Genomic DNA, 1,153,433 nt, shown 5'->3' on the forward strand with positions numbered 1-1,153,433 from the left:
AAGTGCATATAAGAACAAGCTTCCCATTTCTGAGAGCAATAAATTGGGAAATAACTAGGAAATAACTTTAAATAGTCAAATACTCAGATCTATGGGGGAAATGGATTAAATAAGAAGTTTGAAAATAAATTTCTTCTTGTGTAATCTGACCTTTCAACCTCTCCCCTCATCTTATTTTCCAGATAGTAATTTTAGAGGTTTAGAGGCACTATGGGTTGAAGTAATCTATGGTAGTGGATCTCCATGAAATTTGCATTCTCACCTTTTCTGAGACTTCTAGCATTAAACTGGTTTCCATTCGCACAGTAAAAGGACCCTTCTCCTTTTACTGCAGGCTCATCTGCCCATTTAGCAGGTTTTCCAAAACTGACCACACTCGAATGGTCAAAGGCTCAGAATAATCCACCATGTGGAAGATCTTCACACACCGCGTGAAGGCCAGGGCCAGGCAAAGATACAGACTTCTCTCCTGTTACGCAGTTATATCTTCTCTAGGTGAGACTTATACCCAGTAACTGCATACTGCACTGATCAAAGAAGTAGTTAAGGCACTGTTAAGCACTTCCAGTTAATTTTAATATGAAGTCAGTCAAGTCTGAAATGCACCTGATGTTATGTATTTGACTTTGAATGGGAAGAGTCTAACAGTACTCATGTACGTAATTGCAGAGGTGAAACTCGCTTAGCTATTTTGTGTGTGTATATGGACGGTTAGTGCTCCAAGATTACTCTGCAGCCTAGTTGTCAGGGTGTTCTCCTTTAAAATGGAAGAGATGGGATTTCCTGGATAGTCTAGGTGAAAACTCAGGTTGCTACTTCCATTTCCTGTCTGAGTACTTGAAATAGGTAATTTCTTGAGCAAAAAGTTATCTGTACCCAAAGGGATGATGTGGTTCTTGCATATAATCTCAAGAATGGGACAAATGATATCTTTAAAATCATAAATGAATGGAGAACTGTTAGCCAATATATTTTACAATTCCTAAGTGGCAGTGTTAAATCAAAGAAAAGAAAGTACTGCTCTGCATAATGCTTAGGTAAATTGTGGGGTATGTTGCCACAGGGTGTTGCTGGAAGTAGAGAGTAAATGAGATGAATTTAATCATCGGTCAATCAGTAACCACTACTGAAATCAGTAAACAGTATTGAACAGCATGACCAGATGCAATTTATTCACTGTTACTCTGTTTCTTTTACTTTTTCCATAAATGTCTGCTACTGGCTATTGTCAAAGACAGAATATTGGAATATGCTGTGTGATGTTGAAGTGTAAGCTGGTGAAGTATACAGCAGCCCTCACGTGAACTTGAACATATTGACAGTTAACAGGTGCTTACCTTTCAGATACAGACCTTTTCTTGATAATTTGTATTAGTAAGCTAAAATCTTTCTCCCCTACTTTCTCATTTTGTCTGCTGTGCATCCCACTTTTAGATTTAAATTTAGAATAGTTTTTCTATTTTATGCAGAAACTTAGGTGCTTAGTTTTTTATAATAAAATGTCTAAAATGCAATATAGAGAGCCTGTAGATAGCATAGAAGAAAATGAAACATTTATATCTTGTCTTATTCTTCAAGGAATTTCTCTCTCTTCAGTTCAGGTTTATGAATTTCATAATTGGAACAGGGCATCTAAAAAGTGTGAAGATTCTGCATGTGTCTGTGCCTTTCTGTCTTTACCATATTCGCTTTATTTTTATAGCTGTTTATGTAGGCATGAAATTGTTATGAACCTAAAAAACACTATTTGATTTAGGCATTGATACAGATTTTTTTCCAATGTTTTACAGTGATGCTCGCTATAAGAATATTTGAATCTGCAAAAAAACCCCACGAGTATTAGTAAAAGTATCAGTTCATGATCCTGTTTTTTATAATAGCCACACTATGCATACACCAAAATCTACTGACCTGTTTAAGAAGGGGAAGAAGATAAAAGTGATTATCATGAATGAAAAAACCACTGAAAACTACAAAATATACAATTGATCACCATTGGCTTAGGCTGTTCCTAGGCTGCGTATCTCTGGTAGCTGAGGGAATATTTTACGTTATCGATCTTATTTCTGGTCTCTTTTCTAAGTATTCACAATTAGTCATCGTGAGAGACAAGATACAAAGCTAGACAGACCTTTGTTCTGATCTACTAGAGTTCATCGTTGTGTTCTTAATTGAAGAGCAGGACCATATAACAAGTGTTGTGTGATAAAAATGAAGTGTTTTTTGTTCATTTATCACTGAAGTCTTGTGGTTGGTATCATGGTCACTGTTTGTCTTTGCTTATCCCAAGGTTGGCATTCTTAGCATGTATTCAAATATTTGTCATCATGTTCAGTCCACTACATGCTCAAAAGCCAAAATCTCTTGCAGATACCACAAACTAAAGCTCTCATTCCCATGACAACATTAGCAACAGACAGCTGACAGTCAAATATTAGTGTGAAAAGTATGTGATAGTCAACTCAGTTATCAATTATAAGTAAATTCTATTTACTTATCAAAAAAAAGACTGATAGTATATGCATCTCTTACATACACTGTGGAAACAAAGAAAATGGCTTGCAAATTGAGTGGACTTTCTCTCCCAACACTCCTTCTAGCATCCCCAGTGAGTGTGAGGGGTCCTATCAGACCCTAATGGAGAGGGATCGTGGTTAACAAACACTGAACTCAGATAATTTGCTGGCAGTGGCTTGCTGGATAACCTTTCTGAATTGATCTATAATGCTGAAAAATCAGTTTCAGAATCCAGAAGACATCTGAAATGCTTTCAAGGAAAAGGTTCTAATCAACATCTGTGTCCCATGCAGGCAAACAGATAAAAATTAAACTTCAAATACATGCTATTCCTCAAAGCTTACTTAGATAAGTACAGTTCACTTCTCTTGTGTGAATATGACATTCAAGTCATTTAATGTATTTAGGATACTTTCTGATAGAAATCCACATATTAAAATTCATGTTTTAATAGTGCATGTTTAATTTTGCACTAATCTTTTTTGTGAGAAATTTAATAGTCTTAAAAAAACACATTGAGCAGCATTTATGTTTTTTCAGTACCAGTAAGATGTAGGTTAGATCCTCCTCACAAACCAGGAAAATGGTGAAGTTCTTTTGTTTCTCCTAACATTTGACTGAACATACATCTTTGCTGTGAACAGATGTATATTGCTCTTCCAGTGAAATGCTGGATCTGTACAAATAAAAGAAATGTAATAGTTTTGTTTCAGATGTTGTCATTAAGAGAATAATGCAATTAGAAGAATAATGCAGCAAGTTGCATAAAGATCCTCAGAATTTCATGTTAATGTTTGCAGACTTTCTTTTTTTTTACTATTGTTTCACTGTTTCAGTGAATGTTTTGGTTAGATAGGGTCATATGTCTTTCCTTCATCCAGTTTCTCCCAGGGAAACTACTGTCCTTGAGCAGCTGCTCTACCTGCCAGACAGAGCAGAGAAAATGTCTATTTTGAGGTGCAGAAGCAGCTGGGTTTCTTTAGGAGGTGCTAAAGGGAATCTCAATCAGTGCCTAATGAGCTTACACAAAATTTTGGTCCCTTTATTATTTAACAATTCTTTTTTCAATCATGATCTTTGTCAAAGTGAGCACTACTAACATCCTAAATTTCATATATTTGATCTGTTATAGCTACCTCTGCGGAAAAGGTATAACAGTAATTTTCACTGCTGGGCTTGGGGATTGTTGTATGAGGACATTTGTTTTCATTTTCATCTAACTTAAAAAAAAAAAAAAAAAGAGAGAGAGAGAGAGAGAGAGAAGAAAATCCTTACCTGGATACAACTAGTAAGGAAAACAACCCTAGATAAAAAAAAAACACACATTTTTATAGTTTAAGTTTGTTGTTGAAAAATGCAAGCATGATATATCTCTATTTTGAAATTATGCCCACTGTTTTATGTTCTATACACAATATTTAATGCTGTTTTGCATTGTTATACAATAGATATAAATGGTGGGTTATATTAATAATTCTGACCAAATTAAATATAAATTGTCAATTTCAAAGTTTTCCTTTTACCTCAAAACACAATCTAATCAACATCAATTGACTGATATTGCTGTATTCCACAGCTAAGAGGGAAATGACAACATTAGAAATTGTATATGCTTATTCCTTAAAAAAAAAGATTTTCTAATTTAATCTCCCTCCTCAAGTCACAATGAAGTTGGGTTGCAAAACTTTGACCTAGCTCCTGATTGGAAGGAGAAAAAAATCACCATGCAATCTATTTTCACTGTCAGACTCTACTCAAAAGAGATTCAGAATTTAAAGTTATTTTAGAGGTCAGAAAGATTTTGCTGGATGGGCTAAGAATATTCTCTCTCTTTCTTTTTTTTTTTTTTTTTTTTTTATACATTTTCTAAACACATACAAGTGCCTACTTTCTGCAAAGATTACTAACATCTTGCCTCAATGAATACTAAATTATCTCCTACTTTCAAAAAAAAAAAAAGTTCTACTCTAAAATAAGTATACTTAAGGTAAAACTTCCTTCAAACAGGAGACAGTAGCAAAAATAGTTGACATTCCATTTAGCAATTGTATTGATGTCTTTTGTAGTACTTTTTTGATAGTCTAACACAGTATCTTGTGTTAAAATCACAAAGTTTATCATGTCCGCTTGTTTTTCATCAAAGTCTATGTCAGTCAAGTTAGAAAGGATGACAGTATTGCTGTTGTCTATTCTTTAGCTCGATCGAGTAAAAAGTGGAGCTGAGTGTGATTTGATTCAGGCTTATCGCTGCAAGGCACAATTTTTTTTTACTATCCTGCCAGTGAATAGGGGGCTCACTGACTGAGAGGCAGCTAATAGGAAATAACTAGCCCTTTGCAAATCAGACGTTTAATTTATTTCTGAAGATAGAAATGCAGAGCTCAGGAGACTAGAGCAGGGAGAGAAGATAGCTTTTGTTATAAATGGATTTATTAACATATGACTTTACTGGTGCAACCTTCAGCAAGGAGCTGTAAAAGCATTAGAAGCAGATGCCACCTCAGGAGGCTACAGCAGGTGTTCTTAAAATGTGATCCATGAACCGTCTCAAAACTGTCATGTAGCATTACCTGGTAATGTCTTCTTAGTCTTACCTTTGGCTAGAATTCAGTAAAGGCACATTAAGATAACAAGATTATAAAGCGTTTAATACATAAGCAATTCTGATGGCGCTGCAGTTATATGTCACCATGCACAGGAAGTCCAGCCTAACAGGAGGAAGGCAGCTCCACAAGAACATGTCTCGGCAAATGAGAACTATCAGAAATGTTGAGACTCCCCAAACGAGAGTATGGGCTCAGTCTGCACATATGAGGCATACTTGTCAAATTGTTCATAATACAAAGATGTAAAAATTAATTTTCAAGCCTTGGCTCACAGATCCAAGCACTGAATCGGATATATTTGAAGCAGCAAAAATAACTAACTAAAATTTTCATCTCATTATTCAAGGCAGAGTGTCTGTAGGTCTGTTTTCAAGTGCATAATTTATGTTTTAATGCTGCCAAATGCTTATCGAGCAATATGTTCTCTTAAATCTTGTGGTTTTCCTTATCAAGCTTGCAAAAGAAAATAAAATTAATATAGAAAAGTATTAGCTAATCAGACAAACAATACTACTATTCCCAAAATAACACTATTTTGTATTTCATTCTAATTCAAATAGTAGGTAACAGCTCTGAAAAAGAAACAAATGCTTACATTCATCATACATCTTTCTCAATATTTATCTGTTTAACTGGATAATATTTCACAGCAGTATTGGGAAAAATACATATAAAAACTTTTAGATCCTGGCAGGTAATTTACTTCTATTTCATAGCAAAATATATTTCTTGCCCAGCCATGTGTAAAGAATTCCATCTTTGGTTCCAAGATTTCCATCCCTGGGTGCCTGCTTGTCAATTTTTGCTAAAATCACCTCCGTGCCTTCACTCACACGGCTTCTTATGCACGGCGTTTGATCCCTGGGCTCATATGTAAGGTCTCTATTCCGATCATATTTCAGGCCAATTCTTCAATGCTGTGGGCTTGTATCAGTGTAACAGGCTTATATTTCTTATTAATCTCTATTTTTTTTGTAACTTTTTCCTTTATTTCTTCTTCTATGTCTTTATAATGTAAATGCCCTCACCCAGATACCTTGCACACTGTGTGTGCAGCTGTAAGAAATACTAACAGTAATTTCTAATACTAAGTGATCGACAGGATACGTAACAGAATCGTTATGGGGGTGCTGTGACTTCTCATTTTGGAGTAAACTATTATATGACCCAGCATCCTATCAAAGTGGGACATTCAGAGGTAGGAAAAGAACATAAATATTTTCTGGATGAGCTATAACTTATCTGTCCACGATACTCACTGCTAATTACAACTTCCAGCTCAGCATTAATAGGAAAAGAAAAGAGACAAGCTATAAATCAATATATCTGTAGTCTAGATAACATGGTGTGTGTATATATATGTATATATATATACATATATATATATATATATATATATGTATGTATATCCCCCACATTTCCTTTAGCTTCTTTATATGTCATGCAAGACTTAGGGATAGGATTGATGGTTGCCATGCTGCTTGGCCTAACTGAGCCATTTTCCTTTCTATGTGGGGAATTTAAGAACATTTTTTTAATAGAGAAGCTCTTTGTCATCTGCACACATCTGCCTTGCTCTTTATCACAACATTGCCTTGGCAAGTAAACACTTGTGTCCATTCTGAGATTTTGACTTTGCCTTTGAAGCAGTTTGCTAATGACACTTTCTGAGGCAGCCATGCAGGAGGTAATGGTAGGTAGTTTTTTTTTTTTTTTTATTATTATTAAAATTCTTTTAATTCAGGTATTTTCATTCATATATGAGCCAAAACTTCAGAGAAATTGTATTAGGAGAGGCAACAGTGTAAGCCTCTGCAGGACATGAGGCAGCAGAGTCTTGCTCAGTGGAGAGCTGCCCTTTGCTCTATAGGAATAAGGCAGATATACATTTGAAGCTTGAAATTGCTGCTCTAAATAGAAAAAATATCTGTAGTGTTGCCATCTTTTAGTTGTGTATGACAACATTTTTTTTTGTATTTTTGGATTAATTAGTTTTATGGATTTATTATTAATTTATTAAATGATTTGTGACAGAGCAATTCCTGAAACTCCTGCAAGAGCATTCTTGGTTCAGATTTGCACTGTAATTGCTGAAATAAAGATTATTTTTTTAATCTTCATATAACACTTTTAATTACAGTGCTATTTTTTGTTCTCCTTGCAAGCCTGTTTCTTCTTTGCATGTTAAACAGAAATTATTTTAAAACATTCAGAGTCTCTGTAGCTCTTGGATTACGGTAACACCATCTGCATCAGAATTGGATAGTAGCTTTAATTTCCCAAGATGGATGTGGCTTGCTGAAGCTAAAACATGTAACTATATGGATCAACTGCAGCAAATTACATGCATGCTTTGTAATGGACTTACTCCCATAAACACAGATTTCTCTTTTTTTTCTTTTTCTTTTTTCCCTTTCTTTCTTTTTTTCTTTTTCTTTTTTTTTTCTGGTACATAGAAAAGCTACATGACAGCCTGCTTTATAGTTGTCAGATTTTACCCTCCTGTTTTTCAGCCTTAGTCTCTAGACTTCCATCAGCTGTACAGTTATAGAGGTCAGAAAGCTTGTGACTGAAGAATAATAAAATGTTTGTTGAAGAGCCTCTTTATTCAATTTAACTCCATAAACACAGACAACAAATGAACAGAGCTATTTTAGATCTGAATTAACTGTAAGTAATCAAAAGGATGTGCAAATGAGCTGAAGTGCTCTCACCTGATTTCAGAATGAAGGTCTTCCCTATTTATAAAGCACGGTTCTCTTTTAACTAGCATATATGTGCCTCTCAGTTGCATTATTAAAAAGCAGTAATGATTTCAGACAAAAACATCACTTTCCAAAAGTGTTTTGGAAGTGGTGTTGTTAAATAATATGCAAATCATGTTTGATTTCAGTTTTGGGACATTTCATCTGGTTTTGTCAGGTTACAGTATTTGATCTGTGACTATCATTTATAAAAAATGCAACAATTTTAAACTCTTTATGCAAATGCAATAGCTTTATCCTTTTCAAGTATGTCATGCACAGCTTGTAGACAAAGAACAGTTGAGATGAAAGGATCTATATACCAAAATAAAACTAAAATAATGTGAATCAATGATGGTTCTTACCAGTGATAGCAATTTCTAAAGATTTCTAATTTTCTGAAAATCCCAATAAAATCTTATTACAGTGGATTTTAAATTTTCACCCAATGGTGTACTATGCTGTTTCCTGTGTAACACAGCTGATGCCGTAACCTGACTGAAATAGTGGATCTTGAATGCTTTATTTTTCCTTGGCTGTCACTTTTAACAATGCATTTGGTTGTGCAGATAACATTACATAGATTATACTTCTGGAGTATATGACTTCTATTTCTAAAAATTAAGCTAACAGAATTTTGATAAAAAGGCATTTCAGCTCTTTTCAAAATTCTTGAAATTTTTGGACATTCACAAATTTCTTCCCAATGTGTCAGGATTATATGAGAACTCAGCATTGTTCCCAAAATCACGGTACTTTGAAATCAGTTGGCTATTCATAAAAATAACTAACATTCTGCAATGTTTATTTAGTTGGATGAGAAATGATTTATGTTTTATTATTAGAGTAGAAAGCAACCTACTTGTTCTTCTAATTTAGGTAATAGATTTTTGTATTTATAATAAAGCAATGCATAATGATACTTTTGATAATTAGTTTCATTGACTCTTTTTCCTGTCTTATCTAAATTGCTTCCATAAATATGTAATATTACCTCCCAAAACCTACTAGAAGATTATCTTAGGAGAGTTTGCACCTTTTTCAAGTTCATTAACTGTTCTGATGATCACCACCTGAAATGCTTGAATGGTCAAATCTCATTTTCCTAAACCCTATAACTTACACCTGTAAACTCATCTTTTAGAGTGATTTCTTCTATGCATGAAGCATCGTTAGCACTCCTCCACGTAATCATGGTAATGGTAGAAGTAAGGCTTCTACCTTAGAGATTATGCTTTCTACAATAGGAGCAAAAGCTGGAATAGACAGTTTTGAAATAGAACATAAATCTTCATCTTCCTCTGTTTTTCCAATTATGTGATCCTGAATTATGTAACACTGTGATGACCAGAGACATACACTGCTGATTTTTGGTTTATGCATAGCATATCTGACAAAGAGCCCTACATACCGCACACTACAATATGCCAATGAACTGAGTTGTATATTATTTCTATGTGGCATTGCTTGTTTTGGATATTGATGTATATATATGTGTGTGTGTGTGTGTGTATATATACATATATAGAGAGAGAGAGTATACATTTTTCTTGGCATAGCTAAAAAAATACCAATGGTTCTACTTTTCAAAGATTGGCTATATTAGGTTAAGCAGGATTTTTTTCATCCTTTATTTAAAGATATATTTCTTTATTCCTTTTTGCTTTTTATATATTTAACATTTAACTTCACAGTTTTCTACTTCCCATACCAAAACCTCCTGCATTCCAAATTCTCTGTGCTTAGTTTGCAAATATTTCAGTTCACCTAGAGTTCACTCACTGTTCTCTATACTAAATGCTGGAAAAGATAGCATATCATAGGTGTATCTCTGCAGAATGCTAATAGCTATATACCAAGTTGCTAGCTCTTAGCATTTTATTTTAAACTCAAATGCAGGAAGAATAAGGTTCTAAAAAGTAGCAAATGACTCTAAGCAACTATTGTGTTTATGCAGTATCTATGCCACAAGGAAATAAAGAAGAATTTTAAAAGAGATTATAATTTTATGTTTGCCTATTTTGATCATATTGAAAACAAAAGCTTTCTATCAGTAAGAGTATAATATTGTAGCCTGTTCAGTGAGAATGATTTTTCTTAGCTAATGGAATAGATGATAAGCCTAATAACTTTAGCAGGAATTATTACTATTTTAAAATATTTTGTCCAGCAGGTAGCTAGTGTCACATTATCTTTCATTTTTTTGTCTTACCTTTTTAAATTTTCTTTTAATTATCAGCTAGAATTCTAATATCATTTTATGCATTTGTTAGAGAGAAATAGAAATTTCTACTTTTTTTTCCCCCCAACAATACTGTAGCATCTATGGCTTATATGATTCATAAAAAATGGCTTTTAGAAAAAAAAAAAAATCATAATCATAAAAGTCAAAATGCTATACATTTGTATTCTTGAAATGTAAACTGCCACACAGATAGTCCAGTTCTATACTCTTAGAAGTCCATAATCAAAAGTTAAATTAATTGAGTCAAATTTTTGGTTTGGTATTACAGTGTAATAATATTACATCGCTGCAATAAGTTCAAATGAAAAAACATAATAATGCTTTTTAGTTCATTTAATGATCTATTTAAACTAATTAATATACATATTAGGTTATTTTCAAATGCAGCATATGCCTACAAATACAATTACATCAAAGCTTTATTTTATAGAAGCCATATAGCTTAGTAAATGTGCTGTATGGCTGCCAGACTGCATATTACACCTGGGAGTGATACTTTAAGGGAAAATTCAGACACAATTTATATGTAGCAACAAAAAAGTGACTCATACCAAAATAAATGACTTTAAAATTTACACATTATATGTTTATCTATAGAAAACTTACAGTAGGCAAATAGGTTTTGAAAACCTGACCAATAATTAAAAGAACTGTACTGGGGCTACTTTCATGCAATCTTATTTATCTGTTTATTCATTTTTATTAGAAAAGATGAGTAAGTAAAATCATCTAGAAAAGATATACTTCTCAAAAAGAGATGTTGTCTACTGTACAGAGACAGCATATTCTGCTGTGCCAAAGTACCATTAACCTTGACAAATATAACCATATAAAAAGTTTTTATACTCAAATACGCAGTAAGTAAGAAAAAAAAAATGGGAATCTATGTCAAATAATAATTCAATTAGAAAGAATAAAATTGTAACACAAAGTCATAAAATTATTACTCAATATAAAGAAAAAATGTAGAAATGCAATAGTTCTCATTTAACTGAGCTTCACATTGACTCTGGAGGTAAGATGATACTTAGAACTCAGTGACAAATGCGGTAATGCATTGAGACGTGTACAACAGAAAAGTGTGTGGAGTACTAGCAGAAGTATTTAATAATTTGTCATTAATTAAAGTTGAAATATTTTAGATTTTTCATTATTTAATTTATAGATGAAATAAAGCAAAATAAAATATACAAAAACATAATTTCAAAATATTTAAGGTTTCCAGAGATTGCGAGCTTATTTATTTTTCCTATTCTCTTTTCTCTTCTTTTAAATAAACAAGAGGAGAAGGAGAAAAAAGAAATGAAAATATTGAAAAATATTGAAAATAGAAATTTAAAATAAGAATGTAATAAAAATAGTTAATATTATTATATTTTTTAATGAAAGATTTCCTTTTCTTCAAAAAACTAACACATTATCAAAATTCTAAGATTCTGCTTCAATTATCTTAAAATTATCAAAAACAATTTGCTGTTTGATCAGCCCTACTTATAAATCAAGAGACGGTATATTACTAATCATAACCTTAAAAATTATATCATTGGACACTTGTCTCTCCTCTTTACGAAATATATTTATTTTCGTGCCCTTCTACAGAGTGTCACTTCACCAGCTGTAACTCTTCTGAACTGCAGTCAACCTATGACAAATAACTCAAGGCGGCTCCGTAGTGCATGATCAAATGGTTTCTCTTGCCTCTCCTTTCCTGTGTCTCTCTGCACAGTTTCATTATAAATTTGAAAGAATTGAATTTAAGGTATTCCTACCGCTTAAAGGATTATTATAATTTTCTATTTGAACTGCAAATATAATCATGGAAAAGGGAACTAGTTAAGAGGATTACTTGTGGGATTGAATTTAAGCTAAGTGGCCAGTGTCAGGCCAGAGTTTCAGCTGTAATTCTGACAAGTCTTGGTTTCATAGGTTAGAAGCCAAACGTCAAGACTTTTAAATGCATCCTTTTGTAATGACACAGTCCATCTATAGAATGAAGTTGAAAGGTGCATTCACTAGGCATCTAGAAGCAGAGCAATCGTGAATGTACAGCTCAAAAAAAAACATGCTTGGAAAGGCTATTACAGTTATAAATAGAGGAAAATGGGACAGATATAGGAAGGAAATTAAAAGAGGCTTTCAGCCACTATATGGCAAGAATGCAAAGATCTTTTAAGAAGCAAAAGATGCCAAATGTAAAAGTAAAAAAGAATAAAAGTAGTGCTGGGGAGAGGGAGATTGAAGTCCTGCAAGTAAATCTATTTCTAATGATTTTCCAGAAAGTCAGTGCCTTCTGGCCCTGATGTAAGTTTTTCTTACCTAACATTTTTAATTTGTAGATTGAGTTTGTGAAGATTTGAGGAAGTAGGTCTTTTCCTTCTATATTTGTACAAGCAAATACACTAGATTCTTGTTATGCTACTAGTCCTAGCTATAGGATTAATACTAATCAAGGTTAGTTAAGAGTGATGATTAATAGGGATAATACAAAAGCCACACATAGTAAGTTTGAATAAAATAATGAAAATGATGTAAGAATGAAACAACAATGAATACAGACCTTCACACAATACTATAGTTACATCACAAGTATGTTTTGCTGACCTAAATTAAAATCTTAATTTATTTATTTATTAGCATTTTAGTTAAATCCATAGTGTACTCTTTAAGAAAACAGATCAAAATAAAAATTCTGATTTTAAATTATGTTGAGTCATGTCCCTGGGCAGAAGCTTTTCAGCTAAGCTACTCTCATTATGAAAACAATAATAAGCCATTCCTATGATGGCTATTGTCAGCTTTTTTGAAAATATTTGGATATTAGATATTAATCATGAGTATTGCAGTATATGAGAGGGAAATATGATGAGCAAATAGGCATAATTTTCACATTTTTTCCATTCATGTATAAGGACTAATAATTACTAGGAATGTTAACATACTGTTCCTTATTCTTGAGGCCATTAAATAGTTTGCTTATATCAATGGCCTACAATTATCTGTGTCCTTTCTGTTGATATTCACTTAACATTTGATAATACCCACTGAACCTGCCTTGAACATTATTCTGTAAGTTCTGTTCATAATTTATTAAGATTCATATAAGCCATTTTGTGACTCCTCTGGACAAGTATTTGCAACACAGCATTCTCTAGCTGTCTACCTAGACTTTCCTAGTCAGATTTGAGGAACTGAACTTTCTCCGTTTATGCTCCAGGCTGGCCAGTCATAAGTCGCCTCCTACTGAAAGCTATGTAACCAAGCCTGCCCAGACCCACTTCTGTTAGAACAAGTCATGACAACATTAATATACAACTTCTGCCTCAGAAGCTCTGTCAGAAGGTAGCCAGCTCATGCCTACATCTTGACTATTAGACATCCTGTAGTGATAATGGGTACTGTGGAGACATAAGGGGTCAGACATTTAGAGAAATAATTGTCACAGCTTCCTACAGTCAGCTAAGACAGCTGAGGACTTGTAGGCATTGCTTTTGAATATTTTAAATGTGTTTAACCCTAGCTATGTGTTTTCATCTAGCACTCTTAATCAGAATCTTGTGAGAGCAGTAGAAAGACCAGCTCATGCTTTTTTAATTATAGTAGGACAATTTTTAGGATTTGAATTGAACTCCAGGGAACTTAGACTTCAGGGGATTGCAGATCATTGCTTTTACAGTTAAGCTTTCAGTGCGAGCAGTGTCTGTTAAACCATCTGTTCACTATTCTACTCATCTTGAAGCCCCAAAAGAAAGGGAACCAAGCAAGAGCGCAGAGCTCCAGAGGACCATCTTGGCAAACCAGCCTCCTCTTACACATCACTCCTCCTGGGATTAAGAGTAGGTTTTGTCAAGCAACAAATTTTAGTGAAAACATTTTACATACTTTGAAATGTTTTGGTCATAGCCATATGGCTGATCTGCCCTCTGCAAAGCTTCCTTGCACTTCCGATACCCCCTTCAAAGAAATTGGTAGTAAAAATAACAGAAGTTTCATCTAAAGAAAGGTCCACCCTGGAATACTGTCGGCTCTTTTAAGGCAGGCCTTATTCCTAAATTATTTTCCCCAAATGTAGCTTCAACTGATATGAACAATGTCATTGAGGCCTGATGTTAAAATTAAATACAATGAGACACCATTTCATCGGTAGCTGTGTCTGTATTAAGATGTCCTACAAACGTAGGCGTGTACAGTGTTTAGCAGATCTCTCAGAATTGACACAGTAGGCAAGAAATGAGAACACAGTTTAATATAGAATCTCATCAAGGGAAAATGTTTTCATCTTTCTATGTCCTAACCCCTTGGGGGTGGTAAATTACCCATCCAGCAGGATAGTCCGTTCCAAAATTGAAGGTGTAACAGAAAGAACCTCTTCACGGCTTCAATAAAGTTTCAGGCTCATCCTTAACAATATTTTTATCACCAAGGGGGGCTTTGGATTCAAAACTTACCCAAGACTTTCCTCAGTCTTTTCTCCAGGCTGAGACCTCAGTTACTCAGAAATATCAGTGCTTAAACATTTCCTGATGTCTATTTAGAGACCAGACTTGCCTTGGGAGCACAGCCATTTTCTTTGTAGACAAGCAAGTCAAAGCATTGATATATTACTTGCAGATCTGAGGGAACATATTCATTTAGGGGTTACCTGTCCCAAATGTAGGCAGTCACTTGTAAATATGCCTTTTGTAATTTATTACTACTATTTTTTTAAGCATCCATGAATAGTCTAGGCTTTGGTACCCAATAACTATCTCCGATATAATTTTTGACTAGCCAAAATACCCAATCCAAACCCAACTCAGACAAGTGGAAATATTTATTTTGGTTCTGGTTCATCTCCTGAGTCTGGAGTTAGTCTTACACATGGGAGGGCACTGCATACAAAAATAAAATAATTTGCTATAGGAGAAACCTTAAGTAAGGAAAGCCTGGTGTAGAACTCTAAATGCAAAGCATAGTATTTCTATATGTATTTCTATATGTGGCACTGAGTAGTTCTATAGCCAACAACCTACAGCTGTGGGTTGCCATTAGGATTACTATCTTGCCTGATATATTTTGACTTTGATCTTTGATTCACTTTCTGAGGTATCATTTTGTAGCTGATCTTTTCCACAGGACCCTGGCCTAGTTGTTACAGCTCTTGATTTTCAGTGAAGTAATTTAGCTGCTCTAACATTTGAATCTTCCAGATGATTTAAAAGGCAGTCAAAATATGACTATTATTCCACAGAATAAAACAGTATCTAAACATTATTTGAAATTATATGATTATTAGGAATTTTAGATTACTTCAGAATTTTTCCCTGTGAATCTTCCATGTTATACATCACACTAGTCTACCCCCAAAAAATAAGAATAATAGCCAACTATTTATTTATCAACTACACTAGAAGTAGTGAAATGTGATATTTTATACAATTTAGAAATATAGTTAACTATTTGCATTATTTCTAAAATGCAGAAATACAACTTAAATTTTCCCTAAATTGCAAAATTAGTAGGCTTTGCTAGAGAATAGATTAGACACACTGTTCAGAAGGGCTGATCTGAAGAGAGATAGCTAATTCTGATAAAAGACCTTTGCATGTAATAACAGCCCAAGATGGCTGAATTTCAAATACGGAATAGGAGTAGTAATACTATTGTAAGATGCAAGATCGTGAATTAAATCATAAGTAATTACAAATGTCTCAAATGCAACTATAGCTCCAACTCCAAACTTCAACTATAGCTCAGATATTGCAATGAATTATGCAAGTCAACAAATTAAATGCTTTAAACAGATACCAGTTTTTGTGTGAGAATGCTTATACACAAAGCAAGCTGACAAAACGCTAGAAGATTTTACAAGATCCAAAAGTAAGAATAAAAGATAATTATGTGAATTCCCTGAGTAGTTAGTGAATACGTCTTAAAGTAATTCTTTTTTCATGTATTATTTGTGAAAAAATCACGAACAGCTACATAGTATTTTGTAGGATAGCTATGTTTTTCTTAACTTATGTTCTTTCCTTTTAAAAAGGAAAGTACATATATTCCTTTAGAAAACAAACTTCTATGAATTAAAAATATTTTAAAGTTTCTAAAATACATTAAAATAATTTTCGGAAAAGACTCAGAAATCATTTTACCTACAGTATGTTGAATTTATTTTAGGATTTTATTTTTGTAGTAGCTTATATAATATTCTGAATTTATTGTATGTTAGACAATGTCATTATGCCTTCATAACACTGAAGACTTTTTAACATTTAAATATAGCTAAGACCAATCATATGTTCAACCTGGACTAAAAATACACAAAATTTGGTAAATGTTTCCAGTATCTCCTTCATATATTGCCTAACATCATTAATTCCAAAATAAGAATAAAAAGAAAATCTAGGAAAATCAGTTTTTGTGTTTTAATTAAGATTAAACATTTATTTTAATGATTCTGATCTGAATGTGGACAACATATCCTTTGGTTTCAGAACCTCTAACTTAATTCCCAGCTTGAGTAATTCATTTCACATGTTTCCATCTATGATATGTCTGTCTCCCTGGTACCTGTGACAGATGGTTTCAATTCTGTTTGTTTGCTTGAATTTTGCTGTGTTTTATACAATATGTTAAAACAAGGGTGACTGGCAGCAGAGAAGAGTTATATATAGTCCTGTCCTAATGGATGCACATTGATTTGGGTGGGCCTCTGTGGGTAGAATGAAAGATGGTGCTTTGCCTGATTTCAGCTGAGTGGGAAGAGTTGAAAAAGCTCTTGGTAGGGATTGTCCAATATGAAGGGAGCCCGGGAGATCTCGGAAAGAACAGGGAGGAGGCTTCAGATATTATCATAAATGGAGTCATTTTGTCGGTACCCAGAGAGAATAGTGTAGGGTTTTTTATCCCAGAAAAACCTCTGAAAGTTGCTGGAAAGGTCATACCATTCAGTATGGGCAGGAGTAATGCCGTTTACAAAACCCTTCTCGTCTCCTCTGATCATCTCTAGTTTGTAAGTATCTTCTTATAATAATCCTAGAAATTCAAAGACATTTCAGTGCCTTCTGAAAAAAGAAACTAAAGATAGGTATATCTATTTCAAAGCTCTGTGCGACTTGGAATCAGCACCCATCAATCAATTTTTAGGTTTAAATGTGCTGCAGAGACTTCACGGTTTTTTCCTTTGCAGTGTTCTAAGGGTTTGGTTTTTCTTTTTCCTGAGGACTGCTGCATTTTGTTGATGTTACTGGAAAAATTAGGTGCTTTCAACAGGAAGCACTGACCCAATTTGCTGTGCCAACTGCATTTTGTATGCTTCCTTCAGAGCTGAAGCTACTCTGATGCATGGTACCTCTTTCACAAGCGATTAGGAGAATAGTGAGAAATCTCTCCCAGCTGTGTGAGAGATTACTTTCCTGAATCCATGACGGTGGTCTGAGAAAAATATACGCATTTTACCCATCCATTTGAGCAACCTTGTTTTACAAAAAGAAAATCACAGTTCAGAAAACAATGCAAACTAATTTTGATGCATCAGAAACCTTCTTCCTCTGTGCCAGGAAGTGCTGTTGCCATGACTGTTAAAGCAGGTAGGGTTGAATAAAATCCCTAGCTGAATAAAAGCAGCCTGAGATCCAAAATTGATTTTTTTAGGCAATTAAATTCAAGCACAGTCTCATCAGAATCTCTCAAGACTCTTTTGTCCCTTTCTGTTAGACATGTGTTTCTGCAATTGAAACAAATGACAAGGTAACTTATCACTGTGTACTTTGCTTGGTCTGTTTGCTCACAGCAAGGGAGTTTGAACAGTGTTCCAGGAACTATCACTATGACTTTTATGTCAACAAAAGATAACTTATCATGGTTGGTATTTGTGATGAGGATCCAGAGAATAATGTTGATGCACATTTCTTCTGCTATCCATAGTTTTTCTCCTATCTTCAGCAAAGATCTGCATTTTAGGATTATTGGTAAAGTCTTGATTATTCCCTGAGTAACAAGCATCTGTGCTCATTTCAGCTGAGGTTTTAAGAGAAACTCAAGTTTATTTCTAATGTTATTCTTGTCATCTCTTCATACCATTTTGACATCAAAACTCTCTAATGCAATCTACATGGTACCTTCTTTGAAATCCATATTAAAATTCTATTTGTCTCATTTTGAGTAGTAAACGGTTTGGCTTTGAAAAATACCTTATTTTCCTGTGCTGTACATGAGAAAGATTTCCCCTGAGCACCTGCTGCACTTTAACTCAGATATAGCTCAAGTTATTGACAGTAATTTGTAAGGCCTTGGTAGATATTCAGTGTTAATAACGACTTCAAAAGACCCTACAAGGATTTCATCATCAAGCTGTTTACTCAGGTGTTTCAAATGAAATATGGTGAGAACAGTGAGTTATCTATTTTTTTCATTTTTGTCCCTGAGAAAGTAGAAGCCTTACATTCTTTTTTTTTTTTCTGTGAATTCATACAAGAATTATAATTAAGGCAACTAAAAACATAGAAAATGTTACACCTGTGGTGTAACAGGTGATGCCTTCACAGGTGGCATGAATTACCATTCTTTTTATTCTTTCAAAAATGATGCTGAAGATTTGGATAAAAAGCCTAATCAAAAACTCCCTATTGTTAAAAACAAGCCATTCAAGTCAGTCGAGATGGGATTGTATTGCGAGAAGTCATGGGAAGGTGATTTAATTCATGTTGTCCTTGTTGTAAAGCAATTATTTGCAAAATCATAGCAAAGATAAGCCAGTTATTTCTTTTCTCATTGTACCTAGATATGTTGAACAAATGGTCGCAAATATATTAAATTTTAATATTTAAGTAGCAAGTCTTTTTTAATTCTATCACAGAACAGAAGCTTCTGTCATCTCTAATAGGAATTTTCAAAAAAGACATCTTATGAATATCTATTATAAGTATAGTTACTTGTAGTGTATATTTATTTGTGATTAGATATTGCAAGTGCTGTTTGTGCATATTTGGCAGTTATTTACAGGGAAAATGTAGTTGCTGAATCTCAATTTATAATGTCTGGCATGAAGTAAAACACATCACTACTCTTAACTGATAATTATCACTAAGACCCGTTCATATTATAACTCAGGAAAATGAAATGTATCATCGTTATTCACAGATCTAATTGCTTTGCTTATAAATAACTTCTATTTCAAAACACTAGTAAAACCCTAGTCTTATATTGTGGGCCTATGTTCTGGATATATATTCTGGGCAATTATTTTATTCTTCCAGATGGACAAAGACATTGCTTTTTGTCTTGTACCTCCTAGCCCCCTGAAACTGTATAATCATACATGTGAAGGCATTATTGTAGCAACTGAACAGTGCCAAGGTCTGTTCTCTGGTCTTGAGACCTAATGTGATTGTCTGACCTATTCAAATTACCACTTGCTCTTAGCCTCCAAAACAGGTTTTTGCATTCTGGCTGCCTATTGGGAACGGTCTAAGTCATCTTAGTGACTACTTGCTAAATACAGAAATATGCCACATCTCCTATTGGAAAAGAAAAATAAGTATTGACAAATCATCGAGGCAGGATAAAATGATAGAGTTGTTTTCGATATTTCTCTAATTATTTTATTTGCAAAAATAGTATGCTACCTGAAATTGATCTTTAAGTCTAGCAAATTTAATAACTGATGATTTGTATTAGGAGCACATTTGTCAAAGACTAAGCTTTTAAAGACAGAAGTTGCAGACATCCATCCCAGAACATCAAGATTTTTTAAGTCAGATTTGAAGTATCATTGAATAATGAAGAACATATTGCAAATAAATAAATGTTATTTTATTATCAATAAATATTTGCAATATGTTCTTCATTATTCAATATGATTCAACTTTTCCATTGAGTCCATCACAATCTATAGAACAAAAGCTAAAATTTCACCAAGAGCCAGAATTTACTATAAGATCAAACATTACCAGACACAAATAAGTAGTCTTACATACAGAATTTTTCACAAAGTAATAAACTTCTATTCAACCGAGAAATGCTAACATTCAGTGTCTCATTGTCTGTATAGTTCAGTGCCCATAACTGCACTGTGTCTTTTTTTTGATGGTTTTATCTATCATTCACTGAGCTCCCAATTCAAGTTCACTGAAACTACCGTAAATATGCCAATCAGCTAAGTGTTATGTATTTCACATGTTTTGTGATCCACTATGTTATACAGTGGGCTATGTTGCACAGAATGTCAGTGCTCTTTATGATCACTGATGGACACATTCATGACCTCACGCTGCAAATGCTCTGTAACACTTTAATTAAAGGGCTTGAGGCTTCTTGTCCACTTCTGTGTACCATATGTTGTCAATTAGAGCTGTGCAAAAGAACAAAACACATTTAAAACTACTGCCTTTTGGCCTGTTTTAATACAGCTGCAGTTCAATTGACTAAATAATACGACTTAGGTAGATTAAGGAATATTAGAAAGGGAAAGTGACCAGAATGCTTCGTGTTCTTAGTAATTTCCATTCTTAGCATTTCTAGCAATTTTTTTCCCTCTAAGTACCCAAACTTCATCAGTGAAAGCAGAAAATCTGCAAAATTCGGAGAGTGAAATTAGTGTGACCCTTTTCAATAGATTGTGAAATTCTCCTCAGGTTTGGTTGGGATATAACCTTCTGAATAAGCCTGTTTCTTCTCTACCTTGTGTTGTGACCGCAGTTTTTACTAAATGTGAATGTCATTCACTGCCAATGCAGCAGTAGCACAACAGTATAAAGGTCCTGGGGCAAGGCAAATCCTTCAGAGAATATAGAAAAAAAAGTGCCACATCATAAGTTTTGACAAAGAAAATATTGTCCTCCTCCATCAGCAGGAGAAGCAGTTTTACTTTCTACCAGCATGCTCTACAAGCTCCCTAAAAGCTTTTAAACTAAAAAATAAAACAATGTTTTATTTGAATAGTATGTTAGATAATTAGCTTTGCAATAGAGAAACTTCAGAGCAATTAAGACAGAAAATACATCAAAATGGTTTATTAACAGCTGTTCCCCACTGCACTGTGTTTGTCCCTATTCCAGTCATCTTACTGACTTTTTGTTTTGCCACAAATTCTGCAATCACCAGCTCTTAGGAAGTGCTGTCATCACCTAAGAGACCTGATTCTGTCTCTTCACAGTGACCAGCCTTCAAGAGTTGCAAGTACCCAGCTCCCTACTGTGCCTGCCTCACCAGTCTCTTGAACATTTCCCCAAGTATGAATCTTTCCTTAACCCTTCTATCATTTCCTTCTATCACCTATGAGAAGATAAACTCAATTCACATGTTCTTCATATCTCCTTCAAAAAATTATGACACCGATAGAAAATAACTCAGGTTTCACTCTCATTAAGAATGAGCATAGTAGACATTCATCTGTGAGGGAAGAGTAATGTGTTTTGACTCTTCTTCTGAAAATAGTTCTTGCATTTTATGTTAAACTGAAATTGTATAAAATATTTCACTTTCTTCTACTCATGCAGCAAGTATATGATAAAAAGTTAAAGCCCCACTCTTGAATTTTTTAGGATGATTTTATATGTCCCTTAGAGAACTTCTGTAAGTCTCTTGAGGCATGACTTTGTTTTACAGAATGCATATTGACTCCACAATGTTTCATACCACAGTAGTTTTAAGTGAGAGGTTATATACAAGAATAAGTTCATCTTTTTCATTCTTGACTTCCTTTAGAACTGGGTATTTCATGCAGTCTGGTTGAATGTTGCTGTTAACTTTGTCTGCTTTGTCTGTTTGTTTTAAATGTCTTCTATCAGCACTTGAAATACTGGTAAATCTGGTGTAGCAACCTCATCAAACTTGCACAGAGAATATAGAAACAAAATGTCATTTAGTTTTTCTAACTTATCTTCCTGAATGTTCCTTTTGTACCTAGCATGTCTATTGGCCATCCAGACTATCTGCTAGGCTTTCTGCTACTGCTGTTTTTAGAGAGATTTATCATTAGTTTTGATATCATGTTACCTGCTTTCCAAATTTTTATCTTCTCTCTAGTATTTTTAGATAAGTATGTGTTTTTATATTTAACCTACCAGAATCTGTGACCTTTTTATTTTATTTATCTATAAGGGAATACAGATTCTGAGGTCTGTTTATTGCTTTCCTCCCCACACCCCCCTGTTTAGTCATGCCAGCACCCTTTTATCTACTTTCAAGCCTTAATGAATAGCACACAATTCTTCTCAAGTCTCAAGCACAATGTCCTTAGATAGCCTCTACATCTCCTATGAGGATTTAACCCTATTGACCTTTTTAAGCCTCTTTTTAACAAAATAACTGCATTAGTAGTTTCTCTTTTGGAAATTGAGGACAACTGCTGTGGATTTTTTTGGCTTTTATTCTTCCCACAAGCATACTGAATCTAAGCACATTAAGGCCTCTGCTAGAGAACAGCTCTTCAGTTCTGAATCAGGTCACATATAATAACCAGACCATGTCAAGAGTTGCTTTCCCTTTTGTGGGTTTTCTAACTTACTGTTCCATGAAACAGTCACTGATCCTATGTAAATATTTAGTCTTTAATCATATTGTGTACAATTACAAGGTACACAAAATCTCCCATTATTGATGAATTTCCTGTACCCACAGCTTCCCCAATCTTAGCATGTCACAGTCACAATCGTAGGTCGGGGTACAGCATTGCAGTCCTGAATAGAAAACTATAGTAAAGTAGAGAGGGAAAAGAAAGATCTTTTGCGTTTAGGGGAAACCATGGTATCTGGAATAAGCCATACTTTATCTAATGTGTATTTTGCCTCTGTGATTCCTTTGACTGTCATTTTGGCGGGTTCCGTGTCTTTAGACTAGCATGTGGACATGTTGAGCTCATAAAACTGCAAGAGCAGTAAATGGGAGCCCCACATGGTGGAACAGACACAAGCAGCAAGGCTGAAGTAGTGGGGGCTGTGGCAGGCGCAGGTCACGAGCCACCCTGTGCTGGTCACAGTGGGCCCAGCCAGCTCCGAAGCCAGCGTGAACAGCCGCAGGGAAACTGCTGCACGCCAAAGCTTCTCCTGTAAGAGGTCATGCAGGCCCTGCTCAGACGCGTTTTAGGGAGATACCAACAGCTGTGGGGCTGAGACACGCTCTGCGAGAGGCACTTCCCACGCCACAGGGGGCATGTACAACCCAAGGGACTGTGAGCAACCCACACCACGGAAGGGACACCCCAAGGGAGAGCAGCCATGGGGGATCCATACCAGGCACACTAGCAATAGACTAACTAACAGAAAGCCCTGCTATCTTTAATGTGCTTGCATCACTGCTGCTTCAGTCTATAGCTATAGCTTACCTATAAAGCAGGAATAATGATTCTTTATTTCGAGTTGGAGGTAAATTTACTCTCTAGCATGTTCAATGTTTTAGAAAATCATATTACCAAATTAATAATTCTGCAAACACCATAAGTTTTGAATGATGTGTAGTAAATAAGGATCATTTGCAAAGAATGAAGATAAGCATAAATAATGCATCATTTCCCAAAATGCATTCATTTTCTGACTAAAAGGGTAAGGAAGTAAAGGACAACTTTGTATCTCATCAAAGCAATTAGTGCATACTGCAAAACATGCTGAAGATGGAAGTCAAATTATGCAGGCAATATAACTTGAGGCTTTTCCTATATTATGGGTACTTTACACATTAACTAATATTGATTTAATTCGATGTTTTTTAAATGTGCATGGGATATATAATGTGAATAAATCCGTGTCTCAGGGATGAAGCAAGAGCAGGCCGTCCTGTGAAGGAGACGGCGGGGTGGGAAGGGTGATGGCAGGGCAGGCTGGGCAGCAGCCACACCGTGAGCAGCGCAGTGTCACTGGGCTCACGCAAGCAGCACAGAGTCGGGTTGGTGGCCGTGCCCAGAGTCAGCCAACAGCTCCGTGGCCCCCAAGCAAGGCGACGGTGGTGGGGCAAGTCCCGAGGTCAAACAGGGAAGTGAAGTGCTTGGGTCAAGGTCAGGATTTAGATTCACAAGGTACAAGGGCAGGAACAGTCCTACTTGCAGCAGAGCTCAGGTAAGGAGCACAGGTGAGCGCCTGAGCTTACATGCAGCTCCCAAGCGAAGTGGGGAGACCCCACAGCTGCCTCTCGGCTCTCCTCACAGTGGTTTGATCCAAGATCATAGCCACATCATAGCATATCCAACCAGTATAAGCTGTGTGTGGAAAGCACCTTCTTTATCAGTCAAAATAAAGCCTGTAAATGATATCAGAACTATGACTATCCATTGCATGGATGAAAGGCAAAATGTTTTATAAACGGGCAAGAATTCTTCCATATCAGGCATGCAATAGCTTTCTTTTATAGGTATCTAAAAAGAAAGATAACCTGTTATAAACATCTATCTTAGTAACACGTGACAAAATCACATGATTAAAAAAGCCTCTGAAGATGACTTGCTGAATGTGGATTTCTAAACATATAGTCATATAGAGCATAAACTTTTACATCTGATAATAGTCATAGATGTAATAACAGCTATAATGGATATAACAGTTCAACACTGCCAGTTTAAAATAAAAAAAAATCTGTATGATTCAAAATACACATTTGCTAGCACATTATCTAAGCCTGTCATTGACTATCATGTGATTCTAAAGATAATGGTCTCAAAACAGAAGGATTATGAATGTTCTGCAACAAGGTTTAGATGCTTATATCCTACTCTGGGTGACAATAGGACAGACTCAATAACATCTTTGATATTATCCTATAATTTTAACCAGTTCTCTACCTCCTTTAATAATCTCCAACTCAGGGTTTCCACAAACAATCGCCTTATTTCCTGCCCTGTTTTGATTGAACTTTTAGCATTGTGCAATGTATGCTCCAGCTGAAGGAAGTACATGCGGAAAGAGAGAAATATTTCATGAAATGATCCAATTAGAGCTGTATCATAATTCAGCCATGTTTCAGAGACAGACCAGGTACATCCAGATGCAGAAATATAAGCATTCACTTCATTCCACGTCATGTAATTATGAAAACAATGTGCACAAATATCAAAATATAAATGCCATTGCTTCTTTTTATTAAATGACTTTCCTTGAAAGATACAGTTTGTGGTTTACAGTCATGTTCTCCTTTGTAAATATGAACTGAAAGGCAACTATTTCAAAGTGTAAGTGAAATGTACTGAGAAAAAAATGCATTATAGCAGTAAAAAAGAGGAAAGCCATTAAATTTAATGCAAAGTAAACTGTTACTAACATTTACTGAGAACTATACACAATTTTTAAGGTATTAAACACAAGTGTGTTATGCTTTCATCTTTTCCATCTTGAATTTTCATTTTTTTTTCATCTTGAAGTAGGACTTTGAGAATAAGCTTCATAATTTTAGTTTGTTTTTCTTACTGTTCCAAAATCACACTCTCCCATGGAATAAAAATTGCTGGGTATTCTGAAGAGCCAAAAAAGATTTCTTATAAATTAAATAGTCCTAGGGGGCTCTGGAGGTCTGCTGGCTTTGATTATGATGGATCAAAAACCTTTAGTGTATGATTAAGTACTTTTAGTTTTCAAAGAGATATATTTTGAAACCTAAGGATTTAATTATTTTGCTGAGTGTGCACAGTCATACTGAAAGTTTGGGATGTGTTTACACTTTTTCTTTACTGAAGCCATAATTCATATGTGTTCATCTTTGGAATGTCTACTTTCAGCATAAATTAATATATCATTGTCAGGAAAACATCTATGGTTAAAAATCATGACTAGGGCTTAGCCGTTCTAGTTTAATTCTCAGTTTTGTCACAGGAGTTGGTTATCCTTAGTCTCTGTCAAGCTTCTTTTACCACTGCACAGAGGCAAAAATATGGGAGGGAAGAGGAGAAGGATGAACTTAAGCTTTCTGCTTTCCATATGTAAAATATATTGACCAGCTAAGTGCAAATTAACAGATTCTGACTTCAGTTACACTGGTGTAATTCTGATCAACTAAGCAAACTTATTCCAGTTTTGCATCAGTGTAACTAACTGCAGACCTTGCTTTGTTGTATGTTTTTTATGTTATATATATTTTTAGTGAGGCTTTGATATTTTACTGTATTTGGTGTATAAACAGAAATGTTTTTCTCTCTTGGAATTCCTAAGATGCAACAAAAGAGAAAATACAAAGGAATCTTAGGCAACAAGTGTTCAAAAGCTGTCTTCAGTAACGATGCTGTTGTGAATGGAGACCTGTATTTGCCACGTGAACAAATGAGTGCAAAATCAACAGTTCTCGTAACACTGTGCTTTCTTCAAATCTGCATTGTAAATGGACAGATAACATGTGAAAGGCAAATGACTGTCGAATGGCGAGTGGAACCAAAACCCAATATAATAAAATGGACACTAAGAGAAAACATCTGCTCAGACTTTTACACAGAGTGCTGGAATATGGATAAAAGTATTGCTGGGGATATCTCAGAAGAGCAAAATCTCCATATCCCTCAAATATGTCCCCTACAGCTTCAGCTAGGTGACAGTCTCTTCATCTCCTCCGAGCCATCCTTTCAGATGCTTGGAATGAATTTGGCAAATGTCTCCAAGGAAGAATTTATTAATTGCCCTAAAACCGGTGTTTTTCATGAGCAGCTGATTTTTGTTTGCCAGGTCAGAGGGCTGCACCAAGTTGACCCCAAGTGGCTCGGTGTTGGAACTCATTACTTTGCAGAGCGGCACCACAAGGGTCCACAACTGTGCAGCAAGGGCCTTCGTCTGAACATAACCGTGAAGCAGCAGCTTTGCCAACAGGCTCCGCACGCACCATTATGCTCTGGGCATGGAAGATGTCTAAGTCATGTCTGGGAGAATGCATACAATTGCCATTGTTTCGCACAGTACTCTGGAAAATTCTGCCAGAAGTTTGATATGTGCTCCACTAAACCTTGCCACAACAATGCCTCCTGTACGGAGATATCCCAGCTTCCCGGAGAGTCTTATCAATGCATTTGCCCTCCACAGTTTTCAGGTATTTTGTTTATATGTAAGTAATATGTATTGTTTAATGTATAGCAAAAAAGTGCATCACTAGCGAAGTTTTTCTGTAGTTTCATTGTCCATTGCCAATACCACACATGCATTGAGTCTCTTTTATATGTAGCCTCCTGTAGCAGACTGTGCCATTATTTAAAGACAGTTTCTATCTGCTTCCATCGATGCATCCATTGTGGAGAAAGACTAAATAAAATTTCCCTGTGCTTCTCTCCTACTTAAACACCAGATGTAGGCAGGTACTTCTGCACTTACACAAGTAACAGATTTTTTTTTTGTCTGTTTGCTCAGCAGTTCAAGCTCTCCTGCCAAATAATAGAAATTGCTTGGAGTCACACCAACTTGAAAATAGTTACCTAATCAAAATACTGAAAAATAGCAAATGATTTTGTTGAAATAAAAATACCAACCTGCCATGAAAACTTCTTTTTCAGTTTCAAGCCTTTTGAAATCAAATTAGAGAAAAACAAAAACAAAATTTGTTTCCAATTAAAAAGTCAAAAATTTAATTAGAAATGCAAGCAAAATAAAATACTGAGACTTTTCCAGATTTTTTGCTTTGTAAAATTCTTTTCAAAAGCAAACATACTGTTGTCACCAAATTAAATTTTTCACCAAAAAAAAAAATCACTTAACTCTATTTATTGCAGTACTTCTGACCAGATTTTTATCCCAAGCTCATTAAGGAATTGAGTTTGGTTTGGTATCAGTCTATCAGAGACTACAGCATTTTCACATACATTCTTACCTAACCATTGTTCTTCATTTCAAAGAGAAAGAGAAGGGGATGATGGAAGTTATGAGTATATTCTTTACTGCCTTCAGACCAATGGAGATCAGGAATCCTTTAGAAAGTACCAGAAGTAATCATTCACATCACCAAAAGAAGGGATGCAGCTCTTCCTAAACATGTGGAGCAGAAACCTAGCAATGTTCTCTATGTGGACGGTAGTTCTGTGCAGTCCCAATAGCAATGCCATGCTATGAGACATGGCTGCTGAGCGAGGAACAAACGAGGCTCACAGAATAGAGAATCAAAGGCTATATTGCATAAAGTTTGCTATAATTTATTTTTAATTGCTTTTCAAATGGCAAAATAATTTCATTACTAATGCACTTGCAAAAAGGCAATTTATGCAGATATGATTATGTCAATGCTATGAAAATAGTATTTTTTATAATTACTTAGAGTTTAGTAAAAACAGTGGGAAATATTTATGGTAGAAAACATTGATGCAGTATGCTTTTTATGTCTTTTGTGAGCTCTGAGGGCTGTGTAAGATGCTTTGAAAATAATAATAACAACAAGGGCTTGGTACTACTTTAATTGAAACTGATGGAAAAATTCATAAGCACTTCTATGAAAACCAGTGACCATGCTTAATGCTTCTATCAAGCCATGCTTGAAATATTCTGCTAGCCTATATGGGACAGTGTTGGCTTACACCATCATTTTGTACTGACAGTATTGGCCAGTAAATAAGCTTATGTAAACAAGAACAACTAGAAGATTAAACCATCAGGTATTATGGTTGTGGTTACACAAGTGTAAGGGAGGAAAGAGTTTCTCCCGTCATATAAAGTATATTAGAAAGTAGAAAAGTTGACGAAGTGTGAATAATGCCATAATAACAACTCAAGTGGCAAACATAATTATATGGTATTTGGACCCATATGCTGTAATAGCATAAGCAGTTTACAATTTAAATTGTAATTTCAAGAAAGCAGTATATTAAGGAAAATTCATTCAAATTTGACACAAGAACAGCTTTTTGTTCTTAAAGCTACATTCATGCCATAAAAAAACAAATACCTACTGTACCTATAGCATTCCTAGATTTTAAGTTATATGCAAATTTGTAACTGTATGGCAGGTGAGGCTGAGTGCAGTAGCTAGTACGACAGCAGCCCAACTTGCTTTAAAACTTCAGTAGTTTTCACTAAAACTTACGATCAATATTAACATAAATATCTACCTACCTACTTATCTACCAACCTATCTATCTATCTATCTAATAAAATGATTTATTTTACATATAAATTTGTCATTTCTGGAAAAATATAAACATTTGCAAAGTTCAATCTTCCTATTCTCTTCTAAATAGGTAAAAATTGTACAGAAATAGTTGGACAGTGCCAGCCACATACATGTTTCAATGGTAACTGCAGCAATGTTACTCCAAATACTTTTCTTTGTGAATGTGACAAGGGCTTTACAGGTAAGAAACACTTTTATTTCCTGTGTTACAATAGTAAGTGGGAACTTCCTTTTTTACTGAAATAGTTATTTGAAATGACTGTTGCACAGTTTCTAGGTTTGTCAGGTTTCTTGAATGTGGCTTGTTAGAAAAGGAATTAGACTCCTCTATATTTTACTCCACTGTAAATTCTACAGGACTTGTGTGGACTAAGAAAACTGTAGAAATGATAGAGGCTTTTCATGCTTGGATCCCACCCACAAGGACCTTCCTTCTATTGATGATACGACACAGGAAGACTCGTAATCAACAACTCACTGCTTCTCAAATACAGAATTTCCAAGAATAGAGTCAGAAGTTCTTGATGGAGGCTTAGGATTACCATGCCATCTATATTTCTAACTCTTAATAGATGTGCTAGTGAAATAAAGTGGAAATATTTTCAAGAGTCAATAATCTCATGATTTAGTGGTGTATCTCTTGATTTAAAAAAATTCTCAGAGGCTAACCATCAGTTTACTCATGATTCATTGACAGATATGATGCTTGCATAAGAAAAGCTTAAATTAGCAAAAAAATCTAGAACGATCCCATTGTAAATACGTTTTTAGTGTGGTCAGGATAACAGCCAAACTTAAAATAGTGTTCATTCTTACACTTCACAGAAGAGCTCTACTGTGTTGCTATAAGAGAAGTAGTACTGGTTAGAAGAACATTATTTATGAATGAGCTAAGTATAAAGCTAGTATTTGAATATCCAAGGACAGTGAAAATTGTAAAATTTTCTTGGAAGCATCAGTTATCCCTGATAAGCACAGTAGATAAGTAACTGCCCTGAGATACAGAGCTAAAAAGAGAAAAAAGGCATAAGGGAATAAGAGGGATGCAAGCATCAATGTTTATTTTCTTAATGAAAGACTGAACATTCTTGTTCATATTTTAGTCAACTCTGTGTAGAATTATATTTAAAGAAATGGGATAGAAATGCTTAATACTAAACGCCTAGAAACTCTTTTCTATATTCCTCTCCCTCTCCTCTCTTTCCTTCCTGGAAGGGGCATTAAGGGCAGCCTCATTCTGAGAAAATTGAAGGAAGCTCTATATCCAAAGGAAGAAAGTCCACTAGTAAACTTCTCTAGGACTACTGGCACATTGCCTCTGACCATTTGGGCCTGATGGGGTCAGGGGATGGGGGGGGAGATCCTTCAAGATAAAGAAAGGCTGAATCCACAGTGACATGAACATGGTTCAATACACTCACCTCTGGTGAGGGGGGCATGGCAGCAATCATTGCAGCGTGGTCTCCAGGAATCTGGTAAGAATTAATTTACATTGAGGAAAGGAGTCTGAGAGTGAGAGTTAGCTCCCTTTTCCTTCTCTAGCTGACTGAAGGAAATGGAGAATTCTTTTTTATGCCTGAGAATGGTACCATAGGAGGAAGAGGTGAACCCTCTGGACTTCACCTCTTTTTCCTGATCTGATAAAATTTACTTCAGCTCCCACTGTAACAGGAAAGTATGTCTGAGTTCCTTGCATCAGAATCAGTTGATTAACACACAGTATGGTTTTGCAATTATTTTCTGACTGAATGTGGTCATTTTAACTCTATGTTTCTTTCCCGTGATTCTGTGCAACAAGTGTCTGCTAGTATTAAGGCAATTTCAAGAATAAAAAAAAAGCCCTTGTTTATAGAAAAAATACATTTTGCAATTGTTATTCCATGGTAACTGTGTTGTATTTTCAGTTAAGATGAGTTATGTAATTCACAATCTCATAGCTAGAGTGCTATTTTAAATGTGTGAAGTTGGCAGCAAATTCAAAGTATTCTTTTCTTTTGATGATCCAGCTGGTGCATAGAAAACAAAAAAAATGTAATGCCAAGATTGTGCAAGTGATATTTAAGATTTGATAAACTTTGGCAAACTTTTTCCCCAAATGAGGTAAGAAACTGGCAGTAACTGGTTTCATATGAGTTATGTTTTTTTTTTTTTTTTTTTTTTTTAACTTGCTTAGTTCATTAACTGATCTCTCAAGGCTTTCTTCACTGTTTCCTACAAGAAAATCTTTAATATATCTTGACAACAAAGAATTAACATAAGATATGCTGTTATTTTTATGACTGAATTCTCCTATTCATATAAGAATTTGCACCCATCACCAGAAAAAAAACAAAAGAACAATCCAGGGAACTGCAGGCCTACCAGCTTCATTCCAGTCCCTGAGAAAATCATAGAGTAAGTTATTTCGGAAAACATTTCTTGTACTTTATGAAGAAGAAAGTGACTGAGAATTGTCAGCATGGATTAACCTATGGTAAATCTGACCAACCTGATTAATTTCTATGATAAAATAACTGAATTTGTGGACACGATGAGAGCAGTGGTTATCATTATCTTCATCAAGACTTTTGACACAGTTTTCCACAATATTTTTGCATGTATGTTAGGATTTTACATGTTGGATGGGTGGACAGCTAGATGGGTAAAGACAGTAAGATGACTGGGCTCAGAGGATAGTGGTTATTGGGTCATACTCTACCTGGAGGCCAGCAACAAACAGGTTATTGCAGGGGTTTTTCCTGGGACCTGTCCTATTTAACATCTTTTAAATGACTTAGAAGAGGTGATGGAGTGCTTGTCCCGAAGGTTTGTAGATGGCTGCAGACTGGGGAGGAGCAGTCAAAACACTTGAGGGCAGGACTTCCACCCAGAAAGACCTGCACAGATTGGAGAAGTGGGCCAACAGCAAGGTTATGAAACTCAGTGAAGACAAAAGTCCTGTACTTGAGAAGGAAGAATCCCTGGAAATAGTATGCATTGGTGAATGAGTGGCCAGCGAGCAGCTCTGCTGAGGATGGGGATCATGATGGGCAGTAAGCTAAATATATGCCAGTTGCATGTCCTGGCAGCATAACAAGCCCGCAATGGGCAGTATTAACAGGAGCACAGCAGTAGAGTGAGATCATCCTCCTATATTGAGCACTTAATAGACCACATCTAGGGTACTGTACCCAATTTTAGTCCACCCAAAACACTGACAAACTGAGGTAAGTACTGTGGATGCCACCAGGATGGTCAAGGACTGGACCACGTGCTGGATCATGTGCCTTATGACGAGAAGCTGAGGGAACTAGACCTTTTTTTTGTGATGAAGAAAAAGATTTCGGGAGCCAAACAGCAGCCTTTCAACACCTATGAGATTGTCAAGGACACAGAGCCCCAGTGGAGCATGTTGGGAGGGTAAGAGACAACATGCAGTTAATGGATATATGGTAAATGGATAATGCATATAAGGATAAACTTTTTCACCATGAGAACAACCAAGCATTAGAACAGGTTTTCAAGAGGTTAAATAGTCTCCATTCTTGGAAGTTTTCAAGAGCAGACTGGATAAAACTCTGAGCAGCCTCATCTGACCCCATATCTGACCTCACTTTGAGCAAGAGGTTGTACAGAATCGCAGAATCACAGAATGGTTGAGGTTGGAAGAGACCTCTGGAGATCATCTAGTCCAACCTCCTTGCTCAAACAGGATCACCTACAGCACATTGCACATGATCGCATCCAGACGGGTTTTGAATATCTCCAGATATTCCTCAGGGGTGCTGTTCACGGTAGGAGGAGGGCTTCTTACCTGCCTCCCTCCTCCCCCCGAAAGTCTCAGGGTGCATGTCAGGCTGTTTATATGGTTTTGTATTATCTGCTTCCCTCTTGGGGGGGATGCCTGCGCAGGGTGGCAGTGGCCCCGCCCCGTGCACACAAAGGGCTGTTGTTTGCCAGGCAGTGTCTGCCCATCATGGGGCTGTGGCTGTGGCTGGAAGAAGTACGTGGCAGTTCTTTTCCTTTTCTGCAGAGAAGGACCTGGGAGTTCCGGATGACAGGTTGACCATGAGGCAGCCATGTGCCCTTGTGGCCAAGGCCAATGGTCTCCTGGGCTGCATTGGGAAGAGTGTTGCCAGCAGGTCGAGAGAGGTGATCCTGCCCCTCTACTCAGCCCTGGGGAGGCCTCATCTCGAGTCCTATGTCCAGTTCTGGGCTCCCCACTACAAGAGAGGCATGGAGCTACTGGAGAGGGTCCAGCGTAGGGCTATGAAGATGGCTACAGGACTGGAGCATCTCTCTTAAGGCTGCGAGAGCTGAGCCTGTTTAGCCTGGAGAAGGGAAGACTGAGGGGGGATCTTCTCAATGTGTACAAGTACCTGAAGGGAGGGTGTCAAGGGGACAGGGACAAACTCTTTTCAGTTGTCTGGTGTGACAGGACAGGAAGCAATGGGCAGAAACTGAAGCACAGGAAGTTCCGCCTGACCGTGAGGGGGAATTTCTTCCCTGTGAGAGTGACGGAGCACTGGCCCAGGTTGCCCAGAGAGGTTGTGGAGTCTCCTTCTCTGGAGATACTCAAGGCCTGCCTGGATGCAACCCTGTCTAACATGCTCTAGGTGACCCTACTGAGCAGGGAGGTTGGACTAGATGATCTCCAGAGGTCCCTTCCAACCTCAACCATTCTGTGTTTCTGGGGCTGGGGCTGGGCAGGCTGCAGCCCCTGGGACCCAACACAGGTGCTCAAACCAGCATAGCCCAGCTCAGGCCATGGCCATCCCTAAGCCCCAGCACAGCACAGCAGCACAAAGATCAGCTGAAGAGATATAATTAGCTTCTTTTAGTGTGTTTTTAACTCAGCCAGTTAAATAGGGAGTTCACATTTTTTTCAACTTGTGTTTTATTAGGGACCTTAATCAGGACCCTAAGTTTTCAAGGGGTTATGGTGTTTCCAGACATTGATTCAAGGAGCTTAGTGCATCCACTTCAGCTACTAGGGAGCCTCTGAGTTCAAGAGAAAAGTTAAATCTTTAAAGTTAGATGCTGAGAATACTTGGCAGTGCTTTTCATATTTCATTGTGGCTAAAGCAATTTAGGCAATAATCACTTGACTGCTAGACAATTCTAATGCAAGTAGCTGTAATTGACTATACAAATATGATACAGAACAATCTGCCTTACCTAATAATAAAGATACATACATAATAAAGACCTATTGGAGCTACACCAAATGACATGAATTAGTTTATCTGATCTAGCAGATTTTTGTTTTCTTAAATATACTTTTCTGGGATAATTTATTGCATACTTCAATAATCTATTTTTTAAAAACTTCCTATGAATTTTGATAATCTTCCTACATCATACAGTGCTTTTTACTTTTAATAATAGCAAACTATCATTGGTTAATAAAGCAATTTCACTAGAATGAATATATCTCTAATAGTACTTTCTGATAGACAAATATAATTCCTCTGGGATAACAGAGACATGTATACCTCCTGTATTTAATGTTGATTACTGAACAGAGTTGCTTCAGTTGCTGAGCAGCTCAGTGATACTGTGGTCTCTTTAAATTAGAGTTAGCTAACTTGCACTCAAGTTTCCTTATTATTAAAGTTATGTCAGGACAATTCTAGTAACCTTTCCCAAGCTTATATGTAAATCAAGACATTGGAGAGTAAATTGTACAACTCACTGACATACTAGCCCAAGATGCCAACTTGTAAGCCTTTAACAAAATGAATTGTAACAAATTATTTTTAAAAAGGGAGAAGATTACTGACCATGAGATAAATAACAATACTTGGTTCTACAGGAAATAGGGAAATTGACCCATTATAAGAAAAGAAAGACTGTCAGCTCTAAGATAACTCTGAAAAAGATGGTAATGTGCAAACATTTGTGGGTGCTGTACAGATTGTGAGTGTTGTGCTTATAATACTCTTCAGGAAAATATGTTTGAGCTATGATAAGTGAGTAGTTTTGTTGAAGAAATCTAAAGCAGAATCCTAAAAGATAGCTTAATTTAGGCAATTTTTTTTTCCTGATCTTTTCTCTTCAGTTCTGCAAAAGCATGTTGTTTGTCAATACTGACATCAACCTCATCTTAAAAATATGGATGAAAAGGTCATTTATATGAAGTGATTTAATAACAGTTTTCTCTTGAAGTAAAAAAATAAATAAAAAAAGGAAATTATTTTTAATTGTCTCAAAATTAATTAAAAGACAAAATCTGGATATACTTGGGCAATATGTTAGCACTCATGGAACACATAATCATTTAGCAGTTATTTATTATGAAGCCAGATATATGATTGCCTATGTTATTTAGAGTAACTATGAGATAGTGTGGTTCAGGATAAAGTAAATTCCTTTTCCTAAATAGTTTTTCTTCAAATGAATAATTTTCTAAAATATTTTTCTTCAAGGAAGGTTATTTTTTTCCTACATTACTATTAATATCATATTTCACAGTGAATTTTATGACTGAAGGTTTTTTTTTTTTTTTTTTTTTGATTACTTCCATTTTAAATTAAGTCTATTTATTTTTAAGTTTGAACCCAAGAGGTTCTTAATCCAGGAATTTACTCAAATGCTATCCTATGGTTAGGGCTGGGGTTAGGATTATGGTTTAGAGAGGTAGGAAGCCTTGACCTACAGTTGTGGCAGGATTGCATAGAGGCTGCAGGAGGAAGAGGCAGGTTGCCACAACAATTCTCCCTTGAGAATTGCTGTCCACCTTGTTCTCCTCCTTGTCCACCACTCAACTAAACCTAGACTTAGGCTAGGGTTCAGTATAAGGTTAGGTTTAGGGTTTGGAGGGAAAGCAGCTCAGAGACAGAGTAGGAATTCCCTGAGAATATGTTCTTCTTGGCAATGTTGGTGGTCTAGAGTCATAAGATTGCAATGTGATTACAAATAGCCCATGCAATAAACTCATGAAATGTGTATTTCTTCATCATAAGTGTGATTCTTTTAAATGCTGAATAATTTAATGATTTAAGATCCTTTTAAGTTTCAGTCAAGATACTGATCCTTCTGTTTTTATCTGCAACAGTGTATCTTATATATTGTATTTACAATCATTTATTCAAAGTGGTGTATTGGGACATAATTACTTACCTTTAGAATCAACAATAATAAGGAATAAACCTTATTAATGTATTTTTTTCTAATAGAATTCTTATACCTTCTGTTGTAGAATTCATACTGTTCATGTATAGTATTACACATAATAGGTACTAGAATAATGTCCTCTGTATTGACCAGCAAATTATGTTACAAACAATAAAACATTTATACTTAAGTGAGAATACTAAAGTATGCAGTGATGCTATCTCACGCTATCCTATGCCTGAAAAGGGTCTTTAAATGCACCTAGATTAATTAATCATAGTTTCTAATGGATACATAAAATAATGCATGGCTCTGAAGTTTTTAATTCAAATTATTCATAGATTTATTTACTCATTATAAAATTACTATATAAAGACATAGAGATATTAGCATTCACAACATCATCAATGAGACTGATAGTTATTTGATTTAGATTAGCTTGAAGAGCTAGCTAGCAAAGAGCTTTCTTAAACAAAGTTGAATGAAGAATGCAATAAAGGCATTTTTTGAGAAGGTGAGGCTGACAGCTGTTGCTGTCAAATTTGAGAGTAGCAACTCATTTGTTTTTATATTTTTATTTTTTAAAAAAGGATTTCTATTTGAAAATTAACCACTTCTGCAATGATATTTAAAAAATGGTATTTATAAAGCTCTGATTTGCTATAGTTACTTGTCTCTCTCATACATCCACCTCTGATATATATCAAATGCTTATATGCGTTCCCTGCTTTGTGACCCCGCTGACTCTGTATTAAGTAATAGAGATGGCAAGAGATTATCTTTTGAGAACAACTCCATTCTCAAATTCTCAGCGAGAAAAAGTGAATCTCTTCAAGCATGCTATTCCATCATCAACAAACACTTTCAGCAGAATGGCTAAGCCTGTAAGACCATAACGTGGTTTCCCCATAAGACATATAAAATGGTGTGGCTGATGCGAGCTTGGAGCTAGCATTGCTTTGTGTCTCAGCTAGTTGCCTATAAAGTGAAGATTCTTAAATTTATGTGCCTACTTGCAGATATTTACATAGGAGCTAAATGTCCCAAGTTCTTATCCTATTCATTGGATTTCTAGACAATACAGTAAATGGAGCTAAGAGAGTTAATCAGCCAAATGGCTCATGTTTAGGGTCAGCTAAATCACTCTCTAAGTTCCACTGACCTGTACTGGCTAGTTCACAACTGGAAATAGTAGTTTAAGACTACATGCATGCATAGTTCTATCTAATCATGTAGCTATATAACCACCTGAATTTAGATATTTTAATCTAGAACCAAACTCACACCTAGCATTCCTTTGCAGAGCAACAAGTTGTGTTTCCTCTGAACAACGGATCTTATCCTAGATGTTACTCTGATTATAATAAGTTTCTAGATATCAAAATGTAGACACTATCGCTAAGTGTATGAAGGAAAACAAGAATATTTTTCTCACTCCTTCCTTCTTTATAAATACTATATTTAAATATCTAGAATATTAAATGAAAAAAAAAGCTTTCATTTATACCCTTTTCCACATTTCAATACAGACAAAAAACCTCACCACCTCCTACATAGCATTTCTGTGTTCTCCCTGTACAGCTATCTAATTACAAGCATTTCAATAGTCTGACATTACTGCAAATGTGGCTAATTCAGTTTAATTTGTAATTGTGTAGATGTATGAATATTTAATAGTTTAATTTTTAAAGATGGACATATTGGAAAAGGAAATATAATTTTTAAATATTTTTGTTCTAAGAATCTATTATAATGATGAATTAACTGTTTCCTGTAATAAGAATTCATATGCTCTGTGCAGGGTTGTACAAAATTCTCTATACTACCCTAAAAAGTATTTTTAGCTAAAAGCATCTTTCAGATTATAGTTTAAAATTTCATTTTACATTTTCCAGCTGTAAATCACATTATACAGAAAAATCCCTCAAACCCTTATATGCAGAATTACAAAGATAGTTTTTACTGAATTTCTGTAATTTCTGCCTCAAAAGAGATAGATCTAAAATGGCAATAATGAAAGATGAGATGTAATTTCCCTTCAAACACTAATTTTGTTATGTTAGCCTATCAGTAGAGATCTTCGAATCACAGATGCATCAGTTGCAGAGTACAGGTATGGAGCAGAAGGGTCCGATTTATCCCTGGATCCAGCAACTCCTGCTTGCTCTGCCAGACCTAAGATGACTGATGCCAGCAAATAGCTTACAATTGGTAAGTCATTCAGAAATGGACCATAATAGTCCTGCATAACCAGGGAAGAGCAGATTTGCATTGGGACTCATGTCTAAAAGGAAGTTCCCTGTAAGTAAAGGCTAGTAGGAAATTAAGTATAGGATAATAGGCCAGAAAAGGAGAGGAGAATGTGTGTTCAACACTGACTTATAAGATATAGAGGATTACATGGAAGACTGGTAAGATATAAGAGGTCAGTAATATAGTTTAGAAACAAAACACAAAGGAGTTAGACATTGCTGAGTACTCCAAGAAAGCAGGGCTTAGAGAAAATTTAGAAACAGTAAGGGATGAATGGCTTGTTACTAGGAATGATTAGTTTAGGGTTGAATGAACTAATTTAATACTGGAGCCTTAGAGTCTTGCAACAGAAACAAGAAATACACTTTAAACGTATTTAAACATATTCTGTGAACTGATCGTCCCTGTAAGTTTGGCAGCAATGTAAAGTGGGCTGATTGCAAAGAGGTTTGGGTCATAGTATGTTTGTTACAGTCTTCCAAGAACAACAGAATTGAGCAAAAAACTTGAATATTTATCCATTTCCCTAATTTGGACCAAGTATAATGTGAGTTTACTGTGATCTTGTGACTCCACCCACCGCTTGTATTAACAAAAGTGGATGATTTATGCATCATGCTTCCTCTTGATCCAGTGAGCTTTGTGTAATCCAGTAACAAACCTCATTTTCATCTCCTTTCTTTCCTACCTATAGACACTTATTTTTTGCAGAACTACTTATAACCTCTTGTCCCCAAGCAGTAAAACCCGATTGCCAGGTTTGCCACTTTTATCAGTTACGGAGTTTTTCAGCTCTCTATTCTCCAGGTATATTCAGAAGCCATTCCCCTCAAATAACACATCCATCCCTTTGCTAATCTGATTAGATTAGCAAATCTATTATATTATAGCAATATATTATAGCAATATATTATAGCAAATTAGATTTGTGTAGGCTAGCAATAAACATTGGTATGTGGTTGGCTTGAGGAACTAGTAACTTGAAGGTGAGAGCTCAACCTGGATCCTGCAAGATTGGCAGTACTAGAGAAAGAGCTCTGAGACCACCAGAAGTGAATGGCCTATCCTGATATTGATTAGGAGTCGGTCTATCAGTAACATGCCATTCATGTTAGGGTAAAGGGATTCACTAGTTAATCAGTTTAACTAAATACTGAATTCTTCTTTGCAAGAATTGCTGTTAACAAGACTAGTACCATGAAGGGCTGTTATATTATTAAATGATATACTATACTGTTACATATTTTTTGTAATTTTTATTAAGAGTTGTCACTGAGTTTACATTGTTGGATGCTTGGACCACCTATACTATTTAATTTTATCATGGTTTCTAGAACGGTTTTAACCTTGACTAGCCTCTCTTTCCCTAAATATCTATAGCATGGTTGTGAGTAAGCCAGGGACTATTCTCAGTAGGAACTTTGGCTGCTTTGGAGGCTAATAGAGTTTAATATAACAGATGTAGACATTTTGTACCAGCTGGGTCAATATCAGAGTATGGTCCTAAACAATTTTAATATTAATGCAGACACAGTACATGAATCTCATGGTTTACTGCTAGCTCTGGGATCATGAACTATTGATGCAGCTAAAGGTTATGGTAATACTACAGAATAAAGGATCAGTTTTACTGAAGAATTCTGCAAATCTTATACTATGATAAGGTATTGAACCATGTCCAAGAAAGACGAGTCTAACAATAACTTTTGGGGTGTGCAGAGAAGTACAAGAATATTGCTAAAGCTAGAGTTACTGCTGTTTTCATTTAGCTTTTTAAAAAGGGAAGTTGAAGGTGTAGTTTCAATGTTGGATTTTTCAAGCCCTGAGAGATAAGAATTGGACAACTAAGCAGCTGAACGGGAAATGTTTATGATTTATTTTTGTAGAAAGATCCCATACTATTGCTCAATGTACTACTGAGGTAGAAATGGATTGTAGATTATGATCCTAAAAGACATAAATCCATCAACTATACTTGATTTTTTTTGGCCATACTTCTAAATTCATGAAGAAAAACTAGGTTTTCCATCTTCCCATCCTGACTTTATAGCTCAGATCTCACTGGGAATTACATCTGAAATTAAATATTAAGTATAAAACACTGGCCTCTGTGCAGCTTCTCAGCAGCCCCTACGCCTACTATCCCAGGCCTGTGAGATCCTAATAAAACATTTCTCTTAAAGTACCTGATTTCTCTAGGTGGTAACAATAAAGCTAAGGGGCTTTGAAGGCTCCAGATGACAGTCCGTGCATTTAAATGCCTAAGTTAGGTTGTCAGGATCTCTTCTGAATGATCTGAGAGGCACTTACCTTACCCCTTAAACTATGGAGGTAACATAGGCTTCTAGTCTGGAGAGACTGCCCTGTTGTAAGTGTAAAATACATCAGTTATCAGTACTAGGTAGATGGGTTTCTGTTCTTGGTTCCAAGTCCATGAGAATTTTCATTTGTTTGAATGTAGTCAAACCCCTTGATTTTTCAAAATCACTCATCAACTAGAAGTCGTCAGATTATAGTATTTGTCATATCAAATTAATTCTACCTGCAGTTCTTGAGATATAGGGCAGTTCTGACTCCTCCAGAATCATGGAAGCTGTGAGACCCTTTCTAGTCTCAGACTCCTAACTAAAGCTCTCTACTAGTAAATGAAGCAGGGCCATGACACCAACTGTCAGTGACTACAATCATCCATAGAGTTTGTTACTCTATACACATTATTGTTTTGGCATGGCTTCATTTCAAATAGTGTCTAGGCAATCTTTGCGGATTACCAGGGACTATTCCAAATGCTGTTCATTTTCTTTTCTGTGGTTGGGAGACCTTGAGAACATATGTCATGCCTTGCTACTTGTCCTAATGGGCCTTAGACCACTTAAGTTTTTAGTACAAATGCAGCCTAAGACTTCAAAGTTTTCAGGAGTTGTGGGTCCATCTCTAACTCTCTGCCATCCCACCATCCCAGAGTTCTCAATCACAGATCCTAGTCTGTGGTTAGATAGATTACCAAGAGCCAGTTTTTCACATGGCATCCAAATATATTTTCTATTATTCTATACTGAAAAAAAAAAAGTCATGAAAACAAAAGTGAAAATGGTCAGCTTGGTCAAGACTAGGAGAAGTTAAATAGGAGGATCCTAGACTTGATGTGGCCTCAGATGGAAAGGTTATAAATAAAAAGATGAAAAGTATAGCCTCAGTAAGAGGTTCTGGAGGAAGTGAAGGAGACATTCAACCTGGTACACTTGGTGAACATTTGCCATTGTTTCCCCCTTGCTGCAGAACAGGCATAAATCAGGAAAACCCATGTACTGCACAGTGAAATCTGTGCCGTCCTCTCCTTTCTGACCACAAACTCAGCTTGGAATATTGTCTGGCCATAAATGCAACCTCTTCATATATTCATAAAGCTTTAGCTGGCTGGGCTTAGGGTCAGCTTGTGGTACAACCGTGTGGCCTTGAATCAGAGAGCTGTGTGAGAAGGGCTGTGTGAGGAAGACGTTGTGAAAAGGAGGGACCTTCTCTCCCCACACCCCTGCGCTTTGCTTGGTAGCTGCTTTTAAGCTCAGCATACATCGTAAGTATGCCTGTGCCTGGTCTTGTATCTCTCTGATTCTGACCCTGATCCTAACCCACTGACTTGGCTTTCTAGCTTGATGTCTCACCTGCCTTACTGCTACAGACTTCCCTGGCAACCTGGGCTGTTGGCTCAGTCTGGTTGTACCACTGCCAGACCTGCCTACATTTCTATTTATGCTGGTAAGGTGCAGTCTCTGATTGCCTTTCTGCAATTCCTAGCTCCCGGCTGACCTTCCCTTATGAAGCAACTTGACCTTACTACTCCCTGCCATATACTCGCCCACCAGTTATTTGTCTGCTGCTGATGGCAAAAGGCCTTGCCAGTTTGTGTCTGAAGAAGGTGTAGGGGCAGGAATATGGAGTGGAGCTCAGGCATGCTAAGTTGTCTCTGTGATGTGATTTAAAGTTGGGCCAATGAGTTGTTGTGAGATCTATTGAAATAGTGTGCAGGAGACAGCCAGCTTATCAGACAGAAATTCAAAAAAGTTTTACAGACCAGACCCTAGCCTCCTTTCAGAGAAAACCCTGCAGAGGCTCAGTGCCACTCTTAATCACTGAGACTAACCAGGATTACGAAGGACAGGAATAGTGTGTTAAATCACTCTCTGTCCTCCCCCTCCACATGTCTGCTACCAACAGGTAAGGCTGCTGCCCAGGTTTCAGTTTTCGTGTGGGCAACTCACCTTTTTTATTCTTCAGTCATTATGAAATTCATCCAGCCAAAAATTGGCATAAATCATAATTCTATTGTTATCTGTTTCTCTCACAGAAAGAATGTAAATCCTGAGTACTGTTTATCTCTAGCTGATATAATAATTGAGGAGAAAAAGCTGAAACTTCACTTTTGAATCTATTAAATTTGTTTTCATGCCCAATACATACACGGAAATATACACATATTCAAAACATACACAGATTTTGATTTACTACAGAAGAAACTTTGCCAGCCTTTAAGAAAAAAGTATTTGTAAACTAAAGTTCTTCAGTAATTCCATAGATTTCTTATTAATTAAAAAAAGTCTAACTTGTTGTGTACATTACAAAAGTAATCACCTTTCATTTCCCTTTGGAGAGCCATTTATGTAGTTTTAGTTTTGTCTTGGAAAACCTGTATTAAGAAATGATTGTCTGATGCCAGACAAGTGTTTCTATTTCTTTCAACATTTCTATCTGTATCTTCTAATTTTTTTATTATAATTTGAAATGATTAAAGGTAAAAATGAAAGTCCACAAAGAACCGAGATGTCACCCAACAGTAAGATCTGGAGACAGAAGTAAAGACAGGCAATGAAGAATTATCTCCTGACTGTTTTACTTGAAGTCTCAATTTCCTACAGAGTTTTCCTGCAATCTTTTTATCCAGAGAAGGAAGGGGGTTTTAACTGTCATTTCATGTCTTCCTAGTCTTTAGTTGGCATGCTCCTGCTTGATTACTTTCTACTTCTTTTAAGTAGAGTTTAAAGATGAATGTTTATCCTTACCATGATGAATATATATTAAAGATGATTATATCCCAGCTATTCCTCTTACAAGCAAAAAGATACAGAAAGAAAGAGAAAACACTCACAGTTCGCACATCTCTTCTTTGAACAACAAAAATGAAAAACATCCAAGTCATCTCTTCTCTTGGGTGTCTTTGCTGCTTGAATAGGAAGGAAAGCCACAGTTATTTTTTTCATAGCTCTATACAGAGGTAGGAGAAAAATCTTGGCAAAATCCTCTCACTGCACTCTTGAGCTATATTTCATTTCTTTGTGGTCAGGATGTTTTTTATTGCCTGGGCAATGTGTTTCTTGCTGTCTTTCTGTTTTCCCCTTTTTTGTTATCATTCAGGGAGTGGAAATAAATATGATCAGCAATTAAAACACAGCCTGTGATAATTTTTAGGATAGCTGATTCTATAGCATTTCAAATGAAGGTGTTGTGCCATTTGTTCTCCATGGTCAGAAAATCTGTTCTGGCCTTGTTCAGCTAACTAGTACAACACAAACTGTGAGTCTCAGTAGCTATATGTTAGACTGAAGCTTGCATTTACTTCAAGGAAAGAATAGAGTCTTTTACAAGTATGTATAAAGTGAATATGCACATCATAGCATTAAGTGCATGGACTAGACCCAATTATATGCTTTCCTAAGTGCTTTGCTGGATCAAGGCCATACATAATTTTTTACACACTTCCTTTACATCCCTGTCTTAACATTTTACACCTTATGTTACATTTGGGAGCATAAGAAAAAAAGCCAGAGCAATAACAACTTTGGAATTAAAAAGAGTAATTGCATGCATTACTTTGTGGCCTACAGTGATTTTTGCCATTGGTTTCAGTCAATAGATTGTATCACTAACCTTTTTTAAAATGATACGTTAACAACAGGATTTGAGTAAAGTTTAAAACTGAGATTTCCTATGAGATCAGCCTTGTCAGAAAACAAGACTTAATAGTAATGAAGCTGCATTTGACAAAGATGTTACTAATTCCTGTAGTAATTATCTTTTTTCCTCTGCAATATTGTAATGTATTTTAACAAGGCTTTGGATGATTTAGACAGATATAAATGTTCATAAGATTCAAATTAAATCAGTGCTTTTTAGATAGGAGGAGTTTTTTATTTACCCACTCACAGAAAAGTATGGTTCTAGAAAAAGTTAAGAGTTAAAAATTATATAGTTTATGTATAGATAATAATACAAAGTACAGAAAAATAATTTTCTCTTTGAGATTTACTGAAAATATATTTTACAGCAGACTTAATCTTACCATGAGTATAATTTAGTTTGACTTATGTCAAGTTGATGTTCCTCTTCCTTTAGATATTTATGTATAAAGAGAGTATTCTCCTTCATAATCAGTCTTGTCCTGCTTTGTGTGTCCTTTATATTGCTTCAGACTAGTTTGTGGCTTCACAGATATAGTCCTGCACTACAAGTGCACTTAAAAAATATATATATATATATTTATTGCATCATGACTGAATGAATATAGGACATTGATTAACATGGAAACTATTTTTTGTTATCCACTCATTTGATAGGGCCTAAATTTTGTGAAAATTTTTATAAGCCACAAGTTCCAGTTTATCTTCTTATTCATAGTTATTTAACTGAATATTTAGTGGATTCAAACACATAATAGAAGGTTATCTCTTACTATTGCCTCTAAAGGAAGTAAAGGCAAATTTTCTCTTACTTTCCAGTCCGTTTTTTTCAAATATTTAACACAGCTGTTCATAATTTTTTTATTTACAAATCTCTCTGCTCATTTTAATCTGAGCGCAATTGTAGTTCAGTTTCTGTTTAAAACTATTATGTTAGGAAAAAACAAAACTGTTGTCCAATTGCAATTCCTAAATGTCTGATCCTTGGTCTTTTTTGAATATCAATCTAAGAACACAAGTTTTTATTCAAATAGCCTTAGAGGCAGCAGGGGGAAAAGATAGAAATAGAATTTTTGCCTCTACTTTCCAGTAGGTACTTCACATAATTGCCCTGAATAGAGAGAAAAATGAACACAACATTGTAGAGTCTGAGTCTACACTAGTTTTTATTTAAGCAATAAGAACATAATATTGTGACAGTGGAGATAATAGTAGAGACTATGAAGCACAGTCAGACTGAGTTCTGCAAAATCCATGAGAGAACAGACGCAAGCAGTATTCAAGAGCCCCAATACTTCTTTCTGCATGTCTAGGAAAATGTATTTTGAAGGAAGATGAACCAAGTGGGAATTAACATTTGGGATTTTTAGGCAAGTATCAAGGCTAAAAAGTAAGCCAAATGGTCTCCCATCTTTATTTGATGGATTCACTGCCTTAACATGCTAATGACATAAGGAGTAATATGAGCTAATGATACCAAAAAACATTTGATAAGTGTTCTATCCTTTCCTGAAAATTTATTTAAAACTGATATAGATTTTAAAAAGTCCCAATGAAGGTATGCCCATTAATGATGAAGTCATATTCCTAAAGGTCTTAGAGTAACACTTAATTTGCACAGATACACAAGATTGCATTGTCTTGATGAAATGATACAAGACTGGCCCTTGCAGTACAAGAGTCTTTACAGCTCAACATCCTTTTGGTGTTTCAGGAAGCCATGCCGGTGATCAGGCAAGCTGAGGGTATCTATTATGAACAGGAAACATTATGAGGAAACATTAATCTTGTATATTAACACTTCAGAGTAATAACTTGGGGTTATTAGGAAGGAAAGTGAAGGAGGAAGGGAGTGGAAGAAGGGAAGGAAGAAAGAGAGGAGAGGGAAGGAAGAAAGGCAGAGAGGGAAGGAGGAAAACAGGCAATTTCTCAGAGGCCTCACTATGGTATCAAAGCTGACTACAAGCTATAGTGCCATCTACTCATCACAACATTTAATTGTTCATATTGTAATATATGAAGACTTGTATAATGAGGTACCATTTTACAATCTTCAATACTGAAAAGAAGCTGCATTTCTAAAAAGCCCATAGCCCCAGTTAGACAACTGGCTGAAGAATCCCAGCACAAATATGGTTTGTGCTGATTATGATTTTAGTACTTTAGTTTCATTAGTTATGAGTTTACAACATTATGCACCTGATCAGTTAATTTCCTATCTTGATATTTCACTTGTGAATTATACTGTATCAGGTGCATTCTAGTGTAAAAAAACTCTTTTTTTTTTTTTTTTTTTTTTTTTTTTTTTTTTTAACAAAAGGGATAAAATAGATTTAATGTACCTAGTATGCCCAGGCACCAGGCACATTTATATTGTGTTTTAAATCATCCAAAATTTTTTCTTTTTCTTGTGTCTTCTCTTTCATCCTGATAGTACAGGTATCTTTTCCTACTTTGAAAATAAACCCACTGTGCTGAAAGAGCATTTGTCATTAATGATGTGCTTTGGACAGAACTACATATTTAAATGACATCTTTCAGCAACTGATTGTAATGGTTTTATTAATGTGATTAAAAGAGGCACAAGCTGATAAAGCATATACTATATAACATATTACCATGAGTTCTTAAAAGCGAGAAGTGGGAGACTATAGTTAATATCTAAATACACTTGAAAATTTTAAGGAACACGATATTGTGATTAACACATATCAAAATGATCATTTGAAAAATAGATCTTGAAGAAACTTTGTATTATGCATACATACTACAATTAGACTTTCAAAAATAACAGCATCTATAAAATACTAAAATACATAATAATCACTGAATAAAAGATACAAACAAAATTGACTGACATTTCAAGTGCAGCCATAAATCATTATCTTATATTATTATTTACCTATTATTGGTCCTAACCTGGTCAGTATCAGTGTCAATATATGTCAGAAAACACAAAATAAGTGCCTGGAAAAGTTACGAAACTAGCAGTCTGAATAATAGTGTTATAGGTGATGCATCCGTGTTTCTTAGTACAGCGCGGTCATTTCAGCACTACAGCTCTTAACACAATCAAATGCAGTCTCCTCTAACCAGGAGAAAAGAACACATCATTTTTACATAAGTATGTCGTATTTGCAAAGAAGGGACTATTACTTGACATTAACTTCATTTAAAAGATGTAAGATTATCATAGAAAACAAAACAGAGAGAAATATCAAGAAGTAATCTAGAACTCACCCCTTCCCGCAGGGGGGTTAATGACATTTATCATTTCTACCTGCATTTGTCTGGAAAGTTCTTAAAGACCTCCACGGATAGAGACTATAACCTCTCAAGCTATTATCATTAAGCTGTCTTAACATCTAATCTGAATCTTTTTTGCCAAAATTATGTTTAGTGCTACGACTTGAGCATAGCAAACAGATCTGTCTTTCCTATTTGCAACTCTCTGATGTACCTGAAGATGGTTATACTTCCATTCAGTTTTATCTTCCTTAGTTTAGACTACCCCAAGCATATCTTTTGCTCTTCTGCAGGTGTTTTGTTCTGCTATCTTAAAGACGCTTTTTTTCCAGACTTTTTCTGGGGGCTGATGTTAATCTGACTCCTCTATAATTCTTTATTTTCTTTTCTTTTCTTTCCTTTCTGAAGTTAGGCATTGCATTTAAATCTATTCTTTCATTGAGATGAGGTCACATGCTAGCTAGAGACCTGAGGAAAATTATCTTGTTTGCAAAACTCTGTTTTCTACAGTGCAAATATACTTAAATATCCCCTTTAAAAAAAAAAAAAAAAAAAGGCTATATGCTTCTTTCCTGTTCTCTCAGTACTGAAGACTCAAACAGGCACAGAAAGACTACCTCTGTGTAAAATAGTTTCCGTCTAATGACCCTAAGAGCTGTGTAGCACAATATGCCTGACAACATACATTAATACTTAAGAAATCTTAGCTCCAATAGACAAGGAACAGGACAAAGTTTAAATTTTATACCTCCAAATGTTGTCCTACTAGCAGCACCCTATTTTTTATATTGTCACTCACCTGCATATTTCAGTTATGACTATATAGCAGATTTGGAAGTGCTGTTTCTCAGAAAACACATATGTATGTTTTTATGGGTTAAAACAGGCATCTTAATTCTGTTCTGACATTTATCAGAAACTAGTGCAGACCAGAAGTTATTACTCTAAAGTGTTAATATACAATTTTTATCAAATAAGTAGGTTGCTGTAATCCACAGTTGCTTCAACTAAAGAGTAGCATTGCTAACTCACATGTTGAATGCAGTGCCAATATCTGATGTGCAGGTGACAAAAGACATGGATAATTTTGGTAAGGTCTGCACTGGTGATAAATGAAAAACTTGATTTCGCCAAAATCCTTGAAGATACTTTTTCAGACTTTATATGGGAGAACTTGCTGAGTTAAATCAATCATTTTGAAAGTACCTATCTAGAGTTTATTTAGAGTGTATCTCATTCCACATAAAAGAAAGCTTAAGTTAGAGAAGAGGTGACATATTAATTCCTTGTGTTTTTGAATAGACATAGCTATTTTTCTGTCTTAAAAAGTTTTTTCCAAGCTTAACTAGAGATTTTTTAACATGTGACATGGTTTCAAAATGTTCAGCTAGCCCTAGGAGATACAGCAGAAAGCATTTTCACAATTTTTTTTTGTTTACATCAGTAACAATCTTCTTCCTAAGCCCATAGATCATTCTTCCTTCCTACTGCAGTAAACAAGTAGTATCCAATGAAAACAGAAAATTTAAGTATTATATATTTTTGTTGCTATTAGAGGGTTTGTAATCTTAAGTTGCAAACCTAAATTATAAACATTTGTAATTATTGATATTCTATGAAATATACTTAAAAATCAGTTGTAAGTAAATCTTCAATTCTAAATTTCAGTGAAAAATGTGGACTCTCAAATATAAGCTACTTAAGTCTTCAGAATTCTGCAGTGAGGAAATGGTTAACTTTTGCATTTAAATTATACTAAATTACAGAAAGCTAGTTTGTTGCAAGAGTCCAAGAAAAATATCATGAGCAATTGAGGTTCTTGGCTGAACTCTCCTTCAGTTATGAAACGTTTTATTAAGGTTTTGACAATTCTGTAAATCTTTCTTTTCCAAGTTTGCACTTTTATGCACTGTAATTACTTACACTACAACAATATAGATGTAAAATGGAAACAGGTATGGTAGGATGAAGTCTGTATCTGTTACTCAGTGAAGGCAACAATACTCAAAAGATAGTGAAGATAAATGTATTAATATTTTTAGTATACTGAGAACAGATAATGACAGGTGAATAAATCCCTAGATGCTTGTACTTGCATTGAAGAAGGCAGAAACCCTCCATAATTTTGAGTCTAGTTGGTTCAAGTGTTGCATTTAGGTTTAATAGCCAGCTCTCAGGTGTGGGTAACCACAGCAATCAGTCAGCAAAATCCTAGACTAAAAACAATTTCCTTTAATAACAATAAGACAATACTTAAATATGTAGCAATATAGTGCATGATATTGGACTGACGAGCTCTGCATACCCAGTTCTGAAGCATGGCACCTGCAGAACCAGTTCTTCTTGTGGTATTCTCATACACACGTTAACTGCACTTCCACCTACACTATGAGTTATGAGCAGCTTCATTAGGTTGTTACACAATTTTATACTAGTAATTTGCCATCATGCACTTCACACTGCAGCCACGTTCCTGCACTTTCAAAGCCTCTGCTTTGCACTCTCAGAGACTCCCACTACGGTACTGTGATTGTTCACTTTCACATACTTTCCTCGTCATCAACAGCATTTTTACATGTATACAGTACTTGAGTACAAATAATACTCAATTTCATGTTTTAAGTACTATCCACAAAGAAGTACAATGTTTTAGAAGCAAGATTTCGTAACAACTTTGGGTATAAACAAAGAAATGATAACAAATTAATATAAACAAAGGAGAAAGATAGAGAGGATGACCATAATGGAGGAATGATATAAAAAGAAAAAAACAGAAAAAGATGAGCTTTTTTCTGCAACGTTTAGTTGAATGATGGTGAAACTTCATGGAATAAAACAGAGCAGATAAAATAATGAAAGTTTAAAGGAATGAAAGCTGTTGGGGGAAAAAAAATAAAAAGGAAAAAGGTCACACTTTGCAAAAAGCCGAACTTGAACGGAATGGAAAGGAATATCAGTCATGCATGAGAGTTAAGGGTAGCCAATGAGGCTGATGAATGAGAGGTAGTTCAAAAGTGACATCCTTTGTTAACCATAAACCACAGCAAATGCCGAGAACAAAAGATCTCTACCCAACACACTCCTAGGCCTGATATGGGAGATATGCCAAAGGCTGCATTAAGTTCACAAAATATATCACTATTCATTTTTATGGAAGTGATTGGATACTAGGGTGACGGATGAATAGACAGATTGGTAGATAATACAACAAATAGAGATTGCCTGTGGTTTGACCATCATTATTCATATTTAGTAGTCACAGTTGGATTGGTAAAGACAAAGTGTACATTGCAATATATTGGGTTAATATTGATGAAAACATAGAGATGTAATATTTCTTTTCAGTTTTGTCTTTGCTGCCACTTCACTTGCAGAGTTATAAATTACACTTACTGAGATAAAAATACAAGGTAATAGGAAAACTTATGCAAAGAAAGTATACAAAGCCAGACAAAATTCTGATAAAACAAATACTAGAAATAATAAAAATTTTGGAAAGAGGACAAATACGGTAGGATATAGTAAAAGTGATAGTCAGTAAAGCTACTGCCACTCTGAGCAGAAGACGGTTTAAAATTTTTAACAATAAACAACAAATTTTTAAAAGAAGAGTAGCATGAAATCAAATCCATGCTTTAAGAGCAAAAATAAAAAGCAGGTATTATTACTTCAAAGTGATATGATAGCCATGATTTATGAAAGCTACACAGAGGGCAGAAAAAACAGAAAGACAGAATGCCTGAAATTAAAAAAAAAAAAAAAAAAAAAAAAAAAAAAAAAAATTCTTATGATTGCTTTTTTTTATTATTATTTTTTGCAAAACAGCAGCTCCCATTCATTCTAGCTGCAACTCCAGTCATCACTGTAGTAAGCAATGTGCCAGCAAAAATATCTCTTCTCAGAAGACTTTATTCATTGAAATAACTTGTCAGTTGAATTCAAGGAAACTAAAACTGAAGCTCCAAATTAGGGAACCTAAAACTGCAGCTCCTGCTCCAGCAGGATAATGCAGGACCCAAGAATACAGCTCAGGTACCAGACATAAATCCCTGCTTTTTCCCATATTCACAACTCCAATTACAGTGGAATTCTGTATGCATAAATGACTTTGTATGCACCTGATTTTTTCTGTATCATACATATTATTCACAGCATTAGAAATCATAGTACCCCACTGCTTACCTGTTCATAAATATGAGCCACTGTTATTATGATGAACTTTTACATCAAAAGTAATTTTAATGCAGCTTCTCATACAGAAAATGTGCAATCTCCATCTTTTCTTAATATTACAAACACCTGGTGAAAGAGCTACAGAAATCAAAGAACATATTCAGGTATAGTTTCTCACAGCACTGTGGTTTGTAAGTCTATGCCAAACCTCTATGTAGAAAGGTGATTACAGTTTGAAATGTAAATCTACAAAGCGAGATGTGCAAATATGCATGAGCAATGATTGGCAACTTAAAAGAAAACATTAATGATGAGTATACAGAAGGTAAAGCAGTGGTAATGAAATTTGCTAAAGATACTGGTTAGGATGCACTGTCAATAAAAAGAAGAATTAGAAATTTTCATAGAAAGATTTGGATAACTTTGAAGACTGGAATAGTAGAAGCATATAAGGTTATACTCTTAAAGCCAAAAATCTGCTATAACTGTAAGTTCACTAATAGATGGAGAGGAAGATCTAGGTATTTTGGTTGATCCCAAAGCAACCCACAGTAAGCTACTATTAAGAAAAAGGCAATTGTGATCCTACATCATTTTATATGAAGTATTTTCAGTTTAGATGTAGAGGTATTCACACCTTTAAAAAGTACCTTAATGAAATTTTAATTGGCATCTTTTTTGTGCAGTTCTGCTTATCCTCTTGCAAAAAAAATGAAGCTGTGCAAGTACAGCACAAAGAAATGGAGACTACATGAACTCTATTTTTGTAGCCTAGTAAAATAAAAATCTGAGAGAAAATATGATGATTTTGTTTCTGTCTATAGACTTTGCAATTCTGCTAGGTCATCTAGTACCTGCAACTTAACTCGTGAAATGAAAAACCTAATTTTAAAATTAGCAGCTTGATCATTTCTATAAAACTAATTATATGCTTTAATAGGGCATGTAGGTGCTTTTAATAGGTGCTTTTAATAGGGCATGGGACTCCTCAGTCCAAGAAGTCTTTTTAGTTCATGTATTCCTGTGAAACAACTGTTATCTGTATTTATAAACAGCAAGTTGTCGGCTCTCCACATTGGTCACCTTCTCTAGACAACTCAAAAAAAGAATTACTCTTTCTGGCCTGATTAGACTATTTGATTTACTTTAGGATGTATGATGCAAATTTATGCTGCAAAGTACCATCGTGTTCTGCACATAATGTGTTCCTGCTATAATATTCCATGGAATATTATCAGTTTGATTCGATTCCTGAAACACAGGAAGTTCCACCTGAATATAAGGAAGAACTTCTTTACTGTGAGAGTGACAGAGCACTGGCACAGGTTGCCCAGAGAGGGTGTGGAGTCTTCTTCTCTGTGAATATTCAAAACTCTCTTGGATGCAATTCCGTCTAGGTGACCCTGCTTGAGCAGGGGGCTTGGACTAGAGGATCTCCAGAGGTCCTTTCCAACTTCAACTATTCTGTGATTCTGTAATTCACTCAATATGGTTCTTCTATGAGTTCAAAACAGATCTTAACCAGAAAAAGAATTCTGAAATGGCAAATAAAATGATTGGGAGAGAAAGAAATGCTGAAAAAGTAAACTAAATTATACAGCTAATCAAAACTGCACTAGACTCAATACCTGCTCTAAAGGAAATTTAGGATGATTTAAGAGATAATTAATCTTCATTAAAGAAGCACAAAATAAATCAAAATCCTTAATAAAAATGAGTTAATAGAAGAAGGTTAATATGATAATCTGCTTGCTATAGTAACCATAAGAATTAAAGGCAATGATGCCACTGCTGACTTGTACACAGTAGCAAAATAAGTTAGTATTTCCTGAAAGAATCTGTACCATAACATATCATCACTATAGCTGTAGTGCACTTAGTTGTCTTTTTAGAAGCCTTTACACCAAACTACCTGCTGTCTGCAATGTGCCAAAGAAAGTAACAAATCAGCAGCACAAACAATAACAAAGTAAATATTTTCTTAATATGAACATATATTATTTCATTTGGCTTCATCCTCACAAATTAATCTTGTGGTGGCATTCTTCAAATTGCAGGTCAGCCTTACAAAACCATTTTGAAATGTTTTCATCAACAGTAAGGTAGATATGTTATTACAGATGCATTTGTTTAGCTAATTGGATTGCAGCGCATGTATTGCTGGGCTTTTCCATAAGAATTAAAAATAATAGCTCTAAAATAAAAACCAGGTTAGTCCAAAAACACTTTGTTGCACAAAACTTAGATGGTTTGATCTACATTTTGTCACCACAACTGCTGTAAACTCTACTCGTCCTGAATAAAATAAGCCTGTTATTTTCAAAAACCTACAGTGCTAAACTTCCATCAAAATATCCTACATCTCAAACTGTGTCCCATGTTTGTTTAGACAGATGGACTTCCCAGGAAATTACCTTACAGAAGTCAATACTAATTCTGTATGTGAAGGTTCTATTTTCTAGCTTCTTCATGAGAAACTAATTCTATCTTTGTAGCTAAGTAGTACCATAAATGATCTAGAACTTTTTGCACTATTCACTGCAGTCACTTTGAATGATATCTTTTGTCTTTATGGTTTGAATTTGATTTTGCATTAAGGCCTTGGCAATATCAATACAAGTTTTCTGGCTCAGCAAATTACCCTTAGGTTTAGCTTCTCATATTAGGGTGGTACTACTGCCACTCAGTTAAAGATTTATCTTGAACATGTCCACGTAATGTTTAATCAGCCTTCCTTTCAACCATTTACTGTGTATCTCACCAGTGAAAACAATTTTGAGCTATCTATTATCTGACATATAGATGCCTGGACCAACATACTTATGCCTAAAGAAGCATACAGCTGTGCTGCTGATTGCAATATTCAAAATTATATTCTACCACTATATCAGCAAAGGTATTCATATAGGCTCTCATGGAAAGCATTGAGATGTTTATTCTGATGACTTCAACTTCCTTAACTTCTACACCATTTGTAAAATTGTTTTTGAAAAATGAGCAGAATAACTTTTAATTCAAAGTAATTTGATTCTTTCTCTTTATTCCAGAGATGAGAATATAGTGTCCCAAAGAAGAACTGGGTTTCATTGTGATCTACATACCTTTCATCAGTTATGTTGCCAGCCTATGTGAATTTCCCCACAGATTTTTTTCAGTGCCTCAGTGGCAACACACAAGTCTAACTGACATGCTTTTCAGTATTGTGAGGCTGGATTACAACTTTAGTTTTCTTTCTGTTGATGTGCAGGTCCAGTCACTTGGGATTATGTTCCACTTCATAATACATAGCATGCATTCTAATATGAGCATAATCACTGGCAGAGAACAGCCTATGACCCAGCAGTTGAATAAATTCTAATTTAGCAGAGTGTTTGTCATGTTGATAATGCCAAATACAGATTCCTTTATGCTACCTAGATATGAAATGAAAGAATCACAATACAAAAGTCATTAAGAATACTATTAGGACAAACTCTTTCTTTGTATCATTTTTGTCTGAAAGATCTTAGTGGTCTACCTTGGCAAGGATTTGTGCCCCCATCTCACCATGAAATAAAAGAAATATATTTAAAAACTTGTCACCATGAAATAAAAGAAATATATTTAAAAACTTGTCTAAATAATTTTATTTTTCCTCACGTCTTCAAGGAATCTGATAACTGATGGTACAGAAGGTTTTGGATTGGCCACATAACATTTTTACTAAATTTCCCTTGATCTAAAAGTCATGTCAGCTTGATTTGCTAGAAGTTTAGAAGCATCAGGACTGTCAACTATTATTTCGCGTACATTTTTTTTGTCATTGAAAGAAGCAATATGGTTGTTACGCTTGAGAGGTCAGGTTTCTTTTTGTAGAGATGGGCATCACTTTAACCCTTGAACTTGTGAAAAAACAGCCTTGTTTATATGATGCTAATCCAAAACACGAACTTTCTGACTCATTTGTGTCTCATATATTTCTGTATTTCAGTGGAAATACCGTAAGTTTCAACTGCATTGATCTATTGTATCTGTTCAGTAGTCTTAAGTATACCACAAAGGTGGCATTGCTGCTATCTGCTTACTGATGGGTAACTTCAGTTCCATGTAACATTTTGTCAGAAATGATAGATGAATGGCTTAATAGTGTTGAACTGTTCACTTTGCACCAGTGATTCAGGATTTCTCTTCAATCAATTGACAGAATTTTCTTATCTTCATCGAAATGTTGTGCAATAGCACCATCATAGGGACATATGCAATTTGTAGACTTTGTAGAGGTGGTTGGTATGACACTGATTGCACTTTGTTGGCACTTCTATTTTTCCTCATTAGTATTTTTAAACCTCTTTCATTTACGGTAAGCAGTTTTGGGTTTTGCCAGTTTTTACATTTCAGTCGAGCTTTATGCCACAGTTATACTTTTAACAGTGTTCTAATGAAACTGCCTTCTGAAAAACACATTCCTCATGTTTACCTTTGACAAAGCAAAGGACCTTCTCTGAGGTAATGCATGCTGCCAGAGATTCTACTAGCCTGACAAAAATCTGTCAGCTATGCCTGTATTACTCGTTGTAAGATGAAAGATTATCTGTCATTAGGCTACAATAAGACTACTATCATGTAATTCCTAGCAGGTGTCTGTCTTGGCTTTTCTTAAGCATTTCCAGTCACACAGGTTCCACAACATTCACAGTCACAAGGCATTCCCTTCAGCTAAGCAGCTGCCTTTTTCGTACTTGAAAATTATTATCACATTAGTCCTGATTTTTTTTCTCTAAGTTGAGCAAAATTTCATTCAAATTGTCCCTGCAAATTCTATTTATTAAACTTTTCATTTGTTTTTGTTGATTAAACAGAACTTTCTCTAATGATACACTTCCTTCCCCCCTCCTGCCTCCTTTTTTAAAAAAATTGGATCCATCATCCAACTGGGACAGAACTACTGTTGAGTTAAATCAGAGAGTTATGTCATAAATGTTTCTCCTGTTCATACTTTGGGACACTTGTCTTCTTCACGGGCATAGCATTTTTGAAGCATGTGCAGCATTGTGATCCATGGTTCCACAACAGATTTTCTTCAGAAGCATTTAAGCAGTAACATCTCATGTATTTAAATTGACAATTATTTTTTCTAAGCGCATTATCTTGTAGCTGTCTTTTCTGAGACAGTCTTGGTTATCTCAAGTAAAAGGAAAGACATATTAAACCCCCTAAAGATTCAAAATGGACACTAAGACATATCAAAAAAAAGAAAGAAAATGGAGTAGCTTCTATATAAGGATCAGCTGAGCAGCTAAGACACTGTAGCCTGAAAAGCTAGATGACCTAGGGCATAGATGCTTACAAAACGCTGGGTGGCATAAAGGGGGTGGATAGGGATTGCTTTTTCATCAGGTCTTCCAATAGAGGAACTAATGTCCATCATATGGAATTAGTAGAAACCATGCTGAAAACAAACAAAGGGAGGCCATCATTCATGCAGGGATAAAAAGATTTATTGGACTCTTATCATAGAATCATAAAATAGAATCATAGAATCAGTAAGGTTGGAAGGGACCTCTGGAGATCATCTAGTCCAACCTCCCTGATCAAGCAGGGTCACCTAGAGCATGTCAGACCGGGTTGCATCCAGGCGAGCCTTGAAGGTCTCCAGAGAAGGAGACTCCACTACCTCTCTGGGCAACCTAGACCAGCGCTCTGTCACTCCCACAGGGAAGAAATTCCCCCTCACGGTCAGGTGGAACTTCCAGTCCTGAGCCCTGGGGGACTCCACGCCACTGATGACGATCCTTTGAGCTCTGCCTTTCAGCCACTTCTCAATCCACCTCACTGTCCACTTGTCTAACCCACACTTCCTGAGCTTATCTAGGAGGATGTTATGGGAGACAGTGTCAAAAGCCTTGCTGGAGTCAAGGTATACAACGTCCGCTGCTCTTCGCTCATCTACCCAGCCAGTCACGTCATCATAGAAGGCTATCAGATAGTTAAGCAGGATTTCCCCTTAGTGAATCCATGCTGGCTACTCCTGATCACCTTCTTCTCCTCCATATGTCTGGAGATGACATCCTGAATGAACTGTTCCATCCCCTTTCCAGGGATGGAAAAAGTGAAGGGTAAGAATTTACAACATTTTTATCAAAGAATGTTGTAAATTTAAAAAAAGTTTGCAAGGAGTAGTGGGGAGATTGGATAAGATCTCTTGGTTAAGAAACAGGTAAACAAATCATGTTTGATATACCCCCTGAACTTAATATAGTCAAAACTAGGAAAGAGCTGAGTAGAAATATCATATGTATGTGGTCTCCTCTCCCTGTTCTCTGGATCTGTGCTTATGGTTGCTGTTGGAGGCAGGACACCAATGAAGATGAAGTAGTATGAATCTTCTTACCTACTGGCATCCAACTTTTTCAGCCTACTGCTGAAGTTGACAAAATCATTATGCAATCCACCCCTGTCCTCTACTATGTTTGCAATTCCTCCTAGATTCATAGTCAGATGTTACCTTGTTTCAACATCCATTAATGCTGTAACTGAGAAGAGACAGCTAAAGACCGTTATTTGGTAAATCATGACTAAACTACCTCTGAGTACAGTTTTTAGTTTATTTTTCACCTCCACTGTACTAGCTTCTACTAGATAGTTTTCTCTATTTATGAAAAACAATACCAAATGCACTATTAAATTTAATGCAAATAGCAGCGTAAGACCTGGTATCCTTCATAAATGGATCTAGACTGATCTGACAAAATTTGTTCATAATAACTCCATATTGTTTGTAATGTCTGCTATTATGTTATCTCTATTGTCCCCCAGGTCCTTACAACTAGGTTGATTATCTGACATTTTCAATCTGATCTTTTAGAAAAGCTTAACAGCATTAACAATGGCTTCCATCCATTTGTGTGTACTCTTTTTTCATTTGCTACTTAAATTGTAATTGTCATGCATCTTGTGACATATTGCACCCTAAAGATTGATTGTCTGATAAGTAAGTAAACTGCAACACAGAAAGCTATGACATCTGACATCTGCAAATATTAAGTTACTCCACTAGGGCCTAGATTATGTATGAATCTAGATTTTTGCTCCTCATCTTGTTGCAGTACTATATTAATGATGCTAACCTTAAAAGCAGAAGATGCTAATCTAGGTCCTCTTTAGGCTTCAAAACTTCTGATCATGCTTTGATGTTAAACTTCCCAGTGTAACAGGTTTGTCATTTAACGACATCAATTCGATGACACTGTGAGGACAAATTTTTCTGACCTCCTGTACTCTTTTATTATCATGAGTGCTCAACAACAGTAGTGCAGCAACCACCTCTTTATAGCTCCACCAGGTGGCCCTCCATTTTTTGAGGCAATGAACTCATTTGTCAACAACTGTACATTGTTTTTGTTCTTCCTCTAGTTTGTCTAGCCAGGCAACAGTTGAGATTTGCTAGCTAAGTAAGTGTTTCTAAAAATTGGCAGAAGTTTAAAATCCCCTTGCAGTCTCCGCTCTTCTTACAACTGCATCAATTGTCAGTCAACTGTAATAGTGGATAAAAACAAGGACTGCTCTTCAGAATCCTTTCTTTCCTTTTCTGTAAGGTGGACGATCAGTCCTGTCTCACAACTGGGCTGCTCTACCAGATGGCTGGTGAGTGCATAGCACTTTCCAGTCACCTAAACCTAAAATTGGTGGCTAAAAATTGCAACTGTGTAATCTGCCTATTGCTTTTTCTATTTTTCAGCATCATATGAGTTGGTATAGTAAAAAATAAAAGTGCAGTACTGCTTTAAAAATGTATTCGAATATATGGTTATAGCACTGAAAGTTGTGTAATGCCATGCACATTTTGCCATCGGTGGCTGTTAATTATCTACTGACATATTGACTCAAAAGGGTAAGCAAGATGTAAATTGTCTGAATGTGGTCAATGAATATGATTTTCTCAAGTTTGATCGTAGAAAATGCAGAAACCTCAACAATTCAGGCTATTTTGTTCAAGATACTTTAGGCATAGGTTAGGTGTGTCTGTTGCCACATGGGGAAAAGGGCCGTTTTGAAGCCTTTAGGGCTTTAGAAAGTATCATTATTGCCTTAATTTCTATCCAAAATCCAGCAAACAGCTAGGGCCCAACATTAGAAATTGTGTCTAAGGAAAAAAGTGGCAGAAAAAAAAATATTTCATAGCTTACAGAAAATATTTTTATCTGTACAGAAAGTATTTCCATTTATACACATAAGCAATTTTTGCAAGAGCAAAAATTACTGATTCGTGTTTTGCATGTAAAGCTGTCTGAAATTCTTTTCTAAATACTGTTACTTAGCCAGTCATTGCATACACAAATATTCTTATCTAATTGTAGAACTCTGCACACGCTCCACTGAACTGCATCCTATTTTTTGAAGTATTTTAAAATCCAACTTCCACAGCAAAAAGCTGCCCTCAACACATCTTAGTAAACTGTAATTGCAGACTCTGTAATTTGTATCACACTCACTTTTCAGTGTGACCAACATGATTTCGTGAATTTATTTCAGTGATCATTTATAAAAGATTCAAACCCCTAAGTCACACAGCATTCCATAAATGAATACAGATTTATAATGACAAGAACTGTTTTTAAAGGATTGAAATAAGACAAACAGATCACTTAAGTTTGTATTTAGTTCTGTGTAAAAGAAGTAGGCAAATTTTATCTATTTCTGTACCTCAGTTTTATATGTGTATTTGTGTGTAAATGTGATTGCATTATTCACAACAAATTAAAATTGATTTAATTATATAATTTTTTTATTAAGTCTTAACTTTTTAAAACAGTAAGTTTCTGGAAGGAGTCAGTACAGTCATCTCTTATCTCTACCAATAGTATTAGATCACTGTAAAATACGGTTCTATATAAAGATACTTTCTGAACATTTGTGTTTTAATCACAAAAGAAAATTTTGCCAGCCAAACATACAATCATGTCTTTCTTTCTTTTTTTTTTTTTTTTTTTTTTTTTGACAATAGTATGATCTTCTCCACAGCAAGTAGGTATGGCTCAGTTTTATTAAAATTAACTGTGATTGCCTATAAATGTAACTTTGCATGGTGTGGATTCTTTCCGATTGATATGTAAGGCTTTCTCTGATAATGTGCAGCTTAGTAAGCTTTTAAGGCAATTTAGAGAGACTCCTTATTTTTGTATCTTCACTCGATGTGAATCTAGGAGCACTAGAGTGACAAAAAAATTGGTGAACTGATATGCTTGGTGTATGTTGCCACCATATAAATAGAAGGGAATAAATGTCATTCTCCTCTAATTGTCTCAGTTCTACCATTGAAGAAAGGCAGTGAATGGATCAAACTGAGGTAACTCTATCCTAAACAGGGCATCAGAACATTAGAGAAATGTAGAATACAGAAATCATGATGCTTATAGAGTGAGGGTGCCTTGATGATTAGGTGGTAGTAGTTCAAAGAGGTTTTTATGGCAGTTTTGGATCTAGAGAGAATGTAGTTGCCGAAGTCCTGCTTTCAACACTGAAGTTTTCATGAGATGTAGACTGAAGTCTCTGCTTCCTCTCTCTGCCCACAAAGTGAATCTTCTAAGTTTACAACTTTTTCATTCTTCTAGTGGCCTATGAAAGATCACTGTACCTTGAAGTGTTCCATTACTGTATGTTGATACAAAATGTAGATATACAAACATAATTTGATTTCTCCAAAAGAAGCCCATTGCACTGCAGGAATAAAGAGCTTAATAAGTGTTCAGTACAAAAACTACAGTTTCTCAATTTCTTACTGTTATTATTGGCCTTTAAAACCAGCAGGTACTCTCTACTCAATTAATTTTATAGAAGATCACTTACCAGGCACCATTTTATCAACACTTGACAACTAAATAGTGATTCACATATACCAGTAGGTTTTCTGTTGTTTTCTCTTCTAAAAAAGAGACATGTCAGAACAGTTCCTGAAACCAGATTCATTCAAAATACATAAAGTCTGAACATACAGTTTAAAACTGTTGCACAAGACAGATGCATGTGTGGATACATATTAACATAAGCAGTCATACAAGGAATTCCTGCAGTGCAATAGGCTTCTTGTGTCATGTAAGCAACTAAATTTAAATGATGCAAATGATTCCAAGAACAGGGAAGTTAGAAATATAAACACATTTTATAGAACATTTGCTGCTGAGACTGATCCATTCTAAATGATTTTCCTTATATTTGATTGCCATCCTTGCAGAATGTAAACTTGGAATATTCTGCCAATGCACTGTGTGCATTGAACACTCTAGAATCTAAAAAGAATTAAAATGAGAATGCTGTACATATTTTATTGACTTATGTATTGCACTCATATAATTGTAAATGGCTCAATATACTTCAGGTCCTTTTTAAACGTACTTTTAATGGATAAAAACTGCTACCTTTAGTCTTCCCATATCTGAACTTCTCTTGTTCGTTTTTTATGGACTCACTCTAGAGAATCATTTCTTTAGTTTCCTGTAGGCATCTGTTATTTCTCTCCTAGTTAAGTTGTAAGTGCTTATTGGTCAGCTTGTGGTAGTTTGTTCAAATGTGAAGTCATAGTGTACATGAGCAGTAATTTGAAATTCCTTTTGACACTAAGCATGGCTATAGGAGCATATCAATCTACAGTCAAGAGAACTGCATTGCTTCTTCATCTCCTTTTGTTACTATGACTTATTTCTTCCCTCTGGCTTTTTAGCTTTCTCCCAAGTTAATAGGTTCTCAACTCTTGAGATACCTGATACCTTGTCTTGTCATTAATCACTCTGAAGTTAACAGCTTTCAGCACTATCTTGACTTTAACTTTGTTCACATAGTAATGAATCAAAGTCATGAAAATATAGGATAGTGCCATCTGAAAGCAAAGCCCCTTTTTGTATTAGGCAGAGCATTGTTTTTAGAAATTCTTTTTACATTTTTTCGAAAGAATGACAGACTGATTGAAATTAATAAAGCTAACTGGACATACAATTGGAGATACCAGCATGTCTAGTAAGTAAATTTTGAATGAAAGCAATTCAATATATTATTTCTAGAAATGTAAGGTGCTGAAGGCATGTTCTAAAACTCAACAATGTAACTCATTCAGGCCTTGACTATATTACCATGCCACTTCAACTGAGGATTTGCATGTTTTTTCCATTACTATGAAGACAACTTATTGGTCCATACATTAATGATTATATGTTTAATTTATTTAAAGCAGGTCATGTCAGGAGATCTGAACAAAGGATTTATATAGTTTACAAATTAATTACCATCCATGATTCTTTTGGAATCCATCCTGAACATGGGTGAACCTACCTGCAAAATAAGCAGAAAGTTCCATGTAGGACAAAGAACAACTGTTGTTTAGCTTACTATCCAAAATAACTCTTCTAATTGTCAATTTTCCCCAAAAGCCATTAGCAGAAGAATTTTATCCTTCTTCAAGGAGAGGGGTTGGACTCTGGGAATTTTTGATGTATTTCAATCAGTTCAGCTCCTGGTTTAAACTTGACTCACAATGATTTATACATGTAATAGACCAGAATTCTGAGAACACTTGTCCCTTGAAGACCTTCTGGTAGGCTGATCATCACTACGCAAAAGCAACTACAGTTCATGTGCACTGAGCCCAGAGCCCACTAAAGTAAGCAACACATTTTAGGTAGTCTGTTAGTTTTATCGCGAGAGAGCAATTGTTGCCTTCACTTTCATTTATATCAGGAGTAGATTAGTACAGGCTGTAGAGGAGTTCAGTTGTACCCTTTCCTTTGATGGAAATTTTCATTTAAAAAGAAAACTAGAGAAATATTCTTCGATTTGTATTATTCCAATCAAAAAAAAAAAAAAAAAAAAAAAAAGGTGAACATTCTAAATTTGGGAAGATACAAAAGGGGACATCCTGGTCTGCTGAGGTCCAGGAGTTTTCTGGGACTTTTACTTAAAAAGATAATTGTCTTAGCTCATACTCTAATAAAATCTGGCATTATTTTTTTAGTTTTAAAAACTTCTGTGTGTTATTTAGGAGAGCACTATAAAAAAAAGTTTTTACACTATAAAAAGCCTGAAAAGATCAACCTCAAAATATTGGCTGTCTTGGAGATCTGTTACTGTATATCACATTGAATAAAACAGAATTTTAATATATATGTGAGTGCTTTGCATGAATTGTAGTCCCCTACTAAATCAATTCCAAAAACAATTCTAACAAATCCTGATTACTCTCTCCTTCAGCTTATTTTATAATTTAATCCATCCAGATGGCTTTCCATTTCTTTCAGAAGATCTAAAGGAGATCAAGAGTTAAAGTAAGTTTTTAGAAGTTCTATGATAATTAGCTAAAAATAGCCACACCAAAATCAGTACAAATTCGTTAGAAAAAAAAATTGTCAGTAGAGATTAAATAAAAATATTCTTAGAACTCAGTGTATTTACTTCAAGAGGCGACCCGTATGTTTTGTTCTTGAGGTCACATTACCCCCAAAAGATATAGACATGTTCTAATGTTGGTTTAAAACAAAGAAATTTGTAAATACATAGCATCACTCATTTAGGGAAATCTGAACAATACAGCAATTTCTAGGAAATAATACTCTGAGTGGGAAAGTGAAAAAGGAATACAGGAAGTAAGGTACAGTTACATCACTGCTGTCACACACAGTTCTCCAAATGGTTTAGCAGGCACTGTTCATCTGTAGTACTGAATGTTATCAAAAACATTCAATAAAAACAAAAAGCAACAGCCAAATGGCGACACACCAAAGCAAAATTTATAGTCTAGCAGAGTATCTAAATATTCCTGAACAGGAATCAGAAGATGAAATGAGCTAGAATTTTAAAATAATTTTTAAGAATGGTTCTCCTATTCATTATTCACTCAGTTCACACGGTTCACACAGTTGCATATGCATAGTTTGTCACTGAGATACTAAAAGCTGTACAACTTGGTAACAACAGAACTCCTAAAACTAAATAGTTAGGCTATTAAGTAGATAATACTTTAACAGTCAATAGGTAAATTGTAAAACTGGCTGTATTTACTAGGTCCTAATAATCTAAGTACAAGTACATGTTTGCAGTCAAAACAATATCTAAATCTCTGATAATGTTCAGCTCTCATGTCCACTGAGATTCTAAAAACTGCAATGACAGAATGATGTTTATGAAGTACAGTCTTTTTTATCAAAGCATAGATAAGGCTGAGGAACTGAGAATACCAACTGGAGTTTCAATATGGTAAAGAACAATAAGAAATAAAACCAGAAGAATGAATACCAGAAAGTCCCTGCTGCTGCCTTCAGTATCACTAGAATTGTTAGGTTTTATATTATCAAAATGAATAATGATAAAATAAGCACAGTATATTTAGAAATGAGTAAAAAACAAGAGGATGAAGAGACAAACAGCAGACAACTCTGAAAATATAGAAGGAGGTACTGACAAAATCTTTATGCCTTATCTGGATCAGGTGAAATCTGAGGCTAGATGAGGTTTGAGTATAGATGAGGTTTGAGTATAGATGAAACTTTACAAGGCTCTTTATTTTGTAAATCAGACTTTTGAATAAAGCATCATGAGAGCATTTTTCCACAGCCCAAAGGGTGAAATCAAGAAGATACAGATTTGGATAACAAGGCAAAGGGTTGGTGCATAACCTGAAGTGCTTTCCAAAGTGATTATCACCAGCCTTTCAGTATCTTTGTGCTACATTATCTTTTTCTTTGCCAGTTAGAGGTTAAGTGCGCTACTCACTAGCTGGTTGCCAGTATCTTCCACCTGCGAGAGTATTCGACGGTTGTGAAGCCCAGTGAATAAGTGATTTTTGCCATGTGAACTAGGAGGCCACAGGCTCTGGTCTGACCTCAGGGGCTCAGGACTGGTCATGGCCTGAGCAGGGCTACACTGGTTTGAGCGCCTGCACTGGGGCCCAAGGGCTGGTGCCGGCCCTGCCCTGGCCCCAGCCACAGCCAAAGCCCATCCCCATGGCAGGCCCCTCTAGGCAGCCATGTCCACTCCATCTCCAAGAACATCCAGCATCAAAAACAGTGTCATTAGTGTGTAGCACTTTAATTTAACTCAATACTATTTTAGCTAGTATTTACAGTGCAAATTTACTTAGAAAGAAACTATGCATTGAAAAGTAACATAGCAGATTGAAAGAAGCTCTCTTGACTGATAATCTCGTATTTTGAATAAGTCAGAAGAGCTCTTACTCTGCAATTAATTGAAATTGCAAATTTTTTTGTTTACTCTGAAACTCAGCAGTTTTAAAGTCAGATAGGCAGCTACAACAGCAAAGTATCTGTGAACACTTTTCCATTTTACAGTGCTGTCAGCATTTTTGTTTTGTCTCCCCCACATCCTCAGTTTATTTTTGTTTCTGTTTCTGGACTCTCAAAGTAAAGAATAATTAGTTCATCTTGTGAGTAAGCAACCTAAATATACTTTTTTCTAGATACTCTCTATATACTGATATATTATAATAAATCTATGCTTTACAATCTTTTCCCCCCTAGAGTGGGAAAACCAAAGTTAGCAAGCGTGATGTGAACCAGAAGCAGCTAGAACTTTGAGGCAGATCTGCCTGCACTTTTGCTTTAATATCACACCAAAACACTAGAAGGGCTTTGAATCACTAAATCTACGTTCTGTAAGAGCATAAGGAGCAGAAAAAAAAAAGTTTTAAAGAAAGACATTTTAAATGATGATAGACTAAAACGAAAAAGGCTTAATTGTGTCCTTTCTTCCAATTTTGGTATAATTCCCCCAGTTTTCTTATCAAATCAGTTCTATGGGTATAAGCAATTTCTATGCCTTTCTTTCTGGGACCATAGAAAGAATCTCTCCATCCTTCACCGTTCTGGTTTAGCTACTATCTCTTTTCTCTGCTTCTCACAAACTCCTCGCTTTGTATTCACATTGTTCATCCTGTGGCTTGCAGCCTCTGCCTGGACTCCAGCAACTTGTTATTCTCAGAAGTGATGCCACTCCTTCCCTCCAGGAGGTTTCTCCTAATCCACTGTGCAGTAGACAGAAGTCAAAACAGACATTATTCCTTTATGCTGCTCATTCACACACTTTTGAAAAGAGTTTAACATACACTAACTTAATACTAGTATTTTACATATTGTGAAAATTGAGCAGACAGAACAGATAACATCTGTCACAACAAATACTAACTTGCTCTGTAACAATTAGAGGAAATTAGTAACAAATACTAATTTCCTCTGATGGAAATACAAACTTCCATTTGAAATTAAAATTGAGTTTCTTACAAAGTAACATGCCACCAGAAGGCAGTTTTACGGGAAATATTTCCAGATACAAAGTCATGAGGTTGACAGCACCACTATTCAGTACACTTATCTTTCTCCTTGGGCTAGCAATTAATTACCACTGATGGAGAAAGGCTGCTGCAATTCAGTGTATAGTTTTCTTTATTCTTCAGAATAAGAAAACATGTTTAAAATCTGAAAAAATATTACTTTTAGGACAAAATGATAACTTAAGCGATACAAAGTAAGGCTGATTTTCCTGGAAACAACTAGGTCATTCATTATTGACTATTACGGCTTTTGGTACCACATATCCATGGCCAATTTTTTTTTTTTTTTTTTTTTTTTTGTAGTTCTGTACTTGAAATTGTACACATTAGGGTCCTGGCTCAGGACTTGATGGAGGAACCTAGTAACAGCTGTCCAGTACAAGGAGGCTGTCAAAAAGAGGGAGCTAGGTTTAGCACAGTGATGCATGGTGGAAGGATGAGAAACAATGGGCGTAACTTGAAATAAGAGGTTCAGACTGGATATCAGGAAAATCTTTTTCACTGCGTGGACAGTCAAGCATTGCAGTAAGTTGCCCAAAGAAGTTGTGCAGTCTCAGACACTGGCAGTTTACAAGCCTAGACTGAACAAAGCTGTGAGCAGCCTGGTCTTACTCCATAGCTGACCCTGCTTTGAGGAGTAGGTCTGACTAAAGACCTCCGGAGGTCCCTTTCATTACACTGTATGATAACAACGAAATAACGACAAAAACTCAGTGTAATAACAGTATTTAGATTCACTTCTACTTTCAGATTAGAAATGCCCAGAAATAAAACACATTCCAAATCTGTATCACTATGAGTAAGCTACAGTTTTACAATTTGAGAGTGTTTTTACACTGACCTTTTTTATTATTTTTCCCTGGAATTTACTAGTTCAGAGAGAGTAGGAGTGACTCTGTACTCTGGACACCAAAACAGTACCCTCATCCTTGGCTGTGAAAGGCAGAAGATATATCATGTATTACATAGTCACTATGCAAGTTCCTAACCTCTGGTCAACAAAGCCATCTTCACCCACATGCTCAGCCTTACTCTCTCTTTCTCAGTAAATCTATGTACATGGAGAATCTATACTTTTCTGTTTCCTAATAGTTCCAAAGATAAATATACAGAACTCTTGTAAACTTAGATACTTTATAATGGCAGCAGGTACTGAATACAAACAGTGGGGGAGTTACATTTCTGTACAAATAGATCATGATTTTTCACAGTTTGGTGGTGGGTTTTACTGAGAAATCACAGTTCCATGAACTAAGACCCATGGGGTATGATCCTGAGGGCAGGTGAAAGCATACAGTCCCTGTGCTGCTGGCCCTATGATACCATCACAGTATTCTCAGGGCAATACAAATTTAGTATATAAATTTGACAAATACAATTTGACATTTTAGTACCATCAAGAGAGCAGCACTCAACTGACTTCTCTTCCATGAGCTGAGCTAAGGAGTAGCTCAGCTTCAAATTTCTTTCTCCATTCTCCAGAATGCACTCAAATCCATACCTACCCACAGCCAAGCAATTTGGGCAGTAGATGGTTAATGTTTGAGTTCAGGTATGAGACTGCTTTCTTGTAATGTGGTGCACCCTTGACTCATTGTTATCTCAATTCTGATCTTTCCTGGCTTGACTTGAGTCACGGGAAAGAAAACAAGTAGCACTAACTTCCACAGGCAAGAAAGAAAGAGAAGAGATTTCAGCATTTAATGAACATGTTTGAAAGAATGAAATTTCTGTGGTAAGTCATTCAAAATTGTGTAAGCACAATACTAATTATACTTTCCATAATTAATTAAACTATGAAAGACCATAGGATATACAGACTGTAATATTATCATATTATTTAATTCTAGTTCTACAAATCAGTGGCTTGATACACTGTGTCTTGAAAGGCGCGAGCTGTTTATTGACATCATATCAAATGTCAACAGAACACAATACTGCAGCTGCTTAATCAATGAAATATAAACACCAAAAAACATGAAAAATCTGTGAGGCAATTTGTTTACTGTGAATGGATGACGGCTGTTCACATTTCAAATTCAGTAAGACTCATTTACTCATTTTAGGGAATTAAGCAATGAAGCAGAACTTTACAAATGACATCACTAGCTCCAGGTGTGATACAAAAAGACTGTATTGTATCAACACTGCTATAGACATTGTAATAAAATGATGCCTATCTTTTTAAAATAAAAATCCATTCAAATACGTCCATGATATAAAAACTACTAAGCAGACAAAAATCAAATTTATTTTACAAGGATTTTACACATTATAGTAAAAAGTTACTGCATTCATTGCTTTTAGAAAGCATAGAGTTCTTTTGTTCATGTTGTTGACAGGTTTAAATACTTTTAAAATGAATTTAAGTCCTAAAACATCGTATTTGCTAAATTGCTAAGATTTAATACCATTAAAATCAAATATGCATTTTTAAATAAAGGACATTTACAAAATAAATATAGATTATAAATGAAAATAAAACTACTACTTAAGGAAAAAGTATAAGATGACAATGTATAAGAAAAAGATTATGCTAACCACAACCTATTTTAATTTACTAGCTAGTGTATGTGTGAATGAAATTTCTAAAAATAGAATAGGAATACATCATATTTGAACTAAGTTTTCTTCCAAAACACAGGAATCATTTCATTAGCCTTCTCCTGAACAGTGGTCAGTTATTTCAAAGACAAGGTTTACTACCTTGGCAGTAAAACTAGTAGACTGAAAAAGATTATTTTTATCAATTAGCTTTTGCAGCTCACTACAGAATGAACATTTCTGAAGCCAAGTCTGTGGAAAGACTCTATTCTCTGAATAGTTTTCATTCGTTCTTTTGGCAGACTTTCAGGTGCTTGTTGACTGGTTTCATGTCACCCAACGTCAGCTGCTCAAAGCTCTGTATCTATTCTCAGGTATTTGTTTTCTGTGCCTGTTCAGCTAGGAGAAAGACAGGTAACCCGGGGGAGAGAGAGAGAAATTCAGTCATCTGGCTTGGATACCTTCCTTGGCCCTCAAGAGGTGCTCAGGTTGCCCTCCTGGTTCTGAATGGGCTTGTGGTGAAAATCAGATTTTTATATGGCCCCGGTTAAGGCAAAGAGATTTAATTTTATGTGTCTCGGAGCACGGACCTCCCAAACACAGTGAGCAAACACCCTGCCTTTCGTCTCGGCAGTGCTGCTCTGGGTCCCAAGGCCGGTGGTTTCATCCCGGTGTTGGCAGCGGGGGGCTAGGGCTGGCTGTCAGCACCTGGAGTCCCTCGCCAGGAGCAGTATGACCTTCATGGTGATGGTTTCCTCTCTGTAGGATCCTCTTCACACCGTTTTTGCATGTTTGCTAGTGTACTATTACACCGTTGTCTTTCTTCACAGGTCTGCAACTTCACATTATGTCTGAATTTATTATATATGGTGCCTTTCCACATATGTTAAACACGATTTCTTTGCTTTTTGCTGCCTCTTGTATTGCGCGTGAACGGCAGCAGTGAGCAAGCAGACCTGCCCTGCGGGAGGTGGCCGCCAGCTGCCCCGGGCTGGTCGCGGCCGGTTCCAGCCGGCTCTGGCCGGGGGAAGCCGCCGCCACCGCCGCGCCGAAGCGGGGCGCGCTGAGCTGCGCGGCGGCGCTGCTCCAGCCTGGGCCCGACACGGGAGGAGCCGCCGCGCCGGGCCGGGGGGAGGCGAGAGACAGGGAGAGGCAGGGGGAGAAGCCGCAGCGGCAGCGGCTGCGGGGGCGGAGGCGAGGGCTGGCGGGGAGGGGGCCGCGGGGCCGCCACGGCGGGAGAAGAGGGCGGGGCGGGGCGGCAGAGAGGCGGCTGCGGGCTGAGCCCAACCTGCTGCGCTGGCATCGGCTCCGCGAAGCGAGCGAGTGTAACCGGAGGGCAGCGAGGAGTAGGAGGTGGGGAGGAGCGTTACAGGGCTGAACGTGAACCTGGGAAAGGGGGGAGGAAAGGTATTGTCCTGAGTTTCTCTCTAATTTTTTGTTTCTGAATACCCAAAGTAATCATTAAAAGCTTGTTAATTGGCAATAAATTGACTCAAATTCCCTGAGTCAAGACTGTTTTGCCTGTGACACCCCTAAAACTAGCGTTGTGCAGCTCTAGGTCTGTTTTTATTACCTGGCGGCTGATGAGCTGTTTACAGCAAGGGGGTCTCCAACAGCAGCCTGTGTCCAATCTCCTACTCTCCTATGCCGCGACTCTTGCATGCTGCATACCATGTCTCCACTTGTCAAGGCATCTGCTGTCTGACTAGGCTTGTATTTCTCTACACTACATCATTGTCAGTCATAAAATCATGGTGGTACCATACAAAGGTAAACAAAACCAATTAGCCATAGATACCTGCTCAAATAGAAAATGTACCGTCTCAGCAAACTAAGTAAATTTCACCACTTCAGTTATTAACTTGATGATTTCTGCTTAGGAAATCTCATCCAACTTTTTCTATAGAAAAAAAAAAAAACTGAGATGGGGTGAGGGGGACACTGTCCTGCCAAAAGAACACAAAACAAGCAATTGCATAGCCTGTTCCTTTTGGCAAATACAGTTATAATGCAACATCTGTCTTCTAGAGGCATAGTTGGCTTGCTTTAAGGGATGTATCAATCTGTCAACATTAGGAATCCAGCAGGAAAACTGCTGATTAGCTCAGCAATCATCTTGGATCTAGTTGACCAGTCATGCGGTCTCGTTCACCTCTCAGGTTACGGACTTGCCACAGTTTCTGTAGCCATTGCTCAGAGGCCTCTAGGCTTCATTGACTGCCTTCATGATATGCTTTCCCATGTCCTGGCTAATACAATTTGTCTAGAATGTAGTTCCTTTACCACACTTCAGACAGATGCAACGTTGCCACATCACAGCAAACTAGTTGTTGCTGCATCCTTTAATGCTAGCACCTGCAACATGTTTACCAACATGCACCTAAATGTGTTTTTAACATACAGAAATTAAAGGATAACATTTTGTTTCACAACTAGTGTACTGAAATATATACTGTATATATTGTTCCTGATAAACTATTATCTATATTTTTTTATCATTTTTTATAATGATTGTCCTTCTGTGAAAGACCTCAGGCCGTATTTCCTGCTCAGTATTGGTGCCAGGCATGTAGTTACGCACTGAGTCTGCAGCACTTCCTGAAATGGTAGGTGTACCAGTAATCTGCTCACTGTCTACAGATGTGAATACTTCCAGCTTGTCCCATAAAAGAATGCTGCTCTATGTCAAATTTAGTTTTGCTAAATTTAAATATACCCAAAGGTCATTGTAAACTAAAACTTACAATCCTAAGAAGCCTTGGACATTGAAAAATAGATTTTTTTGCAAAGGATATAATTCTCTGTTGTTTCTCAGTGTGATAATGTTATCAACTGCTATGATAAATGAACTTTTTTCTTCTCATCACACTTCTAATAGTTGGCAGATGTACACAATTACCTAATTACCTAATATATTTCTTTTTGTTTCTTTTGTTTTTCCATCTTGAAAAGAGTTCTGTTCACAGATTTGTATAAATTGGTGAATTCTAGAGGTTCAGACTACCATGTCCTGAGGTTTGGACTCCTCAGTGGCCATAGCTTGCTCACTAAGTAATGCTGCTAATTATAAAATGTAGTCAATCTTCTGCATGTGTGCCAGGCTGAGAGTACTTTTGCTTCCTGCATACGTCTGCATACCCTTGCATTATTAGTAATTATAATGTAGTAGTACTTTGGCTAGAGGTGTGAATCAAGCAGTTTAAACGTTTGTAGCTGATTGAAGACTCCATCTGAAAACCTGCCAGTGGTGAAAATATGTCAACATGCCTGTCAAGTTAGTTATTTACTCCAGAGTATAATACACTAGTGTGGTGAGCTGCATGTAATTGCAGGTGCTTTTTGTTGATTAAGAGTTGATACACAAAGATATGTGGCTTGGTGGCTGTTTATGAGCTTTTTTCCTTTCCACAAAATACAGTTGTGACTGCAACCAAGAGAGGAGGCCAAGTGTACATGATTTAATTTATGATAGAGGAAACTGCCAGAGCATTTTAATGAATCCAATTGATTTTTTCAATCCATACATAACCATGGGCATTAGTCAATTGGGTATGATAACTTTAAAGAGAAAGGACAAAGCTGCTCTTTTGCTTCTAAAAAGTTTGTATATTTGCAGAGAGAGAAAAAGGCAAACTTTCCAACTGCTGCTTTATTTAAAGCTCTTAATCCTGGATTCATGCAACTATCTGAATAGCTCACTGTCTACATTACAAATATTGCAGCTCCAATTTCAGAGAAATTCTTGAAAATACTACTGCTGAAAGGTTGGGCAGATAATAACTACAACAACAATAATAAACATCTCAGAATAGTTATTTTTTAAATCAATCTTTATATTTATTATGATTGATCACAGAATCACAGTATAGTGGAGGTTAGAAGGGCCTTCTGTAGACAGTAATCCAGTCCAACCCTCATGCTCAAGCAAGGTCACCTAGAGCACCTTGCACAGGATCGTGTCTGAGAAAGGTTTGAATATCTCCAGAGAAGGAGACTCCACAACCTTTCTGGGCAACCTGTGCCAGTGCTCTGTCAGTCTCACAGAAAAGAAGTTTTTCCTCATATTTAGGTGGAACTTTCTGTGGTTCAGTTTGTGCCCATTGCCTCTTGTCCTGTCACTAGGCATCACTGAAAAAGAGCCTGGCCCCATCTTCTTGACACCCTCCTGTAAGATATTTGCAGACATTGATAAGATTCCCCCCCCCCCCTCAGTCTTCTGGAGGCTAAACAGGCTCTTGCAGCCTTTTGTCATGAGAGAGATGCTCCAGTCCCCTAACCATCTTTGTAGCCTGGACTCTCTCCAGTAGTTTCATGTCGCTATTGTACAGGGGAGCCCAGAACTGGACACACTACTCCAGATGTGGCCTCACCAGGCCACATCTCAGGCACTCAGGGCTGAGTAGAGGGGCAGGATCACCTCCCTCGACCTGCTGGCAACACTCTTCCGAATGCAGCCCAGGAGACCATTGGCCTTCTTGGCCACAAGGGCACATTGCTGGCTCATGGTCAACTTGTCGTCCACCAGGACTCCCAAGTCTTCTCTGCAGGGCTGCTCTCCAGCAGGTCACCCCCCAGCTTGTATTGGTGCCTAGGGTTATTTCTCCCTAGGTGCAGGACTCGGCACTTGCCCTTGTTGAACCTCAGGAGGTTCCTCTCTGCCCACCTCTCCAGTCTGTCCAGGTCTCTCTGAATGGCAGCACAGCCCTCAGGTGGATCAGTTTAGTATCATCAGCAAACTTGCTGTGGAGGGTCTCTGTCTGAATATTAGGGTACATAAAGCAGGAATATATGGCCAAATTTTAAAAGGTTTCCAGTGAGCTTAGTTGCAGATCAGTTAGTTTTTCAGATTTCTAATAGGAGTTTGTCTGAAACTGTGCTCAGAAATCTGAAGTCTACTATTTTCTTGATGACTCATACTCTGTAGAAAAGAAAGCTGATGAATTTGCTGCTTCTTTTATTTATCAGTTTTACCAACTTTAATTCATCAGTTTTTAGAGAATCCCTTCTGATTTACACCAGATTATGTGAGACGGTATATGTAATACCATGTTTAGTATAAGTAGGAAGGTATGGGAGTTTGATACAAATAAACAGAAATGCTCAGCATTATTAACTCCAGGCTATTCTTGGCTGAACTATAAATATGTTAATTGATAGTAATACAGTATGCTAACTGGGGCCCAGTGAGTGTCTCAGTTGAACAGACTTTTGCTGTGAAATAGTTAGAATAAATCTTATTTACTCCAAGGATACATTGCAGGAAAAAAGAAAGTGGTCAGAATTAATTATTGTGTAGAATGCAGCAAGCCTGTTAGCCCAGAGTGAATTAAAAAATACATAGTCAGCTTCGTGTGATTCACTAAAGTTGTCATTTGTCGACATGTGTTACAGTGCCAGTGAATAGAATTTCAATTCTAAAACTGCGTAGATCACTTTGGAAAATGGGGTTTCATAGGATATCAAAGTGTATGTTACTTCAGAAATGAAGTTTAATATGGAGCTGCTCGTGCTGCTTTATGGAAGCTATCTTACTATTTGAAAAAGTCTTGTTAGAAGAGACCTAACATGAGCATGAGATATCTTACATAGCACATTTATTTGGTGTGTCAAGTCATTTAGGTGTTTTCAAAAATGTCACCTTGGCACTTTATTTGTTCTTTAAAGTCTCATCTAGTTTCACAGAGTGCTAAAAAAGTAAGTGCTAAAAATCATAAATAGCCAGATTGTACATCATGTGGCTAAGATTGTTATTTATGTCAGAGATATTTCTATATTTTTTTATAGAATGTCCCACAGTGTTATCAGCAGGTCACAAATCTCTAGCCCATATATATGAAGACATAGTTTTATATGTCACATCAAAATAGCTGTACTTCCAATCTCTTCTGAAGGAGTTTTGTCTCTTTCTAGTCATTACTCTGTTACCATCTTAAACAAAAAGAAACAGCCCAGAGGAAAGTGACTTCATTAGGTTAATTTCATTTAAAAATGCTGATCTTCCATTCTGTAGTTAAAGGAATTTGTAGCTGTGAGGACTTAAGTCTATAAGTGAATCAAGTGATGGAAGAAAAAGATGGATGTTCAAGAGCTGAGAAAGTAATTTGTTTAGTTGTGCCATTTATAATACTTGTAAGCATTCTGCTGATCTTAGTAACAGTAATCTGATACATAATTTTGTACATCTTAAACAGTAGTATTGAACTATATAAAAATGTGGGAAAAATTCTACATTGTCTAAACTAGGAGACAATCTCTGTCTGTCATTTACTCTACTGGCCTCAGATATCCAGTGAATAAAGAGATGATGATAATGATAAATGCAAATACATTTTCTTACACACTTTTCATTAAAGGCAAGATATCCACCAAAATTGTCACAATCTTTCATTACATTTATTTTATCCATCAATTTACTCTTCTTCAAGAGGTTGATAGTGACGTTTTAAAAATCATTAAACATGAGATAGGAGTCAAAGTTAGATTTTAAGTTAGAGAGGAAAGCCAGTATGACTCTACAGGCTGTTGAAACTATGAGTTTTACACATCTTTTATGTACATTTCAAATGTTGCTACTAAATTTGACTACTGCAGGTGTCAAATTTCAATCACGCCTCCACAAAGTTTATGAGATCTGATAATAGACTACAAATTGTCTTGCAGAGGTTAGAATTCCCTATTAAATTACAAAAGGTCTTAACAAAAAGTTACATGCTTTAGAACATTTTTTTTTTTAACGTGATGCAGGCAGACTGGCTGTTTGATCTGAGGAGGTAGATTTGCATATTTGGAGAGAAGTTTTGCCTTTTTTTTGTCTTCTGCAAAATCGTCTCCATCATTGCTTTCTTCTTTTCTCTTGCTTTTGTCCGTTTTTTGATCACAGCATTTTCTTTTTTTTCCTATTTTATACATTCAGATAAGCCTTTTTAACATAGATTTTCTGTGTTGGAATTCTGTGGTTACGTCTACATTAACATTTCCTTTAAATCTTAATTCAATTGGAATTTTTTTTGGTATAATGAAAATTCTCTAATGTTATTTCGGGCAGCATGGCTTTCATTTTTCATATTCATTATTAGTCCTGAATAGGAAGTTCAACTATATATGTATTTTCCTCCTGCTATGAAAGTAGAGCAGAATTTGGCTTTTTGTGAAAAGCCAGACCTTTCTCTTGTGCAAATCCAGATTGCAAGTCCTCAATAAAATGGATTATAGGTAGGGATGTTTTGAGAAGTTGCTTTTCTGCCATGAGGCAAACTAGAGTCCACGAGTTGAGGAACTGCTGGGTTTGATACCTTGTATCAAGTTTCTCAGTTCTACAATGATTCTGAACCTGTTTTCCTATACTGTCTGCTGAAGCCACTAATTACTTTTGGATATGCCATTATTTTAGCTGTACACAGTCAAAGAAAAGAACTCTCTGTTCAAGAAAAAAGATGGAAAGTTTTCCAACCAAATGCCTCTATCATTTAATGGCAATGACATCACTCTTAGAGATGGGAGGTGGTGGTTTGAGTTCTTTAACCTGAGAGAATTGAAACTAGAACTTCTATACCAAAATGTGTCTAACCACTACACTGCAGCATGAAAGTTGTTTTTTTTTCTTTTTTTTTCCTGCTATGACTATGAAGTAGTTGTGGTTATTCTATGTGATGACTTCAATGCCAAACATAATATTAGAACTTCAGCTTTTTTGGAGATCACAGTCATTTAAGCAGCAAAACAGTATTTGAGTGAATTGATCTCTGAAATTTATGTACCTAAATGTCCCTTAAGACACAGTTACATCCTAAAATGTTTTTTCTAGGTCTTGTCCAAGGTGCTTTTCAGTCTTTGGGAAGGAAAGTACTGTTATCACTGCTTCAGTGTTTGCCAGGAATCTGGTTTCACTATTTTATTCCCTTTTGTAACTTCAAAACCTTCTAAAAGAAGGATTTAATATCTAAAAATAGCTTTATTTTTTCCTGCTTACAAGACTTTTTTTAATGTCATCTCATGACAGAGAAAAAAATCACTTATTACAATCTTGCTGGCATAGTTACACTTCGTAAAATTCTTCAGGATAGCTTCAGGATATTTCTATGGAGATATTTATAACAGTAAGGAGTAAGATGTATAGGTATTCATTTCCTTATTACTCTGGGTCTTATAACTGTTAATTTAAGAATGAATATTTATAGTCCACTCTACACTTTTTCATATTTTCATTTCACTATATTTTTCACTCTGTGTACTGTTCACAAATTCAAGCGCTATAGAACATGATTGTGTTTGTATGAAACAAATAAGATCAGACAGAGATGTGTTACTTCACAGACAATTTCTGTGAAAATTTTACTCTTCCTGTACTTCGCCATTTTATAGGTCCAACCTGGAGGATTCCTTCTTCTGACTGAAAGTTCAAGAGCTCTTATTTGAATCAGCACCTAAAATAATTGAGGAAGTCTTTTTCAGAAAGAAATACTAACCTAAATGGAACCTTAAACTTTTGTCATCACAAAATATGCATAACTTTGTTAATTACTTGAAATGCTTTTTCTTTATGTTTATCTGTCTAAATGTTTATCTTTACTGAGTCCTTTCATTTAGAATAATGAATGACATAATACATGCATTGTGTGGATCACTTCCTTCTCATTGCTTATTGGCTAGCAAGTGGGTAAGTCTAGGTAGAAGAAATATCAGTAAGATACCTTCTTTGCATGAAGTAGCATATAAAGTGTACGTATGTGAAGATAAATCATAAATTGTTAGTAAATTTGAAAACAAATTTAAAATATATTGGGATCTAGACCTTTGTCTTACTAAGCTTTTAGTGTCTCTGTTCCAGAATAAACTGAGAATCTGTTTTGTCAGTTAGCAATTCTAATGTATTCTAGAACTTAAAAGTTCTTAAAATATCTAAATTGTGAATTAGACTGTTTAAGCAGTATGTAGAATTTTGTGTAGCCTGTGCAAGTGCCTGTCTTGTTTGCTTTGGGGAATATTAGAGGATACTGGTGCACCAGTAAAAGAAATCTCTTCCTTCACCCTCTTTCATCCTTTTTTCTTCACTCTCTCTCTCTCCCTCCCTCCTTCCTTCCTTCTCTTGCTTCTTCCCTCTCTCTGCCTTCCCTGCCTTCTTCCTTCCTTCCCCTCCTTCCCCCTTCCTCCGTGCCCTGCCTTCTCCTTCCCATGTCCCCTTTAGACTGACTGACTGAAATACTAGGAAAACTGAAATACTAGTTTTAATTCTTTACAGAAAGAGTTAAAAACATTTTACCTGTATTAAGCATAATGATGCTATTTCAATTTCTGAGAAAAACAGCATTTATTCGAAGTTTCAACTAAATATTGATGTTAAAAGATTCAAGAAAGATGGCATATGTCACAAACATACCTATGGGACATGGAACAGGCTTATATTATTGTTTTCTTTCATATGAATGAATACAGATATATATATCTATCAAACATACATGTAACAACTTTGCTTGGCCTTTGAAAAAGAGGCAAGTTGTGAAAACAGTTGAACAAGTCAGGCCCTAAAGAGAAGCAGAAGCCCCGTAGCCTCGACCATCAAATTATACAACAGGATTTTAACCTGTTGACTAGGTCATGACTAGTCATTACCGCTAAGAAGTAGTGAAACTACCGTTGACTATTCTGTTGAACAGAAGGGAAGGAAATATGGTTTACTTGCCTCACAAAGAACAGAAAGGTTCAGGACCTTTAGGAAGCAGTTCCGTCTGGCATTTTGGTAGACTTGGCACATCCATAGAAATTTTAAGTAACGCTCTGCACTTTGAGAATTTAATAGACTTACAGTATTTCTTGAGGCATGCTCCCTTTCCCATATTATTAAGCTCTTTGGGAGAGGTGTTCCTCTTTAATTCTAGCTGGCTGTAAACATACAGGCAAAAAAAGCAGAAAAGACTGGTTCATATTTGTGCTAACAATAGGTGTCTCCTTTAAAGATTTTTGCTCTATCTTTTATTGGTAAAAAAGGCTTTTATTTTCTGCAGCTGCTTTTGAAGATCAGGAAATATACGTCCCTATATTAATAACATTAGTAGTTAAAGTTGGAGGTCATTTTGGTCATTTTACCTTTTTCTCTCTCCAGCAACAGTTTTCTATTCAATTTATACTTGCTGCTTTATTCACAAGAGCTTTTTATAAGTGATTTTTTTTCCCCATTTGTTCTCTTAGGAAATTTCTTTTCAAGAATCTCTAAATAACACTTTCTACCCAGTGTTTCCATTCTGGTTCCCCTCCGTCCTAAACTATTCATCCATTGTCTGTACATTGCAAACCTGGGGAGAACTTAAGGCTCTTGGATTCTCAGTTTTCCCTCCTCCGCTTCAGTCACATCCCCATCAGAGTGCCCTTGCACAGCAGTCTACCTACAGGTTCACCTTAGAGACACACTCTGGTATTAAGTTTCCTTGAATTACCTCTACTATTTACTCAGAAAGTTAAGAAGTATTTAATTTTAGTCTAGCTAGTAATGTAAGAACAGCACTTTCAACTTGCTCAGTAATGATTACTATGTTTTATATCCTGCAAGCTATGGACAATGATTTTTTCTTCCACTGAAAGGTGCACAAATGAAGTCTCATTTTCTTGCCCGATGGAGTTCCTTCTGCTTTGATTCACAAAGCATTTGTCACTTTGCTCGTGTCTGATACCCATTTATGTAGAGTTATATACTTAGTATTTTTGTGCGGGTTTATTTTCATAGATTGTACTTTTCCAGTTTCATATCACAGAGACTTTTGTGCTTTAATGATATAATTTTTTTCCCCAATCAGTGCAATTAAATTGATCTATTATCCTTTAGGAATTTAGTAAAAACGTGTATTTCCCATTCATGCCTTTAGAAAACATGCTGAATAATATTAGGCATAGTTCTAGTCTCCGAATTCCAGGTGAGACCTGCTCCTCTTGGAGAGGTAAAGTACTTCAGAAGAATGAGCCATCAGGTACATGCTTATTCAAACATAGGAGAGGCTTTATCACCTGCTGGGTAGCTGGCCAACTGAATTAATATTATATGGAGAAATTGTCTTCTTAAAGAAAACTGATTATTAATGGATAACTATGTTAGATTTTTCTGTTTCTGTTGTTTCCTGATGAATGATAAACCCCAGCAGCTGGCTTCATAGAGAAAGGCCATTTTAAATCTAGACTTCATCCAAGTGCTATTTTTGATAAAAGCCATAGCTGCCAAATTGAATATTATGGCTGTTCTTCCTATTGCCCCTAGCAGGAATGTGAAAATCCCTTTCTACAATAAACTCTGGTTGAAGTACTAGGAAGTGATTTTATTTGCAGAATAGTACTATTGATCTGTTATAACTAGTGATGGCCTGCTCTTGCCCCAGGGAGTATCAGCCTTTCACAACAAGGGCAGCATAGAGACACTGCCTTTACTGTGGCTAGGGTGAACGTCTGCCCAGGATCAGTACAACTCTGTTCTGGCTATTTTAATACTTCTGAATAGAGTGGTTAGTGAAGATAAGAAGTGAAACAGAAAGTTTACAAGTAGTCTTGATAAGTCCAGCACAACAAGGGCAAGTGCCGAGGGAGAAATAACCCTAGGCACCAGTAAAAGCTGGGGGGTGACCTGCTGGAGAGCAGCTCTGCAGAGAAAGACCTAGGAGTGCTGGTGGATGACAGGTTGACCATGAGCTAGCAACGTGCCCTTGTGGCCAGGAAGGCCAATGGTATCCTGGGCTGCATTAGGAAGAGTGTTGCCAGCAGGTCAAGGGAGGTGATCCTGCCCCTCTACTTAGCCCTGGGGAGGCCTCATCTCGAGTTCTGTGTCCAGTTCTGGGCTCCCCACTACAAGAGAGACATGGAGCTACTGGAAAGAGTCCAGCATAGGGCTACAAAGATGATCAGAGGGCTAGAGCACCTGCGCTCTGAGGAACGGCTGCGAGAGCTGGGCCTGTGTAGCCTGGAGAAGAGAAGACTGAGGGGGGATTTTATCAATGTGTACAAGTACCTGGAGGGAGAGTGTCAAGGGGTCCGGGGACAAACTCTTCAGTTGTCCCGTGTGACCGGACAAGAGGCAATGGGCAGAAATTGAAGCACAGGAAGTTCCGCCTGAATGTGAAGGGGAATTTCTTCCCTGTGAGAGTGACGGAGCCCTGGCCCCGGTTGCCCAGAGAGGTAGTGGAGCCTCCTTCTCTGGAGATCTTCAAGGCCCGCCTGGATGCAACCCGGTCTAACATGGTCTAGGTGACCCTACTGAGCAGGAGGTTGGACTAGATGATCTCCGGAGGTCCCTTCCAACCTTACTAATTCTATGATTCTATGATTCTATGATTACCATGTTTTTTTTTTTTCTGTAATAGGCTTTCCTCTGATGGAAGTTAAGGTTCTGTACATTGATTTACTTTATAAATGACAGTTTCCAGGTCTACTGATTGGAAGTTTGTATAAAGCACGTCAGTGAGCTCTGATACTGCCCATTTGATCTAAAATTAAGATTTTAGCCCTTGTAGTCTTTCATGGAGATTTGCACTCTCTTTTCTGAGACTCAGATTTATATTGCCTTAAGTGGATTTCATTTTGATTCAAACTTTATTGAAACTTTGCATGCAGTTAAAAGGTATCATTCGTTGTATTTGATAAGAAATTTATATGATGTGGCTGATACTGTATCCATATTTTAAAGATTCATGCTTTTAATTTATCATCGAAAATACTGGTATATTTTAGGACCTGGAAATAGAAGGCAAGAGCTTGTGATTCAGTGCCGTTTTTAAATGGAAAAAATATGTTCTATCTACAAAGGAAATTGCTAAAAATCCATCTCAGTTTTGTGCTTAAGAAGTTATAAATGAATAAATTAAAAAATAGATTGTTGATAAAAATATCCTGATATATTTTACATGAGGAAAAAAGGAAAACATGCTAACTCATGACAATTCCCCAAAGCAAGAATTCTATATTTAATAAAAAATCATTTTTCATAAAAGGTTCCATACCAAAAAAGTTATCTTTCTAATTTAATCTTTTAGACACATAAATAGTATATTTTTTCAAATGTGCAAAATTTGATATGTTTTTTAAGACCAAATATTTTTTTACTGACAACTACTTTTGTCACAAATTAAATTTATCCATAGAGTACATTTAACTCAGTCCCTTTGGGTGGGATTCAGTTTCCAGTTAAGACACCAGATTAAGCATTTGGATGTTTTTGTGTACTCGTTTACACGTGAGCGGTGTGTCTTGACAGCTATTACATTTAATTGAGCTGTAGTTGAAACTGCCGATTCTAGAGATCTGCTCGTCTTGACGTGATACAGATATCTACATCATGTAATTAGCGCTTGAAATTCCACTGACTGTATCTCTGTGGTGCCAGCCCAGAGCTGAACCCACACTTCCAGCCTTTCGACATGGAGTTGTTAAACAATTTAATAAGGTCATATGATGTGTTAAGTCTTTTAAGAAAATTATGTAATTTCACATTTGGTGGGAGATGTATAGCTGCTTGTTTAAACAGTTACATACTTAAACTCAGCAGCCCCATGCCCTGTCAGTGTAACTACTAACCTGAGCTCTTACCTAAATAGGGAACAGGATCAACTGAAAAGTATCCCAAGAAAAGTAAAAATTGTCATATTTCAGCCACATTATTTCCCTGATGCATTTTATTGTGGATCATGAACGATTGTGCCAGCACTGTGCAAGCGAAAGCAGGAAGCGAGCAATTTAATTGAAAATTGGATGTCAGACTGTAACTTCAGAGAATATGGGGGGGAAGATGGTACATAACTTCACTAATTCAAAAAGAAATATTTACCTGGAGACTAGGACATATGATGAAATTCAGGAAAAAGATAACAAGGAGTGAACAAGATTAGATTAATTGTTAACTGACCTATGCAAACAGGGATCAGTTTAAGTACAGAAATACTTGATCAATTGAAATCTGACAGTTCTCAGATTAAGAGAGCCTTATTCTTTAATTAGTTTTTAAGTAGACAAGAGTGTTAAGCAGTAGTAATGACATAAGAGGTGGTTTTCTACAATTTCAGTGTGAAACTGAAATTATTACAATAACTTTCTAAACATTTCAATTATCAAATTTCTCTTCATTCCCAAACTGTTTAGTGCTTTCTGTGTATTTTTGGTATTTGATTTTAATTGCTAGAAACCACTTGTTTCACTTCAGCTGAAATCACTCTCCTACTAAATTATTTCTATTTGATAGTCACCGTGAGATGCAATTGCCCCATTCTTATTAAAATACAGATGAGTGAATATATATGGGTGTAATATATACTATTTCCTGAAATACTGTCTTCTCTATCTTATGCATAACTCTTTTAAAAATCTTACTTTTTCAGTAGAGAATTGACAGAGTAAGTGTACTGAAACTGTATTAAAAGATAATAGGTTAGGATAATCTTTCACATATTTTACTTGTAGGTAAGTACTCATTTCAGCAGGGAAGAAAATGAATTTATAAATAGAAATCCCAAAGGAGATTTCCCTTAAAAATGATTTTATTTTACTCAGTAACCCTGGATATTTATGCAAATGGCACTACATGGTTTCTTAATGAATTTAGTGATACCTATTAAAGATGATAGTAATTGCCTTTGACTTTTAATGTGTTGTCCTTAGGACATGGTAGTGAAACTAATGACTTTTAGTAGGGATGCAGTTAAATGTAAACAAATAAGAAAGGATTGGGGTTTTTTTAGAGGAAGTTAATGAAGGATTTCATGGTCTTCAAATGTAAAATCAATAGAAAATGCTGAGAATTAAATTCAGTTACTTAAGTTAAAATTCATGAACTTTCACATAACTCTATGAGATACTCTTTGCTCACTCTGTCCTGCTTTTTTGATCTTCCATGATTTTTATTTCAATGAAATAAACAAATATTCACTGTATTGAAAGACCATGATGAACCCAGTCTAGTAATGATGTCCTTAATTTCTTGTATGTTCCTCTGTAATCAGGAAATTCAATCAAGCTGATAACTGATTTTTTTAAAAAAAATCTAAAAACTTCTTGAATCAACCATCTCCCATCAGATTATGGTCTCTGTTAACGATGTTTATTTTACTGAGAATTTGAAGAATATATCATGGCTTTAATATATCATCAGCTAAACCTAAACAGCAAATGTCTTTTTGGGGGGGATTTGACTGGGGAAAGAAGTACTTACATGTTCTGTTAAAATTGTTGTCAGCAGAAATATACAACACCTATGTTGAATTCTATGCCATTGGTACTGATATTAAAGAAAAACAGAAGGTTATACATCAAATTTATGCAGTTGTAAACATTTACTTTATGCCTTGCAGAATTTCTACAAATATTTTCAGTATGCATTAGCAAATCAGATAGATATTTTTTCCCAACTATTCATTACTTAAAAGATATTATTCTGCTGCAAAGGTATATACTTGGGTTCAGATTATACAGATTTATTTTTATCTTACTCCCTCTTTACCTTGCTTCCAACATTCAAATTTCAGTAAACATTAGTATGACCATAAAGTTAAGCATATACTTTTACATATGTAAACAAGAGGCACTGCTGATGACAAAAAGGTGTAAACTCTCAAATTGGAATTCAGAATGAATTCCTAATTTTGCACATCATTTAGGAAGTTTTGTGTACATTTTTAGTCAAAGTAGAAGAATAGATTTAAAAGTTTAAAGGACCGATTCATCATCTGTTCTAGACAAAAGTTGTTATATTGCTTACCTATATGTTGAGGCCTCTGTGTTGTGTATGGATAAAGTAGTATCTTTTTTTTGAAAAATATCTAGCCTCAATGTGAAGATATCAGCAACTGAAGAATCCAGTTCTTTCATGGGAGCCTGTAGCAGAAGCCTCACTGGTAAAAATGTATGAAGTATTCCTAACATTATTTGACCTAGCTTCTCTCTTCAGTCATTTGCTTTCGTTACACCTCTCAACTGAATTGAAGAGCCCTTTAGTTCTGATGTTTTCTCCCTCTAAAGATTGGAGGGAGAAATCAAGTCACATTTCAGTCTTTAGAAAATAGATCGAGTGTGACATGAGGTTTGGGAGTGGTAGAATAAAAAGCTCAAAACACTAGTGCTCCACTTTGTCTCCAGAATTCCTTTTGTTGATTTGTCAGACTCGTTCAAGTGAAGGAGCACTGCTCTTGCTTGCCACAGAAGATGATGAATACAAGAAATTATGAAGTAAAGGAATGTCAAAGTCACAGGTAGTTCTAATGATTAAGAACCATTCCTGCTCAGCACTGAATTCTTCCTGAAAGATGTTAGAGAATTGATAGGGATTTCATTGAATTCACTCTAGATAGTCATATGAAAGATGGGCTTTGTGTTTTAGACCATGAGTGCAGTTATTACCTCAGTGTTTTCACTTAGATTGATCCCATTGGATCTGATTTGATAATTGGCTCCCTATCTATACTGAAGCATTGTTCTTTCCAAATTAAGAAAAATACAATTTTTTGCCCTTTGGCAAGGTGCTTTCCAGAGTTAAAGAAGCTAAATCATTCTTTTTCCACCTTTCTTTCCAGCCCTTCCTCTACTGTTTGCAGACTTAAGATTCAGCTTCCAAAAGTAGTTATTCCCTGATGCATCCCCCATGCTATGATTAACTTTATTTTTGTGATGGTGGAGATGCAATAGGTCAATTCACACAGACTTTCATTAGCCATAGTAAGGACAGGAGGTTAGGATTCAGAGGTAGAAACAATGACAGGAACAACTCAGTGGTCCATCTGGCTTGTAGAGCTTGGCTTTCCTTTGGGTAGAACGATTGGAGTCACTGTTGGGCTGATCTGTCTTCTGTTGTGTAATGTGAGTTGATCAGGAGCACCTAACTTCTAAGTATACCCAAATCAAAGGAAAAAATCAATAGGATAAGCATTGAGATACACTCTCAGTTTCCATAAAGAGATCATCTCTGAGTGCTGCTGGTGTACAATACTGTTCTAAAGTATAACATGAAACCTAAACATCAAAACAGAGTAATGAGAAATAATTGAACAGTCACCTTCGTTCGGCATTGCAAGTGTTCATGTGTGTGATAATACTAATCAATGGCCTCAGTGTGAGGAATGTGTTGCTTTCTCCTGTCTAACAACATGCCCTAAAATCTGCAAGTTGCAATATATTTTTACTGTAATTTGGTTACTATGGTGATAAGGGTTAGCAACAAATTCAGAAAGCATTCTTTGAACATCCTGTGATAATAAAGTGAATAATATGTCCTAAAAGTACAATTAATTTTTCCTTACTGAAACAACCGTTTCCAATGAATACGAGAATGAGTGTTAAATAGGCAAAAGTTTAACTCTTTTTCTGACCATAGGATTTGCTTGCAAGGTGTTGGCTTCATCAGCTATTTTTGTATATAGCACAGACTAAGATATTTGGATCTCCTGGTACATGTTACTGCACATGCGTAAAGTTCCTGTATGTCGTTAGTATGTGTTTGCAAAAAAATGATACTCTTACCTACAAATTTGTTTAGAACAAATCAGCTACATTTACCTGGCGTTTTACAAATTTGAACAAAAACTTTGTTTGCTATCCCAAGACTGACTATCTTTTGTCATATATTATATATAATACGTATTTTATATATATGATTATAATAGATATAGTCATATAGTTTTATGAATATTTTTAATAGTTGGTTCAAGTGACTGATAAAATATGGCATTATTACATATCACTACATCAGAACAGATTTATTATGAAGTTAATTTTATTTCTACACCAAATAATTGAAAATGCTTCTGATTTAATATGCAAATATGTGGTAGGAAGCTGGCTTAAATCGGAGTTCATTCATAGGAGAATACCAAGTATAGCATATGAAAAAGCATATTTGGTATATAATTTCCGAAAGTAAGTGGAAATGGATTCTTAGCTTCTATAATTCTGCTGTTTCTTTCATGTTGCCAAATTAAAAAAAAAGTTTGTTGTCTTAAAATAGTTAGGCAACTCATATCTGCCAAAGTATGCAGGCAGATTAGTAGACCCTTGCCGGAGGTTATAATAATTGAACAGAACATGAGAAACTACTGGACATAACATGAGAAATTGCTGAGAATAGTAAATTACAGATAAGTAAGTTACAGATAGTTACAGTAAGTTACAGATAGTGCCACAAGCAATGACAGGATTTCACAAATGGTTAAGGGGAGTTCTGTGAGAGATGGGCACTGGGAGCTTTTTGAGAATCAGAAACTTGCAAGGCCCACAGTGCTTAGGTAACCATTTCAGTAATACCATATAAAACCAAGATTATCTAGGTTACCATATTGGAAGTACTGAATTTGAATATGGGGTGGCAAAACTGAGGCCAGTATGGAAAAGGAATGGTAAAGGCTGTTTATTTGGGAGGAAATAAGGCCAAAGAAAGGTAGCATTCAAGGTAAGCAGGCTGCTGGTCTGAGTCCTGCCTCTGATCACTGCAGTCTCTACAGAACTCTTAACTATTTTCTGTGTGACTGTGTGTATGTGGTGGGGGAAATGTGCTTCACTAGCAGACTTCAAGCTGGACTAGCCAGCATGGAGGAGGACACCTACACCTGGGAAGACTCAAGGTCTGAGTTAGCAACTGAACAAGAGGCTCAGGATATAGGCATAGATACTATTTGAGGGATACATCTGTACGTTTAGAGAGCAAGGGGGTGTGCATGTTCTCCTGATGAGTTGGAAAGAAGGAAGAGATTCAAGCCACTTGTACTGCTCATGTTCACACGAGTGCTGTTTGTTTTTGTGGCACCACAAAAGACCCTGTTCTCTGTGTTGATCCATGTGGCCACCGTGTCAGTATTGGGTGTGCGTCTATGTGTGAGCACAAACATACCTGAGAATGCACTCGGCCTCACTGCTAGCTGGACCTGTAAACAGGAATGGGGAAAATTTGGGGGGTCTGGAAGTCCTCTGGATTTGGCTTCCCATAACAATAAAGTCTGTGAAAAGGATGTTTAGTGACTCTTGTCTTTTAGGACATTGGTTTCATTTCCCTCTTTCTCTGCTTGCCACAGAGGAGTTTACTCACTCACACACATTAATACTATATCATAGAATCATAGCATCATTAAGGTTAGAAGGGACCTCTGGAGATCATCTAGTCAAACCTCCCCACTCAGCAGGGTCACCTGCAGCATGTTAGACAGGGTTGCATCCAGGTGGGCCTTGAAGATCTCCAGAGAAGGAAACTCCACAACCTCTCTGGGCAACCTATTTCAGTGCTCCATTACTCTCACAGGGAAGAAATTCCCCTTCACGTTCAGGTGGAACTGCGTGTGCTTCAATTTCTGCCCATTGCCTCTTGTCCGGTCACACGGGACAACTGAAAAGAGTTTGTCCCCGGACCCCTTGACACTCTCCCTCCAGGTACTTGTACACATTGATAAAATCCTCCCTCAGTCTTCTCTTCTCCAGGCTACACAGGCCCAGCTCTCGCAGACGTTCCTCATCGGGCAGGTACTCCAGCCCTCTGATCATCCTTGTAGTCCTATGCTGGACTCTCTTCAGTAGCTCCTGTACTGGGGAGCCCAGAAGTGGACACAGGACTCGAGATGAGGCGTCCCCAGGGCTGAGTAGAGGGGCAGGATCACCTCCCTCGACCTGCTGGCAACACTTCCTAATGCACCCCAGGAGACCATTGGCCTTCCTGGCCACAAGGGCACATTGCTGGCTCAAGGTCAGCTTGTCATCCACCAACACTCCTAGGTCCTTCTCTGCAGAGCTGCTCTCCAGCAGGTCACCCCCCAGCTTTTACTGGTGCCTAGGGTTGTTGCTCCCTAGGTGCAGGACTCTGCACTTGCCCTTGTTGAACCTCAGGAGGTTCCTCTCCGGCCACCTCTCCAGCCTGTCCAGGTCTCTCTGAATGGCAGCACAGCCCTGAGGTGTGTCAGCCACTCCTCCCAACTTGGTATGTTGGTTAATACATCACCATATGTATTCACCAAAACAAACAGAACACGAAGGAAAATTTTATATTTTTCACTTTTTAGATGGTGATTGTTTACAGGTGTCCCAGTTAGTAACTGGAGCACCACAGTATGGACAGTTTTTGAAAAAAACACAGTAGATAAAAGCATCTCGGTTCCTATGAAGTTAAAAACCGAATTAATTACAGTAAAAGGCAAACAAAACATAGCAACAAGATAATTTTATGGGCAGCATAGTAAGAAGCATCCTTTACTCAAATACTCCCTAATGCTATGTTTGTTCATTATAGGTCCTTTTTGTGAGGAACCTGATGATCCTTGTGCATCTCAGCCGTGCCTGAATGGGGGCATATGCCAATATAATCAATCTGGATATGTTTGTGATTGTCCAGCTGGTTTTCTTGGTCATAAATGTGAAGTTGATATCAACGAGTGCTCTTCAACACCATGTCAGAACAGAGGTACATGTACTGATTTGCCAAATGTAAGTACAAACTTCAAAGCTCCATATTTGAATATAATGCCAAATCATTTAAATCTGATGTTAACTTTTAAAATTAGCTTTTCGTGATTCATGCATAAGCAAACTATTACCTGAGTATGTAGTGTTTCTAATATTTCTGTGGTTAAACATTTTAAGCTCAGTTGTTTGGAGTTCACTTAAGAAACCAGCAGTATTGTTTCTTTTTTTTCCCCTCTAATAAAAAGCTTCTGATATAAAACAGGGTACATCAGAGTCTTTTTTATTAGTTATTGATTGTTTCCAACTGTTGTTTTTCCAGGTGGGATTTGTTTTTAATGACTTTTTCTCTCTTTTTTTGTTTCAAAATAGAATAAATTGATGCAGAGTAGCAGAAAGTTTGATAAGAGAGCCATATCTGGTAGCATTTCAAAACATATTGTTGATGTTCTTTCGTTAGCTTTACTGCTATAGATGGGAATGATTAAACAGAGCCAAAATAGTGAAAGAAGAGCTCAAAAGTTCAGTTATTATATACCAGTGGATCAGTGATATATACTCACTTAGAGAGAAAAAAAGGGGCATCTATGTCACTGGACAAATTGATGGATTTCTAAATAATAAAATCTGTCTAAATATTCTGTCTATTTGCAGTTAATTCTTAGTAGATACACTAACATATATATTGGGTACTAACATGTATATTTTAAACAATCATTTCTGTAGACATAGAAATGGAGCAGATCATTTCATACCTAGAGAAATCTTTTAATAGATGTAAAACAAAGCACCTTTATAATGCTTATAGGACTAAATCTGAAGAAACACTTTTCTGAATACTGCAAAATTCACTGAAAGAATAAACACTGGAACAAATATAGAAATGAGGAAAAAACATAAACAAATTATAAAGCCCCTTCTTCATTCAGTTATGAAATCACACAGCCAGAGAATTTAGAGCTAGTGTATTTCCAATTAGCAAATTCAACTCTGGTATAATATGTGCTGGAAGGCCTGTTCCACTTGCCCTAAATTATGTTTGCAGCCTGTTTGGGACTACAACTGTTTTTTATTATGTCTTTGTACACTGCTTAATATGATAGGCCCTGTCCTACTTAGGGTCTCTAAAGTAATGGAAGTAAATAATATTAGTAAATTATTATTAGTAAGTATGATTTATGAATTGTCTTGGATACAACAAATAATTATTTCCAATTTCCTTCTCTTCTATAGGATGTGGCATGTATCTGTCTGCCAATATTTACAGGCAAGTTCTGTGAGAGAGTGCTGAATCCATGTGAACTATTTCCTTGTTTAAATAATGCGACTTGTGTAGAACAGCAGCAGAACTCTGATTGCCGGTAAGATAAGAAGTTGTTTTATTTCAATACTTCAGTGGATCACTTGATGATATGCCTCTGATTGCAGAAGGAAAATAAGTCTTTAGTAAGAGATGATACAGAAAACAATACACTTTCATTTTAACAATTTTGGTGCTCTACCATACGGGATTTCTTGAAGATTAGAAGACAGTCCTACAAAAAGATATAAAGCATTTGGGAAGCTATCAATTGTTTCATCATGAATTCTGTAAGACCAAATGTATAAATCCTGATACACTGGAGACAGGTGAAACATTAAATTACAGCTGGCATTCACATTTAGAGTATATGATTATTATGTTATCTTTCTGAAAGGATAACCGTTCATTCCTAATTCATGAATGTGCATTAGTAGAACTGAGACTGATCCTTAAGTAAGCAGCATATTAAAAAGTGCTTTATTCCAAGAGGCCATGCTAGAAATCATCCCTTCACAAATAACAGAAGTGACCCATTAGATATATGATTTCAGTCCATTTTAAATAGTTCACAGGTATTTTCTTACACTATTAAAAAGTACAATTTGTATTCCTTGCATTTGCTTGACTTTCATCTGACTGCCTTAAAGTAAGTGCTGCTGAGCACTACTCAAGTGCAGTAAATAATCCCCAATTTTAGGATATTAATAAAAACAAAACAAAAAAGAAAGTTATGGTGTACAAAAGCCTGAAAACACATTATGAATGAACTTAAGAACTTGCAAACACATAACAGATGTATTTTAAATAGCTGAGATTATTGAATTGACAGTGTTACAGTCCAAAAGAAGAGATTCAGTTGAGAAGTGTGGACATTAAAATACATTTAAAACAATGCTTCTAATTTCCCCAAACAATAAAAAAAGAGATGATAGAATTTTATTTCTACTTAAACAATCACACAAACACAGAGTTAGGTCTTCCCATGTTGCTATGGCATGCATACAGGACAGAGCATAGATTGTTATGTTTTATTTACCAATACCTAAAACGAAGATACAAATTAATAATAATTTACTATTATATAGCCAGTCTTTTACACGGTATGCTGATGCATGCATTAATACGAAATTATGCCTGAAACTTATATTAAAAAATATGCATAATGTGAACAATGAATATAACTATGTAAGTTGCTTTTCTTGAGAAAATAAAAAAGTTCCTAACCACGTGTATAATTTAATAATCTCAAGTAATTTAAAATTCACAAAGCAAAACTGGGTAGGGGTGGTACATGAACCTTGTTGTACCATGAAAAATGGTAAATAGAAATAGCTATGGAAAGAGATAGGATGATAAAACAATCCTTCTAATGATCTAGTATTTTGGAGTAAGAGTGGCAGTCATTATTTTTATCAATATAATATAAAGTAAAAATGGGCAATTAAAAGTCTATTTATACTGATTATAATGAGACCCACTTAAATTATATACTTAAAGCTAGATTCCAGAGTTTGCTGTTTGAGAGAAAGTGAGAGAAAGCTTTTGGAGGGGATATGAGTCAGATACTTTCCTCAAGAAGACCAGATTCAGGAATTTGGTGTGAGAGTTGCAATCTTGCAAGTAAGAGTGTTGAAATGTAGAGGAGATAAAAAGTCCTTGAGAGGGCAGTTCCAATCTACCCTCATGTCAAAAGCAGAGTTAACATGAGAGCACAATGGTGATCATAAGAGCTTAGAAGATTGCAGGATCAAATTTAAATAGTTTCTAGGTCATCTGTGAGTGACCAGCTAGGATAAGTGTCCTTAGGTTTGCCTCAGACTATTAAGTTTTCCAGTTCATTTTTAGTTTCCAGGAAGTAAATACCTTTCATATTCCTTAAAAAATTATAGCTGCCAGAATCATAATAGGATCAACTGTCAGCAGATTTTACTATTTTTAGGATCTACAATTCTCTTTGTAAATTTACATCTTGCATTAGCTACCTGGATAACAGAGGATGTCAGAAAAGCTATAAGAACAGTTGTTTAACAGTTTCAAATTTATTAAGTCACACAATTGGAAACTTTCTGACACTGTGAGTCATTCTTTCTCTATAATTCATGTTACACAAAGGAAGGCTACCATTAACAATGTTTCTTTATTCAAGAGGTTTGGAGTTGGTCGTTAAAAGTTTTAAGTGAAGGTTTTGTTTCCTTCTCAGTAATTGCTGTATTCATCTTAATTATTTTCAGATAACGTAGATTATGACTATGACTGGTTACTCCACAAAAAGCATGTTTCATGTAGTGTAATTCTACTACCTGATCCACTTTTCTTTTGAATAGCATTTAAAATGGATGTAGTGACACCTCACATGTACATACAAATTCCAGTAAGAGTTGACTTGATAATTTTACTCTCTTTTTTTGTTTTGTGTTAATTGACAGTATTTTATTTGCTTCTCCTCATGCTCAAACTGCATTCTTCACCACCTCAGCTTCTATCTGCTTATTCTTTCTTATTTTGGAAAGTAGTTGTTTTGTATTCTAAACATACACTCAATTTAATTTTCTTCACTTTAATTATGATGTATGACTACCTTGTATCCTAACTCCATCCTTTCAGTCTTGATATCATGTGCTAAGAATCTGATAGTAGCATTTTTTCTTAAATGTCAAAAGTTAAGGTGAATTCAAATAGGCAGTGGATAAGGGTATCCATCACAACAAATTGTGATTGTTGATTTTGTATCTGCCTCTATTATCCATGTTCTTTGTGACACTAAAAAGACACACAACAATGGGAAAGGATATTCTGAGAAAATTTATTTTTTTAATGTTGTTTTTGCAACCTTACTGTCAACTTTCCTGCTGTTAATTTACCCTTACCTTTTCTCACATTGGCTTGTCTATTGCAAAACAACAAAACTGAAACTAAGAAAAATGAGCAAGTAGAAAAATTAGAAGAAACAATTTAAAAATTAGTTTACTAAATTTTCTATTTTATGAAACATAGATTACCCAAATAAATAAATGGAACCAAGAAAACTAGAAGCTCTCTCACCTGACTTCAGACCAGTTCTCACCCAATTTTATAGTTGAAAGCAAGTCAGTAAATCAGATTTTATAATTGACTTGCTCTGACCGATTAGTTTTTAAACATTATTTTAAAATGTAATTATAAAAAAGAAACCATATCACATTTTTTTACTTTATACCCTTTTATACATAAACATAATACATGAATGAATGCTGCTGCGTTATAAAGGACAACTAATATATTATCTGGTGATCAGAATCTCCTTGTTTAGAGTGGAAAATAAGTATGTAACTATATGATAACTTTGAACAAGATGAAATAAAAACACCTACGCATTATGAAAAACTTGTAGCTACAAAAATTGAACTGCAAATTTGGTAAGAAATTTGGTAAGTCCTTTGCTAGGACTTCATTTCCAAGTCCTTGAAATGGTAGCAGTATAATTACAGGGTTTGCATATAGGAATTTTTTTCAAGAGGATAATGAGGTTATGTATATGTAGAGGGAGAGAGCATTGCTACCTGCAATGCAAATCACATAGAGGAGTGTGCCATGGATAAGTCTCTAGTGATCTTTAAAAAAGCAGCCTTGGAAACATGTAGGTAGAGGTTTTTCCACCTACTTCTGTGCACATGGTCACATACCTAACCTGTGTGTAGACTGTCCAGGGGCTTCTGGTGACATACAACCCATTTTTGTACTTCACCACAAGCTAATAAATGACTTATTCTGGACATAGTAGATGGATTATCTTTGTGCATCCCTCAGAGGCTTAGCCATACACACTGATTAGTCATCTTTAGAATTCTTTAGTTGATTCAGAAAACTCAGTTAACTAAGACATTTTCTATTGAATCGTATTGTCTGCACTGTATTTTCATTGAAAATATATCCTTTACTGGTGTATGTTATACAATTGTGAGAGGTTTCATGCATTATGAAAGCAGAGATAGCATTATTTTTTTTAAATGGGGAAATGTAAGTGACACAACTGAATATTGCACCCACTGGGATCAAGAGCATAGAAAAAAATGAAAGCAATATTTATCATCTTCATGATACTCAGTTTCTGGGATGAGTCATTAGACAGAGTACCTCTCAGAATATACTAAAGAAACTTCTCATCCATTATCTTTGAATTTCTTCACAAATAGAATTTTTCAGCTGACTGGTCATTCCCCATCTCTGCTACTTAAACCTTTTCTTTATGTGCTACCAGAAAGATCCTCTGAACAGAGTAATATGCTAATCATGTATATAAATACAAGCAAGAGTGAATTTGACAGGAATTACATATCCATCAAAAGGCATAAGAGAGTTTTTGCAGTCTGGCTTTTACTTTTTGTGCTTTTTGAGCAAGATATATGAGAAACAATCAAATATTTATTTGTTCTGCGATGTTTCATTATTGCCTTTGAATAAAACTTGCTTACTCTCTGTTTGAATCTCATCTTTTTTATTGCATAAGGGATTTTTTTTTAACACTAGAGAACTAGATAGGATTTTCTCCTACTAATGACATGAAGTATAAGACATGTCTGCTTCTCCTTTTACCATAGAAGCATTAGCCATGGCTCCATTGTCATCACATAGAACTAGCAAACTGTCACAAGAAAGAATGCTAGTTTTCTTCTTTAAAATAAAATACCGTATTATAATTAAGCAAACACCAAAGTAACCATGCATTGTCCTGTGCATGTGTTCCTCACATTGTTCCTTCATACCTAAGTGTGTCATTACTGAATACTCTTTGCTAATCATCTTTAATGATTGATGCTAACTATTTTAAGTCTTATTTATCATCATATTTTTCTGTTTTTTCTGTCGTATTTTAATAGAGCCTTCCTTTCTAATACATTTGTAAACCTTGTTTATGGTTTTATGTTAAATATCACCTCATTCAAGGTTGTTTCAGATTGTGGAAGATTATATGAAGTGTTGGTGTTAAATATTTTAATTAATGAAAAAATTTATTTTATGTAGAAGCAAAAATATCCAGAATCATGCAACTGATTGTTAAATACTTGAAAAAATGTTCTGTATATTTTAAATAATATATAAGGTCTGTTTTGTTACTACAAGAACACTGTTTAATAGAATTATGTAATCTAATTAAATGTGATTAACTTTTAAAATACAAGTCCTCTAAAATTCACTGGTGCATTTGCAGCTGCATGCCAGGATTCACTGGAAAGAACTGTGAGGAAGTAATTGACTACTGCAGGCTGCTCAGCATCAACTGTCTGAATGAAGGATTGTGTCTTAATATAATTGGAGGATTCACTGTAAGTAATTTAATATATGTTAAACTAATTCAGTGCTCCAAAGTATAAAAGCTTCAGATGACTAGAACTTGAAATGAATTCATTATTCTAAGAGACAAGAGGGACACAAATTTATGTTTGTTATTTATTTAAATCAATAACACGAAGAGTATCCACTTTGGTAATACGGATTTTTTTTCTTTTTACTTTTCTATTGAGACTGTGTTTTGTGCTTTATCAAGGAAGAGAACTGAAGAATATTTTTTGTAGTAGAAAGAATATATAACTAATTGCAGGCCAGTACTATTATCCACATAGATGATAATCACAGCTATGTTGCAGTCTTTAAAAGTACATTGCTTGAATTGAGTACATCTGTTGTTATTGTTTAACCAGAATCAAATTAGCAATGTAAATGTAAGTATATTTAAGGAACATCTAATATAAACTTAGAAGTTTGATGATGAAACTGCAGTGTGGTGAGGTTACTTATAGTTTACAATTTGCAAAAACATAATTCTGCTTGTTTTAAGTAGATACCCAAGGTATCTACTGAAAGTGTTGAGAAAAATCTGTCTTGTATCCACATTCTTCCAGCCATAGCTTGGCAAAGGAGAGGGAATGATAGTTTGTCCTGTAGCAGTAATTGGGAACAATTTAAAGGAGACTCCAAAAGCTAATCATTTTGCAACTACAGGAGGCAATACACACTCTTTCAACTTCTCTGTTACTAGGAAGAGTAAATGATACTTTTCCTGAAGGAGATAGATGTGTTCCAAGTCAGGTGTTGCGGCAGGAGTAGCACAACTGCTTTATATTACTATTACTGTATATTATTATCTATTACTGTATGTAAGTTTTAATCCCCTGCAGTCTGTCAGTGATGAGATAGAATGGGATCTATTCTGCACTGGAATACTGAAAAGGGAATCTGAAAACTAGTTAAAGGGTCCTATTTTTATGTTCAGATGAGCCCTCTGAGTCTGAATCTCACTAGCTTTCCTGTAGGCACAAAAGCTAAAAAGGCATAGGTATTTTCCCCCCAGTGCTTTACGGCTGTTTCCTTGTGTTTGGTCATATTCCTTGTATCTCATCTGATCTGGAAATGAAAGATGTTCAGAGTTTCCAGTCATCCATTTGAAGTAGACAGCCTGTATTTTTGCACTTAGATCTGTATATAAGTTCAAGCAGGTTAGATAGCGTCATGGACCTTTCACATCTCACTGAGAATCAGGCTCATATCACTGTCAGCTAAATCATGCTCTCCCAGAGTGTTGCTTCTTACCCTTTCCCTTAGTCCCTGTTCTTAATTGCCAGAAGCAACTGTTTAGCTTGACCTTTTATACCTTAGCTCCTTGCACATCCACAGATAGGTAATCAGATCTGTGACAGCTCAGTAACAAGAATTTTATTTAAGAGCATGAAAAAGTTGTGTAAATGATAAGAAGTTAGTAAGTACTCTTCAGGTAGAAACAAATAAATTGCATCTGCTCAATTTTGAGTTCTGATTCAGAGTCCAGAAATGTATCAATAATGGCTTCACCACGTTGGTAGTATTATAAAGTATGTGCTTTTAAAATTTGTGTTTTCATAATAATTTATCATACAACTTGTAAATACGTATTAATCAGAATAATAGCACTTAAACATAGGATCCTCTTTAACACTAAACCTGAAGTAATTTGCAAAATACTACATGTGATTTATACAGAGTGCTGAAGGATATTCTATATCCTTAAAAGAATATAGTCTTGCTCTGTTGTATACAATATATAATATGCCCATATAAGAATAAAGTAGATGACTAGGAATTATCTTACTCTGAAAGTCTGCCTCTCCAAATTGTTGAGAATGGATGAACCAAACAGAAACACGGAGCCTAGTTCTGCTTGCATTGAAGTAAGCGGAGTTATGAAAAGACTACATTGATTTAAAGGTGTTTGTGTCTTCCAGTTAACTTATCTACATGCTAGGAATATTAGAAGCCAAAAATATTGGAATCAAGACAAAAACAATGCTTTTAGCTCTTTACAACTGTTTATTTCTTGTATCCACTTAATCAAGTAATAACAAAAATTACAGCATAAGAATTAGGATGCGAAAGAGGTTTAATAATCAGAGTACAATGTGTGTGATGCAGACATCAAAGTGAATATTAAGCTTGAAGAGAAAATGAAAAATACAGCCTTAGGAAAGCAAACAATGTAATGCAGACGCAAAATAGATATCTAATATAAATGTTTTCATAGGATCCTCAAAAAGAAGCTTTCATGACCAGCGTAACATGTGATACCTGCTTAGCAGATACAGAATTAGTCTATAAGATACAGCAAACTGAATTGGTGCAGCAAAGGCTTGATTTTTCTACTTCAACTTTGATGCCTGCAGAAGTGACTGGTAGGATAGAGTATCTGCTGGAGGACTCATATGACAGGCTTTGAGGATTGACAAATGAGATTGAAGACAACTTTGAACTCATGGTAGATGTTAGATCTGACATGAGATCCATCACATTGTTGATTAAGAAAGAAAGACAATCTCTGTAGTCAGATAGAAAACTAAGTTGATACAATACTTGTATACAGAAGCCTTTGTATAGGGACATACTTCTCTGACTGTCAGTAGAAGGTAGTCTACTACATCATGGACAGTTCTACTACTAAGCTATTTAAATGAGCCTGAAAACTGTAAAACTCCATTAACAAGGATATGGGATACCAACATTTTTAAAATACATTCTCAAAAGAACAAATCTGGAGATTTCTGCAGATTCGCAAAGCATTCCTTGGGGTGTCACTTTTGCCAGAACAAAGATACCCACTATACTTAAAATATTTAATTCTCAGTACCAAAAATTGTTGAAGTCATGTTAGCAAAGAAGCACTAACAGCACTGCATGTAGTTCTGTGCCTCTGCTCCTTTCATGCACTATTGACTAAAGCAGCAGCATTTCCAAAAATTGTTAGGTAATAAAATATGACGTAATGCAGCATGTCAGTAGGTTTCAGTCAGGTCAGGAAGACCAAGTCAACAGCTGTCACATCCTAATGAATTAACTCCATCAAACATTAAATTTTATGAAGATCTATTATTGTGGGATGCAAAATCCAAAATACAGAAGGCTGAAGAAGTTACTGTGGATTGCTTCTAACAATAGCCATCCAGCACACTCATTCCACTGGTATTCAAACACCGGCAAAAGGATTATATTTTCCAGAGTTGCCGTGAATAACTACAGTAGAAGAAATCACTTCGTGTTAGTTCTGTGGAAGATCAAAGATAGGATGTTTACTCTGTTGGATAGTTTCTAAAATTCAGAAAGATAGAACTGCAATCTTGCCTCAATTTGGATGTCATTTGAACATAACATTTGAACAGGTGGCAATTAGAGCATTTGAACATTAGAGATCTTTCTCTCACAAAATTCTACTATCTTAAATGATACCATTTACTATTGACTTGTCAATTATTGCAAGAACTCATACTGATTAACTTCTGTCTTCTGTTTTGCAGTAGGTATGTTGAAACTTTTTTATCTATATAATCACTGCTGAACTTCTGAGGAAAATCTAATAAATTAAATTTTCCTTGTCATGTTTTACATATTTTTAATTAATGCTATCCTGGTTCAGCAATTTTTGTAATCGTTTGTACCTATTCAGTAGTAGAAGACGGGGGGCCACTGTTTTAGTGAAAATTTTAAATTATAACAGCTTTAACAAAAAAACATAGCTCTAAAATGACAGCTACTTAAAGTGTGAACCAGTTGTAGGTTCCAGCAGATCCTATTCAAGGAAACTATTCATTTTACATTATTTTGACAATACAATAAGCTTCTTCTTAAAAACATTTCAAAAAAATCTGCCCACAGAGACACATTTCAGAAGATATTCCTCTTCTTATGGAAACTTTTTTTTTTTCTAAGTGGATTTTATACATGAAAAGACAGTGTTCTTAATTTGAAATTGATAATATCTCTTCTGTACTTTTAATTTGAAAATCTAAACCAATTTATAACTATGGATATCTGTTATCTTTATTTTTATGTGAAGATGGGTAAAAACTGAACAACTCCAAAGGACAGCTGACAGGAAAGAAAGACGTGTTGTGTTTTTTTTTTTTTTTTTTTTTTTTTTTTATGATAACCATGCAGCTGCCTCATGGCAGTCTGGGGGAAAAGAGGCCTGGGTTTGGGTAGAATTTCTCCCAATGAATTAGAGTGGCTCAGCAATGCCTCCTTCGTTCATACACATACACAAGGAGAATGGACAGTAGAGGCAGGTAAAGGAGGCATACAAACAAAAATCATCTGGAGACTGTACATCTTTCCTCTAGCTCCAAAGGTGAAATCAGATACCCAGTCATTTATTTACCCATGGCAAGTAGTTTAGATCAAAGCAGAAGGAATCATCACCTATGCTATATACTGTTTCTTCCCTCATCATTTGTATTAAAGCAAAAACAAAAACAAATCAATTATCAAATTTCAGAAAGCCTAGAAAGACTCAGCAGTTTCTAGAACATAACAGTGGGAAGGGTGAGGATATAAAGACTGTCAAATTTCTGACACACCAACTGTCTTTACCCTCTGGGGAGAGACAAGAGGTTGTGTTGTTTTAACTATTTAATTGCATAGAATTTAGAAAGCTCCTGGGCAAATTATGACTACCTACTGAAGAACATTTGAGGGAGAAGAAAGTGCAGTCCCATAGCAGCTGCAAGCTACATCTACACATTCCCATTTTGGCTCTGTTACACACTTCCTATGCAATGGCTAAATGCAGATTTAAAACACATTCCTTTTCTTGCAGGATATAAAAATACTCATAGCATTTTTTACCTAACAGCTTTTTACTATGTTATGTGCAACTATCTATCAACTGGCATGGTTCTTACAGTGTATCCAAGGCTATTTTGTCAATAAGCCTTTTTCCAATCATCCTCACAAACCACCGCTTTGTGGAAAATTTAGTGCTTTTTCTTAACAAAGGAACTGGGTTATACAGACACAAAAATTGAAGCAAAAATATGAAATAAAAAGTAGTGTCCATTGTGAAGTCCATTTTCATTTGACTGCTCTTGAGACTAGGACTAAGCAAATCATACATACTGTTTGAATAGCTGTGTTGGCAAGCGAATACATACTAAAGCATCATTAAAGAAAGAGACAATAATCTGTGCTAACATTATGGGTTTTACAATTACACCCACTGTTGGTCATTCAAAGCAAGTATTTAAATTTTCTCTGAGAAGCAGTACTGATACTGAAATACAAGATTTTATGTTGAAATCATTGTCAACTGATGTCCTAGTGCCTTCCAGAGGAGCAGCAGGAGCTGTTGCTGGTGTGTGGCAGCCATTCAAACAGTGCACTGGAAGTAGACTGTGATGTTAAGGAGGAGCAAAGCGAAGCAAAAATAAATATACATGCAGTATATGTGCTCTGTGAACATGGCTATTTGCAGAGCCCTGGGAACTATACGTTAGTAAAAAAATTGTACATATTAACCAAGACTAAACCGAAAATCACCTAATTATGTATCAATGGGATTACCTGTTGGGGAATTGCTCCTCAGTCACTCAGTCTTTGGTCTTCACCTACTGTAACAGGAGAGAGAAATTAATGTAATAGAAAATGTAGGTAGCTAGAATCTTGCCCTGCAGATGGCTCTGTGGCTGTTCGTGTTAAATGCTTTCAATCCTTCTCCTCACAGCTGTATATCAAAGCATAGCAAGAAAAAAAAGGTTTTTTTGGTGAACCTGAGGTATTTTAATAACGAAGTGTGAACTGAGAAGATACAAGGTAGGTAAAGTAAAATTGCAAGTATAAATAATTAAAGAAATAGTAACAGCAAAGGTCACACCATTGTAGTTTAAGTTTAAAAAACGTGTGATGCCCAAAGGTTAGTGTTCTCTGCTAGCGTGGAAGAGGTGTACAAACTAACACGGATAACTAAGCGTTCACTGAAGACAATGACTGAAGTTCCCTCTGGGGAGGGGGAAGGGAGGAGAAGGGAGGGAACTTCTCGTGCCTGTGCAGCTTTCTCTCTTTTTGCAGTTCTGAATACTGGAAGGTGGTTAGCATTCAACAAAACGTGAGCGGAAATTGCAGACAGGCAGACAAGGCTCTAAATTTCATTACTAAGCAGATGCAGTTCGCCCTTATGAGTGCAGAAGCAAGCCCGTCAGCCAACTGTTGCACTGGAAATCAATCTACTTCATTTCAGAAGTGACAAGCAGTGCCAGGCAGTGTAGTCCTGCAGTAAGTTCGAACCATCCTGAATGGCTCTTGTGCAAACTGCTGCCACTGCTCTACCTTTCTACTTTGTAAGTTGTTCCCTGAAGAGGCTCTCTCAGTCCTAATGCTCTTTGATAATAGTTTGTCCCCAGAAGTCTGGTTGAATTCATACCCTATAAATAAAGCATCTTTATGCAGAATTAGCATATGCATAACATGCTATGCAGAAAAGCGTCTTGAGAATCTGGTTATATCAGTCACACTGCTTTGATCTCATAGCCCTGAGAAGGCCTCAGACATGCTCTTAGGGAAGCTGTTTGTATCTATTGCATGAGAGAAGAAATAGATAACACATCCAGAATGAAAAGGAAGTATTGTCGAGAGAAAATATTACCTTGTTTAACAAATACAGTTCTTAAAATAAAAAATAAGCCACCAGGGCTCTTTTAAAACCCTCTACACTGTATCAATCAACATTTGTTTTCTGAGTATAAAAAAGCCTTAAGGAAACAAACATTTAATATGTTTGGCATACTATATATTAAAGCATTTGGTTAGAGTGGTAAAATTGTTATGAATATAACAGCTCTACAAGCAAAGCTAAAAGCAATGAAAATGGGCACTGCAAAATCGACTGCTCTCACATGTAACTTTTATATTTATTTACAACATACGAAATAATAGATTATTGACATTTTCCTTTAAAAAACTTCTTGAGTCTCTCCTACCGTTTTCTCCCTGTGGACTGTCTGAGCAATATAGTTCCATGTCTGTGAAGCTGCTTTGTCACTGTTGTTAATTTTACTGATACCTCTCCTGTACTCGTCCTTCCAGCTGTCTGTCCAAACAACAGCAGTTCAAAGTCCGACTCTTCCAAGAGCTGCTAGTTGAGCACTAGTTAATTAGTTCATTTCCTTCCACACAGTACCTCTAATTCTACACAAGTGTTCACATAAATCTTAAAATACCTTACGCAGTTCTGTACTCTTCAGTATTTAATTTCATCTTCATCTAAACCTTTTCCTGCTTTTGTTATTCCATTGAAGTAAACGGTATCAAAGTATTCTAGATACATCTAATATTTGCTGTTAAGTATCTCTCAGAGAAGTACAAAAGTTAATGAACAGAAGATTTTTTCGTATAATGAGCTAAATATTGTTTGCTAATTATTAATTTCAAAAGAAAATATTTAAAGCTCTGATCACCTAATACCTTTATGTGATATCTTTATGTGGTATGTTTTAATTGACCTATTAGAACTACATCTAGTTAAATACAGTAGTAAAATGCACGAGAGGTAACAAATAGTAATACTTTGTTTTGTTTCTAAACAAAACTTCTATGAGAAGATGGCACAGTCACTTTAACCCAAAGTAAGCAAATATCTAATAAAAGTGTAAGCCAACAAAAATACAGAAAATAAAATACCACAGTGGATAAACATTACTGTGAAAGTGGCACTACACAGTAGTTATGAAATGTTGTGTGTTATTGATAAATGCAATGTCATTTTCTTGAATTACATGCAGAGGAAAACTAAGATGATTTTGAGAAATTTAAACACTGAAAGAGAAAAAAAAAAAGCTGAGATTTAAACAAAGGAATGAAAGGACAAAAGGACCTTACAAACTACTAGAAGAACAGGAAATTTATCTCAAGAAAGCAGTGCTCTAATAAGCATAGCAGTAGCATTACTTTTTAATTTTATACTGCACCATAGTTCCTATATTAAAGACTTTATAACCTGCAGCCCAGATGCTTCTGTTTTATACAGGGGTAGATTAAATATATAAAAAAACTGTACTTAAGTTGAATTTTACGTTCATTATATAAGGACCATATGCAAGCGTAAGTATCTGTCATATGCTTCCGTATTGTAGAATCAGAGAAAAGGTAGTGCTGATGAACAACTGTATTCTCTAATTTGTTGGCGTATTTTCAGTAATAAATTATAACTTCTATTTCATACAGTGGGGCCAGAATTAAAATACTTAAGCAACGTTTTGGGTACTTATTAGCAACAGAGTTAAATTAGACAGAACACCTTCAAAATCTGTATTAAATACTCCTTTTTAAAATGAGTTAAGGCCCTGTGTGTTCAGACACATTAAACAAAAAGTTACATGAAATTATACTGTAGTAAAGCACAGCAGGTAGGCAATTCAAGCATTAAAGAAAGCAGAAAAGATGAATTTCAATTAGTATGAAGTTCTTCAGCTAGAGGTAAATTTCAAGATAGCCTCCCATTTTGTATTACTTCATTGTCATCATATATAAGATTTTTGTTCTATTTACATAAATACATGTCAATGGACAAATTGAAACAAGAGATGTTCTGACTAGATAATGAGGAGATTTTTTTTTCATTCTACAAATAGATACTGGAACAGGTTGCCTAGAACAGGTTGCCTAGAGATGTGCAGACTCCACACTTGGAAGTTTTCACAACCTGACTGCATAAAGTCCCGAGCAACCTAGTTTAATCTCATAGTTGATCCTGCTTGGAGGAAAAGATAGAGACCTCCTGAGGTCCCCTCCAACCTGATTGATTCTATGATTCTGTAGTATATGCTAATAAATGACTAGAAAAAGAATCTACAAGCACTAAAACAGAGCAACTTTCAGATGACATGTCCAGTTTTAATGGTATGATTCATCTTAATTGTTATCACTGAAAATTCTCATATAATTCTTGGGTTTTTTTTTCCATTTCCTTTGCCAGTCTCTTACATCTTTAATGCTTGAGTCAAAACCTCATCAAACTTTTCTCTGTTAAAGCCATGTTAAGCAACAGTGTAGTTCATTGGCATTTAAGTAAAAGCTATACTAGGGCTGAAACTGTGTAGATTATAGAAAACATGCAGATTAGTCAACTGTTCTTTACAGTTGCATTTTTGAAGTAATACATGATAATGTATTGCGATATACATTGAAAATGTATTGTGTGTGAGTTAAGCTCAGATAGCTTAAGCTCATAGTTCAGCCTCTGAACAGTTGAGGATTTTTTCTATAGCTACACTACAGTCATTGCTACTAGACAATCATAAACATGCATATTACCTTGCTATGATTATGCTATGTGCAGTGCTGTGTTACATTACCATGCGTCACTGCCCTTTAGACTCAACCAGATGCATAAAGTCTACAATCAAAATATTAAGCCGTTTATGGCTTATGTTGTAACCAGAATTCCCTAGACACCTGAGCAAAGAATTTTAAGTCATTACGCAACTATACAAAATTAAAAACAAAGTTTTTGTCTGGGAATTACTGATTAATGAATTTCCTGTTCCAGTGCAGAAACTGATGAGTCATATTCCCCAAACACCTCTAATATTCTTAACAGAATCACAAAAAACCTCCACAAAACCTTTATACAAAGCAGTAATTTTTTAATGAGACAATGAATCACATGGTAACAACTATCCCCAAAGCAGAAATCATGGATAGAGTAAAAGCAGCACCAAATGTTTCTTTCAAGTAGTTTGCATAAACGAAGCAAAACAACAGTTTGAATATTGTTTAATATTTTCCAAATTTTAATTCGAATAACTTGAAAAATAATAGCACTGATTTTCCAAATAAAGTGCCCTGATGGTTCAATGACCTTCAATCAACAAGAATTACACTAGCATCACGTAGCAGCAAAGGATCATGATGATACTCATGCTGACCAAAAACTAGAAAACAGCAGATGCATTGTTCGTGTCTTTTATTGTTCACACTTAAGAGCAAATAAAAAAAAAAGCTTTATATAACATGAGTTTATGAGGAATATGAAAAGAAACCAGTGGTAGGGTCCTCATGATTTGTACTTTTACACTGTTGTGACTCAACTGATCTAAAAAGTTCAATTGCTTTTGGGTAAAAGAAAGTTAGTGCCTCAGGGTTATGAGTCCTAAGAGTAAATAATACCTTAAGAAAGAAATTTAGACTGAAGTTTACTATTGTATTTACAGCGTAGTAAATCCAAGTCCCTTGTAAAAATTCATCTTTACTGTTTCTAAGAAAATAGGTTAAATTTTCACCTTAAGTAATTCAACAAGTACCTTTCATTTCAGCAGAATCTTGCTGGTTAATAGCAAAAGAAGTGAGCTCTCCCACACCAGTTTATGATTTTGTAACAAAACAGTGATTTATAAGATCATTGCACCTTTACACATTTGCACTGCGTATGTAAAAGCAGTTTTTTCAGTACAGCCATATAGAAATAGAATGCTCAGAAAGAATGAGAAATAACAGTGAAAAGAAAGGTCATTTAGGCATTTTAAACACATTTTTTCATGTTATTAGTTTAAACATTAAGTGCTGAAGTAGAAACCTGCTCTCTGACTGATCACCCAGATGTAATAAGTATTTTTTCCCCATTTTTCATCGTGCATTCTCTCTGCCCCCCTTGCATACTAATGTAAGTACTTAATAATATGGCACAGACACATTTGAATGAAACTAGTAACCTTTGAAATAAGTTCTTTTTCCAAGTCTCCTGACAAAGTTCAAGGAATGGGCAAACTAGCTGAGTTTGATTTTTTTTTTTTTTTTTAACAAAAAATTAGTTAAATGCATACCAGTGATCAGGTCTGAACAGCTTTTCAAGGAGGCAGAAATCCCCGAACCTCTCCTTTTCTGACTTCCCTGTCTAGTGAGGAGCTGGTCCCTTGAGATAAGGAGGATGGCTGTAGAAAGATTCCATAAAAGTTCAGCCAGCCAGCTCAGCACTGTGTATTTCTGAAGTACATAACTTCTATAATAATTTTTTTTACCTGTTTATGAATGCCAGTAGGATCAGACGCACACTCTCCATGTGCTATATAAATTTTTGTGTGCTCTCAGCAGCTGTTTCCAAAACTGCACAGTGAGTTTCCAGTACACACTACAGCTTCTTGCTGATAAATTTTCACCCCTCAGTGCCTCCCCTTTCTTCCTTTATCACCAGCTGCTCAAAAAATGCACATCCTTAATTTCCCTTTCTAGGGTGTAATAAATATTAATAAAATTTTGTTCTTTTATAAGGTCTGATGGAAAGAAAGGTAGCACCTCCTTGAGCTGTGCAAAAGCTAAGTTAATTTCCCTCCTCTCCAGATGAGATATGCATGGACAGAATTCTAGCTTCATCAGAATTTGGAAATACTTGTAATAAAAAAGAAGTTTCTGTTTTTCCCCCCATAAGTCCACCTAAAAAATGAAAGAATGTCATCTCTATTAAAAGCAAATAATAATTGAAGCAAAGCTTTCTCTCTATACAGACTCCTAGTAATTTTACCTGAAATAAGAGGTCCATGTGAATGACTATAGAATATTAGAGATGATGTATCTCATCTTGTATCTCTGGGATGATGATGAATCAGGTGCAATGGCCATGGGCCAAGTTCAGGGAGAATGAATCTCTCTAATCCTTTGTTGATATCAGAGGTTAAAATCTAATAGACTAATAGCTTTGGCTGACTTTTGTTACAGTTGGTCTATGTCTGTTCGTGCAAACTTGCATGTCATAAGTGAAAACTCAGTATGATGAAAGTTCTAGATGTGCCCAGGTCTGGATAGTGCAAGAGAGGAAAGGGAAAATAGATGACTCTTCCTGCTAGAGTACTCCACTGAGGTGGCTGTAGGTTTTCTAAAAGAAATTTAAAAAAAGGAAGCTGCAGAGCTAAACTACTACAGGGCAGAGCCTGACTGGAAACCCGACTTCTGTATAAACAGAATTGCCGGCACATGAAAGAAATCCTGTTCTGGACCATACACCAAAGCAGCTGCAGAGATGCAGGACTTCCTCTGATCACGGTAGATCGAATAGTATAGTTAGTACAGAGAGCTGAGTCTGCTTTATGGGTTGCTCAGCCACTCAGAACTTGGGCCAAATGATTGTCAGAGGCCAGCCACTTCAGCAGGTATCCAGAAGCAACAGTGTGACTTGACTACTGCAATAAAGACTAATACACCATAATCAGGATGTGGAAAGCTGTGTCACTTCTCTTATATACTGCTCTAGCTCTAACATACTTCTATCCACTATTATGTGGCTAGTGTTAAGAGGAGAAGCCTGACCAGAACATCTTCATCATATCCCTGTTCTGTAGGAATTAGAAGAAGATGTTCCAATGCCAGCATCATTAAGCAGTATGAAAATGGGACAATTGTACCTTTTTCACAATATTTAGCAATGCAATAATACAATAATACAATTATTCAAACAGAAAAAATTCCAAAGAAGTAGAATGACATATATAATGAGTTAGAACAGAACAGTTTTCTCATTTTGGTTTAAAAGTCATTCACATGCCCTGTTTTATTCTAGGTTGATGAATCAATGTTATAAAGTTTTAAGTTCTTAGCCATTCCAGGCCTGACAGTATTTATGGGCAGCTATAGAATTATCCTCATTTTAATTTTTGTGCACAGTTTGAAGGAGAAAGATCATAACCCTCTCTTTCATAAAAAGACATGTATTCAGGCTGGAAGAAGTTAATGATTAAAAAGATCTGCTTGAATAAGTCACACAGTCCATTTCACCAAGTAGCCATGATTATTAACTATTTTTTCATATGTTCTTTGCAACATATGGGAAGTTATTAACTTTCCACTTTGAGTGGCATCTATGGCTTCACTTAGGAAAGCATTTTATGTTACAAAATGTAACAGATTTTTTCCTCATATTAAACCATCCTTTCTTTTCTTTACTGTAACAATTGTTCATAACTACATAAACACTGAAAAATAATATTACTATCTCTTGTTATTTGGCCAAGCAGTATACACTAAGCTCTTTAAGTCTCTCACTATAAACTAGTCATTCCAGCTCTTACTGTTGAGCATATCTGCAGAAAAAAAATGGGCAAATAAATAGCAGTAAGGATATGCATATCATTCATACTACATTTGTGTCATGAGTGAAAAAAAAAGTTGAGGGTGTAGGAAACAACATAAAATGTAAGATGAATTAAAAAAATCAAGGCATTCTTACTGGATTTGATCTCTAAGTTTTGGGTTGGGTTGGCTTTCTTCATATATTTTGAAAATAACAGAGTGCCCTATACACATAACTGTCTTCACTTCGTGAAAACCTGGGAATTGAAAACTAAGAAGAAAATTTAAAAGTTATGATACTACTTTCAACATAACTTTTGGTATGCTTTTAGTGTGATTTCAATTCAGCTTTAAAAAAAAATGACAACACTGGTGGAAAGTACTGCTTAAGCACCCCTGAGACTTATGCTTTTTTATTCTCAAAACAATTGAGGTGTACTCTGGAAACAGTGATTTAAGTGCTGAATGCTGTCTTGGCAGTAACATGTTTCACCCCAGATGCAGAAAAGCAATCTTGCTAAATTAAAAGACAGTGTTATTTTCACAATAATTCAGTCTTTGGCATCCTGCTCTGCCCTCTGACAACATTTTTTATGTGAACATGTGTCCACCAGGGAAAACTGTACAATTAAGTGAATGTATGTGAAGAAATTCCTTTAAGCAAAATGGGCTTTGTAAGATATTTAAAGAAAGAAGAGACTAAAAAGAGATTAAAACAGCTTTAATACTGTGAACAGTAATGTTTAGTGACTGAGCAGATAAAAGGCTGATTTAAATCATTTATAATCAGGTGAGAACTTACTGAGAATTTCCAAATAAATAATGTCCATATGGGAAACAATCACTATAGGAGAAGTTGTCATATAAAGTTCAATGTATAGGTATAGCAGGAGAAAAGAGAAGAGCAACGATAATGTAAGCCCACTGCTGAATAATGTGGGCTTCAATGCCTTCTTTTCCTCAGTCTGTGCTGGCATGGTTTGCTTTCATAAGGAATTGCAAGATGGAACTCCATCAGTGTAGTTCTCTTAAAGGTTTCACTTAGTTCCCTTAGTAATGTTCTTTTTACAAAATACTGCCATTGAGTATATGGTATGTGTATATCAGTCAGGGAATCAGATGTTACTGTAATGGTAATGTTTAGAAGACTGGTATGTTAGGCCAATTTTAAACTTTAAAGCGAGACTACTGAATTCATTCATAAACAGCACACCTCATGCTAAAGGTTAGGTCTTACGCATTATTAATTATCTTTACTACACTTACAAAGCTGTTAGTCTTTAACTCTTACATGCTAAATGCTGTGAGTATACAGTACCTTGCAGCTGATGCTGTACAGTTAGTGCTGATGGCTATGGTCCATGGTGTTTCTTACTCACCAGAGTCAAGGTGGTTGGTCTTGAGATCTCCTTGACAAGAGAAATCAGAAAGTGGGCTTGTCTTCTTTATTCTTCATCCTTCCTCTTCTCGCTTGATATTTTGAGGCTGTTTTGACCCTCTCAAAAATGAGGGCCTCCTCTGCTCCTGGTATTGCTTATCTGTAGAGGGGGTGATCTTGCCATATCCTTCTAGGGTATTCAGCAGTATCTCCTGCCTATTTGCAGTCTGTTGTGCTTATCTTGTCCTTTGGCAACTTTTTATTACATGGGTAGATCTCAACTACACCTATGTCTGTTTGTCCCTTTGTGGGTCTGTTAATTAACCTGTTAATGTAAAATACTTTTACATTGTGTCTGGCTATACTCTCTCAGTGTTACAAAATACTTTTATGCTATTGTTGGTCACACTATTTTAGTACATTTACATCTGCTCTCAAAGTAAGCTAGTATTAATTATATTAGAATTAGTCACGATTGTGTATTGTCATTATCCCAAAACAAAAAGAACTTCGGTGTGTGAAAACTATCAAAAATATATCAATTACTTCAGAAATATACTTTGCCTTAAAGGAACACTTCTTATCTTTTACCTGGAAACTTCACTAAATAGTTTCATACCTTTCCTTTTCCTCTGAAGAGCTGATTTTGATTTGTTTTAGTTAGCAGATAGCATCAGAGTGTATAACAGAACCCCTCATGTTACACTGTCTTGCCATTAGTCTTAGTCTTGTAGGCTTTGTTGGTGTCACTACCTGGATTCTTCCCCACCTCCATGCCCCTTGAATCCTCTTTTGAATGCTCAGTTCCTTTGTTCTTGTAGACAGCTCTATCCCTTGTGTTCAGTAATTTAGCTTTGCCATTTCCTACTGCTACTGCATCCTCTTTTCCTTCCTTTTCAAGCTAACATGGGTAAATGAGTTCTTCTGCCTCTCTCAACTGTTTTAACATCTGCAAATACAGGTAGGAAGAGTATCTTCAACTGAATGTAAATACCATATATTCTTACTCTGGTGTTGCTATTGCTCTGATAATAAAATACACGCTCCAAAGAAATGCCTACAAACTTTTCACATTACATTTTCATGATGCATGTTCGTGTGTGTGTGTGTTTTTTTTATATATGTCTAGTGCCTCTGTGCGCCTGGATGGACAGGAGAGTTTTGCCAATTTGTTGAAAATGCATGTTTAATTTACCCAAATAAGTGTTCCAATGGAGCAACTTGCGTCGATGTGAGCCAGCTGACAGAGCAACCTTTGTTTCAGTGTTTATGTCCTCATCGTTTCACAGGTAAGATGTATATAAGGTATATAGAGGTTTATGGTTTCACTGACTTTTAAACCTTCGAGTACAGGAATTCTGAGTTTTCAAAAATAAGAAATAGAGAAATGTTTGGAGAAATAATCACATCTCATTGCATTTTTTATCCTCTCCTAAGATGCTGACAATATCTAAAATGATGTTACAAATTAATATTGAAGCCTCCACTGGAAGGATAGTAAAAAAGAGATCTAGAGTAGGCTTCAGCTCCAGTTTAAGACACTAAATTTAAGTGTTTCTATGCAGATGTGAGCTAGATGTTTACCCTGTTACAGTTCCTGGCAATCTAATCAATGAAAACAGTGGAGCCTAGGGAGTCTGTTAGTTTGTCTGTATTTGTTCACCTAACTTTAGGTATCTCTGAAACCTGAATCCCTTCAGGTCATTTCAGGTCTGCCCTCAGTGACTTAAGTTGGGTGGAATTAACTGATTCACTTTACTGAGTTTTACAAGTTTAAGAATTAGGCATCTACTCTAAACAAGTCTCCCAGGCTCCATGTGTAGTCAACAGGTAAATACTTTTAGAGGGCAAGTTTTAATTACCTGTTTGAGATATGCTTAAAACACTTTATTTGGGAGCCTTCCTCTCTATATTGGCTGCAGAAAAAGCCTGGAAAGATAGTATAAAGTAACAACCTTTGTTTTTAGTTGGCAAGGAAAACAATTTCTGATTTTTCCTCCAGCCTTACTCTCTAAATATGAACCCAGTCTGAGATGGATTCTACAATCCTTTCCCTAGCCTTTAGTGAGAGAGGGCACTGAGAAGAATCACTGAATTTGATTCATTTCAACTTTAGGTGTCCCAAATTAGATAAAGTTAATTTGGGTTTTAATCTTTCTGTGTATAAATTCCTATCTATGAAAAGAAAGGATAATAGTACTCGCCTACTCAGAGGAATGTCGTAAGATCATAGACTAACTGTGCCAGATGATGACAGAATTTGCTGCTGATTTCACTGTATGTGCCAGGCATTCTTAAACTTTTCTATTTCCTCCCGTAAATTGTGTACAGGTCTTCTCTTATCTTCTGTTCTCTGATTGACTTCTGGACTCAGTACTGCCCTCCCAGATTTTTCTCTCATACCAAAGAATCTATGTTCTGCTCATTTCTTCCTCCGTTCTACACTTCCTTTACCAAGTCAGACTCCTTGTGGGGTCACTGCTTTATCACTCTTTCTTCTGCTTCTGTCAGGGAGAAAAGGTCTTCAGATCATTAGGAAGAGGATAAAGGCTACTGTTAGAGGGCCATCAAGCAGTTATTTCATCTAGGTACAATTTAGAAAAACAATTAACTCTAGTAGTTTTGCTAACCAGAAACATGGAGCTCTGAATCCTTCTCACTTTTCATGTGCCCCCTGCTCTTGCCAAAATCACTGCCATTAATGACTGGCACATTCCCTGCTACTTTTGAATTTTGCATTACAGCAGACTGACAAATGCCACTGAATCAGGCATAATACCATAATTTGTTTCATAATTTAGAGACTGAGAAGTGCATTTATATTTTTAGAAAGAATAGAATTCATATAATTACAGTTAACAGGTGAAGTAAAGTTTACTCTGTTATATAAAAAATATATTTTAGATATGCTGAATCTTTACTCAAATATTTAGCTATACACCTTTTTGCAGGGCCGTACAGATTGTCCTTAAGGTGCCAGAGATACTACAGTCCAGTAAGAAATACTTTCTTCCTGATGAAAGGCAGCTTGAGGTTTCCTCATGAATGCACAGAGTCAGAATATTGTCTTGGTGTCCTCTGTATAGCCTGCAGCAGGCTAGTGTGGTACCAAAGGTGCCCCACTTTCTTGCACAGCTAAACTTTCTCCTAAAATGCCCTACTCCCTGATTTGTACCTCCAAAGAGGAAGAATGCCTCACAATAAGTGTCATGACTCAAACTTGTGGAGTTCCACACAGTATTTTAAAAAAACTTTATAAAAATGCCTTAGAAAATTGATTCTAATTATCTGGATGCAAGAATTGTGAATTAAAAATGGGCCAAGATGGGTTATAAATCTGAAGTGATGGTGAATGTCAGTGTACTAAGTCGGGAGCCCAAATTTGGGGTATCCATCACAAGTATCACTGTTAGTTCCAATGTTAAATAACATTGTTATTAATGATCTAGAAAGTGGATTAGTACATTAAAGAACACATTAATCACATCCAGAGGTTATACCAAATTGGTAGAAAATACTGAGGAGAAAGGTATAATACAAACAGGTCTAAAGAAGTTAAATATTTTAAAGGAACTCTTGTTTTAAAAGTGAGATTTGTCTTTGAAGGAATAAAATAAAGGAAGTCTGCTTAAGGGGGGGAAGCTATTTGGAGGGATATTTGGAGCTTCAAGTAAAAATCAAAGTGTGGAAGTTGTTGCTGAATTTAAGTTTACAATGCAATACAATTTAAAAAGAGAGTTGATAGGGCTTGCAGCTACTTATGAAGAGTGCTCATGTCATTGGAAAATGTACATCAATAACAGTCTTCAATAACAGATGAAACGATGCCTTATAGTATTTCAACACAAGTGAAATTTTTTTAGAGGATACAATTGAACACAAAGCTTGAGAAATACCATGAGAAAGCCTTGAAGAACTAGTTCATCATTCTAACTTCAGTGGAGATAACGGTGGAGATACATACATACCCACTGATGTGTTGCATGGTGTCTGAGAAAAACCAAGGGATGAGTAGTTAATCATTGTTATTCCCGTTTGAAAGAGAAAAGTAACTATTGTGATTGGTCTAAGAATTCTCTGACGGAGTGGATTGGTTGAGTATAATAGAAACAAGTAACTGCACTGCTTAACAATGCTTTCCTCTTATAGCCTTTCATGATGAATTCTTCAGAAACACTGGACCCAATCCCATATACTTGCACTATATAGAAAAATTTCAGGAGATAAAAAGTATAAGACTAGGTCCTCTTAAAGAAGGAAGATAGGGCTACAGAGATCGGATGTTTATGGAAAATAGTCACTAGATCTAGATGATTATGTTATTCAGCTCTCCAACGCGTTTTTCAGCTGTGCTTCCATCTACATCATGCATGGTATCGTGTCTTAAGCCTATCAGTGCAATAGGTGATTTTATAGCACAAGCAACAATTTTATACGTAGGTGAGATCTGAAATGCTGTGCTTTGAGCTCATCAACACTGTCTTTGCTGAGAAGCAGAATGGCCGTCATATACCACTGACTTTTGGAACCACTTCAAGCAATTTGTTCCGAAGATTTTTTGACTGAATTTACATAAAATGCACACTTCCTTCCTGTTTCTTGGTACATGCATTTGAGGATATTTTGGTGATGCACAACTATCTGAAAGCATGAAAGCATGAAATGCCTCCGGCTGCTGTTTTCTGGGTGTTTTAAGAAAGCTACAAGTTCCTAGTTTCCCTATCATTCGCCACAGATTTGTACAGTGGGTAAGGAAAATGAATAATGCACTGCTATTCTTTATGGGAGACTTATGGAACTACTCCTGGAGAAAAGACTTCAGAAATTTATTTATTTATTTATTTATTTAGGTTTTGTTCTAAATAAGTAACCAAGGAAATGACAGACCTCAGTAGATGTAAAGCTAGAGCCAGGCTGAAACAAATCGACAGAGTCCTGGAAATTTCTTGAGAGTGTATTTGGCAATTGGATGCATCAATAAAATGAGCAATGCCAGGTTAATGAGATGTGGGGAACAGGAGAAGGGAGAGGCAGAAGTATTAGTTTGTTTTGCACGCACTTGACCTTAAGGCCAGAATTTCAGATGAACACATCATGATTAGGAGATGCTCCCACTATGGCTATGAGACTTAGTTACTTTCTATCTACTCAGCCTGTGATGCAGAATGCCAGAACTCTGGCTTGACTGCTGCCCTAAGACTCCAAGAAGGCAAAATGTCAAAGGTCTTTTACTCGTCTTAAAAAAAAAAAAAAAAATATGACAGAGGTGAGTGAAAATAATTGTTAGAATTCACAAGGAAATGTAAGCAACCTATTATGCAGAGTACCTTATATGTCAAATTTGAGGGCACATTCTTAAGCATTTCTTTATTTTATTTTATTTTTGCAATTATTTGCCAGACTAATACAATAGGTGCTTTTGAACAAACAACAATATCTTTAAGTTAACCATGGTAATATATAACTATTTGCAAGGGACAGGAGTTCCTTCAAAATATATTCATAAAGGCCAAATATGTTCACCATACACTGATTTAAATAGGAAACTGAAATACTAGGAAATATGAACATATTCATGAATATCCACGTGTATTGGGAACTTTCTGCTCTATTTTAAATGCAGTCAGAGCTTATAAACTGATACCATGTTTCACTTTGAAATATCAGATAGAACATTTTTACAGTCTTCTGGTTTTTCTTGTTATTGTTGAATGCCAAAGAAAAAGTGTTTTCAGTATTAAAAATACAGTAGATTTAGTTTGTCTTGTGGAAATCAAGACCAGAGAAAAAATACTGCCTTAACCTGCTGTAAGTCACATTCTATCTGGAGTTCCCACAAGGATAGTACAACATTGTACATTAGTCCATTTTTCTTCAAGCTCTAGAGTTTATCTGCTTGAAATTCGGCACTATACCAGCCTGGTTTAATGTGTCCTTCTTATTTTTGGAATATTTACTTCCTTTTGTCTCAATAAGTTCTGTAGAACGCTCCAAATGGAGTACAATCATTGTGCTTTCATGCTTGGAATTGTCTTAGGTAAAAGACCTCTGTAAGGACCCTACCTAAACCATTTGTCTTTTCCTGTAACTGGTGCTATTCAGCCACATACTAATTTGAAAGACATTTTAACCCTCAGGAAACATTGCTACATGTCCAGTGAACAGTATTAGAGATTGAGTTACTTTGGTAGTTATTTTGCTTTCTGACAATTTTTGCTGAAAGTTCTTCTAAACCAGAAAATTTAATCCTCTACAAATCAGTGAACTGTTTTGTTTTTCTTCACTTAAGGAAGATAGGTATTCTGAGTGAATTCCTCCAGTAATATTTAGCAGCTGATTTTGATTACTCCATTATTTCAGACTGTGGTCACCAATCTTTGAATCTGTGTGCACTAACAATTCCATCTTTTGAAGGTGGCAGCAATAATGATACCTAAAGTGCAGTGACCAAAGCTTGAAAAGACAACATCTGTTGCTGAGACATACACTTCTTATAGGAACCTCCTATGCTGCTGTGAGTGTTCTTTTACCAGTTCACCTTCAGTACAGCAAATAGTTCTGTAGAATCTGTCACTGTTCTTTTATCTACTTCAAACCTTTTGAGACTTCAAAAAGTCTTCTCATTGTATATTAGCATGAAATAGAGACCTTCCCCAAACATCCTCGAGGGCTGTTCCTTGGAATGTGGAAAAACAAAACACAACTGTTGCTTGTTTTAGAGTAGGGACTTGACCCTGGCCTCAAAAACCTGCTGTGACGGTTAGGACGGTCAAGTGATCAGTTATGCTGGGGTGAGCCTCTCCCAGCCTCTGCTTTGAAACAGTTCCACTCTGTATAAATAATTAAACACTCACTATGCTGAAGAAAGACACTGTCCCTATAGGCAGGTCATTAGGATCCTCAGGCTACATCTACACCAGTAAATTGAGCAATGCCAGGGAAAGGCCTGCTAAATTTCTAGAACACTCCCAGGTGTATTTTGGTATTCTCTTAAACGATTCTCAAGCGCAGTTTGGGAATTAGCCTGAGAGACTATTCCCAAGAGGTAGTTTGAGTGAAGCCATTGTATTCTGAGAATAAAATAATTTAGTAATGTTGACTTGACCAGACAGAAAGGATTAGATTAGGCCATGTCCTTGTTTAGTTCACAAGTATGGATGTTACCTGAGCTCAGTTGTGAAGGATGGAGGAACTTTCCTATCCTACATCTTTATTTCTAGGATGTACCAGTGGCTAATGTGGCATCAAAGGTTCTTTCTACAGAAGACTATTTCAAACTGCCTACATAGTTCAGTAGTGCATGTTTCATTCAAGTCTGTTTATATTCGTTTCCAGTACATCTGTGGAATTTAACAGCCCTATCTAACTGCAATAAAACAGAGAAAGAGCAAGGCTAAACTGTAGATAAATCTGTGAATGATCTCAATAAATCTTACAAAAGGAAAGTGTGAAGATGAGGAAAAATACATAATTGAAGTCATATTTTAAAGTCTGGTCAGTGAGTTTGCTTGGGGTGCGGTTCATTTTAGCAGTAGTAAGATTATTTTAATTAAAGAATTTTTCTACCAATTAAATGAAGTGTCTGACATGCCCAATCAATTCCTGCCAATGTGATTGCTCTACACACAAAGAAAGATAGTAATTAATTAAAGGAAGCTACTTCAAGGACAATTGGTCTACCATGCACAGCCTGAGAAATAACCGACATGGATTGTTTCATTCTGATGTCAGTTCATATTACTTACATGTACTGTTGTAGATACAAGAGTTTCTATCCACTTTCAAAGAAGTGAACAAATTGTAAAGCAAAATAAAGTGTTAACTATACAAGGAAATCAAGACTACAAAAGTCATGATATCTATTAGTCAAAAATATCTGTACTTTTATAACTTTTCATTCTATCCTGCGAGTGCTCAAACCAAACACGTGACTGTATTTCTGAGTCAATTAGCCAAAATGTAGTTCATGAATAAACAGAAACAATGCAATTAAAAATTACAGAATACCTTGAAGTGATGGTACTAGTGAGCTGTTGATGTTAATTTGTTATAAAATTAAAACAATGCGTGACCAGTGGTGAAAGTAATCACCTATGGTACCTGGTTAACTACACGCTAGTACCTACAGTTAAATCTGCTGCTTGTGGCGTTCAGGTACTATAGGCGATTACTTTCACCATTGATCACGCATTGCTTTAATTTTTTAACAAATTAACATCAACAGCTCACTGGTACCATGACTTCAAAGTATTTAGTAAATTTATGTAATTACTCAATGTATATATTTAACATGTACAAGCCCCATTAATTCCAAAATATCCATTACTTACAATTTATTTGAAAGAGAGGGGAGAGGAAGGGAATTAGAAGAATTTTTCATTCATTTATGAAAAGACAAACTAGAAAATAGGGTAAAATTGCATTTTTTGTATATGCTAATCTTCAACAAAGGTTTCCTTAAAGAGTATGAAAACAAAATGGAATGTTTCTATTACTTTTTAAATGAAAGCTCTGCTGTTATAGCTGAGAATGTTACATTGTGTCATACTTCGTTTTCCCTAAGATAAATCTACTCTAAATATGATTTAAATGTTAATGCAGAGGCTGCAGCTGTACTCTTTATAATTTATAAACACAATTAAGAACAATTAGATGTTGTACTGCAGTAGCCTTTGCTGTTGCAGATGCTGTGTAATTGAGAGTGGAGAAAACCTACCAAAATTGCCACTGCTTTGTCCTTCAATCTCTCCCTTCACAGATACATGAATGAAATAGTAAACAGATACAAATGAAAAATTCTATTAAAGAAGAATAAAAAACAGCTAATTATTATTTAAAAATATAAAAAATGGGAAAACACATTTTATTATATTTCTTACAGTATAAAGAACTCTGTCACTGAAACCCTGCCAAAGAAAAAGTCTTGATACTCGTGAATATTGAAGTAAATTCCATGTAAACTCAGTCATAGCTCAGTGTGTCTTAAGGTTGAAATGTATTTTTTTTGCTTACATTTATTGCAGTTTAGTATAGTCTGTCAGATTTTTGCTTTAGGTTTATGCTATACAACAGAGACTTTATTATTAGCTTTGAGGTATTCCAGTGAAATGTGACTTACTAACAAATTCATAACTTCAGTTACTAAGCCAATAAAAAAAATAACACAAGGGTGTCTTGACAAATGAAAGTGATTCCAAATGACTATAGGTCATATTATCGAAATAACCTTTTAGAAAATCATAGAGGTGATAAGGCAGGTGTGAAAAGAAAGGTTGATAGTCTGGGAGCTTCTTTTTTGATGGCAGTAGATCCGAAGCCTTTGTTTCCTCTGAGTATTACTAACATTTATTTGAACTAATTTAGTTTTCTTTATGGCACTTGTCTTTACAAAAATACATATGTAGTTAATAGCTGTATCCTTGATATTGGTCCCCAGGTGCAGATTGAAAACATCTTACGAAGCCAACAGACTTATTTGTACCTTAATTTTAAAAAAAGATCTATCAAACAGATCTTTGACAAGTAAACCTGTACTTTTTCTACTTTCACTTCAAGCCAGCTAGATGTAAGTCCCAGTTTAAGGAGATTTTTGACAGAAAATATGAAAGGTCTCTGTTTTGATCATAGTTTATCTATTTCATCTTGATTTTCCACATGTGTGGGGTAAGGTACACTGAAATATGTATATATGAACATAAATGATCCATGAATACATTTTATGCTAGAAATGAAAAATAAAAATTCTAATCATTAAAGGTATCAGTCTGTGAGACACTCCCAAATGGGAGGAAAAATCTTAACTAGTTCTTAAATGGAACTTAATCAGTGTGACAGACAGTGAATTTCTATGGGATGACTGCATATGTTATCAGGAGAGGGATTCAATGACCTCACTTTTTTTTTTTCACATTTGTCTCTGACTCTTTCATAGCCAAACATTTTGTTTATCAATCTTAGTCTGTTAGCTGCTGCAAGTTTTGTTCTTGCACTCATAACTTCACCTCTGCTATCACACTGTGCCAGCTGAACTGTAATACTTAGATTAGTATTGAATGATGCTAAGAACCACCCAACTTGTTTGTCTTTACCTTGGCAGATCAAACTTTTCATCTATCTCTGCTCAGCAAAAGTGAGAATAAATTTCATTTAGATTACCTAAATAAAAAAGTAATTTGTCTTTTTTGACCAATAGCAGTAAGCAGTGACCAATCAGGCGTGTAGCTTTAGAGCAAGCAGTGCCAGTGCTCTGCCAGTGCTGTGTCACTTTCTCAGTTATGTACTTCAAACAATGTAGAAGAATTTGTGGAGTTCTGTCCTCTTAAATAGATTTAGATTTGCCCAATAGGTTATTAGAAGTAGCTGAAAATGTTCTGTTATATTTCTTTTATGAAAACTCAAATTTAAGTGAAAAACTATTATTTTGACATTTTGTTTCTGACAAAAGTTAAGAAAACATAATTTTTAGAAAATGGGAAAATGCTATGAAAAACTTTAAATAATGGAGGATTTCTTTGATTAGATGTTTTTAGTCAGAATTATTTATCATTTTTCAGTGCCTCTGACATAGCTCTTCTTGGAAAGATCAAACACACACTCATAATTTTAAAAACTAAAGCTGTGGTGAAACACCTTACTGTACTATGCAGGCTCATAGCCTAGTGTAGAGCAGAAATGATGATATCTCAGATATGTATCTGGCTGAAGGAGAAACCAGTTAGGGTAGATACAAGTTTGACATACCTGCTGGGACAGCTATGAGCACACTGTTTCCCTGCAGTACCCACTTCCTTGCTCTCTCTGTCAGTACTGAAATTAATCTAATACCCAGACAGAAATACTTAACGCTCTACTAGTTGCATCCTCTCCTTCTGCTTCAGGTAGATGTGGTACCTTCACGTCTCTTGGAGTCTATCTGTAGGGTGGCTAGGGGACCTACAGGGTCCAGGGGGCAGAGGAACCAGCAAGGGCAGGCCAGGTAGGTTGCTTACTCAAAAAGACTCACTCTTTGTGACTGGCTAATGGGCTGGTTGTTCGGCATTTCTTCCTGTTCAGACATGAAGATGGATTGATTCTCATCCAAGTAGGACAAATTTAAAGGAACAGTGACAGGGGTTAAAAATGGAGGAATCTTTTCTGTTCCAGGAATAGAAAATGCTTTGTACATAATCCGCTGGTATTCTGAGTTTTTATTTTTTTTTTCCTTGTTTATGAATTGGAACTTTTTTAGTGAGACATAGTAAAGGCACATTGACTGGCAACAAAACATATAAGCAAAAACTTTCAAACTACACAGCATTCAGTCAACAAACTCTTATTTAGAAGAGAACTCTCAAAATTAAGAAAATAGAGAACTCTCAAAATTAAGAAAATAATATAGATGATTTAGTATGTGGCACTCTGCTTTCCAAATTCCTCTGAAACACCATCCTAAGATGGAAATACAAGAAATTTTGGAGGTAATGTTAGAGAGAAATTATATTTAAAACTTTATTTTTTAGTAAAAATACAATTTTTTTTTCAAAATATCAGTGTAGAAAATAATCTACACTGAAGCCAATTGCCATTTCAGATGGCTGTATTATTCATTGCTTTTTTAAAAAAGTGTTTTTTAAAAAGTACTATGTTCTGAGTTTAGTACATAGTCTTAACTAGTAGCTAATATATAGAGGTCAGCTCTTGGTATGTTGAATCCTATGAACTGTTACCTACCTAGGACAACTGTACAGATACCTTTTATTAAATACAGGTCAATGATTGAACTAATTCAGTGTGAAATATATAAGGTTATATTTATCTCACTTAACATTAGCCCTCTAAAAGTTAATAATTTACTGTAAACAGATTGTCTAAATTTCATCTACAGTCAGTGGAGATTATCTAGTTGTGAGCACTCAACCCACAAAACAATTTATCTCACCTATATTAGAAATCTTTCGTAGGGTGGGATAAATTATATGTTCCTGTTTCTCACTGTCAGCCATATAGTGAGTCTAGACAACTAGTTTTTATCACAGTACAGCTATATTTTATTCTGAAACAACTGAAAAACTATGTATATTGGTCTTAAGTGAATCTTCAGTTTAATACGTACAAATAGTTTATTAAAGACAGATTTTTCATTGGGTCTGTAATGGAAGTTTCAAATTGTAATGATAAAAACCAAGTCATTTAATCCTGGTTGTTCAACTCTGAGTTAAGAGTCAGCTACCTGCACATATGAATAGTGAGATCAGTTCTTTATTCTAATTTTTTGATTGTTTTCTTATTTACTGAATTTCTTTATTTGGAAAAACACAAAGATTACTTATATCCAGACATTTCTAAGAATATATTTACTGCACAGTTCTACACAATTCCCAGTGAAAATGCAGGAATATTCAGGATCATTGGAAACCTATTTTCCAAATTCTAATAGGTCCAATAAATTTAATATCCCTCAAAAGAGCTAAATGTAAAGTTGTTGGGAGTGGAATATATCATGCCTGATTTTAGGTGCCTACAATGTGAATGCGTGCATCAGGCTTGTCACTCTGGACTTCTGCAGATTCAGTGGAAAGAAATCATCATTTTAAAGACTCAAATCATCTGAGACAAACCGTTCTCTGAAAGTGGCAGTTCTTCATGGCCTATAAATGCAATAGCGTGAATGTAAACGCCCACATTTCAGCAAGTGAATCTCAAGTGCCCATGTCCTGCCAAGGAACATTTTTTGTTGTTGTTGTTTAAAATTGAGGGGGGAAAAAAGGATAGTAAATTTAAATGAATCACTCAGTGGCTTCAATCTTCGAGTGTAATCAAAACATCTACTTTCTTATGTTCTCAGTATCTCCAGATCTATAAAATGAGTTCTTCCTCCTTCCTTCATGTGGCACCTTTTGCTGAGTCTCAGGTGCTGTCTTGATAATGCTTTTTTATGGCGTTTGATGCACACACACACAAAAAAAAAACCCTCAAAATAGTCAAAGTACTGCACACTGAAAAAAAGTCTTAATTTTAAAAATCCTAGTTAAACAACAGCACTCAGAAATCCCCCACAAAAGATATTATTTATTAGGCTAGGGAAAATAGAAACAGAGAAGAAAAACTTTAAAGTTCGATAAATAAACACAAAATATTATTAAACAAATTCTCTATCTCCCAGTTTTCTGTGATTTTTCCTAACCCCATCTTTCTCCATGAAACCTTTCTGCAAAATAGTTTATATTGCTTGGAAATGTTCTTAGGTTTCAGCTGACTGCTAGAGTCTCTTTCTGGGCATTGTTTCCTTGCTGCCATAGTGCAGACCTGGACAGGGAGTAAAGTTATCAAGGACTCCTTAAATCATGCTGTCTTCATCTTCCTCTCTCTTTCTCTGTTTTTCAGTGGAAAAAGGTTCAGTCATCATACTTGACTAATATGGAGATGGCAATTGGAAAGGCTATACAAACCTTGTCACTGACCTAGCGGATTGCTCACAAAGACAAAGATTCTTGTTTCTTTCATAAGATCCTTTTTCATTTTATCAGAGCATGGCAGGAATGAGGTTAGAAAACTCTGCTAACAGCAGAAGTTGTAATTATTCAGGAAGAACTCTCTAGCAGATCAAAGTGGAGGTGGGATGCTTCAAAGACTGGTGACAGATACTTTGTGAAATGTAAAAGGCAAGTTTGAAATACTAATTCTTTTCTTCATTTTTTTTCTGGAAGGATGTTCCTTCATTGAATGGAATTATTTCTTTTGTTAATATTAGTAAACAGATATGTTGGATTCTACCTAAAAGTCTCACATGCATGAGACTACAAAAATACACCAAAAAAGAGGTCTCTCCTTTAGATATACTGGGACCACTCTGATAAAAGGAACCAAATGCTAATAATCAGCAAAGGATAAATAACATTCCCACTAGCTTCTTAATTTAAATGGTCAAAAAAGTAATGACTCTATGTGTTTGTATTTGTGCGTAATCTAATGTAATGGTCTCTTTTTAGAAGTGCTGATTTTTCTGCACTATGTCATGTTAAAGGAAACTGCTAGCTATATTCTGTATAAGGACTTTCAGGTAATGCAGACTTACTAGTATGTATATCTCTAATTAGTCTTGTGCTCAAAATCTTGTTTATGGGCAAAGAGAAAGCATATCTTATATATAAGACTGAGAATTTGTTGTTAGTCTAATTGAAATTTTAACAGTCCAATCATTATGAGTCCGGATCTTATTGTTACAGAAAAAGCAAGAATAATAATGCACTTAAAATACTTGTGCACATACTTCTTAGTTTCTGTCCCTGGTCTGATGTTATGCTCATCCTTCCCCCGCTCCTCTGGGTCCTAAGGTTGGAGGTGATAGTGATAGTGATTGAGTGTTATGGTGAGTTGTCAGCTTGTGGAGTCCTCTGTCAGGGGGAAAATGGTGTTCATCTTGATGGTTTCTTCTTTGTCTCTTTAGAATCTGGTTCAGGTCATTTTTGTATGTTTGCTAACATGCTTTTACATCTATCTTTTTTCATTGGTCTGCAGCTCTGTGTTATGTCTGAATTTATTGTATGTGGTGGCCTTTACATATGGTAAATACTGGGTTTTTTTCTCTTTGTTACCATTAAAATCAGCTTTGTCCAGCTCTAGGTCTGCATTTCTTTCACTGACCCTTGCTGAGTTATTTACACATGTGACTGTGCTGCATCTCTTACCATCCCATACCCCTACTCCTCCTTGCCATATTCTATGTCTCTACTTGTCAAGGCCTCTACTTTCATACCCACTTTGTACTTCTCTACACTATATCATTATTTTAGAATCACAAATATCTCATTCTACATAAAATAAATATTTGTTAGTGCTATCTTACTGCTATCTGTATAGAACTATGGTTGTACTACACAAAGATACACAAAAGTAAAACCAGTCAGCCATAGACACACGGTCAGTTAGAGATGTTGCTGTCACAGCTAAAGCAAGTAAAACAAGGCTGCAGGCAGGACAAGAAAAATTCAGACAGAGACAGTGTGACAAGCCAGAATCCTGAGGCCTTCTGAATTCACTACAAAGCTTATGGCTTGTTACTAGCAATGGGAATACAATATTACAGTGCTACATGGTTACGGTCCTCAGTGTGTCCTTTTAGAATTACTATCACATTTGCCACCTTTCATTCTTCTGGTACAAAGTCAGTTTAAATGGTTGCTCACAAGCTATTGGTAGTAGTTCAGTAATGTCATTTTTGAATCCCTTTAGAATTCTTAGGTGAATATTACCTGTATTTGGTTATTTGTTATTGCTTATTTAAATGCTCTAGTCAGATTATGATCAGGAACAGACATACAAATGCTTTTATATCTGTTTCTTAGATAGCTAATTCTGATCCCAAAGCTATACAGTTGCTTTAGTGCATCATGAATTACAAGCTAATAGACACAGCTGAGAAGCAGGATGTATTTTTTCACAGTTAGAATGTTAATGTAGTTAAATGATTGACCATCTTATAGCACAGGCAGAACAAGCATCCAAACATCTGTATGCTTTGTGTTTTCCTCAGCAAGACAGGTAGTCCATTCACTGATCATTATGGTAGAACTTCTTTACCATAATTCTAGTCTGTATTAATTTCTCAAAAATAAGTTAGCAAAGCATTTGCCTATTTCCAAGGATTTGTAAAAAGACGATGAATTAGAGATTATTTATGTTGGGAGTTTTGGCCATACAGCAATTGATAGTATATTGAAGTCTATTTCTTGGGAAGGCCTGGAAAGGCTTTTACCTGCATTCAGGTGAAAGGATAGTGAGGAAGCAGCTAGGGGCCAACACAATCATACACTCCCCTTTTGAAGGCAACACATCTAGGGGGTTCATCTCAAGTGCCTATACACAAATGCAAGCCACATGGAAAGCAATCCTTTCAGCTAAATTAATGAGATATGGACTCAATAAGTGTATGGAAAGGTGGGTGGGAAAGTGGCTGGATTGTGAATCTCAAAAAGTGGTGATCGGAGTGCAAAGTTCAACTTACCATTATTATCCTTCTGGAATTGATACATGATCCATTATTATTTAGTGCCTTTATTAACAACCTGGATGATGGAATGAAGTATGTTCCCAGCAAGTCTAAGGATGATACCAAGATACAGAGAGCAGTTCATACACTGGAGGACCGGGCTACTCTCAGGAGGAACCTGAATAGGCTGAGTAATGGGCTGGCGGGGAATTTGTGAAAAACAGCAAAGGCAAACATAAGGTGTTGCAGTCAGGAAAGAACAACTCCATGGAACACTTCAGGGTGGGAGTTCACTGCCTTGAAAGCAACTTGACAGAAAAGGACCTCAGGGTCTTGGTAGACAAGCTGAACATGACCCACTCATGTGTCCTTGAGGCAAAGGCAGCAATCATATTGTGGGCTGCCTTAACAAGAGTATAGACAGCAGGTCTAGGAAAGTGATTCTTCCCCTCCCTCCCCTCCCCTCCCCCCACTTTTGGCACTTGTGAGAGACATCTGAAGTACTGTGTAGAGTCTGGATCTGCTCAGTACAAGAAAGACGTTGACAGACTAGCGTGAGTCTGGGGGATGGCCACTAAAATGATCAGGAGACACAGAGAACATGACTTACAAGGAGAGGCCAAAAGATCCGGAGTTGTTCAGCACGAGAGAGAGAAGGCTAAAGGAAGGTCTTGTGGCTGTCCACAGCCAAGGGGAATATAGAAGATGGAGCCAGGATCTTCTCAGAGGTGCACAGTGTAAGGACAAGTAATAGACTCAATTCTGATTGTATATAAGGAGAAACATCATAAAGAGAGTCAAACATTGGAACAGGTTGCCCAGAGAGGTTGTACAGTCTCCATCCTTGTAGATATTCAAAATTTGACTGAACAAGATCCTGAGAAACCTGCTCTAACTGGACCTCCTTTCAGCAGGAGGTTGAAAAATAAACAGTGGAACAGTAAACTCTTACTAAAATAGTTGATTCTTGAGTAATTGAATGAATAGTTGAATTCTTTATGTCTTCTTTGTTCCTTATACCTGCAGAACTTACTGCTGATAGAATAACAGGCTTAACTTTACACAAAAATCTTCCTGGGTTCTTTAAGTATTTCAGTTCTCAATTATTCAGCCCTCACTCTCTACGAAGTGATAATTAGACATTAAAAGCTAAGTGGATTACTGTGGAGATCTCTCCTGACATCCATTTAACACTTAATCAGATCTTAATACCATAAATTATGCATTTCTCAGCAGTACTCAAATTATAATAACTTTTATAACAGTTTGGAGTTACTAGTTTTTCTTGACCTCATTGTGGCAGTGAAAAGTTGTAAAGTTTGCTAAAAGAAGTCAGCCATTAATATGATTCCAGATTTATCCCAAAATAATTCCTTAAGCCCATCTGATCGTACTAACATTTATTCATAAGGATATCTTGCACAAGGCAATGTTCTCAATTCTACCTTTACGAATAAATATGAAAAATGTATTCAAAATCTATATTAAAGTGGAGTTGAAGCTTTTTTTTTTACTCATCTTTTTTTCTTTAATTTTCTTTTCTAGTCCTTAAGAAAAAGGAAAATCCCACTTCCTAGAAGACAACATAACTTGTTAGATACATTCACCTGAATTCCCAGTGAAACATCTATATATTGTTCAGCATTTATTTTGCCAACTTGTATCACACGCAATCACATTTTATAACTCCAGTGCTGACTCTCAGCCTACCTTTATAAAAATATTAATCATAATGGTATCTCCCCAAAGATACAGATACATTTAATTACCGTTAATGTCAAGACAAAGTGAGCATATCAGAATACGATAAATGTAAGATCCAGGTGTCCATAGATAGCCAGGTAATGTTACATATTGCATTGTAATAACAAACAGCAAGTGTCTAATTTCCTATTACCTATATTTTTTTAAAACATTTCACAGCAATTCCACACTTTGTATTTTCATTTCAATCTTTTTATATCAGTAAGCTTTATATCTTATGGTAGAATTTACTCCTGTAAAATGTACTTTTTGCCATATGAAGAATTCAAATAGAATATTATACAATTTTCACAAAAAAAATACAAAATATCTTGTCTAATTAAAAAAAAAAAAAAAGGGAGCAAGTAATTATCTAGAGGAAAGACATCAAAGGTTATCTTAGACAAATGTAGACTTTTTTTTGTAGCCAAAATAGAGCCTAGGAAAGAGATAAAGAAATATATATATAACAGAATCAAATCAATCATAAGTAGAGATTAGGGTTGACTTGTGCAACAGCAAAAGAAAAAAAAAGAAAATGCAAGGGTATTGCACCCATTTCATATAATTACTTGCAGCGAAAATCCTCCCCACTTGGGTCCCAATCTAAAACTGGTCTTTAATACTGATAGGGATCTGTCTGCATGGCAGAATTTGTACTGACCTTTTCTCTGAGGGCCTGAGACATTCTCGTATAAATGGAGATAATGTTGTCTGTAGCCTTGCACACAAGGTTTTAAGTTCTAATCAATATTCCAGAAAGATTGTTTAAAACATTATCTCTTTCACCCATATTATTAATATGGTTCAGTTCAATCTTTTAAGAACATGATTTTCATTAACCTTTTTAGTAATCTTTTTTTATCCCCCAGGAGAATTATGTGAGGTACAAATTGATAACTGTGGTTCCAACTCATGTGAAAATGGAGGAACATGTGTTAACTATGAAGACCATTATAAATGCACCTGCCCCATAGGTGAGTCGTTGGAAATTTATTATATATACTGAACAGCACAAAGAAATGTAATCAAAATAGTTAAGTGGAATCTCATTATGTCAAAACAGCAACATATTTCAGTATATGTAATAAATATTTTTATGAAGAATCTCATTTTTTGCTTTGTTTAGGAAATAAAATTGCCAAATTACTCTAGTAAACTGATGTTAACTGCTAACATCATGAGTAGACACAATATCAATATACATGAATGAACTGTGATTAAACATTCTCTTTGTGGTGCAGGTTTTGAAGGTGAAAGATGTGAACTGGATATTGATGCCTGTCTACTCTACAATATAAGCTGTGCCCCAGGAGCACTATGTATGGATAAATCTCATGGATTTAATTACACATGTTTATCACCATGTATTGGAAACACAGAGGTAGGATAAAGTGATATATTCACCCCAGTGCTTTCTGGAAATCAAACAAATTATTCTACAAGCTGTGAGCTGATCAAACTGCATTTCCTATGGGTTTCCTAAACACTATATTTATACTAATTCTATTTTTATGCTACCCTTCCTCTCTCCTGTGTAACACGTATATCCAAGAGTGCATGATGTGACTAATCTAGTCATTGTTAGACAAACCGGATAATATCTGAGCTCTGCCTGTCTTACTTTTGAAGGTTTACTCATTGATGTCTCGTTGTCTCCTACTTGCTAATGCTGTGTTGTGAAACTTCTAAGAACTTAAGGCAAGATTTGCTTGAAATGTTCTGATGTGTTTAATAGTATTAGAGAAGTGGTTGATGATGCATCAGGGCACAGAAAGCCTGATGACAAAAGCTTCATTTCCATTGAAAACCAGACTAAAGACCATAATCAACTAAATAATAAAAAAAACTTAAGTAAGGTAGACTATACTGCAATGCCAGTTGAAAATGCTGAGAAGTTACAAAATCCCAAATTCTCCTTACAAATTAATAAAGTATTCACAAATACAGTACTGAATTTGATTTTCCTGTATTCAAAATATTTTAGAATCAATGCTTCAGATACTGATAATGTTTAGGCTAAAATAGCATCTACTGTGCACTCAGATGTCTTTAAGAACTTTATTTGTTGTGTCCTTCTCATTTCCATTAAGTGTCTCATTCAGTTATATTGCTGGTTTGGGTAAGATTAGTTCCTGGGGAGGCGGGGGGGGGGGGACTACAGATACAGGCCCTGGAATTATTGAGATTTTGGTACTGGATGAAGTAAAATACTTTGGCATTTTTTCATAATGATCGTTATTTAAAAAGCAACGTACATAATGCTATATACCCCTTTCAAACAGCTGCTCAAACATGATAACCACTGTTTCAAAGGCTTAATCAATTCTTTTATTGAAATATATTCACCATAAGAATATACTATGCAGAGCAGGCAATACATTTACAAAGAAGCAATCAACATTTATGTCACCTTGAAGTCCACCGGTACATACTCACCAATGAAATACAAAATGTGACACAGAAATACTTACTATCTTAAAGATTTATTTTTAAATTGCTCAGCATCTGGTAAATTTTAACATTTTTATGATTTAAAGTGCCATACTGAGTGTAAATTTACTATACATGGCATAATACTATAATGATACAATAATCATTACGGCTAGTTAGGATGGGAATTGATGCTGTGCCAAGAATGCTGATGGGAGCTGCTAAAACATTTTACTGTAATATTTGTTTAAAAGCCATTGGACATATCTAATTTATTCATATAAACATTACATAGAACATCATACATTTCATGTGCAATACATATGTATATATGTGTGTGTATGTGTACACACGTATACAAACACATGTATTTACATGTATATGCATACATACCCACTACATGAGGCACTTAGTTTGGCCATAATGTGAACAATTGGTAGATTTTCTTACGGGAAGGAGAATAACAACTGAAATAAAGGATATGATATAATTGAGCTTTATTTGTTTACTTAGTCCACAGATCATTAAAGTAATATCATTTATTATTATAGAAACTTTCCTTATAGAAAAAATAATAGCCTTATTCAAACAAATTAATATTTGAATTCTTTTTGAAGTAGTGAAAATAATAATGTGAGATTAAATTTTGCTGTTAGTTAGTAAATTGCACCATTTATTCAACATTTAAGCCATTATTTATTCTTTATGTCTAGAAAATTACTATATATTTTTGCATTCTTCTTTCATTTCTTTTCCATTATCAATGGTATCTCAGATATGGTGAACTGTTTTATCTCCATTTATGTATCCAGGACAATAGACTAAAAAGAATGCTAGTCTTTTTAATATTTTCTTAATTAAAATGCAAAAAAAAAAAAAAAAAAAAAAAAGTCATTGGTAATTGTTGTCTCTTTTTATAAATATATAATAATACTAATGCTTTTGTCCTGGCACAATACTTTTCTGGCATTAAGGTTATTGTTCTTTAAAATAAATATAAAATAACTGAAGAAATCTTAGTCCATTAAAACAGGAGCTATAGATTCAAAATCTAATCTTAACTTTGTAACTAGGAAATTTAGCTCTATTTTGTGTTACACAAGTTTAATACTTAGTTTTATTACAGAAACTCAGGACAATTCAATGGAAAAACAAGTTCACTAAGGTAGCTGAGTTTAACTCTTTTGCTAACAAAAATGAATTAAAGACATCCTTGGACAGTGTAAGTCAGGGGTCAGCTAAGAAGAGGTATGCTATCAACGTATTTTCCGTTCATACGAAAATAGAAATCAAAGCTGGTAGCTCTGGTCTCTGGCTTTAGTTTGTCATTCAGTCTGTGAACTGCTTGTGTATTTTTGATTTCTCAAATTTATTTTTTTGCTGACTACAAACTGTCAGCTGTCACCCCTCAAAACTGTTCATTTCTTCAGTAGAGAACAACATGAGGTCCACAGAAGAGAGTTTCTTCATAGCTCATGGCTCTACCCTCACAAAGTTGTCTCTGTCAAAGGAAGGTAGTGAATAATTTTTGAAATCTTCTGGCAGATATACTTTTGTCAGTCTAGACACAATGATACAGAAGTTTTGGTAAGATCAACACAAACATTTGCATGGGTAACAATGATTCAGTTTTGCAGAAACAGTGATCATACCTGTAGCTTTAAAGTGCTGTCAATATAAATGCTTCATAGGCTGTTAGACTTTCGTCAATAATAAAGAGAAACATTCTGTCACAGTGATATTACTGTTTATTTCAATCATTTTCCTTGGAAGAAGATTTTGGGGGGATAGACTATTGATTTAACATTATATGTTTTTTCCTGCACTGCTAACCTATTGTACTTTGTACAGACAGTCGAATAACTGTACATAGACAAGTGTGTAAGAGAGGAAACAATAGGTCTGGTAAGCATTGTTACCAAATGTAACCTTAATACTGGGCTGTCAGTTGCCAGGAACATAAAATGTTGTGAATATTTCACATAAAATTTCACGTCCAGAACTCTCACCCATCATTAGGTCTGTGTCTATATTAGTAAGCTGTGCAGCACAAGAGAAAATCAGTAGAGAAACAGTTTCTGCTAAAGATCACAAGTCTGACTGGATGCATTTTAGAGAATTTATTTTCTTTAGGGAATTTCTTAGGGTATTCTAGGGAATACTTCTAGACTGGTCCCATAGACTGAGTGCCTGTTGCTGCCTGGAAAATCTTAGATGTGTTTCTGAAATGAAATTTGTGGTGAGTTTCATTCTGAAGAAATCTAGTTTTCATCCTTTGAGATCGCTCAGAAGTATGATTCCCAAGAGCAGAAAGTGGGGACAGCTGAGGGATACACTTCAAAGCCCACTTCTGACCCAAATACACCAGATTAACACAAATGTGGGGGCATCCTAAGACCTCTGGTTTTTTTAATTATTATTTTTTATTAACATTAGCTAAGCCCTATGCAGTAGTTATAGCTCTTCCTCAAAATGTTAGTTTTTCAAAATACTATTAACAGAAAGCAACATCTTACTTCACAAACTTACAAAATCATAGATTCTGTTAACATTTCCTAAGAAAAGTTTTGAAACAGTAGCAGTAGGTATGGGACTTTCATGATGTTAGCCAATGTTTATTGTATTTTAAATGGAATTTTAGGTGTTTAAAAGAATTTTCTCTTTCTGTTTTATTTTACTTACAAAATACAAACAGACGCACTTAGTGGTCATGAACTTCGTATGTCTAAAACTAATTCTCATGTGAGTTCAACTTATTCGTCAATGACCTGGATGAGGGGACAGAGTGCCTCCTCAGAAAGTTTGCTGAGGACACCAAGTTGGGAGGAGTGGCTGACACACCAGAGGGCTGTGCTGCCATTCAGAGAGACCTGGACAGGCTGGAGAGGTGGCCAGAGAGGAACCTCATGAAGTTCAAGTGCAGGGTCCTACATCTAGGGAGAAATAACCCTAGGCACCAGTACAAGCTGGGTGCTGACCTTCTGAAGAGCAGCTCTGCAGAGAAGGACCTGGGAGTGCTGGTGGATGACAAGTTGACCATGAGCCAGCAATGTGCCCTTGTGGCCAAGAAGGCCAATGGTCTCCTGGGGTGCATTAGGAAGACTGTTGCTAGCAGGACAAGGAAGGTGATCCTGCGCCTCTGCTCAGCCCTGGCAAGGCCTCATCTCGAGTCCTGTGTCCAGTTCTGGGCTCAGTGTATGAGCTGGGCCTCAGTGTATTACTTTACAGTAAAAAGCATTAGAACAACATAAGAATATAATTAATATTATATTATAATGTGATAATACTGAAATGCAACTTTAGTCTCAATTATGTAAGGTTTTTCTAGATGAATTGTTTTAAAAATCTGTTAGTATAAGGCCTAACTTCATGATATATTAAAAAAAAAAAAAAAAAAAAGGACTTAAAAACAATGTTCACAAGTTTGTTATTTGGTTCTGCTGTTTAACTTCTCAGAAGTCCCAGTCCTACAATGGACCCAGTGAACTCACTCAGATCTTATAAATTTATGATCATAAATTCATAGGCTCATGCTTTTGATATGGAGGAAATTTTGAAAGACACGTCCAATCCATGCATAAGTAAAAACAACTCAAAACTAATCCTATGGGAGTTGAATGTACCTACATCAGAACTTAATTTTTGCTCACATCCTATCTTTCACAGGCTATGAAAGTAAATACTAATGTTATCACAGACTAGGTACATAGAAATATCAATGGGTAAAACAGCTTGATGGAACAACATTAGGCAACTAAACCAGTGTTACTTAATACTGAGTATAAATTTATTTGACTGATTCAAGTTCTGAGAAAATATTAAGCCTTAAGACAAAATCCCTAAGAAATGTTTAAATAAGAAGGTAACAAGATACATAAAAAACAAAAAAGGGAGTATTTCCAAAACTACGCACAGGAGTTTTCTCTGCATTTACACTGAGCAGTTCTTTTCTTAAAGAAGATGTCCTACTGGGAAAGGACTCTAAGATAATTCTAAAATTTTGTTCTGAGAGTATAGCAAAAATTTTCAATTTTAAGCTCAATTTAAAACCTAATCAAAGACAAATGAATATTAGAGGATTTCTGGCAAGAGCTGTTATTATTACAAACTTTAATGACATTTTAAAGAGGTTCAGACTCAATCAAACAGAAGTACTAGTGCATTAGCTCATCTTCTGTACACTATTTTCTTTAGAAACCAATTGATTAGAAGGAGAGGTCTTAATTGCTTTGAAATGAAAATGTAGTTATCCATTTTTACATCGGAAAAATTATTATAGAAATGAAAATTGACCTTAAGGTAAAATACAGAAAGGAAAAAGGGTGCAGTCCTACCTTAAACTTCCCGTAACTTTTGAAACACATATGAAAATTGTTTTGGTAAGTAATGTTATCAAATAAAAGCTAAAAGAAAAAAATACCTTTCCTGTCTCAATATATTATTTTTTCAATTTCTCTCAGCTGAAGAAAAAAGGCTTATTTTTTTCCCAGAGAGTAGATCTAATGTATACATTAGAATATGAAGAATTCAGGTCTGGATATGTAGTAAATCAGAATCATTGTTAGAATTTTGAAATTAACCAATTTTTTTCTAATCACAAATTAAATTCAATTATACCTAGATTTTAAAGGTAGTGAGACAGTTGTTCTACTCTATCATTCTTCTAATGGAAATGTAACAGGTTAGATCACTATCATCCCTCCTAAAATAAGCACATTTTAAAGTCATTTATGACAAATGTCATTGTTAAATTGCATCAGAAATGACTTCTTCCAATTAAAAAACATTTTGAAATACTAATTTAATGATGTTCTTGGATATGTCTTTTACAATATTACAAGACAGAACTATAGTTATACCTATAACTATGGGCAGGTTTAGCTCAGTTGGTTAGAGCTGCTAATGCCAAGGTCGTGGGTTCAGCCCCCATATGGGCTATGCTGAGGGTTGGACTGGATGATCTCCAGAGGTCCCTTCCAGCCTTACTGATTCTATGATCTGCTTGTTCAGTTAAACTCCTTGGGGAAAAAAAAGAACGACATGTAGAGATAAAAGCTGCTTCTTTTACATACGTGTAATTCTCACCTTCAGGCATGTGCAAATGGAGGTAGCTGCTTCCATGACAAAGGCAACCAGAGATTTCACTGTGTCTGTGCTCTTGGATGGACTGGACAAACATGCCTGGAGAACATCAATGACTGTGAGATAAACCATTGCCAACATGGAGCCACATGTGAAGATGGGATAAATAAATACAGGTAATAACACAATGTTTTCTGTACACAGAGGTTTATGCCATGTACAGACAGCACTGAAAATATATATTTTTTTTATTTCAATAAGAATTACAATGTGATTTGCTATTTCATTAATATCTTCTTCAGATAAATGTCATGGATGCTAACTTTCAATAAGCACGCACCTTCACTGAGATAGACTGTTTCGTCTGAAGTATTACACAGGAAGGTCTCATGAATATGCTTCATAGCTGGGCAAAAAAGCTAAAACCAACTTTTAAAAATCTCAGATAAATAAATAATCTGTTCTAGTAAAAGGTAAACACTTTAGGAGCATAAAATGTGGCGTAGAGTTACTATTCTTATTAAGCCCTAATATAATATGCAATTGAATAACTGAAATGCTGTTATTTATGTGGGGTTTTTTTGAGATATTGACAAAACTGTCAAATGTGTTTTTTCCACAGTGAGCTGAACATGTTGTGGATATTTGAAAATGAGACTCTGTAAAACTATGGGGAAAAACAGATGGAAATGGAATGATTCTTTAAACATGTGCAGTTCAGCTGTTCTTATGAGACCTGAAAAAATTATTTTTTTTCTCCTACAAAAAATAGACCAACTAAAATATCTGTGTAATGTCTGGGAAAGTGTTTTGAATGGCTTGAATTTAATGCTGTATCCTGTACTTAGAGGCACTGTAATTAATATGCTTTAGTGCTTGTATTTATAAAGCATGGCAATAGTGATCAAAACCATTAAAAAAGAAATAATTAAACAATTGATCCACTCCACTTCTGGTGTTCCATAAATAATAGCTGAAATCCTCAAATAAGCATACATATAGCATATACAGATAAGTATATGATTCTCAAAACAGCAGAGTTAAAAGGAATTATTACCACATAATCTTTACAAAATATATATCCTTCCTTTTTGCTAGATTGCAACCATCTCTCATTTCAAAGCACTGGGCCATAGTTTGACGTTTTCTTTGACAGATAAATCTGTGGTTTTCTCACCTCTATCAGGGAAAGAATTCTTTTAGAAGAACAAAGACATGCTTACCTTACAAAATCCACTAGCATTTGTCAGGAAATGAGTAGGTTTGAAGGCTTCTGACAGAAAAGACCTTTTGAATTTAGTTTCCTAATTCAAACTCAGGCCACTGGTACAAAACACTTAATTCCTATCTTTTCAGTCTTTGAAAGATAAATTATTTTGACAAGCCAGTCTCTTTATTTGAGGAACAGTAAAACCTGCCATTACGGTCCCCATCCTAGATGTGCTATCTGATAGTTTTTTTTTTATTGGAGAACCTGACCCCACAGGAACAGGGAATTTTGTAAAAAAGAGTCAGCAGAGCATTTACGGTATGCTACCTGCTCTGTGGACAGAGAATTTCTGCTTCTGAATGAGTGAAGTTTTTCGTAAGACCTATTTTGTTCTTAAAAATAAAGGTATTTCCCAAGAGTGCCTTATTTTCAGGAAGTGTAGTCACCCAACTTTTTTGAAAGACTTTTACAAGTTACATTTCTATCCTAAAATGGATATCATTGTGGATAAAGTATATATCAAGAGTTGTATTCGATGCATAGTATTTGCATGAAGATGTAAGAAAACTTGCAGTAGAACGTATGGAGAAGTAAACATGTAGATGCCATTAGCAATCATACAGAGATCCATTTTTAAAGCTACTATATTCATTCAAAAATCACTTACCATTATATCCTTCAGTTATTTATTATATATATTTTAATTGTGTATAATTATGTATTTTAATTATTTGATAACATTCTAACAAAATGTTATGTATTGTTTGTGATATATGGAAAATTAGTGTAAAACTCTAGCCTTTTCTCTTAATTTAAAAAGGCATGACTTCTAAAGTAGTTGTTCAACTTTGGTCGTAGTGTATTGTTCCACTGGTATTTTGTTATAGCTTTGTTAGGGTCAGAGTTTGGAAATATCCGGCTGAGCTTCAGGAATATTCCACTCCTTTTAAGATCTCAGGTGCTGCAAGGTGTACTCTCAGGCTTAACATAATAATAACACCTTATGTTATTAATTTTGGAGATATCAAACTTAAAGTGTTTATCTGGTGTAAATCAGAAATGTCTTTGTTATAAACCAAAAATTCCCAAACTTTTTAGTGAGCTCTTGCTCTTCCTTTCCCAGATAATTTGGTGCTTTCATTTACCACCTATCACATATTCTCATTCTTTAGTCTGTCCTAAATACCTTACCCTAAAATCCTCTGAATATAACAATATACTCCAACTATTTCCTCCAGAAAAAAGCATATTTGCATCCAAGATATATTGTCCTGGTTCCGTCCAACCCTCAACAGAGAACCTAAAATGAATTTATTAAATCACTTTGTGCCTCCTCCAGTCCCACCTCCTGCAGTCCAGACTTATGGCTAGGCATTACCTGAAAATCTTGACTCCCTAGAAGATAAACTTCAATCTTGCTAATGGTGCTGGTGATATAGTGTGATGCACTAGGGGGTTGCCCAGGATTCTTTTGGATTATCTTTCAGATTGTCTTTCAGTTGTACTGAACTCAAGAGACCATCATTTGTCAAGGGTGAAAATTTATTAAAGTTAAGATGTCATAACAAAGCTAGCAGTATAGCAAAGCTAGAAATCCAACAGAACTGAAAATATCTGTATGTATCAGAGCTCTACAGTTCAGTCATGGGTACACGGTACACGGACTGCTTTCGCCCCTTAGGGGCCACCCTTCCAGTCTAATTTTCCCCAGTTTCTCCTCACCACACTGCTGACATCAGGGACATCTCTGCTGACCAGTGGGTCCTTGAGTCCGCAGGTCAGATGCCTGTGGGTCCAAGTCCACACAGAGGTATGTGGCTTACTCTCTTTTTATACTCAGTCAGAACCACCCCAGCCCTCAGCCATGCAAAAGCTGCAGGGCTCCAGTCAATACCAGCGTGCACAGCAGCAGATGACTTCCCTTGTGCTCAGCCCGCTGCCCTGCTCAGTGGGTAACAACGTGCCCATAGCAGGTCGTTCTGCGGGAGAGGGCTCCACTGCCTGAGATGCCTATGGTGTGGGTTTGCAGTGTCACTTCTCCTTTGTCTGGACTTGCGGATCATGATCTGATCCAGGTTGTTAGAGAGTGTGCCACCAGGCTACAGTAAACTCCACAGTGATGTGGCACTGCCATTGTGCACCTGGGGTTTGTTTACCCTCGGGGAGCACCCCAGAGCAAACCCCTCTTCTATGGCTGCACCAACCAGAGTCCCACAGTAGCCTCTGTTGCACCTGTCATATAGCAGCCACTTCCATCACCATGGAAGCTCCACTGTGTTGTTATTTTGCAGGAGAAGAAGAGGGAAAGAGATAAAGCCGTGGTCCAGACTAAGCCTGAATTCAGGTGCATCACTTTTCCCTTTGTCCATTTTAGTTTTGCCAACTATAAATCTTACAAAAGATAAGAGAGGGAAAAAGAAAGAAAGGCAGGAAATAGAGAAAGGAAGGAGTGAAGTTTGTATGTAATTCTTCTAACTTCCTCTCTCCTCACCATCATGTATTCTACATCTCTTCCCATTTTAAAACTACTCTTCCAGACAGTGGAGTTATATAAGTGTACATTGAATATATGAACAGAATTTCTCTCAAGTTCAACATGAGGCTGAAAGAGAGGACTCAACTTCACACCTTGAATGTGGGATGTAGGGAGAAAGCTCAGTGAGGGTAGATAGAGATATTAAGACCAACATAGTCACAATATGTCTTGAGAATTTTACTCCTTTGGTTGAGCGACCCTTCTGTTACAACTAAAGTGGCCTCAGTCAGACTCGCACAAAGCCCCTCGTTAATTCAAATCAACTACTGTGCTTCCAGCTGAGCCTGGGCTGCTTGAGACATCGTAATGGACGTTAATCAGCATGTATTAAAAATGATACATCGTCCAAAGAGTTACTGATACTACCACTGGGCTAAGGGTGTAGCCGCAGAAAAGACAAACCTGGCATCTACACACTAAAAGGAATGGTCACATATACCTGGGGCAGGAGGAGGGAAGAGAAGCTTCATTACCTTAGTAAATAGACAGAGTTACCATATATTCCATTGAATATCAGCTTGAATCCTTCCATTATGTTCCTTGTAAGAGGAGAAAGAGAAAATCTGTTTAGGATGGATTTAGCATGGCCTAATGAGGAGTATTTAGTGAATAATTAAATAAAATGAAAGATTCCTTCAAGGAGTTGATCATCCTGTTTTAAAATCAAAGGATTTTAGGATTCTGTTTTCTTTGTCTTTGTAGATTTATTTCTTGTCAATGCTAAGTTTTGACAATCAAGAAACTGAACTGAACTGAAATAGTTCCTAGCAGATTCCTGATTTTAGTTTATCTCGTAAAAAGGAGCAATGGATGGGAAAACTAGAATCTATAATTCAATTTAGTTTCAATTAGCTATCCTGTTTCTTCAATCCAGTTCATTCAGGTGAAGTCTTAAACTTATCACAACCCCAGGGATGCCCAGCAAGAAAGACTGAGAACTCTTAGATTAATGCAGCTGAAGAAACTGTACTGTATGATTCACTATTGTTGCAATTTTTGTATAAGGTTATGATAAACTAGTATGTTTTAAAAATTTATCTTCCTCTGTAGATATAACTCTGAAGTCAGCATTTCGTAAGGTTTTATGCAAGAAAATCTCCCATAATGAAGGCTGATTTGATGTACAATACAGCCTGAATCACCCACTCATTTTTCAGTATTCTCAACTTTTTCACTATAACTACACAGTGTGTATAATTTAATCTTAAATTTGCCTCACTAGGAAAGAGTAAGGCCCTACTTAGTGAGACATTGTTAAATAAAGTGGTTTAAAATATAAAACATTTCTTAGCATGATGCCAGCAAGATTATGAAAAGTAAACATATTTTAGATAAGTTTTGAGTGGCATAAAATCTAAAGCTTCCTTGACTTTTTCTCTTTTCTACTAGCTGAGTAAATTAAGCTGTTTGATTAGATTTTTTTTTTCATTGTAATTTTCCATCTTCAAGTTTATTCACTCTATAGTGCATACGCAATTTGACTGCAGGACATAATTGGCACTGCCATATAAAGTTAGTACTATGATATACACAGTTTTTTTAGCCATCATAGGCTTCTTTCACTGGAGAAAGAAGAAAAATACTTTCCCTTGCCTTGCTACAGCTCCAGAAGTTAGGTGAATATATGTTGTAATTTCCTGGGGAATGTCTCTATAATAAGTTGTACAACAGCTTTTCTGCAGAGACTACAGGTGCTTACAAAAAGCCAAAATGGAACTAAATAATCTTTTTAGTCCTTTTATGAATGTGTGTGCACTTCCTATTTCAACTGTAAAACAAAATCATTAATACTGAGTAAATGTAGTTAATCCATTTGGATGACTATAATAAAAAAGCATTTATTAAAAAAGATAGTGATACTGGGAAGTCTTGGCTGGTGCCAGGCTTAAGTGTTCCTACCTGTCTTCTTTCTCAAGACGGAAAAGAGCTGGGTAATCACCTAGCATGGATCAATATAGCCACCACACATCTTCAGCATAGTCTTTGACATTTTTCAGTTATTTTAAATATTCACCAGTTGTACACAGTAATTCACTCAATGGCACAAGTCCTAGATCTCTTTAGTACAAGCAGTCTGTAGATACACTTTGACTGTTGCCCTGCCTGCACCAATTGCTATGAACTTCCTTACATGCATGCCTATTGCTTTCAATCTTTGGTAGTATCTTCATCTCTGCTTCACATTTATTTCACTGCCATATCAACTTACTGGGCTACTGCCATTGGTGATATTAGCAAAGTCTGAATGTCACTTTACGGCCACCTACACAACACGTACAGGAGCAAAGTGATCCACAATAGGGTAACTGTGCCCCGAGTTTGGTATCTACGATGAAAACACATATTCGTAGCAAAAGCTCTGAGGTATTGGCTCTCTTTACTCACTCGGATCTGTTACACTCCAAATCTGGTTATGGACAAAAGAGGGCATATATGAAGCAAAGAAATTACGGTTAGTCCAGCTAATGTCTTAACAAGCTAAGAGACTACATTATACATTCACAATCTAAATTAACAAAGAAAAGCCTCAATAAAAGTGTTAAAATTGTTATACAAAAGCTTCTTAGTACTTGTTTTCTGTGGTGTTGTGCTCATTCTTTGAATGTTCCCCCAGTTCCCCCAGTTCCTAGCCTTCCTCAAGAAAGCAGCCAGGGATTGCTGTTGGCATCTCGAGGTCCTGAGAGTGCTGTTGGGCGACATGTTAACTATTAGCCTTCCTGTGGCCAAGAAGGCCAACGGTCTCCTGGGCTGCATTAGGAAAAGTGTTGCCAGCAGATCGAGGGAGGTGATCCTGCCCCTTTCCTCAGCCCTGGGGAGGCCTCATCTCGAGTCCTGTGTCCAGTTCTGGGCTCCCCACTACAAGAGAAACGTGGAGCTACTGGAGAGAGTCCAGCGTAGGGCTACGAAGATGATCAGAGGGCTGGAGCACCTGCGCTCTGAGGAACGGCTGCGAGAGCTGGGCCTCAGAAGGGATCTTATCAATGTCTACAAACACCTAAAGGGGGTGGAGGATGTCAAAGGGATGGGGACAAACTCTTTTCAGTGGTGCCAAGCAATAGCATAAGAGGCAATGGGCACAAAGTGAAATACAGGAATTTCCACATGAATATGAGGAAAAACTTCTTTACAGTGAGAGTAACAGAGCAGTAGACCAGGTTGCCTAGAGAGATTGTAGAGTCTCCTTCTCTGGAGATATTCAAAGCCCGCCTGGACACCAATCCTGTGCAACATGCTCTAGGTGACCTTGCTTGAGCAGGAGAGTTGGACTAGATGATCTCCGGAGGTCCCTTTCAACCTCAATCATTCTGTGATTCTACGATTCTGTGATACTAACTAGATACTTACTGGAGAAACTGTAACTGTTCTACAGAAGCAGTGAAAATGAGAGGGCAAGAGGAACTTTTAACAGTGAGGTCAGTAATATTTATGTATTAGTATTTATGACATTCATATTTTACAGTCTTTTTTCTTGGCTTGTATTTATTCTTGAATTTATTGTAAAGCCGCATTGCAGCTTTGCAGCAAATGAAAACTACAAATTAATCTATGTTTCAAAGTTTTTGATAGCATGTTCAGTATCTGAGTGCTGTTAAATACTAATATAAGGCCATATTCATTAAAATCTAATGTGGTGATTGTGTATTTTCTTGTATGAGTGTAGAAGGCTTAATTATTTAGAAATCAGTGGTCTTTGTATCATTTCTAAGACAGACAAGAAAACATTTTAATCTCAGCTATGTCAGTGTTACATCAGCACAGTTTTTAGCAAAACTGTGTTGAAGCCTCCTTTCATAGGGTGATTAAGAGATGAAATGGTTACTTATTTTAAACATCTTGGATCATACAGAATTCTATACAAATATTAGAGTTAAAAATAAGTGTAGTCAGATGCTGAACTCCAAAGCTCACAGAACTGCATTTATTTTATTTTATTTTATTTTAGATCTAAGAAATATGGACAGTGCAATCTATATCTGTGTTCTAGTTAGATTCCTGGGGGCCAAACGTCCAGTTTGGCAAGCCAGCACAAACACACACACACACACACACACACACACACACACACGCACGCACTCTTCAGTAGCAAGCAGTTTATTAGTAAATACTTACAAACAGACTGACCCGATGGTAATCTCCAGAAGGATAATTCCAATGCTTGTCCCGATCGTCTGCATGGTGAGAGAGGGAGTCGGCAGGCACAATCTTTTTGAGTGTCCCCAAGGAGGCAACATGGTCCTCTGTTGTGTAGCAGCCTCCCTCTCCTTCGGAAAAACTCTGGTATTTATGATTACTTGCGGTCGGCGGGAGTCCCGGCATATGGGGCCAACAAGCGCAGGGAGTCTAGCCCAACTCCGCCCCGGTTGCATAACCGGGCTATGATACTGTGCACCGTGCAGACTTATTTCGGGGGCCACATTTGACTTTGGGGGTCGCTATTTCATTACTCTTCAACTTCTGACCTTCATGTTGACTGCTTCTCACGGTTATTCTGTAGCTGGAAGCCACAGACTCTACATGTAACCAACTGCTGTTCTTTCTCACAGATTTCCAAGACCTTGTTAGTTACTTATTTGTATTCCGCTTAACACAGCGGTATTGCTCTAGACACCAAAAAGTTACAACACTAGATCATTCCCACCAAATATCAGGTAGTACAGATACAAAAAGTTACAACATGGACTATTCCCACCAAGTATCACGTAGTATGGATACACAGCTCTGCAGAGAAGGACCTGGGAGTGCTGGTGGATGACAAGTTGACCTTGAGCCAGTAATGTGCCCTTGTGGCCAGGAAGGCCAAAGGTATCCTGGGCTGCATTAGGAAGAGTGTTGCCAGCAGATCGAGGGAGGTGATCCTGCACCTCTACTCAGCCCTGGGGAGGCCTCATCTCAAGCACTGGGCTCCCCAGTCCAAGAGAGACATGGAGCTACTGGAGGGAATCCAGCATAGGGCTACAAAGATGATCAGAGGGCTGGAGCACCTGCCCTATGAGGAACGGCTGCGAGAGCTGGGCCTCTTCAGCCTGGGGAAGAGAAGACTGAGGGGGGATCTTCTCAATGTGTACAAGTACCTGAAGGGAGGGTGTCAAGAGGATGGGGACAAACTCTTTTCAGCAACAGGACAAGAGGCAATGGGTGGAAATTGAAGCACAGGAAGTTCTGCCGGAACGTGAGGGGGAATTTCTTCCCTATGAGAGTGACAGAGCACTGAAACAGGTTGCCCAGAGAGGTTGTGGAGTCTCCTTCTCTGGAGATATTCAAAGCACACCTGGATGCAACCCTGACTACCATGCTCTAGATCACCTTGCTTGAGCAGGGAGATTTGACTAGATGATCTCCAGAGGTCCCTTCCAACCTTACTGATTCTATGATTCTGTGATTCTGTGAATGGTTGTTTGTATTTTTCATACTGAAGTTTTGCTGTTGTTGGATTTAGAAACTGTTCAGCTAGAGGTAACTAAAATTGCATTATTGCAATTATATGAAATTTTATTCAAAATAACACGTATATTTAGTTGTAAAATAAGTATAATAGATTATTTCTATATTAGGTTTCCTTAGTATGTGAGAAATAGAATCAGCTGGGCCCTCAAGATGAGAGGAACTTTCTCCTTTGATAAGCAGATGATTTGCTGTGACTCTGTAATATTCTTGGCATTTTTGTCCGCAGAAACAGACACTCTCAAGTGAAGATGCATAATACTCATAGGATATATTAAGATCAAATTTCTTTGGTATACAATTGAAAGGAAAAAAATCTTTTTTTTTTTTTTTTTAATGCAATCCATTTGTGATTAATTGAAAGTAAAAATATTGCTAACACAGTTATACCTGTGTGACTGACCTTGGTCAATAGTATGATATATATTGAAAATTGCTTTTTTAATTTGCTCTTTTCAATAACAGATGCATATGTCCCCTTGGTTACACTGGCACATTTTGTGAACTGGATATAGACAATTGTGTTGGAAACCAGTGTTCTGAACATGGTGTCTGCCAGGACCACTTGAATAATTACAGCTGTCGCTGTATGCTTGGATATGAAGGACGCTTCTGTGAAGTTGAAATTAATGAATGTTCAAGTTTGCCGTGCAAAAATGGAGCCACCTGTATGAATTTAATTGGCCATTTCTCATGTCGTTGTGCTGCAGGGTTCAAAGGTAAGTTTTAACTTTTGAAGTGTGCAAGTATATATACATACATATATGTTTATGTGTTTGTGTGTGTGTAGGTATAATATGCATATTTGTGTGCCTTGCAAGAGGACTTTCAACTAAATTAACATGGCAATTCTTAGATATGGCTTCTAATTGCTCCTCACTTGGCCATCTACCTCCTCAACAATTCTGAGCAGGAACTTTGATGTTTTCGATAATAAAAAAATTTGTCAAGGCCCAAAACTCAGCAGAAGTATTTTAAACTTAAAACTTAAACACTGATTTGATACTTTGCTGCAACATGAGGACTTGCTTACATAAATGCTGTAGCACTGGAGAGTAGTTTCTATTTTGCTGCCCAGTGAGGTATGATATTGTAGCATTCCCATGAAACAAATTAAAAGTAAAAAGTAATTTCACAATATTATTCATATTGTTGTATTATTATATCTCATTATTGCAAGTGCCAAATGTACTTAATTCTGTGTTTTCAGAGAGTAAAAAACAATTAATGAAAGAGGGTTGGGACTTACAAAAAAGTTACCACTACCTAGCAATTCCATTTTGATGTGGTCTCTAGTTGTTAGTGGTTCTGGGATGTTTCCCAACAGAGAACAGATTTAGAGAACAGATTAGAAATTCAATCATAGTTGCCAATTATGAATCAATGAAGAGTAACTCAGTGTAGTTTTAGAAAGGCAGACTTTGTTTTTGTTATATCACTTATTTCAACCCTTTACATATCCATATGTACTTCATAAGTACTAAATCCACTTGAAGATGGGATATCAAAGATGACAGTAAATAAACTGAAGAGTAAAACCAAAGTTGTAATTTTTCAGGACTCTGCAAGTCTTTGGGGAACTATCATACTTTGTGTATTAGGATTCATAGATCTGCAAATAAGCCATGAATTCCCAACCACCAACTTGTGTTCTCTCCTGCTAATAAATGAATCCCTGGGTACTCTTTGAAATTGCATTACAGTCAGTTTTTAATTCAGCAGCAAATTTCTACACAGACAGCTTATAGCTGTCTCCTCTGTCTAGATGATTGATTTGATCTGATGTCTATCACCATTTCTCAAAAGCTTTACATTCGGTTAGCTAGGGAACCCTTAGGCACTGTACAGGGATTTGTCAACATGAATAGTGTGATCTTTGGAAAAAAAAACAAGATGATAAAAATTCAAACCTTTGACATCTTCCTATTAAAAGTAAATATTTTGTAGCTTTGTATACCACAGTCTTTTCAAATTTTTTTTTTTTTTTTTTTTTTTTTTTTGTCTGGAAAAGATATCTTTGAATTGTAAACTTTAGTTGTGATGGAGAGTTCCATTTGGAGACATTTATAATGTCAAGAATACTTTCCACTGCCTACAATAGAATTTGGCCTATACTGAACTTGTAAGTTTGCAGTATGACCAGGAAAGACTGAGAAATTTTGTTAAAAAAAAAATCTTTATCTTTTCCATCATTTTCCATCCTGTAACATCACTCTATAATGCCTTCTCCTGGCCCAGCTCTTAAAACATAATTCTGCTCACTTTCAAACTCATTCCCAGTCTATCCCTTCTTACAAACCTTTGTTTTACTCCATCTCAGAAAATCAGTGTTTATCATCAAACAATTCTAGCTTTCATGATTCATGAACTGTATTTCTAAACAGATATCACTGTGCTTCCTTTGATGGTTGAGAAGTTCTTCTGGGAAGTATTTGAACAAAACTTTGTTTGTTTAGATGCTTACAAAAATGTGACGGCAGCTGCTGAGCACTCTCAGTAGATGAGCAGTATTGCCTCATTGTTTTCTCTTGTGGGTGTATATCCATATGATACTCTTTATCAGCATAACTAAGCCCTGGAAAATTGTTTACTTCTGAATTTGTATCATATTTCACATAGCAGGATACTGATTCATCATGGTTTTACACGTCAACAATGAATAAGAGTATTAAAACTTATCACCAATGTATGCCTTCCAGTAGCTTTTGAAATTATATAATGAATATATTTTCTAAACACTGCTCTTCACTTTTCTCTTTTTTTCTCCAAAAGGGGATAATAATCTATGGAAATTTTTAATATCATTATATTATTCTAAATTTTTGTACTCTATTTTATTTCTTTTTTATTCCACAAACACATCTGCAGAGTCTACCTACCATATGGAATATATCTGATGAAGCAATTAAGTGTTTGTACTTTCAATAAGAAGTTAATTCTGTTTAAATTGTTTGGCTGTTATTTAAATAGTTTCACAGTACTTTGATGTAAGGGAGCAGTATATCCTTGTACCCACTGTTCTTGTTATAACGGGGCAAGCTCGCTGGTAAGAGGCGCCCCATGCAGATGCAGCCCCCCATCAGATCTTTAATGTAACCCCACTAAGGGAGAGGAGCTGGGCAGCTTGCAAACAGTTCGCAGCTGAAGAGCCACGGGCTGTCTTTTGCCTTAAACTATTTCAGAGAAATAGCTAGTGGGAAATGCTGTAAATCAACATGAAATCAACCACTTTTACTGTGGGATAAGTGTTCACAGATTTATACTTACTGTATAAAGTAAGTAAAAAAAATGAGAATTGTTTTGGATTGTTAATTTTTGCAATTTCTTACACAGAAAAGGCCTTTAAAACAAGAGAGAAATTACCAGATGTGCAAAACAACAAAGTTTAGAACGAGTAATTTCAGTTCATGTTAAAGCATCGCCAGACTGTTTGTCTTGCTTTTTTATAACTTCATGTTCTGTAAAGCAGAAATGTTACTCTAGCTGACACCTTTCTCATCTAACATCATAACTTATGTTGTTTAGAAGATAATAAAATTATGCCATTTGTTCTCTGATACATGATTTCAGTGCTTTATGTTTACACATACATTACCGAATGATGGCTTATAAGGCAGAATTGTTATAAGACCACCTTCAAATATACTGTCTCTGTTTTGGGCACCTTGCTGTGCTGAGGTTCTAGTAAAAAAATATTCTTATATATACGTATTTTTAAAATTGTGTCCATTCTCTTTGTCATTTTATTGTCCAACTTTATCTCCCATGATGCCTATAAAATAATTGATATAAACAATATGTAAATGAAACTTTTTTGTCTATCTGTTTTATAATTCTTGACAGAGATATTAGAAGTAGGAGTGGCAATTTAAAAGACTTATGTCTTTAAAATATAGATATTTACACAAAACCTGTATTACATTGAGAAAACAAACTTTCAAATCACTCCCTTTTATTCTAACATCTGAATATCTAATGTGAGAATGATGTGAAAGTTACCTTATTCTGCTATCAAAACAAAGGTCAGTCATTGTGACATTTTACAAAATCTAAAAATGTTTCCATTAGTTCAGGTAATGTGTGAAGTTAAGCTCTTCTGTCAGCAGAAATAAAATACCCAAAGCTTGAACTACTGAAAGTTGCAAGCTTCTAACCTCAGGATCTTACAGAGTTGGTGGCATTTCTGAAAGAGGGGGAATATTCAGTGAGACTTCATCCATTTTATTTATTAAAAGGAATATTTTTGTGCAATGATTTCCAGTTATATTTATCTGAGAAGTTGAGATTGTCTCCTCTTCTTAAAGTATCACAATTTTTTTAAACGCATAAACTTACATCAGTAATGATGATGGAGGACTAGAGTGTTTTTTCTTGTTTTTTTTTTTTTTTTTTTTTTTTTTTTTTTAGCATGTCCTACTACTCCATGGCCTTACTGTATTTCCCTTTGCAAACTGTTAGGCTTCTTCAGAATAATGTGTCTCCTCTGTGTTGTCAGTGTGACTGCAGAAAATGCTGCTGATAAGCATCAAAACATTTCAATTTGCAAGAATGACAGACTTTCCTCAGCAGCAAGAATTATTTGCTATATATTTTAAAAACATTGCCTTTTATATGATAAAATACACCATAGAATTAATGGAAGTAGGATCAGCTCATAATCAGTTTTAACATACTGCTTGTAATTCAGAACATGATAACAAGAATCCTGTAAATCGTTTAGGAATTCAGACTCTAAGCTACTATTTATTAAATAATTCCATTATGTTCTGTTATTAATTATATTTGGATGTGTTACATTAATGTTATCATTAAAAGTGTGAACCAGAAAATATTTGTATTAACATACTTTGATGTTGAAAGTAATTTGTAGCCAATTAGTTATTTGTATCTGATGTTCAAAGAAGGCTTTCATTATCCATTTCAAATGTGTGGTTGAGATTAACTACACACTAGAAAAATAACAGCTGCCCTGTCTGTGTCCAGCTTTTCTAGCCTGTTTTCTGGTTTGCGTACTCAGTAAGACTTGTGGTTTCCCAGTAACTTCATAGATACTCCAATTTTCTCTGAGACAATTTAAAATTACTGTCCATATATTGCCATGAGGACACAAATTCTTAAACTACCCTCACAACCATATGCACGAAGTTATGCCTTTTGTAAAGCACATCCACCAGCTGAGAACGTTTAACCAGAAGACCTACGTATTTTCTACAGTACCCAGAAGGCAGTTACTTGCGTTTTCACCACATGTCCACTTCACTGACAGAAATTGCACCAGACATGAAGGTTTTTCCAAGGTTTAGCATGATTCACATAAAGGAAGAAAATGTTCTTCCCCTAGCATCTTCTGAGATGTATAGAATTACCAAAACTTAATTGGTAATTTTCAGATGAATAGTATCGTGTTTTCCATATTTGCAAATAGCATATTTTTAATGGCTGTAGTAGAATTAGAAGGAAAATAAAAGTGATTTTGAAGGAATTGTAATAAAGATGAAAAGAATCAATCTTTGCTGTATCTATAAAACACTTTGCTAGTTTGGAAAAAAAAGAAGCCTGTGATAACAAACTATTTGTATATAATATGTTAAGAGTATTTTCAAATGAAATACTTCAGAAAGTTTAATTTAAAAAAATAATTCTGCAAGTACTGTTAGTTAGCACAACTTGTAAGTCAGTCAGTGGCTTTTGCAAACATTTTCATTAGTTATGAGAAAGGTATTTTCAATGCTTGATAGCTCAGATGAGGCTGAGTGGCACGTAATCGCTTCTTTGTCAAATGAAGTGATTTAGCTGTAATAACAGCCTCCAGGCATAAAATCAGCACCATTGTTGTCAGAGCAGGGTTTTGGCTTTTTCCCCTTGTTCTTCTAAATGAGAAATGGTATTCTCACACATCTCGTATGGCCACAGATACATGAAAGCAGAATACCTGAAACTAGATTGCCGTGTAGAATGTAATGTTTAAAACATACATGTGTTTAAGTATTCAGTGCCTCTACTGCATAGCATTAATTTGTATATTTACATTTGGAATTAAATGTCTAAATTGTGACTAAATGTTTTGATCTGTGGAATATACATTGACAGATTAAGAAAACTGGTCTGAAAGTGTTAAAGTAATGGGATTTAATGGTATGAAATTAGAAATGAAATTTACATTTTGATACCACTGGTGAGCATTGCTTAGCTACATGTTATAAAAATATTGGAGTTTTCCAAATGAATATGCAAAACAGAGGGTTCCTCCTCCCCCCCCAACTTTTTTTTTTTTTTTTTTTTTTTTTTTTTTTTTTTGAAGTACTTCAAAGTTCATATATCTTCATTCTTTTCTGTTATGCCCTACCATCCCTTCAGGATTGCCAGCCTGAATGGCCAATTTATGCTACTGGTATAAAACTGTTGTGACTGTCTCTATGTAATGTCCACTTCATTCCCCGAGGTCTACTTTCCTGAGATTGAAGACAGGATATCCTATGTGGCGTTAGGTACCAACATTTAAGGAACCAACTTTCACCCTAAATGTTTGCTTAAAATTAGAGCCCTGTATTCAGAAGCCTACATTTAGTTGACATATTTTCCTGCTGATTCCTACTGAATTTCCTATTCCTAGAAAGAAGTGAATTAAAAGAGATGGATGAGAATAATTCATATTTTGGAGAGAATTGCAGTTATACCTGTTACAGTAGGGTCCTCACATCACGCCGCTCTGCAGTTCAGGAAGGTACTTGTGCTGCCTTAGATTCTTGAGGAAAGCAGCTACCTCAACCACTCTGTGATTACATGAACTATCTGAGCTCTTCTTGGATTCTGCTTGTGGCTCCCCCCCCTGCCCCCCCCCCCTTTTTTTTTCTCTTGTTCCTTTCTCAAAATCTTATAGAAAATACAGAGAATATTTAGAGGCAGGAAAAAACCCTCACAGAAGTCACTCTGCCAGTAAATTTAAATGGGGAAGAACACCCCAGTGCTGCTGCGGAAATGATGTACTTCCTTGACAAAGGCCTTTTTTTTCTCCTAGTAGATCTGCAAAATGCAGATTTTAAGAGCTAACTCACATGATTCATATGTTTATATATGAGAGCAGTCATGTTTCTTGAGGATAGGAGACTAAATATTTTTGTCAGTGCAAAGAATTCAGGGGAATTTCAGCATTCCTTGTGTTTTTATCCTCCTCTGTGAAGCTCCCTTGCTGAAAGCTTTGCATGCAGTTGACATGTGATAATCACTGAACATGTGATTTCCCTCTGCATTCTGGTGACTAGGAATACCTTTTCCTGTTACAAATCAAAAGAACCCCTGTTGTAGATTAAAAATCTACATTTAATTATACGTCCTACCTTTGATTTCAATTATTTCATTACCTATCCTCTGTATCTTGCCTCATTAAATTAAATATTCTTCAATAATTTGATTATTTTCCTCCATAATACGTGGCGAAGGAGGAACAAACAATATCATCATACCAATCAGCCCATGGACTGAAATCTACTATTATACATGTCTGTGAATTATCATAGGCCTGATTTTCATATACAATGATATTCTGCCATTCATTTTCAAAGGAGATAGTGAATGAAATGAAAAAAAAAATAATTGACACAACGGAGCAAAAATTGCCTGAATACAGTAATTTGTGTAATGGAAGAAAGCTCTGGGATTATGCATACACTCACAGGGAAAGCTTTCTATTTCCTGATTGCCATGCATCAGACATCTCTTGTAACCAACGAAGCAGAAAAGTTCGTGACACACAGGGTGTCTATCAGTATCCCTGAGCACTCTAGTAAGTGCCAGTGAGGTCAGCATTTAGACTGTCACAGTCAGATAGTATTTTTCCATTACAAATATATTTTTCCATTACAAATATATCTCTATGATTTGAACAGGTCAACATATTTATCTTTTTTTTTTTTCTTTTTTTTTTTTAATCTAAAATTTTAGGAGAAACATGTTCTGTTCACATGAATGAGTGTATAGACAGACCCTGCTGGAATGGAGGAACCTGTGAAGAGGACATAAATGGCTTCAAATGCAATTGCCCCTTTGGTAAGCATTTATAAATGTTTATACAACTGCTAGCTTGGCATAGTGTGTAAATTCTACACTTGTTCTTAGGGTCCTATAAAAGTAGCTTGCCTACATTTTGAAAGGAACAGAGCTCATTATTTGGCCTAATAGATATGAAAGGTTTCCCAGTTTTCTTCTTGTTATGCAGGTCTGAAAGGAGACCTCCTTCTCACACAACAGAATGTATGCTGTGGTAGGAAACCATTGACATTTGTTGTATTATTAAGTCATTTGCATGTCTTTCTTAAATATTTAAAAATTTGTGTGTGTGGACACACTTCATCCAATAAATTTTTATTACGATTCTTGGTGTGCACATGTATGGTCTGAGTGTCTGTTCATTCCTTTGTGCAGTGCCCCTGAGATTAATACAAGGATTTATTTGGAACAATGAGGTTTATATAATGGACCTATATACCTTACAAAGTATGAGTTTCATTCTACTGATTCTAGTAAAATGCTATGGATCATTGTGATGCCTTATCGTTGTCAATCAAGGGAGCAATTACAGTGAAGCAGAGATCACTCATGGAAATTATTTGTTCTTCTTGAAAATTGTTCATATTTTCTGTATTGTTATTTGTAGCTACTTTTTTAAAGCTATGGGAAGCTGAATTAGTGACGAGGAAAACTGTGTAGTGATGTGCATACCTAATAATGGACTGAAAAGTGAGGAATTTTAATCTAGATATGGTATGGATTCTCTTTGTGCCCTTGGGTGAATTAATTAAGATCCCCAGCTCACATGTTCTAGCTAAGGGTGTAGATAAAGAAATGTAGCTATCTCACAAAGATATTGCAATGATTAAATAGATAATGTTTGTAAATTTCCTGAAAAGTCATTGTATTACTAGATAGTTTTACAGTTTACTTGGTCTTAATACGAGCATCACTTCAAAAGATGAGACAGATAACTCTAGAAAATACTTAAGTGAAAAATAACAATTTATGCCTATATGCTTCCACTAAGAACCTGTGTCATATTGGCGGTCTGAAAATAAATATTTTACTGATCAGAAGATCTGTAGTTACAGATTTTTAGCAGATAACTACTGTTTAAATATAAATTAGTAACATATGTATTTGAGAAAAAAAAATAGAAGGGAACATAGAGAGTTTAGATATGTCCTGGTCATCAGGTTCTTGTAAATGAAAAAATTTGGATCTGCAACTCTCTGTCTGACTAGACAACCAACAACTTGTATTTCACTGCCTATTTTTCTTTAGAATACATTTTTATTCATTAGACAGGTGGCTTTTATCTTTTCACTTTTCTACTTTGCCTTCTGTTGTCTGAAACAGTCACTTGCTACATCTTTTTTTTAGATACTGGGTGATGTCTTCCCAAATAAGACTTTTGTGTGTTATCAAATTCATAACAAGTAATGTGCACAAAAGCCTTTGCTCTATATACAGTGAAGTTTCTATCAGTGCTTTTCTTAAAGTTGTTGTTATTTAGCCAAGACTCATGACTCTGTTGTTGCAGACAGTATAGGATACCTTTGCAGAGCAAGCAGTACATCTGTCACGGCAAAAGTGAGAAGCATTATTTTTAACTTCAGTTAAAAACTGTGAAGGTGTTTATAGTTAGGAACTGTATACATTAAAGTTTAATAAGTTTTTTTTTTTTTTTTTTAATATTGTTTTCTTCAAATTACCCCATAACAGTAATTCCATGTATTTTGAGATAGGACAGCTTAGCTTCTCTTGCCCAGAAGGCAAGGAAATTCAGAAGGAAAAGAATCAGTTTCTTTTTTTCTCTGATAAACTCTCAGTAATTCTAGATCAAATCTAGAAGTATTCCTGAAGAGTATTTGTATTTGCCATGAGTGAGGATTGCTTAGTGGATGATCTTGTCATGGCTTAATAGTGAAGAAATACTGCATAATTTTTTGAAAGGAAAGAGTGCATCTGTATCTTGCATTTTTATATATATGCAAAGTGGATGTGAAACTAGGAAATTATAGGATCAAGATATAGCTGTTTTCAAAAGCTCAGGTGGTTATACATGATGTATAATGTTGTATCTGGGAATACATAACTGCCCCAACGAGAATAAACGAGAATGATAATATGATGGAAGAAAGGCCAGATTCCTGACAAAACTGTGTGGTGTGGACATTTGTTTGGATATGAAGAAGGAAAGCTTTCAGATACCATAAGTGTGATTATAAAGATATCATAAGTGTGATTATCCAGCTCTGCCTAGGCATAGAGGAGGAAGCAGTTGAGAGATTATGGGTAAAGATCAAAGGGCAGGCTAACACGGGGGACACTGTTGTGGGTGTCTACCACAGGCCATCTGATCAGGAAGAGAAAGCTGATGAGGCTTTTTACAGACAGCTGGAGGTAGCCTCATGATCACAGGCCCTGGTTCTCATGGGGGACTTCAACCACCCTGACATCTGCTGGAGGGACTACACAGCAAGGCACAAACAGTCCAGGAGGCTCCTGCAATGCATTGATGATAACTTCTTGTCACAAATGGTGGAGGAGCCTATGAGGAAGGGTGTCCTGCTGGACCTTGTCCTTATCACCAGAGAGGGACTGGTTAGAGATGTGAAGGTTGGGGGCAGCCCTGGCTACAGTGACCACGAGATGGTGGAGTTCAGGATCCTGTGGGAAAGAAGTAAGGCAACAAGCAGGATTGCAACCCTGGACTTCAGGAGAGTGGACTTTGGGCTCTTCAGAGACCTAATTGGTGGAATCTCATGGGTTAAGGCCCTAGAAGGAAGGGGGGTCCAGGAGAGCTGTCTGGTATTCAAACATCACTTCCTCCAAGCTCAAGACCGGTGCATCCCTATGAGTGAGAAGTGCAGCAAGAGGGGCAGGAGACCTGCATGGGTGAGCAAGGAGCTCCTGGCCAAATTCAGACAGAAGAAGAAAGTACACAGAATGTGGAAGAGGGGACAGGCTACTTGGGAGAATTGTAGGAAAGCAGTCAGAGTATGTAGAGATGCTGAGATGAAGGCTAAGGCCCAGCTGGAATTGAGTCTGGCAAGGGATGTCAAGGACAACAGGAAGGGCGTCTTCAAATACATCAGCAGCAAGAGGAGGACTGGGGAAAATGTTGGCCCGCTACTGAATGAGGCAGGGGCTCTGGTAACAAGGGTTACAGAGAAGGCAGAATTACGGAATGCCTTCTTTGCTTCAGTCTTCACTGCTAAGGGCAGCCCTCAGGAATCCTGCAGCCTGGACGTGAGGGAGAAAGTCTGGAGAAGGGAAGACTTCCCTCTGGTTGAGGAGGACAGGATTAGAGACCTTCTGGGCAGGCTAGACATCCACAAATCCATGGGCTTCGATGGGATGCACCCATGGGTACTGAGGGAACTGGCAGATGTTGTTGCCTGGCATCTCTCCATCATCTTTGAAAGGTCTTGGAGAACTGGAGAGGTGCCTGAGGACTGGAAGAAAGCCAATGTCACTCCAGTCCTCAAGAAGGGCAAGAAGGAGGACCCAGGCAACTATAAGCCGGTCAGCCTCACCTCCATCCCTGGAAAGAGGATGGAACAGCTCCTTCTGGATGTCATCTCCAGACATATGGAGGAGAAGAAGGTGATCAGGAGAAGTCAGCATGGATTCACCAAGGGGAAATCCTGCTTAACCAACCTGATAGCCTTCTGTGAGGGAGTGACTGTCTGGGTAGATGAGGGGAGAGCACTGGATGTTGTGTACCTTGACTTCAGCAAGGCTTTTGACACTGTCTCCCATAACAGCCTCCTGGATAAGCTCAGGAAATGTGGGTTAGAGGAGTGGACAGTGAGGTGGATTGAGAACCAGCTGAATGGCAAAACTCAGAGGGTCATCATCAGTGGCATGGAGTCTAGTTGGAGGCCTGTGGCTATTGGTGTCTCCCAGGGATCAGAAGTGGGTCCCATCCTGTTCAACGTCTTCACCAGTGACCTGGATGAGGGGACAGAGTGCCTCCTCAGAAAGTTTGCTGAGGACATCAAGCTGGAAGAAGTGGCTGATCCACCTGAGGGCTGTGCTGCCATTCAGAGAGACCTGGAAAGGCTGGAGGGCTGGGCAGAGAGAAACCTCATGAGGTTCAACAAGGGCAAGTGCTGAGTCCTGCACCTAGGGAAAAATAACCCTAGGCACCAGTACAAGCTGGGGGCTGACCTTCTGGAGAGCAGCTCTGCAGAGAAGGACCTGGGAGTGCTGGTGGATGACAGGTTGACCATGAGCCAGTAATGTGCCCTTGTGGCCAGGAAGGCCAAAGGTCTCCTGGGCTGCATTAGGAAGAGTGTTGCCAGCAGGTCGAAGGAGGTGATCCTTCCCCTCTCCTCAGCCCTGGTAAGGCCTCATCTCGAGTCCTGTGTCCAGTTCTGGGCTCCCCACTACAACAGAGACATGGAGCTACTGGAGAGAGTCCAGCATAGGACTACGAAGATGATCAGAGGGCTGGAGCACCTGCCCTATGAGGAACGACTGCGAGAGCTGGGCCTGTTCAGCCTGGGGAAGAGACTGAAGGGGGGATCTTATCAGTGTCTATAGGTACCTGAAGGGAGGGTGTCAAGGGGACGGAGACAAACTCTTCAGTTGTCCCATGTGACAGGACAAGAGGCAATGGGCAGAAATTGAAGCACAGGAAGTTCTGCCTGACCGTGAGGGGGAATTTCTTCCCTGTGAGAGTGACAGAGCCCTGGCCCCGGTTGCCCAGGGAGGCTGTGGAGTCTCCTTCTCTGGAGATCTTCAAGGCCCGCCTGGATGCAACCCTGTCTAACATGCTCTAGGTGACCCTGCTTGATTAGGGAGGTTGGACTAGATGATCTCCAGAGGTCCCTTCCAACCTCACTGATTCTATGATTCTATGAAGGTACTATTTATACTTTATACCACTTAATACATTAAGAAGTTCAGGGTTACTAAACTCTTTGGAGTTGGTTAGAGTTTGGAGAATTTCACTGTCAGGAGTTACGGACTAAATAAGCTACTTTTTATTGGGACTTTTGATCTTCTGTTTCTCTTTTAATTAACAAAGTGTTAGTAGGAAGAAATGCATGAGGAATGAGCAAGGGGAGTTCTGCTTTACCAAGACAGTCCTCCACTAGAGAAAGCTCCACTCTGCTATGCTTATGTCTGCATGACCTTTCCAAGTTAACCCAAGTTTCCAGAAATCATCACATGTGAATGATCAGCACATGTGAAGACCTCAAATTCCAAAGATGGTGTTTTTCTATTAATAATAGTGGCTGTGTGAATAAAAAGAGTATTTTCCTTGAAATATCAAGGCCCACTAACATTGCACACTTCTTAAAACACTGTTGTGTGCATCCAAATGAGAATTTTGTTACAATACTATACATTCTATACAATACATTCTATCAAGTACATTTATACTATGTTTCAAAAGACAAATGTGTATGAATTTAACATACCACCTATACTTTTCCATAGCAGCTATTCTCTTCATTTTGAAAAAAAAATCAAAAATTAGGTTTAAAAATTAATAAAAATTCATTAAAGGAGTCATATCTTTATTGTAAGCATATGAAATATGCTTATAATGATGAAATGCTATGTCATTTTAAACTGCTTCATATACTTCAAATTTTTAGGATCCAATTCCAATCCAAAATGCAAATTTTCAATATTTTTACTGAATTCTTCCTTTATTGAATGTCACTTCATGTCTTAGGTCTGCAGAAAAAAAAAATCTCTAAAATATGAGTAGGTGTGTCATCTCTACCTAAATCTAAAACAAATTACCTCTGAATATTTTTCTACTGTTAGCCCAGGGCTGGATGTCATTACTAACACAACAGAGAGCTCAAGAGATGAGCTGAGTTTGGATTCATTAATGCACTATTATAAATACCAAATTCCAAATTAGATTCATAGAAGTTCATGCGGTATGTCTTTTGTCAAATCATTTCTAATTCTGATATGTAGAAGTACAAAGTCACGGTTCTTCCCAAATACTTTTTTGAAAAGAAATTCTGAAGAAATTCACAAAGTTTAATTTTTTTTAAGAGAGAAATGTTTAGTAGAAAGAACCAGAGATTTCCTCAGCTATACAAATTCAGTGTCTCTTTGAATGTAAGAAATAATAATCAAGCGCAAAGTAAGAGAAAAGATAGCACACCAGACTTCATATTTGTTCTTGGTTGAACACAAACAAACTCTCTCTTAAATCTGAGCATATAAACAGAAAAACTAGAAAAAATTGTGGTTGAATATCTTTAGATACATTTTCATTATTTTTGATGCCAAAACAATGTCATCATTTGAAATTTTATTAAAAAATGTGTACTATTTCATTATATGAAATACTTTCATAGTTTTCCATTGAATAGGACACAAAAAAATCAATATATTCTTAGAAGAAGAATCTTCCAGAGTTGGCAGTATGTAAAATGAAACAATTAAAAAAAAAAAAAATAAATAAAGAGAGAGAGAGAGACATTTCAAAAAAATAGTATGCCTTCAAGTTTTTTTTTTTTTTTTTTTTTTTTTTTTTTGGATATATATGGTACCATTCAGAGTACATTTAGGGTTCTAAAACACCAAATTGAAAAAGAAACCCAAACCTTAAGAGGAGTCATTCCTAGCCTGAGACCCTGAATAATTTGCAACAAATATCTACACAATTTTTAGGTAGGGTGCAGATGATATTAATGTACAATGATGACATACTGCTGAAATATTTAAATATTAATGCAATAAGAATTCATTCTGGAGCAACAGAAATATATAAAAATGTCAAAAGAACTCTTACTTCTGAAAAAGATGAGAATTTGAGAAGAGTGTTCTGGATTTCATTTTCATTCATCTATCCCATATCAAAAATGCAACCGACTGGGTAGATTTAAACATGACAGCAAAGTCATTTTTTGTTGTCCCAGAAAGAAAGAAAACCCACATTTTAGAAACTAGAGAATACCACTAAGGAAACTGCTACTCTGAAAAAGCTACGAAGGACAGCCTGAGGGCTAAAGCAATGAACTCTGATTTAGGAAATGTGCTACAACTTTTATATTGTTGCAGAGTGAAGTTTTACACAATATATTTAGATATCTCAAGTTAGTAAAGGCTGGATTTTTCCAGTATAAGCTGCAGAGTGATATTGATGGCAGAAAATTCTGAGCTCAGATCTCTGATCACTGGCTTCTGCTGATCCAAATCTGAATTCTAACCTTAAGCCTAACCTGGATCCTTGGTGCTAGTTTAACCATGCCTCCTGCTTCCAAACTTAGATCTACCCAGAAGGCTTCTATTTCCTACACAGGCAGTTAAAATGACTGAAAATGATCTTTATGAGGAGTTTAAGTCTTCAAACAGAGATGTGTGGTTCCTTCATCCTTAAGAAGCAGAATTGTTCTTCTTTGATAAGAAATCTGAAGAATTATATGTATTTAGCACATCTAAAATATATACATTTAATTTACATGTTCTAATTTTATGGAAATACACATCCATCATTAGTTCCTATCAGTCCATTGTCTTAAAATATTATCAACTTGAACACTATTATTTCCATATGACAACTCTGCTTTCAGCAGCTTTAAAAATAATTTGTTAAAATTCTCTACAATACAGCTGAGATGTTTCTTAGAAATTACACAGTATTTCCGCCTGCATTTGATATGATATTATCACAAAATAAGATGAAATGAGTCAATTTAATCAAAAAGATCATTGATTCATGTAAGTATTTTTTGAGCATTGCTTGAGCCAAAAATAGAGCCACAATTAAAAAAAAATACGTAACTAGAAACAATTCCTGCTGCTTAGTGTTTCACTTTGTTTTTTATTAGTATTTTTTTTCCTATGGTATAGTCTAATTTTTATTACCATGTAACACTGCAATCCATGCACTGCCATCCATCAAAAATGGAGGGTTATTTCAAGCAGCAGACTCCTGTGGTTCTGTGATAGTACAGATTGTACAGGTGGTACAAATTTGTTTGCCTCTCAAGATAAGACATAAAATAAAGAGCAAGATCACTGGATAAAATGGAATTGCACAATGTCTTTAGATGTGCTGTGACATTCTGAAGTGGTTCCCTCCCCTTCTGTATGGAACCCCTGCATGGCTTTCAGGTGAACTCTCTTGATGTTATCTGAAAGTGTTTAACAGACCAGTGATTTCATAACAATATTGACTTGGTGACTAGTTACTGATTATATGGCTTCTGGTGTATTCTGATGAATCTTAGTCCTTATATAGCAGACTTTATATAGCCTTATATTTGAACTTTGTAATTTTAGATAATAGTAATTTCATTAAGATGATGAACAGTATTGGCTGAATATATGAATTATCAACAGTGAATTTTGGAGTGTTTTTTTTAATATATATTTTAAAGTTTGTATCTTGTTAAAGGATGGTCTTTTCAGGAGATTAGAATATACCATTTGAGTGTCATATGTTTTTGTCTGTATCAATACCTTTCTAAAAAAAGTAACTTGTGGAAAAGCTAACAAGACTGATAATCTCCCACTCAATTTATGGACCCTCATGGACAGACTGGATGACACAGGCACTATGCCAGAAGCATCTTCAGGCATACAAGTTTTGTTGTGCACTAGCAAATTTGAAGTCTTCAGGGAAGAAGAATCATGAATTTGGTAGTTATCCTTAGACATACTCTATGAAAACTAAAAGTTTGGTAGTCAAAAATTGAGACTCACCAAATTTATAGTCATGTTTAAATATCAAAGCCAGAGTGGTATAGAGGATATGGCTGTGCAAAGCAAAGATGCTAATTCTAGTGTTCCAGTATGGCAAGGTATCTTACACTGTTGAATACCTTCTGGAAAGATGTTTCTATAGATCTTACAGGTAGAAATTCCTTCCTGTTTCATGGGAGAGGGAAGAACTTCCAGACAGAACTAAAGGTACTGAGGAAAACACTGCAGATGATGGCAGCATATTTCTTTCCCTCACTCATTGTCCCTGTGTAATCTTTTCCATCAGAAAGATAAATATTGATCAACATTAACACCTTTGCTGTATATTTTGATGGGATCTGCAACAAATTTAGTGTAATAAAAGCTTGTCAAAATGTCATCTTCATCAATAGAAAATATAGAAGGAATGGCAGAGAAAGAGAAAGACATTGAAGTTTCAGTAATGATATATATGGAGAAATATGTGATATCGGAGCTAATGTTTTATTGGCTCAATAGAGAGTGAATATTATCCTTTACCCAGGTTGTCAAGAAAGTGGAAGGGAAGATAACTGAGAAGGGAACCCGGAAGAATAGTGTTTGAACCTGTGTTGAGCTCCAAGGTCTGGTGAAAATAATTTGTCCATAAAACATTTTAGCTATCAGTGAATAAGTATTTTTTAGCAGAAAAACATTATCTCAGGCAAGAGTGTCAGATCCACTCTTCTTCTGAAAACTACACACACCTGTAAAACCTATAGATTCACTGCTGATATTTTTACTACCTTGGAGTTTCATTGTACATTCTATTCCTTCTATGTGATCCAGTCCTAAGTTTGTTTTTAAGTTATTTGCCCCCCCCGCTTTTTTTTGGGGGGGGGGGTATATTGACAGTTTATGCTCATTGAAACACTATTACTTTATTTGCTTTTAAGTCTGTGTTATATTTGTTGTTGCAGGTTGTTTTCTGAAGATGTGTCACTGTTGCCCTTTTCATTTTTCTGCTAATAATATTCAAGACTTATTTTCTTGTTCGATGATAAATAAGATATAGAAACTCTTTTTCATTGCAGATATACAGATTAATTTAACCTCTGTTTCTTGCAGTCTGGCTAATTAGCAAGCATTTCTCTTTACTTCATCTTCTAAGTATTTGTGTTCCTTTCCTGTTTTACTTGGTACTTATATTATTTACTTGTTTTAATTGTAAAACCTTCTCTTTTTACTTTTTTAGATAAGTTTTGTTAGTTGATCTTTTTAGTCCACATGTGCTACAGTCATGTAGAATAAAGTAATCTGAGCATTTTAAATTTATTTTATAAGTGTTTATGCCTGTTTTCCCTTTCCTTTGGTTCACTCAGGCAAAATATTATGTAAATTGCCATGAAAGCCTTCTGTGGAGAGGGAGACTAACTCTTTTACTGATCTTTCTCTTTTAATCTTTCAGCTGTCTGTATGTAGGAGTAAAAGGGAAGTTTTCATTTTTGTATGTTTCAGTGAATATGCCATTAGTCATTGCCTTGAATCTGCAAAGTTCTTAACATAGCATCTTGTTTTGAGAAAAAATAAAATCATGAATGACTTGAGGAAGATTAATTTATTACAAGAACATAAATACAAAGCAGCAGCTAAATAAAATTGCAACAACAAAAAGGTTTCTAGCCCAGTTGTTTCCATAGCAACCTCCCTTTCTGGAGTTTCGAAAAACATTTTTGCATTACTCCCATGCTACTCATCACTTCCATGATACATTATTTCAATGGACCATGATACATTATTTCAATGGATAGATACTTCTATTTTATCCATATAAAAAGTCAGATAAATACTTGATAGAAAGTATTTCCATATTTGTATTACAATAGTGTCCAATGAGACCTGATTTATATTAGGGACAATTATACAGTGTGCTCTATATATGTGTTTTCATTTTTATAGTAGCATGTAAGTTAATATGATGGAATCTAGAAAGTTCGATCTTTTAGTAAATGCATAGAGCAGTCATTGCTGTCATAAACAAAACAGCTGAGACATGGTCGGACACACTAACTCTATTCTGTAGTTGCAGGACTGAGGCAAATATTCATTCCACGTAGACAGGTGGAATGAATATTTTTCTGGAGAGATCAGTCTTCTGTGCCAAAGATTAAGCTGAAAGAGCTTAGACTTAGAAAACTAAATTTTAGACAGCTGAAGTCATATGAGATGAATCCCAACTGAACTGATTTTCTCTATGACTAGAGACATTGCAGTAAAAGTGGTAGAAGTCTCCTAAGAAGTAGTCTGATGCCTTTCTTCCATTTTCACAACTGAGCTTTGGGGATGGATTTTTTTTTTTTTTTTTTGATTGATGCATTTTTCTGCTCTGTTATTCTGATTATACCTTTAAGGTTTCAAAAAGGGTTCATCTATTTTAATAAAGCACAATTTTTACCTTTAATACAGTGACTAAATTTGAAAAAGACAAGTTGAAAATGTGATGTATTATAATTAAATGTGAATTATCAAAGAAATAACATGAGGGAAGTTATGCGCAGTAGGATGATAAGGACAGAACTGCAGTCCCCTACACAGCAGTGAAAATAAGCTGTAATAAGGCACCATTAAAAAGTTCAATGACATGAAACCTCACAGAAGCTACCATACAATTTTGTAAAGTTCTAACTGGCAGTTCACTTTAAAGAATTACTCAGGACTGAAGTAGAAAAGCTACTGTCTGAGTAGTCGAGATACACTGACAACCTGTTTGAGGTAAACCGAGTAAACCGCGTGCTGTCTGCATATGTTATGCCTCCTACAACTCGAAAGAAAAACTAAATAATAGCATAGTTTTGCTGCATCCACATTATAGTCTAGGTTGCCTGCCAAACTGTTTTGCAAAATCTTGATGAAAAAAAAAAAAAAAAAGAATCTGCTTATTTCTTTGTGTACCTGGGCTGACAAATCGGGCTGCCCTTCATGGAAATGTCTGTCATCGCTCTGCAACGTTCCTGTGCGTTGTTTGAGTCCAATGATTACGTTTCTGTATGTGGGGTTGTACATTACAACACAGCTCTGTCATCTGAAGTGTTCTAACACTTGAAATTGGTAACATGGTAGGGAAAATAGGCTTCATATTTTCTCTGAGCAACTTTAAATGGCAAAGTTGTTATTGTTGCATGCTATGACACGGTAAAAAAAGGAATCAGTTGCAGTCTGTAGCAGGAAAGATGTCTTTAGACTTCCAGTCTGTCACCATACCAAGGCACAGTTATGTTTTCCAGCCTGTTTGGGGTAAACTGTGATTTGGTCAGATGGGAAGCTGGTTCTCTAGCTTTTATTTCTGCTCACGTGGCAGGAGCCCGGTGCGCAGTCCATCCAGCCCCCCGTGCCAGAAGCCTTGGAAGGGCTGGGTACCTTGCTTCCTCTCACTCAGCCTTCACCGCAGCCTGCAGCTGTGCCAGCTCGACTTCCAGGGGAAAACAAGCATGTTCCTGTCAGCTGGATGGGGAATCTGTGCATCAGCCAGGGCAGAAATAGAGCACGGTGGAGACTATACTTAATCCCAAGAGAATAATTCTATTTTGCTGCTTGGGTTTCAGTCGTGAAGTGTTGTACTTCCATAATTTGTGGTCCGATTCAGTTTTATTTTTCCAGCCAAGCCTGTTTAACTCCTTTCTCATGGAATTTATTTCCCAGTCACCAAAATGAACAATTACATTGACCTTCTCTTTAAAATGACATATAATATTATGCTAAAGGATACTCACAGTATTACTATATATTATCATTGATCATTTTAGTTTAACAGATTTGTGATATACCCTTCTGTGTGCTTTGAGATAAAATTAGCCCTACTTTTGCCAAGAATGCCAAAGCCTTGAGACAACAGAGAAAGTCTGGAGAAAAGACTGGACAAATGGATCACAAGATGGGTAGAAAAAATCTAAACTGCTGAACTCTAAGGGTGGTGGTTAATGCCGTGAGGTCAAACTGGCACCCATACATGAGTGGAGTGGCTCAAGGCTCAGTACTGGCTTCAGTATCATTCAATATCTTTATAAATGATCTGATGATGGAATTAAATACACTCTCACTAGGTCTGTGGATGACACCAAACTCAGAGGAGAGGTAGATATGCCAGAAGAAAGAGATACCATACAGAAAGAGCTCAATAGGCTGGAAAGAATTGCAAGAAGTTCAAACAAAGGTAAATCTAAAGTCCAGCAATGGAGATGGAATAATCTCAAGCAGCAGCACAGGCTTGAGTCTGACTGTTAGGGATGTAGCTCTGCTGAAAAGCAATTGAGGGTTGTGGTAGAAAGCAAGCTGAACATGACCCAACAGTGTGTGCCTTGGCAGCAAAGAAGGAAACCATGTCCTGGGCTGCATCAACAACAGCATAGTCAGCATATCAAGGGAGATAGATTGATATTCAACCCTACCTGATAATTGTTAGGCCACTTCTGGAATACCATGTCCAGTAACGTTCCTCCCAGTTCAAGAATAATATTGGAAAGCTGTAGGGAGTACCATGGAGGGCCACCAAGATAATTAGAGGGCTGGAAAATTTGTCCTATGAAGAAAGGTTGGGGAAGCAGTATTTGTTCAGCTGAGAGAAGAGATATCTCAAAGGAGATCAAGCTGCAATTTTCTAATACCCCAAAGTTAGTCATAAAGATCAAAATACTCTTTTCCACAAAGATGCTTGCTGATAGGACAAAAGGGTATAAGTGGCTTCAAGGTAAATTCTGTCTAAACGTAACAAAAGAATTATTTACCAATATTAGATTAGATTGCCCAGAGAGGTGATGGAATCTCCCTTGCTGGAAATAACTAAGATTTTGCTTGACAGGGTCCTGGATAACCTAACTGAAGGTCCTGCTGTCATCAGAAAGTTGTACCAGATCATCTCCAGAACATCTGTGCAACTTTGACTTTTTTATGATTCTATATTATATCGCCAGATGCATCTGGACATCATGGTTGTAGATTGCCTGTATGTAGGATATGGGTTACTTCTGCATATCAAGACCTCACAGAAGTGGGCTGATCTGTGAGCGCACACTACTTCTAGCTTCCCTGTAGCTTGATTTTTAAAAGTGCAGAGAACATACAAAATTATTTCAGTATCATTAACTATATAAATAAGGACATTCTTGCAGTAAGAATTGGGTGAGGGGATCCTCAAATGGAAGCATAGCGTTCCTCATCAACTTTGACAACTGCTGTCTGATCTGAAAGGGATGTAGTACAGCATATCACTTCTGACATCTATGACACCCTACATCTTTTTAAATTTCTTAAATCCTACTGACTTGCTGTGTATCTTACGTCTAACTTGATGTGCCTGATACGGCTTTACTGAATATAATGCTTCTGAAATTACCGGTATGCTTTTGTCATAGTAGGTGGAATAGAAGCAGAATAGACGAATAGCAATGCTGGAATTTCTGGTAACTTGTTAGCTTTGAACAAAATGACAGAAGGGTTTACAAAAATAATTTCATGACTATTGTTTCACAGGGCAGGTGGTTGTTTGGCAATATTTCAGTAAGAGCTTGGAGATTTTTTCAAAATAGAGTTGTTTAGAATGGATTGAATATCAGTTATCCTTTTACAGATGACCTTATTTTTTTCCAGCTGCAGTACCGTCCATTATTCATATCCAGTTCCACAATCTGAGTATTTCCTGAATTTCCTTTGAGAAGGCATATCTCATGTAGGGGGTGCCTGAGACTGGTATGCACAGCTTCCTCTATATAACTTCTTGAAATATGTTTTGTCAGAGTATATCAACATTTACAGAAACAACTATGTCCAGTTATGTTCTAAAATGCCTTCCTGATACAATTTATTGCACAAGACATTATGCAAAACAATTTACTTTATAAAAATAATGAAAGAGAAACATTAAGCAGTCTTTGCAACAGGTCAGAATATCTGCAGTGGCAAATTCATAGTGCTTCATATAATGCACTGAACATTTTCATTCCCTTAGTAAATTAATTTCTATGGCTCCATTTTCATGAGAGCATTAATAAAATAATGAAGTTACTTTGGAGAGTCATGTATAAACTTAATAGCTATACAATATACAAGATTCTTTTCTCCAATATACTATAATAATTGTAAAAAAGATGCAGTGAAGTTGTTCTAAGTTTACAGAATAGTATACATAAATACAAAAAATAATATGTTGTTAGCTTTCAATAGAACTGGATACCAAATCCAATGGTAATATATTCAGCTTGCTGCTCTGATCATCCAGTTATTGTTTTCTGTGTATTATGTGTATTGTGTACACACACACACACACATACACACACACACACATATATAAAAACAGAAGGTGGGTCATTGTCTCAATGGTGTCTTAATTATAAATTATTTTGTTAACTTACCTCACTTTACCATACAGAATTGATAATTCTAGTCACCAGCTAATCTCACTGTAAACATATTCTCTTATTGCAGGCATGTTTGCAGATAGAGAATAGGAGGGTGCTATCTTGACCTTTTAAGTATGGTATTGAATACTTTCTGAAAAAAAGGAGAAGAAATACATTTCTGGATAGACTGACAGCACTATAATCTTGAATATATGCATCTCTAAATTTTGTATTTTGATCAGTCATTTTTCATGACCTAAAAATAATAATTCATGGTTTTATCATACTATACTGTATTTTAAATGTCAGAATAAACCTAACTGGCAAATAAAATAAAATATTTCATCTTGTAATAGGGATAATGAAACTCTCATCCCAGCTGTTTGGTTTCATTCTGTGTTTTAAAGATATCTGTCTTTGTTTGCAGAAGATAAAAGGTATAAAAGGTATTTTTAAAAGTCAGTTATTGAAATACATTTAAAACATAATGCCAAATATTTTGGTCCACCAAGCAATGTAAAAAAAATATATATATATATATATATAAAGATAAGAGGATATTTCTCACTGAATACAGTGTAGTTTATATTTGAAAAACAATTTTATTTAATCTATTTTTTTCATTTTTTAATAGCATGTTAAGGACAATACGAATATTATGCAATAACTAGGTGCTACAAATAAAAGTGGAGGGGGAAAACCAAGCATAAAAGATAAGTATCGTTAACATGAATAAATCATTCGGTGCATTCTACATCAAGCTATCTTCTAGCACAACCCTGGTGAGCTGATTGTAGACATCTCATGCAAGTATGACTGAAGAAATATATCCAATAAATAAGTAGTTACATTTGCCACTGTATTAGCTATAGAATACATTCCATATGAAAATAAATAAATAAGTTGGGGATTTTTTTTTCCGTTTTAATCTTCCAGAAAGATATTCCCCACCCTCCACTGCCCCATTCTTCCTTTTGCAAAAGGATAATAAAGGAAGAACCTGAAATAACTCTTCAGCTGAAGAGCCAAAGTAAAACATCTGCAGTAGTTAGCTTTAAAAGAAATATCAAGGAAAAATGGAAGAGAATGCTATAAGTAACTTGGGAAAAAAAAAAAAAAAAAAAAAAAAAAAAAAAAGGTAAGGTGAGTGTATATGCAGTACCCCAGGCAGAATATTGTTTATCAGGCAGATTTCAGCTATTATCACTGTTTTTATCATGACCTCTGTTCCCAGGGCTGTCCTTCAGCAGAAGGTCATCATACACTGTCCGGGAATTCTCTGTGAGAGCAACCGTACTGGTGTGGTCAGGCCAGTACGTACTCCCAGATCTCTCTGCACTGCCTTTCTCGTTCCCGCAACCCAGCCATTGCCCACTCTGAGGAGACAGGCCCTCTCTGTCCTCAAAGGGAAAAATAAGATTACCTAAAGAACACAAACCACAGCCAATTCCCTTTTCTCTTCCTAGATGTGCAAAAAATGTACAATACGGGGGGGGGGGGGGGGGGGGGCTGGAATTTTAGGGAGACTTTTTGGCTTTTTGCATTGAATCTTACACTCTTAAGCTTTTCTTTCCATATCCTATGGTCTTGTATATTTGAGCAAAGAACAACAGAAACTAATGTGCTGAAACTTCTGCCTTTTCTGGCTATCAACCAGATCTGTGTGTAGGCTGCTATGATAATCTCAGTACATACGGCTTTCTTAACTTGCACAAAAATTGTTTTCTCAATCTGCAGCATTTTATGAAGGTAGTAATCATTAAAAGTTGTGTGCAGAAATCCATCAATGTTTTGATGATTGATCATTTTTATTGATAATGAATTTTCCCAGGGCTACTTAGAAGCAGGGCATAGTACTGGAAGTATTTGCTGCAAAGTTCATTCTTAGGCAACTTGACTGTTTAATAATTTTTTGTTTTGAGGGAGCTTCATATGAAGAAAGATACTCTGATCTTTCAAATACTATATTGAAGAAAATGAGCGATATCTAGTATTTGACTGTTCAATGCTAACTTCAATGTAATAACTTGAGTGTATGTATGAACTGTGTGCTTTCATTCAGTCTTTTTGTATGATATAAAATAGAATCCTTTTTTTCACATTTAGGATTAAAATATTAATTTTTTAATGAGATTCTGGGAAATAATGTGTTTAAATGACTGTGAGAACTGGGAGTATCAGGCTTGTTTTACAGATAGTTAGCTTTACTGCATCTTTTTTTTACCTTACAGTGTACTAGAAAAGAAGGTGTTTGTAGTCCAGGTTCCTTCATGAAACACCAGATATTTTAGATGCTGCAGGCATTCTGTTGCATGGTAATGATGTACACTACACGCTAAATCAAATTCTGCTATTTGCACATTACTAGCAGTGGGTTTTCTCTCCTGCAGTGTCTTCCCAATTTGCTCCAAGAGATGAGTATGTACTATATGTATTCTTACTGGTTCTGTAAACAATGAGGACGGGATTCAATGTGTCTACTTGTGACACTTGCAGGATAGACACTTCCATCTCAGTGATATGACTAAGAATTTTCAAGAGCAATTCATTCCATTCTAAAGGAGATTATTACCTTTGGACAAGTGAATCTCTCTCTGTGCTGTCTAGTTTCCCTTGATTAAGATGGAAGCTGCATCACCTACTCTAGATTTCTACAACAATGTTGTAGACACCTTCAGTAAGGTGAGGTGAATCCCATCACATCCCTGGTAATATCCCAAAGAATATCCTGATGTTATAGAAGTAGTACATAAGTTTACCTTAGATTTCAGAAACTGGAATACCAGGAGAGTCGGTGACACCAGATGAGATGAGATCACCAGAGATGGTATTATTTTCATTCACCTTGAGATATCTTTATCTGAAGTAGTGGGTGGCTGTATAGTCAACAGATAAAAAGAGGTACTTTTAGGGAACGATTCATCATGGTATTTTCAGATGTCTATTTAGGACTAAAAACAGTCCTACCCTAAAAATACCTGTTTCTCTATTAAATATGCAGAGAGTTAAAATAATTTGCTTGTAGACATCTACATTTGCTGAGATAAACCTGTCACTCTGACAGTGAAAGTGCTATTTTTTGTCTCAGATAGCTATTTAAAAGTTAGATTTCAAAGTTAAATTCAAAATTAGATCAGGTTTCTGATGGCCTGGTTCAGTCAGAAAATCTCTAAGCAGGGAGATTTCACAGCTCTCTGAGCATCTGTTCCAGCAATTTAGGGATCAATAATGGGGCTGATACTGTTTAACACCTTCATGAGTGACCTGAAGAGCAGGACAGAATGCTCTCTCAGCAAGTTCATGGATGACACCATATCAAGAGAAGCAGCTGGTACCCTGGATGACAGGGCTGCCAGTCAGAGGGACCTAAGCAAGCTGGAGGAATGAGCCAGTGGATCCTCATGAGATTAACAAGGTTAAATGTGGAGTCCAGCAGGTGGGACAGAACAACCTCATGCATCAGTGCGGGGGACTGATGTGATAAGAAGGAGTGCTGCAGTAGAGGACTGATTGTCCTAAAGGACAACATAAACATGAGCCAGGACTACATCGTTGTAGCAATAAAGACTAAACACAGCAGACTATGTTAGTAAGAGCTTTGTGATCTGGCTGGAGGAAGTAGTTACTGTACTGAGTAAACCACATCTGAAGTAATATGTCCAGTTCTGGGCCCCCAGTACAAGAAAGATGTTGATAAAGCAAGTCCAGCAGAGGATCCCTAAGGGTTAGAGAACTGGAACACACAACTTAACAAGGAGAGACTTAGAGTCCTTGCTTGGTTAGCCTACAGAAGAGTAGTTGAGTGTGGTGGTAGTGGGGACTTAGTTGCACTATCTAAAGGGAGAAGATTTCTTTCTAAGATGGACAGCAAAAGGAAGAGGCAATGGTTAGACGTTGTAGCAGGGGAAATTCCAGTTGGAGAAAAGGAAAAAAAAATCACAGTGAGAGCGGTCAAACACTGGAGCAGGTTTCCCAGAGAGGTTGAGGAACCTCCACCCTTGGAGATTTTCAGAACTCAGCTGGACAAGATCCTGAGCAACCTGATGTAACTTTGACAGTAGACCTGCTTTGAGCAGGAGGTTGAAGTAGATGACTTCTCAAGGTTCTTCCAACCTTAATTATTCCATGATTCAAGAAATAGGCTATTTTGTCTTCCTATTGCCCTGTAGACCAGACTGGGGGGGGAAAGTGATTTTTTTTCTCTGTGTGGTCCTATATAACACAGATTTTCTTTTATTCTAAAGACTGCTTCCTGCTAATTATTTAGAATATTAAAGTAGATATGTCAACTCAGTGTCTCTTGTGGAACTTTCTGAACTGTTTCTGATACTATTCCCATAATGTTTCTACTTCTAACAATTGCTGTAAAGCTCAATGATTTCATGCAGTTCCTGAGATAGAGTTAACAAGCATTTCTTTTCTATCTGATACTGTATTCATTTACTCGCACTGATTTCTCTTCAGGAAAGATGTTTTTGTTAGTAGTTTTCTGCTATTACATTTAAAGATGCCATTTCTTTAAAGGGGAAAAAGAGAACTTTTAAAGATCCTTGAAAGGGAGCTAAGAGAATAAAAGATTCTTGTCATTTTGTCTTTGAAGTGAAACCTTTGTGTAAGTAAATATGAGTCATTCAGATTTGCTGCCTACTGAAGTAAAGTACATACATGCTGTAATACTACAGACATATATTGTTTGAATTACAATTTCTGTAAGATTGTCCTCTACGAAGGGTTGAGCCACTGAGAGAAATTGAGGACATTAATGAGTCCTTTCCTGGGGCACCTCTAAATGATGACAAATAGTGATAGGATGAAACCTCTATTAGACTGCACTTCATAGGGTATAAAACCTAGCCAGTCTAGTTGAGGGATATAGCAAAAGAGTAATGAAATATCATTAGAAACTTTAAAAGAGAGCATGAGTTTTCTTTTACATATCAAGAAGCCATTATGCACTATTGCTGTGTTCAAGTGTCTTTCCACTTTTTTTTAATTAACCTTCATTTTCAAGAACTTTATAGCTCAGTCGTTTAAAATCACATTGAAAATGAACCTAATCTATTGAAATGCATATATACTAATTTTGTTTGAAAAACTTGAATTAAGTTAGTCTAAATGTATTGATATCTATTGGCTGAGGGTCACACAGTGGCAGCAGTATGACAAGATGTTGCTCTTCAAAGATCAAATGCTGAAATGGTGATGTTCATTCAGTTAAGGTCAAATCTGAACAAAGCTTAGTTAAAAATAATAGCTTAGACTCTCCTGTCAGCTACTGCAGTTTGTGAGGTAACCAGGAATTCAAAAACCAACCTACACAGAGGAGATAATGAGAAGAAAAGCTCTGACAAAAATGAAATGTCAAGGCCTGAAAATGCAAAGAAAGGTAACTGTGAGCTCTGCAAGTATCCCACAGACTGAAGCAATTATTGCTTCACTTAAAACTAGACTGAGTAATTCAGGCCAGTGATTAAGTTAAAACTGGATTGCTGATGAGTTTGATCGTTGAATATATGGATTTTTTTTCAGGATTAATATGTTTTTCTTGATTGTCTTGATTTTTTTTTTTTTTTTTTTTTTTTTTTTTTTGCCTACACATATCATGAGATTGGAAACTTCTTCCAGTACCTACATCATGAGTTAATCACTAACAAATATTACCTTATAAACCAGTAATGCAAGGAAAATGTGTGCAATAAAAGTATGTATATTGTCTGAATTTTTAAAATATATTTTAAAATATATTTTTTAGACTTGTTAACTAGAAAACAATCACCACTCACATTAGAATAAACTACTTTTTCTTTCCCTCTTTGCCTACCCACTAGCAACATTCACATCTAGACATAAAAGTTCATTGTAGCAGTAAGTGTTTTTTGAGCTGCAGCTTATCACATTTAACCTCAAGATGCTGTTAAAGTTAATTAAATGAATCACTAAGTGGTGACGTACTGTGTTGGGAATCAGTGTTTATCAGATGTAAAATAGCACATTTATAAAATATTTAAGTGCTAGTACTGTTTGGAAAAAAGCTGTAAAGTACATTTAACAAGTTTTTAAAAGATCTGTTTATCCCAGAAATAAAGTTTGAACAACATTTTCTACTGGAAATCCAGTAAAGAATAGTTGGTGTGTGTTCTTATTCACAGGTGTGCCAGGTTACCAAAAAGTAGTTGTAGAGTAAGAAACATGTGGAAAGTTGTTCTACAAACTCAGTCCCTCTCTGATAACATGCAATCTTCTTCATATTTCTACTAAGTTGTGGCCAATTTACATCAATTTATTTTTACGACATTTTTATTTTTTTCTTGTGGAAAGATTGGTATCTTTATACCTCTCCTCTGCTACAATACATAATTAAAAATGAATAAGTACTGGAATCCTACCAACCCTTGTTAAAAAGAGATGAATAATTTTTTTTCTGTTGATGTTGTACAGAGATTCAAACTCTTTTTATATATATGTATAAAAAATCTGGGTGAGTTATGAGAGGCCTTATGAGGAGGGAATTATTTGGATGTGAATGGAGCCTTAATAATTTCTAAATGATGAAGGAATAAGATGTGCATTGCTTTTGGCCTCCTAAGAAAAAGCCCTGTGTACAACATTACTTGGAAAGTGCAAATATCCTTGCTGTAGCAATTGATATCCATCCATACCAAATCCATTCAAGTCATTCGCCTGCTAACACACAGCTTCAGCACTGGGCTTCTCAGGTAGGAGATGACCAGTTTACATATCAGTGCCAGCATAACGCATTCCTGATTTTACTACACAGCTTTTATTCATTCTGTAATCTAACCACTGTAAGTGAATTTGAACTCCAGTGAATTCTTGTCTAAGCATGAAATTTTTAAGCATTTTTTTGATATTTTAATGTGTTAATTGCTTGCTTATTCATTACATAATTCTGTAGCTTACCAAATTCTTGGAAACAAATGATTATTATCCTTCATGAAATTCCTGTTTTATTTATTTTCCTTCAAATATTCAACTTCAAACTTTATTTCTGGGATAAACAGACTTTTAAAAAACTTGCAAATGTACTTTGCAGCTATTTTTCTATACAGTACTAGCACTTAAATATTTTATAAATGTGTTATTTTACATCTGATAAACACTTACTGAGTTGTATTTCACAGCACTCAAAACATTTATTTTGCTATCTGTCAGGAGAGCTGCATGTTAGGTGCTCAAACATTTATTCTACAGTTTCCATTGAATTTACATTTCAGCATGGCATTTACTGTTGCTAGGTTTATCAGTATATTCTAAAATGAAAGTTGGGCCTTCTAGTCATAATAGAAAGTGGTATGTTGTAATATAGGTTGCACTGAAATGTATTCCTATATTCATAAAAATATATTTTATCATCTTTTTCCACCTGTCTGCTTTGATAAAATTCACACAAATGACTATTTTTCTCATAATCAATTTCAAGGAGAATGTAAATATTCATGAATTCATCTCACCAATATTAATTTGCTAGGTTTTTATTCACATAACAGAGTTTCCAATGCATCTATTATAATATTGCATGCCTTTTCAACTTGACAGTGGCAAATGACATCCAGGAAACACATGCTTCTTCCTTTCATTGAACTTGAAGAATTATAATAAATTATTACAATCAGTCATGATAAGTTTATAACTATGTAGATTAAAACAATCCATACAAGAGAGCATTACAAATCTCTCTCTCTCTAAATTCTTCTTCACTTTTCAGTATGATCCAAGTAAGTGAACTAAAAAAAAAAAAAAACAAAAAACAGTGTTTTCAATTGGTTATCATTGAGAATGCTGGTATCTGTGATATTATTTGTTTAATTCTCAACATTATAAACATATCCACGTATCATAAAGCTTGTTCAAATTTTACTTTATCTGGCTAGACCTTTAATTAGACAAAAAAGAAAAAGCAGAAAGAAAGAAAAGCAAGCAGTCTTCTACTCCTTCTATGTTCTAGATCAGCAGTATAATCAGGGATTTCACTTGCACTGTTGTCAGACACAGGTTCTGGACGTGGGGAGGCAATTACTGTTCAGCAACACTATAAGAGGGGTTTGTGCAATCTGGAAAAATAATTCTGTACAGAAGAACCAAACTTGGTAGAAATTTTTACTTCATTAAATTTGGTCTAGTAAATATGTACAGATAGAAAGCATGATAGAAATAGGGGTAAACCCCCCAAATTCATGTTCTTAAGTGAATGGCTGTCCCATCTGAAAGTTCCCCAAACTTTGTTTCTCAGCATGAGAACTTTCACGAGTACTTTAGCCTTGTCAGGACCTGGGAAATGTGGCATAGATTTGAGAGTTATCATTTGTATGTCTAGCTCCCAGAAGGAATGTGGGCTGGTACATGTTCTTAGAAGGTGCCTCCCATATTGGAACGTACACAAAATAAACTGGTAATTCTTGCTTTCTTTAAAATTGTTCTAATTGTATCATCTGACTCTTTACATAACAGTGTAGTAGTAACCACAGCTGCCCAATTTTCTCTTCCTTTATTGACACTCAAACACTTGAGACTATCTTTGCATTGCCATAATGAGGTTTTATGTGTGGGCTATGTATCCAGAAGTCTGCTGGAGGGAGGATGCAGACTTGCCATTGTAAGATAATGAGATGCTCAGCTGGCATTAGTCAGTAAAATGATTTTTTTTTTAATGGCAGCTAGAGTGCTACATGGCTGTTGTTCCAATCCACATAGAGCCCCCAATAGCCTTAATACATTTTCATTGTGTCCATGCATGACTGAACCCACTAAGTTTGCCTGTAAGCAATGAGACCGAAACAGAGAAAATGAAGGTATAACAATGATCTGCGTGATACGAGGTAAAGGAGAAAAGTGCTGTATGGTAATCTAGTGATTTTGCTTCATTTGGCACCACAGGGTAGTACTATTTCACAGACAGTGGGAGCAAATAAACTTGGGCTGGTCTCGTGGGCACTGCCTGTAGATGTGGAAGGGCAGAGGGGCTCAGTGCAGACATAACTGTAGCTGGCGAAGGCAGCTGGATGCTAGCTAGCCTGGGCCAGGCACAGCCTGCCTGCTTGTCCGGAGCTCTCAAACAAAGTGCGGTAGCAGTCCTGTGCTAATACTTCAAATTGCATTGGCAAAGTGACTTGTTTGAGCCTAACATCTCAGACCTTACCTAGCTCTGGGTTTCTTCACAATGCTCCATTTTGTATTATAGATATGCCTTTATATATTTTTAACATACATTTTTTTTCAGAACTGCTTGTTTTGTTTTTCATTTGGGTGAGCTGTGTCAAGAGAACAACATAGTGTGTGCTTTAATCTTGCTACTTACTGTAAATTTGCAGGAACTGGGTGTTGGTGTCTGAGTTTAGATTTCAGCAACAGATGATGTCTACGCTACAATACATGCATGTATCTGCTTATTTATCAATTTTAAATGTAAATAGGTTACACCTAGGATATATGCAGGTACTACATCACTGATTCCTCCTTCCAGTACAATCTAGTTTGCAAGGTCTTTATTTCATTTATCACTTATCAGAGGAACAGTAAGACCATTCCCTCTCACATTGTTCATGCTGTCAATTTGTTCCATACAGAAAAAAGGACTTCACAAATGAATTTTTAAGGCTATAATTATGGATATTTAAAGGATGTACCTCTTCTCTTTTTACTCTTCAAATGGTGTTTACTCCTAGCCACAGAACAGAGCAAGTGGCTTTGCCACGGTACAAACCCTTCAGCCCATGCTTTATTCTGTGATATGTGATACAACTGCTTTCTTGAAGTCTACATAAAATTAAACATAGCATGCTATGTCTTTTCCTGGTATTAAGTTCTGTATATTACTTTATACCAACTTGAGAGTCCAGACCAGTACGGCTGAAACAGAGCTGGAATTATACAACAATCCTTGCTTTGAAAACTCGGTACAGCAAGCTAGGTCAGGACACTCTTAGAAGTGCTGAATCCCATTATAAGAAGTACAATCATCTTGTGAGCAGCCCCCATGAATCTGTTAGTAATTTTCTTTACATTCAAATTGCGAACAATTACATTAGCATCTCTCTAGCCTGCTTGTAGGGAACTGTTTCAAATCAGACCTGTGAGGGGTGGTAGAAGAAAACAATGTAAGCACAAGGATATTCATGTGACTGGTGATAAGGAGTCAAACTTAACAGCTGGCCATTTGTTGGGTTTAATTAAGACATAATTACATAATAGAAACCAAAAATGCGGTACTAGATGAATGACTGCAGTTTAACACGTTCCGTGGTAGAAAACTAATGTGGCACTTCAGATGAAGTAGTAGTAGTTCCCATCTTGTGCAAAGTGTTTCTGGCAGAAATGTGACACATGTAGGAGCAATGCCTATAAACAAAGGCAAAAAAAAATAAAGAAACAATTGCTGTCAGTTTTGGAAGAGGATATGTCTAGTGATTTATTCTGAGTCAATCACTGCACCATATTTCTCAGTATTCACTGTATAAAACCACAGCTCTGGGTGGTAAAAATTTATTTCTTATGTGTTTGTGTATTTGATATTGGTTGTAAGTTGATACAGAAATTAATAGAAAAAAAATGTGAAATAAAAAAGTCTCAGCTGTGCAATCATTCTGTTGGTAAAAATATTTGTGGACAAATAGCCTTGTTATTGTTCTATTAAGGAGATGTATGTTCCTTCCTTGTTATTATGAGAAATACTAAGGTGCATAGATTCCTAAGACCCTGCTTAGCATTTTGGTTGTTTTAATGTCCACAGGCAATAATGAAATTGTCAGTAGAGTTGGGCATGTGCACAAAAAGGAACAACATTTTTATAGATGAGGACTGGAAACCTGTGTCAAACAAACAAAATTGAGCTCTCCAGTTTTTGTTTAAATAAATAAAAAAAAAGTTGCTATTTAATAAGAAATAGAGCAACAGCACATTTCTTGTGTATAACAGTATTATTTATTAGCGCAACCATGCAAGAAGAAGAGTTCAAATTTTCAGTTCCCTTCTCAGCTTGGATCTCCCACCACTGAGATGTCATCACATGTCTCTGTTATTGGACTGATTTCTGATTTGGGGAAGATGTATCAATCTTTTTTGCAATAATTTGACTATTGTACAGTCAGGATTTCAGGATTCACAGATGTGAGAAAAAGAATGGAAGAGACTTTGTGCTCCTTAGGAGCCTAATGCTGGCATATTCCTACTGAAGGAATGAACTTTCCTTCAGCCCTTGTTCTTAGAAATGTTTCTGTACTCTGCATGAAACTATTTTCAGATAAAACAGGTATGATATGGACACTATCCATATCATAGTGAAATGCCAGTCTCAAGCCGCATTTTCTATTTTTCTTCCCAAATACTGCAGTTGTTGCTTCTCCTTCCAGCAGAATTCCCCAAGCTGGGTACAGGGACCCCTGACTACAGCCCTTTGTACAGGGTTCACTTCTGGAACAGCTGGACTTGAACATCATTTGAGAAGAGACAGGATGCTATGTCTCTACTTTCCATTGAGCACTCTATTACAGAATAAGGTGTATGCACATAATATATACCCCAGTCTTTAAAAAAAGGGGGATGACTTCAGTACTTAGCTTCAGAAGCACATTCTGTTATGCAAATCCTGGTTTGCTTTCATAGTTGCTGCCTGATGCTCTGTTTGATAGCTACCTGGTGTCTGATTCCCACGTAGAAAGAGAGAGAGAGAGAAAGTTGGAGCAGTGGATTTCACTGTGTGGGTTGTGAAGGTCAGACATCCAACAACTAGGCCTAGGAAGACTCAGCAGCAGCAGCAGCAGCACAGCAGCATTATTTTGTGTTTTTTATGTTAAAAAAAAGACTTCAGAAAATAATAATCTTTTGAAGAAAATAGGTCATGGAAATAAAAGACATTCTGCCCACATGTACAAGCTTACTCACCTGGAAGATAATCTATTGCTATTGACAGCTCTAAGGAATATTGTAATTAGTGGCCTATATTTTGTTTAATGTGTGGTATACATATTAATCAACCTAAGCAAGAGGAACGTAATTGAGGATATTTGAATGAATGAATATGTGTCCACATGAGAGAGGGAGAGAGGAAGAAGTGATACTGAATTGTTTTGATCCAATGCTGTTTTAATAGAATTATGCCATTTTTTTCATTATTTTGACAAATGATCCCAGATTTTATAATACTGTCTATCAGGAAAGAAAATATGGAAAGAAATGGGAGTTGGAAATCTGATGGAGGAATCCTTTCAGATGCAGGAATCTTTGTTTTGTTTGTTTGTTTGTTTGTTATAAGAACATCATGAAACTGTATTGTTTCTTTGACTTTTTCAATTCTGCCATTGCTAATAAGAAATTATGTCTCAGTCATATGTAACTTGTAAAATTTCTGCCTTTGTTATAAATCAAAATATATGTAAGGCAAATGAAAGTGTTACAAACTTGCATTTATGAGTCTGCCCACTACAGTCTCTTCTTCAAACTTTATGTAATCCTTTTTGTAAAAGAAGTTCATAGCTGTCAGTCTGATATATTGATTTGTGCAAAATATACCTCAAGGCTCTCTGGCACTCTTCCTCACCAAAAATAACAACACAGTGGATGGAAAAAGATTGCAGCAAATTGACATTAAGGATAGCAAAAATTTGTCAGCAGAATGACAAATTTACTTTGATTGGGCTTCTCATGCAGTCTATGTAGGAAATTATGCATCTAATTATCTTTCAAAATGGCTTGTATTACACCATGCAGTATTCAATGTAGCTTGAAATGATGTCCTCACCACTGCATCCTAGGTGGATGATTTGCTAGCTGATGTTGCTTAGAGCTAGTCTCTGTGTCTGGTAATTTTTTTTCCACACTTCTTTATTGGCAGATATTCATATTGCATGATTTATAATTTCACAAGGAATTTTTTTTTGAGAAAGGGAGTAACTCTCTATAAATCTGTAATTTTTCCTCTGTATTAAGAAAAAATATATATATCTATAAAGCTGTGTATGCATAAATAGCATATACAGATGTGTTTTGCTCAGTTCTTTTACTTGTGAGTACCTTGTGCTTATCAGCGTATCAGCAAACACTAAAACATCCACTGTTCTGAATCAAATGCATTATACAACCAGTGGCACTAGCATTCATGCTCTGTTTCTCCTTTTCAGTCTTTCTGGCTTTGTAATATATGTCTTCTCAACTTTCTGTGAGTTTATTGATACAGAATTCTTAGACAGATACAATTCCCATATAAGTGCACAGAAAACAAGTCAAAATAGTAAGACAGTATTAAGAACCTCAGCTCTTAATGCAGATCTGATACAGCCATGCAGTAAGCTGTTTTGAGTGTGTTATACCTTGCATTTAATGGCTGATGTGTTAATGATATTTTATACTGCAAGTTAAAAGGAATATGTTTTTTATTAACTTCTTACATTGAAATATGCTGTGGTAGTATTTAAAGTGCTTTTGTAGGTGCAAACTGGCAAATGGTATACACAGAAGACTTTAAATGTCTTTAGGCATGAGAAAACCTTTAAGCTTGATCTTAAATTTCTCCCCTTTGAATGTTCAGTTACTATGCAAAATATTTTTTACGTTTATTATAATTCTATTCCCCTACTAATTAAAATTTGTAGGGTCACTGGGAGATAGGTGCTAAGTGTAGCCTAAATAAGGAACTGCTAGAATGGTTAAATTCTGTAATTCTCTTGAGGCACGACTCAGCCGGAGTAGGAGCACGTCAGCCTCAAAATGTGATTTCAACACCCTCTGTTTAGAGACTGCAGAATCCAAGATACAAAGTGAAGACTGTTTTGTCGGTTAGATTTGTGGTTAGATTGCTCACATCAGAGTTTCTCTTTTATATTTTTGCTGTGAAGATTCAGACCTCTTAGGCCAAAAATCATTCATTTTTGTTTCTGTATTCCCTTTACCCATTTTGTGGATCTTTCTTCACTGTAAAAGAGAGAAAGATTAATGGTGCCTCTTTCACAAGTTATCTCATGACCTTACATATGGGATACTGACCTGGTAACAGATGTTAGTGCAAATTATTTCAGGATCTAAGTTAAGATCTTTCAGTACATTGGCTAGGACTCAAGTCGTAAGACTGTAAAGTAGTAGAAATATTCTGCAGCAAGGGTCCCCACCTACAGAGCACCGTGCCACAGGGTCTGAACCCAGCTGCCATAGCTAGGGGCGAGTAACAGGATCCATCGACTGCCCCAGACAAGGCGAGTGATGAACCAGGTCCAGTCTCCATCTGGAGAGTCCAGTCAGGGCCAAAAGGAGATGGGGCCAGTGACAGGGCTGGAGAGAAGCTTCCACATATATCTGATAGGTCCATTCAGGAGACAAGCTACCTACAGCACAGGCCTGAGGTCCTAGCAAAGCCAGAGAAGGAGATGGAGAGAGAGAGACACTTACGATGTAGCTTGGACAGAGACTTATGGCAACGGGTAAGCTGAAATGAGAGCCTGAGCCACAGAGAAGAGTTTGGGGAGAGCCCAGGGAAGGCTGATCAGGGCTGGTAATGCCCTCACGGCCCTAACACGTTGTTGTCAATGTCTGGTGTCTTATCAGCTGAAACCCCGTGGGAAAAAAAAAATGAATAGAGATATTGATTCTCAGTGGAGGATTGCAGGTGTGCTCTTGAAGGGTGCAGAGGCAGAGAACTGAATGTGGAATAGATTCAAAGCTCAGCCATTTGGGGATATTTCTTATCAGCCGGCTCCAGGTGGTTCCCCATTTGGCTTACGATTTTTACCATTTCACAGCACAAGTTCTGGTATTGGAGCCTCAATATTTTACTTTACAAGTTAGATATCAGTGTCCTGCATTGTACTGTGTCTAAGATGACTTTTCATAGAGCTGCAGTTCTTGGAGAAATGCATGAAAATTTGGAAGAAAACAAAACAAACTCACACTGGATCAAGGACAGAGCCAAAGCAATCAGTGACATTCTACAGTGCCTCTGTTTCACAGTTATCTTTAATTGCAGTACAGAACATTAATTTCAAAATATTCAAAAATAAAATAATCCAATTTGATTTGGGAAGAAATATGAGAGTCTTCTGATTTGGTTTGATTCTTTTAACTCCAGACATTTACCAAGCTCTTTTGCACTGAGGTGTTGAAATTCCTCAGTTCATCAGGTGCTCGGCATCTTGCTGATTTAAGATCATGACCATATTTCCCCCATAACATTTACTCAGATGTAAAGTATTTAATGCATTTTTCAAGTGTCAAATAAATAGGAAAAAAAAGGAAAAAAAACACTAACGTTTCCATTCACTAAACAAAGCAGCTTTATGATAGTTGTAAAAGAAGTACGCAATGCTAGTGACAACAGCAACTACCTCATTGACTTCTACATAGTTTGCAGTTAGATTGAATTTCAAATATTGGAAAGGTATTTAAAGTTAAATACAGAAATATATTCTTAAAATACATTCATAGCAAATCGGTAAAGTGTTAAATTTGTGCCAATATTCAGAGGTAACTGCTTTTTAATTAGTAAGCACATTCTGATCGCACATGGATTGTGTAAGAACTGAGTTATGAGATAAAACAACAGATCTTAAAATATTTGTAATTACCACTGTCTCAAAATTTGGAATTTAGAAAAATTATTTTTTATTGGGTACCAAAACCAAGTTTATTATACGTACTTGCATTTAGCTCTGAATGTTTGATGCCTATACAGTCAAGCAAACAGCTCTAGTAATGAAAAGTCTATGGTTATACAAAATAGTATTATGTGCAGAAGGACCAAACTCTGCTTGAGGTGTAAAGCTATCTACTTTTTATAAATACTGAGTGTTCTTTTCAGTATAATCTGTTCGCAGTACTGTTTTGTCTCTTTTATTATCTCTGCTCAGAGGACTTTTTTTCCCCCCTTTTTAATATGAACCCATTATACATTTTTCTTTATTCATCTTGGTTATAAGTTATTTATATCTTTTTGGCTTTGGCAGAATGGTTTATATAGTAAAGTACTTTTGAATATGAATTAAATTTTGTTAATAGTATCCATTGGGTATTTCTCTTGTAAGGGTAATTTTTAGTAAGAAAATTCTTTATTTTATTTGTTGACGTGGTCTCATTGCATCTTTTTATGTTGAGATCTAGATGTTTTGGAAGTGATAAAATTACCATTATCATTCTATACATTAGTAAATACCTATAGGGCTGTATCAACCATCTCTAGAAACTCTAAGATTTGTAAGAGGATATGTTATCTGTCTTTCAACGTCTTGATCTCTTGTGATGACAAATCTGTGTGCTAGATTTGGTCTTGCTGTATAATTTCCCAGAAAGTAGCTTAAGCCTCTAACCCTCTGTTGAGTCATACCAGGGAGCTGAACTGGAGCACAACGGCCTCTATTATTTTGACTGTTACTAAGTGAAATAAAATTTGACTTGCCTTCATTTTGTCATAATGGAAGGGCTACATTTTTAGTGAGTTTTAGGTCACACCATAACTCATTTAAGAAAAGTAAGATTTTCAAGAAAAGGCTACTGTACACCCAACAGTGAAAAGAAGAACAGGAAATTAAAGTACCTTTTATTCCTTACCTGTATTCATATGATAATTAACCAAAAAGCTTATTTTAATGAAAAGCGGATTATTTAAAATCAACAGCATGCTGATCTGAACTCTTAGCCTTCATTAGTATTGGATCTCCTAAGTGTAAAGTAAGGATTCACTAGTTTCTGTATACCCGACATTTAAAATTGAAAATAGAGAATGAATAAATGCAAACTGTTAAGTACTGACATATTGCACTAACTTGCCTGTCAGAACAGTCATTTGAAAGAGAGCTTCCTAGATAGTGATTTTTAATTGTAGATGTAATGTAGCTTTCTCCTTATACTCTTTAACAATATTGTCCTAACAAGGACAATAAAAAGAGTTGGGACAAAAGAGGAGTATTGCAGATGGACCTTGCTGTCATCTACTGGTGATCTGATAACCTGTGAAGGTGGTGGCGACAGGTGAAGAACTGGGGTTATCTGCAACAACACATAACTAGCTGGAATATCTCCATGAAAGAAGGCTTATAAACACTTTAAGGTATTTCTGACAATTGGTTAGAATAATCCAAAGTATAGAAAGCTGTACACTCACATTTCCAGTACTGTAGTCTTATTTTATGAATCATAATTTATTGGAAAAGTGTTGCTTAATTGTACTGTCAGATCTAGATAGTAGAGATGCAGATGTGACTCTTCAGGAATATATGATGTGTATTAAAATGTTAAACAATTTGCTCAGTAACAAAATGTAGCAATATAGCAATATGTTGCTATAGGATGTGAAACACTCCCAAGTACATTAGACTTCAAAACAGTAAGAGAGACTATTTTAAAATAAACTTCCATCTTCTGGTGCATTATTTCATTAGTTTTACACATAAAATGTCTTCCATTGTTCCTTATAAATGCTGAGCTATAACACAAATATATTTTTAGATGAACTATTCACAAGAGTAGGATTAAATATACATTTAATCGTTTGTATTTATAGGATTGAACCAATATTTGTTTATTTTCCTGATAAATGTAAAAACTGCTACATTTTCCTTATTAAATAATGTGTGAATGTAGCAAGGCCAAAATCCTTATTTTACAGAAGTTGTTCTTTGTGTAAATCAGTGACTCTCTAGTCACAGCCTCAATTTTAGGAGATAAATGGGGTATAGTTGCATTTAACGCTCCTAAGTCATTACATTATCTACTACTTGAAAAGAAACCCTCCTGTTATGGTAAATCAGCCATTGAAGCTTTTTATTTTTACTAATGACGTGAGCAGTAGGTAGAATTGTTTAATACAAGAGGTGTTAAAATTTTACATAAACATTCAGTAAATTCGGGGTTAGGTTTAGTTCAGCCAGTTTGAGCATGGTGCTAATAATGTCAAGCTTGTGGGTTTGATCCCCATACAGACCACTTGTGAGGAGCTTGGACTAGGTGATCTCCACAGGTCCCTTCTAACCTTGCCAATTCTATGATTTTTATGAAATCCTAAACTCTACTTTCAGTGACATAAGCTAACAAAGTTTTTCCTCCAGCCCATATGACCATTTCTTCACAAATTAAATAGCTCCTCCCAAATAAATCCTGCATATTCTTTGTTTAATTGTAAATGTTTTTTACAGCTCCCACTGCCTCATTCCCTGTTAATTACTTACCCTGACTGACTTTGCTGCTGGGGCCTAATGGCCAGTGTGCTTTCCACAGTGGCTGATGCTCTGCTGGACTCTCACACCAGATCCTGCAGCATTTCACTTCTTTCAGAGAGGAACCCATAATGCACTGAATTTTCACTAATCCCCTTTGGGAATTCTTACATTAAATATTTCCTTCCTTTGCTAAAACAAACAATACTACTGAATTGCCTCTAAGCTAGTCTTGCCTAAAGTGTTTTCTTTTCATGTGACTACAGGCTGTTGTATACAACTGTATCTCTCTCCTCAACTGCCTCCAGCAATGACTTCAGATATAATTTCCTTATTTAGGAGTTAATATAATGTTATTTGCACCTCATGTGAAGATGAACAAGAGATAACAGAAAGGCATTTTTTAGCACAAATGCTGGAAAAAAAGGAAAAGATTAGCACATATACAGACGTAATATCTCTAGTCTGTCTCCAGTTTGAGGCCTCTGGCCACTTAAAATTTTCAGAAGGAGACAGCTTTTCTTCTCATTTTTTCTATCCCTATGGGTCTTTATGGAGCTCTCCAGTCTTTAAATGCTTCAGATTAGGTGCTAATGGACAGAATCAAAACCAGTCAATTCATCAAAATAGAAATCTGCATGTTCTAGCTTGGGTCACAAGACAGAGCTTCTAGAATTTGGTGTGGGGATATAGGATAATACAGTCTTTGGCCTGTGGTCCATACATACACTACCAATGATACTTTACAGAATAAAATTGTTAAAAGTAAAACATCTATATATTTGGAAAGAAAACTGAAGTTTTGATGCCTGCCAAATGTTCCTAGTCTTTACCTGTCCAAAACAATTTTGTCCTATCTCCAAAGAAAATTCTAAAAAACAGAAGTCCAAACTGAAATCTGAAATTAAAGAGTTATGTTAAAATGAGAAAAGACAAGGAAATTATTTAATTAAAATTATTGCTTTTTTTTAATTTGGCACTTGGAAATATTTTGTGCTGTGGTTTCAGGAGAGTTTTTAGATAACTTAGCAAGTTTCTGAATTCTAGTTTTGTATTTATTTCACAATACTGCCATTTTCTTTGTGGCTTGTATTCATTTATTCTCAGTACTTCAGGAATAAACATTAGCATTAAACCTTGGCATATGTTAAAAGCAATGCTGAAAAGAAGCAGTCTTAAAACAAGGATATTGATTTTCTCTTACTTGTAGATGCTTGAAAATTCTTCAAAATTAAGATTTTTTTTAAAAAAAAAAAAAACTCTTCTAATAAAGCATCTTTGGAAACTAGGTCTTTTTTCCTTCTTTTTTGTGGGGAGGATGGCATTTGTTGAACAATAGCCTAAACATTTTTGGGATAACAACAATGCTAATATAGTCTATCCTCTCATGGGAAAACTTCTCTTTGCCATGGATAAATTCCAAAAAGATTTCTCTCTAGGTGTTTTAAAGTGGCTGTCAAAAGTGATTTAGCAGTCCAAGTCTACTTCACTGAAGTAATTTAGAAAATATAGAAATTTAATCATAGGTAGTAATTTATTTGTATGTGTTTCCAGTATTCTATTTTGTCCCTTCTTTTTTCCAAGAAACACACTCATTTTGTAGGTAAAAATGGCGGTCCGTCTCCTTGAAATCTTTAGATCTACAATAGATTTTTTTTCTTTTTGTTTATTTTCTTTGGTGAATGGGGACAGGCTAAAACCGTAATGTCATGTCCAAATTCATATAATGACAATAGTCAGTGCTAAAGATAGTTTTAGCATGGTTAAGGGAAGTTGTTTGTAAAGCATCCATGCTACAGAATCATATGGTAATGAGGTTCTCAAGTCTACTAGAAAGATGTCTATTAGCATAGACAAGATAGGTAAATTAATGTCTGTTTTTGTACGGACATTTAGTTTCCCTCACCTTAAGACATTGATACAGTAGTATAATGTCTGCTCGTTTTAAAAGGTCTGATGAAAAATTGAGGTGGGTGATGCTGCATCTTTAAAATTGATTAAACAGTTTATAGTGAAATACAGAAGTTTAATTTATCATGAAGAAATAATGCAGGTTACTTGATTACTCGTAAGAATACCTCAATGGTTTAGGAAACAGACAACAGTAGCCTCTTTAGTTGATAAAGATATAAGAAAATCCTGAGTGAAACTGTATTTTCTACCTGTGTGTTGTAAATCAGGTTACCTGCCTTTCTAGAAGAACTAAGCGAACCATAATGCTCTTTCATCTACAGAAAGTCAGACCAGATGGAAGTCCCATCTGTCTTTAAACTCTACAAATAATAAACTTTACTCTCTGCTATCCTTGCAAATGTTCAAAACAAAACATAATCAAACTGTGCTCTACGCATCTGTATTTTTGTACCAGCAGTAAACAGAAGGAAGTTCTCAATGATTAGTAAATGAACACTGAAAGTTTGACAAATGGCAAATGACACAATTAGCAGGGAAAAATGTTTTCATTCTTCAGATCTGTGTTCTGAACATTAGAGAAAAAGGAAAATAAATTAAAAAAAAAAAAAGAAAGTAAGTTAAAATTATGAAAAGTGTTTAACGATTTTCTTTTCAGGTATACCATCTGAGAGCTGTCATCACATTCTATGAAAAATTAAGATGCTAATTGATATTTCTATTGTAGAAAAAAGCCTCTAAAATTCTAAGCAATCTACTAAATGTTTAAAAAGCAGATAAATGGAAGGTCAAATACAAAATACTCATGCTTTCACACTAATGAAATTAAAAGGGTAAAAAGTATTTTTTATTATCCTAAAGTTATCATTCTGACTTAGCAGATCAGTTTTCTAACTAATTTAGTCAACAAAGTCATGAAATTACCTTGGTAAAGTATAGTGGCTTACCATGACTTATCAAAACTCACTTAAAATACAATGAACACCACTCTGCAAATTAAATACATATTGATGAGAGTTAGTATTTCATGCATCTCCAGATTTTCGTTTGTTTCTACTACTTTTTTATTTTTTACTATGGCATGTGTCTGTTAACTTTGCAAAAGAAGAGGAACAGCATAGTTTTTAGTGGACTTCAGAAAAATTCTGAGATATATTCTTATTTTGGAGTGAAAATTGTGACATAATTTTTTTAGTCTTGAGTAGATTCTAGATGTACCCGATGGAGGGATTTTTATTAAAGATTGCTGAGTAGTTAATAGACTAGTACTGGAAATGTAATAGTGATTTTCCACTGTTATGATAATGAAAAGACTGATCTTAGCTTTAGAAATCTGCTACTCGCACTTTTACAGGGCGATTTTTTTTCTGTTTTTTTTTTCTCTCTGATAAATGGAATAGAAGAAATTAATCAGATTTTGCTTTCGCCTTGTTAATTTTAATACAGGATAATGCTACTCACTTCCAGGCTAAATAAACTGAGTTTTGACTGTCTCTCAGTGTGATCCTGCTACATAGAATCATAAAAGCACAGAAAGATTTTGTCTGAAAGAGCCTTCTGGAGATTATCTTGTCTAATTTTTGCTCAAAGCAGAGCTATGCTCAAGTTGTACCGGATCTGGTCCAGTCAACCTTCAAAAATTTCTAAGGATAGAGTATCTTTAACTTCTCTGGCAACCTGTTCACTGTCTTTGCCTATTTTGAAGGGTCCTTCCAAACTGCTATTTTAAGTTCTTTAACTCAAAGCTTTAAATGAAGCTTTGAACCTGTCCTCCTCATAAGAAAAATGATTTCATTCTATTTTTTGTTTGTTTCTGATCTTCTTTAATGGGCATAGTCATTACATTAGCTTTTTAACTGCTGTGGTACAATGAACTAATATTGTTATTGAATTTCTATGTTTTTCTTTTTCCTAATTGAATACCTCAGTTTACTCATCCGCAGAATGTCTATAATAAAGTGCTTTCCTCCATCGCAAGGGTGTTATAAAGTTTAATGAGATAATAATGTGCAGCACTCAAGATCTTCAGATAATAGATCACATGTAAGTGCAAAGTATTAATAATTATTATACCTGCCCCTCAGGGGACACTGTAAAATTCAAAATCTATTACCATGTGATGTTTAGATTATTTTTACCAACTTTGTTTTGTTAATGACTTTTGTTCAGCAGTGTATTATAGATCCTATATGTTTCTTTTCACCTAGATTTACTTAGTTTCCTAGAGTTCATATTCCCCAGGTCCATGGATAATAAATTAGAAAAAAAATTGCTGACCACAATCTCATTAGAAGTACATCATATTTAAGTATAGTATTCCACTTAGGATTTTTTCTCTTTAATAAAAAAAAATCTTATTTTTCCTCTTCTTATTTTTAAAATATAAGACATGATTCAAAGAAGGGTCTCTGAAAGGGTCTCCATATTTTATTTCAGAGTTCTGCTACCTCAACAAAAGTCCTGAAAGAGGTTCCTAAGTTTGCATTTAGGCATCTCTAATATTTTCAAAACAAACCTGACTAATTAGTAATGTTTGGAGTTATACAGATAAGTTGAATTAAATTTCATCTGCCAGTCAGTGCTAGGACTTGGACTGTAGGCCAGGAGACAAGACTTGTGCTGTTACTCGCAGGAGGCGGCAGGCTGGGCGCTGCCGTGGCTGTGCCGGGGCTTGGGGCTGGCCGTGGCCCGAGCTGGGCTGCACTGGTCTGAACGCCTGCGCCGGAGCCCGGGGGCTGCTGCTGGCCCTGCCCCGGCCCCAGCCCCAGGCTCAGAGATATCATCACGGGTCTAGATCCGTGTCAGACAGACAGACTGTGTCTGCACCACTTGGCAATGTTTGCATGAACGCCTTGTGTGGGAGGTATTTTTCATTTACTGGGGACTTTTTCTTCTTTTTGGCTCAGCCAACAACTCATTCTTCACTGTTGAGCAGATGATAAATCATCTTCAGTTTCCACGAAGGGTCTAGGAAATATGCAGGCTGCGTTGTAGCTCGCCATTAATTGTGTAGCCACCATGCAGTAGTATAACATGAAACCTAAAATACACTTTGCATACCCTGGGACACAATATGAAGGTAGGTGGCATTGTTCGAGAGCACAAAGTCTTCTGGTACAGTCAGAGAGCACTGTGTAGTGCTGGTTCAGCCTCATCCATGCTGCCTCTTGGGGTCAGTCCCCAGAGTACAGTGTCACGGGGATCAGTCCTGGGCCTTGGTTTGGAGAGACCTTGCTGGAGCGGTCCAAAGCAGAGCCAGGCAACAAGCCAAGGACCCGTGCTCCGGAGGTCCCATAAACCTCTCCCATTTCCCAAGGGAATGGTCTTGCTACCAGAGTAGCTAGATCAGGAATTTTCTCAGTCCTGGTTATCACTGTGCATAAGAGTTCACGGAAAGGGACAAAAATGAGATTGGTGGGAACATGACTTCTAGTATAATGATTCGGACATTTAATAAATATTTTGGATGTTGTGCCTGTGTTTCTCATTAAATGTTAGTTGAAACAAAAAGAATCAAAAGATATGGTCACGAGAAATTCAGGTTCATAACAATGAAGTCCATCCAAATTGCGTTCAAGATGTGTCGAGTTCTGAAGGCTAATTTTATAATGCTGGCTTATACTCCTAATGCAGCTACAGGATGGCAGTTTTTTACAAGATTTATATGATGTATTTCTAGAAGAATACTGTAAGAGATTCTGCAGTATTATTGAGGAAAAAGGATCTCAGGAAGAGATAATAGTTAAATGTTGGACAGTTTGGAGTCAGCAGTGATTCACATGTCCTGATGTTAAGATATGGCCAGGTAGAGCCTGGGCAGCAGGAAAAATGCACTTGCTCACCTGGCTGAGGCTTAGCCTGTGAGAAATCTGTTGCAAAGAAAATGTCAGAAAAGTGTGTCTTAAACTGTACTGGAAATCAATTATTAATCTTTTTCCTTCATTACTTTTCATCTTGGCTTTATCTCTTCCTTTCTGTTAATCTTTTTATTATTTTAATTAGTATAGCCATGCTAACTAAGGTATAAATCTGCAAATAAATTTTACTGTGAAACGATAACAAATGCACTGCTATCTATTAGTAAATGAAGTAGGTATTGGAAATAAATACCATACAAGAATATTTCACTGTCAAATAGTGTCCTTCTTGTTTTACGTTATCACCATTCAGAACCGCATTCTTGCTTGATTACTTTTTATCTCTCTGTCTCTCCTTGTCCACAAAAATTTTAATTGTACTATATGACATATAGGGTGCTGTTGCCAAAGGCAACTGAAGAACTGGTACTTAGAAGAATTCTAGCTATTAAAATTATTATTTATTCTGTTAAAGAAGTTAAATACCTATTATCAGTCCGCAGCATTTGATTACTGCTGAAATTGCTTATAACATATTTTCATATTAAATCATATTTAATGCATTTAATATATGCAAAACTAATATTAACTATTAAGGAGTATATACCACTGCACAGCAATGCATAATATTTATGAGAAGAACTTGTAGAGGAAGGCACTACTCTTCTGGGATTTATGTCCACTCTTCTTTTCTTGTTTTGTAGTTGTTAAAGATTTTTTTTGTAATTCAAACAGTGAAAAGTATTTCCATCATTTTCAGCATCTTTTGTATCTTCAAAACAAAACAAAAGACATTATTTAGAAAAAGATCTACTGAAGCAAAGAAAATAGCAAGAGTAGCGTATGGACTTAAGCAGATTACACAATATAGGCAATACATTTAGAAGCTCATTCACAAACTATCATGAACAAGTCATGATAGCTAGGGCAGTTACCTAGCTTTCTTTTTTTCTCATAATCCATACTTTAAATACATTTTTAAAACAGAATTATAAGCCATTCTCCTGGACTGCCTGTCAACATTATAATCAGCATACTGGAAATTCACCAACCATTGTCGATTATATATATAAATATTGTGAAACACATATTTTTGCACATACTGTTGCATGTTTCTGCTTAAATGCTGAATTCTAAAAGCTTTCCGGTTCTCCCCATCTTTTTATAAAACTCCTCCTGAGAATTTCTGCCTTCCTTCTGTCTCAGTTTTCCTAACTCCTTCTATCCAGCACCTACTCCTACCTCGGTGAGCCCAACCCCTTCAGAAACACCTGGTTAGTTACACGCAAGGCAATGCTGCAAGGGGCCGCCTTTATTTTTTAGGTACTGTGCAACGATAAGCACCTTGCCAATATTTTATATAGCAGATTCTGTCAGGCAAACTGGACTCTGATGACCTAGAAAAGGCATCACTCCCAGGCAGACAGGTCTTCGTTGTTCTGCCCTACTCATGGCTTAAACTGCAAGACCATCGAGTTAGCAGCACAACAAACCTACTGATTTTGTGCAGGATGAACGAAGGCAGCCGCTGCTGCTTTAAGCTTCTGATCCTGTTTACAGTGCTGTGTGAATAGGGGACCCGAAAGCAAAATGAAGCTGTTGATTTCTGAGCGGCCTTTTTCTAATCCACTCTGCTGAAAATATACCAGGAAAAACTCTCAAAGTTTTAAGAGTCCTTTCTGCAGACTGGAAGTTTTTGAGTATGATCTCTAGGCTTGTAGGAATATTTGCAGCTATCTTGGCCCTTCATATCTTGGGATAAAGCACAAGTCCACTTAAAACTACTATAGAAGTATGTAACTAATGAAATTTCAGTATAATATACTGCAAGAAAATGTAGAAGAAATTGTATCTGAGCTGCTCTGAATTAGAGGCAACTTCTATATCAGCCTTGAACTGTAAAAGTACTGGGGCTACATTCTCCACATATATGTTTATTCTCTGAGGCATCCTTTTGCTATTATGTATTTTTTGAAATAGAATGTTATTCACTGTAGTTGAAATAAAATCTTAAACATTATTTTTCCTTTTAAAAAAAGAAAAAAATAAATAAAAAGACCTTGTAAGACTACTTGGTAAACAATTTTTGGCATAATGTATTTTACATGCTAAAGCTTCTAGTGTTTCAGCAGTGGCCAAACATCAACACCATGCAAGATAAAAGCATAAATATGTAGAGGTATAAAATGATATTAGCTACTTAACTTACTTTTCTGGAGTAATTGAATAGCAACTTTTGGCCCTGCACAGTTACAGTGATTCATCATTCTTTGGTAAGCTGTCAAAGCTTCATCTGTTCCATATATCTACATGTTATTCTCTCATACAATCATTGCTTTCAGATTAATATTTAAAAAATATGAAACCTCATTAAAAGAAATCTGCACACATTGATTTACTGTTATCCCAAGATAAGCTGATAAATATTTCTCTGCTTATATCATTGTAAAAAATAATGTAATTTAAAATACATTATGCTTTCTTGGAGAGAAAGAGACTTTTGATGTCAGTGATACAATTTATAGAATATTCCTATTGTTTAAATTTCCTGCAATTTTAATGTTTGAGAATGATCATACTAGATCAGGTCTGTGCTGCTTTATACTTTGTGCCTTCTCCCACGGAGTAAATTCGGGGATAAACAGTGAATTCTAATGGGTTCCACTGAAGAAAATTTAAAAGTAATTAAGAATCTGATAAAGATTGTCAAGGACTTTTCATGGAAAATAGCTATAGAATTAGACTGCTGTATTTACATCTCAATTATTAAATGGTCAAGATTTTTGTTTACCTCCTTTCCAAAGTGAAAAACAGCATTTGTCAGCAATATAGGTGTTCTTCAGGAAGTTAAATAATATTGCTTAAAATTAAAAGGTTAATTTCAAACACAATTTGTGGCATATGATGGTAAAGAAGTACTTTTCACTGTGTGAGCCTTCAAAATGATGCCCCTTGCAAATTGGATTATTTTTTTTCTGTAACTATTTCACAGTAAGCTCACGAGCAGTTCCTAAGATGAAAACATTTAACACAGAAAGAGTTGTGACTGTAAATTAAGGATTATATTTATTTCTCCTACATAGAATACGTCTAGAAATTTCTTTTATAATTAATTAAATTAAGATCTGTTAGAACAGTTTTTATAATGGACTGCTCTGAAGTTATCAGCTTAGTTACCAGGAGAGCTGTCTGGAAAGTCAGAGTCCTGTCAGAATGCTCTTCCTGACTTGTGTTCTGGTTTGTAGAACCCAAAGAGCTCACAGAAACATCTTGTGTTCAACATATTTCTATCTAATCACTTGGTTTGCTAAGCAGCTGCTGGGTTTGAGGCTTTCAGAGCCCATGAGCTGAGCTGAACTCCCAGTGCTTCTAGGAGCCCTAACAGATGCCCAGGTCTGGTAGCCCTGGATGCCCTTGGGAAATCCCATCTCTCACTCGGTATCTCGGCTCCTCTGGCTTTGCGGTGGAGTGGAATGCTCTTCCCTCTGGTAGTTTTTACAGCCTGGAACTAGAAAGAATATGTAATTCATGTGAAAAAGTTCACAGAACTGGAGTGTATATCATTCTGTTAACATCAAGGGTAGCCATTTCCTAAATTATTCTTTTTCAGACTTTGTAGTTCATAATAAAATTGGTTCATATTCCAAGAGCATCTAGGTGCAAACTAGTTCTCTTCAGGTTACCATATCAGTAGGTCAAACCAGAAGCTATTAATCCGGCTTAGGCAGTTGTCCTTCATCAAGTGACTTGCCTCATTGCTGCCAGCCTTAACCTTCCGAAGTCTCACCCAGTGCTGCCCACAGCTTCAGCTACCTGTCCAGAGCGCAGCAGCTTTATACCAGCAAGTGGCCCCATTTCAGTGATCAAGATCATTATTGCAATTGTCTTTTAATGGTATGTAGCTAGTTCTGTTTTATTAGTGCATAGCCAGTGTCTATGGCTGCTACTGCGTCAGTGTATGTTTTTGTTATGCCTAAAGGCTTCAGTTTTATTTGGGAACCTACAGACTTACGTGTGAGGGAAAATGAACAACAGAGGGAGAGAAAAAAGAAAAGGATTTTTGTCAAATCCTACAAGAGCTCAGAAGCGGGAGCTGTATCACGCTTAGCCGTAGGCTTGTGTGGCTACGCTTTCTGTGCTTTTCCTCTCGCGCAAAACTCCAGGTTCTCCTGAAGCAGAAATTGGAGGCTACACTAGCTACCCCATGGATTTCAGGGAATTCACCAAAATAGATATCGTCCAGGTTTGGCTTTTCAGTGCTGCTTGATTTTCACAACTATCAGTAACTTGGCAGGCCTTGTGACAATATAATTCTTTAAGTTGTCTCTGATGACAGCTGACATTTGTTCTCAGCCTGAACGAGAAATAGACTTTTTGTGGCATATTATTGACAACTTGTTCTCTTTTTGGAAAGCTCTTAGGAGGTAGAATTACTTACTATCTACTAGATAAATTAAAATGAATTAACATACAGAATAACTAGCATACCAGTGCCATCAATGGAGCGATTAACTTTCAGGTTTAATTAGCTTGTTTAATTTTAGGGGGAAAAAATGTTTTTTCTTCATAGCATGTGCCATATATTCTGTTTTCATTTTGCCATGTTTAGTTTTAACGATTTTTTTTTAACTTCTCATAGGGTTTGAGGCATGTTTTTGAATCTACATAAGCAAACACAAATGATTCTAGACATGTTTCAACACACAAAATGTATTGTGTTTCTCATTAAAGAACACAAGATTTTCTTCTGAAAAGGGTTGCAATAGTATCAATATTGTTCCATCATTACTGTTACTATAGATGGTTATTTTGAATAATGTAAATATTAGTCAACGTTATAAAAGGATATTAATGAACATCAGAATTAATGCCTAATTCTCATAGTCTTTCTTTTTTTTCTCTTTCATATTCCTGTCAGATCAAAATTTTTCCCTTGTGGATGTTTTTTGCCTATATTCTGTTCTCAACGGTAGACTACACCAGTAGAATAATTTTATTAAAATCACTGGAATTTCTAGTGAAGGAAATGTTGTATATGAATACATAATTTTAACAGACAAGATTTGATCCAAAGATCAAACGTAAACTCCCATAGCACTTTTACTTAGGTGAAATAATGTGACATTGAGCAGTCAAGTGGAAAAATCATGTTTAACTTATTTCTTGACAATGAAAGGAAAGAGCACACATTATAAAAAGAAGGAACTATTAAGAAAGGAATTCATGGTCTTTTGCCTAAGTAAAATCAGAGTAAGCAAATCAGCCTTGACCTCCAACCCTATAAAATGATTTCAAAACCTGTCATTTATCCTTCATCAGGAAAATAATATGATAATAAAAGAGTTTCAGCCTTACGAATAAAGATAGAAATGGTCTTATGATAACATAGGTTTTTTTAGCTATAGAAACATACTACAATGCACTTCTGAATGAGCTTGTTTAGGAACCTGAAGTATGAAAACAATCAATATGATATTTCTTACGGATAAATTTAGTCTTCCTAGATATCACTCCATAGATCTTTATACAGTGTATATGTTGCCTACACATATATATACATACTTCATACTTGTCACGGTTGAAAAACCGGAAACGCGTATGTCACAGTGCTACAACTCCGTATCAATAAGTCTTTCATCTTTGTAGATAGCTGGTCTTCCTTAGTCCTTTAAGTTTTCTTAGTTACACTAAACACCTCATAATTGATCATTTTAACTACTTTGTTTTTATATTAAAATGTGCAGATTATTTTTCATAGCAGTATACATTTTTATAGTTTTTACTCTGTGTGACATAATGTGATTATGCCATGTTCATTAGAAAAGATGGAAGCTTAATTAAATGTTGGTTATAAAGATATTTTGAAGATATGCTGTCTTTGTATTCTCCATACTACATGTAATAGTGACTAGGGTATTCAACTAATTAGAAAGATAGATGTTTATTATTGCAGTTGCTGCAATGCTTGACATATATCTAGATGAAAAATTATTATTGATTGGCCTTGTAATGAAAATGATCTATGACCAAATCTTTACCCTGATCAAATATTCAATATCTCAAGAACAAGAAAGAGATTTTCAATCTGTGCTTAATGTGTTAACTGCTAATTGAAAGATTGAGGGTTCTGTTTTTACCACTTGTGGGCCGTTGCAGGAGAAAAGAAATTGCAAAACTTCTTTTCTTTAAAATAATGTTCACAGATAGTATCTATAAAGGTTTGAGATAGATTTTGCATGGTTTCTACTTTATAGTATAAACTTACATTTTTAGACCTACCCAGAGGAAAAAATATCATCAATTCTGATTTTTACACTGCAAAGGGAAGGTTAAAATGGTTTTGATTCCAAATAAGATGTTTTTCACTCGAAATGGTAAAAGGGGGAAAAAAATGGTGAGTGTTGAAATATAACTTGTTTTAGGTTGACTACCAGTTAAAATATTTTTGAAATATGTAGATTTTTAGAGACATTGCATGTATTAAGAAATTAATATTTTCTTCCATTATTTTTTTTTCCTTCTTTTGGTCTCCAGTTATATTCTCCAGTTCCTTCATGTAGTCATTTGATTCCTTTAAATATGTTCCTCTTAAGGCACTAGAAAAGTTGGGTAATTTTACTCAGACTGTAGTAATTGTAGGCTATTTTTCTTCCAGTATTATTCAAGCATTAAAACAGCACTCAGTTCCTAAGAAAGACCTGGAAACTAGAAGCAATTAAAATTTAGGTATTCATATGCTCTGACCTGACTTCATATATATGATTACATGTTGTAATTATCTAGGCTAAAGAGCTAAAGAAGCACAGAATTATTTCAGAAAGCGAAGCATTAAGAAGTTTTAGATTAGTCATGTATTTTTAGATTCATCCATGTTTTGAAATGTCCAGCTTGACTCAGTTCTTTTTGTTGAACAGCCTGTTCTGGAAGCCTCATTTATGTAATTTGGCATTTGCAAAGGAGATGAAAAGCAATTTCACCGTTAAAGAAAATAGGCTATGCTAAAGTAAAGCTTGCAGCTGAAACATTCAAAAGCAAAAACAAATATCTGCATTTTAATTTAAAATGATTATTAAATTATTGTTAATGCTTAGGGTTTAAACACACACATTTCCTATGACATGTACTGAACATATAGAATCTGTGATATAATCTGTTCTGCTTTGTGTAAACGTAGTCTCTGTAAAACCATGCAAAACAATTCAGGACATCACATACACTTCACAGCGGAAGAAATGACTCTAAAACCTTTAAAGAAATAGATAATCAAGTTCGCTTTGTGCTGAGTAACATTTTGCATGCAGAGATTCTTGCCAAGGAGCACTCAAGTTTGTTAGATGAAAAAGCAAGGTTCTGTGTAATGGTAATTGCTACATATTCTGGTATCTGTGACAGCAAACAAGTTTGCATGATCCTAAATTCAGGACAAGGGGGAAAGGAATGAAAACTAATCTTTCTGTAAACAATTAGCTAATTTCTGATAAAGATAAATTTAATTTTTTCTGTAGAGTATTTATGCTGTCTAAGGCATCTTCAATCAAAGCTGAACTGAAAAAAAAAATAATTCAAGTATTTATTACGAGATGAATTATAGGCAGTTATCAGTCTTAGATTTTGGCATGATTTGTGTCCTTTACACCTCCAAGAAAAATAGATTTATTTTCTGGTAGTAGCCAGCTGATGATGTAATATATATATATTAAAAATGAGGCTTACTTACAATTAACTTGTTTCCAGATTAGAAGCTTTATCATATATTCACTCAGAAAATTTTACTTTAAAAGGCCATGCAGAGCTTATCATAGTATTATGTTCATAATATTGCTGTAGAGGGTTATTTACTTTTTAAGATATCATTATTGCTTTAATTATCACTGAAATGTCATGTACACATCATACACCTTTCCTGAAAATAGATATACAATATATGCATATGTACAGTTTTATTGTGAATATAATTTTGTTGGAGTAGACATACTCTTAATTTATAAATAAGCTTTTTAAAATGAAAATACACTCGAGATGGATTCTTTTTTAAAATGTTTGCACAATATATTTGTACAATACAAGTTATTTAATATACACCCAGAAGAGTAGTCCCTACCTAACATGTACTCTTTTGCCATATGACTTTGCACCATAGTAAGGTTTTGAATATCACAGGTAGGCCATTCACCATGGGAAGGCTGTTTTGTGTTAATTTTTGGAAGCATGGAAGATTTGTGGCATTAGTATTATAATTCCTTGCCTAAGCATGGATTTAGTGAAGGGGCTGAGATGTTAGCTCAATCCTGAGTGCAGAGCAGAGTGCCATATGCTCTTCCATCATGTGACGTTGGCAATGCTGAGTAGTGCTTCTCTTAATTCAGATGTAAACTGTACCTTTTTGTTTTTGGAAATAAATACCTAGTTTAAAGGATGTAAGAATGTTCCTTATAATGTTAGAAGTATCTTACAAATATGAAGCTTTACAGGTATGCTTCTGACTTACTTTGCTTTCATAAATTGATAAATAATACCAATGGAGAATAAGATGTTTATGAATAAGAATCCAAATCAAAGTTTGAGCAGCCATCAAAAGCAACTTTCTTCTTCAGTGTCATTACATTTTTCCATCACTCAATAACAACAAAAATGGCAGGAAAAATGTTCAAAAAGGAATATTTATTCCAAAGAAAATTGGCCCTGACACATTTAGACTTAGCTTAGTTTTTTTTTTTTTTTTTTTTTTTTTTTTTTTTTTTTTTTTTTTAAGGAGCAGTTCTCAAAGAAAGAGTGTTGCATTAATAATTGATTTTAAAGAGTAGAGGCTAAGGATTCTAGATATTTAAAACACAGGTTCCTCTAATGTTTTTACACTAGGATAAATCACATCACAAATCAGTAATGAAAAGAACTAACCAGGCTTATGCAGTTTAAAAATGTTTATTTTTGACTTGGTAAAGAACTTATTGCCAGCTTGGAAGGAGCAGTATGAGGTTGGTGCTGAATGATCTGATAATTCTGCTGGTAGGTGATTTGCATGGACACATTATTTTCATCTTTTTTTTTTTTTTTTTTTTTAACTTATATTTCATGATGATGTAAAAGTTCACTTAACTTTTATATTGGATTAACTACTTGGACCAAAGGCAGTTTCCTTGTGCCTTTTCTATACCTCACAGATCTACCATAACGCTGAGTAGCATTAAAACCGTATGTAACAATTTGGAAGTGGAATGATGTCTTTTATTGTTTGTGAGCTCTCAGGCAGCCACTGCTATATTGTACTGCTTGATATTTGACAGTAACTACTCCTTTCAATAGCAGGAGAGAGTAGGTGTCGGTGTTACACGAACGCCTCACTTTGTCAGTCTCCCTGCCACCCCTGTGGCTCCTGCCGTTACCTCTTTGGCTCTTACTGTTTCTTGAAAACACTCATGGTCGTTCATTGGCAAAGTCCTTCTTGCTGTACACGCCTCACACCCTATTTCTTTTTACTGTGTGCAAGTTGTACAGTATTGAACAGTACATTTCTCATTTTCAAAATTTGCTTCAGGTATCTCCTCTGAAGTGTTCTACTTAAATAATTAACAACCAGCATTAGAGTTCTGTGTCAAACCTACCAACTATCAATTAAAAATCATGGTTATCGATTAATTTTGAAGAAGCCAAATTTGAGAATTTGATCTAGGTTTAGATTTTAAAGAATAAATAAGATTGCCATTGAACATGAATTGGCTATACCAAGGGTTGGTTAGATGTGGCAGAAGCTTCTAGTTTCTAATGGTCAAAAATAAACAAACTTTTAACTGTAGACAGAATATGTAAGACTACTGCCATCTTACAACTATGTTGACATGAGCTTGAATATGAAGATTATTGAATATTAAGCTTGAATATCAAGATCCCTGACTCTTTTTGCACAGATAATTAACTCTGACTGTTTTACAGTAGATTTGTTTGTCCTTTTTGGCTAAAAATTGTGTGTAGTAAAACAGGAAAAACACATAGAAATGTATATGCTTAGTCACTGTACTATGTCTCATTTGAAAATTTTTAAGTTAGGGGTAGGATCCAGTTTGATAACTTGCATACCTAAACTTAGACAAGCAAATTATCTTACTAGATCCTTTTTGAAGATAACTATTTTATCTTCTGTACAACAAATGTAGGCACAAAGTGTATAAGGACTGCTTTACTAAGCACAATTAAAATTAAATGCAGGGTAAATTCCACTCTGTTTTATAATAGAGTTTCTTATCAGTCACTCATAGTTTACAGACTTCTTAATTAAGAGATTATCCTAAACCGCAATGTGCAGAACAGATGTAGTAAGTGCCATGTTCAACACTAATAATTGTAATCCCAGCCTTGATTTTCATTTATTTATTTTTATAAAAAATGATTTTATCTTGTGATGAGATTTTGTGTTCCTTCTCCTTGAGGAACTAAAGCCTTCATAGAGGGTACACTAACCTGGTCCTTGTGTCCCTCCAGCATTATTTCTGGTTGTGTGCTCTCTCTTAGCTTTCTGTGAAGAGTGCGGTGTAAATCGACAACTCACAGTTTTTCCTGAAAATCGTGCTAATGTGTTCACTACCATATATATACCTTCATGTGCATAACACTGAAAATATCAGTAATCATAAATGTAGTTAAAAATAAAACCACAGTGTAGATAAAAGAATGTAGGAACCCTTATCTCAACTAGATTTTTTTTTTCATTCCCTACTTTTTTCCTATCAAAATGTATCATAAAATGCTGTAAATATGCAAAAAATACAAAACAAATAATTCACTTTTGCCAGAACAACTAAAAAACTGAAATACCAATCAGAAAACATCTTGAAAATATTTCCTTCAAACAGAATGTGTAGCTTTCAGGAGCGATGGAGGATACTGGAGGAAGAACTCAGAAAGCAAGAGAAACAACTTAATCCTAAAGGAATCTGGAAGACGTGCACATAACCACTTACATGAGAACTACTTAAACACAAAGACTAAGCTTACACAGAACAGCAGATAAGCATAAGTTAAGTGGAGTGACGATATGAGAAGAGATTCATTTCTGCCAAATGTTCCTGATGCTGCTTTGCTGTCTGCTAATAATCCCTAGAAATTCTTCATCACATTGTAAACCTTACTTTTTAGTTTATTCTATTTTTAATATGGGAAGAAATTCTACCAACCTTAAAGCCAGAAGGTATCATCAAAACATCTGTTCCTACTTTTATATTACAGGCTGTTATTTTTCTCTCAACTTTCTACATTAGTTAATAAGGCCCTCTTCCATAGTCATTGGGCACTGTGTATGAAAAGGAAATTTAAAGATACCAAAAGTGTCTCTAGCCCCAGCTATGATAAAAACAAGTTAAAGGAATATGCTAATTTGATCACATAAAAAATAAAAAATGCTGATGCTGAAGAGAATTGTCAAAATTTGAAATCCCTCTATATCCCCTGACAGAGAGCAAAAATCCTTCCAGTGATAAGTATGACCACTAATGTGTAAATAGGATACACTTACTGGGTATACAGAGAGAGGGTTTTTGGTGTCCTCAGCTTGATATGCTGCCTACCTTGCACTGTACCCAGTTTTAGCTAACATAAATTTCTTCTGAAGATACTTTCATCATATCTAGAGAGCAGAAGAGTAGGCACAAACCCTTTGCAGATGACCATCTAGTGAATGCCTTTGGCTGCTGGGTGTTGTGATGCCTCCTCCTTCACCTGCTTACAGAGCAGTTGGAATCACACGGGATGACCAGTACTGGTTTCCAAAACAAAGTACATGTTGAAAACCAAATTATCAAGACAGGTTGCCTGAGCAAAAAGTTAAACATATGAGAAATGGGGCCACAGAGCAATCAGATATGAAGGTCCTTCAGAAGGTACTGTGGATCAGCAGGCTGAGGTCCTGCAAGTTGCTTCAGCCCAAAAATCCCATTTCAATGATCATATTAAGTCTAAGTTACAGAAAGCTTTAGCCTTAGTTCTGACACTGCCTCTTCCTGAAGGCCTGTGTCACTTACTCCCAGTCTTGATTTCCTTAGCTCTAAAATAGAGTTGATATGTTTTCAGAGTAATGTCTGCTAAATCTTATCTCTGCCAAAAACACATAGGAGAGACTTGGTTCAAAATCTCCTAGAAGCCAGCGTCTGTCCATGTAGTGTTTTCCCTCAAACAAAAATTCTGAGTATAAAAATAAAATTGGATGCTTGACAATTCTATTGAAAGTTTATTCAGTGTCTTCAACTATTTTTTCATTATTTTTATCATTTAGCTCACCAGTCTATAATTAATCTGAGTAAATATGAAAAAATAATCTGACTGAGGAGTTTTGATTTTTAACCATGCACTTTCTTTTCATCAGAATGATGAGTGGCTGTTGTCCAGGCAGTAAAATGGCAGGAAGGATGTCACAACTCTCTTTAACTGTAGATGAGATTTCATACATTAAGAGTGATGTAAGTCAGTGATTGTTTATGTGAGAAAATTATGTATACAATGTTTGGGGTTACTCTCAAGTTCATATTTCAATGAATTTGACATTGCTGGCCCTTAGCGACTTGAACCTCACTTTCAGAAAAGCTTTTTTTTTTTTAAAAAAAAAAATGTTTTACAAATATTATGACAAATACAGATTTCTCTTGCAAGTGTTTGTAATGTAAAACAACACAAGATACCATGCCTTAAACTCATTATCCATAAATGTGTGAGGGATTCAGTAAGCTTATGTAATAACAGCATTTAAATAAGTATTTTCTGTCTATTGCCTAGCTCTATTGAAATATTTCTATAAATGGAGTTCATGTATCAGAATATGCCTCAGGAGAAAACCAGTTCACACATGAAGTGCTCACTAGGACAGTTTAACTGCTTTGGCTTTACAACTTCAGTATAAATTTCCTTAATATATTGTAAATGAATAAGAAGAATTGTTGCACTATAAAGAACTGTTTCCACATAAAGACTTAAGAAAAAAATTTCACGTTCCTTTCTGTCCTTGCTCCTAATTATGTTTAGTCACTACCTGCTCTGAAGCCTATAGAAGAAATAGCCAGATGTTGGCTCCAAAGCCACAGTTACTGAGCTTGGCTTTATAGTCAAGGCTCCTGACATTCAATTTGTTCAGTGATGATATAGGTACTTTTGCTGATGACATGATGGACCTTCTGGTCACTTTTGCAAACCTTATTATTCTGTACATTTCTGAGGCCTGGACAAATCCCAGAAAAAATTATCAAAAAAACAATTATGCAAATATGCTATACTAACTTAATGGTAAACAAATGACAATGATTCAGGCTGGGTCAGATAAGTCTGTGCTTCATTGTAAGAGATTTGATGTATCAGCCTACTATCCTTGATAATATCACACTTTGTATATTTCCTTACTTCTTTACCATAATAATTTGGGCAAAGTCAATCAATCTGTATACAAACGGCCCGCGTTATTCTAACTCCTTAAACCTGTGGTAGGCTGACACTGATAGTGTCCAGCCCAAAAGAAGGAGAGATCCTTCTTCCCACACTTCCAGCAGAGATTCCCCACATCCCCTCACTGCCTACAAAGGCACCTCGCATGCCTTGTTCAAGCTTTCCCGCAGTCTTCACTTTGTAAATGTCACTCTCCCCGACTGCCAGACCTTGTCCATGCTAGCTGCAATTCTTCCCAGCAACTCTCTTTCCATGAATTAAATTTTTGTGTAGTTTTTCATTTTTCCATGATTTTTTTTTCCTTTATTTTACACCATTACAGCAAAGGGAGGAGGGAGGAAAGACATGGGTATGTTTTTTACAGTCCCTAGGCTGACAACTCCTGAATATAATATGTTTTTGGCTAGATCTTTATTTTGTTAATCTAACTGTGAGGATAGAATTGATTTGTGGCTTATGTATACTTTCTTTATGTGGGAACAAACAGATCCAGACTATCTGCAGAGAGATAAAATAATAGACTAATATTTCTCTTTCACAGTTTTACGATAGAATGTCATTGATATCAGCAAAATTCCACACAATTCATCCCAGCATAAATGAACAGACTTTGTTCAGCACGTCCTGTCTGGAACCATCTCTTCCAATTAGATGCTCACAAGTTAATAGAAGTCACAGGGCCTAATGCAGTCAGGATGCTGTTTGCCTGGAGAGCGGGGAATTGCATCCAGCCGCAGCACGGACTCATTTCCATCATGCGACCGATGCATGAATCGCTGTAGAAAGTGTGGAGAGATACTGTGCTGTTACAAAACCCCTAGTCTGCCCAGTAAATCTGACTTGCATAATTTGTAATTTGTCAAATTAATTTATGCCACGGTACTACCTACTTCTATCATAATCTTGGAAAAGTTGCAATCATCTCTTTCTCTCTCTCTCTCTCTCTTTTTTTTTTTTTTTTTTTTTTTTTTTTTTTTTAGCAAATTAGTTCTTGTTTATATACTGGGATGACCTTTGATGAGCTTTGCCCCCACAGCAGCCTTCTGAAATCAGTGATGTTCCACAAAAACCCTCCTGGGATGCGTTCGTGACTGATCTCTGTTGGTTAAACTCTGTTCTGTTACACAGTCTACCCAGATGTACAGAGATGTTTGACATAATGCTAGGGTCCTCAGCCAATTTTAAATTCAGATCAGGTCTGTTAATCAAATGTAGATTCCTTTCTCTCTTAAATTGGTGCAAATCATATGCCCTGTTTTTATAGTTTCCAGTTCTAATATCTATGTCAAGAAAAAATACATAACTGTTAATACTGATAGATAAACATTTTGTTAATATGAGGTGAAAATTGTGATGCATGAGAATTAAAAAATACCAAAACATGTATTTTTAAAATAGGCAGGAGAATATTATTTATCCAAAAAATATAGCTATCTATCGATGTAAAGCAGTGGTTTTGTTTTAGAATGTTTATATCTTACATAAATTGAGAACAATATTTGCTTTGATTCTCTATTAGTTAGAGATCCCCAAACCAAATATTAAAGATTTGAAAGTTCAGTATCTGGTGTGCTACACAATTCTATGACAAGTCACTAGGCATATGGTTTATATAATTATCCATACAGATTTTAAATCTCAGGATATTATGAACATTTAGTGTATTCTAACTTTTGATTTAATGTTAGATCAACAACATTCTTAAATACTTCTTCAATGAATTTATGATTATATGTATTTTGCTTAAGGCAAATCTAAAAGCCTGCATATCTATATTGCAGTCATCTATTCTCTCTCCTAGTATAAACAGTTTAATGAAGATACATGCTCTTAATGCCAGTGAAGGAAAATAGTCAAGCCTTCTATCTTCTTTGATGTCTTTCCTTTTTATTTTAGCATGCACATACTTTAGCTGTCAGGGTTATACTCTCACTTGGAACTGATGCAGTTCGCTTTCATTAATTTTCTGTATATTCTTTTATTTTCTCTTCTTCAAGAAATATTTTTCACCTTTGATTAAGCACATTCAGTGTAGAAATAAAATGAAATGAGGAAAAAAGAATTCCTGGCAAAGAATTTAATTGCCTCTTTTTAAAACCATTATACAACTGAGACTTGAACTGACTTGAATGTGAGTTGCGGATGTAGAACAATACCCTAAAACACAAAATGCCATGATTATTCAAGATATTCATCTGATACTGGGCTGTCAGCAGGAATTAAGATAAGTTCCTATAGTCTTAACATGTTGATATCAGAAGAGACTAAAATAATTGAACTGCTGTGACTGAAGAAATTATTGGCTTAAAGGTACATTGTCTGATAAGATATACCATGATACAAAGCCTTACATTGTTGCTATTTTGATTTTGTGAAGGAAATTCTAACAGTACTGTCCGCTTGTCTAACCCACACTTCCTGAGCTTAGCTAGGACAATGTTATGGGAGACAGTGTCAAAAGCCTTGCTGAAGTCAAGGCAATGATGTCCACTGCTCTCCCTTTATCTACCCAGACAGTCATTCCATCATGAAAGGCTATCAGATTGGTTAAGCAGGATTTCCCCTTGGTGAGTCCATGCTGACTTCTCCTGATCACCTTCTTCTCCTCCATATGTCTGGAGATGACATCCAGAATGAGCTGTTCCATTCCCTTTCCAGAGATGGAGGTGAGGCTGACCGGCCTATAGTTGCCTGGGTCCTCCTTCTTGCCCTTCTTGAGGACTGGAGTGACATTGGCTTTCTTCCAGTCCTCAGTTCCTTTCCAGTTCTCCAGGACTTTTCAAAGATGATGGAGAGCGGCCTGGCAACAACATCCGCTAGCTCCCTCAGTCCCCGTGGGTGCATCCCATCCGGGCCCATGGATTTGTGGATGTCTAGCCTGCCCAGAAGGTCTCTAAACATATCCTCCTCAACCAAAAGAAGGTCTTCCCTTCTCCAGACTTTCTCCCTCACGTCCAGGCTGCACGATTCCTGGGGGTTGCCCTTAGCAGTGAAGACAGAAGCAAAGAAGGCATTCAGTAATTCTGCCTTCTCTGTAACCCTTGTCACCAGGGCCCCTGCTCTATTAAGTAGTGGGCCAACATTTTCCCCAGTCCTCCTCTTGCTGCTGATGTATTTGAAGACGCCCTTCCTGTTGTCCTTGACATCCCTTGCCAGACTCAATTCCAGCTGGGCCTTAGCCTTCCTCACAGCATCTCTACATACTCTGACTGCTTTCCTATAATTCTCCCAAGTAGCCTGTCCCCTCTTCCACATTCTGTGTACTTTCTTCTTCTGTCTGAATTTGGCCAAGAGCTCCTTGCTCACCCATGCAGGCCTCCTGCCCCTCTTGCTGCACTTCTCACTCATAGGGATGCACCGGTCTTGAGCTTGAGGAAGTGATGTTTGAATACCAGACAGCTCTCCTGGACTCCTCCTTCCTTCTAGGGCCTTAACCCATGAGATTCCACCAATTAGGTCTCTGAAGAGCCCAAAGTCCGCTCTCCTGAAGTCCAGGGTTGCAATCCTGCTTGTTGCCTTAGTTCTTTCCTGACGGATCCTGAACTCCACCATCTTGTGGTCACTGCAGCCAAGGTTGCCCCCAGCCTTCACATCTCTAACCAGTCCCTCTCTGGTGATAAGGACAAAATCCGGCAGGACACCCTTCCTCGTAGGCTCCTCCACGATTTGTGACAAGAAGTTATCATCAATGCATTGCAGGAGCCTCCTGGACTGTTTGTGCCTTGCTGTGTAGTCCCTCCAGCAGATGTCAGGGTGGTTGAAGTTCCCCATGAGAGTCAGGGCCTGTGATCGTGAGGCTACCTCCAGCTGTCTATGGAAGGCCTCATCAGCTTTCTCTTCCTGGTCAGGTGGCCTGTAGTAGACACCCACAACAGTGTCCCCCATGTTAGCCTGCCCTTAGATCTTTACCTATAAGCTCTCAACTGCCTCCTCGTTCTCCCCGCCTAGGCAGAGCTCGATGCATTCCAGTTGCTCTCTCACATAAAGAGCAACTCCACCACCCCGCCTTCCTGGCCTGTCTTTCCTAAAAAGCACATAGCCATCCATGGCAGCGTTCCAGTCATGAGAGCTATCCCACCATGTCTCCGTGACTGCAATGAGATCACGGCCCTGCGACCGCACACAGATCTCCAGCTCCTCCTGTTTGCTCCCCATGCTGCGTGCATTGGTGTACAGGCATTTCAAAGAGGTGGTCATGCCTGCAGGTTTCCCAGGAAGGCTGTACGGGAGTCACCTATAGCCATGTCCCGAACACACATTCCCAGCTGCATGCACCAGTTGGAGGCCCCCCAAACCAACTTGTGTTTTGTTGTCTACCCATTCTGTATGACACCCCCTATCCTCTCTCCTACCCAGTTGAAAGCCCTCTTTACTAGGCTGGCCAACCTGTTTGCAAAAGCAAATGTGCCCCGCTTGGTGAGGTGAATCCCATCTCTCTCCACCAGTTCTTGGTCTTCAAACCATGTTCCATGGTCATGGAATCCAAAACCCTGTGCCAACACCAGCAGTGTAGCCTGTTGTTGATTTGGGAAATCTTCCTATTCCTCCTCCCATGCCTCCCCCTAATCAGCAGGACCGATGAGAAGACCACCTGGGCTCCTAGACCCTTGACCACCATGCCCATGGCCTTGAAGTCTTCCTTGATTGTCTCTAGTTTGTCCGCTGTATCGTTAGCACCCACATGAAAGAGCAGCAGAGGGTAGTAGTCTGATGAGCAGACAAGCCTTGGTAGCCTTTCAGACACATCTCGTATCCTCGCCCCTGGCAGGCAGCAAACCTCTCTAGAGGATAGGTCAGGTCAGCAGATAGGTGCCTCCATCCCCCTCAGCACGGCATCACCCACTACCACCACTTGTTGCCTCTTCTGAGTGGTCACGCGAGGCACAGGCTCAGGCAGCCCCGTTGCTTCCCTTGAGGCCAGGTCTGGGTTCTTCTCAGCCTGGGGTGCACTAAACCTGTTCTTCAACTGTAACTCCAGGTCTACAGGAGGATTAGGGGCCTTACTTCTTTTTGTTTGAGAAGCAACTAGCTTCCAGCCTTCTTCAACAGTGCTGTGCTGTACTATTTCACTCTTCACAGAGTCCCCCAGCAACTCCCCTGCTGCAGGGGATTGGGACTCCGGGAGCAGTATGGTCTCTGAGGATGCCCTGTCTGTCTCCTGCTCACTTTCTCGCATATTTCACAATCTGCTGACTTCAACTCGCAACTCCCTGACTTGAGGACACAAATCCTCAACAACAGCACACCTCTTGCAGGAGGGCAGACCATCAGTCCAGGCCTTCTGGAGATGCTCCAAGCACTCCCTGCAGCCTGGGACCTGTAGGGCAGCGTCTGCTGCAAGAGGCTCTGTATGGGTTGACACTTCCAACACAGCTGATGTATCAGTTCCCATAGCTACTGGCAAATATGCTTTATGGTGAGTTACAACCACGTTAGCAAGAATGGACACTACTGGCACTGGAAGAAGATGTCCTCTTGTACCTAACTGTGCTCCTCCTGCACAAACTGCTGTGCCTGTTTGCTGCCTCTGGGATCTGTGCTCCAGGCCTGGCTCTTAAATAGACCTCTTTCTACTACTGACCCACAGGGTACTTGATCCACCCTAAACAAGGGCTACCTGTATCAAAAGCCCCAACTCCCTCTATTCAGGGGCAAGGGAGACTGCTCTTTAGCAGTAGCTACACCCAGCTAGAGCTGAGTGATAAGTTCTGGGGCTTCTTCCAGGAGATCCTAAGGCTTCCTGCAGTTGCCCTTGCCCAGCTCCCCTTACCTGTTGGCAGAGTCACTCTCTAGTCCCCCTGTCCCACAAGGGTCAGCAGACCACAATATCCAACACATACCCCAGAAGTTCAAGGCAGAGCCGAGACAGTGCTACACAAACTGCTGCTTCTGTTTGCTGCCTCTGTTAGCTGTGCTCTGAGGTGGATTGAGAACTGGCTGGAAGGCAAAGCTCAGAGGATGGTCATCAATGATGTGGAGTCTAGTTGCAGGCCTGTGGCTAGTGGCATTCCCCAGGGCTCGGTACTGGCTTCCATTCTGTTCAATTTCTTCATCAGTGACCTGGATGAGGGGACAGAGTGCCTCAGCAAGTTTGCAGATGATACGAAGCTGGGAGGAGTGGCTGATCCACCCGAGGGCTGTGCTGCCATTCAGAGAGACCTGGACAGGCTGGAGATTTGGGCAGAGAGAAACCTCATGAGGTTCAAAAAGGGCAAGTGCAGAGTCCTCCACCTAGGGAAAAATAACCCCATATACCAGTACAGGCTGGGGGCTGACCTTCTGGAGAGCAGCTCTGCAGAGAAGGACCTGGGAGTGCTGGTGGACAACAAATTGACCATGAGCCAGCAACGTGCCCTTGTGGCCAGGAAGGCCAATGGTCTCCTGGGGTGCATTAGGAAGAGTGTTGCCAGCAGGTCGAGAGAGGTGATCCTGCCCCTCTACTCAGCCCTGGGGAGGCCTCATCTCAAGTCCTGTGTCCAGTTCTGGGCTCCCCAGTCCAAGAGAGGCATGGAGCTACTGCAGAGAGTCCAGCGTAGGGCTACAAAGATGTTCAGAGGGCTGGAGCACCTGCCCTCTGAAGAACGGCTGCGAGAGCTGGGCCTCTTCAGCCTGGGGAAGAGAAGACTGAGGGGGGATCTTATCAATGTGTACAAGTACCTGAAGGGAGGTGTCAAGGGGACGGGGACAAACTCTTTTCAGTTGTCCCGTGTGACAGGACAAGAGGCAATGGGCAGAAATTGAAGCACAGGAACTTCCACCTGAAGGTGAGGGGGAATTTCTTCCCTGTGAGACTGACGGAGCCCTGGCCCAGGTTGCCCAGAGAGGTTGTGGAGTCTCCTTCTCTGGAGATCTTCAAGGCCCACCTGGATGCAACCCTGTCTACCATGCTGTAGGTGACCCTGCTGAGCAGGGATGTTGGACTAGATGATCTCCAGAGGTCCCTTCCAGCCTTACTGACTCTATGATTCTATGAAATATTGAGTATTGAGAGATCATTTTCTTCGTGTAACTAGCACTCTAAAAAACACTGATGAATTTGTACCTAAGAAAATATTCTTAAGTGTATCTGTTCAAAAACATATGAACAGAAAATACTGAGCTTTCCGACATGTTTTATCAACCAAGAATAGACTAGTTCTTTCTATTACCATATTTCTCCTTGATTTCATTATTAAATTAATTCGTGATTTGCCTGTGTCTTCTGTACATATTCCCCACTAATGAGTCCTGAGAAGATATCACATGAAGGGGGTTAAATATGAGAATCTGTGGGAAATATTAGAAGTCTAGCTGATGTGGTTAGATAAGTCAGCTAACATCTAGTTACAGAAAGACTGGATTGTCAATCAGGTGATTTTATGCGCAATTATAGCTGTTCTGATTATAATACTAAACAATTCAAATTGGCAATACTCCTTACTAATCAAAGTTTAGAAAATACCTCCCAATATAATGCTAAGCCATCTTCTTGCCCTTTGGCTATACATTGAACTAGCAGGTGTAATCCTCACGGCGGGTGTGGGGGGCAGAGTGTTGTCTTGATTTGGGCAGATTAAGGTCTGAACCAAAGACAATTTAAATCATAGAGAGAATCCCATTGGCTTCAGTGGGATCAGGCCTTTGGAGAGCATCCTGGAGGCCCTCAGACCTAGCCAGCTTACCCACGCCTATCCAGTTCTTTCCAAGTCAGGGATGCTGTTTTCCTGCAAAATTGTCTCAGCACCAGTGATCCAACTGGCACCAGCAGGGCCTAACAGGTTTGGTTTAAGTCTATTTGTGTAGGTAATAAAAAGTAATATTTCAAATACCCGTTGGATTTCTTCTCTGACATTTTTTCCATAAATTATAAAGATTTTGTCATTTGAAACCTTCAGGTGATTGGACCTTACTGTTTTATGCCTTTGTTTAAGATACTTGTTCTGAGAATCTCAAATTACTGGAATTTAATACTCAGGCTTAGTGTCTAGTTTAAAATGACTTAGCAGTATATATGGAAGAACATTTGCTAGACAGTTGAAATATATGGTAGAATGAAATAAATTATTTGAGAATTTGCCTGGAATTCTGGCCAAAATTAAGATTTCTGTTCTTAAAAAGAGATGATCAGATGGCCATGGTCTTGACTTTATAATTGTTCTCCAGGGTATTAGAGACAATCTCCTAAATCCAACATTGCAGTGTAAGTAGGATGTGTGAGCTATCAATGTGCTGCTGTAACAAAAGCACAGAGAGACAGTTGGTCTGCAGATATTGTGAATTATTCCCTATAAATTATTATCTCAAGAGCTACATTGTTATACCAAGATAAAATTATAAACTTTTTTTCTAAAAAGAGATTTAAATCTTTTAACACATGCTATAACCAGCCTCTCCTTCTGTGTATATTTTGTTTATAACATAATAAAATATAGTTTCAAGGAATGCTAAAAGAAAATTCACAAATGCAAAGGGAGTAAACATAGTGACAGATCTGGCAAAAAAAAAGTGCATTCAGAATCTGCAATATAAAATATGCTGAAAGTAAATATTTCTGTAGAAGCATTAAGGCTCTATTGTAAAGCAATGTACAGAAAAGATAAGCTATGAAAGGCCTTATAAATACTCAGAACACCCAAAGAAACCACTCATTTACTGACATAAAGAGTAAAATGAAGTAAGATAATTGTAATGTAGTTAACCAATGTTAAGCAAGGATGTCAAAAGCAGAGAAAACAGTGCAAAATAAAACTATGAAAATCTTACATTGAACAAAAGTATGTACAATTCAGTGGCTTGAACACAGCTATCCTCAGTATTTATTGCTGTAAAGTTTATATTTTTGAGCTTTTTTTACTGCATAATGATTTTGATTACAGCAAAGGTATGTATTTTTAAATATTTTTGTATATATTTCCATTTATACATTTGGTTCAGCTGTGCTTTAGTTGTAGGAGCCAATGTTTTACATGTCATGGAAAAATCTATCCCTGCGTTCAATGTATGTATTGTTTAAAAATCAGCATTTAGTCACAGTTCACATACAGAATAACCTATATGCTACCTTTTTTTCCTGCAAATAAAAGGTAATTGTGGCATGTTACATATCTGGGCGTGTTATCTATTGTTAAACATTCATTTTTATTGGACACTGCTTATGCTGGTACTTGCATAAAACTGTGCGCCAGATCCAGCCAGTGCAGAGTCCAGCAGCAGATGGCTAGGTATTAAATATTGCCTATCTGATCAACCCTGATGTGGAAACCAATATTTGAACTAGCTCTCAGCCATCTTCAGGATACAACAATTGCAAATCTTTTCTGCTTCATCTTTGTTTATACATCTTGCGAAAAGATTCAGCTGCATCACTTTCATCGGCAGCTAATGAGCTGCAGTACAGCCCAGTGGCTTTTAAATTCCTCTTTTCTCTCTGAAGGCATTGTTTGTGTTTCTCATTTTATTTTCCCATTTGTGTCAATAAAAAAACAAGAGCAAAATATCAGAAAGTGTTATGGATGGTGCAGCTGAAACCCAGATTCCCATTACAAATCTTCTTAAGATATGACAATTCATTTTTTTATCCTTTTTGCTTCCCTGCTTTGTCTGTCTTGTCTCTGTAGATCCTCAACTACTAGAACAGCAGTATTCATATGGGTCATGTACATACCTATAGAGCATTTAGATGAGTGCACGTAGCTGGAAGTTGAAATTTGCAATATAGTTAATTAATAATGAAAGAAAAAATTGTAAGCATAAGGGAAAGAATGGTTAAATATGGATATAGCTAAGTTCTTGCCAACTTTCTTGCTTCTTTTCAACTAAAGGGCCTCCTTTCTTTCATAGAATTTATTTATTGCAGTTTTAAAATTGCCTAGACGAATTTTTAAAATACTTCTTCAGTGTTGACAATTACAGAATAACAGCAAGAGAAATAAAAGGAGAGTCATGGTGTAAAACCAAGAAAAAAGAAAGAGGAAAAGTAAATGGACTCTAGTCAATTCTTGAATAGTAACTAGATTTTGAACAGAACTTCATGAGTACTTTAGGTTCTAACACCAAAATATTCAGTATGAAGCTCTAGAAGTTCAGCTATTAAATGGCTAGACACCAAAAGTAAGCACAGATAATTAATTCTGTAGTGACTGCCTAGTTATAGATGCACAAGAGGAAATATGTGTTGACAAGATCAGAGTAATTACAGCCTAGGGCCAATGTAGGTGATGTGCCTGCATCCCAAAGCTATACATGTATTAAATACATGTTTAAAGGAGTAATGCTGAGTAATTTTCTCATATAATGAGTTATCTAGTTATGTAAATTAGTTCTAATAACAGTAATCAAAAATATCAGAACAATTTAATTACTACAGTGTGAAGTATATCTTAAGTTTAAATGAGTTTGCCTCATCAGGTTGCTTCAGCAATTGTTTGGGATGGTAAAACATTCAATGTTTTTTAGAATAATAGTAATAAAAAAAAGTGCTAGAAGGATATGAGAGTAAATCTGATTGGACAAAGACATAGTATTTTAGATTTTCTGGTAATCTCACAGGGAAGCTTGCTGGATAAATTCTACACATATATGCTGAAATCATTTACTTATAAGTTCTATGAGCCTGCTTGTAGTAAAATTCTATGGTAATCTAAATAAATACCACCAGTAGTTTTTATTAAGCTCTTCAGTTTTTAACACACGCTTGAAATCAAAGGTTTGAGGGCATAGTTTGTGATGGTTTTTGTTTTTGCCAATGGCAAATGACAGTAAAATGCTGTTATGTCTGTGTGATAGCTCTGTCTCACACTTTGAACTGGTACAAAGAATTATATTAGATGAGTAAAAATGATGAAGTGATTACAGTGACTGAACTGAGGGTGAAGCAGGTCTCACACAGTGAGAGTGAGGTTCGTACAACTGGCTTTTGCCTCAGACTACCCTCACGTTACACTCTTATTTATAAAGCTATGCTGTGACCTCCTTCCACTCTGGGATGCCACATAGGGACTTCCTCCGTACTGTCTCCATGTGGTAGGTAATAGGACAGGCAGAAGCCTGCACCCTGGCACTGCTATCCAACTGAGCCTTAAATTCGGAGAAGCTCTGTTGGCAAACCCCTAGACCTGGGCGCACCTGCGCTGTAGTCTTCTCTGCAGACACATTTCTGTTGTGTGACCTACCTGCTGACCACCTCTTCTCAGCACATGGCCCGTGAAGCTTCCCACTTAGAAATTAAATCAGTGTGCCTTTTCCACTTAGTTCTGCAAATCAAGTGGTTGAAATTATCTCTGGGTTGTTTTGTATATCTGGACTGGCCAGGTCCAGGCTGAAAAACAACTGTAGAGAAAGCAACTGCACACTGGTCTCAAAAGCAAAATAGGAGATGTTACTCAGCTACAACATTCTTTGTCCATATGACCATTTTATAGCAACAGTGGTGTTTTGCTTTCCGGAAATGAACTGAAAAGTTTGAATGTCAGCCTAGACTCCCTATTTTGAAAGTTTTATAAGTATTTTTGTTCTGCTGACTCTTTATTTCTGCATAGAGGTGAATCTCATGCCATGCCAATTAGGTCCCAGTCCAAAAGAGTTTTTTAATCACCTGAATAACTCTAATTGCATGAGCACTGCTATTAAAATCAATACCATTCTTCACATGCTCAGGTTGTACCCCTGACTAAGTGCTTTGTTGGAGTCAGGCCTAAAATACTGTCATTAGAATATGTGTTGCTTTGTATTTCAGAGAAATGTAATAATAAATGGATATTTGTGGCAAACTTTCATATTCAGATATATTCTTACTTCATAAAGTCAATTTAATTCAATTTATCACAGTAATAAAAATGACAGACCAACAATCTATAGTTTCATAGGTATATTACTTCCCTTTAAATAATTTGCAAAGTATGTTTGGAGTACAATTGTGGTCATATTTTATTATATTTTTTTTCTACATAGTCATATGAATAAAGATTAATTAGAGTGGAGTTTTATATGCATTTCATACAGAGCTGAACAGATGATACTGTTTACAGTTATTGCCATTTTTGTGAGTCCAGGCATGAACTGCTATTTGGCTGAAAGACTGCATTACAGTTCCGTCTGAGAAATAAAGATTTAAAAGTAATTATAATCAGTAATATTCATAAGTTCTTCTGACTACAGAATAGACAAAAAGTCTAATACATACAGTATGAATTCCTGCTCTGTGGAGCTTCTGTTGTCAAAATTATTTTTCTCACAGGTAGCTAGTTTTTATTTCAATTAATTTGGGGACACCTTATTTTGCCTAACATTGATATATTATTCAGAATATTTTATGAAGCTTAACTAAAAAAACATATAGAAATGTAAATTCTTTATGTTAGCATGCTTTCTCTTAATTGTACATTAGATCACATCAGAAATGTCAAGTCTGTTTGACATTATTTACCTAAAATTGTACTGATTGTCCTTCCGTTGTTGTCCTTCTATTCTGTTGTTGCTGCCCTTCTATTCTTCATTAAGTTCTATCCAAATCTTTCTATAATTGTTCTCTGCAATTATGGTCAAGTTAACAAATCTGAATGTATAAGTGTGCTCTAATCCCAAATTTTAATCTAATAATAGAATGTGTGCACCCCAATCCTGCATCTTTCTGAAGTTTTCTTGTTATTCCAAGTTATAATGAGTGTTGATGATCAGAAGTGACTCAGCTCACTCTTTAACGATTTTGAATAAGAATTCTGTGGCCCCACAGACTACAGATGTAGCGGACCGAATACCAGCTGTTTAGTGTTATCTCTAAAACCAATGAAATAGAAAATGCTTCATGGGCACTGTAAAGATAGGAATAATTCCTAAGTTAAAAGGAAAAACTGGATTTTGTCTCTTCACTTTAGCTCCACAGTATTTTCAACAAATGTTCTAACAATAAGAGTGAAAAATAACCTGGGATGCAGTAGTGGAATTCTTGTAAAATACCTGTATGTAAAACATATTTATTTTCAGTATTTTACTAATTGCACTGAGTATTTTACTTCTTGATAATTTTAGTCTTGATCTTAGTTGTGCTTCTTTGTGATTAGATTTAACCTAGATGACATAAAGCAAGCATACCAGTTATTTTCAAACTAAGGGATTTTTAAAGTGATGTCCTTATGTTTGCAGTGTTACAAATAATACTGTTTTGTTTATGTGCTCAGGTTGTGACACTACACAGAAGAATGACCTTCAGTAGTTATATTATGCTATACTATAAACATTTGATGAGGATGAATTATATTGAGATTTTAACAGATTAACAACCTCTTATCTTATTGCTGCACACACACCTCTTGAAGGCAGAAAAGGCAATTTACCCTCCACTGTGACTATTTATTTGCTTTTTAATTGTCTTGGACTATTTCTGTACAAGAAACTATTAAATCATTGTTGAAAAGAAAGGATAGGCATAGTGGGTGAGAGCATCTGTGTTGGTAATTTCTAAGTAAATATATTGCACCTATTCAGACAGTATTTCTAACACCTGTTCAAAAGCAATTTAAGCTAATATTATATTCTAGGTCAGTGACTTTTTAAACAATTGTAGCTGGCATAGATTACTGAGCTGAGCAAAGCAACAATCTTATAGTTACAAATGTCTTCAAGTTCATAGTATGGATGTTCATAGATGGGCATTTAGATTTGATTCACTATAAATTAATTTTACCTTTAAAGGGGAAAATAATAGCTTTTGAGAAAAAGTTTGTTAAAAACTGGCTTCTCATTTTTTGTTTCAGTAAGTGCAAAGATTTTACAATAATCCTGATATCACAAGAAAAAAATTATTGTACAAATGTATGTACAAATAAAATTACTCACTTTAGGAATAAAAAATCAAGAATCAGAAGTATAAACTTTGCGTCGAACGAATGCCCACAAAAATTCGTTCTCATAGAATAAGTCAATGGACATTGTTCCACTCTGTGTGTATCAGACTAACGGTGAGTTTGAGGACAGCAACAGGAAATTAAATTTAATATGGACAAAACTTTGTGTGAAAGAAACAAGATATAAACTACCTGAACATCTCTTCTATTTCCATTTGTATGGATTCTATTTGCTGACATAAATCAGCCCATTGATTTTTCAGCTTTTTCCCTGTATAATTGTTTTTATTTTTAGTGCAGTTCTTAATTCTGTTATAGTGTACTGTGAATACTTCTGGGGGGAAGATGTGAAAAAATGTTAATTCTTCTAAATCAAACATTTATTTCATGACCAATAGCTTTCAGATATGAGAAGGGAGGAGAAACCTGGATTCAATGACATTGATAGTTACTGCCGATTCTGTATTCCTGTGGCTTGTGCTTCTTCTAAAATTAGCCAATTCCCATTCCTTGGAGAAATACCCACTGTCTTTCTAAAATCTGAAATCAGTTTGAATGTTATTAATATAATAGGACTGATAATGCATGTTCAAAAACTAAAGGCCTGATAGAAATCCTCTTAGAGCCTGGAAAGGCCAGAAATACTCACAATTCATAAGCCTTTTCTACCCTGCATTATGGGTTATAGATTTCATAAAGAATTCACCTAAAGTGATAAACCTAAATTAAAAGTTAGTTGTAGGACAACTGTGGATAGTAATTTGGTAAGTTCCATCTGTCACACCCTGAATCTTACCTCGCGGACTAGTGATCCTAGTAAGCCTACTAGGGCTTGTAGACAAATAAGCTTTCTCTCTGCTACTTAAATGAATGTAGAGCAGTTTCTTTTGCTTCTAAATTCGATTTGTCATGTCATGCCTTCCCACTAGACAGTTTCAATAATAAAGTGCAACAGATGAAATTAATTTCTATTCATAGTGTTTGATCAGCGAGTAAGGAAATACTGATTCCCTAAAGAAAATCACTGATACGAAGAGAAAATAATGAAATATTTGGAAATATATACATAAATATATATGTTAGTACCCCTGACAGAACAAGCTCAAAATGATTTTGCTAACAAAAGAACTCTGAGTTGGCAGGTATATAAGAACAATTGGCTTGGAGAAAGCAAATGGAAATTTGTACATGTGAGGAGCAGATATCAATTTTTTCCATTATAGGCAGGAAAATTTATGTATATATTTATGTATGTGTAGTTTATCCATAAAAGGTGAATTTCTGTTGAAGGTAAATTTTCAAATAGACATCTTGATTTAGCCTGAAGGTAGAATCTTTATATTCACTAGAGAAAAATCCATGACTAACTGAAGGTAGTTCTAATAATTTATTTTTATATCAATTTCTTTAATACCATTTGTGAATCAAAGCTTTCTTGTTAGTTAGAGTTCTAATCAAGATACAAGAAAAAAAAAAAGCTTGCATTTCAATTGTTATATATCATTAACTTATACTGGAACAACATTGTCATGCAATACATATCTGAATGATTTTTTTTCCCCATCATAATTTCACACTGTAATGTCAGCACGATAGACTCATAATGGGCTCCCTATAGACACATACAGAAATCATTTTGTCATGGTTATCTCACCTTGTAACAGCACAGAAAGCAGTTGGTCTCCATGGTCTTGCATTAAACTGTCACATCATTGTTAAAATTCTCTGCTTCAGGAAATGCAGATGGTACATCTTGAATGTTGTGAAAAATAACCACCTCATTGCCCATACTCCGTAGTTCTTTAAAACTAGATAAGTATTTTATTTGTGTGGGAGGGGAAGCTGTTTTTCAATAGTAGGTGATATTACAGATCGACCATATTCTTTGTTTGCTTAGCTGTCTCAGAATGATCACACTAGCATTTTACCATCCTAGTACTAATTCTCATAGCAATATTTATGTTTCTAGGTACCTGTACTTGGTCTTACCCTAATTTTCAAGGTATTTTTCATCATGACGATTTCTCGTACTAAATATAGCTCAGCTACTCCACTCAGAGGACACCAACTTGATTTTTGATATTCCTGAATATTCATTTCTTAGTGTTTTCTTCTGGCTGTATACTGTCTGTAGATTCCCACCAGCTCACTGGGATCCTAGGTAGAAGAGAAATCTATTTTCCTCTTTTCAGAAGGGAAGAAATTTGACTTACTCATATTGTTAGACTGTAGGGTCAAATCTTTCTTTTTATTAAAAAGAAAATCTTAAGCACATAACTAAAAAAACAGTATCAATTTAGCAGTGCCAGCAATATATGTTAATGAGAAGAGAGAATTCTTGTTGAATATTTAACAGCCAAAACATGCCTGCTATGCCAAAAGCAGAGCTAATGATCACAGCAATTGTTACAGAAAGGTACGAAGGAGCCCAGGGGAAGCCTCAGCCGAAGCCTACGCAGCGGTGGTGATGAGATGCCAGATGGCATGGTTTCTGACCTAGGATGGAGCGTGGTCCATCAGAGGCCTGGATTCAGACAGAGCTCCGAGGGAGGAGGATGTTGCCGTCATGGTCTTGGGTGGCAGGTAGTGTCCAGTGCCTTGTCATGGGCTGTGACAGGGGCTGGCAATGGTGTTCTTGCTGTGGGAGATGTGCACTGGGTGAGGAGGAGCAGTGGTCAAGTGAAGGAGTTGTGGGAGGAGGTAAAGGCGGTGAACAGGCTCAACACCATCAGAGAGGATGAACAGGAGATCGACAGACTCTTTGCAGAAACCCTGCAGAGCCAAGAAGCACTGTGTTGCAAGGCAGTCAGGAAAGATGAAGACAGCTCTGAAAAAGCATCAGATGGAAACTCACAAGACAGGGAAGGCTGGAAACTTGACATTCCTGACAATACATCTAAGGCTCCTTTTCTACCTCTGATTGTGTAGTGTCCTTGGGAACAGGCTAGGAAGATGACTTCCCTTCAGGTCATATTTCAGAGCAAGCTGGGACTGAATCAAGTGTATGCACAAAAATAGAAAATGAGAGTAATAGTTATGGGAGGGAAAGGGATGTAGTCACCTACGTACCCTAACTTGATGTCTATGGAGGTTTGTTGCTGTCTAGGCATTTGGATCCAGAATGTTAAGGAGAAACAACTGCAGCTTGTCCAGTGTTCAGTCCCTGATGCTCTTCCACATAAGCACCAGCAATATGGCCAAGGGAGACCCTGACGCCAAGAGTGACTACAGGAATCTGAAGTGAGCATAAAGGGGATGAGCAGTGGTCGTCTTGATCTTGCTGATGAAGTAGAAATACTTATAGAGAAGCAGAGGGAGAAGTTGAAACAGGAAAGGTTCTGACTGTATTTAAACAAAAACCTTTCACCATGAGAACATTCAAGCAGTGGAACAGGCTGTTGAGAGAGGTTGTACCACTTTCATCCTTAAGAGGTTTTTCAAAAAAAAAAAAAAAGCCCTGAGCAACCTGGTGTGATCTTATAGCTGAAAAATATGTATCTGAGCTATAATCCTGATATTTTTATATAATCCAAATTTGCAATAATTAAACTATTTCTACCATTTAGCAATTTATTGGATTTTGTATCATCACAACATATGCTGTCCCTTCTGCGTTTGGTATCCACTTCTCCTGCCTTAGGCTTAGATTGCAAATTATTTGAGATGCTCACGGTATCTTTGGCTTGTATTACTTTCTTGCAGTTAGTTGCAGGACTGTGCATCAACTGGCATATAATAGTAGAAGAAATTAAAATATAATGAACTATGTTTCTCTCTCTAATAAGCGCATTGCTAACACTTCAAAACTACTCTACAAGTATACCCTTCAACCTCCTCCTCAATTCTTCTGGAAAACTGCAATGAATTTTGAGTTTACTCAAAATGTCAGCCACTTCTTTGATTTTTAAGGACCCAAAAGAGAAAATTTAAGTTATGAATTCAGCAATAGAGTACTCTCTAGACTAAAAAAAAACCAGTATATATTATGTTTCTCAGAATAATTAATTTATCACCACTCAAGTTTAATTAGAACTAGTTATACAGCTTAAAATTTAACAGCGGTTCATTGATAACCTGTAAAGCTCTTACTTAATTGTCATGGTTGGCAAATTCTGTTCAGGGTAAAAGCAGTAAAGATTCATTTAGAAGATATATAAGCAATGTTTGTGAGATTATTATTTTTGAAATCTTATAATTTAAAACTCTTCTATTCCGCTAGAGGAAAGATTTTAATTCCTAAAGCATGAATATAAAACTGAACTTGATGATTTCACAATCTCTTTCAGTAGTAGAAACACAAAACAGAAGAGATATTGGTTCAAAAACCAGAGCTGCCACTCCAGTGAAATGTAAAAACTTACCCTGATTAGGTACAAAGCAGTCAATGGTTCCTATCACAAGGGCTGCACTCTGTGGGTTTGTCATCACTAGTGACTGACCCTCAGCTTTTATTCTGAAGCGATAATGACATAAGAGTGAGAGGAAAAAAAATCCAGAACACCCCATCCCTGTAGCATAGGCAAGAGGACAATAAGCAAAGCATAACCAAACATGGGGTAATACCCATCAAGACAAATGATGAAAGCAGTTAAAACAGCAGGATGGTTTATGGCTGGTTTACAGTGATAATTGGCTATATTCCTGATGGTCTGTTTCATCAATATAGAAATGCCAATCAAGTCACTGTCAGAGGTGAAATGAAGTAAACAACAACCAAAGTGGATCTGGATACTGGGGTTTGTTCAAGAACCAACAAAATTAGAGCTTTTACCCTGTCTGGTTATCTCACCCACTCATTCTCTTGGCTTCCTGCCAGCTCTGCATTCGCTAGGTCTTGACTTCCCAGGAAGGTGGTGCCGAAGGTCCTGTTGGTTCATGCTGTGCTGCTGCTCACAGTTACCAGTCTCAAGCAGTACCAACCATGCTCCCTGGGCATCCCCAGGCATTTGTCTCTGCTCATTTCCCTGCTCTCCAGGATCTTCCCCACTTCCAGGATCTTCTTTCCAGACAGGATCTTCATCTTCTTCTTGCTCGGCCTCCTTCCTCTCTCCAAGACGACTTCTTTTCAGGAACTTACCTTTTTTAGCACCAGTTCTTCTGTTTCAAACTGCAAGGCCCCAGTTGCCCCAATCTGAATAGTGTACATGCAGAAGCACAACCTCCTAACTGATAGTTCTGTCTCATGTCTCTTTATTAACTGGAAGGTTGAGGATGCACCACTTCTGTTTGGTCCAGGTGTCACCAAAATTTACAACTAGCCCATACCAACTGCAGCTAGCAGGCTTCCACCTGAAAGTTCAAAAGTTCAATTTTGGACATCCCACAACACATATACATATGCCCAATTATCTACTGCCTGCTAGAGTTCACAAGTTAAGCTATTTTTTGCCTATGACAGTCACATTAGAGATCTCTATTAGTGACGGATGGCTAACTAATTTCAAGGATGTAAATTCAACCAGTTTCACTGAGAGTCATATTCAGTATCTTTGCCACTAGAAATTATAGAAAATTAGGGAGCCCTCATTAATTCTTTATGTGATAGAATTTGCACAGGCGTCATCACTAAGAGGTAAAAATTAACATTCAAGTTCAAATGCTACACATTCTGAACTATATGTCATTGAGATTTAAGGCTAGTCTCTAGACTATTTCTGCACTTATGTTTGTGTTTTTCCTAGGGTAAAGATGTGTCCTGAATACTTTGTTTATAAGGAGAGCTAATTTAAACAGACTTATGAGTCTAAAGAGTTGTGGAATCATTAATATTCTGTTGAATTATTTAAAATAAATTAGCAATGTTTCATATCCCCTGAGATACTTATCTGAAAAAATTGGCGTCCTTGGCGTGTGTCTGCTGGGCAACAAGCATATCACAGTTGTATGCATGAGAATTTTAGTCTCTTGGATGGAAAAGTTTCCATCTGGTTATTGGAGTCCAGATGTACAATTAGTAATACCTTTTGTCTGTTCTATTTCTTTTACAGCAAATTAATTGAGAATATTTGTACTTGATTTCAGTTTAAAATCTGTGTTAGAAAAATAAATGTAAAATAAGACAATACTACAAAAAAGATAGCCAAAAAAAAAAAAAACAATAGGGAAAAGACAGCTACAATAAGAAAAGACAGAACAACAAAAAACAACCAAAACCAGTTATTTTAACCATTTAAATATATTACCTTTAATATTTTTACACCAGAAAAAAAATTGGTAGCGTAGACATGTTGTATAGTCTTACAACTGTGTGTGTTTCATAAGTTATAGCTGCTGTATAGCTCTAAGTCCTGGATATGAGAAATTCAGGAAGAGTTCCTTAGGCCTACGGATGAATTCCTTAGGCTTACTGTATGAATTAAACAATAGTTGCCACTGTGCTGACTGTAAAAACAGATATGTCCAGCGTCACACTTGGAATAGAGCTCTTTGTGCTGGCATCTGTAGCCTTTACCTGTGGGAGGTACCCAGGAGCTGTTCATCACCCCTAGTTTTGATATGACTTTATAAAATTGTCTGCCATAATGACATGCTCCCAGAAAGGCAGATGCTAATATAAAAACAAATAAATAAAAAAAAATAAAAAAAATAAATAATGTTCTTAACAGGAATGGATGAAACCACTCTGATGCTTCTCCTCTTTAAACAAAATTTCACTGAGCATTTGAAAATTAATGTGACTTGAAAGAAAAGCCTGGAACATCTCCTACTGCTTGCACACTTTTATGGAACCATCCTGTCAAGAGGCAGGGTTTTCTCTTCAGGTCCACACTACGGTCTGTGTGACTAGCATCTACCACATATAAGTCTTTCTTTATTTTTCTCTGCAAGGACAAATCATATGGGGATTCTTTAAATAATTGAATAGATGTACTCTGTGCTATATGTTTGCTCTTAATTCCTATTGAAATTTGTTCTGCAGGCTTGAACTGGCTGTCAAGAAAGCTTTATCTCCTGTACAAATAAGTCTAACTTCTTGTAGTAGACAATTGTAATGTGCCAGTTCTCTCTGTGTTCGGAAGTGTTCTGATATTTTTGTATTCTAGGCTCAGAATACAGAATGCTTAAAAAATGAAAACATGACATGATATTTCATGAGGCTGCAGGGTAGATCACAGAAGATATGGTAGCCAAGTTATGGATGTTCTGCTTCCTCTCCTATTCCCGTGGAGTTAGCAATGACTTAACCTTGAATAGCTAGAGACAGAAAAACAAAGCATCTGGATGCAGAGGTAGAAAAACAAACCATCTGTGTAATAACCCAGTGCCACAGAGTTCAATGGAAAATGAGAGTCTGTTCTTCAGTGCTTCTAGGTTAATCTCCAGTATACCATTTATTCCATTCATTTGCTTTAGATTAGTACTTCAAACCAAAATTGAGTAGCTATGTTGGGGACACCCTCAGCTAGAGTAATGCTCTCCATGGTGGTCAGCGGAATTTTGTGGAGGCAGAATAGTTTGCCCTTATGCAATCCTCTGCATGACGGGGGACTTCATTCTTTCCTTGTTAATAGCTGAATGTGCCTATGGTGCATAAGTTATACCCACAAACTGCATTAAAAGAATGATTAAGATTTCAAAAGTAGAAAAAGTAAGAGTTAAGGTTACCTTTGCAATTTTATGTACACTCTCTTTTCCCCTCTAAGTCTCTTATAATCTGAAGATGAATATTTTCTTTTTGCTTAGAGTATGCACAGTACATTTAACCCAAAAGTAAATGTTTCTGCACATATCCTCCAATACTGTTAGGTGTCAGCTCAACCTCCTAACTTCCATTTACAGCAATGTTTAAAATCTTTAGTTTAAAAATTTAGTTAATAGATAAATCTGCTCTCTATGATTTTAGTTGGTTCTGACACTTGAGAAGACTTTTTTCTTTTGAATAGTACTTGATGCAGTGCTAAGGCGATCATAAGTTAATCCTCATCTTTGGAAAAATATTTTTTATGCACATTCAGGCTGCTGATATATGTTGTTGGAAGCTGTCATAGCATCATATGAAAACTGTAGTGCCAGCAATTTTATATGCTCTCATTAACACCCCATACAAGCACAATTCATTTATGCAGATTTAAGAGGCTTAGGAGAGATGATGAGTACTTTTGTGAAAAGATGTAATAAATACCTTAGAATACATCAGATAGCGGTAGCAAATCTAAATTTTTCCTTCACATAATATTTTGGATGCATTTTAATCTAATACAAATAATAACATACTTCTAGGTAATTTAGTAAGTTTGGTAAAGAGGTAAGTTTTACTTCACCATTCTGTTGTTATATTGGCTATCCAGTGCAGGCACATGCCTTGTAAGAAGAGACCGAGAGAACTGGGGTTGCTCAGCCTTGAGAAGAAAAGGGCAAAGGGGGGGTCTTACTGCTGTCTACAACTACCTATGGGGAGGATGTAGAGAAAGCAGAGCAAACCTTATCAGAAGTGATCAAGTGATTGGACAAGAAGCAAAAGACACAAGTTGCAATACAAGAAATTCTGATGTTATAAACATATATGTGTATATATATGTATGTATATACACACATGTATACATATACGCATACACACATATGTAATACATATATTTATAATAATTATTATTAATAATAATTATTATTATTATTATCATTATTACTATTACCATAGCAATGGGTAAACTCTGGTGCAGGTTGCCCAGGCTGGTCATGGAAACCCCCACCGTTGGATATAACTAAAGCTCAACTGAAGCAGCCTTGAGGAACCTATCTAATTGGATGTGCTCTGAGCAGCGAGCTGGATGAGAGACCTCCAGAGGTTCCTTCCAACCCAAATTATTCTATGATTGTGTGATGACTGACTTTAAGATTGATGAAGTGTTAAATTCAGATGTTCACAGGCCCTCTGAATGGAGGCTTCTGTTGCCTAAACATAGGCACCCACTGACACTTGGGAATCGAAGACTCCTCAAAGTCCTGTGTCATACCTATCCTATGCAGATGTCTTCAGTTCCCCAGAACATCTCAAATAGGACAAGAAGCCTATGTTTAGACTACTGAATCCTGCCTCTGCAATCAAATAACTGCTTTCACTGGAATTAATGTGAAACTCTCGAAAGAAAAGAAATCATTAATATCACAGGCATGTATACATATATAAATGTTTTTATTTAAAAAAATCCTGATATTCATTTGTAAATCCAAAAAGAAAGACAGCAATCCAAACCAGAGTGACTAAACAATTTTTTTTCAAATTGCTTGCCACAAAATTATTCAGCTGCTCTATTTAGCTCTTTTTTATAATGTTTTATTGCAATTTTTCTGCTGCTTATATTCCAGTTTTCAGTATACTCCTAATTTTCAGTAAAATGTCATTTAAAAAAAATTTTTTGTCAGAAAATGAAATAAAGAAATCTAATGAATTCATGACAGGAAAGGACTTTCAGACTTAATATTTCCAGTTTCCTGTCATGACGGCCAAGTTTCTCACAATCTGTTTTCCTACACTTGCCACATTTTAACTTCCTGCAACTATTATTGGAAAAAAATACTTAGAATCAGTGAGCTTTCATCCTCACTATTCCAACTGGAAGATTATTACAGAATCTCACTGCTCTCTTCTGATTAAGATTTTCTAATACGGAATTTAATCTTTTTAATGGAAAATTAATAGTTATTTTGATACTTATCATTTAAATTAAATAGTTGTTCACTTTTTGGGGTGCTTTTCTCACTGATAGATTTAGGAACAACACTCGTATCTCCTTTCAGCCTACATTTTGCTAGACTAAATAACTTTGTGAGTCCTCTGTCAAGTGATAGTCCCTCTATTTCTCAGGCCTTTTTTGCATGCTTTGTTTTTCTTTTAATGCAGTGCTTTCCTTTAATGGGTGCTTTCCTTTATCTTGTCAATAGCATTTGAAGTAAAAAATACTGTGCCATTTTTCCGGCTTTCTACCCAACCACTTCTGCAGATAGAACTGATATTCCTCTGTTCTCAAGGAGGCTTTTAATAATGTAATGGTTTTGCTTCGGAACCAAGATATAAAAAGATGTGAACCCAAGAATGGAAATTTGCATATCATGGCTGGATGTGTAGACAGCTCAGTTCAAAATATACCTTATTTTTCAGTGTGTAACTTGCGTATAGCAGATTCACATATAACCTACTTCAGTATCTGGCTTAGTCTGACATTTTTAATGAGCTGAGATTTTAAGGACTGTAACAGAAAATATTTTCCAGTTCCATGCTTCATCCTTGCAATATGTCTGAGTGTTTACATCACTTTGTAAACTATTATGTTGATGTAAAGTATCCAAATTCAAATTCCCATTAAGCTGATTCTGAACTATATCTGTATTTGTGTAATTCTGTAGAAGCTAATGGTGTTAAAAAAAAGACAGATATTCTTTTTTTTTTTTTTTTTTTTTTTTTTTTTTTTTACTAACAGAGGCATTTTTAAAAAATAAATTTGAATAGCAAAGAGGTCTGATCTAGTGGATTTAAGCAGCTGGGGGGGGGATCTTGTTAAGCAGAATGCATACAAGGCTCAGGAAGTCTGTGACATTTCCCTGCTGTGTTCAAAATGCAGATTACTTTTGTAGTGGTTTTGTGGCCTTTCCAGTAAGAAGGAAAAGGAATTATTCAGATCTATGTTTTAGGTGGAATCATAATTCTCAAGTATCAAATATTCAAAACATGCTTTCGTTCCATGTCTTCTATTGAAACAACTGCATTTTTTGTTTTACTGAGTTTCTTTGATTATTTATGACACACTGAAAATATTTTTCCTTTTATGATTTATTCTTTAACATTAGTCTCTTATAAAACAAAATAATGCTTATGTTTTGACATATAAAACATCAGTATGTCAGCTGACTGCATAGATATATTCATAGAATATCTACTGTCCTATAAAAATTGCTTGCATTTTTAAGTAATTTCATATTTATAAAAAAGACTCTTGCAAACAACTGTGCATTCACAAAATTGCTTCCCAGTGAATTTTGTTCCTTTTTCTTGGCTATGTATGCTGTATTCTGCCTTTCCGTTAGCTGAGAAAATTATGGCTAGTATTAATGGAAACGGAGATTTCATCTTCTTCCTGAGGATGGAGTCCAAATAAAGAGGTATGAGCTATAAAACCTGAGAGCCAAAAATAATTACTTTGATGTAAGAGTAAGTTGGCAAAAAAAAAAAAAAAGAAAGAAAGAAAGAATACTTAGTAAATAATTACACTATATTTTTTCTAGACCTAGATCTGCAGCCCCAGAAACTGTCAGTCACCAATTCCTTCCTTGCTATAACTGAAATAAGATATTTTAGTATTTTTAATTCATATTTCAGATGTATTTTTTGCTTGAATTTTCAATTTAGAGAAAATATAACAGCTGCATCATCTGTTATAAACCTTGATGATAGCTATTCTCCATTCAGTGAAGGCAATGCCAAAATGTTGATACAGACCATAATTTATTTGCCTGTTTTTTATAGGAATACAAAACCACTATCTTCTGATCAAGCTCTGAATTGCAGTGTTTATTATCATTATGTTTTCTCTGAGGTATTATGAATTAAGCCACAGATTACATTAATATGTTATTAATAGCGAATTCCCATAATTATGCTCTTGACTGCATGGAAATATTTTTACTAATGGGATACATGTACTTTTATAGAATTGCATGGAAATATTTACCTACAGGGCAGATGTCACTTTGCTGGTACTTAACACTGGCTGTTGGATGGATGAAAGAATGGTATTTTTTCCTCATTCAGACAGCATAGGGTTCGGCTGCCGAAGTGATTTCATGTGGTAAGAAGGTGGAGGACAAAAGTTTGGTGTCCTTGCATGTCTTCCACTTGTGCCTGTGAACCAACAAAGTACTTGTACTTACTGCCAGTACTGATGGTGCCTGTGATACTTGAATACATGACGTTTGGTAAGTTCTGTTTGCTAACTTCGTTGACACAGGGTGGTCATTGCTATTGGAGAGCTCATGTGTGATGACATCAAAAAGTCTCCTTTAAATTGCAGCAGTAAAAGTAGGCTTCCTGCAACAATGCAAATTACACTTGCGTACCTAAAGTCAAGTAATACAACTACAAACCTACTTTAGCTTTGTGCTTGTCAGCACCTGCCCTTACAGTTTTTTTGGTAAGGAAACATCCCATTGAGCAGGAAATGGGAGTCTCAGCCTACCCTTGAAAGACTTGGCTGCCCTAGCTGCACAGCAAAGCACTAGCACGGATGCACTCATGATCACAAAGCTGCACCCTTCATCCCCACGGGAACAACTTGTATGCGTGGATATAAATGCTTTTCCCGGCAAAACTACGTCAGCCCTTAAGCACACCCAGGGCAACAGCTGTGCGGCCTCTACGAGATGCGGGAAAAGAGGAGTTTGATCTCAGCTGTCTCAATTTTAATCCTTACTATTCCTTTCGTGTTGTTCCGTTTCACGTTTCTTCTTGTACTAGTCTTACGTACACTACCAAGTCACCTTAATTTCCTAGATCTGATTGTTTAGTGATAATTATAAGTTGTAAAGTAGGAATATACGATACATATGATCACCTCTAAATTGTCATTCATATCCTTATATCTAAAACTTTGTTAAAAAATTTAATTAGGTATTTAGTTTTACAGTTTCATCACCATAAACTAATTAAATACAAATATACTTATTCCATTTCCTCTCACACAGTGTTACATACACTATCATAGTAGCCATAATTTAATGTTCTGTGCTAGCATTCATGCCAGTTTTTCTTCATATTTTCATCTGTATGAAACTACTGAAGCTTGCTCAGGAAACAGGGTTTCCATGTTAAAACTTTATCAAGCTGGTACAGTTGCAAGCACTCAGATATATTTATACTTTTATTAAATTCTTTTTTTTTTTGCCTAATTTTATTATATTAAAAGTCACTAACTAAATGAGGATACATGCACTATAATGTAGGTAAAAACACCTTCTTAACTACTTCTTGATTTAAAAATAATACAAATAATGCTTATTTTGCCTCCATGTTCTTCCAGTATGTTAAAATAGCTAATTGATTTTGGAGAAGGAGATGTCATTTGTCATTTTGATCAGCAAGGAATAAACGTGATCAAAGTATATGATACTATATTGAAAACGAATAATCTACTTTGGCAGAAACCAATTAAGCTAAATATAAATTACTTAACACAATCTTTTTTCTGGCTGCAGGACAAATTCTCTTAAAGAGATGGCAAGGAAAAATCATAGAAATAAAAATCTATTAATATATTTTCCTTTCTAATCTTTGAAAGTGAATAATTCATGCTATGTATGAGTTTATTAAAACAGATCCTACTCATGCCTTTAACTTCATCTCTCCCACTTTCTAGGTCTGTAACATAGCGAAGGCAGCTCTGAGCAGCTGCAACAGCGTGAAGAGGCCCCTATACAATGAATTATGCATCAGCACCTTTAAAAATATGTGTCTGCTATCTGCACCCTATTTGCCCTGAGATATTTCCCCTTCCCTGCTATTCTTGCTGTAACTAATATCCTCAATATGTCAGGATTAGAGCCTGGACATTTAAGTGCTTCCTATGAAAGAGCATTCTTGCCATGGCTTGACACAGGGAGTTTCACATCTTCCCTCCACTAGGCTTGCTGAGGGTTGGGAGCTCTCAAGGCACTATGATTTTCTCAGATTTCAGTCTGCCTCCATAGCCCAAAGAGAGGTCAAAAAGTATTGTTTTTTGTTTTTTTTTTTTTTTTTTTTTTTTTTTTTTTGTTTGTTTTCTAATTTTGAAAGGGGAGCAACAGTTCCTGAAACATTTGCAACACTATTAGAAAAAAAAGGGGGGGGGGGGATATGAAAGTCAAATATTTGTTACTCCAAAAATGACCTGAGTAACAAACTTGGTTTTGCTTTGTTAATAACCTGCCTGCAAGGTGTTGTTCTGGGGAGAGAATTTCTGAAATGGAGAATGCTAAAGATAAGCACAGCAGAACTGAAAAGCATTTGTAGGTTCTTTTGTATGTGCTTGTTAATTTTTTATCTTTCTGGAGAAACAAAGGTTGATTAAGCTAGATTCCAGCTAACCAGGTATCCAGTTTGAATTAGCTTCCAACTAACTAGCCAGTTCTCAGTTAACTTTAGGGAAATATCAAGGGGACATTTTCCTCTTTTCAAAAGGAGGGACTTAGTAGAAAAGAGCACTAATTCATTGAAACTTTAAAAATGGCCTGTAATAATTATGTTAGGGTAGGCTGGCAGTAACATCCAGGCATCTGTGTTTCCCTAAAGGTCAAATTGCTAACAGGCACAGGCAAAAGAAATTAATTCAATATGCTCACATGCAAAACAGCTTTTCATCTGTATTTTCTGCAGACCTAATTATCATAGTGCAGTGCAGACACTTTAGTTTCAAAATAGTTGCATTCTATATTTTAAATTTATAAAGCATCAACTCAATGTTCTTAACATTTTGCGGTTTCCTCACTGTTGAGTATCATCAAAACAAATTAAAATATATAGGTCTTGGCTTACACAATAGGCCCTTAAAAACACTTTATTGGTGTATTTCAGATTAAGTCTGGCACTTTTGGTTGCTGTTTATCAGAATGCCAATTCATCTTGTCTTCACCTGGCATATATAAGGGTGGAGTAAGTGGGTTAGCTCTGCTCGGAAAAAGCAGAGCTTTCCACGGTGAAAGCCTGTTCAAAATTTTTGTTGTTTTATAGATTGGACAAACTGAACTTCTTCCTCCCCGATCTTACATGAAGCAGTAAGACAGTTTAACGCCTGCGTTTGGGGTTTGTCGAAAAGCGCTGAAGCCTGGAACAAATTGCTGTTTTCAGCGCACACGGGTCTCCTCTGCTGGTTGCCCACTGCAGCGGGCCGGCAGCGGCGAGGCTGAGCTGCTGACACCTGGTTGTACAAGTCCCACTCCAGCTGCTGGTAGCCAAACTTACATACACACAGACATACACACTGTGGATGCCTCCAGTAGCTGGCCTTAGAGACCCAGTCTATCCAGTAGCAGGCCCCTGGATCCCCTGGATCCCAGATGCACATCCAAACACACACAAACAGGTCTTTGGTAGCTGGCCTGGACCTATAGCCTCACCAATAGCTGCCCCCCAGATCTCATGGTCTCTCCAGTCACTGGCTTGGACCTGCTGGTCCTTCCAGTAGCCATCTTGCAGACCCTCTGGTCTCTCCTGTATCCAGCCCACATTTACGGCTGCTCCAGTACTTCCTCTGCCTGCTGTCTAGACCAGCTTACTGGTAATCACACACACCGTCATACTCACACATACACCATGTGCACTCTCTGGTCTCGGCTGTTGCTGCACCCCAGACAGCCAGGCCTTGTGACCTGTGATTCCCTTCCAGTTGCTGAGACTTAGACATCCAGACATGCACATGCACACGGAATAGAGAGCTCCTCATCAAGGAAAACAGAAGTGGACTTTAATAAGAAGACAGGACAGACTGCATTATCAGTTGCAGGTCAGGGCCGGATGGGCATCCTGACCAGTCCCAGTTCCACATGATCAGCTCTTTTTATCATCTTGTCCCTCCATCTTCGTATGTCTGTTCTTCCCCAAACCACCTTGGTTGCTCCTTTTTCTCACCTTTGGTTCCTCCCCTAAACATTCCAGAATAAGCCTTGTGCAATCCCCAAATCCTTTCCCCCTGCATCCCATAGTGAGTCCCATAGCCCAAAGCAGTGACCCCCTCAGCCCCTGCCTTGACTCACGGTGATGGTGCCCCAGCCTGGGGCTGATGCTCCCCTGGGAGAAGACTTGGAGTCTGGTTTGGGCTCCTGTCTCCTCTGCCTGGGTTATCAGGGCTTCCCTGCCTGGCAGTGTGCCCAGGGCTGCTTCATGTGTGTGGAGACTAGTGCTTAATCACAAAATCTAGCATAATCCATATAACTATTTCAGATATATATCATTTCCACCTGAAAGCAAGCTGAATTTTTACATCGTGATGTATTCCTGCAAAATTATTTCCATCTATTCATTCTTCACTACAAGACAGGCTATTGAGGAAAGCCATTATTATCACAGACTTCAGTTATTTATTAACCACATTATTAGCTGCATTTAAAGAAGCATTGAAAGGGAGGTTTGTTGCAGAGAAAAAGCCACGGAACAGGTGATTTAAAAGTAGCAGTAAGACAAAGTAGAGTAGAAGCTAATAAGGGGGCTAATTGTGATAGACAACTGGAAGGACCAGGTGTGGGAGAAAGTAAATAGGACAAGGGACTGTTCACATGAAAGAATTTGTTCTTACTCCTATTCTCCCTCAACATTTCATGATAGTCATCTCTCTTAACTCTGTTCTTTCCTCAAATTTCCTTGACAATTTGGCGTGTCACTGCTGGCCGGAAGCACAGGTACAGTGCTGAAAGACTAGGGACTAAAAGGCAACAGGCAGGTGAGTGGGAGCATTTTCCTTATTTTCCTGGATTCTCCCACCTTATAACTAGCTCCTTCTTGCTGGAGAGGAAGCAAGGGAAGACATATTGCTTGAAATAAAAGGAGCACTCAACACAATTTTCTCACCTGGCCCATTTTCTCTTTGCCTCCTAATCTTCTCCTGAAAAGATCAACCATTTTCTGCTCTGTGAGTTGGTCAAACTCTCAGATCCCTTGCCTTAGAAAGATGGGGTTTTGTGATGCTCAGGAGCAGGATGTTTGAATCTTTGTCACTTGATGTTAAGGCAAAATTGCATTCCTGATGCAAGAAAAGACAGTAACAGACTATGCAGTTATCTACTACACTTTGGGGAAAATGGGATTCAAGCTTGTGAGACAGTGGTCAGGAAGTGCAGATGTGTAGGGAAAGGAAAAAAGTAATATAAATTTTGGGGGATTGTTTTCCCTGAAAAATACAATATGCTACTACTGAGATATCTGACTTAAAATAAGTTTTCTTGTATTTAAAACATTTTTTTTCGGTATTAGATATATGCTGAGATGAGAAAATTAGCTATTTAACAAACTTCTTTAAAATCCCAGTGCTCTTATTATTTTTTGTAAGTTCCAAGGACAGCAGGACGGTTTTAAAACCTTATAAGAAAGAAAATATTGCTAAACCCTTGATTTTTTGGAAGTGTGTTTGGCTTAGAAATACTGTGCTGTCTGAAGAAACATAGGGTTTGGTTTAATACCACATCCACCAGTTTTACAGCAGAATTAGGAAACTGCATTGAATTTCAGCAGAGTTGCTCTGATTTACAGTGGCATAAGTAAGGACAGAATCAATCTTATTTTTTATGTGGGTCATTTTTAGCAAAGTGAGTTATCTGATGATTCTGTATATCACTGAAGTACCATGAGCTATACATAGTAAATCTCTCACATCCTCTAATACCCATAAGGTAGTGAATTCATAAGCTGTTAACCTATGCTGTGTACTTTTGTTTACTTCAAGAGTGTAGCAATGCGAAGATTAACAGAGAGAAATGCAAATAATCTGGGGGGATAATCTGGGAGGCTGCAGGACCACGTACAGCACCAGCTGGTGTTTCTAGAGATGACGATGACTAACATCCATCCCTCTTCATCTTTGCTCTCCCAACATCTGGTATTCTCTAGGTAAATCAGTGCCCAAATTAAGATTACTAATGAAGATTTTTTTTTCTTTGATTTGGCATGCTTTTTCTTCATGCAAGGCAAGGCCTTAGAATGTAATTAATAGAGTGGGAAAGGGGACTTTTAACTCTTCAGAGTTGATGTGATCAGTATAACTATGTTATTTAGTCAGAGTTAAAAATTAAAGCAGCACGTGTTTACTGTTTTAGCTTGGTCACTTGGGACTAATGCCTGTTAATAGGTGAGGATTCATCCCCAAGTGGTATCTGAAAACTGAACAAAACAAAGAGAGGTGTTAAACTGGTGAATTAAAACATAAGAGATGTAAATGAGAGAGATCTAAATGAGGAAGACCTATGGTTTGAACAGAATTATTCTTGTGTCACAAATAATTTTCTCCATCCTAATATTCTTCACAGGTTTGAAAAAGTACGCTTCCAAAAATATAAGACTGCACACTCAATCAGTAGGTGAACTGCATCTTCAGGCTGAGATGGGCTGAAGATTGTCGGCTCCAGTCAGCCCAGGAATATATTAAAAACAGACATTCCTAATGCAGTATAATTCTATCTCCTGAGAAATTAAAAACATGAGCAGACTTACTTCAGTTTATATTCTCTGTAGCTGAAAAATTAGAGGTAAAATAGGTCTTCTACTTTACCAATTTTGTTCCTTTGATGATGCAGGATATAATTTTTTTCTGTTTTTTTTTTTTCCCTTATTGAATATTTGTCTAATGCGAGTATGTATGGACATTTATTATAAAATTATGGGATTTCTATTTCACATCTCGGTAAATTTTCTTTTCCTAATTAACTATACTGTCAAGCTCTTTTCCCTTCTTCTCCTGTATCTTCCTCCCCTCTGAGCAAAGTCTGAATATATTTTCTATTTCACTCCTAACTGCAGGTTCCTATTTTTTATTATTTTGTTATGTATAGCTACTGCCATGACCTCAACCTTGCTTCAATATAGAACAACATGTACATAGGATGTGAACATACTTTATTTTCTTTAGGAAATTGTTTCAACTTTGTTCTATATTTGAGTTTTATTTCTCTTGAGCTTCTCTAAATTCTTAGAAATTTGAAAGCAACATTCTGTAAATAAAACAAATACCATCGTGACTTCTCTTACTTTTAATTTTGTTAGTGTCTGCCCAATGTCCATATTAATTCCAAACAATTGTCTGCTTATACCAGGATGATATTCCAGACATGTCAATCTTTATATTGCATTTCTAAGAAAATCTCATTTTGCCTCTCTGACTGGTATTTTTAGTTTTTCTTTTTTCTTTGGTATTTTCTCCATTCTGAGGGAAGGAGACTATCTTCTCTCCTACCTTTCTTAATAGAAGTCTTACAAGAGATCTTAGCTGCCTCATCTTTGGTGGTAAACTGGCTCTGCTGACTTTTATGAGCTATATGAAAAGGATGGTACAGAATACCTTGGCAGGAATGAAAATTGTCAATTACAGTTTAACAAAATTCCTTTCTAAAATAGGGTTTCTGAGAAAGTAAGACTTTTTTCCCCCTGTGATTTGTGGGGGTCTCTTGTTAGTTTGAAAAAGTTTATCTCTATTCTTTCTTTTTCTGAGAAATAATGCCACAAGGTATAAAAATAATGTAAAAATCAATCCTTTTTCTTTTTTGTTAGTTATTTTATCGAGTACTTCCAATAATTAGACATATATTTATTTTCTTTTATTTGGGGGACCTCTCTTTGTTGGATACAGGATAAAAGACAATTGCTGCTACTGCAGAAGAAATTATCATAATTTATTTGTTACAGTTCTGTCTCCCATCTCTCCTCTTTGCTCCATGACATCAAGAAATTCTTAACTTCTTCTTAGCAGGACAGCAAAGCAGCAAGAAGTTGCTGCAAAAATAGTTCGTAGTTAAAAGTTCATAATATTCCAGTTTGAGAGAATTAATGGGAAAATCTTTATTTCTCCTCATTTCAAGCTTACCACCTGAAAAATGACCAAACTTCATAAGCCAAACTTCATAGAAAATGCACAAGGAGATACTAAACATAAGCTTGGCAGAGAAGTAATGTTTTTTTTCTATATATCAATAAATATAATATAACACATCTTAGAGAAAGAAGAACTTGAGAAAAAAGGTATTAGATCTCGTTTTTCTACTAGTCTCACAAGAAGATATTTTTGAAACACCTTATCAGAAAGCAGTATAGGAGTGAATAGAAGACTCCTATGTGTCTTTAACAATCTAACTTTTTGAACATTTATCCTACCATCTGAAGCTGATGGGAGTTATCTTGATTGAACACCTCCTGAATTGTCGTGCAACTGCAAAGCAGTCAGATACAGATAACAAAACATTGAAGTTACCTATTTGCTGCTTACGATGGACACATTTTTCTCATTGTTACTCTGAGAAAGACTTTGTTTTCAAAGCTTTGCATTTTCTGCAGTGCCAACGATGTTGTAGCAAAATTTCTAATACTAAATTTTGGCATGTCACCATTTTACTGCATTTTACTCCAATTTTACTGTTCTGGACTTTTAAATTAGGAAATTTTGATGAGTCTTGTGAAAGATAAACAACCAAAATTTTTTCTAGGAGTCTGATATGTTCTTTAAAACTCCCAGTTCACAATAAATTAAAGAAATAATCCGGTATTAATTGAAAAACAGCTAAACATGTGATAATTCCTCTACGTAGTGCATTAGGATTTACTAATTAAGGATTTATAGTAATTAGTTTTGCCCCTGAGTTTCTCATTTTCATAATGTTTAACTTCACAATACATTGATAAATGCGTATTTGTGTTTAATCTATTAAGAACAAGTTCAGATATCTTCACTCATTTGCAAATTAGGTCATATAAAATAGATGCAAATCTTAATTCTTTGTATTATGTTTCCATTGCAAATTTGAAACTGCAAAATCCTCCTAGTGTCCTGTGAGTCGATTCTAATCACAGATTTTTTTTTTTCATTATTTTTTCCAGGCAGTGTTCTTAGTATACAGAATATAAACTATATAGGATGAGTACTTGAGCATGTTCCAGTCATTGCACAGATGAAAATGCTATCAGCTGTCAGCTTACATGAGGGTTTTTATTTACACACTGGCTGTAAAAACAATCCCAAAGTACCATTCTGATGAAAAGATAGTAAGGAATAAACGAATATGCAATTCTGCATTTGGATATCCTGTGGAAGAGTTATATTTAAGTACACTGCTGTTAAATGTACTAGTTTGTAAGATTCTGAATGTCTGAATGTCTCAAAATGTCTCTTTCAGCATGAGTTAATCACATTCTTCTGTCTTACTTACTAATTTCCACTTTCTTCTGACATGATCTTAGCAACAAACCAGCCTAGGCGAGTTGCCTCGTATGTACTTCTAAGTGGAAGAGAGTCAGGTTGAGTAGGACTAGCCTTGGAAGTAAGAGTGACCGTGAGATCAGGATAGCTTTAAAACAGGTGAACTGTGAACTCTTATTGCAGCATAGAGCTCACCATGGGTTGCACCACTTGTTTAGGCACTCCATATAAACAGCAGTCCCGTAAAGAGGAGAGAGCTGCTCTAGCTATGCCCTGTGCCATCTGTATCAGGCCTAATAAGCTTAAAGTTAGCTCAAATACATAATCAGACTTTTTGAATAGAACGTAGCTCAGAATTATGCCAGCCGGGAGCATACACAAGCTCTTCTGTAGCTACACAATGTTGAAAAAAACAGGATCTTCAGGAAACAAAATATATACAATTTCAGAGTTGCTACTGTTGATGTTAACAGGCCTGTTCATGGCCTGTCATCCTAAGAAGCCGTGGACTCTTCAGCTTTGTGGAAACTGGACGTACTGGTCATGTAGTGACTGCTGTGTTTGTTTACAGGTAATGATCACTGTTAGAAGTGCTTTGAAAAAGGCTCACTTCCTAATATCAGTGCTTACATATAAAATCACTTGCGACTATGAATGAATTGGGATATGTGGTTATTTTGACTTTCTCTCATTGTTCTTTCCCCCACAATGGTCAAGTGTTAATATGACATGTGTCTTGGCAATTAGATCATCAAACATTTTAACAGCATCATATACAATTCCCAATTTTAGCAGTGTTAAATGGGTTTAACTTTGTGCTTTTCAAAGCTCTATTCCTGGAAAAATACAAAGTTGTTATGAAAAATGAGAGAAGTGGCTAAAATCAAAAGTAGGTCAGTATGGAATGTTGAAAATACAACACTTCGAAATAATCAGCCACGCAATCATAAATTAGACAACAACTCGCAAAGCCTCAGTTCAGCAAAAAATGATCTGTGTTTTGGAAGATCTCGAAACAGCATCAGTCAGCAATGCCATACAATTAGAGAAAAAACACTTCGCAAGAGAATGTCAGCATTTTTGGGGCTCTTTCAAGCAGTTACAGAGAATTTTTAATTCTCTCTTTTTTCTTTTATGATCTATATAATTTCATGAAGGATTACATCAATCTTCTAAAAATAGAAAAAAATGCAAAGACTATACATATGCAGGAATAAACTGAATAATTAAAAGTCTGAAACTATGTAGATCGCAGTTCTGCAGGGAGGCATTTGGGAGCCGTAGGATGATTTGAGCTGGACATGATACACAACCATCACATAGTTGCAAAAAAATAACAAATACTGTTCTGAGAAGTGTAATATATAAGTACAGACTGTATATCGCGACCTGAGTTGAGACGCTGTATTATACATGAGCACAGAAATAGAAAAGACAGGAGCCTGACCCATCAGAGAGCTAATGAGTGAGACCTATGAAGAAATGCAGAAGGAAATGCTTATTTCTTTTTTTTCTCAAGCTACAGACAGAAGACTGATGGGAAACATCAGTCATGATATTTAAAAAAGTCAAGATATGTAAAAAGCTGCAAAAAGAGAGAAATCAGTTGTTTTCCACTTCCCTGAGAATAAGACAGAAAGGTTTACTAAGGTAAGAAAAGCATAATTTAAAGAAAACCTGTGGGAATAGTGGAGACAGAGGCTACTGTTGTATAGGCACTGTGGACCCAACAAAACTTTATCCAGGATCACTTTGATAAAATATTTCTGAGTTATTTTCTTATTGTAATAAGCATGGGCAGTGGTGACAAGCCCAGCGCCAGAACACATATGGACATATGGACAGCAAGCACACTGTACCTATGCGATGATTTTCAGTGGGCGCAGAGGCACAGAGATCTGGCAGTTAAAGCACAACAGAACTGCCAAACGACCACACTTGCTTCAACTTGCTGTCCTCTTCGTAACTAGACATTTTAAAGAAAAAGTTAGTGCAGATGCTGCCAGGTGTTACATGTTAAGTGTTAGTTGTGGAGACTACCTTCTGTGGGAGAGACACATCTGCCAGTCAGATTTTCTGTTTGAGGGGGTTTCTGTTGCTCACCAAGGGCTTGAATCCAAGATGATGTAGAGACTGTCAAGGCTTGCCTGGCCTTCGTTCTCAAAACTACCCTCACTTCTCAACTATTTTGAATCTGTGTTGTGGCAACAGTACTGCTAAGGGAGACTTTAAGTCTATCAAAGATAGGTTAAGGATCCAGTGGTGTTCTTCTGGACCCTGACAGTCAAAGAGAGAGGCTAGGATAGGAGCAGATGTATCTTGTATGTCAGTTTGGGGTTGTGTAGGCACTGCCACAGGTAGAGTTTTGGTTTTTACAATCACAGGCCTCTCTAAGTGCAAAAGAGCACTACTCATGCTGGAACATTGCATATTTTTTGTGGTCCCTGTTGCAAGCGTCTACATTGGTGGCCCCTGTAGCTTGGTAGTCCATATCACATACTGTCTTGCTGTAAATGTTTTCACTCTTCAGAAAAGTGAAGTGATTGATATTGATATGGAAACAAGGCATTTAGAGTGGGCTGTGTGTGAGAAAGCTTGTCTACATTCAACTGAAATGAACGGAACACGGATATGTATTTGAGCCTGCATGAGGGGTCAACACAATCTTAAGCTTGCTCCCACGTTGTACCTCTTCCTGGGAGCACAGTTATAACTAGATATTTTAGATCTTAGTTTATTTTTAATCCTAAATATGGGCTTAAAGGCTACATAAAAAATACAATATTGTATAAAGTCAAATGCAGTAAAGATGGGTATGAATACACCTAACATTAATGAGCAAACTTGATTAGTAAAGTGAAAGCTAACTTCGACAAATTTAGTTTAGGATTTGAATGCTCTATAATAATGTTATGATACTTCCTCTTTTTGTAGAATGAAGTCTGTTATCGAATACAAAAATGGTGGGAAAATAGAGCTCATTGGAACTTAAGCCTACAGAGAATGTCCTAGGCTACTGAGACTAGTTCACAGGGCAACAGAATGACAAAAAAAAAATAACCTGAAAGGGACAGTGGGAGTTCCCTGATTCAACCATAACAACACTCCAACCAGAACAGCACTGCTCGTCACTCTAAATTGGAAAATATAACAGTGAATTTATATCATCTTATGCTCTTAACCAAAAATCTATTCCCTGGAGAACAAAGATCATTTTTAATATTTAATAATTTATCCTGTCAAAAAGTAACAAGTCATATTTCGAAATATATCAGTACAGCTAACTAGGCTTGTAAACTTTACGATCTGTGAAAGTAACATAGGAATTACAGTTTACCTAATTATTAATCTACATGCTTTGGGCCCTGCCATGAACATATAAATTATTCTAGACAGAATTATTTGACAGTTATTAGAATCAGGGGAAATATATGGGGGGCTGGACTAGATGATCTCCAGAGGTCCCTTCCAACCTTACTAATTCTATGATTCTATATGATACTTAGCACTACAGTTCTGGAGATCTCTAATTTAATGCAATGAAAATTATGATAATCTAAATAGTAGTAACTGCATGGTAAAAAAAAAGTTTGTGTGTATTCAGTGTAAGACAAGGATGAAAACTCAGTTCTTTGAAAGCATATCTTATATCTGCCTTCACTTGTATTCTGTGTGGGTTGTGCTGTGTACCTTGTGTCAGATCCCAATCTTATATTAGAATTCATAAATAAATTCTGCAAGAAAGAGAGAAAAAAACTCACACATTGATCATACTGGGACACTTCATTATTTATCTGCATTTGTTGTTATTTTGCTGACACAACTATCAACAACAACTCAATACAAATTAAATCTTCTGGTATTCATAAATACATCATAGACCAACATTTCATGATTCTGAAGACTTTTGAGTTTGTTTTCTAAATGAAATAGGGTTCTAGAGACATTAAAAACTGACATCAAAATAGGAAGGAAAGACAAATAATTTAAATTAAATTTAATTATTTGTCTTACCAATCATATAGAATCATTGGTAAGACAATGATTTAGTTAGACTAAATCAACTAAATTGATTTAGTTTTATTTGCTAGTTTTAAAATATTTTTATAGAAAATACTTAAATTGGTCAATTTTTGCTTTTCGTAAATATATGTCTGTTTAGAGGTGTGGGGCATGCCTTCATTATACATTTTTCACAATTCAAGTCCTGAGAACCCAACATAAAAAGAATAGATTTTCTCCATTCAAATAATTACTTTAAGGTATATGGAAAGAAAATAAATGGATGGAAAGAAGGAAAGCATTTGGATAGGAACACTTTCATTTTATACATGGAAATTATTATTTTTTAAATTTCAGTAACAATGAAGACATGATTTATTTTCTTCTTGTCATCAAATTATGAAACAGTTTACTTGTAGTCATTAAGTTTTTATCAACTATGTGTTAAAAATTAACTGCAGAATTCAATCTAAAAATTATATATCTATATGTATATATAGTTAGATAACTAATGATATATAGATTACTAGATTACTAATCTAGTTCTACCCATTATACATGTAATGCTTTAAAAATAATGCCTTAATAAGGAGTAGCAACTTTAATGAGTGGCACTCTTCAATGGAGCGTGCTAACTGTTGTGCAAAGATTAGTAGCAGTATTTGGATTGAACACAAAACAAAGTTATATGTCAAAATACACCTAAAAACTAAGAAAATCAAGTTGCCCGGTCTTTTTGTAGGTTTGTCTTTGGATTTTTGTTTAATGACATCTATTTTCCTTCTTTTAACAACATACTGCATCCTCATGTATTTTACATAAGCTTTAATTTACATATGGTGGAGATCTCAGGTGTTGTATTGCACACATTTGTTATGCCTCATGCAGACTCTGCATTTTTTTAACTCCTCCTCTCCACAGCTGAGAGCACCAGACAATGGAACAGATATAACTGATGAACTGTCTCTTATATTAACAGAGCAAACTTCACAAAAAGTATCAAAAAAAAAAATTAGAGAGAGTCTGATATAAGCAGAATGAATGTTTTCCCAGTTTCTGGGTGTCAAATTGCAGCATATTCTTAAGGCCAAGTAAACTGATTGTATTTCTAGTACCAATGAACTTTTCCAACACTATTGAAAATGGTGCTATTGCTATTATTCCAGGAATAAAGTTATGTATTTTTAATATTGAATAAAAAATATGTGAAATTTAATTTTCCATTAATAAAATACAAGAATTCTGACTTCTAGTTTCCATGTTTAGTGGTGTCTCTCTATTCTACTATCTCTTGATTTTAATTATAAAAGAGCATTTGGGAAAAAAGTTTCATGTTAATAGCATGTATAAATATAAAGAAAACCAAAGATTATCTTGTTTTCTTTGTAGGTTTTTCAGGCCAGTACTGTGAAATAGAAATGAATGAATGTGATTCAGCTTCCTGCTTGAACGGTGCTGTCTGTCAGAATGATGTCAACAGCTATGTTTGTTTTTGCCCTGAAGGTAAGTTGTTCAAAATAATTTATTTTTATTATTTGTGACAATTTGCAAAATTGCCTGCAGTCTGCAAAACATCTTCTTGACAGTCTTCAAAACCATTGTTAAAATTTCTTTTCTAAGAAAATAAATTACTCTTTCTGAAGTCTCATTTGCATCTTTGTCCATCAAGGCACCCAATAAAACAAACACTCTCATAAAGAATGGAGACAGATATGTTTGTAAGTGCTACTTTTAGTTGACAAAATATTCATGATTTTAACAATGCCTGAATGAGTGAAGAAAGCACTTTGTTTTCCTTGGTCTCAAGGAACAAGTAGTTCAAGGAAAAGCTGAAGTGTTTAAAATGATTTAAACTTACAGTGTCTTTCTGAGATACTTCCATGAATGGGTTCCTTCTGAATATTTTTTATGATTCTTTCAACTATTTTTAGCAAAAAAAGAAGAGTCAAGATTGTGGTTTATAATCTGTTCTTTGTTTCTTCATTTTAAACTTTTTTATACTTCCTTGTTTTTAATCTTAATACTATTTTGTGCATATGGACTGATGGTGTATTGATTTCAGAGCTTATAATAGTTTATATATCAATACATGCATTCTAATGACTATGATATCTTCAGAAACTCATTAAAGAGGAAATTGCTATAAATAAATCTCGTAAGTACAGCCTCCATCATTAGTGAGTTTAAATTAAAAGCCAAAACAGGTTTTGGAAGGCAGTTGAAAATTAAACTTGGAAAAGATCATTCTGCTGTTTACTCTGCTTGACTGATTTGTACGATTTGAGTGAGAAAAATAAATCTTGGCTTCCACATTGATAATTCTGTAGTTTACTTGCTACTTGTGAGACACAGGTCTGATTAAACTCTGATTGCAAATGAGAACTATTACTATATACATTATTAATGAACTCAGGGTAATTCCCAAGTTTTATGACTTGGGGATCAGTGGAAATTGGTTCCATGGTTAGTTTGAGAAATTATCAGAATATGCCTTGCACTGAGGGTGCTGATAGCTTAACATTAGTCATGGAGTTCCTGCAGCCATGGCCTGTGACAGCGCTAATGACAGTCATTTTGTAGCGTGACCAGGAATTAGAATACATTTACAAGAGCATAAAATGTCAGATACTACAGTGGACATTCTTCAGCAAGCTCAAGGATAAGAATTCTTTTATACTTCTTAGTCTGCTAAAAATCACTATTACGAGAGAAACAAATAGAGAAAAAGTAGATGTAACTATTTGAGAGTTTATTTTTAGAACTAGAATCAGACAAACAAATCCAAGCACAACTTCTGTTCTTCTGTAATGTTCTCAAAATGTGTACAGTGGCACAAGACGCATAGATTCTTAGATACATAGATGCATAATCTCTGCTGAACAAAAGGCTCAACTTGTTTGACACAAATACTGAATCCTAAATTTGTTCTTTCCATTATTAGCGCTTTTAAAAATATATTTGATGGCCAGATGTACTTTTTTATTGATAGACCAAAAAAAGTTTTTAGAAAGATAAGACTTCAAGATAATTTTCTTATGAGAGTAAATTGATAACAATTTATTATTTAGAAAAAAAGACCCAACCCCAAGCAATAGAAAGGAAGGTATAGGTGTAGTTGAATAATGTAGAGCTCTCTTTTTTTTTTCTTCCAACCAAGGATTTGAAGGGATGAACTGTGAAATCAATTTTGATGAGTGCGTTTATGGCTTCTGTAAAAACAATTCAACTTGTTTAGACCTGGTTTCAGACTACAGTTGTGTTTGTCCTCCAGGATTCACTGGTAAGATTAAAAAAAAAATCTGAATAAGACACTAAACAGTTAAAATTTTATTTCCTTTTCTGAAATTAAAGCAAATACACTTCTTGATAGCATTTTGCTTGGTGTTTTAGTGTTGATAAAAATAAATTCAGTTCATTTCAGTGTTCTGTGCTATTGCTAATCTGCTTTAATTTCCTTACTCACGTGATGGAAGCTAAAAGTAGTATATATTCTGTTTGGTTAATTCCTAGAAAACAAAAAAATATATTTTGCGTAGAAAAAATATTCAGAAAAATATTTAGTTTCTGAAAAATATCATTTCAAAAATTTCCTAGATAAGCAATGATGGCTGCAGTTGGTGCTTTTTCTTCAGGGGATCATCTCACAACCACTCTTTTTTTTGTTATTCAAATAGAAATGAGAATATAATTTTAGCAACAGGACACTTTTAGTTCTCCTCCAAGAAGATGCCAGCACATCCTTATGATAAATAGCCTGTAAATTGTGCAATTATTTGTGTGGCTAACAGGTTTAAGAAAATTGCTCTTGCATCAGGAGCAAATCTTCATGACAGTACTCTATGCCAGAAGCAGCTAATGGGTTCATGGGGAAATCAATAAAACTGTCTCAAAAAATATGTCATCTTAAGCAGCATGCTGTGATATCAGGGACTGGAACATGCTGACTTTCAGTTGCTGTTCCACAGCAGCAAATGGAATAGCATGAGTCGTGAGAGGTCACACGAAGACAAGCAGCAGCCACAGAAATTCTTAATCTTTCACCATTTGCTGGGCAGTCTCAGAAATCATACAAGGTTAGTGGGCACCGTGTAAGAACCCAAACAGGTATGTACAGAGAGCTCAAAATCAATAGTGACCAATGAAGCAGGAAGAAAATACGAAAGAGATCTATGTGGAGGAATGGAAGGTGCAGAAGAAGTGGGTAGAGTAGTGAAAGACTAGGAGACAAAGGTAAGTTAGAAGAAAACAAAGCATTTCAGACTGATAGTAACACCAGTGAGAGCTGGTTTTGAAGCAGTTCATATGTGTTTTATCAATGGTTAGAAATAAGCAGATGGGACTTAAGTAATGTCTAACATGCTCAGATGACTCTGCTGAGCATGGGGGTTGGACTAGATGATCTCCAGAGGGCCCTTCCAACCTTGCTAATTCTGTGAATGTAAGATAATACACAAAAATTTAGAATCTGTGAAACTGGTAATAGTTACAATTCCCACAGATGTCTGTGATTTTGCTTGATTCTTGCCAACATATTTTAATATTATCCACAATTACAAAACTGAGATGTGCTCTATTTTCTATAAGATCAGATTCTCCTTTTACTTTTTTCTTTGATAACTGGCTTTGCTGTCATGAGTTTAAATATTGTATGCCTTGTTTGTGTTAATCATGAAAATAATGGAGGTGATCACAAAGTATTTGTTCATATTAACAGGGACATTTTTAATAAACTTTTAAAAGAATGAACTTTAAAAAACTCTTATTGCTATATTACATGGGTCAAAATAGAAAAATCTGTAGTGGGTCCCCAAAAACAGTTTTAATTAAGGACTGCAGGAAAAACTGTTCCTTTGGAAGTTCAGCTATCCTACTTTGGGATATGATGGGATCCACATTACAGAACCTGTAAGTATAAACTGAAGTGCAGGTCTTCCCAGTCTAGATCAGGGTATGTTCTCCTTAGGAGGAACACTTTATCCTAGACTCATACTAGTGCAATTATTTTGCCAATAATATATCTGTTCCTTGAAATCATTGAATTCAGATACACCATTCCAAGACAAAAAGGAGTCAGGCTTTATTAACAATAAAATGGAATACCACTGACTTATGGGCAGATTTTAATGGATACCTTGAGGCCCACATGGAAGTCCTAGAAGTGCTCATAGATAATAATACATTATTAAAAGCTCAATTTTCTGCTTTTTTCTTCCCTCTGTGTGAGGGAATTTTCACAATTTCACATTGCTCTTACTTCATGCTGGCTTTTCTTTTCTGAGATTGGAGAGTTCCCACAAGAAAACAAATCAGCCAGCACAGTGATAGACTTGATCAGATAAAAAATGGCCAGACTGGGAATGGGAATAAGGGTCTTCTGGATTACATTGCATACTTTCATCTGTGTTCATGCTTTTTGCATAATATATGCACAACCGCTGTGGACATTGAGCCCACTTTCTCCAGGCCTTCCAACAGCTGCTTCGTCCTCTCAAGAAAAAAAAGTCTCTTGACACGCAATACTAAATATTTGAGCGCCCTGCCCCGTGCCGGCTGCCCGGTGCCCGGCGCTGCCCGCGGCGGGGGGGGGGCAGCGGCCCCGCCCCGCCCCGCGCACACAAAGGGCTATTGTTTGCCCGGCGGCGGCTGCGGGGGTGGGGGGGGAACACCGCCGCCCCCAGGGACCCCGGCACGGGGCCGCATTTACTGGGCTACAGCAGTTAGCACGAGTTAGAAAGCTCCTCAGCTAATCTGGTAACGCCCTGTGGACCATGTCTCCAAGTTCTCCCATGAGACTTCATCAGTGTGAAATTTGGAAAAGTCTTATCAGTATGTAGAGATGGTCTTTTTTTTTTTCTTTCATTTATTTTCAGATGCAGTCTGTTCATTTCTAAATTAAGTTCAGCATCCAAACTGCTTCAAAAACTGTATTAGTCCTAGACGCTTGCTTGTCTTGCCGTTCACTAGCACAGCGATGGATGCGATGACTCCTTGGTGCGTTTGTGCATATCCAGTGTGCGCTGTGTTAAAAAGGCTGTGCTGGGCGGGAAGGAGGAAGCTGCCTGTCTGAGCCACCCCGGCTGCTGCAGGCAGCAGAGGGGAGCCCCACAAGCTGCAGGGGCCCCTTCCTTCCCGGGGAGCTGCAGCGCTGCTGCAGCAGCTGTGCATGGGGCCAGGCACCACCAGGCAGTACGGGCAGGCCTGGACGCCAGGGCAGCTCTCACGCCATGAGAAAGTCAGCAAGCCAGCAAGAACTCAAGGACAACCCGAGCATCCTGGGAGGAGCGGGGAGCTTGCTTGCAGCTTCTGCTGCCACGGAAAGCCTTTGTTGTTAAAATCAGCAGTGCCTCAGCTCTAGGAGCTTTGGGAGTTTACTCTCAGCAAGCTTCTCAAAAGGGAGCCGTTCCTGAGGAAGACAAGGAAAAGCCTTCATCTCTGTATTATGTCAGAGCTTGCTCTCAAATGCCCTCCTGTGGGAGTCAACATACACCAGCTCGCTATAATAATCCCATAGGGTGCAGAGCCCCTGGACGGGGCTGCCACCTCCTTCTCTCATCGTGTTTTGTTCAGGTTGGGCAATGAGAGGCATTTCATGAGCATCTGGCCATTAAGATTGGTAGCGGCTGTCCGTATTCACAAACCTAGCAAGGCTTAGATGCTCAGCACATCCGGATTCTGATAATTCTGAGCATTACCAGAAACTGAAGATATGGCAACCAGGGAATTTTTATATTGAATACTGTTACTCCTTTACTACTTTAAGATACCTTGAATCAAATGTGAAGTTGATGCGGAATTTACTGGTGATACAGATAGAGAAACTATTTTTATGAGGTGTAAGCTATTGACCATTTTCATTATTAACTGTGCCCTGAATAGCCCTAATATTTATAATTCAAGAAAATTATTATTTATTTTACTCATCACACATATCCACCAGTCATACAATAGTTAAGAGTAATTGTTATGTTTTCATCAGGTCACAGCTGGATTTAGCACTGAATTTTATTGTAATTTAAATGCATGAGATGCTTAATCTGACTTCCTCGCTTTGACCATGTGTCATATCAATTCTTTGTCATATTTTATGAAATATGTGCAATATGATCCTCATTTTAGACTTTGGCTGTCTCTCATTCATGATTAGCATGAGACAGTATGTACCAACTCTCAAAATACACCATCAGTCATATGTTGATTTAAACAAGTCTGTAAGCTTTACACAGCAGTATAAATAAACTTTCTAGTCTTTCTAATATGCTTCCTGAAGATAAAACCAGTATATTTTTCTCTGGTATGTCTCATACTATGAGCTGTGGGCATGCATAGAAGCTATTGTAGCTGAACAAGTGGTCCCTGCAACACTGAGCATTTGTAAACCAGGATTATAAAAGAATGTACGGTGTCCACTAGCTCCATCATGAGGCAACTCATTCCATCATGAGGCAAACTGAAAAGGGCGATACCCTTTTTTTTGGATGCTTTCAAAAATCTTTTCCAGTGTGTTTGCTTTCCAAGGTGTTCTAAAGTTTGTTTTCAGTGAGCCCACTACAGCTGCTCTATTTTATGCATTTTTTTTATGTTTTTAGTTAATATCAGAACCACTGCACAGTTTAAAACCATTGCATCACTTCATATTCAGTTCCATGTGAACCATCTCCAGTCCTGACCTCAGTAATTCAAAAGAGAGAACTGATGTGAGAAATATGTTGGTGCTTGACCATCTTTCGAGTCAGCCATAGACACTGAGTCTTCCATGTACCTCATGCGACAGATTATTGTTCTGCATTCCTGGCCCTTACAGAAGCAAGCCAAAAACCCTATATTCTTCTCTCTATGTCCCGTAAGGACTGAGTTCATATAAATAACAGACCTGCTTCTGATCTCTGGTTAGAGGGCTAGCGTTTTTCAAACCACATTAAAATCTGGAAACAGAAGACTTAACAGGGCCTGGAGAGTTGTGCTGGCTCCTGGCCAGCAGCTGTGACTCACCGGTGGCCCAAGGCTGGTGTTCCCCATGCAGCACCACTACAGTGCTGATGGGCTGAAGCAGGCTTCCCATAACCACCTATACAAACTAATTCCTTAAAATAAATAGGATCTATTCAGATGTGGCTATGTGTATTCCTTGGTTATTAGAGAAAGTTTATCATCATACTTAAGTATACCTGCTTCCCTGGAGATGAATTCTGGCTAGAACACAGAGTGGGAGAGAAGATTAGTGGAGTGCAGAAAAGTCTAGTTTCATCATGCTGTAAACTACATTAAGTAGAAATTTTGATAAAATAATACGCAAAAAACTATTGAATTGCATGAAAGAAAAAGAAATCAATTATTGTTCAATAAAAATGTTTTTCCAGTCAGCTAGAAATTAACCAAAGTCTCCTTTTTATAGGAAAATAATTACACATTTCTCTGATCTCTCATCTGCAAATACTAAGCATGATTTGTTAAAATTATAGTCATAGTGAATTGTAACAGTTGGAACCATCTGAAAAAAAGATATGTTAATTCTTCAATCAAAAGTTTAATTAATTTATATGGGATTTACTTTATCATTACTCTACCGGAGGTGTTATGAGATTATTTTCATATTTCAGTTTATCCCCTTTATTTTAGATATTATTTTTCTCAATAGTGATGCCAATTTTCATGCATAGTATAATGTATTTAGAACACACATGAATATCTTTCTGGGAGATACTGTGTATTTAATGTATTTTAGATAAATAGGAACTTAATCATTTAAAATGAAGAGGCTTATTTTTCAATAGAAAAAAAATGTTGTAGGTTGCTGGGAGGCCCTTATCAAATCAAAAATGGAAAGCAGTCATCTCTGTGATTAAAGCACAAGTGTAGGACTCTGTTAAACATGGTTGAAAAATTATATCTTCCTGAGTTACTACGGGAAATTATCAAAACTTTCCTTAACTTCATGCTTTTGCTATAAACTCTTGTTTTTGTCCTTTTCTTGCATTTGTTCTCTGTTTATAAACACCTGAAGCCATGGATGACATCATAGTGTGAATATTAACATGCCAGTACAGTGAGAACCATTTTTACTTCTGAGTGTGCCTGTAAAATAAATGTATTGAAAATAAGAGAGAATTTCAAACTGCATCAGGATTTTTATTATAACTGCTGCAATTACGCTGTTAGGAATCAGTTTTAAGTTATGCCCCAAGCAATCAGTAAGATATAAGAAAATCCAGCTGCCCCACTGCACATTTTCTATCCCTCACAGGTGTTCTGTTACTGAATTTGGGAAACAACAGGGGCATCTTACAAAAGAACAGCTTCTTCTGGATTTATTCAAGCAAACAGCTCCTCTTATGAAAAAAATAATAATTCTGTCTTGGACAAACTCTGATATTCAATACTGTCTTTTCAATGCCAACTAAACCAGTGAGATTGTACCAGAGGTTCTGATACTAAATGATGTTTCCCAGTATACACTGGGCTGTGCTTTTTACAAGTGAAACAATTTCTCTGCTGCCTCTTTGGCAGTGTTGTACCAGAAAAGATGTGATACTATCAACTGTAGAGCGACTATGCTAACTGGTAGTCGTATTAGGTGCTGTCTTCAGGAACACATCCAAGTATTTAACTTTTTTTCTTCTTTACATTTCAGCCTTTTTTTTTTTGTCAGGATGTTTTTCTCTTTTTTTTGGGGGGGGGGGGAGAGGGGTAGGGAAGAGTATGTTTCAGTGTGAAATCAGTTCATTTTTGCCTCTTCTATTCTTCCTTTCCTGAAACCTGCTAGTCATGGTTATGCAAATACAAATTATTATGCGAACATCTAACCTCCTAGCCAGATTCATATGTGGAGGCCTGTAAAAACACATATTTCTCTACTTCTTTCAACACAGCTCAGTCAAGGTCCCACTGCTTATATTGTAAGGCTAAAAAGCATCGCTAGATCTGTTGGTGCAGCCATTCTGGCAAGCTAGGCCATATTTTTTCTTCTGGGGAAATATGGGTAGCTGTAATGATGCCATTAGAATCTTTTTCATAGAATCAGTAAGGTTGGAAGGGACCTCTGGAGATCATCTAGTCCAACCTACCTGCTCAGCAGGGTCACCTAAAGCATGGTAGACAGGGTTGCATCCAGGCAGGCCTTGAAGATCTCCAGAGAAGGAGACTCGACAACCTCTCTGGGCAACCTGTGCCAGTGCTCTGTCACTCTCACAGGGAAGAAATTCCCCCTCACAGTCAGGCGGAACTTCCTGTGCTTCAATTTCTGCCCATTGCCTCTTGTCCTGTCACACAAGGGACAACTGAAAAGAGTTTGTCCCCGTCCCCTTGACACCCTCCCTTCAGGTACTTGTACACATTGATAAGATCCCCCCTCAGTCTTCTCTTCCCCAGGCCGAAGAGGCCCAGCTCTTGCAGCCGTTCCTCATAGGGCAGGTGCTCCAGCCCTCTGATCATCTTTGTAGCCCTACGCTGGACTCTCTCCAGTAGCTCCATGTCTCTCTTGGACTGGGGAGCCCAGAACTGGATACAGGACTCGAGATGAGGCCTCCCCAGGGCTGAGTAAAGGGGCAGGATCACCTCCCTCCACCTGCTGGCAACACTCTTCCTAATGCACCCCAGGATACTGTTGGCTTTCTTGGCCACAAGGGCACGTTGCTGGCTCAAGGTCATCTTGTCATCCACCAGCACTCCCAGGTCCTTCTCTGCAGAGCTGCTCTCCAGAAGGTCAGCCCCCAGCTTGTACTGGTGCCTAGGGTTATTCCTCCCTAGGTGCAGGACTCGGCACTTGCCCTTGTTGAACCTCAGGAGGTTCCTCTCCACCCAGCTCTCCAGCCTGTCCAGGTCTCTCTGAATGGCAGCACAGCCCTCAGGTGGATCAGCCACTCCTCCCAGCATGGTATCATCAGCAAACTTGCTGAGGAGGCACTCTGTCCCCTCATCCAGGTCACTGATGAAGAAGTTGAACAGTGTGGGACCCAGTCCTGAGTCTTGGGGAATTCCACTAGCTGCAGGCCTCCAACTAGACTCTGCACTGCTGAGTACAGCCCTCTGAGCTCTACCTTTCAGCTGGTTCTCAATACACCTCACTGCCCACTCGTCTAACCCACACTTCCTGAGCTTATCCAGGAGGCTGTTATGGGAGACAGTGTCAAAAGCCTTGCTGTAGTCAAGGTACACAACATCCAGTGCTCTCCCCTCATCTACCCAGACAGTCATACCATCAGAGAAGGCTATCAGGTTGGTTAAGCAGGATTTCCCCTTGGTGAATCCATGCTGGCTACTCCTGATCACCTTCTTCTCCTCCATATGTCTGGAGATGACATCCAGAATGAGCTGTTCCATCACCTTTCTAGAGATGGAGGTGAGGCTGACTGGCCTATAGTTGTCTGGGTTCTCCTTCTTGCCCTTCTTTAAGACTGGAGTGACACTGGCTTTCTTCCAGTCCTCAGGCACCTCTCCAGTTCTCCAGGACCTTTCAAAGTGGAAGGATAGTGGCCTGGCAACAATATCCACCAGCTCCCTCAGTACTTGTTGGTGCATCTCATCTGGGCCCATGGATTTGTGGATGTCTAACCTGTCCAGGAGATCTCTAATCCTATCCTCCTCAACCAAAAGAAAGTCTTCCTTTCTCCAGACTTTCTCTGTCAGCTCTGGCGTTCTTTATGAGCTGCCCTTAGCAGTAAAGACTGAAAAAGAAGAAAACATATATAAATTTATTGTTAGTGTAATCATAAGTTTTAACTGCATAATCAAAAAACCCAGCTTTTATCAGCCCAGTTACAGCGATGCTAGTACTCGAAGCTCCTATGAATTGGTCCTAAAGGTCCTAAGGCTGATGGCACCAGTCTTCCCCAAGGAGAAAGAATGAGGAGCTACAGTGACTCACCTTCCTGAGTTCTTCTTCTGACAGAAAGGGAAGCTAAGGATGGAGGCTCTTCCTCTTCTGTTGCAGGAGGTGTGTGATACTGACATAGAGGATTTCTTTCTCCTCCGGCCTTTAGGCAATTGTTGTTACGGATCAACAAGCTAAAACAAAACTCGAAGTGGGCTGAGACAACTCCCGAGGCCGCTGTGGTTAGCTTGACACAGAACTTGTGGCCGGATATGAGCAATGGCAATGCCCTACATACTAGGCTGCAGGGCTACAATGGTGGTGATGGGGACATCACCCCGCAGCCGGACTTCACTTACCCTGGAGATCTGCTGCAAGGAGTGCTGTCTGCCTGACAGGTAGTCTTCCTGGGACTCCCCAGCACACATGTCCTGGCTGAGGGTGGAACATACACATTTCACACAGTGACGCAGATGCTTCAAGGCTCAGCTCTCTTGCGGTGGGCTGCTGCTGCCAGAGAGTTGTGTCTAGTTTGAAGTTCTCTCTTGAATTTTTCCCTGGAGAGAAGACTATCCACATGAAGCTACAGGATGAGTGTATTTTTTTCTGGAAGTCTTCTAACAACCTGTAGATTACTGGTTGCACAGCCTATATTATATCTGTATACCATAAGGAGGTTAATGTTGCCCATTAACCACCTTGTACTGAACCTAATTACTTAGTTGTGATTAAAGCACACACTGAATCCAAAAGTATTCAGTCCTGATCTGAATACATGAAGAGAAGCCAGAATGTCACTACCATTTTTATGGTAGTAATCATCAAGAGATTTAAAAGTTTAAGTTAAATATTATATTTGAATTTTTGTCTTCAACTTCGAGCTATTGAGTCTCATTATCTTTTCTCCACAAAATGGAAAAGCCAGTTACTAGCCAAGTATTTTCTCATTGTATATAATCTAATCAAGTCCCTTTTTTGGTTTTGTTTGTTCTAAATGAAACAGATGGAGCTCTTTAAGCCTTTGCCGACAGCATGCTTTCTTCAGTCATTGAATAAATTGTGTAGCTTTTTCCGCATCCTTCCACTTATTTTTAAATATACAAGGCTTAGAACTGTATGAAACTAACTTGTTTCATACAGAGATAAAATGACCCTTACACGTATTCTTTCTTAATTTTTAATACATCTGAGGATTGCTTTTGTCACAGCATCACACTGTAGCTCATTTGCTGAGTTAATCCTTAGCAGTCCATTCCAAATCACTTTATTGTTTCCTCATATACAACTCAGCTAGAGTTCAGTAGCTGTAGCATGCACATCTTTTTTTCTTGCTTGTATCTGACTGCTACAAGTGACCAGAAGTGACTTTCAGTATATTGAAAAACATACTGCTTAACTAAACAGAAGTTATCAGATCTGAATTACTGCCTATGCTTGCTCTCCTGTACCAGGGAGATACAGGAAAGGAATTGAGAGTGGAAATGCAGAATCTGTTTAAAATCCAGTGTTGAAATAATAGAGTAAGACCTTTACAGATTTGCCTACACTGTAAGAGACTCAGGGAAGTATGAAGTAGCCCTTTTGTCTCATTATGATTTTTTCAGCTGAGTAACAAAACTTGGGGTGGGTGAATATAGGCTAGAGGTGCTGAGAGTGCCGTACTGCTCTCTTCATAACAGTAGGACTTCCCATCTATCCCTCTATAATCGCAACTCTGTACCTTTAGGATGTACATGAAGAATATGTTTGTGTTTCCCTGCTAATCCTGATACTTTGGTTATGACTCACAGTAAACAAGTATGTTCTCTGCTTCTCTTGGCAACTGTATGTCTGCATTCACCTCTGTTTTATCTGACTACTTTAGAGAAGTGTTTTACTGTGGCACAGAAGGGTTCCAGAGCGAGAGCTTGGTTAGCCCACACCAAGCAACTGAAAACCTTTCATGTCCTATTTAGAATTTCCTAGACTTTTTGATATGGACGACACCTGATCCCTCCGTACATAACCACAGATTTGGAACACTTTTTCCACTTTATACTATTATGAGGCATAGCACATTTCCAGACGACCCAATTCACTACAAGAACATAAATGCCCTTGGATCTTTTTCAGCATTATAAACACTGCTTGTGCCCTGTAGGTCATATAACCATAGCACTAGAAGAAAGCACTAAAGATCATCTAGTCCATCCCTTTCCCAACAGAAAATATATACTATGCTGCGTCATTCCTAACATGTTTGTCTCATCTTTTCCTAAAGATGTTCAAAGCTATTCCTTATTTTCCTCAAGCAATCTAGTCTGTGTTTTATTATATTAACCACTACTTTATGCAACTGGCTATGTTCCATTTTATATATCAGTATGGTGTTTGATTTGGAAAAAAAAATATTGTTCATTCCCGCTTAACTTGTGATTGCCCTTATTATGAAATTTTACCTTGTTCTTACTGTTCTCACTCAAACTATAAATTTGTTATTTAAAACTCTACCCCCAATTTGTCAAAATTCATCAAGATTTCTAATCCTGTCCACCAATGTACCTTTTTGTGGTGCCATCAGTAAGCTTACTCTGTTGTCCACTCTCCATACAGAAATTGGGTTGCTTATATACAGCATGTTCTTGACAAATTCTTTTTTTTTATTATTTATAAATTCTTACAAGCAAATAGTTTCATAAATTTTTCCAGTCTTTTCTGCACAAACTGAAATTACACGAATGTATAATTTCATTCCTCCTTCCTTTGTTCCTTTTTGAAGGCAGACTGCATCGATTCAGGCACATTACTTATTTTTCACAATTTCACAAAGAAAACTACTGAGCTTTTATCAGTCAACTTTCTAGGTACCCAAGGGTGAAGTTCATCAGGCCAACCAATCTGAACATCTAAGTCATTTGAAAATTCTCCCACTTGTCTTCTCTTTTCAGCATTGAAGTCTTGCCTTTTTTTCATAAGTATTAAATACGATAACTATATGCTTGCACTTGACCGTTTTAGTGAAGGCTGAAGCAAAAGAAGGATTGAACAATTTGGCATGATTAGCATTGTCAGTAGTCATCCTTCTCCACTGAATAGCAATCATACTTTTAATGTTGAAGTACTTACAGTGTGTTTTGTTCTTACCCTACACATCCCGTTATAGTTAGATCTTATTCAATGCCTTTGCTGCTCTGATTTTATGTTCACATGATTATGTTGAATGTTTGGATTGTTAAAATTCCCTATCACCCCAAGTCTTGTATTCTTAATAATTCTACTATTTTTTTTAATTTATAAAAATATCTAAGTTTTCATCCAATTACTTTTGCCAAATTTGTGATTTGTAGAGAACCATTAAACAGCATGTTGCTCATGTTAATTTCTCTATGAGTGTGCAACATATCCTGCATACTTTTTAAATCTCTATCTAGATTTGATCATTTTCTTTATCTATGGACTTCTATGAGCTTCTCCTTAAAGTCTTTTCTAAAAAATTACTTTAGACAAAAAGTTTATTTTTTTCAATCTTCTTCTTTTACATTACTTCCTTTCCTGCACTTCATTTTTTCTTTTTTTTCTTTCTTTCTTTTTTTTTTTTTTTTTTTCAAATGTAGATTCCATTTCTACCTGTTAGCTCAGAGAACATTACCTGATGGTTACAGAAGACAAAACCATCTGGTGACATCATCTGCCAACCATGCATTTATCTTTGGAATGAATCTTCCATTGTCTGAGTTCTGATCTTCCAAGGAGAACCCCAGAAACACTACCTGATCCTTTAATTCCAACCCCCACAATGGCTTAGTCCTTTGCCATCTTAAGTTGTTCCTAAGTGCATAAATAATTCCTATAGAGCTTGTAGCATATGATACTAGTCAGTGGATTAAATTTTTCAATAGCTCCTCAGATTGAGAATCGTGGGACGCATTACCTATCTACTATCCAATTTGAGTGATTCGAGGATCTTTCCATCACTTTTTGGATAGAATCCCAACTTACATTTTACTTGCTCATATCGATGATACCTGTAGCTTTCCTATCCCCTCAGTGGAGCAGCTTCTCTTATTCACTATAGCTCTTTACCTGTATAGTTGTTGCTTGAGTTTGGATCAATTTTCAAACAGAAAGATAATAGTATAATTTATAGCTATAAATTAATGCAGTGCAGAAGAGAGGGATAACGGGCTGTGAATTTTCTTTGGTATATCTGATGGATTCATTGTTTTCATAAGTCATGTATTATGTTGTCTTCAAAATGTTCTCTTTATATATTCTGCTTTATTTTTATTGTTTTGGATTTGTTATTAATTTGAATTTCAGCTTATTTAAACTTCTTTAAAAGGGGAAAAATAGACAGTTCATTGAATTTTTGAGTTTTCTCAAACATGACATGTAAGAAGTGGTTTTGTTCATCTAAGCATATAAGTCACTTTGACAACTATTTATCTTGTAATTGTTACTAGGTTATTGAATATCTAAAATAGTTTTTAAAATGTGGCATATAATATAGTAATTATGGTGTTGGGAAGTAATGCTAGGAATACCCAATATATCTGTAAATACAGTTTATATTTATCTCTTTGGAATATTTAATTTGTTAACTATCAGCTATAATCTATGAAAATCTCTAGTTTAAAGTCTGTCAAGCATAAATAAAATAGTATTTCCAACCTGGAAAAGTTAAATTATGTAGTTGTCACTTGTACTGTGAAGTAGCTTTTCTGCTTTCCCAAATCTAACATGATTTATAGTTCTAATGTTTCATTTTCTTTTATGTCAGACAAAAACTGTTCCACGGACATTGATGAATGTGCCTTCAAGCCCTGCAAAAATGGAGGCCATTGCCAAGATTTGATTGGTGAATTTTACTGTAGCTGTTTGCCAGGTAAGAAGTTAGGTGAAAAATGTTATGTGGTATTAATGAAAGAAATATAAATAGTTTTGCATTTGTTTGTATGTGGGTAGATAGATTTGTTTTGCATAAAAAAAGAGAAAAGGACTGAGCTGGTAGTTAGTCTTTAAGTGTACTAGATAGTAGTTATGTGGACAACGTAATCAGGATTTGTTTGTACAACACAGCTTGGGTCCCAGAAGACCTGCCTTGCAAACTGATGAATAAAGAGTTGTATAAATCAAACAAAACTGCCAGAAGTATTCACACTAGAATCTTTGAGGAATTTTGCAAATCTTTACAAAAGTGAATTTTCTCATTACTTTACATAAAGGTAGAATAATTTTGTTTCCTTCTTTTACACTTGCAAAAATGATTTTTTAAATTTTTTATGATACATTGAAGAAAAAAAAAGAGAGAATTTACACCGTAGACATAGGGTTGCTTTCAGAGAAGAACTTTAGAGAAAATATTAATAATTGAATCAGTCATTAATAATATCAGATCCACTTACCTTTTTGTCTTCATATGGCATAGATACAGCATCTTATAAATATACAAACTTACATGCTTCCATGTATTTTTTTCTTTTTTCTGTACAGAGCTGAACTGTGCTGTAGGCCAACTTCTAAACATTGGAACGTAATATCTTTTAATATAATTTAAATATATGATATTTGTATAATATGACTAATCGTTGACATTTTTCTTTCTACCTTATTGTGGGCTGATCAGTCATCATCTGATTGGAAAATATGAGCTAAAACATGATGAGATGACAGTACTTTTTAATTTGCCGTTTTTTCATCCTTTTAGGTCACTTGCGTTACATTAAATCTTGTTCTCTCGTGTCAAGTTAGCAATATATACTTTCCAATGGAAAATGGATTAAGCTTATATTTGGACAGAAGTATTTGTTTATAATGTGTAGAAAAAGCAAATGGTTAAAATTACTATGTTCCTGTAAAAAATTACATATGTTTTTACGTAAGATATTTAACAATACATACAAGCTATTTATATTCTAGTGTATAAACAGCTTGAAAAGGTATTGACATATGCCACTAAGTCACAGTGTATTTGCGTAAAAATAGCATGAACACATACACCAATATATAAGGATATTAGTATGTATAGAAGTTTGTGTGTGTGCGCGGGCATGTAATATGGAACACACAGGAACACACAGATACAAACCTCATAAAAATCTCAGAGTTCCGCAGTAGCCTATCAGGATGTAGAATATTTCAGTTTTATCAACAGTTTATCTTACTACTGTGGTTATTTGATTATTATCAAGCTCTTACATGTTAATGCTTCAGGTTATTTTTACTTTTAAAATGCAAAGGCTTTGACTATATTTCATTACTCTTTCCATGGTAGATAAACAAAATGTCACACCTCATTTTGTTAGAGGGTGTTTTGTTGTGTGCGATCACAAACACAGCAATGAGTATGAAAACATCTGCCTGTTTACAGAACTGAAACAATGAGATCATATGCATGAAATGATTGTTGATGTAGGAAATACACATATAAGTACTCAGATTATAACTATTTTCTATTAATAACTTTGAATGCTTCTTAGATGTAGTCTTTGTGGAGAATTAATCTGCAAAATACAGAATGAAAATAAATGATTTAGACAGTAGCTGATCTAAGAAGTTATGAGGTCATGCATGCACATATCGAATTTGAAAGAAGAAAGCAAGGGATTAGCTAAGTAAAAGAAAACAAATAATATGTCATAATCATGTATCATAAGGACTGTGAGGACAGAAAACAGAACAGTAACAGAGACCTAGCAGTTATAACAGAAGTTTCCAGGCTTCTCCAGGGAACTGCAGGATAAGTATTCTGAGATCTTCCTTTCTGAGGAGCGTCTGATGGGCTGCTGCTGTGGGTCTGCAGCTTCTGGAGGCTTTTGCTTCTGTCAGCTGTTTCCTTTTTAGGGAGCACCTACACATACACTCTTCAACTGACTGCTAATCAAGGAGTGTCAAACACCTACTCAGCTGGTGGTTGGGGAGCAGATGTAAATCTGGTAGACAGAAACACAGTCCCTAGTGTGCAGAAAATGGAAGCTTAATAATCATCAGCAGCAGAGGCCTAAAAGCTATCCTTAAACTGAGTCATGCGTTAATGATGTTGATGTGACACAGGGCAAGGTCTCCCATATCAGAGAGAGAAACTACTCTGGACACATTCGAAGACTTGACCTAGCAGAATTCCTGAGGGAGGATGTTGCCATGCAGGCTGCAGGAAGTACCTGGTGCCTCTTCCTGGGGCTGGGGATGATGGTGGCATCACCTGCAAAGGAAATGAGTGGACTCCACACCATCAAGGAGGATGATCTAGGAGATCAGCAGGGTCTCTACAGACCCCTGCAGAGGCAAGAGCCTGAGCCATGTGATGAAAGGAAGGAAGGATATCTAGAGAGTTTGCTCAAAGAAGCAGCGGAGGGAGACTGCCAAGATAAGGGATGCTGAAAACCTATGACTCTATCAACAAAAGGAAATTCCTTCTTTGCCTGCATATCTGCAACTACACCGCAGGCATAGTATCCTGAGAGTAGGTGAGGATGAAACAGATCAGTCAGAGGCAGCTTTGGAGCCAGCTGAGCCTGAATCAAGTGTCCATACCAAGCAGAAGTAATGCATAATAGCAGAGATTCCCTTCTACTGGCTATGGAGGAACTTATCTGCCTCCTAGCCTTGATGTCTGGAAGGTCTGAATGCTTTGAGGGGCTTTGATCTTGGATGCTTTAGAGAGGCTGCCAAGGTTCATCTGGCCTTCAAACTTGTTGCCCTTCAGAATGGGAACCCACAGTACTACTAAGGGAGACCTGGAACAAACCAAAGTGTGGCTACAGAGCTCTGTAGTAAAGGGAGCTACAGAACAAACCAAAGTGTGGCTACAGAGCTCTGTAGCCTGGGGTGGGGCAGGTGGTGTTCTCCTCAGTCCTTTTCAGTGAAAGGCAGTCTCAGGCAGGTTTGGACACATCATGCAGAGTAACATCTGGCTACATGACTGGTGCTGCAGATAGAGCTTTGGCTTTTAAGATCACAGGACACTTTTTGAAGAACAAAGACTGTTGGTGAGAGATGTGGCCCATTTGACAAAGTGGGATAAGAGCATTATTTGTTGATGGGCTTACTAACAGAGGGAAAAAAGCTTTTAACTATATTCACCATGGGAGGACTGCCATAATCTGAAGAGAAGGCACATGGAACAAAGAGGAATTATCTAGGGAACAGAATGGTGGGAGAGCCTCTTACACTTGTGAAAGCAGCATAATGGGGAGTCCTCAAATGTTTATGCACAAATGCAAGGAGCATACAGTACAAACAGGAGGAAATAGAAGTCTATGTACAGTTGTACAGCAATGACCTCAAGGGCTTTAGAGTGACATGGTGGGATAACCCACACAGATGGAGTGCTTCGTGGCTCTTTAGGAAAGACAAACTGAGAAGGTGAGGAGGAAAGATTTCACTCTAAGCCCCTCAAGGGAGTGGCTCAGATGTACTGAGCTTTGCTTTGGAGCAGAAGATGAGCCAGTCAAGCTTATGGGTAAAGGTCAGAAGATGGGTCATTATGTTGTCCCAAAACCTGGGTTCTGTTACGCGGTGTGCAAGCAACCAATAGACACACAGGGTCGAGATATTTGTTTATTTCATTTCTGCGCAGAGATGGGTGCCAGGTGGTAAATCCACAAAGCTAGCACACCTTCTCCCCCTCTCATTCTTGATTTATACACACTTTTCAGGGAGTATTTTATATAAATCTTTCTATTGGTTACAATTTCATTGCCTCACGTAATCACTCTGCGCTTGCGCTTTCACATTCTTGTTAATTAGCATAGGAAGCGAAGAAGAGGCGGTAACATCATTATCATGTCATTTCCATCTCATTATTCATTTAGGGGTGTGAAATTTAATATGTTAATAAGCCTTAATGAACCTAAGGTCACTTCTGGGTTATTCTGCTGTTTTTGTCTTACTTACCCCTCGCAATCTTCAAAGCGTTGTGGTTTCATCAAGGTTATTTAGCCAGAGCTGGTTATCCTTTGCAGTACTGTTTTTCTCTCCCCCTTGTCCTTGAGTCTTGTTAACTATTTGCAAGGTTTTTCTCACAGTACTTCTCTAACAATTACAGTGATGTTGTGGTAAGTATCTGCCACAGACCACCTGATCAAGATGAAGTCAGTGAAGCCTTTTAGCAGTCTCATGGTCACAGGCCCTTGTACTCAGCCATTGCAGTATCTGCTGGAGATGTATCAGGACTGGGCACAGACAATCCAGGAGATTTCTGGAGTGTTGATGACAATTTCTTAGTGCAAGTGGTTGACCAACTGAGAAGGGATGATGATTTCCTTGACTTCTGGCTCATAAACAAGGAAGAACTGTTCACAGACATGAAAATAAATGGCAGCTTTAGCCACAGTGACTGTGAGGTGGAGTTTAAAGTCCAATGGATAGTAACAAACAGCAGAATTGCAACCCTGAACTTCTGGAGATCTGGCTTTGTGAAGAAATCTCCTTAGCAGGATCCCATCAGAGATTGCCCTGGAGGGCAAAGGAGCCCAGGGCAACCTTCGGGAAATGCAGAAATGGTCTATTACAAGATGCGGAAAGTTGACCGGATATGGTAGAAGGCCAGCATGTTTGAGCAGGGAAATCCTGACTGAGTTCAAATGCAAAAGGAAAGTACTGAAATGTGGAAGCAGGGATGAACTACCTGAGAGGAATATAAAGATGTTGCCCAAACATGCATAGGTGGAGTTAGGAAAGCTGAAGGCTGAAACTACCAAGAAATATGGAGAACAGAAAGGTTTTCTTTGAGTATACTTGTAGCAAAAAGAAGACTGAGGAAAACATGGGCCTATCGCCAAATGATGCTGTACATGTAGTGACAAAAGATATGGAAAAGACAGAGGTATTCAATGGTTTCTTTGCTGATGTTTACTGAAAAGTTTTATCTTCAGGTGCCTCCCAGGTCCTTCTGCCTAGAGGCAGAGTCTTGGAACGTTATATATGTTGGAAGAAGGTAGATAGCAAAGTGGATATATGCAAGTCTGTGGGACCTGAAGAGATACATTCAGAGGTGCTGAGGCAGTTGGCTAACATCAAGGTAAGACACCAATGTAAGAAACTGAGTTTAGCAAGACTTATAACATAACCTCCTAGAGTAATGCTGTAGTCAAACTAGATATATACGCTGGAAAAGTAAACAGTAGGGAGGGCTGGATCATCATGCCAAATTGGCTGGACCACCATACTTGAAGGATATGTGATCTGTGGTACAAAGGCTAATTAGCAATGACTAGTGGCATTCCTCAGGAGTTGATATTGAGGCCAAAATGGGCATTGATGAAGACATTAATGACCTGGACAATGATAGATTATGGTATCAGGAAATCCACAGATGATACAAAACTGGGAGAAGCAGTCAATATACTGCTAAGTATTAAAAAAAAAAGGCTAAGGGAAGATTTTACAACTACCTCTTGAAAGGATACAGAGAAGATGGAGTCAGACTCTTCTCAGAGGTGGAAATGGTGGTAGGGCAAGTTGCAGTGGACATAAGCTGGAAAACAAGAAAACTCTGATTAGATATTAGGGAAAATATTGCACTTTGGAGGTGTTTAAAACAGATTGTCCACAAAGCTTGCGGAATCTCTCTCCTTAGAGACAGATATTCAAACCTTGACTAGACACTTCTCTGAGCAACCTGATCTAGTTGATTTTGCTTTCAGTGAGTGATGTATATGGCCCTGAGAGGTCCATTCAATTCCATAGAATTATGCTATAATTCTATGACTAAACAAGGAATCTTTGCCTCATTTTATGTCTACTTTGTAAATACAATACTTTATGCTGAATTTGAACTGAATTACTTGTGCCTACAGCACAGTTTTCGAGACTGCAAGCATTTGGGCCACATCCAAAAGTTTTCGATATTCTTCACTAGTCATTAGTGTGGCTTTTTATCAATGAACTTTGTAACTGAATGCAATGTAAGAGTTTGTTTATATCCAATGTTTTTCAAAAGCCAGAATTTGTATGAATATTCAAAAGAACTTCTCAAATGTTTAATTTTTCTCCATGTGTTAATTTAGCCTTCTACTAGGAAATGGCTTCACATCTTATACTGAATTTTAACAAGGGAAAAAAGAAAATGAAAAATAATCACTGCAGAGATATATTTAAAAAATTAATTACAACAGTAATTTGTCATCTGGAAACTTGTCTTGAAATAAAAAACTGGAGAAGCACAGCTTGAGTAATAAGTGAGGAGTCATAGTTTAAGTTATCTGACCCATAGTTAAGGAAACATTAATCTAGAAGTTATAGAAGCTATTGAGAAAGGCAACAAAAATGATCGAGGAAAGGGAGCAGCTGCCTTATGAAAAAGCAGGAACTCTTTAAGTTTGTAGAAGAAAAGGATGAGGGAGAGAGGTAAGGCTTAAAAATCACGAAAGCAGTGGCTAAGCTGAATGCAGAATGGTTCACCAAATCCAGTATGCAAGAAGCAAGAGGGCACTCGGTGAAGATGTTGGACACTGGATGAAGACATATAAGAGAGAACTTTTTTTAACAGATGATAGGAGTTTTCTAAGTTTTTTTACCAGAAAGTTATATGGCTAGATATTCTTAATTAGAAGGTCTGATAAAGCATTAGACAAATTCACAAACAGCAAGGCGGTAAGTAGATACTGAAGGATCCTCTGATAATTGTAATATAACACCTCTTGACACTTGGAGTTTGTGTAGAGAACAGACAGTTGGAAGTGGCTGGATTCATATGGGCGCTCAAAATAGCCTTTCTTTTTGCTACTGTCAGACAGAGTTCTGGCTGGATGTGCCATTGGACTGATCAATAGGATATTCTTATGTTTTTGTGTTTGGAAAACCTTAAATCTATTACATAGCTTTTTTTCCATTCCCATTTATGCCTCAATGGCATATTATCCTTACTACACCTACCTGAATACATAAATATTTATTTTATCGGTGGGATTACTGCATGATTAACATGATTGCTGAAGAAGACTGAGACCCAAGCAGAAGATCCTGTCAGTAGAGATGCTTGGCTTGATGGATTCAACTAAGAATCAATTTTTGTTCAGCCTAATACATTGAATCAAAGGAAGAGTAGTTATGGTTAAGAGTAAACTCTCACAAGAAAAATTGTAAATCAAATTCTTCCTTATTGGTAGGTTCTGTTATAAAGTTTACTGTACCATGAAATAAGACTGTACTTTCTTTTAAACCTTTCTGGCATCCTTTATTATGAAGTAGAAGTTTATATATGAAAGTTTTTACTCTAGGAAAAGGCTTTAGGAAAACACTGCTGTGTGCTGTGACTGCAAAAATAGTGAGTCATTGAGATTACAGATGGGAAATATTTAAGAAATCACTCAGTCCTTCATGCAGCTGCTGTGCAATCACTGCTGATGTAGGATTTGCAGTGATGATTTCTTTTGCTTTAACTTCAAAGGTGCCTGATAAGGGAGCTGTAGAACTTTTCACATGAACCTGCTGCACAGCTTACCTAAAAGATTCTTTGTGATATGTAGTTTAAAATATTTGTTCTTAATTTCTTACTCCAACTTAACAATTCATTTGTACAACTGGGAAGGGTTTTTTTGGTTTTTTTTTTTTTTTTTTTTTTTTTTTTTAATCTAATATTCTCTAAAATTCTTTTTACTGGCATAGCATTCTTTCTAAACAAATCAATCCCATCAGCTCTAAAAATGACATACAGCAGTCTACCACTTACAGAAGATGCTGTGATCATTCTTATAGAAAAAAGTATAAGACAGCTTGAATATGGTTGGTAGATGAACTCAACATTTTAGGGAAATAGAGGTTAATATGTTCAGCATCTTATCCCTCTTGCAAAGTCTTTATGCTAAAGTTTCTGTGTGCAGCTACATCCACGAGACATCAGCCCACCTTCCCCTGAGGAGTGGGCTGAGGCCACTGATGGTCAGAGCTGTTTCAGAAGCGTAGGCCGTGGAAGTGGCTCCCCAGGACTCGCCATATATCTGACAGCCTACTTTGCAAAAGCAAGGAACAACACTAGGGATACTCCTGAGAGTTTTTCCTCGTACTTGTAGCTGATCCACACACAAGCATTAATTTTGCCCTGTTATTTGTGAACTGCTAAATATATTTCTCCTTCACAATTATGTGCTGGACCTATCTTCAGTATTCCTAGTAATTAATTCTTCTGCAGTTTTGAGAATGTTGGTACATTCTGTTCTTTTTCTAATAAAGGGAGTTCCTCAGTGAAAATATCAAGGTATGACCATTTGCTATTAAAGAAGGTTTGATTGTGTTTTTCATTTTCTCATGGAAGCCTTTATAAAACTATTTTTTTTTCATTTTTTTAAATTAAAATAATTAAATTGATTTAAAAAATAATTTATTATATTATGTATATATTACTCAAAAGCATATGGACTTAGCAGAAGAAGATAACAATTTTAACACTGGCATGAGCTATGAGAGTCTTATTTTATAAAAAGAAAAAATTAATTCTAAAGTATTTGCAAGAGGTAGAAATAAGAATTACAAGGCCATTCCTTGCTTTTTCATTCTGCAGCATTACAATTAACATGACCCAACATGTAACTACATACTGTTTAAGTCCAGTACAATGAGAAAGGCCCATTTAGCTTAGCTTTTTAAAATATACTACATAGTATGTTGAATAAATCATATGTCTTTGTGACATTCAGATGTTATTTTATGGAGATGGTTGCTAGAATTTTGTGTATGTTTCAGCAAAAAAAAATGAGATTATAGTGAGACATGGGAGTACAATAGAAGGATGCTGATCAGTCCCAGCCTTAGTTTAGGAAGCCAACAGATGGAAGCTGAGGCCTAGGCTAAGAAAAAATGTACTATTCGGAGACCTAGGACACAGTCAATACCAACAAATGCTTAGCCAGTCCTTTCAGCAAAGAACAACCCTCCATGCTGGCCATCAGACTTGCAGCCTGAAAATTATTCATTGTTTGGACTGTTATTCATTGTCTGGAATTAAGCAAATAATTTAAAAGGAGTCTCTGACCTGTGCCTTCTCAGAAAAGAAACACTCAAAAAAATGGGCCATAAATGGATAGTGTCCCCAACCAAAGAACTGATAGGCTCTATTTATCTTTTGCTATACTTTACATCTCCATCTTTTGTCATAGATTTCTACTTTTACTTGTTAAGTTCCGTTATCATTATTCTGCAACTTCCAGTTCCTAACTGATATTGATATGTATGAAATTATCCAGTCTTATATTTGTTCTACATTTGTACTTAAGACTCTTTTATGCAGATAAATGCTTTAATTGTAGGTTTGAAGATTTTTAAGCATCTACTGACATTTTCTGAAGGATTTCTTGCTGACATTTATGAGCCTCAGTTTAAATTCTCTCAGTGGATTTTTTCTTTTACTAATTGCATTTAACTTCGTAAAAACTGTCATTTGAAACACCTGTATTATACTAAAGTGGTTCATAAAAAACTAGATATTCTTCATGGACATATTAACTACAGGTAGAGTTCTGACAGGAGTAATAACAATAGTAACCTGAAATATTCAAAATAATCCTAGAAAGGGAGAAGATGAGTTGTTCATGGCTTTAGTATCACAGAATTCCAGAATGGTTACGTTTGGAAGGGACCTCTGAAGATCATCTAGTCCAACCTCCCTGCTCAAGCAAGGTCACCTACAGCATGTTAATCCACCAGCACTCACAGGTCCTTCTTTGCAGAGCTGCTCTGCAGAAGGTCAGCCCCTCAGCTTGTACTGGTGCCTGGGGTTATTCCTCCCTAGGTGCAGGACTCTGCGCTTGCCCTTGTTGAACCTCAGGAGGTTCCTCTCCACCCAGCTCTCCAGCCTGTCCAGGTCTCTCTGAATGGCAGCACAGCCCTCAGGTGGATCAGCCACTCCTCCCAGCATGGTATCATCAGCAAACTTGCTGAGGAGGCACTCTGTCCCCTCATCCAGGTCATTGATGAAGTTGAACAGTGTGGGACCCAGTCCTGAGTCTTGGGGAATTCCACTAGCTGCAGGCCTCCAACTAGACTCTGCACTGCTGAGTACAGCCCTCTGAGCTCTACCTTTCAGCCGGTTCTCAATCCACCTCGCTGCCCACTCGTCTAACCCACACTTCCTGAGCTTATCCAGGAGGCTGTTATGGGAGACAGTGTCAAAAGCCTTGCTGAAGTCAAGGTACACAACGTCCACTGCTCTCCCCTCATCTACCCAGACAGTCGTTCCATCAGAGAAGACTATCAGGTTGGTTAAGCAGGATTTCCCCTTGGTGAATCCATGCTGGCTACTCCTGATCACCTTCTTCTCCTCCATATGTCTGGAGATGTCAACCAGAATGAGCTGTTCCCTCCCCTTTCCAGGGATGGAGGTGAGGCTGACCGGCCTATAGTTGTCTGGGTTCTCCTTCTTGCCCTTCTTGAAGACTGGAGTGACACTGGCTTTCTTCCAGTCCTCAGGCACCTCTCCAGTTCTCCAGGACCTTTCAAAGAGGAAGGATAGTGGCCTGGCAACAACATCCATCGGCTGCCTCATTCCCCGTAGGTGCATCCCACCAGGGCCCATGGATTTGTGAATACCAAGTTTGCCCTAAAGATCTCTAATCCTATCCTCCCTGACCAAAGGAAAATCTTTCTCCAGACTTTCTCCCTTGGCTCCAGGCTCTGGGATTCTTGAGAGCTGCCCCTTTGCAGTGAAGACTGAAGCAAAGAAGGCATTCAGTAATTCTGCCTTCTCTGTATCTTTTGTCACCAGGGCAATGGTACACTTCCCTACTAAGAATAAACACATCTATTAAAAGGTTGATTTACATCTGGATGGTGCCATCAGTGCTGTCTGTATGCAATCTGTGAACTGGATGATGATGTCCTCATTGTCTCTCTTTGTCTTTCATAGGTGTACAAAACACTGTATATTTTAACAGAAATACTGTTTATTCAAAATATGCATTGCATTCCATAATATACTAGTAACTGAACTTTATGTTTCTTTATATTGTTCCCAGAAGCACAGGAAGATTTAAATTTTTAAACTTAATCTTTATGATCTGTTAGAAAGGGGATATAAATGTATGAGTGGAAAAATATGTCCTATTTCTACTTTAGTGAGTTTTCATTGTGTTATTCTTAGTGACCTTTCCATCTCAAAGATTGAAAATTGTATAGTTTTGGCAAATTAAAGAGAAATAAAATAAGACTCACCATTATCAAAAATATTTTTGAAGCATATACCTTTTAATTACAGAGAATTTCTACAAAAGATAAGAAACAAAAGAACAAGGAAGAAAAAATTCACATGATGGCATTTCCAAGATATTCATTATATTCCAGTACATAGTAGGCAGCATAAGGAAGCATGGAGACAAGTGTGGGAGAAAGAAAAATAGAGAAGCTGAAAGCATTTTGAGGAAAATAAGAAACAAGAAGCCAAGAAAGGCCAAGTTAGAAGCCTTAGAAAGTTAATAAAAAGGTCTCTTACGAAGGTTTAGTGGTAAGGGAGGTTGTGATAAAGAAAGAGAAAGTAAACTTATGATTAAGGGAGCAGATGGCAAATTTCTCACTGTCATGAAGGGAAATGAACTTATTGGGTCTAATAGCCAAACATTATTAAGTTATTTTCTCTTTTATAATTCTAGTTTTCTTCTGCGTTCTTATATTTATTAGTATGGTGCTTCACGACAGTGGTACCTGAAATTTTCTTGCCATAGAAAAAGAAAATATTGCTGGCTTCCTCCCTTTTTCCCAAATGTATGCTCTGTCATTTATGACACAGAAGAATAAAGAACAATATTTCTGTTGATTAACTGTTCATCAATAATGCTAATTAAATTCTACAACCCTAACTACAATGACTTTTTAAAATTTGTTGCTTTTCTAATAGAAACAATGCTATTTTTTTTCAAAGTGGATAAGAAGACATTGAGTTGCTGTTAACAAAAGCAGACACAGAACAGCGGTCTCTTGAGAGATATTGCAATATCCAATTGTATATCCCCCAGGTCAAGAAATATCTCTGTGACAGCCCTCAGCTTGAGTCTATTCATCTCAAAAAGTGCTATAAGGGCACTAACAGAATGGAATGGAAATGGCTGTTCTCTAATATTAAACAGTTGTTTAAAAAACTTGTTAAAACTTTTGTAGCTGTATTTTATGACTGACTAAATATATACTCTCCTATAAAGGATTTAACTCCCCAAACAATGGCTTATTTTACATTTGCTGCTTCATATATCTGTTTTCTTTGTGTTTTTTCTTATTTTTGATCCATTAATGTTGTATTTATCATATTGAAAGATCTCTAGCTGATATAATCAGCCCATTCATGAATAATAGTCAGTTAATAAGATCTGACATTCTCTCCCCCAACCCCCTTCTCCAAAAATACTCAAGCTGGTAAAAAAAAATGAATCAGCTCTAGAAAGTCATTTCATTCCCTTTCACAACATCTGAAAAATAAAAATATCAGCCTCTGTATGTATTCATTTAATCTCTTTGAACAAGAAGAATCTGAGTGGCAGCAGTTACAGATTTCTACCCCACAATATTTTCTAGAGGAATTAATAGATTTATGCATTGCTTCTGTGAAATGTTTAGATAGGATTAGGTAGCCCTATATTAAACAAACTCCATTCATTCTTCTACTGAAAAAACAAAGTGTAACAGTGAGCTACTGATGTGTGTACCCTAAAAATGGGATCAGTTGTACCCCTCTTCTTCACTGTGTAACTTTTTATTGATGGCATGCACTGGTATCATTATATAGTTTTTTTTGTAGAAAATAGACCTCTTTCATTGTCATTTCTGCGTATAGACTAAAGCCAGCATAGACAAAACATAAGCAGTGCTAAGCAGAAAGATAAGCCTGAAAAATTATCTACATGGACGATTGACTACATTTATAAAGATATAGGGAGTTATTTAGAGTTTTGTCATGAGTGAGAAACAAAAAGAGGTAGGAAAGACACTCTTGTGTCTCTAAGATAAGGAAGAAGAGCACTAAGATATTTGTTAGAACTTTCATTGTGTAGAACTAATCTAGAAATTATTGTGTGCTATAGAAATTCTGAAGTCATTAGATCATTACAATTTTGCATTAAGATATTTTCATATTTTGCACTTGTACATTTGTGTGTAATACACTTGTACTTGTAAAATATGAAAATTGTACAATACATGTGTAAGACCGCAGAGAGTAACTACTTCCACGCATTGATTGTGTGGCCATGGGTATTATTTTAAAATTAAATGTTAAAGGCAGCACTTACATTCCACAAAACTTTGCATCTTCAATATTTTTACAGTTTTTAAACTCATCTCAGGGTACCTTAGAGATGAAAATCTGTTCTTCATTTCCAAGAAGGAGAAATAGAGACAGAAATTACTGAGTTGGTAACAAAAAACAATGCACTATTAAGCTTAAGTCTGCCGGATTGTAGTCACCATACAATGGTAACTGCACAGAAGTTTTTATTTCTGTCACATAAGCAAGCTCTAAGCTGACAGAGGACAGAGAAAAAATAAGTTCTCATTTCCCTTCTATATTGTCAGGTATAAGAAAATCCAGACAAAGAAAAACTTATGATCAAAAATAATGTCATGAGTATTTTTATTTTGTAATACTCTGATTTAATACACCTTCCAGAACTTGCCTTGGACAATGCTCCAGAAAACAGCTAGGCAAGACAATTCCTGAAAGGACACTGAAGCCAGTAATGGATGCAGCACACATTACAGTCTGTAATGTTGAGAACTGAAGCATTTGTCTGTAGCAAGCATTTATATTTTTCTCTTACAAGGAAAAAAATATATAGAGAGATGTACATACGTTCATGGGACGGAGGCGGGGGGGAAGGTGTTTAGACACACACCAACAGTCATGTCTGTAGTCCTCAGTCATTTTTCTGTTAGACTTCCAGATTTCTGACACTTGAGCTTCAGACTGCATATTGCTCTGTCCAGTCCTTCACATTGATGCAGTATCTATACTTCTTCCGTTTCTGATATTAGAAATACAAAGACCATTTCTTTTTAGACATCCTTTTCCAGAATACAGCTGTAGATAGCTGAAATTTTAAAATCATACTATTAGTAAAACAGTTAAAGTTAAAAACAACGGTTAAATCAAAGGGTGATATTTGGTATTTTTCTTACTATTACAGAATTAACATGCTGTGTCTTACTAAATATAAATTTTATGTACATGGTATATATGACTAATAATTGTCTACTCCAAAACTTATTACTGGAAAGTAGGAGTATTATTAATATGTAATTTGTCCAACACACATGACTAAATATATTCAAAATTCTAATCAGGGACCTAAGGCTTCTGGAACTGTGATGTGCTGTGTTGTAGAGTGTACTTACATGGGAAAAACAGAATGATTTTTGTTCTTTTGCCACTTTTTTTTAGCAATATTAACATGTCTTATTTTGGATGCCATTTGTACTTTTCCTTTTGACAACTAATCTTGTACTTCTGGTCCTATAATCTACTGAAAAAATAATTAACTTTTGCTCAGTTTTCCTTTTGTATGGATCTGACTGCAATAATAAGGAGTACAAGTATGTATAAAATTCTTGAAGTTGTCTGCTAACAGACTGGTCCATCCAAACCTTCAGTGAAGTCTATAGCTGGTACTTTATGTTCTTTACTCACTCACCTTTTTTTTTTCTACCCATCTGTTACTAGAAGCTTTTTTTTTTTTTTTCCTCAGCCTTTCTGATATTGTATGCTTTTCCTCTCTGATGAGAAATGAAAGGTCATATTTGGAACTTAGAATTACATTGAATCTTTGATATTACAACAAAGATAAACTAGAAAATATGTGATGGATTAAAGGTCATGCATTATGTGCCTCTTTCTCTCTGCTGGGCAGGTTGTTTATGAACAAATTCTGACAAAAGGCTCAATTCCAAAACTTCAGCTCAGTAGTGTCTGCATACATTAACAGTATGGATACCATGTGTGTGCATAAAGAGCAGACTAGTGCCTTTTTGTTTTTACTTACCTTCCTGCATTTTCCTTTAAAAAACTGTTTATGGCCTTTAGGAAATGCATACAGTCCTACACTGTCTTTGAATTTTGTATCATTCTTCCAGGGCAGCATCTGTCCAGTCAATGGGAAGAGTGGATTTCCAGAATCTGCTCAACCTTACGTTGCATTTCAGAAGCCATTCTCTCTTAAATCCCACCGAGCTGATTTTCCTGTAACAGATCTAATTTGTCTCTTAAATAAGAATATTTCCTGGAGAGTTCTTTATTTAATTGTGTGGCAGATCACGCTATGGGGGCAGGTCATTCTGTTCTCTCATGAATTTCAACAGGCAGGCAGCTGCTCCGAGACGTGGCTGATGCAGGACGGCAATGCTGCCCACGGCTTGTGCTGATTTTACTGGGACCTTCATGTTTCACTGAGCTTTTTCACAGGGATGTCAAGACAAACTATTTTTTTGTGTAATTACCTAAAGTTAGAAAATACGTATTAATTACTATTATTATTTATATTAACTTCATTTGTATGAAAATATATAGTTCATTGCACATACTGTTTCTACTGAAATTTCTTCTACTAAGAAATCCTAAGTGTTGGGAAACTGTATAGACCTGTCAAGTAAATATATGCTTTGAAGACAAAAAAAAAGTAAATTTCTCCATCAGTCTCCATTACTATTTTTAAAGAACTGCTATTTTGAAGTAATTGTGTTCTCTACTGAAGAAAGAAAAAAGAGCTCTTTCTCCTCATTAGATTTTAATTCTTTCCCCATGAAATTCTTCCTATTCTTTTCAGCAAAATAGATCAGCACAATAGACACAAAAGACTGTGTTTTTGATGGAGATACACATTCAGATAAAAGGTTATCAAAAATGAATGGACATTGGCTATGGAAGATACATCAGTAAAATTAAGTCATTCTAGCAGGCAATTATAAATCAGTTCCATTAAAAAGTAGCACCAGAGAACACTACTACAAAAGGGAACAACTCAAAATAGAAGGCATCTTTTATGTATTCTGTTAAACCATGATTGTTGCCTATATCAGCACTGAAAAAGGAAGCAAGGTGAAAGAGGTTTTTTGTTTTTTTTTTTTCCTACACAAGCGGAAATATTCTTGTATAATCTGCTTATAAACCATCAATAAGAAAAATATATATATATATATATATATATATATCCTCTAAGAAATATGTTCTTACTCAATGGGCATTTTGGAAAAAGTACTTCAGAACTTTTTCTTTCCTAATTTTTCCCTATTTTAAGAAGAAGGTATGTGGCTCTGCTTCTACTTTCTTGCTGGTGAAGCGCAATCGTTTTAATTTGCATTAATCTGGTGCTGTAAGAGATTCAAGCATATTGTTAATTATTTAATAACTAAACTAGAAACATTTGAGCTGGAAGATATTTTTTTGGTTCTAGACTACTAACTTACTTCTGTGAACAATTATTATGGATTTTTATGTTTACAAAATGCCACTGACTTAAACTGATCTCTGACATGATTTAACATAAAATGATGTGGAAAAATAAAAACTATTGCTATTAGATAATTTCTTAGTCTCATCTTTCCATTATGCATCAGGGAATATAGAAATATCTTGGATTTTGCATATGAGTTAATAGAAGCAATTACTAGGAAAGGGTAATGAGTTACGCCTTGGTGATAAGAAACAAGGTAGCTACTGTGATAGCCATCACTTTCTTATACCTCTGTTCATAATTAATACTTTTTTCTCTAGGTCTAATCCATCTTTTCCTGGAAATGATAAAAGTATTCCTAGAATTTTGGAAGTGGTATTGGGCTTTATGTCGCTTTTCCTGAGTTTGAAATCTTTTTTGAAAGAAATACATTTTAGATCAAGAGTTTTATTACATCTACTTATTAAATTGTACGACTTAAGGCCCATCTTGTCCAAAGCAGTAGAAATGGTCATACAAGTCAGGCTGGAAAGAGAGAGGAAAGTGATATGCTCATTAGCCCTCACTGGAGAAAACCATGTCCTTCTGGGAGGGGAGCAAGAAGAGGAGACAGAGTGACAGGAAGATTAGTTTTACAGAGAAATTCTGAAGATCACTAAAAGTAGAATTTATAAAAGCATGCCTTTGAAAGAAATTTCTAGATAATTAGCTCCTGTTCTACTGTTTTGCTCTATATCTAAGAAGAGGTGAAGTATCTGGAAAGAAAAAGGTTTTGGGGGGGATCTAAATCTGATCTTTAGGCAATTCTTTATAGGAGACCAAAGAAAGTACTCGTCTACTGTTTAACAGAGAGAGAAAGACATTGATGGATGATACCAAGAAGTTTTCAATATCATTTCTTTTTCTGTCTTCAATAAAAATGTCAGCTACTGTCAACTGTTTAAATGGAAGATCTTAAACTGTAAGAAAGAAAGCACAATCCAGAAAACACTTAGAAAACACATTCATATTTTCAGGTCTGTTTGGCCACAACTTCAGTTGTGTTATTTAGAAATTATTTGGAGCAATTTCAGAGCTGTTAGCTGGTGAATAAGCGAAGTAGAAGAAAAGAAGAAAAGAATGGAGATGAAAAGGTGAATTATGGAACTGTCAGGTTTAACTTGAATTCTTGGGGAAAAAAAACATAGAGCAAATATAAAGATGAACTACTTCTAAGTACGGAGAAGATAACAAAAAGATGAAAATCACTCACTAAGTAATATGGATTTCTCAAGAGCAAAATGTGTAAAACCAATGCAGTGTCTGTTCTCAACAGGTAATAAACCTTTAGGATAAGGAAGAAGGAGGTGATATATATCCTGAGTGCATGAGCATTCTTATAAGCAAACTAAGGGAACATAGTCTCAGTGAAACTACCACTAAATGGTACATAAGTCACTGAGAGAAGGAAAAAAAAAAAAAAAAAAAAAAAAAAAAAAAAAAAAGAAGAAGAAGAAGAAGAAAAAAAGTGTTAGTGATTCACTGCAGTGTGTAAAAGAGTTTTACTGGAGTGTTCCAGGTCCACTAATGGTGTTTTTCATCAATGACCTGGATGATGAAATAGTGAATATTGTGATTATACTTGCAATGACAACAACTTAGGAGAGATACAGACAAAAACTGTAGTAATGGCCTGGAAAAGAAAGAAGATTCAATTGAATGAAGACAAGAGTCCTCTTTGGCAGCCATAAACAGATGAATACATATAGGCTGGGAACAGCTAACTGGCAGCAATCTGCAAAAAGGGATCCGGAGAACGCAAGCTGAATGTGAGGCAAAAATGTACTGGTGTGGTGGGAAAAAGCTCCATGCTGGGGTATTTGGACAAGAGTTGTCCTTGTGCACGAAGGGATGCAAGTCCCTGCTGTATGTCAGGACTGTGAGTGGCCCGACTGCCTCCTGCCTTGCTAACTCGGCTGCCCAGCTTGGTCTCAGACCTGTCTCACCACTACAGGCTGCCTGGTGATCACCAGGCTGTATCTGCCTCTGGTGCCCAGCGCTGGACCTGCTCAGCTCTGCTTGTGCAGGGACAGTGACACTGTGCTGCTTGCGGGTGAGGTCGGTGCCCAGCCTGTCCTGGTCACTCTCAGCTCCCCGCTGCCTCCGCTTGCCAAGCAGCCCGCTCCCACTGCTGCCTGGCAGGCTGCGTTCATGCCATCTCCTCCACATGGCCGTCCCGGGGGGCTTTCACACACCAGGACGGCCGGGGATGAAGTCCTGAAGAGCAAGCAATAAAAATGACCAGAGGTTTAGAGACATGACCTCTAGGAAAATGAGAAAAGTGGAATGGTTTAGTGGAATTTTTATCAATTTATTCTAAGTATGGAATAATTTGTTCAGCAATCAATGTACAAACATTCTAAAAAAAACCCCACATTCTTACACATATGCTTAACTTTCTTTCAGATTATGTGTACATAAAAACAAGTTTTGACTTGCCCCTGAGCTAGACTGGGAAAGAAATGACACCTTAAGTTCTCACAGGACCAGAATACCACTTCCCAGGTTGCAGCTTTTGTAAGATGAAGTCCTCTGCTTGTGAAAATGAGCAGTCTTTAGAAAATGCACAAGCCTTCTTAACGTCACATATGCATCGTTTCTCACTCTTTAATTTTAGAATAGGAAGTTTGGGGGACTTTTGGAGAGTAACTTAGTTATGTTACAGAAATCTAATTGCTGAAGTCCTAAGTGTCGTTACTGGCAATTACTTGGTGCATTGCAATCGCTGAGTTCTAGAAACCAACCACATATGCAAAGAGAGACAGCAGAAAAAACTGCATCTTCCACAGTATCCTTTGCAATTGGGACTGGTCACCTCTACACAACATTAACATATTAGAGTAGATGGTCATAGTAAAACACTTCACTGTTGTATTTTCTGGGGCAATAGGAACATTCCTTTCTCCTGTCTCTCATCCAAGGGTGATGATTTTTCCCTGCTGGTATTCCTTCTCTGCTCTATTCACCTGTGCTACTATTAATTGTATCTTATTACGTACATTTGAGTATCATAGAAATTCCACAGGACACAAGCAAAAGTGGAATTTCATTATGATAGGTATTGTGTTATAAAAGTGGTAACATACTATCACTTCTGTCTCAAAAACTGTATCAATAAAGTGGGTGGTATATTATTAATATCACAACCAGTGCTTACTAATTATCTTTATTTCAATTACAATGGTGAGTTAGCTCTCCAGTTCACTGCAAGGTCTTACTGTGCTAGACAGCGTAAGAACATATGAGGAAGAGTGTCTGTTACAAACAGTTTAAAATGTAAGTTAAAAAAAGGGATGGACACTTGATGTATGCAGAAAACGAACGGTAGAGAGGGCAGGGAACAGTAAGACAAGATTAAGCATGACAGGCATTGATAAGATTATACCCTAACTCTTGCTGTTAACAAGATATTCAAAAGTTACTAAGATATTCAAAAATAATATATCAAAAAAAAAAGGATTCAGAAGAAATCTAAAGAAAACCAATGGGGTAATTTTACATATAACTGTGATGTTTGTACATGGAGAAATTTATATTAAGGGACAAAACACAGCTGTACTAGGAATAAAGGGATGTTTCCTTATGCCTGGCTGATTGCTGGTGAATATTATCACAGGATTCACCCCCGCAAGTTTAAAAGAGTGAGAGCTGCTCAGTTCTTTCAAAGTTTAATTTTAACTCATGATATTACAGAAATTTAGATAAACCTTAGGCCTCTAATTCAAGCTGCCAGTTTGATAGTGGAAAGAAGAGCACATATGAAGAACGGGTCATCTCATTCTAAAGCAGGTGTCTGAGATAGGTTTGATTTCCTGTCATGAAATGTATAGCTCCTCGGTGAGAAAAGAAGCCTTGATAAGCAGGTTATGCTACCTGCTGAGCTGTAGTCAGTTCAGGTTAGATGAGGTGCATACTGATCAAACAAGAAAGAGAGTAAGGAATACGGGCAGCCTGGGGCAGATTTAGGTGGAGACAGACTGAGCAATTATGTTAAAAAATATATATATATATATATATATATATATATATATATATATATATAGCTATAAATACAAGTAAATGAGCAAATGTATTCGAGATAATTCTAGATACAACTTTCAAGGAAACTATTTTAGCTAGAGGATTATTATGTAAAACAAGTATCTCCTCCAGCCATATGTTAAGAGTACCACGACCTCAGACCTTTCAAGGAAAAACTGCAGATATGCATCTCTAAAGTGACTGTATGGCTTGAGGCTGGAGCAAATAGATGGGTCAGTCCAAGGACATCAGCACAGAGGTGGCCCCACGAGTGTTTTGGGCTGACTGTAGGATAGTCTCTGCCCACCATGGGGAAACACATCTACGGATCACCCAGGATTCTATACTTAGGCCTAAATTGTTTGCCAGACAACAACATCTTTCAGGTTTCTCTGCTTTTTTTTTTTCTTCTTCTTCTTTTCTTCTAGGAGGAGGGGAGATGATGGGCCGAAAGGGTTCCCTTGTTAGTAAATGTACTGTTCGAGGAGAAATTAGCAGCCAGTTACAGTGTAAGGGTCTAAGTGATAGTGAAAATATAGTCTGGGTTTTTAAAGTAACGTATGAAACAAATTCTGACATTTGTTCCTTCCAATCTGTTTAAGTTTTTCCTAGTTGCAGTTTTAATGGTAACCATTCAACTTTTTCCCTTGAAGTAATATTTCTTTGGTAAGAGTGAATGAACGCACATCAAACCCTGCTGGCCCTGACAATAAACCTCAATGTGAGGTTCCAGCTAATAGCTTCAGATGTACCTGCCAACCAGAATATAAGGAGCCATGTAGTGAAATTCCCATAAATCATTGTGTGGACGGACTATGTCAGAATGGATCACAACATGGAGACCTCCCTGGAGTTGAAGTGTCACAGTCTGACTAGTAAAAATCACTTTTGTCATGAGGCATTTGAGTTTGTCAAAAGGAAATGTCTGAAGAATGCAAATGCGACATTTCTGGAAAATGATTTGAAATACTCTGCTGTTAAATTTCTATTATCTAAATTCATAAAGTATCTTTTGAGCATCTGTAGAAGAAAAATAGACAGTTACTCATTAATTTTTATATAAAATAGCATGTTCTTAAGTATTCCTGTTGAATCTATTTTGCTGATATAATTTATACAAAAAACAGCTTGTGTTGTTGATCTCAAACCATCACCCCTGTTTTTCAATTTAGTGTAGTAGTTTTTCTGTTACTTGTCAACGCTGCAATACTTTGATAACTAATTTGAAATACAGAGGAAAAATGCACATAGGTTATGATCCTTATCTGCAGTCTTTAAAAGTTACTATGAACTTTTATTTTTAATTTGTCAAATAAAAATTTATGTTGGTTTTTCTATGTTCAGTACTTCCACTTGGATGAGAATATCATATAACCACATGTAACAGTTATACATATATCTGTGTTTTACTGTTACCATTATTGATTAATGTTCCCATTTTGCTTCTTTATCTTAATTTTTTATATTAATTTTGGGGTGTACTTCAATAAGGAGATGTTAACAGTAAGGCTAAACTGAGAGATATGTTTGAATTTTTAATAGCAGTCAACAGGAATGAAAATTTCAGGTATGTCAGAACATTGCACAGCTGCTGCTGGAGACGGAATAGAAACATAGCTTGAAGACACCTTTCTGCATCTACTGATTTAGAAACCAAAGTGACTGCATGCATAGGGCAGTTTTAATATGCATTGTCTTGTATTTATGCCTCGAAGGCTTGTTGTACAAGCCAAAATTTATAAAGCGCAATATGTTTCAGCAATTTATCCTGATGATCAGAAATTGCTGTCTTACCTAACGTAACCAGCTGTACAAAAACTAAAAATTCTTCCAGGTCAGGAGCACTTTAGTGGTACCCTAAGGACATGATCTATACTTCCTTTAATTTGAAGAGTATGCCACACTAGGCCCAAATTTGGCAGAACTTTTCAATTTTTGTAATAATTTATCACACTGGATCTGCACTTAAGAAGTGTTATAAAACCAGGGTTGTGGTAGATGTTAAACCTATCACAGTACATTGCAGGAACACAGATTTGTTTGAATGTCTTTGACCAGAGTTTTCTTCCTTTTTCTCGTTGCTGTGCAAAATGTTGATGAATTCAAAGTCAGATCTGATGCAGCTCACTAGCACACTGGACTCTTGTCTGGCAATACCTGTGCTACTGAAGCAACGCTTTTCATTATAGATCTTTTTTAAAATGAGATGTGAAGTTCTGATCTTCAGACAGACTTAAGTGTCCAAGTTTGTGAGACATTGGAATTAATTATTTTTAACTCAGTGAACCAAATCCCTGGTTTAAGTCTTTACTGGCTTTTCTTGCTGTAATTGTTAAATTATAATGAATTGGGCCAGTCTCTTTTGATATTTTCTGGAACATTATTTTTTCAAGTACCTAAAAATCTTTTAGAAACTTTTTCCAGTGGTCTTGGAAAGAGAAAATGGAAAGCTTTATACAGTTACAGCAAAAATATCTGAAGTTTGAAACTCAATGGTTATATCCAGCACTTGGATCCTAGCTGCACACACATTGGCTTATAGTAATTACTGCAAAATTATTTATTGAGTTTGAAAATAATTGTGTTGCAGGAAAACAAAGAATATTTACTTACAATTCTTTAATGAGCATGTTCTAAAACAAAGGTCCTATGTCTTCTACTAGCTCTATAATTTTCTTGTTGGATGATGGCTTTAGAAACTGTCATACCTTTGACAATATGGCCTAATTGTAAAATTTAGATTCAGATTTTATCTTTGAATTTATTTTTAAAGTTTTGTGTATGTTGCAATAGGAAACAAGGACACTCTGTGTTTCACAAGCTTGGGTTTCTCATTAACTATGAGTTATTGTCAACTCTTGTAACATCTGCTTTGTAACAGAATTTAAAGGGCAATTTTCTTTTTTTTATTACTTTGTAAATATAAGATACTTTCTTAAAGATAGGACAAACCTTGTGCTAAAAATTAGAATGCTTTTATCTACAGTCTTCTTACCAATATTCCAACAAAATTATGAGCGTAAAACCACTTGAAGAAATTGTGATTCAATTAACTTCCCACAAAGAGTCACTGTATGTGCAATGTTTTTGATTATTATTTCAAGCATGCCCTTGCCATACAGATGTTTTGCTCCATTTAGAATCACTTTGAATGTGAAACTGCAGCTTTCAATGAAACTGAAACACTTTCTCTTAAACAAAATTTCAAAATACGTGAACATGAAAAAAGTATTTACCAAAATCAGAACTGGTCTCTCATCTGTTTTCTCAGATTAAATGTGATAATATTTTTTTCCTCTTCTATTGCTCTGTTTTTCAACAGGTTTTACTGGTCAGTTTTGTGAAGTGGACATTACTGGCTGCCTGTCACAACCATGTGGAGCCTTCAGCATCTGCAATGACACATCGGGTGGCTATCTTTGCTTCTGTGCACCCGGTTTTATAGGTGGGTTCAAAGACTCTTGGGGGAAAGTATTGGTTACCATCTGTTTAAGCTAGTCCTAAACCACAGAAAACAAGGTAATTCTGAAGTAAGAATCTAGCAGTGTCTCCTTCACTCAGGCAAAAGTAGCTTTTGATTTCTGGCACATAAGAGTATTCATCTGTGTAAAAGTATTCAGCTGTAAAAAATGCAACCTCAGGGGACTATTTGCACTCCAGTAACTCTTACTTCATATTATTTCAGACAGGAGTCTGTCTTACACTGATGCGATTGCAGCTCATGTAGCCATATGCAAGTTAGCCTTAATTTATATAATTTTTGCTTCTCATAACAGCACAGCTGCAGTAACAAGAGCCTCAACTGCCTAATATGTATTTGAGATCCTGGGTAGGCTTAACTCTTCGTGCTTCAGCCTATCCTGCAGCTCACTGCCATTCGTACCTGAATAGATTAAAATTAGCCTAGATATGTCAGCAGACTGTCGCTCTATAGACTGTAGTGTGAAAAAGGACCTTTTGGATTCAAGTCTTCCTGCTCACCTAGAAGACAACAGGAATTCCTTGGGTGGCCGGTGGCCTCCTTGGCCCCGGACACTCTGGTCTGACTGCAGTGACCTTCACCGGGCTCCTGAAGCAGGAGCAGACTGACCTTAGGTCTCCCTAAGGCTGAGGAGGACGTAGGCAACCAGAGGCATTCGCATCTGGTATAGACTCAGCAATGTCCCCCACAGCTCTTAAAATGTTGCTCTGTCTCCTAATGTAGGTATTTTCATTTACTAACTAGTGTTCGTGTCTATAATATAATGAAATGCCACATGTTATTGTAATATTTTGCTTCTTTTGTTTTTATTATCCAAATCTAAAATATAATTGTTTGATGTTACTTGTGAAAAATTCTTGGCAAAGTCTTATTTTATTAAAATATTTATTTAAATGCTTAAGCTCACATCTACATAATATTAGATTACTCTTTTTGGTAACTTCCTTGGTACACTTCCTTTGTGGCCAGAAAAAAAAAAAAAAAAAATATATATATATATATATATAACCCTTAAAACCTCTCTGAAAGAATCAGGAATTTTTCCCTCATCTCTTAAGTAACAATAAATTTGGGGACAATATTGCCTATATGGATAATTCATATATAAAATGCAAATAGACTCTTTCTAAATCTTGTTTTACCTCACAGACAATGAAAAGCATTAGGCACATTTCTTTCTGACTAGAAATCAGCCGCTGTATTTGTTTTTTTACCCTGCACATCTGACACTACCTGATAATATCTACTTTTTTGAATATTAATTTTGTAGTGAAATCATTTTACTAAAAGCTTTGACTGCAATGGAAACCTTTCCAGATATTTCCCATCTTCAGAGCAAAACTGAAATGCAATAAATTAGTAGAAACAAATATTATAGAAAAGACTGCTGTCCCTTATTATTTGGTCTTAGAAACTGCACTTGCACCTTTGTCATATTTCAGAAAAATCCAAGACTTTACTGCCCTTAAAATAATAAAACAAAACTTTTTGAGCCCATCTGTAAATGAATCTGTAAAATCCTCACTATGTCTTTGTTGAACATTAGATATTACATATACATTTCACTTTTGCTCTTAAACAACAAGAAATAAATTCCCTGAAGACTATTTATGGCTCATTGGTAAAAGTTCTCTGTACCTAACCTCAGTTATTTCATTTTGTTGTTGCTGCTTGCACCGGTGACTCACCAGTGACATGTTCCTAATGAAGTGAATCCTTCACTTATTTCCAGGTAATAACTGTGAGATTGAGGTGGACGAGTGTCTTAGTGACCCCTGTCTCAATGGAGCCACCTGTGTTGATCATCTGAACGCCTTCCACTGCCTCTGTCAGGAAGGATTTCAAGGTATTAAAGAAACCAGAAAGCTCCACCTTCATAAATCTGCTATGAGGTTTACACCAGCATTTGCATTTTAGATTAGGTGCATGTATATTTATTTTTGTGCCACCTTAATGTAAATTCTGCATAAGTACATCTTGAGAAAAGTTATCCTCTACGTTTCCTTGGCAGCATGAAAATAAGAGTTTTCTGCTGACTGATGGCTTACTTGTTAGAAGTGGATAAGCAGGCTTCAGTGAAATTTTGCATATAGCATATACTGTTTTCTGTAAGCTTTTTAAGCGGTTGGCAGACTTAACGTAATAGAACTAGAGAGCAAACCTATGCGGAGAAGGTTTTGTTTTGGCATATTTGCACAATTTATATGAGAAATGTAATCACTTTGGTAAATATATGTATTTATATCTGCAGTTGTTCTTTACTTTTGGCTCTGATTAGGAATTTAGAGTGCATCTATTTTCTTTCTGGTGCATCATTTTTTAAAAAGCATGGACGTTTAGTTATTGGAAATACCAAAGCAATGTGTAATTCAAATATCACAGGAAAAAATATTAAGTTTATACTGCAAGTGATATTTTGAACAACTGTAACCTGCACAGTTATTTATTAAAATATTTAAACTTCCCATATTTTGCAATTTTTTGTCTTTTTTCATTTATTCTTCAAATGATAATAAATTAAGTTCATTTAGAAATATTTGTAATAGAATATTTTCAGTTTTTAAGTACCTATGTGGTTATTGAGCTATATCTAGTCTAGAATAAATGGTTTCCTTGTCTGCTTCAGATTTTTTTTCCTATTTGGTGAGCCTACATCTGTTGCATTATCATGAACACAGGAAGATTTCCTCTCATAGTATTGAGATGCAATCTATTATATTTTGATATAATTTATTTTCAACTCTTCTGTATCGATATAAATTAATACGATACACAGGAATCAGTTCAGTGACCAGTAAGACTGTGCTTTTAATCTTTTGGGGAAATCACTGAATAAACATTCAAACATAACTAAACATTAAAAATATCAACATATAGCTATAGATGCCCAAACTTGATATAAAAAGGCTGTCAAATAGATTTCAGCAGGTGAGTTATATTCAGTTAAAGTAAATGAAGGTATTTAATTGTATCCGTGATACAGTAACTTCTCTCCCCTTTGCCTGACTATGCATTTATAGGCACAACTTGTGAAACAAATATAAATGAGTGTCACTCTTCTCCATGTCTTCATAACGCAACATGTGCAGACCTTATCAGTGGCTACGAATGCATCTGTCTACCTGGCTTTACTGGTGAGTGGTGTTAGTACTAAACCTTGTTTTCCGCAGAAAGGTTAGTCCACAAGACATCCATTAAGACATTATTGACTAAATTGCTTATGTTTCGTTCTCATTTCTCTTTATCTGCCCTGTTCTAACATTTCATTTGTATCCCAGCAAACTGGAACACTGACTCCATCTGTAAACTAAACAGCACATGATAAATTATTCTGCATCCAGAAAGCCTTGAAAACTTCCACACAGCAAAATTAGTTAGCATTTAGTAATTCAGAAATAAGTTGTTATGTATTTGTGATGAAGAGAATTAAATGGCTGCTGACATTAATAAGTGTGGGTTTTTATTTGGCTGGTTAATGTTAGTTTTTCCCTCACAAGCTGCTTGAGATTCTTATGGTGCAAGTGAATTATAAATCGGTGCCTCCTTGTCTTACTAGATGTTCAAATCTTTTGTCTTTTCAAAGGGGCAAGATGTGAAACAGATATAGAGGAGTGTGCTTCATTTCCCTGCAAGAATGGAGCCACCTGCGTTGACCAACCTGGTAATTACTTCTGCCAATGTGTGGCTCCATTTAAAGGTAATGAACACCAAGGGAGAGGGGAAAGCAAACATAATTAGCTGTAGAAAGCAATTCTGTCAATTGTCTGAACTCATTTCACTCATCCTACAGAGTTATTAGTCCTTCATTTTCTCCAGCAAAGCTTTTAAAGTGACCAGCCAATTATGCCTTAGGCTGCAAGTAATGTGAAGTAAACTTTGCTTATACATCTACTAGGAGTAGTTAGCTATTAATCAGAATGGATACCATAAAATCAGCTTGTTAACAGACTAAGATTATTTGCCTATAAACAGACTATTTGACTATTTGAGAGGCGTATACCCATTAAGCAGCCATCTCAAACATCCATTGTTTTTCAACACGTTTTTCTCTGTAATTTGATTATTTGTGGCATTCTGTATTTTATTTTTCCACTCTTGGAAAACAGTTTAAGTTATCTTGGAATCCATAAGTTGTGTTTGATTGCTTTTGTTCACGGTTTTAAAGGAAATACATTCAAAGAGCAAGCTTTAACATAACCATTTTCAAATAAATTTTGGGGGGTTCACTTTAAATATTCACTGCTAAAATCGTTAAAAATAACAAATTATGCAGTGTTCTCAAGCAAATCTAGTTTAAAAGATGGTTTCAACTAAAGGAGTCAGGTGATTTTTAAATTAAATATAAACATATTTTCCCCCTACAATTCAACATAATGATACATATTTAGGATTGCAGAATAATCATAAAAAGACAATTTTCTTGGTTTGTTGAGACAGCAGGGCTTTTTCCCTTCAGGGAAGATGGTTGCATTAAATTCATCATTCATGAGAAAGGATGAGCTTTAATGTTTGTTCTTATTATTTTAGGTAATGATCAAAATCTAGTTTGTCATTTTTATTAGTTTTTCTTTATGTTTTGTTGAATAAAATCCAGTAAAATAACAAGTCAATGAATATCACAGTTTCAGAATTGCCTCTGCATAGGAAGATATGAAACCATTTTCAGCACATGGCTAGAAATAATGTTCTCTGAAGTACTTATTTCACAAGGAGTCAGATTTTCAGAGGAGTTCAGTATTCATTTCAATATTTAAATAAGTGATTAAAATTTCAGAAAGTGAACATTTCTGCAATCGTCCTTCCAGACTTCTGGCTTCCACAAGTTTCTAGTATTGTCAATAGTAAGGTTAAATCCCAAATGGCAAGATTCATAAATGGTAACTGAGAGCTTCTGAAAACATAATATTCTTAGTACGGGATGCTTAGAATCTGTAGGATTCTTGTTAAAATAAATGGTCTTGAGACTGTTTACCATTCTACAGGTTTACTCAGTACCTTTTAAGATCAAATTCTTTCACTGATTTTACCTAAGTTTTGGATGGTGTAAGTAAAAGCAAAATAGCTCCATATGAAACCTCTACCTCAGTTTCACACCATCTGTTACTTAGTTTTAAACAGTTGTAAATATAAGCTTTAACTGATTCACAGTAAGCCAATACAAATAATGGCTAGTTAAACTATGTTTTTTTAATTGTATGAAAATATCCAGGTTACCATGAGGACTAGTTTCTTGTGTACTAATTCTAGCTTACAGAATTGCTGTATTAAACAAGTCAACATGTTATTAATAGTAAGAAGTATATAGCTATATCTATTTCATTTCTGAAATACCTGCACAGAATTTCTTCCTTACTTTTCTTGTAGTGGGAAAGTAAAAATGCTCTTATGAACACTGTCATTTACTTAGAAAGAAGTTTGGAGTAATTCTTATTTCCCTAATACTTTTTAATAGCTTGATTTTTCAGTCACAAAATCTGACTCGAAGGGCATGTACCACTATAAAGAACATAAGCCACTTGATAAAAATGTGTACAGCAGTCCTCTCTGAATTTCTGTTTTCCAGAGTCATAGGGCTTGTCACAGGTGTTGATAAAATGTAAAATGATGGACTTCAAAGTTCCTATGCCTTTATATCATAATGCTTTGAGCCTTGGCTTGGGAGACCAAGATTTGATTAAAGAAACAAAATAATTTATATGAGGTTATTTTATAACTGAAAAGACTCCTGTGTGAGCCCAAATAGGAAGCCTAAAGATTATGGAGGCTCACTGAGCATGTGTTGTAACTATAGTCAAATGAAGAAAAAAAAAGATATAAAGTACCTATCTATATGCATATGATAAGATTTTGTGATTTATCACAAAAACGTCTACTCCACATATACTCTATGTGTTTATGAATACGTTCTAATTACCACAACAAGTTTTCTGTTTCTGTCTGCTTTCATTGATGTTCTGTCATTGACTCGCATGGTATAAATTACTATCACACCTCACACTTAAATACTGGAATGCTGTTTACCATACTGAAATTTTGGAATACTATTTTCCATATTGACATTTATATGTAATATAGTTTAATATCCTCTTCATACAGATATTTAACCTAAATATATAGAAAGTATGGTTGCTTCTGGTAGGTTTTAATACAGCAGCCACTGCAAATATGCTATTATTCCAGAAATGTCTCTCTTTCCTACCCTTTTCTATCACATCTAAGGTACAACACTGATAGATAGCCATGTCTTTTGGACATTTATTATCAGAGGATATTCTGAAGTTAAGTTATTCGGAAACAAAGAAAGGGGATTAGCTGGTTTTCTGTTGCATTCATAGGATCACAGAATGCTTAAGGTTGGAAGGGACCTCTGGAGAGCATCTAGTCCAACCTCCCAGCTCAAGCAGGGTCACCTACAGCATGTTAGACAGGGTTGCATCCGGGTGGGCCTTGAAGATCTCCAGAGGAGGAGACTCCACAACCTCTCTGGGCAACCTGTGCCAGGGCTCCGTTACTCTCACAGGGAAGAAATTCCCCCTCACAGTCAGGAGGAACTTCCTGTGCTTCAATTTCTGCCCATTGCCTCTCGTCCTGTCACATGGGACATCTGAAAAGAGTTTGCCCCCGTCCCCTTGACACCCTCCCTTCAGGTACTTGTACACACTGATAAGATCCCTCCTCAGTTTTCTCTTCCCCAGGCTGAAGAGGCCCAGCTCTCGCAGCCGTTCCTCATAGGGCAGGTGCTCCAGCCCTCTGATCATCTTTGTAGCCCTACGCTGGACTCTCTGCAGTAGCTCCATGCCTCTCTTGGACTGGGGAGCCCAGAACTGGACACAGGACTCGAGATGAGGCCTCCCCAGGGCTGAGTAGAGGGGCAGGATCACCTCCCTCCACCTGCTGGCAACAGCCTTCCTAATGCACCCCAGGAGACCATTGGCCTTCTTGGCCACAAGGGCACATTGCTGGCTCGTGGTCATCTTGTCATCCACCAGCACTCCCAGGTCCTTCTCTGCAGAGCTGCTCTCCAGAAGGTCAGCCCCCAGTTTGTACTGGTGCCTAGGGTTATTTCTCCCTAGGTGCAGGACCCTGCACTTGCCCTTGTTGAACCTCAGGAGTAAAGTAACTGCTGAAACTGGGATCACAAAGCAAGATGGTTTTGATTTGGGTGCAGGAGAAATCATAAATTTTAATATTAAGAACAGGAGATAGACAGCTCAGAAACACATTGGCCAATATATTATCACTGATAGTGTTAAGTAGTCCTCTCAGTGCTCTTTTGAGGTTGATTCCATTACAGTATCCTAGCTGGGGAGTCTGATAATAACTTTTCTGTTATGATATTGATTTTACAATTGGAGCCTTTATATAATAGAATCACACTTATTACAGAATTGATATTAAGTGTTTCAGAAGAGAACAGAGTGTGTGGGAAACTTATTGTGAGATTGTATCTCATTTAGGGGTCCTAACTGTTTCATGGAAGGTAAAATGAAAGCTCCCATGCCTCTATAAGGAGACACTGTCCTGTCCCATTAAAAATTCACACATGATTCAAGAATACTGCAGCTGGTGAATTTTATAGTCCCCAATGGTATATTTTATCTATATTTACCAGGCTGCTCCTTCCATGTGGAAGCATGTTAAATACATAGTTAAGGTTATTTACTTTACAGAGAAAATAATAGCAAGCACAACTTGATAATGATTATGTTTTGAAGTCTACTTGCACTTTTATATTCAATGAAAGTGAGAAAGGCTCCTCAGTTTTTTATGCTAAGGAGTTAAAGAATATTTTTCTGAATCTTAAAACTACCATTTTTTCTAGTCCCTTGCTGGTCTCAATTATAATTTAGCAAAGTTTTTTTTTTTTTTTTTTTTTTTTTTTTTTTTTTTTTTTGTCATAACCTACTTATTTGGTTTTAAGGCTGAAAAATACCCTTTATAGTCTGCCATCTGTCTAAGCAAAATCCGAACTGTCTTTTTGGATTTTTACTATTTATTTGTTTTACTTTTTAAAAAGTTTTAAGTGTTCACATGTCTTAGAGCTGGAGGGATTCTTAATTTTTTTTTAGAATTATTTGGCTCTTGCTCAGTTCTGTGAATGGAAAGGGAGGAATGCTCGCAATTTCATTCACTCCTTTTTTTTGAAGATATCCAGCTAGAAGAGCTGGTGCTCAGCTGCTCCACTGCTAAACTCTAGTTTGCAGCTTCTTGGTAAAACTAGCCAACTACATAGTAGGTGAGTATTTCTTGAACTTTAAGTTGTTCTAATATCACACACCTAAATTTAAGGTACCTCTAGGTGCTTTGCCCTAGTCATTAGCTGTTTTAGTCACATTTAGTCCTATTGTGCCCTAAACATTTCTGGTGTTCTAAAAGAACCTCGCAATATATTTTGATGCCTTTCTAACACCTAGGTCCATAGCTATAAAGGCAAGTTTACAGTTCCCAGCCTGAGAGTGCTAACATTTTAAAGAAGTATCACACAAGCACATCAGTGAGGCTAGTCATACCTATTAGACACATCTGCCCTTACTGAGGGTGTATCAAAATGGGATCGTCTCTGCATCAGCCATACTGCTTTTCAGAATTCAGAGCCTGTAAAAGGAGACTGAACCCTCTATGATTTTAAGACAAGCTCATTTTACAGAAGATAACATTGGTCTTGTAAGGCTGCGTCATCCTTAACAAGGACAGAAAGCAAGGGATGGACCTTGCACTCCCACACTAGAACTGTGATTTTTCCCCTCCATTTTCTACACTGGGAATAAAGAAAAAGGCAACTCAAATTTACCAACATTACTATAAGATAGTCTTCTGCTCTTCCCAAGGAATGCTCAGCAAGGAAAGGAAGCATAGAAATGCCCCTCTCAGGTAGAATGTGTGTATTTTGATATGTGGTAGCCCTGTAATAGTTCTAATGTGACTTAAAAAAAGAGCTATTTAGTAGTTTGTTTTAAATAATTGGAGCAAAGAAGTTTATCCTTTGATTCAATTTATCGCACAACTCATTTTAAAAAATGTACTGTATTTATTTGGTCTGGATACTGCTAATGGGTACGCTCTTTTTTAATCAAATATATGTAACTGTAGAGGAAAACTGAAATTCAGTTCTGAGGAAATGTCTACTTATTTGTTGCAGCCTTAATGACACATGTCTCCAAATGTATTGCAATTAAGATTAAAGCAAAAATGGTAATTGGCCATTAAACATGTTGCAAAAGAGAAAGGCAACTCAGCAGAAAAAAAAATGCTTAAGTCTGTTGAAGAGCAGGAATAATAATGGAGTTTTTAGAATAGGACACTTTAAGGGGAACAGCTAATTACAAAACAGATAATAAGTAAGAAATTTAAACGCTCATGAAGGCAAGGGATAATGGAGCAATTAGTTTTTCAGTGCTCATAGGCCAAATCTCAGTCTTTCCTGTGCCAAGACCTCTGCAAAAATGCAGTATTGCAAGACCTGTGTCGCTCTCTAGCATATCACTGTGCTCTAGCAGACAGTAGCAGAAGAGTATCTCCTGTTAAACATCAGTTCCTATATGTTTTTGTCACTCTCCTGGCACTAAGCAGCCAAATAAAATCTTATTGAAGTGAAAAATGAAATTGGTGCAGAGAATTATGTACGGTACTTTGTATTACATAGGCGTTTTTTATGATTAGAGAAGCACAGAGTGGCCGTGTTTACGATGCATGATCTAAAAAGTATGTATTGGCTCTAAGCAATAAAGCAAGGTTGGTGTAGTTGATCTAAAAGGCTATCTGATGCCAAAGTTGGAATCTGTATGGACTGGGACTTGCTCTTAACCTAGGTATTAAGTCAACGCAGAACTTTTTTGGATTTTTTTTCTGGTATTTCCATAATCTTGGAATTACTTCTAAAAATTGCCATGTAGGTGAACAAAGTCAGGTGATTTTGTCTCCAAAATTAAAGAATTCTCAGAATAATTCTGTTTCCTAACCAAGTCTAGTGTCAATTTAAATACATGTAAGTGTTTAGATATCTGAGACATCCACAAGGATCTGGGAGGCATGACAAGATCTGCAGGAAACCCAAGGTGGTCCAGAGCAGCACTGAGAACTCAGAGGCGTCTCAAAAGCTTCTAGTTGCTTAACTGTATCCATAGAAATTCACTGAAGCATATAATGTACTTTCAGCTCTACTTTCAATTTGCACCTTCACCTTGGGACACATCTTGATCCACAAGAAATAGTTTCTAAGCCTTTATAGCTCTGAGTACTCTGGGAATATTGCATGTGTAAATCCAGTCACCTGTAGCAGATAAAGGGGTATGAATCTCACTAGTTATTCTGTGAGAACAGTGGAGAAATACCTTGGCCGCATAGAGCGGATTCAAGTTACATAGATGATAATAAGGTATATTCTTTGAGAATGAGAAGTTCTATATACGTGTTCTTCAAAGAGTTTTACAGTAAGTATGAGCAAATCATAGTTTTTCAAAGGCTTAGAGCATGGTTGCTTTTTTCCTGGCTCTCCTCCAAATTATGAGGGTATTGGAGTTGTTCTACGAAAAGTTTGTGGGGTTCTTTTGGAGGGAGGTTGGCTGATGAAACAAATGTTTGAAGTTTTATTTTTATAAATATTTATAAAGGTATTTTTGGTGCAAGGATATCTGACAACACAAATCGAAATAATGAAGTAATAATCTTGGTAACACCGACTATAAAAAATGACAGGTCAAATGCTTGTAATCTGACAAATTTTAAGAAAATGAAAAACAGGATCTTGAAATGGAGGAGGGTGTGGTAACCTGAACTATACTATGCAGCCATTACTATATCTGTGGATGGTATCAACATTTCCCAAATAATGAAGAAAAATGAGTTTTATAATAGCTTTCTGTAAGTTTTGTATGTATATCAGTAATTTCTGTTGAATTCTGGTTCAATAAACAATGATAAGACACAACAAAGCAAAGAAAAGCATTTTCTTATTCTTTAACAGGAAAGAAATTTCTAGTAATTGTTTTCCTTAGTAGCATTCTTCTTTTCTTTTTTGAGAGAGTGAAGTATGCTTTTATGTTGAAATGTGAAAAGCACAGATATGGAAATAGACTTCTGTTTCCATTGTTCTGTAGTTATAAACCTGTGTGATCTTAAAAGAAAAAAATGCAACTAAATAGTATCTTCAACTTCCTGTTTTGTCTATTTTTACAGAAATTTATACAGGTATGAAGCAATAATATATGCATCTCTGTTTGTGTGGTTTTCATTCTAAGTTTGTGATGTGGGTCTTTCTCATGCTCTGATCCAGCGTTGTTGCATGGCCTGTGTTATCATATACAATTAAGGATTTTTTTTTTTACTTGAAAAGTGTTGTGTTTACTTGAAAAGTATTGCTTTTCAAACATTTTTTCTTTTTTTAAAAAAAAAAGCTAGAGATTTTCAATTTGTATGGATTTCAGAGAAAATGCCGTTTCATAGAATGTATATAGAATTACAAAGCTGTTTTTCACAGAAAGTAGAATTTGCATTCCAAGGAAAATAAAGTGTTTGATATGAATTTGAACAGAAAGAAAAGGCTTGTTTTATTTTTAAATTGGTAGAGTAATACTTCACTTATTTTCAAGTAATATCAATATATGCATGCATCTCCAGCTATCTATTTATTTCTATTCACTTCCAGTACTTCAGCTTTTAATTTACGTGTACTATCCTTTAATTATCACAGTTTTGGAGGTGTTTGTTTTGTTTTGTTTTGTTTTGTTTTTAATAGAATCTAAAACTAAAATAATGGTAAGCTTAACAATACACCGGAACTTTTTCAAGATTACAAAAAATTTTGAATATTTAATAAACACAATTAAATATTCAGAGTTTTAGAGCTGTAAGGACTCCAAATCTTAAGCACATAACTTATTGCTTATTAGTGGTCCCAGGCTTTGTCATTATATTATGATATGCTTATGAAAGCTTTTGTGAGGGAAGCTGGGGCTAATCGTTTTTAAAATAAAATAATATTAAAATAGTTGTATCAGCTAGCTTCAAAAACACGCTTTGGAAAAATAGATGGAGGCTTGTGGGAGTTATTTATTTTTATTTTTGTATATAGTTTTATAGTTCCTTAGTATACTGATTTATCTGCAACAACAAAACACATTTGTACTTTTCTTTAATGGCATTTAATTTACTTAGATTTGTCCTGGAAGATGCAGTGGAAAATATATAAGAAAAATATGTTTATTATTAAAGATTTACATTAGTCGTTAGTTTTTACTGTATACATAAAATTAGTTTAGTGCCATTTTGGAAAAAAAAAAAAAAAAAAAAAGGAAAGAAAAAGGTCTGCCTAAGGGTTCTAAGCCTCAGGATTATAAACCAAATAGTGTAAATTTAAATAAAAACATCCCTGAGTGAGTATGAACTCTTGATTTTTTTATATATTTATACAATTCCTATAAAACTGATCTATATTTCTTGCATTTTGCTGAAAAATAAAGGGATAGCTTTCCTGCCCATTCTTTCCCTATTGACATCCCTTAACCTGGTATAATTCATAGAAGCAAAATGCTGTTAAGTTCACTCATATGCTATACATCTGTTTCAGTTCAGATACAAGTGGAAGTACAGAAGAAAGATGATAGTTTGACAAATTTATCATGAAGTAACGGTACAACCATTCTTTCTTTTGATTAAACCTATTATTATACTTAATGATGTGATAGTGCTTGTAACATTCTAAATTTAAAGGACATATTGCCATTCCAAAGCAGAAAAAAAGCAGTCTGAACTTAGGAAAACACTACATTGTCAGTAGCTCATTAAAATGGTAGTTTCATAAAAAATTAGAAAATGGGTGCTGGATATTTTCCAGGTAATATTATATAATTACTATCAACTATTATATTAGCCAAATGTTAGTTGTACCTACCCAACATTACTTGCATAAAATAATAATATAATATTTAATAATAAAATACTAGATATGCGTACAATATTGTTCACTTCAATAAATAACCTTTCAGACTGCTGAATACCTAACTCCTTGGTCAACAAGCTAAATTAACACAACTAAGACACTGTCTCCGAGCATGGTGAAGGACAGTTAACCGATACAAACACCAGACCATGAAAACTCACGGAGGAAAGGTCAAAGAAGACAATAAAATCTTTGCAGCAGAATCAGCCACTCCTGGTCATTCCTTGAGGACAGTCCATGATTTCTTATGCATTGGGTCTTGTCTAATCAAGTGTCAAGAGGAATCCAATAATTCAGGCTCTTGTAGATGTTTCCCATAAAGGGCCATCCTCCTGACACAATGTTGACAGAAAAGACTGTACATAGGGCAATATCCAGATGGCAATTTCCTCAACTATCTCTGACTACTGCTACATTTGCCAAAGTCCAGCATCAGCTGGTTGGTGTGTATAGTTGTATGGCTGCGAACAAGTGACTTGGAGCATCCTGTCTTCTTGGGTCCAAGTCTTTTAAAATAGCTTCTCATTTGTTCCACAAGAGTTGTGTAGAGCAGCTACATTAAGCTTAAGAGAGTTTGAGACACATGTGGGTGGGGGAGCAAAGATGCAGTACAGTAGCCAAACTCAATTATTGCCTTGTGTCAGGAGGAACTACTTCCCTTGAAATGCCTGTACAGCTCATCTTTGAGATACACTTGTGCTTGATCACTATATATGTGAGATGTACTCTGACTCCACTATGCCTGCCTGTGAGTGGAAACATAACAAAAGTTTCTAAAGAAGTGGTGTCAAGGAAGCAGCCTTGCTAAGTCAACAGGCTCCACATGAAGAGAAAGTAGTATCTCTTTCCGTTCACATAGTCACTTTGTGCCTTTTGGGCATTTGGAAGGCAATCTTGAAGGCAGTTCACTGGCATTTTAGTAGACATAGCAATTCCTGGAACACACAGCAATAGAGGCATCTCTTCACAGACAAACTTTTAAGCTATTGTTGGTTGTTTCTTGTCTCCAGAATGACGCTGACCCCTCTTCCAGATGCAACCCCCAGCACAGACTAGTGAGGGTAGCCACAATCCCCTTTACTGTCTTTTTGGTGAATCTGCACATAACTGCGCAACTGTGCCCAACTGATACAATGTATGATGGATATTGGAAATGATCAGTGAGGTTTGTGTTGTGCCAAAAGGAGAGGCAATATGTGAAGAGTAAGGGAAGCTAGTTCATTACAATTGCAAATCAGACAATACCAGAGCAACTCATAGGCAAGGAAGGGCAAACAGCCTTGCCACAAATTCCTCTATTCCAACAGAAAGAGTTTGAGCACAGCTGTGTAAGAAGCATAGAGATAGGAAATTATTAGATCAAGGAAATTAGAGATTTAGAATATAAACCATGTGAATCTGACCACATCTTTAAATCTTTTTAATCATTAAAATCAGTTTCTCAAAGTCAGGAGGATTCTGCCTTTAGAAAATAAAAGCATTTATTTCCTAGTGGAGGCAAATACTCATAATTGTCTCTTCTAAACATCAGTACCTGTTTTAGTTGGCACTTAGAGCAAAAGGTTCGATATCACTTTGTTCATATTCATGGTATCCAGAACCTTGGAGGGTTTTCTTTTTCTTTTTCTTTTTCTTTCTTTTTTCTTTTTCTTTTTCTTCTTCTTCTTCTTTTTCTTTTTCTTTTTTCTTTTTTTTTTTTTTTTCTGTGATTCAGGAGATCTTTCTGGACCAGATTTATTCACATATATTCAAAATCCAAGAGAGAAAATTCTTCATTGCTTAATGAGATTCAGTAAGCCAGCTGGGTCTCTTCAGATTGTACATGCTTATCTGTAAGCCAATGCTACCACAGGAGACCTAGGCCAAGTCCTCTATCCTTGGTGCTGTTAGTTGGAAGGCAGTTTTTCTGCATCTTGCCTCAACAACTTCAATTGACTTCTTGTCAATTGCCAGTACATCAACAATCTTCCATAGTATCTGCAGCAGTTTGTCCACTGTTCAAAAGAGCTGCCGATGTAACCATCTTCAAATCTGGGTATTGACCTACTAGACCGATATTTTGTTTGCATCAAATTTATACTACTGGTGAACTTTAAGCCAGGCTACTGAAACCCGCTTATGACACCATTGTCATAAGGTTACTGGAGCTGAATCCCAAAATCAGAAGCAAAGATCAGATCAGCACCACAGTTTCCACAGCAGTAGCTAGTAGAACACTCACTTCAAAATCTCCCTGTGCAGCCACCTCCTCTGACTCCAGTCTGGCTGCTTAAGCATGGCTGCTGCTGGCTGGTTCTCACCTTTGGTCCAAACCTTCACATGGACCACTTGGCAATGATGTCACCTATTCTGTCTGCAGAGCCTTCTGTCCTCATGAGTGTTTATTTGTCAGTACTAGAGTACTTAATATTATTTAGGAAATTGCCATCCAAGTGATGTTATTGTTTCTCTGGAACCAGCCACAAATAGTTTATTTTCACTATATTGTCATAATCATGCCAGCAGTTTGCAATGTGATATATTTTTTCATTGATTCAGTCTATCTTTCTATTGCAAAATGCTGACTTTGAGAGCTGTTGTCAGATTTAATTCCTTAAAATGTTAGCAGAAAATGGCTTTTTTTTTTATTAAATTATTTCCCCAAAAGAATAACAACATCAAAGAAATGCCATTTTTGATTGTGAAAGAATTCCGTAGTACATATCAAAATATTTCATGTACAGATTTATGCTGAGCAAATAAAAACAAAAACTAAATAGTCAATAGTTTCTCATAAGGGAATAAAAACTTATCTCAGATAATTTACTTTCTATGTTATTTTTATAAATTGATGCTTTTGACTGTTAATAATGCCCTAAACAAATCAAAGTGTTTTCAGCAAGAGACTATCTATTTTCAGTGCTCATTTATGATATTTAGGGAATCTATTGTAGAATTATTACAAAGAAATGTAGTAGAAAAGAGACCTAAGTAACATTAGCAGAGTGGCATTGCTTATTATACAATATGTACAATACGTTACAAAAAAATAAGGAATTTCCAAATAAATGATTCATTTGTGGGTACATTTTGCATCTTAATAGAGAGACATAATATTTAATCCAATACATTGTGCCACTGAAAAAAGATACCCTTCAGTTGACTCTGTAACTTAACTGTTTCTGCATATTCTACTGGTTTCCGTTGGATTTTATTCTAATGGAGAAGCTCTTAATTGGCTAATAGTTCCTCCAAAGTAAAGACAATCAATTGTTATAATCAACAAAATACAGCTAAGAAATCAAATAATAGAAAACGTTAAACTAGCCAAACTGAATTAAGTACAGTTGGAAAAATGTGTTGAATTTATTAATTCTTTAATGAACTTCTGTGTTTGACTCCTTTTCACATTTGATCTGTTCCACATTCTTTCTTCCTCTTTTTTTGTCAGCTCACTATGTGTAGTGAATATTATTTTTCTACGCTGTGATGACTAAACCCTGTCTACAAACCCTGATATGTCAATGAGAGAAGACAGTTTATAAACTACTTCCCTGGCAGAGTATCTTTTTCCAGCCGTAGTCAGAGACTTACTATTACAGAAATTTACCAGATCAAGTAAGATCAAGACATATTCAAACTAATCATCTACAATTAAACATATTTATATATTTTCACAAAAATTGTCTAACGTATGCTTTACAATAAAAAAGTTTTCTATTTACTTAATTTACTTTAATAAAGAAAACAGTTTTTCATCTACAACGTTTGTTGCTTAATTTATCTGAATAGCTTTAATCATATATTTACAGTTTGATAAAAAAAATGTAGATATGAGAGCAACAGAAACATGTAGTAATATATAACCACCACTACCTGTTACATCACAACTACAATTGCTTTGTGGATATGTGCTTTTCTAAACACTCTTATTTAAAAATTGAGCAATACTGTTTTCTCATTTTCTTGCCATTTGTTTTGATTAGCCTAATAATAAATTCTTTAATAATGAAAATATTTCAAAAATATACTAAAAATAATATAAACACTTGTGCTCCTCTAAATGAGGGAAGAATCTTTTATATTATTAATTTTCAGTACAAATGAGTGTTTAAAAAAGGCTTGATTATGGACAAGAGAGTGAGCGTGCGAGTGACAATCTTATTTTTTCTGGTCTTATTGTCTTCCTAACTTTTCATTTTGAATATAAATAAAAACTTTCTCACTTCAATAGCAGAAAAGGGGATTTTCCATACAGTGACATGCAGGAAAGCTAAGTGAGAGGAGAAAAAGCTTGAATTTCTGATTAAAGAGAGGTGAAGGTATCTTGAAAGAAGGCACTGAAAAAAAAATGTTTAAAATACTACCAGCAATTAATACAGTGTCATGTGTTTTGGCCTCATTTGGCCAATAATATTCCTATTAACTCAGCTCACCAACTTTATGACCAGATTTTAATTTTTCCATTATTCATAAATGTCAGGATAATGTATGTACATTGGCTATAATAGCTTCAAAAAACACAAAGGAAGAGCAGAAATTATCATAGAATCACAGAATGGGTAAGATTAGAAGGGACCTCTGGAGAGCATCTAGTCCAACCTCCCTGCTCAAGCTGGGTCACCTAGAGCACATTGCATAGGATTGCATCCAGGCGGGCCATGAAGATCTCCAGAGAAGGAGACTCCACAACCTCTCTGGGCAACCTGTGCCAGGGCTCCGTCACTCTCACAGGGAAGAAATTCCCCCTCACGCTCAGGCAGAACTTTCTGTGCTTCAATTTCTGCCCATTGCCTCTTGTCCTGTCACATGGGGCAACTGAAAAGAGTTTGTCCCTGTCCCCTTGACACCCTCCCTTCAGGTACTTATACACATTGATAAGATGTGTATAAGTCTTCTTCAGTCTTCTCTTCCCCAGGCTAAACAGGCCCAGCTCTCGCAGCCGTTCCTCAGAGGCAGGTGCTCCAGCCCTCTGATCATCTTTGTAGCCCTACGCTGGACTCTCTCCAGTAGCTCCATGCCTCTCTTGTAGTGCAGAGCCCAGAACTGGACACAGGACTCGAGATGAGGCCTCCCCAGGGCTGAGGAGAGGGGCAGGATCACCTCCCTCCACCTGCTGGCAACACTCTTCCCAATGCACCCCAGGAGACCATTGGCCTTCTTGGCCACAAGGGCACATTGCTGGCTCATGGTCAATTTGTTGTCCACCAGCACTCCCAGGTCCTTCTCTGCAGAGCTGCTTTCTCGTACATCAGCCCTCAGCTGGTACTGGTGCATGGAGTGAAAAGAATTGTCTACAGGAAAACATCATCAGGGAAGCTGTCACACTTGGACAAAGTGGTGCAACTGGGGGTGCAACATAGCAGTCAGAAGGAATAAGAAGTCCATATGCACTTCAGGACTACTGTCTCATTAGAATGATGGGGTACATAGTTGTGAAGTGATACCAGCTCTCTGGAAAGATATGCAGGGAAGATGGGGAGACAGGGTTAAACATCGTACAATGTAGTGGCTTGAATGAATGGCTTTTCTTATGGAAAAGGTGGTGGTGACCCACTGGTAGGATGCACAGTTCTATTATTATTACTGGACAAATATTTGTAAATAATATATCCTTGTAGGCTTTAGGACATATATCTTAACTGTTTCTTATTGCTTCGTTGTTCTGTAATTGTTCACCAAGCGTCTGTTACGCTCTGGCCTAAAATGTGGTTGTATCTACTGCTGGGGAAAAGTATTACAGTAACGGAAAAGTGATGCATTGTGGCATGGCCTTTGCTTTATCTCTTGTAAATATGTATCCCCCTGCCCCAAACACTTGGCACACAAGAGGACAAGACAAATCTGTTTAGTAGAGAGTCTTCCATCAACCCAGAGGAAAAACAATTGCTGCATTACTGTATCATCAGATAGTTTCCCTTACTATTGTGAACCATGTGTTAAACTTGTTCATGTGGGTATGAACTCCACTTTAGGAATCAGCAGGGTTGTCACCCATGTCAAGCTGTTGTGATATAAAGATGAAAACTTAAAGGCAAAATCTCTGTGTGCCATATGGCAGCATTTGCCATGCTGTTTCAATGAATTACAGAGCTGAGTTTGCCGACTGCCAACAGCAGAATTGCCCTGCGTCAGAGACACCACCAGTCGCATAAAGATAGGGAATGACTTGTGCCATTCTTCTTGTCTCCTGCCAGGGTATCTGCTGTGGTCAGAAGTTTTTTTACTCAAATTCTATTCCTATCTGTTGTTTTTGCTGCTAGGGGCCTTAAGAGTTCAGCTCTTAAGACAATATCTTAATAGTAGAGAATCAGCTCACCCAAAATCCAGCCAGCCCATGTTTTGTAGAATGTGTGTCTCGTTATTGTGAAGAATATCTGCTATAGTCAGTGTGCTACTACGTGATTAACAGTTCCCATAAAAGGGGGAAAAGAAACTTATATGTGATAAGCCACCAACATTTTGTATGTAATGACAGTAAAGCAAAGGAACAGAGATGCAGTTTTAGTTGACTGAGGCTATTCAGTGTGTCCTTTCTTATTGCAGAGCCAAAATCATTTTACTGACAACATATCTCAGTAAGTTGAAGTACACCTTCCAAGTTAAAGTTAAATAACATTCTGTCTAATAAAGATCTTAATAGTAAATTTATCCACTGTATGTTTTTCATCCTTTCACCATATTCTACATTGTTTCAGGAATTCTAAGTTTTTAATCAAATTACTCTGGGGAACAGAAGCAGTTGTAGCTAGCTAAAGTCTTGTTCTTTTGAAATCATAATAAAATACTCAACTCCATAATAAAATATTCAGAATAAACCAACCACTTAACTAACCCAGTTTCCCTAAAAGTATATCCTCCAAACTATATGCATTTCCACTTCTGATTGATAGTAATAGGTCTAATGCTGGTTGATTCTTTGTCAGGAATACTTGTCTAAAGTTTTGAGTCTGAAAAGAAATCGAAAATTCTCAGTACTATTACACAACTCAGATTTTTTTTTTTCTTACTACCAACAGGAGAACTTATACAATCTTTTGGAAAAAAAATCCACTGGACATGTAATAGATGTCTATTTTCAGTTAGACCTCTATGGCTAGCACATACACACATACCTACTAGAAAGTGGTGAAGGGAAGGTGAAGAATGGAGAGTTCATAGAAGACAACCAACTCATCTTTAACATGTACATTCTGCTACTTCTACTATCTACTACTTCTACTAGACTACGGAGTCTAAAGGCCTCAAAATTCCTTTCCTTTATTTGGTTTGCTAGAAAAGTATAATTACCCTGAATTTACAACCAGCATACCAAGGAAAGACATTAGGGGCATATTCTTTAAGAGTATTTGAGCATATCCTTCTCATTGATTCAGAGGACATAAGATCATTGAACCATGTCAAAAACACTGGCTTCAGTAAAGCCTTTTTAAGGGGTAACCCTTTTTGGCCTCCTTCTTCTGGGAAGGTAGTTAAAGAACATGGGTCGTCCTATCCCATCTGACTATCCTAGTGCTGTCTGGCTTAGCACCAAGCTCCTCCTCTCCTGTTCCTTTTTGAGTCTGCAGAGTATCCCGCATGCAGCATGGCAACAGCAGCATGGTAGCTGCACCCTCCTGCAGTTTCCCTGGGAGGGAGCTGGGCCAGGCTGAGCCAGGCTGAGCAGATCTGGCATCCAGGGCTGCCAGCTTCCTGCCCAGTGTGTGATATTACATTGTTATGGGCAACAGGAAACATGTCTTACAGGTGCTGCCAAGAATTTATTGTTAGTTCAGTTAATGTTTTAACAGTCTGATAGTCCATGTTGACTAATTAATACAGGAAAGCCTCATTAATAACAGTTAAAATTGTTATAAAAACACCACTCCCTAGTACTGGCCCCTTTTCACTGCTGTCCTGCTCAGCTTTCCAATGTCCCATGTCCTGAGGTCCTCACCTCAAAGCTCAGCAGGAAGGCTGGGGGAGGGTTGCCGTGAGCAGTCAGCATCCTGAGGTCCTCACAGCGAGAGGGCTGGTCGTTGTGGCTCTTCCCCCTTTGCCACGGCTCTGCCGGGCTTTCTCTTCACCCCTCTCCCCTGCGCCAGCTGCTCAGTGCCCGGGGCTGCCCGCGGCAGGGTGTGATTTCCCGCGTATGCACTTTATGTTGCCGTGTCTCCTTGCTTGTCACTGGTTTAGGTTAGACCCTGTCTAAGGAAGGTGAGGTTGCTGGAGCAGGAGATAAGCTGCTCCTGAAGGGAAGATCACCAGCATACGCTTCCCTGATTATCCCAAATAAGTATCACTGGACTCTAATCCATCACATACTTGAGGCAAGGACTGTGACATTTTCTATCATATGGCTATTTTCATACACTGTGGAGACAGCCATTCATTATTAAAAATAAATTATTTCAGTAAGATAGTTTGTGTGCAGTCATTAATTGCAAGCTGAACATTAATATAACATAAGGTTCCTGGCATTTTATTCATGTTCACCATTCTGGGTTAATCTATAAACAATCTTTTCTGGATTTAAAGGAAGCTTTTAACTAAAATTCATTATTTTCTAAAAAGTCACTATACTTTTTAAGACATTTTAGAGGACAAGGGTAAACAGAAGAATTATAAAAGGTATTCAAATAACTAATCTGATTTTAAAATGTAAAGTCATTATATAAACAAGGCAGGTAGAAATAATAGCTTTTTATTTGTAAGTTTACAAAGCAAAGCATCTCTGCATGGCAATATTCACACATGTATTTCTGAGACACTGCCATTCAGTATTAACCAGAGATCTAAAGAAAATACAGCAGCTGCAGGGTTATGTTCATTAGTTAAACACTGACAGTTTTGCCGTTTTCCTTTTCAGGCTCAAACTGTGAGTTTAGGCCTTGTGAGGCCAGCAATCCCTGTGAGAATGGAGCTGTTTGCACAGAAGAAATGAATTTGGACATTTTTCCCCTCGGATTCCAGTGCCAGTGCGTGAAGGGCTTTGCAGGTCCACGCTGTGAGATCAATGTCAATGAGTGCAGTTCTAACCCCTGCCTCCACGGGTACTGCTATGACAGTGAGTTCAGCCTGGTTACTCACTTTAATGTGGAGTAGTCTTTCTGTTAAGCTTCTATAGCTACCGAGTTGCTCTGGGGAGAGCAGTGGATAATTTACTGAAATTTAGCTTGTCTGAAGCTCCACAGCCAGTGCCAGGAGGATTTTTTTTGCCAGAATGCCTCTACTCCTGGCACTGAGGTTTGTGTGTTCAGGGGGTCAGAATTGCAGCTAATGAGAAATTTTAATGAGATTTGTGCTGTCTCCTTTGATACCTAAATTAGCCAAACACCTCTTACATTGTGCATTTAATGAGAGAGAATATTCAGGTGCTGAAAAAGGAGCTCACAGAGCAGTGAGGCAGTATATATAATAATTGTAACAAGTCTAAATATTGTATTAAATAGCAAACTGATGTAAAATGGAGCATCTGTTTACTGGTAAGCACCTTATAGCATGAACATGGTAACACCATGTAACTGCCACTTCCACTGATAGTGATACTTAATATTTCTATGCTAGGATTTAGAAGGAAACTGAGTATGAATTACTCCACCATGTTCTGTCTAGATTGCCAGGGTAAGCGTAGTAGCACCAAGTATGTCTGGGGTACTCATTACAATGTTTTATGGGACTACACTACCTATCAGGTACTTTCTATGCCTGGTAAATAAAAGTGTTAATTTTCACAGAGTCTTAGCAAAGCTGGTTGGAAAAGAGGATGACCTCGGAGGTCACCTAATCAAACCTCCTGCGTGAAGCTAGACAAAATACAGTGTTAGAGCAGGTCAGCCATGGCTTTCTCTAGTTGCACTTAGATAGCCTCCACGGATGGAAAGAAATTTGATAGACCCTTTGGGACAGCCTAGTCCACTGCTGCTCTACTCTTACAGTGATTTCCCCCCCCCCCCCCCCCCTTTAGTATCCAGTCTGAATCTTCTGAGCTGCAATTTGTAGCCATTGCCCCTTATTATACCATCTGGCACTGATGAGAAGAATTTGATTCTGTCATGTCTGTAACTGGCAACTTCAAGTTGTTATTACATAGCCCTTTATCTAGCTAATACAAAACCAGCTCAGCTGATACTACTTCTTCCCCTAGATCATGGACTTTAAGCCCTGACAAAGCCTGGTAGTCTTCTGCTGGGTCCCTCTCCAGTTTCTCCAAGTCCCAGCCCTGGCCACAGCCACAGCCCTGGCCCTTCTGGGCAGGGGGTGACCCCCCAGCAGCCGCTCCAGTTTCTCCACATCCCTTTTAAAATAAGAATGATGACACATGAACTTCCCTGAAATTCAGAAATTTAAAGACAAATTCACAGAAGGGTGAAACTAATTTCACTGACTTCAGATGAGATCTTAAAGATCTGACCCCAAATTACTAAAGAAATTATTGCCTAAAACTCTCTTGTTTGTAAAATAATCAGTTTAAATAAACTTTAGGAATTCCATATGTTCATATATGAGAATAAGGTAAGCAGCTTCACATCTTGCCTAGTAAAGATTACTTCATAACAAGTTTGTAGATGCTTTTATTTACTGCATATTGGTTCAGAGATTTTTGAACCAAAATTTAGATAAGATGCAGTAAAGTTCTTCCTGCTAACAAAGTGCCAGATTTTTGGTGGATAGCTTGTCTTTGTGGAACCTCTGGCCCTGGCCTCTATTACTTGGAGGTCTCAGTTTCTCTGCACAATGGGCAAAATCCTGACTGCAGAAACTGAGAATTCTGGGGAAGCTCAGAAACACTTAGCAGATGAAAAACGATGCTGCTATGAAGGACTTAAAGCATTTAATGAATCTAACAACAGCTCTTCGCACAGACACAATGACAGAATGGATTCCATAGCAAATCTCAGAGATAATGAAGAATCCAGGGGCCTATTTGAGGATATAATAAATCCAGGCCCACAAGAACTGCAATTACTGCTGTCATTATACTCCTTATATGGATGTAGCACTCTAAAGATTCTTCTCACTTTAGATCATTAATGATGAAAAAGGGGTAGGATCCTTATCGTTAGCTGAAAATTAAAATGAAACATGGAAATACATTGTAAGTTGAGCTGCCAAGTTCAACTCAAGCTAGTTTTCCTTTAATACTGTGATATAATAGGAGCCATTTCTTACCAAAAGAAAGTCTTCAACTGTCCCTGTTGCATTTAAGATCAATATTAAAGCTGAAATCTTATGTACCTTGTGTACAGTTTTGTGATGAAAAATTACTTAGTAGTTTATAAGGTCTGATCACTTTTTTCACAAGCTTGTAATGTGTCATTGATTTGTAATTCTTATGTTAAGCTAATTGAATTGTTTAAGTAAAATGTAGTACAGCTGATCTGTCTTCATACTTGAGGTGTTTTGAGGTATTGACTTTCCTTTAGTTCATTTTTTTTAATGTCCACATATTTAGGTGAAGCGAATCCAAATCTTTTCTGCATATTAGTCATAACTGTTACTTACTTAGTTTTACTATATTCAGTTTTTATACTAAAACAGTATTAGTATTAAGGTACTATGTCTGTTACAGTTGTCGATGGCTTCTATTGCTTGTGCAACCCAGGACACGCAGGACTGAAATGTGACCAGGACATTGATGACTGCATAACCAATGCCTGTGAACACAATTCTACGTGCATTGATCTACATCTGGTTAGTAAGGAATGTTTTGTAATGAAAATGTTTACTTAGCTTTCTCTTCCGAAACCTAAAGCAATGCTATTGCAACTTCTGACCTCCTACTTAATCCATATACTTGTCAAGAGTTTTATAATTAGGCTTTCCAGTCACTCGTTTTTATTTATAATGATGCAGACAGTGGGAGAAAGGAATTTTTATAATTTAAAAGCAGTTACTGAGTCAACATGGTTATTTGGGGAATTCCAAATGAGAGGAATATTCTCAATGAGGTGTGTTTATTGCCTCATTATAAGTGACAGTAGGACTCATTTAAACTGGTGACACTGGCCTCAAAGGGGCTTAAAAAGTCTCTTACCCCAACAAATGGCTTTTCTTTAAGTACTTCAGTATTTATTTTTAAAATCTTTCAGCTATATTAGTTTCTGAAACTTGAAAAGTTAAAATGTAACTAGTTCCTTCTCAAAAATAAAAGCATTCTGTCAACTGATTCCTTCATGGGGAAAAGGAGAGCAAAGGCCATTCACAACATGTAAAACTCTAGCGCTGGAGGAGGCCTTGCTCTCTTCATAGTTACAGAAATGAATTATCTAAGTCAGGAACAAGTTTCTTTTCCACGTACTCATACGATTACATAGTATGAATATGGTCCTTAAGGAACCCTCAAAGTGTCAGAGAAATCAGGAGTGGCTAAAAAAGTTGGAATACTTTAAAATAATAAAAAAGTTACTGGGGGGGGGAGGGAGCTGTTGTTTTGATTTTTTTTTCTAGTCTCTCCTGGAATGTTTGTGAGAAAATTAAACTAATAAAATGTTAAAGCAAGGAGCTGAATTCAGATAATAGTAAGATGCTTAAATGTAGGTGTCTGTATGTGACCTAAGCATCTAAACTGCCACTTAAGACACTAGAGTCCTGGCTGCAGTGGTCAAAACAGCCTAGGAGCAATGTAGCTGCCCATCGTGTACATATCCACTTTGGGTGAGCTCCACAGCTCCACAGGCACCACTAGCACTGAAGTTGCTGCATTAAGGGTCTGCATTTCCAGCTGAATCCTATCCCCAAAGCTCTGGAGCTTTTTGAATATGTGTGGAGGGGTGTGGGGGTTTGTGTATTTTTGTTTATTGAAGTACATGCATAAAGAAATTACACTTATTTCAGTCAAATCCTAGTGGTAATCCAAAGCCATTGCTATTTTCTAAACTTGAACAAAAGTTGTGTTTCATGAGAATTTTCTCAACTCTTCTATTCTAATTCCCAGAGTTGTTTCTTCTTTTCATAGTTAAGAATACTTTATGAATTGTAAACTTTTTTAAACTTTTTTTTTGTTTGTTTGTTAATATGCTTAGTGAATTAGTAAATGCATTGGACAAAATGCAATGCTTGGTATGGAGATCACAGAGCCTGTGATACTTCCATACTTGGTTTTGAATGCTATTGCTCGTACATGTATTTTTCTTTACAATATTTATATATTTATAACAAATATCTCAAACTCATACTGGACACACATTGCCTTCTTAAAATCAGCTAAGAGAGTATTCCATAAACAAACCTTACACTCACAAGTCATGTACTGTTATGCTATTATGAGACTTATGTTACAGATGTAAATATTCCAAGTATTACTCCTAACTGCAGCTGATGCTCTGACACTGTTAAAATGGATATGCAAAAGTTAAAACATAAATAATGCCCCCTTCTCCAAAAAAGTAAGATATTAGAAATGTATAAAACTACAGATCCTCTGTAAAATAAGTATGTCTTTCCACCAAGAATGTCTGCTAACCTTCACTGATGAGTTAATTAATCCTTTTTTTTTTAATTTAGGCAAAATTAAACCTGATAAAGAATGAGAAATCACAGCAATGTTTAACACTGCTTTAGATTTTTCCTCATATGTCTTTCATGCTTTTGTTTTCTTCATTCACTTATGTTTATTCTTGTCCTGCAGTACCTATACATTTGTCATCTTCTCTGTCACAGCTGTTCTGTTTTAAATGGTCTGTGACACCACCAGCAAATCAGTGAGATAGCCACAGACTCACTGTTTCAGAGAAAGCCTGACATAAAAAAAAAAAATAAAAAATCTATCCTATGTGGATTCAGTGACTAACTACAGAAAATAAACACTGTAGAAACTTAATGGCAAGTCATTTTACACATCAGATTTGATCTTTATTGGACCTCAATGCCTTTGTCAAGGCAGTTCACCTATGCTGTCAACATGACAGTAAGCCTTCAAATGAAGCATTTATTTTGATATCAGTTAAAAAAGATCTTCTGTATTTTTTTCATTAAAAGTCTCTTTTTGGCATTTTTAATTTTCATTGTAATGTAATTTTGTGCTCAAAAAGGGGAAACCAAATTTAATGCACAATGTGCTCCAATGAGATGAAAATGAGAAGTCTTTCTGTGAACTTCTCATTTTCACCCTAGAAAAAGCTCTTAAATGCAATTGAACAGCTGGACTGCAGAATGGAACTTTTGTTAACATAGGGATTGCCAATTAATTTTTCCTGAGCCACATATGAGTCTACGAATATGACTGACAGTGACTTGTATGGCTGTCTAGTAGCTCTTGGATGACTGGACTTCCTGAATGAAGCAGAAGATTGCAGCCTTGTTAAGCCAGCATAGCTGCGCCATTCATCTGTGTACTTCCCCTGGCTTTATCTCCTCCCATGGCCCAGTTGCCTAATGTAAGCTACTGCCTAGAGAGTCATAGTAAAGCCTGCAAAGTATACGTTGCAATTAGCATGTTTGGAAATCTTTCCCACTTGAAGATCTTTTGGCCAGTCTTACTAATCACGCGGTCCCCTTCATTCTGATACAATTGAAGTTTCTAAATGACTCTAACATATGATACTTCATAATGGATTAGTCTTGCTTTGTGGTGGCAGATCATCAATATCCAAAATCTCAAGGCTCCTCTGTGCTAAAGATTCTCAGTTCCCACCCAATAAGTATTCCCAGTGTTGATGCAAGTCTCACAGTAAGTAATAGCAAGAAGGATAAAAATACTAAGTGTTTTCCTTGATTAACTATGGAGAGTAGAACAGCTTGAACACAACAGCTGTTTTCTCCAGATTCTGGTACTGGTGTGCTCTAAGACTGTATGTAAAATGTAGTGAAAAATAGGTATAATTGAGGACTTAAACCCATTATGTCTCTGTTACTCAGATAAAATTTGAGCCATTCAGTGTTTAAATAGTTCCCAACTGTGTTCGTGCAGTGAGATGCCTGGGCATTATATTAACCACATGTGATGTTAAGGAAATAGTTGTAAGAAGTTTTAGCTGGTGACAGCATGACATACAAAATTAACACATGACTTTTAAAATATAAAATAGTTATCTTACCAACTTATTCACCTCCATTCATTTTAAACAATGTGTGACAGATTATAAAGTGTTTCTCTATAGAACTGTCATGTAGGGAAAAGAAATCTTACCTATTGCAACTGGAACATCAGTAAGATAAACCAGTTAAAGTAATCACTTTCTTCATCAGGTCTCCTAGGCCAGCAACCGTTAAAAGCTGCTAATATATCTAGCATTATTAGCACAGATGCCTATCCAGGATATTCACAATCATCTGTCAGCCTAACCAGAATTGCCATCTTGTTTTGTAGTATGACTGTAGAAGACAAAAGATATTGAAAGAAGATTGATGCTGGGAAGGCTGGTCTAATATCAGCTGCCTTTCATAAATCAATTACCTTCCCCCCCCCCAAAGTTTTTGTTTAAAAATATTAAAGAACATCTCTGATTAAATCCTGTCTAAGTAAGCGGTTTTATTTTCATTGTAGTAAGAAAAATTAAGCTAGCAGTTTGTAAAATAGTGTCAAGTTTTTGGTTTACATACATTTAAACATAATTCAATCGTTATAACAGAAGGAGAGAAGTATGGTAGTGGTTGAAAGGATGTAGTGCTGTCATTTCAAAAGAAAATGTGGTCATCACTAGTTGAGAAACAGAATGGTAGTGAAAACTTCTGCCTGCAGTGTATAAGGAATTAATGCAATTAAAACTGAAATAAACAGTAAAATCCTTGACTAAAACCTTGAAAATTGTAAATTAAAAAAAAGTATTAGGGGATGTTAGCCTCTGGCTCAGCTTATCCTAATGCAGGTTTTACTCAGATTAATTTGCAAATCATTCTAAAAAATTAAAATAAAAAGTACTTTATAAAGCTGAAATGTTGTCCTTAATGACTTTTATAATATCCTATGAAGCATATACTGCATATAATATAAAACATTAGTTGAGCGTATTGGTATTAAAAAATTGTTAAGAAGTAATAGTAGCTCCATAATAGCTCTGACTTCAGTTTTGCTTGCGCTGTTCTAGATGTCAAATACAAAGCAAATCCTGTCTCTTCAATATATATTTATGCAGCAAATTGTAATAGATGTCTCCTCAGAACTTTGTTTCTGGAAGCTTTTATTTCTCTCTACTTACTACAGAGTAAATTAAAAAATATAAACTGTGAGTAAAGTCATAGTTAAATAATTGTACTTTCATTGCCATTTTATGCCTTTCTTTTGGCTAACTCTACCATTACTTGATTTAAAATAGAATTATCTCCATCAAAGAAAAATTGAATGTTATGGAACTGAACTTTCCAATTCAATAACAGAAAAGATTATCATTTTGATCCTAAAGGAGCAATAATTTTTTTGTTCAATTCCTGTTTTTAAAATGGTGGGAAAAAAAGACTGTTAACAAGTTGAAATTCAGTAATTATTATTTAGGAATTTATGTTTTGGGTTGTAGGGAAGGCTTATATGAGGCAGAGGGAGACAGTAAAATAAATAAAAAAAAAATCAGAAGAAATATCCAGAGTTAATAGACAGGCAGTTTATCCAGTGTTTCATATTCAAGAGCAAAACCCATAAGAAGTCTAGCTCAACACTTGAACTGTGAAGGAAGGATTAACTGGAAGGAACTCTGGCATTGAGAACCAGCAGTAGTTCTGTATATAGTATAAATATTCATATTCAGTAAAAAGCAGTAGTTCAGTAATTTATTAACAGTGTATGTTAGCCAAAAATAAATTAGTCAGCTCTTTGGACTAATGTATGATAATTTCCTAAATCTGTCATCCACCCTTTATTTCCATTTAAAATAGAACCTCTTGAACTTTCTGCTAACTAGTGGGAATAAAAAATATAATCTCCAAAGTTTATAATTTAATTTAGAATATCCAGAGATGCTCAAGGTATAATTAAGTAACTGAGCCTCAGGAGCCTCTGCCCTCTAGCTGATATTAGCAGGTGGTCTGACATTTCAAATGTGAATAGAGACCAAATAGGCCTGAGTCAATGAAAACTTCCAAGATTTCTTTGAGACTGGAAATTCTCTAAGGCCTCAATAAAGCAAACAAGTTCTTCCACTGAAATTGGTCTGAAACAACACCTCTGCTTAACTAAAGGTCAGATCACGCACCGTGAATGGCATACAATATATAGCAGGTAAGAAGCCCTTAGCAGTTTTCCAGGTCACATAAATTCCAACTGAGTTGTACGTGACTTTAAGTGTATGCATTGACTTACCTGAGAGAATCCATGTGCTGAGATTATGAATGTGCTGTAACAATTTGACAAATCAAGTCCAGATTATTGATTTTACATCCCAGAAAAGAGCTATACAGCAGCTGGAGTTCACTTAAGAAGCTAGCAACTACAGTGCTACCGAACTACTACTGCTGATAAAACTCACTGTGCTCTCCTGAAAATTTGACTTTCCATGTCTGATACATTTCCTCTTCCACCTATATTCAGTTTGAAAAAATGACTGGTGTCTTCATACTCCTTCAATAAAAGTTTTTTTTAAAAAAAAAAAAAAAAAAAAAAGGAGAGAGAGAGAGAGAGAATTTCCTGCTCTTGCTTGTACGACACAGCTAGAGGATTCAGCAGAACACAGATTGGAAACTTGGTCATTGCAGATTTTTTCTTTTGTGCTGTAGTAAGTCCAGCTGAATCAAATACATACGAATGTACAAAATTAACTATTGACTTACTGACTTAGAATAATGTTCTTAATACAGATTCATGGAATTATACATAACTTGAGAAAGGGAACATGATGTCTTCTGTCTTAGTCATCTAACTGAAAGTTTAGCTCAGCAAACAATCAAGAGAAAAATAGACACTATTAAAGATATAAATGATCAACTGTTCATAAAATTTCCATTTAACTCATTTCAGTTTCTAAATGTTTAAATTTGTTTTCTTTTCTTTTTCTTTCTTTTTTTTTTTTTTTTTTTTTTTTTTTGAAGATAATTTGGATGGAAATGAAAATTAACTATTAGCCTTAACCAACAATGACACAAAACATCCTAGGCTTGTGAGATTTCTCCGATTTTATTTTTTATAAACTGAATCTCAACAAATTTACAGAGCTGAGCAGAACTATTACAAAGTGGAGGAAGAGAGAGATTAAGGGGCATTTAAAGATGGGGTTTCCAATGAGACTTGCAAACAGATGGCAAGTCAGTATGATAAAGACACAAAAATGGGTGATCCCAGATGACAAGTGAGCTCCAGGTTCCATCAGCAGTGTGAAGGCTGGGCAAAGAAACCACGCGGCAGCAGGGAAAGAAGTGGAGAACTTCACAGCACAAGGCACAGGCTGCAGGACCAAGGCCTCTTTGTGGAAAGCACAAAGCTTTAGAGAGCTGAAAGACACAAAACAGTATAGGTCCACGAGGAAAATATTGTGAAATAAGTTAGATGGGAAATTTACAGATTATCATTCAGTCTGTGATAATTGCCCCCAAACATGTCTTTACCATACAGCATGCAAGAATTAAGTTTATTTTTCAGTAAATGGCAGATACGCTAATCCATGTACTGTGGAATAAATCTGAGTATGAGGACAATTGCTGAACAGGAGCTCACACAGTCTAATTTCACTCCCCACCTTCTACTGTAGTAGGTCATTGTCCCTAAAATAAAGCCAGATGCTTCTAGGCATAAATTTCTAAGTTTCATCCAAATCCTGTTCTGAGAACAGCATTGCTCATTTTCTTCTGATCAATTTTTGTGACATTTGTAATGAAAGAAGCTAAGCATCTTGCAAATATGTATGCATACTGATATATTCTATTTCCTCATGTACTCTATCAGGTAAACAAGCAGAATGATCCTCATTTGTTAGAAAGAGAACGCTCTGGCACTGAGAACTGTGGTACAAAGATATGTTCACGAGCACATATTTTGAGGCACTCAGAAGTCAGTATTCCAAAATTTGCTTTGTTCAGAACTTTTTATTTGAAAACCCAGCTCCTATTGTCTGCGGTTGTGGGTGCTGAGTGCTCTGCAGCTCTGAACATCATACCTCACGCTGAAGTTCGGAAGATAAAAAATAAGGAATTAATTTCCACCTATAAAAAGTTAATTGCTGAACTAAATCAACTTCACCTGAAGTATGATTAATTTTATTTTCTTTAGGACAACATTCAACTAAAACCATAAAACTCTTTTTTATTCTCATTTCTTCTAAATATACATGAAAAGGAACAGACATATGTCCCACTCTAGAGCAGACCAGTTCCCTCATGCTGTTTTATGCAATGAATGAAGGGATAGAAATTATTTAATCTATGTAAGTGACTCTTTCACAGTATTCAGATGAACAAGAGAGAAATCTAATGCTTCATAAGAAACCTTCATTCTGGCATGTATTTCCTTCATTTCCCAATTTTTGAGAATGTTTGTTTTTGCAACTTTAGCATTGTTCTTTTAGCATATATTTTTATGTAAAATAAATATCTTGCATCTAAATCATTACATGCATGTTTTTTGATGAGCAAGCCATTTTCTGTCATTACATAGTAGATGTTTTTCACTCTTAAATGTGGACAGACACTACAGATATTCACAGTAGTTTTTGAAAACCATTCAGCCCTGGCCTTGCTCTCTTCCCACTATAACTGACAGAAAAATTGTTGTTGGCTTCAGAGCTCCAAGAGCCAAATATATTCTAATTCCAGTGTCAGCCACTTGACATCTATTACCCCAAGCCAAGCAAACTGTTTATCTTCCTTACGCAAAAGGAACCTGTTCAGAATATTATCCATAGACTTTAAAGCAGGACCTTCTTCACAAGTACAGTATTAAAGGAGAAGAAAATCTAAAACATAAAATATCTCTGACCCTAGGTTTGTTCTTCCCTTTATCTGCCTCCCACAAAATATTCCTATTTATTACAATAGATTCCATCTGTTTTCTCTTTTTGTGAAAGAAGAGATCTTACTCAAGGATACCAAGTTTTGGCTCTAAGTAAATTTGCCTACATTATCAATTTTTTTCCAAGAACAACATGAAGGGAAAAGTATCTGACTCTTAACTTAAGAGGCACTGCTGGGTGCTGCTATAGTAAATTGATAATCAAACATCAAACAAAATCAAGTGTTCTCACAATCCTTCCCTGGCAATATGAATTGTTGATCCTATATTGTCAGCTGTGCCAATTATTGTACCATGGTCAGCAGGAAGTTTGCTATTTTGGCATCCTGAAAGCAGAAAGCAGTTGATCATTCTCTTTCTGAAGCTTAAGAACCCTATTAGCCTTATCAATACCTTGGTGCCCTTAAGCTACTTGTCTGATGATCCTTTGATCATCTTCTCTGAGTCACTGTTTCAGAAATCATATCAAGGCTTTAAACCTTGTGTTGTCCATTTTCAGTACAGGATTGGTTCAAGATAGAAACTTTTATAGTCAAAGTTTAATATACTAAAGCAAAGAATTGAAGTGTTAGAAAAAAAGAACAGCAAGGTATTTTTCAAATTCCAAAAAATTGGTTTAGATTGGCAAGGCAAATGCAGATATTTGCAGAACAAATTAAAACAGTCTGATGCTTGTGTTTCAATAATAGAATAGAATTCACAATAAAAATGCATACATATATACAGTTATATATGAAGAATATTTATACATGAAAAATAGTTAAATATGCAAAGTAGTTATATAAACTGTATTATAATATTTGAGTGTATATTTGAGGGAATATAAATTTGCATAGGGCTGAATTGTGGTAACAATATTCCTATTTGCAAGTGCCTTGATTTTAGGAATACTCCCATTGACTTCAGCAGGTTTCCATATGAAGCAAGAACTTACATTATTTCTCAGACACTGAGAAAACCTAAGCCTTGTGTTGTTACCTTGGACAGCTATGCCATAGAAACAAATTCAGCCTGAAGCTGCAATCAAAGATCCATCTATGCTACATTCTTATTTCACTTCAAGCAGTTTTGTTAGCCCCGCAGTATTTTCATTATGAAAACAAATTCTACATAGGTGAAACAAACCACTACTGGAAGGATTTTGCTCTTTTATTTAGAGGAAATGAAATAGTTTTGTACCTGATTCAAACTGTTTGCATTTCCAGAGAAAGTTTGAATGTTACCTTTACACAACCAAATGTAGACTAGACTATATTGAGAGCTGCTAAAAAGAATACAGTATATCTACCTTAACAAAATGAATTCAAAAGTAATAAAGAATAGCTTGCTTTTTGTATAACAGAATATGAAATATTTCATGTGAAATATGTAGAACTTATAAAACTGTCTACTTATCTTTGTTGTCCCCTGACTAGCATGTCATATGCTAATTTTAGTAATCAAGACACTATTTTTCTCCCCAGGACCTATATAAAAAAGAGTATTTCAAGGCTGCCTGATAAACAAACATTGTTATCAGATCAGATAAGACCTTTTTCTCTAGAAATGAAAAAAATGCCTATACATTTCACCTGATTCAACAGTGGCAAATGCAGTAACTTTTTTTATTAAGAAAGACACTTTGCTGAATCCAGTTGTGCAGAATTGGCACAGTCTGTCCATTCATTATATGAATGCATACTAAACTAGAAAGCCCTTGAGGGGTTCAGTTTTGACTTCCAAGTAGATTAAATGCTCTCAGTGCTACATACTGCTGCGGTTTCACTCAGACTAGCCACTCAAATGCTGGCTCCCTTTTGTTATAAAAAGCTATGTCACCAGGCATATTTTTTATAGGTTCAGACTCTGTAAGTTGTCCATCACTTCTGACTGAAAGAATCCAGAGCTGGTCATGCTTCAGACACGAAGTAAAAGGTGCGCATTTTGCGGGGAGGGCTAAAGGCGAGTGAGGGTTTGAAGAGAGGTTAGTTTCACACATAGTCAGCTGATTATTTTAGTATTACTGAGTTCATGTTGTAATAAAAAGATGTCAAGGCGCCTAGCATGTTGATTATATGGACATGAAGAAAAGAGTTTTATTATTATATCAAAATTAATTGTTATGGAATATTTCTCATAAATAAGAATTTTCACATGCACACTAAACTAATTCACACAAGTGTATTTCATCTATTAAAGTAGAAATTACTTTAGTTAGAAGTGAATTTCCAAGGTCTCAGGCTAAAGACAGTGTTTCTTGCTGAAAAGTTGTGATCAGAGGACAGATTTTGGAAATAAAGATGCTTGAATTGGCTTAACAGACTTCTGCAATGGCTTATTCAGCACTGGGCAAACTTTAATAATTCTCCGCTTTAATTTAACAGTGTGTAACAAATGCAAATCCTACTTGTTTACTTCTTTGGGAGGAATATCCTTCTTGCTCACGGTTATGAATTGCATTCATCAGTGATGGATCCAGCCTTAGCTAATTGAAGACTAACACAGTTCTATACCAAACCTCTATGGATAAATGTAGACAGCTCTCCTGTCCACCTTTTTTTCAACTCTTTTTCATTCTGTGCCAGTCTTACTGAAAGTATTCTTCTTTAAAACAAGTGATTTTTACTTGTTTCCTTCTCGTAAATTAAGAGTGAATATGAACAAAAAAAAACCCAAATCCATTAAATTATCTTGGAAATACAGGGTACATTTAAATCAGTGTTTTAGTTCATAATATAACTGCTCTTCTGAAAAAAATGTCCCAGCTGTACCCACATACCATGCTTAATTTGCTGTGGGGCAGTCTTGGATCTTGCAAACAACATTCCTCTTGGATGAAACTAAAACAGAAGATGGGGTCCACAGAAGCATATAATAGGCAACACCTACTGACTTTCAGTCCATGAGTTTAGCTAGCAGCTTTTCTAAACTAAAACCCTTGGCATCCATGTAGTGCATTTCATTCAAGAGATTTGTTGCTTTTTGCAGCATAAGTTGGTAGTGTAGACATAGCCATAATCATTTAAAGTTTAATGAAAATACAGCACAATTCCTTCAGCATGGTTACATCATATTACATATTATTTGCTTTAAAATGTATATAATTTGCATAAATTGCATGCCACTGAGTTTTAAAGCTGCACGTTATAGTAGATGAAACAGGACAGAAAATTATATGCCAATACTTTTATTTTGCTACTGATGTTGCAGCAAACAAAATCATGTCAGCAATCATGTTTAGCAATATTGTTTTACTCTATATGGGCAAAGCATGTACCATGTGATTGTCGAAAAACTGTATGAGTCTTTGAAATTTATCTCATGTAGTTCATTTCTGCTAAAAGCTTGTTCTGAAAACAGCAGTGATTTCTCGAATAGTAATACAGCAAGTTGCTTGTGTCTTACGTCTCTGAAATTTTTCACTCAGCTGGACTGAAAGAAAAGATTCTATGGGTTCATAGGACTAGCAGTGGAACACATTCACTTTGATACCCTAAATACTGGTTTTCTAATGTAGTAGATTCAGTGATGATTCTTTATTCTATAGCAAGCTGTGCAATATGTTGAAAAAGAAATGGCATAAAATGCACTTGGACTTCATGACAGAAAAAAAAAAGAGAAAATAACAGAAAAGTTAGGTGGAAGCCTTGAAATATTATCTTTTTGCTACACTGCAGTATCATATAGGAAAAATTATCAATATATAATAACGAAAAAAATGAATCTCTTATTAAAATTAACTATTAGACACCATAAGCAAGTTCCCTCTAAAATCTATTCTGGCAAATATAGTCCCAAAATAAGGTATAGAAAACAAGATATCCCTTTAAATATTTTAAAATTAGCCAATATTTCACAATATTTTTGTTAGTAATTCATTTAAATTTGTCCCTTAGCCTATTTCTCAACTGATAATTGGTACACAGGGAACTAAAGAAAACTCCTAATAATTTAACAAATTGTATGTACGCATTTGGTAATGAATTACATTGAGAGCAATCTGTTTTTTATTTCTGGATCTTATTTATCCTTTTTTTAAAGAGAACTTCTAAAACCAGAGTATGTTAAATATATGTCCTGTTTGTACTTACTTTTTATTATGTTTGGAAAATATAGAAACCTGAAATATGCTGAAGTATTACCCACATAAAGTCCTTTTCAAGAATAATTTCTATTTATTTATTCTTTTACTAAAGAACAGACTCTGATAGCACTAGGAAAATGTTAAATTCATTCAATGAGTAGTCACACTAACTGACTTTCGTGGGACCATATAGGAACTGTGAAAATAGAAAATTACATCCGAATTGTGTTCTATTGAAGTCAAAATTCTTGACCAAAATTTCCTTCCCATGTGACTGTCATAGCCTTTTATTATTTCCACATTATTCTCCCTTTCCACTTCAAGCTCTGCCTTAATTTTTACTTTGGACCACCATTTAACTATTCAGATTTCAGTATGTATGCATGTTATTTGCAGCCCTATACAGAGAAACATTTGCACATACACCTAGTCAGAAACACTGGGTTAGCCAGAAGCTTTCTGAAGCAGTAATTATATGTAAGTTTGGTTTTTTGAGGCATGCTACTAAGACTTTAAAGATGATTAATAATAGCCATGTACATCACCTGCCGAATCTGTTATAAAATATTAAAGCTTTTACAGAGTTCTCTACTAATATTTTGCATAGTTCTTGTGTGCATCTTTGTTTATGTTATGACAGGGAGTTGATATATTGCCTAAATGCCTTCTTATGGGTGTTTCAGTACAGCTTCAACACTAGTCAAAAATTCCCTGAAAGTCTGAATAAACCGTGTTTCCTCCCAGATTAATTCTGCCCCAGTCAGAAACCATATCCCTGCTATTTCAATCTAGTACTATTTTCCAGATTCACATGTGTAGAAGTATGTGTCTATTTACAGGGGAAATAGATTATTTGAAATGAAAAGTTCACCCTCTTAATCTAAACTCAATGGCTTCTCCTGTAATAGTGAACCAAACAATGTCAGAGTTCATTCCCTAACTCTGAGACCAAATGGTCTGGGACACCTTGTTGTTTAAGCTCTTTTAGCATCTGAAACAAAGTGCCTGTGTCTAAACTGTATCCTGGTCACTGTCAAATGTGTATACAGCTACTCAGTAATTGATTCCTGGTTCCATTTCTCCCAGTTTGTGCTTAGAGGCTCTTGGCATAGGAGGGTACCCGGCTGTTTCAGTTGTTCCTGAGAAGTACCTACCACATTCGGAGACACAGAATTACGAAGTTGTATTAACTTTCCACACATGTGGTTTTCCTCATGATCACAAATGCTATCTTACATTGAAAGTAACACATCTCTGAACAGTTAAGTTGATAAGATACCATTTTTCAATCAATACTGTAAAATACTGCTATATGCAAAAATATGTTTTTCACAACACAAAGGCAGGATGCTGAAAGGTGAGAATAACACCAAACACTTAGATCTTAAAGACTTTAGGATAAAATTGTTGATTTGAGATTTTAATCCATTTTCACCATTATGGGGAGAATTAAGTTCTACAAATGGCATGATTTACTAATTTAATGTAGTCAGTAGCTGGGAAAAGAACTTATGCCTGAAACTGATCCCAGAAAGCTCTCAAACAGCTTCACTCAATTCCCATTAAGAATAATAAATTCATCTTACTTGTCCAGTTCACTATTTCATTCTCTTGCTTTTCCTGTTACTCCTAGAAAATTTTAAATTGCGAGTTTGTGCTTTAAAATTATTTCTGTTAAGAACTCTTTTATCTTCAGTCCATAACTTGACTTTTAATTTTGTCTATAATTTATTACTTAAAAAACTGTGTATCACTGCTCTTTGTCTTTTGAGATCTTAGAAACAGTACCTCACTGAAATGACTAGTCATTCTGAATGTGACAAGTAGACTTAAAATTCTTATTTAGCTCACCAGTGCTCCATATATAGTACTGAGTACTTCTGCTCTTACAATTTCTTGTCATCATTTGCTGAGTCACATCCTGTTTAGATGAGGTATCACCAATGAATGACAGAAATCCCACAGGAATAGTTCAAATGTCTCCATTGTGTCAATCATAACTTCAGCAACTCTGGAAAAGTTATTTAATGCCTGCTGCTGGATCTTCCAGTCTCTTCCAGTCAAATGGTAAAACTGTTCGATATAAAGGTAAGATCTGAAGTCCCACTGTTTTTAAATTACCATATGCTAATAAACACATATAATGTGTTTTAAAGAATAAATACTACCTCAAAAGGCCTAGGGGCTCAAGTAGTTTTCTCCACAATCCTGCCAGTGAGAGGGAAGGCCTTGAGGAGAAGTGTATGGATTCTGTTGGTCAACAGCTGTTTGCGCAGCTGGTGTCAGCAACAGAGAGTTGGCTTTTACAATGAAGGAGCTGTCTCCAAGGATCAAGGACTACTAAAAAGAGACAGGATCTACCTGACCAAGCTGGGCAAAACCATCTTTCCCTCAGCCTTGTTGACAGCTTTAAACAAGGAACATCAGGGGAGGGAGTTGATGACCCACATTCAAGTGAGAAAGTGGTGGACAAGCTGGCAAGCAAAGGATACAGAGTGATGTAGACAAAAGAAAGCTCAAAATCAGCAAAACAGAGCTGCAGGGAGCCTAGTCCAGCTCTATACACACAAATAAGTGCTGACAAGACAGCATGATGGAGGAAGCTTTTATACCTTTTCTCACAACTCAGAATGACTGGGTACCATATGAAGACGCAGCAGAAGAGACATACAAGAGGGATCAGAAGTCTGTGTGCAGTTGCAGGGCTATGAATCTCATTGGGATCACAGAGACATGGGATATCTGGCTTAACTGAAGTGCTGCAATGGATGGACACAGGCTCTTCAGGAAGGGCTGGCTGGAATAGTAAGGAAGGGAAGTTGCCCTTTATGTGAGAGAGCAGCAGGGATGCCCAGAGCACTGCCTGGCAGTGGCTGATGAGCCAGCTTACAGGTCAGGACTAGCAGACAGACCAGTGGGGGCAACGTAGTGGTGCCTGTCTGCCACAGACCACATGAGGAGGAAAAAGGAGCTGAGGCCATCTTAAGACAACCAGAAGAAGCCTCATGTCTGCAGGCTCTGGTCTGAATAGGGAACTTTAACCACTCTGATCTGCTGCAGAGGCAATACAGCAGGGTAGCAGCAATCCAGGAGGTTTCTGAAGCACATTGATGATAGCTTCCTGAAAGAGGTGAGAGATCAAGAAGTCAATGAGTAGAGGTGTTTGTTCTGCTCAACTACATACTTAGAAGCAAGAAAGAACTGGTCAGATATGTGAAGGCTGTCAGCAGCCTACTGCTGAATGGGCAGCGGACCCGGTGACAAAGAACATGGAAAAAATTGAGATACTGAATGCCTTCTCTGCTGCCATCTTTTCTGGTAACACTTTCAGGACTCTCAGGCCTGTGAGATAGGTGACAAAGTGTGGAGCAAGGAAGACTGACCCTCAATGGAGGAGGAACAGGTTAGGGAACATTTAAACAAACTGAGCACATGCAGGTCCATGGACCATGATGGTATACACCCTTGAGTACTAAGGGAGTTGGTTGATGTCATTGCAAGGCAACTCTCAGTAATCGTTGAAAGGCATGGCAATTGAGGAAAATTCCTGAGTAGCTAGAAAATGGCAAAATGCCAGAAAATGCAATGGAATGGAAAAATCCAGAAAATGAAAAGCCAGAAATGGAAAATGTCACTCCGATCTTTCAGAAAGGCAAAAAGGAGGACCCAGGGAAATACAGGCATTACAACCTTACCTCAATCACTGGAAAGTCTTTTTTTGCTCAAGTTTCATACCAGACCTGAACTAAGGTTATGACGACATCAGCAGCTAATGCAGACCAATAGAAGCAGATCTTCTGAGTGAAACAACCAGAGCAAAGACCTAGCCGTACATATCATACATGTTTTGGGGCAGAGGTCTGTTATTCTGAACTAGTTCTAGCCTAGTCCTGCAGAGGAGATACTCTTTTGTGTACTCTGAGATCACTGTGATGTGAAGTAAAGCACAGTAAGTGAGGACAATTGGGAAATTCATTTCACAAGCACACTCCTGATCTAAACTTAATCACTAATGCAGCTGAACCCTATGGATGCTAAGAAACTTATGAACACATGGTAGTTTTTAAGTTACCTTGGCCAATAGATTCATGAAGGGTGACTTCTCGGATCAGCAGTTTGTGATCTCCGTCTGGACAACAGCTTGGAATTCTCTGGCTTTAAGTCTGCCCCTCATTAGGCAGCCTGGATACTCAAATTATATGTAAGTGTGCTGATTGCCTATAAATGTTCTCCATATGTTTGTCTGGTTTTCTGCCCACTAGAAAATCAGTGCCCCATTTAACAGAGTCAAACAGAATGTGCCAAATGATTGAAACAACTTAACTCTAACAGGTCCATAGCAATGCAACCCATAACCTTTCACATGAAGCAAACGTGAGCGACACTTAAGAACTCACACTTCAAAAAGAAAAAAAATATTTCAAGCCCTAAAACACATCAGAGCAAGGAGAATAAATTTAGATAGTTCTTACTGAAAATCTGCTTATTGATGAAAGTATACCATGGAGCTGGATCAAATCATGAAGGAACCAATTACTTAGCACTGCATTGACAGATATAAAAGCAGAATGTGCATTTTCTTTTAAAGATGAATGACTATATATTTCAGGCAGCTTCACTGTGTGACAAGCTCAAGCTATGTATCACTATCACATTTGTCTTGATGTGATTCGGTTAGTGATATAAAATAGAAGCCTAGTAAGGAGGCACTGCCAGTTTCTTCTTTCTGGGAAAAGGTGCACAAAGACATTTTGTTTCCTGATACATCTGTTTCTTTATATATCAGATGCTGAATACTGTTCAAGAACCATGCTGTGCCATTTTTACTCAAATACAATCACTGAGATATAAAATAAAGAGAAAAAATCTTTTGATGGAGGACTGTAAAAGTTTTCAACTGGTATGATTTCTTGCAGTTTATGACTTCATATATTACTCTGCCTTAAGAACATTACAAGTGTATGAGGCATGACAAACACTACTATACGTTTCTCTTGTTCGATGCACATTCTTGCTTTGTTATGCCTTAAATGTCCTCTGAAACAAGTATCTGCATTTATGGTCTTTGTAGAACACTTTTAGAATCTGCAGAAGTGTTACAGTGGGAATTTCTCACTTAAGTTTCATGTTATAAGGAGATATTTCTGATTTTCATTTTTGAAAACACTAACAGAATAAATGTAGTACTTTTAAGTATCAGCAGAGAAACATTAAATTGAATTTGTAATATGTCCAGAGCCAAACAAAATTTCTCAGTTGATTTTTAAACTTAGCTTAGTCCTAAAATACATGTATACTGTAAGAAATTGAACAGTTTCAAATATTACTTTATTTTTGGTCTTTTGTCATTAGGAAAAATTGTATATTTTGTACAACACCGCAAAATAAAATGCATTTTCTAGTTTATTCTGTTGCCACTTGCTAGTTAGCTATCCATCTGGAATGACTGTCACTAACAAGGACTAAGTAAGTCCAAGCCTGGAAATGCTTTGCATGGGAAATTCCCAGTCTTACAAAGAATGACAGTTTACATTGTGCATACACATACGCAGACAAAAGACAGAAAAGGCATACTGGAGCCTGGCACTCTCCTTTTCCCAAAACTCAAGTGATTGCATCACCATGACAACATTTACAGTCTCCTCTGGCTGTGGACATATGCTCTTTAGTCATATTTGATACTTGTTTTTAAGCTTGAGGAATGAAAAATAATTGTGATGCTGTTTTTTTTTTCCATGCTTTAAATAGCCGTCAATTTCATCTTTAAGATTAATTGTGAACAGTATGATAAATACATCTTCTTACAATATATATGACTGTTTGGAAACTCAAGTCCTCTTTCTCCTCAATCTTTACTTTTTACACTAGCATCTTCCAAGTTCCCAACTTTAATTTTCCAGCCTTACATTTATTCTGTTATTTGTTAGTATTCTCAAATGATTTGCATTTCCCACTTTCTAGATGGTCAGTTTTTCTCTGTTAAATCTTTTCTCATTACAAACCCCTCATTATTTCTGTTAGCATCTGTATGCATTTTACTAGGTAAGCTAAATAATTCTTTGGAGCTCATTCTATGGACTCGTAGTTGACTGAGGAGAAGACAAGGAAATAATTGTGTGAAAGACCCAAGCTTTTTAGTGGGATCTTTTAGCAATATAAAAATGTTCTTTGGCAAAAAAAAAAAGAGTGGGGAGAAATTATAAGAGTAACCGAAGATTTCAGCATTCTGAATGGTGAATCAACCAGTGAACTAACAGAGCCATCAACTTAGGAGGAATTTCTAGAGTCTCCATTCCCAGCTGCTCTGTGTGATACAAGTGGCAGCTGCAGAAAAGTTAGGTGTGTTTGAAAAAAAAAAAAAAAGAAAAAGAAAAAAGAAAAAAAAACAGTAAGAAATGCTAGTGCGTATCAGGAAAAAAAGAAATGCATTTTTAAAAACTGGATATTTAATAAACAAGAATTAAATTTGATCTAACATTAGTTTTGATCTGGAAGTGTGTACTGAATCTCATGTATGTGAATCTAAGAAAATCTAGACTTCTCTAAAGTTTTAGGCTTTCCTCCTGTACCTTTACTGTATAAATCTTCTTATATAACCATTGTCTAAAACATTTTTTTGAATCCCCCAGATTATTTCACTGTTACTGTCAGATATATGATTTTCTTCTCTTCCTTATATTCTAGATTTTCAAACCCAAACATTTCCTTCTGTTTATAAACTAGAAGATAAGCAGAACACACATCAAATAAAATCAAGTTTTATTTACCACTTTGGAATATCTTTGTCATATGTTTCTAATCTTTAAGTGTGAGTGCAGGTTAAATTTCCAGGAAAATACCATTCTTCAAAAATGTAAAAGTTATAGCAACACTTATATGGCTATAACTGAGAAATTGCCTATTGGGAGTAGTCCTTGGAGATGGTTACTCCTGAACTGTGACGAATAAGTGTTTGAAATCAGGTTTAGCTTAGTTGATTAGAGTGGGGTGCTGCTAATGCTGAGGTCATGGGTTCAGTCTCCATATGGGCTATGCTGAGGGCTGGACTAGATGATCTCCAGAGGTCCCTTCCAGCCTTACTATTCTATGATTCTATGATATATCTGTGAAAGAACAATAGCTGACCCAGGCAAAAACCATTCTAGGGACTAGATCATCCCAACACTGTAGTGGTAGGATCAAGTTTCAGTGCTGTGACAGTGCCCATGCCCTGGCATTGTTTAAACCATCTGTGTAGACATAGTTGTTATTTCAGCTAGCTTAAAGTCACTGTTCGGGCAAAGCTGTGAAAGAAACCTTATCTTACTACATTGCATTGTCTCACTTGTTTAAAATTTCAAAGTGTATGGAAGGATGGAGGAAAAAGAAGTTGCTTTTTCCTTTAGAAAAAAAGGTGTTTTTCAAAGATTATAAAGAAAATTAAAAGATTATAAAGAAAATTAACTAAATTACCAGTGAGATTGAAGCTACAACAGAATTTGTTATAATAACTTGTAGTAAGTATATATGTAGGCTTAGAGACATTCTCTCTCTCTCTCTTCTTCTAGGATCATTGTACTAAAAAAGCAAGGGAGGTCTTATTATCCTAAGTTACTGTGTAATCATATGAAAAAAATATGTTTATGTAGAGGCGAATTTCACAGGGGGACTAGGAACTTCTCCCCTTCCAACAAAATCTGATACTTACTCCTGTGAGATAAATCAAGCAGCTGCATCTCTTCCACCCTGATCTGCTCGAGCCTTGGGTTACTAAATTTTTAGAATTAATTCTTGTTATTATGGTTGCATATGTCTAATGCGTAACATTTATCCTTTAAGTTCTATGCTGTTTTGAATAATGCCACAGTTGATCCATGTGAATGTAACTGCTAAAAAATCCCTCTTGCTTCTCTTTTCAAGCATTTAGATGGCAAATAGGCTTGTTTCTTCTTTTCCACAGGTATCTATGCTTTAAATGAGGAAGTGAGTACACAGAAGGAAGCTAGATGTATTTCTGAAATAGTTAAAAATGAACATTGTCTCCTACAAAGATTGTGCATGTAATTATTTTTTATTATTCTGTAATTGTTTACTAACAACATATTAATTCTGAAACATTTTAATTTGTGAGTCACTTTAGATAAAGATCAGTTCACTTTTCTGCATTTTAAAGGACGAGACCATTCATTATGAATCGAGGGTTTGTATTCTAAATAAGCATCACCCTGTTTGCCTTATAACATTGAGACCACCTTCCTCATTTATTATTGAGCACAATGGCTGCAACTAATCCAGAACAGTGCTTATGCTGCATTTTTTCATACTTATCAGTAAACAAATACTCTTTATTCTTGTTCACAGTATGCGTTTTTAATGAAATATCAAAACAGCAAGATGCTCTGGTGCACTACATTATCTTCTGATTTCCCAATGTACAGAATGCTGTAGAGCTCTGCTTTGTTTCCTTCTGCTGTATTAACTTTTGGAAGGCTACATATAAATTATGCAAATGAAAATAACAGCAGGTACAATATTTGAAACCATTTTTATTTTTGTAATGCTTTTCAACTTTCTGCATGTCCAAGCAGTGGCATTTTCTAGCTGCTTTATACACAATTCAGCAACAATTGTTTAATCAGGGAAAAACTATTTACATTTACATCTATTTGCAACTATTCTGCAACTATCCAGTTACTTCTTAAACATTTGTTTGATCTCACCTAGTCCATTTTTTTCTTCTAAGTCACCTTCTCAGATTTCCACTCTTCCATCCGTATTTTTAGCTCTTATTATAAAAATTTGTAACAGCAACTCATCTGTCTTTTTGACTCCAACACCCTCCTCACCATGCCCCCTGCCTCTCTTTAGGGTCTACTCTGGCATGTGAGGTGTTATTAATGGGAAGATAAGCTATATCCTTTCTGTTCTTGAAGTAAGTTGACTTCTCTTGATTAGAAGTGAAAACCAAGAAGAAATTCTTACACTTATGTTCTCTGCTATACAGCTGTGTGCTTCTCTTCTGAGAGCGCTGAACCTCAAGTATAGGTCAGCAATAAAAAAATAATTGGTCCCTATTATGTTAAGCTCCTGTCTCAATAATGGAAGAATCCAATATGGGACTCAGCATACTCAATTTTCATTTCAGAACCAGATTGCTAAGAGCTTCAGGCCTTTTAAAAGATGCTTGTACAATGATACTACTTTTTTAAAAAAGTAAATACTGAAGGTTTCTGTTAAAGTGAAGACAAAGAAAACATTTCAACTATATCTAGTCTAATATTGATTTAATTTCAAAAATTAAATCATATGCTGTTCCATAAACTTATGTTCTTACATTCTTCTGAGCAATCCATAATCAAACTCAGAAGACTGAAAAATCCACAAATAGAATTTATCATAACATATAAAATATAACAAATCTGAAATCTAAATGTATTACATATCATAAATTTTTGCTATTAAGAACTTGAAAGAAACTATATCATACATGCAGAAATGCCAAGATAAGTACTTTTCCTCTGGTTTAAAACATTATTTTGAAACTATATAATTATGAATGAGTGGAATGACTTTCAGGAAATAAGTAACATATCAATGACACATACCAAAGTTTTTAAGAATCAGAACTTTGATAACTGGTTAATATTTAGGGAAAGGATGAAGTATAAAATTTTGGGAAATTCCTGAAAAACAAATAGTGTATGAGGTTAATATTTAAGGGTAGTATTATTCTATAGATACTTTCTATTTGAGATTTCATTGAGAGAACTCTTACAGGAAAGACAATAATGGTCTGTCTCTTAATATGTTGGTAATTACTTTTTTGTTTCTCTTTGATTAACCAAATGGAGTTACTATATATGCATGTGCGTGTTTGCATTTTCTAGATTTGACTATCTTAAAATTATTTCACATAGCACTGCTGTAATTTGAAGAATAAAAAAGAAGACACTGTAGGTGAAAAAGGGAGAGCAGTGATCTTACATTTGTATCTTGACAAACCATGTCAAGATACATATGTGTGCCTAAAATGGGGAGTGGGGAATACAGTGTGTTGATCTCTTTAAGTCTGGAGTTCTCATAGTGCTCTTGCAGCCTTTTTCTCACATTTGTGGAAAAACGTTTTTTTCTCCACAACGGCCCTCATTTCAGAATTGAGCACATTAAAGAAGGAAGATCAAAATTAGATTTGCTTAAGAGAATTAGAAATACTTATACAGATTGCTTAGTCATAGATTACACCCCTTCACGCTCTCATTATTCTGTACACTTCTACCGAACCTTCAATTCACTCTGGCTTTCCTATCCTATTTTGCTACTGCTCCCCCCCATTTGAAGCTCCCTAACTCAGTAAGTTCCTCTAGGGTGTACTCTTAGATTTGGAGTCCATCTCTATTTCCTCACACTGCTATCAGTTTTGCACTGCAACCCTGTTTCTGTTGGCTTATGGCATCCCTTACTATCCTCCTATTAGCTGCAATAGCTGCATAAATCCATGTGTTCTTCCAGCTCCTGACAGGGAGTTAAGAAGTCAAGGCTTCCATGGCCTTCATGGGACTCCACAAGCAGAGACAAAGGATATATTTTGGGGTGAGGGGCGGGGCAAGGAAGGAAAGAAGGAGGGAGAATAATGAAAGAGAGAGAATCAATGGCCTGATGATGAGACAACTGCAACTAAGTTGATAGGCAAATGAGAAATGTAATTTGTTGCTATTTGCACACAAATTTCAGACACAAATGACCTTTAAGTGACTTGTCGATGAGATTGTCTTTCTCACCAATATGCTGCTGAAATCCCAGGAATAAAGAAAAGCCTTAACCATGCACCAGTGTCATAAACTGCAACATAATGAATATAGATAAGAATAGTGGGTATAGTGTTTGCAGTATTGTTAAAAGGTGTAGAGCCTCCTCAGGGTCTGTAGACAAAAACTCTCAATATTCAAAAATAGAACATCATTACAGTAATAACAGGCAAACTCCACGAAGGTCCACAACATGCAAATTACACAGATTGCCTTTAATATCATCAAGCTCCCTCAGCAAGTGAAAATGAGACAGAAAAAGTTATAGCTAAGATTAAATATTTTTACAGCCTTACAAGATTAGAACAAAAGTTTTTAATTTTTTCACTATCAAAATGAGAGGAAAGATGTTTCTTTCACTCGTATGAAGTATGAGCTAACAGCTAAGAAGTTGTTAACTTCACTATACCAAATATAGAACACCAGTATCTGAAGCCATGATTTGTTAAACTATAATTTCCCTAAGCTCATAGTGTAGTCTAATTACAGCACAAGTTATTGATGGTGTTATTGCTTCACACCAAATACTATTAAAATTCATTTTAAGTACATGTTAGAAAAAGAAAAAAAAAAAGAAAAAGAGAGGAAGAGAGTTCTTCTTCCTTAATATTTGAATATAAAGGATTAGTAAATAATTTTATAGTAAGAATATTCCTTTTATCTTTCCTCTTATCTATTTTTTCTATAATGGAAATTCCTTCTTAACACTTTTATAACACAGTAAATCTAGAATTAACTTCCATTTTTCAGGAAACGGAGAAAAAATATTAAAGTCTGGGACTGCTGCTGCTATTACAATCACAGTATCATCTTTTAAGACAAAGTAAGACAAATACAAACAAACAAAGAGAAAAGAGCAGAGATCAGATACAATGTCTAGAAATGTCGGGGGCAGTCAAAATGCTGAGGTTCAGTTCATCTAGTTTGTCTTCAGTTTTACAGATCCCTTGACTCTCTCTTCCTTCCAGTAAATTATGTCTTTAAAATGGTGACAACTGTTAGCTAATTAAAAGGTATCTCAGCTACAAAATTTTCTCTCACAATCTTGAGCCTTTTTCTTCATACTGTAATTGGCACACAACTTTTGGAAGAAGCCTTAGAAGTTCATTCTCATTGATATTTCAATTGAAGAAAGTTGTTTTAAGGAGAGTACTGGTATTTGACTTTTAGTGACATGTTTACAAATGGTATTATGTAACAAGCTGAAGTAGACTGTTGCACTATTTATGCCTTTCCCCCAAAGTATTGATTCCTGTAACAAAGCTATCTGAGGCCATTAAGTATTAGCTACAAAAATCTTCTCGCCTTCAGAAAATCGGTATGGAATTTCCACTTGCAAATGCAGTTATCGCTAGGTTACTCTGCTAAACAGACTCTTCCACCTTCTTAATGTATGCACAATTTTTAGTTGTTTGTTTTCAGAAAACCACGGTCTCTTAGTTTTGGTAATGTATGCCTGCAAATGAAGAAACAGTGCATTGTTTCCAATATAGAGGACATGCATTGAATACAAATAACTGTACCACTGCAGTGTCTTCTGTCCTGGGGTAAATTTTCTAGAAAATAAAGTTGCATTTATTGACCCAGAATCTGGGAACAGTCTGATCCTCCTGTCCATGGGGCAGGACCTGTATGACTCCAGACACCCACAAGCACTCAAACAGCAGTACCATTGGACTCAGGATGACATAACTTTTGGCAATAAGGGTACTGAACACTCTCATGAAGTAAATGTATGGCATCATTTGATAATTAATAACTAACTAGTTGTACAAACTAAATGCCTGGATAAGGTTCTGCCAGTTTTTAAACTTGTGTACTGATCTGATTAAAAAGACAAAGAACTATAACACTGATCTGAAAATCAGCATACTCACAGCCTAAGAGCTGAAAGTTTAGCTCCAAAGGTGGAACCATATTCTCATTTTTTCAGACACCTGACTTCCAACGCACAGCTTATTTGGAGGTTGGTACAACGACTAAATTTCCCACCGGTTTATGCCCTGAGCTTTGTGTCTTCGTTTGCATGCAATTACCCTAACACTAGCAGCACCTATTTTATTTTATTTGAAAATTAAGATAAATTAATTTAAATTTAATTTAATTAAAATTAAGTTATTAATCAGTAGCTGGCTGCCACTCCTCCCTCCACCCCAGGGCTTGGGGAGCCCTCACCGCTCACCAACTGCTTGAGCCCGTCTGTGATAGGCTAGTGGAACAAATACTCGGTTCTGATTGGCTCAGGTTCCCATGGCGCCTGGCAATTGGCTGCTACTGTTGCAGGCGGTTCCTGCCTGCCATTCTGGAAGGTTCTTTGCAGGCTGGTGGATGTGGTGCTGTGAGGAGGTTTGTTTTAGGGGGGTTGTTGGAGGGTAAATCAAGTTTAGCTGGTCTCAACCGTTTGGCAAGCTACCACACCAGATAGCAAACTCTCTTGTTCTGCTAGAAAGAAATGAGCAAAAGAATGAATCCTCCTAATGAGACCATATAGCTGTTCTGAGTTGCTGTGAGATGCTGAAAGGCAGAGCCACAAAGTCACCATGCATTTGGTGTGCTTTTATTATCAAAACCCAGGATACATTAAATTTTATGAGACTATAATACCAATGAAAAAAGTTATGGTTAGCTGAGATCGATCTAATTTTGTCACAGACAAGTGCAGGTTCTTGTATTGCTTCTCAGGTTTTGTTGTGCTTCTTTATGTTTTCAGGGCATTCTTGTTTGTTTGATTCCCCCACCCCACCCCCATGAAGTCTCCTGTCCTTACTTTCTGTTCTTTATAGGCTCTTGCTCTATTAAATCAATTTGTTTTGGCCAGTTCATGGTCTCTATCAGCCATCTGATGTCTGTTATCAGAGCTGAATTTTTATCTCTTACCTTGAAGTTCATAGGGTTACATCACCTTTCTTGGGGCTTTTTGTGTGTAGTTTTAGAATTGCCTTACTCCAGTCTATACTAAGATTAGATAAAATAACTTCCAGTTATGCATATTAATTCTAGATTAGATTGAGCAAAAAATTACAGAGTTATCTTGTCTTCCTCAATTTCTGGTTATTAGTTAGCCAGCTGGTTGTTTCTAGACCTGAGGTACTTACGTATGGGCACAGGTGCTGAAGTTTAACACTTAAAAAAAAGTCACACCCGTGTCCTAAATACGATAAAGACTGTATGTTAATTTGTATATTATCATGGATGCTCTATAAATTTCAAATACGGATGAGTGAAACTTCAAATGAAAGAAGTTAACAAATAACCCTGTGAGGGCCTGGGTGCTTCTAAAGATGTTTGGGTTGAAGTATTTTTAGAATGGCCCATTTCTCTATTTTCCCCTGCTTACTGCAAATCTGAGTTTGGAGAGGATGGCATTTTATGATCTTTGAAGTGCACTGATACTGTAATGGTAGTATGCTCAAAATCTAAATTTGAATCAGCTACTATGTTAAAATAGCAGATAGCTTTGTTTTATGGAAGACTAGTTATTTTACTGTTTTTTCTTACTTTAAAATAAAGTTACTTGCAGGACCAAAAGATTTGCAATTCAAAAGCAAATGTTTTTCTAGTCTGTCAGCACCTAGAATATCATAGTTAACCCTGTAGCTGTGCTATTACCTGAGATCTAGTAGCAAATTGAAAGTTTTGGGCAACCATTTAGGTGTGCTAAGTTCTTGTCAGTACTTCTGTTTAACAGAAACATGTTTATGACCTTTAACCGTTCATTGAACAGTTGAGCTAAATGTCAAACCAGATACACTGATCAAAGGCTGATATTGCAAAGGTCTTTCACTATCTGGATTAGTCGTTTGGTTTATTTTGCACAAACAGCTTAAGGCTGCTGTTTTTCATTATTTTCCTATGCTATTCAGTATCTGTCATTTGAAGGTGATCAACTTGAAGGTGATTTATTTGGCACATTTCCTAGCAAGCTCTCTAAGAGAGAAAGGGGAGAAACACATATACAGAATAAATGACAGAGGTCAAGAAAGACCAAAAAAAAAAATCTATTATTAGTCATTTATTATTCTAAGATTTCAAACTGACTTTGGTTTGTTATCATGAAATTGCTACTAATCTGATTAGATTAGGCCTGTATTTTGAATTATACTTTTTTTTTCTTTTTAATAATGTCAGCTTTCCCAAGAAGAATCATTCCCAATTTGGAGCAAAAATCTGTAAACATTTTGATGATCATCACTGTTGTTTTTTGTGATGGTTCCTATATGTTTCTTATGGTCTTCTGTTGCTGGTATTTCTTCACTATCTCCTGAAGTAACATTTTAAAATAACTAGAAAAATATGAGCGTGCAATAGACATAGATTATTTTGTATTTTTCCTTTTTCTGCAGACATAACACTTAAAGAATGTTTAAAGTTGGCCATTCTGAAATACAAATTCTATGCCAGGATCAATAAAAGCTGTATTGCATGTTTATACCTCAGCATGCTATGCGTGAAACTGCGGAGAAATTACAGCAAAACTAAGCCTAAGACGATCTCAGTTTCACTATGAGAATTGTTACCTATGACAATGAGGGAAATAATTGATTAAATTCTAAAGACGCAGGCAAGCATTCATTTCCACTGGAAACATGAAAGACAAGTCTACTGTTATTACTAATCAAAATTTAATTTTACAAGCACTAAACTTTCAAAAAAGTGTTATGTTTTTACAAATGTGACACATCAAAGTGTTTTTTTTTTTTTTTTTTTTTTTTTTTTAGGGGAGACCACCATATTATAAAAGGGGTGTATATGAAGACACACAGTGCAAATAGTAATCCTGTTTAAGATAATAAACACAATACAGCCCAATTAGAGTTGTAGATATGCATCATGTCTGGATGCTGTCTGTATTTTAAACTGGAGCTGCATTTAAAGAAAATGTATGCCAGTCTTTACTACTGGAGTGCAGACTGAAATGAGAAAAACATCACAACATTTGCACATAACTAATAAATGCATTTAATATTCGTGGATACAATAATAGTGGAATGTAAGGCAAAACTTACTACAACTGATCAAATCTTGGCTCTACTAACTGTCTTAAAATATGCTCCTTCTTTCTAATTTAACAATTATTTAAAAAGTTGAAGAGACCAGCAAATTAAAAATGTTCTTTGTTTCTCCTCTAAGCCTTGTTTAACATAGCTTCTTTTATTTAAATTTTATCATTAATATGAGATAATATATAATTTATTAAAAACTTAGAACAAAAATTTATGTAGAGCTGAAAGGACAAATAAATACACTGTCAGCAATTTCAACATATCAAACTGTCTAGGAAGGGATGTATAGATAAGAACTGAGAGTAGATTAACGTCTGAAAATCCAAAATGTTATCTGAAGTTCTACAGATAGTAATTAATATTAAGCTAGTTAACTTAATATTTCAAATTTTGTGGAATTCTGAGTGCATGAAGCCTATGGACTCTTGCAACATACATAGAGTAAAATAGAAAAAAAAAATCATTCTTCATTATAATGTAACAAATGAAAATATGACAGCTAATTATTCTAAATACTAAAATTTAGCAGTTGATTTGGATGACATTTTAGAAGTATTATGTATGGATTTTACCTGTGCCATTCATTTCTTGTAGCAATTTTTAGAAAGAAAACTTCAATTGTGATTTTTCTTCAGTTCTGAATTCATGTTTCATATTTTGTTTTCACCTAAGTCTTGCATGATGCTCATTTCAAATTGTTCATCTGATGAATAATAATAATAAAAATTATATTGCCTACCTCGTGTTGCTTCTCCCCAAGAAGAGTTTTCTTTGCCAAAGGCAGTTTGACTCTATGTGGTACAGAGTTAAAGAGTTAGCAACTAATATTAGGACAGATCATATTTGTTATGAAGTCTAGGGAAGAATAAGGCTAATTGCAGATTTTCTTAACTCTTCAAAAGTCACTTCTCTTTCATGTGTAAAGCAACAGTGTTAATGTGTTCAGTGTTTCTACATACTGTGAAGAACAGGTAAATAATTCATTACCAGAGGAGTGAAATAAAGTGTAATTGCTGGGTCTTCATCTGTATTGATTTTGTTTGTAGCATGGATTTCTTTGGTAAAATTTAAAGAAATGTTTAAACCAACTGAAGATGAACAAGTATTGCCATAATGAAAAATGAGAATAGTCTAGCTTTGTTAGTTACTGAATATGTATAGTTATCTAAATGGTTAAATCAATAATAATTTAGAAGACTTAAAGCAACAACAACTCAAAAAACCCTTAAAGTAACAGAAAATGCTACATAAGTAATCTTAAGAACTCCGTATGGTTAAAGCAGTTGCAGGTATGATTTCCCAGATACTTATATTTTTATGTTCACATTTATTTCACAAAGTTAGATGAACTGCTATTAAGACTGAAAAAAATTAAATTACATGAAAGTTTTCTGTAGGAAAAAGACTGCTTTTGGCAGAACTAAGTTTTCCAATGAAAAGTTTTCTGTAGAAGTAAACGTACTGTTTTACAGGAGAAGGAAAATGTTCCCAGAGGCAAACTTGGGGTTTCTTGCAGGAGTATGTCTCCCAGTTTGTACTAATGATAAGTAATCTTGCAACATCCTCACCATCAACCTGTATGGCCTTAAGGGAAAAACAGTTATTCCACAAGAAATGAGCTGAAGAACTCAGAAAAACAGATAAGAATGGGAGATTTCCACATTTCCACTTTAATGATTCTGTTTTGGGGCAAAACATTTTTGCTGCTTTGTGTTCACCAAAAAATAAAAACCTATGGCATGCCCTTTCTCCCCAAATACCCTAAGGATACATGAACTCTCTAAAGATGAAATCACTTGTTTTGAAGTTTTACTCTAGACATGCAAAAAGTGCTTGAATGTAGATTTCTATGGTAAAAAATTCTTACCTACATATGCAAAGCATAAGCTTGAAGATTTAGCATGTTCATAATTCAGATCCTTGTTGTGTGTAATGTTCCTTTTTTCTTTGTAGTTTCTGTTTGCCAGATGTTCAGCTACCAATTTCCAGTGAAATAACATTGACTAAGGTTTAAGAAAAATGATTAATTTTTCATTTACAATGTTGGGGAAGGGAAAATATGCAGATGTTCTCAAATTAAGCTTTCTTACCACCCACACAGTTAATTGGATAAAGACATACCAGTGTGTATATAGCGTTCTGGTTATGCGTGCCAGAGATTGCAAAAATTCAACTTTTTGACCCTGCATACAGTTGGTAAAATAATTCTTCTCATGATTACTGTGCTATGCATTCTATACAAAGAAAAACTATGATCTCCGTAAAATAATTTTTGGAGGGTTTTTATAGATATTATATAGTGTATTATTTATCACATTTTTTAGAGGACAAGCAAAAACTGATTTAGAGAGACTCAAAAGTACAAATTTAATCGGACTGCTATGGGTGATAACTTATCTACAATAAATAAAGGCAAAGAAATATATAAATAGATAACAAATACTGTTTCTCCCATCTCTTACATGATTAACTGCATGCTTTTTACTGCATAGCTTCATGTCATTCTAAGATGTTGAGTACATTCTATACTGTGAGTGCTAGGAATTTGTGGGAAAAAAATGTGATTATGTGAACATAGTGCTGCGTTGTGGGAAGATAAAATCAAGCTTTTGCATTTTTTTTTTTTTTTTTGTAAAACACTTATATTTTGGTTTCTAATATTAATGTCTGTCTTAAGTGAGATTTTGATTGCATTTGGAAATGCACTTTGCCATGTAGACAAATAGGAATTCTAATGTGGTTGTAAGTGTGTATGTAACAAAACAGCTGGATTTTTTCTGTAGCAGGCGGTGCCTGCTTCTAATGTAGTCTGCTATTATTATGAGAACTGTCAGTTTTTCAGGTAAGTTTGGTTATTATTGTCGTCAATTTACATATTCCCAAATATCCCACAAATGATTAATTCTTGATGGAAGAACCCATTGGAGAGTGGTTCGACTTTAAGTATTTTCCATTTAGACTGTGAGTACTCCTGCAGCAGCATAGTATGTCAGAGTTTTTGGTAGGGGCTGGCCCAAGCTCGTCTCCTGTTTTCCAGGACCTTATGTATAGTGAGAAAACAGAGGAGAAACATAACTGTCACATTTTCTCTCAGCCAATAAGATCAATTTCTCTTTTCAGATTATTTTCACCATACCCTATGTTTTTGTCACATTATTTCAGTCTCTTTTAAGGTTCTAAATCTCTGCACTACTGTTTTCTTCTTAAAGAATTTTGCTTTTGTCCAAGGTTTGCCTTTAAGGCAATGTTTGGAAAAAAAAGTTCTTGACTGACTACAACTTCATCAACAAATTTTGAGAACCATATTACTTGTGGTAGCCGATTTTCCATTTTATATGGCCACAGCTGCTATCAGTATTGCCTGTCAGGGCACAGCAAGGGCTGTCTGCTTCCTAAGGGTCACAGTGTTGACAGAGATCCCTAGAGTGGCAGGACAGGGGCCTCAGCAGCTGAGGCCTGGCACACTGGCCCCAAGTGAGGGGGCAGGGCAGGCCAGGGGACCAGCCTCCGGCCCAGAACATCAGGCCAAATTTTGGTTATGGGACGGGTCTGAGGTCAGGCTGGAAGTCAGTCTCCAGGTCAAGGCCAGTCCTGGTGAGGATAACCAGGTAACATGTGCATGGTCAGACTGGAAAGTCAGTCCAAGTCCAAGGATTGAGATCCAAATCAGGGGGGTCTGTGGCCAGGCAGAGGCATAGCTGTGGCCTGGCTGGAAGTTGGCACTGCTGCAGCATAGCTCAGGCACAGCCAAAGGGTCCAGGGCTGGGCTAAGATAGGACTCTGGGTCATGGACAGGAAAAAAAAAAAGTAGCGATGCTTCCAAGAACACATCTGGCTGGTTTATCAATTCAGGAATTTCCTCATAAGTTCATTAGACAAGAACAACATAATACACTTCGAGCTTGGCTACAATCCTTTTTCAGAAGAAAACTGGGTCTACCTGAGGCTATATTTTTTGTAGGGGGCTATTCATTTAAATTCATAAGATGCTGGAGATAGATTTTTTTTTTCAATTTGAAAATTTTTGGCCCAAGATGGAATCAAAAGAGGCTCATTTAACTTTTTATTCCTTGTTATAAGCAGGAAAATCCTTACCAAATCTCCACATTTGATTAAAGCAAAGTTTTAACACATTATATGAACCTGCAGTGGAGATGCACACAAGTCTCTCATATCCTTGACATGGTCTGCTTTGCTTTATGTCCTGCTGTTTTTAAGGATATTCTGTGCAACTACAGGTGCCTAGCAGAGCATTTTATTGATTTGGGTCCCATAGGTGCCTGCCAGAACATTTTATTGATTTAGGTGTCATGAGTGCAATAGTTCGTATCTTAATGTTGTGGATTCTTGTAATTGGTACATGGGAGTGGTGAGACTCAGGGTACTATAGATAACTGCTGCACTGAAAACACCTCATTTAAGAACACTGACACAAAAAGTACCTACAGTGTGCATGTGCATAGAGATAGCACACTTTTCTGAACACTTTTTAAAGAAAGTTCTGTAGCTTTCTGCTTATGTTTCTGGATTTGTAATTTCTTAAACACCTTCTGCCATCCTATCCCACTGTGGACATTCCACTCCTGTTTCAAAAATTGGTAACTTCTTTTGTTAGGGAGAAGCTGAGGAGCATGGGTCACGTGAGGCATTCTTGTTCCCCTTTTCGCTCTACTTCTCTTCCTCTCTGATTCTATGCATATCCCTTTTTCAGCAGCAGAGGAAGAAAAAAGTGAAGCTTTTCATCTTTACTCTCAGTCCGTCAGAGATTTTGACTAAGGACGAAAGCCCATGTAACCTACAACGGTCTGCAGAGGTCTGGGACCACTGCCCGAGAGTATACAATTTGATACATGTTTCTTCAGGAAGAGAACATCTTTTGTAGTAGGATCCCCTTAAGTATGGTAGTTGAGACAAGGGAATTACAATGTATTGGGGCTGAATCAAGGCACTCAGAAAACCAAAAGAATTTGGCATGGATGGTGAAAGAGACTAAAAGAGAAGTACTTCGGGAGAAATAGTCAAGAGCTAAAATAATTTTCCTTACAACTAGAGGTGATTCCTTCAGTGACAGATGGCACATACTGGTGACCAGTATGTTAAACTGGTGGCCAGTTCATTTTGTTAAAAAAATTTGAAGGTCTGCAAAAGCAATTATGTGCTTCTGATAATATTCATCTCTCTATTACTGTCATCTATAGCATGTGTATTTGACTAACTGATCCATAGCAGGTCGACAGTTCAGATTCCAAGTGTAATATAGTTTCTTCTGTGAATGGTACTAAAATCTTACATAGTATCAATCTTTTCACCTGAGAAAAACCTGCTACACATGACAGATTAGAGCACAGTTGATAACTGTTGCATAAAGAATATGAAATAGTTCATAGCAAAAGGAAAGCTAGTCAGTTTTGTTCAGTTGCCATGCCATAGTGTTTCTTTTCTTTCTCTAATTGTCATCTGCTATTGTCTTAATTTCTATCAGTTCATTTTTTAAAATGGATTTTTAGAGTTAGAAGGACATACTCTGAAACCTCTCATTGTGCATCTCAGCTTCAAGGATATAATCCTGAATTAAATGCAAATAATCATGCAAATAATAATGCTGTTTCAGAGTGATTACTTTAAATGTTCCATTCACCAGAACAACTCCCTAAACAACTCTAATACTGCAAATTCAGTGCTTTGCATTGGGCCAAGTTTTAAAACAGTGGTGAAGTGGCACGTTTGTTCTACTTATATTTGTTCTGGGGTCTTTCAAAATAAGATTTAGGGTTCATTGACCTTATACTGATCTCCTGCATAGAGATGCATTACACCTCTTTATTCTGATAGAAACTAATTGTACTCTTTAAAATGCCAGTTTCTGGGGGCTGTGGGGTATGTCAAAGGAAGAAACACTCTTTATATCTACTTTTCCTTATATACTCTGTTTTTATTTGATACCTGCTGCCAAATACTGTTAGATGTGGAATATGGTGATAAATGGTCCTAAGCAAGCGCCTTCTGACAGTATTTTTACTGCTGTGTAAACTAACTGTATGTTGCTTACTTTTTTGGATTCCCAGTATACAGCACTGGTGAGATGGTTTGTAGAAAGGCTGCACAGTTACAGATACAACTGATTTAAGTGTGTACTGTGAATGTGAATGTAGAAGCTGTTACTAATGTGGAGTAGTCTGAACATCAGTCTTAGGTAGTTAACTGGCATTTATGACAATTTTGGCTGTAATCTTGTTAGATCATTTGGAGAATGGGTACAGAAAGATACTGATAGAAAATATTATTTATAATTGTTTTCACGTTTACAATAACTGAAATTGTTCTGTTAAAGTAAATGTGTGATGTCTATTTTATAAATATTGTATCTATTATTTATGCTATATATAATCAGATATATCTGATTCTGGGGTGTCACCACCCCAGAACAAGCATACTAAGTATGAATTTTAATCCATTAACTTTCAGTCTGTTTTGATTTGTCATCTTTGTTTCAATAAAATACTCGTCTTTTAATTTGGCAAGAGAGGGTAAGAGGATCATAGGAATAGGAATATATAGAAAGGACTAGGACTGTATTCCAATATATATTTCCATGAGAGTTCTGACACTTTAATTTTTAAAGTGTTTTAGGAGATTGTATGACTCCTCTTTACTAATCTAAAACTGCTATTAATCTAAAAGTTTTCTAATTCCTCTTTTGTGCATGATTGTCTGTGTTTCCTAAATATAGATTCAATAATAGAACAGATAAACCAATGCAATGTGATTTTTAGATTCCGAACACCTGTAGATGCCACTGATTTTAACACAACTGAAACATTGTACATCAGATCATTATGCTGTGGCAGCTTATTTATGTACTCAGCTTTTAAAAACCCTTAAACTTTTTTTCTGTTTGTTTGTTAAAGGCTTCCAATTTACATGGATTTTAATGGACTCTAAAAGCTACCCTGAAGCCTATTGCAATGTTTAGCAAGTAATGAAATAATTCACATTAGTCGTGCTTACCATTAAAGTGTTCCCTAACTTTTGTTAGAAGGAAGCTATGTGAGAAGCAAGCATGTTACAAAACAAGCAATTAAAATCTGTGCTGAATTGAAGCCTTTGCACTGTTGCCCATTTCTAATTAATACTCAATTCAGCAGATGTTCACTTTTACCTTTTTTTAGAACATAGGCAGCAAAAAGATGCTTTATGCTTTTCACTTCCGTAAGACTATGCTAGACTTTTTAACTGCATGCAGATGCTAGCTAATAATAATTTTGAGGCTAGAGATAGTACATAAGTATGGTTACAATTTAATAGAAAAACTTTGCTGTGTGATGAAAGATGTCCTATAATAGCTGTCTTTTAGAGTGGATGCACACATTGATGAAAGGTTTTACTCAGTTTAATCAGTAACAAATTTTGTATTCACAACTCCAGTTTATTAGTGTATTTAGTATTGTCATCACAGAGCTAGAAAACTTTTATTTATACACTCTAGATTACTGTCACATGTTATCCATATAGGAGACAGTAGTTCTCATGCCATGAATCATGCAGTACTGCACAGTTAAGGTACTGATACACAATTTCATATTAAAAGCATTAAACAAGTTTGATAGCCATATACTCCTGAGATTTTCTATAATAAATTATTTTATATTGTGCTCTGGTAGGACTACAGGCTGAGGAGTATAACCTATGTCACTGTGAATACACGTGTTTTAGGCGTATCAGTTTAAGATCTAAGGAAGGTAAGTTTATAGAAGGGAATATATTAGCTAAACTTGGAGGAGAGAGGAAGAGAAGACAAGGCTTTTGGGTACACAAGGTGATCGTACAAAAAGGTAAGTCTTAGGGAATGTAGCATACCTACCTCATAGCCTCTTCTTTCATCATATTAGTGGGTTAAATTGTCTATAAAGCTTTCAAGTTTTGAAACAGTGATCTACATGTTTAAAGACAACAAAAACACAGCAACCAGTAATGGAACAGCTGAAACAATGCAGTATGATTTTTAGACTCCAAACATATGTAGATGTGATTGATTTCTTACTATTTTATGAAATATATATTTAGTGCTTATTTTAAATATATTAAAAGTAAAAAAAGTAACAGATTTTTTTTCCTTAATGCACTACAGAGATACCAGTGTGCTTGCTCACCTGGATGGGAAGGAGCATTTTGTGAATATGAAACCAATGAATGTATGTCAGAGCCTTGTAAAAATAACGGCACCTGCACAGATCTTTTCAACAGCTATCGGTAAGAGTTTCATCTTCTCACTATATGATTGTGTTCCAGTAATGACAGACTTATGCATCCAGTTATTCTCTTATTCCTTAGCTTGGTGAATGCTGTGTTCTGCACAAAGATGGGTAAATAAGTTCAGTCATGGATACAGTACTTCACTGCACATTTGTTTGAAGACAGCAACCATAATGAATTGTAGATGGAAAATTAAACAAACGCATCAATTCAAAACACTTAGCAAGTAATCTAGTTTAGGAATGCATTTTATCAGAAAAAAATACGAGTTTCTCTAAGCACGGGTGATGCTTTAGGAGTAAAAGTAGTGGATGTGTTCACAGTCTTTGTTAAGAGATTGTATCATTGCTGCCACCTTGTGGCTTAAAATGAAGACAAAATAGTAATTTAAAATTTACAACTACACTGGGAGAAAGCCTGAGGATTTGACACTATTTACAGCCATACTGTGAGAGAACCTGAGGATCTGACACTAATGGTATTACTTCTAACTCAAACACCAATCTTTTTGCCATTCACGTATGTATGATTTAAAAGTGATTTTCTATAGCATTATGAGGATAAGGGCTACATAAACAATCTTGAAATCAGTTTTTGTTGTTTGCAATTATAGCCAAGGTTCATCTATATTATGATGTCAATACTAGAATGGCCATTCTATATCTGAATGTAGACTCTAACAGATGCTAATATAGATGCTTAAAGTATACTATGTAAGCAAATGACCGTACACAGTCTGGTTGCTGCACACTGACTACACTTCTGGTAATACAGTCATTAAAGAAAACCTGCCACAGCTGAAAATAGCCAAAGACAAATTTAGCCTAAGACCTATGTCTGTCTGTGTTCTAAATAGCCTAAGACCCGTGTTACTACTTTAATGCTTATTTGAATCAGTTTATGATTAGCCCTGATGTAAGTATGTGTTTCTGAGTTAAGGTGATTCTGAGGAGAGAAAAAAAAAAAAAAAATGGACTAAGCACAATTTTTTATGTTGTAACATGAAATTAGACATTTTTTTTCCAGTTATTTTAAAAATAATCTATTAATAAGAAGTGGAGCATTTTGAATATGATGAATGTTTATTATCATTTTTTCACACCAATTTATTTTCAGGATTTAACTGCAGGACTCTCCATCATCTTAGAACTGCATATTACATAGTATTAGAGGTACTGTTTTGGTAAATGATTTTGGCTCTCAATTCAGTAACAGAAAAAGAAATATCTAGTGAAGTCAAGAAAATCTGTTAAAATATTTGTAATTGCTTTTTTTTCATTTTCTTATACATACTGGGACATGAAACAATTTTGTAAAGAAGATATTTTAATTTTTGTAGTTTATATTTTTGTGTGTGTTCTTTGTAGATTAGTAACAAAAAATAGTTCTGTAGCTGCATAGTCTATATGTCTCATTAGCTCATATATTATAGCAGCTTGCAGTCTTACATGATAATAGTGGATTATATAGGCAAATGTGCAATTTCACCATTTTCAAGCAAAATTCTAGATTTTTGAATATTCTGCAATGATGTATTGGGCTATCAAATCACATCTTACTATTGTTTCTGGATAGCTTCTAGAAGCATTAGGTATATCGCAGAAGGTAACATGGCTTCTTCAGGTTTTCCTCAGATAAGTGAGCCAAATACATGAGAACAAAGTTGCATAAAGTAAAAAGATAAAAAGTTTATTTTCTGGATTGGACAAATACTGAACAGTTACAGAAAATGTTTGCAAGAGAATTGGTTTGAACTGTAAGCACCATGCAGCACATTTTTCTCAGAGCTGCTTGTCCTATTTGGCATAGCAGAACAGGAAAATTAGACGTATCATTGAATCACTGTATGCAAGCGTCATGATAAGCCAAACAAAAACAGCTCTTTCAGAAATATCAGTAGTTGAATCTGGGAGTATGAAATTTATCAGCCACAATGAAAATGAACCTGGACCAATGTTTTTATCTAACGCAGTTTCATTTCAATCATTAGAGTTGACCTCCTTTACACTCAGAAATGCTAAAAGACATTCTGCTTATTTTTATAATTACTCTTACTTAACATTAGATTTTTTCCCCTGTTAGCTTTTTTAGCACTTTTTCTTAAAAATAACAGCAACAAAACAAAGAAAATACTCAGTCTCAGGATAGCTAAGCAGTACCAGTACACAATATCTGACCCTGAGGCCAATTAGCCCTGTCTATGAAATTAAAGTTACTTAGCCTCTAAAACAGAATAACTCTATCCTAAATGCCTACTAGGAAAGATTCTTGGTTCACGTTAACTCTTGAATTGTGTGTAGGAATTGTTTTGGATGAGCACTAGGAACTGCTTGAGAATGTAACATTGATGGACAATGCAGATGCTTTGCCATGCTCTGGTAGTGTTTATTTTCCTGGTGGAAGCATAGCTGCTGGCAGCGACTGTGCAGAATTTTCTGAACTTGGTTGAAGTTGGGCCCACCACTATTAGTATTCATCATCCCTTATTGCTAGGAAATTCTTGGCTGGTCTTCTGTGGAAATTAATGGAATGGATTGGTAGCAGGGTTTTTTTGATGCTTTTGATAATACTTTTTTATTTCATCTAAATATTTTCAAATCTGTCTGATATAGCCAGTTCCTGAAAATCTAAAGAATCCATTGTGCAACAGCACATTCTCTTTACATAGAGAAATAAAGAATACAATAAAAAATAAAATACTCTTGTGCCAAGTTTCAAATCTGTGATAATGAGAATAGTAATTGAAAGCATTACTGTTAGTTAAAAATTTCCCTAGTAAGCTCATAATGTACTTGGCACTATTCATTTTTGAACCTTGCTGTCAAAACTAAAGGAACAACAAGTATCCCAGAACCAAAAGCTTTTCTTTGTGGATTACATCATAATAAAATAAAGTGCTGACAATGAGAAAAAATATTTTTTATTAAAAAATGAGAATAAGAACGTTTCCTAAATTAATACTTAAGCTTGGATTTTTAAATACAATTCATTTGTTACATAGTTACTGCCTCATTCCAGCTTATTCTTGTTCAACTTACTCTCTTTCTCCCTGCTGCCTTTTCAGTTTGGCACATGGCACAGCAGAGAAATGGATTTAGAAGCATTTCATGCATTTGTTTCCAGTGCACTGTGTTCCTGACTCTAATTCTCACTACAGCATAAACACTCAAATTAATGTCTCTGAACATTTATACACAGATGTATCTATTGTCAGCTGAATTCCCTGCTTGTACTGTATCCTTTTGTAGCATCTTTCCTGATGTTTCTGAGATTATACCCTAATAACGTCAATCCCTAATTAAAGCCTTTGGGTCTCCTTTGCTGTTACCAGCTTACTTACAGAGAAACTTTTAAGTGAAAATCTCTTTAGCTCTTCTTGTAAAATAATAGACAACAGTGTTTTCTGTGTGAGCTGGTATTTCTAGTGAGGTCCAATAATTTGGGATTTGGCTTTAATCCATATGACATGAAAACTTGGAAAGCTACACAAGTGTCACTTTATTCTGCATATCCAGAGAACTTCCACAAATTCATGCCATTTGCTATTTTGGCAGTATTGGCTGTGAGGTTTTTATTAAGATTGAAGATGCTAAGTGTGTTTTTCCTACTTTGTAACATGCCAATGGACTTTTGTTCCCTATATTAAAAAGGAAATTAGACTTAAATAACTATGTTTCCCTATGCTCTCTTTTGATCTCACATCCTTTATAACAGTTTTGGTGTTTACTTCAGTAGACTGAAGAAAATTTATCCTTCATCAGCATTTGAGTCCATCCAGTAGGTCCCATTCTATAATCTCGTCATTAACTGAAGTGCATTCCTAGTCTTACAATTTATCTTTTTTCCTCTTTGCTACTTTTTTTACATTTTCCTTTTTAAAAGACTTTACAATAAATACAGAACAATCATCCTCACAGTGTATTGATTCACTGTTTGGAATACACAGTAGCTGTACTAGTAAACTGAACAGTGCCAGTCTGAACTGCCAGAGCTCTACCCAAAATCTTTCTTTCTCTATCACTTACACTAAAGTATAAATTTCTTTCATTGTAACTGCATTAAAGATATGTGTGTTGCAACTGAATATAAAGATCTATATCTCAGTTAGGGAATTAAAATCCTCTGTGATGGGAATGTTTAAAAAGACTGAAAAATCATGCTGGTTCTAGGCTTCGAAATAACTCTTTACTGGAATGATGGTATTCATTAACAATACACATTATAAACAGTTAGTTCTTAATCACTATTAATCATTATCATTACATATACAAAATCATTAGTCCTTTACAAAATTAATCAATAAGCTGTAAGTGTGCAGTACCATGGAACTGATGCTGTTTGGCTAGGTTTGCTGGCTATCATTGTTGGTGGTTGTTAGTCACTGAGGTCAAGGTAGCCAGTCTCTAGAGCTCTTTGATGAGGAAAGCGAAAGCCAAAGTAGGCTGTTTTCTTTCTTCCGCATCTTTCCTCACTCATCATTGATGTTTTATGCTCCTCTGCCCCATCCCCAAAAGAAAAGGGTGATCTTATCTCCTCTTGACATCTTATTTTTGAATTGTTGGCTCCTTCTTATTCTGTTTATTCTGAAGAGTTGTTTTGGTTTTACCAGATATCTTTTCTATATGCTCATTCTTACCCTGCAGATTTTACTTCTTGCTCATGTTTTCCTGCACCCTATTTGTACAACTATATCACAAGTCTCCTTTTATCCCTTTCCTGTTATGGCTATTATTTATGTATTTAAGCCTAGCTGTGTTACAAAGTGCTATCAGTGGTATTAAAATATTACAGGATGCTTATACATTCTTTTCACTTGTTGCTGGTTTAGTGCTTATGTTTGGGTTCAAGGCAGGTAAGCATTAGTTACTGTTTGTTTAGATTGCTTCTAAGCACCCTTTTTGGGTGCAGTGGTCATCTCCAGCTGCACGTGATACAGATGAGAGTCTTGTCTAACATTGTGACTCATGGAGATCACATATATGTGTACTCCAGAAAAAAAATTACAGGTTGATTTGTAACATTATTTGTATGCCTCTAATTCTAGGACTTAACTTTTCAGAGATCACTCTGGCACTAAAATACCTCATCCCAATTAACTTTTACTAAGACAGAAGTTGCTAAATGCCAATGTCATGTTTAAATATAGGGCATAGTATCTTTCAAGTGCTTTAAGAATTTATCTGACATGTGAAAAAAATTGCCTCTATTTAAATACTCTTAAGATTTAAACCCGTTTGTTGCTTATCATGTCCTGTAAGAGGCTTGGTTTTCCTGCTGAAATACTATGTTACGTTTTTTAATGCGTTTGTTTCCAATATACTGTGTCCCTCTAATTCTCACTACATTTCATTTCATAACACCTTATTCACCATACATGAATTATTTCTGAACTCGTTTAGCTCATCCTATGCGCTCCTTTCCTAGCAATGCTGCTTCAACTAGTATTCAAGCCACAATCATCTTGTTCCTCTTTACTTACATAATAGTTTATGCCAGCTGACAGTTTGGATAACCATACTGTCAACCAAAGTTAGAGTTACTGTATCTGCTTCCTGTTACTTGCTCAGTTCATTCTCAAATATAACATCTCACTGTATAACTCCCTTCTTTGTCACTTGAGATTTGAAACCAAGTCTTTCCGAGCTCAAAAACTATTTTTACATTAATGCAACTGTCCGCTACCTATGCTAAGTTCTTAGAGAATGAGTACTCTCATGTCATTAGGATGTGCCTCATCTTATGCATAGCATAAACTTTTATTATAGTACTATTAGAGGAAAGCACCAAACTTTTTTTCCCCTCTTTCGGAGAGGATTTATTTGGAAAAAAACAAAAGCACCCTCTACATATTTCAGAACTATGCACAGATTTTTCTGTGCTAAGGAGTGTAATCAGGTGATTCCTAAATTAAGGCTGTGTAAATATCTCAAAGACACAAAAGCATACATATTTATGCATTATATTTCTAAGATACATTTATTTCTAAACAAATGGATCTTAAACTCAAGGAATTAGAAAGTAAATTGTCATATGGTTATAATTTGAATGATGAGTTCAATCTGCCTTCTGTTTTTAGTTGCACTCCTTGAAACTATTGCTTTTCCTTTCTTACTTTTTTTTTCCCAGAAGCAGTCAACAGCATCTGGCTTCTTAACTGGCATTTCTTGGAGGATGGAGCTGGTTCTTTGGCCAGCTCTTCCTCTGTTGCTGCAGAGTTTTTGCAAACCATTTGGCTACTGTGTATCTGACCAAGCTTTGCGCTGAACTTGTAATTTTACTTTCATTTTAGTACCAAGTTATATACTCTTACTTGAACCATCTTCAGAAGATTTATATAATCAGACAGGAGGTTTATTAATGAATTACCTAAAGCAAATTTATAAAAGGGCAAACAAGTGTCTCCTCCAAAGTAGCAAATGCATTATAGCTTTAATCACTGGTAGCACTGCTGACACTTATAAATGTGTAGTGTGATGCTTGTCACACTGCAGGATGTGAAACTGACTTTAAGGTTTTGACTGCCTTAGGCAAACAACAAAATACTGCTGTGCCTTCTCAGCAGCATGTACTAAACAGTCACTGACATTTTGCTACCCCTAGGGTACATTTTGACCATTACTCAACAGTTTTTGCAAACATAGCAGCACTTTTATTCAAAACCCCCATGAAACATGAAATTTAAAACAATGAACAATAAATACCTGGAAAAGCACCCCCCCACACACACACACCGAACATCTCATCAACTTTTCCTGCATGGACGGTAAAATTATTCCTCTTGGTATATTTACTCATTGAGTGATGCATTTTAAATAAATATTTTATAATCTCTTTCAGATACAGACACCTAAAAAGACATGAAAAGATCACTTTGATGAGCATAGGTTAAGTGGAGAGAGTACAGAATGGTTTCTAATACAATAGTGTACTTCAGGCATGGCTGTGAGTGCATGAAATGTGCTTAAAGTTATCCAAATACATCATGTATGTAGGTCCATTAAAAAAAAACAACAAAAAAAAAACAACTTCAAAGTGAATAACGTACTAATGCATGATTGCAACTAACAGGCAGCCAACAGCACCAGTTTCTAGGCTCTATTTTGAGATATGCCACATATTCTGAGAACTTCTAGGATAATCAGAGAACTACTAGGAGCTGCTGAAGGAACTTCAGGGTGTCTGCTGCTGCCAGGGAAGTGTAGCTTGCTTGGCTGCTTGCCAAAGGCACCTTGACTACTAGCAAGCTTTAGTAGCTTCTCTTGAGATCTGTCAGCTCAAATTCCTGATCAAAGGGTGCTTTGAGTGTTTTGTTTCCAACTGATTCCTTAATAAGGAGGGTCCAGCAGCCTTTCAGCAGGTGCTAATGAGGGACTCATATAACTGCCAGACATAGAACACAGCTAACAGAGGCAGAAGTTTGTACAGAAGGGGTCTAGAAACTCTGCTGAGGACAGTGTTTGTGTATTCAGCCATAATGGTGAGGTGCTGTGGGGCAAAGTCCTCAGCACCCACAGGAAGAACTACCATTGGCACGTCAGAGAGATCAACCAGGAATGTTCTCCTTAGGAAAGATACATCACTGCAGACCTGGAATTTTGGAGGTGTCTGGGGCTTCTCATTGAGCCCAGGGCCGGGAAAGACTGTGTCCTTGCCCACGAGAAGGTGTGTGCTGGTGGAAAATCTGTGTTGCCAAATGAGGAAACTGGGGGAGGAGGTCAGTAGACTGCACAGCATCAGAGATGATAAAAAGAGACCAGATCTTCTCCAAAACCATACAGATACAAGAGCCTGAACCTCAAACTGTATATTGAAAGAGGAATAAGCAGAGTGTGTGCTTGTCAGCTTTGGAAGTGAAGACTCATGTGAAGGCTGTCTGAGATCCCAGTGAGATTTGTAGCCCTGCACACAGACCTCTGATTCCTCTTGTTTTTCTCTTCTTCTGTGTCTCTTAGTGTACAAGCACTTCAGCCAAGACTGCTGCTCTTGTTTATCTTGATTTTAGCCAGGATTTCTACACTGTCTCCCACAACATCCTCGTAGAGAAAACTGGACAGATTGAAAGGGTTATGATCAATGCCACAAAACCCACCTGGAGGCTAGTCAGTGGTGGTGTACCCCAGGGAATGAGAAAGAAGCTTAGCAGCGTCCTGGGCTGTGTTAGAAAGAGGCCTGCCAGAAGGTTGAGGGAGGTTATTCTTTCCTTCTACTTACCACTGGAGAGGCCACATTGGAGTGCTGTGTCCAGTTCTGATCTCCCCTGCACAGGAGAGGCATGAACATGCTGGAGTGAGTCCAGCAAAGGTCACCAAGATGATTAAGAGTCTGGAGCATCTGATAAACTAGGAAATGCTGAGGTTGTTCAGCCTGGAGGAGAGAAAGGTTGGGAGATCTTATTGATGTGTATGAATAATTGATGTGGGGAGAAGAAAGAGATGGAGTAAAGACAACAGAGCCAGACTCTACAATGTTCTGCCTGGTGAACGGACAGCAGGCAGTGGGCACAAGTGAAAACAGAGGAAATTCTACTTAAATATACGAAAAAGTTCTACTGCAAGGTTAATCACTATAACAGATTACCCAGAGATGTTGTAGAGTCTCCCTGGAGTTATTCAAAACCTGACTGGACACAAACATGAGAAGGCTGATGTAGTTGACTCTGCTGTGGGTGGAGGAGGTTGGACTAGATGATCTCAAGAGATCTTATCTACCCTCAATGATTTTACGACTTTCTCTTTCTGTAATCACCTATATTTTTCATCTGTTAAAATGTACAGATCCCTCAAAGTTTTGGGATCACTAGGTGATTTCTACTATAGTTTGCCAAAAGTATGCCTAAACCAGCACTAGTTACTCTACACCTCAAATGTTTTTTAAATAAAATCTAATCCTATGCTTGAAATATTTGAAGCATGTGAAATTTCTTATTTGCAGTTTTTCAATTCTGATATGTACTGGGGATTCTGACATTTTTAAATAACAAGTTTCTCATGTGCCTATAAAATTATGTGATTATCATACAAGTAATTAATATATTTAGGAATAATCAAAAAACTTAATGAAGCAGAAACATCCAAGTGATATTAGTTCAACAGTTTCTGGTTATAAAAAGATCTGTATAGGAATATTTAAAAGAAAAACCATGAAGGCAATGGCAAAAAAAAAGAAAGATTGAACAGTACTTCTGTTAAGTTCAATTCCTCCTCTGGTGGCTGAAGTGGGAAGGCAGAAAAAAAACATGGGTTTCATTTCTTCTCCTTATGCAGAAGAGGTCAGACTGGCAATGTCAGTGTCTGTAAGCATAATTTATAACATGTTGGCATCATTTGTAACAGACTGATAAAAAATTCTGAGTCATACTCATTCTTCCCCTTGTCTTGTGGTGTCCCATGCACTGAGGAGGTGTAAAGAAGGAGGCGGCTGAAAATCCCTTCCCATCTGAGGTGGAACCACGAAGTAAACTCTTAGAGCAGACTCAGATGCCTTTTTTCTTTCTTTCTTCAAACCTAAGCATCTAATTCCTTGACTTCAAGGTCATGTCAAACTATGTAAGAGAAAATGCACAGCAAAGTGGGCATGTGCAACTGGAAGGACATTAAGGGCAGGATCGAAGGAGAAATACATCTTTCATCTTTAAGGAGCACATTTTTAAACTGCAAAAGCAGATACTGACCAGTTTGAAATATGTAAGGACAGGTAAATTCAGTAGCCTGGGGCCTGTAGAAGGCAGAAGAGGTAGAAGAACTAACTTTGCAAGCAATTGCCAAAAGCTGAAATGGAAAATACTTTTTTTTTTTTTTTTTTTAATATATGAACTCAACAATTTAATTTAGAATGTGCTCAAAGGCACTGAGATGAAGAAGGCAGAGGTTTAGAGAAACAGTTTGGACCATCTCAGGATATTCCAGGTTTGAAGGTTTGAAGGTAAGATGAGTATGCTTTAAAGGCACATATATGAGCAAAAGTACCAGATGAAAGAGTGGATAAAACTAAAGGGGAAATTTAAAAGAGAAAGAGTATTGGATGCTGCTGATGAGATTTGGACTGATAAGGAAAGACAATTGACCAAAAAATGCCTCATTGCCTTTGGTGCCTTTGATTTTTTTTCCCCTGTGTGTGTATATATATATATATATATATATATATATATATATATATAGCATAATATATATATATATATATATATATATATAGCATAGTATAATCTGTAAAGTGTGTGCATTCTCTTTAATAATCAGAATTTTTATGCCTGCCAGACTTTCAATGGAAGTCATTCCTCCCATCATGTTGTATAGGAATGGTAATAAAATAAAAATTCAGTGATTGTTGTCTTTTTTATTTTCTGTGGCTATCGTTCTGGACCGTATCAGAAATGCTGCCACCTCTAACTATTCTTTGAGGGAGAAACTGAGAATTAAAACTAGAATGGATAGAAGATGCACAGTGAACAGAAGAATGGCCAAAAAAGTATTTGAGGCAGTCTTCACTACCTCATTATTTCTAATCTAAATCCATTATAATGCGTATCTGTTGCAGATGATTCATAATGGACTCAATTTTGCTTGTTCTTTTGCCCTTCATTTAACAGATCCTTGAAAGTATATGGACTTTTTTTTCAGGAAACCTTAGTAAAATAGGAAGTTCAAACAAACAAACAAAAAATGGTGCTGACACTTTAAAAATGGCTCATTAGAAATGAATGGGAAAACCATCTGTCATTGTTAGCTACAGATTAGATGTTTCATGCATCAGCAATGTCTAATTCACGCACAAAGGAGTAAAATTTAGAAAGGACCATGGGCATTGCTGCTGACACTGTATCCTATTGAACCATAGAGAATGAGTAATAAGCAATTCTACATAAAAAGACAGGATGTAGATCACCTTCCTCTTTACTATAAAATCTTTATTTTTCTGCTTTGGTAAAAAGTCATTAATAAAATCTACATGTTGCACTTGTTAAAACAGATCAGACTTTATCAGTTTCATAGGTGTTCTTCATTTTATCTGGCTACCTAATGTGATTCTAAGAATCAATATGGTCATAAATGAATTGCATAAGTTTTATGCCAAGGTGGTTTAATGTTACTTTTTTAAAAATTTTATTTTGTATTGAAATAACTTTCCAGCCAAAATAAATGAAAGGTTTTATCTTAAATTACGAGGAATTTTCTTTTAAAGTAGATAAAGATTTTTTAGTGTAGAAATCTCTATTTATATATATCGAACAACGTACAAGACTATTTTGCAGAAAGTGTTTCTCTCTTTTGGAGATGAAAAATAAAAAATGAAATCCTGATGACAAGATTTTAGTTATGGCAACTAATTAAATATTAAATATTAAAATATAAAAAAAGTAAATATTTTCTGGTCCAGACAATATTGATCTCCATCACAGTGATTAGATGAGTATATTATAGTCTCATCTTTAGGTCACTAGGATGAGGAAGATAATATATATGATAAATAATTCCACAAGACTGTTAACAGAGTAGAATATAATCTAGCATAGGTAAGACTGGCAGCATTTGGCCAATTCTGCTAGAAATGGGAAAAAAAATCATTAAAAAAATCCTTTGTTATTCTGAAAATAAATATAACAGTTGTCTTTAAAAACTTCAAGATTGTACTACCAATTACAAAATTAGTTGGGTATAATTATATGTTTCCAAAATACATACTCGGAAAAGTATGAATTAAAGCAATTGCCTCTTTGAAGTGGATGAGTATTTTCTATATATATGAATGATAGGACAATATGAAATACATACACATATGTATACATTGTGTACAGTGATTCTAGCATAAGTAAATTGTACATGATACATAACTAAAAAATGAGCATTGTCTTCCCCACCACTAGTTTTTACAGGTAATATAATTTTGGTTAGTACTCTTCTTGATTTTGTCTGGATTTTAGGCCATTTTGTTCTGTTAGATCAAAAGAAGGTATTATTGGAAATTTTATTTATACTACAATTACTGATAACACAGTAATTTTGTCTAAAACAATACTAGCTCTTCAGCAATATCAAGCAGACTAAGGTAGGATCTGTGATTATCACATTTTCTTCCACCAAATACCACTTCTAATGTGTGAAAAAAAAATCTATCACAGTGAAAATAGGAAGGTTTTGTCTTTGAAGATCACAAGGAAGGAAAGGACAGCAGAAATATAAAAGTCACTCTCTCCATGAGCATTCGTAAGTATTGTTATGTATGTCTCTTAGGCTTGTTCATTCCGTATCTGGAAGGGGCAGTCATAAAATTTTCATAGGTTTGCTCTATTGAAATAACTCAGTGAGATAGCCTGAGTAGAAAGTTGGATTGTTTATATTACAGTAGATATCAAAGATAGATAAAGACATAACTGACACATGGAGACCAATTCAGAATCATTTTTGTAGGTTGATTTTGTAGTTTTATATCAGGACAATAATCTTTTTAAGGAAAAAAATATTTTTGAAGTGCTAGTTGTGAGGAGGTCACAAGAATTCTACCTTGTAACAGAGTCTGTAGTAGGGAAATCTCTGTCTCATCTTATGACTGTACTGTTTGAGCAGAGTATATCTATCTTACTGAACATTGTGAAACACAGAGTTGAACTTAATATCCTTACTTTTGCTCTTTTCCTGTTACTTTTATGCTTGGAAATTGTGGTACAACTATAAAATAAAATTTTTCTTTTTCTTTTTTTTTCACTTTAAAAGTTCTTCTCAGGTAAACTTAAGCAAGGGCTATGTTAGGTTATCTTTGGTGAATTTTGTTGTGGCAAGATGAAATGTTGTTGCCCAGCTGTTTGTTGGAAGTTACAATCCCCACACAGGATTAGATTAAGAGATCAGTTTGACATACTAGCTTAAATCGTTATTGAAAGTCGGACTTAATAGAATTGGGTCACTTTATGCAAAAACCTTTTTCTTTTCTTTTTGATTACAGATTTGAGAATGAAGATATCCTTGCTCCTTAATGCTTTTCCTAAATGTTCTGGTGTGCCTCTAAGTACTGATGACAAAGAAAGCATTTTCCAAATGCTTTATTTTGTACAGGTTTCTTTGAAAATCCTACTTTAGGTAGTTAAAATTAACACTGTGAGAGCTGTTCATATGCTAAATGATTCACTAGATGCACTTTGATGTGTAATTAACTACTGATGAGTGTTGAAAATGCTTGAATATTGTTCTGGAAAAGATTTAAACATTGGTATTATATTTTTAAGCAATTTCCTGATGACCTTATGTCTTCCAGTATATTAGATAACATAGTTGTCTTTCATAGAATCATAGAATCAGTGAGGTTGGAAGGGACCTCTGGAGATCATCTAGTCCAACTTCCCTGCTCAGCAGGGTCACCTACAGCATGTTAGACAGGGTTGCATCCAGGCGGGCCTTGAAGATCTCCAGAGAAGGAGACTCCACAACCTCTCTGGGCAACCTGTGCCAGTGCTCCGTCACTCTCACGGGGAAGAAATTCCCCCTCACATTCCCCCCTGTCTGAATGGCAGCACAGCCCTCCGGTGGATCAGCCACTCCTCTCAATTTAGTATCATCAGCTAACTTGCTGAGGAGGCACTCTGTCTCCTCATCCGTGTCATTGATGAAGTTGAACAGGATGGGACCCAGGACTGAGCCCTGGGGGATGCCACTAGCCACAGGCCTCCAGCTGGATTCCATGCCACTGATGACGACCCTCTGAGCTCTGCCTTTCAGCCAGTTCTCAATCCACCTCACTGTCCACTCGTCTAACCCACACTTCCTGAGCTTCTCTAGGAGGATGTTATGGGAGACAGTGTCAAAAGCCTTGCTGAAGTCAAGGTACACAACGTCCACTGCTCTCCCCTCATCTACCCAGACAGTCATTCCATCAGAGAAGGCTATCAGATTGGTTTAACAGGATTTCCCCTTGGTGAATCCATGCTGGCTACTCCTGATCACCTTCTTTTCCTCCATATGTCTGGAGATGACATCCAGAATGAGCTGTTCCATCACCTTTCCAAGGATGGAGGTGAGACTGACCGGCCTATAGTTGCCTGGGTCCTTCTTCTTGGCCTTCTTGAAGACTGGAGTGACACTGGCTTTCTTCCAGTCCTCAGGCACCTCTCCAGTTCTCCATGACTTTTCGAAGATGATGGAGAGCAGCCTGGCAACAACATGCACCAGCTCCCTCTGTCCCTGTGGGTGCATCCCATCAGGGCCCATGGATTTGTGAATGTCTAGCCTGCCCAGAAGGTCTCTAATCCTTTCCTCCTCAACCAAAGGAAAGTCTTCCCTTCTCCAGACTTTCTCCTTTGTCTCCAGGCTGCAGGATTCCTGGGGGCTGCCCTTAGCAGTGAAGACTGAAGCAAAGAAGGCATTCAGTAATTCTGCCTTCTCTGTATCCCTTGTCACCAGGGCCCCCGCCCCATTCAGGAGCGGGCCACATTTTCCCCGGTCCTCCTCTTGCTGCTGATGTATTTGAAGAAGCCCTTCCTATTGTCCTTTACAACCCTTGCCAGACTCAATTCCAAGTCGGCCTTACTTGTTTACAACAAAAAAAAAGGGATTATTTTTTCAGTTTGATTTTTAAGATCTGTTGGAGTACTTTTATTTTCAATAAAAGAAGATAGAGCATGGATAAATAGTTGATAGGTGATAGAATGCCAAAGCTTTTATTCCATATCCACTACCTATAATATATATTCATCTTATTCTTAAAACTGTAATATATACTTACCTATATGAGTAAAACTATAAAAGTTTATCCTTGTTATCTGCACTTAAAAACTTTTCTTCCTCTACTTAAACTTCAATGTTGTTATTGTTAATATTGTTAATAATTTTATATATAGTACATTTATTCTCCTTTAACAAATCTCTTCTAGACAAATAATGTATTTTTTAAGCATTTTTACTGTTTTTCTGTATTATTTTTTTCTGGAAGAATTCTATTTTAGGCAATTTCCAACAAGTAGAATTTACCCATAATGCCTGTAATTAAATTTGCTCTTCTGGATAATTCAGTTGTTACATACATAAACTTGAACTTTCCATTTCTACAGAGGTTCATGAACCTTTCAGACAAAATTACAAGTTTGTGGAATTCTAAATATCTTTTTACTTATGTTTCAATAAGCTTTGATAGATCTGACATTCCTTCTTTTTTTAATTTGAATCTCTTAGAGTGCATATGTGTTATTAATTTCTCCTTGTTTTCTTCCAGAGTCCTAGATTTTGGATCATGCATAATGCATACACTCTGGTTCAGTCCTGGACTTCAGTCTAAAATAAATTATATAGTTCTCAGAGGAAGGGAACGTAGGCCCAAAACACGACAGTGTCCACCCATATCCATTGGTATGTCAGTAGCCAGTCCACATCACAGAGACCTAGCTTTGTGTAGTATGTGTGTAAGTCAGTCCACACCTTTTCTCCCAGACCTCAAGGCTTGCTATCTGTGGGTAATGGAAAGAGTAGCTGCAGTCTTAGTGACTTAGAATGATTTGTTTAGTACATGTTCAATTCTCATTTACCAACATATGATAATAAGACACTGTTTTGTATTGTGGTTCTTGATATGTTTACTCTCTCTGACTTTTTAAGTGGTGATTTGGTACTTTTTCATATTTTCTGTCATTTTTTTTTAATCTGTAAGTAATCGTTGTATATAACTATACGTAAGAACGATAGGTGAACACTATACATAGTCGTTCTTAACGCCTTGGATAATAACTAAAACTATAAATCACAAGTACAAAAAATATCCCAGAAGTGTGAAATACAGAATCACAGAATCGCAAAATGGGTAAGGTTGGAAGCCTGCTCAAGCAGGGTCACCTAGAGAATGTTAGACAGGATTTCATCCAGGCGGGTTTTGAATATCTCCAGAGAAGGAGACTCCAGAACATATATATACATATATATAATACACACATATATATATGTATGTGTGTTGTTGTAATTTCTAATGAATTCCTGCTAAATCTAAAATGGGAGTTTCAGAAGGTAACACTTATGGGAAGGATTTTTCCAACTCTTTTCTATGTGGTCATGGTCATGAACAAGGCTTCTAATGCCAAATACTGTGTTTTCTAGCACCAGGCCAAATGACCTGACCTACAGTAATGATGTCAAATTTCTCTTCTGTTATTATATCTTCCTTAATTAGAAATGTTCAGTGGTTGTACTCTTTTCAGAACAAACGTTCCTTCTTATGACACTGCTGTCTAGTGAAAGTTGTACTAGTGACTTTTAATTTTAGTCTTTCTGTGCTGAAATAATTTCATCTGGCTTTGTGGATTGGCATATTTGCTGCAAAATCCTTCTTGAGATACATATGCAGATAGTTTGATGGATATGAAGAAAAACTGGGTGGTAGTCCTCATCTCCATGATCCAGTATTCTGAAGGTTGCATTTAACTTTATATATCTAACAGAGGTACCTAAGTTCTGAAGCCTACTTGCACTGTTCTCTTTACTGTCAGTGAAGACAGAGATGGAGAGATTTCTCCAGAAAGCAGTTTAGCTCATTTGAGATCAGAGATCAGAACTTTTAGGTTACTTATCTCTCTCCATTGAAAAAGTAGGAATGCTAAAGAGATTTAACTCCTAATATAAAAACTTTCAATGCTTAAAATTGCATGGGGGAAGGACAGGTCTGTGCCTGACCTGTGTGCTCTGTGACATTTATGCAGGTCCAGATCACTCAGCTGTCTAAGTGAGGGGTAGCTTACTTTAGGGCGGGTTTTAGTTCAGCCTGTGAGTACATTTTTGAAGTGAATCTACTAGTTATTCTAGTTACCAGGAGCTGGTTGATTTGCAATATGTAATGATCCTTTGCATGCAAACGGAAGTTCTTTTAGATGAAACTAAACAAGAGGAAGCACTCAAAGTTCATCTAGTGTGATCCACTACTGAACACACAGCCTATGGGACAAAACTAGAACTAGTCTGAAGTAAACCTGCCAAAACTCATATAGCGGATGTGTTGAATCTGTACCACCTATTTTGCTCTACAGATAGTCTCCTTTTGTGCCACATTTCTCAATATATAGCTATAGCCTTTAGACCCCTTCTTTCCTCTATGCCCAGATTTTACTCCAAAGGATAAAGATTGCTGGCATCTGTATCGCATCCTAGCATGGAGTCATGACATTTCCAGGATGTGCAGTACAAAGAAGACTTACCTCCTACTGCATAGGCACAACCAACAAAACTGAGGAACTTGACTGCAAGTATCACTGTTTAAAGTGAGACTAAGATGATAAAAATGGTATGTTAGATGTCTTTTGCAGAAGTTGTTGATACTTTCTTTCATTCAGTATAACATGAATTGCTAAAATTTGAGTCGTGGATTATTTCTTACTGCCTAAAAAACTTGCAGTGATCAATAATGTTCACATGACAATTCTGTTGAGCCCCTAGGACTAGGATCAGCAATATATGGTTTCTTTCAGGTGATACCAATGGCTGCTGGTAACAAATCCTAGCTCCCCTATATTCAGTCAGTTTAAGTTTTGCTATTATTAAGAGATAATACACAAACAGCTATTCAGTCAGTGAAGTTATGTAAATAGTTTAAAAAGTAATATATTCATAATAAATAATAGATTGTTTTACAAATAGAAGTATTTAGCTTATGAATTGCATTGAATTGGATTGTATTCAACAACCTTCATACCTTATATAGTACAGAGAAGGAGAGTGAAAGTTGTTCTAACAAGTTTAACCAAGTTAGGTATCTTAGGACATACTTCCTACAGACTTTACTGTACAGTTCTTTTATGGATGCATTTAATTTCTGTTGTATAATGGCAGCAATATCCATTTCAATTCGTGCATTATTATTAGTCATCCTACTGTTAGATGTATTTTGCATTACAAGATGGGCACTTCTTTGAAGCTTGAAGCAATCAAGCACATAAAAATGAGATCTTCTGTGCATGGCTGTTATCACCTGGTACCATTCTGCATCTATTTTATCTGTACTTGGGTACACCCACTTCAGATTCAGCTTGAATACTGCAAGCTAAGCCCATACTTTCCATTATGGAAAAATACTATTTTCCATTATAGCCAGCATCTACATCTCTGTTACATTAAGAAATTCTGGATGTATGTGTGACAAAGATAACAATTTTATTTTCCTTAATTTCAGCTTCTCATCATTCTAACAGTTGATTAAAGCAGATGGACTCTTTTATGTCTTTTAATTGCTAAATTGATACTCACCTATCAGCTTATTCAGTGAAAGATGAATTGCTCTCTCCTCACCTATTGATTTAACCTTTGGAGATGGTTGAGGGGAAAGAGGTGATATTTCTTCCTGTGGGGTTAATTTCTTGCTGTATACATTTACACAGTTTGCAAAGATATTTGTCATTTGGTCATGACAGACATGAGTGTATTGGAGAATCAGAACCACTGGGTAATGAATGAGCTCATATGGATAAACTTCTTGACTGTTCCTTCAATTAATCTTTTTACGCCCTGAATTTCGTTGTTGAAATAATAAATCAAACCACTCTATTGTTTACTTTACTGCTAATGAAACTTCGCACTGCCAGATTGACAGCCCAAGAAGCTGAGATTCCTTATTGACTAACCACAATATTGGTAGTTTTATACCACTTACTTGCACTGAATTGAGAAGATAAAGAAGGTAGTTTGGTCCCTCTTTGGTTTGCTCAAATTAATGATTCAATTTACAAACAAAGGTGATAAAAAATGATACTGTAATCTTGAAGGATGTCCCACTGAATCCAGACTGAAACTTGTCCTTCAGTCCAGACTGAAACATATCTGACCTACTGAAATGCCAGTGTTAACTGGGGCAACATTTAGGCACCTGTGTATTGTCTGGATAAGAAGTGGCCAAGGTGGCATTATTGTTTCTAAAAGCTTGGCTGCTATAGAGTCCTCTGAGTGTTAAAAATTTCAGATAATAGTAATCCATGGAGACTAGATATGAATGGTGATTGTATCTTCACAGACATTTTGAGTATACAAGGTTATACACATTTCCACTTAATTCTTTTTACTAAGTATTATATTCATAGTGAAGGTTTTGCTTAAGAGCTAGGTCTCAACACAGGATTGTATCAATCTGTTAGCTAAATGCAAAGAGAAAGAACCTTGTGGAGCTTTTCTAAACCACAATGAAATATATCTAATTTATGAAATATATGTACTTTACTTCTAACTCAACGGTTATAACTTAATGAGTTATTCAGGACAAATGCAAGCAACAAGACATGTTCCCTTAAGCAAATATGAAAGTACTTCCACTGTGCCCAACACTCTTTACAACAGCCAGGTGGACCTTAGAGATAAGTAGTACACCTGCAGTGAATTGTATGATTCAGTTCAGGAGTTGAAATAGAAGCCATTGGTGTAGAAAGTATCTTCTGTTATTCACAATATCCAGAAGTTTTTTGACTCACATCAGAACAGTGCCATGAGTGAGCAAGTTTGTAACACAGCATTTTTATTCTAGCAGTTAATTGGTCCTGCACTCTAACTACAGCAATAAGCAGAGTTAATATAATAAGCAAAGTTTTAATCTTTGACATTCTTTTTCTTTAAGACTGCCTCAATCATCTAAAGATTCTAGTCCATTGTTGTGTAAAAGATGTTGTAAAGATTAATATGTATGTTCCATGTTGGAATATGTAAAAAAAAAATAAAAACTGGAATGGAGTAAATAACTAGTTTCATATAAATTTCATCATAAATTTCAATTAATCATTTGATGATTAATTTTTCCATGCTGCTGGAGCAGGTTCACTTACAGATTGCTGTCATTTTTTCGATGTCTTTCACCCTGGTGCTAATGCTGTACTGTTAAAAAATTATGTTGAGATTTAATCTCAGATGTTTATCATTCGTGATCTGCAGCTCAGTGTCCCTGTCAAACCGGAGTCTCTCATGAGGATTCTGGAGGGACTTCTTTCTGCCTCCTTTACATGCAGTATAAAAATGGTTATTTCCACACTTTTTCATTAAAAAAGAGTTTTGGCTGTCAGGCTATTTGTCCTTACTGATGTGAAAAGTGCAGATAAGTGGTTGCACCAATGAGCATTTAATATGGCTTTAAAAAGGAGGGAGTAATGATTTTCTGAGAAAGTACAGGAAATGAAGGAACGACCAATGCTGATTTTTGTTGAGGATTTAAGAAGGTGGGGTCTATGTATTGAAAAAATACATGAAAAGATGCTTCTTGTGCCTCCATGTACACCCCTACTGTAGTTTCTTGATTGAAAACAACTGGGACTGAATGCAGGTACTGTACCCTCTCCCCACACCGATCCATATACACACAGTAAAGTTTGCAGAAGGGAGGCAGGCTGTTTCAAATCACTGCTACAGTCGTGCTTGATACAGATTGGATATCAATTTCCTTAGTGCACACTGTGGTACTGTTCGACCACTGCTAGGCAGTCTAACTCAGCATTTCCAGTCTTTTCGGCAATATGCTCAAGCATATTGTCTAATGGAAGTAGCCAAAACACATGTCCCAGTAATACTTGTGAACAGAAGTGCCCTTTTATGGAGGGAATATATATGGAAAGAAAAGTTCACTGTTAGTTCAATGAATGTTTAAACAGTCTAATAGTCAAAATTATCTAGTGTTGAAAAACTTCAATAATAACACATTTTAAATTGTTGCACAAGCAAATTTACCATTACCTACATCTTTCCTCTGGTTTTAGGATCACCCTTCCATTGTCCCTCTGGGTCCTGAGATCAGTGATTTTCTCAGAAGGAACTGGGATGGGGATGGGAATGGAGTCATGACATGTCATCAGCACCTCCAGGTCTTCATCAGGAGGAGTGTGATGTTTGTGTGTGTGTGTGGGGGGGGGGGGGGTCTTGAGCCTACATGGATTATTTTCCTGTTTCCTTATACCAGCCCACTTTCCACCCTGGGACTGCCAGCTGCAGTGTGACAGCTGCCCCCACCCCAGCTCCCTGTCACAAAGGGCTGTTGTTTGCCCTGTTGTTTGTCTGCTGGGAGAAGAGGTTTGTCACCTGCTTCCCCGGGGGGCCCGGCCAGGAGCTGGAGCAGGGCAGGTAGCAGGCCCTGGTGCCCCGGTGCAGGCAGTTAAACCAGCACAGCCCAGCTCAGGCCAAGGCCAGGCCTGAGCCTCTGCATGGCCAAGTCAGCACTGAGCCTGGAGCTTCTGACTGGGAAGGACAAGAGTCGTATTTAATGAGTTACAAAGGGAGAGTTTTAGGATAGAGAAGAAACACGGAAGTAATGGTAAAGAGAGACTTGGACTGGAATTCAGGGAGAGATGGAGAGACAAGAGTGGGAATTTGAGAACATCTGGGAGTGACATATGAGAGTGGAGAACAAAAAACAATAGAAGAACATCAGAGAAAATCATAACAGATTTTGCATGTGCAAGCTGATGGAATATGTAAGATGCATCAGATCTCTGAGGAACAGAGAGAGTTAAACTTTCAGAGAATAAAAGAAGATGGTTGTGAAAGGAAAGAAGAGAGAGAAAATGGAATAACTGAAGCTGCTATGGTGACTCTAAATGTACATCTTTGGATTTTTGTGGTGTGTGTTGGTGAATGGTAATCTAAATTCGAAGCCGTTCATCTACCAAAAATGAGTTCTCATTTTACTACTTTAGACAATTGAATAGCCTCCAGCTTAAGAAAAATAAAGTAATCACCTAGCACTGCAGGTTTGCAGGGTGTTAGTTTTTATTGAATGCACAAGAAAATATAAACCCTTGCTATTGAATGGATGGTTATTGTGCATACAGTATATCTAATAAGGCTGACCTAATCTTCACTGAATGTCCTGCCTTTTCTCTTCAAGATCCTACCAAACAAAGAGGCAGGTGAATGATGGGCACAGTGTGTCTGAGAGTTCAGTTCAGGAGCCCAGTTCTTTTAACTAAACCACTAAGAAAAAGTGGTGCTAGAGGCTTTTTTGTGCTTGCATATAGCATTTGTTCTACACAAACACCTACGTTTGTGACTAAGACAAGTGCTTTGACCAGTGTCTTCTGAAAATTTGACACAAAATACAGAGGACTAAAAAGACTGATTTCTTCTGTTATACGATGCAAGGCAACTGAAAGCAAAATAGTTCCTTCTGAAATCTGTTTTAAGATCAGGTAAAATTAGTTTCATTATTGCTTTGATCAAGATTTGTCATTTTTCCTATGCTTCTAACTGAGCAGAATTGGAATGAGTACACTGGTAGGTTTTTCCAATTGGCAGAAAGTCACTGAGTAATTCTGAAGTTCAAAATAGACTGTCAGTCCTTATGGTGTGACAAAAAGATGACTTTGACTCAGGGTGGATCTTGTGAACGTGTATAAATACCTAATGGGAAGGAGTAAAGAAGATGGAGACAGATTTATGTCAGTGGTAGCCAGTGAAAGGACAAGAAGCAATGGGAACAAATTGAAATATAGAAAATTACTTTTGTTCAGAGTAAAAAACTTATTTATTCCAAGGGTGTCAAACACTGGAACAAGTTGTGTAGGGAGGATGTAGAGTCTCCATCCTTGGAGATATTCAAAACCCAACTAGATATAATCCTGAGCAACTTGCTCAAGCTGATGCTTTTTTGAACAGGAATGTTGGACTAGATGGTCTCCAGAGATCCCTTCCTACCTCAACCATTCTGTGATTCCTAAGAATCTTCCTTATATTTTGATTCCTTAAAACTCATAAGGTAGCATATAAGGCAAGTGATAGTAATATGTTCCATTGCAATGTGAGAAATAAAAAGGATGTTTAAACTGATGAGAACCCAGTAATTCAATACTTAGCTGATCATATAGCATTACAGCAATTTATACCTTAATAGTAGGGTTTTTTTGGATACCCATTCCTGGCTGCAGGTTGCAGTTTTTAACTGGGACTTCGATGTTTAAGTGCGTAGTAACATCCAAAACCATGGATAACATTTATAATGATTATTTTTCATTATCTTCTGCTGTATGGAAAACTCTTAAAGCTATGGAAAGCTGTATGGAGAATTAACAGAGATTATGAAAGCTGATCCATATGGGTTGGAGGAGTTCTTGTACAGATAAGGAATAATCAGTATTATATATTGTTATCTGAATGAATAATGTAAAGCAAGCAATCATGCATGGCGTTATATTGTGATATCAAGGAAAATACTTAAGTTCGGTTATCTAAAATAGAGCGTGCATGTAGTATATGGAGTAAGGCAAATTAAAATTAGGAATTTTAAAATCAGCTTATATCTTCTATTTTTTCTTACTACATGTGCCAGTGTATGATTTCTCTTTGTGAAAATGCTGTAAATTACTTTGCTGCTCAATAGAAGAAACCCTTATTAAAATTGCATTTCAAAAATACATTGAATTATTTTCAAGAAAAATTAACTTTCTAACTATTTTTTTGTCAAAATTTTCATTACAACTGATTGTAAATTATAGAGCAGAAAGAGCATGGCAGTGGAATACTGCTATTTTTGATGCTTCTAATGGATTATTGTCTCCTTGCTTTTCTTCATAAACATTACAAACAAGTATGCAATTGAAGGATGAGCGCAGAAGATTCTTTTTGCTTAATAGCAAAAGAATTGTAAAAGTAAGTCAGCTGTTTTCATAATTAGCCTGAAAATGTATGATATGCCTTATTTGTGGATTGGCTGAGGTTTAATTTAAAATTTTGTCACTCTTTCATAAATACCAAAATTTTTATAAGAAAATCTTTGTAATATTTTCTAAATTTATGACTTAGTAATATGTGAAAAAGATGGTAATTCTATTTGTTTGTTAGAGCAAATGCATAAAATATTTTCCAATTTAGAGTCTTAACTCTTTCTTGAGCTTAGGCTATTTACTGCCTTACTACTTCAGCTTTATGAGAGTTTAGCAGATGATAATTTTTTTCAGATATTCAAAAAATGTATTTATACACACACACACAGAGTACTTTAGCTTTTTTGTATAGATATACATATATGGCATATTATGGCTTAAAAAAAACCAGTCTTTCACAGAATTTCTAAAGAAATTCTGAATATATTCCTCCTGTATATTTTACAGAAATATTTATTAAATTCTGACAGATAACTAAAAAGTTTCCAGGCAATAGCAGTCATTCATACCTAGGGGAATTTTTTATTAAAATGTTTGTTCATAGGATTGTTTTTATTTATACATTCATTAACCTATAGCTTACATTTTAGATTGCTTTTATGAAACTTGATATTATTTGAGTACCAAATATTGACAAATTCAAAATAGCATACATAATTTCTAAACAACTCAAGAATAAACATAAAGCTGAATATAGAACATTTCCTATATTTGCATATTTTCTTTAAAAGGTATATGAAACCTTAATGATATTTTGCTGGTAGTCTTAGACCTTTCTTCTAAGTTATTTGATTAAAAAAGAGCAGAAATAAGTTGAACAATGACTATTGTATCTTTGTATGGTCTCATTAAAACATGTCCTACCTATTTCTTTTTCTTCTTTTTGCAGAACCTAGAAATCTTCCTGATTTTTTCATGCAGTGAATGAAACTGTCCTGTTAAAAAAAATGCCTATGTTTTAGACTTTTTATCAAATAATATATAAGAATATTAGCTATAGTTTTGTATTCTATACTCTTAATATTCTAATACCTTGTAACATTGTCAAAATGGCACAGTTCTTGTTACTACAAAGTGAAGTCTTGATGCATTTTTGCACATTTAAGGAGGACACCTAGCAATTCAAATGAGAATGAAGTAAAACTGTGTTATTAGTTGACTCCTTTGCACCTTTGCCTCCGATTTGATAGCTGGCAGGGAGCCAGGATAGGACTGGCTACTTATGTACTCTAGATAATTGCCTTGTTTCAGTGATTTCCATCTGACATAATGTTCCCTTGGACCATCCAAAATAGTTTTGATAACTCAAAGACTATTATGAAACTCATTAGGGAAAAGAATGGAATGGAGCATGTTTCATTTTTGCCCCTTTGCACATCGATTGCACCTGTAAAAGTTGGACCAGTTGAGAACTGAACCCTACCCTCCTTCCACAAAGTGAAAGATTCTCCATTTTGTGAGCTTTCTAAGCTGTATGTGGAGCATTGACAAGGCATTACATATCAGCTTGTAGTTGTTCATTGATAATAATTTATTCAAAATCTTATAAGGAATATCTAGGGAAAAAAAGAAAATTACAAAATAATTAACATCTAAAATGTCCAATCAGTGAAATTGTGACAGGCAGTTCTAGGCAGTTCTAGTGTCAGTGATTTAGAAACACATCATTTGTAGTAAAGACCCTACTATTATGGATTAACCCTTCAGGAGAAAGTTAAATCGGATACTAAATAAACAGCAAACAGAACCTGTCATTCAGTGTTAAATCAGGGTGTATTGCTTCCATGTATCAAGTGGATGATATCATGAGTATCAAAATGAAACAGCATCTTTGCACTTAAAGTAGATTAACAGAATATATTTGCAAACTATTTGATCATGTTTCTGAAAATATATTTGGAGGATTCTAACTAATAAATCACTCTTGAAATATGATTTTATCACAGTAACCTAAGAATGCCTTTTCAAAGTTACAGCTTTCTTTTTTTTTTTTTTTTTCCATGAAAAACAAACAGTAACTGGATTGGGACTCCTTATTGCTAATGTGGGATTTCTTAAATGATACAATTCCTTAGTAATATGCATATCATTTCAAGTGGCATGGAAAATATATCCCACAACCAATCATACAAAACATTTAAACTTCCAAGGAAAACACTTACCATGTTTGTTTTAAGATGATGTGGTTTTTTTGGTTTTTTTTTTTTTTTTTTTTTTGTTTATTTTTTTGTGACAAACTGTGTCTGTGCCCTAGAGAATAGAATTATGTAATTCTGAGTCTCCATTAAATGAAGTATTTATCAAGAAGAGTTCCTTTTATCAAGTTAGAAATATCAGGCTATATATGAATGGTTTACTCCTTTGGAATCAACATTAGTTTTCAAATTGTCTCTGACATCCATAATCTATTTGATTTAAGCTTAGTCGAAGGAGGAGGGTTTCCAACAGATTTTGTGTACCTGTTTAGATGACAAACATAACTAAGAGGTAACATACTCAAAACTGTATTAAAATGTTACCTAAAGTAGCAAGCAACTTTGTAAAATAAGAAGGTCTCAGGTACTATCTAACCTGGTCTTAGAAGGCCATTGCATTCATGTTTTTCACCTGTGTTGTCAGTATCAGCCCTTCACAAGAGTATATGCTAAAAAAAAGAAAAAAAAAAAAAAGGCGTCATGAAGATTCTTCAATCATTTATTGTGCCTTTGACTTTTTACCTTCTTTCTTAAAGGTGTGCCAAATGCTACCTGCTGCATTTCTTCCCAAACACTGCATACAGGTTTCACAGATATGAAAATGTCTTCAGTTCTCAGGCTTGAAGAACCTTGCATGCCACACTTGATCATTTCTGTGGATGTTGCTCAGCAGCTTAAAAAACTTTTACTATGCACAGCACTTTTACTATACACAGAATGGCAGTATTATTTTTTAATTCTTTTAATAGAAGTAATTGGACACAGTTGGACTAAGTCATTGATTCTCATTCTTCCACCATGTCTCCTCATCTTTTTCAGATGCACATGTACAGCAGGCTGGACAGGGCCTGACTGCAGTGAAGATATAAATGAATGTGATTCTGAACCATGCTTGAATGGAGCCACTTGTTACGAATCTGTTATCCAGGGACAGTTTGTATGCATTTGTCCTCCATTTTATACTGGTGACTTTTGCCATCAACAGTTCAATCCCTGTGACCTACCTTACAATCCATGCATAAATAACTCAACCTGCTTGGCACAAGATGATGGAAATCCATTGTGCATTTGTAAAACAGGTAAAAGCTGATATAATTGATTTTTCCTATTGTCTGCTGTACTGGAAAATTGTTGCAAATATATACTGATTGTAGTGCTGTCTTTACTGAAATTAGCAAGATTGTGAACCTTTCAAAGCACACAAAGCTTTCGTGAATTACAGTGGGTCTGTCAGTTGCACTGAAAGACTGGTATGATAGCTGTCAGTTTGTCTACTGTTCTTAGAGTAAAATAATTACTTAACGTATCTTGCATGGATGTTGCTTCCAGAATTGTTTCTTCCGAGTCAATTGTTATAAAAGCACAGAGACAGATATGCACCTGGCCAGCAGATCTGACAGACTAAGTTGACAAAAGAGATAAGTAGAAATAGACGGAATATATGCAAATTGTTAAAAGTACAAAAATTGGACCAGGTTAGACATGGTTCCTCTTCCCACTGAACTGTCAGGAAGGCATGGTGCCTCAGGAGAATAATCTTCCCCTGTCTAAGAGACAGAACAGATTGCTCTCCATCTTTATGTACAACAAGCAAAAGCACAGTAGGCACTGCAGCTTTCCTGGGCCACGGCTTAAAAACTGCAGTCTCTCCCTCGATACACAAGAACTGCTAAGGTGGAACAGAACAACAATTTAACTGTGCAGAACATTTCTATACAATTCTGCATAGGAATTAAAGAATACACTAATTAATTAAAACTGCTCTGGAAATTTAGGGATGCAGAATACTATTACCAAACTTGAATTTTAGGTAGGATTTTGAAATTATTACTTTTATACATATAAATGGAGTAGAGTTCTAGGGACCAAGGATAGAAATATATTAATTGCAGTGTTAAACCACAATGGTATTATTCATCTTATTGTTTACTGAGTTCTAAGATGCAGAGATAATGGTATGTAAAGTCAGCACTATTAATAGCTTGGATTTCTTATTGTTAAGACAAAGGTTGCCATAAATTGCTGATAAAAAAAATAAGGTCAGAAGATGTGTATGTTGCTCATTCAATGCGAGTATAACACTGAATGTCACGACAAAAATAGAAAACAGCTTTTAATACAATATATTGATTTTGAAGCCTTTTTAAGAAGTGATCTGTAAAGAGCTGTTGTAGTACAAATCTTTTAACATCCCACAGAAAAGTCTTATATTTGAAACATTTTTGTGCCCAGTTTCTTAAAGATACAAAAAACTTACAGCCCAGATTCTCAAGGAACTTTGAAGGTATCTTCCAGGATTCTTGAAACTTGGAGCTAGGAATCTTCAACAGTCTTCAGGAAACAAGTAGGGGAGTTATCTGTACCAGTAGTGTGTACTGTTAACAAATCTTGGAAAACTGAAAATACCTTAGTATTGAAAAGAAGGCATTCAAGGCATACTTCATGAAATGAGCCAAATGTACTGAAAAATCCAACTATTTATTGAGTACTCTATCAGCAAAGAAGGAAAGACAATAAGATACAGAAATTTAATTGAAAGCATTTCATGACAATATTTCTTCTAAACTGTCTGCTATTTTCTATTCCTTCCTTTCCCAATAAACTTGTCAATGTTCCAAATCTGGTTACAGAAAGCAATCACACTGATATAGTTGGATTATTCCAAGGTACCTGACCGGGTACCAAATGGTGTATTGATTAAACCACTTGCATATGTAGTTAGCTGTGCAGTCATTAGATGGATTAAAATCTGGTTTATCAATAGTCGCAAAACATAGTTGTGCATGAAGAGATTGAAAGCAGTTGTTGGCCTGATTTTGCTGAAATCAATTGTCCAAAGCTATTTAATGTTTGTATCAGCTGACTAGACAGTTTCATAAATCTGGTAAGTATGTACATGATGTACACATTAGTTCAGTTAATGAGGAAGCAGGCTATTATTGAGAATTGCCTGATATAATACTCACAGTCCAAGAATATGGATTTTGATACATTATGAAGCACTATATCTAAAATATAAAACCTCTGTAGGTGTCAATTAAGACAGTGTCTTAGAAAATGGTGACTCAGAAAAAGACATTAGAATTATTGCTGATAATAATATTCCTAAGAGCATTCAACATAGGTCTCTCTGCAAAGAAGCAACACAATTTCTGGATACATAAAGAACCAAAATTTAAGTTAGAAGCAAGGAAATTATTTCACCTTTGTACAAAGACTTAGAAAGACCATCACTTAAAATATATGCCTGGTTCTAATACTGATCTTTAGAAAACAGCATTAGAGGCAGGCTGCAAAATTAACAGGACAAATTTTAGTCTGTGATGTTTGTTCAGAAGAAAAAGAGAATATCCACAACGAGGTTGCCATAACGAGGTAGAGAAAAAAAAAAAAAAAAAGAAGAAGAAGAAGGCAGAAAGGTGTGGGAAGCAAATAGAAAAGCGTAGTAAAGCTGAAAGTATAAATTAGGCACAATGAGTCTTGATATAAGATATTAGATTAGCACATAATAATTGAAACAGCTTTACAGAGAGATAGTGAAGTCATCATTAGTAGGAGTATAAAGCAGAATTGCATGTATCTTTGTTCTTGTATATAGGTATAGGGAGTTAAAGTTACCCATTTTGGCTTTAAAGGTTTTTAAAATTCTATAAATAATAAAATGTAAAACTTGGTTTTGAAGTGATAGCCTTGGTGATAGAGGTATGCTCCCTGCAAGGGGATGGATTATGACGTTTGTGTCACAGAACATGGCTCTCACAGTGTGGATTATGGAACACTACTAGTTCATGAATTTATGTTAAGTTGTCCACATAAACAGATCAAGTAGTTAAAAAAAAAAAAAAAAAAAAAAAAAAAAGTCTACATTTGCTTGTGAATATATTAATTGTTGCAAGAATGTTTGAGGATAGACTATTATTCCAAAAGTTTATGAATCATTGCAATAGGGTAAGTTCCCCAGGAAGTGTACAGAAAACACTTCTTCATATATAGTTTGCCAGTAATTTGTAAGCAAAGGTCTAGTCAGTGCTGTTGGGAGGAGATGGCTGTTTTGTACTTGTACTCAGTATTGAATCCTTCCATTAGTTTCTGAAATACTTCATACTGAGCAGAAATGTAACAGAGGAGGAAAGGACAACTTCAGGCATAGGTGGCAAATAGTGAAATGTTTTATTACTTCATTTATCAACATGTTTTTTTTTCCCTTCTTAAAAAATTCCATCCTTGGAATGAATCTTAATAATCATAAAGAAAATGTAATACAGCAGAGGACATGAATTTCATGTATGAAATATGAATTTGATATAAATAATATTAAAATGTTATTCAATTCTAGGTAATGTCAGTCACCAGAGTGGTAGGTGCATAAAGGCATTCCAAATAGAAAATAAGACAGTTCTCTAGAAGCAATGCAGCTTTCTGAGAATAATTGTCTTACGTGAAAGAACCAAATTACTGTGAAAAAGATGTAGTCAAATTAAGGAAAACAATGAAAGGGTATATCACAGATTTAAACCTTGAAAGAAGCATTTGTAATTAAAAGGAATTAAAATATTAGAGATCAGATTACTCTGAAATGCCATTATCATAGTGTTAAAAAAGCAACAGAGTTGTTAAGGGAGAGGAATCTGCTGCTGTGAAAGTAAATACAAACAGGTGAATAGTAGAGCAAAACAAAAATAAAAATGCAAAGCCCTGTAGTATGACAGAACACATAACCCTATTCTAAATAAGCAAATGAGAAAGTTTAATTTCTGTGAAGCATAGAAATCCATAAAGCAGAAATCAGTGCCAGGATTGTGCAAATCAATATCAGTCTATGAAAAAAAGGTAATTTGCACTACTGTATAAAATCTGACCACCTACTAAGAGACTTGGAGTTGTACAAACAGATACAAAGACTAAATAACATCCTTGAACTGTAATCTGGACACATGCTGTGTGTGACATTCTCAATATCACATAAACTGTCAGTTCAAAGTCTGATGATCTAGAATATGTAATGAAAATATATATGAACATACCTCTTAAGACAACAATCTTAAAAGACTGTAAAAGACTGTTCCTGAAAACAGGATTATAGCTATGCCTGTATTTACATGTAATAGGATTGCATGTATTTATATGTGTGTTACAGGATTTTAATAATAAACATCGCAGTTCAAGAATAGATTTCTGAACTTTTCCAAAATGTCTAACTTTTGCTATGAAATACCTAATGCAAAGTATAAATGAAATACCTAAATATGGAATTAATTAGATCACAAAAGCCAGGTTAGGACTCACAATTTTCTGGTTAAGATCGTTGAACTGCAACAGGCATATTTGATATTGAAATGTGAGACAAAGGGTAAGAGACATCAAGGGGAAATGTGGAACCTGGGGAAATATAAGTATATGAATATTACAGAGGACTGGCAAGACAAGAAGTAATGTGTCAACATAAAGGGTGGTCTAGAAAAAAAAACACTAGTGTTTTGTAAGCAAAGTTTTTTTTACAATCATTTATTCTTAAGAAAGAATTGTAAGTTCTGTTATCTAGGAACTGAAACAAGGCACAGTTAGTGGGAAAAGATTTGTGTGTTCATACCAAAGCTTTATCTCTGTCAAAAAGAAGGGTTATTCAGTCAGCATTTGACTTAGTTCAGTAGCTTTTTAATGAGTTAAGAAATTCAGAAGGGAAATGAAATCAATGAAAAAGGTATTATTAGAATAAAGCCACCAGAAAGTTTGGATTAATTTGACCAGATGTAGATGCCCACAATATTAAAGTTTATGCTGAGCTGGTCTCCCTGTACTCCATTTATTGTCGATGGAGAGAAAGAGGCAGTTTTCTAAGGTAATTCATTTCATCCAAAACTAGGCATATAAAATAAGTCAGATAACTAATGCTGTAGAAATACCTATTTCACTCCACTGACTACAAAGGCAGCTTAGAACAATTTGTTCAGAAGGCAGATGGTCTGAATTCCATACCAAGTGCCCATTTCCTGGTTTATTTCTATAGAGGTTTTTCTGTACATATCTCTGTGAAACACACCATTTTAGATAAGAGTGAAAAAAAAATGGAAAGCAGCAAATTGTGTCACATTATAGCACACAAGTAATGAGAAGCTTTGACACTTATTTGTGTTCATAGATTTGATTACTAATAATGTTTATTTTACAACTAGTGTGGGTCATCAAGAAGACATGACTTCAGCAATTTTCAGTGCCTCACAGACATGTTAAAAATCTGGGCCCAAATGAGTATGATTAAATTATTCATTAGTGAATTCTTGATGCTTTCCTTCTGTGATATCTCTGAAAATGCAAAACTAGAAACTGAAAGTACCAGCATAATTGGTTTATGCAGAAGGAATTGCATGGATTAGAAGATTCTAGGAAAACTGAGTGTCATGTTCTGTGGAGACGTGTCAATAAGAGATCTAAGGAGGGTACCTTATCGTGTCTGTGTAGAAACAGCAACCGAACTCTGTGTTGCCATTAGCCATTCTACTTTCTCTTCATCCTCTATGTACTCTTTCCAAATGCAAAACTTTGTGGCTTCTTAACAGCAGATGTATAGCTACACTTTGTACGTTCCTGCACTTTGCCTATTCCACAAGTCCTGCAGGTAAAGTTGAGACATGTGGTAGCTGTTCCAATTTTTCAGAGAAGCAGGAGGAACAATATAATACGTCTCGTCCTAGGTAACAGCATTTAATGCTTCATCATTGACACTGATGGCAAAAGTACCACAAGATACTGGAATTTCTGTCATCTGTAGTAAAAGGGTATCATTCTGACTGCAATAGATTGCAAACAAATCCAAACATACTGCTGGACCTATTAACTCTAATGTAGTACTTCGTTTCCTGAGAATGAAAAACACTAGTATTTTGAGATTAGAGAACCTGCTTTTGTGATGTTTGCATAGAACATAGATATTTTTAGAGCTTGTATTATTAAGTCCTTAAAACATAAATTTTAAATGAAATGCTGTCTCCTTATGATTTTTATAAAATATGGATAACATTATTTTGTAAGAAAGATCCAATATGAAAGTACTATAATATCTGTTAAATTCTATTTACATCTTACTTTAACTTCTCTAATACAGTAAAAGATAGTGTAAAAATAGCTGACAAATAAATCTATTTATTTGTTGAATTTTACAGTAGTCTAATCTATATTGGCCACCTAGGGGGTGGGGGTGGGGGGGAGAAAGCAAAGAAGCCCCTTCAGCTTATCCTTCCCTATTAGGATAATTACTTGAACAAAAAATTGGAAATTTTGAGCAGGTTTCTGTTGTAATTCTGTATTCACAATTGGCAATGTGTGCCATTTGCTCTTTACTATTGACTAGATGCATTTTTTCATTTAGAAGTTCAGAATGTGTTGAACTGAGTTCAGAAAACATTCAGATTTTCCACATAGAAAGCACTAAGGTCAAAAATTCCATTTTTAATGTCTTACTCCTGTAAAGATATCTTGTAAAGTATTTGGCTGGAGAACTACATTAAATCATTTAGATGTGCTATTGATTTATAATTTGAATCCTAAGTTTGACTAATTTACATTAGCAAAGGGAGGAAGTAGTTGCATTTAAATGTGTCTATTATTTTCATACATGGAGTATTAAATATTGTTACAGAAACATACATTACAGCAAGATGCATATTTTCAGTCTTTCAAGTAGTGTACCACTTTATAAAATAACTTGCTTAAAATAAAAATGATTTGTAATTCAAATTAATTAATTATATTTGCAGCATAAACTACAAATTAAATATTAAAATAAAGTATGTTTTGTTGATCTTACTAAGTGAATGCCAACTTAGGTAATGAAAATTCCTTTTCTATTGATAACATTATGCTTAATAGTATAGTTAATATTTTAAACATTTTAAATCAACGTAAACAGAAAACAGACCTGCTTTTTTGTCTTGTGTTATCTTTTTTTCTTTCTTACAATATATGAAATAGTCTGGAAACATGTCTGCAGTACTGTGTAAAAATTGCATCCATACATTAATTATAGTTTAAATATCCCAGAAGATTACAGGTGTGTGTGGCAGCAGTTGTAGTTTATAAATAAAAATATTAGTGTTTACTTTTCCTTCTAAAATACACTTGAGTATAATGTAAAATGCAAGAACTCCATGAGGCCATGTATGTTAAGCCCATGAGATATATTGAAGCTTCAATATGCAGTGTGTAAATAAACTACCAAGGTAGTTCTTTCCTTAAATCAGTTCCTCTTCAGTATTTTTCATATCGTTTCAAGTGGAAATGAGTATTTTTGCTTAAAGTTTTTCAGAAAAACTTTTAGTTGAAATCTTCTATAAAAGTTGCCAGTATGGTTAAAAATTGCTTTATTATTTCAAAAGTTTTTGCTTTGTTTTTAATAGTAAATTAGGGTATATATTGCCTAAATGTTACTTAAAAAAATTACCAGTATTTATCATTAAAAAAATGAGATTGACTTTTAGTATTTTAAAAAGACTGAGCTAATTCATTTCAGTTTAAAAGAGGCAGTATTTGTTCAATAGTAGATTGAAAACACAGTTATAACTTCATAAAGTAGCAGCGTATCTGGTGATATTTTGTAATGGAACCTGCATTTTTTTTTCTGTTTGTAGGAATAATACATAAAATAGCATGACTACTGTATGTATGCTTCACTTGTCTGATTTCAAGGTAGCTATATTTTGCTATGCGTTGGAAAAATGTGTGCTGCTGCAATCAAAAATATGTCTAAATAGTGCTTTATGTACTCATCTCAATATTATTTGCCAGAGGATTCTATAAACCATCTATAACCACGTAAGGACAGCAGGGGGAAACAGAATGATGAATGCCCTCCATTTTCCTTTTTATGTATTTTAATCTGACAACTGTTTTTTTTTTTTTTTTTTTTTTTTTTTTTTTAAAGATATTTGTTCAAATAATATATAGGATCATAAAAGAATGAGAAAGTATTCCATGTCAGCCCTATTAGTTTCTGCTGGTGTTTTTTAAAGTTTACTTTGTTAACTTCACACCTTTTTCTTCCAATTAGCTTAAAAAAATAAAAAACCTGCCTATATATCTATAAGTTACTTAAAATTTTGTACATATTTCTTTTTTCTTTCAGTGTGCTACTTTTCTGTGAAGTCCCAATTCTGCTGTCTATTGGCATCAGCTGCTACTCTGCAGCAGAATTTAGTTTCAGAAATGTCAAACATTACAAATAAATGAAAAGTCACAAAAGAGGACGTTGACTAGTGATGTTGCTGTGGTCCTGGCCTCGCATTCTGCTTATTCTCTGATTCATTAATCAAACCAGAGATACAGAAACATGTTCCCACCTTTTCTGCTCTTGCTCAATGGCACTGGGGTGGCAGGTACCACAACTCTTGAAAACAGCTCGTTGTCAGCAGCTGCTGTCTGTTTGATGTAGCTAATTCTAGTACTGAGCTGTAATTGTGAACTAGCATGCCAAGAAACAATTTGTAGTCCTTTTACCTATATTCTTTCCTAAAGCATACTGCAAGCAAATAATAGATGAAAGCTCAAGTTACAATATTAAGCTGCAAATTACACACACTGCTGATATCAAAATTATTTCAACGCTTGCTCTGGTTCTGACCCATTTGCAGATAATAAGCTAAAGCATTCTGAATTTAACAGTGTTGTCTATGCTGAGGAAGCTACTTTAGAGCAGTCCACTGTGATGGAGATTTTTTTTATCCTCTATTATAGTAGTTCCTTTCAAGAGGTTTGGGGCAATATCATATAAATAGAAAATTAGTGATTTCAGTTCACATTCAGATATTTCTACAAAAATTTATATCAGTCATACAAAGAAAGAATTAACATCAGAAGAGTAGATGACAGTGATTAAAAAGCTATGTTGAGATACATTCCCAGCTTCATTTTCCAACTTTGCTGTAGACATTCCTGTGAAACCTATTGTTACTGCGATCATGATGGTAGTTTACATTGATGTAAAAATATGGTAGAAAAGCAAATAATAAAGAAAAAATGCAAGTAATTCCGTACAAATATTAACATTTATTGGCAAGCTGTAAACCTCCCTGGGTCTTTATGTTTCCTATACTTTTCAGTACAGGCAGGTTCTGTCTTTAATACAAAGACACTTCTTGAAACAACTATTTTTAGTGATCCCTTTTGTTCAAATCTAGTTTCGACTTTTTTTTTTTTTTTTTTTTTTTTTTTTTTTTGTACAGTAGGATCTCTGTTTTCTATATATTGGTTTGTTAGAATAGCTGAAGAACCCATGAAATGTGTCAAGAACTGGTACAGCATTGACAGGAAAGCAGCAGGATAACACCTAGTCTTGTGAACATCTAGCATTTCCTGAACATAGAAGGATTCAGAAGAGACCTATCCAGTCTAGAGATGCTACAGGTCATGCAGTAGCCCTATCCTCAACCATATGTCTTCTGTTGAATCAAGGAAATCTGAAAAGATAAAAGGAAAGACCCAATTATATATTGCAGTCTGGTAAATCAACTGCACGAACACCAAAGTTCAATTTTCTCAATTTTCAGAAAATTTTTATTCATTTCTGACAGTGTATCTGAGATGTCTCATGAAAGTTTTATAAAATAACTTCTAAATTTAGTGGAAATATTCATTTTAACTTCATTATATTTTGGATTAGACCCTAAAGGATAAATACTTGATTTTGGTCAGATGAGTTACTTCAACGTTAGTCATTACCTAAACTTTCTTGACATTCACTGTATATATCATTTCAGCACAGCAGTTTATTTAATGTAATAGCTATTTTATGTGACTTTTTTGTGCGGCAGTATGTTTTCTAAGAACAAAATCACTCAGAAAAATCTCTTCTCTCTCTTTCATTTAACATATATTTTGGGGTGCTTGCAAAGGTGACGTACTATTCAAGTGATGTACTGTGCAGATAAGATCATAATCACTTTTCTCCTTTTAAATATTAAAATCAATTAAGTTTTTTTCCTCCTCTACTGACTGCTTTGAATAAATGTGGTCTCTAACTAACTTTATGCACTAGAATGTATTTATTATTGAATTAGCTTTTAGTTTTTGAAATTATCCACACTCCCAAAGAAAGCCTTTTCAGTCTGCTAAAATGGGTTATTTTTCCTCAGTAAATTCAGTCAGGTGCTCATTTGTTTGATCCAGATCTAGTATCTCTGGTGCTTTAGTATATTGTAGACCAGTAGCCTTGGGAAAGGAACACTGCTTGCTAAAGCTAAGGAGTAAAGATGCTTGGAGAAGCATCTTCCTTTAGCAGTCACAGGGTCTTTGCTGCCCCTGATTCCAGTGTCAGCAAGCACGAGAGTTGGCTGCTACATGAGGGAAGGGAAGCCAGGAGTCCAGGCAAGGCCACCAGGGGCAGCAGCCTCGCTGCCAGGGGCCTCGTCCCATAAGACCTGAGTGAGGCAAGCAATGCAGGGCAAATGACAGTAGCCAGGGTCATCCAAGTGTACCAGATCAGCAGGCAAGTGTACAGAAATGGGGCAGGTCTGAGGTCAAGCTGAAGAGCTAGTCCACAGGCCAAGGTCAGAGTCCAGATTAACAGAGTACAGGGCCAGGCATGGGAATGGCTGCAACACAGTTCACTTGGGCACCAAAGACAAAGAGCCTCCACTTAGATGCAGCTCCCAATAAAGGATTGAGAGCACAGTCACCACTGAGGTTTCTTCCAGCTCTTGAAAGCATTCAAGACTAGCTGAGGTTTTGTAAAAACAGACATATGCATTATCTAAGTTGGTCTTGAGCTCAGATAGCTAAACCATCAAGAGGATCCATAACCCTTAGTATTCACATGAGGTAGTAGAATTCAACTCATTCACACTCAATGTAATCTTTGTTTCAGGATTTGAAGGTACTAACTGTGAAGTTAACACTGATGAGTGTGCCTCCCATCCTTGCCAGCATCAGGGTCTCTGTGTGGATGGGATTAACCATTTCAGGTGAGGAAAATTCTTATTATGTATTCTGTATTGAATATTTGTTTGACTTATTACCCTGTTACATTATATTCAAAATCTTACTATGGTGGAAAGGAAAACGCCGTATAGGTGAACCTGAGAATTTGTTGTCAAGAAAATTAAAATCTTCAGCGTCTTATCAAAATACAATATACAGTTAGTATTAGTCCAGTTGCAATAATATTAATACTCATAGTCAAAATTAATACAAAGTAGTTACAATTGTTACACAAGAAAACTTAAAATTATCTATCCTTTCTCTCTGGTGTTATGACTACCCTTCCAATGTGGAGGTGAGACTGACTGGCCTGTAGTTTCCTGGGTCCTCCTTCTTGCCCTTTAGGAAGACTGGAGTGACATTAGCTTTCTTCCAGCCCTCAGGAACCTCTCCAGTTCTCCATGACCTTTCAAAGATGATGGAGAGCAGCCTAGCAATAACATCCACCAGCTCCCTCAAGTTTCTCCACCAGTTTTGACATACTATCAGCATCTCAAGGTCTTCACCAGGAGGAGCATGATGTTCGTGGTGGGGATCTTGGATTATTTTTGTGTTTTCTTTTGTCAGCCCACGTCCTTCCCCCAGGGCTGCTAGAGGCAGTGTGGCAGCACCTCTGCCCCCACCACAGAGAGGACTGTTGTTTGCCAGGCAACGACTGCAGGGGGGAAGGACTACAGTGTAGTATTTTTTAATAATTAGAAGAAATAAAACATAATTTTTGAACTTTCTGCTTACTATCACTCCTTAAAATCCAGGACATATTTTTTCATTTTTTTATTAAACTAAAAAGTAAAGTTATGTCGTGACAATTATGACATTTTTTGCTAGATGCTTCTGCCAGCATGGCTTTACTGGAACACTGTGTGAAGTGGAGATTAATGAATGTTTATCAAAACCATGCAAAAATAATGGAACTTGCCTAGATCTCGTAAACAGGTGAGTTACTACAACTAAATGAATATATATATATATATATATATATATCAAATTTCTTCATTTATAAAGCCTACTCACTATCTTGAGGTTTGGATGGGACCTGCACCATATGAAAAAGTTTCTGTTTCAAGATGAGATAAGCAAATCCTACTGACTCAGATGTTTACTTCTTATGGAACCCAAGAAGAAAATAAAAGAAAAACTGGCTTAGGCATACTCCCCCCCCCCCCCCCCCCATTATTTGAAATAAGAGTGAAGTAGAGTTAGGAATATTGATCTTAAGTTAAATTGCTGTATATCTCTTTTTGGCTTCAAAAATGGCCTTTTATAATGTAAATATTTACTAAATTGCAAATTGTAAACAAGGGAAAATACTACATTTTATATTTGTGCCCACAGCATTTTACAGTTACTCAGAGATTTGTGTCAAAAGAACATTAGCCCTTATGTCATTCCCCATAGCTTCAGCTAAAATTATGTTTTACAGTTCTACTCATCTAAAAACAGTAAATCACTCTACTTACTTCACAGGCATGGAAATGACGAAACTCTGTTAATTATTTTAACATGACTGGTGATTAGGGAACCACATCTTGACACTGGAACATACAGATAGCTTCACAATGTTGAGATCAAACATATTGTTTATTTCTGTTGACTTACCTGATTTTCTGCTTTCTGAAGATTCCTCTGTAACTGTGCACCTGGATACTATGGGTCTCTCTGTGAGATGGATGTCAATGAGTGTGAAACTTTGCCTTGCTTGCATGGAGGAAGCTGCTTCAACAGGCTTGGAGGCTATCAGTGTTTCTGCCCCCCTGGATTCACAGGTATATTCTATTCTCTGCCACAGTGAAGAGGCCTTTGTCATAGTTATAACATGTTTTTAATTTCATTGCCGTGGCCTCAGCTAAATCAAGGAAGAGTGCAGGAGACCATCTGCTTATTGGAGGAGAAATCAATATTTATTCAAAAAAAATTTGATCCAGTTCTTGCTAAGTACTTCAAAACTTTGTTTACATTTGTGCTTGATTTATGGGTTCTTTAGTCACCCAGATATTCAGCTGAAACAGAGGAAAAGAGAGGTTATAAAGTGCAGGCAAAATCAATGTTTTCTGAATTCATCCAAGACAAAGGTAGTACTGTAGACAGTACATTTTACAAACACAATAAAATGCTACCTTCTCTTTTGTATTTGTACATAACCATAACGACACCTGACTTCACTGACCTGTCAGGCAGAAACTGTTGCTTTTAAGTATTAATCTTTTACATTTTTGCAGAACAAGTGACAAAATATTTAATGAGTAGAGATGTACTCAAATTTCTTGAACATATTTTCTAAGCATACTTGACTGCATGTAGCAGAACAAGCAGGATATGTTTAATGTTTCGGTATATTTAACTTAAGCACCTTGATTACACATGGAGTCATGTGACAGTATTTTCAGAAGTATTTATAGTTGTCTGCCTCAAGTTGCATCATTTCTGCATACTTCTTTCATAAATTTTTTTTTTCTACTCATCCTAACCTTTGATGACTATCAAATGAGTCTGTAAGATTAGAAAGGACTCAGCTGGCATCCACTGAACTGAGAGAAATGTAATTTCTCCCCAGAATAAAGAACAAGTAAAGCTTAGAGAATATCTGTATAGCTGTATATCCTTCTTCCATTTACTATAAACCATAACCAATATATAGCTTGTGCAGTGTTTTTTAAAATTTTGCTTTTTACATTTCACCAAAAGTTAGAAAAATTATTCATAATTCTCTCACCTAAAACTAAAAAAAAACCTAAAAAAAACCTAAAAAAAAATAAAAAAAGAAAGAAAAAAGAAAAGAAGAAAAGAAAAGCGGAATATTCTGTTTAGAAAAAGCTATGTTCTGAACAGTATTTCTTGGGTATCATAGAAACTTAAATGCCTAAGATAGTGGTCCTGCAGATTTATACATTAACATACAGATTTTAAAACCATTGACTTTATATATATGTATATTTCTGTAAGAATTCCCAGTTATAGTCATGAAAGACAAATTGCCTATACTTGAAAGGCTTATGAGACTCCTGGTGTTAATTTGAAAAGGGACAAGCAACCTACAGATATGCTTTTCTTTTGTTTCTTTTATTTTCTTCATTGTTGTCTAAGTAAATTGACTTTTGTTCTTTTTCCTAACCCACTTTCCCAACAAGGACAGTTTTTTCTCAGCTATGGTATTTGTTTGCTGTTACATGTAGCCCTTTACTGTTACAAATTATTTACTCTTTAGTACTTCTACAAGGATAGTTGTTTTCTATGTAGAGTTAGCTACTTAGCTACTTATTAATAAGGGTGGGGTTTGATACCCAGGTGACTATCAGACACTGAAGCAGTCTCTCAAAAATTAGTGATAGATTATACATCACTTACTTATAACCAATGTTTTCCCCTCAGTGTGTGTTTCGTCATCCACTGTGCAATGTAACAATTGGACTAACTCTGAAGGAATAATTCCTCCACCACAGTATTTGGTGTATCAATAGCTTTTAGAAATCTGATGTGAACTAAGGAGTTAAAAATGAAGTTACGTGACTGTATCAGTCATGTAGCATCTTCCATTTCTTGTTGAGAGCAAGCATAAACTAGATGAAATTTGAGGTGTTAGCTGACCCAGAAGTGAATGAAAAAAGTTTGATTTCAAAGTATGGTCTTATCAGAGCAAAACTTTGCTCTTCTGAATTACAAAGCAAATTTTAGTAAAAACAGACTTCTGTGAGTTATTTGATTGTGAATATTTCATATCAATATGTCATGCTGTAGGAAGTGGTCCAAGGCCCTGAGACCTTTTTTTTATTATTATTATTAATTGTGCTATCTACCTTTTTTCCTAATTTTATAGCTGAGTAATACCTGAAGAATTATGTGATATTGGCAATCAGATTTCTGCCTAAAACTAGTACTTAAAATCAAAAATACATTAATAGCTTCCCAAGCTATTGTTTATATGTAATGCAAGCATATAATTTATAATTAGAAAAATTACTCTCTCACTGCTAAAATTCTTATTTTTGTAATGAAGTTGATTTTATTGGCCAAACCACCTAATTCCTTAGGAATTAAATAACATCCCATTTGCAGAAAAATATTACAGAAAAATACCACTGAGCAGGACAGTGGTAGAGCATCTCACTGTAGTCGCAGAAGGAATAGATTCAAGATAATCATATGTTGTCCAGAAATGTATCAAGTGCTGTATTATTTACTGCACTTTACTCTAGGAACAGATTACAGTTGCTGAAATGCAGTCTTCAAACATTGCAGTTTTTCCCTCCACAGAGAGTATATACCTTTTAAAATATTTCTGTATTTTACAGTATTTAAAAGGTGAAATAATTTCTGTTCTGAATACAGTTTCATTGTTACTGGTTCTGTCTTACAGCATATTATCGCTTACTATTTAGTGGGAAAGAGAAGGAGTCTGAAAACATCACTGTTGTCTGTGACTTAAGTTTAAAAGACAAAATTGGTGAGCCATCTCTAAAAGAAGTGCTCCATATTGTGTGCCATTTCAGCACTCAAAATCTTGTTTTTTTTGTGTGTGAAAAGGAAATATACTTCTTATATAAAACTATAATATAATTGAAATCTTATCAGTCTAATTAAGCATCATTGTTAGTCTAGGTGCAATTATTACAGAAAGAGCAAGAATGCATCTATGCAGAAAAAGTTTTGATAATAATAATACAATTAAAGGTCCTACACATACACACTTTTTACTTTCTTCCTCTTTTCTTGATGTTTTGCTCCTCTGGGTCCTAAGGTCAGTGGTTTCATTCTGGTAGTGGTGGTGGGGTGTTAGGGCCAATTGCCAGTATCTGAAGTCCTTTAGCCAGAAAGAAGATGAACAATATAATTCATCATTAGTTCATCATTTTGTGTCGGCAGTTTCTTCTTCCTCTCCCTAGGTTCCAGTCGAGGTCATGTTTGCATATTTGCTAATAAGCCTTGACATCTCTCTCTTTCTTTATTGGTCTGCAGCTGCACATTTACTTCTGAATTTACTACATATGATGTCTTTTATGCATGTTAGATACTATTTTTTTCTTCTCTTTGTTATCCCTAAAATACTTTGTCCAGCTCCAGGTCTGCACTCCTTTAACTGACCGTGGGTGATTGTTTATAGCCTTGGGGTCCCCACTCTAGCCTGTGCCCCATCTCTCACCATCACATGCCTGTATTCCTCTATGCTGCACCCTGTGTCCACATGTCTCCAGCACAAATAGTCTCTGATGTGGTCAGACCCCTGCTCTACACTGCATGGTTATTGCAGAGTTGTAAATATTCTGTTCTACAAAGAATAACTGCTTGTTACTGTTACCTATGTAAAAGAGTGGTTGTAGCATACAAGGATAAACAAAAGTAAAACAAATTAGCCATAAACACCTCATTAGAGAAATTACTGTTTCTGATGTCAGCTGATGCTTTCATTAAGTTTTCCTTTAGATTACTTGAGATACTTTAGGGAAAGCATTTCATCAACTGAATACAAAATATTCCCAATCATTACAATGAAACTGATACTCCAGAAAAACATTTTCAGTGACCCTGTGAACAAAGAGCATGTGTCAAGTGTATGTTTCTCTGACAAACATACAAAACTGTAAAGCAATTTACTGACAGTTGAGAGTTCCAAAACTTTAATGATTACAACGTTTTTTTTTTCTAATTCTTCCTATCTAATTTGCAGTTTTTATTGGTTTTATGTCACTTACATTATAGAAAAGGTAGCTTACAGTTCCTGAGAGTACCAGGCTTTGAAATTTTAGATAATGGGAAAAAAAATAAATAAATAAACCCATAAAATACGAGCATTTTTGTGGTTCTGAATTTATAATAGTATTACTAAAGTGATTGAACTCTTTAAAAGATGGGTGTATGTCTACTCTCACCTTCAGTAATTTTATAAATTTAGCAATAGCTTTTGGCGGTCAAGGACAAGGTGCCTTTAAAAAGTGTGGGTTGATTTAAATGGTGATTTGAATTTAAAACATGTTGTAAATTAATTTTATAGAGAAAGCAATGTTTATTTGTTCAAATTATTTTAAAAAATATAGATGTAACAATTTGAATGGAAACTGGAAACAAATTACAATACCTTAAATGAGTTAGGCAATTATTTATATTTCAAATATATTATTTATTTATAGAAACTTATTTATTAAAGTATTATCTGTCATCAGACCTCTGATTTTTCTTTCATTTATTATGTAATTTAATATCTTAGACAAAGCAATCTTGTAAAGATTACCTAAACTTTGGCACTTATTGTACCTCTTAATATTAGGCATTTTCCCTAAATTTGTCTTATTTTGAATTTATATTGTTCATCATTTTATGTTTCATTTTAAATATCTCTTTAAATAAAATATATTCAAATAAAATAATTTATTGCCTATTAAAATATTTCTTTTTCTCAATACTGGTAAGATAGAATCTAATTCTCCTATCTTACAGCTCATGTAGTCTGCTATGAAAATTGATCTTAGTTCAAATGACAAGTGCACCAAAATCAGAGGTAATCTTTCTGTCAGGCTTTAATTGGCAGCAACAATAGTTTTTTTTTTTTTTTTTTTTTTTTTTTTTTTTTTTTTTTTTGACACTAGAGAGCACCCTGGTTAAAGTGCTTACCCAGATACTTCAGAAAATGAAACTTAGTTGTCTGGGTGTTCAAGAAACTGTTTTTCCTTGGTCTAAAATGATAAATCGAATGACTTAAAAAACACTGCTATATTGAGAAAAATGACATCAGGATAATACAGAATAATCAACTATTCTTTTTCAAAAGTACACAAATTATTATTTCAGTTCCTTTCCTCTGATTTTTTGGCAAAGCATCTTCTAGGGATGGCTGTAACCCCTCTCCTGCAGTAGCATCCTGTGTGTGATTTGTCATTGTCCTCCATCACACTGTTTAGCAAGGACACATCAAAGCTGTGGCTGACTCAGTGACATGAACTTTTCAGCTCCAACTTTCATGCTTTTTTTATGTGCTCCAGCTAGCCACTGTTCCTCCATGAGACAGTATTGCTCAGTTCCACAAGCCACTCTTGATATACACAACATCAAATTATTCCATCTCTGACAGCTGTTACTATTCTTTTGTTTCTGCTCTTTAGTAACAGTATATATAGTATATACATCATGCTTGTTGCTCAAAAGGGTCTTTGTAAACAGACCGTGTTGTTCTTCCTTGATCTATGACTTCAGCATCCTAAAGCTACAAATCATTTCCTTAAAATAGTGTGACCATTCATTCCAAAAACATAGAGGCATTATTAGTTTTTCCCAGCTGTTACAACAATAGCCTCTTCCCACATTATAAGAAAGCTATTTTTAACATAATTCTCCAGACATACAATGAAACATAAACATCAGGCATTAGTTTTGAAATAAAGTGTCTTTGAGTAGGTGTCAACAGTAGGTTGTCGATCTAAGCTCCCATTATAATCAGCAGGAGTACAGTCAATACAGTTAATGAATTCTGGCAACCTATTCAGCTGTCAGACCATGCTATCAAGATTTAGTTGCCTAAATACAGGTGTCTAGTGCTAGTTTTCAATCCTAAGTATATGCCATTTGGTCCCTAGCTGACCCTCCTAAAGGTCTCGGTATCCTGCCAGCTCTCAATAATGCTGAATTTAGCAGTTGTCTTGGATACCCTCGGGATTCTCAGATGACACTGTGAGCCAGTTTTATGTAATTGAATCCTTTCCTTTCCTGAGTGCCCTTTTTAGTGTGGATTGGCTCATTCTCCAGGTTCTCTTCGTTGTTCTTATTAGATCTCTGCTGGCTAGATTGGAAACTTAGACACCTAGCCTACATATAAGCATCTACAGAGAGAAACCTAAAATTACATATCATCAAGGGAGACACATAGGATTTTTTAAAAATATGAATTACACCTTTTTTCCTTCTCAGTCAGTCAGGATGATTTCCTAACACTGAAATGTTAACACATTCCAGATGCTAAATATCTTTTTTTTTCCCTATGAAATTTTACACAGTTAGAAATTCTTTGGGAAAAAAATGTGTGTTTTAGACAAAATCCTTTATCAGCAATAGAATAAGATAAAGGACAGTAAAGAAATTATCTTTAGATCAAAGTCTGACCTAGACACAGGAGAAATCATAGAATCAGTAAGGTTGGAAGGGACCTCTGGAGATCATCAAGTCCAACACCCCTACTCAGCAGGGTCACCTAGAGCATGTCAGACAGGGTTGCATCCAGGCAGGCCTTGAAGATCTCCAGAGAAGGAGACTCCACAACCTCTCTGGGCAACCTGGGCCAGTGCTCTGTCACTCTCACAGGGAAGAAATTCCCCCTCAAGTTCAGGCAGAACTTCCTGTGGTTCGATTCAGGGTTCTGGAACAGGATTATACTGACTTTTTTCTGTTTATATCATACCTTTTTCATGCCTCTCCTTAATTAATATTTTGTTATCTATACCCTCAGTTTGCAGCTCATGTTCTTTTATGTCAAGCCTCAAATTAATAAAATAATTATTTTTTGGAAGACTGTGGCTATAGTCATGTGCATAAATACATTTATATTGTAAAGAAGCACTAAAGCAACATATAAAATGTACTGCTTCATATTACTCTTGAACTAGTGAATTACTTTCAACCACCATATTTCTGTACAAATTGCACTGAAGTAAAAGCCTGTTCTTCCAGGTACTGCCAACTAACCAGATTTTATCCAAAAATCCCAATGACATCTAAGATAACAAAATGTCAAGTACGTGCAGATGATCAAAATCTGATTATGTGTCTCTGCTGGATTTCTAATTCTTCTTAATTGGCTCAAAGCCTCCTCTAGACTTCATTAGATATCTTGGCCTTGAATTTTTCATATCTGGAAAATGAAGGGTGTCCCTCAAGAGCTACTTGCTTAAGATGCCAAATGCCACATTTCACAAAAAAATTGCTAATTCACTTCTTTTTTTATGATGTCCTTTCTTTTCATTTGCATTTCTTCAGGAATTATTGCAATGATGACTTTAAGTAGCTGTTAATCAGATATCTGACCTTAGATGTAGCTGATGTCTCTAAAAACACATAGTCCTAAATCATTAAGTTCCATTGAGCTCACTTTTTCTGTTTCTGTCATTTTAGATAACTTACCTGTCTGTCCATCTGTCTGTCATCAACTTTATTATTGAACGCTTGCCAAAGAGGCCTCTACTGTTGTGTCTGTATCCATATATGACTTCTAATACATTTTGCAGCTGGTGGTGACTAGGATTTTTAAAGTTTTGCTGAAGAATACATATGACTGGTGTTGAGAGATGTGTGATTGACTCTATGTTTCCTTAATATTTCAGGAAAAGAATACCACTGGAGCTGGAATAATAAAGTTGTAATTAATTAACTTCACTAAACTTTAACATAATATTTACAGATTTAGCCAGGCAGACTCATCTGATCTCTGAATTAGGTTAGCATTGGTTGATTAGTATTATAAATTTAGGATTTGTGAAGAGAGAATAAAACAAAACTTACCCCATAATCAACATAGCAGTAAAACAGATTTCATAATTTAATATAAAGATCATTTTGTGTTGTTGTCAATGTCATTATGTGAAAACTACTGTGTTCATTCTCTCTCTCTCTCTCTCTTTTTTTTTTTTTTTTTTTTTTTTTTTTTAAATAAGAAGGGAGCTAGTCTGATTTATTCATTTTTTGTTACCAGCATTTGGAAGGAATAAACTTTGCCTTCCTGGTTGGTCAGGAGCACTTCTGCTAGCTGCAGTAAGGTTGTAAGTGCAGTAAGGTCCCTGATATATAATGTATTGATATTGTTCTGTTTGATAAAGTTTTTCAAGTGTAGTTGTTTTGGTTCAAATATGAGTTTTTTCCTGTTAAAAGTGTTTCTATATTCAGTACGTTGATAAGTGTATCCAATAATTAGGATATTCTTAGACAGATAGAGACGAGTACCATTGTCTGACACAGTGGACTTTTCATTGTTGCTTTGAGTTGCATGGACCAAAGAGTAAAACTAGTCTGCAGCAGGATAACTGAATAAAAGTGCAGGATAGGTGTGACTTTGGTAGCTGAAGAATCTATAAGAAGTGATGCAATAAAATCAAATAAAAGACTGCATATCTGAGAGTCAGAATTGTAACATTAATCTTTTGTTTCACAGAATAATGTTGTGATCTTGTCATGTAAAAGATGTAAATGCTATCCCCTGAAAAAATCACATGTTCCTCCACTATTTTCTAATGTTTAAGATATTTTCAAGAGGCTCTAAAAGACAATACCTAAGTGTACACTTACTCTTTCAGAGTATGAATGAATAAATTTCATTCAGACTGTGTACAGCCATTATCTTTTTCTTAAAAAAATGATATTTTTGAAGATATTGATGAATCATTGATGAATTAGTCACACTGATGCTCATCTTCAGTTTGAGTTAAATTATTCAATATCATTCTTTGCCAAACATATCAGGTAGCAAAGAACAATTACACTTTTTGTTGTTAAAAAAAATGTGTTATATCTGAAATACAATATTTTCAATGCAAGGAATATCCTTTTTTTCTTCTGTCTTGGATAAAAATACTGGTCATCAGTCCAGTCCCCAGTCTTTCTTCTAAGTAGCATAAGAACTAAGGTAATGTATATCCCTAAAATGTTTACATCTTGCTTAGTTTCAGTATTCCTATAATAAACAACATATTGTAGCCTATTACATTATCTTTCAAATTTAAGAATAACAACCATAATGTTTAAATAATACCAAATGCACTCTTAAAACACATCTCTTTTTTTTCTGTAGCTATACTGTAGCCACATAAACAAATTAACAAAGAATCAAGCACAATTTTGCCCAGTGAATTTTGTGAATAAAAATGAAAGCAATTGTAATTGTGTGCTGAACTCTGAGAACACTTCTTTACTGTAGTATTTCAGATATATTGATCTCAAAATTCTGCAATATAGGCAGTACATGTTGCTATTACAAGGTATTCTGTAGCTGAAAAGAGAAAGCACACAAGAAAAACTAGGATTTAAAGATTATTTTTGGAAATTCTACATTTTTGAAGGGAAAAAATTATTGATTTATTTGAAATAGCATTATACATTTATGTTGCAAGACAGAGACCTGGAAAAGTATTTTTGGTGTTTAATGGTTAGGCACCACAAAGACACTTAGCAGTAACATAACAAGAAATCCCTAGGTAACCAGGTAGCTACAAAATTGCCTGAACTCTTTCATTCCCTAGTCTGATCATTCTCATTCCCTAACTCCCACCCATCTTTATGTGAGAAAAGTCTAGCCTGGCTTATAGAACTAACTGTGAAAAATCAATGGCTGAAAGTCCTAAGTAGAAATAGTTGCCTTACTCAACATCACTTCTTGCTGTTCATACTTTGGTGGTATCTAAGAGTCTTAGACATATAGCAACATAAAACTGAAAGACATCTCCCGAATCACTGAACCTCTTCCTGTTTTGTCTAAATGATCAGCCCTTCATTAACTGATGAAAAAAGTTTTAAGGGTTGGGAACATATCTTGAATTTGTACTGCAGCTGTAGTAAAGAAGTAAGCAGCTCTAAACATATTATTCTACACGGGACAGATGTTTTGAGTAAGAAAGAACTATTCTTAAATACTCAGCTTTTAGCACAGAGATAAACTTTTAAATACATTTTATTCAGTCACTATTTTTCTTTATATGATTCCAGAATCTTTTGATTTTGTAAGTATTATAAATAGAGAAAATATTGCTCATAATTTAAGATTTTTTTTTCCACATGCAGACTTCTACTGTGTTTCAGGTTCACGATGCATTTATGTACCAAAATACTAACTAAGCAAAGGTGATGGTTTTACAAACATATAAATGTAAACTTATGAACATATAAATGCAGTGTGAAACTTTTCATGTTAAAAATGCAAGAAAGAATTTTCAATAGTCAGAAGAATAAAATTATTTCCAGGCACAAATATTAGCCGAATATGCCTAGTTACATGATGAAGTGAGTAATAAGCAGATGAATTTTAGTGGTGTCTAATTAGAAATGCTATGTCACTGTGACAAACTGTAACCTTTATCTAGTGCTAGTTACCATATTGATTGATTTTCTGAAGAAAAATCCCACTTTTCCCATTACTTTATTTGATAAATTTATTTAAGTATAATAAAACAAGCAGCTGGTTCTTGATTCTCCTGAATTATTGTATGTTACACTTTCAGTGAGTCAGTGAAGTTGTGCAAGTATAGTTACAGAGATTAGTGCATTTTCTATAAGTCTTACAACTTTGTTTAAATTCATTTACTTCATTTATATTTGGTAAAAACAACAACTGCTTACCATTCTAAACCCTCAGTGGTCATTTTTCAATCTGTCTTTTATGCTTGACAAATGAATAACTGATGGAAAAAGGAAAATCAGTATGTCTGGACAACAGATCTATTGTAATGAGACCCTTTATTTTGGGGAGGAAATTCACATCAAACTGGAGAGCTGGTGAAATGAAAGGAAATTAAAAGTGACTCACTGTCTATCTTCCACTTACTTAAAATTTCTATACTCAGCTTTTGAGTATGTACTCCTCTCAGACTTAACTATTTTCAGATGAGTGAATGGATGAATGGAGAATCAAATGAACCTTCTTACTGAAGAAAGAGTCAATATTGACATTTGCACTGGTGCTTCCACACTGAGCATATTGTTCTTATTGGTTAGTGTACAAATTGTTTTTGAAGTTCTTCTTAAGATACCAAATGACATATCTGTGCCTTAAATGAAGCACTGCTAAGTGCTTGCCTAAATAAAGGTAAATAAGTTGGTTCTGAACAGGCTAATATGTATACATTATATAGTACGTGTCCGCAGGAAGCCAGAAAGTCAGGTGCTGACAATTTAAAATGTTGCTAGGCCAAAAGTCAGTGGTCATGAATATTTTTTGCTTAGTCAGACCTGATTTGAAGATCTCTTCAGGCATTACTTGGTGTACATATAATCTCAGTCATCGCACACACAGTAAAAAGAATGTATATGCCTGACATACAGGATCTGTATGCCACAATGTAACCAGGAACCAGGAACCATCGCACACACAGTAAAAAGAATGTATATGCCTGACATACAGGATCTGTATGCCACAATGTAACCAGGAACCCATAAGTTAGGTTCCCATCACGTTTACTCTTTGTCTATCCAGGTCCACTATTTGGCTGTGAACTTTTTGATAGTTTTATTCCAAATCTCATATTTACAGTTTCAACAATAAGAAAAAAATAATTGAGTATGTATTTTCTTCTTTGAAGAAACATTTATTTTCTGCAGATTGTAAAGCCTGCTATACCAAAGGGCAGTGACCCCCCATTAGAAAGTATTTGCAGTTTCAAAGCAGTAAAGCTATCAAACAGCTAAGAATGCTGTCTTTAAGAAAGGAAAGTGTCTATAGGGCATATAAAGTTTGGTCCTTAAGGAAATTCAGTTAATAACTACCTGATTTTTTGTACAGATCATACTCAGAATATGTAATGGTGCAGGCCAATTATAATTATGAGTCCTTGGCAACAGCAGCTCTCACTGAGTATACAAATTTAATCTGGTGATTAGGAAGTTGGATGACAATACATTCCCCTTCTTTAGTGAAATTTAATTGTTTTGCATTACAAATCTGTGTCTTTAGGGAGTAAAATCCTTGTCTTTTGGCAAAGAATATCTAAATCTTAAGCATTTGTTCTTCATGCTCTTTACTCTGTAATCTGAATATGTATTTAATATACAAATGCTAAGATGGTTTCACCAATGTGCTGTTTAGTTAATTACTATCTATCTTCAAACAGAAGCAGCTTCTCTTTCTGGAGTTGTAAGAGTCAGTAAAAAGGGAATAGAACTAGCTCCGCTTATGGTTTATGACTGCTGAAAAGAAACAATAACGTGCTATTTGAGTAACACCAGTGTAGAAGACACTGTGTTATGATCATAAGAAGAACACTGTGTACCTGCAATCATGTCCATGTTAGGATGTACACCCATTTTCCATTGTATGCATTGCCTAAAGCTGTTTCATGGATTGGGGAAAATAGCTGCTTGATTCTCACTGATTTTTTCTGGCTATTCAGCATGGTAATACAGCTCATTAACTGTGATAATATTGGTAAAGGGTTTTGAGGGACTTCCATGTGAAGTGTTTGCTTTGCTCACATCACTGTATATTGACCAAAACAAAATCTCACATCTGATTCTTGCACATACTAGAAGTGTGTGGTAATGTGTCCTCTCCAATAGTCTATTTTTGTGTAGCTGATCTATTTAATATTATTTATATTAAGTGGAAAAAATCAACATAGGAGAGAGTCTCAATATAAAATAACAGTAGCTAAGCCACTCATGCATCCTATCATCAGTGTATTTGAAACCTTCTTGTTTCATGTCAAGCAGATTCAGAAACATTCAAAAACAAATTTTGAACTCTTTAATGATAATGAAAAAAGATGATAGCTTAGCTGACAGTGATTGGCATACTGTACAGCACAATTCCACATTTCCAAGAAAGACTGAATGTAAAAACATTTTAGCTACATCAGCATGATGTCAGCCCCAGTCTAATTATTTTGCTACTGAGACAGAGTAGTAATGCCAGATATAATGCCATCCTAACGTGGCTAAAGTGTTTTTGGCCTCTCAGACCTGCTGTTTTGCTTAGAGTCTCTAATATTCTACTGCATTAAGCTATCTAGGCATGCTAGTTCTTTGCTTAGCTTTCTAGTTTCTAAAGTCCTCAGGAAGTACCTGTGGCTACCTTGTAGATCGCATGGAAAGGTTGATTGTTTCTCTCTGAGTCATGGATTCTGCTGAGGCTACCAGTAAAATGCTTGAATTTAGTAGCTAAAATGCTACTAGCTTCCTACTGGGAAATAAGTTATTACATAGCAGCATTTGTGTAACGTGTCTGTGGATGAACTTTTAGCCGTCAGCAAGTGCAAGATCATTTGAATTAGCTTAATTCTAATATTGAGGCCTTTCACTGAGGCCTAAGCAGATCTTCTGTAACTTATTTCTATGTCTGAGCCCTAGTTTTTCCTGTCTATGTCTAAATTGTTATTGGAAAGTTTTCCATGACCTATGGGATGAATGGTGCAAATTTTCTTGTGTTCATATTTTAAGTTGGATCTTGACACTAGCATGGGCAAACCTTCTAGATTGTGCCCAGGCTTTCCTGCTCAAGTAATTAATTGACTCCCAGGCAGAGCCTGTGTCAATATATTGGGAATGATTAAGGGATAGTGTTGCGGATGAGTGCTGCACTTTACTCCAAAGAGAGAAGCAGCAATATGCTTTATTTATATATGAAAGTGATTTAACAAAGTTCAATGGTAAATAAGACAGTGGTTTAACAAGATTTGATGGATTGTCAAGGATTGGGATGTCACAATGGGATGTCAAGGATACCCTCCTGCTGAGTCACCAGGTTCAGAGTGGACCCCCTTGCTTTCCAAACTCCATCTCAGAGGAGTTTGGATGCAGCATGATCCAATCTTAGCTCCAGACTTGGTCAATGGTTTATGTCTAAAGGATTATGTGCACAATCAATCTGAGAGGCAACTTAGCAAAGTCTGCAAAGTTTCAGCACACTGTTAGTCACTTACTGTGGATCTGTCAACCTTGAGAGGCATCCTTACTCAAGGGCAGATCCTGACATGCAGCCCACTGCTGTGCAGGAAAGCTCAGTGGGCTCTGGGATGCCTCCTATTTATGCAGCATGATTGACTCGTAGTCATATATGCAGACCAGCCATACTTTTGTTGGTGCATGCTCAATCGGCCCTTGGCTATTGTACTGTTATCTTTCTCCCCAGAGCCTAAGTTGAGCTGGATGCAGCTGTCACAATGGGATGTATCCATCGTAACCATCACTGGTGGTTATCACTTAAGCAGGGTTACGGGTGAAAGGTCAGGTTGGGACAGGAGGAAATACACCATCACAGATAGCAATATGGAATGGACAAAATAATTTTACTATATTCCTACTTTGACTTAGCTAACTGAAGTTAGGCGGTTTTTCCAAGAGAATTAAAGGCTGGATTAGAATGAAAATGTAGCTTTCCGTAAATGCATAGGTCAGGCTGATTACTAAAAGTTCTGAGCCACTCTTCTCAGATATTAACTTCTGCTGACATGAGTATTGGCACCATTCTTGTTATTTCTGTTTAAGTGGCAATCAAGTAATCATAATAATAACAGTTAGTAATTAAAAAATCTATTCCTCAGTAAACCATACTTCACAAGAAGAGAATCATAGAATCATATTTTAGCCTAAATATGGAAGTACTACTGTGAGGTTCTGTAGTCTGGCTTATGTTTTTGAGTTTTCACAGAATCACAGAGTGGTTGAGGTTGGAAGAGACATCTGGAGATCATCCATACTCAAGCAGGGTTGGCTAAAGCACACGGCCCAGAACCATGACCAGATGGCTTTTGAATATCTTCACAACCTCTCCAGACAACCTGCTCCAGTGCTGTGTCACCCTTACAATAAAGAAGGTTTTTTTTCATGTTCAGATGGAATTTCTTGTGTTTCTGTTTGTGCCCATTGCCTCTTATCCTGTTCCTGGGCACCACTGGCCCCATCCTCTTTACACTCTCTCTTCATCTACTTATAGCCATTGATGAGATCCTCCCTCAGTCTTCTCATCTCCAGACTAAAGAGGCCCAGCTCTTGCAGCCTTTCCCCATAAGAGAGATGCTGCAGTCCCTTGATCATCTTAGCAGTTCTTCACTGGACCTGTTCCAGTAGCTCCATGACTGTCTTGTATTGGGAAGCCCAGAATTGGACACACTACTCCAGATGTGGCTTCACCAGGACTGAGTAGAGGGAAAGAATTACCTCCCTCAACCTACTGGCAATGGTCTTCCTAAAACACCCCAGTATACTATTGGCACATTACTGGCTCGTGATCACTTTTTTCTCCACCAGGCTTAAGTCCTTCTCTGCAGAGCTGCTCTCTAGAAGGTCAGCCCCCAGCTTGTACCGGTGCCTAGGGTTATTCCTCCCTAGGTGCAGGACTCTGCACTTGCCTTTGTTGAACGTCATGAGGTTCCTCTCCGCCCAGCTCTCCAGCTTGTCCAGGTCTCTCTGAATGGCAGCACAGCCCTCAGGTGGATCAGCCACTCCTCTCAGTTTAGTATCATCAGCAAACTTGCTGAGGATGCACTCTGTCCCTTCATCCATGTCATTGATAAAGAAGTTGAACAAGACTGGACCCACTCCTGAGCCCTGGGGAACTCCACTAGCTACAAGCCTCCAGCTAGACTCTGCACCAGTGAGCACAACCCTCTGAGCTCTGCCTTTCAGCCAGTTCTCAATCCACCTCACTGTCAGCTCATCTTACCCACACTGCCTGAGCTTGCCTATGAGGATGAGGATGGAAGACAGTGTCGAAAGCCTTACTGAAGTCAAGGTAGACAGTCCGTCATTCCCTCATAGAATGCTGTCAGATTGGTAACTGCCATATGAGTACCTGTCTTAGGATATAGACATACTGTTAAAACACAATAGAAACATTCAATAAAAATGAGACATTCTCCAACTAAACCAACTATGACTGAAATTGATAACATCCTTACTTATCTCCTCATAAATATAATCTATCAGATCTATCAGTGTTTCAGGGCAAATTAGATGTAGGATCATTTTCTGAAGACTGAACTGCTTAAAACGTAAAATTCAAGATTTAGGCTCATCCAGTGAGAATCACTGAGAGCCTGTTGTCAAATAATTGTATCTAAAAGATCTTACCTGTTGTAGTAAGCTATTTGGTGAGAATTCAAATTACCTAGGGTTCATGGAACAAAAGTTTGCCCTTTATAGTATACCTAAAACAAATTAGACAAAGCTCTGATGCATGTGTTAGACAGCAGATCTATAGTTAGGGACAGCTGTTACTACTACCTGAGAAAGTAGCTGTACTTTTCAGCAAGTGTGATTTTGGAGGGTTCTTTGAATGTGTTCAAGTGTGCCTCTGGGCATATTTTGAAGAAGTCTCTATTCAGAAAGAGTTACCAAGGCCCTGGGGTTTGCAATCTCAATTTCTGCACAAATTGCTCTGCTACAGATACTATGACAAAGGAACTTTTAAGCAGCTTTAATGCTAGAACAACAGAGGAAGAATATGCATTGTAATGCCAATCTGTTCTTCTGTGATTCCATGATATTTCTTTGTGTTGTGTAAGTTATAAATGTAATTAATGTCCAATTCTTTGATATTAAAATATTTTAGTTTTTCTAGAAGATAATGTTAAAAATAGTATTTTAATAAGCATTTCTGATTATAGGGTCTTTTGCTATGTTCTCAGAAAATGTCATTAGGAACTGGTTCAATAAAAACACAATTCATAATATAAAAAGGTTTGGATGTCTCAATCAGTCATAACAATAAGTATCTAAGGCACTGACTGCTCAGGGAAGGTTTCACTTACCAGAACTCAACACGCTATGTGTTAAAACAGTTACTATAAAACTGTGCTTATTATTTCTGAAAAGCATGGTGATGATAGCACCATGGAGTTTTTTAGGTTCTCTAAAGGTATCTCTGCAAGCAAACTCTGTCTTTTATCTTCAACAGGGTTCAGAGAAGTAGGTGACTTTATAAAAATATTTTATTTAGTAAAGTAGACTCATTTGACCTCTCATGGTAAGTATCTAGTAGCTTTACTCAGCAATTCCATTGATTTTTTGAAAGTTTGTAGTAGAGAAATGTATAGGACAGCTCTCTGGGTCTTTTTGATCACAAAACTTGGACCCATCTTATTTCCCTGATCTTAGTCTAAAGAATTGTTCCAAGTTGATTTGATTCAAAGTTTTAATTTGAAATAAATAGTGAAGCTATTGTACTATATACTAAAATGAACCAAGCATCAGTGCCTAAATATATTTCCCAAGGCACCTGTATATCAATAATGTATTTTCTCAGTCACAAAGGTAATCTCCCAATTTTTTACTTACTTACTTACTGGAATTTTTTTGGCAGGGGATGTTGAATTTGAGCAGCAACTGTTACTAAATAGCATAAGGATTTTGAAAATGTTTAGCCTATGATAAAATACATAAATTCCACAAGTGGTTTTGCATATAACCATGCTCAAACTACCTTTTTTTTTTTTTGTCTCTTTCACCCATTACATAATTCTGTTCTCTTGCATTTTGCCATTAACCTCAACTGTCAAGCTACCAGGGAAAATTACATTCTTGAATAAAAATAATTCGGGTGTAAAGGGACCTCAGGAGGTCTCTAGTCCAACCTCCTACTCAAAGAAGAGTGAGCTGTGGGTTCAGACCAGGCTGCTCAGAGCTTTACTAGCTGGGTCTGAAAAACGTCCAAGACAGCACTATTCTCATTTTTGACTGTATATTAATTCACATTAATATAAATATTGCATTACAGTTAGTAGTAACTGGGATTCTTAGTCTCCCAGGAAGAGGGAGACAAGCTGAGTTTTTAGATGTACTGTAAAGGCTTGATTTTTATTATCATTTGAGTATAAAAATTCATAAGTACTTCAGTTCTAACTAGAAGTATTAAAGACTACATAAAGCACGGCTAATAGAGAAGAAAATCAAAAGCAGTAATAATAATCATAATATTAGTATATTGTAGAAGCATTCAGGCTATATAGTGATAAGGACATAACATATGAATATAAATATTTCCTTATAAAAAGCTATACTTACATTATTTTAGAATGATGCTAGAATATCTTTTTCTTAATACCTTTACCAAATTATTATTTTCTACCTAGTATAGCTTTCCAATTTTCTATTATTTTCCATTATTTTTACAATCCATTTTATGTTACAGTAGTAGAATTAAAATGGCTAATAAACTGATCCTATACTGAGTAAAACAAGGATATTCCTCAGTAATTCATATGCACACGTATATGTGTGTATATAAAGTTTTAGTGTTTTGTATATATATATATGTATTTATATTTATATATATAGTTTTAGTGTTTTATAAAGTGTTATATAAGGTTTTCCATATTGAACTGCGTAGGTTTAAAGAAGAGATACTTTGTTTCTTACAAATTTCAGGCTTCCAGTAACAAGTTATTTTCAACTATTTTGTAGTTTTAAAAGTAATTTAAAAGTAATTGTTTATACTTAAACTTATATTCTTAAAATGAAACTTAAAATGTAGAAAGTTTTGAACAGATTTTTGTAGCTTGTCCAGCTACAACGTGACCTCTTATAGCAATACCAACATCTATGACATTTTTATCATGATGTTTCCAGCATGCAGATTCACATTAACAGATGCTACTTAAACTAGCTATCTTCAGATTTGTCTTCCACAACCCTTTCTGCCAGTTCACTCATCTGTGAATGGAGTTATAATTCCAAACTGTGATATGTTTATGTCTAGCTTGATTTTATCAGTCATTTTAAATATGACCTTTGTCCTTCCCAGTGGGAGGCCACAGGCTGGGTGCTCCTGTGGCCGTGCTGCTGGTTTGAGCACCTGCAATGAGTCCCAGAGGCTGCTGCCTGCCCTGCTCCAGCCACAGCCACAGCCCCAGATTCCAGATTCCGGGAAGGTGTTTTGGGTGTTTTTGGAATAAGCATTTGAACTACATTGAGGCTTTTCAGTACCAGATATATTTTGCTTTTAAACTATTAAACATTAATTGGACTAACTTTAAATTCTTGACCCTCTCTATGTAATGTGTTCCATTTTACCTATATCAAGATGATTAATTTAAGAATTTATCCCATTTTTTCCAGAATGGGTTCAGACCAAGAAGATCTGACCATGTATAATGATAAGCAAAGTAATTCCCTTGGGTGGATTGCTTCTTCTCATGGTTCCATCATGCCCCAGACCTGAGTTGAAATATCTAAATATCAGACAGTGCCTGCAACTAGTTATGTTTTGTATTTGTTTGGTATGGTTATTGTGTTCATTTTCAAATTAAAGGGGCAGATATGTTCCTCAAAGGTCATGTATGTTATCTAGGGACAAAAATTAATATTTAATGAAAATAAATACTTTAAAAGTTTCAAACTAAGCAAATTACGGAAATTAATCTATTTGTATCTCAATTACACTGTTTCCTATGGCCAAATCTTACCTTGCAAAGTTCTCTTCACTTTCCTACTTGAAGTTGAAATTAAACCTTGTCTAAACCAAGATAAATATATTTACTTCAAACTAGATCCCAACTGTTCAAATTTTCTTCCATCTGATCAGTAGAAATATAACTTGATGTAATATAAGAAAGGTGAAATAATTCCTTGAAATAAATTTATTACATTAAAAGGATACAAAATAAAGTAGAACATTGAATCTCTGGTATTGCTCATTAACCTATAATAAATCTTTCTTAAGATGAAATCAACAAAAACAGGCTCAGCAACCTTATCAACCCTAGTTGTTCATGTAGCATACTCTAGAAATCTTTCATTTCAGCTAATCTAGTCATTACAGGCTGAATGAGGCAATACTAAAGTGATGTTAAAAAGACATTTTAGTGTCCACAAAATTAATGTGACTGTGACAAAATGAGTATTAGTTCTTTGCAGTCAGTTACAAATTTTAAGAGACAACATAGTTTTAGACTTGTAACATAGTCGTTTTATAATGTGGTGGTTAGGGTATATCACTTTGTGTACCAGGGCAAAGCACTAGGGCTAGTGTTTGTTATGATCCCAGCAATAAAGGCAGTCAGACTCTGTAAGATGTTGCTTAAAATAGCATTTATTGGAGCAAACAAAAGACAGGAAAAGATAATAGATAGTGTTATGACCTTTCAGATGCAGGGAACTTGAGCTGTGCATCACTGGGCAGACCTCCAGTGAGGGCACAGCACATCATGGCATGCAGTGGAGATCCTATCCATGGTCAAGTTCACTGGCATTTTGGTCTTTAGAGCTTTCACAGGATTTTCTGACAAAAAATAATTCTATTTAGTATTTATACAGTCAAAGGGATGTTCATATGAAAAACTGGTTCTTCACTTTAAAATAAAGACAAGGACATGCAAGTGGTGTAATCACTGGTGCCCAGTGGGCGCTGCCTACAGTCTCCTTTGTTGCAATTAGCTAAATAAGTCTATCCTATGGCCAAGGAATATGTACAGTGCAACACAAGCCTGAAGTCCAAGCTGTATGTGCAACACAGCACCGGCCTGTGCCTGCTCAGGTTCACTGGTGTGTGGGTCACTAACTCCTGTATCTAGGGAGTCTCTGGGTTATGATCACTACAAGCATCAAAGTGAATTTATTGGAGATAAGAGCCAAATTCTGCAGGAAAATGTCTTCCAAGAAAGCTAAAACATTTATTTGCAATGTGTTTTTGTATATATGTCTATTAAGAAAATGTATTTATGTATAGAAAATATTTCTAAGGCAGTGGAAATAAATTTATAGCTGGTAGAAATTATTACAGATTCTTTGGTATGAAATCATATTTTTTCAAGATATATCTTCAACATCTTTCTGTAATTGATAAAATACCTGAAATGTTCACCAAGTACTCCTCTTAGCTTGTCTTTGCTTTAACTGTGAAATGCTATTACCTTATTCTTCCATATACCAGTATATCCTTATATTGCATATGCTCCCAGGTAGCTTGGTTGCTATATTTTTTGCTTTGTACAACATAGAATCATTTTAAGTATTGTACAAATAATTTTGGTATTAATCTCAACCATTCATCATTTGGTTATTTTTTTTCTCTTGTGAAAAAAGTCATCTAAGAATGATCGTTGATCATTCTTGATTATGACTAAGAATGAATGTATATCCATATTTTCTATTTCTAATCCAATTAAGATTTTGAAGCTGGATTGACTACTAGTGTAGTTATTCTAGTATCTTTCCACAACTTCTGTTGATGCATTGTAATTTTTTGCAGTTATATCTTTTTTGGTGTTATCTCACTAATTAAGACAACTTTTAGAATATTATTAATTTAAAAATATTCTCAGTTAAAAATACACTGATTAACATCCTTTAACTTCATGTAAATAATATAAATACCAATAACTGTCTACTTTTATCTATCTATTTATGTAGTACTAAGTCTGCTATGAAGAAAACAAAGCTATACATACTATGATTCAAAAATCAGCAATGTGACACAAAATCACCAAAACATCTGAGAATAAAATTTTATGAAAATGCCGAGGATATTTACCAGGAGGGAGCATCTAGAGATTACCATAGATTTTTTTTTTAACAAAAATAAAAATATATGAATGTTATTTACTGTCTGACTAGTGTCAAACTGTAAGAGATTTACCAAACAAAATAAAAAGAAAAAAGCTAACTTTAAAAGTGAAACTTTGCAGACTTATGTACCTGCAGTGTAAAGAAACAAAAAAAGGATCTTAATGAAAACTGAATAGCTGAATGGTTTTGAGTGGAATACAAAATCATTATATACGTTGCATAGATTACAGAATTTGAATTGTCAGGGCATGAGCACATCAATCGTAAATCATAGGCATAATGTAAAAATATTTCCTAAAGACCTCCAAAACATTTAGTGCTAACAAGACTATAAAAGTCCATTTTGCCCATTAAAAATAATAAAGCTTTCCAAGTAAAGGCAGAATATGGAGATGCTACTAAAAGGCATTTCTGTGCTTTCCAAGAGATTCAGTCTTTTCTGGCAGAATCCAATCTCACTTGACATCTCATGTTACCAGTTTTTTTAAACTAACCTAAGCACAGAGTTGTACTATTCTAGCTTTTTAGTCCTTTTGCTGCAATGCTAAAATTCATCAGAGAGTAAAATTTTTGCATTTTTGGCTAGCAACTAGATTTTCATTACTGGCATTTAACCATCAATTTTTGTCTGACTGTTCTTTTGCTAGTCTGTCTAGGCTCCTTGCTTATGAGTAAGCTGGATTTTCTTTCCTGTGTTTTAAATGACAGACAACAATACAACTCAAGAGCAAAATGAGTAGTGCAGTACCTGCTGTCAAATTATTATTTTATCACCTGTGAAGCAGGCTGAATTATATGAATAATTATGTTTACAGCTGATATTAAGCGCGGTCTTAATTTCCCCTAATAGTAGTCATCTAAGAACTAAGCAGCTACTCTGAATCATTCATTCAGTTTTCCTCAGTAGTCATTGCCCACACCAGGGCATTCAAAGTATGATGCCTAAGATAGATGATGCAGGTCACCCTTTGAAGCTGCTTCCCTCTTCACCCATTACAGAGGGAGTTTAGAAATCTAATTTAAATCACTACGTAATTTTTAAATAGTTAAAATTTGGTGAGATGTATTACACTCTGTCTTCCCTGTCACAGTATTAATTGAATTCTGCTGTTCTTCCTCTACAAAGCAACTTGTTGTGCCGTTCAACAGAAGTCATCTATTACCAGGAATATTTTTTCACTCAAGAGCTGTAGCATATTTGATTCCAATTCAATAGCATTTTACTGATATAATCTCATTATTGTAAATGTTAAATATATTAAGTCATATCTAGATTAAATCTTCAAACAAGTTACAGAAAAGGAAAATATATAATGTACATGTTTTAAACATTTTTTTTTTATTTCTAAAGTATATAAATATTGTTTAAGTAAAAGACACTGAAGTGATTTCTGTTTTTTTCTTAAACTCTCTGTGTAAGGTTATAACTGTAAGATTTCTTTCTAAGATTGAAAGGGAAGATATAAAATATGTTTTTCCCAATACTTCTTGTCTTTCAAAACATGATTTTTATGATCACTTAGTGACACATTAGATTTAAGCACTCAGTCTTCTTCCCTACAATCAAGTAGTGGGTTTTCAGTGCATTTCCATTGCATTCATTCAGCAGTTCAGGCAAAAAATAATGAATATCATTGTAATAGTAGATCAATGTCACATAAATAAGGGCAGATCAGGAATGTATAGCAGAATCTGTTTAATTACAAGATGTTAATCATCTAAAGGAACTATAATTCTTCCTTCTTGAATAAATTATACAATAGTGGAAGCACATGTGAATATGGACTAATTATCAATCACTACTTTAACCTTTACTCTATCTTTCAGCATCAACGTATCAATATGTGTCAACTTCTTCAAATGAAAGGCTACAACCATTGAGGCATTTCAGAAAAGTTTCTAATGGATTGATTATAGAAAATCAAATTTCATTCCGTGATTTTGAGATCTGCTACTGGTATATTGCTGAATTAATCTTTAAATATCTTATAGCAAAATATATATTTTTAAAACCATAATGTAATTCATGTCGGCTTTATTTCCTTCAGTGAATGTATTAGATCTGGGAAGAGGGTAGACAACAGAAGCAATGAAAGGTAGCAATAGAAATGAATTACATATAGATTATTTATGAAGCAAATTATGTAAACTGATAAATTACAGTAAAAATGACAGCCATTGACCAAACGTATAATAGAGTTTGCTTTTTTCGGATCATAAATGTCTGCCTTAAAAATTCGGAAGAACACTAAAACTATTTTTTACAATTATTGCTTTCACATATGTCACTAGCAAAAGGAAATTATTACATTTGAATTCAGCAGCTTTAACTCTTAAAACACAGACTTGAACCTCCTAAGTAAAATCATGATTAAGGAGGAAAATGTATTTTTAAAAAACAAGTCCTATATTTTAGTAAATGTACATAGTACAATCTCCCCCAACAATCTATGTATGTAATTGCTACCCACTTCATTTGTATGTCCTCTCACTAATATAGTAAAATTAAACCTTGCTTAGACTTCTTATGAAAGCAAACTTACTTGTTGGCATAGGAAGCTATCAGTTTGGATAAGCAGCTTTGAAAAGATCAGGAATGCAAACATGACTGAGTGACAATGCAGTCAATTTATCAGCAAAGATCAGAATTTCTCATTTACCAAAAAACATAAACTTCAGAGTTGAAGATAAGGTAAACTCAAGATGTATTACTCTGTAATACAACCACTCTAACAGTGTTTTTGAAGCATTGCTTAACAAGAGTAGAACAAGAAAGCCCTATGTTGAAGCCTATGTTTTCTTTCCTAGAGCTGACTTACAGGAAAAATGCCTCTTTGATATTACATATTCTGTAACAAAATAGATGAACTTGACTGTTCTATTCTTGAATTGAGATTTTGGCAACATATTCACAAAATATCTTTTTCTGAGAAGTTTAGGTTCTTATATATAGGGAAATCAAATAAGACACTGCTATTGCAGAGAATGTGACAGTGCAAATGAATGGGAGCGTCCAAGGAACATGAATGTTCGGAGCTATTGTTTGCTGAATGAGTGCATTGGACAGGGGAGAACAGGTTTCAGAATTGCTTTTTAAGTTTTACCAGTATATGACTTAGCATATCACAAATACTACTGTGCCAAGATTTGGTCAAACACAGAATCGTGTGGCAGCCCCTCTCAGAGAGCTCCCTTTCCTGGGGGTTACGTTCAATTTTCTCAATGCTTTCCACTACAGCACAACTCCAGTGCTCTAAGACTGCTGGGGCTGTGGCCATAGGCTTCGAAATAGAGTCCAGGCTGTTGTTTTGTCTATGCCTCAATTAGAAAGCTAAGAGAATATTGTGAAGAAATCAATTTCCTCAAATGCATACAGTATTTGTAAAGACTCAACATTCATATTAATGTTAATATTACACTGCCAATCTTCCTTATATAAAAACATTCACCGTGATCTTTCATTAAGTCTTACTTGTAGGTCTGTTAATAGGCTTATTGCAAACTCTTGTTTTTGATCTTTGCCTAATACATGTGGACTAGAGAAAGGTTAGGGCATCTGTGTGCTTCTTCCTTGCTATGAATTCCTTTCTTCAAAAGCTACTAGTACTTGGGTGCAGAGCAATGAGAAAAGACTACAGGAGCTTTTCATTACTCGGTCACATCTGCATATACAATAAGAGTGGTTATTTTCAGTTGCGATTGAGGTACTTAAGTAAATACCTCATTAAAGAGAGGCAAGAAATGCCTCTCACATTCATTGCGAAATGGAGCACCAGAGGAAGAGCTGTAACTTCTGGCTGCTAAGCTCTTTGCTCCATAGCAGCTCCTTTTGTCTTACGCACTCTTTTTCTCTCCTTCATACCTCCCATGTCCCACACACCTGCAAAAACAGAGTAATGATCTTGTGTTATCCCTAGGTCAGTGTTTGTTGTTAATTAGTATTTTGTAAAGTACTTTGAGATGTTTAAATGGAAGATGTGTGGCATTAATTTGCAGCAAAATTACAAGCAGAAAAGTATACCACCATATCTCTCATAATGAATGTCTTCATAAAGAATTCAAAGCATTTTCTGTCTTGCATCATTTACTTAAAGCCTCTGCATTTTAAATTCAGTTTGAGAACATAATTATTACAGTTAGTTCACCACCAAGACATACATCATTTTAATTCTATACTCCCCTCGTAGGAAACCTGTGCTATTCATCTTTCTAATAACTGTGTACAAAAAAATCCTCTTGAACTTTCATTTTCTCTATTTAGCTGTTCTACTTCCAAGCTGACTGTCAAAGCCAAGTCCTTTCTTGCCTTTCTACATTTACAGATGTTTTCAATGTGATATATTGCAATAAACCCACTTTTTTTTGGTGTTTGCGTGTATAGAGAAGCCAGTGGGATATTCTTGCTGATGAGTATAGTGAATTATACGAACAATGTAGGTAAATAAAAACAGATTATTTGGAATTTACAATAGGAATAGATAAATTTATTTAACTTGAGCTAAAGTTTAAAGCTTACTTGTAACTGCTCTGTTTTTTATACAGGTGATAGATGTGAAGTAAATATAGATGAATGTATATCTGCTCCTTGCCTCAACAATGGAAATTGCATTGATGACATCAGTTCCTACAAGTGTCACTGTAAGAGAGGTTTTATTGGAACAAAGTGCGAGATAAATGTTAATGAATGCTTGCCAGATCCTTGTCTTCATGGAAGGTGGTTATTTTTATTTAACTATTATTATCTGCAAGATAATATACTTTACTAGTAATATTTAAAATTTAATGACATGGGAAGGTTGATTAATATAGTTTTAATTATGTTCTTTCATAAAATAAGAGTACAAGCACAGTTAAAAATGACAGATGTTGCCTGTTTAAGCTAATGTAATATATTGTTACATTACCTCAGTTCCTCTTTCATTTATGTTCATTAGCATAAAGTAGTTTTTAGTAAATGTGGATTAATTAATCTTTAATATACTTAAAGGCAAATCTTTAGCTACTGCATACCAACAGGTTGAAATTGGAAGGTATCTTTTAATATGAGACTCAGTATCATTTTAAAAACCTTCAGTATCTATAATATACACATCTGAAACCCATTATAAAAGCTAATTTAAAAATTCTGTGGATTTCAGCAGATTACATCAGACCAATATTTTGAAATGTATTGAATAATACAAGTAGTACTAAATCCAGAGGAACATAGCATCATCTGAAACTGCTATTTTGTTTTTCAGATGTATAGATCTCATTGATGGATATGAATGTTCCTGTGAGTCAGGATGGACCAGCTTGAGATGTGAGATAAATATTAATGTATGTCTTCGTATTTTACTTTAATTATAGGGGAAATGGTAATATGCCACTTGAAACTCATTTTTTTATTTAAGTAACTTGTGAATGCTTTGGCTTATTGAAAATGCATGACGGAAATGCGATTGTTTCAAATACATTCTGAAAAGCTCATTGTTTTTTCTAATATGAAACTGCATTAGAAAGAGCATTGAGCAAATGTCTAAAGATCTTTAAAAGTGAAATGTGAGTGAAAAATCTGAAAATCCACAGAAAACTAAGCCAACATCCCCTGAAAATCATTTATCCCTCAGTTTAAAATGGATGATACAACTATCTCATTTACACTGCAAGCCCCATTTGCTGTAGCTTAACTCTGTATTTGAATAGTAAACCTCAGGATGCAATATTCTACACTAAAATTAGGCATGATTCATGCTTCAAGTTTCAAGCTCCAGCTAACTGGAATTCTATGAGATAGAACTATGGCATACAAAATACACTGCCCACTCCCTCCTCTTAAGTTCAAGAATATTTTTGCATTACCATGGGGAATGGCTACAGATAGGAAGGATGTTCAAGTCTATATCAAAAAGATTCCTGTGGTCAGCAAACCGGCTTCTAGAAAATCACTGTACCTGGCATAACAATAAACACCTCTTAGAAAACTGACCACATTTAAGGGAAGAGCATGGCTTTTTAGACTATTTGAGGTTTTATGACAAACATATTTCAAGAGAGAGTTCTCAGATCCTGAGGATTTGGTCCTTTTAAATGAGTTTGGTCTAATGAGAAGGCCTGGCTTCAAATCTGCCTCCTTTGGGGTTATTTGACTTCTGCTATTGTGCATCTGAATTGTCAGGAACAAGTACAAAATGTTATACAAGCTTCTTTTAAACTTCTATGTGTAGAGGACATTCCTGGATTTTGATATACAGCTAAAAGTACCAGATAGCTAAAAAAGCCTTATGTTACATAAAAGAAGAACAGTCTATAACTTTTCTGTTGGAAATACATGACAGTCTCACACAAGGAGTAAATCTAGCTGGAACTATCCTCCAACTTCCCTTTAGAGAAAGAAAAGGCCAGAAAATAAGTAATTCAAATAAATAGAGTGTGCATCGTGATATAATATTGCAGATCTATGTGATTATCAGCTGTTGCCAATATTAATGCAGAATACCCCTAGGCAGTATTTTCTCTAGCAACATCAGTGATTTACACTTTCCTCCCTTATGAGAGAATGAGAGATTAAATGACCTGTAGACAACTGCAAAAAATCATATTCAAAATATAACCACCTTTCATACAGAGGTGTTTGAAAATGCATAGATTAGAAATTCATAGGAAGAAACAATATATATATATATATATACATTCGACAGATAAGTCTGTCAGAAGGATGGCTTCATTTTTTTATATTCTTTCTATTTGCACACAGTGTGCTTCCCAGATTAGACTATGCTGCAGGTGTCATATTTTTAAAGGCTACAGTTCTGCCTTCATCTTAATCAGGCATATATATCATGCCTATGCGACTCTTGCAGAAATCAGCACGGCTTCATGAATGTGTAGTGGTGTTCACATCTGGATAATAATGCTAGGTTTGTGATTGTTTTTCTCTAGATTAATATCTACCAGTTCATTTATTTAAAAAAAGAAAGTCAAGAATACATCCATGTACATATATTTCAATACTTGCTTCACTTGAAGTTATATTTCTGTGTATGAAGGTATATGCAACTAAGCTGATTCAAATAACTAATTTAAAAATAAAATATGTGTATATACATATATATATATTTCCCTAGAGATACTCTAGATGTCATAATATTTTATCTTTAATCTGAACTTTTCATCCTCTACATATGATTGTAATAACATTCACAAGCAAATATACCTCAAGACTTTCTTCGGTTGTGTAATACTTCTAGGAGAAAAATAAGAAACACTTTATAAAGATATAGCCTATAACTTCTGCATATCTCATATGAACTATGTATGTAGGGACTTTCCTGTCTGCTTTGGTTTTCATGGGTTTTCATATATAGATTTCATATTTTATGCAAGAAAAAGACAAAGAACCATACCCACTGCGTGAATTAGCTGTAATAAATGTGGTTTCTTTTGACAATTTACTGTTTTTGAATTTGGGAGGTGTGAAAGCAAATACCTGAAAATTGATCTTTTGTGGTGTATGTAAAGATAGATTGCTAGTATAGTTAGTGGAATATTAGTGATAAATGTTATTTCCTATTTATTTGGGCTTTTTCTTTTTCTATAACTGGTGACAAATTAGTGGTTCTTTTTCCATGCTTAGCTGAGGGCATCTCATGCTGTTAGAAAAGGTAACAATAACTATTCTGAGTCTTTATACTGCAGAATATTTAACTTGTTGATGCTCCTGCTTGTACCTGATGGAAGGCTGGGATCAGACAGTCTAGGAGAAGAAATTATTCAGTTAGAACAACTGATGGTCAAATGGAGTCACAGCACAATACTGTGATGATCCAAACAAATAAGCAGTTATTCACCAGGAATTACAGGACTACTCAAAAGACAGGAAACTCAGCAGCTATGTAATTCATTATCTGAAATTTGGAATTTGGAAGAACAGCAAGATTTAGCTTGCCTAACTTGAGATGTCCTGTGAAAGCTAGTTGTCTATGCACCCATAGCATACACATGTATGGTAAACACGAACTATTACTTTGAAAGTATTCATTGATGAGGATACAAAGAATCTCAGATAAGTGTGATCATATTGTGTGTACATGTGGAGGACTTCTTTACAATCCTGAGTATTTCCTACCAATCACTAACTAGTTTAAAAAGAGCTGAGCAAAGTAAGTAGTTTCTTCAAAGAAGAAGTTAAAGTAATGTATATTTTCAAAAACCAGCATAATTTAAGTTCAGGATGCAGACAGATTGATCCAATAGCAAGGAGGGACTTACCCACTGTATTGCACAAAGTACATCATGCATAATTACCCACCCATAGGGTAGGTTTAATATATATAACTGTGCAAGGAGCTACTGACACTGAGGTGATAGGTTTGTCCTCTAAATGTGAGAATGGCTGGACTGGAGCATTCTTGTATATGGAGAAATGATAGAGAAATAGACAACAGAGATTAGAGTAGTAGAGAGTAATAAATAAATTGGTAAATGGATAATACCTATAGGAATCTCCATTGTGGTAAGGCCTGACTTGATTGCTGGAATTCTTTGTCAGTAAACACTGATATCGATAAAGGGCATCAAGCGGACATAATATATTTGGATTTTCAAAAAACTTTTAATGAGGTTGAACAAAAATATTTTTAAAGAAACTAAGCTGCCATGGCATTAGAGGAGAAATTCACTTCTGGACTGAAAGCTGTTTAAAGGGTGAGAAGTGAAGACAGAGCTTAATGGACACTTCTTAGGAAAAAGAAGGGCCATCAGCATGGTCTGCCACGATTGGTGGTGGGAATGGCTTTCTTATGCCTCTTTGTCAGGAGGCTGCAGAAGAAAGTGAAGAATGAAATACTCAAATTTGAGGCATATACTAACTTCTTTTGAGTAGTCAAAGGATGAGCCATGGTGAGGAATACCAGAAGGAGCTCACAAAATGGAACGAGAAAGTGAGAAAGTGATAGATAAAACTTCAGTGTAAAATAATGTATCTAGGGGAAACATGCCAACAGCTGAATTCAGAACTGGCAGTTACAACTCAAGAAAGAAATATTGGAGCAATCGTTGGCAGTTCTCTGAAACCAATGTGCAGTCACAGTCCAAAACAGCGAAAAAACACTGAGAATCATCAGAAAGGGTACTGCGAGCAAAATGGAGGGCATCATTTCCTTGTTATGTGAAACCTAGATGGGCTCGTATCTTGGGTACTGTATGCAGTTCTGGACCTTGCATTTCAAGAAGGTCATGGCAGGTAGAGAAGGTGCAGAGGAGAGATCAAGGGGTCAAATAGCTGCCTTATGAGGAGAGATTTTAAAATTGAAACTATTCAATTTGCAGAGGAGAAGGCTGAGGGGAATATAATTAAATCTTAGAAACCCACGGAATTGGTAGGCAAGCTGAAATAGAAAAATTCTTCATCAGATCCTGCAATAAAAGAACTAGAGGCACTTGATGAAATTAGTAGGAGAAAAGTTTGAAAAAGTTTGAAAGAGATAAAAGTATTTTCACGGAAGGCAGAGAACTTCTAGAACTTGTTGCCACAGGAAGCCAGTGAGGCAGGCGATTGTGCAGTGAGTTCAACAAGATTAGACAAGGTCCTGGAGGATAGGATCATAAATGAATAAGAAATGAACCAGTCAGGAAAGTACTGGTCAGCATCTCTGATTCAACAGTTTTGGATGCTGGGGGATGCATGAGAAACAGACTGTAGCAAGTGGCCAGGTTCACATGATCTTCCTAAACAGTCTTTCCTTCTCCTGCTGTGAGAGATACAATACTGGGCCAAATGGATCATTATGTTCTGTAATCTTGTTTTAAAAAATACTTACTTCTTTGTAACTTTCTCTTCTTCTTGTGTCTATTATCCAAAATTCCAAAGCAAAATACTGTCATTTTAAACCCATTTTAAATTGAATTACTTTGAAAAACGATAACATTTTGAAAAATGAAAGTTTTTTGCCATTCATTTCACAAAATGCTTTGTGTACATTTAGTCCATTAAAAGAAACAACAATTTGGGAAGTTAAGAATCATACAAAATGGATATTTAAATATATTAATGGCAAATTTTACAAGGAAAAAAATAGTTACAATAATTTTGCTAAGTAGAAAAATGGAACAAAGTGAAACAAAAAAAATATAAGTTAAACAAGAAATGGACATCTGGAGCACTCATCTTTAAAAACATCTCAGTATATTCTTAATGTAAATCTCAAATTTGTACAAGGCAGTAATACTGTGGAGATTTATCTGAAATGAATGCATGTGAACTGGAAAGTTCATAACTTAGTGAACCACACAATTTAAACTAAGTATTTTTTTAATCTTAGCAAAGGAAACCTAGGTCTTCTGGTCTTAATAGCAGTCATCATTACATCAGATGATTGCACTTGTGATAAATTAAACAAATTAAACCATGGTAGACTATCTTTCAAAGGAACTGAAATGCATATATATTATGTTCCTCACTAATGCACTGAACCATAACTATTTTACATAACCTATAAAAATCATATTAATACATTAAATTGTACATTTCTTACAAAGTAATACTGTGTATTTAGCTATTTTAGAAATCTAGATTAAGGGTACATTAAAAATTGCACATCGTATTTTTCATATATGACACTTTAATGAATGAATTAATCAGTTTATAAAGCATTTATTTACAGCATTGATTTTATTTCTCCCTCTTTTTTAAAATTCTAACCCATACTTTAATCCTATGACTCCTGTTTATCACAAAAACCTCTGTCTCTAACCAGACATTCATTTCAGCCCCAATTCTTTAATTAGACGACTCCTGCAAGTGTCTTTCTTTTCTGTTGCAGTATCTATTTTTGAAATCCTTTCATATCTCTTTCTTTTCAACTCCATCAAATTTAAGTTTTAAAGCTCTGTCTAGTTCTACCTTCAGCAAATTAGTAACTTCTACCTTGAATGCATTTTTATCACAAATATCAGGATTCTTTCTTCTACTCCCTGAACTGATGTTTACACCATTACCTTTTTTTCTGTTACAACTCCTTCCTTACAGTTAATCACTTCATCGTTATCCACAAAGAAATCAAACAGCAAACTGTATTTGGGGCTTTATATTGTAAGTATTTGCAGAAACAGATACTAATTAGATGGCATAATAAAATGCACTACATACAAGTATGTCAAAATATAAATCGGTGTGGGTTAGAAGAGTGGACCCTGAGGTGGATTGAGAACTGTCTGAAAGGCAGAGCTCAGAGGGTCGTCATCAGTAGCGTGGAGTCCAGCTGGAGGCCTGTGGCATGTGATGTCCCCAGGGCTCAGTCCTGGGTCCCATCCTGTTTAACTTCTTCATCAGTGACCTGGATGAGGGGACAGAGTGCCTCCTCTGCAAGTTTGCTGATGATACCAAGCTGGGAGGAGTGGCTGACACACCAGAGGGCTGTGCTGCCATTCAGAGAGACCTGGACAGGCTGGAGAGCTGGGCGGAGAGGAACCTCCTGAGGTTCAGCAAGGGCAAGTGCAGAGTCCTGCACCTAAGGAGGAATAACTCCATGAACCAGTACAAGCTGGGGCTGACCTTCTGGAGAGCAGCTCTGCAGAGAAGGACCTGGGAGTGCTGGTGGATGACAAGATGACCATGAGCCAGCAATGTGCCCTTGTGGCCAGGAAGGCCAACAATATCCTGGGGTGCATTAGGAAGAGTGTTGCCAGCAGATCGAGGAAGGTGATCCTGCCCCTCTACTCAGCACTGGGGAGGCCTCATGAGTCACACAGCACAGGGAGTGCTGTGTCCAGTTCTGGGCTCCCCACTACAAGAGAGACATGGAGCTACTGGGGAGAGCCCAGCACAGGGCTACAAAGATGATCAGAGGGCTGGAGCACCTGCCCTATGAGGAACGGCTGCGAGAGCTGGGCCTGTTTAGCCTCCAGAAGAGAAGCCTGAGGGGGGATCTTGTCAATGTGTACAGGTACCTGAAGAGAGGGTGTCAAGGGGTCCGGGGACAAACTCTTTTCAGTTGTCCCATGTGACAGGACAAGAGGCAATGGGCAGAAATTGAAGCACAGGAAGTTCCGCCTGACCGTGAGGGGGAATTTCTTCCCTGTGAGAGTGACGGAGCCCTGGCCCAGGTTGCCCAGAGAGGTTGTGGAGTCTCCTTCTCTGGAGATCTTCAAGGCCCGCCTGGATGCGACCCTGTCTACCATGCTCTAGGTGCCCCTGCTGTGTGGGGAGGTTGGACTAGATGATCTCCAGAGGTCCCTTCCAACCTTACTGATTCGATGAGTCTATGAATAGTTTGAGTATATTTGCAGCAGGATAGTGGAATTGCATATAATATTTATATTCTCAGTCCTCTATAATTCCCTCATTTGGTATAAAGTAAAACTCCATTTAGATAAAGAATACATCTATCATCAGGAATATTTTTTTTTCCTTCGGATCTCTTTTGTACAACTAGTTCCTGACTTATTGTTAAAAATAATTTTAATAATTTTAATATTTTAATCATTTTAAAGTTATCTTATTCAGATACAATTTCACAGGAAAAATAATAAAACATTATCCTTATCAAAGAAAAAGTCATCGTACTAATTTTTAAGATGTACTTGGAGACTTTGTTTTAAAAAACAGTTGAATTGACACATTATTTGAAAAAAGTGATTTTTCATTATTTTTATGCATTTGCTAAAATGTGTCCCTTTGTAATTATTTCAAGCTAATTATTTTAATTTTGTCTTTGGAAATGATATAATGTGGTATATAGGGAATTGCAATTTCTTAGACAAATAAACCTCATTTTCACAGAGGGATGTCAGCATGGAGACACAGAGTTGGATCAGGGAACTATATGGCTTTAGCATGGTGCCTTTCCAGGTCAGCTGGTAGAGTCCAGATTTCAGAACATTTTCCTACCAGCAGAACCAGTGGACTTTACCATGCCAGGTAGTCTGTCTTAAGGTACAGTCATACATGGGTATGTTCTGGTGCAGAACAGATTCACTACACCATTACATTCAGAGAGCAGGAAAGAATATGTTATTGTAATATAGTAATTCTAGTGGATCTGGTGAAATTTGAACAAAGGACTTTTGACAAAAAATACCCTTGAAAGAGTCACAAGAACTAGAAAATTAGTATTCTTTCACTCTTTCACATTGGCTTTTATGTGAGGAAATTGTTATGTGGAGGAAGCTGATGGGGACTTGAATGTATTGTGACAATAATTTAGTAAAGATGAAGCTAGAAAATCACTGTTGTGTTCTCGTATTAGAAATACATATATTCCTCTCACAGCTACATGGAACCTAACGCTTCAATTTAACTTGCATCTGGCTAAAACATATGTTTTAGAAAGGTATCCAGTTTTTATTTAAAAACATAAAAGGAAGGTAGATAACCACTTCTGGCAGATTTACAGTAGCTGACTCAGTATCGAAGTCGTACCTTCTCTTTTGTTAGATATATCTGAATATGGGTTCCAGCTATTGGTTCTTGTACTGACTTTCTCTAAGAATTAAAATACTTCTTAATGGCTAATACTTCTTGTGAAAATATCTGTGCACTGCCACTATATGCATCTCAATTTTCTTTGTGATAACCTAAACCTGAGAACACTCATAGACCCATCAACAGTTTTGGAACTTCTTACAGCAAAGAACTCATCCTAATTACTGTTTTTAACAGGTAGAAAAGGATCTGTGCCTCATGAATTTGTCAATCAATTTGAAGCCATATACATTATTTATGTTTTGGGCACTATCATGTGAAAATGATGTTTGTGATGTAATGATGAGCTGGGAAGGGGGATATTGCTGTGCTGTGACATGTGAACACTAGGTATCAGTCCCATACTTCATGACATGGGCAGAATGGGCAGAGCACCCCAGATTCAGATTAGTAAGGAACGCTCTTATTTTGTTCAGTAATGGTGGAAGGAACAAATTCCTGTGCAGAAGGAGCAAACCAGCAAGATGAGGCCAGAGAAGCAGCTGGCTCCTATATCCTTGTGGTTTCCTTGGAGATGGATGGCTGCTGGATGGCTAATTTGGCTAAAGCTACCTGTGAAAGAAAAGAGCCAGAAATCAGAAAGAAAAGGAAAAGACAGAGGGCAAGGGTGGCTGCAGAAAAAAAGCTAGGCAACACAGCTCAGTTTGGGCAGGTTACTTCCTCTGTTCTGACAAAAAAGTGGATTTCTGTGCAGTCCGTAAATAAATAGGATTGCACCAAAGAATTACCTGAATTATCTCAATTTCTCTTCTTAAGGGACGCAGTCTCCAAGTCCTGAAGTACTGTGTAATTGCTTGGGCAAGAGTACAATAGGCCTATGGGCCCAGACTGATTTTGAATTTGGAGAAGCTCTTACACACAGAGCCTATACACTACAGCAGCAACATGAAACCTTTATGCCTCCTGCTTATGCTCAGATGAGCCGAAGAGGACAAAGAACAAGATTTTCTGCATTCTCAGAGAAGCCTAAAAGTTGTAGTGGCACTTAAAAGAAGAAAACTGAGAGAATAATAATGAAAAAAGGAGTCACTGTTTCTTGGAAGTCCTGAGGGACCAAAAAAAAAAAAAATGAAAGAGGAAAAAAGCTATCATCATTTCTACTGCTCCCCAGTCTTTTGCTTTTTAAGTGGAATGTCTGCTGTGAACCATAACAAGGAATTTCAAAGTCATTTGTTTGACTTTGGGAGGAGTTGAGTTTAGTTTTGATCCTTGTCTTGGTTTGGGGGTTTTGTGCTTTTTTTTTTTTTTTTTTTTTTTTTTCCCCAGCAGTCTCTGCCTGTAAATTGCTGCTAGAACTTACATAAAATCTTAATAGCAGCAAATGTATTGAGGCACTTTCTCTATACACGTAGCGTGTACCTTGAAATACATGGTGATGGAGATAGATGCATTGGCAATTCTGTTCCAGAAGTGAACTATTCTTGATCATGGTACATTCATGCTTATCTCTTCATAGTCTGTTGAAATTTTTCATGTACATCTTATGTACTGGCTATGTCAGAATTACCACGTCCCACACATGAGACCTTTTTATGCTGCTACTACATCCAAAAACTTTGAAAATACAATATCTGACAAAGGAAAATGCTGATTTGTGCCTACTCTGCTGAATACACTGCTGTCCAGTGTGGTATTCGGAACCTAAGCCAATGTATCTTGATTATATTCTTCTCATGATTACTTCACAAGGTTATTTATTTTAAAAAATGAAGTAATGTTACATTAATAAAGGACAAATTTCTCCAGAGAAATGCTCCTGCTGCCACAAGGTCAAGTTAAAATAAATATATTTTGGGGGGAAAAAAAAATACACTTTCTAAAATGCCTTAAAAGGACTTGTGCTAAAAATAGTTATATATTCTTTAGATTCTTTTTTCATGCTATTCTGATTTTATTTTTTTTTTTTTTTTTTTTTTTTTTTTTTGTATCTTTAACTAGCTTTTAAACACTTCAGTCAGACTTCAGGGATTTCAGTCTATCCTTTCTCAGAGTCTCTGCTGACTTACACATCTCCCATGTCCCCATCCTCATCCAGTTCTTCTCTCCACACTAGTTTTCCAGTTAAGCCTGCATAGCTGATTGTGCGGCATTTTAGAAAATTAGATTTAAGAAAGCATAAAATAAGTATTTCTCTCTCTCTCTCTCTCTCTCATAACAGTTAGTTTAATCCATTATTCTACATAACTTAGGAGATAGTGCATTATGGTTTGGGGTAGGGAAAAACAGGGAGAAAAGAATTAACAATATCCTAAGCCAGAACTGCCTTTGAAACATTCATAATCTGAAACCGCTGACTGAAGTACGATTCCTAAAGATGTCTATCCCTCTTTGACTTCAGTCAGAACTGAATATCAAATTAATTTTAGGCTTTGGGTTTGGAGTGCTGTTAAAGAACGGACTGTACATTTCTGTTCTGTAACATAATCTATGGATTTTCAATTGTTATAAAGATGCTAAATAAATAGTATGGTGTCTAGTGACTGTAATGGAAGTTCCCTTCCATTACAGCTAAAGCTCATAACACCATATCACTCCTTTCAGCCAAAAATGGGCTCCATAAGAAAGGAAGGGAAAAAAGAGAGTCTGGCCTCATGATCAGTGAGGTATTGCAAAATAGGGTTGTTTTCTGCTATATGATTCTAATGGCAAAAATTGCAGTCACCCGTATTTATCTATAGGTGAAAAACATTGAATCCAGTAGCCTGACTTTTTACTGTAAGCATTTAAAATCAGTATTTCTTTTCTGTACTTGCAAACCAAATATTGTAAATTACTGAGAGAACAAGCCTGTGCTGCACTGGCTGACTGCAGCACTGGTTTCACTTGTTTTACTTGATTAAGTTAGTCATAAAACTGGAAAAATTACTGATAAGACTAAGGCTTTAGCTTTGCATCTTAAAAATAATGTATTTTTCAATTCCAGATCACAATAGCTTTTGAGATTTAACAAATGTTAAAAAAAGAAAGTACAAAGTGATGTAAAAAAAAGTGAGTCATTGTGCCATGTATACATCCAGAAATTTGTATCTTGGAAAAGCTGAAATGACCTATCTTTGCATATATTTTTTTGATAATGTTCAGATTCTCAGTTAGTCTGAGTCAATGCTACCTTTCATCTAGTGAAGACAGGATCTGACTTTAATACCATTTCAGGCAGGAAGAGGTTAAAAAGTATGTTATTATACTAGGAACTGGGCACCTGGGATGGTCAAGAAACTCTTTTTCCCTACAGTACTGGAAAGAGGGGGAATATTATTAGGAGAGAAGGTCTCTATAACCATTGCTTTGACTTGGGAACTGTTTGGTTAGCTGTCACAGTTATGATTCAGCCTCCCGCTACAAAAAGCAAGACAAAACTGAAATGATGTTGATCGCTGTGCTTGTCTTTTTGGGGTGAGAGAATCAACTTGCTTGGGAATTAACTGTAGAGGCAGCTATCTCCTAATACCGACCTGGAAAGATAGTCCCTGGTAGGATCCAAATTAGGCAGCAGTGGTCACAACTATGTTGCTACTGCAGTTTGCCATCTAACATCCTTGTTCTTTTAAATTGCGAGTTCCTGCACTTTATGGAATTGTGGCAGCCCATCTAGTTTAGGATAGTGTGGGATTTTTAACACAGTTGTGTGTCTATTTACTGAAACAATTCCTTTGCCTGAGTTAAGAACAGTGCAGAGTATCATTTCTCCGGTAACAGAAGGTACTCTGCCTTTCTGTTTGTTTAACGAAGAACTTTTAACTGTTGTGAGCCAAATATACTGTTCAGTAATTGCTGTGACATCTTTCTTACAAAACTGTATTTTTAATGTTGCTCTAAAAACTAATTCCTACTACCGTGTGCTATCTCATAAGATTTTACTGGAGCAGTATGCATGCATGTGAACATGTAAGAAAACAAAAGGTTTTACATTAAGTTTGAAATATGCTATGATTGTAATGATATATTGAGGCAAAGCTCTGAACATTTATTTCAGCTTTGAACTTACTCCTTGCTACTCTGGTGATTTTGATATTTCATAATTATTCCGTATATTCTATTTTTTATTACTTTGGTAGAGATTTTGTCCATTGATTTGATAGATTTTGATTTTATGCTGCTAATGAGCAAGGCTATAAAAAGAGAAGTAGTAGAGAAAAATACAAGTGGATGCAAATTAAGAAAACTAGATGAGGTAAGTTACTGGAATAGAAAAAAAACAGAAGGTTTGAATTCTGGATTGAGATTCTTTAAAACAAAACAAAAGAAAAGAAAGTCTTATGTTTCACAGCAGGTTTAATTAATACAGCAAAAGACTTCTAGACCCTAGATACAGGATTTTTGGCAGTCTATAAAACTATCCCTATCTTCCTATGGGATGTGTAATTCAATTAGTTTATGTAATGCTCTCTAATAAATCATCCTATATACACCCAGCTGGAGGGCAGATAGAAAAACATGTTGTTTTCTTATCCCTGTGGATTTCTGAATTTACATTCTGTCAAAGCAACTGCAACTGCAGTACCTGCAGAAAATCTACTAAGTGCCCTTGGATATCCTTAAGGAGTTAACTATTCTAAAGTTAACGAAATGTGAGAATAAATTTGCTTTTAAAGTACTGGTTTTAGCTAGACTATTTGGGTCTCAGCAAAAAAAATAAAACTCCTTTAAGACACAGGCAAAAACTAGGTTCCTATGCTCATGGGTAAACTCTCATTTTTGTACTAATTAAATTCTGAAACATAAATAAGACACTAATTTGCTGCTAGTTTGTATGGTATGAATTTGGTGACTTTCACATAGCTTTATCAGAGTGAATTGTTGTTATGTGAATGCATAACACATTTCTACTTGCAATGATATGTAATAATTGATAATCAGAAAGTTATCATATATTGGGCACTATTTGATAAAGTATTAGTTACTGAAAGTTATTTATTTATTCAGTCCAGAATTGTCTTTCAAATGTGGCTTTTTCACTGAGTGATAGAACCTACTATAAAAATTTAGGCAAACAGGTAGAATTATGTAAATGATGGCTCAAGAATATGCTTTAAATTTTTAATAAAGGAATCATGAGTAGGAAACGTATTTACATCTGTACGACTACTTATATAAAAATACACTTATATTTCTCTAGGATTAATAAGTAGGAACAAGCATGCTCTTAAGGCTGAGTGTGAGTAGCAATCAAAGGATCTTGATAAAAACAAGGCTTTTGCTTATCAGGCAATAAAAAAGTACACTAGTCTCTCTCTAATCTCCAGACTAAGTTCTTGGTTTCTTACTTGTGTTGCTGTAGGTATGAATGAATGAGTAACGTCCACATAGTCAATTTATTATGATTTATTTCCTCAGGAATGTGAGTCTGTTCCCTGCGTTAATGGAGGTTCTTGTCAAGATTTGGATGATGCATTTGTCTGTACTTGCCTGAGTGGGTACACTGGTGAATTTTGCGAAGTTGATATTGATGTTTGCAGTGAACCTGTACTGAACTCAGCTCTCTGCTACAGTGGAGGTATATGTGTTGATGGACCTGGAAGAACTTTTCACTGCAGGTTAGTAAGAATATTATCATGTAACTGCTGCAGTTAACATATGCTGATTTGTTGAGAATTTTGGGCAGTTTTATTACATGCAGTATATGAACTCAGTCAGATTTGATACCACGAAAGTGACCTGGCAGATTGAAAAAGTTTTAGAATAATTAGAGTTAATTATTACAGTTTTCTGATGTGGCTTCATATCACTTTACACATCTGTGTAACCCAGAAAAATATTACTTTTAGTACTGAAATTGCAAGCATTAGAAAAAATTCTAAAACGCTCATGTTAAAGTAAATGCTTTATATTTCTATGTTAAACTACTCACTGTTTAATGTCATGCACTTTACCTGGAAAATTATTTTCAAGTGCTTTTAAGAATTATATGTGGAAGTGTCTAACCTAAACTACGAAAACTGCAAAACAGCATGTTTACAAAAATACTTATATTCCTGTGTTTTGTGCTTTAAGTGAAACAATATACAGAAAATTAATTTGCAACAAAACTTAAACGAAAAGTAGTTTGTGTATTGTATGTGTATAGACATATATTCAAAGAAATCTCTTATGATCTATCATTCTTTGACTATTTAAAGCTTCTGACTAAATATGTACAGTCTTATCATTTATTGGTGGTTGGACTAGATGATCTCCAGAGGTCCTTTCCAACCTTACTGATTCTATGATTCTATGATTCTATGTGCTTGTAGTATAGCAAAACTCCCTTAAAATAAGCTTCCACATTGGTTTTATACATTTTGAATTAGTCTAATATGCTTGGTAAATATATAAATTATCTAAATACCTATTTAATAGCTAAATTTATAGAAATTTAAAAATCTTAAGAAAATATGTTTTAAGCATATGTAATACGAGGCGTAAATATTTTGCTTAGCTAAAATAATCTTTTTAATGAATTTGTGGCCAAAAGTGAAGCTTAAAGATAATACTTTTGTTAAAAAAATAGCAGCCAATTTTGAGGTGATAATAGCCATTGCTGGTGGCAAGTAACCATTTGATAGCTTTATCATATACATGTTTAAATTAAACTACAAAAAATGTATGATTAATTAATGTTATGTGTTTTCATCAGATTCATCAGTGGCACTGAAATAAAGTTAAGCTTCAAGTGTCAGTTCCCGCTAACCCTGTGTTTTTCAATTTTTTTGATAAACTGATAAAATGAAGCTAGTGGAAAGTGTTAGAATATCTCAAAATATCAGAAACAAACTGAGTATTTTGCATGTCAAAACCAGTATTACTGAGGAACATTGTTTTCCATTTGTATTTTGTCAATATGCTGTTAGAACCTTGTTCGTTTTCCTATGTTTTACTCTTTTATAAGGTACGTGGGCAGTCATTGTTAGTGGCTCATGAATGTCAAAATGTTCTAAGGTTTCTTTCAAATATTGTTCGAAACTGTGTCCTCGTTGGGTAAGGCTAGAAAACCTGGGAGAAAAATGCACCAGAGACAGTTTTCCCAAGCTAATAGTATAAATATCTGTTTATTCCTCTTTACAAAATTAGTGTGAGGATTATGTTTTCAGGAGAAATTATAATACAGAAAAAGAAAAGGGAAATAAGGTGCAATATATAAATGTTAAGTGATGATCTCCATAATTTAATAAAACTGTTGTTTTTAATATTATAAATGATTTTTATTTTATAGCCTAGATAATTCATGTCATTTATATTTTAAATAAGTGGTCTTTTCTGTATTAAAAGGAATACATTTAATATTCTGTATTAATAATCCATATTAAACAGAGCTCAGTTGTTAGTGATTTTTCTTTTAACAGTGCCAGCTGTGTTGATGACCTTCCTGTTTATTTGATATATAAGTTTTTATGCAAAACAAAAATTTAAATTCAGTTGTTTTAAGAGAAGAATGACTGTCATTCTAAGATGGCGTAATGACAACTTTGGGGTCTTTATTCAAATGTTTGAAATTCTCCTAGAATCAGTAGTAATTACAAAATGTGAATAACGTAATTATAAAACTTTATGTATATAAAACACATATCTTATTTTTTATCATGCAAGATTAAGTTTGAAGTCAAACCACAGAGCATTCTTCTTGTCCTTTTTTATTTTTTCTTTTTAATGAGAGGCTAATTTAACTAGCCTCTCAGATATTATTATACTCAATTTGTGAATGAGGAAGTCAATATTTCAAGAACATTCTCAGTATTTTATGTATATTTACAGTGTATCAGATGAATTTCTTTTGCTTTGGAGGAAGCATTTTGAAGGGGTTGCATCTTTTTAGCAGTTTCATAACAGTTGCCAAGAAAGAGAGTCAACAGATGTTAAAACTTTTAAATGTGACATTAAGTTTCAGATTTCAATCAATTCCATACTAAAACTGCTAACTTAAATGTCTCAAGGCAGGTTTGTCACATTAATTCAGAACAGAAGATCTCTAATGTCTCACACCAAGAGTCCATCTAGCCCAGTAGTCTATATCGAACAGTGGCTACAGTTTTGAACAATATACATATTATGCTTCCTATTATAAATGCTCATTCTCTTTCCTCAACTATTTTCAATTCAGGTTTTTTTTGTGAGCCGTATGTGTTTGTTGCTTTAGTACAGTTCTATGAATCCCATAGAATCACAGAATCACAGAATGGGTAAGGTTGGAAGGGACCTCTGGAGATCATCTAGTCCAACATCCCTGCTAAGCAGGGTCACCTAGAGCATGGTAGACAGGGTTGTATCCAGGCGGGCCTTGAAGATCTCCAGAGAAGGAGACTCCACAACCTCTCTGGGCAACCTGGGCCAGGGCTCCGTCACTCTCATAGTGAAGAAATTCCCCCTCACGGTCAGGCGGAACTTCCTGTGCTTCAGTTTCTGCCCATTGCCTCTTGTCCTGTAACATGGGACAGCTGAAAAGAGTTTGTCCCTGTCCCCTTGACACCTTCCTTTTAGATACTTATACACATTGATAAGATCCCCCCTCAGGCTTCTCTTCCCCAGGTTGAAGAGGCCCAGCTCTTGCAGCCGTTCCTCATAGGGCAGGTGCTCCAGCCCTCTGATCATCTTTGTAGCCCTGTGCTGGGCTCTCCCCAGTAGCTCCATGTCTCTCTTGTAGTGGGGAGCCCAGAACTGGACACAGCACTCCAGATGAGGCCTCGCCAGGGCTGAGTAGAGGGGCAGGATCACCTCCCTCGACTTGCTGGCAACACTCTTCCTAATGCACCTCAAGACACCATTGGCCTTCCTGGCCACAAGGGCACATTGCTGGCTCATGGTCATCTTGTCATCCACCAGCCCTCTCAGGTCCTTCTCTGCATGCTCTCCAGTATGTCACCCTCCGGCCTGTACTGGTTCATGGAGTTATTCCTCCTTAGGTGCAGGACTCTGCACTTGCCCTTGCTGAACCTCAGGAGGTTCCTCTCCGCCCAACTCTCCAGCCTGTCCAGGTCTCTCTGAATGGCAGCACAGCCCTCCGGTGGATCAGCCACTCCTCCCAGCTTGGTATCATCAGCAAACTTGCAGAGGAGGCACTCTGTCCCCTCATCCAAGTCATTAGTGAAGAAGGTGAACAGTGCTGGATCCATTACTGGTCCCTGCAGGACACCACCAGCTACAGGCCTCCAACTGGACTCCATGCCACTGATGACGACCCTCTGAGCTCTGCCTTTCAGCCAGTTCTCAATCCACCTCACTGTCCACTCTTCTAACCCACACTTCCTGAGCTTAACTAGGAAGTTATTATGGGAAAGTGTCAAAAGCTTTGTTGAAGTTAAGGTAGAGAACATCCACTGCCCTTCCCTCATCTACCCAGCCAGTCGTGCCATCATAGAAGGCTACCAAATTGGTTAAGTATAATTTCCCCTTGGTGAATCCATACTGGCTACTCCTGATCACCATCCTTTCCTCCATATACTTGGAGATGGCATCCAGAATGAGCTGTTCCATCACCTTTCCAGGGATGGAGGTGAGGCTGACCAGCCTATAGTTGCCTGGGTCCTCCTTGCCCTTCTTGAAGACTGGAGTGACATTGGCTTTCTTCCAGTCCTCAGGCACCTCTCTAGTTCTCCACAACCTTTCAAAGAGGATGGAGAGTGGTCTGGCAATAACATCTGCCAGCTTCCTCAGAGCCGTGGATGCATCCCATCAGGGCCCATGGATTTGTGAATGTCAGGCTTGTCCAGAAGATCTCTAATCCTTTCCTCCTCAACCAAAGAAAAGTCTTCCTTTCTCCAGACTTTTTCCCTTGTCTCCAGGCTCTGGGATTCTTGAGGGCTGCCCTTACCAGTGAGGACTGAAGCAAAGAAGGCATTCAGTAATTCTGCCTTCTCTGTATCCTTCATCACCAGGGCCCTCGCCCCATTCAGGAGTGGGCCCACATTTTCCCTCGTCTTCCTCTTGCTACTGATGTATTTGAAGAATCCCTTCTTGTCCTTGACATCTGTTGCCAGACTCAATTCCAGCTGGGCCTTAGCCTTCCTCGTCACATCTCTACATACTCTTACTGCATTCTTGTATTCTTCCCAAGCGGCCTGTCCCATCTTCCACATTCTGTGTATTTTCTTCTTCCACTGGAGTTTTGCCAGGAGCTCCTTGCTCATCCATGCAGGTCTCTTGCCCCTTTTGCTGCACTTCTTAATCATAGAGATGCACTGCTCTTGAGCTTGGAGGAAGTGATGTTTGAATACTAGCCAGCTCTCATGCACCCCCCCCCCTTCCTTCTAGGGCCTTAACCCAGGAGATTCCACCAATTAGGTCTCTGAAGACCCCAAAGTCTGCTCTCCTGAAGTCCAGGGTTGCAGTCCTGCTTACTGTCTTACTTGTTTCCTGCAGGATCCTGAACTCCAGCATCTCGTGGTCACTGCAACCAAGGCTGCCCCCAGCCTTCACATCTCTAACCAGTTCTTCTTTGTTGGTTCTTCTTTGTTGCTTCATCCAGTCTTCCCTTGAACCTTGTATAAACTTCTCTTTGAGCAGTGGGATTGGACTAGACAATCTCTAGAGGTCCCTTCCAACCTCAACTTCTCTTTTACCTTCTCTATTCCTCCTCTAATAATTCCTAACATTTTTAATAGTGCTGAATTCCTACTGAATGACATGGCCAGCTGTACAGGGACCCCATTTGTCTCCCTGAAGGAAGATATAGTACATACATTTTCTCAAAATTCTGGGTTTTAGCATATACAAATTAGGTGGAAATTGGTATGAAGAAATGCCTTCTTAGCAGCCTGAGCATTTTTGCTTACAAATATATTGCCAGAGGCATGATTTAAGTTCATTCTGCAGCAAAGAAGGACAACAGACAATACTTGATCTGATCTATTTTACCTGGGAGAATGAAATAAAGGTTTCATGTAGGACTTTACATTCCCACCTCATTTTGTTTTGCTATAGAAGAGTCAGGTACAATGGAGAGGAACACAACAAATATATTACAAACAGGAATATACCGATGCAATATAGAGTTTCTTTCTTTAGCCTAGTTGTAATAATAAAATTTGTGGAAGAGATAGCTTTCCTTTGGTCCTTGATATAAATCTATGGTTCTGTTTTCTTTTCAACATTATGTCTCAGAAAGAAAAGGCAGTGTTTGAGACTGTTTGTCTAATAATAGTATCCCAGTACCCAGCTTTGTGAATAGAAAGAATGGAAAATTATAAGTGTAAAGGCAGATGTCGTTCTTGTGCAAGTTAGCAAAAAGAAAGCACTGCACAGAAAGAATATCATATTTTAACAAATAGGTCTTCTACATTGGATATGGGGGGCTTTTCTGCATGTGTTAGAATATTTCCTGGGTCAGTTGTGCTCAAGATTTGCATCAAAATTAGGAAATGCAAATACTTTACTTTTAACTATCTGTGCTCTGAATATGTTACAGATCTTGTTTATAGAGTGATTTATGATATCTATGTATACACTTCACAAAAAACCCTGTAAAAGAATACTACGGATACAAAGTCTGTATCCTCAGAAGTTGGAAAGTGCTGGAATCAAGGATTCCCTTCTGACATTATTCAAGTCTTTAAATAAATTATTGTACAATATTTTTTCTACAGGACTCAAGCCTCATTTAATAAAGAGACTATTGCTACATTTATCTTCCTATCTAATGTGTTGTACAAGCTTTAACACACATCAGCCAAGCTTTACTTGATAAGAGTTTCTTAACTTCCTCCTAGGAAGTTCTTTGGTTCATCTTAGATCTGGATACTTCTTCAATATTAGGTAATTTTCTCCAAGAAATTCTCAGAAGATTTGGTAAAACTTTTCGGAGCACTAATATTCAAAATAAGGGTCTCAGAGTCCCTTACTTCTGCAAAACTAGTGCAACTCTTTCAATTTGGACAGCTGCATATGAACAGCTACTAATCATACACAAAATATTTTAGAAGTGTGGCTTGTTAAATAATTCTTTTCTCAACATAGCAGTCAGCTGTCTCATGCGTCAGTCTACCACTTCTACGTACCTCTTACATTATGTGCTTTCTAATGTATTCCATTTTTCCTCCGTTATCATCCTTTGTGGTAAATTCCTAACTTATGACGAAGGGCAGCTTGGCTCCCATACTGTGAACACTATAATGTGAACGTATTCCTTTTCTACCATCCATTCCCCTTATTTTAAAATGGTCTGAACAAAACTGATATGGAAACTGAATAGGAGGATTGATTTGGAGGCCAGAAAAACAGAGTAATTGATTACTAGGAATGGAAGAAAGAGCTCCTATTCTGGCAAAAGGCCACAGACATCCAAACAAATGGGGAGTCTTAACAATGCTAGTTGTTCACAAGTGTGGAATGGGCAGGAGGAAAGACAAAAACGAAGTAACTTTTAGAGTCTCAGGATTTTGGAGATCTGTCTTACAATGTTTGTATTGTTGTAGTTGGCAAAACTGGAAATGGCAAGTAAGAAAAAGTGTCCAGTAATGGGTAAGTATGAAGCTGCCTTAACTGTGGGCAGTGCTGCAAGATTCAGCTATGACGTATATTATATTTTACCCACTAGTATTGTGAATGGTCCAATTTCTGAATTTATATGGGAATCAATTACATGAGCAACTCGACAGGCTTCTTCCTGAAATTAATAAGAAAAAAACCCTTTGGGATATTCCTTGAATTGTGTGCTATCTGAAATATGTTTCTGTCTTTAAAACCTTGGTTTAAAATTAAAACAACTCATTGGAAGTGAGAGGGATGCTGGGACTTGTAATTCAGTTATATCCTGGGCAGACTGCCATTGAGTCAGGGCTTCAGGAAAGAGATTAACATCTGAAAGGATGTCCACCTACCTTGTTTTGTATTTTAGTCTCCTTAATTAAAGGAACTGGCTGCCACAACAAACACTATATAAATTAGCAAATTAATAATAAAACTATCATTGGGCTCAGGGGGACTTTCAGAAGACAATCCAACCTAACCTACATATGGTTGATATAATGATTATCTAATAAGAATTCTGAGGCTTGTTGATAATGTTTTTCAAGTATTTTAAGGAGGAAAAACCATTCCATATAAAATACTCAGTTTTTAGTTATATTTAAATCACAGCTGGTCATTCTTCCCTTCCGCATCTTTTGGTCCCAGACCATTTGGTGTGTTCAGTTTTGGATTTAAAGTCCTCCCTTCCCACCACACACAGACATGGCCTTTTTAAATGCACATTTCTAGGCTTCCTGCTTATTGTGTTCAGCAAAGTCAATCTATCTTGAGAAAGATTATCTGTGCAATGTTTTTATTCTGATCAGATGAAAATCGTATCAACAATCTTATGAGAGATCTTGTCTCAGTTACATTATTAAATATTATAGCTTCATTGTACATTATAGCATACTCGTTTTTATATTATTTTTGTTACTGAAAAGAGAGGCAATTTTGATGTCACTTTTTTTTTGTCATCCACTCTGAATAATTTTTGCCAAATACAAATGTCTTTAGTGCTATAAGATAACTTCGTTAGACTTAGAAATATGTAGGGTTACAAACAAGTTCCATCCTGTCTTTTGATTCACAAAGGGAAATTCATGCTTTTAAAATCTACTTTTAAATCTACATTATTTGGTCTAGTACTGAAGCTATTTTGATAGCTTCTTTTAGAGATTAATTTATACTCACAAGACAATTTTATGGACTTGATTTTTGTATTGCAAGGGTACATAAGAGTGAATATTTGATCAACAGAATACTCGATCAACAGAATGTCAAGGTTTTTTTCTAGCTTATGAAATTTTAGTAAGGAAGAATTCTAAAATAGGAATACATTGTTCTACATTTCCTCCAAATGAAGTGCAGTTATTTTAAAATATCTATTATAATATCTACCGTTCATTCTTCTTTGTGACCATGAACTGCTTCTTTTGAATACAATGATAAATGGAGAAAGGCTGGATACAGTTCTTTATAATACCACGTGTATATGAGAAGAGGTACAAGGATCTTCAACTCATATTTAACCATACATTCACTAGCATTTATAAAAGATTATAACCTAATGATTACTTGAACATTAATGTAAATGAACAAATAATATTGCCAAAAACAGTCATAGTGGAACACCATATATGTCCAAATCTTTAAGATATACAACATTCAGATGTCTTCAGGTGATAGAAATTACACTCGAAGAAATAGGAATTCTATATAATTTAGCCTGACTTCTGCCTTTTATAAGGATAAGGAACTAGGACTATGATGCAATGTGTCATATTAAATTGATTTCAGGTTTCAGTCAAAAAACATCTAAAAACCTGTATGCAACTAAAAAAAAATTCATTGACTGGGATTCTTCACATGCTGCCTGGAACCCTGAAAGGCCTCTCATTTTCTTCTTGTAACTACTCTTCCTTTTTCTTCCTATTAGGAAAATCAAATTGTGCATCTTGTTAATGTATATATTTTCTTTATTTAAAGTTGTTCTTGCCAGAATTAGAGCACACATAGAACATAAGAAATGGTGCTTAATTGGGACTAAGTAGAGGAGTCAAGGCTAAAGTAGAATGCTTTGCCTTAGACTATATTTAAGGTAAAAAAATATATTGCTTGTATGAAACAGACAATATTCAGGATGAGTTTTGGGGCGCAAAGCCTTGCAGGGCAACCTATACCTGTATAACCATATGCTAAAAACCTCTGCTATTCAATTCTGTAGTGATATACAAAAAGAGTTGGTCCATATAATTTTGTAGAATTGAAAATTTTCAGGGCTTGATAAATGAAAGTCATCTCTTTCTTTAAATTCCACATGGAAAGAAACTGAAAGCTATTGCATGTTGCAAATCAAAGGAAATAATGTTCACCTTTGAAAAATACTACTTAACGTGGATACCGCTACATTTTGCATTAATGGGGCTTTCCATGTCTTTTTAAGAAGTAAATTGTGATGATCCAGTCTGAAGGCAACAAATGCGTAGATTGTTGTAATGATGGAGTCCCCCTTGAAAAAATAAGATTGAAATTTGGTCAGCATCAATGATAGAAAACACTTCTCACTGTTGCTGCCAAGAATATGTATTGCCTTATAATTTCCCCTGTAACTTCACAGTGAACTAGTCTATTTTTTAAACAGAAATATAATTTATCAATAGTACCCATTTAGTCCTCCATGTCAAAAAAAGAAAGAGCTATTCCTTGGCGGTATTCCTGTCAGCTCTACCTCCAGACAACAATATCAATGGACCTCCTGTACTTCAGAAGGCTTAATGTGTGGAGCATTTGCATACCCTTCTGTCACTTTCAACTCAAAGAGTAGCTTAATGATAAAGTATTCTTTTTGAAAATCACTCAAGTAGTATGTGCCATGTAACAGAAACAGCATGTTTCTGTTAGTAGATTAACTGAAAGGCTTCATTTTGTTCAGCTGTTGATAAACAGTGTGCAAGATATGACCAAAGTTACAGAACACACATTACATAGAGCTGCATATCTAAGTTTCTTAAAGCATTGAGATAAAGGTAGGAAGAAATTAATTTTATTATGTAGAAAGAGTGACTCCAATTCACTGGAACATCAAACAATGCAATGAATCTCCTAGAAGAGAAAACTTTAAAACTCTTCACTTTTATAAGCTCTGTCAATGCATATGCAGCACTCTTTTCCTTTCATTCTCTCTGCCTCCTCTGTATGAAAACAGATGCCCCTCCATTATATAGAGATAATGAGATTCTGCATGTTTTCCTGATCCCAAAATTAACTGCTCGGTTCTTTGTTTAGTGAAATATGAATATTTTAGGATTTCTGTTGTGCGTATATATTAGCTTACGTACAATATAAACACAGAGCTTCCTAACATTTGACTGATGTTGGAGGAGAGGAGCACATGCGTTTTTAAGTTTTATTTTTAGCTAGTGTTTCCATGGAAAATGGTTAGATAAAGTTGTCCTGCTAACATGTTCCCTTACCATTCCCTTGTTTAATTACTTTATCCATAAACATACATATAAATACAAATATATATACCTGATTTTTCTTGACTTTGCACTTCTTTTTTATTTAACCAAAATCCAGTTCTTACTATGAGACCAGTGAGAATAGGCAATTGTGTTAATGACAATTTCTAACCATTTATTTCATTTTATAAAAGCAAATCTTTGTATCTCAATGTGAACAATACTAACTGTGCTACTATCAAAAGAATAGTAAAATAAAAATACAGATCAGGTCCTGTATTATTTTTACTTTCTGTATATCTACTAATATGCCTTAATTCTACATGTGGCAGGTTTGTGAAGGAAAAGAGAGCAGAAACATCTCAGTTGTTATTTAGTACACGCTAATATGAAGTAAACTATAAATTTAATAAACTGCATACTGCAGCTGGTACTCTTAGCATGAGCTCTTCACTTTCATCTATAAGCAGAACAGTAAATGTAAAAAAAATTAAAAAGTAGTTCTCCAAGTGAATTACAGTCCTGAATGTTCTTACGAACATTCAAATATCTAATTTCAACATCGAAAGAAGAGTTAGTTACCCACTTTATAATCAGGTTTGGTTAATATATACCTAATGATACATTTACTTACTCAGATTGGATCAAATTGATATATTTCTCTTCTTGTATGGTATTGCAAGAAAGTTAAAAGAATGTATCACAGCAGTCAAAAGGCAGTGCACCCATTTTGGAGCGTTTTCTCCTATACTTGTGATTTTTAGCAGAAGATCAAGATTAAAGGGATTTGGAATAAGTATTTAAAACAAACAGATAGTTTGTATAAAGATATTGCATTGTGTGCAGTATGTCTGATGCAACAGCTGCTTCCCCTGGTGATTCTGCACAAAATCAGTATGCTATTAATCAAGTGGATATTTCTATTGATATTCAAACATTAAGTGAAGCCACTTCAAATATCTACAAAAGCAGTTTGTCAGTTAAATAGGAAAATCTGAAAATGCTAAGATACTGTACAAATGGAGCATGAAGAAAAGCAAGACTTTAGGAAACATATTCCAAATATGACTACCTTTTTTTTTTTGGAACATATGCATGTTGTCTTTTTGTTTTTTACTTTATCATTTAAATAATATTACTGTATCTAATTAAAATTATCCATTTTTATCATTTTAAAGTTCTAAAATTCAACAGTAAAGTGCAATCTGTGGGAGCATTGTCTATAGAAATGCACACAACAGAGTCTGGAAATGGGACACTCAAAGCTAATAAGAAAAAAAAAAAAAAAACTCCCCAAAAGCAAAACACAAGTCTAGTAGAAATCACCCAGCTGCCCAGTCTCAAAATTAAACCTTTTTAAAGCTTCTGTCTGAATGGATAGTGCCAATTGCTATATTCTGTTTTTTAAGCAAACCTTTTAAAAATTCATTGCTTGAAAAAACCCTGGATGCCTATTTCCTGTGTATATATTGTTTTGTTTTTTCTTTTTCCTAGCAACGTTGTTTTCTGACTTTATGAAACAGGAGCCATTATATGACAAACAAGAATATCTAACGGGAATCATACTCACATCCCCCATTATACAAGATGCAGGGACTAAACAGTTGGGAATGTGCCTGTTAACAGAACATTTCAATTTTTTGTAGACACATACAGAGAATATTTAATTCAACATTATCCAAAATATGCATGCCCAAATAAAATCCAACACCTGGGACAAAATTTAAAATTTCACAGTGCTTAAAGTTGTAATGTGCTGCTTGTTTATTTAGAATTCCTTATAGAATACTAAAACATACTGCACAAGTGGTTCAAACACACATCAATTCTTTTTTTTTTTTTTTTTTTTTACTGTTACTACCTTCAAAATGTTGTGATATTTTTGGTATTTTTCTTTTTTCTTTTTATTTCTAATTATATATTCTCAATGCATGTATATAAATGATACACATCATACTGGTGGTGATTTTGCCTTCAAATAACAATTGTTAACCAAAACAGTGATAAATCTATCAGAATAATTGTAATGTCATTTTAAAAAGACAATTTCTTCATTGAATTGTAAGTGGATTTACAGGTCGTATAACTTGATTGTTTAAAATTTTTACTATATTATTGTTTAAAATTCTCTACTTATGGTTTTGCAGAGTGCCAACCTACTGATATTTTGTAAATATTAGAAAAATATTACTTTATATCTTGATTGACAGTTCATAAGTGCCTGAGTTCCTACATCATTAATGGAGAAAGGGTGCTGACTTCAGAAATTTTCAGAGAGAGATGTTTTGTGCTTATGTTTAGGTATCATTATTAGGCAAGCAGGATCTTTCCTTGAAGGCTTATAAAAATGCTTGCCTCTCTCTTAGTTGAGAAGGCAGTTTGACTAAACATCTATAGTGTTAGAACAGTATAAATAGATATCTAGTTACAAGGGACAGCATCGTATTCATTTGCTTTTAATTTCAAGAAGATTGTCTAGAATCTTTTGTAGAAGAATCCTACTAGAATTTGTGTATCTTTCTTGTAAAAACTCTTAAATTCACTTAATTTCCCTGACCAATAAACTGCAAAAATAAATTATTTTAAGAAATAGTTTAAATGTGTAAGGTGGAGCCAAATATTGACTATTGGTGTCCAATCTCTTCCACAGGGAAGCAGAAAGATAAGATGCCAGCCAAGGTTTTCTTAGAAGAGCAGAATGGCTTAGGGCAGACATTGCTTTATGCTAACAAGAGTATTTTGTTTCACCTTTGATCAAGGCTGAGTTCATCCTGCTTTCCTTTGGATTGCGATTATTTTTCTGAATGTACCCAACTGTAGCAAATCTGGACACTTAAGATAATAAACACCATATACCCTAGGCCCAGATGGAGAATTTAGGAGGAAGTCAGTGAGAAGTAAAATCTCCTATAGTTATGAGTAAGACTGGAATTTGCTGCTGAGGACAGATTCAGCTCTTTTACCTCAGTCTGCTGAGGGCATGCTGAGCTCTGATAATCTCTAAGGTTCCACTGGAAAAATAAAACCCAAATAATTTAGTTCTTCAAAATGATAGCTTTAAAAAATGATTGAGTGGAATCACATACACCTGCTATGTATATCTGTTTGGAGAACGACATTAATTATAATGTATGTATTTGTCTTTAGAATGTCTACATGAATTTATGTTATTTGATATGAGCCTGATCCCAAAGTGGTCACACTCCATGCTGCTTAGTGTTAGATACAGACATACTGTTACTTTCATCTCTTATATGGCTTTTAAGATATACTTTCATAAGCTCAAAACAGCCTATTGGTTGTAGCATTCTCAGTGAAGTTCTACTGAGATCCCCAAATAGGAATGGCATTTTTTTCAAATTTTTTTACTCAGAATTCCCAAGTCCTTCCTAACGTTCATTCACGTGTCTACACTTAAAATTTGCTGATCTATGATAAAAATGAATTGTAATAGTGTTGTATAGTAGGTATACATGCTACATTTATATTCCATCTGAATTTTCTTCCAGAACTCTGTTTTCACAAAATAAATATTTGTTGTTCTAGATAAGCATTTCTTGAGACACTGTTTACGGCAAGACTGTAGACACTGTGGATTGTTCTCAGTGAGCACTACAGAATATACTCTTCAGACATTAGACACATTGTTTACTACTAAATATTCCCCTGATTTTTCTCATTTTCTTTTCTTATCAAGTCTTATTTTGATAGTCCTACAGTACAAAACAAATTGCTGTTTGCTCTCAAATAATAAGTGGAGAGAAAAAGACATTTCTAGAAAGTAACTTGCCCACTTTTGCCTTTCAAGTATGCCATATACAAGTGTAGGAGACCATCAGATATCCCAGGTTGGTCAATGTTGAGATCGATCAGAGATGGAAACAGAAGAGATAATTCATCAGTCATAGTGCTTCATTGGAATTAATATATTTCTTTCTCATACTAAATATTCAACAGATTAGAAAAGAGTAGCAAAAACTAAAAACCAACACACCATGAAAAGAAAAAGACTGCAGTAATGCAGTTCTTAGGAAAAGTCTCCGAGTCTAATGCTTGGCTGTTTATCATAGAATCAGTAAGGTTGGAAGGGACCTCTGGAGATCATCTAGTCCAACATCCCTGCTCAGCAGGGTCACCTACAGCATGGTAGACAGGGTCGCATCCAGGCGGGCCTTGAAGATCTCCAGAGAAGGAGACTCCACAACCTCTCTGGGCAACCTGGGCCAGGGCTCCGTCACTCTCACAGGGAAGAAATTCCCCCTCACGGTCAGGCGGAACTTCCTGTGCTTCAATTTCTGCCCATTGCCTCTTGTCCTGTCACATGGGACAGCTGAAAAGAGTTTGTCCCTGTCCCCTTGACACCCTCCCTTCAGGTACTTGCACACATTGATAAGATCCCCCCTCAGTCTTCTCTTCCCCAGGTTGAAGAGGCCCAGCTCTTGCAGCTGTTCCTCATAGGGCAGGTGCTCCAGCCCTCTGATCATCTTTGTAGCCCTGTGCTGGGCTCTCCCCAGTAGCTCCATGTCTCTCTTGTAGTGGGGAGCCCAGAACTGGACACAGCACTCCAGATGAGGCCTCGCCAGGGCTGAGTAGAGGGGCAGGATCACCTCCCTCCACCTGCTGGCAACACTCTTCCTAATGCACTCCAGGAGACCATTGGCTTTCTTGGCCACAAGGGCACGTTGCTGGCTCATGGTCAACTTGTCGTCCACCAGAATCCCAGGTCCTTCTCTGTAGAGCTGCTCTCCAGCAGGTCACCCTCTGGCTTGTTCTGGTGCCTAGGGTTATTTTTCCCTTGGTGCAGGACTCTGCACTTGCCCTTATTTAACCTCAAGGGTTATAATCCATTCCAGTTCAGTTCTGGGAATTTCCTTTTCCTGTTTGCTAAATACTCTCTGGCATTTACTAGAGGAGTAAAATCTATTTCTTAACTATGTTTGTTTTCTTTTTCCTTTAGCAAGCAGACATCTGCTTTTTTAAATTTCTTGTAGCTTTTCAGTGATGTTTGATGCAGGGCTTAGAAAAGGTTAAAGATTTTTTCTGGAGCACAATATCCTGATGTTTAAGTCAATTTTAGATTCCACTTTTTCATTTATTCTGGTAACCATTATAAATTGTTTTGCATTATTTTTGAAAATCTCTCAAAAGTTTTCAATATCTGCAGCTGGCTAGATTCAGTAATTAAGATGGGACTCTAGGTGCTACACTGGCAATGCAAGCATGGAAGTTATCTTTGTAAACTTTCCAAAAAACAGGATGTAGTGTAGCTTATTGAATGCCTTAATCATATCATTTGAAGTATCTTCCCTAGAGTGACAGTATGCACTGGGAAAAGAAAAAAGAAAAAAAAAAAAGAAAGAAAGGAAAAAAGAGAGAGAGAGAGAGAGAGAGAGAAGCACCTGTTTTTCACTTCAAGTCTTACCCGGTTTGAGAATCAAATCAATTTTAACTGAAAAATACAATCTATAGATTATTGATGTGCAACCCCCGTGGTGTACAGGCTTGTTTCCTGAAATCCTTTCCAACTAGATGTCTTCTAGACATGGTAAATTAGGCCCTATTTAGAGTTTTACTGGCAAAAGCCAGCTGAATGATGAAGCAGAAATTAGTCAGTGAGGAAAAAAAAAAAAAAAAAAAAAAAAAAGCAGTTTGCTAAAAAAACATATTTCTCTGAAAGTCTACATCGTTATCATTTTTTTTTCTCTTGTTTTTGGAAAATATGCAAGCATTTCTTGTTTATTTCTGATTATAATAAAATCACAGAATCTTTTAAAAGGTTTTCACTTTATAGCATTTGTCAAAAATGGTACCTGAAGTATTGTTATCTTTCTCCTACTTCAAATGGAAATGGGTATTACCCACTAAGAATAATGATTTTTTTTTTTGTTTATTGAGTTTCTGTATCAATATGTTTATATTTTTTATATATATATATATGCATACACACACACATATATATATACCAATTTGAGGTAGTATTTCTTTGAGACATTACATGAAATTGAAACAATAATACTCTTTAAGGACTGGTGTCTAACGTTGCCGTATAACTTTCTGAATTATAATGAATATCAGCTGGAAAGACACATAACTATAAAAAAATTATTTTGTCTGACCACAACTCAGGTTCTAAACTAGAGTTCAGTGTCCTGATCTTTTTGAGTATACAGTCAATTTTAAATAGATTAATACATTAAAATAGCCTTCTCAGAAGACTGTTATATCTTCTGATCTATTAGAAAAAAAGTTTTAAAATAAAAATCTAAACAAGCTAATGAAAAAACTTAAAAATTATGAAGAAAATCTCTCTCTAGAATGGGCTATTTCATTTACATGTTAATTAACTTAGCTAGTTAACATGTGACTGTATCTTTGAGATTATATTCTAATATTAAGATTAGGCTCTAATTTTGCTTTGCTTTTTTAGCAGAAGACTTCAGATATGATGATCAATAAATACCAATAAAATATGATAAAAGCAGCCTTGACTCTGCATCTTGAATGAAAGGTAGATTACCTCAAATTTTCCTCATGCTTTAAAAACAGTTTTACTGTTTTGAAAACACAGTAGCAGTACTGCAGTATACAAATCTTATTTTTCAGCATGTTCCAATCTCCAAAACAAGTTTTCTTTGAGTGAAAGTGTACACATTCTCAAATCTGGTTTGCATCAGAATATGCTGATCAAATGAAGAAGACATGAGAAGTACAGCATAGGTATCCTTATAGTTCAAATAAGTTGATTTGTTATAGTTGAAACGTTCAAGTTTAATGTGTTTATAGACAGGAACTGGTAAGAAGTCACAAATACAGACAGACTGCCTGTAGATGCAGAGGATTTTGTTCTGGCATTCTAGTAAGAATGTGTAACATGTAAATAGGCATGTCAAACTTCACTTGATTATGGACAAATTAGACTAATTAAATTATAGATCAAATCTTTGTCTTTCCTTTTGTCATGAATACTACAATTAAAGAGAGTAGCTAGTGAGAAAGAACAGAGAGGGGAAGAAGATTGGAGAGAGTAAATCATATGGATACAATATTGATGCAGAAGTGGTTATATTTGACCTCAGATGTGGTGGCTAGGATGACTTAGTAATAATTAAGTTTACTTGAGTATGACTGATAAATAGGAATATGAATTAGCATCTTAAGGAATTAAAAAATGAAAGCATTTGCTGCTGGAGAGCGCATCTACTTCAGACCACGACCATTTTTTTAGTCTCTCTGGAAACACAAAATACTCACTGCAGCTGCAAAGTCCATAAACTGTAGTTTTATGGCAATGGGAGAACTCTACCAGAAACAAGTATGACTGGCCCTGGCATGACTCCTCCCTGCCAGCTGGGAAGATTTCCTGAAAGCCGAGCAGCTTGAGGGTGTAGCTTCAAATGACAGGTTGGTACCATATTACTCCTAAGTGTATGAAAGCATATCTACTCTCAAATGGTCAGTCTCTCAGAACATGTCAGCATATAATGGGTTAACTATAAGGTAAACAAAATGATTTGTTTTCTCCTGTAGTCCATGTTCCCCAAAATTTTCATTAGTCTGCTAATCAAAGGTCTACATAGTCTCTCAAAATAAGGAGAGGAATCAGTCTTGGATAGGAAATGTTGACTTGTTATTCCAACTGTCAACCTGAAGTTGTACTATGGCCTGTTCTGGATCAGGTCATGGCTTTGTCTAGCTGAGTCTTGAAAGCCTCCAAGGAAGGGGACTCCACAGACTCTCTGGGTAATCTAGTCTAGCCTGTTGTAACTAGCTCCTCCTCAAACTTTTTTTTTTCCTCCTAATGTCAAGCTTGAACGTTCAATCCCACAGTCTGTGACTTTTGGCTCATCTTGTGTTCTGTCATTACTCAAAAAGAATTTGTCTCTACCATCTTTGGAACAGTCCTTCAGGTGGTTGCATGTTGTTATTTGATAACTCATTTTCCTTCTCTTCACAAGACTAAACAACCCAGTTCCCTCAGCCTCTCCATGTAGTTCATGTCACCTATGTCACTGAGCATTTTGGTAACATTCCCTGAACTCACTTCTGTTGTATAATTTCCTATTGAAACTTGGATGGGGAGGGGTGCACAAAACTGGACATAGTGTTCTGAATGTATCTACACAAGTGTCAAGAAGAAGGATTAATAACTTCCCTTGATCAGCTGGCTCTATTCCTTCTAATGGAAACTGGTGTGCAATTTGCCTTACCTGCAGTGAGAGTACTGCTGTCTCAAATGCAACTTGGCATCCACTCAGGTCCTTTCTAAAAGGACTACTGCTCAGTTAGTTCTCAGCCTGTACTGTAGCATGGGGTTGTGCTGTCTCAAGCACAAAACTGCCCTTACTGGACTTCATGAGGTTTCTGTTGGCTCAGTTCTCAAATTTATCAACTCTGGATTAAAACCCCGTTATTCATAGTGTTACCTCTCTCTTCCTCCCAGCTTTGTCATGTCTGCAGATTTGTGGGTTGTACAGTGGTGTCATCATCAAGATCACTGAGGAGGATATTGTGTCAATACCTGAGGTGTTCCACTCATTACCAGCCATCAGCTAGATGTCAAGCCACTAGTTACTGCCCTCTGAGCTTGGCAGTCCAGCTAATTTTCAGCTCATCTAACACTTTGGTCAACTAGCCCAAACTTTCTCAGATTGCAGATAAGAACAGTGTAGGAGAAAGTGTCAGAATCTTGTTAAAGTCAAAACATATTAAATCCATCACCATCCCCTTACTGACATAGTTTTTGCATCATAGAAGACATCGGGTTGATCAAGCAAGCTTTGATAATTCCTTCATTTATACTAACTCAGTTGGGAAGCTTCAGGAACACAAAGCTTTTTGAAAATTGACAATCTTTATAATATGTGGTAGCAATACTATTTTTATGGCAACATATAAATCATTCTTCTATAACAGCTGCAGTAGTCCATCTGCCCATATCTGTGTGGCTCGTAGCTGCCCAATGGCAACTGAAGACTTTTCATTCCAGAGGATAATAGAAATGTGCTTCTTAATGAAAAGGAGTTATTTCATAAGGTAGTTTTGCCTCTTCACTCATGGGGAAAGCTCCCTACAAGTCCCCATAAAAGAACTCATTGCCATTCTGGAGTTTTGCAGCTATCTTGCCACCTTTTTCTCTTCCGTCTGATATCTATTTCATGAACTTAGAAATAGACTTGTTCTTAATGAGATTATTCCGAGGAAAGTCTTCCTGATGCAGTCACTCAGTTTTGCTATCTTTCTTTTTTTGTCATATTCCTTTTTTTCTCCAGGTCCAACTGAATTTGAAGCATAAATTACATTTGTAACAACTGCCAGCCAACAACTGCCATTATGGTCCAAAATACTTGGTAAAGAATATTACTAGCATCACGTGACATAGAGTTCCAGAATCAAACAAATGAAATATGAAATGTCATATGAGAATGTGAAGAGTCATGGATTTTTAAAGTCCGAATTCTGTTTAGTGTCCTCTAGCTGCTGCAGGAACAATCTCAAAATGTTAAGGGCCCATAAGCAGCATAAAGTTGAATTTACACACTATAGTTTTATATGGCATAGTTTGTTGAGAGGCAGACAGGACTTCTAGAATGTGAAAACAATAATTTGTCTCCAAGTCTCCTTTTCTATTCTGTAGCCAGTCTATGTTCAGCAATTCTACTGAAAAACAACATTTGAATGTAAATCCCCTTTAGGCAGACAATACCACAGGCAGCAGAGATGATATGAGCTGCAGTGCAGATAAGCAGCAGAGATTTGTTTGCTATTCTACTGACCAGGTTCAGAAATACATTTCAGTTCTTTGATGATTGTTAGAAACTTCCTCTTTCCAGGTCATATACATGAACAGTTTTGAATGATGTCCATAGCACTGAGAACTATTGTAGAAAGAAAAACAGAAAGAAAAAAACATTTTTAAGGAAGCCTAAAACTCATTTTACTTTCAAATCTCATATCTTTGTCATCCTAGCCATGCATGGGGAGATATAAATCTTTGTTTTAAGTAATATATCTCTGTTTTGAGCATCTCTGAAGATTTTTCACTTTACTGAAAAGGGAAAAAGAAAATCTGTCCTTGGCTTACACGGTGATGTTAATCTGTTATTACTTGATTAAAATCCTGCTTTCCACAGCTTGTATATGTAATGTTCCAGATTTTGTAGAATCTAGAAAATCATAGATTTCCCCAGGATAAGGCCCAGCTGGTTCATCACTAAATATCTAATAGGTATATTTTCTGGATGGAACAGTAAAATCAATAATATGAACTATAATGTAATATTAATAATGTGAATTTGGTAATTCAAGTACAAACGTAGCCATATGTACAGTTAACTGTCTATCAGTAGAAGATACAAGATAATAGAGTCATACCAACCAACCACATTTGATAGTTGATTATAACTGCTGTAACTGTCATACAGTTAAGTTGAGACAAACTGAGTAGTCTGGATAGTATTTTAGTTGCTCCTACATTATATTACCTAAATTGATTCTGTATAATTATAACTGAGTACAGTATATAAAGTGTAAATAACTGATGTTACCATCACCCTGCCGAGCGGGGAGGTTGGTCTAGATGATCTCCAGAGGCCCTTCCAACCTTACTGATTCTATGATTTGCTGCTGCTAGTTCTGCTCTCTTTCCTCTTTTGTTGATGTGCAGTACAGAAAGAGAAGACTAAAAAGAAAAATCAATGCTTTATAATAGAAGAGCTACCTCTGAGAGTAGATTTGAGGGCCTTATTCTGATTAGTAAGCTGTATTGTGTGGCTAACTGACATAGAACAGGAGCCACCTTTGTTGAGGGCAAGAGAAAATGGGCACTAAATACCTTTCTATGTTGAATTCCCAATAATTTAAGTTGTACTGAAGATAACAATACCCAATTAAATGAATTGCTCTGAGTATTATGGTGCTGACAATGTATTTGCTTATGTTGCACATCTTTGAATGCTTTCTGAGCAACAATGACAGTTTGCAATGACTATACTGTTTTTTGCTTTGTGTTGAGGGAAAAGCTGAGTGTTTCTACCTGTAAAAAAAAAGTCAGTGTTAATGGCATAGGTAAACACTTGATTGTGGCAGATGTGCAAAATTAGAAACTGAAGTAAAAGAAAGACAAGCCCAGGCCACTAATGAGATAAGTACCTTAAGGAATGCTACCAGTATGAGTCCTTTCAGAGGTCTGAAGCAGCATGTGTCGTGCATACTGCTCAGATTATTCAGCAATTGAATGCAATGCTGAATGCATGACCTGCTTTCAGATGAGAATGAATGCTGCTTCTGGTAGCTCAGCACGATGCTTTCCTTATACTCAGAGCCAACTGCTTCAAAACAATAAAGAAAATCCTCTCCCAGCCACATTCATCCTTCAAATAGAAGGACAGCAATAGCTAGCACAGCGTGGAAGAATCCTATGCACTGTTTGGGTATATAATTTCACACATCTCCCTTCCTCATGAGTCATACAGTAAAATCATATTCTGTAATGAAAACTGTCATCAGTTGTAGTCTCTCTATGTATTTACTGGGTTTTTTTGTGTGTGTGAAAGAAGAGTTTATATGGATAGATTCAAAAAAGCCAAATTTCCAGTACTAAGTACTGCATATGCAGTCTAAGATACACATTTTTAATTGTTATACTAAGCCTTATTATGCTTTAACTTGCAAAAAAAAATTGTAATTACTAAACCAAATAGTAACTAATGACTACCAAATATTGATATAAATATTTGGGCACAAAACTTGAGACATTGTAATAGGGCCTGATATTGAGAAAATAGTCCCAGTCAATTCAGAGTTCTTGAATTTTACTCTTGAAAATATAGACATTTAAAATGTTATATTAACAAAATAACAGTATAAACTGGAGACAATGCAGATGTCAATGGTTTTTGAATGTCACTAATTACATGCAAAAAAACCTTTCAAATAGCATGCCATATATGTGGTATGACAGAGGATTCTCTACTAAATATTTGACATCTGCTGTTTAGATCTATAACATGCAATGAGTAGTTTTTAAACAATACACTGCTAATTTTAAAACTGTTTAATTCTGTTTTAATCTTGATCCATCTTTGTTTCTAGCTTAGACTGACATTTTCTCCTGAGCAAAACAGATCTAAGTGATTCGTGTGGAAATTCTCATTAGTTCTACTTTGTACCTTCCGAGCAATACGCTGAAAAACCAAGGAGCACAAAATAGCACTAGGCAAGAGGACAGAGCTTCTTCAATATACTTTTGAAAGCTTACAAAACTGATCTACCATATTATTGTAGAAGGTATCAAAAGGTGAATTTCAGCCAAGATAAGTATTATTGAATATTGGATACTTCTCAGAAAGCTTTTAGCATTTCCATGATTAGATCCATTTTATACTCATCACTTTCTCAGCTTTGTCATAAGCTTACTTACCTTTTACCACTTACACATTTCATTAACTTAGATTCTCTACTCACTTATTTTACTAGAGGTAGCTCTTGTGTATATTAAGCATAGGCCACATTCTGAACCTTACAACTCTTAAATCACACCATAAACTGAAACTGAAAGCAAAGAAATCAGTAAGATTATGGAAGATACAATGTAATTATTGCTCAGATTAAGGTGTAGCCTTTGGAGATTTACATGATTAATATTATACACAAATCTAAGTTTACTACTAATCCAAACCTCTAAAAATTGTAAGAAAATGTTGCTGGAAATAACATCTCACAACTATGGCTGGAGTTTGTTAGCTAGCATAGATTAAGAGAATATATAGGAAAGGTGCTAGAATGCCATCCTAACAGACTTACAGTTTGATGCCTGTTCTTCCCACTCACAAGGAAGCATCCTGAACCTCATACTGAGCCCCTGTTTTCCTTGCTGTAGCTCCCTGGTTCAGGAGTACCAGCTGATGCTTTGTCAAAGCTCCATCTCCTCCCTGTCTGGTCCTTCCTTACTCATCTTCCTGGGGGGTTAGAATAGCATTCAGGAAGTGCAGACTGTTCACTCTCCCCGAGTCTGAGAAAACAGATATGCAGAGAATACGAGAAGGAGCTCCAGCTAACATCATAGCCAGAAAACACAGGACCAGAAAAGCTGACTAAAAAAACCACAACATTCTGTTTAGACTTCCTCAACAATTTATTACATTATATTTCATAATGACTTTTCTTCCTCTGCTTCTAGAAGTGAATGTTAAAATTTAATGTTTACTTGGATTTTAAAATTTTAATAAATGCTACGATAAATTTTCTCTTTTTAGCTTGAGAATTCACTTACTTTTCAATCAACTCTTTAAATCCTCTTTTTAGACACAGAGAAACTGATACTGTGCTCTTTGAAACAACAGCCAGCTGTACATGAACTTGTATACATATAGTATTACACCTGAGTGGGCTCTCAATATTGTGTCCCATCTGTGTATATGTTTGTATGTATACATGGTATAAACATCATGAAAGGCAATATTTCTATTTAGACTGATACTTTCTGTTATTAGAGATTATTCTGACCTTCTTTCTTGCTTTCTGAAGTTAATCTAATACACTTCTTATCTGCAGTAACATTTGAAATTGTGCAAGTTTGCTAGATGCTAGAGAAATGTATTATCTTAGGAAATTTCACTCTGTTTTGGCTGAATTTCATGGTTAGTGAGAATGCAACAATTTTGCTAATAGTAAATTAAGCCAATAATAAATTAAACCAATAAAGCCCTCCACTGGAGAGACATCTACCTACTAAAGACATTTTTTCCACCATAATTAAACTGCCTTCTTGAAGGACATAAGTTATAGCAGTACCAAGAATCTTTCTCTTGTATAAATAATGTCTACCCAAAGATTTTTTGTCCCCATAGTTGTGCTGGCTGGGGATGGGGTGTTTTTCACATTCATGAACACTGCAGCTATGCTAGCAAAATCTTAAAAGTTCAGCCCCAGCCATTTCTCCTTTCTCCTCAGGAAAAAACATTGGCAGTCTGACAAAATGATAACTAAATATGAACATTTTAAAGAGCTAAACTCACACTGCTGCCAAAGCAACACCTGCAGCAACAGCATACACTGCGCTGGGAATGCCTGGGAGTTGCCAGAGTAGTTTTACGAGCAGGAGAGGAGAGTTGGGTGCCTGTCTGTAACCATCTTCAGTCTACAGATCTGGCACAGGACCATAACACTTCATCCTTGTCTGTTAGACATTCATTTAGGGCAAGTGTTTCTCCAAAATTGGAAAAGGTGACTGCAGGAGAGAGAGATCTGGGACAGACTCCTTTTATAGTCACTTTGGTCATAGACTTAGTAGTAATGTCCAGTACTGTTCAGAAATAAACTTTCTCTCCGTATGTATGCTATGTATAGATGTATATGCTTGTGTGTGCATGTGTGTGCATCTTTTTCCCTGTTAGAACTAAATTCTCAGAAAATTTACACAAAATATGCTGAAAGAAAGCTGTGTAGGTTGAAAAGTCAAGGGGCTGAAGTACAAGAAATGCCTAATCTGTCATTCTGCAAAACATACATATTAATAATAATACACTTTCTATTTGTGTAGCTACACAATTCTTTAATGGTGCTTCATCTTCACTAAGTGACTATTTCATACATACATAAGGGCAGACATGAGTCTGAGTCTACTCAGACAACAGTAAATCTGCTTTTCTACAATTGAACTTGAATACGAATTAGCTTTCTTTTGCTGGTTCACTACGTATTAAAGGCACATAATGTTTTCATGGAAAATTTCTCTTGTAAATGTTGTTTTCTGGATAAGAACCCTTTAGAAACAGTCTTGCTTCCTTTAGGCAGACACTAGCTTCTCCAATGACACAATTCACCTACATTTTTCAGTCATATTTATAGTCATGGCATTATCCATATGAAGAAATTCATAGGCATAGTAGACATGTGAGTGATACTCTGAAGTACAAATTCTATGATTGCATTAGACGTGGCTGGCAGGATTTCAACAGATGGAATTAAATGATCAACCTAAGGGAATAGCTGATTTTAACTACACAAGGTGGTGCAAAGCACAAGCCCCGTTGTGTGATTAGTCCTTTGTGTTTATTCATTCACATTTAAGTAGTTCCCTTCTGTGTGAAGTAGCCAACAGTTGAGTAAGAATGTTCCCACTAGAATAGATACTTGTTGCTGCCATTTCAGCATCCACTATGATAAGGATAATTACTGGCAACAGTATGAAAAAAAAATGTAAAGGAAAAAAATCAAAGAACTATCCAAACATGGAAATATTGCTAAAAATTTGACATTATTGGTTTCCACATCTGCTTCAAAGGATATAGTCAATATTCTTAATAAAAAATAATATAAAAAAGGTTTATAAACATTATCTATACAAACTCATCCAAATTTTTGTCCAGCTGCATTTTAACTTTTCATGAGTTTTCTCCATTAGTAAAGATTTTGCAGTCCAAATTATGTTCGTGTTATACCAGTCTTTATGATATCACTAGCCAGCATTGGTTTAAGGACTCTTAAGTAACTCTATAATTGTCCTCCTCTTTACTGCATACGCTGATCAAGTAAACTTGTAACCACAAGGCGAAGCACTGATTAGGTACCCAGCAGGACAGTGGAAGACAGAAGATGATCACCAAGAGATCAAGAGAAAGTTTTTTTCTGAGAAGCTAATCTGTTCCCTGAGAAGTCTTTGGAGGTCAACCAGTTGTACAAGCTGAATATTTGTCATATGCCACACGTCATACTGAGCATTTTATTCAAATGCCTAATAGAACCCTTAGCAGAAAAGCATACCACAATTTTGATCAAGGATCAGTCATGGTAGAATACCTGATTGTTCCTACCTTTTCTTAATGCTAACCCATATCTGGAGCCTACTTACTTATTTGAGAGTTCATTAAACAGTTGGTACCTGCCCAAAAGTTTACTTCTAGTAGATAAAACTGTCAATTTTCTCTGAAAACTAAGCAGATATGTAACAAAATTCAAATAATAAGAGCAAAAACCTGAAGACAAATGTTGTGTTAAGATCATTGCACTTTAATGAACTCCACATTACTAGTAAATAACACTATATTTGTTTATTGTGGGGGCACAAAAGGATTCATGATACCCTTAGCCACTCATTTTCTTACTTTTAAGTGCTTGAGTTTGAAATTGATGTGATATTTAAACATATTATTTTTACTTAGCAACTTGATCTGATTGTTGAAACAAGATTTTCTTGTCTGTTTGCTTGTTTTCTGGTAATTCATTTCATAGTCACAAAGGGTAGGTTTTATCAGGAGCACTTCCTGGCAGCAGTTTTTTTTTTATGGCCCCAAAAATAAAGCAGATTTGTACTGTAGTTTATTCCCAGCTCCACGGAGTATTATACAAAACAATAGAAGATTGGATAATAAAATGTATTTGCAGAACAGACAAACACTAAGAAACATTTCATTCAGTTTCTAAAAATATATGTATATTTATGTGTGTGTGTGTGTATATTTTTAAAATCAGACAATAAAATTTTCTCTTACTTATAAATTGCCCTGAGATGCGATATTACCCTATACTAAGATGGGAAAGTGTTTTGGAAAAAGTAAGAGCACTCTGATCCTCATGGTTTGTCCACTGAACAAAACCCACCAGTTCTGTCTCAGTTGCTCTCTAACTTGAACTCTCACTTCTCTCAAAATCATTTGATTCTTTAGCCACTTGAAAGGCAGATAAATTAGTGGTTATTAAGAGTGACATTTGGAGGTAGAAGGGAGCCTTTGAGCCACTGAGTATTGCCCCTGGATCAAGTTGCAGGGACAGAAAAGCTGCTAAAGTACGTTGGGTGTTTGACCAGCTTTAGTGTATCTTACGAAGATTGTGTCAAGGCAAGTGTGATACCACAGCGTAGCACTGACAGTCCCTCCCCATCTCGGATTGAAACCACTGGTAGAAGTAGCAGTGAAGAAAACCAGCACGGCCCTTTAACCGCTAGCTTCCTGTTCAGGAAAACGGGAATTGTGTGGAGAGGGAAGGTACAGCAGATTTTTAAAGAATTTTAAAAAGTTTTAAAATAATTCCTCACTTCCCCACTGAATAAAATTTCTACTTTCTCATTTTCTTGGTGAAAAGCTTTGTGTATCAGATAAGGATTTTCAAAAGAATAGCTTAACATTAGACTTTAAGGATAAGGAAATTTGGCACTAATATATTGAAAGTACATATTCTTTAGGGGCAGATTAAGCTTAAAATTTTAAATTTATGTTTTAAATTTTAAAAACATAAAATTAATATATTTTAACATTTTTGTGTTTTTTATTTTATATTTCACATTTTGTTTTTCCATAAATCTAATGGACATGTGTGCTTTTTTATTTTCTTCCCATATTTAAGCCAAAAGAACTCAATTTAATCATAGTCATCTGTTTCTAATTGTACATCTGCCAAATGCACATCTCATTTGTCACAGGAGAAATAGTATTTTCAATAACATTTCTTTGAAATTAACATAATTTCTTATCTAAAATTAATTACAACAATCCACCTTGCTTTTAAGTTAGAGTCATTCTGCTGCATTCAAATAAAATGTCTAGGTCTGAATACTTGGCAGTCTTTTCATACATGCCCTGAAACTGTGTGCTAGCCCCTTTTTTGTTGGTTGATCTAAGCATCTGAATATAAGAGGACTATCCTCTTATTTTTGGCATAGTTTAGTTGCATTTGAACATAAACCACTAGCTGTTTGATATTTCCATCTGAGTCCATACCTGAAAGTTTTTCTAAATTACTATATAATTTCTGGATGCTTAGTCTGCAATGTGATTGTATGTATAGGAGTCATTTTTACAGTCTTTGCTTTTGTATTGCAAGTCAGATAAATATTTCGGGTTTTGTCTTTGCTCTGAATTTTCAGCATAGGTGTGTATTCTCAACACTGACTTTTTGAAAAACAGCATCAATATTATGAACATCTGCCAGTATATATAATATTATTTTTTCCCATATTTCAGTATTCCTTGGAAATATCACAATAGGAGTTTACATCTCTATTCTGTGATCAGTTCTGTGATCTGTGATCAACAATTTCCAATCTGCCATTAGTTTCTGTTTTTTGATTCATATGCCAAGTACCATGACTTTCAGTGCTAAGACCACCAGGCCAGATATCTTTGTAATATTTCTCTCTCAAAATTGTTCATTATCTAGACCATTTTTTTACGGCATTGACTGTTAGTTTAAAATTATTAAAATCCTAAATTATTAAATCTTTCCAAAACAGTGTGTATGTGGTGTGAAGAAGGGTAAAAGGTGAGTTGCTAGTGGTTGCTTGAGAGCTGCATGAGTCTTTTACTGCATAAAATTTGCCTTAAATGTATAAGAACTAAGGTTACTTATAAGTTACTTTTAGTAGTAACTCATAGAACTATGGTTACGGTTTTTAAATCAATTGAAGAAGCTAAATTTATTTAGAAATATAAGAGAATCTATGTTTAATGTTGGAGCATCTTATTTTGTACAGAGTTCTGAGTGAAATTTTGTGAGTAGAAATGGTGAACATAGTCTTTCTCCTTCGTGCTCTCCTCCTCTAGATATATTTGGCTCCTTACTGATATTCCATTAGCAGAAGTGCCTAATAGTTGCCATAGGCATCAATCTCAATATTTTTAAGGCTCGTCTAGTAATACAGTTTTTTTACTCAAGTCCAGGATACACAGAATTCCAATCACAATATCTTCTTTATATATTACAGTATTTAATGTTTAAGCAATAAAACTTGCCACATAGGACTATACAAAACTAACTTTCTATTTAGGACAGAAAATGTTCCAGAATGCACACCGAGCAATTCTTTAGAAATATATTATTTTTAAGTTTCTAATGTGTCTTTTTTTCTCAGTTTAATTTCTCTTTTTCATGTTTGATTTGTTTCTTCAGCAAAGTTCACCTCTTTCATTGTGTGAACTCTTGTGTGATAACACTGTCTCCCACCGACTGACATGCCTCAGTGTCCTGAAAGATTATTTAATCTATTGTAAGATTATTTCCAGATCATTGTGTTCTTGATAATACAGGATGCTGGGATCAGCTGTACTAAATCTGAAGCAAAGTAATGTACCCTGATCTTTTTATATTTGAAATATCATAAAAATATAATCAAAAGACAATTGTACTCTAAAAATGGCAAGAAACAGTAATGAGAAAGGCTGATTCTTTACAATCTGTAATCAGCAGTAGGCAAATGTATAATCATAGAACTTGCTAAAACTATATTTCATATAAAATCTGATGACTGAAAAGCTCTGTGAGCTGGCCAGCTATATTTATGTCTTGTATCTAACTGATTTTGACTGGCTGAAGGTTACTCATTAACAAATAAATAAATGGGCATAATTGCTGGGTGTAAATTAGCAAAGTTTTGTGAACTCATTTTCAAGGGTAGTTTTTGAGCTATTTATCTTATTTATCTCTATGTGTCTTAGTAAAATTAAATGAAACAGTAGTACATTCCAAATGAAAAAGCAGTACATTGCAATTTCCTTAACATTTCATAGAGAATACTTTTTTGCAACTGTCAGTGCAACCTCCAATGAAGTTTTAAATCTAGCTATGTGTAGCCCTGTTATTCATCAGACTGTTAATTCCTAATTCTGAATAGTCAGATGTCATCTGGGACTAGGTTCTAACCCTTTCTTCAAAATATAAAGTTAGAACATAAGAAGCCAAGATTGCTGGAAACAGGGACCTAAAATTAGATTTGGGGGAATGGTCATATCACTAACTTTAGGAACTGACCAAGTGATTCTACCCCAGCCAAATGGAAGTGGCAAGTATTTGATTTAAAACGACCTTCAGAAATATCTTTACATTATCTATCTCTGTCTCATGAGACTATCCTCTGAGCTTGGACGTTTAAATTTAGACAGTGTATACTGACTATACATTTCTGCATTATATACTATAGTATCCTCCATGCTTCTCTCCGTTTCTCGACATACCGGTTAAAAGACTATTAATCATAAAAAATCTATGGGTCACCTCTACTTCATCATTATGTGACAATCAGTATAGGGACATAAAGACCAAATACTTAATATTTAGATCATTTTTTTACAAAATCATTATTTTACTATTTATAATTTTAAGATTAACACATTGTCAATTCAAATAATTAATTAGGGAGAAAACTGACCATATTTATGTCAGGAGTAAGGAACCAGATCTTACTGCCAAGTGGTACTTTTAAGATTAAAAAATATAGATGCAAATTTGTACTACATTTGTTATTTTTAACATTTTGTTGGCTTTCATGGGTGGGAAGGTGTCTGTATGTGCATGAATCCCCAGTAGTTCATATTTACACACTGAGTTACAAGACCTGGATAAGTTTGCTAAGTTCCGAAAGACCTTGGAATGTATTGAATCGTTAGAAGCTGTTAAGAACTTACTAATTCAGGGTTCATTGTCTACTAACCTCTTGTAAACTAAGAGACTGAATTTCAACACATTTTTTGAAATCTTGAGTTGCCTATTTGGCAAAGGGTAGAGCTAAACCATCTCTATTTTTGCATTGCACTTGATAGAGCAACATCTGATTGTGCCCCATTTGTAAGTAATTTCAGTGCAGCAAGTTTATGGCCTAACAGTTGCCATTAGCTTGCAGTCATAAAATGGTCAAACGAGCAGCGGTTCTCATAGCACTATTATCACATATCCTTATGACACATGAAATGTCTTTAGCACATGACTCATACATTTTTATGGAGAGTAAATGAGCGCTGTATCCCTATGTCCAACCATAATGGGAATCTGCATTTTCAAATGTCAACATAAATCTTCCTGAGGGCTGTGTACGGTATTCAAAAACTCAATAACAGCTGTTTCTACCTTCTTGTGAGAAGGTTACACATTTGTTTCCTCTGTCTTGCTGTACATGTCAACTGTTTTTTATTAAAGTATTTTTAATATATCTATTCAAGGTTAACTTCAGCCAAAATAATTATCATATCCAAATTAAGGAAAAACATCCAGTATGTAGCATTATTTTTTTCTTTAAAAACCCACTAGCTAACTCATACTTTGAAGCAACAACCTAAAATTTGGCATTGGAGAAAGAAGACAACTCTTTCTGAGAATTTATCTTTGCTTGTTTTAAAAAACTAATATAAGCAAGTGATAAGCCTCACACAATCTTCATTTTAGCCTGTTTAGTATCAGAAATCTTTTCAAATTCATACTCACTGTGAATGTAGTATCCGAATTTATCTGAGCAGATATTTCAAGAATCACTAAGGAGGTGAGGTGACCCACAAGGTGAGGTTTGTGACTAGAGCTGCAGACATGGGTGAAGCCAGACACTGCAAACAAGAATAAGATCCTTTTTTTTAAATGTAAATACATTAGGCTATTTTATGATGTGGTAGAAATAATCGTCTAATAGTCACAAGGAAGAATATACAGGCCAGAGAAAATGTAAGATACATGTACACATCATTTTCCAAGAAACACAAAAGCTTGTAGCTAGTCATTTCTGCACGAACAAAAGAAAAGAAGCTAGCACGGTTAAAGAAAGCTAGAATGTGAGAGGAAATGGTGAGTCTACATACACCTCTCCCTGAGCCTAAAAAGTCAGACCTACACGGATTAAGAACGGAGTTCTAGGGTGTGAAGGGGCTTTCGAGTGAAAATTGTTATTTCTTTTTGAGATCTTGGTGAATATTTTGGCATCTTTCCCTGTTGGTATTGCTATTAGGAAGTAAAAATTAGCATTTCAGCCATCTCTCAGATTCAGTCTGTATCAACCAAGTTTTAATCTATCAGGATTATATATATGCTTTTCCGTACTGGATAGGTAATATACTTATGTAAAAAACATATACACTTATAAGTATATAATAGACTTATGTATACATAAAACATGTATACTTATGTATATATAATGTACATATACATATAAATTTTAGACACTTTCTAGTTATCTGAAAACACAATTTATAATTTTAAGTCCATTTGAAATTTTGGGGGAGGAAATATCTTCAATGGAAATAATATGATTAAAACTCGAGCCACTCGTTTTTTAAAATGCACATTGTAAATTAAAAAACAGTGCTAGTAACAGAAATTCTTTCAATGAAGTATGCATTTCATTGACTTGTGGCTAGATGGGAATCTTTGATATTTGAAATACAAATTGATTATAAGGACAATTCTCAAAAATTAGGTTAATTATTTAAAATCTTATAGTATGTACATTTTGCCGCTCCAGCTAATACAGACCTACTTAGGAATGTAACATTAATTTTTCAAACCAGAAGCAGCTATAATGTGTGATTGTTAGTAGTAGACAAACATATGCTTTCTTTCCTCTTTTTCCTTTTCAGTTCTCCCAGTAGTTCCTTTCTCCTCCATTCCTTTATTATCTTGAATTGTAAAATATTACAGATGCGCCAGCATAACGTACACTCAGTTATCTCTCCCTCGCTGTGCTGCCAGGATTCTGATTTGCAAATTATCAGATACATCTTCTTCCTCATCAAAATGTCTTTGACTTTATTATGTACTGCACAACCATCTGTCACACTGACAGTATTAATATGTGCTGTTTCTATTAGATAGTCTCCATTGTTTAAAGTGAGTGATTTTTCTGCTTAAACTAAATTTTTTGCAGCAGGACTGCAGTGCTGCGGAGCGTGGAGATCTGCGGTTTTTATGTGCCATTATATTGTTTACGGTTTCTTCTTCTTGTTGATTGTTTACAACCCAGATGACAGACATTTTAGCTTCACCCTCAACCGTGCCCTGCTTTACTTAGGGAACATATATTATAAAAGCTGCAGTTGTGCTACATTTCAATGAACCAGAGAGGCCTGCAGCCAGGCTCGGTGAAGAATTTAGTTTACCCCTGCTATAATACTTTGACACTTGAGTTATCCCCAAAGAAATGCGACATACTGCCCGAAGTACTACAGCTTAAACCTGCCGCTGCACAAGTCAGTGCCTGTACTGCCATACACCTCAGAGGAGCGTAATCAAGCCCTGCACTGTAACTGGGACTGCACAAGGTTTTTTGCTTGATAGTCTGATCTTTAGGTATAAACTTAATTTATTTATGTATGATATAAGATGTTTATAATACAACAACCTTTATAACAAGTATTATTTACAGAAATAAATAAATAATCAGGAGTAACCTGTCCTTTCAATTGCTGTGGTCTCTGCCTAATGTTATTTTTCTTTCCTACACACAAAACTTTTTTTTTCCTGAAAAATTATAACATTGATAACCGTTTATGTTACCTTTATGAAACAGGTAGCTGCTAATGACTCCATTTTTGGAGACATATCTTATTTCTGCAACTTAAGTATTTTAAAATATTGCTCTATTTTTCCATAACATCTCAGTGATTGGTTCTCCCCATAGGTATTTAAGAGCTATCGTCAACTTGTTATTTGTTCGTATCATTGTCCTAGATTATTCTCTGATGAGATTAAAGCCAGACCTAGTGGCAGGCGTAAGATTCATTCTCTCATATTCCAGAACACTACCCATGGGCCATATCTTCCATCAAGCCTCATGAAAACTGTTTTTAATTTCATAGTATTTCCCCTTTAGATTGCATCTTTCATCAGACAGCTAGCAATCCATGCAGATACTAGTTTCAAATTGTCTAACAACAATATGAATCCACTACAGAAAGTCTCTATTTCCCTCCCTTCTGCTCACCTGAAACAAGAAGACTCTAACGAGGAGACAGAACCAAATAAAGAACAAAAAATCTTCAAGACATTGCAGGCATAAAGCTCATATGTGAGAAATCATTATTTGATATAAATCTTTTGGCTTCACATAAACCAGTGGACATGTGACGCTTTATACTGCTGGTGGTCAGCCTAGGACCATTTTAATTCCTGGTCATGTCTGCAATACACTGTCAGTGCTGTAACTAGAAAGAATACACTGTGAGCACATACTGTCTTTTCTAAAATGCTAATCTTACTGGGTGGTTATTTTTAGATGCTTTACAACAATTTTTTCTTGAATTTCTGCTGTATAAATAAAAGAAGCATTTTATGCCTTTTCTGAATCTTCTGATAAAACAGACTAGCAGATTTTTTTCATATCTTTGACTCTTGAAAAAAAGCTGATCTTTGGGATACAGTCATCTACTACCATTGTATGTTTGTTGGTAAAGATAAAGTTAAGAATTTAAATGACGGCCTCTACATTTTAATTCTTTGCAGAGAAGCTTACTGAGCCAACTAATGTAGTCTTCTGTTTTTAATCCGTATTGGATAGCTCCAGATCTATAGCTGAATGGATAACTCACTCTCCATTAAAGAAACCAACCTTGACAACGGGTTGGCACTATCATATATTTCAAGTGAAGTATTATATTCCATAGCATTAATCGCAGTTGAATCAGTTTCAACTTCAAACTTTAAAATGACATTCAGCCTTTTATATCTGCGTGACAAACTTGAATCACCTCAGTGCTTTGTTGGTGAATTTATTGTAGGTTATCTAAGAAAACCTCTTAAAAATTATGAATATGGCCTGGATTTTGAGATTATGTGCATTCATGCTGATTAACATTTTAAATAATAGCATTTCTTAACCTGGAGTTTTCAAAAGACAAAATTAATCTTTGTATAATGTATTTACATACAGGCTAATACCTTGGCTTAAATTTGAAATTGTAGCACTTGTATTTTATCTATAACTTGGCTTTCATTAGCTGCACTGAAATACATTTTTTCAATTTAAACTTTTCTTCATTGAGTTCTAATAGCTAAAATAATTTTACTCTCTTTTGTATACTAAGATTATATTTTTCACCATACAGAACAACATTTTTTTCTCAATAGATGTTTCAGTCTTATGTTTCTAAAAACTGTTTATAGTAAATTTCAGCAAAATGACTGTGCAGAAATGAAAGGAGATTTGTTTGTTTGTTTGTTTGTTTGTTTGTTTGTTTTTTAGGATTTTTTGATTTTTCTCAAGGAAGACATTTTTATCATAAGCTTAAGGTAAATCACTATATCTTTAAGAAATGGCCCAGATTTGTACTCTATCATTCTATAGGCGAAAAGGGTTCAGTCCTTAATGATGGACATGGTTTCCAGTCACTGGGCTCTGTGGCAATTGCCATGAGCCAACTGGAAAAACAAATCTCAAATACTGAGCATGCACAGTCAAGTCAAGAACAATCTGCATAAATCTTAGTATGAGGGAGATTTTATTCATTTTGTTTGTGCTCAAAGCAAAATGAAAATATGCCCTCTCTGAAACTATTCACACTTAACATCCAGAATCAGCTGTTACTCCAGATAACAACCAAGCATGAATAAATATTGTTATTCTAATGTACCCTATGTCATTTGCTTCAATTAGCTACAACGAAACATCAATCTGTTGTCCAGCAGTTCGTTACACTAGCTTGTAATAATATAGTAATAACGCCTTCTTGCTGTCTTCAGGAATTTCTGATGCATTTTTCATCATAAAACCATTACTTCTGGCCTCATAAAATTATTTGAAACACAATTTTTGAGTACCTTTAGGATGCACTTAACTTGTGACCCTGACTTTTATTTGATGGCTATTGATTGCAACATTTAGTACAATCTTAATGATCTCTGTGGTTGGGTTACCCCAGGCATCCTATCTTACTTTAGTAGGAGTGTCTTTCTGCCTCTCTCTCTCTCCCTTTTCCCCTGTGTCCAGTGTTAGAGTATTAATTAATTTTTTTCCTGGGTTTCAAATGGAAATGTAACTACATAGTGATCTGCCTACAATATAAGGGGATCAAAACCAACTTTTGTTGTTTCTCTACACTGTTCATATTCTTTTCATCATGTTAAATCATGTCCTATATTTGGATTTTTTTTAATCTTCTTTTTAATTATAAGTAAATTCTCTTTTTTAAGTCCGTATGATGCTAAAATTTTTATCTATTTCAGAGTTGACAGTTGTCTTAGTTCTTCTTGTTATTTCTGTATGAATAACCTCCCTCTACTGTTTCAGTCTAACCCATCTCTAGTCTGCTGAGTGATGCAGTCATAGAGAATATGTTTAAAGACCTCCAGATATAACCTACTAGTGAACTGTAAAATTGTAAAATTTAATTTATCACTCAACTGACATTGGATACTAATGCGTCCTGGAGAACGTCCAAGACAACAGACAGTATCCTAGGCAACCTTTGACAAAGCTCAAGTGGAGGTGTTTCCCTGACCAAACGCTGTGAACGTATGGAATGATGCATAAAACCTCCAGAGCTTCTCCCATTACCTGCAGCCTTCTCTGCAAAACTGGCTTATATCTAACTGATCTCCATATCAAAACTTCCTTTCCTTAAGCTCTAGCAAACATTGTACAGAGGTACACAAAGAAAAAGACAAGTTCTCCTTCTAGCTTTTTGTGCTGAATCTCTGCCTCTCTCAAACTCTAAAATCCTGAGCTGAGCGGGAGAATTCACTGTGTTCATCTGGGCCTCCATCAAGCGTTTCTGCACCTCCCTAGTTCAGCACTGCTGATGTGGGGCACAAGTTAGAACATATTTATTTGGAAGGGAACAGCAGTTTTGGGGAACAGAGAGAAGATGTGTCCTGAGGTGAGTTAAGAGTCACCTCAGCAATCTCCTGCAGTCAAACAGAATGTAGTGCCTATGGTGAAAATGCAAATAGTAGAGCCATATTCACCCAGATTTCTTGGGGTATCTTCAAGCCACTTTCCCAAGGACAACTCAAGCTAAAAGCAACAAAAAAAAACATAGAAGTTTTGACTCTGAGAGAAAAAATTCTTTATGTAGTATTTTCTCCTTTATATGCACAATTCCTTTTTTAAAATAGCCAGTTGACTACCTGACCCTCCAGATTCCTGATGCTAATCTCACATGTACCTCATTCTCTAATCAAGTTATAGATAACAGAAGACTTCCATTTGTATTTTTTCTAGCTACATTGATCTTTAAGAATATAATCATAACAAAAGAAATAATAAGTTTTGCCAAAACTAAGGTAATGCTATGAATGTTTCTTTTCCTGTTACAGTCTTTCAAGTCTGTTACGCTAATACACATTTTGTGTGTGTTTGTGTGTGCATGTGCGTGTGTTTTTTGTGCATGTACAAGCATGTGTTTCTGGTGTACATGCATTTTTGTTTGTGGGTGTAATATCAGATTAGCTGACAGCACACTTCCTTCATTTTAAGTACCTAAATAAAACAAGAGATATTTATGTCTTATTACTATATGAAAAAAGTCCAATGTGATTATAATACAGTATATTCTCAATTGAATTGTACACACAAAAATGGTTTAGTGCAAGTTGCTTGAAGGTAAAAAAACATACTAGCAGAAATATCTTCTCATCTCAAAAGCTTTTATAAAAATTTATAAATGCTGTGATGAAAAATTACAATGTCTAACATAAATATGAAATACTAGAGTTTTTACTAAGAATTATTAGCTGCGGCGAACACCCACTTCAATGTAATTTTTCATCTCTGCCACCATGCCAGATCATACTACAGGCATTATGGATTTCTTTTTTTGTGTGTCATGGAAGAGAAGGAATTAAACTAATTTCAGTCATGCAGAAAACTGCTATCTGCTTTAGTTAATAATAATAATATTTACATTATTTTCTCCCAAGTAATTATTTCATTATGATGAGATTGATTTTGATGTTTTACAGTAAGTAAAGTGCTTGCTTGTGTTGCTTTACGGGATGAAGTGCAAGCAAATATGATAACATAAGGACTTTGTTTAAAAAAAGATCTTTTAATCTACCGTGTTAGTTGTTGTGCCTTCTTCACATAATCTTCAGATATGAAGATTGAATACCTATATAGAAATATTACAATAAATATTGATCTTTTCTTTAAAAATCTTACTCTAAAAGTGATTGCAAAAACCTGCTTAGTGTGTATTTTATAGTGAATGTAATTTTCTTTTTTTCAGTTTACATACAAATTCAAATGTGTTTGAATGAGTTAAAACTGAATTCTTTATAGAAAAACATTTTGTTGCGTAATTGAAGAAACACTGTTTTCCTCGAACATAGAATGGAATTTGAGATTTTGCAGTATAACAAAATTATTGAATATGCTAATATCATGTCTGTGCCTTTGGGATATACCATAAATGGGTATCAATATGAAGGTAATAAAAATCACTGGGTAAAACTAACATACACTTCTTGAAAAAAGCTTACAGGTACATAAATGCATATAAGTTGTTTTTTAAAACAAAATATAAAAATATGAAGTTTGTAATGGGGAAAAAAAAAGGGAGAGTAGACATCATTTATGAGAATATTATTTAAGCTTTAACTTGAAATATATTGAAAAGAGTATTTCAGAAAAAAATGTATAATTAATATTCAATGTTATGTACAACAAAAGTGTAACCATACTATGTATTTACATTTATTTGATTCTCACATAGACTCTGGACTCTAGAAAACAAAATGTGTCTTCTAACAACAGTAAATAAATGCAAAAACTTATTTCTGAGGGTCTGGTGATTTTAGGCCTTATAATCTGTTTGACAGCACATAGAATATATTGTACTAGAAAAAAATTTTTAGACACCCTTCAAAATAATGCTGTTTTAATTTAACACTATTTTTTATTGTTCTATGTGAAAGGGCCACTCCTAGATCATGAGCTCCCTAGCCAGTGGACTAAGTTATCTTTTTCTTCGTGTTAAGATTTTTTATATTGTTTTATTACTGCTAAATTCTATTACTTATATAAACAGTGAAGAAAGAAAACAAAATCTATTTTTTAAAAACTATATTTTAGACCAGTATAATTGAAACTAATGGATAAACTTTGTATCGTATTTGTGAGATGCTAACAAATAGTTCTAAATATTGCTTAAAACATTATTTGTTCTATTTGTCCTTTCTGTATTTCATAAGTAAATCTCAAACAGCTGAGTCAGGGAAGAGAAATGACATTTAGATTTGCATAGGGAAGTGCCAATTATAGGCAAATAGAAAAAAAAAGTCAGTACATTTTATTTTAAAATTCTGCCTTTGTGCAGACACGCTGTTATGTGGAAGAAGCTTTTAAACATTTCCTGTGGCATCTTTACATACTCTTTATTACATGGTTTATAAAGGAGCTCTACTAATGATGAGACACTGTTTTGTAGCAGATCTTTGAAACTTCTCTGTGATGATACAACAAAACTAAATGTGGATATAATGTGGAAGTTTTTTGCCATATAATACCGATGGCTGGGTAAGCAAGATGTGAGCCTTTCACACTATGCAGTAGTTCACCAAGTGAAAGAGCTGCTTCCAAAAGGTGATTCAGAACCCCTGATTTGGTAACACTAGACTGCCCTCTAAATATTTAATAAATAGTGACTTTAAAGCCAGTTTGGTACATGTACTTTCAAGAAAAGATACTAAAGCCATCAGTCATTTAAAAGCCAGAAGAAAGGAAAATGGAAAATACAGAAGCTGCTGACAAAAATATACAGACTATAGTGTTTTACAAGGAAAGAAACAAACAAAAAATTCCACTTTCAGCTGTGACTCAAAGTAAATTCTGTGTGGGCTTACTACAGATATTTTTGTGTTCCTGTGAGCTTCATATTTTTTCTGAGAGTTGGTGAAGACTTAGAGCTGGAGATTACTAGGTTGTAAGCACATTTGATGTCAAAAGCAGGGAAGGGTCATGCTAGGGCTGCTGTTACTCTGGTCAAAGATCAACTTTCAGAGGAAAATCTCGTAGGACGATTCTTTGGGTATAAATCTGCTTTGCAACTGCAGAGTAGCAAAAAGTAGATACAGTTTGTCTTAAGACTAGGCCTTTATACTGTTATTTGATAGATCAAATACAAGTCTATCTGTGAAGATTTCTAGTTCAGGCTGTAGTCAAATTGTTTGTCAGATCAGGCATTGAAAGACAAATGACACCATGATGTTTGAGAAGGTGCTGAGAATAAGGGCTATGATGATAAGTTTTATTTTTCTTGCTGTGTGTTCTCCCTTGATATCCCTCAAACTTCTATTATTTTGCCAGAAATTAAACTTATTTTCTGATGCACCATTTTTAATTCATTGACTGCTGTTATTACAGACTTGTCATTTTCTGATGCAGTCAGAGCATGATTCCTGAGTTATGTAAGCCAATATTTGTTTGTACTAATTATGGTTTTTCTATGTTAAAATATTGGGGATTTTTTATTCATTTATTTATTTATTTTTGCTAAGGCACTGTATTGAATACTTCTTTTCCTTGGACAATAGAGTTTTGTACTGAAAAGCTACTTTTCTGGGAAACCATTTGAATGTTCAGTAGCACATTCCTCTACAAGCAGCATCTTCTTTCACTTTCAGAAAAGCACTGACTGCTAGGAGAAACAAGGCAATAAAAAGGAGCAACCTACTCTTTTGTTAAGCACCATGCATCGTGCCCTGACAGCCAATGACAATGAAATGCCAAGTTAGATGCCAAATTGTAGAGATACAATCCATCACCTGAAATTCATCCATGCTACTTTTTAGAAATTTCAACTTGCCTGTTGAAATTTTCACTAATAGAAAAAAAATAAAAAATAAACAGATCTTTACACTAAAATAGTAAGGTTCCTAAATGCTCCATTTAGTATGAATCCTACAGCCCTTCTCTCTCTCACACATTTTGGTCTTTAAATTAAGAAGATTTACAAAGAGGATTACAAGATTGATTGAAATATCTGTACACAGAAATGCTGAGGGCTGAGGTGGAACAACTGAGAGCCCCACGCAGAGGCCAATTGAAGCAAATATTGTGCTTCCCCCAGGCCGGACTGTGATGACTCCCTGTGGTGGTAATTGCAGTGGGTCTCGGTTAACTGTAACTCTGTGTGTCTGTGGGTGTGCATGTGTGTTTGAGTGTAAAGCTTTTCCTGACACAGCCTCTCAGTTCACCTAATAAATCAAACTTAGCAGTGTCTTGTTCCTTTCCCCTGCACCCTATGGCAGTTACTGTACAACACAGATGTATTCCTAATTAAACACAAGAAAGAGTTAAGACTTTCTGGGTTTTACCTACAGGTAGGTCAGCAGCACAAGAAAAAACAAGTGAAAATGAGGTCCAGTATTAAATAGGGCAGGGTGACTTTGATGACTACAAAAAGAAAATTATTATACATATCTTTAAATAAAAAGGATCCAGGGGGCTACAATTCAGTCAGCTTGACCTCAGTTCCTTTGAAAATTATGGAATAAGCATTCGTAGAAGCTATTTGCAGACAAAAAAAAGTCAAGGTGACTCAGAACAGCCAGTATGCAGTTACTGTGGAAAAATCATCTTTGATCAACCTGATTGTCTGCTGTGACTAGTTCCATGAAGGTGGGAGAGCAGTGGATGTTATTTACTTCAATTTTAGCAAGGTTTTCAACAGAGCTTCCTACACTATCCTTGTAGCCAAGATGAGGAGATATGAACTAGATAGGTGGACCGTAAGATCTCTGGAAAACTGGCCTGATGTAAAAGAGTAATAGTAAGCAGTTTGAATTCTCACTTGCAACTGACAACCAATAGTGTTCCTCAGGATTTAACGCTGGGGCTGATGTTATTTAGCATCTGTAGAAGGCCCCTGGATGATGAGCTCTTGAGAAGATACTCTCAGTACATTTGCAGGTGATACCAAACCAAAGTGAGGAGAGCAGCTGATGAGCTGAATGGCAGCAGTTTCTGCCAGAGACCTCAACAAGCCCGAGGAAGGGACTCATGCAACCTCATGGTGGCAAATGCTAAGTCCTGATCATGGGGAATAACCCCCTGCATGGATGCAAGCTGGGACCCACTGACTGGTGTGCTGCTCTGCAGAATAGGACCCAGGGGATCCTGAGCAAACTGGATCAACTTTGAAGTTAGCTCTATTTTGAGCAGGAGGCTGAACTAGACAACCTCTAGAAGACCCTTCCAGCTTAAGATTTTCTATAATTCTCTTCCATAATTTGCAAGTATGATTTATGTACTCTAGAAAAACTTATACCAAATCTTCCCTGACTACATTCTGAGGACTGCTTAGAAGGAAACTGTGTGATGTCTGGTTAAAAATCATACAGGTAAAATGGAAAGATTAAAATGAAAATTTTACACAGTTCAAAAATTTTTAAAAGATTGGAGGGTATCAAAACTTGTGTACCTGTGGGTGGATGCTTTTGAAATTATCATATGATCATACAGAAATTACCTTACATCAGAAATTTAAATAAAGCTACAGATATCTTAAGATAAAGAAGGAAATATTTGGTATTTTGTTAGGTGACTAAATTTTAGTGGACAAGCTAGACACAGCCCTACGTCTCTTGTATTATGACTGGCTATCACAGATTACATAGTTATAAAAGCCTAGAGAGTGAATGTATATCAACATGCTATATACTGTTTTGAAAACTACTATGATCAAAACTGAAAATCGCAACCTAACACAAAGATCTGTGTGGCTAATTGCTCCTATATAAAGCTGAAGGACATGTGTCGCATATGATGCCAGTTTGGGCCCAAATATATGTACTTTTTTAATTTCAATCCCCCTACACTGATATTAATAGAAGTATGGCCTTTTAAATAGCTGACTATTTAGTTAAACGTAGGTACAAGTTAAAAAAAAAAAAAATAAAGGCAGTTATTTTATCAGGAGGACATATATATATATAAAAACATGAGTAATATCTGGTAGGAAGGTGAGATTTAAGGATTATACTGGTTATTGAAGATTTTTTGGCACATGTCAGTTTATTGATGCTTATTTCAAAGAAACCAGCAAGCACTTCAGTATCATGCACATCAAATAGTAAAATTAATTACAGGTTATGCAGTCCTAGAACAACAAATTATGTAACTCTATCATATCTTTAAATTTATGCCAATACCGTGTTGATCAGCACCTGACATTATGATGAAATTCTGTGAATATTAAGGCAACGTAGCCTTGGAATAGCTCTGCTGATGTTCAGAATTAAATACAGCTGTATTCAATATTAATGAAAGTAGTTGAGATTGCTTTATTAATACTACTTTTCCTCCTATCACATAGGTATACAGTAAGACAAACATGTAATGATCAGTTTAGTCAAGAAAATAAAACTTCACAATGGTCCACAGATGCTGAGATAAACGTTAGCTGAGTTTATAAGTGGAGGCAGTGTTTATAATACAAATAGGGTGATTTATGTATATCCCTGGCAGTAAGTGAAAACACTAACAATAAGCCATCAATAAATTGCATGAAAAGTGAAAATAAAGTCATAAAGCTTTATTAAACAGACTGCTTGCAGGCTGTTTCTCTAAGGGATTTGAATGCCCCAACAATAGAATCGTGGATAGCTTGGAGATATATATATACATATATATATATAAAAGTGCTTTATAATAGATGTCATTTTCATTTTGTGAATTAACTGAAAAATGAAAATATAGTTCTTCTCTCTAAAGACAATAACAGATCATTCCTCTCATTTTATTAAGCTCTGTGAATTAAGACTGCAGTCAAATGGAAGTTTCTAACTCTGGGAAATGTTAACGTTCACTCTAGAAAGTAAAAATGTTGAAAACTACTTAATTCTTCTCAAAATCTATTGCAGTCACTGACAGCTTCCATTTCTGATTTTTTTAAAGAGAACTGCATAAAATATTCAGTCAATGCTGAAATAAAAAGGGTAGTTTATCTGTGTTCTCTTAATGCAAGATATTTTCCAGCTCCCTTTAAAATGTGCAATTTTAACTATTCTGTTCATAATTTATTATCAGAGTTACCAGACTAATGAGCATCTAGATGAGAGATTCTATTATATTATATACATATATTTCCTCATCTGGTCCACATCAGCATTCCCAGTGATTAATAATATATGACTCCTTGTGACTGCCAGTAGTATTCCTTAATTCCATACTTCCAAATGTTTAATGTATACACCACTTTTAAGTAGAGTCTTAGTTGTACCAAATTACAGTCTATAATATTTTTAAATGTGAGTGAATTTCCATTACAGATTAGTTCAGGATCACATCTTGTTCCATTACTGATGTATTATGTTTGAAGCCAGACGCCTGGACATCATACGCTGGTGCTGGGAGCCTACTGCATCATTTATCCATTTCAAGTGTTTCTCATGGTGCACCAAACACAGTCTTCCATTGTATTTTACTTAAATCTCTGTGCTTTGGTAACAGCATTAATTAAGATTAAGACTCCATAAACTTCTCTTTGAATACTTTTCATAGTTCATATGGGGCTTCTTACAGGTTTCGGGCAGACTGTTCGAGAGAATGAAGCCCCCTGTTTGTGCTATGATAGACTAGCAGTAATACTTGAAATGTGGCATCTTGCCCTACCGAAAAAAAAAAAACTTCACAAAGTTGAGCCATTTTGTTTTGCAGCAGGAGTTGAGTCATGATAGATTATACCAATGTTAGACTTGGTACTGAATCTGTCCATCACTGGTGATGTATATTTTTGTAATACAGACAGCTGGGGCCATTCTCCTCTAAAATAAGACATTTATATTTAAATTTTCACATGTGTTTTGGTATCCATGCATGAGTCAGCTATCTATTCTGCTACTATAGTTAATTAAGACTAGTCAATACTGTAACCACAGCCTGCAGAACAATTCAGTTTGCCCTAGAGACCTGGGGCTCAACCAGGCTGCCTGTATCTTCTCGGTTGCCTCAACATAGATATAAATCTCCTTTCAGAAGCCTCAGAATATCTGAAGCATTCACAAGAGACTAGCAGGTTTCACATCATACCCATGGGAGACCTGTGCCATGGTGCACGTAGTGCAGATCTGGTAGCAGTTGGATTCTGTAGCACCTAAAATAGCAGGCTTCTAATTCAAATCCCTGAAAACTGTCACAGCTCTGTGACTTTCTAAGCTTTATAAATTGTACTGATTAGGTTTTTGTCAACTATAGTAGGATCTTAGAAAGAATTACATTAACATTTTAGTTTATATGGAGTGCACCTTTGAAACATCTTCTGATTGCCCCACTTACCACGCTTTGGTTCATAAAATGGATTGCTTTCAGAATACAGAGATTTCTTTTGCATGAAACTAAACCAAATGTGCTCCAAAAGTGCACAGTTCACAGGACTGGATCAGAGTCTAAAGTAGCCTAAAGTAAAACAAAAACAATACCCCCCCCCAAAAAAAAAAAATACATTGTGTGGATATCAGATTCTCAAAACTAAAAGATTTTATTTTCCAATACTCTCCTGTTAGTCCAGTCTTCCTACAAATGTAGATTGAACCTTAGATATCTAATATGCTTGTTGACATTGAAGTTTAGATAATTAGATCTTAAATTGAATATGAAGATCAAGTATACACTAGTGACTAGATTAAGTTTGTAAAGGCAGATAGGACAACTTTAGAGATAATTTTATAGTGCTTATTTTGTGCTAGAATTTAAATGATGGATTTAAGAGTTACAGACTCTGTATGTTACAATCAGTACTCTTACCCATATTGTTCCCCATAAAGAACATTTTACTTTTTCTTCTGTGCTTTTTTGCTCAAGTTAATCGTCAGTGTAGATAATATTCTCTGTTACAAGGCACCCTTGTTTAACTCTGATTTTAAGTTGTATCAGAGGGGCAAACTACATTCTTGATTGGAATTGATTGTTGATATAGTGCTAACCTAAATATCTTACCACAAAGCAATGCAGGGTGAGGTGGCTGCAAGAACAGAACAGCACGTAGTAACGTAAAATCTAAGATTGGATAGTGATGTCTGTTCCACAACATACAGACACCCACCTGAACAAATACATTCATACCAAGGCCCCAGCTCCTCTGTTTTGGTTTTGGCTGGCACCATGAACATGCAGGGACAAAAAATTCACTCTCACTGGTCAAGGGGTCTAAGTCCTGACTGGTGGCTTGGCCTTCAGATGTAGTAGTTCCAGCTCAGCCTCAGGCTTCTGCGGTGTTGGATGTTTGTAGGTATGTCCCTGCAAGGGGCAACTGCTTCCACTACTCATTGCTTTGTAACCTTGATGGTTAGCAAAAGCCATTGATGACCTTACTAGTCAAGTCACCCCAAGCTAGTCTCTGTGATTTTCTCCACATCTAAAGCAAATTAGTGTTCATTACCTGGACTACAGTCATCTTCTGATCTCCACCTCAAATGTGCTGTAAGAACATTAAGTTCTTACAACTTCTTACAATCAAGACAGTTGATTTGTGCTTCTTTGTTTATAAAGCCTGTGGCTAAACCATTAGAGCAGAGCAGAGGCAGAAGTGGTCTTACTATCACTGCTTTCAGGCCTTCTCTGTGGCAATTATCTATTCTTTGTTTTCTCAGTGCATACCAGAATTAGCTAAGTTTGACTAGCCAGTTGTAGTCCAAGTCTGATTTGTTTTGGGTAGGTTTCACCCTGTGACACTAGATAGAAGATTTTACTTTTTTTCCCATATTTATCAAAGTAAAACTTTACAATGTGAACAAAAAATTTATTTTCTTTTGTAACGAGAAGCACATTTCAGTGTTTTGCCACTAATCCAAAGATGAATTCAGACTGCGTAATTGTGATATTGTAATATTTCAAAAGTAAGTAATCTGAGTGATTCACAAGCAAAGAGGAATGGGAAATTAGGCCATACTATTGAAAAGCAAGAGTGAGAAATTAAAATTGTCTTGATTTATGAAGACTGGAATGTGGACAAAAGTATTAATCAAAACATTTTTTGAAGCACAGTACTTGCTTTCTTCTCCTGCATCACTGTATTTGTGTGAAGGTGTTCTCACCTGTGCACATTTCACCAAATTCAGTACTGTCTGAGTGCATAGGTATGGCCCAATTTTAATTGTGTCCACAGGCCAGGAAAGCTCTACTGAATGGACATTACAGGCAGACAATATCTTCAGTCAGCAGTGCCAGCTGAAAATAATGTCTGTATTGCTCATTACTGCTCACTAATGGTGTTTTTAAGCACTTTTTGCCTCATAAGTTTGTTATCAGCTACTGGAAATTAATGCCAAATAGCAGAAAGGATTGAGAAAGAATGTCCTAATCCAAGTCAGATACAGTCAATTGTATTAGTTCAAACCAGCTTCACTGGCGATTTAAGCTAATCTGGCAGGCTAAAGAAAACTTGTATGAACTGTCTGTATGAAGTTATGTGGGGCTGGTAATGTCCAGCAACAAGTGATAACAAAGAGCTATTGTACTCTACAGCATATCCCATCCTGGCTTTAGCTGCCTACATTCGTGACGTTGGGAATAATTTTGATCTACTGCCTTTGACTGAAAAGGTACCTGAGACATTTATTATTGGCCTTATACTGCCTTTTTCCTAACTATTCAATTTTAGTAGCTGTTAAAGAATTTTGAGAAAGAGAGAAGCAATGAATAGATTATAGTTTCATCATACATCTTACAAAAGAATATTTCAAATCACTTCTATCATTATTTAAAACCTCTGAGTACTATATAAATTGGTCTTGGTCCTCTTTGGTGATACACTTTTAAAATTAGAGGCGTCCCAATTTGTCCACCTTAAATTTAGAGGCTATTCAATATACTGAATGTAATTATTTTACTGATTATATTTTAACTGTAAAGAGAAGAATATAAAATACATGAAGTAGTTTATTTACCAAAATTTCCGAGTTGTGAAATATATTTTAAATATTAACAGATTGTTCTTGAATTCTGATGTATTTCTTTCATTGAAATTGCTCTATGGAGCATTTCTCTGTCATGTTATCCTTTTGAATTTATGTATGTAAATACATGCACAGTATATATGTCAATGTGTGTGTGCGTGCGTGCGTGCGTGCGTGTGTATAAAGGCACTCACCAGTATATACACTTTATCATATATGATATTTACAATAACATTTTCTAAGCTTCAGTATGAATCACTTTCTGAATACTCTAATGTACTCACTGTATAATAGTTGAACATACAAACTGTGAAAACAGAAAAAAAAAAAGAAAAACAGTGCATTTTGGCTTTGCTTAGCGGCTGTCATACCAGCTCTACTACTCATTATAGTCATGAATGAGTTATACAAAAAACCACCATAATAGTACGTCACTGAACCCTCAGAGAAGAATACATGAGGTAAGGTGAGAGGAAAAAAAAGGAAATACTTTGTATGCCCAGTGCATGTGGCAAATAAAAGGACAAACAGTTTAAGACTGAGCTATATGGACTCATTGAATAAACACTAAGCTCTGAGACTGTTTTATTCCAAATAGCCAAAGAAGTTTTAGCACTGCGAAATAACTAAATTAGGCTTAATCCTTGATCAGAAGAGGATATAGTCTTAAAAGATGATGATTTTCCTTTGGGATTCTGCAGTACTTGTAGAATAAAATGTCCGAACAAGTCAGAATACGTTATTAGCTGATCAGAACAGAGTCTGTAAGTAATGAAGGAATGAAAAAAATTCATTATGATACATACCACTTTAAAAGGGTAGTATGCAGCAGCTTTGCTTTTGAGGTGGAAGGGAAATGTTTAGGTGTATATAATGCTGCAAGTGATAAAAAATACCAACTAGAAGGAGAAGGAAAATTCCAGTACACACAGTTACCAGTAACAGTGAGACTTGAACAGGTTTTTGAAGCAGTGATCCTTAAGGTTGCAGAAAGCAGAATGATAGGTCACATAGATGATGTGTGAACACATGAGACTGTGTACACACAAATAGTTTAAACAAAATAAATTTCTGGGTAAATTTTTATTACCTGTGTTGTGCAATAGTTAACAGTATCAATCCCTCTGAATTTAGAATATATTAATTTACACAAGGCTATAGCAAGGGTTGGATAAAAAGGAAAACAGTATAATGCTTATATCATATTATATCATTAGGGATTATGTTTTGTATTGTCATTTATACTACTTATTGAAGCAAAGAACCAAATATACCTCATTCCTAATGCAATTTTGCTCTCAGTGATATCCTCAGCAAGTAAAATTATCGATAGGGAATGCTAGATTGCCTTTCTTCCTTTGATGTTAGTATTTCATGCTTAGAACATGGTTCTAATGCTTTCTTTTGTTATTATATTCATTAGTTCACATGTCCACAAACAACTTTTTTCATTGCTTTTTTAATAAAAGCTAAGTGAAAACAGCTTTCCTGCCAAAGAACTACCTGCAGCTGGGGGGTTCCTGTTATTTTGCTAGCCTTGCCTATTAACATAAATTAATCTAATACAGATATTAGATAGATAAAAATTTTGAAATGAATTACTAACTGAAATCATACTTCATTCCTTTTTGAAGTCTTAGATACACATTTGTGTTATAAAACTACTTTCATTGCTATTCTTCTCTAGTTAGTCATCCAGTTAGAGCACTGGCGTAGTATAGGACAGGAATAATAATTTTTGATAAATACAAGGCATGTATGTTTTAATCTTCCATCCAAAGAGACGAGCATAGGATATTCATGTTTTATTTGAGTTGTTGCCTAGTAGAAAACTTGAGAGTCACATCAAGCACTCTGTTTTCCCAGAGCAAGCACTTGCTGGATTATGAGATTATATGTAAAACCCCAGCAATTTGCCAGCACTTTTATTTATTTATATAGATTTGCACACCGTACCTTGTAGCAATTCTCTAGGCACACTTGAAATCAATAGCTCAAAACCAAAAGGACTCAATGAGCCCTAATCATATTTTGGAACATCTACAGCTTTATAATTGTCAACCGCTAGGATTAATGCAACTGCAAATGGATTTTATTTTTCAAAAGCACACAGCAGTGTCTCTTCTTTATATTTCTCAAGGTCCTTGAGACTGATACCTTTGCCGATTTACGTCTCAGTTGCACTGTACGTGGCCTTTTTAGATAACTGTTGCCTGACTTTCTACTATATCTTAATTCAGAAGCAAGTATACATCTAATACACAATTTATGTTAAAGCATCCAGTCACAACAACCCTATGTGTGTTTACATTTGTACATGCACTTTTGAAGTTGCAAACGTCTGCACACACAAATTAAGAGCCTGCTCGAGAAATGGTTTCATGAATTTACAAAATTTAATATGTGGGTATATCCAAGTTCCAAAAGTCTTGAAGTACATTTTTAGACTTTTCTGGAGCATATACATAAAATGTGAGCTTGTATTTTGTTTGAAAATCGCCACCAGAACAGAAAATAAGCCCATTCAAATGCATTTATTTTGACATATAATGCTCAAATTGTAACTGACATCTGCAAATGTTAGCATCTGTAATAGCAAATCACTTTTCTTGTATATAGGCTGTTTAAATGTGCACACAGGTGTTTGTATGAATATAAATGCACATACTGATCTCAAAGAAAGAAGTCATAATGCATAGAAGTATATATCATTTCTGCATACAATTTGAGAAAAGCATGTGAATACTCTTAAAAGATTGCATCACATTCCAGTGTTAGAGTGTTTGCCTCAAGACACTTATATATCTGCAGGGGCTTATTGGCACAAAAATCAGTATGTATGAGTGTGTGTGCATGTGTGTGTACATGCACAAGCAGATTTTATAAGATATTTTCATATGCTAAAGAACAACAAAACACTGGAAAACATCAGGCTCCCACTTTCATTTCAGTTCATTCAGTGCATTCTGTTTAGCAAAACAGCACTGAGTGTTGGCTACTGTTGTAGCAAGAAAAGGATTTTGTCCCAGCCTTACATGTGTTTTAACTTGCGTTGACTATTGTTTTAGATTTAGTAATATCAAACTATGCTTGTATTTAGAAAAAACCTGTTTTGCTCAACTGAGACATTGCAAGGCGAGGAAGAGCTGAAGATATAAATGAGTGGTTGTTGAGATATTAGATGAGCTGAACCCTCAATTTCTGCTTTTTCTTTGATTTAAAAGCACAGTTTGTATGTATACTTTAGAGGTAAACCTGTGTAAGACTTAAGTTGCTTTCAACATTATTATTGATGAACAGTTATACAAATACATACAGGAGCTAAGGCAGTTACAGGTATTTCATCCTGAGGAGCAGGAGAGTGCAAACTGTCATACAGATGAATCACATAAGAATGAAGATATATGGAAAGCTTGAAGTGTGATGAATAGAGTCTTAACAAAAGGGGAGGCACTGTGTGCACTCAAGGTACCCACTGAACAACTCTCTACAAGATACATGAACTGCTCTGTGTGCAAAAGGTCATGCCTCCCAAGGAAACTTTTGTTGCTGGTATATTCTACTATTGACATAGATGGATCATTTCCTGCTGCCACTGAAAGTAGGCTTTAAATATTAACTGGGGTTCACAGGCCTTTATGCAACTTTTATAAAATGTTGCTGCACAGCACCAATCAAAAATGCCATCAGTGGAGTGGTTTTGAAGAAAGACAGCCTGAAAAAAACAGAGATGGTTTACATTTTTCCTGCTAATAAGTATGAGAAAAGTAGCTGTAAACAAATGATTACATATATTAATAAGTACGCTACAGGGCTGAATTAGCTGACTGTTAACTCTGTTATTGTGTACATGCATATAAAAACAAAATAAAAGTTTGAGTCAATATTTATGCAGTTGCATCTCTTTTAATGTTGATTAATGATTTGTACTGTTCCTGAATATGCTGTAAAGCGCTTATATGAAATATAATAGTAGCCATCATAACCAACATCAGGATTAATGAGTTACAAATTATTACGTTTGACTGTTCTGCATTTTAAGTCAGACAGCATTAACAAGTAGCTATAGGTTCATTTTAAAAGATTAAGCTAGAGCAATTTACATTATGCAGAATAACATTCTAAATTTAGATAGTCTAATTTGGCAGGTTGTTTATATTACTTTTGAAATGACTGTCATGTGGAGTGCTTCAGGAATTTTTACTGGGAGAAAATCTCAGTTCTTTCTCACTGATGTTTTGAATGACCTTGTTGAATATTTCCCTTCTCTCTGACTGTGTTTCGGTCTCCCTGGCTTTTTCTATTTATATTGTTAGCACTTTCTCTTATTATATATACTGACTTGCAGAGCTTGATCTGGCTATTTTGATGTTACATTAATATGAATAATAACAATGACAACAACAAATATATCAGTGAAGTGATTCTGAGACTATGGAGAAAATGTAGCACTTAATAGTAATTTCTTTGCCAGAGAGAAATCAGCTGGAAATAAATTCTTTGGAAAGTTCCTTAAGCGTGTATATCCTTTTCAGAACTCAACAGGGTCAAGGAAACGTAATGTGCATAAAGCTGAACTAGTATTTTTGTATGGCTTGGTAGATTGTGACTGAAATTATTCTTTCCTGTGAAAGCCACTGTAACTGAGTTCTAGGACCCCTGCAGTATTTCATTTCTCTCTGAGAGTTGCAGGGCAACAATGGCAAAATAGTTTGAGTCTCTTATCTTCTTTTTAAGACTTTATTTCCCATTCAGCCAAAGAAGTTAAATTAATGTTTTTTCTTGTTGTCAGTAAGAGGCATGAAGAGAAATATATTACCTATAACTTCTATCTAGTGAGCAGTTATTGACTTCAAAAGAACGAGCAAAGACTTGGGCTTAGGAAGCTACTTAGTTCAGTTGTGCAAGGTCCCGGGAGTCTAAATTGGCTGGAGTGAGAGAACAATGGCATAAAAATTATAGGTGTTGGAGCAATTTTGTCCTCTGCCTAAGTGCACAGCACAGTATCAAAAGTCGTTAAGAGAATGTTACAGACCGTCTTCACCTCTTTTACACAGCTGCAAAATGCATTCAAAATCTGAAGATTCAGGAGACTGAAGGTTCAGGAGACTGAAGTTTTGTGTAAGGTTTACTTGGCAAAATATACATATATATATATATATTTATACACATACATACATATATATATATATATATATATATGTATGTCAGTGGAGCAGGACACTCCTAATTTTTGGTGATTTGGCCCACTGGTAAAAATCCTTGAGTATGAAAGAAGGGGGTTAATGGAGTTTTCTAACAAAGTGTCTCCCAAAGGGGGTTACATCTCTGTTAATCCCAACTTCTCAAGTTAAAGGTGACAGGGAAACCTTTAAAGTATCTGAACTTTTACATGGGCAAATATAAAATCAAAGGTCTATAAGACCCTAAAAAGATGAAGCTCTCTGGAGTATGCCAGATGTTTTTATAACATGTCATTATGTGCCATCATATTTTTATTTGCTGTTATCTGGATTTTACACACATTTCTATGTAGTCCCTGCTTCCCCCTTTAAATTCCTTCACAAACTCTGAAGGATCTCCTGTTACTCTGCAATACAGAGGCTGCCCAAACTGTGTTCCACAAAACTTCATCCTCACTGAGGCCGAGTGTCCTGGGAGAGTCTCCTTGAAGGCAGTGACTTTGTTGAGCTTGAGGAGGAGGTGAGGAAAAAGCAGGATATTTCTGAGCATTATCTGAAATGATCTGAGCTTTCTGTATAGATGTGCCCACCTGAGTGCTCAGACCTGCCTTGGATAGCAGGCTCCTGCAGTGCCCTGGCTTCTTGCAATAGCCCTCTTTAGTCCTGACATACTAAATGATTTGTTTAGATGATGCATTCAGATGTGAGAAATGGTAGATGGTAATTATTTTCAGCAACTTTTTGTTGAATTTTCTGTTTTTCAGCACTTGGCAGGGGGGACATTTTAGGGCAATTCATTCTCACTATTTCTCACTATTAATTAATTTCTCACTATCTCCCCAGCATCACCACTAAGGAGAAACTTCTTATGTATCCCTCAAGCAGTAGCAGAGAGTAGTCATGAACAAGTAGCATCTTTCCAGGTTATACTGTTACTTCATTTTCATTAACCAATTTAGCTTTGGAAAGGACAGTGTTTTGTCAGCAGTGTTTCCAAATTTCAAAGGAAAAGCTGATGGGAGCAGTGTCTTCACAGATTCACACAATTATCTCCAGCTGGTCATTGCCAAAATGCTGTCAGTTGCCCCTTCTGGTAGTTCTATGATATTCTGTGATGTTCTATGGGGTCATCACATTAGACAGTTATTCTTTAATAGTGCTTGATACTAGAAGTACTCAGCATAGTTGTGGAGGGAGAGTGGGCTAGAGATGTAAGACAAGTGTGCAAAAGAAAATGTTGCACTAAATTTTGAGTCTCGCTTGCCTCACCTAGTATGTTGCCTTACAAGTTTGGCACACCAGTTGCACAAGAAATGCACTTTATATACAAAGACAAAAATTCACTGTTGGTCTAATTGGAATCTTAACGGTCTTCTCAAAGAAGTGTTAGTAGTCCAATTCTGATAGTACCAATACTTACTGTAGAAGTTATCCAATTACAATCTCAGTAATAATAGTTAAAACTGACAGACAAATTTCCCATTTTCAATGCTTTCAGTCTGGGGAAAAGGGTGTTATGGTGAGTCATCATTCTGAATCCTTTGCCAAGAGAACGTACTAGGGGGTTTCTTCCCTCTTATACATGGGTCTAGTAGGGGCTATTTTTAAGCATTTTGTAATATATTCTACACCTGGTACTTTTTCCAGTTCTGTGTTAGGTCAGCATTTATTACACACAGTGTCTTTCATATGTGCTTATTTTTTTGTTACTACTAAAGCCAGTTTCAGCCAGCCCCAAAGGTGTCATTCCTTTAATGATTAGTAGTCAGTAAGTGGTGATTTGTTTATAGCTTCAATCTGTCATTCTGTGTTTATATTTTTCAAGGCCTCTTGTTATGTAGTGTTTAAATTCTGCAATACCACATTTTTTAGTCAGTGTATAATGAACTGTTATCCTAGAGTAGTACTCATCATCACTGTGCATTACTTACAGAACTATTCCAGAATTACTATAACATGAGGCATAACACCACACATTTGTACAAAGATAAACAAAACTCAATCAAACTAGATGAGTCTTCGACAGCTAAAAAGATAAAGCTTAAGACATGTCCAGACAAATCATGCCTGAGAGGCCCCTGTCCAGAGGCCTTCTAGCGATAAAGCAAACAACTGTGGTCTCTTCTTCAACCGTACCATGTCTATTGAGCGAAAAGGGCTATGAAACTGAGACACAAGTCACAGGCAGTGTTGACAGTACTTGTAAAATTGAGAATATATTCTCTAGAAGAACTGTTCACTTGGTTTAAAGCTATCCAAAGTCAAAATAGCACTGAGAACTAATGGAGAAAACCACTCTGAAATTATCCTCCGGGATTCTAATAAGCTAAGTGGAGGTGGATAGGTTGGTCGTGACACTAAATGGAGCCTGCTAATGAGGTGTTTACAATACGGTACTATAAGTGTATTATAAGGGTTGGGAAGTACAGAGGGCTTGAACACTGCTTTCAAAGCTAGGCTAAATAAGGTAGGAAAAAGTGTTTAATATCAGGAAGAATATCTCTGGATAATGTCTTTTTTCTCCTGTTCTCCTTTAGCATTTTGTGAGCTAGTCTCTTGTTTTATAAGCTGATACATACACTGGGGTTTATATAAAGTGCGTATGATAAAGGAGCATGAGATATGGTCACGTGATTTCTCACATTGGGTCCTGTAGTGATTCACAAAAGAAAAGTAAAGAAAGAGTGTGACAAAAAATAACCTGGATAGATACCTATAGGAGAATCTGAGGGAGAATACATTTGGAAAACTTGGGGAAATTTAAAAGGGGAGCCCTGGAAGTTATGAAACCTAAATAACTTATTTCTTTGCAGGATGTCCTTTACTTTCCCCTTTTAGTTTTTATGTCACAACTCTTAGTGATTTTTTTTCCCTTGGTCACCTATTAACATTTTTCCTCTTACTAGCCTTTATATTTTTACTACATAGAAGACAGATAATCCCCATAGCAGGGATATGATTAATTGCCTTCTAAGCAGCAAAGGTCCTCAGAAAAGATGAAGAAAACAACCAAGTATAGCTGATGTGTTGATGTAATTTTATTTCTCATGATAATTTGTCTATTTTCTGTATTCAAGAGTAAAAACGTACTTATTTTCAAAAGACAAGCTTCTATGAAATTAAATTTACTCTTTTTCCAAGATAATTTAGGATATTTTCTCCTTTTGAAGAGAAAGGGATTTTAAGCACACAATAGAACATACAGTAGAACAATAATAAAAACAAATTTTAAAATGTAGGAATTTAGCATTAGGCACGCATGTAAGAGAGTTTTCACAGTTACTAAGCTACTGTTTTTTTTTTTTTTTTTTTTTTTTTTTTAAGATGAATCATTAATTAGTTAAATTACCTTGCTCTGTTGAGGTCTGATTTTAAGAAATGCAAAATCATTTACAATTTCAGTTGAAATCAATGAGAGATCTTTGTGATCGGAACTATAGAAAATCCAGCCTCAGAGTTGAAGAGAAAACTTAGAATTTCTATTTTTCTTCCTTGCTGATTTGGCAAAAGCCAAAGGATTCTACCTATATCTGCAAGACAGAGCACAGCTGAATAAAGGATAAAAAGCTTCATCCCCAAAGGGGGAAAAAAAAAAGAAAGAAAAAAGAAAAAGAAAAGAAACACATTGTAAAAGTTATTTAACATGAGTAACTCAATACTTTGGGAATCTATCCTTTATTATGGAAGGTTCTCACAAGCAAACTCAGAAAAAGTCTTTTGTGAAGAGATATGAGCTCTATTTTAGATATTTGAAAATGAAGGAAGTCATTATTCAGAAAAAGAAAAGAATATTTATCTGCAAAAGAAAAGACACTTAAAAGACTAATCAAAAGTCTTTTATAGGGTATAGATTTTATGACAGCATAGAAAAGAGTAGGGGAAATATCAAACAGAGACTATTAATAGAGAACGTGAAAAATTGATCACAATATGTAAAAGTAATAGAAAAGAATGAAGTTTACAATGTAGTAGAAATTATGATGCCATTTGCACTAACCTTGTAAGAAGAGTGATAAGTGTTATCAATGTTGTTTAGGTCAAATTATTTTTAATGGTAAATTAAATATTCAGAAATATGAATTTTCAGAGAAGACGGAGCTTCACTATTATTTTGCTCACTTGTTCAGAAGCAAGACTTCACACTCATTTGATGTTTTCCACTTGAATTCCATGAATTGTTTACTTTGTGCTGAGATGTGGCTGATCTTGTAAATAAAATGTATGCATCTCTCCTTATGTGATATACTGCATATATATGTAGCCAAGCATAAAACTTGTGCTCAGGAATTCTGCAGATATATCTTCTGATGTTGTTCTACTATCTTCAGAAGAGTGGGGGGCAGTACAAAGAAAGAATATTTTACTTCATTTTCTTTCTTGTCTGGAATAGGCTGAATACTGTTTTGGCTACTTTCAGCTTTATGGCTCAATGGCTGTTCCAGCCCCAAGAACTCACTAAGATGATAAGAAGCCATGCTTTTTACTGGATCTACATAAAATATACTAATTCAAAACTTCCAGTTCTGTACATGTGCTCCCAAACACAAAATCACATAAGCAGTTGGTTTGAACCAAAGAAATTGAAATTAATCAGCATGGATTCACCAAGGGGTGAATCCTGCTTAACGAATCTGATAGCCATCTATGATGGCATGACTGGCTGGGTAGATGAGGGGAGAGCAGTGGACGTTGTGTACCTTGACTTCAGCAAGGCTTTTGACACTGTCTCCCATAACATCTTCCTGGATAAGCTCAGGAGGTGTGGATTAGACAAGCGGACAGTAAGGTGGATTGAGAACTGGCTGAAGGGCAGAGCTCAGAGGGTTGTCATCAGTGGCGCAGAGTCCAGTCGGAGGCCTGTGGCTAGCAGAGTTTCCCAGAGCTCAGGACTGGGTCCCATCCTGCTCAACTTCTTCATCAGTAACCTGGATGAGGGGACAGAGTGCCTCCTCTGCAAGTTTGCTGATGATCCCAAGCTGGGAGGAGTGGCTGACACACCTGAGGGCTGTGCTGCCATTCAGAGAGACCTGGACAGGCTGGGGAGTTGGGTGGAGAGGAACCTCCTGAGGTTCAACAAGGGCAAGTGCAGAGTCCTGCACCTAGGGAGAAATAACCCTAGGCACCAGAACAAGCTGAGAGCAGCTCTGCAGAGAAGGACCTGGGAATTCTGGTGGATGACAAGTTGACCATGAGCCAGCAATGTGCCCTTGGCCAGGAAGGCCAATGGTCTCCTAGGGTGCATTAGGAAGACTGTTGAGTGTTGCCAGCAGGTTAAGGGAGGTGATCCTGCCCCTCTACTCAGCCCTGGCGAGGCCTCATCTGGAGTGCTGTATCCAGTTCTGGGCTCCCCACTACAAGAGAGACATGGAGCTACTGGGGAGAGTCCAGCTTTGTAGGGCTATGAAGATGATGAGAGGGCTGGAGCACCTGCCCTATGAGGAACGGTTGCGAGAGCTGGGCTTCTTCAGCTTGGGGAAGAGAAGACTGAGGGGGGATCTTATCAATGTGTACAAGTACCTGAAGGGAGGGTGTCAAGGGGATGGAGACAAACTCTTTTCTATTGTCCCATGTGACAGGACAAGAGGCAATGGGCAGAAATTGAAGCACAGGAAGTTCCTCCTGACCGTGAGGGGGAATTTCTTCCCTGTGAGAGTGACGGAGCCCTGGCCCAGGTTGCCCAGAGAGGTTGTGGAGTCTCCTTCTCTGGAGATCTTCAAGGCCCGCCTGGATGCAGCCCTGTCTACCATTCTGTAGGTGACCCTGCTGAGCAGGGAGGTTGGACTAGATGATCTCCAGAGGTCCCCTCCAACCTTACTGATTTGGTGATTCTGTGAAATTGGGCAAATAAATGTAAACAAGTAACTTGTGTTTGATAATAACCTCTTTTATTGTATCCATGATTCTTGGTCAGTGCGTGACTTGGAGCAAGTTAGCAGTCTCTCTGAGCCTCAGAGTACAAATCCATAAAATGGATGTAATGGCACAGAAAAATGACAAGACTGGCGTTATGACAGTTTACGTAAGCTAAGGACCTTCCTTGACCTATCCATCTGAGTACAAGAACAATTGGTAAAATGCCCAGGAAGGCTTCTGTTTGAGCAGAGATTGACAAGATAATGTTTTTTTTTTCTGTAAATGAAATTTGAGGGCAAATCTAGATTATTTTAGCAAACAATTGGATGTTGACTTTTCATCAGCTTTGCAAGAACTCTGCTCACCCCTCCAAAGTCCTCCTTTAATTCAGCCATGCAATACTGGCGTGTGAAGAACTGCTTCTAGTTTCCAATTGGGTAGATTAATAAAATAAATATAGGACTGTGTTAACTCTAATACATTTTTATCAAGGCATAGCCATTCCAGTATTTTACAGAAGTCATTCTAGCCTGAGATACCACAGTTTAACCTTTCTTATAACACTGTCACATCTTACCAGCTGTGATTTAACAAGTATGTAATTTATCATGGAATAAGAATGTCCATGTTAACCACAGTGGAAAATTTTACTGGCTATAAGATCTGCTCTTTGTCTTGGAGAAATCAAAGGCATGTATACAAGTGGCTTGTGGAAGTTTAAGGTCACTTAAAATGGGAATTACTACAATAACACTAATAATAGTAGGATACCGACCTTAGGTAGAATGGAACTTTGGGGTTAACAAATTGTGTATAGTATGTAAGTTGTGGTGGTCCTGAGGCATTCTGTGAGATCAAAGGCTCTTACTGGCAACATCCTTAATAAACATGCAGACAATGTCCTGAGTAGTTTGTGTGTTGTGTGTCCTGAACAGTAAAAAAAAAAAAAAAAAATTATTTAGACTACTTAGACCACATTGTGCCTCTATTAGTATAGTCAAGAATAAAGCTCTAACTGTGGTGTTTAATGCCATACCTTTGTATTGCCTTTCTTTTCTATAGAGGTAATAACTTCTCCATTTTACTAACTCTTATTCAAGCACAACAGAAAGCTATAAAGTTGAAGAGCTTCCAACTCCAATCTGATCTAAGCAATCTCAATCCTTTATGAACTGTTTACATGCAATATCACCTGTCTTGGGAAGAAAGATGTCTTATACTAATATCTAACATGACATGCAGACAGGTTGCCTTTTCTGTCTTCTTAGAGGACTAAGAGTAAGATTCTATTTCCTTCATTCCTTACCAAGTGTTGATGTACCTGTTCATTCTTTCTTGTATTTACTCCTTTGAGCATACGTCTAAATGGAGAAGGCAATAAGATGTAATAAAAGTGGAGTAAAACTGTACAATAAATATCTGATGTCTTTAAACAGAGATTTTGTAAACATATGGTAAGTTCTGCTTGGTAGTGAAAATTTTGAGCTGTTAAAAATGAACATATACATAAGGTCACAACCTTATGGTTTGTAGCTTCTGTTCCTGATGTGTAGGTAGAAATGTGAAATAAGAAAAACAACCATCAAGAACAGAAATTAGGGCAGTAAAGTTCGAAAGAAATAAAAAAAAAAATCAAAATTCAACTTGCAAATGAAATAAATTTCATATGCTCAAAGTCATGTTGGTAGGCTTAGGATTTTGACTTGCTTTTGTACTTCCATATACTTGAGCAATAATCATTTTGATTGAATAAAACAGTGCTTATCTGTGAATAATGTTACTTGAAGAGGCAAAAATGATGGAGAGTGAAGTATGATTATTAATGTAAATTTAATTGGCATTATAGATGTTCCCTATGTTCACTATGTTCCCAATAAATTTTGAAACCTAAAAAAATGTTGAAATATATACATATATTTAAAATTAATCTGTCTTCTTCCTAATTTTTTCTCTAAAATAAAAAGATTTCTTAATCAAACAAACAAAGTTTGTTGTGTTAATATGCTCAGAAAGGTCGTGCTGCAGTAGTACTAAGATAAGGGTCATGTATTTCACAGGAAACATCTCTAATAGTCCTGAAGATGTTAGAATTATCTAGTTTTCCTTGCTCTTCTTTTTTCTTTCCAAGCTGGCATGTGAGCATTGATTAAATGAATGATAAGGTCCATGTTTGATCGATTTTTCACATTTTTAATTTAGAAGGTAAAACTTTCTATCACAGTTGAAGTTGAGAATTATGGCTTAGATAATAGAGGTCTAATTCCAGTGGAAATTTAAAAGGAAAAAGTTGCCTCTCAAATGTCAAGGCACCTTGTGGTCCAAGATGATTAAAACTAAACTGTTTGCTATATGAATCCCAAGGTGCTGCTATATCTCAGATTCCATGACATTTAGCCAGTGACTTTTCGTAGCTTGTTAATAATGTATAGTCATCCCGGTATAAATTTGCAGTGACAGCGCAGGCTTGCTACAGTAGAACAGTTAACTAGATTTATTTTGGATAGAAAATGCAGATTTGAAAAAGAAAAAATCATGACTAATGTCAAAAGAGATTGCACTTTTACAAGACTATTTTACCCAAGACAGTTGCTCAAGAGAGGTGCTCTTCACATTGATTTATTTTTCTGTACAGTCTTAATTACCTAACAGAGAAATATTTGCTAAACATTATCCTACTCATCAAGATTAGCACACATGAAGAAAAATAGATATCCTAAAAAAATATATAGTGTATACTCATCCCATGAAGCTCGTTGATTTTAGTAGGCTGAATGAGTCAAATAGATAGGTAAAGGTTACAGCATAAATACTCTTTAATAAGCACAGTTGTCGTTAATCACTGCTCCCAGATAAATCTAATAAACTTCGGTGTTGTAGAAACCATGTTTTTTCTGAACCTTGTATCTGACAGATATACAAATTATTCATAAGCTGTAAAATGTCACAAGATAGATGAAGGAAGGGGGGAGAGAGGAGGAAAAGGGTACAGATAAAAAATAGATTCAAAGAATGATGAGTAACAACAGGATATGAATTAGAGTTGTAGGAAAAAGTTTGGTTGACATTTTGGTTCTTGCAGATTTTCTCTGAGGCTGAAAATTTACTCACATAGAAGAAATTTTACTATGACTGTAACTATAATTATCACAGATCAAAATCCTTCATTTAAGCCTCTTCATAAATCATGAATTGATCACTTTGTAAATGTTTTATGTGCATTATTTGGTACAGTTGAAATCTGATGTGTGCCAATACACTTTAGAATGTAGAATTAGCATGAGTGAAAACTTTACTTGATAGCAGTTATCAGTGCTACATTCTTACTAGAGTTTTACATATATCTTAGGCTTTTACTTAAAACTTCAACCAGGAGTTGAAGTATCCTATGGGTTTTCTCATTCTTTATATGGAAAAGTGCCAGCAAAAATAGGAATATTTTGACACCCCCAAAATTGTTATTGCAGAGTTCTACTGAGTCTTGAATAATTCCACTTCTGCATAAAATAATTCAGCAATTCTGTGAAGTTTCCTTACTACTTCTCTGCTGAATTGTTCCAATTTTGATATAAGTATAGAATTTATTATTTGTGTAGAAGCGGTTATGTATTTTTTATTTATTCAAATAACTGCAAGAATGCTTTTAATGCTTTGCATGCTTTGTATGTAACAAGCAAATTAGATAACTTCCCTCCTTGGTTATTATAATTTTCAGGAGCAGTACAATTGTGAGGATGTTTCAGATTTCTTTACAATCAGCTTTTTAACTAACAATAAAATCACTTATACAAGAGACTGTATGCAGCAGAGTTTATGCTGGAGTGTGAGCAACTCAGAAAATAAGCAGCCATTCAAACAGATCTGTTCTCAGCTGTGTTCCATAGATTCCTCTGCTGCTCTTCTACATTTCATCTCAAAAAAAGATTGTTGCTTCGATGTGGAAACATTGATGTTCTCAGGTTAGATCTGTCCAGACTAATGGAAAAAAAGAACACTTCATTCTCCCAGTGTAACTTCCGTGAATTTCTTATGGGAAAGGAGTGTTTCTGTCTTATCATTTATTTTGTTGCTAGTCCAGTACTTATTTTAAAGATTGCATCACTGTTGCCAGAAGCTGTAGTTTTCTTTTATACTCTGCAGAACACCAGATTCTATCTACCAGAAAAAAAGAAACAAGACTAGTGGAAGACTGAAAAGTAGAATATCTGGGCTTTGTTTTTGCTGGATCACAGCTGGACCATCCATGCTATGGAAAACACAGTATCTGATACCTTAGACATCCTGTGTTTCTAGTTGCAATGCAAGACAAGTCTAATTCAAGGAATGTCTTGTTGGATGTCTGTGTCATGCAGATCATAGAATCACAGAGTTGTGTGGATTGGACAAGACCTCTGGATGTCATCTAGCCTAGTCCCATGCTCAAAGCATGTCCAGTCAGAACAGGTCACGTTGGGCCATGCCCTGTTGAGCTGTGAATGTCTCCAGTGATAGAAACTCCACGACCTGTCTATGCAAACCGTTTGGGTATTTAATGACCCTCATGGTAAACACAATTTTCCTTATATACAGTTTGAATACTTTCTTGGATAAGGTTGAACAAAGACAGTCCTCTCAGCCTCTGCTTGCACATCACATGCTCCAGCTCCCTAATCATCTTGTCAGCCTGCCACTGAACCTGCTCCAGTACATCAGTGCTGTTTGTACTGGGGAGCTTAAAACTGGACATAGTATTCCAGATGTCCTCTCATAAGCTGGGGCATGCTTTATCTCCATTTTAGCCCTCACGTACAGATTTCTTTTTTTCGGAGACCAGAGTGGACGGACAGGAGGAACATGAAACTTCCCTGGATTCGTCTTGGAATTTCTGTGTAATGTGGCAGGACTGTGCCTGTGAAGTCTGCCCCCACTCAGGAGCTAGGCATTGCTTCTGGATTTTGTGTATAGACATGGTCTAAGAGGCCCCTTTCACAGAGGTCTGTGACATGCTTTGAGATTCTCTAGAGGATAAGGCTATATCTACTACATACAATTATATAATCACTATTGTGAGTTAATTTTACAGAAGTAGCCCCAAAATCTAGGATGCAATTTTCTAGCCACATTCTTGATCTCTTAAAATAATACTCTCTCAAAGTAAACAGTCTTTGGTGGGTAGCAGTGAATCTTTAGATATATTTAAATCATAGAATCATAGAATTGGTAAGGTTGGAAGGGACCTGTGGAGATCATCTAGTCCAACCTTCAAACAAGTGGCCATACGAGGATCGAACCCACAACCTTGGCATTATTAGCACCACACTCTAACAAACTGAGCTAAACCTAACCCCTTAAACAGTATAGGAATCCAATGTTTAAGGTTTGTTTCTTATCAAAAAGGGGAAGGAATGAGCCTAGGCATGGTGATAATTAGGAAGTAGCTTAACAGAGTACGTTGGTGACAGGGAAAAAAATGGACTGATAGAGATGACATAGTAGATAAAACTATAGGGGAACTATGGGATCACAGGTCTTTTTAGGGATCCATTAAGCTTAATGCCTTAATGCCTCAATGCCTCCAAAAAGACCTTTGGGAAGTAGATGTTCAAAGACAACCTCAAACTGTTGCTATTGCTTCTAGGAGAAAGGAAAGTTCACCAGTCCAGTGACATCAAAATGGCTGGTGTCTCAAGATGTTCAAATTGCAGTTGTACTAGATGCAAAATGTTCATTAATTAGAACAATATAAACTATCATTTTACCACAGATTAGAATTTCTTATTTATATGATAACTTTTACCAGTCTTTTCTGTCTGTGCAGGTGAAAGTCTCTCCTTTACTTTAAAAGATGGATAAAGTGATCATACTGATATATGATGTATTTTTCTCTGTCAGTTATTTCAAGAGTTTGTTCCTGATGAGAGCTTAGCTGGCTGAGTTATGACATCAGGATGTCTCTTCCAATTCAATTTGACTGAATTCAAACACTACCATCAAATTACCAGGTTTGATAAATGGCAGTCTGTCTACTGAACTGTAGGCCTTACTTCTGATTATACTTACTTCAAATGAGAGACTCATGCTACTGAAACTGGTAGTATGATTGTCACAAGTGAAGGTAAAAACCATGTCTGCTTGCCAATCTTGTCCTCCATGGCATAGCTGGGAACATTTCCCCCCCCCCCCCCCATCTGCAAGCCATTCATGCATACAGTACAGGTATCCATCATTTACTATGAATCAGAATGATCTGATTTTGTTTGGAATTTTAGAAAATTTCCAAGTTGTTTATTATCTCACAGTAAATCATTATGTCCAACTTAAAAAGACATTTAAAGTATCCATAATAGTAGTTTATTTGGTAACTTTCCATACTGTATTGATTATATTGGTTAACTGAATGAATAGCAGGAATAGAGACATAAAATCAGTTCCATGGGTGTAGTAGCCGCTCCTTTAGTCTGTCAAAAAGTATATGTAAAGCGAGAATATTTATTATTAATAATGATCCCAGTTCTGATTCACTGTGTAGCCAGCCTTGGGGTGTGATGCCTAAAACCCTGTGAGATAGGGCTTCTTAAATCAGGTAGATGGCATTCAACATGACCTTTGATAGGTAAAATATTAATAATATTGCAGTTTCATGTAGTACCATAAATCTATCAGCATTATAGTAGTGAATGCGTAAATTGTGTTTTAATATTACTAACATCTCTGAATGTTTCTTAGGGCCTGATTCATCTTTCCTAAATAGGTCAGTCAAGTGCATGTAGATAGCACCCTAATAACTCAGCTGTCTCTCTGTCTCAGTACAGCTTTCCTAGGCGAAAAGGTCAATGCTTTTTATACTAATGGGCAGCACCTTAGACAGCTAAACCCTCATCCTGAATGAGTCATCTTTCTTTTAGTCTGAACTGCATAGCTATGTCAGCTTCAAGCTTGCAAATTGTGTTTATACCATGTCCCTTACAGGCCAATTCTCCACCTCACTTTGTGCCTCTTCCCCGATCCTGTGTAGTGCCTCACTCACTCAATTTAAATGTCCTAGTTGCTTTTAGCAAAAGGACTTTCAGTGCATAACTATTCCCTCTACTCTTGTTGAAAGTATCACAAGCCCAGTCAATACTGCCTATGAGGCAAGAGCGAAGAGCAACTTCTGTCAACCCGTAATGAATTATAACGAAAACTATAGTGTAAATCATCTTAATAAAGCTGGAATACTGGAGCTGACAAAAGACATCTTCCAAAAATACCCTGCTATTAAGGATTTAGTCAACTGAGATTTCTTACTACTTTCCAATGGCTGAATCAGCTCAGATATCTGCAACCATTTGTCACATCAAATACCAGTGAAAGATACAAACCTTTAAATTTTCTTTCCTAAGTAGCTGTATGAGCAAAACAAGCTTTTCAGTGTTATCAAAGCAAAACATGACTATGATATATGGGACATCCTCAGTTACCTCAGCACCATGGGGGAGAGCGAGAAAGCAAAGAAAACAGTATGGAATCATCTGTGGATAGCTAATGAGCTCCTCAAATTGAACATCACTCTCGAAGTCAAACTAGAAAATTCAGCCATAATGAAATCATGGCTTCTCCAGAAAGATAGGCCAGGTAGTACCTCTGCTTTTTCACTCCCAGCATCCCCAGATGTAGGGGCACATGCAATGAAAGGGAAGCCTAATCTGGACTAGCAGTAGCTACTGGGAAGACTGAAGACTCACTTTGAGAATGGAGAAGATGGTGCCCTACAAGCAGACAGTCCCAGAGCTGTTCCTTTTTAGACTTCTAGATAAAGGGAGCGTTAAAATAGTCATGGTCCAAATGCAGTCTTATCAGAGCACCAGCTCTTCCTACCTCCAGATGAGCAGTGCCATGGCAGCCTCACCACCTGAAAGGCAAGGCCTGACCCTCCTGCTCTTTCTGTTTGTTGATAGCTTTTTTCTTTTGTCTCAAAAATATGATTTTAAAACCATTACTTTATTTTTTTTTTAAAAAATACTTTTATCTAATTTTACTTACTTTTTCTGTTTCTAGGATAACTCTTCTTTGTTCTGAAACCACTGGCTTGACTATGCTTGGATCTTTGTCCATCCTAACTGTTTGCAAGCCAGGCCCTATTGTTTATTAATATTCTTGCTTTTTCTTGAATTTCCCATTTAATCTCTCTCAGCACTTGCTTGCGATAAAATCAATGTCAGCAAACAAAACCATCCCACTCATTATCTTTTCTCTGCTCATATCATCCAGTAGCCCAAAGGGCAAATATAAAGGGGAAACACCATTATACTAATTGATGAAATTTTCTTCTGATTTAGGAATCTCAGCTTAGAAGTGCCTGCATGTTCTACTTGCACTTGAGAATCAGTTTGACTTACAAGTTTCCTAGATGGCTGGAGCTGAATTTAGATATAAAATAGATCTTGGTGGATGGATAGCAAAACTGGCCACAGATTCTAATCTATGTATGTGTTTAAGAAACAGCTTAAACACATAGAGTCATTTATGCCTGTGGAAATTTCCTCTTTCCTCTGTTTTCTGCTACAACCGCTGTTTCATGTACATGCTAAAAACAATATTTCAGTGCTTGTCATAACCAGGACAAACACTCAAGCAAAATAGTGCTTGTTATAAGCAGGGCAAACACCTATTAGTTTCCTACATGACCTTCAGCATCATCTTAAAAAACTGCTGCATTCATTGTTGAAGATAAAGCTTCACTTCCAACTGATATCAATACGAAGCAAGGAAAGATTGCAAAACTGAAAGTTCATAAGTATCATTTCATCACAATTTTCAGTTAATGTCAGATTTATGTTAAAAGCTCTGAAGAACTGTTTTTTCTCTGAAAAAAGAAAAAGAACTGTTGTCTTCTATACCATGCTAATCCCCAGTTAAGCATTTTGCTGAAATGCTTATTGCTGTTTCCATTCTTTACTGTGGTTTAAAAATACTGAAGTTACATTTTTCTGTTTCAAATCCATCTAATTCAATAGAAACTTCTGAATCTTTTGTTCACTGGTTGCATCGACATATACCCAAATTAAGATGACAACTCCAAGTAATGACTGTTATAAAGGTATAACTGATAAGAGACCATATTTGCACCATACTAGCTCAACATTTTATATGAGAGAAAAAGAAAGCTAGAAAGGATGACAGAAGAGAGAAAGATCTTTGTGATCATTACTATGAACTGATCATAATTAAATTCTGAATGCTTTATTTTTGCAGAAAATGAGAAGTGTTTTTCTGCTGCTTTTTGGTACTTAACTTGTGATCTTATATTTATAACTTTGTAAGTTTAAAAGCTTGGCTTTCAGACTGTATTAGGTTCCTTTATTAGGTAAGATCAGAGTGACTTCCTGCTAAATGTAGATATGTATTTACTTGGAAAGGTGCAAATTGTTTTTATCATTTTTTTAATTAAAAGTTAACCAGTGTATAAGATTTGCCATGGTCAGCCTTGATGGAAAAGTTATCTAAAAGGCGCTTCTTAGGTTGTTTGATAAAAGCTCATCTCCACAAGCAGAGAGGAGCGCAGAGGCACAGTGGCAGGTGGGAACCCAAATTACCTTCTCAGAAAAGGGACCCCCTGTCCAGCTCCTCCCAGAACTGCCCCAGGAGAGCATTGCCTCATAGTCCAACTGTGAATTGAGTCCAAGGCGAGTCAGTTGGGGTAGCTCTCCCAAGCACCTTCTGCGTGAAGGAGGTCACTGTCTTGGGGTATGAGCATACTGTATGATTCCCTTTGACTATATTGTAAAAATTTCCTTTGATTATTTTCCTGGATAAGGGATCCTCTGTATGCATGTGTTTGGGTGAAGATCCGAGCACTAGCAACTGGAGGGGCACAGCAGGTCATAGGGGCTGTGAGTCTGTGGTGCCCCAACTGGAGGGAGTGAGCATCTGTGTGCCAGCAACTGGAGCGAACCACGGCGAGGGGCCCGTGTGTCTGCTGGAGCGAGTGAGGGTTCAAAGGCTAGTGAACATCCAGCTGGCCCAGCTGGTAGGTAGGTGAAGTGACCTGGGAGCCAGGTGTGTGTGGGGAGTCTCTGTGGGCAAGACCACAGGGGCAGTTAGTTACTGGAGGGACCAGGGGAATAAGGGTCAACTGCCTGGGAGACCATGGGGTCTGAGGATTGCTTGGGAGACCCTTTGGTGTGTGTGTATGTGAGAGAGTGGGTCTGTACCACCAACTGGAGTGGGGCTCTGGGCCTCAGGGGCTCCTGTGTCCAGGTGGCAGCAGATGGGGAAAACAGGGATTGAGGAGCCAGCTCCAGGGTGGACTGAGTGTCTAAGCCCAGCTGCTGGAGGGATCCACATTGTGCATGTGTGTATGTATGTCCCACAAGCAGACCTTCTGACCCTCCTGATCAGCCAGAGAGGGAACGGGATGAGGTGCTGTTTGTGTTTGTATGAGTGCTGTGTGTCTTTCTGTACTAATCTGTGTGGGTGGCCATGTATATATGTGTGTATATTATGTATGCACATATATACATACACACACACACACACACACTGTACATGTGTGTTGCTGCGGATGCCTACTAAGAATACTTTCTCATCCTTGACTACTGGTTGGATGTGGGGCATGGAGCTGTGGGAGCCTCGCCCCATTGAGTAATTGGTTTGGCCTCCTTTCCTAACAACACTAATTTTCATCTACAGACTGGACATATCTCAAGCTGCATGTATAAACATTTTCCAGAAGAATTCGGTATAGGTTAAATGCCATTTGTAGCACAAGAACTTGCTAATGGTAAGGTATTTTTAAATTCTGTGGCTTCTCTTCTGCCTAATCCTCAAAAAGAAATGACAGAATGGAAAAAAGAAGGAACGTGGGGAGGCAGAATAAAAACACAGAGATATAAAAAAGGAGGAGTAAGAATGAAGGAAAGTGAGGGAGAACAAAAATTTTAAGAAATGATTCATGTTCTGGTCATATCTTTACAAGTGTTGACTTCATTAGCACTGTTAATAAAACATAATTTACTGGAATTTCAAAATGTGATTTAGGAAAGCTGCTGACATTAGTATGTTGTTTTATGACTTGCAAACGCTCACCAGTAGCATTCTTACTGCTAGCTGTTCCGTAATCAGTCATAATCATTTAGTTAAGAGAGTTCCTGTCTCTGTGCTCATGAAGCATCATATATGTCTAATTATGCTATCTGAACACAAGTAAACTGAACGCTGTGGTATTATAGCATTAACAAGAAAATAAAACACCTCATTGCCTAAAAATATTTTCAATGTTCTTACATATTCTTTATATTGAATGATTATCTGATTTAGGAAAAATGCACAATTTGTACATTGTGCAAATTGATGTATATGGGGTTTGATTTGCTGGAAAATTAAATGTTTTCATGGGTTTATGTTTTCCACTTAAATTTGAATATATAGTGATAGATTTTTTTTATATCCTTCTCCTATTGTTGGTGCCACTATTACTCTATATTGTATTACACATTTAGTAAATATTTGTAATGTTTTCAGGACAACATAAATGACTATAGCAAAAATATATACATGTATTTACACCTACTTCCATGTCTGAAATTAGATTTATAGGTATATAATTTGCCACTCTTACGTCTCAGGCTTTGTCATTTTTGCTAAGCAGAAAACCTCATCCAAGGTCCAGGTGATCCTGTAATATGTAGTTGATTTAGTTCTTATCCATTGCAGTTACATTAATCTGCTCCACTAGTCATTCTTGTCCTAAATAGTTATAACTACAGTAACTCTGTAAACTGCTCTTGCCTTTATTGGTTTCTATTCTTCAGCAAGTATGCACACAGCATATCAAAATATCTGCCTAAAGGCGACTTCTTAGAAAGATCTCTAAGCTCTTCTTTCGAAACTTGAGTTTTATGGTCAAGGAAAGCAAGCCCAATTCCCTTAGATACACATAGGTGTAGTTATTCTATCCAGAACTTTTACATAATAAATGTGTATTTCCTGCAGTTTATGTTGTAGTCACTTTTCTTCTTTAAAGTAAAGTGCCTATAGACACACCAAAGTATAAAAGGAAAGTTAAATATGTTTTAAGCTATCCTCTTAGTCCTTTTTGGGAGCCCCTTTTTTCCTGCTAGTTACCAGCAAAGTGTTCTTTCCAACATCTTATAGGCAGTTATCCTTCTGATCCTCATTCTCATATCTGGGAGAAGTTGCTTTATATGGATATGTGTGTGTGTGTATGTACACGTATACATATACACACACACATATATATATATATATACACATATACAAGCTGTGTAGTCAGTGGACAGACAGAGGAATCTGCAGAAAGTGATTTATGTTTTCAGTGAGCAGCACCATCCTCTGCATCCCTTATTCAACTGAGCATAGGAGAATCCTAGGGTTATTAGAGTAAATATGTGAAGTTACATGGGAAGAGTCTGGGCCCTAGGCTTTATTTAGCATTTGCCAATAGGATGAAAGTCTAAACTGTGTTTTCTGGTAGATTGTGCTTAATGTTTTGTGGCCAAAGACCGGTACAGGTGATCTTATGCATCCCCCATGATTCTTCATCTGTGGCTTCACTCTCACACATTACTATTAGATATTTGCAAAATAGTAGTGTTATCTTCTATAGTTGATGCAGATTTTGGCAAATCTGTTCTGCTGTTGTTGTCTTAGTTGATTCCAAATTTTGATTTCCCAAAGTGTAATCAGTCTAAAGTGAAACAAATATGTTCCAATAGTCAATGTATAAATAAAACAAAACATAGCTACCTATACATACTGTAATTATTCTTCAAGAAGTGTTACATATACAGAGTATATTGTCCCTCCTCCTTCTTTTTTACATTAGGATCTGAAAAGCTAAGATAAACATGGCACATATTTCATTCTAACTATATGTTTTGTACTCACACAGTGTGGTCCCTTGAGGAGTAGGCAACATGACTATTTTGTTTATTCAAAGATAATTTTGTAATGTGTTTGTCTTCTAACAGTCCATTTCCTCTAAGTGAGACATAAAGTTTTATGTGCCCTTTGTTAGAAACAAGATGTGCAAGATGTGTGCTACCCAATTGCTAACTGGAGCTTTTGAATATACCACCTAAAGTGAAATATATCTGCCTATAGCACATCTCAAAAGAGTAATAGTCATTATACTATTTTGGAGCCTTGCTGTGCTGTGTTTTGGAGTAATAAGTAAAGCTGTACATATGTGTAGAAGGATGTATTAACATGGTCATTCTCAGCAATTAGATTAATGAGATTTCTAGGTTTCATCAGATGTCTTGCAAATCTGCTTTGGTCAGTTTTTTTAGTTGTTAGTTGTTTAGTTGCTTTATGTTGAAATCATAAGGAACAATTTGGTATTAATGGTCACAAAGGTTTTACAAACAAAAAGGTACACACAATGTTTTCAAAATGCTTAATATTTGGTAACTAGAATGGTAACCAAAATATCATTCCTGGAGGGATTTTTATGCTATAGTTATATTTAGTTGTGCAAAATTTTCAGTAGCTTTTCAAATATAGACTGCAATTATTTAGCCAAATAAACTACTTTAGTAGAAATTCTCCTAAGAGTACATTAAGAAATGTTTATATTTACTCACCTTTTAGAATCAGTGAATTGCAACTGAGACTGTTAGGTGTGATTATGAGCCAGATTTTATAGCTTAGATGTGAAATTTGTGGACATGTTTTGCTATCATAAATCTTCCAGAAGATCACGGTGGATTATAATGTGAAACTTGGAAAAAAAATATCAGTAAAATGCTCCTTAAAAGAAGAAGAGATATATGAATTTGTGTCTTGTTAATGTACATACATCATACGAATGTTTTTTGCAGAAAGTATAGTTTACAGGATGCGATATACATCATATAACACTTTGGGATGTTGTTTGCTTCAGGTGCCTTGCTGGATTTTCTGGACAGTTTTGTGAAATAGAAGTTAATGAGTGTAATTCATCACCTTGTCTGCATGGTTCGACCTGTGAAGATCATATCGATGGATACACTTGTAAATGTCAGCAAGGTAACTGATGTCTGGCAGAATAATTTTAAACAATGATTGTTTTGACTTACTGGTGTTACTAGTGAAAAAGCTGGTAAATTATAGCAGGCTCTTTATTTGTGTATAAACCATAAAATACAAAAAGGTTAACTTATCCCTTTGACTAGATATGTAAGAAGGCAAAACAGCAAACAGCTGTTTCTCTGTAGGTTTCCAGATGAGGCAATACTTTGATATCCAAAGAGAATTAGCTAGTCTAATAAGCATGTTAGAAAGACTTAAAAGAGCTCATTAAGAGAGAGTGAAAAATATCCAGAATATTTATCTTTACTAATGTGGAGTACTTTACTAATCTTTACATTATCAGCTGAATAGGCACTGTATAAGGAATGGATAATTTAACTGTCTACAGAATATGATTGACTAAATACAATTTATTGAACATTTTAACTAAAAATTTGTGTTCTCAAGGTGAGACGAAAAGAAGTCATCTGAAAACTTATAAATAGAGTGCAAACGAGTAGTTTCTAAAAAACTAGGAGGTATTTTCTTCACATAGACAAGTTTAATAGCTTTTACAACTTAGGAAAGTATAGGGCTTTTAGCATTACTCCAAATGCAAAGGTCACAGTCAGCCTTTATTGACATGTAATCACCAATTTAATCTCTTCAGGACTGCTCACGGTCTCCTATCGTGGCTATTAACAAAGTACTTTGTGTCAGCATCAGGGGGTATGCATAAGTCCGTTGTAGCATACTGCTCCAATGTAGCATACTGCTCTTAGTTTAAGAGTGAGCCTAATATCTACCTCCTGAACCTTACAATTTTCTGTTTAAGATTATTGCTTCGTATTGTACTGACTTACAGTATTGAATACGTTCTTGGGTATTACTGACCCAAGATTTCTAAGTGATTATTTTTAGAGATTATTTAGAGATAGTCTGGAAGATAAACTGCTGTTTCTATGCAACTGTATGTGGAAATGCTTCGTATAAGCAGAACAAGCTTCCTCTGGGGCCTTAGAACTCAGACCTGCTGCTAACATGATTTAAACACCTTCCAACCCAAGCATAAGCTGCACTTCTTTTAATAAAAGCATTTAATAATGAGGGGAAAAGATCTCTACATGGTTTCCTTGCTAGGTAAAACTGCCTATATATCCTGTTTAATTAATGTGGTATTTCCATTGAAGAGATTAGAAGGTTATAGCTTGGAAAAGGAGGCAAATTTGAGAGGCAGGGGAACCTCTGAAAGGAATAGCTTTTGGAAAAGTTGCACAACTGAAGAATGGGATAGAGATAAAAAAATATATATCTTCCAGAGATAGAAAGAAGAAATGCTTGGAATAAATCTACTTTTGTTGCAGGCTACCACTCACGTACAGTATGTCCAAGATTCCTCTAATAACCTATACCTATATGTATAGAAATGGGACTGTTTTTTTTTTTTTTTTTTTTTTTAACCAGAAAATTTTGTTGCAGAAATAACAAAGCTGTAATTGATGTTGGGAGTACCATGGCTTTCTTCAATAACTAGCTAAATTTACAAAGTTCTGGTTTTGGATTTGCATTTGCAATCAAATAGGCTGCTTCCAGTTTGGCTCAGCCTCTGAGAAACAAGTTTTCAAGACAGGCTCAAATTCCATGATCAGTTTTGGCCTCTAACTTGTGGATTTACTTAGTTCTAAAGGAGATGTTGTAAGAAATGCATATTACCAAAAATGCTAGCAATCTTAACTTTGAAGTGCAAGATGAAGGTTATATTCCAGCCTTCACTTACTGTGAAATTGTCCTCCTGAGTAATCAAGTACAATAATCTGTCTCAGAATTTCTCTTTCAACTCTTTTACTCTAGTTTATTTTTGGTTTCTCTGATTATTTCACAACTCTTTTACTCTAGTTTATTTTTGGTTTCTCTGATTATTTCACCTATCTAAATCTCCAGTTTTTCTTCCCTAGTGTGGCAATAATGCATGAATTTGACAAACAGCATAAGAAGGTCGAAATGAAGATAAACAATTACGTATTCTTTCATTTTACATTTTGGGAAAAAATGGTTGCCCTGTGCAGGTAGGGAATGAACTAAGAGCTTTCACGGAGCATTTTACACATTTCAATTCTTAGGCACATGAGAGAGAGAACAACACAGATAATTCTGTAGGTGAAGGGCAAGCTGTAAAGTCAGATAATTCAGTAATGCAAGAGTACCTTCAGGTTTTACTCTTGTTTGCTTAAAGATATTATGAAATTATTTTTTCTAGATTCTAATGGATTTTTTTCGTTTCTTCCTGACAGGGTGGGAAGGCCTCCATTGCGAGCTGGATGTTGATGAGTGCATATCCAGTCCCTGCATACATGGCATCTGTGTTCAGAGGGAACCCAGCTTTGGTTATACGTGTTTTTGCAAGCCAGGATTTGTGGTAAGATGTTGATATTCTTTTTCTCTTTCATGCAACCTGACTAATCACTGTTGCACAGAAAATACTGTATGTAATTCCTTTTTATCTTCATTCAGATAAAACTTGGCCTTTCTGACAAATACAGTATTTTAGTAATTCTTTTTTTTTTTTTTTTAAACTAATAGGAGCTCTAATATCCCAGAGAAGTATTTACCTATAAACAGTGTGTTTATATATAATGTCCTTTGCAGTCATCAAAGTCCATTCATGGTTTTACACAGGTACTGATCTATGTCTCATTTCAAACTGTCACACAGACAGCTATTTTGACAACAAATTCTCTGAAACTAAATCAAACACAGTTCCTTTGAATGCCTGACCCTGTGAACTTTTGTCCTATGCTATATTCTCTCTGTTTTACATACCAAAACAATGCTTTGAGGGAGCTAAATGCCAGTGGCCAAATACCAATGCTGTATTTAATTAAGATTGAAATTTCCATACAGCACTACCTGCTCATACAAGTTCTTTCTGCTGCTGAAGACATGAGGTAAAGCTTGTGCTTTACACTTTAAGAAGTATACCAACTTACTAGTGTCATTTAATAGTTTTGGATTAGTAACAAGGAGAATAAGCAATATATGTTCCCTATTTTTTTTGCTCTTCCTACTTTAGTAATTTGTATCTCCAAGCTTGAAATTACGTTATTTTAATGTCTTATCTTCATAAATGGTGACAGTTATGCCTATTTTAATATTGATAAGCCATTTATTTGGCGGATTTAAGTCTATAAAATAAAAGGAAAGATTATTGTGAATTAGATTCAGATTTGCCGTCATAGATTTTCCTGGGCAACCAAGTCAAGAAAGGAAGAAGTAGTTTTCAGCCAGTTTCAGGGCCTCTTCCCATAGCAGAAGATTGTCATTATAGTCAATGAGGAAAAAGCTAACCATACAATAAAACAGAAAAAAAAAATATATTCTAAAAGTGAAAAAACCTCTCCTTCTTTGATTCTTTTCAGGCACTAGATTAATCTCTGTCTCATGACAGTTCTATCAAGGGGATCCCCAGCAGAGCTGGAGATCCTAGTGAGGGTCGAGGAGCACCAAAAGTGGGCTGCTCTGCAAGGCAAGGAGTCAAAGATAACCGCAAGGTATAACCACAGGCGCTGACCTTAGAGACCAGGTGCTCGGTACCACAGTGCTGAACAAGGAGAGCAGAACAGGTCCAGTGACAGTAACCAGGCTCAGCCAAAGCTCTGGTGGCTGCCAGGCAGGTCCATGGTCACAAGGAATGTCTGTGGTTAAGCCAGGAAGTCAAGTCAGCAAGGCAAGGTCAGGACCAACAAAGTACGAGGCTGGTTATAACAGGCCTACAATAAAACTCAGAAAAGGACTACGGGCAAGGCAGAAAAGGACTGTGCTTAAATGCAGCTTCTGAGCTAAGGCATGGAGGCCCCAGGTGAGATTTCTCCTGTGGCTTTCTCACAAATTAGCTCTTATCCCAGCAGGCTGATCCCAGGTTACAAAGCTGCACTGTATCAGAGCTGACCTTGAGCAGAGGCTTCCAAACCTGTGGCTGTCAGGGACGAGGTTGCAGAGGTGAACAGCAGAGAAGAACAGTTACAGGCTGATCAGGGCCCTGACAATATTATGTTCAAGTCTAAAATACAGAAGCCTGTCCTGTTAATGTCTTATCACAGGACCTTTCTTTTCAACTCCTTTTCCGTACATGGACCCTTCAGTCCTTGGACTGAACTTGTGTTTTTATTCAAACTTGGTACAAAGTGCTCCATAGTTAGTAGTGAATGGGGAAAGGGCTGCCTTCTTTTGCCTGTGTGGTACAAACTGGAAAATAGATAATGGTAGCCTTTATAAGAAATTGAAATTCCCAGGAAGCCTACATTCCAGAATGAAGTTATGTTTTTCATGAGTCTGCATCCATGTTTGGCACAATCTGAAATCCAGAGAAGGGCTCAGTAGGACCTCATTTAACCTCAGTATAACCAAAAATCTTTCCTAGAGTCAGAGCATTCATCATATCTGAACCAAATGGTGGGAAGGCATCGCTTTTTTTTTGATTAGTTGTTTTTTGTTTGTTTGTTTGTTTGTTTGTTTTTTGGCTAAGATGCACTCCTGGTGTTAATCTAAAATCTAAATGAGAAGCAGAATACCCCTGCATTCTAGATATAGAGACTACCAGTTCCACTTGTCTTAGCTTTTCCAGTGTCCCTTCCCTATTTGGTTACAATAGACAGTCACTGTTCTGGGGTAAACGGGTCTTTTATTTATGTAAAATACAGAGATCCATATGTGAAGGATTCTGTAGAATGCATCTCAGCAGTGTTTTTCTAAATAAAATAAATTTGCTCAGATTTCTCAGAGGAATAATAGAGGGAAGATAAAGACCAGCCTGAACTTGGCAACGGATTCATATTTCACTACAGATTAGTTCTCTGCATAATGGTGTACAATATTAATATAGCAGACTTCTATAGCTGTTATCTTCTGAAAAGAAAGCAGATGGTAAATGAGGAAAAGTATTAAATACCCCTTGGAATAGAATATTTGTTTATATACCCTTTTCCAAATTCTATTCTTTAATAAAGTAGCCAGTAGAAAAAATAAACAATGTTTATCTTAATAAGATACTTCCAAGAAGATGCTGGATGACCAGATCATCTTGGGTAAAGAATTATTTGGCAATGAATTTATAAAATCTGTATTTTATCATAAATTCTTGGTATGCTGAAAAGAGATTTTGTTAATGCAAATAGTCTAACTGAATCTTTTGACAGACTATCCTAAGAAAGAAGAGAGTAGCTCATAGCAATGCAAGCAAATTATTTGTAGGGTGCTTTTTATAGCTTATAATGGATGCGGTTGATACCTCTCTAGCAATTGCTATCTTTGTGTCTTTAAACTGAAGGCAGGCATCCAAAAAGGGGCTAGGCAGCGATGAAGGATGTATCAGCTGAGGAGCATAGTCCTTTTATATGGGAAATAGTCAGACATTCAAGTTAAAGAATTCTCATTTTGTTCATTAAGTTTTTATATTTCTGCTGCAAGAACAACAGTAATGGAGAAGTTGAATTAGGATATTTATTTGCTATTTCTCACAAAACATGTTCTCAGCACTAAATAAAAATTAAATGAGCAAGTTTAAAATCTAGAGAATAATTTATTTTTTACACAGCACAATTTTCATTGATTCAAGTCAATGTTGCATGATACTGTACAAAACAAAAGTATGAATAAGTCCAAAAAGAGAACAGAAAACTTTCTGCAGGATAGTCCATCAGTATTTAAATAAATTTCCTGAACGCTACCCTGGCTTAGGGAGTCTTTGAATCACTCATTGCCAGAAAGGGATATTTGGGGAATTATCAAATGCAATCTCTGCTCATTTTATTTCCCCTGTATTTTATTAGTCTGCTGATGATGGAGGTGAATAGTTTTAGTCTGATACATGGGAGCAACTTTTATATTAGCATGGAGCTTGCGAGTTAAGTGTACAAAATCCTTAAAGAAGAAAGTTGCAAAATTCTTTGGTAGCTGGAATTTAAAATGTATTATCTCTGCTTTTATTTCACTATCCGCTGTCTGCTTTCCATCTTCAGTCACTCAGATTCTTCTATATATTTTGGGAAATCCACATTAGAGAAAGAAAACTGGAATAACAGAAAAATATGTAAAACTTGTATCTTCAGTATGAAAAATAGGGATAGGTAGGGCCTAAAAGCTGTGGATGTGGATTTGGTGGGCCCCTTGTGGTTCTGGTTCCTAACTACCTGGTAACTGTGCGGTGAAAACAGTGGAATTCCCACAGGATTAAATATTCACGAAACTCCAGCTGCAGTACTGGTAAGTAAATCTTCTGTAGTTTATGTATGTAGTGCTATCTAAAGTATGAATCAAAGTATGGATCATGGATTTTCTCTGTCACATTGAAAATTAAAGCATAGCCAGTGGTATACAGAATAAATGTTTACTTTTAAAATGGAAATATCTGTAGAAACATATCTACTTTCAAATATAAATCTTCAGCATCTTCCTGCATGGAAACTGTTAAAGCATTTATCTAAAGTATTTACAGTCACTTTGAAGACTACCAAATTTATCCATGGCTATTTAATGTACCCTTCATGCACAACGGAGATTATCCACATCTGCTTTGTTTCTATGAGTCATAAAATCAGAATCATATACCCTTCTCTTCACCATTACATGTAGCTGTAATAAAATCCACTAATTTACTAGTCCCAAGCGTGGTCAGAATGAAACACTAGTTTTATGACATTAAGAAAGATTATTAGACAGAAATCTTATTCATGTAATGAGCAGATCATTTATGCTATGTGTAAAATTAGAAGAGAACAAGAAAAGAACATGCTTTTATCACTGGAAGTCTGAGTTATAAATTGGACTGCTGTTATCTCATGCTTTAGAAAACCAATACAGTGATTTTATCAGATTCCGTGAATTCACCAATTAGGTATTTTGCTTGCCAAAACAAATCACAAATCTGAGTGAAACAAATATGGATTTATCTAAATCATCCCGGATATCTTTTTTCCATCTAAAACACTGAATGATTTAAACTATTCTTGTTTCTTTAGGTGTAAAAAATATATTGGCTTTTGCCAAAATTCACTTACTATAGCTCTTAAGAGGGTTTCAGAGTTTCAGATTTTAGAGTGCCTTTTTTTTCTTTTTTTTAATAAGAATATTCTGATGGGTGATTCAGTAAACAGATGAAATGTGTACTGTTCACTCCAGCACCGATTAATATAACTTCAGACTTCTTCCACAGAAGGAAGGACAAAATAGAAAAATTTCATGAATAGGCTTTTAAATACAAATAGTTTTTTTTTCTTTTTAACAAAAGGAAATTGAAGAAACTCTAAAAAGAAATAAGGTTAGATTACATTCTGTATGCTCTGTGATGCTCAGAACAATTGGATAAGGTTATTGGCAGTACAGGTTACTTCCACTGATGATAGAAAATATAACAAAGAAGAAATGTATCTGCAACAGAAGAAAATTTCAAAATTACTATAATATGGTAGATATTTAGAATCTCTATAGTGTTTTCTGTCAGCAATTACATTTAATATTTGTCTTATATTAGGAATAAATTTTTGTGTTCAAAACTTTTAGAAAGATAAAAGTAGTAGCCCTGTTTTTTTTTTTTTTTTTTTTTTTTTTTTTTTTTGGGGGGGGGTGGGGGTGTTGTTTTTTTGAGAATATCACAAGACTTTGCAAAACTTTAATGAAGGTACAGGTAGATAAGACCTTCTGCTTTCTCAGTTTCCTATCATGATGGTAAATAAAACCGGCATTTTTACCTTCCACAGTGACACCACTAAGAATGTCTTTGTCTTTGACAAGTTAATTTTGTTAATTTTACTATTGTGTGATCTGTAGGATATATGGATTCACATCATGTTTTAGTTTAACTGAAATTTATAATTATAACATCTAATGTAAATGTAATGTATTATGTTATGTAATATGTTATAATTATCTAAATCATATATATATTAACCAATTTTTCCTAAAAAAAATGCTTGTGAAATCATTCTTATTGAATTTCAGTTTCTACTTCTGCTTCTCTTTCTCTCTTGCAATGCCTACTGCTCCTAATGTTATAAACAAATTTGACAGCGTTGTCAGAGATTTCAGAAATACAAAAGTTGCTTCAAGTCCCATGAAAATAGCTAGTCAGATAGAGATTTCTTACATGTACCCCATTTCCAGGAGAAGCTTTATTTGGAACTCATGTCTCTTGGATGTTAAGCATGAGACATATACTTTAGAGGTTATCAGACTGTTTCTTTGAGGCTTCAGTGTGTTTTGTACTGAAAATTTCATTTTTGTGGATAACAATAATACTTGAACATAATTAAAACATTTTTGATAGCAAATAAGCAATTTTCACAATATTTCCTTGGGGCATGTAAGTATTATGTTAATTTTACACCACTTTCCCCCATATTTGAGGTGCAAACAAAACCACAGAAGCTAAAAAAAAAAAAAAAAAAGAAAAAAAGCCAAGATGTATGTGTTGAAAGACTGCATGATATGTTTGTATCATTTACTATACTCAAGTTATTCTAAATGGAGCTGATATCATCAGTGGACCTTAAATGTTTGTTCAACTGCCCAGAAACTTAAAACCTAAACATAGGTGTTTGGTGCCTTTTGGAAGTTTCCCTGGCTTCCTGCTACTACTCAGGCTGACATGGGTGACATAATAAGAGCATTCCAAAGAATACTGGATGTACATGTTTTACCTTTGCAGTCAGAGTACGTAGCGATGCTGAGATGAAGGCTAAGGCCCAGCTGGAATTGAGTCTGGCAAGGGATGTCAAGGACAACAGGAAGGGCTTCTTCAAATACATCAGCAGCAAGAGGAGGACTAGGGAAAATGTGGGCCCACTGCTGAATGGGGCAGGGGCCATGGTGACAATGGATACAGAGAAGGCAGAATTACTGAATGCCTTCTTTGCTTCAGTCTTCACTGCTAAGGGCAGCCCCCAGGAATCCTGCAGCCTGGACGTGAGGGAGAAAGTCTGGAGAAAGGAAGACTTTCCTTTGGTTGAGGAGGACAGGATTAGGGACCTTCAGGGCAGGCTAGACATCCACAAATCCATGGGCCAGATGGGATGCACCCATGGGTACTGAGGGAGATGGCAGATGTTACTGCCAAGCCGCTCTCCATCATCTTGGAAAGGTCCTGGAGAACTGGAGAGGTGCCTGAGGACTGGAAAAGCCAATGTCACTCCAGTCTTCAAAAACGGTAAGAAGGAGGACCCAGACAACTATAGGCCCATCATCCTCACCTCCATCCCTGCAAAGGTGATGGAACAGTTCATTCTGGATGTCACCTCCAGGCATATGGAGGAGAAGAAGGTGATCAGGAGTAGTCAGCATGGATTCACCAAGGGGAAATCCTTCTTAACCAACCTGATAGCCTTCTATGATGGCATGACTGGCTGGGTAGATGAGGGGAGAGCAGTGGACGTTGTGTACCTTGACTTCAGCAAGGCTTTCAACACTACTCCCATACCATCCACCTGGATAAGCTCAGGAGGTGTGGATTAGACAAGCGGACAGTGAGGTGGATCGAGAATTGTCTGAAAGGCAGAGCTCAGAGGGTCGTCATCAGTGGCGTAGAGTCCAGCTGGAGGCCTGTGGCTAGTGGAGTTTCCCAGGGCTCAGGAGTGGGTCCCATCCTGCTCAACTTCTTCATCAAAGAACTGGATGAGGGGACAGAGTGCCTCTTCTGCAAGTTTGCGGATGATCCCAAGCTGGGAGGAGTGGCTGACACACCAGAGGGCTGTGCTGCCATTCAGAGAGACCTGGACAGGCTGGAGATTTGGGTGGAGAGGAACCTCGTGAGGTTCAACAAGGGCAAGGGCCGAATCCTGCATCTAGGGAAAAATAACACCATGTACCAGTACAAGCTGGGGGTTGACCTGCTGGAGAGCAGCTCTGCAGAGAAGGACCTGGGAGTGCTGGTGGATGACAAGCTGACCATGAGCCAGCAATGTGCCCTTGTGGCCAGGAAGGCCAATGGTCTCCTGGGGTGCATTGGGAAGGCTATTGCCAGCAGGTGGAGGGAGGTGATCCTGCCCCTCTACTCAGCCCTGGCGAGGCCTAATCTTGAGTCCTGTGTCCAGTTCTGGGCTCCCCACTACAAGAGAGACATGGAGCTACTGGAGAGAGTCCAGCACAAGGCTATGAGGATGATCAGAGGGCTGGAGCACGTGCCCTATGAGGAACGGCTGCGAGAGCTGGGCCTCTTCAGCCTGGGGAAGAGGAGACTGAGGGGGGATCTTATCAACGTGTACAAGAACCTGAAGGGAGGGTGTCAAGGGGATGGGGACAAACTCTTTTCAGTTGTCCCGTGTGACAGGGCAAGAGGGAATGGGCAGAAATTGAAGCACAGGAAGTTCCTCCTGACCGTGAGGGGGAATTTCTTCCCTGTGAGAGTGACGGAGCCTTGGCACAGGTTGCCCAGAGAGGTTGTGGAGTCTCCTTCTCTGGAGATCTTCAAGGCCCGCCTGGATGCGACCCTGTCTACCATGCTGTAGGTGACCCTGCTGAGCAGGGATGTTGGACTAGATGATCTCCAGGTGTCCCTTCCAACCTTACCGATTCTATGATTCTAAGATTCTGTGTTTTGGTTATCAAAATCAGTCTGGTGTCTACTTTATGGTAACTGATTGCTTCTTGATCTTTCTTGACTAACAGTGTGATATAGTTACCTAAACACAATCACCTAACATTATTTGAGACATGGTTTAATATCCAAAATACCTTTGTAAGGAAGCTGAAATTACATAGGACCTGTAGGTCCTACACCTCTTGAATTAGCTGGGATTTGGACAGGATACTCAGCAATTCCAGAATTGATGTTAGACCTTTACGTTTAAGTAACTGCCTCCCTCAGAATCTCCACTGACTTTAATTGGAGTCTATGCGCTTTGGAAGTCCTATCTGCTTTTAGTTACAAGAACTCATCTGCATTTGAGTGTCTCAGTCTTAAACTGAATCCTAAACTTTATGTCTATGCTAATTAGTAGTAGTAGTAAGTAATAAGTAGTTCCAAAGAACATTTGCAGGCACTGAAGTTCACTGAATGGTGAAAATAGCTAGATTAGATGTACAGACACAGACAGCTACATCATTAACTTGTCAAACCAGGCCTGTGTTGTTTGGACATGTCTTTCACAAACACTTCCACAAACAGTTCGTAACATGGCCTACAAATTAGGAGAGGTCGGAGACTTTGACAGTTTGTGAACCGGGCATGTGCCCCATGACCTGGAGAGAGAGAGATTAGAGATATGGACAGGGGTGACTCCACATCATTTACTCTATGTCAGGAAATGGTACCAGGAAAATGCAGTTTACTAACATAGATACAGATAATGTGTTACAGAGGACTAGAAAAGTTTTTAAATGACAATGGATTTTATTAAGTGGCTAAAGCTGTTTTTTTTTCTGACTGGACAGCACAGCTAAATCTTAGCTATAACTTAACTATATACTACATACTAAAAAGCTGTCAATGCAATATACTGTTTTGATTCAGTCATCTAAAATATGACATTCAGTAGCTTTTTAAAAAAAATAGTGCTGTTTCTGAAACAATCTGTTTTTCATCTGGAACTACTGTTAATTCTTTAATTTACAAATTGTATTCTCATGCTCATTAAAAAATATATCGTAGTTTAAATCTTATCACTTATTTAGTTCATTTGCAGGCACATAATCAGAAAATCTGAGGTCTTTGTGATATTATCAAGCTTCAGAAGCAGTGCTAAACGGTAGTGTTGTTTTTTTTTTCTTTTCAATCATATATCATGGATTTACATTCTTAGTGTTCCTGCTGCCATTGCTTGTTTCAGAGAAATTAAATCAAATAGCTGAGAGGACACAGAGGAAGATGAGTGATAAATTATCAAATTTTCTCTGAGATATTTGTACATTGTGGTTTTCATCAAACAACCTAGAAGACACCACTTTCAAAGACTTAGATTCAAATATCAACCACTGTTAGCTTTCCATTGTCAGGCCCTTTTATGGGCTGATGTTTTGGAATTTTCAGCGGACAGAATAAATAGTTTGCTAATGCATAAGCAGCAAAGTTTTGATTTCTTCAGTGTTCCTGTATCTTTTGTCTTTGTGGCCAGAATTTTGCAGTAGTGAGTGGTAAGATTCAAAGCTGAGATTTGTTCTCTGCACCATCTAACTTTTAGAAGCCCTTCTACTAGCTTTATTTAAAGTTCTTGATTCTATTCCTGGCTTCTTAAAATATCTATTAAGAGAGGCCAGTAAACAGAGCTGGCAAGTAACAAGGCCTGAAGAGAAGGTGAAGCTTATTCCAACCCTTCAAAGAGAGGGACACATCTCCCTTTAGTTCGTCTTCATTTTGAAAATTGTATTGGACTTGGTTGCTCGAGACCTTTCTCACACAAAAGGCTGTTGGTAGGATATTCTTTATACCTAAAACCCAGTGATTTGGGTTATCCTTGATAGTATGATTGGCCACAAGGTCATCTCTGTCAACAGTTTTCTACAGCAGCAGATGATGGTATGCAGCAAAGGAGCCAAACCATGGTTAAATTATGTAGCCTAGAAATGGTAGTGATAAAATCATGAACAAGCCTGTTCAAAAACAGCAATAGATTATTAGCAAACCTAGCATGTGTAGTTAGGTGTCAGGTCATACATTGTTAGATGTTGCCTGTCTTTTAGGGATGGTGGTGTGTATGCTTAAAATGGCTATTCATAAGACTCTTCTAGTTTAGCTAAGTTATCTCTTCATATAGTCCATTAGTTCATTACAACTGAAGTGAAAAGAAAATAAACCAAGATCTGGCTTCAGTGTATATTTATTTCACACTCTGAGAGCGCATTTAATTCACATAATTATTGCCGTAAAAAAAAAGATGCTTTATTTCTTCCCTTTATTGCGGACCACTGAATATGAACATTCTTAATTCATTACTAGGAAGTATATTTCAGACTTCCTATAAGTTGTTACAGTATTGATAAAGAGTCAATGCCAGATCCAATTTGAGATTACTACTACATTCTTTTTTCCTAAATGGTATCTGCAAACCTAATGTGTTAACAAGCGTGCTGTGCTAAGATTTGGCAAAAACATGCTACAAATACTGGACTACAGTGTAAAAAAAGAAAGTGGAACATTAATTTCAGAATCAAAACAAACTAGTTAAATCCTTTGCACAAAACTTTCTATATTATTACATACTACTTTCTGATCTAGACATTGCACTTAAACCATTTTTATTACTGGTGGCAATACTATGTTTGATATACTTGCTAATACAGATCTGCAGGAAAATTATTTTTATCTGGAATTGCTTAATACTGATGGAAGTCAAAATAACATTGGGTTAAAATTAAAAAATAGATAACTATACTATTAAAATACTTAAGCAGTGTTTTACAGATGGTTAGATTTTCTTTTGAAAGTTTGGACAGCTTAATATAGGCAAACAATGTTTTTAGAATCAAAAGAAAGCAATAATTTGAATTAATGTGACTATGAAATGCAAATTGCCTTCAAATATGGCTTTTTAAAAATTCTCTTTCAGGGACGAAGCTGTGAGCTTAATTACAATGATTGCCTTATACAATCCTGCTCCACTGGGTTCCTTTGCGTTGATGGAATAAACAATATCACCTGTTTACCTACTAGCCCCCAAAGCAAGCAAACTGTCACTGAAATGGCTGAAGTGTTTCCTACTGAGATTTTAGATAATGACCTTTCATCAGCCCCATCTGTGTCTACAGAAATTTGGTATAAACAGGTTACTCCTGATTTTCCTACAGGACAGGTGTCTCAAGGTAAGAACAGTAAGTTTTTGAGTAATGTATGTGTCAAACTTCTTTCCCTGTTAGTGCTTTTTTGATGTTAAGATTATTTGAAGTTTATTAATTGTCTTTTAGTCCTTCAGAATGTTATTTTCTACCTCCTGTACTTCCTTCTGGTCTTGTGAATTTTATCTCCCATCCTTTCTTAGTTATGTGTTCAAATGCAATTGGTAAATTTTTCTTTTCTCTCCATAATATTTTTCTCCAGTATCTTACACATCCAATAAAGAAAACTGTGCTTTCTTTTAGCTTGGTTTTTGGTTTGCTTTGCTACAGTGTGCAGTTTCATATACCTCATATTGTGTTTGGTTCTCTTTGACCCTAATGCCAATCTTCTCTTCTTCCTTGGCTAGTCAGTAGCAGACAATTTACCTTGCTCCATGGGGACCTTGGTTTTTCTTTCCTAGGTCACATCTCTTCTGAGTGCTTCTTCTTCTGTGCACCTGAATATTTTTTGCTAGAAATATCTGCAACAACTCTCCCAAGATCTTTGTCATTTTAACTGTTTATATTCAAGCTTTTGAGAAACAGAAAAAAGCCTATTTTGTTATTGTTAACATCTTTAACGAAAGTCAATACAGATAGAAGTGTGGCAGTTTATTTGGTTGTGTATTCATTGTGGCCTTTCCATTTTGCTAATGCTAGCTTTTATATACATAATATGTGTATAAGACACTTTTTTTTTTTTTTTTACATATATACTCTATCTTTTAAACTAATTATTTGTATAAGAAATAAGCCATTAGTCCTGGGTTCATTTAGGTAAGTCAGTTTTACTGAACATTTGATTTCTGTGCAGACTAGTCTTTGGGGCTACCTAAGCTTTTGTTGTTTCCTTAATAGGTAATATTGTTCCTTGATGTAGGGAATGACACTGAATGAAATGCAGTCAGTAAACATAGTTATATCTATATACCTCTTCCAGCATATCATGTCTGCTAGTTCATTAATGTTCTCATTAGGAAAGTCTTGTAACTTCTTTATTCTATATTGATACATGGCAATAATCTGATGTAGAAAATCTAATACTTCTGAGTAGTGCCATTTGTTATGATGCTGGCCCTCCTACAGACTGTGACTAGTAGGAGGGTTTGCCTTTACTCAACTCTTGAGGTCACTAAAACTCCTTCTACACTTTTATTAAGAATATGATTTACAAAGTTGTATTTGTCTGCTATATAGTACCTTGGTGTGACTGAATGATGTTTTAGTGGCTGTATAATTTACTGCAGATTTGGTCCAGGGCCAAAGCTGTTCATTTTTCCTTTTCTCCTAATTCTCCCCTCCTACCCCTCCCCCCCCTTCTTTTTTTTTTTTTTTAAAGAAAAAAAATATATATATATCTTTAAGGGTCTGAAAAAGACAGATATTTTCAGCTGTGAGATACTTCTTACTGATAATTTGGCTAAACAGAGCTATGGATTAGGAGGACTAATTGCCACTGGAGAGTCTTCAACAGTATTCAGGATAGCAACCTCAACAGATGTTCTGTCTTCACAGTTTCTCAGTTCTGCTGTTCAGGTCTCAGTGAAAATAAAGCCTAATATCACACCTGTACCATATGTGGCTACTGGTACTTCCATAGAGCTAATTTCGGCAGTTTTTTCCCAGGGTGATTATGATGCAACCTCATTTATCACTAATTCCTTAATGGCACTTTCTGTTTTCCCTACACAAGTCTCATCATTACAGTAGCACCAGACTGTTGCTTTATCTGCCACAGACATGAGTTCAGTAATTAGTAGCATATTGGGGGCTCAAATAGAATTAAATAGTCACTCATTACTCTCCCACGGATTATAGTTTCTAACTGCTTCTACAAGCGCAGCTTCAATTTTTTCTAGGTTGCTTCAAAAGAGTCTTTGAGAATTCTGATATATTTTTTTTCAGTATCAAAAGAGTAGTGGAGATTACCAAGTTCTTTAATAGCTCCTCATTCCCCTACCAAGACATTTATTTTAAAACAGATATCTTTCCTTAGTTCATTGGTTATGCACAAAACTCAAATGCACACATCTCTTCCTAGTGAATATCTGGCTATTACTGCTTCATCCATCAACCAGAGACTCACAAACATCAAATCACAGTCTGCTGATTCTTTAAGTGAATTAATCCAAATATGTGCAACATGTTCTATGACTGGATTAAAACCCTCTGATGAATTGTTAGATCAAGTTCTGCATAGCAAACAATTCCCATTTTATGAGATGTTTTGGATGAACTTGGTGATATTAGCCAGCTGGTATACGCTAATGGAAGCTGCTGCTATTACTTCTGGGTATTTATGTTTTCATCTAGGAAAATAATACCATCAGTGGCATTCACAGAACTGTCATCCTTTCATCCCACTCCAGGAAGTACACAGGCATCTCTGATAAGAGGATCTGTTCTACCCTTGTCTTCACAAGAATCAGATACTCATTTTTTCTGTTTTGATTCAGACTACGTGACTATTTTTACTTCACAAACCATCTTTTAGAACCAGCATTTTCAACAGGTACATCCTTTCAAGAAATACATACAGATTTGACAAAAAGATTAACTACTATTGATCAGGTGATAACAGAGGAAGTCCAACAAGCACTGAAATTGAAATTGTGTGATCAATTTATGGAGATCCATCATTTAATCAGTGAGGGTACTTCCTTAGTTATTCAACTGACTAGTTTATTTCAAAAACTACTTTCAAATCACATAGCAAATTGTATTTCTGAGTTCAAAACATGTTTACTGATAAAATCCATGTGAGACTTCAAAAGTATTATCAAAACCAATCTGGTTAAGTATTCTCAATTTGCATCTTTTTGTCTACAAAATCTTCAAGTCTAGGCTCACTGCTTGCATATCCTGAAAAGTTCTCATTTTTGGAATCTTCTAGTGATGAGTTACCTCACTTAGTTTTACCTGGACAAACCCCATCAGTGCAAACAAATTCATAAAATGTTAGTGACAAAGCATTTATCTTCTCATACCAGTTATCCTACTTTAAGTTCTGCCTTATAAGATGTTACCAATAGTGTACGGGAACCTCTGAGATGGATAGACCATACTGCTGTGTACGATAAGGAACTTGTCATGAGCCTAAAGACTCTCTTACCCAAACTTCACAGTGTGTCTGAATGGGATTCAGCTTCTGGCCTTTGTCAGCTGATGTTATCTGGTGAGTTTCTCATTTTTATTCAGATAACTTTTTGAGGTGGTGGGGTGTTTTTATACAAAGATAAGTGTCTGTCAAGGTTACCAGGTGCTTGAAAGAGATTTATTGTAATCAGGCAGCAGCTAGTTCAATGGATATGACACCTGCTGCTGTACCTGACATAGATGGTTATTCTTCATGTTCTGCCACATAGACTACTAGATCGATAATGAAGCAGGGTGGAGGCTGCTGTACTGCTGGCAGGCAATCAGGAACTAACAGTTTCACTTCACTATAGTAAACCTTTCAGAATTTAAAGTATACTTTTATTATACTTGCATCTAGATTCAGTAGGTATCTCTGTGGCTATGGTATACAATTATGAACACTTTTGAATTAAAGTAAGTTTAAAGAAATGTCTTTTTACCCCTTGAATCATTTATGTATGTAATACAATTGACATCACTTCTGACTCCAAAATCAGAGACAAATGAGTCTTTTTTTATATTACCTTTATAAGAATATGATAAGTCTTTCAGAAATGAGGTCTAGGAATTAAAAGATCATGTAAAAACCTATGAATTCTAGAATTTAATACTAGGGAATATGCTTATTCAAATATTGAATACTGAACTATCTTTTTATACTATATAAAGATAAGTAAATATTTCAGTTTTGATGTGGAAGAAGAACAGCTGTTTTTCTGTGAGTGCTTGGCCACATAAATTTCATTCTTAGAGTTAAATGGTGCATAAGTACTCAATACATAAGATACTTATATCTTGGGTACCTAAGTGCAAAGATCAAATTCATCCTCTAGAAGTGTCTCCTGACACTGTGCTCACAGTGAGGCCAAGCTGCTTAGCAGGTCCAGGCATACCGCTACAGTTATCGAGACATGAATCAACATGGAAATAAGTCTCAAGCTCCACATCTAATGGATAAGCACTGGCTTAGAACGGTGCTCTCAGAAATGTCAAAGAAAACAGTGTCCTAGACTTTAACAAAATCTGTTAATCTCTCTCTCTCTCTCTCTCTCTCTCTCTTTTTTTTTTTTCCTAATTCTTTGATTCCCTCAATGCAAAGTATATTTGTATTGTTTATGCCAAACACTTTCCATGTGTTCCTTTCAATGCCTATGATTTATTTAGAACCAAGTGAACTCTTTGGGGCCCATATCAGTCCTACTTGTTGGATTATATGATAGAAAAACACATAGAGGTCACTGACATTGCATTGCATACTATGGTTAAATTATGAGTACCATCCGCTGCTTCTTTAAAAGTGGGAAGGCCTGAATACATCAGAAACAACATACTGCTGAAACCTACTTTCCTTTCACTGTTCCTGTAAGAACATCAAGGAGATCTATCTCCTGGACCCCCCTCTTAAGGAGACTATATTAGGAAGTTGAAAAAAGGTTTTAGACCTTTAGAATATAGTAGTATATTACCTGGGGATTACAGGAAAGAGTCAGATATCTCTTGGCAAGATTCCAGTGCCCATGTATTCAAAAGATAGGAACAGACATGAAGTTTTGAGATACACATAATCCCGAAAAACAGAATCTTCTAACCGTTTTCTATGGCTCCAACCCTTATTTGTAGCAGAAAGGACAGTTGAAGAGAAACAATGAATCCCCCAAAATAGTATTTGCCATTGTCTTGATACAGAAACAAATCTCATGTTAGGTTTTACAATACTTCTATTTTGTGTTGAATAAAGTCAAGCGAAAAATTCCTAGTACACTGCAGCAGCCACGGTAGAAGAAATTTTTCAAGCTATTAGGCCTACTGTGTGCTTCTGTGCCTACTAGACTTGCTGAATTTATTAATAATTGTGTACTATTAAAACTTTCAAAAAAACTGATGATCTGCTGTCAGTAACTTGCACTCTAAGGGAAGATGGGTGCTGCGTACTTTGTATATGTTTTAGTGTTGTTATGTTTATCTGACAATGAGTTCATATATCATGGTATGTACTAAGAGAGTTTAAAGTAGCAGGGACATCTGGAAAAATGACCTTGAGAGATGAGATGTTTGGCAGAAAAGTATATTCATTAAGGCAGTCTGCAGGTATACATTTCAACTACCAAACTACTACTTGTGGCAAAAAAAATGCTTGATAAATAAATCTGTTTGGAGAGAAAACACTTTTATAAAAAAGCTTTTATGGGATTAGAGTGAATGATCCAAATTCATCATTGCAGAGAAATGTCTATGAGCACTCTACAAAGTTCTGTATGTACACTTTATCTCGCTATATGTAATACAACCACACTCGTGACGATGTTAGTATTCTTCTAAAGCTAGTTACAATAGAGCTTCCATTTGAGTTTTTTTTAAAACTTTTTAACACAAAAATAATCAAAGAAATTTTCTTCAAAGGTAGTTTCCATGGGTGGGGCTTGAACAATTAAACCCCATGGAGAAAATATGGCAGACTTGAAATTTTCTTCAGATGTTGTATTTTGCTAAGATATACTGCCAGCAGTAGTGCCATCTATAGAGGAATTCACTAAGGCTCTTGAGTGGGTGACCCAGTCCGTCTAATTCAGGATACTTCTTCATTTCAACAAAAGTAATTGTAGTATACCTCTAGTAGAAACTGATTTTTCAGGCAATTGGAAACTGGACTACCTATTCTAGTATTTACTCTTTTGAAGCATGCATCTATTCTACAAGAACATTTGTTGCCCACTTATCCATTGCCTTTCTTCAGGGTATTCCCTGATCACTTGTTCTTTCCGGCAAGTATATCATGTTATGAAGGGAGTCCTTAATTTTCCTTGTCAGCATTGTATTCATCCCACAGTTCATTTTCCAGGCCTTTCGTATTCACTTCACCAATAGTTCTTTGCATGATTTGCATGATATTTCATGCAGACTGAATGTGTTGAACTCTGATGTGATATTTGAATTTCTACTCTGTAACTGCTACAAGCTTGAACTTGGTAAGTTTTTGGACCTTGCTCTCAAGCAGTCATTTTCCCCAGTGATCTGGTACAAGACACACAGAAGTGTTAATGAAAGCTTGGCCTGCTTTCGCTTTTATTTAGGTACAAACTGCTGAATTTCAAAAGCTTTTTGATAGCCTGTAACTTTGAAGTGCACTCTTTACTCTGAAGCCTTCATACTCTAGGCAAGGGACATATATAGGAAAATGTGGGAATTCTCATATGTGAGTGTCAAATCAAGAAAAAAGAAATTAAAAAATTATATAGCATTTTAAAGAGGATAGTATTTTAATTTATAAATTTTTGTATCAGTATGAAAATGTGTATCTGAGTATATTGACAAGTATTAACCTTCATTCATAAGCTATATAAATATACTGTTGTGTATGTAGTCTGTAAAACGCAGTCAAAACAGATACATACATATTTTGTACTCCTGATATAGATACATATAATCTCCACTACTAGTGTGAACATTTTTTTTCAGTTACATTGAAAAACACTTTCTCCCTTTAGAAGACACTGACTTTTAGCTTCGCTTCATCAAACACTGTTTCCAGCTCAATAGTTCTTAGCATTCATCTCTCTAATGCTTAAAGAGAATAGAAACATTATTTAATATATAGATATAGCATTTTAGATAGATATAAAAAAATCAAATATCAATATTTGTTACTGTCAGACTTTCAAATCTGTAATTTAATATATTATAACAATGCACCATGATTAGGAAATTTAAGATGAATGTGTGGCTAATTTTCAGTTGCAAAATCAGTTTTTTATATGAATGTCTTATGATCTAAGGAAAAAGGCGATAGTGGGGGAGAGGGAAGATAATTGAAACATACTCTATGGCAGAGAAACCTGAAAAGAACTTTCAAAAGGAATAGAAGTAGTAAATGTAAGTCATCTGCAAAAATACCACGATGCGATATGTGAAAAATCGGCAATGTACTATGATCAGTGATTGATTTAGAAGAAAATGAGATTTCAAAGTGTGAAATAAGTGGTGTATATGTAGTATACCAAGAGATTAAACAATAAATGAAAGATAAATCACAGACTATATGGTTTAAGTCCATACTAATGCATGTATGAAAATCCCAGTAAGCTTCAGTGTTTTAAAGTACCTAATATTAAACATCTTGACTCTAGATCTGAAGAGCACAGAACTCTACTGATCAGGTTATGGGAAACCTCAGCCTTCATACAAACTGAGGTTACAGAAAATCAACTACTTAAATAATTTAATGTTTCTGACTTAGTAGAAATACTTCACATTTTTAATTGATTTTATTATGTACTCTTAGTCAGATGAGACTAAGATGAATTAAGTTGATCTGTTAAATTAGGTCAGCTCACTTTCACTTGAGAAATATTTTTCCTTGACTTTTTTTCACTTTGTATTTTCTATTTCATCAGCAAGCATAAAAATAAACTTGCAAAACTGTAGCAATCCTAAAGACTTTAGATAACATTTTGATAATCTAGTTTGCCTAATTTGCTAGTTTTAAAAACTAACAGAAGTGGCTAATTCATATGGCTTTGTAATATCTGATAGTAGAGTGTCCTGACTATCTTCTTCCTTGAAAATTAACAAGTAGACTTTTCAAGCAGGTTGCATACAAACATACATCTACACTGAGAGTAGTAACGGTAGTCTTCTTACTGATGAAAATGATTCACAGCCATAAGAAATACTCTGTACAAATGACAGCAGTGTATGTCCCCTAAACATGTAATTGGGTTTAGCTTTTAAAAATAATATTGCTAATTTTATATAGGCTATTCTTGTACTAGTAAAAAAGATGATAGATATTCTCACCTGTGGGATGAAGCTTCCCCTGTGATTTGGGCAAACCAGATGACTATGTTCTGCCTTTGACCTTTAGACAATGTAAAATATTACGGAAAAAAATTTTTATGCCCTCTATACAGAGGTTAATTTTGCCTGGTAGTCCCAGGACTATACTAGCACATGTCAAAGATGGCAGACTTTGAATGCCAGGACTGGAGTCTAGAAGACACCTTGAGAACAGTGAAAGCTGGTCACTCTTGGCATTCAGAGGTTCAGGCCAGTGGGAACGAGAGGCAGCATCTCCTGCCTGGGACTGAGAGGCTGATCAATGGCATCTCCTGTCTTTGAAAGACAGTATTCTTAAGCGAGTTTCTACAAGCAAAGATAAACTCAATTTGCTTCCAAATGTGAGGTTAGGGGTAGAATGCCTATTTTGGGGTTAAGAAAGCTACAGAGTTGTTTTCCTGTTAACTAAAAGGTATTTTCTCCTTTTGTTAAATAATGTCTAATGTCTAGGTTAAAGGTCCTTTTGCATCTCTGTTGCTTTAAGCTGTAAGTTTTGGATCAACAGAACTACACAGATTCTGTGATAACAGTCATAAGCAGAGCCGATATCTTAAAATGTCACTTGTTCCGTGGGTATAGCCTAAAAAAATGTTTATTTTCTGCAAAACAGTCGCTCTTAAGACATAAGGAATTCCATGTAATTTGCATTTTGTATTTAAATTCTAGAGTGGTTAGTGTAATTACAGAATTTACTTATGCTTCACTCTTAAGCCCATATGTTGAATATATCCAAAATAAATCAAAATGATTATCTTTGGGAGTCTAAAATAATAACAAAAGACTCAGTCAAGAAACCCTACTACTAGACTTTCTGTTTTTCCTTGTTTGAAATACCTATTGCTTGATTATAATATGTGGTACATGCCAAATGCACAGATTGCTCTTCAAAAATACTGTTACATAGCCTGGAGATAAGTAATCCTTAGGCTTTATTGATCTGTATTTAATTTTCAGACTTCATCCTGCTAAGAAAAGATAACCAATAGTTTAGGGACAATAATTCTTTTCTTGATCTGCACATCTCAAACTGTTTTTCCTGCTTGTGATCTCTGCTAACATGGACATTACAGTGAGACAGAAATTGTTTGCCAAACGTATAAGCCTCACTTTTGTTCTCAAAACAGTCATATCTATACAGATGTAAAATACAGCATGCTTTTAAAAGGAAAATAATAATAAAAGCCCCTCTAAATTCCTGTAGTATGGGTTTGGAAGTGAAGGAAGATGTAGAATGGGGAAGGTCAAAGAGAAAAGAGTATGTAAAGTACAAGAAGGGTGTTGGAAGTTGTAAGGTCAGGACAGAGTTAGCAAAAGTGAGTGTAGAGTGAGGGAGCAGAGTGGGTGTGAATTAAGCAGGAAAATTGATCAAGAAGGTGAGAACTTTCAGGATGGTTATTTCAAGAACAAGACCTGAAATGATACCACAGGTTATTGGTCCTGAAGAAAACTTATCAAAAGTTCTTGTACTCTTCCCAGTTTCTTCCCTTAAGCTCCTGCCAAAGTACTAAATATGAAAATCTCAAATGTACATTGTTGGAAATAAGAGGCAACAAGTATTTAAATACACTTGATGGAAAATAGATAAAAGTAGTAGGATAAATAACAATGTTTTATATATAGTCAGTATTAAAGTAAGTATCTGAGGATTCTCTTTGAAGAGATGAAATGAGCAGACTCTTACTCAAAAACTACTGAAAATAGATTAAATATCCAGAATAGGTTTGGAATTTGGATGATGATAAAAGAACTGAAACAATCAAAATGAGATGCAGCAAAATCATGAACACCCCGTTGGAGAAAAGAGTACTTAAGATATATATGTTTTTATAGTACAATTTTATGAGAATAGTAGTTAAATAATAGAGTAAACAAAAAATATGAGGTACTTCCAGGATTAAGTAGAATGTTGAACCATTTTTGCAGAAATTACTTCTAATTTTGCATATTGAAAATTATAAAACGAATTCTGTGTAAGAAACATCTACTTGTCCTCTTTGTATGTATAACACTAATTATTGTCACATTCTTTCTACTCTACCTTTACATTTCTAAGCATGTCTTATCTGCATAGTAAGAGCTGATGTTTGAAGTTTTCCTGATGCAGTATTGAAAAGGAGTCATACAATATTGATCTCTCATAGAGACTTGCTCTTTTTTTTAAAAAAAAAAAAAAAATCCAAACTAATGAAATCTATGACAGATCTACATGATCCATAACTTTAATCATAAAAATCTGAATATTCAGATATGCCTGTAGAAAAAAATGTTTGGCTATTTGAAAACTGTCTCATTAATAGTCATAGTGAAACTGGTTGTGAAGAAGGAGAACGAATAAAATGTGTTTAAGACTGGAGAAATGACAGGAAAGGAGATGATGTAAAAGTCTATAAGTGGTGGAAAGTTCTGGAGGAAGCATAGGAAAATGTTGCCTTGGAAACCAAGAGCCTCTGAGAGGGGGGGGAAGGCCAGAAGTTTGTGAAGGATCACGCTGTTCTGTGCATAGTAAAATGACTGAGTGACTTCTGGCAAAACTTAAAACTCTTTATTCAGTCAAAATGAATTTCACAGTATTGGCTTCGACCTTACGACACATGATTATGTTGACTCATTGTACTATAGAGATGTTTTTGTGTTACTGTTGCTGTTAAAATATAGAAACAGTAGTAGGCTGGGGCTGCTTTCTGGTTTCAGAGTCCTCCTCCGTGCTCTTCAGGACAAATTGCTTGACCATAATCCTATTTTGTTGTTGGATAACTCCACTTAGTATAGGGGTAAAATGTAGACATTAAGGTATTGTTATGTCTTTTCATTTTGTCAGCTGGGGCTCAGCAAGGGAAGAGAGCTGTTTTATTCTTTGGATGGGGGGAGATTTTTTTTTTTTTTTTTTCCTAAAAGAGACTTTACATCAATATTCTGAAGTCTTTTTACAAGAGCCTGAGATGGGTGGTGTGCTCTACCTTGTTTACTTCAAAGCTAAAAAAGAATTCTCCTATTTTTTTTTCTGAACTTTTCAGTACAAGAGTAGGTCCCAGTGACTGACTAAACATCACAGCTAAATAAATCTCTGGTTCTCACAACTAATAAACAACCTTTTCTGCTGCAGCAAGCTGTATGCAGACTTCTTCCCTGAGACTCCACTTGAGAAGAAATGCAACTGTTACATAGGGGTGCAGCTCCTGCTGACTTTTGCACAGCTCACAGAAATGTTCAAAGGAGGTTTTCTTGGAGCTTCTGTGAGACATGTTATCAGGCTTGTTCAGCTTTTTCCTTACCTCCTCATGAGTAAAGCGGTAGTTTTCTTAGGGTGTATGTCACATAGGCTCACTGAGATTAATACTCACTTTTCTTTTACCTTTCCCGTACCTCTAGTTTTAACAGGCTTGCAGAGTTATGAGCAGGGACGGATTATATACCTCAGACCTTTGACCGGAGGGCTGTCTTGTGTCAAATAGCCTGTACATCTTTGTATGCAGTTATAGGAAACATGAAATGACTTCATAAACTGATCCTATTTTTTCCTGTAAGGTCACATGAGTCACTTTGTCATGAAGTCTGAGCTGATTACTCAATACTCTTGAGATGATTATGCCTAATTAGCAGCAAGTTGTCCTGTGGCATGGCTTGGCCTGGCCAACAATTTGTTGTACATAACTATTCTTTCTTTATTCTTCAAAAGAAGAATGTGATGTATTTTCCTTATTAGTAAGTACACGGTATGGTGTTAGAATGAATTATCTGTCGTGTGTGTTGTTTCAAGTTTGCCTCAGAGGTTATCATGACCTTAAACACCTTTATATACCTCCTTCCCAGCACTGCCAGGGAGTGTATAACCAAAAAGTTGATCATGAAACGCAGTTATTGCAAGAGGGTGAATAGCATAGCCTGAGGGGTGTTGGAGCTGTGCTCCTTCACCTTACCTGAATAGGTCAAGAGTGTACGTGAGAAAAAAATATTTCACCCTTCTTATTGGCTGGAATTAGTCAGGGAGCAGCTAAAGGTTTTTACCTGCAGCTTTTGGGTACTTGGGTATTATTTTCTACATTGGAGGGGGGAAAAAAAAAAAAAGCCTCTCTTGACACAGCTATATTGTAGTGACTTTTTTTATCTCTCAAGTTGATGGGAGGGAGGCTGTTAAACCATAGCTATGTAATAATTTACACTGTAGCATCATCAAGTATTCAAAAAAACAAAGGAACTCTTCAGTGTAAACTATTAAATTTTTTTTTCCTCAGCTGATGACTTAGTTATAGTGTGTATCACAAGCAGTTTTGTTTTGGTAACTCTTTTATCAAAAAGAAAAAAAAACCTCAATCTCTTCCAAGAATAATCAGGTTTAGAACTTTTCACAGTTCAGAATTTATTTGTATCATGAGAAATGAGCCAGGAAGTCTGAAGGAAAAGAAAGCATACTGAAGATACTCACTTTAGAAACATAGTGAGTTAAAAGCCGAATGTCTCTTTTATAGTAGAAGTAGAAATGAAAGAATTGGAATACTATTCCTTCTGCAAAACAGCAGTTCCCTTCCAACTTTGTGTTTCTCTCAGGGATAGTCACGTGCATCTAAATGTTTGATCATCTCTATATACTTTCTGGGCCAAATGCTCCCAGTTTCTCCTAATTTCCTAGTTTTCAGTCTGAACATTCAAATGTTCATATTTTTCTCCTTATTTGGAGAATTCTGAGTATTGGCAAATATCCCAGTATTATTCTGTATAACCTTTCTCTTTAACTGTTGGAGACCACCGAATATTCCTAAAAACACACTAATAGTCGCTTAGCAGTTTTTTCAACGCTCTTAATGATCTTAGAACTGTCTAGCAAAACTGAGTGGTTAGTGTGTGCAGTGTAGCCACTATAGCACATTTAAGTTATACTAGCAATATTTATTTCAGTGCATCTATTGAGATAGATTAACACAGTGAGGGCCAACTTCAACCAGTAACTATTTACATGGTCTTCTGTGAATCTGTTCTTAAATACCACATCTAAAAACAATTGCAGGGCATAGCACAGTGTAGCAACTCTCTTTTGTTTATAGATACCATTACTTACATCCCCACTTTTCTCATCTCTTTAAAGATGGTTTCCTTGGTAACCTTAATATCTTATGCGTGATGCCACTTAATATTTACAGAAGGATGAGAATACTGATAAAAGGTCTAAAAGTCATCATGTTTCAAGTTAGGGTTGTAAAATCTGCAATATCTTTGCCTCCAATATTCTCTCATATTACAGCTGTTTCCTAAGAGGGCAGATTTTTACCTAACAAAGATTTTTAGTGAATATCATGAATATGTTCATATTAGTAAATGTTAGTACAGCATAATAATTTTTTTTTTTTTTTTTTTTTTTTTTTTTTTTTGGGAGGGGGGTGAAAGGAAGCTAAGTACTTTTAATAGCATTCTAATGGAAGTGGAGTTGAAAATAGAAGCCAGGATTACTAGTGATAGGGAAGAAAATCCAGAGTTTGTTCTGAGTATATGGTAAGTTGCAGGCTCTACCCTCAGGTAGAGACAAGCGGATAATAATCATTTTGGAAAATATAGTGTTAGGGCTGGAGACTAGGATCACTTTCTGTTCCCATTCCCATCTTGTCCTGTCCTGTCCCATGTTCTTCTGCTACAGTGCTTTCATCTTTGATTCACCTTTGAGAGCTCCCTCTGTGTAGGCAAAGACAAAATCTCAGGGACTGTAACACCTGGGGCTAAAAATCTATCTCCAGTTCTACTCAGATTCTTAGTAAAGATAAAGTACAGTCTAGACAATATCATTTTTCCATTGTGTGCTGTGGGGCAAGGCAACACCAGCCAGTGAGGCAGAGTCTCCACAAACTCCAGTTTTGGAACAAGAAGATGCAAACACTCCCATGAATCCACTTTAAGGGAACTACCTGGATGTGAAATCCTTAACGATATTTACCCATTAAGTTTCTGCCACAGACTTGTATCAGAAAAAAACATTGTGGATTTGTCAGAAGTTGGCTTAAGGTGTGGGGGGGGTCAGTTTTCCTGTGAATGTATTGGCTTTCTTACAGACTACAGAAAAGTGTCAAACTTTCAGGGAAAAGTGAAAGGAGCACAGATGCGTAACAGAGAGCCCTGGAGGAGGAGGAGGAGGAAGTATCAGCTAAATCAGGCTTTAGATCTACTTCTACTTAGAAAACACAAACTGAAAATAAGGGATTGTAGCTAGAAAGAAATCCTTTTAGTTTATCAATTTGACTCTTGTTTGACTTCAGTAACTTTAGAGAGAGGTATGCTGTCCTGTTCTCTAAAGCTTCCGTACCACGTGCATTTTGATTGCACAAAGAAACAGTGAAGAATAGTAAGTTAGCCTTTAGGGCAAATTACCACAATGTGGAAACAGTGAGACTTGGGTGAACAAAGGCATCTGGTTCATCTATCTGGACTTCTCAAGGTTATCCTAGTGAACAAGGGGGTTGCTGTGTTAGAAATGTAAGAACTTTTTAAAAATCTCTCTTCTGTTTTCTATGTCTTTTGCCATCTTTGGGGTTATGTTTACCCGCCTTTTCCAGCCTACATCTTGGTGTCTTTCTTCCTGGAAGTCTTCCTTGTAATACAGATGAAATATTTGTTGGTGCCTCCACCTAAGACTGCTGCTGTACTAATTAATTCTCTAAATTTGTGGTGGTTTTTGTTTAATCTTTAGGATTCTTTCTTTTTTCTTCAGAGCCTTTTTTTTTCTCCTAAACATATTCATAGCACCAGTTATAAGCAAATTCAAATGAGCTCATAAAGCTCATCTCATAAAGATGTGATTTCCAATTCATTAGCACAAATGTCACAAATGTATTCTCTCTTGAAGGATGGAGGATCTCCTTATTCTCCTCAGTGTTATGGTAAGACCAGTTTAAAAAAGCATGTGTGTGTGCCTATGTCTGCATTTTTCTATATAAATACTTAGGCATTTACTAATAGGCATAGTGGTTTCTGTTATGAACTTACTTGATTTCACTGTAAAGGTAATTTGTAGAATCTAAGCTTCAATAACTGTATGTGTTTTATAATATTATTTTAAAAATCTTCTGTAGACTATGTCGGTTTACCCATTCAAAATGTAGATCGACACTTTTTAGGTGTATCATATTTCAATCCTGTGTATATAACCTTTTTTCCTGAAAATTCAGTGTGTATAATTACAAAGTTACTTTTTTCAGAAGTAATTTTTTAATGAAATAACTAAAAGCTGTTGAAGATTCAGTAAGATATAGTTAGCTGAAAATACTTTAAATAACTTTTTACTGAGGCACTTTTTTGCTATAATTACTAAGTTTTTTCTGTAGAGACTGCTGGAAAGAAGTATCATGCACCATTTGCAGGGTAACTGAGTGTGGGTCATATAAATGATACAGATGTTCTTGAGCTTAATTTAAAAAAAGCTGTTAAAACTCCTGTTTCACTGAACATTTGCATTATAAACATTCTTTTGTATATTTTAAAAATGTAGTGGATTAAGATTTAATAGTTTCAATGGGTAGTTAATCATTACTCTATCTCTTTTCTAATTTCAAATGAAAACATTTTAATATCAGCATAAAGATACATTTTCTTAGTAAGATCACTTTAGATTTACTAATAAAGGATTAACTCAATGAGATTATGAAGTATCCACTGTTATTTAACAGGATCACTTGTGAATTTCTTTTTCCTAATTCTTAACTTTTTAAAAATATTCTATTTAAAAAACTGTATCAACTCTGTAGCAGTAGAGGTAGCTGCTATGTACAGCTTTCAGTTACAAAACAGTTAAAATACCTTGACTATGCAAGCTTGATATGAATTTTAATTAAGTTATTTCTGATAACCATTTTGCTTAGATTTGTGTTAGAAAACAGGTAAAAGTGGTAAGAGCAACAATGATAACAATTCTTCAAGTACTGAAGTAATGCACAGCACAATCTCTTGAAACTTGGTGTCCGGGGCATAATTTGTCACCTGTGAGATGTAAACCATTGCTTACACAGGTATGTTACATTGATAGAAATGAATCAAATAAATGATTCATCCTTTGAAGCAGTGGGAGGTAATTTGATTTACTTCAGAGGTCACTATGTTCTTCTTTCCCAAGAGATGACAGAAGATTGGGTGAGACATAATTTCCTTACTGAAAGTCTCAGTAGGCTCAAGGAAAAAATAACACATAATTTCAGGGAAAGAAATGCTCTAATGCATATAAGTGGCCAGCTGAAAATGCCCCTTAAAGACAGTATTTCCAAATCTTAAATTTCAGAAAGGTGCATGCAAGCCTGGTCTTATGTATTGTATTTGCATCTGTTCTTTGCTTCATGGAGATGGTCTGCAGTGTTAAAAATCAATGTGGCTATGTCCTGATCTTCAGTTCTTTCTAGAAATGTAACTCCTTTTTTTTTTCTAGTAATTTTTTTGTGTGTGTTGTTAATTTATTATAGCAAACATTTTACAAAAATTTTGATTAAGTACTTCCAAATTACTGAAGATCAAATCACCTTCACCTTCTGTTATTTTATTTTAATATTTAGAGATTTAAAGGAAGGATTCTGTCAGAAGTTAGTTAAAAGATGACTAGAAGAATTCCATATAGTGACCTCAAACAATCTTTTTAAAACATAGTATGCCTTATTTTTCAATGTCTCTCCTGTATGTGTGGGGTTTTTTTAAGAAGTCTGTTGCCATTGTTTGAGATAATAGTGCAATGTTATTACACAGAATTTTCAAAAATATATTCTTCAAAACTTAAGCCAAACACTATAAAACCCATTACCCAATATCTGTTTGAGATTTTCAGCAAGGCAGTCAATTGCAACTGAGACTTATGAGCTGTCTTTTTTAATCTGAATTTGAAGTTTAAGTCCAAAGGCTTCTGATTTCAAATTATATTTTTGGATGTGTAACTACAACTGAAAATTTAAATTCTTTCCTTTGAAAAGGCCACCATTAACATCAACCAAGTATGTTCCTGTATCCATGATGTATCCATATTTTGGTCATGAGGTTCTAGTGGATACCTTATGTTGAATTTGATCCTTATTTTCTTTCATGTTACTTTTTTTTTTAGCAGGCCTTATCTCCTAAATACTTTTAAATATGCCACAAAAGCTAAATTTATCTAGTAAAATTAAATTCAATCTGTAACGTGGAGAGGTAAGCGGAGATTCATCCACTTACACCGTTACAAGATACTAGTGGATACTGGTAATAGAGATTTATTTATGTTCTTTTAAACTTATTTCTCTTATTTAAGATTCTCTAGTTCTTCTGCAGATGGTTTCTTTACTTGATATTCTCTTCTTTCATCTTCTGAACATTATATCTACTCTTCTGAGCATACACTGCTGCAGTGCTAGAAAGTTGGGCTTTTTTCTGTCAGTGTATTTGGGAAGGGGATGGAAGATGGGAGTGGAAGGGCAAAAAGTGGGGAGAAGGAGAAATTGTCCTGCAAATGTGACTATGTGCTGATTGTAAAGCTGATTATAAAGACAGACAACATAAGTAACACACAAACTCACTCGGACTGTTTTTCCTTCTAGTTCCTTTAAGGAAAGGAAGAGTATCCTAGTGAGAAATATCAGTAACTTTCATTGCATAGGCAAGATACCAGCCCTCACTGGTGCACTTATTTTTCTTCCTTTTTTTGTTGACATTTATATTTAACAGAAAAGGACATTTCACACTTTTTTTTTTTTTTTTTTCAATTTCACATTAGTGGCATAAAGATTTTCTTAACTGCTGAAACCCTTTCCAATAACCTAAGCACAAATTCATGATTTAAAAATACTTTCTTAGACATATCATAGAAAGTTCCCACTAATAAAAAATAGACTTTTTTTTTTTTGATGAATCCTGGAATGCATGGAAAAAGTATATACAATCTCTGAATTTGAAAGCACAAAACTAACCAGGCCTTCTACAAAGGTAATGATAGTTCCTCTGGAGTTAAAGTTGTCATCGAGATAGAATGTATAATTTCTGTTTTCTAATATAGAATAAATATTACAATTTCACAATCAGTAAGCATAACATAAGGAGGTATTTCTAGAATGTTTTTAGCAGAACAGTTCAATATGAACTAAAAACAACCAACCTCCCAGTATTTTCAAAATAAGGTTAATGACAGCCTGCTTTTTACTGCCAGGATTCATAATTTATTTGACAACTTATATATAACTTTCTTCTTAATGTGATCAAAGCCTAGTTCCTAAATGAGAGCAAGTCTGTCATGGTGTTTTCTTTAAAGCATAAATTGTGCCAACAGTGGCACCTTTTGGTGTTGATTTAATCTTCTGTTGTATTAGATTTAACAGATATCAAATATCAGACTGTCAAGATCTAAATTTGTGCCTAAAAAGAATACAAGCACTGACCATCTTCTATACTGATAATATATGTTGGAATAAAGTAAGGAAGGGGGGGAAATGGAGCTTGACCCCATACAAAGAACTTGGTCTACAAAAAGGACTGAATGAAAGTTGTATGGCTAAATATAGTTCAAATAAAAAATGAAAGATCATAAACTCAAACTCTGGCAGGCATAGAACAAAAAATATAAACAAAAAACATAAATCCGGTCAAAAAGGCTTTGGAAACAATTTGTAAAATGTGTCTAATTAATGACATATTTTTATTCTGCACTTCAAAGGCAGGAAGTCAATCAGCAAGTCTGTAAGCTCGATGGGTAAGGATAGCAAAGGAGTAATGGAGAAGTTAGCGCTGTTGCAGGGAAAGTGAAATAACTGTATACACTCTTTACTCAAGCTGAAGAGCTGTTGAAGAACTTTATGCCACTGAGAAATGGGCTATTAAGTATCATAATAAAATTCAGCATATGTGTAAAATAGAGCACACGCTTAGAGGAAGAGAAAACAAATCTAACTCAATATACAGTGATGGACTCTGTGCTGACTCTTACCACTAAGAAGCAATATTTGTTTATGCATGATAGTTTTATGAAAATATCAGTTCAGTGATGAATAATAGTCAAAAAATCTCAAATCAAGCATTATGAATTAAAAAAAAACAATAAGGAATTATATAGTGATATAGATACAGTATAGATACTTACATCTTGAATACTATGTGCAGTTCTTGTCTTCTTGCCTTAAAAAGGATATAAAAGAATCAGGAGTAGTCAGGGAAGGTAACAAGAATATTTAAATTATGGTGTGAAAGGTGTTTGAGCAGTATCTGAGTAGCCTAAGACTTTTCTACCTAGCTAGCAGCCTCTGCTTTTAGGGCTTAATAGAGAACATGGCAGTCAATCCCTGTCCTAAGTCTCTTTAGATAAGCAAATTAAAAGGTATGAAATGAATCTAGTAAGAACTAGGTTCAAAACAAGGATTTTGCTTATACATCCTAGGCTCACTAGCTGTTACTCCTTTCTAGAGGATATCTTGTTTGCATGCAGTGTACATGGCTTCAGAAGGAGTCCAGGCAAGTTCATGAAAGAGAAACTGAGAGCTTTCAAAACTATATCTGAGGTGGAAAGTAATAGGAGACTAGTAGAGAGGCTCTCATATGTTTGAGCTGTTCTTACTTTTCTATATTCATCTGTTACAGATACTTCTGATCTGAACCGATATGGCTCTTATATTTTCTATGACAGAGGTCATAACCATATAATCTGTTTTCAGTCTGAGGGAAAACTAGTTGTCATAAACTAGGGTTTTCTTAAAAAAAAATTGTCTTTCTTTCATTTCTCTCATTTTTTGCTCATTTGTCTGTGTGCGAGCCGCTGAAGTAAGTGGTAGATTTATTTCATCTTGAAATGTTAACATAGTCTGGCTCTTTTACAGTAACATAAGATTTTTTTTTCTTGTTCTGTTTTTATTTTTTACTTCCTACTTTCTTCTTTCATGCTTTAGAAAAGATTAACAGTTTCAAAGTCTTCTTTAATACTTAGTCTCTTCTTCAAGACCCTTGCAGCAGTGCAGATCTAACTAAACAGCTGAGTAGATCATCCTTCTCAATGCCTTCCTCTTTGTGTGTGTGCGTGTGCATGCACGTAGTGCAAAGGAGCCATAAAATCACTTGAATTATATTGCTAGGGGCTACTTGTGTCATGAGGGCTTTCATAGGGAAGAGTACATCTTTGTCTTGTGTTGATTTTTGCTATCTTGTAGCCCATTCAGTAGAAGTTTCCAGCCTAGAGATACCATCTGTTGCAAAAACTCGTTATACATCTTACAAGAGGCTAGCTTTTTACCAACAAGAGAATAAAGAAACTGTAATGTGTGTCATGAAACATGGATTTTATTTTAACCTACCCTTCTATTAACTTCTACTTGCTACAGAAACAGAGCTAGAATTTTTTACTTTCTCTTGAGAGCAATAATGCAATCTCAAATCTTATCTCAAATCTTGACAGTTGTGAAAATATATAATTCATGTCAGAAAAGCTCACAGGCCTTTGTCTTTGTAGAAAATCCTCTAAAATGAGTTGTTCTTGTGCAAGAGGAATACGGCAGGACTAATGAGGTAGTTGTACCACATGTTCCTTTTCAATGCTACTTTTGTTGGTTAAAGTCATTAAACCAAATACACCAATTAGGGGTAGAATTAAGCATTTGTCAGTATCAGATTGGAGAGTTTGCAGCAGCTATGCTGATTTAAGGATTTGTTCTGAAATTATTGACACTTGAAGCATATAAACTCTGTTACATTGAGGATTATGGGGTTTTCAAATTTCCTTAGTTTGGCTGAAGAACTATAGATGAAAAGGGTTTATTTGCTCAAACATTAGTCTATTCTTTAAGGATTTTTTACCAGAATCACTATGGAAAACAAAGAGCTAATATATCTTTTTTTTTTTAAGTGCTTTTTAATGAGTTTCTTCTAGTATTTAGAGAGAAGGAAGGATTCTTGTGCTATTTGCTTTGCTTTTAACTTCACTTAAAATTATGTGCAATTCCTTATACCAGAATATTCAGACTGAGAGCTGAAGTGTATGCCTGCATTCATAGTGAGGTATGTAACTAATCTGTGCCTGCATATAAGATGACAGAATCCCTTGCTCCCACTCTTTTAGGATTTTGTATATATTCTGTATTGGAAAGCTACTGAGTTCTAGTTTGCTCTTTGTGTTCTCTTTCATCTGAGTGTCTCTACTTGTCACCAGACTAAAATGTCACATTCCTGTTTCCCTGTTTATTTTTTTAAGCTTTTAAACTTGTTAATTTTTCAAATCTTTTTGTGCTTTCTTGTCGAAGGCAAGGCCTATTAATCGCATATTCAGGATTAGAGTTGCACATCTTTCATAGGATGGAAAGGAAGTCTCTTTATAATCTAATCATTGGCAGGCAGAAAACACAGGCCATGTACATCCTTAAAATACTGAACTCTAAAACTCAGGAGTTCTAATTGGCTGAATGCAAGGGCATTTTAGCCCGAGTTATCAGAGAAGTAATGACTGATTTATTTCCTCTGAAACCTGTATAAATGCGAGGGTGCTCAGAATGCTGATGATTCTAAGCCCGCACAGTAGCAGAACATTATTACCTTACCCCCAGCTTCAGAGATTTGATATGTGTAGTTTGTTGTATTGACTTGGCATACACTGGGGAAAAGTGTGGCAAACCCTAATCATCTTGTTCATCAGTATGCATATTTCTTTAAGCATCATCAAGTCAAAGAGTTGCAGGATGAAGTCGGACTGTGAAACATGCAAGAAAGTGAGCAGGAGATAGACCTGGCGTTCTCAGAGACCATATTGCTCCCAGAGTCCCAATCCCCTGCAGCAGGAGAGTTGCTGGGGGACTCTGTGAAGAGTGAAATAGTACAGCACAGCACTGTTGAAGAAGGCTGGAAGCTAGTTGCTGATTGAACAAATGAAAGGAAGACCCCTAATCCTCCAATAGACCTGGAGTTACAGTTGAAGAACAGGTTTAGTGCACTCCAGGATAAGGAGAACCCAGACCTGGCCTCAAGGGAAGCAACTGGGCTGTCTGACCTTGTGCCTTGCGTGACCTCTCAGAAGAGGCAACAAGTGGTGGTAGTGGGTGATGCCGTGCTGAGGGGGATGGAGGTGCCTATCTGCTGACCCCTCCTCTAGAGAGGTTTGCTGCCTACCGGGGGCAAGGATATGAGATGTGTCTGAAAGGCTACCAAGGCTTGTCTGCTCATCAGACTACTACCCTCTGCTGCTCTTTCATGTGGGTGCTAACGATACAGAGGACAAACTAGAGACAATCAAGGAAGACTTCAAGGCCTTGGGCATGGTGGTCAAGGGTCTGGGAGCCCAGGTGGTCTTCTCATTGGTCCTGCTGATTAGGGGGAGGCATGGAAGGAGGAGGAGGAAGACTTTCCAAATCAACAACTGGCTATGCCGCTGGTGTTGGCAACAGGGTTTTAGATTTTATGACCATGGAACATGGTTTGAAGACCAACAACTGGTGGAGAGAGATGGGATTCACCTCACCAAGCGGGGCACATTTGCCTTTGCAAACAGGTTGGCCAGCCTAGTAAAGAGGGCTTTAAACTGGGTAAGAAGGGGGAAGGGAGTGTCATAGAGACTGGGTGGAAAACAAAACACAAGTTGGGTTGGGGGGCCTCCAACTGGTGCATGCAGCTGGGAATGTGTGTTTGGGACATGGCTATGAGTGACCCCGTACACCCTTCCTGGGAAATCTGCAGGCATGACCACCTCTTTGAAATGCTTGTACACCAATGCATGCAGCATGGGGAGCAAACAGGAGGAGCTGGAGATCTGTGTGCGGTCGCAGGGCTGTGATCTTGTTGCAATCATGGAGACATGGTGGGATAGCTCACATGACTGGAATGCTGCCATGGATGGCTATGTGCTTTTTAGGAAAGACAGGCCAGGAAGGCGAGGTGGAGGAGTTGGTCTTTATGTGAGAGAGCAACTGGAATGCATCGAGCTCTGCCTAGGCGGGGAGGAGGAGGAGGCAGTTGAGAGCTTATGGGTAAAGATCTAAGGGCAGGCTAGCATGGGGGACACTGTTGTACGTGTCTACCACAGGCCACCTGACCAGGAAGAGAAAGCTGATGAGGCCTTTTACAGACAGCTGGAGGTAGCCTCATGATCACAGGCCCTGATTCTCATGGGGGACTTCAACCAACCTGACATCTGCTGGAGGGACTACACAGCAAGGCACAAGCAGTCCAGGAGGCTCCTGCAATGCACTGATGACAACTTCTTGTCACAAATGGTGGAGGAGCCTACGAGGAAGGGTGTCCTGATGGACCTTGCCCTTACCACCAGAGAGGGACTGGTTAGAGATGTGAAGGCTAGGGGCAACCTTGGCTGCAGTGACCACAAGATGGTGGAGTTCAGGATCCGTCAGGAAAGAACTAAGGCAACAAGCAGGATTGCAACCCTGGACTTCAGGAGAGCGGACTTTGGGCTCTTCAGAGACCTAACTGGTGGACTCCACTTCCTTCTAGGGTCTTAACCCATGAGGAGTCCAAGAGAGCTGGCTACTATTGAAACATCACTTCCTTCAAGCTCAAGAGTTGTGCATTCCTATGAGTGAGAAGTGCAGCAAAAGGGGCAGGAGACTTGCATGGGTGAGCAAGGAGCTCTTGGCCAAACTCAGACAGAAGAAACCACACAGAATGAGGAAGAGGGGATAGGCCGCTTGGGAGAATTATAGGAATGCAGTCAGATTATGTAGAGATGCTGCAAGGAAGGCTAAGGCCCAGCTGGAATTGAGTCTGGCAAGGGATGTCAAGGACAACAGGAAGGGCTTCTTCAAATACATCAGCAGCAAGAGGAGGACTGGGGAAAATGTTGGCCCACTACTGAATGGGGTGGGGGCCCTGGTGACAAGGGATACAGAGAAGGCAGAATTACTGAATGCCTTCTTTGCTTCAGTCTTCACTGCTAAGTGCAGCCCCCAGGAATCCTGGAGAAAGGAATACTTTCCTTTGGTTGAGGAGGAAAGGATTAGAGACCTTCTGGGCAGGCTAGACATCCACAAATCCATGAGCCTCGATGGGATGCACCCACGGGCACTGAGGGAGGTGGCAGATGTTGCTCTTCATCTTGGAAAGGTCCTGGAGAACTGGAGAGGTGCTTCAGGACTGGAAGAAAGCCAGTGTCACTCCAGTCTTCAAGAAGGGCAAGAAGGAGGACCCAGGCAACTATAGGCCCATCATCCTCACCTCCATCTCTGGAAAGGTGATGGAACAGCTCATTCTGGATGTCATCTCCAGGCATATGGAGGAAAAAAGGGTGATCAGGAGTAGCCAGCATGGATTCACCAAGGGGAAATCCTCCTTAACCAATCTGATAGCCTTCCATGATGGAATGACTGTCTGGGTAGATGAGGGCAGAGCAGTGGATGTTGTGTACCTTGACTTCAGCAAGGCTTTTGACACTGTCTCCCATAACTTTCTCATAGGTAAGCTCAAGTAGTGCGGGTTAGATGAGCAAACAGTGAGGTGGATTGAGAAGTGGCTGAAGGACAGAGCTCAGAGGGTCGTCATCAGTGGCGTGGAGTCCAGCTGGAGGCCTGTGGCTAGTGGCATCCCCCAGGGCTCAGGACTGGGTCCCATCCTGTTCAACTTCTTCATCAGTGACCTGGATGAGGGGACAGAGTGCCTCCTCTGCAAGTTTGCTGATGATCCCAAGCTGGGAGGAGTGCCTGGCACACCAGAGGGTTGTGCTGCCATTCAGAGAGGCCTGGACAGGCTGGAGAGTTGGGCGGAGAGGAACCTCCTGAGGGCAAGTGCAGAGTCCTGCACCTAGGGAGGAATAACCCTAGGCACCAGGACAAGCCAGAGGGTGACCTTCTGGAGAGCAGCTCTGCAGAGAAGGACCTGGGAGTGCTGGTGGATGACAAGATGACCTTGAGCCAGCAATGTGCCCTTGTGGCCAGGAAGGCCAATGGTTTCCTGGGGTGCATTAGGAAGATTGTTGCCAGCAGGTGGAGGGAGGTGATCCTGCCCCTCTCCTCCGCCCTGGGGAGGCCTAATCTTGAGTCCTGTGTCCAGTTCTGGGCTCCCCACTACAACAGAGACATGGAGCTACTGGGGAGAGTCCAGCATAGGGCTACAAAGATGATCAGAGGGCTGGAGCACCTGCCCTATGAGGAACGACTGTGTGAGCTGGGCCTCTTCAGCCTGGGGAAGGGAAGACTGAGGGGGGGATCTTATCAGTGTGTATAAGTACCTGAAGGGAGTGTGTCAAGGGGATGGGGACAAACTCTTTTCAGTTGTCCCATGTGACAGGACAGGAGGCAATGGGCAGAAATTGAAGCACAGGAAGTTCTGCCTGACCGTGAGGGGGAATTTCTTCCCTGTGAGAGTGACGGAGCCCTGGCCCAGGTTGCCCAGAGAGGTTGTGGAGTCTCCTTCTCTGGAGATGTTCAAGGCCTGCCTGGATGCAACGCTGTCTACCATGCTGTAGGTGACCCTGCTGAGCAGGGATGTTGGACTAGATGATCTCCAGAGGTCCCTTCCAACCTTATTGATTCTATGATTCTATGAACACTGAAGTTTAGTGTTTATCAGTGCAGAGTAATCTGAATTTGGATTAAATTCAACTAAATTGTTATACTGCAATAACTTTTAAGTAAAACAGGTCATTTTACTCAAAGCAGAAATGCTGTTTTAGGCTTCCAGAACATAAGAAGTGTTACAAGCGTTGAATACCTACTATATAGACTTGTGAAGAAGAATTTTTCTTTGTTAGAGCTCTTTAAGGGTTTCTTAGGCAACTTTGTGCTGGTATGCAGTATAGTTCTGTTCTGTATTTGTCATATCTTTAATATTTCATGACTACTTTTTTTTTGAATAAGTTTTCAAAGAGTATCTTTTGTTTGTCTTTGTTCATGAAAAAAATACTTACAGGTAAACTGGAACAATGTGCAAAAGCTAACAGTATCTTAAGACAGAACAAGATGACTCCTTAGAAAGCCTTCAGCAGTAGATCTTGAGCTGTTCCAAAAGACATTGCTTTCATAAGGGCATTGCATCATTTGAAAACCCCCATCACAGAAAACTTTCTAAACCCAACTGCAAAGTTATGCAATCTTTCCTGCTGCATTTGCATATAGCCTTTATGGGCTTCAGTGAGGAGCCACAGAGGGAAGGGGTCAAAGGGGAGTTCAAAAAGGAATCTGGATGGAGGAGGAGAAAATTGAGAAACTGGAAAGAAATGACAGCTTGATTAGGAGATTATTGATTGTGATTAAAATCAACAATTATTGAGGGCAGGAAGAAATTTGGGTCATAGAGTAAGTGAAGAAGCAAGAGTGAACTTTATGATGAAATAAAATGTGAGGACTGAAAGGTAGAGAATAGTTAGCTGAGGGACTGGATGGGGACAGAGAAGTAGGGTCTTGTAACGGAGTACTGAGCTAGGAATACTAACGCAGAGAAATAACTATGCAGAATGGCAGGGAAGCAAAGACTAATTTGAACAGAAAGCAGGAAAGGTATAGAAGGAGACCCAAAAAGGAAAACATTGTGCCTGCTGAAAATTGCAAATGCAAATGGGTGAGCAAATGCATACCCAGCAGCGTCTGTTACGAATATGGTGTGGGAGATAAGATGTGGTATGAAAATATTGTTGAGGACTTACAAAACATAAGAATGAGAAAAGCTTTTATAGGCTGTGCATGAAATGGGATGCATCTATTTCCTGGGCCTAAGGATAAGTGGCACAGAAGAGATCTCATCTGTTCTTCATCCAAGAAGGTGGAGTCAGATTCTTCTCAGTGGTGCCCAGTAAAAGGATGAGATTCAATGGATACAAATTGAAATATGAGAAATTCTACCTGAACATCGGAAAAAGCTTTTCTACTGTGAGGGTGACTGAGCACTGGAACAGGTTGCCCAGAGAGGTTGTGAAGTCTCCAAACTTGGAGAAATTCAAAACTCTACTGGACTTTGTCCCAGACATCCTGTTCTAGGTGACCCTTTTTTGAGCAAGGTGTTAGACTAGATGATCTTTAAAGATTTCTTTCAACCTCATTGATACTGTGATTGTACACTGTTCAGAAGGCTGTCTTATAGTAAAATTGTCTAAAATAACTATCAAAATGTTATTCAGTTCTGTTCAATATTTATTTTGGGGTCAATGAATAGCTTTTACATTTCCTATACCCTGTTTGGTTTTGGGGAGTTGTGTTGTTTCTTTTCTTTCTATAGCTGGACTATCCCTTCAACCCTGAGGACTGAAGGATTGACTACAAGTTCAAGGATAGATTGAATTTATGTCCTTTCCTCTAGTTACAAACTATATACAACAGAAGAAGAAAGGAATATATGTCGATGATGTATTATGGACATTTTGAATCAGAAAAATAAACTTTATTTAATCAGTGTTTAGTGCTGATATTACTGGAACAGGAGGTTTTTGGAAGTACTGAGATAGCATGGCTACTACTACGTTGCTTATAAGAGCCTAAAATAATCTTCTTGAATCTTGCATGTCTTGCTGTGAAATATAAATAAGCTATCTATAGGTCTTATATTCTTCTGGAAATACCTGTTCTTCTGGCTGTCTTGGACCTCTCAGAGTAGGTTCTGCACTACTTTGTGACTATTATTTTCCTTTGAATCCAGTAACACTGATGGACTGCAGTATGGTAAATGTATTTTCCAAGATGCAAAATATGCACAGGCTGAAAAAGATAATGTGGCTGGGCTCTTACTCCCAGATTGTTGCATTTCAGAATTATTGAAAATGTATATTTTTGCAGATCAAAGGTTACTTTTAAATCAGGAATATAGGAATGCAATTTAAACTGTTTTGGTTAAGTTGTATGTCTGGCATTTTTTTCCCACTCCCATGTGCTTTTTTTTTCTTTTTGGTCTGGCTCTTGTGATACATTTTCCAATTTTGTTTACATAACTATGTATTGAATTTTTCTTTTTCTGTCTAGATTAACTTGTACTTAACAGAACTTAAATTTATGGACTTCAAATCTATGGAATAACATCAGTCCTGAGACTGTAGAATCTGTTTGAAGCCCTTTGTAGTCCCTTTCCCCAAATTTTCTTCACAAATGTAATATTATCTATTGGAGCTTACTGATAGCTTGGAATAATAGGTAGAGAATGGTCAGCTGTGCAAATGTAAGCAGATCATTCATTCCATGGCATACTCTTGTGGGGAGACTAGCAAAATACTACTTTGCCAGAGAGGAAAGGAAGTTCTGTTCTGCCGCTGCTAATTAGAGAGCGAGCAAGAGGCTGAAGATGGGGACAGAGTCCACATGCAGGAGAAAAGGTGGGTAGTGCTTTATTCATGATGGGGAAAGGAGACTTTTCTCATGCCATAAGATAGGGTCACAATGTGGTAAACCAAGAGACTCCATTGCCTTAAATTGACACTGATTTAGGACTTTATTGCCTTTCTATATGCAGAATAATTATGGCTGGAGAAACAAAGAATGAATGAAGTGAAAGTGAAGCTTGAAAGCATACTTGTAAATACTTGGGCCTTTTAGGGTTTACGTCATTTGAGAATCAGACTGTGTTTTACAGCAGAAATCTCTGAGCTTTTAAGTATACTGTGTCAGGCAGTACATCTAGTGACCCTACTCAAGCTTGTTCTACCTTTTGCTGAGTACCATAACATGGCACCAGCCAAAGGCTTCTCCTGTGAAGGTAGCTCAATTTCATTTCATGAACTCCAGTGTCACAGGGTCCAAAGTAGACAAGAGTTTTGAGGCAGAATTGTAAGTGAATTGATAACTTGCTTTTTTGCAGACTGATTCTGAAGGGGAGCATTACTTTCTTTACTTGACAGATAGCTCTCATTACACAGAAGTGAGATCTCAGTGACGCAAACTTTCATACATTTTACGTTAATCTTTCCCCCCACAATACACATGCTGTGGCAAACAGATGGCTTATTCCCTCAGTCTTGTCTGGAAACATACAGAGGCTACCTGAGTTACAACAACCTTCATGTAGTATGTCCTGTGTCCCTTGGAAAATGACTTACTGCCACCTCTAAAGCATGGATGTGTCTGCTCCCTGCTTCTCTGCGATACATCTCGTTCTCTGTTCATGTGACAAACTCCTTGCTTGCAATCCCTCTTGCTTCCACCCTCTCCATAGCAGAGTTTTTGTTTGCTTTCCATGAAGGAGCCTCAGCCTGGAGGGTTTCTGCTCTCCTGGTGTGCAGTAACCAGGTAGAAGCAAATGGGTAGTTCTGTTGGCTACTGAGACATCTTTCTAAAGGTAACTTAACAATGAAAGAGGCTTTATCCTTTTTGTTTGTTCACTGTTTAATCTCTGCACTTCCAAAGAGTCTGTCCCTGAGTACACTAAATGCTGATTGGATTCTCTTTTTGGAGGGAGAGAAGGTAGGGGAGAAGGTGAAAAGCAGGGGAATAGGATAAATGTTCACTGACTTAAATGAGAAGATCTATTCAGGTAAGCAGTCACTGAGGAAAATACTCAAAAGTACAGACCCTAGATCTTAAAGAACTCTGGGGATCTTCCAAAATGAAAAATATGATAGAATGTGAAATTGGATAGTGTTTTGACTTATAACAAGATACGAGTTTAAGCAGTATATTTTCTCAAGAGGATGTATTCAGTGATATTTATTCCTGTAGTCAAGTGGGAAGCAGCAACTACTTTATCAGCTCACAGACTTATTAACTAGATCTAGTAAGCGTGTGTGTTGGGGCTGGGGTAAGTAAAGGGGCACAGAAAGAGAAAATATCCTGGGCTGCTTCGACTCCCCTTTCTCGCTGACTTAGCTCAGTGCTGCTTTTCTCATTTCTTTTCTATGAATCACTGTCTTCTGCTACAACTGTTTGATCAAAAGTTAGTCAATTTATTCACAGTATGGTGTGTCTTGAACTCTCACCATTTCTGATATTGCTGAAACAATATCCCTGTTGCAAATGGACACGGGATTCTCCTTCAGAAGTCAATTGAACTGGCAGTCGGTTCAAAATATATTTTAGCATCAGAACGTGAGTGAATGCTGTGCCTAATCTCTGCAAGATAATTCTTTGAAACGTAACTGCTTGTAAAATGCCAAGGAAATCTGTTCTTCCTCTGAGACTGTATGTTCTTGTCAACAAGTGTAACAAAAACCTGCTCTATGTGGAGACGATTGTAAGAGGGACAGCAGTTCATTTCAGAACTCTCATCTAACCTCAAGAGCTAGCAGGAAGTGTATTTGTATTATGCTCTGTTAATATCCATTGACTTAATGTAAAGTCAGTAGATATAATGGTAGTACTTGATCAGAGAATGTTTATGTAAAAAGTCAAATTTTGTTTGTACTACGATATAAGAGTATAAAGGATGAACTGTCATTTGTTCAAATATCCAGATAATCAAAAAATCTGCTCGTGTGGATGTTCATGAAAAAAACAAAGTAAACTACCTGACTATAGCTGTTCACAGCTCAACAGATTTTTTTTTAATAATATTTTGTGACTGCTCTTTGTGTCTTTTGTAGTTTGAATACAGACTGTAAGAGTGCTCGAAAGTGATCGGCCAGCCAATTGCCACCATCTGCTTCGCACTAACGCGTGATAAAAGGTTTACCTACTTTGGTTTCACGTTTAACTGTTTGCATATTTCCAAGGAGCCTTAGTTGTTATTTTAACAAAAACACTGACTGAAAGATGCTATATGAATGAAGAAAAAATTAAAAAGATGTAAGTTGATAGTATATTATTGGACAAAACAAAGATGGTAAAATTCTATGAAAAGGAAACAGAACTGTAAGGGGGTGTTGTTGTAGTCTATGACTTCTGCATTTGATCTAATTTGCAGGCAGCATCCAATTTTTAAATAAAACAAAAGAACGTGGAAAACATGTTATATATGCTGATCTCATTTTAACCTGTATTTTTACAGCGGAAAAATAATAGAACTTCTCTTATTACAGTTGCAATGTCACATTTTCTGAAACCTGTCATTTGTTGATTGTTTAAAGTAGAAATTACAGTTACAAGCAGTGTTTCTTTTATCTCCTCTTCAACAATAAGAGAAAGAATTAGAAAAGGAAAATTCAAATCTAGTTTTTAATATTCTTCTGATCTGTATAAAGTGATAGTCATACTAATCCACACTAGTAGATCTGAACTGCTCCACAATGTATAGGAGAATCAACCAATATGTGAATGTGATATGAAAATAATTTCCAAACATAAACTTGCTAGTGTGCATGTGTAAGGATGCTTTTTAGATTCAGGCTTTTGAAACATTGAACTATTCTGTGTTTTAGTAATTGCATAGGATTTACGAAAAAAAGTGTTTTTATTTTTAATAACGTTAACAATCCCTCTTGCATTCAGCTGGCTTACACTTCCTACAATATAAAATATTCATAGAGGAAGGTGTGTCATAACAATGCTGAGCAGCTTCTGCAATACCAAAATTGCAGTAGCCCAATCAACAGTTTTCTGGTGGCAAGAATATGCAGTAGAAACTGAGGTGTATACAAATCACTAAAGTTTTTGTATTCCTTTCCTGTGGCAGAGAGGAGGCAGTTATTTTGATTGTAAGTACAAAATAGTTATCCAGGATTTAACCAGTTGACTAATGAGACACTTGTCTCAGAGGATATGTTGTCTAAGCATCTGTACCATATAATGAACAAGACTGGCATAAACTATACCTAAATAGGCTGCTAACTTCTGCTAATTCTTTAAGTAAAGTGACAGTACTGCTTGTAGCCAGAGTGGGAAATGTAGTTTTAACACTTGTGGTTACAGCTAAAAAGACAATAGTTATGAGTAATAACCGGTGGAACCAGTAAATCTGCATTTTATTGGACTTCTGAGATCAAGTATATGGTTCTGGCTGTCACAGTGCAGATTCCAAATATTTCTGTAGTGCTTATGTCCCCTACCCTTCAGAAATGTGGCTTTGTCAGCAGCATGAAGGTTACCTGGCAGTACTGCTTTAGGTTGCAGAATACACTGCTATTAGCTTGAGAAAATTGCTAAAAAGTAAATGTAGTTTTGTTTTCAAAGAATGCAATGACTGTTTTCAGTCATGTTGTTTTCAATGACTGTAAGTTCTTAATTGCACAAATGAGGAAAAAATGGTTGATCATTTTTTTTTTACTCTGTTGTTCAAAGGCATTTCATAAGCCATTTATACTTCAGAGTGACATTTATAAAGGCATTTTTGTACAAAAAGTTAAAATACCTGTTTTGTTGTTGTTATGGGCTCAAGGCAATTAAACATAAAACTGCTGAATCACTTTGATCAACAGTGAGCTTAATGTTTGCTGTTCCTGTTCTCAAATATAGTTTTTAATATTTACTGTAACATATCCTAGGAGCACAAAACAATATAGGTTGATTTATAAAAGCTAAAAAATGTGGAAATGAGCAAGAAACTAGCATGTTGTTACTTTGCCTCCGTAAGCCAGGATAGATTTAAGATAAATTTAAGATATTCTCTGTCTGTTCTGTTAAAAAGTGAATAATGTCTCATTGAATTTTCTCATGTCACCTTCTGTGTGACAGCATGAGAACAACAAGGGGAAAATCCAGCCGCAGAGGGTGCGGAAAGTACTTCTAGGCAACTCAGGAAAGGGCACAGGGCTGCAAACCCAAGGCAAGCTGCAGAGCCACGGGGAGATGGTCCTCAGCAACACAGAATGCTGGGACACCTAAGGCATCGTACAGCAAAGCTGCATAGCAAAATCAAAGTATTCTCAAAAGCGAACTGCAGATTAAAAGAGTAGTACCTGATAAGCAAGGCCTTCTAGACCTTCCATGTACTATTGCTCTATCTTCCCTGCTCTATTTAATGAGAGTCTGATCATCCTTCTTCGTCCTTTTTCCAGTTCTATTCTGACACACTTTGACATGAGGATCAGATTTCACTCAGTATTCATCACATGCGGACATTACCAGTGCACGAACCTAATCAGATACGCTTTTCCATTTTATTGCCCCATGATTTAGTATTGTAAAGCCCTTCTACGTTATTTCCAGTTCAGATGATATTGCATCAGCTCAGGAACTGAAGCTCTCAAGATTTTGGTGTTGTGTACACTGGACCTGCAACGGCCAGAATTGAAGAGGGAAATGTATGTAAATAAACCCTGTTTCAGTGGGTTTATTTTGGTTTTTAGATTGAAGACTGCAGATTCACAGTGGGCGTTTGATCTTAAACGCAGAAGAAAGGGCAACTGTATGTTTATTCTTCTGTCAGGGTGACTTGTACTGCACTGTATAAATTATTATTCGCAGCTGGAATAAGTTTGGCAACTTTTGTGCTGAAACAGGTATTTCAATGTTTGTGATCAAATCTCTCCTTAACCATTATCCCTATCAGAGTTTTAGGTAAATTGTATGTGTGCATATGTATACAGAAATGGATATTTTGTTCTTAATGCTTAGCCTGTAAAGAGGCAGCATATAATTCATACAGATCTGCATTATGCAGTTATCAGCCACTGCTTTAGTAGGCCAGACTCTTCTAGGCCTGGAATTCTGATCTCTTGCTCTTATGATTAGACTGTTATTTCATCCACTCACTACATTATCCCCAGGTCTTCAAAGAGGCATGAGAAATGCGAGATTCTTTGCTTTCAGAGAAAAGATGCCCCAGGAAGAGTGCAATTTAAAGCATGCCTGTCAGAATATTAAGAAAGGCATAGTCATTATTGATACATGTCTTGATATGTAGAGTTGTAATTAAAGAGCTACCTTTATACAGGATAACACATTGCAGTTGGGGCTACTGACCTCTTTAGATTTGAGGAACATGAATCTTGCTCTGAAAGAATAACTTTTTGTGTGTTCTGTAGATCTGAGATAGAAACAGTCTTTCAGCACTAAATAATCTGATTCTTCCAATCTGGGAAAAAAGTTTGCACTCCCCCCCTTCCTCCAAAGAAGATCTAAAATAACAGGTTCAAACCAGAAAGCAAAGTCTGCCTAGTCCTCATCATGTTGTGGAGAGCTAAAGGTTCCTCTGCCTCTGCTTGCTTGAGTACAGCCAGGTCTGCCTTCTCCAGGGATGCTAACCGCATACTATTAAGGTTGGGTTTCCCCACCAAACTGTCCCTGCTGTCCTGGTAGGGCTGAGTGTGAACTTCGAGCTTGTGAAACTATTGCCAATTAACAAAGATACAAATCCGCTTTCATAAATTCTGAGCAAACACACACACACACACACACACACACACACACACACACACACACAAAAAAAAAAAAAAAAATAGCAGCTACAGTGACCTTCTTAAAAAGAAAATTAGAACATTTAGAATGACCATGAGCCTCCCTTCAGGAAGGGATTTCATGGATGGAATCCATCTTCACCAGTAGCAAATCAGAAGCACCCAGAAGTCAGAAGTATTCACGTTGTCCTACTGACTACCTCTTTATAAAAAAAGTTTTCTGGGTGTTTTTTGGTGGATGAGCTTACATGAGCTTTGCATAATGAGCTTAGGTGCAAAAACAGAGCAATGGCCATGACTAGATACAGGAAAGCATTTAATACTGGTAAAGCAGCTTCTGCCATTCACACTATAAATACCTTTGAGTATCAGTCTATTCTAATATGCAAGAGATGTGGATGAGAATGTCATTAGTGCAACGAGAGAGAGGCAAGAGACAACTGATGGCTAGAAAGAAATTGAGAGAAAAGACGAAATGTTTGACTTACGATTAGAAGAAGGAAAGTGAAGGCGAAATTTGATCAAAAGGAATGGTTTATAAAGATGTATGAGTAAAAGAGATGAGCAGTCAATCAAAGTAAAAAGTAAAGGTAGAGAGAACAATAAGCGAGGTACATAACTTTTCTGTTTTTATGGTATTTGGCTTGTAGACAGTTTTATACCCTCCCGTGACAATAAAATGCATTTCCTTTTGTTTTGGGAGAGGAAAGCACTCTCAGAATGTGGCGCTTATTAATAAATATGTTGCCCATTGCCTTTGATACTTTCTAATGCATTTGGCTTAAAAAAACAAAAATCCTTCTTCTAAAGCTCTCTATAAGGGCTTTTATTATTTGGAAATTCTTCAAATATAATGATGGCTTTCCAAAGGCTTTCCATTTTTATATCATACTGATAGCAGCTTACACAACTAACACCAAGTTCAGAACACAGAATTTGTCATTGTTTGTGCCTACAGTTTACTGTTGTCTGAATGTCTCCATCTTGCTACTGCCACAAAATTATTTCGGATAGCTCCACAGAGCAATCCAGCTGCTGCATTTAGTCACAGGAAAATTCATAAGCTTTTTTCATAATTGTCTAACTGGTGTATTGGCCGTACTCTTATTTTGAGGGCAGTTGGGGTGGGGGAGAAGCGGAAAGGTGGAGATAATGGAATAAAACAAAATCCACACAAGCTACAGCAGAAACTGGTGATTCCAATTTTTTGAGTTTTGATTGATTTTTGCCTCTTCAGTAAAGCCAAAGAAAACATGCTACAAAGTAGTTGATGACATGAACAAAAACAGCTGAAAAGCTAGTTTGGAGCCAGCAAGTATTTATTTTGAGGGATATGGCTAGCAAACTGAATTTCTTCCAATAGATGGTTCTGATAAAAGCTCTATCAGCAGAGCCACGTGCAGCTACCTACTCTGTGTTTGGTGAAGGTCCTGTAATCGCACTTTTGCTTTGTTACATAATTTGGAACAACATTAAGTAGGAACCAAACAAATAATTCTTCAGTAACAGACTTCCAGGAGTTGTAGTGAAAAGGTTAACACTCGTATTTTAAAACCAAAACCTTTTCTATCAGGCATTACATAGTGATTTGTTGGGTTTTGCGTATGTGTATATTACCAAGAACTATTTTTCTCTATGGAAAACTGCAGAGAATAAATACAAAATGTCTTTCCAGTGATCAGTCTCTGACCACTGCTTCATAATTTGAAGACAACCGTAAGAAATGAAATGAACTTTGTACTGCTATTTCTCTACAGCAACCCCAATTCTTCAACTAGTTGATTTCATAAACCATTTACCACAAAGAGGCTTGGGGTCCTGTATCAGTATCCAGAGAGATAAACGTTAAGTAGCGCTGCACCAAAAGATTAGTTGATTACGTGAATGTGTTAGTTGATTTTTCTGAATCTGATCCTTTGAGAGAATTCCGAATGTTAACAAAGGGAACCCAAGCAATGCACTACATTTTAAAGGATATGTTCAGTACAACATGGAGAAGCTTGTCAGTCTTTATGAAACATGTTTCAGTGCATTGACTGGCTGGAAGACTGGGTTGGACAAGATGGAAGAAGGCTCTCTAAATCTGTTGGAAGCGTTCCCCTACCTCCTCTCCCACCTAAATCTTAAGGGCTTTCAGCTTAATTAGACACAGACAAATAGAAATATCCAAGCAGAACCTTTATATTTGGTTTAAATGCATTTTTAAAAAAATTTTATAATTGTGTTCCATTTTCTTCTTGAATACTGTCTATCCATAATCCTTAATCAATTGTTATCTTCCTCTTGTCTGTGAGATAATTATGAGCCAATCCTTAAAAGTAAGGTTTTGGCATTGCCCGATACTAGCCTGGTACATATCTACAGAGCCTCATTTGAGAGTAGTCTTTGGAGAGGTCAGGAGGGATCAATTTTTTCAGTAAGTGAAGATAACCAGGAAAGGTCACTGACGCTGGAAAAGACTGTGGAGACAGCAGCCTAATTTTCAAAATTTAAAAAGGATTGTATGAAAATCAGAGTTTCATCATTATTATTTCTTGAGTTGATGCTCATTTACTGAAGTCACTTCTGCCATTGAATCATGAGCATGGTTATGGGGGTTATGTTAAATATTGAGGAATACAAATTTTAGTGAAAAGACGTTCAGTTCCCAGTTGTAGCTTGTTCTAGCCAGGGGAGGTTAGGTAGGTCTTGCAACGGCAGCTAAGTATGGGCAGACCCAGACTGGCCCACAGCTCGAGTAGAGCTGTGCTTGAGCTCCAGTCAGGTGGCTGCATATCCGCAGACTGCATACTCCTCCTTCAATAACTGGTACGTGCTCTGCAGATTGCTTCCATGTAATCTTACTTCCTGGCTCTCCATCTAAATGTTACTTATTAAAAAGTTTATGTGTAACAGCAAAGGACATTTTCAAAATAGGATCAGAAATCCTTAATTCTTTACAGGCTTTTTAGACAGTTATTTTAAAATACCTCCACTGTTTTAGATGTCTTAAAAGCTGTGGTTTTTTTGTAAGGCTGTAGGCAAAATGAAATGCTAAGCTCTAATTTCTTTCGAAAAGTTGAGGGGTGGAAAGTACCTAGTTCTGTCAAGATCTGTGAATCCTTTATTGTATTGCTTCATAAGAGAGACATCAAATAATTACCAAAGAAATCTGAGAATAAATTATGTACATAGCATATAAGAAAAATCAAAAGGTCTATAAAAATTATAACTCTGAAGTTCTTTATCATTAGTAATTTATCAAATAGTCATTTTACAATGTACTAGTTAATTTTTTATACTCTTGATGCATTTATATTTTCTTTTGAAATCTAATCTATTGTTGTAATCACTGCTGTTATTCAAACCTCTCCAGGATCTCTATGCTTTTAAAAATTCTTCTAGTGTGCTGAAAGTATTATATCCTCTAACTCTCTTTGAAAACTCGGTTGACTAATATGTAGTTAAAGGCCATTTTTTTTACTTTTGGTCTTCTTGCTGTAATTTAATCCTCTTTCTTTTCTCTTTGAAGAGATCAAACAAGTGCCTAGATGTTGTGTAAACATCTTGCTGTTTCTCCAGCTCTTGTGCAGAATTCTTGCCTTCAGACTCCTAGGGAAGATAGTATGTCCTCAAGTATTTTAATAGTGGTTTCAAGCTTGACTAGCACTACTAGCTGGATAGGCATGGCAGAATTTTAATAATGTCTTTTTCCTTAAAGATAAATATGGCTGGTTTTACATTAAAAAAAAAAAAAAAAAAAAAAAAATCTCAGCAAAGAAAAATTTGTTATGCATTGTTATAGCCTATATTTTTACGTTTAGGACATAATACTGTGTCATGAAGTAGATATTCTAGAATTTGTAGTATATGAATCAAAACTGAGGTTGAGCTGGTTGCCAAGAGTTACCAGACTTCATATTGCTTTAAACTGAGAGCTGAGAATGGTCATTCTGAGTCCCAGAAAGTCAACCCAGAAAGCTTGTGATCTGCCCCAGAGTAATGGGAGATCAGGTCTGAACTTCAAGGCATTTCGGGAATACAGAAGATTTTTACCAACTTTGAAGAATCATTTACTGATGTAAAATGTTGAAAAGCCTTTTAGAAAGGCACTGTCCTTTACCTATCATTCTTCTAGTCAGAGGTGGCATTTACCCTGGGGAAATTTATGATGAGGTAGCTCTCAAAGATATGAAAATGTTTGCAATACTTGAGTACTTTTCAGGTCTATGCTCCTTCAATGTTCTGCTCTTCTCTGTTGAATGGAATCTGTATTTTAGGGTGTTTTTTATGTATTTTTTATTTTATTTTCCATTTCTTACACTTGCAGTATATCACAGGTGAATTAACGTAAACCTGAAGTTTATATGGAATAATTTTTAACTAGATCAGAAAAGAAATCTAAACTCCTATGTGGAAGAAGATAAACTGAAGTGGAGTAATTATTTGAAATTCTGCATTTTTTGTGCAGACGTATTTATGATTGAGGTCTGTTGTGGTTATTTTGTTCAACCTGGCAGTTCCAGCATACCAAGTAATTTTAACTGTGTACTATAACAATTTGAATATATATATGTATATATTTATATGTAAACTAGTTTCTCAGCTTATCACAGAATCAGTAAGGTTGGAACGGACTTCTGGAGATCATCCAGTCCAACCTCTCTGCTCAGCAGGGTCACCTACAGCATGGTAGACACGGTTACATCCAGGCGGGCCTTGAGTATCTCCAGAGAAGGAGACTCCACAACCTCTCTGGGCAACCTGGGCCAGTGCTCTGTCACTCTCACAGGGAAGAAATTCCCCCTCACATTCATAAGCAAATTTGTATTGAGAAACAGTGGTGTCACTTGATTTTATGGTTCTTTTAATTTTACAATCAAAATAACAACTTATTGTGAAGTTAAAATAGTCTTTAGACTTACATACCTGGGAAGAGTTTTAAAATAGTACTCTCAAGCAAGTCTCTAAAAACGCGACGGTAGACAGGAAAAACTGGGAAAAGTTTAATTGACATGTTAACATTAAATTATCTCTGAAAAGTTGTAAAGTTTTCATTCTCATTGAAAGATCATTGAGGACATCTTAATAGAAAACCCTGCTGAGACAGACGTAGCAACACCAATATACTGATTGCTTTTTTATTGAACCTAAACAGAACACAATGCTTTTCATAGCAGCTTCTGTCAGAGAATTCTAAGAAAGAAAATAAATGCTGCTGAACTGCCTTAAAAAGTTTGTCTTTGACACTCTTTACTATTGCGTTATTATTTTGTTCAAATTCCTTCTTTTTCCAGACATTTAGTATTATTTCTCTTATTTGTTTTCTTATTTATTTTCTTTATTTTTTGCTGTCTCTGGTCTCATTTTGGTTTTACATAAACAGCAAGAAATCTTGTGTATAGTTCTTAGTTCTTATTTATAGTTCTTAGACAGAAGTCTTGAGTTTTTTACAAATCTTTCAGCTCACTCCCATCTTCTTCTAACTTAGCAGTGGCTTAGGTTTGTTTGTTTGTTTGTTTTCTACTTATTCTTTCTTTCTGCAGGTGTATAAATTCATAGTATGATATTCAGAATTATCTTTTTTTGGACTGTTCAGTCCACTTTTTCTAGACTAGACTCCTTTTTTTCATCACATTTCTGATTTCATCAGAATGTTGATGACTAAAAAAACTCGCTTTTTATTGTAGCCCCCTGCATGAATATCTTCCTATACTTTACAGCTCTTGTTTCGAAGACTGTCTTTTGATCTTAATTTCCAGTCTGTCACTGATGAGTAGCAATATCTTTGAACAATCTTTGACCAAGCACTCAGGGCAAAGGACAGACAAGAGAAGAAAAAAGTCTCTTCTTTTCCTTCAATATGTAGCTCAGTTCTGAAATGACAATATAAGAAAAATAGACTCATTAAATCTGTTTTTTGTGTTACTTATTTGTATGCTCCTATGTACTTTACTGGGCTATAATTTTACCAATTTTTCTTCTGTGTTGTATAATCAGCACAATTCTGTGTTGTATAATGCCCAGAGAGGTTGTGGAGTCTCCTTCTCTGGAGATCTTCAAGGCCTGCCTGGATGCAACCCTGTCTAACATGCTGTAGGTGACCCTGCTGAGCAGGGAGGTTGGACTGGATGATCTCCAGAGGTCCCTTCCAACCTTACTGATTCTATGATTCTGTGATAAGCTGAGAAACTAGTTTACATATAAATATAAGTATATATATATATTCAAATTGTTATAGTACACAGTTAAAATTACTTGGTATGCTGGAATTGTATTAGATTATATTTTACTTTGTATATAGTCATCAGAAGTAAGTTTTATTTACAGACTCCTTTATCAAACTGATTTCTTTTCAAATTGCACCTTCAGATGCTACCATATTAAAGACAATAGAATTGTAAAGATGTAATTTAGATTCTATTTTGGTAATATTCCATTTCCATAGAGGTAGGCCAAGGAAACTCTTGACCTGCAGAAACTTTATTTCTTGTGATTTTATTCTTTTTCTGGATTAGGTATCAAATTCACTTTCAGATCCTGACCTTTTTCTGCCCGCCAGCGAAATAAGTTTCTCGTGAACTTTTGAGCAATCATGCACCACTAAACACAGAACATAAATGCTAATTTTACTATTTGTTTTTGGAGTATACCTATCTTATCTCCTTTTCCTGTTTTATATCACAACCTTAACAAAACTGCAAGTACAGCTTGTACGAGACTTCAGGTCAATGTTTTTCAACACCTAGGAAGATTTTTTTTTTGGAGGTAAAAATATTGAAAATACAAAATAAGACAAATATGAATGGCCTTGGTATACTGCTGCTCTCTCTGTTTATAGCAGTATCCTAGTGAGACAGAGATGCTTGCTTGACACAGAATTTTCACAAGGCCATTTTGTAAATACAAGAGAGAAAGATTATCTCTTAATGTTTAGGAACTGAGCAGATGTGCTATCTCAAGAATAAAAATGTGATATTGATTCTGGAAAAATCTTGAATCTTGCTGTTTTGGATTCTTCATTTCTTCTCATATTACATCCAGGTCCATTCATTAGAGCGGACTAACCTGATCTTCCAGCCAAATGTGTCATGCAATGTTACACTATGTACGTTATACTACTAATTTTACTTATGCTTCTCAGCTGACCACAGACTGCTGTTAGAGAATCTGTATGTATGGTTTAAAATTTCAGTGAAATTTTAGAACTTCATCTCAACGTTTTGGGTACAGATGAGCACGTTTGGGGCATGAGCTAGCACTGGGATAGGAGCAAGCAGCATCCTGTTACTACAGTCACTGTCCTTAATGGCTCAGGCCAGAATTCTCCTGAGGGTCAGGACAAGACAGGACGGGACTGGATGCTGAGCTGGCAGCTATGACAATACTCTTTTGCCACTTTCTGATATTGCTGATGGACTGAGAAAGGGAAGGGAAAGCCAAAGGTGAATATAGGGTTTTTCTGCTTGTTGGAGGTACATAGCAGCCTAAACCAAATTTTTGTGTAACAATTCAGAGTTTTTGTGGGTAGAACTGAAGAATGGTGAGTACCTAACCTCCAAGACCACAAATTTTGTAGTGTCATTCCTGAGGGGAAGTTGCTGCTCACCTCTCCATGGGAGGTTTTTAAAGTTGAAGGCATCTGCAGTAACTAGACATTTCTTGTTATAGAATTCATTCATGTGCCTCAGTATCTGGTGCAATGGGGAGATATCAGGTCAGTAAAAGACTTAACTGGAATTTCTTGATCTGATTTTAATCTAATACATGTGTAAAATACTTTCTGACAACAAGAAAGCAACATAAATGTGATAGAAAGTAGATGCTTTGTTTTTATCAGTTTCAGTTTGTCACTTGCTTATTTTAAGTTAACTTCCAAAAAATCTTACATGTAAGGAACTATCTCAAAGGATTTTATGTGTTCACATCAACTATTTGTATCATTTACTAACTCACCTGTGTACACTGAGTACTGTTAGCCCATTTTGTACACAAGTGTGTCCAGGCAGTTCAGTAAATTCCCATTGTGATTAAAATGTCAGTCTACTTGGAATCTCCTGAGAAGACCACATGAATGTTGCATCCAAAGTGTTCAATCTATAGCAGCTATAGAATTAGAGAGCTGTAGCTCTCTTCATTCGTAACACATCTGTCCTGTGACATCAGTTCTAGCCAGCTGAAATGCAATATCCTTCATTACCTTGTGTCTAATGTAGCACATTCCTGGCTCTAATATTCCCAGCAGTGTAATGGCTGCACAGAGTTTAATTTTTGATAGCTTTCTCTGAATCTGAACAAGAGACAAATGCCTAGTGAGTGGCTCTATATCATTTAGTCATCTCCCTGTGGAAAGCAGTCATTTGAGCTAGATTTAAAATTAGAGAAGTCACAGACTTGGGCACTTGGAGAGTTTCCCCTTTGCCCATAATGGAGAAGAGTAATGAATTTCAGTAAAATTGTAAACGTTAAAAATACTGCTTTGTGCAATGAAATTTGTACTGTTATATATCACATCCCTCCTTCCTCTGACATTTTCAATCAGCTTGTCAGTTTTCACTAGTAGATAATTTGCACCGAGCGAGGCTTTTTGCTCGGTTGTATACAGCAAAAAAAATACTGCTAGTGTCAGGACCAATTAATACAGTTGAGTGTGTTTTTATATATGTGGGCAGTTACTATAAATCTTTTTTTTTTTTTTTTTCCATGAAACACTAGAATACTTAAGAAAAACATTAGTAACATGTATTAATAGGATACTTTATGGCACATCTAAAGATGTTACTATTGCCAACTGATAAATTTGATGACAACTAACAAATTTCTGATATTTTAGAGTACCTGCAGACAGCAGCATATTTTTGACAACACATTTTTACAGCTTCATCTCTTGTGCTTACCTTTAACTACCTTTGAATGTTGTGAAGCTATATAAGGGAATCAGCCCATGCTAGCACAGATTTTAGCTTTCAAGAAAAAGGGAAAAGGTGGAACTTGAGACATTTGATATTTAGAAGCTTTGTCTATGTTCTCTTTTATTTCTCTTGAGGCTTCATATGCCTGGCATATTCCTAGTGCCTTCCTATGCACTATGATTTTGATAACATTTACATTCCAGAGAATATATTACTGAAAGATATGGGGGGAAAAAATGTTGAGAATATAGAATGCATGGTAATAATGCATAATGATGACATCCCTACTCTGGTTTAAGCACGGGTTTGGGGCAAGTTATCACTGGACATCCTCAGGATTTTGATCATTGGAAATGATACTAGTCCAGAGCTGAGGAATACAAATGTGAATTCTACAACTACAAAGTCCTCTGCAACTACAGAATATGAGAATCTGAAAATTAAAATAATTGAAAAGTTAACATATCAAACACCTTAATATTCTGAGGAAAAAGTCTGTTCTTTTAGCTGCTTCAGGTCTCTCCAACCTTCTTTCATTTCAGACAGCAATATTTTCCTGTAAGTTATAGAACTTTGCTTTATAGCTCTTTTGTTGATCTGTTCAATAATTTAACATGTTTAAACAACTCTTTATCCTTCAAGGATACACAAATCTGCTGTCTTTATGCCTCATGAGTAAATTCTACATAGGATATGTGCCAAGATAAAACAGGGAAAAATGATTCTCCTACTGTAGGTGCATTTTCTTTGTTTTTAGTTTTGTTATTTCAGTAACACACTAGTGATACCTCAGGAACTGCTAATTATTTCTTGGTTACTTTGCAGCTTAGTGCTGTAAGTTTCATTCTCTCTTCAGCATCAGTCTATATGAAGAATAAATATAAAAGAATGGTATAATAAAGTTTGTGTGTTGGCCAACTCTGCTTTCTAGGTGTTTAGTGATGGGCACAGAAAATAAATTATCACTGATTCAGTAGATTTCTCTTCATCTTTGACATGAATCAACTGTTATATTATTATGACATAGTACAATCCCACTCTTTTTTTTTAATTCTCTTCACTAACTTCTGAATTATTTGTATCACTTTTATTACTTTATTGATAGGCTTTCCTTTAAGTACTACTTACAAGTTAGCTATGCATTTTTCATGCTTGGACCCATTTCATTTGTTCTGAATAAAAAGCCAAAATAAGTTCATACTACCGCTCGTATTTCTACTTCTACTGATCTTCATGCATATTCATTATATAATTGGGGGGAAAGGCACTCATGCTATTGATGATGTGTGTGGGGGTTGTGTGTGTACAACCTTTATAAAAAGTACAGTGTTTTTTTTTTTTTTTTTTTTTTTTTTTTGAAAAGAATGACGTGTGAATGTTTTATAACTTTTTCCTGGAGAAGATTTTGACAACTCATGTCAAATTTATCTCTATTTCCATTAAGGTAGTAATAAAAAAGGGGGGAAAAAGAGTAACGAGTCTCTTCCATAAGTATTGAGCAAGTAATAAGTATAAATTCATGTTGGCTGGCAGTGCACTTGATTTTTTTATTTGCTTCATTTGAAAGAAAATCTGTTGAGTCTCAAGGTTTGTAGCAGTGCCTGTGATGGGAGATTGAATGCACTCTTAGCTTTGTCGTGTTTCTTGGGGAAAAGAAGAGTAGATGAATAGGTCCACATACAAATGATGCTATCTGAGGAACTGTCAAGTAAAATCATAAAATGTACACAGCAATAATTCAGCTGTGCTTCTAAGATTGTCAGAAAAGACAGTATCAATCAATTTTCAGTGAAAGCATCAATTGTTTCTATCTTGTTTCTCTTTTTAGTCGCTACTTCTGATGTGCTGACTTCAGAAAAAGTCATTGCAGCATTTCTCCATTTCCCCATCTCTAAAATGTGTGATTAATATATTAGATCTTATCTGTGAAGAGCTTCGAGGTCCAGTAATAGGATTGTACCATACAAGTACTTATTACTGAATATCTCTTTATCAGAGGAAAGTGGTTTGGGAGGGAAGCAGTATTTATAAAAATTCTTTTTGATTCTTTCATTGCAATTGATCAGTTTATGAATCTTCTTAAAAGTGCAATTACAAAGGAAATATGTAAGGGTCCAATATCTCTTGTACAGGTTGCTGTAACTCATATCCAGTTCTCCTATTAAAGTCATAGTGCTGGGTTCAGAAGTGAGCCTTGGGGTGGCTAACATGATATATTTTTCCATTTTGATGCTTAGTTTGCTGATAATGACTCCAAATGTGGCTTTTTCACCAGATTTACAGTTGCCCTTTACAATAGTTTAATCAAGATAATATTTACTTGGATGCTTACAGGAATGTTATATGAAACTGAATCAAAGAACTTCTTCCCCATCTTGAAGGCTTTACATGGTCCAGTAGAAAGGGAGTGTTGGTAGATTAGTCTTTTTTCAACTTTGTCTATTTTACAGCTATGCTTTTTGAATGATCACTCCTTATGACAGAGTCTCACGAATAATTTGAAAAACTATGAAGTGATAATAAGGAATGTGTGAGTTAATACATGAAAATGGAAACTGAGTTGTGCCTTTTATATTTTTTATCTCCAGCTTGCAGAATAACCAGAAGTCATTTAGAACTTGATATTATTTTTAATAGCTCTTTCTCCTCTCATCTGTATTAGTAAATATACCTAGAAGGCTGTGTGGGAACTTGATTGTAGTACAAGATAAGAGGGCTGGGGTCAACCATCTGGTGTGCCTAACTCCTTTTAATATAAATACTTACTCTCACTTTTGGAAAATTTTATCATAAAATAAAAGACATGGAATGCCTTTGTTATGGGAGAGGGGAGAGAAAAGCTGTACAATGTGACATTGGTAAGTTGAGTTTAATAAATGAACCAAGGAAGGGATGTGCTTCGTCAGGGAAAAACTTTTGCATGAACGCAAACACAAACGCGCGCCCGAGAGCTGTCCCAGCCGGTCTGATGAGCGGGCACAGTCGAGCGCAGGAAAGGCGATGCTGGCTCTGACCAGGCTCAGTGCTGGTCTCTGGCTGGTGGCTCAGCACCAGCACGTGCCTTTTCTACCGTGCAGATATTTTCCTCTCGTCGGGTTTCAATCCACAGCCTGCGCCAAGGCTGGTTCGCTCAGGTCCTGTTTTCGCTGTCTTAGCGGCCAGGCTCTCAATACTCGGTCCCTGCTGGCGCTGTACCCCATCTTGGCCAAGGCAAGGCCATGATGCTGCTGTCAGCTTTTAGACAAAGTCTGTGAGGGGGAGGTTTCATGCAAATATTTTGTAATAAGTATATCTGAAAAGAGCTTGAAACTAAGTAAAAAATGTGAAGAGGAGGAGAAAAGATGTCTTCTACTCCTGTGAGTGCCAAAGTGAGTAGCACTTGCTGATAATGCTACGTTTCATACTGTTTCTTAAAATAAAAAAAAAAAAGTCTTTTTCTACTTGAAAATGTGATTAATTTTGCTATATGCAGGGTTTGGTGGGGTTTTATTCTAATTTTCTAGAAGATATTTTAGTAACTATTCAGAGCATTTAATAAACCTTGATAATTGATGAAACTCTTCTGGAATTAAATTAGCCCTGTAGAAGCCTAATGCTTCTAGCCTAATGCTGTAGAAGCATTAGAAGATTGTCAAGCTCAGGAGAAGCAATGCGTACTAGGGTGCTTTACCTCATGATACTTCTAGATGGCTCTTCTTTGTGAACCATATGTATTCTGCCAGTTAATCCTCGATCCTGCAGCACTGCTGTAAAGAAGGCGTTAATTATGCATCCAATATGGTTTGTAATTGCAAAAGTAGAAATCATGCCTATGTATTCAAAACAACTTATGCAACATATTCCAGTATGATCAGATCAGCTGCTTTTTACTTGTTATACTACACAAAGCTCTGGATAAAGCTTGTGATCTGACGTATGGATAAAATTAGAAAATATAAAATTCTCTCCAGGAGACATTGTCTGTTTATCAGTAAATGTAAATTTAATAAATGTATGTATTTTCAGACTGGTGAAATTTAAAATATATGTAGTTTCAGCTACCAGTGTGTACATGTATGTTTAGCCTGCAGGGTATGTTCTTCATATCGGAAGGCTTATTTATATTAATTTAGATATAATAGCTTACACTTTAAGTTATAATATATTAACTTATTAAGCTTTTAGATTAGGTACAAACATATTAAAGAATATAGTCTCTTTACATATAATTGTACAAATACCTCCATCTCCCTATCCTTTTTGAGACTTGTTAGTGTGAAAACATTTGGTTTCAGAATAGCAATTTTCTACCGATAGTTTGAAATGGTATAATATCTCTACAAAATTGTATTGCGTATTTGTGACCTGTTTTTCTTTTATCCTAAACTTTTTACTTTCCATTCTTCATTTCTCTTATTTCTGTCCATTCATTACATTTTATTACATCAGTTATCTTTCATAATTTGATTATTATATAAAATTAATTTTGAACTACTATGCAAAAACTCCAGTTGCTCTCCTGATAATTATTCTATCTCTGTATTAAATCAGCTGAAAAAAGGTCCTTTTACATTGCAAAACATTCAACCTTATTTATTTATTCCCATAAACTTAGTCTTTGTAAATGAAAATTTCAGTAACATCAGTGTTCTTAAATAATTTCAGGTTGTAAGATGCGCTCACCTATGTCTTATTTTACACAGAGATTATCATTTCCTGTAATGTCTTCTCCTTAAAACTAGAGACCTTAAGAAAAAAAAATATAGGCATACAACTCCAAGGAATTCTTAAAAGCAATATATATGTTTGTCATGGCAAAAGCATTTAATATATATCCACAGAGCTTTGTTAAGTCTTCTGATCACAGTTAAAATGGAAATCACCTCTTTAGTATAGACTTTTCATATCCCGAAAATAAATTCTGTGCTGAATTCTCTGATATTTGCTTCTTTGTTTCCTATGCATTTTGAAATAATTTCTGGGTTAGAATGTTTGATTATTAGGTAAAACAGATTTTCCCAGTGATGAGTCTTTATTACATTACCTTAAGAAAATAAAGAGAACAGGTGATCTGACCCATGACCATGAAGAAGATGTAGCACATTGAATGTTAAGGTGGACATCAGTTCCCAGTGTCTTGATCATCATGAATGTCCCAAGCCTGTCAAGTTGAGTTGCAGGTGTACCTGATTGTGTGTTTGTGCGCATGTGTGTGCGTGTGTGCACGCTTTTGTGTATGTACAGGGTATATTTTGAATCAGCATGGCAGCATGCTTTCTTTTCTTCCTGTTACAGTGATGTACGGGACTTTCAGAATTGTAGAGCATTCATTCCGAATGACAAACTACTCTTTTCAGAATTGCTTCAGTTGGAAGTTAGATCAAAGATGTAGGCTGAAATTGTATTTAATTCTTCCATAGAGTCTGCAGAATTTAAGAGGTTAAGTGTAGTGTCTGTCACATGATTGCTGCCATCACTACTTCACTCAAGAGAGCAATCATGGGATTGATTCATGAGTGGTTGAAGTTTCTTCTGCCTTGTTATCTCCTGTAACTGTGGTGTGCAGCTACAGCCACACAAAAAATTCATCAACCAGTGGGTTTTAGGTAAAAGCAAAAAATATTTAGTAGGGAAAAAAAATGCATATTCAAACCAGTAGAGGCATTTCATAAGGCATTAGGTGGGAACTCAAGAGAAAATCTCACCAGAGAGATGGTGAGAAGTCCAGGAGCCAGAGAAAAGAGGTCACTCTGAATTGACAGACTGGGCTTAGAAGTTTTTCAATGAGTCTGTTCTGACTGCAACGCCATTCTGTAGGAAGTGCATGGGAGCAGGCCTGCACTGAACTGAGCTTTGCAAGTTTCTACAAACCAAGGAAAATTTGAATTATTAGTGCTGGATAGAGGATGCATGAATTCCAGTATGTAACTGAGGGAATAAATTTACATTGTTGGAGATGATGAATGCTTAAATAGAAGACAAGAAAATAATTCAGAGAAAAGATTTGGACTGGAAATAGAGATATCATAATGAAGTGATTAATACAAGATAAATATATATATATATATATATATAATCCTGATCTCTGCAAAAGCATATTCTGTTGCTGTGTTTTTTTTTTTTTTTTTTTTTTTTTTTTTTTTTGCTTGGTTGTGTGCATTTTTTTTAAAGAAGTTTGAGAGGGGATACCCTGTAAGAAAGTTTCCCTGAGTCCTTTTTCCAACCGCTTTCCCATGTATTTTGACTTGGTTAGCTCTGCCTGTAAAAATCTAAGGCTGGTGGCAGGAAAGTTGAGAGGTAGTTGCTGGTCTGTTGCTTGGTTTTGTTTCCAGCTGCAGCTGTCTGAAGTGTAAAAGTTTTAAGATATAACTCAGTTAACTATAATGACATTTTTAAAAAGTCACTATGCAGTGTTTTTAAGTGGGTTCAACATCTTACAGACATGTGGAAACATGATCCCTTCCCCAAAGAGCTGATAGTAGGAACACAAAGGATAACATCAAGAAATAGGAGAGGAAAAAGAAAATGAGAATGGCGGTAGAAACTAGTGTGGTTTCACTAGATCCTCACTCTGTATCCAGATGGTCGTGACTTAATAACCTGCTGCTTGTTGTGGAGGAACAAGGGCAGCTTGGGGAACCCCAATAACACCCTGCCCCGGGCTGTCACAGGGAGGGCTCAGCCCCCGAAGGCACACGAGGGAGCCCCGGGGCACTGCCGGGGGGCCCCAATAGCCCAGGTGCAGACACAAGGCCTAACTGGCCTCGGGGCCCCGTCACCACGAGTCAGGGCGGGGGGCTAAGGGGCATGGGGATGCTTTGGGATGCAGGAGGAGAGGATTTGGGGATTGTGCAAGACTTACTACGGGATGTTTTAAGTCTCCAGTGATGGAGAGGGGGACCACAGGCAAGCAAGGAGATGCATGTCAGGGGCCACTGATGGCAGATGTGAGGCTGGCCCAGGTGGCACGTGGAGAAGGGACCTGGGAGTGGGGTGCATGTGCATGTCTCTGATGGGAAGCACCTGGAGGGACCATGGGGTCCCCGAGAGAGACCGTGGGGAGTGAGGGTGAACTGAGTGCCTCAGCCCAGCTCTTGGAGGGATCCGTGTTGTACAAATGTGTATGCATTTCCCACTAATGGTCCTTCATCTAGATCAGCCCCAGAGGGGAATAGGCTGAGGCCGTTGGTGCTGCTTGGGTCTGTGCGAGGGCTGAGTGCATCTGTGCAGGTCGAGCTGTGCATATGCACTGCGCACACGAGCGTGCCAGTGCACTTGCTGGCAGCACAGGCTCAGCCTGGCTGCTCCAGGGACTGGGGCAGCCTCGCTCCACCGCGCTCCTGTGTTTGGCAGCCCCCAACCACGTGCCTCTGCTTGCAGGAGTGAACAGGAGTCATACCTGCACAGTGAGGAGAGACACAAGCACGTGGTGCTAAACCTAAGGTGGGTGACTTTATCTGTTTTGATTCAGCTTCTAGAGACCTCAGCCTTACACTGCCTTTTAAAAACTATTAGAAAAAGAAAAAGGGAAAACCACAGCAAATTCTGTCATTCTCTCAAGGTACCTATTTCTTTCCATGCTCCTTGTGCATAGCCTTGGAGAAGGGTTATCCGCTTCTCATATTTGGGAGCATGTTGCCTCTTTTCCATACTTCGGTAGCTGAGTAAGGATTAATGTTTTGTTTTAGGTTTTTATGAATGTTATTTGCTAAGTTTTTAGGCATATTTGTCTACAGTTTTCTTGAAAGGGACTTTTATACTCATCTGTTCTTCTCCCATCTTCTGCTTTTTCAGTTTTTATCCCTTCTGGTTTTGACTGCCTCATAGTTGATTTTTTTTTCCTGCCATACTTTTCTTGAATATCTCATTTACAGATGGACAAATGGTGGTGTCTCTGTCTCCCTAACAGAGTCGCTTTTGACCCCACATCATGCAGAGAACAGAATGTGGGATTCCTCAGCTCTTGTTGCCTGTAGGAGACTTCATTTTTCTTCTGAGTCTGCATTCAGCTAGGGTATGAGGACTGAAATTACACTTATTTACCCTAGAGTATTGATCATCTCATTTTTGAAGCAGACAGTAGTTCAGCAAAACAGAGTAAGTTTATGCCACCAAATGAAAAAAGGAGAAAATTCTGCCAAGTCCTTCTGTGGTTCTATGTGATTAGAGCAGAAATGTGGGAGAGTTGACTAAATCTCAGTTTTACACGTCATTCATATGCAATTGCAAGCAGATTAGTTAGGCTCATAGTGTTTCATGTTCTTTTACCTGAAAAGGTAACAGTTTTTCCTAAGCTTAATGGGACTTAGTTTTTAAATTCTTTATAAAAGGATTTTTTCAATGCCAATGGTAGTCATTTAGCATTTAACATCTATGATAGCCTAACAATTCAAGTAGATGGGTTAGATAGATTCATTACTGAATTCTGTTAGACATATAGCAAGGCCAAATATTGAAAATGTGACATCTTGGGACATTTCTGAGTTTTTGGATGTAAATGAAAATTTCTGTACACATTCTGGGTTAAACTGCATGGAAATATGAGGGAACTGGGAACGAATGCCATCAAAGGCAAACAGTGAGGGAGAAATATTGATAACTTCAGATGGCAAATATTACAAATGCTGAATTTTAATGTTGCATCACATCTGACATGAGTTAAGTAGTGAAACTAAACAAAGATTTCAAAATCAAATTTATCTTTGCTGGATTACGTTTGTAGCTCAAGGACCTTTCTGTCACTAGGGTCAGAAATGGTAACTGTGCTGCTACAAATGTCAGGTTGAATTTGAATTGCCCAGAAATTAAATATCTTCTTGTTATTTTCTGTGTTACGCAGACCTGAATGTTTCTACTGAATTACTGCAGCACTTACAGTTTTAGCAGACGTGTTGTAAGCAAAACAGGTGATCTGCAAAGCAGCAGTGACATCCTTCAGAATGAAAGTGAACTAGCTGCTACAGTCATCTTCATGTGCTGTGCAGAGCTAATCCAATTGTACAACAATCATAGAACTCCTCTGTTGAGATTTCTGTTTCAGTATAAAAACGTATTTTAATTCTAATTTGGTCAGGGAGGATTTCTGAAGGATGATATCTCTTGAATACAATTTTCCTATATTTCTCCCCACCGAGAGAGATGCTTGTTGCTTTCATTTCTGTCTTCTAAAGAATCCACTTATGGGATGGCTTTATGAACATCCTCAGAGATCACATTTTGCATAGTTAACATTTAATTAACAGGCATTCCAAATGGAAAACAGGCTTCTGTCTAAAGGATTCTCAATTTGTATATAATTACTGTCTAACACCTAAATCAAGTATACCCTTCATTTTTGTTTAGTATGTTTAGGAATAGGACTCAAACACTGAGATTCACAGACTGAGATTCAATTCAATTTCAATAAGTAAATTTAGGTGTTAATAACTGCAGTAGCTGACATAGACATAGTTAGTGCTACTAGTGAATCTTGGCGAACTACTCAGCTGACCAGGAGTTCAATTCAGTTGCCTAAACGTGAATGTCTAGTGCCATTTGAGAAGCTCTAGATTATCCTACACATACTGAAGGGCTAGAAGATAGTATTCAAATATCCTAGCCAAGCAGGATATCCTGTGGCACCTAAAATGGTACCAAATATCTGTGTTCAGACAGCTGAATAACTGTCTGCACTACAAAGCTCCACAGACTGTAATGGGAATTTAACATATCTTCATAAATACGAAGTGAATTAAGTGTTTTCAATATAGGTGTGATGAAAATGCAAAAATTTAAGCATTTACATCCTGATTCCCATCTGATCCCATCCAGTTCCCATCCCTAATACTTCTCCACTCCTGATATTCCTGAGCAGAAGTTAATGTCAGTCTGTAATCCAGGGAGAGATGTGAGGATGGCTGACATGGTTTGCTGTGGTTGACCTTGTTGTTTATCTGGCTGGGCAAGACCATGACTATATCAGTGTTTTCTACTCAAAGTGTCCCAGGTTTCAGGGCAGAGTTGTTCTGAAGAGAGAGTTAAGGGGTATTTACCAGCAATGTTGCTCAACTGGTTGTTCCTAATAATCCACTGCCAGGGTGCATACGTCATTTCTACCCGTGATCATATTCTTTGGAGTTGCTGTGTCTGCTTATCATCAGAAAGAAAGAAAGACTGAGGGGAGAGAGAGACCAATCTTCATTTTTTTTCTTAAAGCTTTTGCAAAGAGGAAGGAAGTATTTATTCTCTGAGTATAGAGTGAGGACAATGAGTACTCTAAAGAACAGTATTCGGGTTGGACATTAGTACTTTACTTTCATTACCAAATTTTCTTAGTGTATATTCTTTGAAGGAGAGAGTTTGTGAAATCTCTGTCAGCAGATTTTTAAAGAATGCTGGAAATGTCTGGTGGTATATTATGACAGAGGGACAGACATAAATAGCTATTTTATGTCCATCGGTAGAATCTTATTAGGAATTTCTCTGTGAATGGAACAAAATTTTAATCTCATTTCAAGGGTAAGACCAAGCTAATTCCTATTTTTTTTCCATAGCGTACTCAAAGATGTGACTAAACTCATGTGGGTACCCACAACCTAACTTTAAACTAGCTTGCTCTGATATGAGTGCAGCTTTAGCGGACTGTCCTTCCCTGACAAGTGGAGGTCCACTCCACTGGATGAAGGCAGCATTTTCTGCAGGTGACAGTTGTCGTAGCTCTGAAATCAGTGATAAGGATCCACTAATAAACTGTTTCAAGTGCTGTGCATGGAATTTAGCTGGATGAACAGCTGAGTAGCTTGAGAAATATGAAGAGGTCTCACTCTTGATGGTCATTAAAGACCATGGTCTTAATTATACAGTGTGGAAGGAGTATGACTAGTCAACTAGAGTGAGAGCTGTGCCAATGCGTACTCAGTGAAGGGAGATAGCTTAATCAGTTATGACTGTAATTTCTTTTAAGATGCTATAATTAGAATGGATCCCAAATATGCCCTCATCCCTACTCAAATCATCTGATAACGATTGCAAATCACATGTGCTGACAGGATTCTAACTTTTTTTCAGTTGTATCTTTTTATGGGAAAATATAAGGAGACTGAGATTACGTCATGGCCCCAGGACAGCCTTCTGTTTTAAAGAATACTTTAGTACATTCTGAGGACCATAAGAGCCAAAAGTTAAATTTATGCTGACTACAGTGCCCTGAAGAATCATGGCAACTATTAGATAAAGAGTAGTTCTTTACAGAATATCAGTTTCTTGGTGAATTTTAGTGTGGGTGCAGGAAGTGGAAATAAACTAACAAGTTTGCTTTTAGCTAGTGAGTTACACAATTTTCATATATACTAGTGTTATACTAGTGTTATGGATGTGGAGGTACACTTTTCAGCCTCTCATTTTTCATGTGAGCTAGAGCTTGAACTACTCAGACTACTGGTAATGACTAAAAAGGGGTCATAGCCTTGTAAGCTTCTCCCCTTCCAGTCAATCTACTCTTGCTATTTTGGCCAGATGCAGCCTTCTTGAATCCAAAGTTTTCTTTCAAGCAATTCCTAACCCTTTGTGTACCTGTATACTTTGCTTGGATGTTTTCTGAGCATTTGATTTTACGTATTTAGGTGTATCTAAATATGTTTTTTTTTCTTCTTCTCTCAGTTGACTTAAAGAGAGCGCAAGTACTTAATTTGTAAAAACTGGACACCAAAAATTTACCTCTGTGTTTATATGAGTGAAAAACACTAGATAGTGGCTGTTACAAAATCTAATCTAAGCTAGATATGTTTAGCCTTGCTGATGGCGCTGTGCCTATTTGATGCTTTAACTCAAAACACTTCAAAAGAAAAACCTTGTGAAAACCTTTAAAGATGTAAACAGACAGAGCACTACTTGATTAGGTATGTCTCTTTATTAAATCTTAGTAACTTAATGAAGTACACTTAGGAGTGCTGGTGGACAACAAGTAAATTATGAACTAGTAATGTGTCCTTGTGGCCAGGAAGGTCAATGGTCTCCTGGGGAGCATTAGGAAGAGAGTTGCCAGCAGGTCGAGGAAGGTGATCCTGCCCCTCTCCTCAGCCCTGGGGAGGCCTCATCTCGAGTACTGTGTCCAGTTCTGGGCTCCCCACTACGAGGGAGACAGGGAGCTACTGGAGAGAGTCCAATGTAGGGCTACAAAGATGATCGGAGGGCTGGAGCATCTGCCCTCTGAGGAACGGCTGCGAGAGCTGGGCCTCTTCAGCCTGGAGAAGGCTGAGAGGGGATCTTACCAGTGTCTACAAATACCTTAAGGTAGGGTGTCAGGAGAGTGGGGATGGACTCTCTTCAGTAGTGCCATGCAACAGGACAAGAGGCAATGGGCACAAACTGAACCACAGGCAGCTGCACCTGAATGTGAGGAAGAACTTCTTTCCTGTGAGAGTGACAGAGCCCTGGCACAGGTTGCCCAGAGAGGTTATGGAGTCTCCTTCTCTGAGGATATTCAAAATTTGACTGGCAGCGATCCTGTGCAACGTGCTCTAGGTGACGCTGCTTGAGTAGGGGGGTTGGACTAGATGATCTCCAGAGGTCCCTTCCAACCTTACCCACTCTGTGATTCTATGACATCAAAGACTCAATATGGAAGACTGTTCCATATTAATGGAATAGGTGTTGAGTAAATTAACAAATTAACTGTATCAGTACTGGAAGCACTTTAGCTGAGCTTGTTTGGATAAATTACAGGGAATTTTTATGGAAGGAAGATTTATAATGTTTACTGCCAACAATAAATAAGATTTCACACACGTATTTTTCTTTGACCAATACACTGTAATCTTGTATTTTAACTAATACATAATTTCAAATGATGGCATATGTTAGCAGAAAACAAAACAAAACATACAACAGCTAAGCACTCTAATATCATCTCTTGGTGCAATCTATGAAATTATAGAATTATTAGCTAACGCTTGCCACCTTCTAAACTTAAGGCATTTTCTTGGACTTTATATATATAAAGGAAAGTTCTGCATAGTGATTCATGCTATTAAATTCCTCTCAAATTGCCATAAAAAGCAATTTGCCTGCTCATTTCCTTTTGAAGCAGAAAGTATTCAATGGTATAATAGATTTTCTATGATCTACAATGACAGGTTTATAGATATTAAGCATCAGAAGGCTTTTCCTAGTTCTGCATTACAGGTATGATCACTTTAAGACCACTGAAAACAGTTAAATTGCTGAAGCTCTCATATGTGAACCTTCAGTTGTATTATGGCTTGATGGTATTATGTTAAATGAGAAACCAAAGGCAGAGTGAACTCCAGGGAGATAATAAAAAATAAGTTTATTATTTAGAGTTAGTAAATATAAATAATTCTGAAATTCCTTCTGCAGTCCCATCAATAGTTGTGTTCTTATATACAGCGATAAAGAATTTCAATGAGGTCACAATATATATGGGGCCATTAATGGAAAATATTCAATTGTGACTCCTTGAAGTGAGGGTATAAAACAGAAAGAAAAGGTCTTAGTTCACAGCATATCCTCCTGTGTCGTGTTCATATCCTAATGAAATGTTGTGCAGCTGTAAGTATCAGAATAACTGGGAACACTTAGAAGCTGTGATTATGTTTTTATGGCTTGCTTTAGTATCACACTGTACTCCACAAACAGTTCAATCAAGGGAAGTTGCATTAGATTTACTCATTCACTATAGTCATATGGGAGAAAAGGTTAAACATTCTCTTGTTTAGTTTGCAGTATTTTATGTTTTGTGTCTGATTTTAATCCCTTTGTAGCATATTTAGTCTCACAAGTTATTTAGTTTTGTCTTAATGCCTCAGAGAAAAAAAAGCTATTTAAACTGTTGTCCTTTATCATTAGATAGCATGCCCACAGAATAGGAAGATTAACCTGCTAAGGAAATTCTTTTAAAGTAAACCTATACAGCTGTAGGTTGTAAATTAATTCACCTTTTTTTTTTTCCATTATTATGGTCCCACATTCTTACTCATTTTAAAGATCTTGTGACATCAGTAATCTGAAGCCCTAGGCTGAAGTGGTTTAAAGGTGAAAATTATAAGGTCAAACTGTGAGATAATATACACATACATATTCATATAAACAAAAGTCTTTGATAATGAAAGGAAAAAAAATAGGCTACACAGGGTACCATGGGACCTTTATCATTCTTCTTGGCTCTGAACAATTGGCTCTTTTCTGTGGCAAAATAGGAGAAACTGTTACAGGCACTGGCTCTGAGCAGGCTACATTTGACTTTGGAAATGAACCTCAGCCAGGAGAGGACAATTATTTTTTTTTTATTTCCTGATATGGTGATACGATGAACTCCCATTTCTCTGGTGATCAGAACTCAGTCCAGAAAGAGTTAAATTTCCTTTTGAAGGACCCCCTCTATACGTTCAGTGAAGCTCATGTCTATAACTTGAGCATGGTTACACCACAGTGAAGAAGCAGTAGTATAATACCAGAGAAGAGGTTAATATATAATGAAATGGGGGCAGAGGGTATTTTACCAGAGCATTAAGATTAACCATTTGGTCTAGAACGTAGGAGGCAATGGAGCATCTGTGTGGAAAGCAGTTATCCTAGGTTAATATATCACAGATAGCAGATTTGCTGAAAGCAGTTTCTTTTTTCTTTCTCCAAAACTCCTTAAGTAATTCACCTTTCAGGAAAGACCACATCTGTGCAGTTGGTAGAGTACCAGGTCAGGAAAAAGGCTCAGGGTCAGGGTCTCATTGACTCAGCTGTGGAAAGGCACACTGCTCTTACTTTGAGAGCAGCTGTTGATGTTGCCTAGGCAGCCTGCATTCAGACTGCCTACACATCCCATTAACTCTTGCAGCAGGCAACCTTGGGGTGCTTCCATGCTGGGTGCTAATCACCCAATGGAGTATTGCTGCAAAAATGTGTGGCATATAGGTCAGGCGCAACATACTTCAAGCATTCAGACAGCAGGCAGATTTGTGGCTCCCTCTGACCTTGACAGTGATGCGAGTTGTCTTGTTCATCATTCCCGGCAGATCTCCAAGTCTGAACCTAATCATGGTCTTTGGTCCTCACAGCATGGGAGCCAGACAAGTGTAGAGTTGGACATGCAATGAAAATATAGGTATGCCAGCCTTAGTACTGTACACAGTGACTTTCTTCACAGTCACAATTTAAGTATTCTACCTGCTGGTGCCTGAAATGCACACTTGCTCTTCCTTTAAGCAAAAAGAAGTCTTTAAGTTTTCCTTAAAAGATACTGCTTTGAAAAGCATCTCTCTAGCATCAGTGGCTCAAAGTTAGTCACTTCTTCAATGATCAAACATAGGTGCTCCAAGAAACCTTCGAGGTCATACGAGAAGCTGGGAGAGGACCCACTGAGCAGATTCAGCCTACTGGCTGCCAGGTGACTAATCCAGGCTGAGACTAAGAAATAAGGCGAATATAAAGGCCGTCAGCAGTCTAAACAGAGAAAATCAAACTCTTAATCGCAAGCGAACACAGTGACAGAACTTGAATACCAACCAAATCAACCTGCCAGTGAACATCCGCTCGCTCTTTGTTTTGCAGGCAAACCTCTCGGTATCACTGTAGGTACTTATTATTCTCCAAAGAGACCGATGCTGGTTGCTAAGGAACTACAGCAGTGTTAGATATTAACCACTGCTGCATTTCTTCTTGCCTTAAAATTAATTATGAGAAAATTCACCAGCTTAAATGTAGCCATTCTTTATTATGATTCTCTACAGCAGTATGGATTATCTGTAGTAAAGAAGCCGTGTGAGTTGTCACCAAAATATTCCAGAGGCTGCTTTTGCTAAAGAAAAGCGGCAGAAGAAACCCTCTTTAACTGCAAAGAGCTTGAATGGCAGTTTAATTTTGTTACAGACTTTTGTTACGTAATTTACTTGAACTAATGAGAGATTGATTAAAAAGGCTGTGTTTTGATTTAGATTGTTTATATTAGGAACCATATCTGAGATCAAATCACCTCAGCAAGGACTGGGGTCCCATCATGCTATAATCTCTGAGCTGTTCTTGGGTTTTCTACTATTTAGTATTAACCTTAAAACAACAACTTTTTTTTTTTTTTTTTTTTTTTTTTTTCCCTTTGGAGCATCTGAACAGATACCAGAATGTGCATCCCTTCCAGTAAAAACTAGACAATTTCTAAGGAAACTGACTTCAGGTTCCAGTTTGAGACTAGCTCATATTATAGCAGTTCTAATAGTTAAAAATGCAAAGTATTATCTTTCTTTACATGAACTTGCCTTAAGAGTTCATGATTATTCAGCAAATGTGGAAACAGAAGGGTTAGACAGGCATCAAATATGGTAATCAAAGATAATTCTATTACTGCTTTTTGTCACAAGAAATAAGTTATGATTTATAGTTCTCTTAGATTTACAAGTAATTTGAAATTATGTATATATATGTGTGTGTGTGTGTGTATAATTAATAGATTACAGGTTCTAGACATGCTCATTTTTTTTCTGATGACTGAAAAGTAAACACTTCATCTGTAAAGCACTTGAAAAAAATAATTGTGTTTACTTTCTAAAACTTTAGAAGCTACCTATCTGTAGCAGATTATTTTTCACAGAATGTGAGCTATCTTCCCTTTCTCTCTGGTTCAGTTACATCAGAAGCTTATGTTTCAGTTCACACAGTTTGGAGTCAGTGATGGATAAAGTTTTACCAGATTTTGTTCCTTTTAGGCTGAAATAGAGGTTAGGACCAGAAACAATTCAGTGATAAGTAAAATCCTGAGGTGAGACTTTTCGTGATACAGATATCTCCTTCTAATCTTTTAGTAGAGTAAAAAAAGCAAGACTTGTGTTTTCCTAATCAAAATAGTGATTCATCTAGTGATTCAGATGACTTCTAAATAAAACAGCAGAAGAAAACATAAGGAATGGTGCAATAACATTAGCAGGAAAATACAGAGTGAATATTTGAGACAAAATGGGGAATTACATAAATTAATTCAGTGTCAATCTACAAAAACAGAGATTCATGTTACTACTTTGTTTTACTAGGGAAACATCTCACTTTCCTTGTATTTAATGCCTCCTTCTCAGAGAGATTAGGAAATCTGGGGGAACTGTGAAGGAATATGAAAGTAAAGATTTCAGTAGATTAACTGAAATTCTGTTAACTGCACAACACGAAGGAAAAACTTCTCAGTATCTTGTAAGTATGTGGCTGTTTTAATACACTTCATTATAGTATTTTCTATTTCTAGGGTTCCCTTAATCAGTGTGAATATGTTTTCTCAGCATGTTATTTAAGATACCTTTTTTTCTTTTCTTCTTTTTTTTATCTGAATATCACTTACAAAAATACATGAGGGCATGCTTTGAAAACAGTAAAAAGATTTTTAACTGGAGATTGCACAAGAATAACTGTACTGCCCAAATTGCAGTTTAAGTGCCAACATTGCCCCATCCTGCTTCTTCTCTTCTTCTCCCCCTGCACGTTCTGCTGCACCCCATCTACACCCTGTTTGTCCCCCGTATAGGATAACTTCTGATGATGTTAGAAAGCTCAGCTTGCATTGCTTAATTTGCAATAGATACTGTTTGTCTTAAAGATCACCATTAATAAGGCACAGTTTCTCCTCAGTAAGAGTCCAGACAGTAAAGATAGAGCCCAGCCGCAGCCCATCCCCGTGCTGGGCCCCTCTGGGCGGCAGTGCACCCCCCCCCCCGGCAGCCGCTGCCGGGCAAACAATAGCCCTTTGTGTGCACGGGGCAGGGGGCTGCTGTCACCCCGCACCTTGCGGCCCCCCCGGAGGGAGGCAGCCTGGGATGAGGGGACCACATAGGCAGAAACTGGAGGATGCTGCCAGCTCGCTGTGCTCCCCCTGCCGCCCGCCAACCTGGAGGAAATCTGCAGAGCCAAAGTTAGGACCCAGCGGGACACTGGAAGGGTGAGTGTAGACACCCACGGGGCAGATGCAAAGATACCAGGAAGGCTTTTTTTTTTTTTTTTTTTTTTTTTTTTTTTTTCCTATAACAATTTTAATTGTATTAATTAATTAGGCATTTCTGTGTTAATTGGATAATATCGACTATGAGACTTACAGAACAATAATTTCTTGGCTCTATGTAAATGTTGTTTTCTCTTTTGCCCATGGCAGGATTTTGTGTGTGACACTAGACTGCCTTTATGTAGAGAAATAGATGGTTCTTTGGGTGTGATTCGTCACAAGGAATGCATGTAAAATTACATGGATAAATCACTTTATAGATGTTCCTCTCTCTCCATCCACCATAAAGCACATCTGAATCATCCTGTGTCTCCCCATTCTTAGATAAGTGCCCTCATCTAAGCCTGCAAAATCTGTACTCTCGATCCTCCTCACTTATATTTTTCATGGATTTTGCTACTTTTCTGTAAAGAGGCACAGACTGCCCTCTGGGCTAGCTTTCTATCTAGCGGCTAGGACATTTGCTAATACAAAGATACAGATTTTGAGTCCTACACAGAGAAAAAGAAATGAACCTGGGTCCCCCACTTCCTAGCTGAACAGTATAATAATTGCTTTGTAACGTAAAAGATGGACAGTGGCATTACCATCACCTCTGTGGCAGTGCTGTAAAAGAAAATAACGATCCCTCTTTAGTTCCCAATTGCATGGGTCAATACTCAGCAGAAAATTCTGGCCTTCGGCTTTCAAGTGGACCGATCTGCATGAGCTCCTTAATCAGGTGCCTGGCAGCTGAAGAGGGGTTAAAATCCCAGCCACTGTCTTCTCTGTTTTCTATTATCTAGCTTTAGACAGCTCCCTGCTTCATGTGCACCTTTTGGATTACGGTGTGAAAATACTTAATTTTCCAAGTACTATAGAGATCTTGATCCCATTTTAGGTGGGCAGAAAGCCACAGTATAGGGATTTGGTTGTGATTACTCTGGGGGAGATAGCCCTCTGTCAACAATTCTGTGAATTATGTAAAAAAAAAAACAAGAAAAGCATTTTAATTATTCAGCAAAATGAAATTGTATATAGCTATTTGTTTATATTCTTTTGATTATTTCAGGCCCACTGTATCTGTTTATATATTATTCAGACTATATAAGAGGTTTAACCTATTAGAGCTATGTTTTCTTCTTTGCTTCTTGGTTCTAGGTATAATGTAACTGATATACAGTGTCATATTTGCGTAACCTTTCCTGGACTTCTTTTGCAAATACATCTGTTTTTCTTTATTCTTAATTTTTTTTCTCAGCCTCTATCCAAAAATGATACATTCTTTTAACACCATATAATTTCTTAGCACTGAAAGACAGTCTAAGCTCTGTTCTTCTCAGTATCTATGAAACTGCTGAAGTCATACGGTCAAAATCCTGTTATAATATGTAAGTCCTGAAGGATTTCTGCAGCTGAAGCCCTCTTCACTAGGCTGCAGCTGGAAGTCTTGGGCCTTCTTGTTTCTGGTCTCTGACCCACTGGTTAATATTTAAGCATCACTTTCTCCCAGCTCAGGAGCGGTGCATCCCAAGGAGAAAGAAGTCCAGCAAAGGGGGCAGGTGACTTGCATGGATGAGCAAGAAGCTCCTGGCAAAACTTAAACAGAAGAAGAAAGTACACAGAATGTGGAAGAGAGGACAGGCCACTCGAGAGGAATATAAGAATGTTGCCAGAGAATGCAGGGGTGCGATGAGGAAGGCTGAGGCCCATTCAGAATTAAATCTAGCAAGGCATGTCAAGGAGAACAAGAAGGGATTCTTTAAATACACCAGTAGCAAGACGAAGACTAGGGAAAATGTGGGCATGCTGCTGAATAGGGTGGTGCCTGGTGATGAAGGATACAGAAAAGGCAAATTTACTGAATGTCTCCTGTGCTTCAGTCTTTACTGCTAAGGGCAGCCCTCAGGAATCCTGTAGGCTGGAGATGAAAAAGAAAGTCTAGAGAAAGGAAGACTTTCCCTTTATCAAGGAGCATCAACTTAGAGATCATTAAGGCAAACTTGACACCCATAAATCCATGGGCCCAGATGGGATGCACCCACAAGTACTGAGGGAGCTGACGGATGTTATTACTAGTCTATTCTCCATCATCTCTAAAATTTCATAGTTAGCAAGAGAGGTGCCTGAGGACTGGAAGAAAGCCAATGTCACTCCAGCCTTCAAAAAAAAAGACAAGAAGGAGGACCTAGGAAACTACAGGCCCGTCAGCCTCACCTCCATCCCTGCAAAGGTGATGGAACAGCTCATTCTGGATGTCATCTCCAGACATGTGGAGGAAAAGAAGGTGATCAGGAGTAGTCAGCATGGATTCACCAAGGGGAAATCCTCCTTAACCAATCTGATAGACTTCTGTGATGGCTGGGGAGATGATGGCAGAGCAGTGGACATTGTGTACCTTGACTTCAGCAAGGCTTTTGACACCGTCTCCCATAACATCCTCATAGGTAAGCTCAGGCAGTGCAGGTTAGATGAGCAAACAGTGAGGTGGATTGAGACGTGGCTGAAAGGCAGAGCTCAGAGGGTTGTCATCAGTGGTGTGGAGTCCAGCTGGAGGCCTGTGGCTAGTGGCATCCCCCAGGGCTCAGGACTGGGTCCCATCCTGTTCAACTTCTTCATCAGTAACCTGGATGAGGGGACAGAGTGCCTCCTCAGCAAGTTTGCTGATGATACCAAGCTGGGAGGAGTGGCTGACACACCGGAGGGCTGTGCTGCCATTCAGAGAGGCCTGGACAGGCTGGAGAGTTGGGCAGAAAGGAACCTCCTGAGGTTCAAAAAGGTCAAGTGCAGAGTCCTGCACCTAGGGAGAAATAACCCTAGGCACCAGTACAAGCTGGGGGTTGACCTGCTGGAGAGCAGCTCTGCAGAGAAGGACCTGGGAGTGCTAGTGGATGACAAGTTGACCTTGAGCCAGCAATGTGCCCTTGTGGCCAAGAAGACCAATGGTCACCTGGGGTGCATTAGGAAGAGTGTTGCCAGCAGGTCGAGGGAGGTGATCCTGCCCCTTTACTCAGCCCTGGTGAGGCCTCATCCGGAGTCCTGTGTCCAGTTCTGGGCTCCCTAGCATAAGAGAGACATGGAGCTCCATGGACTGGAGAGAGTCCAGCGTAGGGCTACAAAGATGATCGGAGGGCTGGAGCACCTGCACTCTGAGGAACAGCTGCGAGAGCTGGGCCTCTTCAGCCTGGGGAAGAGAAGACTGAGGGGGGATCTTATCAGTGTGTACAAGTACCTGAAGGGAGGGTGTCAAGAGGGTGAGGATGGACTCTCTTCAGTAGTGCCATGCAACAGGACAAGAGGCAATGGGCACAAACTGAACCACAGGCAGCTGCACCTGAATGTGAGGACGAACTTCTTTCCTGTGAGTGACGGAGCACTGGTACAGGTTGCCCAGAGAGGTTATGGAGTCTCCTTCTCTGGGGATATTCAAAATTTGACTGGCCACAATCCTGTGCAATGTGCTCCAGGTGACCCTGCTTGAGTAAGGGGGTTGGACTAGATGATCTCCAGAGGTCCCTTCCAACCTTACCCATTCTGTGATTCTATGAGATCTACTAAAGCTCACTCAGTTGCTAAACTCAGCCACTGTGTGATTCTGTGATTCTGCATTCATTTCTGCAGACTGGCATTATTAACAAATGCATATTATCCATAATACTCTTAAGGAAGATGAGAGCTGTATGGTAAATCTGTTCTGATAAAGGAGTTTTATAATATATTTGTCACCTTGGTAGTAATATATTTGCATGTGAGAGTTGCTGTCATGTATGAAATACCCTTACTTCCCATATGCAGAAAGAAAACAAATCTGCACTTTCCTTTGGGACAGGACCTCTCTCCAATCTTATGGATCAGAAGGCCCGCCTTATGCTTTAAGTAAGGTTTTTAAGTCCTCAAAAATTAAAGCTGCACACAATGCGGAGCATGTTGATCAATCTGAATGCTGTTCTAACTCTTCCTGTGTATAGTAATAAGCTGATTCTGACTAAATCTTTATAATATCGAAGCTTTAAACATCAGGCCATTTTTGGTTCTGTCCTTAGAAAGTTGATAAAAGCTAAAAAGTTACTTAATAAGTTCTTCTCTACCCATGGAGAAGGCCCATCATCTTCATTATGAAGCTAATGAAAAACATTAGCCACTGAGCTTTCTTAGTTCTTGAGAGTGTAAATGTTAGTACTAACTATGATTAATGTTGGAATTTTACTTTAATATAAAGCCTTGAACAGGCATATGATGAACTTATGATGTTTTGGATTTGTTAGCCTCAAAATATGCAAATGTCTTGAATTCAGCAATAAAAATACTTTGAGTGTTAACTGTAATAGATCCGTTGTGTGTCCTGAATTCTGGGATGCTCTTTTTTCTTCCTATTTAGTTACTGTTCTCCCAACATTTTTGTATTATATGAGGTAAGTGGAAATTCACTTGGAAATATTTAGTGTAATCAAAACTTGCTAGCCTGGAGTTTTACTTAGCTTACCTGTATTGACTATAAATTTCTGATCCTATGGAGAGACAGAACTGTAGTCTTTTAACAAGCCAAATAAAAAAAGACCACATATAAAATCAATATAGGGATGGCATGAACAACGATTATAATTGGTGCTTTCCATATTTCATTAATGTTAGAAAGACTATCCTAAGTAATACAGGCATTGTAAACTGCCATGCTGTATATTACACTCTAAATCTATACATTTGCTGGGCTAACGCCAGTTGTTTGCAGAAAGCCTTTGTATTCCAAGCTCTTTCTGGTTTGCACTAATGACTGTTCCCTAAAAGCTTGCACAGCACATGTTCCCGTTGTTATGGCATATACTGTAAGTATTTTGTTACTTCTGACATAGTGACAATTGAAAACTATAAATCTTAATTCCTATTGTATTTGTGGGTGACCAAGTGGTTTCTGTATGAATGCTTTTAGTGAAAAGCATACCTCAGTATCTGTAAGAGGCAGCTATACTTTGTTTTTATTGTTTTGTATTTGAAAACACATGTTTCAAACTGCTTGTATTTCATGCCAAGGACAAAAATTCTAATAAATCAGATTCAGATTTTGGAGATAATTTTAAGCAGAGTTGAGTAAAGAAAAAGTCACTAGACTTATGATAATAATTTTTTTCAAAATTTTTTTTGGTAGAAATAAGTCTTTTTCATCCTCATATATATCTGACGCAAACTCCTGTCTAACTTTCTAAAGAGATAAAATGTGATATATTCTAGCTCCAAATAGTAATTTATTTTTACAGATTTCTTTTCTCTTTGCTTTGGTCAAAACAGCTTTCAGTGTTTGTCAAGAAATCCTTAGTGACTGTTGCTGTGTGGTATTTCAGAATAAATCAGGATTTGTGGTTTTCTTTTCTCGAGTAATCTTGACTTGGAGGCATCAGGGACAATGTCGTTTTTCTTAAATGCTGTTTTATATGGGACAGGTAAACACTAGGCTTACCTGAGGTGAATTTTGGATTTCTGTCACAGTTAACAAGTACACTTAGCTGGAAGTACTCAGTGTATTACCAGACCAGGCAGAAAACTGAATAAACAAGTAACCTTTCCAAACAACCGCAACTAAGAACAGAGGTTTCTGGATGGGCTTGGCTGTGAAATGTGACTATTTCCAGCTCCCACACAAACTGTAATTGAATACCTAAGTCTTTCCTTAAATTTCTCAGATATTTTTGTCCTGATATTTACATTTTTTGGTGTATGGAACTGTCAGAAATAGGTAAGATGGCATTTTATATTCTTTCTGTTTACAAAGTGAACAGAACTTTGTTTTTAAATAATAATGGTATGCAGAAATACAGAAAATACATTGTTTTCTATCTAGGTAATATCATTTCAGTAATACAAACTGTAACAGAAAATTATGTAACTAGTGAGTGTCAAGTTTACACAATGATTCCTCTCTAGCCAGCATACCGATATCCAATTTTTATTTTAAAAGTGAGTAGGCATATTAGGAAATACATGAGTTGAAATTATATGCATCTGGTCCGTTCAGATTCATAACAGTAAGGGGCTCTTCATAAAGCAGACTTGCGGTTGTAGTGGATGTGCTACCTGAATGCTCAGAAATTTATATAACCAACCCCCCAAAAAACCAGCAGGTGGGCAGGACACCTTCTGTATTCAATATCACAAACTCTAAGTAGCTAATACAAGATGGTCATCTAGGATCTTTATGTAGTCAGTAGTAGAAAAATAAGCATTTTCAGGGTGTTTTCATTCCGGTCTTTTAGAGATTTGTCTTGTAAAGTGGTGAGCTACCAGTGGGGCATTCCTCTCCACTGGCTAGAAGAGAAGACAAGGCGATCAGAGTTACTTTCCAGTTTTTGTATGGATAAATAGGATGACACACCCTTTGACCAAGAGATTCTTTTAATTGATACTAAAATTCTGAATCTGTACTGTCTTTGAGGAAGTGCCTCAAGCGTAAATAATTGTTAATTTTCTTTTCTTTTTTCTTTTTGACACTTAGTGCTGTAGCAATATATTTGAACAGAATAAACTTTCATACCCATATGAAATGCGATGATAAACTAGTAATGGAAGAGGTTATTTTTTAAAGTGATTGAGGAGTTCAGAAGATTTGCATTTTAAGTGAATTGCTAAATGGCAACACAGAGCCATGCCACTACTCTGCAGTAAGTCCCTGGAGGGGGACAGCTTGTGGATACTGTGGCACTGGAAGCACAGTCCTTTCGGATAGACAAGAATTGTGTAAAAACAGCACGAATTCTGTACCAATGTCTTAAGCTATGGAGTAATTTCCATGTTCTAGCTCCACAGACCGGAGTAGAGCAAGAGAATGACTGAGTAATAAGTACATTAGTAAAGAGGATTTCTGCACTTTTTGGTAAAAGTAGGTGCAACATCTGAACAGAGAAACAGGTAGGATTTCAAATTTTAAGTTTTTTTTTTGTTTGTTTTATAATGAAAGATATATGGGAAAAGAAGTACAGAATTTTAAATGGAATCCTCTTAGGAGAGTATTCAGGAGAAGTGGATGACTTACATCATAAAAATAGAGTAAGACTTCAAATTTCTAATGTGTGAATATACATCTGATGTAAAAGGAGATGTTTTGCTTATGGTAAGAACACGAGTACATAACAAAGATTTTTTTTTTTCCCCTTACACAGTCCTAAAAGTAATTTTATTCCCTGGAAAGTAAAAATTGAGGACTCATTTAATTTTTGTCTTAGAAATAAGCAGTATCAAGCGTAGATACTATTTTTATTCAACATCTTTCTAATTCTCTCTTGATTATGAGAAGTAACTGTTGCACTTAAAGAATTAGGGAGGTGGTAAACAATTCCAAACTGACAGAGATTAATTTTAAAGTTTAGTTTGCCATTTTCTTTTCTGTACATCACTTATGATCATCCTGAATTTCTAAGATGTCTGAAGGCATTCAGTTGAATAGTGCTACCAGGCAGAATGTTTGGCGGTCCCTTCAGATCCCTTTGTAGGCAAAGATCTTTTTAAAAACTAGATATCTAGAGCTGATTTGGGGTCCTTTTGACTCCGGAAGAGTCAACACCATTCCATGAATGTGAGAAGAGCTGTTGCTGTTTTATGTGTGTGATGTGATGTCTGTCCTTATTTGTCCCACCTTACTTTAGTACAAATGTGAGCATGTTCTACATGCTAAACTGATTGGTTTCTTGTTTCAGACTGCCAGGTGCTATAACACTTTGCACCAACTTCTGATACTCCTGCCTTGTCTTTTTCACAATTTCAAAAATGCCATGCATATTCCTCTTCAGATTGCAAGTCTGTTCCATTAGTGTCCTAACTCCTCTTAGCTCTTACTCCTTGTTTCACCTCTTATCTCTCTTTTAGAGGCGAGGCTCCTTTCCTGTCTTTTCTTCATCATTACCTGCTTCTGTTGGTCACAGTAACTTCCTAGTTTCTTACCTGGCACACGTGTGCTTGTGGCTGCATGTCTTCTTCCAATGTCTTTTCTGCTCCATATATGTCTCTGGATCAATTCTAAATATGACCAGCATTTCCAGATTTTATTGTAGTCCTCAGATCTTCTTTTCTGAGATCTACTGAAAAAGCTTCACATGTAAATATGGACCTTCGTAATATAATCAAATTTTATGTATTTCTCACAAAAGCAAAGTCTTTATCTTGCCATCTTAATTGTCTGCCTTACCTTCAGAGCAACCATCTTTACCTATTTTGCCTTTATTTTTTAACTTCAAAAATAGAGGATTATGGATAACTGTTCTTTTTTGACAACTCTGATTGCTAGTTAACTAGCATTTTAAACCATTTATCTCATTCAGCCATATCTTCTCAGTTAACTTTGCCATTTACTCTATGTCATGATAAAAAGTGGGAAACTTTCCCAAAATCCTTGTTTTGAAAGCTTCTATCCCAATCACAAACTATTTTCTTCAGATTACAAACTGCATTTAAACCAAGGACACTACTGATCAAGTAATAGACAAACAAATATATTTACTTGGAAGCAACAAGAATTTACTTTTTCTTCACCACAGAAAAATCCCACATAGCTTGCGATTTTGGAAGATGTCTTGTCTTTGTGTGCTTGAATCCTATCTTCATGATTCATGCAAAATCTTTGCTACAGAATGTTTATGCAAAGACTTCCTTTTGCATTGTAGGTTCTTCTGCACAGGAAATTATTCTACAGTGCTTACACCAGATAATTCTGAATATGAACTTAATTTTTCATCATAGAAATTAATTTAAATGTATATTTTGAAATAAATTACCCAAACAGAGCTACCTCTGAGTTTGAATCTTACACATCTTTTGAGCTGCCAGTTCACACATTAAAATGTTATCTGATAAGAATTTTGCATTTATATCTTGCAAGTGACTACATAACATGCAAAGCAGGAGGCAAATTTTGGGACCCCTTTTAGCACATAATTTGTGAATCATCTATTTTAGGTTTTGAGTTGTGGAATACTCTTATAGGCTACATGTCATAAATGATATCTATCAAATTTCCTGATCCTGTTTTTAATCAGAGTTTCATTTGTGTGACCTTCAAAACACCACTGAATTTTATGTGGCATGACATTGGTCTGTGGTGTTATTAGTGATTCATTCCTTATTTGTATTTTAAATATTCATGCCAGCATCTGTTTTCATGGTGCTGAAAACATTACATTACATTAGTAGATCCTACATCACTGTGACTCAGAGAGGAAAAAGAAAATGTGATGTTGTATTCACCTGTCTTACAGCTCTTTAACTGGGCATCATTCAGAAAGTCAATACTGTGAATGATAAGGGTGTTTTTAACACTGACTGACTGACTTTGTTGCTGTTTTGCCACCAAGGACTCCCAAGCTAGGCGGGGAAGGAACACATATGGCACACGAGACAGCCTGTGGGTGCCTGCTGCTCAGCAAACGGTGAGGAGGGAGGTAAAAATAACGCTCATCACCTTCTTAGTTGAGCACTTTAGTACTGCATTCATAAGACAGCCCCACAGTTTCACTGCAAAATCATTTAGCAGAAGGGAAAGCAGGGAGATACGGAAGACTATACTCGGTATTCTGTGTAAGACATCGTATGGTCACTCTGAACTTGACCAGAACAAGCTGCTGAATTATTTCATAACACTATGACTTCCCTTTTTCAGGAGCAACCACATCAGTCTTGCTTGTAAAGACAGCTTGGTAAAGCACTAGTGTGCATATTATTCACGTTTAACAGTACCGCTGCAGTCTGGACTGTTTTCATATCCGGTATGTCCAAGATATAAAGAGGGATTCTGCATCTGACATACCTGCCCAGTACCTCCAGTACGCCAGTCCCAGTTTTGGGACCGTTTGGAGAGATGGCATACATGGTGGTGGCCCAAACAAGGCATGCTGAAGACAGAGATGTGCATTTGACCAATTAAATTGCAACGCTGGCCAACCTCCTGGGCAAATTTGGGCTTCTGCAAAGTTGCAACTGCAGTAAATACAGAGTATTCACTTATAAATACACAGAAGATAAAATCGAGTTGCCATTTTAAGCGATCTGTGTGCCCTTTCTAGGTAAAAGTAATTACTATAAATTATTAAGAACAAACATAGTTACTGTGCAAACCCTACAGTAACATCCTCGTACAGTATTTTACTTGTAACTGGGGGAGAAACTGCTTTCAGGACGAGTGTAGTTTTAGTCTTAGAACTCCGTCAGAATTTCTCCAGAATCAGGAGGAAGCACGCCCTTTTGAGAGTCCTTCTCATCAACTCTTCTGATCATCACTTCTCCAATATCAGGGCTGCGCTAAGCACATTTGAGCTGAATTGCTAAATCAAGATGTTGGATCCATGCCTAACACAACAAATTATTCAGAGAGAGTCCTGTTACCTTGTACTAAGTTAGATAGCGTGCACGCATTCTTATTACAAGTGAACTCATAGAATACAGAATATTATTGTGAAATCCCACTTTCAAACACCACCAAATAGGCAGGTAGTCTATCTTTTTACAGTGATTTCTTCTTTTTGGGGGATGGAGGGAAGTGTGTGGGTGGGTACATTAGGGGGAAAAAATACCATAAAGAAAATTTTTAAAATTCATCTATTCTACTAGTGGATTTGGCCAGATGGAAATATTATTTTGTTCTGAATTTCACAGGTTTCTTTTTTATTTATTTTCTAGTCATAGAATAATATTCTTTAAGTGACTGATTCAGCATTGTTGGGGGAAAAGAGAATGATTATTGAGCTATCTTTTCTTGCCTTATAAAAAGAATTAAAACTATGTGCTTTCAGTGTGGAGTTCTTACAAAGAATTGAAAGATTTTTATTATTGTGCTATTCCTGTCCATTATCTGTTCTGAATAATGTGGATATAACTGTCTTCCAGAGTAACCTGCAATACTGTAAAGGATATTTTTAAGTCATATTATGTACGTGCTGTGACCATTAATATTGACTGCGAACTTTAAATAATAGTTGAGGTTAAAATGAGTCCTGCTCTGCTTGTTCAACCTCTAGTTGTAAGAAACTCTGAGAATAGCAAGTTTTTCCTGAGTTTGGTGGGGAGGGGACAAGATTCAAAATTGTCTCAGTTCTTTGCAATCTGTATGTGTGTGAACAGCTGTAGGTAAATGGTTATTTTTAAACGTGTAGTGATCAACTAATTTATCAACTGATTCATATATACTTTTAGAAAAAAAAGATAATATCCAATATTCCTCCCATACACACACACACACACACACAATATATATATATATATAAATGTCTCTTTAGCTGTCCTGAAAACACTAAATTGTATAAAAATTAAATGAACGCATTTATGGAGTCAGCATATAGTAGAATTAGAACCCTTAATTCCAACTGTTTTATATTAAAGGTCATAACTGAAAAGAATCAGATATAATAAGTATAAATAGCTGATAATATTCTCTTTTTGTAGTTTTCTTGTTTGTTTTCTTGTAGTACTGGCTTTTATAATACTTAGTATTGAAAAACTGAAAAATAATTAATAACTTTTAAAAATGTTGTTGATGTTTATAGTGGTTTTGATGATATTGTAAGTAAAATGCATATAAAGAAACATAATAAACCTGAACCAGTCCATTATTATTACAAGCACCATAAAGCATATTACCTTTCATAAAAGGAACAAGAGCCATTTTAAAATTTTTTGAATGGAGTTTTCGCTGCACTTCCCATATATTAAGTCTCAACAGAGCGTTGTTATTTGTATGATTAGAAATCTCTGGATTTCAGTCTGTGTGGTATGCATGGATACCTTACATCTATCTGGTTTCTAAAGATCTGCGCTGTTCACATATATCCTTTTTGGAAAATCATTTGAAAAATGTATTGTGTAAGAAAATCTGGTACATATTGATTTTTTTGTTGTTTGTTTCCAATTGTATTTTATCACTCCTGAACAGAATGGAAACTGAAAAATAGGGAAAAAATGCATCAATTGTCCCCATTATGGGGTGAGCAGAGGGGGTAAGCACAGATCTCCCTGTAAACAGCCAAAAGGGGCACACATTCTCATGTGAACCACAGACTGACTTTTCTGCCTAAAGGAGTTAAAAATCAAAATATGGATCAACAGACCTGACTCAGGCATGCACAGGAAAGCTATGCAATAGTGGTGGGAAAAAGGAAGGAAATTCCTGCTTTCTGGGGTCTGAATTTCTCTCTTTGAGGGAGCTGGCTGTACATCAACCAACATGTACATTCATGCATGTGCGCGTTGTGTACATTTAGATGGGCTGTATGGATGTTATGAGCAGTATAGGTGCTGTGAGACATTATAGGAGCTCTAAAATCATCATGTTTTTCCTTTGGAAGAATTTTGCAGAGCATTCAGATCTGTGTAAGCATGACACTGGAATAATAACGAGGGTTTATTCATAACTGTTGTTTTTCTTTGTTTGAGAGCTGCTTATGGGCTCCACTGGAAAGAGTTCTGGATGTTAACCATGTTTTATTGCTGTATAGCATGCCACATTAGAGAACATTTCAACTTTGAGAGAAAAACATAACTATAATTCTCTGCTAGTCATGCAACACAGAATTCTGACAGAATAAAACACAGGTTCACCATAACTGTGGGCACATTAGGTGGAACCAAAGGTGAGACATATCACAGTGTAAGAGCATTGCATCTGCAATAGAAATAGAAATAATGGATAAAAATCACTGCTCTCTTCTCTCTTTAAGGTACTTCAGTTGAAAAGGCTAAGTAAAACGTATAGAAGAACATGATATTCATTTGAAAATAAAACAAAAACTTTAAATTACTGATTACAAATAGAAAGAAAATGAAATATGTTAATGTATTTACAAGAATAAAGAATAGAACTTAAAATGCAATGACTCTGAGACTCACTGGACTGATTGGCCTCACTATATTGGACTCATTAAATGCAAAACCTCAAAGAAGTTCAGTATTTGGACATAAGATACATAAACATAGAAATTTTAAGAAAAATTAAACTTGAGATATCTTCAGCATATGAAGAGTTGGAGGGGAAAAAAAATGCTACTTCCATAGACCACCTGACACAGAAGACTCTGAAAGAGGCAGAAAAAAAGGCATCATACCACTAATATTATCGATTCACCATGCTTTTAGTTTCTGGCAGAGTTCACAAAACTGGAGAGGTATGAACTCTTTTAACAGTTAAGACAGAAAACATGCTTCCACTGCAGTAAATTACTTGTTACAATTTATGACCACACTCTGTCGTTCTCCTGCGGTGCATGTCTGAGCAGCCTGGGTCCATCTCCATAACCTTCCTAGTTAGTAACTGGCAGGCTGATGATAGGTCCCCCCAAAGCCATCTCATCTCCAAGCTAAACAAGCCCAGCTCCCTCAGCCTCTCCTCATAGGGCATGAGCTGTAGTCCGCTAACTGTTCTCATGGAGACCATATTTCATTTTTGAAGAAAAATATTCACACTGGCTCATATAACTTTTCTATTGAGGAGACAAATATCAGAGAGCAAAACTGTGTATATATATATTTTGTTAGCATAGAGAAGGTAATGCATATCTGGAAAAACTGAATTCCCAATATCAAATATGATCTAGGTACAAACACAACTGTAGAGTAAAAAGAGCGAATGAGGCAAGTGCAAACAGCATTCAAGTGTTTGGAATGATTTAAAGGTGTTAAGTCCACAGGTTGGATACACTGCAGTTTTGACAAGATGTTTAACTATAATTGACAATAGACTCATTGTTTGAAAATCTTCTCCAGGGTGTTGAATGCTATTATTTTATTAAAGACATAAATTCTAGTTAGAAATGGAACTCCCACTAAGCAGCTTTCACATTGAGAAATTGTTTGTGAAAATCTCTTCCTCCCTTTTTTCAATAGTCAACTTCATGATTAAGTAATGTTATTGAAATTTAATTTTTGTCCATGTATTTTCCTCCTGCAAAGCAATTCCTCAAGAAGTGGAGAAACAAGGCCAAAATTAGTGTTTCCTAGTAAAGAAACATTGTTGAGGTTGCCTCATGCCATCTTAATCAGAGAATTGAAGAATTATAAATTAAGAATGAAATAACTCAATTCAACATCACTGCGGAATTATTACCAGCACTAATCTCTCCAGGAGTATTTGCTAAACTTCAACATTCTACAGATATTCTTGTAAATTAAAAGAATGGTGTGTATGAATAGTCATAAAAGAAAGAAATGGTGGGCAGTGCTAATTAAATATATTTTCCTGACTTCTTGTCTGCAAGTAATTCTTAGCAAAGTTTGTACTGCTTTTTCTTCACATGAAGTGTCAGTGATTGCACAGCTTGTCATTTATATACCACCATGTTTTCTTGAGAGAAATTCATCTTACTTTGCAAGGTTGGTAGTCTTTTGTGTTATCAGTGCTTCATGAAATGCAGATTAGATTACAGTAGCCTGGAAGACTGAACTGTGCCACAGATTCCAGAACTGTGATTCTCACTGAAGCTAACAACTTTTGCTATATATATAATAGCAGTTTAGACAATTTTCTTACAATTCTGTACCAAGCTACCTGCAGTCCTTTGACACAATGTCTTTAAGGGATTTAGTCTCCTTATCATACAAAGCAATGAGGTTGGTCAGGCATGATTTGCCCTTCGTAAACCCATGCCGGGTGCTCTCAATCACCTTCTTGTCTTTGATGTATTTAGAAATAGCTTCTAAGCTATTTGCTCCATAACCTTGCCAGGGACTGAGGTAATGGTGACCAGCCTGTAGTCTCCTGGATCCTCCATCATACCCTTATTGAAGATTAGTGTGACATCTGCCTTTTTGCTATGACCTTTCAAAAACTGCAGGGAGTCCTCACGCTATCATCAATCAGCTCCTTCAGCACCCAGGAATTCACCCCATTTGGCCCATCTCATGCATGCCCAAGTGTGTTAAGTGATGCCTAAATCTTTCTTCTTCTAATATGGGTACTGCTTCATTCCACGGACTCTCCTAGGAGGCCTAGGGACCTGGGACGTCAGAGAACAAGCCTTGCCAGTGAAAACTGAGGAAAAGTCACTGAGTAGCTCAGTCTTACTGCTATCATTTGTGACTAGAGACCTTGTCCCACGGAGTAATGGCCCACACTCTCCTTAGCCTTCCTTTTGCTGCAAATATACTTATAAAAACCTTTTTTTTTTCTCCTTTGACCTTTGCTGATTTCAACTCCACCTGGACTTTGGATTTTCTGCCCCCATTCCTACAAGTGCAGGCAGTGTCCCCATGTTCCTCCCGAGTTGCCTGTCCTTGCTTGCACTTTCTGTTTATTTCCTGTTCGTGTCTGAACTTAGACAGGAGCTCCGTATTAATCCATGCAACCTACAGCCACAGTTGCCTGAATTTCTGTACATTGACACGGACATTCTTGTGCTCTGAGGAGGTGCCCTTTAAGATTAGCCAGCCTTCCTAGGCCCCTTTGCCCTTCAGGGCTGTTTCTCACAGAATCCTGCCAAGCAGGTCCCTGAAGATGCTGAAGTTTGTTCTTTTGAAGACCAGGGTTGTAATTCTGCTATTTATCTTACTCATTCCCCTTGCGATCTTTAGCTCTGCAATCTCATTGTAAGCACAGCCAAGGCTGTCCTTGACCTTTACATCATCCAATACATCTTCCTTGTTTGTGAGCAGCACCTCCTCTGGTTGGTTCATTGGTCACCTGCATCAAGAAATTGTCTTCAGCATCACTTCAAGAAATCTCCTGGATTACTTATACCCAGCCATACTGCCCCTGCTAGCAGATACTAGCGTAACTGTGAGTACACGGGCCAGTTACTGTGGAACTTCCTCTAGCAACCTAAAGAAGGCTTCATTTGCCTCCTCCTCTTGATCTGTAGCAGACACTACAACATCCGCTGCAGTCTATACTCTATCCATTTTGGTCTGTACTCTAATCCTTGCCCACAAGCTCTCAACTACTTCATCACTTGCCATAAGGCAAAGTTCCATGCATCTGAGCACAACATCTAATTGCAAAGAGTGCAACCCCTTTTTCATGTCTGCCTACCCTGCCTTTCCTGAAGAGCCTGTATCCCTCCCCTGCAGCACTCCAGCCATGACAGCTATCCTATCTTGTCTCCAAAATTCCAATGAGGTTGTAAATCTGCACCTGTGTGTGGACTTCTAATTCCTCCTGCTTGTTCTCTGTATTGTGTGCATTAGTATACAGGCATCTGAGATGCTCTCCTGTCAAGTCATGCTGTTTTTACAGGGGAACTGAGACCTTTACCTATCATGCTGTTCCCCACATACATCTGCCCTTATGCCTTCACATTGCAGGTTATGATAACCCTATCCCAGCATACCTGGTCTAAAGCCCCCCTCATCGGGTTAGCAAGCAGACACTTTTGTCCCTCCTGTCATCCCTGCTCAGCAGCTGCCACTCCTCAAAGAAGCTGCAGAAGCAAAGTTCTACCTGCAACACCAGCCACAAGTGTTGACCCATTGGATGAGTCCACTGCTGGTTGAACCTTTCCACTTCACTGGAATGATTGAAGAGACGCTTGCTAGGCCGGCAGGCCACCATCCACCCCAGTCCCCAGAGCTCTGCAGTTACTCCTGCTATTCTTCTGGTTGCCCTGGCAATGTTGTCAGTGATCACATGGATGAGAAGCAAGGGGTAAGCAGTGTGTGGCTGGACAGACCTCACACCCCCCTCTGCATCCTCCCCGACCCTGGCCCCTGACAAACAACAAGCCTCCAGAGATGCTGGGTGGGGTTGGCAGATTGGGGCTACCCTGGCAAGCTGGCCAGCCTCCCAACCTGGTAGAAAGGGGTCTCCAGTACACATATTACTTGCCTTTCTCATTTTTGCAGACAGAAGGTTTGGGTTCAGCTGGCTCTGAGGAATCCTCTGAAAGGTCTTGTTTGTCCTCAGCCATGCCCAGGGCACTATATCACGAAGCTGCCAGTCTGTAGGTCCATCAGCTCCTGTTGCCAGAGGTCACGAGCTGCCAGCCTTCCCCATCCAACTGCCACCTTCTGCTCCAGCGTGACCATGGCCTCTAGCTGACCCTTCTGCCTTGCTTTGTGTCCCCAAGCTTGTCATCTCCTCACGCTTTTTGCAAACACCCTCCATTGCTCTTCTCGTTTTCCTCCGCCATGCACAGCCAGCCCACCTCTCCCCTCACCACCACCACCGCCACCACAGCATGTGGAGGGCACCCCACGCTGCTGCCACCCATCCCTGCAGGAAGTGGTGTCTGAGGGCAGGAGGAGTGGGGAGATGGCTCTTCAGCAGCAGATAAGCGCTGTGGGATGACTCGTTGCCTTAACAACCAGCCGGTTTTAGAACAAGCGGGGCATGCTTTAAATGGTGCAATGCCTTAACGGAAAGTGTCTGCATTTTACGTGTGTTTGCACTTATGGTTTTGGCCTGCCCATTAGATGAACTCACGGGAGGAGACACTGCTAGTGGATATCTGGTATGCTGGTCTGTGCACTGGGCTTAGGAGGGCACCGCGCTGTTATGGCTGGAAGCTACGCGGCCGTGCTAGGAGGAGGATTGCTCTTCACAGGCTGTTCCCCAAGCACCTGCTCTTGGCTGCTGCTGCAAGTAGCCTGCCGGGCTCGATGGTTCCGTAGCTGACCCAGTGAAATAAGCCTTCTTACAGCGCTTTCGTTTCACTTTTCTGAAACTCTTTTTCCCACCTACAATTCCCCCAGCTTAAACAAATGTAACATTCTTATGACCACTGTTACATGCTGTTGTAAGAAACCTTTCTCTCTTTACTGAAAATAAATTTTCCAAATAAAGAAATTGTTCATATTTTTCATGAAAGTACTTCCCACAGGCAACTATACCATCTCATTGAATGTTGTGAGATATTTCTAATTAAAACAATAGTGAATAATGTAAAAAATGTGTCCACCAGAGGAAAAGAAAGGATAGCTTTATCAGGTTTATAGTTTTATCTATGGTGTATCATAATAAAAAGAGAATAGCAGTAGAAAGAACAAAAGCATTTGTTACAATCTTCTCTGTGCCTGAACCTGTGCAAAGTGCAGAGTATGCGTTAGACATAAATATCCGGAGACAGAAGCTTCATCCTCCAAAAGGTTGAGGAGCATATTTAGAATGTTGATTATCTCCCCCTGCCTTAAAAAAAAAAAAAAAAAAAAAAAAAAAAGACTTAAAGCCTTCGAGCTTTCAAGAAGTTTTAAATTTGAAGCTTTCAATCCTGAAGCTCAGCCCACTGAAGCTCGGGTTGGAATTGAGGAAATACTTCAGACACAGGCAAGAGTTAATGAAGATTGCCAGTCGGCTAGGGTGCAGAACTGTCCGCGTAGGCTTTCCGCTACGGCAAGGTCTCAAACCTTTTAACATTCTGACATTAATGTGAATTCCTGTAAACAGAGAAAGTGGAGAGCTGTACATACACAGGGGAGCAAGCTACAACTGAAAAGATTTAATAGGCCAAAGGGCTTTCTAGCTTCTTAGGAAAGCAAGTGTTAGACATTCAGAGTGAAAGACAAAATGCAGGTTTTGGGGTTTTGCTTTTGTTTCTTTTTTTTCTGAAAGGCTTGGGTTATGAGAGCTCTGTTTTAGGACAAATAACAATCTAGGAAGCCAGCTTTAGAGGTCAAATGAAAAAGCTACATGTAAGTGCAGTAGACGGATTATAAGCAAAGCCTATGTTCTATAAAAATGGATTATATACTGCTACAAATAATATGAGAATCTTTCTTTATAGGAAAAAACACAGGGGTGTTTTTTGTTAATAGCTATTGTGTGAAGAAATTTAGCCATTTACATGATTCAAGCAGCACATTTTCATTGGTTTCACAAAACCCTGGCACTCACTAAATATTCTTGAGTGCTTTCTCTCATTAACTCTTTCCATATATATGGACATAGAGGACTGTTGCAATATTTTTACTACTGAGTTGATTGCTTTGAAAAGCTTTCTCATTAGCAGCAGGAATATATCTCCCTTAGGAAGCCAAACTGGACCCAAACCCTTGGAATAATGGAGTGTATTGTCTTGCAAGGTAGCATGACTTGTGACCATAGGAAGTTAAAAGGATGTCGGGGAGAGTAAAGCATGGTGGCTGTCTGCAGTGCTCTGCATGCTGAGTATAATTATAGATAGAAAACTGAAAGTAGACACCAACAGCTTTTGCTTGTTAGGTATTTTTTGAAATGTAATAAAAGATCCCATTCTCACTTCAGGTACCAGACTTAGATTATAGTTTCAGGAATCCTAAGTAAACTGCTTCCCCCCTCCCTTTTTTTTCCCTATTTGCATGATGAGATTTCACTTCCATATAGCACGCTTTCTGGGTGGTCAGATGCTTTATGCCAGCAAAGAACTGACATAACTTTTACCTATCCTCACGTACCCCTTAGTTGAGTGTGCTGAGCAAGGCAAAACACTGAGAAGGGAAAGAAGGAATCAGGACTGCTGGAAAGAGATGCCTGTGCAGCTTCGCTGTCTTTCAGCCATGCTGAACTCCTAAATGGAGGCAAGAAAATGGTTATTTAAATGTCAGCATCTTAGGAGTGTGAGGAGACGCTAGTGGGTCCATGGGAAGAGCAAAACCACATGCAGGGGCAGTTTAGGGTGAGTGGAATGAGTGAAAGGATTAATGCTTAGTAGAGAAATCAGGAAAGCAAACTAATAAGGAGTGGAGGAAATCCTCTAGAGCAGTAACTGCCCTTAGAGAAATTGTTCTGCCTGGAAAAAAGAAGAATAAGAATTTTTTATATGCAAGTTTTGCATATTTTTAATTGTTTCTGAAATTTACACATACTGGTGGATTTTTCAAAGCAGAATTTTTAAAGATTAAAAACATTTAAAATTATGAAGTTCATTGATTAGTATTGTCTGAAATTTTTGATTTCTTTTACTTCATGTTGTATGTATGTATATGTATGTTCATATGTACATATATAACTGGTTTGTGGCTTTTTTTTTTTTTTTTTTTTTTTTTCCCAGCACTTCGTGGCAGTTTGTTAGAAAGAGTTGTGTTCAAGATTTGACTACAACTACAGTGGTGACTCCAAACCTAACTTTGTAAATAGCGTTTTAATAGAGCAGTAGTAATAGTATGTAATTTATCTCATTATGACTGATGTTCAGAATTTAAACATTCATGTTTATGTATTTGCTGTTGCAGTTTGTGTTAGAACAGATGAAAATTTTACTTGTTATAGAAAATAGAAATATGATCTGTGGCCTTCCAAGATACTCAAAATCAATGCTTTAAAAATAATTCAGTGAAATTTGAGCCAAGCAAATATAATCATTCACTTACTGTGTTATGCATCACATCTAGGTTCATATTGTTACACTTTTTTTTTAACAAGTGAGTTGTTAATATTTCTTTAAATTTATTTCTGTTGCATAAAGTCAATCAAAGAAATAAGTGTATGCTGTGCCATTCTTCAAGTGAAACTAAAGCATATTCTGCTTGTGCAAACATTGAAATATTGCAGTGGTGCTAAAATAAAATGACTGAACAGCTAAAGTACTTCTCCCACGTTACATGTGTGGTGCAAGAGCACATTAATTTTTAATTCTTTATGAGCAGGTATATGTACTATCTAAAGCTCAGTTAGAACATTAGCAAGTAAATAATTAAGAGGTGCATGAATATGTGTTTGAGATGGGGCCCGGGCTACTAACTTCTTAGCATCTGTGCATGAACAAGTACCTGTATGCGTGTTGAATATTCTCTTCTTGTAAAAATATGATATGAGAAAGAGATGGAAGGAGGAAGAGAGAGAAAAAGGAAAAGAAAGAAAGAAGGAAGGGAGGGAGGAAAGGAAAGAAACACTTATTTAAGTGTACTCCTATGTCATCTGATGTGTTTGCAACCGTGCATGCATCTGCCCTTGCCAGGTATGGTCCAGAGTGCAGGCGATAATAAGGATCCAGATTAACAAAACAGACAGGCTAAATGTAGTCAGGATAGAAATGTTCATGCTCCATCACCCTAGCAAGCATTAACCGCCTTTCCTTTTGTTCATTTTGGATAGAAACAGTTGATGTATTTGATTAAGATGCCACGTTCATAATTAAGTTGCTGAATGTCTTCCTCCCTCTCCATACTTTGGGGTCATTTCTGCAAAGACATTCAGACTCGTTCTTTAATGAATATATTCATTCTTACAGCAAAAACCGTTTGAATGTCTAACTTCAATAAAACTACTTTTGACCTACATGGAGACAAAGATTCCCTCAAAATGAGGAAATCTTCACTGCTAGAAATTTTCCAAGTACTTTCGCCAGAATATTGCAAAAAACTCAACTTCATAGCTTTTCCTTTCAGGCATTTATCCTAGTTGCCTATTTAATATAATTTGGCCTAAACTTTTATGTCCAGTTTTAGAAATTCTCGGAGCTGGTCTTTTAAAGAAGAAAAGTAACATAAATGTTCAAATTCATAGCTGTTTACTTAACAGATATAAAAGAATATCCTACACCTCTGCTTGCGTTTGCAGAATAAGAAAGCTCTCTGGGGGAAGAAGAAAAAATGTCTTTGTACCCTTATTTTATTTTTCGTAAATTGTATTTACAGATTTCAGTCATGCTCGCTATTATGGTGACTCTTACCTGGAATTTCAAGGCTTGCATTTGAACACACAAAACTTCATCCACTTGGAATTTAAGACCTATAATCCTCATGGACTCCTTCTGTATATTGAGCAGAGCCCAGAAACAGTAGGACGTTTTTTAATTCAGCTCTTCATCAGGAATAGCACCTTACAGGTAACACATCAAAATACTCTAATGGTGTGGAGCAGGCGGAAGTGAAGTCTGGGATCTTATAACAATTTCAATATTTTTTTTCTGCTCCCTACTGTAGAAGGCAGTATGTGCTGTTGAAGGTCTTGATATTCTTTAACATTTTAAATAAAACGGTTGTCAAACTTGCCATCTGTAAGGCAAAATCAGGTCTCATGGGATATTTCATGGGAGGGGTGCATGAGAAAAACTGAATCATGAGGTTTGAGTGTCTCATAAAATGTACACATTAAACAACAAAAATAAATAAAGAACATTAGATATTTTTCTTTTCAGTTAGTAGAAATTAAGGGATTTAATTTTACCTACAAAGCCTGAACCTACTTACTGAACTTCCTCTTGTGCAACTTTGTTAAAATTATAGTGAGGGAATTGGCTCTGGCACTTAGTGAATTTTGTTATAGAAAAATTTACTGTGTGAGGGAAAAGAGTGTATATTATTATTGTGTGGCTCTAAGTAGAAGCCTTTTACTTAATCTAACACATTCATTCTTAGTTCTAAAGGATCACAAAACCCACTTGTTTGGCTTTTCTGGACAAACTAAATAGGAATATATTTTTTTACAAACATAAAGGAATGGAATGTATATTGCAATATATTTACCTCTGGCAAATTATTCTTTCCTTCCTAAAGAAAAGATATAGCTTGGAATAGTGAAGAGATTGATAGATACTAAAGAGGATATAAAAAGATATTTAAAAGAGAAGCTACTTTTCTTATAGTGCATCCTCCTTCTTTTCTGCTAGAAATTCCCCAAAGTTTGGCTCTAATATTCTTCTTCAAGGATTGTGGAGCGACTATTAGGAACAGTGTTTTTCAGTTATATTCCTGTTATACAGAACAGGACCATAGACAAAAGATATATAAATTGCAGATAAATGGAAAAAGAAAAATTAGTCTGTATTTTGTTATATAGTTATGTTTTGTTATATTATGATTATTCAAACAGAGATTAGTTGTGGCAGGAAGTTATCCAAGATTTAGAAAATGTTGATGGCTTTAGGTCCATCTTACTTGCATTCATGGTGAAGTAATGATGCAGAAAAATATTTTTCTAACATATCATAAGCATCATAAAATATGAAAGTACTTTAATTGACAAAAATCTATTCAGATATCCCAGTGTGCCATGTTAAAACTAATTGAATTCACTTAGACATTCGCAAAACTGGTCTATTAAATGTAGATTTAAAGCCCAATGAACAAATGGTTCTAAGCTCACAATCAAGCTACAATTACAAGCAGACAAACCATGAAATCAAGTGCTTGTTCACATTAGTATAGGAAATTAAATGGTGTTCCTAAATACTCAAGCTTGCATGCAACATTACGTGTTTGGAAGTGTAAGGAGGCCATAAAATGGTAAGTAAAATTCACCTGTGGCCAATGTTAATTTTGGCTGGGTCACAGATGGTCAGCTTCTTTGCAAATCAGGCCCATAGTGCATTATTCTACAACCTACAAAGATGAGAGTGTTTTCATCCAGGCTAGGAAATATATATGTGTGTTTCTGTATTTCTGGTACCATGGACTTTCTGATCCAGGTCTCTAAAGTAGCATTAATTTTCCTTGACATGATATGTTCCAGATTTTATGAGATCATTTGCTATTTCTAAAATTCAAGTTTCTAAGCCTGTAGCAGTTTAATTATTACAAATTATGTACTAAGAGCACCTTTCCCACTCTGTAGTACCAGTTTTTATGTGCTGAAGCAGCAGAAGTCAGAAACATCAATACTACTGCCAGAGTGGATGATGGACGCTGGTATAAAGTACAAATTAGGTAAGTTTTATATTTTAGTATTGTCTGTATTTATAATTGCCTAGAAGACCATCTAGGCTGGACAGCTGGTAAATTCCAGTGATATTACATCTCACTAGCTGTGAGTGATAACTAAATTTGTGCAGAGAAATCGTATTATGCCAGTTTGGGCTGTTATACATCCTTGGGAAAAATGTTTGAAACTGTAGTATTGTTAAACAGTGCTCATCACTTCAATGATGTTCTTAAAGGAAACAATTTGTTCTCATTGATAGCATCTATCCATAGCAAACGTAAACACTTGGGCAAGGAAGCTATTGTGCATTATTTGGAATGGAAACTGGAAATGGAAAAATCTTGGCATATAGATAGATAGGTAAAAGCAGTACCATGGCTCCTGCCTTTTCTTGCTTTTACTGACTTGCAATTCATAACAGAATATGTTACTCCTGTAAAAGAAATGGTGACTGCAACTGAAGCAGGATAAAATGAAAGGAAAATAGGGTAGGTAGCAGTTTTCTCAGGCTCTTTGTTTCCAAATGGTGCTTGTTTCTTTTCATGGCCATGTGTGGAAAGGAGAATGTGAGTTTCAGAATTAGATATAAGTATTTACCTTTATAAGAAACTATATGAAGGCTGACCATAGCCATTACATTTGGATATCTTACAGGAAATCAGAGGGGGAAAGTACCTGGTTTTGTCTGGAAATAAATGGCAGAAACCTAGGTGCAGCAGGCCTTGTAACCAAACTTGTTGGCAATTCCTTTGTATTGTGAAGCCAAAAAATAATTATTATCTACCAAAACTGACTGTGCTTAGTTTTGTATACGAGATACCTCTACCACCAAAAGTCAGTGTCCTGAGTTGCAGAGTGTTACAGGTAAAGAGCAAAGACAGGTGAGAAGAAGAGATGGCATACCAGGAAGAAAAATAAGTCAGATTTTAGTTTAACTGGAGTTTCTAGAACAGATTTGTCTAAAGACAAGCCAGATGTGAGCTATATATTATCAGAGCACAATAGTCTTGCTAATAAATTAATTTAGGAAGCTGAATCACCAATAAGAAGTGAATCGTCTTCAAATACTTGTGGAAAAAAAAAAAAAATCTTTGTGAAGGGGCAATGGTGACCTACGTGTATGTGGTTTTACCAAGCAAATGTACATAGATGTACCTAATGACCAATTATCAATGCTGTTAGAGATTTTGACAAAAATTTCCATAAACAACTCCCAGAATTGTCGTGAGATAAAACATTAAACAGAATATTACATTTTAGATCAAGTTTTGGTATGGAAATGGGGTAGTGCTAGCATCAGAAAGTCCTATTAAAGATTGTTGGTTTGTTTTGTTTTTTCCTGTTTGCTCCTATAATTTATTACTGCTATGGAAACACAGTGCAATGTAGTTGCTCTTAATCTGAGAGTACGTTCCTGCTGTGAATGGATTTGTTGCTCTCTCATAACAAGATATATTCTTGAAATGTCTTATTTCCTTATTTATAATCCAGATGTATATTTCAAAATGTCCTTGGATATTTTATTTTTAGGAGTAACAGTTTTTTTATTTACTAAGCCTAAGACCTAAATCACAGTAGAAGGGCTAGTGATTTCTACAAAGCAAAAAGAATTGAAGGTGTTACAAGACTCTGAAGCAGTCTCTAAGCAATATCTAAAGGTTAAATTCCCAGTCTGGATGCTGTGCTAGAAGCCAATACTTGAAGTTTTGATCAGGACATAGAAAGCTTTGTGCATTCTTTCCCTCTGGAATGCTGTTGCACGACACTTTCATTCTCAGTACTGTGAGCCATTGTAAAAGGACATAAAAATTTGATCTGATCAGTTATTTCTGCTTTGGGGTTCATCTGAACTAGGATTATCTTACTCCAAGCGAGAAGCATCTAACTCATCAGTTTAGGGACTGCTTGGACAAAAGTCTTGTGCTATTCTCTCATGTTAGTGTGCATCACACCTAACCACACTGTCCTTTCGTTTCTTTGGATGGTCACCCTAGAACATAAGGGCTTCTGCAGGGAGTTCCCTGATCTCACTCTTGCAATCAGAGTACTGTATACAGGCATGAAAGAACTTGAAGCCAGCGCAGCTACGTGCACAGATCTTGACAACAACATGAGCTGAAATACCTTTTTATATGACCCCTTCTATTGCCTCTCCAACCTGCTATGGTAACTAGAAAAATCAGGGCAACCATTAATGCATCAACTATAGGAAAAAAAAATGGTAGCGTGATAAAGCCTAAAAGTAGGAATATTTATTTGGATTTTCTCTGCTTTACAGACAGAGGCATGCTACTGAACCTGCCTTCCCCTCAATCTGCCTCTGTTCTCATCCCCTGAACCACAGATTGGAATAACAGCCCAGCACAGGTGCTAACAAAAAATTTTCACAGAAAAGTTCTTGCACACTCAATGCTGTAAAAAAAACCTTGAGAAAAGCATGTTTCAGCTGGAGTATTAAAACTGCCATATCATTGCCATTACTCAGAACTGCATTATCTATCATTATCTGAGTGCACTTGTTTTATGGATTTTTTCCTCCCAACTCCAACCATCAGAAAGGAGCTTGAATCTTCAGATCAGTCTTTGTCAAAAGCTGGAGGGTAGAACATTTCCATTTCTATTGCCAGTGCTCCTTGAGAGCCTAGAAAGAAAGGGAGGAAAGATGGAAGGAAGGAAGAAGCATCTTCTTTCGTTTGCAGAGAATGGTGATTATTTTAGGACTGCTCAGGTCCTGAAATAAAATCAGGTCCTGATTTTCACTGTTGAAGCAGAAGGAATGCAGAACATTAATGGGATTCAGCACATGTAATGAGCAGTTGTCAATTAATCACTCCACTACCTTTACAGATTGGAAATGGTTTGGAAAGTTGTTTCAGGATTTAAAATCTGTATGGTACAGATGTCTAAAGGATTTGGTTAGAAGTTGCTTCTTATTTTCATCCAATATTTCTTCACATGCACTTGAATTAGTTATGCAAATATAAATTCTGCAGTGATAAGTATACTGCTTTTTATTAAATGTATATTATTGACAAATACCTAATTTGACAAAGTGAGTCTGGAAACTTATATATTTTATGAAGCTAACATTTAATTTGATCGACTGTGACGTAAAATACCATAGTAAATCTTACAATGACTTGAGCGAAAACTTTCAGCAGTTGTCTAAAGCTTTGGAAACATTATTTAGTCCTCATGGAACTGACTTTCATTGAGATAAGTTAAGTTTCGAACAATACTATCTGGAAAGCTGGCAAAGTCAGAACAAGAATGTGGGAATTACTGAATATTATAACAGTATATATGAGCAGTGTGGATTTTTCTTTGTTCTGTAGATGTTGAGAATTATGAACAGACATCATAGGTAATAAAAAAAACTGCAGCGTTGTACTAGCTTGCTGAAAGAAACTATTCATTCTCATCACTTAAGATATTCCTGGTTGTTTCAAGTGTCACTCTCTGTGGCCCTGTGATGGAAAGATTTTTGTCTGCCAAATTCACTAAAACCAGTGCATTTCAATTACTGAAGATGAGCTATCTGCAAAAAATATAGTGTCTCTACAATCATATAGTACCTAAAAGAAATAGAATTAAAAGCAGTGCTGTGTAATGCACATCGAAGTACAGTGAAAATTAGACTGTGATATTATCTTCCTTTTCTACTTTCAGGGGAACATTTTACTGCTTCCTTTATCCCGTATAAATCATTTTTGATGTGAATAAAAGAAGTGTCATACCTTTTAATGTTTGCAAATAAACATGTATGTATTACTGTCAGAGAACAGTCCTGTAGTTCATCAGAATACTCATGCTGAAAATAGAATAGCAGCATTGCTGTAAATCTTTTTCTACAATAACGGGATATTGCAGCCAAAACTTTACCAATTTAATAAAATTAGATACAATAAGAGAACTGGATTTTCATCACAGATCTTGGATAAGTTGATAATTTTGGATAGAATATGACTTTTTTCCTCAGAGTAGTCTTTATTCACTGGGTAGTTGTTACAGTGGCGGCTATTAAACACATTGCCAAGTTTTGCCTCAGAGCGATGACTGAGAGCTTTGTTTCATATGTAAACTAGTGCAATTATTTATTAAGTCTAAATTTTAAAGAAAATCATTGCAACTGTTTTACTTACATATCTAACTATGATTTTTGTTTTTCTTAAGAACGTTACTAGTGAAGTGAAAGAGCTACTTGGCAAACTTGGATATGGATAGGATTCCACAGGGATTGTATTTTGCATTGTATTCTACGGAGAGAAGACAACCTTTAAAAGACTCAGGCCTTAGACAGTTTACATTTTTCTTCTTGTTATGAGGATATAGTTACCTCACAGGCAATACAGGAGATGTTCTACCACAATCTTCATATTCAAACCTTTATAAAACTATGTAAGATTTATCTTCTTCTCTGTTCATCAAAACAAATTGATAAAGTAGCACACTTTGCAGAAAAAGGCCAGACTGCAGCTGTGATATTAGAAACTTGTCCTTTTCTTGCGCCACTGTGCGCCATTTGAACAAGAATCATTTCGGTACTGATAATATTATTATCAGCAAAAGTATTTTCATTTCTTTGATTAAATGAACTTTTAATTTTATTTTTTCTCTCAGATCACAATGGGCAATTGCTTTAGCAAATCTAGCTGATTATGAGTTGACTATGCAGTAGACATCAGCAATATAACTTCTTTCTTTAAAGAGAGTGGAGCCAGTCTGAGCTTTTTATTTAATCAACTTTGTACTATTTTGATTAGAAAACTGCTGCAGATGCTGCATCGATCTGAAACCAGACTGCAAAATATGGCAGTATTCTTATCTTAAGAGTGCATTATTCTTTTCCAGGAACTCAGAATGTTTGTAATTTGAGGTTTTCCCTGGTTAACTATAGGGCTTTTGGTGATTGATTGTCTTGGTTTTGAGGTGTAGACATTTTTTACCTCCTGTAGGCAGAAGAAAGCCATAATGCATGACATAATACATCTCATCATGCCATAATACAACAGATTAAGACAGCAAACATGCTAACTCTGGAACCTGTATGTTAACTTGTTTGTTAGTAGCTTTCTATGAAGGCCTGAGATAATCTATGTGGTACAAAATATGTTGTATTTATTATCCTTCAGAATATGCTATAATGCCCTAGGATTTTCTGGTAAAAATAAGCAAATGATAAATGGTGAAGAGAAAGTTACAGACAGTTATAGAAGAGTCAGCTTCTTATTTTTTGAGCTGGGGATGCTTCTGTCTTTCCTTTCATTTTTATCATAAATTCCTCATTTTGTTGTAGTACGAAGGTGCTGAGCGTTGGCCTTGATTGCTAACATAATGGCACACAGGTGAAGGAACCATCCGTCCATTGCTTCATGTGCCATGTGAAAGCAATATATTCTACTTAATGGAAACTTGCTTAATGGGCCTTCTCCTCGGAAACCACAAGATATTAATGGCAGTGGCTTCTGCTTAATTAGAGAAGTGCACTCAACAGTTACGCAGCACCATAAGAACTGTGTTCTTGCTGTAAGATAGGTTCAAATTCTTTTCATTTTCTACCATTCCCCCCCCCACCCAGCAGGTATCAGTGGAGCTGCACCTGCTGTATGACATCTGTTGAAGCACTTGCGCTTACCCACGGTTATGACTGATTTAAATTTAATTATCTATATAAAGGATTTAGGAAGTTGCTTGACCTCTAAACAGTGATCGGCTATTGATAGGGTCCTCAGAAACTTACTTTCCTAAGGATGTCTTCATTGATCCTTTTTTGATCCCTGCTAAAATGCTTCATGCAAAGCTAGTGTGAAATACATGTGAGTGTTGTCTTATCCCTTAATTTCTACCTTAGTATAGTCTGAAACTTTTCTAAGCTCAATGGTCTTACGTGGAAAAAGTCCAGGTCATTATAACAACACTGGTGATAACATAGTATTTCCTGTTTCCTAAATTCCACTGTATCCCGCTTCCTAATGAGGTAGTATCTGTTACTTATTGCGGTATCCATCGCAGAAAGGCTAGTCAATGGAAAAAAAAAAAAAAAGATTGGGTATTTGAGAACATAGCTTAGATCTAGAGGCATTTTTTTATTTAAAATGGACAAAAAAGATGAAAATTTTTGACATATGATATTAATGTCAAGACCTGGATTTGTAAGCGGTAAAATAGGAACAAGATGATTAGGGTATTCTGGGACACATCTGAAAGGAAAAGGATACTGGCCTTGAAACAATAAAGAGCAGCTATTGGCATGAATAGCTGGAAAAATGCCTTCAAATTCAAGTTTACTGGAGGTTTCTTTTATACTATGACACTATCATGGCGCACTAGCAGAGCATGAAAATGCAACAGCAGTGGCAATGCTGGATTGAACCAAGAGAATCAAATTCTGATTGATGTAAAAACAAGTTTGAATCAAAAACCATTAAGTAGAGGAAAAGTTTTGAAATCGTGGCATTCGGAATATCGATTTATGTATTTTTCAGTTAATTCTGCTAACTTACATAGTGTATTTAGAAAGAAAGAATATGATTTTAATCCTTTCATAGATAAACAGAAAGGAAGTTGGACTAATAATATTCCCTCCTGTGACTATTTTCTTTATTTTTATCTCACTAATACTTCACAATTTATATGTTGCTTAAAGTATCTTTTTATCTGGAGGTTAAGTGTTCAGAAAAAACAATGGTGCTTCACAAGAATAAGTGTCCAATCAAAAAATGGTTTTCAAATGAGACTACTTTTTTTGACCAAGAACATAAACTTCCCTTTTTAATGACTTAGAGCACTATGACAATAATGAGTTTGTAGATGCTAGAGGTGAATAACAAAGTAGATTCAAACTTAGCATATCACAAAAAAATCATCAGAATGGTTAAAGTGTAAACTTAGATAAACAGAGAGAATGCATTGTTGATACCTGCTGCTGACAGGAGAAGAAATATTAAGGAAAGTGAAAGGCAAACTATGAAATTATAGTTATCCAGTTTTCTGCATGAGGAAACATTGATTTCTTTTACTGAAGATTATTTTTGTGTTCAAATACAAGAAATTATTTCTTGTACAATATATCAATGCATTTATCTTCTATTAATCTTAGGTATTTTTAAAGTACCTGTTAGATTAATATTTTTTTTTCTATAAAGAGAACACCTTAAACGTCAGTAGTAGAACTGCTTTACCAAAACCATTATTTACTGGTTTTTGAAGTTTCATTAAAGTAAAAATCAAAACTATATTAAGCTTTATTTTTAGATTCCCAGACTATTCATTCTTTTTAGTTACAAATGCCTTTCTTTTCCCTTTCTTCATTTTTTTTTTTTTTAAAAAAGGAAACAACATGCCATCTCGTATTGACTACTGCTTATCACTGCACTCCATATCTTTGAGAGATATTGTCTCAACAATTCATGCATTTGCCAGAGGCTTCTCCTCGGGATATGTCCTTAGCTGGTTCTCTGCATAAAAATATTTAAATCCTATTTATATGCCGTGCAATCTACACAGAAACTCTCAATTCCATTCTTCACATTATTAATTTCCTAGACTATTCATAATTTCACACTTAGAATAACCTAAAGTGATATTTTTTAAAAAAAGAATAGTTAGAACATTGACTGGCATCTTGGCAATCCAATAACTTCTTTTATACACTTAAATGGGCTAAGCCCTTGACTTCTGAAGTAATTGAAATTATTTTGAAGTTCTCATGTTTTCCATTTGATGCCAAATTATTTTATACTATATATGCATACTAAATGAAAGCAAATGGACCAGGCACCTCAAAGGGAGGGCAGGGAGGAAACAGTGTAGCGCTTAGAAAATACTTATAACTTCTTTTGCCCTTCATGAATAAATGCATTGAATCACTTGGACACTATAGAATAAGATAATATGGGCTACCATTTTTATCTAACAAAAAAAAAAAACTAAAATTCCTTGGTTTGGAGTTTCAGTCCTCTAGGGTGATCTCCTCTATGGCATAAATTTTCAATATTTTGCTCAGAAAGCTATAGACTTCAGTTAAATCAAATCCTTATCCTTCTCTTTCTTAAATACTTTCCTAAGATACATTCTACAATAGTCACCTGTGCCTAAAATCAAAGTGTTGATGAGGAATTTGTGTAACCAAAAGATTTTGATAGGCAAACCATAACTAATACTTTAGAGAGATGCTTAAAAAAAAAAAAAAAAAAAAAATGAACGAAGATCCTTTGTGACCCTGCTAACTCTAGAGCTGTTAGACACGTGAGCCCGGGTTTGTGAACGAGCAGTGGCAGACAGCTGAGAAGTGCAATTCTCGTCACCTCAAAGATTTTTTTACACGCTAGATATTCATTCTCCCAAAATTCCAGCTCTGTTATTTGAGAGATGTTCTGGAGAAAGGAGTTAGAAAAATAATTAGCCTGTTCAGTACTGGGAGAAAAATGCTGTTAGGCACTGCGTGTTGCCTCCAGAAGCCTGGAGGCATAAGATTTGATTAAAATCATTGTGCTGAGGCAGATATGAGGCAGCACGAGTATTTGAAAGATGATGCAAGCCATTCTTTTCTCCCTGAAGAGAGAGATGTGCAGAGAGCGGGACAAGTAGCATAGCTGCCTTGTTTATTCAGAGCGCTGTGCGAGAGCTGTTCAGTGCAACTTCAATTTAATAAGAATTCAGTCAGACTGAGTTGTCTGGAGGGAGGGAGATTGCTCCTCCTCTGAGAGCAAATGAGCTTTGTCTGTCTGGAGGACAGCGTGGAGCTTGCAAAGAGTCTGCAGCAAAAGCACAGAGAAAATCCCCCCAAAAGCAAGGGGTCTGCTTGCTGTAGGAAGCAAGCACTAAACTGAGCCATGCAAGATGGAAGGAAGGAGATTTTATTTGGGACCAAGAGTTTATAGTAAAAAATTAATTCAAGCTAGAAAGCTCTTGAAAGCTGCTGGGCTGAAAAATAGGTTTTGGAGAGCGAACGCCCCCCATGCAACTGTACAATGGATGGACAACACATTTTCTTTCAAGTTTTTTATTGAATCTATCTCACCTTATTCTACATTTTCAATAGTTATATTTTTAAAAATTTTGGTTATTTTGTGTTCTAAACAAAGTCTAACTTTAAAGAATGGGCTTCTTTAACGTCTTTTGGGAGAAGTTACTTTTATTAAAGGGGGACAATGCAGAGTCCCATTAAAAAGAGAGTTTTTGCCTCAGGAAGACTTATATTTAAGTTGCTTTGTTGTTCTTCCCTTTTTCTCATTTGACTACCTGCTTTGTTCTTGCTTTTGTCACCAGAGCTCATGTTTCAACTCTTATCGATCAGACAATTGATCCAGATAAAAAATATGTTTGTGGGGTTAGCAGAGTCTGTCTGCAGCTGAGTGATTTCCTAAATGCAAATTGCAGCTTGATTATGAGGGAGAGCACAAGGAAAAGAGAAGCAACAAATGAATAGCCATGGAATAATGGCTGGAATTTATTCTCCTGCCTAAACTGCCAGTCAAACCACACCTACTACTGTATAGGAAGCGCCAGTGAGACAACTCAGGCTCCACCATATCTATTCTACATATTTGGATTACTCCCTTCACTGTCAGAATTTCTCCAAGGTGTTAGCTTAAAACTTACCTTGGTATAAAGAACAATTTAACTTTCCTTCAGAAACAGCTCTGAACTTGTGCTGTTACACTGTGAAGGTACCAGATGGTACTCTTTTGAGCACTGTGTAGTAAAGATCTTAGATTTGTATTGCTGGACATGTCAGAACTCCCTTTGCCAGTTAATTTCCAAAAATTAAAGAATATTGAAAATAGACTTTTCCTTGCATATCTGTCTCGGCATGTGAAAAATTCTGCATTGATTTTTGTAGTCAAACAAAAGAATGAAAGTAAAGCTAATACAATGCCAGACAAATTTGACACTTATAAAATGAAGAATTCTGGGAAAATCGCTTTGTTCCAAATATTTTGCTTATCTTCACTGCTTTCCCTCGAGTTTGTCTGTTATCGGTGAGATTGTCAGTTTCTCACTGTCAGTCTTTCATAGCACTAAAAAAAAATGCAGAGAGTCTATGTAAGTATGTATGTACCTATTTAGGCAAAATGAGAATTAAATATAGCAAAGATCCAAATGCCTTTGAGACCCAGAAGGAAATAGAGAGAAGTAATATTTTGCCTTTAGTTAAGGCTCAAAGCTCAAATCTTGTTGAAAATACTAAACACCTACTAACTCTACTGCTAGCTTTTGTATAGCTGAGCTTCAGAGATCAGGTGCTTTTATCTTTTTAATATTAGAAAATGCAGTTAAATGATTTTATTCTATTTTTCCTCAATATAACATAAAAAATAACTTAATTAGAATAAAAACAAGTCAGTAAAGCAAAGCTCAGTAAGTTGCATGTGTTTTTTGTATTCCACAAGGGATAATTGTTTTTCATAAGCTTCATATGAGCTAACGGAGAATAAGCAACTGCTTTTTTATAACAATGTAATTGGGTGTAGTATATTTAATTATACTAAATTGATTATAATAACAGTTAATAACAACATAATTCTGCCAATTAGCTTGATAAGCTGTTGTTTTACAGCCTCTTTAAGATAAAAACTTAATTAGTTAGTCATGCCAGATCTCGGGTACATATCACATCATCCATCTTCACAGAACTCTGCCACCAACGGAGACGTTCAGAAGTTAAAATTTAGAATCATCACAGAGACATAATGATCTATTTTTCTCAGACTATTTCACTAAATACTGAAAAAAAATCTGTCTCTAGTCTCTTTTACTTTGTGTCTTAGAGTTTTTTTTAGTCTCACTATTAAGAATGAAAGTTTTGTGCTTTAGTTTCTGAAAGAAGCTTTGTCTCAGGGACAGAAACATAAAAACAGTAGAGGAAGATATATCTACAATTTTTGTTCTATGTCGTCTTTTGAGGAACACCTTCAGACGCTTATTGCTACCCGAAGTGTATTGCCTGTTTTGGCCTCATGTCACAAGCAATAGGAATGATATTGAGCTGCATACAGATAGGATACAGAGATCAGAAATAATCTTGGCCTGTAGAGTCTGTGTAAATATGAATTCCCACTGTGTAAGTATATTTTTATGTAGTGCAGATTTTCAGTGCCGATTTCATTTGAAATAAAATGCCAGTGCTGCAAGTCTTGATCCATCCCTAAACTTGCCACTATCTGCATGTATGAATACAGCAATCTAATTTGTTCAAAGCTGTTCAGTAAATGACACTTTATTCATATTTAAGTTTAAATTTAAATAAAATATCAGAGCCTTACATCTGCCTAAATTAACTTGAAATGAGTGCATATTGTTTTCTAAGTTTAATTGCCATAAATATTTGTTTAAGGTTGTCGCAATGTGAGAAGCGGGGAAGCTGAAGCTCCCCATACTGCAAAGACATAAAAGACATAAATGGCCAGAGGCTGGCACAGATCTTTTTTTTTTTTTTTTTTTTTTTTTTCCCTCCCCCTCCCTTGGCGAGATTAATAGTAGTAAACAAAACCAACTGAAGACTGTTTGCTGGACCTGAGGCCAACTGGCAGCTCCTAGGTCACTAAAATTATTTGTTGTAAAACAAGTTGGCAACATTTAAGCTAAGAATGATCATGATCCCTGACCTATGCTAACCACTGGACTTTCTCATCTCATCAGAATTGAAGATGATACCCAGCCTGGGTGGCAACTATAATAAGAACTGTGACAACTTCATAAAAATATGGATGATATGTGTCAAGATCTGGGCTTATGATGTGGACCATTTTGGTTTAGTAAAGTAGGTTTAGTAACTTCTGTGGAAAGAATTAAAGGATATTGGATTTACTAATTCCTTAGAATACAAAACAAAGATTTCCCCCCCCCCCCCCCCCCCCATTCTTGGAGAGATTTACACAATGCCTTGTCATCAGCTTCATCTTTAGCTTAAATTAAAGCTTCAGTTTCATTAGCTAGTTATCTCAGTCTCTAAGAAGGACTGAAAGAAATCAGTTCTAGATCCAGTAAATACAGGTGTGTTGTCAGAGGGAACAGGAGACAGTAAGTTGTTGTCCGCAGCAGTAAAGCATGTGTCTCCCCTGGCATCTCAGCAGGGAATAATCGGGATCAACAGATGTGAGGAGTCTAAAATGAGGCATCTTCCTGCAGAATAAAAATCTAATGACTCTGAGCAGCTGATATATTCCCTATCTAAATAAATTTACTTATGGTAATGGGTAAGTTTGTCTTATTCTCTAAAAACTTTTACTATGGAGTTTTTCTTTGCTACAGTTGTGTGAAGATTTGGGTCTCCTACAGAAAAATGCCATGGGATAATAGAGCCATGGGAAATTCAGGGTGGGAGGGACCTCAGGAGGTCTCTAGTCCACCCCCCTGCTCAAAGCGGGCCAGCTATGGCGTCAGGCCAGGCCATTCAAGGTTTTACCACTCGGGTCTTGTAAACTTCCAAAGATGGAGCCTGCAAAGCCGCACTGGGCAAGAGGTCCAAATGTTCCAGTCCTGAAATTGTCTCAAACACCCTTATACATACTTAAGAATTTTAAAAGCAGTCCTGGCTCAAAACTGATCCCACATTTTAAATGTGCATTAAAAAAATGTAACTTGTTTGTCTGTGAAAATAGTTCTATTATTTTGTTACTATTTTACAAAAATGAACGTTCTAGGGCAAGAAGCAGGCACAGTATGAAAACAGAAAATGAAATATTTTAGATACTGACTTGCAACAGAGGAGAACAGGCTAGTCTGTTTTTTTGTTGTTGTTTGTTTGTTTTTTTGTTAGTTTGCTAAGAAGTCCATAAAGTAGTAATTGAACAAAGTAGATACAAAATATGTTTCTGAGCTCTAATTGGTTGTCTTCAATAAAGTCAGGGACCATGAGGATTGATTTATAAAATACATAATAATAACACTGCCCTTTAATTCTTGTACTTCACAACTCATTGTTGATATAGCTATTTCAAACGTGTTGTTGCTTTTACTTTGTTTATTGCCGTTGTTTAGCATGATCAGACTCAAAATGAAATTGTCAGAGACAGATGAAAGTTTCAATCTTATTTCTGTAACAAAAATTTCCTTTCTTTTCAAGAAGACAGATTAGAGAAGTTTAATTTCCAGCAAGGTCGCAAAGCATGACTGATAATTAATATTTTATCTGAATGTCCCCTTCTTCCCTCCCTGTTTGTTTTATTATCTTTTTATCTTTTTATGATAATTCCAAACATGTTCTTAGTTGCTGATATTTGTCAGTGATGATTAAATAACATCACGTGAAAGGATTTAGATTTCATAAAAATATTGCCATGTTTAGGTACCTTATCTCAGCAGTTATCAAATGCTTTTCTGACCTTTCCATTCTTCCAACCTGAAAGGCATTGGGCAATGGATTTAATTCTTTGTGGACAGAACTCATCTTCAGGTTCTAAGTAACAGGCCGGTATTTAATGATTACATTTATGTGAGTACAAATGACGATTCTGTGAACTGTTACTGCTGGGTTGGATTGAGGCTTAGCTAGCAGAAGTGCTTGAGAGCTGCTCTATGCATTTACACATTTATAATTATGCAAAAAGCTACATCTTCTTACTTGACCTTTAAAGGACCCAATGTGCTGATTGTAGAAAAAGTATTTTAAAAGCCTGATGGAAATCTCATAGAGTGCATATGCTGCCAGGTGATTGTATCATCAGCAGATGCTTAACAATAGTGTTTTAGGGTTGTTATTCTAATTGGGTCAGACCTTGCTAGATTCAATCAAGCACAATCAAGGGTTCATGGCTGACACTCTAACAAGCATAAGGTGAAGGCAGCTCACATGTTATTGAATTGCATTAACTTATTTTCTGACATGAAGTACTGGAAAATCATTTTAAAATATATTTATATATGGAAACAAAAATACCTCTTAACTAGTCCTCAATAGCTTACATGACAGATATGCAGGGATATATCTAAAGCTACTGTGGAAAGAATTAAACCTGTAAATAGAGTGCTTGTCTAATACAAGTATATACAAACCAATTACAGTATTAGCATTTCAAAATATATAGAGTACTAATTTTCAAAAGTTTTATATACAACTTCCTTTCCATTTGCCCAGCTGTAAATGAGTTTTAAAAAATTAAAAATGAAAACTCTGTCAATCAGTTCCCCCTTCTGACACTCTTCTCCTCCGGTCTTAAGAATTACATTGCATAAACAAGTCTGTTTTAAAATATTTCAGAAGGATTATTATACTATTATTATCCACTTATTCATAAATATTATTTCCTTTTATCAGGAAGGGAAAAAAATTAGGTATTTGAAAATCATGAATTCTTCTTTTGAACTGTTACCAAAACTTCCTGCTATAGAATGAATATATCCAAGATGCCACACTGGGTCACACTTAGGAATGCTTGATCATTGTAAACAGGGCCATTGTAAACTGAGAAGGTTTAGTGGAAGTATCTCAGTGTCTGAATTACACACACCATCAGCAACCTCCATCTGTAAACAAATAATGAAAACTGGGGGCTGCAGAACCTTGTGCATGTGCTTCCACATATAACCCTTTGCATGACAGCTGCAAGAAATAGGAGGAGAACATTTCTTTCCTTGATTGCAGTTTTAGCTATCATTTTCTCCTGCTTTTTCTCATTCATGTTAGCTATTAATTAGCAAATTTCAAAAATCATTTGCTTTTTGTAAAAACATAAAAGAAACCACATTATACCATGAACAGATCCCTCAAAACGTTTATTTTTAGACCATAGAACTATAAAAGCATTTTTATTTCTGTTCTTTTATGTTGTTTTATAAACAAAACTCTGCCTTTTCATCTAAAGTTGCTTACCATAGGATGATCAAGTTGTTTTGCTTTGCAAAAATGTTTATAGTCCTTTTTGTTAAAAGATGTAATATCATGTTTGCATATTTTTCTGAAAGTATCACAGAACTGGATTATACAGAAAGTAAGCAGAGACCTGTTTACCTGTTGCTAATATAAGTTTCCCTCCTCTCACTGATAAAGCTGACCGGAAAAAGACATTAATTTGTGGGATAAATCCTTTCTATATCATTGTCTGAGAGAAGAAAATCTCTTTTCATGTGCTATGTCTAACTAATAAGTTTCAGAAGTTGATTTTTCACTACCAAAGATTAACACATTTTTTTGTGTTATCTATAGCATCCTAGCTAAATTACTGACTTATTTTATAGTTTTGTTTGATACATGCTATTTCTACATAGATTTCTTGTGGTACCTGTATTACAAAGGCACTTGAATATTTTTAATCATAGAACTGATTGAAATCTGTTTCCTTGACAATAAGCTTCACCAGAACTACCTGCTTGCTGTGCTTGCTGTGCAGAGAAGGGAGAGGCTGAAAGAAATTCCTACCCAAGAGACTTGTTTAGTTCTGATGTTTTTTCACTGTGCTTCCTTTCATGAAGACAGAGTGCTTGCCGCAGTTGGTTGTGGAAATGTAAATGAGCTTTACATCGTTTTAAAAAAGAGAAGAAAACCAAATTATTCACCTTGCACTTTCTCTTTATTGTTAGCAATTTATTCATGCATTTTAGGCTTATCTAAACTGAAATCAGAGCCGGATCCTGTACTGACACCATTAAGAGGGTGTGTGATAGGACACAGGAGGGGAATGGGAATTTATGTATTAATTTCAGTGCCTAATACTGCAGCTTTGAATCTTAGATATGATGGTTTAGAAGCTAGAGATTAAAGGTTATAATAGTTTTGCACTCTCTAAATGTAGCTTATTTTAAATTGCTTTTTTAGATTATCATTTTTCCTCACCAAAAAGCAGTGATATTTAAAATATTTCAGGTTAAGAGAGAACCTTTTTCTTCCAGTCTACAAAGTCTACTCGTTATGTTAAAAGTTGCCTAACTTTTTTTAGTCAGCCTTTACTGTTTTTTGGCTTTTTTTAGCAATTACATGGTTCAGATTTACAATATGACTTTGTTTTAATGGAAGTTCAGACCCCAAAGACATGTCAACTTACAGCTTGTTAATCAAACAGTTTCTTCTATGCTTACAGCCTTTAGTATACAAAGAGCTATTTACTTGATTTTCTTTCTTCATTGCTTTAGTAGCAGCCTAATTAATTTGTCAAACAGACAGTAATTTAAAGTGTAATGTGGTGGTAATATATGTCTCTTTCTAAATTTACGCAGGCAAGGCATGGTACCGTGTGAAGCAGAAATGTCAGTCCAGGAGGGATCTACAAATACAAGTATGTCTAGCAGTATTTGGTCCAGTTCATATTGGCTTGAAACAGGATCCATATTTGTTGGTGGTTTGCCTCATCCTTATGCAAGAAAGCAGGTATTTTTTCTCAGTATTTATTTACCTTTAAGATGTTTGTTTCAAGAGTGGCATATTGAATAGGATTTAACTGAATAGATTTAACCTCTGCAAAAAAACTCTACTTTCAGTTGTTTGAGGATTGCATCTAAGGGACGAATGCAGGCCCTTGCAGAGTCCTGTTGATGTCTGGGACTTCGGTTAGTGCGCTGGATAGAAACAGCAGTGTAGTCCAAAGTAGTGATGATCGGTAGTCTTGTTTGCTTCTGGTAGGCTGAATTAGGGAGCAAGTCCACTCAAATTTAGAGGATGTACTTGTCAGCTCAGGTGCTAGTTTTATGAAAATACAGAAAGTATACCTGCACTGGCTTCCATACCCAAAAGGGCCCCTGCTTACTTGCGTGCTGAGAGAGACAAGCGTGTCTGAAAGTAGACCGAGAGAGAGGTAACATGTGGAATGGCATTTGGGACTGAGCAGAAGTGTAGGATGGGAATATCTGAAGCTGTAACACATATATGTGGTAAGGATAAGGTGGTTTGTAGGGCTAAGAAGTAACACACAATAGGACTAGCACAGAGTTAGAGAAGAAGCATGTTGTGAAGGTGGTAAGGAAAGTACATGTGGGGTCGGGGAAAAGGGGATCATTACTGCTTTGTTTTTTGTCATGGGGGAATTTGGGGTAGAGTAGCCACTAAAACAGATTGCAAGTGACTTCTAATCTGAAATTTGTTTACCAAGCAGGATGGATATATCAAACAGTGATTTCTATTCTAGTATTTCTATTCTGACAATCACACAGTTCACACTCAAGGCCCCAGCCCCTATGGTCCAGTCGAGATTGGCACCACGGGTCCAGGGGAACTGGGCGCTCGCTCCAGCTGCTGGCAGTGTGGCCCTCATGCGAAGCAGTTCCACGGTGGGCTCAGTCTCCTACATTGAGTCAGATGTCCAGATATGGAGTCCCCCTCCACGATTAAGGGGCTAATGCCTTGACTACCCACCACTTTTTAGAATGAGATTGTTGGCATAAGGTGCCAGTGGCCTTGCTAGTCATGTAGCCCCAGGCCAATCCCTACGACTTTCCCCATATCTAATGCCAATTAGCATTGCTACCTGCATTGCTATCACCCTCTGGTCTCATGACCCAGAAGTGAAATTGTTCACGGTTGCATAACAAAGTTTATCTGTGTGTCTTTGTTTCCCACACATAATGGAACATAAATTATTGGAGCTGGGTAGATGTAGTTCCTGTCTCCTTTATCTGAGCAGTGATCTCAAGTAAATCTGTGCTTGTTTTCCCAGTGAACAGTAGAATTAGGTAATCAGGGCAGGGCAGATGTAGTCCATATCTCATTAATCTGAGCCATGCTTTTGTGTTGGCTTCACCTGTGACAATTATTTTAACCTTTTTATTTGTGTTCTATTCTTTGGTAAGAAAAGGTCGTCTTATAATGAGGTGAATATTGTAACTTCAAGCACAGGTGTGGTTTTGATGCTGTTTTGATAATATAACTTGTCTAATTGCTTTCACCTTACAATAAATGGTACGGTAGCCAATGATATGAAAATCATTGAATTTTCATGAAAAATCATGAAATTTTTGTGAGTAGATGCTTATAAGGCTGCAAAATACTCATCTGAAAGTAAATTTCTAACTAGCACATATTGGCATTAAAAGAATTCCCAAATAGCATTTACAGTCATCTAACTATTTCTTTAATTTAGACAGTTTGTTCCTACTCAGCTGTCCATCCATCTGGAATATTTTATCCTATTAGTTATATATAAAGATCCATTTACTATAGAAATGTGTCTTCAAGGAATATTTTATGCTAATAAAAAATAAGAAACCAAGATTTTTAGTGTTTAAATGACCTTTCTTGTAGAAGTAAAAAGAAACATTTTAGGGTATTCCCCAAAGAATTTACAGAAAAATATTAAAATTCAATCCAGGAGTTTATCTAGAAGATAAAGAAGCAATTTATTCAAGAAGTATACTTAAAAATGTGTATATGAGAAGGAAGTTGTAGACAGTGAATGGCTCTCTACCAGCCCAAAGAAAAATAAAATCCAGAACAAGAAGTTTTACTTACTTAAGTTAGAATAGCAATAAAACACAGTTGTTTAGGTGTAATTTACTATCAACACATTTTGCCTAAGATGAGATGGACTCTTAAATCAAGATAGGATTTGCATTAGGAAGAGTGTTGCCAGCAGGTCAAGGGAGGTGATTCTGCCCCTCTACTCAGCCCTGGCGAGGCCTCATCTCGAGTCCTGTGTCCAGTTCTGGGCTCCCCACTACAAGAGAGACATGGAGCTACTGGAGGGAGTCCAGCGTAGGGCTACAAAGATGATCGGAGGGCTGGAGCATCTGCCCTATGAGGAACAGCTGCGAGAGCTGGGCCTCTTCAGCCTGGGAAGAGAAGCCTGAGGGGGGAATCTTATCAATATCTACAAGTACCTGAAGGGAAGGTGTTAAGGGGGTGGGGACAAACTCTTCAGTTGTCCCATGTGACAGGACAAGAGGCAATGGGCAGAAACTGAAGCACAGGAAGTTCCGCCTGACCGTGAGGGGGAATTTCTTCCCTGTGAGAGTGACAGAGCACTGGCACAGGTTGCCCAGAGAGGTTGTGGCATCTCCTTCTCTGGAGATCTTCAAGGCCTGCCTGGATGCAACCCTGCCTACCATGCTGTAGGTGATCCTGCAGAGCAGGGAGGTTGGACTAGATGATCTCCAGAGGTCCCTTCCAACCTTACCGATTCCATGATTCTATAGGCTCTCTTTCTTTAAGGGATGTGGCAGTTCAATAGATTATTCCATTCTTGATGCAGGATCAATAGGTGAAATTTTATGGTCTGTGTTTATTAATTAAGGTGAGGTAGCAACAACATTGTGGGGCATATCTACAAGCAGTCAGGATGGAGGTACTTTATCTCTGTTAGTACTTGGAGAGTGTATGGTTATATAACTTCCCCAAAAGACAAAAACACCTTCAATTCTTTATACACCTCTCCCATTTTCTATAAAACTGAGCTGAAGTTTTTTTGTAGTTCACTACTTTTAGTTTGAGATTACCTCAGCCTTTTTATTTCACTTGATTTTCTCTGCTCCTCTGTGATTTCTGTGTTCATTTTGATCTTCTCTTACTGTCTCATTTTCCCTAATCTTTACTTTTTGTAGCTTTGGGCAAGTTTAATTTTCCTTGGCTTCCCTCTCAATGTGTGTTGGCTATAAGCCACGTGTAGTCTATAAGGGCTATTTTTCTCCTTTTTGTCAGAGAATGGAGAACAGTCTGTCCAAATTCTCTTTATGCTGGCTTTTCAGTCCCAGCAGTAGAAAACCACCCCAGGAAACTTCTTTCTCAGCAGCTTTGACCCAGGCAGTCAAGTTTCTATCATAAAACCTTCATCATCCCTGAAAGAGAAAAAGTCTAGTTTTGACCTTTAGACTGCAGTTTGCTTCAAGGGAGATATTTTCCTCCAGTTGAGACTCAGCTTTTCCTTTCAAGTGCTCTAATCACTCCTGGAGTCAAGTCTGATAATGAATCCTGTGATATCTGTAGTATCTGCCTAACAGATTGTCTTATTTCACATTAGCTCCTTCTTTCGCTAGAGTAGCTCGGTCAGCCGTTGGCTCTCCTGCCTTCCAATATTGTGGAAGTTGTAGAGAATAGTGACTTTAGATCCTAGACTGCCTCAGCTGATGCCAGTTTCTGTTTAACGGGAGAGTAACTTTGTTCTCCACTTCTACCTGCGTCACAATCCGAATCTCCAACACTGGGTCTCGAAACGGATTGTGCTAGGGTTTGTGATACCCCGTGGACAAATAAAGGTGAAGTCAACACCAAGTAACTGATAAATCCAATTTAATCTTTTTATTGACTGCACAAGAGAAATGACTAAGTGGTTGGAAGTGCAATCCTAACTATTTTATACTGTATGTTATGCTACACAAGCAAAACGGAACTTTCTCTACTGTACGTTATCAGTGAGTTAGAAAAGGTTGAAGAAGAGAAAAGAGGAAAAGGAAAGGAAGAGAAATAGAGATGATGGGAAAGAGAGAGATCACCACTCTAGGTTCCAGCAACATCTTGTCCCTCATTGTCCCTTACTTGAGGTTCCTGGATGGTGGGCTGGCAGCTTCCAGTTGCAGCTACCAGCTTGTGTCTTTTATGGTTTCTCATTTTCTGAGATCCCCCCGTCAGGTGGAGTTTTGTTGGAAAGTTTGAGCACGCATTTTGCATTGTTTGGAAAGCTCTCAAAATGAGGAGAACATGAAGGACCTGAGTTTGTTCACTCTGGAAAAGATAATGCTAAAGGAGGGGATCTTATTGATCTTCCCTATAGTACCATAGCTGGCAGCTGAAAACAGGGTCAGACTCCTCTCAGAGGTGCCCAGTGAAAGAACAAGAGCCAACATTCACAAGCTGCATGAGGGAAGTTCCAGTTAGATATTAGGAAAAAAAAATAGTGATGTGTTTAAACACTGGAACAGGTTGTCCAGAGAGGTTGTGAAATATTCATCCTTGGAGATATCTAGAAATCGTCTGGATAAGGCCCCGAGCAATCTCTCCTAACTTTGAGGTTGGCTCTGCTTTGAGCAGGAATCGTCACCAGAAGTTTCTTCCAATCTAGATTATTCTAGGATTGTAAGCTCTATTCGGTCAAATGGCCAGTATGAACTGCAGTTTCTTTGTTGCAGGTTTTTTCCTGATGAAATTTAGGCATATTCAAAAATCTCAGCTATACTTCCTTATTTACAGCCTTCATCACATTGTTAGATGAATGTACTGATCCTCTTAAAATATCTCATTGCTCATCTTACTTGTCATTTTTGCTAAATATTTCATTAATCTTAAGTCAAATTGTTCTGACTTCTAAATCTAAGTTCTTGTGACACTCTTACTGTGCAACATCTTCTTTCACATTCTAATAGCAAAAAGCACAGCTATATCTCTTCCCATTTTACTTGCGTGAAGTTCTTCTGTAAAGTTGTTCTGCTAACACAGACATTTACGATAGGAAGACCAAGCCTGGGCCTAAAATTTAAAGGGAAAAGATTAGGGGAATCTAGCCTCACAGAGGGTCAAGCGACTTGTAAATATTGGTTATTCAAAAGAAAATATCAGAAATTAATACATTTCTTACAGGAGTTAGCTTTGCTCCTCCAGACATAAACGAAGCATGTAATGTTATTTCTCTCCTGAATAACAAAGAACTTACTGGCCTTTAAGTTCCCATTACTGGACACTTTAAATGTGGTGATAATGAGTAGGTTCTCTTGTCTCTTATGGTAACTAGATTATTCTGAGAGGAACATGACAGTCAAAATTTTCCGTTGAAATCAAGATTCTCTTTAAAATTAAACTGAATAGATACATACGTTCTCTAATGATCCCAAACTGATTGCTGGTCTCTAGTGGTTCTCACTGCATCCTCTTGACAAGAACTTATGTATACATTTGTACTGGCTTCAAGACCTGTGCATTCAATTCTGTTTTCTTATATCCTAAGTAATTATTTTCAAAATTCGCATAATGAGAAAAGGCAGCAATATGAGAAACACAGACAAACTATTCCAATAGTTCATTGTACTCTGTATTTTATGTAGAAGACATGCTGAGAGATGAGATCCAAATCTGTTCCACTCCTGCCTCGTTCTGCTTAGAGAGAGTCTTGCTGTGCTTCCCATGGCCGGAGTGGTTCCAATTCAGACATCATGTGCAGCATTACCTGTTGTTACAACATTTAATTTACCTCAAACCTATGGACCAGGTTCTTAAAAACAGGTTCTTAAAATATTACAGTAGAATATAAAATACTTTCATCTACTGCTACAAATGAAAATAGAATTATTTGGGAAAGAGTCACCAAAGGAGCTTTTATGTTGGGTAGTGTCTTGTAAGTCTTAGACAGCATGGAGACTCCTGTATTACTTTTCTATAAAAATGAGATCTTGTAAAATTCCTTATTAATTTGGATATTGATAGAAGCTAAGTACTGACTCGTGACTGTTTAAAAGCTTAAATATCAAGACCAACTATAGCATTTATAATAAAGGTCATACATCCACAGTGTCCCAATCTAGAACATTTTTATAAGGCTTATGTTATTAACCTATAGTTATTGTGATGCCCATTTAAGCTTGAAAGTACATTTTTACAATTTTCAGTTAAACTGGTACTTTACTGACTTATTTCACTAGTAACTGAAAAGAATCATGGATTGTTGGGTTAGTATCATCAGTGTTATGGTTGCTTAACAGTATCAGTATTAGGGGTGGTATTTAGGTATATCTGAATTAAGGCTAAAAATGTCAGATCCCAACCTGAAATGAAAGTATAATTTGCCATCAACTGTATATGTCAGTTGACTCTTATTTTCCAAACTGAAAAGAGATTAGTAAGGAACTGAAAAGAAACAGTATATGGAAAAAGGAACTCGTGATCTAAGTGCTTGTGATTTTGTTCAACAATTTAATGCATGCAGATTTCTCTGATTTTTTTTATAGCTGATTTTGTCAGACATAATTTTACATAAATATATATATGCATACACACACCCCCCCAGGCCAAAGACTGAGAAAGCATGTGTCATGACATGAATAAAAGGGTATGGACCTGAAGATGTGGGTAGAAAATTAAGGAAAAGATATATGTATAGAAACTTCTTGGATAAATTCATCCAAGTGCAAACATTGCTAACTCTTTCATATAAACCAAAAACTGACTCTCTCATAAGCTGTCCCATGTAAAGTTTTATGGATTCATATAATAGTGTAAGAAGACAGAATTGAGTAGTCAGCAGAAAAGTTAAGAAGATGTTATAAACAGCTGGCTGGCAGAGATCTCATCCTGTAACCTTTACACAGTGAATACTCCCATTCTGTAACACTTTTTGAAAAGTATCTCCTATTTCTTAGTTAAAGGACTTGAAGGATACACTTCAAACTTGACTTGTTTAACAGATACATTAACTGCTAAAACAGTTTATCTAGTTAAATAACTTTGTCTTTCTAAAACATAAATATTTTAAGCTGTTTATGAAAGCTGTTTTCTAATACTTAATAATCAAGAGTTAAGGAATATAAACCACATTACAGAAAGAAGAATATTTAAAATCATAAAATAAATGATGTATTATTTCTGAAATCTCTAGACATATTTCAGGGTAATTAATTTCATGCTAGTTTTAGTATCATTAACTGTTTACAACAGTTTGTTCCTCTGTAGAGAAAAAAATATTGGTACACTTGAAGAGAAATTAAAGATTGTTTTGAAATACTTACAGTAACAGTTGATGGTGTTAAGAGTGTTATTTGTGCTGCTATAATTGCTGCAGTAATTCATACTTCTGGTCTTAATAGTATTTTAGTATTGAGGATGTGAAATGGCATTATTTCTTCATATTCCTTTTCTACATAAACAAATTTCTTTAATCAAACTTTGCAAGTACTTAAACAGAGAAGCTTCACTAGTAAAGGAAGCTGCTGCACCAGAAGAATGATTTTCAATGTAAAGTAAGGAAAAAAGATTAAGTGGAAAGTAGGCAAATATGTATGCAAGCACTGTTGTCTCCATGCTACTGACAGGGGAACTGCGTCAGATAATTGGAGTGATATACTTTGGATCATACTGTGTTAGCGTTGTAACTAAGATTAGATAGAAATAATTCTATATCTAAATTCTCTTGGTTAGACTATTGGCCCATACATGAGTGTAGCTGTTTGATTGAGCACGTATTTTAAACACATGGGTATACAATATGATTTGTATATATTTTCTTTGGAAAAGAGATACTGTGATATCACAATCATATGCTACTTTAAAATTACTCATTTAGTCTCATTCATTTAGTCTCGTGTATTGCCATATGTAGATATAAATGTTTTAAACATTTTAATAAGCTTGATTAAATGTATAAAACTTTATTTTTTCTGTTGCAATTATTTTACTCGTCCATTGAATTCAGTACCATTCAGTGAATAAAACAGGTGTTACAAAACTGAGAATCATGTCCTTAATTTGGAATGATCTTAGGGCAGTTTACTGCGTGTTACAGCTGCTGTGTTCCCATAAACCAAAGCAACGGTAATCCCTCTGTAACTGTCTAGTTAGACATAGTTTATGAGCCATTTCCCTTGCTAGAGTATTGCAAAGCTGTGGGAGAATTTAGTACAATATGTGCACAGTATTCAGATTTGATTATATGGCATTCACCTTATTTGATGAAGCTACAGCTCTGATAATAATTTCCATAGAGTAATTTATAACATTAATATGAGATTTATGCAAAGCTTTAATATCATTCTATTGTTGTCATTGAGTGTGAGCAAATCAAAACTACTGTCAATGGTCTGGAGCCAGTTAATGCCCTTTGGGCCACAGTGTTTGGCTTGAGAAAATCCATGGGAAAGCCAACAAAAGGAGGACATCTACTTTTCACAGAACTGAAGCACACGATAGACTGCTACATTGCTGCAGCCGTTTGTGACAGTGGTATGAGCAAGAATGGCTAGCTAATGGCTTAGAGGGACCAATTCTTGAAACTTCAGGTTTCCTGTTGGTCCACAGCAAGTCTGATGTTTCGATACTTATTGATTAAGGATCACGTGAATTATAAAAATATTCCATTATGACAAAACTTTGACATACTGTATTGACTAGTAAGGTTGCCAGATTTGTTCACAGATTCCTCTAAGCTTAAAAATAGCTACTTCAAATTTCTTAAATTTTATTCTCTGTGTATGTACTAAGACCCATACACTGGTTACACTTTTTTCATTGGATCAGAGATCTGCTTGATAATTGTTCAATGGTTATTTAATATTTGATACAATTTAAAGTATCATCTGCACCACGCATTTAAACTGTAGCTCAGAATAATATCAAGTGAGAGCTGGTTGCCACACATTAGGCTATGTTTGGCTTGTGGTGACCACGCGCTTGTATTTCCCTCTATCTTCTCTTGCGGTTCTGTTGTCATACAGAAAATGAAGGTGGACAAGGTGTGTTGACTCCTACTCAAAATTTTCTTGTAGTTTCAGAGATGCATTGGTGAAGCCACAAGCTGTCCCTGCTGTCATCAGTTTCCTTACTTTTCCCAAGAAAAGAAAGCTGAATATATCTGTACTTGTACCTGTGGCATTCTCTTTTGATTTGATTTCTCATAAACACATTATACTTCTTCTAAGTTAGCTCTGTTGTCAGGTTAGTGATTACAGTATTCAGAAAGGCTTTTGTAGGCTATTTATTGGTTTGAAATGCATCATATATCCTGAAGAGCCTCTTTGTTTTCTTCTTAGATCCTGACATGACAGCCTTAGATCCTGACAAGCTTTTTTCTTTCTAGTGTCCTATTTGGGATATACTCTGGATCTGTCTGCATCAGCAGGATGCTTATGCCATTTAAAAACTCTGCTTATTCTTCCTACAGCTATTGTATATACTTATATACACGCACATAAATATACAGAGACAAAATGAATAGATATTTGTCGTATCGCCAAAAATTCATCTTCTACTTGTCATTCATGGTTTTATAGACTGTTGTCACATCCATCCTTACTAATCTCTTTTTAATTTCAGAAATCTTAGTCTACATCATATGTTCTTGTACAATTAATCATTTTCATTTATACTCTTTCTATACCAATACCAATTCTTGCTCTACTATACAGTTTTTCAGAGGATAGGCCAGAGCATCATATAATACTGAATAATATGGATGCAGCATGTTAATACTGAAGGTATGGATGCAGCATGCATCTAGACAGTGACAGAATTATCTTTCCCTGTTTATCCTTTATTTTTTTCTTTTTTTTTTTTCTAATAAACTAACAATGTTCTGATTGCTGCTAAGTATTGAGTTGAAATTCTCCAGGAATTCTCCCTGAATGACTCCAGAATACCACTCCTGACAGAAATACCACTTTGGAGCCTATCAGCATGTTGGTATAGTTAGAGTAGTTCTTCCCCATGTACGTTTCTTAATAGTTGCTTGAAATCAGAGGTCCTGTTCCTTGAACGAAGAGATGATTCAGAAGTACTTTGCAAACAGCTGCTGATTTGACTGATCTGGATAGTTTATTATCATCTGCACACTTTTTCACTTCCGTATTGGCACCTGCTTTTCGTATCATCTGTGAGTGGGTTGGACAACAGAGGTCCTGGCACTGGACTCAATTGGTGATAAGTGTGAAATCTGACCAATGTGAAAGCTAACCTAGTATTTGTAACATTTTTATCTTAACTTTTGAAAAATTTATTAAGCCAAAAGAAGACATTCCTTTTTTTCACATGGCAATTTAGTTTCTTTAAAACCTTTTGATAGGGAACCATATCAAAGTATTTTTGGGAAATCAAAATGAGCTGTATTGATTTGATGACTCTGTTGCATATGACTATTCAAAGATTTCTAATAGTTGGAGAATCGTAACTTCCTTTTACAAAATTCTACTTATTTTTTATGTCATATTGTTGCCTGTTTCTTCTACTTACATTTTTTGTTGCAGCTTTTAGGAACTTGCCTGAAACGGAAGGTAGACTTGCTGGATAGATTTTTGGCCTTTTGTGACCCTTTTAAGAAACTGTTATCACTTTTGCCACTTTCCAGTATTTTGATCCTAAGTGAAAAGCTATGCTCCATCTTTCAGCAATTCCAGGCTTTCTATTTCTAAGGTGTTGGAAAAAGCTGATATGTATTTTTTCTGCCTCAAGCAAATTATATCTCAAAAACATTTTGAAAGCATGGTTTTAGATTTAATTTAGTTGATGTGTTGCCTTAACACCCCCAGCTCTATTTTGGCATGAAGATGTCCTCTAATAGTCTTTTTTATTCTACTATTTAATTATTCCAGCTTTTTTTTTTTTTTTTTTTTAAAAGTCAGCTTAGAATTTTTTGGCTAGATTGCATATAGTTATTCTGAACTCTACGGAAATGTTTCATTTTAACCTGAAAGTATTTTACCCCTGTTAGTTGTTCCTCTTATATTGACCTTAAGTCTCTTCTTCCTGTTGCAATTAAACTACTTTGGGTAGATTTTTAAAAAGTGTTCTGCTCCAAGGAGAACACTGAAGATAGCTACATTATAGTCAGTATTTCAAAGTGGTTCTTTGATAGTTATGCAGTGAAACAGGTACTCTGTCCGCCTTAATGCAAAATCAAGTGTTATTTCTCCTCTTGTGAATTACTTAATTCCAAGAAACCATTATTTATAGTATCTAAAATTGTAGTATTTGCATCGTATCTTGTCATGATTTTTAACTACACTACTTGGAAGTAATTACTCTCCTATTACTCTTGTGTTTTCTGCCTTACCCCCTCTAACTTAGTTTAGTATTTCACAAGCACTTTCATCTTGGTTGTGTGGTATACAATTTAGCCCTAAAATTGTGTTATTAATATTATTATGTATACCTAAAATTTAAATGCAAAATAATTTTCCTACCTGCTCATGTTTCTTTATTTGACTCTGCTTTCTTTAATTTATATTTAGATTTCCTTTCTTCTGACGCATCCTATACTTCATATAATTTTTACTCTTGCATCATATTATCCCAGTGATCCCACAAAGTGTCTGTCTCTCTCTCTTTTTTTTTTTTTTTTTTTTTTTAGAGAATTCAGTAGATTCTCCTTAAAAAGAAACAATAGTTTAGCACTTTGGTAGGAAGGTTGTTGTATTTAAGAGTAAAAAGAATGTTTATATTTTGTATAACAAACTTACCTAGCTCAGTTGCGTTGTGTACATTTTGAATGAGAATTTTTGATTTTTTTAAAAAAGATTGTCCAGATAAGGAGAAAAATGTAACAGAATGAGATTGGAAAGTCAGTTTTAATATAATTATACTATTCTGTGATTATGGCTATCATATCATGCTGATACACTGTCTTGCTTGATTCCGTTGGTCTTGAAATATTCGTATGACATTTAATACTTCCAGTTCTACGTGCATACAGTTGTTGTGATTCTGTGCAACTAGTATGCCAAGACCCCTTACCCTCTAAGGGTCTGATCTTATTAGATCTTAAAGGCTAAGAAATACAGATATGATCAGGAAAAATCTGCGTTTTTCTTGTAACACTGTATCAATTGCTTCTATTTTTCTTTTCAAGTCAGTCTGTATAGCAGAGTGTAGAGGTGATGATCTTGGACATTACATTATCTGAGATAATAAAGACATGAGGTAATACTTTTGTGCAGAGCGCCACATTCTAGTAAATAGAGCCACATTCTATTTTTATTTTTTCTCTAATTAGATAAATTTAATCAGCATGTTTAGAGGCATATTATCAGTTTATTAATTCTTTTCCTCACACCTGAACATTCTCTAGTAAGTTTTTTGGGAGAATTTATAATTCATTTCTCTGCTTGAAACAAATGTGAGCTATTGCTGGAAATCAATGTAAATCTTTTGCCATCCTGAAAGTTAGAAGGAAAAACACAGCTCATACAGATTGCATGAGTTTTGGATTTTACTAGTTATTCTAAAATCTGAATCTAGACAATTTTAATCAAAGTGTATAATAAATCTTTTCAGCATGCCTAATAAATTCCAAATTTATAATATTGAAAATGCAGAATGGAAAACACAAAAAAGTTCAACTCCCCACCTCAATTCTTTTTATTCACTTAGTTGTACTATTTCCCAAATACTTCTTGGGATGTTAATTTGGATGATTTTAGTGGCTACAGATTGCACTACATATTTTATCAGGAAATAGTTGAGAATTTTTTTTGACATTTACATTATCAGGCTTCTTATTGATTTACTCTTCTTTTTTGAAATTATTTAAGAGATTCTTTTTCTTTCCCTCTTCTAAGCTTTACTGACTGTGTTATTGCTGTAATTTTGACCAACAAAGTAATCTGCGAAAATCAATAGAGTCCAATATTGCAGCAAAAGAAGCCAGGTACCATTGAGCGTGAAAACTCATTTGACACTTAAACGACCATTTATGTCTTCTACTTTTGCTTGTTGTTTCACAAAAGATGAAAGTAAACTACTGTCTGAAGTTAATGTCTACCCTACAGTATCTTTATTAGTTTCTTAAGCAGTGGTGCAATCCAGCAAATTCAGTATTGTGTTTAGATCTCAGCCTAATTTAACATCTTATAGTCACCTTTTTTCTCTCCTTAGCCTTTGGGATTTTTTGAAATTAAACACAAAAGCTTTAGAGTAATTTTCAGTTGGAAATGATCTCTTCATTTAAATGAGAGCACCAAGGCACATTGTACTATTGATGCTTATGATTTTAGTGATGTGTTATCTCCATTTCTTAATTTTTATTATGACTTCAGTGGGAGCACTGGGCTTGTTTTCTTTCAGTTGTGCATCTTATGTAGTCATCTTTATTATCTGTTGGAGAACTAGAGGATTGAAATTAATCCTAAAGAATCAATATGATTTATTTTAGTGTAAAAAAATAATATTTAAAATATAATTCTAGTATAATTAGTATAATTCTGTATTACTATTAGTAAATGAAATGGGCCAGTATGGGCTTCAAAGGCAATAGTCATGGCCAAATCCACATTTGTACAGCTAAACTCTCTTAATCTCTAAAACTAGGCTTCCTTATCCTCACTGTATATTAGGAAGCGTGGCTATGCTATATAATACTCATGTCTGATTTTTGTCTGGGAGAATGAAGCTGGCATGTGTCCAACACTTATGTTGTGCTTACTACTGAGTAGTATGGATGTAAGTACCTGCCTCAGTTTAAATGATTATATGTACCCACATCAGAAACACAGAACAGAGCTTGCAACAAATTGAATATGTTTGGAGATTTTGTTGTATAAGAAGACAAGCCAATCTGTGAGTGTCTAAATATAGATGTCTGCAAGTGTCCACAGATGCATTAAAGACTCAATACTGCTGTCCTGCCATAGGCTTCTCGTGTCATTTGAGAGCAGCAGCCTGACAGAACAGTTAAAAGCATTTCAAATGGAAGAAGTTGTCTATGTAAAGGCAAATTCCATCAGTCTGTAGTCAGGTAAATTTAGATATCTTAATCTCAAACTGACTTTCATCCCACATTTTATATATGGATTATTTTCCTGTACTTCTGAAAGTTAAAGAATGCACCAAGCCCTTACCCCTGTGTCCCCTGGAGGTTTGGATGTAGCTTGTCATGTTATTTGGACATAATATTTCTGTTAAGAAGTTGTGCACAGTGACCAATCTACCAGCAAGGAAAAATCATTCAGTAACTATACGGTTGGATACCTTGACAGCATGACTTAATCAACCTATAATTCCTGTGAAAAGAGTTTGGCAACATGCTCCTATACTTGCTGCATTTGGGAGATCACCATGGACTTAGAAGTGCTGTAATGCTCAGTAATTGGAATTTTGCTTTGTTCTGCATTACAGGAAGTCTCCATGCAATTTAAAAGATTGGCCATACAACTAGGCAATAGCACAGATTATCCCTCTAATCAAACCAAAGATCAAATTAAGTGAACATCTAAATTAGAAACACTCATTTTTTTCTACTTTTATTCCAGCTATATTCTGCAATATATTTACTGTTTCTTTTTTCTTTTCATTAGAGTTGTTCTAGAGAAGTTAGAATTTCACTTGTGTGTGTGCATATATATATGTATGTATGCATAAATATGTGCATATATACGTGTGTGTATGTGTGTATATATATATATACATATACATATATATATATAAATCGATTCTGATCCAAAACAGTAGTATACATCATATTTTTGAAAGAATCCCCCTTGCTCATTATATACATTTTTCACAAATCAAGTCATCCTCCTGAAACAATTTGGGTTTTTTGATCTAGAGATGTGTTAATGTAGTCATTCATAGTTTTATTCTTGTCTAATTGATATTTTCCTAAAAAAAAAAAAAAAAAGAAAAAAAAAAGAAAAGAAAGAAAAGAAAAAAAGAAAGAAAAGAAATATAACCAAAAAAACCTCAGACCAAAAATTCTTTCCCATTTCATTATGTTAAGTACTGGAAAGTATCACTGGTGAGGAGTGAAAACCTTTTCTCAGTGATTCTTCTTCTGTGGCAAATTAAAGGAGGCACTTGAGGTTAAATGTAATCGGACAGCTAAAGGTATATTTCATATTGGTTGCGCTTCACAGACAGAAGGGCATAAATTTTGTTAATATAAACAAGTCAACAGGAAAAAAATTGCCTTTGCAATATATAATATTGCAACAGTCCACAGAGTAAAAACAAAATTTAAAATGTAAATAATTTAGTCTCATTAGATAATGCTAGCTGCCAGCCTCTTTGTACTTATTATAGAGGTGCAAACAGCATGAACCAGTGAGATTACGGTTATATTGAATTCTCACAGAAACGCAGCCTATGAACTTTGAGAAGTACAGAGCCCCGGACCATCTGTACAGAAGGCCTTGGCTACGAGCAGCCATGCTGAATCACAAAATTAAAAAAAATAAAGGGCTTGCACTCCAAAACTCTGGTTAGAATCACGACACTGAGCCAAATAGATTATTCCTTTCTCTTATTTGTATGAGAGTCATGATATACATAGGCTTATCCAAGACCTCTGTATAGTCTTTTATGCAGTCAAAAATAACCTCAACACTCAGTTTGTGCATGGGGAAATCAAACTGTGGAAGCTTCAAAATCTCATATGAGAGGAATGTGGGGAGGAAAGCAAAAGAAAGTCTCCTGCTGCCCCTAAATGACGATGATTGCCACTGTCTCAGTGCAATCCCTTCAGAATATGGCTTTATGGAAGTATTTTCCTCCAAAGGATTTTAATTGTTTCATTCTTACAGTGCCTGAACTGAGATACGTATGTTCTAGATGCTTGAAGCTAGCTAGATAATGCCCTCAATAAATTAAAAGAGTAGCACAAAGACAGCACTGAAACTTTCTCTGTCTTACTCTCATGAGGTTAATTTTAGAAAGCTGTATGGGTGAAGGAGATGTAAACAAACTCTCTATCTGGGGAATTTAATAAGAGATTTGAGTTCAGATTTCTGTTTAGTATGGAATAAACTTTTTTTTTTTTTTTTTTTTTTTTTTTGATTAATGTTTCCTATAGAGGGAAATAAACGTTCAGGAAATAAATTAAAATAAAAGATAAATTAAAAGGAAAATAGTATGATTTTGTTCAGTTCCTAGAGGCAACTGGTGAGCACATGGACAAAAATCAGATATTCTGCTGTAAAATATATATATATATATATATATATGTATATGTATATATGTATATTTTAAAGAAAGTATATTCTGGGTATTCCTGGGTGACATCATGAGGTTTTTATATTGTAGTCTGTAGAGGACATACTTAGGCTCCCTCTCCCCTCTTACTCGACATGTAAAGTATGAAAATATCTGCACTATTTCACACACTGTTGAGCTGGAATGCCCTACTGCTTGATATTTCTATCCGTGAAGCTGTCTTTGCCTTTTGGATTACAGTGACTCAACTTAAGACATCCTTTCAGACTTCTATCCCCTATGGGATTTGTACTCTATTTCCTGAGACATTTTATATTTTCTTGCACTGACACCACCGTCTTATCTGGCAGGAGAGCTCAGTTGGTTAGAGCGTGGTGCTGCTAATGCCATGGTCATCGGTTCAATCCCTGTATGGGCTTTGCTGAGGGTTGAACTAGCTGATCTCCAGAGGTCCCTTCCAACCTTACTATTCTATGATTCTGTGAAGACAGGTCCATCTGAGGCATCAAATTAAACAGATGTTCATCAATATCTGCTCTAAGCACCATAGAGAGTGCTGAGATTGATACTGAGGGTGAGTATCCAAAGCTTGGTTTTTTTCAACCTCTCCACAGTAAGTCACTGTACTGAGTTGCTTGCTCTGGAGTCACAAGTTGGGATTTCTCTTCAGGATCTCGTTATTGAATTGTCATAGTATGGAGATGCAGCTGATTCCTCACTGGTACAATGCCTTGCAATGTGTTGTCCTTAGCTTCTGGAGACTTCTAGGTTAAGCCTGCTTTCTTTTGCTTATCCAGCGCAGCATTTGGTCCCGGAGCCCTCTATCCATCAGTAAAAGACTTAGGGCTGCTGTAATATTACAGAAATTTTCTTTTATGTTAGCCTATTCAATTTTTTTTTTTTGCCATCAGTGAGGGCTTGCTGGAGCTTGGCCAGGCAGTGTGGTAACTGTTACTCTGTGACTGTCATCTGTAAAATGAATGAACTAAAACTATTAAATCCCCAAGAATATTGAGTACCCATGCTGCTGTCCTCTTTCTTTACTTCAATGGCTGCATCAGAGGAAATCTAGAGTATGTGTCTCACATGGAAGAGGGACAGTGAGATACTAGATGCTACAAGAAACTGAGTATTTTCTTCTATTTTCCTCAAGTTTCATTATTAAACTATTGGGACTTTGTTTATCAATAAGAATTCCTGGACAAAATATCTGAAATTGCAGAACCTGTCTTGATTGATGCCTTAGAGGACTTTTCAGCCTTTGGGAAAGCAGTGCAGACCATTATTTCATAGTGCTGAAAGCTGCTCGTGATCTGTCAGATACCTCCTCCTTTGGTACCATTTTGGCACCATTTGGTGCCATTGGTACTTTCATTTTTGCATCTATCAAAGGTGCAAAATTTCAAAGGAATTGACTTTCTAAGGAAAGTCAGAAGGAAATGGACTATCCAAGGAAATAGAGGGGTCCACAGGAGAGAACTGATTTAAGTCCCTTGCTCCCTTAAAGCCATCCTGTATTCCTTCAGAATATTTCTCATGACTCATAAGAAGTCTAAGATCATTTCTTCCCAACTCCTTCCCTAGCTACCCGTTAAGGTCAACTTTAACAGTTTCCATGTGGGTCATCATTTAACCAGCCTCACAGTTGGCAGTGCTTCATCCATCATGGCTTGTCTGCCATCGTTCCCGCCAGCTCAGTTCTGTGTAGCAGCAGCTTTCTCTCCTTTCTGCCTCTTACTGTATGCAACAGCAGTATCATCTACCATCTTAAAGTCCTTTTGTATTCAATGCTTGGTCTTAGCAGTGGAGCTCGACAGACGGCAGCATCTATGAAGATGACATTTCAGTAATCTCATTCAGATCCCTTTTTGATTCTTTCAGCAGGTCTGCTTGGATTATAAGTGAGAAGTAAGGCTTGATCACTTAGCAGATAACTTTCATGAGCCCTGAGGGGATGGGTTTGGAATCAGGCCCTTCCAGCAAAGCTTAAAGAACAGTGTAACTGAAGTGACTTTATATAGCAGTGTTGTCCAGTGTTTCTATCCCAGACATCTGTTCTCTGGTCACTTTGAATTCCTGCCCAACACTCACTAAACCTTATACTGTTCCCAAAGCAACCTCCTGAAGCTTGGGAGGATAGGCTGTAATCACTCATTGCATAAAGAACGCTCAGAGATCTTTCATAAGAGGCTTAATGGCAGAGTAACCACTCGGACTGAAAATGTATGTAGGCATACTTTCTTGAAAAAAGAAAGGTTTCACACCAGATGTTCACATGTGTAGTCAACAAGTACATTTGTATGCCTCCAACTTCCTCCTCCTTTTCCTTCTCTTTCAAGGTAGAATAGTTCCTAAGAGATTTAAATAAAGCCACTACACTCTCTCTACAGTGAAAAGAAGCGCAGAGAAGAGCGAGGTTATCCCCTCAAGACAGGGGATGTGTGGAACACACATATTGGTGAATACCAATTAGTGGCCTGTAATTTTCCTCTGTCGTTCTGGTGCTGGTATAGCCTGATGGTATAAAGATAAAAGGGAACCGTGTGACTCAGCAGCTATTATTTCCATGTAGTTTACGTGGAACCTTTTCACCTTCAAGGGAAACCAGACTGCAGCCAATTTGACAAGGCAGAAATGTATTTAACAGAATGTATGTGAGATTCAGGCAACTGATACAATAATTACCCAAATGACCCTATCACTCAGCAGTTCCCTAGGTTAGCTGGACAGTCTTTCCTTGCGTGTTCAGATAGGTTCTTCTCTTGCAGACTGATTCTTTCTGCAATTGATGGGAATGCACTAATCTTATTTTGTGTTTCTTTATTTATTGTCTCTAATACACAGCTGAAATCAAGAGTTAATCTCCTTTCTATCAATTTACTCATCTGTTAACTTGGTTTTGAGCATGTTAGATGACTAGACATAAGCTGTAGCAATCTAACCAAAAAATTGAAGTTACATGAAAAAGAAACTTCATTATGCAAACTTCATATCACATTTTAATAGATAAAAGCAATATTTATCTTATCCTATTTTATATATGCATGATTTTTCTTCAAGTTTTTTCAGCATCAGAGAGGTTTATGCCACTAAGTTTTGAGCCTACACCTCCATCTTATTAAAATGCAAATCCATGAGTTTCTCTTCAGGAAAAAGTAAACAAAAAACAGACAATTTACTGCTAGATCCTACAGAATCACAATGGAAACTACTTTTACTGATTAAACTTGTTTATGCACTTTGAGTACCCGTGGAACAAACTGTTGATATTTTTTACAAATACAAATTTGCTAACTAAAAGCACCCATGTGGCTAGAAAGTACATTAAGGTAGTTTGTTTATTAGCCTATAACCACATAGCGCCACCCTGATGAGTAATTTAAAAAACATCTTTTCTCCCACACCTGTGTCTTTCTGTGCAAGTTTTTTACAGAGTTCCAGGACAGATATTTGAGGGTTTTATTTCTCACTTCTGTCACCATTATCACTAAAGGGATATTTACATCACTTTGAATTTTTCTAACTACTTTAGTGATAGTTGTTTGTATTTCCCTGCACAGACTCAAGTCTTGCATCAAGACCTCTGTAATGTACCTTAGAAACCCCAGATTAAGGCTGATTATCTCAACCTCATTTTTGTTCCAGAGCAACATGGTTGCTTTTGTGGCTAGTTTCTGTCACTCATGATCCCATGCAGTATCTGCTTATCTGTAGGTCTATTGCAATCAGCTTTCCAACATATAGAGATGATGTGTCCTGAGGTGTGAGCCTTGCCTGTGCGGTTGGGAAGAACTGTTTCTTTTGCAATGAACTGACAATTTCTTTATAAATAAGTACTAGGACAGCCACTAGGAAGTTCTCTTTATTATCCTTATATGAGAAGTTTCAACCTGGCTATACCCAATAAGTATCCACATTTCTGAAGTTAACTGAACGTTAATAATACTTTGGGAGAAGTGTGAGATCTTGAAGTATTTGGTAGTAGGAGTATCTGGTTTACAAACTGCAGGAAACTGTACTGGAAGAAAGCAAGAGAATGGTCATGTGAAGTTTTATATATCCCCTAATCATTCTTTTAAAGGAATGTTGAGGATAAAGGTTTTGCCTGTGGGATCCTAGCACAAGACTGCATAAATACCCTGACAATTTGATAGCCTCATAATTTAATCTAAAATATGAACTATCTGGGCATGATATTCTGTATAGCTTTTCTTAACCAAAAAAGAACAAAAGTCTTTGAGCTAAAAAAAATCCTAGGTTTTGGTGGAATGAAAATTAGAATATTTAACTGCTTTATGACAAAAACATAAAGGAACAATGTCAGAAAACGTAGAGGGGAAAAAAGGCCAGACACAATACACCAACCATGTCCTTGCAGGTAGATTTTTAGTCTCTTGTCGACTTTCTGTAGTTTAATGATCTTGCACCTCTCTGATCCTAAGTTTTCTTCTCCATCTTTGCTGAATCCAGGCTCTCTGCTCCATTCTCCTAACTCGATCTTCAGTTGTTCTGCTTAAGCTGCAATTTCCCAGTTCCCAGTCCGTACTTTTGTTTTTAAAGAAACATAATACAAACTGCAAATGGAAGCAAATAGAATGTGCAGCACATCACTCCGATGCAAGAGAACGTAGGAGAACCCTAGAAGTGCTTCTCCAACATTAGTAAGCAGATGTTTTGTCACATCCACAGTATTTGTAATTTTTGTCCCTCTCCTCCACATGTATTCCCTCTTCTTTTCTCAGTCTATTTATATTCTGTGCAAGGTCTAACTCAGTTTGAGTTTTGGCAGGTCTTATTTCATCTTTAAACTTTTTACCGCCAACATAAATCATTCTTTACTGGGTCTTTTCTATTTTGTTTATTACTCCCAGTATCCTCTTTCAGCTGGTGTTTGCCAGACAATTCTGCCACTTTAATTATGGAAATTTCACATCTCTGATCTTTGATGTAACTGATTCCTTTAATTTCAGGCTTTTCCGTTTTAAAGGGGAAAATATTCATTAAAAAGGTATTTTTGTTTGTCTGACCTTCTATTTAAATTATGCTGCTTTCTGTTTGCTCCTTCCAGAGTTAATCTTGGTGACTAGTGTTTATACAGTGTCCTTAACATATCATCATCCTTTATAGATTCAGTCTTTATTTGATTAAAGATTTTATCAACTCTTATGCTGAGGAATAAAGAGACTCCATCAATATCTAAAGCATTTGGTCTCCATTTACGTGTGTTTAGTTAGCCCCCATGGTTGTGTGATTTCTAGTAGAGCTTATTTATCTAATAACATTAGAGATTGCTCTTCACATTCATATTCAGTCCTGGGATCTTCAGTTCTCATAGATCTTCTATGCTCATGTTTCCATCTTTTGGGTAACAATAAATTGACTTTGCTTATCTTGGCAGCTGTGACATTTCTCTCTGTACTTTGTTTCATTTCTTTTCCAAAGAATGCACCAGAAGCATTTTTTATACTACAGTAAATGGAGGCCATTTCTGATCCCTGGCAAATAAACCCTTCAATATAGTTTGCTTAATAGCTTCGCTCTAAACTGAGTATCTGATTGTACCTATTGGCCATGCAGAGAAGCCTGAAAAATAGCCAAGTAACACATGCGCCAAGCCAGCAGGAAGGGCACTCTAGGAGCCAGCTGAACCGTTGTAATAAAACGAAAGAGTCAGTGTTAAGAGAGGAACATGGTGATGATGTTCTTTGTGATTCTGGGTGTGCTTCATAAAAACAAGAAAGGAACGAAGGAGCTGGCAGCTGTTACACGTGAAACTAGTGCAAACACCACTCTGATTTTGTGCTTTTTCATCTAAATGAGATGAGAGTTTGAAATGAAAGAAGTGGGAATATTTAATAAAATGGAAATTCTGGGAACACTAGCATAGATTTATTAATTTGCTATTTTATTAATCATTAATATTATGCTTTTTGAAGGCAAAAAGTATTCTAGATAAATAACTGCTCAGTGTCTATCAGTCTCTTCTGTGGCTTAAATCTCCCTAATCAGATATATCTCCTTAATCAGATATATCTCCTTAATCAGATGTATAGAATTAAAAAGATTGCTGGTTAACAGATTGAATGAGTGTATGAGTGTAAACCTCTGTGTATCTGTGTGTGTGTGCACACATTGTATATATATTTATATGTGAAAGTGTATTTCACATATAAATATATATATTGCTTTTGGCTTCTGAAATTTGAATAGATTGCCATTCGACATTATATCATTCCATAAGCAGTGTGTGAGAAGTCTTGTACTGACACAGAAAAAATCCCTTAGTGAAGAAAACCCGAGTTCATTGGCCTTCCTGTGATCTATAGAGATTTCACAGGAAATACCATAGCAGATGTGATCTGTTGTTGTTCTGTACTCTAGCATTCTGCACTGGTTGCTATTGGAGACAGGATACTACTTCAGTGCATGATAAAAATGGACCTTTACTTTCATCTAATATTTCTGTTTCTAGGAATAATGTGGAGAAAAAAAGCCTTTATTAATTTTGCTGGTACTTCATTGTGATAGTAGAAGCCTCAATGGTGGCAGAATGTAGAGGAGGAAGGGGGGGTTCACAGCCTTCTGAGTGCCAGGTTGCTGTGCCCTTATTAATGATGGCTGTAATTTCTGTGAAGACTAAATAGAAAACTAACCATTGTAAGCTTGGTAAGAAGTTTGTGGCATGAATATCTTCTCTTTTAGATATTATTATAAAGCCTATTAATAACCTTGGAAATTTTGTGGCAGTTGGAAATTTGTTTCAAACAGAAGGCATGTGCTGGAGAAAGAATACAAATCTTTAGAAACTCAAGGAAGGAAAAACAATCCTCCCTGCTATATTTACATCAAAAAACAGTTTAAGTTGAGAAAAAAAAATAGGAAGTAAATTTTCATACTGAGAAAAACAGCAGGTCAGCACTGAGGATCAGGCCAGTGCTAGGGATGAGCAGGAGAAGGGTAACTCTCAGTTCCAGGGTCTGGGGCACAGGAGCAAGTAAGGAGGAAGCTTAGAATCTGCCATGTATGTTTAATTATTTTAGTACTTGTTTTCATTTTTTTTTTCATACTCCATTTGTTAGAATAAGATCTGATTTCTCCTATATCATCTAGTGTTTAAAGTGTTCAACTGAAAAGTTTGTAAATGCTTTTGACAAATACTTTCAGTGCCTGAAATCCAAACATGAGACCATCAAGAGAAGGTGTATATTTTGACAAGTGTATGTATATGAGTCAGCTTGGAGGAAGATAGCACCAAACCAAAAGGAAATGTCCCATGGACCAGGATCTCTCTAGCAATGAGTAGGCAGGACAGAGACAGCTCTGGGGAAGCACGTGTTGTCACACATCTCTTGGAGCCGTGATTCTCAAACTGCGAAAATTTAAGCTAAAGCAAATACTTAGTCCATCTGCTTACCCCCCTCCTTTGCTGAAGCTTATTGCTGCCTCGGAAGAGACGGCAAAACAAACCACAGCCCCACTCCTCAGCTGCGCCATCAATTCAAGCTATGTCAATGCAATGAATTATAAATTATAAATATACTTCCTATTTTTTTGTTTGCCACAGGGGCAGTAACAGCCAAAAACAGCGCAGATCACAGTGGTCAGTAACCCCTCAATTGTCTTATCAAGAACAGATAAAGGTTTTGAATTTTTACTCATTGGTAGAGTCCTATGTTGGATTCAATGAAGAATGTTTGGGGAAGAAAGGCATTTACGGAGAGGCGTGGTGTCCCAGCTGATACCACCCCTACACCTTGTGTGTACTGTTATTTAGTTACCTTGAAACCACTCCTATCTTAAAAGAGGCCAGTCTGCAAAAATGAAATTATATACTTACAACATAAAAAAAAAAAAAAAAAAAAAAAAAAAAAAAAAAAAACAGCTGCAGGTGTTTATAAAAGATGTACATGCAGGTTATAAGAAAGCACACACTTAATCCCAAACATTTATGAAGAAATTTGTTTCTGTCTCTCCCTTCTTCAGTTGAGATTCTTAGTCTTTCTTAGAACCTTTTCTGAATACCATATACTTAAAGTTACATTCACTACAGGGAAACCTGTTTTGTTGCAACCTTTTAGCTTTTATAGCTATTTTTCCTTCTGAAGACACGTTGCAGGTAAATATAACCATTCTCGCAGAAATATATGTATTTCCTCCTTACACAGAGTTTAATCTGACCGTCATAATATTGTTTAATTCCTTTGATATGCAGATGCCTGTGTTTTAGATGTCTGTATTATCTCTTCAGGTTCAGACAAGAGATGAACAACTCCTTATTCCAATGCCTCCATCTTTTGTAACACAGCATCTATGATTGTTTCATACCGAATCTTATTATAACTATCCATCTGCACATAAGCATACATACTTGATACAAATATTTCTTGAGTTAAATGTTTGTAGGTCTGAGCCATTGGTTGTTGATTGGACAAGTACCAGAGCTACAGAGGTTAACTGGCTTGAACAGAAAAGTGGTTCAAGGTGGTGGACTCCAAGCATCTTTCCTTTAACAAGCTGTAATACTCTATTATATAAGCACAGCACAGTGTTTGGTATATTTAACTTCAGCACCACCCTGAAATAGAGAAGTGCTCAATTTCACAGGGAGACGAACTGATTTCCCTAGCTAGTTAATAGAGTCTGTACTAGATAAGAGAAATAAGCCTGTTTTTCAAAACTCTCACTATTCGCTGTAATGATCTCAGGCCAATAGACTTTCCAGCTTGTTGATGGACATGATATTATACCTTATGAAGAACTAAAACAGATCAGTTTGAGTAGTTGAACTTACTAAGAATTCCAATAGCAAGCACAATAAGTAGATCATGCTTTTATGCTTATAAACAGAAATACTGAAAATTAGTTTACAAAAAAAGCCAGATATTACTAGCCGTAAAACTCGGAGAAGTCCTTCCTTCCTTCAGAATTTTTGTATCACTTCTGAAATGCCACATTGCATTTGCTTAGCTGCAAGGCAAGAACAAGGTTCAAAACTAATGACCTTGATCAAGGATGAATTTTCATAAAAATAATAAAAGAGCCTCTCAGTGCCCTTGATTCATTCTGACTTACTCCTTTTTAAGCTCCTAATTAATCCTTTGCAACTTAATGAACCATGTTCAACCAGAACAATATGGCAGCACCATGGAATATTGACTGAATTGACTGAAGGTGAAAGACTTAATCCCAAATTTTACACTGCTAGTCAATTTAGATTAGAAAATAATGCAAGAGGAATGAGACTGCTGCGTGGTGAGTGAGGTCCATCAGATTTTGGGGCTGGGCTGCAAATCAGTCTGGTTCCCACTGAAAAGCAGAGCAATCCGGGGAATAGTTTTATCCATATTAGTCTGGTTACAGAGCCAATGTAAGAGTACGTTCTCACTTCCTTGAGCCACAGTGTAGGAGACCGAAAAGCTCATAAGTTTTTGATTTCCCCTAGGAGGACAACAACTAGGGTAGGAAGTTTTGCAACCCCTGATTTGAGTTGCTAGAATAAATAAGAAATGAGGAGTAGAATGGGTAACCTGTACTACCCTGGGTAGTTTTCTTTTTTCTTTTTGTCTTTATTTTACGTTTTAGAGTTCTTGTTTAAAATAAGTCTCATGATATGCCTTCCATATCCATGGCAGATATGATAAAGACAGATTTAGGGTCATATCAATCAAATTATTAAAAATTTCAGTAGAAGCAGTGATATGAAGGAATAATTTTGATTTAATGTTTAATTTATTTTAGGTATCTGAATTAAAATGACTTTTGGACATTTGGCTCAGAATCACATTCTCAGGGTTATATCATATGTCATACTACAATATTATATAAGATTAACTGCTGATATCATAATATATAAGTAAAACTTTTATGTTATCCTTAGGTTTACCTACAGTGTTTCATCTTACGTCAAGTATTGTTTAGCACATAGGAGAGATTTTAGTTCCTCTATGTTTCAACCTCTTTATATACAGTAAAGTAAGTAATTTTGCTAGTATACCTTCCCTTTTTGTCCTGTTCTAGCACTTACCTAGGACAGCCATCAGAAACTGAAACATCAGCTTTTTCTTTCATTACTTTTGTTTTTAGAGCCAATAGCACCTTTTCATCAGTAAATTAAGAGCATTTATTTTATATGTCATTAAACTAATAAAATCTGTTTTATGCTGTATTATCTAACAGTAAACATGTGTGTGGATTAAAATTGGAACTGACTTAGAAAAGCATAAAAATGTAAATACTAGAAAGTGAAGTAATGAATAACATAGGCTTGTTTAAAAAGCCCCTATGTCTGCTTTAGCAAGACTTCTCAAAGGAAGGCCCACTTGTCTCTGGCTAGGGGGTCATGCAAATTAAGCAGAGTGACATTGCCCATTTAACCTAAACTGCCAGAATTAGAGAAGTTTGCTACTTCTGCCTGTGGTTTATTTCTTGATGTTAAAAAAATAATAATTCAGAAGAATTTTCAGAAGTGTTTCATTCAGAAGTGTTTGCATTTTTGGTCAAAATGCTGTCTAAGTGACTTGTGTTGATTTTTAAGAAATCCTGGGAAACTTGGTAGTTTGAAGAGACTAGAAAAAAATAGATCCTACAGGTAGCATGTGGTTTGAAAGCAGAAAAATTTCAGTGCATATTAAATGGCCTGCATAGACAGAATATGTTCCTGTTGCATTAAGCAGCATCCATTTGCCCACGTGATTAGAAGCTAAGTGGGTAGCCTGTATACTTATATTTTGTATTGTGTTTAAAACAGTATCTAACTCATGAGCACAGGTCATTGAATGACATTTCCTAAAGTACGAAGTCTTCTCTTGTGGGAGGAAGAAGGCTCCACAAGGAATTAGACTTTTTTGAAAGATTATTTCTGTTTCTTTAGCAGTTCTTTTAGTGCTCTGCAGGTGACACTAAAGTTCAGCTGCAGTAGGTTTAGAGCAGATTAAAATTCAGCTGCAGTAGGTTTAGAGCAGATTAAAATTCAGAAGAGTAGTCAAATTTGTTGTTGTTTGGCAAATCTGAAATACTGAGTTGAGAACAGCACTTAATTTGAAAGTTCATTAAGACCACTTCATAAAATTCTAATCACTAACAAGAATCAGAACTAGGGCAGAGAAACTGCTATCTTAAGGTTGATTTTTATCTTGGAATTATACATTTGTTTTCAAACTGTTTGTCATATTGTTAGTAAATATAAATAAAAATATTAGAGTATTCAAAATATGTAACTAGGCATTTTGCTTATGTTTAACATATTACATTCTGACAAATCTCCAATCATTTGCCAAGTGTTCTGCAAATCAGACTCCAAAATTAGACATATTTCCAGTAATCTTGAAGATATGATTATCTATGAACAGTGCATCTTGGTACATTGTAATATCTGTAGTGAGAATTTTTTAAATATGTAAAATTTAACTTGGAAGGAGACAAATGAGGAGCGGTTATATTATGTTTTAGTTTGAATACATTACATTTTTATTGTAGAAAGCTCTGATCATAGACCAAAATCTCATTATATTATTTATGAGTCTGTAGTGAAAAGACAGATGCAAACTGATTTCAGTAGGGACTATATTCTAGGTTAATACTGCCTAATAGCAAGTCTAATTTGGGCTAGTCAGTAAGGGATGTTAATAATCCTTTGGCGTATATGTATGAACTTTCCTTACCAGGTAAGTATCTGTACTCATTTTTGTCAAGTATAAAGGGCATTTAAAGAGCATGGTTACTATATGTCAAATATATCTGTTTAGTGTCTGAATAGTGAATTGTATTAAATTAAATTTCTGGTGTTGCTATGACCTGGCATTTTCAGGCCATTTAAGTATTATGGTTGTCAGCATATTAATATATTTTTTTGTAAATGGGAGGGAACTCAAATGCATATGCAACCTACGCTTTAATAATCTAATCTGCTAAGACAAACTAGTATCTATTTTCAAACATAGTAGAATAAAAGATGTTTACTTTCTTATTTGTATCAACAGCCCTTATTCCTAAATACAATTACATAGCTATTTATTTAGCTTAGCACTCCAAAGGCAGTTGCATGATTGTTTGACCAAAATGTGATGTAGTTCTGATTATAGCAAAAAGAAGAGGCTTTGAAGTATTCTAATATTACTTTAGCAGAAAGTAAAATTTAAAATACACAGATAACTGTGTAAGAGAAATTACTGGGAGCCCAGTCGGTAAGTTTGCTTTAGAGGGAAGGAAATCAAAGGAAATCAAAAGAAATCAAATTAACGTATTCACTGATAATAGGACTTAGGAGAATACACAGATAAATGTTTATTTCTGTTCATTTCTGTTCAGTGTGCAATGTGGATCACAGGTTGCCATGGTGAATTTTTCCCATATTAACTTAATAGTCTTGAATGAACTTAACTGGAACAGTTAAAAGCAGCTGTTGTAAATGCTGATACTATATTGTATTCGATCTTTGTTTTTATTGATTCCTTTTGCTTTTTGTTTATTTCTTTTTACAATTCCGAGAACGATGGCTTTCCTTGAAAGCTTTTACAAGGATGAGACTGGAACAATCATAACTAAGAATTATTAAAATATTGCAAAAGATTAAGGGAGAGAAAAAGAAGGCTAAAATGATGGTATACGTGTGCAATATTACGACCTCACCCAATATTTAATTTTTCTGAGGCAATTTTAGGGTTCTATATTATTCGCATCTCAGAAGTAACATTAAGCACATAACTGTTTCTACCTTTTTTATATAGAACTTATAACAGATTCTGAGTCCTGCTAATTTGGATATTATTTACTAATTATGAAAGGCAGGCAAAGGGAAAAAACAAGCTCCTCTTATAAAAAGTGTGAAATTTAATAGAGTGATATGCAGTTAAAGATAACCGGGTGATGATAATGGTAGCAAAAGCAAATTGCCTAGTATCCCGCCTGGCAGTCCGTCGCACTGATTTCCTTGCCAAAGTAACTGGCAATGGAAGGAGACAGATAGACAGGGAGATAAAAAGAGACTCCAGTGCCTATGATGCACACCAGTTGTCTCTGCCAGTCATCATGGTATATCAAATATCCTTTTAATGTCCTAAGTGTAACTTTGAGGTGAGCTGATTCCCATCAGCTAATTTTAGAGGTCTAACTCATAGCCCTGAATGAGGGTCTTGTCTCTTTCTAGGGCCGTAGAAGCTGCAATGGAGCGTTATAAAGCACGGTGGTGACACACAGAGCTCATTTTTCCAATTCCTAATGTTAGCTATGTCTGAAGATCACCTTAAACAATTTCATGGCTTTGCAGAGAATTGTTGCATTGTAGTTGTGCAACTGTTTTAAAGTCTTAACTTTCCTTGAGATTTTGCTGCAAAAGAAATAAACAGTGAACTTGTAGTGAACTTCTCTGAATCATTACTGTGTGCTGGGAGACCAACTCGTTTTGCTGCTGTTGCACTGCCTGGTGCTGTGTGCTACGTTTCATAGTGGTTGAGCAGCGCAGGGGGGGACAATTTGCTCAGCTGTGTCACACCTGTGTATGTGGGGCAGGAGAGGTCTCCTCTCCTGAGAGGGCTGAGAGAGGCCTTTGGAAATAGCCTTAAAGCCCAGAGGTGACCTTCAGCCATGTTGTAGAGGAGGTGGTAAAAGGAAATTTTTCTTTGAACCCAGAGGTGGCTCTGTGCATCCTGAACTGCAATATTGCTAGATATACTGAACTAAAAAGACTAGAGGAGAGGACCTTCTCTGCAATGACAGAGGAGGGAGGTAGGAGATTTATCTATATCTACCTCACCCATCATGTCAGAAATCTATTTAAACGATTGCCACGTTCCAGTTTACTATTCAGTATACTAGTAAAGCCTAGTCTTAGAATCTTTCAGTCTTAAAATCTCTTTTTGCTTTAAAGAAAAGGGTAGGTGGCTTTACTTCAAGATTCTGGACAGAGCAAGATCCTATCACAGTATGAAATGTGTTTTTACTGACTGGTAGGGAAGAAGGCAAATATACAGGTGTGAGGCCATCATTCTGTTTGTGGCACTTAATAAGAGAGAAGATAAGGAAAATTCTTTTGGAAAATTCTCTTCACATAAATGATGCCCAATTCTATAAAGTTGGACACAGACATAGAATTTTAGAAGATAAAAATCTGTATTGGATCAGCAACTTTAAGGTCAGGGTCTTCATTATCCAAAAGTACCATCTTTCTGTTTAATGGTTCTTCATAAATTAACCTTCCATTAATTTGACTGTTTTTTGACCCATGTACACTTTCAGCATCCACAATGCTCTGTGGCAGAGTTCCACAGTTTAATTTCAAATTGTATGAAAAGTACCCCTGCCTGCTTGCTTTCATCCTGCCACTGATTTATGTCATTTCATGCCCTTTTGATCCTGTACTGCAAGAAACTGTGGCAACTCTTTCTTTATTCACTGTTTACATACTACTCTCTTCTACTAACCCCTCTTTGTGGTGATTTTTTTCCAGAGTAAAGATTGCTAGTTTTTATAGTCCTTTACTGAAACCATCCCAAACTCATCATCTTCCTTACATACCTTAGAGTTTTTGTATATTGAGAAATTGTACTATATGTCTCAGCTAAATCTTCCCAGCTAGATTTTGTTTTTAATACCCTGAATAACTTACCAACAAACTCTGAGCCACTTGTGAATATGCTGAAGGACACAGACTCTGATACAGATTGCTCAGGGACTTTCTAAGAGCTTTCCCTACTGAGAAAGCTTACTATTTATTCCCATTTTTTGCTGCTTCTGTTTTAACTAGCTCTTCATTTATTGAAATCCTTCCTTCTTATCCCATGGCAACTGGGTTACTTTAGAATACTTTAGCATGGAAACTTGCTGAAAGCATTGTGGAAATCAAAGACTGTAAATGCCAAGGTTTCCTTTTTCACACGCTCGGTGTTGCTTCTGTGAATAATGACAGTTGAAAAGCAGTCTCAACTCTTCCCCAGTACATGATATTCATCTACAAAAGTATTGATTGTTCTTTAATGTAGTTTTTACATATAAAACAAAACCAAAACCACCCACAACCATCCTTTCCAGTGGTTTGGATATAGTTTGAAGTGAGGACTGCATAAATAGTTAAGTAATTTCCTTCATACTTTTGGATAAGAACTATTTGGCCTTCAGATTTTGCTACTGTTCATCTTATACATTATTCTAAAACCTGTTCTCGTGACACTTCAGTTTTAGACAGATCTCTGATGTATCCCTACTAAAAGGGGGATTGTGACACCTTGGGGCATGGGAACCTTCAGAGCTCCTCAGTGTTAAATTTTGATTTGGAGAGTTCATTTACATTTCCTGCTAGAGTCTTATCTTTTTAGAAATCTTTTTGATCATTTGTTAGCTTAACAGTCTTTCTGGCAGGCTTCCTGCTCCTGTTGTGTTTAAAAGAGAATTTAATACTGGTCATTATGCTTTTAGCAAATTGTTCCTTGAAATCTTTTTTTGTTTTTCTTTATCTGATCTGTTTTATTGAGTTTTTACCTGCCAACATTTATATTATTTTCATATATTATTTTCTGTTTTCCTTCATTTGGACATAACATCAACTTTTAAAGAATGTCCTGTTAGCCATTGTAAGCTTTTTAACCTTGTTATTTAAACATCACAGTACTGTTTGGGCTCCAAAGTCTTTTTTATTCTGATAGTTTACTTACATTTTCTGTGAACCTCTAATACCTTGTTTTAACTATTCATCTGCCAGTGTTTTACCCTTTTGGATATTCTTTGAGTTTTGTTTTTAAAAAGCCTCTTCATTTTTATGTAGCGTTCCTGTATGAAATGAGGATTGTTGTGGTGCTCTGCAGTGTCAAGGATCAATCTAGGATTTGCTTCTTCTCTTATGGGTTCATGACCAGCAGGCATTTAGGTGCCTTACTGACCTGTTACAGGAATAACTGAAGTCTTCCACTGTTACTGTGTGTTTCTGCCTGAATAGTCTCACAAGTCCCCAGTAGAATGTGTCAATGGTTTTTATCATCACGGTTGGCAGAACAGTCCTAGCAGTATTTTTTTACTGTTTCGGCATGAAATTTAAGTCCACAGACATTAAATTTCCCAAACTCTTTCTTTTGCCATTCTCTATGTCCTATGCTCATCTGTAACAAATAAATCCCTGATTAAAGTTAGACAAATCTACTTTATTTTTGCTGGGTGTCATTGTACCAGTGGGCCTGTCTGTATATAAAGAAAGAATGAGTCTATTTTAAAAAGTTAGCGTTTCTATTCTTTTCCATAATTTCTTTTTACATTCATAGTTATTTTATAGAATTCCACTATGGAAAAAAATGGAAACCAAGAGGGATCTTCAGAATTAGGTCTGAAATGCATTATGAATCTTTGTCAGAAATCTTTTTAAAACCAAACTACTCAGATAACTGTAAGAATTGTGTGCATTTTTCCTCTTTTGTAGATGCCTGGACCTATGCACAATTTCACTGGCTGTGTAGAAGTCATAGAAATCAATAATGTGGGACCTTTCAACTTCTCTAATGCTGTGGGCAGAAATAATATCGACAATTGCAGGTAAACTACTCTCTGTGCCTTTTCAAATCAGAAGAAAAGGTGTTGGTTTTTCTTTCTTCCTAAAATAGGGTGACTATTCTAGATAATTTCAACAGTGTTTATAGAAAAACTGATTATGTAGGTAGATATTTTACTTTCTTTTATACTTTTCAAGCCTTTTCTTTATGGAAGGTGCTTTTTTGAAGCATAGTTCAATTAAGCTTGACAGCTTATTTAGACTGTTTTTTCACTCACTGCCTGGTGAAACATGATGTACTAAAAAAGACAATCTTAAAATATAAAAGTGGGCAGGGTGAGGTGCTGCTTGTGTTTCTATGAACGCTTTTGAGATTTTCATTAATCTTGTAACAAATGCTAGAGACTTGCTGCTGCGCATAGTACATATAAGCTTGTGAAAACTACTGGAAAACACTGTTCCTGAATATAAACCAGTTGATTCCACTTTTGTATATTCACATTGCTATTGGTCACGTATTGATTGAAATAAAAAGCTATATATTGACAGTGGTGTAGACTGGGATCCTATTCTGGCACATAACATAAAGTGGAAAAGAAAGTGTTTTATTTATGGATCATGGAGTCTTTCAGAAGAGAATGTGATTTTAGTTATATGTTCTCTAGCCTTGGAGAATTTTTTATAAGTCTTTTTATACATGACCCTAATTTTTTCCGCTAAAACTTACAGAATATCTTAATTATTTTTTTTTATTTTCAGCTAAACTGTATTTTAGAAATCTAATAGTAATTAATTATGGCATTAAGTGAATATTGATAAGAACTGGACTCTGCTCAGTTGTGCCACTGACCCCTTCATGAACTTGTACATAACACACACAAATTTATGAAAGGAGTGTAAACATCAAACTTAGCAGCCAATGAACCAACTGCCTCAAGTCCTAGGCGTCTAAGCTTTTGCCCATAAAACTTACTCTGAACATAAATTTCTGCTTGCATACCTGGATAGAACTGTCGTCATCTTTAGAGGACCATCTCAGTGTCTTCTCCTTGCCCAGACGTGACCAAGAAATTAATCTTTGTACCGTTTGATTTATCTTAGACATTTTTTTTTGGTAGCTGTCCTCCATGTTTAACAAACACTTGTGGGTGTAAATCCTACACAAAATATAGAAATCTGGCTTTTTTTGTGATAAACCTCAGCTAAGAAAGAAGAGATGGAGCTACTCTTGCCTGTCACAGAGTTTTTTTCTAACCATTAAGCAGTGATCTTCTCAAAAATTAGGGTGCATGCTCTGTGGAACTCTGCCTCTGTGCAGAATAGAAATTAATGGAAATGAGAGCAAGTGAGCAGGCTGTTCTGTCCTGTAATGAAGGAATTAATTTAGGCAAAAAGATCTTTACTTCAAGGACTACTTACACATTAGAAGTTAATTAATCACTGGAAGAAATCACAAACCATCTCAGATGTCTCCTTGAGTTATTAGATAGGAAGTCATTCTCCATCTTGCATAGACCTTTGGTCTCCCAAATCCTAGGCAAGATAAAGCTGATTTTTTTAAAACTACTGGGTAAAAGAAGGCTTGCTTTACAACCAGGACGCTTATCTTCTTCCATGCTTTTTTTCATTCTGCAATGCATTTTTTTCTCTGAGGTAGGTGGCTGTGTCCTTGGGATTTATCACACCACTCTCTCATCAGTGTTTCCTGTTGGCTAATTTATATTATGAGAATATGAGAATCGTAAGACCAATGAGTTCTGCTTCATCCAATTTGTATGTGCTATTATAGATAGGAAGGAGAAAGCTTTGAGGTAAAACTGACTTAGTTCCTTTTAAAGCTTATTTTTTCTTTAGAATGCTACATTATTTATTATAATCTATAGAATTATATGCCAAGATTAATTGCATTTTGTATCGATTTTGATATTTCCCTTAAATTTTAATTAATTAGCAATTTAATCAATTAGAAATATGGTTGATGCTGTATCACATTGACAATAAAGATTGCTCAACATTGAGTCAGAATTCAGTGATTACACTCTAGAGGCTGTTTCTTGCAAATATTTATCATGTATATGTAACTACTTAGGTAAGTAAAATGACATCACAGTTTGTATAGATGAATCCTGAGAAGAGTCTGATGAATAAAAGGATGTTGGGAAGGATATTAGACCTCCTCAATCCCACCGATCCTGAGTAACGTGTTCCTTTTCCCTCTCTGCTTGTTCCAGAATGCTATAGACATGCCCAATGGTGTCCAGTCTTGTGCAGTCCACACAGAGCTGGTTCCATCCTGATCTGAATCCCAGCTCTTCCAATCTGTGAACACCCAGAAGCAGCATTAAAGTAGTCCAAATTTCCCTGGGTGGCATAGTTGTCCCTTAGGAGCAGACTTCAAGGGACTCTGGCAGGCATTCTCCTGACTCTTCCCCTGCTTTGTGGTATATAAGAATCTCATCTCTGCCCACATGTGACAGCTTGCATCATCCTTTGCTCTTTGCTTTTGGTACTTAGGCAACTATATCCAGACCTTCATCCATCTGTACATGTAAATTCTGCTTCCCAGAAAGCATACAGGAAGCCTAACTGCCATTGTTTTTTCTTGTGAGACAGACTCCTTAGGGAGGAATGTTTGTCTTGATTAGGAAGGAGAAAGCACTTGAAGAAAGTTGCTTAAATGGGGCAGTATGGGATTATATATGTTGCAAAAAGGTAAAGTTGGTGAATGCTGGAAGATCTGGTGTATGTATGCAAGGGTTTGTAGAATTCGTATAGTACGGCTGATGCAATACAGCTACACTTCAAGCTGTCTGGTACTTCCAGAGTAGTCTACAATGTTGATATAGATAAAGAAATCCAAACAGTTTCTCCCAGTGAAGTTCTTTTTTATGGCCATAAGAACATCAGTGCATTTATCTCCCAGTGGCACTGTGTATTTCTTTTCTCTCCATTGTAATCTTCCTATCATCACCTGTTTCTAGATTTTTACTTTTTTCAAATGCCTCCACTGTTGCATATTTAGCCTTATTCAAGTGTCTGACTAATACCATTCATTTAACTTACTTTTATTTCTTGGCAGCCCCAGCAGCATTGATTACCTTATTATTGTGGTGTAGAAGGTCAGCCAAAGGGAGACATGCAAAAACTTCTTAAAGTGTATGGGTTTGTGAGTAAATTTTAACCTTATGAATTTTTAATAGGTTTGAAATTTACTCAAATATGTTCTGCCATTTTTTAACTAGATCTATTTGAATTTTAAAATACCAAAAGGATGAGCTAATATGTGAATAGAATATAGAGAACTTTCACAAACAATTTTCAGATACAGTTCATTAACCTGTTCAAAACTATTGGCATCACTATTTCAGGATAATTCAGTACCTTTCAAAAGACATTATATACTGTGTTGCTTATATCTGAGATTAATGCAGTACAGGTTGCTATTTAAATTTTTCTGAAAAGTAAGAAATTAATAAATAAAACCATAATATTAATTACACTGGCATATGTATCTCACTATCTGCTGCCTAAAATTCCTTAAATACATAGAGCAAGAATGCTGTTTGCTCCTCTAGCATTCAGATTTGTAATGCAAATATCATACGCTGCAAAGGAGGGTGCATTATTTTAGCTCAGCAGAACTAAATAGGAGATGGGGACAATGTGTTGATTGCCTTTCATTTAATTTAGGAACAAGATCTTAAGTTCGAGAATGAAGTCGTTACTGAGCAATAGGATAAGATCAGAGACCTTAAAATTTGCTATTAACTTTCATCATCCTAAAAGTTTCAATGCTTTTGGGCATGCTCTTTTCAAGAGTGAGGCTTTAACTTTTTTGTTGGTCTAGAAGATCACAGCCCAGATCCTTCAGCTAAGCGTAGGCGTCAATACAGCACAGGGACAGCTGTCATTCCCAGAAATGGATATCAGTGAAAAAGCTGGAGATGGTGTGGAACAATTTTATATATATTGTAGATGAATAAGGAGAACGTGTACCCAGCGACAGACAGATCTGGGTTCCTTCTCAGTCTGAGGATATTTGGACCTTTTCTGACAACTTTGAAAGGAATGCAGAGCCTTTGAGATAGAGTGAGAAACCAGAACTGGTGCTTGGACATATCGAATGGGAGACAGCAGGCTTGAGCTCTGGTTCCTGAATTACTTAATTAATTACGTAATGAAAAGTGTTACCTGGCCCTCTGGAAGAGTTCTGGAAATGAGCTTTGATTTTTCCAATAGAGAAGGCAATGGAATAAGAGAAGGGCAGAAAGCTGGAGCTGAGATACTATGGAGCAGAGCTAGGGCACCTCCTGTTCTCACAGGCAGCAAAATGCGGAGTAGTTTCACTACACTGTGGAAAGGAATGAGCTTTCCAAACAGTTTGGTCTCGCAGATCCTTTGTTTTCAGTAAAGTTTCTGGACTAGCATTGAATAGCTACCAGAGATCCAGTTAAGGAGTATTAACGAAGATGGTGATTGGCAGGCCTAGGTTTAGGGACTATTCTGAGGTGGCCTTTCAATAGAGGCATACCTTTGATTCTTGATTGAAACAAGATGGATACTCTGGTCCTTTTACTCTTACAGAGTCCTAAAGTAGTCTGCAGACTGCTTGTTTCCATTACTGTGCTATAGTGTAAAGTGTTCTTCCACCTTTCTGTGGCAGAGGAAGAAGAAAGGAAATGTGGGAGCTTATTTTTGACACAGCCTTTTAGGCCTGCAGTTCACGGATGTGTTACAGTATGTGGTACCATGAGGAGAACAGAACAGCGAGGAGAAATATATATATGTGTGTGTGTGTGTACATATGTATGTACATGTATGTATATTTATGTATATATATACACACACACACTCTACTGAGGGTTCATCAGAGGTTCCTGCCATGAGAGGTACCCAAGGTGGAATGTAGGAAATGGCAGAATAACTGCTCTCTGGTATGGGCTGAAGAATTAACTGAAGCCCGACTTTCAGTGCAGGTTTGCAGTAACAAAAGTCCTCTGAGCTGTGCTGCTTTTGCTTTTAGGAAAGGTTGTAATAGAATCGTATCAATTGTAAAGGTCATCCTCCAAAAGGGAGTTTTCGAGATTTACTCTAGAACATATCTAAATTTTATCAAGCTTTATTTTAAAATGTTGTTTAAACTGTTCCTCTCTCAAAGCTCTACATTTTGAAAGCGATTATATGATGACCAGCAGTATTAAAATAAACAATAGGAAATAACAGATCTCTGATAAGTTCTGTTAAGAAATGAAATCTTTGATTTTCTTTCTTCTGAAGCAAGTAAGATACTTGGGATGTGCTAATACAATATAAAGGTTCTGTGTTTCAGAAAATGCTACTGTAATAGATTTCCTGGAGAAATGATTATTACTTTCAGGTAGAGCTTCAATGATAGATATAAATGAAGCTCTGAGCCTCAGTATTAAAAGCTCGTGTTTACTGCACCTCACTTCTGGTTTAGTGTCTGGAAGCTAGGACAACTTTATATTCCTGTAAGAGTTTACTGCATGTAGCAAATTCAAAGGTCCAAACACACATATATATGTTAAATATATATATGTGTGTATATATGTATATATATAAAAAATCTGAAAGATTAATAATAGTTTTTGATGATGTCTGTCTTGACCTTACTTATCTTTCTGTAACTTTACGCATGTATGTTATACCAATAGAGGACTGTTTCTTAATTCTACCAACAGATTTCCGTGGCAGCCACTGTCTCTTTAGTGTGTCTATAATGACCAAGTATGTACAATGAGATCTTGATTTCTCTTAGAATTGCTAAGTACCTGCATGGCGGTTAATAAGATAACAATTAAAGAATACCATACATATAGGCATATATATATGTATGTATGTATATATATATGTAAGTGTGTGTGTGTGTGTGTGTCTCACCAAGCCATGATCTGTTTTTGTTTTAAAAATTGCCGCAGTGTCCAGCTGTTTGTTGTTTTCCTAAAAGGAGGCTTTCTGGTGGGTGCAAATATACAAGGCAAATTTTGCACTGACAGCCAACAGTTAATAGGCTGAATTCTTCATTAGCACTTATAAGACAGGTTTTTGATTGATTTTTTTTTTAAGATTTTATTTGCTGTTAATTTATCTTAAGCTGTTTTTTCCAGTCTGAAATTGAACAAAATCTCTGATTGCTATTTGCATTCTGGAAGGAGGCTCTTGAACATTCATTACCCAAGTTCCATTCCATCAAGAGGACTAATGGTTTTCCTAATGCACAGCAATTTTCCTGGGAGCAATGCAATATATTTTGGAGATCTCTACATGTTTTCAGAAAGCCCTCAGTTATCCACTTTCCAAGATCTAACTCATCTACTTTATCTGTGAGTACTGCCCTACCCATTCTGTAGTTTTCTGTGGTATTTTTCAAAACATCCCAACAGATCCTTAACAGCTCTGTAAAATTCAATTTCCCATACAATTTTTCATCATGTCACTTCCTCTATGTTACTTCCAGCTTTTTAAGAATATTATAAAACTTCACAACTCAAGGCATCTGGCACCAGGCTTCTGACGTTTTTGAGTTCTTTCTTCCATACTTTGGAAAGGGGAAAGCTGGTTCTGCAAAAAGTTGTTTTTCCCCCATTTGTGAAAGGGAAACCATTACCATTTCACATCTGGAAATGGCAGAGTGCTCTAGCGGTGTATACTGTGCTTAAGAATTCATAGTAAGAGTTCACACAAGACTCAGGTGAGGTTAAAGGGCCTGTTCACATGAATCCATCTGAGCTGAAGAAGTTCAATTCAAAAAAATGTACAAGCTGATACAGAGCTGAAGTGGAAATCACAGAGTTAGTTCCAAGTCTTCTGTCCATATACATCTTAGATTATGAGTAAGTGCATAGTGCTACGAGAAACGCTGAGCTTCTGGTATATGTGAAAGAGACATTATTTGGACTTTAAATTATATTCTTATGTCTCAGCACAGATATTTATGCTTGTGTTTTTTCATTAGTATTTTAGGGTTATGTGCTTGATTCTGAAATAGCAATATATATATATATGTGTATATATATTGCTCTTGCACAGTAGAAGAAAATGATTTCAGTGAGTAATACCGGTGTCACTTAGTGTTGTCCATTCGCCAGATTTTCTGTTTTCTGCGATTAATATACAGATTAGACTGGAATGTTTCTTAAGTACCTTGTTGATGATAAAGCTTCAGAAATACCATTCATTTGCATTCTTCATATATAGGATGCTTGATGATATGTTAATAGCAATTCTGTATAATTTTAATATAGAGCATGATAACAAGTATTTGTTGTTCTTTATGCATTTTTGTTACTTTTTTCTCTCTCATCTCTTGCTTTTGCTGGCTGATAACATTTTCTGTGCATTCCTAATTGCCTCTTCCTTCTTTTCCAGTGCCTGATTTGCTCTTATATACTTTCATCTTCTCTGCTTGATTTGTCCTTTTTTGATTTCCCTCATCTTTTACTCCACTTGTTTTCAACATGTGTTTTTCCTTTGTGGCTTTTGTTCTCCAGTGCAATCTCTTTTCTGCTGTGTGTATATATTTATTCTGTTTTTTTTTTTTTTTTCTTTTACCATTTTTCCTTCTTTGGCATACCTGTTTAGATGATGACTTTTCAGTAATACAGACTTAAAAAAAGAAAAAAAGGAAAAAGTGATAGGGCTAATCTTTCCTATTGTTATAAATCCTCAAAATCACAGTAAATTGTTGTGTAAGCCTTTTGCTCAGTCTTCTGAAGTGTTCTGAAGGAATTGTTTGTGACAGATTTTAGGCAAATCCCTGTGCTAAATATACACAGGTGAGATAATGTGTGTTTGCAAATATTACATTTCTCTCCCTATTTCTGAAAAGAGGTTGCCTCTCATCAGCATGCGAGAAAAACAAAATTGACTTTCTTTTTCATATTCTTTGTTTTTGCAGGTATTTTCTGAACTTTCGTATTGTTCTGAATTTCAATAACTAGAAAAAAATACAAAGGCAATAGTCATTCGTGTTAAATAAAGTAACCCACTACTTTATGGATGTGTGTTGCTGGTAAATAAACTATTTCCATAAAACTGCCTTTTTCCTATACAGACGATTAACAAAAAAAAAAAAAAAAAAAAAAAAAAAAAAAAAAACAAGGCAAGTGTGTCAAGTGATTAAATTGTGACTAGTCATGCAAGAGCTCAATTGCCAAATCCTAAACTCTTTCCTTAGCTTTTTCTGTCTCCATTCATATACTTTAATTAGACAGCTTCTTTCCCCTTGGAAAAGGAATTTGTTAAACCTTAAAACCATAAAGTCCCCACAGAATAAGTGTTCACTCCTCTCTCCAGAACAACACAGAGGATTTTTTTTGTTCCATCAAAATTTAGACTACCTTATTCTAAGAAACTCACATTTTGATAGGTGTACTCTGGTATGGTGATTATAAGAAGGCATGCTGTGGAAATGGGGCAACTTTCTAATTCTGCAAGATTAATAATAATTTTGATTATTTTTATCTTGATCTTATATCTCTATAGCTTAGGCATGTACATTATACCAATAGAGAATTATTTCTTAGTTCTGTCAATAAATTTCTGTGGCAGCCTCTGTCTCTTAAAGTATCTGTAATGATGTCATTACAGATATATGTATATGTATACAATATATGTATATTATGAGATCTTGATTTCTCTTAGAATTGCTAAGTGCCTGCATGGTGGTTAATAAGACAAGACATAAAGGATATCATGCATTTTTTTGTACCCTGTTTGTATCAGGGAGGCTTTTGCAAGTATAGATGCCAATGGCAAATATCTGAGATACTGTATCAAAGTAACTAAATAATTATTCAATTATGTATTTTGGAAAATAGTCTGACATAGTTGCACAAAAATGAAGTTTTGTTATGAATAATATAGTGCAAAAGAATTTGTTTAATGAGACTGACTTTCTGTTTTCACATGTGCTTTAACATTTTATCATCTATTTGCTTCATGTGCTACACAAAAATTTCCAGTGTTGGAAAAATAATATTTTACACTCTTGTTGCACATTTGCATCTATTTTGGTACAGTTATAAAATATTGAGTACCTCCAACTACTGGCGATTTTTTACTGTATCTGATCACTAGATTTATTAATGGCACTTGTATAGCTTCTTTCACCTTGTATATTTAACCATTGTATATAAACTGACTCCTTTATATATATATTTTATATATATATAAAATAAAGTGCTAAGCCTTAATCAAAACATCTGTAGTTTAGAACTGAGAAAAGCTTATCCAGCTTATTGCATACTACAAGAAGGAGAAATGAGTGTACCGATGATATCTGTCCCGATGAAGAAATCAGTCTGCCCTGGCCTCCTTACATTGAGTGGTGGATTCAAAGCCTTACGAACAGCCATGATTAGTGCATAAAGTCACTGTATCCGTCCAGGGAACATTCTTATGTTGTGGAGATGACAAAGAGAGCTTGTCGGGTGGCTTTTCAGCTGCTCTCCATAGGAGATCAGGGGACATGACCCAGGTCAATGGACAGCAGTGTGCTGGGTGGCATTGCAATCCAGAGGGCAGTGGGGAGTCTTCTGCACTTGGAGCTTGTTCAGTGTCAGGTGGAGTCAGAATTACGAGGCTGCAAAGATCACTTAAAAACATTTTTGCAGTCTTTCAGCCTTTCTCACCAGTGAACTCTGTGGTAATCTGTCAGGAGGAGAGGTACAGAATTTGAGCTGTATATTTTCAGCTGCAGCTAATGAGGAGGATCTTTTTCTTCTTTACCCCAAGGATTATAGTTTCAGGAACAGTACATACTACCAGAATATTTTGGGTTGCTCTAGGTGCATGACAATATTCGTATAAGCAAATTACCTTCTGGCAAATTGCCGTATACTTATACTTCCTTAGAAGCTCCATCATCTGAACAGAAACTATGCTTCAACATGTTTAGCTTTTAAAATACAAAACGACCCCAAAATTGTATCAGTACAATATTTTGGGGGGAATTTTTATGAAAGATTCATTTTCTGATGAATGAAAGCAACTTTTTAATTTCATATTTCAGTATAGTTCCCCCTTTAAAACAATATTGTAAACATGAGAACACAAAGTTTTCGCTAAACTGAAAAAAGCCTTGAGATGAGATCATCCAACTGGAGCAGCTTCACAAAACAAATACTATATTTAAAACCATTTTTCTAACATTTTAATTACATATATTTTTTATTATTTTAATATTTATATATTAAAAATATATAAATATTTATAATATTAATAAATATTATTTATATTTGCATTATAACCATTGCAATCCTCTCTGGAAACATTACCTTAATGCTTAAGAAAAATTATCTTAATGACACAAGACATCAAGTGGTATGGTTCAGTAGTTTCTTGAAATAATCACTTTGGCTTCCAGCCCAACAAGTATGTGAAGAAGAAAACTCTATCACAATAGAAAAAATATCTCTTATTTTGTTCTGTTCATTTAAAACTTCAAGGTGAGGCCAGGGTTGGTTTGTCAGGATTCTGCTGTAAAGAGATTTCTATATAAATCTGGGTCTTAAATTTATTATGATCAGTGATTCAAAAAGCAAACTATATAACAGGAAAATTGTCTGAAAGCATTTGACTAGTAAAAGAAATTATCTTCCATGGTTTTCTTATCGAACTAGTCTCATGCTGAGCTAAGGTGTTTGATGTCATTCCAATTGCAGAAATATAGAAATAGAAGTAAAAAAATGTTTTTATGTACTCACAAGTAATTAAACTTCACTGCAGATTTCCATGATTTTCAATTTATGTGCTGAGAGTGCCTCGTAATGGAGACATAGTTACTCTCATTATTATACCAAATAGTATTGTGAAAAGAGAGGCATATCAGACTGAATAAGTAAGAATAAGAGTCATACTGAAAGGAAGAATTTGCCTACTGAAAGTCTGAATCAGTATAAGATTTTCTTATAGCTTTTTGTTATCTTTGAGATTCACTTTTGAAATTCGTAGAAAAGTAATAAGGAATCATAAGAGCTGTCTTCAAATGATAAAACCCAGAATGTCAAGAGAAAAGTTCAGAAGTTCTGTTTCATTCTGTCTAGCAATTATATGGTGAGCTTCATTGCGTGTCCTTCACTGTGTCAGTGAATAGACTGGAGGAATTTGTGACTTATAATGAATTTCTTTATATATTACATTATAATGTAAAAATATCCTTAACAAAGCCAAAAGCAAAACAATCAAAAACATTACAAAACCTTGCCTATTTTTATGATAGTCAATTGAAAATAATATTATGATAATATAAATAATAACAAATTTATTATAAATAATAATATCAGTTAAAAAGATGTTTTGAGCTCCTCTTTGGAAGAGCACTTTTAATAACCTGTTCATTTAAGATCTTGAAGTGGATTCAAACCTCCAAATTTCAAATCTAGAATTTTCAAAAAAATAATTCCTCATATTACTGATATCCAAAAGTTGTCTGTTGTAGTGATATGTATCATGGCTATTTAAATCGAATCACAGAATGCGTGAGATTGGAAGGGACCAGGAAGTCCAACCTCCCTGCTCAGCAGGGTCACCTACAGCATGGTAGACAGGGTTGCATCCAGGGCCTTGAAGATCTCCAGAGAAGGAGACTCCGCAACCTCTCTGGGCAACCTGGTCCAGTGCTCCGTCACTCTCACAGGGAAGAAATTCCCCCTCACGGTCAGGAGGAACTTCCTGTGCTTCAATTTCTGCCCATTGCCTCTTGTCCTGTTACACGGGACAGCTGAAAAGAGTTTGTCCCCGTCTCCTTGACACCTTCCCTTCAGGTACTTGTACACACTGATAAGATCCCCCCTCAGTCTTCTCTTCCCCAGGCTGAAGAGGCCCAGCTCTCACAGCCGTTCCTCATAGGGCAGGTGCTCCAGCCCTCTGACCGTCTTCATAGACCTACACTGGACTCTGTCCAGTAACTCCATGTCTCTCTTGTAGTGGGGAGCCCAGAACTGGACACAGGACTCGAGATGAGGCCTCGCCAGGGCTGAGTAGAGGGGCAGGATCACCTCCCTCGACCTGCTGGCAACACTCTTCCCAATGCACCCTAGGAGACCATTGGCCTTCTTGGCCACAAGAGCACATTGCTGCCTCATGGTCAACTTGTTGTCTAAGTTTCCAGAAGTTTGATATATTAATGTAGAATTTGCTTACTAAGGAAAATTTAGAATAAGACAGTGTGGGCTTAGTTATTATAAAAACTAACAAATAGGAAAGCCTGATATAAGGAAATTTTAGTCCACTTTTTTGAAAATAAGAGGTTTATACAAAATTTCCTATTATAAGTGCTTGTTTAAAATGACCAAACCCCAGAATGAAGAAGAGCATCCTGAAGAGTTCTCTTTGCTTAATTTAGACATGCAATTCAATATAAGCTTCTGGAGCGAAACAGTTAATGAAATTCCTGGCTGTCTAAGCAAGCAAGCAAGAGAATAATTTTTTTTCTATATACACTACTGACTGTGATATTGGTTACACTGTATTTCATTCTGTACTGGTGCCTTTAGAATAGTACATAAAGAAAAAAGAGAAGATAGGTTTAAAATTGAAATAGATGTGAAATATAACCTCAAAGAAATTGATGACAGTCTGAAAAAAAAATAAAATAAAAAAGAAAAAGACACACAGAAAGTTACTTTTGGAAATTAGTCTCCCCCCCCCCCCTTTTTTTTTTTTTTTTTTTTTTTTTTTAATATGGCTGAGTTGCTGATGGTATCTATGAGGAGAAACACTGGATCCAGAGGAGCTTACTTTAGCTGAATAGAGACCAGCATGTTAGAACCACTGGCTGAAAGCTGAAACCAGAAAATCTGATTTGGTAGTAAAAAAACAGCTATTATAGTAATGATGATTATAATTGGTACAAACTACCAATTTAAGTGACGAATTCTTCATGTCTTGCTGTCTTAAAATTAGACTACTTGTCCTTCTAGAAAAGATTCTTTAGCCAACTCTAACTTATGAGGCTCAGGATAGTTGTAACTGCATGAAATATCAAGATCTGAGATAAACTGAAGAACAACTTAAACTGATGTAAGATGCAAACACACACACAAAGAAAAGAATTACTTGAACAAAGGAATTAAAAGAATAAAGAATAGTACTGAATGTAAAATAGATGATGCAGGCATGGTTATATGCCTACCATATGCAATCAAGTGATAAATTGTCATTGTATATTCTTATTATCAGGAGATCTCTACAACTTAGACACCAATTTTCTTAGGTTCTAAAACTATAAATATCAAATAACATGATAGAATATATAATTATTTCTTATTGTAATATGTCCATATTTAAATGAGTCTATGAAACAGATAATGTCTGTATTGGCTGATTAATATACAAATATGTTATATTCAATGGCCAATAAGTGGGCTTCTCTGGGTAGAGACTAAACAAAACTGTGTTTCTTACAGAGCATAGGGATTGTTTGTTTAAGGGTGTAATCTTAAGTAATGCAATACCAGAAGGATATCCTTCAAGGGACATTGGTTACAAAAGTTAGAAAACAGTCTGCTCCCTACAACTACATGATTGTTGCAGAAAAACAAATACATTTTCCAGTAACAGAAACATTAATTCCTCTCCAAAATGCATATAAATATTTTACAATTACTTAATTTATCAAAACTTAAATTGATTATAAATAGTTTATGATTTTGTTTGTGTATCTGTAACCTGGAGAACTGTTTAATCAAATCCTGTCTGAATCTTGCTCTGCAGTGCTCTAGATACACAGTGTACCAGTGCCCCCTGCAGTCTTGAAACACTAGTTTAATGTTAAAAAAACATGCTATTGATGTTTAAGTAACTTTTAACTTTTCAAAAAAATAGATCACCAGCTAAATCCTGCTGTATCCTTTTTATAGGCATATAGGTAATTTGCAGAGAGTATCCTGTCTTTAGGAATTGAAGAACGAATCCTTTCCCTACCCCCCACCCCCTCCCCAGAACTGGGGAACTGGGATATAAATAGCAGAAACTAAAAGCTAAGCAATTCAGAACATATAAATAAATAAATAGATACATAAACTTTACAATTAATATTAACAAAAAAATGATTCTTAAAAGATTCTTCCACAATATACAGAATGCTCAGAGTATACAGAAACCAATATTTAGTCTGTGCAAAACTGCAGTAGGTATTCATGTATATTTTAGACTGTTCACACAAAAACACGTGTAACCTAAAGATAAGTTTGGGTCTCCTGTACCTCCTACTCATGTCTTTCTCAAGTCTTTGATAAACTTCTAGGGATAGTATTAGTTATGGGTTTGAAGATTTTTTAAGCTCTGAAGTTTACTTAAAGTAATTGTTTGTCATAGCAACAATAAAAATCTTAACTAATTTATGTGTGGGAAAACAAAATTGTTACAGCTAGTGAATTCCAGAGCTGTTCTAATTGCAAGCAGTGTCAAAAAAAAGGACATGCACATTAATGTTTTGAACTTAAAAATTAAACACAAATTAAAGACCTTCCTTCTATGCTGTACAAGAACTTATTAAGACATATCTGCTCCTGACCAGCTCTCTGAAGCCATATTTACCATTTTTTCCTCTTTACACCCCTTTCTTAGTTAATAGGAAGATGCTATACTACTAATACACATACAAGATCCTCCTTGACTTAAAAGTATGTGTCACCATTTCTTAACCTTCAGAAAATGTTCCTTATTTAAATAACAGGATATAATGTGTAATTTTTTACAGCTGTAAGAAGTAAGACTGAAGGCCAAGTGACATTATCCAACTGAAAATGCAGTAATTTCTTAAAATTAACTGCCTAATATACTTCACTGATGTTATGAAATTGAGTAACTATTCTATGAAAATGAAGGGAAGTGATTAGACCTCTTCAGTTTCTGGGCACTACAAACAGAAGCGTGACATCATTAACTGGCTTCCAGCATTTACTGGTTATTAAACACATTCATAAACAGGAAGATACAGAATATTCTTGATTGAATTAAGGAATTTGCCGGAATTTGGAACTCTTGAGTGGAAAGCTGCTTCTGCTTGCAAGTAGGATTAATTTTATTTATAGTAAAAGTTTTATCTCGATTTTCCCTTTCGAATGAATTTCTAATATGAACAGAGTAAGGTAATTTGGGCATATAGGCATTCAAGTAAGCCTTTATTAGTTCCTCAATTCATCAAATTTGACTTTTTTAATGATTTTTGAAATAATGTATATTTTTCCTTAAAAAGTTACATTTATAGCTCTTAAGCCTTGCTATGCCATTAGCAAATGGCAAAATGTAACCTACTTGACATGGTGATGTTTATTTTCATCATTAAAATCAAAAGGTTATATATCTCAAATTTTGAATTCTTAATGAGTTATCTAAATTTTTTACAAGGGAGCCAAATAAGAAAATTAAGAAGGTAAGCACAATAAAACAATTTATTGTATCTTTTCACCTCCAATTATGTACAGATGATAGCTTTCAGGAAAAAAAAACATGATTTTGTTGGTGTGATGATGAAGATTTAGATGATATTTTTCTTAAATTTGAGGTGGTTTGAGATAATGTCTGTCTAAAACTCCTGCCATTGATGCTTTAAATACAAATGCCCTTCATGGCTTAAAGAAGTTAATAAAGAAAAAATTACAGAAATATACAGTGTTGAATGTAACAATGAGAAATATTTATCCTCTCTACCATTGAAAGCAGTCTCTGTTTTCTCATTCTCTCTTTCTTTGAAACTTGTATTGCAGCTCAGAAGAGGATGATTTTTGGTGACAGATATTGCCTTCTCCCAAATCATAAGCAGATGCTTAAATTTCCAGTGAAATAGCATTTGGGTTCAGGCAGCATTTATGATGTCCAGATGCTGTTAGGATCAATAGATGCAAAAAATTAGCTTGTTTAAATGCTGTCCTGGAACAGGTTGATGACCTGACAATTCCAGTATAAAATATTTTTAGACAAACATGTTCTCTGCCTCCCAATGATGTTGCTGTGTGATGATGCCCTTGAGCATATAAAAGGAGTTGGTATGAAAAATCTGTATTTGGCATTTTTCTATTGAGTAATCCAGGTGGAGAAAAGGATTTTGAGTTTCACCGGATATTAACTGGGTTGGACACAGCAGCTCCTCTCATTATTCCTAATACTAACCAAAGCTGAGTACTTTAGTGCAGCCTGATGGCAGATGGTTCTTCTGCTGCCTTTGCGCTTGATTCCTTGAAGAGAGTTTTGAGTACTGTTCTACAAGCTGAATTTCGTTACTTAGCTAAGGAAAGACTGAAATCTGTTGATAAGCCATTGGGAGTTTCCTATCTGACTTTTTTTTGTGAACTGTTATGCTTCTAGTGGCTCCCACTAGAAGTGAAACTTTCCAGTTGTAGTCTTAATACTCTTGCCTGTTACTATCTCTCCAAGTACTAAGATTTTGCAAAATCAAAAAGATACTCTCTTGCTAAAGTTAAAGTCATATCAGTGCTTCTGTGCTGGATTTAGTTATTCATAGGTTTAGAAAAGTTCACTTTAGTCTGAAATGGGGTAAAGTAAGATTTACGCTTTGCTGTACAGGTATGTGATTTATAGGGAATGCTTTCAAATGTTTTGAATATCTAAAAAATATTCTGGTCTCTCTTCAGTTATATAATCAAAATACATATGATTTTAAGTCAGAGATGGTGACTATCAGTAGGAATTTGTCTTCATTTGTCAAAGTTAATTTGTTAAGTTCCACCTCTAACCAACAGAGAAAGGTGGTAAACTGTCTTAGAACAGGATGAACTGGAGATGCCTCTCTCTGAATACAGATTGCCTGCAGAGAAAACCATGGTGATTAGCTTAGGCAAGCTTCCAAACTCCCAGGCAGACAATGTTTGGTAAAGTAAATTCAGTCCTAAGAGTTGTATTGTCAAATGAAATGTATTCAAATATTTAAGAGAGAACAGGCTATGTTGATGCCTTGAAGTATTTGGAATCGAAAAGAGATTGAACATGACGTCATAAGTATTTAACATGCTAATTACTTTTTTTATTGATTCTTGTTGCTGCTGCTCTTTTTGTCATTGTCATAGTACTTGTTCATCCTCAAGTAAAGTGAGCGTGTTCACTGCAAAAATGTATTATGGCTAAAATTCAAAAGTTTTTTCCAATTACATGAGAGAAAAATATTCCTTATTCCAGGATTTAAAAAAAATCCCTTTAAGAAAATGCCACAGACATGAACATACCTTTCTTAGGCATACCCTTGCAGTCATTCCATGTTAATGCAAGCAAGAAAGAAAAGACATCTAGCATTGCCTTTTACACTAGGACATATATGTCCTATATAAAATATGATGCTCCTGTAGGAAAAAAAAAAAAAAAAAAAAAGATCAAATTGTGAATACCAACAGGCAGCAGATAATTGCGCACATGTATCTGTGTGTGTGAATGTCTGAAATTGAATTTTTGAACTAAATGTCTGAAACTGAACTTTTGAACTCTCAAGAAGCAGCTGCAGTCAGCATGAGCTAGGTGAAAAGTTTGATAACATCTGAACTAAACAAAAGTGGCACATCCTGAAACCCCTAATTAATAAAGAGATAAGAGACAGAACCACCAGTCTGGAGGCTGATCAATTACTACGCTTCTGCACCTAAACATTTTAGATTGAGGAAAAAGAGGGGCTTGGTGTTCTGGAAAGAAGAACTGGTGCTGAAAAATGAGATTCCTGAAAAGAAGTAGACTCAGAGAGAAAAAGGAGTCCAAGAAAGAAAGTGAAGATCCTGGCTTGAGGAAAGATCCTGAAAATGGGAAACACCCTGGCTTTTTAGAGAGATGTATGGAGACAAATGCCAGGGAATGTCCAGGAACCATGGCTAGTAAGTCTTAAAACTAGTAACAAAGAGCATTGACACAGCATGAACCAACACAGATTTCTGCCTAACCTTCCCAGAACAGCAGTGATCTCCCTGCTGAGAAGGAAAGTGGAAACCTAATGAACATTTAAAGCCCTTTTTGGAATTAAATCTGGCAAGCAATGTCAGGGACTTCTTCAGGGCTTCTTCAAATACAGGAGGAAGACTAGGGAAAATATGGGCCTGCTACTGAATGGGGCGGGGGCCCTGGTGACAAGGGATACAGAGAAGGCAGAGTTACTGAATGCCTTCTTTGCTTCAGTCTGCTCCTAAGGGCAGCCCTCAAGAATGCCAGAGCCTGGAGACAAGAAAGAAAGTCAGGAGAAAGGAAGACTTTCCTCTGGTTGAGTACTGGATTAGAGATCATTTAGGCAAACTTCACACCCATAAATCCATGCGCCCGGATGGGATGCACCCACGAGTCCTCCCCTGGGGAGGAACAACCCCAGGCACCAGGAGAGGCTGAGGGCTGATCGGCTGGAAGGCAGACCAGGACCTGGGAGTCCTAGAGATCACCAAGTTGACCATGGGCCAGCAGTGTGCACTTGCAGTAAAGAAGGCCCATGGTATCCTGGGCTGTGCTAGTCAGAGTGTTGCTAGAAGGTCAAGGGAGATAATCCTTACCCTCTACTCAGCCCTAGTGAGCCACACTTGGAGTACTGTGTCCAGTTCTGCGCTCCTCAGTACAAGAGATATACGCAGCTACTGCAGCAAGTCCAGCAAAGGGCCACTAAAATGATTAAGAGACTGGAGCACCTCTCATGAGAAAAGGTTGAGCGAGCTGGAATTGTTGAGCTTGAAGAAGAGAAGGCTCAAGCAGGATCTAATCAGTTTTTATAAATATCAGATGGGAGGATGTAAAGAAGATAGGGCCAGATGCTTCATAGTGGTGCCAGTAACAGGGCAAGAGACAATGGGCACAAACACACAGGAAGTTCTGTCTGAACATAAGGGAACTTTTTTTTTTTTTTACTGTGAAGCTGACTGAGCACTGGAACATGTTGCCCAGAGAAGTTGTGGAGTCTGCATCTTTGGAGATATTCGAAAGTTGCCTAGACACAGTTTTGGGCAACATGCTCTAGGTGACCCTGCTTGAGCATGGCTGTTGGACTAGACCAACAACCAAAAATCTCCAAAGGTCCTTTCCAGCCTCAACCATTCTGCAATTCATGCTGTGATTCTGTAAATTATTTGACCTCTCATCTTTACGCCATTCTTCTGTATGCACTGAATAAGAATGCAATAATATTTTAATTAAAGACTAGATTACTGATGAATAAATGATGTTTGTGTTTATGTATGCCAGCCATTCTCCAGCATTAAGATATAATTAGAAATTAAGTCTGCAAGAAAGGCTAGATAATACATAACAATACTCTGCATTTTTTAACTCTTTCAGTACTAGTAATTCCTATATATCTGTCTTGTCTTGCTTGTAGCCCAGTTCTCATGGCAATTTTAATATAGTGTTTGATACAGAATACCTTGTTATACTCCCAACTGTCACCAGTAACATAGTCTTTGTTTTATAATACTTTTCCTCTGGTATTATTAATTAATATTTATAAAGCAATGTAGGCCTTCCTTATTTCAATTACATAAGCAAGAACTGTTGTTTTCTCGTGAGGAGACTAATGCACAAAGAGTTCAGGGATTCAATCTATGAAAATGTCTTAGATGACTAAACTACTGAATTCTCATGTGAGGCATCTAAAACCAAAACATTGACCCTTAAAACTGCTTCTTACTTGTAATGTAATCAAAGGTGCATGTAAATCATCATCATCTTGTTTTGAAATCAAATTTCCAAGCTGCCTAAGGATCTGTTTCTGTGTATTTTGAGAAGCAACTCATGAACTCTTGAGACTTTTCTTTCCTGCTGGGGTTATAGAATGCTTCTTCTTGTCCTTCATAAATATATTTCAGAGAGGGTAACCTATACTGTCATGCTCAGAAGAAATTGGGATGAGACTCTATACAAGACATACCTAACCATGTTATGTACTTAGTTTCCCTTTTTATTCATTAGATCAATGGTAAGAGTGCTGTTCCAGTTTATCAGATACTTGACCTCAGTGGTGTCTTGATGAATTTTAAAAAACTTACCAGTCCTCCCACCAGAAACACTGTAAGAATTCTCAAAAATGTTTCATTGGTCCGTTCCATCTGGCATATAACAAAGCATTGCATTGCATTCGAGAGAGATACAAAAAGTGTTTGAATATGGCTCCCCATCCTTTTGGTTAGAACATTCTTCTGAGTGCAGACTTGGGTTTTATAGTGTTTCAATTGTTTTTTTTAATGCAAAGTACCTCATTTTCCTCATGGCTTGTATGAGGAAGCAGGGCTGTAGTCACCCATACATCTTCACTGTGGACAAAATCCAAAAGTTTGGCTACTGCAGTGCAGAGGGTCACAATGCTAAAGTCTTATCTGAAATGAATTATTACATAGAAAATCAATTGTGTATCCATGCTCTACATGTGTTTCTCCCTCATCCCTCACAGACACATCCTGCAGCAATAATATGCCATAGATAGAACTTTGATTTTGGAGTCTAAGTTATGGATAGCATCACTGAGATTAAAGAATTTCTATAGATTTTGATGCTAAATAGAATCTTAAACAAGCAGTAGTGATTCCATTCTGGGACTGTGATATATTAGATAGCTCTCACAACAGCTCTGTTAGAGGAACTCAGTTTACCCCATAAAATTAATTCAGCCACATAGGAATGGTGCAGAAATTATGATTATATTGTAACCTTGCAGTGGCCTTTCAGAAGGAAAAGCACAGTACCACGTTAAATAACATTTACTAGTCTACTGAGAGAAGCTTTGAAGAGGGAAGGAAGTAGTTTCCCTTTTCAAAAGCAAAGGTATCTGTCTCAAGAAACAAAACAGATTTCATTAGTCAACATAAAATTCAATATTCTGACATTTCAAGTAGTGTCTATCTAAACTAACAGGAGCTAAGAGATGAAGCTGAGAAGAGGTTTGCTGACTGTGACTGTAGACAAACACAGTGCACAACACAAAGCTGTTTGTCTACAGATTTTGCCAGAAAGCATAAGATTTTGCCCACTGGCCCACTGAGTGTTCAGCAGTTTTGATTGCTCTATCTTGTTTCAAGTTTAATGTTCCAATGATAGAAAGTCAAGAGGGGCTTAACAGGAAGGAAGAAGGTGGCTAAGAATCAACAAAACCAACCCAAAGTAAAGATCAGTGTGAACAACTGAGAGATTTGTTGCTCATTTCTACATGCAAGCCCTGGCGCTACTCCAGGTAGAAGGAGTACAGATTAGTTCTAGCAAAAATTGTATTTCCAAAACTTCAGGAATAAGAGAATTGTTTTTTCAAATGTCTTCTAAGGAAGTCTCACCTAAGGAAAGCTCTCTTTAAAGGCTTTGTTCAGGAAGGTTTTTGGTAATAGTATTAATTGAGTTTTAACATAAAGTATTGATTCTGCAAATTCTGATGCATTTACTTACATCTGTTCTAAAGTGTATGAAATCTACATGCTTTAAAGCAAGCACAGCAGGACTATGTTTCTTATACATGTATTCCCTTTTCCTTTTTTCTTTCACTTCTCTTTCCATATTTGACGTTTCTTTTTCATAACTGACATTGCTATGCATACTGTGCATCGTCAAACTCATCATGAATTTTCCTTTGGATTTGTAAACTGAGCTTTCACAAACTACATTTTATCTGTTAATTGTATTTTCACATCCTCAGCTGCATTGTATATCAAGAATATTATCTGCACTGCTAAGAGTTTGCACCATTAAATAAGAAGCTGTGTATGCAATAGCATTTGCAAATGATATTATACCAACTGAGAATTTTTAAATGGAAAGCTGCAACTACAGTATCATTGAGTTCTGCTACCAAATGCCATGCCTGGTAGGAGGGAGAATCTAGGTTCATAGCCTGGAACATATACTGAGAATTTATTTTTTATAAGTTGTTGCTTTACATTGCACTTATATTATTAGGAAAACAGACGTCTGATTCTTCTGAATCAGAGAAAAACTGAGATGGGTGAGGAAATAGGATTCAAGTATAGTTGGCTGAACAAAAATTGTCCTTCTTCTACAATCTCTTAATTCTCACCTTTACAGCAACTAGTGATAAATGTGGTTTCTCTGGAAGGGGAATTTCATAGATATACTGTTGTTCTGTGGATTCATTAAAATCAGTAAACTGTCATTTAAAGAATTCTTGACATGGTTGTGAAACAAACAGTCTGTAAAAGGCTTTGTTCATTCTTGCCAAATTATATGCAAGGTAATAGTTTTTTATTCTTGTTTAAACTGAAGTACTGTTGTTTCAGTTTCATAGGATTATGAAATTATGTTTTATCATGCATGCTAATGCCCTTGAAAAATCTTTCTTTTGTCTCCAAAGTCTAAAACACTTAAAAGTACATTTTAAGATAATATTTTGTCATAGCTTAACGAAAATGGCATGTATGCACTTCTCCATCAAAGAAAAATGCAAATTAAAGCTGTTGCTTCTCATAATTGCTTCCCACAAATTATTTTATTGACAAAGATACAGACTTCCTTATCATGCTCATATCAGATAAGGCTAAATCTATTACTTCAGTAATCAAACGTAATAAGTGTGCAGTACAAATGCTATCGTATCCTTGGGTCTTCCATGCCACTGTCTGTCTCATCAAACTGCTTCATGGAAAAATTTCAAAGTTCTGAAGACATGACTTTCATTTCATGACTGAATTATTTTGGGGACAAGTCTACTGCTCTTTGCAGTTCTCAGTTTGCAGTTCATTATGCTGCAATATGTTATACTATACCATCCTTACTGTAGAACAGTAGAGGGTTTTTTTGATACATAAGTGGAATTTTCTATATTTCAATCTGTGCCCGTTGCCCTGCTCCTTTCACAGGGCACTACTGAAAAGAGTGTGACTCTGTCTTGTCCTTCTCCCTCCAGCAGATATTTATGCATGTTGATAAGATCCCTCATGAGTCTTCCATTCTTGAGGCTAAGAAATCCCAGCTCTCTCCACTTCTTCTTAGGACAGATGCTCCGATCCTTTGACCATCTTGGTGGCCCTTCTATGGAGCTGCCATGACTGGCAAGCTAATATAAATCTGGCACATGCCTCTCTTGTTCTAGGGAGCCCAGCACTGGACCCAGCACTCCAGATGTGGCCTCACTAGGGCTGAGTAGAGGGAAAGGATCATCTCCCTCAACCAGCTGACAAGGCTCTGCTTGATGCAGCTCAGGATGCAGTTGGTCTTAGCTGCAGGGGCACATTGCTGACTCATGGTGAATTTAATGTGCACCAGTCCTTTTCAGCAAAACTGCTCTCCAGCTGGTCAGCCGGGGGCGGGGGGGGGGGGGGGGGGGGGATGTCAGCCCCTTCCCAGAGGGGCCCGACCCAAGCTGGGGCTGGGGCTGGAGCAGGGCCAGGGCCAGCAGCCGCTCCTGGGCCCCAGCGCAGGTGCTCGAACCAGCGCAGCCCAGCTCGGGCCCCGGCCAGCCCTGAGCCCCGGCACGGCCACAGCAGCACCCAGCCTGCAGCCTCCCGCTGAGAAGAGCAAAACTGTATTCACTGCAAATTGTATTTACAATCCCACCACATGACTTTCCTAAGCAGTAAGTCGCTTAATTCAGTGGTAGACTTAAAATAAAATTCTCTCTTGGTAGATGAATTTATATTGTGTAGAGTCCAAGGCTCTGATATTTTACTGCTATTTTTTTCCCCCTCAGTTTTTTTTGGTAGGCAGCACAGTTTAGCGAATGCATGTGAGCCTGGTTAGAAACATCTGTGATTTGTGATCTGTGTTCAGGTCCCTTTTTCATGTCATTTCATATGTGATAGATAATTAGTAATTTAATACACATGATACCAGCCATAGCAGCATATGTTTGAGATGAAGTAAGTAGCTTTTAGTTTTCTAATAACAATAATGTTGAATTTGGGATATGATTATTTAGTATGAGACATTTTGGGTTTTTTTTAATTTGAAGATCACGGATCTTTGTCTTTACGACGTGAAGTAATGTTTTCATGGCTAGTATTGTTTTAACGTTGTGGTTGGTCTCAAGTTTCTTGGAAATGCATCACGATCAGCAATACAGCAGGCAGCAAATGAAAGTACATGCCACAGACAAGCTTAACAGAATTGTGATTGATGGTTTATATAAACTTAAAATTGTACAAGAAATGGAGGCCCTAGAATCAGGAGTCTGACAAAAAATGAGGGACTGACATACATTATAGGCCCAGCACAAAAATCACGAGTTTTACTCCAACCACTTTTCTTTTCGCTAAACCTTCTAAGTGCTCCTGATTTTATTACTTTTATACTGTTTCTTTTGAGACTTTTTCTTAAGGAAACTTTATGTGATCACAATTTTTAAGGTTCTATTTCAGAGATAGATATCTACTATAATAGTTACATAACAAAATATAGGAGGGCCTTATATCCTTGCTTTGGTTGCTAACTTAGAAATTTAGAGATATTACTTTCAGAAAGTGCTATTATTATCATCCGCAACTATTTTGCAAGTTAACCTGTTTTCTCAGTTCACATGTGAGAGGTATGCTTTCCTGCCATGGAGCCAGCAGAGACAGCAACCGTTGCAGTGAAGCAAAACTAAGAAAGCTGATTCTTTGTTAACTTTTTAATCTGGAGTGTCTCTAACTTCCCACAATATTAATTCCATGCTCTTTTGAAGAGAGAATGAGAGCGAAGGGAAGTAGGAAGAACAGCTGGTTAGACTATGCCTGCTTTTGCTTTAACAGCACAGCATTAAGCATGACCCCAAGTGCTGTATGCCTCCCATTCAGTTGCTCTCAAGTGGTAAAGAGTGCAATACTAAATAAACAAAATTTCAAATTATACTAACATTTGTATTTAGACAAGCATTTCAAACTTACATGTGTTCAGCTGTGAAACACAGAGTTACAAGCCCCTCAGACTCAGCTGTTTGAACTCATCTTAAAATTAAAAACAACAGGCTGATGCTTGCAGCGGGTTTCAAGATAGTCGTGTGTATTATTCATCTAAGATGCAGTGACAGGCTGGGAAAAAAAAGAAAAAAGAAAAACCATGAAGACTGGAGCCTTGCTAGGTAATATCGGTGAATCAAGTTTTACTAGATCTATTTCTATCACGCATATTGTCAAAAATTGGTGTAACACCTCAATTACTGAACTAATTTAAATGCTTCCTGGTTCTTTATTCAAATAAATGTTTTAGTTAAACTGCATTGAGTCTAGGTCATTACTTAGTCATAGCAGCTTGAATGCATTGTGAGTGCAGCTGCAGATGTTTGCCCCACTAAGGAGCCCAGGCAGTCTTTTATGCTTTTGCAATAAAAGAGGGAGCTGTAGGGTGCCTGGAAGCAGTGTTGGCACATAAGCATTCAGGCACCATCTAGAAGCAAAACACCCAGAACAACACTGAAAAGGCTGACACCACAAGAAAAACGAGCAAATGAACCAGGGAGGAAGCAACCTGCCAAGAAGCTTTTCTTTACTTCTTGGACAAGAATGTCAACCAAAAAAATAAAATAAATAAATAAACAAAGCTAGGCTGCATTACTTGTGCTTATAAAATTCCAGTTGTAACATGCTCCTGTGATTCTATTTTAGAGAAAAATAGTAGCTTCAAGTCAGGAGGGGAAGTAAAACTCCACAACTGGAAATCATTGGTTCCAGCAGACCTAAGAGTGCAGGACTTGCAGCATGCAGGCAGATTATCCCTTTAATTCAATATTCCATCCCTGACAGAAGCTAAGACCAAATTCAGAGGAGTAAATTTTGCAATGGTCAGCTACAGGATTATCTGTTGTTCGTAATAGCTAGAAGTGAGAGGTTAGTTTATGCTCCAATTCTTCCCTAAGTGTTTTTTTTTTTTTTTAAGCTTCTGCAGGAAAAAAAAATCAAGTCAAAGTCCCAACAGTAGCTCCGAATAAATTTCTCTTGTAATTGTCTGATTTTCTATATAGTCTTACTGTTTGTTAACAGTTAACGATTCTAAAACATTTGGTTTCTGTTTTGAAAGAAAAGGAATTGTGTTTTGTTGTGTTTTTGTTTAATTAGATAGAGGTTGTAATCTCAGCAGCAGGTGACTAAGCATTTTTAATTGGCTGTGCTAGCCTGGTAGAAGGTAACACATACCGGCACAATCTTCATGCTGCTCTGAATGCGATGGTTCGCGATATTAGATTCATGCTTGTTATTTCCCTTAGGAGAGAAGAATGGTTAAAAATGCAGAAATTTCTTTGTTGTGATTCTCTTCATATAAACAAAGTAAAGGAAGATACTTATTTTTTGAGGATTTAGAACCTTTAACACCGTTCAGGCATCACTGATGAATTGTTGGATTGGGACACTGGAAAAGATTTTTAATAAGAAATAGCTTTTGTTCTAATGAATGATTTGTATACCAAATGTAATTGATTAAACTTAGCTGTAGATTTACACCCTTCTGGATCTTCATAAAAATGATGATAGAAAATAGAGATAGACAGTGATGTAGTCCTTAAACATATATGGACATTTCAAAGGGAACTATATCTGGGAGAAAGGATTGGTTCAGTCCTTTATTTCTGGATAAAAGATTCACAAAGTCATTTTTAGTTTAAATAATGTATATTCTTTACACTTTATACAGATTTTGGTTTATACTTGATATAAACTTGATTGATATATACAATATTATATAGAATATATTCTATATAATATTCTATTTTTGTAGGTAAAAGGAAGTTGAAAAAGAACTGTAATTGTGTACAGTTGTATTTATCTGCATGTATACATACTAAAGAAGGAAGAAGGGTTCATTACTATTTAGTAATTAGATTTAATTTCAATTTTGCTCCCCCCCCCTTTTTTTAATAGCAAAGCGTTTAGGCAATAATATAAGTATCCTTGTTTGTCTTTCTCATAGTTAAGATTTTTTGCTTAACTGAGTTCTCAGGAACAGCACAAAGCACAACCAGAAATCATTTTTTTTTAATTTCCACTACACAGATACAACAGGGTATGATTTCTGTCTCCTGGAGGAAGAAAACAGGGGCCTCTTGTTAGGAAAGGAGGTTGAACTCAGTCACCCGATGGGACAAGGCTGCCACAGCTCCATGCCCCAGGTCCAACCAGTAGCAAGGCTGAGAATGTACTCTCAGAAGGCATCTACAACAACACACATGTACAATGTTTAAATATATGCATGTATATATATATATATATACATATATATGGTATCTGCACAGATTAATACGGAAAGACACACTCAGCACTGACACAAACACAAACAGCACCGGTGGCCTCATCCTGTTCCTCTCTCTGGCTGATCAGGAGGAAGGTCTGTTAGTGGGACATATATCTACACATGCACAATGTGGATCCCTGCAGCAGCTGGGCTTAGACCGTCAGTCCACCCAGAACTGCCCCTTGATCCCTGCTTTTCCCATCTGCTGCCGCCTGGACATGAGCCCCCAAGGCCCAGAGCCCCACTCCAGTTGCTGGTACAGACCCACTCACTCACATACACACACGCAGGTATGCGCATACGCACACATAGACACATGCATACGTGCTGTAGTAGCTCCAGCCAGCAGCTGGCCTTGGACACACACTCCACGCAGCAGCTGGTTCTTGATCCTTGCTCTTCCAGGGGTCTCACACTCACATGCACCTGACACACTTGTGCAGCTGGGTTTCAGTCAGTATGGTCTCTCTGGCAGTCAGCCACGACTCCCCTGGCCTATCCGGTAATCAACTGCCCCTGTGGTCTTGCCTGTGCTCATACCTGGATCCCAGGTCTCTTCATCTACCCACCGGCTGGATATTCACTAAGAGTCCTCCCCTCATTTGCTCCAGTTGTGGCACCACAGACAAACAGGCCCCTTACACCATCCGCCTCCAGTTGCTGGTGCTCAGACCTTCAACCACACACAAGCACACAGAGGGTCTTTTACCCAGGAAAGCAGAAAGTAATTTAAGAAGAGGACAGGACACACTGCACTGATCAGTTGAAGGCCATGGCCAGACAAGTGTGCAGACCTGCCACCTGTTTACTCACCTTTTATCCTCATATCCTTCTATTTTCCTGTTTGTTTCCCCCCCTCCATGTCACCTAGATCCCTCCCTTTCTCTGCTTTTGGTTCCTCAGATGCTCTTTCCCTTCATCCCACAATTTGTCCCATACTCCAAGGCAGTGACCTCCTTCATCCAAAAGGTGCTCAGGAGAGCCACCCTCATTCACTCACCTTGCTGGGTTTCACACCTGGTCCAAGGGGCTGGTGTTCTTCTGGGACAGTCCTGTGAGGAGCTGAACAGAGGGTCCCTTCTATGAGGATGTAATTTGGATTCCCACCTGCCATTGTGCCTCTGCACTCCTCTGTGCTTGTGGAGACAAGCCCTGGACCTGCTGAGTGCTCCCCTGTAATGGGCCTGGGGGTAGCCAGGACAGGGTTTATACAGGTTCTCCCACTTTCCATTGCTCTGTGCTCTTTGTACTTATGGAGATGAGTTTTTTTATCACAGAGCATAACAGTTCTTACTTTCAATGTCAGTATTTACGGAATCTGAAGACTCATTACAAATTTATCTTGCTTCGCCATCACTTCTTTTTCTCTTCTGCATCTCACTGCTTTCCCTTCTTGCCACAATCTGCGTCCAGGAGTCTGTATCCCCCCCGATGCTTCCCTTATCACTGTTACTCTGCATATCTTCTCTCGGCTCCCTCCTAAGGCCCTGAGCCTCCCTTTTTCTTTTCCAGAGCTCTGCTGCTTTCTCAATTACTGCCCCTTTCCTCTGGGTCCCTTCATATATTTACTTTCTCCTGAATTATCTCCATCCTTCCTCTGTCCAGCTTCTTTTCCTTCTTACCTGCCTCACAACATACTTTGCTCTGCATGCTGCCAATTTCATTTCTACTGTCCTGGCACTACTTACTCCATTTTCCTATATCCTCCAAGTAGGAGGTATTTGTGTTATACCTCAATATTATTTGTAAGTAAGTAAGTTCCACACTGGGAAGGTTAAAGTCATGCCTTCTACAATGACCTTACAAGATTTGGTAACTTCAAGCAACAAAATACTTTAATATAAGTCTATGTTCACTTATCTCTCTATTGCTGACATCCACCAAAAAAGAATTATAAGACCATGTACAAATTGTATTATATGCATAGAGGTTATTATTTTTCCTTCACAAGGGAAAATACTTTCATTTCTCCCTTAGGAGACATCTGTGGAGAGGGAATGAGCAACTGCATATTTTCATTATCTTTTTGGTAGATTTCAAGATGGGGACTTCATTTGCAAATTACTAATATACTCATATTTCCTTAAATATAATATGAATTTCATAAATAAATAAATAAATAAATAAGTTGAAATGTAGTGGCAAAATCAAGCGTTGTGATTTTTTTTATTTTGATCCTTTCAGGATTCCTGTACCTGCACCTATGTCAACAGCTTTCCTTATGGTTGCTGCAGATGTCTCTGAATTGCCTGAGCCTGTTGTGCCCTCTCTGATTCCTCCTGAGTTACTATCTGTATGCCAGGAGGGTTTGTGCCGTCACGGAGGGACTTGTCACCCTACCTACCTGTCTACGGGGGCCACCTCATTTCAGTGTGACTGCCCATTGCACTTCACTGGTCGGTTCTGCGAGAAAGGTAGCTGTGCTTCGTTCCTTTTATCCTCTGTGAAGTGTAAGTTTTCTGCTTCTCTGAAGTAGGAAAAAGGGAAAAAGTAATAATCATGCTTCTCATCTCAATTTTTCTTGGGAACCCAACAGTGGATTCATTGAGGCATTTAGGATAATAATTATCTGGAGCATAAGATGGGTAATGCCAGAATCAGGCATATTAGTGAGAGTTGCAGGCTTGAGTTTATGAAAAATATTACGGAATATCACAATATTAATGTATGTTATGCAACGTGCTATTCCTGTAAGAGAAAAAATTACAAAATTAAGGAAAATATTTCCCCACAAGATATGTTTTTCTTTTCTACAGATAGGTTTTTTTGCCAGTGCGGCTGATCTTTTACTGAAAAGTTATTTTTACTCTGCAGTTCATTTATATTTTTATTGTATTACTGCTGCTTAAAATGTAGAATGCACAGATTAGTCAAATGAACATAATTAAATTGAAATTTAAATAAAAATGAAACCTTTGAATAATTTTAGTTCCCTTGTAAGAAAAGTCAAGGCTATCAGACAAACTGATCAACAATTGATAGCTTTTCTGCTTTGTAATCCTACTCACTTTGCATTACTGCCTTTCAGAAAGTTATTTTTCAGAATAGATTTTATAGCTGATTTCAAAAACTTTTAAGTTACAGTGGCTTATAAATGACAGTGGATAATTCTCATTAGTCTTAAAGGGCATTAATGGTGTACAGGAGAAGAAAAAAATTGTTCAGATTATTATATAACTGTAATAGTCTTCTATCTTGAATTTCCCAAAGTATGAAATACAGACAGAGCAAAAAATGCCCTTGCCAGATCATCAGTGTATCTGAGCTAATATCACCTTGTATTACTGACTGAAAGCAGGTCATTACATTCATTATATGCAAAAACAATGACTGTTAAACTCTAAAAAAATGCTTACAGTGTGTGTTACTGTAGATATCAGAGAATATTTTACCTCTCAACCCTTCCCAAGTTTGCGATAAATTAAATCATATGCATATATTTTCAAATTATCAGTGTTAAAATTGAATTCTGGGAATATCTTTTATACATTTAGTATCTAGGCATACTCTTTGCACTTACTTTCAATACACTGCAACTGTGCAAACTGCACCATAAGACAATAGACCAAAAAAAGAAGTGTGTTTCCTCCAAAGATAACAGATTCATTGGCAGTTCAGAATCATTTTGAAGTGTTTTGCTTGTTTACATACATTTGAAATGCTAGAATTCCCCTCTGTCTTCCAAAAATATTCATCTGGCATCCTCTGTATCAACATCATCTGCTCTATTTTGGATGGGAACAGGGGTGTTTTTTTCTTCTGGGAGTAAGCAATGTTAAATTTGGAGAGGAGTTTGATAGACAGTAATAGGGCCATATCAGAGTACACGTGGGACAGCCAATCAGTGTTGGCTGATAGATTTTCTGGATTCCACTAGTATGGGTCTGGCTGCTGCTTTATTCTGTTTTAGTCTTACCTAACTAGTGATCTATCTGCCTCCAGAACTTATCAACTCTTTGGTATTTTTAATGAAGACTCACATGATCTGTGTCTGCATCACATTATTTGGGCTGAGCACTCACCTCATTGTGCCACAGACCTGGTACAAGTAGCTTCCATACCATTGACAGAAACAGCTATTTTTAAGTTGTTCATTCAAAAATACATCCTAAACCATTTTGACCTTTGAAATTTAATCAGTACAGCCCTGATGAGTTCATATAATGGAATATATATATAATAATAATTGAATCTCTTCTGACTACATTTTCAGGGGAATTTTGCACACTTACCAGATAAATGAAGTGGTCCCCCTCTTTCTCTTTCTGTGACTCTGATTAAAAAATCAAATGCGAAAACATGACTGAATTATGACTACTTAGTGAACAAAGTAAAAGCAGAGGACTGTTACAGTTAGTGACAGTTGTAACTGCATCTCTGGTGATTAGGACTGAACCATCCTATTTATTTGCACTGGTAGCTGTCCCATTCAGCTAAATTGGACTATAAGCTTTAGAAAAACCTAATCAGGTAGCTCTTTTGAGAATATAACTATACTTGTATAACCTTATCATTCTTTGAATGGTTAAGTTGTTTAGTTTTCATGAGATATATCTTTTCTTTTTTTCTAAATTTAGAAGAGATACCATTTGCATTGCTGAAACTTGCAGACATACTTGATGATGAGATTTAACTGTGATCCATCTTCTGCATAGACTCTATATTAATAGTTATGGAAGAAGAACATTTATCTTTTTTTCCCTTTGGTATGGAGAAGATGGATTAAGGAGTTCTTTTCTTTACAGGGTTCTGCTTTTACATTAAGCAACTCCACCTTCAATACACTGAATAGCTTACAGCTTAATGCTCAGAACTTCTGCTCAGTCAGGACTGCTGTGTGCAACAAGTTTATTGGCAGCTCTTTGGGGCAACCACAACCTAGAATATGTGCAATCTCATTATATTTTTCTGTAAATCAGGTTCAGATTTGATTTATGCTCTATGTAGTGACTGAAGAGTAATTGAAACATAATGTAATATTATGTAATCCTAATGTTTCCACAAGATTGATAATTTAGTGTAATGAGACCAGAAACTGTCCAGCTGAACTGTAACGCTCTGACAATCAGAGTCCAGTTCTTCAAGAAGTATGGGAAGCATTTTATAAAGAATGGAATCATTTTATAATTGTTTACCACAGACCCTGCAAGAGAGAAAGTAAATGGTAGAATCCAGAAATTTTATTCAAGTCAAGGAAATTGACTCTCCTCAGAGCGATCTTCTCATGAACTAGCTGTTCTTATCACGCTAGAATGTATTCCCGTAGATTTCAGTAATACATACTTATTATTCATCCTAGTGATCTGCCTAACAACTACCACTACTACATTTCATTTTTCTTGCTAAGAAACAACAAAATATATTGTATACTCAACTGGCATATTAACAGTCAACATGGCATATATGGCATCTTATATACAAGAATATTTGTGGGTGTCTTGTCTTCATTAGAATGCGTGTATTTGTTTTTTGTTTTGTTTTGCTTTGCTTTTTGTATGTAATTTAAGATAAATTATTTGGTTTCCTTGTAACAACTATATATTCCTGACAGTGTATAAGAGTATCTTCTGGAATGAAAGCAAGTGAATGCCATGTGGTTCAACTTGATAGCATTATATTATACACAATATTGCACTTTGCTATTATATTGCTCCTTCACTAACAAACTTCACAGCTTGTTATACCCCTGGAGAAAAATGTTCAAGTCAGAAGTGTCATTATGCTTATGTTAGGGCCAACCAAATAGGTTTACCAGATGTTCTTAGTAGGAATGTGCATAAGTAATAGTACATAGTGCCCATGTGTATTTACTCCAAACAATTGGATGACTCTGCAATCTGAAATGTGCTTAAATGGCAATTTTGAAAGCTGGAAATCCATCTCTGTTTTTCTAAGGAAGCAGCAAATTAGGGATATCAATCAATGTCTCTACAAATAAGTCAAATTGGAGATACCATCACTGGATTTATGCTGAAGTATGCAAATGGATCATCTAGTCTATATATGTGCAACGACCTGAGGCCTCAATTCCCTTTGAAACACTGCTTTCAGTATTTTCAGTTTTTTATTATTACCTAACAAAGTTGTCTGGAAATGAGTAGCTTCTACAGGCTTTCCTTTAAATAAAATGTAGAAAATTTGCTGCCAGCATAAACTCTAATGTTTATTGCTCAGAACTGAGTGCTAGATCATCCAACAGAAAGGAAGAGCCTGTATAGATAGGGAGTACAGTAAAGGACAATTCAGAAAGTCATGACTAAACAGTGTATTCTTTTTTATTTGCCCTTTGGGGTAAATAAGCTTTGAATTTAATATGAAATGTATTCATTCTTTCTTCCACAAAACAATTCATTTTTAAGACTTTATTACAATTTGTTATAAGACTAAGCTGTCTTATCAGCTTTATTGTGGTATCCCTCCCTACACGAGTGGAAAAAGAGCCTGATGTTTCTGGTTTAGCATGAAGGCAGATGGTTGTCTATTACTGTAAAAGTTCACAGCAATAGGTTTAGAATATCACTGTCTTGCACATGCAAAGAAAGTATGTCAGTGACTATTAATTATAGGATTAACATTTTTAAATTCTCCAAAATTTTTAATATTCTATAAAAGTTTAATAGTCTTTTATTGAACAGTTTATAAAAATGCCATATGTTAAAAACAGGAAATCATCTGTTTAATTTGATATGTTGCCTATGTATATTCTGTACATTACTTAAAGGTCAGCTCCTTCCCCAAAGCCGCAAAAGCAGCAATAAAATGGGAGGCTGTTACAGACATTTATCTTGTAACAGTCCTGCCTGGAGATTTAGCTGCATTTGTTCCCTGAGATACACTAATTGAATTCTTGATATCTTGAGCAACACTTAATAATATTGTTCTGAACATCAGGGGATTCATTTACTATTGTTTTTTTCTAGAAATTAGTCCTGTTTCTTGTATGCATTGTTGACTAACATCATTCAGCATGGACCATATTTTGTCTTTGTTTATTTCTTTGGGGAAATAAATGTAGTGGATTTAGATTCTGTGAGGTACCGATTTCAATCATATTTGGAAGCATATAAACTCATGTCTCTAGCAGGTCATAAATCTATTGATCTCCTTATTAATGTTTATAATGTGTATATATGTTTTTAAACAAATCTGCAGCCATATTTACAACATGAAAAAGAAGGATGAAGAAGTAGGAATCATATGCAGAGGTGTGGGTGGGTGGGGAAGGGCCATCACCCATGTTTGCTTCAACCTCCGCACTTCTCATTTTGAGTTACCAAGGAAAAAAACCCAGCATATTGTTATTTCATATCCCCCCCCTTTTTTTTTTCCAGAATGCAAGTCTTCTTTCTCCCATTTTGTCCTCTATCAAACGTTTCCTAACCTTGGTAGATCTCTGTGAGCAGAATAAGATATGTTATTTTGGTATATGTATAAACTTTAGTAATAATTTGATGTCATAAACAGAGCCAATGTCTAAATGCATGAAGTACCTATTGCATTTCTAAAAAATGTGTTTATTTGTGTATATAAAGATTTCAAATGAACTCTCTTGCTTTTGGTCTAGATTTAGCAAAAATAGCAAGATCAAATGCATGAGTTTTTCCTTCCAGTTTCAATGTTTTTTTAGAGGATGACTTCAAAAATTAAGAAGAACCATAACAGTTAAGAATAAACTAGGATTTACCTAGGATTTAAATAACTTTGTTATTGACTATTTATTCTGCTATTTATTGGCTACTTGCCACATTACTATTTTTAAGGTTGTGTGTAGGAAATGGCTAACCATTCCCATACAGTTTATTTGATACAATAAAATTCAACAGAAGTACTATTTTTCTGAGTAATGCAAAAAGGAATTATCTAAATTCTTCACTGCACTTTTACTCATGGATATAATCTTGCATTTTGATACAGGACTAGACAAATGTTGTAAAGTGTAATTTTTTAACACTTCACTAACACATGAAGGCACAGTAAAATAGCAGAGGAAAACAAAGTTTTTGTCACTTCCTTGATTTGGACTTGTAGTAGGAGATTCTTATAAGAATTCAAGGTGCAGTTGAACAGCAGTACTTGATTTATAAACTAAAATTTTACATGTATATATTGTACCTTTTCTGTTTAAATATAATGGGTCAAAATCTACTCTTAGGTATGCAGATCCTGCTTCCACTGACATATGTTAAAGATACAGGTATAACTAAACACTGATGGACTCTTTCTGATAACCTGGGGCAGACAAGTTTAATTACATGATTGAGGGATCAGAGAATTCTCATCACTAGATTAATTCCCAGATGTTCACACAGGAATACATGAAACAAAGCTTAACAGTAGGCTGTATTAGCCTCTAATGTTTTTGGCCTTTTGGCTGTCTTCCTCTTTGCCTAGCTATTGATGTCTTGCCACAAGGTTTGAGGATAGCAGTTTATCATTTCTCAGGATCACGACTACATATGTGTTTCATTTTATTTCTAAATAGCAGGACAGTTGGTACCTGTTTATTATAAAAAATATACATACAAGTCAGCCAAATTGCAGAATATCTTTAACACAGATCTTTGTTTTATACAACTATTCCTGAGGAAATCAGATTATTTAACCTATTTTCCTTTTTGCAGTATCTGATATGAAGGAAATACTGTGTTTAAAGTGAAGGAAAATATTTGACTATTCTGCAGTTGAAATTAATCATCTATTCTGACAATATTTAAGTATTTTGCTCTTCCGGTATCCATCTTACTTTCTGAAAAAAAGATCTTTCTGAATTCAGCTTCATATGTTGTATTATTCTGGGGAGTTGTGTCAATAAAATAAAGTCTTTCTATCTTCAGAATTTTTTAATTTAATCTGATAATTTTAATTTCTGATCATAAGTTTAACTTTTAAATATTGATATCATTCAGAAAATTTAGCAAAATGTATCATACAAAATATGTCATGTGAATGCTTCTAGAAACCAATCATAGAATCATAGAATCAGTAAGACTGGAAGGGACCTCCAGAGATCATCTAGTCCAACCTCCCAGCTCAGCAGGGTCACCTAGACCATGGTAGACAAGGTTGCCATTCATGAATGATCGTAGGGATGATAAGAGAAGTCAGAGATCAGTGTATCTGTTATGTAACTACTTGTATGTAAACTAATCATCACTTTTTCTCACTGAGGCTCAGACTGCGTCTTGCTGGCACATGTCATCTTGTATTTGTGTTATGTAAAAGCATTTTTAAAGTAAATTAATCTGGTTCCTGAAAAGAGTAGCCCTTGGTTCTTAGGGGCAAACTATCAGCTTAGTCCAGCATTGTTTTTTCAAACTAGTGCACTAACGGATTATTTTCTGTATTTGTGGTCCTGCACATTATGCTTGGACTTCCCGGCTCCAAGATGTATTTTATAGTTGCAGAATTGTCTGTTTTTATGAGTCTTTCAAATATTTCCACCTACTCTTCTTAGAAATAGGTCTACTGCTAGAGCCTTGTGTAACAGACCTGGGGGAGCTCTCATGGTGTTTGCCCATTATAGAATCATAGAATCAGTAAGGTTGGAAGGGACCTCTGGAGATCATCTAGTCCAACCTCCCTTCTCAAGCAGGGTCACCTACAGCATGTTAGACAGGGTTGCATGCAGGTGGGCCTTGAAGATCTCCAGAGAAGGAGACTCCATAACCTCTCTGGGCAACCTCTGCCAGGGCTCCGTCACTCTCACAGGGAAGAAATTCCCCCTCACGGTCAGGAGGAACTTCCTGTGCTTCAATTTCTGCCCATTGCTTCTTGTCCTGTCACATGGGATAACAGAAAAGAGTTTGTCCCCGTCTCCTTGACACCCTCCCTTCAGGTACTTGTACACACTGATAAGATCCCCCTCAGTTTTCCCTTCCCTAGGCTGAAGAGGCCCAGCTCTCGCAGCCGTTCCTCATAGGGCAGGTGCTCCAGCCCTCTGACCGTCTTCATAGACCTACACTGGACTCTCTCCAGTAGCTCCATGTCTCTCTTGTAGTGGGGAGCCCACAACTGGACACAGGACTCGAGATGAGGCCTCGCCAGGGCTGAGTAGAGGGGCAGGATCACCTCCCTCGACCTGCTGGCAACACTCTCGCTAATGCACCCCAGGAGACCATTGGCTTTCTTGGCCACAAGGAAACATTGCTGGCTCATGATCAATTTGTCATCCACCAGCACTCCCAGGTCCTTCTCTGCAGAGCTGCTCTCCAGAAGGTCAGCCCCTTTGCTTATACTGGTACCTAGGGTTATTCTTCCCTAGGTGCAGGACTCTCCACTTGCCCTTGTTGAACCTCACGAGGTTCCTCTCCGCTCAGCTCTCCAGCCTGTCCAGGTCTCTCTGAATGGCAGCACATTCCTCTGGTGTGTCAGCCACTCCTCCCAGATTTGTATCATCAGCAAACTTGCTGAGGAGGCTCTCTGTCCCCTCACCCAGGTCATTGATGAAGAAGTTGAACAGGATGGGACCCAGTCCTGAGCCCTGGCGGATGCCACTAGCCACAAGCCTCCAACTAGACTCCACGCCACCGATGACAACCCTCTGAGCTCTGCCTTTCAAACAGTTCTCAATCCACCTCACTGTCCGCTCGTCTAACCCACACTTGCTGAGCTTCTCTAGGAGGGTGTTATGGGAGACAGTGTCAAAAGCCTTGCTGAAGTCAAGGTACACAATGTCGACTGCTCTCCCCTCATCTCCCCAGCCAGTCATGCCATCAGAGAAGGCTATCAGATTGGTTAAGCAGGATTTCCCCTTGGTGAATCCATGCTGACTACTCCTGATCACCTTCTTTTCCTCTACATGCCTGGAGAAGACATCGAAAATGAGCTGTTCCATCCCCTTTCCAGGGATGGAGGTGAGGCTGACCAGCCTGTAGTTGCCTGGGTCCTCCTTCTTGCCCTTCATGAAGACTAGAGTGACATTGGCTTTCTTCCGGTCCTCAGGCACCTCTCCAGCTCTCCAGGACCTTTCAAAGATGATGGAGAGCGGCCTGGCAACAACATTCACCAGCTCCCTCAGTCCCTGTGGGTGCATCCCATCTGGCCCATGGATTTGTGGTTGTCTAGCCTGCCCAGAAGGTCTCTAATCCTTTCCTTCTCAACCAAAGGAAAGTCTTCCCTTCTCTGGACTTTCTCCCTCACGTCCAGGCTGCAGGATTCCTGGGGGCTGCCTTTAGCAGTGAAGACTGAAGCAAAGAAGGCATTCAGTAATTCTGCCTTCTCTGTCTCCCTTGTCACCAGGGCCCCCACCCCATTCAGTAGTGGGCCCACATTTTCCCTAGTCCTCCTCAGGTATTTGAAGAAGCCCTTCCTGTTGTCCTTAACGTCCCTTGCCAGACCCAATTCCAGCTGGCCTTAGCCTTCCTCGCAGCATCTCTACATACTCTGGCTGCATTCCTTTAATTCTCCCAAGTAGCCTGTCCCCTCTTCCACATTCTGTGTACTTTCTTCTTCTGTCTGAATTTGGCCAGGAGCTCCTTGCTCACCCATGCAGGTCTCCTGCCCCTCTTGCTGCACTTCTCACTCATAGGGATGCATCGCTATTGAGCTTGGAGGAAGTGATGTTTGAATACTAGCCAGCTCTCCTGGACCCCCCTTCCTTCTAGGGCCTTAACCCATGAGATTCCTCCAATTAGGTCTCTGAAGAGCTCAAAGTCCGCTCTCCTGAAGTCCAGGTTGCAATCCTGCTTACTGTCTTACTTCTTTCCTGCTGGATCCTGAACTCCACCATCTCATGGTCGCTGCAGCCAAGTCTGCCCCCAACCTTCACATCTCTAACCAGTCCCTCTCTGTTGATAAGGACAATGTCCAGCAGGATACCCTTCCTCGTAGGCTCCTCCACCATTTGTGAGAAGAAGTTGTCATCAATGCATTGCAGGAGCCTCCTGGACTGTTTGTGCCTTGCTGTGTAGTCCCTCCAGCAGATGTCAGGGTGGTTGAAGTTCCCCATGAGAATCAGGGCCTGTGTTCGTGAGGCTACTTCCAGCTGTCTGTAGAAGGCCTCATCAACCTTCTCTTCCTGGTCAGGTGGCCTGTAGTAGACACCCACAACAGTGTCCCCCATGCTAGCCTGCCCTTAGATCTTTACCCATAAGCTCTCAACTGCCTCCTCGTTCTCCCCGCCTAGGCAGAGCTCGATGCATTCCAGTTGCTCTCACATAAAGAGCAACTCCACCACCCCGCCTTCGTGGCCTGTCTTTCCTAAAAAGCACATATCCATTCATGGCAGCATTCCAGTCATGTGGGCTATCCCACCATGTCTCCGTGATTGCAATGAGATCGCACACAGATCTCCATTATAAAAGAAGCTTCCATGTATATTAAAGATATATGAAGGAAAAAGACTCTTTTACTACTATTAGAAACTCTTATCAATTTCATATTGCAGTTCCGTGCAGAAGTACAACCAAAGTGAAATGATTCCCTTCCTTATTGACACAAGATAGAAGGAATTTAGCACGCTCCAGATCCAGTACTGGAATGGGTGCATGGGGTCTCCTTTACGCTGGTGCTCCCCAGAAGACAGAAGAAAGCAGTTGTCTGTCTTTGACTGTAAGAAGTTCTCTTTGTAATGAATTTTTAAGTATGCATGTTTCAGGTGCTTTTGTTAACAAACTGTTGTGACCATAGGAAGGGAATTGAGGAAAGGAAGCAAAAGAGGCAGTGGACATCTATAGCACATTCCACTACAGTATATATTATCTCACATCATGTGATTCAAACTCTGTTCACCACTTTGAAAAGTAACAACGTGTGACATACCATCACTTGGTTTCCTCTCATATGACGAGGATGGTTACTGATGGTACTAGGCACATCCACAATATATTTATATACACAGACATGCACACAACTTAGTTTAAGGGGCTATTCAACATGGCAGTAAAACAAACAATTGATTTGCTTATGTGAGACTGTAAGTTTTATGAGCAGAAACTTTTCAAAGGTCTTTCATTATTTTTAACAGATGCAAAAAAAAATAATAGTGCTACAGAACTTCCTGTATGAATATTCCTTTATTACAGGCTTATGATCTGCTTAGTCATTTAACATCATATTTGAAAGGATTAAATCCTTGTGCATGTCCGCTTACTGCTCTTCAAACTTAAAAGTTTTCCAGCTGGTAATGTACATGTGAGAAACCAGAGTGAACAGAAATAATTTATGCAATTTGTACTGTAAGAAGTATTGCCAAGAGTATATTACCAGCATCTTTTAAACAAAGAATCAGTGTGTTCTGGTAGTGTGAGCAGAACCCACAATTGTACAAAAAAGTATTTCTGATACAGATAAAAAGCAAAATTATGAAGGTTATGCTAATAATAATCATTTATATTTGGGGATTATAAATATGCCCTCAACAGAATAGAATCTGTAGATAAACCGTTACTTTGAAAATTATAGATTAGACTTCTCTTTGATTTAGATTTCTTAATAACTTTTTAGCTCAGTAATTAAGTTTGTAACATTTTTTAAACAAACAAGTGAAAAAAACAGTCACCTTGTATAAACATACTTGTTTTAATAATATGTCCCTTTTCTCAGAGAAATTGATAAATTTCCCCATCCATCTTGGTCTCTTTGATCATATTTAGTATAAAGTTTAGATTCATTTAAATCATATGCTGAACTGTAGTTGGGAAATGAGGTCTCAGATACTTCATCCCTTGAGGGATCCATTTGAAGTTAGAGCCAGACAAATATGATCTCAATCAATGTTTGAAGATAGGGTTTCACATTTTTTCTAGTATATTTTATTTTATAATTATATATTAAATAAGTCAGTGAAATTAGTCTTGGAGCTTCTAACTGCAAAAGTTTGTGTCTTTGAACATTTGTCACTTAATTTATATATATTCAAGAGAGCCATTCTTTACTCTCCATTAAACATTCATTAATCAAAGTTAGCAGTGAACTTTAACTGACAACTAACCAGAACGAAAATTTTAATAAGATACTGTTTAATCTCTTGTATGAAAAGAAACCAAGTAAGAAACTGTCAGGAAGATGCTGGGAGTTGGAAGAGATAATGTTGCCCAAAAGAATACTGATGTTTTCTGGCTCCTTTTCTCCTAGCTTGTATATTGGCCATATCCTGTGCTGTGAAGCTACTCTGACTCTTGCTGCAGGGAAGGACATTTTTATAGCATCCATTAGAAAGTCCTTTTAAGGTGAGAGTGAGAGAGAAAATTTATGCTCTCCTCACCCCAACCTGTTGGAACTGTTATTCCTCATAATTTTTTAAGATTAGCAATACAGATGCTATGACTAATATTATAGCAATATTGCTACTACAACAGCCAGGAGATCTGAGTATTAAAAAAAAAAAAAAAAAAAAAAAGAGAGAGAGAGAGAGAGAGAGAGAGAGAGAGAGAAAGGGGGGAGAATATCAATACTGCAAGTAATAAATTCAGTTTCATTCCCCCAAATCCTCAGTGTATAGGTACCAGACTCAGTTTTATTTAGAAAGGGTTTTTTTGCAAAGCTCATTCTGTCCTGCTGAAGTCCAGTGAAATATTTCCTTTAAAAGTTGTTCTGTTTTTCTTTCATAGAATTTTAATTTGTTAAGCATTTTTATTGTCGTTATTGAATTATCCTCCCCAACATTTCTTCTGTAGATCAATTTCTTTCTTCTGAACTAAACTGACTTACAGAAGAAATGTAACCAGAAAGAATGGACTCTTCCTTCATGAATGTCTGACAAAATTTTTTCTGTATTTTTACCTTTCATATTCTTCCCTCCGCCCTTGGACTTTTGACAAAAAGAGATCACCCCATTATACATGAGGACAGCATTTGCAAGTAACATAGTAGATGCAGTAGATGGATAGTATGAGACAACCAGCATTTGGATGCACTCTCACTTCCAAATAACTGAAGTTCAATAAAGCTTTTTGCTTCGGTTGGATTGTGGTACACGTCATAGATTACATAGTCAGAAATGTATTTCAGAAGTTTGTTTAACCAAAAACTGGAAATGGATATTGATGTTATTGCACACATTCCTCTAAATGTGGGTTGTCTGTGTTAGCTTGGAAACATATAGATTGTCTTTGAATGATAGATGGCAGGACAAAAATTGTGGGGAGATAGGACTGTTTTCATGATACAGAAACATACTCATGTAAAGGAAAATAGACTGTGGAATACTTTTGGCCTGCGTGCTCTTGGAAGAACCATGCAATGCCAAGAACTTAGCTGAAGTTATGAACTAGCTACTGCATGACGGCAATTTTTGGAAAAATATATAGTTAGTATGGAAAGACCAGAGAAGAAAAAAAAGAAGTAATTTTATTTGTTGTGGGCTAATTTGCTGAAGTGTTTTTGAAATTGAAGGCAAACAGCATTTTGAGGGAAAAGCAGCAGGTGAATTCAGAGAGAAGTGGGGAAACAATTCTGGACTAATTGTTCTTCAGCCCTCCTGAACTGTTTTGTTGAATTTTACCACCTCAGGAAGAAGTGAAATTATGTTTCCAAAACAGTGGTGCCTGTAAGCTTTAAACACATTCAGTGTTAAGAGTGTAAGAAATCTGTGATTCATGTGTTTAATGTTGAGGATGCAGATATCTGCTAGATAAGATCCTGAACCGGTATCCATCCTGTTGCTTGTTTGCTCATTTATGTAGTGTATCATCTATAAGCATCCTACATCTCAAACACTTCTTGAGCACTTTGTGAAATTGTAAAGCGATATGGATTTTTTTTTTTTTTTGTGATTATTGATTAAGAGCAGATTCAAAGTGTGATTAAATGACAACTTAAGATATGCCTTGGTTATATCTAGAGGGAAGATAAGTAAGAATAGAGCTTGTTGAGATAGGGAAGGAGGTTTTTTTTTAATCACAAACCAGTTTTAATAACTACTGTTCAATCTCTGTAAAGCTACTTAGTGTTGAAGCTGTCAGTTATCCCCAAATCATGACTTTAGAAGAGTTATTGAGTTTCTTCTGTTACTGAGCAGAGAGTAGATATATATTTCACAAGTCTGTTTATTTAAAATTAACATCACTGCTTGGGGAAGTATATTATAGAGTCTGTTGAGCATTAGTTGCCTCAAAAAATTAGTAGGAAAACAGTTTTAAATAACTATATAAATATTTTGTATAGCCATTAATTTGCTAGTATGTTCTCTACTCTTTATTCACCTCCATTCATCTCTACTATGTGAAGTTATTAAGCATTGTTTTAAAATATTGTCTGAGAATTTATTTTTCGTTGTTTTTTATTAAAAATAAGATAGTTGTAGCATGTTATTGTAATACATGGACTTTCTAGATGTTATCATCTTTTTTTTTTTTTTTTTTTTTTTTTTTTTTCCCTGGGAAAAGGAATGAATAAAAGCAGTAGAAACCTATTCTCTACCTCATGTAAATAAGGACTTTTTCAGCCTTTTGGTACCTGCAGAATTTTGACATTTCTACCATTAGGCACCTAAGTCATTCTTTCTTTTATGTGAATCAAAGTTTTCTTGTAATGGTAGTCTTTAGGAGAATTGAAAGAATCTTGATAACATTTTTAGACAAGAACAGATAACTGAAAATGAAATAATTACAAGTTCAGAATTTGTGGAGAACAAGCTTTCTTCCTTTCCTTTTGTACTTGAAAATATTGGTATAAAAATTGTTTCTAAAGCATGTAACTTATTCAGCTGCTAATTTCCCAGCTCTTTCAGTCATTTTTAATTTAAAGCAAGATAACCATTGTTGCATAGGTAACAAATAATTGCCCTTTTTCTTCCTTTACTACTGCATTTATGGCATTTTCTGGAAACACCTTTTTTTCAGTAACACCTGAATTGCTGCTGTTTGTTCTGTTCGTGCTAATTTGCTGATAATCAGATCATCTGTGGAAATGTTACCTGTCTCCCCCAGCAGTACAGCAATGCAACTGCTGTCCTATTTTCTGAGCTTGACCCATTTGCATTCTTCCACAGGAAATACCATGAAATGAAGCAGACAAGGTATTAAATAATTTCTGAGTTTTATTACATAGCCTGTAAGAAAGTGACACAGAAGACTGGCTTTGCTTTTACAACACAGAATAAACAGTAGTTAGTTATGTCTTTTACCTATGAAATCACATGTGTTACTGAATTAGGGTAACTGTGCTATCTTGACATTTTGATTTCAAGATTGCTGTGATCAGAAATGGAGGGGCTGTTGCATTCCTAGATACAAAACACCGCAACTGTTGGTCCATTCCTAGATCATCCTCAGTTTGATGACTGTGTGAAGTTCACAGCAGGCTCCCCTAGGAACCTTCCTAAGGGACGCTGCTCAGGGACACGTGGGCCGGCAGACCTCTCCGCGCCGCCTCTCCAAATGAGGAGTTTGCTCTGGGAGGATCTGCCTACTTACAGGCTTTGGTTTCAGAGCGAATGGAGCAGCTGGAGAAATCTGTACTGACAGTCACTGTCTGGGGAGTTTCCTGTCCAAAGGATAAAAATCTGAATTAAGCATGAGGCCACACATTATTTCTAATTAAGAACACTTGGAGTGCCTTTTTATGCACTTTCGTGGGACGTTGGTGTTTGCAATTATATCAAATCTTAAACTATTGTTGTTTCAGGGGGAGGAAAATTGCAGTGTAAATGTAATGATGTTTCACACTGAAAGCAGTGAACCTACCTTTGAAGAAAAAAGTCAGTTTGAGGCTTCTCTTAAAAAATATATAATGCTAATTTTAATTCCCAGCATTGCAATTTTTTACATTTTTGAAGTAACATTTTGTGGTGATATAATATACAGATCATTATATAGCAAAAATATTCTAGCTACTTTTAACCAAAGAAATTTTTGCTTAGAAAGATCAAATTTCTAGTAACATAATAAAGTATATTCTACATGTGTGTAGATAAGTTCTGTGTGGAGTAGAAGCATGTACAGGCCCCCCTGTGTTTCAGTGGAATTAGTGAAAACATTAAAGGCATCACCAAATGTAGCAAAGTTTCAAGGCACTGCCCAAACAGAAATTCAGATTTTTATCATATTCCTACTCTCTGTTGGACTCATATTTAAGACAGGATATTGCAGAAGTGAAAACAGCTTTACTAAGTGAAACATATCACCTTGTACCAAGAATTCTCTTTCTTAATGTTTTTTTAGCATTATAACAAGAAAAATAAAAGTATTACAGTATAAATAAAAAATGAGATCCCCTGCACTTTGAATACAATTAAAATATGCAAATATAGGAAACAAGACCAAGAAAATAAAGGCAAGCAGGAAATGACCACACTAGGAAATGTTAAAGAAATAGAAAATGATTATGTTCTCACATTAGGAAAATAGAATACTGCATCCACTTTCAATAGGTTTTTCAAAATAAAATCAAAGTTTAAAATGAAAATTGAAGGTTATAAGCTTAAAATTTCCTCCTGCATGGTTGTATATCTTTTAAAACAGTAACAAAAGCACTATGAATTGGCTAATATGATATGTGCATTACCATTTTCCAGATCACAGATTTAAGTGGCTTGCCAGAAGATTCTGTCTTCTTTAGCTGATTTGATATTTTTGTAGGCTACAAGTGAGGAATATGTAATGACATGCCAGCAACACCAATCCTGTACTCTTCTATAAGACAAGGCACTTGCTGATAAGAAAGAGAATCTTATTTTGTTTTTATCTTTGCTGAAAATTCAGCATTTGTAGAAAATGGGCATGAGACTATAAAAGGTAGACACAAAATATGAGGTAGAGTAAATGCTCCTTGCTGCTTTTCCCATGGAATTACCTCAAGCGCATGCATTTAAAAGAAAGTGAATGGAGGATAGGAAGAAATTGAATGCTTATTTTTGTCTATTTAGAGAAACCAAAGTTTATGTGTTGTGTTCCACCACCTCACAAACAGAGGCTGTTTACCTGTTGGGCTGTCTCTGGAAAATAAGCAGCTCTTTATTCCTCTCCTCCTGACTACTGCCCTTGCTTCACTAAAGGAGCAGCAGGAGCTGCCATTGCCACCAGAATCCGATCTGAAGAGAAGGCACTACAGAAGGGGCTGCATAACCCCTAGAGGCAGGACAGTTCTAATTTTAATGATTATGTTGACTTTCAGGTAAAATGGAAAAAAAAAAAAAGAGGCATGGCTGGTTCTTAAACTTGTGTTCTGAAACAGGCTGCTCACATGAGTCTTAGCCGTTAAGCTAACATAAGTTGCACCCGAGAGTTTCAGCCAGCTTCAGCTTTAAAACTCACTGAGAAAACACTTTTAATGGAGTATGCCACATTGGATTAGGTTAAAGTTGCCCAAAATGTTTGATAGGGAGGACCCAGAGGTGCACCTTATTCATCTTTTGGTCCATAGCATGTGCAGAATATCAGCTTTCTGTGCATGTTAGGTGATGCCAACTATAAACTCTGACAAAGATAAGCAGTCCTGCCTACTGCCAGCTATTTCAGGGGAAGTGGGAAGGAGCTCAAACAGTGGGCCAGGGAGAGCTCTGCAGAGGCAGAAGCTATGATGAGGTAGTTGTGGCTGGTGCAAAGAACTGAATAGGTGGGATAAGGGGTGAGAAGGGGCAAGGAAGGCCAGATAGAATGGGTAACCTTGCTCCAGAGCACAGCACAAATGAAAATATCTGTCCCTGTGCTGTATCAACTGTGTCACCCCCCACACACACACCAAGCACCATCCTTCCAAGTCCTCCGGAAGATTCTGTTGTGGGTCTTCATTTGCACAATGGATCTTTCCTTTTGAATCCATTATCATTTCCTGTCTTCTGAATGCCAGGAGAGCTGGCATTCGGAACTAACCAAGCTTGACTGTTCACATCATCTCCATGTAATTTTGAAATGAATAGTATTTTGTGAGGAAGGGCTGGGAATAGATTCATATGATATTATCAAAGTTTATAAAGGAAAACAGAAAATGTTAAAACAAATTGAACACTAACGATACTTCTGTTAGTTAAGAAAATTCTTTTGAAAAATTCACTGTTTCTTACTGGCAATCATCTACAAGCCATAATAAGATGTAATTGGGTCAACAGCTTTTTGAGAATGCTACTGAAGTTCCAAGAGCTTGAAAATGTTAAAATATGTGAGATGACTACTTATAATTCTTGCTGAATTTCCTGATATTGCAGAATTCCTGGTCAGGTAATTGCAGTCTTCAGAGTTGTTTGAATTCTGGTGACTGAAAATCCCAGGTGCTGACATCAGTTTCCACTGGAAAACTATAGATTCATCTGACTTCCAAAAACATGTTTTCTAAGATGTAGCATAATTCTTGTCTTATCGAAATAATAATAGCTGCAGTGACTATTCCTTTTTACTAATGTGAACAATCTGTTTCAGCAATCATTGAACTTCAGGAAAATTAGCAGAAGTAACAAAAACATACATTATTATAATATGTATGGCACTCAAAGAACAGCAACAAGAATCTTCTTCTCAAGTTTCATAGCAGAAGCCAGCTCCATGTTCAAGATGCATCTCTTCACATCCATTGTACCAAGTAACAGAAAATATGCCAATTTGTTTTGGTAACAGTACAAAACAAAAGTTTGTTACTGCTGCATTGTCTGGAATTTAAATTATGGAGCTGTACTTTTCATTTTGAAAAAAACTCTTAGATGGGCGTATTCATGTTAAATACATATATACTGCATTAAATATCTTGGTAAGAGCATGGTAGAATCAGTAGTTAACTCCTTTTTTCCTGGAAATTCTTATAGAGGAGTTTAATAGGCATTCCTATTATTGTAACTCTACTGTTAATGTAAAAGTATACTACATCACTATGTTGCATCACTCACAAAAATATTGATGCATAGGAAAGGTACAGAAAATCAAGGATTTTCGTACATTAGAAAAAGCCAGTAAAAAAAGCATATTTCATTCGTTGCTCTCTGATATCCAGCAGACTAGATAAACCTCTTCCTTTAGAGACAAAGCTGGATGGAGTCAAGACAGGACATATGAAGCTGGAGCTCAGGTGCGGGTGGTCAGAATCAGCCTACCAGTTTTTGACACTTTTGGAAACTGAACTGAGTGCAGTTGAGGATAAATAGGACACTGTCAGGCCAGATTTAAAGCCTGAACATTTCAATGTTCAATCTAGATCATCACTCCATCATCCAGATGTTCATGCTTGGGAGTCTGAAAGTTATCCAGAAATGATGGAGAGACAAAAGGTTCAAAAGTAACAGTAGCAAGAAATTTTACCACGGTAGAAAATATTGGACAAAAATTAGTTTGATTCAAGTGTTATCCTTGAATTTTTTTGTTTTTGGTTGCAGAACAGCAAAGTATTAATTTCTTGGGCATCTAGGAACATTAATAGGTGATGAAGTCTTTTGGTACCTGTTGAATAGGCTAAAATGTTGATATTTAAGAAAAGGATCAAGGGGACAGGATAAAGAAACTACTGCTGTGTCACTTATAATCAGGTAGTAACAGATTTTTGAGGTTGTGTAATAGGGCATCTGAACACTGAAAATATTCTTGAAATACTAGCCCAGAAAAACAAAATGAAAACAAAATGAAACAAAATAAAAGTATTATCAACATTAGGCATAACCCAGGTGGAGATGTTCACGTGAGGGAAGAAAAAAACTAGGACGCAAAATATGATGATAAAAACTTGGAACCATCCGAGAGAGAAAAGTAATATTTTACACTTGACATTTGTACAAGCTCTTTCAGCTCATGGCACCAGCATCTTGTTCCAGGACAAGTAGTCTACAGAACAGGACTTTTTCTTCCCAATATACTTTCATCAGAGACCTTACCAGTCCCTACACTTAGCTGCATTTTCTGGTAGCTTTGCGAAAGTGTTATACTTTTTTTTGCCATTTCTAGAACAGAGATCTTCTTCATTCTTCTATCACTGTTAGTTGTTACAGTTTCAGGAGCAGTAGATTAATACTATACCATATTATTGCAGAAATCTTTCTTATTTTCCACATAAACAACACGGCAGAAATATGTAGGATTCTAACTTTATTCATTATGAAGAGTGGTGAGGTTTACTCATGATCATCAGTAAGGCTTACCCATTCTGCATAACATTGGATTTCCATAATTTTTGGCAATATCTTTGTTTATCTGTGGCATGATTTTTTGCTCATAACATGGATATTTTCATTCTCAGCTTTAAAAAGGTATACTTTTGCAAAAAAGGTATCTTTGTCCTTAATATTTGATATATGAATCTTCATCAAACAATGTCTGGCTACGTTTATAAAAGAAATGGAGAGGGAGAAAAATGCTGAATGTCTATGGAAATACTGTGAAATCTGTCTTTATTGATAATAGAAATGCTTCTTAATGTTTCTGACCAACATTGTTTCTTTCTATGAGCCAGCAATGTGCCCTTGTGGCCAGGAAGGCCAATGGTCTCCTGGGGTGCATTGGGAAGAGTGTTGCCAGCAGGTGGAGGGAGGTGATCCTGCCCCTCTACTCAGCCCTGGCGAGGCCTCATCTCGAGTCCTGTGTCCAGTTCTGGGCTCCCCACTACAAGAGAGACATGGAGTTACTGGACAGAGTCCAGCGCAGGGCTACAAAGATGATCAGAGGGCTGGAGCACCTGCCCTGTGAGGAACGGCTGCGAGAGCTGGGCCTCTTCAGCCTGGGAAGAGAAGACTGAGGGGGGATCTGATCAATGTGTACAAGTACCTGAAGGGAGGGTGTCAAGGGGACGGAGACAAACTCTTTCCAGTTGTCCCATGTGACAGGACAAGAGACAATGGGCAGAAACTGAACTACAGGAAGTTCTGCCTGACCGTGAGGGGGAATTTCTTCCCTGTGAGAGTGACGGAGCCCTGGCACAGGTTGCTCAGAGAGGTTATGGAGTCTCCTTCTCTGGAGTTCTTCAAGGCCCACCTGCATGCAACCCTGTCTACCATGTTGTAGGTGACCCTGCTTGAGCAGGGAGGTTGGACTAGATGCTCTCCAGAGGTCCCTTCCAACCTTACTGATTCTATGATTCTTTCCCTTTTTAACATTAAATTAAGGACCTTGCAATATTGATATTATCTCTTAGTTTCTTTTCTGGGTTTTTCCCTAATAATAATAAACTGGTTATATGCTACCGTGTATATGTATGTAAGACATCATAAGAAAAGCATACATGCAAAGAGAAAGTGAAGTTCTTTACTGCTGATGTTTTTTAGTAAACGCCCAGGGGGAAAATATTTCTATGTAAACTACTTGTTTGGTTTTAGCCATTGCTTTTATATGCTATCTGCACACTCAGTATGCTTTGTGATTATTTATAAATGATAGTGATAATAACTTTTTAAAAAGGAGAATTTCCAAGCTTTCATCACTTAGCTATGAATTTTCTTTTTAATAAAAAAACTTTACCTTTGTTGTTTCTATTCATCTTTTTTTGTGCTATAATTCAAAGGCTATAATCTCTTCTTCTTGCTGAACACAGAAAACTTTGCAGCAGGTCTAAGTTATGGCTGCATAACTGCTGAATCTATTCTCAGAAAAATAATGATGAAAGCAAAATCTGTGGAAAGGTTAACCTTCAAGTATTTTCATAATGCTTGTGAATGTTAATATTGTTTCTTTTTACTCCTCCATATTTTTGGACATCAGCATATGCAGAGTAAAAAGAGTAAGTGTTCTGTTTTGTACTGCACTCCCTAGTGTTGTGAGGTACTTCCTTTTCTAATCATGGGATGTCTGATAATTCTTATCAGCTGCCTTCAAAAGCTAATATAATATCATAGAGGGCATGAGGGTCAGCTGCATTAGCAGCCCCTGTAACCCTAAGAATTAATAGAATGTGGTGAAGGAGAAACAGAAAGTTTCATAGAGCTTTGTGGTTGGAATTTTGTTAACATATTATTCGTGATATTAAGAAATGACTGAAGAATTGTAATATAAAGCTAAATAACTTCACTTTTATCAACCAGAGATTTCAGAGAGTATATTCAAACAGCTGTGTTACAATTTACTGTTAATAATTACCATGCTTTACCTGTCCTATTTTTGAGCAGAAAACCTGTAGTCTGTGCTTTGTGTTTTTCTGCTGGTCCCATAAACTCTTCTCAAGAAATCCGCAGCAACTTTTTCAGTTTATTTTCATTGCTTTCTGACCATTGGACCATCCCATATATGATATACCAGAGAAAAAGAATTCAGCACCCAGCTTAGCTTGGCGCTCTGCACATGTCACATCAGATCTACGACAGGAATAAAGGAAATGAGGAAAGGATTTAGAGAGGAAGAATAAATATAATGCTGAGAAGGCCAAAATCACTCTAGTGAGACAGCAGTAGAGTCACAGAAGACTTTCATAATTAAAAATGGTTTTCTTTGGCTCTATGTAGTGGATTATAAGGCTGAATTTACGGTAGCAGAGAAAAAAAAATAAAACACGTACCAAGGTGGACATGGAGAGAGATTAATGTCCAGAGAGCTTAACACTTGAAAAAGATAAGTTTTGGAGAAAGATGATATCACACAGCTTTGTAGAATCAGTTTTACGGAGCCCACTATCGAATCATTTTATGGTAACAATAGGAGAGGTACTTGTACAATGTTCAGTTCAAAAGAAAAAATAACAAAAGCAAATACTGAAAGAAAACAGACTGTCACAAATCAAAGAATGCCACTGTTTCTCAGTGAACACAGAATATATTTGAGGAAGAAAAGAACAGTCAGATAAGGAAGTGAAAAGAGCCCCCTTCCTACACACAATAATTTAGTAGAGCAAAAGCCTGTTTCAGGGAGTAGGTTAGGGAGAATGCTGCAGGACGCTCAAGTACCCTCATGCATGCTCTGCAAGAAACTGGTTTTCCATGAAGTTACTGCCATAGTCTTTTTAAGTTCAGTGCATCATAGAGATGACATTAAGTTCAGTGCATCATAGAGAAATTGTAACAGCACAGGAGACTGGGTGTCAACCTCTCCTCTATTTCTGACTTAGCCTCAGGCTCACTGTATGATCTTGGACTTCTGTTTTCTCACTGTACATCTTGCTGCATATTCTTGTGTAGTTTCTGTGGGATCATTATGAAGTGATGCTACTTGCCAGATGATAATTCACTTTTACATACTTTAGTCAAATGGTTTTTGTAAGGCTTCCATGACTGCTTCAAGGAGGTCCTTATTTACTTCCTTTTCTAATTGTGAGATTTCTGCTAATTCAGATCAGCTGCTTTCAAAGCCTAATAACATATCATACAGGGCACGAGGCTCAGTTGAATTAGCAGCCACTATAATGTTAGGTTTCATACATTAAATAGTGAAAGATGTCTGATAGCAATCATGTCCTACAAAGGTAAGTCCCAAAACATTTTGTCTGCCAAGGATCAGCAGATCTCTCAGAGAGAGGCTGTGTTTTCACAGGTAGAACCAACTACCCTTAACTCAGTATAGTACAGCTCAGACAAATTCATTCTGATGAGAGTGCTTAGGGATATAAATCTAATATTGTGGATGTAGGTACTTCTTTCTTACTCCACCAGAAAATTTTCTTCCTCTGGGGAAATTTTAACTTCTCTGGGATCTGAAAACTCAATATATTATTGTGCAAGCTGAAGTTTTAGATGATTGTCCTCTCTGGATCTTAAGGACTGGTTTGCATTGATCAACTTTAAGATACATGTTTTTGTATATCAGTACTATAAATGTACATCAAGTATCTATAATTCATTTCTAACCACAAATCCTATCTGTTACTAATAAAAATGTCTGTCAGTCAAGTGATTACATTAAGAGAATTTTCTTCAGTTTTAATGGGATCTGCTGCACACATAATTAAAAAAGTACATCTTTAGGCACCATTACTTAATTATTAGCTGATATGAGAGAAAACATCGTCTTATAACTTGGATACTCATCATATATTCATCTTGTTGAGAAAACTACTTCATGGTAACTCAGATTTCCATGACTTGAGGCAAATTTTTTTACATTCAGAGTTTATCTACTTTGGAACATAGCTGAGAATATTACGGTTGAAAGAAAATCCAGACCCTATAATATAAATGTTTAATGCCTTGATAGAATATAAGACTATTTCATGATTATGATATTGTATTCCAGATTATACTCCCACTATGGACCTTTGAATTTATATTTTGACCAGATGCTGCTTGATTGTGCCACTCTATGCATGTCTGCATGATCAGTGACAGATGGTGGTCATGCTGAAACTTTAAAAAAATCTCTGGTCTTGAAGCGATTTGTGAAGTAATGTGAATTTATTCACATGGGAATTCACAGATTTAGAAAAATTGTTAGCATCTGCATGTATTAGCTCAATTGCATGGCTTTTAGACTGGCTCTGATACATATCCTACCAACTTTGAACAGAAATTGAATTAATAAGTGTTTTTCTGGACAACATGATATAGACAGGCCTCTGTATGTCCATCCAGCTGTTCCTGGAATAATAGAAAGACATTATTGCCGATAATTTTGTATATGGCTGTATGCCAGATGATTCTGATCATGAAAATAGATAAATATGGGCAATCATTTTCTTCATCCATAAAAAGAGGCCGTATCTTCAAACTATCAGCAGACCACCGAATACCAAGTCATATTTGCAATAGCCCACCTACCTGCTCTGCAGAACATAACAGAAAGCTTGAGCAGGCATTTCTTCCTTATACCATAAGTGGAAAATCAAAGGCTCCATATAACAAAATATCTTTGAAGACTTTGTCTTAACTTCAGAGAAGTGTATATTTATTTAGGCTTTGATTAGTTCCTAATGTGGATGTCATGTAGGATTCAGCCAGTTAGACTCTAGAGTTCAAATTTTTTCAGCTTCCCTCCTTCACGTTCAGCTATTCCATCTGACTCTCTTCTCACAAAATTAAGTTTTATAAATGAACAGCCTTTTTCATCACACCATGGCTGTTGTCTGATTGACCAATGTTGGATAATCATTTCCTTAAAAAAGATCAATGTGCAAGAGGGAAGACTTTGCATAACAGCACTATTTACCTTTATAAGACAATCATAGGAACTGAAGTGTAAGGAATATTTTTCTTGCTAATACTGGAGATATCCCAGGAGATCTGTGATAGTGGGGAGACCTTGGCATCTTTTATCCTAGAGAGTTTAATAAAACAGAAATAGAGAAATTTGATATTAAATTTGGTCAAGGAGTATTTGGCAGCTATTACATACACTTTTTGTGTCAAACAATCTTCTTCTGGCCTCCTTTAAAGTAAAACTATTGTAGGGTTAATTAAAATATTGTTTCAACCCATTAAAGAACCAGTCATATCTGGAATCCTAGTTTATTATTCTTAGCTTATGGAACTTTTTAATCAGTGGCAACATGATCACTAATAGACATATCAGTAAAAGTTACCTGCATTTGGCAAGAGAGCAGACATCCGAGCTGTGAGAGTAGACTTGTCAATTCCATTTGAAGTCATTGACAGTGATAATGGAGCTACAAAATCAATCTTAATGTATCATTACTATTTCCTAATCTTTATTCTTTGTATTCTGTAAGAGCTGGTAACAGCTCTCACATATTTGATGTTTAGTGTGCTCCAGCCTTCTATCTTCAAAAAATGAAATCCTTCAGATTTCTGCCAATACTTTCTGCAGATGTCTCAAGAACAACAAAAAGCAAAGCTGTCTTAACTCAGTCTATTAAGATGATTTTCATCTGAATGACAACCTGCTATTAGGTAGTCTATCTCTCAGAGATCACTTAGACAGTGCTTGCTGGTATTGCTGAAATAATTGTGCAATTTGAATATTTATACAACAGCTGCAGCGTGCCCATTTCTAATTTTATGAAAGCTTCTGTCATCAGAGAGGCCTTATTCCCTAAAAATGTGTACCAGCTTCACCAGTCCTCCTTTTTTGGTGTCATTGCCCACATGTATATTCTGTTTGTGACAACTTGGAAGGAAAAATGGGAAGTAACTGAAATTATTTGAGACACTAGATCTACATGTACCTCCTTTGCAATATGCATTCTGCCTCTGTTCCTTAAAGTTCTTTTATTTCTGGAATTCTGCATTTGAGAAAAAACTGCAAAACAATACTTTTTGTCCTTTACACTCTTAGTACAAAATATAAGAATTCTCCTGGTGCCTTTTGCAGGGAAAAAAATCTTTAACACAAAACACATATAGTGCATTTGTATCATTAATAGAATATATGAGTAGGCAACACATTTTTAAGTACATCCAATATGAGATAATTACAGTCTCATTTTTTATGTCATGCTTTCGAAATTATGAGAAAGTTATCTATATTTCATTGAAGTTAGGTGGATATTTTAGCTGTAATTTATAGAATTTGATATTGGCTTCTGTATATCTGTCCAAGATTAAATATTGCGTAAATAGCAACTTCTATTCATTATAATAATGCAGTAATTTTTACTACATTTTATAGAAGGAGATTGTTCAGTATTATGTACACAAATTAAACATTTGATGAGGAATTTGCTCCATTAAATATACAAACTGAAGTTAAAGAAAACATGGAACTAAATTAGCACTCAGAAGTCCCTGGCATTCTATGATTTACTTAGAGAGAGCTTCGAGGAATTTAATAGTGTGGAGTTAGTAATGACAGGAAAAATTTTGCTCATGAGAACAAAAGTCTGTAACTAAAGTTTAATAAGAAAAGTATTAATAATTGTCCCTAAACTAGCATAAAGTAGAACAGGAAACTTGCTGTACTTTGGTACTATTGATTATGGCCTCCTAGAATGCTTCATTATCAGGCAACTATGTGTTCTTATAAATGCATTAGAGTTCTGGGACAGATCACTCAGTGTTAAAATTGTCAGGTTAATCCCCAAAGGCAGACAGAGTGGAGCCTAGGTGTGTGTGGTCCCTCACTAACACCCCTCTTGTACTTCTACTTCTTTCCAGATAATTTTGTTACAGACTATAAAGTATCCTATTGATTGAGCTCTGCAAGTTGTAAATGTGATTTATGATCCACATTTGATTAAAAGTGTGGCTGCTCTGGAGGACAGAGACATTTCTTCTCTTTTGGTGTAACACTCTGTAAATCACTTAAATCCATTGCCTGAGAGAGTATGCCCTTATAAAAGACTAGTAAAAATGGAAAGTTGAATTGGAAAACTAGGTAGGAGAGCTTTATTTTAACTGGAGTGCTAGGGCAAAAAAAGATGCATGGGTATCTGGGAACTAAGGACACTGCAAACATTAATCATTCCTAGGTAAGTAATACAGTTTTCCCCAGCAATTTTGTAAATATTGCAGTTTGAAAGTAGCAAAGTACAACTTGACAGCAGGTTAAGCAGCTAACCTGTTGCTCCTTGTGTTTCGTCTTTTCAATTATACCTTTATTTGGTATACGGTGTTATGCATCCAGTTTTGCCTCCACAGGAGGGAAGCTTTCTCTTCTAAAGAAACATGCAGAACATGAGAACAGTAATAGCCTTTAAACCAAAAACACATTTTCCTAGCTTTCAAGAAACAAGTGTTTGGTATTCAAATTGTTTATATATGAAATAAGAGATGTTTACAGATTCTGGATTTGCACTGCTTTTAAGTTAGGACCAAGTGAACTAGAGTGAAGATGTGCCATATGTGTTGATGTTCTTACTACTAATTAAGATGAGACATTTTGTGAGTGCTGGCCTGAGTTATCTCTGTGGCTGATATCCAGTGAGGCTGTGTTGTGTAATTTTAAAAGAAAAATGTCTCCCTTTTTATCATCAGCCTATAAAATTGGCCAGGAAACTGTTTCCTATACTAATTGATCAAACTAACCTTGCAACGCAATGCAAGTTTTTTACTCTATTAATCATATTCCTAATGAGACTCATTTAGGAAGGAGAATATTTCAAGCCTTTGTATTTCAGTGTGCAGAGGATTCAGGAAATGAAAGTTTGGTAGGAGTTGAAAAAGCATGTTTAAAATTTGATTAGGTAACTTTTCTCTAGTATGCATTAACTTTTCATTTATTTTTTTTAAAGTAACAATGATATAATTTTTCATGGATAAAAGATGTAAATAGTTGAACTAGTGCACCAAATAGACAATAGTGATAGCCATATGATAAGACTTTAAAGCATATGACATATCATTTATGAAACTTTAAGCACTATCTATGCATTCTGGACAAATATGCTTTCATCAAACCACTGCTACTTTTTCATACTTCTGACTTCAAACACTGTGACAAATAAATGCTTCCTTCTTTTGGATCAAATGTGTAATTTTTCATAAAAATACTTAATACTGAACTGCTGGATGGACAATATTTAGTCAAACAGTAGTACTAAATTACAAGCAACACTTTCTGACTTTTTTGGCTTAGATCTCTGAACTTTCTGATACAACACAAATCTTCATGAAAATGATTGTCTCATTCTTGCACATAGTCTTGTGTTTTCTTCAAAAATATAAGCTCAAGTTCTGTATGGAAAATAGACTCTTGTAAAATGTTGGATTGAGCTTTCCAGACAGAGCAGTCTAGAAAATAGCAGCAATAATATTTTAAAACACTCCTAGTTCAAACCTAGTTCATCTATAAAATGTGCGCTTTCTGAAGACTACGATATATCTACGTTGCAGTCACAGGTAGTTCATTTTTGTACTGGAGGCAAGCTAGCTGTGATAGGACTGAACCTGAGCTATGATAACTTACTTCTGTGCATGACTATCTGTAAATATTAACTGTTTATAGTTAGTAGAATGGAGCCCTCTCTACAAAGGTTTATATTTGTGAAAGAAAGCTCTAAAAGCTCTTTTCTTAGATCAGACCTTTATGTCAATAGCCCTAAACAATGTTGTCAAATTTGTAACCGTAGTTTTAAAAAAGAAGTGAAATCCCATGGACTTAGTTTTCCAAGCTAGAGCATTCTGTGCTCTTCATTTTTTAGAACTGAATTTGTGACATTAAGCTAAAAGAAAGTTTTCACTCAAACAGAACTTTGTATGCCTGCCACTCTAATCAAAATTACGTGACAGCAACTCTAGAGAACTTTTAAGCTAGCTTTATGGTAAACTAGCTTAATTTTGATATCTCACTGCTTACCGGTAAAATTTGTCTCATGTGACTGTATTTACAATATAAATGTCTGTATTTGAGCTAATCATCCTAGATTCCTTCAGTTAATAAAGGGAAGCACACATTTCTAAGGCATCAGTTATCTCATCCGTTTAAAACAGTCAGAGGAATCAGGCACTCGGTGTGCCAATTCCACTCATCGACTATGAACAGAATCTATGTGAATAACTCGTACGGGGACAGGTGAATATTACACTAGAAGGATAGTCAGCTAATGTCAACAGTTAGGCCAAGAGTCAAAATGAGTATTTTTTTGGTCAGTTGTAGGCACTGATAGGTTTTTTCTTTTATTCTTATGTTAATTACTGATGCATTTTATGTTAGCTCTTACTACCAGGTATATGTCTTATTTCCAAAGAGACACTTTTTAAAACAGAAATGACTTGCATCTTCTGATATTGTGTACTCTTCAAATACACGAACAATATACTTCTCATTGAGTGTTTGTCTGCATAGATTTTACTCCTAATAGTCACTCTCCCCTCAAAGTGAGGGTTCAGATTTTAACTGATTAAGAAAATATGCTGTGGTGGTGGGCAACCCTCATACCTCCACACAGCTGCAGATAGGGCAGACACTGTCACCAAAATCAAACTGTTTTCACCATCTATATGACAGCAGAAGAATTGGACTTTCCACAATGCAGTGTACCCCTCTGCGAGTCTTGTCCTTACTTAACTTCCAGGTCAAAGATTATATAGTTTATTCTAATCATTTTTACCTCTGTGTTTGAGGATGAAGCCATCAATTATACGATGACCCTTCAGTTAGGCTGAATGAGAGGGCACTTTTTTTCCACCATACTGAGCTCTAAAGCAGCTGTAGTCAATTATGTTTGTTAGGTGACTGCCTTATCAGCTAATGAGACTATTCAGTGACTGATTTCTCAGGCAAGAAGCACATAGCCAGCATAGAAGCCTAGGAACAGGGAGGAATGCTTCAGTTATCCAAGCTGGAAAAGCCCATGCAAATAGGCACATCTACCCTCAACCACTGGAGATGATGATTCTTTCTCGCTTTGGGCCAGATGTAACTCCATCTCTTCTCGGCCTTGTTTCGTCTTGGTGCTCAAAGAGACGGAAGAAACAGCAGTATGTTTAGGAAGGCAATTGTAAATTGCTCCCCATAGATGCAGGTAAGACTCAGTAAACCAATCCCCAGGCTCATGTTTCAAAAGCTACAGCTCCAACATTCTTCCAGAAAATGAAGGATTAAAAAAAGTCTTAATACCAAATATTATACCAGCAGTGTATTGTCATAGACCACCCTTTTGACAGCCATCTTTATGAAGTCTTGCCTCCTGTAAGTGGATTATGCCCTTTGCTATTTCACTGCAGCACAGAAACTGTAGTCTCATTTGCTCTGAGGTCTCTGGCTTTACTTAGGGTAGCACAGTGCACAGCCAATTTTCTGAACAGATCAGTGCCTGTTAGGAATGAGGCATCCTTTAGTACAGTTCTTCTCTACCTCATTCTCCATTTCTATACATAATGCAAATCCAGAAAATATTACAATAGAAAAAAAAATCCTTAAAACTGAGAGATTTTTAGAGGTAACCATCCTTGTTCTCTCTTGCATGTTTGTATGCTTGCTTGCTTTGATACTCATGTCACAGCTGGCCACTGGATAAGAAGAATCCATCAGCCATATTGCACCCTAAAGGCATCTCTGAGCCAAAAAGCAATCATCTGGTTTATCCTGATATTCTCAGCCTGTAAAAAGGTGGGCCAGCAGTACAGTCTCTATGAGAACTACATTTATACAATATATGCCAAAGCCCTGATGCAGGCTTCTAGAACAGATGAGGTAAGGTAAGTCTGAACAGGTAAAGCTCCCACCAGCTCTTCAGGACAAAGGTCAGTTTTTTAGCAGTATAAGAAACCAACTCTCAGTTTGCACAGATACTGCCAAAACTATAAAGAAAGCTACAAATGAAACTGCAGATCAGCTTGCTTAAGAAACAGTTAAGAAGGGGCAGGAAGCCTTGCCTTTCAGACTTTCAAATCAGCTTAAAAGGATAGTAAATCTTGTGTTTCCCATGAAGCTACAGGCATTAAGCTGTTCCCCAGAGATTTACACATCTGTAAAGGGCGATACTTTAGATTTGATTCTCATTAGATAGTTCATAATCTTCAGATCATTTAAGGAATTCAGATAAACACAATTTTTCCATCTTCTCCTAAGGGAAGACTTTCAGAGGCAATTCTGCAAATGCAGATTTCACCCATAGTATTAGCACCAGAAACTCTTTTCCACTGAAGGTGGATGTTTTCCATGAACAACATCCATCTCCTTAGGAGAGCAACTTTTGACAAAGTAGTCAAAAGCTACATTAGATCAATCTCCTAATTCTCCTTTTATAGACCATTTTTTTCTGAAACCTTGTAAGATATAGCCTAGAAGAATGAGTAGAAAGCAATAAATATCTTACTCAATTCAGTATCTTACTTCTGGATCACAGTTCAAGGAAACATCTGACAAGGGGCATTTGCATTGGGAAATAAATTATTTGAAGCAAGTAAAAACCATGAATAAAATGTCTTTGGTGTTCAGAAAATATTTTTTAGGTTTCCTAATTTCAAGAAGGCATCAGCATTGAAGTCTTAACTATAGGGAGAAAAAACCTACCTTTCTGTTATCTGCTACACTTATGCTAATATTAGCATAAATTATACTGAGATTTTGTAGTATTAATCACAAAGGTGCATCTTAAACACCAGTCTATTCATGGTTTTCACTGCAAAAGGCTGATATTTGAACTGTACATATTTTGAACTGGGTAACATTTTGAAACTATGTGCACTTTGAAAAGAGTTTGATTTTCAATTGAATGATTTTTAAGCAAAATATGAAACTATAGAATGTTGTTCTACATGTCTTTTTTCTATCTCATTAAAAATATAAACTACTAAAAGTAATTTAGTCTTTTTCCTCCATCTGCTAAAATAGTACCAACACACAAAACAGTACTTGAAGTACCATGATTCTCACTATAGATCAGCCATCTTTTTTAAAAAGGATAGTATTTGTCTAATTAAACATTGATTCTGTTTCAGTGGAGAGTGTCAGGCAGAGTTATTAAAGACGTGACTGCAAAAACAGCAAATGGAAATGCTAATTGTAGAAGATTTCCAGCACATTCTTCTGAATGCACTTTGTTACCTTCCTAAACTGATGGACTCTCCTACAGCATTTTTATCTTCTCTAGTGTAAATCCATTTTTAAATTTAGGAGTTCATCAGATACATCAAGATACAAAGATCATGGAATGTCTGAGCTGGTCATTCCCAGTAAATCCTGAAAATTATCTATAAAACCTGTGCGGAAAATACAAAGCAATAACATTGCTTTTTCAAATGTGTATAAAAATGCTGTATTCTTACATATTTATAGAGCAAGCATTGGTCTATGTAAACAACAACTATCGTATTTAAAGTTCAGCAGAAAATTTGTAGTTCTTAAAATCTGGTCTAGTTGATTTTTCTAAGGCTAAGAAATTTGTCAGTGTCAGAAATAGAGCACTCATTCTCCTGATATACCCTGATGTATGCATAATTCACTTCAAGTTTACAAAAATACTGTGCATGTACACTTAGCGTATTTAAGAAATGTATCTCCCATTCTGGATTCTTTTCTGTTGACTCCACAAGAAACCAAGGTACTTCAGATGAGATTTATTCACCTAACTTTAGATGTCAAACTAAAAGTTATCCATCAAAGTCTAGGCTACTCATAGGCCAGTCCAAAAGGCAGTTAAGCTTTATATGCTTAAGATAGGTAAGATAAATCCTCTCCTTTAGGAACACTGTCTTATATGTACCTAAAGTTTGAGACCAAGTCAGGAACATAAATTAGTCAGAATGAATTATCATCCCACATGATAATGTGACAATTATTTTTATTAATATTCTTTTCTCCTAAGAGAAGATTCTTGTTTATAATTGGTCATACAACTCTTACTACTTACTTACTACTATTTATGTATTCTTACAGGTATCTTTCCTTTACGATGTTATATGCAAATGTGTCTTGCAATAGCATAAAGCCTTTTGGTAATTTTTTATGAAAATGATGTGTTAATTAATATATTAATTCTGGTTTTATTTTAATAGGATGCTGAAATACATGCACTTTCTGCAAAAAAATGAATGAATTTTTAGCAATTTGTTTTACTGCACTGAATTAATTATCCTTCTAATATAGTTTTAATTTGGTGCTAATTAAAAGTATCTGCCTGGGATACGAGCAGAATGCTGTCATCTTTCACTGTTCTCATTGGGTGATAAATCAGTGTTCCTTTTTCCTGGTAATGTAATAGTAGTGATACAGTTGTATGTTGTACTATTTTGTTAAGAGAATGTTGAAATACTATTAATCTGAAAATTGAAATAAAAAGCAAATTCCTTCGTTTGCAAGAGCACTTTCAACATAGCAAATATGTATGTCAACATAGCAAATATGTAACAGAAAGGAACTGTTCAAACAATAAACATTCCTAAAATAAACATTTTAGTTTGAATGAATTCCCAGGGCTTGCTTGGGTTTGCCAGCCCTCTTCAGTTAGCAACGAAGTTCTAATTTAATCAATGGAAACATAGGAGTGAATCTGTTTAGTAAGCCCTGCTGAGAGCATGCTTTACAGCTTGGTTCTAACAAACTTAGTCCGATAAAACTAATCTTAATTTTCAGAAAAATTCTATCCATGATGTTGTATTTGGATAGCCAAATAGAAATTGCTGACTTAGACTAAAAATAAGTAAATCTGATTGTCCTTCAGATGACCTTTGACAGTGATGAGATTTTTAAACAGAGGAGAAATCACTATTTCCAGGTTAACAAATAGAGTATTAGATCGGTCTATTTCCTAAAACTGCAGTAGTTCCTACAGAATAAATGCAAGATTTCAGCTCAAGTGACATTACTTCATGGCAATACATACTCAAATGGTCTGATATAATAATAGTCTTGTGCCTTCTGTGCTAAAGCCAAGAGGATCTTTTAACAGTATTTTATCACAGTGATGAATGGTTACAGGCTTAGAAACTAGGCTTTATTTTCCTCAAGCAATGTTAAAAGACAATGTAAAAATATTTAAATACAAAATGTTTGTATTGTTGTTCAGAACACATCTCTGTAGCCTCTTTCAAGTTTCTCAATACAGTGAAAGTGAAAAAGAAAAACATGATATTTTTCAACAAATATTGGGGGGCTATTATTTTGCTTTTATTTTGTGTTAAACATTGTAAGAAATTGTAAGAAGTATTTTAGAAGCTCACATGGGAACCATCTTTGAAAGTGTTTTCCGTTATTATTACATTTAGTGCATTTAAACTGAATCCAAAAGTAACAGTTGAAAATTAACGATGACAAGAAATACCAGGGAAATAAAACCTAGGAGACAGCAAGTTATTCCCTACAAACGTCTGTAATGAGACCTAAAGTGCAGTTAAAAATTGAGGCTTCTCACTACATGTAAAATAGAAAAGATACTGTAGGAGCTTCAAAGTGTAATATGTATTTCATACTGTAGTTAGATCTAGATGGAGCTGTAGAAAAATAATGTAAAAATATTTCAACATACGACAAGAAAAATAGGAGGAAAGACTTTGGACAACATTTAGACACTGAATGAATTAAGGAAATGTGAAAAGATACGATCTTAAATCAACAGAGGCATATTTGTCATGGATATTACAACTCTTTTAAGTGGCAGTGAAATATTTATTTACTTGTTTATACATACTTTTTTTTTTTTTTTTTTCCCAAATCTGATTACCAAACCAGCATATGCAGTAACTGGAAATGTTGTAACTTTATTGCAAGAGTGCAAGGCATTGAGTGGTATTTCAGGAGGTGCTGGACTTCCAGTGTTAAGATCTATACCAGTCTTCAGCAATGGAGATCTTTCTTGAACAGTTTAAGGCAAGAATAATTGCAAGAGATCTTTATAAAATATTATAGGAAGACCATGAGAAACAAGTTCAATTTAAAATATTAATAATAGATTAAACCCCTGAAAATATTCTAAACTGCTATCTCCATTTCAACGGAATTCATTTGGCAATAGTTTATATTACACATGGTGTATGTTTGTGCAGTGTCTCTAAAGCTGTACTCGAGCTTGCATTGTGTGAGCTTGGAGACAACTTGCTGTGAATCTTTTTGTCCAAAAGCAGAGAATCTCTAGTGGTGCCATGCTGTTCTGTTAATGAGCTCTGTTTAAAGTTAAAACTTACTGTATTAAGTGCAGTATAAATGATATATTTTTTTTTTTCAGGAAACCTTTTTCTCATAGTATTCACTTGTGATAACTATAAACAATTCATGTTCAAATCATGATATGAGAAAGCATCACAGTCCAAAACTGAATTGGCAGTGGGGTGACTAAATGGGCTTGCACACAGGAGCGCTTTTAGCCACAGATATATTCAGCAGAGTGACACAAGCTCTCCATCCAGTGGGGGTAGGGGGGGCCCACAGGGCAAGTGTGCATAACAGTTCCTCACAGGACCTTCCCAAGATTCCCATCCAACGGCAAGGGCTGGTGCAGTGTGACACAGGGCCAGGCAAACTCTTCCCACCATGAGAGCCCTCAGGGGCTCCACCATGACAGCAGAAGGGAAGCAAGTTCCTCCTCTTGACACCTCGCCAAACTCCCCCACGGCCCCATCAGTGATAGGCTATCAGAGTAAATACCCGGTTCTGATTGGCTCAAGTTCCCATGGTGCCCGATGATTGGCTGCTGCTGTCATGGGCGGTGCCCGCCTGCCGTTCTGGAAGGTTCTTCGGATGTTGGCCGCCATAGTGCTGTGGGGAGGTTGGTTGCTGGGGAGTTGTTTGAGGGTAAACCAAGTTTATCCAGTCCCAGCCAGATGGCAGGCTATTACAGAAAGCCAAGCTCAAAGACTGAAGTCAAGAACTGAGTTTAAATTCTCATTTTGACACTAGTGTGTTGTGTTTGAGCCTGTTGGGCCACTGCAGGAGGTGAGGCAGTGATTTTTTTCAGTGCTGTGTGTGATCATAAACACCTGAATATGGATACATTTTTTTTTCCTGTAAAACTAAGATTTTTTTATTTAAGAGGATAATTAGGGTATTGACTATTGTTTCATAGCGAAATGGTAAACTTATGTTGCATGAAAGTGTTAATCTATTTCATTTGAATTTTGGCTAGCTAGAATCTACATACAATTCATAAATTACTTGGGTTAACACTAATAATAAGAAGCAAATTTGATAATGAGACATCATTTAGTTGCAGCTACAGCATCACCCTAAGGCAACAACAAGAGCATTTTTTTTCATTATTACCTTTAGCTGACACTCTGAATTAAGAACAAAAAGGGAGGTATACGGAAGAAAAGATTTTCTCTCCCTCAGATGCTCTCTAAAGACATCAGACATGCAGAAATGTCAACAGGGATGAAAGTTTGTGAACGTGCTAAAGGTCATCTAAGGACAACTGTTAAATTACTGATTGCTTGCTTAAACATAAAACTATTAACTTAGAGGGGAAAAAAAAGGACAGTCAGAAGTACCTCATAACAATTTGATATAAACAGACTCTGTTCTCTTAGGTGTCACCTAACTTACAAAATCACCTTTCCCAATTGCTCTGCCCTTTTTTTGTTGTTGACTAACTCACGCTGCAAAATATAGCAGGCTTAGTTTATCCCATGGTGATGCAGCTGGTGCTTCATTTTCATTTCTGTGAAATTCTGGATAATTGTGAGTGCCAGTCTTCACATGATAATAAAGCCCAAACAAAACAGAAATCTTCCAGCCCCTGTGGACTGCTGTTCTCATTCCAGTGTTTGTGCCAGTTTTCCTCTGTGGAAATAAGATACTGTCATGTGCTCTCTTTCTTTTGAATAGACAAAAGAGATTTTGCTGGGTTTGTTCATTTTCATGCTCAAAGCATGCTGCCATTATAAATAGTCAGCAGTAGCTGCAGTATAATTATCTGTGTTTGTTTTGAAATATAATAAAGATTAAATAGCCTTTGAACAGCTGCTTATTGAGTACACCCCTATTTTTACTTCGGAATCCGGTATTGCTTATTAGGTAAAGGTGTTGTAGTGATCCTAAACTTAGTTCTAGTCAATTTTGCAGGCTGTCTTACTGGAGTCTCAGTATATGATTTTTTCAAGAAAAGGTACATTCCTCAGAAGTACCACAAAGGTCTGAACATAATAGAAATGAATCTAGCAGATGCAGATTCCAGCAAAGTAGGGGGGAAAAAAAGCTGTCATTTTTTCTACAGTAACATCAATTACTAGCAACATCTCAGATTGCAGATATCCTAAACTATTTGCTTAAGCAGCTGCATCTGTCACTGAATTCAATAAAAGTGTATCTAGCCGCTACCTCAGCCATCTATTATCCATTCCTGGGCTTTTTCTGCATTTTTTTCAGCAAATGACAGCTTTTTCAAATGATTTAAATAAAACTGTCCATTAAGTAGATGTAGTATAGGGACATTACATTTGAATTTGTTTTTTTATCAAACTTCACGATCCTACATTTAAAACATAAGTATATTTCAAAAAGACATCAGCTGTCATGAGGAACTTAAATATTTTTCATCACTTCCATATATTTTATATATAAATAGTCATATTGTTTATCTTATTTCTCTATTTTGCCTATGATATTGTCATACGTCACTTGTAATAAAAGTAACTATATATACAAAGTATTATTTAATGAGTCCCTGAAATGAATGACAGAACTTTAAATCAGTTGCTCTCGTCAGATTTGGTGAACTATTCTATACTATTTCCATTCATTTTCAGTGTTTTATTTTATTAGTTCTACTTGATAATATCTTTTTAATCCATTGGGGACGAATAACTAAGATTTTTTTATAAGAATGATGAATGCTTCAGAAATGTAAAATTGCTGGGGTGCACATTATAACAAATGCATAATTAGATACTAGGTTCTAATGAGAATGGACTCCAAGACATCTATCCACAGACAGTAAGGATACAAAAACACGTTCTCTTTTTCATGATAGATGCAGGTCTCATCCTGTTAATGGGAATAGCATTCATATTTTCATAACCACTCCGCTGAGTTTGCTAACCCAGTATAGTTTAATACAGCTGTCATACAAGTTTACTAAAACATTTTGGTCAAAAAGGCAGAAAAAATAAACGGAAAATCTATTAAGTATGTTATAGCAGCATCTTAAATTTGTCTTTAATAATGCCTGCAAACTAAATAGATTAAAAAAAAGAATCCAGTCTTGGCAATCACTTAGAATCAGTAATGTTGGGAGGGACCTCTGAAGATCATCTACTCCAACCTACCCACTCAGCAGGGTCACCTACAGCATGTTAGACAGGGTTGCATCCAGGCGGGCCTTGAAGATCTCCAGAGAAGGAGACTCCATAACCTCTCTGGGCAACCTGGGCCAGGGCTCTGTCACTCTCACAGGGAAGAAATTCCCCCTCATGCTCAGGCGGAACTTTTGGTGCTTCAATTTCTGCCCATTGCCTCTTGTCCTGTCACACAGAGCAACGGAAAAGAATTTGTGCCCGTCCCCTTGACACCCTCCCTTCAGGTACTTGTACACATTGAGAAGATCCCCTCCTCAGTCTTCTCTTCCCCAGGCTGAAGAGGCCCAGCTCTCGCAGTCGTTCCTCATAGGGCAGGTGCTCCAGCCCTCTGATCATCTTCATAGCCCTTATGCTGGGCTCTCTCCAGTAGCTCCATGTCTCTCTTGTAGTCGGGAGCCCAGAACTGGACACAGGACTCGCAATGAGGCCTCATCAGGCCTTCTTTGACCTCATCATATACTCATCAGACAGAAACACAGACTCCACCTTAATATGAAAATTATAGTACTTAGTGAATATCTTTAAAGCAGAGAGAAAAGAAATAACTTAGAAAATGTTTAAAAAACAGAACATTCCTCAGAAGTTACTTAATCTTCGCAATGGATGAATTTTTACAATCAAAGAACATGGTTTTTAGACAGCAGACTTACGCTGCAAGATCCCTGCTTCTTTTCTCCAAATAAGCAGAAAGCATTTCACAGCTGCACCATCAGTACTAGTATCATCCACACTGAAATATGGTCAGTATATTTAGGAGATTCACCTCTTGCACAGGACAGATGGGCCCCCAGGCTGACTGATGGGCTTAAGAGTAGCCATAGCACAAATTACTACAATGTGGTACTGACACTGGATCAGAAATAGGTTGGCACCGCCAACTCTTTGAATGCAGGTCATTGAAAAGTCACAGTCTCCCAATGTTCTCATCAGCTGCCTGGAGGGGCCCCAATGCTCCATTTTAAGAGGGTAATTTGGGGGTGGAGGCAGCCTGAGCTTGGGCAGCTCACAGTGCTGCGAGTGTGCTGCTGTGAGAGAGCTCTACCTCCAGACATGCAAAGTTGCCTAGGCTACTTTCTTCCCAGCAGTCTCGGATACAGTGTGGAAGTATCCAGTGTCTGTCCATCCCACAACGGTTCTTACTCAAGCGATGAATGTTGAAGTGTGTGCGACAGGCTTTTTTTACCTGAGGCACGAAGGTCAAGTAGGTGTGGTCTGACCTGGTCTGTAAGTACTGATTTTCTTATTTGCCTTTCAGTCTCTACACTTATATTATCAAGCATGCTAATAACATCTTTTAGCTATGAAAATGGCTTCCTGTGATAGTTCATTTTGTTTCATTTCACCAAGGGCTAAACAACTGAAACATCGTTCTAAAGAAATGTAATGCCCCAGAGACACCAAGATAAAATATCTACCCTTATACGTAAGTAATAGAGACAGAAAGTAGAAATATTGCATTAATAACTTCTATTAATTATATCAAATTTCACTGGGCATTTTACATCAACATTCCACATCATATCTATAGAGGCCGGAGCTCCGTGTGAATGCCTGTGGCATAACTCTGACTAAAACTTTGTCACATGAGGTGATGTTGCTAAAGATTATCTTTGAAAACCAAAATCCAGAACAGAAAGGTGCTATCACATTTTTTTCTTTTTATTTAATGAATCAGTGGTTACATTTGGATGATGAAAATGAAAGCACTGAAGAGTTACTCATGTCATAAATGAAAGTTACTTATTTTTATGTGAAAAATTTTGAAGATCATACTAAAATGCCATATGCAAGACAAAGGTATAAATGTGAAAAAAAAATAGTTTAGCAATGCTACAGACCCTGTAATAAAAAATATAATCTAATGAAGAATGCATGGGTTAAATAAGAACCAGAAACATATATCATAGAGACTTGTGCTGAATTTGTGTGTGTTTTTAATTATTTTGGGATAATTAAGACATTAGGGGTGTGCTGGTCTTTTATAAAGACGTGTTTGCACATGCCTGCCCCCAGACAATATTCATTTCATGGCCTTGCACATGCCTGCCCCCAGACAATATTCATTTCATGGCCTGAGTAAGAGCTAACAAAATTTTCAAACTCTGTTTTCTGAAATCTAAATGTTCCTTTAGCACTTGGAGGCACAGAGTTGTGTGCATGAACCAAAGGCTTATTTTAAGAGATTTTTTCAGAGACTTAGCTGAGTCTTCTGTCTCATTGTTCACCTAATTTAGGATATTACTGTAATCAAAGGTAGTAAAAATTGATTCATTAATTCTCTCATATGTAAGATGATTTAAGCTAGCATATTTTACTGTGCAATGAAATACACTGAAAATATTTACAATTCTCATGATTAGCACATCATCTCTTGAGGGCATGGTAATAAACAGCAGAAAGGCAGTAGAATTTTAAACTTCTACATCTAACTAGTAAATGAACTTACATTTGCAACATTTCTATTATTTCCACAATTTCAGATGATTCAGAGAAAGATTTTCATGCTTTCATTTTCAATTTGGTCTCTTCCCCTTGCTCATTGATATATAGCCTCTGATGTTTTTTCTCAGGTAAGTTAAACAGCATAAAAACTTCTAAGTTCTTCCATTAAATGGTAATATTCATCACCAAAAAAAAAAAATTGAAGCATGATTTGCATTTACCTTTAGAGACACTAGGGGTAGACATGTTCTTGTATGTACAAGAGGGTTATGGAGTAACTTAGTGCATGACATGTCAGTGCATACAGTACAGAGAAATACTCTAGGAGTCAGAGCTTGAGTTCTCCCAATAATTTTATGCCTATGAAAACTAGTTTCTTGTGGAAGATATTTTTCTTTCATCCGTTTTGACACTAAGCATGGTAATTTGCTGTGTTTTTGTTATACCTGTGTAATCTTTAATCATTGAGAAATTTGAAACATTTTTTGTTTGTGCTCTGAAATAGTAGAATCAATTGCTTGCTTTCATTATTCTCAGTGTATGTGCTGAAACCTACAGCAGATTTTCTTCAGATATAATTTTTTTCCAACTCTAAAACAGGAAATTCTTCAGAAAAGGGGTGTTTTCATTTTTGGAAGTAATTTCTTGGGGTAGGATGCAGAACTGCTAATAGAATGAGTGAGGAACTGAGTTCGTTGGAATTTTTCCCATAACCTTTAGGTGGTACAAGAATGGACCTGTTAGCTACTTTCCTTAACATAGTAGACAAGTCAACTTCCAATTTGTTTTAACTTGTTTAAAGCACTATATATTATGTACACCTAGATGTCCCATATTGAGAGGAATTAAATGTATCTGAATTCACAGCTGGAGGGAAAAAAAGAACTCACCCTGACTGAAGTCTTTGGGGATGTTCTAATTGCGTTCTTCACATAAAATATAATGAAGGTGTGGAATTCCTTGCAAGATGTTGTGGATACTAAAAGTACGAAGGTTCAAAAAGCTACATGTGTAAATTCATGAGATAAAAATTCATCAAGAGGTATAAAATACAAAGAGAAAAATTTTGGCTCATAAATTCCATGAGTTGAAAGTTGTTGGAGGCTGCGAGAGATTTTTTCAGAAGCAGGCCTACATGTTTTGCCATGTACTTTTACTCTTCTGAGGCATCCTTTCTTAGTTCTCATCATAAATACTATCCTGGCCTGGGTTGTAGTTGGACTATTGGTTCTTATGGCACTGGGATTTTACCTTTTATAACAGCTTGGCTCATATTCACGTTTTATCTATGTTATGGCTGCTCTTTTTCTAGCAGCAAAAATGAATGAGGGTGAAGAAAAGAGGCATTTTATGTTTGTGTATATCAGGCCTCAGGTTCAATCATAGCTGGAAGGGTCAACACATGAGAACAGACTAGCTACCTTGACATTTCTGACCCCAGATCTCTCATATCTGAGGTACGGTATCTCAGATCCCTCTGTCATATCTACCAGTCTAGAAAAATACTCCTTTATGACATTGCTTCTCCTGGAGCTTTAATTCCATGATCTGCATGACCTGTCCCTTCCCAGCTCCTATAAGGAAAACAAGGATTTCTGCTCTCCTTAATACATAAACGTAGGTAAGGAAGAATCAGTATACTCTTGCTCCAGATACATCCTTGCTCAAACATGTAAATTTAATTACATACTAGGCAATACAAATTTTTTATAGCACTGGTATCAGTTCCATCGTTGTAATTTCTGTTCCTTTATATGCCATAATAGCAGGTATATTCATATGTTTCCAAGGAATAAAAATAGGAAGTCTTCATCAGGCACACAGCTGTTAATATATATGAAAATTTCTCACAGATTAAGAAGCATGTGTCAGCTTGTAGGTCTGAAATGGTTAGGGAAGGATACCACTTTCAGACTATGCTTATTTGATTATTTTCTGTCTCTTGTTCCTCTTATTTTGTGTATCGATAAGAATTATAGACAAATAATGTCTAACAAAGCTAAAGTGGTAACTGTGCAAGAACACTACTGTCTGTTCCTAGTGCTGCTAGTAATATTTACAAATTAATTTAATCTATGCATATAATTTTGAAAATGATTTACTATTGAAATGATGGCTTTATTTTCCATAGTTTATTCTTTAAAATCACTATGAAGCTTCTTTAAAAGCAAATTTCTGCTTGGAACAGAAGAACACGTGTATAATGAAGGTTTTAACATCTATTTTTTATTTACAAGCTATGTATAAAAGAAAAGAATTTTAAATGGTTTTTCATTCTGTTGGTCCAAGATACAAAAATATACTAACTATATTTTTATGTTAATGTGTATTCCTAATAATACCTGTCCACACTTTGTGGTGGCAGTCGTTGTCATATTTAGCTTTATGTTCTCACAAACTCAGGTTTTTGGCTGTATACTACTGTATCAAACAATGTAGAAAAGCAAACCAAATGACAATTTGAATTTTTGTAAACATACATTAAAATGAATGTGAATTTAAATCAATCTAAACAAGACTACTCAATTGTTCCCAAGACTGCTACCCATCAGATAATACAACAAGGTTAAGAGCTCTTTTCAAGATGACAGATGCTTGTTGTTTTGTTTCTTACCACTAAAGTTGTAAACTAGAAGCCATGTACTACTGACACTTTATTTTTCTGTAAGCTTTTTTCTTAAGGTACAGCACTGAACAAAATTACTGGTCTGATAATTTGTTTTCAAATTTGTGGGAGGTTATTTGGCTACAGGAAGATGGAACCTTTTTTCAAATTAGAGTTTTTGTTCTTTTTTGTTTTAAAAAAGTGGAAGTAACAGCTGACATTCCAAAACTAATTAAAGTGATTTAGTACCTAAATTAGATTAAATCTGTCTTGGATCATTTACCTGCAGTTCATCCATTATGATACTTTTCAGTAGGTATGTTAGTAAATGAATGTAATAAAAACTCAGAAAAGCAATTATGTTTCCCAGTCTGAAATGCATCAGCACTGAGACTGTTAGCAAGAAAATACCTGAGGTGTAACTCAGGATAAAATATGGTACAAAGAGAAAAAAAAAACACTAAAAATAGAGAATTAACCTGTGTTAATATATAGATGTCACAGACCAAAAGGGCAGATGTTCCTTATCCTGGGGCACATTCTAGTGAACACATTTTGATATTATCTTCCTTTCAGCATGTTTTGAGTTTGCATTTCTTTTGGAAAAATGGTCAGACTGCTACTGCGCAAAACTCCACCTGAGCTATGCTGAAAGCTAGGTCATTTCAGCCTTGTTTTTTTTCTCACATATTTGTGTTTTTCATATGCTATTTGAAAAAGAAATAAGTTGATAGGTGATTATTTATAACTAAGGAAATATTAGTAAGGCAGATGGAGAGCATGTATTTAAAAGCAGCAGTAAATGGGATTTCATTATTGCTTTATTCATTTATTTTCTCTTTTTTGTGTACTAGAGAACCATAAGCTCATGTGTTGTTGTGGCAGAGCTGTGACACTGCTGTAAGGTTATTACGCAATTGCTCAGCAGAGCAGGAAATATATAGAGAGGATTAATACTTCAGTAGTGCAAGAAGATCTCAAGATGAAACAGCAAAATCCATGGCAGTGACTTTAAATAAAGTTCCCTCTCCTAAAGCAGTATATCATATTAAAAAGTAATTGTTAGTAACTGTTTCTTTTTATATAAGGGCAGATCTTGGGAGAAGTTCCACTAGCATGAAGCAACTTCAGGTCCATTGTGTCTGGAAGAAAAGTGTTGCTTGAGCTGTGTTCATGAACCAAAAACTGATTATGGTAATTCATTGTGCAACACTCCTCTTCCAGGGTTGTGCCAGGGATACAGCTGTAATGGTGTTATGTAGGGTATTTACAAAGACTCTTAGAGATTTTGTCTCTTCCTATTTTTCCTTTTCTATACCCTGTGTTGTCTTTGGCCAAAACTGAAAAGAAGAACTGCTACCTCATTTTTTTCTAGTAAGTCTGAGAATTTCTGTTTTGCATCCTTCCCAGTTAACATTATTTCCACTGATCCAGGCTGAGCAAGGGGATTTGCCTCCTTTTCAGAGATACTTTGTACTGGAGCTAATAGTTGTCTGTTTCTAAATGTGACAACACACTGCATTGAAATTCTTTCCAGGTGGCCTAGAAATATTTTTCTGTAACAGTCATTTCATCAAAATTTACCTTAGGACATTTCCTGGATAAAAAACTCCCAAAAACCTATTACAAATGGTGACAATAATAAAGGTATTAAACTTCCTGAAATCAGTAAGTTCTTGGAATTCGCAAATGACTGGCACTTTGAATCATTTATGCTGTTCTAGATTATTGGTAATTTTTATCAGTGTAACAGCCAATGAAAGATTTTCAGATTTTAGCACTGGAACAGGTTACCCAGAGAGGTTGTAGAGTCACCTTTACTGGAGATACTGAAAACTCGCCTGGATCCAATTCTGTCTAACATACTCTACGTGACCCTGCTCGAGTGGGGGGGGGGGGGGGGGGGGGGGTGGACTAGATGATTTCCAGAGGTCTCTTCCAACTTCAACCATTCTGTGATTTTGACAGTATCCTCCGTATGTTAGGTCACAACATTAAGCTAGTGCAAAATGAGGGATAATTTGTCATCTAATATGCATCTTCCATGGGTCAGTGATAAATGGAAAACAGGACAAAGCAGCAATCCTTAAAAGCTGAGTTGTTTCATTATCTGTAGGTCAGACTGTCTTTGCTCTATGCCAGTAGTAGTATAAAGTTAGACTTGCTTATATGAGGAAGTATTTGAGTTTTGAACCCATTCTGCAAATTAATTGCTGTTGCAGAATAGAGATCATTTGTTTTGAGTAAAACAAATGCTTGCACAGCACTATTAGATAATGCTGTTACGTAATGTTTTCTGAGCAATTCTAGGGTCAAAACTAAAAATACACCAACAGAAAAACTGGAAGTGGCGTTAGCTTTTTATTAGTGAGAGCAGCAGACTTTGTAGCCCTGATAGTTTGGGAGATAACTGAATCACATAATCCCGATTATCATCTTGCCTCTTGCATTCCCCTATACCTCAATACGGATTTGATTTGAACAGCTGCTAGCTGAAAAACTGTTAAAGCTAAATACCAGACATGAGGTAAGGTATTAATCTCAAAATCGTAGCGTTAATGAGAATATGCACTCCAAAATCATTATGAGAAAAGAAATGGTAATCAGAAATTGTTGCTTTTACAGGAAGGAGTTACTTCTTTTTTATTTTTTTTTTCTTGTTGGTGTACTGATGAAACTTTAATAGTTCTGCAAAGTGTAATGAGAAATTAGTATTTGTCTCTCAAGTGTGCTTATCACTCTCATTAATATCTGAGAAATTACCTGTATCTTAGCTCACTGTGTTAAATCCTACTGATTTCCCAGCTTCATGTGTAACAGTGTAGTAATATTCTGATGGAGTACATGGGAAGTTTTTCAACTTTGAAGAAATAAATATTTTTTTCACTGAGTTGTCTATATTTTTAAAAAAATAGTCTAATTATGATTAGCTGCATAGAAAAGCAACTGCAGTTTGCTTTTGAAATAATCTTTCAGTGTTTGTTGAAAGCTGACTTACAAACATTAAGCTTTTAATGAAAATGTAATAAATTGTACAAAATCATGCTTTGTGGCTTGCCAAGCAATATGTATGTATTGGCAGACAAATGCAAATTTCAAGTACAATATCGAGTTGCTTATTTTGAGACTGTGTGTTCTTGTGTGCCAAAGTGTTTTGTGCGCTTTGTGCAAAGCATGAATCCAAATCAGAAAGGGGAAGAAAAAGAACACTGCTATTGAGTACAAGCTCAATAGTTCTCAACAGCTTCAAAGAGGCAATTGCTCTACTCACCTGTAACCACAAATGACTTCTCTGAGTCCATGAATTGGTGTGGATTCTTAATACAGTAGAAGGTCTGTTCTTCTAAACTGGAGGTCAATAAGGTTGTCTGAAGTAAAGAGAAAGTTTGTCCAACACAATTTGTACTTCTAATAGACACACTTGTCTGCGATCTAATAGTTCACTCAGGTGAAACATTTTCTCTTTCCTATTCAGACTTGAGAGACTAATTTCATCTGCCTTTTATACCTCTGAGTGAAAAATCTCTCTCTTCTGGGCTGGGTTTTCTCCCCTATATCTTTATTGCTTTTGTTCCTCTGGCTCACTTTTAAAAACACTTCTGGACTCGAGACTTCTTTACAGTGATTATAAAGTAATTTTACTGCTTTTTAATACCATCTGTTTAATACTATCTTTGAAGACAACCTGTAAGATATGAATGCATTAGCTCTATACAACCTCCTCTGATTTTTTTTGAGAAGTTATTATTCATAAAAAATTTCATAGTGAAATAATTCATGATTATGAGTTGCTGAAACATTTCTATGTCTAGACATATAGAATCTGAATACATTGTGTACAAATACATGAGGTTACCTTCTGGCTTTAGAGTTTACCAGATAGGTTATGTCTGTGATTCCTATCTAAAGTTTTGGTCTGAACAGTTCTGAGATAAGTGTGAAGAAATACAGATATTTTCTCCTGGTTGTTGGAAGTACATATTAAAAAAAAATGCAATATCACAAAGTAATAAATATGGCAGAGTAAACCAACTATGAACTGAGGTTTGTTTATACAGTTCTTGTCATCAGTAAGTTTTAAGCTGAGCTGCTTGAGAAATGGATTATGCAACTGTGAAATCAAGATTTTGATGTTTTTTTATCTTAATGTAGAACATTAAAAAGAAAATTTGTCAGTTACTGGAATTTACTATTTTGAGATTACTACCATTAGAAACTCACCATGGCTTCTCAAAACCTGAACGAGCTGGTTCTGCAGAAATTCATCAGTGTTTAGAGTCAGTACTTCCATAAACCACAAACTTTTGGATAGTCTAGAAATGGCCTGAAGCATCTGGCTCCAAGGATTTCCTTCCCCAGCGCTGGAGACCAGAAGGTCTGAGGCTTTCTAGATACTAAATGAGGAACTGGAAGCTCAGCCCTTAGCCATAGCGCAGACTACTAGTGCTTCCAGTTCTGTGTCAGATATTCCTGGAGAACCTGGGATTGACAGCTTGGTGGTCACATTTTAGGACATGTGTTGAGTGATGAGAAGTCTATCTCAAGACATACTGGATTCTTTGCAAAGTCAGATTTCAATTTCAACTATTACTGCTGCTTTTCTGCTAGACCAATTTCCTTTCCAGCTGGGAGCACAACTTCTTCAACTAGTGTAACTCAATGCTGAAGTGCCTCCTGCCTCAAACATATTTCTGTTTTCCTGAGTTTAGCTGTAATCTTTCCCTGTGTAAAAATATGTGTGTTTGATATGTTTTTTTGTTCAGACCATCCATAGAGGTTCATCTGTAAAATACTAAGAAATCAAAAATAGTATTGTAGCAACAATGTGGAGAAGGAGATCTGTATTTAGAAATGAATTCATTCTTCACGTGCCCTCTCCATTTCCTTAGACCTTATTTCCAAAATACATACGATTTCCTAAATTGTTCAAAAGAATAATTACTTCCCTCCCATCTTTTTCGTAACTGACTTGAAAGGGAAAATGTCCTGACTTTTCATTAAATTAAAGTTTTAAGTGGAGCAGTTAATTCACAGTCTGTGCTACAGACAGAGAGTTTGGTCTCAGCATCCTGATGTGATTTTTTGTAATTACTACTCAGCTGTTAACCAGATCTTCCTATTGAAAACTGCTAGAATTATCATTTTTTTCCCTCTAAAGACATGATAAAAGTCTTCGTATTACAGGAGAAACTAAATGACTTCAATGAATGAATGGAATCACCAGAAAATTTTTGAGACAGTGCAACCCACCATTTAGGTCATTAATTAAAATAAGGTGTCATCAGATGAGAAGTATTATTTTTTTATTAAACAGTCACCTTCTTTTTAAGATAGATTTATCATTAATGGGATGTTTATGATATTTATTTATTTTTAATGTATATTTATCTTTTCAGTTTAGCTTTTTGTCATTAGACTTGCTTAGGATTTTGTCCAGAGGAACCCAATAATACTAAAAATCATGAAGAAAGGATTTTCTAAATGGTTACGAGACAAGGGACATAGATGTGCTTTCTGAGATAGACTTTTCTGTCTTTTCTCTACATCCTTTGGACACATTGCTTAAAAGCTGTGCAGTGCAATGAGTCCTCTAGTACTGGAAAAACTGACATCATTTCCAGGTGGATTTTTACTTGTCTGTCTTTAACAGCATCAAATTTTGTGGATGAGATGAAAAGAAGAGCGCTTTCCTCAGTTATGTAAATGTGAGTGGGAGTCAACCTGATTTGGAAGAGGTTTAATTGATGTACTTTTCTGTTAAATCTATTGTTTGTATGTCATGATCTGCTGATATCTAAAACAGAGTTGTTTGAATCTTCTGCTCTGCTTTGTACAGTGCATTCTCCAAGGAGATCTACCTCAGTGTGTGGGTGCTCATATAGTGAGAATAGGTGCTCAGAGAGTGGGAACAGACTGGAGGTCTGTGATTCAGGAATTGTGAGCCATTTTGCTTTCACAAGAGTCTCCTGCCTTTCTCTTTAGCACAGACCATGTTCCAAACAGGCCAAGTGTCATTAGCTTCTGAACTGAGCAAACATGAAAACGCGCTGAAACATTAGTATTTTAAGGGTTTGATATCCTGGTTCACTGAGAAACTCTCTAGCACTGACAAGTTTTTTGCCTTTATTACTACTACTTACTACTACTATTACTAACCCTCTTACGTGGTCTTCTTTGTATTCCTTGCATCAGAGAACATCAAACTATTTTTAAATAGTTTTTGTGTTTTTTTCTTTAATCCAGCCAGCTATTCCAGAGATCTGTTGCTGCTTACATCACCTACTTTAGAACTTTTCTTTTGTTTGCAGTTGACATACAAGGATTATTTTAGTTCATGACAAGTGTTGCTGTATTTGTTTCATGGCCTGAAAGATTACTTACCTCTTGGGATCCTTTGTAGAAATACCTATGTAAACAACAAAGTGTTTCTTAAATGTTATTGGCAAATGCTGAGAAATAGTTTGTCATTTGCTTTCTAGCATTTGTGAGTCATTTCACTTAATATTTTCCAGACTCTATTCTGGTGGCATAACTTGGCGACCTGGATTTGAATTATTATCCCCAGGCAAGCAGAAGTTCTGCTTATCTTGAAACTGTTGTGTTTGAATTCTGCAATGAGGCTTGAGAAAAGAGAAACTTTTTGTCTTGTGTACTATACTATAGAAAAAAATTAACTCTGTTCCTTCATTGACCACCTTAGTATTCATTTAAGTATGAAGGTTTACAGATTAATACTGTAAATCAGTTAGGAACTCCTTTATGTACACCTACTTATACCATTATGAAGGGGCTTACAGTAGTGGTAAAGTTTATTTTTATACATTTATAGAAAAGAGGAAAATTACTAAGTGGTGCCTAGTACTCCACTGAAATCAGTAAATATGTGATAGTTTGCCGTAACTGGAGAACTATACCACATACTGGTACTGAAATAAGAATCTTTAGCCTGATGTAGACAGTTGGTACGTCCCCGAGTAGGCCACACTCTGCAGACGAAAAGGCTGTTTTCCTTCTCTTTATGAGAGAACATCTAGAAACACCAAAGGATTTCTTGTATAAAGCCATCTTATTAGAACATAAAACACCAAGTTAGAACAAAGTAACTTTAAAATAGATAAATCTCAGTTCTGCACATCAAAACAAGTTAAGTAAAGGTTTGAAAACACATCTATTCCAGAAGGGTGGTCTCCTGTGTTTAATGAAACTCTCACAGATGTTTTCTGACTGAATTTAGGCAGGCAGATCCCTTGGGTTTTTTGGGGTGGGCAGAGAGGAGGGTGAGGAGGAACAGGACTGGGGATGTCTTATGTTTGCAGTCATGGTGCAGGCTTCTTCCTGCCCTGCTCTCCATTCCGAAAGAGAATTGTCTTTTCCAGAGAGATTTCCTTGGAGAAGCACAATCTCCTCTTCCTTTTTCTTTCTCTGAAGGGATTTACACTGACCCAAGATGGAGCAGCTATTACAAGGCAGCAAGTAACTTTCTTCTCTACTGCTCAGTCATTTCTGCTCTAAAAATATGCACACTATGTGGTCTGCTCACAGCAAGCAAAATTCAAATTATTCTCTTTAATTCATGTACATTTCAAGTGAGGGGTTAGTGCAGCACTACAACATTACATCAGTACAAAAAAGGTACTCAGTTGAGCTCACAATCCTTAATACTGAGCACTCATGTCATCTGGCACCAGTTATATTTTGGAAGGGGAGTGAAGTGGTGCTAGAGGGAAAGCCAGGATGGCAATAAAATTACTCATTTCAGTATAAGGTAACATCAGATACAGTATTACTTTGACTTCTTGACTGAATAAAGCTGCTAAATAGAAAAAATACGCAAGACTGCATAACTGAGTTTTCAATTCACTACCACATTAGTTAATCTAGGGAAGTATGCTTACATGATGTAACATTCTCCTGAATTTGCTATGACTGAGCTGGCTTTATAGCTGCATCACTGAGCCTAGTTAAGCCACTTGGAAGTTACTATTTTGGGGCTAAAGTGAACATGCATATATGCAAACTTATCCAGTTCCCCAAGTGTTGCTCTTTTGTAATTTTCAAAATAACCAAAGCTACTCAGATACAGATATTTCCTTAAAAATCAACTGGTATATATTTTCCTATTGACTATTCAACACTAAATATACAGGTCAGCACAATATTTTAATTGTTTATTTTATGTAAATGGTATTTCTAAATAATATTTTACTTTTATCAGTGGCAAATGTTAGGAAATAGCAGAAAGGAATAGGTAAGATATCTGTAGTAATACTTAATTCTCCATTTATTGTTTTTTTCATTCTTTATTAGAAAATTCATGCTAAAAATAAATTAGGTAGCAAAACTGGAAAGACAAGAAATCATTCTGCTTTTTGACTCCTCAATGAAAAAAAGCAAATACATTGAAATGTCTATTTTTCTAGATGCTTTTTTCTTTTTTTCCTACCTTATTTTGTTAATAAGTTAGCTTCTCTTAAACATTCTTTGATCTGTGATTTTTGATTTTTTTACCACCAAATTCTACAATTAGTTTTGTGATTGCCAGAAGAGGCTGTAGTAAAGCAGTTTTGTGTTAATATAATTGGGAGATGGAGAAGATTTTGTGAACTTCTCTGTTCTTCTTAAGAATGCATATTTTAGGAGGGCAGAATTTAAAGTTGTTTTACAGACATTTATATCATTTCTAGCCTAGCTCATTCTCACCTGCTGACACTGTCACTGGCTTTTTTCAAATTCTTACCATACAGAGCAAAACAGTCTTTCTCAAAATAAGTCATAACCCTGTGATTTGAATCTAAAGGCTTTGAAACAAACAACCTCCTCCCCGCAAAAGCCCCTCAAAGGAACCCGCAGGCACAACTGTTAAGATTCAAGCCTGAGCAAATGCAACTGTTGTAAGCAATCTACTGTCTCACTGTGAATAAGTAGAATCAAGAAAATAGATTGATTCAGGCTTATGAAGTGAAACAACATATACTCTTTAATTCAAGAAATTATATGGACTTTGTGATGAACTTGTTTCTGTTTTTAGTGTCCTCTTGCCAAAATATTGTTGTAATTCTGTTGCAGCTCATTGATTTTTTTTTCTTACTATTGCTACTTCATGACCTGTATGATTTCCTTATCTTTTTCTATAATTCAGTCGTGTTTTTTCTCTCTTTATTTTGTTCTGGTAGCTTGTTAACCACTTCTTAAACTGGACAGCAGTCCATTTCTTTGCAGCGTCATAATTACTCCATATTTCTATTATTTTTAACTTGGACATATCTATGTACGAAAAACAAATAAAACAAGAAAAAAATAAGAAAATTGAAGCAGCTTTCTAGAGAAACACAGGATATATTAAACCACGATTACTGGGTGTCAGAGTAAAAGAAAAAAGAATATTAATATATTCCTGTAAATGTAGTTTAGAAATCTCCCAAATTCTAGGAAACAAACTGAAATTAATTTCAAAGCATTTACTTAGAAAGGTCAGCTCAGTATTTTCTATATTAATAGCATTGATAGAAGGATATTAATTGATTATTGGTTAATTAACCAATTGACACCATACCAAATTCCTTCCCCCATTTTATGCCATCAGTTTGTTTAATGATTAGGTGAGCATGAGCCAGCAATGTGCCCTTGTGGCCAGGAAGGCCAATGGTCTCCTGGGGTGCATTGGGAAGAGTGTTGCCAGCAGGTCGAGGGAGGTGATCCTGCCCCTCTACTCAGCCCTGCTGAGGCCTCATCTTGAGTCCTGTGTCCAGTTCTGGGCTCCCCAGGACAAGAGAGGCATTGAGCTACTGGAGAGAGTCCAGCGTAGGGCTACAATGATGATCAGAGAGCTGGAGCACCTGCCCTATGAGGAACAGATCTGAGAACTGGGCCTCTTCAGCCTGGGGAAGAGAGGACTGAGGGGGGATCTTCTCAGTGTGTACAAGTACCTGAAGGGAGGGTGTCAAGGGGACGGGCACAAATTCTTTTCCGTTGCTCCGTGTGACAGGACAAGAGGCAATGGGCAGAAATTGAAGCACCAAAAGTTCCGCCTGAGCATGAGGGGGAATTTCTTCCCTGTGAGAGTGACAGAGCCCTGGCCCAGGTTGCCCAGAGAGGTTGTGGAGTCTCCTTCTCTGGAGATCTTCAAGGCCGGCCTGGATGCAACGCTGTCTAACATGCTCTAGGTGCCCCTGCTGAGCGGGGAGGTTGGACTAGATGATCTCCAGAGATCCCTTACTGATTCTATGATTCTATGATTCACAAATAGCGTAAATGGGCTTCACTGCTCCGTTACTACAACTTTAGCAGAAAGGTAGAGAAATGTCTTGGCTTCATAGAACATTATCATAGTGCCTCTGAAACACGAATCTGTCTATTTCTTTCCCATGTTTATATATGAGGATTTTAGTTTGATTTAGAAGGAACTGGTAGGTGGAAAGCCAGAAATTTCGAAAGACACTTTTGCTTTCTGAACCTATGAAAACCAGCCCAGATTAGAGCTTGGATTACATTTAGAGGATACTCTAAATTCTGCATCTGTATGACTAAATAATAATAGACTCCTAGGAAAGTCTAGCCAGTTTGGTGCACATGCAGTATAACAATGCATAAACTGCATTGTTTTTATGAATACGTTAAATTTAGTCAATGTGCTTAAAATTAAAACCATGGGCTATTTACATATAATACTGATCATGTGTTATCTGGTGTCAAACATACAAAAAAATTGTCTACAGTGTTACCCAGATGGAAAAATCCTCTTCAACTGGCTAAATATGACACACTGAAAAGTCTGAATATTTCTCCAAATTAATTTTTTATAGCCAATTACTCTTCATGTATCGCTCTGATCCTTTGGGAAAGGAATGTTAGTTTATGTGTTCAAGGACCATTGCAGAGAATAAAATTAAAATTAGCTGGTGGAAATAAAAATAAAGTGACTGACAATACACTGGTATCTTATAAAGCAAAAAGATGGCCCTAGAATTTTGATAAACATAAGAATTACAAACATACAAACAAAATACATACACTTCTAGCTGAGATGTAAAACAACAGAAAATGAAACTATTAGGTCACGTTTATTTGTGTATCAAGACAACTCTCATCACAATGAGTAATATCCTACCTCTAATACATCCACATATTATGGAAATCTGAGTCTCCAAAAAATATTCTGACTTTTTTACCAGTTCATTAGGCTTGAATCAAAAATGTGAAAGCTAATGTTCCTGTAGACCCTCTGTGATACCTTGTAGAACAAATATATTGAGTGATCTTCAAAAGATTTTTAGAAGTCCTTGCTTCATTAAAATTTGCCATAGTACATGTCATAGTGACCTTAAATGAAGCCAGTTTTTCAACATCAGGTATGATAGTGTGTTATTAGAACTCCAGTGTAAATTAAGATTTGATATTCAAAGTCTACCCTTAGATTTTTCCCTTTAATTGGGAAAGGTTGAAAAATATAAATGAAGATACAGAGCACCATAGATAGGATTTTCTTCTGATGTTTATGCAGTAGGGTTGATCTATTTCCAGTTAAGATACTGCAAATATGTTGAGCTGAAGAAAATATTTGATAGTATATTTTCTTTATGCCATATTCAGGAAAAGAGTTAACCACACAGTTAACAATGCATTAATTGGAATGCAGATGTTATCCCAAAGTCCCTGCATCTTTTACATTTTAGAATAGTGTCTTCATGTTATCTAATAAAGCAAAAATATGCACCTCTAGTTAGATAATGCTATCAATTAGAAGGATTCTTTCACTTCAAAAATTGAAGGCACTGAGGAACAAAAAATAAATTGAGGACATGAAACTAATGAGACAAGAAGATGAATTCCTAGGTTATTTTTTAAAAAATATACTAAGAATAGGTATTAGCAAAATGAGATACTAATTTTGTTTGTGGATTTAGACTGACAATGACTGAATTGTTTCTATTTTCAACATACAGTAGATATAAGCAAGCCAAAATGATAGATTTGGCAATAGAGAATATTTACTGAGTGGTTTATTCTTACTATTTTTTATACCTTCTTGTGTTCTGATATTACTGTAATTCTTCTTTTCAAAAAATCTTATGGAACTGAGTGAATTATTTCCTTTTCTTACAGACATCAATCTATCTCACTTTCTTTTTCTTTGTACATATTTCCAGTCTCTATAATATCCAAAAATAATACCACCATTTAATAATTACACTGCATCTTTCAGCTGGACACCTTAACATGCTTCATAGCCATTATTGAATAAGCTTCATATTATTCTGTGAGGCAGGATATTTTCTTCCTCTTACATATAAACAAAAGTTGGCTGGAGATACTGAGTTTTTACCTGCTGAAAATTGATGCAGCTACATCTTGGCTGATTTATAGCAACTGAGGGTCTTGGCCAAAAAAGTCATCTGCCCTCCTGAAATGTGAGGTCTGAAGAAGAACAAAAAGAGCTACAAAATAGGAATATGGAAATATATTCTATTTGTCATTCCCCATCTTTTAAAGTATATGAACATAAAACGACTTTACTGTGACTTCTTTTTTGTAAATATGCAGCTAACTCTTGAGCTCTTCAGTACTTAAGGAAATAAAACTAACAAAGTCTTTATTTATATTGGATTGGTCTACAAAGGTTGTACTTATGACAGTGTAGGTGCCAAAAGCAGAGGGTAACTCTATCTGTAGGCACAAGGTAACTGCAGTCACTATGTGTTTTAGGTAATACTGGAATCATTAATTTCCTTTTTGATAAATTGTGTATATATATTTTTATCTTCCATAATGTGATCTGAGTAACAATGAGGAAAATGGAGCAGGTCACATAAAAACTGCTAGATTAGGCTGATGAGTCATCTAGTTCAGTACCCTTTCTGTGATGGAGACCCTTTTGTTTTTCTAACGTGTTACCTGACAATGCCATTGAGTGCCCTTAATTCCTAAATTACAAGACATAGAATCATCATTTCATATTCACCTTTTCCTCTGTAAGTTATACCCAGGATAAGGAGTCCAGGTCTGTTTCTCACTCTGGAAACCATATCATCCTTTTGATCATCCCTTCCTCTCTTGTGTGTTTCAGTGTACCTTTTCAGATACACATTAGCCAGGATGCTTGGAGAATTCAGATTTTTAATGGCATCACATACTTTATTTTCCCAGAAGTTTTAAAACTCTTTTCATGTAATATGGTTACTTTTGCATGGCAGATTCTTTCAGTGAAAACGATATTGAATGATACTCTGCTCTTAAGGGTTGCTTATTTGACCTGTTGCCTCTCAGTGCCTTCTCTGAGTTGTCATGATTAAATACACTGTTTTTCTGCCATTCTAATCCTGAGCAATCTGTGAAGTAAGAGATTAAGCCAGTGATCTGAATTCCAATCTCCCAGTTGACAGCAGAGAGTTTTATTGATGAGGCACCAGAGTGGCCTGCTAAAGAAAAAGAATATTATGTAAGGAATTTTTGCTTCATAATGTAGGAGTTCAGTTACAGCAAGGAGAAGGTTTTGTGAGTTGAAACAAATGAATGAAAGCAACAAGGGTGAGATTTATTTTGTTTCATATTTTATTGCCTGGAAACAGCTGAACTCACCTAATCAATTATTTCTTAGATTTCTAAAGTTGCAGTCATTGAGGAGATGGCTGTTGTGTTTCTGTGCTATTGCCGATATATGTGATGCTTTATGAAATACCAAGTAATACTTTTTTCTGTACCAGACTTATCTCTAGAAAATTTCTGAATCATATTTGTTTCAATTTGATTCTCTCCACCATGAGCACAAGATAAAAGAATGCATTACTCTTGAATAGTTAAATTTAGTTGCCTGAGATGTTGTGAACTTGAGAGGAATAGAGCAAGTCACATTTTCATCAGTCCTACTAATCTGTTTGCTTGCTAGGAATGCCGCCATTCTTGAAAATCTGAAAAAAAAGTTTGCAGTCTTGTTTTTTCCTTCTGCCTTGTATACATATTATAGCAGACACCTATAGTATTTCTGTTATTTGCTTATTTTAGTACAGCATATGCCTCTTCTGCTATGATTCATGGGACTTAAAATGTGCTGCATGGAACTTTAATTCTAGGTAGTTTGGAGTCTGGTAGAATGAAGGAAGTGGAAAGAAAGGTTCCAGGCAGACAGCTTTATGCATTCTATCCTACCTATATATTTCATCACAAACCTTTAGATTTTAGACTCTTTAATATGCAAACACAATCAAGTCAGGGAGCAACAACTGATTTTTCAGACTCATAGTTCTATTTTAGTATAGGTTTTTCTTGTAGATACATACAAGTTTTTTACAATGTAGATATATTTTGTTAATTTTTAGAGGGAGTTTACAGTGACCATCTTTTTGTTTTATGTATGCATGCTAAACATGATTTAAGATACCATTTCAATCTGTCATTACCAGCTGTATATATAAATTGAAAGCATTAATATATTTGGGACACTTTTAATAATTTGTTATAGTCCATAGAATGTCACTTTTTTAGATTCCCATCTAAGAGTTTTGTATTTTTTTAGCACAGAGCTACAGAGTGAATCTATAATTATCTGTATAAAGTAACAGCAACTTTACGGTATCTTCACTTACAATGATGATATTCCTTTTGCTTGTGGATTTTTTTACAATTTCAATTAAATATCCTACTGTCAAAGAGCTCCTAACATTCATTACGTTTATGATCTCTTTCAAGGGTTATTACTAAGTCCTTCAAAAAAGGCTGTGAGTGTAATTAAATTAATATTGATAAGCAATACTGTGTGTGAAGCTAAAAACAGCTGGTTGCTTTGTATCAAACTATTCTCTGGATCAGACTTTTGCTATTAGTGAATTAATTTCAAATATTAGGTCTGCAGTTAACTGTATGTATGAGGTCTGCTGCAGGTAAAACGAGATGTGAGAAGAGACTCCAACAGCTAAATATTTAACCATAGAAGTGTTTTTAGTTTGATTTTGCTACTGATGCTAAATTCAGGATACTGAAAGTGACTTGCTTGTTGCTTGACAAATATTGAAGGTATTTAAAAAGTATTTTTACCATATACAGGATACAATGAAAATATTTAGCAGATACTGCTGCAAGCATCCTGGGAATGCTGGGGTTCATATGCTCATTAGTGTCTTGTTATATGCTAGATTGCTTGCTTTACTAATGCTTGCCACTGAGTTATGTTCTTTTCTCTCCAGACCTTCTCTAGGAATTGAGTTCCCAGTTGTGTTCCCAGTTGTTCCCAGCTTTATTATTTGGCAGGATTTAAAGAACTGAAGAGTGTGTTTACTTAAAAACAAATTTGTAATTATAGAACAGTTACAAAAGATAAAATAACAAAATGAACTAGTATCATAATATTTAACATTAAAGATTTTTCCTCTTTTGTCCAAGCATTTTAGCTAGCTTGTGACACTTGCAAATTAGTTTTTAAGTCAAACCCAGGAGAGTGCCGCAGAGAGTTCTCATAGGTTTGTTTTTCTTTAGGTAGAGTGCTTTCTGTCACGAAGAGCACTACGTGAGACTGGAGAGTTCTTCCTTGCAGTGTCTGGGCCTCCCCTGCAGCATGGGCCACAGAAACCACATGTCAGCCACCGTTGACGTGACATTTCAGTTCTTCTCAGCTGCCCTGGTGGATTGCAGTGCTTTAGGGCTGTTCTTGCTGTATGCAAACTTGTTCTTGGAATCTTGCATTTAAGAAGCCTTTGGTGGCTTCTTGCTCCACTGTGCTAGCTGTGGAAGTGGTATTCCTTCTTCTGATCTATTTTCCAGATAATCAATTCCAGTTTGTGTGAAGAGGAAAGCATCCACCCTTTATAGAAGGTCACTGCCCTGGTGACCGAGGCATAGGCTACTTTGGGCCCAGCAGTGCAGCTTGCTTCTCTCCTCTGCACTACTCTGCTCCACTCTGCTCTGCGCTCCTCCCCTCTCCTCCCTTTTCCTCTCTCTTCCTTCTCCCTCTTGCTCTCTGTATCCCTCTCCTCTCCTGTCCTTTTCTAGAGTTCAATTGGATATTTTTATATGTCACTACGACAGCTTATTTTTGGCATTTGACTCCTTTTCCTGTTTGCAGTCTCTTAAATACAAAATGTTAAGACTTCATATTCCTGGGAGCATTAAGGATGCAAGATTCCTTTAAGATTTCTGCCCTTCTGGTTGCAATCCTTAGGCAGAGTTTACAGGGTAAAGAAAAACAAGATAAGTGAGGGTGGTGGGGCTGCCAAAATTATGCATGCTCTTGTAGGGCATAATTCAATAACCATACACTCAGTGACAGTGCTGATTTAGCAAGCCTGCCCTTCCTTGCTCTTCGTTCCTGCTGTTTATGCATTCTCTTGTGCCAGTACTAATATCTTGGGGATGCATAGTAATATGAATCTGGATTTAAAAGAATTCCTCTCTCACCCAACAATATTTTAACTAAGATATATTTCTTAATTCAAGGCATTGCTTGCTTCCTAAAGAGGTGTTCATCAAACTGCAACCTCAGACTTTGGAGAATATACTTATATAAATAAAATAAAATGTAAATACCTATTGAACAATGGATAGTTAAAATCATGGCAAATTGGAAGATGCAAAAATTTAGATTATAATGTCTATAAGAGCACAGCTCTATTTTATACATTCCCTTCCTTTATTACATGAGAAATTTTGTCCATGAAAAGGTTTCAAAGTTCGGTTATTTCTTTCATGTTCCTACTAAGAAATGCATTGTTAGAATCATTTTTGCAAAATGAAAAATATATTTCAGATTTTAGTAAATGAGAAAAAGCTAGCTGAAAGAAACTTCACAGAATAGTCATTTTAAAGCAGAAACTAAATTGTGAACATTTAAGCTCATAGTTGAGTATTTTTGAAAACTGCTTAATAGAGACTTTTTAATAGCTTTAGCTGCAAGATGTACTATGTGGTGAATACCACACTACACTGAGGTTTGTGAAGGCATTACATTTGAAGAAGAAGAATACTGCTGAATAAATTTTTTCCTTATATTGTCTACATAGAGCCTCTCTGTGAAAGATCTCCTAGTACAGTTTTCCTTGAAAGACCGAATTTAATTAGACAAATAGCTTTCTCCTAAGTGTGTCAGCCTGCTTCTGACCCTTTACTCTTCACAACTTCTTTCACCCTCTCCCTCCTCCTAACAGAATCTTTTCATCCCATGTTTTTCTCATTTTCTCCAACAATCTTAGCTTTTCCAGGCCTACCATCTAGAAACATAAGTACTTTTTGCTTTCCTTCCTGCCTTCTATTGCTGTCCATTCATTTTTTTTTAATGAATGCCCTTTGAAACATGCTTGTTTAACCATGACTAGTGGGTTTTGTTTTGTTTTTCTTAAGTCCAATAAAGAATGACAGAGAACAAATCGTAGGCAGATTTCCTCCCAAAATTAAAAAAAAAAAAAAAAAAAAAAAAGCCAATGAACTCTAGTGACATTCATTCATATACAGAAAGAATAAAAATTCTGAAAAAGAACATTCACACATTATTCATGCCTATGCATAATCGTCAGTCACAAATCCCTTGAATAGTTTTAGTTAATTACATTAGGAATGTCTTTACAGAAATATTACCTGACTCAGACTGCTTGTTTTGTTCCTCATTCCTTATTCATATTCCTGGTGATGAATTTGGACTGTCTTCAAGGAGGATTGCTTGAATAGGATGGTTAAGACTTTGGGAAGACACTCTGCCTAACCTCAATTAGTTTTCCTATTCCTGTTGCTTGGGTGGTATTATTATCCCACCTACGCACAAAACTGTAACGACAAAGATAATGAATGTAATAAAAATTGCAAATGTTAAGCCTTCATGTTTAAAGTTTTCACTTCTGATTATTTAGCTTCAAAAGGCATGGGAGCAGTTCATTATTTTGTGTTAAATGGATATTATGTATGCCAGATTTATTCATTGGTCTGAGAATTTTACAAATTAGCTTGGTTTCTTTTAGAGCAAGCAAACTAGATTTTTTATTATTCTCTCAGGAATCATTACATTCTATTCCTAATTTGGTATCTCATTCTTGATAATCAAAATAATCAAAAGTAAAATGATTGAGAATGTACTTAAAACATGGTGAACAACTTCAGAGTTTAAGATAGGTTGTTTAAGTCTGTTGAAATTTCCCAAATATGGCTTATTTGACTGATGTCCAAAGCCAACAATTGGAGTTTGGCTCTTTGTTTTAGAAAGCCCTATGGAAATACCATTAAAGACAGCCTATGCCCTAATGAAGCCTTCATTTCTGGTCATTAAAAGGTTTGTTTCTGTAAGAAAATCATGGTCTGAGCTCTCTATGAAAATTCACTGCCTGAAAGGAAGGAATAGTCCAGTGGGAAAATGTATGTGCTGCCCTTGGTGTGCATCTTCATTATAATTTCAAACCGGAATATTCAAGTATCCTCAAAATTGAGAAAATCTTTGTTTGTCATATACAATTATAAATCAGATATGAATATTTCTCAGGTATGTCATTGGACAAAGTCCAATCTTCCAACAGTCCCTCCTGTCTTTCACTTTTAGTGTTATACAGATGCTAGAATATTTTCCTCTTCTAGACTTTCAACTTGTTTTTTTTACAGTTAAATGAATTTATATGTATCCTTTCCAATAATGCAGTTGTTTTTTAAAAAATCCAGAGTTTTGGATTTCACAATTCAAAGGTATTCAAAAGAATGGATATTTGAAACTGTATTTTGCTGATGGTATTGTATTTATTTATTTTATATTAAATGGATACAGTTAGTTTTTGTTTTTTTCATTGCAGATGCAGCACTGTTTTTTCCATCCTTCAGTGGAAATTCTTATTTGGAACTACCTTCTCTAATGTCTGTATCTGAGACACGAACTGCTTCTGGGTGGGAAACAAGCAATCTGACAACTCTATACTTGACAGTGAAAACAACTGCTTTAAATGGCACTATTCTTTACAGTGAGTACCAATGATACTTAAACTTAAGTAGCAGTTTTAGCTCCTTCAGGTCATTATTAACTTCAGTGTAGATCCAGCTGGCAACTCTTATTCAGCAGCAGAATTACTCATTAAAATGCAGCAGAAGCCTTTTAGTATTCTAATACATGATGCATTATAAAATTCAGACGATAGTTCTTCGCGTTACTCTGAAAAGTTCTCTAATTTATAACTCAGTGAAACACAACTTACAACTGAAAATGCTGCTTCCTGGCAAGTAAGAACACAGCAAACATATGACTCCAGTAATACAGTATTATAGCTATAAAATACAAATGTTCAGAAAGTTTCAAGCAATTTATTACAGAGAAGCAGGTTCTCCATACTCGGGTTGAGGCTCACTTTCTGTTATAATTCTGACCTTTGGTCTAAAGCTTTGTTGACTTACAGAAGTATCATAAGTTCTGCAAATTTGCTATATTTCAGAGAATTTTCTGTGATTTCACATTACAGAAGGTTCTTTCGTGTTCTCCAGAGATTTATTGCAGTCTTGGAATGCTGCTTCTTAATGCTTTATAAGAGTGCTGCTTCTTGCTATTTCCTTCTTCACTGCATGGCATGAGCTTCTGAAAGAGTACACCTTTTGCAAGTCAACAAGAAAAATAGGCTGTCTTACCTGATGAATATTTTGGTATATATTTTACCTTGTAATTTCTACCCAAAGGGAAAATATGGAAAATAAGGATTTTTTTTCTTGAACTCAGGACGAGTTAGAAAAATATGAGTGGTTCAGTCTATATGACAGATTTGCTGTTTCTCCACAATATGAAATCATTTTGAGTATTCTGTCTTCATTACAGCTTCTTAGGCTTTATCTGAACAGAGAAATTGCATTGATTTGATATAAAGTATTTTGATTTATTCTTGTTATTTGCATATTAGTCTAAAAGTCACACGTGTGAATTCACCTGCACAATATAAATATTTATAAGCTAGGGTTAAAACTAATAGAAGCTTACAATATAACACACTGCATTATTTAATCATACCTTTTTATTATTATTATCTGTGTAACACTTTGTCTAGACCTAAAACACTATAGTCAAAACCTGAAAATAGTTTGTGTTTACTGAGTTTCAAAATGCTATCTCAAATCTTTGCATATTGAAACTGGGCTGTGGCTGTAGATGCTTAAGATACAACATGGCTGCAGAATTTGCTAAGAATGTGTGGCAGTAGTAGTAATGTGGCAGTTCTTTATGTTGAAGTGTTCTACAGTTGTTAGTTATTTCAGTTTCAAGAGGAGTTATTTGTCCTTTGAGAAGAATTCAAAGAAGGCCACTGAAAGGACTTTGAAAGTTTTTTGCATTTTAATGATTTTGTTTGCCTCATCCCTGCAAAGCAGTTGGTTTCCTGCAAAGTAGTTGGTTTCCAGTCGAAGCATCTGCCCATGAGCCCAAATGAGTAAGCAAGCCTTTTAAAGGAAAAATATATATATATGTATATGTATATATAATATAATGTTTTATATATGTATACACACACACACATAGATAGATAGATGTACATATATATACATACTTCCATCCTGTAAGTTTTTCTGCTATTCTTAGAAATGAGTACTACAGTCTGAAAACCTGGAAGAGTATACTGTTCTCCTACAATCACAGGACACCTGGCGTCTCCCACTACATACTGGAAATATTTTTGATCTGAAAATAGCACATCTATACATTTGGGAAGGGATAATAGTTGAAATAGCTTTGAAACACAATTTACAATGCTGGATACTGTTGAATAGTTTACAGTCTATTTGATATGTAATAAATTTACCTACCATTGTAAACATTAAATATTTCACAAAATTTGTCACTGAAAGTCAAATTCCAGTTCTTTTACTGTTCATACTTTCCCATAATTTTAAATTGATATATTTGCTTCTCCTTTGCATTTTGCACTGAGATTAGATGAAGGTAAACAGTGTATCCTCTCCTTTTTCTTTCTGTCCATCTACACAAGGTAGAGCTACAGGCTCACCTTTGGTGATTAGCAGTTGTTCCACACTTCCTTTTTACAATCATTGTCATTAAAATTTAAGTGCTGTGAAGCGTCTGAGAATTTTTAACTTGACAGTTTCTTAAGAGAAGTCTGTGCTTTTTCTTTTTAGGGTTCTCCAGTTGTCAGATGAGAGCCAACAAGTCCTTGAAATTAATGTCTCCCTTAGAGTAGTGCTGAGAATCAGAGATGAGTATTATCTTGAGCTTTCACACAGTGATACAAATTTCTGTGGACTCTGGAATTTCTACTTCACTGTTCGTAAGAGAAACATATCAGATTTCACATGGTTTTGAGAAACCTAGGAATTGTCACACTTTGATGTTTTTGATTCTGACAGCTGACATGAAAAGGCAGATAAGTAAATCTGCAAATATTTCATATTTCTCACAAGTGCTGTTGATTATTTTGAGTAGGCACTGCCTGGAGATTTACATCTGATAGTCAGTGTGGGATGAAGCATGCAGACTGTCTCAGAGTTATGTACGGAGAGCTTAGATATACCTAAGATGATGCTCTGGGGAGAAGAGGTTTGCATGCCTTCTTGGGGTACTGAGAGAGAACACAACAGTGGGCATAACTGATAGCTGTATTACACCCTTAATTTCATTCTCTCCGTCCATTTTATCTTGAATTTATCTTAGACTTTAATTTGAATTCTCCTACTTTTTTCTCATGAAACTCCTCTGTGTTCTTAATTAAGATACTCTAGCTTTCTTCATCCTTAGATTCTTTCTTTTCCTTAAGTTTTCACAGGCCCTAGTTGGTCATGCAAGTTTTGACACACTATGTGTATATATTATACAAAAAAAATTCTTCAAGAATTTCCCTTTTCTCAAGTAAAAATATATCACTTTCTGTTTCTCGATGATGTACCTTCTCAGTTTTCATAGAAATATGAACAAGTATTTGCTTTCCAATTTCACCTTCTAGATTCTTGCAACAAAATTAAAATATAAATAGTTGGCTAGAATTTCAGTTAAAACATTTTTCCTGTTTTTGATTATCTGACCTGACTTATTCTTCTTCTCATATTTTCTATTTCAATAGAAATATTTTATCATAATAGATATATTTTCTATTCTAGATAATGTGCTAATCATGTGTCTAACCTAATAGCTGCTCAGCTCCTCACTTCAAACTTCCTTTGCGAAACTGCTAATACATATTTTGTTTACAGAGGTTTCTTTATGAGAGTGTCATTCTTTACAACATTTATCTTTGCACATTCTGGAAAGATAGAGTAGTATTAGTGGATAATCATGTATTTGCTGCTTTTCCAATTGTCTGTATCAGAGTCCTCCACGGAATACATTGCAGCTTCTGTCTTGCCACTTGGTGTACCCGGGGACAGAGAAGAGGAGGGAATTCAGAATGCAGTTGGACATGTTCAGTTCTCATCCTGACACAAAGTTGGGACAGGTCCTAGGAACCTAACACCAAGTTGGTGAATTATTTTTACGTATTTTCTAGGTCAGTCTTCATACTTGCTGCTTCTTCGTTGGCTCACAGTTACACATCATACTTGCCTTCTTGTTCCCCGTGTTATCCTAAAACTGGGATTTATCTGACTCATAGCAGATGTTCTTCTAAGGTTAGATTTCTGTTAAGACGAAAAAAAAATCTGTATCTCTTCCTGGCTGTTGAACAGAAACACCCAAAGTAGAAGAGAGCATATAGACAATATATCTTGTAGAATTGTGGTACTGTATTTAACATTAATTACATCTTTGCTTTACATTTCTACTTTGTTTTCCTTAGGCTCTTTTCCCCTTTCTATAGCACAATTCCTTTCCATTGATTCTGCTTGCTTCTGTGAATATTCTCTCTTCTCATAATTAGATACCTCCTTCTGAAAGGATGCAAAAGATTGCTATGAGTTTCTATGTCAATATCCACACATAATTTTGTGGAAATGTAAACTCCAGTGTTACATTCCTGTGTAAAAGGAAAATCTGGTGTATGAGTACTATGTATATTTATAAAAGAAAATTAATTCTACAGAGGCTTTCCAGAATTCTGTAATTTATTAGCTCTGTATGCAGACATCAAGCTCTTCTGTAGCTCTGTCAGATAAACATACAATACTGTGTGAGTTCCTATGCTCCCTCTGTTATTTCTTCCTCCCTCTTTGCTCCTTGCTCTCTTTCTTCTTCCCTTCTAAAGACTTCAAAAGAGAAGCTGCTGTTGTCAGCTATCCTCTTTTTAATAGTAGTGCAACTCCTGTATCTGCGCCTTGTTCTTTGAAGCTATGCTGCTATCAAACAGCTGAGAAGTGGACTGTCAGCAGAAAGTTCCCTTGAGACTAGTAGGCTCACTCGATGGAAGAACTGCAGAATTGTAAAAAGAGAATTAATATTCCCAATGTTTTCATAGTCTATTAATATATTGATGTTAGCAGTAACTCCATAATTAAGGTCACACTGAGTTTCATGCTTTGATAAGGCAAAAATCCTATGTCTCTTGCAAAAATATTTATAAAAATAGGAGGAAAATCGCAGTGATCTGCTTCTTTCAGATGTATTTTACTATTAAATTAATTTTAGAATATATAAATAAACTAATAAAAATTTGAAAATAATTTAATTTTCTAATAATAGAACATAATTACACAACTTTGATTTTTTTTAAGTTAGACCACTTTCAGATAATTCATTTTACAAACATACCTGATTTTACTAGGAGATCTATTTCTCTGTCAGATAATTAGTGAACATTTAAATATAGTGGGATGTTTCAGACAAGATGCTTTTGAAGTACAAGTGGATTGGAATCAGAAAGAATGCCATAAAAGTATTCTGAAGTCAGAAACGTTAAGGGAAAGCATAGAAGTGTTCAGTTTTGTATGTATCTTTATCCATACACCAGCCAGTGAGGATCAAAAAAGGAGATCTATGCCTTCTGTTTTTTCACATCTATGCTCCTTAAAGTAAACAGCAATGAACATTTAAAAGTAATAATACATAGCTTTAATACTTTTTAGCTGTTAATGTAAATATGTATATAAAAATATCTATAAAAAAACATACCTGTAAGTATAAAGAAAGCAAGTTAAACTCATTACTTGTAGACACAGAGGAAAACAGCTGCTTTGATTAAAACTTTTATTACTTACAGGCTTACTGGTAGACAGAATATGAGAATGATTAATTGTACTGGGCATGTCTTTTTACTAATTTGCACCATATTATTGGAGAGCATTTTCATATTTAATTCCTTTATTAAGAAGGATTTTGTCTGATTGGTTGAGACTCACAAATACTAAGGATGGATAGTTGTTTGTAGAATCTACCAAAATAAGAGATTAACTTTTAAAAACAGCTAGGAAAAGAGATAAGATATAAATAACTTATAGGAAAATTACTACATATGTGAGAAGCAAAGAAATTAATCCAAGAAAAGTTGGTTTGTACATGATTTTAATAGATTGTAAACATCTTTTTTAATACAGATACACTTATAGATACTTTCCTAATGAAGATATTTTCTCTGAATATTTTGAATATATATTAAACAGTATACAAATGGTACCAACTGATTGACCAGCAATCAGTACTTTCAGTACTTATCAGTACTTTCTGCAGCTGCACCTAATCTTTACATTATTGGCAGGATCTGAGGAGATTTATATTTAAATATGTCAGGAGAACAAAGCAATTTTGAAAATATACAGAAGTATTACCTTTGTGGTAATAAAGGTTACACATCATTTTATAAATATTTCTCTGTCAAATGCAGTATGCATTCTTAGATTTTTTTATTCTATTCCTTATTAATTTTACTTGCTTGCATGATTAAATTTCATCAACATGGAAAAAATTATGATGTTTAACCACAAAGCAAAATAAACTTCAAATGAACATTAAAAAAAAAAAAAAAAAAAAAAAAGCTTCATAAAGTTATAAAGTTTACTTCACCATTTTCACTATTAATGGAGTCATTATAATGCAATTCAATCTCTTTAAGGACAATTGTTTAACTTCCAATGTATATGGTATTCTATAACATCTGACAACTAGATTTTGGATATCACAGGCCATAGTTGTAGCATTCCTTGAAAATACCAGCTCCTTTTTCATAAGTTGTGCTTGTAAATTATGTTCCTGTGATTTCAGAAGCTGTGTTGTCTGAATATAGACATATCCTACTTACCCTACTAAAACTAAGGACTAGCCTTCCAGATAATTCAGTCATAATCCATTTATCTAATTTTTATGCCTGGCAGTCTTGAGCAGAGCTTTCCACAGAATCCTTCTTCCCTGGCAAAATACGTTTTTGAAGGACACAACAAGACTTCATCCTCCTTTTAGGGACCACATGTCTTAATGGGAGGTTAAATCTGTCTTCTCGATAGGCAGTCATTTGATCCCAATGGCCACTTGCTTGTTGCTGTATTGACCTATGGAAATAGCTTTCCTGCTTGCCATTTTCTGTGAAAGAAGGTTTGCAGAGGTCTGATTTCTTTGACCTGATCCCCTCTTACAATTTGTAGTAAGAGGAAGATAAGTAGCTGTTAAGATCCAAGCAGACTTCTTGCTTAGGTGGTTCCTGATTTCTTCCTGTGTTCCAGAACTTACTTATCTTTTTTTCTTTTTTTTTTTTTTTTTTTTTATTTTAAAGTCTCAGGCTTTTCCTATGAAGACAACTTCCCACCTTAGATAATAGACAGGATATGTTATTTTATATTGCCAGAACAAAATTCTTCATGTTCTCTATAGATAAATTTAAAGAACGATACTTTCAGAGAATTTCATATAATATAAAAGGTTATGGAATTTCTTTCTACTGGAATAATATAAATTGGATTATTAAGAATTCCAAAGAGGTTGAATTCTGAAATACTGTGATTGAGGACCTTTTTTTCAAAATAAGCCCTCCTGTTGGAACTTTACTTTAGAATTCCTTTGATAACTTTCTTTTTTTTAATAGTAAAAGCAAGACACTGTAGAGATACAGGTAGTCTGTCTTCCCACTTACTTTAAATGTAATGGCACACTGGGGCTTCCTGACACTTTACCCTATATAAATAATATCTTCCTTATCTATGAAAATATATTAATTTTTCTGAAACTGTTCAGTTTGGATTTTGATGTACCTCTTTCCTGATTTTGACTCATTATCTGCAGGACAAAATATTTCTTAATCTCTTTGTCAGTGCTGCAGAACATAACAAAGAATATGTGTAGTTTGAGATAATACATGCTGTATCATTCTTTTTTTTCATCTTTAATAGCTATAAAAAGATTAAGAGCATAACATGACCCTAACTGTTATTAAAAGAACTACTTTACTTGGAGACAAATCTTGATCTTCTGGTTAAAGCTTAGTCATAGAGTGTATTCTCTGCCCTGAAAGTGATGTGCCTGAGTTATGTTAAAACAACCTAAGACTATATTGTGATAAATTTAAGGGAAAATAGTAATCTTATGTTCAAATATTGTTATCAGCTGTTGATACAAAGTTTAATTGTATTCTCACAGTCACTCAAGCAGTGTGCTATATGTATGGTTGAAGAATCTGCAATGTGACATAGACATTGTGATCACGGTGTTGTTTCAGTAGCATGGAAACTTTTCTAAAGCTTTTACACTTTCAAAAGTGTAAATGTAAGTGTCTATTTTTATATTTTCAAAGCTGGTGAGAAGAATTTTGGAGAGCAATTTCTTCACCTATATCTTGTGGAAGGCAGACCAACAGTGCGATTCAGCTGTGGACAGTCTCAGAACATTCTAACTGTGTCTATCAGTCAATCCATTAGCAAAGATACACTTGTCCCTATCACAATAAGGTAAGAACTTCTCATTGTGTGTTACGCAAAAGAGTTCTAGTCATATATATTGGAAAAGGAAGTTAAGCTTTTATCATATTCTCCTATAAACAAATTTCTTAGAATAAAAATAGAAAAACTCTTTTCAATATATGGAGGGATGAAAGGATCTACTGTTCAAGGAAATATCTCATTTCCATCTTACATTTCTTCTCAGTAACAGGTCTGTATGTTAGTCCTATGCTTCAATTTAAATATTTTTTTTCTAATTCTGTATGCCAGCCTAGTGTGAATGAGCCAAAGTCAAATAGCATGCATTCAGTTCTAATTATTTGTTACCTGACAATGTATTAATCTGTTGCATGTTTTTAATATAAATTGTGAATGCATATAAAATTTACAAAGGAAGTTATATCTGTTCCCTCTCCTCATGAGCCAGCAGATAGAATCTTTTTTTCTATAAGATACTTGATATAAGTACAGTTCAATAATTAAAACTAATTCTTTAATACTTATTTTTTTTTTCATCCCACTGACTTCCATTGTGTGGTACGTAGGTCAGGTAATTGTCTGCATTGCACTGAGGTAGCACGGTCTCTGAGTCATAAGCTTGAGACATTAGAAGGCTATACAGATTTCAAAGGCTAATAATAACTTAGAAACTGATGCAGCTAAATAACATTAATAAGATTGATTTGAATTTTAGAATTCAAGTTCACACTGAAAAATATATTCTCCATTTTTTTACTATAAAATTAACACATATATATTCATTGCTTCATTCTCCATAGTGTTATACTAAAAGTGATGCCAGTTCTATTTACCCATTACCTTCATTTACTGGAATTTACACTGCAATCTTTAAAACAGTGGCATATTAAACCTGAAATGTGTGTTGTAGACTGTGACTGGCAGGGATATACATGCATTTGAGTTTATGGGCATGGCCTTCAAAATGACTAGTGATTATTCTTGTGAGTCCTTCTAAAATGTAGAAAGAGCAGTATATCTTTCACTAAGCAGCAATAAAAGTGTAATCCTTCAGTAATCATCTTTAACCTCTGCCAAAAGAAAAAGCAAACTTGACAAGGCATTTGTGACCCCCGAGAATCTTGTATCATAGGTTCTACAATATGAATGCATGACAAAATTTGATTTTGAAATTAGATTTGTGTTCTCTTAGTGGCTGTTGGAAGATACATAACTCTGTCTGCACTTTTTTCTTCCAAAATTCCTGAGACTTTTTTTCCTGTAATGCAGGAAAAGGAGAGACAAAGGTTAGAATAAATGTCTTCATTTCTCTTTGAAAATACTCAAGTTAACGGATGATGTTTCCCTTAAATGTGTCTTGAAATAGGGCTATAAGATCACATTTTACAGAAATACAGGTTCTGTGAATAACCATGGCTCCAGTGGGATTAACAGCATAACTCTTTAGAAGCAGGTTTTCACCTGCCCAACTTTTCCTTTCTGAATTGAACTAATGTACTTTGCCTCCTCAGCAAGCTTGCTGATGATACCAAGCTGGGAGGAGTGGCTGACACACCAGAGGGCTGTGCTGCCATTCAGAGAGACCTGGACGGGCTGGAGAGTTGGGTGGAGAGAAACCTCCTGAGGTTCAACAAGGGCAAGTGGAGAGTCCTGCACCTAGGGAAGAATAACCCTAGGCACCAGGACAAGCTGGGGGCTGACCTTCTGGAAAGCAGCTCTACAGAGAAGGACTTGGGAGTGCTGGTGGACAACAAGCTGACCATGAGGCAGCAATGTGCCCTTGTGGCCAGGAAGGCCAGTGGTCTCCTGGGGTGCATTAGGAAGAATGTTGCCAGCAGGTCGAGGGAGGTGATCCTGCCCCTCTACTCAGCCCTGGCAAGGCCTCATCTCGAGTCATGTGTCCAGTTCTGGTCCACCCAGTACGAGAGAGATATGGAGCTACTGGAGGGAGTCCAGCATAGGGCTGCGAGGATGGTCAGAGGGCTGGAGCACCTGCCCTATGAGGAACAGCTGCGAGAGCTGGGCCCCTTCAGCCTGGGGAAGAGAAGACTGAGGGGGGATCTTCTCAATGTGTAGAAGTACCTGAAGGGAGGGTGTCAAGGGAATGGGGACAAACTCTTTTCAATTGTCCCATGTGACAGGACAAGAGGCAATGGGCGGAAATTGAAGCACAGGAAGTTCCGCCTGACTGTGAGGGGGAATTTCTTCCCTGTGAGAGTGATGGAGCCCTGGCCCAGGTTGCCCAGAGAGGCTGTGGAGTCTCCTTCTCTGGAGATCTTCAAGGCCTGCCTGGATGCAACCCTGGCTAACATGTTCTAGGTGACCCTGCTAAGCAGGGAGGTTGGACTAGATGATCTCCAGAGGTCCCTTCCAACCTTACCAATTCTGTGATTCTGTGGATATACCATTTATGGGAAGCTCAGATAAACCCATAGTTTTACAGCTATTACTTTCTCTTCAACTTAACTGTATGATTAGTTTCCTTTGGTATGACCATCCCTTGGAATCTGATGAAGATTAAATGAGTTTTAAATGTTTAGTCATTTTCTTTATGGTCCTTGTGAGCTGACATCTTTATAGAAACTGCCAATAAAACTGATAGTTCACTTTTTTGTCTTGCTTGAGGAATCTAGAGACCTGTTTCAATCCAGTTTTATTCATCAATTCCTTTTCTGTTTATTTTAGAATGATTTGATTGTTGTTTTGAAAATGAGTATTTGTCTGGTTTTAATTTTTTGTGATTTCATAATTGATCTTTTCAGTTAAAGCTGTGAGCATATACTTTAGATGTATTTTAGGGTGCTTTTATGGATTTTTTCTTTAAAATTATTTGAAGTACATTAGTTCAAACAAATATCATTCCATGTGTGGGTGAAATGCATTTGCTTGAATCAAAATTTACTGAGATTTATATGTAGTTGAAGTAATGTTGTTGTCACTGTGACCAGATGGTATTTCTTCACATCATCAATTAAGGAAAGTAACAAAACAGAGATCAAGATGATCAAGTTGCCAGGATATTAGTTTTTATAGAAAGAAAATGTGATGTATTTTAGCATTTATACTAAGAATCTTGATGTTTTAATCATCTATTTTTCTTCTCTGGATGATACATTTTTTAATTACATTTCCTTACGAAAGTCAATAGTATTAGGGAATCTGAGAGCAGTCGTTGTCTGAAGGGACTTCCAGAGATCATTTGGCCCAACCTCCTGCTCAAGCAGGGTCAGCTAGAACGCATTGCTCAGGACTGTATCTAGTCAATTTTTAATATCTCTAAGGATGGAGACTCCACGGCCTCCCTGACAGCCCGTTTGAATGTTCAACAGTCCTCACAGTGAAAAAATGTTTTCTTATGTTCAAGTGAAATTGCCTGTTTTTCAGTATGTGCCCCCTGCCTTTTATCCTGTTATTGTGCAGCATGAAGAAGGGTCTGGCTCCATCTTCTTCATACTCTTCCATATAAACACTGGTATTTATAAACACTGGTAAGATTCCTCCCCCCCCAGCCTTCCCTCCGCCAGAAAGAACAGTCTCAGCTGTCTCATACTCTCCTCATATGACAGATGCTTCAGTCCCTACATCATGTGTCTAGCCATTGCTGGACTTGCTCCAGTACTGTCCCCTAGCCTGTCCTGGTACCTAGGTTTATTCCTCCCCAGAGGCAGGACATGGCACTTCCCTTTGTTGAACTTCATGAGGTTCCTCTCCAGCTTGACAGGGTCCCTCTGAATGGCAGCACAGCCCTTTAGTGTGTGGACCACTTAATGTGGTCCCAAAGGCACTTCCTTGTTCATATGCATATGCTTGGGGCAATTCCGTTTCAGCCCTGCTTTGGTGATAGAGAGGCACATTTACATCACCCCAGACCCTTTGGTTCTCTGTTCACCACTTCCTTATACGATCGCTGGTCATTCTCTCCCACTCCTGTCATTCCTTTAGATCATCTATGCCCTAGACAGAGAGTTGCAGGAGGCACAAGATTCTTTCTGATTGGAAGATTCTTGGCAAGCATTAAGTAAAATTTTGCTTGTGTAGGTTAGTGTCACTCTTCTCCATCTTCTGTAACTGCAGAATTGCCAAAACTTTGCTCTGTGGTTTAATGAACATAGTGTGCATCCCCATAGAGCTTTATTGTTGAATGCAATATTTATCCTACCTTCCAAATGAACATGTTGAATGTAATTGTTTCCAATTTATTGTCACCTTTAAATTAGTACTTGAGTATAGATACAAATGTTTATTCATGGCTGAGGAAAGCACACTCAGTTATTCATAAAAGCAAAATTTGTTAAATATTCAGATGATCACTGTTTGGCCAGCCCTAGCCTGGGCCATATAATTGCAGAGAAGCTGCTGAAGTCTATTCATGCTTTTCAAAGCAGATGGTACCTTCTGAACTATGACAGCCCTGAACATGTTTCTGTACCTCTGTATGCAAAGTTCAGCAAGACATAGTATACTGAGAGAAAACGACATGATTATGTTGTTTCCATGTTTTTATCTACAATTCCATTTCTTGCTTTTCCAGAAGAGGCAGCTGTTTGAACTGATCTTACAAAGTTTTCTGTTGCATGTGCCATCAAAAAATATGTTTTTTTTATAAAGAATACATAAATTACATTCTTTGTAGTCTCTCAGTTTGGTTTGAATATAGAATTTACCTGTGTCACTTTGATATTGCAGAGATAGGTCCATTTTCATATTAGTGTGTACTTTTAAATTATCATTTTACTAGGACTTACAGGTATCTGGTGCTTTGTATAGTACACAAACATTGCTGAAAATTATATTAAATCAGTAAAACAGAAAAAGATCAATTTTTCGATGTTTTACAGTTGTTACCAACATTAGCAGTTACTTAGGAGTTCAGAAATTTATTGTTTGACGAAGCAGAATCATCTGAGCAGCTCTTCCTAAACGTCAGTGTGTTCAAAGCTGAGCAAATGTGTAGCGTAGCATATATTCCTGATGTGTGGAAGACATGTTGCTGTCTTTGAGTACTCCTAAGGTTCCTACTTGTTACACTGAGTTCCAGCTTTGTCAGTTATGGAATGAGGAATGAGAAATGGAAAGGTATTTCGATAGATGATTTGAGCCAACTCCATGCAGCAACATCATCATCTTACCACATCTCCTCTTTTCAAAGTTCTGCAAAGGTGAATGGTAAAAACAGTTTAGGAGAGCCGTAGGAATTGTTATTCGGTCATATGAATTTATAGACCAATAAAGAAAACAGATTTAGATGTGATTTTGAAATGAAAGATCTTACATACCATGTATTTTAATTCTGAATTTTCAATCAGCACAAGCATGAATCATATCCATGGAGATGTTTTGTTAAATGCATAAAATACTATTGGACTTCAACTAGATTATAAAGAAGTTTGCAATAGATTTGGAATTGCTTTTAGAAGGATTACCTATAACCTAAACAGAACATAAATTGTTAATCATAACTCAGCCTAAATTACAGTGTGACAAAGTCTAGGAATGATTTTTACAAAGATGGTTTTCCAGTAGAATTATCTGCAGTTGGTGACAATTAATCAGGCCATGTAAAAAGAGTCTATTCAATTGGTATTGCATATCTACTCTGTTAAACTATTGTCACATTTACCACTGTAAGGAGAGGAGGTTTGTGTGGCATATGCCTACATATTGTTTTATTATCTGATTTGAAGTTCTATCAGTCCAGTATTTTCCATGCAACTTGAAACATTACCATTTTAAGTGTTACAGTTTTACATTTACAATTCACTTCATATTTGTTAATGAGTCTCAAAAGTAGTCTCAATATATGTATATGACACAGAGCTGATATATATAAATTTCAATACAAAACTGACCATTAAATGGAACATTAGGATCTACCACAGAAATTATTCTCTGTGGCTTGCTAGCTGCAATAACACCAAAGATGGATTCTCTTCAAGAATATGCAAAAGATTATTGCTATTTTTTTGTTTCCATCTCAATTTCGGGTTTTGTGCTTGAATAGAACTTTCCATATGTTTAGAAATGCATGTCACCTTCCCAAACAAATTTTCTGTTTTCATATAGCAGCAGTCTTTAGCATTTCATAAGTGATCCATCAAACCCAGCAAACAAACACTAATGGTTGATCAAGCTCATTAGCCAGTTACTTGAAGAGCAGATGTCTGAATTACCTTGCCCTTCATGCTCTGGCTTGGTCTCATCCAGGTCTTCTTAATTTAATTGACCTTACAGTAATATCACAAGAATATCTTCTGATTCTACTCAAAAAAATACTACCCAAAACTTCCATAACTGTCATAACAGAGTCATGAGCTGCCTGACTGCTTCATTATATTATGAAGGAACTTTAGATCTCACTGCATATGATATTTCTTTCTCTGCAGCATGGAAAGCCTAGCAGAATGAGCATATTAAACATTTCTATGCTAACTGCTAGCAGACTACTATCTTAGTAGTTCCATACACTATATACTGACTTAAGAAATTCTTCTTTCCTTCTTTCAGCCTTCTTCTTTTTCTTTCTTCTTTTTTTTTTAGTATAATTATCCTCAACATAGATAATTCACTGAGTTTTTTGTGACTGCTAGAGGGGGCAGGAGTAGCCGTTCAGGGGTTGTAAGAGACAAGCATGTTTTAATGCAGCAGTATCATTAAAAAGAACACAGGGAACTGTACTGCTATGTGCTTTGATCCCATATTTTCGCTTGAACTGTGTAAGTAGTGATTATAGTTTTATTTTGATTTTTATTTCTAGCTGGGTAGATTTATTCTCATATGAAATGGAAACTCCAGCAATAACTGATTTTGAATGGTTTATTACAAAGTAGTTCATCACTGGCAAGCTGTTTGTTAGAATATGGGGTCAAAATATTTTCATATTCCCCTTCATAGTGTCTCATTTTACTTTTGTCTCAGGTATTTTTCCATAGCAGTGGTATCTGCAGTATTTTCTCATTTGCAGATTGGGAGACTGAAATAAATGCCATTTGTACCTGCAAGGATGTATAGTCTAGAGGCTAAAACAACTGATGAAAACCAATGCATTTAAGAATATTTCATCACTCTTAATATTAGGTGTCGGGTTTTTGGTCTCTTTTAAATATAGTTATATAGCATTTAAATGTGAACTGTAGCAACAGTTAGTTGTAATAGTTAGTAATATAGTATGGTATTATCAGTGGCATTTTCTGCAGTAGCAGGCATCCAGAACTCTTATTACAGTTATGATTATTGGCACCCTGCATCTTACTGAATACTATGACCTATCTGAAACAACAGAGGCAATATAAGCAAGACAAATTACCATATTTCAAATCATTCAAAATCACATTTACTGCAACTTTTACTGTTTCAAAAAGTCTTATGAGACTGTTGGTTACTCATATTATTTAATAAAAACTCTTATAGGTGGGATTCACCCCATTTAATCTTACCTGCTTTTAAGTTAGATTATCTAGTGTAAACTAGTTTATCAGTATCAGTGTCTGGATTTATGGCAAAAGATAAATACTCACACAGAGCAGGCTGGCAAAACAGGTCTATTTATTTTTCACAGAATTTTTCCTCATCGATAACTGCTTCATGCTATAGTTACAGCAATTTCAAATCTGTTCAAAAATTCAAAGTTTGGATGATATGAGTCTTAAATATAAAAGCCATACACTTTATAAATGTTTCTATTGCCATGAACAATAATAACACAGTTATATGAATTTTAAATAAATTTTTCTTTCTCAAAGCCATTTAGTATGACACAGCTTCCAAACTCTTGTTGAACATGGAATTTGAAAAAATTAGATTATATTGATGATTCTGTGTAATCAAATTTTACATCAAATTTGTCATCCTTTTAAATGTAATTCTGTCGGGGGGCAAATACTGACTTGTAACTTAGAATGGTGCTCTGAATTTGAAACTGATATTGACATAGTAAATTCTTGTCTGTCCTTCAGGATCCTGAAGACAAAGAAGATGTAGTTTAAGCTCTATCTCTTATGTTATCATCCACCAGAATTTGAACATTCTATCTAAGCGAATAACAAAATGCTACAGGTGCCTAAAAAAAAGGACATTTTGTGTGTTTGTGTATATATATATATATATTATATATATATATATATATAAAATCATCCATTATTATGGATTTAGGATGTAACATACTTCACTTGCATTGCCAACTCTGCTAGAAGTGATTTAAATTTATAAGCATATTCAGCTTAACATAATAAAACACAAGCAAGTAACATTGAAAAATCAGAGTAGCTTTTGCAATAATTCAATCTGTGTTGCATTTATCTTTGAAGAATAAACTAACTCATCATAAAAGAAGAGATTGGTAAATCTTGTCTTTCATTTAGATATTTTTAGTTTAACACTGTTATCAGATCATTTGAAAATTGGCGTAAGAAATAAATTATGATTCTAAACCAATCTATGGTTTTGTTAGCATAAGTACAGTATCGTTGAGATAGATATATTTATAATACGTATATATTATATGTGAAGAGTGTTGTGAACTCCTTTTCTCTACCCTGTGACAAATGATGATCTATAACTTCAATGGAAGCTGTTCTGCTTCCTAGGAACCATTTATATTGAAAATAAAGAGATATATTTTTGTTTATCTCTTTGCAATGATATTTTGTTTGCCTGCAAGTATAACAATCATATATCTATTTAAAGGAGTTAATAAAATAATCATTTATTACAAAGATTTGAGGATTTGACTTTTCACTAATGCGCAAGACAGAGAGAGAAGTGATGTAAGCTGGTGAACAAAAAAATAAATATTTTTGAAACTATTTCAGTCTTGCCAGTGACATTTTGAAATGTGTCAGTCTTTATATCTTGTATACTGTCTCAGTGAGAGTGCCTATATAGCCTAGTGACCAGTGAAGTGTTTTTGAATCTTTCCAATGATCAAATGATCCTGACCAATAACTATTTAATTTCTACCAATCTCAATCTCTAAAGTAGAGGGCTAGGCCAGAAAATTGCAATGAAAGTTGAAAGTTAATATTCTCACTTCATTTTGATTATGCCCTTTTTCCTAACGTAAGATGAACATTTCAGTAATGCCTCTCATACTCTGAATTTCATTGCTGTCAATTATTGATTGTAAAGGAAGTACCAGGTGGTCCAAGACAGCATATTTTCCTTCTACTTTTCCTACTAGAAATGAAATGCTAAAAGAAATAGCACAAAGATGGGACACTTACGAATTTTTTTCATATAAATAATCATATATTTTAAACAAGATCAGATATTTAATGATCATGGTAATCTCTAATATATATTCAGTATTTCATCATTAGGCATATCAAAAATACTTTGGTAATTAGATATGTGAATAGATTGTTAGTTTTTCATGCCATAACCTTCATGAAGCATGACTAAAGTATTGTATAATTCAGAACATCCTAATATCTTCCTATTTAACACCAGCTGTTATCAAAAGTGTCATAAATAATAGGCGATGTAATTTTCAGAATAAAGAGTAACGAAAAAATCTCATTTTCTAAAGAAAGCTCTGAGATTAATAATCACAATAAAGAAGCAGCTTCAATGGATTGTTGATAACTACAATAGTTGCTTATGACTTCCTAGATATTACTAACACCAATTATTAAGTTATGTGATTTTACTGAATCTTTATGTCATAATTCACTGGGTCTGCTAAAAATAGTGAGCTGTGGTTCCACCAATATTAGTATCCAAGAAAAAGAAAGGTACACATTATAGAACATAATGAATACACATTTCATTACCTTTTGTTTTCAGATTTGGCTCAGTGTTATAATTTAAAAATTCCAAGTTTGAAAGAATCTCTATTTCTTCAAGGAAGAATTATGAGATTGATATCCTAATAGTCTGTATAGCCCAATTCCCATTTTCTCAATATGTTGGCTTTCAAAATTATTTGATTTGGTCTTGGGCAGCATTATAGCTAAAGTATTTATAATTTTTTTTTTTATTATATCATGAAAATTCTAAACTACATTGACTCTAAATTTCCAAAACTTGCTAAACTCTTCAGAAGTCTCCCTTCATACACTGTAGGAGATACTGTTTTAATGGTGCATACTAATTCTTTTCTGTGTGCTGTAGTCCTCTTCTGTGCTGAATCAAACATTCTGTTCCGAGTACTGTTGATACGGTGGCTTACCCATAGCACTTTTCCTGGCAAGTTTCTATTCTGTGATCCCATGTGATACATTTTTTGATATTCCCATGGCTTGATGAGACTGTATGAAATAGCTACTAAAGACAAAAGGACAAAAAGGAGGTGTCAGGGAGTTACAGGCTTTTCAGCCTCACCTTGATTCATAGAAAGGTGCTGGGCAGCTCATCCGGGATACTCTTTGCAGGCACATAAATGGCCAAGAAGGTGATGGGCAGCTGTCAGCACAGATTCACAAAGGGGAAGTCATGCTTAACAATCCAGTTACCTTTCTACAGTTGAAGGATTGGCTGGATAGATGAAGGGAGAGCAGTGGATGTGGTCTACCCTGGCTTCAGTAAGGCTTCTGACACCATCTCCCATGACACCTTCATAGGCAAGCGGATAAAGTATAGGCTAGAGCAGACAGTGAGATGGACTGAAAACTGACTGAATGGCTGAGCTCAGGGGGCTGTGATCAGCAGTATGAAGTCCAGCTGGAGGCCAGTCACCAGTGGTGTCCCCTGGAGGTCCAATCATGTTCATTCATTAGTGACCTGGATGATGGGACAGCATGTACCCTCAGCAAGTTTGTTGATGATACAAACCTGGGAGGAGAGGCTAATACACTGGGAGGAGTGGCTGTGCTGCCATTCAGAGGGACCCTGACAAGCTGGAGAGGAACCTCATGAAGTTCAACAAAGGGAAGTGCCATGTCCTGCCCCTGGGAAGGAATAAACGCTGGCACCAGAGGACTGGCCTGCTGGAAAGCAGTCTGGCAGAGAAGGACCTGAAAATCTCAGTGGATACCAAGTTGACTATGAGCTAGTAATGCACTCTTGCAGCAAAGAAGGCCAGTGTTATCCTGGGCCATGTTAGGAATGGTGTTGCCAGCAGGTTGAGGGAGGTGATCCTTGCCTCTACTCAGTACTTGAGCAAGTTCAGCAAAGGGCCACACAGATGATGTAGGGAGTGGAGCGTCTGTCATATGAGGAGAGTATGAGACAGCTGTGACTTTTTATCCTGGAGGAGGCCTGGGGGGAATCTTACCTATATTTAGGTAATATATACCTATATTACCTAAAATTAGGTGTTTATAAATACCTAATGGGAAGGTGTAAAGAAGATGGAGCCAGACCCTTCTTCATGCTGCCCAGAAACAGGGCAGGAGGCAGCGGGCACATACATTCTGGAAAAGTCATTAGTTCTTTATCTATTCTTCCAGTGCTACATGCAGAGTACCTTTCAGACAATACCAAATAACAGCTGTTTGATTTCTATTGCTCTGACAAACTACATGCAAGTATGGCAATAGAGTATACTGCCAAATAAACTTAGAGGTGCCATGTTGTTTTCTTCCTAAAAAGTGAGATGATAATAAACATGTTTAAAATATTGAATTTTGTGAATTCTGAAGAGCTAAACAAAAAAATCTATGAAGGCAATTTTTTTCTCCTTCTCAAGCCTGTTGTTGCTTAAGTGGAGGATCAATACAGAAATAAAATTGGGTCAGTGTACTTATGACAGGTAACTGTTTTCCACAGTCTAGCTGCAGCTGAAAATAGTAGGAAGTGCTGTTTGCTCTGTGGATATTGAAAATCTGTGACTCATACTATGTTAAAAAGCAGTAAGCATCTAGCCTTTGTGTAAGAGTCGGAGAAAACGGGGCATGCAGGGAAGGGGAAGAAAATGTAGTTCCCAGCAAGCCAGTTAGTCTCCTTTCTGGTATCTCTCATGAGTGCTACCCATTGTAGAGGAACCAGAGGGCAGTTCTCCACTGAACAACAAAACTGAAAATGAAGTTAGGCAGTCAAGAATACTGCAGGGTAAACTGGAGTCTGCTTTGTGCTGATAAGTAGGCAGCAGATCTTCTATATCTAGATTATCAGCTCCTATCTCAACTGCAAGCTTACTATGGGGTCTTAAAAAATTCATTTAATGCAGCTTATTGCTTAGTTTCCACAGCGATGAAATTGAATTAGTACTTGCTTGTTCAGAAAGGTATTGAAAAAATGAAGTGTATTTAGTGAGCATAAGGCACTCATGACAGTTCTGGGGGCAAGTATTTAAACAGATACAGAATTTGTTGCATTGGAATCCTAGTGCATGATCTGTGTTTTTCACTAGGCTCAGTCCAGGTCTGTGGTCCAAAATCATCACAGAACCTCAAAAATAGTGACTTGGAATTGCTATTTCATGCAAAGAATTGAAATCTTCTTTTCATGGGGGAGGAAATTCATTTAAGAAACACAGTGGAAGAAGGAAGATATTTCTCTTCTTTTGATTACAGCACACCAATTTTGTGATTAATATATGTGCTGGAATGTAGTTAATTGAGGTAGCAAAAGCTTTTTTATTCTTCTTTCTCCTACCTCGACTTTCCTCATTATTCTTTTGCTTGTTCTTGGTAGCACACACTGACCTGGCTTTATATCAATCTGTAAACTGTCCGTGAAACTGCCTTCTCTATTTGCTCGCCTTTATCTACTGTTTGCCTTTTGTCCCACTCTCTTTCACTTCCTTGATCTATTTTGTCTATGATTACTGATGCTGTTGTTACATGTAATCACCTTTATCCAGAGAATCTTAAGCCATTTTGTGACCGTTACTTGATCTTGTCCTTGAGGGGTGACTGAAAATATAGAATTAAATAGAAATGCATCTCGCTGGCAGCTGATTGTGGATGGAAACTTAAGCTATGGATAACTGTAGCAGAAGCTAGAAGGAGGACACAGGCCTTCACCAGAAACAAGTTAGGTGATTTGTGCTGGTATTACATCACGCAGTTCAAAATAGGAGTCAGGATTTCTCGAAGTAGATAGGAATAGTCTACAAAGACATTACTAATAAACAGATAAGAAGATGTGCTTATATCAGTAAAACTATTTTTTCAGTTAATAAAGTCCAAGTCTCAATAGTTGAATCTTTTAGTAACATACATAGAAAGTATATAGAAAGAGTGAATTGCTAATCAACACAGAAGATGATTTTTTCTGTTTCTAGCATATGTAGTTGTGTTGGCAAGACTTTATAAAAAGATGTGACCTCTTTAATTTATTTAACTAGTGTTACCTGGTGTTGGATAAGAAAATGTTACTCTTCTGTTGTTTAGCAAAAAGTAAAGGTGAGTATATTGTAGAATTCCGGTAGTCACAGTAATTGTAACTATGAGCACATTCTGAACATAGAAAAATAATTAATGTGTAGCACTACTGGGGCTATTGTCCTTCCAGATACATTAAAAAAAAAAATCGGTTGCATTACAAGACATTTGAGCGTATAATAACTATTTTGATATAGATAGTTTGTAAACAAGTTCTGTAGGTCTGTGGATACTCTGTGCTGTGCTATGAAATGAAAAAAACATTACACAAGGCCAAATATCTGAGCTCACAATCCAAGTGAATGGTATTAAACAGATGTGTAATGTTGAGCTTTGGAGTACATTAGAATAATGCTCCTTTCCACGCAGTATACTGCCTTTTCTGGAGACTTGGCTCAATTTTAGTATCATGTGTTTGCTGTACATTTTCCCGTTTTGTTTCTATCTTACCAAATTCTATTGGACTGCATCTCTGCTTTGTAACATGCTTCTCTGTGGTTTTTCTTCTACTGCTTCTGTGTTGTTTGCAATACTGGTCGGCCTTTTGCACTGATGGTAGACATGACTTCCTGCTGAACTGATGGGTTTTTGTAAGCATACCAGAAACTAGGAATCTCTACATAGTGACAGAAAATTTTTTATCCCCCCTACAGTTCACACTGTCTTGTCAGAGCTGCCAGCAGCTAGGGGACTAGTAGTAACCGAAGGTGTGAATGTGGAAGCTATACTAAGCTAAAGCTTAGTAGCATGCTGTGTTGCGACTAAATTACTCAGCAGCTGTTCGAAACACCTTCAGAAAATACATTTTCTCTTTCATTTGAATACATTTTATGTAAATCTGATAGGTGGTTTGGCCCCTGGGTTTTGTTCCCAGCACTGTCAGAAACAATCTTCTGCAACCTCTTTTGTTCACCCATCTGGAAAATAACAGGATTATACTTGCCTGCCTTCTGTGGGAGGTATAAGTTTTGCTCAACAGCAAATACTGTGAAAAATACAAATCTAAACACCAGTCTGTGGCTGACATAAGACAAGGCATGATATGCCTTTTTTTTCCTTTGGTTGAAGTAGACTAAAACCACTTTTCTTGTACCAGCCAAAGAGGGAGGAGATGCCTATTATCCAAGTCGATATGTGAGTTCTTCCTTTACCTGTAACAGATGAAAAGAAGCAGACATTTCTACTTTTTAGTCAGTTTATTTGGACCAAAGACGTATTCCTGTGATCTTTCTGTAGAGTGGCTACACTGTCCTTTACACCAGAGTTCTAACCATATTTCTTGAAGGCACATGGTCAGTGAACCTGGCATTTCTGTCATACCACTTAGTAAATGGAGTTTCCTGAATTCTCCTGAATAGCAGAGTATAATGATTACAATGCCCCTTCTTGTCAGTGATGGAGATTCATCTACAGCATACACAACAGTTTTACTGAATACATGAGGTAGAGATGTGTAAGATAAAGCAGCCTCACAGTGGCACATGAGAAGAGGTTGCTGGTTGGTGATGCAGACAGTATTCCCAGCAGCAGCCTAGGCCAATGTACATGTGATGTTTTTCAGTTTTAGAATTCACTTCAGTGAAGCACTGAGGTGTTCCCAGGCAATGATGCAGTCTTACTGGCTTTTCTAAATGCTCAGTCCTTGCTCTAAGGTTTGGAAATGCTAGAATTTTCAAATATATAATATTTCATTTGTTTTCCCCTTCTTTAAGCTTCAAATTTAGACCTGAAAGTTTTTTTCTCAAAAACAGGGCAATATTTCGTAATATGGAAATGTTTAAAAGAGGAAAGTGGTAGGCATCGCCATTTCCTTTGTCTTTAATCGAAATTACAAAAAGTGTCTGAATTGCAGAATGTAGTACTGTGACATTCGGACAGGTTTTTTTTATACATTCTGACACATAAAATAGATTCTTTCATAGTGAATGGCAAATGGCTATATATTATTCCTATATACTCTAATTCAACATAAAGTATTATGAGCCATTATTGTTCCAAGTTGCACGTTATAACTTTTGTGACAAATTCATTTATTTTCCTGTGAATTCTACAATGATCAATATCTTACTACTTTTGGAAATACTGTATATCATGTTAAAACTATTTGCTCAAAAGGTGTTGTCAGTCTTACTGGGCAGGCAGTTCAAGAGAAGGCTGACAATTAGCTGTTTAGCTCTGAACTGCTGCTGAAATTCTCCTAATCTGACTAAAAACTCACTTTTTGGGGGGTTTTGTAGTTCTGGTTTTATTCAGATCAGATCTCTAACCACACTCCTTGAACAGCTGTGTTAAGGTCTTAGTGAGCACCACTCTTTGGGGGACTAGCAACAGTCTCAGATCAACTAAAACTGCCCTTTTCCTAATGGTAGATTAAATATGAAATATTTTACCACTCAGGATAAGCAAATATGGCAGTCAGATCCAAAAGGAGACCTAGAATTTGAAAAGTCCTCCCTCGTTCTTTTTAACAGGTTCTGTTGACTCTTACTTTGATATGTCAGTGTATGAAAGGCCAAACTTACTGACACAGTCAGAATTCAATTCACTTCATATCAGTGTTTTGTGATTTGTCCCTATTATTCTAATTACAGCTGTTCACATTTCCTGATTAATTTGCAACAGAATTTTTCTTATAGCTTTTATCTTCTTTATCTTCTACTACTAAATCCAGAACACATTTTTTGCTCTCACTTAGAATTCTTTCTCATTTAGAATTCTTTCTATGATGTTTTCTTTTTTGTTTTTATTTTGGTAAACTACAGGCAGAGAAAGGATAAGATGCCTTTTTTCTTGGTTAGAAGCAGGAAGACTGTTAAATATACCAAAGGTTGCAAGGTAAATACAGAAGATCAAAGGACCAAAACATTTACAGCTACATTAAGTAGCAAATGAAGCTGCATAGAACTGTTCGGTTTAAAATCAAGCTGAGATGCAAGAAAGCTAGTATATCTCATCTTACCTTGTACTTGAACTAAAACATGAAATTTGCCACCTGCAAGTTTTACAGCACAGTGCTATTGCATTCAATATTACTATTTTCTTTTGGAAAAAAAGGGTCCAGAGTTGAAAAACTTACTTCAAAGAACATCTCCAGATGATGAAATAAGTTGCCTAATAAAAAGGAAAATTATAGGTATGTATTCTGTACTTTCCGAATCTAGTTGCATACCTTTGAACAACAGAAGGATAAAAATTTGAGAATTCTATTCCAGAAAAACTTCAGTGGACTTTATCATATCGTATCTGAAAAATTTCTGCCTTTCTTTCTGACTTCTTTCTCTGTTATTCAGAGGTCACCCCAAAAGCACTGACTTCTTTAAAGAACCTGTCTGTCATGATGTTTAGCAGAGCCTATTATATTCTAGAAGTCTTTAAAGTGCATTTTCAAACATTTAAGATCTTTTAGATATCAGCAGCTGAGAGTATCCCTATTCCATTTACGTAAGAACAGTTTTCTATTAGCTCAAAGGAATTGCTACTATAAAACTAGTATGCTTTAAATCAGTATCATGCATGGAGGGCAAGTAGATTCCAAAATAAGTGTGTTCCTCAAAGATGAGTATGTAAAACTTTATCTAATAAGCTTCTGATACTCTCATTTGCAGTTTCTGAAAATGAACATATTTTCTATTTATGTTGGTACAGAGCTGTTTCAAGGCAAATGGGTTGTTTTCCTCTTACTTGCCCAAACTGATTTTTACTTTGACTTTCGGCAGTGGCAATATAATATGAGTCAGAAACAGAACTTCCTCTGCTCCCCTAATGCTTCCTAAAAGCATTTGAGAAAAGGGTGAGGAAAGGAAGAGAGTGAAAAGAAAATAAAGCTAATTAATCATGCAGTAGAATTTCTGTAATAGCTTCCCCACAGACTCCACTGAACATTCCTTTCTATTTAGTGGCCTGTCTTCAGAGAGAAGCCTGGGGAATGGTCCTAGACCATCTCAGCCCAGTCTTGTTTACAGCTCTATGGTTAGACCATTTTCTTAGGGTTTACATTCAAACTCTTTCAGACTGAAGAGGACTAGACTGTGGGTCTCCAAGAAACTGAGTTTCCTAATCAGAAGACTGTTTTGGAGAGAATGCCCTTCTGAGTGTCAGCCTTTTTTAACTATGTTATATGCAGGTGTGTTAATGTCTGTGTTTATTAAGCATAATTAACAGGACATGTTCATCAAGGGAATGAGGCATGAGTTTGGACACCTTACTTTATGAGCCATAGGAAACCTTAGGACGAAATTAGACACTGAAGTGCCCAGGCTAGGATCATTCGGAGCGTTCGTGTGGGTTACACTCTGAAGCACTCTTCTGAGGCATGGTCCTGAGCAGCTGCCTGTAGGTGACTCAGCCAATGGTATCCTGGGGTGCATTAGGCTACGAAGATGATCAGAGGGCTGGAGTACCTATGGAGTGCCCTATGAGGAACGACTGCGAGAGCTGGGCCTCTTCAGCCTGGGGAAGGGAAGACTGAGGGGGGATCTTCTCAATGTGTACAAGTACCTGAAGGGAGGGTGTCAAGGAGACGGGGACAAACTCTTTTCCGTTGTCCCATGTGACAGGACAAGAGGCAATGGGCAGAAATTGAAGCACAGGAAGTTCTACCTGACCGTGAGGGGGAATTTCTTCCCTGTGAGGGTGACAGAGCCCTGGCCCAGGTTGCCCAGAGAGGCTGTGGAGTCTCCTTCTCTGGAGATCTTCAAGGCTGGCCTGGATGTAACCCTGGCTAACATGTTCTAGGTGACCCTGCTGAGCAGGGAGGTTGGACTAGATGATCTCCAGAGGTCCCTTCCAACCTTACTGATTCTGTGATTTTATGACTCTGCTTTGAGCAGGGGGATTGCACTGTATAGTCTCCAGAGGTCCCTTCCTATCTCAATGTATCACTGTTGATTATCTGATTGTTGTGATTATCTGATTGTGAGGCAAAATTGAGCTGCTGTCAGCCTTTGGGTCTCAGAAGCAGACACAAATGCCTGACTTATCCTGTTAATCTGATTAATGTGTGTCAAATATGTTTCAGGGGGTTTGGGGTTTTTTAGGCCTAAATTTGTCAAAGCTTTTTTACACACTGGGTTAAATGTTTTGCACACTGTGTATTTCAAAGCTCTTTAGTAATTTGTTTCTGCTTTTATATAAATGGATATTTTCCTTTTATTTTTCTGAGTTGGTCTCTGAGGAATTCAGTCTTTGTTTCATGATCTGCGTCCATGAAATTATGGGTTCTGTGCAGGTGCAGCTCTGAGGTCACATAACCTACCCTTAGTCTTCTGTTCACTTACATCATGACACTGGGCAAGTCATTTCACTTTTCTGACAAATTGAAATATTAATTACGAGCTTATTCATAGGGCTGTTGTGAAGATTGGCTAGCTAGTAAGTCCTCAGTGTACTCTGCAAGTTTTAATATGCTTTTAGAAAAGAGAATTTTTATTTATGTTTACTACCTAATTATGCTCTATAGGTCACTGTATTTTCACGTTAATGTACGCCGTGTCACAAGTGCACCGTCCTGCTGCCTGCATTCTCCACCAATTTGTCAAAATACAGCCATGGTGCTGAAATGCTATAATCAGTTTGTGTCTCTCAGTACCTGTAGCGTCTTTGGCCTGCACACCATGCCAGATTTCATCTTGATGCACTGTGACAGTTGATTGATTAGTGTGGGTCTGGTTATGCCAAGGAAATGACTGATCTTTCACTTAATTCAATGTGTTTTTTTATTAGCTAAGATTAAGAAAATAATAATAAATAAAATTAGAAAAGCAATAATACTAAACAAAGAATTACTTCAACAATAACACTAACAAGTGACAGCACAACACACATATACATCTCACTCACACATGACCTGTTACAGTTGCATGCTGTCTATAACCCAGGCCACAGCTGCAACAGGGAAGTCAAGCTCCCAGTTCCCCATCCATTAGGGAGCAGCGAGCTCACTGCACCCTGACAGGTCCAATTCAGAGTTCATTGCTTAGCCTGCTTTGTCCTGGGTCCAGTAACGAGTTCAGTGCTTCAGTACTTCCTCCTATGAGTACATTAGTAGGGCCTAATGCTGTTCCTCTGGGGTCTTAGAGCATCTTTGCCCCACCAAAGTTTGCATAGTACCATGATGGGTTTACATCAACAATTTCCTAGGTCACTAATCAAATACTACTTTCAGTGATTTTCTGCAGTCATCCTTTTCATCTCCTGTTACTGATTCCTTCTTCACGTTACTTTGGGCACCAGTCTCCAGACAGAGTTATTTACTTCTTCATGTTACTTTTGGGTCACTCCATCATTACTCTTCAGACAAACATGACTGACTTCCCTCCCCAATAATGGAGGGCAAGGAATCACCCCTTCCTTACAGCAAATAGCTGTGAACATTTCTAATGTAATATTTGTCTTTGACAAGTGTGTGGCATCCAGAGAGAGAGCCATGAGGACTCCTCCTCACACAGTGTGAATATAACAAAATCCAGCTCCAGTGAATAATTCTGTTCAGTCGGATGCACTGAATGCTGAATGCTGATGCTCAGTGTCATCTGAATAAAAAGATTTAGTACTAGCTTTTATTATTTCATGATTAACTACTAACTAGTTCAAACCAATGATATCAGCAGTTACAGCACCAGTAGTCAATATAGAGACCAATCTTCTGTGTATAAGATATTATCTCTATGCTAATTGTCTATTATCAGCTAGTCTGTATCTGGAGGACTCACTGGAGGACTCATGCTTCCGAAATGCTTCTTATGTTTCAATATGTAAAGATAAATGTGAAGTTTGGGATAGGCTTTGTTGTGACAGATATGATGTTTTGTATCTATATAAACTCACGGATTTGCTTCCCAAAGCTTCAAAATATGACTATTGCCAAAAAAAGCTGGCAGCCCAAACTTTTTCGTCTGCTTTTAATTTTAATTTTAAAAGTGGGATTTACTACTAAACCAATGATCTTAAGGGAAAATAAGATCAAACCAAATGGGATTTACTTGTGATGTGAAAATATATTGGAATTAATTCTCATTTGCAGTTGGGGACTCTGTGATTGCACGTTGCTAAATAGAATGGTTAAAGTGACTCTGATTAAATTTATGCATATAATTTAAACAGTTGAAAATCAGAGACAGTCAACTTGATCTGAAATGATTTTTTGTCAGTTAGAAATGATTATTCAGATAAATTGAAACTTTATTCAGTGCTTTCATTTATACCTAAAATATCTACATGATTAATGGTACTGAGTATTCCTTTGAAATGAAATACTTAATCTGAGCTTTTTCCTTGTAGTGAATTATTTACTAATATTTCCAAATTCAACACGTACAGTTTCAAATTCATAGTATTTAAGTGAAAAAGTGGATATCAAAATGAAGAAATATAGCATCTCATCTGAAATGGAAACTAGGTTGCACGTACACAGCAACAATCATCTTGGTATTTGTTTACGATTTTGTAATTTCCTTAATGACTTATATTCATAAATATAATCTTGTTAAAAAGCTAGTAAAAATAGTGATACATAAAATTTCATCTGCCCATGAAGAAATAGAGCACATTTTGCATCATACGAGATTGCGTTTTTCCATAAACACTTAATGGTTTCTATTTTTTAAATCTGATGAAAGTGATCTATCTTGTTTATAAAATGGAACACATTTACTCATCCAGGCTAAAAAGAATGATATTTTTCTTTTTCTCTTTTAATATTCATGAATCTTATGCACTATTTATTTTCCAAATAGTACACTTCTCCTCAAATATACATCACTAATCAGACTGACTAGAAAAAAAAATGAATTGAGATATTTGTAATATGTTATAAAATATAAATCTTTCTGTTTAAGTATCACCTCTCTTAAAGCACCTCCAAATGATATACCATAATCTATATTTTATCTTTTTGTATTCAAATAGGGAATAAGCATTGTGAACCTGTAGTTTCTTGTACATTTAAGAGGATTGCAATTGAAATGTATAATAACATATCACCATAAAGCAGTCTCCTTTTTCTTCTTTTAAAGAAATACTTGGTTATATCTTAGAAAAAAGGGTCTCAGCTGTTTATATCGGATGCTGTGATTTAGACAGTTTCAAATTATACAAAGTACATGCACAAATATTATAAGGATCTGAATTTCCTTGATATAACAATTTTGAAACTCACGTCTTTTGAGTAAAGTACAACATACCTGGTATCATATGCAGCAACAAAATAAGTAATGACTTTGGTCCAGAAAAGGGCCACTAGACCCCTTTAATCAGTTTACATAGTAGTAATAAGACTTGAATTTCTATATATTTATGCTAAAATATAGATAGATCTGCACCTTTCTATGTTCAAATAAATACGTAGCAGCATTTAAAAAAAATGCAAGCAACTAATTACATTGCCTGATAGGGTTCATTAACTGGATAAATCTTAAGTCTGATAAATATCATTTAGTATTGCTGCCTTGTACTGTTGGCCTGATGGGTGTTGCTCATGCTTTGTGGAAGTAAATTTGAAAGTAAATTACTGATGATGTCTAAAGGAGAGACACACAGAATGTTAGTGAGGGCTGAAGGCATAGAGAGGACTCTTGAACTCTTGGAAGAGCTTAATAAGAAAGATAAGTAACTCATTCCCAGTTTCATCTGCGCAAGAAACAGCGTATTACCCCTCCATAGTACTCTGCTAGACTTCTTGGCAGCTTTGGCTTTATGACAGCCTAAGAAGTGATGCTTACCACACGCATTTGCTATTGGTAATTCTTATCATACATAGAGAATTACTTTTATCAATAGCATATATTTACAGCTTCAATTAGACTGCAAGAATAATTTGCCAAGTTAAGTGAGGAGCACTCAATATCCCATTTTAATAGGCTATTCCAGGCTTCATGTGTCCTCTGACTCACGTTCTCTAGCAGTATTTTCTGTTGATCTTAATGTAATTTAGCTGAATTAAGCATTCTTAGACCTTTATAGAACAGTTGAGTAGAAGCAATAGGTGCTTCAGCAATTGGTCCTGAATTAAAACAGAGATTAACTGTGTGCCTTTTCCTTTTTCCTGAGCTGGATGCTTTTGAGGATGTGAAGAAGCAAATTACTTGAATGTCATCAGCAAACCCTGAGAATAGGTTGTCTGAATTTCACTGTGAGAGGTAGGCACATGAAATTTGCCTAAGTCTGAATTAGGGTAGTGTGAAAATAGCGCTAAGGTCCAAAGACTCAAAGCAGCAAAGGATTAGAAGTCTGTGAAACACTCTTAAAAGACTGTGAAGCCAACACACAATTAAAAGAGTCTTCGATCAAAAAAAAAAAAAATGTTTTTGATACCTAAATCCTTAGAGCTAAAATACAAATAGAATTTTTCTTGGTCATGAATATTGTCAAAGATACCAGCCTCAAATTCAGGATTTGCACTCATCTCCAATAGAAGGATTTTATTCTCTGCAATCTCCCCAAATTTCCAATATAATTGCATAAATTATTCATTCTCTTGTCATGCAAGTTAAAGACCAAATTTCACACTGACTATGTTAATTAACCTATCTTTCTCTTAGTTTTTCTAAATGTAGAGTAGGAGTAGGAGTTCATTTTAGACCATAGAGTATATGAAAGGAGATTAATTAGTGCTGCCTTATATAAAGAATAAATGTTATTTATTATTGTATGTCTTCTGTCTGTCATAGGTAAGAAAACAGAAGATTTTCAATTGAAGGTCATTGTAATATTGCGTTGTTTCCTTTGTACGCAATGTAATATTCTGTTGTTGCATTATTGTGTTGTCAAATCTGCATTGACACAGATTTGTTTGTTCATTAGGTAGCTTTCTAAGTTTTATCCATAGGACCAGAGTTATGTGAGACCCTAAATGGAAGATTATCTCTGAAAATGGCTCAAATACTCATTTATTCCTATATTCTAGTGTAATACAAAACTCCTGCTAACTCCAACAGAGCCACTGTACTTCTAGGATTGATAGTACTCCTCAAGGAGGAGAAACATAATTGCATAGCACATTTCCAGTGCTTTGTTGAGGCACTTTGTTGGCAGAGTGTTAGGGCAATTCAAATCTATAAACATTTGTTTGAGTTTACCATTTTACCTTTCAGTATTGTCTTGACTGGAATCTTCCACACTCAAATTAGGATGTTTTGGATATGTTCCATATTTTTTACTTTGTTCTCTGTTTTAACCATTCTAGCAAGCACAATCTGTCTATATACAGAAAAATTCTTACCACTTTAGGCAAATTGTTATTATAATTGTGTCATATATAAACATTGATTGTTCTGAGAAATGTATGTATACATGTATTTTCTTTATATTTCATAGCCATTTCACATCAGACTTCCCAGAAAAATGAGTCATGGCTGTTCACAGTTTTATATCTAGGTCTAAAAATTTGCAATCAAATTTTCTTTCAAAGGAAGATGCTATGCCGTACAATTGGAATATTATCTAACATTATTCTGCATGGTTCACTATAAACATTGTTTCTGTGTCTCTGTTATGGGTTTACTGAACAACTGAACATAATAATCTAGCCTGTGGTTAAGTATCTATTTCATCATATTGTCTGGTGTGTGTTCTAGCAATGATAAGATAACAATTTTGCAGCATTTTAAGAAGTTCCTACAACAACTCTTTTCCCATAAGTCTGTCCAAGAATCTATCTGCACAGGAGAGAGATAACATTCACTGTCCATACTATCTTACACAGTCATACCTGGGTCATACGTGATGCAGAGGGTGAGCATGTCTGTGCTAGCACAGTGTGCAGCCTGTCCAAATATGACATGATCACATGACTGTGGATCTTTCTTCTGTAGTTCTTCTTTATGTCCAGGAATTTAATTGTTCTATAAAGTTATTACATGAGATACAAAGACTCCTATATGAAAGTTTTGAGTTTGAATTGCATTTCACGCATTTATGTTGTTAAACTAATACTGCTTTTTCTCTGTTAAAGTGGTTTTACCATTTCTTCTTCACATACAAACATCAATTTCTTATTTTTCTTTATTTTCACCAATACTTTCATATGTATGAGGTTAAGTTAGCTAGTAGGTAGATACGTTATTTAACAACGAGTTTTAAGACATGATATCACAACTTGTAATGCAACAATATTTAAGGCATCTGAATACTTTTTAAAATTGCAAGTTTGGTCAAGTGCCGTATTTTATCTTTTGCCAGAATTACAGTAATGTAATTTGCTTGCTGGGAGATAATATTGAATGTTTCTTATATAGACTTTTACTCTACTTACCTGTACTCTACTGTAATTACAACTGATTCTGTATCTAAAGAAAATGGTATGGGTTATGATAGGCAGATCAGTCATATTTCTCTCCAGAATAAAAATTCTCTAACATGGTAAAATCTTGTAGTGTTGTAAAGGTTATTTTTGCACTCTAGTACAGTGTGTATGCAGCTGCTCCATGCAGTCAGATTTAGGCTTCAATTTGTTTACTGTTGAGCAGAACTTTTGCAGCTCACTTTTCATCAATATAACATTGCATTTTTGCTTTTGATTACTATTCTGACTTTCTGTAAGTTAACAAAATCACCTAATTTTCCCCCAGAGGAAAGCGTGTGACCTTTAATATAATAGATCAACATTAGGTAAGTTGTTTGCCATTTATTTGACTGGGAAGATTTCATCAGGGAGAAAAAAAAAGCACATCAACCCTGTTAGATAATGACTGTCTATATGAAAGCTTTACTTCTTTGCATAGAATACTCTTGCAGTGAAGGCTAAATATTCCTCATTTTCTCTGTATTTCTGCCACAATTTTCATTAGGTATTGCATAGGTTTTACATAGACTTATGTAAAGGGAGTGAAGGAGGAAGCAAGTTTCCCTTTCTGTTGTTATATAATTTTAAATTAAATTACTTCAGTGCAATTACACCTGTATTAAAAATCAGTGAACGAGAGAAGCCAGATTAGATGGTAAGAATGAGCTGTACAAAAGACTGCAAGCCCTTTGCTCAAAAAATGCTCTTCCAAGGAAGAAAGTCCTTCATTTTGTACACTGAAAGAAAAGTTAAAGGTGGCCATGGTGAAAATCAAGACCACTGTGTTTAGGTGCAGCAAATATCCAATTGGTCCATGTACATGAGACAAAGGAAATAACAGAAAGAGGAAAAGCAACAATATTCGTTCTTGAAGATGTGTTATCTTGTTAAAAAAGACAGATTTTTATCAATAGTAAAAATCTGGCATAGAAGAGGAACAAAGAAATCCAAGTAGAACCTAGCATAAAAAGTATCTATTGTGTTTTATGTAAAGTAGGAATTAACATTTTCAGCTAATGATGTGCTTATACACAACTATCAATTTTTGGGGGGGTCTTTATATTCTATATAATATGTGAAAAACTCTATCTAGACATTGCATAAAGAAATCTCCTGTGCAAGGTATATATTATGCAAGATTAAATTTATTTGTAGTCCTGTATTTTTATTTATTTCTGTCTAATTTTGCTAGTACCTCCACAGTGAGAGAGAAAAGAGTGAGTTTGAAGGTGAACAAAAGCACTTTTCCTTTCTGCATTTTATATTCAGCACTCTCCAGAAAGACATTTTTCCTTAAAGTGGGTCATATGAGATTTGTGTATAATAGAAAGAATCTATTCTTATAAAAATTCAGACACACTGATCATTGCAGTTGTTTCTATTATAAACTAGTTGTTTGTCCAACAATAAGACCTGTTCTGCTCTTTCTTTACCTTGTAGATAGACTCAATTATCTGAACAATTGGAAATGTCATATTAATTTTAGACTTAGTTTTTGCCAAACCTAAAATGAGTTTTGCGGTGTTAACATTCCATGGAATTGTCTTTAATTCTTCTGACAGAAATGTTAGAATTATAAATTGTAGGCTGCAAAAGATCTCAGGTGATCACCTACTTTATCCCCCTGCCCTAGCACTTTTGTCATATTTGTCATACCTGTAAATTACACGCTTTTGTCATTTCTGACAGATATTTCTCTAACCTGACCTTAAAGAGCTCTAGTGAGGGAGACCTGACCCAATCAGGCAATCTACCTTAAAATCCGTACTATTAGAGAGATTTTTTCTAAAGTCTGCTGTAAAGATAAAGAATATATTATTTTCTTGTTTGCAGCAGCCTTTTACATGCTTGGAGATTTTATTATGCCTCTGATTAATCTTGTCTTCTTTAACTCTTTCAATTTTGCCTAAGTGATCTATAATTAGTATAAGTAACATTGGATGTGCACTGAAAGACCTCTAAAAGTTAAAGGTTTTTTCTTGGATTAGATGAAACTTGAATGTAAACTTTCTTTGCAGGTCCCTTTTCTAGATATCCAATGTTTCCTGCAGCTCTTTTCTAGTCTTTTTTTTTCTTGGTCCATATCTTCTTCAATGTGATGCTCCATTTTAAGACTATCTATCAAAAACAATAACTAAGTAGTATTTTAACAGTATGGTGTGGAGCACCTACTGTAGAACTGAGCTGAAGATGGGATGTTATGTGTAATAGTAGGAAAAAAACTTCTCTTCAGTTTAAAGTATTTGTCCTTTTCTGCAGTGGCCAGAAGCAGGGATTCTAATGTGCACTTGAATCAGACGAAACCAGTGCCATACTGCAGGATGCAGTGTGTTATAGAAACACACCAAACCGTACAAGGCATAGAGGTAGACAAGCATATTTGTATCCTAACTACAGAAGCCTCGTTATTGGGTACAAATAAATCAGAACAAATGCTTATAATTGTAAGACATGCTAGACCCCCCTGAAATACTAATGTACAGTATTATGTCCAGTATTGTGTGTGCTATCTAGCTACTGTTCTCTCTCAAATTTGCCCACCTGAATCTTTTTAAAAGTTCTACTCTTCCTGCATAGTCCAGTAAAACTGATCAAGGAGTAAGGGAGGAGTTTAAGTAAGTACAAATAGTGGTATCTATTTTTAAGCATCATTAGAAGGAGCAGCCTTCGGTGCATAGATATGAGGAAGATGTCAGCAATAACCTGGAACGTAATATTCAGTGTAATGCTGCCATGTTAACCATTTTTGTTCACATAATGAGGAACAGCTTCTGAATCTAAGGCAAATAGCAGGCATTCCTAAGAACCAAATAGGAAAACACCAAAAATAAACAGTCAGCAAAACTGTAGGATTTTCCATCCTCATCAAGAGAGCCTTTAATAGCTAGGGTTTCTTTTCTCCTCTAAATCCAGACTTCTCGCAACTAGCACTTTTAAAAGCTCTCTCTTTCTCTCTCTTTTTTTTAAGGACATTGGGAGATAATTAGTACTGCAAGACACTATGAGTGGTCAAAATCATTTGAGTTTTATCTTCTTGACTTCTTATCTTCCCCCTGACTCTTGTCTCGTTCTCTCCTTCTGGTACACTTTAGAGTTAGGTCACATCATAGCAACGAGGAAACCTGAAATTTGGTGTTGAATAACTGGAGGCTATGGCAGATGTTTCATTGATTTCAAATAACATGTCAGACATAAAATGAAGCATTCATTTTTATAATTTTCACTTCCTAATGTTATAATTGAAAGTGCTAAGAAATGCCTAAAAATGATCTTGTTGAAAAGGGAAAGACATGTGTGAACATTTCCATGGAGGCAGTAGATGAAAATTATTTCGGAAAGAGAAGGTATTTTTTTAATAACAAAAATCCAAAAATTTGCTATTTTTGTAACCTAAAAAATAACTGAAAGAATTTTGGAAAGAAGTATCAAGAGATTACTAAAGACATAAAACACACTACAGATTTTCACACTTGTGAATTGCATATGCTCAGTAAAAAGTAAAATCATTGTTCTTGAAAAAATCTCCTGTATTGCTTGACAGCTGGTAGATGTTCCCTTGACAACTGCTCTGGTTAATCAAGGGTGTAAATGAAGCTGCTGCTTTAGTGTTTTGCAGAAGTCATTTCAAATTGTCTCTTTAATATCAACACTTTTTCAGTAAAGAGGCATGTGGGATTTTGTCGGGATTTTTTCCCATGATGTGTTATTAAATTGGGTTAAAGTGTTTGTCAGCTTGTAGGAAAAAAAAATAGCAGCTAGTTCTAAACACAATTCTCCAATTGTCACATTAAAAAATCAAGAGCAATATAACTACTTTGTAATCATTTTCAGAAGACCAAAAAACCTATTTTCTGTAAACTAGTAGCAGTATGAAGTCTTTATTTAGGAAAAATCTTACTGTGTCAATTTAGGTTGAATAATGTCAGAGGCTGGTACCCTTTATAAATTTGATTTTTTTATGCAGCTAATCTGGCACTTTAATTTTGTTATGTCTCTAATCTGTTAGAAATATGGCTACAGCTATAGCACTGTATAGAAAACATAACTGGTATAAACTAAATTTTCTTAAGTATGTTTATACAACCAAGAATGCACCATTTACGTGATTACATTAGATAGTTATACTGCATGAATGCAGTTGAAAGTCTTCCAGAAGTTCCAGTCTCCAGACTTTTTCTCATCCATATTGTCAAGTATGTGATCAGTTTAAAATACTTTACTGTGTTTTCTTATATATAAATTGGAAGCTGAAACAATCATTCTATCAATTAGGGCTTAAGTCAGTATTTCTGATGATCAGAAGAGACAGTATGAATTTTCTACTGTGCTCCTTTAGTGCCACCTGGTGACTAGCTTGAAAAAAAGTAAGATTAAGTTTTTCACATTGAGAACTAGTTGTTACAGTATAAAGTAAAACATCTGCTCGAAAAAAAAATATATCAGATAGCATATGAATTTAAAATGCCTCAATCTTAGCTAGCTCAGGAGGATTCCCTTTAATATCAGTCCCAAGCCTAAACTAAAATCCAATACTTAATATCCACAATTGCATTATATAGGTGTGAGCATGCTAGGTAAACATTGTACTTGCTGTTTGCTAGATATTTAATGTTCATTCACATGATTAATCAGGATGTAACCAGTAATGGCATTAATCAATGTGTATAACTTATGTTTTACATCTGTTGTGGTCTATGAGTCTTTTGTAGAGGAACAGTCCCTGTAATAAATCTTTTGTTAATTCTTATTCTTAACAAAAGCTTATATAAAATTCATTGCAGATATGAAAAATCATGTTATTCTAAGTGAAGCTTAAAAAAGAAGGCTGAAACTCTTCTTATTTCAAACCTGAGGAAACAAATACTCCGCTACATCAGGCCTGTAGCTTAGCACCTACAGGAACAGTTACTGCACATGGCTGCAGACCAATTCAGATTATTTTGAGAAATACTCTGCATAATGTTCCCATACTTCCCTCACACATACCCAGTTCTCTACTGCTCTGTAAAACCTTTTCATATCATTACAAGTGTAATATGTATGAGTCACATAGAGTGGTTCTGGTGCCTGACAAAAAAATCTTGCAACAGGAATCATATTGCATACTATTCTGTCACTGTCTCTAGAGGGAAAAAAAATATGCTGGCTTTGAATGCAACTGAAATATGTCACTGAGATGTGAGGCAGATGGACTGAAATGCCTTTAGCATCTAAACAAGTGAAGAAGTGAAACTGAACTAAAAATTATTTCTTCAAAATTGAAAGATGTCAGTGATTAGCCACTTTCAGGTGTTCTTAATATGAGGTCAGTTTCTCATAATATGAGGTTAATTAGAAAAATAAAGAAAAAATGTCAAGAGAATAAATCATCAGCTTTTATCTTTTATAATGTGAATACTAGATTTCATTCTTCTATGAGATGCGTGCAGGAATAGAGCTGCATTTATGCAATTGCAGGATTCAGACAGATTTAATGTTACATTATAAGTAAAACAAGTTGTACAGCTAGATGCAGTGGCATTTTAATTCACATCATTTTTGCTGCAGAATATTTCAAGGACATTCTTGGTCATTATTTTTAAAAACTCTGTAGTTATATAAGTCCATACTTTAGCACTTTGGGATTTCAGCTACTATGGCAAAGATGGAGATGGCATTTCCATTTTAATTGCCATTTTTCATTATTTTCATAATTTTCTCAGAAAACTGACTTTTGGGCTGAAATTTTCCATGCTCTATCTCTTTCCAAGCTATTCTAAGCATATTTGAGTAATCTAGCAAACTCAAACAGCTGTAATTTTGTGGTAATGTAAGCATGAAAAATTTTCCTTTTGTTCAGATTTCAAATGACAATTTTTCATTGCTGTGGCCTACAACAGACAGAGATTTCAAGTATGACTTACCTGGAAGTGCTTGCAGAGAAAGAAGCAAATACTGAAGAAAGTAGTGAGAGCATTCTTAATGCGCACTCCAGGATATAGGTCACTAGATTTCTGCTTATAGCTTGTTTTTTTCTCACAGCTCAATCACTAATCTACTGGTTGACATCAAACAAATCACTTCTTTTCCTTAAGCTTTCATTTCCGCATCTAGGAGGAAAAAAAAAAAGAAAGAAAGAAGAAGAAATAATACCTTTTACATCCTATGTAAAGTTGAGCCCTAATGATAAAAATTACTGTGATAAAAATTACTGTGTAATAGTTGCTGCTAACAGATAGTGTTTTATTCTACAGATTTTTTGACTGACACATTTCTGTAAAATTAGAATGGATCACCAGGTACACAAGACTAAGGATGATTATGTTAGTATTCATATGAATTTAGGATACTTATGCTTGTCTGCATAAAGGCATTACAGTAAAGACCATTTAAGCACTGAGTAATCTTTAAAGCTTGTTTTAATTGCACCTCTTTTTTATCTTACACTCTTTTTTTTTTTCTTAGCAAAGAGTCCAAACAAGAAATTATATGCCCAGAACAGTAAGAGAGTGTGTGGATACCAGACATTTGCAACCAAAGTTTACAACAAAGAATTGAGTTTGGATAGCTAATTGCTTGAAGAGGATCAAATTGGCATAGACCATGTTGTTCTTTTTCTTTTCCGTCAGACATTCTTTGTTATAACTTTGTCACATCATTTAAACCTTTGCTGTTTGTAGGCTGGACTGTTACAATATGTGATGGGCAGGGTTAAACCTTGAGTTGACATAGAAAGTGCAGCAGGTGAAGACTTCAGAAACCTTCTTGAAAAGGAGAGGAGGAGGGAGAGCAAAAGCATTGCCATGAGTACGTGCTGCAGAATCTACTCTAGCTAGTAAACCATCAGGTAAAGGTTGTGGAGCTGGTTTTTCCGAAGAGAATCCAAACTGAGCTAGTTTTATTTTACTCAAAACAATTATACACTACGAATTACCTGGGGAATTGCCAGCAACTGGGATATAAGTAGGAACAATAAATGCAATTCAAGACATTTTTGATATAGTAAGAATTGGTTGGAAATCAGAGTAGATGGAAGTTCTTTCTCCAATATTATCCATGTTCCAAGTGTCATTTATTGACAAGGAAGTTCTGTTTATTCTATTCACCTAATTTTATAATAAAGCAGAGAAAATTAGCTGATCTTCAGAATAGCAGACGTTGCTTCTGTCTCTCTACATTCAAACTGAAAATGTTATGCTAAATTTTGACTATATAAGGAGAAATTTAACTTAAAATATACTTAGAAAGACATGTTTTTTAAAAAACCTAAAATTAAAAAAGAAACAACATTTTGCAAACTAATTTGAATAGCCTAGAAATCAAGGTCACATTTTGAAAGATGTTAATGGGAGATGCCATTCATCTCAAATCATTGTAAAATATTTGAAACATTGTTTTTTTTCTATTTCAAAAGTACAGAAAGTGTAGCATAGTTACAAAGGTGAAATAATTTGGAACATTTCAACCCCATGCAGCAGCATGCAATGAAAAGTCAATGAATTGGTATCGACTGAATTAGCTCTGGAACTAGAAGCAATATAGCTATTGGAAAGGCAAGATTTATTAATATGAGTGTGTCTCCATGCTGATATAGATATACTGCCTATGTGACTTGTTTTAGTACATGCCCTTTTTTTTTTTTTTTTTTTTTTTTTTTCCTGCCCATTCAGGAATCGCTGTACTGCAGCAAGTGTTATAAATGTACCCATATTCATTAAGGACCAAATTTTATATCCATTTATGTCAACACAGTGCTCTAAGTAACTTCAGAGGTGAAAGCTGGGACTCTTAAATTTCATACTGTATGTATGGTTAGGAGGACAGACCAATAAGCCTGTAGACACGGGTAGAAAAGCAAAGCTCAAGGATAGAGATAAATCATACCATGGCAGCTGCAGACAAACAAGTAGGTGCTGTATGAAAACACAGACATTTGAGAAGATGGTAGATTTAGATGTAGTTCATCCAGAAATAAATTTGTCCTTTGCAATACTGAGCTATGTCATTTGTAAGAATACTGATATGTGTTCACAGTATTTAGGATTTCATGACCTTCAATATGTTAACTTTCACATATGTGTATGCCCTAACATGAAAATTCATCCACTCCAATACAATATAGTTTATGAAATTCCTGACATCTTTTTGTTCAGCTAAATCATGGAAAATTTGGCAGTCCACTTAAACTTGAATCTTTTTTTCAGACTCTTCTGTAAATTCTGTTGTGAAAATATAACATTTTTCTAATATAAGGTTTTACTCTGGAGACCTAATTGCGTAGGGTATTACTGAGGGGAGTTTCATGTCCTGTTGTGCATGTAGTCAGTAAACCTTAGCGTGCTTCCCAAAAGAAGATATATCACATTCTCTTCTAAAGTATGTGAAAATTCAAACTGAGGTTAAATGGAAGTGGGAAGCACTTGTGCAGAATTAGCAGAGCTCTGTTTTAAAGAACATTTTCCTATTCTAACACTCTGCTACTGCTGTAATAATGTTTATGCAAATTCCATTTCTAACTACAAAAAACTATATATTTGAAAATCATCTTGTTGGATTAAATTTTTATTGTTGATAATAGTTTTTACATTTTGTCAGACTTCATCATAGAAAGAACCTGACAAATTCTCAGTGTCTTAATGAATGTTTGTCAGTATTTACTTTACAAATTCCCTTAACCTTATATTCTTTTTAATCTCTGAAGCTCAATACCAGAGTTTACATTAACAGCATGCTACCCAAGTAACGATAACTATATCACAGTGTAATCTTGCTGCTCAGAGGTATGCAGTATTTCATTTCTTATTCCATTTCTGTTTCCCACATAGGGCAGAAAAAGGAAATTTCTACCTAGGGAGTTCAGCGTCATTCAACAATGATGTTACTTGCCCAGAAATCCTCTATACTAGGGAGACCATTTGTCAACCACAGTTAGCACTTAGAATTTATCAGTACCCACTTACAGAAGGAAAGGTCTCTTTCTTCTCTCTCTCTATATATATATACATTTCAAACACTAGAGTCAAGAACAGGAGGAAAGCAAATAGAAGGGGGACTTTCTTAAAAAAGAAACTTACATCTTTTATTTCTTAGGTTGTCCATGCAGCCATGAAACTGGAATTATTATTGTCCAAAGAGTGACATCCTTTATGGAAACAGAAGCATCTTTTTCACCTTGTCTTTTCTGTGTGATATTTGAATACTTTACTGTCAACAGCATAAACAATAATGAGATCTTCTGTTTCCTTCTAGTTATATGTTGCCTGTTGGCAGTCCTGGAGGTTACTGTATGATTGAAATGTCTGCAGATGGGAATCCTCCTGTACAACACAGACTCTCTCTGTCAGATCAAGCATCTCAGGTGAGTCTCCAAAACATCAAAATGTAACTATTTGCTCTGAACATTTCATCAACCTATACACTTTAATTATTCTCAAAGAAGAATAAGCATTCTAGCCTTTTTTAACAGAGTATATAGAATTTTACCATAGATATCATTATAAATACATTCTTTTCTATATGTCTTTTTACATCAAGCATCCATAATATTGCCATTGATATCTTCAGTTTACTTAACACTGAAACATCCCATTTCAGCTACTTAATGTCCATGAAAGGAACACTCATATGCCAGAGAAAAAAATAACATTAATAAAATCATTTAACAAGGCCACAGTATTATTAAAAACAAGTTCTTGTTTAGCAATAATTCTGATCACCCCTTATTTGAAATTCAGGGCAGTTATGAACCATAAGCAACTTGACATGGGATTAGTGTTGTTGCTAGGAATTCACTTCTGAACAACATTGAAAAAAATTACTCTCTCTGTTGAAACCAATGCCAGCTTTCCTAAATCCGAATTTCTCTGTTATTCCTAGTCTTTATGCTATCTCCTGTCTTTGTTCTACATTCTATCATCGCAACACAGTATTACTTCTGCAGAATACCCATTGTTTTGTGTATTTGACTATAGAATTTGAACTGTGATTGAGGCACTCAATAAGATTATTCACCAGAAGGCAGGACTGTTAACTGTAGTGACACTAATCATGATGTGCATGCAATGGGAGTTAGGAACCAATTTTCTTCCCTGTTTCTTCCCTGAAACAGTATCAAGATTTGTTCTGTCTGCTAGCAAGAACAATGTGGTATTAGATACTGCTGCACCTTAATTTTCTCTCTGTTCATAGCTTCTAGATGATCAACTTGACATTCAACTGCAGAAGGTTTTTGTCTCTTCCTTGATGTCTAGTGACCTTAACTCCCTCTGGTGGAATATAAAGTTAGCACTACTGACAGCTCCTGCAAGGAAAATCTGAGGAAAAAGCTTAACCATTAGCACCTAATCATGTCAAGAAGCCAGCAGTGCCTTACTCAAAAAATAACTTTCAGGAAACCAGCTTTGATGTCATACTCCAGGATCATAAAACACAAACTTTCTTGTGCTAATCAGGAAATGTCTTTGGTTCCAAAGAACATCCACAACTCTTCTCTGTTTCTTTTGGGGTGGATCTGCAAATGTGGTTTAGTTCATATCAGGAGTGAGTTTTTAAAGTGAATATTCTTACCATCCCCACTTACCACACTGATTCATGTTGCAAAGCAGTCTTGCAGCATGCAAACTGAATTCATTGAGAATAAAACTGTACCAAAATGTGCTTTCTATGAGTGTGCCTAATGTGCTGTAACCGCTAATGGGCATTTCATGGGACCAAATTATAATTAATCCAGAATCCCTTACATGGTGTATAATGTGAATATCAGATCCTCATGACTAATCACTCTGCTTTACAGATCTGCAACTGTTCTCCCAGAGCCTGAAATTTCTTTTCAAGTACACAAGGAAAGAAGTTCCTTTATCTCTAGAAGGCCTAATGAGGTTCTTCCTCTTACTTGCCGAGCTAATCTTCCTAACCACTCAGGCTTCAAGTGAAGAAGGACATTTTCAAATTAGTATTTGGAAAGTCTATATGCTAAGCCTGTTAGGTTATTAACAAGAATTACAACAATTCTTGCCTTTTACTTCTTTACAATATATCCTGGTTATGTCAATTTAACTCAGAATGGGACCTTCAAAGAACAAAGACTTTATTGCAGTGTACTAGCACAAATCTGAGCATCTAAAATATTATGATGAAAACTGCTGATGTGAGAGACTAAGCAGAGCCTACTGAAGTTGTTCTATGGTGCACTGGATCTGCCCCAGGTTAGTACTGTTGTGAAATAAGTCCAAGAAGTAAAAATGATTGTGTTGCAAGAGGAAGGTTGAAAACACTTTTCTTAATCATAGACTCTCTACATTCCAGTCCAGTTCTTTGCTTGATTCTTTGTAAATTCACAAGCAGAGAGAAAATGTCTGCAAATACTGCTTACAAATCTTGTCTGAAACTATGCTGGCTTGTTTGATAGGGCGTAGAGTCAAGAGATATGAAGTGAATTTGACAAGTGCTGAGCTGATGTCTTTGAATTCTTTCCACATGAGAAATCTGATTTAATTTTATCCATGCTCTAAAAGATTTAGCTTATGTCTTTCCATTCTGAATGAAGGACAGTGTAAATAGAGAAATATCTGAAGATATTCATGTTCACTGTAACTCCAGATTTCACTTGAGATTGTCAGCAATGTATCTCAAGATACAAAAGCCATACAGGAAACAGAAGAGCAAAATCATGATGTGTGAATTATAGATAAGTCAATGTGATGTTTTCCTCCTTCTGTTTCTAGATCTTCACAGTTAATACAGATGATAGTGAAGGGCTCCTAGTAATAAATTATATTTTCTTTCTGTACACGCTGTGATATATTTGTTCATCTTCTAATATGATTCTTCCTACTGACTCAGATCAACTAGATTTTGTGCGTTTCATGGTTTGTTGGTATTGTATACATTGCAGATGGAAACACGCAAAAATTATGATCTTTTCAATTCTCAGTAGCAGACATTTAGCAAAGGAAGTTAGGTTTGGTGAAAACCTGTGTTAGAGCTCCAAAAAGTCAGGCACCCAGCTTTAGAAGGGGGATTCACAGTGCTAAATGACTCACAGATCCTATACATACATCCAATGGACAAGGGTTCACCTTCTAGATCAGGTAGCACAGGAAAAACCATACTAAGCACTGTCTTTGTGGGCTAGTGTGGAATACTTGTGGATGTTTCTTTGGCACCTCTATCTACCAGGATGTTGCTAGCCATTTTGGTGATGCTAGAATTTAGTACCATTCCCTAGTACTAAGTTTCCCTTCTCCCCTGAACTTCATCTTAGCAGTCTTTTTTCTTTTCTGTCACTCATCCAAGAAATTTTAAAATCTTTATTGTGTGTTCTCTCTCTTTTGGGGCCCATAATTCCCAGATCCTAAAGAACTGCTTGATTCACAATCTATTCTTTAATCTAATCTCTAATCTCTAATCTTTATTCTCTAAATGACCAGTGTTTCTGCACCAACACTCAATCAAAAATGTGAAACTCTTGGTGTAGAATAAGGAGAACTATAAAAAACCTTACCATGCCTGTTGTGTTTAAGGCAAGGAATTCCAGTTTGTGTTTCCTGGGATGTATGTTGTATTTTACACATATGAAGATGCACACAACATGAACACAGTCTCTTTGCATGAATTAAAATAAAATAAAATAGAGAACCACATTTTAAAATATACTCTCATCAACCAAAAATCATAGTTTTTGACCAACTCAGGTAATGCCTATTCCCTTTATCTCTTGTTATTCCTCCATTGCTCACAGTTACATCGTACAATATATAAACGACATTCTTTTCTGATGTTTATTTTCTTGTTTCTGCAGATCACCTTTGGATCAATCTTCCTTGGAAATGTTCCTGTTCATGAAGAGGTTCATCGGTGTGCTGGGCAGATACATGGCTATAAAGGTTGTGTTAGAGATTTTCAAGTTAACAACAAAGAGTTGTTCATCATAGATGAGGCTCTTGGAGGAAGGAATGTTGTGAACTGCAATGTTCCAATATGTGATTATAATCCATGTCGCAATGGTGGAACCTGCATCAGGTAAGAGTTACCTTTTTTAATCACTTTATCTTCTGTTTACATGCCGGAGCTGGTAAGTTCATTCTTAATGAGAAATTATCATAATTTTCTGTATAATGAAATAATCACCTATCTTTTATCCTAGTAATGCTAAATAGAAAATGTGAGCTCTTCATGCCTAACCAGAGAGATTTAATATCTTATTTGCTTACATGAAAAGAGATATAAAAATGTAATTATATTGCCAAGGTTGCATGCATACTGGATTGCTGCCAGAATTCCTTCTTGGTCAGCTAGATCTGTTCCCACACAAGGTTTGGTGACTAAATCAGACTCTTTCTATAGATAATTTGGATAGAATCACATAAGCTCTCGCTCTGTCTAACGACTGTATATCTTAATAGGCTTTGTACCCTCAACCATCTTCATGCTGTACTCTGAGGACATAGCACAGGCTTTCATCATCATGCCATGAAAATATTAATATGGTAGTCTATGAATCAGTTTTATCATCTTCAGTGTTTATGGATAAATATTCTTAAAGAACCTTTAAAAGTTACAGTGCATCAGATCCAGAGAGGAAATGGGGTCCAAAAGAGACCTCAGCTAAAAGCACAAACTCTGGCAGTAGTGGTGGTTCAATAGTAACTTGACCATTGTCTAAAGCATTCAGCTTTTAGGAGCCAAAACATTGTTCAAAATTGATGGAATTTGTGAAGTAGCTCCCAAGTCAGTTTTGAAAAATGTATGTGGGCTTCCAGGCAAGTGCCGATCATGATATTAATCTAAAATTCTTAAAAAAAAAAAAAAAAAAAAAAAAAATGGGTCACTGTACGTTTGTTAGATTAAAGAGCCCTTGAGGTGTACTTTTCTGCTCCTCTTCTTTGATGTGAGCACACCAGGAACACCAAATGTGTTTTTGATCTTTAAGCTTTGTTTGGCTAGAGCATAAATAAGAATAATATAACTTTAAATAATTAAGAAGCACACGAGGTGCCTACCAGACTGGTGAAACTGAGTCTTTACTTGGAAGTAATGAATCTGTTTCACCTCTGTTGCTTCTTCCTATATCTCTGTCATTCCACTGCACAGGACCTGATTGGCCTGTCATATACCATTGTGGAGTATTATTTAATTTGAAGCTTGGTTCCTGAATAAGGTTATTCATGACTATTTGATCTATTTTTCTGCCTTTCTGCTTCCAAACTGATGGCCTCGGCCTATTTCAGAAAATCTTTTGTAGATACTGATCAACCTGATAGCCTTCTATGATGAGATGACTGATCTGGTACCTGAGTGGCATACAGTAGGTATTTATCCTGACTTCAGCCAAGGTTTCAACACTGTCTCCCATACAAAAAACAAAACTGTCTGAACAGACAGGCTTAAAGGGTTGTGATCAGTGCCACAAAGTGCAGCTGGTGGCTAGTCGGTGGTAATGTGCCCCAGGGGTTGATAAAGAAGGTCAGCAGCATCCTGGACTGCATTAGGAAGAGCATTGCCTCCTTCTCCTCTACTCAGCACTAGTGAGGCCACATCTGGAGTGCTGGATCCAGTTCCGGGTCCCCAGTACAGGATAGACATAGACTTACTAGACTGAGTCCAGTGAATGGCCACACAGATAATGAAGGGACTAGAGCATCTCTCTCATGAGAAGAGTCTAAGACAGCTGAGATTGTTTATCCTAGAGAAGAGAGGGCTTGTGGGGGTCTTATCAGCATTTATAAACACCAAACACCTGATGGGAGAGTGTAAAGAAGATGGAGCTAGACTCCTGCCAGTGGTGACAGGATGAGAGGCAACAGCCACAAACTGAAACACAAGAGGTGCCATCTGAACATACGAAAACATAGCTTCACTGTGGGGATGACTGAGCACTGGAACAGGTTACCCAGAGTGGTTGTGGAGTCTCCATCCTTGAAGAAATTCAGAACCTGACTGGACAGCCTGCTGTAGCTGATCTGGCTTTGAGCAGGGCAATTGGACTAGATGATTCCAGAGGTCTCTTTGAATCACAATGATTTTATTATTCTATAAGGGCTCTTCTGTCCCAATAACTGTGTATGGACCTACTCTGAAGCATCCCAGCTTGCTCAAATGCAAGTTAAAGTTACATGTCCACATGTTCAAATTGAAGATGGCAAGGTTAGCCAATATCTTGCCAGCAATTACAGAAAGATAACAGTTCACATGTCAGTCTGTAGTTTGCTTGTTTTCATATGTCTGTATGTATATTCTTCAGTCAGTTCACAAACTGTTCATATTCAGTGACCTTCACCATATTATGAATATACAGATGCCGTATTTCACATCCAAGTTGTACAACTCTGACTTCATACAGTTTACCTGCCAGAAGAAGAGCTGCTTTTTCAGAGACTGATCATTCCTCTAGCTGTCAAGATTGCCAACAAAAACTATCGCAACAGATTTATCTCACAGGATTTGGAAGGCCTATTTGGATAGGTTACTAGCAAATGATCTTTGAAGGAACAATTCCTGCACCCCGAGGTCCTGGAGCTTTATTTTGTTCACAGCATGTGAAAGATTCTCCTTCCTAGAGAAGGTTACATATCTAGGGGTGCACAGTTCCATTGCCATATACCATATAAACAGTAAAGGGAAAACTTCTGCTTCACTGAGACGTGCTGAAACTTAGCCAGGTGACATCTACAAGAATCACTTCTTGTAAGTCATCTACTTACCTTCTCCAGTTTCTTTGTAGAGGAATTAAACAGAGTTACAAGTTGGGAGGTCAATTTGCCTATGCCAGCAGGCATTTTACAGGAGTACTGGGAAGCATTTTACACAAATTCTGCCTGGCAGAAAGTCAGGATTTGAATCCCCTTTATGCTTCATCTGCAATCCCCTCAATATGCTTCAGTTTGCTGCATACAGTTCCTTCTGTCACTGATTTGACCAGAGTGAGGAGATTTGGAAATACAATGATTTGCATACCTCCAGATCAGCCATGGCAGGTCTATTTCCAAAACCTCTTTCATCTGGACCTGAATATTCCACAGAATTTCATTCTTCTTCTGAATCTCTGCCTCAAGACTTATGTTAAGTGCTTCATCTCTCCATCTCCCAAAAGGAATGATGAGTTATTCTTTCCTGTAGACTATTCTTGTCCTTCTCTGGTCCAGGTAATTCTTACCAACAGTAGGAATTCATTTAGCAAATGGGTATACTCTGACAAATTCTATTTAGAAATAGGACTAATTTTAAAGTGTGTTGTGCTCATTGTCTCCTTCTTCCTTCAATACTTTGATTACAGACATCTTCCGATACCTCTTAGAGCTGAAATACACAAGTGTTTCCCTTAGCTCTGCAATAGTTTACTTGTTGCTTTATCGTAGCAGCTAGCTAATGAACCTAGTTGCTCATGAACCAGTACTGATTCACACTGTGTTGTGTATGGAGCAAGAAGAATTGAAAAGCCAGAGAGGGAAACTTTCCAGTCTTCAGCCCTCCCACTGTTCAGGTAGTGCATGTGGACTGTACATCTTTTTTATTTTCAGGTAATGATTTTATTTTCATGCAGCCAATGGTAGTGATAAATAACCTAGTATTTAAAATACTGTCATCTACGCTTTTAATTATATCTATTTGCTTATTTATTAGTAGAAAAAAATTGAGTTGTATTGAAAATTAATTTTTGTCAGGTGAAATAAGAGCTTTTACAAGATTGCTATTGGCTTGCTTAAGAATTTACCAGTTATTTCACTTACACAACTAAGTGCCAAAACCAGATTTTTTTCATTGCATGTTATTCTTTGTGTGCTGGACAATCAGTTAGAGCTTTTGCCTCCCAAAGACCATGAAGGGAAATAGCTGTGTTTTGTAATGAGCACTGGAGCTTGTCAACATGCACTGCTGTGCTTAGACAGATGTGTCTCACATATGAAACATTAATTACAGTTATACTTAATATTATTTGCCTTTTCTCTATACCAGAATATAAAAATGCTATTATAGTGCTCACCCTATTAATTACCATAATTTTGCAGAAGAAATTTATTTTGAAAAGCAAAATGTGGTCCTCTCTGTAATTTCCATAGTAAAAGATAGGGATTTATATGATTCAAATGTCTAGGCACTGCATGGGCCAGCTGCTCCCTGGGATCTGGGGGCTGGTAGCATGGTTGCCAGGGCCTGTCCCACTACCCCATGAGGGAGTAGGGCAGCCAAGGGCAGTTCTAGGTTTCAGGATCCTCCATGGGGATGGGGCCAGACTGGGCAATCAGCCCATGGCCAGGGTCCAGATCTGCAGGGCCTGTGGCTGAGTGTAAGCATGACTGTGCCAGCACAGGAAAAAGAGTCTTCTATAACCTATCTCAGGCCAGGATTGACATCCCAGAGGTGGGCTGAAATGATGTCCTTTGCCCATGGGTAGGAGTGAGGAAAGGCCCCTAGTGGGAGTAGGGCAGGATAGTGTTCTAGTAGTGTCATCAGGGCCCTGATATAGAGAAGTATTCTGTCAGTAGATGTTAACAAATCAACAAAGAAGAAAGTCAAAAGTCAAACACTTTGGCTTTAAATAGAATGGCTACAGCAAAAGATGAAGTATGCTTTAAGGGATTTTTAACATCTTGTGTTAGTGGGAGCTGAGGGAATTAAAATCAGTAACCAGGTGTTGCCACAAATATTCATTTACAAAAACCTCAGTTAAGCAATAAGTCTTCTCTTTGGTAGAAGAGTAAGCAGGAGCATAGCAGACATACCAGAACTTCAAAATCATGGTGTCTCTGCAGATGAATAGGCAGGAGATACTCAAATAACTTCAATATGAGAGAAAATAATTCAGACTACATAACATCGTTGCAAAATAAGGCTGGGACTCCTAAAGGTCATCCTCCAAAAAGGATCAGTTATATCTTTCTTACTATACTTTGTCTAGCTTGTTTTTAAATACCTCTCATAATTGAATCTCTACTGTCTTTCTGGAAAATCTGTTCCAGAGCTTCAATATCTTACTGACAGTGAGGATTTCCTAACATCTAATTTTAATCTTTCATGCTGTAATTTAAGCCCACTGCTTCATAATACTCACACAGAATAGTGAAATTTTCCTTTTTCTTTTCAGTAGTGTTCTATATCCTTGAAAACTGTTTTTATGTCACTGCTCCCCCTCTTTTTTTTTTTTTTTTTAGTAGGATAACAGTATGAGCAAGTGTATACTTTCACATGAGATGTTTTAATTATAAATATCCAACTGGGTGAAAAGATGTGGGGAAAATTAGCTAATTAATGCAGATTGTCAGAGAAAAATGAACATCTCAGACCATACTTTCCTCATGGCATTACTAGATGCTTAAAGCTTAGCTGCAGAAGTTTTGGTGTGGGTTTTTTTTGTATATTTAACTGTAAGGTCCATGCAGCAAAGCAGTTTTTCAGTTGCCCTATGAAATAACCCAAAAGAGAAAGGTGATCATTCTATTGACCACCATCTAATACTAAATGACACGTTGTGACACACAAGCTGTGTCATCACATTGAGATACAGAAAAACTTCTCAATTGCCAAAAGAGGTTACGCTCCCCAAACATATCCCCACCTCATGTTAGTTAGAATAAGACCTGGATAAGTTCCCTGCCTCCATAAGCACCTTAGTGTTTGGGAACTGAGAAGGACTGGAAGGGGAACATGGCAGGCTATGGCCAGATTGTCAGTCTGAACAGCTGGGGACCAGTAAACCAACTATGTCATGACAGTTTTCTGTTGCACCAGTTACATGCATCAGTAGGACGAAATGGCATATAAAGACACAAGCCTATATGCTTTTAACATTTTGAAAGCAAACTTTAAGCCTTATATTTTATCTGTTTTGGATTATTAGTGTCTGTAGTCCCATCTTCTAAATATATCACTTTTATGTAAATTAAAGAGAAAAATTTAATATAAGGTGCACTGAAGAGGTAACTTCAGGATTCAATTTATAAATAAGGTGCCTTCTTCCTGAAAAATCTTTACTTTTCCAAAATTCATCCTAATTGGCTTGTGATTAGAAAGTAACAAAATAATTTATGTAGGCTTAAGTGATCTTTGCCTTTGATGTAGTGGTTTTGTAGTACTGGATGTGAAAAGAGAATTTGACCTACCATATTTTTAATACATTTTTTAAAACATAAATCACAGACATTTTTAACAAATACTAGAATGCATTCTGTATTTATAAGTAATCAAATCAATTTATAATAATATTAGAGTATCATCAATTATATATTAAATACAATCACTACTTTGCATTAGTGTGAAAGTAATGAATGCATCGTATTGTGGACTTTGAAACTCTTGTTCTTTTCATTATTTTCAAGTTATGCTTGTGTAAGAGCCCTTCCCCTCCTTTTCTGGTGAACAGTAAGTGTTACCTATATGCAGTTTGTGTTTTGACTAGAAATCCTGCTGTGCATAGAACAAAAGCCATTCTGAATAAACAGTTTTTATTTAAATCTATGCTATATCAGATGAGTGGTTTAGCACAAATCAAAATTTCTAATTCTTTACATGACTTATTTTATTAGTTTTTTAAAACAAATTAATTTATTTGTAAATGTTCTATTGCTTTTAGAAGCACTTCTGCAAGCTCATCTCTTTTACTGCATTTTAAATCTATGTTAAATGTAGAATTATAGAGACTGGTTAATTTCAGAGGCAAAATGACAACTATGTTTAGTAAATTTAGGACATCAGTGTAAAATAGTTCTATGACAAATTTTGAGAATTCAGAGTTTGTGGGATTGTAAATATATGTTTGGAAAGGGCATGGAAAGATCAACCCAGAAAACTCTTAGTATTCTATGTAGCCCCCAGTTCATAAGAGCCAGATGTTGCAAAACAAGCTTAGTGTTAATTAAAAAGACACATCTGGGTGAGAGAAATAAACTTATAAAATTACTTCACCAATGATTTGACAGTTAAGTCAGCCACAAACCTAGTTGCAATTGATTAATATGTTTGTTTTAAATTATATAAAGACTCAGGAAAATGTAGGTCTAGACAAGCTTAGCTTTATAGTGCAGAGTACAATTTGAAAGTTAATTGCTCCCACAAACAATTATGTTTCCAATGTCTCAAACTATTCTTACAGCAATTATTCTTACTGTTTTTGTTCCCCACGTATTGGTACAGCAGATGGGTCCATTAATGTTAATCAATTAGCTAAGACTGAAAATCAAACTCAATTAGCAATAAATTTCAATAGAGATATACTTATCTTCAGATTTTAGCCCCCATGAATGCCATAATTATCAAAAATCCTTGAAGAATGCAATTTTTCAAGGATGATCTTCTGATATTTTAGGAAATATCTCCCTAGAAATCTAGGTCTCATTTGGAAGGTGCATTACAACTACAAATAGGAAAAGCCATATTTTAGATCATATTTCAGCAACCATTTTCTGTATGTTAGAGGACTGTACAATTCTTCATAAACCTCAAAAAACTGATATGCCAAACAAAAAATTAAATCCCAACTGTTTCCTAAAGTCCATCTGATAAGAATTTGAAAGCTTTTTTAAAGTTAAAAGAAGAGTTTTAAGTGAGCTTTTTTCTAAGTAAGAGGAAATATTTTAGTGGAACTAAGTGATAGAATTCCATATATTGCATATATTGAAGAGGCCAGGTAAAATAACTTAACAAATTTCCTGGTCTCTTTTCAGCATATGTCTTTGGTTTTAATGAAAATAAACAGTAGAAAAAGTAGTTGTGACTTTGACTGCTTTTAGAAACAAGAGAAGCTCAAACCGAAGTCTCATGGAGGCTCTTAAATGGTACTTTGAGATTTTTTACATCTCATTTTCCATTTCAAAGGGCAGTGATGGTGTATTTTTCCTAGATCATGTGCCAGAAATACTTAATAATGCTTTTTTGTGCTCATAACCTAGAAATGCTTTTCAAGTCTGGTCTGTCTTGAAGGAATTCATCTGAGGATAGGGTTTTACCCTTTTTTTAATCCTTTTCTTCCTCTCCTAGCACAGAGCTGCTTCTTGAGTAAATCTGTCAATGCTAAAGATGTTCACATCTTTTATAACTCCAGCAGCTGCTGGTAGCATTTTTGGAACTGCTGGTATTATTATACTAGTTTATGTTCAGACAGAACTTCCTGTGTTTCAGTGTGTACCCGTTGCTTCTTGTCCTGTCACTGGACACCGTTGAGAAGAATCTGGATCCATCTTCTTCGTGCCCTTCCATCAATAATTTATAAAAATTCCATAAATAGTTTATAAAAACTGATTAGATCCCTACAACCTTGCCTTCTCCAGGGTAAACAATCCCAGCTGCCTCAGACTCTCACTGTAAGAGAGATGCTCCAGTACCACCATCATCTTTGCTGCTGCACTCACTCCAGTAAGTCCATGTCTCCCCTGTACAGGGGGAGCCCAGAGCTGGACACAGTACTCCAGATGCGGCCTCACCAGGGCTGAGTGGAGGGGAAGGATCACTTCCTCCCTCAACCTGCTGGCAACACTCTTCCTAATGCAGCCCTGGATGCTGTTGACTTTCTTTGCCACATGGGGAATTGCTGGCCCATGTTCGACCTAGTGTCCACCGGAACCCCCAGGTCCTTCTGTCCTTCCCTGCCAAGCTGCTTTCCAGGCAGTCAGCCTCCAACCTGTCCTCATGCCTGAGGTTATTTCCCCTAGGACCAGGACTTGGCACTTCCCTTTTTGTTGAACTTCACGAGGTTCCTCTCTGCCCATTTCTCCAGCCTGTCAAGGTCCTTCTAATGACAGCACAGCTATAGATCAATTATGATCAAAGGATAAATCTTTTTGTATTATTTTTAATTTAGACAGTTCAGTAGTGGTTTTATTAATAAAGACTGTGGAAAAATCAAATTTTTTGCATTCTCAGATCTGTAAATTTGATATTCAATTACTATGAAAAGGCAGATAGCAACATGCTGAAAACAGAACAAGCAGGAAAAACAAGGGTCCAAGTATAAATAGGATTTTAAATTCCTGACTCTTTAGATAATGTGCAAGGTGTGCACAAAATTCATTAAAAGTGATGTTTTTACATCATGTCAATTCAGTTGTACCTAAAGCAGAAAAGCTGCCATGGCTCAAATTTTAGTGTAGGTTTTGAAATACCAGTATGTGCCATTTTAACACCAGTCATCCTAGAATGATTTGAATCAACCCCCAGAAAGAATGTGCAACATAATTTTTGAAAATACTGCACAACCAAATCATCATTTATGACAGCATTTTTTCCAAAAGGAGGCAACTTTAAAACACCAAATCACCAAAAAGAATTTACTATGATCCTTATCTAAGACTAGTGGGATGTTTAAAAGTATATAAAAATACCCCAAACACTATGAATACATATTTATCTAACTGGAAAAGTAGTGCAAGGATATATATGAGAGTTTAATTCTCAATAATATTCTAGGGACCTTTGTTCTGCTTTAGGTACAAATCCTGACAAATAGTACAGTTGTAAGTATTATATGTTGTATCATATATGGTATGTATATGTAAAATGATAAGTATGCCATATTCTTTATACTAATGGTCTTCAAAATTCTACAGAGAGAATCCTTTCAGTGAAATGTTTAAGTTTCCTTAGGGAATCATTATATGCTCTAGTTGTTTATTGGAAGATATTACAATAAAATAATAAGATTAGTACTGCAGAAAATAAATAATGTACTATATGTAATATATTTTATTACTGTTATTCCTTTACTCATAACCTAATGCATACACCTACCTACTCATGATAGATTTACAGACTTCTAACAGCCAAAATCAAATAAGAGAGAAAAAGACGATGAAATTGCAGACCTGACTAGCATGGTTGACTGGAGATTTAATGGGGGATAACATCCTTGTTCTGATTCCCTAATTTGGGGAGCTTCTTACTGAAAGGTAGAGTGATGTTCATCTCAGGTCACCTTACCGAACAGATTTCAATTTTGGGTTAGAGAATCCTTCTTAACCTGTGAGATCTTATTGAATAGAGGACTGAAAAGCACGTGGTTAATATTCAACCTAAATTTGGAAAGTATGGATATGAGATGTCATCTTGGTACAGATGGTTACTTTGTTACTAGATTTCTTTCTGCTGCTTTATTCTCATCTCAGTAACAGCAATTGTTCACTTTTTAGTGAACTGGAATTCTGCTTTTAGAAAGATAGAAAACTGGAATTTTGCTTTTTGGATTTAGTAAGAACATCCAACTTTATGACTATGAATACAGCTAAGTACAAAGAATGGTAAACATATAATCACATTTCTCTGTGTTCTTGTCCACATATGAATGTCATGATATGTGTTCATGCATACAATTCATTTAAATTAAGCTTCTCCTGGCTAGCCAAACCTAGCTAAAAGTTAACTTTGAGGAAGGAGAAAAGGCAGAAATAGGGAATGTCCTACCCATACCCAGAGCATCCACAGGAGTCCAGCTAAATATTCAAAGGCAAAGATAACCTGACTACTTCCTCATTTCTTTCTCACTACCTGCTGTTGTGGGTCAATACATCCAGTGTCTGCAGATAGTCTGCCCCACAACTGGGTCTGATTACTTCAGATTAAATTACAATCCTACAAATTTTAATGGAAGGAAATGATTTTCTTACTAGCGAGCGTCTACTGAATATATATATAACTCTTAAGTGAAGGGACACATAAAAGATAAATCTGTTATATTTAAAGAATCTAGAAAGTTAAGGTGAACTATCAGGTGTCTTGCTAGAGAACTTTGTGCATCTCTCTTCAAAAAAGACTGACTTGGACAAAAATGTATGTAGCATGACTGCTCTTAAAAATTGATTCTCTCTAATTTAAAATACTTTAGGAGATACAAGGAGAAAGGGTCCCTAAAACCACAAAACACATTTTTCCTTCACCAGGCCTTCATTATGAAACCCTGAATCATAGTAGAAGCAGGCAGCACAAAGATTAATATCGATCCATTGAGATCTTCCATAATCCAAATAAACTCTAGGCTAGGCTCTAGACTACCTGTGGTATGATAAAAAACATTTCACAGCAGCACTCTGGGAGCTGTTATCATTATTTCTGGTAGTGGTATCTCAGTTACCTATTATCCAGTATCTGTACTGTTTGGTTACCTGACTAGAATACTGTATAACTAAGCAAAAAGTCCTGCACAGATTTAAAAGGCTTAATGTTTCCTTTAGGGACAGACTTATCATTTTAATAGTTTTAAATGTATTATTACCAAGCTTCTTAGCTGTACCCAGTTTAAATGCACTCTTTGGTTGCTCATAAGAATACGTCTGGAATTGCCTCATCTCTACTTCAGGATCTGATACTACTTTGAAATGATCAGTTAAAGGTCAAGAGTCAAGGGATACTGGTTCTCTTGTATGTAATCATATTGGCCACCTTCTCAGTAGGCCCATCAATACCTTTAGCCTTATTGTGTACTTTGGAAACTTCATCTGGCTTGGAGGCTAGTGGGTGCACTAGATTTATTCTCCCATTGCCTTAGTAAAGAGTTTTACAGTCATGTAAGAAAAATCATGTTGCTCTGAAGGGATGTTACATAGAAGACTGATCATGCTGGTTCTTCCTATCGTCTTCTAATGCTATTGTGATATTGGCTATATGAAATAGTCATGTGAGTTTTCAAACATCTTCCTCGTTTCTGTACTTGGACCATTTAAATATTTATTAATGGGGAGCTTTTTAAGTTAATCAAATTACTTTATTTTGGTGTGTACATGAAAGAAAACAGAACTGCTAGCAGCCTTGCACACTCATGTCTGCATATGTTGTAACAGAAATGAAATAAAGTTCTGAAAACATCCAGCAGAAAGGAACACCTCAGGAATCCCTGAAGGTGAAACGTACCGGACAGAAAACAGTTCCTCAGTATCAAGAGTGTTGCTTTAAACAATTATTTGAATTGCCAGGAAAAGGCCTCCTCTGTGCAGCTCTGTTATTTACATTAGTGATCTCTCTCTACATCCCCTTAAAAATTTCCTTAAGATTGTGGGGAGGTATGTAAACCTTCAATTCCAGATGCTCTTTTCATGACATACATCTCCTTACAATTCATATTTCTAAACATCCTTTGAAGCTGCTGATAGGGCATGAAGTTTCCTAACTCAGTTACTATGTCATCTTTTTTGCTATAATTATCAGGAATCAATAAACTGTGAGTTACATATCTGATGGGAACACATATACGAACATATGCATGTGTCTATACACTCAAAATATTTAATTAGCATACAATAGCTACAGTCTTCTATATGTATTGTTCATTTATTCTGAATAACTCCATTATACTATGGAGTTTTATAATATATTGTTGGCACATGTACTAAATGCAACAGAATATACTCTGTATCGCCCCCCACTCATGAGAGAACACTGAAGAAATAGGTAAAATCCCTCCAAATCACTGCTGATAGTAAGAAGATGAACTTGAGTACAGTTAGGGATGAATACTAATGATGAAATATAAAGGAACAGCATTCCTTCAAGATTCACAGTTGCTACCCTATAAATAAACACTCTTTCTGTTTTTCTTATGGGCTTCTTAGCCCGGCAGCTATTCAAACTTTAATTTAATTATTTTCCTGAGAATCATCCAGAATGCATTTGTAATAAAATTGAAATACATAGAATAGGGAGAAAACTCACTGTAGAATAGGCAGAAAGATGTTAGAAGACAGTATGGCATCAATGACATAGATGTTCAATCTGAAAAGGTCTTCCTAAGAACAAGGGGGGTTGAGTTATAAACCATTAATGTTTTGAACACAGATCTTTAAGTAAAACACAAAAACTGCTGCTAGCTGTATGCTGAAGAATTTCCAGGAATTATACTTTTTGTAATGATATATAATGCAATAACATAGCATGATTATGTTTTAGTTGTCCTGTCAGTTGCCCCATTATCCATCCACTTTTCCATTCAATTCTGTACTGCAGAAATAGTGCAGTATATTTCTAGGATATACTTGGTAGAAACAAAATACAATAGTTTATTAACCCAGATTTAAGCAGGTTCCTAGATATCTTCAGGGATTAATTATGAACTTCACACTTTACCAAAATATTCACAGATTGATTTAAATACTAAAATTCAAGCTAAGCCTCTTTTCATTATGTTATCATTTTATGCAATCCAGACTTTTTTCCTTGACATTCATTAATATTCATGGTATTGTTATGTTGAACAGGTTCGCTCCCCAGATAAAATTATTAATATGTAATGAAAAGAATAATCTATATAGAAAAAATCTAGGGTAAATTGGACTCAAAAGCATTTGTAGAAATAAAGAAAATAGGTTTTCAAATAGTTAATTTAATCAGCAACAAATAAACTAAAGAGAAGGTTGTAAATGTGACTAGTTTAAAATCTATACCTTCTGCCCAAGCAGATTTCATGGAAAAGGTAAAGTGAAAGGTTACCAAAGCTTTGGAGTCCCTGCTTCTCCTCCCACAGAGACACAGTCCGCGTAGCGTGTTTGTTCCGAATTAATCAATACAGTTATAGTTGGGAATTTGAAAAAATTTCTTTCCCCTCCATCCACACAGTCATTTAATCCAACACTATTTTACCCAAAAGATAACATCCTAAAAAATCTTCCTGGTGACTAATACCAAACCTGTCCCTTAGGTAGAATGTCTAAATTCTACCTATTGGCCTGAAAAAGACATGGCAACAGACTGGTGATCCATCTCCTTTTTGTGGTGCTTTCTCTCAGTTCCCTGTTCTGTCAGTCAATATGCTTCTCACTCCTTAGCAGTGATATGAAATATCACTGTGAATTCTTGGGCCTATCTGAAAGATGATTCTTGCACCTTAGGTGCAGTTCTTACACCTCAAGGTGACATTTGCCAACTTTAGGATTCACTTAAACCCGAGTAGCAGAGTTGAAGTGTGATGCAGGCTTTGCAGTGGCCCTCAGGAAACAGCTCCTTGATCTACTACCATTGCAGTGACAAAAAGAGAGAGAATGCAAAGTATAAACAGCTTATCACAATAAGCTAAATGTAGCCACTCACGTCTTAAAAGATGATGCAGTCTCTGAGTTTCCTTAATGTTTTTGCTACTTTGAAGAATAGTGAGGTAGACAGACTCTGTTTGTTTCTGTGTTGGCAAATACCAATTTAATTGTTAGGCATTGAAATTCTTTGGGTGGACAAACCTCAGATCTAATCTAATTTTAGTATGTATTGTTAAACTGAAATGAAAAATACAAGCAATCAGGACTTTATTTTATTTGCTTTACAAGTGTTGAGGCTCGGCAGCCAGATTTATAATGTGATAGTTATGCCAGCTCAAGATTCAAGGCTAAATTATAAAGTCTGTTTTTCGGTTTCAGCAAATGCTGTCTGGGTCCTGCTGTGTTTCACTTAATAGCAAGGACAAGTGTGTTCCATCTGTAGGAGAGCATGTTTTGCATATGAACTACTGCAATAGGAAATACTGAGACAGAGCAGGTTTCAGCGTCAGGACATTCTCTTTTTATTTATGGACAGTTCCTTGTCTGTTTTCAAGCAAGTCTTTAAAAATGGATGGATGATTTAGGAGCACACGTGGAGTTATAATACTTAGCTTTAAAATGAGAGGGCACCATCCTGTACTTTTGCAGTGAAATCCTGTGATTTAATATGAACAAGACAGAATTAGTGGCTATAAACTAATCTTGCTAGATCGAAAATGTGCACAAAATGGTAATTGAAATGAATGTATCTAATAGATACTTTTTTTTTTTTAACTTAGAACTAATATAGTTGTAACCTTGTCCTTTGATCCACTTTCTATGCATTTGTTTTTGTGGTATCAAAAATATTTATGCATTACTACATAAGGATATACATAGAAAAATTGATGTGCATAAATATATAATCATTTGGTTTATCTGCATGCTTCTGCATATATTATTGTTTTTCAGTATGCATCTGGCAGTTCCTAACTTCTAGATGTTTAATTTTTCAGTCATTTTCTGTAGGCCAGTTTTGCTAATACACAGTTTTAGTAATTTTGTCAATATACATATACTTCTGAAGCTCTTGCCACACATCACATATATATGTATCGTCTTACACTAGACAGCTAATTATACATACAAATACCTTTCCTTAGACAAGAACTGCAACCTTAGACACAAACCAAGAAGAAACAGCCAGAGCATCCTGAATTTACCCGCAGTAGATTGCTTCAATTTTGAAACCAAAATTGGAGACAAAATGAGGAAAGTTCTATTTGTACCAAATTTCAGCTTCTTTCTTTGCAGCTATTTAATTATACACTATGCAGGAGTCTGTGTAGATAAAATACTGTTTTTCTCAAATAACATCAGAGGAAAAGAAAAAATATTTGGTTTGTGCAATTCATAAAAAAATAGAGATTGTAACTGAAGTAAATGACCACTTAAAGAACTCCATGTATTTGCCAGGAAAGACCTGGAAATATTGGCTGGGAAAACTCCTTGTTAGTTATATTTTATTTCTACTGAATCTAAGTGAAACGCTGTTCTGTGAGTCTGGATTGGTTTAATTCTTACTTCTCTAGATTCTGAAATAGATGAGCTAGAGATCACTGCCACCTAGAGTTGGAATATCACCCACTTGCAGCTAGAAAGACAAACAAAGCTTGTGCTTTGCCTTTCAGGTCAAAAAACAGTGGCTTTTATAGATGAGTTAAAGAAGGACTTTTCAGAGCTAGCAGTAATTGGATTTCACCAGCATTTTATGACATTTAAATAAAAATAGGGCTACAGAGAAAATAAATCCTCCAATAGAATATTCAAGCAATTTTCTTCTCATAAAAACACCTTCCAACTGGCAGTAGCTTGGCAAAGATGCTGCAGAGTTTAAATTTCATAGAGATGGGGAAGAAAACTCAGCTTCTGTCAAGCCCTGTGCCAGGTAACATTTGAAACACTACAAGATTTACCAGAAAGAAAAGAAAAGAAAAGAAAAGAAAAGAAAAGAGAAAAGAAAAGAAAAGAAAAGAAAAGAAAAGAAAAGAAAAGAAAAGAAAAGAAAAGAAAAGAAAAGAAAAGAAAAGAAAAGAAAAGAAAAGAAAAGAAAAGAAAAGAAAAGAAAATACTTCTACTATGCTACTGTGCTTTGGCCTGTTTGTTTATTGTGGGTTTGTATATTGTATCTATTTAAAAAGGCTTAGAATGTTCTTTATTTCCTGTAACCTCCGTCCCTCCTTCCCACTGCATTTTTATCTCCATACTTGGAAAAAAAAGAAAAAGCCTGATCTAAATTAAGACCTCATGAGAAGAGGAATAATAAGGCCCAGCAGTAGTGTGCTATTTTCTGTGATTGCTCCCACCTTTTTTTGTTCTGTACTTGCTATTCATTGCAGTTACTTGCAGTATCTTTTTCAATAAGTGAAATTCAGGATTGTTAACTTCTTCTAATAATTGTTCAGTGCTGTTTAACCCAGTAACTATTGGCATGAAAAATTACGTGTGTATGGGAGAGAGGAGAAATCATTGTTGTTTTCATCTAAGTATACCTTTTTTCACTACCGCTGTGATATCTGAGGGGGTTTTTTCATATGCTCTTCCTGAATTCATCTCCTTTTCTATGCTACACTGAAGAAGAGTTCTCTGTGTGGGCCAATCAAGCTATTTCATTCTGCAAAACATTCCTTATGCAAGTAGTTTCAGTGAGATTTAGTGAAAGGTATTTCAATGGAAACACTGAGTTCATAAAGATATTCTTGCACAATGAAGCATGCAAGCACATAGGCAAGAGCCTATGTAGCACTGCCATCCTATTTTAATTGAGAAAACAGACAGCATATTTTTTATCCTGCATTTGTGTATAGTACAGGAATTGCATATATTTGAGACTTTTCTATTTTTGAATGCACAATACACATTAGAAAAAACACAGGAAAACATTAGACTATTAAAGAGATAGAAGAAACGTTTTCTACTGTCCATCAGAACTGTCTTTTGAGCTAACCTAAGCTTGTAACCAATATTTCCTCAAAACATTTACCTTTCTTCAAACTGAAATTACAGACTGATGCATCCGTCACAGAGGCAGAAGAACATGTTCTTTCAGACAGCATCTTCAATTATCTTTCTTTGCAGGAAGTACTATAGATATATTCCTCCCTGCCCAATGGTTGTAGCCACTAATAATTAGTAATTGTATAACTCATTGTTTACACATAGAGGAACGTTGTCCTCTGACATATGGTTTTGAGATGACACTTTCAGAAGAACAGACGAAATAACATTGAGCTTGATTCTCATCCTACGTCTAAGATTACACTGTTTTAGAGTGCTGAGATTCCGTTGCCTTATGTGGAGTTACTCTGATTTGTACCACTGAAGTGAAAATCTAATCAAGCCCACAGCTGGATACATTCAACAACTTTTTATTCACCCAGGATAACTCTGGATTGTATTGATCTGCATTATAGGACTGAACAGAAAACAACAGGAGGGAAATCTGAGAAACAGCATCTCATTTAGAACTTAATAAAAGTTCGTAAGGTGCTTGTTTCATTGCTGTACCTGGCTGGACCATCTTTAGAAATCAATGAAGGACCTGCAGTCACAAGCATGCATAAAAATGTCTTGAACTTATTAAGTGGTTTCTATGGATAGAAGGCAAAGATTAGAGGGTAAAGACAGTATCAAAAAACTGCAATGCTGTTGATTAAAAATTTGCTTAACTTTGGCTTTGCTATTCTTTTCAGAGACATATATCCAGATAGAAGGGGAGAAATAGAACTGTATAACGAAAGGCAGAAAACGGAGCAATAAAACACTGTTTGAGCTATCTCATATGGCTGGATCAATGGCTCTGTAGGAGAGAAATTGCTGTGGTGTCACTGACTTGCTGCTATCAGCGTGTAGCACTATGGATGTTAGTGTAAAGTGAAACTCTTGGGAAAAAAAAACTCACTTCTGAGACAAAGAAAAGGGGAAAACCTCTTCTACCGCTAGTGATAATGGTCCTAGATAAATGTATATGTCACAGGGAAGATTCAGCCTTTGAAAAAGAAATCATTTCTTCTTGAGTTGACTTTGCTACCTTTACAAGATGACTAAGTGGTCCACACAGGCATGATTATTAACAACAGGGATAGACTGTAAGCTCTAAACTAATATAAAGTCAATTTTGTCACATTTGTCTTTCCATAGTTAGACATTAATTTTTGTTTAATTTTATCATAATAAAAGGCCTTGATGTGCTTTTTAGAGCACATTGTTAGTTGAATGTATACTAGCTCATGATTAAGCAGTACAATATTTAGTACTCCATCTTAAAAACAGCTTCTGAAAAAATGTATGAAGACAGAGAGGGCAATTGTAAATACATACTTTCAGATCTTCCTATTTTGGCATGAACATGCCAAGGAGGTCCCCAGTATAAAACTGCCCTATTTTCTTAACATTGATTTAATAGAAAAGGATGATTAAATCAATATTATATCCCAGAACCACATCAGTATGAACAAGAATCCAGCATCTCAAGAATATGTTACAACCAGGAGACTTTTACTTGATTCAATTATTTATAATGATAGTGTGCCAATAATCCTGGCTATTCCATGAACTATTAACGTTTTCTCTGCTGACCTAGCTGTTATGCTGCTTTCTGGAAGGAGTTAATTATTACAGAGCTGTCAGCTCTTACAGAGATCTTCACCACTGAAAGATGGCCTAATGATATCCCTTAGCATTTGTGAAGTTTTAAGATATTCTTCCTAGAACAATTTTCTGGTTAATTAATTCAGATGTGGGAAATATGGCATTCCCACTTTGCTTGCTTGGATAAAGAAACATATATTAACAAATTGAACTGGTTTGGTTTGCTTTGCTTTTATTTTAAGGAGGAGATAGTGAGGATTTTTTTTTCCTCTGTGAACATGTTACCCTTTTCTACATGCAGCCACTATAGCTACTGGTAAACAGCATTGTTTGCCAGGTTCTTTTTGTTTTGCCTATAATGCTTTCTCAGGAAAAAGGGAGGAGGTGATTTTTATCAGTAATCACAAAAGAGAACAGAAATCTTAAGTAATAACCAATTAGTTCTGTCTGAAAAGTGGGAGTTTAATTCAGGATTCTGCTTTATTCTACAGGGAACATGACTGTGAACCTCTGCAGCTGGTTTTAGCCAACTGAATGCTTCAAAGGTTTTGTCCCATTAAGTGCTCTCATCTGTGTTTGATATAGCTGGAAACAAATCTGCCACTGTGCAATGTGGATAATTATTTGGATGTCCACATTTGTGAATTTTTCTGTCTACATCTATTTTCTCCTCTTCAGCTTGTTTCAGACAGTAATGCAGATTATTTGCTTTCACTCAGTGCCTAGCTCCAAGAGGTATCTACAATTAGCTGGTACTTTCATTTTGGACTAAAGATTTTCCTAAATGTATAAGCACAATAGTCTGTGCCTGTTCAGAATTATATAAGATAGGAAGCTGGGTTCCTGGCTCCTGTTTCAACACAACCTACTGTCATCTTACCCTATGGCAATTCTTTACCTGTTTTAATTTTTTTTTGCTAATATTTGTCATAGGAAAAGCTGCTTAATTCATGTAGTTTAAATCAGGATTGAAGCAGTTGATTGGTTTACTAATGACAGGTAATTAACTGGCAATAAGTGAACTATACATTCAGGATCAACGTCATCAATTTCACAGATAAACTGCAATACCAGACGCTTAGAAAATGTTAATAAGCACCTACAAATTTCTGAACTACTGTCTGCAACTAATAAACACATGCACAGCTGTGCGCGCACACAGAGCATGCACACACAACCCCTTGCGGGCACTACGGATTACAGACACTCACACCTCTTCTAGACGTGAGGGTCCCTCTTGCAGCCCCTTTTGGTGGAGCTGTGGGTGCTCCAGCTGTACATGCAGATTGCTGCCTGTGCCCTGCTAAGGCCCGGGCTGTGGCAGGGCGTCCGCATCCCACGAAGGGTTTCCCTGTGCCATCCGCATGCCGTGGGACCTTGGCTGGGACGGGCTGCTCCCCCCAGAGAAGCCGCTGGGCCTGGCTCGGCAGAGCTTGGGGTGCCGTGGGGCTCTGGCTGTGCCATACTAAAGTCACTGCTCAGGACACATCCCAGGGTTCCCCCCACACACACACACTTTTCCATAAACTCCACTGCTTCTTTTATACTGCTAATCAAGCTGAACTCGTTGTTTCAAATGTCTCTTTCTAATTCCCTGGTTATTGTGGGATCTGGTTGATGATTGTTGTCAACATCCTCTTCAGCATTATCAGTTTGGGGAAAATGCCCTCTTAGACAGTTTGGGGTGTCCCATCACACAAACTGTTACGCGCTCTTATTCTAATCTCCAGCTGCCGTTTTCAAGGCCATTTTGCCAAAGGTGGGCCATGTGGCACACAATATTCTTGTGCAGTTTAGTAATTTAGAGAATAATACCAGGTAAATTATCTGCTGAGGTCCAGACTATATATATTTTAGATTATGGGAGCATATATGGAGAATATGCGAACATATGAGAGAATTACAGTCTAGCATAACACCTCTGTGCAATGTTATCTCAATTCCTGTTTTTTTCCTGAATAATACATTTTTGGAAAACTTGTGTTCTGGCCACATTTGCTATTCTGCTATCTTTTTACTGTTTCTGTTACATCATTTTATGCTCTGCTCATACTGTTTGGTTTTTTTCCTCTATAATGCTCAAATTCCTCACATTTTAATACTGAAATGTCTAAGCACCATTTTTATCCTCACTGTCTGTATTCACTCTTCAATCTCAAGTGCAATCATTTGACTAACTATATTGCATGGTTAGTATTCTTGTTGATAATTATATTTTCTTCTTGTTGTCTATCCTCTTATTGCTAGTATTGCTTTATGATTGTAATATCTTTGCTTACCTAGTTTTCTTCTTTTATAGGTAAATAGAATATAAAAACTATCTTTCTGTTCCTTTATTAGTTTTGAGTTTGCTAGATTCAATCCAAAAATCTATTGTTCCGGATATTCAGGTGGAATCATCTGACGAAACTCTTTCTACAATTTTTTCCCTATAATCACATCTCTCTAAACCTTTGTTGGAACCATTTAACTTTAGTTATTACATCATGCTGTTACCTTCCCTCTTCTGAAGCTGGAAGATTTCCTTGGCAGATCATCTATGCTTCTACTTCTATGAACATCTTTCCTAATTTAAGCTAGCTCTTGTTGGTCTGTTTCAGTAAAAGTCTGACAGTGTCAGTTCTTGACATAAAGGTGATCAGTTGTTTTTTTCTGTACACCAGCACTCTTTTCAGACGCAACCATATCCTTGTTCCTGGAGCTACAGTGGTGACAAGTATGTCGGTGTCTTTAATCTGTGATTATATGTATTTTCTTCCCTTTGCAGTTTACCATAGGCTATCTTAATCATTTGATCCTCCAGGTCATTAGTTTTTATTTTATTTCTGTCTGTCTCGTTTATATTATTCTCTATTTTATTAGACTATGGTTCCTAGCTCTCTATTTCTTATGAGAGTGGCTGTCTTCATCACTGTTCCTTCTCCTCCTACTTTTTGCTGTCTCTCATCTCAACATTGCATATCAAAATGGTCTATATCTATAACAGTAAACTAGTAGAGCCATGGCTGCGGCATGGGCTGGAGCACTGCTGTGGAGTTTTCCATGCTATGTGATCATTAGCACATTTTGTCACAGTTTTGGCTTACACCATTTACCTCTCTCACAAACAACATTGGACATAGCCAGAGGGACAGCGCAGCCCAGGGACTATTTCCAATAGGTAGTAATGATTTGGCTACCCCATTTGAGGTGAAGGGGGTTTAGTTATATGGACATTATCAATGCTGTCCTGATTGCCCTCAGAGCGGAGCCTGGGTTGACTCCCCACTTTATTTACTACTTGACATAGCTACAGAATCTTATTTCATGACAAAAAACTTTAGACACTGTAATAGTGCTGGTACAATAATCATTATGTGTAGTGCTCCTAGTAATAACACATGAATGAATATATATGTATATATATATTATACTGACAGAGGCTATAAGCAGAGATTTCTTGGAAGCGGCCTGATAATTCAACTTACATAACAACCATGAGCAAAATATATGGAGTTTAGGATGAAAAGCCTTGCTATTTATATCAAGGATGAGAGTGCAGAAAACAGACAATTTTAGAGCTGTTCTTTACAATTAGATCTAAATGGACTATTTTGGCTAATATGATGCAGAGAACCAAATTCACTGTTGGTTAAACCAACAGCATTCATTTGGTGGAATTGCACCTGCTCACTTCAGCAATGAATTGGCTCAGACTTTATAAATAACTATGAATACAATGAGTACCAGTGCAGATGTGTGGTTGGGTTTTCTGTAAAGCCAAGATAAGGAAACTTGCTGTAAACCTTCCCTTACATACCAGTTGGGTCAGGGTTACCTCATTAGCAGCTGTCTTTTTCTGTGAGATTTTTGGGGGCAGTTACTGAAATTCTAGTCTCTGTTGGTGTGGCACGGCATGTTGTTAAAATGTACAGAATTCTTTTTCACCTGCAGAGATAAATAGAAATTTTGGATTTCTGAATTGAGTCCCTTTTACTGATGTTGATCAAATTACAAGAGGTGAGGACAAATTTTAGGTATATTTGTTTGACTTTATAATTCTGACAGAGACATAAAATAGCTGATATGATGTGTTTTGTATCGTGTAAGTGATAATTTATCAGAATACCAGTTAAACTGTAAGAGTATTGAATGTCATATTATGAAAGATACTGGAAGCTAGCAAGATGTCAGATATTAGTTGGATTAATATTAGGTTTGCATCATGTAAAATTATCCAAGAAAACTTTTTGGTCCATTTAATTTGCTATGTTTGCCAGAATTATGTAGCAGCTAACTTACTAAATCACACATACATACATTATTACATTTTTTTATCTAATGACCTGAATTTGTATTTTAAAATTCTCTCCAAAAATCAGATCCTTGGTAGTATGTAAAAAATTCATCAGCATTACTAGCTTATCCATGATGTCAAGTCTTTAGCTTCAGATAATGATCATTCTTTTATACTTGCAGATGAGCCATGCTAGTCTGAGCTCCCAAGAAGTAGGGTATTTAATGTTACATGTGTGCTCCCTCCAGAGTCAATGCACTTCTGGAAGAACATACCACCTTTCTTAGACACGCATCTTACTACTTGATAAATCCTCCAGAAGTATTTCACTATTTATTTGACTGCTAATTGCATGTGGATAATTAGCTTAGTCTGTCTTAACTTTCAGATCACTTAAGTTAAAAGAGTGATCTGAATTGATGTGAGTGATCTGTTTCCCACCTTTTTGATTATGTGGTGAATTAATATATTAGCAACTAGTATGCAACATATAGGACATTGGAAGCAAGACATCTGATAATATTTGGTTCAGTTTTGAACTTGTTTGGGGAGTTACTGAAAGACAAATAAAGAACTACACTTTAAAATCAATTTAGGAACTGCATGAATTGCTGTTAGTGTATTCCTTTAAAATATAGTATGTACAGTGTTTAGTCTGATACCCAAATCCTCTGATCATCATAGACCATTATTTAATTACATATTTGAAGGTTTTCAAAGCAGAATTCTGTAACTTCACATATAGTAGTACAATGATTTATAATGAGAAGGTCCAGAGAAACATACTCTGAGATATCAAATGATGTATAACACCAGAAAGCATATAGAAGATGTTAATTTAACATTTATAACCCAATCTGTAGGCAAATATACTTGCATGAACATTATTTAGTTGTTTAAGGTAGACCTCTGCATAGGATGGCAACAGGTCCTATACAGAGGACACCTAACCCCACTTTTTTTTGCTGGTTAACACTGATTTTTTTTTTCAGCTCACAAGCTATACTTGTCTTTTTACCTAGAGGTCTCAAATACTTAAAGTATTTTAGCATATTTATAAGTCCACGGTAACCATCAATTTAATGGCAAATGGATCATTATGACTGCCTAGTATGAGGTACTACATAACATAAACAACAGAATTTCACTACACTGTGTTCATATGTCCATTATTTTTGCTTTAGCTGTAGAATATCTCCTAAAAGACATTCAAACCTTGTTTACTATTCCAAGATGTTTTGAGCTGACACTTTTGTAGCAATTGTTTTTTACTGGTACTCTTTGTGGTCAATGGGACCCATTAGTGTGGTTCTGTCTTTGCTGACCTGGAACATAATGCTTAACAGCAGTGCTGTTCCTTACTCAAGGTAGATCATATAGTCAAGAGTAAATCTTATGATAATACATAGCATTTAATTCTGCATTTAAACTTTGTTTTGTAAGTACTGACAATTCAAGGATGTATTTGAAAGTTGAAGTTTTATTCTGTATTAAGAAGATTGCATCTGCCTAGTTGCATTTCCTCCTTTCTGACAACCTTTCTTAATGGTTTTACATCTAGGACATAAAGAAGGTGGTGGTAAATGCTGGTTTAATCTACATGACATGACTTTGATGTGATATTCGGACTTGCAGTACAGTTCAAAATTCTTGTCTGAACACCAAAGAGTTAATATTCAATTTATGTGGCTATATGTAGAAACTAAATGTGAATACTTCTATTTCTCTTGTTATTAATTACATTTTCAGGGTGTACAGTAGTATTAATGGCAGTCTAATTAAGCACTAATTCATGCATACATGGCTCCTTACTAAAAGCTTTGGAAGATTTGGTGAAGACATGTCAGATAAAATAGAATCTTTACTTAGTGAGCTAATTATCAGGATTTTTTTTAATGAGTTTTTGGTCAATAAGTAATAAAGACTAACTGAGGTTCAGTTAACATTTGGTTACCTAAAGATGTAATATTTGATCTCTCAGTTAATGGGGAGGTATTTTTAATTAGTGATATTTTATGAAACAGTTTACAAGTAACAGGAATTTAGTATATCACAGATTAACCATCCGAGGAAGATTACAGAGCTCCCTTTTGTCTATAGGACATACTTAAAAATTATATAAAAAAAAATCTCTAAAGCAGAGAAAATGTTTCTTTGCTACACATTTGACTGAAGGAAATCTGTCATTTTATGCTGAACAAGTATCTGAGACACTGATAATCTCATCTTTGATAGTTACTGACTCTTGCTTTTCTGACTTTTAGATTGAAATTGAGTGTTCCCTTTAATAAGTATAGGAGAACACTGAATTTCAGAGGTCAGTGTGTAATTTGAAATAATTTTTTTTCCTAATTATGACAAAGTCCCTTCTACTATCTCTTTCATATTTTAGAACATTTAGAACAGTAGTGCAGATGACTGTCAAAAATGTGCATATTTGCTGAAAATTCCCATAGAGAATCTAAGACATACATTTTCAAAAAACCTGGATAGCTAAAACCCCTAAAACTTTTGGTTTGTTCTTTTAGACTAAGTGTTCAACCAAAGTACATTGAAACTTCTCCCAGAAATACTTATATTGTACTTAGCTGGCCCTTGTTGCCTTCCTCAACTTGACTATTTATGATTTTTTTAAAAAAATAGTTTCTTACATCATTCCAAATGTTTGTCATATTTACACCATAAGTGATTTTGTTAGCCATGAATTATGTTCTTGAATTTCATGCAACTTCCTTGGTGATATGAAAATGACTTTAGAAAGATATATCCAAAGTTGTGGTGTCTGCTGGAAGGTTAACTGATTTTCCTTTCGGTTAGTCACTACTTGAATACTTCCCTGCAGTTTTTTTCTGATATAGCTTCCACAAATCTAATTATTCATTATAAATTTAGAAGATCACAATTACAATTTTATTAACAACTTATTTTAGATTTTTTTTTTTTTTTTTTGCAATTACATAGGCAGGCTAGTGCTTGAGAATGACAGTGTTGTCTTTCTACAGCATTATTGCCACATATTATGTATGTATACTTCTAAGGAAAGAGAAAGACTGATATTGCAGTAGAGAGGATAATAATTTTTTCAGATTTTTTATCAGGAGGTAATGGGAGGAATTGTAGTACAGTTTCTGTTGTGAGGTAAAGAAGCCTTCTTTCTGTCTCTACTCTCAGAGCAGTTAGAGATTTGATTTATTTCACAAAGTTCACAGGCAATATGGTGTTTCTGAAGATCATATACAAGTCAGCCCTCAGACAGTGGAACACATTTATCATCTTCAATTACACTGGTGTGTCCCATTAATTTCAGTGACAGTGTTGCCTGATGAACCAGACTTCAAGATCTGATCCTATACATTTCTCTTCTGAAATAGTTATGTTCATTTTTGTAATTTAGTTTTTTATTTCTTTATCTTCCTTTATCTGTATCTTAAGTGTTAGAAAACTTTTCCCCCTCTTTCTTCAGATCTCCTATAAATGAAAAGGAGCCATTCATCCCTTTTTCTTCACTCCCTAATCAGTCTGTTATTTCCTTACTTTTATAAGAAATTCAAGCGTTGACTGCTCTTGGTGGAGCAAGACGTAGTGCTGTGATTGTGCTGCTTCTTAAGTCTGAGATAATACGGCCATGTGGATTTACTAGCTCTAGGTCTGTTTGGAGTAGTTGTAGCTCGGATGTCTACATCATGCACCGCTGCATGAATGTACTTCCTGTTTTTATCCCTTTCTTCAGATGCAGCTAGAAGACATGACTATCCCAAATGAGGGAATTAGATTTATGTAATAGTAAACATTTAGGTGTCGGTGATAATGTGGGAGCAATTTTGGTTAAAGCTATGCAGACCTGCTTCTAAAAATTTATAGAAGCAAATTAAAGGCTCTACACACATACTGTGTGTCGTATATAGGATGGTATAATTAATATCTCAGAAGATCTGAACTGTGGGTTGTTTCTGCCAATGAACACTTGCATTATCTCAGTGAAATCCGTAAGCACTTTCTTATCTTACATTTTAGTTCAAGTTAAGAATTATCATGTGGGGAAACATATTCTTTTTGCGCTGCAACAAGACCTGACTTTCAGGTGGAAACTAATAATAATAACCTAATACAGGGAACTTATGTTATTTATTCTGCTTATTTTATGTTCTCTAATTAATAGGCTATCTCATTCCTACATTAGGACTCCAGTGACTCTGCTATCTTTGTACCAACATTCTTTCCATACAGTACAGTAGTCCTCTCCCTTCTGGGTTATTGCTGTCTGAAATAAATGAATATTGCCTATCTATCAAGCCTCACAGAATAGGAATACATTATCTCATTCTAGCACAGGGAAATTGCAAGGAAATGGTGGTTGCTCTGAATAGAAAAACATTTGCAACTGGTAAAACAGCGACAAGAAATATCATATGAAATTTTAAACATAAATTGAATTACTATGGAAAAAGTGAGGTGAATCAGTGACCTAACAAAGTGCTCACAATTACATTTTCTTAACAAGTGGCAGAGTCAGTCCTCTATCTTCATTGCCTTTGTTTCCTAAAGTAACATTTACCTCTATGGATTTTGTGCTTAATTATGATTTTAGACTTGAAAGTGGTGATATTTTTCCATAAATTGGAAAGAGTATATTTATTGCTGTATTTCTGACCTTCACTGAATATTTTTGCCTTAATGGAATAGATTTAATTTATGAAATAACACAAAAGTTTGGGTAACTGATTCATTTATTGTTTCTGTTAGTATATGCTGACATTCTGTTAGTAGCTTGTTTGCTTTCTCGATCATCAATCTTAATCAGTAAATATATACTAATAAGCGTGATATTTTATTTGTTTTCATGTTTTCTTGGTTCAGAGTACACATATACATTGCCTGCACAGAGGCACACAAATGTATTGCCATGTTTTAGATGATCAGCTTCTGAATCTGAAATATAAATTGTTGAAAGTCAGCATATAAGTGGAAGCTTAGAGCTTGGAAACACTTTCCTTAAATCTCATGTAGAATTGCTGAAAACTGTGGATGCAGTAGATTTAAAACTAAATAATTGCTGCCACTGTTCTGAAATTTCAATATAGAAAAAAAATTATATTTGCTCATTGAGGTTTCACAGAATTCATCTAGTATGTATCTATAAATATCTAGAGCAAGATCAAAGTTAAGTTTCTGACACAAACAGGAAATTAATAAAATAAAAACTAAGCTGAGTATTCAAATTTTAATTATCATAATTGAGTTTGTAGAGAGAAGTGCTATAACCTGGCTATAGAAAAAGCAATAAGGTATGAACAGTAATTTCTTGGTAGTTGCAGTTGTGCAGTAAAGGTCCTACCCCAGAGGGAAAACTGTATCATACAATAGCAACATGTCAAGGAGGAGTTATCTGGGAACTGTTGGAGGACTTTTTTTTTTTTTTTTTTTTTTTTTTTTTTTTTTTTTTTGAGGCTGTGGTAGAGTTTAAAAGACCAAAGATGCCTTTAAAAGCTTGGAATTTTATTAATGAGGGTGTGACATAGAGATGAGTTGTTGTCGTATCCATTTGCATAAAAATAATTGGAATTGAGTGTTGCATGCTGCAACATATAGTAGAGTTTGTACTAACATATGAAGGTCTGAATCAACCTCTCTGAGGCTTATGGAAAAAGATGCTGAAATATCAGGCCAGCATAATATATATGGAGCAAAGGTTAGAGACAAATTATGGTTAATTAGAGCAAAATATAGACTGAACCCCTTGGGAAACTGTGAGATGATTTAGTTTCCTTCATAATTTAGAAACAATCTGAATATAGTTCATAGGACTAGACAAAGAAGTAAAAGCAGGGAATACCCTTGCCTTCTGCTCTTAGCTTGTCTTCACCACATTAGTAAGAAAGAGTTCAAAATCTAAATGAGAGAAATGAAAAATTGCAAGAAAATAAACTGCCAATATGTGTTTCTCAGCAGTCAAGGTCAGTAGTCAATTAAAGTAAAATCTTCAGTTTGGTCAGTCTGTGAAGTCATTAGGTCAGATCAAGTCAATTTTTTCCTTATCTTGACTGAAATTAGCCAAGGAAATCAGAGATTGCAAATTTAGCTGTTTTGTTATGTAAGTGCTAGTCCATAAACAGCCACTGAATGCTGTAAAAACGTTCTTGAAGCAGTATCTTTTCTTCATGGCAACTTGCTTGAAATGACTGCGTAAGTACTAACAGATCAAAGAAATAAAGGATTTTTAGTAGAAATATTGATGCAGTTTTCTGAATCAATTGGATACTACAAAAATTTCAATGTGATTAATTCATGAGCTTCAGCATCCCAGAGGACTACACTGTAGGAGAGAAACAGAATCTGAAATGGTCTGGAGAGAGATAAATAATACAGCATTTTTATTCTCCTCAAAATACCTGGAGTCTGTGGATACAACTTCACATCATTACTTGCACAACAGCAACTTATGGCACTTTCCCTCACCTTCTGTTTGTTAATTACAGATGAGCAGTGCCAGTTTTGAGAGAGCATTTGATGGTGAGAAGGAGAAGAAACTAATAATGTAGATTCTGCCTGAACAGTCCTAACTAGAGGTGTGATTCTTGACTTTCCTTGGTGGAGAAAAATGCCATTTTTAATCAGTGACTGATTTCTCTTGAGGGTATAGTAAGTGAGTCTTTTGGCAAGTTGGGAATCAACTATTACAGAAAGTTAGTGCTTGGCTATCGGCCCTGCAGACTGCAGTTTTTCATGCTCTGCTGATCACTGCTTATTTATTTTTCTTTGGATTCCATGGGCTGTATTATCACAGAGTAGGGCTTAGCCTGATGCAGTGAAAATAAGATTAGAAACAGTTCACTTCATCTGATTCAGTTTTCATTAAAATGCTTTAAATAATACATTAGTACACATTACTTCTGACATACCTAAAGGTATGACGCAGATCCTGTTCTGACCTGCTCAACTTATCCACACATTTGGTAATTCTAAGTCATGCATTCACTTTAACTCGATGTAAATTGGACTTCTACTGCAACAATCATAAATGTTCTTAATGCTTTCTTGGGTTTGTATGAAGCCTCAAGGATGATGCTAAAAGCATTCCTAACAACTTCATTTCAATTTATTTTGTACATTAGCAAAATAAACTTTCTTCGGTGCAAATTTATGTACTTACCTTCTGAGGAAGCTTCTGAAATATGACTGAAAATTTGATATAGCATTTTAAACCTGCATGTATAAATGTATTTACCCCTGTAGACCTAGTGGTTTGCAATTACTATATCAGTAAAGAAAGATTTCCAAACGGTCCACCTAACCCAAATGGGAAAGCAGGGGAACAAATAAATTCCTGCCTTTCAGACGGAAAGGCCATGGAATAGTATGAGAGGTGTGTATACTCCGTAGGCCTGCTGTATTTTGCAGAGACACTGTCAAAATTCCGAGTTCAGCTGTGTGCTGCTAGGTCAGTGCTCAGATGGGAAACCGCTGGAGAAAGCCCAGGTGCTGAGGGATCACCTTTGTTGAGTCAGCAAGGGACACTCATCCTTTTAAATCAATTCCGATTATATATTGCAGTATGATGCTAAGCAGCAGAGCAGTTCTCTTTCAGAGGAAGCCTTAGGCCTGAGTCTTACTCATTTTTAATTATGGAAGTATGGAAGGTTTTCTGTACTTAAAAAATAGGTATTGCAAATTTACACAGGACTAATCTTCTGGCTGGAGAACAACACTGCTTCTTGCAGTTCTGCTTGCACATCCAAATAAATCGTCTTTTCTTGACCCAGATGCTCAGTTTCCATTAAGCCACTATTATTTTCTTTCCTAAAGATCACTACACTTCAGCAGTACAGAAGAGGATCCTTTAATTTTTCATCTGATTTATTAACTTAAGAAATTGTAGTCTGTTGTTCCATAACTAAAGCCAAGATGAGCCTTGCACATTCGTAAAGCATTTAGTCACATCATTATATAGTAGGAACACATTTTATCACCAAAGTTTTATCCCTACCTTGATTAAGGAATGAAGGAGGTTTTTGTGTAAATTAAACATATTAATTAAAGTAGTTTTAAGATAGGTCCTGTGAGAAATGTCATCCATTGCATGAGGACTTTTTTTTGCAACTACAGCAAAATAATGAGAGATTTTCAAATCTTCTATCTAGATAAAACTTGCTGAAATCTTTTTTATTGACTGAATTTGAACAATTATTTCTTTTTAGAGGTGATGGTAAAAATAAATTCTCTGGTTCTTTATAACTGAGATTTTACTTCTTTGAGCAGCAACTCAAGATAGTGTTTGCTTGTACATTTTCGTATGTGTTTCGTCATGTGTTTGGACTCCTCTTTGAAAAGCTTGTGTTTTGTGCTGTAAACTAAAATCCTGGCTCCATTCAAGTTATTAGAAATATTGGCATAGATTTCATTGGATCTGTGACTGCAGATACTTTTAGGGGAAGCTTTGGGTACACAAAGAACATGCACTGAAAACCATGAAATTCTCTGTCAGATATGAACGGTAAAACATATATAGAATAAGCTTTAGATGACTTGATACAGTTTCTTTCTCTATTTTAACTCTCTCTGATATTACAGTAGAAACACAGAATTTGAAGTTGTGGTTGTGTATTACTAAATTACAGCTGAGAACTTTCATCTAAACCATGTAGCAGACAATGAATATATTGTGAAAATTAAATCTCATTCATTGAAAAGGAGAAGCATGGAAACCTCTAGTAAGAGAGCAAGTTTGAATTCCAGAGGGAACTTTAGAATGTAAGATTTTTTCTATTAGTCTGTGTTTAAATAGCTTCACTTCATCTGAGGTTTTGTTTGACTGACCTTGAATACCAGAAGTCCCCTAAGTAAATTTAAGACACCTAGGACTTCTGAGCAAGAGCACACATTTGGTTCTTAAGGTTTGTAACTGCACTGGCACAATTTTTTCAGCTCTCTTACATTTAGGTGGAGTCACAAAAGTGATTCATTGGAATATATGCTACGTGCTGACATTGGAAGGACTAGTGCACACCAGTGAGCTATAAGAGAGCAGTGGAAGTCTAAAGAAATGGATGTAAATTACCTTTGTTGGACTTTACATTCTTAATCTGGTTAATAAGAACAGTACAGCTAAGTGGAAATCACAGTCTACAATCCATGAATGTCATTTATGCTTACTTTAGAACATAGTAGTGAATCAAGGAATAGGAGAGGATTTTGTCAGGCATTCCATACTGTAGAAAAGTTTGATCAGCTTTTCTGAAAATGAAAAACGCTTAACCAGAGTTTCAAGAGTGGAAATGTTATGATGAAAAATGTTTTTGACTGCAGTAAAATAATAAACATTACTCGCCAAGTTCCTCTCTGGGTGTGAAACAATACCCTCATTAACAAGAGTTCCACATTGTTATCACTTAACATTAAAGATGACTTTTTAGATCAATTTACTGACACATTTGGACTGAAACTTCTTTTTTTTAGTGTTATTATCCTTTTGCCACAATAATCACTAAGATCTATAATTTAAACCTGCAGTCTGTAGATCACTGAGATTTTCAACTGATGGCCACAAAAGCATATTTTGACATAACTGCTGCCTATGCATGACAAATTTGCCAAATAATACAAGTTTGCAACAAAGAAATTCAACAAGGCACTGTTGTGATCGCTATGTAATATGTCTTCCAGTCTGTTCTCCTTTTCCATGTTCCTCCTGGCCTCCATGAAGCAATCCCTTTGAGAGATAAAGATGCAGGAGAGCATGTTAGGACAGAAAATATGAGCTATTGATAACAGTTAGTTGTCTGCAGTACCACGATAGTAGGGAAGCTAGGAAGAGATAAGAACATGAAACATAAATGTAAATGACAAGTTCTCTGTTTTACGGGTTTGTATTTGTACAGCATTTGTATTGCTTGCCTGTCATTTTTTTGCCTGTTAGGGTGTTCTCCACTACCTTTAATAGGGAGAAGTCTATTCGGGCAGACCGGTTTCAATATGTTCTTTGAACAGGATTTAGCTCTGTTCTTTGTTCTGGACTGATTTTCCAAGTTTGCCTCAAATAATAAACCTTAATAGCAAAAGGTTTCCTCATCATGAGATAACAAGAGTTATATTCGTCTTTTCTCAGTTAGCTGTCCTTTCTGTGTTTTCTATAAGCAAACAACTAGATGCACTATTTTAACAGGAGAAATGGTGAGTACTATGTGACAGCTTCCAAATATTCTGCCAAGTATAATGTTGTTATAGCTATCTTCTGTATTATAGCTAAAATTCTGGAAGCCATTTTAGAAAAGATTTAAGTGATACAGCTTTATTTAGTTTCTGTTTTAGAGAAGAGATCCACTTTAATCAGACTACTGGTCAATCCATAATTCTTCTATGGGAATCTTCTGCCTTACTTCAATTGAAGAATAGAAGAAATAATTATAAAAACTAAAATATATTGAAGAGGGTGGAGCAGCAGTACACATCATTTGGAAACAGAGCCTCACTTTGGCATATATCTTCATCATTTTTGTATTTTTAAACATAACATACTATTTTAACTAAAATGACTCGAAGCACTGAGAGTATGTCTTTATTTGTGTGCCTGTTGGCATTATCGGACTTGTTACTGAATTTCCTTTCACTGAGCCATGTGGAAACTCTGCTTTTTTTTTTTTTTTTTTTTTTTGAAATATCACTGTGAACATCTCAGCTTTGCGATAGGATAAATAATGCATAGGACAACTAACTTAAGCATCATACCATTTAGTAGCAAATATCTACTAAAAGAAGACTAGTATTTATTTATTCCCTTTCGATTTCATTCGCTGCTAAAATCATATAGATCTGTACTAAATCTCAACATGTACCTTAATGTTATGGCTTTGTCAAGTTACTTTTTGCTGCCATCTACTGTGTTTTGTAGTATATAGCAAGTTGGACATTTTGTAAAAGGGGCAATGTTCATAAAAGTGATGAGATTTGAACTATTTATCATATAAGAGTGAGAAAAAATAGGCAGTTTTTGTCTAACAATACAAGATTTCTCCCCACTGTAATGCATCTCCAGTGTAATTGCTGTATAAAGTCTTGTAGGCATTTTTCATCTCTTTTGACCCTGTACCTTTATTTAGTATCATTTGTCTCATTCTAATTAAATTTTCTTAATTCTTCGTAACCATTTGATTCATCTATGAGTTGTACAATCTTTTAACTCATATGCATACATTTATTAGCACTCTTTTAATTATTCCTGTGAAGATGTTTCCTCTAGAATACAAAACATAGCTTGAATTGTTTGTAAGATAAAATAGTGGAAAGCCAAAATATCTTAAGTTAAAAGGATTCAGTTTAATAGCTAGATGTTACAACATTGATTTCTGACAAATATGCCTTGCTTGGCATTTGCTTGCAAGGCACAGTGAGCCCGAAAATTTGATTAAAAATGAAAGTGAGGCAGCTGACAAGAAAGTAAGCGTTTTGGGGATTGAAAATGCTCAAAATCCAGCGGACATTCTTCACTGTCCAGCTGGGCTGCTCTAATGTGCTTTTACCTCTGTAAGCAACTTTCCTTTGACCAACTGCTATGATTGTTAGTAGTTGAAATCCATCTTGTAATTAAAGTGGTTGTTTGTCAGGTTGCCAGTGTCTGTATTCTTTGTTCTTTGTTTGTAAATTCCTCAATAAAGAGTGAAATGAGCAATGAAATATGTTCTGAAATTACTCTCATTTGCTTTGAACTGCATTATTATCCAAATGTATGCTGATACTGATTTTAGCTTGTGGTAGATAGGTGGAGATCATCTTTGAACAAAGAATTCTGCTTCCAGCACAATATTTATTTCCTCTATTTTTTAAGGAATCTGAATCTGACAGCTGTTTGTGTTCTGCCACAAATATTATTGTAACGTGGATTGTTCTGGTTTAGGAGCAGTCTAATAAATTAAAACATTCAATACTGGTTGTTACCTCAGTTAAAGGATTTCCTAAAAGTGCCTTTTCATATTTTTTAAAAATATAGACTATCATGCTGGACATAAGCTCTATATGGTTTAGTCACAAATGCCTGTGAATGTTTCAGAAAAGGGACAAGCACTGGGCAAAGGAAAATAAGATGCAGAGAATTGTTTTTAATCTTGTTTGCTTGACATTGCTAAGCAACGGGATTGTACTGCTTTAGGGTCCCATCATGACAGGGGTGTGTTGTAGACTTACGGCGATGACGACCTACCTGAGCAACTGAAGAGGCAAGGGTATTCCTTGCTGGTAAGCTATGTGATCACTGACCTCTGTAATACCTTTGTGTTGACTAAAAACCAGATTCCTAGGCTGGGAAATAAAATCTTATGTTTCTGTGGCCATAGGGTTTTTTGCATTTAACAGTGTCCAGATCAGAATCATGCATAAGGTTATCCCTGAATCTCTCCCTTGAATAAGGGAGATAAATACAGTGGTCCTTTTATTATATTATTATTAGAAGTATTAGTATTAATATTTCAATGCGTGCAAATGAAGCAAAGAAAATGAGGAAGAAGGAGCAAAAGAAATTCCTATACTCTTTTACTCCTCATAATGTATTATAGATGATAGAAAAATACAGTAGTGTTTTCTAGAATGATGCTTCATTGCACTGTGATCAGTGAAGGCGAATAAAGTGGCACAATGTTGAAGAGGACCTCTGAGACACTAAGAAGGAGAAAAATGATAGGAAAACTTACAGTGCAGAAGTGGCATAATTTTAACATCCAATGCATTATTAAGTAGCCTGGAATTTTGGGGTTACATTATGTCTGTTCTATTTTAAGAAACACATAAAAATACTGCACTGTATATTTCAATAAAGCTCTTATGTAACTGAATAAAATTGCAGTGTATTACTGCAAATGTACAGAACCTTATTGCAGTGGAGTACATTAAGATAACATTAAATGAAGTGCATCATAATATATACAATAAACTTTGTGTGGTGGTTTTGATTTATCGTATTAGTATAAGAGCATTATTTTATCCTGATGACCACAGAGTTTGCATTACAGACAGTTGCCAGAATCATAAACATTACAAATTGTCATAAAGCAATTCCAAAATCTGACGGATGCAGCTGTTTGACTGTGCTGCCTGGTACTTAAGCATACTACTGCAAATAGTAAAGCTTCGAGTAGCCAGCCGCACTCTGATAACAAATTGCAAACACACAAAACATCTGTAACATGCTGAGCATGCTTTCATTTACTAAAACACTTCTTTCCCCAATAGTACATACAATGAAAGTACCAGAATGTTATTTAACTTTTAAGGCATTTAAACGTAATGAAATAATCTTACAAATCATGGTCTAGTGGTACAAATCTTGTTCTTGGGGCTTTGGGACAAGAAGAGCCCACAGTATATGCAGAAAATTCTGGTTAGCTCGTTGGGAGGAAGGGAATTCAGGAGCATTCAGGGACGTTTGTCAGTCCTCCTCACAGATACATTTTAGGAGTAGGGTAGCAGTGGAACACCCTCATCTTTTCAGCTCCCACAAAGGAGCATAAAAACTGCAAAAGCTATCAAGCTGCTGAAATCTTCAGGCTTTCTGTTTATACCTTTATCATCTCTGTAGTATTTGAGCAAGTGCAAAAACAGATCAGTTACCATGGTGTTCAAATATTAGATTCCCAGCTCCATCTCTTTCTGTTTATTTACCACCCGTTATAGTATGGCGCAGTCCTCAGTGGCTTCACAAGTGACTGCCTGAGTGAGTATTAATATATAAAGTTAATACACTTTCATTAATATATTGCTTGGGATTGATTTTATCTTTCTAAAAACAAAATGCGGAAAAAGAGAAAGGAAACTAAAGCATAAGAATATAAACAGTTAACAGTGCTGAAAAACTAGCACCATGGGTTGTTACTGTTTGGTGCATATCATCTTACAATTTTCTGTGAAAGGGAATGAAATACGTACATACGTATGTATATTACTGATAGTCTTCATGCAGACTCAACAGGGAGCCTGAAATAAAGAGAAGTCCATCATTTCCGTAAGTCACTACACTGGTTTTAGTTGATTGTACCATCTTTCAGATCTATTTTAATTTCAGTTCTGGAAATGTGAAGACTGACTGGATAAGCCAATTGCTTGCAGCAGCATTTTTAGTTTGAATTTTCCCAGTGATTACTTTTGAAAGATGTGCTACAGTATTCCTTCAGGGGTGAGCTTTCTTCCTTCGCTTAGAGAGTATCAATCCTTATTTGCAAGTTATTTTAATATGACTTTCACCATCATCTGCATTCAGCATGCATGACATTTTCAAACATTATGAGTGAAAGGCATTCAAAATGGCACTAAAAGGAAAACTTTTCCTCCAGTATCTCATCGTCTTGTTTAGTCTTAAGTTTATCTATGTAGATTTTCATTAATTTTGCATGTCTAACTGTGATAATGATACTTGCCTACTTGGTGTTTTTTCTTTTGTCCCTCCTGATCTATGGTAGTGATCAGCAGTGCCTTGGAGTTAAAAGTCTCAGACTATTGTGGATTTGTTTGATTGCTTATATGCAAACTTTTATTGTTCCATAGTTATTTATAAACTTTTTTTTTTAATCCATTCATACTACTTAAGTTCCTTTAGGAAAAAAATATGTTTATTTTAAAACAATAATTGAAGGTAATGCAACATATGTACTCACATTAAAGCTAGCTAGCTGGAATATGAACTGCAGTGAAAGCAGTCCAGTTTTACAGAAAAGTTTTCTGGGAATATACTAAGGCTCAGAAGACTTCTACAGAATCTCCTGAAGCCTTTATTACACCAGTGATGTTTGACTAGTGGTATTTACATGAAAGGCATTTTCAATGTACTGATACAAGGCAAGTGAGATACCCATTTGAGCTTGATTTCAAATACAAGTAACAAAATAACTTTGGTTATTTCCTTAATTCAGAATAAAATGGGTAATTTTGCATTCAGTAATTTTCAACTTTTCTTTCAAATGAAAATCTTCCAGTGTTGAGAGATAATAAAAGAATGCATCTCTCCAGCCAATATTTACTGAGGAGTAAATATTGCTAAATAAGATCTAGAAATATTAGGTCATTTCATGGTGTCACCAGTATTGGGTGAGTCAATTAGGAAACTCAACACTGGTTGTTTTAATAGAATTAATTTTAAATATTTAGCTGGGACCCATCTGTAACATGTTTCCATAGTGATTCCTATATTTCTGAAGTGATTTCCATATTTGTATGTTGATTTTTTTATCCCACCTAGAAAAATGTAATTATACCTAATTTTACAGAACTTTGTCACAGAGAAACCTTGTTTTCCCCTGTTGGAATTCAAAGGTGAGTTTTGCTTCCAGCTTGAATGCCTTTATTTCCTAAAATTCAAGTACGGTGGTCTTTCTAGCTCAAGTTGGTCAGACTAGCAGATCTCATCAAACTGCTTTGCAGGTGGTATGTCATAGTAAAGCTATTGCTGACTTAAATATACTCTTCAGTGAAAACATAACCTGAAGAGATTTACCCTGAAAATTGTCTGAAAATTGTGGAAGACTTTTTCCAGCACTAAAGCTCCTACTATGTTCTAATCCTACTGCATCTTCTGTATAAATGTAACAAGACTCATCTCAAACTGAACAGTAATGTGCCTTGTATCATCAGAAGCATTTATTGAAAATAAAGGTTGAAATTTGATCTCTGTTTGGCAGTCACCCTACTTCCAATGCTTTTTTTTTTCCTTTGCTTTTTAGACATTTACCCGTTTTAAAACATAATTTTTAGTGGCAACTGCTTTCCCTGAGAAATGAGACATATCACAGTCATCAGAACAGGAGACATTTGTACCTTCAAGACATTTGTAACACTGAATGTATTACTACTGACACTTACAGACTAGACAGCAGGAAGTCTAGTTTAGATTTTATCAACTTTGTCTGCTTTTGCAGTTCCATTAGCTGATTTCTAGAAAAACTGACAGGATAGATGAGAATGTAAATTCACAGAATTCCTGGTGAATGTCATGTTTTCTTATCACTATTTCCAACCTTAACTTTTTCCCCATAATATTATTTTTGTGCATACTTCAGAAATGGCAAATAGCCCTGTACAATCAGAATGTGTTCATATCCTTATCATCACTGCACAACAGCTCTTTGAAATAAATTTCCTTAATATGCCTTGAATGGAAACATTTAGAAACAGATTTAATATTATTTCACTTTTTACCATCTCAGAATATTATCAGCTGCTTTCTAAAATAGACATTTTTCATGATGTAAAGACAGTAGAATGTGATATAGTAAGCAAGGCATCACTTTGATTTCTTTCACTATGCAAAACATAGCCTTTTCTTAACTTTCTTTAATTCATTACTTTTACTTGCCTATACACTTTAATGATTACAGAATCATTTTTAAATATTGACTCAGATAAAAGGTGACCTGAAATTGAAAGGGAAAGTTGCAACTGCTTTATAACGTATGCATTGGTACTGTTTACCTGTCCTTCTTCATATGCCAGAGTTTGGAATACCAAAAACCTGTATTCCACTTACAGCAAAGAATTAGAACACCTGGTTCACTGGATCCAGAAGCTCCTGTCTTTCCCAAAGCTCACTGTTAGTAAGCCCTCCTCACAATATTCCCTGCTACAAGTCAGCTTTTGACATTACTTAACGTGCACTGTAGCATTTTGCTATTTACTTTGCTCTAAAGGCTGGTCCTTTGCCATCCACGACAACAGTGAAGAGTTGTAGAAGAGTTCTCATAATAGTGAGTGAGTGATAAAGAAGTGGATATTACAAAGAAAATTAATAAATATTAAAAAGTAATATACATTGAAAAAGAGGGGAAGATCTTAGCTTTGCTTATGGAATGGCTGGCTTTGAATGAGCTATTGCCACTCAGGAAAGTGATTTTGGTTCTTTATAATATTCTATGAGATAGCTTTTGAATATTCTATGAAATATGGGTCTGTGCTCATTGGCAATTGAAAAAGCAAAGAGCAAAGGAAGGTAAAAAAAGAAAAAAAAAGAAAAAAGAAACAACATGGTACAAAAATGTGACTTAATAGGGCTCCATTACCTCACGCTGTATTCGTCATTTTAGTCTCTCATCTCAGAAAGGATACTGTTGAATTAGGGAAATTAGGGGGAAAAAAGCAACAAGGATGATCAAAGGAAAGAATGTCTCTGTTCAACAGAGGATTAGCCTCACATTTTTCAATATAGAAAAAAGATGTTTGAAGAGTGTTATGAAAGATGTCTGTAAAAACATGAGAGACATGAGGAAAGCAAATAAGCAATAATTATTCACCTTCTAATGTAAGAACTTGTGTGCATCACATGAAACAAGAAGAGATAAATTCAAAACAAGCAGAAGTAGATGCTTGTCTAATAAATCATACTTAAGCTGTGGAACTATGCCAGATGACATGGATATTCAAAGTTAATATAGGTTCAGAAACTGATTAGGTGGGTTCATAGAAAAAAAAAACTGTTAAAATTTGTTAAACAGAAGAACATCAGCTACGGTTGAAGAGGTCCCTTGCTGCAGATCACCAGCAGCTGAGTGTCATTGAAAGCCTGCTATATTCCCTTTGTGAGATTATGCTTCTGTCCGTTGTCAGAGATAGGATACTGGCACACACACACCTTGATCTGATCTGGTATAGCTGTTTCTATGTTCCTGTCTTCTTATGTAATTGCACTAGTTTTTACCACCAGGCAAAAAATTCCTGAATGTTCCTCTTTGCAATTTACTGTAATTTGCTCACTGGCCTGCACTGAAATCTTCAGACAATACAATTACTTTTAGTAGTTGCTGACCCTAGACACTTGGAACCAGGGTCTCAGTCTCCAATTTTTGTGCTTCCATGTCCCATCACATCAAAATTTCCTTCACTGCTCCTGTCCTACCACGTCAAAATTCTTTTGGGAGATGCCATTGCTTTCACTCTTTCACTCTGTAGCATTAGTCGCTTGTGGGCTTAGTACCTGACTAAAAGAAAACAAGTTGGCACTACTGTCTTGTGCTGAATGGCCCTGTAAGAAAGAAGCAATATTGTTAATTGGGTAATCAGCTACAGAGACCAATCCACACTCAGGAGGGATACAGGCCTTAAAGTTACTGAATGTCTCTTGTCCAGCTGGTTATATCTAGGGTTGCTCCAGCTTTGCTCTGGTGGCAGATAAAATTATGTGCAGTCAAAATGAAGACATCCCAAAAGCCTTGATTTAATCCTACATGGCTCAGAAATGTTCTCCTCACTACCATGAACTAAAATCCAAGCAGAGCCCTTTTTCATGTACAAATGGGGGACACTCAGTCATTCTTCAGCTTAAGAAAGTCCAAGTGTGTGAACTAAAGATCATTGCCTTTGGGGGATTTCAGCAACCTAAATCAGCCTTCTGTATCCTTCTGACTGTCTTCCCTGCACAAGGTCTCCATTGCTCCTAGCATCCAGCGTGGATCAGTCACAGCACTAACTGACCATCTTTTGCCAATTAGTGACAGCCCACCTGCACTGCAGAAAAAAATCCTTTTTCCTGGATTTCAAGGACTCCACTAGATCAGGCTTAAAAGTCTCTGTACATTTATGTGTGTCACTCAGCACCCCTCCCACTTCGTCCCCCTTAGTGTCAACCATAAGGGCGTATTGACAGCTCTGCAGGCACTCGCTGGACATCTCTACTGACTCGGGGGAGAGGGTTTTCTGTGTTTGTCATCGTGGGATCCAGAGAGAGAATCTGCTATGCTATGTGGGCATGCAGGATCAGAATCCAAAATGAACTTTGGAAACCTTTAAGGATATGTAGGATTTCTGCTACCTGTTTCTTGATTAACCATATTACAGCCTGATTGTCACACAAGCCCTGATTTGCTGGTGAACTCATTCTGACAAATGGTAATTCTTGTCAAGATGGGGCAGAACTTCAGGAAGTTAATGTCCCTTGCGAAGTCCAGATTTTCTGCAGCTTTGGGACCACATTATTCCTCCTTCTTGGAGTAGCACATCAAATGTAAACTCCTCCAGAGTGTTTGATTTTATGTTTCTACTTTGTGCCTTGGTTAGGATTTAGAGATAGAAAGTTCTTACTGTTTGCCCCCTCAGCACTTCTGAGTACTTGTCTTCCTTTGTGGAAATTAAAGACTGTGAATAAATAAAGTACAAACTCCAACTTAAATCTAATGCATGAGGGACCTAGTCTCTAGTGAATGCTAGTTCCCAAAGAAAAATTCCCATCCTCTCAAATCTTGCATAAAATTCAACTCATAGGAAAATTAATCTAGTGCCTTTTCTAATATCTCTCTTAAAGTAGACCATCTCATCAGTGTGAAATGTGTGCAGTATTAGAAGTCTCAGGGCAATACTACTGATAAAAGAAATATCAGAAATTCTAAATGAAAACATTTTTTGGAAGAAAAAGACCCTTTATCTCTTTCTTTTTGCTGTTGAATGTGATGGAGTGTATTGTATCTAGACTTTTCATTTTTCAATTCTTTTCCTTTTGCCACTTATAAAATTTTAAGTCTTAATTTTGGAAATATTACAGAGTAGCAAATGAAAAAATGGCGTGTATCTTTGCTACCCTGCATTGCTTAAAGCTGGGAAGTACAGCTCGGTGTCACATAGCCCAGTGTTGGTGAGTCTAAGTCACAAGACTGTTCCTAGAAGGAAACAATTACAGTTTCAGGAATACATGCCATGCGAGCTAACAAGGAGTGTGGCTTTGTCTGCCTGGAGGCATAAAGGCTTTTCAAAGTCCTTCCATAAGTTGTAAGGAGCATCAATGGGTCAGATAGATCAGTAGTTCTTTTTCATATCTCAGAAAATAAATGTGTGTAATCCTATCCCATCTGCCATGGTTCTTTTGCTGAGAGATCACTAGCTTTCATTCGCAGGTCAGAGCACAGCGGTGGATTTTGTGGGCCACTGTGAACATTGTGCTAATTCCTTCTGAGGCAGTGCAAAGAAATTCCTTTTTTCTTGCCATCAGGTTGGCTGAAATAAAGGGGGCTTTCTTACTGTACCTCTAGAGTCCATTTGGATGAACTATGGTATTGCAATATGACAAGTGGAGGCAATGTGTTGCAGGTCATGTTCTTTGGAAAGTCCTGTTCCCAGACAGGCTGGAGTGCGCGGTGGTGCGGAGGAACGTATTCTGTTGAAACGATGATGAATGAAGGATGAGACTTTTTAATAGCTTGTATAGTAAGCAGACAATACCTTTTCCCTGGGATCCTTAACCATTATAAAATTTGATATAATACTATTTCAGGCACTGGCTGCAACTATTTTAAGAGTGAGAGAGTGCACATAACTGGCAGTTCTCTGCAGTGGAGATGTGTGGTGGAAGGAGTGATTAATATATGATTTGTGATCCCATATGATCTATGCTAGATGTTTCCCAGATGAATTCATAATGCCAGTGCTCCTTGCATCTTATTTTATTGCATGAACAGCACAACTTAGCCACGCATACAAAAAGATATTTGATAAATCACAAAAACAGTGTTAAAGAGGCTCTGCAAAAGCTATCCTTTTCTTACCTTCTCTAAAATTTCAGACTTATGAAGATCTAAAGCTAAAAACAATTAGCTTTTGTTTTTCCTTTTCCTTTTTTCCTTCTTTTTTTTTTTTTTTTTTTTTTTTTTTTTTGCCTAGGAATATTGCATGTTGGGGACATAACTTCAGTGCTTTGGCTAGAAATTATGACTTATAGGTAAGATGAAAGAATATACCACATTCTTATTTGTAATTGCATACATTATTGATTTTTTAAGCCATATGAATCACTTTCTATAAAGTTATCTTGTAATGTTATTTGTAACTTTTACTTGGACAACTTCAAATAATCTTCGTTTACTAACTCTTCATAATCAATGTCCATTACTTTTTCAGCATTTATTACTGTACTGTACATTGGTTAGTCTTTAATAGTAAGTGCAGTTATGGCCATATGTATGCACAGTGCTGCATGAGACTGCTTTTAGGAGTGAAAGATTATACCTTCATCAGAACATCAGACACCGCATGGTATTCTCTCTGCATAAGTGATGCTGCCATCGCTACGTCTGTGTAGCTGAACAATTACAGCAGTAGAAAACCTTAGCATAGAAACACCGTATCAGTGAATCACTCTAATCTTCCAGTATTTCAATTTCTAGTCTGGCAGAATTACGGTTGCTGGAACACAGAAAACACATAAATGATACCTTGGTGTAAACACTATTTTAGACTGTACTAGCAGACATAGAATTATGTTATATGCCAAAAAATACATTTAAAGGTAGCCATTGCAGTTACGTAAATCTCTACCGGAAAAGATTCTATGTACTGCAGAGCCTTAGAGGACTCAAGCTAGCTCCTTATAACTGCAACACAAACAATTCTTGTTTTTTTTTTCTTTCTTTCCCAATCCAGTGCAGATTCAATCCCAGTCGAGGTATTTTTTGTTCAGCTACAGTTAACAGAAACCACTGCCAGAGTCCTCCTCCCCACAAATATCATTGTGACCTGAATTTTATTGCTGTGTAACAAATTAAGAGATTATGAGAATTACAATATTTAAAAACATCTCTATCTCTGATCTCTTTGACACCTTGGCAAGAAAAGGCATTGTAAGTGGAGGAGAACTGCAATTTTAAAGTGATTTATTCACTCATTGTGTAATGGAAGATACTAATTAACTATAATTATTGATTTTGAGGAATATACTTTTAATAATTCAGTAGGAAAATGGTTAATAAATGCTAATAGCCAATGGTGTTTTATATCAGTTGCAGTTAAACACCTGTTCAGGACCTTTTCTCATAAATGAGACAATATCAATTGACCTAGCAATTTATGTCGTTCATTATGACATACCATACTTATACAGATCATATATAAAATGTTCTAAGTGAATATTAACTCAGCAAAGTAAGAATTTCAGTCAATATTGCAAATTCAAAACTGAAAATTGAAACAAATGGAAAATTATTCCTGTTAATAATATATTACCTTGTACTTATCTACCCATTAATGCACCCTAACTTAGCAGAGGTCATGGCCCACAGAGATAGCCTACACCCCAGGAGGAATCCCAGCCTTCCTGCACCTTTTTCTTCAATATCCAACACATAAAAAACAATTACTGCCTTTACATATAAATCCAAGATTTTTCTTTTATTTTGAATGCATTTGGTTTATAGCAGAACCTGTACGACAGTATATTTTTGTGTATTCATTTATCAGGATTACAAGACCTTGAATACGGAAAGAACGCTTTTTTCTTCTTCTTCTTCTTCTTTTTTACAATGAAGAATAGGACTTGCATCAAAGAATTCAGCTAGTTTACCAGCCTCTATAGTCACTAAGTGGTTTCATGGAGATCTTTGTCTTCATTAAAGCATCTGCTACTGTGCTGAAGATTATGATCCTCATGAAACGAGTCAGCTGGTTCAGACACAAACTGAACATTCCCACAGTGGTAGGATTCTTCAACAAGTTAAAAGCTATTGTGTTAGATATTCAGTCACAGACAGAAGTTTCAAGAGAAATGTATTCTTTGATATGAAAGTTATTTAGTTGTAGGACACCTCAACTCTATGGAACTCCCTCCCAGTCCAAAACCACTTAAAAATGCTTTACCAAGCATGCCAGAAAATGGAATCAGTTAACAGAGAAATTGTTCTCCTTTGACTAATAGTTATATGATTCATTTTGTCAGCCCAGATATCATTTGTATTTTTAATTTTTATGCATGTAAAATAAAAATATCAGAGAGAATTTTTTTTGCTACATATCTCAAATGTTATTTAGACCCCAGGCCACTTTTGGCCCATTTAAACAAGTCTTTAAGTATCTGAATCTCAAAGAATGTTTCAAACAACCTACTCTCAAGCACCTTGCAATTGCTACATATGTAAAATGGATAGAAGTTCTTAGGCACTCCTTTTTCAACCCTAAGATTTTTTCTGAGGGCATTTTTCACCTCCTTTTCAAAAACTGAGGAACTTCGTGACTAGCAATGCAGGACTCAAAGGGTCTGTTGCTCTGGACCAAGAACACTCGTTAGGGGACCTGCCTGTACCCTTGATCAGGCACAGAGCAGAAACAGAACAAAACTGGGATTCTAGACTGTACCCCTCGGTTACTTCTGCTTTTGTTTTTTTTTTGTTTTTAGTTTTTGGGTTTGTTTTGTTTTGTGATCAATTAATTTCTAACATTAAAGTGTAAGCAGTCCAGAAGTAGAGAATGGGGTTCGAGTTTGCCTTCTTCTACCTGAGTGTCCCAAAGTTAAATTTCTGATTCTAACTATGTCTGTTTGTGTTATAGTCTATATCCAAAGTTATGAGTTTTCAAGAACACCATAGATTTAGTAGACCGGTCCTGATTTAGCCAACTGAGCTTAGAACTTTGAGAAAACTCCAAGCACCTAGTGTTACCCCCATATCATTGTGTGTCCACAAGCAGGATGTTAAACCATCCTCTCCAGTCTATTGAGCTTTTTGAGAGAAATATTCGGGGTGGTGGATCATGTTAGCTAGTTCTAATAGCGTATTTCACTGTTAGGAGTATTGATATCAAAGGAAGAAATTCCTGCAGTAGTTTTGCAGCCCAGAGACTTGGTGACTGTATTTGTCATAAGGGGTCTGAAAAAAGTAAAGGGATAAGAGGTTGAAAAGTATTCTTTCTTCTGTCTGTGTTAGCCCTCTGTTTTATTTTTCCCCATGCATTTTTTTTTTCACTTTTTTATCACTCTTACTTCCATTTTGTAGCAACTTTGAAACAAACTTATGACCACAAGGCTTCACAGTTCATCCTGTGCTTGTTTCTATGAATAGGCACAGGGCATACTTGTAAAGCAAAACAAAGAGCTAATGGTTATAAAATAGGCTAAGATCATTTTCATAAAGATATAATGTGCAGTAATAACAACACAGACCAGTAAACTGAACACATCCTCTGCTTACCCTGAAGGATTTGCAGTCAGAATGAAATGTGTTGCCTTTTCACTGCAGCTGGTAGCAGTGCTAACTAGATTAAAGGTAGGCTCAGTATATGTAATTCTTCTGCAGTGTTCTCCTCATTTTGCTATGTAGGCATAACTTTCAAACTTTATGGCAAAAATACTGATAGATCTTTCAAATCACTGTCCTTGCAGCTGAATCAGTAGGACAGAAGCTATTCTGTTGGAAAGGTGCGGCTTATATTACAGAATGAAGTTCAGTTCAGCAGCGAACAGTTGTATTCAGAAGCTTTCCTAGCCAGATCTTTAAAATATTCAGGAGCTAGGACTGGATACTGTAATATCAGATCATTATTAGCAATTATTCCAGTACTTTCATTTGACGATGGACATGAAACTGAGGTGCACTAGAAGATAAAAGATATTCAGAAAATGTGAGGAAATTAATTTTCGTTCAAAGAATAATATTGTGGCAGATACTGGCTTCAGTGACAGACGCTAAATCTTAGTTATAAAGACCATATATCTAGAAAACAATATAAAAAAGTCTGCTTTTTCACAAAATTTCTCCAAATACCACTGTGATTAAATGTAAATCATTACATACATATTAGCAGTCTGAATTTAGGTTACTTTAATTTTAGCCATTTCATTTGCAAGATTGTGCATTTTATTTAAACAGACAGAATATTTCCCTTCCCTTGAAGTTTACATGCTGAGATTGTAAGTACAGCCAGACTGATTTTCCTGTTACTTTTCTGCATAAATGGAAAGGAATGAATTAGCATCATGATATCACAGGAAAGGAACTGACTTGTTTCTCTGAAGGAAGTCTGGAAACAAAGCAAATGGTGCTGAGATACAACGTTTCCTTTCCCTAACATAACTCCTCCTCTGTAATTTTCTTTTTCAGATTGGCCAGTTACCTTGTTCTGCAAATAAATCAGACCACCTGATGTATCTGACTGGTTGAGTGCATGCTAGAGGGAGACTAATCCTGTAGGATTTTAAGTCAACTCTGTTTGTGAAAATGGTACACAAATGCCCTTTTGTACCAATTACCAAGGTCCTGCAAAACATTTTTTCCATTACATTTGGTACCAGTCTAGGGTGGCGTGTCATCTGACTGTGCTAATTTTCAACAGTGTAGCAGTTCTAACAGTTGCAGTCCTTGCACATTTGAAAAATTCTAACAGTTTTATGTAGCATTTGATTTCACACTTTTTAGGGCAATTTCTAGCCTTCTTAATTCATAGCCATCATTGAGGAATGTGTGAAATTCAGATCTGAAGCAGTAATCAAAGTAAAATGTCAACCTACAGGCAGAACAACTCAAACTATTGATAAAGACTATACTCTAAAAAAAAACATGAAAGCATACAGTGATTGCTAACTTTTGACTTCAAGCAGTGTTTTCAGTAATTCTCGTTCTAGTACTTAGCACTTTTGTGCACTTCCCTGTGCTTCATTTCTCATGTTCAAATGGTTGTACAAGCTGAAGCAATTAGTCTTCATAAAAGGCTTGTGCAGTTGGTTTTACATTATTTTTAATTTGCAGTAGGAAAAAATGAGTTAGAAAGGTCAAGATTTGGTTCTTCAAATGCACTTAGGTACCTAGCTACTTTTTGTTTTCTGCTTTTGCGACTTACCTTTAATGCCATTTAATGAAATAGCTTGATCTGAATTAACTGTAAATATTCAGATAGAGACACAGTCTTCCTGGTGCTTTTGAGAATTCATAAAATGAGTGGAGGAAATCTAAGAAATTTTCCTTAAGCTTGTACAATTCAGTTACTATATAAAGAGAAGTCCTGTGCTGCAGTCATTGCCTCTGAGGGCTGGTCGCACCTAAAGAAAGGCTGCACAAGGAGATAGTGCTGTGACCTTCTCCTCTTGTTTTTGGTAGCAGAGGAAGACATCTACAGGACAAGTGAGAAGTAAATGAATCTCACAGATGTAGGTAGAATGCAACAGAGGCTGCACATCTAGAAGCTTTGTGAGACATTCTGTTCTGGAAGTCAAAAACCTGGTATTCTATTGGGGTGGGAATTCTTTATACTACATTCAACATAAACGTACAAAGCCTGATGAAGGAAGTTTTACTATTCTTGTTCTGAGAACTGCAAAGATCTAGGATGCTTAGATATTTCTTTTGCCTTGTCTGGGCACAGGTCTGCGGATTACTTCTGTAGTTGCACACATTCTGCACTAACAGCATAATTAGGTACATGATGAAACACCATTGCTGGGTTTAAGTGAGATAAGAGTTAACCCTAGGCTTTATTTCCCAATATATATGAGATGATTTCTGAAAATCAGTGCTCTCCAAATACAGTGTATCTATTTAGTTACTTCTGGGTTGTAAGTCTCATGTGACTGATGATGGAATGTCGGTACCTTCTCCTCTGCTTAACAGCTGGAGAGGTAGGCAGTCAGTACTAACTGAGGGTTGTACAAGGTGTGTGCAAACATATCAGTGATCTTATTTCACTTCTCTAGAAGTTACCTGTTTCAGAGTTAAAGCTCTTGTCAGTCAAAGAAGACAAAGGTTGAAAAGGCGTAGAAAGCCGAATTACCTTCTGGGGCAGAGAAATTCATCTGGTCATTGATAAGGAAAATTACTTTATCTGGTTTGTTCTGATCAGAGAATGGTTAATCTAACAACTTTCGTAAACAGTAAGTTCATGAAAAATATGGCAAGTGGCATTGTTGATGTCATTCACATAATCACCTCAAGCTTCTAAATAGGTTTAAATTCATGTGTTAGTAAAAATGAACTCAGTCTGGGATTCTGATGCAGCATTCTATGATGCATATATTTAGCCATTAACTTCATTTGATCCAGATCTTGAAAAAGTCTTTTGTACAGGCAAGTGGCCTTTAGTTGTATGTCAAGTTACGGCTTAATTCTATCTTTTGAAGAATATGTAACCTTCCAGACGGTGTCCTGTACTGCAGTCTTCGTTGATTAGATTGATGGCACATTTCTTATATAGTAATATATAAGTATATTCAGTATATGCAATATAATATAATATACAATATATAATATATACAGTAATAATTCCACCATAACATGGAACAAGAAAAATACATTGTTTAATATATATTAGTTTTCATTATTGTTTAATCATATTTACTGTGATGCATATGGAGAAGGAATATGGGGTTATATTCTACTGTACAAACACAGAGAATATCTGTCCAAGAGTGCTTACTGCTTTGAGGAATGATTTGCAGAGAGGAGTATTATCTCTGTCTATATGTCAGCTGAAAGCTTTCAGGTGCATGGATAGAGAATATAGATGAAGACAACTAAAAAATGAGAGATCGCACACAGGCTATGAATAGGCAAGGTGGAGAGATGTGATTTTGTCATTAATATTAAACTACTGATACAAAAGTAAGGTCTATAGTCAATCTTTTTACATAAAAAAAAATAAAAAAAAATAAAAAAAAAAGCTGATTTGCTCTGTACCAGGTAAAAAATAGAGTGCAGTCATGATATGGGAAGATGGACCCTTTCAGAAAGTCATTATTTAGATTTTCCTTCATAAAATTCATTCAGAATTTATTATTTCATGTAATCTGTAGGATTATTAAGCAAAGGAAATATCCAAAGTGAATGTTACAAAACAGCATTAGTTAAAACAGCTATGGTTTACTTTGTCTCTCTTATCTATGATGTTGTTAGCTTTTCGTGGTGCCTTATGTAATTGCTGTTTTTATTCATAGCTTAGGGTGCTTTACATTTTAAGTGCTGTATAAACATTAAATCTCATATGGCTTCTATAAATTTTATACCATAACATACTCATATGGTAAAATTATCTCAACTTTTTTAAGTTAGAAACAGAAAGTTCAGAGACTAAACTGAAACTAGAAGATACAAGACTGTACCTAGGATTAGAAAAAAAAGTTAGGCTATTGGGATTTTTGGAAGGTATTGGGAAGTAATTGTATGAACAGAGCAAATTGCTGTGAGGAAGGCAATGCACTGGTAGTTTAAAATCCAAGTTCCCAGGGACTCCTGACATCCACCATTGCATACAGACCAGGCCTAAGAGAAAGACAGATAAGTGCTGTATAATTCAGAATATTTTGAAAGCAGAAAACATGATGAGTGTAAAACAGAGAAGGAAATGCTGAGCGCTGACTCTTAGAGCTCCAAATAGGTAGAAGAACTAGTGATTGCAGGGAAGAGATTATTATGAAAACCTGTTTCTGTAAGTTGTGTAAGAATGGGATGGCTGGAGTTTGCATCTATGAAAGTTTAAAATAATGCATAAATAAAATATGTCTGTTTTAGAGACAGAAAACAATTGTTAGAGAAAAAATGAGAAAGAGGGGAAATGATCATCTTTAGGTATATATAAATTTTCTGGTTTTACAGTAAACTGCTTCTGGATTTAGATTATACTGATTATAGTTCAAGATTATTATGTTGTGAATTTAAAGTAAACAGTGTTATTTGATGAACTATTCAATGTGTTGTTCTTCATTTTTGTGATTATACTCCTCATGGTCAGTAGCCCTCAAGTGTAGTAAACTACATTTGCTGTGAAGAGACACTGATGTTTTTGAGATGACTGAATTATGCAGTTCTAAAACCTGAAAATACATCTAAAATTGCAGTGATGAGTGTTTTTGTGCTAAAAGTTAGTTTTAAAATTCCAGAAGAAGTGCATATGAGTATGCAATGCATCTTAAATGGAAACAATGCAAGCAGGGTACAGAGCTCATGAGTCTTGCTGCAAGTAGTAGATATATTGAGATGCTGTTTAGGACTTTAGTGACTGCTGGGAAAGGCTGCAAACTTGCTGTCATAGAAGACTTATGAGAGAGATTTTCAAAGGACAAAGAGGAATTAGGCTGCGCAGGCTTTCAGTCAGAGTTTGAGACCTTGTGCTGTTGAAAATATTTATGTGTTTTCCTGGCAATGTTCAAAGAAGTGCTACTTTTTTATTGTCAAACCATAGCCTTTGAAGTATTTTTTTTATTTTTCAATTCATTTTCATAAATAACGTTTAGCAGATGAAAATATCTATTTACCACTTTTCACATACAACTCAAGGACAGGAAAGAGAAAAGTTAGATTTAACTAAAAAGGTTGAGGAGATCGAGGAAAGAGGAATGGTTACAGCTTGGCTGCCTAATTACAACCCCTGCACTGGACTCAGCCTGACAGTTCATTACACATTTTCCTAGATGTGGTCAGGAAGAGGATTGCTGGTGTCATAAATTGTTTGACCATCTGTTGTTTGCTGCATTTTTTCATGAGGGACCCATTGTCCCCCCATGATTATGTGTCCAAGTTTGCTGCATATCACAATTTCATATTGTCTTGTATGACAGGAATTGATCATAATTGTCAGATTACATGATAGGACTTTTTTATACATCTGATTTCTTAATAGATATGTGTTCTTCTTATGCTGGGAAGTTGCCTGCATAGTCCCTATCTGAGCAGAAAAATGGTTTTAAAGAGGCTTTATACAAGATTGCATAAGAGGCTTCATCGTCCTGAAAAGTTGGATATCACAGTGCTAGAAATTTGAATACATCTTAAAATAAATTTTAAAACTCCTAAATTCCTGACAATATTGCCATCTCTGAAGCTTAGAAACAGCAATTTGGCTAGTAAACAAAAGCTCTTCCTTCTTCATCATTTCCATAAATGAAATGCTGCCCTTCCCAAGCTGTAACTAACTCAAACTCAACTTTGGTGAATGTTCCAAGGCTTAGGTACCGTTTCAAGAGAGCACACTTATTCAGAGACGCTCATATACATATAATTAGGAATGCTAAGATTAAACAGGTGTTTATTGTTGTCTGATTGGAACGGATTTTTTCATCAATGACCTGGATGAGGGGACAGAGTGCCTCCTCAGCAAGTTTGCAGATGATACCAAGCTGGGAGGAGTGGCTGACACACCAGAGGGCTGTGCTGCCATTCAGAGAGACCTGGACGGGCTGGAGAGTTGGGCGGAGAGGAACCTCATGAGGTTCAACAAGGGCAAGTGCAGAGTCCTGCACCTAGGAAGGAATAACCCTAGGCACCAGTACAAGCTGGGGGCTGACCTGCTGGAGAGCAGCTCTGCAGAGAAGGACCTGGGAATTCTGGTGGATGACAAGTTGACCACGAGCCAGCAATGTGCCTTTGTGGCCAAGAAGGCTAATGGTCTCCTGGGGTGCACTGGGAAGACTGTTGCCAGCAGGTCAAGGGAGGTGATCCTGCGCCTCTACTCAGCCCTGGCGAGGCCTCATCTAGAGTCCTGTGTCCAGTTCTGGGCTCCCCACTACAAGAGAGACATGGAGCTACTGGGGAGAGTCCAGTGTAGGGCTACAAAGATAATCAGAGGAATAGAACACCTGCCCTATGAGGAACGGCTGCGAGAGCTGGGCCTCTTCAGCCTGGGGAAGAGAAGACTGAGGGGGGATCTTCTCAATGTGTACAAGTACCTGAAGGGAGGGTGTCAAGGAGACAGGCACAAACTCTTTTCAGTTGCCCCATGTGACAGGACAAGAGGCAATGAGCAGAAACTGAAGCACAGGAAGTTCCGCCTGACCGTGAGCGGGAATTTCTTCCCTGTGAGAGTGACGGAGCACTGGCACAGGTTGCCCAGAGAGGTTGTGGAGTCTCCTTCTCTGGAGATGTTCAAGGCCCACCTGGATGCAACCCTGTCTAACATGCTGTAGGTGACCCTGCTGAGCAGGGAGGTTGGACTAGATGCTCTCCAGGTGTCCCTTCCAACCTTACAGATTCTATGATTAAGCATCTGTTTAATTAAATTTCTTAAGTGGGTCCTGTAAATTTGTTTTCTCTTTGAGATGAACCATTTTGTATGCAAGAGTCTCTTCCTTGTATCAATATACAACAGGGAAATAAGATGTTGGAGCTTTTCTCACTTATTTTGAAGTAGGATTAAAACTTTTGCACTCAAATAATTTTAACCTGCATCAAAGCATTCAGAGGTATAGTTTAAATGCAAGTTCTGTACTAGAATCAGACACTATTTAATCCATGCTATAATCAGCTTGACTGTAAATATAAGTCGACCTCAAACAAAGCCTAGAACAAAAGCTTTTTTTATGAGTGCACCCAACCAATTTGGAAATATTTTCCCTAGGAGTTTTCAAAACCAATTTAGTTCACAAGTGATTTAAGCTTGGTTAAAAGAGAGCCTGTCAGTGGCTGTTTGTATAAAGAGAAGCAGTTTAGAAACTGCTTCCAGTGAAAGGAAAAAAAATTTAAAGTGAATCTGCAGAGCTTTCAGAATAATAATTCCTAATAGGAAAAAAAAAAAAAAAAAAAAAGAAAAGAAAGAAAAAGAAAAAGGATTCAAAACAGTAAAGCTAACAAAAGCACTCAGATCTAGAGAAGATACTATAATTAAGGAAACCTGGATGAAAGTACTAAAACAGCAGGAAAGCTGAATTGATTTTTTGGAGCTGTATAATACAAGGAAAGATTGACAGATATATACTAGAAAATCACCTGCTGTGCACAAGGAAGAAATACCTCTTTCATATACAGTCCTTTGATATTTTTAAGGCTATTGATCAGATAAGATTATTCTTCTGGCTATAGTGAGTTTCTATGGACTTGGCCATTGCATGAGGTTTTCAAAAGAAGATCTGAATCACTTTTACAGTATGATAGTATTTTCTAGGAAGAGATTTAACCATTCTTTGCATGAAGTGTAATTCATATTAAAGTTTAAACTGATAAAATATGATGTTCTTTTAAGTTTCCAGTATTTTAAAACAAAATTGCACTAGCAATAAATAATAATAGTTTAAAAATAAATTGAATTACATTCAGCATTTATTAGCCGAAGTAGCCTGGAAGGCTGTTCCTTCCAGTGTCTCTGTCACAGACAATATAGACATGACACTGAAAGATCTTGCTGTCTTAAATATTGAACCCACTACAAGTAGCTTTTGAAATTCTCATTCAGTATAGCACTGTTACTGCTAGAAAGCAAGGTTAAAGTGTTTAGTGCACATAATTTCACTGAAGCCCTCTCGCATACAACTACACAAATGACATGTTAAATGCTTTCAGTGCAGATCACAGAATAATTGAAGGGTCTGTAAATAATGATATTCCTACTTTATAGACAGAAAAAGTGCGGGCATTTAGAAAACTGCTATGCCTTGGAGAACCGCACTGATATATCACTAGCTACTGTACAAATGATGTCTGTGATATGAGGTACAGAGGAGTTATAATCTTTATTATAAAAAGGGAAACTATTAGTCAAAAACTGAAATTAAACACAGCTGTGACTGGATTATTAGCATGTTATTATCCAGGCCTCTCTGCATATTGCAGCATTTAAAAAAAGACTAAGGGATGTGTTGCCGTACTAAGGGTGTCACCCATCTTACACAAAACTTTGATTTCTTCAGATCAGATTTAATTCAAAGGAGAAAATTCCTAGTACTGAATTATCAGTATCATGCCATACCGTGTAAGCACTTCTTGATGATTTTTCTTGCCAAGCTGAGTTCTAGTCCAAAGATCAAAGGAATATTTTAAAATGGGAAATGGTAATGAAAAGTGTGTCCCTTACCAATTTACAGAAGTGTTATAAGAAGATGGGAGGACAGTTTATCTATCCTAAGCCTATTTCTTCATGTGCCAAAAGGTTACTAATGTGATGTTATGGTGCCTGGTAGTTTTGTTCTTGCTTCGTCCATCCCTTCTGTATGGGATTTCTGTCTTTTCTTCCATTTTCTCTCACTGTTTATTACATTCCTCCTCCATATGATTCTGGATAGCTAGATTTTTTTCTCTGTCTACATGAGGAGTTTGTCACTATACTAGTAAAAATTTGGAACCTTGTTTGATATTATATACACTGTGGCTGCCTGATTTTCTTTTTATGACTTGTAAAGCTTCATCTACATTAGCAGATAATAGGAGTAGATTTCCAGGGCAAATTAGCTGGTGCTGAGACCCAACATCCATCTCAGTCTTGATTCAGGGAGCTTTAATTCAGACTTGATCTATTCAGCCCCACAGACTGAATGCCCATTAGCAGCTGGAGTACCCGAGATGTGATCCTGGAGAGAATCTTCTGGTTGAGGTTCGTCTGAAGGAAATTTAGTTCCTGAATTCTGAAACCGTTCCACATTGTGAACCAAAGCATTACAACGGGGACAACTTGAGATCTTCTTCAAAAGCACACTCCTGCTCTGAACTAAAACATTAATATAGACATGAAATATGTTTCAGCAATACATTCTAAATTTGTTTCCAAATTTGCAACCTCAAAATTCTGATATTTTCCTTGTTGTTTCTATCAAGAACTATTCACTTTCTTCAGCTCCTAGATATAATTATCCAATATCTTTGCCTTGGAGCCATTCACAGCTGTACAGTGCAGGCAAAAGAAATTACCATTTTGATTTGCTGACCATTTTCATTTGCTTCATATTTATACAAAGAATAGCAGGATAACATGAAATTGTGAATCCCACTTGGGAGAAGAGAAGTCCTCAGTCTTTAGAGCATTTGTGTATTTTTCTCCAAACAAGATTAATTCAGTGGAATGTGGGAGACCTTGTCCTTTTCTTAACCAGGTACTGTGAAAGATTGCTTTGAGAAAGGACAGCAGTAAGTCATTTGAGACATCACATTTCAGGATACTAATTCTTGTGAATTGCCTGTGATATTTTTGCTGTATGGCTAGCTATTATATTGTCAAACTCCATATTATTTTGGTTAACTTTTTAAATCTGTTATTTTCTTTACCTCACTGGGAATTGCTCTTCTTTGTCATTAGGATGTTATTATGACAGCTTAACATCAGTAGTGAAATGTTAGGATATTGCTCATTTTGATAAGAATAAATCCTTCACTATATTTATGAGATTTGTTGTTCTTAATCATCTACTAAATGCTAAAAATAAGACTATAAAAAGAAATTCTAATTTTGATGTATAGTTCAATAGAATAGTTGATGAAATTTGGGTTTTTTTAAGGTGAGGGCTAAGGTCTGTGTATTTTGGCAGTCAGCAGCAATGATCCTTCATCTATACAAACAGACAGAAATACATTCGATACCTCGTTTTAAGAAGAATGTCACTGTCAGTTACAAACGTCCAGGAAGAACTGAGCCTCTTGTTGCTTTTTTTAATTAGCTGAACTACATAATACTGATATTAAACCAGTTGAAAGCAGGCTCTTCAATGCTACACAAACTAAAGCAATTCAGTTTCTCATTTACATTCTTCTACCAGTGTCTGCAGCAGACCTATAAATAGAATAGGCTACACATAGAAATTTATTTTTGCAGCTGATAGCAATTTTCTTTTGCAAAGGTGTCTGGAGGCATTATTCATGAGATTCATGCTGGTAGACTTTCCAGCTGAGATTTGCACTCCCCCAGAACTGTAGGTGGTCAGTTTGGAAATAAACTGATCGGCTGTTATGCACAAAGACCGTCAGAGGAATTACTTATTTTCTTCTTTTAATAAACGCAGGAGTTCTCTCAGCTCTAGATTATTTGCTCTAACCTGATTGTCTGGATATTATAAGCAGCAGACACATTTTTAGAAATCACATTTACTTGACATTTTATCTCTAAACTTCCTAATGATTATGCTATTATCAGGAAAAACATAATGGCTGTGGTTTGACATAGCTCACATCATGCCTTGTCTGTTCAGACCCACGGGCACAAGTGACCTTCTCAAGTATTATACAGACACATTTTTGTTCGATACTGAGTATGTGTAGTAATCACATAAACTGACCTATGCAGCTCATAAAACAAGGGGAAAAGCAAATAAAGCCTACAGTCAAACTGATGGCTTGGAATGCTTTTCCCATCTGATTCTAGGTTTCATGACATGTCTGCCACAGGAGTATCTTTGCACACTAAAAAAAAAAAAAAAGAATTCTTGCAAAAAAGTAGCCACACGTCTAAACATGTGTTTTTCTCACCCCTCCAGACTGACTACAGTTTATGATTTTCCCTTGTCTATTATAATACCTTTTTTCATAACTGAGAACATAGGATATATGAAAGTAAAGATATCATCTGTTTATTCTGGTTTAATTTTAGTTTAATCATTACTGTAAGTATTCATATTTCAGTTTTCCTTTACATCATCCTGTGCTGTCAAAAGCTGTATCTATATGTCAAGAGCTTTATATGTAGTACATTAATGTACAAATGATGTTTCTACTTGCAAAGTAAACCAGTAACTGTATTTTCTCTTCTCTCCTCATTTTCATTTTCAGGCATAATAGAAAAGCTATTTTTCTTTAGCAATTATTTTGAGTATATTATGAAAGCAGCAGCACAAATAACAGATGAAACACATTAGAAAAGTTATAGATTTTAAGATGAAAGAGAAGACAAAATAAAATATGAAATTACACAAAATAGAACCTGTCAACACAAGTCACCCATAAAGCATTCTGGCATTTCTAATGCCAAGTAGACAAGCAAAAATAAATTTTAAATAAAATAAATAAATAAACTAGAAACAAATATTTTACAACCACAAGTCAAATATTATTGATTTTCTGTGAAATAAGACCCATCCTTTTTCCTTTTTTAAAGTGTGCTATGATGTTTATACATATTTTTTGTTTTTAATTTAAATCTGTCAGTGATGCAGAAAATTGGTTTTGTGAATGCCCTAAACTCTATTCCGGAAAACTCTGCCAGTTCATGGCTTGTGATGAAAACCCATGTGGAAATGGTGCTACCTGCTTTCCAAAGTCCAAGCAAGATGCTGTTTGCCTTTGTCCGTATGGAAGATCTGGAATGCTCTGCGCAGACGGTAAGGCATCACGTTCTTCATGCATTACTCGTAGCTTTTGTCATTCATAGAAGTTGTGCTGAGACACAAGCTGAATGCTTCGAAGTCAAAACACGGTAAGTGGCCACCTCCCCAGCTACAAACACATTCCTGCCCAAAATTCAGGAATATCTGAGCTGAGCACCTCCCCTGTATATTATCTTAAAACAGTGTCAGCCAGAGATTTGCCTGAATTTAGGGAAATATGACTTCAAATATTTCATAAGTAAAGGGAGCGTGTCAACAACACTCCACCAGAGGCTAAAATTTGATTAATTGATCAGGTCAAAAAAAGAGAAACAAATTAAAATTTGTCAAGTACTTTGCTATCATTCAGCAAGCAGGTTGAAGGGAAATTAATAAAGCGAAGCAAATAGGACTTTTTGACTAATATTGTCAAATAAAGAACTTTGATTTCTCAGGCATTGATCATAATGGTTGTTCTAGGTCAGAAATTCCTGTGTGAATATCCAAGGTATTTTTCCCCTAACACTCAGTGTAGCAACCAGCGATGAACTCTGAGTTCCTTGGTATTCTCTCTCAACAGCCAGCAGTGTCTGAGGCACCGGGATTTTGTGTGCTGGGGTTGGTGGCTAGGTTTCAGTTAGCTCTTGATGGGCATTTTTCTTCCATGAATCTCTCCAAATTGTCTTTGAGAACATGTAAACGTTTATGATGTACAGCACCCCGTGGCAAAGAGCTCCACAGCTTAAGTATATAGGATGTGCAGAAGTACTTCTTTTTCTTTGCTTACCTATACCAGCCGCTAAATAACATTAATGGCTCAAGCTTTTGTCTTAGAAGGGATATTTTAGAGTTGTTCCCTGTTCATCTTCTCCATGCCTCTCCTGGTTTTATAGATCCTCTTTATTTTCTTCCCAAAGTCATTTTTTTAAGAGATTAAGTTTATTTAATCATTTTTGGCACACCAGCCATGCTGTATCTTTATTTATCCAGGTTGCTTTTCCCTGTTTTCAGTCTACTGTATCCTTCTTAAGATGAGGTCCAAAGCTGACCGCAGAATTCAGTATGTGATAATGCCACTGTTTTTATACAGTGTTGTTTTGAAGTTTTTTGCTGTTTTATTCCCTGTTATTTTCTTAATCATTCCTTACATTCTGTTTCTTTTTAAGAGAAATGTTTAAGAGGGCACATTCATGTTGTCATAAAACGGTCTATTAAAATTCCTAAAACTTTTTTCTTTAAATGCTGATAGCCAGATCAGAGTCTATTATTCATATAAGGCTAGGACAGTTCCTGCCATCTGACTCAATTTACACATATTAAATAACATCTCTTTTTTTTTTCCCTGTAGTCATTCAGTGAAGATCTTCTGCAGCTTTTAGTTAACAGTTTCTAGTCTAAATTGAAAGAAAATACTAAAGTTAGTGGGTTTGATTAAATGACAAACCTGAAGGCTTGAAAGCATAGAAAGAATGAAATTTTTTAAGTGGAAAGTGAAAACTCTATCTGGATCTTCACTATAAGCAAGAAAAAAAAGGGGGAAAACATCAGTTTAGTAGGACAGAGCATAAATCTTCCAGGGTCAATAAGCCCAGAACTTAGAGAATTATCAGAATATGAAAAAATATTTTAGTGAACTATTTCTTAAGAGTAAATAAAGTGAGCACAGATTGAGATCCTGTTAAGATGAACATTGCATTTAAAATTACAATGAGTTATAAAAGGTCATTTTTTCACAGAAACAACAAAAAAAAAAAAAAAAAAAGAGGGAAGAAAAAGAGCTTTAATGCTGTAAATTCTGGATGTAAATTCAAGATAGCTCAAGCAGCACTGAAGCAGTACATTTAGCAAGGCATTTGGAAATAATGATAGATTGCCTAATTATAATAGTAGAACAACAGAAATTACACCAGAAACAAAAGCCAAATTTTACTGTGGACTGCAACAAAATGAGTGGCCTAGATAATATATATATTAAAAAGAAATGATCCATAAAATTTAAGTCAAGCCATTAGTTTTAGCAAATCTCCATTTTAACATATGCAAGTAGTATTCTAGTTTGTGTTTGAAAACAGTACTGAAGAAGAAAGACTTGTTTCTCCTAAAGGAAAACAGCTTATCAAATTCAGAGCTCTAAGTGGCATCAGTTATGAGTTTGATCTCACAGTGAGAACAGCATCAGACTCTACATACATGTAAGAAAAAGTGATAATAAAACTATTATCACTGTAAAGTGTTAAAAACATTTGGCATGGTAAATTACAAATGCACCATTTGATATGGCATGCAAACCATTCTAAAAGTCAGAAACTACAGGGCTACTGTAAATATTACAAGTGACAAATGAGGCAAAACTTTAAGGGCAGATAGTAACTTCTTTTAGACTAACCTACATAGTGTGGAAAAAAATCAGACAAGCTCGTGATGCTGTCAAGAGCTTTTCTTCAGATCTGAAACAGATGGGGCATATTGCTGGCTGGTAACAATTGTTCTGAGTTAATCTTAATTATTTTATGCTTCTGCTTCAGACATCAAGAAAAGCTTCCTAATAGCATGTCCATTTTTCCAAATATAATAAAATGCATTACTTTCTGTTACAAATCTTTCCTTGTTTATATCCCTAGATGACAATTTTACTATCACTGCAAGTAGACCATTAAATACAGAAATCTCTCTCATGAAGCTACATAGCTAAAGCATAATGGATCAATGGGTGGGAGGTATGATAATAAGGGAAGACATGAACTCTGAACTGCAGCTGCTGTAAATCACTATGCTCCTTTCAAGCTTCTTAATATAAATATACCCAGCAGGTTGTTAAATGCTTTGAGTTGCACAGTTCAAAGGATATTTTGCTTGTACCAGTTACTTAATGTCATTAGAATGACTGTACTTCAGTGAAGCACTTGTGTGAGCAAGTAGCTCACAGATTCCACCTCTGCTTGCTCTAGTCTCCATCACCAGTTTCAGGAGCATTTGGTTCCTATTAATTTGAGGAATTAAATGTCCACATGACTTTCAAAGCTGGGGATTTGCCTGAAACAAGGATTTGGCCACTTAATAAAAGAGGAAACACATCTTATTTAGCAATATATGTCATCACTGTGTAACCATTTGGAATGGAGATTATGTCTACACAGGCAGCTGGACTCAGTCCTAGAAGTGACTTTTTTTTCATTGTATGTAAAGGGATCTAGATTATTTAAATTGAGTTCAGTTATTGAGCTCTCACCTTTCAGGAGTATTGCATAAAAGCAGCCATGATCCAAGCCCTACACTGATAAATTTCCTTTCATATTTAAATTAGAAAAAAAGTTGCTTCTGTTTCTTGTGGATTGTAAATGAAAGTGCCTGCATCCCTCTCCTCCAGTATTTGGGTTCACACCAGTGAGTGAAAGGGCATACAAAAACCATTTCAGACTGAATGACTATACATTATCCAACAGTGCTATGAACTTTTTTTTTCTGTAGGATGCTCTTTAAAATACTTGCTATATATTTGATTTTTATCCCTTCAAAATTTGTCAGGAAGCTGTATCCACTCCCTGTGGAAACAGACGAGAACTAGAATTGTCTGTTATCATTTCCTACGAGCTAAGTGAAAATTTTTGATGTTTCTGCCCATCCAAAGAGAAAGCTTGAGCTCAATCAATTAAAGATATATCTAAATCAGTATACTTTAACTCCTTCAAAATGGTGGGGAATTTTCATTATAATTGTTTTAATATAAATGTGGCAAAATCACTAATCACATGAAATAAATGTCAAATATTTTAATGAGCTTAAACTACTAAAAATCCCTATTGTTATAGCTCATCAAAGTAAACAGAGTTCCAGACACTGTTCTGGTACCTCAGAAAAAAAGAGCTGCTCAATTGCTACCATCTCTGTAACAAACCTTTTTTCGCTTTCTTTTTTTAACAGTCTCATCTAGGTACGAATGAGCAGCATTTCCTTTTTGGCAAAGGAAACTGATATGCTCCATAAAATATAAGGCCAGTATGTTTGAAGTATCTAAGCTTAAGGGAGTCTGAGTTACGTGAAATATAAATTATAAAGCAAGAGTAAATATAAGGGCATCTTTCTACTGCTGAGCTCTGATGACCCCATAAATGCTGAACTGAGTCACACATGGTTCATTCCCCAGGAATGATGTGAACACCTGGAGGGCCAAACTCATTTTTTATTGCATATGACACTAGAAATTGGGCCCTTCTGGGAAGCTGTGGGTCATAATAAGTATCATTTTATGAAGCCTGGAATCGGGAGCAAGCTGTACATAAGCAAGCACTAAGGTAAAGTTGAAAGAAAGGGAAGGATTGGAAAAGGAACATGTATTGTTAAAATGAGTAACTGTATAATTGCAATGTCTTGGATTCAGCTTCAGTCTTTATTTTAGCTTTACTATGTGAAGGTGCATATATGACAATATAAAATAGATTGCTAGGTGTGACCTTGTACTTGATGAATGCACCAAATAGTGCCATCCACACTGTGCATTCACAACAGTTTGTAAATACTTTTACTGAGACACATTTCTGAGCAACATTTTATGGTCTTTTTTACCAATCTAAAGGGTTCAGTATATTTTCTGTAGGATGTAGTCTCCTATGTATTAAATTCATTTCAAAGTACTCAAGTGGGAGTAGTCACTTGCTCCAGACTCTGTGGAATGAAAAGTATTTGGCAAGCAAATTGTTTCTGTGCAGCAATGTTTGTCATACAATGTCATCTTCAGAGCTGTTTGGGTCTCTAGACTCAGTGGAGCAGGTTGGTGAGAGTAGATGCCCAAGTGCAATTTCTTTAGGTAGAAAACTGCATAATCACAAAGCTTCTGGTCAGTGATAAGAAAATTTGGGAAATGCTAATCAGCAGTTGCTATTATTCCTATTCAGATGGTAATTTATTTTCAGAATCATTCACTTTTAACCAGGCATTAATATCTCAGCTTCTGCCTGCCCTTTCCTCCAATGTGAGAACAGTCATAAAACTTACATAAAACAGACACATATACGTATTCACATGCAGAAACACACACATGTGCACACACACACACTTCATGTCACTTTTGTATTGCCACTTACTCCGTTTAATATTTCCATGTTTGAGCAGTGGAATCACTTTTATTATATTGAATCTTAGTTTTAATGCAGAAGGGAAAGTTACTAGTCCTCATGATTACAGAAATAAAGTAAGTTAATATTACACAAATAAAGTAAGTTAACAGGGCCCATGGACTCCATAAGTACTGATGCTACAAGACAAATGAAAGGAATACCTAAGTATTTACTGGGGACAGAAATTAAACAATTTTGTGCTAATAACATTTTTAAGGTTTTAAGATTCATGGCTAGTGTTAGAAGAGAATAACCTAGAATAGTCACCTGCAATGTTTGTAACCCCACAAACAAACAAAAAATATTTTCTTTCTTTCAGTGAAGGCTTCCCATAGCCTTCTGGCGAGGAGGGAATGGAAAGAGTTAGATCAGTACTGAGATGTCTTTCTGGAACCCTTGAGCTGTCAGCTAGTAGTGCACACCGTGGCAGCCCAAGTGTCCCTTACTTTTTCCTTATGGCACTTCCCAGAGCTTCTGATGGGGAATTGCCTGTGAAAGAGAACAGCTTTTACATGCACAGAACTTTTACATCCACAGAACTTGGAAACTAAATGCCAACTCATCTCTCTCATCTTTGCTTTTTTCCCCAAGTTATGCTATGTATATTATTTATCTGTGCAGTAGAGATTCTGTCTAATTTCCACAGTTGGTCCTGGGGTCTCCCCTATCCTACTGCTCCTTTCCAGAGCACAAAGGACAGGGGAATTGTATCAGAGAACCTACTCCCTCAACCCATCTGCCAGCAGTCCCTCATCTAATACCTCGTAGTGTAGTTCAGTGCACAGAGAGGTTCCTACCAGAACCTTGCGCCAGAGGTCTGCATGCATATTAGTATTTAAAATTGAGTAACAGGAATAGACTAGATAATTTAAGAAAAAAAAATGTCTAAACGCAACTAGGAAAAGGGATTTGCAACCTGTTCCTCACTATTTCTGTGTTCAAAAGCAAGTTTTGGTTTATTGGTTTAAGAGCTATACTGCAAACCAGTAAGACGAGCAGTGGCTGCAGAATTTCATGATGACCAAGGACACTTTTCCGGAAACTTTTGTACAGCTTATAAGACTGGAAAATACAATGCTTGGCACTAATTTCCATTTCCTTTTCAATAATGCCTTTGAAAATATGTGAGCTGTTTTTTAGGAAAAATGATTAATACTCATCCCGTAGTGTATATGGCTGCTCATCCTGGACCAAAGCACTGAGCTGATAAATGTTCATGGTTAGTCAACTATAATATGAAGAAGTGTCTATCTGATTGCAATTCTATAGACAGAAGTCTTCGCCTCTTTTTTATCCCCTTCATCTCTCTTGTTTTTTGCAAAAAGTTGTAAAGCTGTGGTCCAGGATGTGTTGACAGTGAATGCCAAAAGGAGCATTTATTTTAACTCATAACAGAAAATTCAAAGGTAATGAAACCATTGATCTCTCTCTTCTTTGTCACCTTATTGTCTCCTCTTTTTTTTTTTCGATCCATACTCCAAAGGGAGGCCTTTTTTGCCGCCCACTTTTATACTCACCTCTGGTTGCATATACCTTATGATAGAGAAATAATAGCCCCTCATATTAGTCTACCAATATAATGGGATAATTTGTCATTATTTGTTTGTGAGCCAATGGAACATTTCATACCTTATTATCTATTTAGTAGTGGGAATGCAGAAGAGGACAATGATAAATGGAGCAAAACTGAGAGAAACACAGGATAAGTAATAACAAGGACAAAATTTATAAAAGGCTTTATGCGCTCTGCTAGAACTGTGTGCTGTTCCAGCACAGTGTTAATTCAAAATGTTAATTCACATGATTCATAAGCAGAGACATTGGGACACCTCTCTGTGTCTGTTTTACATTTCCAGATCATATATTCTGAAAGAGGAAGAGTGTGGAAATCTGACTTGGATGGTGTCTAGGCAGGAAGTAGAAAATAACTGCAGAGCCCAATGTGATCAGCTATACCCTGTGCTTTCCATCAGCTTTAAATATTGTACAAATAACATTCTGAAGGACTGTTTTTCAAGGAGAAGAGGGTTGTAGGTTTATATAGTTTTCAACTCAGTCTTAGCTCCATTACCTTACAATGAGAAGAAAGAGACTAGAACGTAAAAGTTGGAGTCGTCTTGCTTGACCTAATTTTACCAATCAGGGTATTTTAAATTAAAAGAAAGATTTGCATTTTTAAATTAAAAGTATATAAAAGTATGGCAAAGCAGTCTATATTAAAATAAAACTAATGAGGGTCATTTGCATGTAAAACGTCTCAAAAACTGAATTTTTCATTTTGATATACATTTACTGATAACCTTTAACTTTTTGATATGTTTGAATACAGATCTGCTAATAAATAATGCTTAGAATGCTAAAAGAAGACAGTTCAGAAACAGATGAAATATGGAATAAATATCACCTGCCAAGCTAGATATATTGAATTAGCCAGAAATGTAAGCCTTTGACTCAGGATTAGTTAACATTTGTGTATATATATATATATCTTTCCCTCCACAGACTGCCACTATTTATAAACACTATTTATAAACCTAGCTGCTAAGAATAGGGAAAATAATTAGATATTGTGTCCAATTTTTACTAAGTACAAGAAGCAATGCTTCAATACTGTGGAGAGAGCTGTGAAATGACCCAACACAATATATAATGCCTTTCATAAGATATGCTGGGTGTGGTATTGAATGTATTTCATGGCCCCAGTTAGAAAAAGCATGGGTAGGACTTGAAGAAAAGACCATAAAGGGCTGAGAGGAAACACTCAAGGAGTCACAAGTGGAAATTATTTATGAAAAAAATGCTTCTTGTCAGATGTTTTGAAAGGTTTTTGTTGTGCTCAGACACCCATGGATAAAAAATGAAAATCTCAGTTTTTGTATAGTTACTGAGCTCCAGCCTGGAGTTTAGAGATCTATGGTCAGTTCTGCAATCCACTTCAGGCTTTTTGTGTAAGTTTGGGCAAATAATTTAGCTTCTGAGTGCCCTAAGTTTTCTATTCTTTAAAACCAGAAAAAAATGTTTACTTCACAGAGACTGTTTTCAGAATTGGTAAAGCATTCAATTTTTATGGCAATGGAGATCAGAGACAGAGTAAGAATATGCAGACAGTGAAGTAGCTGCAGGTTATAGAGAAGATAGGCTTCATCCTACCTAATTTTAGCTGTCTATAATGTCTGCAATCCAGCCAGGCTGCTTTGGCATCCAGTAGGGTCAAACAACCAGTTGAGAACACTATTCACCTGGCTTGTATATGTGTTTTAGGTGAAAGCAGCTATGCCCCAAAGGTGCTTATTTTTTCCACGAAGTTGAAGTGAAATCTAGGTTTTGTCAACTCTTATGTAGATATCTAACATGACAGATACCCTCCTTTGGTCAGATGACTCCTACCCGTGGCATACATTTGCAGATTTCTTCTAACAAGCAGGAGATTTAGGCCCTGGATATGTCTATTTCCTATAGTCAATTAATATAGAATAAAATAAAGGTAGGTAAATAATACTGTGAAATGAAAATATATCTTACATTTATTAAATTATAGTGTTAAATAAAATATATTTTTATTGCAATATTGCAGACAATTATTAAATACCAGAATTTTGTGTGAAAGAGCATAGGTATGATTATGTTTCCCCGTGTGGAGATTTTCATGGTAAAGTGCACATCTTGTACTCAGTTCTGGTAAAGCATAGGTAAAACTGCAAGGTTTGTAAAATTAATCAGATTGTAGATTGCTTTGTCAGGCATGCCTTTGTGAATGATCAAATCTATCTTTTTAGGGAGGGCTGAAAGGAGCAAATAGATTGACAGGAGAATAGCTCCCTGGTTAGAAACTCCAAGGAAATAGCAGAGACAATGGCATATTTCATCCTTGAAAAAAAAAGTGATAGAACTGAGATACAACTTATCCAGCTGGGAATTAGAGACCTCAAGACAGAAAACCATTAAAAAAATGGTCAGTAATAGGTTCTGTCAGAGAACCAAATTACCAGGCTCTCTGGAGGTACCTGATGGAGTTCAACTTTGCCAGGTAAAGGGATGCAGGAAAAGAAAACATACAAAAAGATCTCTTTCATTTTAAGATCTTGTTCTCATTTAAATATTAATATATTTAAATATTTGTGGGTTAAATTAAATAAAAAAATATAAAATACTTTTAGAGGTGCCACCTGTCATAGCTTCCTGAGAGGCAGAAAATGCAGAACATGAACCTACCTCAGACATTTCCAGGCACTCTGAGGGAATACTAATGGACTACAGCCAACACCAAATCTAAAAATGGGAGAGTTGTGTTTCTCTTCCAGTTCACATGACTCATAAAGGTCTGAGACTTGAGGTTACATTCAGTCTGACTAGGTTCAGAAGAACAAATTGTTTGCCAGTTTCTTCTAATTAGGACAAAACAGCCGTTTCATATGGAAATTTCCTGGCTGCCATTTGAGATCACAGAACAAGAGATAATGTGCTCCATGAGTGAAACACTGGTACACTCTAATAAATGGGCTGGTACACTCTGTCTGGCTGCAGATTCCCAGTCCTCGCTATAAAAGGTTTGTCAGCATCTGCACGTGCACCTTTTGTAGGCCACGTCACGGGCAATATAGCAAATTTCCCAGACTGCAAGTTTAGAAACAGATTCTACAAACTGGTGATATCGTTTGCAAAATTGCAGTTGATTCTTTTTCCCAGTCTGTAAGTATCGAAGGCAAGATGCTTAAAGGTACTCTGGCAAATATGAGTTTATCTGGGGAAGATTACCTTTCTTCATTAGCATTGCCCTATCTGTTCTGTGCATGCTGCAGTGCCGTTTTCCTTCCTCCTCAGAAGCTTGAGCCAGTCATATTTGGTGCTCTGTTCAGTGGAAAGTAAGTACACAAGAGTCTTAAATTAGCCCCATACTCAGCCTTGTAGGATTCAGCTTTACTCAGCTGTTCTTCCTTTGTATCCTGGTTTTCACTATACCATATTTTCAATGTGAAGGTTATGTTACCGCTGCTCTGAGAATTAACTACAGCAGTTGACAGCAACCTGGTTCCTTTGCTCCAGTAGGCAGCCTTTGGGCTGTGAAGTGCACTAGCAACTGTTTTCCAGTACAGATACGTATATAAACTTGATTTAATTTGCATTTTCATTTGCTTTGTAATCCCACAGTATCTCCCAGCATGAACTTCTGTGTCACAAAAGCGGTAGTTGTTTGAATGAAGTTTTCACTTATAGCTTTCACAAATTTAGGGGAAGCAGGAGTATGTAGCTGGAAAAGCTGTTTTAGAAACCTATATACTTTGCTTGGTCAATCCCCAACATAAATGAAGTTTTTATTAAATTGAGACTGAATAATTACAAAAAAGGTTAAATAATTTGTCAGTACTTTAAATTATGCATTTTATGCATATTTAGTTTCTGAATATTTGAGCAGTTCAAATGATACAGTAAACAATGCTGATGATATAATTCATGTAGGTCTTATTCACTGAACAGCAAATTCGTCCTTACATGAGGTTTCCTTTTATTATTTCTCCACATCTGCAGAATTATTATTCCTTTATCTCTACAGCACAACCCTGTACTCAGGCTCATTCATACATATGTAAGAGATGCCATTTCTTCTAACAGACCAATTCCTTTGTGTCTTTTCTTTTGTCTGATTTTTGAGTACTTGTATGTATACTATTCTAGAGACCAGGAGATGGCAGTAGTTGCTAATAATCCTGTTGTAAAAGCAACCTATTTGCAAGAGCTGAGAAGTGGTTACAGCCAGAGGAAAGCCAAACTACATCTGCATGTGTGTAAAATATTACAACATATTAAGCTATTAGTATTATTGATTACTATATAAGCTCTCAAATGGACAGTTAAAAAGAACTTCTTACAAATGTATATGTTAAAGCATTTGGCCTAACAACTCCTTTCTTTATTTTTATTGTAGCTATTAATATTAGCCAACCTAGTTTCAGTGGCACGGATGCCTTTGGTTATACCTCATTCCTAGCTTATTCTACAGTCCCAAATATCACCTTCTACTATGAATTCCGCCTGAAGTTTCAGCTGGTAAACCACCACTCAGCTTTACAAGATAACTTGATATTTTTCACTGGACAGAAAGGCCAAGGTAAGTTTTATTGCTATCATTATCTATACTTAGAAGATTTCAGATATTCACAACCCACAAAATATGTGTAGGTTTCTATGGATTCTTTTTATGATATAACTTCATTGGAGAGAAAATAATTATTCAATTCTTTATTGCTCTGTAAACATAGGCAAAAATAGATTCTCTAAATGATTATTGTTGGAAAGGAGAAGTACAACATCTTAGAGTGATTAAAATTAGCAGTAAATCTGATGATGCAGGTAGCAAATTTCTGAACAAAATATATGGAAACCAGAGGGTTAAGATTGTCTTTGCAGTTGCAAACATAATTTCATTATTGATTACATTTATTTGGTGCCTAATATTGAAAGGTACTGTCCTAAATACTCTTCCACTGATACTTACTTTGCTGGGAAATCTACCTATCCCTCCATCCAGTGTGCCACCAACCCTGCCGACATTTCCTGTGCCCTAAAATGACCTGCCATAAAACCAGCCAAGAACTGCTGTGATTGTCACAACAGCTGCACTTGCATCGCCCACAGGAATCTCAACATTGAAATTCAGTCCTATGGCAGTCAAAACTGGGTTCTATGTAATATATGTAAAATATTAAACTCCTCTAGAGTTAGAATTAAACTGCACTTACAGTCAAGATAATACCACTCAGTTACAAGAAACAAAAATGACTGGATCCACCAGTAACAGAAACTGCAAGAGAACTCGGGTAGTATTAGCCAAACTTCCTGCAGTTTTAGCTAGCCCCATCCCGACTTTTGTGTCCTTGCTTACAGTCTAATAAAAGAACTATGCTATAATTACACTTGTACTAGTTTATCTTCTTTCTGTGAGAGTAAAGTACTACCGTCTGTCAAGCAGCACTCTCTAGCCTATTTAGCACAGTGCCATTTTGGTTACATCAGTCTGACATCATTCACTGCAGGGTTGTAGAATCATAGAATCAGTATGGAAGAAACCTCTGGAAATCATCTAGTCCAACCCCCCCTGAACAAGCAGGGTCACCTAGAGCACCCTGCACAAGGTTGCATCCAGGCAAGGTTTGAATGTCTCCAGAGAAGACTCCACAACCTCTCTGGGCAACCTGGGCCAGGGCTCCGTCACTCTCACAGGGAAGAAATTCCCCCTCACGGTCAGGCGGAACTTCCTGTGCTTCAATTTCTGCCCATGGACTCTTGTCCTGTCACATGGGGCAACTGAAAAGAGTTTGTCCCCATCCCCTTGACACCCTCCCTTCAGGTACTTGTACACATTGAGAAGATCCCCCCTCAGTCTTCTCTTCCCCAGGCTGAAGAGGCCCAGCTCTCGCAGCCATTCCTCATCAGGCAGGTGCTCCAGCCCTCTGATCATCCTCGTAGCCCTACACTGGACTCTCCCCAGTAGCTCCATGTCTCTCTTGTAGTGGGGAGCCCAGAACTGGACACATGACTCGAGATGAGGCCTCCCCAGGGCTGAGTAGAGGGGCAGGATCACCTTCCTCGATCTGTTGGCAAACCTCTTGCTAATGCACCCCAGGGTACTATTGGCCTTCTTGGCCACAGAGGCACATTGCTGGCTCGTGGTCAATGTGTCATCCAGCAGCACTCCCAGGTCCTTCTCTGCAGAGCTGCTCTCCAGCAGGTCAGCCCCCGGCTTGTCCTGGTGCCTTGGGTTATTCCTCCCCAGGTGCAGGACCCTGCACTTGCCCTTGTTGAACCTCATGAGGTTCCTCTCTGCCCAATTCTCCAGCCTGTCCAGGTCTCTGTGGATCAACCCCAGCTAGCTATCAATAAGTCATGCTAGAAGCTCTATAGCAAAGCATGCAACTTAGTCCCTTTAAGGCAGCTAAGAAGCAGTATATACAAGCCTAATTATAACATTTGCCCTAAGATTTTAATAATATCTTAGGTGTCTCTGCACAGCGCCCCGCTGCGGCAGGTGACGTAGCCTCAGCGTTCCAGTGGGGTAATCTGGAAACAGTGCTTGCGTTCTGTGTGTCTTAGCGTTACTGTCAACATGGCACCCACAATATGCATGAAAACAGAAATAATTCCTGAAATGTTCATGCAGACATGTAGTAGTCAGGGTAGAAACTACTTTGTATGTAATAGATCATTGGAAACGTGTTACTTATTTATACCATATTTGTTTCTGCAGTTAGAACATGAGCTGACTTTGGAATCTGGGGTTGTTGTATGGGACTGTTGAAGCCTGGGATTGAGATTTACTGATGTGTCTTTAGATCTAAACCCATCACAGTAGGATAATGATGTAGGTATATAAATGTGTCTACTGCCCCACTAGATGCTTTGCCATATCCAAAATATTGCCAGTTTGGCAGATATGGCCCAGTACATATGGGATCCCTAAGCTTCTGTTGAACAGCATCAGAAAATTACTACTTCAGGAAAATGAAAGAGGGAGTAGTTATTATTTGTAGTTTTAAGATTCTGATACATTATTAAAAAATAAGTTTTGGGGAGGCCTTCTGTTGTTACATATAGAGTGCATAAAACAAGTCCATTACCTCACAGCAGTAGGAGGAAGGCTATCTTTACTTTACTATGTTAATATGTTTGATATTTTTAGGTCTTTTTTTTCTGTTGAACTTCTGTACATAAGTTCCTCTGCTCTCTGGGGCTTCATCTCCTTTCTCCCTGTGGTGGACTCAAGAGAGTTATTTTCTAGTGTAAAACCAGATGCCAAAACATGTGTATTTCTTTCTCTGCAATCCCTATCTACTGAAATGTCTCACTGAGTTTAGCAAAGTCACAGAAATAAGACATGCTCACAAGACAGTAGGAAATTCCCTCTGGTTTAAATATGATTTCCCGGGTAGTGGATAGTCACGCAGTTGTCATTAGTCACTTGTATATGATCAAGCTAGCATCTGTTTAAAAACTTAAAAAAATAATAGCTGGAAGTAACTGCCCTCCAGCTAACACTCAGTAGCAGACTGTGAATGTGCTATTAATCCATTGCAATACAAATTAATTAGTAATCCATTGCAATGCAAACTGAAATATGTTAGCTTAGGATGGCTTGACAGTTGACATTTCACATATCTGTAATACCGTAAAGCTTTTCACTTTTCATTTCTGAAGATCCCGTCAAATTTAGTTAGCGCAACTCAGCAGATCAATTGTACCTGGGTGTGCCAAGATACCTTGGTGCAGCACATGGACAAACAGCCACAGGCTGATTTACTTAATTTATCTAGTTGATTGTACAATTTACCCCAGTACAAGGCTGAGAATTAAACCTGTGTAAGTGTATTTAAACAGAAGTTTACTCTGTTTCTGTAGATCTGTAATTTAAAAGATGCAAGTTTTGTGAATCAGACTTCTATTATATTTTTTTTTTTTCTGAACTTGAACAAAACTTGATCTGGCCTAGTTGATACTGCTCATTGAACTATATTAACACTACTTTAACTGCATACTGGGCTAACAGCACTGGTGCTGTATTTTCTTTCTATGACAGTCACCAGTTTCCCTTTTCCTCAGTTCACTCTTGAGTAGCTTTTCCTTTCACTTACTAATTATTTATCATTATGGATGGAGGAAAGTTTGTCTCTCTTTTTAAGCTAAACAATTAGAAGTGGAGCTTGGAGTTGTCATCACCAAAACATTTCCATCTAGTCACTCAGAAAGTAGCTTTCAGAAACCAGTGTCCCCATCATTCCACTTTAATAATAACGCTTGTTTCTTTCATAATATAAACATTAAGTAATCTTCAGAACATTCTTTTCAATGACAAGTATGTACCACAACATTCAGACAAATTTCTGCAACTCTACAAACTGAACTTTAAATTGTCAGTACAGAAATTGTGGGAGACTTAACCAAACACAAATTACACTAATTTATCCATTGTCTTTGTTCAGTATAGAAGAAATGAAAATATGAAATCATTCATATCAGTGAAAAAAATCTGTGTTGAAAAATAGCCTAAATTTTTATTTTTGTTCAGTTATAGTAAGAAAAGCTTTTTTAAAAAACATAAACATATAGAAAGGACTGACTCACTCTCTTTCTGCTGAAGTCTGTTTCAAAAAGGCCTGCCTGCAAAATGTACATTGTAATGTCAAAGTCATTATGAAGTATTTAGCAGAACTGAGTTTAAAACAATTCTTATTTGATGTCTTATGGTGTCATTTTTATTAACCAGAAAAGCAGTGTTCTGGGCTCATTATAGTGTTGTCAAGAGGAAATCTGGCTTTCATTATTTTGTATATTTTTCCTCATAAATGCTGTCGTGCAATAAAAATACATTTCTGCAGTTGCATATCAAATCATGCATCATAGCAGCAGCAGAACACCAGCTGTTAGCAAAACAGAAAAAAACGAGGTGCCAGGCAAATTGCTGTGCAGCAGTTTTAATTGTTTTCATTTAAAGTTAAATGGTTGGGGAGACTAAACAACACTGCTTTCAATTCCAGAGAGCAGGATCTTTTATCAAGTGAAGAGCTCTCACGCTTATTTCGCAGAGAAGAGATGCTGTGCTATTGCTTGAACAAGTTACTTCCAAATACTAAGCCATAACGCTGTCACCAGGAGGAATTTGAGATTTTTCACAGCCAGTAAGATCTTGTTTAAGGAGGTATTTTTAATATTCCAGCAACATTTTACCCTTACTTCATTTCATCTGATTTCTCTTAGCTAGCATTCACTTATAGTATCCTAGTTACCTCCCCTCTTCTTTGAACCACTCGTCTGAATCGCCGACAAAGGAAGAAAACGCGTAGACGCCATTCTCAGCTGCCTGGTTCCACACAGCTGGCTTCCGCGCCTCTGCCGTTTTTTCTATTATTATTTTTGGATTGCAATCCTTGAGTCAGTTAGACTCTCACACTAATTCTCCTGCGGTATTTGAGCTGAATTAATGCTGTGGTTAACCTTTTGTGAGCCACTATCAAATGATTTCTAAAACATAAAGAACATCTTCTCCCCCTTACTCCCACAAAGTTTGTAAATCAGAAGTCGTCGGTGTTCTGATATCTCATGTAACTTAATATTGAACCTCTCGCAGTAATCAGAAGAACGGGACACTTCATTTCGCCTTATCACAGTGGATACATGCCTTTCTTTAGGTCTCAGGTCTGTGGCTGACTTCTGGCTTGGAATGGAATACTAGAAAAAATCCCCTGTTCTCACAAACCAGGCCCAAAGTTGCAACTCTCTGTATGAGATGTGATTCACTTGATGTTTCACCCATCCTGGATTTTTGTTATTTCCAGGGTAACTGCAACCATTGCCATTAGCACAAAGTCCCTTTTTTAAAAAATCATTTATATAGAGCAAAACCATTTTAGAGAGAAAAAGATCTTAAATCCTGGGGTGCATTGGGAAGAGTGTTGCCAGCAGGTCGAGGGAGGTGATCCTGCCCCTCTACTCAGCCCTGCTGAGGCCTCATCGCGAGTCCTGTGTCCAGTTCTGGGCTCCCCACTACAAGAGAGACATGGAGCTACTGGAGAGAGTCCAGCGTAGGGCTACAAAGATGATCAGAGAGCTGCTGCACCTGCCCTATGAGGAACGGCTGCGAGAGCTGGGCCTCTTCAGCCTGGGGAAGAGAAGACTGAGGGGGGATCTTCTCAATGTGTACAAGTACCTGAAGGGAGGGTGTCAAGGGGACAGGCACAAACTCTTTTCAGTTGCCCTGTGTGACAGGACAAGAGGCAATGGGCAGAAATTGAAGCACAGGAAGTTCTGCCTGACCGTGAGCGGGAATTTCTTCCCTGTGAGAGTGACAGAGCCCTGGCACAGGTTGCCCGGAGAGGTTGTGGAGTCTCCTTCTCTGGAGATATTCAAAACCTTGCCTGGATGCAACCCTGTCTAACATGCTGTAGGTGACCCTGCTGAGTGTGGAGGTTGAACTAGATGCTCTCCAGAGGTCCCTTCCAACCTCAACCATTCTGCAATTCAGAATTCAGTAAAAATAAATCAATATCAGGAAAAAAATGAATGAATTGTTTTTCTCTAAGATCTTTTATCTGACTCCTCACATCTCTTTGTACCCTAAGTTGTCATATTGCTGCTAATTTTGATTTCTAATTTCTTTTCCTAGTAAAATAAGCTTGTATCTTTGGAAGCCAAGTGCTTATCTCTTGTCGTTTAAATGTACAATAGGAGTTACTAGACAGAATCCCAAATATGAAATTCCAATTGCATAACATCATTATTAAATATCAAACTCTGCCTTACTTAGCATATTACACCCTAACATGTTTAGATTATGATATAGCAATTTCACATTATTGACACTACTACCTAGAGCAGTGCAGTTATTTCCTGGTTATTTTCCAATAGTGCTCTACTGAAAGTGAAGTACGCACTAACAAAACATTTCTATGTTCATTCACAAACTCTGTTACAGTCTTTGACCATAATGGGCTTTTTGCCCAGTTTCCCATACTGCAATAGAAGATGCACTGTCATTTGTATATAACATCAGTGCTGCCTGTCACCTTTTGGATTTATTTGTTCAGTATGTGAAAATCTTGGAGTAGTCTGACTTGAGAGACCCTATTTGACTTCACCATAGCTGCAGTCAGCAAAAGTGCTGGTGTGGAGCAAGACAGTGCATGAACTGGATTCAAGAGGAAGCCTTTGACTGTGAAACTCAGTCTATGCCTTGGTCCAGCATTGGCCAAATGTGCAGGTCTGAGTGCATACAATACAATAAAACTTAGTACTCTAGCCTTACGGGGAGAGGGTAAAATGGATGCTTTGGTTTAATACAGGAACCCTGTATTTTAATCGTTTAGTCATTTATCTTGATTGTAAGGGTTAAAATTATCTGATAGACTGTATTATATTTTGTACTGATTGTATTATAAAAGAAACATGCAATTTTGGTTACATATTTTTAATTTTTTATTTGAATTGAACATAATTAAACAAAGACATAGAAATACCTTTTCCATTATATGATCAATCAGTTGATTGCTTGCATTATGCAAACTTTATTAGATATCTAAAAGCTCCATATAAGCCTCAAAGGAGAAAACTTATATAATTCCCTTGACTGGAAATAAATTCTTTTCAGGAGACAGAAAAACTGTGAATATGAAAGTCTTCAAAATTAAAAGCACTAAAGCATGGATGGTTTCAAAGAGCATACACCTAACTGAATTCAAGTGCTGCTGAGTGTGCTGTTTGCAACTCAAGCATGAGATTATTTATGTATATCCAGACTAAACATTTGCTCACAGTGTAAGTGATTCTTAAAGGGTGTAACTGGAGTCTTACAATGTGAGACATTTAAAAGATAAATATATAAAAGTGTACATTTTCGAAAGCTAGGGATTTAAAGATTAGACATAGTGAAAATAGCTTAAACTGGTTAATACCAAGTTTTTTTTTCTGTTGCTCTCTTGGAGATAAATCTTGATTCCCTCCCCCCTTAAAATTATCTTTGTTTTGAAGAATTTCTGCTGATGACAGCATATGCAATACCTGCTGTAATGAAATCAAAATAGTTGCTGCAAATGTGCAAAGCAATTGATTCTAAGCTAAACATTTGAGAAAAGTTCAAAGAATGAAAACATAGGACTGTTCTGACCAGAGAAACTTCAATGACAAATATTCTAGAGCCAATAACAGATACAGAAGCAGAAAAAGTGGGGAACTGAGCTTCCCCCAAAATATGTCTTGTATGTTAATATATACTCTATGAAATAACTCACATCGATGTTCATAGCTAAGGTCATTAACTCACTTAATTTATAACCTTGAAACTTTAAATGTTAAAACATTCTGGATCTGATTCTATTTGCAGCTACATTAATGTTAGAAAAAAAAATAAGTCCTTAAAAATATGCCAGTGTAAAACTACACTGTAAAACAGGTAGAATTCAACCTTACTGAAAACTTAGATTAATGAATCAGAAATAAACACAAGTAACATGCATTACGGTAGCCTGATTTATCTGAAGTTTACCCAACAGCCTATTTTTCTTTCCTCCCTTGGTATGGACAAGGAGTAAGACGAAAGAGTTAAAAGAAAACAGAAAAGTTAAAAGCTGTCTCATTCATACAGATCACTATTTAATATTGTTTTTTACATCAGACCCAGTATAGTGTCATTTCTTGAGTCGTATGGGTTCCATGTGCTTCACTTTCCCATAACAAAGAAAACATCCATCATTTAATTTTTCAAGATAACTATAAATAGAGCAAGAAATACCATTACAATAAAAATACAAGGTTGCGATGTTCATGCTGGCAGTTATTCGATGTATACACCATGCTTACAGAATGAGCATGGTGCTGGATTGACATGACTTATATATAAAAGATAAACCATACTCCTATACTAAGATGAAAATGCACATATAATTTAATTAGCTAAAACTATCACCGTGTCTGATATGAGTTAGATATTAGAACTTTTACATTTCTAAAGGAGGAACCTGCCTGAATAGATGATCCAAACCCCACTGGAATCAGCAGTAGGCTTTCCACTGACTTCAACAAGTTCTGATATTTTTTTGCTTGAAAAAAAATTACTGGTTGTGCAACACTTCACTTAAGCTTTGGAATTTGTTCCTTAACTACTTTCTATGATTATCAACTCTCAACTATAAAAGCTGTCTTTAGGATTTTTTTTTTTTTTTTTTAAGAACGCTGCTAATGTTGCGTTTCTTCTCTGCACTTCATTTCCAAGGAAATGTTTTAAAAACTTAGACAGCATTTTAAATAATGTTTTTTATGTCTGTGTTTTTCCTACCACAGTTTTGCAGGTTGAATCACGTAAGTACATAACGGATGCAGCTGAAAATAGAAACTTCAATAATGAGAAGAGTCTTTCTGTTTTTACAGTTTGGAAATCCTTCAGTGGCAATGTGCCAGCGTAACTGAGGATAGTGAGATTGCACTGACAGTCATGAAAAAAATCACTGTAATGAAAATGAACAATGTTTAGGTTTTATTCAACTTAAATGTAGTTGTATGTTTTCTACAATGGCAATGTATTAAAAATCTTCAGGATAGTCTTTTCTTAATATATATATATATTCATGCTGGATCTAAATAATATCTGTAGATAAGTATCAAATATCTATACAGAAAAGGGAGACGACTGTTTTCCTTCTGTTTACTCATACAGTGTGTTCATTTACAGCATACAAGACTGTGACAGGACTGTTGCCGGCTTTTGTCATGAATCTGCAGCGTTCACAGTGTCAGTGGGAGGAGGAGATACACAAATCATTGCCTGTTACAGGGAAAATCCCATCTCATCTTTTGCAGACTCCACATACACTAGAGATAGTGACACCAAGACACACTTCTGAAATCAGGACCGCTATGTGGCACTGTGCAAACAAATAGGAAGAGACAGTAATCTCCCCCAAAAGAATAGAAAATGGGAGAGCCTTATGAGTACAGAAGAAAACATCAAATAAAGCACAATTTACAGGCATAAAATTGGGCACTGAATTGTCTGAGTTCACAGGAAAGTTAAAAAAAGAAATTCAGATCTCTTTGAGTTTCAACATATCCTAATCCAAGACTGAGAACATTCTTCCTTTTCAGCTCTTCTCTTCCAGCTCTTTTACCATACTAAGAGGATATGTAAGAGAGCAGGACTTGAATTTGCAAGAAGAAACAAATTGATCATGTTTTCTCTAATTTTCAGTGGTTCTGCTTTTGCTTACATGACCAGCGGTTTTCTCTTCAAAGATTCCAGTGCAAAAATCCATTTCCTTCGACACATAACCAGAAATACTTAGGGTTCCTTTAATTCCTATTCATATGCTATACATTGGACATATCATAAACTCCTTTAAATGTGACTTTTTTATAGTGTGGTACTTGTAAAACACTATGTATACTTAAGACAACCTCCCAAGAACAAGTAATAGGTCAGGGGAAATCCTGAGATTATTATTGTAATTTAAAAGGAAAAGAGGCTGCCATGAAACTGTGCTGGAATAGAATTAAACCATGAGCTAGTCTCTCATGCATATGTAACTCAGAATTTAATTTTTCCTTTTTTAGGCATTATTTAGCTTTTGGAGGAAGTTGGAAATTTATTCATATTGCAGGGTGAGTGAATGCCAAGGACTTCTAAATCAACCAGGCACAACAGGATTGGTGTGTGTCACCAACCTGTTTTAGTGGTAAAAAGAATTTTCTTCGTAAAGCATGCAAATATGTTTAAAAACCTCTGCAGTTGCTAGTTTAAGTCATCAGAAATACTGGAAATTTTATTACAGAATGAACCGAATACTAAAAAAAAAATCAAACTTTAAAACCTTTCTGGTTAAAATTTTCCTAAACTGATATATTTTCAGTAGATTTGGAGATATTTTGTGCTTCAGTATTCACTAGATCTTGTACTTTTGTCTTTCCAGGTCTGAATGGAGATGATTTCTTAGTATTAGGTCTGCGCAATGGCAGAGTGGTGTATAGCTACAATCTAGGGTCTGGCACAGCCTCAATCATCAGTAAACCACTTGATCTGACACTCAATATTCATGTCATCCATCTTGGCAGATCTTTCCAAAAAGGCTGGCTGAAGGTAAGAAATTATTTCCTTTAGAAGGATGATGTTTAGACAAAAGTGTTTCTTTTTCACTTTTTGAATGAAAAGTTTAAGAACTGCTTATTTTTATGTTTCCCTGTTAAGATAAGTTTGGAGGATTGCCTTTATTAAGAGTTCCCAAATAGAGTAACTTCTCTTGTTATAACAAATATAAATGTTTTTATTGAAAGGTGGATGATCAGAAGAATAAAACAGTCACTTCCCCTGGGAGACTGGTTGGACTCAATGTCTTCAGTCAGTTTTATTTAGGAGGCTACCGTGAGTACACTCCAGAACTCCTACCAAAGGGATCCAGATTTAAGAACAGTTTTCAAGGTAAATATTACACTGTTTCCCATTCCTGTTAAAGCGTGCATCAGATTGTTTCAGATGGCTATGAAATAGTGATATAAAAGTATTATCTTTGAGAATAAAATAAAATCAAATCAAATCTGCTTGGCTGAGATTCATATGTGGCTTTTTCCTTATTTCACTTTGATGACTATGAAACCCGCTGCAAGCAAAACCTTTGCTAAATATTTTTAATACTTTCTGATAAAAATGGAAGTTCTATGTGACCTTATAATTTCTTCTTTCTTGATCTATTCTACAGCATCATTCCAAAAGGGTGTCCTTTCTTTATGGGAAGGTAGTTTAGATTCTCCATTCAACTAGTTCTTAGCTATTATAGCCATTGTTACTATCAGTGCTGGTTTGGGTAGTAATTTTTGTGCTGAAGGCTACTTTTCAGTTACAACATGTTAATATCTGGAGTTTTTTTTCCTAACATCATGGGCTGACACTTGCTAACTCAGTTCAAGAGTTTATCTCTTCATTCATGATAAAATGCTTCATGAGAACTGTGACTTCTTCCAGCCCAAGCAGCATTTCTGTCCATCGGTTGTCCTGCAGGTCTTTTTGTTGATCCCCACTTGGCCACTGCTTCTCTATCAAGGCAGTAAGTAGGAGAGTGAGAAGAACAGAGAGCAGAGCTAAGAGTACAACAGAGAAGGGACTAGGAAGGCAGAACAAATTTTAGATCTGTAATTAGGATGTTCAGATTGTTATATCTTGATGGCATATTGCAAAAAGGAGGAGTTTCTTATAACGTCTGAGCACTACTTCCAAAATATATGAGCAGCTTAGAAGATGCTGTATCTGCTTGATGACAGTCTCATCAAGATTTAACGGTAGGGGAACTCTATCAGTTGTGAGGTGCAAAAGCAAGACATGAACAGGTGAGGAGATCATCGTAACATCAATTATTTGGGTCCTGGATAAAATTAAAGACTTGTGATAGTGCAAGATAAACTACAGGAAAGCTCCAGTAAAGACAAGGTTAAGCTTGCACTTCTATGACTGCACCAAAGTAGAAACCTCCTTTGTTTCTGTCAGGACAGCCAGGGAAGGAGCAGCATAGTTTAGGATCTAGTGAAAAATGAGTGGCAAATAGCACTGTTGTTAGAGAGAAGAACTGAAGTAGGGAAGGTGTCAAAAGATCAGATATTTAAAGTTGAGGAAAAGTCAATTAGCACTTAAAGATTCTTTTGATAAGTTGAAGAATGTTAAATGGTACCTGAGCAGTTTTGAAAACTTTCTTAAGACCCTATGAGAATCTGAAGAAACTGCTTAAGGTAGAGCTCAAATGAAGCAGCCAGGTTCATGTGGAGTTTGAGGTGCTCTGAACTTTGAGTGTGTCTGAGTTCATAGCTCCTTGTGAAATCACAGGAGCCTTTTGTAAGCGATATTGTGTTAAGATGGTTCATCTAAGCAATGTGCTGTATTCATTGTCCTGTAATAGTGTAATTTAGGGAGCTTTGTGAGTATTCCAAGGTCTTAACAGAACATAATTGCAGCTTCTATAAAAAGTCATTGTGGGATTTAGGGAGCAGTAAGTAATGTGGTCAGAGACGGACTTGTACCTGCTTATTATGGAGAGTCTGAAGTGGCGTACCTTTCCAACTACCTTTCTGCTCATGGTCAGGTCTATACAATTCATCAGTGTGACCCACCTACACAAAATGAGATGGTGACTTTGGATTTGGAAAAAGGCAGAAGTTACATTTGAATCTCCAAAGCTCACGTCTCTCAGACCGGCAGAGTCTGGTGTTAGGAAGAAAAACCTACAGAAAATTCTGATGTTTGCTGCTCTGTGCTACCATGAGAGCAGGGTGCTGGCTCCAGCCATAGAAGTAATTGATGGAGAGAGTCAGGGATTGCATTTTTCAGCTTCTGCAGTCACTTTTAAAATAAGGTAAACTCAAAACTCAGTTGAGATCCAAATGGATACAATTTTAGCATAGTGGTTAAAGTTCATAATAAGCTGGAATAGATTGAAAGCCTGCCAGGGCAAAGACTCCTTTCCTTTATATTCCTACAACACAGATGTCACAGAAGATGCTCAGAAACAATAAGAAACTGACTTCTGAGTTAGCTTTTAATTAGTGTTGCCTCTTGCATCACAGTTTAGTATGATTCATTCAAGCCTCCTGGTCTTTTGGATCACAGCTGAGAGCAGCACAGGCTGGAGTCATTGTGTGGGCCACTTTTTCTTTTAAGGGGAATTGCTCACAATCAAGAAAAATTGGGAAAAAAAGAAACAGCACTTTAGGACAGGTAGCATTTTAGAAATGTGGAAATCAGTGCTGTATTCAGATAGACTGCAGCTTATCTATGTAGAAGTTTCTTGCTGCATTCTGTGTCCTTCTACTTGAAAATGCTTGCTACTTATACTTCTTAGCTGAATTAATGCCAAATGCTTACAAGCATGTAAGGAGGACTACTGTAAAATTTGTGAAAAATATTGCATGATAATGGTATATCAGAAAAAAATAAAGTCATATAATGAAGCTCTATTTTTTATTACAAGCTCTGAAGTTCTATTAATTCATTTTTGACAGCTCTTTGGTGGCTTTTGAGTGCCGCTTGACTGGGGTGAAACCTATAAATTAAAGTACTAAAGTGAAAAAGTTACAGACAGAAAACTAAGTGTGTCTAAGGATCCACTAAACAATTAAAAATGCAAGTTAGTACATACTCTGTCAGTGTCTTGTTAGTGTCTGGTTTCAGCTAATTTATGTCAAAATATGGTCTTTGAGATCAAACTGAGTTTCACTCACAAATGGAAATTAATTCAGAAATTTCTTTTCAGTTCCTAGTGCAAACCTGGCTGTGTTAGAAAAACCTTTCCACTATTGAGAACAGTTGGCAGTCTCTTCTCAAAAGAGGCCCAGAACTGGGAAAGCAGAGGGAATTCAGGTCGGAAAGAAGGCTCGTTCTTTAGCTGCAGAAGCTGCAGAAGATTGCATACTACCAGCCTGCAAAATGACAGGTTCAAATTGGTAGACTGAGTCCTTATCAGTGTCCCACTAACAGCATTAGATAAAATACAAAAATTAACTGAAAAACAATCATCTGAACTCATAAAGCCGAGACAATCTGTCTAGAACTTACCATATGCTGTATTTACAAATGTGCAAGAACTGTTTCTAACCTAGATGTGATGCAGGTACAGTTAAACTAGCCTTTCCCACAAATGCCAATTTATTTTCCATGATGACTTTACCAGTTCTTGAGTACTCACTGTGCCTTCTGACGTTTGCACAGGGCTCTGGGCTGCTTTTGCTTAGCACTCTAGCAAGATTCAGGAGAACAGAACATGCTTTATCTGCCTCTGATAAGCAAATGAAACACTAGTTAGGATTTACTGAGCGTGTGGTGGGCTAAAACTAACAGTGTTAAAAGCAGGAAAAGGATATGATATGAAGATTGCAAACAATCATCAAACTAGGTTATTTTTAAATTGTTTAATATGTGTTTTTAAATTTCCAGTTATGTGGCAGTTTAAACAGAACTCCAAGCTGTATGTAATAAGGAAAAAGCCTGCCTAAGAAAGTTGTTCTAACTATAATTAAAATAGTTATCTTGCTATGAAAGTTATAGATACTATATTTTGTTCCAAATCAATTATGTCATAATGAGAAAATCTCATATACCTTCAGCAGAGTAGTCTGATAATCTAATGGCAGTTATATTCCAAGAATGAAGGAAAAAAAACAGAAACTTGGGGCTAAAAGGAAGATACCTATCTCAGTATTTAGAAATGTAAAGATTACAGAGTCTATTTATTTTATGTCCAACTTTTACATATGTAAGTTTGAATAATTTGGTGAAGAGTAAATTAATGTAAATGGTATTGCCTTAGAATAAGATGTCTTAATGAATAAAGCTAGATCCTAAAATGAATAACTCATAAGTGTCCATTGAAGGCTCATGGGAAAAATGTAAAATTATAAGCAATATTTTAGGATATGTAAAGCTACTCTGAAAAAATGATTTTCTCACTCTGGACAAATAATACTTATCTTACCTACTGAACTACTGTCAGCAATTGGTTGTGTCAGTGAAATGTGAAAATACCCCTATTCTCTATCAGTTCTTTGTATAAAGATAATATGGTCAAAGAAAAAAGTCTCAGAATTGTAAATAATCAAAGGTATTTGCAAGTCAAACATCTTGATAAATGTACTAACTTACTCAGTAAGATCAGAATTACGGCAACAAGTGTGATAAATATAAAATTAATAATGGAGTCAGACTGTGAAAGAGACAATGGAAAAAGTCAATATGTTCTTGATATCTAATGAAAACTGAAGAAATAAGCACAACTGGGCATTCATTATATCTTTCAAATGGAAGTCTGGGTTTTATGTGATTTTACCAAATCATGCAAAAATTCATATTAAGTAATTTAAAAATAACCTAGTTTGATAATTATTTACAATCTTCATTGTTTTTTCTTTTCCTGCTTCTAACACTGAACAGAGAGCCTATGGCATCTATTTCTGAATACCTGCTATTCTCATATTTCTAAGTATTGTAGGAATTCACAAAATCTCAGCTAAATTTTATAAATCAGGCTTAGAAATGCATGAACATATTATTATACTGGTTTAATTATAGTGTTTTAAAATCTGATTTTTAGTTTAAAACATTATATATTTGTGCAAAGATCTGGATGACATTTTGAACTGCCTAAAACTACCTTTAAATCCATAGCTTTTAGTCATTTAGATAGCCAATATTTATTTTGAAAAGGTACTTGGAGTATGATCCTAAAAGATATCATATATTGCATAGTCTTGGCTTTGCACTACATAAATAGGCACATGGAACCCCCAAAAAAGTGATTCAGAAACACTAATGAAGTAAATCAGACCTGTGAGTCTGACCATCCTGTGCAGTCACTAGGAAGGATGAAGGATCTCCAAAAGGGCAATTCCCAGAGAGCCCAGACGCTGACCAGGAGCTGCCTGGAGGTAGCCAGTGGGAAACAGCATACTGAGCTCTGCTCCACTCTGAAGCTTTGGCTCCTCTTTTCACTTGGGCTACTGGTGTCTCAGCAAATGAAACAGTTTCAGAGTATGATGGGGACACTGACACTCAGTCACCTCTACAGATAAATTCTCACTATGGTCCATTACATCTTTTTGGTCTGGGAAAAGTAGCATGTCAGTAATAACTGACAATCAGTAGACACGATGCAGCTGCCCTGTTCAGGAAGGTAGTGACAGCTTAGTGATACAGATGTGGCTAGACTGGATCAGTTGCTGCACAACCAGGTAGAAGGCCCTGGCACTGTTTAGCATACTAATATGGATGAAACTTCTGAAATATTTCCTGAGAGCAATGGCCGAGAGGTGCACATTCTTTAAAATGTTGTGGTCATGTGCTGTATGATCTTTATGTAACAGGGACTGAAGCATTCCTTTAGGAAGAGGAGAATCGGAGTCTTTCCCTAAAGGAGGTCCTTTTCAGCTTGAAGAAGTTCAAGTCCACCTTCCCTGCCTGCATTCTATTAATCAGTATTCTCTAGATTGATATCTATTTTACATTAAACAGACTTTTTGACCATTGTCCTCCTTTTCCTCTCTTTATGACTGCTTTTGTCTGATGTACGTGCGTTCCCACAGGTACACGTGGTGTAACCACAAAATTGCACCTACATCAGCCCTCAGTCACTGACCCTACTATCTGTATGCTTCTCGAGGAGTGACTTCAACCGTTAGACCTAGCGTTAAACAAAGCGCCCTGTGATCATTCACTCATTTGCCTGAACAGAAAGTAACCAGCATACCTTTAGCTCTTTGAGATGGTACGGCTTTCCAGCTGTTGAAGATGTTCTGGTGTGGGGTGGCATTATCTTGTTGTTTGGCTTGTTTTGACTTCCTGTATCTATTTTAAACTTTGTTTCTTTTTCCTTTCTACTTTGGAGGTTGCATTTTTGATGTTCAAGTCCGCACTGACAAGAATCAGGAGTTTAAATCACCAGGGACTCCAGAAGGTCACCCCAATGCTGGTCGTAGTGTTGGACAATGTAAAGGTTCCCCATGCAGTTTAATAAAATGCAGAAATGGTGGGAAGTGCATAGAAAGTGGCTCTACTGTTTAGTAAGTATGAAATTATCTTTGTAGACTGAAATATAGACTAATCTCCAGACTAATAAACCTGGTAATTCAATGTCTTGATAACAAAAGTGTCCAGAAACATTTCATCTTACCAGAAAGGAAAAGAAACTGTTGTCTCTACACAGAGAATTTTAATATGACACTAATAAAATCAAACCTAAAATACTAAAATTATTTTAGGACACTTCGTTTTGGGTTCTTTTGCTAGAAATCCCACCTTGGACCAGCTTGGCTTGCACTAATGTCACTGACACCCAGACTTACTATGAAATACATGGGAAGAAAGATACTTTTTAGAGCTAAGTGAGCAGCCCAGCTAATAGAGAACAAAATACCAAAGCTGCTGAGAGCTTGGCTGTCTTAATGTCTGAACATGTCTAATGAGGCCAAAAAGAGGGGGGGGCCTCTTGTATTCCTGGAAATAAGTATTTTCATGTGAGAATCCCTTCCTGGAGTAAACCAATGAATGCCTAAAATTCAGAGCCAGCTTAAATTCTTGGGAGCTCACTTACCTAGCATGCATCCATTTTTTGCTCAGTCTCCAATATATGCAGTTCTTTATGCCCCCAGTTGTGTGTGGATGCTTTGCTGTTTCTCAAGTCCACCCTCCCTGGTTACTTTTCATGCCATTCTCAAGCATTAATTCATCATTGCCTTTCCAAATCTGCTGGCTGACTTGCTCATGTAAGGCCTTTTTCTTAACCCATTTCAAACAAAACAAGGTGGGTTAGGAAGGATCTTACACCAAAATTGTCTAAACTAGCTCAGTTCATCATATGAGCTGTTCAGCTGGCCTACGTATGGGATATGTGGTTGGGGTGGGGCAGAATTACTTTGGCTGAGGAGCACTCCTGGTTTTAAAAGGATCAGCAAAGATTAGTTAATTATTACTCGCTTCCTGCCATGTGATTCCCCGCCTGCGTTCATTTATTTACACCTATTTGTGTAATAGGTTTAGGCCATTAAATGATATATTTATATAATAAGGGGTGCCTCATAAAATGAGAGCTGTTGTAGTTTAATTATTAAACTAGATCCAAATTAGACTAAATTTTCAATGCAAGAACATATTTTTATAGATTGTAAGGGAAAAAGACATTTTTCTTTTTAATTGTGTTTTCAGTCAATAAGAATTTTTACTTTTGTTGAGCGGATTTGCTCTTTAAGAAATTCTCATCCAATTCAACTTATTTAATGGGACACTTCTTCTGTAGTATTCTGTTGTTCTCTTCATTTAAAAATAGTTAATTTCCTTACAGCTGTAATTTCTTTCTCACTTTTTGCCTTCTAGTCTGAAGATAGACTGTTTTTCCTTAATACTCTGGTTTTCCTCTGCCTCACTTTTATTAGGAGATCCCCTTCATTACTCAATGATGTCTTTCAATTCCAATGTGATACGTTTAATAAAAATATTAAAAAATCTCCAATAGTTTGGATTGGCCTGATGGTCAAAACAGGCCAATGTCCTGCAGCATCTGAGATACCCACCTAATGATGTGATGCAGGACCTAGGAGAAGCTAATAAGCATCTGAATTTAGGTCCCTGAATCTGGATGGCTGAATCCATCCCTTACTGCTACAAGGTAATTTGTCTGACTTGATGCCATTGACATTTGCATAATGACAGAATGTTTTGGATTTGTTAGCATTGATCTATTTTAAACTTGTCATTTTCTATGTTTAATGTAGGAATGCTCTTTGTTTAGTGTAGGAAACCACATCAAATGTAAGCAAACTTTCCAACTCTCAAAAATCCCTTTGGACCTTTTGTTATTTCCTATACAGGTCAAGAAATGCTTCCGGTTTGATTTGGTGTGACTAGGATTTAGTGTAGTAAGAAACAGAAATACTGCATATAAAGTTATAACATGAAATTAATTTTCATGAATTTTTAGATGCTATATTTTGATACAATAGATTTCACGTTTAGATCCTTAATCAACAGTGACACAAACTTGCTGTCCTTACTTGTATAAGAACTGTTACTTATTTCAGAGGTTAGTTTGGTCTTGTTCTGGGACTTTGAATGGCTGGGAAGCCGTTCTGTGAACGTTAGAGTATGACACTGCTAAATGTTTGATAAGAAACAAACAAATAATTGACCTTAAAAATAAACGATACTCAAAGTTCCTAAACACAAAGATTACAAAATCTGAACTAGTAGCTGAAATATCAAGAATGTCTTATTTCTGGGGGAGCTGTGAATTTGAGAGTTCTTGCTTCCTGCACTGGCACATCTTTCCATGTATACGCTGTGCAATGCATTTCACTGAAAATCCTTTGCAAAATCAGGTGATTTAAGATTATCCAGTTACCTCTGAGGCAAGTTATCAAAGTTAAAAGCCTTCCTATCCTTTCTCTACCTAAAAATATACTATGGAAAAATTAAGAGACATTTTGGTAATTGCTCTTCAGAAACTCTAAAAGTGAGAATATAGAAGATTCCTTTTCACTGCTCTTCAAAAACCTGAAAACAGCAAAGTATCTTGCGGTGAAATTTAGCTTTTAAGACACCTAAATTTAAAGTGTCTTTAGATGAGCTAAGTGTGTAAGATACTATTGTAGACAGTGGAGGTCCAGGCCTTTCCTGCTGTCTAAGCAATACATTCCAATGGTATATATTCTACCTTTCCTGGACTCCATGGGGTGGTCCAGGTCTTTTGCAGATCTTCTTTCTTACCTGCTGGTTCCACACAGATCTCACAGATGCACCACAGCATCCAGACGACATTAAATGTCTAGGTTGAGGTAATTGATTGTGGCCCCTTGTCATTACAGCCATAAGCTGACTGTATCCTATGCACATATTAGTTGGTGGGCTGTACAGTGCTCTGGTTCCCCTGACTGTAAAATAGCACTAAATGTTGATGTCTAGGCAAAAAAAAATGTCTTCTAGCTCATATATAAATAGGTAAAATTAGGTATCTTGATCGTGAAATGAATCCCATTTATTACATCTAAAGAAACTGGCCACTAACTTCACTAACTTCACTAACTTCACTAACTTCACTAACTGGAGAATCAAGGCACTGGTGATGTAGCAAGCCATTAGGTCCTTCTGTTCTGGAAAACAACACTCAGCCAAACAAAATATAAAGAAAACTATAGCAGCATGACAGGGCATGTGACGAAAGGGTTTGTAGTGCTGCCTCTTCTCTTATCTCTCTAAGGATTAGGGAATACTGGATCCAGACTTCTCAACCCCAATCCAACTTGCTTAGGAGTGTGCTCTGTGCAAATAATTTTCAACTCATTTAAATAACTTAACATTTATTAGGCTGTAGAAAACAATTATGAAAAGAACCTTAAACAGGCTTATGCAGACTTAAGCAACGGAAAAGGGAAGAACCTTTGTGTATGCTGCCCCACAGCAGTAGCTTCGGCTTCAAACACTACTTCACAATACTTGAAATGCACATTTCTATACACCACTCAGAGTTAAATTACTTCTCCTCAGCTTCTATGCATCACAGTATAGCAGTTATAGCTGAGAGAGAAAACATTCTGATGCTAAACTGTGATGAATTGAGGAATTTTTGCCTTTGCAAGGTCCTGTCCTCTTTTCTCCTTCATTCCAAGAAGCTGTTTATCAAACTGAAGAGGCTGTTGGCTGTGCTTTGTTTTCATGCTGTCTCTTCTGAAGGTTTAGTGAAACAGTAATAACAGTGTTGTGCCATGTTTCTGAACAGTCTAGAAAATGAAATATAGTTACAGATCATGCCTGAAATAAGGCAGAGTTTCACAGACTTCTCAGTAGGTTTAGCCTAGAAATAGTGGGCTGATTAATAGAGAAAGTATACCTTAGTGAGTCTGAAGAAGAATCTAAGAGATGCACATATACAAAAAGACGTGGGCTGAGAATCAATCAAAAAATATGAGATTTCATTCTCAGCCTTGAAAGAGAAAACATCTATGGAAAAATCAATAAGTATATCTCTTCAGTGAAACGAGTTATATATCATAGAGTGCCACTAGATAGTAAAATATAAATAGGTATAACATATTTCATTTAAACTATTTAGAAACTTTCGCCTTTAATAAAGAGGGCATTTTTTTAAATCAATATCAAGCATTCTCTATATTGTACAATTCTGATAGCATTCATACTAATCTCAAATTAACAGGTTAGGTTTTTTTTGTTTTGTTTTTTGGTTTTTTTGGTTATATTATCCTGAGCTGGGTAAAACACAGAGGTAAAGGCTCATTAGTCAATGATTGAGCCAGTTTAGACAATTTGATGATGGCATAGATTTATAACCATAAATATATGACACTTAGATTGCCATTTCATTCATGATGGATTCCACTATCCTCTTTTCCGTCAAGTGCTTCACCAAATCTACCTCTGATATGCAACATGTAGGAATTTAGCAAATTAATAATGGCTAAATGAGAGGCAGTTGCTGGCAGACTCCTGTTACTAGTTAAAGTTTGGAAGTAAGTCACTAGTTTCCTTGTACTGACATTTGGGTTTAGTTTTATAGATGCACTTCACCGCTTTTCTTTCCTTTTTATTTCCACTTGTGTCTCCTCCTAGTTTATCCTGAAGCCAAGACATTCTTGAGCTTTTGATATGCTTATTTTACTGTAAGAAAATTTTATCTAATTAGAAACATTACATTTTTAATATTTGAGTTGCAATAACAACATCTAGAAAAAAAACAGTCAAGCTCATGGCTCTTTACTGTACGTTGCTCTACAAAAAACTCAAGTGAGAGGCCTGGGTACTATTCTCTTCTGATAATCATTTTGGTTCAGATGGCTAAATATAGGTATCCAAACTTGAAAATCTTGACTACATTGCTACTGAAATGCTGATTTCTTTTGGTAATAATGTTGGATTCTTTCCTTTCACTTATGCACTGTAGCTGTGACTGCCTCGCTGGATGGAAAGGTGCATTTTGCACAGAGACTATGTCGATATGTGATCCAGAGCACGATCCCCCACCCCTGTGTAAACAAGGTGGTACGTGTGTGCCACTGCCAAATGGCTACACATGTCACTGTCCTCTTGGAACAACTGGCACCTATTGTGAACAAGGTATGGAAAAGCTGTAAAGTCTCTTTATTAGCAACTTTGTTTTTTCTCCAAAGGCTGCAGGACATTAAGGCAAACTTCAACAAATAAAACATTATAAGAAGAATAGAGTAATTGAATTTAACTGTTCCACTATTTGATCTGCACCCAGAGACAAGAGCTCCAGCTGATTCCTTTGGGTATAGGAATATTTCTTTCCTGAACTACCTTTTATTCCAAGCAATTACATGTTCAGAATGGTCAATGGATGGATTTAAAAAAATCCATCCCAGGAAGCATTTTCCCTTTATTTGCTTTTGATTTTCATTTCTGTAGTCAAGCAAGTTCACAAAAATGCAAAAGAATAAGCCTGCCTGAACCCTGGCACCAGCCTACTTTTCATTTTTAAAAACTCAAGTGGTAATATGCTGTCCATAGAATTAAGAGATAATATCCTAACAGAAAAATGCAATATTTTGTAACATATAGGTGAAACATTAAATAGACCCACAAAGTAAAAAATAGATTTTATTTTAAAGAAAGTGGTGATTCTTTTTGCTAGAAAAAATAAACTATTTCAAATATTAATTGTTAGATAGTATTTTCTAATTGAGCTTATTTTCAACACCATTTTTTCTCAGCCTCTTCTAATCATTGGACCAAATACATGGACATACTGACATTGTCAGATACTGAGGGGGCAGCATTCCAGAGCAGTATTATAGTGAACTTGTGGTTAGTTCAATTCTCAAGCTTACCATAATGAAGTATGTTGAGAAACTCACCTAGGAACTCATAAATAAACTGCTGGATATACTTCAGAGGTAGTAACCATTCAGGACCTTATCCAGTTTGCGCTGCCACTAATGGAAAGGTTCCTATTGACTTCACTGACTATTGGGTAGGGATGCACTGAGAATGATGATAAAACAACCAATGTTCCTCTAATAATCTTCAGGTTTCTATTCTTCCTGACTTTGAGCCTTTTTTCCAACATGTTACCTGCCTGTCTTGGGTTTACCTCATGTAGGAATCTGGCTGGTTTCTTCTTAAAGGGAGTCTATAAATGAATATTCAACAATGTGAGTACACAAGTGCTACAAGCCCTCAAGCTCAGGAACTTTTCCTGCAAATGCCTGAAGAGCCTCTGTGTTCAAGGCTGCCCTCGCCCTCTATTCTGCAACTCTTCAATTCAAGATAATGTTGTACAAGCTAATGTTTTTTTTTCCTTCTGGAAACTCTCTTTACATCCTCTGAAGAACTGCAGTTACTATAAAATAACCTCCTTTTCAAACTGCCTGCCAAGGTCCAGCCTCGCTTGTTGTGCCTATGGAGTGAGTTTCAAGCACAGAACTGACAAGCTGAACTGCTTTTGACCTGATTTGCAGTCCTTATCCAGCAGATAGATACAGTTTCAAAATCCCAATACAGAATGCACTGGCAATTGATAGGCTCCAGTCAAAGAGAATGTAGCTTCTGGAAAGTCATTGTTAAATTCTTTATTCTGTAAAAGAATGTGCTTGCTCTATTGCCTCTGCAGCAGCAGCTTTTCAGGGCTTTTTGTATGAACTTTTAAACTTTGAATTCTCTTCTCAAGTGAGGTTTTAAAATGTAGTGCCATCTGGATTCAGGACACTGATCAACAGAACGTGTACCGTACATAAAACAGATAACTCATCTGGTACAAACTCCTGTGTTCTAGTTTCAGAATAGACTTGGATTTTTAAATACTATTACAAATATAAATAGCTTATATCTGAGCCCCTGGAAACTTGTTTCTTGAACATTGTCATCCTCTTAGTAATTCTTCCACCTAGTAAACACATTAGCAAGGTTCCTCTCTGTTTCATTTAAAAGCTTGCTTTTTATGAATACAGACTATGGATCCTGGCCAAACTCTTTGCCCTGCATTTTACCTTTCTCTGGCAGAGTAATGAATTATCATGAGATTTTTCAAAGTGCAGTTTGCACTTCTAGTGGATGGCAAATTGCTAAAAACCAGCTGCTTATCAAGACTGAGTATCTCATCTCTGGATTGATGGTTGTTGTTACTGAATCAAAAAGAAAAAGAGACAGAGAGCAATGAATGGCTCAAGGGACCACGAGAGAACAAAGGGAAATTAAATGACGGAGATTAATGAACATGAAAGAAAGAAGAGAGAGAAAAGAACAGAAGAGATTGATGAGGCAAAAAGAGACAGCAGAGGAGAATACCAAAGAGTAAGGACAAATAGGGCTTTACCAAATGACAGAGGCTGGTAAATACCAGATAGTAGTATGGATGTGCCCGAAGGAGTGAGGCAAAGTGAATAAATGAGGTGGCACAGCTAGAATGACAACAATAAGGAACATACCCTGGTGATCCTGACCACAAATGTTGGAGGTAATTAAACATGAACTGACTGAAATCAAATACTAACTTGTCTAACAAACATAAAAATGTCTGTGGTTCTTTTTGAACTATGTACATGAGAGAGGTTAAGGAATATATTCAAATCAGTATATAACTGTTCTCAAAGTGTTTGGTGATGTGTCCCTCTTAGAGCAGCAGTTGAATCCACAAAGCACAGAACAATTTCTCAGGCAGCACAGAGTTTTGGTGTGTCAAAGATAAACTTTAAAAGTTGGAGTTGCCCAACAAGTGTTCAGTGATTGCAAAACTAAATTAGAAGTAGAATAAACCCAAAGTGAGCAAGATCAGTTATGGAATATGATTTTATTTGCTCATAGAGACCCAAATCCACAGTCCTCATTTGGTCAAGCTCTTACAATGCTTATTAAAGTGTAAATACAGAGCAATGTTCTGAGGGGCTTTTACTAGGAAGTATATTAAATCATACATTTTAAAGAAAATGGAAAGAATTCCATCCACTTCAGACAAGACTCAATGAGAGAAATATCAGCATTTGAAACAGTTAGCACTCTCGGCTTCCATACAACACCTGAGTAATGGTGCAGTGCAAGCGACAGCTAAGGCCCTAAGGTACTAGCCTATCCTAATCAGATTACTGCATGCCTGCTGTTCCTCAGTAATTGTCCTCATAGCAGATCTTATCTGAGGTATGTAAAAGATAGTTTTTCCTGCTTTTGTAGAGAGTAAGCAGTTTTAATTACCCTGCATTTCCTATAGGCTGCACTCAAGCAGTTAATATTCAGCAAGTTGTACACAGGTACTTTTCTGTCTGGCACACTCAGAGGAAATATGTCACTGTATATTCCACATTGCCCAAGCAAGAGCCAGGACTTGCATTTCTAGGAGAAACGTCAACAGGTTTAGCAGGTAGGCAGTATGCGGGGACTGAAGTGCAGTAGGAGGATGCCTGAGAAGGCAAGGACTTGTGAGGAGCACAAGTGAGAGAGGGGAAGGTCGGAAGTTGAATCTGAACAGAGCAAAGCTTTGTCAGTTAGATCAGAATAATGCATTTATTCTAGTGTAATCTAAGGCTCCTCTTACTGGGGGTACCATGTTGTCTAAAGCCATTAGTGCTCCTAAGACAGCATGGTTCTTCAAGCACATCAGATTCCTAAAGGTTACACTAATACAAACAAACAAAAAAATGATTAATTTATACTACCATAAATAGAAGTGGCTATAATGAAATGGAAAGGAATTGGGAAAATCATGCAAGAGTCTTTTTATTCTTAATGTGAACATTGTCATGAGGACTTTATAGTTCTTCTAAGATGTAGTATCACAAGAAGCAATTCAGGTCACAGCTATAACAATAACACAGGAAAATCAGCTCAAATTCTGAAGAGCACCAATGACAACTAGACATTGCCAGGATCTAGTATAGTGTTAGTTCTCAGTTAGCATTTACCTTCCCCACAAGGAGTATGGAAGAAGTCAATGAACCTCTTAAAAGTAGCTATGCTTCTGAAGATCCTGAAAGGAAATATTATATTAATAAAATATTTTGTTGATTTTACTTAAAGTTTGCAGCTGAAGTACCAGACAACTCTAAACTGCTTCAGCTGACAAACTGAAACTACAAGCTTCAGCCCAGAGCACCGGTTCTTTTAGACTAGTTGCTTCGTGAACACAGCATTCAAAACCAACCAAAGACTCCAGCTCCCAGCACTTCAGCTAATGGTAGGACAGTTTGCTGCATGACTTCAGACACCAGTTTACTCCATTTCGTCCATTGAGTAACTCTGGAATTAGAAATCTCAAAGGGTTTCTGAAGAGGAAAAAATCTCTAAAGACCTGATTTTTTTTTCAGCTCTCTTGCATGTATTCAGTAAACCTATTGGGTTCAGTGTGATAGACTTCTGTGAGAGAAAGTGGCCAAGACTGATTGTTGATGACTCTTTCTGGGGAAAAAGTAATAAAAGTCTTAAAACTCAATTGCTGCAGACAGATAGTTTGATCTGTGGTGCATCATTATCATGTATGTGATCACAATATCTTCTGCATAACTAATAATTAGGAGATGTTAACTTTAAAAATACAGCAATGGATCAAATCAAATCTTCCTTCTTGGTATAAATAGTATCACTTAAAGGATGGAGTACCTGAACAAAAATAAATTCAGAGCTGAGGTAGTTCCTCTGACTTTGAGGTACATTGAGGTATCTGTCTACATAAGCTAGAATTCCTCTAGATACTAAGAACATTCAATTTATATGCTAGATGGTTTACTCGATTTTGTAGAGGAATGAAGACGACTATAATTTCAGAGGAGTTAATTACAAGATTTCTGAACAGGCCTGATAGTATTCTCTTTTAAGGGGACAATGTAATATATAAAAGATTCTGTAGGTGGCAGTATTGGAGAAGTGTTGCCAGTGGCCAAAATAATCAGAGTTTTCATCAAAAAGTGTGTGTAAATTTTAAATCAGAATTATTAAGCAGTTTTTCTTCATTAGCAGGGGAGCTTCAGACACTGTGCTCATCAGATACTGATCAGATCCATAGATATATCAGATATAGATCAGATCCATATATAGAGGACACTAATTTTGTCATGTCCTATGTGGTTTAAGACGACTTTTGGAAACAGTTTGCCTTTTTAGGATTCAAAGGGATTAACTTCTGTCACATACGTTCACAAAACCTCTTAAAATAATTTTTCTTAATCTCAAGATGACATAATAGAATGCTACTGCCCTTTTGACAAATAAAGAAGTTAATAAATAATTTCCTCAGCTATACAATAGCCTTCAAATTCTACAGCTGTGAATATTTCCTGTCACTACAACTCTTGAAGAAAGCAAATGTAAAAGAGCTTTGCATTGTTCTATCCTTAATTTTATGTAATGAGATACTTGTCAAGTAGTAAAATAATATCTTTGATGAAAAAATGATACACAAGTTCTTTTGGCCAGGTTTATCAGCTGAAGTTAAATTCTTAGATACTGTTCTGATGTCAAATTCCATTATTCTGATACCAAAATATAGCAAAATTTTGCACTTATCAAAGTGCAAGTTACCAAAACCAAAGTTTTAATTGATTAGTCTATTCTCATAATTGTGATGAATGAATGAAAAATTGAATAAACTGATTTTTAAATTAGTTTTTATGATTTTTCCTAATACCTAGTCTAGAATGTTATTTGACATATTTTTTACTATTATTGTAAGATAAATTAATTCACGATTGAGTCCAGGACTTTTATCCTGACCATGCATCTTACATACCAACAGTAAAGCCTGCATGTGTTCATGTCTTATGTGACACTGCAGTTGGACCTACTGGCTCTATTCATAGACTGTTTTGTAGTTATTATTTGGAAGCTTGTGTTCCTGTGTTTAATCATTCAAAATGCAGTGGCAGGCACTGACTTACCTGATGTCTTGCATCACAGTGACTATTGTATTCTCTAAGTAATTTATACAACATTGGTCCCATCAAGCTTTCTATTTCCACTAGAATTTTTGAATTCTTTTGGCAATTTGCAAAGAAGATCTTTATATACTATCTATAGTAGTCATGTCCTATGAGGATAAAATACACTTTTTAAATTTTCGATTAAAAAAAAAAAAAAAAAGGGATCTAAGCTTTCAGATTTATCATAGGTAGTCCGGTAAACTTAATATTTAGGGTAGACATGAGAAAACATGCATTTGCATAATTTCACATGTCAAGAGGAATAAAGTGGATTGCATAGTTAAGTATAGGTGATGGATTAATTATATATGAACTCCAGAGAAAATCATGCATGGCAAAAAGAAGCAATTGATATGCAGTAGAATAAGTAATGCCCTCCATACCAAGCCAGCCATGAGTGATGTGGTATCCCCGCAGAAAGTCAATTAAGCACTTATCATTTCTTCTAATTACCCAACTCAACAAGAACAAGATACACTCAGCTAAGAACTACTTAGCAGGATGGCTCTGGAAATATTTTCAGACCTCCTGTATGGGAATGAATAATTTGAGGATATAAGAGACTTCTGGGAAAAAAGTATAATTAGTGTAAAATATATAAAATATATAATTTTATTTATTTACTTATTAGATTTAAAATCTAATCACTCTATTGCTGAAAATATGCTAGTCAGCATATTTCATGAAGATGTTCAGAGCTAAAAACTGTGAAAAGGGCAGGTATTCTTTTTAAAAGCAAAGCACGTAATCTACATGTGAGTTCAGTACCTAAGCTCCCATTGTAGCTAATGAACGTCTAGTTGATAGAATTAGTGGAGCTATTTAGCTGACCAGATGCTTTTCTAAATATAGACTCTTAGTGCTGTTTGAGCTGCCCTGGCATTCACATATGTCTCCAAAGTATCCAGCCAAGGGTCACAGAAATGGGACAGGACCTGTAACACACTTGTGCTTTTCTGGAATGGCACATGGAAGTAAGGCAATAGAGCCTGGGAAATTCATGTGGTGCCTCTGGTTGAGAAACTGAGGCAAGCCCTGAGGCCCACGTCAGGGTGAGGTGAATCACTTTCAGGGCTCCGTTGACTGTATTGCAGAGCAGTGCTATTCAGTTGCCTGAAAATAGGCGGCTAGTCCTTTTTACATGCCCTTGTATATCCCCCATGAGCTTCAGCTGCCAACTTCAGAAGGTTGTGGATTTCCTGTGTGACATCTGCCAGGTTCATGTAGATATCCTAGAGCAGCTCAGTGGCAGGTGGCATGTGTTTCAGCAACCGAATCCTCTACTACATCTCAGTTGACCATAATTGGGAACACACATGCCTATACAGACTATGTGTAGACACCTAAATGCAAGTGTCCTAATCACGGAATGAATCCCTCCAATTATATAGTGATCTATGTTCCTGACTGAATTACTCTTATTAACACTATACAGAATATCAGCTTTCTTACAGTCCAGTCCTGAAAGCATGCTTGCACTGTTGTCAAAATAAGTCTGGCTCAAGAAATGAATAAGTAAAGATCCCCGTTCGGAACTAGATTCCCAAAAGTTTTAGATATTTAACTCTTTCGCACCTTTATCAATTGGCTTATTAGGCTGCACTGAGGTACAGTCACACTCCATGCCCTAATCTTCAGGAAATTGAAGGTTTCTGGTGCAGAAATGCTCCCTGTAAAGGCCTCTCAGACTGGCTGCTGCTTCTTGCAGGTTTCATCTTGTTAACATTTTCAGGACATGTCAGTACCTAGAAGAGGCTTACTACCAAAGCCAAGCATGGATTAAACATTTGTTTTGTTAGCATCACATTTTCCTAATTGTCTAGCAATTAGGCATTCAGCTTTACTAACTGATGCGATCCAAATATGTGAGTTCACATCTGTTGTATCCTTGAAGAATATAGTAACCACTGAGGTATTGCATATATAAAGTTTTCTTTTTTTTTCCCTCTATCTTCTAGTAGTCTTTTCTAACTACTAAAATATTCATTTGACAGAAGAAATAGAAATTATCCATATTGTGGTTATAATATCCATATCCTCAGATGCAGGAGAATAAGGTTCAGATTCCTCCTCCAATTGGTTTCTTAGCACTGAGGTTACCTAGTTGCTCCCAGTGCAGTTTGCTCACTCCCATGACCTAGTCTTATACACACAATTCAATAGGTATCATACTGAAAGCCTGAGGTCTACAATTTTGACTTGGGCTAGTGATTGCTATTTTAGGTATTGGAAAACCAGAGGTGTCTTTAGGGACTTAATCATATGCTCCTGGATGTTGACTTCTAGCTAATTAGCTATCTAATTAGCTAAAATAGATGCACAACTCCATTGCAACAAAACAAACAAACAGAACAGTAAACTTCGCTTACAAAATTGTAATCTCCTCTTCCAGTATCACTCAGAAAAATGATTACCCGAGTATGTTCCCTTCAGGGACAACCAGGGCTGTAAGTCAAGCAAATTTACAACCTTTGTATGTGTGTTGCACTCTCATTGTATGAGAGTATGTAATTCTAACTGTTCTGTTAGAGCTGTGTTAATAATTAGTACTTTTATTAACACGCTCTGCTTCTTGTTACTGCACTGAAATGGAAGCTGAACAGTATTTCTTTTTTTTTGTTATACATGAATTAGTTTGTTAGTTGTGGAAAAGCTGCCTATTCCAAAAATCAAATTAAAATGGTATCTCAAAGGAAAAACACATTTCATTTCAGAGAAGTTGAAGTAAATATTTTTCCATTTTTCCAAATAGCTACAAAAAATTGCTCTTGCAATTTCAATAAACTTTCACCTGCAGCCTTAAGCAAAGAGTCTCTCAAGATGAAACTATTCATACTGCTGGATTTGCCGTTACTTTCTAAAATGAAAAAGATGTGTCTGGTGGAAATGTTCCCTCTGCATAAAAGAATCAAGCCATTGAAAATTTCTGACTTTGGACTTTAAAGTTTTCAGAGGTCTTTATAGTTAATGAACTGAAACCACTGCACCATGTCAGTGCCCTGAGCGCATCCTGCTTACCTTGCTGGGAGTTTGAGCCTCAGAGCCTCCCTAGGATATTGCAGGAATCAGGCCTTGAAGAAAGCTGTGCTAAGAAGCCTCTTCAGGGGCTTCCTCCTGCTTTGCCCAGGAGCCACTTTCAAGTTGAAGTTCCTGCCCTTGATCCCTGCCCTCAGCTATGCTCCAACAGCATCACAGTCCTGCCAGTGCCCGGCCATGTGCCCCATGGATTCGGACCCAGCTGCTGACCCACAGACTGACCACCCGGCCCTGCTGTTCTCCAGACCTGCCTGCTCACCCGGCTCAAGGTGCTGGGACTGGCCTGGCTGGCGAGGCCCTGCCCTGCCTTGCCGACTGGGTTATCACCCTCAGCTCCCAGCTCCCCTCCACTAGAGAGCAGCCAATTCTAGGTGAAACCTAACAGCAAGCCTGACCTCTAACACTTCCAAAAAAAAAAAAATACTGAGACAAAAGTTATGAAATGTAGTTAGGAGAGTAGATTTATGGTGATAACTGATAGAGTTTTATGGTAAAGTTTGTTGTGGGAGAGAGAGGGGTTTTTTTCCCCTAAAAAGGATTGCCAAGAAGAAAAACTGATATAGCTAGTTAGGGTCAAAGATTGAATGCAAACCACTTTCAGAAGAAGACAAGATTACATTGAACTTGGACATTGTTATCTGAAATGCAAACTACTTGGACATTAACAAAAGGTGATAACAGATAGCAGCATGTTTTTTTATGGAAGACATCTCATGGGAACTACAAACATAAGCATTAAATCTGATCTGGACACACAGTTCTCTAGATGCAGTCTCACAGTTGCTGAACAGAACGGAATAATCATTTCCCTTGACCTGCTGGCTACTCTGGTTGTAATAAGCAGGATGCAGTTGGCCATCTTTGCAGCAAAGGCCACTGCTCGCTCATTCAACTTGCCCACCAGGACCCCACAGCGGCATTGGCCAGCTCCCTCAGCACTCTAGGATGCCTTCCCTCTGGTCCCCCTGGGCTTGTGTACATCTGGTTGGCCAAAGTGCTCCCAAACTCTTCCTCTGCCACACCTAATGCTTCACTTCCCCAGACTCTGCTGCTAGGCCCAGGGACTTGGGAGGCCTGAGCAGGCCTTACCAGTAAAGACCAAGGCAAAGAAGGTATCTTGTTTTTCCCAAGTCCTTTGCCACTAGGCCCTTGCTCCTTTGAGGAGTGTCTTCCCAATTTTCCTTAGCCAGAAGTGTTGTCATACGCTCGTGGAGGCCCTTCTTGTTTCCCTTCACAGACCTTGCCAGTTTTGACTCCTGCTGAATTTTGATGCTGAACTCCATCCCAGTGCCCTCAGGCAGAGTCCAGAGGGGTGTTCCTGCTGGGTAGCCCATCCCTGCTTCCCTGTCTCTGTGCTTCCCTCCATGCATTTGGGCTCAGTGGTTTTGTGTTGATCATCTTACCTTCCTGTTGCAAGATTACATGACAGACTGAATGGCCAAAAGGGCTTGCCGAAAGTTTTGAAGCAACAAACTGAAGAAGGCTGAAGAAACTATCACAGTGAAATTCCCAGGGTAGTAGTTTGGGATGCGTACAGACACTCTTGCTTTATAGTGAGAATTAAGCTGTGAGAATAACCTAGAAACCTTTGCTCATAACAGCAGCAGAATAGGATTTACGAGTATTGACGGGGCTGATCAAAAGGGGACAGCAAAAGGAACCTGAGAAGTATTAATGAGTACTAGAGGGAAAGAAAAACATGCTTCAGCAATAGTACTTGCCAGAACAGTGTGCTCCTGTAGCTCTAATTGGTCTAATGGGATTTAGAGTTTAATTCTCTTTTTATCATTTAGAGATATATAGCTTCATTAGATCCTTGTGCTCAGAGAATTAAGTAAATGAGACATTAATCTGATACAGAACAGAAATGTTTGCTTAAATGCCTGTTGTGCTTACAGTGCCCCATACAGTGTTTGGTGTCCTAGTGAGTAATGTAATAGTTACACAGCACAAGTCCTATAAACTTAGCTTACAGGATTCACAAAGGAATTCATGTGTCTTGTTTATTCTAGTTCAGAGTTTCTCTAGAGTAAGCGTATGTATCACAGGAACTGTCTTGCTCAAGTTTAGCCAAAGTTATTTTCTTACCTTAGTAAAAATATGTTGTTGCAAGGAATATAACCAAAAAGTATCTTTTTTTGCCTTTGACATGATATGTTAGTTTTGCATATGCTTGCCATGAAAGCAAAGTGAAAAGCTTAAATTGTCTTATTCTTCAGCTTAAAAGTTTGTGGATTTATAGCTGTAGTGTTATTGCAGAGATGAAATTTTATTCTGATCTTTTCTGCAGTAGACTTAAACTCTTCTGTTCTGAGATATGGGTGCACATTTCCATGTACCTATCAAGTCAGGTCTTTTTTTTCATGCGTATAATCTGTGTTTACAGAATAATTTACAAGTAAATTAGAAGTTATTCCAGTGTTTCCTCTAGTTAGTCCTGCTACATTGTGACAAAATACATTGTACAATGTAAAATACATTTCTGATATTTGTTCAGATTTATTTATTGAGAATACAAACACTTTTTTAGCAAAATGGGTATAAAATACTTACATCTTGAAAGTTTCAGAATTAAATATATTAAATTGAATACTTTTTTGATATCTATAAATCAGGATAATGATGCCTGCATTCAAAAGCATTCTGACATCAATTGCTGAAAATAAGGATATCAGTCTTTAATATTCTGTTTGTAATGTAAAGTCCTGGATTTAATTAATTCTCTGATTGATCCTATGAAATCACAAGTTTTTCATCCTCACTTTCTCTCTCTGCTCCAAGACCCTTCATTACAGCAGTCTTCTTTTCATACACCTTGACAGTGCTTCTTCCAGGGATGAGCAATGTAGCATTTCACCCACTGCAACTGAATGTTTCGCCTTCATGCTAGTCATGGTCCAAGCTTCCTTCATGAGCAGCATAAAATTAACTATATTGACAAAGTGAAACTGAGTCTGAGATGCATCATTGTACACTTTGCCTAGTATGGCCTTTTAAGAAGTAGCATTTTTTAATGTATGATTGACTGCTGTGGCATAGTTTTTACATATATAAGTCTTGCTGTGCATAAATTTGCTAGGAGAAATTTGGTTTCTAAATGATACAGAAAGCAAAAATGTCTATTGAATAGAATGAATTATTATTTCAGAGTGATTTTTAAATATGAAGACATCAGTATAGTTATTGCATCCTTAACTGCTAGTGGAGAATTTTACTGTGAAAAAGATCCAAGCACCTAAAAATCCATGGCAAAATTACTACTTTTAAGTATTACTTTATGTTGCCTTTTGTACTTGATAGTGGTTATAATTTTTAATAGCACACATTACATCGTTTCATCTACTTGGCAAGTTTTATTACCGTTTGTTTTCCTGTGTAATTTCTGCTATTAAGACTGTATTTTTATTACTGTCATATTTTAAGTATAGTTGCCAGGAATTTCACATTTCTAATATTATGTAAGCTATTACTACAGACAATGCATAACCTGATTGTCAGAATAGCTATTATGCACAGGATGGGAGGGATTGTTAATATAATGTGTGTGTTTGAGAATATATGTGTGTTGAACAGCACATCATCTAAAGCCAGATTCTGGTGAGAGTTAGACCATTTCATAAATCTGTTATAGCTGAAGTTCTGGAAAGCAAAACTTTCTTTTAAACTTACTGAGAATTTGTGAGTTTAAATCCGTGCTCCTTCCTCGCAGGTATTAACCGTAACATAGTGGGGGGAAATGAACACAAAACCCAAGTAATTGAAGTAATTCATCAACGACTCAATGTAATTTGTTGTCCATGTGTTGTTATGAACTGATCAAGAAGCATCTCCAAGTCATTGTACTGATAACAGGTGTGAGCTCTGGAGCTTGTATAATGGTGCATCTGTTTGCTGGAAACGGTCCACGAGGAGCACCTTGAATCCTGTTATGAGGGCAGTCATATGACAAACAGCCCAGTTACAAAACCTTACTGTGTGCTGACTGCACATCTGTCACGGGCTGTACAAGGTACAACGGGATGACAAGTGAACTCAGCAGCAGATACTACACAGAAAACTAGGATGTGCAATAGTAACGTAAGGTGGTCCAGGAGCGCACTACACGGACATCTTTAGGGCATATTTGACTGAAGGCAAGTTACTATAAAACTTACATGGATTTGGGGACACCAAAATGAAGAAAGATTTAGCTCCCTCTGAACAGAAAGAGCATAGCTTCAGCAGGAAAACTGTGAAAAGAGAGAGATGCAGCATTTATGGTTCGGACATTTAGTTTTGGTGCCAACTAAGTAGTAAACAGTGCTTATTATGAAGAGGTCTGAAAGTACTCTGCACATCTAAATAGCTTGACTTTTTCCGATATGGTGCTACAAACAACAAATACAGGAAACTAATAACAATAAACTTTTAACAGCCATGAATTATCTCCTAACATCTCAAATATATAATATTGTCTTTATGGTGGGAAAAAAATGGAAACTGTTCCAAGTGACCTAAACAGAATAGAAAAGTATAATCACTTGGCTGAAGGAAGCTTAGTGAGTCTGATTTATTAGGGATTAATGAACAATTAGTGTTGAGAGAAGGGGTAAGTCAGAATGATGAAGTTGTATATAGCTCAAAACTGTATATTATAGCGTCACTGTAATTTTGTGAAAGTTGTCCATTTCAGTATAACATAGGGCAATCTGAACTATCAGGCAGATCAGTGTGATTATCCTAAAATAAATATCAGCAGTTAGTAATGAACACATTCCTCTTAAAAATGTACATTCTCCTGACATACAAAACACTTCATAAAAAAATCCTCAACTGAAGTTTTCATCTGTATGTTGAAGAAATAATTGTTTATTCTGAATCCTAGAAAAGTATATTGGATTTGAATTTTTAAACAATGAAAATTTTAAACATGAAAATTGCACTAACATTTATTTGAAAGTGAATGATGACAAGATTACATTTCTTTTACATGACAACTATAGACTTGATTGGTAATGAAAGTAAGGCATTCAGAAAATGGAATGGCATTGATTTGCTATTATGTAAGTTTTATTTTCTACCTAGGTTATTTTTAGCCTTTGGAAAGGGAAGAATTGAAAGCATTATGTACAGCGCCTGTGAACTATGCAAAATATCTGGAGACAACTGGTACCACAATAACATAGCACTCGCAAAATATCTTTCAGAAAAAGATACTTTCTCTTCTGTTTTTCAGCTGTCTCCATTAGTGATCCATCTTTCAGAAGTAATGAATCATCATGGATGTCATTTGCACCCTTTTATATCCGACATAAGACCCACATCAAGCTGCAGTTTCTGCCTCTCTCTCCAGATGGTATCCTGTTCTACACCGCGCAGCGCCTGGGCACGCAGTCAGGTAAGCAGGCACCAGCGGGCTAGCATCGCACACCTGGCTGCGTTCTTGAAAAGAGGTGTAGGCAGATGATTCAAGCAATTCATTGATGATTCAGCGTCATTCATTGTCCAGCCCGCTTCCGAAGTGTATGAAGGTTTAATGAAGTGGTTCAACAAACCATTTTCACCTGAAGAGTAATTGCAGCCAGATCTTCAACAGGCATTTACTGATACTGCTCCCATAGCTTTGGTGCAACTATGCCAGGATTCACAGTCTGAGGGTTTGGCCAGTATTTTAAAATCATGAAAAATAAAGCAATATAAAAACTGATCAAACTGAAGTCAAGGGGAATTGACTATGAGAGAGCTAATGAAGTTCACCAGGAGTTTATTATATAATGCTGAGAAGTTCGCTGGTGCAGCATGCAAAACATGCAAGTTCTGCATTTGCCAGATACGCAGAATGAAAATATATATATATATATATATAGCAGCGTTTCTGCTATTTATAGAGGTATTTTTAAGCATTAAGTCAAAGCAAGAAAACATAATTTGCTAACCAGTGTAAATACATTTTAAATTTAGTCTCTAAGGTATAAATTTGTTGTAATATACTTTATTAACATATTTTGTGCTGCGTTTTTGTGGTCTTGCATGTTTTTGAACAGAAGTATCACAAGTGATCTTGGAATAGAGGTGAAATTTTCCACTTGTATCAAGTAGTAAGTTATGCAAAAACCCCTGTTTTGTTTTGTGTGCTTTGTGCAATGAGAAAAAGCACATAACTAATTATCAGATACCTGTAGATTTCTTTGTTCAAAGCCTAAAGGTTTGAGACACTTCAATAAACATACTAAGACACACACACACACACACACTTACACAATACACACAGGTATACTCGATTTACCACCTTCTTCTTCTCTACAAAGGTGTTTTAACAGGCTAATGTTAGGTAAGACTGACAGGGTCATAATACAGCGCTGGTACCTTCTGTTTGCCTTTTTCTAATTACGGCCACCTATGGAGAAGCAGCTACAAAGAAAAATATATGGACTATCTGAAATACAAATACATTTATTTGCAAAGAACTCATGTCTTCTACAAAGAATCCTTTATACTTTTATCATTTACAGGCCAAATTCTGATATGCTCTGTGAATAGTTCTCTCCTGTGTAAGCTAAAGCGTTACATGGGCCATGAAAAATAGAAGAGAAAAAAGGCTCTTTCTCAAAAGAACCCAGAATAGTCAAAGGTCATGGAAGCAGCTAGTATACAAAGAAATTAAATATCTCTTTGGAAGCATCAAAGAGATTCTGCAGCCTGTTTAACTTGGGCTAGGAGCGGGTTAGCATGAACAAGCCCCAGTTTTACTGCCAATAGTGAATGTTTAGTTTGCAAAGGAGGGAGTATTTTCTTAAAATCTCTGTCTAGAGCCATGCAAATTTCATTTCAAAACAAAAACATAACAAAAACGATCATCCACAGAGTAATCTGATTGCTTTACAGCTTTCCTACTCCCACTTTTACTATGCTGAAGTTCTGAAAGATTTACGAAAAGCTAATCATCTGGCTCTTTACATTTGCCTTCATATAATCCTGTCAAATCCAGACAGAATTAGACTGAAGAAAGACTCAGAAGTATTCTTAGCAGCCAACAGATGTGAAAGAGCTTTCTGTTGTGGATTAGTTTACAAAGCACTTTATATAAAGCCTTTTCTTCTACATAGTTATGTAAGATTTAATAAACTGATAGTCCAAACCACAAGATTTTTTTAAAAAAAATTCTTGTTTAATAGAAAATAATTGGGACATTTCTATTCTCTGTTTTTTTTTTTTTCACTAAATAATGCTGTTTTTTGTAGTATGTCACAGTAGCACAGTTGCACAGTGGTTTGTTACCAAATGTAAGCCCTGCACAGTGACTTTTCCTGAAAACTGCAAGGGACCACATATGCTTTAAAAAAAAAAAAAAAAAAAAAAAAAAAAAAAAGTATGTTGAGTTGGTGAAGAAAATTTTTTCCTTGAAAGAATTCTTTCTTGTTTTGTTCTTTTCAAAGAACAACACACAACACATTTGTTTCTAGAAAGATATAGCTCCTCCACTCCTCTCAGGGTGTAATTACTTCAGTACATGCACATTTAAACAGTGGACATAAAATGGAAGGCATCCTATTGGTCATTTTTTTTTCCCTATTAGCAGAATTCCCTGTAATCCTGCCAATCATGGGCTCTTTTGCCTTATTTGCTGTTTCTGGGAGTGCTTCATGGCTTTAAGTCTGATAAAATTCCTTTGTGCAGCTCCTAAGAAAGTAATTTGAAAGTCAGGCAGAATTTCAGGCGGCTAGTTTTTAATAAGCTGAAAACATGAGCAAGTGAGCTGTGTGTGTGCATATTTTAGTTTGGAAACTTGCAGATAGAAGACTACGGGTCTCCCCCACCCCTTCAATTACTTGCCTTATACCAGGGAAGGTGAAGGTGTGGGAGTGGCACACAGTTACATGCCATGTTTCTGAATGAGGTCTCTGAAAATAATACAGCATTGTTACGGCGTTCCACAAAGCATTGGTAGAAGCCCATTTCATGTTCCCTCAAACACGATGTATCTTATTTCTGCCAGTGAAAGCAGTAGAGATCCATTGAATTAATCCATTTAATTCAGACAGGGTTAGCTAGAGGCTGCTCAAATGCTTCCTACAGCATATAATTTAATACAATTTACATAGGTCCACCCTATATACTTGAAGGTCTTGGCACTTCAGGCAAAAAGCAGTAATGAAGGAGCATGAACTTTTTGTTCAGTCATAACATTAATGAAGCTTTACTCATAAAGGTGGAACATGCTGCAGATTGTCTGCACTATTCTTGAGTTCAGGCTAGGGTGACAGAACAGTTTGCTTCCTGACAAGAGGAAAAGGAACAGTTACACTGAATGACTAAGAAGCAAGTTAGGTTAATAAGCAGAATAGGATGAGTCACTCTCTGTTTAATACTCAAGATTTGCACCAGCAATCTCTTTCTTAAACAAGGCTGTGTTGCCTACCTGGTCTGAAAAGTTTAGAAGCATTAATGCCTGAAATTTAGGGAACGTCAGTTAAAAAAAGACCTCTAAAGCCTTAAAATAAGAATGAGATGGAGAATGGGGTTGTGTGATGTCTGTATGCTTCATAAGACATTGTTTATTGTAGAAACTGAATCATGCTTATAGAATTGCATTAAAATCTTTTGAAAGTGTTCAAAATAGCTGGAATATCCAGATAAGAACGAGTGCTGCTTTCCTAATCACAAACCAATTGACTATCTACCCACTTTTAGAAGAGAGTCTTCTCTTTTGGCAGCCGTATTTCCTTAGCCAACAGGGACACACTTTCTGCTTTGTTGATAGTTTTGGAATCACTTGCACGAACCAAATTAGCGGTGGAGATAGGCAACAGCTCTGCTTCCTTTGTGGCAGGACAGTCATCACCCTTGTGCCGGAATCCATGATCCTATTCGTAGACTATTTCGTACAGTGTACAGATCAGCCTCAAAGTCTGCTGTTAGAAAAACTGAGGAGCCTTCAAGCCTAACGTAAGCAAGCTTCCTCAAGAAGATCTTTGGCCCTAGTTGGTGCCTTATGATACAGGCCTTAGCAGTGCGCTCAACACCCTGTTTTAGAAAAACAGATAGCTGATTTAACTTGCTTCGTGATCTCCCATACTGATAGCTGAGAGGAGAAATTCAGTGGAAAAGGCACTTTTTGTTTATTTAAAGCAGTGAAGCAATTCATACAATGCAGACCTGGAGGGATATTTGGTTCCTGACTGTCACCACCTCAAAATCAGCCGTTATTAGCAGCTACTAAAAAGACAAACTGGACACAAAACACGCCGCCTGGCTGGGAGAAGTTAGGGAAACTCTCACATGGTTGTAAACAGGAAATAATGCTTCTTCTCTCATCATTCCTCCTCTCCCCTAGTACTTCTAACCCCCACTGCTGGGAAGAGCTATGTTTTCCTCCCAGGTATGGGATCTAGTACTAGTAGCTCTAGGAGCCCCTGGCAGGATGCTTCCTGCAAGAGTCACAGTCCAGACTACATAGCAACCACAACTGCTCTTCACGCGTCCAGCAGGCACTTGCTCACCAGCATAATCCTGAGCACCAGACCGGGCTGCTGTGTCACGTGCTTTACACCTAGAACTAACTGCTAAGAAATTTAGAGTGAAGAGCTGAACCTACACACTGCTGGTAGCTCTGAAAAGGCCCCGAGGCAGTCTGATGGCACAGCAGAGGTCTCAGTTGTACAACTCTTCCTGCAGACACAGGGCATATAGAGGTCCCCTGCTGAAAACATCATTGGTTGTTACAGTGAAGAGGAACAGAGACAAACCCCTGATTTCCCTTCACTTTGAGAGGAAGTTTCATGAACACTGAGCACTCGGCACTTCATATTCCAGTCCTGAAACATTTTCAACACGTTTTCCCTGAGTAGTATCTTTGGCATGATAAATTTTATGGAGAAATACTGAGCTGAACTCTGGGATCAGCATTAACATAATAATTCATTTTTTTCCTTAATGCTTTGGTGTTCTGGTCACAGACAGAAAGGCAAGTCATCTGTAAAAAAAAGAATTTAACTGGGAAAGTAAGAAAGTGTCCTGATAGCGTCAGAGAGGGTTTACATTGGAGAGTTAATTTTGTTGTTGTTGTTATTCAAAACTAGCAGAAGGAAGTACTTGAGAGACCTCAAATCTGTGCTAGAACATAATCGAGAGCATCTAGCCATACTCTTCCCTAACTTTGTAGATAGTAGATAGTAGTAACGCAGAGTTACTCTTGTAATAAAAGTAATATAGGGCTCCAAAATCATCGTTAAACCTAATGATGCCTTTTCTGTGTCAGAAGAGCTACGGCTAACTTAAAGCTCCTGAAACTGTGCCCACGTTTTCCTAAACCTCATTGAGCCACTGTTCTCTAATTCACCTGAGACAGATGGTTTGGGAATGTGGAAAACTACCAAAAACTTCCCTGTAGGCCAAGAAATAAGAAAGAAGCTTCAGCTTCTCCATCTCCTGATTACAAGCCAGATGAGCAATCAAGCCCCAAGCCAAGGTTTTCCTTCTTCCTAGACAGAAAAGAAGGAAGACTCATAGTCTGCATGTCTCAGTCAGCGATGACAGAAACCTGCTGAAGAAGGAGTTCAGAAATTTTTTCTGATGCTCCTTTCTTACCTTACGGCTGAGGTCCTGATAAAAAGAAAAAAAATGAGTGAAGTACTTATTGCTCAAACAAATGAGAAGATGAATACAGTCATCAGGGAAGAGAACTATACACCAGCAAAATGAACAAGCTTGAACCACATCACTTGGCAAGAGTAAGCACAAGTGAAGGGAAAAGCCACCATGCTCTGAAAAAAAGAAAAAACAAACAAGGTACTCAAAGAATACTAAAGGCAGGTAAGAAAAAACAGATACAAACTAGCCAGCTGGAAGGAAGCTCCCTGCAATGGTTGGGCTGGCATTGCCAGAACATAGAGCGTTCTCCTCAGCCTTCTGCAATGCCCCAGGCAGGCAGAAACCCCCAAACCTCTCCATCCCCACATTCATGCAAACCTAGACAACTGCTCGAAAGAGAAGTATAATTGTAATGACTCCCATAAGTTACCAGTAAGTTAAGCGACTCATTTTTAACTTCAATAAAAGCAATATAATTCATGGATTAAACCTACTCAAAAATTAAAACTGGAAGAAAGAAAACTTCATTAATGCTACTAAGTCCATCCTTGAGAATGCTGAATCATTTAGAAAATTCTGCTTTCCAATTTTGAAGTTTCTTCATCAGTAAAATATTACATAGAAATTTAAGCTTTACTGGTAACTACTGCAAAAAGAGAGAAAAAAGCTTACATCCAAATTTGATAAACTTATTAATTTAAACAAATTTAATAAATAAAATGTACACCTGCAACTTCCAAAAGTAATCTAAAAACAAGTTAAATTGTGAAAGTAAACATCAATTAGGAAAGCTGACCTTCACTTGTACATTGCATAGACACCGTGCATTACGATGGTAATAAACACCAGGTCTCAAAATTAACACCTTCCTCTTCACACAGGCTGTGTAGTGCTGTCCTCTTCTGCCTATCACCCTTCCCTATGCCTGCCCTACATACCATCCTTTCAGCTCCTGTTTCCTAAGCTTTTTCAGTTTTTCTTCTTTATGTTTGTAAGTGTAGTTCAAAGGGGTACTCTTACCTTTTATATTGTTTGTAAGGCCAGAAACAGAGCATAAGAAAAGATAAATCCATCCTAATATTTTATGCCATGGATGCCCACAGAAGAGGCATGAGAAACAGGGGAGGAAGACAGGGAGAGAGGGGGACAGCTTCTACAGCTTCTACACCAAACCCAAAACAGCCCAGCTGCAAAAGCTGCTCCAGACAAAACAGAGTGTGCTTGATGTTAGACACTCTTCAGTGCATTCAACTGACAAATCCAACTAGCCTTTATTTTTCTAGAGTTTAACTTGGCAGGAACTTTATTCTTTTTCATGAGAACACCAGCAGACATTCCCTAGCTGCTGAAGTGATCCTACTTCCCCTTCCCCCATAATATGTCTATAAAAATAGAAACCTTCTGAGTTCATTTTCCACTGGAAGGTGAGTGTAGAGGAAGTAACCATGAGAAGGGCCATCACAGAACATTTGCATTTATATGTTTTAAATATAACAATGGTACCAGGTGTCTGAAAATGAGCTACTGAACTGGGGAAATGCGGGCATGAGAGCATGAAGATACTAAAGGATACACTATTGCTCAGTAAGCTTCCTCTAAAAGTAAAACCCTATTTTATACTGTTTTCTACAGGTGATTTTCTATGTATATCCTTAGTAAATGGATTTATACAATTGCGCTACAATCTTGGAGACAAGACAGTCATTCTGCAGACTTTTCAGAAAGTCCGTACAGAAGGAAATACATGGTATTCTCTCAGAGCAGGAAGAGTCGGTAATGAAGGCTACCTGGATCTGGACGGTATCAACATTACTCAGAAAGCTAGTGCTGGAATGAACGCTCTAGACACACATACAGATTTTTTTGTTGGAGGAGTATCCTCTTTAAATCTTGTCAATTCTATGGCAACAGAAAATGAGCCAACAGGATTCAGTGGCTGTATACGAGAAATTCTTATAAACAACAGAGAACTGAAACTGACTGTGACCGACCCAAAAGATGGAGCCAATGTAGGTGACTGTGATGGAACAGCTTGTGGGTACACGGTGTGCAAAAATAATGGAACGTGTCATGTCGAAGATTCAGGCTTTTCTTGTTCTTGCCCACAGCAGTGGACAGGGAATACATGTGAACAATCTATTTACTGTTCACAAAACAGGTGTGGGTCTCAAGCTCTCTGCATTCCTCAACCTATTTTATTTTCATATATCTGCGTATGTGCACTGGGATGGTCAGGTAAGTACTGTGACGACAAAATCACATTTTTTACAGCAAAGTTTGTTGGTAACTCCTACATCAAATACATAGATCCACATTATGGAAAAAGAGACCTCCAACATAGCCGTATTTCTTTAAATTTTACTACCAATCAAACTGAAGGCTTAATATTATGGATGGGAAAAGCTGAAGATGAAGACAATGATTTCCTTGCTCTTGGTATTGACAATGGAACATTAAAAATTGTAGTTAATCTTGGAGAAAGAATCTCAGTTCCTCTAATTTATAGCAAATACTCCATTTGTTGTGAAAGATGGCATGTTGTTACTATAGTTCAAAACCAAACTTGTATTAAGGTGTATCTAGATGAGGACCTAATTCTTTTTGAAGACATTGATCCACAAAGAAAATACACTGCTCTAAACTATGGAGGCATTTGTTATTTTGGGGGGTTTGAAATTGGCAAAGAAGTAAATATAGTCACTACAGGGCTTTTTCAGCAGGAATTCATTGGTAAAATTAAAGATGTTGTGCTCTTCCAAGACTCCAAAAAGATTCAGCTAATGAAAGCAGAAGGTTATAACATTTATAATGGAGATGATGGAAAATAACTGAAGAACTGATTTAAACTTTAAAGAAAAGTGATGTAATTAGATTAATTTTCTTTTCCTTCTGTCTCATGATAGCTGGCAGTGTAAGATTATGGAACCAATGTAGAAAGCACTTAGTAATATTTTCCCTACACTCTAATTCCTTTTCTTTTTTTTTTTTTTAATATATGCTGTTACTCTACAGCATACATAAAATATGGTCAAACATTTTACTTTTACTCATCTAATTACTTACAGATACTGTTTAATATTTACTTTAGAATAACAGAAGTCTGATTTAGTTTGATTTATTGTGCTGCAAATAGTTTTGTAGACAGATAAATGGGTAGTAATTAGCTTAGAAAGAACTGTCAATCCAGTATTTTTTCGGTTTTATGAGAATAGACAACTTACCTGTTTCATCAAAATTCTACATTTTATTACGATAATTTGTTTCCTTTCTTATAATTTTATAGTAGAAAGGCCAGGAGTTAAAAATTATATTTATAGGGAGAAAAAAAATCATACTTGGGTAGAAAACACATGCTTATAGAAATAAGAGCTTTTTAAAAATGTGACATCTGTAATAACAATCTCTATACATTATATATTTATTGACATAAAAGGGTGAAACTTATTCTACAGAGACTGTTTTCATGCTAAACTATTAAACTTAAAAAATAATTTTAAGGTCAGACCGGATAACTATGATGGTCTAATCTGAGATGAACTTTTAACTCATAACTTTAGTTCTATCACAGCATCTCTATTCTTGATTTTAAGACTGCAAAAAATAAGGAAGCAACTTTTTTTTAAATCTGCTTCTATCATTAATTTTCACTTCAGTATTAAAGAGCTTTGCCTTTTATAATCTATCTTCAGTTTAATAATAATCTATCTTCAGTTTCCAGCTAAATGAATACAACAATTCTATTCAGTAGAATTACAACGAAATAAAAAGCAAATAGAAAAAAGATTAATTCTGCATTTTAGATACCTGCTGCCATAAAAACCATTTAAATATATTTCCTTCTGTTAGTGACATTATGTCTAAATAAGATAGTTCTACCAATACCTGTTTTAGTCTTCAATTTACAAGTTAGACCATCGTTTTAAAAGGTACACTGACAAAAAAAAGAGTTTATCTAAAACTCCTAAAAAAGTCACCACTCACATACAATATAACTTATGCTACAATCACATAGTGTAGTCTTAACACAAATTAACCTTATCTTTCATTCAAGACTGGAGTAAGAGGCCATCAAACACAGAAGAAACGTAAAGCTGCTTAAAATTCAAATCATCTGGACAATAGTATTTTGCAATCACTGTTCTAAGATACCTACGATAAGGAAATGTGCATGAAATAGTTTCAGAAGCAAAAGGGGTATCACATCAGAGAGGAGAAAGCCTGAGCCCTACCAAAAGGAAAGCTGAAGCTCAAATTTCAAAATCACCTTACTGGCACCAGTACTAACCCTTCCTCCTTTTGCTCAGCCACTTGCCACCACCCTTGTACTGCACTGGGCCATAGAAGAGGCTGAGCAGGAAACCACTTCAAATACTGAAAGCAGCATAGCTCGAGAGCAGAGCTCTGCCTGGCTCACTGGTCACTCTGAGAAGCTAGCCTACACCCTGGCACTCCGTTATGTCAAAAACATGTTGTTACTATTATGACAAAACCGTTTATTTAAAAAAAAAGGATGAAAAATGGCTTAATAAAATATTAATTTGCTATGATTAAGAGAAGAGTGGCTGGCTGGATTGCTTTAACCATCTGAAAGTTTTCCTCTTCTGACATTAATTGACAGAATCCTGATTTTTTAAATATTATTATTTTAAACAAATATTCTTTTCCTAATTTCTCTTTTTGACAGCAAGTGAAACAGACTGCAAGTAGACTAACCAAAATAAACTTGAATTTTACCTAATCCCACTGATGTTTTAATTACTATACAGATAAAAATATTTGCCTGCTGCTGTATTCCAACAGAAGTCTACCCTGTTCAAATACTTGAACACTTTCAGCTGGAATGTGGGAAAAGTTGCAGTCTGCATAATAAGTAACTTCTGCTATCCCTTTAAATTTAAAAGTTTAAAAATTAAAAACTCAAAGATCTGTTTTGCTTTAACTCTACCTTTCTGGTTTATATTCCCCCAGCTAAGATTTTGAAATCTTACTAGACTAAGGTTTTAGCCATAGTAAACTGCATTTCCATGACTATTTTTTTTTTTTTTATCAATTCATAATCTCAAAAACAGAGCTCTTCAGTTCATGAACGCACAAACTCTATTCCTTCTGAAAAAGCCCAGTTACATTCTACACTTCAGTGATCAATAGAAATGAGAAATCAGTTATCTTTTAATGTGCTTAAACCTAAGATCTAAGATGTCATTTACATTTCTCATTTTGACTGCTGGCTTACTGTATAAATAAAATGCTTAAAATAGTGATGATTTCTATTTTTTTCTTTTTTACTTTATTATTGCTCAAAAGCACACTCTTAACCATCAAGCTGCTGCATGGAAATTCTCCCAGATTAAGTCCTCAGTGGACACAGATCAGGAAAAAGCAACTAATCCTTTTCTTCACATAAAGCAAATCAGGAGCAAATCAGGAGCACAGGCTGTAGCTATAAGAGAAGACCAGGTGACACACCCTACTTTCCACTTAATCATAATTTGTGTGTGGTAATGAATTTGTTGCCAACAGTCAGTTAAAGACGACTCAAAAGATAAATTGAGGCAGGGCGACGGAACTACTCCGAGATGTTTCAATAACCTGTCAAACATCTTTATGAGGTTCCTTCTGCTCTCAGAAGCTGCTTTGAGCCCTCAAGTGAGGCTTTTGAGCCTGCGGCTGTGGCCTCCCTCCCCGATTCCCGGCAGGCAGCAGTGGCTCACGAAGCCCTCCTGACCTTCGTTGCGCCTGTGAGCTGGCTGCCGAGTCTTCTCCTCTCCTACTTCCTCTTCGAAGAGCCTTTTATGGCCATATGCTGGGGAAGGAAGCATGTTTTGGATCTATCCTTTTCTCTCTGGGTTTCCTGGTGTACAGCCAGTTCCCCATCAGTGCACACTGCTTTTTTTGTGGTCTATTTGCTGAGCAGTGATTCAGTGTGAAGCAAGTAACAATTAATCAGAGTATTTCCAGCTAACACTAGTGGTGGGGGGAGAGTGACTGAAGGCAATGGAGGACACAACCCCCCTTTATTCCAGTAGAAGGGGGATTTATTCCCCATTGTATCACCACAGATTCCAGGACCAAAGTCTGGATACTGTCTCTGCTTGGTAATTTAAATTCTTAACAAAATTGTCCTTGAAGGGCTGTTTTGCTCCGGCACTCACACAGTTCTAAATGCACCACTCAGGTAGTTAAGCACTTGGCAAGCTTTGAAAACATCTACACTAAACTTTCTTTCTAAACCAAATGTTTCCAGTAATTCTGACTGAGGGCATTCTGATCTCTTCAGTATAAGAAGATGTAATTTCCACTGTTACCCAGTATAGAGTGCAAATACACATCAATTTGAGATTTGCAAGTAGCCATGTGCTGGGAGGAGGCTTCTTTGGGACAGGTCAGAAAGCAGGAAAAAAAAAAAAAAAAGAAAGAAAAGAAAAGAAAAGAAGAAAAAAAAAGCCTTTACAAGCAAAGCTACCGATTTTACTTAAAACTTAATCCAACACCAAAACAATTAGTCCATCTCAAATCATATTAAAAATAAGCAACACAAACCATCAAGGATTCAGCCCACTGTTGTGGATACCTAACTTACACAAAACAATTCTCCTAAAGTAACTCCCTACCTTTCCCACAAGGTCCATAAAAAGACAAAGGATTCTTTTAAGGATCTTCTAGAGGTCTCCAGATGATCCTGTTAGTTCTAAGTTTTAGTTCTTAAAATGGCTGAACAGTAATATACATTAATTAAAATAAATCCAACAAGTGTCATTACAAATAACCAGATTCAACATAAAATGGTATCCAATTTACATTTCCTGTGCATCCTTGTATCCAAGAATTGTGGTGTAAATACTCAAGCAGCACGACATGTGCAGAGTACTACCAGACATAATAGCACTACTGCTACACAGATTATGGAATTCATTTGGCGCAGGTAGTTTAATCATATTATTTTATCACGCTACAAATAATTTAAAAGTGTAAATATTGCTTCTCATTACTAACAAACTGAGGATTTTTCTTACGAATCAGCTAAACTATGGGCCTAAGAAAAACCACCGAATAAAGTCCAGTCACCTTTATTTGGTGCAAGATTTTTAATTTTTAGTCAATTTGGCTATGAAGCTATGTGCAGTATCTCCAAATGAAATGTTACTTTCAAATATATTCACAATTTTAAAAATTAACAATAGGCTGATGTTAAACTGGGAAGATCAACTTGGAAAGAACAGGCTTTTCTAACGTGAAGTGCAAAATGTTATGTCAATACATAAGGTAACGTACTCAAAGCAAAAATGGAAAACCAAAAGACAGTACTGTAAATCTAATAATCTAGTGGTGGAATATTTTGTTGTTTTTAAATAACTCAACAAAATGAACAGTGTATTTGAAGAAAAACTGTAAGAATAGGAGGTTTTGGGTTGTTTTTAGGTTTGGGGCTTGTTTTTGTTTTTTAATCAGTGGATGTCAGTCCTTACAAAATTTGAACTTACTGACAGCCCCAAAGGTAGAAACACCCTGTCCCCACCATTTTCTGTCCCTCCCTTTCCTCCCCCCAGAACCCAAAACCACCTAGCCACAAAGCGTAAGCAAAGCTGCAATGTGGCATTCCACAGCTCAGCTTGCTATATTAATTTAGCCTACTGTTTCACATCTACAAAATCAAACACACACAGTATGTGAGAAAGTTTTATCGTTTCAGAATCAAAATATCCCTTAAAATATTTACATTTTACAGTAAAAAGGATAGTAAAACACAAAGTAATGTACAAGCTTAGGTATTCAAGTTTTTGAAGCATGGAAAATGATGCGAGAAATGACTACTACAAATCATATTTTGAAGAATTTAGTTTAAAAATGTTTTCTTATTAAACCAAGTGCAGTTTAAAGCAATAACATTCAAGCAGCTCAGCCTTCCAATTTCTGGTCACAAACTGCTTCAGATGCTTAGGAAATATTTGAAAAACTAACGAAATACACTTTAATTATTTTATTGTATTACTGAATAATTTAAAAAGAACTCTTCACATCACCAAGCATATTATATTTTTTTGTAATGTGTGTGGATTCTGAGGCTCTGCTACAGTCTTTAAAAACAGTGCAATTTAAAAAGAAGGTTATTGTACGAAATTCACCTTTAAAATTATCAGAGCATCTTAAAACAGAAGAGAGCACAAATTACCAAAGGCAGCAACTATATTGCATACTTGACTAAAGCCAACTTCATTAGCTAAGAAAATTTCTAAGCCTTTATTGCATATTAATAAAAGAAATCTTTAAAATTTTGAATATACAGCAATGTAAAATTTTTAAAAATATTAAACTCCTACTTCTAGCGATAGTTGGTATAATGAAAAAAAGGATGAGTATTGGTACAGTGATTGGTACCAAAACACAGACTTGTTTCTGCAAAACACCAACACTGAATAAAAAAAAGATGGCACAATCCTAGCAGGCTTTTTTTTTTTTTTTATACAAAGTTTTATGACATTACTCTAACAGTTTATTTAAATAGGATTTTGAAAGACTGCCTGCATCTTTTTACCTTTTGCTTTTAGTTCTGTCACTGTGGTCCCTATGTCTGTCTCTGTTCTTTTCACTTTCTCGTTCTCTATGTTTCTCTCTACTTTTCTCCCTCTCTTTATCCTTTTCATGAGCCTGTTCTTCAGCTTTAGGCTTATCTGTCTTTTTTTCTGGATTTCTAGTCTCTTTGGGGCATTTTCCATCAGAACCTTTATCATTGTGTGGAGGTCGCAATCTTTCTTTGTCTCTATGTCCTTCCTCCCTACTCTTCCTCTCTCTCTCTTTTTCCTGGCTTCTGTCTCTGCGCCTATTTCTTTCAGAATCTTGCTCCCAGTATTTTTCATTGTTCCATTCTTTTTCATGCCTGTCTTTCTTTTGGTGATGCGATTCACTACAGAACCTTTGCCTGTGTTGATCATTTTTTCCTCTACTAAACCCTCTGTCCAAATGCTGTTCTTGTCTGCCCCAAGGGTCACTATGACGTCTTTCTGGTCTCCTGCTGTCTTTACTCTGAAAAAAATTTTCTGGCCCCAGAAATCTTGACTGTTTGTGAGCCACTGGTAGCCCTTGTGCAATAGGTCCGGTGTAGTGTGGTGGTTGACCTGACAAATGAACTACAGGTGGCCATGGCATCATTGGATTTTGAGGAAAGCCAAAGCCTGGAGGAGGAAGAAGTGGAGGTGGTAGATGAGGAGGAAACCCAAACATAGGGCTGTTTTGTGGAGGAAAGTTATGTGGTGTAGGAGTCTGAAACTGAAATCCAGGTGGATTAGATTTAGGATGCTGAAAATTGTGCTGCGGAGGTCTAACAGATGAGAAGCTGCCACTTGCAATAGGGCTTGGGATTTTGGAAATAAATTCAGAACGAGAAGAATTTTCTGTTTCAAAATGAGATGAACCTGTTGCCGGTCCTCTTCTAAATGAGTTTACTGTTTCAATGTTTTGCATCAAGGTATCTTCCGGCAAGTTCTTGGTATCTTCGGCTTGTGATGTGCATTCATTATCTGCTTTCATTGCAGTTGAACTAAACTGCATCTCATTTGCTTGTGCATCAGCTTGATACAAGTTCACGTCCTTTTCACCAGAAGACTGTTTATTCTCTATTTCCATCTGCTCATCTCCTGAAACATTTTGTCGGTCTTCACTTTTGCTTACATCTCCTTCCTTGTTTTCTGAAGCATTAGTCTGCTGGCTTCGTCCAGCTGCCTGTCGTGGGTCTCTTTTGAGATTAATAAATGGTGGAGATTTAGAGGTATTAGCAACTGTACCTTCAGCAGAGCTTACATTAACATTGTTCTCATTGCTTTTTTTCCCTGCATTTGATGAGGAAGAGGAAAAGCTAGAATTTGTGGTCCTTCGGTTTTCCTGTGCAACATTCTCCTTGTCATGTAACTGCCACTTTGGATCATTTTCTTTACTTTCCTCAGTTTCTTTGTTCTGTGACTGAGCAGATAAGTTTGCTAAAAATGCTTCTGTGGAAACATCTGGAGGTTTTCCTTTCAGACTAAGGCCTATCAAAGTTCCAGGACTTCTCGCAGAAGTTGAAGACCCTACAGCTGCTGCATCCACTGTTACAGCAGCATTTGTGGATTCTTGTAGACTATCCAAGCTAGTCTTTGTTTCATCAGTTTCAGTAGTTACCTCAGCAACATCCACGTTTTCTTCTTTTAAGGTTGCTTCTTCATTTAACAATGGTATGTCTTTGCTGGGGCTTGCTTCTGACTTACTGTGTTCATATACCTGCCCTGTAGTACCCAACAGGCTTTGAAGAATATCATCCACTGGCAGTGGTTTATTTGCTAGCTCTAGAGTAGAAGGTTGATTTTCCCATCCAACCAGGACTCCAGGAAGGAATCGGAGAGGCTTCGGTGGTTCATGTTTGGTACTTTCCACTAAAGGTTCAATAACTGCAGGAACATCTTCTGTATTAGACTGTTGAGATTTATTTCTCTGCTTGTGTAGCACAGTTGTGAAGGAATTAAAAAAATCATTTTCTTCTTCTTCTTCTAGTGTCAAGTCATTATGAGAGACTTCAGGTTTGTTTGGCTTGCTTTTCTTCTCTGGTGGTAAGTTACTCAGCGTACTTTCAGAAACTTCATCCATAAAGCTACTGCTAACACTTGCAACAGCAGTAATCTGTCTCTTCATTTTCTGGCGAATTATCAATCCCAATAATAGATTTGGTCGATGTACTTCAATCCCTGTACAAAATCACAACAGCAATTAATCATCTATTTATCATTTTCGTTAAAACAATTTTAACAAAAAAACCCACACGATTTCTATAATATTTTGTAAGACTTTGAAATTTCCATCAATAATCAAAACAAATCATAGTGAGACACTACCCTACAGCATGATTACAGAACACTACAGATTCCCAGAGCAGAGTAAGACAACAAAATGCAGCAAAAATGCTGCAATACTTTTCATTACAAAATATTTTAAAATAATCAAAATTGTAATCCCAACATAAAAGTTATGATTTAAAGCAATTTCAATTTGCAGTTCTTGAAGTAAACTATCACCAACTATAACTTCAAAATATAGAAAACATGAGAGCTTACATCTAGTCATTTAAGAAAAAAATAGAAATTAAAAACCATGTTAGACTAAGATAGCCGTAATCTGCTAACACAGTGGTACTAAAACTCAAGAAAAAAACCAAAAGAATGTTAACAGCATACTTGCAGCTCCGGTCTCCTAATCAATTTGTGTTATACACATTTCTTCAAAGTTTACCTAGAATAATTTTCCAAAATGCTTCCTTCATTCTAGGAAGGCACTATGTTTTGAGGCATAATACTGTCCATCTCCAAAGAGGTAGATTTGGTCATTATATATTTTGTTCTGAATAATTTAGATTAAGATAGGAAGACAAACACAGCCTTGCCACCTCCCACATGGTGGTCTAGTTCTACTGAGTTGAATCCAGCACATCATAACACAAGTTTATGCTTAGCAGGTCCAAGTAATACACCATATTGAGCAGTACCAAAAGGTCATTTTAGGTTTTGCAGATTTTTAATACAGATAAACTACCTAAAAAGGAAAACAACTAAAATGATCATCTGGATAAAAATAAAGAAGAGGGTCAATCTCTTTATTTAAAAGCATGTAAAACTCAAGTAAATGATTTAAAATTAATAATGATTTGAGAAATTTTACAACTTCCTTTCTGTAGTAATGGATCTGGCTTTCCAGGGCAAAAGAGCCAGTAAGTGACAGATGGAAGGTTTCTCCACTGCACAGATAATTCCCCAGGTGAAATAAAGCTCTTCTCCCTGTAGATGATTATGGATACATGCATCTAAATTTAGCCAGTGCTTTATCATCAGTCAGTATAAAAATATTTTTACTATTTTTCAAATGGCCCAAATCAAAGCTGTTCAGAGTAAAATGAGACCTACAGGGCCCATCCATCCATCCCAGCAGCAAGCAACACACAACAGAACTCTTCACAGTGGGCTACTTAATGCAGGGTAATTTTGATTTCTGAATGTGCAGAAATTCTCTAAGAATGCTCCAGCATACAAAGCAGAGCCAGGTAGGACTCGTAGGTCCTGAGGAGTATTACTCTGTCATTTCACCAGATGCTTTTCCAAAGGACATACCATCACACACCTCTCTCCCAAGAGAAGTGTCCATTAACTGAACTACCTTCAAAAAAAGTCTATTGGGAACAAGCTATGTGCAGTCCTGCATCATCCACAGTGAATCTACTTCCTATCTTTTCCTCATTTTATAGCTAACCATTTCCCTTTCAGCTTTACCTACTTCTAGTTCTAATTCCCTTCAATTGCTAAATTCTCTCTACAACCCTTTGCTGTATTTTATCCCCTCTTAGTTTTATGCCTAACTATCCCAAAAGGAAAAATCATCCACAAATATTTACAGCCAAAGTAAATTGATATAGAAGAACGTAGGTATAAAGAGAACAACTCAGAGCAGTTTTAGGGTCATTTCTTCCTTGCGCATCTGCTTAAGTTTTCCTGGTCTTTTATTTAATTTGGAAGACTTAAGGAAAACAACAAGTTAGTGAGGAATGAGTACATTTCAAATAATTAAATATACTACTTTTAAGTCACAAAACCAACATGGAATTCTGTATGATCACTATCATAAGTCATCTGCATCTTTGAATTTATTGAGACTGTAACAGCTGGGTTAGAGGAAGAATATTCTAAGCAAAACAGGTGCTCAGCGTTTTTTCTGCAGTAGTATTTTTTGAAGAAGCAAAATAATCTTACAATTAGAAATACTTTTAAAGGAGGTTAATAAAACACCAAGGAATACTCATGAGCTATCTGAATAGAATATCTTGGCATTTTTCACAAAAGCTTTAGCTGTAGTTTTAGAAATTATTTTTCTCTTAAATTTCTATTATGCTCTTCTTTAAAAAGTGTTATGATAATGAAGTTCCAAATTCCATGCTGTACTTACCAGGCCCATCAAAAGGTACAAGATGATGTGGAACTTTATCTGAAGAACCTAAAGGGATGAGATATAAATCTTTCACTTGCTTCATGTTATTGGCAGCTACACCATAACGTTTTCTGCTGCTGAAATAGGCAAACAGCAAAGCATAGGATATCTGATCCTCTTCAGTTACAGGGGTAAAGCGAACTACACAGATTTCCTGTTTACAAGAAGGGAGAAAAAAAAAAGATGGTTACATATATTTTACTATGAAATTCTAATTGATTTAGTGACTGCTTTCATTTAAAGACACAGTTTGGAGAAGAGGAGATGATACCTCTCCAAAAACACAGAAAAGGATGCAGAAGGAGAAGACACAGGGCCAAAATGAATCAAGAAAACAGAGAAAACAAGTGAGAAGCATAAAAAACAAAGGAATCATTACACTGCATGATAAAAAAAAAAAAAAAAAAAAAAAGACAACATTTTATGTTAGTCTGCTAAACAAGAATTTTTTTGGGGAAAAAAGCCAACTTTCAAGCAATTATTCCCATCCTGCCATTAGCATTATTGGAAAGACTTATTTTTACAGTCTATGATGTCTGAGATACTAATTAATACTCACGGCAGACCAGAATCCAAAGCCCAGAATTAAGTATACAAGCAAGGAAGTATGTATCTTCCAATGACTACAAACAATAGCAGTTTACTTCTGCATAGTGACGTTATGCTAGTGACATACCATAAAGCATTTTTTAGACTCAAACATTATACAGCATCATCACATCACAAATCAAGTAATATAAGATTATATTATTTGATAAGATTTTATTTCTGCTTTAATCCACAGTTGTTTCCCATTTCAGAAAACAGAAAAAGGTACTTCATTGTAGGAAAGTTCTGTGCCTTAAATAGCTACACAAATCTCAAGAATAGTTTAGGTACTTCATTATTTAAACTCTGAACTGTGACTCCGGAACAAAATATCTACTGCATCCGGTTTCAGTGTTTTTGCAAATGCCTAAACACATAAGCTTGGAGAAATCCCCGACTGAGCAGTACTGCTGTTCATGAAGCGCAGGCAGAGCAGGATAGGCATTTGTGAAGTAAGCCCTCTTAGGCAGAAGCTTTTGAATTCTGTGCAGTCCAGAGCGAATACAGGAAGCTTGCAGCTGACCAAAAAAACTAGCAAGAGACATCAAGTTTAAAAACACCCACACCAAACAAACAAACAAACAAAATCTTTCAAACCCCAAATAGTCTTTCCATAGATTTTAGATCTACACTGTTTCTACATTTCCTCACAAAAAAATCAACAATGTGGACTTCACTGGGACAATCAAGCTCCCTCCTCCTGAATATAGCTGAGTAGGCATGGAGCAAGCTTACTGTACCTTTTCAAGAGAAGGGAGAATTACTGCTCTAGATCACAATTTCTGAAGTCCCTCCATCTCAAGATTTCTTGTAAATTTAGCCACATCTCATAATACAGTCTCAACACACCGAGCTTAATAGCACTTAGAACAGAGTCTTACTCTGCAATGAGCATGCACTGACCTTTAAATCAGATGCAAAGACAGAATATTCTTAAAACTGTGAAGTAAGTGAGAATTTAGCTTACCTCCATAACCAAGTCTCCCTTTTTTTTTTTTTTCTTGGCAAAGATAGCTTTATATTCTCAAGGCTAGCTAATGGAAACCAAATCTACCTTTGACAGCTAATTACCATTAGCTCTTTAGCTAATACTAAGTGGTATAAAGTGAAATCTCAGTCTGTTCTCAGCTGAAAGTTATTTACTGGAGTTGGCCTGAAGTCAAAACTAGAAACCAGTGCCTACATCTCACTGTGTAAGAAGGTTAGTTCACATCATTACATGTGAAGGAGAAGACAGCAGAGGAGCTGAAAGCCTAGACAATAAGCTGGTAGGTATATTGACTCATATACCTTGCTTCAGCACTCCCCAGGCCCTGTCTTATCATTGGTGACAATTAGAGGTCAAACCAACAAAGCTGATGTTGTGCTGGCTGTCTGCTATAGACTGCCTGATCACGATAATACAAGTAAACAGTCTTTTTTAGACAACTAGAGGAAGTCTCACAATTTCAGACCTGCTGTTCCTTAGAGGACCTAATTCACCCAAATATTAGCAAAATGTGGAATATGGCAAGCTGTAAGCAACATAGAAAATTTCTGCAGTGTTGAACATTTCTTGATGCAGGCAATCAACAAGCCAACTAATGGAGGCATTCTGCCAGACCTGTTAGTCATGATGTCATATGAAGCATGAAGGTCAAAGACAGCCTCAGCTGAAGCAACCAGGAGGCTGCAGAGTTTGCAGTCATGAGATAACTGAGCAAGACAAGCAGGAAAGTTACAAACCTGGACTTCAGCAGAACAGCATTTTCAGAGATTTCTCCATAGAATCTCATGAGAGATTGCCTCGTAAGCAATTCTACAAAAGATTGTAGAGCTTCAAAGGACAAGAAGGTCCTTTACAAGATGCAGGGATCAGCATATGACAAGAGGCCCACATGGACAAAGAAGGAAATGAACTCAAACACACGGTGGGAAGCACAGAGACAGGGAAGCAGGGATGGGCTACCCAGCAGGAACACCCCTCTGGACTCTGCCTGAGGGCACTGGGATGGAGTTCAGCATCAAAATTCAGCAGGAGTCAAAACTGGCAAGGTCTGTGAAGGGAAACAAGAAGGGCCTCCACGAGCGTATGACAACACTTCTGGCTAAGGAAAATTGGGAAGACACTCCTCAAAGGAGCAAGGGCCTAGTGGCAAAGGGCTTGGGAAAAACAAGATACCTTCTTTGCCTTGGTCTTTACTGGTAAGGCCTGCTCAGGCCTCCCAAGTCCCTGGGCCTAGCAGCAGAGTCTGGGGAAGTGAAGCATTAGGTGTGGCCAGCTACATATACACAAGACCAGAAGACTGAAGAGGAAGCATCCTAGAATGCTGAGGAATTTGACCAATGCCGCTGTGGGGTTGCTCTCTGTTAATAATCTTTGAAAGATCCTGGCAATCAGAGGAGGCTCCTGGTGACTGGAGAATATCCTTATCCTTCTCCAGCAAAAGCAAGAAGGAAGATGTAGGGAACTACAGATCTATCAGCCTCACCTCACTTAGGAACCATCACATAGCAAATCCTCCTTGAAGCCATATGCAAGCACCTGAAGCACAAGACTGTGACCTTATCAAGGTCAAACTGTGCCTGACTAGCCTGATCATTTTCTGTGATGAGATAACTGACTTTGTGGACAAGCAGAGTGCAGCAAGTGTTGTTTGCTTTAAGTTTACAAGAGCCTTTGGCAGAGTCTCCCATAATAGTCAAATTGGAAAAATACAGTTTGGATGGATGGTCTATGAGACAAACGAACAAGCAGCTGGACAACCATGCCCAAAGCTGCAATAAGCAGTACCAGGCCAATCAGCAGCTGACTGTTAGCAATGCATCTTGGGTCAATGCTGGGACTGATGCTGTTTAACATCTTTACTACCTGTGAGATGGGATGGATGGCTCTCAGCAAGTTTGAGATGACACCTGACTGGGTACAATGTTTGATGTGCTGGAAGGCATGGCTGCTATTCAGAGGGACCTCAGCAAACTGGAGAAACTGACTGACTGGAGCCCGTGAAGTTCAACAAAGGTAAATGCAAAATATTGCCCTTGAGATGGATTAACCCCATACTGCAGAGCAGGCTGGAGCCATCAGCTAGGAAGCAGCTCAACATAAAAGAACCTGGGGGTCCAAATGGACAATTTGAACATGAATGGAAGCCTTTGCTTCCATTATGGTCAACTGCATCCTGCTTATCACAACCAGACTTGCCAGCAAGTCAAAGGAGATGATTAGTTCCTTCTGTTCAGCACCTGTAAGACAACACTGGAGAACTGTGTCTAGTTTTGGGCTCCTCAGCACAAGGAAGACAAGCACACAGTGAAACAAGTTCAGCAGAGGGCCACCAAGATGTTTTTACATACTGAAACAGTACAGAAGTAAAATGCAACAGTCAAAACATGTGAAATGGGGTTCAAACACACGCTATGAATTATTGTCTCAAAGGAACACAAATATTGTCAAAGTGAAAAATTATGGTTCAATAGAAAGAATGAATGTCACCAGCTGCCATCTACATCATTCAACATAACCATCAGTTATCTTCAATTTTGCAAATGTTCCAGAAGAAAAAGATCTTTAGGGTGAATACAAAGTGTGTTAAATAGCAAGCCTTCAATATATAACATTTCTTACCTTGGTTCCTGAAGCTTTAATTTTTTCTACATACTCCCAGACAGTGTGAGGAGATATCCTGCCACCTACTTGAATACTATCTGGTAAATCCTACAGAAGAGAAAGATAAAAATATGAACTGGAGTTCATGAAGTTCTGGAATTACAAATTTTTGAAATGTCAGTAGAATTTACAGCAGTAGAAACAAATGAATTCACACTAAATTTTGGATGCTTAAATTAGGCTTTTCAGTGTGAAGTCAACAATTTGTAGTAATTTGTAGTAAATGTTATCACTCAATACTGTTCCCTCTAACCTTCCCTGATAGTTATTTACCTGAGCAACATTAACTCTAAACGTAAAGTTCCTCTGCCCTGTAATTGCTTAAAGTATCTGTCAGATTTAACTGCTTTGAGAATAGCAAGCCCAGCAAGGAATAAAACAAACTGTTTTAAAATCCTAATCATGAAGTAAAAACATAACTTACACATAAGAATTTACACAGACACAGATGGTGAGAACACCACAAAAAACTTGTATTTTTAAGGCCACTTTAGTTTTACAGAAAATTAAGATAGAATCGTTAGACAGTTATAGTTTTCTATTCAAAGTATCAGAGAATGGTTGAGGTTGGAAGGGACCTCTGGAGATCATCTAGTCCAACCTCCCTGCTCAAGCAGGGTCACCTACAGCATGTTAGACAGGGTTGCATCCATGTGGGCTTTGAGTATCTCCAGAGAAGGAGACTCCACAACCTCGCTGGGCAACCTGGGCCAGTGCTCCGTCACTCCTGCAGTAACAATGTTGTTCCTCATACTCAGGTGGAACTCCCTGTGTTTCAGTTTGTGCTCCAGTCCCCTGATCATCTTTGTAGCCCTGTGCTGGACTCTCTCCAGTAGCTCCATGTCTCTCTTGTAGTGGGGAGCCCAAAACTGGACACAGGACTTGAGATGAGGCCTCAGCAGGGCTGAGTAGAGGGGCAGGATCACCTCCCTCGACCTGCTGGCAACACTCTTCCTAATGCACCCCAGGAGACCATTGCCTTTCTTGGCCAAAAGGTCACATTGCTGGCTCATGGTTAACTTGTTGTCCACCCAGGTCCTTCTCTGCAGAACTGCTTCCCAACCAGCATGGACATGTGTATATATGTGTATATGTCTGTGTGTGTGTGCACACACTTATGTGTGTGTACAGGCCCATTTAATGCTTTGAGTTAAAACAGCTTTCATTTTCTCACTTCTAGTTCTGGAAATGGATGCCACAAAGATGGCTATTTTGACGGCTAATTCTGTCCCTCCTTTCCCGTCTACCCTTATCTTACAGAAGATAATAAAATAAACATATATAAGCCTTCATAAAAGCAGCTCTAGAAATACTGTTGCTCATCCTCAAAGAACACAAAACACCCTGAAAGACATCAGAAAACTTAAAACCTGATGAATCAAGAGTCCATTTATATACTGAAATATACTTCACTACTAAATACTTAAAAACTAACCAACCTATGTCAGCCCACAAGTACTTTACTCAGCATAATGATCATGCTTGACTGCTTTTCATCATTATATTACTAGCCTACAATGTAAACAAATTACTCAATAATTGTTCATTCTTTACAGTAAATATAAATACCTCTGTTAAATACTCAAAAGAGCCAGAGACTGGGTAGGCCTTAATAACAAACTTTGCCACAGAAGGCATATTGATAAAACCCTTCCAGATGAAATTTAAGCGTGCCAGAAATAAAGCTTCACTTTCCACAGTACCAGGTGTTTCTGATCTAAAAATGACAAAGACAAAACAAAAACTTTGTCAAGAACATAATACATAATGTAAGATGTAAGCCATGATCTCCTGTAAAAGAAATTATGTATAAGAATGTTATTTTTCAGTTGACCATACTTGCAGTTTAAGTATGGTGAAGGGACAGACAACTGCATTTCTCATCTTCCAATGAAACAGATACGTACAGCACATCTATTCACTAATGTATCCTTTGAGCATGGAGAACTTACCTAGTCTAAGAGTTACCAAACACTAAAAAAGGACACAAATGTTAATGTTACTGCAGATTGGATAAGATCATATATAACATTCAACATCATTCTAACTCTACCATTCCTTAAATATCATTTGTGCCAGGAATCACTGTAGCCAAAGCAAAGGCCTGTTGCACCTACAACACAGGAGCATACTACGCAAGACCTAATGAGTATTTGCTTGTCTTGAATGGGCTTATAAGGACAATAACAAAGGCAACTCAGCATAAGCTTTTTTTTTTAAACAGTGTAACGCTGCTAAAAGCGTAACCTGCCACAATGCATAAACATTTCGTAACACAGTTAAGCATAAGCATATAATCTGTAATTGTAAATAGAGACTCCTGGTTTAGTTTCATAAATGAAGTGCAGGAAACATATGTAAACAACAGTAAAATCTGCAAGATAACAACAAAGGATATAAGGAAGGCAAGAGAGGGGTCTGGCAGAACCAGAATAATCCTGCAGAACAAAAAGGAAAGATGCCTGGCAAAACCAAAAGTGTAAAAATTTGATAAACTATGTTGAAAACAGATGACATTTCTCCCTCTCCCCACCCACCCTCCTTTTCTTTCTGGAGAGGGCCCAGTGAGCATAAAACATCAGTGATGAACAAGGAAAAACAGGGAAGAAAGAAGTCTCCATCTCAGTTCCAGCTTCCCACACTGAAAAGATCTCCAGTCTAGCCTCCTTGCCACAGGCTGGACAGCAGTGCTAATTGCAAGGCATGAGCTTCATGGTACCATATACTCACAGTTAATATGGGGCAAGATTTTTTAAGAAGTCATTGTTTTAATACATATAAACAACGACTGATAAAGAGTAAAAAATTAATACTATACTTGTCAATGTTTACGATTAGCATTTCTAGAAATGTATTTTTTGAGATTTGAAACTAGCCTGATTTATTAGTCTTAATAATTTTAATTCTGACCTTCTTAATATGAACCCAAATATTATTTATATGCACTTCTGCACCAGCAAATGCAAAGTAACTTACTTTCCCCTAAAGGAAATGTGAGAATTACAAGTTTGTATCCCAATAATATAAGTGGTATTATTTATAAAAATGCATAGCATTACCTACATCAGCAAATAACCTCATTCCTAAGAGCTGTGTAACTTCAAGTACACAAGTGGATTATGAAATGCCATTAAAAAAATTTGATAAGAGCTTAATGAGAGGAAGTATTTATAAATGAAAGACATACAAATTTTACATTACCTTGGGAGAGAGGAGAAAGATGATTTTGATAAGTCTTGTTTATCATCTTCCAATAATTCTGAAGCTAAAATACTTGATGTTGAAGAAAGTGCATCTGCAATGCTCTCTGCTTCATTGTCTGACTGCTTACGTGCAACTCCAACAGACACTTTCACTTTTTTTGCAGAAAGATCATCAGTAGGTGGTGCCATTCGGCCTAGAGAAAACAAATTGGAATGATTTTTATTTTTAATTAAAGGAAAAAGTGGATTTTCTCTGAAGACATGGAAGATGCACTAAAAAAATACAGTACTGTTATTGCAGCTGGACAGGACAAAGAAATGAGGAAGCAAATATAGCAGGTATACCCATTTACAAGATTTTTGTCTGTAGTCTATTTTAATAGAAAGCATCTTTATGCCAATAGCCTATCATTTTAAAATCGACTCTTTTCTTAAATAATAAAGTAAAATACTGCTTCCACATCACAGTCTGTAAACTGGAGACTAAACGTTTATTTACCTTCTTAAGGTATACTGATTTTTATGATTGATAAACACTATACAAATGTGATATATTTATTTTGATGTGCTTTTCAAAATTACCTATGCAGATTTTGCAGTTAAGATCAAAGAGATGATTTTTGTGTTGACTTGTGGTGTCTGGAGATGCAGACTCGTTTGCTTCTTTATCTTTTTCAGCTTCCTCTGGCTTCTCAGACAACTTTATCATATTAGGTTCCTAAGGAAAGTCAAAGATTTTTTTTTCTTTGTTAATACTCCTAATATTACTATTCACATGGTTCTCCCCCTTTAATATTTTCTTCCTTTCAGGCATAAAATTCTCCCTTCAACTTCACTTTTTCTTTTTCTGGAAGGATATCACAAAAACTAAAAATGAACTAAAATATTGAACGGATACTCCTAAATTTCTTTTAGGTAAGATTTAGAATATTTTCTACTGTTGCCAGAATTCAGACAGTGATGAACACAACATAAACCAAACAAAAAAAAAATCCTAAAACCAGAAGTGAAATTTAATGATAAAATATAAATTAAATTCAAAACATACCAAAAAAATGTAATTAAGATACAGATCTTAAAAACAGAATTACAAACAAACCACTTTGCAACTACATTATTTATGAACTATATATGCCTTTTTTTTTTTTTTTTTTTTTTTTTTACCTGAACTTCCATAACTTCTTGCTCTTTTATTGGTGTTTCACTCTCAATTTCTATTTCTCCTTTGTGAGTAATTTTTGTGATAGGTCGTCTTTCAACTTCCCTCTGTTCTTTCTCAATCATTTCAATTGTCTGTAAAAACAGCAGATTATATACATTTACTCTGAGATAATAAAATAAAATTTGGAAACCTGCAAATAAAACAACAAAAAGACTGCACTTCAGAAAAGTGGAGAAGAAAAAAAAACATATTTGTATTTTGCAAGTGTCAAGCAATTTTATAAAGCAAATTCACAAATCGAGCAGGTCTAACTCAAAATACAGTGAATACTTATCAGGCATGTATTTAAACGAAGTATAAAGCAGACCATCAACACTAAACTTAGACTGGCAATTCTTATTTTCCCGCAGCTGGAGACAATTTTTTAAAAACTCTTTTCCCATAATATTATGGCTATAATAAGAAATAAATACATATATATGTACCTAATTTCCCAAGAGTTTGATTTTTGTGTACATATCCTAATGCTCTACCTCAATAAAAAGGTTTAAAGATATTCTTAAAACAATGAACACGCTCTCTAATTCTGATCAGCATTACTATATTGCTCCATCCCAAAAAATAATACATAACACAGTATTACCACAATTGCTTCTTAAGAACATCTCTACCTCTTAAACTAGAAAGAGTTTGTATTGTCCTTTAAGTATGGTGTCATAAAGAAACAAGTATTCTACTACGACTGCATTTTCTGTCTGCCAAGCACCTACAGTAACTTTTGCACACAATGGGAAATTTTGAAGAAATCAAGTAGTAGACTCAAAGTCTTCCTTAAATGGGAAATGGAAAAATACATTCAAACGATAAACGTGTAGTTATTTAACTATTTGTTTTACATGCTATATTCCACTTCAGAGAAATACATAAAAACCACTAGAAACTGAAATATTTAGGAACCTTCAGTAATTTTATTATGCAATACATGCTATGTTTTGGCATCTTTCTGAAGGGCAGCAGAATTTTCTGTTTCAAATGACCTGTTTTTAGTATTTTATTGATGTATATAAAAATAAAATAAATTTAATAAGTTAATAACAAAAGATGGAATTGTGGTAACTTTTCATGCCTTTCTACGCCTTCAAAACAGCTTTGAGGTAACACCTTAACTCAGCAATGGTGTTTGCATAGGAACTAGCAAAGTGATCCATAAGAGAGACTCCTGGCCAATATATATAATGAAAAGGAAGAAAACGGGAATAAATCATGTGGCAATGCAAGTAAGTCTCTAAAATAACAACACATTGTACCAAATCATGGCCATTCTTTCTATCACTGAAACCAGATATTCTTTCATTCTGAGCAAACAGAATTCAAGACAACCACTTTCCATTTATTCAGAGTCACAGTACCTATTCGCCTATTTCTATTGGAAGTCATCTGATATAATCCACAATTTCTAGCGTCACAAACTTTAACATGATCTAACACTACGCAAATTTTTTGCCTTTTAGCTCTATGAAGTGGCATATAGATTAAAAAAAAAACTGCCAAAACAAAACCAGATTTTGTAAGCTATAAAATTTGATGCTGTTTTTAAGCAGTAACCATCACTGGATTAAGTGCTCAATAAACAGGATAATATCTAAGAAAAAGGCATCTTCCATAAAAAGAATACATCTCTTATAACCTTCCATCTCCTTTTGAACTATGAACACAGCTATTCACCTCACCGAGCGGGGCACTTTTGCCTTTGCAAACAGGTTGGCCAGCCTAGTAAAGAGGGCTTTAAACTAGGTGTGTGGGGGGGTGTCATACAGACTGGGTAGACAACAAAATACAAGTTGGGTTGGGGGGCCTCCAACTGGTGCATGCAGCTGGGAATGTGCGTTTGGGACATGACTATGGGTGACCCCGTACACCCTTCCTGGGAAACCTGCAGGCATGACCACCTCTTTGAAATGCCTGTACACCAATGCACGCAGCATGGGGAGCAAACAGGAGGAGCTGGAGATCTGTGTCTGATCGCAGGGCCATGATCTCATTGCAATCACGGAGACATGGTGGGATAGCTCTCATGACTGGAACGCTGCCATGGATGGCTATGTGCTTTTTAGGAAAGACAGGCCAGGGAGGCGAGGTGGTGGAGTTGCTCTTTATGTGAGAGAACAACTGGAATGCATCGAGCGCTGCCTAGGCGGGGAAGAGGAGGCAGTTGAGAGGTTATGGAGAAAGATCTAAGGGCAGGCTAGCATGGGGGACACTGTTGTGGGTGTCTACTACAGGCCACCTGACCAGGAAGAGAAGGTTGATGAGGCCTTCTACAGACAGCTGGAGGTAGCCTCATGATCACAGGCCCTGGTTCTCATGGGGAACTTCAACCACCCTGACATCTGCTGGAGGGACTACACAGCAAGGTACAAACAGTCCAGGAGGCTCCTGCAATGCATTGATGACAACTTCTTCTCACAAATGGTGGAGGAGCCTACGAGGAAGGGTGTCCTGCTGGACCTTGTCCTTACCACCAGAGAGGGACTGGTCAGATATGTGAAGGCTGGGGGCAGCCTTGGCTGCAGTGACCATGAGACAGTGGAGTTCAGGATCCGGCAGGAAAGTAAGGCAACAAGCAGGATTGCAACCCTGGACTTCAGCAGAGCGGACTTTGGGTTCTTCAGAGACCTAATTGGTGCAATCTCATGGGTTAAGGTCCTAGAGGGAAGGGGGGGGGGGGGTCCAGGAGAGCTGGCTAGTATTCAAACATCACTTCCTCCAACCTCGACAGCAGTGCATCCCTATGAGTGAGAAGTGCAGCAAGAGGGGCAGGAGACCTGCATGGGTGAGCAAGGATCTCTTGGCCAAACTCAGACAGAAGAAAGTACACAGAATGAGGAAGAGGGGACAGGCTACTTGGGAGAATTATAGGAATGCAGTCAGATTATGTAGAGATGCTGCGAGGAAGGCTAAGGCCCAGCTGGAATTGAGTATGGCAAGCGATGTCAAGGACAACAGGAAGGGCTTCTTCAAATACATCAGCTGCAAGACGAGGACTAGGGAAAATGTGGGCCTGTTGCTGAACGGGGCAGGGGCCCTGGTGACAAGGCATACAGAGAAGGCAGAATTACTGAATGCCTTCTTTGCTTCAGCCTTCACTGCTAGGGGCAGCCCCCAGGAATCCTTCAGCCTGGACGCGAGGGAGAAAGTCCAGAGAAGGGAAGACTTTCCTTTGGTTGAGGAGGATAGGATCAGAGACCTTCTGGGCAAGCCTGACGTTCACAAATCCATGGGCCCGGATGGGATGCACCCACAGGGACTGAGGGAGCTGGTGGATGTTGTTGCCAGGCTGCTCTCCACCATCTTTGGAAGGTCCTGAAGAACTGGAGAGGTGCCTGAGGACTGGAAGAAAGCCAATGTCACTCCAGTCTTCAAAAAGGGCAAGAAGGAGGACCCAGGCAACTATAGGCTGGTCAGCCTCACCTCCATCCCTGCAAAGGTGATGGAACAGCTCATTCTGGATGTCATCTCCGGGCATATGGAGGAGGAGAAGGTGATCAGGAGTAGTCAGCATGGACTCACCAAGGGGAAATCCTGCTTTACCAATCCAATAGCCTTCTCAGATGGAATGACTGTCTGGGTAGATGAGGGCAGAGCAGTGGACGTTGTGTACCTTGACTTCAGCAAGGCTTTTGACACTGTCTCCCATAACATCCTCCTAGATAAGCTCAGGAAGTGTGGGTTAGACAAGTGGACAGTGAGGTGGATTGAAAACTGTCTGAAAGGCAGAGCTCAGAGGGTCATCATCAGTGGCGTGTAGTCCAGTTGCAGGCCTGCAGCTAGTGGCATCCCCCAGGGCTCCATACTTGGGGGTCCCATCCTGTTCAACTTATTCATCAATGACCTGGATGAGGGGATGGAGTGCATCCTCAGCAAGTTTGCTGATGATACGAAGCTGGGAGGAGTGGCTGACACACCAGAGGGCTGTGCTGCCATTCAGAGAGAACTGGAGAGGCTGCAGAGCTGGGCAGAGAGGAACCTCCTGAGGTTCAACAAGGGCAAGTGCAGAGTACTGCACCTAGGGAAAAATAACCCTAGGCACCAGGACAAGCTGGGGGCTGATCTGCTGGAGAGTAGCTCCACAGAGAAGGACCTGGGAGTGCTGGTGGACAACACGTTGACCTTGAGCCAGCAATGTGACCTTTTGGCCAAGAAGGCCAATGGTGTCCTGGGGTGCATTAGGAAGAGTGTTGCCAGCAGGTCGAGGGAGGTGATCCTGCCCCTCTACTCAGCCCTGGGGAGGCCTCATCTCGAGTCCTGTGACCAGTTCTGGGCTCCCCACTACAACAGAGACATGGAACTACTGGAGAGAGTCCAGCGTAGAGCTATGAGGATGATCAGGGGGTTGGAGCACCTGCCCTCTGAGGAACGGCTGCGAGAGCTGGGCCTCTTCAGCCTGGGGAAGAGAAGACTGAGAGGGGATCTTATCAATGTGTAGAAGTACCTGAAGGGAGGGTGTCAGGGGGACAGGGACAAACTCTTTTCAGTTGTCCCATGTGACAGGACAAGAGGCAATGGGCAGAAACTGAAGCACAGGAAGTTCCGCCTGAACATGAGGGGGAATTTCTTCCCTATGAGAGTGACGGAGCCCTGGCCCAGGTTGCCCAGAGAGGTTGTGGAGTCTCCTTCTCTGGAGATCTTCAAGGCCTGCCTGGATGCAACCCTGTCTGACATGCTCTAGATGACCCTGTTGAGCAGCGACATTGGACTAGATGATCTCCGGAGGTCCCTTCCAATCTTACTGATTCTATAATTCTATGACAACGTGACGTTCTGCTTTGAGAAAAGTTACGCTTATCAAACTAATCTAATAAATTTCATATACTATGTATATTTTTTTTCTTTTAGATAGTCTTTCAGACTGGTAGGTCAAATTTTCAGCCTTAGATTTGCTTCTTGGTTGGTTAAATGCCATACTCTGATAGTATATAAGTTATAAACAACAGAAACTCCAGTTAGGCCTGGTCTGTAAGAAGACAGCTCTCTCCCTTACCAAGAGATTGGTATCTATAATGCCCCTTATGGAGCCTTAAAATCTTGTTGGAAGTAATGTGAGACAAAGATGTCTTCACTCTTGAGACAAAAGAGCGAGCAACAATAAAGCTGTACGACAAGAGAAAATACATGGATTTCTTTCTTGCAAGAATTTACCACACCTCAATAAACATACCAACAATCTCCCTTTGTTTCTTGCATACTAAATAAAATACAGGACTCATCCTGACTAATGTTGCTTTGTGCAACATGCATTCTGGCCTTTCTAAAGGCACACAGCCCAAAAACAAAGAGTTAAATATACTTAGATGGCCAACGAAATAGAAGTTGACAAGTCTCACATGTCTGTTTTCTCTTTGTCTCCAAGCAGCCAGTTCTTTGGAAGCCAGTTCCTCTGGGCTCATTCTTATTAGATGGTCTGGAGTAACATCTCCTTTAAGCACTTTCTTAAACAATATCTAGAAGAAAGAAGAAAAGTTAACTACTGCTATCAAAACAAAACTTCTAGTAATAGTCAAGTAGGAAAGACAGCAGAGAAAGAATGTACAATACATTCTTCTCCTGATGTTGGTATCTACAGCTATATAAATTAGATGTTGCTCATAATTATTTCACACTCCAGGAAACACTGCTAGATTCTTCTTTAAAAGGAAAAAAAAAAATCCAGAGCCCCTTGCTTATTCTATATAGTAGAGTGTATATGAAGACAAGATTTGTTAATGCTTAATGATCAGATGTAAATTAACTGTTATTCCAAAAGAGAAAGTGAGTTTATCTTTACCACAGTAAAAACGATTAGAACAACAGATAAAAAGACAAAAGTTGGAGGATGATGAACCAACTCTGATGCTGAAAAGAAGGCTCCTGAAAAGCATAAAAGTGATGCAGTTAGTGACAATTTTTCTTTTTAACAGAGCAAGGATCAAATTTGAGAAATCTGCCTATGAAAAGTACAATGAAAAGCTTCTGGATTAAAAAAAATAATAATAAATAATAATCACAGGAAGTACTCTTACAGAAAAAATAAAAACCAATAGGAAAGACAAACATTTAAAACAAGCAAGCTATATCCACTTCACTTTGAAAACCTATCATAAAGCAGAGTGCGGCAAAGAGTTGAAGAATAAATGACAAGAAGGAGAAATGAACAGAGAGAATATTGAGTGCATGAGAATAAAAACACTTAAGTCAAAGAGATGAGAAAACATTTAAAAAAATAAGAAAACAAAATGTGAAAGGATTACTAACATATCTATGCAGAAGACTTCCTTTAATCTACTGCAAATGAAAGATTTTTGTAAAATATTATATACAAGTAATACATACATTATTTTTGGGATCTTTTAGATTGAACATTAAACTTCTGTATTTGTTCTTATACTTTGAGTCAGTGTCCCGAAAAAAAGAAAACAGTTCTTTTTCTATCTTTGTGGCAACTTTTGCTGCTCTCTCCTCAGGTATCTTTAAATTGGAGTCTGTCAATCTGTGAGAGAACACAAGGGAAAGTGGAAAAATTAACTACTTTCAAAAACCTATTTTTCCAACCCTCAATCTTTCTTAAAGAAGAAAAACATAATTTTATACACACACACCTTTTCATGAGAATTTCTTTAAGAGATTGTTTGACGCTTTGTCTTATCTGATCAGCAGAAGGTTTTGAAGCTGACACAGCTGGCAGATGTGTTGTACTACTTGATCCTCCTTTCTCAATTTTCTTTTTCTTAGTTTCTTGTTTCTCATGAACACCTATCAAAACACAGAGTTTAAAGTCTTAAACTACTTAGCCACTGATGTAAACACTTATTGTTATGGGATATCTTGAAGTTTTAAACTGCTAAGAGTTTAACTTCAAGAAGAAGGAACGGACTCACAGTGTTGTTTGGTTTTGTTTTTTGTATTACGTAGATTAATACAGGGGGGGCAAAAAAACCCACTTTCCTTAGCAGAAAGGAATAGGACTTTTGTAACTCTTTGGCTTACTGTATTTCCTTCTACACCAAGCCAAGAAAACAAAATGACCAATGCTTATTAGCTTGATCTGAATTTCTGTGAAAGCATAGATTAATTTTTCAGTTAAGTAAATTGAGAAATAATATACTGAAAAGCACTTACTACAATAAGCACGTTAAACTTTGAAGTAGAGTTCTTCATTAAAATTAGGATTTTTGAACCCGCTAGCCATGAAAATTATTTAAATTCTAATAATTTTAGCTACTCATCTCAGACAACTCTCTTTCACAAAACCACTGTAAGGTTTGTCTCACAAATAATTGCAACTTTTAATCCAATTACAATTATTAAAAAATTAATTCAGCTCCTATCTTTCAGTACTTAAATGTACCACTTATTTAGAGCAGTAGCTTTCCATTTAAGAAATCAAAGGAAAAGAAACAATATTAACCTTCATTTTCTACTCTGAAAAATGAAAAAAAAAAAAAAAAAAAGAACCCTGATAAAGATCTAATGTGTGTGTTTGATGGCAAAAAGAAATACTTCTTTACTATTACTTTTGCCTATTGAGTGCAACTTAAAATGCATTAATACTAGACACATACTGACTACATTTTCAAATAGCTAACACAAAAATTTTCTTTTCCCCTGGGCAAACTATGCAGTTGGATCATGAATGCCTGTTAATGTGACTATCTTCCCACCCTTCACTAAATAGGTGGTGCAGAGGTGATACTGTCATTTGCCATTCTTCTCCTCTGTGACATGAAAATACATACTAACATATGAAAATGCTAGATTTGTTCAATAACGCAGCCCTAATAATACTTTTGTTTGGTCAATATATCAATATATTTTTTGCTTATCTCCTTTCAGAAGTGGATGAAGAACTGCAATGAAGCCTTTTCAAAAATGCAGCCTGAGGGAGTAGGGGAAATAGAAAGCCTCCACGTGCCAGCTAACTTTGGCAAAGTTTCAGACAATGGAAAACAGAATCTCATAACAGGGAAATGATGGGCAATGCTAGTAATAAACATCACCGCTATAATCTTTGATTACTTTGAATGATGTTTAAGATAAATGTTCTGCTTAACAATTTTATGCTGATTGTCCTAAACAAGGCTGCGAAGCCCTTTAAAAATAATCTTTAATATCTGTTGCAAACTCTTCATTGTAAAATCCATTTAATATATTTTAGAACAGTTCAATGATTTCACAGATGTCAAAAGCTTATTTTACTCCATGCAATTTGCAGTTAGAAAAGATGTCAAGTATTTTGTGACTCTTGAGAATTTCAAAGATGAATAAGAAGATTTGAACTCTGAAGAATACTATTCAGTATAATAGGTTTACTTTTAGATTTACAATTAACTCTACAGATCTCTCTTAGGAGCAGAGTTTATTTAGACAAGAAATCAGAGCTTAAGTTTAGGATTTAAATATGTAGTTCTCTGACACAAAAAAACACTAGCTGTACTCCTGAGATTTCTGTTAAATGATGAAAATGTCACATTATTGTGATCTCATAAAACACATAATCTTTCTTGGAAGGGGGAATGGGGAAGAGGAGGAGGAGGATAGGAGAGGGAGGTTTCAGAGAAAAATGTCCCTTCAGCCTTTCAAATAAAATTAAGAATGAAAATTTGATGGTTCAGTGTGGAATACAGTGCTACCTTTTGAAACAAATTCTGAGATAATTAACCAATTTGGCCCCCAAAAAATCAGCAAGTCTAATATTATTTATATAGCAATTAAAACACTTACATACACTGAATATTTTATGGCATTTATAGAAGAGTGTCTTGTTTCCACAGTATGAAATAAAGCTTAATAAAGAGATATCTTTGTGAACCTCTTCTCCCATTATTGATTAGGTATCTTATCCGATTCAAATAGGAAACATCTACACAGGAAATGTTTCCCGAATAAATAAAAGATATGAAAAGATAAAGATCCTGAACATCATGGGGGCAAACAGTTCTCCAGATCACCATCACTTGCACTATGAAATGTAGTTTAGAAATTGATACTACAAAGAAAGTCCTCATGCTTCATTGTACATGCACATGAATTACCATGTGCAGCACTTCTTCAAACCTCACTTACCTGATTTTGAGTGTTTTTCAACCACATTAGGGGACTCTTTTTTTTCATTTTTATCTTCAGAGGACCTCCGAGGAGGTATAGCAGCCTGTGATGCTTTCCGAGTAGCAACATGTTGCCCTTTTTTAGTATCAGAGTCTCTGCATTCTGACAGGTTCTTCCCCTCACCAGATTCCTGAAATAAACACTTGCACATTAGCATGCTACCGAATACTGCAATGAACTGCTATGTAATCACCATGCATTCTTCCCAAATTATTATTTTTATTTATATCTATCTTTCTACATATAGTTAATACTGTATAAATCCCTGGATGCATGCAACATTAATTAATACTCTTTAGAATGTTACTAAACCATCCATCAAATTACTGCCAAATATTGTTTAACAACCTATTCAAAAAACTGGCCCAACACAACACAGGCAGTTTTCAGTTAAGCTCTACGTTGAAAACAACTGTATGCTTTCAGGTATTTAAAAAGCTCAGGAATATCAATGAACATCCCATATCCAGTTTTAGTCACGTATGCAGAGGAAGCCACATGTGACCAGAAAAAACAATCTTCGGTCAGAATTACACAGAATGGTTTATATATCAGAATTATGATAATATTATTCAGAAGGATAAGGTAAAAAGAATCACTGATGATTAAATCATGATGCATATGTTACTATATACTAAAATACTCTGCCGAAGTATAACAAAAACAAGTCATCTCACTGCTTTTGCTTTATTTAGTAGAATAAGACAAAAAAGTAGAAAGATGGCAATTAAAAAGAAAATATTTTCTTCTACATAAAATCTAAGGTTAAATCAATGGTCAAAGATCTGTGCTCTATATAATATAGCTTATTGAAAGATGCCCAATAGAAGTACTGCACTTTATTTCCAAAATTCTACGTAAGTCCTTCAAGATAGCACTTATGTAAAAAAAAAAATAAATAATAATAATAAAAAAAAAAGTCAATCTACTACTAAGCCTCATACACGCTAGTAGCTATAATAGTGACCATTCACTGCTAACATCTGATATCAGAAACTTCAAACGGGAACTAAGATTTAAATTTAATTAACAAGATTTGCAAATTAACGTGCAAGTCTCATCTATTAAATTTTTCATGTGTTCTTTCCCTGGCAAGAAGGGTTATGAGTTGTTTCTGAACATGGTGTTTTGCTTGAGTTACTTTTATTTTAAATAGATATACATACGTATCATTCACACAATTGTCAAATGTAAAAGACAAGAGTTTAGCAACAATATTCATCTCAAAATATTCAAATCAGTTTAAAAAATAAATTTACTCTGAAGATAATGCACAAGTTTTAGACTGGACTCACATCTTATTCTAAATAACAAAAATGAGGGAAAATGTTTGAAATACTATTAAGCATTGGTATTTTAAATGACAAAAGGTGGGGAGGAAACCCAAACCCCCAATAATTAAAAGAACTTCAAACACTAAATAAGTCTTACCCGTCTAAAAATTTTGACTTTGTGCTTCACTGTGTCCTCTGCTTGCTTTGTTTTCTCAGTGACACTTGGATTACAAGTAGATGTTTGCTTTGACACCCCAGGTTTTTCACATTCCATTGTTCTTTCTTCTCTATGGATTTCAAGTTTCACTTGGGTATCCAGTATATTTTGATCAAAAGACTCTGTTTTTTTGTCTTCCTCAGCACAGCATTTCACACACACATATTCTTTATCCTCTTCACCCATCTGCTGCGCTTGTGACAGACTCAGTCCTACACAATCCCCATGAAACCAATCATCACATCTACCACAGCCTACCATAAACCTGAAAACAAAATAAGATATAAATCAGTGTAGAGACTACAAAAGAACACACATCAACTTAAAAAGAAAACAGCATACTTATTTTTGTTTGTCCATCACAGCAATTCGTTCTTACCTGATAAATGATTTTCTTTGTAGCTTTACATCCAGCTCCAGCCTTACGACATGGTATGATCTCCCCAAGAAATAGGTTTTGGGCCACAACAGTCCAAGAGAGTATCATAACCTCACTGAGAATTTATAATGTCTCCCACCTCCTACCAACAGGATTTTTTTTTCCAGAGTACAATTCAAAAAATTGAGATGTAAAAAAAAAAAAAAAACTCTCAAAACTGGCAAATATAAGATTCAAAAAGAAATTTTCTTGCAAGAGCATATTACCCTTATTTTCCTTCAAACATGATCGTCATCCTTATAGCAGAAATGTATTGACAACTGACACAATGTAATCTTCTACAGAAGTAGGAGATGCTTAAGCATTTTGAGAAATATTACCACAATAGGAACCTAAAGCTATTATAAACGAGTAGGAATTTCACATCATACTCCTTAGACCATTGAATTATTTACAAAAAGTTGCATTTTATTCTATTTCCTGCTGAATTTGTGGCCATGAGTTAGGAAAACTAAGATACATGCCACTTTAGCATCGCTCAGCTCTGACTTTAGTATTTGATGCTTGAGAGTTATCTAAGGAACATTTCAAACACTGAAATGAATATTGATTAGAGCATATTTTCCCATCTCGCAGTCACTTCGAGACTGCTGTTGTTGAAAGGATGTTGAAAGCAAAATTTTTTACAAATAGTATTTTCAGTATTGCAAATATCACTGAGTCTAAAGTAAAACTGTAACTTCTAACTATTTTGCTGAAGTATTTTGGTAATAGGTAGGTAGCTGATAGGTAATATTAGTACCTAATCACACTATCACATACAATTTCTCTGTGAAACTATTTTGGAAAAAAGGGGAATTTCAAAATTAGACAGGTTAAACACCTTAGTAAATCTATTTCTAGAGACTGCTAATTGGTAGTAATTATCTTTACAACCCTTTCTTCCAATAATGAACGTGGCACAACTACTCATGATCTGCTTTCCAATGAAGCAGAAAGAGCTCCTGCATTACCCACTTATCTTTCACTTTTTTCATATTATATAAACATATATTTTTTTGATCTGGCTGAGGAAAATCCAGAAAGACAGCAGAAGTATTATGAAAAGCGTGATTTGTTTGTTAATACTGAAAAGTAATTTACTGAATTCTTGATTGTTAAATTCCATAGAAAATAGAGCTAATTTAAAAGCAATTCAATTAAATGCTTGGTCATTGAACCACAAATCCTGTTCTTGATGCAATATCCTATAAATCCCTTCTGTAAGATTCTAAGGAAAGACTCCTAAGTTATGTATGTATGTTCCTATTAAGTTTAGGATCTGCTAACTATCTGCTGACTTACCTACTTTGCAAGATCTTAAAAATGTTAAAAACGTGCTTAAAGAAACTCTCATTCTCCTTCACTGCAGAACTGAAGATGTAAACACTCAAGATTGTTTTGAGGCCATTAACGTAGTCAAGAAACTACTGGTATCTCAAAACATCAAAAATCCTACCATCTAACCATAAAACTTTGAAATATTATGTTTCAGCCTTGCTTACCCCATATAAATCAAGACTAAATTCTATCAAAGTAGACAGACTCTATTGATACAAAATGAGTCTGAGAAACATTAAAGCTCCAGAGGTTTCAGAAAAAGATCATATCCAGCTTCCCTAGCTTATATTGCTACGTTGCTGTTCACTAGATTTGAAGAAACCATTTTAAATCTATTTTTTTTCTCATTTTTATTTTAACTGACCTACAAGTACCTTATTATTATTGTTCCTCACTAACAAGTAATATGGATCTATCTGTATTTTTAACTATAAAAGGGCACAGGTTTCTTCAAGCTTCATCAACACCTGCATCTTTGCAGATCTATGTTCCAGCAAAATAAAGAGATACAGGAAGCTGGTCACATTAGGGGATGATTCCTTCTGATGGTCTTACCACAATACTATAGTATTTATTAACACAACAGGAAGTGATGGGAATTTAACACAAAGATGACTGCTCCTGAGAATCTATAGCCAAACGCTACATTGCGGAAAATACAGCAAGAGTGCCTATTTCACAATTACGATGGTCCACAAGAGGATGCTACACGTAAGACAAGTTCTGCACCACTGCAAGAAAATACTAGTAAAGCATTGGAGATATGAAAAAAAAAAAAATTCAAAACATAAGGTTTCCCAGAGCTGAAATCAGATCAAAGCAAAAAGAAAAAAACAAAAAAAAAGAACAAGTGCTTCTTCAGGCTTAAAGGATTTTTGGTGTACTAATGAATGAAAACCTGTTGGCTAAATATTGAACAGAACCAAAATTACACTGTCTTGAAGCCACAAATACTATTTTATTAAATATATAAAATTTGATTTGTCTTCCATTTTGGAAATTCAGGCATTTGAGACCAATTTTTTTAAAATCAGTAAGGCAGATTACAACCTTCAGCAACTAACACTGGAAGATTTTGATTAACATTTTAAAAAGTAGAGTGAATTTGTAGAAAAGCAGAGATTAATTCCATGAACTAAAATATACAAGGTGCTGCATACCTTAAAGTTGACAGTGCACAGAATTTTTAAGCTTAGATCAGGAACAGCAAGTGGGCAATACGGATGGGTGAGTGATACCGCTAGTGCGGCAGACAGGTATCTAATTAAAATCTTTATATTTCGGCTTGTAAATACTTAGGCTGAGTTTTGGGGGTTCCGCCATGCCCCCCCTTGCTTACCACAAAGATTTTATTTAACTTGGATGGTCTAAAATCTGTACTAGGGAGCTCTATGCCATCTGTCAGTTATCTGAAAGATGGATGTTTCAGGCTCCAAGTACCTTTTTTTCTTGGCTGTTTAAACTTGTTGAACACACATAATCCTAGGAAATGAAGCAGAATGGAAGAGGCAGACTTCCAAGAATAAACTGATTACTTAGAGCTCAACTTCAAATGTTTACATGTGTGCTTTCAGTGATATTTTTTCTACAGAAAAAAAGTGTTCTGTGTCTGATTTTCAATTTAAAAGAGTAGAAAAAGCTGTCACCAATTCTGTTCAGAAGCTGATCACACAGATTACTTCACTAACTATACACACTAAGATGGACATTCAAGCTGTCATTCAAGCCATCTTAAGCAAACTACTGAAGATCGAATATCCGTTTGGCTTCATTCCAGCCTTTTCAATAAGGTTTCAATTACACTGTATCTAACCATGCACAGTAAATCCTTGGATTCAGAAGCTGAGACTACAAGGACAGAATCTGGAAATATTCATGAAGCCCGGACTATGAACAGAATTCAAGTGTTTACACTGGTTTGGCTTAAATCTAGTTATACAAAATGATATAAAAATACTGTTGCTTTCTCCCTGAAACTTTTGCTATTTTTACTAAAATCACTTCACACTAGCAGACTGCAACTTCCAAGGCTTGGAGGGAAGATACTGATTTTGATACTAATAACATGAATAATCCCTTTTACCGTTAGGCCACTTTTACATATTTATCCTTTTCACTCATCTGCACACAAAATGCAATTGTAAATTCTGATTTGTAACATCAATTATATTTGGTTAAAGAGAAAGCAACAGGGAAATGCTCAGAGACTAAAAAGGAGAGTCAAGGAAGACTGAAGCCTGGCTTGAAGGATCAAGGATGTCTTCTTGCACAGCTGTCAGTTGTGACTGAAGAGGTTCTGATATCTTGGACTATTAAAACACCAAAGTTTGGCTGCAGACTGCTTCAAGTTTGAAGGGCAGAAGTTTTAACCATGTTGTAAGGCTGGATTAGAAGATGTAAAGCTGAAAGAGAAAGAAAAAATATGTTTTAAAATAATAAATCACGCCACAATCAAATAAGAGATTAGAATTACTTTCACTAGTTTTAATATAAAAACAAAATTATGTTTGAGAACAATCTCAAAAGAGCTAACAGGTGACAGAAGACAGTACTATTGTTCATTGGGACTTCCACGTGGAAAAAGTTACTGTCTCATCCTTTTAAACAATCCTTCATAGACCTCACATACCAGCACAAAGAGATACCTTATAAAATCAGAAAGGAAGGGATTATATTTAAGAAGAGAGACAGGGAGAATAATCAATGCAAACCTTCTATAATCTCTTTTAAGATTAGCACATTTTCTTTAGAATATTATCTGTGGTAAATTAAAATTCCTCTGTGAAATGGCAAATTCAGGCTTGGACAATTTATTTCCAAATTATACCAGCTATGTTTTAAAATTTACATACATTCAATTTATAGAACAAAAGCACATGTCCAGAACAACCAATTACTGAGAAATAAGATAAAAAAAAAAAAAAAAAAAAGCAGAAGCCAGTTTATTCACAAAATAATTGTTGCTGCAAAGCTCTACTTACGAGTAAAACAAGACAAAAAAGCAGCTGTCAGAATGTAACTCAGTGTGGGCCAGTAATCAGCATTTTTAAGATTTATTCATAAATGTAATAAGCACATTGCCATAGATAATCATTTACTTCAGAAATAATTTCCTCACTTTAGCCCACTGCATTTGCCTTAAATAACACAGGGAAAATGCTGCAACAGGATTGGAAACTTGAATTAAGTTCAGCTCTTTACTTTTTGAATTTTTCTTTTTTACTTTTGTTCTTTATTATTTGAAAGGAGATCCTTATCTTGATACTCACCTAATAGGAATTAAACCATTGTTCATGCATTTTCAGAAAATTCTTGGATTTAAATAACTAAAGTATCTCCCATTTCTGCATAACGCAGCAATACTTAAGTACTTTTTCTCCTTAATGGCGTTCACTGATCCGTTAAAATCTTGTACAATTGATATTAACATTAATACTGTGTCTCAGCACCAATGCCACTGTAGTCCAGTCAACATAAAGCAGAGACACTGCAAGGAAACAACTGTTCTTCCTTTCAGGTAATGAAGATGTCACTTGTGGAAGAAGGACCAATAAATGACAGCCTTAATCTTTACCAACCTACTTATCTCAACAACTTTAGCAGAGTCCCTGTTTCATAGCAGTGAAGGCTTCATTCAAAGCTCAGTGAAATCAGCAGTTTCTTAAAAAGAAAACCATAACTTTGTATTACCTTGTTTTCAGAGCACCTGTATCAGCAGTTCTTGTTTATTTTTGGTACAAATTTAACAACTGACTATTTTTCAGTTTTTGATTTTCTACCAGTAAGAACAACTGATCTTCAAAAAAATTTTACCGAAAATTCTTTATATGGAACTTGCAGCACAGCAAAGTGGCACTGCAAACTCTTGTTTTCTAAGTACTGAATTTCAGTAACCTATCTTTTAAACAACATATACTTTCTTACTTTTCCTTAAAAACATTTTTTCTTGTTATAGTAACTTCTGTAAAAAGGGAGCATGAGCACAGGCAAACCAATCCTTCCTACAGGGCAAGGACCATGATTTCTAAATATAAATGCACACATATAAGTATTTTATAAACCTATGTATTTTAGGCAACTTGTGCTATCCTTTTTCTTTTATCCTTAATGGTATTAGTATCAATAATACTCCTAACTATTGCTGCCGAAGAATAATATAATCCATAGAAAAACCACTAAGAGTGGTACAGCTATAAATACAACACATGTTGGAGCCCTTCCATTCTTTAATCATATGTTATAATAGTGCTTTATTTATACTATCATATAGTATTTCTCAAAACAGCATTTTTATAGCTATAGCTGCACATAGATGATAACTTTTAATGTTACAAGGCTTTCCAGAATGGAAGAAAACAGTAACAGAGGCAGAAATCCTAAAAGCATGATCCATGGCTATAAATGGATGATGCACTACATTATTTTCAGAAAACAAATGTCCTGTTGAACTATGCTATAGCAAAAAACATTTTCATATTTTTTTCTAACTTCATAAATTAGCCAAACTGAAAAATAATTTTCTATATTACAGTTGTCCAGAAGCTTTTCAGTGAATGTTTTTGCAAGAGATAATGAACAATTTACCTTAGCTAAATCAACTTCTGCGCTTCCTAATTGCTTTCTGCTATGTTACCAACTTTTCCTCTTAGAGCAGAATTAAAATGTGGGGGAAAAGAAAACCTTAAGTAAAACTCTGATCCTGCATCACTTAATCTTCTGTGAGCATTGAGGTATAGTAATCCGTCCACACAAAACACAAGATCAAATTCCAAGCAATATAATAAATAAATATATATATATAAAAAATCTTTCTATAATTGTAGAAAAGAGTCACCATAAAGACTTCATGATGATATAATGCTTGAGAATACCTCAAATAACATACTATGAATTGTTAGTCAGAATTTTGGTAGGCTTTCTTCTATTACAAAGAAGGAGAAAGAGGGAACACAAGGGAGTGAATCTGCAAAACTTTGTTTAGATTTTGTCACCTGTATAAGAAACATGTGTGTTCAGCCCACCAGCCTATAGCTAATTTGAACATCCACAATGAAAATTGCAAATTTATAACATGAGCTCTTGTATCAAAAGGATGTACATGATACATAAAAATAAAAATTCTGTGATAAAAAAAAATCTCCCTATCTGCTGAGCTACAATATTTGTGGCTCTATGCTAAAAAAAAAATCAAATATTATTATTCTTCAATTAGTTTAAAAAAAAAACCCTTCAATCTATTTTCAGAAAAAGTAACTATTATGTTTGTGATAAAGCTTACTAAATACTATTTTCAACGTGATTTTAACACATTTTGAATTTGGGGAAAAACCTTCAGTCTATAACATTTTCATACATTGTATGCATACATACATATATATATTTTTCACCAATACATACATTACTTTTCACCAATACATAAATATCGATGAAAGTTTGCATGTATGACGTATGCGTTCTTAACTGATGGGAACGTGGGACTACAACTGCAAAATCAAACAAGGTGAAAGCAATACTGCAATGAGTAACAACCATAGTTCAAACTTTTCGCTGTACAAAGATAACAACATTTCATATGTGCTAAAAATGACTAAGTACAGAAAGGTACGTTACAATTATCTGAATTCCCTAGAAATACCAGTTTTAGTTCCCATATAAAAGAACATTGATTTCTTAGTTATGTTGCAAAGGTATTACTCTGAATGGGAATCAACTGAGTATACAAACAATTAGTACCAAAGCCAACGCTGACCATCCGCTCTATGGAGAATGCAGCTATTTAATACAATACAGCTATGCTGGTTCCATTCTAAAAGCATCAAGACAAATGGAAAACAGAGCATTAATAGATACTGTTCAAAGCTCTGGTGCCCAAGAATAACAATGAGATCTATAAACATAAAATAGGCATGCCTCTTCCAAGATAAAACATGTTGTTATGACCTATGAACTTTTCTGATTGCTTAAGCCACATTTTTGCAAGGAAAGCACCCTTCCTTCCCAAACAATTACATTGCATCTGCACTGCACGATAGAGAATGCTTCTGCTTTGCATGTGATTAGGAAATTATAGCATGTATTCCTAAGGATAGCAGCTCATTCATTTTCCCAATTAAGTCATTCCATTTTTTCTAAGAAGTGCTAATTCTTACATAAATCAATACAAAGCCATTTTCTACTTTTAGCAGACACAGCAAGATTATGCTGGCTCTATGAGAGGCCTACGTAAGCATCCCTCTGTGGGGCGTTATGCATAAACAAGGCTGACGAAAGCATCTCCACATATTTGACTTGAATTGATTTTCCAAGCTTTGTATTACGTTAACAACAGGTTTTCTATGTATCACAGGGAACATAAAAAGGTTCAAGTGACAATTATTTTTACAACCTTAATTCTAGATGTGTATCATTAACATGATATACTGTGACGCTCTTATGCACATTATTCCCCAGCTCAGGGCTGCAACTTCAGCTCAAATTCTCCTTTGAGCAGTTTTTTTCCCCCAACTTTGATTAAAATTTCCAAAGTTTAAATAACCACAGGGTGGATTATAAACACAAATATTGTTTCAAGTCTTAGTCTTCCTTCGACATCTGTTGGCCTTATTGTCATTTTACAACATTTTTCTCAGCATTCTTTCTCCTATACAATGAACACATACAAAAAGGGAACAGGCTGCCCAGCTAACTGATTGAAAAAGGGAAATGAAAATTGCTTGGAAAGTTATAAAATGCACAGAATGACTGAAAATCTTTTTTAATCACCATAGTCGAACAGTGTTGATAGTTTTGATGCATTTATAAGTGTTGAAAATGTGAAATTTGTGCTTTTGAATATTCAATTGAAAACTTCTTTTGCTGCAAGAACAAATAAAAAGCACAAAAATGTCAAGGTACTTCAGTTATTATGGGTTTCACTTCCATTTGTATCTGAGTGACATTGAATAAAATCTGAAAGTCAAAGAACTTTATTTGTAGCAACTACAAACTAAAAGAAATTTGAACAAATTAAAAAAATAAATAGTTATAATAAAGTACTGGACTGACAGTTCTAAATCTTTTTAAGCATGGGGCTCAATAACGCAAGCTTTCTTACTTCACTAGTGTGCCTCAACTGTATTCTATATAGAAAAACTCTGTATTTACACAATAGATTTTTTTCACATTTAAGGAATCTGATCTTTTCCCATAAACTATTTGACGTGTTAATAGTTTTGTGATAATAGATATATATATTAAAAAGATCATAACAAGAATAGTGTTACAATGGTGAGGGTACCAGTAATTATCATCTGTGGCAGCTCATGGACTCACAATCCGGCCTCAGCTGGTGACCATACATTATACTGTTCTTCAGCAGCACTAAATGCTGGTAATGCAAAGTGCACCTATTGCTTTACCAACATATACTACTTATACTACTGTATAAGTAGTGCTACTGTACCATTACTTTTATTTTGCAAACTAAAAGATATAGAACTAGTTCTGCCTTACTGCCATATATTCCCAATACTAGTTTGATCAGTTAATTTAATGAGCCAATTTAGTACTAAAACCAAGACTTTCTGAACTCTAACACAACATTCAGAATAAGAAGAAACATTGAACATTGAAAATACGAGCAAAAATACAAAGAAAACAAGATGATTTCAATTCCAAAACAAATTTTGAAGGGACAGTAAGTAGCTTATGCCAACAACAAGCATATTTTGCTTTAATTTTTTTTATATCATTTTAAAATGAAGCAGCCTTGCTGAATTTAAACATTTCACTGAAATACAAATAACCCAAGTGCCTCTACCATTGTGGTATTACACGAAATTACCCCAAAATTGAGGAAATGCAAACTTCATTAATTTAAACACCAACAGAGAGGCACAAATGGTAAAGAAACTGTCCTAACAATAAAAGGAAAATACACTTTTTCAAAATACATGGAACTAAGTCAGAGTGTCCTTTCAAGCAGTTAATTCTTACTAACCAGGTAGAATAAACTTAAGCGTTCATTCTTCTAAAAGGCCACTTGATGCAGGTTTAAAACTGATTACTACAGTTGCAGAATAAATAAATGTATATATTTGCTTAACAAACATGATATAAAAAGTCATACTAAGTCATAAGGGCTCTTCTTGAGTATAAATGGATGCTATAAAAACCTTGGACACTTAAGTTACTTATTCCTTATTTCACTGATATATGGAGTTCTAAAGCACACTCACTGAAAATCAGTAATAAGTTTCCCTCATGTAAGCAGAAAAGGACTAATCAGAAACTTCTCTAATTTGAATGGTAGCCTTCATGCTCCTTCTAGTTAAATAGAAGTTTGGAAGGTAAAGTGGCAACTACAAAAACACTTTATGAATATAAAATTCAGAAAATAAATATTAACAGAAAAATTCTTATTTTTGGATTGATAGTACATTAGCAAAATACAATTACCTTTTTCACTTCATTTATAATGTAGAAAAAGAACGTTTGTCAAAACAGGAAAATCATGTTCAGATGCAACCTCACTGTTAAAGGCTATTTCAGATACACATATATGCAAGCTTCATAATTTATTTATGATATTTCAATATTCTATTTCCCTTTCTTTTTTTTCCTCCTGACTACTTCATTACTCTCATTTTATGAAAGCCTCATGGCAGCTATGACATTGACTGTAAAAAATTCTTAGCCTTTAGGAATTATAATCACAGTTATAACAACAGAAAAAAAACACATGCAGACAACTGATTCTTCTGGTTGATGGCGATCCTTTAACTTAAGATATTACTGGAAAGAAGGAATGGCAATGTGGAACACAGACCTCTTAGTCTGATTTCTTTTCTGAGAAAAAAAAATGAATTTTAAAGTACACATCTCTTAACAGTAAAGCAGAATTGCACATCTGACAAAAATATATTCATATAATAATACATTTCTGGTAAAACTTTTGGCCAAGCTAAATAATAAATAAAAAAAATAGATAAGTGCCCAATGGTCAAAAGGAAAACAATTCACAATGTAATAGATTTCCATGAGAAAGATTATGCCTTTTTTTCTCCTCTCACTAAATATTTGTTGCTGACTCTGCCCACTCAAACAAAAAAATCTTCCAAGACCAGTAATAAATAATTCTACGCACACAAAGCCACACACACCTGTTGCCATGTGGCTTTTTGCAAAAGCCACACTGTTTGCTGGGCACCCAAACATATTTGCTTTCACTAGCAGATGCATGCTCCACACCTTCCCGTTTTACAGTTGAAATGTTATCCGGAATGAACAGAGGAGGTTCATCGACTGACAGGCTTTTGCTGCTTCTTCTCTGGCGTGGTTGAAGATTCTTATCAATTCTTTTCAATTTGTTTTTTTCTTTGTCATCCTCCTTCAAATGTTCTAGAACAGAGGGATCTTTTGTCTCTGCCTCTTCCTTTGTGGAACTACTTGTTTTCAGTACAGTGGAGAGTTGATGTTTCGGGGCCTGCTTTTGGCCAAGATTTGAAGCATGCCCTGATAATGCATGCACAGAGTGGTGCATATCTTTAGAACAGCTTTGATGAGTAGGAGATTTCTCATTTGCTCTTTGAATTGATGGCTTCTGTACTTGTCCAGGAGCCTGGACTCGGGGCATTTTCTTCAGCAATGTGTTGGTCTGCTTTTTTACTGTGATGGCTGAAACACAGCCCTTTGTTTTCAAACTCAAATCAGACTGTTTTTTCCTAATTTTAACTGGGTTATTTAGATGCTGATGACCCTCTTGTTCATCTGCATTCCGCTTCACACCTGCTGACGATGAACTGTGAAGACCTGAAACAGCAAAACCAGCTCTTGTTTTTGAATGCATTATTTCTTGTTGCACTGCAACTGATTTCTGTCGAGTACCTGCAGGCACATTTTGCTTATTCTGTATTAGAGATTTACTGTGTCGGGGCCTCACATTTTTTCCACATTTTGGTGAAACACTGCTTGGTTTATCATCATCCTGAAATTTTGAGGCCTCAGTGCCTTCTACCTTAGCAGTGCTGATCTCCCGCTGTACATTTTGGCTTGTATTGTCAAGAATAGTACTATTTCCTGGGTCTGCAGAAGTAGAATCTTCACTTTTCAATTCTTTATTATCAAATTCTGTACTGTTCAATAGTTCTTCAGATAGAGTTACAGTTTTCTCCATCCCTTTGACATCATCTACAGGCTCTGTTATACATTCTTCTAAGGACAAGACATTTTCATCAGAAAATTCACTCTGGGAAACTAACCTACATTCAACTCCCTCTTCCACAGGGCTGGACAAACCTGAAGAGGTCTGATAAATTTTGCTTTGATTCACACAAACACTTGTAATAGGTGGATCATTAGCTTTTCCAGTTATCTTACTTTGATCATGTTCTTCTGCTTTCCTCTCTGATTCTTCTGTTTTATTTACAGTCTTTTCTTCTGAAGAAGTTTCAGAACCCATTGAATCAACCCTATCATTTCTCTCATTTTTAACTGCAGCAATTTCAGTATCTACAGACGTCGAACAAATCGACTCAATATTCTCTGAATCAGTCTTCACAGCAACCTCAGTTATTTCCTTTGTTTCTCCATGAGAGGGGGAACAAGCTCCTGCTAAATTAGAACAACTTAAGTCTTGGGAGATTTCCTCAGCCTTTCCCTGCTCAAGGGTTTCTGATCTTACTTCATTCACCTCTTCAGGACCAGGAAGACATTTTGTACTACTTTGGGAAGCTGTTACTGTTGTCGCTCCTTCCGTCTGTCCAGATCGTCTTGTACTACGCCTAACTTCTTTAGGCTGTTCAGGTTTCAGGGGTGTAGTAGCATCCGTTTCTTTCGCTGGACTTCTTTCTTGTTGTTTCTGTCCTGTTTTGTGAGTAGATCCACATTTCACAGATGATTTTTTGGTACTAACAAGAGGTGCAACATTTGAACGTTTTGCTAGTGTGCTTTGCCGCAAACTCCGTACTGGTTCTATTAAAGGAAAAAGAAAATCTCTCAGCTGTACTGTGTCTTTTCTTTACAAACACAAGACTAACCTAGTATAGAAGTAATTTAGCTTACTGACCACAAAGAATTTAGCCCGTAATGGTTTACTGGATTTAAAACACAACTCCATTTATTTCAAGAAATGGAAAAAAAGACTTTTCAATTTTACAGTGCTGCAGCTTGGATGTAAAATTTCAATATTCTAATCATTATTAAAGTTCCAGACTAATATTTAAAAAAACAGAAATAGCCCTAATGTTAAAAAGACAATCAAACCCCACTCTACTTAACTATTTTCTTTTCTACCTTAACAACTTATTTATGCAGTTTTTACTTATGTTATTTATAACATAATATTGTTATTAAAAACACACCAGTTAAATTTACAGAAAGTGGAGATCACAGGCTATGAATCTGAGATTCAATTAACTCCTTAGCAGATGACATTTCTTCCTTTTCCAAGCAATAATGTTTCAGCATCTTGTTTAAAAAGTGTACTCCTCAGCTTTGTAACATGCAGTCTTATTTAAACTCTGACTCCCATATTAAACAATTTTACATCTTTAACTTAACCTATTCTATGAAAGTAGATCCACCAGTTTGACCGGTGAAAAAGAAAAAAATACTAGCCATATACTAGGTACAACAGAATTTAAGCACTGGATTAAAATACCTATTAAGCATATTCAGATATGTAGATGAAAGACTTAAAAGTACAGTTAACATAACCTAATTCAAAACAAAAAGAAAATACATTAATAAGAATAGAATTAATTTTTTATTTGGAAATAAAGAATCATTCTACTATCTACTCTAATATCCAATCTAATACTCCAACACTGTTTGAAAATACAAAATGGCTCTATAAGTTAACATCTAATTTTTCCGTATAAATTAAATCTTTGTTGGTGAAGAATATCAGTGCTTTCAGATAAAAAGATCAAAATCTCAAAAACAAGTTTGAGGACCCTGAACCATAAGGAAGACATCAAATATTTATTATAAAGGAAATCAAACTAAATAGTACCCTACAAATGCTGAATTCTAGCTACAGTTAAAGCAAATGAGAAGTGTCTGTATTATAATTCACACAACATATAGTAAAGCTTTGTTTGAAGTTTATAAATGTTAGGAACAGCTTATAAAAATTTAACTGATATCAAATATGCAAAAGCATTCATCATCTGTTGTATGATCACCTTGTGCCATTAAACGTGGAGATTTTCTGGGTGACGTGACTGATGTTTCTTCTGAACGGCTCCTCAAATTCCTGCTAGGTAAAATTAGCTCATCTTCATCAATGGTGTCGTTACCACTCTCTTTAACTCCTCCTTCATCCATAATATCATCAAGACTAATAACTGGAAAAAAACAAAAACAAAAAAAGCCTAAAACTTAAAATGATCAAAAAATGTTATAGCTGTAAGGTTGAGCAAGGCAGGGAAAAAGACAGGGGATATAAACAAAATAGGGCCATCTAAAAAGAAAAGGAAAAAATGAAGGCAAGACAGCAAATTTCCATGTGAGGCAGTTTCAGTGTAGAAGAAGCTATCACCCAAAGTTTAAAATTTTTGTAGATAGTCCTTACAGCTTTTTGGTGGACTCACATTTTTATTGTTTTTTTGCCACAGGAAGGTCCCCAGTCTTAGAGGATCAGCTGTCCCTCACTGCCCCTTCCCACCTAAGAAAAAGTGAAGAAAGGTGAACAGCAGAAAGAGCTGATCCAGAACTGCAAAAAGTTTAAATCACAATTTTCTCGTAGGACAAAATTAGAACTGCAAGTCCCACCCACACCACATATCTGCATTTGCAACCCCTTTTCAGAAGAGCACCGAGTGCAGCATGCACTAGTCTCCCAGCTAGTGTGTGAGAACATTGCCTTTGTCAAACACCTATCCTCCACTAACCTGAGAAAGGTCCCAGAGGTTGCTCCTGAAAATAGGTTTCCTAAGAGGCAGTCAGGCCACTGTACCAGCCATTCTCCTCACTTTCTCTAAGTTTGGTTCTGCAATGGTAGCCTCTCCTATCCCAAGATCCTATGTGTGATTAATGAGTCCTGGTCCCTGTAGGATGCGAAATCTGTGAGATCAAGCCAAACACCCAAGTGATTTTGTAAAACATGTAGGAGGGTTTGACAAATACAGCACAGACTCCAAACAATCAAACGAAGCCTGTTTTTCATTATTCAGATGCCTTCCTAGAAGTGTTTTTAAAATAGGCTAACTTATATGAAAGAAAAAAAGTCTCTAAAAATGTCTAACAATTGCTTACTTAAAACAGATTTAAATGAATATTGTTACCTTAGAAATCAAAACAATCAAGTTAATAGAAATTAAAAATTGTTAGAATTTTTAGATTGTCTTCAAAAAAATCTATCAATTCCTGCTCCTTTTCAACTGATGTTACCGCAACTTTAAGAAAAGGAAATGCTTTTGTGAAAACAGCACAATAACGAGCACAATTTTAAAATAACAAAAAACAAATTTATAAAAAACACCTAAAGCCAAATGGTAATCCATAATCAAGTCTAGCAAGACTCTCATTCAGCCACCAAGCTTCTGTCATGAAGAAAAAAACAAAAACAAAAAAAAAACAAAAAACAAAAAAAACCCACTGTTAATTTTAAAGTTAAATATTATAAAGGTTTTAAACAGCCTCTTGAAGAAGGCTGACCTTGGCACCAGGTAAACAGCATTCTGGACCATGATAATTAGACAGCTATGAGGTCTGAATGCTAGGAGTTTCCTGAGCTGACAGTTTATTGTTATTGATAAATATTTAAACCGTAATTTTCAGTGACTGCATTGTATACCTCAGCTTACAAGAAAAATGGATTTCTGGAAATTACTGTCAGCTTTTTCTTTTCAATGCACAGAGGCATCTTTAAGTGTGTGCGTGTATATGCATACGTATCACACACAAGCTGCAGAGGATTGATAACACTATTTTCACCCACTCATCTGAGGGCTCCTTAATCACTTGATTGCCAAAAGCTAGAAGGACATACTAGGAAAAAGACCACACTCTAACTGTCCTCTTAGACTTCATCTTCCCCTAAACATTGGACAGTGGCTCCCAATATCAAAGACAGGAAACTATACAAGATGGACCCTTATCCTAACCCAGACCATCCATTCTTATATTCTCAAAGGTTACATTATTTCAGTAGTTCTGCACTTTGTTATTAGCACTCTTACTATAACAGTGTTCTTACAAAATGTAAAATTGCTGTTAAGGGCTAGACTATGACAAAAGAGACTCTTGAGAGATCCTCTTCTGTCTCTTCAGTGCAGAACTAAACTATGGAAGCTATCACAATGAATAAAGACTATTCAGACAACTTTTGAAGCAATTTTGGAGCAGGTTTTAAGGTTGCCATTACAGTTCCAGGTTTTATAATGTTCTTGCTCAAGTTACTTAATTTACACACCCTTCTTTATTAACGTAAGAGACAAATCCAGTCTGTTATTGACAGATATTAGTTTGAAGTATTAGAATGAAAGTATTTTCATACTTACAAGACTCTGTGCTGTAGCTTTAATTCTATAGAGGAATTTGAAGCACAGAATCTTGTTACTTTCAAACCATCTGAGCTCTAATTCAGCTCTTACAACATTATGAGGCTGGATGAGGAGCATTCAACACAGAACCCTGCTGGGAAAAGAAAAAGCGACAGGGAACAGTAACAAACACAGAGAAGGAGAGTAGAAAATTACATTATGAAAGGCAAGCAGGGGCAGAGGGACAGGTTGGGAAGAAGAATCTAATAAGCAGAAACACACAGAATCAAAGGGAAAGAAAGAGCTATAGGTGACCTCGGTAATAAATATCTGAAGAAATTAAGACAGAGATAAATGAGAGAAAAATCAGTTAGGAGGAAGGGAAAAAAATCAGGAAAAACTCAAAATTGGAATAGAGAAGTTGTATACTACTGCACAACTTCACAAGCTTCAAAAAAAAAAAAAGAAAGAAAATATGGGTCATGTTCAATATATGTATACTGGAAAATGCACCATTGCTACTAACTTAATGTTTTAAGTCTCTCAGCTAACCACAATATTCCAAAAGCATTTAAAATACAAAAGTACTCTGGTGCACTACCACCACACATAGTGAAGATAGTTTACTTGCAAATTTAAAGAAAAAATTCTGTATATTCAAACAGGAGTGTGACAGTTCTTTAACTCCTCATTCATGTAAAACTGATGAAAACAAGATGTCTGAATCGCTAGGGGAATGAGGAGGAAGGAAGGAGAATTAGTCCTAAAACAAGATTCAAAACTTTAAATCTCACATCTTTATTTCCCTCATTTTTATTAACATAACTCTTCCCATGATTATCTGTCATGATAATCAAAATTCAGACAAATATTCAGATTTTTGACACACTGGTCAGTAAATCTAAATTGCAGAAAGTTTTCTTCCTGTAGATGCTATGTCTGGTTTCCTTTTGCTTACCTACGCACATAGAACAGAATTTCACTATTCCTGCTTTGTGTCATTGTAAATGCTACTTGCACCTGTATCATGATATCAGCAGAACCGAACAAATCCAAGGCCGATTCCCTATTTTGAATTCTAAAAGCATCACAGATATTATGCAAATAGTTGAACATTTAAAAATTGCTACCATGTTATATGCCACTGACAATGTAAGAACTAGCCATTAAGTTTTAGTGGGGAAAAAAATAGAAACAACCTAAAACAGTAATTAATGCGTGTGTCCAGGTAAACCTTAAGTGGCGCTAACAACAAACTGATAAAGCAATGAAATATATGCACTTATAGTGAAAGAAATAACACTAAATCTCAAGCTCTACAAATGAAGATGGCCTATTTTATTTTTCCTATTGACATCTGAGATGCATATATTCAAGAAGTAGATAGAGAAAAAATACAAATTTCAAGAGATTAAATCATTAATATTTACATAAGAAATACATAATGATATTACAAAACTTATAAGAAAACATCGAATTCCAATTATTTTAGGATTTTTTCCTGTACGCAAGTAATCTGTTTAATTGAAAAGAACTTCTCTATCACTACCTTGTACTAACCCTGCAAGGCCAGAAAAGAATCACAGTAGTTAGCCTTTGAAATATTAAATTAAACATTTACTCCTGGTTCTCTTTTAATCTTTAAGCTGTGAAGAAGGCTTTTTCCTGTTTTTAATAATAAAAATATATGAAAGCATTAGGATTAATAAATGTAACAAGACAGCATGAATCTTGACAGAGGACTGACTCCTCATTTAAAAAAAAATGGAGTTACATGGCTATGAATCCAAAATTCTCTGGTTATGGGAGCCTGTTACTTAGGATGTAGAGAGTAGTAAAAAAAATTCCAACTATAAAGTAAAAATACAGCAAATCAAGAACTTATTTTTGTTAGTTAAGCCTTTAAATGACTTCTGTGATTTGTGAATACAATAACTGCCTTGCAAATCTTTTCACAGAGCCAACATCTCTTCATTCATGAAACTGTTCAAAAGGAACAAACAACTAACCTTTCAGAAGACCTAAAGTGGGAAAAACTGGTAGTTTGTTAACTACAAACCAAAAGCATGCAAAATGAACATTTTCCAGGTTCTCAATATAATAGCAATACAGCAGACAGATTTTATACAGAAAAATTACTACCTTAGTCACAAGATAGTGTGCAACTGTTCACATGGAGAGCTTGTAGGAAGGAAGGCAGGGAGAGGTAAGAATACTGAGAGAAACTGTAGACCCTATTTTGGTTAGCAATCTGGAGGTTAGAGTCACAATTACTTAATCTACAGGAGAAAAATAAATGTACATTTGCTTTCAGTTAAAAAAAGAGAGAGAGAGAGAGAGAGACTGAATTTGCCAACATAGCCAGCCAGAATGCTAGCTAAAGAAAAGCATTTGTAGTCTGAACAACTCTTTTGGCTCTAAAGATTTAGTAGGTGATAGCAATTTTAGCAGAGGTAATGCTTTCAACAGTAGTAAGGAAACTACAGAATAAAATTACAAAGAGAGCAATCTGCACTTGGTGAAAGCATTTTTCAGGTTCCAAGCAGCTATCTAGAGGGACAGGAAGAAAGGAGTAATTAAAAGGATGTCCTTAACACCCTTTGCATGCTCTCTTATAGGGGCAGTCTTCCTCATTTGTTAGAAATACCTGATGTGATAAACGTCACACCTTTATGCAGTTAAGCTTATGGGTACTTTATTATGAAATACCAAAACATCTCTGGAAAATAACACAATACAAATTCCATTCTCTCTACCGTATGCATAATAAATTAAATGGCTCTGGGAAACAATATTCTGAAAACTACAGCATTCACAATAGCTGAGAAATACCAATTTAGCATGATCACTGTGATTAATTAGCTTGATTTTGGCTTAGGTATCAGATTATATTGGATGTGACAGGGGAAGAATCTGTGGCTGTTCACAAATCAGATAAATCGTCACTGTTCCATGGCTAGCTTCCACATGATGTGCAGTGAAGGAAATCATGTGATCTTAGCTATAAGGGTATCCAATCTGACCTGCTATGCTAACAAGCTTTTATAATCAGCGGATAGGCTTTCAGCAAGAAAAAAGAACAACAAAAATAAACCACCTCATTGTCATGGTATCATACAAAGCGTTTTCTTTTTAAGTGTTCCTCTCAAAAGAAAAGTTGCACCATATAATCTTCTGGTCACAAAACTACTCAGAAGGAGGAGGGAAAAAAGAAAAAAGAGTAAAGATTGTCCAACAACTGTTCTACATAACCTACCCCTCCTATCCTGATTATTCAGCTTTTGGTAGAACAACCACTCTGCTGTACTAATGACCAGGAAGGCACAAAGAAACATCAAGACCTAAAACGTAATATGGGATACTTCTGGTAGCTTCAAAAACCAGGGCTTCACTTCAAACCAATTCTTCAAAGCCTCATTTTGTCAAATTCTGTCCTCTAACTGGCCAAGAGAGCACTTTTACCAACTTCCAGTAAAAGCACTAGGCCTTTATTGGCAGACAGTAAATAGCTTTCACCATGGCTAGATTCCTACAAATTGCAGTGAGTAACAAGATCTGTGAAGAGCCTGTACCTCAATTCACTGAAATAAGGGAAGACTTCCTACCTGCTGCTGTAGCACATTTATCTGCTCAGTCTAACCCCACAAACCAGCTACAAACCAAGTACGTTTTCCGTTTCACTCGTCACAAACACATCATAAGAGGGTCTTAGCATATCATCCCTTAATTTGTCCCATGTCCTTTCCACCTGGTGGAAGAGCCAAGAATAGTTATTTCCACCTTTGCTCACAGCCATTTTCAGAAGGTCCTGTCCAAAGAGCAGCATTCTCCAAACTGTTCAGTCAAAGCTGAACAAGACAACCCCATTCCATTGCTCAGTGGCAATTAGGAAGCAAGCTGACAGAGTAGACAAAGATCAACAGCATCTATCTGAAGAAACCATTTCGATCCAGCACAGAACAGCTGCAGGCAGAGACATAAACACAAAACTGCTTTACTGGCACTGATAAATCTCCTGCTATCAGGAGACAGGCAACAGCATTCTCATGATCTTTGCAATCAACACATCAACAGTGCTGACCACAAGCTGTTACCATCTTCCCTGACAGAAGTAGATAGTCCTACTTGCAAAAGAGCTTGTGTGCTTGCTGAGCAGATGCCTCTAACATACAGTGATTGGAAATTAAACTTCCAATTTGATTCACATTAAAAAAAAAAAAAAAAAAAGTGGTTCTGTTCAACATTACATGAGTACTTGAACTATTTAAAGAACACGCAAGCAACTGTCAGCAGTACTGATCACAAAGTCAGACTATCACTATAAAAAGCCTAGTTCCTAGTTAACGATGTGCAAGATAAACCCTAAAGCTAAGACAGATGCAGTGTTGATGAGCAGTTAACTTTGGATGAAGCCTGTAAACAACACCCAGCAAGAACTGATGTCAATCCAGCAGGAAAAAAAAAAAAAAGGCTGAAAACAGACTCATACCTGAAAATTAACTTAAGAGCAAGAAAAGGGAAATGTTTTTTAGACAAACACAGCTGGTAGATAAAAAGATGATCTCTGACAGCAGAGAAAATGCTGTCAAAACTGTGACAAAAATTAATATATGGGTAAGCAGGCCTGATATCAGCCTTTCTCAAAGCTTCCAACTCAGAAACATAACTCATGCTCAAAACGAAAGTTTCACATTTGGAGACAGGGTATAACATCTCTCAGTTTAAGGCATACAAAGTCAACATACCACCTTTGTGCATAGGTTTGTGAATACTCTTGAACTTTTTGCTTAAAGCAGGCTTTCCGAGCAGCATTAATGAGCCATACCTTCTGCTCCTCCATCTTATCTATGATAGTCAAATCACCTCATTCTAAGTATTTAGAATCTTCAGCTCATAGTAGTGGAATATGCTACCGCATGAAACCTTCACCACTTTATATAAATGTAAATGTGGACAGAAGAGAGTATATTTCAGTTATTCATGGTCCAGCAAACATGCTAAATCTATCCTTTGCAGTTTAAACTGGCCTTCTGAATTAATTTTCATGAGTATTTTACACCTTTTTTTAAACTGTTTCATGGACTAGACATGGGTTATGCAAAATACTGTTTGAAGGTCTAAAATAAGGATATGGCAGATAAATTTCTGCCTTCAGAAAAAATGAACTCTTCTTCAGGAGTCAACTCAAGACTGCTAACAGAATTAAAGACTATAAGAAACATCATCATCTACCCCTTCAGACAGAACATAACATTTCTTAGGTCTTGCTCTGGTTAACATTAATAGGTAACAATAAGTGTACTTAATACCAGTAAAATCTTACCAAAAAATACATTTCAACAGGTAAAACTTTCACTTTAGAGAAGAGACAAGAGAACAGCCAATAGACGATCATCCTGTAACTATATCACTTAATGCACTACAGGATAAACTCATATTAAGATCCTACACAGGAAAAAATAAAAAAGAGAGAGAGAACTGGATGGGTTAGTAAGCAGTAAAATATCTTTCTGCATGGCACAGTCTTGTAGCTCTAAGAATACAAGCAAGGCAAGCTTTGCAGGAAGAGTTACTGTTTTCAGACAAACCAATATTGGGATAGAGATAAGCTTTCATGCATATAATCTGGAAGAAAAAACAACAAAAAAAAACAGCCTTCATATAAGTAGTTCTAAAAAGGATACTATCTCTTGTATGGCTGCACTCTTACCAGTAGACAATATAAGTTGTATTAGATCAGCAACAAGCTTTTCAGACAAATCGAATGATGAACTGCAAAAATGCTCAAGGACAAAAGACAAACAAAGAAATATAGCTTCAAACTAATTGTTATTCCTAAATAATAAAAAAGAAATACTACAGTCATATTGTCTCAGAATAAAAAGACAATTCTTAACAAGGCCTGTAAAAAACAAGCAACAAGAGCATTCTCTGATCTTCTGAATCCTCACTACGTGAATTTCAAATTGCATGTTTTCATTTACTTACTAAAAAATGTGCTTCTACAGATTAAAAAAGTAAATACAAGAACAGAGTATAAATCAATCAAAATTGATTTTGAGTCTACAGGTAGCCTGAACAGTAAATCTCAAATTTTACTTTAACACACAGCAAGCCTAAAATTTGCATATGATTATTTAAATATTAATAGTATTAATTATTCTATTCATGATCACTTTCAGGAGAAATATCCAGGTAGTCTGCCAAAATGCTCCAAAATCTCCTCATGTAACTACCAAAATATCTAGCTGTAGCCTACCAATTAATACACAAATTTTAAATGCAGTATAGGCTTACTGAAGGATGCACAGTGTTTGATAGCATGAAGCTAGAATCTGCCTTACTGTTTTACTGGGAGGGCATAAAAAATCTGCAGAGGAAGAATTTGGTTTGGTTGTGGAATTATTTAAATTCTTTATATATATTAATATTGAAATAGTTTTGTTTCGTGGGTTAACGGATATGGATTACGGCAAGAACAATAGCAAATTTTAGATGGCCTGGCCTCAAATCTTGTTGCACCGAAGTAGCAAAAAAAAAAAATCAAATATTTTGTTTTGGCTTTGTAGTTCACTTCTATTACTACCTCAGTCAATAGCATCTTTGATTACAGCTTTCCTGTTTATAATACCGTTCAATTTAGTGAAGGTGTAAATTTAGTCTGTCGGTAGAAATAAAATACACTCTGTGTTAGGAAATGGTCAAAATTTTCACAAACAGTTCATGAAAGTCTCTAGAATGTTTTTTAGATGTGGATATAGTCAAAGTTGATCAAAGTTATTTACAGTAATCTACAATACATTTTTTTCAGTAACCAACTTGGAAATTTTTATTTTAATTCCAGTCAAACAAGAAAAACTATTAAGTACAGAAGAGTATATTTTCATCTCTAATATTAAATTCGGTGCAATCATTCTAGCTAAAAATTAAGTGATTTTTTAGAAACTGGACAACTGATTTTTCTTTTTTTTCCCCTTTTCTTTCAGACTGCTTCAACACCCCAATATTATTCTTGTTTACCACATTTCTCTAGATTGATTCCAATTCAAGTGTTTCCAAACATTAGTGAAGAACTGTATTATCTATCCAGTGTTTTCTTTGAACAAACAAAGCAAAACACCCAGTATCGGTTATCAGCTCAGTACTAGAACTCCCAGTACTAACAGAGTAACCCTAAGGTTAGGGTAATAATTTGTACAACTCAAATACTCCTATTGCTAATCCTGAATTATTAAAATTTTGAAAGTAACTGGTGACTTCCTGATCAGGCACAGTAGTTAGGCTAAACAAGTCACAACTTTACTTGGGAAAAATTTACACGTACTCAAAACAAAGCCTGAATTACTTCTGATCCAGATTAGGAGGAGCCTTTCCCCATCGTTACATGACCAACTTAAAGTACGAACTGCACATGTTTTAAGGCCTAACATGTAAGCAGCGCAACAAAAGGGGCAGGAAGGAGAGAGAAAACCCAAAGTACTATTTCTACATTATCAAAAAGGGATGGCACTAGAGTATTACTGAATTTTAAATTGTAATTTTAAAAAAATTGTAAGATTTACCTGTTGAACAAGGCATCTGGAAATTGGGATCATTGCTATCCAAAACAGGCAAACAGAACTGGGCACTTGCAGATCCTAGCATAGGATCCTTATCGCTGAGCATGTTCTTCAGCGAATCCTCTAAGACATTTTGACTTGTACTAAAATCCTCACAGACTTCATTCTCCAGGTTGGATCCTAGAAATAGGGCATCATCTAAGTGTTCAGTAGGAATTAAATGGTTAAATGTATCAACTATATCCATGAAGACTCCTGTGTGTCTTTCAGCCCTATAGAAAGACAAGAAAAATACCATAAGAAAATAAGCTACAAATTGTAAAACACCTAAGAAACCAGCAAATTGTTTTGGCTGTTGTGCTTGATAAAGAATATTTAAGGTATTTAGAATTGTAACAAAAAAATCTGCTTATGGCTTAGAATGTCTCGCTGCAGATGTAAAACCATTTTTTTAATTGATTAAAAACTCACGTGATAGAAGAGCTTATATTAATAACCTATCAGCAGAGCAGTGCCATTTCTACAGATTATATATAACACGGATTAACTGAAACATCTCCTTTCAAGAATTTGTTTCGATCTTAATCAAGCAGGGCGGGGGTGGAAAGGGGGCATGTACAAGGAATCAAGAATAACTAAACCTGAGAAGTAGTACTGTGAGGACATATCTTTCTTCATCTTTAAATATAAAAATCCTGCACTAACCTCGATGAGAAAACTCAGAAACTGGGCCCAAAATTAGGAGGGGCTATATTTCCATTCATATGCAAACTATCAAGTACTTTATAGCAAGTGACTATTTTTAAGCAGAGAAGTCTTATCCCATATTATATTTCACCTATTATTATATTCAGTAAACATACAGAAATTTTATATGAAAACATGACCTCATCAAGTACACAGGAATTCTATTACCTGATTTCACGATGGGCAGAATTTCACCATCCTTTTACTAACTCTAATTTTAATGAAGTTTAGGTAAGACTTAAGGAACTCTAATGAAAGATAACAGCTATATTTTACAACGTATTCCCTATTTCCAGAAAACTTTTCTGTGATATAGCAGAAATGCAACTAATTCAGCAGAGATTCAGCTAACAGCAGCATAGAGTCACTATGCAACAGAATGAAAAAACAGTGAGTAAAATGCTTCTTCAAAACTTTAGCTTAACCATATACTTACGGTACTAACAGATAATTATAATAAACTGGAAAACAGTGGCTAGGGAAAACGAGTAGTGCCTGGCATCATTTGGCATAGAGGAAAGACTAGGAGACCAGTTTTGTCACACAAATACATTCTCTCCCTCTCCTTCCTGCCCTTCACCTCCACTCCCCAGAGTAAACAGTTTAGTTTTTTTAAAAAAAAAATAAAGAAAGAAAGAAAGAAAAAGGAGAGAAGTGAGATTAAGACTTTGTAATATCTGAATTACTTACTATATTCCTATTCCAGCAACCCACTTACTTACATCCGCTTACACTTACTAAAATAATAAATTTGCTTCATTATATATGTTAACTAGATATTTCCATTTTAACAGTCAACAGGAAAAATCTTAGGCATTCACACATTTAAGAACTTTGCTACAAATTCAACCATATTTTTGCGATTTATGACCATTTCACAAATTTACAAAAACTACAGATGAGTATAAAAGATTTTTCTCACAAAAAATATGACAGTCTTCCTTCTTCCATGGGGAAGCGAGAAAGAAAACACAAGACAGGTATGTCACCACACCTCTGCAGAGTATAGTGTCTTTATGGGATGTGTATATCACTACGCCTTTGCAGAACACAGTGTCTTTACAGTAGCTACACTAACCATGATAAAACAATAGCATAGGATACCCTTCCAATCAAACAGCTAGCAAGATGGAAAAACATGCCAAGTCAGGTGCATCTATGTAGGGAGGCAACAGTCTCGCAGCAACAAACGTGTTGGAATCTGACAACTCCCTACAGCAAAAAATGCCTTATTTCTACTAAGTGACGTGGTGTATTTACCGCACCGCATGGCATATATACCATGCCAACTAGCACCTACATCAATCCATGCTCTTTTCCCAATTCTCAGAATAATTTCCAAATTAAGCAACAAATGAAGTAGTAAGTCAGAACTGGGGAAGCACTACACTGCACTGTATAAGCTACTCTATTAACCTTATGCAATGTAGTTACAGCAGTTAGATATTACACAAGAGCTGCAGTAGCTCAAAGAAATAAAGTATTTACAAATGTCACAATCTGGTACTTCAAAACACCCTCCTACAATGAGAGTTCTTTTCATACTGGTATCACACAAGCACAAGAGTAACAGGCACAGGATAAAACGGTGGAGAACTTCACCACAAACAAGTGCCAATGACATTTCAGATACAATATTCATGAACTACTGTAAGCAATCTTCCATACATCAACACTAAATATCAAAGAGTGGCAACAGCTTTGAACACATTTACAATACACATCAAGGGTTTGGGGCTTTTTTTTTTTTTTTTTTTTTTTTTTGCTCCTGCATAGGATGGAAAGATTTATACAATTCTTATTCCAACAGTTCTGTTACCAAAGGGGTGCTAATACCTTTAAGAGTAGCTTTTAGCAATCATGTTTGAGCATATGGGAGCCCTTACTACCAAAATATTTGAGAACATTAATATACCCAGCAACAGGATGAAAATAAAACATTAACTACAGTTTTGAAAGACCACCATGCAGCCACCCAGATTACTAAAAGCATTTCAAAATAATTAACTGTCACAACAACTATACATGCAAAGGCCACAGTACCTTCAACAACACTTAACTAGTTACCAGAGAGAATTCAAGAGAATTTTTATGCAAAGCTTCACTTCTTGAGCACAATTCTATGGTCAAACACAATTTCTATCCAAATTCTGCATCAAAAGATCACTGTAACCATAAAAACAAAATGTTTTTGCATGTAAAATCTTACAGTCACAAAATTAAAAATTAAAGAATGTATGTTCTACAACTGTAATTGTCAAAAGTCAGAGAAGTACACTGGTAAAGCACACAGAACAAGAATTTTGCTGTATCTAGTTCAAGAAACTGAAGTTCAAGTTGTTGAGTAACTTGTAAAGCATCACGTTCAGAAAAACGTTTTTAGTATTACTAGATTAAGTACTGCATGAAAACTAGAATCTGTGGGGACTAACAACACAAGATAGACGTATTTCTTCCTAGATAGCTGATCTTTAGAAACAGTCGCTGCATTAAAATAAATAAATAAATCTTTCCTCAAACAATGCCTAAAGAGCATGAATTCTGAAGGGTTTACTTTGTATTTGAAATACCAAATATATTGGAAAAATAACCTGAGATATAGGTTATAATTTGGTTTTGTATGGTCCTTTGTTTCTAGAATAGTTCTAAAAGTTTCTCAAGATAATTTAGAAATCTATTGTTTCCCTATAAAACATCTGAGACTTCCATTTGAACCCTTAAGGCCAATGGCTTGGCCCAATGTAGTTAAAGCAAAATTGCAAGTACTAAGAGTATTTCCATTGTGAAAAAGATCCAAAGTGTTTTCCCTGCTTGACATTGATCAGTAACAGCAGGCTGAGGAGTCTCATTGGTGTGGAAAACCAGTGAGAAGAGTAGGATCATTTATGAATGATGCAAAGGAGCAAATAAAAGATGAAGTTTCAGCCACTGAGACTTCACTCAGATTGAGCGCAGAGTGATATGAAACATCCCCTAGCCAATGGCTTTTGGTGCACCAGTGAATGTACTGGAACTTCACTACAGTACACAACTCACCAAGCCATGAGAAAAGCTAAAGTTGGGAATGGCAACTTCTCCTTAACTCCTTGAAGTATATTTCTCTTATACCAGGAGGCTGATTTGCTTGAATCACCACCGCCACCCTGAAACAATAGGCATTTGTGAAAGTAAGCCATTAATTAAAGTGTTCATTATTAAATAAGCCATCATTAGAAACCACCCTGTTAAAAAGGCCTATCAGTTAAGCGTCACTCCTAGAATTTCTTCCATTGTTTGAAATCGAATTGAATGTTTGAAAGTATGAAATCTCTTCATACTTTCTATCTCATCTTCTTACTCAGCTTGAGTCTTACAGATTATAAAATTCATTTCTTCGGTTGCTGAATTAGTTTAATTAAAGTGTGTCAAAATATTGCCTCAAATCCCCCAAAATACTGGTATAAATTAAGTATACCCTAGTATTTGATGTGGCAGACTTATGGCACATCTAATGTTGTCTCCTATTTACTACTTTTTCATTATATCGCTAGCAGCTCAAAATGGCTTTCCAAAATTAAAAGATAAAGAATCAGAACAATAACTTGCTAAGGAAAGAAATTCAGATATCAAACAAGCATATCCTTTTAAACTAGCTTAACAGAGGAAGGAAGACTAATACCAAGACAAAAGACATTGCACATCTTTAACGTCTGTCCCATTGCTCGGTTTGTCTGTGAAAAGCAGCAAGAGCTACTTCAGTTCCCGTCACATTATTCTTTAATCAGAACAGAGTAAAACAGTTCAGCAGAGATACACAACTGAATCAGCTTGCCTCCACCATCTTCTTACAAACTCACCTCAAGCAAAGGTAAATTGTACATACCACTAGAAACCCTGACTGTTTCTTAACTGATGCACAGGTCAAGCTCTTGGACAGACTATGGTCTTTCACTGTAGTCTAAATTAAGTCTTCCTTAAACACCAGGTATGTGCAAGTATCTATTTTCTAATTCCATATTAGGATTTTCATTAGGTATATTTGTCCTATTCCCTTTTCTTTAAGGTATGCTTTATATTTAATAGTACTCCTACATCATTTATTTTATCATGCAAAAATGGACTTTATACCTTTAGCTACTGTTCACTGTAGTTACTTTCTTCCCTCCCCCTGCCCACTGGAGGCCATCAATAGCTTTTATTTTAAACATACAGTAACTTCCATATCATTTTATATTTTCAAATTAATGATGATCAATTAAAAAACGTTTTTCCATGAAACTCCTCAGAAATTAGACCTTAGAAAAAGCTAATGCTTTTTCTACACAACAATTTAACAAAAAAAAAAAATGACCAAGATCAGGAACAACAGGAGAGAAGAGGGGAAAAAAATCAGAAGGAATCTAGCTAAAGAGGGGAGAAGATATCACACTGCTTATTCAAGATACTTAAAATCCTAGGTATACCAGAATCCTAGATGTTGAAAATCCTATTTATGGCATTGACCTACCTGAACCAGTAAGTCTTCTAAAGCTGCTAAAGACAGCATGGTGACATTACAATTCCTTCCATTTCATTTATGTACCCTTCTGAACATTTTCTGTTGCTTTTCCCTACTACATCCAATTCACTTAATTTGGCTGGTGCTTTTAAATGCTTTCTGAAGTGATAACTGAGTGAACTAATGGTAGAAAATGAGAGACTTGGTCTGCTGTCCCTCAAACAATTTCCTTTAACTCATCCACACCAAATGATTAAGGACAAGATAGGTTATAACAGTAATAACATATTACATTAAAAAGTCCATATTATATTTAAATAGTAATAAACAGTGGCCGGGAAAGTAGACAGAAGGAACAGAGCTATTTGGATATCTAGTATCTTAAATGTTAAAAGAACTGAAAAAAAATGGCTCAGCATTGTCACACAATGTAACAGGAAAAGTAGCAAATAGTAAGTAACAATAACTGATAAAAGAAATGTTCTAGTTACTAACAACAGAGGGAAATTACACTTTAAATGACATGACATTAACTAACTACAGATGTAGTTCAAAGAGAAAAAACCTCTCTTTAATCTTTTGATGAATACTGTGCCTAAAAAGAGCATTTAACATATCAGATATTTGCCTTCATTCACCAGGACTGGCATGTCACACCATCCCATCTGTTCACTGGTATCTTGATACTGACAAGCCACCTATCAATCAACATTGCTTCAAAGTGTTGACAGTGAGCACAGGTAGATTTTATTATCATTATCCTTTTCCCTTGCATATAAAACCTTACAGTTTTATGTCATAAAACACAATTTAAAATTAATGCTGAATTGCCATGTGTTTATGTTTCTAAGTGCAAGAAGCTGTACTTACATTTACAATGTTTATGGATATTACAGCATCAAAAGCCATAACTGAGATCCAATTCCTCTGCACTACCACAGATTCTAGCCAACAGTTTACAGTGCAAACAGATCATAGCATTAAAAAAGGGGAAAATGAGATTCTCAATACCAGACAGTGCATCAGTGACACAGTTGCTAACAAAACTGAGAATTCTCAATTCTCACACCAAAGCGCTTTCTATTCTACTTCACATTTCTAACCTGGAGCCATCTTTGAGGAATAAATTTATTGACTAAGACATTCTTGACAGGTCAAGCAATTTCATTTACAAGCATCTGAACTGTAATACAACCAAAGAAGGTGTTCAGAATTACAAAAGAAAATTTCAGTGTCCCATCTCAAGAAAAGATAAAAGCCTTGAATGTAACATGGCTTGCTGAGCTTTGGCCTCATGTGGATTCATGTGGAAACACAGATTAGAAATAGATTTTTCAGAAGTGCTTAGATGCTTAATGGTAAAGGTTAGTGAGGTCTGCAAGAGCAATATACCATCCATATGGCTATAACAGCACTACTTTGATGGATGTTGCAAGTTTCCCACATTTTTCATTTTCCTGCTGTTATATAATGCATGCTCATACCCAGTTCACAGGACACTATTGCCACTAATTCATAATACTACTTTTCAAAATATTCCCTTCCTCATAAAAAGTTTCTGACATTAGATGCAAGAGAATGAAAGTTCATTATATCCTAAAAATAATTTCTCTCCCTTTTGCATTTTTAAAGCTTGGATTTAGCAATATTTGTAAGCTGAACAGGAAAAATTAATTTTAAGACCTTACAGGCTTCCATTAAAATAACAGCTAAAGTATTTTTGCACAGCATACATTAGTGAGCTCTTTATTAGTCTACTCTTTATACGAATACTACCTCCATGAGGTAGAGCCAAGTCTTCTAAAAAAGAGGAATTGGTAGAAATATGATAGATAATAATTCTAGACTTCTCAGATTTTGTTTTCTTAAAATTATTCTAACTGAATAACTAACTCAACTCTATGATAACTTTATTGAGTAAGATCTAGCCAACATGATTTGGACTTAACACCCTTTCAGCTGCTTGAAACTCATGAGGGTTTGTAAATAAACCATACATATAGAACGAGACGACTTCAGGGTCTCTTCAACTGAATGGCTAAATTACAGGCAATAACAGCTGGAAAAAAAAAATCACAGTGTTTAGAACTTCCTACTTAGATAAACTTTAAAGCTAACTGTACAGCAATTAAAAGTAGAAGCTTCTCAGTAAAACAGAGCACTAAGTAATAGTTTTATTAGGGTTTATACATGAAGTGTAAAGACCACTCAAAGTTAAATTAGTCCAAGAAAAATCTAAAAAATAAGAATAAACAGAAATTCAATTTAAGGTCTTCTTTATATAGTGTTTCCCAAGTCTTAACCAATGAATTGACTAAGTGAAATAAACCGTGAGTTAATGGTGTTGAAGAAAAGCTATGTTGTTTATCATCCTTCATCCCTACAATAATTCCACAGATTAGTGAAGTTTGTATTAACTTTTAAAAAACAAACATACAGAACTTGCATAATGGATTAACAGTCACATAAAAGGCTATTCACTACTAGAACTTGTATGCATGCTAGACTTGTTGACATCCCATGCTCCTATCTTCCCTTCCCCACTCCTATGCTTCATCCTGCAGCTATTTCTAGTAATTCATCCTACACTCATCAAGTGCTCTTCTTCCAATCCCTTGCTCCATGACTATAACAGGTCTCCACTGTGGAAATTATATAAAGCCCACCTGTTCTCACAGAAAGGACGGCTCTTTAAAACCTAACAGATATTTACTATTTACATTGTCGAAACAAGTGAGCGGGTGGACACTGCCTCGGGAAGAGCCACGCAACCAAGAGGAGGATCTGTAAACAGTGCTGGGCCACCGAAAGCCCCCAGTACCACAGACGACCACACTCCCTCCCGTGCTTCCTGCTGCGGGTGCTAAACACAAGAGTTAAACAGAGAAATTGCTGATGATGCTAAGTTTGAGGGACGGGAGGAGGAGCCCGAACAGGTCAGACCAATAGTAGGAAGACCAGCAGGGTCTAAATCGGATTTTCTTCACCAGGTTTGCATGGGGCAAGACGGCATCGGGGGCTCCAGCGCCGGCAGCGGCCGAGCACCGCGGAGGGGGGCGACCGCGGCGAGACCACGCAAAGGGCGGCGACGGTGGGGCTGGAAAGCAGCGCAGCTCCAGCGAGCACGGCGCCAGGGCAGGCGGCCGCCGCCAGCGAGCCCGGGGCCCGGCGCGTGTCAGGCGGCGGCGGCGGGCACCGCGCCCGGGCCCCGGCCGGCGGCGGCAGCCTGCGCAAGGTCAGCGCCGGCGCCGCCGGGTCTCGGCCGCCGCGGCGGGCCCCGCACCACGGGCCGCCCCGCTGGGGAGGCCGCCGCGCCCAGCGCCGGCCGGCGGCGCCGCGGGCCCTCGGCGCGGCGGAAGCAGGCCGCGGCCCGCCCGCCCGCCTGCCACCAGGCCCGGCCCGGCCCCGCCAGGCCCCGCCGCAGGCAGCGAGGCCCCGCGGCGCGCCAGGCCCCCGCCCGGCCCCCGCCCGCCGCGCCCGGCGCTCACTCACCCTGCTCCGCCGCCCAGCGCTGCCCAGGGCCGAGGAGGAAGGACGCGGCGGCGGCCGCCGAGAGGGCGGCGCGTGCGGCCCGCGGCCTGCCGGAGCGGGGGGGGTGGGGGGGGGGGAGTGCGCGCGGGCTCCCCCCTCCCGCGGCGGTGCGGTCGCGGTCGCCTGGCTCGGCCCGGCCCGGCCCGGCCCGGCTGGGCTCGGCTCAGCGCGGCGCGGCGCGGCTCGCGGTGCCGGCCGCCGCGTGCCCGCTCCCGCGTAGGCGCGCCCCCGCGGCGTGAGGCGAGCAGCGCCGCGCCGGGCCCGGCCGCTCACGTGACGGCGCTGTTTACTGGGAGGCGGGCGCGGCAGTGCGCAGGCGCCGCGCGGCGGGGCGGCCGTTGCGCGGGGGAGCGGCCTGGCGGGCGGCGCGGTGAGGGGCGCCGGCAGGCTGGGCTCTGCGCCGTGGGCTGCCCCGAGGAGCCTTACAGGCAGGGCCGCGCTGCTGTCGTCGTTGATCCTTGTCTTGCCCGGGTCTTGCGCAGATTTATCCAATCCTTGGTGTTCTGAGTTTACCAGTTCTTACGAATTGAGCAAGACCGCAGGGGTCCAGAGCGTATCGGTCCCTGGGAGACTCTCGTGCTACCTCCAAGCACATGCGTTTCCTCACTTTGGCCTTCTATTTTCTGTTAGCTTTCTCCATGCACGCCCACGGGTCCATATTCACACAAATTAACGCCAAAGGACCTTCTATGATACCATTTTATGTGGCCATCAGGTCCTGAAGTGACTTAGTCTTTGCAGCATGCTGCCTAAGAAAAAGCCCCTGAACAGAGACCATCCTTTTACAGTTTGCATTACAGCATTACTTAAATGTATAACTTTCTTTTTTCTTTTAGCCTGATACTAAATTTCAGTACTGGGTTTTTATTACATATACTAAGTTTCAAACTGAATACAGCTTGAAAAAAAACAGATTTTTAATGTCATTTCTAAAGATCAAACCTACAATTATCTTTTGAATATATTTATACTGCCTTTACATAATATTCTGTAACCAAATGCAAACATTTTGCAGTGTCAGAACAAAGAGAATAACGAAAAGGTGAAGAAGTTAAAATGCGTGTTTCTTCCTTTGCCTCCCTTTTAATTATGTTTTAGAGACTTTGAGATACATGTTCTCTAAGGTTTTCTATGGTGCCAGAAAGGCTCAAAGAGATTAAGTATTTCTGTTGCTACCATCACATTAAGATGGTGGTTTTAAAGCTACAGTACAATATCAGGCCTACGCAGATATTTAGCTGCAACAAGAAAGTAACACCTCTGTCACAGAGCACACACTTTTTAACCCACTCAAACTTTTCATACTGTTTGATAAAGAAAATCTCTCAATCTTTCTTAACCACCTCTGTTCAAATCACCTTATTTTTTCCCCATTTTGTTCTTTTATTTCTCCAGCTCAGAAATTCCTTCTCTTTCCCTAGGCAAAATTGTTGCTTTCTTACAGTCTCACAGAACTGAGCTATTGGGTTAATGGTACTAATTTCTTCAAAGGTTTTTCAGTCATAGTCTTTCAGGAAGGTGCTAAACCCTGATACATATTTGAGATTACACGAAGAAATGAAATTACTATCTGAAGTGAAATTCAGTTTGGTACATTTGCATCCCACTGCATTGCACACATTTTCCAGCAGTCAGCCCTTTTGCTCTCATTACTTTTGACACAAGCACCAGACAAAGCATTACTAATAATCTCATCATTGTTCATTGCCCTATTCAGTCTTTTCTGTACACTTTCAAAAGTCACAAAGCTTATTTGATCCATCTCAGTTTAACAGATTTCATATACTTCTTTTCTGCTATGAACCATATTGTGTCTGTCCATTTAGAGTCAAAATGGTCTGTCATATCTAGTGAACTTATCCACCTGTAGCATCTACACTGTGGTTGTAAAATACACCACCACGACTACAAAGGACGGTTTATCAGTCGCTGCTGATAATTTTGCATGTAATGACAGATCAGCTACACACAATTCCAACTGCACCATCTGTTATCTTTCCTAGCCATGTTTTTATCATGTCATCCCTTTACACGTGAGATGCTTGGTAATGTTCCAGATCTTGTGAGTTGTTTCCATTGGAGAGCTACCTACTTATTTTCAAGAAACAAATGCAGAGCCCTACTGCCCTAAACGCAAGTGAAATCAACAGGAGAAGGCGGTTTCTTTGCTTGCAGTTCCAAGTGCTTTTTCAACCACTACTCTTTCCAATAATTTCCTGACTGATTTCTCTTACAGCCTTCCTGTGCCCTTCCATGCTTTTTTCCAAACAATTCATTTGAAAATGTGTGATACATAGTCAAATGGCTACTGGTCTTAACCATAGCTTGCTTTTGAGGGTTAATTACTGTTTTTGCAACTATCAAAATGTAGAAAGGAGCTAGACTGCTCAGTAGGTGTAACTGAATAGAGAAGTTAGTGGATATCATAGCAGACAAGTATTTTCCCATGCTCCAGGATAATATTTTCCTCTCTATCAAAAACAGAGATTTGTTATAACAATAGGCCAAGAACTATTTTGGCAAGCTCTTACAAGAACATCTTTTTTGGCTGAGTATGTCTATTTTAATTGTCTCAAGATACTTGATTTAAATCATTTTAAAACCCAGTTGTTGCACTTGCTTTGGAAAATGCTTAGCTTTTTAGAATGTCATGTAGAGTAGACCTCTAAAAGAAACTATACTACAGCAGCAGTTGCTTTTATCTACTAAACTTTCAACACTAAAAGTTTTTTCTGCTAAGTATCTGTTTTCTGTAAAGTCGTAAATATTACATCATCACCTTTTAATAATTAGACAACTGCATTTCATATCCCATTTGCCATGATTTTTCCTAGACTCAACAGCTGACTACCTCTTCACTATATCCAGAATTTGCCAATATAAACATCAATACTTCAAAAAACTCCATAGTTAACTAATTTGAAGCCTGTTAAGTGTAAGGTATCATGAGCCAGTATTCTTAGCAAATCTGTTGGTTCTTGACTCTTTCCTAATTATAGTTGTAATAAGATTTTTTACGATTTCAATTCATTTTCAAATGCAGAACAATAGCCATTAAACAGAGCAACATTGAAGAGGAGACTGTTGTTAAAAGTTAGTGTCTTGGATGTATCCCAAACAGCTAATTCTTAAATCTTATGAAGTCTTTTAAAATATTCCAGTCCTACTGAAAATGTTCTTTTTTATGAAAGAATATGTCCGATTTTGACACTGCTTTTTTCTCTTTGCTACCTTTTCTTGCTTTATGTAGTATAGGAACTGTTACATCTTTACCCTTCCTTTTTTCCACCAAGTTGAAGATAAGACCATTATCCTCCACCACATCAAGACTCAGTAGCAGATGCCAGACATCACATCAACAGCAGAGTTTGTACACAATAGAGAAATAGAGAAATATGCAGTTTAGGAGCAATTAAGCAAATCGAACATATTGTCCATGGGACCAAATAGGATGCATGCAAGAGTACTATTAGTGCTGGTTGATGCTGTTGTGAGGCTGTTATTTCATCTTTGAAAGATCATGGTGATCATGGAGGTGGTTCCTGATGAGTGAACAAAGGAAAGCATCATGCCCACCTTCCAAAAAAAAAAAAAAAAAAAAAAAAGGCAAGAGAAAGAAGATCCAGGAGGTACAAACTAGTCAGCCTCCCCTCCTTCCCCAGGAAGGTTATGGAACAAATATGCCTGGAAGCCACTTCCAAGCATATGAAAAAGAAGGTTGAGCTCAGACTTAATGATTTCAAGCTGACCAATCTGACAGCCTATGATAAGCTGATTACTTTAGTAGATGGCCAGGAGAGCAGCAGATGTTACTTGTGTTGCAAGGTCCTACAGCTGGAATGCAAAGCCAATGTAGCACTACAGGCTGGGTGTCAACCACCTAAAAAACAGTTTTGCGTAGAAAGACCTGGAGGTCTTAGTGGACAGATTGAACATGAATCACCAGTGTGCCCTTGCTGCAAAGAAGGCCAACTGCATACCAGGCTGTATCAGAAAATGTTGGCAGCAGGTCAAGGGAAGTGATCATTTCTCTTTCTTTGGCAACTGTGAGGCCACATTGAGAGTATTTTGTTAAGTTCTGAGTTCCCTAGTACAAAAAAATGTTGACAAACTGGAGTGAACCCCAGTGGAGGCTCACCAAGATGGCTGCAGACTTAGCATACAAAGAGAGAGTCACAGACCTGGACTTCCTCAGCCTTAATAAGATGAAGCTGAGAGAAGACTCTTACTGCCGTCTTTGACTACCTAGTAGGATGATGTGGAGAGGAAGAGCTAGACTCTCCTGGAGATCACAATGAAAGAATGGGAGGAACAGGTAAATTTCATCAAGGAAAATTCACAGGGAGGATGGTCAAACACTAGAGCAGGTGTCTGGAGAGGCTGAGGAATCCCATCATCCTGGGAGACACTCAAATCTTGACTAGACAGAATCCTGACTTACCTGATTTAACTTGGAAGTTAGCCCCACATTGAGCATGGGTTTGGACTAGATGACCTCCTTATGTCTTGCCCAATCTAGAATGTTCTGTCTCTAAATAGGGAACTGCTATACTTCTTCAAATCAAAAAATATGTCACTCCTTGAATTCCCTTTCCCAGTTTCCCCCAGAACTTTCCAATTTCCCCTTTTTTCACTTCTAGTAGGAAGAGCTTGCTATTTAACAGGACCTGCTGAGACCTAAGTTTAAAATAACCGAAATACTTTAGTTGAGTGGCAAGGCAACTGGGATAGAAATGTAAACATCAAGTACAACTGAATGGTACCTTTTATTTTTTTTCCAGTGACAAGAAAATGCCTGCCAATCATAAAAAATCAGAAAAGAATTTTGAAGACAAATAGTCAGGAATTTCTGGGTAGGGATGGTAGGATCAAAATAAGGAAGTCAAGGGCTTGGGAAGTCAAGAATCTCAGGGTGTGAAACAAGCCTTACACACCAAATGGCTAACTGAGATTAGATGTCTGAAGAAGCCTGGGAATGGGAGAAGTGAAAAGAGTCAGGCAAGGCCAAGAATCAGGTTCAGGATCAAGCACAAGCGTGGGGAAGTTTGCATACCCTCCCTCAGGAGGATATGCATTCTTGTTGTGTTGTTAAGGAGCCTGTTATTAAACATTGCCTGATTGTTGTCTAAAAGAAGTCACCAAGTGCCTAGAAACAAAGCCTGCCCATTAGCTAGGTTAATCCTGACTGGATAGAACAACACAGCAGGACTAGGGATAGGATAAAGACACGGTGCAGGGACACTCCATGTGGGGCAGAGGCAGCATGTGAAAATGTTAGGACTGTTTCACAACTACCGGTGCCTTGAGAGCACTGAGACTGCATAGCTCCTGGCTACGCAGTCCTGGAGAGGAGCCATCCTCTCTAGGGTCCTACTAGGAACTCCCTGTTAGATCAGTGGGAAGCCTGCCATGCCAAATGGTGGACAAGAAAGTAGGGAAGCCCATGCTGGAGGGAAGAAGGAAGAGAGATGATGAAAAAAAACCCTCATATATCAGGCTCCAACGTGTTCTTACAGCGTAAGGGAATCCTTTCAGTTTTTCAGTTCTGCTATGCCCCCGTGGCCTTTATCTGCTTTTATTAGAATGAAGTGAAAGTTGTTGTAATGTTGAATTTAGATGTTAAAGGTGTATCCAGGGTTTGCATGCCTACCTTGCAACACTCAGATTTACTGGGAAATAGAAGAACAGAAATTAAGTAGTCTGTAGCCTCCTATTAGCATTGGCCAATGAAGCTTGCATCATGTGACAATGCTGAAGTGATACCATCCTTCTACTCAGATCAGTATCCTATCTGTGGCTCTATGGATTGAGAAGCAAAGGTTATCTTCAATTCTCCTTCAAAGCTTGAATGGAACTTGAGCTCTACCTTCTTCTGAACAAGTATTTGTAAAACTCATTGACAAAATACCTTCCTTCATGTACAAATTTATATGAAAGGATCTGATACACTGCTGTTACTCCGCCACTCAAGTAGAATCAAAATTCCAGCCCTGCTGATATATGTATCAAGCTGTGATGGATTATCCATTTTTCAGTCTTCTTTCACAAAAATCTAGGAAGTTACATCTAAAACCTATGATAAAAATATTAAGGAGCACATAGACTTCAAAAAAAAAAAAAAGAAAAAGAAAAAAAGAAACAAAACATTATTTACTTCAATACCAAAATGTTGTCATTTACATTCAATTGTTAATTGAATGTAATGAATGCTAATGGTAATACGGTAATATGGTTCCAGTGTGGAATTTGTTTAAGCTTTCTGACAATTTATATTTCTAATTACATTGCCATGATCTGCTACTCTAGAAAAATGAGAGGATAAAAAACTTACTTTTATTCTAGTAATCTTTCCCCCCAACAAATACAGTTTTCATATACTTATTTGGGCTTTGTTATGCTGACACAGGTTACATGTAGTGTTGACAGAGTAAAGGTCATCTACTGTTTGTGTATTTCTATGTTGAGTATTCCCATGTATCCAAGTACTCTGGTATCTGGTTTTCTTCAGGTGCACTTTGAATGAGTCCTCACTTGAAGCAGAAATAGAAGCAGGTAACTTGATCTGCTGGTGCTGTCCTTATCTTTTCTTGTCAGACACTCTTTAACCACTATTACCTCACAAAGATGTTTTCCACTGATAAGTAACTTGTGTTGTTATTGAGATAATTAATTATCAATGCATTGAGGACAGAATACATTAGAACAGTATTCATCAAAACTAATAGCATTCATGGAGGTAATCACCAAGAGGAAAACAATGCCAGGCTTGCTTTGGTTTCCTGCATAAATCTGTATCAATAAAAATCAAATCAGGTTATAATCATTGATGTATGTTTATTACATATTAAGAGTTTTATGTTAAACGAACCTACCTGATCTTTTTAAATACTGCATTGGAGACAAGTTAGGTGAGATTTCATCTACTTGGAGATATCAACATTGTAGGCTGCTCCCTTTACTGACTATGGGAACAATTAGGAGAGCTTCTCATCCAACCTATTTCAGGTATTTATTTTACCACATGATGAATTGCATGAATGAAGTGCAAACTTCTTTCCTCTTGAGTATAAAGGAAGCCTTTACTGACTTGTGAAAGTCTGTATTTGTTTAGATGAGTCAGTCCCTCTCAGTTATTCAAATAAACATAATTTCAGTCTGGTTTTAAGATTTGAATTAAATTTGTAAATTATAATTACTCTTTCTATTACAGTGGTAACAATCCTAGCAGATATGCACAAACACATGTTGTCTCAAATACTGCTGTAGGATTTCCTGTGTAACACCTCCTCCATAATTACAGAAAATGCTTATTTAATGATACAGCAAAACCCCCAACAACTCTAAAATATTGTCTTGAACACTACCTCTCAGTAAGTATTTAAATTATGTTATGTGCATTTAAGGAAAAAAAAAACTTGTAAAAACAGTATTCATGTTGCATGGTCAAGTATTCACAAGTTTAGAAATGACACAGGTTAAGGCTGAAACCTTAGTCTGGCCCTCTCAAATATAAATACCTAATTTCACATTTATTTCACTTGCAAGGATAAACAATGCTTATATGCATGAACAGCTGTTAGTATTTTTATTAGAAGAGTCAAAGAAGATCTAAATCTAACTTTGAATTTGTACTTAATGCAGAATTACACATTTTCCTACTGGTTCTTCTATTGTAAACACTATGGATCCAGTTACTTCAGAAGCATTACTTACCTCCACAAATACATGTGTTAGGTGATGATGGGAATTAATGGAGTTTTATGCATGCAGAACTGAGGATAAAGGAGATTAACAATGAGTAATATTAACTAATTTTGAGTGATCAGCTTGAAATGTTTTTGGAAAATTGAGAAATATGAGGAATATGAAAATATAATACATAATGCCTTATACATTTAAGCAACTTTTCTAACTTCAGCTGAAACTGATTACTCAGCACCTCTGAGAATCAGATTCAATAGAATCATATTTAACATTAACTGTGTATCTGAATTTGGATACCCACTTATAGACTGTCTGGGTTGACTATCTTTCTCCAGGATCATTTAGGAAGTATGCGACAATAATATAAAGAACTCACCACTTTTCTGCTGCCATTTTCTCCCTTTGTTTCCTATATAGTTCAACTTACGCTACAAACACACTAAGGAATTCTATAAACAATGGTATCTTTTACCAACCATACTTACCCAGGCCACGTAGCCCACAATAGGAAACAGCATCTAGTAGAAGCAGGGTCTATGAATGTGCTACCATGTAATTAAATCCTGTAACAACATATCCACAGCAAGGGAGAACAATGCAGTTATATACATATTCGAGCATCTACAATCAGATACGATAGTAGTGAGCCTGCCTTCCATATGAGGCTTTATTCTTAAGTTAAGATGCAATACTTCCATGTGAATGTTTTTCCATTTCTATTTGTAAAGTTCTACGTAACTTGTATGAATATATCTAGCTCCCATTACATACTTCCCTCCGCTTTTATCTTCATTTCGCGTACGCTCAGCATTTTAGCCCCTAATAATCTAAGTAGTTAAAAGGAGAAAAAATATTTTTCCATTCCCTAGCAATTCATGTGTTAACAGTTCAGAAGTTCATTTAATCTTTGCTTTAAAAACACACTCATTACATAAAATTTTTCTTCTTGAGAAGTATCTCAATTTATTAAATTTGACTAAAGTCATGCCAAATCTTGTATCTAGACAAGTTCCAAGGACCAAAACACTATCACTAATGTATCACACCACTTAAAACACCTGAATTCAGCTCTCCCTACCTATATAACTCTTGTTGAGACACAGCAAGAACTAACATTTGTAAGTATAGAAATTGCACAAAATATTTCAAGTAAGTAAAACCCCCACAGGCATTTTTTTTTTAATTGATTCCACCTTGTTCAATAAATGATCAAATTAATTTTGTTACCTTGATTTGAAATCAAGTTTGAATCTTTTTACAAAACTTTCATCAGTCTGGACTGCTGGATTACAGCACTTTCATAGGGTTTTTCTTTGCAATTGTTCCCAAAGTCTAGTCTAGTCTGTCTTGACAATAGAAACATGTATGACTCTGGTCTTCATTCCAAAATAAAAGGTCAGCCAAATGAACATAACATAATGTACATATAGGAGTACTGAACCAAATGACTTAGTTGTAAAAACTGACGGGGGTGCATTCTACAAGTTATTATCCCAACATAACCAGTTACGTAAAAAGTTTTTGAAGACCATTGAAGTAGTATATTTACTTAGGGAAAGTATGATTTTAAATATAAAAGGAAAGGGGTGTGCATGTATGTATGTTATTTTTGCCCTAACAAATACTAGTTGAGAAGTATTTATACAAATACACACACACACACACATTTTTATATATATATATATATATATACATACACACACACACACACACTTCTATACCATACTATTATATAAAGAGGCTGCCTGAGAAGGTACTTGAGAGGGCTAATGATACTGTGAAGGCAAGACACTAGAACAGATGAATAGCAATGAAGTGACATCCACTAAAAAAAAAAAATGAATATTCTACTCATTGAATGCAAGTTTAACATTATCTTTTTTTAGGAAGCATAATAACCTCAGTTTTATTGCACGAGTTTTCCTTCAGTTAATTTTTGGCAGGAAATTGAGTCTGACAAAACACAACAGAAGGATGAAAGAACACATTAGCTTTTATATAAATCAGAAGATATGCTCTAATATAATTCACATCTTCCTGTGAAACTTGATCCTAAGCATCTGATTCCCAGTTCCAGAGCAGCTCAATCACTTTGGCAGAATGAAAAAAAGCCTCATAACTTATAAGGCTGATGATTAGTACGGTAAAGATACAACCAACCACAGCTAAACAGATGCAAAATATCTCCAAATAACCAGAAATCTAAAAGAACAGGGAAGCAAAAGTAGCAGACTTCAAGATTTTATCTCACCCTGCAAGTTTACTAAATTAAGTGACAGTCTTGAAGATACAATTAGCATCAAGATAGTATTTCTCTAATCAAAATACCCTTAGACTGAGTTTAACCTCTATTTACCTACTAAATGAGAACAGGTAGGTTATTCATGTGCCACTCTGCATAACTCACGACTAAGCTAAACAATATGCAGTTTCAGAGCACGTTGAAATTCTGTGTGATGAAGATGCCTAACGAAACTAATGCCTTTCTGAAAGTGATCCTTCACTGAAGCTTCTTTTGTATGTAGCATCCTACTTGACCTTTTAAAAATGCAAGATGTTTAATCAGAACTTTTACTCCTACTTATGCCCAGGGTAACGATCACTAATTATATGAGCAGCCCAGCTAGTTACCAAATAAAATTTTTCAGTTCCCATCAAGCTGTCACCACTCTTTGAAAACTCAAGTTCGCACAGGTTTCAGGTCAAGTTATTTTTGGGATAGAATCTATTCGGGCGTAGCTTCAGTCTTGACAATGAAGCATTGTCTCATGCTATTCTTTATAAAATTCTAACACTATTTATACAACTTATTCTCCAAGTTTTACCAATGTGCATACTTTTCTGTATTTGCTGCACAGGTAGCTTCAAGAGCACAGACAAAATTAGTAAACTATCATAGTTGGAAGTAATCTTCATAAAGAAATACTGTATTTTCTACTATTTATTTTTGTCCACATTTATTTATGAGTAAAACAAACAGCAAACATTACAGCAAGGGGAACACTCAGACCCAGATTAAAAAAAAAGAAAAGAAAAAAAAAAAAGCCTGGATAGATCCTGAATTTAGGCACATTAAGATGGCTGACAAAATACACAGAAGAAGTGAAAGCCATGAAAAGTGTTTCAGCAAACTTTGTAAGTGCATTTCAGTATTTATTTAGATGTTTAAGCTCTCGCACTAGATTTTACAAGCTGGTGAACACTGGCAAAATTATTTCTCCCACAGAACTATAACCACACATTCCCAAGACAGTATAAATATATGGTTGAACTAACATTAATACACATCACCATTTTATCAATTACATAATAAAACAAATTATCAAGTATCCAAATATTAAGTTACGCAGCTTGAAAGGCATACAAAATATTACAGAGGTCTGCCCAAGTCATAGCAGAAACTCAAGGAGGAAAAACAAAAGAAAAAAAAAATCACACTTTCAACAAAGCAATAGTTGGTAAACAACTTTCAATAGGTACAGTAAAAGAAACTACAAGATTTTTCAGAAATTTTCTGATTAAGAATTTTTAGCTACAATAACAAAGCATTTCTACATTTTAAAAAAATATTTACTAAAGTAAAGGGCATATTCTATACTTCCTGCACAAGACAAAGGCAACATTTTACTAGAAATATTAAATAGCCCCTCCCAACCTTTTCAGGCCCTCTGTTAAGTTGCACATGAAGTGCCAACATTAATTTTACTGTAAGGCTTTTTGTCTGGAGACATTAAAGACTTGTGTGCTTCTGTACAATGTAAAAACATTTTCTACATGAATAACCGGAGTAATGATTTGTAAAATGGAGAGGTTCAGATAACAGAAAGATACAAACACTGGGGAAAAAAAGTTGCTGTAATTCATAGTATTTAAGAAAAAACAAAAACCAAAGACTGTGCAAATCCTGGTAACTCTAGTGCGATTGTGGGAGACAAAACATATAGTGAGCAGGCAAGACTATCTCTTAGAGGCCATATTCTTCAATATTGAAATGACTGTTAAAAAAATAGTACGGTCCAGATAAGCTGGTAGTTCTTAAGTCATCAGAACTATGCTTGTTTACAAGGAAAAAAACACACAGATTATATGCTGGGTATTTTGGCACCTAATCTCTCTACAGATTGATCTATTTTAGTACCCCAATTTTTAGTAGTTGAAAGTAGATGGAAAGACTCAACAGCATGATTAAGATATTTGAACTGGTAAATTACGAACAAGGAGACTGTTCAGAAACAGGGTACAAGAAAAAACATTTACTGGTTCTCCAAACAGACAGATATTTATCTTAACATACAAGTTGCATTTCTACCAAGCTTTTAGCCTATTGAATACCCTTAAGGAAGCTTCCTTTACTACTTAAAAATCAGACCCATGTCTTTGGCATGCAGTCTGCTTAATTCTAGTTTCCATTCTTTAATACCAAAGAAGCAGTATAGGCTGTTGGGCTTTACTGTATGCAACAATTATTTCGGTGACCATTGGAATCTTTAAAACGTAGACGCATCTTGGGGCGGTATTTCTCCAAGTACAGAAGTTGCTTGCTGTTAAAGGCTCCACGCCGCTTCCTGAATGAAGGGAAAATATTTTAAACGGAATATTCATCTACCGCATAGTGAAATAATGAACACTTTGTGGATTTTTTTTTTTTAATCAAGGTTGTAGCTAAAACAGGGCTAATAAATTTAATTTAAGTTTTAAGTAAAAGTTTTATGTGCCAGGGAAAAGGTAGTAGCTTACTTTCATAAATACCTCCTTGAACTACATACTTAAAGGAGTACATGGCAATTTAGATTGTTTTATCATCTCGTATGTGCAAGCCAAGAAATTACATTTGCTATTTAGAAGGAACTGCAAAAGGAAACTGTAGAGTAGATTTGAGAAAATCTTTTCCTTAAAATAGCTTGAGTTATTCAATCCCTTAAATAATCATTAAGAAAGTACATAAATACTACAACTCTCAAGAAAGAATTTATCAGAAGTTGAGCTTCTTTTTGGTTTTACTCAAACCATGAGCCTGTGAAAGATGGGAAAATTTTTGCTGAGTTTTTGGAATATGTAACAGGCTGGTGTATACATAGTGAGAAGTAGGAAGCCTGATACATACAAGCAGAATTTAATTCCTTAAAGGCTTGGTAATTATGCAATATATATATATATATTTTAATATAGTCTGTGTGAACTGCAATTTATTTAAAGTATAGTTGAAACCTGCAAGTTTCAGGCATTAAGGCTGAATTTTTAGTCTAATCCTGCTTGCAAATGTTTACCAGAAAAATCTGAGGGAAGATTTTCCAGGTTTACTACCAGAAAAGGTCAGTAGAAACAGTCTGGCATAGTATGAGCTAATAAACAGGAAAGGATTCACAAATGTGAATCAGTAAATTAGTTTAGCTAGCTAATAGGCAGAATTTAACTTTCAAAGGTGTTTGTCGCTCATATATGCATGTGGTTATGAAAGAAGATCCTGCAAATCTAACTAAAAGTTTGATTTTTATTGAACTTGTTCAGATAATTACCTATTGAGTTTTCACAGAAACAGGGAGTACCTGTCCCATAGGCCAAATCCTAAAACACTGACTGTACACAGTATATGTACTAAAAGTTTAGATACACAAGATGTACTAAATCTCCTATAAAAGGATAAAAAACAAGCTCAGCATTCAGAACTCCTACTAGTGGCCAAGTACATGTCAAGGTGTTACATCTTGGGAATAACTTGATGTTAGCTTCCAACTTACTGCCTTATGAACTGCACTGCATCTTCATACTTCATTCCACATTCTATCAGTGCAAGGGCAACTAGGACTGGAGCCCTGGTGAAAAAGAAAATAGCTTCAGTTTATCATTTGCCAGTGCATTCTCAGAAACAATCAAAAAAAAAAAAAAAAGTAACAAGAACTTTTCTCAGTTGTCTTTTCTATCCTCCTCTCTGTCTCACCTTCTTCCCTAGGGGAGAGGCATCAAAAAAGAGATAAAAGGCTTTTCTACATGAATTAAGTCCTTATGCTAGTGTTTTCACAGCTACTCCCCTCGCTTAAAAGGTTTAAGGAAATTGACCTGATAAAGGCTGACCAGAGCTAATGTTCAGCTGATTTTAGGTATATGCAAGAACAACAGAAACAGAATCCCTTTTCTTCCTCCAAGAAGGACTTGGAATCCTCGTGGACAACAAGTTGACCATGAGCAATGTCCCCCTGTAGCAAAAGTGGCCAATGCTCTGCTGGGCTACAACAGGAAGAGTGTTGCCAGCAGGTCGAGGGAGGTGATTCTCTTCCTCTTCTGAAGCCCTGCTGAGGCCACATCTGGAATACTGTGTCAAATTCTGGGCTCCCCAGTGCAAGAGAGACATGGAGCTACCGGAGAGAGTCCAGCGTAGGGCTATGAAGATGATCAGGGGACTGGAGCATCTCTCTCATGGGGAAAGGCTGCGAGAACTGGCCTCTTAGCCCCGAAAAGAGAAGACTGAGAGGGGATCTTAAAAATGTCCACAAATATCTGAAGAGAGGGTGTCAAGAGGATGGGACCAGATTCTTCAGTGGTGCCCAGCAACAGGCTGAGATGCAACGGGTACAACCTGAAACATAGGAACATCCATCTGAACATAAGGAAAGCTTTTCTCCTCCGAGGGTGACTGAGCCCTGGAACAGGTTGCCCAGAGAGGGGTTGTAGAATCTCCATCCTTGGAGATATTTGCACATGGGTTTCTATTCCCACAGACAAGGCCCTCATTAGAAATAAAAAGCAGAAATCAGAAGAGAGTTCAGCTCCAAAAAACTAGTGTGTCCTCAAAACCAATGTCACAAGTCATTATAATAGATGCAGTTTCCTCTCCAAAGTGGATTAAGGTACATCCTTGCTTGTCATAGCATTCTTCAGCTGACAAAACACTGATACTTAGCTTGAAACTGACAAAATTCAAATAGGTTAGTACAATTTGTGGCAAAAACAAAATAAAACCCCACTACATTCCAGCAAAAGTCTTGTGCATCTAGTAACAAGTTTAATAAAATAGTTCTATATGTTCAGGGATGAAGACAAGACTTACATGAAAAAAGCTAAGTACTTTGTTCTTTTCAACTACTTGAGTGCCAAGTTTTGAGAATAACAGACAGATGCCACTGCATTCTGCTGTTCAATACTCTCCTAAGCAGCAGAAAGAAAAGAACTTGTTTTGGTGTCATTCACTATTACAGTCAACTCTGTTGTGTGTGAAGCCATAATATAAATGGTGAATAAGCCAAGCTTACAGACAGCAACAACAGACCAGACACCTTCATTTTATGTTGGAAATGATGAAACCTGTTACTGAAACATTGTGACTACTCTTTGGACAGTTTCTGGGTATTCTAGAACTGCAACAAAAAAAAAAAAAAAAAAAAAAAAAACACTGTGCCTTCACAAGTTCTGGAATAGTATTCATAACAGCAGTGGACAGGGGTAGCAGTTTTCAGAGGATAATGTTGAGTTATCTATATAAATTTCAAGGCTCAGTGCTAGAACTGAGAGACAGGAATAGTGCTTTAGGACTCTAGAAAATTTCTCATTCTCCAAACAGCCAGTGGGTAAAAGTTGCTCCTAATGTGCCAACACACTTCACTTGCTCTTGGATAATAGCAATAATCCCTTTGTTACAAAGGAGTTGGCAATACTGCTGAAATAGGGAGGGAAGAGGAAAAGTAAAGGTGAGAGTCACTTAAAAAACACTAATGACTAAAAACAATGGGACTGTCACCAACATTCTTGGTATTAGGAATATATTTCCATACTTCATTCAGTAAGTTTTTATTTGACAAGTGTGACTGACTGTCAGAGTAAAAACAGATTATGCTATTCCTGTCAGCTGATCAACTTCTAAATGGGAGGGCATTCCCATTTAGAAGACTTGTGACTGCTATACATTTCCCCCAGATAAACTTTCATACTAAACCTTAACAAGTCTGACCAGGGGTGCTGATTTGACAGACCTTAAAACTTCACCCACCTTCCAAGACCAGCAACACAGTGTACAGCAATACAACAACCAGGTTCTTCACGAAATTTAACTTTAAGAAGGTTTAGCCAATCATCAACAATCTGGTTAGATGGTGGAGCACCGTCATCAAAGGGCCAGTCCTGGAATAAAAAGGGTTTTTTTATGACATTTACATGCCTAAATAGACAGAACTCTTACTATTGTGTGCATACATTTAGTAGTATTTGGGATACATTACTTTCATCCACTTTTCATTGAGCAGATGCTCTTGCTCAATTTCTGACAGAAAAAAAAAAGAAAGCAAAAGCTGTACAGACCTACTTACCAGGTACTGGAATGTACTTACAGAATTAAGAAAGTGAAATTCTTAAGGTAGTGTCTAGGGGATTACTTTTTACTCTGCTTCTACACAGCTTACCAAAACCTGAATGCCTTCTTTTTCCACCGGAGCAGTGTCGTAAGTGGCCTCACACACTCTTACCACTGTGGTAACGCCATACTTCTTAAGTTCCTAAGAAGCAAAAACAAATGATTTATAGTAAACTGACTACATGCACCATTCAATTTTCTCAACAGGTTAGCTTATTAAGTGACTCCAAAAGTTTCAGAGATACTCACACAAATGCTTTTCACCTTGTGAAGAATACAAAAGATTAAATACCAGCACACTACTGTGTGTGCTAATATCGGATACCTTTAAGTTCTTTTTCACACATATCTGAAGATTATTTTTCTTTTTAATTTTGGCAATATAAAGCTAGTAAAGTCCCAGACTTGAGCAAATACCGCCTGTTTTGGATCGGACTTCAACAGATACTTTTAAGTACTGATGAATTAAGTCTATTTTCAATAGTTCTTTTCTCTTTTTCTCTTAGGAATGGTTGAGTGTCCCACAAAGCTATACACTTCACTAAAGGCATTCTGAGTGTGGCTGAAGTTTTCCCCTTCTCTCACTCTCCTTACAACCACAGATTTGTTACTAACACTTCTTACTGCTTAGTATTAGGAGTACAGGACAATCAAGGATTTTAGTTTCTGGGTCTTCACAATCAGAGGACAAGAAGTTTAGCTTTCCATTTCGCTATTAAGCTTCATTTATGAAAAAGCAGGGCAATCGCTCTTCAATCTCCCTGGAATGACTTATCATTCACACTTTTAACTATTAAAGTAATGACTGAATTTTAACCTGGGCATACTTTATTCAGCTGCAAGTATAAAACCAAGTGAGGTTAACTCAACATGCTTCTTGTAAATTAGCCTACACTGAATGCACATATAATACAGAAGTATAATAATATTATCACTTGAAATCTAGTGGGTGAGAGACTGCATTGCAAAGTCAAAACCTAGCAGACCCCAGTCTTTCATAAGAGACTAATATTGATGTGCATACACACACCTTCAAGTGTACTTGTTACCTCAAACACACTAGATGCAAGGTTTAGATAGGAAATTCAGATAGAGAAACATATGCCAATCAACATGACTTCAGTCAGAAAATGTGATTTCAGCATATACTGAAATACTTGAAAAAACTTTAGCAAAGCTAGCTCTAGATGCAGAGTCAAATTTCAGTCCAGTAGATACTTTGACACTCTTAACAGATTCTCTTAAGCTACACTAGAACCATATTCTGTTAATAAAAAAAGGATATAGACAGTGAACAAACACTGCAATCCTATTTTTACTGCTAAGGTTGTGGTCTACAATGCACACTGAATTATTCCTTTTTAATCACTACTCCAATAGTGACAATGAAATGTTACACTGCTTTAGATGAATCTAAACTTCTTACTACTAATAGATCTTAGTATTGTTCTACATATTGCTAAACTCTGCCAGATTCCTCCTTCAGTCCTAAAATTGTTTACTGGCAACAATGTTATTATTTCTGTACTTCACTTTGAAATATATGTGTTGATAAAGGCCAAAGTCTATCTAAATAGATTTTTTGATAGCTCTTTATAGCCTGGCATGACCATTTGAAAAGTCAATACATAAGCAGTCGCAGTAGCTCTTCATACAGGGTTGAGAGTTGCATCAATTAATAAAGAAAATTGTTAATAAAATGCATTGTTCAGGAATAGAAAATATGTCAATAAGAATTCTGTTCTGACCTTACCTCGATAAATTTGTTTAAGGTTGCATTGGTTGGATTGTGTGTGATTAGGAATCTCATGTTCTTGTAGGTGATTTCCACAGGAGCTGGGCGGTTCATTCGGGCCATATTAATTTAGTTAAACATGCAACAAGATTATGAAAAGATTCAAAAAAAATTTTAATATAGAAGTGATGTAGAGAAACTGAAGTCTACTTCACTATACTCCACTTGAAATTCTCAGTGCTTGGAAGTATGAAGTTGGGAGCGATGGAAAATGAAATGAACCTCCTAACAAGAAGCAGCAATTCTTCAATCCAGTAATACTGAGGCAAAAGAAAGGCAGTGCACTGAGGTTTACCCCATCCAGGTCTGAATTCTTGTGTTAAATGCTCTGCCAATTTCAATTCAATACTTCTTATCCTGGTCAACCACTCTTAGGGGGGCTTCTTGGTGGAGTAGTAATGAATTTCTACAGTTCACTTGTCTGCATAGAGGTCGTGCTGTGCCTGGCAGTAGTCTCCACTGCCCTTCAGAAACTCCATAAATGTGTGACCAAGAACACCACAGAACTGCTGTAAAGAGAGGGGGAGGGGAGGGAAAAAAAAGTGAGAATAAGTGAAGTAAGGTTATTTTGAAGACTCTGAGCATTATAAAAAGAACTGAAAGCACAGAGACTAAGTAGCATCACACATCTATTTTTCAATCTAAGAATTAGTATTGCATAAGAATCCTGCTATCTTTCTTGGCAAGAATTATTTGCAAGTAAATACGCTTACTTAATACAAGGTTTCCATATATGGGTAGTTTTAATACCAGTAACTTAAATGTATTAAAATACCAACTCAAGTATGCTAACATAGAGCAAAAAGATCATGCTTTTAAAACCAGTATTTATACAACGCACATCCTTTCTAGGATATCCACAAAAGTGTGTTTTCCATTCTGAATTGAAAGACACATTACAACAGCTACTGAAGTGGCAATAACTTTTAAGTAGTCCCAAACAAGCAACAGTAAGATTCCAAGCATATTAAGGCTAAGTATTAGACAATTTCTAGTCTTTAAAAGACAAAACTACCAATCTCTAGCCTTTAAGGCATGCTACTTAATTTTCATGAAAGCATCACTAATTCACACACAGAAGAGCCAGTTAAAAAAAAAAAAAAAAAAAAAGAAGAAGAAGAAGAAAAAGCACCTAAATTGACTAGTTTCAAATGGAAAGTCTTCAAAGCAAGTATACAAGATGTTTTCAGGAACCCCAGCTTGTAACAAGCAAATGCAAAATCTTTAAGTGACATAACAAAATAATGTGAGCTTTTTAAATATGCTTAGAGACTTTCAATGCACACAGATTTCTAACTAGCACAGATTTCATACACAAAAAGCTGAAGATATATATTCACTTGTCGTATTTGTTTTCTTCTACCTTTATCTGCCTTTCCCCACCATCACTTTTTAACTGGGCCAAAGTAGTACTGACATTCTAGCTAAAGATATACAGACAATTTATTGCATAGGTTATTCTTCCCCAGGGGAGCTGTTATTTTGCTATGGTTAAGTTTACACATAAACTTATTGCAAGACAAAGTCATACAATAGATAGCTGATTAACTAGTTTGAATTGTATTCATTTATAGATGCTGCTAAGTAAACAATCCAAAAACATATGCTTTTAAAAATTTTATGGTACATTATGGCACGAAAGTTAATTTTGTGCCCAGCCACAGTATTAATGCTGCTGACAATATCTAGAAGGTCCTGTCTACCTAGGAAACACAAAGGGGTGACAAGAGAAGGTTGTTTCTGAAAAAGACACAAGCTGAACCAGGAACACACTGAATATACTTAGGTACTTGACAGTAACATCACTGATCCTACAACTTTTTGGCAGAAGACTGATTTGTGTTGTCCAGTCAACTCTAAGAGTAGGAAGAAATCCATCTATCTCCATGCCCAAAGAAGATACTGCCCAAGATACTTTGGAAACAGATTATTCAAAACATACAGTGCTACCAAACTGCTACTGCAAACTTACTCTTTTATCTATTTTGTGAGCAAGGAGACAGTAACATAATTTTTTAGCTTCATATATCCAGTTTCTGCCAAACAGAAGCTGTTATCAACATTGCAGCCTCAATGCTATTTTTTTTTTAAATCACAAACTAAATCCATGTATGCATCTCTCTAATCATGGCAAATGTATGTGAGAAAATAAGGAGAAGAGACAATATCTCAGTGCTCTGCCTAAAATTTTTATTTCAAAGAACTAGGAAGGAACCAGGCTGTACAGAATAGCTTCCCAACCACAAGAAAACAAATTCAAAAGATCAGGTTCTAAAGAATACTGTACAATATCCTAATGTCTTTTCCAAAGGGCAGGAAAAACCAAAGCTACATGTGAATCAGTCATGGCTGCTAATTTCTATCTAGGATTTGCAGTCAGATCAAGGCCTCATTGCAGACACTAAACTGTATACAGGACTACAATGAACCTACCTAGTAACAACTATTAGTATGTTGTGACCTCTGCTTAATGCTAACAGCTTAATTGTTTAGTTTTCTGGGAGATACCTTAGCAGATCAGATATCCTGAAAGTACTTTTGCAGATGTTTACAAGGGGCCCCTTCCAGAAACGCCAGGAAGCCCAGTTTGAAAGCAAGAGATATGAACAAAGGGTATCGTGAAAGGTGCATTAACAACAATAAAGTTAGTGTCCAGACATGGAAGAGTGACTAGTAGAAGCCATAGTTGGTATCCATCTTTTTCACTTTCAAAACTGCAGAAGAGGAATAATAAGTACAATGCATGAATTCTTAAAGTGAACTGCATTTTAAAGAATTGCAGCAACATTTCATGTTTTAGACAATCTTGCTCCATTCGTAAGGCCAGAGAAGAGGAAGTTCTAGTAACAGGGAAAATAAACATTTAAAAATGCACCTTAATTATAGGCATGGATTACACCACCACTCACCGCTAACTAGCGTGGAGAGTAAGTTAGCAAAAGAGTGGCAGACAAAGTTCTTAGGAGGTCTTTACATACACTTTGTTACCACTATAGAGGTATTGCCACTAACTTTTTTTTTTTTTTTTTTTTTTTTTGCAAGTAACTGGCAGCTTCAGCTGTTACTTGTGATCATCTGGAGCTCTCACTGTCCCTTATTAAATTACAAGCATGAAAAAAAAGGAGAAAGAATGATCCTCTGAAGAGTCAAAGAACAGCACAGTAACAGAAACCAAGAGATTCTTAGAATCATTATACAACATACCAACTACACCACAGCAAAGAAGGGTAGAAGTGGTTAAGACTAAAACAAAACAAAAAAAACCCCTCAAAATCTAGAATCATACCTAAAAAGTCTGTCTAAAATACAGAGTGAGAAAAACTCAACAGGGCTTACTTAGAGTTACTTTCAATTTGTTTAAGAAGCAGAATAGCAAAAAGGTACAGGACAGCTTTTGGTACACAGAGTCTTCATGCATCTTTTCTCATGCACCAATAGACCTCACGTTTACCTCCTAAAACTCTAGGAGGAATCATAGCTGGCCCTTCCCACTAGCAGAGGATAAAGAAGAGAGGCTGTCAGAAATAGAAATAAAAAAGGATGAAACTGAGCTCAAGAAGATTATGAGATTGAACTAGGTCACTAGGGTAAAAGAAAAGGCTTTCAAGTCTGCAAGATGGATAACTTTAAGGGGAAATGACTGCAGAATAATTGGGAACAGTTAACATGAACCCATTCTGGGTCAGGTCAGAAGTAAAAAAGTCCAGATTCATCCAGTCTTGTATGTAGACTGCCATTTCTGCCTTTAGCATGTTGTACTCGGTATGACACCAGATAAACACATCATGGGGTAAAGATAAGAGTAGACAGAAGAGCATTAGTTAAGTACTTAACTCCTACTTTTAAAGGACGATATTAATCCCATCTAGAAACTGGGTTCACAATTCAAATTATTATACAGAATTGATGCAAGTATATTACATAATGTCAGGTTTGAGTTCTATGTACAATTAACCCCTATAAATGAATCAATTTCTTTAATACTAGCTTAGCAGTTAGCAATTAGACCCATCAGCACCTTACTAATTCACACAACTAAAGATCTAACCAAACATGCATTTCAGTCTCACTGTTTGCCTTGGCAACAGCTGCTGCCACATTATAAAGGGGGAAAGCTCACATTTTCCTTTGATGAGAATGCCTCTCTTCATCATTATTAGTGAGAAAGAATATGTAAACCAATCTGCAGCATAGTAACAAATTGTACTGTCCTATAACTGTTTTGCCTAGTTTAGTTTCTGGAAAAGTTATATCTGAAACAAAGAGTTTTCAAAATTTATTTGTACTAACTGTGATGCTTAAAGACTTTTAGGTCTCCTGAAAGACTTAAGTCTCCTGAAAGGAGACAATTACTTCAGAAGTTTCAACTCATCTCCCCCCAAAAAGATAAAAAGACAATCCAAAGAGTTTTGTCTCAAGAGAAGCTGTTTCAGGATTCTTCTTTCACAAATCAAGTGAAAAGTAAAGACAACAAGTATATTAGCATGCTATTTGGGTTATAATATTACACCACAGTACAAGGTTTCACCATTCTTCAGCAGAAAGGCCTAGAAGGGAAGACATCAGGTATAGAAATACTGCTGTAGTAATTAAGACCAGCTTCTGCTTAGGGAGAACTCGAATGACTTAAGTGACTTTCAAGAGGCTTGAAAGTGCAATTTTGAGATTACTGAATTGTTTCAGATAGTTAAATATTTGGTAGGTGGGCTATTGAAAAAGTCAAGACTTGACAGCACACAAAAGCTGTGTCCGATCAAGTGGATTATCACACGCACAAATTCATACCATTATATATACATTTCTGTAATGGATTATCACCAACTAATCATCTACGTCATCAATTTGGGTCCAGCAAGTTTTTTTCCATTTCAAAGCAAGTTTTCCTTGAAGAAATCTAACACTGAAAGTTTTAGAGACACAAGTAACAGCTTTATTCAAGCAAGAAGACATCTTAAAGCTTTCTTTTTTGCCCCTCCACCTCCTTTTCTTCTTTTTGTTTTTTTTTGTTTTGTTTTGTTTTTGTTTTTTTAAAAAAATCATGCCTTTCTCTAGGACAAGAATCTAAAGTATTTGTCTTCACTGACAAGTAGATTGAATCAACACATTATTTCTGCTTTTGAAACAGTCACTCATGTCTGGCAAAAGACCACTTACAAAAGAGATGCATTAGATCTTTCCCTTACACAAACTGGCAACAAAGTATAACATTATTGCCTGCTGTTACTGTTCTGTTCTTAGCTTGGCAGCATCTTAAAAAGTATGCAAATGTAAGTGTTTATTTACATAGTTACCTGACATTTCATTCCACCTTAAGATGATCTATAACTGGCCCAGTTGCTCAATCCATCTGCTCATAGACCCAGAATATTTATATCCAGAATCAACTATTTGGGCTCACCCTTAGTAACTGAAAGCTCTGAATCAAAAAGTAGAAAACTATACTCATTTGTGGGCACCGCCAAATTGTAAGTTCTTCATTCTAACTTGATTTCTCTCACTATCTAAGTGACTTTCACTATGCAAGGCCTAACAATGACTGCCAGGCAGGGGAAGGAGGGAGGAAGTAAGGGGTACAAACTGCTGAGATGTCATTCATTACTGTTGAGCTCTACTGAAGGTTCATTAGGTATCGTTGAAAAAGATTAATCTCCTATATATAAGATACAAGAATGCTTGTATGATTGTCTCAATAGCGATACCTACCTATGTTTTAAATTAGAGAAAGTGGCCCATGGCCTTAAAAACAAAACAAACAAACAAAAACCAGAAATAAACAAAACAAAACCCACAAAAAACCCAAATATCACAAATAAGAGATTCCGAAGTCTACAATAGATGTGTTGTAAAGTAGTCTGAAGAAAAGATGTTCTTGTAGCTAAAGTATGCAGTCCAGGAAAAGAAATGGAACACATTATCACAAAACTTCCTGTATAATAATTGAGTGCAGCTTCCACAGATGCTGAAACTAAGGCTCTGTGTCAGACCATCTTTCTAGTTCTCTTACTTGCACCACGAAGAAACATGTGCACGCAAACAAACTAAATGCTTAACAGACAATGGAGAAATAAAGACATCACAGAAACTATTCCCCTCTGCCTCATCTGAGGTATCCCCCTTTCAAAGTTTCTGAAAGCAAGGAATCTCAAAATGACCTAACATTGCTGTTAAATTCAATAGCAAGCTATGTAACTCCTGTACATTTTAAGGAGGACATAAAAAAAAATTATGATATATATGCAGAGAAAGTCATTGTTGTATTTTATTACTCTAAGATAAGATACGGACTACTAAACAATACATTGTGTTTGTTAAGAAAGACACATGGGGTTTTGGATCTAATTTTAACACGTATTCAAAACTGAGTTTTAGTATATGTATTTTAAATAGAAGGTGACAACCTACTACTAGTTTAGAATTCAGCAACAACTCAAACTCCCTGATCAAGGTACTTTCCAGGGTAAGTGGTCACTTTCAGTCAGCCTACACATTGGGATAAATCCAGAATTCTTACGTGGCATATATTCAGTTAAAACATGAAAGCTTCTACAATATAAAGGGGAGAATTTAGCCTTAGTAGATGAGATCTACTTATTTACTGTCTTACTGACAAATTTATCTTCCCTGAGACAAAGGCAACTTTCTCGCTAGGCCTTTGCTACACCAGCTATTCATTTTTCTTTTTCACTCCCGCATTTCCTCCCATCTACATGTGATTTCTATATTGTTGCCTTGACATTTTTGCTCCAGAACAATCCTGTCCCTTTAAGACTTCATTTCAAAACCCTTTTCTGTTCCATCAATGCAACAATAAGGGCTGACATTTAAGCGTCATCTACAGGTTTAGGTTTGACAATCTAATGAGACTAAAAGGAGAGAGGGTTCCTATTTCTGAGTCACCGTTTTGGACTCTCTGCAGATGCAGGTAGACATATTGGAAAGTTGTCTCCAGCAGCAATAAGAAAAAAGAATCACACAATGCCTAAGCCACAAAGGCTGCATACTTGTTAGCTTGTGATATCTGCAATTTATTTAGCTGGCTACCTGACAGTTATTGAGGTCTGTGTGCAACTGTCATCAATCATACTTTCTACTATAACTACGTGATAGTTACTTCACTTTGACAACTTCTTGTCTTTCTTCTATCAGCAACAAACATACTTCTTGTGTGCTTTAATACCAGCACAGAGTGCATAGTTTGAGACATTAGCCAACAGAGATAAAAGGCAAAAATAAAACAGAATATGCGAGAAAAGCGAAATTTCTCATGTTAAACTACAACCCCTTTTCAGAAGGGAATGATGAAAACTCTTGTAAGGACAGAAGACAAGGCCTTAAAAGCAGCTTCTGTCAGCCTAGATATCTGCTTGTATTCATCCGCTTGTCGAAGGCAGGCTCTTGCAAAAAAAAAAAAAAAAAAAAAAAAAAAATCGACTTTAACGTCTACGCAAACGACTCCTCTGCAGACTTTTCTTCCCACCGAAGAATCGTCTGAAAATCCAGTCTGAAGACCGGCCGCATGCGCTCGCACGGCCACATCCCCCCTCCCTCCCCTTTCCTGCTCCCGAAAAGGAGCCACGTACTAAGCCTCAGCGGGTCCGAGGCCCTGCGCGGATGCAGCGCAGACAAAGGAAGCCGTTCTGCCGCTTGCGCCCTCTCCTCGCTGGCGGTTCCCCACGTGCCTCGGGAGAGAGCGGGGCGGACGGGGGGGAACGGGAGGCGGGCCGGGCCGGGGCCGGGGCCGCGGCGAGCCCGCGCCACCGCGCCATGCCGCCAGCCGCGCCTTCCCCCGCCCCTCGGCGATGATTCAGTCTCCGGCCCTCTGCGCCGCCACCTGCGTGGCGCGTCGGCCGCCCACGGACAAGCCTCGGCTTGCCCCGCGCCCCAGGCGCCCGCAGCCCCCGGCCGCTCGTCCCGCGCCACACGACGGGCGCCGCGTTACCGGGCGAGCGCGGCGGCGGGGCGGGCGGGGCCGAGGAGCGGCGCCAGCGGCCGGGCCGGCGCCGCGGCTGCAGCGATCACGGGTTTGAACCACGCTTCGATCGGGCTCCTGAAACGGAGCCATCTTGTCATTCGGAGCCGCCGCCCGGCCCCGGCCCCGGGCCGGCCTCCCCCCGACACGCACGGGGCTCCCCGCCGCCCAACCCGCGGCGGTTTGCGCCAGCGCGGCCCGGGAGCCGCCGCCGCACACAGACACCGAAGGGGCGGCGGGGGCCCGGCGCGGCGGGCGGGGCCGGCGGCGGCCACGCTCACAAAGGGGCTTTGTGCGTGGCCCGGGCCGCAGCCGCCGAGAGGTGACCCCGCCGCCGGCCAGCCGGCGCGCCGAGCGGCGCGAAAGGGCACGGGGGGGGCGGCGCCGCGGCCGGCAGGGCGGCAGAGCCGCGCCGCGGCCGCGCTGGCCCCGCTCCCGGGCGGCCCGCCGGGGAGGGGCCGCAGCCCGGCGCGGCGAGAAGCCGCCCGGAGCCGGCGTGGCCCGGTCGACAGAACAAAGAGACAACATGGAGGAGAGCAGAGCCGGGCGGGGGGGGGGGGGGGGGCGGGAAGCGGCAGCACGAGGGCGGCCGGCGCGGCGGGCCCGGCCCGGCGCGGCGCGGGCGGCGGCACTCACAGGAATATGGTTACTCATTGAAGACTGTAGCCTGATCATACAGCCGGGGTGCGGGCGCCACCGCCGGGGGCAGGAGGAGCAGAACCAGGAGGACGTGGAGGCGCTGGAGGCCGCGGAGCTGCCGGAGGGGGTTCGGCGGCGGCGCGAGGATGGACCATACAGCTGCGGCGGCGGCGGCGGACGGGTGGCTCTGCGGGCTGGCGCGGCGCTAACGTGGACGAGGCTGCACAAGGAGCGACCCTCGGCGCCGCCCCCCTGCACGAGCGCCGCCGCACCCGCCCCTCGCGCACGCACCGCCGTGACGAGCGTCGCCCCCCGCCAATCGGAGGCGCCGCGAGAGCGACCGGGGCGGGGCCGGGGCCGCTTCGGGGCGTGGCCGCAGCCGGCTGGGCGGGGGCGGGAGGGTGTCAAGAGGCGGAGGCAGCCGGCGAGAACCGGTTAGTGAATGAAGCGAGCGGCGGCGGCGGCGGCGGGGGTTGCGCGGGCGGGCGGGGACGGCGCGGCCCGAGGGGCGGCTGCGCCGGGCCGCGGCTCCGTCTCCAGCTGGCGGCGGTCTCGCCAGGGAGCGCCGCCGGCCCTGGCGCGGCCTCCGGCTCCCCCGGGTCGGCTCGTTCTAGACTCTTCGCCGGCGCTCGGTGGCCGCTCTGCGCCCTGCTGCCGTTACGGCCTGTGCGGCCGGCTCGGCCCGGCCCGCGCCCGGGGGGCAGGGGCGGGCCTGGCCTGGCGGCCAGCCGTGCCGGGGAAACTGCGGGAGCGGAGGGGAAAATTGTGCACGAAAGCGTGGCGAGGCCGGGAAGGCATGCCTTAATGAACCTCTTTCCGAAATGCTGGTTAAGTGAGGGGGTGGCGTATTGCAGTCCTCACACGTCAGCGGTAGGGTCCAAAGTTGAACGCTTGTGGAATAATCACAGGTCTGCATGTTTTTTAATTTCTAAGCTCCTTTAGCCTTGAATGCTGAAATCTCTTTTGCAGCCTTAATGCTAATAGGAAGCTCTTAGCATTTTCTGCCTGCAGATCATTCTGTACTTTTTAGTAGAGGCAAAATCATGATTTCTGTTTTAATAAATGGGAAATCTGCCCAATAGGCCAGAAGTAGTATAGAAAGCAGAGTAAGAACCCTCTCAGCCTTGTGCCCTCACTCCTAGAAAACAATCTCTCAAGAAACAGGTAGGTGTGTGCCTTTCAGTAACATACAGATGAAATCTGACTGGGAGACACTTGGCACTTCTCATCTACCATCAGTAGAGGACTGGGAGTCAATCCCCAGCTGAACACAATAACCTGGGAAACACCTTAATGTGGGTCATCTTTCTCCCTGTAAAATATCACAATACTGTTAGCTTCAGGTGGTCTGATACTATTGTGGTTTAGTTAACTAGTTAGGCCTTTCTTTTGTGTAATATTGTTACTATACAGTTTATAAATCTCGGTCTGCAGAAGTTGTTTTTGACCATAAGAAAATGACTTGGTTGTAACTCTCACATCAGTTTGTACTGGCTTGTATGGTATAGCTTGTTTGTATTTCCCCCCCCCACACACACACACCCTTTTTTTTCTGTATAAACTCCAGAAAACATGGTTGGTATGGAGGAGTTTTCTTCATAAACAGTATGTAAGAGATGTGTCATTCAGAATATGTATGTGTTTGCTACTGCAGGTACTTCATTTTCATTCCACCTGGGTGTAGAGTGGGTGGGCGTAGGCTGATTTCTGTTCAGGAGCCATATTTCTGCTAAGCTAATATGTTTTGAGTTTCTGAGCTATAAATACATCTGGGGTACTTCTATTTATATTTACATTTTGCCCTTACTGGCAGGCTTAGGGCACCTGTGTGGTGAACTTGAACAACAGTGGTAGCTATTTGCACTTCCCCATGTAAAACTTCCTAAATATGTGCTCAAGAGTTCTGCAGAAAAATAAGATGATCCCAAAGTTAATGGCTGCCTGCGATATTGCTTATCTGTTGGTGAGTACCATGCTAGGAAGGTTTTTGGAGAGAAGGTGGACACAATTGATTCCTTCAATAAACCTTGAGGAATTTACTGTGGATAAAGTTCAGAGACAGATTAAACTGGCTCTTTACCTGCTATAATTATGCAGCTTTTTTCTTTGACAATAATGCAAGCTTTTGTTTACTATTCCATTGCACATTAGACTGATCAGAATTTTAGAATCAAATTACTTCCTGCTGCAATATCCTGTAGCATAGTAGTTTACACTGGAATTAAGAGCCACTTGCAATTTCTTTGAAATTTGAATTCTTGAGAAGAAGAGTTAACTCAGAAGGCTTTTTGTTGAAAAACATGATTTTTGAGGAAAGAATTCCTGTATTGTTTTAACTTTTTATTATTTGTTATGATAAACCCCCATCTGGACTCCCTAGTTGTGGTTGACTCTGCCATAGTAATCACTACTTAAGATGCAGTTCTTGTGTTTTATATTCTGAGACAAGAAGAGATGCATGGAATTTTAGAGAGGAGAAACAGCAGGGTAGTATACTCAGCTGGTTAGAGCATGGTGCTGCTAATGCCAAGGTTGCGGGTTCAATCCTCATATGGGCTACACTGAGGGCTGGACTAGATGGTCTCCAGCGGTCCCTTCCAGCCTTATCATTCTATGATTCTGTGATCTTTCTGCCCTTATTGGGGGCAGGTTTAGCTCAGTTGGTTAGAGTGTGGTACTGCTAATGCCAAGGTTGCGGGTTCAGTCCCCATATGGGTTTTGCTGAGGATTGGACTAGATAATCTCCAGAGGTCCCTTCCAACCTTACTGTTTTATGATTCTATATTATTTTATTTAACAAGAGATACGTGTACTATTAGAGAAGGGAGGCAATAAAGTAATGTACTATGCTATGTAACTCAGAAACAGGGTAAAAGATATTTATAGGAGAAATAGTCAAATGAATAGTTATGACAAGGAAACCAGGAAATGGGTGATAACAAGGTAGGTTGAGGAGTCAGAAGAGAACAGATAAAAAGAGATGACCCCTGAGATACTTTAAAGATGAGTACAAGAAATACCTGTTTTAAAAAAATAGAGGAGAATTCAGGAGAGACTGATATGATCAAGAAGAGAGACAATCAGTTGTTAAGAAAGATTAATACAACTTTTAATGTAAGCAGCCATAAGAGGACAAAGTTTTGAATATATTTTAGAAACACTCTGAGTCAAAAATAAAATTTGGACATAGCCCAGGTTTCAAGTAATGATCTAGTTGACTCTGCATGATGAGTATTTTCTGAAAGTTTTAGTAGGAAGTTGTATACTAAACTAGTCAGTTTAAAGAATGCTGAAGTTGCAAAACTCAAAATGGTAGGTAATACTTTATGCCATGATTACTTCCTTTTGCTTTATAAAACCTACTGCTCTGTAATCTCTGATAATTTGATGTTTACTACTCTTAAGTCCAGTAGAGATAAACATTACAAATTTGCTTTCTTTATACATGTTAGACATTTTTGTCAAGATGAAATTGATCTGTAATTCGTCTCTCCGTGTAAGGAAGCCATTTTCTTCTGATTGTCAACTTTCTCTGTACTTTTAAAAACATCAGTTATATTCTGTATTCCTTTTTCTGTTCTGTTTAAAATAAATCTTCAGTATGCAATCAAATAATATCCATTGGATTACTTTGGTATGGTTTACATTACTAGCACATATGTTCTGGTTTGATAATGCTGCTTCTAGGGGATTTCTGAAAATTAACGTGTAAAATATGTGTTTTTATTATTTAATGTTACTTAAAGACTAAATATTAGCTGAAACTTAAGTAAAAATACTTATTTTTTTGATGCATTTCTCTTTTGCAGACAGTTTCCTTAGTCTTCCTAGATAGAAATCAATTATTCTTGCTATTTCGTGTATCTTCATATCCTAACAGGAAGGAAGAAGGGAAAATGTGATTGTTTATTGAGAATAAAAATCAGAAGTAGTTGAAACTGCCTCTTTTCTCTTTATATCGGTTGCATATGGTTTTATCTGAACTTTTACCTGAACTAATCCTATGTTAAATTTGAATGAAATCGAGGGCATTTGGTATGGACATTAATGTCATGCCTGTTACTAGGTTATCTGTATGGAATTAACTTATACATTTAAAGATCTGCTATTTGGATCTTTAACTTGTTGATGTTAGCTGTAACTTTTTCTCATGAAGTTCCAGAAGACTGTGTCTGTGCTAATGTTATGCCAGTGTTTAAAAAGATTGAGTTGACTATGAACTGATTAGACTGGCATCTAATAGAAAACTCATATGTGATTAAGCTGATTAAAACAAAAAAAAAAAAAAAAAGAATTAAAGGATAAGAATATAATTAATGGGAAACAGTACAATTCTAGGGAAAATAGCTGCTGTCAAACAAAGGTGACTTAATGCTTTGAAAAGATTACAAGATTGGTATAAAAGTAACTACGTAACTGTAACATAGCTTTTATAGATGTTTTATTTGGTACTAAGTGACTTTCTGCTTAAGAAGAAGTTGCTATATGCTATCAAAGTATCTCTAGAGCATGTGTTCAGTGGGCACAACTTTCTGACTGAAAGATCTCAGAGTAATGGTGGTAGGCAATTCTTGCTGAATGATATTGTTTTGCAGGAATCAATATTCATGCTTTTGAACATTTTTATCAAAGGAGTGTGATCAAAGATCACTGAAAATAAAATTTGTGACTGATGCAAAGATTGATGGAATAGTAAGTATCAATGACAACAAAACAGTTATACAGAGGAATCTACTTTGTTTAATAACTTGTGTTTGCTCAAAAATTTGTTTAAGTGCAGCCCCATGCAAAGTCATCCTGGTAGAACCAGGAAATACAAACTAGATTCATAGTTTTTTAAAGAATGCTTGCGTTACTCTGAAGAAAGTTCAGGGATTGTAATGGACAAGTAAGTGAATATGAGCTCCCAGGGTGCTGGTGTGCTAATAGTAAAAGTGCTAATGTAATCCTTAGGTATATAACTGGAAATAATGAGAGGGGATAGAGAGATTTTATTTTTAATTAATACTGATACTGAATATTGAAATTACACACACAGTTCTATCATCCATAGTTCTCTCAAATCACCTTGTTTTCAGATATAAAAAACAATATATCAGGAGCCTGTACTGTGGCATTTGGTCATGTACTCTATTACCAACTTCTTTCCTTATCATTATCCCTACTACCTTTATCCCTTTTTCTTCTCTCTCCTCAGCTTCGATTTAGTGCCAGGGTCTCTCTCACAGTGCGTGTTCTGGATACCTGTCGTTCAGGCTAATGGAGAGGAGGAGACTGCAGGACAATGTGAGCAGAAGTCACTTGTGCATATAATAGTTCTGTTTGAGATCTGATGGGTCCGCAGCCGTATTTTTAAAAAAAGAGGTTGGTATATTGATAAGAATGCAAAGTTGCAAAAAATATTTGAAAACAGGAGAAATGCAGAAAATGGCTCTAACAGTGTAAGTTAGAGCCCTCCATTGCTTTCCTATAGCACCTAAGGAACATCATTCTAGTGGAAGATTGATGGAACTGTGCTCTATCTTGTCCTCTTCTTTCCTCTCTTCATGGAGGTGGTGGTGGCTGGCACATGCCTGAGGTCTGTGAGCTCTCTGCTAGAAGGAAGCACCTTTCTGCTGTGCAAATTTCTATGCTGATATATTACAGATATATTTGATGTATATATGTATGTGATTTTATATGGTAAAGGATTCAAGTGTAGGATCATGGTCTTTGGCTGGATCTGATCCATATAGCTTTAATGAAAATAAGGTAATAAGAGCTGTCTTCCATTTTGAGCTCCTAAAACTGCTCTTACTGTTAGAACAGAAGGCTGTTTCATTTTCTTCATGGAACTCGGGTAATACTCTTCAGTCGTAGTCTGCTTAGAGGGTGTGCAAAAATTCTGTTGATACTTCATCAATGCAAAGAAACACTGTGAAACTCTTTCAATTATTTATTTGGAAATTTCATTGAAATTTCAATCCTCATTTAGCTTCTGTTTATTCAGTGAAATTGTCCTCTCTGCAATGGACTTTATGTTCAGCATATGTTAAAACATTGGAGAGTTCCAAAAAAAAAAAAAAAGATTTTTCATGACTGAAGAAGTAATGCTGTTTCACAGAATGATCTTTTAAAGCCAGATATGCATGCTGTACAGGAGTTATAAGTCAACATATTTAACATTCATGGTTGTCACTTAAAGCATCTGGATTATCATAGAATCATAGATTCAGTAAGGTTGGAGGAGACCTCTGGAGATCATCTAGTCCAACCTCCCTGCTCAGCAGGGTCACCTAGAGCATGGTAGACAGGGTTGCATCCAGGCAGGCCTTGAAGAGCTCCAGAGAAGGAGACTCCACAACCTCTCTGGGCAACCTGGGCCATGGCTCTGTCACTCTCACAGGGAAGAAATTCCCCCTCAAGGTCAGGCGGAACTTCCTGTGCTTCAGTTTCTGCCCATTGCCTCTTGTCCTGTCACACGGGACAACTGAAAAGAGTTTGTCCCCGTCCCCTTGACACCCTCCCTTCAGGTACTTGTACACATTGATAAGATCCCCCCTCAGTCTTTGTTCCCCAGGCTGAAGAGGCCCAGCTCTCGCAGCCGCTCCTCATCAGGCAGATGCTGCAGCCCTCTGGTCATCCTCGTAGCCCTATGCTGGCCTCTCTCCAGTAGTTCCATGTCTCCCTTGTAGTGAGGAGCCCAGAAGTGGACACAGGACTCGAGATGAGGCCTCGCCAGGGCTGAGTAGAGGGGCAGGATCACCTCCCTCGACCTGCTGGCAATGCTCTTCCTAATGCAGCCCAGTAGACCATTGGCCTTCTTGGCCACAAGGGCACATTGCTGGCTCATGGTTAACTTGTCATCCACCAGAATTCCCAGGTCCTTCTCTGCAGAGCTGCTCTCCAGCAGGTCAGCCCTCAGCTTGTCCTGGTGCCTAGGGTTGTTTTTCCCTAGGTGCAGGTCTCTGCACTTGTCCTTGTTGAACTTCATGAGGTTCCTCTCTACCCAACTGTCCAGCCTGTCCAGGTCTCTCTGAATGGCAGCACAGCCCTCTGGTGTGTCAACCACTCCTCCCAGCTTGGTATCATCTGCAGACTTGCTGAGGAGGCACTCTGTCCCCTCATCCAGGTCATTGATGAAAAAGTTGAACAGGATGGGAACCCCAAGTATGGAGCCCTGGGGGACGCCACTAGCTGCAGGCCTCCAACTGGACTCCACGCCACTGATGACAACCCTCTGAGCTCTGCCTTTCAGACAGTTTTCAATCCACCTCACTGTCCACTCGTCTAACCCACACTTCCTGAGCTTATCTAGGAGGATGTTATGGGAGACAGTGTCAAAAGCCTTGCTGAAGTCAAGGTACACAACGTCCACTACTCTCCCCTCAGGCACCTCTCCAGTTCTCCAGGAACTTTCAAAGATGATGGAGAGCAGCCTGGCAACAGCGTCCGCCAGCTCCCTCAGTCCCCGTGGGTGCATCTGATCTGGGCCCATGGATTTGTGGATGTCTAGCCTGCCCAGAAGGTCTCTAATCCTTTCCTCCTCAACCAAAGGAAAGTCTTCCTTTCCTGGACTTTCTCCCTCACGTCCAGGCTACGGGAGACCTGAGGGCTGCCCCTAGCAGTGAAGACTGAAGCAAAGAAGGCATTCAGTAATTCTGCCTTCTCTGTATCCCTTGTCACCAGGGCCCCTGCCCCATTAAGCGGCAGGCCCACATTTTCCCTAGTCCTCCTCAGGTATTTGAAGATGCCCTTGACAGACCCGATTTCAACTGGGCCTTAGCCTTCCTCGCAGCATCTCTACATACTCTGACTGTATTCCTATAATTCTCCCAAGTAGCCTGTCCCCTCTTCCACACTCTGTGTACTTTCTTCTGTCTGAGTTTGGCCAAGAGCTCCTTGCTCACCCATGCAGGTCTCCTGCCCCTCTTGCTGCACTTCTTACTCAGGGATGCACCACTCTTGAGCTTGGAGGAAGTGATATTTGAATACTAGCCAGCTATCTTGGACCCCCCCCTTTCCCTCTAGGGCCTTAACCCATGAGATTCCACCAATTGGGTCTCTGAAGAGCCCAAAGTCCGCTCTGCTGAAGTCCAAAGTTGCAGTCCTGGTTGTTGCCTTATTTCTTTCCTGCTGGATCCTGAACTCCACCATCTCGTGGTCACTGCAGCCAAGGCTACCCCCAGCCTTCACATCTCTAACCAGTCCCTCTCTGTTGGTAAGGACAAGGTCCAGCAGGATACCCTTCCTCGTAGGCTCCTCCACCATTTGTGAGAAGAAGTTGTCATCAATGCATTGCAGGAGCCTCCTGGACTGTTTGTGCCTTGCTGTGTAGTCCCTCCAGCAGATGTCAGGGTGGTTGAAGTTCCCCATGAGAGTCAGGGCCTGTGTTCGTGAGGCTACCCCCAGCTGTCTGTAGAAGGCCTCATCAACCCTCTCTTCCTGGTCAGGTGGCCTGTAGTAGACACTCACAACAGTGTCCCCCATGCTAGCCTGCCTTTTGATCTTTACCCATGAGCTCTCAACTGCCTCCTCCTCCTCCTCCCCGCCTAGGCAGCGCTCGATGCATTCCAGTTGCTCTCTCACATAAAGAGCAACTCCACCACCTCGCCTTCGTGGCCTGTCTTCCGTAAAAAGCATGTAGCCATCCATGGCAGCATTCCAGTCATGTGGGCTATCCTACCACGTCTCTGCTGCAGCTAGCATTAAACAGATCTGTCTGCTCAGTCTATTCAGGTTGTTGAACTGGGAATTTCTTGAAGTACCACCACTAACTTTCAGTGTTTTAGATCTGCATGGATTAAGAGACTTTGCTGCTGAGGTCTTCATAAAGCTCTCAGACCTCAGCTCATTCAGTATTCTTTCCTGAAGCTGTCAGTCAGTCGTTAGGTGTTCAGCAACTTATCTACGCTGTTCCTGATTTCCTTTTCCTTTTTTTTTTTTTTTCCTCTCCACTGCTAGGGAGGAATGTATCTCCTGATACACTGTGCTGTCACTAGACTCAGTCTTGTTTGTTCTTGTTGGAATTCTGTTATCTTTATGAACTGCTACCTTTGATTTTAATTCTGAAGCTTGAACTGGAAATAGAGAAATAGAAACCGGTGCTGGTAACAGAAGGTTTTTTTTACAGTTCAATTCCACACTGAAATGCAAAGCCTAGGCCACAAATGACCATTAAAAATTATTATAGAAAAATGAGATTTAGAAAAATTATTAGAATATATAAATTATGGGTTTTCTTGTAACATGTACCTTTCATCACTTCTGTGCTGAATAAATATTTTTCTTTTGTACAGGACAATTGTCAATGTACTAGAAAAGATATACCCATAGTTTTCTCTGAAATTATGAGTTTAACAGGAAAAATAAATCACTTGGGATACAAAATATGTGGAATCCTCTGATCCAGATCCTACAAATACAGAGAGATTAACTAGTATTTCTTTAAATGGAGAAAAACATGAATATTTCAAAATCAAGATAGAAGCCTTAAGCCAATACAAGGGGAAGATGAGTAAAATTTTCTATACTTACTAAAAAAAATTACAGCAGCTTCTTATTAAAAGCTTTTCCATTCAATTTTAAACAAGAAAGCAACTCAGAATTGTTATGCTCCATGGTCTAGTGCTGAGTTTCTTTAGTATCCCTTATTTATTTTTCCTGCTCATCAGTACTAGCGACTCATCAGTATCTTGGATCTTTTGTATATAAAAACACTTTAATTTGGTCTTGCAGATATTGGGTAGAGTGTATCAGACTATCATTAATCATTTATTTTTTGCAGTACTTGCATTGAAATGGTTTTATAGGGCTTATGCTATTTTGCTTTAAATCTGCCAGATGAACTCTCTACCAGTCTTTTCCAGATGCTGTATGTGTAATTAAGCTGTCTTTTCCCAGGACTTGCACAGTCAGAATGTTGCTTTATGAGTCATGTCAAGACCATAGGCCAAAATAATACGTATCAAACTAATAGTAGGACCCATGCCCATTGAGAATATTAGAAATGGATAATTCACAGTTAGCCTATGGAAGTCAACTTTCTCTATGCAGAAATGTTGTCCTTTGTACACCTAATGCCATGCACCATAAAAAAATTTTCACACTAATATTTCTAAACCTCCCAACAAGCCCCAAACAAGTAATACAGTAACAGTTAATATATTCATATATGTTTTCAGCAAAGCAAACTACAAGCGTATGCAACATACCAGTTAACTAGTTTTTCCTGAAACTAGCTATTCAACATGTTTCTAGTGTCATGTGGGAATGTTCTTTTAATAACTTGAGAGTTAGCATCTCCACAGCAAGAGCAGTAGGACATGTTTATTTGTATATTTGATTAAATACAAAATTCTGGGGCCACTGCAACTATTCAATATTTGTATTTAAATATGCCCATTGTAAAATTGCAGAGTTCCTGCCTGAAGCACTAGTGTATGCTTGAGGATAGAGTAACAATTGCAGCAGTCTTCATGGCTGTCCAGTTTATTGTGCTAGTCATTTCTTTGTTTCTCAGCATCTTGCACATTCCAGTATTGCCCAAAAGGCATCAGGTATTACACAGATGCCTCTACCATCACATAAATGCCTACAGTTGGAAGCAGCACATTTTAATGTATCTGTTATGCAAATGGAGACCAGTAAGAGCTGTAGGGCCAGAAGAACCAGAGGTACATGTGGTGGCAAGCTAGAAAAACTTCTATTCTTAGAACCATAAAGGAAAAATAATCTGCCTACTTTCTTCCTAGAGACACATCTCTTTGAGTGGCACAAGGTAGCTGGGATACACCTCCGTAATCATTGGAGTAAGCAAGTGCACCAAGCAAGTGAGTAAGCAAGTGAGTATTTAGGATGTATCTGCTGTATAGAATTGTAAATAATCAGAGGTAGTCTGTGTGGTTTGAGGCTTCCTGAGCTGATATAAAAAAACTTTGCTTTGTGTACATACTCACTGTCGATAGTCATATAAAGTGAAACTACTCATGTCCTTGGAGCTGGCCTTTGGAAGGGAAGGAAGAGGAAGGGAAAGAGAGGGAACTAAGAGCTAAGTTTTGCTAAACAGGTCATGATAAGCAATTTAGAAAATCTAACAATATATTCACAATGACAGAAGAAAGTAGCTCCCTAAAACTCCAGTAAAGCCAGTATTGCATACCAAGTCTCTCACAGGGACTTTTGGAAGATTTCACTACACCAGAACAAGTCCTCTTAGATATGTAGAAGATAAAAATTCTTAGGACACAGACAAGATGCATTTAAAACTGATAAACACAAATGGGATAAAATTAATTCTGCAGTACTTTAAAATAGCCAGTGTTGACAGCTCAGAAGCAGAAATTTATATTTTCACTACACAAAATATTACTTTTTTAAGAAACCAAGTTCCAAAATACTGAATATATTTTAGAATGATCTTCTAAAATATAATATTCCTGTAGCTTGTCTTTTAAGTTTCCATTTTTTAATAAACGTTTTTCTGTAGAAACATTATAAAATTGTAAAACCTCTATCTGTATATCTAAACAGCAAGGTATATTTCAAGATTTAGTTTTGTTTAGTGATTTGTAAGCAAGCAAGAAACAGTTTGAAAATATTTTCCAAAGCCTAAACAACATGATATCAGAACTCTATAGAAATTTTTGCCTGAGAATGAATGCTACAAACTTTGGAGAAAAACATCTGAAAGGGAAAAGCATCTGAAAGCATGAAAACATCATGCTGCTTAGTGGGTGCAAATAAAAGTCTGAAAATCTCTGCTCTTCTGTGAGCCAGACATTTTCCTAAGCCTCTCAATCTGTTAGTGATTCAGGAAGTCTAGACTTAAAACATAAGCTTCAGAAACACATTTGTACACAAAAAACAGGTACAATTCCATTTCTGATTTAAATAAAACTCAGTAAATGGTAATGCAGAAATCAACAATTTTTTTGGTGATACCAATGCTTATACAACTGTCCATAAATACTTTTGCACTGCTTTTATTTTCTTATATTTTGTTGTGCTGTTTTCTATTTTGATATACTTTTGCTATTCATATTTAGGAAAAAAAAAAAAAACAAATATCCTATTCTATTCTTAATTCACAAAAAAGCCTGAAGCCCTTTTTTAGGATTTTACTGTGTTTTATTCAGGCACATTCTCACAACAAAATTAATTTTGAAGGCATAAATGGAACTTCACCTCTGAGTAAGAGCTGAACAAAAACTGAGTTAGGCCTTTGGAAAGTGGCTTTTACTTTAAAAGATTTTCAAAAGCATTCAAATAACCTAAGAGCATAAATCACATTTTCCAAGACAACAGTCACTTGAGGATGCCTGACTTAGTTCCAGCATAAGGGAATTCACAGCCCTTAATTAGATGTTAAGGATTCCTGCTTAAAGTCTGAGGAGAATTAGGAGACTAAAAACACAGTCAGTAGGACTCAGCACAGCTGGCAAGGGGATTCATCAGATAAGAAAACGTAGAAGAGAGAAATAAAACTTAAATACCTGTCAGTCAACTCTTGGGGAATGATACTGACTCTCTTGAGTCAGACTGCAGTTAAAGCAAAGGAAGATGCTTAAAGAAAATAAACAGATATTGAGATAAGAATTCTTGTACAGAGACACTGAACTAATATTTTAAAATAGTAGCATATTTTAAAACACATTGTGACCTTTATGAAGTTACTGGAAAATAGTGCTTACGTTAAGAAAAAGAAGTGTTAGTATAGTCTACAGTGAAAGAAAATATTAGTAAAGTGAGTGGCTACTTCCATCACTCCATAAATATGCGCCAGTCTGTGCAGAGGACCATTAGGATAATAACACTTGAAATAGACTATTTTCATTTCTATTTCTCCCCATCAGAGTCACGAGCACAAGGAGAGAGAGAGAGGTTCAGGAAACTTCCTATCTGTAATTTTCTAGTTTCCACATTGTCTCACTCAAATCCATTCATTATTCAGAAAGTGAAGAAGCAGGACTTGCTTACTATTACATCTGTGTAACACCAAAATCACTTCTGTATACTGTTTCCCAACTTTAGGTACAAGGTCTCTATTTTCAGGAATTTTCACCTGTGGTTTACAATGTGTTACATCTCTGCTCTTTATCTGCTGGCATTGTAGGGACAGATCTATAGTAACAATGGTGATTTCTTGATCTTATTTGTCACAAGTATACATATTTGTTATTTATTCCTGTGGTACAATCCTTGATCTTGTGCACCATTAACCAATGGTTAAACTGATGTTTGCAAAAGTTCTTTTTCAGAATTTATTTCTACTGGACTCAACAGTATAGGTAAGACTTTGCTAATGTCCTACTCTCTGTTGCTAGTAGTCAGTCATCTGTTTGGTTAAAAGTGGAGGCTTGCTGCCCAGCGGCCTTACTTTTCACTAAATAGTTCCCTAACATGTAAAGGCTAAAACTGCAGTTATTTTTAAATTATTTTCCCAGTTTACATTTCATTTTTTTTTTTTGCCAGCTACCTTTTCACTTGCATTTATCTTTTCAAGGCCTGGGATGGCAGTTTCAGTCCCGTGTTCTTCTGTTTATTTTGTACTGATTTTAGATTACTAATGATGGGGTTAACAAACCTAATTCCTTCAATCTTTTTGCTCCTGAGAATGTATTTTGCCTCTTATCCTGCTGCAGTTAGTCCCACTCCTTTCTTGAAGATGAGCACCCAAAACAGGATGTAATACTCAAGTTGAGGATCTGTCAGTGTTTACTGGAGTAGAAAAGCTATTTCGTATTGCCTTGTCTACAATACTTTTATTTATGCATCTCAATATGACTTTTTTATTACAATAGTAAGACAGTGTTGATTCATCTTTGACTTGTGAGCTACCATGACTCCCAGGTTCTTTTTTGAAGAAATTTGCCTGGTCATCTTGCAGTTATACTTTTGGTAATCTTTAAGTAAAGTATTACTTTGAACTTGCTTTGTTTTTTAATTGCATTGATCTTTTCTGTAATTTGCTAAAGCATTTTGAATTCCAATTGTGCTATTCAATGTGGTTATAAACTCTCCCAAAATAATGTAACGTACCACTGTAATAAGCATACTCTTTCATTTGATATTCTTACTCATTACAGTACTGAATTGTACCAGATGCAGAGAAAATTGCTTTTGTTTTGAACTCAATCACCTTTCCATTTGGACAATAAACTATTAATTTTAATTTTCTTAAAATAGCTTTCCGAGTGGTTTTACACGTGCCTTACTTTAGTTTCATCAAGGTGTTTTTCTTCGATTACATGAAATAAAGTCATGTGAGAGTATCAAAAATTTTCCACAAGTTAATATATATGATCTTTCTGCTTTTATCCTACCCACAAGGCCTATTTCTTGTTTTAGAAAGAGACTAAATTGTTTTAATGTATTTTATAGGGAATCCCTTAAAAATCTCTATGGCTAAGCCCTAGAGAACTTCATATTGTTTGATTGTTTATTTCAATTTTATTCTGAGAACTACAGTTGGCTGACTAGTCCATAAGTTCTAATTCCTTCTCTCCCTTCTTTCAAGACTGTTGCTTGTGAGTGGATAGGAATGCCTCATTTCAGTCTGGAATTAAATGCAACAGCTCTGGACAGAACGGATTTTGGCAACGTCACTATCCTCAGAACTTCTTACTCTCTGGGCAGCAAGGTACCAATTTTCTGTGTTGTCATTCTGAGTCACTTACATATTGCCATATATGGCATCTAGATGCCAAATCCTCAGTTTTGAAATCAACTGTAAGGACCAGGTGCTTACACATTTTTGTTGGCCCTCTTTTCAGATCTTTGAAGAGAGAATATGTGATTTTAGGTTAAGAGTTTCCAGTCCTAGGGTCAGGAAGGGCCCAAGAACAAACAGTACCGGAAAGGCAGGTATCGTTCAGCTGCAGAAGCAGGCCTAGTAGACGTTGTGGTGAGCCTTCTGAAAGAAGAACTGTCTAACTATAGGTACATTAGGCTTTGCTGTCTTTTTGCAAGGTTGATAACATCTCTCTAGAAAAGCAGACTAGAAGGAAAAAGTACACATATGCAGGGCTGTTCCCTTTGCAAGAGGAAACTGATCTTGTGAAAAGCTCCCAGTCTGCTCCTCTGGTGCTTTGCCAACTTTTTATTTGGACTTTTAAGATCATTACTTTCTATACAAATTGTTCTCTGTCTCACAAATCTTGGCCAGACTAAGTTTAATTTGGTAGCACCTTTCCTCAGGCAGGCCATCCACTATAGCTGGTAAGCCCTCTTTGTACTACTGCTGCCGTCGGATAGGTTCTCTACATTCTGTACCTCCTAATTGCCATAGTGACATTTACTTCAAAGTGATCTGAAATAAAGCAGCCCCTATGCCTTTTTCTCCAAACTCTTCAGGCTACAATTTGGCATGGCCCATGCTTTGGCCTTTATTCTCCTTTGCCCTCATCCCATCACGCATTCTGCTCCTGTGCAAATGCAAGGCAGAAAAGTTGCCTGAAGAAATGTGAATGAATGATAATGTAGGGAAAAAAAAGGAAAACTATTTTTAAATCTCAAGTATTCTGTGATCAACATACCCTCATTGGATTCCACTTTTAAGTTTAATGAATCATTTTCACAAAATCTCAAAGAAGTGAAGAAAGACAAAGTTTTATTTCTAAAGCATGCAGGGCACTCAAGTGCTTTGACTCTGGTCATTGCAACAGTGCAAACAATAATTGGAGCCCAGCAAAAATGTAGGATAGTTCTCACCACCAGTTGCATCTTGCTTGCAACCTGTTTTTGCACAGACCACCACAGCTATTTATAAACTGCAAGTGGAAACTGAGAATAGGAAGAGCTTTGTGCTCATAAAATGACAGAGTTCAGGAGAGTAATTCTTTAGCTACATTAGGATGGCCTCTATAAAGCACTGTTTTCGTGATTGTAAAGCTATTGAGTATTTTGGGGAATGAAGTCTCTCAGACACAGGCCCAACTTCATGTGATTTATCTCTGCTTGCAAATGAAAGCAAAACAATTTATTTTTAAAAATGCCATTTTTTTGAAAAAAGCAAAGCTGAGTACTGTTTTTAACTTATGGAATGAGTCAATATGACAGGCTGTTCACCAGAAAGTACAGGCAATTTACCAGAGAGTGCCAAATGGCAGATACTACAATACTGAATTATTTTCCGGCGAGAGTAGGAAAAAGGGTGGGATATAGGCATATGTATTAGGAAAAAACATGGCTTCTAAAGCCATTACAACTAGTAGAGAATCCAGTATTGTTCTAGTTAATCCTCATTTGCCTCAGATGATCTCAGATGTACTTTTTCTCTTTCTTTCGCCCTTTATTTTGTCTAAAAAAAAAAAAAAAAAAAAAAAAAAAACAACACTGCATGAGAGAATGAGGTACCTGAAATTTCTGATCATACTCATTCTTTGCAAGGAAGATGTCACTTGATAACTTTCTGGAAAAAGATTCTGCTCTGGCACATTTGCTGCTAAGCCTGTTGTTTTTGGTTTGGAGCAGTGTTGGCCTATAGTTACTACCTGACATATGCTGGTATCTAAGAAGAAAAATAAAATAAGGCTTAAGCTTTTTCCAGGGTGTTGAGGCTATTCTGGCTTTGGATACACTGGGAAAAAATGTTAAAAAAAAAATAACTAGAAGCAAATTGACTTAATGTAAATTTGAGCTACTACTAAACTGTTAGATTCTATTACTGGAACAGAAGCCTTCAACCCAGTGCACAACCTGCTTCTGCCAAATAAGCGTTATGGAACAGCACATTAAAAGACTTTTTCTAGATTTTTTGAAGGAAAAATTTTTTGAAATAAGTCAACAAAATCCTTCTTCAAATTTAGCAAGATACTTGCCTCTCATTTTGAATGTACTAGCAGTATAACGGTAGGACGTTTTATTTTCTTCTCAAAGTCATAAAAGGAGTTTGCAGTTTTGATTTACAGCATTTTAGAACTGACATTAAATGCAATGTGTTACTGCTTAGTTTATGGGTAGAATAGCTTTCAAACTTACTATTCGTATTCACTCAACACAAATGTTTTAGGAGGAAATGGGGAATGAGTCAGCATGGCTCAACAACCATTAGAAACCATATAGTCGTGACTGTTTAACACTTATTGTGGATGTGACTAGGAGAATATAGTTAAGATAATGAGATCTCAATTTCTGCAAAAAGACATTCAAAAATAATTTTTAAACTGTGAAACGAATACAAACAACTCCTAGTTAGTATTTACCAATAGCCTTTTGTCACTGCCTAGTAATGTGGAAGTGGAAGTGGAGTGGAAACTCCAGGCCAAGTGAGATATTCAGATCAGCTGTCTAGCTGGTTAAAAGAAAAGAATGAATGTAATAGAAAAGTAGGAAAATGGCATGGAGTAAAATAAAATGTAGATGAACCTCCGAATTGGGTTGCCCACAATGTTGCCCACATAGGAAGCAGGTGAACTGTACTCATCGCTGTCATCCAGTGTATTCAGTTCTTCAGTAGCATATATAGACCAGAATCTTATGTCTGTAACATGAATTGCAGCTACTGCTCTGCAACTCTAACCTATGCTAAGATGCATAATCAAAGAATATCAACCAGCTCCTGCTGATCCTTTCTTCCCTGCATCAAGTTCTGTGTACCTAAACCTCTAACCTCTTTTTTTTCCCACCTCTCCCATTCTGTAAATTGTGAAACTTCAAATCTCTATTGTGGAAACATACCCTAGAAGTGTAAGCTCCCACATCAGTTACATTAGCCCTGCTCTCATCGCTAGCATCATTTATGTTTCTTTCATGTTTCTAGAAACCAGTGTTTAATCACTTCTCTGCTCTCTGAAATTGTTTTTGAATGGCTTGTTGCATAGTATCTTTCTGCAAAATTCAAGAAAGTAATTATTATATTATTTTATTTAAAATAGATAATGGGAAAATATCTGAATAGTAACACAACAACTATACTAATAAATATTTAAGGAAAAGAATTTCAGAGTTCTAAACTCACTGAATGTGACTACTAATTTCAAATCCATATGCATAAATATTTATTCTCCTATACTCTTACCTAATTACAAAAATAAATGATGTTGCTGCTAGATAATTGTAAATGATAGAAATTTACAAACAAATATTTATATTCACAGAGAACTATTTGCACTCCATCCCCAGGATTAAAAAGCTTCAGCTTGTAAAACATTAGCCTGTAATACATATTTAAAGAAACTACTGCTTACTTGTTAATATTTCATGAATAGGGGAGAAGGCTAGATTTATAAGCTAAATGTTCTTGTTGAGATTTTTTAAAATCATTTATAGTGGTACTAAAAGATAGAAACAACAATCTATTTATGTAAAAATACCACATTGAAACTAACGTTCATCTTTTTCATTTGATAGTGGGAAATCTGATATATTATTTAACATCTTGAAACTACAATTTGAAAAGTATTCTAATAGCTCAGCAATTTCTTTCTTGTGTTTTTGCTGTTGAACATGCTTAAATGCTAATTTAGCTCAGGCATTTGTAGTAAAGACCTCCTAAAGCTTTTGCTACCAGTCTACCTATTGAAAAAGCTGGAATCCCATTATACCTGAATTTTGGAGCGAATTTCTGTAATCAAATGGAAATCTGCCTACTAGCAAACCTCAAATTCAGTACTGATAGCTTATGAATTTGTTTCCCAAGTTAGCTTAAAGTTGACTTTCATGTACCACTACTTGCACATGCGCTGTTTTCTTCTTCCCTGTTGCTACTGTCTGCATCCTCTGGATAAGGCTAAGAAGGAATAATTCGTATGATGTGGGAAAAGCAGGTACTGGCATATTTTAAGACCAGCATAATTTTAATAAATTGCTGAGTAACTGAAGGAGTAGACTATACATGTTATGTTCCTGAATTCATTTTGAGGAATCAATGGAGACTTTGTGCAGATAATCCACTGAAGAATTTCTCTTGAAGTAAGAGCTTATTGAGATGGGATTTTAGAATTGTAGTCAATAAGCTGTAAATAGACAATGATTTAAAAAAAGAGAGAAGTTGAGCAGGAATCGCTTAGGGAATCTGTTTCTGAAGTTTGTGATTTAGAAGGGCATCCTTCAAGTTTAGACTACCGCAGCAGCTGAGTTGGTCCAATGTTCTTTACAATCCTCCTCGCTTAAGTACCTTGCTAATTATCAATTCTGTACTGTATTTAAGAACCTTCACGCTAATCTAAGACGTAAGAAATGACCATTTTTAGTAGAACTGTTGCTTTCTTCAATTGTTGCTATCTTTTAATCTGATTGTCTAAATGAGTTATGTATTATTTAAAAATAAGTGCTGCTCTTCTCAATGATCATATTTAAAATTTTCAGATAATTTGATGGGAGTATGATCCTTCCATTTTTTCAGCAGTCTTTGATTCTTTTATGACTGAATCACTGATTATGAGAAGTCAGATGCTTAGCAGGTATAAATTTACAATCATTGATCTGTCATGGACTTCCTCAGTATCTGTAGATAAATTATTACTTGGTTTCATGTGATCTGAAAGTGACTAAGGATAAACTTGATATGGAACAACATACATAAATAGGCTAGTAAACAGACTGAAATGCTCTTTCTCATAGCAAAAGCCCATGATGAAATATACAATATTCTTGTTAGTGTAGAATTAGTGAAAGCATGGGAATTCTTTTTTCTTCCATTTTCAAGTCCAGCTCACTCTTCAGAGTCACTGCTTCCTGAACCAACTGCTCTGATATATGCAAACAGAACAAATATGTATTAACACACATATATATGAATAGCTGGCACTAACCTCCTTAGTCCCAAACAGCTCCAGCAACCTCGATGAAACTTACCATCAATTTATAGTCAATTTTGTATTTTCATTGTGCCTATCCTGCATAAACCAGAAGTTATGAAACCAAGTGGCACTCAACTTCCATTCTCACCCCTTTTTGAAAACTCCAGAGAAGACATGGAGATTCTCTGACATTTGGTTTTAGAACTTGACCTTTCAGAATTACTTATGCCTATCCTATTTAATTACCTTTTTTTAAATTATTCTATAAAAAATGACGGCAATTGTTTGGAGTTGCAAACATTATTACCATTACATGAATAATGTATAATCATCACATTCAGATATTGGATAGAAAAATGCATAGGAGGAACAGTTTTTGAATAAAATTACAAATGTGAATCCCTGGAGAAAGGTTTGGTAAAGTAAAAGCAAATTAGAAATGGAATTGAATCAGGCCTGCAACAGAGTGAGTCTAGCATTTATAGTGAATATCTAGAGTACAATACTGAATGTATGACCTTAATCTGTAAACACTGCTATCTTTCAATGTATTTTAAAAACTCCGGTGACTTTTATCTTTTGGGAATTTTCATGGAGCATTTAGAAGGAGACAAGGTGTTGCTTCAGGTGTTAAACAAATACTCTCTTATCACTGCAGTGCAAATTGCTCTTTATGTATTTCATAAGAAACCTTAGAACATATTACTATTAATGATATAACATGTGAAACATAAAGTAGTGCACAGTTAACTGAAGTTTAACTTTTGTTAAGTTTAGCCCTATTGTTCAAGAGCTGTTCTTTCTTATTAGATGAACATGAAGCTCATTAAGTCTAATTACTTAAATTAATTGCATACGTATGTATTCTAGGACTGTCCTAATACCCATAATTTGTAGAACCTCCATGAAAGATAAATTTGCACTTGCACAACAAATGTAATTTTTTAAAAAAATCGATTTTATCTAGTAAAAGCTCCAATGAATAAAATAAATTTACTCTGGATCTTGCTTATACTTCAGTGCTTAGAATGATCGTTATGATTTCTTAATGCATTTTGTACGTGGGATTTTTCTGGAGTTTTGGCGTGCTTCTAACATAGAAATTATACTGGTACCCCAATTATCATGATCTCAGGATTCATGTCAAGTTTTGTGTTCTCTTTGCATTTTAGATCTTTAAGCTTATGAAAATATGGGTGGTATTGCAAACTTAAATTTGATATATTACACCAAAGATTAAAGTTGTATTTTTACATGATTTTCTCTTACATATGTTTAGTTCGTCTCTAGTTTACCACTGAAATGAAGGAGTTTTACTTTTTAAAATTGATTTACTAGTTGAATTTCTCTTGTGGCTATTTTAATCTTTGTCAATCTGGATTTATACTAACCTCTCTTAGAGAAATTGTTTTGGATGACCTGTTTATTTCTTAGGATTTAAGTGATTACTTCAGCTGCATTCCTGAGTTTTTTTGGTCTAGTTTCCATCTTTAGGATTATTTCTGTTCTGCATTACTCAGGTTGCAGTTTTCTTGGTGACCTACTTGGCTGTCACAGTGTCCGGACTCGGTCATTTTGGCTATGCTCTTTTTTTAAAGGCTGTTTCTTGAAATCTGCCTACTTGAATAGCATACAAATAACAAAACAGTTGGTCTCCTTTCTGATGATGCGCAAAATTTGCCACAGTATCTATTACTCTTTGTGCTTTTACATGGTGGCTTTAACCATGTTATTGGAGTGCATGTATAGTCATGTTGTCTTTCTAGCAAATCTAAGCTATTGGATGCTACAATTTCCACTTTATTCAAACTTTATTTAAAATGTGAAGCTCTGGGTTTTCTTGGAAAATACTAATGTAAACACCATAATTTCTTGCCAAGTAAATCTATTCCCTGTATTAATTCTGAGCCACACATGCAAATATTAACAATGGCAAAATAAAGTGGAAAATAGATACCTGCTAACCTCTTCATATCTCCAGATTTAACATCAAAGACATATTTATATAGCTGATTTTAGCTAACAATAGTTAAAAAGGGAATTAAATGTATTGATATGTAGCTCAGACTGAATTTCCCAACCTTACTTGAAGCTGAGAGATGCTAAAACAAACTGGGCAGTGAAAATGCCTTTTAGAGCAGGAGGAGGACAGGAAATGTTAAAATATCATCTGCTCTGATTTTCATTTATCGGATTTCATAACCTTTAGGCAAAAATTTGGGAGTGAATACTTTCTCAAATAATGTATCAGTGATTCATTTTTCATTATGATTTGTGACTGAAAGATTGAGATGTTTGGAAACAGACCTCTGTGTTCAGGTAGCCCAACTGCATATCAGGGCACATGGTGCAAAGCAACAAGGGACAGTATCTCTGAAGTGACTCTTCAGATCTCATGAGTGTTATAAACATGCAAAGCAAGGCATACAGTGAGAAAACAGCTAAGTAAAGGCAAACTACAAATCAGTACTAATGAATAACAAATATAAAGAATCATGGCAGTCCTTTTCCATTGAAAGAGTGTAGAATCTGCCATTAGCTACAGACTTTTAAGTGCTCCCACAGCAAAATTCACTGTTTTAAAGATTGTATACATAAGTACAAATGTAAGTAAGATTGAGAAAGTACTGAAATGTTTGTAAATGCCAGAATGAAAGTTGCTTGTGCAGTCTTAATTTGGCATCTGACTGCCTATGTATTATGATACAGAATCACATACTTAAAATATTGCCTAGTTCATTACAGATGACAGACATTGCACAACTGTTCTTCTCTGAAGACAGAATCATTAACTTTTTTACAGATATTTTTTTCTATGAAATGTATCACTTGGGTCTGAAATCACCACAAATATTCATTACTTTATTTTCCCAATATCCATGTGATAATGGAATATTTTATCCTCATTTGATCAGTACGAAGTTGAGATATGGAGAAGTTAAGGTCAAAGGGATCCATTAATATCATATGTCTGAGAAATCTGAGGCCTCATTCTTCAGATAAAGTAGTATTTTTAGCAGTTTGTATGTCTAGAGCAGAGGTCCCTCTGACAACTGTTACAGTCTCTGTGCTTAGCACTCAAAAAATCAGATGATGTGGTTGCAGGTTTCACTTCTTTTGTCTGAACTGTCCTGAAGCAAAGTGGCTGAGGACAGCCATGGAAGGGAAAAAAATTCAGAACTCTCTATAAAGAGCTCACCCATTCACTCTATGGAGATTATGCAGGAACAGCCTGGTCATCACTATAAACTGTGTGGAGCTTTAATGTGTACAATGGATTAGGAATTTTTATAGATTTTGAGTGTTACCTCTCACGGGTCTCTAATGGGCCTGTGTGGGCAGCACTGTAAAGCTTTATAATGTGGCCATTTGAGATGGAGTTTTACAGAGGCAGCAAAAGGTCCATCCATGAAATGTCCATGTATCCTGAGTTGCCCTCAAGTATGCCAGAATGCAGACACATCCTGGGGAGGGGGGGAAGCAAGATTTTATTTGATTCCCTCTCTGAACCTGGTAAAATAGATCAAACAAATAACTGTGTTAAAAGAAGTTATCTTTTTTTCTTTGGGTTATTTCTGGCTTGGATCAGCTTCTCAGTCTAGTTCACCCTTGGCCACACAAATGAATCAACACAACAGTGGGAACAGCATAGGCATAGAGATGAATAACAAAGGTCAAGAGAATTGGGCTGTTTAAATTCAAAATCTTATCAGAAGATATGATTGTGAAATCAACTTTAAAAGGGTGGCATATATCATACTGGAGGTGCTTATCTTTCCCCACTGAGTAGGGAGCAAGACTTTGACTTGAGTGGTTAACTTGGTTAGACTTAGTGTATAATTTTTAGAAAGCTAAAGTTAAATAAGATGAACCTCACCCAAAGTTAAGTATATTCAGACTTCTGTTTAGTTTCTGGACAAACTCAAAATGTATTCAAAACCATTAATTTTCTAGCTCTTGAGGTGTTTATTTATAGATTTGGAAGATTACATAAAACAGATATTACCTTAAACCCCAGGAAATTCAGAAATATGATAAGGATAGTCCTTTCTGATGTCATATCTATACCAAGGAAGATTTGCTGGTATATAGTAAATTTATCAGTTTACTGGTAGATATGCAGAATAGCTGCATCCATGCTAAGAATTTTTTTCTGGTACAGGTGTATCTCAAACAAATTGTATTGCCTACTCTATAGGTAAAATCTTTTGAGAGAAATCAGATTTTAGTGTTTTTTTATTTCTTGTTTCAGTGAGGTTGTGTTCTTTCCCTATTTTGGGGGAGTTTTTAATGTTTCTTTAGAACAATTGTCAGTTTCTAGAACACATTGTCCATGTTCACCTTCCTAAACTGATCAAATAGTAGGTGAAAATAGTGCAGATTTCTATTGACTTCAATAGTTGTTGGGTTGGGTTCTTGGTGAATTGTCCCTAAAAGAGAAGAAAAATTTAAGATTTTTTTAGATCATGTGTTCTGTTTCTAGTAGTAGTAACACTTAATTAGCCTAATATCTTATTTCTGTCATAGGGAGTAGCAGTTTCCATCTTTGCAAAGACAATGATAAAAAGAAACAAAAGAAATGTCATTTTATACTCTGTTCTTAATTGCAAACATAAATTTAAATCACTTTCAAAAAGATGCAAGCTAGAAGAGAATCCAGTCTATTGAGAAATCCAACCCAGTTGACTGGCACAAGTCAAACATTTCTCATGGATAAGAAATAAAACTGTCCCAGAGTATAAAACTTAATTCATACAAAATAACTAAAACACTTGGAACCAGCTAATCAGTGTGTATTTTATACAAAATTTTAATGAAACTCCCTTGATGTTAGATATACGATATATTCTGGTTTTAAAGGTCTAACCAACATAACAGCAATAAGACAAGATTGAGCAGCAACAGAAAACCTTCTAGATACTATGATTAATTCAGTCAGAATTCCTCCAGATGGAGGAGAGTGAGATCTGTATTACCTTTCACAGCATGGGTGCATGAACTCTGCTTTTGCTCTTCACACTGCCTTTAGTAAAATAGGAAGAGAAACAATGTTGGGGGGAGGAGTGAGACCTAGCGCCTTCCTGCAATTCACTATGATATTAGGTTTATGTACTTCTCAGAGAGATCAGGCTTAGCCCTATTGATCATTTCCTTCCTTTCCCTTATAGCTGGTTTAACCCAACAATCAGGGCCATAGTGAACCATTTATAAAATACTAGTTTACTGCATCCATTTGGCAGACTCAGATATCAAGATTTCTGCTTCAGTGCAGTTTTAAGGGCACAAAAGCAGAGAACTTGTCTTTTGCAACTAACCTTTCATTGAAGTAAACATACATTTTGAATGCAGGAGCTGTAAATCAACCCTATAATCATCCCAAAAAACTTTGTTTTCTGTTGTATTTACTTTCTATTTATTTTTAGCCAATTTCCTTTAAAAGTGACAAAGTAGGACTCATATTGCTAATAGGTTGACTGCACTGTTGTAGGGGAAGAGTGGTAGCATTTGTTTCAGTTGTTCTGCACAATTATAAGAGCTACTTTCACTAAAATAAAAAGATGCTGGAATATCCAGGTTTGCTGTAGCTGAAATATTTCTTGGATGCATATGTTTTTTATGATGTTTTGCTTTAACATTATGATGAATCTGTGGCAGATTGCTAGATTACTTCTAGTGGTCTCACAACCTGAGTTCTTGAAACTTAAAGAGTTTTTTCAACAGAATTCCATTTTGAAAAAAATGCCCAATAGCTTTTATTTTCCCTCTGCGTTAAAACAATTTTGAAAGCTCTTGGGAAATGGAATTTCCAGATAATCTTAATAATTAACTTTCTTTCAAGTAGAGATATCAGGTACCATAGCTGCTGTAGTCTAAATTCATTGTAGAATTCATTTACTTATTTTCTGTTTTAAAGACTGGAGTGGGAGAAAAAATATTTTCAGTCACTTTTTCAAACAATGTAAAGCATATCACCCACACTGAAGGACATCAATTTTCAAACAAAGCAGAATTTCAGTTTCTGTGAAAAGTGTTTGCTTCTGCACTAGAATGAAAATAACATTGACAAAATAATTGTTACAAAGAGCATTGATACAATGGCAGCTTGGCAGATGGAATGACTGTACTACATTGAGTTAAAAATAATGATATATTTGTCATTTAATTCTGAGGAGAATATTCTTTCCATAACTACTACTTCTCTGATCTTTTAAAAATATTTTTTTAAATCATTATGTACACTTATGACCTATGGAGCAGACACTGTTAACTGGAAGATGGTGACCTCACAGAAATGTTGTGGGCTAATTACAACTGTAATAACGCAGTTGTCCTCAGTGGGCGAGGAACTGAGATATGAAGAGGGAAGAATAATGCATTGCTTCATGGCTATCTAGTTCATCTTTATTAAAGGAGGCATGGCTAGCAAATGCACTTCTGGTACTTTTTCCAAGATGGGGTTTAATAACCAGCATGTGTCACACATCAGCTCTGCAGTTTTCTCCTGGGATTCTCCCAGGAGGAGAATACATCTTCTGTCTGTGCCATATAGTCATTTTCCAAAGCCCTCCTCAAAACTGCTTGCCACAAGCCCACAGAGGAATAAGAAAAACAAAGAAAGAAGTCAAACTACTATGTGAGTAGTTTTAACCATATAGTGCTATCATCATAGTTCAGAATAACATGAAAGGAAAACATGCCATTTAAAGCAGCTATTCCGTCAAGACCTCACTCACTGCACTGAAAGAGGAGTGTTGCTATTGTAAAGAAATCATGAATGAGATAAAGCTTCATGGAGAAGGAACCCTTTCTTCTTTAGGTTCCCGTACTCTAAATTCCCAATGTATTTTGGTTCCCTTTGGGATTATATGTTGTGGATTGGTCATATACTGTTAAATAACTTTCTGACATACAGTTATTCCAAACATGCTGATTACGGTTTTAAAAGGGAAGCTGTAACATTTAGAAAATTTAGGTATTGCCACATAGCCATGTAATCCCCTATCTCCTAGTATATTTTGGGAATTCATTTCAGGGGCTAGTTCTTAATGGATGCTTTTTCGCAACAAATTTAAGTGCCCTGCCAATATGTTATGGCTTAAGAGAGGCCATGGGTTTAATTAGTCAGTTTTTATTTATGATTGGAAAATACTCTGTGTATCATGTTCAGACACTGGTAACACTGGGACTGAATCCACAACAGCATGAGATAGTGTTTGTGGTAGGATTCTGCACTGAACTTCATAGAAGAGGGAGGGCATGTCCCTAACTACATCTTTGGAAGCAGAGTGGGTGTAAGTCCAGATCATAAGATGATCCTGTTGGCAGAAAACTCGGAGCCTGGTTGTGTGCCTGTGAAATTAAAAACAGTAAGAACTTAAACCATGTACGTTCAAACACATATTTACTCACAGAAGAGGCTAACAGTACTACTTACCTGAGCTAGTGGTAGAGCATGCTCTGGCACTAAAGATGAGGCAGTGTGGTATTTCCAGTTTCATAAGTTCTGATGAGATGTGAGAGGTGTGAGAGGTGCCAGTAGACTATGGTGGCAAACACCTCAGTGTTGATTATCTTAAAAAAAAAAAAAAAAAAAAAAAAAAGCAGAAAGGTAGTTGGATTAGTCTTTGCTTAGGAAAGAAACAAACACTATTGGAGTTTGAATAAGCAAATGTCATGTGCTGAAAACAATAAACTGTAACAAAGGAAGAAGCAGAAACGCTTCAATGGTATTAAACAGATTAAATAGTTTAGTTATGTGCCCCTGAAGGTGTGGAAGTTACAATAGGATTGACATACTAGTCCCTGAAAAAACAGCTCATTGCAGGAACAAAGGAAGTTTCAATGCAGGAGCAGGATAAAAAGTGATGTGTGTATACCCTTAGACAGAGGAAGAGAAATAGGGTGTAAACAAGTGTTCTCCAATTTTGTAACAACCTCCCCCAGATTTACTTAACAGAATTGGTCAATTCCTTATGTGGATGCACTTCCAGTCTAAGTAATAGGTAAAACCAAAAACAGATACAGAAATGAATTAAGCAAAATGATAAAAGAAATTGGGAGATATGCTCTGTCTGCCACTTTGTGCTAAGTAAGCAGTTATTTCAGGACAGGACAGAAATAGATGGCTGAACTGAAAACCTCTTACATGATTCCAGCTACATCAGTCAGAGCCCTCTTTAATTTGGTGCAGTATCCTTAGGAGGTATATGAGTGAATCTACACTTAAGCAATCCATCAGTGTGTAAGCACTACAAATGATGAATTTAGCTTTGAAAGAGTGAATTGAAAATTACTTTATTCTCTCTCATTTATTTATTTATTTGCTTTTGTAGTGAGAAAGCTGTAATTTAAAGAGAATTAATTTATGTTCTGTCTGATTGTTTAACAGGCATGTTGAATTTGAATATCATTAGGTTAAAATTTGCCCTCCTAAACTGGTAATTTACAGAGAATTAGCCTGTCCTCTGATGTCTTTCAGATGCTGATCACTGTGAAATCTGTCCCCAGTGCCATGTCTGCAGGCAAGTAATTCCTGCCATTCTCCCACTGAAGTCTACTCATCTGAACCTCAGATTTGATAGGCTCATTTCAGCAGTAAATAAAGATTAAGCATTGTGGGCAAATTTACAATTATCTGGTGCTTGAATTACAATGAAACTTTGAGGTAATTTGAATAAAGCAAACTGGCAGAAAGCATGTAGTCTTGTCTCAAACCATCTTGAATTTTGCAGCTTTCAACAGTCTATTCCTGATGCGTTTAGCAACTAAAACATAATAAATTATTAGAAATTTGTTGTCTTGTTCACTGGTTTAACCATTTGAATTCAGTCTACTACTTTTCTTGGTGTATATTTAAATCCCATCACTAGCCTGAATCTGGTTATAATCTGTGCTATCTTAGCCCCTTGTGATTGTTTCTACAGAGCAGTATATGCCTTAGGGTCTATGTGTTCCATTATCTGTTTTACTTGTAGGCAACATCATTTAACAGCCTTCATGAAAAAACAAGGTATTACACAAAGAAATGATTCCTGATAGTGGTAAAGGAAGAAATATACTCTCGTGTAAAACATGCAGAGAAGTGAAAGAAAGCTACACAACTTTAAGAAACTGAAAATGGTTTATTATCAGTATGAAACCTCAGCTCTTTCAGTAGTATTGTTAGGCCTTTTCCTGTAATACTTTTCAACAATTTCTAAATTACCCACTATATTTAGGGGGCATCATATGACCTAAGCTTTAGTAATAAAGAGGTGAAAGGATTTCTGCTTCTCTTTTGTGCTTTTTCTGCCTGCCCCTTCAACATCCCTTCACCATTTAACAATGCCTCCTTATGCATTAGCAAAACACTTATTAAATGAATTCAACTGCAGCATTTCTCTCAATAAAGCAAAACTCCGGTTCAGTCTCACCTCTAGAAGTAATGACACTGGCTTTATTAATACTCCCTACACTAACATGTCTTGTCACATGCTATTGGAAGACAGAAGTTCTTCTGTAGACTCTGGAAGAGGAAATGAGCTATGAAATTTTCATGCCCCAGACTACTTAGAATTAGAGCAGGACCCCAATCCTAAAAACTAATAGGAGCAGAGAATAAACCTGGATAGTCTCATTCATTTTCAGAAAATTACTCTCCATTTATATTACTAAAGATTTACAGAAGCACATCTGATGATCGTGAGCAGAATGAATGGCTGTCAGTGCAAGCACTGTGATGTACCCGTCAATCTGGCTTGCTAGCGAAGAAGGCTGCAGTATACCAATCCCAGGTCCCTTTTTATTTGGAATTTTAACTGAGAGTATGGCTTCATGATGCAATCATCTCTGGCAATTGGACTGACCCCATCAATCCTATCACATAAGTATAAAACAACTGTCAAATAATAACAGCTTCTAGTCATTACCAGACTTGGGATGGCATCAAGCAAGTAATTCTATTACTAGTTTTCAATCATCCAATTCCTGGATGTCCAATTATGACTTCTGTTTTAAAATATGCTTACTTTAAAACAGCAGTGAACATCATAATTCCAACAGACGTCTAGTTGGAGTCTTATGTAAAAGCATAAGAACAGTTTTATTAGATCAGAACAAACATCCACCTAGCACACTAGTCTTGTCTCTGAGAATGGCTTTGGGAAAGATGGTAACACAGAGCACGTGTAGAACGGTTCTTTCCCTGGTTATACTCTTATAACTTTCAGCAATCTGAGGTTTAGGGGCTTCCAGAACAGAGGTCTTCTGTGAATTCTTCCATGAATTTTGTCTAATTGTTTTTAGAACCCATTTTTAATTTTGGCATTGGCAACATTCTGTGACAATGAGTACTACAATTTAATTGTGTGTCATAGGAAAAATGCAAAAATGCATATAATCTTCCCTGCAGGAGACGAGTCAAATGTGTCTCACCATCAATGTGTAGAACTGGATAAGTCAAGGAGTGTTTGCATTTAATCAGAGAGGTAGCTACAATTCCTGCCAAACTTTCCTGTATTTCTCTGCACAGTTGTATTGCCTTATAGCCATTCTTAATTGGAAGCTTACTTCCAACTTATTTTCTATGCAGCATACCAAATTTATTATGATCCATCTTTGAAGTTATTATTGAGACAGAATTTTCTTTGTGTAGGAAAAGACTTCAGAGTTTGGCTCGTGGTGTCTATAAAATGTCAGCTGGTTATTAGTAGAAATGTTTATGTCTTGGTGAAAAAGATTTATCAAATCCAGAGAAGGTTTGAATGGGGAAATAGAGTTGGTGATTAATTCATAAGGAATGACATATTAGAGGCATAAACTATTTTAAAATGTCTATAATGGGAATGTTCCCAAAGGTGCAGCCCACTAAAATATATATAAATTAAAAATGAGGTGTCAAGAGGATGAAATTCAATATGAACTATAGAAGAAAACACATCTGATTAGAAAAATGTTATAAAACTGCACAGCCTCTTAATCTACCATCCAACATAAAAAAAAACATAAACAAGTCTAGGTATTTTATTTTTCATTAACTCTCTTGAACCCCTGGAGCCTCATTATAGTTGTGTTTTGCTTCTTGAACTTTAGTAACATACCTAATCTTGGATGTATTTGTTGTACATATATGAATCAAAGTGTTGTTATGCAAGATTGAAGTTCATTATAAGAATAAAATAGAATTGTTGACCTCAAGTCCACACTGAGTGTTAAGATTAGAATTATGAAATATAAATTCATGAGGCACATTCATTAGCTTTTTCCACAGATAAGGACCTGCAGAATAAGATCCTTGTTAGAAAAGCTATGTGACAAATCTAGTCCATTTTTATTACCAGACTAAGATTAATTTCTTCAAACATATTTCACTTTCACAGATATTTCACAAATAATAGTGATAAATAATTTGTAAGCTGAAGTGCTTCCTTGACTGTGGATCTGACATTTTTCTATTTGCTGTGTTTGGCAACCAGAAAATTACTGTTGGAATTTCTTACCAGTTTGCTATTCAACCAGTATTTGGTGCAATTCCAAATTCTGCCCATTCCTTATTCCCTCAACAGTCCTAGCCATGTGGAGAATCTTCTTTTTCATATCAGTTTAGATGAAAGTATGTAGAGATTAAACTCACAAGGTACTGTTTTTCAGCTACTTGGTTAGAAGACAATCTTACTTATGAAGGGCATAGTGAATAAAGACAACTAAATCTTATGCTTTCAGTAAAACTTTGATTGAATCAAAATTCATAGTAAAAGCAATTAAACTTTCAGAATTCACAGCTATTCATTTTATCAACCAGTAGTCTTTTGTGTGAAGAACCATACAGCCTTATGAAAGACTGAAGAACCTATATTATTAAGAACTTGGTGCACCTATGGCACTTCCTGAAAAGGAAAAGAGGGTAAAAATCACCAGGAAACAGCATAATGTGCTCAGTGTTGCATGGTGTATCAAATGCAGATTCCTGAGCTCTCTCTTAGAATCCTACATTTAGAATACCAAATGATCCTCCTATTGGGAGTAATTATTGTATCTTGCAACTACCTGTCTTATTATTATTTGTACCACAATTATAAAGAAGGATTATTTCTTTGTGAAAATTCGGGCCAATGTATAATACTGTTCAATGTCTTGACTTTCAGTGAAGTTTCTGAAAAGATCAGTTGGGTGTAAAAGAACTCAGCCTTGATATGTTCTTCCCTTGAGATGGGCCATGTTCATTTAAGAAAGGCTTAAATCCCTAGCTATGCCCCATAGAGAGTCTTGTTTGCCTCTTATTTGGTACAGCTTGCCAGGCTGCCTTCCTCTGTCTTTGGAGAAGCAGGAACTAGTCTCAGGCATGTATACTGTACTCAGAGGCAGAACAGAAAGAAATGCTTGATTAGTATCAAGGAACAATTCTGAATACCTATAAACAGTCACAAATATTTTCTTCCTCTGAAAAGCATACTGAATACTCAAAGTTTATGCAGAAGAATGCTTTCTAACCCAATTAAAAGCCCAAGCAGCAATTCAGTTCACTAGCCTCTGTAATTTAGATTTAAAACTGAGTAATTTTTGCCTCTTGTCCTGGCTACTGGTATTTACAGAAGATACAAATTGACTTCAGGGATTCCTAGTTTCTTTAATGTCATCTGGCATCCATGATGCTGCTGGCCTGGATTCTTGTGCTATTCTTTGACCTGCTTACATTTATTTTTGGGACCGATGTCCAACATCAGTGTTTAAGCCATACTTGATCCTACTCCTTCCAAAAATAACAGTAACAGACTCTAAGGTGTTTAGAGTCCAACAACAAAAAAGCCTTGCTTTTAAAAGAGATTTTTCTCCTCCTATAGAAAGAAGTTCAGTAAGCTCCCCTTGCTGGCTGCCCTTCAGTCAGTTACAGGTAGTATGCCTATATCTAGCCCATTTACTCCATGGACAATGTGTGGGAATAAGGTCTTCGCCTAAGAGTACACAAGACCAAAATAGCTGAAATTATTTCTGATTTCCAAGTATTTATTATTATTATTAATATTATCCTATAATTTTTTATAGAAATGATACTGTTCAGAAAGATAGATGTTCAAATCAGAAGAAAGGCTGACTTCTACCTATCCTGCTGCAGCCTGCTGTCAGTCTAAGTGTGGATACTGGTTTAGTGACCAGTCATCCTCCTCATACCTTTTGTGGAAATAAAGCATTTGGAGAAGGAAAGCACACTATTTCACAGGGCTACAAGGACAGAGTAGAGAGGGTCAAGAAATCTTGACCCTGTGAAGCAGTATTTTAGGGCATGCACTGGGAGAACAGTTACCTGGATTTTGAAGTGTTTCTATGTTCACTGTTGACATCTGAGTATCATAGGTACCATCTTCATCCAATTAGTATCTTATCTTGTGCTTAAGATACAGTCCTAAGTCATATGGACTTAAATTTCCTAAAGCAATGGAGAGTGCTGAAACTACATATCTACCTTTCCAAAGGAGATATGACGTCAAACTGATATTCATGCATAAAATTTAAATGACAGCTCTGTGTCCTCAGCTTCCATTTGTGCTTTAAATAAGCATACTGAGCCCTGCTTATTGACGAAGTTTTTAAAACATGACTGTGGGAACAAGCACTCTACAGAGAAGTCTGAGTTTTGAATCTTCGAGGATGGGGGAGCTTATCTGCAAGACAAAACAGAGCACAACTCCTCTGCTTAGAGGTTCCTATTAGCTGACTTAACAAGTCTTTCCATTCAACATATACATTTTGGGAGAGATTCCATTATCTATATTCCTACTGCTTTCCACACGCTATTTAAAAAATCAGAATATCTAGCAGAAGGTTCAGAAACTCATCTGTCATGGCCAGATACGTAAGGTAGACACGGTAATGTTTATATTTAATAAAAGGCTTTTCTACAGGTATATATCGAATATATATTTCATCCCCCTCAATTCACAGATCTGCACAATTTAAGAGTGCTAGTTTCTTGTTCATTTCAGTACAGCAGAGTATCTGCTGTACATCTCACATTCCTTGACTACTTGTCTTCAGAAATAACAGACCCATATCCGTTTCCAAGACACTGCTTCAGCTGGTAAACAAAGGGGACTGTGGGTGAAGCCAGGCCAGATCCTAGGGTAATAAAGAACAACATTTTATTTTAAATTCAGTGCAAAGAATTCTGATTACTAGAAAATATTAGATGACAAAGAAATAAGACAATAATTAAGTGCGTTGTGTTTACACTGAGCTGGGATACTAATCCAAAAATATTATTGGAGATAAACAGCCATAGGGGATTTCTGATAATTTGATGTTATTTCTAATTCACAAATTCAAACAAGCATACACAAAATCATGCAGATATATTTGGCTGCCTTTTGTTTCTATACACTCTAACTTCCTTTGTCTTTCCAATTCCCCATTTTCCCATCTTCTGCTATTTATTATATTTATTGTAATGCCTTGAGCTAAACTTACTGTCAGCAGAAACCAGTTTATACTAGGGTAGAAACTAGCTTTCTATTTTGCATTTATGTAACATCTGCAACATAGAGCTTGACTGAGACACCTTTAAGAACTAAATAATGATTGTTTAATACACGTCAAGATAAGAATTAATGTCCAGTGATGGAATATGTTTAGTTTTAAGACCTCTAATATCCCTTAAATAGGTTTTTAGGTGATAGATAAAAGAAATGCAACATTATATAAAACTTTTTGCTGTCAGATTTGAACAAAATGCTTTGGATACCAATGGTACTGAAGTAGCCATTGGACTGAATTTGTTCTTCTCACAGGAAAGCTTTAATGAAGAAGTACTTATAATAAACACTTTAACTGCTTTTTGGTGCTGTGTCAGAGCCCTCAGGACATCAATAGGCCTTACAGGTCTTGACCCATGGGCACAGGAGCCCCATTTCAGCTCAGCATGGGGCCTTCAGTCCCTGCCTGAGCTGCGCTGCAGGAGAGCCGGCCTCCAGCCCTGTCTCTGGCCCCCTCTCCTGTTGCTCCTAGCTTGGCTCCCCGGGTGCAGCCTTGACCTGGTTCATCACTTGCCTTGTCTGGGGAGGCTGATGGACCTGTCACCAGCACCCAGCTCTGGCTGTCCTCAGTGGGCCCTGCCTGTGCTCCTGGCTCACCTTCCCTTAGGCAGCAGCTTGCTCTCGCTGCTTGCTGACAGTACATTGCTGGCCCTGTTTGAAGCTCGAATTGGTAAGTGGAATTTAAAAAGACATTTGCAGTGGGATATCAGCTTTCTGCTGAATAAAAAAAGGAAAAAAAAAGCATTCTATTAGTGACAAAAATGCATTTTTTGCTAACCCTGAAGTGTACATTTTTTTCTTGACTCTTTAATTGTTTTCTTTGCACAACTTATACTACCATGTTGAAACATTTTGGGAAAAAGGCATGTTTCCAGAAGCCCAGATGTAGTAACTTTTGGAATCGAAACAAGTAGTGTTGCCTGTAAAGTGTTAGGTATATGCTGAACAAGGGTGTGGCTGTGCTCATAGCAGACGCATTTATGAACAGTTAATACTGAAGTCTGGGTGAAGGGTGAAAGCTGCTCTCAAATAATTTCTTTCACCTCCAGAGCTGTTGATCTTTCCTTAGTTTTGTGGTTTATTTTCGCTAATCAAATCCTGCATCAGCAGTGCTGACTGCTTTATTCCACTGTAAACCATGTTCTTAGCCTGGAATTTCTGCAGTGCACCGAATCTTACTGCCTGGAGTTGGGTGTTTGTGCAGGTGACTTAAAAAGAGATACCCCAGCTTTGCACCCTCGCAAAGGAAGATCTTGATATTTGTCATAGCCCGAAAATATAACCACATTTGCCCCTTTGTCTAACTTACCTTAATAATTTAAAAGTTTTTCAACGGCTAATGCTAAAGAGAGATGATCTGTTTAGCAAAGCATGCTTTTAAAAAAACTTCTTTACTTTCTTTACTTTTTTCTCCTTTTCTTTCTTTCTTCTGAAAGATACTCAAAACTCATTCTAGTGCAACTCTTTTACTTGCAAAAAACTTGTGAGTAAATAGCTTCACACAGACTATGGGCCAACATCCCTTTCTGAATCTAGCTATGTCAGCTAAAGCTATTAATGGTCCTAGATGTATGGCCTGGTCACTTGGTTGTTTATGACCCTGCTGGCAAAAGGCTTGTGAATTCATCTTCTAATCTAGTTTCCGGCAAAATCAACTCGATAATTAGTGACGGTGGTGATACAAGACTGTGTGCTACTAGCCCAGACACCTTTGCCTGAAGGAAACCAGGTGATGCTCCCAGGAGCCCTCCCACAGCAGGGCTGTGGGGTCAGGGACCTCCAACAGACTCAGAGGAACAAGCAGCTTGGGACTGCAAGGGTCTTCAGCCAGCAAAAAGAAAATTTGCCATTGCCTAATGTGGTGATTTCGTAATGCTACCTTTCTGCTTTTGTGTGCTTAGTGGCCTGAGTTATGTTAGTTTTGATGTGGTGCAAATACAGGGGAATACAAATGTGCCTCACTGAGGGCATTAGAAAATTAAGTGGTGGTAATTAATCCATGTTTTCATATTTTCATTGAGAACAGTTCTGAAATACAGCCTAAGAGATGCATCAAGCAGAAAAAAAGAAGCCATACTAAAGCAAGATATTAAATAATAATTATCTTACAGTTTGATTAAAATAAATTTAATCTCCCAATTGTTCCCCCTCCATATTTCTCAATATCATGTCTGAGGTGATATCTGTAGGCCTATCCTCTAATTTAAGATGGCTATATTGGCATAACTGCCATCTTGTTATTAACCTTCTTTTTCTTTATGCATATTTGTATATTTCCTATGTATAAATGCACATCAGATATACATTTACATATATAAAACTGTTGTTTTACTTGTCTCTGTTGTATGCTATTCATATTTACAAAGAATAAATTTTCACTGGCATTTCAATGAATTGTATGGAAGATCTGATATCTATCTCAATATTTTAATCTGATTTTTCAACTTATAAAAATTCTTCTAATTAAATTACATTTACACTTTCCGTACCTTGGAGATATTACAAAACAATTCAGTCTGAGGTAGTACAGTTATCAGTAAAGGAACAGATTGCTTTGGGGTAGATAGTATCTGTGATATTGTATTAGTATTATTTTTAGTGACTCTAGAAGTTCCAAGAGGATTACATAGAGAAAAAGAATTTCAGAAAGTTAGTTAAACACAGTGAACTAGAAAAAAAATCAGCACAGAGGTGTATATTTGACTCATTTATTGCTGTTGTTTGGCATTGCACTTAGAAAGGAAAGATCAAGTCAGAGCTAAGTAAATCAGACAGCACTCTTACAAGATGCCATACATATTGCTGCAGACAGCAACCTACACAAACTAAGGCCAGAAAACATGCCACAAATCTCTAATCAAAGTTAAGCATCCAGAAAAAAGCAGACAAATTTTTGGCAAGATTTTTTTTCCTGATGTCTGTTTCAGGATTAATTTGTGTTAGGAGTATTTTCCACTGGATGGAAAAAAAACACCAGATCATGTTTTTACCACATAAGTATCTTTGGTTGGTAGTTGTTAGTTTGCGTCTGCAGTAGCCTTGTCACAGAGGATCTGATCAGTTGAAATTTTTTCTTGCGTTGTGTGAGGCAACATTGCTCTTGAACGCTTCAGAAAAGGGAGAGCTTTCAAAAGATTTAGAAAAGTTTTTTCTGCAAGATGGACCCTGAACATAGGCTAGTCCCCAACTGCAGGCTTTGTTAAATGGTTAAAACATCCCATCCTGGTGGGCACATGCAAGTTACCTGCACACTGGTTCCAGGGAGAGACTGCAGAGATCACTAGAGCGAGGTCACATATCCAAGATTGATATGGAGAATCTTATGAGATGCTTAAGAGGGGCAATTGCCTTCATCTTGTATAATAAGGGTTATATATGGGTTAAACTCCATCTAGTACCTCTGTCTAGTGTCTGTTTTTGACTACCTGCAAGCCATAAGAGGTATGCAGTCAACAAGAAGTATTAAGGACAGGAGTTTAGGTGGAATTTATAGATTCTGGAGTTTTGGTGTGCAACTGCCTAGAGCCCGAAACCGTCAGAAACCGGAACAGAGGTGTGTGCACAAGGAGTATACTCAGGGGTTCACAGCAGATGGGTACATCCCCTTGGGGCTTCACAGTACTGACTTCACTTTGAAGATATACCTCCCTTTTCTCAACAGCCTGGAAATTAAAGCAGATGCCCAGGAAATTGCAGGCCTTGGCCTGCCTTGATCTGGGAAAAGTTGAAACCACATCTTCCATGTCTCCGAGTGTGGAGAACATCTGGCTGGTGGATATCTGGAGTGGGGATGAAGCTAGACCACTGTGCAGAATGAACTCCAGAATTCATGGAGCCAGGAAGAGAGAAGCTCATGGGTGAAATGTCTACTCCCTACACTGTTTCTGCTTTTTATCCCCTGCTTCTTAAATGGATAATGCACAGGCAGAACTCAGATCAGGAGCCAGAATCAGGAATACTCTCCCAAAAGGGAGGCAGAGAGCCCCTGTGCTCTTGGACTGGATGCTGTAAGGCACCAAATTTAGACAAACTGGGTATAGACAAGGGCCTGAGGGTCCCATTCCAGCCTGGCAGCTGTAACGCTGGTTGCAGCTGATGGAATCTCAGCAGTATGAGAGGCCAGAAAGTCTAGGCACATTCAGCCCAAATATCCAGATTGTAAATAGATGAGGTGGATTTCAGCCACTGTGACTCTGTTCGACTCTTTCCAAAAACTGGCTTATTTCACAAACTGTGTGTAACGTTGATGGATTTCATTTAAGTCCATCGGGGAAATGTTGTGAAAACAGATAGAAAAAAAATGCAACTTATTACAGACATCGGCTTATTAAATTGAAGGACATTAAGTGGTGAAATAGTTTTGATTTTTCTTAATAATTTAACAGACAATCATAGGCATTCACTTGGAGAAAATCTATTGTTTGTTCAACCACAAGCTCAGTAATGGTGAGATACGCTCCATTTAATGCAGGTTAAAATGTAAAAGCACTCTTACTAGGTTGTGTTGTATGAACTGCATGCTCTAATTGTTCACTTCAGTGAATTCAAAAAATAATGCAGAGTTTTGCAAAAACTATGTACAAAATATTTTCTCCCCTTTGGGAAAGTTCAGCACCCCTTTCTATAGAGAACTAATTTTATTACCTCAGAAATTTCTAAAATTAATCCTAGTTTTTAGGATTTTACAAAAAACTTAGGTTGTATTTGACTTCATTAGCAAGCTATGAGGTGCACCTGACTATTCAGAACCAACTGTGACACTTCAGCTTATAGACTGATAATAAAGAGAAAATGGCAGAAAGTAGCTTTCCATCCCTTAAGAGATTGTTTACATTTGAGCAGATTAAAAATGATCAGAGGTTGACCTGAACCAAGATTCTAGCTTCAAAAACATCGCAAATGATAATGGCACAGAGCCAGGTTTAAATGGGAATTTTGTAGCGTCCCAAGGGCTGCTCCAGGTCCTAAAATCCAAGATCCCTTGATTTGAAATCCAGATCTGAATTTTCTTATAGCAGAGATTCAGGTTAATTTAGCAACCTTCAGTCTGACAGAGCCAAACAAATCTTGAAATCCAAAATGGTTTTTAGATTTTTGTGTCCAATAGAAATGAGACTTACGCTATTGTATGTTCTGAGCTTATTTCTGCCTATATGATGGTCTCCAAAGTCTCCTCTAATAGCTGAAAAGTACTGTCTGATTTCTACCATATTTGGCAAAATGGTAGAGATCACAAAAATAATTAATCTCCAACTTTTATGCAAATGAATTAGCAGTTAGAGGAAAGAAACTCTACTAATTAAAGCGTGCAGTGGGAATTTATACTCTATTAGAATGTGCATGAAAAAGAAACCTGGAACCTAGAATAAAAAGATTTCATTCAGACAGTACAGTTTGTGAAAAGGGGTACTTCAAGTGCTCACATTTGGCCAAAGTCAATCAACTACAAGGCACAAATTCATAGGAAAGCAAGCTTTATTAGCTCCAGTGTTCAGGGAGTTACTTGTTTTATTTAGCAACTAATTTATTCCTTCATTTTTGCAGTCTGCTGTACCTCTGGTTTTGGCTGGGTTTGGGAGCAGAAATGCGGTAAGCTGTGAGAAAGACAAAAGCATTTCTAACCAGTCTAAAGCAGAAAGTCTGGGCAGTCATGTGAAAAAAAAATATTATGAGATTTGTAGTCCAGCTTCTAAATCAAAGATGTTCTGATAATAGGCATCCATTATTTATAGTGCGTCTTATTTCATTCTTTCTCTGGGTTGTTTCTAGATGGCTATCACCTCAGTATAATAAATATTAATCCTAATTATCCAGTCCAAGACTTTTCTCTTTCCTTGATGCATCACTTCCAACAAGAGACTCATTGCTTGGCCTAAACCTTTCTGTTTCTTCCTTTTGTTCTTCCTATTTCTGTTTGTTCATATCTCTGTCTGAGAAAGAAAGCTTTTTTCCTCTTCTGACTGTGCAATCATGCGTGAGAGAATCTGCAAGGAAACTGTATGTGTATGTGCATTTGAACTTCATGGGGTAAAACCAATGAAATCAAGGAGCTCATGTTCAAGGAAGGCGACATTGCCATAGCCTAACCACAAGATCAAAATGGTGCTAGTTTATGTCTGTGTCAGTATTACAAATTCACTGCTGAATCAATAGTTCTCCCCTCTTTTTCTCTGATGCCCAGTAAATAAAATCTAATGTTAGTAGCATGCAAATAGTAGCCTCAGTAGCTACCATTTAAGCTTAAGAATATTTGCAGTGGGATTTTCCTAACAGGCTTCATAAAAAGAAACGCTCATTGTTTGAAGCCCAATTCATCTTTTGGATAAGACTGATCAAAATATTTTGTACAGATTTTCATAAGCTTTTTGCTCACATCGTGTATTATTTGATTTAGTGATCACAGCTGAAAAGCACGATTTTAATAAAGAGATTGAATAAGGAGATTAAAGTAAGATGTAGGGGCTGCCTCATTCCAGTAGTAAGCAAAGTACACTAGTTTAATCAAAGTAAGATGGGTTATGTATAGTATGTGGGTTGTCATTAATTCATTTGCGTATTGCTTTACATTAATATTTAAAGTAACCAAGATATCAGTGATGGTAAGAGAGATTACTTTTTAATCGCCAGCTGAGCTCCCTGATTATGCTTTTACAATTTCTTCTGGCTAAGTAACAAGGGCTCTTGTAAACTCAAGTTCTAGTTAGCATCCCCCGAACACCCAAGAATCAGTGATTTATGTAAAGGCCCCGATAAAGAATGACTAAACTAATCACTTGGAATAGACCCCTCGCGCAAGGCCAAATACATGCTCCTGTGAATGACTGTGCTAACTAGAGATTGATTTCTACTGACTCAACTATTTAACAGTAGGTGAAGGAAGTGGTAGAAAACAGATTGCCAGCTTTGGAAATGAGAAGGAATTTTGCTGCAGGGTGTAGGGGCCAGGGACTGCCCAGGCTTTGGAGGATTTGGGGTTTTCTTATGATCGCGCGGGGGGATTCCGCAAGATCCCATCCCTGCAAGTGCCGGTGCTGGAGGGAAGGTGCCGGCTGCTCCTTGCGCCCGCTGCTGTGGCTGGATCCTGGCCCCAGGGCGCTGCTCTCCCTGAGCCTCCTCTGCCTCTTGGAAATCTCCAGCACCGTGAGGACTCATAAGATGACAAGTGCGAGAGCACTGGTGTGAGCGCGTGATTGCCAGCACCTTCAGATATTAATCTGCAAACAACGTTACATAATAGGCACCGACTGAGACCAACGCATTACTTAATTTTCAGTCTTTCTGGGGATGAAATAGTCTCATAGGGCAATTTTTATGTAAAGGAACTCTACGGCTTTTCCTGTAGTGTTGAAATCTTCTTCAAGACGTTTCTCTAATGAAAACTTTAAAAGCACTTGACCCCTGGCCAAAGTTACAGTTGTGTCACTAGTGTTGCAGGCCAAAATGTTTGAAAGTGAGCAACCTAGAGCTTGCAGAGGCTGCAGCTGAGCGAGCAGGTCCTGGGAAAGGAAAATCCATTTAATTGCACCTTCTTGTCATTGCAACAATAATATTTATAAAGAGACAGTGTTATATTGTGATACATTCATTAAAAAGTGTTTTCCAGATGAATGACTAATCACAGGGATCTGCGGTTCGCCTCAGATACAGGTAACCATAGTTACTTTTGCTGCCTAGCAACACCTTTTTCATACAGCTGGGAATGTTCTTGTTCACGGCACTTTCTGCGTAGCGGGCCAAACTCAGCTGTCACACCATTGTAAATCCAGAATAACTCCCTTGACATAGAACAAGTTGTTTTGGATTTATCCTGCAATCCGGGAGATTAGAACTGGAATTGGTGGGTTTAGCCGAAAAAGAGAAAGAATGCTGGCCAGCGAAGGGGGAGGACTGAACTCGGATCGGTCCGGTAGCAACACAAACCTAGTCGTAATTTAACGGCGGTCTCTGACTCAGGGTATCGTTTGATGCAAGTCCTCAGTTGCGTAAGAAGACAAGTGTGGCACAAGTGTTTAAAAAATTTCTCGTACTTTCTCCACTAACTTACAGGGCAGCTCACTTGGGGCTGGATTTAAGGGGAATGATTACTTTCTCAGCCCAGATGCACAACAGCTACTAATAAACTAAGGTCTGGCTCCTTTACTGGGTGAAAATCAGTGTTAATTCTTTTACTGACAAAGTAATGCTGATTTATGTTGTTCTAAAAAATGACAATGTATTTATTTTTAGATAAGATTTAAAAAATATATTTATGAGAAAGCTACTAGTCAGATTCTCCCAATTATGTCAATGTAATCCTGAGTTAATTGCAAATTAACAAAAAGAAATTTTATTGGACTTGGTCAAGAAGAGGCTTCTCAAATTGTGCTGGTTTCTGTGTGTATTATGTGACTCACCGGCATCTGCTTTTGGTTTGCAGAGGTCTGTAGGTTGTCACAGCCTTGGGCCCTCTTTGTTTCAGAGCCTTTTCCCAGAAATAATGACTTGCCACCCCTTTTCACCTGAGTGCTTAGCCAATATTTGTGATCTAGCTGGATTGTTTGCACTAGGAAGGCAAATTGCTTGTACGACTCAGGTATTTTCAGTGCAATCTTGTCTGTTTGTAAATAGGGATGCCCTTGTCCCTGTCCCTGTCCCATGACTCTCTCCCTCTGCTCTTCCCTCTTTCCTCTCCCCCCCCCCAAGATACTTCATATACCAATGCCTGCAGTAGGAACAAACAAAAGAAAATAGTTTCAGTGCTTACAGTCCTGAATTTGTCCTTCCGGGCAGCATTTTGCTGAACAGTAACTCCTTTCTAGGAGCTTATTTTCCAGAATATCAATCTGTTTTCTTCTTCTGATACGTATGGACTTGCATATGCATTTGCAGAAAGTTCCTGGAAGCACTATTTCACCTTTGTCAATTCTTGTTCAGGACTTCCATGAGGTTAGTACCACAGGTGGTGGGTTCGATGCTAAATATTCCAGAGCAATGAACTCAGTCATCTCTACTGCTAGATCATTTACACAGTCTCTGGTTGGGCTGGATAAGCTCAGTGTGCCCCCTGAGGTTCTTGGGCACAACTTGGGAAGTAGTATAGGATAGAGATTATTTCTGCTAGGCACTTTGGAAGTAGCTACGATGCTTTGGGGAGAAAGAGTGTTCAGTAGCACAGGCACAGGCTGTTCTGGTCTAGCTGGTTTCAATGTCAAAGAAACGTGTTTAATTTTCTGTAAAGTATAATATAACTGTAACTGTAATGTTTTAACTAGTTTATTCCAGAAAGTTGCTTGCTTGCCACCTCTTGAGCAGGTTCAGCCTGCTTCCTTTATCCAGACAGAGAGACGGACAAGTAGGGGACTCTTGATCTGCTACATTTCTTGATATCTGCTCAAAAAAGTAGTAATTCAGAAAAAACTGTGTTGGCTACAGAAGTTCTTTAGCCAATGCCTGTCATACCGAACAACAGTGTTTCATGATGCTTTCTCATTTTATGGTGACGTTAGACTGAAAAGGACCACCCGGTTTCTCTGAATGATGTTCATCTGTGCATACCTGTTAACTCTTGTGTGGCAATTAGATTGGTAGCTATAGGGGCATGTAATACATACAGCAAATAGGATTATGATTCAAGACTGAAAATAAGCTCTACAATCCCGCAAAAAAGTAAATACTAATGACCGTAGCCAAGCATGGGGTCTTTGTTGCCCAGTGGTGCTCTAGTGTCCCTATACAGTGAGAAAAGAAGGAACATTTTGCTCACTTGAAACAGTTGTCCAGAATCTTCTTGAGCACATTTCTCCTTTATTTCTGTCTCTTCCTGGAGCTCACTGAAAGCTTTTTCATCATTTTTCTTCTCCTCTTCACTTCCCATTGTTTCGCATGTCCTGACCACTCCCACATTACCCCTTCCTCCAATTCTCTGTTTATCTTATATCCTATGCTTAGCATTAGAGAGCTGTATTTTTTTTTATTTAGAATGTTATTCCTCTTCAAAGGCATCCAGGTTGAATATAATTTGTTTTTCTACATTAATTTGGGATAATAGTTCCCCTTGCCCCATTTGCAGCTTGCATACTGATGCAGCTTCCCCTTGTATTGTTCCCAGATAAGTATTGCCACAGTACTTTAATAAAACGATGTAGGTCTCCGTTTACAAAAGAGTGATTCTACGGTATCTTACTGCTTTCACGGGAAGCTTAACAGCTTGCAGAACAGTAAGTGGCAAATGTTTAGTGCAACATTATGCCAACTTGAGGACAAACTGTTCCTCTCAGGAATGTTTTCAGCCTTAAACAAGAGGAAAATCCCCTTTGCAGAATGTGAATTCTTGGTGGGGGCAGGGAGTGACTGCCACTTATTTGCCTTGCCAGCAGCTCCAGTTCTCAAGCACCTTCCAAGGCTTTTTTGGATCAACTATAACACAGTTCAGCAGCAAGAAATGATAAAGCTGTGACTGGCTTTTTCAGAGGAGAGAGTATTCCACTGTTGTGGACGAGGCAGGCAGTCTTCCACCCTGACTCAGACTGCAAGCATTAGCTTGTGCACGTGGATGCTGGGAGGATATTGGGGAGGGAGACATGAGGCCAGAACAAAGCTATTAATGTGGATAAGCAAAGACTAGCAGCAAAACTGAAAACAAAGCCAGACAGAACAATTCAGAACTTAAACAGTGATGAGTCAGACCTGAAATATATGGCACTTCAGCCATGAATGCAAATCACCCATCATATTAGGGAATTCATGATTAGTTTGATAAAATAATGAAAGGAGTTGAATTTAATACCATTCTCTCTATTCCTCCACCTACATGGTAAGAAGTTCTCTGGAAGTGAGCTCTGTCCAGCTGTGGTATCCTTGATCTCTGGATCTCAACCTCAGATTAAAATTTTCTTCTGGCTTTCGGTGACTGTTGAGTCCAGGGTTCATTACCGGGGAACTGAGTGGCTGTTATTTGAATGTGGATCTAGGAGTTCACTGAGCTATACAGCGAGCTGGAGTCTGAAGGCATAAGAGAAAGGACATTGTATACTTTGTATTTTATTTCCAGTCTTTGGTGCAAGGCGATACAGTGACAGTCTGAAGCTGAGTGGATTCTGAGATGATGCTGTGCATTTACCATAGGAAAAATACAGTGAGCTCCAGCTCATGGCTCTGAAAGTCCTGGCGGTGAAGACTGACACTGAAACAGCATGAAAATGAAGAGGTACAGAGATTGCCATGAAGTCTTCACAAAGTGAATAAATATTAGCCCTGAGTGTCCCAGTCCTGCACAAAAGGAACATGAACTAACAGAAGAGGAACACAGGAGAAGAGTGACGAACTCATCAGATAAAACCCATGATCTGATAAAGAAAGAAATGTGCATATGCTTTGGCTATGTTTAGACAAGCGGATGGGAGCGTTCCCTGGAGGGACTTCAGCCCAGGTTGGGGCCCTAGTGGAGTTCATAGTGACCATTCTGGCTGAGGTGCCCAGATTTCCTTCCCTCAGAAACTGGGGGGAGGTGTTGCATTCCCAGGTCTCATCTTAACTTCAGTTTGGATAAGGTCAACGTGTACAGTCAGACCTGGTTGCTGGAAAGTGGCTTGAACTTAGCCAGAAAGCACTACATGGTGACTTGACTGTAAATTGAAAACATGGTAGACAGATTACCTTTGCAAAACCATGATTACAGAAAATACTTTACAGAGAAGGTACACTGGCCACAGATAGGCCTAGAAGCTTAATTTACATTACAGTAAAACAATTCAGAATCAGACATTTTAGTGTGATCCAAATTTTTTACATTCACATTGCACTAAATATATTTCTTTTTTTTTCATTAAAAAGTACTTTTTTATTTTATTTATTTATTTTTTTTCTGTGAAGCACGCTAGTCTTTCTATCTTATATGCTTCAAAACCAATAGGCAGAATTGTTAGGCAGGTAAATTTCAGAGCCCCGGTATGTGAAGAATAAGCAGGTTTGGAGTGAAAGGATTTTAATTTTTCAGGCACAAAGAAGCATTTTTGGGAAGGATGAACTAACTAGAAGTTCCTCCTTGATGATTCTGCAACTAGATTGTACACATGAAATTTTGAAAGCTTTTGATAGATCATTTGAAAAGTCTAAAAGATTTTCTAAGTCTTATGGAAGTTCTTCTTCAAATATAAATTCTGTCATAGTGAAGAAAAAAGAAAGAATATGGACGTGTGCTTTATATTACAGAATCACAGAATGGTTGAGAGATCATCTGGTCCAACCCCCCTGCTCAAGCAGGGTCATGCAGAACACATTGCACAGCATTGCATCCAGATGGCTTTTGAATATCTCCAAGAGTGTATAAGTATGTACTGAGAAATGTAAAGAAAACTGTATAACATTATTGCGTTCTAATATTTAATCCATTTTTCCTATGGAGTTCCACTGCCAATAACTATTTGAAGTTTATTTCAGGTTAATAAATAGTAATTATAATGCCTGCGTCATATGATATGAAACATCATAATATGAACATACAATATAGCCTGTGCTTCCTCCTTACATCTGGACAGTAGTCAGTCTGTAGTCATTAAAAAGAAAAGCCTGGACTTGGAAATTAAAAAGAAATTAAATTCTTATCTTTTAATTATGAGAAAGCTAAGACTAACATGATAGTAGTTGTTGATTAAAGTATTATGCCTCTGTAAATTAGTATTTAGTGTCTGAATTTTCACTAGGCACAAAATTGCCAAAGACGGAGACTTTTTTTTTTAATTCACTAAAAATGGCAATATGTTTTATCCTCAGCAGAAAGTTAATTTCTAACTTTTTTTTTTTTTTTTTTTTTTTTTTTAGCTGCACTTTTGCAACCGGTGCACCAACTTAAATGCAACAAAATCTGAAAAAAAGTATTTTAGTAAAATAAAATCTATTTTCTTCAATATCTTCTGCAAGCAGTATCCAGGCTCCTGCGTCTTTGATTCATTTACACACAGCATTAAGACTCCAAATCAGGACTTCAGAGAGCAGCAGTAGTCTGAAAGCAGAAAAGTTCAGTAAATTTTTTTTGCTGTGCTGTTTTTCCCACATTTTTATTAGAAGCAGTTGTGTTAAAGTTCTACTCCTGGAACACATTTATCTCCTGTGGAAAATTATCATAAGTATGTGTGTGAAAATAGTATTTTTTTATGATAGTCTTCTGCAATGTCACATATACCATTATGATATCCAGTGGCAAAAGGTGGAGCAGCACATTTCTCAGGAAAAGAATAATAACACTTCATTTATGCTGTAATGTTATAGTAGATTAATATATGTTTTGTTGCCCTTCGAAGATGAAAAGCACTAAATGAATGAAAAAGTAGTGCTAGCACACAACACAGTGGTTCTCTGAAAGAGCCATATTCAGTGAACAGTAGTGGATCTGATTCAGATAAGGAAAACAATTAGTAATTATAATTTCTTGAACAGAATATTTATAGATGCCTCTTCTGTGTTGTGAGTTCCTTGTCCCATAACTAATACAGCAGTAAAGAGGGAAAGGCTGTGCGTTGAGCTAATTCTGATAAACTCCCATTCGTACGGGGATAAAGGCATTTCAGTAGCATGAAAGGCTTTTGGAGAGGAGACCTCCCACAGGAATCCACAGTATTGCCTTCTAAACTTTGATATCACAACTATTTATTAGCCTGAGGCACAGGATGTCTGGTGCAAGCCATAATAAAGTCTAAGGGCTATGCAGTAAAAATCTGTTTTCCTAAATATTCTCAAAAGAATTTAATACAAAAGTCCGTCAGCCAAAAGGTTGTACCATAATAAAACTTCTTTGTAAATCTCAAATATTTCCCTTGTTCCATGGCAACATGGAATCCCCTTGATTGATTAAATAGGTTCACAGGTTAATGACCTCTAAGAGAGTTTCATTTTTCATGGCATTCCTGGGGTATTTAGTTTGCCTTATGTTCTCACTTCAGGCTTAGTTATGAGACTGAAAAGGGGAGTCAAAATGAAGAACATCTGCCTGAAGACAGCCTAGCCCAAACTCCAGGTAACTCTGAAAAACAGACCGAAGAACATGGAGAAACCAGAGTCTAAGTAACCATGACAGATGAGTCACTCAGTTCAATAAAGAACAAATCCGAGATCCAGACCATATCAGTTATCTATAGATTAAAACAGAATGAATAAACCTCTTTAGAATGGTACAGAAAGCTTTAATGTCTGGTCAGTTTTGTGTTGGAAAAGATAGTTTTCAACTAACATTAAATATATAGGGCAAAGATCAAAACTTCTTAAATTTTCAAGAAGAAAACATAATGTTATTTTCTCAATCCTTGGAGCATTTGGCTAACGGGGACAAAAGTACTCAGTGTTCTTGGGGGGAGGGGTTCATCATGCCCCTAAAATTTCATTAAAACTATAAACAGAGTAGCCAAAACAGGCTAAGTAAACAAAAGTAGAAACAGTTTCTTCCCTTAAAATTCAAATGCAAGTTGAAGTACATTGAGGGAATAATTTTGTTAACTTTGTACTCTGCTGTCCTGCCATTGCCTAATAACTTTTCCAAGCAGTGCTGGGCACCATTTGGAAGAAGTGGGAGGAGGATTGAATTTCTTCCCTCAAATAAAATATTGGCTTTTTGATGGAAAAAAAAAAAAAAAAAAAAAAAAAAAAAAAAAAAGAATGCTGAAAGTCTGAGGCCTGACCTCATCAGCTTTCAACCCCAAGTTTTTTTGGTTAAGACTGTATGTTTTTAATGTGGAAATGCTACCCTGGTGCCTTGTAGGAATTGATATCAATTCCTTGTATCTCACTTTCTTTCCTGATTTTCAGGGCTTCGCTATTTTCACTGAAAATGCAACATCTGCCAAGGAAAGTGAACACATTTTCGGTAGTGTTTAGTAGAAACAACCTTCTACTAAAAACAAACCAAACAAATACCAAAACTTTTCACAATACAATGTGATGCATGAGAGGGAAAGACTTATCTAAGTTAGCTGCTTGCAAAACTGCAGTAAAAGGCATTTAAAATTCACCTTACTTTGATGTTACCAGCCCACATAAACTCTTATATAAAAAATGATGTTGTAAGTATCTTTTAGGATGCAGGGTCAAGCACTTGAAAGGCTGGGATCACTACATCCACATTTGCCTCTGAAATCTTAATTCAGCTGTCACGATAATCCTTTCTCTGTATAAATTGTAAGTGGAGATATAAGGGGCAGAATAGGATGTGATTACATAATTAAAGACTCTACTGAAATGTAATTGTAAAAGGAAACAGAATTAAGGTTGCTAAGAAATGATTTATCTGATGTTTCCTGGCTCCCAGTGTCCGACCTAAGTTCTTGAGCCTGCATTCCCCGCCAGATGGACACACGAGCTGTGGTCCCACAGCTACATGGCTGTGCTAAGGCAGTTAATATTGAAGCACTCATTTGTGTTTTTTAACTTGAGCAGGGTGTCCTGCTAGTGACTTTTCAGCATCTGGACTGAAGCTGGCCTATATCTATTTTGCTAAGAAAACAAGCAGAACTTTCTTGGGAGCGGCAGCATCAGGAAAAGTAGATGAAAGCAAAGAACTTGCAAACTGTTTAATATTCTTTTTTCATATTTATTTTATATTTAATTCCTAAGCTGTTTGTTTAAAAAGATGGCTGAAACAACTTCCATTACAGGACACTAAGAATCTTCATTATGACATTTGAAGCCTGAATGATTGTCACCATATGACAGATATTAAAACTCAAGAACTGACATTTGGACAATAGGAATCTGTTATTCTTTCTGGGAATGTAGGTCTATGTGCCAGAGCCTAGATGCCCTTGGGAAGTAGAAAGGGCAGCAAATACACTAATTCCTCTGATGAGTGAATTTGTGCTATACACAGCATTTCTTGAGCATGAGTAGCCTCCTTTCAAGGCATGGGTGAAGGGATCTTGCTTGTTCTAGCATGTGTTTTCTATCTCACTCCTCACTTTGAGCTGGAGGTCTTCCAGCTCACTCTGTGGTTATGCTAGGAAGCATGGGGTTGTTTAGGTGCTAAATGCAGGCTGTTTGCAGGGCGAAGTACGATTTGCTTTTCATTCTTGGGCACGAAAAATGCCCAAGTTTGTAGGATGCAGCTCAGCTCCTTTTCACCAGAAGTATTTGTGTGTTTAGTTAGTTTAGTGGGCTGTCAAAAATTTCTAAGAAGTAAAACTGAGAGAAGAAAAAAGGTGATTCTTAAAGGCTTATATCTCAACAGAAGATGAACAAAATATAGTGAAATGCAGGCACAATTTATTTGTTCCTGCTTCCTTCATCCCCAAATATCAAAGATTTGGTTGAAACAGTGATATGATAAGAAATTCTCAGAAAAGGAGGTGCAATACTGTTCTGTGACAGAGTTGTGGGGTCACAGCCAAGCCCTATGTGGTAGTACCTCATTGCTGAAGCAATCACAGGAAGGTTACTGCAATATCTAAAATGTTATAAGCAAAAGAAGACCTTGGAAACTAAAATTATTGGTGCTAAATTCCTCTAAAGATGCTCAAGTACAACTGAGCAAAGGACTCCTTGAGTTTTCGCATGGATGCTGAGTCATTCTGATGTCAAATGCCTGGAGCCGTAGGAAATGGCAGGTTTGTTATTGCTGAGTTGTAGTGGCACATACAGCGTGTAACATCAACCGGTGCATAAGGACTGGCAGGCTTCTCGTTCTCCATATGTCTCCTTGTCTCTCACAGGTTGAGGGGACTGTGGTCTGAACTGGAGATGTGCTAGAGGATAATGCTAGGGATACGAGGGCAATGCTAGAAAATGCTGGGATGATGTTTGTCTCCTGGTTGTTTCTTGAGCCCCTAATTAAAACTGAATGCTAGCTTAAGGGTGAATGAATGTTATACAGTATGGGTCATTAGTGATCTTTTAAATTCTTTTGGTATCTGCATTAAAAGATCCTTTCCCCTTCTGCAATAATGGAAAATAAAAAGGCAGGCTCAGAAGCCTGTATGTCTGCAACCCATGGTGCTAGCAGCACTGCTTACTATGCGCTACTGAAGGCACCACTGAAGAAAGGCTTCATTCCCATTACACAATACTATTTTTAATTGTTTATACCTTTGTGTAACACTGAGTTTAAGCCAAAACCTTTCATATCCTGCCTGTTCTCTGGCTGAATTCTGTAATATTTCGACCAAGTATTTCAGCCCCTTCCATGAACAAGACTAGGAACAATGTGGAGTATTGCTCATGTTAATACTTTGAGGTCTTGTCTTTGAAATGCTCCAGCACCACCCTGCTTTGAAGCAGAGATTTTAAGTTTGGCAGGGAGCTGGCTCTCATGTAGATAATAAGCCTTCTGTCAGCCTTGTGAAAACCCCCCCAGATTTTGTTAAAGACTTATAATTATGGCAATTACTATTAATACAGATTCAGGACAGGCGTGAGAAAGTTGTTATCTTAGGCTTCTTACAGCTCCGCTAACTGACCAGATGCATATGTACACTTTCCTCATAGAATAAGTATGCTTCAGCAGATGGCTTTGGGAGAACTAAGGAAAACTCGTCTTGTTCCAGACCACTTATAACCCTGTGCTGGCTTTCTATCACATAGATGGGCAACCAGTATAGAATACAACTGGGATGAGAAAAGAAAGAATCGTAGAAAAGGAGATTGGTGAGGAAGGGCTCATGGGGAAGAAAAAGAACAAGGCAAAGTTGCACAATGATGCCTAAGGACTTCCTGGAAAGTCATTCCCGATTGTGGGAAGGGTAAGAATCTTTAATTTGGGTGTATTAAACTTCTGATTTCCTGACTTTGAAACTTTTAAAGTGGTCATTCTGTATCCTCAGTGTGTTTCTGTCTTCTGTATAGCTCAGTAAAGATTATTTTATTGCCCCAGCACTGAAATAAATAACAAGTCATCAGGCAGCATGCTATCATCTTTTGCATGTAGTTCATTCTTCTTGTATCTTATTGTCAAGGAGAGATTTGTATATTTTGAATAGCATTTTGTTTTGGTAGGCCTTCCTTCTTTTTGTGTTTACATCGGAAAAGGCAAGCCAGAGGACATTCATTTTTGCATAGTGAAGTTGCAATGATCCTCAGCTTCTGTAGTAGATATCTAAAAAATTTCTCTTTCTTGCAGGAACAAAGTTTTACATGCACTGCATGTAATTTCATTTTGCCTACACTGTTTATCTGCTGGAGCTTTATATGATATTTTTGCATTGTTCCACACAAAATGCCCAACTACTACTTTAATATGAAAAGCATCAGGAAAATATATTTTTACTAATTACTGATATTTGTATAGTGGCATGTAGCACTTGGGAGAGGTGGAAGATTTGGTTAGCATAGGGATGGGTTAGGATGAAGAGTTTTCTACTTAAAATTCATAGTTATAAATCCAGCACACTCAGGTAGCCATCAACAATTTTGATCATGAGTAATGTCTTTGAAAATCGTTATCTAACTTCTAACAAATAAGTCATAAAAATTATTTTAGCAATTATTTAATAGCAACTATTACTCCAGTTGCTACTATGAGACTGACTGTCACAGACACTCATTTTGCTCTGTTCCTTACCTCCTATAACCAATAAGGAGGCAATATTTACTCTCAATAGCTCTTCCAATACGCAGCTCCTTAGGTCAGCAGATCCTAGGGCAGCAGGCAGAGAGGAGTATCAGGCTTTGGCACTCCTCTGTGAATGGGAGGAGAGATTTTAATGAGAACAGATTTGTCTAGCTTTGGGAGCAGTTCTCCCCGTTGAGCAGAAATTTCTTCTCTTGCTCTCATATCTCAGAGGAAGGGAATGGTCAAACTGCTAACACTCATCACACTAATGAGGTGCTTAAGGACCTGTTCCACTCTTCATGCTAATTGTGTTTCGAGACAGGTATAGACTGATAGCAACACAGTTATTTTCTCATTATTATAAGGTCAGATTCCTTTTCATTGTTTTTGTTATGATTTTTTACCTTGGACTCTTACCCCTTGCACCCTAACTTTATGTTCAGTCCAATCAGCCTACTGTATGGGTCACTGGAAAAAAAAACAAAAAAAAACCCAAAAGATCTGTCTTCTAATTTATATTGAAATAGCAGCAGAGAGATATGGTTTTGATGCTGCTTCTTAAAACATGTAAGCAGATATGGAGTGTAAGGAGAGACTCCTTAGTAGGAGATCTTATTCACAAGGACAGTAAGGTACTTACTGAGGATGCAAGGAGTTGTCTCTGGGGTAGTCATTATTAAAGGCAGCTAGAGGGTAGACAGGGATATTTGTGAGTGGGAGTTTTAACTTCTGTGCTGGATACTGGAAGGTGGAGCCTGCTTATGATACAAGTAACTGACCAACAGCGAGAAATTGGTAGTTGTGAACCGGTCTATAAAGGCAGTGAGGGGCATGGGTCAGAAATTCCGTCTGCACAACATTTACCAATCTGTGCCAATTTTGTTGGCTTGATTAAAACATTTTATAGAGGCTCAAGATGTGCTAAATCGTGGTCTGTGGTGAACTATGGCACAGAGGTTACTGTGCTCACAGTGCTTGCTGGAGCTGCAGGCAACGATCTGGCATCTGAATTCTGTCAAAGACTCATAGCACAGAGCACAGAGGTCACGGTTCATAGCCTCCTGTGTGGCATACTATCACTAACTCCTTTTCCCCCGTTGGCCTGTCAGCCTAAGTGAAAACTAGTGTAGAAGTAAAGCCAAGAACAGCTCTTGTGCCCTGAGGTTAACTGGAAGAGCGTGACTCATGTCCATATGTCTGATCTCTCGTCCCTTCCAAAATGAGCTTGGCACCTCTGAGTCACCTATTAGAAATGGTCTCTGGCCTGTGCTAAGCCAGGAAACTGTGCACAGGCATTGCTAGTTAGAACCGTTGCCTGGCATGTGGGCAGGTACTAAAAACCATGTCACGCTTGCTGGTGGAGAGAAGATTTGTAACAGTCCACTGTGGGCAAGGGAGGGCCAATAGTAAAGGACATTCCAAGCCAATGTCAGGGTATACCTTCAGTCCATTCATACGTTGGGCTCAATGTTTCCATATCATTGTCTGGAAATCTATCAGGATATGAATCATCCTCATGGACTCTGTCAAAAGTGTAATGAAGAGAATATATTAATCTTTTTGTGAAGCCTTGGCCCAGGAGTGTTTCAATGAACAAGTATGAATGTTCCAAGGCATCAGAGGCAGCACATTTAACTTCACTCTGTCCAGTTTGCCTCCTAATATAGATAATAAGTATATATTTCAATGGTTTGACCTCAACGGTGTTTTCTTCAAGGAGAACAGATGATAAATGACAGTTGTTGGATCTGCTGATATTACCTGATTCAAGTAAATGCAAAGTAGCAGCAAGATGATGATAAAATTCACTATATTCTCTGTTGCAGCATGTGCTGCTATACATGTTAACTACTTTAACTGATATGCTTGTTTTTTACACCCTAGTCCCTTTTCAGTCACATATACAGCAGAATAACAAAAAAGCATCTGATTCTCTCCTCATTCCTTCAGGTGTAAGCAGTTCTATCATCCAGATCAAGTATATGAGAGACAGAGGTATATGGGAGCAAAATTGCTTTCTGGGGACACTGTGTTCCAGTCTATTGTAAACATACTCAGATTAGCATCGCACTTGTAACTTTTATAAATGCTGTATATTAGGCACTTACATATTTCTATTCTCCAGTTGACTTATTAGATGCTGAAAGTCTCTTTATATCTTCCTGTAAACACCAGGAACTCTGAAAAAGATACTATAGATTGATCTTGTAATTTTTACGTCAAAAAGTATTTTCAGCAAGATTTTGCTGCAGTTCCTTGAAATCTTTAACACTGATATCAATGCAGTTTCCTTGAGAGCAATAGAAAGATTATACTTGGTTCCTTTGCAGTATTTTCTAACATTTTTGCTGTTATTTGAGAGGTGTTTTCTAGTAAATAGATTAGTCATTCTTAATTCACCTCTGAAGCAGTAATATTAGCAAGAAAACAGAAAGTAAGAGTCTTTGGTAATCAGTTCTGTCTTATCTGAGACTGCAATACTATGATTTGAGTAATAACTGCATGGCTATTGCATGATGTCATCTCAAGGCATAATTAAGACTGTGTGTTTAGGGCCTTTTGTACCTTAACATGCTTGGTTTTCTTTTAAGTTTAGTCTTAATGCTGAGGAGCCCAAGTTTGTTTTGGTGCTATTCACAACATCCCTATCATATTTTTACCCACACTAAATCATAGACAGTCAATCATAATTGCAGATGAATATAACCTTTCATCTGGACATAACCAGAGTTATGTCCAGAAGAACATCATTCAACATTGCTCAGTCAAATCATTAAATTTACTAAAAATCCCTCACCGATGTCAGTTTTAGTAGGATTAGGAGGATATTTCCGACCTGCTATCTAAAGTTATATATTGAGTCCTCTGATGACTTTCAAAAGACTTTGATGTCTATCTCCCATCTAACTCATAGACTGTTTGGGTAAACTTTCACTGTGAGTACTGATAAATGGCATGAGCTTGCACTGAGCGGAAATGTGATGTGATAGAATCACCAGCCAAAGAAGCCAGGCACGTAGGTAAAAATTTCATACAGTATCTATTTGCCTTTATAAATCTGACCCTAATTCCTTAGGCTGTGAAAGAGAGGTTGCCTTGCCTAATTGTTTGACCTCCTAGAGTATTAAACTAGGGATAGAACAATGAAATAGAAAGCCGCATCTTTTCCAAGTTACTGAAATATTTAGACAGGTCCCATCAATACATTCCTATCTATTTGACAGTATTTGTTTTTCTAGTCTGGTAAGACTAAACGCAGAAGGTCCAAGTGCAGTTCTCCCTGGAACCAGAAGAGCAAGTGTCATGAGTCTTGTAAGAAATTCTTTCTAAGATTTTCAACTGTGATTGCTCACTATTGGCATAAAAATATTTAGGACTATAGCCAGTTGGACACTGTTGCCAAAATATGGTATTTCATCAGAGTGAAAATATTTTGCAGAAATGGATGGATGTATGCAAAGTCTTCTTCAGAGGCAAGGAACCTTAAGTTCTTGTCATTGTTTTTAGATACTACCTAGAGATGCTGGATACCCATGTCTAAGTCTATGTTTTGCCTGACACGCAGATAATCTGAGAAGAAAAGGCTGATCTGAATTGAATCTGCAGTCTGCTGCTGCTGCTGCCACTTACTCCCTTGTTCATTCCTTTTCTACAAGTGTTGTAAAAGTTTTAATTCATTTGAACACAGTGTGAAAAACTGTGAAATCTTCACAAATGTTCCAAAACTGAATTGTCTATCTCAGTCACTTTTTTGAGAAAATTTTCAACTAGTAACTGAAGAATGCAAGAGTCCCAGCAAATTATTGTAATGCAGCTAAATAAGATGAATCAAAAATGAATTTTGACTTCTATTTTTCTGTGAACAGAAACCTGTTTAGAGATGGGATGTGCAATGTAGGTTTAAAAATAAGCCTAGTAGAGAGCAAAGCTTTCTAGTAAGCCACATGGCATTGCTGCTTTCCTGATAGTTATTCCTTGCCACATTTCTTCACCAATGGAGATTTCTTTTACAATGAAACTAAGTACTTTTGATTGTCTAACTACTTTAAGATATTCATATTAACTGCAAATGAAGTACCTTTTGTGTGAAAGTATTTCTATTCGATTTCAGAGTTACTGTTGTACGGATCCTTTTGACATAAACCATAAATCTATGAGGATGGTGCCACCTAACGTAAGTAGAGAACATAACCACTGTTTTCTGTATATTTGCTGTTAATTTACGAGCTGAGATTGAAAGGTTCGCTATTTAGTATTCTTTTCTGATGTCCCTTCTGCATAATTGTCTGGAGGACTTTTTGACTTCAGATTTTCGTGAAGTGTTTGAAAATGCCTCATTCCTTCAGGATTCACATGTGTGCTGGTCTTTTTTCATAGGTATATTTGAACTATTTCAAAGTTTTAAAACATAAAATACAGAAAATGTTTTGAGTCAAAATATCTTAGATTTATCTGCTTGCAGCTCTACTAGCTTCAGTGGGAATCACCAATGATCTGAGAGCCTTTACAAATGCTGCTGGAGTAAAGATAGCAGAATTTAGTAGATGCACTGAAGAGATATGGAAAATAACTCACAGGAGGCCTCATGGAGTATGACCTCTCTGGTGTTCTCCTTATCTGCTTTCTTTCTGCTTTCCCTGATGGAAGTCTGCCCTGACCAGGCCTAGTCACTAGTGTACACCTCTGAGCTGACTCAGTGCTGCTACCATTTGCACCTATGGAATCTACTAAGACTAGAGTATGTATTGTGCTTTCTACCCCGGTGTAACTTCAGGTACTCAGTCTCAGCTCTGACCAAGCACAGTCAGAAATGTGTTTTAAAGAATCATTTCCACAAGAGAAAAATGGATTTTAAAGTTGTATAAAGACAAGAAGAGATTGTATACTTACCGTGAAGAAAAACACTAGTGAGACTTACTTCCAGATGCTCTATTTCTTAAGTCATTTTTGGATGATTAGTATAGGAACTACGGTTCTGATTTAAACTGAACTGTTTGCTACGGCACTTCACAAGATGTAGTGCCTGTGTTATTCAGTTGGTATAAATAGGTCGTATATTCACCTTTTCCAGTGTAATCAAACAAGTTCAATCAAACATAGTAATTGGGATGAAGCTGAATGTCTATGTCACTTAGAGTGTTTTTTGGAACTTGTTTCTAAAATTACTGTAAATTTCCCAGATTAAAAACAATGCCAATCACAGCTATGAATAAAAAAAGATAAACATTATGACTATAGATGAATATTTTAATTAACTAGAAAACTACATCTTCTTTTCACAGATCCCCTAGCTCTTTCTTTCCCCAGGCTCATGTGTGATGAATTTACAGAGCTGAATAATATTCTAGTCACAGAACTTTCGATAAAGCTATTGAAAACATACAGTTAATTCCCTGAGCTCAACCTTGAAAATGTAAAGGTTTCTGTCTATCCCTGTATCTAAGAACATAAGCAATTTTACCAGCACAGGAGCAAACATTGTTTCATGTGGTAAAAATCCTCTTTATATGAATTATATTAAATGTTCAGTATTACTTACTAAGTTCTTTAGGTCTTTTGAGAGTCTCTCTCTATAAAGAAACATGAAGGAAGATATAAAAGCGCAATATTTGGATCCCGGGGGACAGGATTTCTGTGAACCAAAAATTCAATCATTATACAACTAGCAGATAAAAGGGGTGCAGTATCACCTATAAGTCATTAGATGAAAAAAAGGGCTTAAGACAGCTACAGCCCTTTTATTTTATCCTTCGTTAACCCTACTAATATGCATTGTAAGATGGTTTATAATTTACCTTCCATATCTAACCTTTATAAAGCTAATACAGTTCTCTTTTGGCTGAAACTAACCATGGGATGGGGATGCTCTGAGGACCACTCAGTCCTGGTTGCTGGGTATGCTCCTGGTAGTGCCCTAACTTCATGTTAGGACCAGAAGTAGGTGTATGTCATCTCCCATTTGACCCTGTTTCATTTGGAAGAAAACTCAGTTGTGGGGGTAGCAAAGGAACTAATGTAATAGTGCAGTAAGTGGTCAGGTCTGCATTGCATAGGCCGGAGTGCAGATCAGAGTGGACTAAAGAGTGTTGACTGAGCCATTGAAATCAATGAGGCAAACCCATTAATATCAGTGACAATGCTGCACACAACTGCATCTGAACTGTAACACCATAAAATAAAGTCATAAGTGATTTCACATACAACACACAAACCTCAGTTTACTAATTAAGGCTGGTCTAGATAGTACATGGTTTTACAAAAGAAGCAAAACACAAAACAAACCCTGCCTCCAACCAGCCAAACTCTCAAGGAAACCTTTACCTTATTGTGTTGGCTTGCTTTCAAGGCTTCCTTGAAAATGTGAGATAGAAATATATATTTTAAACGAATACTGAAATTCTCAAAATGCCTTGCCTAAAGACATTGGGCCACTAAGAAAATGCAAAAGTTATTGTGACACTTGTCATAATATTCCTCAATGTTGATAAGTTTCTACACACTGGGAGATTCCTATGGGATTTCAAGAAAACATGACAATCGCTTAATACCATTGATTCGCTATAAGCAAATCAGAATCATATTCAGATTTCAGTTATCCGTGGAGAAAAATGTAGATTTCAGAGGTTGATTTTGGTTCAAGTCATATGAGTAGGCTTACATTTTTACAGCTGTGATCAGTTTCCCCCTGTATTCTTATGATTGGTTTAAATTTCCTGTTCCTAGTCAGGAAAGCATTTGTAGACCATATATGTCCAAGTGAGGCTAAACACAGAGTGACTTTTGTCCTTCCTTTATTGCTTGCAGACCTGTGCTTATGGAGTTAGAATAGAAATGCCCTTGATCCTTTTGTATAATGTAACCATTAAATACCCTGAGCCGTTTGGCTTGGGGTGTAGTTGTTAGCGTCATCATAAGTACATGAAATCCTGTAGATATCATGGGTTCCACTGGTGCAGCTGAAGTCACAGTGTAACTCTCTTGGATTGAAAGAGGGATGGACCACAGGGAAGGGACCCTACACCATCTATGCTAATAGAATTCAAAACCTGCTTGGCATAAAGGCTAGGCAGAAAAGAATTTCAATATAAAATGTTTTATTTTATTTGAGGTAAAGATTAAACTCAGGCACCGCTTCTATCTAGAGGAGTCCCTCACCAATGATAAACAAAATTATGCTTATACATCTCTTTATCTGACACAATGAATTTGTAATCAGTTCACATCAAGTAGAACAATTTTAACAAGAAAGAGTAAGTATCTTTGTCATCCATTCCTTTTGCAACAGCAGTTGTTGGTCTGACTGTCAGGAGAATTAGCACGAAAGGGAAAACTGAAAGTTTAAATCCATTCGGGCACAAGTTGAGTTGAAACCATTTCTACAGTATCATGGATGATTACGTTTTTGAACAAATGAAAAATATGTCCTTCTTTCTGACTGAACAGCAAAAAAATACCTACACGGGGAAAAGGAATAAATGCGAATAGAACAGGTAGACCAGAGAGTTCTTTGTATACAAATAGTGTAAAAGAGAATTTATTTTCAAAGTGGACACATTTACTGAGGAGATAGAAATAAAGAAGGCTAGTGTTAGAGTGCAGTAGCACAGATGCATCAAAAGCATCTAGCTAATCAGGCTGATAAAGCTGGGGTCAAAATTTAATCACAAAACCCAGAAAGGTTTAAAGTAAGTTTAATCAACGAGTGCAGAATTCCTTTTTTTCTATTAAATGCTAAAAATTGTTCTAGAGATAATCTTAGAGGTAATTTCCCCTATGTTTATATTAAGATTCCAGATGTGACCTGAGAAAGACCCTAAAGTTAACAGGCACTAAAGAATTTTTTACAAGCAAGCGCATGCACGATGTGGGCAAATATGTATGTTTTGTTTGAATTTTTTGATTTTTGTGAATTAATAAGTACAAATTAAAATAGCAGAATCGATTGATTTCTGCTTATTGATCTTGAACATGTACTCTTTGGACAGACAACTAGAAAATTCATAACGGAAGAGCAACTGGCAAGTATATTGTTAATACTCTCAGAGTAGGTACTAAGCTTTCTAATTTTTCTGTGGAATACATCATTACTTTCAGAAATTTGCATGATTATGTACTATGAAACAATCACTACTCTCTCATCAAAAATACTTGACAAGTCACCTACCAAGCAAGCTGAAACAGTTGTGTGCTGCAAGGAGGTTGTAACAGTCTGCTCCTCCTGTACTTGAAGGATCTTTCTACTTCTACCACTACACTGCCATGGAGCATCTCTTACTGTAGTGTTAAAGCATTTCAGCGGTGGCTTGAAGTCTGCTGTTTATTTTGACCTAGAAGAACTTGGAAGCTATGTCTTTGGCACTTATTGAACCCATCCAAATTCCCTTCCTAAGTCTAAGTTAATATCATCTTACTCCTTTCTCTGGAGCGGGTAGGGCTATGTGTCTAGGTTACCATGGGAGAACTTAAATGAATGAGGCTTGATAGGTGCCTTATTGTGAAAATTTGGATGGCATAGAAGAGGTGTGAACAAAGGCAAGAGGCACAGGAGCTTGGAGGCAGTTGAAGCATAATGAATTTATCCCGTCCTTCAGATAAAATGGCTTTGAGAGGCAAAAAGTGAAATGGCTCCTGAAGATTGAGTGAGGAAAAGAAAGAAGCTGCAGGAGGAAAATGTGCTAGGCAATGAGTCAAGACGTGTTGCACTGGACACGGTCCAGTTGACAGCCACTAGCAAGGGTCTAACCTTCCTCCAGCATGGGTTCGTGGGCATCCCAAATTAGCAGAATTCTGGAATGAGTTAGCAGGACTTTTATGGAGAATGCAATGATCTGTAGTTACAGCATCTCAGCTTGTCACACTTGTGTTCATGAGTCAAGTGAGATCTGTTACATCTGCCAGGAATTTGGATGGTAGCTCAATGAGAAAAATCTCAGCTGCTGCAGAAGATGGTGTTGATGCTTCTGTTGATGCTTCTGTTGATGCTTCTTCCTGTTTATCTCAGAGAACGAGTCATAGCTAGACAGCATTATACAGATAACTGTAAAACTGGAATATAGCTGCTAAGATGTGTGTGGTGTTTTTGCAGGATTAGAAATTCAAGCATTATTATCCTGATTTAATTTAATCATCAGATTGCTAGTTATAGTCTGTAGGGGCTAGTGCAGCCATAACATTCACTGAGAGGAGTGCCTCATGCTTTGCTTGCTGCTCTCCCTCCCCAGACCCCGTCGCAGGATGCAGTCATACCTCAGCACCGCGCCGTGTGACAAGCTGTGCATGGGCTCGTGCTGTGAGGCAGGTGGCCTTCTAGTGTGGGGTTGTGCTGGAGGAGGCATGGGAAATCAAAGACACAAATTTCCAGCTACTGCACGGCTCTGCGACTGCTCAGCCTCTGTAAGATCTGCCCCATGGTGGCATGCAACTGCCAGAGGAGAGTATGCTGCCACAGTGGGAGTGAAGGAGAAAGAAGAAGGTGTATCGAGGCAGGGCTTGTAGAACATGAATTCTTGTCCTAGCCATGGTTTCCTTTTGCTTCCAAACTAATATTCGTCATCCCCTGTCTGAAACCTCTAACAGTAGTCTGTGATTTGTTTTCTACATTCTGCCTCAGTGACAGCTGTATGCAGGAGTGGGTGAAATAAAATGCCATGTAAGTACAAGCTGGCCTACAAGGAACGACTTTTGGCCCAAAGCGCTATTTAATATACGAACAGCCTGACATCTAGACTGGAAAAGAAATTCTATTTTTAGCAGAGAAAGAGAGCAAAAATAAAGCAACAGATAGAAGAAACAGAATTATTTCCAGTTACTTAATAAGGAAGAGGAAGCAACGAAAGGACGAAAAAATATTTGATTCCTTTCTATTAGCAATGATATGAACTCATAAAGGCTTGGCTGTAAAAGTATCACTTCAACTCACAGAATTACAGACTATTCACAATCTCCTAATCAGTGATTCTTTATTACTGGAAAAGTAATTTTAAAATTTCATTCTAGAAAATAAGTCAACAGTGATTTCAGGAATAAAATGAACAAAAGGTCCCTATATTTTGTTTGCACATTTTATATGTGAAAGAACAGGAATGGGAAAAGACATAAAGGTGTCTGGCATTTCACTTTAATGCTTAAAGGATGGGGAATATACATCGAAGCACCATTTTCAAGTACAAATAGTGTTACAGTTTCCAAAAATCAACAGTTCTGACATTTCAACTTATTACCTGTTGGTAATGTTTCTTATAGATGGCATTGATAAAAAAAAGTACCGTAACTTCATTAAATACACCTGAGGCCAATTGCTCAGTCCTCTCCTTGTCTGGGAGTACCGTTTACGCCTACCTTTTGGCACCTGCAAACACTGGCGTGAGCAGCTCTTCGCAGCAGCGTGCCTAGCGCCTTAACCAGTGTACAGATCAAGAAAGAGGAACTGCGCTACTAATGCAGAGAGAGTGGATAGTTGCAATCACATTTAGTGAAGGCATGCGTGTGAGAGTGCTAGAAGAGAAACCATACGAAAAAGCCCTAAGAGAGGGCTTAGCAGAAAGATAGCTAAAGCAACTGAATGAGGATCGGTACAAATGGCAGGCTCTAATCATTTTTCTGTTTCGATATTTTACTAGGTGGCAATATAAACTGGAACTTAACTGGCTGAAGTCTTCTGCAAGTCTTGATGCTGAAAAATATCTTATGTCGATTATGAAGAATGGATGAAGAAAAATACACTTTTTGCATGACAATATATAGTATTATTTTATAACGATGGCAAGCTACAGGGTTAGGGCTAAAACCAGAAATACATTCTGTTGGTGAAATAACATATTAGGTTAGATTTTCCTAAAGAAATTTTGACATTCAGATTTCTCCTTTGGATTTGTAATGCCAGCCTTTAGGTATTTGACAGAATTTTGTAGATTTATGGTGGTGAGGAAGAGACTTAGTGAATATCTCTTTTTGCTGTATTTAATTGCCAGCCTCAGAAATAGGGAGCTCAGAAGTCTTTATACTAAAAGCTCATGAGATAGGTCTGTGCAAAATCCATCTTAGCTTGTATATCTGTACAGTGTATTTTAGTGTAGATGTTATTTACCACTACCTAGTTGCCAACAGTTTGGAAATCTCTGCATGCTATAGTAATACTGTCAGGCTTTAAAAGGGCTCTTTTTTTTTTTTTTTTTTTTTTTTTTTTTTTTTATCTGAAAGTGGAAGAAACCATTTTCCATTTGACCATTTCCTCTGTTAATCTTTAGTTACCTGCTTTAGCTTTCCCTAAGGAGAGGACTACTTTAAAGCTGATTGGGATGGATAGGCATATTTGGCAGCCAGGATTAGAAATGGGCATGGCTGCTTCCCATACAATATAGATCGTAAAAAGAAACAGTAAAATTAGTCTGAGAATTTTTTCCAGGCCCATGAGCAGGACAAAGGATGTAATCCTCCCTTCTTTCAACCTGAGAAGCCATAGGCACTATCTGAGACCTATCTCAGATAAGAAATCTATATTCTGGTAGGTCTTCTTTGAAAAATTTAGGCATTTTAGGAGACCCTCCAAAATTAAAAACTGAAGGTAATCTTCACTGGTTGGAGAAAAAAAAGTTTCCTGGTGGATACCTGAGGCTCGATTCTTTCCTATTTAAACCAATTTTAAATGAAACTATCAGAATTTCCTCTTCTGGAAAACTAGTTTCAATGGGTAGAGATTACAAACTGTGGTAATTTTTATCTCGTTTATAAAATGTGCAAAAAAATTGACATCATTATCTGGAATCAGCAATAGTTCTAAACCATAATGATGGGAAGTTATATGCATAAAAGTTATTGGCAGCTAGCCAGCAGAGAAATCCCCTGAATCTGTAGTTATTTTCTGCAATAGTTGTCATCAGAGAAGCTGTATGTCTTTTTTTAGCTACTAAAGAGCTACTAATGGGCTAATGAGCAGTTTCTACTTTCTCATTACCACTTATTCATCACAGACTGTGCATACAAAATATCTGTAGTTACGCATTAAGTGTTTGCTTCTGTGATGGTTGGTATGTGTTATATTTATTCTCTGAAGTGTCTACATTTTTAGATTAATGTTTGATAAACTGCAACTGAAGCTCAGCATATTTAAATTAAAGAATTATGCAAACATATGATATCACTAGTACATTCTAAAAAGAAAGCATTTTACGTAAATCTTTGCTTCTCCTCTAGAAAACACCCTTTATAGGCAAGTCTTTTGAAGCTCCCTTTCCAGTGATACTACAAAGAACACATATCTATAAAAATATTAGGCTACCTGGTACACACCCTTGAGGAACTAATAATAATGTTAAGTGTTCCAGCTTATCCTGTAAGCTAGAATCCATTCAAATTTATCTAGTTTATCTAGAATCTTGTAGCTAGAAAACTGGAAAGCTAGAAAACTGGAAAGCTAGAAAACCATTTTTTAGCACAGTGTCATGTTGTTAATGTTAAGATTGAAACCATCTCAAGGTTTCTTAGTAAGGAAGATAAACTGAATTTTGCTACCTTGACCTAAAGGTGTTGAAGCTTGACAAGGCTGCTTCCATAATCCAAAGAAGTGAAAAAAGGGGAGGGGAGGAAGATGGGAGAGGCACCTGGAAGACAGGAAGAGCTTTAGGGACTGTTCTGCTCAGCTCCTCCATCCACGAGGAATCCATGGCAGTGTCACAGGAATGGTAAGGATGTTTCTCATATCTGCTTCTAACAGTAGTCATTATTTCAGACTGTTTGACTCTCTCTTTGGTGGCCAAAGCAGCTGCTACACTGGGTTTCCAGGGATCTGGAATTCACCACTAGGAGACCCTGAAACATGATCTTCTACCTGTCTTCATTTTCTAGACTTACTAACTTCACATCTCATGTAGCAATGGCCATTCACTCTAGGCACAGTCAACTACAATTGGCTATACCAGATTTCTCTAAAGTTATCAACTTTTCTGTCCTTCACAATATTCCTACTTTTAAGAGAAAATCCTTTCAAGCAGAATACAATGATATATATATATAAAGTAAACATAATCTTGTTCATATTATCATCCCTTCTCTCTGCCAAATACTAAACAAAATACTTCTCCCTCTCAGGATACCCTTCTCTCTAGAACTTTTCTAGAGGAAGGACTGTGGGGAGGTTTGTTTTTACAAAGCAATACAAGCAAGTCTATGAGAACGTAAATTTTGAAAAAAGCTTAGTGAGAGAAAATTTCTTCCTGAAGCCATGTAAAGATGCCGGTTTCTTTACAAACACATGGATATTCCTTGTGTAGAAACAGTACAATTTGTCCAGTTTATTTTCATTGTGAAAGGTGGGAGATGGGGTGGGAAGTTACTGAATAAACTATACTCTGTGCTGTATTCTGTGTGTCATAGTGGATGAGATATGGGCTTCCATCAGTTTCTGGATCAGATTCTCAGCTTTTATGGTCAGTATAGTTCTACTGAATCCAGCATCATTTCATAAACATAAAGAATACTATCATTCTCCTATTTCACTCTATCCAGAAAACAAAATGAAACAACACAATATTTTTAGGAGAGTCTAATGTGCACTTGAGATGGGAACAGTTAATCCTTCTAGTACTAGTGAAAACATTATTCATGAGTAATGGTGTTTGCAAGACTGATGCCTCAAACAGTACTCTCTTTAAGGCACAGGTTGTCCCAACCTTGTCTTCATGTGACAGACTTCTGGCAGAACATAGTAGAATCGAATGGAAAGTATGATAGAGATGCTTCATACTTGCAAATGTAATGAAAATTAATAAAAATATGAATGAATGAATCAGGTGTAGAATCATAGAATAATTTAGTTGAATGGGGTTTCTGGAGGCCATCAGCTTTGCTTCACCACTTTAATCATGATCAACTTCAAGGTTATACACCATTGCTCAGGGCCTTGGTCAGTCAAATCTTGAATTTCTCCACGGATGGTAATTCCATACTCTCTCTGGGCCACTTATTCCAGTGTTTGACCACCCTTGTCATGAAGAATTTTTTCTCACTCTGGAGAATGATATTTTTAATCTAAGGAGTATCTTTTTTCAAACTTCGAGCTGAAGTTGTTCAGGCTTGCTTTCAGAATGAAAACCTGGAGATCCAGGAGATCTCTCTCTGTCTGGCCTCTGCTTCTCACACCATTTTGTCTAAGTAGTCCTACTAAGAAGTGATCTCCTCTTGGCAGAGGTGATCACAGCGTAGACTGACAAGCAACTCTGCCACATGGCAAGCTATAAGTCTGCAGCAGCTATAAATTACCCGAGAAAGGGATCTGTACAACTGTGGTAACTTTTACGGAATGACAGTCTGAGGTAACTTTTTTAGAAAAGGTATTCTGAACAGAGGCTTCACTGTCATAGTAGCATGTTTTGCAAGCAAAATGCTGAGTTCTGCCCTGTCTGTCTTCCAGGAACACAGTCCTACCAGTGTATGGTAGGTGTTTTTTTTTAACTTCTGCTTGACAGAATGTCAAGTGCTTATAAGAAAGCCAATTTCTTGAATACCAATATGCTTTCAGACTTAACCTGCTGTTGATCTGCTCTGCTCTGGAACAAGTGGGACAGTGCAGAACAGGAGTAATAATAGGACTTAAACAGCTAGGGTTACAAAATTAAGAGCTGTTGCCTTTCAGCATCTTTAAGATGAGAAAGAGTTTTCAGAATGATGGTTTTAGACTTGAGCATTTCTATTTCTAAATTCCACTGAAGATGCCTAAGATTTTTGTGAACTATATCTCCTAACCCATAGTCATTCTTTTTAGGAAATATCTTTAAAAAACTCATTTTTTAATTTTCATTTTTAAGAAGTATAAGAAATTGATGAAAGTGCAGTTTTGCCAGGCTTAAATACCTATTCATAACGTGATATTTAATTCAATTTACTGAGTGATCAGCTGTCAGGGGTCCTGCTGTAAATGCACACAGTACATTCCTCCTCTAGTGTTATGTCAGCTAAAGGGACCTGAGCAGACGAAATAACCGTTAAACATAATCCTCCGAATTCACGTTAAATCTGATAAACACAGAAGTATAAGAAAGCCAAGGTTAGCTAGCCAATCTTTGAAATTTTTTAGAGGTATGATGCAAAAAAGAGAGACACTCCCAATTCCAATACAGCCAAGTCCTCCGGTATTGATTAGCAACACAAAAGCACCTAGAATAACAGGCCAGTGCTATGTGCTGTCCTTGCAGTGTGCGTTGCCTTTCAAATGCCTGTCCATGTGCCTCAATAACGTATTGTTGTTATAATGCCTGATATAGGTTTTACCTCTAAGGAGGCTAACAATAGCTTCCATTCCAGAATAAAAATGGCCCATTACAGGACAAAAACCTTTTGTGAGGAAAAAAGTTGAGCAAAACAGTTTTATGCTCAGTTGTCTTTGTTTCCAGGCAGGCAGTCAGCTAATAATGTGTGTTTGTCAGTTTACTACTTTTAACACTATTCCAGAAAACTGTGCTCCTGGCCGTGACACATTAGGGTTACTCTTTATGGTTCATCATCTGCCATGGCCTTCTGGGAAAAGAACTTTATAGCAATTCTGTTCTTACTAACCTAACTCTGGCTATAAATATGGGGTGTATTTTTACTAGATTTTTACTAGGCCATTTCTAATTGTGACTTGAACTAGAATGAAGTGGACATGGACAAAAAGGAAGGTGTCATTCAGCAGGTAAGAAATTGATTGTGAATGATTTCTGAAGAGGTACACTGATATAAAATACTTTTTATATCTTCAAGATTTCAACTGAGCTGATACCTCATTGTGGTTTATGTGCAGGGCTCTTCATATATGTATATTAAGTATGTAATTATTTTTCTGAATTAGATGCAGGTCAAAGAAAGACTTCTTGTATAAGCCTATAAACACATTTAATTTAGAAAGCAGATCTAACCCATTTTAACTTCTTAGGTCTTTCACAGAGTCACAGAATGGTTGAGGTTGGAAGGGACCTCTGGAGATCATCTAGCCCAACCCTCCTGCTCAAGCAGAGTCACCTAGAGCATGTTAGATAGTTTTGAGCATCTTCAGAAAAGGAGACTCCACAACCTTTCTGATCAACCTGTTCCACTGCTCTGTCACTCTCACTGTAAAGAAGTTCTGCCTTATGCTCAGGTGGAATTTTCATTTATTACTTTATCAAAAGTAACAGAAATAGAGATCCAAAATATGATCCCATTAATACTTGTGGAAAACCAGTTTGGCTCCATTAATATAAATGAAAGAACACTAGTTTGTGGACCAAGATTTTATCCGAATTAAAAAGTGACTCTCCTGAGTAGTCCTACTGGTCTAAACAGAGTTGCTCAGATTCTGTATGAGTGTACTTTAAAACAGTTTCTGATCTTCAAGCTGCAATATATACTTTTAATAAAGTAAAATAGATTTTTACTTATTTTGAATAGGGTGCAGGAGATCTCATTCTGAAAACATGAAATAAATTTGAAGTGTCTCATTAAAAATAATGAGAAAGATGTAATGTGGCTTGGAAGCAATGGTGCAGGCAGACTTCCTGAGGCTACTAGACATTTTTATCAAGGTGAACAAATGCATATTTTATATGCTGGAGGTACACCTACTCTGAGTCACTGATTGCCTTCTAGACCATCTTTTTATATGAAATGAGTCATAGAAATTAGATATAAAAGTTCTTTAGATCATTAAGTCTGTTTCCCTTCCAAATGTCTTTCAGAGCGAGTATTAATCAAGTGTTAAATGGATTCTGCTCTTAGATCTCATTTATGCATGCAACAAGTTGGAGATGACACCACCAGTGTACTATTCTGGTCTAAAATCACAGGGAAGGTGGGATCAGCTTTTTCATTTTGAGACTGGATCTTACTTTTGGGTGTTTTTTTATGTGGTGCAGCTGGCATAGTCCAAGGGAAGGTGTGTGCAAATAACCTCACTGACATGACAAGGACAACCCTGCTGCTGTGAAGTAGAGTGAGAATCAATGACCTTGAGAAGCTAATTTAATAACTGCATCTATAGTGTGAAGGCTTTAGGTGGGAAAAACAGATAAAGGCAGATGTCAGATATGAAAATAAATGGCAATGTATTGTGAGTTAAACTCATTCATTCATTTTCATATGAAGGGCATTAAATAATCTTGAGCATATTTTAAAGTTTCCTGGAAGGAAGGAGACTTTACTTCTGCTCCTAACATTACCACCCGCCTCTCTGTGACCTATAGCAGGTATGTACTTCAGTTTTTTTAACAGCAAAATAGTTGTATGTACCTCATATTTATGCCTCTTGTAGGTTCTTCACTGGGAAGTTTTTGAAGCAGTAAATCACCATTAAAGAACCATTTTATCAAAAAAGGTCACTGAGAGAGATATTAGTTACAGCAGTATCTTGACAACTTGCTGTGATCTTCTTGTCTCTAGTTTACAAACTACCTGTGTCTGGTTTTAATAGCACACATTGTTCTAGTAGCACATGTGAGAGTCAGAATCCCTCTCTGTGCCTGAAATTACCTCCTGGAAACGTCTGTGTTGTTCTCTGGGGCTCTGTATGATTCAGTGGGCCAAATTCTCTCTTCGTACAAATTTGTGTAGCTCCAGTGACTCTAATGAAGCAGCATTAATTCACAGCAGTAGATAGTTTGTTCCAATGTTCTCTCTTCCTTTGCTGCCTAGATACTGGTCTGAGGTAGCAGAGTAATTCTTTCCATCTGTCAGGGGAAGAGAAAGAATTTGGATGCTGGTGTACTTGTTTTATGTGCACTATTGTGTAAGGACTTCAGGAGCATCTCTTTCTATGACTTCTAGTTTTTGAGATGTGTTGCTACAAGAAAAGAACAATTAAACTTGACCATACCAGCCCGAAGAGGCTGTAAAGAGTGACCTAGTCACAACAAAAGTGGGTCAGAGAAGGTTCCACCGAACGGTTCCATAGTGATTGAAATCCTTAAAAAATTTGGCTTTCTTTTGAAAGAAAATTAGAAAAAAGTTCAAACAATGTGAATAAAGCCACATTTCAGCACCATTTGAACAATATTTTTTTTAGATTTTACACTTGGAAGCTTTTTGTTTCATTTTTTTGACATTGTTTAATAAGCTAGATAAACAAAGTCAAGCCCAAGTGAAACAGTTTACATTTTCATAAACAAAAAATTCAACGAGCCACAGTTTTTGACTTTGCTGCTTATGTGAAATTTTAAAGTTTCCTATATTCTTCTAATTTTTAGTAACATCAGATTTTGACATCTTGACTTTTTTGCAAAATGGATTTTTCACCCTTGACAAATCTTTAGCAACAACTGAGGCATGAGAACATTGCAGTGTGACCTTCTAATATTCATCTAAGGTCAGTTAAAATCACCTAATAATATGAAAGAAAACAGAAACCAAGAACATGATTGAGATGCCAGTGAATTTTGCTAAGTAGATGCATCACTTTTTTGGATGGTCCGTATCAAGAACATTAGGTTTTCTTGTTGAATAGATATACAAAAGCTCCTACTACCACTACACCATTGCCTTCTTCACCTTCTTTTCTGTGATAGAACTCTTTTGCAGCTATTCATCTACAGTTACTCAGGGAATCTTTTAAACTATTTCCCCTTTCTCCTTTTTTTTCCTTTCAAATGCTATCATGTGAGCAATCTTCTCATTTCCCCATCCCTTTTTGTCAGTGCATTTCTGAAAGAGGTTTATTAGCCTCCGCAGTGTTTGCAGTCTTGCCTGAGGTCATGAAGCAAACAAAAAGTAGGAGAAAAATAGACACTTCCCTCTGCAGCATCTGATTTTGTCTTGTACAACTTTACAGACATATTTTCAGTCATCTGTAGAATCCTTTTAAGGCAAAAGTTCAAAAATGGCCTTGAATTTTCACCTGTTTTTCACACACCAGAACTCTCAGCAAGTGCTCATTATTCCTCCCAAAGGCAATACTTCACATTTTCAAATGTTCTCAGACTGATCCTTTTAGCTTTTGGATTGGCAGCTTTACAGATGAATTGCCTTTTGGCAGTGCTGTATTTCATGATATAGTTAATGTTCCACTTCAGAGCTTGTACAAAGCTTAAAAGCAAACTCAAACTGATTAAGAAAAATTGTTTTAGATGTATTTTTTTTTTGTGTTACCATAAGATGTAAAATGTCTATCAGCTGTAGAAGCTTGAGGACATGCCAAAAGTGGCATGTAATTGGATTAAGCAGAGCAAACAATTTCATCTGCACAGTGCTGAAATATTTGCTTGCTGGTACTGTCCTCTGTTCTTTCCACTTCCCACCTGCCTTTGCCATATGAGAGCTGAAAGGAAAGATATTCTAGTTTTCTAGTTATTCACATGGTGCCTTAATACACTGCTGTAATACAGCAGTGTAACCCTTACACATTGTCTATAATTTGAGGATTTTGTTCTGGTAATAGTCACAGATGTCCAGAATCTTGTGTACCCAAAATGATATATGAGATATCTCATGAAGAGAAGCAAAAATGATATTTATACAAACTGAGACTGTCCATAATAAGAAATGAAGTATATTCCGTCCTTGCTCTTCCTGCCTTTTCTAGGACTTGCACTGGTACACCTCTACCAAAACTTACCAATTGCAAATCTCTAGTTCACCGAGGATCAGTGTACCAGCAGGAGCTGCAGCACTGGGGTAAGAAGTTCTGAGGGAAGTCAGAACTCAGAGAGTACCAATACCTACAAATCACAATTAACATCGGATACATGTTTTAGAAAGAAAAATTAAATTTCAGATTTGTGGCATTAATGTGGCTTACACTGTTTAAATTTTGGACATAATTTTTCTGTCAAGACTATCTGAAATACTACCTGAATGTTCACTAGCTACAAAAGAGAAGCAAATTCCAAAGCTTTCAAGATCCCAGGGTGTTGAATTAGCGTGCCAGTAAATATTTGAAAATAGGCAAACAAAAAATGAATGATGCTTAAACAAGCCACTCATCTGGCAAATGCTGGCTAAAATTTCCAAGACTGTTTCCACCACTTCATAGTACAGGAGGAGAACCTCCTACTATTCTGCCCTTCAGATACATTTTCTTGCTTCTTTCTACATCTTCCTACCCAGCTTACCTTGAGCACATCTTGCAGAGAAATGAAGAGAACTTCCAGGTACCTTCAGTATCTCCTGCTATTGTTTCCCCACAGCAAGAAAAACGTAGCAATATTCAGCAATGAAATAAAAATAAGTAGAACCTATCACTGCCACACTAATGCCATGAATATTTTGCTTTTCTTCCTGAGCAGCAGACAAATGGTCCATGAAATGAACAGTCTGTACCAGCTCTCTTGCACTGTAAGCTTTTCAAGCTGCTGCTTTACCTGACCGTACCTTTCTTCTGTGAAAGAACTTTCCACAAAAAAAAAAAAAAAAAAAAAAAAAAGTTATAGAGAGAATTCTGAAGTCCAGTTTCCCAGGTGCTTTTCGCTCTGTGCTCAGGTACTAGACCTTTTATGATGGTAGGTACCACATGAACTGCCAGGCAGTATCATAACTCATGAATACACCTATCTTTAATGTGCAAGAAGGCTGTATTAGCACCTTGCAACAAATCTAACTCTGTTTAATTCAGTGCAGAAAACACCAGAAAGGGTTTCTAAGTGAAAGTACATACACGTCTACATTTATTTATAAATGAAGAAATTCTTATGCGGAGACAAAGAAAAAGTCTCAGTGTGTCCTGTGCTGAGTATCTTAAGTAACACGTAAGTTGTTTTCTGTATAAATGCAAGAGATTATTTTTTTCTTTAAAGGTAAAAATGATCAGTGCTTTTGCTTAAGCATGGTACAAACAGATGCCGTTTCATGTCTATAATAAAAAAATGAGGTACCATGCTCTCAATTTCTTTAGGGATAATAAACCCTTTGCGGAGTACCATATCCATGTTAGCTATCAGCATGTCCGATTAGAAATGAACATTTCATTAACCAATATGCAAGTGGTCAGTGCTTGTTACACTTTCCTGTTCAGCAGGAATTTGTTTTGGTGGGACTTATAATGTGGATATGAATAAAATTGCAGTCATGAAAGCCTTTAGAATGGCTAATTATATGAACAGGCAGTTTTTCAACATTGTCCATTTGATACGTGAACTACTCCTTCTCTGAACATGGAATATGAGTGTTATACAAAACTTTAAGGGTGTGCTCAGCTTTCATTCAGTCATTATTCCGAACATTTTTCAGAGATCTGCAGAAAGGATGTAAGGCCAGAGCTCGGTCATATATCTCTCTCCTATCTACCATTACAACTTTCAATGGTTATTTCTGATCAAAGAATATGGAAATACATTACCATACAGACATGCAGATGTTGTTATGAATATGTTATTGGTTTCAAGTTATTCAAAGAAAATTAAAGAATTTTGAAGACTTCATAAAGAGGAAATCCACATATTTTAATGCTTGCAATCTCTGCCATGAAAGGTATTAAAGGGAACATTTTCATAAATTCATTAAAAGATGTGATCTTTCATGATTATAGTTTTCATAGCTGGAATTCTCTTCTTTCTCTTTCAAAAATTTTTCTTTATATAGGAATTTAATTTGAAATCTTTTTTTTTTTTTTTTTTTTTTTTTAATTTCAAAATGATTTGCATTTTTTCATTTGGCAAACCATGGTTCCTCTAATCCAGCTCTTCCTCCTGCAGTTTTATTCACTTTCTCATGATACTAAAGGACATGTAAAATGCTTCTTGGTTTTTGGTTGCTTCATTATTCAGAAGTGTTATTTCATTATATTCATATTCTGCAACATTCTGTAAGAGTAGTAGGAATTAGGCTTTCTCTGCATAGGTGAATGTGTAGAAGGGCCAGGGATACACCAAATATTGTTTTATGAGAATACACCAAAGCTTTCTGATGAAGAAATAGATTAATTAAAATATGTGTGTTAAAACTGACATGAGCAAAGATTTCTATTACGTATGACTCAGTAATCATAATTTGACTGCAAGTGGACATCATCATAGAATCATAGAATCAGTGAGGTTGGAAGGGACCTCTAGAGATCATCTAGTCCAACCTCCCTGCTCAGCAGGGTCACCTAGAGCATGGTAGACAGGGTTGCATCCAGGTAGGCCTTGAAGATCTCCAGAGAAGGAGACTCCACAACCTCTCTGGGCAATCATAAACAAGTCATAAACAAGTCATTACTGAGACATATATATATATATACACACAGGAATTTTAGGCATTGTGTAGCTTCCCCTACCTAGAGAGCTGGCAGTCAGCTGCCTTCCATGCTGGTAGGAATTCACAAGTGAGCTCCTCAAGCAATTTTAAGTATAGTACATTACAGAAATTCAAAGCAAGGGAGAGAGAGTTAGGAAATATTTTTGTGAGCTCTGTATTAGGAGAAAACTCACATGCCTTTTTGACTAGATAATGATGGAAAATAGCATAATGGGTGAATATAATGAGAAAATAGGGAGGAATAATATAGAAAAAAGAAGGTGTTAATGATCTTAATGGCAGTCATGTGGCTGCTGCCTTCTGTGTATTTCTCAGATGCTGATGCATTTTTTTTTTCTAAATGCTTTTGTCTGCCAGCGAGAATCTCTTCCCTTCTCAGACTGCCATTCAGTTTACTTTCATGCAGATCCTTACTTCTTTTGGAAATTCAGAAATTGGAGAGGGTGCAGATTATACCTCTGGGGAAAAGCCAAAGAATGATCAGTACATTGAAGATGCTGGTTCCAAGGGTTTCTCTTGATTTCCCAATGATTTTGTAGGTATTAATTCCAGCCTGACCCAATCAAACTAAGGACTTTTGGTTGACTTGCTGAGTATTAAATACATACTTCAGTAACTATTTGTCAGCAATATAACAATTTCCAGTTGGCTGTGTAATGACTTACATTTTGGTTAAATCATATTACAGGGTATTAAGACACCATGAGATGGAGAATTCAGTCCCTACTTTGGTAATTTGTGGAATTAATTAATTACTCACAATATTAAAATCTGTGACACTTAAAAAAATTGAATATGACTGATTTAGATTTTATGTTATTTGTTCTTTTCCTTATCATGATCAGACTAATCACCCCTGTGATACTACCAGGACCCTTGGTGGCAGTTGACCATCTGGACATTTCTTGATATTATAATCACTAATGCAAGTGGATTCATATTCATTTTAGTAGCTTGTTTCTGCACCATCCCCACTTTTTTTTTTTTTTTTTTTTAACATCTATTTTAAAATCTGGTCCCAGCACTTCAGTCAGTATCATATCAGTACCACATATAAACATTATCTTCTTGTTCTTTTCTGTTTACACATTCAAACATAAGTTTGCCCTTGTGACCACTGCCTTGGGAGTTCATGTGCAGTTATTTGGTCAAACCAGAATCTGAAATTCTTCTAAAAGCTGTTTTTTTTTTCAGTCCTGATGCCTATATGGATCACTAGTGTTCTGTAATCTTAGGACATTTCCTTTATCAATATATTTATTCAAAATATTTTTTCCACAATTAAAGGGCACATTTGTTTGACAAATGATAACACACAGTGTACAGTGTCTTATATTTCAATCTACTAAATCTGCCTAAAAATTCAGTTAAGAAAAGTTCTTTTACTCTTTTTTATACAGCTTAAGAAAAAGATTTCTGCAAATATTATCAAAATAGTAGAATTAAGTAATTAGTGTTCCACAAAGATCTCTATGAGCAAGAAATAGTAGAAATTCTACATGGTAAATGCAGTTGGTGCTGGTACTCCATTTCCCTGTTCTGTTTCATTCATGCATATTATTTGTTTGTATATTTTGTTGCTGGTTGCAGAACATATCTGGAAATGGCAGTGATGAAGCTGATGGCAACAATATATGTGGCTTCAGAAAGAAAAAGGGAGTCAAAGATACTAGAAAACATGTTCCTCCATTAGAAAATGAGAAAATGCAGTTGTCCAGCTCTTCAGAAATCCCAGATCTTTATCATCTTCAAGGAACCACTGGTTGTACAGAACCACCACCAGATCAGTCTCTTCAAAACCCGACCAGTTTTCCTCCAGTACAAAAGGACAGAGGGTGTAATGACAGTTCCCATATTGGCAGTAATGCAGAAGAAGACATGTCACAGGAAACAGAAATCCAGAAAAATACTGACACTGAGAAAGAAATGATAGAAAATATGCACAAGGAAATAGATGCGCCAGCTAAAACAGATCTGCCTTTGGGAGTACAACCTGCAAGCAGCAAAGAGGAAGCCGGGTGCTTCGACACAGCGAGCGCAGCAAGGAACACTGAGAGGACAGGGACAGAGGATAAGGAGGATGAACGCTGGGGAACAGAAGCAGCAGCCAAATTTTGTCTGGTGCAGGTGGGTTCGCTTGACAGTACTGTAGCAACACAAGGAAGTGGTACCGGAGAGCCCTTCATGGCGGCATCTGGAATTTCCAAACAAACTTTTCAAGAGTTGGAAAACCTGTTGAGTGAAAGTCCTCAACTTAATCATGGGCCCAAATACAATGGCAAGGCAGGTGGTACATTTTTTCAGAAAATTCTGAAGTCGAGGGAGAAAGCTGATAAGCAGGGAAGACCCTTTGAGACTTTTAGACCCCATTTTGGAGAAGAGAATCAAAAGCACCACGGTTTCCACAACGAGGAAGCAGGGCAGTGGAGTAAGCCTCTCTCTGTTCTGAGCACTGCTGGATCTAATCAGCAACAACCAGAGGGAAGCAATGTGGATCAACCTATTCTTAGATTACCCTTAACTTCTAAAAATGCAGAAAGCTCTACTCCAGAAAGTCAGTTTGACTCTTCTGCAGACCAGATGATTGGTAAGTACATTTAAGCATCACCTAGTGTACCATTAATGAAAACACTTCTGTTGTTTTGTGGGGTTTCTTTAAGTTGCAAATTTTATTCAGAACTAATGTGTTAGAAGATTGACACTTGTAGTTACTGTCTGATTGGAATGGATCAGAAATTGTATTTTACATCTATGCTGTTTTTTCTTTAGGAAGGCATTTGCAAACCCAGCTGCCTGCCAAAAACTGCCATGCACAAGTGGTCACGTCTTGTTCACTAAAACTGAAATATTCCCTCATTTAAACTGAGCGCAGGCAACATCTCCCAGAGGTCTGCTAGGCACAGGAAAGCTTTGAAGGCATCTGGGCTTCTTGAAATTTCCTTTTTGCTAACATTTCCAGCAGAGAAAATTACTCCCATGTAGGGAGGATGTTTCCAATTATTAGTCCTGTGAGAGGACTGGAACGCAAAAACGTCTAATATGAACTATAGAGGAAGAAAAGCAAATGAAGCAGAGAACTTCCACTAATATTCATGCTGTTCAGTAAGTCCCTTTTGGAAGTGTTTGCAGAGCCAATTAGTTGCTGCTAATAGGCTGTGGTTTCTTTGAAACAGTAAAAATTAAACTTCTGGGCTAGCTGGATCAGCAAAATGAAAGTTACTATTAGCTATAATAATGTAATAGGCTTGAGCAGTTAGTTGTTTTGTGTCTATTCCAGGAAGCATAGACAGAACAATTTGCTAGTTGAAGAAATACAAGGCTAGCTGTAGTTAACAAATTGGAATCAGACTTTCACCTGAGGCTTCAAATTCCCTTTATATGTCCCGGTCTGCAGTTGGGAAAAAGCTGTTGTATAAACCTGCATGTGGGCAGAGCTGGGCCTCCATGACCTGAGGAGCTTCAGAAGCTGGTTCTCTTGACAGGACTCGTATTCTTGAGTTTATACCAAAATGAGGCTATGTAAATATGATCATCACCAGGTCACGAACTGTAGGAGGGAGAGGGAAATTTCTGAAGCAACAAAATTTGTTTCACTTGTGTTTGTACATATCAGTAGCTACCTTGAGACTGTTAAAATTTTAGGGGCACAGAAAAAGGTTTGTCCCCCCCGGCAATCATACGAAATTCAGAAATTCATATGTTATTCAAGCAGCAGTACTGTAAGTTCCTTTGCTAAACCCTCATGTTGAAGAAAACACATCAAGTAGCTAACAGGCTGTATTTGTTATTTAGAGCAGAGTTCATCTGTCCTGCAAACAGTTCCCACCTCTATTATAATGAATAACCTCATGCTGTCATTCTTAACTTGTCCAAAGCTCTAATTGCAGGTAGTAAGGCTGTTACAATGGATAATAGCTAGCTTTTAGGGACAGAAGTATGAAAGGAAGAATACAACTTTAACCTGACAAATAGCATTTGTTTTTTTGCTCCACTGAAATTAAAAAGTTTTCCCACGTGCTTTCAACAAAACCTGCAACTCTTTTCTGGTTTCGCTGTCCTCTTTGCTTGCCTGGAGGAGGCATGTCTGGCTGCACTGATTCTGCTTAGCAAGCGTAGTCAGTGATGAGGAAGAAGAAATGGAGATCCTTCAGGAGTTATAGGTGGGCAATTTATTAACAGAGCAAAGGTATTTAAGTGACTGTTCCAGGTATTTCACATTTATTGCCTCTGTGTATACACCTGCAGAATAACCATATCTTAATTTGGGAATTACTTAGGATTGTGTTTTTGGCTTGTAACTCTAAGTCCATGTTTTACAAGATCTGTGCTTTCTTAAAGTATAAATAGGCCATAGTATTCCTTCACATTCCTTCCTTATGCCTGATCTGTTTTTTTAACAAAAATTCTCTGACATTTCTCTTTGTACGTTTTGAACTCAACATGACCTCAATATGGCTCAAGCTCGATTCCTTTCTAAACCTCCTCAATTGCCCCTATTTTCTCTTGAACCAACCACCATATTTTCTGCCATTCATATCTTTTGTCTTTTCCTTCCGAGACTAGTTATATAAAACTTGCTATCTTTTCTACCTCACAAGCATTAAGAGCAGACCTTTTTCTTTAAAGCAAATGAAAATTCCTTAAGTTCTTTATCTTTGACACTAATGGCTGGAATCTCTTCCTGTTCTACGACCCTGTATGATTTTCCATCTTTTCCTCAATCTAAAAAACTCCGAATGCTCAGATACCATGTCCATCCTAACTTTTGGATTATATAGCCTTTTGGGATGAGATTCCACTCACCTCTCTCTGGTGCCTGTGGCAACTCGGTGAGAGAGGGAGAGGTACACTCCCTTACTTTCTAGGAATAGTGAGAGGCTGAGTAGACAGTTAGTTTAAACTTAAGGTAGGTGAGATGTATCCTCTCCTGAACCGCTTCGCTAGCTGCCTCTCCTCCTACAACCCATTCAAGGAAATTTTCTGGTTCCTACCTTAAATACTGTAAAAAACTTTTATCTTCCTCAAATAATCTAACTTCTCACTTAATGTAGTGATCTCCCTTATTCTTACTTGATCAGGCTTTTTTTTATATCAACTCAACACTTCTAGATCAGAAGAGGCTATCTAATTTGTACTACTGCATAACTCAGTTCCTGGTGCTTTGCTTAGTCGTCCCTTCCTCATATCCAAATTTTCTGACTGAGACTGAAGAAAGACATGCCATTATAGATCCATCATATTTAAGATTATTAGGTAGATAGTTCTAGTACTGGTCACTTTTTTTTTTTTTTTTCTGGAAACCTATATATTTTATTTTTAAATCCTCTAGGTGGAATCTTTTCTAGCTTTCCTATAAAACTATGACCATTTTGTCATTCAATGCATAAGATCCATTCTGAGAAATGCTTGCAAAATTTACATGAAAATTTGAAAACATTCTGCATTCAGGGGTTACCAGTTACACTTTAGTTGAAAAAAATATGAAAACATTACAATATCCTTTTTCTATTGATGAAAAAAATGCTCCATGTGACAGAATTGTAATTTAAGTTCTAAGCAGGAAATGTCTACCATCTTAGCACAGGAAGTTAAACACCTATAAATATAGGATAGAGCACTGCTTTTTCAGAGGCAAAAACTCACACTTCTGTCCCTCGAGCTGAAGAAAATGCAACTGGCTGTAATCTGTAGGAAGATTTTCTGATTTTTTTTTCTTAATCCTCCCTATCTAATAAATAAGCATGGTTTATTATCTGTTAATAAACTGTTAATTGATGGTCAGATTCACAAGGAGGTCAACTCACTTTGTCAATGTCATGTCAATAAACATTCATGTTCTAAAACAAAGTTAAGGGATGACTGATGTAGAATAGTTATTACTTGGATGACGTACATAAAATAAGGCTGGTTTATGTATACTTCCTGTTCACTAGTGATATCTTGGAAGCATCTGTAACAGAGTGTTACACAAAATATTTGAACAGGACTTTCTTATTCATGTGTATCTTTTTAAAGACATACTGCCCCGGTGTTTGTAGAAGACAGAGAAAAAAAACTATTTCCATAAACAGTTTACAACTAAACTAGACAGAAGACAAAGAATTCATGAAGAGAAGTGGATGTGACAAACTTCTTTTTTTCTTCATTCTCCTTTTTGGGTTTTGTTCTATTTTTTCCTAGATTTTTACAGATACTTAAACTCTTGTCTTGCTTGCTTCTTTATCTGCCTATTCCTGAAGAAGCCATGTTATTACTTATCTATGCTTACTTTGCTGACCTAAAATCTTCAATATCCTTGTCAGCTCCTTTCCATCTGAAGATGACTTAAGATATCTCCAGTAATAGTCAAAGGCTCCAAGTAGTCTATGACTGAAAGAGTTTGCTGCCTTCTCAAGGAAAAATCTGACAACTTTGTGCTGGGTTAACTGCACAGGTTACTGTGTTCAGGCATTCCTTGCAGCCTCTCAACTGGCCATCCTAGCTACCTTAGATGGGAGGTCAGAAAGATCTGTTTGTGCCTGATAATTTGGGAGACTTAGTATTGGAGCGATGAGGAGTACTCATATCATCCTTAGTGGTGTCTCACTGAGGAAACTTGAAACTTCATCCTTAACGTTGGTGATAAACAGCTACTGTTGGTAAATCTTCCACTGTGGATCTGTAAGATCTACTAAAATTCATTTGATTACATTCTCAGCTTCCTTGGAAGAATGGAGCACTTTCCTCCTAGAAAGCTAGAAAGAAATATTTTTTTTCACATTTTTCATATCTTAATATCAAATTCTGCACTTGGTTTAGTTTATTGTAAGAAAATGAAATTAATCATTTATACAGTTTAATTTGAATAATAATACTTAGACATTCAAAGTAAAAGTAGGCTGAAAGATCAAGTGAAAGGCCTCCTCTGGAGACATTGGGAAAGGCTTAGTAGATAAGAAGTGCCTTTTTTTTTCATGTTCTGGTGTCCATCTAATTTTCAAAGGCATTAATATCAAGCATGGCATCTGAATTCTATCAAGCTTCAATGGAAAATTTCCAGCTACTTATGCTTTTAAAATCACTTAACAAGTCAGTTGAGTCAGAAGAAATTCCTGGCTTTAATGCATAATTCTGGTATGCTCTCCATCATCTTGAAAAAACATTCAAATTATAGACCATTCCAAAAAATAAAAGATGTTGTACTGGTCTTCAGGGGAGTAAATATTTCTTTATTTACAAAAATATTTTGAGACTCCTATCTTTTTCTTATTTTTATTTTTACAAACTCTATCACAGTTTGTCACTGTTACACTTTTTAGGAGAACAGCTTGTATTCCAGCATTCATGATTTTGTTTGACGTGACATTCCTCTTCACTCATAGTGTCCAGCAGAGAACCTGAGGTAAACGGCCTTGGAAGTCCAACTCTTCTTCAGCAGTTCTGTCATATTGAATATATTAAGCAACAGATGGCCAGGGACAACGTACAGTTTGTCAGATTTGAATCAGTAGACCTCCATGGCGTGTCAAGATCAAAGAACGTTCCTTCTCGCTTTTTTCATGTAAGTTTTTTGGCTTCTAGTTGTACCTTTGCATGCTTTTCTGGCCCTATTCTTAATTTATATTGTATATATTTTTTTTATAATGCAAGCAGAAACTCAAACTTAGAACAAATTACCTGTTCATTCCCCTTGTTAAAGTTCCCAAAGGATATGGGCTTTTTCATCACCATAATCATCTATTGCTCTTTTCCACAGAAATAGTAATCTAATTAAGTAAGGTTAGTAATTTCAGTTCTTCTCACTTCTAACGATCTCCTTCCTCAGAATTATCTTTTCAGGCTCACCACAGTTATAAAGATTTTGTTTTACTGAACATCAGTAAATTGCAAAAGGAAAAGAGCAAGCACTAAGAAAAGCAAAATGACTACTACAAAATTAGTTTAGATATTAGAAATCCAATAGTCCTCAATGAGATAAGAAAATACTGTTGGGTTGCATGAAGACTTAATAGCAGTATTTGTCATATTGATGACTTAGAAAATATGAATCAAATTATGAAACAATTCTCAGAGTTTGTATGCGTTACCCATCAGGCTTTTCAGTACATTGCTTCCATGATACTTCACGCGCATAGCTGTATTATATTTTCACTCACATACCACTATGAATATTTCATACTTTGCTGAGTATCTCATAAAAGAGATACCAACACGACAAGACAGAGAACACTTTCATTTCAAGCTCCTTTTGAAGCCTAAGACATGTTTTCATTATTTTCCTTTTAGATTTTGCTACACGTTTCAACTGTATCATCAATATACAATTTAATCTCTCTGATGTTAGCTGGATTTTATAAAAAATAAACTTTTGCTCAGTTATTTTAATACTTGTGAGAGGTGATAGGTTAATTGCATCTTCTCTTTCAGTTGCTAAATCAAACTGCAAATGCTTTTTTCAGGTTATTCAAAGTCAGCTTTTGTATTTCTCTTACTTACCAGTTGAATAAACTGAAGCTTTGCATGACAGTCTAAATATTTGGACACTGAAATAATGCACATGGAGAGAGTGAGCGTAATTTCCTTTACTTCTTTCTAAGAGAAATGATGTAATCCTTTTTAGGGGGATAGGGATAGGGAAGGGAGTTGGTACTATCTGGTAGTCACCTTCAATGTCTTTTTATGGTTGCAATGACAGCTTAAACATCAGTCTTCGCTATACTGTGCAGTTTCCACTATGGGCTGAAAGCATGTTACGCAGAGAGAAATGTGACCTCTGGACTGACATCTGCTTAAGAGAAGGAGGCAGGCCTTTTTTTCTTTTTTTTTCCTTTCTTTCTTTTTTCTTTTCTTTTTTTTTTTTTTTTTTTTTTTTTTTTTAAGGGAAGACAATATATGTAGTCTGAAGTATTTCAACAATTTTACATTTGGACAGACAAAATTTCTTTTTATCAGTTCTGAGCTTGCTGCTCTGTTCGGCTCATTTTGCCTCCTCTGTTCATTCAGATAGTAATCCTTTCTCTTAGAACAATGAAGGTAAGGTGCAAATGTGATCCAAATTCCACTCGATAGAACTTGGCATAATTGCAGTTTTCATAAACCAATGGTTTAGTTGTAAGGTAAGCTATAGAAGTGCTTGCTTGAAGGTGCAAGATCCATCCTTTCATTTCATTTTATTTGCATTTCATTTATGAAAGTGGAAGCTCTCTCTTCAAATAGAGAATAGAATAGAATTATGAGTTATTCCAGATTGCTATCTACTATAAAAGGAAAATACTGAAACATCAGAGTAAGTTAGCACTTGGAAGTGCTTCTTGGTATTTTACTTTCCAAACTGAATAAATTTAGAAAGTGAAAATTTTCGGTTAGACTTTGCATCTGAAAACTGATGAGGTATCTGCTATAGCATTTAGAGAGATATCCAGCCTGTTTTTGTATTGCCTTGAGTTTCTGTGGTCACTTGGATCAATATAAAACAAATATACAGAGGTTGTGAAAGCCTAGTAGAAATATGGGAGATAAAATTTTGATTAAGTGCTGAAGAATTTTTTAGTTCATCAAGGGAATTAAAAAAACACTTATTGGGATATTTGATGCCAAGGTTTTCATACTACTCTCGTGCAAGCTTGTCCCTCCTCACAATAACACATTAGTTGTCTTTTGCTGTTGACTTCAGTGAGAGCTGCATTTTCAGTGTTCTTTTATGAGAAATGCTATTGTTCCTTCTGAGAATTTGGGTTTTATATATATTATATATATAAAAAATACTGTTGCATTCTTCTCTCAATAATTTGTCCTTTTGCTCTGTGTTTAGGAAAAAGCAATTCATGGTGTTTCCATGCCCAGAAGTTACCTTGAACTGACCCTGAATCCTAAGGATAGTGAAATAGATTACATAAATGCAACCAATTTTAATTGTGATATAATTCTGAACCCTGATTTAGCAACTTTTCGAATTCTACCGTGGACTGAACAGACTGCTCGAGTGATATGTGATTCCTTCACCATACTGGGCAACCCTCTAATGACCTCACCCAGGCACATTGCCAAGAAACAGCTGAGCCAGCTTCAGGACAATGGCTTTTCTCTACGCTCTGCTTTCACTTATGAATTTTGCATTTATGGCATTACTGAGGTTGTAAATTCGAAGACAATATCTTTTCCTGCAGCAACGATACTAAATAACCATGATCAGGCTTTCATTCAGGAGCTCATTGAAGGAATGTATTATGCCGGTGCCAACATTGAAAGCTTTTCTTCTTCCAGTGGACCTGGACAAATGGAGATCACTTTTCATCCAGAGTTCGGCTTAGATGCTGCTGACAGTGCCTTCACATTCAGAACAGGCATTAAAGAAGTGGCTAAGAAGTATAACTATGTGGCTAGTTTTTTCTCAGAATCAGGATTCTACAATTCAGGGATTCTGTCACATAGCTTGTGGGACTTGAGTGGCCAGAGGAATTTGTTTTCCATTGGCTATGGAGCTGAGGAGCTCACTGATGTTGGAAAAAATTGGTTATCAGGTCTCTTGGCACACACGGCAGCTATCAGCTGCTTGATGGCTCCTACCACCAGCTGCCGCAAGCCTTATTCCAAATACAGTAAAGAGTCAAAAGAGACTGTAAATGCAAAATGGGCATATAATGATAACAGCTGTGCCTTTAATGTCAAATGGCATGATGGAAAAGGCACTCACATAGAGAATAGGTTAAGTTCTGCAACAGCAAACCCCTACTTGGTGCTTGCTGCTACAGTTGCTGCAGGTCTAGATGGAGTAAAGAGAGGACTTAGGTATGATATTTCACAGGAAGAAAATCACATTCTTGATCTAAAACCTTCATCAGTCCCTCTAAAACTAGAAGATGCTCTTGTTGCCCTTGAGAAAGATTCATGCATTAAGGAAGCATTAGGTGAAACTTTTGTCCAATACTTTGTCGCCATGAAACATTATGAGTTAGAAACTGAAGAAATGGATAGTGAAAGGAATAAATGTTTGGGATATTTTATTTAGAAGGAACACTCTTCTGTAGTGATGCTGTGTAAATGCATACAGTGAATGATTAAGTATTTTGAAATTAGTAAACATGTTTAAAATATTTTCTATGCTTTGTTTTTTTCTTTTCCTCTTTCCTATAGCACATGATGATTGCATTTTATTATCTGAGTACATTTAGCACCTTCGTGAAATAGCATTAACATAAATTTAAAAAAAAAAGACTTTTTTTAATTTAAGAGAATGGACTTGCTGGGGAAAATAAGAGAAGATGAAATGCAAATGAGCTACTTGACAGCAGTAATAGGACAATATAAGGTGGAGAAAAACAGCAGTAATGGGGTGGCAGGAGAACCGACGGAATAGGAGAATTTATTGTCCTTATTTTTGTCTAAACTCTGTTTTCTGTGTGGCTATGGAATTTCTCCCAACCTATTCAGTAGCTTAAGGGTTGCTATGCCAGAAGAGTCTGACTTTGATTTAAAACCTAGGCTAGATGAACACTGTAGAGAGGGGGACAAAGGACTGAGTTTGTAGAACCTGACTGACAGGAATCAGTATCTGAATCAACAGACATAAAGAAAACGCCAGGAGGGAGAAGTGGGTATAAAATAATTTATACATCAGGAATTCTGCTACTGGATGAAGTTTGTAAGAATGGTAGGGAGTAAATATATTAAAAAAAAATCAAATGGTGGCTGGAAGAAGGCATGACTGAGAGAAAGCCAAGAATGTCAGGCCACAGTGTAATAAAAAAGAAGCTGGTGCTGTGTCTATTTTGGTGAATTAATCAGGTAATTCAGATTTGAAAGGAAAATAAGGAGAAAAGGGAAAAATGGGAGAGGATAAAGAGCTAAAATGGACTTCTTTAGGAACTTGACTTTATCAAAGATGAGGCGGATGACTAAAGAGAAAGAATAGAGGTGGTCACGTTAAACGCAGAAAGGATGTGAAGTCAGAGGCTAGCAAATAAAAGCAAAGTATAAGAAGGGAAGACCTAGCCTAAAATTAGAAATGGCAGGTGGAGTAAAGAAAAAGAAAACTTTTGGAGTGGCTGGAGTAGGGTATTATCTTTGCTCTCTGTTTTTGCTATCATTGCGGCTATCATCCTTTGTTGTTAAAGGCAATTCTTGTTTTACACCCAAACTCCACATTAAGAGTAATTTCTGATATTCTTTATTTCAGTCACAGTATTTTGGTCTTTGTATAGGAATCCCTGGGTGAAAGCTTTTGGTCATTAGTGGAGCGAAAACAAGGCCCAGTCAGTGCTTCTGCCCAACTGCTGGACTGGATGTCTTAATATGCTGGACTCATATACCCTTTAACTTCCTTTGGCTTAAAGTATAGCCTCTGTTTTCCTGGTGCTTTTCCTGAGCACAGCTTTTTATCAGTTATCCCTTCACCAAAATGAGGCCCTGCAGCACAGTTTTCCTAGTCTCAGAGAGAAATGATCTTCATTAATTTAGAATAGCCTTTCTCAGATTTTTATTCTTATCTCTACTTAAAATTTACAGTATAATTTTCAGGGATATGAGACAAAGGAAGCATTCAATGTACTAAAACCTTATGCAGAATTCCAGAGAAGAAATCACTTTATACTCAGGTTACAAGGGAAAGAAGTAGATCTAAGGAAACATGTCAAACACATTCTCTTGTCTCTCTTAGTGGTTGTTGGGTGGATTTTACTTCTGTCGTTTACTCTTCTGACACATATTTTAGGTCCTCCAGATCATGGTATTATTTGTGTCTGCTCCAGGCTGATCTACTTTGACTAGGTTTAGTCTTGCATTTACACAAAACTTTTCATTCTGAAAAAAATACTTTTTTTTTTTTTCCCTGAAAAAACACTACCTTTTCTGCTCTAGCAGTCGTCAGGGGTTTTGTAAATCTCTCTTTCATTATCAACACCCATCTTCTGCCCTCTACAGCTGGCTATTTCCCACTCTCATCTTCACAAGCTCTTGGCAGAAAACACCAGGAAAAGTATTTTCCTTGCTCAGACAGCTTTCTTATCTCACCTACTGTTTAGTCAGAACATTCACACAAGTTAACAACTGTTCATTGCTCTTCATCTGGCAGAGATATGCTAAAGCAACTATCTAATCATTCGCTTACGCAGTCTAGGTACAACATCAGTTTATAAGGCAGCATTCATAACTGTACACAGGCAGATTCCATAAATCATTGCATATATGATGTGTATTAATGTGGGTTTTTTTGACATTAAATACACTGAGTAATTGAAGCTATACTAGAAATAGCTTTGGAACGCATATTAAGCTTCAGCATGTGTAACAATCTTAAGAGGTTTAAAGGTTATCTAGAACTTGATCTCGAAATGAAAACACATTCCCACATTGGAGCTCTCAAAGTCCAAACTGAGATCCCTATTTGTGTTTTACAAAGTATTCATATAAAATAAATCAGATTAAATATAACAAAAAAGCTGATTTTCGGTCAGAAAGCACAATGCGAAGTCTGCTTTTCCTAGAGTACACTGAATGTTTTTGTTTTCATGGCTTTCTACAGACATTCCAACGTAAAACTGAAGTTTAATAGATAATGCATGTATCTCATATAATGCTGTTGAATTTAGTAGGATGTCAAAGCAGGAAAGCAGGAAATCAGTTTGTGATTTAACCTGTTTTTATTTTTATTTGGAGATAATTCCTTTACTGGCTCCCTGAAATACTCTTCTAGAGGATGAAAAATAATAGCTAAATCACATTAATTTTTAATAAGGAAGTTCTAGTAATAATATGTGTATGCAGGGAAGAGGGTATACAGGATAAATGCTAACAAGCACTTACCGGAGCAACTGGCTCAGCGTTAGTTAGGCGTACCACCTAAGCAAGGGAACACAAGGAGCGTGGTGGAAACGTAGCGAGTCGGTATGCCGAGCCTGCTCAAGCTGCGGGCCAAGCCGCGCCAGGGGGCAGCAGCGCAGCGCGGCGCAGCGCCGCGCAGCGCAGCGCGCAGCTCCGCCGGCGCCGCCGGCTCGGGGCCGCGCCAGAGCCCACGCCGGCGTTTTGTGCGTGTCTGTGCGCACCGTATTTCAGAATAAGCCTAGGCAGACAGCCCAAAGCTAGCGCCTGTCGTTGCTTTTATGTATTCTTTAACAACGGCACGATAAATGCCCAAATGAAGGGCACTGAAGGGCACGACGCAGTGTTGGAGACTGGACGTGGGCTGTCGAGGAAGTTCATTCATACTTCGGTCTTGTTAAAAATGCCGTGGAAGGTCTACTCGCTTAGCAGAATTGGCTCACATAAAGCCCTTGTTCTACATGATCCTCAAATCAGAGCTACTATAAGCACTCGCTCGATTCATTTGATAGCGTTCAAATAGTATCATGGATATTTGTACCCTCATGGTACCTCTCTCTTACACACCATACTTGTTTTCAGTGTTATAAATCCTAATCAAAGCGTAATAAAATCAGCAAACAATTTTTTTTTCTGTGAAAGACCAGAAGGTCTGTCCTCAGAGACACCTCACTTGTATTTTTAAGACTTCTTAAAAATCTTTTTCAGAAACTCAGAGTTTTTTCATACTACTACAATTTTACCTATACTGATTCCTTTCCCTTCCAGCTCATTTTGTTCCTGTTTGTTATAGGAAAACCACAAAGACAGAGCGAATAAATGTAACCTCGACACACCTATTCCAATCACCTTTCTATACCTGAACACAAACCTAATTCTTCATGAAAATTTGAATTATTGAGATTTAACTACACAGTCTAGGTATCAATCAGTACATGGACAGAAAAATTTAAGTAGCACTGACTACATCTGTACACACATAGCCTTAAAAAACTGAGCTCTAGAAGCCTGCATCTAAACTTTGTATTTTTCACATATTAAAGCTTTTCACAAAGTTGCAACATTTAGGTCTTTATAGTCTACTTCATCCTACGCTTTCTTCACAGCTAGCCTTGATGATTTTTTTTTAAAGTAGAAGAGCTCAGATATGTACAAAATCCTCTTAAATAATAAAACTGCAAGTAAAAATTGGTCCTGTAATGTTGCTGCAGAACATCAGTTTAGCCGCTGTGAAATTGTACTGTTTTCAAGAATTTTTATACACTATCTGTGAAAAACAAATGTGGTCCCAGCGTACGGCAGTACAAGGAAGTAGAGTGGAACTATTTACAGACAGTTTCACGTTCATCTATGCTAGACTTAAAGGGGGAGAAAGGTATGGAGAGGGCTGAGCAGGTGAGTGCTATTTGCAAGCTCTAGCTCGTCACCTGCGAAAAACTCAGAAAAGCGGCGGTCAGGAGATCGGCTCGTAGATGAAGAATGATTGGTAGAAGATGAATAAAACCCTGGCATGGAAACCACTTGGAAGAGCCTGCAACTGCAGAGCAATCTTCTTTGATTGAAGGCATACAACAACAATTGTTCAATTTAATCTGTAATATAAGAGTACTTTTTGATTTCTTTGCTGACACTAAGCTCTTATCACAGCAAAATCCACAGATAGTGCCTTCTACTGTATCAGACTGGCTATGATATTCCAGTGCTGGTAAATGTTATGTTTTTCATTCCTTTTTTATTTGGCTTATAAGACTACAGTACATTTGAGACTGAACTTGTTACCAGAATTGCATTTAATACATTACATTATTATTTTCCTCTTCCATAAATACTTTACACTGCTTTCCTGTAGAAAACTGAGTTGAATTCAAAGCTTTGGGGCACAGACTGAACCCACCTAATTTTAGACACTTAATTGATACATCTGAGTTAGGAGCTTGGTTTCCCCTAGGATCTTTGGCTGATCAGTAGCAGGAGACAGACATTTCCAAAGTATAACTGAAATCTTTGGTAGTCCTCCTAAGTGGCTTGAGATGATCCTTATACTCAGTAAGGTAACTAGTATTAGGTAAGATAAATTTGGGCCTTGGTCTTTGATTAATTTAGTGGTTTGGATCCAGGATACCTAAGAAAATGTCTATCTGTGATGCTTTTAATCAGCAATTCCACTTCTCCAGCAGAGTAAACTTTTTACTGTGAAGGTAAACCTCATATTCTTAATAGGTAAAGCTGATGGAAGGAGAAAAGGAACATCACAAATCTTTTCTCCAAATGCGAAGTTGGCCATATCCAAAACACCTCAGCGTGCACATTAAAAAGCACATAAAAATAGCAAAATAAAATTAAAAAATCCCTATTCAAGGCAGTATTAGCTACTTTTATTAATGCAGTAGATTTTACATTGATGATAGCATAAAAACATATATAATGAAAGTCCTCTTTTTTTTTTTCTTAAAAATAATAAATGCAAGAATATATTTATTCTCTATTAACCTTTGTATGTTACTTGAGGGGTTCTATTCTTTATTATGTTGTAGTTTTTAAGTTTTGTTGTAGTGACATTAGAGTCAAGTCCAAGAAGAACCTGACCAAATACATCATACAATTTTTTGAATTCTTGTGCCAGGGGCAACCCTAGATGAAAGACTGTGCATTAAGTTAAAAAAAAAAAAAAAAAAAAAAAAAAAAAAAAAAAAAGATTTTTTTCTATAACTATGTGATAGTTTTAATAATACTAGAGTTTTTTATGCAAAACTTGGAAAATTATGAGAGCTTTGAAAGTGAGATACTAGGTATGCAGAGTATACTGTCCATGCCTGGACAATAGGCTATTTTGGAGAAAATGATCTTTTTTGTAGAGCATCTTACTATTGAGTGGATCAGTAGTGAACACAGTTCAATTTGAATAATGTGCTCTGGAGGCTGCTGTTTGCATTTAGATATGTTATTTTCTGCAGATATTCTTTGCCCTATGACAGCCTTTGTAGTTTGTTTAAGACTAGCCCATTCTACAGCAGGACTCAGCGAGCAGCACATCATTAGAGGTTCACAACAGAGCTGCACAGTGAAATCTTCAGTGTCCCCTAGAAAATCAGTGTTTCATAGTAAAGTTATATGGCCAGCTGCATGGAAGTAAGAGTCTCACAGTGAAGCTCCACCATAAGCTGTTGTATATTGTGCAATAAATCAATGGGCCTTTACCCGCTAAGCTTCTCTGTACTATACGCTAAATCAATGGAGATTCGCAGTAAGGTTCACCTTTAAGCTCCCAGGTAGCATATGATAAAGCACTAAGTTCCAGCAAAGCCTATCAAGCACCTTGCTTTATCTAGACTATTATTACTATTGCTGTAGTGGTATGAGAGCATGTGTCATTGTCATGTAAAGTTAAGAAAAATGGCAAATCACTTAGACTTTGAGGATCTACATGAAAGTGGCCACCTTTAGCTGGACCAAACAAAGCCGTGCTCCAATTGCAATGCTTGCAGTGCTGATAAGAAACAGAGCAGTTTTGCAACACACAGAGACATATTAGTAAAGATAATTTTAACCATCCAAGGACAATAAGGTGACCTCTGTAGTATAGGTACTCTGCACTTTGCCCCATCACAGCTGACCTGCAGCACGTTGAGGATGAACCTATCACAGGAGTATCCAAGTTGCCTTAGCAGCATAAGCATTCTTTAATAAAAAAGTTGAAAGTACTTTTTAACTCTCTGCTGTGGATACTTCATAATTCAGTGAAGTATTCACTAGACACTAGCAAAACAGTATTTGCAAGAAATTATGTAAAAACTTCAACTTAAAGCTTAGTTTAGTTTTGTTTTGATGAATATTTTCAGATCATAGTCACTAACATTTTCTTTTCATAATATTGTTCATGAAAGTTAATGAGACTATTCTTAAGGATATTTGTTTAGAGAAGTGTTTGCACAGCAAGTGTGGTGGGCTGGGAGTGGGAAGGCAAAAGAGAAATTAATGCAGAGGAACAGGTATCAATAAAACCAACAGGACTAGAAAGAGTAACTGGTGCTGATGGTAGGAAAGAAGAGGAAGAAAGATCTAAAACATATGGCTGCTTCAGGCAGAAGATTTCATCCTTCATCCAGCTGAATGTGACCTGTGATCTGATGCGTGACCAGGCAATAAAGAAATAGGAGGGATGGATGCACCTAGAAGCAATTTTCAAGGGGAAGGTTCTTTCGAGACAGCTTATGAAGCTTTGTCAAGTTCAGCATCCTGATGGAGCTTCCCACTCAGAGCGTGATTTTGACCCTGAAGTCGAAGGTGTCATCAACAAAAAGTGTCCTTGCATAGAAATACCAAATATCAGTTGTAGGAGTCACACAGAGACCAAGGATTTCTCATTTTAATCATTGGCTTCTCTGGAGTTCCCTTAAGTATAAATGATGATTTAATTTCTCATTTAAAAAAGGAGTTGGTTCTTAGCCTGGAAGAAACGCAGAGTGATATAGGACCAGCATGTGATCTATACTGACACATCAAACAGGCAATAAAGGCAGGCACAGTGAAGGAAACTTGCAGACAGCACTTACCCTTCTGCTCAGCTGCTGTCTCAGTCGCGTCCTGCTGGAGCTCAGAAGCTGAAAGCTGCTGATCTTGTCCCATGGATGTTACCTTGTAGCTGAGATGCTGCTTTCATCCCTCACCTTTGTGACTGACTCCAGGAAAGACTGTAGCCAAATTCACCCACAATACCAACTGATCTATACATAGTTTTGTCTATTTCTCTGTTATGTAGGAGGAAAAAGAGTTAATACATTTTAAAATCTAGAGTACACAAAAGTAGTCTAGATGTAATGTTATGCAGCACTCATTTCCTGGAGACTACAAATAACCTTCAGCATGCCAAAGTTTTTGCATGCCAGTGGCATTTCTGTATATTCATTTTTCTTGATGAATCACTCAAATCAAATGTTCAGTGCTGATTTCAGAAGCAGCTTTTTGAAATGACCAGGAAAATCCCAATGTTATCTTGCATCATTTTCGGTAAGCCTTGAGATGCCATAAAGTAACACTGGATTGGTTTTGTGGATATGGCTTGCTGCCCGAAGTGAGTATGCAGTTAGAAAGTCTGCACTACCCTCCTCACTGCTGTAATGAGCAGAATGCCGTGTTTGCACCATCTGCCTCTCCAGACAGCAGGGGAACAGATCTTTCAATTGATGCTGTCAGAACAGGCCATGCCGCTCGTGCTGCTTGCACGAGATATACTGTCCATCTATGTGCCACTTCGTGCACTTCCAGACTAGGCAGCTCGCAAGACAAAACCTGTTTTCTTGAATTGTCGTGCAATACCTGCCTTATAGTTTATCCTTTCTTGAAGTCATAAGTCTTGGGAAAAGAAAGAGGGTCAGCCACTGTTCTCCTGTGATAGGAGGGAGTGCTGTGTCTCTGAATGCAGTGTGTGAGCTAGAAATGCATTGCAGGCTTGTGGAAATTACATTGAAAAAGGTCTTGAAAGGTTGCTCCTGGCCTGAATGGATTATATTGTTAGACTCATGGCAGATAATTATTTAATCTGTTTCTAAAAACTTCTGGGACAAAAATTTTGCTACTATTCCAGAACTTGCAATGCTTCCACACATTCTTAACCTGGTGCTTCTCGAGGTCGATGCAAAATCAGTTTCTGTGAGCACTAGCACCTCTACATACCATTTTGTTAAAAACAAATTAGACAGATTCTTCCTACAGAGAACACATAGGACAAATACCCATGAACTCGAAACAAAGTAAGTAGAAGGAAACTCAGTATCACTTGCTCCTGTCCAGTCAAATCTTGTTTTAAGGACTATAAATAACTATATAGTTAATTAAAATTTGGCCAGAAAACTCCAAGGAGTACATGTTGACAGTCAACAACTGTCACCTGCAGCAACAAAATGTTTCCCCAAGCCTCCCATGACTTTTATTTCTTAGGTGAAAGATCTAGTAAGATCTTTCCCATATATAGGGAATATAGATATAGATATAGATTGGTATCTCATTGGTTTTACTGGCCTGATTTTCAGATATCAAGGGAGATGCACACATTTGATGGCATTTAGATTTGTATACAGCTCCTTGTATCCAGTTGCTACAAACATATCTCCAGAGGTCCTGAAAGAAAAAAGACACCCTTTTTCTAAAGACTGTTGGACAATAGAAGAAATCAGTCTAAATTTTAACTTTGCACTGTCTCTTGCTGACTTGGAAAACCTAGTGTAGTACTAATATCTATATAGCTTATTATTCAAGTGAATATGTTTGGAATGGAACCGTAAAAATATTTTTCCTGCAGCAGTGTTACCAGTGGAAATGGGAATATGAAGAAATGAATGATTAAGCAGCATAGCACCAAGCCTACAACAATCATAAAATGTCATTGAAAAGAAAAGAATTTCAAGATTGTTTTTATTCTCATTGATTCCTTTTTGTTTGGCTGGATCTGATCTTGGAAAGAAGAAAAATAAAAATAGTATTTTCTTAGAATAGTCTTTTTTCTGTGGCTCACTATGTCTTAAGCATGCATTTTTCCTGATACAGGAATATCATTTTCTAATATTTATGTCTTCTCTTATACCGATCAAAACTATAGCTAATATTTTTTATCATAATTATTATTATACTGTTATAATTTATGTAATTTTAAAAAAACCCTCTTTTCATAATGCTATCTTGTCCTTTCTTCTTTTAAGCAGCATTCTGCCGACTGAGTGCATAATAATTTACTACATTTTTTTATCTTTATTTAGGATTTTGGATGAATTGCTGTCTAGCTGTTCATCTCTGCAGCATGTCAGCAGAGATATATTTTGGTTCTGTCTGGTACAAACACTGTTTTTTTAAAAAACGTTGCCTGCATCTGTCATAGTGTAGGCACAAATTATCTATATTTAATTCTAAAAAATAGTTTGAACTGAACACTATAATTAAGAATTTAAATACATAAACTTCAGAAAAAGAAATGTAAGATTTTTACAAAGAGCAAATCTCAGCTCCAGTGAGATTATATGGAACGTATTTGTATGCAATGAGCCCAAATAATCACAGCATTCACTTTCTTTATTTTTTTTTACCCACTAAAACTCTGGGCCATTGCCCTATAAGGTTTTACATTTTTAAAGATAAAGCAAAAGAAAAAAAACATACTTTTTCAAAATCAATACATCATTTTGCTGTGAAAATAATAACAATGAAAGAAATTAGTTTTCAGAAGATTTGTTCTAGTCGTCGTGATGCTTTAAACATGCTTCCTGGTACAGTAGGCTATGGTCTCAGTTTTTTGTGTGTCAGACCTTATATTCTCTGCTCCATGTAGGATGTGCTCATTTTTCAGCCTCTTCAATTTCAAAATGCTCCTCCAAATGCACTCATTTTACATAATCCTTCTCTGCAGTGGGAAGCCACCTCAGTGACTGGAGGCATGCCCTTAATTTTACTTATTCTCATTTTATATCAGTGTAAATCCACTCATAGGAGTAGAGCTACTATGAATTTACACCATGGTAATAACAGAACTTAACCCAACAGTTCATCCCTCTCTGTTACTCTTCAAGGAATGTCTACACAGTAGTTTCCTTCCACACAGTTAACTGAGGCACAAAGACAAATGAGTCTGCTGCAATGGACAACTGTTCAGATGGTCACCTAGAGCACATTGCACAGGATTGCATCCAAGGTTTTGAATATCTCCGGAGGAGACTCCACAACCTCTCTGGGCAACCTGTGCCAGGGCTCTGTCACTCTCACTGTAAAGAAGTTCTTCCTCACATTCAGGTGGGAATTCCTGTGTTTCAGGTTGTGAATGTGTCCATTGCCTCTCTTTCTGTCTTTGGGCATCAATGAAAAGAGTTTAGCCCCATCCTCTTGACATCCTCTCTTTAGATATTTTTAGACATTGATAAGATCCCCTCTCAGTCTTCTCTTCTCCAGGCTAAACAGGCCCAGCTCTTGCAGCCTTTTCTCATAGTGGAAATGTTCCAGTCTGCTAATCATATTTATAGCCCTACACTGAACTCTCTCCAGTAGCTCCATGTCTCTCCTCTACTGGGGAGCCCAGAACTGGACACAGTACTCGAGATGTGGCCTCACCAGGGCAGAGTAGAGGATCCCTTGACCTGCTGACAACATTCTTCCTGATGCACCCAAGGATACCATTGGCCATCTTTGCCACAAGGGAACATTGCTCATGGTTAACTTGTCATCCACCAGGACTCCCAGGTTCTTCTCTGCAGAGCTTCTTTCCAGAAGGTCAGCCCCCAGCTTGTCCTGGTGCCTAGGGTTATTTCTCCCTAGGTGCAGGACTCTGCACTTGCTTTTGTTGAACCTCATGGGGTTCCTCTCCGCCCAACTCTCCAGCCTGTCCAGGTCTCTCTGAATGGCAGCACAGCCCTCTGGTGTGTCAACCACTCCTCCCAGCTTGGTATCATCTGCAGACTTGCTGAGGAGGCACTCTGTCCCCTCATCCAGGTCATTGATGAATAAGTTGAATAAGGCTACACCCAATACTGGGCCCTGGGGAACTCCACTAGCTACAGTGGAGACTGTATACCACTGATGACAACCCTCTGAGCTCTGCTTTTCAGCCAGTTCTCAGTCCACCTCACTGTCCACTCATCTAACTCACACTCCCTGAGCTTGTCTATGAGGATGTTCTGGGAGACAGCGTCAAAAGCCTTGCTGAAGTCAAGGTAGAAAACATCCATTGCTCTTCCTTCATCTACCCAGCCAGTCATTCCATCCTAAAAGGCTATCAGATTGGTGAAGTGTAATTTCTCCTTGGTGAATCCATGCTGACTACTCCTCATCACCTTCTTTTCCTCCACCTACTTGGAGATGACCTCCAGGATGAGCTGTTCCACCACCTCTCCAGGAATGGAGGTGAGGCTAATTGGCCTGTACTTTTCTGGGTCCTCCTCTTTGCGCTTTTTGAAGACTGGAGTGACATTAGCTTTCTTCTAGTCTTCAGACATCTCTCCCATTCCACATGACCTTTCAAAGAGTATGGAGAGTGGTCTGGCACCAACATCCGCCAGCTCCCTCAGTACTTGTGGGTGTATGCCATCAGGGCCCATGGATTTGTGGGTATCAGTTGCCTAAATGATCTCTAATCCTATCCTCCTTGATCAAGGGAAAGTCTTCTTTTCTGCAGACTTTCTCTCTTATCACCAGTGTCTGGTATTCCTGAGGAAAGACTGAGGCAAAGAAGGCATTCACTAGCTCTGCCTTGTCTGTCCTTCGTCACCAGGGCCCCCACCCCATTCAGTAGTGGACCCACATTTTCTTTAGTCTTCCTTTCGCTACTGATGTGTTTGAAGAATCCTTCTTGTTGCCCCTGACATCCCTTACCAGATTTAATTCCAAATGGACTTTGGTCTTCCTTGTAGCTTCCCTGCATGCTCTCACAACATTTCTCAGTGTTTTACAGGAGAAATTGTTCCTGCACTCAGGGGTTGCCTGGACTTTCGTATTGAATTGCATCTTCTTCAGCTGGAGTCTGACCAGGAGTGAGAGGAAGGGCTTATATCTTCTTGTATATCTTAAATATATGAGTACTGTCTAAAGCCTACATATTGTCTCACTGACTGCAGCGCTCCTCAGCATGTAACTTAATTCACCTATTTGCTTAGACACTTTTTAGAACTCTGCGTGTCTCATTTGTATTGCAGGACTGCCTACAGTAGTAGTCTGCAAATTAGAAGTTACAACTGGAAGCAGAGCAATAGTAGGAGGTACAGGGGAGCATTGTTAAGAAATGCAATTGTCTTTTACTGTATTTGTGGCTGCATGTCTGGAAGCACCTGGAGACCAAAAAGTATGGTTTACAACCTAGGTAACTATTATTTAACTTAAAAAGGTGGGTGCAGAATGGGATTCCTTCACCAAAATAAATTAAAAAAAAAGTTATATAAAAGTCTGAAAAGAAATTTCAAAAATATTTCAGCTGAAGGCAAAAGTGTTTCACTTCTCTGGGAATTTCCTAATGTGAATTTCTACAGTGAAGATAAAACCTGTCTACACATACATGTCTTTGAAAATCCCATTTAGGAGGCAGTTGTATTGCAAACTACTTAGCAGCAGTGTTTCAGTAAACCAAATAAATGTCTAATCAGTACCAATGCATTATGCACAGCTACTTCATGTTGTCAACAAAAGAATTCAGGAGTTGGAAAACTTTTACACTCTTTTCTTTTGCTATTCATGAAGAAATAATCTGACTAGTTCATTCCTCATTTTCAAAGGGTCCTGAGGGTGTAGTTGCAACAATCAGGCTAGTTGCAATTCAATTAAATGGAAGTCTATGCAGAATAAAGTACTATTATCTGCACGTATTTAAAGTTTTGAAATTGTCTGTAGAACCTCACCCACAGAAAAAAAGCCGTATGAATTTTGAAAATTTTCATCAAAATAAGTTTCTACTTCTATTTTTAACAAATTCTCCCCATGCTGTGCACTTTTGGCTGTAAAATCTGTGAATTAAAAAGCTGTGATAATATTCCTTTTTTCATTCTAGCTTTTAATATTAATTAGTTACTTATATAATCTCAAGTGTGTGAATATGTATATGCTTTTAAGCTTAGAAGTAAAGCCAGATCAACAGCATGAGTGCATGAACAATATTAGCAGGGCTGGTATTATTTATTAGAAATACTACCACATTAGTGTTCGTATGATTCCTATGGGTCTTGCACCAAATAGACCAGAGATGTTCACATCCCCAGCATAATAGTATCTTTGTTATATCAATTATTTTTTAAGCATCCCCTTCCAAGACAGCTCTGTGCTCCAACCAGGCTTCCTCTAACACTCATTCTCTTCAGGAATAACCAATAATTAATGATAAGGCCTGTGTGGGGTTAAGCTAAATACAAAACCAGGCTGTCTCTTCTTATCTCTGCCAGTTACTTGTTCTCTGATCTTTAGCAATTCCTCAGATTGATTCTATGTAAAATTGCATGTTATGAAAATCATGATACCTACGTCTTTTGTTTTAAAATAGATACATTTAATTTTAAATCTGTGGTTCCATGGAACTCTTGGGATCTATGGTCTAAAAAAGTTCTGATAAAGTTAATTAAGGACATTAATACAAAATTCATTCTGCAGGAATTAATATCTCCACCAAAAAACCTTTCAAAGTGTATATACATGAAATATACTCACAAAATAAGTGTAGAAAAGTATTCCAGTGCTAGAATCTTTTTCTGATATAGTGATGCTACTAGTGTTGTACTTGTGATGGCATGAAGCCTAGGAGGAGAAAGAATATCATTACCAGATAAACTTCTAAACTAAACTAAAACTAAAATAACTAAAAAAAAAAAAAAAAAAAAAAAAAAAAAAAAAGATGCATTTTTGAACACAAAACTTGTTGACTTTTGTAAGCTATACAATTTGGTCTATAAAAGTTACTGTATCTGTTAAAAGATCTCCGGCTCAGTTGGAAGTACAAATGCCTACAGTGTTTATAGATGTAAATCTTAATGTAAAAGAAAAGGGTTTTGTTAGTACATCTTAGTTTATTGAAGTGAAATTGGATACCTTAAACTGCCAAAAGCTGTATCTAACTTAAAAATATTTCTGGATACAACTCTATATGTATATAGATATATGTATGTATATATATTTTTTGTAATGCCAGCTACACCTACAATCTTTCATTTCCCTTCACTTTTCTTTTCCTTTCCCCAGATCGTCCTGGTTTACTTAGACTTGAATAGTTGTCATTGCAGTTACACTTGCAAGAAATTTGCAGTACCTATCCTTAGCTGAAACTGCAATACATGAAGGATTTGATGGATTCTCAAACAAATGTTCTCTAGATTGAAAGCCTTTTTATGTTAAAAAAAAGCTAAAGGAGGTTAGTTAAAACACTCATCAGCTCAATGCTATGGCAGCACACAAAGTTTCAGATTCATGGATCAAAATAAAAGCCCAGACGTTGTGTGGAATTAAGCAAGAGTCCTCAGAAGAGACTTTTTTTCCTCACTTCAGTGAACAAGTTGGCAGCTACATTCTGACTAAATATAAATTCCTTGTAGACCTTCAAAGGCAGCCCATGTTGCAAAACCACATTAGTTCATTCTGTAGACCCCCAAATGCACAGAAACTTGTGCAATGCATAACACTAGCAAAGAAAGGTCACAGCAGTGCCCAGAATGGTCCAGCTCCCACATCCTCTGGTCTGTCTGGTGAGTATCTTGTAAAAAAATAAGTAAGTATACATGCTAAGGAGGGCACAAATGGACCTCACATGAAATCTTGTTGAACTCCTCTTGCCTTTGTGAAGGGAGGTGACAGTTCATGCCACTCACTTTCCCAAATGTATTGAAAACAGTGATTTTCCTTCAGGCATTAAGGAATGGCCTTCACGAAGCTCTTGCCTTCACGATGCTCTTCTGCCCTCTTGCAGGTGTTCGCTGTCCATCGAGCCCACCATGAGGGCCGGGCTGTGCTGCTGGGCCTCTCCATGTGCCACAGCCAGGAACACCACGTGCTGTGCCTTCAGCCGCCCAAGGCTTTCCAGGAGTGGACAGATGCTTTGGTCGGATTTAGAGGCAAGTTTCCAGAGGGAACCATGTGAGCAGCTAACAGACTTTCCTAAACATTTTCCTTTCCTGCTTTGTTTTATTTTATCATGCAGATAAAATATGGCAAAATCATTTAGAAGAATGATAATATATTTAAATGTGGCAAAAAGTCCCCCCCATAAAACATGAAATGTTTGCATTGTATAATTAATAAGGACTATTTCTTACATTGATAGTACTGACATAGTCATAGTATTTATGCACAACAATGTATACAAGGAAAACAAATAATATCTTGCAGAGAAAAAAATTGATGACCACATACTAATAGTACAAAAAAAAAAAAAAAAAAAAAAAAAAAAAAGGAAAAAGAATACTTTTAGTGAAGATTTAATTTGGTTTGAAACACAGACAAATCTGGAATCGCTCTAGAGAAGAACCTGTGATTAAAAATTTTTATTACTTTTTCCTACTATATCAGTTGCTGAATAAAAGATACTAGCTCTTCCTACAAACCCACCTCACTATTATTTATTAAGCTTAATAAATGCTTTGGCATTGGCAAGCAGAGGAAAACACAAGGATTTCTCTGAAACAATAGTCGTGCAAGCACCTGAGATTCATTTATACAAAGTATAACTACATTCAAACTGGAAAGAGAAAGGTCTTTATATTGTGTTCGAACACACAAGGAAAAGCACTAAGCAGCTCTTCCATGGAAACTGTATACTCCTTTCCATCCACTAGATAGAGCTCGGGGACTTCACACATCAGCCCCGAGTCCTCTGGGTGGCCTGTTTGCTTCTTCCGACCTGAGACCCGGTGCTCTTTTGTGTGGAAAATTTCAGCAAGCACGTTTGCAGAGCTGTGCAGGTTTCTGTGTTTAGAAACGTATTTGAAAGCTCATTTTATATATTTTATATCATCTGTTGGGGACAGTGATATAAAAAATAGTATAGTCCTCCTTTTATCCTTTTTTTAATTTTTATTTTTATGTAGTATATGGCCACAAATCCTCTTATCATGCATGGGTTATAATACATTAACTTTCTTCGTACTAATATGAATATTTCAACTTCCAGTCTTACATCAGGCATACCTTTTTGCTTTATCTGACAAAATGACTAGGAACACAGGTAATTTAACCTTTGAAATACATATTTTTTGTAAATTAATACTTCTTATTACTAGATATTATTACCTTTACAGTGACCTGATGTTTTAGAATAATGTGAACCTAAATATTATATCCTGAGTTTATTTTTTTGTGGGGGCAGAAGGTGAAATTTGGAGCTTATGACAGTGTTTCTTTTCCCTTGTTATTGTCAATTTTCCTACTTCCCTCATTGAAAAATACTACGAAATTGATTTGGGATCACACTGATAAAGTCTCATATGACTCTAAAAAGTATAGCTTTTCTAATGATGTGATTGAGCTAGGGAAATAGATTTTTATTGATTTTTTTATACTGTCTTATGAAGTTTTTTGAAAAAATACCATTTGCTATTACATTTTATTAAATTAAATAGGAAGTTTCAAACAAAGCTCTATTTTGAGGTTGTAATTGTTTGTTAGATTCTATAGTACTTTCCCTAAAGCTACTGCCCATGCAAAGTGAAAGGCTGGCATGATATATCCTTGTGATTAAGTGATCCATCTCTTTAAGGGAGGGTTGAGACTGTAGGAGGCAGATGAGGGAGAGACTCTTTTGGAGCCAGCTGGCCTGTTCTTTGGCTCTTACAAAGCTTGCCACAAGGCCATCAGAGCAGCTGGGGCCTACCAGTAGACAATACAGAAATCTGAGCAGAAAAGACCAGTGGAATGTGTCAGAAAATAGAGTATTTCCATTTTGCTATATTTACTTCCTTTTTCATCCCTTCTTTGATTTTTCTACTTGTGTTTTACAGGAGAAATCTGTTTAGATTTCTGAGTGAAGAAGATAGAAAAGGTGAGCGTAAGAAGGCAGAAGGGCTAAGCCTTTCTGTGGTGGGGAAGAAGAAAGGGAAAAAAGGAATATATTAGAAACATTCTGTGCAAGAATATCGAGCTATTAAGGAATCCAAGTACTTGTTCTGACTCTATATGAAGCCCTCTGATTCTATATGAATTTCACACACGGCCCCACAGTTGCCTGATATATCCACGACTTTAATTGCAGAAGCCCGGGGGAATTTCTCTCTCAGGACCTGGGTCACCTGGGCCCCTCTGTATGTCTGCGAGGTGAAGGGTCTCCAGCTGCTGCACTTCAGGAAGAGCAGCTGGTGCTCTGCAGAGCACCATAATCCTAAATTTGAGATTTTTCCTGACTTCTGAATTGGTTAACTCTGGTTATCCAGCTTGCTCTAGAGATGATGCTTCTGTAAACAAGTGTGACAGGCATTAGAGTTACAGGACACGAAATGTACAACGTTGAGAAGACAGAAGCAGGTCCTAAATTAGGATGGATTTCCATCTTTTTCCAATCTCTACAGTAAAGAGGGAGAATGAAAATTTCATGTTTCTCATGGTATGTTCTGCACGTTGTCTACAATATTTCTGATGATTGTAAAAAAAAAGTTATATTGGCTGCAGTTTAGAAATCTGATCTCTTACTGACAAAAAGAGAGAGTTTAATTCTGCTGCTCCATAAAAAGACAGATGTTTTCAAAATGCATTACAGTACAATCTTTACCTCTTGAATGTGATAAGCTAAGAGATACAGAGCAAAACTAACATGCATTAGCCACTTAGCTCCAGATTTTAGGGTATGTATGTAAGCAATTGCAACTACTAAACTATCAAGTTTGATGGAGAAGTTGAATCTCAGGTCTACTGCTGCAATATTACCTCATCCAGTTCCAGTTCCAACCCAGGAACTAAATGTAGCATGTTTCCAGTGACTTCTGTCACCAAAATATGTGTAGAAAACCCAAGACAGGAATGAAGCAAATCAGAATTCTTTTTAGTTTTGTTATACAAATGCTTTTTTCCATTCCCATAGAGGACTTGCCAAAAAGAAAAAATATTCCTTTACTAAATGTTCTTACCAAAGTCTTCCACTTGAAAAAAAATTGTAAAACTGGACCTCATGTGCATGTGCACACAGATACACAAATGCATGCACAAATTAACATGCGGCATATAATAGAACCTACTCAAACAAAAAAGCATAGTCCTTAGCATGGTGCTAGTATTTCAATTACTAAGCTTTAGGCTGGGTAGATAGAACAATGATTCAGTGTTTCTACCTAGGGAAATTTGCAGCATATTTTCTCAATCCCAATAATTCACATTTTTCTCATATGAGATGAGTAACAGTTTTCTGTCTTGATTTATTGGTATAACATACTGTTCTAAGAGCCAATTTGTATTTATCTGTATTTTGGCTCCCAATGATATTTCATGAATGTCCTAACTCCAGATCAAATTGCTACCGCCAAGATTAGTGACAGATTCATTCCCTTGCCCAATGATTCAGATGGAGATGTTCCTACAAGTGACTGAATTCCATATTTATTTGCATCATTTACATTTAACTTGATCATGGACTTAACCCAGAACCTGATGTTACCAGTCCTGGCAGGCTTCAGTGATCCTACTGAACAGACAAACTATCTCTGCCTGTCCTAATTTCTCTTTAGCTAGCCAGACATAAAAGAGTTTGATTGCTAGTTTTGAATGAGAAAAGTGATGCTGACATTCTGTCAGGCGTACCATTATGTAGACCAACTTGAAATTTGACTTGCATTTATTTGGTTTCATAAAAGTTCAAATATACCTTCAGACAAAGTTCAAAAATTTAGAACATTTTTCCATTTGTTTCCAATTTCCCATTTTGGGATGAGTATAAAACCTCAGTTTATTAATTTGTCTAATTCAGAGGATGCTCTTCTGGTGCATCTGTGGAAGAAAGCACCAGTAAAAATAGTATTAATTCTCCAAACACCACATTTTAATTTGAAAAGCTGTTTTCTAGAGCTGAAGAATTTTTTTAGATCTCTTTGACTCTTCTTTTCTTTAATTCTACTTTCCTTAGTTTTCCTTTCTGTATCAAAATTACTCTGGAATTTTCTTCAGAAAATGAGTGAGAATCATTAGCTCCCAGAATGAAACTGGAACTGTTTTGAGTCACTTCTTTTCCCTGTAGAATTAATTCTGCTAAGTGATAGGCATCAGTGAAGTTAAGGAACTGATTCATGAGGCTGGAAAACATTTGTTGTGATCCTTCGTGTCCAAGTATGAGTGGACATAATTTATCTCATCTTACCTTAGATATACGCAATGTTAAAGTCCACATCTGACCTAGTACTGTCAGTCCTAGAGAATTCCAGATTTTGATGCATCTGACCTGTTATAGATTTCACCTTCCAGTTAGATGACTAGAAGTGCTTATTTCTCTCCATTCGCTGTAAAGAGATCCCACAACGTCTGGATCAAATTCAGACATTCGTATTATAAACATCTTCATCTGGACAAATTAATCTTGACCATCTACTCTACTTGTACACTTTATGTGGCTGTGGTAAGAATAATGACATTATACTCATTTGTTGAAAACAGTATGTAAAAACTCTGTCAATACAATTTTACTTCCAGCAAACTCTACTTAGCACTTGTTCATTTACTGAATTATCCAGTACATACATAAGATACCATAACTTTACCTATAAACCCCAAATATACTCAGACTGGAGAGCTGATATTTGGATCAGTAATGGCAATCCAAATAAAAAGTGTGTTTCTTTTTGAATTATACATGTCTGTTAAATTATACCCTTCTGTACACTGCTGGCAAAATGTCAGACAAGACATTAACAAGACAATAAGAGCGTAGGGACACTCAACCTGTTTTCCAGTTACTCGGGTTTTAACTTGGGCAAGGCACACCAGGGCACTTTTTTCATAAGCCCCTGACCAACAAATCATCATTAATATTTATGATGGTTTGCAACATCATACAGCTGATAGATCTTCAGCAAAGAGTGCTTATGTGTATCTTTTCAGTGGCAGTTCATGAAAGATAAGTATGTCCAGGCTGTTGCAGAAAGTAAAAATGTTAATGTGTAGGAAAGTGCCAGAAGAAAGTATTTTTAACTTCCAGCATATCTTCTTTCAATTTTTTAATACCTCACACACTGACAGACACAGATTTTAATATCTATATTCATGTTATATTGAATGACTAGAATTTAAAATTAAGCTACCAAAACCTAAAGTGGAATTCAATCTTTTTTTTTCTTTAAAACAAAAACTGATGAAGGTATCTGAATAATGGTGCAATATGCAAGTTACTGTTAGGTCTTCCCTAATTAAAACCAGGATGTTCAGAACATCACTGGAGCTTGGCTGTTGAATTCTCTATTAAAATTATCACAGTTCATGCTTGGCATGTTTCAGCTCTATTTTCTTATGGGCTTGGGAAAAAAAGTCCAGTTACCTCTGTCAATCCAGAATGCTTGGGTATGGCTCAATGAGTCATTATAAATATATAATATTTCACCCGTGAAGGGTGAGTATAATGTTTTAGTGTGAAAGATGCATTACACATTTTGAAGGTCTTTTTTTTTAAGGTGACTGAAATGTACACTTTATACAGATGACCTATTTTATTTGTTCTGTCAGGATTCATAGCAATTTGTTAATTCAAACAAGAGAACTTTCAGAGTCTGGCATTTTATTGTGCCTGAGAGAAGCAGAGGTAAGTAGAGTGTTCAGGGCAATCTGGGGCTGAGGCAGTCTGTGTTAGGATTTATGCTTTCCAAGTGTTTAAACATCACTGTCATAAAATGGACAGAAATTAGCTGCCCAAATTTGTTAAGAGTATTAAGATGAAGAGAAAGTCTTTTGAAAATGACGTCTTGTAAATGTGCAATATTCTGCTGTTGAATATGCAGATGCAGAGCAATTTAGGACTGTGGAATTCAGCTGGAAGTCCTTCCATAGCCTACGCTAAGTATAAACTGTTCTTTTAAAATTACATAAAAATGTTATTTCTTTTCACTTGCCCTCTATTTTTCCTTCCAAGAAGATAAAAAGTAAGACATGAACCATACAAGGTTGTGGATGAGGCAACTGTAGTCAACATGCAGTACTATAACGTTATAATCCAAAGCCTTGAGAAGAACTCACTTTAGTGGCTAGTTGGGTGCAAACAGAACAGAGAGCTGTAGTGTTTAGGAACATTAATGTCAGATTTCTGTTCCTGTGAAAACACTCCTAAGTAACTCTGGGACAGAAATTTGCAGACACCTATCTCTTTACATTGTCTTTTAGTATGGTAAGGAGTATTACACAGTACTGTAGCAATATACAATACCACTATTACATGTTAAAATATGATTTGCTTTATAATTCATGTTATATCAAAATTATGCTAATACTTATATTTTTGATAGTTGTTTCTTTCTTGGAGTATGATTGTTTGACTTGATGCATTGTTAATTCCAGCAAGAAGTTGGATCTTTTGATTAAAGTGTATGGTTTTCAAACTTTTTCTCTTTGCTGATCTTTATGGGCTTTTCAATAGCTTTACAGACTACTTTAAGTATTTTGCATACATAAGGCAATGTGCAGCATATATGAATTTGGTTTCTTTTTTAGCCATTTTTGTGCAGATCTTACAAGCAGTTTATGAGCTCCAGAGCAGAAATTGAAATCTTCATTTTAAATCATTGGCCAATTCATTAAATTACAAAACAGGTTAAATATTAGTATATATTACTATTTCAATAGAAATGAAAGGATAGTCAATGAAAGGATAATCAAAAGGATAATCAAGTTTGATCAAGCCACACCAACTGTTTGTTTCCAGGAAAGTCAAGTTTCTAAATTCTTTAGCTTTCAGATATTGACATATATAACTGGATTTGGTAAAGATAGAGGAAAAAAATGTTTTATTTGAAAAATACTTCTAAACTCATATTTGCAAAATCTTTGGTGAACATCATGGTGCAATAGCCTGATGTTGTACTGTTATTTGATGTGACAATAAAGTCAGTGTGCTTTATAAGCATTATACAATGTGTGAATTCCATTTTGATTTTACAACCTGATTGTAGCTTTATCTTAGCTCTGTTTCCCCTAAACTGCTTCTTAATGTCTGTGGCATGTGAATTGGAAATAGAAGAGATGGGAATAGTGCTGTTGGGTCTAGCTGTGATAAATTAATTATCAATATCATCAATAGCTAAACAAACCTTATTGATGAAGAAGATATCACATTCTAGGTAAAGGCAGTTTCTTCTAAAACATTAGAGTTTAGAGAGAGACTCCCAGGAGATTAAAGAAACTAAGTCTAGAGGCTGTGTATTGAAAATCACTGAAATTGAAAGATTCTGGGGTTTAGAGGGAGAAAGGCAGCTTGCTGAAGAAACACTGTGGCACTGAAGCAGAAGAGCCTTTGTTAACTACAGAATTAATAGGAAAGAAGAAAGCTGACAGCATGAGAGACCTCTCTATGACTTGGGGGAAGAAATTAGAGATTTTCTTTTTGGACTTGCATTTGTGTCTAAACAATGCTTAAGAGGGGAAATTCAGAAAGGGAACTGCGGGGAAGTATTCTAATGTTTTGTCTACTAATTAACAATAATATAATTGGAGGAGGCAAATGGTAAACCTTGGAATTACCTGCAAAACTCCAGGAAGAAAGTGCTTAAATTAATGGGAGACCTGGGGATGTCAAGAATGGTTCTAGTTCACCGCAGAGAAGGAGAGGAGCTTCTGTGTCAGGAGTGGCCGACATGTAGGAACATTTCAGAGAGGCCTAGAAAAAAAGTGTTTCAGCCAACCCAGGCTAAGGATACTTATTTAGACACGGAAAAAATGCACCAGGGCAATAGTCTAAGCATTTTCCCTTGATGTATTATGCTTATAGCATTTGCATGCTGTCTGTGGAAGAACTTCAATTCTACCAGCATGTCCTCTGAATGATCATAAGTCACTATATTCACCAACTGTCCCTCTTAAACCACTAAAAGTTAGATTATATCTCTCCTCATAGGAGTATCAGAGTCAAGAAACTTAACCAATTTCATGATAAATTTGAGCTTGATAAAGTGTGCAAGTGATTATCTAGCACAATTGCCTGCAACAGCAAGGAACCGAATCACAGAATCACAGAAACACAGAATGGTTGAGGTCTGAAGGGACATCTGGAGATTGTCCAGTTCAACCCTCCCTGCTCAAGCAGGGTCACCTAGAGCATGTTAGACAGGACTGTGTAGAGAAGGATTTTGAATATCTCCAGAGAAGGAGACTCCACAACCTCTTTGGACAACCTGTTCTGGTGCTCTGCCACTCTCACAGCGTAGAAGTTCTTCTTTATACTCAGGTGGAACTTCCTGTTCAGACAGTTAAGGAGAGCCCTTTCTGTCTTATGGTCCTTATGGAGCAGATTCATGTGTGCCAATGACATTAAAAAAAAAATACATAGTTTGAAGTTGTGAAGTCCCTTTCTTAACAAAAGCTGCATTAATGTATGCTGTGTTAATATACTCCTCAACAAGTGTTTCCCAAAGCAATTCATTTTACAACACAAAGCAAAGCTCTGCCTTCGCAGACCTAATTTCAGAATGCATACATAATTCCACTTTTTTCTAGAGCATGAAGGAGCAAGGGACATTCATCAGACTTGTCTGTATTATTTATCACATTGTGGAAGGCGCTCAGAAGCTATGTGATGTGGATGGTATGAAAACCTACCTAGTTTAGAACAGAGCTAATCTAAGGAGCAGAGCTGGTTCTAGTTGATCTAAAGAGAGGATTTCATAATAGGCTTTTTCCAGCTTGCTTTTGGTAGTGTGTTCCTGCTATTTACTTCTACCAGCATCAGTTGTGTGGCTTTGCAGTCAGCCAAGCTGGAAAGCTCATTCTGCTGAAAATTAGTGCAGAAAAAAGTAGTTTTTACTAGAAGCAGCTCTGTAATGTAGCCATGTACATGTCCACATAAGCACTTGTGCTGGTGCAAGGGGAAAGTTGGGAACTTGTAGCCAAGAGCAAGGTGACCTGTAGTTGGCTTAAAGTTGCTTGAACTTTTTGTAGAACAGCCAGCCAAGCTGAACCCCTGGACATCCTCCCAGGGGACAAATTCTTTCTATACTTACAGTACTTAATTACTATTCTAATACTTTATTTTCACCTTTCTCTTGCTATAAAGGTGCTGAGCCAGTTTATGGCATTTTCATATGCAAGCAACCAGAGTACCTGTCGATGTGCCACAGAGGAATTGCCTATAATGTAATTTGTTCATTTACAAGACAGTAGTTATTCAGATTTCCTTCAATGGGATCTATGTTAAGATTCATCAGCAGTTGTAATATATTTAAATGCTAATAACAACAATAAATACAGCCTTGAAATTAAAAATAACATTTCCTTTCTTTTTTTTCTTTTTTTTTTTTTTTTTTTTTTTTCTTTTTTTTTTCCATTTTCATCTGGATGCAAATCTCAGATATAGCCTAGAGGAGCAAAATTATGTATGTACCTTATACATCCCAGCAAGCAAACAGGTTGTACTAGTCTTAATCTGTAAGAAACAGTGCAGTAGGAGTCAGATGTCTAAATCTCAGAAAATAACTGTTTTTAGAGTATATTTAGTTTAGCTGTTAGCCAGAAGTATTAAAATTACATGCTGGAGCCTATTGGCAAGGATTTTTCTGTCCAACTGTATATCCCAGTGATCTGGATTTTTAGGTTAAAGTTGAATATTAATTCTTTCTTAATATCTCTACTTTGAACATTTCATTTTCATTTATTAAAGATTGCCATTATGAAAATAAATGATAAATAAACTCAAATTCCTTGTATTCTTATACTATTGCAAAATACTCTGGTTTGCAATTGCTAACAGATATATACATAAAAAGCAAAACTAATTCATGTGTATTTGCTGCATTTCAAGATTTAAAATGTTATGCTGGTTGCAGAGACAATCTCATTTTAGATTTCAGCAACTTCTGTGCAATAAGGTAATCACAGAAAATATTTAGTTCTAATTATGTTCTTCAAACATTTTTCTTAATGTTCACTGCATAATGCAAAGATATTTTGAGAGACCATCTTTAATTATTTTTTAACTATTAGATTGCCCCTAGACTCTCTATTTTGGATATAGGATATCAGCAGTGATCTCATTGTTTCTGTGGTTTGGAACCACTGGGAAATTTTGCCTGTTTACAGGAAATTTTATTCTATTTTTGTTAGGAATGATTCAGGACAGAAGTTTTCCATGTACTTTTTTGTTCCTTTTAAGTCTTTCATTTTACAGAATTAACTTCTTTCTTGGTCTCTTGATTTATCCGCCTGATAATTCTTCATTCAGACCATTTCCCATACACATTTGATTTCTAAATGGGAAGTGTGATTCAGATTTGCCAGCTAATTAGTGTCTCTGTTGGGCTGACTCTGTGCCCTGCTGTAGAAGGGGCTCTTCTCAAGAGGAAAATGAAGATCTTGCAGTAGTATCTTCTCTTCCATTTAAGCTATCTATTCTGGTGGCTGCCAGTCCACGGTGAAGTGGATAATGAAACTTGCCAGTGTTTGCAATGTATGAAGTCATACTCAGCAAGAAAACACTGAAATACAAAACCAGCAGCTGATGCCCATTCTGTCCTTAGGGAAGCCAAAATAGCCACAGACTTTTCAGCTTCTTTTTAAATTGCCAGTGAATAGCAGCTAAAAAATGTAGTATTTCAATTAATGGAAAAAATAGTAATTACTAAGCATATGGATTTTTGCTTTTTGCAGGGCATGCAGTATAATTTTCTCAAATTGCTCTCCCTAACAATGGTGTTATAACAAATGGTTTGTTTTCTGGAGCTTTATGCCCTCCATATTCCACTATTTCTAACCTTGCCACTGCTGAACCATTTAAGCTAAGTACCATTTTTTATCCACAGATATGAGAGTGGTCCTAAATTCCTGCTTTGCAGGGCTTACACATCTGAGTCTGTGTAGTAATGGATCATACATCACAGGGAAAAAGTGCTAAACTCCTGTAGTTTAAATCAAATCGGGATCAAAGCAGTTTATTGATCTATCAATGACACAATTAATTGGCAGTCAATGATGAATATTGGTGATAACAACAATACTAGATGCTTAAAAAATGTTAATATATACCTACAAATGTCAGACACCCAGCTGGATGGGGGTCACTGGTCCAGGCACGTACCACCATCCCATCACTTTCACAGTCTCCCCTGTTTCTGCTATCCTGCTTCCCAAGACAACTCCTCTGTGTCAGAAGTCGCAGTTCCCTGGCCACTCTTTAGTCTGGTTGATAGTTGCTGTGCTCTTACTCCTTCAGCATTATCAGTTTGGGGGTAAACACCCCCCGAGGCAGTTTTGGGTGTCTCATCACACAAACTGTTGCACACACTTCTTCCTGTCTCATCCATTGACTGCTATTTTCGAAGTCATTTTGCTAAAGGTGGCCCATTTGGGCACCCCATGGTCCGGATGCTGCTTTGCTTGATTTAAACCCCTCCTTGCTTCACTGGAATTGCTACAAAGAAATGTGTAGAGCGGGATGCTGAAATACATAAATATGACACCTCTATGCCTTCAAATACTACATATAGCGTGTTCCATATCTCTGGCCTTTGCTTTCATCTTGTCTCTGTCCACGTTTTCATTATCTATAAATAGTATATTGGACACTTTTATTTTTGACATGTACAGCCATTTACATTCTCTCTGAGATTTCTTGGATGTTTCAATAAATCGAATCTTTTGCATTTTGGAAAAACAATTGTACCTGTGTCTCATACTGTGGAGGAAAAACAATGTCTTATCGTGTCTGCTTCCATGGGCTATGACACTCTGAATAAGCTCATCATTTATGAAGGATGGAGAATTTATTGGAAAGAATATAAAGATATCATATATGTACATACACACATACACATAGACACATTAAAAAGGACTTATTTTTAAACATACTTTCTTTTAAAAAAATGTTTTTTAAACAGAAATCCTGATTATTCTTTCCTTGCGCCTTTATTTTTAAATGCTTTTTTTTTAATTTTCTTTGAGTTGGGATTTGTGTGCATGTGTGTGTTTTGTAAATACTGATTCTGAGAAGCAATTACCAGTACATGAGTCTCCTGTAAAAAGTAAAGATACGCAGATACAAGGTAAACTGCAGGATATCATGCAGCTGGTCTTGACTGAATCCTTAGGTGGTCTGAGAAAGTGCAGGGAGCTTAGATGCTGCTCTGTTCGTGTTTATGGAAGGAAGTGTAAACGAAAAGAGGAGCAAGCAGATTTTCAAGTTCTTCATGTAAAACTTTGGTAACAGCCAGTCAGGCAGAAAACACTTCTTTTTCTCCATATTTTATACATATTAAATTTTCTGATTAGCTGTTGCTACAAATACCAGCAGTGTGTTTGTTGGAGGAAAGGGAAATCAGACATATCTGTGAAACACTAGGACACTAACCTGAATACATGCTTCATGCGGTTTACCCGTAAAATAGAAAACAGGTGACTGTGGGGTTGTGTTCTGCTTTGCAGATGTAAAATGTTAGCAGCAGTATAAAAGTTCCTGAAGGAATATTTTCATTTGAAAAACTAGAAGAGGATTTTGAAAGACAGTAGGCTGTGTGCTTTGTTTAGAAATTCCCTCCTGGTTTTTAAAGATAGTTGACAAAGGAATCATCTGAAAGTGAGATCTTTGTTATGAACACAGACTTAAAAGAAAAAAATCAGCTAAATTTAGCTAATTTCTGCATTTTCATGTATTTTCTGTTAAGGATGTTAAAAAATTACATACATGATTCTTCTGATTGGTATTTTAACTCTAATTTACATTTTAATCTACTATAATGAATATTTCGCAGGAGTCTGTGGAGGGCAGAGATAGGATTAGAAAAATCTTTTGACTGATTCAGGAAAATTGTCTGATTTGGGAATTAAAAAAAACAAAGTACGAAAGAAATCTGATTTAACTGAACCAGTGAGGTTTTGTTCGTTACAAGGTCCTGCAACGTGAGGATCTACCATATCCTTAGAGCCAAGTATTTTTCTCTCTGCTTTTTTCTGTTGTGCTTTTTTGGTCACCTCAGATGTTTTCAATAAAAGATACCAGAAAGTTTGTATCTTTTCTGTCTCTTATTTCAAGAAATGTGATGTGTAAAAATAAATAGTTTTGTCTAATACATGAAAGGAGTATCTGATTAATTATATGTATACTTTTCGTATATACATACTTCCATAATTCTAGATATGTACAACTGCTTAATGACTTTAGTTAGAAATGTCCTTATTATCTGAATTTATTTGTATAGTAACATACAACTCTTCTTTCACACTTACTTATCCTTTGTGCATGTCTTTAATTTATTCAGAAATATAATACGAATGTACAGTTTTCACAAATATTTACAGATTTTAATGCTATCCTATGTAAACATTTAATTTATCATTTATTGGTTCATCATGTTGCCATTAGGGCTTCATATACTAGTTCAGTAACATCACCTTTAGCTATTAGCTCAAGTAATGAAGAAAACACATTTATATAATTATGAAATAGATCTTATTTATTCTGTGCATATAGTAGTTTTGTGTCTTTTGGAAATGTATAAATGCACAATATTCTCTCCACATATATGAAACATCTCTTTTTTCTTTTCTGTCATTAAAGCACTGGATATTTATTGAATGACTTTATTTAGAATTGAACTCATTTTTTATTGTGAATGACTTTCTTCGTAATGGTTCTCCTTTGTAGCACTGCTAGGCTAGATTTAAAATTGCACTGTTGTAGGAATTACATGTTTTTAGTAAAAAATAACTATTATTTATACTTTTTATGTGTAAGTTATTGTATCTTTATTCAGAATTCATTTCACAAAGGCTCTTGAAAATGAATCTGTGTGTGTGTATATATATATATATGTATTTATATGTGCAATTATGTTTTGTTTGTTCTACAGAGCAAGAGATTTACTTTTTTTTTTAACAGTCATTTTTTTTTCAGCACAGCTGATGCTGACAAAAATACATCTCCACTCACTGCACTGTGACACCTGAATTTGGTAGAACGCGTGGGAAAGGCGAAAAGGGTCACCTGCCAAAACGCATGCTGAGAAAGACAGAAAGTGACCTTGTAGGAGAAAATTTGAGTATGGCCTTCTTAAACTCCTGCTGGTGAGTGAGGATTTTCCTTGGATCATAGCTCATGCTCAGGTTATCCTTTGGCTGCCAGAGAGTGAGGTAGTGATCAGGATTGCTAAGTGTATGGAAACCAAAGATGATTTTTCCTTGCTCTTTGACTTAAGCCATGGTTTGAATGACTTCGCTGTCATTGCCAAATCCTTATGTACCCCTCCTGTGTCCCTCAACCTCTTGACTTCTCAGTCCAGCAACTGGGGCAAGCTTAGGGTGTCACTATAAAGACAGCTATTTCCCTCTTTTTAACTAATGGCAGAAGGCAGTCTAATTTATAAAGGTCCCCGCAATCTGGAGAAATAAATTATAGGGATTCACCTGGAAAGTAGGTGAAGAGTGGAGCTTTTAAAAACTATAAGCAGCAACATTTGGCATATTTTACCATTTTACTTCCTTAATCCCTTTATAAAACACATATTCTTAAATCCCTTTATAAAACACACATTCTTAAATTTTAAAAGGTAAGTTGTCATTATCAGCCAGTGCATTCCTCATTACAGACTTTCTTTGAGATCACTGAGAAAAAGGAAAAAGAAAAAAATCTGTGCATGAGCTGGAACTTTGTTTCATGCATCACACTGGCATTATTTCCCACCTGCTGGTAAAAGGCATATGGGATCCTCCCACTAGCACCAGTAAATAAAAAAAATGGCTCTACAGTCCTATAAAGAAATTACTGCCACTGACTTAGTGGAATACAAACAAGAAGTATTTTCCCAGCAGTAGAGCAAAAATGTTACAAGAAGCAAAATGGCCAGAGATATTATGTTCGGAGGGCAGAAAAGCAGGTACAACTGACCAAAGCCAGTCATCTGATTGCACCATCTGTATCATCACTGTGACATTCTCAAAGCAAATATAAAACCAAATATTATATGGATTCATTAATATGTGAACAGACATGCGTAGTAATCTGTAGTGCTATTTTGATTTTGCAGAGATAGTGGGCAAAATTTTATTATTTTAATTTCAGAAAAACTCCTACTGAAACCCTGTATAATAAGAACTGCATATTTAAGTCAATGTTTGTGTTTCTAGCTCAGTAGACCAGTGAAGTTAGTGCTATTTGTCTGTGCTCTATCCCATAAAATTCATTTCATTTCGTTTTCGGTGACAGAACAACCTGAAGAAACTTTGGGATTTTATTTTACTAGGATCTTTAGAACATGGAAAAAGTTTCAGAATTAATTTTCACATATGGAGTATTTTTAGACCTCACTTTTTTGTTTAGAATAATGATTCAGAGCCATGTTAATGTTGTTTCCTCAGCCATAAATGTGCTGGAGATGCACAGGACTTTTCTTCCCGCTTGGGCAGACAGTGCAAGGTTTTCTTAGAGTGCCTTGCAAGCTGTATCTTCTCTTTTCTTCAGGAATCCAGTGCTTACAGGAAATGGGAAGTCAGAGGACAGTAATAAAGTCACTCCTAGTCTTCTACTAAGAGCTTGTGTCTCAGGAAGCAGAACTGACGAAGCTCTTCTGCCTATGCTAGGACTCGCAAAAACATTTTTTTTCCCCTGTTTTGTGCCTTCCTTATTCTGCCTTTGCCTAACAGGGCATTTAATTTCTGATACAAATGTATTTTTTTAAATGTTTTGCAAAACCACAGCTTGCTGATACTTGAGATTTTGGGGTCTTCCTCACTCTGAACGTGAGCCAGCTGGTGTCATTCTAAAATGATCTTTCTTCTTATAACAAGTAAAGCACAAACCCTGCAGTTAAGTTTGAAAATCTTCAAACTTGGAGTTACCTGAAATTGAAATCTGGGTCTATGTGTTGTGTTTGTTAAAAGCATGTGAAGAGGAGCCAAACAAATTCTCTATTAATGAAAGCTGATGGACTTCACTACCTGATAACAGCTTTATAAACCAGAAGTCTAAAGAAGGAATGTGCTGGGAAAAAAATTTTAAAAATATTTCCTGCAGGAGCAGGTGTTGTAAGCAGGTGATTGCACTGAAGTGTGGAAATAGCACTATAAATTGAACGACAAGACGGATTCCACGATATAACTCAGCATGGGCCACGTATAGCTGCAGGGTCCATGGATATCTGGCAGTGCTTTCACGTTTGCCACCTTAGAAACTCTCAAATAAGATGTTTTTGCTTATGCAGATGAGACTTAGAGTTACTCTTTTCATTCCCTTTCTTTCCAGTCAAAAGAAAAAAAAGCAGATTTTTTTTCCCTTTGAGTACACAGCTCTCTACAGTACTGAAATGAGCAGGGATGTACATTATCTGCTCGTGTAAAAACTCATTCCTTTTGTAAATCGAATAGTTTAAAAGACATTACAACATGAACAAAATGTCCTTGGATATTTAGATCTTCACAAGGTTTTAAACTTTTAAAAAATAGTGCTTTGTAGAGTTTGAAGGTCAGTCAGGGCTACATAGGACCAATTTACAGAGGAACTGTGGAAGGTTTTTGATGAAAATTGATGCGAAATAGAGTGCAAGGAGAAACAGCTTGCTTTCTTTAATGATAGCACTGGATTTTGAAATTAAGCATAGCAGGTGGAGAGATCCCACACAGATTACAAAAGAGAAGCCTCCAAAGTGCTGCAGGATTAATAAATCACTATGTTTAGCAATAACTTTGGCTGAACATAGATAACGCCACCAGGCAGCAGTGCTATTTATTAATGCCTAGCCGCTATGCAGTATTTAACGCACTTGAAGCAGCCAAACGTTAGTAATTGCGCTGCTGTATTTCCATTTAGTTGTTGTGAGTACAAACAGTTCTCTGTTTTGCTGGTAGACAGCCATGGGGCAGGGCCCAAGCCTTTTAATGTAACAGGCTCTCATTTCTGACTTGATTTTAAAAGAAAAATGACAAACAATCCCTAATAAACCCTTCTAAAGTTACTAGAAAATTTCAGACCCTGCATGTTGCTGGTATTGCATGAGCTGGAGACCAGTGCTGCACCCGGCAAAGGAGCAGCACGGAGGCAGCCCATCATCATCACTTTGATTGTCCTGATTTTTGGAAAAGTTACATCTTTTTGCATGTCCAAATCCTCTCTTTTTTAGAAATAGCATGATAAATTGAATTCTCTTTATTTTTAAATAAGAAAATTATGCTGAATGCAGCTCTCAAGCAAGACAGACCACTTTATGTTGATGGACAAGGGCAGTGAAAAAAAGATTATACAGAAAAATATTTGTTTTTAGGAGTTAAATGGGATTTGTAGTGACCTGTGCAGGTGTTAAAAACACCATTCAGAGCTGTATGTATCACTATGGTTGATCCTTGCAGACACAAATGCTTTGATTTAGAAATGTATTTAGTTGTCACTGAAGATTTAAAGCACAGAAATCATAAGAAAGTTTAAAAGGTATACTTGTATAAACTCGAATTAAACTTTAAAAACTTACTTTAAGTATTGGTCAGCAGCAAGTGCAAATGTATGAACTGCAAAAAGACTCCTTTGAGTTTATTTTACTGCAAGTGAAATGAGCAGGAGGATGCCAGGAAAATGGTATTATTCACAATACTTTTTGTTATTTGGGAAAAAATTGTGAGAAAAAGTAAGGAATTGACAGCAGTAGTAGAGTAAGTAGGAGGAGAACAAAAAACCTGAACATGAGAAATAAGTGAAAGCATAATTTTAGAACAAATCGAATATAATTCTTCACACTTAAAGTATAATATGGAAACTGATCTTTTTTATCCTTTTGTTCCATAGACAATCCTTTCTTTCCATGCACATAATTTTCAGCTCAGTTTAATTTCTGAATTACCCTTTTTGCTATCTTGCATATTTATGAATCTTAAAAATCTGATTTTCTGAATGAAAAAAATAGGGAAGATTCTTTTGATTTTGGTCTAAATTAACACATATTTCTTCTTCAGCAATAGTTAAAATTGCTCTTTTTTATTCCATTGGAGGCTGAAACACTGCAATAAATGGCATTCCCAGTGGCACCTATTTTTTTCCTGTTGGTATATTGAAGGAAAGGAAGCTCAGAAGTGTTACCCCACCACAGTGTTGCTCCACAGTTTGCGAGCATCACCTGGAGATGCCAATAGTATTATTAGATGAAAAATAATCATAATGAAGAACTAAGGAGATGTAGATATTTTTCTGAAGAAAGAAATTGGCAGTATGTTGAAGTCTCAGCTTAGCTAAACAACAGCAATGCAGTCAGCTTATGAAGAAAACCCTTTTTTGCCAGCAGTGTTCTTGCAGGGTTATTTACATATCCTATTTCTCTTCCAATGCCTAAGCTTGTTCAATAGTTAAAGTCTTTTTCTACACTGGCCAGGGGATAGTTGCCAGTTCTCTGATTTCAGGTTTCACCGAGTCAGGCTCTAAAAAGGATTCGTTCCTGAAGTAATTTGAAAGGCTGACAGGTTGTGAACAATTGAAGCTATATTTTTTCTTTGCAAAACAGCATTTAAGTAATGTCAGCAAAGGTCAGTTGCTGGAATTAAGTCAGCTAAATGTTTTAAATGTGTTTTAGCCTTCTACTTGTATTGCCATGTGTTGGCCTGACAATGCTATAAAATGTCAGTATGATTATTGTAAAATATATTTTAGGGAGCAAAGTCCTCCATCCAGTCACACATGGTCTGGAACCAGTTCTCCACTCCTGCTGTCAATCGGTCTGTAGGGAATTTGAATTTTGCAGATGTCCTGTCTTTTATGTCAAAATATTCTGGAATTTGAAGATGATTGAAATCTAGATCTATTTCTTTTAAAATTATTTTTTCTGGCCTTCCTTGCCATAGATAGATTTGTAGGATAATTTATTACACAAATTTCTTATATATATATATATATATATATATATAAATATGTCTCAGAAGGCAAGCATTCAGTTTGCATGGGAGAAGGAGAATGTTTGAATTTAACTTTTATTGTGGCTAGAAAACACGCCAGTATTCACTGAATTTAAATAGATTTTATTATAAAGAGTAAAATTTGGTCCTTATGCAGATGAGTATAAGGAGTCACTCTATGGTAATGTTGTTAAGGACTCAAAATACTCATAAAAATATCCTTAAATATGTGTTCTGACCTTAACAGTGCAGTCTATAACTTTTTGAGAATTATGAATATTTATTGGAATGAAAGAATTTTTCTCTTGGACCGGTGCTTTAAGTGAGTTTATCAAGAAACACTGAGCTCATATTGCTGTTATTATCCACTCTGAGCAAAATACCCATGTATTTAGATTCTACAGCTCCCATGTCCCTCACACAAGACCGTGAATGCTGCTGCAGTCCCACTCTTCAGAGCAGCAGCTGGCTGCGTAGAAGCTATGTGCGTGTGTCCTGTAAGGCAGGACCTGAAATACTTGGTTAGGGCGCCTCATGCAGGTAAATAGCTGCATTTCAAATGTATAGATCCCAAGCACACAGTCTTTAAACAAGTGAAGTTAATTTCAGCCCAGAAAAGGCTGAAATACAGAACAGATACAGACATACAGAATACAGACAGAAAGGCTGGCTCACCACCATGAAAAGTTTGACATATGCAACTCTACTGTTCCGCTGTTAGTTACATTTCCTTTTCTTCTTATCTAGATGTCATCTTTTTAGAAAGAAAAGTCTAAGCCAGATGACTGAGTCTTCTTTCATTTTTTATTTAAATGGTTGCGTGTCTGAGGTTATGCATACACTTTGCAATACATGGTTGCACATATCTGTCAAAAGAACTAAAGAATAATGTGGTAGAGAGCAATGATCTCACCTATTCTATATTTATTTATTTAAAGAGAAGTGTGCATCTCCAAAGAGCTAATAATCTGACCAAAGACAGCTAATTTAGAATGTGACTTCCTGTCTTCAAAAAGTTTCTTTCCATTGCCTAGAAAGAGTACGAAGAGCAGCCCAAACTTAGATGTCTAACTTCAGATGCCTAGTTTTATGGCAAATGAATTCCTACCCTATTGGACTGTTTTTCTGGGTGGAGGAAAAAAAATGAATATTTGCCTGGAATAAATTATCTAATAAGTGGGTTAGAATGACTGAGAGGTGGCAAGAAGTAGCAGGAAGCAAAAAGAGAACAGAATACTTCAACATAGTGTTTTCTCATATCACGAAAGTATAGCCCAAGGCCAGACAATTAACACTAAACTGTTTTCATTATCATCAATGTTATTAAATGCAACTAAAATTTTCTCCAAAAAATGCAAGAAGAAAACAGAGTTTAACTGAAACAAAGAGTTACTGAAAAAGATTCATTTTCACAATGTTTATTTTTTCATATTTGATGAAGGAATTCTAAAAAAAAAAGTGTGTTTCCAAAAATAATGGGAGAATTTTACTTCTAATATTTTCAATGTTCATTGCCTCCACTTTTCCCACTGAAAAGCCTGGGAAACTTATAAAAGTGAGGAAGAAAAATAGTTTTCACTAAAAATTTTTCTTTCTCTTGAAAGAATGTGAAAAGTTTCAAACAATGTAACATGAGTTTTCTTATTCTCTTTAGCTTTCACTCCATACTTTCCAGTAAAAGTAGTACAAGAAGTGAGACAGTGAACAAAACCAAACACTTAAAGTTATATATTTCAAAGCCAATGAAGCATATATTTGTCTAAATTGATTTTTCTCTTGAGTAATTAAAAAGGTGAGCCATTTAAAATTAAATTAAGACTTCTAATTTTCTTCTACAGTTCTTCTTCATATCTCATTTTCTGACAAATTACTTTATTTAGGCTTTCACCATATTAGCACCACACAGACTTGCATGGAGTTCATGGCCACATTATATTAAGCCATATGTATGACTTAGGAAAAAAGAATCACTAATTCAAAGAGACTGTAGCCTAAGTCAAAAAAATAAAAGAACAACAGGAAACTCCCTGTTCACATGTGCTGTATGACCTTAAGTAGGTAATTTTAACCTCCGTAACTCAGTGCTTTACTTGTTAAATATTGAGAAACAACTTCCATTTTTCACTGAGATGCACAGAGGATAAATATATTAAAGTTCTGTTTTTTTCAGTAGTAATGACAGCCTAATAAGGATTTATCATGTAAACATACAGGTCAGTAGCTGAACCATGGCTCTTCAAGCTTTCTGTCCATCAACTACTTCATTTCTTGTTAGTATGTCTGGAGTACCTTTATTAAAACTTCATATGCAGCTTGGTTTAAAGTAGTCCTTTTTCCAAGGAAGACTGCAAATGATTTGCTCTTATCATGCTCAGCTGGAGAATGAAATCAAAACACGTGTAAAAATAAAAGAGATGCCTTCATCTTTAAGGTTAACATCTATTACCTTTGAATCTTTCAAAGAGGAGTGAATAACAAGTATATCTGCTGTGTCCTGCAGAGCTCTGGATACAGACATCCAATTTTTCAAGTAATATTCAAATTAGTTTCAAACCTTGCAATTACATTTTCCCCTGAAGTAAGGTAATGGTATTTTTAATCTTAATTTTACTTCCTCACCTATAAAAGTAGTCTTACTTCATGCTGTACCCTTCTTGCTAGACCTTGGGATGTGCGAACATTATGCAAGTCTAGTGTTATCATCGAGGAAATATACTTTACTGCATCACACAGTTCAATTTAAATTAAGAGAATGAAAATAGTATTTGGCAGAAATGAAGAGAGGAATCTAGTTTTACGAGTTAACACACTGAGTGAGAATGTTAGGCAGCTCTGGACAGACTGTTTTATCTTTAAGATGTTTCAAACACAATCACTGATTCCCCCATCCTCCATTTGCATATGGAGAATATATTATCAGATCTCTAGCTTCAGTCTTTTCCAAAATTAATAATAAGAATCCAGTCTTGTACATGCTTTGCTTGGGAACTCAGCCTGAGTTCACCATGGGAGTTAGGATGAACATCTAAACAGTTATTTCTGTGTATTTTTATTTCAGAATTGGACATCAGTAATTCTGCTTTAAAAAATTTGACCTGTGGATTTGTTCAGCTTCTAAGAAAACATGATGGATAAATCAGTTACGTCACATCATCTGACGTGACTGCTGGAGATGTTATTTCATGACAATTAAAATCAGTGTCCTCCTCCTGACATAAAATTTTAAGGCAGTGCTATTTCCCCAGGATTTTTTTTTTAATTGGGCTTTTCCCCATCATGAAGTCTGGTTTAACTACATTTTCAAAGAAATATCTGTGCTTAATTCTGTAATACACAATGTCATAAATTATTAGCATGGTCATTATTTGTAAAAATATTTACCGAATTGGGCCCTTATTCTTCTCCCAGGAAAACCTGTCAACTTCAGTGGATAAGCTAGTAGATAACTCTCTGGTAAAAGCAGCATAGCAGGAACAAAGAGAAAAAAATAATATTGGCTTGCCCATACTCAATTGCAAAAATGCAAGAGAACTGCTCTAATTAGCTATCTGAAGAACGTCGTGAAATGAGGAAGTACATAGGAATATTGACCGGAGCAATGTAAGACAGAGACAGTTAATAGGAGTGAGCAACTTCTGTCCCAGCGAATACTCTTTTAGAGGTATTCAGGAAATATCCCCTGTTAGCCTGTTCCTATGGAATTGGTCCAAGACTTAAAAGATACTAAGTAACTAATTACTGTCCTCAATATAACAGAAGTTGTGATCATCCTGTTGTAATTTTAAAGGCAGAACATTCATTTTCATTCATTATTTTGCTTCTAATATCCCAAAACTTGCAGATATAGCTACAATTTACCAAATATGTTTGCTAGAATTTGCAACTGGAAAAGTGCTCAGCACCAGAGGTTGGATTATACGTTCTTCTTAAACAGCCTGCTAAATTTGTTTCCATATGTTGACTTCATTCAGGAACCAAGAAGAATAACTATGAGAAGAGATAGAAAATGGAAAAGGGATAATATATAGTTAGGAACTGGCTTGGAGAAGTCTTGGTTTAGGTACTCATTCTTCTTAATAAATTATGTTACTTTGGGTAGGAGGGAGTCTGAACATGGATAAGAAAAGATGTGTATAATAATGATCTGTAAAATAGGGTCAACAGTGAATTGACAAACTTTGCTAGTGATTTGAAATTATTCATTGTAACATGACCAGGTCAGGTTACGAAGAATTGCAAAAGACCTTTTGAAATAGTGTGATTAGGCAATAAAATGAGAGATAGAAATCAGTTTACTGTAAAGTAATGCCTATAATCCTTTTGGTCAAAAATCGCCCTAGGACCACATATAAAGTGGTGGGTTCTAAAAGATAACCGTTTTCAGGAGTGAGATCTGAGGTTACATTAGATTGTTTTCCCAAAATATCAGCTCAGTGTGCAGTAGCAGTCAAAGCAAATCCAGAGTTAGGAATTACAGGACAAGGAATGGAGTAAAAACCAGAAAATATCACTATGCCATTAGTATAAATTCATATTTCTCCCACATCTTGTACAGTTTTGAGCCCCTCATCCAAAAGACAATACATTAGAACTGAAAAGGCTTGAAGGAAGGTTGATAAGACAGATGGGAAGAAGGGAATGGTTCCTGCGTGAGGAATGACTGGCTCGGATAGGTTTCATCGTGGAAAAGAGTTGATGTAGAGGGAATGTGATAGAGAAGTGCATGAGAGACACGGAAAGCATGGTTAGAAACTGTTCATCACCTCCTCCAATACAGGAACAAAGGCATCGTATCAGGATAGTAGGAGCCAAGTTCAAAATTGAAAAATTTATATGTTTTTTTACACAGTGGGTATTAATCCCGTGGAATTCCCTTCCAAAGGGTGTTCTGCAAGGAAGCATTTTGCTAAGCTTAATGGGATGCTGGACAAGTTCTTGGAAAAGAGATCAGGTAAGGGTAACTAAATAACAATGCACATCAATCTAAGAAAATCTCCTGAGCATAAAACAGTCAAAAGCTGAGAGAGTACTTCTGGCAAGTGGCATAAATGCTTGCTCTATTGGGGGCCGCTGTTGGGGAGAGCATAAAGAAGGACCCTTTTTCTGAGCCAATATAGCCATTTATATTTGACTAGAATTTGATGCCATGCTGTATATCTTACTTTTATAACCACTATTTCTGACCCTAGTTGCACAAAATGGAAGTGATTTATGCAGGTGACCAGGTTTTCTCTATTCTCTGAAACTATCAGTATGTTTATTTCTGCTTTACAGGCAGATGAAATTTTGAAGAAATTCCATTAAAATAGAAAAAGAAATCCATTATTTAGAGTGCTGTTCAAATACCTGAAAAGTAAAGCATTTTAAATGAAAGGCACATTTCACATCTTTGAATACAAAAAATAACAAATGTTTCCAAAATTTTCACAGAAACAAAATTTCAGACCAGTAAACCAACACTCCAGACTGAATGACAAGCTCGTAAATATTCGTACAAACAGCTTTTATTTCCTTGCTTGTTTTATTTTCACTCAGCTCTGGCTATTTCTGATGTATAAATAAAAGGATATGTTTGTACATCACCTTACTGCATGTAAAAATATTACTACTACTTACAGTAGAAGTAAACAAAAATGAAGCGAGACCTTGCAGTTCCAAAATGTTTAATTCATGGAACTCATTAAAGTATTTTAACAAGAGGTATGTTCCGTATAAAGAATGCTAAATAACTTCTATTGGTAAATTATTTAAAGCATTAGACTCAGCGCCTGTGCTACTACTTTTGGGGCACATAAATTAAAAAAAATATATAAAAAGTAAGATACTCGGAGTATACTCCTTTAATTTCTTGTTGGCTAGAACATCTGTCTTCTGCCACAAGCTGAGTTATATATCCTCTGATTCCATAACACATCATTTAAATGGAAGTCAGAAAAAGAACACTACTTGGAAACGCTGAACATAACTTTGCCATATGCTGTCCGATTACAGCATCTTCTTTGTTGTTCTCAGCTCAGTGAATTCACTGAGCAGGAGTTTATTGGCAAGCTACCAGATCACTAACAATTTCATTTGTTTAGTGATATTTATAATTTTAATTATTTACATGCACGATACTTCAACTGCCAGAGGTATTTAGACTTCTAAACGGGGCCCAGAAGGATCATTTTGATAACACTCAGATGATTAGCTGAACAAAGGCCTTTTTTCCCTTAATTGGTTGCAGGCACAGAGTGTGATAAAGACCTTTTATAAGCTTGTCACTGAATTGGGTACAAATGATATGGCAATACTACTCAAATTAGCTGAAAAACCCTATGCAAGAGTTTTCTTTTTCTTTCTCTTCTTAATACAGAGTGATAAGCACTTTCTTACAAGGTACCGTGCCTAGGCACAGAAATAAAGACTGTTTAAAAACAAACACTGCCTGAGAAACCAGAGCCCACCTATTGAGTGAATCTAGTTGGTGACAACTCTGCATCTATAGTGTCTCCTGGTTTTACTTCACATATATTTAATTATTTCCTTCATATAAAGCCCCTGGTGATCTTAATGCTGCACTTTTCTGAGAATAACTCTTCCTCAGTGGTTTGTCAAAGCAGCCACAATCATTCACTGTGCTTTAGGTGACCAATCTGAGTGAAACACAGACATCTCTTCTGTCAACTTGTCCATGACCAGGGGAACTGCTCACCAACAGAAGTGCTTTCCAAATGGGTGCCGGTTTCATCAGTCGCTTCCATCTCCTTCAAAAATATGCAAAATGAACCAAAAGAGACACTACTTTCCTGGTTTTATTCTGCAGAGGAAGAGGAATGTGTTTTTAACAACACCCTAATAGACGAAGTCCAGCAAAGCATAGTGTTGCCAGCATAGTGATAGCACAGTTGGTTAGAGTGTGGTGCTGCTAATGCCAAGGTTGCGGGGTCAATCCCTGTATAGGCTATGCTGAGGGTTGGACTAGATGATCTCCAGAGGTCCCTTCCAACCTTATGATTCTATGATCTATGAAAAGAAAAAGTGCAAGTCTTCCCAAGAGAAAGCACGGTGACTGAGATGTTAATGCTGGTGAGTAAAAATAGCTATTGAGTGGAGCATAGACTAGACAGCTGTTGTTGATTAATATGAGTGTGATAGTTAAAGACATTTACACATTGATGAATATGATCCTATTTACTTAGGTGCTAATTTCTGCCTGAAATCTAGGTGCTTAGTGACACAGTCTTAATGCAAGGACGGAAGAATCTCATGTAGGCAGCACAAAGAACACCCGAGTGCAGAGGACAGAAACCTCTCCTGCAGCACTATGGAGGTAGCTGCTCTCTCCACATCTTTCTTGTGGACGTCTGTACATAGGAGAGCATGTGTAAGGTACAGGTGCAAGTATAGCAAATTTGGGGGAAAAAAGTGAAAAAAATATATTTTTCCAGGTCTTTTTGAATTGTACCAAAAGGAAACATACTTCCTGTGCATTGCCCAGGAATCAGATACCTGCAGGTTACATATAGCTAAATAAAAAGTGTATTCAATTTCCAGATCTACAGGCTTCAGCAACAATTCAACTTAATTGTTGATCTTACAGCAGAGATGAGGATTTGCTTCCAAGTGCATGTGGGATCACAGAGTAGCACTGAACGTCTTTAACCTTAGTAGCCTAACTGCTGCTTGGTGCAAATGCCTGGTGCCTGTATGTTTGTGGCTGCTAACAGGGAGACTTTCTAGCTTTATATTATGGGGCATATGCTGCAAAAATGGACACCACAGAGGCAAATTCATCTTTGCTAAAACTAAGAATTTGAGAACTATCTCTCAACAGAGACTGACTGAATAGAAGCAATGCAATGCAAAAATATACTCAAGCTTGTCTCTTAAAATAAGAGCACTCATTTTTATTTTTAGTTTCAGTCACAGATTTATTGTAAGCTGTTCCAAATATATTAAAGAGTCAGGGTGAAATAATGAAATCAGTGAGATTTTGTCTGACTAGGCAAAGCCAGGATTCCTGGAAACTTAAAGGGTTTTTTTAACATTCAGCCATGATCATCCTCAGCTATAGTTATCTAGCATGGTCCAGTTGCTATGAACTAGGAAAGGTGACTAATGATTTTACCAGGTTTGTACAGCAACGTATCATAGTAATCCTAATATTTTCATGCAGACAAGGCACATTTCATTCTTGCTTTTCAGCGTGTATAATTCAAGCATTATCTTTCTCTTTTTCTATGCAATCCTCTTGTCAGTCCTTGACAGACTGCAGTCTTTTCAAATTCGGTATCAAAATCCTCTGTTGGATTTATTTCTCATTTGCTTTTGTTCATTAAGGATATGGTTGATCTTGCTGAAGATTGAAAGAAATGCTGTTTCAGCCACAGCCTCATGAATAATGCTCTGGGTTTACACAACAATAATTCAGTTAGCCCTTTGAAAAGCAGAGATTAATAATCATGAGAACCAGCAACATTTTCTGTGAGTTAATTGGTGCTTTAACACTGCATAATACAGTAACATAAATGAATAAAAATAAACGATAAATATGTATGTAGCCTTGCTAATATCTTCAACAACAGTGTCTTACTTCCATTTTAATCCCAAAATCCAGCCAAAAATTGTAAACTAAGACTATAACATAAGGATGCCGTAATGATGCTTTATTTCTAATTTAAAAACTAGGCAGAATTTCAGGGTTCTTAGAATAAAAAGGAAATAGCAGCACTTCTGTACTTTGATAAGTGATAAACCTTGAGATGCTGTGCTCCTGACCAGACCCATTAGCACTGATGACCTTTCCACTGACACGAACAACAGCAAGAAACACGTCCTCGAGTTTTTCCTCACCAGCGGGAGCACTAGACTTTCATTCATGTTTTTTTTTTATTTATTTTAGATGAGGTCACGTTTTACAGAGTTTTCCTCCAAAACATGTGTGCGTAGGCGATGCTGCACAGGACCTGCCTGCTTGGCAAAGTAGGTCAGCTCGTTATTTTTCTGCTTTCAGCAGACACCTCTGCTAGAGGTGACGGTTTGCCTCGGTGCAGCAGCTCTTGTGGGGCGGGAGTGCGGTGGGAAGAGGCTGCCGTGAGCTGCTCCGTGCTCCTAGTAAGTCTCAGCTGCGCTGGGGACAGCGCTGAGGAACCGCTGCCTTTGCACAGCGACAAGGCAGGGTGCCCAGCTCCTGCGGGAGCTCTGGAACAAGGAAATATAGTGTCTTTATCTGCCTCCTTGAAAAAGTGTCAATATGGGGTGCTCTCTTCTCTCCCCCATGCACCTCAGGCTATGGGGGGAGCTGCCTGCCACCTCCACAGAAATGTCATGAACTCTTCGTCTCTCTAGGACACGCTCTGTGTCCTGACGTTTCGATCAGTGATGTTCATTGGGTGCTGGTAGCTATTACTGAGCTATGCAAAAGCACCCAGGTCTTGATGGCAAGTTAGCCGGCATCTCTTTCAGATTTAATCTCCCCAGGAGTCACAAGGTAAGTATTCTTCTCCCAGTCCTGCCTGTTCTGTCTGTGGTGCCTGCTGTAATATTTATGCTATGAATACACCGGACACAGGAGCAAGTGAAGTAAGTAGTGATGCTCACTGCTTTCACTTGGTTTCCCTGCACAGCCATTTCATTGGCTCGGATCTGAATTCAAGATTTCAGGATTTCTCACCCTGGCTAACTTTTAAAACACAGATCTCCCATTTCCATGCGCATGCTCTAACTACCAGGACATAAGCTGTTTTAAATACACCCAATTTTTTTTGTTGAAGCTGTTTAATTTTAATGCAATATTTAAATGCGTAAGAAAAGAAGAAAATGTCTTTTTTCTCCACTGGCAAATTTTTACTAAACATGATTAAGGTGTTGTTGTATGAAACCTGGGGACAAACCCAGCAGGCATGGTGCAGACATGGTTTCCTGTTCCTCAAGTGATTCCCATACCCCCACAACTGAGCTGGGGGAGGAAGCAGGTTGGGTACTCCCCTGACTCAGCCTTGACATCTAGGCCAGGAGATTGCTCTCAGTTGCGAAATTTGAATGGAGGCAAGGATTTCCTAGTTAGGAAGCTTCTTGTTCAGTTGCTGACAACAACCGGAGTGAATTTAGTTAGATCCTCACCTGAGAATCATGGCCATGCTCCATGAAGAAGAAATAAAAGTAATTTAGACTTTTAGCATCTCTAGACATAACATTCTTATGGGTAATGATGAAATTAAAAGTAGAAAAACAGTTTGAATTAGTTAAAATATTCTTGAGTGAGGGTGGGAGGCTAGAAGCTGCAGTTTCTTTCCTCCTGAGAATGACTAGAACAGTGAGTCCAAAGAGTTATTTTCAGAGAAAAACTCAAGTTCTCAAAATACTGTTTTTCAAATACTGGGATGATAAAAACATGTAAATATTTGCTACCTGAAAGTTTTAGTAAAATATCAGAACTTTCATTTTTGTCCCATTTCATCAGAAAAAAGAAAAATATTCTGATGAAAATTAAATTTTTATTAAAAAATATTTTGATCTAAAAACAAGCTCATTAGAATGGTCCAAAGGAAAAAAAAAACATGAAATATTTTTAATTCAAATATTTAATATTTGACCTACATGATATAATCTTTATTTTAAAGAAGCATATTCCACTGATTTTCGTTGACTAAGTCAAACATGAAAGACTTAATTTTAATTTGGAAGATGAGTCTAGTACTTTGCCAATATTTTAATATTATCTTTGCCCTTGAGCTCATGACCCAAGTGGCAGTTTGCTAGAGGAAATATAAAACCCATAAAAAATACACAGGATTGTATTTGATTACTCATCCTTTTAATAAAATTAAACAAAAATATTATCAATTTGATAGACAACAATTTCAGAGAGTGAATTAGAAGTTACACAGTGCAATAACCGTAACTGTGACAATCAAAGTTACAACTAAGACTGAATCAATAAATCAATGCATTCAAATGATCAAATCACCAATTTATATGGGAGGTAATCAAGTCAAATTATGAAGTTCGTGTTAACAGGAATTACGTTGTGTTACTCTCGCACGAGAAAATTTGAAGGAGAAGCCATTTAACACTCATTTCAATTATCAACCACTGCAATTAGCTGACCTTGTCAGAGAGGAACAAAGGGATCCATTGTAGATTTATATTCTTGCTTTGAGGGCAGACATGAAACCGTGTCTTGGTCCATTTTGGGAAAGAGCAGCCGCTGAAGTGGTTGTCTTGATTGCCTCTGCTTTGCGGTTCCTTGTATCATCCTACTGGTGCAAACACCTCTTTCCTCCACTCCACGTAATTCAGATTCATCATAAGAAGTCTGGATGGAAGTTGGACAGTATGCAACATCTTTCAGATGAATAGCACATTCGAATGGCTTTTTCATCTGTATTAGGTTATCTGTTAGAAAAGAACACATAGTTTAAGACACTGCTGATGCTGCAGGGAAGATAAAAGCACTTCTTGAGAAGATCCTTGCTTTTTCAAGATCACCTGCTGCTGCTTTGTTCAAAGTATTGAGAACTCCAGAGTCAAACAGTCAGATTCATACTGGGATATGGTTTAGGATAGGCAATGTGGCCCAATATTTTCAGAATGAGCACTGTTAAGGCCTTAAATCATTACGCATCATTAATGATCTGCAAGACCTACAAGCTACAGTGTAGATAGATGTTCTTCAAGAACACAAACACAGGCTGTAATTGAGGTCCCTCTCAAGAAGCTAGATTACAGCCTTTTATCTTATATAAGGCCTAGTTCAATAATTAACCAGCTGCTTAGAATAGTAAAAAATGTAACCAGCCCATAGTATTCACCAGTATCATATAAAAATCGTTCTCTTATTCTAAGTGATCCTATCCTGACACGAAAGAGTTTGCAACTTGTTTTAATGATTTTAATCTAAAATAGATTCAAAGCTGTTTTACATTCTATCATAGTAAATTACATTCATAATTAAAGACACACAGTTTTTTCCCCAAATCAGCTCAGAACTAGATGCTGTCCCTCATATAAGTTACATGTTTTATCTTATATGATCCACTTACATATAAATATGCAAAATTGCTTAATTTATTGAGGAGTTAACCCTTATTTCCCACTACTGAAAGACAGGATTACAGGGAGGTTCCATTTTGAATAAGTAAGAAGAAATCTAGTCTTTTTGTTTTTAGCCTGGAGCTGTTTTAGGATGTGATTAGCTGTAGGAAAACATACTATATTCACTGTCTTTGAAGACATTGGAAAGAATATATGTTTACTTAAAAAATGTGAAAAGTGCAACTATAATAGTATTGAATACAAGGCTCACATGATACCAACAAACTGAAGCAGACACATTGTAATTAGGAGGAGTAGGAGCAACTTATTTAGCGGGCAGAAATGATGTTGTTCTTTCATGTAGGATTTTTCAAGTTATCTATTTGTCAGTAGACATTGGCACGTAAGCAAGGAGCCTGACTTTCTCATGTTGAATTTTGAGGACAAAGACATCAAGCAAGAGTACACATGTGCAGTTAGATACCTGCATATATATTAGAGTATTAAGTTCACTACAAATACTCTTGTGGTAGTTCTTGGAGAGAATGTCAAGCATCTTTGTGAAAAATTCAGTGTCATCTCTGATCTGACAAATGATTGCTAGCACAGAGTTCAAAGCAGAGAAGGTCTGCAAGTCTCATCAAATGGTGGAAGATATGGAGTGCATTCAGAAGCTGTGTTAGTTTAGCGCACAGAACAGCAATTCCATCTCTGCTCCCATCTGATTACTTTCTTGGCATGGGACTCATCTAGGATTCCAGTCTCAGGAGATTTCTGTTCCCCATTCCAGTGAATAGCCTGAATTTATAGATCAATATATCCTGCCTCAAACCACTCTGTTTACACAAGGAGTAGTATAATTTTTTTCCCCTCACAGACAGTGACTCTGCAGATGATTAGTTTTCTTTCTTTACTTTCTAATATAATTCCTAATGGAGCAGAATTGTAGAAAATCTAAAATAAGATATTCAGCTTCTTTTTCGTTTAGCTCTGAGTAGTGGAAGATACCTATTTTCCCTTTTCCTTTTCAGGAAATATTTACTTAATCTTCTGGATGCAGGAGTTTTAAAAGCAGTTCTACCATTTTTAGCTAAACAATATGATTGAGAGAAAAAAAGTTATTTCTCGTATAAAAATGGCCAGGAGCAAAATAATAATCATTTTTCCTCAGAATTATTAGTCACTTTTGAACATATATCTTTGGATAATAACAGTAATCTATGCTCTCAACTCAACAGTTCTCAATATTTTAACAGGCAGAAAGAATGCATGGTTATATTCATAACTGAATGCTGGGTCTATAAATTGTTTAAATCTGAACTGCTATGAACATTATAGTAACAAAACACTAAATCCTGTTTAGACATTGCAGTAATTTAGATTAGAATTCTTCTGATAATATTTTACACATCCCACAGCCATCTATATGCTAATGTTTCTAACAAATTATCAGATGCTATTCTACACAACCATTTTTCCACAAATGACCTGGCATATTCATAATGGCATCTACATTTTGTGATAGTTTTTATTTTATCTAGCAAAAATTGCGAGTCCATAAAGAAACTAATTATATAGTTTCACGGCTGATAATATGGTTTCTAGTTTTATAACTAGCAATATGCAAACCAACTCAGTACAAAAAATTTTCCCTGAACCCAAGGGATTTTCAGGGAGCTGGATCATTTTTAGAAATGACAGAAAATGTTGCATAGTTTTTACTTTAAGACAACACTTTTTAATCTCTTTCTGACCATCTCTGAATAAAGTTTCTTCTTACATATTAGAATTTTTTTTGGTACATCTATTTCACACTACATTTGATTTCTGTGGTTGGGCTGCAATACTAGAAAGAACAAGAACTACAGCCCCTCTCTTCTCTGCATACCAACAATGAAGACAAATAATTCAAAGTTCCCAAAATGCATCCAAGAATTATATCTAAAGAAGTCAAAAGGACTGTCCTGGTCTGGAAAGGAGGAGGAAGAAATACCATAGCTGTAAGGTGAGCAGATGTTGTACGGTTCTTCTGCCCCCTTTGTGTCATTTGTAGATTCAGTTCAAACGTGACAGCCCAAAGGCCAGGTGCCTCCTTTCTGAAAGGCGCGATGATACCGTTTGGTTTGACTGGGCAGCAACTTCCCGGTTTCCCAGACATGCTTCACGTGGCACCTGCATCTGTCTCACTCTGGGTGTTGTGTCAGTGACTGATGACACTGATTAAAAATGTCACGTTCAGAAGAAAGTATTTTTATTCACCTGAAAGTTCAGCGCATGTGAACAATGCATATTTTCTCTTAATCTTCCCTTGATGAAATTTAACAGATTCCTTTAAACCAGCTAATTCTTGTCTCTGGGTGGGAGAGAGACTGCTTGAAGCATGCTGCTGCTTCCCCAGCGAATACCAGTGATTCCTGATGAGCCACCAGCCTTTCTACCTTTAGCAAACTTTACTCTTTTATGACCCCCTTGATCCCCAGAGCTTCCTGAGAAGAGTAATCTTTGTCAACCAGACAGGCACCCCCGTCTTGAAGTATTCCTCTGTCAGTAGCTGCTCCCTGTCTGTTAAGGCACTGAAATTCTTCTTAGTTGTTTCCTACTCTTTCGTTTCCTACTGACTTCTCTTCTATTTGGATACAGAAGCACTGAGAATACTCGCTGGCTTTGTTTTCATCTGTCAAGGACTGAACCTTGCTTATTCTGGACAAACTAAAAGATAAGAATGAGATTAGGTCAATTCATAGCTCACTAGTAATCTTTAGTCAGCCTACTCTGACTTAGCCTTATGCAGCTGGGCAAGCTAATATTGTTTAGTAAATCAAAATATGCAAACTGTAAGCATGACATTCCAGTTCCCCACATTCTCCTCAGCAGCACAGCCTGTGAAAAATTCACTTTGAGTCCATAAGAATTCATCGTTCCACAGCAATCTTAAGCACTGCTTTAACATCACAAATGTTAACTGGTTTACACATTCAGATCTTCCAAAAATTCCTCTTCCTGACCGTTTGCATAGCCCCAGATATTTTGGGCCCAAGCCTGTCCTTGTTATTTTATTGTTGCATCCTCTGCTCTCTGCTGACCTGCTGAATCCAAGATCGCTTTCATCTGAGTGACTGATTGTGGTTTCTGGCACTTAAATGTTTGGATAGCACATCTAAAAGAACTGTTTGGTAAACATTTATGACTTTACAGCACCGTTCTTTTTCTTTCAAATGAAAAATACGTATGTTAATTCTCTGGGACATCAATAGCATATATAATATCAAGCACAATATTACCTACTTCAGGCCTTCAGCTGCTACAACACCACAAATGCAAGCACCGAGCTGCACAAAACTGAAAGACTTTTTCTTGTGTCAAAGATGTAGGTATCATTCTGTTTCCTAGCTAGGGAATATGCAGTAACTAGAATTCACTAAGTCTATTCCATGGGAAATTTGTAAGTTTGCATTTGGTATCACCTTCCTATTTTGGGGCTTAGTCCTTAACTAAGGATTATCTTCTATGTTAGTCTATGCTCATCTGAGAATGTGTTCTTAGTCTGACTTTCAGATTTCTGCAGTCACAGAGCCTCTTTGATGACAACCTCATAGCTCATGTGTTAGCAAAGCACTTTCTTGCTATCTTGTTTTTACTGTCTATTATGAAACTGATGGATGAAACTTGGGTTTCCACATAACTGAGGTATAAAACAACTCATTGGTCTATTCTTATTCTTTAACTAGATCTGAGATTTCAACAGATGCTCAATACTCACAATGCATATTCTAGAGCCTTTGGAACAAAGAACATCAATAAAATGAGCCTCTTTGCAGTAATTTGCAAATGCATTCTTCCTTCCTTCCTTGAAATGAATACATGCTAAATTTATCAAGCATTTTGTGTTCCAGAGGTTTACCTCGAACTTTATCATGCAAGCTAACTGGTTTCTATTGTATCGTGGAGATTAGCTTGAGCAAAGCAGTTCTCACCTTGCTCTATTTCATTTTATTTTCTATTCTACTCACCCCTGAAAGGAACTGCCAGAAGCCATTTCCAGGAAAAAAAGCAGTCTAGCTTTCTTTTTCTTTAATACACTGATATAGTAGATAAACTCAGCAGAATTAGACTAACTTAATTGGAAATTGGGAGCAAAATTATGTTTTTGAAAACTGGTCAAAGTTTAAACATAAAGGTGTTTAGTGTGTAGCTATCCATATATTTAGTAACTCTTTCTGGAATAACTTGGCAAATAACTGATAGTCTTGGAAAGAAAAAATAGCAAGAGAGGGAAAATAGATCTCTTTGTTTTAGTATTAGAGAGGAAGAAAGTGAGAGAGCTAATAATGCAAAGCTGACTGCATCTACTCATCTGAAATCAGATAAAAAGATTTAAGGTCGTACTAAAAAATGCAATCACACGTAACACTGGTGTTTGATGGATTATTTAAATGAGGAAAGAAAAGAAACATTATGATGGAAAGATAGGACAATGCAAAAGAAATGGCATGTGAAGCAAAAGAACTGATAGATAAAAGACATGGAAAAAAATCAGGAAAAAATGTTATAAAGATGCAGCAAGAAAGAATAAGATAGAAATATAACATACAAGGAACTTACCACAAATATGATGGGACATACAGCATGAGGGAAAATCTCTTTTCTATTTTACTTTCATTTTAATATACATGTAATTAAATTTTTCCTTTTTGAGAGATGAGTTTGCAGCCTTTTCCTGTTTTTTCTATCTGGCTTTCCCTAACAATAGTTATAATCTTCTCTTTTGTTTTAAGACTATTCTAATTCACAGTAACATCAACCATTCTTTTATATTTTAACACCTCTAACTTTTCTCTTCAGGATCTTGAAAACATAAGCGTTGTAATTGCATCAGCCTGGTAATCCAGTTAGCCCAATAGCCCATCTCCTACAAGAACCACTTGAAAGTGAAAAGGGGGAATAACAAAAGAGCAGGACCAGCCTTTCCTTGCTTTTTTCTTGTCTCCAATCTTAGGGCTTCCAAAGGCAGAGGTTGTATCTGCATATCAGTGTTTAACAGCCCTTGACAGATCTATCTTTTCCTTTTGGCATCAGCAACATCATGTAGCAATGAGCTTCGTAATTGTAAGCAGCACTGCATGAAAACAATACCTCCTTTTTGTATATTGTAAAGGTACGTTCTGCTCTTTAATTCTTGAATTGAGAATTAGTGAACAATTGTTCCATAATCATGTATCCATGAACTTCATGATTTTTTATACTTATACTCTCAACTCAATTGCCTCTTTCCAAAGTGAAAGATCTGAGCTCTTCTATCTTCCTAACCTTATCCAACCCCCTATACTAAATATCTCCCATTTTAAATGAATTTCCCCATTCTCACTATGTGGTTCTTCTCCCTCCATAACTATTATATCTGGAATCCTTCTGGGATATCCTGTGAGGATTTTTCCTTCCTACTTTTCCTGCTATACATCCCACAAACTTTCTCCTTCCAGGGTGGACATGTAAGTCTCTTTTTTCTTAGAAGGTGTTAATCATTTCTGCTCTTTCCCATAAGTCCTAGGGAATGGATGTCTGCTAATCAACCAGAGATGTGAGATGGCACAGAAGCCTTTGACAGTCCTTGCAGTGTGAACATTAAGAGAGGAAGCATGACTTGCTGAGTCCAAAAGTACAATGTGCGAATGTTCGTCAAAATAGCAGTTGAGGTGCACAAAGATGACTGCACTTTGATCTGCTTGTAGGCTGTAAGTAGAAACACAAAGGTGAGGAATAGATTATCTTTCTCCTACTCTTAGAGTTGGAACACGATGTTCCATAGTCTGTGGAGCACAGTTACAGGATGAGTAGCCACCCTGCCCATGTACATACACATAGCTAACGAGAAGCTGAGGAAGCTGAGGAAGAAAGACACAGTGGCTACTTGACTCAGGACTTTAATTAGAGTGGTTAGAAATTGCACTGATGCAACGGGAAGACTTTTGAAGAATAGACTTTTGAATTCCAAAATCTACCGTTAAGTTTATGATTTTTATTTGTGTTTTCTTTGTGTGTAAATTATGTTTTATCAAGCTTTATAATTTATGTCCTGACTATATCTCTGACTTTAGTCTCAAATTTGTGCTGTTGGTCATATAACTGGTCATATTCTGTTGTTACTGGCATCTCCATATTAATAAAATGAACACACTAAGGAAACTATGGTGTTAAGATATTACTAATTTGTTTGGCTGACATTTCAACTGTGGGTTCCAGTTAAGCGTGGTAAGACATGGCACAAGAATTCATGTGTGTCCAGACTTGAAATCTTTCATGAATTTACTAGGCTTCAAAATACTGTATGTATGGTGTATATATGTAACCATTCCTAGCATTTGCTTTAGGAGACCAGTTATTCAGATATGCAGAATGAGTGGTCAGTTTGGAGTGGATAAACAATATCTCAGAAAAGATGAATCTCATTTTTCATCAAAATATGAATCATATAGGCACAATATTCCAGTATGTATTGTATCTGCATGTCTTTGGTCCAGTTGTGTCCTGATACCACCAAGCTCATATCTAATCCACCAAGTAACTATTCTTCAGCAGAGTCCAGTAATAAGTCTTAAATGTCTTCCAGATTAAAATATTTAGTTTAGAAATTACCTTCATCTTATCTTTTTATTCCTTGAAATGTACATGGAGCTATATTCAAATCATCCAGTTAAGTTACATGAAGGATTATTTTAGCCCTCCATTAGCCTCTACTGCAGAAGTCTTTTGCAAGCTTTTTTTAAACAGTTTAAGCTAGTGGATATTCAGAATGTCGCACAATTACAAAGCATCTCATTTTGCACTCTTGCACAAACAAAACTCCCATTAAAGTTAATTGGTGTTTTGCCTACATTGGCTTGTCAGATCAGACATATAGCTACTAACAGCCTGTGAAGACTGTCAGTAAGCATGTTGTGACCATTACAGAACAACTAATTTTGTTTAAATTTCACGCGTGTTTTTGCAGCTAAAGCTAGAAATTTAATCTAGGAATTAATAACTTCAGTCTGATCATTATTCACATCACAGTCACAAAAGGTCCAATTCAGAAAAGCAGTGTATTTAAAAACAATCAACTACTTACACTCATTCCTAGTCACAACATGTAAAGTCTGTGCTGAACTGAGGCTGAAGAATGCTTTGAGATCCGCAAAGATGTTATGCAAAACTGATATATTCACACATCCCAAAAAAGTGCTTAAGTGAAAATTATCTTACAGTTCCTTTCTCAGTATCAACACTTAGAGGTTTTTTGGCTAGACTTTCAGTGGTTGAGTTTATTCCTGAAAGAGAAAGAGGATTTGATAGTTAATAATATATATTATAATGTCAGCCAAATTTCCTTAACAGAAGCAGATTAAGCTACAATTTTCTCCTTATTAACTTCATCAGCTGCTATTTCTTGATTATGTGTATTTCATTTGGAGCAATCACTTGTTGCCCCAAATTTTTAAAACATATTTATAATGCTGTAAACTCATTATGATGAAACATGTTACATATATTATAAATAGAATAAACAAAGTCTCATAGGGATGTTGATTCTCTTCTATACTAGCCATAGAGTTAAGAAAGAAGGGCAGAAAGCAATGGGAATTTTACTGAAGAATCTCAAATAAGTTAGACCTTTGAAATTCTGCTATTGGGCTTCAGAAATCTTTCAAGCAGCAGATTCATATTTATTTTTGTGATAAGAAAATAAAGAAAAGACATTCCTGTTATGACGATTTCTTGCTGAAAAGCTTGACTGAAGTACCAGATCCATTTGGGGAAAATGCACAGTTCAGAAATTATAACTAGCTAGGTTATAAAAGAAATCATAATATTCAAAGTAGACACAACTGTCTCCTGTAGATGTCAGTAATTAAGTTTCTTTTATCTGGTGGAAGAAGCACTGCCAGCTTCCTATAATGAACTCAACATCACCTAAAGGCTTTTTAATCTTAGCACTTTTATAGTCATACATCAAAGCTGAAAGGATAGCTCTCATGCATTTTATGATATAAAAGAACACTGTGCATACAAGATTGGACATCAGAAGGGTCTCAAAAAGAGAATATTCTTAAAAGACAATATACTTAACATGTTAGCTATTGTGAATTAGATCACAGCAAAATACGTTGTACGAAATGTGAAATGAAGAAATGGCTAAAAGATATTACATATGGAATAGCACTGAATATTAAAGAAAAAGGTAACAGGCAAAACTTTTGTCCTACTATAAAATTATAATCTTCAGGGCTTTTTGGTTGAATGGTCAGACTTATTTGTAAATATAATAGTCTGTGGGCTTTTCTTTATTGGATATTGGCAATAGTTACTGTAAAAACAGCATTAGAAAGGGTTAGTCATGAAGTATTGCATGTCTGATGAATGAAAACGGTTAACAGAGAGATTTTGATACAAGTTTTAAGATTAATCTTATGAGTGCCTATGATGCAACTGGGAAATGTAGATCTATATTGAAGTCTTCTTAAAGCTATTTTAGTTTTAGTTCATATTTTTTGTGTGAAAAAAGTAAAAAAAATGGGTAAAAGAAATGGAGTTTAAGTTTTCAACAAAATTGTTTTATATCACATTTATTTCACATTTTGATTTATATGACATTTTGATCCTTCATGACTGTATATTCTGGATGTTCTGTCCCCCATGTAGATGCACAGAAATTCAGACTTTTTTGGCCATTGTCTGTTGAAAGATTGCAATAAGAATTTTCTGAACATAGCTGAAACAAATCAAATCAAAACACAAGCTTTTCAAGAAAGATGTGTCTTTGAACAGTGTGTGAGCTTTTATGCATGATGTTCAAAATTTCATTCTTGTTTCCCTAAGGTTCATGAGCTCGCTCAAAAAAGGCAGTATGGTATAGGCTTTGTGACCTTCTGATTCCTAGGTTCCTGGTAAGAAACCTAGAAAATCTGTTTGCTCTGACAGCAGGCTGGTTTCTCATGGCTTCCAAGCTCTCAAAGTTCAGTTCTTCAGCAGAGAAGTCCTGAGACACTTGATATAGTAATTCCATTTTTGAATCCTATACAGAGAAACATCTGAATTCGCAGATTTAGGAACAACCCACAGACAAGGTTGTCCTAGAGCTCTTGCATCTCATGTTCCTATGCAGCTCACCATGTGAGATGGCAGGAAATAGGGAGATCTCTGATGGGAACCTCTTGCTTTTTGTCAGAAGGCTGGAAAACGAGAAACACCTCTGCAAAACATTCATCTTTAATGAATCGATGTACACAAACCTATTCCTAAATAGCTCTATAGTAGCTCTAATAGATTATTTAATCCCTATGAAGAGTTAACTTAGTAGACCACACTGTATGTATTCTCCTGATTATTGTTAAAATTATATGAATATGAACTTCTGATGAAAAAGGTTATCTAGGACTCAAGGTTGTGATCATACCTGCATATGAAGAACAGCAAAACAAAAAGATGCTTCTCATCTGATTCTAAACCGAAAAAAAAAAAAAAAAAAAAAAAAAAGGGATGGGACAGAAGAAAGAGAAAACACTTTCATATTACCCACAGTCCCATAATATAAACACCTGCTTATTTTGGCCCAGAGTCCATCTGTAGCAAAATTTCAAGCTTTCTGACTTTGGGTAATTTCCCTTTGAGACTTATGAGGAAGTCTGTCTGTTAAATGATTAGAGTAGCTGTTAATTTAATTTAAGATTTCATTTTCACTGATCTTTTTTCTGCTCTATAGCCCAGACTGCTACATATCTGAAGCAGTTGTATCTCAGTCTATGCGTTTAATTTTTTTCCTTTTCCAGTACTCTGCAAAAGTAATAGATTATTACTTTGTTTTTAAATTATATAGATAAATATTGCATTTGGCAGTTATCCGGTCAGCTGAAGGAGGGATAAGGGCAATTTTCTTCTTAGTTTAAAGTGTTCCAGGAATATTGGGAGACCAACTTACCAAACTGTGACTGTCCTTCGTCAGTGTCAAAGCATTCTCCAGCAGTTTTTCAGGATGGTGTGGGTCTTTCTGATCACCTATCTTGAAGTTCAAGAAGTTCAAGTTTCAAGGTCCTATTTTTTTTATTTTTTACTTTTAGTTTTGTCTTCCAAGAGGAGTCAAAATAAGAATTTTGGAAGGCTAGAAGTGTCAACTCTGACGTGACAGTGGCTGCTTGACTTCTATCTTCAAGTCCATCTTGGTATCTCTATTCCCTGCTCTGCTGAGAAGGATAAATGCTAGGGTGAAAAACTTTACCTATGAAATAGACATTCTTTATCCTCTCAATAACTGCAAGTAGAATAAATATATACAGATATTCTCCTATCACAGGGACAGTAAATAGCAGTTGCTATTTATCCTTGTACTCATGTTTGTCTCTTAGTTGTCTGCATTTCCCCCAAAATGTGTTTTATGTCTCTTTTTGGTTATTCTATAGTTCTAAAATCATAGGAATGAAAAATATCAGTGCCTACCTTTTTTTCTGGGTAAATCAACCTCTTTGAAAAGCATTTGAAAGCCGTACAAGTATAAATACAGTCAAGGTGTGATGAGGACATTAGAGGAATTTCTGCATCAGCACTGCATCTTCTCTGTCATAAGTGTGCCTCTCACCAAGCCGTGTTGATACAAGAACTGCAGAACCTTTTATTCTCCTCCCTTCTGCAAAAATGTACTTAAAATCCCAGGCTTAGTGTAAGGATCTGTATAAACCCCGCTATGTCTGCTTGTGATTACTCCCTCTTAATCTCTCTTATTTGCACCTCCAAATGCTGATGAGAGGGCAAGAAAAGTACTTATAACTTACTGTTTGTAACAAAGGTGAGTGCTCATTATATTTATTCTTTCCCTTTCAGTAACCCATATAATATCTTCCTACTTGTCTCATTTTCATAATTTCTGCTAAGTTCCATGATACTTTGTTGGTGTGACCACTGAGGTACATATTGCCACACTATGGAAAACGCTCAGATCTCACAGATATTCATCAGGACAGGTCTGGCCCGCCAACAAGGTCAACCATTTTGCTGAGTAACCTCTTACTTGTGTTTACTCATCCTTCCCGACCATCAGCAGCTCAGCAACGTGCCTTATCTTTCGCCTCTCCCCTAGGTTCAGACAAGCTCATCTGTGTATGATCTCCAGAGGTCCCTTCCAACCTTACCCATTCTGTGATTCTGTATTTACTTACTTTAGCCAAAAGTAATAATGTGTCATGATTTATGATTCATTATCAATAAATCTTCACATTTAATGAGTGGGCTCTTTTTCACATATATTACATTGTTAAGCAATCCTTTATTTATCTTATTGAATCTTTGCACTTCCCTGGTCTGTCTGTATCAGCTTGTTGCATCTTTTAAAATTACAGATTTATGGTTTTTGAGATAAGGACTGTCTTTATTCTGTTTATGCATCTGACTCAAGAACAGGCTAGTGTAATTAGTTACAGGCTAGTGTAATTAGCTAGTAATTAGTTAGTTTATTAGTTAAGAATTAGATCCCAGACCATTCTAATTGTATGCAACATTCTTATTTAGTGCGGTATTAAATAAAGCAGAATTACAGAATGTTATTTGATTCGTATGGAGGAGAGTAACTTCTTGTTCACTGCTCTACTAGTCAGATTTCTGATTACAAGACAAGGAGGATTCTAATAACTCGATTAATACTTCTTCAGTTTATAATTCATACCTTGTTTGTGTTCATCTTTCTTATAGATCTTTTTATTTCCAATGTTATTAACGTCAGGTAAACTACACTTAGGTATCTTTGTAATGGAATAATCCAAACAAAACAAATTTCTTTTTATTTTTAACTTCTTTCCTGAGAAATTTCGTTTTTGCAATGACCTGGTTTACCACAGTATTATTCAAATCTTTGCTTTATTTTGTCTCATACATATTTATTTGCATTATTCTACCTCAAGCATATGATGAAGTTTACACTATTTTTCACATACAGGGTTAGAAAGAAAGAAAGAAAGAGAGCTAGAGAATGTAGTACATGACTGCCCACTTAGCAAAATAGAATCTAATACATACATAATATATCATTACTTTGACTATATTCAGGCTCCAGAAATACTTGTTTCCTTACAGTTAGGACTCCAAAAAATGAGATAATCTAAACTTATAATAAGAGTCCCCAAAGTTTCCTAAATAACTGAAGAACTCACACTGTCATACATCAGAATTAAAGTGTATATCACTCAGTTGCCACAGTGACTGCTCTGTTTTCTCCTTTTTGTTTTTCTACCCTTACTTTGTATCTGTCACCTTTACAAGCCTATTCTGTGGATGCTGATTCTGCATTTAGCAACAACCTGCTTAGGTATTGCATGTTTCACTGTAATCACGTGCTCTGCTAGCCTAATAGGTCTTAGCATATGTCAGCTAACAGGAATTTGCCTGCTCTTTTTCATTTGGCTCTGCTAATTGCATAGACTTTTTTTTTTTTTTTTGGGGGGTGCCGCTCTAATGCCTTAAAATGCAAGGAGCTTTACTTTCAATTGATAGTTGTTGAGACTAGGCAGTAGTGATACAAAAACAGATTGAGGATTCATCTACATTTTGTTTTTGGTTCTCAGGTGATCTTTCAGAGCAAGAAAACTGCTCTCAAAAATCAAATGTTCTAGGCTGTATGTTGATTAGCACGAAGACTATGGCCATTTTAGAGACACACCTGCTTGGCATCTTTTGTTTTGCTTTCAATTACATATATGTAGCACATTATATTTTTAGTTTCCCAGAGTTTCTTTTCTCTTCATTAACTTTCAAGCTTAGAAGTCTGATAAATTTAGTAAGCTGCATTTTTTGGACTGTTTACGCACTCTAACACATATGTGCAGAGTCCTTTGACATCAGTAGTAGGTGCTATATATCATCTAATGGCAAATTCACAGCCTGTAAATATTGTCACAAATACCACTATTTAGATTTAAAGTAAGATTTAAATTAACATTCAGAGACTGTCTACTTGCCTGTCAGATTAATTGTTTCACTATAGTTGTACTGTTCTTCTCCTCTTTGTAGATATCAGTCTCTTGGTTTCTTCATTTGTTCTTTTCTTCTCTCTGCCATTTGCTATTAATGCTACCAAAAGAGTTCACAAAATTGGTATAATTACTCTCTGCCTTTGAGCTGGTTAACCTTGATAAGACATTAATTTTCACCCATGAATACAGTTCATGGGATATTTCCTAGCAATGGGTTGTGCTTTACACATAGAAATAAAATAAGTTTTCACCTTATACCTTAAATCGTTCCAATTTGGTAAAACGTTCAGTGCTTTTTCCACAGTGAAAAGCAGAGAATTAGAAGGTACTTTTCCCTTCGCAGATATTGTATGTTTCATACAAATTTGAACAGGTGCTTTGTGGCAACTTTTTCCCTAAGGAACATCACTACTCATCTCTGCATTGCAGTTCTGTCATCCTGGGAAGAAACTTCCTGGGTGATAGATTTTTACTGCCCAGAGGGAGCTAGGGTGTAAGATCATTTAACAATAGATGGCTCCCCACAATCAAGAATACAGGCAAAAACTTCATGCTGTTTTCGTCTCCTAAGTGTACAAAAATGTGCTCTCAGTGCTTTACCCTCCTCGTCATGCATTATACTAAACGGAATTTCTTCAGCAATTTGCTGAAAGAAACTTTAAGCAGCTTTTCCAGGTGCCCTGCAACGCCAGGGCAGCTTCATGGAAGGGGAAGCATGGGAAAGGATCTCAGTCCTCCACCAGCATCCAGCAAGTACAGTGTCTTCTCATGTCACCTGACACAGTCATATGGGTGAATAACCCCCTTTCCCCTTTTCGACGAAGTCCATGTAACCCCACTCCCAGAGGATCTCACACACCTCAGGGAGAGAAGGTACTGTTATTTCCACTTCACAGATGGTGAGTAGTCGTTGTGATCTGTGCTGAAGGAGAGAGCTAGAAGTAGGCTCCAAGCTCCAGGCCAGTGTTAAGGTGTATGGTCTTCCTTTCACTGCTTCATCTACCTGTTGGATACTTGAGGCACTGATCAAAACAGATTGAGGAAGCAAGAATCTGAATTATACATTTTTTTCAAAATGGGATGTTGCCAGATGGCTACTCTGGGCAGTGTTCATTCTGCCAAGCCTTAAGCACTTCAAATAAACATCTTACTTATATGTTGCTTTGAATGCATCTCAGCTAAGAGGGCAAATTTATACCAGTTCACACTTTGTATCATTTGGCCATGGCATTTTTTAACCAGAGGTGGGCTCTGTAAATCTAAATTTGTTACCCTGAATTGCTTTTCAAAGGAAGGTCTCTCTCTCTCTCTCTCTCCTTCCATTAAGTCTGGTGGTGTGGATATTCTGCTTTATAGTACTATGTGGATGGCCTGGTCAATAGCAGAGCTTTGATTATTTCATTTGTTTTATTTAAGACTTCAATCTTTCTCCAATTTCTATGTCTCATCTTATGCTGATATTGGCAAGCATATATTATGAAACATCCTTGGGGAATACACTGAAATGTCTGACATTCAGAGCCAAGACATCATAACAGGAAAAATTTCAAAAGCAGTATTCAAATGTTTTAATGAGCATTATTCCTTTCAAGTTTTCATTATCCATGACATAATTTTAAGCATTGATTAAGAGAACTCAAATCTGGCCTACTATAGCTTTTTTTTTTTTTTTTTTTTTTTTTTTTTTTTTTGGTAAGATTACGAGCACCTGTTGTCAGAAGTTGACTACTTTGGGGGAGTTCAGGTAATTGAGGTTATTTAATAGTATTTATGAAGAGATGCCCAGCACATTATGAAACAATCTCTTTATACAGCTAAATCTGATTGATTATAACTAGATTCCGTGTTCATCTAATGTCAAAATTTTTGTCTTTGGAACCCATAAATCTTTGAGTTTGTAGGGGAAACTTCTGTTTTGTGAAACAGAATGGAAATAGCAGGTTTGAAGAGAAATGCAGAGTTTTTAATGCTTTTATTCCTTCCTCTAACATATCGTCGTACTACAGAAATTGTTTGCACTCTGTACATATGAATCATAACTTTCATATAGGAAAGGGAATAACACCATTTGCCGTCAGAGAAAAGGGAACCAGCATAACAAGCTAGATATCCCCCAGGATGAAGACTGATTGGATTTCAGCATGAGAGTCAAAAAGGATGTTTCATTTCTTTCTAGGCCCCACGTGGAAACATGGCTCTGGTGTCAGCAGAGTCCTTTTACCCTTGTTATTGCACGCATGATTAATGGCCGTATGTGGAGCAGGAGCCTGGGAGGAGACATCAGCCTCAAGTTACTTCCTCACAAGAAGTGTTCATTATTAACAGGAGCCAGTGTTCATAAAGTCTCTTCTCAGCTCTATTTCTTCATTAGTTTGTTTCTCCACAGAGGACTTCAGCACCCCTCTCTGGCCATTTTTCCTCTGCCTGTACATACCTCTGTTTTCTTGAACAATCTTTCAGCTTTATCATTAAGCCTGACCCGTTTTTTTCTTCTGACTAAATTTTCTGTAGTTCCCTGAGAATTGTTATGTGATTCTGCTTTCAGAGAAGCGACATACAAAAGTAATAAGTAAATAGAGTGCACTGTCCAGTAGGTGGAGAACCCTGTATAATACGTGTTTAAAATGGGCAATGGGTACCACTGAAAGTTATTGTTTGAGGAAAGATCTGTTGGTACAGTTCATTACTCTTAACTAGAGTGTATTTTTCCATTTACAGAAAATGTCAAAGAAGTGAACTAAAACTATAGGCTTTATGATGATACCCAGCTATCCAGCAGCTACATTTGTTTGAAAAATTAGATAATTGATAGCTTAGATTTGAATTGCATGTCATTTTACCACTTTTTTTCTTTGGCTTTATTATCATGGGACAACTGATCAACATACTTTGCCAGCTAATGCAGGTATGAGGCTGCATATTCATGTTCAAGGTTCATATTCTGAGATGCCAGTTTTCCACAAATTCTAGGGTGAGCATCAACAAAATATTCTACAAGCAAACACACTGCTCTGACAAACTTTTCAACACTTGAATAGAAATCCCTGGACAAATAGATGATCTCATTAGGAAAAGTGCAAAAACATACAGATCAAAAAATCAATGGGATGAAGTTGAGTAAGAAAGGATTACTTTCAAATGGAGAGTTTCTCAGCTGAATTCACAAATGACCAGCCAGTGAGGAATGAATTGTAGTAGAATTCATTACCTGTGGTTCACGCAGGAATAAAGCAGATGCCTCATTTGGTCTTCACTACAGACATACTCCACAATAAATGTCATGTGCATATTTGGATGAGATTCTGTAGTTTGTTCATAGTCTGGCACAGGCACAGAAACAAGCGCTCGTGCCCCCGCATGCTTAAGTAGACGGGTCTCAACTGTTATGTGAACATCTTGTTTTTTGCATCCTGGTGCCTTCTGCTGTGACATTATCAGGTAGGCAGACAGTAGGCAGCTGGGGGAGGTGGAGGTTACAGGGAGCACTACTGAATGTGTTTATCTTCAAGCTTTTGCTAAAGGATTCACTAGAAAATCTTCAATATTTCATCAAATTATGGCTCATCTCACAAATATTACAAAATATTATAGATGTGTTTTCTAGGAGAATTCTGGGAATCAAATGTGGCTAGCCAGGTTTCGCCTCAGGGACTAAATAATCTCAGAATCAGATGTTTCAGTAAGTTATACAAATCCTGAATTAATAGCACTTCTGATCTGAAATGCTATTATTTAATAATACTTTGCTGCCTAAGGTAGTATTATAAGCGACACGGTTTCAGCCTGACCCTATCATTAAAAGGGCTATTAATTATAGATCCAAATGTGGTAAATTTCAGAAGTTTAAATTACTGTGTGATATACTACTTTCTCACAGTAAAAGTGCTATGATTATTACTATAACATCTAAAAGTACACAGAAAGTGAATGTTGTGTTAGCTGAATCAGTACAGAGTGGTATACAGTGAATTCAATAAATACCTTAAAATTCATTTAATACATTTTTCAAAAGAACATTGTTAGAAGTATAATAGTTGATGTAAAAAGTTTTAAAAATGTGTCAAGCTTTACTGTGTCAGTGATATCAGACATCACTTTCATTTCATTTACTCTTTCTTCTTTATTTCAGACACCTGCAGATACCTTAGAATGATTAGTTTATTATTTTATCACTTGGTTTCAGAAGCTCACATTAATGCAAGCATGGACATGAAACAGTTTTCCATTTAATTAAAGATAAGAAATTATATTCTGTAATACGGAAGATATGTATTCTTATAAGCAGTGGTTTCTATTCATTGTTAATTCTTTTCATTTCATATACTAAAGCATCTTTTTCAAGTATCAGTACAAAATAATTTTTCCAAGAGTTTTTAAAGATTCCCTTTTAATGTTCCTATTTGTTCTTTCCCTTTAACAGATGGTTTAGCCTCACCGTATCAACGTGTCCCTACTTTTACTAAGCTATCAAATTATTCACACACAGATAATTGAAACACAAAAATACCAGTGATTTTATCATATTGGATAATCTATAATCCTCGAGTTTGTGGGAGTTGTGGCAAGAGGAAATGTTACATGCTGTCATATGGGATGGGAGCAATATAAAATATATAAATGCCACACTGGTTAAGTATCAGTAATAAAGTAACATTTATATTTCAAATTATTCCATGTAAAATTTAAAAATATATATTAATATCAATTTGTAAGTGAAATCATGACTCTGTGATAGAACCTTTCAGATATTGTAGCTTTATTTAACATGATATAAGTTTAAATTGAATTATTACTGTGTATCTCTGATTCCAATATCTCCAAGACATCCAGCACTAGGTTGTTATGTGGTATCTGGCAAAGAAAAGTCATCAAGAGTTTGAATGAAATTTTTCTGTTAGTTTAGTCTTTACTGTATATGTAAATGTATATGTAGATGTAGAGGAAACTTTCCTAATAGGAAAATGAAGAAAAATGTATTTAGAAGGCTTAATCTTCATTATGGTTTAAAAGAAAATATTAAAAAGAATAACTTATAGGCAATCATGTTTAAGATTTATAATCTATTATTTATGGAAACAATAGAAAATACATGAATGGAAGAATTTTGAAAATGAAGGAATGCATTGCTGTAAGTTCTTACAAAATTAATGTAGAACATTTGAAATAGTTTAATATGCATTATATTTTCAATTTCCAAGTACTACTTGGCTTGTATCTAGAAAAAGTAAAGTAATCAGAATATTATTAATGACATTCACAAAATTAAATGATCATATATGAGTATCTAAACTTAAATCCATAGACTATTTGGTAAATATCTTAAATTTTACTTAGTTAAATGAGAAAATAGCAGGAAAATATTGCATACACGTATAGCCGTAACAACAGTTTGTAAATGCTAGGTCTATTTTGCCAGAAACTTTACCTTTGCAGTCCAGCAGTGAATTTACATTGATTTCCTTTGAAGATGGCACTGTCACAGACAGAGTTTTTATGATATAAACTTAGTAGGTCAAAATACTGGTCTATCTTTTCTGTTAGTAAGTAATAGTTCTTTTTAAAGTAAGTACAGGGACTAGAAATAATTACTGATTTTGCTACAGTTTTCTCGCAGGAAAATAAAGGCTGTGTCTAAAGTAAATGACTGAGGTGTATGAGATAATTAATGTATTCTGAGCACACTTTAGGAATACATTACAGCTAAGGTAAACAGGTCAAATCTGTTTGAAAGGCTAGTCAAATTTATACATTTTAATATTTTGCTGGAAGCTCTAAAAACCTGGCACAATTATATGCAAGTATGTTTGCAGTTATAAAATCCAATAAGGTGCACCTGTCCCAGAAAAAGGTTGTATTTTGTACATATATTGGTAAAAGTATTGAATACCTGGAAGCAGTTAGTCACGGAGCTAACAGGTATCATAATGTAGAGATAATATTAACCTACAGGAATTCAACTGAAGTGATAATGTAATTTATAATTCAGCAGTCACAGAGTTCATTTGAATTGCAGAAGCTCTTTCACTCTCCGAAAAACAACAGAATTAGTCGAGACATCTCTAAACAAACCTGAAAATAACAACATGTTTTCTAGGCCCAAAGTCTGTGGTAATGGTGAAACCGCACTTTTTCCCGGCAAGGCTTTTCAGCTTGAAAAACATCTGAAAAATAATTTAACTGAATTTTTCCCTTCGCTTCTATAGACTAGGTCTATCACTACTTTTTCTTTCCTTAGTGACTGGAGAGATAATTGATCCTAGTTTGCTTTCTTACCTTGCTTTATACATTTGTAGACAGTGCTGTCTTGCTTCATCCATCTTTTTACTAGCTGGAACGCTCCTTTCCTATTAACCTTTCTTCATAGGTCTTAGTTTCTCAGCTTTTAATGATTTTTATTCTTGTCTAAACCTTCTCCTGTTTGACAGTGCCTGTTTAAAAATGTGGCTTCTGTGTTGAGTGCATAACTCCGAAAGAAAAGAAATATTGTGAATGCCAATGCCAGTTTTCCCCAAGATGGTCTATACGGGCAAAGACTTCTTAATAGCTAATGTATTCAATGAAGTAGGCTCCTTTTTCAGTTTATAGGCCATGCACAGGCCAACTGATCATTATATAAATGTTTCTTGCTTTCAACTTATTCCTTGGTTGTTGATGAATGATAATGTCCAGAATAACTTGTTTTTTAGTGGAAGCCAAGTATTGCTTTCTTGAATGATCATGCTTTTCTGTATTTGTATTCATTTGGACATTAGAGTTAAGTAACCTGAATAAAATCAGCTTCATCAATACAGTGAAACTGGTACAGCTAAGGAACGTAACTGCATAAATCTCAAGTTTCTAATTTGAATATTGCATTTAAAAGTAGGAATTTTCTAGCCATAAATACCTACATTAACTTTCATATGATATATTTAAATTAATTTTCCCTGTTTGTAGGGACAGAAATTTCACAAGGCCTTATCCAAACGGAATCTGTAAGATAAATCCCTCCATATGGGTTAACCTGGTGTCCAGCTTTACAAATGGTAGATTCTGAGAGCAAATAATTGGACCTGCACAAATGGTATTGAATGTGTGGTTGTATTTTATTTTCTCATCTAAATTGTACTTTTCTTACACTGTAATCTATGCTAGTTCTTTTCTTTTCTGTGAGAAAGGGGCTATTATCATTATCCAACAAGTCTATTGAACAGTAAAAAATAAGTGACAATTCTTTTTTTCTAATGTTCACATTAATGACAGCATGTCTCTTTTTTTTCCATGTTATTTTCTTTGGACAAGCTACATTCCTTGTCTTTTTGTGGATCAGATATTTATGCATGCAACAGCCTGATAGTTTTCTTATATGCAAGCACAATAGGCATCTACCTCTTATGAGTTTAATTCCTGGCATTCTCAAACGTTCTTAAATAAAGCTCTTAGACAAAATGAGCTGTATGTTTTTGAACATCATACTGACATTTTGTTGCCAGATGATCAATTTAAGCATCAAACAACCTTTCAACTTGCAAAGTGTATGCATTATTGCAAAAGTGTCAGGTTGTTTGTTTACTGAACCAAATGCTCTGATATGTTGTCTCTTTTCCCCTCAAAGGTCAGTATGAAATTTCTTTCATTTTCTGCAAAAAATCTATGGGCTTTTCATAAAGTTGTTGTCTTGTTTCTATCTTTCTTTCTCAGATCAACAGAAAATGGCATCTGTAATGCCGCCTGAGACGCATCAATCTGTACTCATGGCAGATATATCATCTGTGAAACTAGTTCAAGAAAACTGTCAGGTCTCATTGGGAAAATTAAGCTTTCTATTAGGGGAATGAATCATATATGACAAACACTGAATGATAGGTGGGAAGATGCTATCGTTCGTGACCTGCATATCAGCTTCAAGTTCCTTCTTCTCAATTTACATTTATGGTAGCCATACCATAATTCTCCTCTGCTTATAGATATATTTGCTTATAAAAATCTGAACTATGGATTTACAAAGACATATCATAAGAAATTATTTAGTATATTAAATTTATTCAAATAAGAGGAGAATAAATTATAATTCTCAAGGCCTTTATTCAACAAAAGCAAATAAAGAAGTCTTATAACTCTGACTATTTGTCCGATTAGATTGTACTGACATTTTCCTGTGATATTTACCTGAGAGAATCCTTCCTATGGTAGGGAACTCTAACACTGACTTTATGCGTACTCTGAAGTGCATTTATTTAAACTCTGACATTATGTAGAATGTTTCAGTAAGAATAAGGCAAAACACTGACTCGGAGCCTGTTGTAAAAGCCTACTGATAATTAGATCTTGATTTTGATAAGTGCTGATGTCCATTGACAGAAAACTTGATTTTTCTATTCCTCTTACTGTTTCCACAGCTAAAAGAAAGCACTGGCTAGCCTGCTGTTAATGTTGACAAATTGGTGGAAATGAGGAAAATCAGCCTCTGTACTCTTAACAAGAAATTTTATTCTAGTCTGCTTCAAAAACACCAGACTCAGAATACGAGAGAAAAAAGGAACTTGGAGCTAAATTGCAGTTTGGTGAAAGAGCTAATGATGACTAGCTACAAGATAGCCCATCATGCTGAGACAAGAACAGCCTGGAGTGACAATCACTTCAGAACTGAATGGTCAAAGTGTTAAAATTAATTACAACAGAAGTGCTCCCTTCGCCTAAGGAAGAGATTAGACGAAATAACCTGTGAAGTGATGGGCCTGCATTTCCAATGTCTTCTTACTGCAAGTATTTTTTGATGGCTCAGAGCTATACTTAGCTGATTGGTTGCAAATAGATACACAAATAAATTCTGCTCCAATATACAGACATACCACTAATGGGGTGAAACTATCTCTGAGAATCAAAGACAAGTTAAATTACATTTGACTATCTCATTATCTCTCTGCAGGACATACTTTTACATTTCAAATATCTGACAAGCTGTAAACAGACAACATTCTCTTTTAAAAGTTAAGCTGCTAAAGGAGTGTTTATTTCTTTACAGAAGTGAAGAATTTATTACAAAAATTTATTACAAATTTATTGCAAAAACTGTAAAAGATATTGCAAAAAGATAATTTAAAAACAAAAATATGTTTACAAAAACTTTGCTTGAAAACATGTTATAGAAAACAATGTTGAGTGTTTGTGCAATTTTAATATTTTCTTCTTCTTGTATTTTCCTGAAAGTACAATCTTAAATTATATGATTATATTTTCTGCCATTAGATCTCAGTCAGTATGTAACTATTAACCATTTTCTTAGTCTTCCTAACAGGTACATATCTTGCCTTTATTTAGCATATACTATCTGAACTACGCATTAAAAAAGTAGAATTCTTAATTATTTAAAAGATCTATATGGAGCATAAAGCAACTAAGTTTTTCACTAATGGAAATTACATTTTTGTATACATTTATATAACATTTCTTTAATATTAACTGATAGTGATTTTATATAAGCAGAAAAAGAATTTTTCAAATTTCTTGGATAGATTTCATAATCTTACAATCTTAAAGTTTTTTTCACATGGTCATTTTAGGTGGAATTTTCCTATTACAAAATAAGGAATGTCCTCTACAAGTGCAAACCTCAGATGAGGGCTGCAAGTTTAGCTCAACAGAAAAAGCTTCTATTAGATGAGCCCATGGAATTAATGAAGACTGTATTAGAAATTTATATTATATGGGATCTCATTAGGAAAGGATGAAACATGTTTTATCCATTGGATTCACAAAACTTGTTGATGACAAAGGGATTATTACAATTAATACAAAACAAATGAGTAGCTATCTTGCTTTACATGTTTATAAAAGAATGTGGATGGCAACCGAAACTATTGTTTTCAGTACAGATTTGGCCTACAATATACCTAATATGTTATAAAGAGTAGTTTGATAGCTATGATTATGTGTAAAAAGAAACTGCTTCTAGCAGAAACAAACTTCTACAACAGTCAGATGGATTTAAGTGGGTCTGTAGAAGCAATACAGGAAATTGAATAGCTATAAAAATCCTTAAGATTTGGCTGAGATCACATTAAAAGCAGAAATAGAAAAGCCTAGAGGGCTCCAAAAAATTGCAGGAAAGAGTCTTTATAAAGAAATATTTGAAAGTGTAAGAAGATTTTTAATATTTATACTAATGAAAAACGCACCAAAGACTTAGATTTAGGTACTAGCATTTTAGATACAAGTAGATCAGAAAAGGTTATGTTTTTACAATGTCTAGAATTGTCTGAACAGAGAAAGATGGTATTGCTACCTGAGTAGGTTAGAAAGATTAATTAAAAATTCTTTTTTACTGCTAATATTCAATTCTTTTTGCTGCTGCTTATTTCTAGGGAATTCACAAAACTGGTTTCAGACAAGAAACTTACAAAAGCAAATTATAGGAGCTTTTTACCAAGTACAGTTTCTGAAGATTCATAGTTTTCAAGCAATCTTAAATAAATTACCATGTTTTCTGCTGGGAACTTAATATCGGCATGTGTATCTCAGATTTACTGTGGTCTAAAAGGAGGTCTAGTAAGGTTTTGATTTGTGCAAGTAATACAACACAGTCCCAGGAAATCATTTTTATAGAAGGTCAAGTGGTCATACTCTCACTCTCTCCTACACAGCAGCTCAGTGGCTAAAGCAGTCACCCGGTGTGTAAAGAATTGGCTTTTCTTTTTGAGGAGAAATAAAACTGTAACCTCCTGACTTCAGGAGCATGCTGCAAGCAGGCACCCTCTGGGTGAAGGCACCTGTGTGCTGCTGATGCAGCAGTTCACTGCTGGCCACAACACGCACGTGGAGAGAAGGCTCTCTGAGCTGCTGTCCTTGCTTCGGTGAATGTTTCTGTCTAATGTTATTATTGGACAGACTGCTTGAGACAAGTGGAAGTGTGGCCTTCTTCTCAAGAAAGTACTTGAACGGCTACTTTTACATCTCTCACTCTATGGACAAAATAGTCTTTAAGCTTTTCCTTGAAAAGTTGAATAGGATGGGCGACAGCAACAGTGACAAAAGTGGGACTTATCCTGCTAGTCTTAATGTTTCAGAGCCTTTTAGGAACATGCAATAGCTTTGGATTAAGGGCAGCTCTTTGGGGCTCTGAAACCAGAATTCAAATCAAGGCAAAGCTCTGAATCTTTGCAATGGACTTGCTGGTGTTGAGAGTGGATAAGTTTTAAGATGTTTAAAATGTCTGTCTGAAGAGGCCAGACATTTTGATAATAAAAGGGTTTTTAAAATGAGTGCATGAGGGAAAGAGAGAGATTTAATCCTCTCATACCACAAATGACTGTCTTATTTAACTGATGTTTTAGATTATAAGAATCCACTGATATTAACAAAAAGCAAAATAAACAGCAAAAGAGGCTCTAAATTCACTCCTTTTCTACTCACTCCTTCTATAGTTTGTCAGTAGCTTGATGCAAAAGTAGGAAACTTAGTTCCTAGTTTCATACATAGTTCGTCTTCGAGGTCTTTAGTTCTGCTGACTGAGAGTTCATACTATCTATCTTATCCACCTATCTAAATGACCTCTACTCATCTACACAGATGTTGATGTTGGTTTCCCCCTCTTGGAAATGAGCTGGTGTAATTTTGAGAGTATTCTCTAAATTTGAATCCTAGGGATCAAAATCTTTTTTATTTAAAATTGAATGAATGGGATGAATAAAAAACTATCAGATATACCCACAGAAAGTTTTCTACCCCAAAAAAGAGCTCTTTAGCACATTATTATCAGCTTTCAAAAGATTTGGAATGTTGCAGAAGTTCCACAGAAGTGAAAAGACAACACAGTGACAGTATTCAAAAGATGAAGAAAAGAATGACTGAGCTAAACTGGTGTCACAAGGAGCCTGGACAAAATAGTCAAATGGCTGAGATGAGGTTTGATTAATTAATAGTCAAAGTAGGATAGTATAATAAATACCAATTAACATGAGTAGAAGAAACTAGAATTGTTATGCTAACAAAATATTTTCCAGTTATTCGCAAGATGGCTGGAAAACATACTGGGGTTGTTGAACCTTGCTCACACTTCTGTAAGGCGTGTGGCAAGGTGCTACCTGATATGTGCTTCTTATGGTGTCCCAGAAGAGTGGAGTCATGGCTATACATAGTTTACCTTTTTTTTATAAATGGACAGGAAAAACTGATTTGAGCTGGTTAGTAAGATTGGAGCAAAAAGTCATTCCAGTATTGTCAGTTACTCATACAACAGGAATGAATAATGTTCTGTTTACAGGCAACTCTGTATTGTGAAGCAGCAACTGAAAGAACTTGGGATTTTGGAAAATATAAATCTGAATATGAGTTCACATTTTGGTGACTATGCTACCAAAAGCAACCTGACTTTTTGGAAATGAAGAAAAAGCATACTGAGAAAATGTCAGATGAACGTGTTATTTCTGTATCTGTCAGTGGAATGGTAACTGCGGAAACGCAGAGGCAGAATACAGCACCTACAGTTCAGGAAGGATGTTAAGAAATTGGAGACCATTCAGAGAAGAACCTTGAGAATGATGAGGTGATTGATTGAAAATCATGGCTTCTAGTTAAATATATAGCTTAGACATTTTGTTTAATAAAAGACAAGTCTGTGGGGGTGACCCCAGCATAATCGATAAATAATTTCCTAAGAATAGAAATCCGATAACAGAGAACTAGCAAAGAGAGAAAGCCATTGTCTATAGTAAGTGTTTAGCTAATAGATTCTCCACCACTGGAGAATATTTATGAGCTATACTGGATATTTTATTAAAAGGTGTGCTTGAAATCAAACAGGAAGGGATTCTGCAGTCTATGATTTGTTGGAGGACAGATTAGATGATTATGGCCCATAGCAGAATCTGTATTTTCCTATTGACCGGATGAAGTCATAAAATCCATTAAATTCTATTTAGGTGCAAGTTTTTGCCTAAAATGAGGCCTAAAATACTGTTTCTCTGATTTTTGTTGTGGGAAATATTTTTGTGCAACAGTATTGCTAATGATGAAAATTCTGTAAATTCTGTGTGTCTTATTTTTTGGCCCTTGTCTGGCAGAGCGTCTGCTGGTGAAAGATTAATAAAGTTTCACTGACAACAGTAACAGCAGTAAGTAAAGCATAGATCAGGATCATAGCAAGGTTGTATTCTCTATGAGAGCACCACTCCTTGTGGTTGACTAAGGGATTATGAACTGCATATATTTTTTTTTAATGATGTTGCTGTCAGTTTTAATGTGTTAGGATACAATGGATTGGATTTCAGAAAATAGCTCTTATAATACTACATCCTATGGAACAATTACTGAAGGAGTAAAGAAAAAAACATACTTCAGCACCTGAAGAACCTTAATTAAATATTAAAGTATTAAGAATCTTAGTTAATATTAAAACATAGAACAGGGTTAATAGCATTGCACACTCGTAGAGAATTAACTAATGAGAAATTGCAAATAGAGAAATGTTAATTACAGAAGAAATAAAATCCTAAAGCAGATTCAATAGATCTAGAGGATACTTGAAGGGAAAGGGATATAATTTTCAAATTTCTGAAATAAAGTAACAGTAAAGATTTTTAATTATCCAATGTTTTCTTATGTCATAAAACCACATTTTTGATCCTAGCATTAAGGAGGTTTTCCACTCCTTATGGAATTACTGCTACTATTACCTGCTCCAATTTTTTCCTGTTTTGCTTTTCAAGACCTTTTCCTTTTGTCATTGCAAGGGAGTTTTTTGCAATGTTTTTTTGCAGACTGTGAGCATGACACATTTCCATTCTGATTTGGGTCTGTGTTTTTACCATCTTTTCTATCTAGGTAGAACTTCATTCCAGACTTAGGAACAGTTTGCTTAACCAGCTTCTTGTACTCACGGGGAAATTCATTGGAGTGAATGAAGCTATGCTTCTGTGCAAAAGTTAACCTATACAGATTTGATGGTAGGTGTGTTTGATATATCTGCAATCCCGCTTATGTATGGTTTAAACTAAAACCACATAAGTAGTCTGAAAATGCAGAAAACAATTTCTCTAGTTTTCTTTGTTTTCTTGTTGTATCTGTTGGATGTGGTCTTGAAAAATGCTTGTGGTTACCTTGTATAGAAAAAGATAATATCCTAAGGGTTCATTTTAAAGAATGTTTGTATTTAAAGTCTTATGTACTGGAAATAAATATAAAGAAGTGATCATTGATTTTGGATCATATTCTTACAAGGAATTAATGCTCCTGAACACAAAGATATTAATTTCCCTTCAAATTACAGGATTTGTTTTTTAATATATGATTTTAAAATATCTATTATGAATGCTGCAACATAAAACTGTTTTCAACATTTATTTTTATGTATTATTCCAAGATATATATTCCCCTGTTCTTACTTAAAAAGTAAATATTGTTATGTGGTGAATGGCTTTGCCATCACATTTTTTCTTCTAAAGAAATGATATATCTTTCACTCAATAATGCATATACATCATGCCTAATTTAGAACATAAAGCTTCTCTTACACATTTAAACTACTTGTTATGAAGAAATGATAATACTTACACCGTATATGTGGGGTTACTTGTGCTCAAACAAATCTTCACTTTATGGGCAAACCAGCAATGTATACAATCTAGAAAAATGCTGCTGATCCATTTTGTACCTTTACCTCTCAGCCTTGGAAGTGAGGAGACACCTCATGAGCAAACAAAGCTGTGAAGAGAGGGTAGTCACTGTACAACACATTAAAATTGCACCAAAGTGTTTACATTGCACTACCAGGCTGTAGTGACAAAGCCCCAAAAGAGTTTAAGCAACTAAATCTCCCCTCAGAGTCATCCTGAGTTTCAGAAGCCCCACAATACTGAAGGGCACCTGGAAGACTATATTGGCCAGAAGGAGAGAAGTTCCAATGACACCCATCTAAAACAATGCTTCTGAGTGAGGTATTTCTATGGAAGGTTTCCTGAGAGACTGAGGAGCCTGTTTCTTTCCATAAAATGGATGTAGGCTGCAAAATTAACCCATTGAAGGATATCAAATCATGGTGACAGAAGGCTTCTCAAATTGCTTCCTAAGATTTGGAATGACTTTTGCCATAGGGTATTGCTTCCCAGTATGGAGAACTAAAGCTAGACTAGAAGGAATGTGAGGCAAAGAGAAAGGACTGGTGGAGGAGAAGAAGGAAGAGGCCAAAAGAAGGAACATTTTGTTATGTTGCTAATAAATAACACAATACATTATACACAGTACTGATACAATGGGTGCAATGACCGGCAGGAAGGGCTGAGGGGTTGGTATTACCACATTACGCTGCATAGACGTGGGAGAAGCCAATCTTGCATTTCTCTATTCTGTTAGCCAACTCAGGTCTGACTGATGTTCAGTCTTTCGAGGAGGAGATATTGGTCCAACCAGATGGGAAATGTTAAACAGTACTAGAGCTATGAGCATTCCTTTGAAGGGTCACTAGCTTTTTCTTCACCGCCCAACTGGAAATTATTTAATAATTTTACATTAACTACTAATTTTTGAGATCTGTCAGTCTGGTTTCCACAGATTACTGCAAGCATACTCAAATAATATAGCATTATTTTTTAAAATTGGAGTGTCATATGTTAGTAAGTCACACTGTTTACACAAACCAAACTATAAACATCTACAGCAATGTTTTTCAATCACTGAATAATATTATTAAAAAAATTGAATTTGTTTTAATGAATGTATTTTCCATAAAATTGTTAACATAAGTGTTTTTGTAGGCACAAAAGATAAAATTCACAATTGGCTCTCCTGGTTATTTTTGTAGTACTGTTTGAAAGCATGTCAAAAAATTGCATATTTTCTTTTCAAAATCCGCAGCTGTGTAAAACTTTTCTGTAGTTATTTGTTCTGCATGCAGTCACAATTGAAAACTGTAACTAAATGTGTAGTGCAATAGAGCATGGCTCACACCTAAAGTAGGTTGACAGAGGAGTAGCAATCTACCTTTACAGGGAAACTTCTTATATTGTAGTTCCCAGTTCATAGATAGGTGTAGATCAAGTCTAATGAAAGCTACCGAATATGTTGTATACTCCAGGTTGTAGTTCATCCTGTATACACAGTGTAGCACATCACACTTTTAGTTTAAAGAAACGGGTAGAAGTCAGTCAACCAGCCAACTCCAAAAAACATTTCTTCAAAAACTTCTAAAGTAGATTATGTGCAATAAATATGACATCTGCTATTAAGGCATCTGTTACCAGGTTTACCAGAGAAAAAGGAAAGGATAAAAACACAATAAGCTAATACACTGAGCTGGTAAATCTTCAAAATGGCAAATTAAAGTCTTGAGAAAACAGATTCTTATGTGTTATTTGATGTTTGGTTTGATCTGCTTTCTCTTGTACATTATTGAGACAAAGCAATGTGGAATTAGAAGGAAATAAAACTTTGAAGCATCTAAAATCTGAAGAGGTACAAAATAGAAAAATACAATGATTAGAATTTAACCCTTTGTTTCCACAGTGTCTATGGAAATCTATATTGTTTAGTTGCACATTTATGTATTACGATCATTTCATGTGCTCAAAATATTTTTGTCATGGTGATATTTAAGCATGGTACAGTAAATATCCTACCATACAACAAAAGAAGTATTAAAACATTTTGAAAGCAGAGCTGTTATGTGGTTGCAGATGCTCTGCCTTCTGGTGGTAAAACTTGTAAAACATCTCTAGTTTCCTCTCCTTCTATTGTCACATTAGTCTTTCTATCTCTAATACAGGACTAGAAGATGAAGAAAAATGCACTATAGTTTCCAGTAATGCATGTTGACAGCTATGCTAAATTATGTGTGTACCTAGATGTGCTGGAACACAGTGGGTTGCTGACAGTTTTCCTTAAAATAAAAATAAAATAAAATAAAAAAAGGGGGACTGAAAATTCTATACTAAGAAATAGAAATAGCTCTTGCGAGTAGTATATTGAACAGCACACTAGCTATAATATAAAATGTGAGTTATCTGTTAATTCTTCTAGTCCTCAGTTAAGAAAAGCTTCACAAGTTGAATAAGCTACTGATCCTAAATAACTTTGGAAATCTGGGCTCTACTATTTTATTTAACCTTCAGGGTCACAAATGAGACACCAATTTGAGCTATTTTCAATATAATGGTCCAAAATCTGCCCTCAGCAACACTACCAAAGAGGTATAAGTTTGTGAATATGTAGTTTGATGTAGAATTTGGTCAAATATTTTGAATTAAACATTCTATTTGCAGACCATATGTTTTCTCAGGTTCATCAAGAAACTTAAGGAGACTTTTTCAAAATAACCCAAGAAAGCATTATTTCATTCCAGACTACAAGTACAGCTGAAGAGGTATGTTGGCTCTTGGGCTAGTTTTCAGGATTTCTGTATACAGGTAAATACCTCTAGTGTATAATTTTACCCTTTCTGAGTGGTGTCAAGGAAATGTGTACACTGTATTTACTGAAGCATTTTTATCTTTTGGCTAACTTTATGACTGTAATAAAGATAATAATAATAACAACAACATTTTATGGTTGTAATTGGATGTGTTTAATAACAAAGTAACTTGTCAGTCTTTGTTGGCTTGAAGAGAGGATAGCAAACCTACAAATCTTACAGCTTTTTTATTGTACCTTCATTTTTGATAGTGTAAGCAAAAAAGTGGAAAGTGGCTTTTAAATAGATTGGCTTTTTCTCTCTTGTTGAACTGGAAATATATTTTGTTTTAAGATCATTTCTCATGTGCTGTCTTACATGGTACAGTAGTTGCTTCCAAGGTCACAAAGATCTACCTAAATTACTAAACGCTGCTCACTGTGGGTGCTCTTGGTGGAAGTAGCACACTTATTTATGTTTTCATAACTGTACCATCATCACCATTTGTTTTCTAATACATGTCTGAAGTAACGGAGAGAGAAATTAAAAACATCACTCATGCAGGGTACGAAGTGGTCATTTTGGTCACTGGGGAAGACTTTCATTTAGAATGTGGGAGCGAAATGCAGGGATCAGCAGAAGGCAGAATGGATTGGTTGCAGTGGGGAGGAATCTCGTTGACACAAAGAGGAATCCTGAATTATTGTTTACACATCTTCACAGTTTGTAGGATCAGTATGTTTTTCAACGGTCCTCTTCTCATTGCGCTTAGAAGAGCTTTCAAGATGAAACTACAATCTTTCTTTTATCACAGAAAGAAAATGAATCCATTTTCTCTGTGTGCAGAATATAAAAAGAGGCTACATATATGATTTCTGACAAACTTTTCATTATCTGTAGCATAGAAATATTCTTTTGGGCTGAAATAAGGTCTATGGTGCAAACTTGTTAAGAAATCTTAAGTAAAAAATGTTTCTGTAATGATATTACATTGTAATACAACTGAGAGTCATAAGGCATATTCAGTACTACTTTGGACTGGTGTAAGGTGCAATTATGCTGTATTACAACAGAGAATACCCAGTGCTTCCAGAATAAGCAACACTTTAAACCTTTGTTTTATCCTTCTTGGTCAATAAATGTCCTTAAATCTTATTCACTGTGCATTCTCTAAATTTGCAATGAAACATATTTCTTTATTTCATCATGCTTTTCTGCAGCATTACTATTCAGTTTGCTGCTCTATAAATTCATTTAATCAGACCTCTTCTCTGATGTGGGGAGGTGGCATTATCTGTAATTTATAGATCAGTAGATACACAGTAATTAGAAACACCTGCTAAATTTTAGATGTTCAATTTGGATGTCTAGAATCAAAATGACAACATTCTATATATTCAAGTAAAACTCCTACTAACTAACAAAACAAATGGTCGTTTATGAAAAATCTGGATTTGGTGACACATCCAATATTTGTACAGGTCTACACATAATAACAGGATGGAATTAAATGCTCCAGAGCAAGGTTCAAATAGGGTCCCCTCAGATTCCTCTCTTCCCTCCAATCAGAGGGAGATTAAAATAACATTCCTCATACCTGTGACGCTTCCATACAGATGGCAGGTTTGTGTCACCTATTCACTTCACGCCTGCCTTTAGGGCTTTAGCACAGCAGGCCTTTGACGTCTTGCATGACTTGCACATGTATTCAAGCAGTGTGTGGTTGGCTACTCTGACTACATCTGTTTTTGAACTGAGGTTGTCTAGAAGAGCTCAGGGTTTCCTTTATAGCTATACTACAGCTCATGAAGCTGTTCTCTTCCTGCTTCTCAGCTTTCAGTTACAGGCACTCAGGTGCAGTTTTGTTGTGATCCTACCATCCTACTTGTGGGACCTGGATTTCTTCCAGCTTTCTCAGAGGGTTTCAGTCTGTGAGCCAGGAGGTGACAGCCTGGGCTTGCGATGTACAAGCATGGATGATCAGCTAGTGAGGACACACATTTAAACAGGCACAGGGATTTTACCAATCATGCAGGCATACACTGAATGCAGAATGAGTGTGTGAAGAAAGTAATGCAGGGTCATTTGTAAATGAAAAAGATATAAACAGTATGCATAAGGGAACTGCATTAAAGTGAAAGAACAACCTTTTTCTAGTATTTCCTACACTGGAGGATTTGAGGAAGAAGTAAAATTGGATATATGTGTTTGTGGGTGCCATTTCATGGGTGAAATCATTCTGAATATTCAATATGTGCAGTTGAATTGACATCTATATAGTCTGTATGGAGAGCATACTCAATTTAGTAACCTATCACTAAATCTACTTGTGTAACTGATGGAGTCTAGTTGGAGGCCTGTGGCTAGTGGCGTCCCCCAGGGATCAGTACTGGCTCCCATTCTGTTCAACTTCTTCATCAATGACCTGGATGAGGGGACAGAGTGCCTCCTCTGCAAGTTTGCTGATGATACCAAGCTGGGAGGAGTGGCTGACACACCTGAGGGCTGTGCTGCCATTCAAAGAGACCTGGACAGGCTGGAGAGTTGGACAGAGAGGAACCTCATGAGGTTCAACAAGGGCAAGTGCAGAGTCCTGCACCTAGGGAGAAACAACCCTAGGCACCAGGACAAGCTGGGGGCTGACCTGCTGGAGAGCAGCTCTGCAGAGAAGGACCTGGGAGTGCTGGTGGATGACAGGTTGACCATGAGCTAGTAATGTGTCCTTGTGGCCAAGAAGACCAATGGTCTCCTGGGGTGCATTAGGAAGAGTGTTGCCCAGCAGGTCGAGGGAGGTGATCCTGCCCCTCTACTCAGCCCTGCTGAGGCCTCGAGTCCTGTGTCCAGTTCTGGGGTCCCCACTATAAGAGAGACATGGAGCTACTGGAGAGAGTCCAGCATAGGGCTACAAAGATGATCCGAGGGCAGGAGCACCTGCCCTACGAGGAACGGCTGCGAGAGCTGGGCCTCTTCAGCCTGGGGAAGAGAAGACTGAGGGGGGATCTTATCAATGTGTATAAGAATATGAAGGGAGGGTGTCAAGGGGATGGGGACAAACTCTTTTCAGTTGTCCCGTGTGACAAGATAAGAGGCAATGGGCAGAAATTGAAGCACAGGAAGTTCTGCCTGAGCGTGAGGGGGAATTTCTTCCCTGTGAGAGTGACAGAGCACTGGCGCAGGTTGCCCAGAGAGGTTGTGGAGTCTCCTTCTCTGGAGATCTTCAAGGCCCACCTCCATGCAACCCTGTCTAACTTGCTCCAGGTGACCCTGCTTGAGCAGGGGGGGGTTGGACTAGATGATCTCCAGAGGTCGCTTCCAACCGTAATGACTCTATGATTCTATGATTCTATGAAAGAGCAGAATCATTTCTGTTGACTGGGGGAAGTTGGGAAAACCATCATGTATTTTTTTCAGGGTTTGCACGTATTTTTACATAAATTTGTCCATGGCAGAAGAGTGCTAAGATTCAAGGATCCTTCAAGTCTTTCTTAGTCTCTGGAAGGACCCTGCTCTAAATCATTCTCCTGTGCTTTTCTACAAGAGTTATCCTTTCCAATACTTTTCTACAAGCTCTTTTTTTTCCAAACACATCCCTTCCTTCACTCCATTTCTTCACTGCTGCCCTAGCTCAATATGCCTTCCATTTCCCTTGCTCACTTTATATCACAGATTCAAACTGACATCAGGAACTCAAAGAAAAACTGAACAACAAAGAGGATCAGTCAGCTATGAATGAACTCCCTACTGGTTTGAAGAATAATATACTTTGGACTTGGAGGACAGTGCCCAAAATAAATCAAATCTAGTCTGAGAAAGCTAATGTCTGTTAAAAGACTCCAGAGGTAAATATGTAGAGACTGTCTCTGAAGAAACTATTTTTAACGTTTCTTTATGCAGTCTCCAGCTTTTTTCTTTTTTCTTTTTCCTTTTTTTTTAAATTAATAATTATTTACTGTTTGGAACTTTGAATAACCTACCTTTAATCATGTTGTTTCCTGGAAGAAAAGGCAATAATCTCTGGTGACTCAGATAGTAATTATCAGGACTGGCATTAAGAAAAAGAATTACAAAGGCCTTGGCTGATGCAGTTATTTATTTCTAGAGACTACAGATGTTTAATGATTTTAAAAATATAATTATTTGGCAATAAACACTATAAAAAAAATCCCTTTTCCAGAACCTGGGTCAAGTTGTCTTTCTGACTATTGTAAAATGTAAAAGTTCCTCATAAACAGGAATTTGTATGCTCTCCAAGAACTCACAAGGACCCCTTTTTCCTCCTTCTGCCCCTCTCAGATATCCTAATGAAAGCAATGTCAAAAGTAAGGATATCAGATCTTTTTACTGCTATCTTGTCAAGACCTCATCATACAAGTCTTGATGAGATGAAAAAGCATATGTTTTCATTCTATCTTAATGTTTTTATCTAGAATGCTAAATCTATGCAGGACTAAGAAGGGAAAAAGTATCGCCAGAAATCTGCACAAGTATCAAAATTGATTGAAATGTTTCAGTGTTTTTTTGTGTAGGATTTTGCTAATTGGGAGAAGTTTTCAATTTTCCTTTCATTTGTAACTAGCTCAAAACAACTTCTAATGAGCTGGAGAAAGCTGTTATAATTCAGATTGGAATCATACCATCTAAACAGGCAGTTTACAAGCAGTGGAAGGCTGTTGAAGATACAAATGCAAAAAATTGGAGCAAACACTGCCGCATGTTTAAATGTAGATCTGCAGCTCAGAGGATCCTGTTCTTCCTGAGGAGCCTAAACTGTTCCAGTTTGCAAATCTGCCCCACAAGTGCCTTTCAGAATTAGATATTTGGAAAATAGTGTTAAAGCGCTGCTGGTATATCAACAGAGTGGATAAAATCTAAAAATTTGCATTGCTCTGGACAAAGTTTGTCTAGGAGCATAGAAATGGAAAAGCCTTGAAAGCTCAAACCAGAGCTGACCAATACAGCTGCAACACAGCTTTCCAGTCTGGTAGTTTGTGAGGCTGCTGTAGGCTGCAGACAGCAGATATTCTGCCAAAAGTTCCTCCATGGCGCTTATATAATGTGTAAAGTCCTATGCATCCGCAGAAATATACTTCAACTGGCCCATAGGTTTGCTCTGGAACAGCTTTGACCAGCAGCCTTCATAAAATGGAAGTAATTTTCAAAAGGAAATCAGTGCAATGCATAAAAAAATCTAATTCTTGAACACAGTCAGGATGTTTTTTTCTATTCTGTATGTTCATTGTAACTGCTACAGTACATAAGTACTCTGGTAAGTCCTTAAAGCTGCATTATTTTTCTGCCAAATATTTTAAAGAATGCTTGATTTTTGACTTGTAGCTCAGCTTTGTATCATCTTTTGCTCTAGATTACCTGCCGACAACTTTGGCATGCTTCCTTAATACTAACAGTACCTTCAGGTGCTTTAGAGATTGAATTTCTGTTCAGCATGATGCCTCAAAGCAGGTTACAACAGCAACAATTGAAAATAGCTAGAACAACGCACAGAATGTCAAGATAACGTTCATTTGTTGTAATGGGGTGAATTGACTACAAAGATTAGACAGCTTTTGCTCTCAGGAGAGTTGTTAGGACGTGTTGGTAATAAAATGGAGAAAGTAAAAAAAAAAAAACGTTGCACTGCCTCTTGTAAAGTCCATTTTAGTATTAGCTGAAGTTAAAAAACATCACACACATCCATG

The 1,153,433-nt window shown here is 36.5% G+C and overlaps 5 protein-coding genes across 19 annotated transcripts; 2 read left to right on the plus strand and 3 right to left on the minus strand.

The window, feature by feature from the left end:
• Window positions 1-23,891: 23,891 nt before the first annotated feature.
• Window positions 23,892-896,825, plus strand: EYS (eyes shut homolog). Its single transcript, XM_062573097.1, has 50 exons — window positions 23,892-24,099; window positions 26,190-27,080; window positions 29,209-29,322; window positions 89,929-90,122; window positions 91,332-91,459; window positions 96,590-96,704; window positions 112,233-112,392; window positions 129,686-129,790; window positions 130,058-130,197; window positions 136,338-136,504; window positions 145,982-146,235; window positions 153,458-153,562; window positions 245,970-246,083; window positions 247,738-247,860; window positions 261,146-261,250; window positions 285,109-285,231; window positions 287,000-287,113; window positions 288,288-288,401; window positions 288,851-288,964; window positions 296,443-296,454; window positions 307,032-307,229; window positions 309,735-309,856; window positions 346,011-346,132; window positions 372,728-372,987; window positions 383,763-383,859; window positions 384,704-384,811; window positions 385,496-385,641; window positions 411,593-411,764; window positions 412,291-412,369; window positions 425,847-426,046; window positions 498,863-498,987; window positions 501,261-501,385; window positions 512,499-512,751; window positions 595,133-595,323; window positions 597,051-597,142; window positions 613,293-613,443; window positions 646,013-646,125; window positions 675,398-675,627; window positions 737,343-737,507; window positions 745,176-745,329; window positions 779,068-779,176; window positions 782,618-782,838; window positions 841,194-841,366; window positions 852,389-852,571; window positions 862,908-863,074; window positions 863,269-863,413; window positions 869,352-869,526; window positions 874,413-874,585; window positions 888,644-888,805; window positions 895,630-896,825. The coding sequence occupies exons 1-50, from the start codon at window positions 23,892-23,894 to the stop codon at window positions 896,823-896,825; spliced, it is 9,207 nt and encodes a 3,068-aa protein (XP_062429081.1).
• Window positions 896,826-900,443: 3,618 nt separating this feature from the next.
• PHF3 (PHD finger protein 3) lies at window positions 900,444-958,816 on the minus strand. 8 transcript variants are annotated; one of them, XM_062572870.1, is made up of 18 exons: window positions 958,727-958,816; window positions 942,470-942,605; window positions 940,859-941,014; window positions 940,559-940,632; window positions 940,151-940,312; window positions 937,127-938,936; window positions 926,168-926,492; window positions 924,695-924,866; window positions 922,231-922,384; window positions 921,965-922,121; window positions 920,980-921,096; window positions 915,598-915,726; window positions 915,016-915,151; window positions 914,432-914,627; window positions 912,800-912,947; window positions 911,189-911,278; window positions 906,952-907,147; window positions 900,444-904,709 (listed from the first exon to the last, which is right to left on the minus strand). In XM_062572870.1, the coding sequence occupies exons 5-18, from the start codon at window positions 940,290-940,292 to the stop codon at window positions 902,527-902,529; spliced, it is 5,955 nt and encodes a 1,984-aa protein (XP_062428854.1). In that variant the 5' UTR covers window positions 940,293-940,312; window positions 940,559-940,632; window positions 940,859-941,014; window positions 942,470-942,605; window positions 958,727-958,816; the 3' UTR covers window positions 900,444-902,526. The 8 variants fall into 8 exon arrangements, with proteins under 8 accessions (XP_062428854.1, XP_062428853.1, XP_062428852.1 ...); XM_062572869.1 differs by lacking the exon at window positions 958,727-958,816 and adding an exon at window positions 950,014-950,059; XM_062572868.1 differs by lacking the exons at window positions 940,559-940,632; window positions 940,859-941,014; window positions 942,470-942,605 and adding an exon at window positions 950,014-950,282.
• A 10,785-nt stretch (window positions 958,817-969,601) lies between these two features.
• PTP4A1 (protein tyrosine phosphatase 4A1) lies at window positions 969,602-977,002 on the minus strand. The gene is made up of 5 exons (XM_062572875.1): window positions 976,564-977,002; window positions 974,860-974,952; window positions 974,451-974,581; window positions 972,208-972,282; window positions 969,602-971,034 (listed from the first exon to the last, which is right to left on the minus strand). The coding sequence occupies exons 1-5, from the start codon at window positions 976,666-976,668 to the stop codon at window positions 970,917-970,919; spliced, it is 522 nt and encodes a 173-aa protein (XP_062428859.1). The 5' UTR covers window positions 976,669-977,002; the 3' UTR covers window positions 969,602-970,916.
• Window positions 977,003-985,476, minus strand: LOC134138775 (uncharacterized). The gene is made up of 2 exons (XM_062572876.1): window positions 985,211-985,476; window positions 977,003-977,114 (listed from the first exon to the last, which is right to left on the minus strand). The coding sequence occupies exons 1-2, from the start codon at window positions 985,247-985,249 to the stop codon at window positions 977,019-977,021; spliced, it is 135 nt and encodes a 44-aa protein (XP_062428860.1). The 5' UTR covers window positions 985,250-985,476; the 3' UTR covers window positions 977,003-977,018.
• Window positions 985,477-985,610: 134 nt separating this feature from the next.
• LGSN (lengsin, lens protein with glutamine synthetase domain) lies at window positions 985,611-1,071,144 on the plus strand. 8 transcript variants are annotated; one of them, XM_062571092.1, is made up of 11 exons: window positions 985,611-985,647; window positions 990,411-990,577; window positions 995,947-996,036; window positions 998,441-998,481; window positions 999,711-999,833; window positions 1,042,055-1,042,117; window positions 1,048,563-1,048,685; window positions 1,050,475-1,050,623; window positions 1,061,707-1,062,703; window positions 1,067,478-1,067,656; window positions 1,069,907-1,071,144. In XM_062571092.1, exons 8-11 carry the CDS (start codon window positions 1,050,621-1,050,623, stop codon window positions 1,071,101-1,071,103), a joined length of 2,376 nt encoding a protein of 791 aa, XP_062427076.1. In that variant the 5' UTR covers window positions 985,611-985,647; window positions 990,411-990,577; window positions 995,947-996,036; window positions 998,441-998,481; window positions 999,711-999,833; window positions 1,042,055-1,042,117; window positions 1,048,563-1,048,685; window positions 1,050,475-1,050,620; the 3' UTR covers window positions 1,071,104-1,071,144. The 8 variants fall into 8 exon arrangements, 5 of the variants coding, with proteins under 5 accessions (XP_062427076.1, XP_062427075.1, XP_062427077.1 ...); XM_062571091.1 differs by having other exon boundaries at window positions 990,411-990,499; XM_062571093.1 differs by lacking the exon at window positions 998,441-998,481 and having other exon boundaries at window positions 990,411-990,499.
• Window positions 1,071,145-1,153,433: the final 82,289 nt, after the last annotated feature.

The sequence above is a fragment of the Rhea pennata genome, chromosome 3 (assembly GCF_028389875.1).
Source record: "Rhea pennata isolate bPtePen1 chromosome 3, bPtePen1.pri, whole genome shotgun sequence".
Taxonomy (NCBI): domain Eukaryota; kingdom Metazoa; phylum Chordata; class Aves; order Rheiformes; family Rheidae; genus Rhea; species Rhea pennata.

Excerpts from the sequence above, each read along its gene's own strand:
- EYS (XM_062573097.1), top strand. The coding sequence starts at position 23,892 with ATGGCAGGGCAGGCTGGGCAGCAGCCACACCGTGAGCAGCGCAGTGTC. Across the intron at positions 129,791-130,057 it reads TAAATGCACCTGCCCCATAG|GTTTTGAAGGTGAAAGATGT; the intron begins GTGAGTCGTTGG and ends TTTGTGGTGCAG. Across the intron at positions 498,988-501,260 it reads CACTTGTAAATGTCAGCAAG|GGTGGGAAGGCCTCCATTGC; the intron begins GTAACTGATGTC and ends TCTTCCTGACAG.
- PHF3 (XM_062572867.1), bottom strand. Across the intron at positions 924,867-926,167 it reads AAGTCAAAATTTTTAGACGG|GAATCTGGTGAGGGGAAGAA; the intron begins GTAAGACTTATT and ends TGTTTATTTCAG. Across the intron at positions 912,948-914,431 it reads TCTTTCTCCTCTCTCCCAAG|ATCAGAAACACCTGGTACTG; the intron begins GTAATGTAAAAT and ends TGTCATTTTTAG.
- PTP4A1 (XM_062572875.1), bottom strand. The coding sequence starts at position 976,668 with ATGGCCCGAATGAACCGCCCAGCTCCTGTGGAAATCACCTACAAGAAC. Across the intron at positions 974,953-976,563 it reads CCTTAAACAAATTTATCGAG|GAACTTAAGAAGTATGGCGT; the intron begins GTAAGGTCAGAA and ends TTTGCTTCTTAG. Across the intron at positions 971,035-972,207 it reads GCAGTGCAGTTCATAAGGCA|GAAGCGGCGTGGAGCCTTTA; the intron begins GTAAGTTGGAAG and ends CCCTTCATTCAG.
- LOC134138775 (XM_062572876.1), bottom strand. The coding sequence starts at position 985,249 with ATGATCAGGCTACAGTCTTCAATGAGTAACCATATTCCT. Across the intron at positions 977,115-985,210 it reads CAATGAGTAACCATATTCCT|CAGTTCTGTGGTGTTCTTGG; the intron begins GTGAGTGCCGCC and ends CTCTCTTTACAG.
- LGSN (XM_062571089.1), top strand. The coding sequence starts at position 1,061,623 with ATGCAGTTGGTGCTGGTACTCCATTTCCCTGTTCTGTTTCATTCATGC. Across the intron at positions 1,062,704-1,067,477 it reads TTCTGCAGACCAGATGATTG|TGTCCAGCAGAGAACCTGAG; the intron begins GTAAGTACATTT and ends CTTCACTCATAG. Across the intron at positions 1,067,657-1,069,906 it reads TTCCTTCTCGCTTTTTTCAT|GAAAAAGCAATTCATGGTGT; the intron begins GTAAGTTTTTTG and ends CTCTGTGTTTAG.